Source organism: Phocoena sinus, chromosome 1 (genome assembly GCF_008692025.1).
Source record: "Phocoena sinus isolate mPhoSin1 chromosome 1, mPhoSin1.pri, whole genome shotgun sequence".
NCBI classification, from domain to species: Eukaryota; Metazoa; Chordata; class Mammalia; order Artiodactyla; family Phocoenidae; genus Phocoena; species Phocoena sinus.
In genome coordinates, this window is record NC_045763.1 from 156,208,849 (window position 1) to 157,362,281 (window position 1,153,433).

Sequence of the window (1,153,433 nt, forward strand, 5' to 3'; positions counted from 1 at the left end):
CTGCCTTGTACATATTACTTTAGAAAGTAATTACATAAAATAAACTTTAGAAAGTAATTTGTTTACTTGTAAATATGTTCTTATTGTTATATATACTTAGTTTTTATTGGTACTAAATCAAAAGCAAGCAGAACCATATTAACAGAAAAGTTCTGTATAATGTAAATTATTTTTAAAGATTCTTAGTCAATTAAAAAATGTTTATTCTGTCTTACATTCAGATATAAATCCTTTATGCATTTATTTTAATTGATATAAAAATAACTTCTTTTTGTAGCATGAGCTCTCGTATTTGATATGTTCCAGCCATCTCATTCATGAAGGGCACCTAGAAGCCAAGTCCCTAACTGCCATATCCATCCTTGTAATAATAGTACCTTATGTTTTATAGTGTTTTGTACATGGGTTATTGTTACTGAACCAAAACTTGGGTCAGCTCGCCCATGCACAGTAAAGCCAATCTAGTGACATTGGGTTGTGGTGAAGGAAAGTGCCACATTTATTATAAGGTGCCATACAAGGAGTCCAGGAGAGCTGGTGCTCAAAAAGTCCAAACTCCATGATGGGTTTCAGCAAAGCATTTTTAAAGGCAAGGTGAGGGACGGGAGTCCCAGGGTATGGGATCAGCTCTTGCACATTCTCTGATTGGTTGATGGTGAGGTAACAGGGGTTAACATTATCAAGTCTTAGGCTCTAGTAGGCCTGGGGTCTATGTGCTCATGGTGATCAAGTAGCTAAACTCTTCCATTTGGTGGAGGTTTCAGCGTCCATAAAACAAGTCAGGAAATGTGTATCAGATACTGTTATCTAGGTACTTCAGAGAGGAGCTAAAGCAGAGGATATGGGAGAGGAGTCTGTCCCAGGAAGGCCCCATAGGGTCCTGCTCAGTTAAATTATCATTTGATCTTGATTGTTGGTTCCAGGTCCAAACGCAAGCAGTTATCTATATGTAAAGAACAGTTTTTAGCTGTCCTTTTGTGTTTTCATAGGTTAGAACTGCAGTCTTGCTAGTTGACCCTCCCTCACGTTTTCCTTCCTTCCTTCCCTTCCTTCCTTCCTTAGCTTTCTCTTCTTCCTTCATGCCCTTTGTGGATTTGTCTGCTTTTGTGTGATAAACATAATTTTAAGAATGCTAATGGGACTCAGAGAGGAGGTACATTTCAATGACTGCTTCAGGGCCAGCATGGTCCTTCAGCATGGTCCTTTCTTACAGATCATCTCATTTTAATTAAAACTGGTGTGTGTGTATGTGTGTGTGTGTGTGTGAACTGTTTTCTACTCAGTCATCTGTGTAGGAGCCCTACACAATATGGGAGGCAGGTTAGCCCCATCTCCTGGCCTTTCAGAGAAAAGGGAGAAAAAGTCATTGAAGTTGCTTTTACCCCACCTCTTATTTACTAATGCTTAATGTAGATTTTGAGTAGAAGCTAGACCATTTTTATTTTTATTTTAAAACCAAAACTTTCATCTGTCAATTAAAAAAATTAAACTACTTTATTTGTATTTTTTGCTTTCATTTTTTCAGTAAAAAACAACTTTGAATCCTTTTTTTTTAAATTTATTTATTTTTAGGGCTTCCCTGGTGGCGCAGTGGTTGAGAGTCCGCCTGCCGATGCAGGGGACACGGGTTCGTGCCCCGGTGTGGGAGGATCCCACATGCCGCGGAGCGGCTGGGCCCGTGAGCCATGGCCACTGAGCCTGCGCGTCCGGAGCCTGTTGCTCCGCAACGGGAGAGGCCACAACAGTGAGAGGCCCGCGTACCGCAAAAAAATAAAAAAATAAAATTTATTTATTTTTAAATTTATTTATTTTATTTTTGGCTGTGTTGGGTCTTCGTTGTTGTGCGCCGGCTTTCTCTAGTTGCGGCAAGTAGGGGCTACTCTTCTTTGTGGTGCACGGACCTTTCATTGCAGTGGCTTCTCTCATTGCAGAGCATGGGATTTAGGCATGTGGGCTTCAGTAGTTGTGGCTCATGTGCTCTAGAGTGCAGGCTCAGTCGTTGTGGTACACGGGCTTAGTTGCTCTGCAGCACGTGGGATCTTCCTGGACCAGGGCTCAAACCCATGTCACTTGCATTGGCAGGAGGATTCTTAACCACTGCTCCACCAGGGAAGCCCCGAATCCTTTTATTATAATTTGTTGTCTTTAAAAATCGTCCTTTCATTTTGTCCAGACTCTTCTATATAATTTCCAGTCATTTAATTTAAATGAAATTACCTATTTTCTGCCAGTTTGCTTCCTTTCAGAGAGGAAAGAATATGAATTTTAGGAAGGGACATCAATTTCTTTCAGGTAAGTGTTGGCCTCTAGTGGATCAAAAGTGACAATACACTTTTAGAATAATTGTCTGACATTCTACAGAGAACGATTTTAGGAAAGCAACAAAGTAGATAGATTGAAAGTACAGAAGAAAACAAAGAAAAAAACTACTTTGCCAAATATCATAAATAAATGCACTGATGAAATCATATAAAAATATTAGCATTAACTACCTAATAAATTTAAAACTTAGAAATGTATAAAATATCATAAACAAAAGTAAAATAAACTGGAGAAAACTTCAAACATGGCCTACAAATAGAGCAAAATGTACAAGAGATTTGGAAATGTATCAGAAAAAAACAGGAAACACATAGAAAAATGGGTGAAGGCTATCAATATACACAAGAGAAAACCTAAAAAGCAATGTTCAAATTCATTAGCAGTCAGAGAAATGCAAATTAAAACAATAATTTATCACTCTTACTTGTTAGAGTGGACCGTAAGTGTAGAAAGAATGTAGGGAATTCAGAACTCTCATGCACTGCTGGTGGGAATTCAGACTGGAAATACCATCTGAAAAGCAATTGGCAGATTAGTCAAATTTGCTATGACCTAGCAATTCTACTCCTGTGTGTGTGTGTTGTGTATGTTTGTGTATGTGTGTGTGTGTCTATATCTCTCTATATATTCCCCCCAAATTCTCACAAGCTTGAAAGCAGTATAGTATGCAGAGGTATGTTTATTGTGGCATTGTTTACAGTGGCACAGTGGAGATGAAATCTGGGAGACATCAGAGTGACCCTCATTGGAGAAGTACCTGGGGAAAATATGGTGAAGGCACCCACCATGGAATAGTTTTCAGCAATAAGAAATAAAGTACAAGATATACACAGAGCAATACAGATGGATTTTTAAAATTGTACTAAGTAAAACTAAGCAACAGAATTAAATGTAATATGTAATACCATTTGATTTATGAAAATACATGCTTACAATAGTACACATTTTATAATAATTTACATAAATGAAAGGATATTCATTGAATATACTAGGAAACTTGCCTATGTGTTTCCTAGTAGGAGGGAGGGGGAGTAAAATGGGAATCAGTCAGTCAAGATAAAAGGGAGTAAGCCTGGTAATGTACATGAAAAGAGAAGTATCATTAGCTCAACTCTTTTCAGCTGAGGTCCAATATCAAAAAAGAAAACTTTAACAACCTTATAGAAAAAATAGGCAAAGGACATAAAGAGTGAACATACAAAATAAACGCAAATAAGGAAAAAACATATGAGAAACAATGTTCAACTTCTTAGTACCCAAAGAAATAAAATGTAAAAGAAAAGTGTGATAACATCTTTCATCTGTCATATACTCAAAAAAATTTAATGAAAATATTCTACGTTATTGGGGGAATATTGAAAGAGGTATTCATAAAGAGCTGGTAGTTTAAATTGCTAATGCTTTCCTGAAGGGCAACCTAGCAGTATATATGAAGAACATTAAAGATAATCAAACCCTTTAATTCTGCAATTCCTCTTCAAGGAATTTATCTTAAGTAGATCACTGGATAAGAGAATAAAGTTATAAATATATCCACTATTTACAATAAAAGATAATATCTAAGCATCCAGCAATAGGTAAAGAGGTAAATCATTGATACATTCATAATGAAGGAATATATAATATGATGTGCTCAAAGAATTTTTACTGTACAGGAACATGTTCATGAAATAATGATATCTGAGAAACATATAAAATTATAGAATACACTTATATACAGTGCCAGAAAATACATCAAATGGTAACAGCAGTTATCTCTAAATAGTAATAATACAGTATTACTGAGGATTTTTCTTTGCTACACATTTCTGTATTTTCCTAAGGTTACTACAAAAATATATATTTCCAATATAGTTAGAAAATATGCATTGATTTAGGAGGCATGAGGGCATCTTGACTTGTGATGAACAGGTAATCTGAGGAAGGACATGCCATCTGGTCTAAGAAATGCCACCTAAGGATGACAGAGAAATTGCCAGGAGCAAGCTTATGCTTGCTGATCTTAAGGATCCAGACCTTTACAAAGAAGCAGTGAAAGAAAAGGTGAGCTTGTGGTCCACCAGGATTCTGTCTGCTACATTCAGATCCTTAGAGGAGTTCTGATGTGCAGAGTAAGACAGAAGCAATAGATGATCTGTGTTCCATGCACGTTCAACATCAAAATGTCACTCAATCTGAGAATTTTTGATGAATAGAGTGAGTGCCCTTTTCAAACATAAGGTGATTTATAGCACTAGTTTCCACCCAAAAGGGATCTCTAGGTGATTCTGATAATTTCTAGGAAGTTAGGAAGCTATATAGCAGCATTGCACTAGTATCAGTTACAGATAAACCTGTAAATCCAAAATGTCAGAAAAGTATTTATATCATTTGAAGAGCTACTGAAGATAGGTTTATAAAGATAAAATGGCTTGAGATTAGGGTAATTATATCTGGCTTATACAAACCCAGGTATGCTTTTGCCAAAAATATTTACAAATTTTACACTGCCTTCCAGGAATTTTGATGCAGAAAACCTAAGTCCATGCCTAATGGAGACAGACTCACAATGGAATATGGTAGGTTCACCATGACTGAGACACTTCTTGAGACGAGCCTCAGTAGCTGATGATCTTGTCTCCAGTGAGCAGAAATAGGTCAGCCTAGAGACCAGCTGGAGGTGGTTTGTATAGAAAAGGAATCCAACTCCTAAATAACTCTGAGAGTCAATGAACTCAAATTTTAATTTTGGAAAGGTAATTGAGACTATCAGCCATGGTAATGGGCAAAGGTCCTATCAATGACACTGAATATCAAGAAAGTACAACTGGGTAGTGAGCACCTCAGAGATGGAAAAGAGTGATTCCAGAAAGTAGGGGAGGGAAGAGCAAGGATGCTCGGAGGGCAGTGATGTGGAAACAAGCTAGCTACTTTGCCATTGTAAAATGTGATCATCACAAATCAGGAGACTAGAAATGAAAATAGATATCATCTTATTACAAACTGAGACCCAAACTTTTACAAAAGTCTATAGTTTTCTAAAGTCATTACATATCCTATTTCTGAAAACTAACCAAGCAGAGCAGTAGTGAACTATAATTATGACCTGGTAAAACTTTTTTGAAAACTAAATGCAACAGATCTTGGAAAACAAGTTTCTATTAATATAAGGAGATGATTCATAATGAAATAGCTAAAAAGAACAGAAGGAAGTTATTCAAAATTCAGCGGAAAAGACAGTGCAAACTTCAGAGCTATAAGGCCCCTTGAAATCAGGTGGAAATGAGCAAGATGGAACTCCTGGATACAATGACTGACTCTGAAAATGCACATGGAGCTAAAGACTCAGAGCCTGTGAAACAACACCATGTCCTAATGACATTTAGCTTTTTCAAGTGATACCCACATCACTCTTTCAATCACTCATTCCATAAATATTTCATACTTTCCGTGCACCAGCTTCTTTGCAATATTTAATATCTTTGCTTCCTGGTGCTCTGATGTAATTTGTCACAAGTGCAAGAAAGGTTTTTTAAAAGAGTGTGAAAAGAAACTTTCTCAGCTTCTATCCCATATTGGATCCCTTCTTTCTGCCAAGGCAGATTTAATTATTTCATAGTACAATGTTTCTATTTCTGTTGTGGTTCACTTTTATTTCAGGGCAAGCTGGTCTCTTAAGTATCTTAGGCTCAAGGACAGTATTCATCCCTGTATTTGTAGCCCTTAGGAGAATGTCCTATACACTGTAAGCACTTTATAACTATTTGGCAACATTCAGCACTGCCAGTAGGTCTATCATTCTCTGGGCCTCAGTTTCCTGATTAGTGAAATGGGTAGAGTGATTAAGGACATGTAATGTGACAGTGCTTGGCACAGGCAGGTACTCTGTGGTAACGCAGGCCTTCTAGAGCATTCAGCCCCCCTCTTGGTAACAACACTTATTTTTTATTGGTTGGAGGTCATCAAGAGAATGTGACTGCTGGTTGATCTGAGAGCTGGACCCTGGCAATCTAAGTCTCCTTACCCCCACCCGTCCCTGGAATCTATGTTCAGCCTACTACTGTCATACTAACTGCTGTTTCAAGGACACAGCCTGGAGACAGTCATGTGCTGCTGAGACCATCTGTACTGCATACGTTACTGAACCCTGTTAAGGCCTCTCAGTAGACTAATATTCTGGCAGGCAGAAGTGGAGGCCACCCAAGACAAACCTGCTATGTAAATCCTCTTGTTTATTAAACCTGCCTCCTACCAATCTGGAGTGGTCTGCCTCTTTGGTGTTTTCTTGCCCTCCATGTACAGGGGTCAGTTTTGAATTTCACCTGGGGAACTCCCGAGGTTGTGAACAAACATCTTTGGGAAGTCACAACTTTACTACTCTTGGGTCATGAGATTTCAGTGGTGCTGAGTCTACCTGCCCCTTCCTCCCCAACTCTGATTTTTAAGCTTGAGTTTAACCAAAGCCAGAACAATTAGAGCCAATGAACATTTGTTCTGGGTCATTTGCTGAGACAATTGGGAAAAGGCTCCCTTGTTCCATGGGGGTTGCTAAGTGACTTAGATATCAAACTCTGAGCTGCCGAGACTGCCCACATGCAGAGCCTGCCCATAAACACTCTTAAGATTTCCTAAAATGCTATTAATTATAACAGACCATTTTTTTATGTTCCACTAAGAATGAAGAAATGTAAAAAGAAAATGTAAGTTGCATGCTGACTTCAGAGCTGTGAAAATGAGAGGGCAAATGTGCACTTTAGAATTGATGAAATATAGTAAAAGCAGCACAGAGGAAAAAGAGATGAAGAATTATATAAAATCTTAATGATATCATTATATTCCTTAGATCCCCCCATATCTAAATCCTTAAGCTACTCCTGAATTACTGAGGTACAAGAAGGTGCTTATTTTGGTAAGGCTGCTGTAACAAAGTACCATAAATCAAGTGGCTTAAACAATAAAGAATTATTGTTTCACAGTTCTGGAGGATAGAAATCCAAAATCAAGGTGTCAGCACATTGGTTCCTTCTGAGGACTAGGAGAGAAGAACCTGTTCCAGATCTCTCTGCTTGCCTTGTAGTTGGCCATTTCCTCCCTGTGTCTCTTCACATTGTTTTCCCTCTGTTCATGTGTCCAAATTCCCCTTTTCATAAGGACAACAGTCACATTAGATTAGGGCATACCCTAATGATCTCATTTTAAAGTAATTACGTCTATAATAATCTTATCTCCAAATAAGGTCACATTCTGAAGTACGGGGAGTTAGAGCTTCAACATATCATTTTTGGGGGGGTGGGGGGGAGACCAAATTCAACCCATAACTGAGGGGATAACTTCATTATGAGAGCTAATGTGAGTTGAGTTTCTGTCATTTACAACCAAAAGACTTCTGCTCAGTAAATTTCAATTTCCTTCCCTTAGGTAACCAAATATTCTAAGTCCCAGTAAGTTTCCAGAAATGGGTAATAATATGCATAGGCACAATTTTTATTTAACCAATTCAGTTATTTCTGAATAATTATTTATTCACTTATTTTTATTTTTTTTGGCTGTGCCACATGGCACGTGGGATCTTAGTTCCCTGACCAGGGATTGAACCTGTGCCCCCTGCAGTGGAAGGGCAGAGTCTTAACTGCTGGACCACCAGGGAAGTCCCACACCAGGTAACTGAAGACCTAATGAGGGAAACTCCCTGGCTGTCCAGTGGTTAGGACTCCATGCTTCCACTGCATGGAGCAAGGATTCAATCCCTGGTCAGGAAACTAAGATCCCAAAAGCTGCAGGGTGCAGCCAAAAAAAAAAAAAAAAAGACCAAATGAGAAACGTGTGAAACCTCTTGGCAAACTATAGATCACTCTATACAATTAAGTATTGTGGACTTTTTTTCACTTAACCAATATTAAGACACTGTATTTGCTTTACATGACATTAATTTAATCTTCACAATTCTATGAAGCAGTTTGGTTAGATGTATAATTTGTCCCAGTTTTCAGTGTTGAAAACTGAAAAATAAAGAAACTAAGAAATTTTTCCAAAATCAGCTAACAAACAGCTAATACTGTGTAGTCTAGATTTTAACCCAAGTAATATATGTCCGGAGTTTAAACTCTTTACCGAGTAAGGTAGTATATAAGGAATAACAGAAGACATTTACACACATATAGATACATATATATATATACACACACACACACATACACACACACACACACACACACACACACACACATGAAAGGACAATGGAAAAATTGGCCACAGATGTCTGGTAAAAATGTTTTTTAGATTTTAAATGCTGAAATTAAAGCACTTATTTCTCTTTTGGTTCTGAAAATAGAACAGCTGGCTAAGTGCTCAATAAGTAGACAAAAATTCATTACTGTTTCATTCTGAGAGCAGCTGCGTCATGTAAAATTTGACTCTCACCACACAAGGACCACTCTTTTGCCTTATAATCAGTGTGACTCCTTTGTTCAAGCTGAGCCTTTCCGTCTTGAATGTCACCTCATTAAGCAATATGTTACTGTTTTTCTCATTTCATTGATGTATTGATGTCTGTTTCACTGCTCCAGGTTACATTTTACTGAACTTTTCAATAGAAGGATCCTTTCTAGCTATCTGGTGAATAAATATCCTCCATCAGCTTACCTTGGAACTATAATTTTGATATCCTGTTACAAGTCACACCTTCCCACTAAAGTCAAAAAAGCAATAACCATTTCATGCCTATGGTATGACTGATCCCAAGCTCACCAGGAAAGTGGACGGCTTTCTCTTGACCTTTTTGCTTTTTGTATTTTTTTTCCCCAAACCAAAAAGTTGAAGTGTTGAGACAAGTGAATAATCCTGGGCCATGAAAAAGTTATGGTAACACTGAGAATCATTAAGAGATTTGATTGCTGCTCCAATACCAGGAAGAGGAGCTTCCTCAATCTGAGCCACTGGGTCCCAAGATGTATGACTTATTAAAGATCTCATATAAGAAGGAAGAGTTAGCCTGGCTGGGTCCCACACATTTACTTAGTACTCACCTGGGAATGTATAATAGCTCTGAGGGCCAAGGTCAGAAAAAAAGATCTGTGGATCCAGAAATTTCCAGTTGAAATTGTGTCTACAGTCTTCCTGATTCCACAGCCCCATTATAGCCTGCTCCTAGCTGAAACTGTATACTGCACCTCCTCTCCTTCATTTCCACTGTTCACTGGGTAATGCCAGTTCATGTAGCTATGTGTCATTGTGAAGAATATACACTTTTGGAGTAAGGCAGACCTAGATTTGAATTGCATTTGATTTACATCATATAGTATTTATGATAAGCTTATTTACTTCTCTGTGCTTCAGTTTTCTCTTTTGTAAATGGGACAATAATAGTTACCTTTCAGAGCTATTCTGAGGATTAAATAGGTACAACATGCAAAACACAGAACTTTTTAAAAAAATATTTTAATTATTTATGGCTGCATTGGGTCTTCGTTGCTGTGCACAGGCTTTCTCTAGTTGTAGTGAGCAGGGGCTACTCTTTGCTGCGTTGCGAGGGCTTCTCATTGCAGTGGCTTCTCATGTTGCAGAGCATGGGCTCTAGACATGCGGGCTTTAGTAGTTGTGGCTCACGGGTTCAGTTACTCCGTGGCATATGGGATCTTCCTGGACCAGGGCTCAAACCTATGTCCCCTGCATTGGGAGGCAGATTCTTAACCACTGTGCCACCAGGGAATTCCCAAAACACAGTACATTCTAAATAAAAGTTCCTTTCCTTTCTTCTTCGCAAATCATCTCAAAAATGAAACTAAAATAATTCTGAAGGGGATCAGTAAATTGATAACTTTGAAAATGTTAACCTGATATCTCTCTATTTCTCTGTGGATAAGTACATATAGTAGCCATTGAAAGGTAATGATTAAAAGCACATAGTCTATAGCTAAACTACCTTGAGTTCAGATCACTTTGTAGTTCACTGTCTCATCTGTAAAATGGGTATAATAAATTTACCAACCTCATAGTATTGTTATGAGTGTTAAGTCAAGCAGGTAAAATATACAACAAACCTGAAACATACTAAGTGTTTGCTAAGTGTTATAATTCAGGACTCTTATAGTAAAACTTATAATTTATACATATTAAGATAGAGATTTCCTGTTTATTTTAATATTTCAATCCCTTAAAAGAGAGCTCTGCCAGATACCTATGCCAGTTTCTCTAAAATGTGTATTTTGGGACCAACTATATTATTTTTTAGAGGTGTCATTCTGTGTAAATGCACTACATAGGTTTTTGCAAAGGAAAAAAAAAAGGCTGTTTAAAAATCGTTTTTCCTTCATAGTAGGGAATAAAAACCTACATCTATTCTTTTTGCATCTGATGTCCTAGATTATTCAAATAATACTCATGTTGACAACCTTTTGATTCTTTGACAGTCAAGTAACTTTGCAAATAGCTTTATTACCCAAAGTTCTAAAAATATCAGTGTCTACTTTCAGATACAGGCTAGTAGATAATTTCTTTTGTAAAAATATTTATTTATTTATTTGGTTGTGCCAGGCAGGCTCACTAGTTGTGGCTCTCGGGCTCCTTAGTTGCGGCACATGGGCTCCTTAGTTGTGGCATGTGAACTCTTAGTTGTGGCACGCATGTTGGATCTAGTTCCCTAACCAGCGATCGAACCTGGGCCCCCTGCACTGGGAGTGGGGAGTTCTAACCACTGTGCCACCAGGGAAGTCCCTAGTAGATAATTTCAATATTCGTTCATTCAACCAGAATTTACTGAGAATCTACTCTGTGCCAGGTAGTGTTACAGAATACAGATGCTAGCGAACTCAGGTTTGGCTGCTTGCTGCTTGAAAATCAATGTCCAAGAGGCAACTGTTGGTAGAATGGAAAGTTGCTTTTAATCAGAAAAGCTGGCAATATGGGGAGGAGGCAGACTCATGTCCCCCAAAACCAACTCTGAAGATTCTACTTGGCCATGAAAGTTTTTAAAGGGAAAAGGGGAAGTAATCTCAGTTAATAGACAGACATAGGGAGTCATACTTGTAGCCGTCTCCTACTGTGTGGCAGCTTGTTGATGCGTGATCTTTCTATAAATGCTACCTCATTCACACAGTTTGTTCGCAAGATTACTGAAGGGGAAGGTAGGGGAGTGATCTGGTCATCTGTTAGTTATTTATTCTTCATTTTTACTTCTTTGATCTATGGAAAAAACCAACAGGTTAAGCAACATATTGTGTGATCAAAAGATCCGAAAGGTGTGGACATGAGTAGAGCATGGGGGTGCCTGGCTTAAGATTAGTTACAATATAGCTTTGCTAAAGTGGCAAGAAAAAAGAGGTCTCCTGCTGAGGGCGATTTCCTGCAAAGAGCTGCTTACACAGACAAAACTCTCTGCCCTTGTAGAGCTCTCATTATAGTGGGAAGGGAGAGGGTCAGTAAACAAATAGATTACTAAAATACATAATATTCCAAATTATGGAAGGTAACATGGAGAAAAAAATAGTCAGAGAAAGGAAAATAAGGTGACCCACAGTAGGCAGAGGAATTACAATTTAATGGTTAGAGAATGTCTCACTGAGAGGGAACCTTTTCAGCAAAGGCCTGAGAGAAGTGGAGTAGGTCATGTGGATATCTAGTGGAAGAACATTCTAGGAAGAAGGAACAGCACATGCAAAGGCCTACAGGTGGGTGTGTATCTGGAATGTTCAAGGAATGACAAGGAAACTAGTGTGGCTAAGTAGAATAAGCAGCAGCAAGAACAGCAGGAATTGAAGACAGAAGAATGTCCATAGAAGCATTACTAATAATATCCCAAACCTGGAGACAACTCAGATATCTATTAGTAGTAGAATGGATAAATTACATTTATATAATGGAATTGCACATAGAAACAGAAAAGAAAAAAGACTATAGGTTCTTTCAGTAATATGGATGAATCTCACAGTATTAGGCAAAAAAAGGCCAAAGCTAAAGAAGAAAAACTGCATGATTTCACTTACATAAACTACAAAAAAGGCAAAATTAGTTCATACAGTTAGAAGAAAGATTACAGTTGCCTTTGAGGAGAACAGAGATATTTGTTATTGGAAAGGGGATACAAAGGGTCTTTTGGGAGGGTTGAGTGGAGGTAATATGTATGTTCATTTTGTGGCAATTTGCTCAGCATTTGCGAACCTTTCTGTACCTATGTTATACAAAAAATTAAAAAAAGAAAAATATACAGTAATGAATGGAAGAATATGATATAGCAAGTACACACAATTCTTTCAAGAAATTTTACAATGGGAGCTGAGAAATGGGACAATAGCCAAAGGGTAATTTTGAAGAAGAGAGAAATGACTGTTTTGGAAACTCCCATATTTGCCATAAATAAGAAACACCTGTCCTATTATTTACTTAGTAGGTTTTCTTTACATTGACTCATATTTAATGTAAATTTATTTAAAAAGCAAATCTCATATTAACATTATAAGAATCACTTGACACAATAAAAGTAACTAAAAATACAATGAAAAAGCCATTCAGTTAAAATAATCTAAAAGTGTAAAAACAATTAAGTGTAAATAAATTAATCTAATTGAGTTAAAAAATAAGTTCCTCAGTCAGAAAACTAGAGCTGTTAATAATCACTCAGACAAAAAAAGCATTCTGTTCTATGTCTATATAACCATCACCACCTCTGCTCACTTTTCCATAACTATCTCTTATACTTTAAGAACCCCATTTCAAACATTCATATTGAGTTCAACAAAGAAAAAAATGAAAACACAGTCCTCACAACTCTAGGAGAAAAGGATGCTGACCTGCCCAGCACTTGAGGTCATCCCCAGTTCTGTGTCTCCCTGGCTTGGAGGGAAGTTGGGCTCTGAAAAAAAGCCTGCCCTTGCTGACTGAAAAGAACCTCCATTCCCACATCTCTTCTTGTAAAGTGCTGACATGTGCATAAGTATGGGAGATGGGGAGATGCTGCTCAGCTGTGGCTGTAGCAACCTTGCCTGAAACAAGGTAAAGTTAGGAGGGCATCCCAGAGAGGCTGCAAGTGATCACATCACTGAGTTCTAGGGCCCTAAATCACCTCCCTATTCCACATCTTAGAATACACTGCTTCATAACAATGGAGGCAATATTTTCCAAATATCAGGGTACCTGATCTTTCAGCAAGATAGAATATTTAAAAAACCAGAGCTGCTCAGCCAGGCACCCTGCATCCTGGCCAGGGGCCGCCCCACCCACCAGTGCACACAGCAGCAGCTATGGCCCTGCCACAAGAGGAGGGTTCACACAGCTTACACAGAGGACAACCCTTGAGCACCTGGCTCTGGTAGCCAAGTGAGATTGCACTTCTGAGCCCCATAAGACATCTCCTAAATAAATCCACTACTTGAAGACTGGAAGAGATGGATAGTTGACCTAATGCATAGAAACAAACACAGCAAATTAGACAAAATGAGACAGAGGAATATGTCCCAATAGAAAGAACAAGACAAAATCTCAGAAAAAGAGCTAAAATAAGTGGAGATAAACAATCTACTTAATAAAGAGTTAAAAGTAATGGTCATAAAGATGCTTACTGAACTCAGGAGAAGAATGAATGAACACAATAAGAACTTCAACAAAGAGACAGAAAATATAAGAAGAAACCAAACAGAAATTATAAATGAACTGAAAAATACATTAGAGGGGTTCAACAGCAGACTGGATGAAGTAGAAGAATGAATCAGAGAACTGAAAGACAAAGCAATGGAACTCACCCAGACAGAACAGCAAAATGTAAAAAGAACTTTTTTAAAAATGAGGACATTTTAAGGAACCTTTGGGATAACATCAAGCAGAATGACACATTATAGGGTTCTAGAAGAAGAGAAAGAGAAAGGGCCAGAAAAATTAATTAATTGAAGAAATAGTAACTGAAAACTTCCCTAATTTGGGGAAGAAAACAGACATCCAGGTACAGGAAATATAAACCCAAAAAGATAACACCAAGACACATTATAATTAAAATGGTAAAAGTTAAAGACAAAGAGAGAATCCTAAAAGCAGTAAGAGAAAAACAACTTGTTGCATAAAAGGGAAACCCCATAGGGCTATCAGCAGATTTTCAGTAGAAACTTTACAGGCTGGAAGGGAGAAGCATGACAAAGTCAAACTGCTGAAGGGGAAAAAACTTCCAACCAAGAATTCCCTACCCAGCAAGTTATCACTCAGAATTGAAAGAGAGATCAGGAGTTTCCCAGATAAGTGAAAGCTAAACGAGTTCATCCTCACTAAATTGGCCCTACAAGAAATGATAAAGGAACTTCCTTAAGCTGAAAAGAAATGGCACTAAATAATAATAAGAAAACATGCAGAAGTAAAAATCTCACTGGAAAAGGCAAATATTAATAAAAATAGTGGATCAATCACTTGTAAAGCAAGTATGAATGTTAAAAGACAAGAGTAGGAAAAGTAACTAAATTACAATAAATAGTTCAGGAATGCATAAAATAAAAAGATGTAAAATGTGTCACTGAAAACACAAAACATGCAGGGGAGGGTGGCAAAAGATAAAGCTTTGGAATATCTTCAAATTTAAGTTGCTACCAACTTAAAACAAGCTACTACTTATATAAGATGTTATAGGTGAAACTCACAGTAACCAAAAAGACTTATAGTAATTATACAAAAGAAAATGAGAAAGAAACTAAACATATCTAAACATAACACCAAAGAAAACCATCAAAAAACAGAAAAGACAGAAAGAGTAGAAAGGAACAGGGAGAAACTACAAAAACAACGAGAAAACAATGAAATGGCAATAAGTACATACCTATCAATGATTACCACATTAACAAAATTAAGGATAAAAACCATATGATCATTTCAATAGATGCAAAAAAATTTGATGAAACTCAACATCCACTTACGATAAAAACTCTCAACAAAGGGGGTATAGAGGGAATGTACCTCAACATAATAAAGGCCATAAGTGACAAACTCACAGCTAACATCACACTCAGCTGTAACAAGCTGAAAGCTTTTCCTCTAAGATGAGGAACAAGACAAGGATGCCCACTCTTGCCACTTTTATTCAACATAGTATTAGAAATCCTCATCACAATTAGACAAGAAAAAGAAAAGGCATCCAAATCATAAATGAAGAAGCAAAACTGTCCTTTTTGCAGATGACATGATACTACATATAGAAAATCCTAAATACTCCACCAAAAAACTGTTAGAATAAATACAGTTAAGTTTCAGTTTATAAAATCAACATACAGATCTGTAACATTTCTATCACTGATAACAAACTATCTGTGCTCGGCCCCGGGCGTCCCCGGGAGTCCCGACCAGCAGGACAAATCCTTGTGAGTCCGAGGAGGAACCTGTAGGGGTTGAAAAGAGAAGAAGGGGCAGGAGACGCGAAAGAATGGAGGCAAGACAAAATCCTGATCAAGCCTCAAACTTTTATTGCTGCAGTAGCTGTATTTATACAGTACAGAGAAAGGGGGGCGGGATCCAGAATAAGGGAAGTATTTGGCAAATTATCATTGGTGCTGCGTGCGCGGGCTTTCGTTGGAAGCGCGGGCTTTCGTTTTTAGGCGCGGGCTTTTATCTCATTAAGCAGGAAGAGAAGCAGGGTGTCGGCCATCTTCTAATGGCGAAAACTTCTTGGCTCCCAACATCTCCTCCCTTTTTATTTCTTTTAAGGAGGTGGGCATTAACCGAGTGAGGGAGTAGTGACGTGAATCCTCCCGTGGACAATGTATGTGTGTCCACCATTGCTGGCTCTTGGTATCTTTTGGGGAGGAGAGGCAGAGCCAAGAATAATCTTAGATACTGAAGCCAAAAACAATGTTTAGATACCAACCTCTTTCATAATTCAGGTATACTCACAGGGAATAACAGAGATTACCTTATGTATAAAGGTTTTCCCTTGTGCATGCTTTGCTGTCACACTCAACTTGGTACCCATACCCTCCCATCAAAGAGGGGGGTAGGCATGTCTCTGTCTCATGCCGCTCCAGTGGAGGGGCAGCCAGAATCATCTTTTGGTTCTGCTTCAGGTTAAATTCTGAGGCAAGTGTGGAGGGGGTTCAGCCTGGCTGACAACCAGCAAAGATGACAGGATCAGGGTCACAACGGATAGTCCTTGTTGTCTTTGTCGTCTTTTCAATGCCAAGAGGATCTCCATCTTTTTCTGAAAAGGAAAAGAAATACAATCTCAGGGAAAAGGGCCCTGGATAATTTTCATTATTTCATAGAATTTATAGGTTTAATAAGACGCTCGGGCAGCCAACGTGCTCCACCTTCCTTGGTATTGTATACACATGCAGACCCCCTCCCCCAGATGAGGAGTGGATCGGGCCCATGCCACTTAAAGGTCAAAGGGTCTTTCCACATAACTTGTGCATATTGATTTTTAGTTTCTTGATGCCAAAGACGATCGGCGGCAGATCTACCATTAATATCTAATTGTAAAAAATTAATAACAAATAGGGCATGACTAAGAATATTTTTTGGGGAATTTTTTGTAGCAGTTAAATCATTATTTTTAAGTTTGGAAATGGTATTTTTAAGAGTTTGATGGGCTCTTTCTACTATGCCTTGACCCTGGGGGTTATAGGGAATTCCCGTAAGATGTTTTATTTGAAACCGGGTGCAAAAATCTTGGAAAGCCTGGGAAGTATACCCAGGCCCATTATCTGTTTTAATTATTTGAGGCTTGCCTAAAACTGTAAAACTTTGGAGCACATGTGAAATAATGTTTCTTGTGGCTTCTCCTCTCTGGAGGGAGGCATATATAAAGCCGCTAAAAGTGTCAATGGACACATGAATAAATTTTAATTTTCCAAATTCAGCAAGATGGGTGACATCCATTTGCCAAATTTCATTAGGTAATAAACCTCTTGGGTTTACTCCAAGATGTGGAAGAGGTAAAAGTGTAACGCACCCTGGACAATTTTTTACAATTTGTCTTGCCTGCTCTCGAGTGAGCTTGAACAACAAGCGAAGAGTATGTGCATTAACATGATGTAGCTGATGAAATTGAGTAGCCTGAGAAATAGGATCAGAGGTTATGGTGCACATTAGGCGGGCATTTTTATCAGCTAAATCATTGCCCTGAGAAAGGGGTCCAGGGAGATCTGTATGAGCCCTAAGATGATCAATAAAAAAAGGCACTTGTCTCCGGAGTATAAGACTCTGAAGCTGTTGAAAAAGGGGAACAGCATTGGAAGAGGGTTTAATATATGGAACAGTTTCTAAAAGGGGGACGGACAAGGCTATATATGAGCTATCCGTATATAAATTAAAGGGGGTTTCTTGTAATATTTCAAAAACCTGAAGAATGGCAAAAAGCTCAACAAGCTGTGCTGACAAAAAGGGGGATTGTACCCTATAGGACTGATTGTTTATAACATATACAGCAACACCGGATGATGATCCATCAGTAAATACTAAGGCAGCATCTACCAAAGGAACAGCAGAAGTAATTTTGGGAAATATAAAGAGATGTTTTCTAGCAAACTGAAGGAGCTTATCAGGAGGATAATGATTATCAATATTACCCTGAAAGGAGGATAAGGAAACAAGCCATTTATCATCAGTTTGCAGTAACCAATTAAGTTCTTCTTTGGTATAGGGGAGAATCAAATGATCAGGATCTCTGCCAAAAAATTGACGGCTTTTTTCCCTGCCTAAAGTAAGAACCTTTGCTACTAAGGAAGGGTAGGTCTTAAGCACTTTGTTAGGAGAAACGGACAAATGTATCCACAAAAGGGGATGATCTTGCCATAGAACTCCAGTGGGTGTATGTGCAGTGGCACAGACAATAAGACTAAAGGGACGACCATAATCTAAAAAGGTAATCTGCTGACATCTAATGGCCTTTTCTACTAATTGAAGAGAATTTTTAGCCTCTTTAGTCAGCCTACGGGGTGACAAGGGATCTGATGGCCCTTGTAAAATTTCAAATAAAGGTTTTAACTCTCCCGTAGTAAGTTTAAGATATGGTCGTAGCCAATTAATATCTCCCAAAAATTTTTGAAAATCATTAAGGGTTTGTAAATGTGATACCTGTATGTGTATCTTTTGAGTGGTAATTATATTCCCATTTAATTCAAAACCAAGATAATAGTATGGATCTTTTAATTGTACCTTATTCGAAGCAATTTGAAGGCCAAAGGAAGCAAGATTATCCTTTAAATCTTGATAACAATTAAGGAGCTCGTCAGTTAATCTTCCAGCCAAAAGAATATCATCCATGTAATGAATGATATAAATATCAGGCCAACGAGCCCTAAGAGGATCTATAGCTTGTGCAACAAATTTCTGACATAAGGTGGGGCTATTTGCCATACCCTGTGGGAGGACCTTCCATTGAAAACGTGGCATTGGGCCTTTAAAATTAATTACTGGGAGACTGAACGCAAAACGTTCTCTATCTTGAGGATGAAGAGGGACAGTAAAAAAGCAATCTTTAAGATCAATAATAATTTTAAAATAACCAGCTGGAATGGCAATAGGAGAGGGCAAGCCAGGCTGTAAAGCTCCCATAGTAAACATCGTTTTATTAATTTCCCTAAGGTCTTGGAGGAGTCGCCATGAGCCAGTCCTCTTTTTTATCACGAATATAGGGGTATTCCATGGAGAAGTGGTGGCTTCCAAATGTCCAGCGGCCAATTGTTCCTGTACTAACTTTGTGGCAGCTGTGAGTTTTTCTTCTGTTAAAGGCCATTGGTCCACCCAAACGGGGTCATCAGTTTTCCATCGTATTTTGTCCGCATGGGGCACAGGAAGGTCAACGGCCGCTAAGAAAAAGGCGAACTACCTAGGCCCTGGCGACTTATATTAGATGTCAGGGAAATAGGTTGTCTGATTCCTTGATTATTTTTTCCTAAACCTAAGCCTGGTAGAAACCCTTGATTCAGCATTTGTTGGGTCACCACCTCGTTGGGGCTGGCCATGATTAACTTTAATTGTGACAAGATGTCGCGTCCCCAAAGGTTTAATGGGATGTGTGGCAAAATGTAAGGTTGCACCTGTCCAGTATTACCTTCAGCATCTGTCCATGTAAGAACCTTGGAACTCCGTTTAGGATTGGTAGAATGTCCTATGCCTTGTAAATGAGTTATAGATACTGTACAAGGCCAAGAGGAGGGCCAATATTTCTCCGAAATAACTGTTGCATCAGCTCCTGTATCGACTAAACCTTCAAATTTCTTTCCATCTAACCACAGGGTTAAGAGCGGCCTTTCAGGAGTAATTTGTTGGACCCAATAGACATCTGAGGAACCAAAAGCAGCATCTGCTCTAGGGTAACTAGTGTGGCTCTTATTCAAAGAATTTAGGGGTAACAATACTAACTGTGCTATCCTTTGACCTCTAGGGATCGATATAGGGCCTTGTAAAGCAGATGCCAAAAGGGTAATTTGACCCGAATAATCATTGTCGATAACACCAGGTATAATTTGGAGGCCAGCCAAAGCAGAGCTACCTCTTCCTAAAATTAAGCCATAAGTATTTGGGGGCAGGGGGCCATAAACTTCTGTGGGAATCGGTTGCACTCCTTGTTCTGGGACTAATATTGAGTCGGTGGAGGCACAGAGGTCCAATCCTGCGCTTCCGGGGGTGGCTCGGCAGAGGGAGCCAACGTCTGGGTGAGGGGAACTTGTCCAGATTTTTGAGGAACAAACCGAATCGCCCCTTGGTTCGGTTCCAAGGAAGGGGCCAGGGGCTGGCCCCATGAAAAGTTTCCCTGTTTTTTGGGGAGTAGTTGGCCATTTATGTCCGTTTTTGAATAACATTCCGAAGACCAATGTTTGCCTCTTTTACAGCGAGGACAAACGGTGGTGGGAGGAGCTCGGGATTGATGTTGGGGTTGTTGTGGGTTAGCCTTTGATGACTGTCCTTGTCTATATAGTGGACAATCCCGGGCAAAGTGTCCAGGTTGTTTGCAATTATAGCAAGTTTTTTGTTGTTTGTCTAGGGCGGATGTGTCTTTAAATAAAATCTTTTAGGGCGGCTCCTATTGCAAGGCCAACAAAATGGGAGGGACCAATTCCGGAACACAATTTAATATAATCAGCAAGGCTACCACCACGATGAGCCCGAAGGGCAGCCTGGCAGGCCGGATTAGCATTTTCATAAGCTAAATGTTTAACAAAGGCGTTATCAGTTTCACTGTCGCCCACCAGACGTTCGGTGGCGTCCGTGAGGCGGCTAATAAACTCACAATAAGGCTCTTCTGGTCCCTGGCGAATTTTCGCCAAAGAAGTTGTGGCCGAACCCTTAGGCGGAAGGCGGCGCCAGGCCTTAAGGCCAGCATTTTGTATTTGAGCCAACAGACCAGGGGGAAAAGCAGCCTGAGCCTCATTGGAATCATAGGGGCTGCTTTAAGAATTGTTTCTCCGGTCTCAACAACCTTTTGGATATCGGGGTCAAAAAAATGACCCATAAGAATCTCTCTAATTAAATTCCAATATGAAAATGCAGTCACAGGTACTTTAGAAGGCCCAAAAGTCTTATAATAATCATTTAAACAATCTCCTACACGATTCCAACATTTTTTATCTATCGTCCCTTCTTGTGGGAACCATGGGCAAACATCAGACAAAAATATTTAAAAAATCACGCAAATCTTTTTTTCTAGCCTTAATCTTTCGCATCTTGAGGGAATCCTCGATCCCCTGAAGAAAGAGTTCGTGGGAACTCAATTCCTGTCCCATTTTTAAGCTCCACTTACCTTACTCTCTACCGGTCACAACTGCCGAAGGGCGGCTAGTCCTCCGGGGACCTAATCGAGCTGCACTTTCGAGTTCACTCTCGCGGCGGCTCAGTGGGTGCCTGGCCAGGCCTTCGTAAGCGTGCTACCTCCGTTAGGATCCGTTCCTCGAGCCCCACGTTGGGCGCCAATTGTGCTCGGCCCCGGGCGTCCCCGGGAGTCCCGACCAGCAGGACAAATCCTTGTGAGTCCGAGGAGGAACCTGTAGGGGTTGAAAAGAGAAGAAGGGGCAGGAGACGCGAAAGAATGGAGGCAAGACAAAATCCTGATCAAGCCTCAAACTTTTATTGCTGCAGTAGCTGTATTTATACAGTACAGAGAAAGGGGGGCGGGATCCAGAATAAGGGAAGTATTTGGCAAATTATCATTGGTGCTGCGTGCGCGGGCTTTCGTTGGAAGCGCGGGCTTTCGTTTTTAGGCGCGGGCTTTTATCTCATTAAGCAGGAAGAGAAGCAGAGTGTCGGCCATCTTCTAATGGCGAAAACTTCTTGGCTCCCAACAACTATCAAAAAGAGAAGCAAAAAATAATAATCCCATTTACAATTACATCAAAAACAATAAAATACCTAGGAATAAATTTAACCAGAGAAATGAAAGACCTACACACTGGAAACCATAAGGCACTAATGAAAGAAATTAAAGAAAACACAAAAAAATGGAAAGATATTCCATGTTCATGGAAGAAAAAATATTGTTAAATTGTCCCTGTCCCAAAGCAGCATAGACTCAATGCAAACTACCAAAATTCCAATGGCGTATTTCACAGAACTAGAGCAAATAATTCTAAAATTTGTATGGAACCACAATAGATCCCCATCAGGCAAAATAATCTTGAGATAGAAGAACAAAGCTAGAGGTATCACACTTCCTGATTTCAAACTATACTACAAAGCTATAGATATCAAAACAGATTGGTACTGGCACAAAAACAAACACACAGCTCGATGGAACAAAACTGAGAGCTCAGGGCTTCCCTGGTGGCGCAGTGGTTGAGAGTCTGCCTGCTGATGCAGGGGACATGGGTTCATGCTCCAGTTCAGGAAGATCCTACATGCCGCAGAGCGGCTGGACCCGTGAGCCATGGCCACTGAGCCTGCGCATCTGGAGCCTGTGCTCTGCAATGGGAGAGGCCACAACAGTGAGAGGCCCGCGTACCGCAAACAAAAAAAACTGAGAGCTCAGAAATAAACCCATACATATATGGACAGTTAATTTACAACAAAGGTACAAAGAACATACAAAGGAGAAAGGATAGTCTCTTCAATAAATGGTGCTGGGAAAACTGGACAGCCATGTGCAAAGAATGAAACTAGACCACTATCTTATACCATATACATAAATTAACTCAAAATGGATTAAAGATTAGAATGTAAGACCTGAAACCATAAAATTTCCAGAAGAAAACATAGGCAGTAACCTCATTGACATCTATCTTCGTGGGTTTTTTTTAGATCTGACTTCAAAGGCAAGTGACACAAAAGCAAAAAATAAACAAATGGTTCTACATCAAACTAAAAAGCTTCTGCACAATGAAAGAAACCAGCATCAAAACGAAAAGGTAACCTACAGTATGGGAAGAAATCTGCAAATCATGTAGCTGTTAAGGGGTTAACATCCAAAATATATAAAAAACTCACGCAGGGCTTCCCTGGTGGCGCAGTGGTTGAGAGTCTGCCTGCCGATGCAGAAGACACGGGTTCATGCCCCGGTCGGGGAAGATCCCACATGCCGCGGAGCGGCTGGGCCCGTGAGCCATGGCCGCTGAGCCTGCACGTCCGGAGCCTGTGCTCCACAACGGGAGAGGCCACAACAGTGAGAGGCCCGCGTACCGCAAAACAAAACAAAACTCATGCAACTCAACATCAAAAAAACCAAAAAACAAACCCAAACAACCCAATACAAAAATGGGCAGAGGATCTGAATAGACATTTTCCCAAAGAAGACATAAAATGGCCAACAAGCATATGAAAAGATGTCCAACCACACTAATTATTATGGAAATGCAAATCAAAACCACAATGATGTATCACCTCACATCTGTTAGAATGGCTATTAGCAAAGAGATAAGAAATAAATGTTGGAGAGGATATGGAGAAAAAGGAACCCTTGTACACTATTGGTGCGGCTACTGTGGAAAACAGTATGGAGATTCCTCAAAAACTTAAGTTGGAACTACCATATGACCCAGCAATTCCACTTCTGGGTATTTATTCAAAGAACCTGAAAACATTACTTTGAAAATTATATACACCCCTATGTTCATTACTGCATTATTTACAAGAGTCAGGATATGAAAACAACATAAGTGTCTACTGATGGGTGAATGGATAAAGATGTGGTACGTATACAACTGTCCGGGTACATTTGAATTTCAGATAAACATGGAATCTTCTTTTAGAATATGTCTCAAATGTTGCACTAGACATACTTATACTAAAAATGTATCTGTTGCTTACCTGAAATTCATCTGTAACTGGGCCTGTATTATTATTTGGTAAATCTGGAGGACAAAGTCAAATAAAATAGTATGAGAAGGGTCAGGGCAGAGGTCATCACAGGATGTTTGGGCACATGTCAGGGAAGAGTTCATAGAGCTGGTAAGACTGAATCTTAAGCTGATAATTTGTGGTGTGTACCACTCATTTCAGAATTTAATAACACATCATCATGAGTTATGATTTAATTTTTTGATGAATATGTTTTGTCTACAGAATTAGATCCTACGTTGCTTGAAGACAGCAACCAGTTCTTTGCGTTCCCCATACCACCTAGTACTGACAGGCACACCAAAGGCGTGTAGTAAGTAACTGCATGAATGGATTCAAATGGCTTTATCTTCGCAAAGAGTAAAAATATTCTGTTTATGAAATCATTGTTAACTGGTATTTTCTTTTTTAGTTTTTAAACACTGCAGCCAAGAATCCAGTCTGGTAACTTTGGAGTCAAATTAGTAATAAAGATAAGGGTTGTCTGTAGGGCAGCAACCTAGGTCAGTTTCATGATGCTGTGGGCACATTTTTGATATCTGGGCTCCTTCCTAAGACCCTCATGTGTGGCATACTCTTGCTTGGATCAGACATATTGAAGCAGTACTTACAGTAGGCAGTCAGTCCAAACTGACTACTGACAAACACATCCCACTCACACTTAAATTCCTCTTCAACCTACAGTTTGGAACTGTCCCCCACCTTCCACTACAGTGAGCTCCAAGCTGGTCCAGAGTGAGGTCTACCGCTATTCAGCTGTTAGAATCACAAGGGAAGATAGTTTTTCTGACCTCCTCTCCTAGCCTCAGCTCTTCAGACCAGAACTAGGGAGGCAGCCTTGCTCCCACTAAGCACACTTCCCCAAGTGGCACCTTTCCAACAATTTATAAGGTAATATGTTGACATGATAGATGTTAGATTGATCATGAAAAGACATTAAACAGAAACCTGAGAGAAACATACAGAGTAGGCAGTCAAAAAGGGAGCATTTTTTTTTTTTTTTTTTTTTTTTTTGCGGTACGCGGGCCTCTCACTGCCGTGGCCTCTCCCGCCGCGGAGCACAGGCTCCGGACGCACAGGCCCAGCGGCCACGGCGCACGGGACCAGCCGCTCCTCGGCATGCGGGATCCTCCCGGACCGGGGCACGAACCCATGTACCCTGCATCGGTAGACAGACTCCCAACCACTGCGCCACCAGGGAAGCCCCCAAGGGAGCATTTTTTAAAATGTGCTCACTTCTTCCCCTTTAACTCCTTAAATTGAGTCTGAATTATTCGTGCCCATCTCTGGGCCCAGAGTATACTCTGTGGTCTGACCTAAGGTTCTTGCCAATTTCTTTTTACCACAATATTTCTAAGAGACAGTAACCAGGTCTAGAGCATTATGAGGACTTGAAGCTTCCGCCACAAAAGTCAAAAACGTCTTTAAAGTCTGTGCACCATAGGCCCATTTTCATGACTGGTTATAGTTTCCCCAGGCCAAAGGTAAACAAAGCTGGACACTAGGTAAAGTAGTCAGGACAGATTTTAGTCAATAATATATTGCAGGGCTTCCCTGGTGGCGCAGTGGTTGAGAGTCCGCCTGCCGATGCAGGGGACACAAGTTCGCGCCCCGGTCCGGGAAGATCCCACATGCCGCGGAGCGGCTAGGCCCATGAGCCATGGCCGCTGAGCCTGCCCGTCCGGAGCCTGTGCTCCGCAACGGGAGAAGCCACAGCAGTGAGAGGCCAGCGTACAGCAAAAAAAAAAAATAACATATTGCAACAGGGAAAAGTGTCAAGCATGAAATGAACTCACCCTGGATTTGTACATAAGCTACTGGGCAGTTACAAGAGGAAATGGGGGTGTAAGTGAGTGGTGGCTCAGTAGAGGCAGGGAGTGAAAAACAAAAAAGAATCAGGAAGGAGAACTGGAGACTCACCTGGGATTGCTAACCAGAATTTATGGCAGTTAGGCTCCTCCCCTCCTAGAAACATGGGGGTAGAGATCCTACCTTAGGATGTTGACCGGTACAAATGCTAAATTCTTTTGGCAGCCTTGAGCTTTCTCAGGCAGGCACTTCAAATGGGGCTGGGGTCACTCGAGGGATGTGGATTTGATGTTAAAAGACCATGTTAGTGTTTGTTCAAGTCTTTACATGCGAAGGTTGAGGCTTTGAGAAGAGGGCAGAGAAGCCTGGCCAGCCCGGTTAAGGAAAGACTCTCTGTCACTTATCAGTTAAATTATTTAGTAAGCGCTCCCTCCCCTTCCCAAAGTCTACAGGAAGGGTCCAGGGAATAAATATCTCAAACTGCACTTTCTGTGTCCCTGGAGCCCACGTGCAGCTGCCTGGCAAGAGCCAGGGTTAGCAGCACAACACAAGGACTAGGGACAATTCCAGCAGGAACCCTTAAGTTTAGAAACCTCAACACAAACACGCTGCGGACCTCTCAGAGCTTCAGCGCTCAGACCTGAGGCCGCAGTCGGGAGAGATCCTCGACTCCCAGCAGCCCGCGAGAGGAACTCAATGCGCATCCCGGGCGCCGTGCCCTGTTGGCCAGCAGAGCCAGCTCCGCTCACCCCTCCAGAAGGCTGCCCCGGGAACCAAGCGCTCGCAGCTGCAGCGTTCCGAATCCACTCGGCGATGTCCGGGCACAGGCCGGAAGCGGGAGGCCGTGGGAGGCGGAGCCGGCATCGAAATGGGGCGTGACGTCACTTCCTCTGGGCGGGGTCGCGGGCCATCCCGCGCAAATTGAAAGGTCCGGATGCCGGGGCACAGCTGCGTCCCTGTGCCCCTGCCCCTTGAGTTCCCCGAAGCCGCCTAGCGTGCTCCGGCCCAGGCGAGTGGGGGCCTTGAGGATAGGCTTCTGAGCCCTCACAGGGCTGCCCTCCGACGGACGGCGCGGGACCTAGCCGGGAAGCGAGCGGAGCGGGCTGTTCAGGGCACGCGGTGGGTCCCCGCTGGTTCCCGCCCCTGCCCTCGGGATCCGGGGTCTGCGGGGCTGAAGGGGAGGGTCTCACGCGTTCCCAGACCCTGCAGTGGCCCCGAGGGCGGCGCGGGGCTGGGGGGCACCCCTGAAATGAATTTGTAGTGCGGCGGTGTATGGGCCGGGGGAGCGCGCTCGGCCTGGCCAGGGCTGCGGTTCGGCGAACCGAGGGAGGGTCCTCTCGTTTTCCTGCGCAAGCTATCAGGTCAGTTTTACATGCAACTTCCCAGCTTCCAAATGTTTGACAAGTACATTGTTTTCTTAACGTTGTGCAGGCCAAAGGAACGTGTTTCCTGGAAAGGGCCTGTGGGCCTCCCTGCCAATCCCTGTGAAACGGGATGGAGCGGTGACGTTGTGCTGTCACTACTACTTGGTGCTGCGGGCGGTCTCCTGAGGATGCTTTGTGCCTAAGGCCCCGCATCGTTCTCATTGTGCTGAAGAGGAAACATTTATTCGAGAATATTTACCTAACTTAGAAAAAAATGTAAGTTTCACGAAATGTATATACTATGTCAGTTTTCCTCAGAGAAAGAAAACTCTTTTCAGGAACGTCTGAGAGGTAGGAGACTAATTGTTTTTCCTAAACTGTGGCTAGAGGACCTCCTGTGTCCAAATTACCTGCCATATTTAAAATTTAGAATTCCCGCCTCACTCCAGGACTAATGAATCATAGTCCCTAGGAGTGGAGTTGAGAATGTGCCAAGAATTGAAAATTGAGAACTGCTGAACTAGAGTAGCACAGCTTTGATACAGGGTTTCAACAGGGTAAGTCTGACTTCTGATCCTGTACTTTCTTCCTTTCCTCCCAAACATAATGCCTTATGGGAGAGATTTATTTTACAAAATGCTGAGCAGCTACTCAGTGTCTACTGCTTTTACTTTTTTATCAGGGGAGTTGGGGGAAGGGGCAATAGTTGCTTGAAAAAGGACTGGCAGCTACAGGTTTCCATATAGAAAGGGCTTGGGGGCTGCAACCTAGACGGAAGAGGGTGGGAAGCTAAAACATTTTTCTTGAAACTATTTGCACAGCAGGCATGGTTTCACATTATTTGGGGATAGCTTTCAGAGAGTCCAGTGGAGTTGCCTCTGGACGCCACCCACCACTGTTATAAACAACGTTCATTGGTTGGGATAAAGCGTTCTGATGGCAGTTAATTTCATTCCTAGACAAGTACAGCTTTAGTTCTATAATTGTGTTTGATTATTTTATTTTTCAGTTAAAATGTTCTACAAACTGTTTTGCATGTTATTTCTTATAATGCCTGTGTAGAGGCAATGTGGTATCATAGCATACATAGTTTTATAGATTTTAACAATGCCTTTTTGGAGAGAAAACAGTCTCATACTTTTTTAGTACTTTCTGCTTGCTTTATACTGTGTTAAGGGCTTGGAGCAAATGTTATGATTCCAAGTGGGAAGGCACTTTAACATTAAGGAACTATGAAGTGGCATTAGAGATAGTATTAGTGATTGGGGTAAATATTTTAGACTATGGAAATTGTTTGACAGGGAGGAGCCCACTTAAAATATTAAAGAGCATGATTCTCAAATATCTGAACGATAATCGCTGCTATATCAGTTTCCAAGCTCTTTTCCTTTGTTTTTCCAACACTTTTGGGTAAATATATTTTGCTTTAAATTTTGCCTTTTTCTTTTCATATCATGTAGTTAACTTGGCACTATGGGGATACAAGGATTACTGCAATTTATCAAAGAAGCTTCTGAACCTATCCACATGAGGAAGTATAAAGGGCAGGTAGTAGCTGTGGATACATACTGCTGGCTTCACAAAGGAGCTGTAGCTTGTGCTGAAAAACTAGCCAAAGGTGAACCTACCGATAAGTAAGTTTGGACCTTATATTAATTCATTGCCAATTAAGAATGAGACTTATAATGCCTTTTTTTCAGAAAGGGATCATTTTTATTCAATGCCAGGTTTATCAAGACGTGAGAGTATGTGCTTTAGAATATTGCCAAATCAGGGAACATTTCCTTCTATGTTATAGTCCTAGTTTTCATTCTTTCTACTAAGCCAGAGTATTAGGACACTAATGGACAAAGACTGTATTCTTTATTCTTTATCTAAGGTAAACTTTTTAACAATATTCTAAAAATCCATGGTGATTTCAGACTCCTACTTTCTTGGGTACAGACAACACATTGCTAAGCCCTATTAGCAAAACAAGGCAGTTGCTTCTAAGGGACAAGGTGTTCTGACTCCCTTTTACTTCACTTGGGGCCAAAACTGGTGACCCTGTTGACATCCAGTCATAATTCTGTGACCTCATTTGAGGCAGGACGAATGTCCTCTTTATTTTTTAAATAGAAACACTAGAAAAACAAGCAAGCATAGTTTTTGGACAGAGATTTCCCACAGGAATTTGGATACTATTATGTGTTTTCTTTTTTGCAATATATTATTTATCTCCTAGAGGAAAGGCTCACAGATCTTAGTCTGATTTACTTAAGCACAATGGACAGTAATAACCCTTTTTGTTTACAGAAGATGGAGGGAAGGGGTGGGGATGGAGAGTAACAGAGAAGTCATTATTGAAAGATGAATGTATGTTTTGGGCTTTCAGGCCTATGGAGTTAATTTGACCAAAAGTTACCTGTTACAGTTTGTGTGGATCTGAAGGAGTCTGGGCACTTCTGCTACTCCAACTGCTATAATCATTTTTTTTTTTTTTTTTTTGCGGTACGCGGGCCCCTCACTGCTGTGGCCTCTCCCGTTGCGGAGCACAGGATCCGGATGTGCAGGCTCAGCGGCCATGGCTCACGGGCCCAGCCGCGCCGCGGCATGTGGGATCCTCCCGGACTGGGGCACGAACGCGTGTCCCCTGCATCGGCAGGCGGACTCTCAACCACTGCGCCACCAGGGAAGCCCATGTTATAATCATTTTTTGAAAGTGATTTCTTTTCCACCACTAAATTTGAGCAGTTGCAATTACAGTTGAAGCCTGCAAGTTTTTCAGTGCTACCTTCAGTGTTTCTTTGAATTGTCTTCACTGGGGGGAAACTTTATCTCTAGTTTTTTGGTAATTTTTAAGGATTCTGAGATTTTTGACTAACTGGAAGAGTTGTCCAGAGTACAGGGAGTATCCTTTGTTGTCAGAGATGAACTCCACAGGACTGACCATGTTGTAGGTGTTTAGTAAATGTTTACTGAACTAGAAAGTCTCAGGACTTTCAGCAAAGTATTGTGTAATTTTTTTTCCCACTGCAACTAATAAGTCACATTTGATAGTTTACTTTCCTTTTTTTTTTTCACCTTTGGATGGGGATATTAACCAGAAAAGGTCAGAAAATTTGGATAAGCCTATGATAAACCTTTATGACCGTAATAAAGAATGATGTCGCTCTATATGTGCTGACCTGGAAAGATGTCTAAAATATATAAAGTGAGGGCACCAGGTGTCTGATGTTTATATTCTCTCTAGTAATTTTTTTTTGCCACACTGCACGGTATGCAGGATCATAGTTCCCTGACCAGGGATCTAACCCATGCTCCCTGCAGTGGAAGCACAGAATCCCAACCAGTGGACCGCCAGGGGAGTCCCTCTGTCTAGTTTTTAATAAAAAAGTAAATTTCCTTTAAAATTTATTACAATTTTATGTTTGCTTTCTTCTATTTTTACTTGATACTTAATCACTAGGTCACAATCATTGTTCTGTAGACTATGAAGGTCTATTGTCACTGGTTTACAATAAAAGGAAAAAAAGAACAATGTAGTGAATTTTCCATTAAGATGAATATATTTGATTTAGAAGATTATCTTTTAAGATTGTGTCTTTTCATATTTTTGAGTTAAAATTGATGGAAGTTGTACGTGTAGCTATTGTTTTTAAATTTCATTGATGTCTAGTTGATTTACAATGTTGTGTTTAATTTCTACTGTACAGCAAAGTAATTCAGTTATACATATATATAAATTCTTTTTCCTTATGGTTTATCCCAGTATATTGAGTATAGTTCCCTGTGCTATACAGTAGGACCTTGTTGTTTATCCTTCCTATATATAATAGTTTGCATCTGCTAATCCCAAACTCCCAATCCTTGCCTCCCCAACCCCTCCTCCCCTTTGGCAATAACAAGTCTGTGTTCTATATTTGTGAGTCTGTTTTTGTTTCATAGATGTGTTCGTTCGTGTTGTATTTTAGATTCCATGTGTAAGTGATATCATATGGTATTTGTCTTTCTCTTTCTGACTTACTTCACTTAGTATGATAATCTCTAGGTCCATCCATGTTGCTGCAAATGGCATCGTTTCATTGCTTTTATATGTATACCACATCTTCTTTATCCGTTCATTTTTCAATGGACATTTAGGTTGTTTCCATGTCTTGGCTGTTGTAAATAGTGCTGCTGTGAAAATAGGGGTGCATGTATCTTTTCAAATTACAGCTTTGTCTGGGTATATGCCCAGGAGTGGGATTGTTGGATCATATGGCAACTCTATTTTTAGCTTTTTAAGGAACCTCCCTCCATACTGTTTTCTATAGTGGCTGCACCAATTTATATTCCCACCAACAGTGTAAGAGGATTCCCTTTTCTCCACACCTTCCCCAGCATTTATTATTTGTAGACTTTTTAATGATGGCCATTCTGTGGTGTGAGGTGGTACCTCACTGTCTCACTGTTGTTTTGATTTGCATTTCGCTAATAATTAGTGATGATGAGCATCTTTTCATGTGCCTATTAGGCATCTGTATGTCTTCTTTGGAGAAATGTCTATGTAGGTCTTCTGCCCATTTTTTGATTGGGTTGTTTGGGGTTTTTTTGTAATTGAACTGTAGGAGCTGTTTGTATATTTTGGAAATTGAGCCCTTTTCAGTCACATCATTTGCAAATATTTTCTCCCAGTCCATAGGTTGTCTTTTTGTTTTGTTTATTGTTTCCTTTTCTGTGCAAAAGCTTGTAAGTTTGATTAGGTCCCATTTATTTATTTTTGCTTTTATTTCTATTGCCTTGGGAGCCTGACCTAAGAAAGCATTGGTATGATTTATGTCAGAGAATGTTTTGTCTATGTTCTCTTCCAGGAGTTTTATGGTGTCTTGTCTTATATTAGTCTTTAAGCCATTTTGAGTTTATTTTTGTGTATGGTGTGAGGCTGTGTTCTAGCTTCATTGATTTACATGCAGCTGTCCAACTTTCCCAGCATCACTTGCTGAAGAGACTGTCTTCTCCCCATTGTATATTCTTGCCTCCTTTGTTGAAGATTAATTGTCCATAGGTGTGTGGGTTTATTTTTGGGATCTCTATTCGGTTCCATTAATCTGTATGTCTGTTTTTGTGCGAATACCATGCTGTTTTGATTACTATAGCTTTGTAGTATTGTCTGAAGTCTAGGCAGGTTATGCCTCCTGCTTTGTTCTTTTTTCTCAGGATTGCTTTGGCAATTCTGGGTCTTCTATGGTTCCATATAAATTTTAGGGTTATTGTTCTAGTTCTATGAAAATGTCTTGGGTATTTTGATGGGTGTTGCATTAAATCTGTAGATTGCTTTGGGTCATATGGCCATTTTAACAATATTAATTCTTCCAATCCAAGAGCATGGGATATCTTTTCATTTCTTCAATTTCCTTTATTAATGTTTTGTAGTTCCCAGCATATAAGTCTTTCACCTCCTTGGTGAGGTTTATTCCTAAGTATTTTAAAAGGGATTGTTTATATTCCCTTTCTGCTATTTCATTGTTAGTGTAAAGAAATGCAACAGATTTCTGTATGTTAATCTTGTATCCCGCTACCTTGCTGAATTCATTTATCAGTTCTAGTAGTTTTTATGTGACAACTTTACGGTTTTCTATGTATGGTATCATGTCTTCCTTACCAATCTGAATACCTTTTATTTCTTTTTTATTGTCTGATTGCTGTGGAAAAGACTTCTAATACTATGTTGAAGAGAAGTGGTGAGAGCGGACATCGTTGTCTTGTTCCAGATTTTAGCAGGAAGGCTTTGAGCTTTCACCATTGAGTATTATATTGGCTGTGGGTTTGTCATAAATAGTTTTTATTATGTTGAGATATGTTCCCTCTATACCCACTTTCGTAAGGGTTTTTTATCATGAATGGATGTTGAATCTTGTCAAATGTTTTTTCTGTATCTATTGAGATGATCATCGTATGGTTTTTGTCTTTTGTTGATGTGGTGTATCACAGTGATGATTTGCATATGTTGAGCCATCCGTGTGACCCTGGAATGAATCTACATGGAGCTATTGTTAACTGTCTTGCCAGAATAAAAATTGAAATGCAATACCTGATTCTTGTTTGCATCCTGGACTAGGGGAAAAAATTGTAGCAGTGCTGTGCTGGAGTCAATTTTTATGAGCTGGCTATACACCATCTCCTCCCAGTTCAGCATTTAGGGAGCCCATATTGGTAGTTTATCCACCACTGTAGAATATTCATGTCAGGGATTGGCAAATGCTACATATTAGGTACCACTTTCTCTAGAACTTGTTAAACATTTAGCAGGTCACCACTGGTTATAACAATACTGGGACAATCAGACAAATTTTAATGTAGACTGTATATTAGATGGTATTTTGTGGCTGTTAAGTTTCTTGGATATGATAATGGTGTTGTTGGAGAAATCAGGTATTTTTTCTGCTATTCTTTCAACTTTTCAATAGATTTGAAATTTCTCAAAGCAAAAAAAAAAAGAAAATGGGGTAAAAAGGCTAGATATAGAATCACACAATGTCAGAACTGAAAGGGATGTCAAAGCCTTTTAATCTACACATGAGGAAAGCAAATATCCCATAGCCCATTAGGATCCAAGTCTAAATTAGAGTTTACATTTCCTGTGAAAACATTTGCTTAAAAAAAACAGAAACCTCTTTTCATAATATGTCTCATTTGGTTTTAAAAATAGCAAAAGTATTACCTAAATATGCAAAGCATTTAATTATTTTTCTTCATTTTCATAGGTATGTAGGATTTTGTATGAAATTTGTAAATATGTTACTATCTCATGGGATCAAGCCTATCCTGGTATTTGATGGATGTACTTTACCTTCTAAAAAGGAAGTGGAGAAGTCTAGAAGAGAGTAAGTTAATTCTTTAACTTTTAAAGATCTGAGATTGTGGTCTGTATAATACGAATTTCTTTTTATTTTAGTTTATTGAGGCTTATTTTAATCTCTAGTACATGAACAGATTTCCTTAGATGTTCCATGTGTGCTAGAAAGGAGTATGTGTTCTTCAGTTATTGAGTGGATGGTTTTATGTCTGTCCAGTAAATCAAGCTTATTGGTTGTAATGTTCAAATCTTCCATATCCTTATTGGGTTTTTTAATGTTTTTTTTGTTTGTTTTTTATGTGTGTCTACTTAATTCATCAATTACTGAGAAAAGTACATTAAAATTTCACTACGATAGCAGAATTGTCAATTACCTTGTAGTTCTGTCCGATTTTTTTTGCTTTGTTTATTTTGAAGCTATTTTATTGGTTGCATTCAAGTTTAGGATTTGTTATATTTTTGTGGCAAATTGAAGCAATATGCAGTGACTCTTTTAGTCTCTATGCTTTTTTGTTCTAAAGTCTATCCTGTCTGATGTTTGTATAGCAGTAACAATTTTCTTTTGTATGTTCCTAATGTCTTTTTCTGTTTATTTTCAGTTTTACTATGTCATTGGTTTTAAGTTTGTCTTCTATAAAGAACACATCACTGTAATTTTTTTATCCATTCTGTCAATCTTTGTCATTTTTTTTTTTTTTTGCGGTATGCGGGCCTCTCACTGTTGTGGCCTCTCCCGTTGCGGAGCACAGGCTCCGGACGCGCAGGCTCAGCGGCCATGGCTCACGGGCCCAGCCGCTCCGCGGCATGCGGGATCCTCCCGGACTGGGGCACGAACCCCTGTCCCCTGCATCGACAGGCAGACTCTCAACCACTGCGCCACCAGGGAAGCCCAATCTTTGTCATTTTTAAAACTGGAGAGTTTTATTCTTTTTACATTGATCATTAATTACTAATCTATAGCTCCTACCTTGCTTAACTTCTGGGTTGATTGTTTTTTCCACCCTTATTGTTGTCTCTTGTTTCTAGTTGAAAAGTGATGTACTCTATTTCTGTTCTTTCAGTAGTTATAATTGAAATTTTGTCATTCATATTTAACTCAACAGAATCTAGTATTTTTATAACAGACCTTAGAAAGAATTTCTATATTTTATTGAAGCATCTATTCTGCCACTTTTCATCTGTTCTTGTTTTTACCCTGTGTTAGTTTTTAGGTCCAGGAGTCATTGTGCTGTACAGGAAAGAGCACTGGGCTTAGTTGTTAAAGGTAGTATGAGTTAGCCCCAAATAGAAGTAAACCTCACTGAGTGATCATTTTGTGAGAGTGCTGCTTGCCTAGTTTTGCCATCTCTGGGCCTAGAATCAAATTAGAGAGGGCTCTTCAGGTCTAGGTTTTTCAATCTAGCTGTATTTAGTGGGCTCTGATTCTTAAAGTCAGAACTTTATAAAGTTTATAAAAGGATTAACTGGGACTGTCTGCACCCACATTCTAGTAGGAATAATGCACAGTTTATTAAAAATACTTTCAATAAAAAGTTAGTTCCAGGTTACTTCTTAAAGGATTGGTGACAACCCTAAACCAGTGTGGCTAAGAGACTAGTCCATGCCATATCCCACCTGGGTGTCCCCCATCCTGTTCTTAATTCTAATTACAGAGTTATTTCCTCTTGCTAACTTCAAGAAAGGCTAAAAAATGTTTCAGCTGTCTGTCTCTGACCTGAGTGCTCTTTCTGACTTATCTCTGTAGGATCAGCTTTCTTTTTGCCACTGTAGTGGTGGGAGGGGCATTTAAAATCCTTTTCTACAAAGTCTCCTCATCTCTGGAGCTCAGTTTAAAAGTGAACTAGGAAATTTGTGTGTATGTGTATATGCACGTTTACTTAAAAGGTAAACTTCATGAGTTCATACTGATACTTCAATTCAAATTCAAGACTACAGGGTTTTTTTTTACTTAACTTTTTCTGTATGGTGTCCGTTGCTCCTTTCTTTCCTACTAAGAATCCTCGTTTTCAAGTATACAAGGATAATAAAGTTAGAATATCTTATAATAACTCATTTACTTTACCCCACATTATACTCAACAATAGATTCAGAATAAAATACGAATACTACCACTACCAATATGATTGTTGAAAACTGTTACAGTTTCTTTTTCTTTCCTTTGCATGTGCACTCTCTCCCCCCATTTCAAACATAGTGGTACTACATTGTCAGGGCATATAACTACTGCTCTCTCCCTAAACAGGGAGAGAGCAGTAGTTATTTAGTCTTGTGTCTACAAATCACGATAAAGCTGATGGCTATTAATAGTCCTTATATCAATGTCTCTCATGTTTTTTTGGTTTTTCCATAGTTTGTCCTCTAGTATTAATAGATTCCACAGAGAAACTCACAGGAAACAGTATACTTCAAGTTCTTAGTATGTTGATAAAGTTGCACCCTTTACACTGGAAAGTTAGTTTTAATGGTGTAAAAGCCTTGACTTACATTTTCTTAAGTGTCTTCATTACTCCATTTTCTTTTGACATGAAGCATTGCTATGGGAAAGTCTGATGATAAGCTTGTGTGTACAGGCACTATAAATCCTTGTTCTTTTTGTCTAGAAGCCCCAAAGATCTGGGTTAATGTTCTCAAGGATTGGATGTGCACTTTCAAATGAGTCAAACATTTTTTATTCTAGGAAAAATTCTTGAATTATAGTTTTATTGTAATTTTTTGAGTCCTTCTCTCACCTTTTTTTTTTTATCTTGCAGAAGAAGACAAGCCAATCTTCTTAAGGGAAAGCAGCTTCTTCGTGAGGGGAAGGTCTCAGAAGCCAGAGAATGTTTCACCCGTTCTATCAATATCACACACGCTATGGCCCACAACGTAATTAAGGTGAGCTAAATAAGAAATTAAGCCAAAGTAACAAATTACTGGGTTCATTTAGCTAGTTATAAGTTGTTTGTTGAGTTGTTTGTTAAGGGAGTAAAGGGAGGAAAATTATTCTAGGCCTAACCTTCAGGAAAGCTGGGTGTCATAGGAAGAAGGAATAGTATCTGTAGGTAGAAGAGAGGAGTCCAACAGTTTCCAAGGGAGAAATCCTAAGGAATAAGTGAAGCTCTCCCGTTTTAGATGTGTCACTTACATAGATAGATGTGCTCCGCAGAGATGCAAGGAATAAATTCCTGGAGGTTCAACCCCACCCCACTCTCATAGTCTTCGACAGTTACTGTAACCTTCACTCATGAATGACTGTCAGAGATCTGTTGAAGTAGCCTGGCCAACTCAGGATCTCTACAGACTTCTAGTCTACTTGATCTGCTTCTTAGAAGCTTATTTCCTTATTACCTATTACCATAAATCTTAGTGTCAGCATGCCCAAAATCACAGCCCACACTTCCCCCTTTTCAGGTCTGTGTTCAAACTGCTTGGTAAACAAATAGGAAGATAGTGATTAAATTCTGTTCAGTACAGTGTCAGACTCGTGTCCTGTGATAAGAGAACCTGGGGAAACGCATGACTTGTGTTCTTTTTAGAGCATAATCGTTCTTAAGATGGTAGCTTTCTATAATTTGAAATAATTAAGCTTTATAGCTTGTATTTGCCCCCAAATGTACAGCAATATTTCTTTTTTCCTAATTTATATATTGATTTTTAAAAAAAGATTTCTTAGTGGCTGTATGATTAGTTCAATATATATAGGACTAAAAGTAGAAAAACTTACTTCAAAGGAAATGATTTTCAAAAATAATGTTAGCAAGTATTCAATACATGTTGAGGCTGGTAATAAAATGGGTTTGATATAGGAAGTTGTTCAGTGCTTTGCAGATGCTGTTCTTTAGATTGACCAATCCTTTCCCATAGGCTGCTCGGTCTCAGGGAGTAGATTGTCTTGTGGCTCCATATGAAGCAGATGCACAGTTGGCCTATCTTAACAAGGCTGGTATTGTACAAGCTGTAATTACAGAAGACTCTGATCTCCTCGCTTTTGGCTGTAAAAAGGTACCTAACTACAACTACTCCATACTATTTTTCTGTGTGGATGGAAATAGTGTAAATCAGGAGCTGAAGTTTTTTATCCTATTTAATACCTGCAACTAATATTTACTTACAGTTGTTAATAATTGTTTTATTAAAATGAAAAGAAAGGTTTTGCTGCTTGACATTTGTGTAATCTGGACGATTTTTCAGAGTAAGCCCTTACAGTTAGAGGGTTTTGTTTTCTCCAAATTCTTTAGTGGAATGTGGCCTTATATTTTAATAATGATAACATATGCTTTATATTTTTCAATTAGGTTAGGTAAATAAGCTAACTTATCTACTAATGAGATGTTATGCAGTTATTTAGAATTATGTATAAAATTATTTAATGGAAAATTTTATTATGATATATTAAGATACAAAACTATAAGGTGATTTCATTTTTGTTAATATCTGTGTTATTTATATTATCTATTTATTTCATAGATGAAGAAGGATCTGTGAAAAGGTTAATGCTGGGTAACAGTGATAGATGAGGCATTTGAGGCAACTTCTGTTTTCTTCTCCCTGAGTTTCTGTGTTTTCCAAATTTTCTACAATGGACATGTATTACTTTAAGACTAAGCAAAAGGGTTACTTTAATATGTAAAAGCGGAAGGTAAGGAGAAAATGCTTTTTGTATGAATTGGTATTTGATATGATAACCCTGTAATAGGTTATCATGTCAAAAAGGGCCTTCTTTATACCAGAGTCAAGACAATTGAGTTCTGGCGTATGACCTTGTCTAGCCATAGCCTATGCTTCAATTTAACTTATTTGCAAATATCACAGTAATTAACTGGCCTACCTGTCTCTCTTCTCAGTTATGATAAAGAACAAGAAAGACTTCTTAGAAATACTGCAATGTCTTAGATGATGAAAAATAAAAATGGCTCTTTCAGGTGTTAACAGTTTCCATTCCTCTTGAAGGTTATTTTAAAAATGGACCAGTTTGGAAATGGACTAGAAGTTGATCAGGCTCGGCTAGGAATGTGCAAACAGCTTGGGGATGTGTTCACAGAAGAGAAGTTCCGTTATATGTGCATTCTTTCAGGCTGTGACTATCTCTCATCACTGCGTGGGATTGGATTAGCCAAGGCCTGCAAAGTACTAAGACTAGCCAATAATCCAGATATTTTAAAGGTAAGAGTGATTTACCAAGTGTCATATTCAGTTTCTGAAGCAGTTCTTAAATAATAGATGAACTGCTCAGAATATGGATCTTAAATATTCTATTATATCCATATCCAATATGGTGTCATTGAAAGGAGAAAATGACTAAAACACTAGAACTTTGGTTTTGGCAACGGATGAACCATGTTTTCAGCAACTGACAAAAAACAAGTAGTAATTTTTTTAAATGAAGACTAATATAAAGAAACTTAAGGATAAGATATTCTAGGGTAAAATTAATGTTAAAATGTAGTCTTTTGATTTCTGTCCTGTTACTCTGTAGTAGTGGTTCTCAAACTTTTTGGTCTCAGGATCCCTTTACACTCTTAAAATCTCTTTGTGGCAATTATTTTTAGTTATATGGGTTATAGCTATTGATATTTACTGAGTCAGAAATTGAAACAGAAGGAACTTCCCTGGTGGCACAGTGGTTAAGAATCTGCCTGACAATGCAGAGGACACAGGTTCAATCCCTGGTCCAGGAAGATCCCACATGCTGCAGAGCAACCAAGCCCATGCACCACAACTACTGAGCCCATGCGCCACAACTACTGAAGCCTGCGTACCCTAGAGCCTGCGTGCTGCAACTATTGAAGCCCACCTGCTCCAGGACCTGCGTGCTGCAACTGCTGGGCCCACGTGCCACAACTATGGAAGCCCGCGTGCCTAGATCCCATGCTCTGCAACAAGAGAAACCACCACAATGAGAAGCCTGTGCACTGCAATGAAGAGTAGCCCCCGCTCGCTGCGACTAGAGAGAAAAGCCTGCACACAGCAATGAAGACCCAATGCAGCCAAAAAAAAAAAGAAATTGAAACAGAGAAATCAAAATGTTTATTAATTCACTTAAAATTAGCAATAATTAATTAATTGCATTTTAACATACGTATCATATTTTTATGAAAAGTAAGTTATCTTCTAAAACAAGTGAAAGTTATGAGAGGAATTGCACATTTATGTAAATCTCTTTAATGTGGCTTAATAGAGTACAACTGGATTCTTGTATTACTTCCTCATATAATTTGATGTGGTATCATGTATTTTCTAGAAAACTCTGAGACCCCATACATTGCTGCTCTATAATTTCTCTGATGTCTTTACCTTAAAAAATTAAACATACATTAAAGAAGCTTATTCCTACCCCACCCCCCCTTGAGTAGTTCTCTCAAGCCCTTAGAGTTTGCAGAGCAGAATTTCCATTTTTTGTCTCCAAGGGTACAAGATGTGAGTCCTCAGGACTAAGGGTGGTATACTAGAATAGACAGAGCTCAAGGTTGGGAGATGGTGGCAGATTTCGGAATAGAGCAACATGCACTAATTAGCCTGTGACTACAGGATGACTTCAGTTCTCTGCGTCTTCTCTTCTTTGTCTCTGAGTTTGATATAAAAGATTTAAAACCCCTTCCAGCTTTAATCATCCATGACTCTAACAGGAATTAGAATGTTGACTTCATTTTTAAAATATGATCTATGAATATTTGGGTTTTTTTTAATTCTTAGGTTTTGTGTGTTGTTTGTTTTTTGCTTTCTAGATGAAATGGACTTTGATGGTGAAGAATGTATCTTAAAGTTATACCTAGGAATGTAAATTTGATGTGTAACTGAATTTTTCATTCTTTGGATTAATAATAGAAAAACCAAAGAAAATACGGTTATAGAGACTTAGAATTTTAAGTCATGACATGGTTGTGTTTACTGGTAGAGGTTTTTAATGTAGATACAAGCAATTGATTTTTCTATCCCTCCTCATCCTTCTCTAATGTAAAGTGATGGGTGTTGGGAATAATGCATTCCCTCTTCTTTATCTGCAGATAACTCATAAATATTTTTACATTCATTATTAGGTTATCAAGAAAATTGGACATTATCTCAAGATGAATATAACAGTACCAGAAGATTACATCAAAGGCTTTATTCGGGCCAATAATACCTTCCTCTATCAGCTAGTTTTTGATCCCATCAAAAGGAAACTCATCCCTTTGAATGCCTATGAAGACGACATTGATCCTGAAACACTAAGCTATGCTGGGCGGTATCCTTTCTGAAACAGAAGGGTAGAACTTTGCACTTCTTCCGTATTTTTGTGGTGATATTTTAGTGAGACATTCAGTAAAAAGTTTGCAAATTGTTTTTTGCTTTCTTTTTTTATAGTGAAATCTTTGTTAAATTTAATTACAGTGCTAGCAAAAATTTAGAGTAACTTTTTGTTTAAAAACCTGAGGCTCATCCATTATAACTTGCTCACTACTTAGATTGACTTGACAGAAACATGTACAGTCAGTCACTTAAGGTACATACTCCAAAGGTGGCACTTAAGAGAACCCCTCATGGCAAGCAAGCTCAATTAACCAGGAAGAATGCTCTGAACATATGAGTATGCCAGTTGAGGATGCTCTTCCCACAGCCACTGGCCACATACATCCAGGGTGATGTAGAGCCGTGAGTCACATAGGTAGTCGCCAAGACTTTCCTCTCTGTCTCCCTTGACAGGGAATAAGTGATGCCTTGGGACTTTGCTTCAGAAAATAGCCAACTCCTGCTGTGACTAGTAAACTATGCCTGTGTTTTCAGTAAAGCTGAATGTGGAAAGTAAGTAGGGTCCATTGAAGTCATAAACCTGTGACAATAGAACACACTTTTCTGTCTTATTACAGTATCATTTGTTTGGTTGTTAATAAAAGCATTTTTCCTTAATCTTACCAACCTAGATATGTTGATGATTCTATAGCTCTTCAAATAGCACTTGGAAATAAAGATATAAATACTTTCGAACAGATTGATGACTACAATCCAGACACTGCCGTGGTAACATATTAAAGACTTCTTTCTAAAAGAGCACATTTTAATTATGTCTCGGGAACTGTGACTAGAGGCAAATCTTCATTTAGTAAACATCTTTTAAGCATTTCTATATCCAGGCATTATGCAGGGTGTAGATTGAAAACAACTCGATGTTAGAGAAAATATGTATATTGGTTAATTTCCTTAAATTAAAAAGTGACCACAAAATGTATTATCAAACCTTTATACTTGAACATTTCATTTGAATATACCAAATGTTTGATGACCTTTTTTCCTCTCACCCCATTCAGCCTCTGGCAAGACCAAACCTAGAAATACCTCCCTTGGGGAGTAAAAACTGATTTTTCACTCATTCACAATTTAGCAAATACTTACTGATCACCCCTGCTATGTGTCTCTGAGCCCTTTCCTGTTTTCTTCTACTTTTTCCCAATTGTATGTATGTATCTCTTATGATACACTCTCCCACCATTCTCTCTTTTCTGTTCATATTTCCATTCAGACTCTGTTCTCATTTATGTTCAGATTTATTCCTTAAGTAAGTTCTTATGACTCTAATTATCTCATTTATGCAGAGAACTTGCACATCTTTAACCCAATCTCTAGTCTGTATACCAATCACATAATTCTAAAAGTCTCCTGAATCTACATAAATGCTTTCCTATAATCTATCCACAGTCAAAAGCAAACTCTTTATTTCTTATCAGCTTTCCTTCATAACATTTTTTCTTTTCAGCACTTGTTACTCCATAAATTATGTATCTATTATTTATTTTCTGATTCTTCCTGGTAGAGTGTAATCTTCATAAGGGCAGGGTTTTGTGATATTCACTGCCATATTATATTTACCATGTTTTTTGTTGAATGAATGAATGTCAGGTACATGATCTCTTTCATTCAGACTAGAAGACTTGGAATTTAATTATTTTTAAGTGAAGTATTGTTGACTTACAATATTATACAGTTGACCCCTGAACAATGTGGCTTTGAACTGCACACATCCACTTACAAAAGGGTATTTTTTAATAGCAAATACTACAGTACTACACGGTCGTTGGTTGGCTGAATCCGCAGATGCAGGAGAACTGCGGATATGGAGGGCTGACTATAAATTATACTCAGATTAACTGTATTGTTCAAGGGTCAACTGTATTAGTTTCAGGTGTACAACATAGTAATTTGATATTTTTGTAGATTATATTCCATACAATGTTATTATAAAATATTGACTGTATTCACTGTGCTGTACATTACATCCTTGTAACTTATTTATTTTATATCTAGTAGTTTGTACCTCTTAATCTTCTTCACCTATTTTGCTCCTCCCCCACCCCTGGCTTCTTTTTCATTGCTAAGTCCTTTTGCTTCTTTTTTGTCTTTCTGGTTAACAGTTTCTCCTTTCTCATAGTTATCCAGATCTTTACCCTTACTCACCATTCAGTTCTTTACTAAGCATTTGTTAAGTACTATAACAAGCATAGTTAGGTTAGCTAGTGTTCTGGAATATAAAGAAAAACAGAGCATAATCCTTGCTTGTGAGGTACTCATTGTCTAAGGGAGAGACACATGGTTATATATATAGAAATATGGTAAGTGCTATAATAGATGTATTCGAGGCTCCCTGGAAACAAAGGGCATGCACTTAACTCCACCTAAGGAGAGAATACTTTTTTTTTTGGCTGTGTTGGGTCTTAGTTGCAGCACCTGGGATCTTTGTTGTGGCATGCGGGATCTTTTGTTGTGGTGCGTGGGCTTCACTTTGCTTGTGGTATGCAGGCTCAATAGTTGCGGCATGAGGGCTTAGTTGCCCCGTGGCATGTGGGATCTTAGTTCCTTGACCAGGGATCAAACCTGCATCCCCTGCATTGGAAGGCGGATTCTTAATCACTGGATCACCAGGGAAGTCCCTAGGAGAAAATACTTTTTAATAATCATAAACATTTCTTGAGCATTTGCTGTGTTCTAAGTGCCATTCTAAGCAACTTAGACATAGTAATTCATTTACTCCTTAACAAGCCTCTGAGGTCAGTACCATTATTTCCATTTTGCAGATGAGGAAACAATTAGAGGGAGGTTAGGGGACTTGCCAGCTCACAAATTTAATCAATAGGGGAGCTCTGATTCCAAGCCAAGCCCTCTACTGTCTCCTTATAGAGGAACTGGTGTGTGTCCTGGCTTTACAAAGATGAGTGGGGGTTTTCAAGATGGGTGATTGGTTCCACGCTGAAGAAAACAGCATGTGTGAAAGAGGATAACATGTTAAAGGTACTCTAAGTAGTTCATTCTGGCTGTACCAAGAATGTCTTAGTGTTTACCACGTAAAGGAAACAGAGCACCTTGAGAAAGAAAAAGAGGTGAACCTAGAGAAAATGGCCACTGACAAACTGGTGACCAGTTGAGCATTGAAAAGAATCGTTACTGTCAGCTGAAATTAAGCTTATTAAGAGAGCACAAATTCATGATGATACTAAAAAAGAATTTTATGTTCATCAACTCAAATTATATAAACCTTACACTCAGTTTGCTAGTTCCTTTTTTTTCTGTTTTCTCTTGTTCTGTATCTGGAACTTCTATTACTTAGATATTGGATTTTTCTGGTCTTCAAATTCTGGAACTTTTCTATCTTACTCATGTCTTTGTCTTTTGCTGTTTCTGGGAAAAACTTTTTTTTTATTTTGTCTTTCAACTTTGCACTATCCAGTATGTAGCCACTGGCCACATGTGGCTATTTAAATTAACATTAAATTAAATTTTAGTTCTTCAGTTGCATTGGCCACTTTTAAAGTCCTTAGTGGCTACCATGTTGGACAGCACAGAACTTTTCTATCATTGCAGAAAATTCTGTTGAATTTTTACTTTTTACTATCATTTTCATATCTAAGAACCCTTTCTTTAATTGTGATTTTTTTAAAGATTTTGTTTTATTTCATGGATGTAATCTCCTCTTTCCCCCCACCCCTCTCAGAATATTAATTATAATCTCTTGTACATTTTCTTCTGCTCTCTGCATTATCTCTGTTTGCTTTGGATTTTTTTTTTTTTCCTATGTGTTTTGACTTTTCTCTTTCATGGTGGAGACTTTTTTTTCAAACACCTAGAGCTTCTTGTCAATTTGTTCCTGTTTGGGAGAGGCACTGAGAAGCTTAAGAAGCTTTGTGTGAATGAGTGGGGCTTATAGTCTTGGGTTTTACTCTTTGGTGAACTGGTTGGAAACAAGCTGCCTTTGTTTTGTGATGTGATGTGATCAGCATGTTTTCTCTGTACAGTTCTTTTTTCCAAAAAGGGATCCTCCAATTTCTACTTAACTATGTAAATGTGGCTGTTTGCATTTTGAGAGTAAGAGAGGGAAATGAGCTGGGGTGGACCAGGAAGGGGTAGGGCTGTTCCCCACTATTCATTATTTAGCCTTTAATTTGATCTCTGTCTTTAGACAAATGGATGTTTTCATCTTCTGAAGTACCTACTGTTTTTATGTTATTGTTTCTGGGTTTCAAAGGTCCAGTCGCTCTGAAGCAGATGGGTGTGAATTGACTGTATGGACAGATTGAACATGAGCGCCCAGGAGTCAAATAAACATTTTTTTTTAAGCCCTCCCCCTACTTGGGGCCTCCATGGTACCTGATCCCTTAAATTTCTGAATCTTCAGGTTTCTGTATGTGGAATTTGTGGGTTGTTTTTTTTTTTTTTGGCTGCATTGTGTCTTCATTGCTGTGCATGGGCTTTCTCTAGTTGCAGTGAGCGGGGCTACTCTTTGTTGCAGTGTGCGGCCTTCTCATTGCAGTGGCTTCTCTTGTGGAGCACGGGCTCTAGGCATGTAGGCTTCAGTAGTTGTGGCATGTGGGCTCAGTAGTTGTGGCTCGCGGGCTCTAGAGTGCAGGCACAGTAGTTGTGGTGCATGGGCTTAGTTGCTCTGCAGCATGTGGGATCTTCCCAGACCAGGGCTCAAACCCATCTCCCCTGCATTGGCAGGCAGATTCTTAACCACTGCGCCACCAGGGAAGTCCGGAACTGGTTTTTTACAGATATTCTTTTCTGCAGATGCTTACAGACACTTTGATCTTTCTTGGGCTAAGTTCTTTATTTTTTTCTTTATTGAGGTATAGTTGATTTACAATATTATATAAGTTTCAGGTGTACAACATAGTGATTCACAATTTTTAAAAGTTATAATTTATTTATAGTTATAAAATATTGGCTATATTCCCTGTATTGTAAAATATATACTTGTAGCTTTCTTAAACCTAGTAGTTTGTATCTCTTAATCCCCTACCCCTATCTTGCCCCTCCCTCCTTCGGCTAGGTTCTTTAAATTCTTCTCTCTATACTCTTGTCTTCACTGTGGTTTGGAAGTTACAGATATCTCCTAAATTTTCTGTAGATGGTATTTGTGTTTGTTTCTTCTTATTGCTTTGGGGATGATTTTTTTCTTATTGACTTATTGACATATTAGTTTCAGGTGTACAACATAGTGATTCAATATTTATATACATTAAGAAATTATCATGATCAGTCTATTTACCATCTGTCACCATACAGAGTTACAGTATTATTATTATTATTATTATTATTGCCATGCTGTGCAGCATGAGGGATCTTGGTTCCCTGACCAGGGATTGAACCCGTGCCCCCTGCATTGGGAGCGTGGAGTCTTAACCACTGGATCACCAGGGAAGTCACATAGTATTATTTACTATACTGGTCAGCCCTCCATATCCATGGGTTCTGCATCCAAGGATTCAATCAAATTGGGTCTGTGGTTGGTTGAATCTGCAGATGCCCGCAGATATGGAGGGCTGACCCTACTATTCCATTTTATATAAGGGACTTGAGCATCGTGGATTTTGGTATCTGAGGGGGTCCTGGAACCAATCCCCTGCAGCCACTGAGGGATGACTGTATTCCCTGTGCTGTACATTATAGTTCTGTGGCTTATTTACCTTATAATTGGAAGTTTGTAGGAAAAGGGAACTGAAAAGTCTTTATTCTGCTATCTTCTTTACACATTTGAATTACTGATATTATAACTTCATCAGAATGATCCTCAAGTTTTTCCTTTGAGAAACTCAAAAATAATTGGTTGTAATGAAAATGTTCAGATACAATTGGGAATGTTATGGCTCACTAAGATGGCCATCCTTCAGAAGTCCAAATCCTTATCAGATTATTTTTTTCATAGAGAAATTTCTTTCAGAACCACTAATTGTACATCGAACTAATTCTTATTATTTATCTAAGATTTATTCTTCCCAGTCAAGTTTTCTACTTGCCTATTTCTCTTTTTTTTTTTAAATAAAACCATCAGTGGGATCTAATGCCATGAACTATACTGCTTAAACTGTCTTTATTATACCTATTCTCTCAATTATTCTAAATTACCTTCCTTGTTAATTCTCAGAGTATATTATGAATAATGTCACCTCGTTTTTATTTATTTATTTATATTTTTAGTCCTTTCTTTAAGTGAAAGATTAGATTCCAGATTCAGGTGGCACTTTTGTCAGGTGGAATTCACACCCTAGTACCAACATTTTTTGTACCAGTGTTAATTTTTCCCTGTGCCTCTCCTACTCTATTAGAATATCATTGACATCCTATTAGCAGATCATTTTCATCTAAAATATATTTAGAAAAAATAATAAAATAGTTATTAATTGTGAATAACTTGTTTTAGCATTAAAAATGATTATTTACCAATCCTTACTGTCAATAAGTTCTTTCTTGGAGAAAGTTTTATGCATGACTCAATGTAGACCAAAGTAGCTTTCTGTTTAATACATAGGTATTGTCTACTAATACATACCTATTTAATACATAGGTATTGTCCACTAAAGAAGCTGTTGTTTTGTAAATTAGATTGTTTTGGTTTGAACTCATCCAAGTTCTAAAGATGGGATAGTTGATTAAATACATAATTTTATGGTTTTAATTTTCAGGTCCTTTGTAAAGGGTATGTCAGTGATTATTTAGAGACTTATTGCTAGATGATTATTAAACTAATTAGTATCGTATATTGAACTAATACTCAAATTTTAAAAGTACGTTTTTTCTGGTAACGTTTCTTCAAGTGTAGTTTTATTTCTTGCACTGTTCATCTTAGGAAGATTCATTTTTTTATTTCTTAGAAATGAGCTAATGAGTTTGCTTGACTCTCATTGGGAGAGAAACAGACCTAGGAATACAAGACACATTTAATGGAAAAGTATAGGACCAGCAAAGTAGAAAATGTTATTATTAGAGGACAGATATTTCATCAAAAGCTGTTCAAAGGGGTAATTTAATTATTTACTTATAATTTATGTTGATACAGAGGGAAATGATTTAACTGTTTTTCTTCTTAAAGTAACCTTTTTCCTTTTACTATTTTAGCCTGCCCAATCAAGAAGTCATAGTTGGACTGACAAAACATGTCAAAAGTCATCTAATATTAATAGCATTTGGAATAGGAGCTATTGCCCTAGACTTGAGCTGGACATTGTTTCAGATGCTACAAAGGTGAAGGAAAATCCAAGTACTGTGGGCATTGAACTAGTGATTAGTACTAAAGGATTAAATCTTCCAAGGAAGTCATCCATTGCAAAAAGGCCAAGAAGTGGTATGTATTTTGTTTTTGTGAAACACTAGTGACAATTGGTCACAGTTTAGAAGCTTTATGGTTTTAGTTCTTATATTTAGGCCTTTGATCCATTTTGAATTAATTTTTTATATGGTGTGAGGTAAGGATCAATGTTCACTTTCTTTTGTATATGGCAATCCAATTGTTCCAACACCATTTGTTAAAAAGATTATCCTTTTTCCATTCAATTGCCTTGGCACATTAGTTGACAATCAGTTGACCACATATGTGCAGGTCTGTACCATTGGTCTCTTTTCCTGTCTTTATTCCAGACACACTGTCTTGATTTCTGTAGCTTTTATAGTCAATCTTGAGATCTGGTAGTGTAAATCTGGTAGTGTAAGTCCCTAAGTTTGTTCTTCTTTTGAAAAGTTGTTTTGGCTATTCTGTGTTCTTCACATTTCCATACAAATTTTAGAATCAACTTGTTGATTTCTTAAAAAAAAAAAAAAAAAAAAAAAGCCTGCTGAGATTTTGATTGGGATTTAGTTGAATCCATATATAAGTTTGGGGAGAATTGACATCTTAACAATATCAAGTTTTCTGATCCATTTGTTTAAATCTTCTTTAGTTTAAGTCTTCAGCGATGCTTTGTAGTTTTCAGTTTACAGGTCTTGCACATATGTTGTCAAATTTATCTGTATATTTCAGATTTTTGATGCTGCTGTAAATGGTATTTTTAATTTCAATTTCTGGTTCATTGCTAGTATATAGAAATACACTTGATTTTTGTATATTAATCTTGTGTTTTGCAACCTTACTAAAATCACTTATTAGTTCTAGTATCTCTTTTTAGACTCTCTAGGATTCTCTATGTAGGCAATCCTATCACCTGCAAATAAAGATAGTCTTGCTTCTGGATACCTTTTATTTCTTTTTCTTGCCTACTGGAACCTCCATTACAGTGTTGAACAAAAGTGCTGAGAATGAAAAAAAAAAAAAAGTGCTGAGAATGGAATACTAGGTATTGGGAAAAGGTTTTTTCTTTCCACCATAGAATATGCTTAGAAATGGAAAGAATCCATTTCTTCTCTCTTCCTTCTTTCCCTCAGACATTACATGAATGAATATCTGACAACAAAAACAAAACAAAGCCCCTGCAAACTTTTAGTTCATGCCCTTATCTTTTAAATTTAGGTATAGATTATTCATGTTTGGCCAAAATGTCCTGATTCCTTATGAGCCTAAATCTTTTTCATGATAATATCTCTGAACCCTTGTTTCCTCTTCTGAAATGGGAACAATATTGCCTATCTCACAAATTTTTGTATACGTGATATAACATATAAAATAGCCCTGGTACATAGCAGGTACACTGTACATATTAGTTCCTTTCCTTCTTCTACCATCAAGGTAGGCTTATTCATTTTATGTAGAGAGCTCATCAGTAAATTACCTATGTCAGACTAAGTCTGCTTCGTTATAACTACCATTTATCAATGGATTTTGTCCACAGGCACACACACAAACAGAAAAACAGAACAAAAAACAGTAAATGTTTTCCCTCTTTAATGTGACAGCCCTTCATATATTTAGAGACAGCCATTGTGACCCTCCTAAATTTCTTTTGCAAGCTAAAAGTTCCTTATCCAGGTTATGCTTTGGATACAATACAAATTTCTTAATAATTTGTAACTACCACAGTGAGTGGTTGTTGAGATGTGGTCTGCTTACCATAGATCATATTTAGAATTGTGGCACTATTTCAGTCCTTCATCCAGCAGCTGCTTTTACTGCTGCAAACTAAGATAACATGAGCTTTTAGTAGTAGTATTGTCATTTTGCTGGCATTTCCTGAGTTTATAATCCACCAGTTGCTGTTAAGCCAGGTAGTTATATTTTTAAACTTAAATATGGGTTACATTATCCTTACTGAGGTAATCTTAATTCATTATAATCCATTGTTCTGCCTATTCTTTTTTTTTCTTTTTTGAAACTTTATATTGTCTTCTAACATGGGTATTATGTCACCTGGAAATTTGAGAAGTATGGCTCAAGTATGTCTTAAAGTTTCGCTTAAAATATGTATACTAAGTCTATGAATTTCTCCAAATAGCTAGTCTAACAACCTTATAAAAAGAAAATGAGATTAGTGTGGTGTGGCTTCTTGGTGAAGCCTTGCTGGGGATCTTACGATGTTTATTTTTTTCCTCTTCTGTAAGAGCTCCCAATTCCCTGCATAATAAACAGATTTTTACAAGTTTACTGACCTATAGGTTTTTTTTACTCTATACATTTTTGAATTTGAGGTATCACCTGGTCTGTAGTATTTTGGCACCCTCAACTGTTTTACCAACTTCTTAGAGTCATGAGCATTTACTCCCATGTGAGTGGAAGCTATTCAGACTGAGAATTAGTTGGACTAATTAAAAGTACCTTAATGCTATCTCTATGTCCTTGCCCATTTCAGCTGTAACATCTTACATTGTTTAGTCTTATGATTTATTCTTATACCAATAAAATGTGTTCGTTACACAGCAGTCTTCTAGAGCCCCATAGCTATGTAATGAATGAAGATAAGAGCTAGAGCACAAATTATAGGACAATCAGATACACCTCAAAAACCGTAACTCAGTGATGGTGTGTATATATAGCTCCTTGAAACATTTTTTTTTTTTTTTTTTTTTTTTTTTTAAACATCTTTATTGGGGTATAATTGCTTTACAATGGTGTGTTAGTTTCTGATTCACAACAAAGTGAATCAGCTATACATATACATATGTTCCCATATGTCTTCCCTCTTGCGTCTCCCTCCCTCCCACTCTCCCCTTCCCACCCTTCCAGGCTGTCACAAAGCACCGAGCTAATATCCCTGTGCCTTGCGGCTGCTTCCCCCCAGCTATCTACCTTACTACGTTTGTTAGTGTGTATATGTCCATGACTCTCTCTCGCCCTGTCAAAACTCACCCTTCCCCCTCCCCATATCCTTAAGTCCGTTCTCCAGTAGGTCTGCGTCTTTATTCCTATCTTACCCCTAGGTTCTTCATGACATTTTTTTCCCTTAAATTCCATATATATGTGTTAGCATACGGTATTTGTCTTTTTCTTTCTGACTTACTTCACTCTGTATGACAGATTCTAGGTCTATCCATCTCATTACAAATAGCTCAATTTCATTTCTTTTTAAGGCTGAGTAATATTCCATTGTGTATATGTGCCACATCTTCTTTATCCATTCATCCGATGATGGGCGCTTAGGTTGTTTCCATGTCCTGGCTATTGTAAATAGAGCTGCAATGAACATTTTGGTACATGACTCTCTTTGAATTTTGGTTTTCTCAGGGTATATGCCAAGTAGTGGGATTGCTGGGTCATATGGTAATTCTATTTGTAGTTTTTTAAGGAACCTCCATACTGTTCTCCACAGTGGCTGAACCAATTCACATTCCCACCAGCAGTGCAAGAGTGTCCCCTTTTCTCCACACCCTCTCCAGCATTTATTGTTTCTTGATTTTTTGATGATGGCCATTCTGACTGGTGTGAGATGATATCTCATTGTAGTTTTGATTTGCATTTCTCTAATGATTAATGATGTTGAGCATTCTTTCATGTGTTTGTTGGCATTCTGTATATCTTCTTTGGAGAAATGTCTATTTAGGTCTTCTGCCCATTTTTGATTGGGGTTGTTTGTATTTTTGTTATTGAGCTGCATGAGCTGCTTGTAAATTTTGGAGATTAATCCTTTGTCAGTTGCTTCATTTGCAAATGTTTTCTCCCATTCTGAGGGTTGTCTTTTGGTCTTGGTTATGGTTTCCTTTGCTGTGCAAAAGCTTTGAAGTTTCATTAGGTCCCATTTGTTTATTTTTGTTTTTATTTCCATTACTCTAGGAGGTGGGTCAGAAAGGATCTTGCTGTGATTTATGTCATAGAGTGTTCTTCCTATGTTTTCTTCTAAGAGTTTGATAGTTTCTGGCCTTACATTTAGGTCTTTAATCCATTTTGAGCTTATTTTTGTGTATGGTGTTAGGGAGTGATCTAATCTCATACTTTTACATGTACCTGTCCAGTTTTCCCAGCACCATTTATTGAAGAGGCTGTCCTTTCTCCACTGTACATTCCTGCCTCCTTTATCAAAGATAAGGTGTCCATATGTGCGTGGGTTTATCTCTGGGCTTTCTATCCTGTTCCACTGATCTATCTTTCTGTTTTTGTGCCAGTACCATACTGTCTTGATTACTGTTGCTTTGTAATATAGTCTGAAGTCAGGGAGCCTTATTCCTCCAGCTCCTTTTTTCGTTCTCAAGATTGCTTTGGCTATTCGGGGTCTTTTGTGTTTCCATACAAATTGCGAAATTTTTTGTTCTAGTTCTGTGAAAAATGCCAGTGGTAGTTTGATAGGGATTGCATTGAATCTGTAGATTGCTTTGGGTAGTAGAGTCATTTTCACAATGTTGATTCTTCCCATCCAAGAACATGGTATATCTCTCCATCTATTTGTATCATCTTTAATTTCTTTCATCAGTGTCTTATAATTTTCTGCATACAGGTCTTTCGTATCCTTAGGTAGGTTTATTCCTAGATATTTTATTCTTTTTGTTGCAATGGTAAATGGGAGTGTTTTCTTGATTTCACTTTCAGATTTTTCATCATTAGTATATAGGAATGCCAGAGATTTCTGTGCATTAATTTTGTATCCTGCTACTTTACCAAATTCATTGATTAGCTCTAGTAGTTTTCTGGTAGCATCTTTAGGATTCTCTATGTATAGTATCATGTCATCTGCAAACAGTGACAGCTTTACTTCTTCTTTTCCAATTTGGATTCCTTTTATTTCCTTTTCTTCTCTGATTGCTGTGGCTAAAACTTCCAAAACTATGTTGAATAAGAGTGGTGAGAGTGGGCAACCTTGTCTTGTTCCTGATTTTAGTGGAAATGCTTTCAGTTTTTCACCATTGAGGATGATGTTTGCTGTGGGCTTGTCATATATGGCTTTTATTATGTTTAGGAAAGTTCCCTCTATGCCTACTTTCTGGAGGGTTTTTATCATAAATGGGTGTTGAATTTTGTCGAAAGCTTTCTCTGCATCTATTGAGATGATCATATGGTTTTTCTCCTTCAATTTGTTAATATAGTTTATCACATTGATAGATTTGCGTATATTGAAGAATCCTTGCATTCCTGGAATAAACCCCACTTGATCATGGTGTATGACCCTTTTAATGTGCTGTTGGATTCTGTTTGCTAGTATTTTGTTGAGGATTTTTGCATCTATGTTCATCAGTGATATTGGCCTGTAGTTTTCTTTCTTTGTGACATCCTTGTCTGGTTTTGGTATCAAGGTGATGGTGGCTTCGTAGAAGGAATTTGGGAGTGTTCCTCCCTCTGCTATATTTTGGAAGAGTTTGAGAAGGATAGGTGTTAGCTCTTCTCTAAACGTTTGATAGAATTCACCTGTGAAGCCATCTGGTCCTGGGCTTTTGTTTGTTGGAAGGTTTTTAATCACAGTTTCAATTTCAGTGCTTGTGATTGGTCTGTTAATATTTTCTATTTCTTCCTGATTCAGTCTTGGCAGGTTGTGCATTTCTAACAATTTGTCCATTTCTTCCAGATTGTCCATTTTATTGGCATAGAGTTGCTTGTAGTAATCTCTCATGATTTTTTTTATTTCTGCAGTGTCAGTTGTTACTTCTCCTTTTTCATTTCTAATTCTATTGATTTGAGTCTTCTCCCTTTTTTTCTTGATGAGTCTGGCTAGTGGTTTATCTATTTTGTTTATCTTCTCAAAGAACCAGCTTTTAGTTTTATTGATCTTTGCTATTGTTTCCTTCATTTCTTTTTCATTTATTTCTGATCTGATTTTTATGATTTCTTTCCTTCTGCTAGCTTTGGGGTTTTTTTGTTCTTCTTTCTCTAATTGCTTGAGGTGCAAGGTTAGGTTGTTTATTCGAGATGTTTCCTGCTTCTTAAGGTGGGCTTGTATTGCTATAAACTTCCCCCTTAGAACTGCTTTTGCTGCATCCCATAGGTTTTGGGTCGTTGTGTCTCCATTGTCATTTGTTTCTAGGTATTTTTTTATTTCCTCTTTGATTTCTTCAGTGATCACTTCATTATTAAGTAGTGTATTGTTTAGCCTCCATGTGTTTGTATTTTTTACAGATCTTTTCCTGTAATTGATATCTAGTCTCATGGCGTTGTGGTCGGAAAAGATACTTGATACAATTTCAGTTTTCTTAAATTTACCAAGGCTTGATTTGTGACCCAAGATATGATCTATCCTGGAGAATGTTCCATGAGCACTTGAGAAAAATGTGTATTCTGTTGTTTTTGGATGGAGTGTCCTATAAATATCAATTAAGTCCATCTTGTTTAATGTATCATTTAAAGCTTGTGTTTCCTTATTTATTTTCATTTTGGATGATCTGTCCATGGGTGAAAGTGGGGTGTTAAAGTCCCCTACTATGAATGTGTTACTGTTGATCTCCCCTTTTATGGTTGTTAGTATTTGCCTTATGTATTGAGGTGCTCCTATGTTGGGTGCATAAATATTTACAATTGTTATATCTTCTTCTTGGATCGATCCCTTGATCATTATGTAGTGTCCTTCTTCGTCCCTTTTAATAGTCCTTATTTTAAAGTCTATTTTGTCTGATATGAGAATTGCTACTCCAGCTTTCTTTTGGTTTCCATTTGCATGGAATATCTTTTTCCATCCCCTTACTTTCAGTCTGTATGTGTCTCTAGTTCTGAAGTGGGTCTCTTGTAGACAGCATATATAAGGGTCTTGTTTTTGTATCCATTCAGCCAATCTGTGTCTTTTGGTGGGAGCATTTAGTCCATTTACATTTAAGGTAATTATCGATATGTATGTTCCTATTTCCATTTTATATATTGTTTTGGGTTCGCTACTATAGGTCATTTCCTTCTCTTGTGTTTCGTGTCTAGAGAAGTTCCTTTAGCATTTGTTGTAAAGCTGGTTTGGTGGTGCTGAACTCTCTCAGCTTTTGCTTGTCTGTAAAGGTTTTAATTTCTCCATCAAATGTGAATGAGATCCTTGCTGGGTAGAGTAGTCTTGGTTTCAGGCTATTCTCCTTCATCACTTTCAGTATGTCCTGCCACTCCCTTCTGGCTTGTAGGGTTTCTGCTGAGAGGTCCGCTGTTAACCTTATGGGGATTCCCTTGTGTGTTATTTGTTGTTTTTCCCTTGCTGCTTTTAATATGCTTTCTTTGTATTTAATTTTTGACAGTTTGATTAATATGTGTCTTGGCGTGTTTCTCCTTGTATTTATCCTGTATGGGACCCTCTGTGCTTCCTGGACTTGATTAACTATTTCCTTTCCCATATTAGGGAAGTTTTCAACTATAATCTCTTCAAATATTTTCTCAGTCCCTTTCTTTCTTTCTTCTTCTTCTGGAACCCCTATAATTCGAATGTTGGTGCGTTTCATGTTGTCCCAGAGGTCTCTGAGACTGTCCTCAGTTCTTTTCATTCTTTTTTCTTTATTCTGCTCTGCAGTAGTTATTTCCACTACTTTATCTTCCAGGTCACTTATCCGTTCTTCTGCCTCAGTTATTCTGCTATTGATCCTATCTAGAGTGATTTTAATTTCATTTATTGCATTGTTCATCGTTGCTTGTTTCATCTTTAGTTCTTGTAGGTCCTTGTTAACTGTTTCTTGCATTTTGTCCATTCTACTTCCAAGATTTCGGATCATCCTTACTATCATTATTCTGAATTCTTTTTCAGGTAGATTGCCTATTTCCTCTTCATTTGTTAGGTCTGGTGGGTTTTTATCTTGCTCCTTCATCTGCTGTGTGTTTTTCTGTCTTCTCATTTTGCTTATCTTACTGTGTTTGGGGTCTCCTTTTTGCAGGCTGCAGGTTCGTAGTTCCCGTTGTTTTTGATGTCTGTCTCCAGTGGCTAAGGTTGTTTCAGTGGGTTGTGTAGGCTTCCTGGTGGAGGGGACTAGTGCCTGTGTTGTGCTGGATGAGGCTGGATCTTGTCTCTCTAGTGGGCAGGTTCACGTCTGGTGGTGTGTTTTGGGGTGTCTGTGGCCTTATTATGATTTTAGGCAGCCTCTCTGCTAATGGGTGGGGTTGTGTTCCTGTTTTGCTAGTTGTTTGGCATAGGTTGTCCAGCACTGTGGCTTGCTGGTCGTTGAGTGAAGCTGGGTGCTGGTGTTAAGATGGAGGTCTCTGGGAGATTTCCGCTGTTTAATATTATGTGGAGCTGGGAGGTCTCTTGTTGACCAGTGACCTGAAGTTGGCTCTCCTACCTCAGAGGCAGAGCCCTGACTCCTGGCTGGAGCACCAAGAGCCTTTCATCCACACGGCTCAGAATAAAAGGGAGAAAAAGTAGAGAGAATTAGTAGAAGTATGAGGAAAGAAAGAAGGAAAGGAGGAAAGGAAGGAAGGAAGAAAGAAGCAAAGAAGGAAAGAAAGGGAGGGAGGGAGGGAGGGAGGAAGGAAGGAAGGAGGGAAAGAAGGAAAAAAAGACAGAAAGAAAGATGATACAGTAAAAATAAAATAAAGTATAATATAGTTATTGAATTAAAAAATATTTAGAAAAAAAAAAAAGGGACGGATAGAACCTTAGGACAAATGTTGGAAGCAAAGCTATACAGAGAAAATCTTACACAGAAGCATACACATACACCTTCACAAAAAGAGGTAAAGGGGGAAAAATCATAAATCCTGCTCCCTGAGACCACCTCCTCAATTTGGGGTGATTCGTTGTCTAAAGGAGGGAGGGAAGGAAGGAAAGAAAGAAAGAACGAAGGTAAAGTATAATAAAGTTATTACAAGTAAACTTAATTATTAAGAAAAAGAATTTTTAAAAAAAAGTCATGGACGGATAGAGCCCTAGGACAAATGGTGGAAGCTAGAGTATACAGACTAGATGTCACACAGGAGCATACACGTACACCTTCACAAAAAGAGGAAAAGGGAAAAAAATCATAGATTTCGCTCCTAAATTCCCCCTCTTCAATTTGGGATCATTCCTTGTCTATTCAGGTATTCCACAGATGCAGGGTATATCAAGTTGATTGTGGAGCTTTAATCCGCTGCTTCTGTGGCTGCTGGGAGAGATTTCCCTTTCTCTTCTTTGTTTTCACAGCTCACAGGAGCTCAGCTTTGGATTTGGCCCTGCCTCTGCTTGTAGGTCGCTGGAGGGCGTCTGTTTTTTCGCTCAGCCAGGACGGGGTTAAAGGAGCCGCTGATTCGGGGCCTCCGGCTCACTCAGGCCGGGGGTTGGGGGATGGGGGTAGGAGGGGCACTACGTGCGGGGCGGGCCTGCAGCTGCAGAGGCAGCGTGACGTTGCGGCAGAGGCCGGCGTGACGTTGCACCAGCCTGAGACCCGCCGTGCGTACTCCCGGGGAAGTTGTCCCTGGATCCCGGGAACTTGGCAGTGGCGGGCTGCACAGGCTCCGCGGAAGAGGGGTGTGGAGAGTGACCTGTGCTCGCACACAGGCCCCTTGGTGGCGGCAGCAGCAGCCTTAGCGTCTCCCGCCCGTCTCTGGGGTCCGCGGTTTTAGCCGCGGCTTGCGCCCGTCTCGGGGGCTCGCGCCCTCAGCCGCGGCTCGCGCCCGTCTCTGGGGTTTGCGCTTTCAGCCGCGGCTCGCGCCCGTCTCTGGGGTTCGCGCTTTTAGCTGCGGCTCGCGCCCGTCTCTGGAGTTCCTTTAAGCAGCGCTCTTAGACCCCTCTCCTCGCGCACCAGGAGACAAAGAGGGAAGAAAAAGTCTCTTGCCTCTTCGGCCGGTGCAGGCTTTTCCCCGAACTCCCTCCCGGCTAGTCGTGGTGCACTAACCCCTTCAGGCTATGTTCAAGCCGCCAACCCCAGTCCTCTCCCTGAGCTCCGTCCAAAACCAAAACCTTAGCCTCAGCTCGCAGCCCCGCCCGCCCCGGTGGGTGAGCAGCAAGCCTCTCGGGTTGGTGAGTGCTGGTCGGCACCGATCTTCTGTGCAGGAATCTCCCCGCTTTGCCCTCCGCACCCGTCGCTGTGCACTACTCCGCGGTCCCGAAACTCCCCCCTCTGCCTCCCGCAGTCTCCGCCCGCGGAGGGGCTTCCTAGTGTGTGGAAACTTTTCCTCCTTCACAGCTCCCTCCCACTGGTGCAGGTGCCGTCCTTATTCTTTTGTCTCTGTTTTTTCTTTTGCCCTACCCAGTTACGTGGGGAGTTTCTTGCCTTTTGGGAGGTCTGAGGTCTTCTGCCAGCCTTCAGTAGGAGTTCTGTAGGAGTTGTTCCACGTGTGGATGTATTTCTGGTGTATCCGTGGGGAGGAAGGCGATCTCCGCGTCTTACTCTTCCGCCATCTTCAAGGTCCCCCCCTCTTACTTTTTTCGAAACATTTTTTTTTAATGTTGAAACAATTTTTTGAACCAAACATTAGTTTAACCATACATTTAATTCCTTTTTTTTTTTTTTTTTTTTTACATTCAGAATTAGGCCCTTATTGTATAATGAGTGTAGAGCCTTACAGAATTGATTGTACCCTGAAATTTTGGTTTAGGTAATTTCACATAAAATAGTACAAATAATTGACATTAAATCATAGCCAATGTTTGAAATTGTAAAACACAGCCAAGGGAATTTTTTTTAAGTCATTCTTTTATTTCCTTTTCTGATGCATAGTTTAAAAAAAAATAAGACTTCATCTTTAGGACAATAGGACATGGACTGTGAAACTAAGACCAAATGTCTAACTATACATGAAATAAAGATTTACAGATAATTTTGTTTTTACTTAGAAGAGCTATCAGAAGATGATCTATTTGGTCAGTATTCTACTTCCTTTACAAAGAAGATCAAGAAAAATAGTTGTGAAGGTGATAAATTATTGAACTCTTCTGAACGATTTATGCCTGACCTGGTAGATGGAAATACTATTAAAAAAAGCTTAAGCACACCACCTAGGACGAGAAACAAATTTGCAACATTTTTACAGAGAAAAAATGAAGAAAGTGGTGCAGTTGTGGTTCCAGGAACCAGAAGCAGGTATAGTTATATCTACAGAATGTTGTGTGTCTGTTGTATTATATACCCTGTTGGTATTTATTTTAATTGTCTTGAATAACATTGAATCTAATGGGAAAGGTGTAAGACCTGGCTTAATCCAATTACAGTTTTTTATCATGTATTGCTTTAGTTCCACTGTCCCTTGAACTTCTGTTACTTTTGTAATCTCTCCATGGAGAACCAAAATAAGAATTGTAGACATTACTACATTTTGCATTAGAAAAACTCTGTTACTTTGGGGGTTCCTCCCCCCCTACTTTGTTTCTATTTTTTTAGTTTCTTTAAGAGCTAAATATAATTTTGCAAAGTATTTTTAGAAATCTATTTAAATGCAGATGACTATGGATTTCTCATATTAATTGATAATCTGATACCATACTAGATGCTGGGTTACAAAAATGAGAGACATAGTTTTTGCTCTTGAGAAACATGCAGTTTTTCGTAGTTGGAGAAGTAGGTCAGTAACAAAATCTTTCCATACAGTGTGGTAAGTACAATGACAAAATCATACATGAGGTGTTTTGAGGGCATCTAATGCTGAGGCAATGGTTGGAAATGGTGGGAGGGAAGGGATGAGTGTTAGGTGCTGTTACCTAGGTTTAAATGATGAGTGGGTGAAGCGAAGAAGGGAGCCAGATACTTTCCCAGCAGACTCATGCAGCTTGGACAGAGGCATGGAGGTGAGCAACAGCACGGAGCATGGGGTTAACTCTTTGCTGCTGATCACTGCTATTATTACTTCTGCCACAATGTAAGTTGGGAAAAGGATGAAAAGGGAGCAGAAATGTAGATGATGAGGGAGCGGAAATAAGCAAGCCAGTTCATGAAAGGCTTGTAAGCCAATCTAAGGAACTTGAGTCTTTAGGGGTGATGGGAAACATTTAGAAGGTTTTAATCAAGGGAGGAGTATGATTTGATTCCTGGTTTAGATAGACCACTCTGAACACACTGTGAAGAATGGATTCTAGAGGGCTAAAGCTGAGCAGAAAGATTAGTTAGGCTGTTGCCATAGTCCCTGCTAGTGAAGATGAGAATTTGAAGGGTCAGTATAACTTAGGGGTTAGGAATTTGGACTCTGGGGTTAGACCACCTGGATTTAAATCCTGTCCTATTTACTCATGAGATGTTTGACTTGAGCAAGTTAATTTCTGGGTGCTTCTGTTTCTTCAAGGCTAACAAGTATAACAATCTTAGGATAGCTGATAGAATTAAATTATTACCATAAGTAAAGTGCGTAAAATATTGCCCAACAGATGATAAACATACAATAAATAGTTCTTATTTTATTGACTTCGGATAGTGGTACCACAACTAGAAACAGGAAATTTAAGTGTTAGAAGTTATTTAGGCATGATTTAGTAACTTTAAGAAAGAGAAACTTTATCAGCCCCTGTATTTCTCTAGAAGACTTAGAATGAATATTTTTTATTTTTCAAGTTTAATAAACTAGGTTGCAGCCAGATTTGTCTAACCATGATGATAGGAGAAGGACATGAAGGAATGAACCACTGATAATCCCTAAGCCTCCTTTAGGGGATGTTTCAAACCCTTCTCCCATCAAGTCTTGCCAAGGAAACATTCACAGTACAATGAAATGATCATTTAGATTCTTCCTTTGTTAGTCACCCTCATTAAAGGTGCTTGTTAACAGTGGAATAATAAAGAAGTAGGCCTTAAAAGATGGAAAATAGGATTCTAGATGATTTATGCTGATTTATACATTCTAGAAAGTTGACTTCTGTCATTCAGAGAAATTTTTGGAGCTCGTGTTTTATTTTTCCATTTGGGTGAAAATAAGATTTCATGTCTCTGCCTCTTAGTGCTTCTTTTTCTTTCCATTTAGGTGAAACTAGAATTTCCTTTTTCTGCCTCTTTGGAGACAGCTAATGAGAATAATGTTTGTGTGTCTCTACAGGTCTTGGCTATTAAGTCATTGTGGAAGCTTAATGAAATCTCTGTCTGAAGCTGTAAATAGCTGCTTTATATAGCTTAGTTAGTAGTTTCGCTAAGAAATTGTTCAGAGGATGCATTAAATGCTTGGAGAAATATTTTTCTGCATCAACCTCCTGTGAAATAATAATTGGGAGTAAATCTTTGATGTATAATTATGTGATCTAGATTATAGAGCAATATCTAATAATAATTAGATATTGTTAAATTAGTTTTCTTAGCTGATTTTCAAAGTTCTTTTATATGTTATTTCTCACAACAGTATTATGAGATATTCAGGTTGGCGTTATTTTCTCTATTTTGGGCTAAGAAATTGAGGCTCTTAGAGGTTAAGAAATTTCCCAGGGTTTTATAGTTAGTATTAGTGATAGGAAAGATTCCTAGTCATAGTTGGCATGGTACCTTGAAAAGAGCACACAATCTTATAGGCCTGGACTTGAATTCTCACTCTGTCATTTAATTAGTTGAGTGATCTTTCATATGCCATTTAACTTCCCTGAGCCTATTTTTTTAACTATAAAATATGGATGATCATATGCATAAGACTGTTTTAAGACTAGCAGAAGTTATATATATCAGACACCTGGCACAGTGCCCCGTCACTAATATATATGCCAGTGGTCATTCCCACCCCATTCTTTTTAATATAACATAACAGGAGGTATTAAATTTGCAAAAGATTGTCTCCAATCTGTTGCTTTTTGGAAGTCTGTTTTAAGTCTTATCTTTATTATATAGATACTTATCCTAGAATACTGCCTATTTATTTTCTCAGATCTAGAAATATAATTATCAGTTAAGTCACACCATAGGCTGTTTGGAAAGAAACAGCTGTGAACTAGGAGGGGTTCTGGGTTTTAATTCTGTTCTTTAGTTGATTAATTTTATAACCTTGGGCTCTGTTACTCAAACTTCTCTTACCTACGAAATAATACATAGAAAAATGTTTGGATATCATAGGGGTTATTGTTTGCTTAAAAGGGAGCTGATGTTTCTTGCTCAGTGAAAAACCGAGTAAGACTTTTCCTTTTACATGCTGCTTCCTTCCTGCCCTGTGCCCACACACATCAGCTAAGGGTTTGATGTAAAGATAAGAGAGGATATTTACTCTCCAGCATTTAGTAAATATTCTGTTTAATCATCTTGGATTTGAACTAATGCCTATTAATGAGGTAAATTCTCTTTAAGTTTCATATTTAGCTGATCATACACTCTAGGATTTTCTTTTAAAACTAAAAACACTCCTTGACTACATCCTTCCCAGTAATGATACTGATCTTTGTTTCATTTATATTGGAGTTTTTTTTGGTTTTTTTTTTGCGGTACGCGGGCCCCTCACTGCTGTGGCCTCTCCCGTTGCGGAGCACAGGCTCCGGACGCACAGGCTCAGCGGCCATGGCTCACGGGCCTAGCTGCTCCGCGGCATGTGGGATCTTTCCGGGCCGGGGCATGAACCCGTGTCCCCTGCATTGGCAGGCGGACTCTCAACCACTGCGCAACCAGGGAAGCCCTATATTGGAGTTTCTAAAAGTGATTTTTTTTAAAGCTGCTACCCTGAATAAGTACTACCTCTTTAGTAATACAGAATTGAATAATTGATTTGAAAGTCTTAACCTCAATATTTAAATTAGTGTAGAAGTTTACAGGGTATATAAAAAGCTTGGTAGATTAGTATACTACTACAAGTTCCTAGATGGCTTGCTACTACTAGGAGGTAAGCTAAGATGAGGGGCAAATGGCTAATTTATTTTGCTTTTACAAAATAAGAGACCATAGTTATAAAGTGTCCTTTCTGTTGCATATTTCTATATCTGTTCAAATATTTGAGTATCAGCCATGTGTAAAATCTATTTTGCCTTTATGAAATTAATATATTTATGAGATTTTTAAAAAAGAACCATTTTTCCATTATGAATCTTGTCACCTTTGTGAGAAAACTCTAAAATACTTCTGCATTCTTTCTGTTGTTTTTTTCTGTTAGGTTTTTTTCCAATTCTCTGGGTTCTGCTGACTGTATATCAAAGAAAGCAAGCAGCCAGTCTCTAGATGAAACTGCTGTCACAGATAAAGAAGCTAATGTAAATGAATCAGATTGTCTAGATGGCAAGAAGTTGTTAGATATCAGTGTAGCACATAATTCAAGTGAGCATATTCCAGATGATGTGACTGTGATTGCTGAAGAGTCTCAGTCTTTTAAGACCAGCAGATTCACGAGGACCATCTCACCACCCACCTCGGGTACACTAAGAAGTTGTTTCAGTTGGTCTGGAAGTCTTGGAGAGTTTTCAAGAACACCAAGCCCCTCTCCAAGCACAGCATTGCAGCAGTTCCTTAGAAATAGTGATTCTGCCATCTGTCTGCCTGAGAATAATGAGCCGTCTGATGTATCTCAGTTAAAGAGTGATGAGTCAAGTGATGAATCTCATCCCTTACATGAAGTGGATTGGTCTTCACAGTCTCAGGAAAGCATGGACTTATCACCACACAATTTAAATGCATCAAAACTTTCTCAGCCTTCTAGTAAGGATTTAGATTCAGAGGTAAGTCACATTATGAAGCGTTTGTTTTCAAATTCATATGTAAGAGAAAATAGGGTGTTTATCAGACAATTGAGGAAATTTTGCCTACATTATGGAAATAATTGATTGTTTTAATTTTTCATTCTAGATCTTACTGTGTAGAAAGTTCATGTTTTATTCATCTGAAGGGCTTCTCTGTATTTAAGACTCTTATACATTTAATCTAACTATATTTCTTGAATCACTGTGTTCCATTGATAGGTGTCTCAAGTTGTGGAGCACTTAAGACCTAAGCAGAATGATAAGCTTCATGAAAAGTTATTATAAATTTAATATTTAAATCCTTAATATACTCTTGAATTCAGACAACATTTGAAACCTTATAATGAAATGGCCCTGTTAATGGGATGGTGTTCATCGTAAGTTTTAGTACTTCAGAAATACATTTTTTATCTACTCTTACTATTCTTTTTGCAGTTCCCATTTATGACAAAACAAAATAGTAATAAAAGTGATTTTATGTTATTCTGTGTAAATTAATAAAAGCATCCTAGCCATCTTTTTAATTTGTAAAATATCTTTATCCTTACTTAAGTAAAATCAAAGCTCCGGATAAGTACTGCTCATAAGACCCAGTGACATCATATTTTAAAATGACATGATGGCATAATAACATTCTTTAATCTGAGTTATCTTAAATTTATCAATTTAACATACTTCATTTCATGTTCACAACTACAGTTACCAAGTTGTAAGAACAATTACAGCCTTGGTAATATTTGACAGAACTTTGAGTTCTGATAATCCTGAATATTAAACATCTAATAAATCAGTATATCTTGTGTTTATAAAAAGGAAAGTATTTTATTCAAGTTCCTAAAGGAAACTTGAGTTGTATTGGACTCAAAGACAAAAGCCTAGTTACAATATGGAAGCAAATTGTTTTCATTTGGAGAAAGTGGAAATCAATTAATATATTCAAATCCAAAGTCCATTCCATGTAGTGTTTTTTAAGTAAGAGTATGCCAAACCAAGCCCTTGAGGCTTTTGCTTTTCTTTTCCCATTCACTCACTTTGCCTTCAGTTTATCCATACTGTTCTAGAAGACTGTTTCTTTTAACATGAGGCTCCATTTTTGTTCGTTTGTTTTTTGTGGTATGCAGGCCTCTCACTGTTGTGGCCTCTCCCGTTGTGGAGCACAGGCTCCGGACGCGCAGGCTCAGCGGCCATGGCTTACGGGCCCAGCCGCTCCGCGGCCTGTGGGATCTTCCCGCACCGGGGCAAGAACCCGTGTCCCCTGCATCGGCAGGCGGACTCCCAACCACTGCGCCACCAGGGAACCCCTGAGCCTCCGTTTTAATGTCATCTTTTTCATTTTCCACATCTTACTGCATTTTTCTCATGGTACCATTTGGGTACCATCCCAGTTGCTATTTCTTGAACATCTTTCTTTAAAAATCACTGTCTATTTGTGAGGATACTTTCAGGTCTGCTGAGCTCCTTTTGGGTGTTCTTGTTCCTTTTCCAGCAGACATCTTCCTGCTTTACTAACTTTGTAAAGCTTTTAGCATGTTTTACTGAGAAACCTTACCAGCTCACAGCCTATGGGCTCATCATGCTGACAGAACTCTCCACACTTCTGTCTTCGGGGCTAACCATTTTTGTGATTATCAATTATAGAAACATAAATTCTCTCCCCTCAAAAACAAACAGACTAACTAAGAATCATTCATTAAGTCATCTCTTGCCACCAGATGTGGTAAATTCCTCTTTGCATAAATGAATTAATCGTCAAACAATTGGGACAATAGCAGGTAACATAAAAACTGTGTAATCTTTCTTTATTCAGAAAATGTTTTAAAGTGCCATTGGGGCTTCATTTTGAATATCAGGTTTTACTGTATGGTTTTGAAGAAAATGCATTGGAGACTTCTACTGGTGGTTCACTGTGAAAAGCAACAACCATGTATTCTATGTATACTGAGTTCATTAACAGTATTGGAGATTAATTAATCTTAGGATCTTACTCTTGATCTTTATTTTAAGAAATGATACAGCCCAGAGTCATCACTACTATAAGCAAGAAATGTTAGAGTTTCTGTAAGTTACAATCCAAATTAATGGAGTATTTTTCACTTTTGGATTGTTTTAAATATATAATACTATGTAGAATCTCAAGATAAATATTTAAAAAAAAAAAACTCTTGAAAAATGCAGAAATGTAAAGCCTTCTGAATTTGCATTCATTGTCCTTTTTTATTTGACTTTTGTGGGAATCCAGATAATTCTGTCTATAGAAAAGTCTTACATGATGGGATTGGGGTGTAGAGGGTAGGTCTTAAAAGTCTTTGCTGAAGGTAACTGTGCATTTGATACAGTGCTACTCTACTTCTTGAAAGTATATGCCTTTTTTCTCTTTAATGTTGAACATGTTACACAATGAAAAAGAGATGTAGAACTATACTGGTTCAACCTTTTGTAGCTAGTAATTTATGAAAAGTATTAGCCAAGTTTACAAATGATGTTACAGCAGGAGACTTTTTTTTTTTAACAAGAGAACAAATCCACACTTTTATTTATTTACTTTCCAAAAAGTTTAAATCCTTGAAGGGGTGCAGCATCACGTGGATTCTGTGTCCAATGGCTTTAGCAGGAAGATTGCTTCAGAATTTGGCATGAACCCCATGCCATTGTTTCCATGAGCATGAGTTATTTTTCCCTAGATTACTCTGGTTTTGTTGAGTTTGCCACCATGAGTTACAGTGTTGTTCTTTGCTTTGTACACATAAGCATACCTCTTGCATAGATAGAAGTCAGTTTCATCTCAAGCATAAACACCTTCAATTTTAAGAAGACCTGTGGGCTTCCTCTGGTTCTGGAGACTCTGCTTACAGGTTTTTTTTTTCTTTCTTTCTTTTTTACATTGGGGCAATGTGGGATGCATGAAAATTTCAAGTATAGTCTTACATTGCCTGAAGCAGTTGTAGATTCTGGATAATATCACAATATACCAGACACTGGGTTGGCTTTAACATTATGTGACACAGCTTGTGCCTTGCTCACAGTTTGGAAGGGGATACACAGAACATCCAGTACAAAGATGACCTTGAACATGGATTTTGTTATAGGATCCAGGTCCCCAACATTGCAAACTTGGGAGGAGGAATTGAGATCTATCATGTCAGTATGGTTTAATCATGGCAGGAAAGACTCAGTGAAAATTACTCTTATATGTTTGGACCTGAAGTGATTAAGAAATGAATCACTGCAGCCATCTGTCCATTAAATAGGAGGGCAGCAAATGCTTGGCATGTCTTTTTTTTTTTTCTTTCTCCCAGGACAGTGATCTCCATGTTGTGGGGGTTTTTTTGTTTTGTTGAGGTATAGTTGTTTTACAATGTTGTATTAGTTTCTACTGTACAGCGAAGTGGAGTTCCCTGTGCTATGCAGCAGGTTCTTATTAGTTATCTATTTTATACGTATTAGTGTATATATGTCAATCCCAGTCTCCCAATTCATCCCACCACCATCCCCCATGCTTATAGTTTTTTTTTTTTTTTGCTTATAGCTTTTTAATTTATATTTTACACAGTTTACTTCTTCAGCTGGTTTTCTTTAGTGAAACTAGCAAACACCATTCTTTCCACATTAGATTAATTTTCTTTTATTCTATTTCATGCTTTTTATACTTTTTTTCTTCTGATAAATTACATTTTATTTACACTGATTTTCTCAATTTACTTGTTTTATGTTTTGTTGAATATTGGTCAGTTGTCATAAAAATTTGATAGTAAAAATCTAAGTTTGCTTTATTTTTTCATCTCGGGGATCTAGGAATCTGATTGCAATTTTAAGTCACTTGATAATCAAGGTAATCAGAAATCCAAGCTATACTTATTTCATTTTTCGAAAAAAGGCACGCTTCTAAGGAACAAGGTAAAACACTTACTTACTTAAATTATTTTTAAATTTCAGAAGCAGTTCATGCTTATTACCAGGCAATAAGAAATATAAGCAAAATTAAAAATCAAAATGCCTATATTCTTATTTACACAAAATGTCTACCTTCAAACCATCTAGAACCGTATTTGTGCATGATTTGTAGGTGTGTAAATTGTGAAACCTGCTATTTTTCTCTTACAGTATACAGAACTTTTTCTATGTACTTACATAACATTACTTATAATGAATAAAATATGCCATTGTATGGGTTTAGCTAATCTTCTTATGTTTGTCCTTTACCCTAAAAATTTTTGCTGTAGCAAAGAGTACTACAACGAAGATTTTGTTGGTAAATATTTGAGTATTGTACACATTTTTGATTATTTTGTAGGGGTGAATTCTATGGAGTGGTATTACTGGTCCAAAGGCATACATGGTTTAAAGCTTTGATGTATATTGCAAAAAGGCATTCTAGAAATTGGGTACCTGATAAGCCAAGCTTTTTTTTTTTATCAAACTATGTAAATATATGTGTGACTGCATAGTGAAAACTTGTAAGTTAAAACCTATTTTATATATTAAGTGTTCTTGCCTGTAAATATCAAAATACTAATTCCTGACTTAAAAATGGGCAAGGGACATGAACAGAAATCACAAAAGAAAAAGCACAAATGGCTGATTAACATATAAAAAGCACATTCAACCTTATTAGTAATCACTGCAAATCAAAGTAATAAAATATTTCTTACCTCTCATTTTTCCAAAAAAGTTTTTAATTTACTCATTTTATAAGAGTATAGTGAGATGAATAATCACATGTTTAGGAGAGTAAGAATTGTTGTGCCATTTCTGGAAAGCAATTTGAAAGAGTTCAAATAATTTAACCCAGTAAGTGCATTCTAAAACTTGAGCCTAAGGAGATAATGAGAGTTTAAATACAAGAGCACTTATTCTTGCATTGGTTGCAATAATGAAAAATTGGGGGAAAAAAATCTAAATATCTAGAAATAAGAGAGTGAAATACATTAAATACGTTGTTGGTTTTAGCTCTTGGCTGGTAGATATATAGGTGAATTTTTTTTCTTTGTTTTCTCATGTTCTTCTGTAGTGAACCTATATTATTTTTCTTATATTTATACAAGAAAACTATATTCCTATAGTTAACATATTATTTTCTCATGTGTATTTTTAAAAGCATAAAACCTTTACAAAAATTTTAAATAAATGGCATGGCATATCTATTTGAAAGAAAGTCCCCATCTCATACTATATAAATATAAAACTGAAAGATAACAAGGATATGAATGTAAAATATGTAAATATAAGATTCTTTTAAAAATCTTTGAGAAAGGCTTTTTCAGACAGATACTGTCTTGGAAAGATGTCCATATTATTTTTGAATGAAAAGGGAAACCATGCTATTAAACAATATTAAACACAATAAATAGCATGGTATTTTTGTTTGCTTAAATGCTGGAAAATACACGTGTGTATGTTTGTACAATCATAGTAAAATGTCTGGAAAGATACCAAAATTATTCACAATGATAGGATTAGAGATGTAGAAAGTACTTTCTCAAAAGGAGTTATATTAAAGATGATGGTTTAATGTCCTCAAAAGGAGGACATTAAACCATCATCTTTTTATTATTTTTATTCTTTCTGTCAGATTTGCATTGTCAGTGTTTTAACTGTCACTTCTGTTTTGGTGACAACTCCCCAGATGAACCCTCCTTCTTGCTCCCTAATATCCAAATTCAGTATCTAAAATCAAACTCATGTTTTTTTAACCTCTAACCAGTACTTCTCAGAGCATTTTTATCAGTTATATAAAATTATAATATTTGTTCTATGTCACTTAGTTTCAAAATCTTACGGTTGTCCTCTTTCCTTATAACCTCCAGTTGGATCCTTCTTTTTCAGGGGTTAAAGACAAACAACCAAATAACTATACCTATCTAAATCCTGTTTCTTTCTTTGTCTTATTTCTTGCTCTCCCTTTTCCCATCACCAACATCCTAATTCAAGATTTCATCTTTCGTGTGTGAGTCCTTCCATTCTTTATACACCCTCTACTAGATTTCATTAATTTTAAAGCCTTGTTTTATATTACTACACTCCTACTATCCAAAAAAAATAGCAACAAAATTTTAATGGCTCCATATTTCACACAGCATAAAAATCAAGTCAGACAAAGACAAATATCATATAATATCACTTATTTGTGGAATCTAAAAAAAATGATATAAATGAACTTATTTACAAATCAGAAATAGACTCACAGACATAGAAAACAAACTTATGGTTACCAAAGGGGATAGCAGGGGCAGGGGTGGGGAGATAAACTAGGAGTTGGGGATTAACATACCTACTACTATATATAAAATAAATAAACAACAAGGACCTATTGTATAGCACAGGGAACTATGCTCAGTATCTTGTAATAACCTATAATGGAAAAGAATCTGAAAAAGAATATATATATATGATATATATGTATATATAACTGAGTCACTTTGCTATACACTTGAAACTAACACAATGTTGTAAATTATACCTCAAGTAAAAAAATCAGTGGATTCAACTTAAATGTCAGTAGAGATCTGTTTAAGTAAATTACGGCACATTTATACAATGGAAAAAACAGGCAACCTATTCAAAACAAAATTCAGTTCTACATGTGAAATGGAAAAATCTCCAAGATACATTGTTAAGTAAAATCAAGATATATTAGGCAAGAAAAACAAAGTACATGACATTTTGTAGTATGCTGCCAGTTGTGTGTGGGGTGTATGTGTGTGTGTATGTGAATGAATTCAGTGGTTGTACAGGAAACTGGTAGCAGTGACTGCCTAAAGGCAGTGAGGGGGTAAGCGAGACTCACTTTTCTGTCTGTTCTTTTATACTCTTGATTTAGTGCCAGGTACATGTATTACCTGGTGAAAATATGATAATTTTTGTAGATGTTTATAAGCACACTTTTGCACATCGATTTTAGGTTATTTTTTGTTCCAGTGTATAAATAATAGTTTGAAATTAAATAAAGGTAGTTGCTTTAACAGAATAGTATTAAAACGGGCATTTAATCTTCAGGTTCCTGGGCTGTATAAATCTAGTTCTGTGGACAGTCTTTCTACAACCAAGATCAAACCTTTAGTACCTGCCAGAGTCAGTGGGCTGAGCAAGAAGCCATCAAGCATCCATAAGAGAAATCATCATAATGCCGAGAACAAGCCAGAATTGCAGATAAAAATCAATGAACTCTGGAAAAATTTTGTATTTAAAAAGTGAGTTATCTTGTAACTTATTCTAAAATGATAAATATTTTTTTCTGTAATTTCAATCCCTGTCTCCTCTTTCTATTTTCATATGAATCAACTTCTTTTTCTCTTACCCTAAGAAAATTATTTTCCTCTAGTCCCTTTAACTGACTCTTTGTAAGAATATTTAACTTCAGTTTCTGTACCTTCTTTTAGTGAAAACGTGGCAAACTAAAAGCCTCAGTTCTCAATCTGGCTTTGGGGTCTCTCTGTTGTTAAGCAAATTACTTTTCCAGGCCTTAAGTGTCTTATTTTTCTTTCCTTCTGAATGTTGTTTTAGACATGGGAAGGTAATGCTCTGTGGTACTTCTGGATTTAAAGCAGTTTGTTTCCCTAAATTATCACATCTAAAATGGGAAGAATCAATGAGTTTATATGATGAATTAACCAGATTTCTAATGTATGTAGCAAACACTGTTTTAAGAGAATTGACTCTCTATATATCTACATTTTTTGAACCAAATTGCATCTGTTAGACAACAAAATTAGCCACAAAGTAGCATAGATTTATAATTACTTTATTTTCTTGTTCTTATTAAAGCAAATGTGCTAAGAATAAACACAAAGAAAAAGGGAGGGAGGGAAGGGGGGAGGTGACTTACATAGGATGATAAGATTAAACCTTACCTAATAGAAATGTTATCACAATCAGATGAGATAGTATGAGTGGAAACACTTTGTAATAAGTGCTGGACAATTATGTTTTTACTTTACATTGTGTTAAGTCTAGATTAAACCATATAGCAGTAGTTCTCAAACTTTTTTTTTTTAATATTTATTTATTTATTTTGGCTGTGCCGGGTCTTAGTTGTGGCACACGGCATCTTTTTTAGTTGCAGCATGCAGGCTTCTTAGTTGCAACATGCGGGCTTCTTAGTTGCAGCATACGAACTCTTAGTTGTGGCATGCATGTGGGATCTAGTTCCCTGAACAGGGATCAAACAGGGATCAAAGCTTTACTCAGTTCTGCTTTTGGATTATCCGTACAAATGTCAGCACGGTAAGAAAGGCAGATAAAGTCTAAATATTATTATGAAAATAATTTTGATCTTACAAACCCCCTGAAAGTGTCTTGGGAATTTTTAGGCATCTGTGGATCATACTTTGAGAACTGCTGCTAGAGGGAAATTAAGGGTGCAACAGTATTCTTAAATGCCTTTTAGAAAAATAAGACTTAATTACTCCTGTTGAAATTTTGTTGACAGGACATAGAATCAGTTTTGTTATCTTCATGATAGGATTAATTTTTATAGACATAGAACTTCCTTCCAAAAGTTGGAAGAAGGGGAGGGATAAAAAGATAGGGCTTAAACATTTGTTTATGCTTCACTCATGCTGATCCTCAGCCAGACTTGAGAAGGGTTCTAGAGAGAAAAGAACTAAAGTTTGTTTATTGGAACCATTCTGCCTTAGCTAGTATATATTTAGTAGTGGCTTGGCACCTACTTTGAAAGGTGATTTAGAAAGCAGTCATGGGTACTAAGAAGCAAAACTTAAATTTTATTGGGCATACTCAGAGGAGAACCTGAATGTGTCATATAATAAATTGAGACAAATTATACAGTAGAGGGTTTTATCCTCTTTACATACCTCTATTTTGTCCAGGTAGATTATTTTCGAATAAACACTACCCTAAAAACACCCAATAAATTCATTTTATTATATTATCTTTTGCAGAGATTCTGAAAAGCTTCCTTCTTGTAAGAAGCCAGATCCCCTGTCTCCAGTCAAAGATAACATCCAGCTAACTCCAGAAGAAGAGGATATATTTAACAATTCTGACTGTATGCGTGTTCAGAGAGCAATATTCCAATAAACACAGGAAGCTGGGAGGCTATTGCCTGCAAGAGAATCTCTATCAATTTCATGTCCTGTTTGAGAATGAAGCAGTTATCAGTATGAAAGACTTGTTCTTAGATCTATGCTATTTATTTTTAAATAGAGTACATTTTGTATATTAACTATGTAACTGTTTTTGTTCAGCTTATTATATTTTCATAAGAAGCTAACTAGAGAAATAATTTTGGTTTTGACAGGTTTTTGAAGTTTTAATGTTAATTGAGCAAGTCCCTTGGAACTTACAAAAATCTACTCTAAAGATTTCTGTAATGTTGTCAAGTACAAGGATGGTAAATGGAAAACCACAATTCTGTGGTCATTTTGTACTAGAGGAAATTACTGTGTTTCTTTGAGCTATAGTTTTTTCACCTGCCTTTCCTGTCTGTCTTTCAGGGTTGAATTGGATATACAGTTGCTGGGATGGGAGGGGTAGTTGGAAGGGTTAAAGATCATTGCATAAATGGGGCAGTGCTCTATTTTCCCTGAAGAGTTTGGTTGGGTTACAGATTGACAGTAAAAGAAAATTGGTTTCAGCATCATATGAAAGGCACTACTTCTTATATCATTAATATTCTTAAACTTCAAAATAGCCTATTTCTCTTATATGTCTTTTTTGAAGTGTGGGTTAAAAATTCCCTAACGTATATTTAAAACTAGTATCCTAGGTGCAATGTAAAATATGAAAGCTGCAGGGTCTGTGATGTGTACATACTCTGCAAAGAAATAGATTCTCGGAAAGAAAACCAGATATGCAAGTGAAGATCTGAAGTAAGGAAGTGAAGTAAGTGACAATCTGACAGGAAGTAAAGGAATTGTAAAAGTGTCTGATATAGAGGATAAAGGAAAGGGATCCAGAGCATTTTAATTTTTAAATGAGACTTAATAGAGGAGGTCAGAGTGGAACAAAAAACATAACATTGTAAGAAACAGCATAAAAATGTTAGAAGGGGAAAAAAAATTTTTTTAAAATCTGGAAAAGATCAAATACAAAGAACAAAAGCAAATTTGAACTTTCTGGAATGTTTCCTGTTATAGAACAAATTAAGAAAGGGAAGATGGTAGCAGTGCTGTAGTTTGTCAATCTCTGAACCGTCGCATAGCAGCAACTGGATAGCAAAGTCAAAATACTAATGAACAACATTACAACAAATTTAGATGGCATCATATACTTAAATCCTGAAATATAAGTGGGTGAAGACAAGCTACCGAAAGCCACAAGACCACAAAGTGGTACTGGCGTCTATTTGGGAGAAGTAGAGCATGGCAATAGGGCATCTAATGGACCTGAGAACAGAACTTAAATAGAATGATTGTTGAAACACATAGCAGGCCAAGTTGCAAACAGCCATTTGAAACTGGGAGATGCTTTGAGCATTCCAGTGGTGAGTGAGTGCAGGAGACCTACAGTAATGTCTGAAGGAATGAAGCAATGTAGTCCATATGAACTTTTGAAATGATTTGCCATATTTGTCAAGGCTCCACAGAAGAGAAACTGCTGGCTGTAAAACCAAAATTGAGCAGGAGAGTGACAATAGGCACAAAGGAAGATAAGGTTAAATACAGTGAAGGGAGGAATTGTTGACCAAGAAATCTCAGCAGAATGCTGTTTTTGTTTTTGAACACTGAAAACAAAAACAAAAACCACCAACAACAAAACAGCTGAGGTTTGAGAAGGCCTCATGACCCATGCCTCCTCAAAGTTAAAGAAAATTATTTTTACTTAAAAAGAAACCACATAGGGCTTCCCTGGTGGCACAGTGGTTGACAGTCCGCCTGCCGATGCAGGGGACACGGGTTCGTGCCCCGGTCCGGGAAGATCCCACATGTCGCGGAGCAGCTGGGCCCGTGAGCCAAAAGAAACCACATAAAAGTTTTTAGATCAATCCCTTACAAAATTGATTTAAAGGAGTCAAGAGCAGAATAACGTCTTTACAAATAATGAAAATCTACCAGAAAGGTCCTGAGAGCAGATCAAAACCAGTCTATTTCAAAATGTGCTAGAAGTTATTAAGAAAATAGTGTAGGATACGAAGGAAATTTAGAATTGGAAAAACTCAGAAGAAAAATAAAAAAGATAAGCTCAGGAAAGGATTAGAAAAAAATTTCGGAAATTAAGGCTAAACTAGAAGGAACACAAGCAAATAAACATACAGATAGACGATGCCTTAAAAGAAATAGGTAAAAATCAAAACAAAATGGAAAAAGAACACTTTAAAAGAGTAGGAAGTGACAGATGTTGAAGATGAGGCAGAAGGTCCAATATACAGATAATAGGAGTCTCTGAAGAAAAAAAACCCTATTTTCAGAAAACGTTAATTTTTAAAAGATTTGAAGCTATTTTTTAAATGCACTATTATACCCAAGATTATTGATCCCAAACTGCCAACACCAAGACATAAGTGACAACAAGTTACTTTAAAGAAAGGAAAAATCCTCTGGGTAGGCAAGAACAGCAAGTGACATGTAAGGAAAAAAAAAGATGATCATCACACTTTTCCACAATTATTCTTTATACATGAAGAAAATGGAGTAACTTGTTAAAGATATTCAAGGGAAAATGTAAGCAAAGGCTTTTATATTCAACAAAATCAACTTTCAATTATAAAGGGCACAAACTTATCCATCGAACAAGAATTTGGAAAATACTGCTCACTAAGCTCTTCCTGAGGAATCAGAAAATAACTGAAATAGAAAAACAGCACTATAAAGATTGGTGGTGACCATCAAACATAGTGACTTGTACAATTAAAAATTTGGGAGCTAAAGGGGAGAGTATGATATGCAATGGCTGTATGTCCAGATGACACAGGTAGTATAACTACAGAGGAGAGACCATATGCAAAACATTTGGTTTAGCTCGTAGTAGTAGTCTGATATTGTTATTTTAGGACCATTCTGCATATAATGTGGGATAGTATAAATGAATATTTATGGGATATTTTAATTCATCCCCAATTTTCTTGAGAACCAGAATTTTTAATGTCTAGAGAAAGGAGATACAGATAAAATACAGAACAGGTTAATTTTTTTTTAATGTAGTTATAAACTTGGGAGTACTGATAGAGACTTATGAATGTATATACACACATACTATATATATACATGTATATGCATATATATATATACACACTGAAGAGACCCAGAAAAAAAATCCAGTACCAATGAGCATCCCTATCACTCAACTTGTAGTCTTAAAATACAATTTTTCACCAAAAGAAATGAGAGCTTCTTGGAAAAATAGTCTGGAAAAGAAGTGTAAAGGACAAGCCTGGGATATCTTGTTAAAACAGAAGCCTTTACTGACTACTAATGTAATTTCAAAATGATTGAGGAGACACCTGAAGAGGCCCCCACTGTCCAAACATGGGAGAATTTGATCTTGAAAAGATAATTGTTTACTGGAACCCATCATAAGCATTTTAAAAAATTGGTCACCTTCAGAGGATGATAGAATATCAATTCATTATCTTGAATATGGGAAAATAAAAGAAATATCAGGCATTTTCCCTGTCTGTACTGTACCAATGGGTAATAAAACAAGATAAATCTCTTTTTACTGTTCTAATAATGAAAAAGATAATATCACCATTTTGCAACCCCCGGTGGATTAATGGATTTAGGCTTTGAGCATCAGCTGCTATTAACATCATAACCAGACATTTTTTGTCTCATAATGAAAGAACTCAGCATCCTCTGTAGTCTTGCCAAGGGATTGGAGATGAGTCTGATCATTCCTCTGGATCCAGCTGCCGAATTGCAGGAAATACAGAGGACAGAGGAACATGTGGGACTGCAACATGAGTGTGCAATTAGCAAAATCCAGTCTGCAAGAAACTACAGGTTAAATGCCCTTGGATTCTCAACAGATAAATTGTAAGGAAGGGGATGGAGAGGAGAATTCCATATTAAAAAAAGGACAGGGCTTCCCTGGTGGTGCAGTGGTTGAGAGTCCGCTTGTTGATGCAGGGGACACGGGCTCGTGCCCCGGTCCGGGAAAATCCCACATGCCGCGGAGCGGCTGGGCCCGTGAGCCATGGCCGCTGAGCCTGTGCGTCCGGAGCCTGTGCTCTGCAACGGGACAGGCCACAACAGTGAGAGGCCCGCGTATCAAAAAAAAAAAGACACAACTAAACTAGTTTATTTAGGGATGCACACTCTGGTGATTAAACAATAGAGAAATATAAAGAAGTGATAACTATAAAATTTACGGTGGTGGTTACAGGGGGTGGGGTGGTTGGACATTGATATTGAAGCAAAGCACATGGAACAGATTCTGGGAATTGCTGACAAAGTTTTATTTCCTGGGTGGTGTATTTTATGACAGTTTGCTTATAATAATATAACTTACTAGGCTATCCATATCATAAAGTAAAATGTTGGCCGTATAATTTATTAAGCCATTTACTTGTTTTGTGTGGTCTTTCATATTTTCTGTTTTACAGTAATTTTTAATAGTATTCCATCAAATTGAAAATGTAATTGATTGTAAGATGCATCATTATTTTATGTACCATTGGAAAAAAACTCCATCAACTTTAAGGTACACACTATTCTCAAAAATGTTAAAACGTGTACCTTAGGATAGAGGAACGACAGCAATTCGATGCCACATATCCTGTCCCTCATGCACAAAATCAAGCAACTATTCTTATTTCCCAAAGTTAACTCTGGGCAACTGGCACCAGACAGCCTCTGATCTTGAAAGACATGAAGCACAGCTGAGGGAAAGGTGAGGTTCAATGCTGAAAAGAAGGGATAAAGTGAAAATAAACTGAGCAGTATGATTCCCAGTCCCACTTCCCTATGTAGTTCCCATTCTCTCTTCTTTTGGGATTCCAATTGCACATGTTAGACTGCTCAAAATTGTCCCACAGCTATTAGTGCTGTTATGATTACTTTCTACTCTGTTTTTGTATTTCAGTTCGGGTAATTTCTATGAACCCATTTTCTAGTTAACCAATTCTTTCCTTGAGCTTTTTGTTTTTATTTCTAGCATTTCTAATTTACAGTTTCCATTTCTCTACTGACATTCCCCCAATCTGCTCATGCACATATTATCCGTATTTTACACAAGGCATATTACCTATAGTTATTTTAAATACCTTTTCTGGTGTTTCTAATATCTGGGTCATCTCTGAGTCTGGGTCATTCTGTATCTTGTGTCTTGACATTGTTTTCTTTTTCCTTGTTTTGTGTGTGTGTGTGTGTGTCTCATTTTTTGATTGATTTGCATGCCATATGTTGATATAGAACAGTAGTGACTGAAGTAAATGATATGCCTGGAAATGGGCATGCCTCTTCCACTAGGGGTTAGAGTGTGACATTGTAAACTCTCGTCAGGAGTTTAACTGGTTTGGGTTTGTTATTGCTATGACAAGTGCACCACTGACTTCAAATTCCTCTAGCGTGGTGCTAGCGTTTTTAGTTTTGTTTGTTTTTCAGTGTTCCTGCTCTATCGTCAGTTTATAGCCTTCCTCATGCACTTGTGCCTCATAAGGGGTCTATCTCCAACCCCTCGCCCCTCTGCAGCAATAGACTGTTGTTGCTTGTTACTTGTTGCTTGTTTGACTTGATGCAGGCTGAGGGTAATGTAAAACTACATCAATTATATTTGACTTTACAATCCATTACAGAAAGTGTTATCCACCTTTGTTTCTCAACCCCCAGCAAGTTCCTGGCAATATGGTCAGCATTCCACATTCTTATTAAATGACTTACGGCTACCAGGCACTGTATATTGTATAGCACCTGAAGTCTCTCTAAACACAATGTCAGTGTTTAACACTTGTTGACTCATGGTTTAGGGGAGGCAGAAGAATAACTGAATTCCAGATAGGGATCAGAAGATTTGGTTTATAATTCTGACTTGCCGAAAACTCGAAGTGACCTTGGGTAAACCACTGAACCTTTGTTGTGTTCTTTTTCTCACAGGACAAACATGAGGGGTTGACCTCTAACTCAGAAATTATAACTCCAAAATTCTGTGAACCAAACAGTAAATTCTTTGATTTATGAGTAACTATTTAAAGACTGTTTCAAAAGCTCCACAAGAGGGCAGCTCCTCCACATTGCTTAAGGTCTGAAGAGAATTCAGCGTGCTTTTAAGTCTATTTAAAAACTCACCCTAGTATACAATGTTTTACTTTTGTTTCTTTTAATTATACAAGTAGGGCACAAAATATATTGTTATAAAAATTCCAACATTACAGACCAACTTCAAGTCTCTTTTGATTAATACCCCCAATCCTAATCTTCCCTATTGTCCGATTGGTGGGTATTTTTTTCTGAAGCTTTGTTTTCTGTGACTTCCTTTATTTTTAATTTATTTATCTACTTATTGGAGTATATTTGCTTTACAATGTTGTGTTAGTTTCTGCTTTACAATGGAGTATAATTGGAGTATTTATTGGAGTATAATTGCTTTATTGGAGTATAATTGCTTTACAATGTCGTGTTAGTTTCTGCTCTACAACAAAATGAATCAGCTATATGTATACATATATCCCCATATCCCCTCCCTCTTGCGTCTCTCTCCCACCCTCCCTATCCCACCCCTCTAGGTGGTCACAAAGCACTGACCTGATCTCCCTGTGCTATGCAGCAGCTTCCCACTAGCCATCCATTTTACATTTGGTAATGTATATACGTCAGTGCTACTCTCTCACTTTGTCTGAGCTTCCCCTTCCCCCTTTGCGTCCTCAAGTCCATTCTTTACATCTGCATCTTTATTCCTGCCCTGCCACTAGGTTCATCAGTGCTGTTTTTTTTAGATTCCATATATGTGTTAGCATACAGTATTTGTTTTTCTCTTTCTGACTTCCTTTGCTCTGCATGACAGACTCTAGGTCCATCCACCTCATTACAAATCACTCAGTTTCATTCTTTTTTATGGCTGAGTAATATTCCATTGTATATATGTACCATATCTTCTTTATTCATTCCTCTGTCGATGGACATTTAGGTTGCTTCCATGTCCTGGCTATTGTAAATAGTGCTGCAATGAACATTGCAGTACATGTATGTTTTTGAATTATGGTTTTCTTAGGGTACATGCCCAGTAGTGGGATTGCTGGGTCTGTGACTTCTTTAAAACATAGTTTCTGAAACTAACTTTTTTTTAATCCACATAGGATTTGAACATCTCTTCCTGTTAATAAACATAGATTAGTTTACCACTAATTACTCTCTTTAACTCCATAAAATGCATGTCATAATTTACTTATTTCTTAATATTTAGATGTTTTCAGTATTTAAACAATGTTGCATCAAATATTTCAATACTGCATTTTGGAAAAAGTGAAGAAATTCTTGGTTTCATGGTAATTAAGATTTTAAAGCTAATTTATTAAACCAAAAGAAGAATGTTTTAGTAATTTTATTAGCCACAAAGATATATAAAGTCAGTTTACAGAAAAGGGGCTAGAAGAGGGAGAAACACTTGACAGCCTTCCTTGGAAGGTTTACTCCGTTTCATGATATAAATCATTCTGGATACCATTCCTGTTAGGGTGTTTCACAGGTATATTTTTGTCTTAGATAAGATTAGACCTAGGCAACAAATGGCCCAATTAATGCAGAACAGAGACAAGAAAGGGATGTTCAAGTGTGGCCACTCAGTGAGGGTAGGTTCTGTGTCTTGATTACCTCTATATCTTCTACACTTCGAAGGAAATGTTTGATGGGAATGAGCCAGAGCCATTTATATGTCATGTACACAAGAAAAGTTAAATATACACGTGCTTGGTCGTATTAATTGGATATGAGTTGTACCTATAGCAAATATTCCCGGAGAAATAGATATATCTTCTTTGGGACCTTTTTAGAATTTGGAACCTGACTGTGCTTGAATGGGGTGTATGAAATGAAGATAGATAAGAGGCAGTTGGGGTGAGGGGGATGCTTTCCGTGACCAAAGCTTAGAGAAAGGGATGCACAGAATATGTTTACAGAAAAGTGAAACTAGCTAAACCAGACCATTCTAAAACTGGAGGTTTCTTAGGAGGCCACAGGGCCAATGGCCAGGTGTCTTCAGGAATACATTACAATAAATAATGAGGTGCAGAAAGCAAGAATTTGCCTAGGATCTTAGAAAAATGGGCTTGCAACTCCCCCCATGGCTGATTCCATCAAGGCCTGCCACCTTCCCCAATCTGGTTTCCAAATTGTGTTCCAAACCAATATTAGGCTTATTTTCCCCTTTCTACTTTCCTATATCCAAGGGATGCTTTGATGTCAGAACAGCTTTTTTTCCATAAGACACAAACACCTGCCAAGTTGACTCATGAAAGGAGACCAAGGAATATGACTGGATTTTTGGAGCTGTGGGGCAGGCCTTTAAATCATTTACCCTGACATCCAAAGGACCTGAAGGCAGCCTACTCACCTTTGTTCTGGGATGCCATCTTTTGATTTCTGAAGCGACCATCTATGATGGTGTTTGGGGAGTAAGGAAGAAATAGTCTTCGCATTTGGGGGAATAGAGGGTGCATTCTTCATTTTGATCTGATCTTCAAAGATCTATACAGTGGTGTGACAGGCTGGCCATTTAAGAACTGCTGGGATGAGGAGGCTGCTAGAGAAATGTTTCAGAAAATATTTCCCCTAAGACCACAAGATTTTCTACTCCCAAGTTTTTAATTTAAAATTCCAGAACACATTAGGAGCACGGTTTTTGTGTTGTTCAAGTCCCACCAGCTGTGCAATCCAGAGCATGTTATTCTGTTTCTCTGAGCTTCAGTTCTTTTTTCAGAAGAAATAATTGAGAAAATATAGGTAGTGTTTAGCAAGCACGGTGTCAAACACAATAAGTGTGCTTCCTCCCTATTCCAGTGAAGGATAATAGTGATGATGAAGACATTCATGATGTCGCTAAGCCAAGTCTGTGGCCCAGAATGACCTTGTCTTTTTCATAGACTGTGTTACCCCTCTGATCCTCAGGCTATTCATCAACCAAATGGTGAAAACATTAATTTATGCTTATTGAGTTGTACGTACGAGCCATTGTTCTAAGTGTTTGCCTATATTAACTCATTCATTTGATGCTCACGGTCCCACAAGGTAGATTTTATTTTTATTTTACGCACAGGGTAACTGAGGCAGACAAAGAGGTTTATCAATTGGCACAAGGTCACACAGCCAGTAGGTGATAGATCCAGAGTTCAGCCCCAAGTGATATAACTCCCAGAGCACACTTTTCTTGTGGAATATTAAAATATAAAATTAATAAAGAACATAGGAGTTGCTTGGAGTATAATCATTGTGGTGGAAAAAGTAGGGATTATGTTAGACGCCTCTCTGTAGCTAGGGTCATATGATTAACGTTCATCAATGGAAGGTGAATGAACACTCAATAGGTACCACCTTAAGCACGTTAAGTCTGAGAAGGCTAAGTGTAAGTGTGTCTTTTCCACCTATTTTTCTCATCTGACCTTGTGGAAACAAAGGACTTTGAGATGACAGAATTGCAAGTGTAAAGCAGCATACGCACCTGAATTTCTTCTGGAACAGTGCCAGACGGGGAGCCTCCTACATGTACTGGACTGTAATGTAGGTGAGAATGAACCTTTCTATGTTTAGCTATTAAATTTAGGGGTATATTTCTTACTGCATAGCCTATCCTAACCATAGAACCATTTAATGGTAATAATGATTACTTTTCTCAAATAGAATATAAGTAGCTATGAAAGGAAAATATTATAAAGTTAGCATGAAGTATGTAGGAGTCTTTCTTCTGGGCTTCTTGAAAGCCCAGAGCTTAAGGGATTGGTTAGATGATATTGGGGGAGATGGGGAGGAAGGGGGAGTTCAAGCAAGGGAACAGAAAATGGTCCCAAGGCAATCATATCTTTGTGGAAGACTGTCGGACCATAACTGGATTCTAGCACCTCAAGTCATTGCCCCAACTTACTCCACTGGGCCTGTGTAGGGTCGGGGAAGGATGCTGTCCATGGAGGAGTGGCTCTATGTTCTAGAGGCCTTCTAAGACACCCTTCTAACTACTGAAGCCAAGTTCCCTCTCCTCCCTCTGGACTAAAGGACTCAGAGTGAGTCCAGCCACAATTGTACTAGTTTCCTAGGCAGGGAAAAGCAAAATTAAAAAAAAAAAAAAGAAGTTTTAAAGTAGTTATGTAAAGAGCAGAATAACCTACTTTTCTTTCTGTCCCTCAACAAACCTGGAGTACGTTCGGTCACTTTTCTCTATGTCATCATCATTAGACTGAAGAATTTTTAATGTCCACTGTCCTGCATGGAATGGAACCAGGGATGACCCGTGAAGATCATGGTACCTTCAGAGACAGTGGAGAAGATCCAAATGGTCCTGTTTATTCTCAGAACATAGATGGCTCTAAATAATGCAGAGGGACCACTGTGCTCCTGGATGTGAGGTAAGGAGGTAGTCGGCATCAAATGGGGAAGCTGAATCACTAAAACCATAATTAATACATAAAAGAAGCACGATGGTGTGGAACACCCTGGTCTGAGAACAAGGAGAACTGGGTCTGTCTCTGTCCATTTGATCCTAGGCCAGTGAGTCAATTTCCATGGATCTCAGTTTCATCATCTTTTAAATGTAAGATCCTGAGTATGATAAGTGTTCTACACACATTCCTAGACCTACACACATTTACCTAGACCATGCAAAAAATATGACAAAATATGTTGGTAAGCTGCAGAGTATAATATTACTTTGATACACACCTGGATTTTAACTCTGGCTTTATATCTTTTTATCTGGACAAATTACTCAACCGTTCTGGAATACCTATTTCTTACTGTGAAAAATAGCAGCATATTTCAGGGTAAGGTGAATTGATCTTCAACTTACTTCATTACTATAGTATTAAAATGTCCTGACACAAGACTGTTTCTATCCATAACTCCTTAGCTCACAGGACCATTTATAGTGACGACCAATGCACTACATTGTAAATCTTAATTTCTTTAGCAAAAACAAATTTTTAAATGGCAGTGAGCGAAGTGACTTTCTTTAACCAGAAGAAGGTGGCTGTTCCATTCCCGTTCTCAGAACTGACTTGCTCCTGCCCAGGGAGGGGGAATCTGGAAAAGGGAGGGTTGGAGAAGGCTGATGTCATACAGCACTACATAAAAGCCTCCTTTGGGATCCTACAGGCGGTGTGGAAGCAGCTGGAAGAATGAGTTAGGTCCTGAGATTTTATTTTTTTAAATCACACACAGACACAGCTGTTGAGCAAAATGCAGACTCCACAGAAAAGCCAAAGCCTCAGACCTTTCAAGCAAAGAAAGAGCTCAGGTAAAGTTCTCAGAATAGCTGGGTTTTGGCCCTTGAGACAGGGAGACAAGAAGGTGCAGGCTTCTGTTCCATGCTGACGTGTTCATTTAATCTTAAATGTTCACAGCAACCAGAAGGGAGGAAGTTGCTGGAATCCGAGTGAAGTTCCCTGGCAAGATCCCGGTAAGACATTGAACTCCTCAGGGGACGCCTGTGATATCCTGTTCTTTGAGAAAACAAAACCCAGGGAGAGACCTTCAAGATGGCAGAAGAGTAAGACGTGGAGATCACCTTCCTCCCCACAAATACATCAGAAATGCATCCACATGTGGAACAACTCCTACAGAACATCTACTGAACGCTGGCAGAAGACCTCAGACTTCCCAAAAGGCAAGAAACTCCCCACGTACCTGGGTAGGGCAAAAGAAAAAAGACAAAAGAGACAGAAGAATAGGAATAGGACCTGCACTTCTGGGAGGGAGCTGTGAAGGAGGAAAAGTTTCCACACACTAGGAAGTCCCTTCACTGGCGGAGTTGGGGGGGAAGTTTTGGAGCCATGGAGGAGAGCGCAGCAACAGGGGTGCAGAGGGCAAAGCAGAGATATTCCCGCACAGAGGATCGGTGCTAACCAGCACTCATCAGCCTGCGAGGCTTGTCTGCTGACCCGCCGGGGCGGGCAGGGACTGCAGCTGAGGCTCAGGCTTCAGAAGTCAGATCCCAGGGAGAAGACTGGGGTTGTCTGCGTGAACACAGCCTGAAGGGGGCTAGTGTGCCACAGGTAGCCGAGAGGGAGTCCAGGGAAAAGTCTGGAACTGCCTAAGAAGCAAAAGACCATTGTTTCAGGGTGCGTGAGGAGAGGGGATTCAGAGCACTGCCTAAACGAGCTTCAAAGACAGGTGTGAGCCGCGGCTATCAGCGGAGACCCCCAGAGACGGGCATGAAATGCTAAGGCTGCCGCTGCAGCCACCAAGAAGCCTGTGTGTGAGCACAGGTCACTCTCCACACCTCCCCGCCCGGGAGTCTGTGCAGCCCACCACTGCCAGGGTCCCGTGATCCAGGGACAACTTCCCTGGGAGAACAAATGGCGTGCCTCAGGCTATTGCAGTGTCTTGCCGGCCCGCAGGCTCGCCCCGCATCCATACCCCTCCCCTCCCCCCGGCCTGAGTGAGCCAGAGCCCCCGAATCAGCTGCTCCTTTAACCCCGTCCTGTCTGAGCGAAGAACAGACGCCTTCAGGTGACCTACACGCAGAGGCGGGGCCAAATCCAAAGCTGAGCCCCAGCAGCTGTGCAAACAAAGAAGAGAAAGGGAAATCTCTCCCAGCGGCCTCAGGAGCAGCAGATTAAATCTCTACAATCAACTTGATGTACCCAGCATCACTGGAATACCTGAATAGACAACGAATCATCCCAAAATTGAGATGGTGGACTTTGGGAGCAACGATATATATTTTTTCCTTTTCTCTTTTTGTGACTATGTGTATGCTTCTTTGTGTGGTTTTGTGTGTATAACTTTGCTTTTACCATTTGTCCTAGGATGCTGTCTGTTTTTTGTTGTTTTTAGTATAGTTTTTAGCGCTTATCGTCGGTGGATTTGTTTTTGGGTTTTTGTTTTTTAAACATCTTTGTTGGAGTATAATTGCTTTACAATGGTGTGTTAGTTTCTGCTGTATAACAAAGTGAATCAGCTATACATATACATATATCCCCATATCCCTTCCCTTTTGCATCTCCCTCCCTCCCACCCCTCTAGGTGCTCAAAAAGCACCAAGCTGATCTCCCTGTGCTATGTGGCTACTTCCCACTAGCTATCAATTTTACATTTGGTAGGGTATATATGTCCATGCCACTCTCTCACTTTCTCTCAGCTTACCCATCCGCCTCCTTATATCCTCAAGTCCATTCTCAATGTTTGTGTCTTTATTCCTGTCCTGTCCCTAGGATCTTCAGAAACTTATTTATTTTTTAGATTCCATATATATGTGTTACCATACGTAATTTGTTTTTCTCTTTCTGACTTACTTCACTCTGTATGACAGACTCTAGGTCCATCTACCTCACTACAAATAACTCATTTTTGTTTCTTTTTATGGCTGAGTAATATTCCATTGTATAATATTTAATATTCCACATATTTATCCATTCATCTGTCAGTGGACACTTAGGTTGCTTCCATGTCCTGGCTATTGTAAATAGAGCTGCAATGAACATTGTGGTACATGACTCTTTAAAATTATGGTTTTCTCAGGGCACATGCCCAGTAGTGGGATTGCTGGGTCAGATGGTAGTTCTATTTTTAGTTTTTTAAGGAACCTCCATACTGTTATCCATTGTGGCTGTATCAATTTACATTCCCACCAACAGTGTAAGAGGCTTCCCTTTTCTCCACACCCTCTCCAGCATTTGTTGTTTGTAGATTTTCTGATGATGCCATTATAACTGGTGTGCAGTGATACCTCATTATAATTTTGATTTGCATTTCTCTATTGATTAGTGATGCTGAGCATCCTTTCATGTGTCTTTTGGCAATCTGTATATCTTTTTTGGAGAAATGTCTATTTAGGTCTTCTGCCCATTTTTGGATTATGTTATTTGTTTTTTTGATATTGAGCTGCATGAGCTGCTTGTAAATGTTGGAGATTAATCCTTTGTCAGTGGCTTCATTTGCAAATATTTTCTCCAATTCTGAGGGTTGTCTTTTCATCTTGTTTATGTTTTCCTTTGCTGTGCAAATGATTTTAAGTTTCATTAGGTCCCATTTATTTTTGTTTTTATTTCCATTACTCTAGGAGGTGGATCAAAAAAGATCTTGCTGTGATTTATGTCGTAGAATGTTCTGCCTATGTTTTCCTCTAAGAGTTTTATAGTGTCTGGCCTTACATTCAGGTCTCTAATCCACTTTGAGTTTATTTTTGTGTATGGTGTTAGGGAGTGTTCCAATTTCATTCTTTTACATGTAGCTGTCCAATTTTCCAAGCACCACTTATTGAAGAGCCTGTCTTTTCTCCATTGTATATCCTTCCCTCCTTTATCAAAAATAAGGTGACCATATGTGCACGGGTTTATCTCTAGGCTTCTATCTTGTTCCATTGAGCTATATTTCTGTTTTTGTGCCAGTACCATATTGTCTGGATTACTGTAGCTTTGTAGTATAGTCTGAAGTCCAGGAGCATGGTCCTAGAGCTCTGTTTTTCTTTCTCAAGATTTCTTCTTGACCCTGGCTATTCAGGGTCTTTGGTGTTTCCCTACAAATTGTGAAATATTTTGTTCGAGTTCTCTGATGAATGCCATTGGTAGTTTGATAGGAATTGCATTGAATCTGTAGATGGTTTTGGGTAGTATAGTCATTTTCACAATGTTGATTCTTCCCATCCAAAAACATGGTATATCTCTCCATCTGTTTGTATCATCTTTAATTTCTTTCATGAGTGTCTTGTAGTTTTCTGCATACAAGTCTTTTGTCTCCTTAGGTAGGTTTATTCCTAGGTATTTTATTCTTTTTGTTGTGGTGGTAAATGGGAGTGTTTCCCTAATTTCTCTTTCACATTTTTCATCATTAGTGTATAAGAATGCAAGAGATTTCAGTGCATTTATTTTGTATCCTACTACTTTACCAAGTTCATTGATTAGCTCTAGTAGTTTTCTGGTAGCATCTTTAGGGTTCTCATGTCATCTGCAAACAGTGACAGTTTACTTCTTCTTTTCCGATTTGGATTCCTTTTATTTCTTTTTATTCTCTGATTGCTATGGCTAAAACTTCCAAAACTATGTTGAATAATAGTGGTGAGAATGGACAATGTTGTCTTGACCCTGATCTTAGAGGAAATGCTTTCAGTTTTTCACCATTGAGGACGATGTTGGCTGTGTGTTTGTCATATGTGGCCTTTATTATGTTGAGGTAAGTTCCCTCTATGCCTACATTCTGGAGGGTTTTTATCATAAATTCGTGTTGAATTTTGTCAAACGCTCTTTCTGCATCCTTTGAAATGATCACATGGTTTTTATCCTTCGATTTGTTAATATGGTGTATCACATTGATTGATTTGTATATATTGAAGAATCCTTACATTCCTGGGATACACCCCAGTTGATCATGATGTATGATCCTTTCAGTGTGCTGTTGGATTCTGTTTGCTAGTATTTTGTTGAGTATTTTTGCATCTATGTTTATCAGTGATATTACCCTGTAGTTTTCTTTCTTTGTGACATCTTTGTCTGGTTTTGGTATCAGGGTAATGGTGGCCTTGTAGAATGAGTTTGGGAATGGTCCTCCCTCTGCTATATTTTGGAAGAGTTTGAGGAGGATAGGTGTTAGCACTTCTTTATGTTTGATAGAATTAGCCTGTGAAGTCATCTGGTCATGGGCTTTTGTTTGTTGGAATATTTTTAATCACAGTCTCAATTTTAGTGCCTCAGATTGGTCTGTTTATGTTTTCTATTTCTTCCTGGTTCAGTCTCAGAAGGTTGTGCTTTTCTAAGAATTTGTCCATTTCTTCCAGGTTGTCCATTGGCATATAGTTGCTGGTAGTAATCTCTCATGATCTTTGGATTTCTGCAGTGTCATTTGTTATTTCTCCTTTTTCATTTCCAATTCTATTGATTTGAGTCTTCTCCCTTTTATTCTTGATGAGTCTGGCTAATGGTTTTTCAATTTTGTTTATCTTCTCAAAGAACCAGCTTTTAGTGTTATTGATTTTAGCTATTGTTTCCTTCATTTATTTTTCATTTATTTCTGATCTGATCTTTATGATATCTTCCCTTCTGCTAACTTTGGGGGTTTTTTGTTCTTCTTTCTCTAATTGCTTTAGGTGTAAGTTTAGGTTGTTTATTTGAGGTGTTTCTTGTTTCTTGAGGTAGGATTTTATTGCTATAAAATTCCCTCTTAGAACTGCTTTTGTTGCATCCTATAGGTATTGGGTCATCGTGTTTTCATTGTCATTTGTTTCCAGGTATTTTTTGATTTTCTCTTTGATTTCTTCAGTGGTCTTTTGGTTATTCAGTAGTGTATTCTTTAACTTCCATGTATTTGTATTTTTTACAGATTTTTTCCTGTTATTGATATCTAGTCTCATAGCACTCTGTTTGGAAAAGATACTTGTTATGGTTTCAATTTTCTTAAATTTACCAAAGGTTGATTTGTGATTAAGGAGATATGATCTATTCTGGAGAATGTTCTATGACCACTGGAGAAGAAAGTGTATCCTGTTGTTTTTGGATGGAATGTCCTATAGGTATCAGTTAAGTCCATCTTGTTTAATGTGTCATTTAAAGCTTGTGTTTATTTGTTTATTTTCATTTTGGATGATCTGTCCATTGGTGAAAGTGGGGTGTTAAAGTCCCCTACTATGATTGTGTTCCTGTCAATTTCCCGTTTTATGGCTGTTAGCATTTGCCTTATGTATTGAGGTGCTCCTATGTTGGGTGCATTAATATTTACAATTGTTATATCTTCTTGGATTGATCTCTTGAACATTTTGTAGCATCCTTCTTTGTCTATTGTAATAGTCTTTATTTTAAAGTCTATTTTGTCTGATATGAGAATTGCTACTCCAGATTTCTTTTGATTTCCATTTGCATGGAATATCTTCTTCCATCACCTCACTTTCAGTCTGTATGTGTCCCTAGGTCTAAACTGGGTCTTTTGTAGATAGCATACATATGGGTCTTGTTTTTGTATCCATTCAGCCAGTCTATGTCTTTTGGTTGGAGCATTTAATCCATTTACCTTTAAGGTAATTATCGATATGTATGTTCCTATTACCATTTTCTTAATTGTTTTGGGTTTGTTATTGTGGGTCTTTTCCTTCTCTTGTGCTTCCTGCCTAGAGAAGTTCCCTTAGCATTTGCTGTAAAGCTGGTTTGGTGGTGCAGAATTTTCTTAGCTTTTGCTTGTTTGCTATCAAATCTGAATGAGATCCTTGCTAGGTAGAGTAATCTTGATTATAGGTTTTTCCCTTTTATCACTTTAAATATGTCCTGCCACTCCCTTCTGGCTTGCAGAGTTTCACTGAAAAATCAGTTGTTAACTTTATGGGGATTCCCTTGTACATTATTTCCTGTTTTTCACTTGCTGGTTTTAATAGTTTTTCATTGTATTTAGTTTTTCATAGTTTGATTATCATGTGTCTTGGTGTGTTTCTCCTTGGATTTATCATGTATGGGACTCTCTGCACTTCCTGGACTTGATTGACTCTTTCCTTTCCCATATTAGGGAAGTTTTCAACTATAATTTCTTCAAATATCTCATCAGTCCCTTTCTTTTTCTCTTCTTCTGGGACCCTTAAAATTCGAATGTTGGTGCATTTACTGTTGTTCCAGAGGTCTCTGAGACTATTCTCAATTCTTTTCATTTTTTTTTCTTTATTCTGCTCTGTGGTAGTTATTTCCAATATTTTATCTTGCAGGTCACTTATGCGTTCTTCTGCCTCAGTTATTCTGCTATTGATTCCTTCTAGAGAATTTTTAATTTCATTTATTGTGTTGTTCATCATTTTATGTTTGCTCTTTAGTTCTCCTATGTCCTTGTTAAACGTTTTTTGTATTTTCTCCATTCTATTTCCAAGATTTTGAATCATGTTTACTATCATTACTCTGAATTCTTTTTCAGGTAGACTGCCTATTTCCTCTTCTTTTGTTTGGTCTGGTGCGTTTTTACCTTGCTCCTTCATCTCCTGTGTGTTTCTATGTCTTCTCATTTTGCTTAACTTACTGTGTTTGGGGTCTCCTTTTCACAGGCTGCAGGTTCGTAGTTCCCATTGTTTTTGGTGTCTGCCCCTAGTGGCTAAGGTTGATTCAGTGGGTTGTGTAGGCTTCCTGGTGGAGGGGAATGGTGACTGTTCTGGTCAGTGGGTCTGGGTCCTGTCTTTCTGGTGGGCAGGGCCACATCCACCAGTGTGTTCTGGGGTGTCTGTGAACTTAGGATGATTTTAGGCAGCCTCTCTGCTAATGGGTGGGTTTGTATTCATGTCTTGCTAGTTGTTTGGCATAGGGTTTCCAGCACTGTAACTTGCTGGTCATTGAGTGGAGTTGGGGCTTAGCGTTGAGATGGAGGTCTCTGGGTGAGCTTTTGCCATTTGATATTACATGGAGTTGGTAGGTCTCTGCTGGAGCAATGTCCTGAACTTGGCTCTCCCACCTCAGAGGCACAGGCCTGACACCAGGCTGGAGCATGAAGACCCTGTCAGCCACCCAGCTCAGAAGAAAAGGGACAAAAAAAGAAAGAAGGAAAGAAAAAACTAAAATAACATAAAATGAAGTTATTAAAATAAGAAATATAAAAATTTTTTTAAACAGAATGAAAGAAGAGAGCAACCACACCAACAAACAAATCCACCAATGATATCAAGCACTAAACATTATATTAAAACAAAAAAATTGGATGGAAGAACCCTAGGACAAATGGTAAAAGCAAAGCTATACAGACAAAATCACAAGATAAGCACAGCTCAATAAACCCACATTTTCCAAATAATCAATGCCAATGTTATAAAATCATGCATGAGTAAAAGATGCAAACAAAGTACAATATGGACCAATGGACTGTAATGTTACACAGAGTATAAAAAGTCAATTTATATGGTTTCATATTCTACATTACAACTAACTTTTAAGAAACTACCACTTGTTGAATTTTGGTGTAAAATAAAAGAAGAAAAATTGCAATTAAATAAAAATGCATTTTCCAATTACAAATACATGTGGGGCCAGATTTTCTTCATATAACTCAACCAAAGCAACATTTCATAACAGATCAAACACAGAAGCAGATATAAGAATATTCTTATATCTTATATTATTCTAAACATATGAATGGATGCTCAACATCACTAATCATTAGAGAAATGCAAATCAAAACTACAATGAGGTATCACTTCACAGCAGTCAGAATGGCCATCATCAGAAAACCTACAAACAATAAATGCTGGAGAGGGTGTGGAGAAAAGGGAATCATCTTGCACTGTTGGTGGGAATGTAAATTGATACAGCCACTATGGAGAACAGTATGGAGGTTCCTTAAAAAACTAAAAATAGAACTACCATACGATCCAGCAATCCCAATACTGGGCATATACGCTGAGAAAACCATAATTCAAAAAGAGTCATGTACCACAATGTTCATTGCAGCTCTATTTACAATAGCCAAGACATGGAAGCAACCTAAGTATCCATCGACAGATGAATGGATAAAGAAGATGTGGCACCTATATACAATGGAATATTACTCAGCCATAAAAAGAAATGAAACTGAGTTATTTGTAGTGAGGTAGATGGACCTAGAGTGTGTCATACAGAGTGAAGTAAGTCAGAAAGAGTATACAAATACCATATGCTGACACATATATATGGAATCTAAAAAAAAAAGTTTCTGAAGAACCTAGGGGTAAGAAAGGAATAAAGACTCAGATGTAGAAATTGGACTTGAGGACATGGGAAGTGGGAAGGGTAAGCTGGGATGAAGTGAGAGAGTGGCATGGACTTATATATGCTACCAAATGTACAATAGACAGCTGGTCAGAAGCAACCACATAGGACAGGGAGATAAGCTCAGTGCTTTGTGACCACCTAGAGGGGTGGGACAGGGAGGGTGGGAGGGAGATGCAAGAGGGAAGAGATATGGGGATATATGTATATGTATAGCTGATTCACTTCGTTATAAAGCAGAAACTAACACACCATTGTAAAGCAATTATACTTCAAGGAAGATGTTTTAAAGAAAAAGATGTGTTACATATACACAATGGAATATTACACAACCATAAAAAGGAATGAAATTGGGTCATTTATAGAGACTTGGATGTATCCTGAGACTGTCATACAGAGTGAAGTAAGTCAGAAAGAGAAAAGCAAATATCGTATATTAACGCATATATATGGAACCAGAAAAATGGTACAGATGAATTGGTTTGCAGGGCAGAAATAGAAACACAGATGTAGAAAACAAATATATGGACACCAATGGGGGAAAGTGGTGGGGGGCGGGGGGTTGATGGTGGTGTGATGAATTGGGAGATTGGGATTGACATGTATACACTAATATGTATAAAATAGATAACTAATAAGAACCTGCTGTATAAAAAAATAAATTAAATAGAATTCAAAAGTTCACAAAAAAAGAACCCAGCCAATGACTTCCTTCTCTCTATTCCAAGTTCCTAAGACATAGAGAACTGAGGCATATTCTTTGGCAGTTTCTTCAGAAGAGATGAAGGTCGAAACTCTTGACAGGTGACAGTGGAGCGCTATCCCAGGGAGAAGCTCTTGCCCTCACTGGACAAGACCAAGTTCCTGGTCACACAGGAGCTGACCATGACCCAGTTCCTCAGTGTCATCCGGTAGGTAACAAAGTGCTCATGGGGGTGTGTGCTGTGTGGCCCTGGGCTTTTTGGAACAATGAGAGATGGGATATGGCAGAGAGACAAGGAGAAGGATTTGTGCTTCACCTTTTCTCTTCAACTCTGCCTTTAAAAAGGATGATCTCATGATCAACCAATTTTTAAAAGATGTCCATTACCTTGCTACAACACTAAAATAAGTGAGAGCTCCCAATTTTGATGTACCAGCTATATTTTCTTTTGCTTCAACATTTTAGTGGTACTGTGTTTTAATTTCTGTCTTCAAATTTCTCTAAGAATTTTTCAAAGGAATCTTTGGAAAATGGTCCAAAGCCCTCTGTTTTCAAGATTTTAAAAGCCCAGTGACAGCATTTTACCTCTAAATATTTTCCCCTTTGTGGCAGGGCTTTGGATTATCCAGTGTTGGTTAACCACGTTCTGAAACTATTTCCTCTCCCACCCACAACATAAATTTAGCCCCTCCTAGCTGAGACTGGGGGTGTACTGGCTGTGCCTCTAATGTATGGTCTGAGGGTGGTTAGATAGGGCTAGCCACTACCAACAGATTCAGCTTGCTCTGCTATCAAAACAATCTAAAGTTTGAGGATGACTGGGCTAGAGTGGGGAGGTGGAGGCATCTTGGGCATCAATATGGCCAGACACTAGCCAGACAGAGGTAAGAAAGGCTATGGATCAGGGGTCATTCCCTTCCAGGTTAACTTTTTCCCTTCCTGCCCACCCCCAACACACACCCTCTTCTGCAACCCAGGAGCCGCATGGTCCTTGGGGCCACTGAATCCTTTTACTTGCTGGTGAACAACAAGAACTTCGGAAGTATGAATGTGACCATGGCAGAGATCTACAGGGACTATAAGGATGAGGATGGCTTCATGTACATGACCTATGCCTCCCAGATATTTGGCTGCTTGGGGTCAGCAGCCCCCAAGGATGGGAGCAACCTTGGGGGCAGGCCCTGCTATCCTCTATAATACGTATCCTCTAACCAATGCATTCACCAAGGCAGGAGACACGGACCTCTTTCTGTGTGTGCAGTGATGGTCCAGGGGGCAAGGGCGCCCTGCAGTGATCAGCACCAGCCATGACAGTGAGGCAATGCCTGCCCTGTTTGCTTTTTGTGCTCATGCTCTTTGGTGGCTCTTGAGAATTTTGTAAATAGTAAGTCTTTTCTAAGTGGTTAACTTGTGCAATGAGCTGGGGAGGTATTTTAAGCGTCTCCTCTGGTGGAAGCCAGGCTAGAGTCCCTTGAGGGGTTTGATCTCCCTGTTGTGGGCAGGAGTCACGTGTATGTTCGGGCATGGAGAACCTGAGGTGTGTGGATAGTCTCCATGGAGCTTAATGCAACCAGTGTGAACTGCCTCATGGTGGGGATGGTGGGGGGATGGGCACAGAGGGGAAGCGGTCTTATCTGTGTCATTAAAGAGATTATTGTTATTTCCACAGCATTCACTTGACTCGGTTATTTCCCCTTATATTCTTTTAGTCTGTCTATGCCACACAGATTTATGCCAAAATTGTTACTGCTCAGTTTCAAATAATTTAAATGATTAGTTTTCCTTGCAATAGAATTTTTTAAATAATGAATTGTGTTTAAATCCTTATTATGGGGCTTGGGGCTTATGCTGACAGAGTGGAGCCAGCAGCGCCAGGATGGTGCTTCTGGAGAGAGAGCAGTTCCTGACGGAGCTGACCAGGCTCTTCCAGAAGCGCCGGTTGTCGGGCAGCGTGTGCATCACCCTGAAGAAGTATGATGGTCGAGCTAAACCCATTCCAAGGAAGGGCTTTGAGCCCTCAGAAAACAAGTGTCTGTTAAGAGCTACTGGTGGGAAAAAGATCAGCACTGGGGTGAGCTCCAAAGAAGTGAATACGTTTCAGATGGCTTGTTCAAACCTATTGAGAGCTAACATGGATGGGCTGAAAAAGAGCCAGAGTAAGAAGAGCAAAGCAGCGCAGTGAAGGGCACCAGGTTTCCCGCTTTCACCAGCTAACCACTGAATTGCTATTTTTCCTTTGGTTTTTACTTTTGGCCACAAAGCTGGGTTTCTGATTCCCCTACAGTGACTGTTTTCATGTGAGATTAGGGTCATTTTTGGATGGAGGAAGGGCTGTAGTGTTTACAGGGTAGTTACAAGAAGCCAGTTTAATTTAGGCCTGGCTAAGTGGTCTGTGTTGTATGGTTGTATGTTTCTGGATAATAGTTTACAGTCTCTGTAGCCGTCTGTGAAGAGCACTGTATCATTAAACCAGTATTTATCAGCACTGACCATCTTTTATTCCTTTTCCCACCCCATAAAACGTTTCTGGCAATAGCTCCTCATTTTGGAATGATGTGATTATGAACAGGCTTTAAGCCCTGTCTTATGGGTTACTGGAATTGAAACCTGACAGTTTTACAAAAAGTTGTGTTATTTCATGGGTATTTTTCCCAGCTTGCTGTATAATTTTATCATCATAGTTTCTCTAGCAAATTTGAATGAGTTCTCATAGCCAAATGAGAGTTTGCTTAACCAAACTAAGGGTAAGCCTATTACAAAATCATCAAGAATAAAGATTCCAAGTTAATGATGTTAAAAAAAAATCCTTATTATGGGCCAGGCATTGTTCAATGCACTCTACATGTATTAAGTCCTCATAATCATTTTATCTGTTAAGTATTATTACTCCCATTTTAAGGATGAGGAAATTGGGTCACAGGAAGGTCAAGAAACTCACCTAACAACTAGCAAGCAGCAAAACCAGGATTTGAAATCAGGCAGACTGGCGTAGACCGGCTTATCCCCTCTACCAGTCTTCCTTTCTTCACTTGGTGAGGACCTAGTAGTGCTTGAATTGAAGCTGAGTTACACTTGCTTACTACCCTGCATGGGAGACAGAGTTGTGAACACAGAACTACGGAGGAGCTTGGTCACATAAAAATAGTTAACGGGGAGCGTGGGGGAGCCCGAAGGAGGGAGAGCTTCCAGGGGAGTGCAGTCTGAACTGGGTTTGGAGAAGGAAAAAGTAATTTCATGAAAAAGGATAATTTTTTTTTTTAACAGCAAAATGGGTTTATTCCTGAGCAGCAAAGAATTGTAGTTTGGGACGTGCAACTATGGCAAACCACATGCAAGTCTGGTAAAACAAAGGAGAGGGAAGTCTTTTATAGAGGAGAAGGGGAAGTTAGGAGGGGTTGTTATGAACAAATATTGTCTGAGTTGTGACCGTCTTTCATTGGCTGAGCTGTTGCGAGAAGAAAATCTTGCTGGTGATAGTAGTGTCACTTCCTGCAGGAGATGCAAGATACCATCTCTTTCTGTTGGGATCAATTGACATTGAGTGAGAGCTCCCCCTCTGGCCTCCTGACTCCATTTTAGTGAAGTTTCCCTTTATTAATTTGTTTTTTTTTGTTTGTTTTTTATTCACTTATGGTGAATAAACATTGATTAAGCATCTCTTGTGTGCCAGGCGCTTCAAAGAGCTGGAGCTACAGCAGCAAACAAGACAAATAAGGGATCAGCCTCATGCAGCTCTCTCCAGTGAGGGAAGAAAGAAAACACAGAGAAGCATTATAAGTGGTATGAAGGCCAGGAGACAGGGTCCTGGGACAGAGATGGGGAGATACCTTACCTTGGTGGTCAGGGAGACCTCGCTGAGGAGTGACAATTGAAATGAGTCCACAGGAGGAGCCAGCCCTGCATAGATCTGGAGGAGAGCTTGTACACTTTGCAGGAAAGTGAGCTGTGATGTTTTGATTTCCAGTATTTTTACTGATGCTGCTTCCCTACATGTTTTGGCTTTTCTGGTTGGAGCAGGATGTTTTCAGTGGCTCTATTTACAATGGGCACGTAATAAAGGTTCACCAAATAATTTATTGGTAGCTACTTTCTTTTAGTCCTTTCTCTAGACCCTGGAGTCTCTAATGAGTCTTGCTTTCATTTATACCCAGTTATTTCATTTGACCATTTCTTTACCACCCCCACAGAATAATCTGGGCCAATTTCTCTTGAACAAGGAACACTGTAACATTAAACCAAATTAAACTGAACTATTATTTTAGATGATTACATGACATTCAATTAAACTAAAAGTAACAACAATGAAAAGTATCCATTAGCCACCAGAATGGAGGTAGAAATGACTAGAGGGGAGGGAATACAGAGGGTAGAAGTAGGAAGATTCAAGAGAAGATTCCTCAGGAACTATTTCTTCTGTTCTCAGCCTGTTTTTGATGTTCCCTCCTGTCAATTTCTTCTGTTTTATTTTCCATTCAGGCCTTTACCACCAAGAAGAAAAAGGACACAAAACACAACTTTGTTGTTCACTATTGCTGCATGACAAACCACTTTAAGTTTCAGTGACATAAAACAAGGCTTTATTATTTCCATGGAGAAATCATGGAAATTCCCATGATTCTGTGGATTGGTTGGAGGTTCCTCTGCTGTTTTCACCTGGGCTCACTCACTCAGCTGGAGGATCCGAAGCTGGAAGTTCTGAGAAGAGATGCCCTCCACTGTCACCAGGCCCAGCCTTTGGTCCTGGCTATTTGCTGGTGGCTTGGACCACTCACTTTGCCTCTTATCCTCAGAAAGCTAGGTCAGCTCCTCAAATGGGGGCTTCAGGGCTGCATTCCAAGGGGGCAAAGGGGAAATGCAAGTCCTCTTGTAGCTCTGGCTCTGGACACCTGCCTAGCGTCATTTCTGCCACATTCTTTGGTAAAGCCCAGATTAAGGCGGCGGGGGAAAGAGCACCTCTTGACGGAAAATACTTCAATTCAGAATCTGTGGCCATATTTCATCAACCACATACTTTTAAAAAGCACACCTAGCCTACTCCTCCACCAACCACATCCTATGTTTTCTGTGATTTATTTTTCACCAATAAATACATGTTTCTTCACTTTCACCCTTTCTTCTCTGCCTGCCTTTGGCCCTCTGCCTCCCTGGGCCAGTGGTGATTGTGGCTGGCTCTAGCCTTCCAGCTTCACTCTGTCTCCTGCTGGACTCAAGGGAGAATGGCCTTGTGGCTCTCCACCTTTACTGTAGCCACTTGGTCAGTATGGGTATCTGGGCTGAAATAATTACCTCTTTCCTTGTGAAGTGCGCAGAGGTTTGGTCCTTGCTCTTGTGATCTGTACCCCAATATGGTATACCATAACCCAGAAAGTCTCTCTGCTTTAGAGTAAGTATCTGCCAAATATAGTGCTTAACTAAGCTGCATAGACAGATAGATAGATAGGTAGGTAGATAGATAGATAAATATAGATATTAGCTAATATGTGTGTACAAATATGTACACACATATTAGCTAATATATATTATATATACATATATATACATATATAAATGGTGCCTTGTGAAAGCTTGATGTTGTCATGTCAGTGCTAGAGAGTGACATATGATAGGTGCATAGTAAAATACATATATTAAACTTTATTTCATGAAACAGGTTTCTATTGTATGCTCACAATGGGCCAGCACATTACAGTGCAGTATGATAAGGGGATACGGTGCTCTAGATAAGTACCTATAGCATCCACTCAAATTTGGAGTCCAGGAATAATTCCTGGAGGATGTGATGTTGAAGCAAATATATGGTGAGAAAGAATTAGACCAAGAAGAGAAGAAAAGATATTCTAGGTACAGAAAACAGGATGGAATATTTGAAGAAATAAAATCATTCCAGTGTGGCTGGAACTTTGAGAGTGACTGGAACACGTAAGGAACAGTGCCATATGAGGCTGGATAGGAGGTGAGGGCCTTGAGGGACAGTTAAGAAGAGTGAATTTTATCCTGAGAAGACTGGAAGGGATGGTATATGCTTCTAAGGTCTGGAGTGCCATGGTTCAGGTTCCGTGTTAGAAAGCTCACTCTGCCTAAGAAAGAAAGTTATTGGAAGTTTTTAATATCCTTTATATAAAGATTAATGTCCTGAAGTTACTAAAGATACTAATCCCATCTAGGTAAATGAAAGATTTTTAGGAAGAGAGTGACAAAGTTAGACTTGTATCCTAGAGGTATGATGTTCTAGAAGAAGCTTCTAAGAGGGCATAAAGAGATGAGAAGCTGGGGGGGATGGAGAAGGTTTGGAATGGAGATGAGAGTGCTGCTGGCATCAGGGAGCTCTGTGTGCTTCATTGGAAGGCAGTACATTAGCCAGACTCCAAAAATGGACGAGTTCATGGAGTCACTGGACTCTGGCACCACCCCAAACATGGTAGTTCCATCGTTCGCCACAGCTCAGGCCTGAGAGGGAGGCAAGGTGCCAACTAGCTACTGGGTGGTATCTCTCACAGACCATGCCCCCAAATTGGGGATAATACCTGCAGAATATCCCAATAGCTTTATCCTGAATAAGGTTTGTTTTAGAGAAAACCAAAGATCACCGGGGACATTTTTTTATATCATCTCAGTCCAAAAATACCTGGCTCGTCTACTGTGTGAGGAGGACACCAGTGACCTTTTAGAGTGGCCGGACACTCCTCTGTGTCACAGAATATGAGAGTCAGAACTGCAAACACTGTTTGGAGATCAGGGAGTGGAAGAGTGAGAATGAGAGGGAGAGACTGAAGATGTAGTTGAAGGGCCTGGAGCCTGAGGAAGCCAAGCTGGTCCAGGAAGTGGCACATGGAGAAGAACTGAGAAAGAACAGCAGAAAATCATGAAGCAGAGCAGAAAACAGAAACTCCTCTAGATATTACAAGCAGAGATGTTTTACACAAGACATTTTTTTATAGGATGTTGAAAAGCAGGAAGAGAAAAACAGAGAAGGAGGGGTAACTAGAGGACAAATTTTGCTGCCTGATGCAGAATTCATTCATATCCATATGTGTATCACTTCTTTTTATCATTTAATTTACTGATGTTTGCTGGTGATGAACTCTCTTTTTTTCTTGATCTGAAAATGTGTTTATTTTATCTTCATTCTTTATACATGTTTCTATTCAGCATAGAATTTTAGGTTTGCAATTATTTTCTTTCAATGAATTAATCAAGTCCTTCCATATTCTTTTGGTTTCTATTTTTTGCTAATGAAGTTAACTATCAATCTGACTTTGGCTACTTTGAAGGTAATCTCTCTCTCTCTCTCTCTCTGGGTGTATGTTTTTAAAATATTCTCTTTCTCTTTGGTTATCTGCAGTTTTACTGTGATGTGTTTAGTTATGGTTTTCTTTTTGTTTATCTTCCTTGGAGTTCATTAAGCTTCTTGAATCTGTAGATTGATACGGTTCACCTTTCTGGAGAACTCTCAAACATAATCCTTTCAAATACAGCCTCTGCCAATGCTCTCTCTCCTTCTGGAACCTTCTTACTCTGCCCTGAAGTCTCTTATCCTCTCTTCCTTAGTTTCTATATTTCTCTCTCTCTCATTCTATATAATATCTTCTGACCTATCTTCCAGGTCTATCATTTTCTCTTCTGTGTTCAATCTACTCTAAAACCCACTTTACTGAAATGTTAATTTGGGTTATTTTATTTTTTCATGTGTAGAAGCTTTATTTGGTTCTTTTACAAATCTATTATTCCACTTGTTATAGTTTCCTGTTCCCTGAAGATATTTTTAAGCTTGTCAAAATTTTTATACATAATTATCATTAAAAATCTCTTTCTAGCATTTGAGGTCTTTGGGGGCTAGTTTATACCGGTTTTTCTATTCATTGCACTTTATTTCCTTGTTGTGCTAATTTATCTTTGATTTTGTGCTACATTTTTCCCTTGAAAGTTTATTTGTGAAATTTTCCAGAGGCTGAGGATAAACATTCTTTCCTCCAGAGAGGCTTCGCATTTGCAAATGCCAAGCACCTGTATACCAAGAATCTGTAACCATTTAAAAGTAAATATATTTTAGTGCCTGATAGTGTTAACTTGAGCTGCAAGGGTTCATAAGGTCAGCATTCATTTTCCAAACTCAAGTTCTCTTTCCCCACTCCACCCCAAACTCCTCCCACTTGAAGGGAAATAAGAAAAGGGAAGCAAAAAAAAAATAAGGGAAGCAGGTATACTCTGGTTCAGTCTGCCCTTTTGAGTCTCAGCTCAATTTCTCCACTGTTTCCAGCCAGATCTGCAAATGCCCCAGGCAAGAGTGAACTGTGGCCTGCCACCTCCTTCTTGTTTCTTGACTTCTTAATTTTGAGCTTTCTTTTCAATAACTTTTAAGAAGTTATCTCTTCAATAATTTTGAAAAAGTTATCTCTTCAATAACTTTTAAGTTTTTTTCATACTGTATCATTTTAAGTTGTCTTCAGTAGAAATATGGCCCAAATAACATAGCCTGCCATCATGGAAAATGGAAATTCCCCTAATTATCTTTCTACTCTTTTTCTCACTTCTACTAAGTCTGTGCAGAGTCCAATATTAGTCTTTGGCCAAGAATTGTTGGGGTTTCCTCAACTGTAACACAGGGTTAATCATCTCTTCCTACCCCACAGAGTAAGTATGAAAGTCAGATAAGATTCTGTAGGTAGAAGTTCCTGTGAACTATTGGGTCATCTAAAGGGAACTAGAAAGGTATGTGAGCAGAGTGATTTGACTGTCTTTGTGTTCCTCCCAGTTCTAAATTCCAAGAGTATATATTTCTGCATGAATATTTCTCATCTCTGTCCATTGTTTATATAGATCTTCACAACCTTCTCTGCCCATTTATAATATCCAGCACCCTATTTTTTTCTATGTGAATCTACCTATCCTTCAAGATTCATACAAGTACATCTTCTACACCAGTGGTCCTCATGATGGCTATTAAAATGCATATGTGTGAGCCCCACCCAGGCCAGTGTAATCAGAATCTCTGGAGGTGAGGCCCAGATGAGTCACTGTACAGGTTGAGTATCACTGTCTACATATAGCCTTTCCTGACACACTGAAACCCAGTAATCCAGTAATCTCTCCTTCTTAATCCTTTCTCTTATTGACTTGTATCATTCATTGGGACAGAGCCCACACTGCCTTGTATGTTAATTATCTTGTTAAATTTGTAAATAATCTGGATTTCTAAACAGAATACAATTCTTTTATGAATGGTTTAGCTCTGCTTCCCATAATGCATATAAAGCTGTCCCTTGCAAATAATAAGAAACCTAAAAATATTTTCATAAGATATTGTTATGGGGAATATGGGTAGGAAAATGACCCATTTGTCCCAGGTAATATGCTGATGTCACAGCTTCTAAAATAAAAAACAAAATCCTACTCCAAACATTAAAACGTTAGAGGATTGGTTAAATAAATAGGTGTTCAGCCTATGATGGATACATTGCAGCTATTAAAAATGCTGGAGAAGACTATTTAATGGCATGATAAAATTATTTTGATACATTAGATGAGGAAAAGTAAATTACAAACAGTACACAATTTTTAAAATTTAGGAAAGTATTTATGGATGAGTGGTATTCTTGAATATTTTGTATTTAAAAAATAAAATGAAAGCAGCTTTGTTTTCTTAGAATGTGTGTGTGTGTGTGAACAGATTTGAGCAAAGCTAAGTAAAAAGTGCTTATCACTGCATTTTAAACATCTCTCTTTTCTCACACTTCACATCCTAGATCACTGTAATCATGGGAAATGATCTATCCAGCACAAGCAGAAGCACTATCCCTCACTGTTTTGCTGTTGCCCTGCTGCTGACTTCTGCTATTTCCCTCCATCTAATGCAAAGATAAGTGGCCTGGCTCTGAACATGGCCTCATTGTTTCCAGTGTAAATATGATTGGTTACCTGGCTAAATCCTGCTTACTAAATATTTGGACTTACTAAGTTCTAGAAACAGGAAAATAAAATATAAAAGGAAACTATAATATGGCTCAGCTTTTTATAACCTTGGGTGGTGCCAACTATGCATGAAACATGGAAAAGAGTATGATGGAAATAGTAGATCACTTTTTTGGAAAGAATAGATCACTTCTTTCTACTTGGAGAATAAAATAGTTTTACAAAGGAAAAAAATGAAACTGTGTGTGCCATATGATCTGAAGGTGGTTAAGAAAACTAAGCCTGAAAGGGAATACATCAGTGTCACCAGCCATCAAGACTCTCATCCATTGCTGGCTGGAATGTTATTTGGTACAAACTCCATTGAAAACAATTTGGCAATACCTATCAAAATTATAAATTCACACACCTTTTGATGCAACAATTCCATTTGTAAGGGTATTTTGTGGTAAGCTCACAGATTTGCAATATGTGAAATTTACTAATGCAGCATAGTGTGGAAAATAAATTAAAACATCCATCAGGGAGAACTTGTTAAATAATTGACACTATTTGGCTCAGTATTATGCAACTATAAGATAGAAAGGGAAAACTCCTTAGGAACTCATATGGAATAATCTCGAAGGTATATTTTACGTGAAAAAACCTAGATACATATGTATTAAGTAGTTTGTATTTTCTATGCTACTCTTTGCTTTAAATAAAAGTGGTGGGAAGGAATATGCATACTTTGGGATGTATTTTATTATATACATATAATTTTGATGGCCTTCAGGGTGAAAAAATAAGTGAAGACAGGAAATTTTTTTAAGACTAATTTTTTAAAGAAGTTTTAGATTTACAACAAAATTGAAAGTATAAAGAATTCCCATAGGGGACCTTGAAGATGGCGGAAGAGTAAGACGCGGAGATCGCCTTCCTCCCCACGGATACACCAGAAATACATCCACACGTGGAACAACTCCTACAGAACTCCTACTGAAGGCTGGCAGAAGACCTCAGACCTCCCAAAAGGCAAGAAACTCCCCACGTAACTGGGTAGGGCAAAAGAAAAAACAGAGACAAAAGAATAAGGACGGCACCTGCACCAGTGGGAGGGAGCTGTGAAGGAGGAAAAGTTTCCACACACTAGGAAGCCCCTCCGTGGGCGGAGACTGCGGGAGGCAGAGGGGGGAGTTTCGGGACCGCGGAGTAGTGCACAGCGACGGGTGCGGAGGGCAAAGCGGGGAGATTCCTGCACAGACGATCGGTGCTGACCGGCACTCACCAGCCCGAGTGGCTTGTCTGCTCACCCGCTGGGGCGGGCGGGGCTGCGAGCTGAGGCTCGGGTTTTGGTTTTGGACGGAGCTCAGGGAGAGGACTGGGGTTGGCGGCTTGAACATAGCCTGAAGGGGTTAGTGCACCACGACTAGCCGGGAGGGAGTTCGGGGAAAAGCCTGCACCGGCCGAAGAGGCAAGAGACTTTTTCTTCCCTCTTTGTTTCCTGGTGCGCGAGGAGAGGGGTTTAAGAGCGCTGCTTAAAGGAACTCCAGAGACGGGAGCGAGCCGCGGCTAAAAGCGCGAACCCCAGAGACGGGCGCGAGCCGCGGCTAAAAGCGCGAACCCCAGAGACGGGCGCGAGCCGCGGCTGAGGGCGCGAGCCCCCGAGACGGGCGCGAGCCGCGGCGGGAAGCGCGAACCCCAGAGACGGGCGCGAGCCGCGGCTAAAACCGCGGACCCCAGAGACGGGCGGGAGACGCTAAGGCTGCTGCTGCCGCCACCAAGGGGCCTGTGTGCGAGCACAGGTCACTCTCCACACCCCTCTTCCGCGGAGCCTGTGCAGCCCGCCACTGCCAGGTTCCCGGGATCCAGGGACAACTTCCCCGGGAGTACGCACGGCGGGTCTCAGGCTGGTGCAACATCACGCCGGCCTCTGCCGCAACGTCACGCTGCCTCTGCAGCCGCAGGCCCGCCCCGCACGTAGTGCCCCTCCTACCCCCATCCCCCAACCCCCGGCCTGAGTGAGCCGGAGGCCCCGAATCAGCGGCTCCTTTAACCCCGTCCTGTCTGAGCGAAAAAACAGACGCCCTCCAGCGACCTACACGCAGAGGCAGGGCCAAATCCAAAGCTGAGCTCCTGTGAGCTGTGAGAACAAAGAAGAGAAAGGGAAATCTCTCCCAGCAGCCACAGAAGCAGCGGATTAAAGCTCCACAATCAACTTGATATACCCTGCATCTGTGGAATACCTGAATAGACAAGGAATGATCCCAAATTGAAGAGGTGGAATTTAGGAGCGAGATCTATGATTTTTTTCCCTTTTCCTCTTTTTGTGAATGTGTACGTGTATGCTTCTGTGTGAGATCCTGTCTGTATACTCTTGCTTCCACCATTTGTCCTAGGGCTCTATCCGTCCATGACTTTTTTTTAAAAATTCTTTTTCTTAATAATTAAGTTTAATTGTAATAACTTTATTATACTTTACCTTCGTTCTTTCTTTCTTTCCTTCCTTCCTTCCCTCCTTTAGACAACGAATCACCCCAAATTGAGGAGGTGGTCTCAGGGAGCAGGATTTATGATTTTTCCCCCTTTACCTCTTTTTGTGAAGGTGTATGTGTATGCTTCTGTGTAAGATTTTCTCTGTATAGCTTTGCTTCCAACATTTGTCCTAAGGTTCTATCCGTCCTTTTTTTTTTTTTTTTCCTAAATATTTTTTAATTCAATAACTATATTATACTTTATTTTATTTTTACTGTATCATCTTTCTTTCTGTCTTTTTTCCTTCTTTCCCTCCTTCCTTCCTTCCTCCCTCCCTCCCTCCCTCCCTCCCTTTCTTTCCTTCTTTGCTTCTTTCTTCCTTCCTTCCTTTCCTCCTTTCCTTCTTTCTTTCCTCATACTTCTACTAATTCTCTCTACTTTTTCTCCCTTTTATTCTGAGCCGTGTGGATGAAAGGCTCTTGGTGCTCCAGCCAGGAGTCAGGGCTCTGCCTCTGAGGTAGGAGAGCCAACTTCAGGACACTGGTCAACAAGAGACCTCCCAGCTCCACATAATATTAAACGGTGGAAATATCCCAGAGACCTCCATCTTAACACCAGCACCCAGCTTCACTCAACGACCAGCAAGCCACAGTGCTGGACAACCTATGCCAAACAACTAGCAAAACGGGAACACAACCCCACCCATTAGCAGAGAGGCTGCCTAAAATCATAATAAGGCCACAGACACCCCAAAACACACCACCAGACGTGAACCTGCCCACTAGAGAGACAAGATCCAGCCTCATCCAGCACAACACAGGCACTAGTCCCCTCCACCAGGAAGCCTACACAACCCACTGAAACAACCTTAGCCACTGGAGACAGACATCAAAAACAACGGGAACTACGAAAGTGCAGCCTGCAAAAAGGAGACCCCAAACACAGTAAGATAAGCAAAATGAGAAGACAGAAAAACACACAGCAGATGAAGGAGCAAGATAAAAACCCACCAGACCTAACAAATGAAGAGGAAATAGGCAATCTACCTGAAAAAGAATTCAGAATAATGATAGTAAGGATGATCCGAAATCTTCGAAGTAGAATGGACAAAATGCAAGAAACAGTTAACAAGGACCTACAAGAACTAAAGATGAAACAAGCAACGATGAACAATGCAATAAATGAAATTAAAATCACTCTAGATAGGATCAATAGCAGAATAACTGAGGCAGAAGAACGGATAAGTGACCTGGAAGATAAAGTAGTGGAAATAACTACTGCAGAGCAGAATAAAGAAAAAAGAATGAAAAGAACTGAGGACAGTCTCAGAGACCTCTGGGACAACATGAAACGCACCAACATTCGAATTATAGGGGTTCCAGAAGAAGAAGAAAGAAAGAAAGGGACTGAGAAAATATTTGAAGAGATTATAGTTGAAAACTTCCCTAATATGGGAAAGGAAATAGTTAATCAAGTCCAGGAAGCACAGAGGGTCCCATACAGGATAAATACAAGGAGAAACACACCAAGACACATATTAATCAAACTGTCAAAAATTAAATACAAAGAAAGCATATTAAAAGCAGCAAGGGAAAAACAACAAATAACACACAAGGGAATCCCCATAAGGTTAACAGCTGATCTCTCAGCAGAAACCCTACAAGCCAGAAGGGAGTGGCAGGACATACTGAAAGTGATGAAGGAGAATAGCCTGCAACCAAGACTACTCTACCCAGCAAGGATCTCATTCACATTTGATGGAGAAATTAAAACCTTTACAGACAAGCAAAAGCTGAGAGAGTTCAGCACCACCAAACCAGCTTTACAACAAATGCTAAAGGAACTTCTCTAGACACGAAACACAAGAGAAGGAAATGACCTATAGTAGCGAACCCAAAACAATATATAAAATGGAAATAGGAACATACATATCGATAATTACCTTAAATGTAAATGGACTAAATGCTCCCACCAAAAGACACAGATTGGCTGAATGGATACAAAAACAAGACCCTTATATATGCTGTCTACAAGAGACCCACTTCAGAACTAGAGACACATACAGACTGAAAGTAAGGGGATGGAAAAAGATATTCCATGCAAATGGAAACCAAAAGAAAGCTGGAGTAGCAATTCTCATATCAGACAAAATAGACTTTAAAATAAGGACTATTAAAAGGGACAAGAAGGACACTACATAATGATCAAGGGATCGATCCAAGAAGAAGATATAACAATTGTAAATATTTATGCACCCAACATAGGAGCACCTCAATACATAAGGCAAATACTAACAACCATAAAAGGGGAGATCAACAGTAACACATTCATAGTAGGGGACTTTAACACCCCACTTTCACCCATGGACAGATCATCCAAAATGAAAATAAATAAGGAAACACAAGCTTTAAATGATACATTAAACAAGATGGACTTAATTGATATTTATAGGACACTCCATCCAAAAACAACAGAATACACATTTTTCTCAAGTGCTCATGGAACATTCTCCAGGATAGATCATATCTTGGGTCACAAATCAAGCCTTGGTAAATTTAAGAAAACTGAAATTGTATCAAGTATCTTTTCCGACCACAACGCCATGAGACTAGATATCAATTACAGGAAAAGATCTGTAAAAAATACAAACACATGGAGGCTAAACAATACACTACTTAATAATGAAGTGATCACTGAAGAAATCAAAGAGGAAATAAAAAAATACCTAGAAACAAATGACAATGGAGACACAACGACCCAAAACCTATGGGATGCAGCAAAAGCAGTTCTAAGGGGGAAGTTTATAGCAATACAAGCCCACCTTAAGAAGCAGGAAACATCTCGAATAAACAACCTAACCTTGCACCTCAAGCAATTAGAGAAAGAAGAACAAAAAAACCCCAAAGCTAGCAGAAGGAAAGAAATCATAAAAATCAGATCAGAAATAAATGAAAAAGAAATGAAGGAAACAATAGCAAAGATCAATAAAACTAAAAGCTTGTTCTTTGAGAAGATAAACAAAATAGATAAACCACTAGCCAGACTCATCAAGAAAAAAAGGGAGAAGACTCAAATCAATAGAATTAGAAATGAAAAAGGAGAAGTAACAACTGACACTGCAGAAATAAAAAAAATCATGAGAGATTACTACAAGCAACTCTATGCCAATAAAATGGACAATCTGGAAGAAATGGACAAATTCTTAGAAATGCACAACCTGCCAAGACTGAATCAGGAAGAAATAGAAAATATGAACAGACCAATCACAAGCACTGAAATTGAAACTGTGATTAAAAACCTTCCAACAAACAAAAGCCCAGGACCAGATGGCTTCACAGGTGAATTCTATCAAACGTTTAGAGAAGAGCTAACACCTATCCTTCTCAAACTCTTCCAAAATATAGCAGAGGGAGGAACACTCCCAAATTCCTTCTACGAAGCCACCATCACCTTGATACCAAAACCAGACAAGGATGTCACAAAGAAAGAAAACTACAGGCCAATATCACTGATGAACATAGATGCAAAAATCCTCAACAAAATACTAGCAAACAGAATCCAACAGCACATTAAAAGGATCATACACCATGATCAAGTGGGGTTTATTCCAGGAATGCAAGGATTCTTCAATATACGCAAATCTATCAATGTGATAAACCATATTAACAAATTGAAGGAGAAAAACCATATGATCATCTCAATAGATGCAGAGAAAGCTTTCGACAAAATTCAACACCCATTTATGATAAAAACCCTCCAGAAAGTAGGCATAGAGGGAACTTTCCTAAACATAATAAAAGCCATATATGACAAGCCCACAGCAAACATCATCCTCAATGGTGAAAAACTGAAAGCATTTCCACTAAGATCAGGAACAAGACAAGGTTGCCCACTCTCACCACTCTTATTCAACCTAGTTTTGGAAGTTTTAGCCACAGCAATCAGAGAAGAAAAGGAAATAAAAGGAATCCAAATCGGAAAAGAAGAAGTAAAGCTGTCAGTGTTTGCAGATGACATGATACTATACATAGAGAATCCTAAAGATGCTACCAGAAAACTACTAGAGCTAATCAATGAATTTGGTAAAGTAGCAGGATACAAAATTAATGCACAGAAATCTCTGGCATTCCTATATACTAATGATGAAAAATCTGAAAGTGAAATCAAGAAAACACTCCCATTTACCATTGCAACAAAAAGAATAAAATATCTAGGAATAAACCTACCTAAGGATACGAAAGACCTGTATGCAGAAAATTATAAGACACTGATGAAAGAAATTAAAGATGATACAAATAGATGGAGAGATATACCATGTTCTTGGATGGGAAGAATCAACATTGTGAAAATGACTCTACTACCCAAAGCAATCTACAGATTCAATGCAATCCCTATCAAACTACCACTGGCATTTTTCACAGAACTAGAACAAAAAATTTCGCAATTTGTATGGAAACACAAAAGACCCCGAATAGCCAAAGCAATCTTGAGAACGAAAAAAGGAGCTGGAGGAATAAGGCTCCCTGACTTCAGACTATATTACAAAGCAACAGTAATCAAGACAGTATGGTACTGGCACAAAAACAGAAAGATAGATCAGTGGAACAGGATAGAAAGCCCAGAGATAAACCCACGCACATATGGACACCTTATCTTTGATAAAGGAGGCAAGAATGTACAGTGGAGAAAGGACAGCCTCTTCAATAAATGGTGCTGGGAAAACTGGACAGGTACATGTAAAAGTATGAGATTAGATCACTCCCTAACACCATACACAAAAATAAGCTCAAAATGGATTAAAGACCTAAATGTAAGGCCAGAAACTATCAAACTCTTAGAAGAAAACATAGGAAGAACACTCTATGACATAAATCACAGCAAGATCCTTTCTGACCCACCTCCTAGAGTAATGGAAATAAAAACAAAAATAAACAAATGGGACCTAATGAAACTTCAAAGCTTTTGCACAGCAAAGGAAACCATAACCAAGACCAAAAGACAACCCTCAGAATGGGAGAAAACATTTGCAAATGAAGCAACTGACAAAGGATTAATCTCCAAAATTTACAAGCAGCTCATGCAGCTCAATAACAAAAAAACAAACAACCCCATCCAAAAATGGGCAGAAGACCTAAACAGACATTTCTCCAAAGAAGATATACAGAATGCCAACAAACACATGAAAGAATGCTCAACATCATTAATCATTAGAGAAATGCAAATCAAAACTACAATGAGATATCATCTCACACCCGTCAGAATGGCCATCATCAAAAAATCTAGAAACAATAAATGCTGGAGAGGGTGTGGAGAAAAGGGGACACTCTTGCACTGCTGGTGGGAATGTGAATTGGTTCAGCCACTGTGGAGAACAGTATGGAGGTTCCTTAAAAAACTACAAATAGAATTACCATATGACCCAGCAATCCCACTACTTGGCATATACCCTGAGAAAACCAAAATTCAAAAAGAGTCATGTACCAAAATGTTCATTGCAGCTCTATTTACAATAGCCAGGACATGGAAACAACCTAAGCGCCCATCATCGGATGAATGGATAAAGAAGATGTGGCACATATACACAATGGAATATTACTCAGCCTTAAAAAGAAATGAAATTGAGCTATTTGTAATGAGATGGATAGACCTAGAGTCTGTCATACAGAGTGAAGTAAGTCAGAAAGAAAAAGACAAATACCGTATGCTAACACATATATATGGAATTTAAGGGATAAAAATGTCATGAAGAACCTAGGGGTAAGATAGGAATAAAGACGCAGACCTACTGGAGAACGGACTTGAGGGTATGGGGAGGGGGAGGGGTGAGTTTTGACAGGGCGAGAGAGAGTCATGGACATATACACACTAACAAACGTAGTAAGGTAGATAGCTGGGGGGAAGCAGCCGCAAGGCACAGGGATATTAGCTCGGTGCTTTGTGACAGCCTGGAAGGGTGGGATGGGGAGAATGGGAGGGAGGGAGACGCAAGAGGGAAGACATATGGGAACATATGTATATGTATAGCTGATTCACTTTGTTATAAAGCAGAAACGAACACACCATTGTAAAGCAATTATACCCCAATAAAGATGTTTAAAAAAAAAAAAAAAAAAAAAGAATTCCCATATACTCACTCATCCAACAGGTACTTTTTTTTTTTTTTTTAAACCATGGATGAATTGCATTGGCACATTTTAATTACCAAAAGTCCATAGTTTACCTTGGGGTTCACTCTTGGTATTGTACATTCTTTTTTTCCCCAGTTTTATTGAGAAATAACTGACATACATCACTATATAAGTTTAAGGCATACAGCAAGATGGTTTGATTTATATATATTGTGGAATGATTACCACAATAAGTTCAGCTAAAATCCATTTTCTCACATAGATACAAGTGTTGTACATTCTATGGGTTTGAACAAATGTATAAAGAATAAATTCATTATAATGTCATACAAAGTATTTTCATTGCCCTGAAAAGGAATATTTTGTTGTCTACTCTTTTGTACCTCTTGAATCTGAACTATGTAAATGAATTATCTAATTGAAAAAAATTTAATTAGTAATTAAAACTACAACCAAAATGCTAGAGTATAAGCTTCATGGAGATAGGGACTGTGCCTGTCTTGTATGCAGTTCTATTCACAGCTCCCAGCACAGTGCCTGGCATAGAGTAGCCACTTAATAGTCAAATGAATATGAATGATTAATATTTAGTGGTGGGATTCCTGGAAATATTTTGTAATTTGTAAATATTCTGTAATATACAGGTAATTATTTTAAAAATCAGAAATAGAATTTTTAAGTGGAAAGTAAAGACTCAGAGTATAATCCTTAAACCCAGGCAAGTGGGACCCCTGCCCTGCATTATAGGACCCACACCTCAAGAAGCCCTGTACTTTGAAGTGTCCTCCTTAATTTCTGACTCCCCTCTGTTGGCTGGGACCAGCTGGAGCTGGCAGTGCCATTGCAACAAGGTGCCACAGATGCAGACCAGATTCCAAGGTGCTCTCCAACCCTCAACTGCTAGCCCCTTGGGGTTGACCAGATGCTCCAAGGAACTCCAGGATTTGTGTATATGAGTCATCCCAGACTGGCCCAGGGTTGGGCTCTGGTTCCAGGAGGATGACATGAGAACAGATAGTTTCCATTGGCTGGTATTGTGGAATACCAGCCAATTTTGTGGAATTGTGTGAGATGGTCACCATCTGATGCTTATACCTTGCTTTTCAGTGACTCTCATGCAAGTCTGACAGGGTAAAGTGTAAGTTCAGGGCTTGACTATTAAGAATTCATCCCTGAGAGACTTCCCTGGTGGTCCAGTGTCTAAGATTCTGCACTGCCAATGCAGGGGGCCTGGGTTCGATCCCTGGTGAGGGAACTAGATCGCACATGCCACAACTAAGAGTTCAAATGCTGCAACTAAAGATCTTTCATGCCACAACTAAAGATCTCACATGCCACAACTAAAGGTCCTGCATGCTGCAACTAAGACCTGGCATAGCCAAATAAATAAATAAATAAGTTAAATAATTAATTTTTAAAAAGAATGTTAAAAAAAAAAAATTCATCCCTGAGCCTTGAGCTTGGTTCCTCTGCAGCCCAGGCACTTGTTCTCACCTATCCATTTTCTGACATTTTTTTGCCAAGTTGTTTACATAGACAAAACCACACAAAAGATATTTGCTAGTGCTCGCACACCTCAAGGATGACCCTGATCTAATGTAATCATTTGTATTGTTTGAAAATTTTAAGAGAAAGCAAATGAAAATACTTAACATTCTGACAGATCAAAGGAAATATTTTATTCTAGAATATAATTAAATAAATAGAATAGAATAATGTTGCTAGGTGAGATAAGAGACCTAGGTCATTTTGATCAGAGCCCATACCTACAAAATCCAGAGTCAGAGGAGCCCAAAAAACTACACAGCACGGTATTTTTATAGCTAAAGTCAATAGTTTTACAGTAATTTTTTAGAATACAAGTATAGTTGATTTACATTGTTGTGTTAGTTTTCTGGTGTATAGCAAACTGATTCAGATATATATATATATATATATATATATATATATATATATGTTCATTTTCAGATTCTTTTCCATTATACTTTGTTACAAGATATTGAATACGGTTCCCAGTGCTATACAGAAAGATCTTGTTTTATCTATTTTATATAGTGTGTATCTCCTAATCTGAAACTGCTCATTGATCTCTCCACCACTTCCCATTTGGTAACCATAAGTTTATTTTCTATGCCTGTGAGTCTGTTTCCGTTTTGTAAATAAGTTCACTTGTATCATTTTTTTAGATTCCACATGTAAGTGCTATCACAATATTTGTTATTCTCTGTCTGATTTACTTCACTTAACATGATAATCTCTAGGTCCATCCATGTTGCTGCAAATATTATTTCATTTTTATGGCTGAGTAATATTCCATTGTGTGTGTGTGTGTGTGTATATTGCTGCATTGCTGGATGATATGGTAACTCTATTTTTAGTTTTTAAGGAACCTCCAAACTGTTCTCCATAGTGGCTGTATCAATTTACATTCCCATGAACAGTGTAGGAGGGTTCTCTTTTCTTCTCAACACCCTCTCCAGCATTTATTATTTGTAGACGTTTTGATGATGGCCATTCTGACCAGTGTGAAGTGATACCTCATTGTAGTTTTGATTTGCATTTCTCTAATAATTAGCATTGTCAAGCATCTTTTCATGTGTCTGTTGGCCATCTGTACGTCTTCTTTGAAGAATTGTCTATTTAGGTCTTCTGCCCAGTTTTTGATTGGGTTGTTTGTTTTTTTGATATTGAGCTGTATGAGCTGTTTGTATACTTTGGAAATTAAGCCCTTGTCAGTCACATCGTATGCAAATATTTTCTCCCAGTCCATAGGTTGTCTTTTCATTTTGTTTATGATTTCCTTTGTTGTGCAAAAACTTATAAGTGTGATTAGGTCCCATTTGTTTGCTTTTGCTTTTACTTCTTTTGCTCTGGGAGACTGACCCAAGAAAACATTGTTATGACTTATGTCAGAGAATGTCTTGCCTATGTTCTCTTTTAAGAGTTTTACAGTATCATGTCTTATATTTAAGTCTTTAAGCCATTTTGAGTTTATTTTTGTATATGGTGTGAGAGAGTGTTCTAACTTCATTGAGTTCCATGCGGCTGTCCAGCTTTCCCAACACCAATTGCTGAAGAGACTGTGTTTTCTCCATTGTATATTCTTGCCTCCTTTGTCAAAGACTAATTGACCAATTAATTAATTGTGTGAGGGTTTATTTCTGCGCTCTCTATTCTGTTTCATTGATCCATACAACTGTTTTTGTGCCAATACAACGCTATTTTGATTACTGTAGCTTTGTAGTATTATCTGAAGTCTGGGAAGGTTATGCCTCCAACTTTGTTCTTTTTCCTCAGGATTGCTTTGGCAATTCTGGGTCTCTTATTGTTCCATATAAACTTTAGGATTCTCTGAAAAATGTCTTGGATAATTTGATAAGGATTGCCTTAAATCTGTAGATTACTTTGGGTAGTATGGCCATAAAAACTATATTAATTCTTCCAATCCAAGAGCATGGTATATCTTTCCATTTCTTTGAATCATCTTCAATTTCCTTTATTACAGTTTTTTAGGTCTTAGCATATAAGTCTTTCACCAACCTGGTCAGGTTTATTCCTAAGTATTTTATTTTTTGGATGCAATTTTAAAAGGAATTGATTTTTTTTACTTTCTGTTTCTGATATTTCATTGTTAGTGTAAAGAAATGGAACAGACTACTGTATATTAATCTTGTACCCTGCTACTTTGCTGAATTCATTTATCAGTTCTAATAGTTTTTGTGTAGCGTCTTTAGGATTTTCTATATATGGTATCATGTCATCTGCCTGTAATGACAATTTTACCTCTTCCCTTCCAATTTGGATACATTTTCTTTCTCTTTCTTGTCTGATTTCTGTGGCTAGAATTTCTAATACCACGTAGAATAGAAGAGGTGAGAGTGGGCATCCTTGTCTTGTTCCAGATTTTAGTGGGAACGCTTTCAGCTTTTCACCATTGAGTATTATGTTGGCTGTGGATTTGTCATAAACAGTTTTTATTATGCTGAGATATGTCCCCTCTATATCTACTTTGGTGAGAGTTTTTATCATTAATCAATGTTGAATTTTATCAAATGTTTTTTCTGCATTTATTGAGATGATCATGTGGTTTTTGTCTTTTCTTTTATTGATGTATCACACTGATTGATTTGCATATGTCAAATCATCCTTGTGACCCTGGGATGAATCCAACTTGATCATGGTGTATGATCTTTTCTATGCGTTGTTGGATTTGGTTTGCTAATATTTTATTGAGGATTTTGCATCTATGTTCATCAAAGATATTTGCCTGTAATTTTCTTTTTTGGTAGTGTCTTTGTTTGGTTTTGGTATCAGAGTGGAGGCTTCATAGAATGACAGTGGGAATGTTCCCTCCTCTTCAATCTTTTGGAAGAGTTTGAGAAGGATGGGTATAAATTCTTCTTTGTATGTTTGGTAGAATTCCCCAGTAAAGCCATCCGGTCCTGGACTTTTGTTTGCACAGAATTTTAAAATTACAGGTTCTGTTTTACTTCTAGTGGTAGGTCTGTTCAAATTGTCTCTTTCTTCTTGATTCAGTTTTGGTGGGCTGATGTTTCCAGAAACTTGTCCATTTCTTCTAGGCTGTCCAATGTTTTGGCATATAATTGTTCATTGTATTCTCTTATGGTTATTTGTAGTTCTGCAGTATCAGTTGTTATTTCTCCTCTCTCATTTCTTATCTTGCTTACTTGGGTCCTCTCTCTTTTCTTCTTATTTAGTCTGGCCAGAGGTTTGTTGATTTTGTTTATCCTTTCAAAAAAACAGCTCTTGGTTTTATTGATTTTTTTTCTATTGTATTTTTAATCTTTACTTATTTCCTCTCTGATCTTTATTATTTCCTTCCTTGTGCTGACTTTAGGTTTTGTTTGGTTTTATTCTCTACGTCTTTTAGGTGGTAGGTTAGGTTGTTTATTTGAGATTTTTCTCATTTTTCGAGGAAGACCTGTATCACTATGAACTTCCCTCTTAGGACTACTTTTACTGCATCCCTTAGATTTTGTATGGATGTGTTTTCATTGTCATTTGTCTCAAGGTATTTTAAAATTTTCTGTTTGATTTCAATGTTGACCCATTGGTTTTTTTAATAACATGTTGCTTAGTCTCCATGTAATCATTTTTTCTTATTTCTCATTCTGTGCTTCGTTTCTAGTTTCATGCTGTTGTGATCAGAAAAGATGCTTGAAATAATTGCCATCCTCTTAAATTTCTACAGGCTTGCTTTGTGCTCTAGTATGTTGTCTATCCTAGAGAATGTTCCATGTGCCCTTGAGAAGAATGTGTATTCTGGGTTTTTTGGGATGTAATGTCCTGAAAATATCAATTAATCTCTATTGTATTTAGGATACATTTAGGATCTATTTTATTTAGGATATGTTTAGGATCTCTGTTGCCTTATTGATTTTCTGTCTGGAAGATCTCTGTTGATGCCAGTGGGGTGTTAAATTCTCCTACTTCTATTGTATTCCCATCAATTTCTCCCTTTATGTCTCTTAGTATTTGGTTTGTGTATTTAGGTGCTCCTACATGGGGTGCATATGTGTTAATAAGTGTAACATGCTCTTCTTTATTAATCCTTTTATTATTATATAGTGTCCTTCTTTATCTTTATGGTCTTTGTTTTGAAGTCTTTTTGTCTGATATGATATTGCTACCCCCACTTTCTCATCATTTCCATTTGCATGAAATATCTTTTTCCATCCCCTCACTTTCAATCTATGTGTGTCCTTTGCCCTAAAGTAGATCTCTTGTAGGCAGCATATTGTAGGCTCTTGTTTTGTTATCCAATCTTCCTCTCTATTCCTTTTGATCAGAGCATTTAGTCCATTGACATTTAATGTAATTATTGATAGATGTGTATTTATTGCTATTTTAAACTTGTTTTCCAGTTGATTTTGTATTTCTTCTTTGCTCCTTCTTTAACTTTTTGTTTTTCCTTTTGTGGTTTAATGATTTTCTTTTGTATTATGCTTCTGTTCTCTTCTTTTTGGTTTTTGTGAATCTATTGTATGTTTTTTATTTGTGGTTACCTTGGTTTTCAAGTATATTAACCCATTACTATATCTACTTGCTTTAGACTTGTAGTCACATAAACTCAAACACATTCTAAAAAAACATTTTCTTATGACCCTCCCCCACTTTTTATGATTTTGATATCCTCTTTTACATCTTCATGTTTATCCTTTTGCTCTTCATTGTAGTTATAATTGCTTTCACAAAATTAAAAAAATTTTTTTTAATCTATACTGGCTTACTTAAGTGATCTTCAATCCTTTTATATACTTGCTTATCCTATTGTGATTTTCTCTTTCCTATAGGTTCTTGCTTCTTTTCTATTTAGGAAGACCTTTCAATATTTCTTTTAGGATAGGTTTAGTATTGTTATATTCTTTTAGTTTTTGCTAGTCTGAGAAATTCTTTATTCTTCCTTCTATTCTAAATGATAATCTTGGTGGGTAGAGTGTCCTAAGTTTCAGTTTTTTTCCTTTCAGGACTTTGAATATATCTTGCCCCTCCTTTCTGGCCTGCAAAATTTCTGTGGAGAAATCAACTGATAGCCTTATGGGAGTTCCCTTGTAAGTAACTCTTTGTTTTTCTCTTGCTGCCTTTAGAACCCTCTCTTTATCTTTAACTTTTACCATTTTAATTTTAATGTATCTTGATGTAGGTTTGTTTGAGTTCATCTTGTTTGGGACCCTCTGTGCGGCTGTACCTGGACATCTGTTTCCAGCCATAAATTCTTCAAATACATTTTTGATCCCCTTTTTCTTCAGCTTCTGGGATTCCTATTATGGGTACATTGGCTTGCTTTATATTATCCCATAGGTCTTGTATATTGCTTTCATTTTTTTTTTTATTTGTCTCTCTGTCTGCTGTTCTGATTAGGTGATTTACATTATTCTATCTTCCAGCTCACTTAGGCATTCTGCTGCGTTATTTACTTTGCTATTTATTGCCTTTAGCTTGGTTTTCATCTTGACAATTGAGTTGTCTAATTTTGATTGGCTCTTCTTTAGAGTTTCTAGTTCCTTGTTACAGTGATCTGCATTTCTATCAATAGCCTTTCTTAATTCCTTCAATATTTTTATCATCTCCTTTTTGAACTCAGGGTCTAGGAGACTGGAAAGGTCTGTTTCATTGTTTGTCCTTTCAAGGGAATTATCTTGTTCTTTTAATTGGGAGTGGTTCCTCTACTTCTTCATTTTACTTATATTTCTCTGACCCTATGAATTAGGAGAAACTGTTATCTACTGTGGTCTTGAAGGGCTCTTTTTATGTGGGAGTGTCCCTGTGTAGCCTGTGTGAGTCTAATATTTTTGGTGCAAGGTCCTTTTTTAGTATGGATGTCTACCACATCTTTCCTCAGTGTGTGCTGGCCATTATCCCCTTGGTAGGGGGTGTAATTGGTGTTGTGGTGACCAGAGCCTGTGCTGGATATTGGTTGGGGCCTCCTCTTTGTTCTTTGGTTGTCACAGCCCTGTCAGGGGCAGGGTCTGCTCCCCAGTTGGTATAGAAGCCCTCAGATCTGGTTCTAAGCTGCAGTGTGAGGTAGGCAGAATGGGAGGGCTCCCGCTGTTAAAGGAGCCACTGAGTATTCCTCTGCAGGAGCTGTCCACCAGGAAGTGTGTTCTATGTTGTCACCTGTCACCCATGTGTGTACTAACAAAATACACTGTTTTTGACCCTGCCCTTGGACCTTTCTCAGCCATGGGCACACTGGCAATCAGCCCAGATGTCCCAAAGAAACTGTGCTCACAAAACTGTCAGCATGTCTTCTAAAGTCTGACACCCAAGCCTGCCATGGGAGCTAAAGGAATTAGTCCAGACCCCAGCCCCGCCTCTGTGTGCATGCACCCACAAAGCCTGCAGCTGCTGATACTGGACCCACCCCATCTACAGGAGTGCCAATAATCTGCTTGAATGTCCCTCACGCACTGTGCTCACAAATCTGCTGGTGGCATAAGTTCACACAGCCATCAGGAATTGGCTCAGATCTCAGTCCTGCCTCTGTGTGTGGGCAACCTGCTGGTACCTGTGTGCTCCCAGAGATGGTAGTGTGGAGTCACGGCCACTGTGAGCACACCGAGAATGAAACTGTTATAGTGGGGCCATAACCCTAATTTCACACAGGTTAACAATGGGGCTTCTATGGTGGACCTGGGCTCCACCCTACACACACCCCCAGATGTGTTCCAGACCACACTCCAGGCCCTTTGGGCTGTCTCTGAGCAGCCAACCCCAGTCCTCTCCCTGGGTCTGTCCACTGAAGCCCAAGTTTCAGCACCCAGCCCCCCTGTGCAACAGTAGGTGTGCGTCTCAGGCTAGGGAGTGCAGCAAGGTAGCCAGGATCGTCTGTGCTGGTCTCTCTCTGTTCTGCCTGCCACAAGCCAGGGGCTGAACTCTCCTCTGAGCCTGTGTAGCTCCCTATATGTCACAGTTGATCTGCCAGCTGGTGAAGGGGTTCCCAGGGTGAGGGAGCCTTTCCTCTTTCACAGGGACATAGTTCCCAACCCAATTCCTTTTTTTTTTTTTTCTTTTCTTTCATCTAAACTTAGTTACATGGTGATCTTTCTTTCTTACAGTTTTGGTTGTATGAGATCTTCTGCCAGAGTTCAGTAGGTATTCTGTGAAACATGCAGATGTATTTGTGGTAGGAGGTGAGTTCCATGTCCTTCTATTCTGCCATCTGGATCTCCCTCTACAGTATATAATTTTTTAATTTATGAATATATAAACTTCAACTCCCTTGCCCATTCTTAGCAACATCTCAAAAGAGGTCAAGCCCCACTATACTGGCAAAACACCTTTGTCCCTACTTTCTGCCACATTACGCTATGGTTCATACACAGTTCATCACTGCAGTTATATTATACAGTTAAACTCTTCTTACATATTCATCTCCTCCCATCACACTCCAACACACATTTTCCAAGGAAATAATTTGAGCTTTAGAGAGTGCAGAGGGTCAGAGAGAGATTAGCTTGAGAAGAACCAGCCTTAAGGAGATGAAGTCAACTTCTTCCTTCTAAAATCAGAGACCGAAATCCTCTCATTTTCCTACTTTTCACCTTAAGCACACATCTCTCTGCTGAGCTGGGCAATTCTGTATAATCCAAAGAAAGTGCTGTGTCTCTAAAAAGCCCATGGCCCTTCCCTGGACTAGACTAGTCCTTTCTTCTCCCTCCAGAGAGCATCAGGAAACTTTCTACATTAGACTGGAAGCGGTGGAAAGGCCCTTGCTGATGCACACCAGCAATTTCTCTGATGTGCTATGAGGATCAAAAGGAGGTGAACCTGTGGCTCATGATTTAGGTAAGGCTGAAGTCCTGTTGCACTCAGATATACAGCTGAGTTTGTTTCTCATTTTCATGAGTGTACACTGTATGTTGACTGTGAGGAAATGTGTGCTAGCACAAGTGGGGTGGGAAAGGACAACAAGGATGAGTTGTATGCAGATGAGTTTTTATGAAGAACACGAAGCTTGAGCTGAATCTTGAAAGGTGAGGAGGAAAGTGCAGATAATGAAGGATCTAGAGATAACTTCTTGGTAGAGGGAGCAAAAGGAACAAAGGAGAGGCATAAAGGGACAGTATGATATGTAAGGAGAAGAGTGGTTTCACTAGTGTGGTATTTGGTCTAGGTGTTGGGGTGGAAATGGGAGAGCAGAGAGAGCTAAGATAGAAAGGTGGGAAAGGATGTAGGTTTAGACTTTATCTCATGGGTGATAATGGGGAGGGACCACAAATCATGGCTTTGCATTCCATTTTATTTTCACTTTGAGTATTTTTTAAAATCCATATTCTATTTAGATTAAAATACATGATATAAAATCATTGAGCCACATCAAAAATCATTGAGCACACCTTTCACAGGGGAGATTTATTTTCTGCTTTTGAGGAGACAGAAAGGAGGGTCACAGTGTCTCTCTTGCATTGGCTGTTTCTTAAGTAACTTTAATTCAAAATAATATGCCATTGCTACATACTTGGGAGCAGCCTACTCTGGGACCTAACAACGTCTAGAGTCACGGGTGATAAGACCACTCCGCTTTTTCTTGTCATCTCTTGGAAAAAGTGTCCTATTTATACCTCATCTCTTTCCATCCTCCTTCCAGCTCAAGTAGGATCAATTCCACGGGTACAATTTGAACAGGTACATAACCCAACATTATACCAGGAAACAGTGTAATGGTTTGCAAAGGATCCACCCAAGCCTTGTAATCAGACAAACCTGGGTTCAAAGGCTAGGCCTGCCTCTGTGTTCTCAGTCCAGTTACTTCATCTCTCTGTGTTGATTTTTTTATCTGTCATAACTGTGGACTGTACCCTAGGACTGCTTCATGGACATATGATCTGTCATACAGGAACTTGCACTTAGATGGGTCCCTTGGTTTAATGCTCTGCTGTTGCCATCTTGAAACTCTTAAGAACTTTTTAACAGGAGCCATGCATTTTCATTTTGCATTGGGCCCTGCAAATTATGCTGCCAGTTCTGTCTAAACAATCAGGGTAATGTGAAAAGAGCCACATGCAAGTGAGTGAGATTGATCAGCAGTCACAGAGTACTTACCATGATCGGTAGATGAGAAGATTCATAATATCTCATTTTAGAGACAGATGGTAACTTCTGTTAGCATGCCACGTGTGAAGGGTCAGACTGCCCTTTTCATCTGTGCCACCTTGGGAAATCACAAAGCCTCTGATGCCCTCAGGGTCATCACTTGTAAGTTGTAGATAATAAAAATATTTACCATGTGGGATTTGGGAGAGGATTAAATGAGGTAATATATGAAATGTGCCTAAAACAGTGCTTAGCACCTAGCAAGCTATTCATCTTCTTATTATTATGTATTTAAAGTTATTTTGTCTGAAACTGTGTTTTAGTTTAAGTATTATACTGTTAATACAGAGCAATTGTTGTAGACCTCTTAAGAAACTTTCAGACTAAGATTGCATAGAAACAGACAATTGACAGAAAAAGGAATACAAATGGCCGATAAAGATTTGAAAAGATGTTTCGCATTCCACATAACTAAAGAAATAAAAAGTAAATTAGTTATGGGATGGTTATTTTTTACTCATCTCACTGGGGAAAATTTTGTAAATGGTAATACTCTATATTAACCAGGATGTGGGGGATAGTTACTCTGGAGCATTGCTGATGAGGAGTACAAACGTGTTCACCATTTGAGGACAATATCGCAAAGTTTACCTAAATTTCATGCCAACAGTCCCAATCCAAGGAGACACAATACTTGCAGAGGTAATAAAAATATATTCATTCATTTATTTATTCATCAAATATATGTTGAACATCTATTTAGTGTCAGCTGAAGTCACTGATTCACAGACTCTCTTAAAGGAAATAATCAGATGACATGATTTCAGGTAATTATAAGTAATATTTAGACAAAGAAAGTCAGTTCTTGATTAAAGGATGATGAGATAGGGAGCAGGGTATTCTGTGGATGAACAAGGAAGGCCTTGCTAAAGAAGTGATACTGAAGCAGAGACCTGAAGGAGGACCTGCTTGCTCCCTCTATAGGAAGGTCATCCAGTGAAGGCAACAAGGGCAAAGAGGGCCCAGAGGGAAAACAGTGGCTCTTCAGGGCCCTTCAGCAGGAAGGGAAGTGTAACCAACAAATAACCATTAATAAAGGGGTAAAAAAGTCCTTTCTTGGTGTCATCTGTACACTGGAATATTACAGGGAGCTGCAAAAAAGTGAGCAGACCTACTGGTACAAATCTGGAAATGTATTCGTGATATATTAAGTGGAAATAAAATTACATAAAACAATATATTAATAATCTCATTTTTATAAAAAGATTGAAATGTATGTATGTCTTTTTGTGTAAACATTTGAAAAGATCTGGAGATACAAAACCAAGTATTATGCAAGGTTGTAGCAAGGGGGTTAGATAGCTGATAATTGGTCTAAAAGGGTAAAAGAGAATGTGACAAATCAGTGGAGTTCCAATGTCATTCCCAAGGTTTCTTAAGTATTCTGCTTCTCTCCAGAGTATAACTGGAAGGTGCTAATCCCATAATTTGCAAGAATCTTCTTGTTATGAAGGCCTATGTAAATAGGCCTGCAGGGAAAGAATGTCCAGTTCACATTGATGACTTACTTGCCTTTAATTAGTGCATTGTTTTGTGTTATGGTTTTCACATTGGCCTGTTGTAAGCCCATCAGTGAGCCATAGATTCTGGGTGTCCTGCTCTGACTTAGCTCACAGACACTTGATCCAAGGACAGACACAGAAGCAGCGCCCCCCCACCCATCCCAGGCTCCCTGGGCAGGCTATGGGGCATCCTAAGGCCCCTCCAAGGCAACACCACTCACCCTCTTAGGCTACTGTCAAATTAGATAAACTACCAGGCATAAAGCACCCGGCAGTTCTCCTGGAAATATTGCTGTGTGCTAAGCAATATTTATTCTGTCTGCCTTCCTCTCCTTACATCAAAGGTTTCTGTACTCACAGAGGTTATTTGTTTTCTGGTTGTCCTGTTCTCCTCCCCTTCCTTCTCCTTTCCTGCTTTCTTTTGGATTAATTAAACATCATTTAGAATTTCTTTTTAAATTATTTATTGACTTTTAGCTATACCTCTTGGTGTTATTATTATTATTTTTAGTGGTTGCTAAGGATATTGAAACATAGACCCTTAAATTTTCACAGTCTACATAGAATTAATAATGCACTCTTTCACATAAAATATAGGAACCCTGCAACTGTGTGGGACCAGTTCCCACCCCCTTCTCCTTTATTTTGTAATTGTCATATGTATATATCTGCATATATCCTACACCCCACCACATAGTCATATGTACTTTAAAGGAATGAGGAGGAAAAAGTAGTCTTTTATACTTACCCACATACTTACTATTCCCAACACTCTTCCACAAGAGGGTTATAATGCACTCTGAGGGAAGGGACATAGTCATGGAAGCCAGAGAATAATCAAAGACAACACACAAATACTGTAGAATTTATAGGTCATGAGAAAACATCTTCAAGAGTTGAAGGAATTAACTGGGTTATTCAGATACTGACCTTCACTTTTCCTGTGTTGGATTTTATTCTCTGATAAATTATTCTAAAAGTCATGTGGAATTTTCTTTTTCCTCTTTTGCTTTTATGAGATCAGATCTAATAAAAGCACCTGTACTTTCTGTCCTTAAACATTTTACAATTTGGTTCTACTTTATGATCCCATCTTAGAGGAAGAGTAGGGTTTTTCTGGGTCTCTGTTCCATCACCTGAACATTGTTACCACTTCTCTTAAATCTCCCTTGAGGGACCCAGTTGGCTCTGAAAAAACATATCATTTTGCTCTCCTTTTTGGAGACATTTTGCATGAGGGAGGGAGCAGCCTAGTCTCTCCAGTCTCCAGTCCCTCACTGCCTTCTCTGCCTATCCCCTACAGGCACAGGAATATGCTGCCTTTGTTCTGAGAACTGAAAGTCCAGGAGGTTGGTGCAAAGGGAAGAAGGGGAAAAGTAGAAGAGGTGGAGAGGTGGGCAGGGGAGAGATCGGGCAGAACCTTTATTTTCTTAGGATTTTATTCTAAATATAATAAGAACTCATGAAAGTGTTGCAAGCACCAGGGTGAAATGATCCAATTGACACTTTAAGGTCACTTCTGTGACTGTGCAGAGAAGGGATTGAAGGCAGGAATAGATGTAGGTGGTCCAGGCTAGAGCGTGTGGTTTGGATAAGGGAGTGGCTGGGAAAATGGAGAGAAGTGACCAATCCAAGGGCTAATTTAGAGGTTAAACTGTCAGGGCTTCCTGAGGCACTGGGTGTGGGATTGGGGGAAAGAGAGAAATGCAGGGTGAAGCTCAATGTCAGGCCTGATGCACTACATTGATGGACACTGCTGCCATTTACTGCAGAAGAAAGACCTGCAGGATGAGGCAGTGGGAAGACTACATTTTAGAGAAAACCAACACTTCTTTTTGGACTTCCTAGGTTTAAAATGTCGACAACATCCAAGGGAGACTCCCACCTAAGCAGCTGGGTTTAAGAGTACAGAGCTTGGGAGAGCCCTTCCTCCCCTTTTGTCTTGCATCTTCCTTTGTAAACTGAACTGCCCTGACCTCCAGCATCACCCACATCTGAGCACTGCAGCAGATTAAAGTCAACGCAGATCCTGAGGGTCTTCTGCACGTGGGGCTGCCCCTGTGCAAGGCCCAAGTCTCCAGCTGGGGAATCACCTCCCACTCCTCAGGTGCACAGATTTTCCCTGTAGTTGGAGCTCAGGGATGGCTCTCTGACTCATGCTGGGGTATGGACTAAATTGTGCGGGGGGTGGGGACACACACTGGAGATGGTGACCAGTCATCAGCATAAGAATCCAAATAATAAGAAGGAGGTAGGGAAAGATGGAAGAAACAAAAGATGGAAGAAACAAAAATCATGGGAATCCACTGAGACACATATCTCCAAGCTATCATTTGAATTGAAACTTGGCATAATTGAGATTGGCTTCTGCCCTCTGACAAGCCCTGTCCTCAGCCCCACCTTTAGATCTGGGCCAGTAAAGCCCTTTCCCTCGCCACTGACTTAAAGCATACTGCTCTGAGCCTCTCTAGCCACAGCCCTCCCCATGGGTCCTAGTCCACGGTGCCCACCTGGAACCCATGACCCTTCTGAACAGTGCTAGGATACCGAGGCCCCAGAATTACCTACACAAGTTGGTACAGCCCACTTCCAGGGCCTGCCTGGACCCTTCCTTGTCTAAGTAAGGCACCTCATGTTGTTGGTTAGAGTGAGGAGAGAGACCAAATCTGTGAACCGGGACAGTATCTCCCCCACACCTCCCTCTCACCACCACATCACGATGCAGGTTACTAATGGGTCAAACAATTCCAAATTTGAACCTGGCTTTCAAGGTTTTATGAAGGTACATCGTTCAAGGTAGGAAGATAGTATTCCAGAACCAGGTTTGTTTGCCCCCACACAACAAGCCAATCACTGAGACGCCAAGTTTGCAGCAGAGAAAGGATTTAGTCACAAGGCAGCCAAGCAAGATAGGAGAACAAATCTCAGGTACGCCTCCCCAAAAAGATAAAGAAGCAGGGTGGTCTTAGGCATGGGGAAGGGCATACCTGAGTTACAAGCTTCTTCATGGGATGTATGTTCAAAACTGGAGGCACTTAGCATGATCTGGGGGTGGAGTTTTCAGCCCTCTGAGGTCAAAAGGTCATACATCAGCAGTTCAAAAAATACTTAAGGTGAGCTTGGGCAGTGAAGGCACATTATAAGCTGAGGGGGTTTTAACAACCTGTTCCCTTACCTGTTGTTCTGTAAGACACAAGCTCAAGAATTCCCGTTTCTATTAATACTATGGGGTACATAGTATTCAATAGAACATATTTTTATTTAAATTTTTAGTTTGATTTAAACAATCAACTATTTAAGTATGTGGTATGTAGACCTTCATTGGTAATTTTACCCTAATTATTATTATGTCTGGATCCAGGTTAAAGTCCTTAAAATTCCTATCTTGGTCAGGCTGTACGGGAACACAAAGGGATGGTATGGCAGAGGGGAAAAGAGCAGGCAGTCAGTCTTCGGAATCAGGATGAGGTGGGCCCTAGAGTCCCCAATGTTTTCCAGCCCTTCTCTCTCTAGAACCACTGTAGGTATCTGGAAAGTTCCAACTAGTTACAGGAACCCAGAATTTTCTCCATGAGTAAGCTAGTGTCAACCACCACTACCAATCGGCACCAATCTAGCTTTTAACGTCTAGAAGTGTAGGAAGCATTGGATTGTTGTCCAATAAACATGTAAAGATCCAAACCATTTCAAATGTCTTAGTGGGTGTGTATTTCAGAGGAGAGTCCTCTGAAAGGCTGGCATGGGGGAGGCGTGATTAGTATAGATGTGGGGGAAGTATAGCTAGGAAAATTAAATGAGTGTCATTGATGTAAACACTAACCAAGAGGATCCTGAATTAGTCATCCAGAGAAAAGAATTGCTGAGACCTTGAAAGTAACAAAACTTCATCAAAGAAAGCACAGTCCTCCCAACTCCTGGCATTGCCATGGCAACTGGGGCCCAAATGAGGTCATCCCAAAGGCAGGGAGTGGCCCAGGTGACTGGTGGGGGCAGGGACTGGGATGAAGGCTCAAACCACCAGGAGGGAAATGGAAACCATGGAAAGAAAACAGAGGGAATTTCTGGTAACAGAATAAAATTGGTCACAGCTATTAAGCTACAGCCACAAAATCTTGAACAGAACTTTTGGCTGAAAAAGAAGGGAAGAGACTCGGAATTTATTTTACTCTTGCATATGTCTTTTATGAGAGGATATTAAAACACTTCACTCACACAAAGCACTTTGTTCAGGGAGCAGTTGCATCCAGTTTATGAATATTGCAGTCAAGTCAGTGATTCATGCTAATGGAGAACATGGAATGTATGAATAAAGATATTTCATGGGAGTTGGCCCTGGTATTAACTATTTGCAACTCATTTGGGCCCCCAAGATTAAGCCTCCTGTTTTATCAAACTTGTCTCTAACCTCATGAATAAAAAGATAAGGTTAAAGGAAAATTACCTCTCAAAAACTATATTGAGTGTGCAAAACCAAAAAAGTAAAACTGAGGGTTTATAATGAGGAAATGGTGTAGATCTGGTTTAACTAATGAGGAGGACAAAGCCAGGACTATAGCAGAGATGACTACCTCAAGTTTACTCTGCAGCTGAAATCACAAGGTTTCTTGGAAAACATAAATAACTGAACTACCTTCCCTAACAATGTTCCTCTACTGCTTGATAGTTTTCAGCTGGAGGAAGAGACGAGCAGCCCCTCACACAAGCCTAAACCCTTAAGTCTTTTCTAACCCCTCCTACTGGAATGCCCTACAGTTCTTCATGATGTGAGTTCTCCTTTGTTGTAAGGAGTTAATAAACTCAACTTTAACTACAGGTGTGTTCCTGGATGATGCTGATAAGACAATTAATTTACTATTCCATACGGTTGGGTGGAGAGGGTCACTATTCCATAGACTCCAGATTTGCTTTTATAAAACCCTGCCTTCCTTTGCTCAGAGACTCATCATGGTTTTATCCTCTGCCGATTAGAACATTTTATCATATCTCCCTTTATCTCTTATAATGTTTTTTGTCTTAAGGTCAATTTTGTCTGATATTAACATAGCTATACAGATTTGGGGAAATCAGTGTCTGTATGGTGTATATTTTTCTACTCTTTTACTCTCAGTCTATATGTATGCTTTAGATGTATCTCTCTTTATTGCATGATAGTGACACGTTTGGATTTTACCATAAGGCTTATGTTTTTGTTTTCCAGTTTTTTTTTCTGGTCTCCATTTATAGTTTATTTGACATCTATTATATTTTATTAATCTACCTTTCTCCACTTTATTAGCTTAGGAGTTATGTGTTTCTGTTCTTTTTTTGGTGGAATGAGAAACTACAATGTGCTTTATTAATTCATTAATGTCTAAATTTAATTTATTTACCTCATTGTAGATAATAAAAGAAATTTAGAACACTTTAACTCCATTTACCACTCCAGGTTACTTCTTTATTTCATGTCTTTTAGTTTTACCCTTTTTAAAAAACTCTCCATTACATTATTTTTCTGTTTGACAAAGTCGACATCTGTCTAGATTTTCCCACATATTTACCACTTTCTTTAGAATTTCCTTCAGATGAGAGTCTACAGGTGATGAACTCTCAATTTTCATTTGTTCTGAAAATGTCTTTGTTTTGTTCATGTTCTTGAAAGATATTTCATCCAATATAGGATTGTAGATAATATTTTACTTTTTCTTTGACTGCTTTAAGATATTCCCATTAACTTCTATTTTCTGCAGGTTTACTATGATATATCTAGGTATTGTTTTTAAAAAATTTACTCAACTGGGGATTTATGAGTCCTCTTGAATTGAAATCTTGAATCTTCTATCAGTTCTGGAGAATTCACTGTCATTATTTCTCCATATATTGCCTTTGTCAATTCTCTCTCTTCACTCAATTAAATTGGGACTTTAATTAAATGTATATTAGATCATCTATTCCATCATTCACAACTCTTATACTTGCTGCTGAGACCATGCACCTCAGATTGGGACTTGAACCCATGCTGCCGGGACTCAAACCCAGCCAAAACCCACGATCTTCCAACTGAGGTCACACACCTGGTATCAGGACTTAATGAAGCTCAGGTTCTTGATGTCTCATCACAGAAAGAATTCAGTGAGAGACAAAGTGATAGGTAAGAAGTGGATTTATTTAGAGAGAAACACACTTCACAGACAGAAGGTGGGTCAACTCAGAAGGTGAGAAAGGCACCAGGGTATGGGGTTGTCAGTTTTTATGGTGGTGGGTAATTTCATTGGCTAATGAGTGGGAGGAGTATTACAGCTATTTCGGGAAGGGGCAGGGATTTCCAAGAATTGGGACACCACCCGCTTTTTGATCCTTATGGTTGCCTTAGAAGTGTCATGGCACCTGGGGGTGTGTCATTTAGCTTGCTGATGTGTTACAGTGAGCGTATACTGAGGCTCAAGGTCTAGTAGAAGTTGACTTGTCCACCATCTTGGACCCATTTGGTTCTAATTCGTTTATGTCAAGTCCTCAGGCTATGTCATTCTTTCAAAGGTTGTGCCCTGCCCCCTTCCTTCCTGTTTCACTATCATATTTTCCATCTTTTTGTCTGTGTGGCATTGTTCCTTCTGACTTATCTTCTAAATCTGTAACTTTCTCTTGTTTTCCAAACTCATTTAGTACATTAATTTTGAATTTTAGTTATTGAATTTTTTCCTTTGTAGAAGTTCCTTTTTCTTTCTTTTTCAAATGTGCTAGAATCCAATTTATAATTTTCTGTTTCTCACAGATATTTTTAGTACGTCTTTTTTTAAAATTTATTTTATTTATTTATTTAGTTTTGGCTGTGTTGGGTCTTCATTGCTGTGTGTGGGCTTTCTCTAGTTGCAGTGAGCGGGGGCTACTCTTCGTTGCAGTGCACGGGCTTCTCATTGCAGTGGCTTCTCTCATTGCAGAGCATGGGCTTTAGGCATGAGGGCTTCAGTAGTTGTGGCACGCGGGCTCAGTAGTTGTGACTCATGGGCTCTAGAGCACAGGCTCAGTAGTTGTGGCACACGGGCTTAGTTGCTCAATGGCATATGGGATCTTCCCGGACCAGGGCTCGAACCCGTGTCCCCTGCATTGGCAAGCGGATTCTCAACCACTGTGCCACCAAGGAAACCCAGTATGTCTTATATTTTAAATACTACAATCATTCTTTAGAATAATTTATGTCTTTTCATTCCAATTGTCAAAGTCATTGGAGGTCAGTGTATGTCATCCATTGTTTTAGCTGATTCCCATTCAAAATGAATTTAGTTATCTTTGATGATAAGCTTCTGATAGCTCTGGAATAGTTACTGGTGTTCCTAGAAGCATAGGCTTATTCCTCTATTGAGGTTTTACATTTGTATTTCTTAAATTCCTGGGGCATTACCAGTCTGCAACCACTTTAAATTCACCATTTGATTCTGACATGAATGGGATACAATTCCCAGGAAAGATGGGCATTAGGTTTATAAACTCTCAGAGACACATTTTTCACCCATGCTTCCTCCATCTCTCCCAACAATGAGAAAATTCTTGCTACAACTCTAGAAAGATGGGAAAGGGGAATGGCTTTCTGCTGTTTTGTCTGATTTTGTGGGAGACATCTGTAGTCTTTCCTCTCTGTAGGGTGCCTTTGGCTTTTACCTCTGTTAGCCTCTCCCCACTGTCAATTTAGCAGCTGTTTTCATCTAGAGGAGCAAATGCCCAAAGGGCAAAAGTCAACTGTGGAGTTTCTGTTCTCCTCTCTGTTCTTCCTTCTCCTAGATTTTGGCCTGCATTCCTCACTATATTTCAGTATGCTCCTTCTATGCTTTAAGAAGTCTTCAGATGTCTTCCAGCATTTTCATCTCTTTTCAGTGGGAATGCTGATCTGAATAAACGAGACACCCCCCAGTCCCCATTACCTGACATGGAAGTCCCTCAAATTATATTTCTTTCCTGGCTCCCGCTTTTGTGACCTGCCACAACAGCTGCCAAAGTCATGGAGGTTCACTGGCTTTAGTTTCCTCAACTATAAAGTGGGGTTAGTGATTTTCATTACCTTGTAGAATTATGCAACTCAAATAACAAAGTTCTCAACAAATCATAAATACCATATATATATAATAATGTTTATATATAATAAATTATGTAAATGATAACCATATTATACATAATAAAGATATTTATTTTATAGTGTAGGGGAGGAAAAATATTTTTTCCTACTTTTCACTGTTCTTGGCTGAGATCCCTCTGTAAAAAGACAAATTAGAGGAGAAAAATTTAATTACAAACTCTTAAAAGATAAAGTGAGGCACATTGGGCTTCCCTGGTGGCGCAGTGGTTGAGAATCTGCCTGCTAATGCAGGGGACACGGGTTCGAGCCTTGATCTGGGAAGATCCCACATGCCGCGGAGCAACTAGGCCCGTGAGCCACAACTACTGAGCCTGAGCGTCTGGAGCCTGTGCTCCGCAACAAGAGGGGCCGCGATAGTGAGAGGCCCGCACACTACGATGAAGAGTGGCCCCCGCTTGCCACAACTAGAGAAAGCCTTTGCACAGAAACAAAGACCCAACACAGCAAAAATAAATAAATAAATTAATAACAAAAAAAATTGAGGCATATTAAAAATGTTAACAGGGGCTTCCCTGGTGGCGCAGTGGTTGAGAGTCCGAGGGGATATGGGTTCGTGCCCCGGTCCGGGAACATCCCATATGCTGCAGAGCGGCTAGACCCGTGAGCTATGACCGCTGAGCCTGTGCGTCTGGAGTCTGTGCTCCGCAACAGGACAGGCCACAACAGTGAGAGGTCCGCGTACCATAAAAAAAAAAAAAAAAAATGTTAACAGTTTATTTGAGCAAACATCAATTAGAATTGAGCAGCACCCAATCAAGCAGATAGAAAGGAGCTGTACATAATGAAAAACTTTTATAGGCAGAAGGGAGTGGGAACAGGGAAGTTATACCAGGCAAAAAAGCAGCTTGGTTATTGCAATGTCACTTTCCTTTAGGAATGGCAGGGGGTCTACCAGGCAGATTACCCCACTAATCTGTTGATCAGATGATTCCTGATTGACTGGTTTAAAATTCTATTTTAAATTACCTTTCTGGGAGAGCCAACTAATTAAGGCTTGGTTTGGTGATCTGGGGCTTAACATAACTCCATTTTGGGCCTGTTGCCTTATTTTTAAGAGTACATATGTTTTGGGACTTCCCTGGTGGTCCAGTGGTTAGGACTCTGAGCTTCCACTGCAGGGGTACAGGTTCAATCTCTGGTCAGGGAACTAAGATCCCACATGCCACGCAACACGACCAAAAAATTAAAAATTAAAAAAAAAAAAAGAGTATGGGACATCCATACTGGCGCCGTGGTTAAGAATCTGCCTGCCGGTGCAGGGGACACAGGTTCAATCGCTACTCTGAGTTGATCCCAAATGCTGCGGAGCAACTAAGCCCAAGCGCCACAACTACTGAGCCTGCGCTCTAGAGCCTGCGAACCACAACTACTGAGCCCGTGTGCTGTAACTACTGAAGCTCACATGCCTAGATTCCATGCTCCTCAGCAAGAGAAACCACTGCAATGAGAAGCCCACACACCACAAAGAAGAGTAGCCCTTCCTTGTCGCAACTAGAGAAAGCCCACGTGCAGCTATGAAGCCCCAACGCAGACAAAATAAATAAAATAAATAATTAATTAATTTAAAAAAGAGAGAGTACATATGTTTGTACAGGAGCTGCACAAAGATGTGAGACTCAAAAGGCGGCCAGATGATTGAAGCTTATATAGCATCCTGAGCTAAGGAAAGGGATAGGCATCTGGGGCTTCAGAGTAGGGGAGGCAGTTCATGGGGAGGTGAGAGGAAGACATATTTGCAAAACAAAGGTTGCCCAGCCAAGCAGGTAAGTCTCTCAGGTGAAGAAGTTGTCTCTGGTAGTAGCTCCCTTTGTGGTAAGGTCCTAAATTTCCCTTGCAAAAGGGTAACTTCTACTCAGTTTTCATAACTTCTTCTGTGTCTGTAGTTTCTCAAAATAATCAGCTCAAAGTAATTCTTATGCCAAGGAGGCATATTTTGGGGAAGCACTTTCTGCTGCCTTCAACACACACACACACACACACATTCTTTACAACAAATTTTGTAGTAGCAGCAGTAGTGATAAACATGGTAGTAGGAGAGATATAAGCAGAAATTATGTTGTTATGTTCCTTCCAGTTCTTTTTAAAAAATATTTATTTATTTTGGCTGCACTGGATCTTAGTTGTGGCTTGCGGGATCTTTGTTGCGGCACGCAGGATCTTCGTTGAACCACGTGGGATCTTTAGTTGTGGCATGCGGACTTAGTTGTGGCATGTGAACTCTTAGTTGCAGCATGATCTAGTTCCCCGACCAGGGATTGAACCCAGGCCACCTGCATTGGGAGAGTGGAGTCTCACCCACTGGACCATCAAAGAAGTCCCCCTTCCAGTTCTAAGATTACAAGATTCCCTTCCTCTTCATGAGTATGCCCCATCTCTGCCTGCTGATTTATAGGACTCCTGTTCATATATTCCCATGCCCTTTCAAAACACTTTCTTCCTCTTTTTTTCTTCTTATATTAATTTACTGATCTTTCAAGACCAGATACAGGTACATCTTCTATCTGTGTGTTTCTCAACGCTGAATGCATTCTGGATCACCTAAAGAGCTTAAGAAAAATGCAGATTCGAGGTCTCAAACCAACCAATTAAATCAGAATCTGGGGCTGCCAACAGAAAATTGTCACTTGCCATCTGACTCTACAAGGATTAAGTCACTAGCCACTGCAGCCATTGACCTTCAACATACTCTGAAAGGAGTTCAGGGTTGAGATCAGGAATGAGCCACTCTGTGCTCTGGGAAAAACTGGAAGAATAGGCCTTCAGTTAGCTAGATATTTTCAGGAGAAGATTTTATGAGCCCAAATTTTCCCATCTCCTCATATCTAGAAAAGCACTTAAATCATTAATGGTGACATCTGCTCCTCATGACTAGCATCAACCCTCTGCCTAAATGTGTGCTTAGTTGCATGTATCCCCCTTCACCAAAATCTCATGATAATACTGACCTTCCCCCCTACTTCTCTGGACCAGTTCCTCAGATCTGAGATGTTGTCTACCTAGCTATTGTCCTCATTTTACCCCATATAAAACTTAACTCACAACTCTCATGTTGTGCATTTTTTTTCAGTCATTAGTCAATGGGAGACATTTTTGTTTTTTAAAAGTCCTCAGTGATTTTTTTTTTTCTTTTTGGCTGTGCTAGGTCTTTGTTGCGGCGTGTGGACTTCTCTCTAGTTGTGGCGTGCAGGCTCCAGAGCACGTGGGCTCAGCAGTTGTGGCACACAGGCTCTCTGGTTGTGGCCTGAGGGTTTTGTTGCCCTGTGCATGTGGGATCTTAGGTCCCCAACCAGGGATCGAACCCACGTCCCCTGCATTGGAAGGCGTATTCTTAATCACTGGACCACCAGGGAAGTCCCCCTCAGTGATTCTAATGTGCAGCCAGAGTTAAGAATCACTAGTCATGTCTTTCTCCCATTTTTCTTTTGGTTGTTTATTTTTCTAATTGATTTGTAGAAATTCATTATATATTCTGATACTAATCTTTTAACTCATATGTGTTTACAGGGATATCCTATACAGCTAATGTTGCTGTCACCTGATAAAATCTTTCAGGGAAGACTATTAGCACAGAATTCCAAAAGAAATTCATAGTCTTTAACACTCTTGCTGGACACTTACCCTAGGACACACACACACACACACACACACACACACCCCTAAATATATTAAAAAATTAAGAAGAATATAACATAAAAACATTGTATAGTTATTGATGAGCTAGAGTGAGCTCCTTTTGACAAGAACTAGATTAAGCATGAGGCCTTAGATTATAGTAGCTTCAATAAATGTTTATTAAATAAAAATAATCTTTTGAAGTTTTTTTAAAAAAGAAAGGAAAATTATATTCTTAATTATTTTTTTAGAGTGGTCAAATTTGCATAACTGTGACTAGAGGGAAGAAGGAAAGAATTTTTAAATAATACAACCACTAATAAAAGTAGAATAATATACCATCATGTAGTCAGAAAATCTGAATACTTCGGGTTTAGCACTTCATTCATTCAATTATTATTTAATGGAAAACCTGCTGTGTGCCAGGTACTGGGACTAAAGTATCCACAGAAGACAAGGTGACTGAAAATTTTAATACTGTACTTGAACAGGGCTCTCAAGGAAAAAATATGTATTTTTTTATAATGCCCCTCCTAGAAATCCATCAAGCAAATTTATAGGAAGGGATCTAAGGCTGGTGCTGGCCAGGACATTAGAGTAGAAAAAGAAGTACTTGATGAACAAGATTTTCAAACTATCCTTAAATCAAAAGACATCTCAAGAAATGTCAGAGGAAGACACAAAAGCTCCAAAGTATGTCTCCTGGTGCTCTGTCTCAGGGTTTGTGTTGGATTTGGCAAGTCCATTGGTCATTGCCTACAGCAGAGGCAGTGAATCTGCACGTGCTTAGTGGTCTCTGTCTACAGAGCAAAAGAGCAGTCAGGATTGGGAAGACATCAAACACGGCTTTTTACAATCCCTGGGCCTCCCTCCTGCTATTTCACAATTCAACTCAGTTTGTGTGAAAAATGGCTAGACAGAACGAGGACCCTAAACCTACCTGTCAATGTGTTTATGAAACATGGGAACTACAGAAGCACTAAGGTAAGCTTTTATTAATGTGAATTTCCCTTATAATAAGGATTAAATGCTGTGCAAAATTTTGAATTAATCATAATCATGAGTTTCTGATGAAAGTGTTACTGAGTCCAAGCTCATACTGCTTGCAGCACAACAGGTCAATAAGTTGAGAGACAAGGTGTTGAGGCAAGGAATAGCAACTTTATTTGGAAAGCCAGCAAACTGAGAAGATGGCAGACTAACATCTTAAAGAACCATTTTGTTTGGGCTTGAATACAAGCTTCTTTTATGCTGCAGAGGGGAAGACAGGAGGGAATGAGATCAAGACGTGAAGGGTTGTTGCAGAATTCTTGGCGCTGGCCAGACCTTGAAGGGGACATGTTAATTCTTTGATATTGCATGTGTTCAACAGAGGCCTGGTCATGATACTCCTGGAAGTCTTCAACAAGTGTTCTTTCCTGTCCTGTAACTCCTTATCTCTATGTGGATATGTGATCACTAAGCAAAGGAGAATTATCTTTCTAATAATTAGGATACCTGTGAGCTAAGCAAAAGCATTTTACCTTTAAAGGTTAAGCATAGGAGGCAGAGTTTCTGGAAGGAAAGGGGCAATTATATATACTTCAAGCTATAGGTCACAATCCTTTTATAATTAATGTGCCTGAGTGCAGAATTAGCAAGGTAATTAGCTATAGGGTGCAAAGATTAGAGCTTTAAAAAATAGATTCAATATGGAATCAGATTAGTTCTTCCCTGTTACAAGAGGAAATTGCAAAATAATTATTTATAGAGCAAAAGTAACTTGTTTACAGATAGTGCAAACCAGTTTACATTGTCTACTATTGAGGGAAACAGCCAATCTTTGTAAATTCTGCTTTTGGATGAAAACAAAAGCTAATTGCAGGGACTTCCCCGGTGGTGCAGTGGTTAAGGCTAGGTGCTCCCAATGCAGGGGGCCCGGGTTCAATCCCTGGTTGGGGAAACTAGATCCCACATACCTGCCGCAACTAAGAGTTCACATGCCACAACTAAGGAGCCCATCTGCTGCAACTAAGGAGACCACATGCCACAACTAAGGAGCCGGTGAGCTGCAACTAAGGAGCCTGCCTGTTGCAACTAAGGAGCCTGCCTGCCGCAACTAATACTTAGCACAACCGAAAAAAAAAAAAAGCTAATTGCAAAAGATGAAAAAGAAATAGTCCCCAAATACTTGGTTACCATTTGCTACTTTTCCGTCGATAGGAAAATGGAACAAGTTACATGTAATAAGCACCATATAGGACAAAGGATGGCTCTGTCATCCTTGAAGAAAAATAAAATTCACATTAAAGGATACCTCTATGGACACAGAGATACATAAATGTGTTAAAAGAGAAGGTTAGCGAAGTTTCTGATCATTCAATTCCAATGTGTGGTGGATTTTCACCACCAATAAGCAATTCTTGGGCACCACCCTAGTGTCCTATAATTCAACTCAGTTATGACACTATCTGCCTGGAGATAACATCAGATCCCATGGGTTATGGGCTCAGTTCTACAAGTCTGTCTCTCTCCTACTTCAGATGCCAATTCCAAGCCCAGGTTGTTAGCTCTGCTTCTGACACAACTGGCTATAAGTCAGAGGTTCCCCAAACCAGCTTTCTGGTTCAATTAATTTGCTAGAATGGTTGACAGAACTCAGGAAAGCATTTTACTTACTAGATTGCTGGTTTGTTATAAAAAGATATAACTCAGGAACAGCCTGATGGAAGAGACACCCAGGGCAAGCTAGGGGGAAAGGGTGGGGAGCTTCCATGCCTTCTCTGAGCGCATCACTCTCCAAATCTCCACATTTTCACCAACTCAGAAGCTCTCAGAACCCCATCCTTTTGGGTTTTTAATGGAGGCTTCATTATAGAGGCTTGATTGATTAAATAATGATGGGCCACTTGTGATTGATTCAAGCTCCAGCCTCTCTCCCCTCCTCAGAGGTCAGGGGTGGGACTGAAAGTTTTAACCCTCCAATCACTTGGTTGGTTCTCTTGACAATTAGCCCCCATCCGTCAATGTGGTTCAAACGTCACTTCATTAATATAACAAAAAATAGCTTTGTCACTCTCATCTCTTAGGAAATTCTAAGGATTTTAGGGGCTCTGGGCCAGGAATAAGGTTGAAGACCAAATACATATTTCTTATTATAAATCACCACATTTATAGAAAAGAGAGCAAACACTTGTAAATGGTTACTTGGGGGAGGGGAGGGACTAACGGTAGAGGATAAAGAAAGGGGTACTTTCCCTCTGTCTTCCATTTCCTCAGAATACTTGAATTTTCTGTAGTGTTAAGTATTTATATATTATTTATGTCATAAAATTAAGGCAACATTTTTAAAAATCTTTTTAACAGAATTCAGCAGTTAATAAAAAAATTATACTTGCTTTTCAGATTTGATGCAAGGATGCACTCATTCACTCAATCATTCATTTAAGTCCCTAATTATTAAGCTCATAAGGTGCCAGGCATAAGGGCCTCAGCAATGAACAAGCTGGATCTACTCCCTAATGTGAGAGAGCCCACATTCTAATGGGGAAAGACACAGGATAATCAGCTAAGCTACAGCTCAGTTGGGGTAAAGGTGCTCTAACCTAGGTGTACCTGAGGAGCCTTGCTTACACAGAATGGCCAGGTAAGACTTTGAGGATGTGAAGTTTAAGCTGAGGCCTGAAGGCAGTCATCTGTGCTTGAAGAGCCATCTAAGAAAAGGAAAGAACTTAGCGTGTTCTAGAAAGAAGAAACTTCCCAATTCTGCATAACTAAGAACAAATAGATTCTGACCCAGGCACAGGCTGTGTGAATTCCTAGACATTAGGGCAGCAGGATAGAGGAAGTAGACCCTTCCTTTAAGCCTAAAGACACTAACAAAGAAGTTTCTTAGTAGACCACAGGGCCGTATTCAACTTCTCTTGGAGCCAGTCTGACCCTGGATGCAGTACATTTGGAAAACAGAAAAGTTACTCAGGCTCTTTGAAAAATATACTAGAAACACCTTTTCTGGTTGACTCCATGAAATCCTGCTGTCCTTCCCCAGCTAATTACCAAACAGCCTTTCCATTCCATGTTACATGGTTTTCCTTTTCCTACTTTCCACTGGTAAGGGACTAGTAAGCCCTGCAGTTCTTCTCCATGCCAGAGCATCGTTTTTCACCCCTGAGAGTCACACACAAATACCTGCAAGCATGACTCATGAAAGCAAAAGAGCCATGGCTTTCTGACAGAAGAATGTAGGATCTGTGAGGTAGGGTCATATTGTTTTTATTCTCTCTAAAGGTATTGGAAGCAGTCTGACCATCTGTTAGCTGTGATGCCACTTTGTGGTCTATTCCTAACTATATTATGTATGTTTGGCATATAGGGAGAAGGGAGAGAAGAGGCTGCCAGCATCTGAGCATCTGAGGCTGCTTTGTTTATATAGAACTCATATTAGGACATCTGCTCAGTGGAAGAGTCTGAGACTTTTGTACCTAGGGTTACTGGAGGCATGTTCAGTTAACATTTTCTCTAAGACCACAGTTCTATGCTAAGTCAACTTAGCGCACTTTGCTCATCAAGGACTAGAGTTGTTATGTTTTACTGTAAAACATGTTTTTTTTAAAATATATTTTATTTATGTATTTAGTTGCAGCAGGTTTTAGTTGTGGCACATGGGTTCCTTAGTTGCAGCAGCCAGGCTCCTTATTTGTAGCATGTGAACTCTTAGTTGTGGCATGCATGTGGGATTTAGTTCCCTGACCAGGGATTGAACCCAGGTCCCCTGCATTGGGAGCATGGAGTCTTAACCACTGCACAACCAGGGAATTCCCTGGAAAGCATGGATTTTGATGTCAAATATGCCTGGGCCTAAATCCCAGCACCTGAGGGATTCTGATATCCACCTTTCTGAGATTCTGTTGCCTGTTTTCAAAGGACTAAAGTGAGAAAATACATGTCAAGTGATTAACACTGTGTCTATTAGTCAGATTTTGCTGTGATAATAATCCCCCAGTTTTAGTGGCTTACAACTCAAGCATTTATTTCTCAGAGTTTTGCAGGTAGGTTATGGTTGGGTTCTAGATGTCTTCTCATCTGGGGACCAAGGTTAAAGGAGCAGCTCCTTTATGGGATATGCTTGTCTCATGATGGAGGACAGGAGCAGAAGAGGGTTAGCAGAAACCTGGACTTGGTACTAGCATGTTGTCACTTCAGCCCAGTCCATTGTACAAAATAAGTCCCTATGTGGAGGGAGGGAAGGATGAATATTTGAGCAACAGTAATACAATCTATGAACTAAGCTGGGAACATGACAGGTACTCAACAAATGTTAGCCTCCATCCTTTTCCCAGTGCCTGTAATGATTCAATAAATGAATGTGATAATGATAAGCTAACTCTGTAGCCAGCCCAAACTTTTGACATAAAGTTGGCTGGCCGCCCTCCACGCTGGCCCCAAATACCTTTGCCTTCATCAGTCTTATTGCCCAGAACTGTTCCACCATTTCCAGATCTAATCCTGTATTCCTCACTCTGACCACTTGCTTCACTCTCCCCTGCAGCACCTCACTTAAACTTGTGTCCTGACAACTGGTAGAGACCCCTCACTTTCCACCTTCTCCATAACTCCAACAGCCCTGGGACCACACAGGATCCTGCCACTCTAGGCCCTGTTTGCTGGGCACATCGTGACGATGTGACCCAGAATTTGGCATCAATCACCAACATCTTTGCCATTGAAACAGTGTGTCAAGCATAAACACTTAGCCCAAGCTACCCAAATAATTGAAAACATAGTCTATAGTCATATGGTCATATCACATAGTTATTTTTGGATGTAAGTCTGTACATTTTAATAAACTCTGGGTTTTAAATGACTTTTCAGTGATATAGTTATGGGTGGAAGGAGAGAGTTTGAGGTGGTCACAAGAACTAGTTGGCAGCCCTAAATAAAAGAAATGAAAAAGTTATACACAATTGAGGTTAAGAAGAATTTGAATATCACTTGCTTCAAGTCCCTTAGTTTACAAATGAGAAAACTGAGATGGACAGATAACTATCTGTAGCAAATTATGAGCAGAAACCAAGTTTCCTCATTTAGAGAAGAGCTAACACTTATCATTCTCAAACTCTTCCAAAATATAGCAGAGGGAGGAACACTCCCAAATTCCTTCTACAAGGCCACCATCACCTTGATACCAAAACCAGACAAGGATGTCACAAAGAAAGAATACTACAGGCCAATATCACTGATGACCATAGATGCAAAAATCCTCAACAAAATACTAGCAAACAGAATCCAACAGCACATTAAAAGGATCATACACCATGATCAAGTGGGGTTTATCCCAGGAATGCAAGGATTCTTCAATATACGCAAATCTATCTATCAATGTGATACACCATATTAACAAATTGAAGGAGAAAAACCATATGATCATCTCAATAGATGCAGAGAAAGCTTTTGAAAAAATTCAACACCCATTTATGATAAAAACCCTGCAGAAAGTAGGCATAGAGGGAACTTTCCTCAACATAATAAAGGCCATATATGACAAGCCCACAGCCAACATCATTCTCCATGGTGAAAAACTGAAACCATTTCCACTAAGATCAGGAACAAGACAAGGTTGCCCACTCTCACCACTCTTATTCAACATAGTTTTGGCCACAGCAATCAGAGAAGAAAAGGAAATTAAAGGAATCCAAATCGGAAAAGAAGAAGTAAAGCTGTCACTCTTTGCAGATGACATGATACTATACATAGAGAATCCTAAAGATGCTACAAGAAAACTACTAGAGCTAATCAATGAATTTGGTAAAGTAGCAGGATACAAAATTAATGCACAGAAATCTCTGGCATTCCTATATACTAATGATGAAAAATCTGAAAGTGAAATCAAGAAAACACTCCCATTTATCATTGCAACAAAAAGAAGAAAATATCTAGGAATAAACCTACCTAAGGAGACAAAAGACCTATATGCAGAAAATTATAAGACACTGATGAAAGAAATTAAAGATGTTACAAATAGATGGAGAGATATACCATGTTCTTGGATGGGAAGAATCAACATTGTGAAAATAACTCTACTACCCAAAGCAATCTACAGATTCAATGCAATCCCTATCAAACTACCACTGGCATTTTTCACAGAACTAGAACAAAAAATTTTGCAATTTGTATGGAAACACAAAAGACCCCGAATAGCCAAAGCAATCTAGAGAACGAAAAAAGGAGCTGGAGGAATCAGGCTCCCTGACTTCAGACTATACTACAAAGCTACAGTAATCAAGACAATATGGTACTGGCACAAAAACAGAAAGATAGATCAATGGAACAGGATAGAAATCCCAGAGATAAACCCACGCACATATGGACACCTAATCTTTGATAAAGGTGGCAGGAATGTACAGTGGAGAAAAGACAGCCTCTTCAATAAGTGGTGCTGGGAAAACTGGACAGGTACATTTAAAAGTATGAGATTAGATCACTCCCTAACACCATACACAAAAATAAGCTCAAAATGGATTAAAGACCTAAATGTAAGGCCAGAAACTATCAAACTCTTAGAGGAAAACATAGGCAGAGCACTCTATGACATAAATCACAGCAAGATCCTTTCTGACCCACCTCTTAGAGTAATGGAAATAAAAACAAAAATAAACAGATGGGACCTAATGAAAATTAAAAGCTTTTGCACAGCAAAGGAAACCATAAACAAGACCAAACGACAACCCTCAGAATGGGAGAAAACATTTTCAAATGAAGCAAGTGACAAAGGATTAATCTCCAAAATTTACAAGCAGCTCATGCAGCTCAATAACAAAAAAACAAACAACCCAATCCAAAAATGGGCAGAAGACCTAAATAGACATTTCTCCAAAGAAGATATACAGACTGCCAACAAACACATGAAAGAATGCTCAACATCATTAATCATTAGAGAAATGCAAATCAAAACTAAAATGAGATATCATCTCACACCCGTCAGAATGGCCATCATCAAAAAATCTAGAAACAATAAATGCTGGAGAGGGTATGGAGAAAAGGGAACACTCTTGCACTGCTGGTGGGAATGTGAATTGGTTCAGCCACTGTGGAGAACAGTATGGAGGTTCCTTAAAAAACTACAAATAGAACTACCATATGACCCAGCAATCCCACTACTGGACATATACCCTGAGAAAACCAAAATTCAAAAAGAGTCATGTACCAAAATGTTCATTGCAGCTCTATTTACAATAGCTCGGAGATGGAAACAACCTAAGTGCCCATCATTGGATGAATGGATAAAGAAGATGTGGCACATTATACAATGGAATATTAGCCATAAAAAGAAACGAAATTGAGCTATTTGTAATGAGGTGGATAGACCTAGAGTCTGTCATACAGAGTGAAGTAAGTCAGAAATAAAAAGACAAATACCGTATGCTAACACATATATATGGAATTTAAGAAAAGAAAATGTCATGAAGAACCTAGGGGTAAGACAGGAATAAAGACGCAGACCTACTGGAGAACGGACTTGAGGATATGGGGAGGGGGAAGGGTGAGCTGTGACAGGGCGAGAGAGAGTCATGGACATATACACACTAACAAATGTAAGGTAGATAGCTAGTGGGAAGCAGCCACATGGCACTGGGATATTGGCTCGGTGGTTTGTGACAGCCTGGAGGGGTGGCATAGGGAGGGTGGAAGGGAGGGAGACGCAAGAGGGAAGACATATGGGAACATATGTATATGTATAACTGATTCACTTTGTTATAAAGCAGAAACTAACACACCATTGTAAAGCAATTATACCCCAATAAAGATATTAAAAAAAAGAAAGAAAGAAAGAAACCAAGTTTCCTGAATCCCAGGCCAGAGATTTTCCTACCATATCAAAACAGAGTAGAAGAAACCAGCTGGCTACCAACAGTCCTAAACCCCAGAACCGGGATGAAAGAAGAGGGTAGTTGTGTTAATTTAGTCTTAGAGAGAGGAAAGATATGTTTAATGGAGCCCATGGCACGGAGGAGAACATCAGAAGCAGTGGGTAGATTGTCGGGGGTGTCAGCATTTGGGTTTCAGCTAGTTTGGCCTTCTATATATTGTCCTGCCTGTGAGCATTCACCATCTTGACAGGAGCTACGTTAGGTCATCAGGATGAGAGCCACCTCCTGGGGAATTTCCTCTCCCTGATAATGATTATAAAGATGGTAAGGACAAAGTCCTTGAGGTAGGAGATAGATGAGCCCCAGGCTGAGCAACTGCAACAGGTCTCCTGCTGACGCTCCAAGGTATGCCACTAGCAGGAACATCAGGCCCTGATTGGGTAAAAGACAAAGTGACCACATTTCTCTCATTCTTGTGGTCAAGAGGATTTCCCAGCCCACACATACACAGGGAAGGTCCTCAGTCTAGGGAAGGGGTCAAAAGGAGGGAGGGGCTGCCAGTCCATAACATGTCCTGCCAACCTCCCAGAAACCTTCACGCTGGAATCTATCTTGGCTGAGAGATGCACATGCTCCCACCAGGAAGGACCCTGAGTCAGGCCAAATATGGGCACAAACAAGATGATTGGCTGGAGACAACCCAAAATACTGCCCCTATATAAGCAATCTATGCCACCCCTATTGCACATAACTCAGAATTTGTCTGTGTGCTCTTCCGCACGTACTTTCCTTCTGATATATGCTTTGTTTGCTTCGCAGTCTCTGTCTCTTTGCTGAATTCTTTCTTCAAAGAAGATGAGGACCGAGGTCCTGCTTTCCAGCCATCTTGCCCCCCTCCCCTCAAAATCTGCCTGAGCCTAAATACTGAGGATGGTGCATTCCCTGTGTGGATAGCCAAGGGCTTTGGGAGTGTGTGATCCCCACAGTTCTCTTGTGAGGTAATGGATGTGTCATCAGGAATATCTAAGGGCCTTTCTTGTGAAAGGGATGAGTAATCTGGTACAGGCAATAAACACTTGATTCCCAGATCCTTAGTCTAATTATCAAATTATTATGATTTCTAAAAAAAAGAATTACCAACACAGTTGGCTCTCCATATCCATGGGTTTCACATCCACAGATGCAATCAACCGAGGATCAAAAATACTCGAAAAAAAATAATTCCAGAAAGTTCCAAAATGCAAAACTTGAATTTGTCGCCTTGGCAACTATTTACATAGCATTTACATTTTATCTGGTAGCATAAGTAATCCAGAGATGCTTTAAAGTATACGGGAGGATGTGCTTGGGTTATATGCAAATACTGTGTCATTTTTTTGTAAGGGACTTGAGCCTCTGGGGATTTAGGTACCCACAGGGATCCTGGGTCTAATCCCTCATGGATGTTGAGGGATGACTGTATATTTCATTATAATGAGATGTATGGATTATTTGACTGGAGTCATGAGTCATGGTGTCTAGAAGCCCTTCCATAAGAAGGGGGAAAAAAAGAAGAAAGGAAGAAAGGATAAAATGGAGTCAAGATGTTTCAACAATATTCTTAAGAGGTATATAGTTCAGCGTAGGGGTAAATATACCAAGTGCCATTTGCTGAGATCTGTGGATGCAAGTGTCAGTGCCTAGGTGAAAGAGGAGTCAGTCTTCACAGGTAGATGGTCATGGAAGAAAATTCTGACCTTCATTTGGTGTTGAATCCCAATTATGAAGAGTTAATGATCTGTAACACATTAGCCAACAATATACTTCTAGGAATTCTGTGAATGTTTTTTGCAAATAAAGAATATTTGTTTTAGATGTACAATTTCCTCAAGTTAGCTCTGTTGTAATTTTATACTTTACTTTTACAGTGGTGGGGCCCAGAGTAGGCTGCCCCAAAATATGCCTCAATGATGTATTGATTATTTTGAATTAAAGTTACTTAAGAACTTAAGGACTGTACACAGCCAGTGCAAGAGGAACACATGGACCCTCCTTTCTGTCTCCCCAAAAGCAGGAAATAAATTTCCCCTGTGAAAGAATACCCTTATCACCGGAGATAGGGAATTGGTGCTGAGAAGCCTCTATAAACAAGCCTTGTTACATTTAACATTTACTACCACAAGCCCATACTCTGTTTAGATTCTTCACTGATTGAGCACCCAAAACCTAAGTTTCTTTGTCCTGTCAATTCCTCACAAATGTATTGCTTCTTTGTCTAAAAAGTTTAAAAGCTGCCTGCTTTGGCCACTTCTTAGGTCCCATTTCTGTGGATCTGTGTGTGCACAAATTAAAATTTGTTTACTTTTCTCCTGTTAAACTATCTGTGTCAATTTAATTATTAGTCCAGCCACAAGAACTCAGGAGGGGTAGGGGGGAAATTTTCCCCTCCCTGATGATGGCACGGTATTAGAAATGAGTAGGGAGTGGCAGAAGATGGGAGCTATAGTCCCTCAGTCTGAGCACTTCTGAGCACTGACGGCATGGGAATTTTCAATGATTTACTGAGCACTTAACCCACACACTGTGCCAAGCAAGGAGGGTGCTCAGTGTACTTTGCCTTGTCCATATACTGGAAACCGCTTCATAGCTGTTGTGAGCAACATTTAATGCCAGCATTACACCCATTTCACAGAATTTAACTAAGCAGACTGAGAGCTTAAATGACTTCCTAAATCAGCAGCTGACCTGGGACAGAAAGCCAGAATCTTGGCTCTTTTGATGGTTTGAGTCTTGAAGAAAATATTTTCATTCCAGCTTGATCCAAATAACTTATCTGGAGTCTTGCTAGCAAGGAGACCTTGAAAGGACACCTGGTTAGTCTGAAGCAAAATAAAATGAAATAAAGCTTAAAATCCTTTTCAATATTTTTTTATGTGAACCATAAAGCTAGCCTCCCCTGTAATTATGATCATTGCCTTTTTATTCTGCATGAGTCACATCTGGGCCCCCAAGGTCTCTGGCCTCTGCAGCAGCAGAACTCCTTCCTCAGACACTTTGCATGTCCCACACTCAGTCTGTGGAGGTTTATAAAGGAAACGGGACATTCAAAGGCCCATTAGACAGGGCAGCCTTGAGGTTTTTTAAAATTGTAAGATATATAACATGAAGTTTCCGATTTTAATCATAGCAAACAGAGGCATATTTGGGTAGTCTTTTTGAGCTGTGAATATTTTTTTCTAGTTAACAATGAGATGGCCTTGCACTTTGAGCCCAGCTGAGAGTCCCAGGACATTTTAAATCTCCAGGAAAATGAACAACCTTTCAGTCAGTTTCTTTTGTCTTTTTCTGTCTTTTTTTTTTTTTTTGAAGACCTAATTGGATTTATTAAATGATTCATGAATCAGGCAGCATCCCATCTAGCAAGTAGAAAAGCGCTCTTCAGCCAGTTTCTAATAACTCTCTTACTTACTGCCGAGAGACAGCTGCTTTAGGCAGGTCCTTTAATTTCTTTTATTATTACTTTATTTTTAATTGTGATAAAATACTATCTTAACCATTCTTAGGTACACAGTTAGGTGGTATTAAGTATATTCATATTGTTGTGCAATCATCGCCACTGTCCATCTCCAGAAACTTTTATCTTCCCAAACTAAAACTCTGTCCCCATTAAACACTGACTCCATAATATTCTTACACCAACTAGGATTCTGCTCCCAATCACAGTGTGTGGGTCCTTTCCTCACCAAGTAATTCTGACACCAGCTGCGTGTCCTACAATTCAACTCAATTCTTATACTATCTACCCAGAGATAGCATCAGATCCCACAGGTTAAGAGATCAGTCCCACAAGGCAGCCTCCAGCCCCCCACTTCAGATGCCAATAGCAAGCCTTGTTGTCACTTGTGCTTCTGACAGGTTGCCTATAAATCAGATGTTCCCAACTTCTAGAGGATGTGTCTATAATGGATTGATTTGAGGCATTTCAGAGAGATTATGAGGGCTAGAAGGACCCTTGACTAGTTGTTCAACCTCTCTTTACCTTAATGCACTTCCAGTCTTCCCACCTCCCAGGAATTTTTGAGGTTCACATAGGATACTGGTGAAAGCATGCATGAAGAGCTAAGTGGTAACAAGTGTAAATTACCAATTTCAGCCATGATGGTGACTGATTAAGTGGGGTTTGAAAACTACAGTGAAGGGTAGCCAGTGGGACGTGTGTTTCCTTGCTAGAGCAAAGTCCCTCAGCATGAAGTGCAGTGCAGCACAATTGCCTCGTGTGCTTAAACTGGTAAGGTCCTGGGCCACACTTCAGTGAGTCTGCAGGAAGGCTTCCTGCCCCCGCCCTGAGCCTCTCCTGGTGTGGTTGGCATGCTGCTTCCTGCTGGACACTGGGAGAGAAAGGCCCTATGACTTTCCGCCCCTTACTGTGGTCTCCATTTAAGACTGGGTTCTTCTGTGTGCATTTATCTTATGCTCCACTCCATCAAGTCAATAACTGTGGGTCAGAAGTTCACAAGGGTTTTATTTCAGAGCAAGTACTTCTGGCTAACATAATGTGCTTACTTGGGTGGTTGTCTATGAAAGTCAACATACTTGTAAAGTTTTTTGTTATTTGCTCTTTTATGTTACGTAAATGTTTGGTGTATTAATCTCTGGCTGAGCTGATGGCAAAATACATAACCTCCAAACTACTTTATTTGGTGTGATTTGTTAATTAAACGAATATATTTTCCATGTATGCCCATTACATTACTATGTGATAAAGAATGTGAAGTGTGTCATCAGAAGAGAAAGCCTAAATTTGGTAGTCAGGGAAGGCTTCCTGAAGGAAATGACACATAACCCTAAAGGATGGGTAGAAGTTATCCAGATAAAGAGGGAAAGAAAGAGTGTTCTAGTCAGAGGGAACAATAAGAAATGTTGGAAGAACTGAAATTCAGTTATTATGCAGGAGTGCATGGTGAGGGTGGCAGGAAATGGGGAAAGTAAAAGCTGGAAAGATGGGCAGAGGCCTTGGTGTCAGGTTAAGATGATTAGACTTTATCTTAAGATAAGGACATTAAACATTTTAAGGAGGTGCCCATGATCAGATTTTAGTTTTAGAAAGATTACTCTTTAATGTTAAAGGAGGAGTAAGATGATCAGCTTTTCTTTTTAGGAAGAGTCACTTGTCTATAAGAAGTTAGGTGAGGTCTAAAAGTATCTAAGGAGGGTACCATTATAAGGTTTATAGGACAGTGACAAGATGAGATATGCATTTGAAAAGAATCTCTCTTCTAGAAAGAGTTTTAAAGGGTATAAAGAGTTAATTCCCTGGAGACCCGGAGGGAACAGTATCAAGGTGAGAGTCAAGACCTCCACCATGTCCTCTCTCCGCTTCATTTGCCAACGCTGCAGCCAGCCCCTGCAACTGAATCAGTCCATGGAGACCTCCCAAGAACCTGAAGCTTTGATGCTCATCTCAGCTCAGGGGGAGCCAGGAGAAACCCAGGAGGGAGGCCCTCCTTCCAGGGAGGAGGCAGATTTTGAAAATCTACAGGAAGGTGCCTCTTACAGGACCCTTCCTGGCCTCTCTGGTGGCAGAATGTCCTGGGACAATCCTGACAGCTTCACCCTGCTTGGGAATTTGGGCTCCCTGAGAAGTCTCAGTAGCATCCAGAAGGCTGCAAGCGACATGTTTGACATCCTTTCCGGTGAAACAGATGTGGACCACCCCATGTGTGAGGACTGTACTGACAATCTTTTAGAGCAACTGGACGTCCAACTCACCATCACAGAATCTGAGATTCAGAGCTACAAACGCTGTTTGGAGACCAGGGAGTTGATAAGTGAGGAGAGGGAGACGCTGCAGGAGAAGCTGAAGGGCCTGGAGCTGGAGGAAACGAGGCTGGTCCAGGAGCTGGAGGAGGTGGAAAAGAACCAACAAAGAGCAGCAGCAGATCTCGAGGCAGCCCAGGCAGAGACTGAGATGCTGGACCAGCAAGAAAAGCAGTACCAGAAGGACTACAGTAAATTGAAATGGCAACAACTAGAACTACATGACGAGCTGAGTAGTGTGGAGAAGCGGCTATGGTACGCCCAGATCCAGTGGCACCAGCTGGAGAAAACCAGTGTCTTTAATGCCGCATTTGAGATCTGGCATGACGGCCCCTTAACTACCATCAATAACTTCAGATTGGGCTGCCTCCCCACTGTCCCTGTGTGCTGGAATGAGATTAACATAGCCTGGGGACAGACAGCCTTGCTGCTCCTTGCTCTGTCCAATACAATTGGACTGGAGTTTCAGAGGTACCGACTCATCCCCTGTGGAAACCATTCCTATCTGAAGTCTTTAACAGATGACTGCATTGAGCTGCCATTGTTCTCTAATGGGAAGCGGAATGCTTTCTTGCATAACAAATTTGACCAGGCTATGATGGCTTTCCTGGACTGCATGCAGCAGTTCAAGGAACTGGCTGAGAAAGGTGGGTCAGGTCTCTGTTTGCCCTACAAGATTCATGTGAAGAAAGGCCTGATGGAAGACCCCGGAAGCAGTGGTGGATTCTATTCCATCAGAACCCACTTGAACACAGAGGAGGAGTGGACAAAAGCACTCAAGCTTATGCTTATAAATTTTAAGTGTAGTCTCACTTGGGTCTCCTTAAGATATTGTCAAAAATAACTTTTTTTCTACGAGAGAGAGAGAATTTTTTTTTTGCTTTAAGATTTTATTTGTGAAAATGTTATCAGATAAAATTTAAAACTGAAGAATATGTTTATAATTTTAAAAATGGATGGCCATACAGGCACTAATTTACGATTATTGTCCAGAGCAAACCAAAAGACTTTGCTTTGTCCTCCCTCTTCCTTTCTTCCCAGACAAACATTCAAAATGACAAAGGTGAAATCATAGGTTGACAAGATTATTCCTCCTTAAGAAGGGATAAAGATTGCAGAGAGAACTGAGGGGTGGGTGGGGGGTGAGAGGATGGGGTAGTAAGGAGAGAGGTGGAGGTCTTTAATTTTTTATGAGGAAAGTACTTGGACCATTTTATGTAGTGGAACTTTGGAGTCAGGAAGTAAATGTTGAAAGATTATTACACTTCTGCTGTGATATACAGTGTAAACCCTTCCTCTTCATCCCAGAAAAACTTTCAATAAACTTCTACACTTTCTTCAATGATTTAAAGTGAAAAGTGTGTCATTGGGCTGTGCCATTTTGTTGCGACTAACCTGGAGGTGAGGGGCTGTGGTGGCCAGAGAGGACTGGTAACATTTCTGCTGATCAGTGGTCAGGTAAGAGTCACAAGGTGAGCCCTTACAGAGAGCTGAAGGTTGTAAAAGCCAGAGGACTTTTTAAAAATGCAAATTGTGGAACTTCCCTGACAGTCCAGTGGTTAAGACTCTGCCCTTCCACTGCAGGGGGCATGGGTTCCATCCCTGGTTGGGGAACTAAGATCCCACATGCCACTGCGCCATGCAGTGAAGCCAAAAAAAAAAAAAAAAAAATCAAATTGTGTCATGTCATTTACCTACTTCTCCATTGCTCTCAGAATAAAGTCCCAAATTCTTACCATGGCTTTCAGCCTGGGTGATCTGTCCTGCCTGCCTCTCTAGGCTCACATTATACTGCTCCCAGCTCCTTTCTGTTCCCAAACATGCTAAGTCCATTCTCCATCTGGTCTTTGCCCATGCTCTTCTCTGTGTGTTTTCTAACCAAACTACAAACTTCCTGAGAGCCACTTTAGCTTAGTAGTCCGGATGGTGCCTAGAACAGCCTCTCATACATACTCAGCATCTGTAAATGGCAGTCATTGCTGTGGAAAATGTGAACAGGAAGTTGACTAATTTGTCACAGGCTCAGAGGTAATAGAAAACTCCTAGGAGATTGGTTAAATGAATTAAGGTCCAAGCATATAATGGAATACCATGTAGGTATTAAGATGTTACAGAAGAATATTTACATAATACTTAATGAAATTGCTTATCATATATTAAGTAAAAAGATTAGGTTATAAAACATGTAATATGAACTGAATATTCAAAAGTAGTTAGAGAAAAAATAACTCCAAAAATATATATTCCTTGAATATATGAAGCATTTCCATGAAAATTTTGTATTTAAAAAAAAAAATCTTTCCACTTGAGATTAGGAAAGATACAGAATATTAGTTATCAGTATTTCTATTTAACATGTGTTGGTGATCCTAGCTAGTACAATAGATTAGAAGTAAAAGGTATAAAGATTAGAAGGGAAAAAATAAAATTTTTATTTGCACATGACATAACTGTGTAATGATATCCCAATAATCAACACATAAATGATTAGAATTAATAAGTGAATTAAGAAATGCACTGACTACAAAGTCAATTACAAAAACCAAATGTATTTCTATATATAAGTAACAATTAGAAAGAGAATTTTAAAATAGTTCAAACTGTTAAATTCCTAAGAATAATGTAACAAAAAGCCTTTTGCACAGAAAACTATAATATCAATTGTTCTAGAACAGGGGTCTGCAAACTTTTTATGTAAAAGGCTAAATAGTGAATATTTTAAGATTTTTGGTCCATGTGGTCTCTGTCGCAATTACTAAATTGTAGCAACTATTCAGTTGTGCTGTTACAGCATAAAACCAGCCACAGAAAATGTGTAAATGAATGGGCATAGCTGTGTTGTAGTGAAACTATATTCATCAAAAAAGACAGCAAGGTGGATTTCGCCTGTGGGCCATAGTTTTCTGACCCCTGCTCTAGGCCATAGTCCATCAAGTCATGGACTATGTATATCGTGTTTGTAGTTATGTCCCCAACAGTTTGCACAATGTCTGCCACATAGTAGATCCTCAATGAATAATTGAATGAGTAAATCACAGAATTATTCTGTTTCATTTTGTGACTATCTCCATTCCCCCTCTCCATCTCCAAATTTCTCACATAGGTACATATTTTCCATTGAAGTCATTTGAGTGTCAGAAACTACTAGGCCAAGAGATTTTAGGCACCTGAAATAAAAGGAAAATCAGTTTTATTTATTCATTCATTCACTCACTCATTCATTCATTCATTTTGTGTTAAGAGCACTTAACATGAGGTTCAACCTCATTAGATTTTGAGTGTACAGTATAGTGTTGTGAAGTATAGGCACAATGTTGTACTGCAGATCTCCAGAACTTAATCACCTTGCACAATTGAAACTATACACACTGAATAGAAACAGTCCATTTCCCTTTTCCCTCAGCCCCCAACAACCACCATTCTACTCTGTTTCTATGTGTTTGACTATTTTAGATTTCTTTCCTTTTTTAAAATAAATTTATTTATTTTGGCTGCGTTGGATCTTCGTTGTTGCACGTGTGCTTTCTCTGGTTGCGGTGAGCAGGGGCTACTCTTCGTTGTGGTGCGTGGGCTTCTCATTGTGGTGGCTTTTCTTGTTGCAGAGCATGGACTCTAGGTGCAGGGGCTTCAGTAGTTGCAGCACATGGGCTCAGTAGTTGTGGCTTGCGGGCTGTAGAGCACCAGCTCAGTAGTTGTGGCACACGGGTTTAGTTGCTCCGCGGCATGTGGGATCTTCCCGGACCAGGGCTCGAACCTGTGTCCCCCGTGTTGGCAGGCAGAGTCTTAACCACTGCACCACCAGGGAATCCCAGTTTTAGATTTCTCATGAGTGGAACTGTGCAGCATTTGTCCTTCTGTTACTGTCTTAGGTAAATCACTTTTAGAGAAAAAGAAGTTCCAGGCTGTGAAAAGTAAAATATGGAAAAAGGTGTACCAGCATCACTTAAGACTTGTAAGAAATGAAAACTGTCAGGTCCATTCCAGACTTCCAAAGTCACAATCTTTTTAACAGAGGGAGCATTTGGAACAAAGAGAGAAAAGCATAGACAGGCCACCAGCCAGGAGCTGAAGGGCTGCAACTCAGTGTGTTTCAGTGGGAGTGTTGCTGTTGAGAAATAAGATGGAGATATAAGAAAGACCATGGTCTTGGAGAGTCATCAATACCACACCAATTTTGAATTTCTAGACAGTACAGAGCCTTGAAAGCCCACCCCTACACACCTTGGCCACAGTAGACAAATCACCATAAGTCACAGACTTGCATTTTAGACGTGTCACAGCAGAAGCAGTGTAGACTATAGTGGACAGAACACTCATTAAGTCAGACAGTTGGAAGGTGTGGTGTCCCCATAAACACCAGCCCTAGAGAAATTCATGAAGGAAATAGCAGGTGATAGTTAGAGCATTAGATGAATAAACAGAAGTAAGCAAGAGAAAAGAGAAAAACCTTCCAGAAAGTTATGAGAAGAGAGTGAAGAAGAATAGGAGATTTTTGTTGCTTTTGATAAGAGAACTTTCAGTGTGATGATGGCAAGATCCAGCTGGCGGCTGATGGAAGAGTGAAAGGGAAGTAAAGAAGTAGAGATAGTGGACGTGGACAGTTCTTTTGAGACCTTTGACCATTGGGGAAGAATATAGATAAAGCAGAGGATTCTAAAACTGGGACAAATACGACAATTTTTACAGTATAAAACTAAGGGTGTATGGGACTTCCTTGGTGGTCCAGTGGTTAAAAATCCACCTTTCAATGTAGGGGATGTGGGTTCGATCCCTGGTCAGGGAACTAAGATCCCACCTGCCACGGGGCTATTAAGCCCGCACTCTAGAGCCCACATGCCACAATGAAGAGCCCATGTGCTGCAACTAAGACCCGATGCAGCCAAATACATAAATAAATATTTTTTAAAGGAAGAGTATAGTACAGAAAGATTAAAAATACAGTATGTGCATAAGGGTGGGGTAGGGGTTTACAAAAATTGACAATGTCAGAGGAGAAATAAACCTAATCATGAAGGAAGTTGAGAGGACTATTCAGAACAGGAGACAATACAGCTCTTGGAGACTAGGGAGAAAGTGGGAGGAGATGCAGATATGGATAAGTTATAACAAAGCTGCAGGTTGTTGGCAAGAAGTAGTTCAGGCAACTTTGAGGAGGTACTGGGGAGAGAATGTGCACATGGTGGTGAGGGGAACTGGGAAGGAGAAGGAGACAAAGTTCTGAAGCCTGAAGTGAATGAGGGAGAGTAAAAGGGCACTGAATAGTGGAAGAAGTTCAGGAAGTTTATCATGGAACAGGGTTACAGGGACCACAGAGAAAGGACTGCATTGAGATTCAAGATCAGAAGGAAGAATCTGAAGAAAAAGTATGTGAAAGGAGAGCTCTCAGAATGGGCTGGTATTTGGCCCGGGGTCAAGGATGACAGGGATGAGAGCCATGTCTGGATTGCCTGTTCTCATGTTTATGACCAGTGCAGGTGAAGGCTTCCAGTGGTTGTAGCAGTGTCCAGTTTTGCTCATATTTTCTTTATTCCATTGCTCTAACGGGAAGCTGCTGAGAAGAAAGTCTGGGACCCCTGAAGAGAAGTCTCACTAGAAAGTGAGGAGGATCACTTGGTTCCTGGACATTTATCACCCCAGAGGAAGGTCAACTCTTAGAATTGAGGCTTTGTAGAGAAGAACCAAAGACACCTATCGCCACTTGAGAGACAAAGCCTTTAAGTAGAGTTTTCTGAAAGCAGTTGGGAGGAGACTCATTGAATCCTGGATGGTTGCCTCCTGATGAATCACAGTGACCCTCAGTGACCAGTAAATAGTTCTATCTGTGGCTACACAGGAGAATCTTGGGCCAGCTTCTAGACGATGGTCTTTGAGCAGATCTCTCTATAGGGAACTGTGCAGGAAGCTGAAAGCCAGTGGCATGGCGAGAAAGCCATGGTTACTCTGCAGTAGAGGGGAAGCAACCCTGGAGTAGAGTTCTCCTCAATCTGGGTCATCTTGGGAAGGATACAAACTCTGGAGAGCTGCACACTCAAGTATCCTTAGCTGTAGCCAAGAAGGTAGAAATCTGGCCTGCTAAGAATGTGGCAAACTGGAAAGTGCATGATCTATCTACAGGGGTTGAGGGCTTTGCAGCTTCAACCTATTCCATCCTGGAATCCTGGGTCCCTGCTTCAAGATTTCCCCTTTTCAGGGGAACCTGGGTATCTAGATTTTTATAAGACATTTCTTTGTTTCTAAATCACAGTATCTAATCAAAATATTTGAAAACATTTTGAGTCAAATAAAACAGTTATGGGGGCCACATTTGGCCCTTTGGCCAATTTGAAACTTCTGGCTTATTTCACATGGTTTCTCTGAGAACTAAATGAGATAAAGTTTATGAAAGAGTTTTATCAATGCGAAAATCCTGTAAAAGCAATGTTATTTGTTCTTAAGTAAATGAATTGGAGTGAGGAGGAGAGACATCTATGCGTTCTTGCAAGTGAGGAATTTGATCTTTAGTAATGTTTGGACTTCAATCAGCAACTTGAAATAAGACACAGCACAACTTCAAGATCTCATTGAAGATTTCTCTTAAAATGGAGGTTGGTAACAATCTTTTATTTTTCTTAAGATCTTTTATCTAAAAAAAAAATGTGTTTATTTATTTTGGCTGCGCTGAGTCTTAGTTGCGGCATGCGGAATCTTTTAGTTGCGGCATGTGGGCTCATGCAGGCTTATAGGCTCATAGTTGAAACATGCAGGCTTCTTAGTTGCAGTATGTGAACTCTTAGTTGCGGCATGCATGTGGGATCTAGTTCCCTAACCAGGGATCAAAGTTGGGCCTCCTGCATTGGGAGCGTGGAGTCCTACTCACTGGACTACAAGGGAAGTCCAGTATCAATCTTCATTGGGCATCAGGTAGAGAGGGCCAAGTTGATCATATTTCTGACTTCTTTTCTATTATTTTATAAATTGAGACCATTCTATATGCACTGATTCACAAATCTTTATCACTCTTTTTTGAATGTCATTTTATATCTACATAACCCCAATATCATAGCCATATTAATAAAATTATCATTTATACCTTGGTTTCACCTAAAACTCGAGGAAGAAACTAATTTTACCAATTGTCTCAAAAATGTCTTTCAGCAGTGGTTTTGTTCAATTTAGGTTACCTATTGGAGAAGGAGTGAAGTGGAAGGGATAGAGATGGATGTAAGACTTTTCTGAGCATATTTTTCACAGAATTTTAACTTTTAAATAATGTTTTATATATTCAAAAACTTTTATTTTGTTTTATTTTATTTTATTTATTTATTTTGGTTGTGCCGGGTCTTTGTTGAGGCAGGCGGGCTACTTAGTTGTGGCTCATGGGCTCGGCTCCTTTGTTGCGGCTTGTGGGCTCCGTAGCTGTGGCATGTGAACTGTTAGCTGTGGCATGCATGTGGCATCTAATTCCCTGACCAGGGATCAAACGTTCATACCCTGCATTGGAAGGCAGATTCTTTTTTTTTTTTTTAAATTTATTTTTGGCTACATTGGGTCTTCATTGCTGCTTGTGGGCTTTCTCTAGTTGCAGTGATGGGGGGATACTTTACGTTGCGAAGCCTTCATTGCAGGCTTCTCATTGTGGTGGCTTCTCGTTGCGGAGCATGGGCTCTAGGAAAACTGGCTTCAGTAGTTGTGTCTCGTGGGCTATACAGCGCAGGCTCAGTAGTTGTGGTGCACGGGCATGTGCATGCTCTGCGTCATGAGGGATCTTTCCGAACCAGGGCTCGAACCCGTGTCCCCTGCATTGGCAGGTGGATTCTTAACCACTGCATCACCAGGGAAGCCTGGAAGGCAGATTCTTAACCACTGTGCCACCAAGAAAGTGTCTCAAAAACCTTTTTTTTAAAACATTTTTATTGCACTATAATTGCTTTACAATGGTGTGTTAGTTTCTGCTTTATAACAAAGTGAATCAGTTATACATATACATATGTCCCCATATCTCTTCCTTCTTGCATCTCCCTTCCTCCCACCCTCCCTATCACACCCCTCTAGGTGGTCACAAAGCACCGAGCTGATCTCCCTGTGCTACGCGGCTGCTTCCCACTAGCTGTCTATTTTACGTTTGGTAGTGTATATATGTCCATGCCACTCTCTCACTTTGTCACAGTTTACCCTGCCCCCTCCCCATATCCTCAAGTCCATTCTCTAGTAGGTCTGTGTCTTTATTCCCATCTTGCCCCTAGGCTCTTCATGACATTTTATTTTTCTTAGACTCCATATATATGTGTTAGCATACGGTATTTGTTTTCCTCTTTCTGACTTACTTCACTCTGTATGACAGACTCTAGGTCCATCCACCTCACTACAAATAACTCAATTTCCTTTTTTTAAAATATCTGAGTAATATTCCATTATATATATGTGCCCCATCTTCTTTATCCATTCATCTGTTGATGGACACTTAGGTTTCTTCCATGTTCTGGCTATTGTAAATAGAGCTGCAAAGAACATTTTGGTACATGACTCATTTTGAATTACGGTTTTCTCAGGGTATATGCCCAGTAGTGCGATGGCTGGGTCGTACGGTAGTTCTACTTTTAGTTTTTTAGGAACCTCCATACTGTTCTCCATAGTGGCTGTATCAATTTACATTCCGACCAACAGTACAAGAGGGTTCCCTTTTCTCCACACCCTCTCCAGCATTTATTGTTTGTACAGATTTTTGGATGATGGCCATTTTGACCAGTGTGAGATGATATCTCATTGTAGTTTTGATTTGCATTTCTCTAATGATTAATGATGTTGAGCATTCTTTCATGTGTTTGTTGGCAATCTGTATATCTTCTTTGGAGAAATGTCTATTTAGGTCTTCTGCCCATTTTTGGATTGGGTTGTTTGTTTTTTTAATATTGAGCTGCATGAACTGCTTGTAAATTTTGGAGATTAATCCTTTGTCAGTGGCTTCATTTGCAAATATCTTCTCCCATTCTGAGGGTTGTGTTTTGGTCTTGTTTATGGTCTCCTTTGCTGTGCAAACTCTTTTAAGTTTCACTAGGTCCCATTTGTTTATTTTTGCTTTTCTTTCCATTTCTCTAGGATGTGGGTCAAAAATAATCGTGCTGTGATTTATGTCATAGAGTATCCTGCCTATGTTTTCCTCTAAGAGTTTGATAGTGTCTGGCCTTATATTTAGGTCTTTAATCCATTTAGAGTTTGATATTGTGTATGGTGTTAGGGAGTGTTCTAATTTCATACATTGACATGTACCTGTCCAGTTTTCCCAGCACCACTTATTGAAGAGGCTGTCTTTTCTCCACTGTATATTTTTGCCTCCTTTATCAAAGATAAGGTGACCGTATGTGCATGGGTTTATCTCTGGGCTTTCTCTACTGTTCCATTGATCTATATTTCTGCTTTTGTGCCAGTACCATACTGTCTTGATTACTGTAGCTTTGTAGTATAGTCTGAAGTCAGGGAGCCTGATTCCTCCAGCTCCGTTTTTCATTCTCAAGACTGCTTTGGCTATTCGGGGTCTTTTGTGTTTCCATACAAATTGTGAAACTTTTTTGTTCTAGTTCTGTGAAAAATGCCAGTGGTAGTTTGATAGGGATTTCACTGAATCTGTAGATTGCTTTGGGTAGTAGAGTCATTTTCACAATGTTGATTCTTCCAATCCAAGAACATGGTATATCTCTCCATCTATTTGTATCATCTTTAATTTCTTTCATCAGTGTCTTATAATTTTCTGCATACAGTTCTTTTGTCTCCTTCAGTAGGCTTATTCCTAGATATTTTATTCTTTTGTTGCAATGGTAAATGGGAATGTTTTCTTAATTTCACTTTCAGATTTTTCATCATTAGTGTATAGGAATGCTAGAGATTTCTGTGCATTAATTTTGTATCCTGCTACTTTACCAAATTCATTGATTAGCTCTAGTAGTTTTCTGGTAGCATCATTAGGATTCTCTATGTATAGTATTATGTCATCTGCAAATGATGACAGCTTTACTTCTTCTTTTCCAATTTGTATTCCATTTATTTCTTTTTCTTCTCTGATTGCTGTGGCTAAAACTTCCAATACTATGTTGAATAAAAGTGGTGAGAGTGGGCAACCTTGTCTTGTTCCTGATCTTAGTGGAAATGGTTTCAGTTTTTCAACATTGAGGACAATGTTGTCTGTGTGTTTGTCATATATGGCGTTTATTATGTTGAGGTAGTTTCCCTCTATGCCTACTTTCTAGAGGGTTTTTATCATAAATGGGTGTTGAATTTTTTTTTTTTTTTTTGCGGTATGTGGGCCTCTCACTGTTGTGGCCTCTCCCATTGTGGAGCACAGGCTCCGGAGGTGCAGGCTCAGCGGCCATGGCTCATAGGCCCAGCCGCTCTGTGGCATGTGCGATGTTCCTGGACTGGGGCACGAACCCGTGTTCCCTGCATCAGCAGGCGGACTCTCAACCACGGTGCCACCTGGGAAGCCCGGGTGTTAAATTTTGTTGAAAGCTCTCTCTGTATCGATTGAGATGATAATATGGGTTTTCTCCTTCAATTTGTTAATATGGTGTATCACATTGATTGATTTGCATATATTGAAGAATCCTTGCATTCCTGGGATAAACCCCACTTGATCATGGTGTAGGATCCTTTTAATGTGCTGTTGGATTCTGTTTGTTAGTATTTTGTTGAGGATTTTTGCATCTATGTTCATCAGTGATATTGGCCTGTAGTTTTCTTTCTTTGTGACATCTTTGTCTGGTTTTGGTATCAGGGTGATGTTGGCCTCGTAGAATGAGCTTGGGAGTGTTCCTCTTTCTGCTATATTTTGGAAGAATTTGAGAAGGATAGGTGTTAGTTCTTCTGTAAATGTTTGATAGAATTCGCCTGTGAAGCCGTCTGGTCCTGGGCTTTTGTTTGTTGGAAGATTTTTAATCACAGTTTCAATTTCAGTGCTTGTGATTGGTCTGTTCATATTTTCTATTTCTTCCTGGTTCAGTCTCGGAATGTTGTGCATTTCTAAGAATTTCTTCATTTCTTCCAGGTTGTCCATTTTATTGGCATAGAGTTACTTGCAGTAATCTCTCATGATCCTTTGTATTTCTGCAGTGTCAGTTGTTACTTCTCCTTTATCATGTCTAATTCTATTGATTTGAGTCTTATCCCTTTTATTCTTGATGAGTCTGGCTAATGGTTTATCAATTTTGTTTATCTTCTCAAAGAATGAGCTTTTAGTCTTATTGATCTTTGCTCTCGTTTCCTTCATTTCTTTTTCATTTATTTTTGATCTGATCTTTATGATTTCTTTCCTTCTGCTAACTTTGGGGTATTTTTGTTCTTCTTTCTCTAATTGCTTTAGGTGTAAGGTGTAAGGTTGTTTATTTGAAATGTTTCTTGTGTCTTAAGGTAGGGTTGTATTGCGATAAAATTCCCTCTTTGAACTGCTTTTCCTGCATCCCATAGGTTTTGGGTCATCGTGTTTTCATTGTCAGTTGTTTCTAGGTATTTTTTGATTTCCTCTTTGATTTCTTCAGTGATCTCTTGGTTATTAAGTATTGTACTTTTTAGCCTCCATGTGCTTGTAATTTTTACAGATTTATTCCTGTAATTGATATCTAGTCTCATAGTGTTGTGTTTGGAAAAGATACTTGGTATGATTTCAGTTTTCTTAAATTTACCAAGGTTTGATTTGTGACCCAAGATATGATCTATCCTGGAGAATGTTGCATGAACACTTGAGGAGAATGTGTATTCTGTTATTTTTAGATGGAATGTCCTATAAATATCAATGAAGTCCATCTTGTTTAATGTATCATTTAAAGGTTGTGTTTCCTTATTTATTTTCATTTTGGATGATCTGTCCATTGGTGAAAGTGGGGTGTTAAAGTCCCCTACTACGATTGTATTCCTGTCGATTTCCCCTTTTATGGCTGTTAGCATTTGCCTTATGTATTGATGTGCTCCTCTGTTGGGTGCATAAATATTCACAATTGTTATATCTTCTTCTTGGATCGATTCCTTGATCATTATGTAGTGTCTTTCTTTGTCTCTTGTAATAGTATTTGTTTTAATGTCTATTTTGTCTGATATGAGAATTGCTACTCCAGCTTTCTTTTGATTTCCATCTGCATGGAATATCTTTTTCCATCCCCTCACTTTCAGTCTGTATGTGTCTCTAGGTCTGAAGTGGGACTCTTGTAGACAGCATATATATGGGTCTTGTTTTTGTATCCATTCAGCCAGCCTATGTCTTTTGGTTGGAGCATTTAATCCATTTACATTTAAGGTAATTATCAATATGTATGTTCCTATTCCCATTTTCTTAATTATTTTGTTATTGTAGGTCTTTTCATTTTCTTGTGTTTCCTGCCTAGAGAAGTTCCTTTAGCATTTGCTGTAAAGTTCCTTTAGCATTTCCTGCCTAGAGAAGTTCCTTTAGCATTTGCTGTAAAGCTGGTTTTGTGGTGCTGAATTCTCTTAACTTTTTCTTGTTTGTAAAGGTTTTAATTTCCCCATCAAATCTGAATGAGATCCTTGCTGGGTAGTGTAACCTTGGTTGTAGGTTTTTCCCCTTCATCACTTTAAATATGTCCTGCCAGTCCCTTCTGGCTTGCAGTTTCTGCTGAAAGATCAGCTGTTAACCTTATGGGGATTCCCTTGTATGTTATTTGTTGTTTTTCCCTTGTTGCTTTTAAAATTTTTTTCTTTGTATTTAATTTTTGATGGTTTGATTAATATGTGTCTTGGCATATTTCTCCTTGGATTTATCCTGTATGGGACTCTCTGTGCTTCCTGGACTTGATTAACTATTTCCTTTCCCATATTAGGGAAGCTTTCAACTATAATCTCTTCAAATATTTTCCCAGTCCCTTTCTTTTTCTCTTCTTCTTCTGGGACCCCTATAATTCGAATGTTGGTGCGTTTAATGTTGTCCCAGAAGTCTCAGAGACTGTCCTCAGTTCTTTTCATTCTTTTTTCTTTATTCTGCTCTGCAGTAGTTATTTCCACTATTTTATCTTCCAGGTCACTAATCTGTTCTTCTGCCTCAGTTATTCTGCCATTGATCCCTTCTAGAGAATTTTTAATTTCATTTATTGCGGTGTTCATCATTGTTTTTTGCTCTTAGTTCTTCTAGGTCCTTGTTAAACGTTTCTTTTATTTTCTCTATTCTATTTCCAAGGTTTTAGATCATCTTCACTATCATTATTCTGAGTTCTTTTTCAGTTAGACTGCGTATTTCCTCTTCATTTTTTAGGTCTGGTGGGTTTTTACCTTGCTCCTTCATCTGCTGTGTTTTTCTGTCTTCTCATTTTGCTTAACTTACTGTGTTTAGGGTCTCCTTTTCGCAGGCTGCATGTTCATAGTTCCCGTCGTTTTTGGTGTCTGTCCCCACTGGCTAAGGTTTGTTCAGTGGGTTGTGTAGGCTTCCTGGTGAAGGGTACTAGTGCCTGTGTTCTGGTGGATAAGGCTGGATCTTGCCTTTCTGGTGGGCAAGTCCACATCTGGTGTTGTGTTTTGGGGTGTCTGTGGCCTTATTATGATTTTAGGCAGCCTGTCTGCTAATGGATGGGTCTGTGTTCCTGTCTTGCTAGTTGTTTGTCATAGGGTGTCCAGTACTGTAGCTTACTGGTCATTGAGTGAAGGTGGGTCTTGGCATTGAGATGGAGATCTCTGGGAGATTTTCGCTATTTGATATTACGTGGAGTTGGGAGGTCTCTTGGGGACCAGTGTCCTGAAGTTGGCTCTCCCACCTCAGAGGCGTAGCCCTGACACCTGGCTGGAGCACCAAAAGTCTTTCATCCACATGGCTCAGAATAAAAGGGAGAAAAAAGAAGATAAATAAAATAAAATAAAAAACATATTAAAATAAAAAATAATTATTAAGAAAAAAATTTTAAAAAGGAAAAAAAAACGCATGGACAGAACCATAGGACAAATGGTAACAGCAAAGCTATACAGACAAAATCACACACAGAAGCATACTCATACACACTCACAAAAAGAGAAAAAGAGGGAAAAAAATGTATCTTTGCTCCCAAAGTCCACCTCCTCAATTTGGGATGATTCCTTGTCTATTCAGGTATTCCACAGATGTTGGGTAGATCACGTTGATTGTGGAGTTTTAATCTGCTGCTCCTGAGGCTGCTGGGAGACATTTCCCTTTCTCTTGTTTGCACAGCTCCCGGGGTTCAGCTTTGGATTTGGACCCGCCTCTGCGTGTAGGTCGCCTGAGGACATCTGTTCTTCACTCAGACAGGACAGGGTTAAAGGAGCAGCTAATTTGGGGGCTCTGGCTCACTCAGGCCGGGGGGAGGGGTACGGAGTGCGGGGCGAGCCTGCGGCGGCAGAGGCCGGCGTGACGTTGCAGCAGCCTGAGGCGCGCCGTGTGTTCTCCCGGGGAAGTTGTCCCTGGATCACGGGACCCTGGCAGTGGCGGGCTGCAGAGGCTCCCCGGAAGTGGGTGTGTGGATAGTGACCTGTGCTCGCACACAGGCTTCTTGGTGGTGGCAGCAGCAGCTTTAGCGTCTCATGCCCGTTTCTGGGATCCGCGCTGTTAGCCGCGGCTCGCGCCCGTCTCTGGAGCTCCTTTAAGCAGCGTTCTTAATCCCCTCTCCTCGCGCACCAGAAAACAAAGAGGGAAGAAAAAGTCTCTTGCCTCTTCAGCAGGTCCAGACCTTTTCCCGGATTCCCTCCCGGCTAGCCGTGGTGCACTAACCCCCTGCAAGCTGTGTTCATGCCGCCAACCCCAGTCCTCTCCCTGCGCTCCGACTGAAGCCTGAGCCTCAGCTCCCAGCCCCGCCCGCCCCAGCGGGTGAGCAGACAAGCCTCTCGGGCTGGTGAGTTGCTGATCGGCACCGATCCTTTGTGCGGGAATCTCTCCGCTTTCCCTCCGCACCCCTGTTGCGCTCTCCTCCGTGGCTCCGAAGCTCCCCCCCTCAAAAAACTTTTAAATACATCAAAGAGACATAAAAACGAAGTGTAAAACTGGAAACAAATAATATACCAAATTTAACATACTCACTTAGAGAAAGGGATTATTTTACGTACTTTTGAAAATAGTAATCTGACTGTATATATACTTTAAGGACAAAAAGTACTATATTGAAATATTAAATATTGCCGGTAGTTCTATCAGTAGTAGTAATACTGATTTATAATTTTAAATTCGTTTATGTATATTGTAAGATAAAGCTATCAACATTTGAATTGGAAATATTAGTATGAATTCTTGTGTGTATTTTTTTTTTTTAGCTGTGTTTACTGAAAGGGCCTAGAAGCAATGACAATCCAGTAACCATAAATACCTCCAGTAACTAGATCTTAATTTCTAAATACCTTTCCCCACTAAAATTAAACTTCTTAGAGGAATGGTTAATTCCAGATCTGAGGGGGAAAACAGTACAAGTAAACTTGACATTTTGTTTTTTCATAAATTAAGGAAGCTATTAAAGACTAATGGGGCATTTCAGAAGAATATAGTAGCCCACTTCAAGGAGTTCCACTGACCAAATTTGGGACAATTTGAGCATCAAGAAGGAAACTAATTATAATTTCTTGTAAAGCATTGAATAAGCAAAGATCCACGAATTCTTAGTGATACTAGAAATAGACGTGGAAAAACACTCATTTGTCATGATTTGACATGACTAATATGGCTAATTCTTACCTTAAAATTCATCATTGAAGGGGAAAAGGATGAAATACACCTTCCTTTTTTAGGAGGAACTGCCATTCATCCCCTAGACCATAAGGAAACATTCTTTATAGAAAAATGCCATCCAATACATGTAGAGGGAACAATAGAATTAGAAAAATAACCATTTTGCAATCCGTGATGAAATAATCATCTCAGGTAAGGGCAGTCAAAAGATGCTGAGGAGGATTTGGGGAGGAGGATATTTGCACACTACCAAAATATCATCCCACAGACTAATTGGCTAATGAACATACCTTTATAATGGAGAGGTTTGCTGTCCACACTTTAACCAGTTATCAAATTTAACATTTCTAATGGTGAGATGAGCTAACATTATGTATCCCCTGATAAGATGCATTATCCTCATCGCATCACCTCTAAAGTATTATTGCTCAAAAAGTTTAATTTAAATCTTGCCAAGTGGACTTCCCTGGTGGCGCAGTGGTTGGGAGTCCGCCTACCAATGCAGGGGACACAGGTTCGATCCCTGGTCTGGGAAGATCCCATATGCCACAAAGCAACTAAGTCCATGTGCCGCAACTACTGAAGCCCGTGTGCCTAGAGCCCGTGCTTCACAACAAGCGAAGCCACCGAAATGAGAAGTCTGTGCACCACAACAAAGAGTAGCCCCTGCTCGCCACAACTAGAGAAAAGCCCGTGTGCAGCTACAAAGACCCAACACAGCCAAAAATAAATACATTTTAAAAAATAAATCTTACCAAGCCCTCGGACCTATTTACCAGTTTACTGGAACAAGTTAAATGCCATCACAAAGAAATAATCAGATTTGTCTAGAAATGTGGCTACAAGACCAGTGGCCTATGTTTCAAAAAGTTGATATTTTTTAAAAAGCAGGAGGTACGTATTAGATTAAAAGAGAAAAATGAGACGTAACAACCAAATATAATGTGAATCCTGAGAAGAAAAAAAACAGCCCCTGACGGCTGTTGGCTGAGCCGGCCTGACTCTAACAGCTGGGTCATGGGGTTCTCCTGGTGAACATAAATGCTTCACAGAGCACCACAATCCCTTCACTCTGTGACTGTGATGGAGCAAGACAAGAACAAGACTACTCTGAGGTCCTGTCTAACAGACAAAACAAGAACATTTTCCAAACCACAAAAGGGCCAAACGTTCCTCTTTCCTGCTGTGTTCTTCCTGCTTCCAGATAAAAATCCAGAAAATCCTAGAATTGTCCTTGCTTTTTGACCAGTCCAAGCAAAATCCCCAGGCCCCACACCTTATTGAGATGTCACGTTCAGCCCTTCCACGTGGCCGCTCTTTCTTTCCTTGCAGAGAATCAATCAATCCAGATTTGTTCACATATGTTCCTAGTCTTTGGCTGGAGGGCATCACCACTTTGATTAGATCCTGGCTTGAAAAAAGCAAAAGAAAACTCTAAGAGACATATTGGGAAGAATTATTGAAATTAGATCATATAGTATTTGTCTTTCTCTGTATTATTTGTATTATTATTTGCCTTTCTCTGTATTATTCTTTAATTTTTGAAAAGAAATAGTACAATAGTCAGATATATACAAAACTTTTTTTTTAATTTGAAAAATGTCATTATCAGAAGTTAAAAAAAATCCCAGCTCCCCAGCTTTACTACTTATAAACTAAGTAAATAGAAACTAGGTATTCTTTTTAAACTTTCATCTTATCTTCTATAACATGGAAATAATGGAAGTAATTTAATATAATTGGGGGGATTCAGTGACAATATTTTAAGTTGTCAGTAAAGTACTTGGCACATTTTATTATCATTTATTGTTATAATTATGAAGATGGTAGAATGGTTTCTCTGAGGAAACTGAGAGCACAAGGGCACCATCCAGGGGAAGGTCTAGGGCAAGAGATCTCCAAAGGTCTGAGGCAGGAAATTGTTTGACACTTTAGAGCAACAGCATGAAGGACAATAACAACACAATTCAACATAAATGGACACATGGATGAATAAAGATAAACCAATTCTATAGTATACTGTGTAGTTGCTACAAAAAATGTCAAAAAGACGTCTAAGATATAGGAAAAATACATATTGAACAATATATTTATAGTAATTATATATAGTATAATTGCATTGAAAATATAAATATGTACATATATTTGTTTTATATATATATATATATATATTTTTTTTTTTTTTTTTTTGCAATACGCGGGCCTCTCACTGTTGTGGCCTCTCCCGTTGTGGAGCACAGGCTCTGGATGCGCAGGCTCAGCGGGCCCAGCCACTCCGCGGCATGTGGGATCTTCCCGGACCGGGGCACGAACCCGCGTCCCCTGCATCGGCAGGCGGACTCTCAACCACTGCGCCACCAGGGAAGCCCTGTTATATTTTTTAAAAATTAGAATCTGCTACTATGAACTTACACTACATTACTAATTTTTAAAAATTATATGTGTATATATTTCAAATTCATTGCATAGTACAAACTCTTTCTCTAGTATATACAAAATATGCACAAATTTTGCATGCCCTTTTTGGAGCCTCCCATATTAGATTAAGAATTCCTGAAGCAGAGGTTAGGAAAAGGAGAAAAGAGAGTGGGACAAGTCATGTGATGTCAGCATTGTTTTTGAGCTGTTTGGAGGGCAAATCACAGTGTATATTTCAGAGTTAAATCTCTTGGGAAGACAGGGCTTCCCTCTTGGTGCAGTGGTTAAGAATCCGCCTGCCAATGCAAGGGACACGGGTTCAAGCCCTGGTCCAGGAAGAGCCCACATGCCGCGGAGCAACTAAGCCCATGTGCCACAACTACTGAGCCGGTGCTCTAGAGTCCACAAGCCACAACTACTGAAGCCCATGTGCCAAAACTACTGAAGCCCACGCGCCTAGAGCCCGTGCTCCACAGCAAGAGAAGCCACCACAATGAGAAGCCCGCTCACCGCAACAAAGAGTAGTCCCTGCTCTCAGCAACTAGAGAAAACCAGTGTACAGCAGTGAAGACCCAATGCAGCCAAAAATTAAATAAAAGAATAAATAAATAAATTTATTTTAAAAAAAACTCTTGGGAAGAATTCTTGAGGCTGCTAGCTCTGGAGCTTAATAATCATACAGTTTGGCTTTTGCTCTGTATTCGTTAGGCAACCTTCTGAATATGACTTAGCTTCTTGTGTGAATCAGTTTCCAGGGAAAGATTATGCTGATCACAGTGGTCACTTGACAGCTCTTCTTTTAAAAGATGTTCATTAGTACGGGGGTTTCTCACTGGTCTTCTGTGAGTTTAGTGGCATGAAATTGTCAATAAGAGATGACCATGTACTGTTGCATGGACAAATATAGAGTCCAGGAACATAAAACTGAAGACCAGTTCAGGGATCAGGGTAACCCAACCCCTTCCCCTTGGGAAGAAGCAGCCAGAGGCGTACTGAGCATCCACAATATTGCTCCAACATTCACCCTTTCAGGCTGATGTGAACATTAGATCAAATACCACATGTAAAGTGCCAGGTGTGGGGCCTGGATAGACAATGGTGTTAATGTTGTCTGCTCCTCCTCGACTATACAGCACTCAAAGAGTTTATAATATTTTCTGAGAGAATGAATTATTTACTGGAAACTAGAGAATACACCATAATGCAAGGTTAGAAAAATATAAGAATTGACAAAATTTATAGTAGTTGAGGAAGTTACAAGGGGCCAATGGAAATTTCCAGATAAGTCAAATTCTAAACTTGACTTACCCTGGATTTTATTACATTTCCTTGATTAAAAATTCCAAAATTGTGGAATTTTCCAGGCTTCAGAACTGTGAGAAAAAAGTTCTATTATTTAAGCCACATAGTCTATGGTATTTTGTTAAAGCAGCCTTGAACAGACTAAGATACCTATTGTTGCTATCATCTCCTTCCCCTTCAGATTCCTAGGTTTGAGTTGCTGTCCAGGAATCTGCCATTTTAACCAGGTGATTCTGATGTGGGGGGGTGGGGGGTGGGGGTGGTCTTCAGAAGACACTTAAAGCACTGAGGCTGGTCTGTTCATACACTGCAAAATTGGTGTCATGCTTTATACCCATCCTGTATCTTTCCACCATGTGCACTCCCACCACTGGACAAACTCTCCTAATGATGCTGTTATTCTGGCTATCTCTCAGGAGGCTCTTACATAAAAAATATAACACTACCACCAATCGCTTTAAAACGTTGGGGAAAAAAGTTATTTTAAGATCATAATATTTGTAACTTTCAGAAAAGCAAAGAATGTGATCGTTATAAGGGTTTAAAATACATTACAGAAAATTAAAAGAGAGTAATATGATTTAAATAAACAAATAAGGTCTTGCTAACATTTTAACACTGACTTTAAAAATATATAGATATATATATAAGCAGACAAAGGGCATCTCCATCCCTCCTGTGAAAAGGAATAAAGCTCTGGTCACAGCTGTTTCTAGGTTGTGTTTCCAAAACTAGCTACACCAAGTCTTTCTCTTCAGTAGATGCCTGTCCAGACGACTTTTCCATTTAGCAAAGTAAACTTTTCTCACTGCCACCTCAAGTTTCTTCTTATTATTAGTTCATTCATTCAAAAAAAAAATGAGGAAGCAAAGGTGAACAACCCAGAAATGGTACTGAAACCGTGTAACTCAGGTTAGGACTTGAACCCACATGGCCTGGACTCCAGCCCAGCCAAAACACAGATTGGGACTTGAGCCCATGGTCTTTTAACTGAGATTACATACCTGGTATCAGGACTTAATGAAACTCAGGTTCTTGATGTCTCATCACAGAAAGAATTCAATGAGAGACAAAGTGATTGGTAAGAAGAGGATTTATTTAGAGAGAAACACACCCCACAGACAGAGTGTGGGCCATCTCAGAAGGCAAGAGCAGCCCCAGGGTATGGGGTTGTCAGCTTTTATAGGCGTGGGTAATTTCATAGGCTAATGAGTGGGTGGAGTATTCCAGCTATTTTGGGGAAGGGGTGGGGATTTCCAAGAATTGAGCCACTGCCCACTTTTTGATCTTTATGGTCAGCCTTGGAACTGTCATGGTGCCTGTGGGTGTGTCATTTATCTTGCTGATGTGTTACAGTGAGCGTATACTGAGACTCAAGGTCTAGTGGAATTCGACTAGTCCACCATCTTAGACCTATTTGGTTCTAATCAGTTTATGTCCTCAAGCTATGTCATTCTTTAAATGTTGTGCCCTGCCCCTTTCCCTCTTGTTTCAGTACATGCCTTCATGGATCTTCCATTCTGTTGGGAAGACAGATGAAGACCAAGATGATCTAAAATTGTGATGAGGTCAATAAAACAAATATAACAAATATGAGATGAGGCAGGATGGGAAGAATAGAATCTGTTTTGTAACTTTTACTATGGAATATTTCAAACATATACAGAAGTTGATAGAAGTATAATAAATACCCATATCATACAGCTTCACCAGTCTCCAACACATGTCTGATCTTGTTCTGTCTCTAGCCCATTCATTTATTCCTCTCTTAAACCATTATCACACCTGAAGAAAAATAGTCTACTTTTTCTATTTTCAGTGATGGAACCTACTTTTCATAAATTGGTCTAAGAAGTCCTTACAAGCAGTAATGAGTGCAAAATCACAGACATGGGAAGAGATTGGCATGGCTTTGGCTAGAAGAGTTGATGGCCATAGGCAGGTTTCCCATATATGGGTATCTTTTGGCCTACACAGTGGTTTAAAACAAATTACAATTCTGTACCAGTATTTTTGCATGGAGTGATTACTTTTAAAATGTGGATTTCTGACTTCTTTTGAAAAATCTGAAAATGTGGCAATCATGGACCCACATAGGGATTCTATAATCATGGGGCCAAGAAGCATCTTCGTGTTGGAAAGGGTGCATGCGAATACACTGGTCTATCCCACCTCCCCCTTCATTCACCAACAAAACCTACCTGCCCCTGTAGGCATCAGAGTTTGTGACTCCTCTTTTGTAGCTGACAGGAAGTCAGGGGTCTGGAGCAGAGTGAACAAGGGGAAGAAACCATTTGAAGAGGTAAGTGGGGATCAGATCTTTCAGGATCAATAGGCCCTAAGAAAGAGATTAGGTGCGACATGATGGAAGTGTTTTAAGTAAGGGAGAAAATTTGCATTGTAAGGTCAATCTTTCGGTTATGTTGATGAGACTGAGGGCAAGCATGAAAGGAGAATGGCTGGGAAGCTATGGCTAAACGCTAGGGAAGAAATGACAGTCTGGACTAGAGATCGGCAGAGGAACTGGGAAATTCAAGTTGTATTATGTAGGAAGAATCAATAGGACTTGTTGACATATTTGAGTCGGGGCTGGAAAAAGACAACTCAAGAGCTGAGAATGACATTTGGTTTTCCGACTTGATGCAATGGCTGGGCAATGTGGCCATTTATGACAGGTGAGGACTGGCAGAAGGAGGCAGGGAGATACTGTTCAGGAAGAATCCCAGAGCACAATTTTGGAATCCATGTGAACTGTCTGTGAAAATCAGAAGTGAAGTTGCCACATGGGCCTTTGGCTAGAAGAGTGTGAAAGTTGGCAAACAGGCATTCCTCTCATCTAGTCTTAGAGGAGGAAGCCCAGTCCTTTTTAAAAATCACCACCCTCTGCCCCACAGTTTCCCACCCTCAATATCAACCAGCCACTGCAGCAAATGCAAGAAACATTCAATGAAGATCTTCTTTCTATAAGGTAGTCTCTGATGAAGTCCAAAGATATGAGGATTCCCTACCCTTACAAAGATCACAGTTTGAGGAAAAATTCTAGGCTTTTAACCACGCATAGTTTAATTCTGAGCATGGGTACTCAGCTAACTCCATCACACTTAAGTCAAAGAAATGGTCTGTGAGGGTGGGTACTTGTGTTGGAGGTTGGAAGGGTGGGTGTGTGAGGAAGTGGTGGAGGAGGCAGGGGAGTTTGGCTCAGTGCCAGCAGACAGAATCCAAAGAGTACAAAAGAGGTAGGAAGACCATACATGGGAGGGGAGTCCACAAGTGACAGGGGAGGCTGCTCAAAGAAGGGCAGTCCAAGCACAGTCCTTTGGTGGATGACCTCTGTAATGCCAGACACTTCATTCTCCCTCTCTGGCCTTCTGGACTTCAGGTTTTTTCTTATCAATACAATGAGGATTTAGACTAAATAGATGGTGGTTCTCCATCTCACTGGGGAAATGTGGCTATGGTGGGATCCATCATGAGGTTTGTATGAATTAATATTTTTAAATTTTACAAAGTATTGGATTGGCCTAAAAGTTCATTTTGGGTTTTCTGTAAGATGTTAAAACCCGAATGAACTTTCTGGCCAACCCTATACTAAATGATGCCAATCATTTCTACTGTGTATAAATTATATTGGAATGAATTGCATTTGTTCTTCAGTAGGAAAAGGACAGGTAGGAATTACAGATAACCTTGAGGAGTTACTCATGAATCATCATCAACTACCCCTCTCATCTGCTTCAGCCCCACTTACCAACATTGAAGAGTTATGGTGATTTTGAATCATCTTTTTTTCTTTTAACCTAATCACCAAGGTTTTAGAGTACTGTCAAGATCTAAGAATAGGTCCTACATGTGACCAACATTCATCATATTCATCATAAATATCTTTTTTTTAAAAAACTAACAATAAAATCTGTGTACCAGTACTGGTACCCTTTATTCAGGGTGGTAACTAAAACAAGTTCCCAACTCCACTGCTAGACTCTAAGTGCCTCGAAACCTGGGGGAAGGGAACAGGTACCCAGGGCATCAAGTCTCATTCAGCTCTGCAGCATGCAGCATATTCTCTGGCACATAACAGAAGCTAAAAAAAAGTTTGTTGAATTCAGTTGACTGATTTGGTCGGAAAAGTTCACATAGCAGTGATGAGAGCCATAAGATACTCCAAAAGACTACTGCTCCAAACTGTAGTCTTTTGCTATGGTGTGTTATTTTGTGTGTATTTTGATTTTTTTTAATTGTAGTCAATAAATTAAAATGTGGCAAGTTCCCACAAAATACTGGGATTCCAGATTCCACTAAAATTTGAGAGACCCGGCAACTCTAGGTCTTGTTCTGGAATCGTGCTTATGGACAGGGGTGAGTAGTAGCTGTCCTTGTTGGTTGGCCTTTGCTCTGCACCTGACATTTCCCACCAAATCCCGGGCATGGATATGTATGATGATGTCTCTTCTAATAGAAGAAAAATCCTTGGCCTTGTTTCCATCAACAGTGAGAAAATGGGGATGCAGGACTTCCAAGAATGATGGAGTGAGGATGTCTGTAAATCTGCTCTTCCATAGAAGCAACAAAAACACGTCTCAATGTGGCTTCTCCTTTGTCTTTGGATGTGGGGTATCTTTTTTGGTGAGTTCCAGTGTCTTCCTGTTGATGATTGTTCAGCACTTAGTTTCCAGTGCTCTCACAAGAGACAGTGAGCACACGTCCTTCTATGCCGCCATCTTGAACCAATCTCCCCATCACGAATATCTTGATGAAGGAGAAGTTTGTAAAACCTCTAAACTAGACCATTTTAAGCCTTCTTCCAACTTTAATATTATATAATTTTGAAATGCCTATGTATGGAAAGCTGGAAGGAACTGTCTCTTCCAGAATCACAGCTAATTATTTCTGTATTAAATTAAGATATAAATTAAAAGCAACACATGAGATTACTATCTTTTAAATTCTCATCGCTATTTTTTAAGTTCTGAAATTCCTATTTGAGAAAGAGAAAAGTGCATACTCTCACATCAAGGAGCTGGCCTGATACTTACAGATATACCACAGTGTCTTCCTGGTGAACATAACAATTTCATAGAGCAGCTACATCAGACAAGTCCACTCTGTGACTGTCATGATGGATCAAGACAAAAACAAGACCTCTCTGTAATCATGTCTGAACACAGGCAAAAACATGAGCATTGTCCAAGGTACAAAAACTATCTAAATCACAAAAATGACCAAACAGCTAGCCATACCTGACTAGTATGAGTCACTGCTTCTTCTTTACCAATCACAGCTTTAGCCTTATTTCATTCTTCTTCTTTTATAGATAAGATTTATTAAGATACCTAATTATGGAATTTTCCCTGCTTCCTGACAGCATCCAATTCAGAGCAAAGCCGTTTTGCTTTAAACCCTCCCCAAATCACCAACACAAGACCAAATCCTATAACACCTTTCTATCACCTCTTACTGAGACCTGTGTTTTCCATAGGGTGCATTCCCCTTCACTCTAATGGGCAATAACCTAACTTGTTTAATGATAGCTGTGTTTCTATGGCTTTCAGCTGGAGAGCATTAACGCATTCACAGCTGAACTATTCTCCAGAAAATTAACCAAATGACTAATTTCAAGTGCTTTTTGTCTCTCACCAAGAAGCCCAGGAACTTCCTGAATCAGAATATAGTTCAGCTTCATATTTCTGCAATTGTAGAGAATTTAACTCAGATTCTTAGGGCTTGGAAATACCCAAGCAGTAGTTGTCCAATACATATCATAAGCCCTAAGAGACTTTAAAAACTAAATCTGTGTGTTGTACATATGAAACTAATATAATATGGTAAATCAACTATACCTCAGTGAAAAAATATTTTTTTAAAAAAGATTTAAGAGAAGCCTAAATGAATGAATCCGAATTGTCTGAAAACACCTCAGTCAGTTGGGAGTGAGGGTGGGGTTTGATAAGGCAGCAGTGTATAGTGTGGAGGAAAATGGACTCCAAAACTGTGCAGGAGGGGTTCCCACTTCCACTGACCACCATGAGAATAAAAGCCCCTGGAACTGTGTAACATGGCAATCCTGGATTAAAATGTTAGGTGAAGAGTAGCTAGAAATGTTAAGGAGTTTCATTTGACACAAAGATTAACCAAAGGGCATCTAAATTGTCAATCAGATCAGAATGCTTAACTGCTGAGAGTAATGAGATGAGGAATGCAAAAAAAAATCTTAATAAAAGAAAACACAACCTCCAAATCCCTCATGCTGCCATGGCAACTGGATCTCACAAATGGTGGAATTGTAAAGGCAGCTGGATTTGAGCACATGTAACTGTTGGGAGTTGGAGGGTGGGGAGGAGGATGAGGGCAAGATCCCACCATGAGGGAAATGGAAACTGGGCAAGGGAAAATGTACACTAATTCTGGTAACAAAAATAAAATTGGTCACAGCTGTTAGCTGTAAGAGAGGGAAAGGGGAATAAGTGGATTTTACTTTTGCATGGTGTTTTTCATCAGAGATTGTTAAAACACACTTAACTGTCATTAATTCATTCCTTGAGCACTGCACTGAGGGTGCAGTCACCCATTTTATGGGCAATATGGTCAGCTCAGTGACTGATGATTAGGCGGAAAAGGAATAAAACATTCCATAGCAACTGGCTATGGTACTAAATATGAGTTTACAAACTCATTTGAATGCCCAAATTCCCCTTTACCAAAATTTCTCTAACTTTATTCAGTAAAGCTTAACATTAAAAGAAATTTTTTATCTCAAAATGGGGCTAAATGAAATCCATTGTTGAATCTCGGTAAAGGGCATGGGGGAGTTCCTTGTGCAATTCTTGCAGTTTATCCATATATTTGAATTCTATCAAAACACAAAGCAACAACAAAATAATTACAGCAGCTGTGTCTGGTGCTTTTCTGAGGGCAGGGCTTTCTAGCTGTTGTGTCCATTGACATGGCCCAGTGCAAAGTGTAAGGCTTTGCCCACAGTAGGTGCTCAATCAGTGCTTGTTGAGTGAATGGGCATTCAGTGAATGGTAGTAACTGTTACTAAGTGTAGTTTGCCAATGCATTCTCACTAAAGTACCAACTAAGCAGCTCCAGCATGTCAAGTATCATGGGGATATTCTCTGATGACTTCCTTGGTCACTAATATTCTTTCATTCATTCCACACATATTTTCTAATTGACTCTAGGATGCTGGGAACTGTGCCAGATGCTGGGTATTCAGAGCTGATGAATTTCCAGCACATGTACTCATTGAATTTATAGTCTGGTGGAGGAGACAGACATGAAACAAAAAATTCACCAAAGGGAATTGGCCTACAATGGCGACAAGGATTATGGGAGGAGGGTACAAAGTGCTCAGAGTGCCTGGGGTAGGGAAAAAGAAGAGAATAGAAAGAATGAGCCATGTGTAATGATCAAAGAAGAAAGTGGTATAACATCAGCCTGGAGAACTGTATGGAGATAGGTGTGGGGGAGGAAAAATGAATTTCCCTCTACCCTTCTGAGTTCATGGCTGAGATCCCTGTAATAAAAGACAGATTAACAAATGAAAACAATTATTAACATGAATACATGGGAGATACCTAGGAACAATTAATAACTCAAAGAGGTGGTTTAGAATTCAAGATTAAATACCATCTTAAGAGGAAGGGGAGGGGAGAGGGCTGTAGATCTCTTAAGGGAAAGTAAATGAATTTTAGAAAGGTGACTGGTCCCTTAGAAGAATAGATGGGAGGTATGATAGCTTGTTATAGAGTTTGTCTGGGTGTGGCGTTGATGTCTAGTCTCTGCTCCTGTGATAAGAGTCAATCTTCCCTTGGTGATGAAACTCCCAGGGAGGAGATTTATGACAGTTGAGCTTCTTTCAGAGGATCTGTCTTTAGGCAGGTAAGGGGAGTTGAGAGAAAGCCCCTGCCTGCATTTGCTGTTTTTCAAGTGCCTACAGCTCAAAATAATCAATATGCCAAAGTGGCGTATTTTGAGGTAACATATTCTGCTATCCTTCACTGGCCACTTCAGACCTTGTAGACAAAGTATGGACTTGAGTTTTACTGTGAGAGCAAGAGGAAGCATGAAGGATGTCAGTCTTAGAAGGGACCTGATTGGACTCACACCTTCTAAAGATCTCTCAAGCTATTGTCAAAGTCTGAAGTTCTTTCCACTGAGTCTCACTGCCATACACTATGGAGGGACCAAGATGGAATTTTTAAAACCTAACAGAAAATAAAGGTAGCTTGTCTTTATACAGCCAAGTGAGGATTCTTATGCACTGAAGCTCAGCAGGCCAACTGGCTAATGATAGTAGTTTATGCTTATTTAGTGCTTAATCTTCCTCAAGCATTATCTGAAACTCATTACACACAATAACTCATTAAATTTTCATTAAGTCTATGAGGTAGTTATCTCCATTTTTACAGATGAGGGTTTTGAGACTTAGAGAATTTTAAGTAACTTTACCAAAGTCCCAGAATAAGCGGGGAAACTTTAATCATACCCCAAGCAGGCTGGCTTCCAAATCAGTGGTGATGATATTGAAGGGATCAGGATATGTCACCCCAAAATATGTCATAAGGCTTATTGCTATAAGGATTATTTTGAGCTGAAGGTAACTGAGAATCAATAGATGCAGGAAGAGTTCTCTGCTTTCCCTTATATACCTAAAATCATGCCATAAATTTCCCTATGTGAAGGTGTCCCCCTGTACCAGGAAGAGTAGAGCAACTCCTCACCAGAGGTGGAGAGAGGAGGTTGCCTAAACAGTCCTTACTAAAATAAAACTTCTCTTCCATTAGTTTCTTCATATACAATTGACCCTTGAACAAATGCAAGTGTTAGGGGTGCCAACCCTCTGCAAAGTGGAAAATCCATGTATAACTTATAAATGAGCCTCTATATCTTCAGTTCCACATGCCTGAATTCAACCAGCCAAAGATTCAACCAACCATGGATCATATAGTAGCATAATATTTACTACTGAAAAAAATCTGGAGAGGACAGACAGCAAAAGCAAGAACTACAATTCTGCAGCCTGTGGAAGGAAAACCACATTCACAGAAAGATAGACAAAATGAAAAGGCAGAGGATTTGTACCACATGAAAAAACAAGATAAAACTCCAGAAAAACAACTAAATTAAGTGGAGACAAGTAACTTTCCAGAAAAAGAATTCAAAATAATGATAGTGAAGATGATCCAGGACCCTGGAAAAAGAATGAGGCAAAGATCGAGAAGATGCAAGAAATGTTTAACAAAGAACTAGAAGAATTAAAGAACAAACACCTAGAAGAATTAAAGAACAAACAAAGAGAGGTGAACAATACAATAACTGAAATGAAAAATACATTAGAAGGAATAAATAGAATATCTGAGGCAGAAGAACGGATAAGTGACTTGGAAGACAGAATGGTGGAATTCACTGCTGCAGAACAGAATAAAGAAAAAAGAATGAAAAGAAATGAAAACAGCCTAACAGACCTCTGGGACAACATTAAACACAACAACATTCACATTATAGGGGTCCCAGAAGGAGAAGAGAGAGAAAGGACTCAAGAAAATATTTGAAGACATTATAGTTGAAAATTTCCCTAACATGGAAAAGGAAATAGGCATCCAAGTCTAGGAAGTGCAGAGAGTCGCAGGCAGGATAAACCCAAGGAGAAACATGCTGAGACACACAGTAATCAATTGAAAAAAATTAAAGACAAAGAAAAATTATTGAAAGCAGCAAGGGAAAAATGACAAATAATATACAAGGGAAGTCCCATAAGGTTGAGAGCTGATTTCTCAGCTGAAACTCTACAAGCCAGAAGGGAGCAGCATGATATATTTAAAGTGATGAAAGGGAAGAACCTACAACCAAGATTACTCTACCCAACAAGAATCTCATTCAGATTCGACAGAGAAATCAAAAACTTTTCAGACAAGCAAAAGCTAAGAGAATTCAGCACCACCAAACCAGCTCTACAACAAATGCTAAAGGAAGTTCTCTAAGCAGGAAACACAAGAGAAGAAAAGGACCTACAAAAACAAACCCATAACAGTTAAGAAGATGGTAATAGGGACATACATATCGATAAGTACCTTAAACATGAATGGATTAAATGCTCCAACCAAAGAACACAGGCTCACAGAATGGAAACAAAAACAAGACCCATATATATGCTGTCTACAAGAGTCCCACTGCAGACCCAGGGACACATACAGACTGAGAGTGAGGGGGAGAGGATGGAAAAAGATATTCCATGCAAATGGAAATCAAAAGAAAGGTGGAGTAGCAATACTCATATCAGATAAAATAGACTTTAAAATAAAGAATGTTACAAGAGACAAGGAATGAGACTACATAATGCTCAAGGGATGAATCCAAGAAGAAGATATAACAATTATAAATATATATGCACCCAAAATAGGAGCACCTCAATACATGAAGCAACTGCTAACAGCTATAAAAGAGGAAATTGACAGTAACACAACAATAGTGGAGAACTTTAACACCTCACTTACACCAATGGACAGATCATCTAAAATGAAAATAAATAAGGAAACACAAGCTTTAAATGACACAATAGGCCAGATAGACTTAATTGATATTTATAGGACATTCCATCCAGAAACAGCAGATTACACTTTCTTCTCAAGTGCACATGGAACATTCTCCAGGACAGATAACACCTTGGGTCACAAATCAAGCCTCAGTAAATTTAAGGAAATTGAAATCATATCAAACATCTTTTCTGACCACAATACAATGAAATTAGAAAATATTTAGAGGCAAAAACAGTGGAAAAGACACAAAACATGGAGGCTAAACCATACACTACTAAATAACCAAGAGATCACTGAAGAAATCAAAGAGGAAATCAAAAAATACCTAGAGACAAATGACAATGAAAACAAGCTGATCCAAAACCTATGGGATGCAGCAAAAGCAGTTCTAAGAGTGAAATTTATAGCTTTACAAACCTACTTCAAGAAACAAGAAAAATCTCAAATAAACAATCTAACATTACACCTAAAGTAACTACAGAAAGAACAAACAAAACCCAAAGTTAGCAGAAGGAAAGAAATCATAAAGACCAGCGTAGAAATAAATGAAATAGAAACAAAGAAAGCAATACCAAAGATCAATACAACTAAAAGCTGGTTCTTTGATAAGATAGACAAAATTGATAAACCTTTAGCCAGAATCATCAAGAAAAAGAGAGAGAGGACTCAAATCAATAAAATTAGAAAAGAAAAAGGAGAAGTTACAATGGATACCGCAGAAATACAAAGCATCTTAAGAGACTACTACAAGCAACTCTATGCCAATAAAATTGACAACCTGGAAGAAATGGAGAAATTCTTAGAAAGGTATAACCTTCCAAGACTGAACCAGGAAGAAATAGAAAATACAAACAGACCAATCACAAGGAATGAAATTGAAACTGTGATTAAAAATCTTCCAAAAAACAAAAGTCCAGGACCAGATTCCTTCACAGGTGAATTCTCTCAAACATTTAGAGAAGAGCTAACACCCATCCTTCTCAAACTCTTCCAAACAATTACAGAGGAAGGAAAACTCCCACTTATTCTTATGAGTCCACCATCACCCTGATACCAAAACCAGACAAAGATACTACAGGAAAAAGAAACTACAGACCAATGTCACTGATAAATATAGATGCAAACATCCTCAACAAAATACTAGCAAACAGAATCCAGCAGCACATTAAAAGGATCATACACCACGATTAAGTGGGATTTATCCCAGGGATGCAAGGATTCTTCAATATACGCAAATCAATCAATGTGATACACCATATTAACAAATTGAAGAATAAAAACTATATGATTGTCTCAATAGAGGCAGAAAAAGCTTTTGACAAAATTCAATACCCATTTATGATAAAAACTCTCCAGAAAGTGGGCATAGAGGGAACCTACCTAACATAATAAAGGTCATATATGACAAACCCACAGCAAACATCATTCTCAATGGTGAAAAACGGAAAGCATTTTCTCTAAGATCAGGAACAAGACACGGATGTCCACTCTCGCCACTATTATTCAACATAGTTTTGGAAGTCCTAGCCATGGCAATCAGAGAAGAAAAAGAAATAAAGGGAATCCAAATTGGAAAAGAAGAAGTAAATCTGTCACTGTTTGAAGATGACATGGTACTATACATAGAGAACACTAAAGATGCCTCCAGAATACTACTAGAGCTAATCAATGAATCTGGAAAAGTTGCAGGATACAAAATTAATGCACAGAAATCTCTTGCATTCTTATGCACTAACAATGAAAGATCAGAAAGAGAAATTAAGGAAACAATCCCATTCACCATTGCAACAAAAAGAATAAAATAGCTAGGAATAAACCTACCTAAAGACGTAAAAGACCTGTACTCAGAAGACTATAAGACACTAATGAAAGAAATCAAAGATGTCTCAAACAGATGGAAAGATATACCATGTTCTTGGATTGGAAGAATCAACATTGTGAAAATGACAATACTACCCAAAGCAATCTACAGATTCAGTGCAATCCCTATCAAATTACCAGTGGCAGTTTTTACAGAACTAGAACAAAAAATCTTAAAATTTGTGTGGAGACACAAAAGACCCTGAATAGCCAGAGCAGTCTTGGGGGAAAAAAATGGAGCTGGAGGAATCAGACTCCCTGACTTCAGACTCTACTACAAAGCTACAGTAACCAAGACAATATGGTACTGGCACAAAAACAGAAATATAGATCAATGTAACAGGATAGAAAGCCCAGAGATAAATCCAAGCACCTATGGTCAACTAATCTAAGACAAAGGAGGCAAGGATATACAATGGTGAAAAGACAGTCTCTTCAATAAATGGTTCTGGGGAAACTGGACAGCTACATGTGAAAGAATGAAATTAAAACACTCCCTAACACCATACACAAAAACAAACTCAAAATGGATTAGAGACCTAAATGTAAGACTGGACACTATAAAACTCTTAGAGGAAAACATAGGAAGAACACTCTTTGACATAAATCACAGCAAGATCTTTTCTGATCCACCTCCTAGAGTAATGGAAATAAAAACAAAAATAAACAAATGGGACCTAATCAAACTTAAAATCTTTTGTAAAGCAAAGGAAACTACAAACAAGATGAAAAGGCAACCCTCAAAATGGGAGAAAATATTTGCAAACAAATCAATGGACAAAGGATTAGTGTCCAAAATATATAAATAGCTCATGCAGCTCAATATTAAAAAAACAAACAACCTAAACAAAAAATGGGCAGAAGACCTAAATAGACATTTCTCCAAAGGAGACATACAGGTGGCCAAAAGCACACAAAACCCCGCTCAACATCACTAATTATTAGAGAAATGCAAATCCAAACTTCAATGAGGAATCACCTCACACCAGTTAGAGTGGGCATCATCAGAAAATCTACAAACAACAAATGCTGGAGAGGGTGTGGAGAAAAGGGAACCCTCTTGCACTCTTGGTGGGAATGTAAATTGATATAGCCACTATGGAGAACAGTATGGAGGTTCCTCAAAACACTAAAAATAGAATTACCATATGACCCAGCAATCCCACTACTGGGCCTATACCCAGAGAAAACCATAATTCAAAAAGACACATGCACCCCAATATTCATTGCAGCACTATTTACAATAGCCAGGTCATAGAAGTAACTTAAATGCCCATCGACAGACGAAGGGGTAAAGAAGATGTGGTACATATATACAATGGAATGTTATTCACCCATAAAAAGGAACAAAATTGGGTCATTTGTAGAGATGTGGATGGATCTGGAGACTGTCATACAGAGTGAAGTAAGTCAGAAAGAGAAAAACAATTATTGTATATTAATGCATATATGAGGAGCCTAGAAAAATGGTACAGATGGACCGGTTTTCAGGGCAGGAATAGAGACACAGATGCAGAGAACAAACATATGGACACCAAGGGGGGAAAGTGGCAGGGATGGTGGTGGTGGTGGTGGGATGAATTGGGAGATTGGGATTGACATATATACACTAATATGTATAAAATGGATAACTAATAAGAACCTTCTGTATAAAAAAATAAATTCAAAAATTTTAAGAAAAAGAAAAAATTCTGCATGTCGGTGAACCTGAGAAGTTGAAATCAATGTTTTTCAATGGTCAACTGTATTTCCTAGCTACTTCATGGTTTATCATTCCTTGAAGCCCAAACCCTTTTCCTTTGTTAAAATGATGTATAAACTCCAGAGTCTAACTATTTCTTTGAGTTTCACTTCTTCTCTGTGAGCTCATCCTGCACAGAAATATGAATGAAAGCTGCATGCCTTTTCTCTTGTTAATCTGTCTTTTGTTAGTTTAATTTGCAGGCTCCCAGGGATTGAACCTAAGAGAGTATGGAAAAAGTTTTTCCTCCTTTACAGTAGTAATGGGAACCTAGATCACAGAGGGACTGAGCATGTCACATAACTATGTGGTGCTCCAAAATTCAGATACACAGGTCCCTGGATTCCAAACCACCATGAAAGCACTTTGGTGACAAAAAACAACCACAAAGTAAAACATATATCAATCAAATTTTAAAAACAAATAACTACCCCAAACCCACTTGGATTCTGTTTTCACATAATCTGGTGAAGAAGGTTTCTGCAGAGATCAAGGGAAGTTCAGTCCCTGGTCCCATACACCCCCAGACTTCATACTCTTCCAGGGCCTACTCCCTGACTCTCCAGCCTGTTGGGGCTAGGGTTCTTGTACCTCAGTAACAGGACTCAAGCCCCATACGAGGTTGAAGAGCTCTCTTCCCAGGCACTCCTAGGAACCTCAGGCTCTCCCAGAATCGGTGTCTTACTCTGTTCTCATCTTGCTGCTTGGCCTGGATATGAATTCTTTTTGTCTTGTCTCCCTCTTTCCCCAAGCCACCTCTGGTGGACGTCTGCCCAGACTTTCTGGACCACAGTCAGAGCTGATCGGGCATGTGGATGACAGCTGTAAGTCATCACACAACAGTGACTGTCAGCAGGGCTGAAACTCTCAGCCCTTGAATAAAATAAGACAGCGGCATTTCTAGCGATCTAGACCAGTGTTTCTCAAACTGTGTGTTGACCAGACCTACAGCAACAAATCCCCCAGGAGCCTGTTAGAAGTATTTAGGCCCCTCCCTCAATTTTCTGAATTGGAAACTGTCAGGGTGAGGCAGTTTAATCTTGTTTAATGAGCCCTCCAAGCGTGGTTGATGAGTGCCAAAAGCAGAGTCACTAATCAGCCAGGTTCAGCAAACTGTGGCCCATGGCCAAATTCAGGCTTCCACCTGTTTTTCTACTACTCACAAGCTAAGAATGGTTTCTACATTTTCAAATGGTTGGGAAAAAAACTAAAAAAGAATGATATTTCAAGATATGTGAAAATTATTTTAAATTGAAATTTTGGTGTTCATAACTAAAGTTTTATTGGAACATAGCCATGCCTATTCATACACATATTGAGCTATAATGGCAGAACTTGTGACAGAGACCATAGGCCTAAAATATTTGCATCTGACCCTTTGAGAAAAATTTTGTTGACCCCCCTGCTCTAGGCAAAGCTGTTTTGGAATCCACAGTGTTTGGCAAGGTGTGGCAACTGTCAGCTGAACCCCAAACACAGGCCAGTTGCACAGAGAGGAAGCAGTCATCCCGGACTTTGCTGCATAGAATCTATTTCTGTGCCATGCGGTTAAATTAGTTTATGTCTCTAAAAACTGCTGAAAATGGCACTAGGATTTGGAAAAGTTTCCAGAGGCCCATCCAGTCCCATATCCAAATAAATAAATCTGTTTTCTTGCAGCCCAAAACTTCTGCTTTCATAGCTGGAAATTTTGCCAGATATGCCCAGCTGGTATTTACTATGTGTCTGCAGGACAACTATTGGGCAGGGAGCTTTATTTTCTTGGGCTAATTAGGAGTGTCCATGGAAGAAGACTAGTGAGCACAGGAATTCTGAGAGTCTGAGGAATGTTAAGCTTGGCTTGAGCTGGAACTCAACTGTACTTGGCTTAGAGTGAATTGAAAATCCACCTACAAAAGCACCATTCACTGAAACAGGCTATGTGCACAGGGCACAGGCACACATGAAGAAACTTCATAAAACATAAATAAAATCTGTAGCTTCTGGTGTAAAGAGTCCCAAGAAACGAGGCTAGGCAGGTAGTTAGATCATTGAGAAACTTGTGTAACACACCATGGAAGCTAGGATTTTTCCAATATGTAACTGGGCATAATGGGAGTGTTTTAAGAATGAGGATGTCTGTTTCTTTAATGCCAGGTTGTATTAAACTCTAGGTATACAAAACAAGGTTCTTGCTGTAAGGAAATGTCTAGTAGGAGAAACATATATGTAAACAAAAAATGTTAATACTTAAATTTAAAAGTTTTAACTTGATGTTAGGATTTTTAAAGTTTGTGAATCCAAGAGCAAGACACCTCCAATTTGGACGTGCAGGTTCCCAAGCTCCCCCAACTTCACTGTGGATTTAGTAGGACTAAGTGGGCCACATGGGATGACTATGATGTAGGGATTCCAGGCCAACCACCAGGGAAACCTGCCCCCAAAGGAGGGCACTTCAGAGAGAAGGGTCAGCAGTAACAAGGCTTTGGGCAGGAGATGTGCGTCTGTTCAGGGAAAGTCAAGTTGCTCAATTTGATTGGAATTTAAGACCCCTGCAGGTGATGACAGGGGGGATGTTTGTGATGGAGACTGAGTTCTCAAGTCTGACCAAGTAGTGTTCAATTCCCGGCTTTCTTCTTGTTTGCCAGGTGACCTTTCTTAATCTTTCACCTCTCAATTTCCTCATTGCTAAAATGGGGATCATGATCGCTCCTACTTCATGGGATTATTGTGAGGTTTAAATAAAACCTTTCATGGAGATAACGTAGCACAAAGCTTGGCTCATTGCTTTCAGTAAATGTTTGCTACTTGGATTTTAAATCATTATTGTATATGAGTCCAAAACATTTAAGCCAAAAACAAATTCTAACTACATTAACCTTGGTGGTTGCCACAGGTGGGATGTGGGAGGTGGGTGAAATGGGTGAAGGTGGCCAAAAGTACAAACTTTCAGTTATAAGATAAATAAGTTCAGGGATGTAATATAGAGCATGGTGACTATAGTTAACAATACTGTAGAGTATATTTGAAAGGTTCCAAGAAACTATAGCTTAAAAATTCTCACAAGAAGAAGTCATGATTATGTGAGGTGAGGCATGTTAACTAAATTTACTGTGGTAATCATTTCACAGCATATACATTTATTAAATCAGTAGGTTGTACACCTTAAACTAATACAATGTTATATCTTAAATATTTCTCAATAAAATTGGAAAAAAAAATCAAACAGGCCAAGTGCTTCCCTCTCCCCTGGTCAGGTATGACCACACCCATCAGAGTCCTTTCTTAGTGCACACCTGGTACATACATTTATCACTACATTTTCTAAATTATTTTTCTTTACTTAAGTCGTCATCATCACTTAGCACATTGACTGTGATGTGGTCAGTATTGAAATCAAGGTTTACTCCCTTTCTTAAACATTAATAGAAAATGTTTCCCAGAATTCAACAGTGGCTGTGCAGAGGCCAGTGTAGGAGATGTGAGATCACTGGGAAAGATTTCCACCTGCTGCAGAGACAGAAACCACCATCTTGGGATAAGAAAGCACTGCTCATAATTACATTTCACATTAAAAGTTGATTTCAGATTTCATTTCATTTTGTTTTGTTTCAGGTATTTCTTAGATATCTTACTTTTCAATAAGACTACAGACAAGCTAATTTGATCAGGGAGGGAATGAGATAGTTTTCTTAAAGGATTCTGGTTCCCAATCTGGTTTCCTCTTAAATTTAATGTTTTGTTAACCATGCCAAGGATCACACAGTAAAAGGTACCCTCAATCCTTTGCCCTTGAGGACTGCAACCTCTATTTAAAAAGTAAAACAGTGTCAACAAAAAATTAATCAGTCGATCTAAGAAAGAAATGGAAAAATTTTATGCCAGCCGAATTTGAGGATTATAACCCAGGAAGAGCATCTCAGAGAGCTCTGAGAACTGTTCTGCCCATTAGAAGTCAAGGCACAGTGATATAAGTTTTTTGAGACAGAGGGCTTACATTAAACAACGTATTATTGACAGTTTACACAATCCAGATCTAAGCAGTCCCTTGAAAGATCAAGAAGGAATGTTATTTTTTAAGGAGTTGCCTTGTTCGTGCTAGGAAGATGTTGCTCTTTATGGCTGAGCAGGTGATTCTGCCAATAAGGGAGTTTGGTTGATGCATATTACAGATACACAGTGCACAGTCGGGGGCAGAGAGGAGGCCAAAGGGCAGAGAAATTTTTAAAAATAAATTTATTTATTTTTGGCTGAGTTGGGTCTTTGTTGTTGTGGTGGGTTTTCTCTAGTTGCTGTGAGCGGGGGCTACTCTTCATTGCAGTGCACAGGCTTCTCATTGAGGTGGCTTCTCTAGTTGAGGACCACAGGCTCTAGGCACATGGGCTTCAGTAGTTGCAGCACACAGGCTCAGTAGTTGTGGTACACGGGCTTAGTTGCTCCGCCGCATGTGGGATCTTCCCAGACCAGTGATCGAACCGTGTCCCCTGCATTAGCAGGCAGATTCTCAACCACTGTGCCACCAGAGAAGCCGAGAAATTTTTTTAAGTTTAAATTTTCCTTGTCTTGCCATAAAATATGAACTTCATTTCACACCAGAAATGAAGAAGGAAATGAAATGAAAAAGGAAAAGGAAACAAAAAATTGGGATTGCCGTCAAACTAGAAAAAAGTATTCCATAGGGAGTGAAATAAGATACCACTCATGATCGACACTCTGGGGTCCACAACACCCACCCCCTTCCTGGGCTTCCTGATAACACCTACCCACAGAGACACTGGTCTATAGTCCTTTCCCTACTCCTCTGAGAGATGGGCAGGTTGAAAGCATCCCCAATGAAGCTCGAGGGCAGTTTCTGCCTGACTCCTGGAGGTTTTACTGAGAACTTCAGTTTTTCTCAACTGGCTTCCTACTTTCTGTGGAGACTGATACTTTTTCCTGCCTTCTACCACTTAGTCCATTAATCCAAGTTGAGTTGAAGTCCAGGCTGGCTCACAGCCCTCTGAATGGCTGGTCTATCGAGTCCAAGATTCCCTAGTACTTGTAATCAAGTTACCTGATATGGTCTAAGGAGTCAAAAGCTACGTGGGCAGTTTCTAGCTCTGTGTCAAACAACTACTGGTTATTGAAAAAGAAAAAAAAAAGGATGCCAAACTGTCTGAAACTAAGTCAAACTAAATCAATTTGTCTCTGAGTCAGGTAAGATAACAAAAGGATTTTAAATGGCCCTGATACGTGGGGAACGCTCCCAAATTATACCCTAGATCATTTAGTCCCTTCAGCTGCTCATCTCTGCCAACTGAAATAAGTGACGCACTCAAGGTTTTCATCACTGCTGGGTGCAGGTGATGCCAAAATCTTGGCTGTCTGTACACCAATGCTGAAATGAGATACGGAGACAGAGTTTTGGAGGAGAAAGAAAAGGTGGCTTTATTCTTTGCCAGGCAGAGAGGGGAACACAGCAGGCTAGCGCCTCAAGAACTGTGACCCCTCTCTGGGGCATAGGGAGAGGACTATAGTCGGGACTCGTGGTCCGGGGTATGCATAAAGATCAAGGCAGTAACAGTCTTGCATTCTTCTTTCTTCTGCAAAGTTTCAAAACAGCCACATCACTGGGTCTGGTTGTCTCTAAGGTTGCTGACAAGATTAGGGTGTGTGCAGGGTCTCAGGTGATCAGTCTCCTAATCTTGATGAGCTTCTCTGGTCCCTTTAATGTTGCCTCAGGTGATTTCAAGAGTCTGCTCCTCTCTTGATTAGCAACTGTTGAATCTGCCCTTTGGAACTCAAGGAAGGTCATGGAAGCTTGAGTCTTGCCTACAAGGAATGGGAAATAAAAAGCCCTCCATGCCCGGAAGCCCCACAGGACCCTGCATGGTTTCACAGGGAGGGGTCCCAGCTCTGGCCAGTTGGGGCTTCTCTGTGGCTCTGAAGGTTGGACTGGTACAGGGATCTCAGTGACTCAGCTGAATGACAGGGGGCATCCATATTAAGAGATGTCCACAACTCTGATTTGGGGGAAGTTGTAGTTTTTCAAAGGTTGAGAGTAAAGTCATAAGATTTTAACCTCAAAACCATTTAAGGAATGATAACCCAACCTTGAATCAAGACTTAAAGGGGCCCCTGAGAACTGCAGCTGGAAACAAGAGTCAATCTAAGTGACTCTGTAGCTAAAGGCAAATATCCATAGAGTACTTTGAAGTCAGTCATCCCTTCCTTCCCCACCCCCGATAGGAGAATAAAGTCACTAAAAGGCCTTTGTCTCAGGCCAAACTCAGAAAAGCTCTCTTCACAACTATGCCAAAAAATCTCTTCACATTTGTACCCGAAAACTTGGCTTATCTTAGAAGGGATTTGGAGTTTCCAAACTCTGGAGTTTTCAAGACACCCAATTCTAATATAATTAATTCTGAAGAATAAAGGGAGGGGCAGCTCTGCTCTCTTTTCCACCCCCACCCACTCCCACCCTCTTACATGCAGAGCAACACCCCCTCTTCGCCCCTCACTCACCTGGTTAATTTCTTCAGGTTTCAACCTGAAATCACCTTTTTGAGAGGTCTTCAGAAATCTGAGTCTATATACAATCACTAAAACTTGTAATTATTCATTAGTTTTGCCTTTTATTTGATCTGATTTTCACGACTTAAATATTTGTTTTTTTGTTAGTCATTTATCTGAAGGTGCTTTGGACACCAAAGTCCTGGTCTGTTATGACGTCTTCATTGTTTCCCAGTGTCTTCACTTCTGTTTTTGTATTTCAACAACCTCCTTGCTATCTTCAAATGAATAGGAATCTTTGAAAAAGTAAATACAAAGAAGTTGAGGATGTGTTCACTGTCTTAATAATGACTTATTCATTCATTAATTCATTTGTTAAGGACACCTAGAGAGAGCCATGACACTTAAATTCACAAGATATTATCCATTTTGTTTTATGATTGGGGCTGGTCATTTTCAGTGACTGGAAATCTTTTGTTCCCCATCCAGAGCACCCCTTCCAAGGTATCATGGAAGCTGCATCAATTCAAGGAAGATTCTTGCCCACTGACCCCCAGTCCCACTCAGATTCTTGTTTCTTGGTGACCCAGAAATCTACACTGTTGATTTTCAAGTGTTAATCTGATTTTGGTCCCTGAAAAGCCATTCTAATACCATAGCTTAGTGTATGAGAGGCATGGTGGTGGATGAGCTATCTGAACTAGGTTCTCGGGGATGAATATTACTCATGCAGTGCTTGTCTTTTGGTAAAAGGCATCATATAAAGGTAAAATAATATCAACATCTTGGACTTGTTTTATTTCTGCTTCTAGAAATTCTCCCTCTCCTGACTTCCTTGGCCACATTGTAGTCTGTGGTCCTCACTCCCCAACACTGCTCCCAGAATTCACCAGGGCCACTTGTACATTTATGATGGCTCCAGTTGCCATGGCAACACCAGGAGCTGGGAGGACTGTGCTTTACTTTATGATGCCTTGCTGTTTTCAAGGTCTCTGCGGTTTTTTTCTGTAGACTGGTCTGTATTCATGTCAAGGAGATGCATTTAATAGTCTATCTACTTTTCCCTCAACATTTATATCTGATTGCCCCTTTATCTAGAGCTAGACTTTTCAGAACTTCCAGATACACCTATTAGGAACTTCAAATTTTGGGAGATTTATATTTATTAGCAACAAACTACTTGGCTATTTCTCAATCTATCAAAGTGGTGTTGGTGCCACCTGGTGGTATTTGTCAACTCTGACTTCAATGTCAATGGAGACCACTGGGGTTCTAAACTAGCTGGAGTCCAGAGGGTAAAGGAAGCAATTCCAGGTATGTTCCTGTTAGTAGGAAACTTGCTGCATCTGTGATTTCATCACTTGTGAGAATCTTATATAAGTGAGTTTAAATTTTGAAAAAGTCTGCTGATTTTTTTTAACATCTTTATTGGAGTATAATTGCTTTACAATGGCTTGTTAGTTTTTGTTTTATAACAAAGTGAATCAGCTATACATATACATATATCCCCATATCTCCTCCCTCTTGGGTCTCCCTCCCACCCTCCCTATTCCACCCCTCCAGGTGGTCACAAAGTACTGAGCTGATCTCCATGTGCTATGGGGCTGCTTCCCACTAGCTATCTATTTTACACTTGGTAGTATATATAAGTCCATGCCACTCAGTTCGTCCCAGCTTACCCTTCCCCCTCTCCGTGTCCTCAAGTCCATTCTCTACATCTGTGTCTTTATTCCTGCCCTGGCCTTGGTTCTTCAAAACCATTTTTTTAAATTCCATATATATGTGTTAGCATACGGTATTTGTTTTTCTCTTTCTGACTTACTTCACTCTGTATGACAGACTCTAGGTTCTTCCACCTCACTACAAATAACTAAATTTCGTTTCTTTTTATGGCTGAGTAATAATCCGTTGTTTATATGTGCCACATCTTCTTTATCCATTTATCTGTCGATGGACACTTAGATTGCTTCCATATCCTGGCTATTATAAATAGAGGTGCAATGAACATTGTGGTACATGATTCTTTTTGAATTATGGTTTTCTCAGGGTATATGCCCAGTAGTGGGATGGCTGGGTCGTATGGCAGTTCTATTTTTAGCTTTTTAAGGAACGTCCATACTTTTCTCCATAGTGGCTGTATCAATTTACATTCCCACTAACAGTGCAAGACAGTTCCCTTTTCTCCACACCCTCTCCACTATTTATTGTTTGTAGATTTTTTGATAATGGCCATTCTGACTGGTGTGAGTTGATACCTCATTGTAGTTTTGATTTGCATTTCTCTAATGATTAGTGATGTTGAGCATCCTTTCATGTGTTTGTTGGCAACCTGTATATCTCCTTTGGAGAAATGTCTATTCAGGTCTTCTGCCCATTTTTGCATTGGGTTGGTTTTTCTTTGATATTGAGCTGCATGAGCTGCTTGTAAATTTTGGAGATTAATCCTCTGTCAGTTGCTTCATTTGCAAATATTTTCTCCCATTCTGAGGTTGCCTTTTCATCTTGTTTATGGTTTTCTTTGCTGTGCAAAAGCTTTTAAGTTTGATTGGGTCCCCTTTGTTATATTTGTTTTTATTTCCATTCTCTAGGAGGTGGGTCAAAAAGGATCTTGCTGTGATTTATATCATACATACATTCTGCCTATGTTTTCCTCTAAGAGTTTGATAGTGCCTGGCCTTACATTTAGGTCTTTAATCCATTTTGAGTTTATTTTTTTGTATGGTGTTAGGGAATGTTCTAATTTCATTCTTTTACATGTAGCTGTCCAGTTTTTCTAGCAGCACTTATTGAAGAGGCTGTCTTTTCTCCATTGTATGTTCTTGCCTCCTTTATCAAAAATAAGGTGACCATATGTGCATGGGTTTATCTCTGGGCTTTCTATTCTGTTCCATTGATCTATATTTCTGTTTCTGTGCCAGTGCCATACTGTCTTGATTACCCTAGCTTTGTAGTAGAGTCTGAAGTCAGGGATCCCGATTCCTCTAGCTCCGTTTTTCTTTCTTAAGATTGCTTTGGCTATTCAGGGTCTTTTGTGTTTCCATACAAATTGTGAAACTTTTTTGTTCTAGTTCTGTGAAAAATGCCAGTGGTAGTTTGATAGGGATCACACTGAATCTGTAGACTGCTTTGGGTAGTATAGTCATTTTCACAGTGTTGATTCTTCCAATCCAAGAACATGGTATATCTCTCCATCTGTTTGTATCATCTATAATTTCTTTCATCAGTGTCTTATAGTTTTCTGCATACAGGTTTTTTGTGTCCTTAGGTAGGTTTATTCCTAGGTATCTTATTCTTTTTGTTGCAGTGGTAAATGGGAGTGTTTCCTTAATTTCTCTTTCAGATTTTTTATCATTAGTGTATAGGAATGCTAGGGATTTCTGTGCATTAATTTTGTATCCTGCTACTTTACCAAATTCATTGGTTAGCTCTAGTAGTTTTCTGGTAGCATCTTTTGGATTCTCTATGTATAGTATCATGTCATCTGCAAACACTGACAGCTTTACTTCTTTTCCGATTTGGATTCCTTTAATTTCCTTTTCTTCTCTGATTGCTGTGGCTAAAACTTCCAAAACTATGTTGAATAACAGTGGTGAGAGTGGGCAACCTTGCCTTGTTCCTGATCTTAGTGAAAATGGTTTCAGTTTTTCACCATTGAGAACGATGTTGGCTGTGGGTTAGTCATATATGGCCTCTATTATGTTGAGGTAGCTTCCCTCTATGCCTACTTTCTGGAGGGTTTTTATTATAAATGGGTGTTGAATCTTGTCAAAAGCTCTTTCTGCACCTATTGAGATGATCATATGGTTTTTCTCCTTCAATTTGTTAATATGGTGTATCACATTGATTGATTTTCTTTTATTGAAGAATCCTTGCATTCCTGGGATAAACCCCACTTGATCATGGTGTATGATCCTTTTAATGTGCTGTTGGATTCTGTTTCCTTGTATTTTGTTGAGGATTTTTGCATCTATGTTCATCAGTGATATTGGCCTGCAGTTTTCTTTCTTTGTGATATATTTTTCTGGTTTTGGTATCACGGTAATGGTGGCCTTGTAGAATGAGTTTGGAAGTGTTCCTCTCTCTGCTATATTTTGGAAGAGTTTGAGAAGGGTAGGTGTTAGCTCTTCTCTAAATGTTTGATAGAATTCACCTGTGAAGCCATCTGGTCCTGGGCTTTTGTTTGTTGGAAGATTTTTAGTCACAGTCTCAATCACAGTGCTTGTAATTGGTCTGTTTATATTTTCTATTTCTTCCTTGTTCAGCCTCAGAAGGTTGTGCTTTTCTAAGAATGTGTCTTTTTCTTCCAGGTTGTCCATTTTATTGGCATATAGTTGTTTTTAGTAATCTCTCATGGTCCTTTGTATTTCTGCAGTGTCAGATGTTACTTCTCCTTTTTCATTGCTAATTCTATTGATTTGAGTCTTCTCCCTTTTTTTCTTGATGAGTCTGGCTAATGGTTTATCAATTTTTTTTATTTTCTCAAAGAACCAGCTTTTAGCTTTATTGATCTTTGCTATTGTTTCCTGCATTTCTTTTTCATTTATTTCTGATCTGATCTTTATGATTTCTTTCCTTCTACTAAATTTGGGGGTTTTTTATTCTTCTTTCTCTAATTGCTTTAGGTGTACTGTTAGGTTGTTCATTTGGGATGTTTCTTGTTTCTTGAGGTACGATTGTACTGCTCTAAACTTCCCTCTTAGGGTTGCTTTTGCTGCATCCCATAGGTATTGGGTCGTCATGTTTTCATTGTCATTTGTTTCTAGGTATTTTTTGATTTCCTCTTTGATTTCTTCAGTGATCTCTTGGTTATTAAGTAGTCTGTTGTTTAGCCTCCATGTGTTTGTATTTTTTGCAGATTTTTTCCTGTAATTGATATCTAGTCTCATAGTGTTGTGTTCGGTAAAGATACTTGATATGATTTCAATTTTCTTAAATTTACCAAGGCTTGATTTGTGACCCAAGATATGATCTATCCTGGAGAATGTTCCATGAGCACTTGAGAAGAAAGTGTATTCTGTTGTTTTTGGATGGAATGTCCTATAAATACCAATGAAGTCCATCTTGTTTAATGTATCATTTAAAGGTTGTGTTTCCTTATTTATTTTCATTTTGGATGATCTGTCCATTGGTGAAAGTGGGGTGTTAAAGTCTCCTACTATGATTGTGTTCCTGTCAATTCCCCCTTTTATGGCTGTTAGCATTTGCCTTATGTATTGAGGTGTTCCTGTATTGGGTGCATAAAGATTTACAATTGTTATATATTCGTCTGGATTGATCCCTTGATAATTATGTAGTGTCCTTCTTTGTCTCTTGTAGTAGTCTTTATTTTAAAGTCTATTTTGTCTGATATGAGAATTGCTACTCCAGCTTTCTTTTGGTTTCCATTTGCATGGAATATCTTTTTCCGTCTCCTCACTTTCAGTCTGTATGTGTCCCTAGGTCTGAAGTGGGTCTCTTGTAGACAGCCTGCTGATCTTTTGATGACAACCTCCTCAGAAAATCTTCACATTCTGAAGCACAAACCAGAGATTTTTCAGATAAGGACACTGACACAGAGATTAAATAATTTTCCCGACCCACAGGGACAGAACCTTCTTTTCAACCCAGGTCTGTCTGATGACAAAAACCTTTCTCTTCCCAGGACTGCACACTGTCCTTTAATACAGTACTGGGCCAAGGTATGTGCTCAAAAAGTTGAAACCAAGTAGACATTAAGGAAGTAGAGTTACTATGCTTTACGAAGGAGTGGAAGGAGAAAGCCGCAATGTTGTTACACCCAAAATGTCTAGACCAGGCTTCTCAAACTGTAATGTGCTTAGGAATCGCCTGGGGGACCTTGATAAACTGAAGACTCTGATTCAGCAGTTCTGAGGAGGAGCCTGGGATTCTGCATTTTAAAGAAACTCCCAGGTGCGGTTGATGCTGCAGGTATACAGACCACACTGTTTCTGGGGTAGACTCTGTACCAGTGGTTTTTCAGCCGCCCCCGCAGGGGACATTTGGCAATGTCTGGAGTCATTCTTTTTTTTTTTTTTTTTTTTTTTTTTTTGCGATACGCGGGCCTCTTACTGTTGTGGCCTCTCCCGTTGCGGAGCGCAGGCTCAGCGGCCATGGCTCATGGGCCCAGCCGCTCCGCGGCATGTGGGATCTTCCCGGACCAGGGCACGAGCCCGTGTCCCCCGCCTCAGCAGGCAGACTCTCAACCACTGCGCCACCAGGGAAGCCCTGGAGTCATTCTTGTTATCACTATTGGGGGTGGGGGGCAGTGCTACTGGCATCAAATAGGCACATGCCAGGAATGCTGCTAAACATCCTAAAATGTATATGGTAACCCTCACAACCAAGAATTATTTGTCCAAATGTCAATTGCACAGAAGTTGGGAAACCCTGCTCTAGGCATAGTCTTACATGACTCGAGCCTATCTGCTTGAGAAGCTAAAGTTCTCTAACCTAGAGACTGTTTGCTGGAAAATAGGTGTAATTGGTTCCTTTTGTTCATAAAAGAAAACAAAACGCAGATATCTCCCACACATATTGTAGAAGCAAACAAAAGATGAGGGATCATGGACGCAATGCTTGTGACAATGGAGCCATGATTAAGAACACCATCTGACCTATGAAGAACTCTGTATATGTGTCTATATTAAACTCCTCCTGTCAAGGAATTGTTAATAAAAAAATCAGTGAGTCCAGTATAATTGGAAATGCTTTTCTTCTTATCTCATGTAGGACCAAAACCACAACATAATATAATTATTTCTACTTTGATTTATCCCTCAGGAGATCTTTTTAAAAATTCATTCATTCATTCATTTATGGCTGCTTTGGGTCTTTGTTGCTGTATGCAGGCTTTCTTTAGTTACGGTGAGCGAGGGCTACTCTTCCTTGCCGCGTGCGGGTTTCTCATTGTGGTGGCTTCTCTTGTTGGAGAGCATGGGCTCTAGGCACACGGGCTTCAGTGGTTGTGGCACACAGGCTCAGTAGTTGTATCTCACAGGCTCTAGAGCACAGGCTTAGTAGCTGTGGTGTACGGGCTTAGATGCTCTGCAGCATGTGGGATCTTTCTGGACCAGGGCTTGAGCCTATGTCCCCAGCATTGGCAGGCAGATTCTTAATCACTGTGCCACCAGGGAAGTCCCATATCCCTCAGGGTATATTTGATAAAATTATTACTGTAAACCTCCTATAGTAAGAGGTCAGCAAACTTTTTCTGTAAAGGGTCAGAGAGTAAATATTTTAGGCTTCGCCTATGTCACAGCTACTCAACTCTGCCACTGAAGCACAAAAGCAGCTAGAGATAATAGTAAACAGATGGGTGTGACTGAGTTCCAATAACATTGTATTTACAAAATGGGCCCCAGGCCAGATGGCCCATGGCAGTAATTGCTGACCTCTGGTCTAGGCAGTCAAAGGAATCTAGGGTCCCTTGTTAGCTATGACACAAACAGCTACACTTTTTATCTGGCCCTTTTTTCTGGTTGAGGAGAGGGTGACTAATGCATTGCAACAGGCACACACGGCACAAAAAGTTTTCCCTGCCTGACCCAATCACTGTGAAAACTGCTGCTGGTCTACAGACAGCACAATCCAACAATCCAATCATTCTATTATCTCCCTCTGAAGTTGACACAAGGTTTTCTAGTTTATCACTGAGTATTAATTAACCACCTAAGATGTGTTTAGCATTACTGGAAGCCATAGAGAATCCAAAAAAGAAGTTACAGTCCATGTTAAGTTTTTTGTTTTTATTATGTTACCAAGTACAAGTTTGTGTGCCCAACACAGTGAGGTCATACAAACTGAAACATTACAGGAGACCAAACAAACAAAAACATTGGCATTTGGAGCAGAGAAAGGTTTACTGCAAAGAGAAAGGGGGCTCGTGCTCAAATATCCTGAATTCCCTGATGGTTTGGGGGGGAAAGTTTTTATAGGCAAAATTTGGGGTGAAGGCTGCAGGGTTGTATGACTTTCTTCTGATTGGTTGGTGGTGAGATAAAGGTGCTCCAGGAATCTTGTACTCAGCCTCCACCTGGGTCCTTAGTTCCTGCAAAAGAACTCAAAGATATTGTTATGTATATTCCTTGAGGAGAAACTAGAACCCTGTCCCAAGGCTGCACTATTGTTTCTTGACTGCTCCTCCCTTGTCTCTGCATCCCCTCCCTTCCCTGATTAGCAACTGTTTGAATCTGCCCTTTGGAACTCAGGGAAGGACAAGGAGGCTGGGTGAAGCCTATTTCCTACATACAAGAAATGGGACACAAAGGCTTTTGTGTTCAGGAGCCCCACAGGGTCCTACTTGATTTCAATAGACATAGACTCACAACCCCAGCAAATTCAAATTCCCATGGATAGATTATTCATTATAGGCACATATGACAATTGGTTAAGCATTTGGGAAAAAAAAACCGGAACCTAGGTACTTTCTTCTGTTAACAGAATAAATTCCAGTTGGTTCAAATACTTAAACCAAATGAAACCATAGTGCTAGAAGTAAACACAGGATTTTTAAATTATTTTATATAGACTTAGAGTTGGGATAGTCTTTGTTACCCGAAAAACTGGGTTTGCTTCTTGGTAGCTGTCAAGCCAAAAGACACAACCAAGCCAATGACGAGAAGGAAGGATTTATTATTACTTGCAGCAAGTGAGGAGAGCACTGGCAATCTTTCCCAAAGCAGTGTCTCCCAGTACAGCAAAACTGGAGAAGCTTACCTTTCTATTGAGACAATGAACCTCAAAAACGACAAAGGAAAAGACCACATAAAATATAATGCATCTATACAAGAGAAAGTCTGCCATAAATAAGATCAGAAGGAACTGGGTATTTTTAATACATATGGCATACAAAGAGTTAATTACTCAACCTGTGAACTTGTAAAAATCAATAGAAAATGATGAATGGCCTAAAGGAAAGGTGGTCATAATTTACAGAAGTACAAATTGCTGATTCATTTTAAGTACCTGATTGGATGTCAAGAAAAACCCAGACAGAAATCGACTGAAATTCATCATCTATGGACAGGTCAGTTTCAGCCTGGTTTTCTTGGATCGTATGCTCTCCAGCTGCTCCTTCTGAGGGTGCTCTCTCATGGAACCCATGGGGAGAGTGGCCACAGGGAACCACTACAGTCCACAGTTCCAGCTGAGTCCAACCTTGAGTCATCCCAGCCCTGAGATCAGACAAGAGAATGAAGAAGTCTGCAGGTGATTCTGACTTTCAGCTGTTCAAGTCACTCCAGTCTTTCAGTTTTTCCAGATTGAGTTTCCAGATACAGTGGAGCAGAGACAAGCTGTCAATTGACACTATGTGTGTGTCAACTCTGAAATGTTTACCCACAGATTCCATGAGCATAATAAAGTCACGATGGTTTTATGCACTGAATTTTAGCTGATTATACAGCAGTAGGAAAGTGAACACTGCTGACCACAAACAGGGCAGCTGGAGCCACCCTGTTCTAGCCACAGGTTGATATAGGAGGGAAGCTACATCAGGAAGGATCTTGCAGACCAAACAGAACACAGCAGCTTACCCAGGGCAGGACAATCTTAGATAATGAGATTTCAAAAAGACCAAAGGCTTAGTCTAGGATGACCAGCACTGGGCACAGGTAGTTAGGTCAAACTGTATTCATTATTTATGCTGTTGCTGCTAAACCAGACACGACACCATTACTGTATTCATGGAACTCAGCTGCACTCCTTGGCTTACACCTGTCCCCGGTGTGGGCTAAGTGACAGTACCTGGGCTCTGCTGCTCAGGATCCAGTCAGTCCACATAGAAAGGGTAACTTCACCTGAGATGGGGAGTCAGCAGAGGGCTAGAATCCTTGATCTCAAATCCCAGTAGTCTGTGTTATGTGAATTTGAAAAATGTTTTTGATCTTTTCTGGACTTCATTTTCCTCATCTGTAAAGTGATGGTAACACTAATTAACCATATAGAGTTGTGATGAGGCACTAATTCATGTCGAGTGCTTAGAAAAATGTCTGCCATGTAGTAAACACTCACATGGGTTAAATGACTTTATATGGAGAAGACAGTCTCTTCAATAAGTGGCACTGGGAAAGTTGCAAAGCTACATGTAAAACAATGAAATTAGAACATTCTCTCATACCATATACAAAAATAAACTCAAAATGGATTAAAGACCTAAATATAAGACTAGAAATCATAAATCTCCTAGAGGAAAACATAGGAAGAAAACTTTGACATAAATCACAGCAATATTTTTTTGGGCCTGTCTCCTAAAGCAAAGAAAATAAGAGCAAAAATAAGCAAATGGGACCTAATTAAACTTAAAAGCTTTTGCAGAGCAAAGGAAACCATCAACAAAATAAAAAGACAACCCACTAAAGGGGAGAAAATATCTGTAAATGATATGGATAAGGAATTAATATCCAAATAAACAGCTCCTACAATTCAACATCAAAAAACAAAGAGCCCAGGACTCCCCTGGTGGTGCAGTGGTTAAGAATCCGCCAGCCAATGCAGGTACACAGGTTCGAGTCCTGGTGCAGGAAGATCCCACATGCCACGGAGCAACTAAGCCCATGCGCCACAACTACTGAGCCTACGCTCTAAAGCCCGCAAGCCACAACTACTGAGCCTGCATGCCACAACTACTGAAGCCTGCATGCCTAGCGCCCATGCTCCACAACAAGAGAAGCCACTGCAATAAGAAGTCTGCACATCACAACAAAGAGTAACCCCATCTCGCCGCAACTAGAGAAAGCCTACATGCAGCAAAGAACACCCAATGCGGCCAAAAATAAATAAATAAATAAACTAATTAATTAATTAATTTTTAAAAGACCCAAACAGCCCTATTTAAAAATGGGCAGAAGAACTAAGAGACATTTTTCCAAAGAAGAAATGCAGATGGCCAACAGGCACATGGAAAAGATGCTCAACATTGTTAATCATCAGAGAAATGCAAATGAAAACCATGATAAGATATCACCACACACCTGTCAGAATGGCTATCATGAAAAAGAACACAAGTAACAAATGTTAGCAAGAATGTGGAGAAAAGGGAAGCCAAGCCTTTTACACTGTTGGTGGGAATATATTCAATAAATTGGTGCAGCCACTATGGAAAACAGTATAGAGGTTTCTCAAAAACCTAAAAATAGTACTCTCATAAGACCCAACAATTCCACTCTTGGGTATATATCCAAAAAAAAGAAAAACACTAACTTGAAAAGATACATGTGCCCTAATGTTAATAGTAGCATTATTTACAATTGCCAAGGTATGGAAGCAAACTATAAGTTCATTCACAGATGAATGGATAAAGAAGATGTGCTGTATGGATATGAAATACTACTCAGCTATAAAAAAGAATGAAATTTTGCCATTTGTAGCAACATGGAAGGACTTGGAGGAGGGCATTATGCTAAGTGAAATAAGTCAGACAGAGAAAGACAAATACTGTATGATATCACATGTGGAATCTAAAAAATACAACAAACTAGTGAATATAACAAAAAAGAAGCAGTTCACAGATACTGAGAAAAAAACTAGTGGTTACCATTGAAGGGGGGGCGGAGGATGGCAATATAGGGGTGGGGGAGTGAGTGGTACAAACTATTGGGTGTAAGATAGGCTCAAGGATGTATGGGAAATATAGTCAATTTGTTGTAATAACTGTAAATGGAAAGTAAATTTTTCAATTGAATAAAATTAAAAAAAAATTTTTTTAAAAGAGTTCTTAGCATTCATACTGATTTTATATCAGTAGTGATGTAATCAAACAGCCTAGGTCTGGGCCAAGGACTCTGGAGTGGTGAAACTCCATATGCTAAAGGCATTTTTGTACTTCAGTAATGAGCTGTCTTGAAGGAAGGCCAAGATGGATTCAACTGCTGCTGAAATAAGCTGGATAGTTCTTGTAACGTTCCTTGCTATTTTTTTTTACAGAAAGAAACCTATGATCAGAAAGGTTAAGGAATTTGCCCAAGGTTGAACAGCAATAAGAGGGGCAGTTGAGATTAAAACCCAGATTTGGTACAAGGTGGTATTACATTCCAGGATTTTCTGTCATTTTATCTTCTCCACATTAAAGGAGTGAAGGAAACACAGTTAGCCCCAAGATCTATCTCCCTTTAAGAGATAAGAAATGGAGACCCATAAAAGTTAACTGATTTGCCTGGGATCAAATGACTGGTAAAAGGCAAAACACAGCTAGCTATCCTATAGCTCCCAGAGTCCAAGCTTGCCTCCAGATCATTTGCCCATCCAGGTAGACTTTCAGATTTCATGAGCAGGTTTACTTGATTGATTTCTCAGCAGAGTCATTCAACACTGGAGTCTTTGAATGAGCAGAGAGTGACATAAAGGAAGGTGATGGCACATTCCCCACATTTGTTGGGTGAATGGTTTATAAGTTCTACGCCAATGATCAGGGATGGACATCAAGTGATTAAATGATGGCATCACTGAAGAGAGAAATGGCCTCATCCTCTCTCTCTCTCTCTGATGTCCTTTAAAATGTTTTGTGTGCAGGGAGGGAGGGGGGCGTGCCCTCGTGTGAGGTAATAAGGGGCAGGTATGTAGTGCACTTCTGTAGTCAAGCAGCTTTCAAGTCCATGATCTCATTTAAATCTTGATTGCCTGCAGGAAGGAACGTACACTTTGCAGATTCACATCCAGCCAGAATGCACTGAGGTGGGGGCCAACCCACACTGTCTAATTCCCAGGAGCGGGCCTAGCATCCAGGACCAGGCCAAGCTGGTTCCCTGCCTGGCCCTTTTTTCTTCTTCTTCTTCTTCTTTTTTTTTTTGGCCATGCTACCTGGAATGCAGGATCTTACTTCCCCAAACAGGGATCGAACTCATGCCCCCTGCAGTGGAAGTGCAGAGTCCTAACAACTGGACCTTCTAATCTTGGCCCTCCTTCTAATCTTGGATAAATCACTTCACTTTACTAAATATGGGTTTCCTTTTTGCAAAATGATTTTTTTTACCTTAATTTAAATGGTTAGTTTTGCCTAACTCAGAGTGTGTATGTGAGACTTAAATGACCTGGTTTATACACAGCAGCTAGACCCACATCTGATGCTCAGCGTATGTATCCTCCTCTCACCTCTCCCCCCACCTCCCCAAAGCCCCCAGGATCCCAGCAAAGTTTACATGCATTCAGGTTTGAAGGCTGAAGGAAATGTCACTGGGTGGGGCCAGGGTAAAGTAAATCCTAGTTGCAGCATTTGGTCGATCATTCCTATGACTGTGAGATGTTTCTTAACTGCCCTGCATTTGGCTGACTGAGCTGGCACATGGGATTATTGTCTCAGCCAGACCTACCTCTTAAGATAGAATGGTGGTGAAGGGGTTAATGGAATGAAGAACTTGGGGGAAAAAATGTGGTAATACTTATAGAATGTGTAATCACTCAGCAGAGGAATGGGTTAGATTGTTTTTCCTTGATTCAAAAGTTCCTTTTTTGAGGGGAGCAGGGTATCCATAGGTGCAGTGTGACCCCATCACATTCCTCTGGCCAAGGGGCAGGACCTAGTCAGCCAGAAGGTGACCAAAGCCACATAACATCTATGCCATGTGAACTGTGGGGAAGGAGGTAGGAACAGCACTGGAGAATATGGCTGGAGCAACAGTGCCCAGACTTGATCTGGAGTCCCAGCTACCGATATCTGAATAAACGAAAATGAACTTTGCTCATGATATGAAGTGGGAACTATCACACTTCTTAGAACTTTATCTGCCCCTAAGACAAAACATGTGAAACATGAGCTGGATGAGGTCATTTTGATTCCCCACACTCTCACCCCACTGAGCCCTTGCTCTGTCTTCTCAGACCCACATGTTGCACAGAGGGGTGGTGAAAGGACACTTCGAATTCTGCTACTAAAAAGAGTGAGCTGGTAAAATTAGAGCTGACAGAGAGAGTGGGAGTATGCAATTGGGAAGAGAGGATTTATTCCTTTCTGCCTATAAACATGCCTATGCCTTCCCCTTCTTAAAATAACAACCAGCCAGCCTTCCCTTGACTCTACCAGACATAAGATTGTCATGGAAAGAACAAATTTAGAAACAAACTTGGCTTCTAAATCTAAATCTTGTAAGTTACTTAACTTCCTTGAGCCTCATGTCATTCATCAGCAAAATAATATGCTTTTCACTCATCTCATAGAGTTGTGTGAAAATGAAATGTGGAAATGGATGCAATGTATGCATATGTATGGAACGACACAGTAGGAACTCAATAAATGAGTTCTCTTACACTAGCTCACTCTGCTCATACTTCCTGAATTGTTTTCAAGAGTCGTCTGACTTCACTCTTTCCACTTAGCTCACTGCCTCTCCACTCCTTAAACTACTGTAGTCTGGGGTCTGTCCCAACACTAAAGCATGCTCTTGGGAGGTCAGCAACAACACATACAAGCACCTCTTAGTCCTTCTCTTATTTGATCTTTAATCCTTCAGAATTGTGAAATTGTTGTGTGTTTTCTCCTTCTGAAAACTCTCATCTTTTGGATTCCAGGACACTACTTTGTTGGGATTCTTCTCCCCTTTCTCCTCCCTTCTCCAGATACCTCTCTCTCATTTGCAGAACTAGTTTTCCTTAGGGCTCCTAAGGAAATAAATGGAATATCCATTTAGCCATAATACATTCACATTTGTTTATGTGAATTAAAACCTCCACACAACATTCCTATATTTATTGATCTGTAGCAATCTCTATTGATTGCATGCAATCTTATGTAAAAGCAGCATACTTGCTTTGAGTTTCCCCACCCCACCCCAAGACCACTATCCTTCCAAACCCATTGCTGTCTCTCGCAGGGCATAACCCATGCTCTGTAGAAAGTTTAGAGCCACTAGTGCCCCTTCCCCTGCCCCTTGATCTTGGCATTTCCCCAGGTTCACCCCAGACATCTTCTTCCTCCATATACTGTCTTTCCTGGGATGACTTGAACCATTCTTGAGGAGTTTCCTAAGGTAACTCAGTTCTCCAATGTGATTAAAAATAAGCCTGTCCCTTGGCAAATGTGGGTGTTTGGGGCTCAAGCAAAGATTAGGACAAATCTACGTTGCTCCTGTCCTGTCTTATTGTGGTTGTCATACATCCTTCCTGGCTACAAGCTCTGATTATAGTGGGAAGCAGGTTTGGCAAGTCATAAAAACATGGAAGTGAAAAGTGTGCATCTAAAATAGGAGGCTGTGGGACTTTCCTGGTGGCACAGTGGATAAGGCTCCAGCTCTCAATGCAGGGGGCCCGGGTTCAATCCCTGGTTGGGGAACTAGATCCCACATGCATGGCACAACTAAGAGTTCACATGCCACAACTAAGGAGGCTGCATGCCTCAATTAAGGAGCCCATGAGCCACAACTAAGGAACCCTGGAGCTGCAACTAAGGAGCCCGCCTGCCTCAACTAAGACCCGGTGTAACCAAATAAATAAATATATTTTTAAATAAAATAAAATAAAATAGGAGGACACTGCAGGCTGGAGGGCTGTGTAGAAAGAAGTCTTTATCAAGGTGTGCATTTCAGAGAGGATGGAGTTTCTCAAGGTTGCCATAGGATGCACCTGACTCCTCAAGGTAGAAAGCTTAAATTTAAACTTTATTTCATTCCATTTTATTTCTTGCTTTTATCATCAAGTGCCCTTTAAGATGTTACTTACCAGTAAGACTTGTTTATGTGATCAGCATGGGATGAAAACATTTTATCAATATTTTGAGAACATCAATCAAAGGAATAAAAGATTCTGGTTCCCAGTCCCAAATTAGCCACTGAATTATGAAGTCACTTAAGCTCACAAATTGCCTGTGACATGGTTTTAATGCTGGCTGTTTTGTTATCTTTTTCCAAGAGTAAAAGTAACTCACAACAGTTATTAAATGACTGAGGGCAAAACCTTGCCTGTTTGTACATCCCCAGTAGCTAGCACAATGCCTGGCCTATAGTTATGCTTTATAAAAGTTAAATGGATTGTTCTGCATGCAAACTGCTAACACAGAAAAGTGCCCAGTCATACAGTGGTGTTGTCTGAAACCCTGCATGCAGGAAAGGCAAACTCATATCCAGAATATGTGTTGGTTACAGTCAGGTTGAATTGCAGCTCCTTCCAGCAATAAAATGGGGCCAGTGTTGTCTGTTGTCACTGAGTGGCGGGTGGTCTCCTTGAGGACTCTGTTATATCAGGGTGTCAACATTGGTTTCTTCTGATGGGTGATTGGACATTTGCCAACACTGCAGTGGTAGCTAGACCTGGTGAGTTGGAGTTCATACTGCTAGGCCCATGCATAGCCCAAGAAGCACCAGTTTATCAGGCATGTTTAACAGTCACTATATGCATCAAACATTGGGTATGAGCTCCTTTAAGGAACGAACGCAGTGCCAAGTTGTTCTTTCCTCTAGCTTCTTCAAAAATCTATATCTAATGTAGAACAAGTCTCTTTATGTCTGTGCAAAAGTTTTCTATATATGTACTGGTAGAACAACAGTGTGCTCAATGCACCTTGATGGTAGCTGATAGACTCTCCAGGTGACATGACTCACATGTAACTCACTACAAGAATTAGACATTGTGGATAAGTCCCAATACCTTAAATAAAACTTACACGAAATCGCCTCTGAGGCAGATTTTAACAAACATTGCCGTTAAGAGTATGAGAAATGCTTCAGTGTATGCTGCTGGAAAGGGCTTTTTCTTACATTCACAGATAGAAGACTGAATGGAGCACAGTATCCAAATAGCTAATAGAATCACTAGTTTCTCAGGCTAGGTTCAGAATTAACTACAAGTATTAAACTTTGGGCATCATTTTCTGGAGAATAAGAACATGGCGCCAGTACCTCTTTCATTCAGCTTCACAGAATATCTGTATTGCCTATATAGAAACTTGTCTCTAATTCAGATGCAAAGGTTTCAGTAATATGCACTTCTAGAAGAATGTTCTGAGTGCATTGTAAAAGGAGCTTTTAAAAACAATAGCACTACAGAACTCTTAATCAGTTCTCTAGAAGCAGGAACCATAAGGTAAAGAAAACCATCACAAAACCAACTTTCAAGTAGGTTTTTGTAAATGTTGGTTAAAAATAGTATGGCAAACGCTTCCCCTAAGGTCTTCCTTTAAGTTCCCTAAGAGAAGTCTGAAGTGGGCACAGCTCCAAACAGCTACAAAAAGTACCAGTTTATTTGGACTATTTAAAAATGCATTATATGAATCAATATTCAGAATGAGTTCCTTTAAGGAAAGAACACTGTTCCAAGTTGTTCTTTCCTCTAGCTTCTTAAAACTAATCTACTATATCTAACATGGAACAAGTCTATGTGTCTGTGCAATGGTTTCCCATATATTCCCATAAGACAGAGAGTTTAGTGCAGCTTGACATTAAACTAAACAGTAGTTTTGCAGGGCTTTCAAACAATTCAGGGCCTGCTGCAGATATAAGGTGTAAGACTCACACAGGAAAGCAACATTACATATAAAATTGCTTTCTAAAAAACTGATACTTTTCCTATATGGAGAAAAAGTAACTGCATGCAGTCTGGAGAGCTTTCACTCCAGATATCCTTAGAAATCAAATACTGGAGCTTAAAAGTTCCTGTAGTATGTGATAGTATTACAGGTCTGTTCAACCAGTCACTTCATGCATTTGACATCAAGTGTGTCTTCCACCCAATGAAAAAACACTGTGCGTAGAATTATTTGGCCTAGAAAATAAAAACATATATATATTCCCTAAAAGAGACAGATGTATACTCAGGTCCTCTGAAAGAATTTTCTGTCCATTCGCCTGGATCCCAGTGAGCTAAGGTCAAATTCAAAACAGCATTTAGAAAGTGTAAAGAGACAACTTTATGAAACGATTCACTACATGAAACACACAACCAGGAATAATTTCCCTTCCCTGAAAGAACACTCTCAGGAAAATATTTTGCTCTAGCTTTGTAGAAAGATCTTCTGCTTAGTGTAGGAATCTCCTCACACTATGCGGGATAAAAGGGTTTTTTTGCCATTCTCAGGTGGAACCCATACAGAGCAGACTTTGAAAGTAGCTCAGAGACAGAAGGAAGACTCCTCTGTTAAATAAGGCACTACCTGCATGAGTCATTGGGGGTAAGTTCAATATCTTGAAAGAATGCTGTGTATAATATTTCTTTCATAGAGCTTGTAAAAACTAACACATTTACAATATGGGACACATCTTTCTATGCTGTTTGAAAGGCTTTCAAGCAAAGTCACATCAAGAACACAAGGCTAGCACAGCTTTGCATTAAATGGGGAGGAGTAGTATTGCAAGTATCAATAACAACTCAGAACCTGATGTGGACTTTGCCTAATAAGTTCTCAGTAGAGAAAGAACACAGTGTAGTCAATTTCTTTCACCTAGCTTGTAAAAATCACATACAGTCAGTATAAGAAAATAAGATTTTCATGCCTTATAAAAAGCTTTTGCTCCAATTTGCCTTTGGACACATATCTAAGGCAGATTTACCTTAACCTGTGAAAACACTAGCAATGAGGGATTTCCAAAAATGCAGTACCAACAGCCAACTGTGAGTATAAGTTCTATATAGAAAAATAACACTGTATATCAAATTTCACTCATCAACCTTCAAAGAACAAACACGTAAAATGTATGGGAAATGAGACTTTTTCCATGTGGTAGGATTGACTTTCTCTGCAGTTTGCCCTTACAACCCATAAATTAGCACAGCTTTCAAGGAACTTGAAGAAACAATGGTATTGCAGGTCTTTCTAACAAGTCAGGGCCTTGTGAAGATTTGGGATATATGCTCCTATAAGGAAGCAACACTGTATAAAAATACTATCCTCTAACTTGTAAAATTCCATACAATTCTTATACTGGGAACAAGTACCTTAACACATTCTGAAGAGTGTTCCCTCTAGATGGTCTTAGAACTATGAACTTAATAAACCTTTAGTAATCGTGGATGAGAAAGTATTACAGGTTCTTTCAAAAAGTTACTCTGTGTTTTGGATATAGAGTGTGCCTTCTAGGCAAATAATTCTTCTTTCATTGTCTGTAGAATTCCTCTAGCTTGGAAAGTAACAAAAATATAATTCCCCTAAGGAGATACATGTGTAACCAGACCCCATGAACCGTCTTCTCTTTCAGTTCCCCTGGAGCACAGTCAGCTAAGATGAAACTCAAAGTAGCCTTTAGATTCCCTAAAAAAACAACTCTGTAAAAATTCACTAGGGGAATCACACACTGGGTCAAAATTCCCGTCTTGAAAAAATAGACTCGGGAAAAGTCTTTCCGGGAGCGCTCTTCCAAAGTCTTCCAGTTTCAGTTGGAACCCATATTAAGCAGACTTCAAGGTAGCCCAGAAAGAGCACAGGAAGATTTCTCTGTTAAATAAGGTACTAACTACATGAGCCACTGCAGTTACCATCATTATCCAGAAAGAAAGCTGCAAAAACCACTTCCTTTATTGCACTTGTAAAAAATTCATACACTAACAAAATGAAACACAGGACCTCTTACTCTGCCTGAAATTCCTTCAGGCCAGGTCACATCTAGAACACACAGGGAAGCGCACCTTCCATACGCTGGGATGCAGTAGCACTGCAGGACTCACAAACACTTCAGGACCTGCTGTAACCTTTGGCTAGAAATCTCCATAGAGAAAGGACACTGCACCTCAACCTCCTTTCAAGGAGGTTGACAAATCACATCCACTATGGTAATGTAAAGAACCCTTTCATGTCTTGTGAAGGGCTCTCACTACCCTTTGCCCTTGGCAGCGTTCCTCTAACCTAAGAAAACACTAGTGCTGCACATATTTCACACAATGCAGAAAGAGGCCTAAGCCTTGGATGAAAGTTCTACATAGAGAAAGAAAACCATGCATTAAACTTCCCTACCTACCTTCAGGTAAACACACACATATACTGTATGGGAAATGAGCTTTTCTTTCTGGTCAGAAAGGTTGTTCTCCAGGTCACCCTGACAACCCACAGAGCATAGCACACATTTCAAGGGCTGAGGGGAATCAGTAGTACTGCAGGTCATTTTCACAAATCAGGGCATGTAAAGATTTGGTCTGAGTGCCCATAGGGATGCAACACTATATATAGTACTTCTTCCATGTAGCTCATGAAAAATGATGACTGTACCTCTAAGAACAAGTCGCTGCATGCTTTCTGGAGACCTTTCTCTCTAGATGTCCTTAGAACTCTTAGGCAAGCTCTAAAGTGTCCGTGGATGAGAAAGTATAAAGGTCCTTTCAACAAGTCACTCCATGGTTTGTACATAGAGTGTTTTTCCACGCAATGAATTGTTCTTTCCTGTGTGCAGCATTTCTTCAGCTGAGAAACTAACAAGAACAGACTTTCCCTAAAGGAGACACATGTAGTCAGACCCTATGAACGTCTTCTCTTTCCATTCCCCAGAGCACAGTGAGCTAAGATGAAACTCAAAGTAGCCTTTAGATTCCCTAAAAAAACAACTTTGTGAAGAAATTACTAGGGGAATCACACAATGGGTCAAACATCCCTTCTCTGAAAGAACACACAAAGAAAAATGACTTTTCCAGAGCACTCTTCCAAGGACTTCTAGTTACCATAGGAATCACTTTGTATGATGTGGGTCGAAAGGCATTCTTGCCTTTTTCAGTTGGAACCCATGTTGAGCAGACTTCAAGGTAGCCCAGAGAGAGCAGAGGAAGATTCCTCTGTTAAATAAGGTACTAACTGCATGAGCCACTGCAGTTACCCTCACTATCCAGAAGGAACACTGCAAAAAATTGTTCTTTCATTGCACTTGTAAAGAACTGATACTTATCTAAAATGAAACACAGGACCTTCTAGGCTGTCCAAAACTCCTTTAGGCCAGGTCGCCTTTGGAACACAGAGGGTAGCATACCTTCCGTACACTGGGCAGTGGTAGCACTGCAGGACTCACAAACACTTCAGATGTGCTCTAGCCTTTGGCTAGAACTCTCCATAGAGAATGGACACTGCACATCAACCTTCTTTCAAGGAGCTTGACAAAATCACATCCACTGTGGGAATGGAAACAAGCCTTTCCTGTCTTATGAAAGGCTCTCACTCCTCTTTGCCCTTGGCACACACTTTTAAGTCTGCTGTTCCATAACCTATGAAAACACTAGTGTTGCACATCTTTCACACAATGCAGAAAGAGCCGCAAGCCTTGGGTGAAAGTTCTACATAAAGATGGGGGCCGGAGTCAAGATGACAGAGTAGGAGCTCATGGAGTTCACATTTACTCAAAACTAAGGCACTTATCCCACTGCTGGGGGACCTGGGACACTTACGGTGACAGGAGGAAGCCCCACGCAACAAGGTAGGATGTGGGGGCGAAAGAGGGTGGGAGGAAAAGTGGAAGCAGGATGGGATCATTGCCCCTGAGGCATGGCTCAGGGAAGGGATTGGTTCCCATGCTCAAAGGTGCTCACTCAAGGGGAGGGGTTCAGCAGGGATGGGGAGAGACCTTTGGGTGATTGGGGGATCAGAAGGGAATGCAGCCAGTGTCTCTCTCACCTACTCGGGCTCTGGTGAGCCTGCTGGGGTACGCAGCCTGAATCTCTGCCCTCCAGAGCCCCCTCCTGCTGCACAGGTCCTGAACATAGGCTCTGCCCCTCACCCCCATTCACCCCTCACTCCCCGCCACCAAGACCTTTTCTTTTTTTGGTTCTTTTTTTTTTTTTTTGCTGTCATGTTTCTGTTTTGCTTTGTTGTTCTTGTTTCATTTTTTCTAAAATATTTTTATTTTTCTAATTTTATATGTATTTTTTATTGTTCTACTCTTTTTGTTTGCTGCTTTTTTTTTTTTGCTGTGCCATATGGCTTGTTGCATCTCAGTTCTCAGGCCAGGGGTCAGGCCTGAGCTCCTGTGGTGGAAGTACAAATTCCAAGCTGCTGTACCAACAGAGAACCCAGACTTCAGGGAATATTAATCACTCTGAGATCTCCTGGAGGTCTTCATCTCGGCACCAAAACACAGCTCCACCCAACTGCCTGCAAACTCCAGCTCTGGACGCCTCAGTCCAAACACCAGCAAGACAAGAACACAGCCTCACTCATCAAAAAAAAAAAAAAAAAAAAAATGAGATGACAAAAAATATGTAATAGATAAAGAAGCAAGATAAAAACCTACAAGATCAAATAAATGAAGAGGAAATAGGCAACCTATCTGAAAAAGAATTTAGAGTAATGATAGTAAAGATGATCCAAAATATCAGAAATAGAATGGAAGCATGGATCAAGAAAATACAAGAAATGTTTACCAAGGACCTAGGAGTACTAAAGAACAAACAAATAGTGATGAACAACACAATAACTGAAATGAAAAATACACTAGAAAGAATCAAGTGAAGAATAACTGAAGCAGAAGAATGAATACGTGAGCTGGAAGACAGAATGGTGGAAATAACTACCAAGGAATGGATTAAAGAAAAAAGAATGAAAAGAAATGAGGACAGTGTCAGAGACCTCTGGGACAACATGAAATGCACCAACATTTACATTATAGGGGTCCCAGAAGAAGATGAGAAAGAGAAAGGGTCTGAGAAAATATTTGAAGAGATTATAGTTGAAAACTTCCCTAACATGGGAAGTGAAATAGCCACCGAAGTCCAGGAAGTGCAGAAGGTCCCATACAGGATAAACCCAAGGAGAAATACACCAAGACACATAATATCAAACTAACAAAAATTAAATTCAAAAAAATATTAAAAGCAGCAAGGGAAAGGCAACAAATAACATACAAGGGAACCCCCATAAGGTTATCAGCTGATTTTTCAGCAGAAACTCTGCAGGCCAGAAGGGAGTGGCATGATATATTTAAAGTGATGAAAGGGAAAAACCTACAACCAAGATTACTCTACCCAGCAAGGATCTCATTCAGATTTGATGGAGAAATTAAAACCTTTACAGACAAGCAAAAGCTAAGAGAATTCAGCACCACCTAACCAGCTTTACAACAAATGATAAAGAAACTTCTCTAGGCAGGAAACACAAGGGAAGAAAAAGACTGACAAAAACAAACGTAAAACAATTAAGAAAATGGTAATAGGAACATAAATATCAATAATTACCTTGAATGTAAATGGGTTAAATGCTCCAACCAAAAGACACAGACTGGCTGAATGGATAAAAAAGCAAGACCCATATATATGCTGTCTACAAGAGACCCACTTCAGACCTAGGGACACATACAGACTGAAAGTGAGGAGATGGAAAAAGATATTCCATGTAAATTGAAATCAAAAGAAAGCTGGAGTAGCAATACTCATATCAGATAAAATAGACTTTAAAATAAAGACTGTTACAAGAGACAAGAAAAGACACTACATAATGATTAGGGGATCAATCCAAGAAGAAGATATAACAATTGTAAATATTTATGCACCCAACATAGGAGTACCTCAATACATAAGGCAAATACTAACAGCCATAAAAGAAGAAATTGACAGTAACACAATAGTAGTGGGGGATTTTAACACCCCACTTACACCAGTGGACAGATAGATCATCCAGGCAGAAAATAAATAAGGAACCACAAGCTTTAAATGACACAATAGACCAGATAGACTTAGTTGATATTTATAGGACATTCCACCTGAAAGTGGCAGAATACACTTTCTTCTCAAGTGTATACAGAATGTTCTCCAGGTTAGATCATATCTTGGATCACAGATCAAGCCTCAGTAAATTTTAAAATACTGAAATCATATCAAGCATCTTTTCCGACCACAACACTATGAGATTAGAAATCAGTTACAGGAAAAAAAAAAACTATAAAAACCACAAACACATGGAGGCTAAACAATTTGCTACTAAATAACAAAGAGATAACTGAAGAAATCAAAGGGGAAATCAAAAAATACTTAGAGACAAATGACAATGAAAACAGAATGACCCAAAACTTATTGGATGCAGCAAAAGCAGTTCTAAGAGGGAAGTGTACAGCAATTCAATCTCACCTCAAGAAACAAGAAAAATCTCAAATGAACAATCTAATTTTACATCTAAAGCAACTAGAAAGAGAAGAATAAAGAACCCACAAAGTTAGTAGAAAGAAAGAAATCATAAAGATCGGAGCAGAAATAAATGAAATGGAAATGAAGAAAACAATAGCAAAGATCAATAAAATTAAAAGTTAGTTCTTTGAGAAGATAAACAAAATTGATAAACCTTTAGTCAGACTCATCAAGAAAAACAGGGAGAGGACTCAAATCAATAAAATTAGAAATGAAGAAGGAGAAGTAACAACTGACACTGCAGAAATAAAAAGGATGATGAGAGATTACTACAAGCAACATATATGCCAATAAAATGGACAGCATGGAAGAAATGGACAAATTCTTAGAAAATCACAACCTTCTGAGACTGAACCAGGAAGAAATAGATAATATAAACAAACCAATCACAAGGAATGAAATTGACACTGTAATTAAAAATCTTCCAACAAACAAAAGTCCATGACCAGATGACTTCATAGGCAAATTCTATCAAACATTTAGAGAAGAGCTAACACCTATCCTTCTCAAACTCTTCCAAAAACTTGCAGAGGGAGAAATACTCCCAAACTTGTTCTATGAGTCCACCATCACCCTGATACCAAAACCAGACAAAGATATCACAAAAACAAAAATTACAGACCAATATCACTGATGAACATAGGTGCAAAAATCATCAACAAAATACTAGCAAAGAGAATCCAACAACACATTAAAAGGATCATACACCATGCTCAAGTAAGTTTATCCCAGGGATGCAAGGATTCTTCAACATACACAAATCAATCAATGTGATACACCATCTTAACAAACTAAAGAATAAAAACCATATGATCATCTCAATAGATGCAGAAAAAGCTTTTGACAAAATTCAACACCCATTTATGATCAAAACTCTCCAGACTGTGGGCATAGAGGGAAGCTACCTCAACATAATAAAGGCCATATATGATGAACCCACAGCCAACATCATTCTCAATGGTGAAAATCTAAAAGCATTTCCTCTAAGTTCAGGAACAAGACAAGGATGTCCACCTCTCACCACTATTATTCAACATAGTTTTGGAAGTCCTAGCCATGGCAATCAGGGAAGAAAAAGAAATAAAAGGAAAACAAATTGGAAAAGAAGAAGTAAAAGTGTCACTGCTTGTAGATGACATAATACTATGCATAGAAAATCTTAAAGATGCCACCAGAAAACTACTAGAGCTAATCAGTGAATCTGGTAAAGTTGAAGGATGCAAAATTAATGCACAGAAACCTCTTGCATTCCTATACACTAATATTGAAAGACCAGCAAGAGAAATTAAGGAAACAATCCCATTTACCATTGCAATGAAAAGAATAAAATACCTAGGAATGAACCTACCTAAGGAGGCAAAAGACCTGCACTCAGAAAACTATAAAATACTGATGAAAGAAATCAAAGATGACACAAACAGATGGAGAGATATACCATGTTTTTGGATTGGAAGAATCAATATTGTGAAAATGACTATACTACCCAAAGCAATCTACAGATTCAATGAAATCCCTATCAAATTATCCATGGCCTTTCCCACACAATTAGAACAAAAAATTTCACAATTTGTGTGGAAACACAAAAGACCCCAAACAGCCAAAGCAATCTTGAGAAAGAAAAACGGAGCTACCAGAATCAGACTCCCCATTTTCAGACTATCCTACAAAGCTACAGTAATCAAGACAGTATGGTACTGGCACAAAAACAGAAATATAGAAAAATGGTACAGGATAGAAAGCCCAGAGATAAACCCACATACCTATGGTCACCTAATCTATGACAAAGGAGTCAAGAATATACAATGGAGAAAAGACAGTCTCTTCAATAAGTGGTGCTGGGAAAACTAGACAGCTACATGTAAAAGAATAAAATTAGAAAACTCCATAACACCACACACAAAAATAAACTCAAAATTGATTAAAGACCTAAATGTAAGACTGGGCACTATAAAACTCCTGTATGAAAACATAGGAAAAATACTCTTTGACATAAATTACAGGAAGATCTTTTTTGATCCACCTCCTAGGGTAATGAAAATATAAACAAAAATAAACAAATGGGACCTAATTAAACTTAAGAGCTTTTGCATACCAAAAGAAACCATAAAGAATACAAAAAGAAAACCCTCAGAATGGGAGAAAATAGTTGCAAATGAAGCACCTGACAAAGGATTAATCTCCAAAATATACAAACAAGTTAGGCAGCTCAATACCGAACACGCAAACAACCCAATCAAAAAATGGGCAGAAGGGGCTTCCCTGGTGGCGCAGTAGTTGAGAGTCTGCTGCCGATGCAGGGTACACGGGTTCGTGCCCTGGTCCAGGAGGATCCCACATGCTGCAGAGTGGCTGGCCCCATGAGCCATGGCTGCTGAGCCTGTGTGTCCGGAGCCTGTGCTCCTCAACGGAGAGGCCACAACAGTGAGAGGCCCGCATACTGCAAAAAAAAAAAAAGGGCAGAAGACCTAATTAGACATTTCTTCAAAGAAAACATACAAATGGCCAAGAGGTACATGAAAAGAAGTTCAACAGCACTAATTATTAGAGAAATGCAAATCAACACTTCACACCAGTTAGAATGCCCCTCATCAATAAATCTACAAACAATAAATTCTGGAGAGGCTGTGGAGAAAAGGGAACCTTCTTACACTATTCCTGGGAACGTAAACTGATATAGCCACTACGGAGAACATTTTGGAGGCTCCTGAAAAAACTAAAAATTGAACTACCATATGACCCAGCAATCCCACTACTGGACATACACCTTGAGAAGACCATAATTCAAAAGCACATGTACCCCAATGTTCATTGCAGCACTATCACGTTAGCCAGGACATGGAAGCAACTTAAATTTCCATCAACAGATGAATGGGTAAAGAAGATGTGGTATATATATACAATGGACTATTACTAGGCCTTAAAAAGGAATGAAATTGGGTCATTTGTAGAGTTGTGGATGGACCTAGAGTCTGTCATACAGAGTGAAGTAAGTCAGAAAGAGAAAAACAAATATTGTATATTAATGTATATACATGGAATCTAGAAAAATGGTACAGATGAACCTATTTGCAGGGCAGGGATAGATATACAGAAGTAGTGAATGGATGGGTGGACACACAGGGGAAAGGGGAGGGTGAGATGAATTGGGAGATTAGGACTGACATATATACACTACCATGTGTGAAATAAATAGCTAGTGGGAACCGGCTGTATAGCACAAGAAGCTCAGCTCGTCGATGCTCTGTAATGACTTGGATGGTGGTATGGGGGCATTGGAGGGAGGTCCCAGAGGGAGGGGATATATGTATACATATAGCTAATTCACTTCGTTGTACAGCAGAAATTAACATAACATTGTAAAGCAATTATAATCCAATAAAAAGAAAAAGAAAGTTCTACATAGAGAAAGACACCATGTATTAAATTTCTCTACCTGCATTTGAGGAAACACACACATTTACTGTATGGGAAATGAGCTTTTCCGTGTGGCCCAAATGGTTGTCCTCCATTTCACCCTGACAACTCACAAAGCTTAGCGTGTGTTTCAAGGGCTGAGGGGAAACAGTAGTACTGAAGGTCTTCCTCAGAAATCAGGGCCTGCTGTAAATTTGGGCTATGAGTGCCTATAGGGAAGCAATTTTATATCTAAAATTACTGCCATGTAGCTCATGAAAAATGATTACCTTACTTATATATGTCCGTGTATGCATTCTGGAAAGCTTTCCCTCTAGATGTCTTTAGAACTCTTCGCCAAGTGGAGGTGTAAAGTGTCTGTGGAAGAGAAAGTAGTATAAGTCCTTGAAACAAGTCACTCCATGGTTCGGACATAGAGTGTTTCTTCCACACAATGAATTGTTCTGTCCTTGTGTGTAGCATTTCTTTACTGAGAAAGTAACAAACACAGACTTTCCCTAAAGGAGACACATGTGTAACCAGGACACATGAATGCCTTCTCTTTCCATTAACCTGCAGCACAGAGAGCTAAAATGAAACTCAAAGTAGATTTTACGTTCCCTAACAAAACAACTTTGTGAAGAAATCACAAGGGAAATCACACAATGGGTCAAACATCCCTTTCCTGAAAGAACACACAAAGAAAAATGACTTTTTCAGAGAGCTCTTCCAAGCACTTCTAGTTACCATAGGAATCACTTTGTATGATGCGGGTTGAAAGGCATTCTTGCCTTTTTCAGTTGGAACCCATGTTAAGCAGACTTCAAGGTAGCCCAGAGAGAGCACAGGAAGATTCCTCTGTTAAATAAGGTACTAACTGCATGAGCCACTGCAGTTACTCTCAGTATCCTGAAGGAAATCTGCAAAAACCACTTCTTTCATTGCACTTGTAAAAAACTCATACATTTATAGAATAGAACACAAGGCATTCTATGCTGTCTGCAATTCTTTTCTGCCAGGTCGCATCTAGAACACAGAGAGAAGTGCACCTTACATACATTGAGATGCTGTAGCACTACAGGACTCAAACACTTCAGCACCTGCTGTAGCCTTTGGCTAGAAGTTCTCCATAGAGAAAGAGGCTGCGCGTCAAACTTCTTTCAACCAGCTTGTAAAAATCACATGCACTATGGTAATGGAAATAAGCCTTTCCTGTCATATGAAGGGCTTCACTCCCATTTGCCCTTAGCACACAGATTTAGGGCTACTTTTTTGTAACCTATGAAAACACTAGTGTCGCATATCTTTCAAACAATGCAGAATGAACTGCAAGCCTTGGCTGAAAGTTTTACATAGAGAAAGAATGCTGTGTAAAGATTCCTGTGTTACATAAGGTACTAATTGAATGAGCCACTGCAGTTACTCTCAATATCCTGTAGACCCTTGGCTCTACATTCTAATAAAAGAAAGAACACTGTGTATTACATTTCTGTCATCTACCTTCAAGGAAACACATACATTTACTGTATGAGAAAGAGCTTTTCCACGTGGTCAGAATGGTTTCGTGTAATTCACCCATACATCCCACAGATCTTATCGCACCTTTCAAGGACTTGGGGAAACAGTAGTACTGCAGGTCTTTCTCACAAATCAGGGCCTTTTAGAGATTTAAGACATATATATATATGATTTTTTTTTAAGGTAAGAAGTAGATTTATTTAGAGAGAAACACACTCCACAGACAGAGTGTGGGTGATCTCAGAAGGCAAGAGGGTATAGGGTTGTCGGTTTTTATAGTGGTAAGTAATTTCATAGGCTAATAAGTGGGAGGAGTATTCCAGCTATTTCGAGAAGGGGTGGGGATTTCCAGGAATTGGGCCACTGCCCACTTTTTGATCCTTATGGTCGGCCTTGGAACTGTCAGGGGGCCTGTGGGTGTGTCATTTAGCTTGCTGATTTGTATACTGAGGCTTAAGGTCCAGTGGAAGTGTTCACCATCTTGGGCGCATTTGGTTCTAGTCAGTGTATGTCATGTCTTGGGCTATGGCATTCTTTCAAAGATTGTGCCCTTCCCCCTTCCCTCCTGTTTTATCCCCCCTTCAGAGATTTTACTCCATATTCTTATGGGAAGAAGAAGTGCAATGGTCCATCTTCTGTAACTGCTTCAAGGCTGAGTAGGGGCGTCGACCCCGCCTGTCAGGGAGTAAAAATCTCTGGATGCCTGATCTAGGGGCCCCAGGGGCAGGACAGCTGCTTGTTTTAAGTCAGTATGGGCTCGCATAGCCACCATCTTGGTGTGGAACTATTGTAACTGCTTCCATAGCCTTTCTATGAATCTCCTTGATGTTGAAGCACTTTTTGTAATAGCATCAGGTTACAAAAATATCTATAAATGACTAAAGAGATTTTAGATGCTATCCCTTCCAAGGTAGTCTCCCAACCAGGTGTTAGTGCCCACAAAGAAATGGTGTTGACTTTTTGTAATAGCATCAGATTACAAAAATATCTATAAATGGTTAAAGAGATTTTAGATGCTATCCCTTCCAAGGTAGTCTCCCAACCAGGTGTTAGTGCCCACAAAGAAATCCCCAATGGTGTTGACAACAAGTAGGAATTGGTCTAGCTTATCACTGTTCTTTCATGGTCGCCAGATGAAACTGTGCACCTCAGACTGGGACTCGAACCCAGCCAAAACCCACAGTCTTCCAACTGACAACACACACCCGGCTTCAGGACTTAATGAAGCACAGGATCTTGATGTCTCATCACAGAAAGAATTCAATGAGAGACAAAGTGATAGGTAAGAAGTGGATTTATTTAGAGAGAAACACGCTCCACAGAAAGAGTGTGTGCCATCTCAGCAGACAAGAGTGGCCAACACTATATATTGTATAAAACTTCTTATATATATCCTGTGAAAAATTAATACTTTACCTATATTGGTAGGAGGTCACTGCATGCCTTCTGGAGAGCTTTCCCTCTAGATGTCGTTAGAAATCTGAAGCTTCTGGGTCTTCATAGTGTTTGCGGATGAGAAAATATTACAATTCCTTTCAACAAGCCACTCCATGCTTTGGACATCAATTGTTTCTTTTAAGCAATGAATTGTTCTTTCATTGTGTGAAGAATTTCTTTGGTCTAGAAAGTAACAAACACAGACTTTGCCTAGAGAAGACTCATGTATAACCTGGCCCTATTAAATGCTTTTTTTTTTTTTTTCCATTCTCCTGGAATCTAGTGCACTAAGGTGAAACTGAAAGTAGCCTTTAGAAACCCAGAGGAGACAACTTTACGAAACAAATCAGTACAGGAATCACACACTGGGTCAAACTTCCCTTCGTTGAAAGAACACTCAGAAAAACTTCTTTCACTTGGTGCTCTACCAAGGTCTTCTGGTTACCGTCAGAATCTCTTCATACAATGTGGGTGGATAGGCTTTCTTGCTATTCTCAGTTAGAACCCGTGAGCCGTCTTTCAAAGTAGCCCAGACAAACAGTATGAAGACTCGTTTGTTAAATAATTCCCTACCTACATGAGCCAATGGAGTTAAGCTCAGTATTCTGAAGGAAGCTGGGGAAACCATTTCTTTCATCAAACTTGTGAGAAACCCATACACTTACTGTATGGGATACAAGTCTTTCTATGGTTTCTGAACAGCTTTCACACCAAGTCCACTCTAGAAAACAGAGCATATTGCTGCTTTACATTAACTCGGGATGTGGGATGCAGGATGCGGTAGTATTGCAGATCTCATGAACAATTCAGGACTTGCTTGTGGCTTTGTATATAATTTCTGTATAGAGAAAGAACACTGTGTATCTACTTTCTTTCATTTAGCTTGTAACACTTCCTTCTGTGTAAGGAAACAACCTTTCATTCCTTCTGAAGTGGTTTTCCTTAACCTGTTGAATACCATAATTTTCTAGTTCTTTCAATCAATGTAGAACCAGCAGCAGACTTAGATGTCAATACTACAGTATATACTATCTAGCTTTAGAAAACACATACATTTTCTGTTCGGAAACAAGTCTTTCCATGCAGTCTCAAGCACTTTCTCTGCAATTTGTCCTCAGAATTCATAGTTTAGCACAGCTTTATTTCATTCTAGGAAGTGAAACTTTTGTTTCTCCCTATTGAGGCTTGTTTCCTATATGAACAATAGAGAAGTTTCTAAGAAGTAATATGAAACATACCACTGGAAAACTGTTTCTTTCTGATCAGATCTTGTAACTTCCGATGAGTTGTTTCACAGATTCATTAATCTGGAGGTTCTACTGTCTATTTGGGAGCTTTTTCAGGTCATACTTCTATCTGTGAATGTAAGAAAAAGCCCTTTCCACTCGGCATATGCCGAAATATTTTTCGTAATCTTAATGGCAATATTTGTTAAACTCTGCATCAGGGCTTCCCTGGTGGCGCAGTGGTTGAGAGTCTGCCTACCGATGCAGCGGACACGGGTTCGTGTCCCTGTCTGGGAAGATCCCACATGCCGTGGAGCGGCTGGTTCCATGAGCCATGGTCGCTGAGCCTGCGCATCCGGAAAAAAATCTGCATCAAAGGCGATTTCATGAAAGTTTTATTTCAGGTATTGGTACTTATCCTCAACGTCTGATGCTTGTAGTGAGTTGTTTGTGAGTCCTGTCACCTAGACGTTGTTTCTATCAACTACCATCAAGTTGCATTGAGCACAGTTTTCTAAGCAGTGCATACATGGGAATCCTTTGAGCAGACATGTAGAGACTTGTTTTATATTAGATAAAAATTTTTAAAGAAGCAAGAGGAAAGAACAGCACTGTGCTCTTTTCCTATAGGAACTCATACCCAATGTTTGATGAATATGTGACTTGTTAAATAGATCTGATAAAGTAGTGCTTCTTGTAGGTCTCTGGAACTGCACCCAAGTCAGACTTCTCTTAGGGAACATTAGGGAAGGCCCTTTCTTTGAGGATATTAGAACTGTCTCCCATATTGTCCTTAATAAGGTTTGCAAAAAGCTACTTGAAAGACAGTTTCATGACAGTGTCCATTCCTGAAAGGCACTATTGGGCAAATCAAGTTACCTCACATCACTTTATGAGTCAATTCTTCAAATTTAGTAAATGACAAATCTCCACAATGACCAAATTTCCTGACTTTTTCAAAACATAATTTTAAAACTGTAGTTTTAACAGCGCTGATTCAAATGTTCAATTTTTAGTTACTGAAAATAAAATTCTGAATATCAACTAAGCTAATTAATACTCCTAAAAAGTGCTGTAAAACTGGTAAAAATTCTAAGCAAAAATTAGTATGAAATTTAACATTTCCAGGACATTTTCCAACCTAAAATTTGGCACTTCATATAATAATATTAATTCCAGACATCTCTTATTTCATTTGGAATTTTTAAAATGTTATTTCTACTTTTTTAGTACACATTTATTTATTTATTTTAATGACCTATAGTTAACTTACACTATTATATTAGTTTCAGGGATACAACATAGCTATTTGACATTTTTAGATTATACTTCATACTAAGTTATTATAAAATATTGATTATATTCCCTGTGCTGTACATTACATCCTTATAACTTATTTTATGCCTAGTTCTCCCTCTTAATCCCCTTCACCTATTTTACACCTCCCCCAAACCCTCTCCCCTCCAGTAACCATTAGTTTGTTTTTTGAATCCGTGAGTCTGTTTCTGTTTTATAATTGTTCATTTGTTTTACTTTTTTAGATTCCACATATACAGGAAAACATACAGTACCTGTTTTTCTGTCTGACTTATTTCACTAAGCATTAGAACTTCCAAGTCCATCCATGTTGTCAAAAATGGCAAATTTTTATTCTTTGTTATGGCTGAGTAGTATTCCTTTAAATATATATATATATATATATATATATATATATATATATATATACATATACATACCACATCTTCTTTATCCATGCATCTGTTGATAAAGTTGCTTCCATTATCTTGGTTATTATAAATAATGCTACTTATGAACATTGGGGTGCATGCAAGTTTTCTGTGAATTAATCTTGTATTCTGCAAGTTTACTGAATTCGTTTATTAGTTCTAATAGTTTTTTGGTGCAGTTTTTATTATTTTCTATGTATAGTATCATGTCATCTGCAGATAGTGACAGTTTTACTTTCTCCCTTCTAATTTGGATTCCTTTTTTTTTTGCGGTATGTGGGCCTCTCACTGTTGTGGCCTCTCCTGTTGCAGAGCACAGGCTCCGGACGCGCAGGCTCAGCGACCATGGCTCACGGGCCCAGCTGCTCTGCGGCATGTGGGATCTTCCCTGATCGGGGCACGAACCCATGTCCCCTGCATCGGCAGGCAGACTCTCAAACCACTGCACCACCAGGGAAGCCCTTTTATTTCTTTTTTGTGTCTGATTGCTGTGTCTTGGACATCCACGTGTTAAATAGAAGTGGCAAGAGTGGGCATCCTTGTCTTGTTTCTGATCTTAGAGGAAAAGCTTTCAGCTTTTCACTGTTGAATATATTGTTATCTGAGAACACAGATATTTTTAATATTTTTTTTCCAATTTCTGAAACAGTTTGTTAGGCTTATTTTCTTTAATTTCCAGAAACACCAAGTTTAAAATAAAATAAAACAAAATAGTTTTAAATTAATGATATCAAATGAAAATTTAACATATATTACCCATATAAAATATTTAAATATATTTTAATTTGATTTAATTTAAATGAATTAACTTTACATATTCCTTCAAAAGCATCCTAAAAAAATAAGAATTAAAATTTAATTAAATTTGGGGGCTCCAATCAAGACGGTGGAGTAGAAGGATGTGGAACTCACCTCCTCCCACAAATACGTCAAAAATGCATCTACAAATGGAACAATTCTCACAGAACATCTACTGAACACTAGCAGAAGACCTCAAACACCTGAGAGGACCAGAAATATCTCCATGTAACTGGGTAGGACAAAAGGAAAAAAAAAAAAAGGAAGCAGGATGCAACCTCCACTCCTGGGAGGGAGCTGAAAAAGAGAAAAGTTTCCTGCACCTTGGGAAACTCCCTCACTGGTGGGGAGATCAGCCGGAACACAAAGGAAGCTTCAGAGCCTCAGAGGACAGCGCAACTGGTTTGTGGCAGACAGAACAGAAAGAGACCTGCATAGACAGTCGTGCCACCACCCTGCATGTCCCAGCCTGAGACACGCATCCACTGGTATGGGTGGGGACTGGGTGCTGAAACTTGGGGTTTAGAGGACAGACCCTTGAAGAGGACTGCTGTTGGCTGCATGGAGACATCCCGAAGGGACTGGAGTGTGGTACAGTTGCGACCAGGGCTGTTTGTGGAAGAAGCCTGGGCCAATCATAGAAGCAAAGTGCCATTGTTAAGTGGTATGGGAAGGGAGGGGTGGGACTGCCATTACAACCTCTTTATCCATGTACTGTCCCCCACATCCGTGGACTCCAGGAGAGTGCACACCAGCCACTGCCTCAGGGGCTCCCATCTAGGTGGGCTTCTGTGCCCCAGCTGCTGCCTCAGTGGGCTCCAGGAGCAGATGCCAGTGGGTTGCCCATGCATAGAGGCTGGGTTGAAACAACAGCTGAGTCCCAGGGGTGACTTAAGGCTGAAATCTCTCCCTGCAGCTGCACAAGCTGTGGATTCACACCTTCACTGGCTTTGTAAATTCAGTACCTGCAGGACATCCAAGTGGATAACGGGTGCCCTTTGGCTGGGGCGGGTCTGACCTTAGCAGCTGTGGGCTTTGTGGGCATGTGCATGCAGGGCCTGGGACAGGCCAGGGTCTGAGCTGCTTCCATAGTTCTCACTGTGTGTCCAGGTGCACAGCTACTGCAGTCCTGAGACCTGACTTCAATGTATCTCTGCTAGTGGCCTTGTGAAAACAATGCCCAAGGGAGACCAGGGCTGATTGCTGGCATTCCCAAAGTTGAGATGGGGCCAAGGGAAGTGCCAACAGCAGTATAATTTGTGAGCCCACACAATGGGTGACAGGTGACACACAGAGCACAGTCACTGGTGAACAGCTCTGGCAGAGGAATAATCAGTGTCTCCTCTCCCAGTGGGGGCACTCCTATCCACCTACCTTGCACCATAGCTCAGAAACTGATCTGGGGCTTCTACTCACAACTAAGGAACAGACCCACCCCCTTACAGGGCAGTGACAATGACAGAGAAAAAGAGGAGGTCCTGCTCAATAACCAGTGCAGGTTCTGGTCACCACAACATGGGTCACACATCCTGTCAAGGGGATAATAGCCATATACATTGAGGAAAGAAGTAGCAGGCATCCACAGTAAAAACAGCCCTCACACCAAAATAATATTAAATCCACACAGGCTACACAGGGATACTCTCACATAAAAATAGCCCTTCAAGACCCCAGCAGATAATTGTTTCTCCTAAATTCATAGAGCAAGAGAAATATAAGTAACATGACGAAATGGAGGAACCACTCCCAATTAAAAGATCAAGAGAATTCCCCTGAAAGAACAAACAATGAAACAGACTTCTTCAATCTAGTAGACACCAAGTTCAAAAAGGAAATAATGAAAATACTGAGGGAATTAAGGACTATTGGTAGAAATGCAGATTACTATAAAAAGGAACTAGAAACTATAAAAAGGAACCAAGAAAAATTATAGAACTCATTCACCAAGACATAAGCGGAGCTAAAGCAATAGCAGAATGAATAATGCAGAAAAACAAATAAGTGATCTGGAAGATAGAATAATGGAAATTACCCAATCAGAGCAGCAGACAGAAAGCCAAATGAAAAAAAAAAAGAAACAATATAAGAGACCTATAGGATAATATAAAGCATGCCAATCTATGCATAATAGAAGAGAGAGAAAAGGGGATTGAAAATGTATTTGAAGAAATTATGGCTGAAAACTTCCCAAACCTAAATAAGGAAACAGATAACCATGTACAGGAAGCATAGACAGTCCCAAACAAGATAAACTCAAACAGACCTACACCAAGACATATCAAAATAAAAATGGCAAAAGTTAAAGATAAAGAGAAGATTCTAAAGGCAGCAAGAGAAAAAACAAAGAGATAATTATAAGAAAATCCCTATAAGGCTATTAGATGATTTCTTTACAGAAATGATACAGGTCAGAAGGGAGTGGCAAGATATATTCAAAATCTGGAAAAGGGAAAAATCTGCAACCTAGGACAGTCTACCTACCAAGATTATCATTTAGATGAAAGAGAGATATAAGAATTTTTCAGACAAGCAAAAACTAAAAGAGTACAGCAATACAAAACCTATTCTAAAGGAAATATTGAAAAGCCTTCTCTAAAAAGAAAAGGAGTAAGAATCTACAAGAAAGAGAAAATCATAATTGGAAAGTAAATCACTTAAATAAACCAGTACACAGAATTTTTTAAAAATCAAAAAATTCTGTGAAAACAGTGATAACCACAATGAACAGCAAAAGGATGAACATATCATAATAGCACTATTTACAATAGCCAAGACTTGGAAACAGCCTAAATGTCCATCAAAAGATGAATGGTTAAAGAAGGTGTGATATACATACACACACACACACACACACACACACACACACACTGGAATATTATTCTGCCGTAAAAAAAAAATGAAATATTGTCATTTGCAGCAGCATGGATGGACCTAGAGATTATCATACTAAGCTAAGTAAGTCAGAAAGAGAAAGACAAATACCATATGATATCACTTATATGTGGAATCTAAAATATGACACAAAAGAACAGATCTACAAAACAGAAACAGACTCACAGACATAGAGAACAGAATTGTGGTTGCCAAGGAGGAGGGGAATGGGGGAGGGAAGGACTGGGAGTTTGGGATTAGCAGATGCAAAGTAGTATATATAGGATGGCTAGACAACAAGGTCCTACTGTATAGCACAGGGAGCTATATTCAATATCCTGTGATAAACCATAATTGAAAAGGATATGAAAAAGAATATATATGTATAACTGAGTCACTTTGCTATACACTGGAAATTAACATAACATTGTAAATCAACTATACTTCAATAAAATAATATTTTAATTATATTTCAATTTCAACTAAGTTAATGTTAAATTTAAAATAATCAGAAAAAGTCCAGAAATTGCCAAAACTCTTCCGCTACTTATAAAATACTGATATTGATTTTGAACAAGAAACATGTGAAATAGCCCAGCATGGTCAGTTTACCCAAAGATTTTAATGAATCAGTAATTCAAAGAAGCAGAAAGAAAAAAATAAATTAAAAAAAAAAAGAAGCAGAAAGGAAGGGATTATGATAAAGTCCATGAGTGGTAACTCAAATTTGAAAAACAATAGTTATAAACATAAAGTTGTGAGAAACCAAAAATTAAATGAAAAACCTGAAACATGTAATACCTGCCCAAATATCAGCAAGTCAGAAATTAACATAAAGAAGAACTGAGAAACAAAAGAAACAGAAAAAAAATTCCATCTGAAGCAATGAACTTACAAAATGTAATACAAATTCTGGAAGAAATACCTATCCTTACATGTAACCAAAGTGAAAAATGTTAAAAACCTTTTAGGTAAATTGATATATTTAGTAAATTGACCTAGATGCTCTTCCTGGCCACTTTATGGCCTGGGGTTATGATTTTAGGTTAAAAGCATTTCCTTTAGGTTAAAGCATTTCCTTTGTACAATTTGCCTCCTGGCTGCTCACCTAATATAGACACTCTATATGAGTGTAGTACTTTATGGGTTAAAAATCTCTTTTGCACACATTTTCTCAGTTGATCTGCACAGAATTTCTGTGAGGTGTTTTGTAATCCTGTTTTTCAATTAAACAAGCATCTCACAGAAGATGAGTAGTTTTCTCAAAGTTAACCAAATTATAGCCATGTTAGAAACAACACCCAAAGCTTACATTTCAGCCATAATAAAATATGTATTTGCTAGCATCTGTGATTTAATGCATTATCATTTTATCAAACCCAGGAATTTCTATTCAGTTAGTAGCTGGGACTTTCCTGGGTTCCCCTATTGCTATCACAGCATTTAGAATGCTCTTTAATAGTAGTAAATATCTATTGAGCTACTAGTCTGTACCCGTTGCAGTGCTAAGTATTTCTGTTTGTGGCCCACACTCTAGTCTCAACAATGACCTGTTCAAAGGTGAATCCCAAATTTATGTCTCCAGCCCAGGCCTCGTTTACTTCCATCTGGTTGCCAAACACCTACTTAAAGGTTCCAGCTCTAGCAATGCAGTATTAGAATATCTGAACACTTATCTTCCTCCCACACTGTATGAGTCTGTAAGCTCCAAGGAGAGCAGAAGTAGCACATTTTCACCTCTGAACACTCCCTTTAGTCCTTAGTTTTGCATTTTACACACAGCAGTTACTCAGTGTTTATTGATTTCAGTGTGTATTTTATCACTAGTGTCTAAGTCAAGCCAAAGAAGAAAAGGAAATTGGTAACTTTGGCCACTAGATGTCACACCACATTTAATGGTTAATAGAAAATTCCAAATTTTACTTAGGATGAAAGCAAACCTTGTGTTACTGTAGTCTCTAATCTCAAACAAAATATTGAATAGACTTTTCTTGATGTTAGCATTATCTTTTAATTACTCACTTATATGGAGAGGAGAGGATGTCTGGGGGTAATGTAAAAATAATTTGTAATCGACTTTGGAATATCCCATGTAATATTTTCCCAGCCTTTTTTGCATTTTTTGTTGTGTCTGGTTAATATTAATTTGCACTTCTGAGTACTGTGTGCAATAAAATAGGTGGAGAGAGGTAGGGAGTCAATCTGGGAATAACACTGTACTAAGCAAATTTCTGATAATGCCAACCTCAAGCTGAAACCTTTCAGTGCATTCCCATTGCTTCTAGAATGATCAATATGCTGAATGCTGCCTAACTGGTGCTTTCTCTTCAGATACCTGCTGAGCTCATCCACCTCCTCTGACATTATGTCTCCTCTCTCTGCTCTAACTTCATCTGGCAGGTCTGGTTTCCTATTGCTGATGTACAAATCACTCTACAATGTCTAAAATATAATATAATATATATAATATATAATATATTATATATTAATAATATATTATTATAATTATATATTATTATATTAATATATATTACATTTATATAACCATATAAGATTAATATTATATATAATATATTAGTATATTAACATAATATAATTTGGTAATATTAATGTTATATAATTATTTTAATAAATATAATTAATATTATACACATAGGCATTTAACATATAATATATATTATATACAAATATACAATATACAATATATTATAGATTGTAGTTATTATAATTATTATTTCATTATATATTATATTATTAATATAATATATTGTTAATATAATAAAAATATAATTGTATTAATAATATAAGCACAATTTATTATATTTTATATTATATTATATATATATAAATATATAAAATATATATGTACATACCCCCCCATATATATTTGTTGTTGTTAGAATAATGGCACTCTTCCCTCCTGGTCACGAAGCTGCAGATTCCCTTTCTGATCATCATAGTATCTCCACCATTTAGCACTCTGCTCAAATAACTTCCAAATATAAGGTTGACCAGTGGGATACATAATGGTTTTGACAGCATTTTCTAAAAAAATAAATTCATTTTATTCCCTTTGACTCCCTCGATCCTTATTTCTCAGTTTAATGAACTTCTAAAAACCTTTAAGTTCTTAGGAGCCTTGCCAAATCTCTGGCAGGTTAGTCACTCTCCTGCAGCATCACACATGTAAGTCAGGCTTGGCTGTGAACACTGGCTCCTCACTGTTATCTGTGTACGTTTGAGCAGTAACATAATCTTGTGAGACTTGCTTTTCTCATCCATTATGTGGGGAAAAGAACACATAATAATATTGTGATGAGGACCAAATGAGCTATTAATATTTAAATGGTGTAGCAACATATCAGGCATATAGCAAATATTGGTGTATGTCACTAAATGTAATATCCTTCCTCTGGGTAATCTTACTCTTCTTTTTATTCTCAGGCTCTAGAGTGTGAACATGTAAATAAGCTCTAGAAGTGTTGAGTGCATTAAAGAAGTATCCCAAATTATAGAGCATCTAGGAGTTTAAGAGTTAAGGGTGAAAACGTGGAGAAAGTTAAGAGGAGCTCGAAGCAAAGGGCTCTGGGCCCCAGATCAATGAATAACGGCACATCACAGAGCACTGTCAGTGAGGAGTTTGTCACTCTTAGATAAGTGTGAGTCAGCCATCCTGCCTCAGAATACCCACATGCTCTCAATTAATAAAGAGCTTAAGTTTTTCTGATAGGGTTCTTTTATTTATTTATTTGTTTGTTTGTTTGTGCCGGGTCTTAGTTGCGGCAGGCGGGCTCCTTAGTTGCAGCTTGTGGGCTCCTTAGTTGTGGCTTCAGGGCTCCTTAGATGCAGCTGGAGGGCTCCTTAGTTGTGACTCACCAGCTCCTTAGTTGTGGCATGTGAACTCTTAGTTGCAGCATGCATGTGGGATATAGTTCCCTGACCAGGGATCAAACCTGGGCCCCCTGCATTGGGAGTGCCCAGTCTTAATGATTGTTCCACCAGGAAGGGTCCTTAGTGTCCATTTCTTAAGGTTAGTATTGTAGATGCTGTCAACTGCTTAAGCCCAGGTTTTCAGAGCCCATTAACAGGAAATGCACAGTGTACCTTTAATTTTAGGCTAAAGAAATCACCTTTCCATTGTGGGAGATAAGCACAGTTACTACTGAGGTGGCTTTTGGCCCAGAATATATGCACAGATCCTTTCTCTCTGGCCAACTTTCCCCAGGTAGTACCACATTTTCTACTGTGAACTAATAGATCAAATCCCACACAGTTCATTCTTTTCCTGTGAAGGGCAGGTACTCACCAATGTTTCATCAGCTCTTTACTTCATTTTGTGGTTGGAGGAGTTGCAGGATGCTACTGATTACTTCAATGAAGACTACACCAATTTCACATATCACTTAATAGATGTTAAATAACTCTCTCATTTCATGTAGCAAAGACTTAAAAATAACTTCTCAGACTTTTTCTTTATAGGAGCAATAGATATTTAACATAAAACTTTAGAAATAACCTCTAAAACTAATACTCAGAAGTAACCAGTATTAGCATTTTCCCCCAACTTTGAGGTATAGTCGACAAATAACAACTCTATATATTTAAGGCATACAATACAATGTTTTGATATATGCTTACATTGTGAAATGATTTCCACAATCAAGCTAATGACATATCCACAATCTCATATATTTACATTTTTTTGTGTGGTAAAAGTATTTAAGATCAACTCCCTTAGCAACTTTCAAGTATACAGCATAGTATATTAACTATAGTTACCATGATCTCTAGAACTTATTCATCCTGCATAAGTGAAACTTTGTACCCTTTGACAAAAATCTCCCCATTTATCCTACCCACCACCCCTGAAAACCACCATTTTACCCTCAGCTTTCATGAGTTCAACTTTTTTAGATCCTACATATAAGTAAGATCATGCAATATTTGTCATTCTGTTGTTGGAGGATTTAATGTAGCATAATGTTCTGCAGGTTTACCCATGTTGTCTCGAATGGCAGGATTTCCTTCTTTTTTGATTGAAGAATATTGGAACACTATTTCATTGTATTTAAATATAGCACATTTTCTTTATTCATTTTGTACACTTGTACATTGAACATTTTAAAACATTGATGAAAAATTAAAGAAGAAACAGATAAGTGAAAATACTTTACTCTTTTTCTTGAATTTGAAGAATTAATTTTGTTAAAATGTCCAAAGTGATCTGTAGATTCAGTACAATCCTTATCAGAATCCCAATGGAATTCTTTGCAGGAATAGAAAAAAAATATCCTAAAGCTATCACAAAACTATCACAGGCATTGGGCATCATCAGGCATCACACTTCCTGATTTTAAAATATACCACAAAACTACAGTAATCAAAACAATATGGTCCTGTCATAAGGAGAAACATAGAGACCAATGGAACAGAATAAAGAGTCCATAAATAAATCTAAATATCTACAGTCAATTGATATTTCACAAGGGTGCCAAGAACATACAGTGGGGAAAAGATAGTCTCTTCAGCAAGTGGTGTTGGGAAAACTGAATATCCACATGCAGAAGGATGAAATTGAACCCTTATCTCCTACCATATACAAAAATGTACTCAAAGCAAATTAAAGACTTAAAAGTAAGACTTGAAACTGTGAAACTACTAGAAAAAAAATAGGGGAAAATCTTCTTGACATTGGTCTGGGCAATGTTTTTTTGGATATAACACCAAAAGCACAGGAAACAAAAGAAAAATAGGTAAGTGGGATTGCATCAAACTAAAAAGCCTCATAACACAGCAAAGGAAATAATCAACAGGGTAAAAGGGCAACCTATGAAATGGGAAAAAAATTTGTAAAGTATAAGTCTGATAAAGAATTAATATCCAAAATATATAAGTAATTCAAACAACTCAATAGTTAAATAAATAAATAATGTACCTGATTAAAAATGAATAGATATTACTCAAGAAAAGACATACAGTTGGCCAACAGGTACATGTAAAGAAGCTCAACATCACTAATCATCAGGGAAATTCAAATCAAAACCACAATGAGATAGCAAATCCTACTTGTTATGATGGCATTTATCAAAAAGAGAAAAGATAACAAGTGTTGATGAGGATCTGGAGGAAAGGGAACGTTTTGTGCACTGTTGGTGGGAATGTAAATCGGTGCAGCCACTGTGGAAAACATTATGGAGATTCCTTAAAAAAAACTAAAAATAGAACTATGATATGATCCAGCAATCCTGCCTCTAGATATAGATTTTTTAAATAAAATTTGTATTTCAAAAAGATAACTGTACTCCCATGTTCATTGCAGCATTATTCACAATAGCCAAGATATGGAAACAACCATTATTAGCATTTTAGTGTGTAAATTTTGCCTTTGCATATAGAAGTCTATTTTCTTGTAACAAAACTAAGATCACAAGGCATATATTATATTTAATTTATTTTTTGATAATCATAATATTGTGAACATTATTCTATGTAGAAACTTTATTATTACATCTCTTTTACAGATGGCCTAGACATTCCACATTTCAATTGCTGCTCTATTTTTAGAGTGACTTTTAATTTATATATATATATATTTTTTTTTCTTATTAGTCATCAATTTTATACACATCAGTGTATACATGTCAATCCCAATCTCCCAATTCATCACACCACAACCACCTCCCCCACTTTCCCCCCATGGTGTCCATACTTTTTTTCTCTACTTCTGTGTCTCAATTTCTGCTCTGCAAGCCAGTTTATCTGTACTATTTTCTAGGTTCCACGTATATGAGTTAATATATGATATTTGTTTTTCTCTTTCTGACATACTTCACTCTCTATGACAATCTCTACAAGTGACCCAACTTCGTTCCTTTTTATGGCTGAGTAATATCCCATTGTATATATGTACCACATCTTCTTTATCCATTGGTCTATCATTGGGCATTTAGGTTGCTTCCACGACCAGCTATTGTAAATACTGCTGCAATGAACATTGGGGTGCATGCGTCTTTTTGAATTATGGTCTTCTCTGGGTATATGCCCAGTAGTGGGATTGCTGGGTCATATGGTAATTCTATTTTTAGCTCTTTGAGGAACCTCCATATTGTTCTCCACAGTGGCTGTATCAATTTACATACCCACCAACAGTGCAAGAGGGTTCCCTTTTCTCCACACCCTCTCCAGGATTTGTTGTTTGTAGATTTTCTGATGATGCCCATTCTAAATGGTGTGAGGTGATACCTCACTATAGTTTTGATTTGCATTTCTATAATAATTAGTGATTTTGAGCAGCTTTTCATGTGCTTCTTGGCCATCTGTATGTCTTCTTTGGAGAAAAGTCTATTTAGATCTTCTGCCCATTTTTGGATTGGGTTGTTTGTTTTTTAATACTGAGCTGCATGAGCTGTTTATATATTTTGGAGATTAATCCTTTGTCCGATGATTCACTTGCAAATATTTTCTCCCATTTTGAGGATCGTCTTTTCATCTTGTTTATGGTTTCCTTTGCTGTGAAAAAGCTTCTAAGTTTCATTAGGTCCCATTTGTTTCTTTTTGTTTTTATTACCATTACTCTAGGAGGTGGATCAAAAAAGATCTTGCTGTGATTTATATCAAAGAGTGTTCTTCCTATGTTTTCCTCCAGGAGTTTTATAGTATGTGGTCTTACATTTAGGTCTCTAATCCATTTTTAGATTATTTTTGTGTATGGTGTTAGGGAGTATTCTAATTTCATTCTTTTATATGTAGCTGTCCAGTTTTCCCAGCACCACTTATTGAAGAGACTGTCTTTTCTCCACTGTATATCCTTGCCTCCTTTGTCATAGATTAGCTGTCCATAGGTGCGTGAGATTATCTCTGGGCTTTCTATCCTGTTCCATTGATCAATTTTTCTGTCTTTGTGCCAGTACCATATTGTCTTGATTATTGTAGCTTTGTAGAATAGTCTGAAGTCAGGGAGTCTGATTCCTCCAGCTCCATTTTTTTCCCTAAAGACTGCTTTTGTTATTCAGGGTCTTTTGTGTCTCCATACAAATTTTAAGACTTTTTGTTCCAGTTCTGTAAAAAGTGCCATTGGTAATTTGATAGGAATTTCACTGAATCTGTATATTGCTTTGGGTAGTATTGTCATTTTCACAATATTCTTCCAATCCAAGGACATGGTATATCTCTCCATCTGTTGGCATCATCTTTAATTTCTTTCATCAGTGTTTTATAGTTTTCTGCATAAAGGTCTCTTGTCTCCCTAGGTAGGTTTATTCCTAGGTATTTCATCCTTTTTGTTGCAATGGTAAATGGGAGTGTTTCCTTAATTTCTCTTTAAGATTTTTCATCATTAGTGTATAGGAATGCAAGAGATTTCTGTGCATTAATTTTGTATCCTGAAAATTAACAAATTCATTGATTAGCTCTAGTAGTTTTCTGGTGGCATCTTTAGGGTTCTCTATGTATATTATCATGTCATCTACAAACAGTGACAGCTTTACTTCTTCTTTTCCAATATGTATTCCTTTTATTTTTTTTTCTTCTCTGATTGCTGTGGTAGGACTTCCAAAACTAGGTTGAATAATAGTGGTGAGAGTGGACATTCTTGTCTTGCTCCTGATCTTAGAGGAAATGTTTTCAGTTTTTAACCATTGAGAATGATATTTGCTGTGGGTTTGTTGTATATGGCCTTTAGTATGTTGAATAGGTTCCCTCTATGCCCACTTTCTGGAGAGTTTTTATCTAAATAGGTGTTGAATTTTGTCAAGAGCTTTTTCTGCCTCTATTGAGATGATCATATGGTTTTTACTCTTCAATTTGTTAATATGGTGTATCACATTGATTGATTTGCATATATTGAAGAATCCTTGCATCTCTGGGATAAATCCCACTTGATCAGGGTGTATGATCCTTTTAATGTGCTGTTGGATTCTGTTTGCTACTATTTTGTTGAGGATTTTTGCATCTGTATTCATCAGTGATATTGGCCTATAGTTTTCTTTTTTTGTAGTATCTTTGTCTCGTTTTGGTATCAGGGTGATGGTGGCCTCATAGAATGAGTTTGGGTGTTTTCCTTTCTCTGCAATTTTTTGGAAGAGTTTGAGAAGGATGGGTGTTAGCTCTTCTCTAAATGTTTGACAGAATCCATCTATGAAGCCATCTGGTCATGGACTTTTGTTTGTTGGAATATTTTTAATCACAATTTCAATTTCATTACTTGTGATTGGTCTGTTCATATTTTCTATTTCTTCCTGGTTCAGTCTAGGAAGGTTACACCTTTCTAAGAATTTCGCCATTTTTTCCAGGTTGTCCATTTTATTGGCATAGAATTGCATGTAGTAGTCTCTTAAGATGCTTAGTATTTCTGCCATGTCTGTGGTACTTCTCCTTTCTCATTTCTAATTTTATTGATTTGAGTCCTCTCCCACTTTTTCTTGATGAGTCTGGTTGATGGTTTATTACTTTTATTTATCTTCTTTTTAAAATTTTATTTATGTATTTATTTATTGCGGTATGTGGGCCTCTCACTGTTGTGGCCTCTCCCGTTGCAGAGCACAGGCTCCGGATGCGCAGGCTCAACGGCCATGACTCACAGGCCCAACCACTCCATGGCATGTGGGATCTTCCCAGACCGGGGCATGAACCCGTGTCCCCTGCATTGGCAGGCGGACTCTCAACCACTGCGCCACCAGGGAAGCCCTAATTTTGTTTATCTCCTGAAAGAACTAGCTTTTAGTTTTATTGATCTTTGCTATTGTTTTCTTTGTTTCTATTTCATGTATCTGATCTTTATGATTTCTTTCCTTCTGCTAACTTTGGGTTTTGTGTGTTCTTCTTTCTCTAGTTCCTTTAGGTGTAACATTAGATGGTTTATTTGAGAGTTTTCTTGTTTCTTGAGGTAGGCTTGTATAGTTATAAACTTCCCTCTTAGAACTGCTTTTGCTGCATCCCATAGGTTTTGGATCATTGTGTTTTCATTGTGATTTGTCTCTAGGTATTTTTTTATTTCATCTTTGATTTCTTCAGTGATCTCTTGGTTATTTAGTAACGTATTTCTTAGCCTCCATGTGTTTGTGTTTTTTACGTTTTTTTCCCTGTAATTGATTTCTAATCTCATAACATTGTGGGCAGAAAAGATGCTTGATCTGGTTTCCAGTTTCTTAAATTTACTGAGGCTTGCTTTGTGACCCAAGATGTGACCTATCCTGGAGAATGTTCCATGAGCACTTGAGAAGATAGTGAAATCTGCTTTTTTTGGATGGAATGTCCTATAGATATCAATTAAATGTATCTGATCTATTGTGTCATTTAAAGCTTCTGTTTCCTTATTTATTTTAATTTTGGATGATCTGTCCATTGGTGTAAGTAAGTTGTTAAAGTCCCCCACTATTATTGTGTTACTGTCGATTTCCTCTTTTATAGCTGTTAGCAGTTGCCTTATGTATTGAGGTGCTCCTATGTTGGGTGCATATATATTTATAATTGCTATATCTTCTTCTTGGATTGATTCCTTGATCATTTTGTAGTGTCCTTCCTTGTCTCTTGTAGCATTCTTTATTTTTATGTCTGTTTTATCTGATATGAGTGTTGCTACTCCAGTTTTCCTTTGATTTCCATTTACACGGAATATGTTTTTCCATCCCCCCACTTTCAGTCTGTATGTGTCCCTAGATCTGAAGTTCATCTCTTGTTGACAGCATATATATAGGTCTTCTTTTTGTATCCATTCAGAAAGCCTGTGTCTTTTGGTTGGAGCATTTAATGCATTCATATTTAAGGTAATTATCTATATGTATGTTCCTATTACCATTTTCTTAATTGTTTTGGGTTTGTTTTTGTAAGTCCTTTTCTTCTCTTGTGTTTCCCGTTTAGAGAAGTTCCTTTAGCAGTTGTTGTAGAGCTGGTTTGGTGGTGCTGAATTCTCTTAGCTTTTTTTTGTCTGAAAAGCTTTTGATTTCTCCATCGAATCTGAATGAGATCCTTGCTGGGTAGAGTAATCTTGATTGTAGGTTCTTCCCTTTCATCACTTTAAGTATATCATGCCGCTCTCTTCTGGCTTGTAGAATTTCAGCTGAGAAATCAGCTCTCAACCTTATGGGACTTCCCTTGTATATTATTTGTCATTTTTCCCTTGCTGCTTTCAATAATTTTTCTTTGTCTTTAATTATTGCCAATTTGATTACTATGTGTCTTGGCATGTTTCTCCTTGCATTTATCCTGTATGGGACTCTCTGTGCTTCCTGGACTTGTGTGGCTATTTCCTTTCCCATGTTAGAGAAATTTTCAACTATAATCTCTTCAAGTATTTTCTCGGGTCCTTTCTCTCTCTCTTCTCCTTCTTGGACCCCTATAATGTGAATGTTGCTGTGTTTAATGTTGTCCCAGAGGTCTCTTAGGCTGTCTTATTTCTTTTCATACTTTTTTCTTTATTCTGTTCCATAGCAGTTACTTCCACCATTCTGTCTTCCAGGTCACTTATCCATTTTTCTGTCTCAGTTATTCTGCTATTGATTCCTTCTAGTTTAGTTTTCATTTCAGTTACTGTATTGTTCATCTCTGTTTGTTTGTTCTTTAATTCTTCTAGATCTTTGTTAAACATTTCTTGCATCTTCTCAATCTTTGCCTCCATTGTTTTTCTGAGGTCCTGGATCATCTTTACTCTCATTATTTTGAATTCTTTTTCTGGAAGATTGCCTATCTCCATTTAATTCAGTTGTTTCTCTGGGTTTTATCTTGTTACTTCATTTGGTACATAGGCCTCTGCCTTTTCATCTTGTCTATCTTTCTGTGAATGTGGTTTATGTTCCACAGGCTGCACGATTATAGCTTTTGTTGTTTCTCTCTGGAGTGAATTTTTCAATTTTCTTGATTAAAAACAATATTGTGATCAACATTTTTATAGACAAATCTCTATTAATAGTCCAAATGATTCCCATAAGTTTCTATTAGTTCAAATTGTATTTGCATATTAAAATTATTGATACAGTGGCTATCCAGAAAATTTGCCCTGACATATATCTGTGATGCTTGACCTACACCCTTACCAATGCTATTTTGGTATTGGCCATGTGGTAAAAATTTCGTAGAGTTAGAAGTGACCTCAGAAATCATCTATTCCAAATCTTTCATGCTGCAGTTTACATCTGGCCTCAGTGAGGGGGAGGGGAGGAGGAGTCATTTATTGATGACTACTTTGTGTCACAAATATCTAGGCAGTTTCACAAACATTGTCTCACTTCATCTTTTTATCACCTCTGAAAGGAAAAGTTATGATTTCAATCTTATAGATAAATAAGTCCAAGCTCAATGAAATTAAGAGGCATGCACAAAGCCACATGCCTTAATAGTGGGAAGATAGTATTGAACTCTGGTCGTCTGAAAGACAGCCCAATCTCTTGTCTTAACCACAGTGGCTCTGTATAATTTGGCCTATTGTAGCAACTATATAATAAGCCCTTTTGAATCAATAAGAAGGACTCAGTGGCCTGTCTGAGAATAAGATTTTAAAATATAAAAATCTGTAAGATTGCCATAAATTGCATTTCTAGAATTAAATTTTTTCTTATTTAAAACTGAGAATATTATTTCACTGTCATTTTCAGAAATAGGAAAAATTATTTATACTAGACTGAATCTCCTAAAATATACTGACTCAAAAACATAATAACAAAGCTTTTGGAGTGTTTAATTTATGGGTTACTGCTCAGAGGAGATCTCTGAGTTCACTCTCCAGTACTAACCTTGTCCCATTGTGACTTTTGGCACTTGCTATGACCTTTATAGCCCTTGCCATAATCTTAGCCTTGAATTTTATATTAGCTATTGCTCCTAGGTGTTCCATGTGTGTAAGTCTAGATTCTGTATCAGAAAAACTAAAACTTCTAAGGGGTTATCTGATAACCACATTTGTTGGCAATCTAAAATGCTTTTTGATTTATTATTGCTTTAAGCCTGATACTTGAATAATTTCTAAGATTTTATTTATAAAAAACAAAATAGCAGGAATTCCCTGGAGGTCCAGTGGTTAAGACTCAGGGCTTTCACTGCTGTAGGCCAGTGTTCAATCCCTGGTCAGGGAACTAATAACTAATTCAGGGAACTAATATCAAGCCATGCAGTACAGCCAAAAAAAAAAAAAAAAAAAAAAAAAAAGCAAGGAGAGACAAATCACAAACTGAGAAAAAAATATTGTCACAAATGCTCATAGCCTTAATATATAAAGTGCCTCTACATATTTCTAAGAAAGATATTATGACTCCATAGACATGCTAAGAGCATGAAAAGTTTATTCACAAATGAAGGAATAAAAATGGTTAATATACAAGAAAATATCTGAAAGTTCTTTAATAATACATTAAATGCAAAATTTAAGAATAAAGATTCAATTTCTGACAAACTGACAAAGCTTTTAAGCTTTAAAAAAAAATTAGAGCTACTGAGTAAAGGTAGTTTATACATGGAGGTCTCGTACAGGACCTGTAACTGGCCATAAAACATTTTCCACAAATTCTCCTATAGTGGGTTGAATGGTGTCCCCCAAAAGATATTTCCACTCAGAACTTCAGAATGGGAACTTATTTGGAATAAGGGCCTTCACAGTTGTAATTAAATAAAGATCTTGAGATCATCCTGGATTAGGATGGCCCCTAAAACCAATGACAGGTGTCCTTATAAGAGAAAGGAGAGGGAGATGTGAGACACAGGGGAGGAGGCAATGTGAAGCCAGAGGCAGAGACTGGGACAATGCATCCATAAGGCAAGGAATGCCAAGGATTGCTGGCAGTCTCCAAAATCTAGGAGAAAGGCATAGATTGTCCTTCAGAGCCTCCAGAAAGAACTTATCATGCTGACAGGTTGATTTTTTGACTTCTGGCCTCCTGAACTATGAGTGATTAAATTCCTGTTGTTTAAATCATCCAGTTTGTAGTACTTTGTTACAGCAGACCTAGGAAATTATTGCACATACACTCTATTTGCCTGACTAAACAGAAAGGGTTCTTATCAAGCATGTTACATATAAGACTTGGAAATGTTAACTTAACAAATATAAACTGCACACTTACTATACGGCAGCTTTTTTTTTTTCTCACAGATGAAATCTATTTTTACTCAACCTTATTGGGATATCATTTACATATGACAACTGTACAGTTTAGGGAGTTTGACAATTGCATACACCACACACCACCTCCATTAACATAAATACATTTCCAGCACTCCATAAGTTTCCCTTGCATCCCCATCCAGTCAATTCCACCCCATCAACGATTTAGGCTTCCATGGATCTGATTCCTATCACCGTAGATTAACTGTGCCTATTTTTAGAACTTCTTATGAAGACAACCATTTACTATGCATCCTTTCTTGACTGACTGCTTTCCCTTAAGATAATGTTTTTGAGATTTGTCTATGCTGTGGTATGTATCTACTACTGTTCATTCCTTTTTATTTCTAAGTAATATTCCATTATTTAACTATGCTACAATTTGTTTATCCTTTTATCTGTTTTTTTTTAAATATTGGAGTATAATTGATTTACAAGGTTTGTTAGTTTCAGGTGTACAGCAAACTGATTTAGTTATACATATACATGTATTTATTCTTTTTCGGATTCTTTTCCCATAGGTTATTACAGAGTAGAGTTCCCTGTGCTATATAGTAGGTCCTTGTTCATTATCCATTTTATATATAGTAGTGTGTATGTGTTAATCCTAAACTCCTAATTTATCCCTCTCTCCCAACATTTCCCTTTGGTAACTACAAGTTTGTTTTCTGTGAGTCTGTTTCTGTTTTGTAAATAAGTTGATTTGTAACATTTTTTAAGATTCCACATATAAGTGATATTATATGATACTTGTCTTTCTCTGATTTACTTCACTTAGTATGATAATCTCTAGGTCCATCCATGTTGCTAAATGGCATTATTTTATTCTTTTTTATGGCTGAGTAATATTCCACTGTATATATGTACCACATCTTCTTTATCCATTCCTCTGTTGATGGACATTTAGGTTGTTTCCATGCCTTGGCTATTGTAAATAGTGCTGCAATAAACATTGGGGTGCATGTAGTTTTTGAATTATGATTTTCTCCAGATATATGCCCAGGAGTGGGATTGCTGGATCTAATGTAGCTCTATTTTGAGTTTTTTTAAGGAACCTCCATAATGTTCTCCATAGTGGCTGTGCCAATTTACATTCCCACCAAGAGTGTAGGAGGGCTCCCTTTTCTCCACACCTTCTCCAGAATTTATTGTTTGTAGACTTTTTGATGATGGCCATTCTGACCAATGAAATGATACCTCATTGTACTTTTGATTTGTATTTCTCTAATAATTAATAATGTTGTGCATTTTTTATGTGCTTTTTGGCACATCTGTATGTCTTCTTTGGAGAAATGTCTATTTAGATCTTCTGTCCATTTTTTGATTGCATTTTTTGATATTGAGCTGCATGAGCTGTTTGTATATTTTGGAGATTAATCCCTTGTCAGTTGCATCATTTGCAAATATTTTCTCTCATTCTGTGTGTTGTCTTTTCATATTTTTTATGGTTTCCCTTGTTGTGAAAAAGCTTTTAAGTTTAATTAGGTCCCATTTATTTATTTTTGTTTTTATTTTCATTACTCTAGGAGGTTGATCCAGAAAGATATTGCTGTGATTTATGTCAAAGAGTGTTCGGTCTATGTTTTCCTCTAAGGGTTTTAGAGCATCTGGTCTTACATTTAGGTCTTTAATCCATTTGGAGTTTATTTTTATATATGGTGTTAAACAATGCTCTAATTTCATTTTCTTACATGAAGCTGTCCAGTTTTCCCTGCACCATTTATTATAGAGCCCATCTTTTCTCCATTGTATATTCTTGCCTCCTTCGTCATAGCTTGGTTGATCATAGGTGCATGGCTTATTTCTGGGCTTTCTATCCTGTTCCACTGATCTATAAGTTTTTCTTTGTTCCAGTACCATATGGTTTTGATTACTGTAGCTTTATAGTATAATTTGAAGTCAAGGAGCCTGATTCCTCCAGCTACATTTTTCTTTCTCAAGATTGCTCTGACTAGTCAGGGTCTTTTGCATTTCCATACAAATTGTAAAATTTTTGTTCTAGATCTGCAGAAAGTGCATGTTGGTAATTTGATATGGATTGCATTGAAATTGTAGATTACCTTGGGTAGTATAGTCATTTTGACAATATTGAGTCTTCCAATCCAAAAACATGATATATCTCTCCATCTGTTTGTGTCACCTTCAATTTTTTTCATCAGGGTCTTATAGTTTTCAGAGTACATGTCTTTTGCTTCCTTAGGTAGGTCTGTTTCTAGGTATTTTATTCTTTTTGATGTGATGGTAAATGGGATTGTTTCCTTAATTTCTCTTTCTGATCTTTCATTGTTAGTGTATAGAAGTACAACAGATTATTGTGTATTAATTTTATATCTTGCAACTTTACCAAATTCATTGATGAATGTAATAGTTTTCTCATGGCAACTTTAGGATTTTCTATGTACAGTATCATGTCATCTGCAAACAGTGACAGTTTTACTTCTTCTTTTCCAAATTGGATTCCTTTTATTTCTTTTTCTTCTCTGATTGCCATGACTAAGACTTCCAAAACTATGTTGAATAAAAATAATGAGAGTGGATATTCTTCTCTTCTTCCCAATCTTAGAGGAAATGTTTTCAGCTTTTCACCATTGAGTATGATGTTAGCTGTGGGTTTGTCATATATGGTCTTTATTATTTTGAGGTATATTCCCTCTATGCCTACTTTCTGGAGATTTTTTTAATCATAAATGGGTGTTGAATTTTGTCAAAAGCTTTTTCTGCATCTATTGAGATGATCATATAGATTTTATTCTTCAGTTTGTTAATGTGGTGTATCACACTGACTGATTTGTGGATATTGAAAAATCCACACATCCCTGAGATAAATCTCACTTAGTCATCTTGTATGATCCTTTTAACCTATTGTTGGATTTGGTTTGCTAGTATTTTGTTGAAGATTTTTGTGTCTGTGTTCATCAGTGATATTGGCCTGTGAATTTCTTTTCTTGTGTGTGATATCTTTATCTGGTTTTGGTAATAGGGTGATGGTAGCCTCAGAGAATGAGTTTGGGAGTGTTCTTTCCTCTGCAAATTTTTGGAAGAGTTTCAGAACTGTAGGTGTTAACTCTTCTCTAAATGTTTGACAGAATTTGCCTGTGAAGGTATCTTGTCCTGAACTTTTGTTTGCTGGTAGTTTTTTAATCAAAGTTTTGATTTCAGTGCCTGTGATTGATCTACTCATATTTTCTATTCCTTCTTGGTTCAGTTTTGGGAGATTGTATCTTTCTAAGAATTTGTGCATTTCTTTTAGTTTGCCCATTTTATTGGCATAGAGTTGCTTGTAGTAATCTCTTATGACCCTTTGTATTTCTATGGGGCCCATTGTAACTTCTCCTTTCTCATTCTAATTTTATTGATTTGATCCCTCTCCCTTTTTCTCTTGATGAGTCTGGCTAAAGGTTTCTCAATTTTATCTTTTCAAAGAACCAGCTTTTAGTTTCATTGATCTTTTTTATTGTTTTCTTCAACTCTATTTCATTTATTTCTGCTCTGATCTTTATGATTTCTTTCCTTCTGCTAACTTTGGGTTTTGTTTGTTCTTCTTTATCTAGTTGCTTTAGGTGTAAGGTTAGGTTATTTGGGATTTTCTTGTTTCCTGAGGTAAGATTGTATTGCTATAAACTTCCTTCTTAGAACTGTTTTTGCTGCATCCCATAGGTTTTAGATTGCCGAGTTTTTCTTTTGCTTTGTCTCTAGGTATTTTTGATTTCTTGATTAATTTCTTCAGTGATCCATTTGTTGCTTAGTAGCATATTGTTTAGCCTCCACATGTTTGTGTTTTTTACAGTTTTTTCTTGTACCTGATTTCTAATCTCATAGCATTGTGGCTGGAAAAGATGCTTGATATGATTTCAATTTTTGTCAATTTATTGAGGCTTGCTTTATGGCCCAGCATGTGATCTATCCTGGAGAATGTCCCATGTGCACTTGAAAAGAATGTGTATTCTGCTGCTTTCGAATGGAATGCTCTATAAATATCAATTAAGTTCATCTGGTCTAATGTATCATTTAAGATCTGTGCTTCTTGATTAATTTTCTGTCTGCATGATCTTTCCAATGATGTAAATGGAATGTTAAAATTCCCCACTATTATTGTGTTACTGTGAATTAGCCTTTTATGGCTGGTAGCATTTGCCTTATATATTGAGGCACTCCTATGTTGGGTGCATATATGTTTACAGTTGGTATATCTTCTTCTTGGATTGATCCCTTGATCATTATGTAGTGTCCTTCTTCTTTGTCTCTTGTAACAGTCTTTATTTTAAAGCCTATTTTGTCTGATAGGAATATTGCTATTCCAGGCTTCTTTGGATTTTCGTTTGCATGGAATACCTATTTCCATCCCTTCTCTTTTAGTTTGTATGTGTCCCTAGATCTGAAGTGGGTCTCTTGTATACAGCATATATACAGATCTTTTTGTGTGTCCATTCAGTTAGTCTATGTCTTTGGTTGGAGCCTTTAATCTATTTGCATTTAAGGCAATTAATGATATGTATGTACTTATTGCCAGTTTGTTCATTGTTTTTGGTTTGTTTTTGTAGGGTTTTTTTCCTCCCTTCCTCTTTTGTTCTCTTCTCTTGTGATTTGATGACTATTTTTAGTGTTGTACTTGGATTCCTTTTTCTACAAAATATTGTAGTTATTTTGTTTGTGGTTACCATGAAGTTTGGACATAGCATTCTGTATATATATATACAAGATTGTTTTAGGTTGCTGGTCTCCTAATTTCAAATGCATTTCTAATGTCTTGCATTTGTACTCTTCTCTTCTCATGATTGCTGGTTTTGGTATCATATTTGTTTGTGCATGATTTCCTACCTTTACTATATGTCTGCCTTTACCAGTGAGCCTTCTCATTTGTAACTTTCTTGTTTCTAGTTGTGACCTTTTCTTTCCTGTCTAGAGAAGTTCCTTTAGCGTCTGTTGTAACATGAATTTGGTTGTGCTGAATTCTTTTAGCTTGTCTTGTCAGTAAAACTTTTGGTTGTAGGTTTTCCTTTTTTATCACTTTGAGTATATCCCTCTGGCCTGCTGAAAAATCAGCTGATAACCTTATGTGTATTCCCTTGTATGTTATTTGTTGCTTTTCCCTTGATGCTTTTAATATTTTCTCTTTGTCTTTAATTTTTGTCAATTTGATTACTATGTGTTCCTCTTTGGGTTTATCCTGTATGGGGCTCTCTGTGCTTCCTGGACTTAGGTGACTGCTTCCTTTCCCATGTTAGGGAAGTTTTCAGCTATTATCTCCTCAAATATTTTCTCTGGCCCTTTCTCTCTGTCTTCTCCTTCTGGGACCCCTATAATGTGAATATTGGTGCAATTAATATTGTCCTAGGTCTCTTAAGCAGTCTTCAGTTTTTTCATTCTTTTTTCTTTATTCTGTTCCATGGCAGTGATTTCCACCATTCTGTCTCCCAGCTCACTTAGCCATTCTTCTGCCTTATTTTTTCTGCTCTTGATTCCTTCTAGCGTATTCTTCATTTCAGTTACTGTATTGTTCACCTCTGTTTGTTCTTTAAATCTTCTAGCTCTTTGTTAAAATATTCCTGTATCTTCTCAGTCTATGCCTTCATTCTTTTTTCAAGATCTTGGATTATCTTTACTATCATTACTCTGATTTCTTTTTCAGGTAGATTCCCTATCTCAACTTTATGTAGACGTTCCTCTGGGGTTTTATCCTATTCCTTTTTCTGGAACATATTCCTCTGCCATCCCATTTTGTCTAACTTTCTGTGTTTGCATTCCCACAGGCTGCAGGACTGTAGTTCCTCTTCCTTCTAGTGTCTGCTCCCTGGTGGGTGGGGCTGGTCTAAGAGATTTGTTCAGACTTCCTAATGGGAGGGACTTGTGCCTGCCCACTAGTGGGTGGAGCTGGGTCTATTCTTCTGGTGGACAGAGCTGTATCAAGTGGTGTGTTTAATGACAGCTGTGGGGTCAGGAAGACTTTAAGCAGCCTGTCTGATGATGGGTGGGCCTGTTGGTTGTTTGTCCTGAGGTTTTCCAGCACTGAAATCTACAGGGGGGGCCAGTTCTTGGTGTCAAAATGGAAGCCTTCAGGATAGCTCACACCAATGAGTACTCCCCAGTACCTCTTCCACTAGTGTCCTTCTCCCCACAGTGAGCCAAAGTCACCCCCTGCCTCCACAGGAGACCCTCCAAGACCAGTAGGTATGTCTGGCCCAAGCTCCTATGAAGTTATTGCTTTTCCCCTGGGTCTCAGTGCACATGAGACCTTGTGTGCATCCTTCATAAGTGATGTTTCTGTTTCCCACAGTCCTGTAGCATTCCTGCAATGAAGCATCTCTGGCCTTCAAAGCCAAATGATCTTGGGAGCTCCTCGTCCTGATGCCAGGCCCCAAGACTTGGGAACCTGAGGTGGGCTCAGAACTCTCACTCCTGTGGGAGAACATCTGCAATATAATTATTTTCCACTTTGTGTGTCACCTACCTGGTGGGTACGGGATTTGACTGTATCACAAATGTGCCCCTCTTACCATCTGGTTGTGGCTTCTTCTTTGTCTTTGGAAGTAGAATATCTTTTTTGGTAGGTTCCAGTCCTTTTTTGATGGTTGTTCAGCAGTTAGTTGTGATTTTGGTTTTTTCATCAGTTGAGCTCAAGGCCTTCTACTCCACCAAATTGTCAGGAGAGACTATATGGCAGCTCTAAAACCTGGTAATGTAGACATGAGAAACAATAAGACACATGGGAAAAGAATGGAGTGGGATAAAAAGAGACTGGAAAGGTTCTAGGGGCCAGATCTTGAATGGTCTTCAGAGTGATGTTAATGAGTTTAAAATTTATCCTCAAGCAGATTCTGGTGTCATCAAAGATTTTAAGTAGAGGAGTAATTATATAGCTTTATTTTGGAAAGACCATTCTGGTTGCAGTATGGAGAATCTGAAGGGACAAGACCAGGGACAAGGGATCAGTTAAGAAGTCGCTGGAATGATATTGGCAAGAGATGATGGTGGCAAAATCTATGGTTGTGCACATAGGGAAGAAGAGAAGTGAAAAGGTTAGAGAGATAATGAGGAATTTGAATCAGTAATACTTTTTGATTGATTGAAAGTTTGAGGGAGGCAGAACTAAAGAGTTGAGGAGGAACTGTGGATTTCTAGCCTCAACAGGAGAGTGTTGGAGATGGGGAGGGAGCAAGTTCCTGAGGGAGGGGAAATTCACTTTGGGAGGTTTGAGCAGATGATGGGATATCCAAGTTCAATAGGAAGGATAATGTGAGGGTCTGGAAATATCACTGAAGCCAGGAGAGTGAATAAATTTGCCTAGAGAGAGCAGGTATAGTGAAGAGAGCAGGGGAGATGAGAGGAGAGAGCCCAGGGAAGAACCCTGAGAGGCACTGACATCTCAGTGATTTAGAGTAAGTTGGGCTTGCAAAGGAACCTGATACAGAGTAGCCACAGAGTTAAGAAGAAATCTAGGAGCTCATAACATGGTGAAAACCAAGGAAAACCAAGAAAATAGAGAATTTCAAATGAGAAATAGTGGTGGATTTTGTCAAATGCCACCAAGAATTTAAGCAAGATAAAGTCTTAAAAAGGGAGATGTTTAATGAAATTGGTACCAGCAATGTCAGTGGAGTGACTAGGATTGGAAAGCCACATTGAACTGTTAAGAAGCACATAGAAGGTGAAGATTAGAAATCTGGCTGTGAAAGAAGAAAAATGCTAGAGCAATAAATGGAGACAAGATGGAGTTGGGGACTGGGATAAACCTGTGGAGTATAGCAATCTACTGAGGATGCAGCACTGCTTCTAACCAATGTTGCAAGTCCTTCTGTAGCTACTATGTACCTAAATCTTGTATTGTGTCCAATTTTTTTCTCGTTCTGATAATGTTTCCTTGCTTTTGTTCCAAGCATTTTAAAACCTTTTTTTAAAATTTAATATTTCTATTGGAGTATAATTACTTTACAATGTTCTGTTAATTTCTGCTGTATAACAAAGTGAATCAGCTATATGTTTACATATATCCCCATGTCCCCTCCCTCTTGCACCTCCCTCCTACTCTCACTATTCCACCCCTCTAGATGGACACAAAGCACTAAGCTCATCTCCCTGTGCTATGCAGCTTCTTCCCACTAGCTATCTATTTTGCATTTGGTAGTGTATATATGTCAATGCTATTCTCTCACTTTGTCCCAGCTTACCCTTCCCCCTCCCTGTGTCCTCAAGTCCATTCTCTACATCTGGGTCTTTATTCCTGTCCTGCCCCTAGGATCTTCAGAACCTTTTTTTTTTTGCATTCCATATATATTTGTTAGCATCCGGTATTTGTTCTTCTCCACCTAACTTAACTTCACTCTGTATGACAGACTCTAGGTCCATTCATCTAATTACAAATAACTCAATTTTGTTTCTTTTTATGGCTAAGTAATATTCCATTGATTATATGTGCCACATCTTCTTTATCCATTCATCTGTCAATGGACACTTAGGTTTCTTCCATGTCCTGGCTATTGTAAATAAAGCTGCAGTGAATATTGTGGTACTTGACTCCCTTTGAATTATGGTTTTCTCAGGGTATATGCCCAGTAGTGGGATTGCTGGGTCGTATGGTGGTTCTATTTTTAGTTTTCTAAGGAACCTCCATACTGTTCTCCATAGTGGCTGTAACAATTTACATTCCAACCAACAGTGCAAGAGGGTTCCCTTTTCTCCACACCCTCTGCAACATTTATTTTTGTAGATTTTTTGATGATGGCCATTCTCACTGGTGTGCGGTGATACCTCATTGTAGTTCTTTTTTTTTTAATAGATCTTTATTGGAATATAATTTCTTCACAACACTGTATTAGTTTCTGTTGCACAATAAAGCAAATAAGACACATGCATCCACGTCCCCATATCCCCTCCCTCCAATCCTCCATATCTCACCCCTCTAGGTCATTGCAAAACACTGAGTTGATCTCCCTGTGCTATGCTGCTCCTTCCCATCAGTGAACTATTTTACATTTGGTAATATGTATATGTCAAACTTCTCTCACTTAGCTCCAGCTTCACCCTCCCACCCCATGTCCTCAAGTCCATTCTCTATGTCTACCTCTTTATTCCTGCCCTGCAACTAGATTCACCTTTTTTTTTTAGATTCCATATATATGTGTCAGCATATGGTATTTAGTTTTCTCTTTCTGACTTACTTTGCCCTGTATGACAGACTCTAGGTCCATCCACCTCACTACAAATAACTGAATTTCATTTCTTTTTATGGCTGAGTAATATTCCATTGTATATATGTGTCACATCTTCTTTATCCATTCATCTGTCAATGAACATTTAGGTTGGTTCCATGCCCTGACTATTGTAAATAGGGCTGCAATGAACATTGTGGTACATGTCTTGTTTTGAATTATGGTTTTCTCAGGGTACATGTCCAGTAGTGGTATTGCTGGGTTATATGGTAGGTGTATTTTTAGTTTTATAGTTTTTTTTTTTTTTTTTGCTGTATGCGGGCCTCTCACTGTTGTGGCCTCTCCTGTTGTGGAGCACAGGCTCCGAACCGACACGCAGGCTCAGAGGCCATGGCTCACGGGCCCAGCTGCTCCGCGGCATGTGGGATCTTCCCAGACCAGGGCACGGACCCGTGTCCCCTGCATCAGCAGGCGGACTCTCAAAAACTGTGCCACCAGGGAAGCCCTATTTTTAGTTTTTTAAGGAAACTCCATTCTGTTTTCCATAGTGGTTTTATCAATTTATATTCCCACAAACAGGGCAGGAGGGTTCATTTTTCACCACACCCTTTCCAGCATTTATTGTTTCTAGATTTTTGGATAATGGCCATTCTGACTGGCATGAGGTGATACCTCATTGTAGTTTTGATTTGCATTTCTCTCATCTTTTCATGTACCTCTTGACCATCTGTATGTCTTCCCTGGTGAAATGTCTATTTAGGCCTTCCACCCATTTTTTAACTGGATTGTTTGTTTTTTAGATATTAAGCTCCATGAGCTATACGTATATTTTAGAAATTAATCCTTTGTCAGTTGCATCGTTTGCAAATATTTTCTCCCATTCTGAGGGTTGTCTTTTTATCTTGTTTATGGTTTCCTTCGCCGTGCAAAAGCTTTTTTTTTTTAAACAATATGCGGGCCTCTCACTGCTTTGGTCTCTCCCATTGCGGAGCACAGGCTCCAGACGCACAGACCCAGCGGCCATGGCCCACAGGCCCAGCCGCTCCGCCGCATGTGGGATCCTCCCGGACCGGGGCACGAACCCGTGTCCCCTGCATCTGCAGGCGGACTCCCAACCACTGCGCCACCAAGGAAGCCCTGTGCAAAAGCTTTTAAGTTTAAGTCCCATTTGTTTATTTTTGTTTTTATTTCCATTAGTCTAGGAGTGAGTCAAAAAAAAGATCATGCTGGGCTTCCCTGGTGGCGCATTGGTTTAGAGTCTGCCTGCCGATGCAGGAGACACAGGTTTGTGCCCCAGTCCAGGAAGATCCCACATGCTGTGGAGCGGCTGGGCCCATGAGCCATGGCCACTGAGCCTGCACCTCCGGAGCCTGTGCTCTGCAATGGAAGAGGCCACAACAGTGAGAAGCCCACGTACTGCAAAAAAACCACAAAAAAAGCCTAAGATCTTGCCGTGGTTTATGTCAAAGAGTGTTTTTCCTGTTTTCCTCTAAGAGTTTCATACTGTCTGGTCTTATATTTAAGTCTTTAATCCACTTGGAGTTTATTTTTGTGTATGGTGTTAGGGAGTGTTCTAATTTCATTCTTTTACATGTAGCTGTCCAGTTTTCCCAGCACCACTTATTGAAGAGACTGTCTTTTCTCCATTGTATGTTCTCGCCTCCTTTGTCATAAATTAGGCACTGATATGTGTGTGGGTTTATCATCCTTTCCTGTACATTGATCTATATTTCTGTTTTTGTGGCAGTATCATACTGTCTTGACTACTGTAGCTTTTTGGTATAAATTGAAGTCGGGGAGCCAGATTCCTCCAACTCCATTTTCCTTTCTCTAGATTGCTTTGGCTATTCAGGGTCTTTTGTGTTTCCATGCAAATTGTAAACTTTTTTCCCTCTAATTCTGTGAAGAATGCCATTGGTAGTTTGATAGGGATTTCCTTGAGTCTGTAAATTGCTTTGGGCAGTATAGACATTTTCATAATGTTGATTCTTCCAATCTAAGAACATGGTATATCTCTCCATCTATTTGTAATATCTTTAATTTCTTTCATCAGTCTCTTATAGTTTTCTGTATACTGGTCTTTTGTCTCCATAGGTAGATTTATTCCTAGGTATTTTATTCTTTTTGTTGCAATGGTACATGGGAGTGTTTCCTTAATTTCTCTTTCAGATTTTTCATCATATTAATGTATAAGAATGCTAGAGATTTCTGTGCATTAATTTTGTATCCTGCTACTTTACCAGATTCATTGATTAGCTCTAGTAGTTTTCTGGTAGCATCTTTAGGATTCTCTATGTATAGTATCATGTCATCTGCAAACAGTGACAGTTTTAGTTCTTTTCCAATTTGTATTCCTTTTATTTCTTTTTCTTTGATTGCTGTGGCTAGGACTTCCAAAACAATGTTGAATAAGAGTGACGAGAGTGGACATCCTTGTCTTTTTCCTGATCTGGAAATTTCAGGAAAGTATTTCCTGGAAATACTTTCAGTTTTTCACCATTGAATATGATGCTTGCTGTGGGTCTGTCATATATGGTCTTTATTATGTTGAGACAGCTTCTCTCTGTGCCCATTTTCTGGAAAGTTTTTATCATAAATGGGTGTTGAATGTTGTCAAAAGTTTTTCTGCGTCTACTGAGATGATCATATGGTTTTTATTCTTCAATTTGTTGATGTGGTGTATCACGCTGATTCATTTGTGGATATTGTAAAATCCTTACATCCCTGGGATAAATCCCACTTCATCACGGTATATGAACCTTTTAATGTGCTGTTGGATTCTGTTGGCTAGTATTTTGTGCAGGATTTTTGCATCTATGTTCATCAGTGATATTGGTCTATAATTTTCTATTTTTGTGATATCTTTTTCTGGTTTTGGTATCAGGGTGATGGTGGTTTCATCGAATGAATTTGGGAGTGTTTCTCACTCTGCAATTTTTGGAAGAGTTTGTGAAGGATGACTGTTAGCTCTTCTTTAAATGTTTCATAGAATTCACCTGTGAAACCTGGTCCTGGACTTTTGTGTGTTGGAAGATTTTAAATTATGGTTAAAATTTCATTGCTTGTGATAGGTCTGTTTATGTTTTCTAATTTTTCTTGGTTCTGTCTTGGAAAATTTACCTTTCCAAGAATCTGTCCATTTGTTTGTGGTTGTCCATTTTATTGTCATGTAGTTGTTTGTAGTTGTCTCTTATAATCCTTTGTATTTCTGCAGTGTCTGTTGTGATTTCTCCTTTTTCATTTCTAATTTTATTGATTTTCGTCCTCTCCCTTTTCTTCTTGATGAGTCTGGCTAATTGTTTATCAATTTTGTTTATCTTCTCAAAGAACCAGCTTTTAGTTTTATTAATCTTTGCTATTGTTTTCTTTGTTTCTATTTCATTTATTTATGCTTTGATCTTTATGATTTCTTTCCTTCTACTGACTGTGTTTTCTTTGTTCTTCTTTCTCTAGTTATTTTAAGTGTAGGGTTAGATTGTTTTTGGGATTTTTCTTGAGGTAAGATTGAATTGCTATAAACTTCCCTCTTAAAATTGCTTTTTCTGTGTCCCATAGGTTTTGGGTCATCAAGTTTTTGTTGTCATTTGTTTCTATGTATTTTTTTACTTCTTCTCTGATTTATTCAGTGATTTCTTGGTTATTTAGTAGTGCACTACTAAATATAGTAGTGTATTTGTTTTTTACACTTTTTTTTTTTTTGCCATAATTGATTTCCAATCTCAAAGCGTTTTGGTAAGAAAAGATGCTTGATATGATTTCAATTTTCTTAAGTTTTCCGAGGCTTGATTTGTGACTGAAGATGTGATCTATCCTGGAGAATGTTCTGTGTGCACTTGAGAAGAATGTGTATTCTGCCACTTTGGAGTGGAATGTCCTATAAATATCAATTAGATTTATTTGGTCTATTGTGTCATTTAAAGCTTGTGTTTCCTTATTTATTTTCTGTTTGGATGATCTGTCCATTGGTGTAACTGGGGTGTTATTGTCTCCTACTATTATTTTGTTACTATCAATTTCTCCTTTCATGGTTGTCAGCATTTGCCTTATGTATTGAGGTGCTCCTATTTTGGGTGCATAAACATTTATAACTGTTATATCTTCTTCTTGCACTGATCCTTTGAACATTATGTAGTGTCCCTCTTTGTCTCTTGTAACAGTCTTTACTTTAAAGACTATTTTATGTGATATGAATATTGCTACACCAGCTTTCTTTTGATTTCCATTTGCATGGAATATCTTTTTCTATCCCTTCACTTTCAGTCTGTATGTGTCCCTATGTCTATAGTGAGTCTCTTTTAGACAGCATATATATGGGTTTTGTTTTTGTATCCATTTAGCCAGTCTGTGTCTTTTAATTTGTACATTTAATCCATTTACATTTAAGGTTATTATCAATATGTATGTTCCTATTACCATTTTCTTAATTGTTTTGGGTTTGTTTTTGTCAGTCTTTTTCTTCTGTTATGTTTCCGCTTAGAGAAGTTTCTTTAGCATTTGTTGTAAAGCTGGTTTGGTGGTGCTGAATTGTCTTAGCTTTTGCTTGTCTGAAAAGCTTTTGTCTTCTTCATCGAAGATGAATGAGATCCTTGATGGGTGGAGTACTCTTGGTTGTAGGTGTTTCTCTTTCATCTCTTTAAGTGTATTGTTCCACTCCCTTCTGGCCTGCAGATTTTCTGCTGAAAAATCAGCTGATAACTTTATGGGGATTCCTTTGTATGTTCTTTTTTGTTTTTCCCTTGCTGCCTTTAATATTTTTTCTTTGAATTTATTTTTTGTTAGTTTGATTAATATGTGTCTTTGTTTTTCTTAGGGATTATCCTGTATGGAGCTCTCTGTGCTCCCTGGACTTGGGTGACAATTTCCTTTTTCATATTAGGGAAGTTTTCGACTATAATTTCATGAAATATTTTCTCAACCCTTTCTTTTTCTCTTCTTCTTCTGGGACCCCTATAATTCGAACGTTGGTGTGTTTAGTGTTGTCCCAGAGGTCTCTGAGATTGTTTTTAATTCTTTTCATTCTTTTTTCTTTATTCTGTTCCTCAGCAGTTATTTTCACCACTTTGTCTTCTAGCTCACTTATTAGTTCTTCTGCCTCAGTTATTCTGTTATTGATTCCTTCTAGTGTATTTTTCATTTCAGTTATTTTGTTGTTCCTCTCCATTTTTATTTAGTTCTTCTAGATCTTTGTTAAACATTTCTTGAATTTTCTCAATCGAAGCCTCCATTCTACTTCTGAGATTGTGGATCATCGTTACTTTCATTACTCTGAATACTTATTCAGGTAGATTGCCTATTTCCTCCTCATTTATTTAGTCTTGTAGGTTTTTACCTTGCTCCTTCATCTGTGACATACATTTTTCCAACTCATTTTTTTTTTCTTTTTATGAGTGGGATTGTGTTCCTGCCTTACAGGTGGTTTGGCCTGAGCCTTCCAACACTGGAGTTTGTATGCTGTTGGGTAGAGCTGGGTCTTGTTGCTGAAATGAGGAACTCTGTGCGACCTCACTTTGATGAATATTCCCTAGGGTCTGAGGTTCTCTGTCAGCCCAGTGGTTTGGACTTGGAGTTCCTACCACAGGAACTTTGACCCAAACCTGGGTTCGTGAACCAAGATCTTGCAAGATGTCCTCCAAGTGCCACATAGCCTAAAGAGGAAGATGTTTGCTCAAGTTATTTTTCAGACTTGGAGTCAGCAGCATCAAATTCTAGCTCCAGCCAGCTCTCATTTTAGTTTTGATTTGCATTTCTCTGATTATTAATGATGTTGAGCATCCTTTCATGCGTTTGTTGGCAATCTGTGTGTCTTCTTTGGAGAAATGTCTTTTTAGGTCTTCTGCCCATTTTTGGATTGGGTTGTTTTTTTTTTTGATATTGAGCTATGTGAGCTGCTGGTATATTTTAGAGATAATCCTTTGTCAGTTGCTTCATTTGCAAATATTTTCTCCAATACTGAGGGTTGTCTTTTCATCTTGTTTATGGTTTCCTTTGCTGTGCAAAAGCTTTTAAGTTTCATTAGGTCCCATTTATTTTTGTTTTTATTTCCATTTCTCTAGGAGGTCGGTCAAAAAGGATCTTGCTGTGATTTATGTCGAAGAGTGTTCTTCCTATGTTTTCATCTAGGAGTTTTATAGTGTCTGGCCCTACATTTAGGTCTTTAATCCATTTTGAGATTATTTTTGTGTGTGACGTTAGGGAGTGCTCTAATTTCATTTTTTTACATTTGCTGTCCAGTTTTCCCAGCACCACTTACTGAAGGGCTTGTCTTTTCTCCATTGTATATTTTTGTCTCCTTTATCAAAGATAAGGTGGCCATATGTGCGTGGGTTTATCTCTTCTCTCACGTTCCATTGATCTATTTTTGTGCCAGTACCATACTGTCTTGATTACTGTAGCTTTGTAGTATAGTCTGAAGTCAAGGAGTCTGGTTCCTCCAGCTCCATTTTTTTCTCTAAAGACTGCTTTGGTTATTCGGGGTCTTTTTTTCCTCCATACAAATGTTAAGATTTTTTGTTCTAGTTCTGTAAAAAAAGCAATTGGTAATTTGATAGGGATTGCTTTGGATCTGTAGATTGCTTTGGGTAGTATAGTCAATTTCACAATGTTGATTCTTCCAATCCAAGAACATGGTATATCTCTCCATATGTTTGTATAATCTTTAATTTCTTTCATTGGTCTTATAGTTTTCTGCATACAGGTCTTTTGTCTCCTTAGGTAAGTTTATTCCTAGGTATTTTATTCTTTTTGTTGCAATGGTAAATGGGAGTGTTTCCTTAATTTCTCTTTCAGATTTTTCATCATTAGTGTATAGGAATGCCAGAGATTTCTGTGTATTAATTTTGTATCCTGCTACTTTACCAAATTCATTGATTAGCTTTAGTAGTTTTCTGGTAGCATCTTCAAGATTCTCTAAGTATATTATCATGTCATCTTCAAACAGTGACAGTTTTACTTCTTCTTTTCCAATTTGGATTCCTTTTCCATCTCAGATTGCTGTGGATAAAACTTCCAAAACTATGTTGAATAAAAGTGGTGAGAGTGGGCAACCTTGTCTTGTTCCTGATCTTACAAGAAATGGTTTCAATTTTTCACCATTGAGAACAATGTTGGCTATGGGTTTTTCATATATTGCCTTTATTATGCTGAGGTAAGTTCCCTCTATCCCTACTTTCTGTAGAGTTTTTATGATAAATTGCTGTTGAATGTTGTCAAAAGCTTTTTCTGCATCTATTGAGATAATCATATGATTTTTATCCTTCAATTTGTTAATATGGTGTATCACATTGATAGATTTGAGTATATTGAGGAATCCTTGCATTCCTGGGGTAAACCCCACTTGATCATGGTGTATGATCCTTTTAATGTGCTGTTAGATTTTGTTTGTTAGTACTTTTTATTCTTTTTGTGGTACACAGGCCTCTCACTGTTGTGGCCTCTCCCGTTGCGGAGCACAGGCTCCGGACGCGCAGGCTCAACGGCCATGGCTCATGCGCCTAGCTGCTCCATGGCATGTGGTATCTTCCTGAACCGGGGCAAGAACCCATGTCCCCTGCATTGGCAGACAGACTCTCAACCACTGCACCACCAGGGAAGCCCTGTTTGTTAGTACTTTGTTGAGGATTTTTGCATCTATGTTCATGAGTGATATTGGCCTGTAGTTTTCTTTTTTTGTGACATCTTTGTCTGGTTTTGGTATCAGGGTGATGGTGGCCACATAGAATGAGTTTTGAAGTGTTCCTCCCTTTGCTATATTTTGGAAGAATTTGAGAAGGATAGGTGTTAGCTCTTCTCTAAATGTTTGATAGAATTCACGTAGGAAGTCATATCGTCCTGGCTTTTGTTTGTTGGAAGACTTTTTAAAAATAAATTTATTTATTTTAATTTTTGGCTGCCTTGGGTTTTTGCTGATATCTGTGGGCTTTTTCTAGTTGTGCTGAGCGTCATCTACTCTTCATTGCAGTGCACGGGCTTCTCACTGCAATGTCTTCTCTTGTTGTGGATCACGGGCTCTAGGCGTGTGGGCTTCAGTAGTTGTGGTACACGGGCTCAGTAGTTGTGGTACACGGGCTCAGTAGTTGTGGTGCATGGACTTAGTTGCTCCACGGCATGTGGAATCTTCCCCTATGAGGGCTCGAACCTGTGTCCCCTGCATTGGCAAATAGATTCTTAACTGCTGCGCCACCAAGGAAGTCCTGTTGGAAGATTTTTAATCACAGTTTCAATTTCAGTACTTGTGATTGGTCTGTTTATATTTTCTATTTCTTCTTGGTTCTGTCTCGGAAGGTTGTGCTTTTCTAAGAATTTGTCCATTTCTTCCAGATTGTCCATTTCATTGGCATATAGTTGCTTGTAGTAATCTCTCATGATCCTTTGTATTTCTGTAGTGTCAGTTGTTACTTCTCCTTTTTCATTTTTACTTCCATTGATTTGAGTCTTTTTTTTTTCTTGATGAGTCTGGCTAATGGTTTATCAATTTTGTTTATCTTTTCAAAGAACCATCTTTTAGTTTTATTGATCTTTGCTATTGTTTCCTTCATTTCTTTTTCACTTATTTCTGATCTGGTCTTTATGATTTCTTTCCTTCTGCTAACTTTAGTGCGTTTTTTGTTCTTATTTCTCTAACTGCTTTAGGTGTAAGATTAGGTTGTTTATTTGAAATTATTCCTGTTTCTTTAGGTAGGATTGAAAGGCTTCTTGAAAGAGAAGCTGGAGAGAGGAGGATGTGGGAACTTAGGGATCCATTGGGCCACTGTACTTTGCCCTATTGGTGTAATCCTTCTGGTGCTCTACATGATGCCTATGAATTCCTAGGGACTTATATTCTCCTGCCTACTCTGTCCCTAGGCTCCTGCTCTTATCAGATTATATTGTCTCAGCATTTTTTTTATGAGTGTGGATGACTTATTAAAAACTGGTGGTAGCAGAAAGATTTATGTCACAGCCTCATAAACAACTGAAAATGCAAGGTTAGCTAGTCCTCTTCAAAAATCATTCAGTCCTTTCTTGCCAATTTATGCACAGTTCAGTCCTTCTCTCTACTAAGAGGTCCTTTTCTCTTGCAAACTCTTATTCACATCCAAAGTGCTTTGCTCTCTTTGGTTGCCTTGACTCCTGCTGATGTGTTAATCAGAGCTTCACCTTTTACCTCCAAGTTGCCTGTGAAGGTATTTTCCTAATAAAAATGGTTCCCTCCATAAAAGAAATTCTATTGATAATGTAACGTGTTTTCAAGTCTGATGCATAATTCAGAAAAGACTAACTACCTTCCCCAGCTCATTCAGCATCAATATATTCTCTGGTCACATCCACCTGGAGGCATGATCAAAAGTAAAAATCATATCTACCATTTGTATGGAGAATGTGACTCTTTTACCTTCCTGAGCCCTGTATGAAAATGGGTGCTTTTTTCTGTTTAATGATAAATAACATTTGTGTAGGGATTTCAAACATATTATCTCATTTTCACAGGAAGTCAATGCCAAGACAATATTATTACCTCTCTACAAATGAAGTATCTAGGGCTCAAAAAGAATTGACTTGCCCACCAGCAAGTGACTGATAAAGCAGCAAGGCCAAGGCCAGCTTCCAAGGCCCCTCTTCTTTCCACTGTGACACCATGCCTGTCTGATTTCAGTATTTCTACTTCACAATTACAGGTCTTTTTCAATACTGTTGCTTAATTTTGATATCTTAATTGGTTCCTTCCCTTTATAACCACAGTGTGACGCCTGACTTCCTACCTATAGTGGAGTCATACTTGGCTTCATGAGATGTTTGGTTTGACATGGGTTTTCTAGGCTTCCTACATAAAATTCACTAAAAGATCACCAATTCCACAGCTTCTGCTTTAAGTTTTTGAGGGTTAATCATGGGCGACTAGGTAGGAGGGTCTTATCCTCAGTTCTCATCTCCTAAATAATGGATTTTCAAGGACAACATTGATAAATACTGGCAGAATTTGAAATCTGTATTTCCTTTGCTGACTCACTCTCAGTGTGCATCACACAGATGCTATAGCATCATTTGCTATCCACAGAGCAGAGACTCCTAGTATAGGAGCCAAGTGCATTTAAACATTTGTCTACCAGTGCTAATGTATTCGCCTTCATCTCATTCATCTTTGTTAGTAATCAGGCAAGACATCATAAATTGTTTCTTCTCTAATTTTTCTTTTTCTCTAAATAACATAGTGCATATTGATGCAGCCAAGAGTTCAGTGAGTAGGTGTGATGGACGGTTATTAGGAGAAAAAAAAAAGCAATGTAGTATAACCTCAAGACTCAACTTGAATTCCACTTTAGGAAACTGTTTTGTGATTTAGAAAGAAATGATTTTGATACCAGCTGTCTGTGACTTGACAAGAAAAGAAAAACAAAATGATCTGATGGCAGTTCTGTTCAAAACATTAAATCCCAGACAATGGAAGTTAGAAATAGTACAATCTCTGGATGGAGCTTTTGGGACAGAGGGCTCCTTCTGCAATGTTAGATTCTCCTAGTACTAAGGAGATTCATGGCGAGAAGCTGTGTCAAAGGGGACAAAACATGGACTTGAAAGTTAAAGCTGGATTTGAATCCAGCATCAAAAATTGTAACCATGTTATATGAATTTTACCTCAATTTAAAAAATAAAAAGAAAATTGTAAACATGACACAGTGTTTAACTGTTCTGAATCTTACCTTTTCTACCTCTATAGTAGGGATAATAATGACAACTTTGCAGGTAGTGATTATCAATAATGCATGTGCAGTGTCTGACATAGACATGTGCTTAGTAGAGAGTAGCAATTTTTCTTACACTTCCTATCAAGCAATCATTTTGTAGAGACATTATAAGATTATTTTCTTACTGATTCATAAATGAATATTTTTACATATGATTCACTCAAGAGCAAATGGTAGTATAAAAAGTCCCCCTGTCCTTCTTCTTAATTAACCTCTCTGAGATCCCTGGTCTTAATCTACAAAACTGAAAGGATAATGCTAATAATAATATCTACCTTAAATATATACCAATATTTCTGTGAGAGCAATTGAGATGTAATATGCAAAAGTACTTTGCAAGATGTAAAATGTGTTGCAATAGTATTTTTAGGCTTCTTTTCTCAATATTGAATGTTAGTTCCTTTAGGAGACTCAGTCTTTTCAAAGACTGGTAGCAACACAGATGTGCCTTTTTCTACATGTGGGTTTTGTAGCAGACCCTAAACTGGTATAGGTAATGGCCAGGAAAAGGTGTTTCTTATAGGAATTTGTCATGTCTGACTAGGTCTTCTTCCCTCATTTGTCTTCTAGTCACTCTGTTATAAGTAAACAGCTGTCTGCTCAAACACCATTGAGCAGTGCAGATAAAAACTGACCAGCAGAATAGCTAATAATAATTTGGATATCTTGTGATGGAAAATGACAAGCAAAAAAGCTACAAGAGCATAGTGGGTACTTCCTTATTTTTAACCAGAGTCTAATACATTTGGGCTTTTATTTTTAGGTTGTGAAGGCAGTGGTGGGGATGGGTGTCATTCATACTTGTTATAATAAGCCAAATAATACAAGGTGTATAAAAAAATAAATGCTCTTCCCTTCTCTTTTTTAATCCCAACTTTCAGAGGTATAAAATATTGACAATCAGATGTGGATTCTCCCAGATATAAATGAGTTTTTCAGCTATAGTGAAAGCCATTAGTGGAGTGACTTTGAAAGCTGAGATAAGGAATCAATATCTGTATCCTTCAGAAATAGAAGCTCCTGTTGTCAGGCTTTCAAAACAGTCACGAGCAGATTATCTGGGAGAAAAACGATTCTTGGAAACTGTGCATAAGAATACAAACATGACTAAATACGTATGGTATATTTGAAAGCTGTTAAGAAAGTAAATCCTAAAGTTCTCATTACAAGGAAACTAAACTTATTGTAATAATCATTTCACATTATATGTTAAGTCAAATCATTAAGCTGTATGCTTTAAACTTATACAGTGGTGTAGGTCCATTATATCTCAATCAAACAGAAAGAAAAAAAGAATGCAAATAATTATTTTTCCAATGGCATAATCCTCCTATACACACATATGGAAGATAATTTATAATCTGATCATGACACTTTTTTTTGCAGAAAAAAATTGAAGATTCCCTACCTTGAGGCCTAAAAAAAGTCCTTACTCCTTAGAACTGAATTTGATAGTCTTCTGATTTAACTCCAATCTCCTTTTCCAGTTTCACTTTCCACCACACACAAAACCTTAGGTTTGGGAACTCCAAAGATCATCCATCCACAGCAATGCTTCTCAAACTGCAACATGTGTACAGATCACCTGGGGGTGTTGTTTAAACCCAGATTCTGATTTAGTAGCCTGCATGGAGATTGAGTTTCTGCATTTCTAGCAAGTCCCCAGGCCTTGAATAACCACGCATTGAGTAACAATTTTTGAATTTCCTTGGACAGTGCTTCCCTCTATTCGTCTAAGGTGTGTCTCTGTAGTTATTTTTCCATTAATCTTAGTTCCAAACATATCAAGGTTGAATCCCTTTTCCACCTAAAAGATATGTAAACATTTGAAGACAGTTATCAGGTCACCTCTAGGTAAACATCTCCATTGCCTTCAACCATTCCCTCATGTCAGGGCACTGCCATCCTTACATGCCCAGTATTTCATCCCTACTTCAGTGACATTGCTATTCAGTTTGTTCTGGGTCAAAGACCTTCTTCTCCGTCTCATTTGCCAACAAGGGATGTTGGATATGAAGAATGGATCATTGTTTTGTTTTTGTTTTTTTGTTTTTTGTTTTTCATTTTAACATCTTTACTGGAGTATAATTGCTTTACAATGGTACGGTAGTTTCAGCTTCACAACAAAATGAATCAGCTATATATATACATATGTTCCAATATCTCTTCCCACTTGCGTCTCCCTCCTTCCCACACTCCCTATCCCACCCCTCCAGGCAGTCACAAAGCACCGAGCTGATCTCCCTGTGCTATGCGGCTGCTTCCACTAGCTATTTACCTTACGTTTGGTAGTGTATATATGTCCACGCCTCTCTCTTGCTTTGTCACAGTTTACACTTCCCCCTCCCCATAGCCTCAAGTCCATTCTCTACTAAGTCTGTGTCTTTATTCCTGTTTCACCCCTAGGTTTTTCGTGACATTTTTTTTCTTAAATTCCATATATATGTGTTAGCATATGGTATTTGTCTCTCTCTTTCTGACTTACTTCAGTCTGTATGACAGACTCCAGGTCTATCCACCTCATTTTATGGCTGAGTAATATTCCATTGTATATATGTGGCACATCTTCTTTATCCATTCATCCGATGATGGGTACTTAGGTTGTTTCCATCTCCGGGCTATGGTAAATAGAGCTGCAATGAACATTTTGGTACATGACTCTTTTTGAATTATGGTTTTCTCAGGGTATATGCCCAGTAGTGGGATTGCTGGGTCATATGGTAATTCTATTTGTAGATTTTTAAGGAACCTCCATACTGTTCTCCATAGTGGCTGAACCAATTCACATTCCCACCAGCAGTGCAAGAGTGTTCCCTTTTCTCCACACCCTCACCAGCATTTATTGTTTCTAGATTTTTTGATGATGGCCATTCTGACCAGTGTGAGATGATATCTCATTGTAGTTTTGATTTGCATTTCTCTAATGATTAGTGATGTTGAGCATTCTTTCATGTGTTTGTTGGCAATCTGTATATCTTCTTTGGAGAAATGTCTATTTAGGTCTTCTGCCCATTTTTGGATTGGGTTGTTTGTTTGTTTGTTTTTTTTTTTTATTAAGCTGCATGAGCTGCTTATATATTTCGGAGATTAATCCTTTGTCAGTTGCTTCATTTGCAAATATTTTCTCCCATTCTGAGGGTTGTCTTTTGGTCTTGTTTATGGTTTCCTTTGCTGCGCAAAAGCTTTGAAGTTTCATCAGGTCAAATTTGTTTTTGTTTTTATTTCCATTTCTCTAGGAGGTGGGTCAAAAAGGACCTTGCTGTGATTTATGTCATAGAGTGTTCTGCCTATGTTTTCCTCTAAGAGTTTGATAGTTTATGGCCTTACATTTAGGTCTTTAATCCATTTTGAGCTTATTTTTGTGTATGGTGTTAGGGAGTGATCTAATCTCATACTTTCACATGTAGCTGTCCAGTTTTCCCAGCACCATTTTTTGAATAGGCTGTCCTTTCTCCACTGTACATTCCTGCCTCCTTTATCAAAGATAAGGTGACCATATGTGCGTGGGTTTATCTCTGGGCTTTCTATCCTGTTCCATTGATCTATCTTTCTGTTTTTGTGCCAGTACCATACTGTCTTGATTACTGTAGCTTTGTAGTAGAGTCTGAAGTCAGGGAGCCTGATTCCTCCAGCTCTATTTTTCATTCTCAAGATTGCTTTGGCTATTCGGGGTCTTTTGTGCTTCCATACAAATTGTGAAATTTTTTGTGCTAGTTCTGTGAAAAATGCCAGTGGTAGTTTGATAGGGATTGCATTGAATCTGTAGATTGCTTTGGGTAGTAGAGTCATTTTCACAATGTTGATTCTTCCAATCCAAGAACATGGTATATCTCTCCATCTATTTGTAACATCTTTAATTTCTTTCATCAGTGTCTTATAATTTTCTGCATACAGATCTTTTGTCTCCTTAGGTAGGTTTATTCCTAGATATTTTATTCTTTTTGTTGCAATGGTAAATGGGAGTGTTTTCTTGATTTCACTTTCAGATTTTTCATCCTTAGTGTATAGGAATGCCAGAGATTTCTGTGCATTAATTTTGTATCCTGCTACTTTACCAAATTCATTGATTAGCTCTAGTAGTTTTCTGGTAGCATCTTTAGGATTCTCTATGTATACTATCATGTCATCTGCAAAGAGTGACAGCTTTACTTCTTCTTTTCCGATTTGGATTCCTTTAATTTCCTTTTCTTCTCTGATTGCTGTGGCCAAAACTATGTTGAATAAGAGTGGTGAGAGTGGGCAACCTTGATTTGTTCCTGATCTTAGTGGAAATGCTTTCAGTTTTTCACCATTGAGGACGATGCTGACTGTGGGTTTGTCATATATGGCCTTTATTATGTTGAGGAAAGTTCCCTCTATGCCTACTTTCTGCAGGGTTTTTATCATAAATGGGTGTTGAATTTTTTCAAAAGCTTTCTCTGCATCTATTGAGATGATCATATGGTTTTTCTCCTTCAATTTGTTAATATGGTGTATCACGTTGATTGATTTGCGTATATTGAAGAATCCTTGCATTCCTGGAATAAACCCCACTTGATCATGGTGTATGATCCGTTTAATGTGCTGCTGGATTCTGTTTGCTAGTATTTTGTTGAGGATTTTTGCATCTATGTTCATCAGTGATATTGGCCTGTAGTTTTCTTTCTTTGTGACATCCTTGCCTGGTTTTGGTATCAGGGTGATGGTGGCCTTGTAGAATGAGTTGGGGAGTGTTCCTCCCTCTGCTATATTTTGGAAGAGTTTGAGAAGGATAGGTGATAGCTCTTCTCTAAATGTTTGATAGAATTCGCCTGTGAAGCCATCTGGTCCTGGGCTTTTGCTTGTTGGAAGATTTTTAATCACAGTTTCAATTTCAGTGCTTGTGATTAGTCTGTTCATATTTTCTATTTCTTCCTGATTCAGTCTTGGCAGGTTGTGCCTTTCTTAGAATTTGTCCATTTCTTCCAGGTTGTCCATTTTATTGGCATAGAGTTGCTTGTAGTAATCTCTCATGATATTTTGTATTTCTGCAGTGTCAGTTGTTACTTCTCCTTTTTCATTTCTAATTCTATTGATTTCAGTCTTCTCCCTTTTTTTCTTGATGAGTCTGGCTAATAGTTTATCAATTTTGTTTATTCTTTCAAAGAACCAGCTTTTAGTTTTATTGATCTTTGCTATCATTTCCTTCATTTCTTTTTCATTTATTTCTGATCTGATTTTTATGATTTCTTTCCTTTTGCTAACTTTAGGGTTTTTTTGTTCTTCTTTCTCTAATTTCTTTAGGTGCAAGGTTAGGTTGTTTATTCGAGATATTTCCTGTTTCTTAAGGTAGGATTGCATTGCTATAAACTTCCCTCTTAGAACTGCTTTTGCTGCGTCCCATAGATTTTGAGTTGTTGTGTCTCCATTGTCATTTGTTTCTAGGTATTTTTTGATTTCCTCTTTGATTTCTTCAGTGATCACTTTGTTATTAAGTAATGTATTGTTTAGCCTCCATGTTTTTGTATTTTTTACAGATCTTTTCCTGTAATTGATATCTAGTCTCATAGCGTTGTGGTCGGAAAAGATACTTGATACAATTTCAATTTTCTTAAATTTACCAAGGCTTGATTTGTGACCCAAGATATGATCTATCCTGGAGAATGTTCCATGAGCCCTTGAGAAAAATGTGTATTCTGTTGTTTTTGGATGGAATGTCCTATAAATATCAAGTCCATCTTGTTTAATGTATCATTTAAAGCTTGTGTTTCCTTATTTATTTTCATTTTGGAAGATCTGTCCATTGGTGAAAGTGGGGTGTTAAAGTCCCCTACTATGAATGTGTTACTCTTGATTTCCCCTTTTATGGCTGTTAGTATTTGCCTTATGTATTGAGGTGATCCTATGTTGGGTGCATAAATATTTACAATTGTTCTATCTTCTTCTTGGGTCAATCCCTTGATCATTATGTAGTGTCCTTCTTTGTCTCTTCTAATAGTCTTTATTTTAAAGTCTATTTTGTCTGATACGAGAATTGCTACTCCAGCTTTCTTTTGGTTTCCATTTGCATGAAATACCTTTTTCCATCCCCTTACTTTCAGTCTGTATGTGTCTCTAGGTCTGAAGTGGGTCTCTTGTAGACAGCAAATATATACGTCTTGTTTTTGTATCCATTCAGCCAATCTGTGTCTTTTGGTGGGAGCATTTAGTCCATTTACATTTAAGGTAATTATCGATATGTATGTTCCCATTCCCATTTTCTTAATTGTTTTGGGTTCATTATTGTAGGTCTTTTCCTTCTTTTGTGTTTCTTGCCTAGAGAAGTTCCCTTAGCATTTGTTGTAGAGCTGGTTTGGTGGTGCTGAACTTTCTCAGCTTTTGCTTGTCTGTAAAGATTTTAATTTCTCCATCAAATCTGAATGAGATCCTTGCTGGATAGAGTAATCTTGGTTGCAGGTTTTTCTCCTTCATCACTTTCAATATGTCCTGCCACTCCCTTCTGGCTTGCAGAGTTTCTGCTGAAAGACCAGCTGTTAACCTTATGGGGATTCCCTTGTGTGTTATTTGTTGTTTTTCCCTTGCTGCTTTTAATATGCTTTCTTTGTATTTAATTTTTGACAGTTTGATTAATATGTGTCTTGGCGTATTTCTCCTTGGATTTATCCTGTATGGGACGCTCTGTGCTTCCTGGACTTGATTAACTATTTCCTTTCCCATATTAGGGAAGTTTTCAACTATAATCTCTTCAAATATTTTCTCAGTCCCTTTCTTTTTCTCTTCTTCTGGAACCCCTATAATTCGAATGTTGGTGCATTTAATGCTGTCCCAGAGGTCTCTGAGACTGTCCTCAGTTCTTTTCATTCTTTTTTCTTTATTCTGCTCTGCATTAGTTATTTCCACTATTTTGTCTTCCAGGTCACTTATCCGCTCTTCTGCCTCAGTTATTCTGCTATGGATCCCATCTAGAGTATTTTTCATTTAAATTATTGTGTTGTTCATCATTGTTTGTTTCATCTTTAGTTCTTCTAGGTCCTTGTTAACTGTTTCCTGCATTTTGTCTATTCTATTTCCAAGATTTTGGATCATCTTTACTATCATTATTCTGAGTTCTTTTTCAGGTACACTGCCTGTTTCCTCTTCATTTGTTAGGTCTGGTGGGCTTTTATCTTGCTCCTTCATCTGCTGTGTGTTTTTCTGTCTTTTCATTTTGCTTATCTTACTGTGTTTGGGGTCTCCTTTTTGCAGGCTGAAGTTTAGTAGTTTCTGTTGTTTTTAGTGTCTGTCCCCAGTGGCTAAGGTTGGTTCAGTGGGTTGTGTAGGCTTCCTGGTGGAGGGGATTAGTGCCTGTGTTCTGGTGGATGAGGCTGGATCTTGTCTTTCTGGTGGGGAAGTCCACGTCTGGTGGTGTGTTTTGGGGTGTCTGTAGACTTATTATGATTTTGGGCAGCCTCTCTGCTAATGGGTGGGGTTGTGTTCCTGTCTTGCTAGTTGTTTGGCATAGGATGTCCAGCACTGTAGCTTGCTGGTCGTTGAGCGAGCCTGGGTGCTGGCATTGAGATGGAGATCTCTGGGTGATTTTCGCCATTTGATATTATGTGCAGCTGGGAGGCCTCTTGTGGACCAGTGTCCTGAAGTTGGCTCTCCCGCCTCAGAGGCACAGCACTAACTCCTGGCTGCAGCACCAAGAGCCTTTCTTCCACACGGCTCCTTAATTTGGGATGATTCGTTGTCTATTCATGTATTCCACAGATGCAGGGTACATCAAGTTGACTGTGGAGCTTTAATCTGCTGCTTCTGAGGCTGCTGGGAGAGATTTCCCTTTCTCTTCTTTGTTCTCACAGCTCCCAGGGGCTCAGCTTTGGATTTGGCCCCGCCTGTGCGTGTAGGTCGCCGGAGAGTGTCTGTTCTTTGCTCAGACAGGACGGGGTTAAAGGAGCCGCTGTTTCGGAGGCTCTGGCTTGCTCAGGCCGGGGGGTAGGGAGGGTCACAGAGTGCGGGTCGGGCCTGTGGCGGCCCAGGCCGACGTGATGTTGCCAGCCTGAGGCGTGCAGTGCGTTCTCCCGGGGGAGTTGTCCCTGTATCCCGGGACCCTGGCAGTGGCAAGCTGCACAGGCTCCCCAGAAGGGGGGTGTGGATAGTGACCTGTGTTCACACACAGGCTTCTTGGTGGCTGCGGCAGCGGCCTTAGCGTCTCATGGCTGTCTCTGGGGTCCACACTTTTAGCCGCAGCTTGCGCCCATCTCTGGAGCTCCTTTAAGCAGTGTTCTTAATCCCCTCTCCTCACGCACCAGGAAATAAAGAGGGAAGAAAAGGTCTCTTGCCTCTTCGGCAGGTCCAGACTTTTCCCCAGACTCCCTCCCGGCTAGCCGCGGTGCACTAACCCCCTGCAGGCTGTGTTCACGCCACCAATCCCAGTCCTCTCCCGGCACTCCGACTGAAGCCGGAGCCTCAGCTCCCAGCCACGCCCGCCCCAGTGGGTGAGCAGACAAGCCTCTCGGCTGGTGAGTGCCGGTCGGCCCTGATCCTCTGCACTGGATCTCTTCGCTTTGCCCTCCGCACCCCTGTTGCTGTGCTCTCCTCCGCGGCTCCGAAGCTTCCTCACTCTGCCACCCGCAGTCTCTGCCCGCGAAGGGGCTTCCTAGTGTGTGGACACTTTTCCTCCTTCACAGCTCCCTCCCGCTGGTGCAGGACCCGTCCCTATCCTTTTGTCTCTGTTTATTTTTTTCTTTTGCCCTAACCAGGTACGTGGGGGGTTTCTTGCCTTTTGGGAGGTCTGAGGTCTTCTGCCAGCGTTCAGTAGGTGCTCTGTAGGAGTTGTTCCACGTGTAGATGTATTTCTGGTGTATCTCTGTGGAGAAAGGTGATCTCCGTGTCTTACTCTTCCGCCATCTTCCCAGAAGTCTGTTTTGTTTTTTTAAATAGGCAGATGGAGAAGGAATTCAGAGGAAAAAGTAAATGGAAAAATCCTGGGTCAAGAATGTGCTTGACCTCTGAGAAACAGCAAACAGCCAGAGTAGGTGGAGTGGAGTGAGCAGAGGCAAAGAAAAAGGTAGGGGGTGACTGCACAACAGGTAAGGCCACTTGACTTTTACTCTAAGGGAGACGGTTGTAAGGAAGAAATTCAAACAGCTGGCCTTTAATTTAACTTTTTGATCCATTCTCTTGATTATTGGGGTGGAGGCTTCCAGAGAAAGAAAGAAAGAAGGTAACCAGTTTAACATCCTTGTAACATGCTGTTAACTAGACCTTTTGGTAAATAGACTTGTGGTATTTATTAAGAGAAGAGTCCTTCCTTACAGAAGGCTCATAGCAGGATAGCTCTGGTTTAGGATTGCTTAGGGTAAACGAACCTAGAACCTATGGGTTTATGAGGCATGGCTCTCTGGAAAAATGTCACAAGCCCTATGATGATAGGAGATTAAAATAGAGAAATTTCATTACCTAAATACTTCCTCCTCTGTGAGGTGACCCACAAACCTTACTTAGAGACTATGTAACATCTGGGCCAGAGGTCATGTGTTTGTTGTGGGAAGAAAGAAGCTGGGAAGCCACATGGTATCCCAGACCTTTCCCTACTTTGCTTGTGTCTTTTAAACTATTAGGAAGGCATGATACTGAATAAGATCTCTTGTTTGTGTTAGTCTGATTTGGGAATCCATTTTTTTTTAATACAGGTAATTTATTTCAGAGATTCCCAGAAACACAAATGAGGGAGTATGGAAAATGAGACAAAGAAGGGAGAAAAGCCAATGAAGAATACAATAATGTGTGAATTATGCTGTAATAATTATGTACATAATCCTTTAGAAGACTTTCTGAGAAACAGGAATCCAATTCTTTAGTTAATTCATATAGGGGAGCCATTGAAGAGCTGAGTAGAATGTCATGTTTAAGCTGATGTTTTACAAGGATCACCCTGGCTGTTGTTTTAAATATAAACTCTATAGGGGCAAAGATAGAAGCAAGAAGACCATTTTTGGGCTATTTCAGCAATCTAGATGAGAATTGATGACTTGGACAACTTGGGAGTGATGAAAGGTGGTGCAGAGGACTTTGGGAGGAGATTAGAAGTTTCCTTTAGACATGCTACCATTGAGTTACCTACTGGTCATGTAAATGCATGTGCTACATAAGCAGGCCCATAGTTCAATGGCGAGATCTGGTCAGAAGATATACATTCTGGAGTCAGCAGCATATATATGCATATTGTAGAAGAATGAATACAGAGAAAGAAAAGGTCAAGATCTAAGCTCTGGAGACCTCTAAAATGAAAGAGATGGGTGAGATGAGAAGGAAGCAGTAAAGGAATCCGAGGAGAAAAACAAAAGGAGAGTAGTATTCTAGAAGCCCAGTGATGACAGTCTTTCCAGGAGAAGCAAGTAGTTGACTGGGCTAAATGCTGCTTCAAGATCATGCAAGGTGTGACTAAGAATTGGCTCTAAAAATGTGCAAGTCATTAGGGCTTTGGTAAGAGCTGTCTGGTTGGAGAAGTGAGGGTAGAGGTATGATTGAGGTGACCTCTAGGGAGAATTGGAGGACAGAAATGGGAGATGCAAAAGAAAATTCTATTCAGGAGTTTTGCAGTTAAGGGAAGCAAAGAAATGCGGGAGGTACTTGGCAGAGAGTGTGGGTGTGAGAGAGGATTATTTGTTATTATTGTGTGTTCTCCTAAGATGGAACTATAACACCATGTTTTAATACTGGTGGGAGGGGAGAACTTCAAGATGATGGAAGAGTAAGATGCAGAGATCACCTTCCTCCCCACAAATACATCAGAAATACATCTACATGTGGAACAACTCCTACAGAACACCTACTGAACGCTGGCAGAAGACCTCAGACCACCCAAAAGGCAAGAAACTCCCCACGTACCTGGGTAGGGCAAAAGAAAAAAGAATAAACAGAGACAAAAGGATAGGGACGGGACCTGCACCAGTGGGAGGGATCTGTGAAGGAGGAAAGGTTTCCACACACTAGGAAGCCCCTTCGCAGGCAGAGACTGTGGGAGACAGAGTGGGGGAAGCTTCGGAGCCACTGAGGAGAGCACGACAACAGGAGTGCAGAAGGCAAACTGGAGAGATTCCCGCACAGAGGATCGGTGCCGACCAGCACTCATCAGCCCGAGAGGCTTGTCTGCTCACCCGCTGGGATGGGCGGGGGCTGGGAGCTGAGGCTCAGGCTTCCATCGGATCGCAGGGAGAGGACTGGGGCTGGCTGTGTGAACACAGCCTGAAGGGGGTTAGTGCACCACGGCTGGCCACGAGGGAGGCCTGGGAAAAGTCTGGAGCTGCCAAAGAGGCAAGAAACTTTTTCTTCCTTCTTTGTTTCCTGGTGTGCGAGGAGAGGGGATTAAGAGCACTGCTTAAAGGAGCTCCAGAGATGGGTGCGAGCTGCAGCTAACAGCGTGGACCCCAGAGAAGGGCATGAGATGCTAAGGCTGCTGCTGCCTCCACCAAGAAGCCTGTGTGTGAGCACAGGTCACTATCCACACCTCCCTTCCGAGAAGCCTGTGCAGCCCGCCACTGCCAGGGTACCGGGATCCAGGGACAACTTCCCGGGAGAACACACGGTGCGCCTCAAGCTGGTGCAACGTTATGCTGCCTTCTGCTGCCGCAGGCTCGTCCCACATTCAGTACCCCCCCTCACCCTGGCCTGAGTGAGCCAGAGCCCCCAAATTAGCTGCTCCTTTAACCCTGTCCTGTCTGAGCGAAGAACAGATGTCCTCAGGCAACATACACGCAGAGGTGGGTCCAAATCCAAAGTAGAACCCTAGGACCTGTGCAAACAAAGAAGAGAAAGGGAAATCTCTCCCAGCAGCCTCAGGAGCAGTGGATTAAATCTCCACAATCAACTTGATGTACCCTGCATCTGCAGATTACATGAATAGACAATGAATCATCCCAAATTCAGGAGGTGGACTTTGGGAGCAATGACATATATATATTTTTCCCCTTTTTCTCTTTTTGTGAGTGTGTATGTGTATGCTTCTGTGTGTGATTTTTGTCTGTATAGCTTTGCTTTTACCATTTGTCCTAGGGTTCTGTCTGTCCTTTTTCCTTTTTTTATTTAAAAAATATTTTTTCTTAATTTTTAAAAATAACTTTATTTTATTTTACTTCATTTCATTTTATCTTCTTCTTTCTTTCTTTCCTCCATTTTATTCTGAGCAGTGTTGATGAAAGGCTCTTAGTGCTCCAGCCAGGCGTCAGGGCTATGCCACTGAGGTGGGAGAGCCAAGTGCAGCACACTGCTCCACAAGAGACCTCCCAACTCCATGTGATATCAAACGGTGAATATCTCCCAGAGATCTCCATCTCAACGCCAAGACCCAGCTCCACTCAATGATCAGCAAGCTACAGTGCAGGACACCCTATGCCAAACAACTAGCAAGACAGGAATACAACCACATCCATTAACACAGAGGCTGTCTAAAATCATAATAAGTTCACAGACACCCCAAAACACACCAACAGACGTGAATCTGCCTAACAGAAAGACAAGATCCAGCCTCATCCACCAGAACACAGGCACTAGTCCCCTCCACCAGGAAGCCTACACAACCCACTGAACCAACCTTAGCCACTGGGGACAGACAGCAAAAAAACGGGATCTACCAACTTGCAGCATCCAAAAAGCAGACCCCAAACACAGTAGGTTCAGCAAAATGAGAAGACAGAGAAATACACAGCAGGTGAAGGAACAAGGCAAAAACCCACCAGACCTAACAAATGAAGAGGAAATAGGCAGTCTACCTGAAAAAGAATTCAGAATAATGATAGTAAAGATGATCCAAAATCTTGGAAACAGAATGGAGAAAATAAAAGAAACATTTAACAAGGACCTAGAAGAACTAAAGAGCAAATAAACAGTGATGAACAACACAATACCTGAAATTTAAAATTCTCTAGAAGGGATCAATAGCAGAATAACTGAGGCAGAAGAATGGGTAAGTGATCTGGAAGATAGTGGAAATAACTACTGCAGGGCAAAATAAACAAAAAAAAAAAAATGAAAAGAATTGAGGACAGTCTCAGAGACCTCTAGGACAACTTTAACGCACCAGCATTCGAATTATAGTAGTCCCAAAAGAAGAAGAGAAAAAGAAAGGGACTGAGAAAATATTTGAAGAGATTATAGTTGAAAACATCCCTAATATGGAAAAGGAGATAGTTAATCAAGTCCAGGAAGCACAGAGATTTCCATATAGGATAAATCCAAGGAGAAACATGCCAAGACACATATTAATCAAACTATCAAAAATTAAATACAAAGCACAAATATTAAAAGCAGCAAGGGAAAAACAACAAACAACACATAAGGGAATCCCCATAAGGTTAACAGCTGAACTTTCAGAAGAAACTTTTGCAAGTCAGAAGGCAGTGGCAGGACACATTTAAAGTGATGAAGGAGAAAAACCTACAACCAGGATTATTTTACCCAACAAGGATCTCATTCAGATTTGATGGAAATTAAAAGCTTTTACAGATAAGCAAAAGATAAGACAATTCAGCACCACCAAACTAGCTTTACAACAAATGCTGAAGGAACTTCCCTAGGCAGGAAACATAAGAGAAGGAAAAGACCTACAACAATAAACCCAAAACAATTGAGAAAATGGTAATAGGAACATACATATTGATAGTTACCTTAAATGTAAATGGATTAAGTGCTCCAACCAAAAGGCACAGATTGGCTGAATGAATACAAAAACAAAACTCATATATATGCTGTCTACAAGAGACCCACTTCAGACCTAGAGACACATACAAACTGAAAGTGAGGGGATGGAAAAAGATAGTCCATGCAAATGGAAATCAAAAGAAAGCTGGAGTAGCAATTCTCATATCAGACAAAATAGACTTTAAAACAACGGCTATTACAAGAGACAAAGAAGGACACTACATAATGATCAAGGGATCAATCCAAGAGGAAGATATAACAATTGTAAATATTTATGCACCCAGCATAGGAGCACAACAATACATAAGGCAAAAACTGACAGCCATAAAATTGGATATTGAGAGTAACACAATCATAGCAGGGGACTTTAACACCCCACTTTCCCAATGGACAGATAATCCAAAATGAAAATAAATAAGGAAACACAACCTTTAAATGATACACTAAAGATGGACTTCATTGATATTTATAGGACATTCCATCCAAAAACAAAAGAATACACATTTTTCTCAAGTGATCATGGAACATTCTCCAGTGTAGATCCTATCTTGGGTCACAAATCAAGCCTTGGTAAATTTAAGAAAATTGAAATCATATCAAGTATCATTTTCGACCAGACTTCTATGAGACTAGATATCAATTACAGGAAAAAATCTGTAAGAAATACAAACACATGGAGGCTAAACAACAGACTACTTAATAACGAAGAGATCACTGAAGAAATCAAAGAGGAAAACAAAAAATACCTAGAAACAAATGACAATGAAAACACAACCCAAAACCTATGGGATACAGTAAAAGCAGTTCTAAGAGGAGAGTTTATAGCAATACAATCCTACCTTAAGAAACAAGGAACACCTCAAATAAACAATCTAACCTTACATGAAAGCAATTAGAGAAAGGACAAAAAAAATGCACCCCAAACTTGGGCTTCCCTGGTGGCAAAATATTTGAGAGTCTTCCTGCCGATGCAGCAGACATGGGTTCGTGCCCCAGTCTGGGAAGATCCCACATGCCACAGAGTGACTGGGTCTGTGAGCCATGGCGTCTGAGCCTGTGCATCCAGAGCCTGTGCCCCATAATGGGAGAGGCCACAACAGTGAGAGGGCCATGTACCACAAACAAAAAAATGAAAAAACCCCCAAAAAAACAAACTTAGCAGAAGGAAAGAATTCATAAAGATCAGGTAGGAAATAAATGAAAAAGAAATGAAGGACATGATAGCAAAGATCCATAAGACTAAAAGGTGGTTCTTTGAGACGATAAACTAAATTGATAAACAATTACCCAGAATTGTCAAGATAAAAAAGAAGAAGACTCAGATCAACAGAATTAGAAATGAAAATGGAGAAATAACAACTAATACTGCAGAAATACAAAAGATCATGGGAGATAACTACAAGCAGCTATATGCCAATAAAATGGACAACCTGGAAGAAATGGACAAATTCTGAGAAATGCACAACTTCCAAGACTGAACCAGGAAGAAATAGAACATATGAACAGGCCAGTCACAAGCACTGAAATTGAAACTGTGATTAAAAATCTTCCAACAAACAAAAGCCCAGGACCAGATGGCTTCAAAGGCTAATTCTATCAAACATTTAGAGAAGAGCTAACACCTATCCTTCTCAAGGTCTTCCAAAATATAGCAGAGGGAGGAACATTCATGAACTCATTCTACGAGGCCACCATCACTCTGATACTAAAACCAAAGATGTCAAAAAGAAAGAAAACTACAGGCCAATATCACTGATGAATATAGAAGCAAAAATCCTGAACAAAATACTAGCAAACAGATTCCAACAGCACATTAAAATGATCATACACTATGATCAATTGGGTTTTTTTTTTTTTTTTTTTTTTTTACGGTACGCGGGCCTCTCACTGCTGTGGCCTCTCCCGTTGCAGAGCACAGGCTCCGGACGCGCAGGCCCAGCGGCCATGGCTCACGGGCCCAGCCGCTCCGCAGCATGTGGGATCCTCCCAGACCGGGGCATGAACCCGTGTCCCCTGCATTGGCAGGCGGACTCTCAACCACTGCGCCACCAGGGAAGCCGATCAATTGGGTTTTATCCCAGGAATGCAAGGATTCTTCAATATACGCATTTAATTAACGTGATACACCATATTAACAAATTGAAAAGGAAAAACCATATGATCATCTCAATAGATGCAGAGAAAGTTTTTGACAGAATTCAAAACCCATCTATGATAAAAACCCTGTAGAAAGTAGGCACAGAGGGAACTTTCCTCAACATAATAAAGGCCATATATGACAAACCCACAGCCAACATCATCCTCAATGATGAAGAACTGAAATCATTTCCACTAAGATCAGGAAAAAATCAAGTTTGCCCACTCTCACCACTGTTGTTCAACATAGTTGTGGAACTTTTAGCCACAGCAATCAGAGAAGTAAAGAAACAAAAGGGATCCAAATGGGAAAAGAAGAAGTAAAGCTGTCACTGTTTACAGATGACATGATACTATGCATAGAGAATCCTAAAGATGCTACCAGAAAACTACTAGAGCTACTCAATGAATTTGGTAGAGTAGCAGGATACAAAATTAATGCACAGAAATCTCTTGCATTCCTATACACTAATGATGAAAAATCTGAAAGTAAAATTAAGAAAACACTCCCATTTACATTGCAGCAAATAAATAAAATATCTAGGAATAAACCTACCTAAGGAGACAAAAGACCTGTATGCAGAAAATTATAAGACACTGATGAAAGAAATTAAAGATGTTACAAATAGATGGAGAGATATACCATGTTCTTGTATTGGAAGAATCAACAATGTGAAAATGGCTCTACTATCCAAAGCAATCTACAGATTCAATGCTATCCCTATCAAACTACCACTGGCATTTTTCACAGACTAGAATAAAAATTTTCACAATTTGTATAGAGATACAAAAAACCCCGAATAGTCAAAGCAATCTTGAGAAAGAAAAACGGAGCTGGAGGAATCAGGCTCCCTGACTTCAGACTATACTACAAAGCTACAGTAATCAAGACAGTATGGTACTGGCACAGAAACAGAAATATGGATAAATGGAACAGGATCGAAGGCCCAGAGATAAACCCACACACATATGGTAACCTTATCTTTGATAAAGGAGGCAAGAATATACAGTGGAGAAAAGACAGCCTCTTCAGTAAGTGGTGCTGGGAAAACTGGACAGCTACATGAAAAAGAATGAAATTTGAACACTCCCTAAGACCATACACAAAAACTAAGTCAAAATGGATTAAAAACCTAAATGTAAGGTCATACACCATCAAACTCTTAGAGGAAAACAGGCATAGCACTCTATGACATAAATCACAGCAAGATCATTTTTGACCCACCTCCTAGAGAAATGGAAATAAAAACAAAAATAAATAAATGTGACCTAATGAAACCTTAAAGTTTTTGCACAGGAAAGGAAACCATAATCAAGATAAAAAGAAAACCCTCAGAGTGGGAGAAAATATTTGCAAATAAAGCAACTGACAAAGGATTAATCTCACTAATTTACAAGCAGCTCAACATTAAAAAAACAAACAACCCCATCCCAAAATGGGCAGAAGATCTAAATAGACATTCCTCCAAAGAGGATATACAGATTTCCAGCAGACACATGAAAGAATGCTCAACATCATTAATCATTAGAGAAATGCAAATCAACGCTACAATGAGATATCATCTCACACTGGTCAGAATGGCCATCATCAAAAATCTACAAACAATAAGTGCTGGAGAGGGTGTGGAGAAAAGGGAACCCTCTTGCACTGTTGGTGGGAATGTAAATTGATACCAACACTATGGAGAACAGTGTCCTTCAAAAACTAAAAGTAGAACTTACATACGACTCAGCAATCCCACTACTGGGCATATACCCTGAGAAAACCATAATTCAAAAAGAGTTAAGTACCAAAATATTCATTGACAGCTCTATTTACAATAGCTAGGACATGGAAGCAACCTAAGTACCCATCGACAGATGAATGGATAAAGAAGACGTGGCACATATATACAATGGAATATTACTCAGCCATAAAAAGGAATGAAACTGAATTATTTGTAGTGAGGTGGATGGACATAGAATCTGTCATACAGAGTGAAGTAAGTCAGAAAGACAAAAACAAATACTGTATGGCAACACTTATATATGGAATTTTAAAAAAAAGGTCATGAGGAACCTAGGAACAAGATGGGAATAAAGAGGCAGACTTACTAAAGAATGGACTTGAGCATACGGGGAGGGGGAAGTGTAAGCTGGGACAAAGTGAGAGAGTGGCATGGACATATATACACTACCAAACATAAAATAGATATCTAGTGGGGAGCAGCTGTGTAGCACAGGGAGATCAGCTAGGTGCTTTGTGACCACCAAGAGGGGTGGGATAGGGAGGGTGGGAGGGAGGGAGATGTAAGAGGGAAGAGATATGGGGACATATGTATACGTATAACTGATTCATTTTGTTATAAAGCAGAAACTAACACACCACTTTAAAGCAATTATACTCCAATAAAAATGTTAAAAAAAAATACTGGTAGGAGTGTTACAATGAGTGGGAGAAAATGATGATATGAAAAATGATGAGAGCAAATCTTGCAGTGATGTTCTTGAGATGGAGAAAGGGGATGAGATCTAACTCACAAGTGAAGGGATTGGTTTTAGATAAGAATGTAGGTGATTTACCAGTAGGAAAGGAGGGAATGAATAATTTTTTAAATATCTTTATTGGACTATAATTGCTTTACATTTTTGGGTTAGTTTCTGCTGTATAACAAAGTGAATCAGCTATACTAATACATATGTCACCATATCTCCTCCCTCTTCCATCTCTCTCCCACACTCTATATCCCACCTCTCTAGGTGGTCACAAAGCACTGAGCTGATCTCCATGTGCTATGCACCTGCTTCCCACTAGCTACTGATTTTACATTTGGTAGTGTATATATGTCCATGCCACTCTCTCAGTTTGCCCCAGCTTACCCTTCCCCCTCACAGTGTTCTCAAGTCCATTCTTTACATCTGCATCTTTACTCCTCTCCTGCCATTAGGTTCTTCAGAAACCTTTTTATTATTAATATTTTTTACATTCCATATATATATATATGTGTTAGCATACAGTATTTGTTTTTGTCTTTCTGACTTACTTCACTATGTATGACAGACCCTATGTCCATCCACCTCACTACAAATAACTTAATTTTGTTTCTTTTTATGGCTAAGTAATAATCCATTCTATATATGTGCCACATCTTCTTTATCCATTCATCTGTTGATTGACAATTTGGTTGCTTCCATGTCCTGGCTATTGTAAATAAAGCTGCAATGAATATTGTGATACTTGACTCTTTTTGAATTATGGTTTTCTCAGGGTATATGCCCAGTATTGGGATTGCTGGGTTGTATGGTATTTCTATGTTTAGTTTTTTAAGGAACCTCCATACTGTTCTCTATAGTGGCTGTATCAATTTACATTCCCACCAACAGTGCAAGAGGGTTCCCTTTTCTCCACACTGTCTCCAGCATTTATTTTTGTAGATTTTTAAATGATGGCCATTCTGACCACTGTGAGGTGATACCTCATTGCAGTTTTGATTTTCTTTGCTCTAATGATTAGTTATGTTGAGCATCTTTTCATGTGTTTGTTGGCAATCTGTATATCTTCTTTGGAGAAATGTCTATGTAGGTCTTCTGCCCAGTTTTGGATTGGGTTGTTTGTGTTTTTGATATTTTGCTGCATGAGCTGCTTGTATATTTTAGAGATAAATCCTTTGTCAGTTGCTTCATGTGCAAATATTTTCTCCCATTCTAAGGTTTACCTTTTCCTGTTGTTTATGGTTTCCTTAGCTGTGCAAAAGCTTTTAAGTTTCATTTGGTCCTATTTATTTATTTTATTTTTCCATTTTTCTAGAACATGGCTCAAAAAGGATCTTGCTGTGATTTATGTCATAGAGTGTTCTGCCTACGGTTTCCTCTAAGAGTTTTATAGTGTTTCGACTTACATTTAGGTCTTTAATTCATTTTGAGTTTATGTTTGTTTATGGTGTTAAGGAGTGTTCTAATTTCATTCTTTTACATGTAGCTGTCCAATTTTCCAAGCACCACTTATTGAAGAGGCTGTCTTTTCTCCATTGTATATCCTTGCCTCCTTTATCAAACATAAGGTGACCATATGTGTGTGGCTTTATCTCTGGGTTTTCTATCCTGTTCCTTTTATCTGTATTTCTGTTTTTGTGCCAGTACCATACTCTCTTGATTACTGTATCTTTGTAGTATAGTCTGAAATCAGAGAGTCTGATTCCTCCAGCTCCATTTTTCATTCTCAAGGTTGCTTTGGCTATTCAGGGTCTTTTGTGTTTCCATACAAATTGTGAAATTTTTTGTTCTAGTTCTGAGAAAAATGCTTGTGGTTGTTTGACTGGGATTGCATTGAATATGTAGATTGCTTTGGGTAGTAGAATCATTTTCACAATGTTGATTCTTCCAATTGAAGAGCATGGTATATCTCTCCATCTATTTGTATCATCTTTAATTTCTTTCATCAGTGTCTTATAGTTTTTTCAGTACAGGTCTTTTACCTTCTTAGGTAGGTTTATTCCTATGTATTTTATTCTTCTTTTGCAATGGTAAATGGGAGTGTTTCCTTAATTTCTCTCAGATATTTCATCATTAGTGTATAGGAATGCAATAAGTTTCTGTGCATTAATTTTGTATCCTGCTACTTTACCTAATTGATTGATTAGCTCTAGTAGTTTTCTGGTAGCATGTTTAGGTTTCTCTATGTATAATATCATGTCATCTGCAAACAGTGACAGTTTTACCTCTTTTCCAATTTGGATTCCTTTTATTTCTTTTTTTCTCTGATTGCTGTGGCTAAAACTTCCAAAACTATGTTGAACAATAGTGGTGAGAATGGGCAAACTTGTCTTGTTCCTGATTTTATTGCAAATGGTTTTAGTTTTTCACCATTAAGAATGATGTTGGATGTGGGTTAGTCATATATGGCCTTCATTATGTTGATGTAGCTTCCCTCTGTGGCTACTTTCTGGAGGGGGTTATTATAAATGGTTGTTGAATCTTGTTGAAAGCTTTTTCTGCATCTATTGAGATTATCATACATTTTTTTTCTCCAATTTGTTAATAAGGTGTATCGCAGTGATAGATTTGTGTATATTGAAGAATCCTTGCATCCCTGGGATGACCCCACTTGATCATGGTGTGTGATCATTTTAAAGTGCTGTTGGATTCTGTTTGCCAGTATTTTGTTGAGGATTCTTGCATCTATGTTCATCAGTGATATTGGCCTGTAGTTTTCTTTCTTTGGGACATCTTTGTCTGGTTTTGGTATCAGGGTGATGGTGGCCTTGTAGAATGAATTTGGGAGTGTTCCTCCCTCTGCTATATTTTGGAAGACCTTGAGAAGGATAGGTGTTAGCTCTTCTCTAAATGTTTGATAGAATTAGCCTTTGAAGCCATCTGGTCCTGGGCTTTTGTTTGTTGGAAGATTTTTAATCACAGTTTCAATTTCAGTGCTTGTGATTGGTCTGTTCATATTTTCTATTTCTTCCTGGTTCAGTCTTGGAAGGTTGTGCATTTCTCAGAATTTGTCCATTTCTTCCAGGTTGTCCATTTTATTGGCATAGTAATAAAATTGTAGTAATAAATTTGTAGTAATAAAATTGTTTTTGGCATAGTAATAAAATTGTAGTAATCTCTCATGATCCTTTGTATTTCTGCAGTGTCAGTTGTTACTTCTCCTTTTTCATTTGTAATTCTGTTGATTTGAGTCATTTTCCTTTTTTTCTTGTTGAGTCTGGCTAATGGTTTATCAATTTTGGTTTTCTTCTCAAAGATCCATCTCTTAGTTTTATTGATTTTTGCTATTGTTTCCTTCATTTATTCCTGATCTGATCTTTATGATTTCTTTCCTTCTGCCACCTTTGGGGTTTTTTGTTCTTCTTCTTTCTATAATTGCTTCAGGTGTAAGGTTAGGTTGTTTCTTTGAGGTTTTTTATGTTTCTTGAGGTAGGATTTTATTGCCATAAACTTCCCTCTTAGAACTGCTTTTGCTGCATCCCATAGGTTGTGGGTCGTCATGTTTTTTTTGTCATCTGTTTCAAGATATTTTTTGATTTCCTCTTTGATTCCTTCAATGATCTCTTGGTTATTTAGTAGTGTATTGTTTGGCCTCCATGTGTTTGTTTTTTTTCCTGTAATTGGTATCTAGTGTCATGACGTTGTTTATTTTAAAGTCTATTTTGTCTGATATGAGAATTGCTACTCCAGCTTTCTTTGATATCCATGGAGCATTTTTTTCCATCCCCTCACTTTCAGTCTGTATGTGTCCCTGGGTCTACAGTGGGTCTCTCGTTGACATCATGTATATGGACCTCATTTCTGATCCATTCAGCCAGCCTGTGTCTTTTAGTTGGAGCACTTAATCCATTTATATTTAAGGTAATTATAGATATGTACATTCCTATTACCATTTCCTTAATTGTTTCAGGTTTGTTTTTGTGGGTCTTTTTCTTCTCTTTTCTTTCCCACTTAGATAAGTTTCTTTAGCATTTGTTGTAAAGCTGGTTTGGTGGTGCTGAATTCTCTTATCTTTTGCTTGTCTGTAAATTTTTAAATTTCTCTGTCAAATCTGAATGAGGTCCTTGCTGTGTAGAGTAATCTTAGTTGTAGGTTTTTCCCTTTCATCACTTTGAATATGTCCTGTCACCCCGTTTTGGCTTGCAAAGTTTCTGCTGAAAGATCAGCTGTTAACCTTATGGGGATTCCCTAGTATGTTATTTGTTGCTTTTCCCTTGTTGCTTTTAATATTGTTTCTTTGTATTTAATTTTTGATAGTTTGATAAATATGTGTTTTGGCATGTTTTTCCTTGGATTTATCCTGTATGGGACTCTCTGCTCTTCTTGGACTTGATTGACTATTTCCTTTCCCATATTAGGGAATTTTTCAACTATAATCTCTTCAAATATTTTCTCAGTCCCTTTCCTTTTCTCTTCTTCTCCTGGGACCCCTATAATTCGACTGTTGGTGCATTTAATATTGTCCCAGAAGTCTCTGAGGCTGTCCTCTATTCTTTTCATTCTTTTTCTTTATTCTGTTCTGTGGTAGTTATTTCCACTATTTTATCTTCCAGGTCACTTATCCATTCTTCTGTTTCAGTTATTCTGCTATTGATTCCTTCTAGAGACTTTTAAATTTCATTTATTGTGGTGTTCATCATTGTGTGTTTGCTCTTTATTTCTTCTAGGCCCTTGTTAAACATTTCTTGTTTTTTCTCCATTGTATTTCCAAGATTTTGGATCATCTTTACTATCATTACTCTGAATTCTTTTCCAGGTAGACTGATTATTTCCTCTTCATTTGTTTGTTCAGGTGGATTTTTACCTGTTCCTTCATCTGCTGTGTTTTTCTCTGTCATCACATTTTGCTTAACTTACTGTATTTGGAGTCTTCTTTTTGCAGGCTGCAGGTTCATAGTTCCCATTGTTTTCATTGTCTGCCCCCAGTGGGTAATGTTGCTTAAGTGAATTTGTAGGCTTCCTGGTAGAGGGAACTTGTGCCTGTGTTCTGGTGGATGAGGCTTGATCTTGTCTTCTTGGTGGACAGTACCATGTCTGGTGTTGTGTTTTGGGGTGTCTCTGAACTTATTATGATTTTAGGCAGCCTCTCTTCTAATGGGTGGAGTGTGTTCCTGTCTTGCTAGTTGTTTTACATGGAGTGCCCAGCACTGGAGATTGCTGGTTATTGAGTGGAGCTGGGTCTTAGCATTGAGACAGAAATCTCTGGGAGAGCTCTCAGTGATTGATATTATGTTGGGCTAAGAGGTCTCTGCTGGTCCAATTTCCTGAACTCAGCTCTTCCACCTCAGATTCTCAGTCCTGACACTCAGCCAGAGCACCAAGACCCTGTCAGCCTCACAGCTCAGAAGAAAAGTGAGAAAAAATAAGAAAGAATAATAAAATAAAGTTATTTAAATAAAAATTTTAAAAAGTATTATTAAAATAAAAAAATCAAAAATAATAAAAGGAAAATTAAAGAGCAACCAAAGCAATAAACAAATCCACCAGTGATAACAAGCACTAAAAACTATACTAAGATAAACATAAAAGTCAGAAACTAGTCAGTCACATATAGCAAACCCCAATTTTGGGATGATTCGTTGTCTTTTCAGGTATTCCAGAGATGCAGGGTACATCAAGTTGATTGTCACGATTTAATCCGCTGCTCCTGAAGCTGCATGGAGAAATTTCCCTTTCTCTTCTTTGTTCACACAGCTCCTGGGGTTCAGCATTGGATTTGGAGAGTAGGTCGCCCTCTGGTGTCTGTTTTTCGCCCAGACAGGAGGGGGTTAAAGCAGCTGCTGATTAGGGGGCTCTGGCTCACTCAGGCTGTGGAGAGGGAGGGGTACGGAATGCAGGGCTAACCTGTGGTGACAGAGGCCGGTATGACTTTGCAACAGCCTGAGGCATGCTGTATGTTCTCCTAGGGAAGTTTTCTGGATCACAGGACCCTGGCATTGGTGGGCTGCACAGGGTCCCAGGAGGCGAGGTGTGGATAATGACCTGTGCTTGCACACAGGATTCTTGGTAGCTGCAGCAGCAGCCTTAACATTTCATGCCCGTCTCTGGTGTCTGTGCTGATAGCCGTGGCTCACGCCTGTCTCTGAAGATTGTTTAGGCGATGATCTGAATCTCCTCACCTCACGCACCCTGAAGCAATGGTCTCTTGACTCTTAGGCAGTTGCAGACTTTTTCCCGGACACCCTCCTGGCTAGCTGTGGTGCACTAGCCCCCTTCATGCTGTGTTCATGCAGCCAACCTCAGTCCTCTCCCTGGGATCTGACCTCTGAAGCCTGAGCCTCAGCTCCCAGTGCCCACCCATCCCAGAAGGTGAGCAGACAAGCCTCTCAGGCTGGTGAGTGCTGGTTGGCATTGATCCTCTGTGCAGGAATCTCTCTGCTTTGCCCTCTGCACTTCTTTTGCTGCCCTCTCCTCTGTGGCTCCGACGCTTCCCCCGTCCACCCCCTATCTCCACCAGTGAAGGGGCTTCCTAGTGTGTGGAAACATTTCCTCCTTCACAGCTTCCTCCCAGAGGTGCAGGTCCTATCCCTATTCTTATTTCTCTGGTTTTTCTTTTGCCCTACTCAGGTACGTGGGAAGTTTCTTGCCTTTTGGGAAGTCTGAGGTCTTCTGCCAGCTTTCAGTAGGTGCTCTGTAGGAGTTGTTCCACACGTGGATGTATTTTTGATGTATTTGTGGGGAGGAAGGTGATCTCCACATCTTACTCCTCCACCTTCTTGAAGGTCCTCTTAGGAATACAGAATTTAAGGGCACAGTGCAAGTGGGCGGGTAGATAGATTTAGTGGTGAGAGCAAGTAGAAATTTTCTTTTGGTTGTTTCTATTTTTCTCAGTGAAGTAGAAAGCAATTTTCTGACATCAAACTCATCTAAGTGTAGTCCATAGAATAGTAACACCATGACATGTGGGAGCTTATTGAAAATGTACACTCTTAGGCTTTACCTGAGATCTCCTGAGTTAGAACATTTATTTTAATAAGAAATCTTAGGTGATTCTTACACACATTAAAGTTTTAGGAGCACTGGTCTAGAATGGTGCCACTCAAAACATAGTTCACACATCACTGCCAGTCTGCTAATAATATTTGTCACTGGCCTGCAACAAGATTTGTAAGACAAATGAGAGTACTCATTCAGAATCTTTTGTAGGAATTTGACATTGCTGTGACATTGAATCATGTGATCACAGGACTCATCTTGAACAGAATGTGGAACACTTTGGGTATTATGGAACTCAAGAGGTAAATCACATGATGCAAGCTATGTCCTAGGTATAGGGCAGTTAAGACCATGTTACAATGTGTGATATTTCAAATTAATTTGCCAGTTTTAAAGTTCCTTAAATGTAGAATCCATTTTTTTTATTGAAAGATAATTTAAATTGAATGATAACTTATCGAGTGAATTGTTCAAACTAATGATGGATTGAAGATAATTTTTAAAATAAACTATTAGGATGCAAGCATCTACAGCAAAAGGAAATGAGATATCTCCCTCTTATGATCTGTGATTTTCTGTCCCCCCACTCCATGCTCCACCAAACCCTCTTTCTTACTCCTTAGAGAAAAGAGGGGAGCTCTGTTTGTTGTACAAATGCATCTATATGAGACTGGAAAGGGATGCTTTAGTCTTTGCATCAGATGATGATGTGTATATATGTACTGAAGTGAGTCTAACATTGATTCACTAGATGGGAATACATAGTAAAGAATTTGGCCTTGGCCAAAGTGAGATCTGGCCTTTGCTCTTGGCTTTTGGGAGGTAATCTAAGTCATACCTGATAGGAGTGTTTGTTTAGGCTGGCCACTCTGACAGTCTTAGGGTGGAAGCTGGCTATGCCAGAATGACCAAAACATGTTATTTAGGGTGAGGGATTTGGCGTCATGTGGTATCAGTCTACCTAGAAGCTAAATTGCACCATCTGGAAAATCAATGTCAGTCAATCCTGCCTACACAATAAAGCTCCAATAAAATCTCTGGATGCTCTGGAATTTCAGGTGAGCTTCGCTGGTTGGCAATACTCCATACATATTTTCACACATCAAAGCTGGGAGGGTAACATGTCCTGAGGACAATGGAAGCTTCATGTTTGGAACACTCCCAGACTCTGCCCCATATTTCTCTTCCTTTGGCTGATTTTAATTCATATCTTTTCCATGTAATAAATCATAATTGTGAGTATAATAGCTTTCAAAGAGTTTGGAGAGTCCTTCTAGCTAATTACTGAAACTGAAGTAGTTTTGGAATGCCCCTGACCTTGCAGTTGGTGTCAGGAGTGAGGGGAGTCTGTAAGGACTCTTTCCCCTAATTTGTACTTGGACACTGTCTTAGTTTGCTCAAATTGCCATAAAACATACCATAGACTAGGTGGCTTAAACAACAGAAATTAATTTTCTCATAGTTCTGGAGGCTGGAAAATCCAAGAACAAAGTGCTGGCCAGTTTGATTCCTGGTGAGAACTCTCTTCCTGGTTTGTAGACAGCTACCTTCTCTCTGTGTGCTCACATGATGGAGACAGAGATATCTCTGATGTCTTTCCCTCTTTTAAAATGATACCAGTTTTATTGGATCAGATGACCTCATTGGATCAAATGACCTCATTTAATCGTGTTAATCGCCTCCTTAAAGGCCCTATCTCCAAAATGGTCACATGGAGGCATTAGGAATTCAACATATTTTGTATTTTGGGGGAACATAATTCAGTCCATAGCAGACTCTAACTCCTGGCAGTGGGTTTAGAAGTCTTGAACAGACTTGGCAGTCCCAGGATGTGCCCTTAACCTCAAAGTTTGACTGACTCTGGGTAGGAAGGATAATATAGCAAGGTGTTATTTTTAAAGTGTATGTGAAACATTAAGTGAAATAAGCCAGACACAAAAGGACAAATGTTGTGTGATGCATATGAGATACCTAGAATAGACAGCACAAAGAGAGTAGAATAGAAATACCAGGGGCTAAGGGGTGGAGTGAATGAGAAGTTATTGCTTAATGTTTAGAAATTTTTCATTTAGGATAATGGGAAATTTTTAGAGATGGATGGTGGCAATGGTTGCACAAAAATATGAATGTATTTTGCTACTGAATGGTATACTTAAAAAGTGTCAAAATGGTAAGTCTTTTGTTATGTATATTTTAGCACAATTTTTTAAAAGTACATCAACCCATTATAATTTTTCTCATTTCATGGAATTGGAATTCAGCCAGTAGACTGCTAAGACTGTCTGTAGCAAAGGGAGCAAGACCATTTCTCCCCTTCATGATCTAGTTCACTCCTCCTGAATTACTGGCACATATTCAGCCATTCCTGTCACTCACTGGAACACAGACTGCTAATGTCCACAAAAATCCATTTCCTTTCCCTTCTGGGCATACAGTTAGATTAGATTTCTAAGTTAGGAGAAACCACATCACAAAGATCTGTGCCATATTCAGGTTCATCTCCCCTGTAGGTGAACTTCTTTTTCTCTGTCTACTGTGAGAATGGAGAGAATTCCAAGGACCCAGAGGAGGGTAAGAGGAGCTCAGTCTAATACCTGCACTGGATTCTCATCAGTCAAGAAATAGATTTATGCATTGTCAAAGCCATGGAGAATATTCTAGTTTTTTCTCTTATGGGAGATTAGGTTACTTTACCTTAAATATCCACTCTTTGGGGAGGTTGTTTCTAATAAGATGTGTTGAAAGAAAAAAGCTAGATGTCCAGGCACTTTTATTATAGAAGTATTGCTATGATAAGAAAATCTTCTGTTCTCTCTCAAAGAAGCAAATAGAAATCTTTTTCTTGAAATACATTTCTAAAAAAGTTTACATTAGAACATACCCAGCAATAAATTTTAGCAGCTATTACATAGTAGGCTATTAAAGTAAAATGTGAGATACTGGCCCAGTTCCTGCATGGACACAAAAATAGTGTTATGGTTTGTCATAATATAAAAATGTAACATTCTTTAAAAAACAAAGTTAAAAAAAACACAGCACTTCAAACTCATATTAAATTATGTGTACTGCCTCAGCATTTGTATAAAGATTTGTCATAACAAAATATTTCAAATATATAAGGAAAGCACATAATTACTGAATAATATATTTCAGTGTGTGGAAAACCCCAAATAGATATTAGGTATTAGAAATTAGATAATTCTGAAGCTGGGTTTTTTTCTCTTCCCTATTTTGAATCTATTTGCATACTCAAAGTGTCCCACCACAATCTTCCAATGAGATTCTTTCACATGGGAAAAGTATCCTTTTTAAAAAAATATTTTATTGAAGTATAGTTGATTTACAATGTTGTGTTAATTTCTGCTGTAACAGAAGAGTGATTCAGTTACATATATATATTCTTTTTCTTATTCTTTTCCCTTATGGTTTATCACAAGATATTGAATGTAGTTCCCTGTGCTATACAGTAGGACCTTGTTGTTTAGCTATCCCATATATACTAGTTTGCATCTGCTAATCCCAAACACCCAATCCTTCCCTCCTCCATTCCCCTCCTCCTTGGCAACCACAAGTCTGTTCTCTATGTCTGTGAGTCTGTTTCTGTTTTGTGGATATGTTGTTTTGTGTTGTATTTTAGATTCCACATATAAATGATATCATATGGTATTTGTCTTTCTCTTTCTGACTTATTTTGCTTAGTATGATAATCTCTAGGTCTGTCCATATTGCTGCAGATGGCATTATTTTATTCTTTTTTATGACATGTATATATACCACATCTTCTTTATCCATTTATCTGTTGATATACATTTAGGTTGTTTCTGTCTTGGCTATTGTAAATAGTGCTGCTATGAACATAGGGGTGCATGCATCTGGGAAAAGTATCCTTGATTCCTGAGTATCTTTAAGATATGGTTAAAATATGGTTAACCTCTATGGTTAAGCCATGGCACATTTTCGTTTTTTTTTTTTTTTTTTAATGTCTTTATTGGAGCATAATTGCTTTACAATGTTACATTAGTTTCTGCTGTCCAACAAAGTGAATCAGCTATATGTATATATATATATCCCCATATTCCCTCACTCCCTATCCCACCCCCCTAAATCATCACAAAGCATCAAGCTGATCTCCCTGTGCTATGCAGCAGCTTCACACTAGCCATCCATTTTACATTTGGTAGTGTATATATGTCAATGCTACTCTCTCACTTCATCTCAGCTTCCCCTTCCCACCCTGTGTCCTCAAGTCTTTTCTCTACTTCTGTGTCTTTATGCCTGCCCTGACACTAAGTTCATCAGTACCATCTTTTTAGATTCCACATATATGCATTAGCATACGGTATTTGTTTTTCTCTTTCTGACTTACTTCACTGTATTTGACAGACCACCTCATTACAAATAACTCAATTTCGTTCCTTTTTATGGCTGAGTAATATTGCATTGTATATATGTGCATGGCACATTTTCAGTCTTCATACTCAACCCAAGCATAGGGGTGTACACCACAAGATCTAGAGAGGATATTCTGGGAAAGAAGATACAGTCTGTTTCCATAATCATCTCTTTCCATAAAAGACCATGCTTTAGGTCAACACCCTGGTGTAGCATCCTTCTACATTAGGATGCTCGTGAGTGATGTAGAATGGGCCCAACATTTGAGGGGTCCAATTTAAGTTGCCTGTGAAGATTAGAATTCACAGTTTTCCTGAAACTTACTGTAGTTGGACAGGAGTTAGTGGGAAGGGAAAGGGGATAGAAAAAGAATTGGAAAAGTGTTTCCCTCTCCTTTCTTGTTCCATGTTCCCCATACACTCCATTTCCATTGGAAAGAAAGGAAGTAGGGTAAAAACGACCAGAGAAACAGGATGGAAAATAAGGCATTGCTTTCTCTGGAGTAGCCATCATCCTTATGAGGGCAGGAGGATAGGACCTGTCATGATGTTCCCCACATTTCAAGCACTTAAAATGTAGATTTGAAGTGACAAATGAGACCAGGGACTCTGTTAGTGATATGGCTCTGAAGGGCAGAAAGATGTTTGCCCATAGCATATTGTTACAGGAGCTGAGACTAAGGTGTCTGTATATGTGATTGTGAAAATGACATTCAAAACTGAATCAATCTCTGAGGTAAAGGACATACTTTTAGTTAGTGAATGGGAGGCTAAAGTGAAGTGTCTAGCAATTATCTGGGAATAAGTTATCTGATAAAAAAGAAACTAGTAAAACTGATCACAGAATGTGTGACTAGACATTTGTAGAAATTGCTCAAGGGATCATTTATGAATAATAGTAGAAAAGACTTAAGAAAAAGCACTCCAGTCATGGTGACTAGATTGTGGTCTCAAGAAAGCATGACTGTACCACACAAGAGATGCTGTGACCTAAGCATTTTTGAGACCACAGACTGAACTTGGACAAAATTAAACCTAAAATGAATCCAATAGGTAGTAAGGCCCAGGCACCGTGCTGATACACAAAATTACCCTGAGAGGTATCTCTTATGATGCCTTTGTTTCAGATGAGGAAACAGAGCTTCTGAGATATTAAGATGCCCAAGATCACACAGTGAATAAGTGACCAAACCGATATTCAAGTCTGCATTTTTCTAATACCATAGTTCTGGAATACTTTTCACTGAAATTTACACATTTATTTATTAATTTACTCCACAAATATTTATTGAGTCCCGGTCAAGCAGGGATAAGACAGCACTACTATCAAAGACCCCACATTTTTCTGGTACCCACAAGAGCTTTTGAGACCACAGACGGAACTTGAACAAAATTAAACCTAAAATGAATCCAACGTAACTGCTCATTATGTTACAGTGAACCCTGTGGTGAAGGCTGTGGTGGGGGAATACAACGAGCATAACTGGAGAGGACCTGGCTCAGCTGGGGGAAAGAGGAAGGAGATCAGGGAAAAAGGAATGGGTGCCTGGGGAAAGTTATAAACACAAGTAGGTATAGACACAGGAAAAAGTGCTTCAGCTAAGGAAACAGCCTGGAAGTGTAAGAAAGTGAGATAAATCTAGGGAGCAACAAAGAGCTGGGGGGAAGGGCAACACTGGAGGCCTGTGGGGAAGGTCAGGGACAAATGTGAAAGGTGTAGGGGCCAGATCTGAGCTCCTCACATGTCAGGCTAAGGAAATAAGACTTTATCCTGCAAAAAGCTTGTCTGCGATTGGGTGAGCATATTGGGAGAGCCACCAAGCTGTTCTCGATGCAGGCAACACTGGAGACAGGAAGATTGGCTTTTATGCCAGAAAAAAGATAATGGGAAAGTAAGGTTGTAACAGGGGCATCAGGGATGTGCAGGAGTAGATTTGGAAATAATGTGGTGGGAGGAATTAAAATTGCTAATTGTCTAATTGATAGTAGGTAAGAGTGAGAGGCAATAGTAACTCACAGGGCTTCCCTGGTGGCGCAGTGGTTGAGAGTCCGCCTGCCGATGCAGGGGACACGGGTTCGTGCCCTGGTCCGGGAGGATCCCACGTGCCGCGGAGCGGCTGGGCCCGTGAGCCATGGCCTCTGGGCCCGCGCGTCCGGAGCCTGTGCTCTGCAACGGGAAGGGCCGCAACAGTGAGAGGCCCATGTACCGCAAAAAAAAAAAAAAATAGTAACTCACAGGTTGTTGGTGTGGGTGGTTATCAGATTTGAATGGTGATACCCATTACTGTGATAGGAAGTACAAGGTAGGATGGTTAGAGGAGGTGTGGTTAAGCATGAACATGTGTGTGCATGTGCACCTGTGTAAGACAGAGGAGGAGAATTCTCTCTGAACACTGATTTGAGCTACCTCAAGTACAGAAGAGCAGACTTGCTCAACTCTACAACTAAAGCAGTTGTACCTGAAGTAAGGCCATGAATAAAAAAGAAAACCCAAGAAGTAAAACCTCGTCAGTGTGTTAAATAACTATTCAGGAGAGGGGGTTAAGGCTCCAGGCAGCTAGCAGAGTTGCTCTGATTCCTTGGCAAGTATGTCCCTATATCCACACAAGTCTCTTGACTTGGATTTCCATGCTCACCAATCAAGCTTATGATTACAGCAGGTTCTCCAGATAGCCTTCCCCATGAAGACAGAATACAGACAGGTGGATACCAGCAGTAGAATTTCTCACAGTAAATTAGTTAGGACTCTGGCTTATACATTATTCACTTGAGTTTGGTTATTCTGGGTGAATCCTCCTTAAGCCCAATCATTGCAGGGTGTTCTGTCAAATGGGATCTGAACTTTGCTGACAGCCCAGTTATAGCAGCCAGATGGTCTTTCTAGTTCCCAAATCCAAGTGATTTCAACAACACCTACCAAGGCCAAGAGAGCAGAACAAAGAAACTCTTCAAACACCACATGCTATTGTGGAAACTGCCTGTATCCAACCAGCAGGTTTCATCTGGAACAGTAACTTCTGATCTTTAAAAAAGGACTGTTCAGTTAGCACTACTTAGGGTTTTCAAACCTCAGCTGATCAGGAATCCTGAATCCTGAAAGGCTCTTCCATAGAGCATACAGATGGATTAGCCAAAAACACATCATGGCTTAAAAGGTAGATTTGTTTATGAACCATTCACATATAGGCATGGAAGATGATGTTATGACATGTTACTGATTCCTCTGTAGACTCTTAGTTTGGATCTATAGTTTATCCAGAAAGCTATTTTCCTACCAATGTCCTAGGAACCAGATGCCAATACTCAAGATTTACCTTGTAGAATCATGGAACCTTTCATAGCTCTTTGCGTCTTTGTTTTTAAAAATGTCAATTCAAGTTTGTGTTTAAGTGCAATCAATGTCCATATAAATGTAACTACTCAGTTCAGCTACTTATAAGCATCAGGCAGGAGAGGGTGTAATCCCTAGGTACAAATAATACTCCAAACTGTATGTCTATATTACATGTTGAAATTTTTTTTTATTTAGGATCTTTTGTCAAATATTATAAAAGAATTTAAAAAGTGGTCCACACATAATGTATATTTTTATTTGAAGACAAGAATAGCTAGGCTGAAAATTAACTTATAGCTAGGAAGCAATGTTAAGATGGAAGAGTAGGAAGACCCTGAGACTCCTCCCACAAAACACCAAAATTACAACAATTTACAGAGCAACTATTAATGAGAGTGACCTGAAGAATAGCAGAAAAGAGCTTCTACAGCAAAAGATATAAAGAAGGAACCACAAGGAGACAGGTAGGAGGGGTGGAGATGCAGTATAGTCAAGACCCAACCCCCAAGTAGAATTGTAGAGGTTTCGTCCAAGGAGTGAGTGGTCCAAGCCCCATATCAGGCTCCTCAACCTGGGATCCTGCACCAGGAAGATGAGCCCCCAGAATGTTTGGTGTTGAAGGTATGTACGGTTTGCTTTTGGGAGAACCAAGGGGCTGTGAGGAGTAAAGACTCCACTCTTAAAGGGTGCACATTAAATCTTAAACAGTCTGAGACCCAGGGAAGAAGCAGTGATTTGAAAGGAGCCTGGGCCAGACTCACTTGCTGATCTTGGACAGTCTCCTGGAGAGGCAGGAGACAACTGAAATTCACACTGGGGCATAGACGCTGGCAGCAGCCATTTGGGGGGAACTTATTCCACCATAGGACACAGGTGCTGGCACACACCATTTTGGAATCCTCCCTCTATCTTATTAGTGCCAAGATCTGGCCCTGCCCACCAGCTAATCAGCATCAGTCCTGGGATGCTCCAGGCCAGGTAGCTACCTGGGTAGGAACATGGCCTTAACCCACCAGCAGGCTGGATGACTTAGGACCCCCTAAACCCTTAGCCACCCTGGAACTTGGCCTCACCCACCAGTGGGCCAGGACTAGCTCCCAGACCAGACCTCATCCAGCAGAGAGTGGGCACCAGCCCTGAGATTCCCTGGACCCTAGCCCACATACCTGTAGGCTGACACCAACTCCAGGACCCCCAGGGCCCTGCAGCCAGACTTCAGAACACAGCTCTGCCCATCAGTAGAGCAGCACTAGCCCCAGGACCCAGCCTTAACCACTAGTGGGTGGGCATCAGTCCTGGGAACCCCTGGGCTCCAGCCCACCCATCAGCAGGCTGGCACCACCTAGAATACCCTGAGCCCCAGCCCTGACAAACAGCAAGTGAACACCAGGCCCGGGGCACCATGGGCCCCTCAGCCAGCCATATCAGGGTACAGCCCCACCCACCAGTAGGGGTCACCAGCTTTAGGTCACACTGGACCCCATAGCCAGCCATGTTAAGAATCAGCCCTGTCCATCAGCAGGCCAACACTAGCTCTGGGACATCCAGCCCCACAGTCAGCCACCCTGGGGCCTGGTTCCACCTATCAGTGGGCCAGCACTAGTCCCAGTAACCCCTGGGGATCAGTAGCCAGTTGCCTTGGTACATGGCCCCAATGACCTGTGGGCCAGCACCAGGAGTGAGACTCCCTTGGGCATGCGGCCAGCCAAACCAGAACCCAACTCCATCCACCAGTGAGTGGCTGGCAATCTCTGTACATGGCAGGGCCTCACAACCAACCAAACTAGGGACCCCCCACACCCCCCACTGCCCACAGTAGTCATCATACCATAGCAGAAGGACCCACACAGCCTACATAGAGGGTACCTCTAATGCATATAGCTCTGGTGACCAGAAGGAAGTGTGCTGCTGGGTCCCATAAGACATTTCCTACATAAGGCTACTTCAAGCCTGGGAAATGTGACCAATCTATAAATACAAAGAAATAAAAACAGCAAATTAAGCAGAATGAGGCAATAGAGAATTTGTTCCAAATGAAAAGAACAAGATAAAACCCCAGAAGAAAATCTAAATGAAGATAAGCAATCTATCCAATAAAGAATTTAAGGTAATGATTATAAAGATGCTCAAAGAACTTGAGAGAAGAATGGATAAACAGAGCGAGAAGTTAAAATTTTTAACAAAGAGTCATAAATTATATAGAACCAAACAGAGCTGAAGAAAACAATAACTGAAATAAAACATACAGTAGAAGGAATCAACAGTAGATTAAATGATAGAGAAATGGATCAGGGAACTGGAGGACAGAGTAGGGGAACTCACTCCAACTGAACAGAAAAAAGAAAAAAAAATTAAATGAAGACAGTTTAAGAGACCTCTGTGACAACATCAAGCACACTAACATTCACATTATGGTCCCAGAAGGAGAAGAGAGAGAGAAAGGGGCAGAGAACATATTTGAAGACATAATAGTTGAAAACTTCCCTAATCTGGGGAAGGTAACAGACATCCAGGTCTAGGAAGCATAGAAAGTCCCAAACAGAATCAACCCAAAAAGGACCATACCAAGACAAACTGTAATTAAAGTGACAAAAATTATAGATAAGAAAATGTTAAAATCAACAAGTTATTTACAGGGCACTCTCATAATATAGTCAGCTGAATTTTCAGCAGAAACTCTGTAGGCTAGAAGAGAGTTGTATAATATATTTAAAGTGATGAAAGGGAAAAACCTACAACCAAGAATACTCTACCTGGCATTCAGATTTGAAAGAGAGATCAAAAGTATTACAGACAAGCAAAAGCTAAAAGAGTTTAACACCACAAAACCAGCTTTCCAAGAAATATTAAAGGAACTTCTCTAAGATAAAAAAGCTGCAGCTAGAAATATGAAAATTACAAAAGAAAAAATCTCATTGGAAAAGGTAAATATGCAGTAAAAGTAGTAGATTAACCACTTACAAAGGTAGTAGAAAGGTTAAAAAACAAAAGTAGTAATATAATCTGTATCCACAATAAGTACTTAAGGGATACACAAAACAAAAGAATGTAAAATAGGATGTCAAAAAAAGTAAACATAGTGAGGTGGAGTAAAAATGAAATGTTATTAAAATCTGCTCAAATTTAAGAGGCCAGTGACCTAAAATAATCATACATCTCTATCTATCTATCTATCTATCATCTATCTATCATCTACCGTCTATCTATCTCATGGTAACCACAAAACAAAAATCTATAATAGATACATCTGAATAAAAGAGAAAAAGTAATCCAAACATAACACTAAAGATAGTCATCAAATCATAAGGAAGAGAGCAAAAGAAGAAGAAAAGAAAAAAGAACCACAAAACAACCCCCAAACAATTACCAAATGACCTTAAATACACATTTATCAATAATTTCTTTAATGTAAATGGACTAAGTGCTCCAATCAAAAGACACAGAGTGACTGAATGTATGAAAAAAACAAGACTCATGCTGCCTACAAGAGATTCATTTCAGATCTAAAGACATACAGAGACTGAAGATGAGGGACTGGTAAAAGGTATTCCATCCAAACATAAACAAAAAGAAAGCAGGGTAGCAATGCTTATATCAGTCAAAATAGGCTTTAAAACAAAGATAGTAAGAAGAGACAAAGAAGGACATTATATAATGATCAAAGGATCAATCCAAGAAGAAGATATAATAATTGTAAATATATATGAACCACCTAAGTACATAAAGCAAATATTAACACACATGAAGGTAGAAATTGACAGCAATACAATAATAGTAGGGGATCTTAAACACCCCACTTACATCAGTGGACAATTTATCCAGACAGAAAATCACTACAGAAACACTGGCCTTAAATGACACATTAGACAAGATAGACTTAATAGATGGAACATTCCAACCAAAAGTAGCAGAATACACATTCTGTTCAAGTGCACATTGAACACTCTCCAGGATAGAACACATGCTAGACCATAAAAAAGTCTCAGGAAATTTAAGAAGACTGAAATCAAGCATCATTTTGACCACAGCACTATAAAACTAGAAATCAACTACAAGCCTGCAAAAAGCACAAACATATGGAGGCTAAACAATATACTACTAAACAACAGATGGGTCACTGAAGTTCAAAGATGGACTCCAAAAATACCTGGAGGCAAATGAAAATGAAAACACAATGACCCAAAATCTATGGGATACAGCAAATGCAGTTCTAAAAGGAAAGTTTATAGTGATACAAGCCTACTTAAGGAAACATTCAAAATCTCAAATAAACAACCTAATTTTAAACCTAAAAGAACTACAAAAAGAACAAACAAAACCCAAAGTTAATACAAGGGAAGAAATTATGAAGATCAGAGCAGAGATAAAGAGATGGAGGCTAAAAGAAAATGAAAAGGATCAGTGAAATTAAGATCTGGTTCTTTGAAAAGATAAACAAAACAAACAAACAAAAAAAAACCTTTAGCCAGACTCATCAAGAAAAACAGAGAAAGGGTCAAAGTAAATAAAATCAGAAATGAAAAAGGAGAAATTACAACTGATACCACAGAAATACAAAGGATCATAAGAGATTACTACAGGGGGACCTTGAAGATGGCGGAAGAGTAAGACGCGGAGATCGCCTTCCTCCCCACGGATACACCAGAAATACATCTACACGTGGAACAACTCCTACAGAACACCTACTGAAGGCTGGCAGAAGACCTCAGACCTCCCAAAAGGCAAGAAACTCCCCACATACCTGGGTAGGGCAAAAGAAAAAAAGAAAAAACAGAGACAAAAGAATAAGGACGGCACCTGCACCAGTGGGAGGGAGCTGTGAAGGAGGAAAAGTTTCCACACACTAGGAAGCCCCTCCGCAGGCGGAGACTGCAAGAGGCAGAGGGGGGAGCTTCGGGACCGCAGAGTAGTGCACAGTGACGGGTGTGGAGGGCAAAGCGGGGAGATTCCTGCACAGACGATCGGTGCCGACCGGCACTCACCAACCCGAGAGGCTTGTCTGCTCACCCGCCGGGGCGGGCGGGGCTGCGAGCTGAGGCTCGGGTTTCGGTTTTAGACGGAGCGCAGGGAGAGGACTGGGGTTGGCGGCTTGAACATAGCCTGAAGGGGTTAGTGCACCACGACTAGCCGGGAGGGAGTTCAGGGAAAAGCCTGCACCTGCCGAAGAGGCAAGAGACTTTTTCTTCCCTCTTTGTTTCCTGGTGCGCGAGGAGAGGGGTTTAAGAGCGCTGCTTAAAGGAACTACAGAGACGGGCGCGAGCCGCGGCTAAAAGCGCGAACCCCAGAGATGGGCGCGAGCCGCGGCTAAAACAGTGGACCCCAGAGACAGGCAGGAGACGCTAAGGCTGCTGCTACCGCCACCAAGGGGCCTGTGTGTGAGCACGGATCACTCTCCACGCCCCTCTTCTGCGGAGCCTGTGCAGCCCGCCACTGCCAGGTTCCCGGGATCCAGGGACAACTTCCCCGGGAGTACGCATGGCGGGCCTCAGGCTGGTGCAACATCACGCCGGCCTCTGCCGCAACGTCACGCCGCCTCTGACGCCGCAGGCCCGCCCCACACGCAGTGCCCCTCCTTCCCCCATCCCCCAACCCCCGGCCTGAGTGAGCCGGAGGCCCCGAATCAGCGGCTCCTTTAACCCCGTCCTGTCTGAGCAAAAATCAGACGCCCTCAAGCAACCTACACGCAGAGGCAGGGCCAAATCCAAAGCTGAGCTCCTGTGAGCTGTGAGAACAAAGAAGAGAAAGGGAAATCTCTCCCAGCAGCCACAGAAGCAGCGGATTAAAGCTCCACAATCAACTTGATATACCCTGCATCTGTGGAATACCTGAATAGACAAGGAATGATCCCAAATTGAAGACGTGGAATTTAGGAGCGAGATCTATGATTTTTTTCCCTTTTCCTCTTTTTGTGAATGTGTACGTGTATGCTTCTGTGTGAGATCTTGTCTGTATACTCTTGCTTCCACCATTTGTCCTAGGGCTCTATCCGTCCATGGTTTTTTTTAAAAAAAAATTTTTTTTTCTTAATAAGTAATTTTAATTGTAATAACTTTATTATACTTTACCTTCGTTCTTTCTTTCTTTCTTTCCTTCCTTCCTTCCCTCCTTTAGACAACGAATCACCCCAAACTGAGGAGGTGGTCTCTGAGAGCAAGATTTATGATTTTTTCCCCCTTACCTCTTTTTGTGAACGTGTATGTGTATGCTTCTGTGTAAGATTTTCTCTGTATAGCTTTGCTTCCAACATTTGTCCTAAGGTTCTATCCGTCCCGTTTTTTTTTCCTAAATATTTTTTAATTCAATAACTATATTATACTTTATTTGATTTTTACTGTATCTTCTTTCTTTCTGTCTTTTTTCCTTCTTTCCCTCCTTCCTTCCTTCCTTCCTCCCTCCCTCCCTCCCTCCTTTCTTTCCTTCTTTGCTTCTTTCTTCCTTCCTTCCTTTCCTCCTTTCCTTCTTTCTATCCTCATACTTCTACTAATTCTCTCTACTTTTTCTCCCTTTTATTCTGAGCCGTGTGGATGAAAGGCTCTTGGTGCTCCAGCCAGGAGTCAGGGCTCTGCCTCTGAGGTAGGAGAGCCAACTTCAGGACACTGGTCAACAAGAGACCTCCCAGCTCCACATAATATTAAACGGTGGAAATCTCCCAGAGACCTCCATCTTAACACCAGCACCCAGCTTCACTCAACGACCAGCAAGCCACAGTGCTGGACAACCTATGCCAAACAACTAGCAAAACAGGAACACAACCGCACCCATTAGCAGAGAGGCTGCCTAAAATCATAATAAGGCCACAGACACCCCAAAACACACCACCAGACGTGAACCTGCCCACTAGAGAGACAAGATCCAGCCTCATCCAGCACAACACAGGCACTAGTCCCTTCCACCAGGAAGCCTACACAACCCACTGAAACAACCTTAGCCACTGGAGACAGACATCAAAAACAACGGGAATTACGAACGTGCAGCCTGCAAAAAGGAGACCCCAAACACAGTAAGATAAGCAAAATGAGAAGACAGAAAAACACACAGCAGATGAAGGAGCAAGATAAAAACCCACCAGACCTAACAAATGAAGAGGAAATAGGCAATCTACCTGAAAAAGAATTCAGAATAATGATAGTAAGGATGATCCGAAATCTTGGAAGTAGAATGGACAAAATGCAAGAAACAGTTAACAAGGACCTAGAAGAAATAAAGATGAAACAAGCAACGATGAACAACGCAATAAATGAAATTAAAAGTACTCTAGATAGGATCAATAGCAGAATAACTGAGGCAGAAGAGCGGATAAGTGACCTGGAAGATAAAGTAGTGGAAATAACTACTGCAGAGCAGAATAAAGAAAAAAGAATGAAAAGAACTGAGGACAGTCTCCGAGACCTTTGGGACAACATTAAACGCACCAACATTCGAATTATAGGGGTTCCAGAAGAAGAAGAAAAAAAGAAAGGGACTGAGAAAATATTTGAAGAGATTATAGTTGAAAACTTCCCTAATATGGGAAAGGAAATAGTTAATCAAGTCCAGGAAGCACAGAGAGTCCCATACAGGATAAATACAAGGAGAAATACGCCAAGACATATATTAATCAAACTGTCAAAAATTAAATACAAGAAAGCATATTAAAAGCAGCAAGGGAAAAACAACAAATAACACACAAGGGAATCCCCATAAGGTTAACAGCTGATCTCTCAGCAGAAACCCTACAAGCCAGAAGGGAGTGGCAGGACATACTGAAAGTGATGAAGGAGAAAAACCTGCACCCAAGACTACTCTACCCAGCAAGGATCTCATTCAGATTTGATGGAGAAATTAAAACCTTTACAGACAAGCAAAAGCTGAGAGAGTTCAGCACCACCAAACCAGCTTTACAACAAATGCTAAAGGAACTTCTCTAGACAAGAAACACAAGAGAAGGAAACGACCTATAATAACGAACCCAAAACAATATAGAAAATGGAAATAGGAACATACATATCGATAATTACCTTAAATGTAAATGGACTAAATGCTCCCACCAAAAGACACAGATTGGCTGAATGAATACAAAAACAAGACCCTTATATATGCTGTCTACAAGAGACCCACTTCAGACCTAGAGACACATACAGACTAAAAGTAAGGAGATGGAAAAAGATATTCCATGCAAATGGAAACCAAAAGAAAGGTAGAGTAGCAATTCTCATATCAGACAAAATAGACTTTAAAATAAGGACTATTAAAAGGGACAAAGAAGGACACTACATACTGATCAAGGGATCAATCCAAGAAGAAGATATAACAATTGTAAATATTTATGCACCCAACATAGGAGCACCTCAATACGTAAGGCAAATACTAACAGCCATAAAAGGGGAGATCGACAGTACCACATTCATAGTAGGGGACTTTAGCACCCCACTTTCACCCATGGACAGATCATCCAAAATGAAAATAAATAAGGAAACACAAGCTTTAAATGATACATTAAACAAGATGGACTTAATTGATATTTATAGGACACTCCATCCAAAAACAACAGAATACACATTTTTCTCAAGTGCTCATGGAACATTCTCCAGGATAGATCATATCTTGGGTCACAAATCAAGCCTTGGTAAATTTAAGAAAACTGAAATTGTATCAAGTATCTTTTCTGACCACAACGCCATGAGACTAGATATCAATTACAGGAAAAGATCTGTAAAATATACAAACACATGGAGGCTAAACAATACACTACTTAATAATGAAGTGATCACTGAAGAAATCAAATAGGAAATAAAAAAATACCTAGAAACAGATGACAATGGAGACACAACGACCCAAAACCTATGGGATGCAGCAAAAGCAGTTCTAAGGGGGAAGTTTATAGCAATACAAGCCCACCTTAAGAAGCAGGAAACATCTCGAATAAACAACCTAACCTTGCACCTCAAGCAATTAGAGAAAGAAGAACAAAAAAACCCCAAAGCTAGCAGAAGGAAAGAAATCATAAAAATCAGATCAGAAATAAATGAAAAAGAAATGAAGGAAACGATACCAAAGATCAATAAAACTAAAAGCTGGTTCTTTGAGAAGATAAACAAAATAGATAAACCACTAGCCAGACTCATCAAGAAAAAAAGGAAGAAGACTCAAATCAATAGAATTAGAAATGAAAAAGAAGAAGTAACAACTGACACTGCAGAAATAAAAAAAATCATGAGAGATTACTACAAGCAACTCTATGCCAATAAAATGGACAATCTGGAAGAAATGGACAAATTCTTAGAAATGCACAACCTGCCAAGACTGAATCAGGAAGAAATAGAAAATATGAACAGACCAATCACAAGCACTGAAATTGAAACTGTGATTAAAAATCTTCCAACAAACAAAAGCCCAGGACCAGATGGCTTCACAGGTGAATTCTATCAAACGTTTAGAGAAGAGCTAACACCTATCCTTCTCGAACTCTTCCAAAATATAGCAGAGGGAGGAACACTCCCAAATTCCTTCTACGAGGCCACCATCACCTTGATACCAAAACCAGACAAGGATGTCACAAAGAAAGAAAACTACAGGCCAATATCACTGATGAACATTGATGCAAAAATCCTCAACAAAATACTAGCAAACAGAATCCAACAGCACATTAAAAGGATCATACACCATGATCAAGTGGGGTTTATTCCAGGAATGCAAGGATTCTTCAATATACGCAAATCTATCAATGTGATAAACCATATTAACAAATTGAAGGAGAAAACCCATATGATCATCTCAATAGATGCAGAGAAAGCTTTCGACAAAATTCAACACCCATTTATGATAAAAACCCTCCAGAAAGTAGGCATAGAGGGAACTTTCCTCAACATAATAAAGGCCATATATGACAAGCCCACAGCAAACATCATCCTCAATGGTGAAAAACTGAAAGCATTTCCACTAAGATCAGGAACAAGACAAGGTTCCCCACTCTCACCACTCTTATTCAACATAGTTTTGGAAGTTTTAGCCACAGCAATCAGAGAAGAAAAGGAAATAAAAGGAATCCAAATCGGAAAAGAAGAAGTAAAGCTGTCACTGTTTGCAGATGACATGATACTATACATAGAGAATCCTAAAGATGCTACCAGAAAACTACTAGAGCTAATCAATGAATTTGGTAAAGTAGCAGGATACAAAATTAATGCACAGAAATCTCTGGCATTCCTATATACTAATGATGAAAAATCTGAAAGTGAAATCAAGAAAACACTCCCATTTACCATTGCAACAAAAAGAATAAAATATCTAGGAATAAACCTACCTAAGGAGACGAAAGACCTGTATGCAGAAAATTATAAGACACTGATGAAAGAAATTAAAGATGATACAAATAGATGGAGAGATATACCATGTTCTTGGATGGGAAGAATCAACATTGTGAAAATGACTCTACTACCCAAAGCAATCTACAGATTCAATGCAATCCCTATCAAACTACCACTGGCATTTTTCACAGAACTAGAACAAAAAATTTCGCAATTTGTATGGAAACACAAAAGACCCCGAATAGCCAAAGCAATCTTGAGAACGAAAAAAGGAGCTGGAGGAATCAGGCTCCCTGACTTCAGACTATACTACAAAGCAACAGTAATCAAGACAGTATGGTACTGGCACAAAAACAGAAAGATAGATCAGTGGAACAGGATAGAAAGCCCAGAGATAAACCCACGCACATATGGACACCTTATCTTTGATAAAGGAGGCAGGAATGTACAGTGGAGAAAGGACAGCCTCTTCAATAAATGGTGCTGGGAAAACTGGACAGGTACATGTAAAAGTATGAGATTAGATCACTCCCTAACACCATACACAAAAATAAGCTCAAAATGGATTAAAGACCTAAATGTAAGGCCAGAAACTATCAAACTCTTAGAGGAAAACATAGGAAGGATCACAGCAAGATCCTTTCTGACCCACCTCCTAGAGTAATGGAAATAAAAACCAAAATAAACAAATGGGACCTAATGAAACTTCAAAGCTTTTGCACAGCAAAGGAAACCATAATCAAGACCAAAAGACAACCCTCAGAATGGGAGAAAACATTTGCAAATGAAGCAACTGACAAAGGATTAATCTCCAAAATTTACAAGCAGCTCATGCAGCTCAATAACAAAAAAACAAACAACCCCATCCAAAAATGGGCAGAAGACCTAAATAGACATTTCTCCAAAGAAGATATACAGAATGCCAACAAACACATGAAAGAATGCTCAACATCATTAATCATTAGAGAAATGCAAATCAAAACTACAATGAGATATCATCTCACACCAGTCAGAATGGCCATCATCAAAAAATCAAGAAACAATAAATGCTGGAGAGGGTGTGGAGAAAAGGGGACACTCTTGCACTGCTGGTGGGAATGTGAATTGGTTCAGCCACTGTGGAGAACAGTATGGAGGTTCCTTAAAAAACTACAAATAGAATTACCATATGACCCAGCAATCCCACTACTTGGCATATACCCTGAGAAAACCAAAATTCAAAGAGAGTCATGTACCAAAATGTTCATTGCAGCTCTATTTACAATAGCCCGGAGATGGAAAGAACCTAAGCGCCCATCATCCTCTTTGATTTCTTCAGTGATCACTTCATTATTAAGTAGTGTATTGTTTAGCCTCCATGTGTTTGTATATTTTACAGATCTTTTCCTGTAATTGATATCTAGTCTCATGGCGTTGTGGTCAGAAAAGATACTTGATACAATTTCAGTTTTCTTAAATTTACCAAGGCTTGATTTGTGACCCAAGATATGATCTATCCTGGAGAATGTTCCATGAGCACTTGAGAAAAATGTGTATTCTGTTGTTTTTGGATGGAGTGTCCTATAAATATCAATTAAGTCCATCTTGTTTAATGTATCATTTAAAGCTTGTGTTTCCTTATTTATTTTCATTTTGGATGATCTGTCCATGGGTGAAAGTGGGGTGTTAAAGTCCCCTACTATGAATGTGGTACTGTCGATTTCCCCTTTTATGGCTGTTAGTATTTGCCTTACGTATTGAGGTGCTCCTATGTTGGGTGCATAAATATTTACAATTGTTATATCTTCTTCTTGGATCGATCCCTTGATCATTATGTAGTGTCCTTCTTTATCCCTTTTAATAGTCCTTATTTTAAAGTCTATTTTGTCTGATATGAGAATTGCTACTCTACCTTTCTTTTGGTTTCCATTTGCATGGAATATCTTTTTCCATCCCCTTACTTTCAGTCTGTATGTGTCTCTAGGTCTGAGGTGGGTCTCTTGTAGACAGCATATATAAGGGTCTTGTTTTTGTATCCATTCAGCCAATCTGTGTCTTTTGGTGGGAGCATTTAGTCCATTTACATTTAAGGTAATTATCGATATGTATGTTCCTATTCCCATTTTCTATATTGTTTTGGGTTCGTTATTATAGGTCGTTTCCTTCTTTTGCGTTTCTTTTCTAGAGAAGTTCCTTTAGCATTTGTTGTAAAGCTGGTTTGGTGGTGCTGAACTCTCTCAGCTTTTGCTTGTCTGTAAAGGTTTTAATTTCTCCATCAAATCTGAATGAGATCCTTGCTGGGTAGAGTAGTCTTGGGTGCAGGTTTTTCTCCTTCATCACTTTCAGTATGTCCTGCCACTCCCTTCTGGCTTGTAGGGTTTCTGCTGAGAGATCAGCTGTTAACCTTATGGGGATTCCCTTGTGTGTTATTTGTTGTTCTTCCCTTGCTGCTTTTAATATGCTTTCTTTGTATTTAATTTTTGATAGTTTGATTAATATGTGTCTTGGCATATTTCTCCTTGTATTTATCCTGTATGGGACTCTCTGTGCTTCCTGGACTTGATTAACTATTTCCTTTCCCATATTAGGGAAGTTTTCAACTATAATCTCTTCAAATATTTTCTCAGTCCCTTTCTTTTTTTCTTCTTCTTCTGGAACCCCTATAATTCGAATGTTGGTGCGTTTAATGTTGTCCCAGAGCTCTCTGAGACTGTCCTCAGTTCTTTTCATTCTTTTTTCTTTATTCTGCTCTGCAGTAGTTATTTCCACTACTTTATCTTCCAGGTCACTTATCCGTTCTTCTGCCTCAGTTATTCTGCTATTGATCCTATCTAGAATACTTTTAATTTCATTTATTGCGTTGTTCATCGTTGCTTGTTTCATCTTTAGTTCTTGTAGGTCCTTGTTAACTGTTTCTTGCATTTTGTCCATTCTACTTCCAAGATTTCGGATCATCCTTACTATCATTATTCTGAATTCTTTTTCAGGTAGATTGCCTATTTCCTCTTCATTTGTTAGGTCTGGTGGGTTTTTATCTTGCTCCTTCATCTGCTGTGTGTTTTTCTGTCTTCTCATTTTGCTTATCTTACTGTGTTTGCAGTCTCCTTTTTGCAGGCTGCACGTTCGTAGTTCCGTTGTTTTTGATGTCTGTCTCCAGTGGCTAAAGTTGTTTCAGCGGGTTGTGTAGGCTTCCTGGTGGAGGGGACTAGTGCCTGTGTTGTGCTGGATGAGGCTGGATCTTGTCTCTCTAGTGGGCAGGTTCACGTCTGGTGGTGAGTTTTGGGGTGTCTGTGGCCTTGTTATGATTTTAGGCAGCCTCTCTGCTAATGGGTGGCTTGTTGTGTTCCTGTTTTGCTAGTTGTTTGGCATAGGTTGTCCAGCACTGTGGCTTGCTGGTCATTGAGTGAAGCTGGGTGCTGGTGTTAAGATGGAGGTCTCTGGGAGATTTCCACCGTTTAATATTAAGTGGAGCTGGGAGGTCTCTTGTTGACCAGTGTCCTGAAGTTGGCTCTCCTACCTCAGAGGCAGAGCCCTGCCTCCTGGGCTGGAGCACCAAGAGCCTTTCATCCACACGGCTCAGAATAAAAGGGAGGAAAAGTAGAGAGAATTATTAGAAGTATGAGGAAAGAAAGAGGGAAAGGAGGAAAGGAAGGAAGGAAGAAAGAAGCAAAGAAGGAAAGAAAGGAGGGAGGGAGGGAGGGAGGAAGGAAGGAAAGAAGGAGGGAAAGGAGAAAATGTAGAGAGAATTAGTAGAAGTTTGAGGAAAGAGAGAAGGAAAGGAGGAAAGGAAGGAAGGAAGAAAGAAGGAAAGAAAGGAGGGAGGGAGGGAGGGAGGGAAGAAGGAAGGAAGGAGGGAAAGAAGGAGAAAATGTAGAGAGAATTAGAAGTATGAGGAAAGAAAGAAGGAAAGGAGGAAAGGAAGGAAGGAAGAAAGAAGCAAAGAAGGAAAGAAAGGGAGGGAGGGGGGAAGGAAGGAAGGAAGGAGGGAAAGAAGGAGAAAATGTAGAGAGAATTAGAAGTATGAGGAAAGAAAGAAGGAAAGGAGGAAAGGAAGGAAGGAAGAAAAGCAAAGAAGGAAAGAAAGGAGGGAGGGAGGGAGGGAGGAAGGGAGGAAGGAAGGAGGGAAAGAAGGAAAAAAGGCAGAAAGAAAGAAGATACAGTAAAAATAAAATAAAGTATAATATAGTTATTGTACTAAAAAATATTTAGAAAGAAAAAAAAAAAAAAAGAGAACGGATAGAACCCTAGGACAAATGTTGGAAACAAAGCTATACAGAGAAAATCTTACACAGAAGCATACACATATGCATTCACAAAGAGAGGCAAAGGGGGAAAAATCATAAATCCTGCTCCCAGAGACCACCTCCTCAACCTGGGGTGATTCGCTGTCTAAAGGAGGGAAGGAAGGAAGGAAAGAAAGAAAGAACGAAGGTAAAGTACAATAAAGTTATTACAATTAAAATTAATTATTAAGAAAAAAAAATTTTTTTTTTAAAAAACCATGGACGGATAGAGCCCTAGGACAAATGTTGGAAGCAAAGCTATACAGAGAAAATCTTACACAGAAGCATACACATACACGTTCACAAAGAGAGGCAAAGGGGGAAAAATCATAAATCCTCCTCCCAGAGACCACCTCCTCAATTTGGGGTGATTTGTTGTCTAAAGGAGGGAAGGAAGGAAGGAAAGAAAGAAAGAAAGAACGAAGGTAAAGTACAATAAAGTTATTACAATTAAAATTAATTATTAAGAAAAAAGAAAAATTTTTTTTAAAAAAACCATGGACGGATAGAGCCCTAGGACAAATGTTGGAAGCAAAGCTATACAGAGAAAATCTTACACAGAAGCATACACATACACGTTCACAAAGAGAGGCAAAGGGGGAAAAATCATAAATCCTGCTCCCAGAGACCACCCCCTCAACCTGGGGTGATTCGCTGTCTAAAGGAGGGAAGGAGGGAAGGAAAGAAAGAAAGAAAGAACGAAGGCAAAGTTCAATAAAGTTATTACAATTAAAATTAATTATTAAGAAAAAAAAATTTTTTTTTTTAAAAAAAACCATGGACGGATAGAGCCCTAGGACAAATGGTGGAAGCAAGAGTATACAGACAAGATCTCACACAGAAGCATACACGCACACATTCACAAAAAGAGGAAAAGGGAAAAAAATCACAGATCTCGCTCCTAAATTGCCCCTCTTCAATTTGGGATCACTCCCTGTCTATTCAGGTATTCCACAATGCAGGGCTCATCAAGTTGATTGTGGAGCTTCAATCCGCCGCCTCCGCGGCTGCCGGGAGAGACCTCCCCCTCTCCTCCCTGCTCTCACAGCTCACAGGAGCTCAGCTTTGTACCCGGCCCTGCCCCTGCGCGTGGATCGCTGGAGGGCGTCTGTTTTTTGCTCAGACAGGACGGGGTTAAAGGAGCCGCTGATTCGGGAGCTCCGGCTCACTCAGGCCGGGGGTTGGGGATGGGGGAAGGAGGGGCACTGCGTGCAGGGCGGGCCTGCGGCGGCAGAGACGGCTTGACGCTGCGGCAGAGGCCGGCGTGACGCTGCACCAGCCTGAGACTCGCCGTGCGTACTCCCGGGGAAGTTGTCCCTGGATCCCGGGAACCTGGCAGTGGCGGCCTGCACAGGCTCCGCGGAAGAGGGGCGCGGAGAGTGACCTGTGCTCGCACACAGCCCCCCTGGTGGCGGCAGCAGCAGCCCCAGCGTCTCCCGCCCGTCTCTGGGGTCCGCGGTTTCAGCCGCGGCTCGCGCCCGTCTCTGGGGCTTGCGCTTCCCGCCACGGCTCGCGCCCGTCTCGGGGGCTCGCGCCCTCAGCCGCGGCTCGCGCCCGTCTCTGGGGTTCGCGATTTTAGCCGCAGCTCCCGCCCGTCCCTGGGGTCCGCGCTTTTAGCCGCGGCTCGCGCCCGTCTCTGGAGTTCCTTTAAGCAGCGTTCTTAAACCCCTCTCCTTGCGCACCAGGAAACAAAGAGGGAAGAAAAAGTCTCTTGCCTCTTCGGCCGGTGCAGGCTTTTCCCCGAACTTCCTCCCGGCTAGTCGTGGCGCACCAACCCCTTCAGGCTATGTTCAAGCCGCCAACCCCAGTCCTCTCCCTGCGCTCCGTCCAAAACCGAAACCCGAGCCTCAGCTCGCAGCCCCGCCCGCCCCGGCGGGCGAGCAGACAAGCCTCTCGGGTTGGTGAGTGCCCCGCCCGCCCCGGCGGGCGAGCAGACAAGCCTCTCGGGTTGGTGAGTGCCGGTCGGCACCGATCGTCTGTGCAGGAATCTCCCCGCTTTGCCCTCCACACCCGTCGCTGTGCACCACTCCGCGGTCCCGAAGCTCCCCCCTCCGCCTCCCGCAGTCTCCGCCCGCGGAGGGGCTTCCTAGTGTGTGGACACTTTTCCTCCTTCACAGCTCCCTCCCACTGGTGCAGGTGCCGTCCTTATTCTTTTGTCTCTGTTTTTTCTTTTTTCTTTTGCCCTACCCAGGTACGTGGGGAGTTTCTTGCCTTTTGGGAGGTCTGAGGTCTTCTGCCAGCCTTCAGTAGGTGTTCTGTAGGAGTTGTTCCACGTGTAGATGTATTTCTGGTGTATCCGTGAGGAGGAAGGCGATCTCCACGTCTTACTCTTCCGCCATCTTCCCCCTAACCTCCATCTATGGAATTTAAGGGAAAAAAAATGTCATGAAGAACCTGGGGGTAAGACAGGAATAAAGACGCAGACCTACTGGAGAACGGACTTGAGGATATGGGGAGGGGGAACGGTGAGTTTTGACAGGGTGAGAGAGAGTCATGGACATATACACACTAACAAATGTAGTAAGGTAGATAGCTAGGGGGAAGCAGCCACAAGGCACAGGGATATTAGCTCGGTGCTTTGTGACAGCCTGGAGGGGTGGGATGGGGAGAGTGGGAGGGAGGGAGACGCAAGAGGGAAGACATATGGGAACATATGTATATGTATAGCTGATTTACTTTGTTATAAAGCAGAAACTAACACACCATTGTAAAGCAATTATACCCCAATAAAGATGTTTAAAAAAATTAAAAAAAAAGAGATTACTACAATTAATTTCACAATAAAATTCACAACCTAGAAGAAATGAATAAATTCCTAAAAATGTACAGTCTGCCAAGACTGAATCAGGAGAAACAGAAACTATGAACAGACTGATTATCAGTAATGAAATTGAATCAGTATATATAAAAAAAAAATACTCCCAACAAACAAAAGCTTAGGACTAGAAGATTTCACAGATGAATTCTACCAAACACTTAGAGAAAAGTTAACACCTATCCTTCTCAAACTATTCCAAAAAATTGCAGAGGAGAAACACTTCCAAACTCATTCTACAAGGCCAGCATCACCCTGATACCAAAACCAAACAAGGACACCACAGAAAAGAAAATTATAGGTCAATATTACTGATGAACATAGATGTAAAAATCCTCAACAAAATATTAGCAAACTGAATTCAACAATACATTAAAAGAATCATAGATTATGGTCAAGTAAAATTTATCCCAGGGATGCAATGATGGTTCAAAATCAGCAAAGCAATCAATGTGTACACCACATGAACAAATTGAAGAATAAAACTCATATTATCATTTCAATAGATGCAGAAAAAGCTTTTGACAAAATTCAACATTCATCTCTGATAAAACCTCTCAAGAAAGTGGGTATAGAGGGAACATACATCTACATAATAAAGGCCGTAAATGACAAACTCATACCCAACATCATAGTTAATGGTGAAAAGCTGAAAGTATTTCCTCTAAGATCAGGAACAGGACAAAGATTCCATTCTCACCACTTTTATTCAACATGATGCTGGAAGTTTTAGTCACAATAATCAGACAAGAAAAAGCACAAAAAGAAATCAAAATTGGAAAGGAAGAAGTAAAACTCTCCCTGTTTGCTGATGACATGATACTATTCGTAGAAATCCTAAAGATGATGCCAAAAAAACCAAAAAACACTATTAGAACTCATCCATGAATTTAGTAAAGCCACAGGATACAAAATTAATATACAGGAATGTGCTAAATTTCTATACACTAATAATGAACTGTGAGAAAGAGAAACTAAGAAAACAATTCCATTTACAAGTCCATCAAAGGGAATAAAATATCTAGGAATAATTCTAACCTAGGAGGTTAAAAACTTGTACTCTGAAAACAATAAAACATGGCTGAAAGAAATTGAAGATGACACAAACAAATGGAAAGATATACCATGTTCATGGAATGGAAGAATTAATATTGTTAAAATGACTATACTGTCCAAGGCAATCCACAGATTCAATTAAATCCTTATCAAAATACCAATGGCAATTTTTCACAGAACTAGAACAAATGATTTAAAATTTTTTATGGCAACACAAAAGACCCTGAATGGCCAAATCAATCTTGAGGAAGAAGAACAAAGCTGGAGGTATCACATTCCCTGATTTCAAGATAGACAACAAAACTACAGTAATCAAAACAGTTTGGTACTGGCACAAAAGTAGACACAAAGATCATGCCATGGCTGCTGAGCCTGCGCATCCGGAGCCTGTGCTCTGCAATGGGAGAGGCCACAATAGTGAGAGGCCCGCAAAAAAAAAAAAAAAAAAAAAAAATAGACAGAGGACTTGAATAGACATTTTTCCAAAGACACACAGGTCGCCAACAGGCCATGAAAGGACATTCAACATCACTAATCATCTAGGAAATGCATATCAAAACCACAATGAGATACAACCTCTTACCTGTCAGAGTGGCTGTCATCCAAAAGACAACAAAGAACAAGTGCTGCTAGGATGTGGAGAAAAGGAAACCTTCGTGTGAATGTAAATTGGTACAACCATATGGAAAGAAGAATGGAGGTTTTCAAAAAAATTAAAAGTAGAACTGCCATATGATTCAGCAAGTTCACTTTTGGGTATTTACTCAAAGAAAACAGAAACACTAATTTGAAAGATATATGCACCCCAATGTTCACAGCATTATTTACAATAGCCAAGATGTGAAAACAACCTAAATGGCCATCAATAGATACATGGGTAAAAAAGATGTGGTGTGGGCTTCCCTGGTGGCGCAGTGGTTGAGAGTCTGCCTGCCGACGCAGGGGACACGGGTCCGTGGCCCTGTCCGGGAATATCCCACATGCTGAGGAGTGGCTAGGCCTGTGAGCCATGGCCGCTGAGCCTGCGTGTCCGGAGCCTGTGCTCCGCAATGGGAGAAGCCACAACAGTGAGAGGCCTGAGTACCACACACACACAAAAAAAGATGTGGTGTGTGTGTGTGTGTATATATATCATATACATACAATGGAATATCACTGAACCATAAAAATGTAAATTCTGCCATTCGTGACATGATTGGACCTAGAGAGAATTATATGAACGAGTAAGAGAAAGACAAATACCTTATGATCTTACTCATACGTGGAATCTAAAAATCAAAACAAACAAAAAAAAATATTAAAACAGACTAATAGATACAGAGGACAAAGGAATGGTTGTCAGAGAGGAGAAGACAGGGATGTGGGTGAAACAGGTGAAGGGAATTAAGAGGTACAAACCTCCAGATATAAAATAAATAAGCCAGAGGATGTAAAATATGGCATGAGGAATATGGTCAATAACATTGTAATAATTTTGTAGGGGGACAGATGGCTACCTGAATTATTGTGGTGATCATTTCATAATGTATGAAAATGTTTTTTAATTAATTTATCAATTAATTATTTATTTTAATACAGCAGGTTCTTATTAGTTATATATTTTATACATATTAGTGTGTATATGTAAATCCCAATCTCCCAATTCATCCCCCTCCCTGCTTTACCCCCTTGGTGTCCATACATTTATTCTCTACATCTGTGTCTCTATCTCTGCCTTGCAAACTGGTTCATCTGTACCAGTTTTCTAGATTCCACATATATACATTAATACATTATATTTCATTTTCTCTATCTGACTTACTTCATTCTATATGACAGTCTCTATGTCCATCCACATCTGTACAAATGACCCAATTTCGTTCCTTTTTATGGCTGAGTAATATTCCATTGTATATATGTACCACAATTTTTTTTCCCTTGGTGCACAACATAGAGATTCTCAAATTTTTATATGACCATATACCCTCCCTCTTGCGTCTTCTTCCCCCCTTCCCTTTCCCACCCCTCTAGGTGGTCACAAAGCACTGAGCTGATCTCCCTGTGCTATGCAGCTGCTTTCCACTTGCTATCTATTTTACATTTGGTAGTATATATATGTCAATGCCACTCTCTCACTTCGTCTCAGCTTACCCTTCCCCTTCCCCATGTCTGCAAGTCCATTCTCTATGTCTGCGTCTTTATTCCTGTCCTGCCCCTATGTACAACAACTTCTTTATCCATTCATCTATTGGTGGGCATTTAGGTTGCTTCCGTGACCTGGCTATTGTAAATAGTGCTGCAATGATCATTGGGGTGCATCTGTCTTTCTGTATCAATTTACATTCCCACCAACAGTGTAAGAGGGTTCCCTTTTCTCCACACCCTCTCCAGCATTTGTTGTTTCTAGATTTTCTGATGATGGCCACTCTGACCAGTGTGAGGTGATACCTCATTGTACTTTTGATTTGCATTTCTCTAACAATTAGTGATGTTGAGCAGCTTTTCATGTGCCTCTTGGCCATCTGTATGACTTCCTTGGAGAAATGTCAATTTAGGGCTCCTGCCCATTTTTTGATTGGGTTGTTTGTTTATTTAATGTTGAGCTGCATGACCTGTTTATATATTTTGGAGATTAATCCTTTGTTGATTCATTTGCAAATATTTTCTCCCATTTTGAGGGCCGTCTTTTCGTCTTGTTTATAGTTTCCTTTGCTGTGCAAAAGTGTTTAAGTTTCATTGGGTCCCATTTAGTTATTCTTGTTTTTATTTCCTCCATGAGGTGGGTCAAAAAGATCTTGCTGTGCTTTATGTCAAAGCGTGTTCTTCCTATGTTTTGCTCTAAGAGTTTTATGGTGTCTGGTCTTACATTTAGGTCTTTAATCCATTTTGAGTTTATTTTTGTGTATGGTGTTAGGTAGTGTTCTAATTTCATTCTTTTACATGTAGCTGTCCAGTTTTCCCAGCACCACTCATTGAAGAGACTGTCTTTTCTCCATTGTATATCCTTGCCTCCTTTGTCATAGATTAGTTGATGATAGGTGGGTAGGTTTATATCTGGGTTTTCAATTGTGTTCCATTGACCTATATTTCTGTGTTTGTGCCCATACCATATTGTCTTGATTACTGTAGCTTTGTAGTATAGTCTGAAGTCTGGGAGTCTGATTCCTCTAGCTCCATTTTTCTCCACTCAAACCTGTTTTAGCTATTAGGGGCGTTTTGTGTCTCCCTACAAGTTTTAAGACTTTTTGTTCTAGTTCTGTTAAAAAATGCCATTGATAATATAGGGATTGCATTGAATCTGTAGATTGCTTTGGGTAATATCGTCATTTTCACAATTTTTTTTGAATTTTTGAAATTTATTTTATTTTTTATACAGCAGTTTCTTATTAGTAAACAATTTTATACACATCAGTGTATACATGTCAATCCCAATTGCCCAATTCATCATACCCCCCCACCCCACCCCCGTTTTCCCCTCTTGGTGTCCATATATTTGTTCTCTACATCTGCATCTCAATTTCTGCCCTGCAAACCAGTTCATCCATAGCATTTCTCTAGGATCCACATATATGCATCAATATATGATACTTGTTTTTCTCTTTCTGACTTACTTCACTCTGTATGAGTCTCTATATCCATCCATGTCTCTACAAATGACCCAATGTCTTTCCTTTTTATGGCTGAGTAATATTCCATTTTACATATACACCATATCTTCTTTATCCATTTGTCTGTTGATGGACATTTAGGTTGTTTCCATTACCTGGCTATTGTAAATAGGGCTGCAATGAACATTAGGGTGCATGTGTCTTCTTGAATTATGGTTTTCTCTAGGTATATGCCCAGTAGTGGGATTGCTGGATGATATGATAATTCTATTTTTAGTTTTTAAGGAACCTCCATATTGTTCTCCATAGTGGGTGTATCAATTTACATTCCCACCAATAGTGTAAGAGGGTTCCCTTTTCTCCACACCCTGTACAGCGTTTGTTGTTTCTAGATTTTCTGATGAAACCCATTCTAACTTGTGTGAGGTGATACGTCATGGTAGTTTTGATTTGCATTCCTCTAATAATTAGTGATGTTGAGCAGCTTTACATGTGCTTCTTGGCCATCTGTATGTCTTCTTTGGAGAAATGTCTATTTAGATCTTCTGCTTATTTTTGGATTGGGTTGTTTCTTTTTTTAATATTGAGCTGCATGACCTGTTTATATATTTTGGAGATTAATCCTTTGTCCATTGATTTGTTTGCAAATACTTTCTACCATTCTGAGGGTTGTCTTTTTGTCCTGTTTGTAGTTTCCTTTGCTTTGCAAAAGCTTTTAAGTTTTATTAGGTCCCATTTGCTTATTTTTGTTTTTGTTTCCATTACTCTAGGAGGTGGATAGGAAAAGATCTTGCTGTGATTTATGTCAAAGAGTGTTTTTCTTATGTTTTCCTCCAAGAGTTTTATAGTATTTGGTCTTACGTTTAGGTCTCTAATCTATTTTGAGTTTATTTTTGTGTATAGTGTTAGGTAATGTTCTAATTTCATTCTTTTACGTGTAGCTGTCCAGTTTTCCCAACACCACTTATTAAAGTGATTATCCTTTCTCCATTGTATATCTTTGCCTCCTTTGTCATAAATTAGTTCACCATAGGTGATTGGGTTTATCTCTGGGCTTTTTATCTTTTTCCAGTGATCTATATTTCTGTTCTTGTGCCAGTACAATATTGTCTTGATTATTGTCACTTGGTAGTCTAGTCTGCAGTCAGGGAGTGTGATTCCTCCAGCTCTGCTTTTTTCCCTCAAGACCACTTTTGCTATTTGGGGTAATTTTTGTCTCCATACAAATTTTAAGATTTTTTGTTCTAGTTCTGTAAAAAATGCCATTGGTAATTTGACAGGGATTACATTGAATCTGTAGATTGCTTTGGGTAATATAGTTTTTTTCACAATATTGATTTTTCCACTCCAAGAACATGGTATATCTCTCCATCTGTTTGTACCATCTTTAATTTCTTTCATCAGTGTCTTATAGTTTTCTGAGTACAGGTCTTTTACCTGCTTTGGTAGGTTTATTCCTAGGTATTTTATTTTTTGCTGCAATGGTGAATGGGATTGTTTCCTTAATTTCTCTCTGTGATCAGTTGTTATTAGTGTATAGGAATCCAGGAGATTTATGTGCATTAATTTTATACCCTGCAACTGTACCAAATTCATTGATTAGCTGTAGTAATTTTCTGCTGGCATCTTTAGGATTATCTGTGTATAGTATCATGTCATCTGCAAACAGTGACAGTTTTACTTCTTTTCCTATTTGTATTCCTTTTATTTCTTTTCCTTCTCTGATTACTATATCCAAGACTTCCAAAGATATTAATAATAGTGGCAAGAGTGGACATCCTTGTCTTGTTCCTGATCTTAGAGGAAATGCTTTCAGGTTTTCACCACTGAGAATGATGTTTGCTGTGGGTTTGTCATATATGGCCTCTATTATGTTGAGGTAGGTTCCCTCTATGGCCACTTTGTGGAGAATTTTTAACATAAATGGGTGTTGAATTTTGTCAAAGTTTTTCTGCATCTATTGAGATGATCATATGGTTTTTATTCCTCAATTTGTTAATATGGTGTATCACATTGATTGATTTGTGTATATTGAAGAATCCTTGCATCCCTGGGATAAATCCCACTTGATCATGGTGTATGATCCTTTTAATGTGTTGTTGGATTCTGTTTGTTAGCATTTTGTTGAGGATCTTTGCATCTATATTCATCAGTGATATTAGTCTGTAATTTTCTTTTTTTCTAGGATCTTTGTCTGGGTTTGGTATCAGGGTGATGGTGGCCTCATAGAACGAGTTTAGGAGTGTTTCTACCTCTGCAATTTTTTGGAAGAGTTTGCAAAGGATGGGTGTTAGCTCTTCTCAAATGTTTGATAGAATTCACATGTGAAGCCATCTGGTCTTGGACTTTTGTTTGTTGGAAGATTTTCTTTCTTTCTTTCTTTCTTTCTTTCTTTCTTTCTTTCTTTCTTTCTTTCTTTCTTTCTTCTAGTATAACTGTAACATTGCCTCAAAATACATAAATCAAAAATTCACAGAAATAAAAGGAGAACTGAACAAATCTACACTCACTGAGGGAAAATTTTTAAACTACCTGTTAGTAATTCATAGAACTAGATAAAATATTAGTAATGATGTGGAAGATTTGGTAAGGTTTGGGAAGATTAACAAAGCTGGTCTAATGACATATATTACACATGGCAGCCAGTAAGTGGAGAACACACATTCTTTTTATTATTATTATTGAAATGTAGTTGATGTAAAATATTATGTTAGTTTCAGGTGCAATACATAGTGATTTAATATTTTCATACAGGAGATTGGTTCAAGATGGCAGAGTCGAAGGACATGTGCTCACTCCCTCTTGTGAGAGCACCGGCATCACAACTAACTGCTGAACAATCATCGACAGGAAGACACTGAAACTCACCAGAAAAGATACTCCACATACAAAGACAAAGTAGAAGCCACAATGAGATGGTAGGAGGGACACAATCACAATAAAGTCAAATCCCATACCCACTGGGTGGGTGACTCAGAAACTGGAGAAAAACCTTACAACAGAAGTCCAGCCACTGGAGTGAAGGTTCTGAGCTCCACCTCAGGCTTCCCAACCTGGGGGTCCGGCAACGGGAGGAGGACTTCCCAGAGAATCAGACTTTGAAGGCTAGTGGGATTTGATTGCAGGATTTCCACAGGACTGGGGAAAACAGAGACTCCATTCTTGGAAGGCACACACAAAGTAGTGTGTGCATCAGGACTGAGGGAGAAGGAGCAGTGACCCCATAGGAGACTGTACCAGACCGACCTGTTAGTGTTGGAGGGTCTCCTGTAGAGGCAGGGGTTGGCTGTGGCTCACCTTGGGGACAAGGACACTGGCAGCAGAAGTTCTGGGAAGTACTCCTTGGAATGAGCCCTCCCAGAGTCTGCCATGAGCCCCATCAAAGAGCTTTCCGCCTCCAGTGCTGGGTTGCCTCTGGCCAAGGAGGGAACTCAGCCCCACCCATCAGCAGACAAGCAGATTAAAATTTTACTGAGCTCTACCCACCACCCGTCTGTACCATCAGGAAGCTTGCACAAGCCTCTTAGATAGTCTCATCCACCAGAGGGTAGACAGCAGAAGCAAGAAGAACTACAATCCTGCAGCCTGTGGAATAAAAACCACATTCATAGCAAGACAGACAAAATGCAAAGGCAGAAGGTTATGTACCAGATGAAGGAACACGTTAAAACCCCATAAAAACAACTAAATGAAGTAGAGATAGGCAACCTTCCAGAAAAAGTATTCAGAATAATGATAGTAAAGGTGATCCAGGACATCAGAAAAAGAATGGAGGCAAAGATCAAGAAGATGCAAGAAATGTTTAACAAACACCTAGAAGAATTAAAGAACGAACAAACAGAGATGAACAATACAGTAACTGAAATGAAAAATACACTAGAAGGAATAAATAGCAGAATAACTGAGGCAGAAGAATGTATAAGGAACTAAAGAAGAACAAACAAAGAAACCCAAAGTTAGCAGAAGGAAAGAAATCATAAAGATCAGAGCAGAAATAAATGAAATAGAAACAAAGAAAACAATAGCACAGATTAATAAAACTAAAAGCTTGTTCTTTGAGAAGATAAACAAAATTGATAAACCTTTATCCAGACTCATCAAGAAAAAGAGGGAGAGGATTCAAATCAATAAAATCAGAAATGAAAAGGAGACATTACAACAGACACTGAAGAAATACAAAGCATCATAAGAGACTACTACAAGAAACTCTATAGCAATAAAATGGACAACCTGGAAGAAATGGACAAATTCTTAGAAAAGTATAACCTTACTAGACTGAACCAGAAAGAAATAGAAAATATGAACAGACCAATCACAAGTAATGAAATTGAACCATGATTAAAAATCTTTCAACAGGACTTCACTGGTGGCACAGTGGTTAAGAATCCACCTGCCAATGCAGGGGGCATGTGTTCAAGCCCTGGTCCAGGAAGAGTCCACATGCTGTGGAGAAACTAAGTCTGTGTGCCACAACTATAGAGCCTGTGCCCTAGAGCCCACGAGCCACAATTACTGAAGCTCATGCGTGTAGAGCTCATGCTCCACAACAAGAGAAGCTAACACAATGAGAAGCCCGCGCACTGCAATGAAGAGTAGTCCCCACTCACCGCAACTAGAGAAAGCCTACACACAACAATGAAGACCCAACACAGTCAAAAATAAATAGGTTCTTCTGTTTCATCACTCTAAATATATCATGCCACTCCCTTCAGGCTTGTAGAGTTTCTGCTGAGAAATCAATTGTTACCTTATGGGAGTTCCTGTGTATATTATTTGTCATTTTTCCCTTGTTCCTTTCAATAATTTTTCTTTCTCTTTAATGTTTGTCAGTTTGATTACTATGTTTCTTGGTTTGTGTCTCTTTGGGTTTATCCCTCCTTGGACTCTGCATTTCCTGGACATGGGTGGCTATTTCCTTTCCCATGTTAAGGAAGTTTTCGACTATAATCTCTTCAAATATTTTCTCAGGTCCTTTCTCTCTCTCTTCTCTTTCTGGGACCCCTATAATGTGAATGTTCTTGCATTTAATGTTGTCCCAGAGGTCTCTTAGGCTATCTTCATTTCTTTTCATTTTTTTTTTTCTTTATTCTGTTTCGTGGCAGTGAATTCCACCATTCTGTCTTCCAGGTCACTTATCCATTCTTCTGCCTCAGTATTCTGCTATTGATTCCTTCTAGTGTATTTTTCATTTCAGTTATTGTATTGTTCCTCTCTGTCAGTTCTTTAACTCTTCTATGTGTTCGTTCTTTAATTCTTCTTGGTCTTTGTTAAACATTTCTTGCATCTTTGCCTCCATTCTTTTTCTGATGTCTTGGATCACCTTCACTATCATTATTCTGAATTCTTTTTCTGGAAGGTTGCCTATCTCTACTTCATTTAGTTATTTTTCTGGGGTTTTATCTTGTTCCTTCATCTGGTACATAGTCCTCTGCCTTTTCATTTTGTCTATCTTTCTGTGAATGTGTTTTTTTTTTTTCCCACAGGCTGCAGGATTGTAGTTCTTCTTGCTTCTGCTCTCTGCCCTCTGGTAGATGAGGCTCTCTAAGAGGCTTGTGCAAGCTTCTTGATGGGAGGGACTGGTGGTGGGTAGAGCTGGATGTTGTTCTGATGGGCAGAGTTCAGTAAAACTTTAATCTGCTTGTCTGCTGATGGGTGGGGCTGAGCTCCCTCCCTGTTGGTTGTTTGGCCTGAGGCGACACAGCACTGGAGGCTACAAGCTCTTTGGTGGGGCTAATGGTGGACTCCAGGAGGGCTCAGGCCAAGGAGTACTTCCCAGAACTTCTGCTGCCAGTGTCCTTGTCCCCACAGTGAGCCACAGCCAACCCCTGCCTCTACAGGAAACCCTCCAACACTAGCAGGTTGGTCCGGTACAGTATCCCCTGGGGTCACTGCTCCTTCCCTTTCAGTTCTGATGCACACACTACTTCGTGTGTGCCCTCCAAGAATGGAGTCTCTGTTTCCCCCAGTCCTGTGGAAATCCTGCAATCAAATCCCACTAGCCTTCAAAGTCTGATTCTCTGGGAAGTCCTCCTCCCATTGCTGGAACCCCAGGTTGGGAAGCCTGAGGTGGAGCTCAGAACCTTCACTCCAGTGGCTGGACTTCTGTCGTAAAGTTGTTCTCCAGTTTCTGAGTCACCCACCCAGTGGGTATGGGATTTGACTTTATTGTGATTGTGTCCCTCCTACCATCTCATTGTGGCTTCTCCTTTGTCTTTGTATGTGGAGTATCTTTTCTGGTGAGTTTCAGTGTCTTCCTGTCGATGATTGTTCAGCAGTTAGTTGTGATGCCGGTGCTCTCACAAGAGGGAGTGAGCACATGTCCTTCGACTCTGCCATCTTGAACCAATCTCCTGTATGAAAATATTAAATCACTATGTATTGCACCTGAAACTAACATAATATTTTACATCAACTACATTTCAATAATATAATAAAAAGAATGTGTTCTCCACTTACTGGCTGCCATGTGTAATATATGTCATTAGACCAACTTTGTTAGTCTTCCCAAACCTTACCAAATCTTCCCCACCATTATTAGTATTTTACCTAGTTCTATCAATTACTAAGAAATATTTTAAAATTTCCCTCAGTGAGTGTAGATTTGTTCAGTTCTCCTTTTATTTCTGTCAATTTTTGCTTTATGTATTTTGAGGTTATGTTGCGGTTATACTAAAACTACAGATTTTATATCTTTCTTGTAAATGTAACTGCTCAAAACTCTGAAGTACCATTCTTTATCTTTAATAATAGTTAATATATCCTTTATTTGATATTAACATAGAATTTGCATATGCATTATTTTTCCATCTCTTAATTTTCAAGTTCTTGTTGTCCTTATATTTAAGGTAAGTCTTCTTGAAGCAGCATAGAGTTTGGGTTTTATTTTAATTCAGTTAGAAAATCTTTATGTTTTAAATGGAATAGGTGTATATTCTATTGGAAATTAAAATGATTATGTATAATTTTGTTTTAATGTACCATCATATTATTGCTTTGTATGTGTCTGGCTTGTTCTGTGCTTCTTTGTCTCTCTATTGCTTTCTTGTGAATTATTTTTCAAATATTTCCCCTCCCACTCATTGGCTTATTGGTTATACATCCTTTTATTATTTATTTAAGGATAACCCTAGAGATTATAACATACATTCTTGACTTACTAAAATCTAAGATAAATAAATACTCTCATTTTTCCTGGACAATACAAGGCCCTTAGAACCATTCAGCTACATTACTCCTCACCTACCACTGCTCACCAACTTGTATTTCATTGTTGGTATGTGTTTTAATTCTCTCTATATCCAACTATTTTTACATTAAGCTATAAAAAATATTTATTTATAGAGTGCAAATTTGTTGGGATGATCCCACATATTAACTCTTTCTGTTAATTTTCATTGTTGTTTTGCATCTCTGAGCTTCCCTCTGGGTTCATTTGCCTTCTGCATGAAGAAGACCCTTTAGTGTTTCGTTTGGTGAGGGACAAAAGCTTCACTTTTATTGCCAGAAGATTATTTCAATCATCATTCTTTGAGAACATTTTTTCCTGTGTAGAGAATTCTAGGTTGACAGCTCTTTCAGCACTTTGAATTTATTGTTTATTCCACTCTTTTCTGGATTCTGTTGTTTCTGTTGAGAAAGCAACCACCATTCTTATTGTTATTTCTTTATATGTAATATGTTGTTTTTTAAAAAAGTCTGTCTAATTTCATTGTCCTTGGTATTTAGGTGTTTTATTATAATGTGCTTTGGAGTGGTTTTCTTTGTATTTATCCTTCTCGGGATTCGTAAAGTCTTGAATTTATGGGTTCATATCTTTCATTGTTTTTAAAATGAAGGTGGCTAAGCTAGGAGCAACAACAACCCAAATCATCTGAATTCAGAGAGAAAAATGATTTGAAGCTACCTGATAGAGCTTCTCTGTTTCCAATTCATCCTTACTCCTGTGTATTATCCTTTAGAGTCCCAACCCCAAACCTGGGGCTTTTAAGGGCCCATCTTCCTTAGTGGATCTGATTTCCAATACTGTATTTCTAAACCCTTGAGCCTGTTGAAAGTTCTGCTCAGCATCTGTGCTTTTGGAATCAGCAGAATGCCTCTGAGGAAAACTGGCTGCAAATTGATTCACTTCTAGGCATTTCTCTCTCAGTTCCTGACCATGCAATTTTCCTCCTTGCTTTGGTATATCTCTTATGCATTCAAACAAATATTTTTTCCAGCTTTTCTAGTTTTATGCAGATGGATTGATCAGTACTACCTACTTGATTATTGTAGGAAGGGAAACATTCTTAAAGTTTTAAATATAGCATTTTACTATTTTTTCTTTTTTTCCCCCCTAAAACCTGAGAAGAGGAACTATCTTATTCATCTTGAGATGCCCAGCATTCAGCACAGAACTTGCAATGTAACACAGGATTTTAAAGATTTGTTGAATAAGTGAATAAACACAGTTTCTGCTTGGGATTTGTGGCAATTAATTTTTTTCTTTTTTACCCATTACCAGAAATTGAGAAAAGAGTGTCACTCATAACAGTAGTATACAAAGAGCAGGGCAGTGGGGGCTGTACACCCTAGATGTAGTCAGTTTGTTAGAATTTAGACCAATATATTTTTTTCCTCAAGGAGGAGGAGTATTTTGTCCTGACATTGTTTAGAGTTGCTGATGCATAGTGATAGTAAAAAATAGGTGATTTTAGTTAGCTATTTTATTATTTAAAAATTTCTATATAAAAGGTGACCTTATTGTCTGCATCTAGGAGGAGTTGGTTTGGATGGCTTCCAAGGTATCCTCTAAACCCAAGATTCAATATGGGTTTGCTGAGCAGACACCAGGTGTATCTGATTATGATTTGTGCCTGGAAAGAATAGTGTGGTAAGTAAGTACAGGAGGTAGCTGAACTCCATCCACAAAGGCCTTTTCTGTCACTGGGCCCAAGTGTAGAGCCTGGTCACTGCAATGATTTCTTCATTTTAAAAAAGATCATTTATTTATTCAAAACCAGTGCCTATTGGAACAAACTCCTTTTTAAAAAATAGAAAAAGGAATACTGTTACAATGATGCCTTCTTGGGCAAATATACAAAATGGTGGGACTGTAACCACCAGGTCAGCTGTGTTCACATCATTCAGTACATAAAGTACAGCTGGGTACTGATGAGAGATCGTTTGTTTCTGAGATCAAGCTGAGGAGAAACATAAATGCCTCATCTTACAGAATGAAAAAAACATATAACATTTACTTCTGAAAATATTGAGCATTTGCTTATATGAAAGGGTTTAAGAATTTTAATGATGTCCCTAAATTTAGCCCTTTAAAAACACCAATTTATTTAGGGATCTTTAAGTTAATAATATAGATATGTCCAGCACAACTTTATCCTATTTACATAAGCATTAAAAATTCAAGGTCTCTTTTGTAACAGAATTAGTAGTTTAGTAGTTGAACATAACAAAAGAAAATGCAAAATAGCCTATTAAATCTCATCTTTCTTTTCATAAAATTGCCAAAAGAAGCATAAGTGATAAGTAACCTTTTTTAGAACTCTAAGTACAAGACTGATAATGGGTCAAAAATAAGAAAATTTTTTTACAATTTCAGGAAACTTCTGTAGTGTACCTATCTAGTCACTGTAAAACACAGTATCTTTATAATTCAGCCAATGGCAGGAAGTCTCTCAAATATGAAATGTAGGCTATGAACTGGGGTTGACTTCAGGACTATTAAAAAGCTTCCACGAATTTAAATCAATAACATAAAAATAATAAACTGCTATTTGGTTACTGACATGTAAAAAGAAAAGCAAAGATGTTAAATCACAGTGAATGGAAAAATGCTGAACATGGATTAATTTATCCAATCTACCTTAGGCCAAATGGACATTATGATAATTTCTCCTTCAAAAGGCTTATAATAACCTGCACCAGTTCATTGAGAATAAGTACAGTAAACCAAAGAATCAAACATTCATCCACAATATATGGGGCTGTTTATAAGGCTCTGAGTTTGAATAACCCCTAGCAAAGTATCTTTCATTACAGAAGATAACTGCTCTACTGAGAGTGAAGGTAGCTTTTTACATTCCTTAAATGTTGAAGCTAACGAAATGATTTTTGGACAGAGAAACTCATATAAGTGGTATACATATGAAAAAAAAAAGGCAGATTCTGGGATAGAATTCCTGAGACAGATGGCTCTGGGTCTGATCTTATCAAGAAATTCTTATAGTCTTTTTAGTTTTTCCACCTGTACTTTATCTCAATAAAAGTTTCTAAAAACAAACAAAACTCAGAATGAATCAAAGTCACTTGAGGATAGCTGTAGGCTGGCGGGAAATGAGCTTCTGTCAGTTCCAGATTCAGCAAGGCACTTTTAACAAACCAGTAACTGCAGTAAGAAAACACAGTTTTCAAGGGGTAAGATCAAACAAAAATATTATCAGACCCATCTCACCAAGAACCCAATCAGAAATGAGGCAAACAACAGCACAAACACAGTCCAAATGGGAAAAGTGGTGCCCAGAGCTACACAGACGCAAAGCTTTCCCACAGCCCTTTCATTTACTTAGTGCGCTTTGACTTTTTAAAGACGTTAGATTTATTCTGTTCCACCAGACTTTGGAAGTCCATGAAGCATCTCTTTACAAAGTGCTTTAGAGATAGTAGGGACATTTTCAGTGTGCCTTGCTTCTATCATTTCCAGGTACTCAAAATGTGGCATTTATAGAGCATGGATAGAACCCAGAATGTTCCACTTCCTCTCCAGTTGTTTGATAAGCTGTGATTCAATTATCAGTTATACTAGTGGCCAGTGGCAGTGCAGTGGAGGTCAACAGTATTGATATTTGACAGTGTGTATCAATGATTTGATTTGGGAGTGATCAAAGTTGTGTGGTTTGGGAGGACAGAAGGCTGCATAGAACCTATTCACACATATGCAAGTTTTCAACCGGAAGGTCCATCAGAAGGTCTACTGGATCCACAGTAAACAGAAGTATTCTAATGTAGTGAATCACTATTTTAAATCAATGCTTGAGAACCAAAAAGGCACTAGGTTAATGCTAGCAGCACAGAAACCTAAAATATGGTCTCAAATTGTGGCTGCTTCCCTTTTTTCCCCCTTGGGAAATAATTCCTGGAATGTTTATGGAGAAAAAAAATGGATGTTAGTAGTCACCCTCCTCATAATTTCTGACATGGATATCTATCAGATAGATAGTCTTGAATTAAAGTGCTTTTGTTTTGCTTTCTTTTCCTCTTGGGAAATAATTCCGGGGTTGTTTGTTGGTGGGAGAAGATGGAAGTTGGTAGTCTATTTAGCACAGGCACAAAGTATAAAAGAGAGGAAGAATACTTATAGAGGGGTAGACAAAGCACTCAATGAGAAAGTTCTGCAGAAGTAAATTTTCTCTTAGGAGACATGAACTCATTTTTATGACACTTTCTGAACAGGGGCTGTTTGCCTGGCTGCCACTGAAGGTTAACTTTGCTTCCTGGAAACAGGGGCCTGGTTGCTGCTGACTGGACCACCCTGAGGAGGTGGCCTGCTTGGCCAGTTAGGGTTCTGCTGCTGGTGGTGCATGGCAGAAAATCCTGGACACAGTTCCTGGAGCTACCTTTTTGATGGGGCTCAGAGGGAAATGGCAATAATGGTCATTTCATAAAGGACAAAATTCTCTTCTCCTATCATATGCAAAAGATAGCAACAGTGAAGGGGTGCCATTATACCAAGCCTGTGCTTGTCCTATGGCTATGACAAATACTGGAGACAACTTGGGAATGAACAAGGAAGCAACTGACTCTCCAATCTTTAGATGTCCTTTTCAAATTCAGCCCAGTTGCTTTTCCTTGCCCAGGAGTGAAATTATTACGTTTGTTTGTCTCCATGTCAACTCTTTGCTTACTTTCTCTCTTTAATCATCATTAAAACTACCTTTACTGAGATGACTGACAGGATAACTCCCTACTCAAACAAGGATGGGCATATGGTAAATATTTAGAGTCTTATGGGCCGGCCATTACTGATGCAGAATTTCATTAAGAATCCCTTAGTCATTCATAAAAACATGTTACTCTTAAAAATACATCTCTTGGGGCTTCCCTGGTGGCGCAGTGGCTGAGAATCTGCCTGCCAATGCAGGGAACACGGGTTCGAGCCCTGGTCTGGGAGGATCCCACATGCCGTGGAGCAACTGGGCCCATGAGCCACAACTGCTGAGCCTGCGCGTCTGGAGCTTGCGCTCCACAACAAAAGAGGCCACGATAGTGAGAGGCCCGTGCACCGCGATGAAGAGTGGCCCCCACTCGCCGCAACTAGAGAAAGCCCACGCACAGAAACGAAGACCCAACACAGCCAAAAATAAAAATAAATAAACAAAATTTCAAAAAAAATACATCTCTCTTCCAACTCTCTTCACAGTCTGGTTAGATATCCAGTAAAGCAACACTTGAAAACAACAAGAAAGGAAGTTATGTTATCACTAGATGACCAACAATAGCCATTTTCCACCAAGTAAACCCACTGGACAAGACTTGTGGGTTCCTACATCACTCTTTCTGGCATATTAGAAATCAAGTCTCTAGATATAAAAAAATTTGAGATTGCTTTTTCTTGCTCTAAAAACACATGTATATGCCAGTCTTAAAGAAGAACACCAAGCAAACGGTCTAGTTTTCTTATGATGTTATTTATGCCAAAGTGACCTGACAAAATGTTCCATCAAAATGATGACAATCCAGATCTCCAACAGGGCTTTTGCATTGCTGTGTTCACCCATATTTGCAGTTGGAAGCTGTGGATTTGTTTTCCCTTGTGGGTTCTCTGGGTGAACCTGTTATTGATTATATCAGGATACCACAAACATTATTTTAAGAAAAAGATTATGCTTCATAATGTTTAGCATTTATATAGGTTCTTTTGATTTCAAAACAAGTTATAAATATTTTCTACTGTGACAACATCTTTCGAGGTAGGTGATTATTACTGTCCCTACATTACCAGTAGAAACCTGAGGCCAAGAAGTACAGGACTCTGTTCCCAGACCAGGGAGAGTCAGGAGCAACATTACGAGTAGACGTCCTGAAGGGTACCTGCTCTGGGTTCTGAAGAGGCCACGCCTATCTCTAGTGTAGCAAGTCTCCATTAATATAGGGTTATATATTGTATAGATATAAAACAACAACACACAAGGACATCATAGAACAATAATCCAATATTTTTGTTTCTTAGTAAAATATGTTAAGCACAGTATTTAAATTGCATTTCTCTGAAAAGCATTTGGTATATTAAATAGCAGAAGGTATATTAAATAGCTGTATAAATGCTTGTTGGCATACTCTTAACTGCATAAGGATTCTAAAGAAATTAAAATCCACTTATAAACACCATAAACTAAACAAAAATGTGAAAAACTACTTTATTCTTATAATGCAGACTTAATAGCTTGCTGGATATTAGCAGGTGGCTACATAATTTTTCTGAGTTTGAGAGAAAGGATACACATTGTTGGCTGTGGTTTTAAAATATCAATTTGGTAGGGAAAGTGCAGTTGAAAGTGAAAATTAAAGACTGCTCTTTACATTTTGCATCCATTCTGAACAATTCATACATATAAAAGATACATTCGCACTTGGAGCTAATGTTTAGGTGAATATAGGGGTGCTATATAATATTTTGTGAGAAGAGAAAGTGATAGAAAATAAAAGCTATGGTATTGGAAAAAATGCAGAAGGAGGCAAAAAGGGTATTTTTCAACTGTGTTGAAGATGGGCATGAGATGTAAGTTGTTCATGCTTACATGACTATATAGGTCTTGGAAATGGTTTTCAAGGAAAAATATTTGGTTCAATCAGTCTCTTCTCTAGGGCAAAATCCTCACTCTCCTCTCTAAGTCAGCAGTTCTCAGAATGGTATAAAAGAGCTCACCACATGCTAAGCTTCTTAAGAACTGACCAGGTGGTCAGCAGAAAAAGTTCTAAAACTAGAAAGGAAGAGGCATCAAAGTCTTAAAATTTGTATGCAAACGTAAAAACTAACTTTCAAGCCAAAATGACATTCCCTGTCAGAAGTAACAAATACAAAAGTCTTAAATTTAGTGTACACGCGGCTAAGATATTGTTAGATAAGATATTACATGTCATTCAGAGAATATTTTTTGTGTGCTTTTTCCCTAAAAAAGACATATTAAATTATTTTTCTCTCCTCAAGTCTTTTTGTATAAATGTGAAATATAAGGTGTCTTGTAAGTTTGTTCATTCAGACTATACACTCTAGGGGTCCTTTCCACTTGCGTTGTAGGTGACAGTTTTATTTGAGGAGGGTCTGAGTTTGAAGAGGCTTGAGCAGTTCGGCTGCTTGGTGGGCTGCAAGGTTCTGGCGTAGGGCGAGTACCAGTCCCTTTCAAATACATCCTTAAGTTGCTTAATGATGCTTGTGTTGTTTCTCACATCTGCTTGGTTGATAACAAGGCCTGTGCCAGCATTCTGGGTAAAATCATTCCCTACCCAGTCAAAATTTCCTGCAAAAGACAAAGGAAATGATGGTAAAGAGTTAAGATCCACCAGGGAATATTCTCCATTTAAAGAAATATAGAGCAGATTCTATTAAAAAAAATACCCGGGAATAGTGACAGGGAGACTGAATTGTGTTGACAGCTCATAAAAAGAAATCCAAGAAGGCTTACATATGGCATATTAATATTTGCATATTATTTTGGCATTTTCTTCAGCTTTGCTCAACTTGAAACTCAAAACAGGAAATCTGATGTTCTTTTTTGGTAAATGTTATTTCTTATTGACATTCACAAGGCACACTAAATACAGCAACATTTAAAATATATAGGAATACACTTAAAAATCCTGTGAACAATTACTACCTTCTCAAAGAGACAACATGTAATCCATACGTACAAATGAGAGATTCTAATTATAATGCTCAGAAGCTTTCACATCAAAGAAAAAGCTGAAGCCAGAGAAGGAGAACCAGTTTTTAACTAAACACACAAAACACTCCTTGCTTGGGTGGTAAGTCATTCCCAGTTCCAGGATCAGGCTTCTCAGCCTAGGAATCAGGGCAGTTGCTGTGACAGCAGGCTCCCCAGAGTGACTGCTGGTATAGGTGGTATATTAGTTTGCTAGGTCTGCCATCACAAAGCACAACAGACTGGGAGCTTAAACAACAGAAATGTATTGTCTCACAGTTCTGGAGGCTAAAAGTCTAAGATCAAGATGTTGGCAGACTAGTTCCTTCTGAGGGCTGTGAAAGCAGGATCTGTGCCAGACCTCTCTCCTTGGCTTATAGATGGCCATCTCCTCCTTGTGTCTTTTCACATCATATCCCCTCTACACACATCTCTATGTCCAAATTTCCCCTTTTTATAAGGACAGCAACCAAACTGGATGAGAAACCAGCCTAATGACCTCACCTTAACTTGATTTCCCCTGTAAAGACCCTGTCTCCAAATAAGGTCAAATTCTGAGGTACTGGGGTTAGGACTTCAGCATACTAATTTTGGGAGGTCTATAATAGGTAGTAAGGCTGGGATCCACCCCAGAAAGGGATAATCATGTCTATGCGACTTGCATGTAGTCCATTTTCAAAGTGGGAGTAGATAAAAGGACTGGACTACCCAAAACTCCCAGATGAATCTCTTGTCTTTGGTATCCAATGGGGAGAGACTTCCAGTAGGGCAGCAAAGGTACTCTCAGGAGGGTATAGCACCATTTATTTCTTTGCTTTTCTTTGTCTTCATTTATGCATATTTACCCAGTGTACAATGTCTACCAGGTACTATATTAGGGGCCATGATATAAAACTTAAAATCACAGTCTCTGCCTTCGAGGAGTCCAGGAGGAAAACACAAAAAGTATAATACAAGGCATATGAGATGGTACAAGAGATGTGTGTATACTATGCCATGAGGGCAGGAGAAAGCAATTTCTAACTCTGACTAGATGTATCAGGAAGAGAGCATTTCACTGAATAATAAGAAAGGCACAGAAACCTATCAATTAGGAAACTAATTCCACAGGGAATATAACATATTTATGCACAAAAAAGATCTGATGAGGATCTTAGAACATGAAGGGGAAGAGTCAGGAATGAGGTCGGGACATAAGGAATGTAGAGGGCAGAGGAACTATCAGTTAGTCAGTGCCTAATATGAGCAAAGCACTATGCTTTCTATTTGTGTACATTATCTCATATAGTTGGTAGGATTTATGCTTACTTGACAGAAGAGGGCTGTGAGGCTCAAAGAGGTGAGTAAATTTGCCCAGCTTCACATGGCTAATCAATGGTCAACCCAGGTCTGTAGACTCCATGAACTATCTTCAATACTATAAATGAAGAATCATTCTAATAAAAATTTACCCATGTCAAGACTGACAAAATTATCTAATAAATTACCACCATCCTCTTTGGTTCAGAGCTGGTTCCATAAGGGAACCGAAGGCTTTTAAGCATAGAGCTTGACTTTCCATTCCCTCAGTGGCTCCTCAGGCATGCTGCAGGAATATTTGCTGAAAGATGCTGAGATCATGGTCCCTGGGCATCCTCGACCCAAGGCCCTGCAGTCACCTGTGGGAGAAGCTGCTGGGAGAAGGGACATCTGTAGAGAAAGCTAATATCTGTTCCTTTATAGCTCTCATCCTTTGGCCTTCCTCTACTCTCTGGAGCACCCCCACACATATCAACTCCCTTTTCCATATAGCACTGCCTGGAATACTGGAAGGTGGTTCCCTTGCCCCTCGTTTTACTCCCTAAGTTTATTCCTCTAAGTCAAATATTATCAGCATAGAGAAGGAACTCCTCTCTCTCTCTTTATATCTCACCCCAACCCACACAAACACTACAATGATGTTGCCAATGACTTCATGATAGACATAGTTTTGACTGAATTTTATTGCTATAAATTAGCAAACTGCTTGCTAAATGGTTTGTAATACTGTGTTAGAGTCTCTGCACAGAGACTCCTTTTGCTGTTGCTGTGCTCCCAACCATGTGCTCTCAGACACGTGGCCATGCTCAGAGGCTCCGGCTTTGTGCAAATTCTCAGTGCCAGGTGAACACCAGCTTGAACCTCTAAACAGAGGATTTGTAGCTACTGCAGGTTGAGAGTTATTCTGGAAACTGCTGGTAGGCGGCACCTTCTATTCATTCCATAAACAGAAAACAGCACACTTTTCAAGGACTTCTTGATAAGACACTAAAATCTCATCTTATGATTAAGTGCAAGGCATTAGACCAAGGGCAGTAATTTTTTATGAGCTATCATAACATTATCTCCTTCAATATTCACTGCAATCCTATGAGGTGAAAATATTAACTTCACTGTATTGATGAGGAAATTAAGGCTCAGAAATGTTAAGTAATTTGTCCAAGGTGGAAGTGAAAAAGTCCCACAGTTGAGGTTCAAAGCCAGGTCTGACTCCGAAGCCCACACTTAAAGGTGTACTCGTTTTGTGCTAAATGTGCTCTTCGCCCTAGACGTCATCAGTCCCGAGGGCTGGAGCATCAGGCCACACTGAGATCTCTGCTCCATTCATTTGCAGACCTCACTCTCTGAAGGAAACACATATCCTTTGGGGGAAGCATGGAGAGAGGGAATGATGATGGGAGAAAAGTGACAAGATTATGAAGTCTCATTCTGTGAAATTCAGCTTCTTTCCTTTGATACAATGGATGGAGCCAAGATCCTCCATCTTTATTGATTTTCAAAAGTTTTAATTAGTCTGTTCTCAGGAATCATAGCCCTAGGCATCTTTCACAGGACTACAGGGCATTCCTACACCAGAGTGATTGTTTTCCTACCTTTATTTCCTGATGGCTGGGCTAAACCTCAAAATCATGTATATGCTTCAGTCATTTTTCAATTGGGAAGCAGTTTTACCCAGCTCTTTTTGAGACTGCCATTTCAGCTTCTAGAATGCACATTTAGGCCCCAGATGCCAGGAGAGCTGTAGTGCTACCCTCAGGAACACCCTGTGAGGGTGTAGGTGAACTCACTGGATATAATATATAAATAACCAAACCACCTTTCAGACAACTTTGCCAAGCTTGACTCAAATGTACTCAAATCAAAATTAGATGATACTGTCTGAGGATTCTTCTGTAAGTCTTGTGAACATTTAATGGAACTATATTTCCATGCAAGGTCTAGTGTGGATTTTTCTTTATTCAGCATTCTCAGCAGGTATCTGAGTGACTTCTTAAGAGATTTCCAGAATATGCTGATAATCATTTAAATTATCAATGAATTTTCCCTCTTTATGCTTTTTAAGTATTTTTATATTAGAACTATGCTTCACTCTAGGGAACTAATGTTTTGCTAAAATGCTATGTGTAAAATGTACTCATTTAAAAATGTATTGTAATAAAGAACCCAGAAATAGACCCACATAAATATAGTCAATTGATCATGACAAAGGAGCAAAGGCGATACAATGGAGCAAAGACAGTCCTTTCAACAAGCAATGCTAGAAGAACTAGGCATCTACATGCAAAAGAAAAAGAAGCTAGACACAGACCTTACACCCTTCACAAAATGTAACTCAAAATGTGATCATACCTAAATGTAAAATGCACAACTACAAAACTCCTAGAAGATAACATAGGAGAAAACCTGGCTGACCTTGGTTTTGGTGATAACTTTTTAGATACAACACCAAAGGCATGATCCATGAAAGAAATAATTGATAAGTTGGACTTCATTAAAATTAAAATTTTCTGCTCTGTGAAAGAGAATGAAAGAGAATGCAAAGATAAACCACAGGCTGGGAGAAAATATTTGCAAAAGACATATCTGATAAAAGACTGTTATCCACAATATACAAAGAACTCTTAAAAATGAACAGTAAGAAAATTAAAAATCTGTTTAAAAAATGAGCCAAAGCCCTTAATAGACACCTCACCTAAGAAGATAGATGGCAAATACACATACGAAAAGATGCTCCACATCATATGTCAAAGGGAAATGAAAACTGAAACAATGAGATGTGTGTCATACACAGCTATTAGAATGGCCAAAATTCAGAGCACTGACAACACCAAAGGTTGGTGAGGATGTGGAGCAACAGGAACTCTCACTCGTTGGTGGGAATGCAAAATGGTACGTCCACTTTGGCAGACAATATTGCAGTCTCCCATAAAACTAAACGTACTCTTACCATATGATTCAGTAATCATGCTCCATGGTATTTACCCAGTGGAGTTGAAAACTTATGTCCCACAAAAATATGCACATGGATGTTTATAGCAGCTTTATTCATAATTGTCAAAACTTGGAGCAACCAAGGTGCCCTTCAATAGATGAATGGATAAAGTGTGAATCGATAAATAATATTCCAGACAATGGAATATTATTAAGCACTAAAAAGAAATGAGCTACCAAGCCATGAAAAGACATGGAAGAACCTTAAATGCATATTACTAAGTGAAAGAAGCCAATTGTAAAAGTCTACACACTATATAATTCCAGCCATATATTTTGAAAAAGACAACACTGCGGAGTTAGTTAAAAAAGAAATCAGTGGTTGCCAGGGTAGGGGGAGGGATAAATAGGTGGAGCACAGAGGATTTTTAGGGCAGTGAAACTACTCTACATGATACTACAATAGCAGATACATGTCTTCATACATTTGCCCAAATCCAACACAAAGAGAGAACCCTAATGTAAACAATGGATATTGGGTGATAATCATGTGTCAATGTAAGTTCATCAGTTGTGACAAATGTACCACTCTGGTGAAGGATGTTGGTAATGTGGGAGGCTGTGCACATGTGGGGTTGGGGGGTATATAGGAAATCCCTGTGCCTTCTGCAGTTTTGCTGTGAACTTAAAACTGTTTTTTAAACAAAAGTCTATTTTAAAAAATGCATTACAGGGAAAGAAGAAGGGAGAGAGTCAGGAATCAATATTTAGTAGGAATCTGGCAGAGAGATCAGTGACAGTGTTGGGAGCTTCTCATATATTATCTCATTTAATCCTTATACCACCACCAAAGGATGGGTGCTGTTATCCCTATTTTAAAGATAAGGAAACAGAGGCTCCTCAGAGGCTCAGAGAGATTGTGTGACTTTACCATCTTCCAGCTTGTAAGTTTCAGAGCTTGAAATCAAAAAAAGGTTTGTCTGACTCCAATACACTTACTTAATTCATTATAAAGAACATTTGGATATAAGCACATATTACTGCTGAATGTGCACCTAACAACTTACTTTAAGTAAACCCTGCAGGTAGAATATTCAGATTTGAGTCCTTAAATCCCACTGTGCCCAAAACTTAATCCACCCCTATTTTTCCCAATATTGAAGCAAAAGTTCCCATTTTTGACTAAACAACTTTGAGTTTGCTTTTGCCACTTGTTTAAAAAGAAGCTCATTTCATTCTATTCTCCGTGCATTGATGAACATGAGAAAATCTAAATGATCGCCTATTGGGTCACTGAGAGGGACAACATGAATAAAATAATATTGTCATATTCTAGAACTGGAATGATACACATTTTTAAAAATTTCAATACCCTATTCTATTATTCTTATTATTCTACTAATAAGACACACAACTATTCAAAATGGGAAGAAACAGAACATCTCCACGCTGAGAGAGGAGGTAGTAAGTGTTTAATTCATTTCATATCTTATGGCCCAATTTCCTTATTTCTAAATTGCAGGTGATTAAAGCTGCCTTCCCTATTGACAATGTTGCTAAGAGAATCAAATAAGATAAAGTGCTTTACAAAGTTAAAATGGCATATTTTTTTACTCACTGAATTTGGAAAAAATAATGCAGATTCCATATTCCTTCATCCCAGACACATTTTTCTTTTCTGCTTTGAGATTGCTACTTCATTTGTACAGTGTAATAACCATCCTGCTGTTTTGTGATCTATGCACTTTCATTTTATAGATAATAACTTCCACTCTGCCTGTGACAGTACTAGTAAAGGGGTTACTCTGGATTCATGCACACCATGGGAAAGTAGAATAGATTTACTCCGTTAGTAAGAAATATACCAATACATATTGTTTCTGTATCTGGAGCTTTATTGCCTTAATAATAATAGCTAACATGAATCTATTATTATCTATGTGTTAGGAGCTTTCATTGTGCAAGGTGCTTTTTACATATTATCCCAATTAAACTTTACCCTATGAAGTAGAAACTATTATTAACTCCATTTTACAGATGAGAGAACTGAGGTTTTTAGAGAGCTTAAGTAAATTGCCCAAAGTTAGATATTTTTAAAATGGCAGAGGTAGGATTATTGCACAGGTAGTGTTTGTTTGGGCATCGAATTTCAATGATGTCTGCCTCCCCATTACTCATGACAGTGGTACAGTGGGTAGGAAATGAGCACTGGGTTCATTTAAGTGCCAGGACTGGCCTTTCATGAGCCATCCAACTCCTCACCTATAAAATGAGACAAATGGACCATGGAATTTCTGCAAAACATTTACAAAAAGACATCACATATGGTCTCCTAGCATATGAACCAAGCCACAGATGAGATGCTCTGTTAAGGAGCTCTTTGCCCTCACCCTCCTGTTTCCTGACTTCAAGGTCTCCCACTCACTGGCAGGAGCTTCCTCACCATGGGGTACAGAAGAGTACAGCTAGATCACCACTAACTTGCATGATCCCCTAAGGAGCCTTACAGCTCTGACACCTACCAATATAAGCTGCGCCATCCGTCACCATGTACTTGTTGCGATTTAATCTAGGGAAGGTGTGATTCTTTTGTTCTTTTGTAACACAAGCGTTCTCTCTTTCCAGATCAAAAAATTTCTGTAAGACAATAAATAAATAAATAAAGCAGGTGAATATAGAGAACATTTTTGGTTTTGTTCAAACACAAAAGGGTTTTTCATTCAAGTATCAACAATAGACCTCATACTGAGTTATTAAAACCACAATCTTGTTACTTCATATAGATGAAGCTATTTTTGTTCTCAAATCCATATAGGCAACAAGAGAGAAAATTATCATGCTCACCTAGGTCTATAATTAACACTTTTAAACTATAAAGTAAACATAAAATTCATTCTTTTAACGGGGAAAGGGCCAGAAGTTGTCTAATTCTTTTGTCTTATTCATCAGAGTGTGCTGGCATTTTAAGTATGCCTCAGGGTGCTTTCTGTCAAGCATGCCAACGAACTGAATTCCCACATGTGGCATATATTATAAGAAGCAGCAGGCCCATGTCAATGACCAGCTGAATTAATTGGGGATTTGCAAATGTCAAAAAAAGATTTTGCCAAAAGAACAAATATTTCTATCTAAACACCTAGGTCTACAAGCTCTTTTAATAAGCAACTCAAAAAAAATCACAACTTCAAACCATAACTCCCGAATTTCAACTTTAATGTGATCCAAAAAGCAGCATTCCAGTTCACCTGGAATGGGGATGTGGGAGCTAAGAGAGGTAGGTGACATCAGGAGTGGCTTCAGGAATCTGCTGAAATTGGCAAGTGCTCAGATGAGGCTTAAACTGTGACTGAGTTCACAGGAAGACACCATCAAAGGTGAAGACCTCAGGTCTCCTCCACATTGAAAAACGTGGAAAATTTTCAAAACTGCATGGAATATTTCCAGAATGTCTTACATCTGTAGAATCATGTGTGATTGAAGGAAAGAAGAGGCAGTGAGAAAAGTAGGATGATACCTAGAAATGGAGATATCATTTACAGTTTTAAAACAGTAAGTGTTCAAGTTTAGTTTGGGGAAATAATGAGAGTTGGTTTTTCCTTCCCCTCCAGGTTGAGAAAGGAGTGATAAACCAAGTGATCACTAAGGTCTCTTCCAGCCCTGAAAATTCTATTCTGATTTTTTTTTTTTTCTTTTGTAGAACCCTTGAGATCAATGGTACACAGGCCAAAATCTACCACCTAAGAACTGTCTATTGTACATCTCAGAGGAGTGTTCTCCCATTGCCATATTTCCATGACTATAGGCAATGCAGACTGGATCACCTTATTTCCTCAGTTTCCTACCTTCTGCAAAATCTGATGGGAATTGATTATAGGCAATGCAGACTGGATCACCTTATTTCCTCAGTTCCTACCTTCTGCAAAATCTGATGGGAATTGATGGGTTCGCATAGAGCCTTTGTGGACTCTTCAAGTGGACTTAATAACCTGTGAATGCTCTTAAGTTGTGGTTTTATACTTGTGAGGTCACACGAATACTGATAACAGCCAGCAGTCATCTCGCTTGAACATTCTATCACCATACCTGTCTACACACTTGCTATTTCCTTTTGAGGAAGATATTATTGCAGAATCAAGACAAATTTGAAAAAGAATAAATTATACATCCTAATTTAAGTCAGTGATGGCATCACAGCTTGAGGCTTTACTGAGAACCCACTTCCTCTAGCAAGTTGAAGATGACCCTAAAGAGGGAAAAGAGCTTTTTCTGGGAGACTAAGACAACAGCAGAAACCATATTGTATTCAATGACATACTATTAGACGCCTAACGTGCTGCAGGTGACAGCAAAGATATTTCAAAAGTGACTTGTTAATTTATTTTTTAAAAACCTCAGTTAACTAGGAAAACTTGGTGAGTGCAGTCTCTTTCCACGAGCCTCCTCATGGATACAAACCCACAAAGCCAGGGGGAATGTGCCTATTCCTCTAACAACAGAGATTACCAGGCTATCTGCTTTATCAGTGCTCCCAGGCTCCTGAAGACATGCTATATGCAAGATTCCAACTCCCACTCTTCTTGGAAAAGCTTTTCATCCATCTGTGGTCTAGATGTCGGGGCCATAAGCTTCCTTCTCCTCAAGGCTTATCTTGATGCTTAGAAATGCATGGCCTGGCTTAAATGAAGATTGGAGTCTCTGTTTTATAAAATGTCCAACAGTGAACTATTAATGTTTGGTTTATTCGAGTAATGTGACCATGAGTGTTTGAAAAAATGAAGCTGAGTAAATACTGTAGAGGTTAAAATGATGGATTCTACTTTCCTTGTAATTTCTTGTAAGTTTTCAATGAGAGCCCTTAATATTTCATGACACAGATTTCAACTGACAGTGCCTTAGTAGCAGGTGTGCTGTGGGGTCAGGAAACAGTGGGTGGGTGGAGACCACTGAGTTGTTCTGAAGGGAAGTTAAGAGAAGAGATAGGAGCAAATGCATCACGTGTCACAGGCCCCAGATATTCTCCTCTCGGCCTCTGCTTGTATTAAACACGTCTTTTTACTTTCTGTATTCTGGTGCTTTGACATCTGGGCCCTTGCTGAGCACAGAGGGGCTGTCTTCCAGAGAATGAAGGCTACAGGGATATTCCCCACCTCTAGGCCTAACTCATAAATGCCTCCTGTGCACTCCTCCACTCTCTCTTCTTCTGATTGGCCTTGGGATATTGAGGCTCAAGGCCATCTTGGAAGCCATGTGTCAAAGTTGACAGTGGAGCCCCTGTCATCCTGGGTCCCTGAATGCTTCATGGAGCACAATTTTATCACCTAGAAGAGAGCCTGGCACAGAGCAGAGTCAGGTCTCAGTGTACATTTGTTGAATGACTGCAGCGGAGGTTGGGGGAAGCTGAGACCTAAAGGATTAGTGGGCTTTAGTCAGGTAATGCATGGAGGAAACTGTTGCAGGAGAGGAAAGCGCATGTACAAGGGCCCTGAGGGGAGGAAGAGGATGTTCCATGTGAGGACCAGAGGAGATTCAAAGGCGAGCTAGAGAGTTAGAACGTCTAGGGTAGTACGAATCCTCAACCTTGCCTCCCTCGACGTATGCAGACACGGATTAGGGTGCAGCCCAAGGGACCTGGAACAAGTACAGAAACCCAGGCTAGGGGAGCTTTAGGGCTGGGGGAGTCTGTGCTGGTGCATGTTCCAATGCTCTGTTGGTCACAGTCTCACAAATAAGAATAGTAGGTGAAGGAGGAAGTTCAAACAAAATGGACAGGATGCAACTGAAAGTGTATATAAAGAGGGTTATTCTGGCACCAGGAAACTTGGGTTCTAGTCTCTTTTTTGGGGGGATACGGTTGTTTTGAAAAATTAGTTAACCTACCTTTTGAGGTATTTTTCACTATCAAAGATTGTTGCCCTGGTTCTGACTGGAAGTTCATGTGTATGTGTGTGCTTACAGCTTTCACAGATGTATGAAGGAAATAAACTTTTAATTTAATAACTCAGTCAATATAATACTTACAACTTTCAAACTGCAGTTGGCTATTTCAGTGCAAATAGCTTTAAGAGATGAAATAAAATTAAATGTGAGGGGGTCAGTTTCCTTCCAGAAGCTGATAAGGAGTCGAACTTTAACGCTTCGCAAAACTAACGCTTCTCTAATTTTCCCATCCAAGTCTGGCCAGTAAGTCCTGTAGGAATAATATCCATACAGATAAAATAAAGAAGATAAGTTAGTTTGGGGAAATAAATTTTCTAGACTATAGAGAACACTGGTGTTAACTTGATCATTACTTTTTTCTGTAATATAAATAACCTTGTAGGATATGTTGAAAAAATGCCAGTCTCCTGGGCTAGGACATTGAGAAATGGAGTTTTACTGGTCCTCTCCAGCCTAAAATGAGGTCTCCTACCACCAGGGCCTCAGGTTGTGTGAGCAGAGGGCACAGACAGACTGACCACCATCACATGTCACCCTCACTACACCTCCAACTCTACCTGGGTCTCAGTTCATATGTGCAAGGAGAATCAACTTTCCAACAGAATTCCAGTTAGGATCCTTGAGCACCCCTTTGTCCCCAAATGCTTCTCAAACCTCTCTTCTTTGGTAAGTGTCACCCCCAATGAGATTTTGCTCTAGTTATCCTAGCTTTCCCACACTCTTATTTCCAAACTGTCTTCGTCTCTCCTTACCAAGACACCCACTACTCTGGGGCCCTAGAATCCTCCATCAGGCTGTTTCCCCTATAGGCTTATATATAAGCCTATATTGTGAATTCTTAACCTTTTACTTTGACTAAATCTGAACTCTTCCCTAAGGCCATAGCTTCTCTTAAAGTCCTGCTGTGTATTTTCCACCAGATTGTGCTGTCCACTTGATTTAGGATGGGGGGCCAGCCACTGCCCCCCACCCCCTAAAACACAATGTTTCTTTCAGAACTGTAACTTAGTTCTCATGTTAAAAACAAAACAAAAAAAACAATAAAATTTCCCACGTTAAAGACAAGTCTCAAATTGCTCTATCTCTCTGTAGCCCTGTAATTTGTAGACCTTTTTTTATTCATACAAATCTTCCCCTAATTCTGGACCAATTCATTATTTGGACTAATGATATATTATTCAAAATATATAAGTTTCATAATAATTGCACCTCCAAAGGTCTCCTCTTTATATCTGACCCCAGCTTCCTGTCCTTCAGGTTCCTCTACTCTCTTATTTGTACCTGCTCTTTCACCTGTGTGGGCCCCAGATCCAAGGTCCCTCTACTTTTTCCTGGTCCATCAGCTCCTCCTGATCTCCTTTCCCTGACAAGCCTAATATCAGTTCTGATCACATGAAGGACAGTTGCCCCTCTCCCTTCCTTTAGCTCTTGGCAAAATCTAAATCCTAGGTCAGTGCTGTAATACCTTCGGTGTATTTCTATAGCTATAAAGCAGAGGACAACTGGAAAAAGGCATCTCAAGCTTGTGCAGACTGGAGAAAACACAAATGCATTCAGGGCTCTCAATACCATCTGCCAATCCCTATCCTTGCGTTGGGTCAGTTCTACCTCTTGTACGTTTTGTAATTATTCTAAATGTTGCCCCACTCTAGAGAAATTTGTTTTTTCCTTCATTCACAAAATTGGGTGTCTTGGTCATGGTCCTCCTCAATGTTCTACCCTGATAGCCACATACATCCTTATCCCCTTCCCTCTAATTCAGAGGATAAGGCATCACCCCCTTCTCCCCAAGCTGTTCCCTTGGCCCCCTGCAACTGCATTTGACTAGTCATTCCTTCCTGAAAATATCTTCAACTTCTCCCTCTCTGGCTTCTTCATTTGAGAAATAAACATAAATCTCTCCCATTCAGAGACCTCTCCTTTGACTCTGCATTGCTCTGTGGCTGGTGTACAATCTCTTTCCTGTTTGAACAAAACTTCTAGATAGTAGAATCTTGAACCTCTGACTCTACTTCATCACCCCCCACTCACTTATCAGCCTACTGATCCCGGCCTCCAGCCCATGAATCTTCTGCAAATTTTCTCAAAGTCAGCAGTGATTATCTTAATTGCCAAATCTAATGGACATCATTCAATTCTTACTTTACTGTTAAACCAGGCTACATGTGGCTATGTTGATGTTTCCTTTTGTTGACCTGAAACAAACAGACTGCCAGGTACTTTTCCAGCAAAGATGGGTTTATTTGGAATCAGCATAGAATTGCAATTCTGGATCTGCAATTATGGGCAAGACACATGCATGACAAGGGAGGGAGAACACTTTTACAGAGGGGAAAAGGAAGTTGGGAGGGCTATGGTAAACAAAGTGTCATGGTCTTTCATTGGCTGAGTCCTTGCCAGGAAAGAAGAGGAATCTGTCTTTTTCCTGTTAGGTTCTGCTATCCTAGCAGGGTGTGAGAACTTCTCCTTCTGGTCTCTCAACTCTGTTTAATTGAGGTTTCTGTTTATTAATTTTTTACACTTTCTTTTTAAAATTGATTCCATTGGCTTCTTTTCCTTTTGCTAGCAATCATTTTTATTTTTATTTTTTTGAATTTTATTTTATTTTTTTATACAGCAGGTTCTTATTAGTTATCTATTTTATACCTATTAGTGTATACATGTCAAACCCAATCGCCCAATTCAGCACACTACCATCCCCACCCCACCACGGTTTTCCCCCTTTGGTGTCCATACGTTTGTTCTCTACATCTATGTCTCTATTTCTGCCCTGCAAACCGGTTTATCTGTACCATTTTTCTAGGTCCCACATATATGCATTAATATACGATATTTGTTTTTCTCTTTCTGACTGACTTCACTCTGTATGACAGTCTCTAGATCCATCCATGTCTCTACAAATGACCTAATTTCGTTCCTTTTTATGGCTGAGTAATAATCCATTGTATATATGTATCACATCTTCTTTATCCATTCGTTTGTCGATGGGCATTTAGGTTGCTTCCATGACCTGGCTATTGTAAATAGTGCTGCAATGAACATTGGGGTGCATGTGTCTTTTTTTTTTTTTTTTTGCGGTATGCGGGCCTCTCACTGTTGTGGCCTCTCCTGTTGCGGAGCACAGGCTCGGGACGCGCAGGCTCAGCGGCCATGGCTCACAGGCCTAGCCGCTCTGCATCATGTGGGATCTTCCCGGACCAGGGCACGAACCCGTGTCCCCTGCATTGGCAGGCGGACTCTCAACCACTGTGCCACCAGGGAAGCCCGCATGTGTCTTTTTGAATTATGGTTTCCTGTGGGTACATGCCCAGTAGTGGGATTGCTGGATCATATGGTAATTCTATTTAAGGAACCTTCATACTGTTCTCCATAGTGGCTGTATCAATTTACATTCCGACCAACAGTGCAAGAGGGTTCCCTTTCCTCCACACCCCCGCCAGCATTTGTTGTTTGTAGATTTTCTGATGATGCCCATTCTAACTGGTGTGAGGTGATACCTCATTGTAGTTTTGATTTGCATTTCTCTAATAGTTAGTGATGTTGAACAGCTTTTCATGTGCTTCTTGGCCATCTGTGTGTCTTCTTTGGAGAAATGTCTATTTAGGTCTTCTGCCCATTTTTGGATTGAGTTGTTTGTTTTTTTAATATTGAGCTGCCTGAGCTCTTTGTATATTTTGGAGATTAATCCTTTGTCTGTTGACCTGTTTGCAAATATTTTCTCCTATTTTGAGCATTGTCTTTTCATCTTGTTTATAGTTTCCTTTGCTGTGCAAAAGCATTTAAGTTTCATTAGGTCCCATTTGTTTATTTTTGTTTTTCTTTCCACTACTCTGGGAGGTGGGTCAAAAAAGATCTTGCTGTGATTTATGTCAATGAGTGTTCTTCCTATGTTTTCCTCTAGATTCCATTGGCTTCTATGACTCTATGGTTTGCTGGTCTGTCCCCTATCTCTTAGACTGTAGCAAATCGTCCTTTGATTAAAACACAGTGGAGGCTCCTCAAGGTCACAAGACTCCACAGTAGTCAGGCCCTCTTGCTCCTCGTCCTTGCCCTGTCTCCAGTTTGGTCTCTCACCACCTTATCTTGGGCTCTATGTTCCTGCACTGAACTTGTTATAGATCCTGGCATGGACTAGGCTATATTTTTCCATTTGAAACTTTGCTCAAGCTCTCCTTTCTACCTGGATAACTCCCTTTCTCACACTTTTTTCTAACTCATGCATATGTTTAAAGTAATTTGGGTAGCATTTCCTCTAATAAGCTTCTTCAAACCCTGAAACTGCCATAGAAGCCTTTTCACCAAGTATCTATAATATTCTGTACACATATCTATTGTTCTATCCACCCCACTATGCTATGAAAATCTATTCTGTGTCCAATTTACATTCCCACCAATAGTGTATAAAGTTTCCCTTTTCACCACATCCTTCCTAGCAACTGTTATCTCTTGTCTTCGTCAAGAAGAGTCATTATAACAGTGGGAGGTGATATCTCATTGTGGTTTTGATTTGCATTTCCCTGATAATTAGTGACGATGAGCATTTTTTCATGTATCTGTTGGCCATTTTGATATACTCTTTGGAGAAACGTCTATTTAGTTCTTTTGCCCATTTTTAAAAATCAATTTTTTTTGTTACTGTTGTTTTCGGGTTGACTGAGTTCTTTATATACTTCGGATATTAACCCCTTATCTGATATGAGGTTTAAAAACTTTTCTCCCATTCTGTGGGTTGTCTTTTCATTTTGTTAATTGTTTCTTTTGCTGGGAAAAAGCTTTTGAGTTTGATGTAGTCCTTTTTGTTGATTTCTTTTTTTTTACTGTTTGTACTTTTGGCATTATGCTGAAAAATTATTGCCGGAACCAATATCAATGAGCTTCCTCCCTACGTTTTCTTCTAGGAGTTTTACAGTATCACGTCTTATGTTTAAGTCTTTGATCCATTTCAAGTTAATTTTCGTGGATGGTGTGAGACAGGGCCCAATATCATCTTTTGGCATGTGTTTCTCCAGTTTTCCCAGCACTATTTGTTGAAAAAACTATCCTTTCCCTGTTGGGTATTCTTGGCTCCCTTGTTGAATATTGGTTGACTGTGTATGCTGGGGTTTAATTCTGGCTCTCTATTCTGTTCCATTTGTTGACATGTCCATTTTTGTGCCAGTACCATACTGTTTTTATTACTATGGCTTTGTGGTATAGTTTGAAATCTGGAAGTGTGATATTTCCAGCTTTGTTCTTTTCTTCTCAGGATTGGTTTGACTATTCAGGGTCTTTCTTGGTTCTACACAAATTTTCAGATAGCTTCTTCTATTTCAGTGAAGAATGCATTTGTTATTTTGATGGGGATTGCACTGAATCTGTATATTGCTTTGGATAGTATGGCCATTTTAACAATATTAATTCTTCCAATCTATGAATGTGGATGTCTTTTCATTTGTTTGTGTCTTCTTTGATATCTTTCAGCAAAGTTTTGTAGTTTTCACTGTACATATCTTTCACCTACTTGGTTAAATTTATTCCTAAATAGTTTGTGGGGTTTTTTTGATGGTATTGTGAATGGGATGAGTTTCTTTATTTCTTTCTAAGATACTTCATCATTAGTGTAAAGAAATGCAATTGATTTCTGTATGATAATTTTGTATCCTGCCACTTTACTGAAATTATTAATTCAAATGTTTTTTGACTGATTCTTTGGGATTTTCTCTATTTAATAACATATTATCAACAAATAATGGAAACTTTAAATCTTCCTTTCTGATCTGAATGTCTTTCATTTCTTTGTCTTGCCTAATTTGCTCTAGCTAGGACTTCCATTACTATATTGGATAGGAATGGTAAGAGTAGGCATCATTCTTTGTTCCAGATCTTACATTTTCAATTTCTCTCCATTAAATATAATGTTAGCTGTGGGTCTACCGTATATGACCTTTATTTTGTTGAGGTATGTTCCTTCCACATCCAGTCTGTTAAGAGTTTTTATCATGAAAGGATGTTGTATTTTGTCAAATGCTTTTTCTGCATTTATTGAGATGATCATGCAATTTTTATCTTTTATTTTATTGATATGATGTGTGTAATAACATTTATTGGTTTGTGTATTTTGAACTATCCTTGCATCCCAGAAATAAATCCCACTTGGTAATGGTGTATTATCTTTTTAATGTGTTCTTGAATTTCGTTTGCTAATCTTCTGTTGAAAATTTTTGCATCTATAATCATCAGGGATATTAACGTATAGTTTTCTTTTTTTGTGCCATCCTTATCTGACTTTGGATTCAAAGTAATGATGGGCTTGTAGAATGAGTTTGGAACTGTTCTCTCCTCTTGGATATTTTGGAAGAGTTTGAGGAGAATTGGTGTTGTTTTCTGAACATTTGGAAGAATTCTCCAGTGAGATGTCTGGCTCTGGAGTTTTTGATTACTGATTCAATCCCTATACTCAATATTGGTCTGTTCAGATTTTCTATTTCTTCCTGATTCAGAGCTGATAGGTTATGTGTTTCTAGAAATGTATCCATTTCTTCTAGATTATGTAGTTTGTTGGCATATAATTTTTCATAGTAGCCTCATAGATTCTATGTATTTCTGTAATTTCAGTTGTAACATCTTATCTTTCATTTCAAATTTTACTTATTTGAGTCTTCTCTCTTTTTTTCTTAGTCTAGCTAAAGGTTGGTCAGTTTTTTTTTATCTTTTTGAATAACCAGATCTAAGTTACATTGATCCCTTTTATTATTTTTCTAGTCTCTATTTCATTTATTTCTGTTCTGATCTTTATCATTTCCTTCCTTCTGATAACCTGAGGCTTAATTTGTTCTTATTTTTCTAGTTCCTTGAGGTGTAAAGTTAGCTTATTATTTGAGATCCTTCTAATTTTGTAATATATATGTTATATTAAGCATGTATGTTCCTCTCAGAACTGCTTTTGTTGTATCCCACAGTATTTGATATGTTGTCTTGTCTTTCCTGTTTTTAATTGAGGTATAGTTGATTTATAATATTATTGAAGTTTCAGTGATTCAATATCTTTATAGATTATACTACATTTATAGTTATTGTAAAATATTCCATGTGGTGTACAATATATCCTTATAGCTTATTTTATACAGAGCAGTTTGCACCTCTTAATTCCCTATCCCTATCTTGCCCCTCCTCCATTTTCCACTCCCCACTGGTAACCACTAGTTCGTTCTCTATATCTGTGAGTCTGTTTCTCTTTTGTTATATCCACCTATTAAGTGATATCATACAGTATTTGTCTTTCTTTGTCTGACTTATTTCACTAAGCATAATGCCCTTCAGGTCCATCCATGTTGTTGCAGATAGCAAAATTTCATTCACCTTTATGACTGAGTAGTATTCCATTACATATATATACCACATCTTCTTTATCCATTCATCTGTTGATGGACACTTAGGCTGCTTCCACATAGTGCCACATATTGGCACTTCCAATAGTGCTGTTATGAATGTTGAGGTGCATGCATCTTTTTGAATTAGTGTTTTCATTTTCTTCAGATATATACCTAGTAGTAGAATTGCTAGATCATACGGTAGTTCTATTTCTAGTTTTTTGAGGAAACTCCACACTGTTTTCCACAGTGGCTGCACTGATTTACATCCCAACAGACAGTGTACAAGGGTTCCATTTTTTTCCACATCCTCACCAACTTTTGTTATTTGTGGCCTTTTTGATGACAGCCATTCTGACAGGTGTGAGGTGATATATCATTATGGTTTTGATTTGCATTTCTCTGATAATTTGCAATGTTGAGCATCTTTTCCTGGCCTGTTGGCCATCTATATGGCTTCTTTGGAAAAACATCTATTCAGGTCTTCTGTCCATTTTTAAATCAGGATGTTTGGGGGGTTTTTGATGTTGAGTTGTGTGAACTGTTTATATATTTTGGATATTAACCCCTTATTGGCCATATCATTTGCAATATAATAATTTTCATGTTTCTAGTTGTGGGCTTTTTTTTCCTCTTAGAGAAGTCCCTTTAACATTACTTTTAAAACTGCTGCTCTTTTAGCTTTTGCTTGTCTGTAAAACTTTTGATCTCTCCATCAAATCTGAATGAGAGCCTTGCCAGGTAGAGTATTCTTGATTGTAGGTTTTCCCCTTTCATCATTTTATATCATATCATTCCTTTCTGACCTGCAGAGTTTTTGCTGAGAAGTCAGCTGTTAGCCTTATGGGAGTTCCCTTGTATGTAATGTGCTGCTTTTCCCTTGCTGCTTTTAATATTCTCTCTTATCTTTAATTTTTGCCATTTTAATAACCATGTGTCTTGTTGTGTTCCTCTTTGAGTTGATCCTGTTTGGGACTCTCTGTGATTCCCGGACTTCTATGTCTGTTTCCTTTCCCAGGTCAGGGAAGTTTTCAGCTATTATGTCTTCAAATATGTTCTCTGTCCCTTTCTCTCTCTTCTCATTCTGGGACCCCTATAATGAAAATGTTAGTATTCTTGATGTTGTCCCAGAGGTCTCTTAAACTGTCCTCATTTATTTTTCTTCTTTTTTCTGTTCAATGTCAGTGATTTCTACTACTCTGTCTTCCAGCTTGCTGATCCATTTTCCTCTGTATCATTTAGTCTACTGTTGATTCCTTCTAGTGTATTTTTCATTTTGGTTATTGTAGTCTTCATCTCTGCTTGGTTGTTCTTTATCTTTTCTCTTTCTAAATTCTCACTGTTTTCATCCATTTTTCTCCTGAGTTCTTTGATCATCTTTATGATCATTACCTTGAACTCTTTCTCAGATAAGACTGCCTATCTCCACTTCACTTAGTTCTTCTTCTCATTTTTAATCTTGTTCCTTAATTTGGAACATGTTCATCTTTTATCTTTGCCTTCATCTGATATGAACTGAATGATTTTTGCTGATTCAGATGTTTAATGATCATGAGACCCCCTCAGGGGAGGAATAATCTCTGGTGCCTGTCAGTGCAGACATGCTTCTCCCTTAGTAGTCAGTTCTATTTTTACCTTTAGCCCCCTTAAGTCCCCCTGTGCCCCTTTTGGCAGTATGGAGTGCAGCTGAGAATGTCTCTGGATCTCCATCTGCCCAATGCTGCCTATATGTAATTTACCCACAATAAACTTCAAAATTGCTTGTTTTTTGGTGTCAAAGTTCCTTCCCAGTTTGGAGAATATATTCAATATCTCTGTCTACCAATATCAACCATTTCTAATTTGGAAGCATGTAGATTTTTTCTCTTTTATTTTATGTTTACTGTGCAGACTAAATTTTAAGTTTGTAGGTTATTAACACACTGATAATTTAACACACTCTTTAAAATCTTTTTTCATTCATATGATTGAGAAGAATTTAATTTTAACCTTGATGTGTGAACTACTTCTTTTGTCTCTGATGGCTTTTCATTTAAAATGCTAGAGATATTAACAGGTTTGAAATACCATCAGTATAATAAAAGAACTGCTCTTTGAATAATAACAATAATGGTATTTTAATAATCAAAATGCAAGACTTCAGGTCAGTTTCTAGTTCTTTTAGTTTTCTCTAATTTTTGTATTTCCAAGATATTTTAGATTATCCATACTAATTCCTTCCCCCTTGTCTATGAAGGATCCTAATTTTGTTTGTTTGAAGGGACTTCATGGAATGAAGGTTTTTCCAACCCTCTGAAATTATCATCCCATCCTAATAAGTCCATAAACTTGAACTTATTCTCCCAAATAACAGGAAAATCAGGTAAAACCTATCATGTTTCAAACTCTTCCCAAAGTGAAGCTGAAGTCTAAGACAAAATCTAAAATCAAATAAACAATAAATGGAAAAAACATAAAAAAGAGGGATTGAATAAATGAAAGCATGTGGAAAAAATCCATGAATGTTCAAAGGGTGCACAATATTTTAAAGTAAAGGTGTCCTAATAATGTGCATCTTGCAGCCTAAAATTGTTTTTGACAATCATTAGGAGTCATCACTTTCCGGGAGAAACACATCTTTTGCAATCTTAAAGTCATTTGCATAGAGAAGTTGTATATTATGCATATGTGAGGTTGGCAATATGAAAAATATTCAAGCAATATAGGGCACATCACATTATTTAACCTCAGTAAATGGTTATTCTGAAACTGTAATTTTCCAAATTAAAAAGGTCTCAGGTTGTACCCCTAGAAATTTGCACTTTGGAAACATTTCCTGGATTAAATGGATTATTCAAAACATTTACAAGCACCCAAATCTCTGCATTCTCTGCAAGAAAGCAAAAGTGAGAAATACTTGGGGACTAGCCATGCATTTATGACTTAGAGACATAAATTCTGCTCCTAAGTTGATTCTAAGTATTTCCACACTTAAACAGTGATGAATATTAAAAAATAAATCTCCATTTTAAGATACTCTCTTCCTCTTACAGATGGATGGATTGACTGAGAACATACATATTTTAAGTTCCTTTCTCCTAAAGTGGAAAAGATAGTATGAAAATTTAGCACTTAATGAAGACCTACATGAATACAACAAAGTGATACCTACTTTAAGGAAAATCTTGCCAGACCTACTCAGTTTCAGTATGTCCTTCAGGTACCTCTCAACTGATAATTTTCAAAAAACTTTTTTCAAATAATTTAAATTTATTTATTTATTTATTTTTCCAAATAATTTTCAAGTTGAAAACAACCCAATCTTTATTCTAAAGTTCCTCTCATGCTTATAATGTAAACTACTGAGGTGGTTCTGTGGGATGAGACCCTGAGTCCTTAAAGTGGACTGAGAGAGGAGATGCACCATGGGGGAGCTGCAAATGTACACTGAGATGTGAATGGTGTGCAACCTAATGTGACCTGATAGCATCTCAGTGTCCACGGTGTTTTCTCTTGTGGTCTCCAGTTTAGTGTCTGGCCCTGGAGCCCAGGATCTAAGCTGAGATTGCACACTCACTGACCTTTTGGTGCTTGTGCTGGAGATAGGCAGGTAGTCCATGACTGCGATGTACACGTATTGCTTGGCATCATCTATTACACTGTAGATGGCGTCTATGTCAAAGCTTCTGTTTTTAGGGCAAAACAGTTTGGGAGAATTCTGTGAAGACACAAAAAACAAACTTTTAGAGTATTAATTTTTGCAATCTGGGGATTTCTCTTTTTTGATGTTATTTAAAATTTTTAAAAAATGAATCTTGGCTTTTAACCAATTTTTGCAAACCTACTTTCCAGTTCTTTATGAGATTAAGACAAATACATTTTCAGTTCTATCAAAGTTGAGGCAAGTAGAAAAGGTGTATGGGTCTCAAATCTGTCCTTTAAGTCAGTTTTGGGAGGGAATTCTTGTTTTCAATACACACACCTCTTATTTTTATAAGAGTGCTCTAACTCTAAACTTAACGTGACTCTGGTATACATCCCTGTCATACATAGTTAATTTTCTCAGACATTACCATATATAGTGTATATATGCATATAGCAAGCCATTTATGCTAGAAGTTATTTCACTTGAAAGGTAATGTGGCCATGAAGATGTCCAAGACACATGGTCTAAAAATCTTGTGGTTTTTTTTTTTCCCCAAATCTTTCATCAAGTGAGGAAGAGGAGTGTTGATTGTTGAGAAAGGGTCATCAGTAATTCTAGAGGAAAAACCAAGTGGCTTATTAAGATGCCAAGTTCATAAGGAGAGACAGGGCCTTAAGAAAAATGAAAAAAGAGGCAAATTATACTTGAGGTATTTTTCTCATGTTGCTCGAAGTGGTTTCCATCTTACAGAAGTATGATGTTTTTAGATAAAGTTGCTATAGAAAGGGAAAGATGTACTTTGGTTTTCTCATTGGTTTTCCACTGGACAAGACTGAAAGGATCATTTCTGTAGTTCCTGCATTACTCTGACAAGCAAGAAACCAAGTGAAGGAACACAAAAAAAGCAATGGGTGCTTAGTACCAAAGCCCATATAAACAGTTTCTGGAACTGCCTGGAATGGCAGTACTGGGTCCTTCATCAAATGTTCTACCAGTAATGGTGGTCAGGGTCCCTGACAAATGTTTGGGAACAACTCCCCACACAGTGCTGGTGGGAATCCCTATCCCAGCTTAGAGAGAGGGAAGATGAAGCTCTTGGACTGGATGCCCAACTGGGGAGGAGTGTGGGACTGAGAAAGGAGCCTGTTTAAGGGCCACACCCACCAGGCGTCCCTACTCAGAATGTTGTCTTGGCAGATGAGTATCAGAATGAGTTTTTGATTTAAATTACTTTCCTTCTGGAATGAGGATGAGCTTCTAAGTATTAAAAAAAAAACCTAATGCTAAAAGAGAGAAATAAACCACAACAAAAAAGCCCAAAACAAAACAATAAAAAATAAATTAAAAAACAAACAAACAAAAGCCAATGCTCATCCTACACTTCTTCCCCAGCACACACATATGCAGATACCCCATCTGTCACCAAGATAGATGGCTTGGGCTTCTGCAGTGTCTCTCATGTTGTCCCTCCCTCTTACTCCAGATTGCTGTTTCCCTCATTCAGGCACTGGTGCTGTTTGCTGGGGCTTTTATATGTCTTCTGAACTCATTTCCTTGTCTCCTCAATGCTTAAAAGACAAACAAACAAACGTGTCACTCTCAGGACTGCTGGTTTCTTGGAATCCAGTCTGATCTCATTGGGAGGGATGGATCCATGTATCCTCTGAGTTTTGGCCCTCCCATTTCTCTGCCTCCTTCATTTACTGGCTACCATGCCTTCTGTGCCCCAAAATAAAATAATCGTCAGCCCATGGCTATGTTCTCATCTTGTCTGCCTCTGTGTATTTGCTCCTGCCAGCCCCTCTGGCTGATGTGTTTTCCTATCTCTGCCTGTCAGAGTCCTATACATTCTCAAAGTTCTAGCTCATATACTATCTCCTCATGAAACTTTTTAATATTGTCACCTAGAGGCTACTTCTCCTTTTCTGTCCTCCCATAATATGATTTGTTTGTTATATTGTTTAGTGTATTCAAACTTATAATTACCCACACTTGTCTCATGTCCTTGCTTGGACTGATATACCTTGATTTTAGGAATTGCATTTTACTCATTTTTCTATCTCCATTAATAAATTAAATATTCAAATTCATTAATTTCCTCAGCCTACTGGGTCTGCTTTAAACATTCTTTAGGTTTAACATGAAGAATCTAAGGATCTTAGCTCTAGACAGGAGCCTAGGTCAACTCTGAAATGTGTCCAAATGCCCATGTTTTTGCTTCAGTTAGGAATTTCCTGAATTTCCTTGCATGTTCCCAAAACTGGATTTTGGTTTCAGGGAGGAACAAACTTAGACACAGAGTTGCTGGTTTCTTTACGTTTGCTATTTTCTAATAAGTTTGGATACTGTGCCTTTGGTGATAGAGCATTTATATGCTTGTGATGTGCCAGGTTCCAGCATTTATAACCTGTAGCATGCTGGGCATGTCCCTTACACTTCCTGAGCCTGTTTCCAATGAGATAAGAACAGTAACAAATCTTTCACATTGGTTTGCCTTGTGGCTTAAATAAGAGAATGGCCTACTCCTGGCTGGGTCTGCTCCTCTTCTGTACTTGCTTTCATTCATTCATCAAATATTACTAAGTACCTGCCATGCACCTAGCTCTAGTCTAGGCACTTGGCATACATCAGTGATCAACATAAGATTCCTGCTTTGTGCAGCATCATTCCAGCACATGCTACATTGTACTGCATTCATTTGTCTGTGTGATTCTCCACCAGCTTGTGAGCTGCTTGGTTGTATGTCTCTGGCACCTTGTGCCATGCCATACTTAACACATATTATATGCTCAATAAATATTTGTGGAATGAATGTGAAAGTGCTTCTTAAATTAGTAAGTGTTGGAGGCTTGTATGACCCCCAACCTCTACTCCTAGCTGGAGTTGCTTCACTCTAGGTATTTCCATCCATGTGTGAATAGACCTTTATTTGTACATACCTTTTTCTTTCCTATGTTCCCATTGCCAACCCAATGCCTAGAGCATGGCAGATGCTTCATGTGTTTATTAAGGAAATGCATGACTATTTGTATGAGTACCTCTGCCCCTGGGGTCATGGTAGTGCTTGCTGTGTCCTCTGATTTGGCAGAGGAAATTAACTAGTTCTGATTGTTTAATTACAGAGAAGGCTGTTAAGTTCCCTTTTTATCATTCCTGAACTAATTTTCTGAGCCTTGCACTGTGTACTCCTTTATTCCATAGCAAAATATAAGGAGAAGGAAAATACAGATCCTTTTCTTTATTTCAGCTCTGTGATGATCTTTTACCAATCAAGTGCTCTTGAGGCATCTTGATAATAAGTAATCTATGTTTCTTTCTTACATCTATAAATGCCTTATATTTGCATGTACCTTGTTTTGCATATTCATTAAATACTTGCTTTAGTAGGGTTTTGATTTATTTCATAACAGTTTCCTGGTTTTTAAAAAAAATTCATACTCCATTCCCAGAATATATATGTTAAAATGTAATTAAACATGAAAAGACAACCCACAGAAGGGGAGAAAATATTTGCAAATCAAGTACATTCTTGTATCTAGAATGTATAAAGAACTCTTACAACTCAATAACAAAAAAAACAAGAAATCTAATTGAAAAATGAGCAGAGGATTTGACAGACAATTCTCTAAAAAGATATACAAATGGACAGTAAGTGTATTAAGATATACAAATGGCCAGTAAGTGCATTAAAATATGTAAATCAAAATCATAAGACAAATTTCACACCCGCCAGGAAGGCTAAAATAAAACAGAAAATAGCAGGTGTTGGCAAAGATGTGGAGAAACTGAAACCCTCATTTATTGCTGGTGGAAGTGTAACATGGTGCAGCCAATTTGGAAAAGTTTGTCAATGCCTCAGAATGTTTAACATAGAGTTACCACAGTACCCAGCAATTTCACTCCTAAGCATAAATCCAAAAGAACTGAAAATGGATATTCAAATACATATTTGTACATGAAGGTTCATAGGAGTACTATTCACAATAGCCAAAAGGTAAAAACACTCAAATGTCCATCAACTGATGGACAGATAAACAAAATGTGATATATCCATACAGTGGAATATTATTTGGCCATAAAAAGGAAAACTGAGTCTTGCACTTCAAAAACATTATACTAAGTGAAAGAAGTCAGTTACAAAAGACTGCATATTGTATTACTTCGTGTATATGAAGTGTCTAGAAAAAGGCAAATCCTTAGACACAGAAAGTAGATTAGTGGTTTCTAAGGGCTGAGAGAAGGGGAAAATGGAGAGTGACTACTAATGGGTATGGCTTTTTCCTTTGTGGTGATGAAAATATTCTAAAATTAGAAGGTGGAGAAGGTGGAGAAGGTAAAACTCTGTGACTATACTAAAACACACTGAGTTTTATACTTTAAAAGGATGAATTTTATGGTAGTAAGTTATATATCAATAAATCTATTAAAATGTAATTAAAATATATAGCAGAGATTATAAAGGGGTATTTAATTATATTTTTCAGAGTAACACCAAGTTCTATTCAATGTCTGCCCTCACTCACTAAATAAATCTCAGTTTAATGATTGATGGATGAATGAACTAAACAATAAACAACAAGAAATGAAATCTGTCTAGCACCCAAACTGATAAAAACAGACCTTGAACTAACTAGTCTTTATCTTGGAAATCAAATGCATAATCTCAAGAGCTCTAAAAAGAACTCCACCAAATAGGACAAAAACTCAGCCTATTGTTCCTATCTTCTGATTTCAATGGGGAATGTAAGAAAATTAGAATGATCTGGCCCCAAGTTATTAGAAATCACATACTTAAATCTAACCAAGTGCCTCTTTGTGTTCCATGAGAAAATTAGAAATAATTCATATCTATATAATAACTTAAAATTTATATTTAACCATGCTAAGTTATTATCACCTAAAATCTAATTTTGGTAATGATAATTCTTAAGGCCTTCAAATATATATATTTTGTGTGTTAATTTAGTCTTGGGACTGTCAGCTTATAAAAATATAATATACTATTTTAAGATATTTTACAACAAATATTTTGAACTTAAATAAATTTGTCTTGGCATTTGTTTGTCACATATACTCAGAAAACTGTATGTATCCTGGAACTTCTTATTGATATTACTACTAGTAGAACAAATCCAACATTTATTGCTGCTTTAGGGAGGCTTGAGGGAGGTACTGGGAATAACAATAATGAAGAGAGTACAGTATATAACCTTCAGAGCCTGATAAAATAGTGGGAGAGATAATAAATAAATAGTTACAAAAATGTGATAAATGCTATAACAGAGGCGAGATCAAGGAGCTCTAAGTAAATGATACCAATTCCAATATTGGGAATACTGACTTTTATTTATCTTATACATGTAAGATTTTATACCTCTGTAAAAATGGTGTTCAATTAATATCTGTTGAACTGAAATTCAAAGGTAGGCTTGAGATATTAATAATAAATGGAAAATAAAATAATTTAAAATAATAAAATAAAAATAGAAAACAAAGGTGCTGTATGGTTAAAAGACTATACTTGAAGGACTGTTAAAAAAAGCTCAACTTATTTTGTGGCAAACCATTTAATAAAAATCAGTTTATAAATTTGCCCTGGAATACAGCAAAGCCCTTGCATTTTCATACATTTTATTAAAGGCTTGGGCCCTCTCTCTGAAGTAGAGATGTTAACTTTGGGATCAACAAAGGAGGACTCCCCCACTTTTTTAAGGGTCAGATTTTAAATTTATGCAACAATGACATTCACTCATCTCTAAGATTCAAACTAAATTCAAAATCCAGCAACTATCTGAAATTTGCTTATAATTCATCTATTTCTTGCTGCTTCAATCTGTTCTACTGGACTCCTGGGGTGTGATGTTACCATATGGATTAGTGGTTCCTTGGAAAATTTCATATTGCAACTAATCTACAAATTGAGAATAATATCTGGTTTTCTTGTCTTATAGGGTTGTCTTGAGAGGAAATAAAATTGAATATATGCATTTTATTAGTAAAATGCCCTATATGATATGCTACATGCTACTGCATTATTGACCTCCACACATACCAAAAAAAGGGTTTTTTTTAGTTCTACTTGATGAAAATCTTTCATAGTCTATTTTATATTATTCACAATTATATGAATTTTTTTAAGACAAGAAAATTGAATTTTCTCTCTACTGCCAGATTTCTAAATTTTCAAAAATTTTTACCTACTATTTAATAGGTAAAAAGGCTACTATTCACTCTTCCATGAAAAGCTCTTCAGTGACATAAAAGTTGTTGGCATAGAAGCACAGCTTGACAGTGGAGAAACAGCCATATTAAATTGGGAGCATGGTTTAGAGAAGTTTACCTGAGCATAAGGATCATTCAGAAGCCTGATTCAAATCAAAATTCTAAGGTCTCACCCAGGTCCAGTGGATCAGATCCTGGTGAGGATGGGGGGACTGTAAGTTTGCATTTTAAACAGGTTTCCCGTCTGGTTCTTAGATACTTTAAAGTTTGAGGACCAGAACTGTAGGTCCAGATATTTACATTGCCAACTCTCAGCAACACTGTGGGGATAGCTGTGGTGTGTGGGCAGGGGGTGGTGGTTTTCAAGTGTAATCAGAGGCCTGGAAACGGTGTCCTGCCCTTTTGGATGGGCCTCTTGCCCTCCAGCCCCAATCAAATACAATAGTTCTGCTTTTGTCTGTTTTACACACTGGGGTTCCCTCAGATTTGTTTCATCAGAGGGTTCTACTGCTAAGATCAAGTCTGAAAATCATTGATGAAAGGCATCAAAAATAGCGTCTGGTATCAGAAGACCTGGGCACTTGTGTTTCTCTTGGCACCTGCCATCTGACAGTCTTTGTGCTAGTAGATAAACTTCAATATCTTCATTTGTAACACAGTCATAATCCTGGGTCTACCTTAAGGGGTGACTGGGGGGATCAAATCAGATAATGCAAAGTATCTGAAACTAGGAATGATTATTCACATGTATTGTTATTATAACTAGGGACAGCATATGATTGAGTATAAGAATGGATATATTTTAACTCTTCAAGGGATGTGTTGAACTGATCTGTCAAATTCATTTTTGCCCAACACAAGATCACACTTGAACATTGCAACTTAATAAAGGGCCTTTGGGGGAAGGAGGGAGGAGGAGAAGAGGGCAAAACTCACCGACACAAATGCTTGAGATTTGGTTTCATTCAACTGAAGCTGCAATTTCTTTTCATTGTCATAGACCCCATAGAGCCTCTTGGACCAGGTCTGAGGTACTCTGCTCTTGAATTTTAATGAACTATATAAAGCGAATATCCTTTGTAAATCTAGGACCAGACAGCTGCAGTTGTAGAAGATGACACCAAGTTCTTTCATCTGTGAAAGTAAAATGAAAGCATCAATGCCGTGTACACGTGATGGTGTTACTCTCAGAGAAAAAAATGTAGTATTCTCAGAGAAAAGACTGCAATAATAGCAATAGCGATATTTTCTTCTTGCAATTGTTATACTGTAACAACTATATATATACACTGTACCTGTAAGTATGTAGATACAGTCACATTATGGTATACAGAAATGATGCGTCATTAAAATGCTTAAATATTTAAGGAAAACTTTTGCTGGAGTTTTGCATTTGAGCTCTTATGGATAATTTTTCCATATTCACCTACACTTTTTATATCAGCTCTTCAGATTGTTTTCTTCAACATTAAATTTTTTGGTATGAATCCTTAAATCGTGCAGCAATATAAAGATTGACTTTTAGTTGCAACATAACAGAATGGTTTAGATCATGGATTCTGGAATCAGATTGCCTGAAATTAGGTTCCAACTCTACAAATTTCTACTGTGTGACTTTGTGTGACTTTTTTATTTTAAATAAATTTACTTTTGGCTGCACTGGGTCTTTGTTGCTGCGTGCAGGCTTTCTCTAGTTGTGGCGAGCGGGGGCTACTCTTCGTTGTGGTGTGCGGGCTGCTCATTGTGGTGGCTTCTCTTGTTATGGAGCATGGGCTCTAGAGCACAGGCTCAGTAGTTGTGGTGCATGGGCTTAGTTGCTCTGCGGCATGTGGGATCTTCCCGGACTAGGGCTTGAACCCGTGTCCCCTGCATCGGCAGGCGGATTCTTAACCACTGTGCCATGAGGGAAGCCCTGTGTGACTTTTAAGATACTTAATCTCTGGGCATTATTTTCTTCTTCCATAAAAAGGAGACAATAGTATTTATTTCATACAATTGCTATGATGCATAACACGGTTAATATATTTTCTGGGCTTAGAATAGTGCCTATCACATCGTAACCACTTAAAATACATTAGCAATTATTATTCTTATTAACATTGCACAAGCCTCAAGAGTAAGAGACCAATAGAATCTTGCAACAAAGATATCATAGAGATTATTTTGTCCACCTCCCTCGATGCACAGATGAGGAAAGTAAATCTTACACAGGTAAGCAAAAATATATCCCCCCAAGTGAGAGATCTAGTCAGGGGTAGATTCAGAATTTGATGCAGGTTTTCTCACCCTTGATCAAATACACCCAGGAACATAGCAGCACTGGCTTCAAGTCTATTATCACTTTGAAAAATTATAGATGATTTCTGATTTAGTCAATGAAAGTGAAAAAGTGAAATTTTGGTCTTAACAGCATAAATACACATGCCTCATGATCTGAACACCCAGTGAGGGGTTTGTCAGGGACACCTTGGAAGGTGTTTAACTTCATGCCTTTCTTCCACCTCCCTACTCAACACTCTTCTCAGGATTATAGGAGAGGTCACCAACTGTGTAGGGGCCCATCTCTCTTTTCCTGTTAGGACTCCCTAATACAGTGCATCATGGAGATCTTTTCACAGTCATCTATACCTGGCTGGCATCATTTTAGCAGCTCCACAGCAACCACAGAATAGATGGACACAAATTATTTAACCTGCTGATGGACTTGTCCTTATTTTTCCTCTAATACAAAATATAAAGCAACGAGCACCCTTGTACACACATCTCTGTGCGCCTGTACAAGGATTGCTTTAGCACAGATTTCTAGAATTGAATGGACACAAACATTAAGGACAATTAAGAAAGGTTAAGAAAGTGGGAGGAACTAGAGTGGGGAGGGCGTATCAGGTATGTGCAAAGGCACTGAGGTCAGTGGGATAGAATCAGAGTTGTGCAGCTGAAGCTGAGGGAGATAAGGGAGAATGCGTATGTGAGTGGGTAAATACTTTAATTTGATGGCAGAGGGTAAAACTGGTGGGACAGGTGTGTCAGATTCCCAGAGGCCTCTGTGCTGGGATGGGCAGTTTGGCATTTATGCCGAAGGACATGGGGAGGGAGGTGATGAGGCAGAGGGGGTGTGGACAGGCTACGAACTGGAAAGGTCCCTTTGCCTGGCTGTGGAGAAAGGATGAGGGAGTTGGGGGCAGGGCCTTCAACACCCGGGCCTTAACAGTGACAAGGGGAGAGACTTACACATACTTATGTGTTTTCTAATCTCAGGGATTTTCAAAAACTGTTTAGCATAACTGCTAATAATTGCAATACCATTCCAGGTTGAGATGGGGCCCACCTTGCTGTTTGCACAGTCTCTGCTGATAGAATCTCAGGAATAGTAGGCTCTGCATTTGACCTTCACACTTCTGTGTCTTTTCCCAGATTGAGTCAATGCTGCCACATTATCTTCTCCAAGGAAGCCTTGATCATTTCAGGGTTTTCAACTTTGTATCAGTTTAGCTTTATAAATAGGCTCTTTGTCTGGTGGTGGCAGTGGGGTCAGCAGAGCTGAGACTCAGGTTCCCACATAAGTAAGCAGCTGCCCCTCCCAGACATGCTTCCTTGCCTGCCAGACACAGGCAAGGTTAGTACATGTCCAGTGGGCTGGCCTGGCCTGGGGCCATCCTCAGGAAAGAAGGGACAAACAACAATGACCTGAGGCCAAAGATGTGGATTGAACTCTAGGATCTTTCACCAACCAGATTATAGGGTCTCGGGCAAGTCATCCAATTCTGAGTCCTTTTTTTCCTTTTCTGAACAACGAAGGGTTGGGCTTATAAAGTCTACAGGGGTCTTCCAGCCTTGCCATCTATGGCTTTGGGACATCAATTTCCTGCCCACCATGCATTCCCTTCTCCCTGCCCAACCTGCCTCTCAATACTGACCAGAGACTTCTGTTTGTGTGCCAAGATCAGCTCCTTCTGGCTCCGGCCTGAATGTGTCTGGCGACCCTCCCAGGTTTTAAAGTCAGATGAGGCAGATTTGCATCTTGGTTCTGCGGCTTACTTGTTGACTAGCCTTGGGTAAATTACTTAACCCTTAAATTCTAGTTTATTGTTCGATGAGGATAATATCTATCTACAAGTTTTGCTGTCAGAATTTAATAACAATCCTAATTTTAATAGCTAGTATTGACTGAGGGCTCACTTGTTGTGTGTACTGTGTTGAATAGTGTCCCCTCGTCCCATTCATTTCTACACAGAACCTGTGAATGTGACCTTATTAGGAAATATGGTTTTTGCAGATGCAATCAAGATGAAATCATACTGAATTATGGTAGGCCCTAAATCTAATATGACTGGCATCCTTATAAGAAAAGGAAAATTTGGACACTGTGCCACATACACACAGGGGAGATGAACATATGAACATAGGCACTGGAATGATGCATCAGCAAGGCAATGTGTCAAGGACTGCTGGCCACTACCAGAGGTTAGGAGGACAGGAAATATTCTCCATTAGCACCTTCAGAGACCTGTGAGAAAAAAGGTCCTGCTCTTTTAAGCCACCAAGTTTGTGGTTTAGAAGCCCTAGGAAACTCGTGCAGTGTGCTTTTCATCTTGATAGTAGATATAATGGTATTTATTCCTTCCACTTTATATAGAAGGAAACTGAGGTTTGGATGGTTATTTGCTAAATGATACAGCTAAGATTTGAGTTTTGGTCTAACTTCAAAGCCTGTGTGCTTGGTCCCTTATGCTATACTGACCTTAGCACATGGCTAGTAAGCAACCCACGGGTCTACGGCTGTTAATTCTATGAAGCCTTTGCTGGCCATCTTTCCTGCTTTGACTAGTACCGTACTTGCACATATTTCTGATGTGGCACATTTTTACGCGGTATTATAGTTTAAAAAAATTTGTGTGTCTGTTTCCCCTAAGTGACTCTACAGTCTCTGAAGGCATCAAGTTCATATTCCTATTTCCAGTGCTGGGCTATAGTGCTTGCTTGGAAAATGTTTAACAAATGAATACCTGGCCTTCAAGATGAATTTATGGTGATCAGAGATGAAAACAAGCTTCCTTCTCAACCCAGAAGCCCTGGCTCTGGGTCAGCCTGAGGGCCTCTGATCCTGAGCACCCAAATCTAACAAGAACCTCTCTTCTGGTGCCAAGGGTCCTGGAGCAGCAAACCTGGACATGGACGCATAAAACCTGTGGCCGTGCTGGCCCCAGAGATCCACCTGGAATACTTTCACAAGCACGGTGCTCAATGATGGCATCAATGACAGTTCTTATATTGGTCAATGAGCCAACTGTCCTCTAACCATGTTTCCTGCACCTACCAACAATGGGGTACAGAACCTGACACAGTCTTTTGAGTGGAAACTGCCTTATCCACAGATCTATCCAAGCCCAGTAGAGCCAGAGGCAGAATGCCATGAAAGTACAAATCCAGGGAATCATTTGATTTTTGTGACCAAAAGATGAACTCGGTGGCCATGATTGGCTTTCAGTATGTTTGGATCTCTTTGGTATCCTTTGTTTTTCCACATCAGACCTTTAGAGATTTCAGGTTACTTGCAACACATGGCAAACAAGTATGTTTGGAGTCTTCTGTTCAAAGCCTGGACAAGAATACGGTGCTCTCCTGTGTACCTCTTTCCTTGGGAACAGCTGTCCCCTAGTCTCCACATGGGGGTTACATCATCTCTGCTGTCATTGGGGAACAAAGCCACTGCCCCCTGTCATTCTCTACTGACTCTTTCCTAATACACAGAATAATGTTAAGTGAAGTACTCACTACACTAGTGCAAGCTCCCCATACCTAGGAAGAAAGCAACCACTCTGCAATATGGTATGGCATGAATAATCTGGGTAAGTGTTAATGTGAAATTTGAAATCCAGAAGGGTAGCAGCTCTGAAACTTTCCCCTGCAGAGGAACAGGGGAGAGAGAGAGAGAGAGAGACCTCTCCATATGACCTAACAAGACACAGGAAGTCATCTCCCAGAACAGGCTCTGAAGACAGACTAACTCCACCAAGGGCAAGGTACTTAATCTCTTCGCTTCCTTTATCTGTAAATAGGTATACATCATAGAACTGCTACAAAGAATAGATGAAAACATGTATGTAAAACATTTAGCTCAGTGCCTGGCTCAAACAGTGTTAGCTTCAGCTATACCAAGGTCCACCTTTCTTCTCTGCCTGTTGAGGATGCTTCTACTACATCCTTTGTTTGAATCAGGAACAGGTATGGCAGAATTCTTTATCCATGAACGATTTTACTTTAACTACCAACAGATTCCACACACTCAGTCAACTGTGAGGGCATAAAATTCATTCCCTAGAGACTGTTTGTGGCTAGGTTGAGTTGGTGCCGGAATGGTCACATGCCGGGTTCTGAGGCTGCAGCAGGGAATAAGTCAGACCTGGTTCCTGCCCTTGGGGGCTCAGAGCATGGACCATAGCAGGGGATACAGACAGAAACCATAAAGTTACATGTTAAGGTTTGTTATGTTAACAGTACATGTTTTAAGGTAGATGTTCTAATTCCCATTTTAGAGTTAAGAGCACTGAGGCCATGGTCACTAATCTTGCCCAAAGTAACTGCAAATATGTAGCAGAGCTTATCTCTGAACTCTGTTTTGTCTCCTTAGTCTGTTTTTTTCACTGCTTCACCAGCCTTAGGCTGTCTGTACCCCTATGTCCTTGAGGGAAGTTTTCTCAGCACTTTCTACCGTACTAAAAGAATACTTTATTTAAAAAGGGGTTCACTTTATTAACCTCAAGACACTTCTATCAAACTGAGTGGCTGGAGCTAAAAGGCAGGAGATCACTAACTAAGGGTGTTTCTAACCATACACATGAATACTTGAACAAGATCTGATTTCTGACAAAGGCACAGAAGGAGGACGGCAAGAGACTGTCATTGAAATAGATTGTGTTTAGGTCACATTAGACTTGGATTCTTACTGAAGTCAGTGTTGCTCTCCAGACTCAATCCAATTCATTCCACAGAATATGCCAGAAAGCTTAGCTGGATTCTCCTGGGAAATCCAGGAAGGTGAAAACAGACGTTTCATAAAAGCCGAATGAGGGCAAATCGTTTGTAAGTGTTTGGGCTTAGGGACCAGATTGAGTTGTATTAACATTATGCCTCTTCAACTCATGAGCTGTATGACTTTGGCCTAGCTCTTCAACTTCTTAACACTGCTGAGAATGATAAATAGCCCTTGATGCCGGAAGCTGGCACGGGACTGTCAGCTTGGCCTTGATATTTCTAAGAACTCATCTGGCATTCAAGCTATGCCCTGGTTATCTCTTGTTAAACATGAACTCTTTCACAGAACACTGGCATCAGACCAGGCCACTCTGTTGACTGTCCAGGATGAAGTTGAGACAAAAAAAAAAAAAGACGTCTCTGTAATTGTGTGTGAACACAGACAAAACATGAGCATTGTCCAAGCCACAGAAATGACCAAAGACTCCTCCCACCCTGGCTAATATGGGTGACTGCTGCTTCTTTACCAATCACAGTTTTAGCCTTGCTTCATCCCCCTCCCATACAGATGACTTATTATTTTTTTTTTAAATTTTAATCACATTGCATTTAAAAAATTATTTATTTATTTACTTTTGGCTGCATCACGTCTTAGTTGCGTCACACAGACTCTTTCATTGTGGCGCACGGGCTTCTCTCTAGTTGTGGCACGTGGGCTCAGTAGCCCTGCGGCATGTGAGATCTTAGTTCCCCTGATCAGGGATCAAACCCGCATCCCCTACGTTGAAAAGCAGATTCTTAACCACTGGACCACCAGGGAAGTTCCCAGATAGCTTATTAAAACACCCAATCATAAAGTTGCCCTGCTCCTGATAGCACCCAATCCTGAGCAAAGCCCTTGATTACTTATACCCTCCCCAACAGAACCTTGCACAAAGTCCCAACCCCATAAGTCCTTCCTAAAACCAGCTTCCTTACATCCTGCAGGTGGCCACAGTGTCACTCTTCCTCCTTGTTACGAGCAACTTGCTCATCTCAAGCATGCAGGCTGGCTTTTTACTTGAGGGCAATGACACCTCCTTATCCCCAGAACATTCACATCACACGGTTGTGAGTCCAGTAAGCAGACAAGTTAGTGCAGGAAGCACAGTGACCAGCACTCAATGTGTGTTGTCTGCTGCTTTTCTATCCTAAGTCACACTGTAGAGGGAGTACTAGGTAGTCAACACGGTTCCAGCTGAAACAGGAAGTGGCCCAGGCAGCAAAGCAGGAAGCATTTAGGGGGAATGAACAAATGAAGGCAATAACGGCTCTGTGTAAAGGCATCCAGAAAGGCTGCATTTGGGGAAGAGACTTCGCCCATTAAAACCTAAGGCCAAGTGGTGCTCCTGAAACATTTTCCATGTTTCTCTGTCTTCCAGTCGCTGAATCTGTTATGTACCTTGTGTTAGAATGCATACCATCACACATTTTAATCTGGAAATCTGATGAACCAATTCTTTAAAGGCTAATGGAAAACCTGGAAGCAATAAAATAAAAAGGTTTATTTTAATGACACCATAATTATGAATGATGTTTGTCCCTTTAGGTATGATCAGATAGGGGGAAACATATTTATAAACATTCTCAGCATTTATCATCCCCAGGGATCCCCTTATGTACCATTTATCATCATCAACATGCAAGTGATCACTCTACTTAGATTTTCTCCAGCAACAAATATTCCCAATGACCGTATTCTAAACAAAGATTTAGTGTTCCTTTCCCCCTGTTGTGTAAGCTGCTTTTTGTGACCTTTTATCTGCAATCTCTGACATCATTCTGCTGTGACTACATTACAGCTTTAGAATCGAAAGGCGATGGAAGAAGCCAAGCTTTGCCCTCTAGAGATGTAAAGAGAATTTTACTTCCTCTCTGTATCATTCTCCCAATCTTAGAATGACTCAAAACCATTTCTAAATATACATATTTGGTTTAGGCTGGTATCAAGTGAAGACGGAAAAAAAAAAAAAAGAAATTGGCTTTTGTTTTGAAGATTTTTCAACCAGAGCAAAAATTTTCTGAAGTGTTTGGGCTTGAGACAATCCAGCAGATACTATAACTTACTGCTTAGGGAGAAATAACAACAGAGGTAGTACTAGTTTACTATAGTACTAGTTTCCTATAGTGCACCAGACACTCTTCTAAATGCTTTACAAGTCTGTGTTCATTTAAACCTCACAATAACCCATTGCACAGGTAAGGAAACTAAGGTATGGAGAGACTAAGGGACTTGTCCAAACACACAGCTAGTAAGCAGGGAAGCTGAAAGATTAGTTTAATATTTCATCTTCGGGAAGAATTACTTACAAAGAGGAACTAGAAGTTCCCCTGGGTGAGGGTTAAGTCCTACTGTTTATATGCATGTCCTCTTTTTTTCCTGCCCTGGAATTTCTGTTTATATTAGCAGTCTCCATTTCAAAGCAAAATAAGAATTAGGGGAAATGTAGTTATACCAAAAGAACATTTTTCTTTATTTTCTCAAAATTAGTGGAAGGGAGTTATGAAAGGAAATGCAGTGAGAGAAGAAAAGAAACCCCTTCTACTCAGGACATGAGAGGCAGCATGAAGGGAGACAGGCTGGGTTTAGTGGGTTTTACTGGTGATGCAGAAGCCAAAGCAGGCATCTGATGGATGCTCTTGTCAGCAGAATAAGGGGAGGCATTAGCATTGTTCTTTGCTGTAACTCAGAATAATTAATTCAGATTAGCCTAACCACAGCTCAATCTATCATTTATGGATGTCTGGTTTGTTGTTTTCATGGTTTTGTAGAAATATGAACAAGTATTTCTTTAATTTTCTTGACAAAGACGAACTTGCAACTGTAAGCAACTCCCATGCATCCAGTTAGCTGCTGATTTATATTCTGAGTTACTGCAGGAAACTTAATCACTAGGAGCTCTAACTTGATTTTGTTTCTGCCCTCAAGGTGAAATTTTTGTTACTAGGGATGGAAAATAAAGAATTGAATCTCAGCAGCTAAAAGACAGCCTCCTGCCCAGAAATGTGCTCTCTAGCCCCTTCACTTCCACAGTGGGTGGTCTATACCACTTAACTTCCTGACGTCTTATTTTCTTTGTTACCAAGTGGGAATAAAAATGCTTGCCAGAAGGAACGTGACTAATTGAAAAAGGGAGAATGTAAGATCCTTAGAGAACAGCTAGTTCAACCTTATTTCAAAATTAAGGAAACTGAGCTCCCCAAAGGGGAAGTGACTTGCAAGATCACAGAATAATGTCCTGTGATTTCAGTCCTGGCTCTTTTGCCCAATAATGCTGTGTAGATACCTCACAGTGTTCCTTTATAGTGTGGATGAAGAATGTTGCCTGCCATATAAGTAGACAAAGGATGTTACTTTCCAAAGTACCACTCTTCACTTGTCATCTTTGACTTTTGGCTGTAAGGAACTCACAAATCAATTTCTTGCCTTCAATCACCCCAGACTATTCACCCAGAGGGGTTTCAGGATGGAGAAAAATAGGATACTGGCCCTAGATAAGGTACATATCAAAGGAATGATTTCAATGAGCCCAGACTCTTGCATCTTCCCATACATAGACAGGCGCTAAATTCATTAACTTGAAATGTTTGTTTTTTCTTTAGTTAGCAGAAATCTTTTGATGTTCAACTACCTGGTTTGTTTTTGCAAAACTCCTATATATCCTGGCTCCTCCTTTACTTCTCAGAGCTATCTGAAAGCCTGTCTCCCAGGCTTAAATCTTCAGTATGTCCGTCTGACAAAACATATTTCTCAGCTTCTAGGTTGTGCATTTTTTGTCAGTTGACAGTAGAATGAATGAGGGTGTTGCTTTTTCTTTTCCCCTCCTTCCCTCACTTCCTTCCCTCCCTCCCTTCCTTCCTTCCATCAGTGCTTCATCTTTTATAAGTACCATTATTCCTCTGGCATCTTTGACTTTTGGCTGTAAGGAATTCATACATCGATTTCTTGGCTAGTCAAAGGAAAATCAATAGATAAAACAGTGAGCAGAGAATGTTAATGGGAGGAATTTTATTTTATTTTATTTATTTATTTTAACATCTTTATTGGAGTAGAATTGCTTTACAATGGTGTGTTAGTTTCTGCTTTATAACAAAGTGAATCAGTTATACATATACATATGTTCAATGGGAGGAATTTTAAAAGAATGGGGCTGAGAGTAGAAGGGGATGAAACAAATTGGAAACACATTTCAGTTAATTTTTGGACTAATTTAATTTTATCCTGCTTCTTTAGAAGAGTTGAAAATGATTCCAAAATGTTACTACAGCTTCTCCTATCATTCCTGTTTAATCTCTTGTCTTCTAAATGAGCAGTGAGGAAGCTGAGATCATGCCACTTTCAGTTCATTGCATTTGATCCCCTTTTCAAACCCTCCAAGGATCTACTCTCTTTTGACAAAATGTTGGGCCAGACCTGAGTGACTGTATCTGCCTTTCAGGCTTGTACAATAAACACCTGACCCATGTATGTACCAGGATATTAACATCAATGTGAATTGCACCCATTTGCCCCCTTCTTATTCATGCAAAGATGAAATACTTAAGGAAATTGGAGAGAAAATCTTTTCTAAAAAAAAACCCACGAAATGTATAAATCTCATGCTACTCTTCTTCGCAGCCAAGTCATCCAATTGTGGGAAGAAGGGGCAAGTGGATAGAACTTAGTGGGTTTTCATTTGTATATTACAATTTAACAAACTCTTTTAGTATTCAGGGTCTGCTTTGAGACCTTGAAGTACAGAAAAGCTCTGAAATTTTTCAAAACAAAGGATCCTCTTCTTGTTCCAGAGAAATGCTTTGCCCTCTGTCTGGTCCCTTCCTCCTGATTCATTCCTTGGTAGCTTGGAGCCGAGGTTCCCAGGTTGCCCCCATCAGTGATTCCTTCATGGGCAGCACTGTGACACTTTTCTGACACCACAGTGGTGGAACAACCAGGGCGGGAGGCTACCTAGCTTTTAAAATGAAATGTTACACCTATACTCCCAGCCCCGTTGGTTCTCATCTCCTCCCTGTCCGTGTAGCTCTAGAAACATCTCAGAATGGTGAAAAGAGACTGTTCTCCTCTGGTCTGGGCCACCACTGGGCTGGCTGTCAACCCTGAGTGCAATGGCCATCCAGTCAGGGTGATTATCTGCTTTAGAGGGTACAGCAAGGACCCAGGCTCGAATTCTAGTTCACACAACCTTCTCCAGTATGACTCTGGGCAAGTTCCTTAAACTTTTGTGTCGGAAGCAGACCAGTTCCTTAATCTCTCTGTCAAGAAGGGATGATAATAATGCTCATAGGGTTGTTGCAATATTAAATAAACATTTAGAATCTGCTTAGGACAGTGTCCCCCACGAAGAATAACAAGTGTTTGCTGTTATTATTATTATCCAATTTTATGCACACTTCTGCCACACCCACCCTCTTCAGAGAAGGTTCCAGGCCATGAAGTGACCTGCTGCACTTTACATAGGAACATTATGAATGCAGTTGCCCAGCTCTGCCGTGGTGTGTGGCTCAGGCAGATTTCCCTCGCTCCCTTCCTTCCTGTCAGCAGGAATTGTATTGAAAAGGGTAACTTCCATCTTCTTTCTACCACCCGCTCCCTCACTTACTCCTCCCATGGAAGAAAGAGTGACATCCCTAGGGTCCTCATCAGAGCAGCTTAGTCTCTCTCTGGACATTTGGCTTCTGCCCTCCATGGGGCATGCACAGAAGCAGCCTACAGATTTGCAGTGGCCATGCCTTGAACTTGGGCATGTTTAATTCTTGGGAAAGTAGCAGGAGGGCCAATTTTGACCACATATCTAAACTACGTTTTCCATTCTGGCTTCATCAGTGATAAAGCTGACAGTTTAATCACCATCTGTCTGATTCCTGGAGGTATTTTAAAAAATGGTCTGGAGCTCAGGTGGGTAAGAGAAGGGTGTTTTTGTTTTTGTTTTGTTTTTTGCGGTATGCGGGCCTCTCACTGTTGTGGCCTCTCCCGTTGCGGAGCACAGGCTCCGGATGCGCAGGCTCAGCGGCCATGGCTCATGGGACCAGCCGCTCTGCGGCATGTGGGATCTTCCCTGACCGGGGCATGAACCTGTGTCCCCTGCATCGGCAGGCGGACCCTCAACCACTGCGCCACCAGGGAAGCCCAAGGGTGTTGTTTATTGGCTTCCTAAACTTCCACGAATGAACTCCCACATCTAATGACCTCAACTGCATTCTTCTATGGCTATTTCCATGGATTTGAATCAGGAATGAACACCCCAAGCTGCTTCTGCCCTGCCTTTCATAAGGGAAACATTCAGCCAGAATTTTTGAAAGATATTTCTTTTTGTTCCGTGTCATAATGTACCTTTGACTCATCTATGTTGTTAACAGATCTATTCTGTCTTTCATCTTAGCATTCACCACACTCTCCTTACCTGATGCTTGGAATAGAACATTGCTCAAGGTGTTCCAACATTGTTTAATGCATTGCTTTCCTAACTTTACAAACATGGACTGGGGTATGAAGATACAACTTTTATGATTCAGTTAGTTCCCAGAGCTTAACTGCCACAAAAACTCAAAGCACAACTCTATTGAGACTATGATGTCATGTCTGTGTCCCTTTGGTGTTTCTGATTCCTTTCAATACATATACAACCAACATCTCTCTCAAGTTTGTGAGATAGGATGCTATAGAAAGTGTGAATATTCAAAAATAGAGTAATATTTGAAATGTGGAAATCCTATCATGTAACAATGTTACACCAATGGCATCAATTTATTTGCAAATTGTTTGGGAAGTCATCTTCTTAAAAATCTGGAGTGGGAAGACCCTCTCTAAGGAAGTGGGAGGCAGCCCAGCTGTTGCTGCTAACTGGCTAGTCAAAGGCCATAAACTAGGAACCACGGCGCGGGCTTGCATGGGGATAGGCAGGTGGGTGAGAATGGGAAAACTTACTGCAATAATTAGTATGGTTTAATAATTTAGTATTGTTTCACCCTTAAATACATAATTTAGTTTTTTTTCCCAAGAATATAACCAACATTGACTTGAAAGACCACCACAGTAAAAAAGGGCTTTATGGATATCTTATTTGGAACCAGATTGGCAATCTTATAGGGTGGAGATGTTTCAAACTATCGTATAGGTGAAAGTGTTGTGAGGATGATCCATTAGCTAGCCCAGTGTGTTTTGAACATGAAAGATTCTTTAACGTTTTCCTACAAAGTGTAGCCAAGTCTAGCATGAGTGGGAGAGCTGTAGGATCTGATCAACCATGAATGTGGCCTGTGAGCATGTTAAAAAATGCATCAGAGCCACTAAAACACCAAATACCAATGACAGAGAAAACTGGTCAGTAAGAGTGACCTGATGGAAACAAATGAATGTAATGCCACTGAATGTGAAAATAAATAAATTTTTTAAAAGGCCAGATGTTTCATTTGCCAACTTCAACATTCTTATTTGGACCTAAAATGAACGTTAAATTACTCAATTCTTTCCACACATTTTTTGCATTACTAAGACATGGCTGTCATAGATAATTCAAAAGAAATAAATGTGTAAGGGCAGTTATACCACAGAAAACAGTCTGGCAAACAAACATTACCAGAAAGGTATTTTTGTCCCTTGTATAATTTATAAAATGAGAAATTTCTCCAATCTTATAAGCAATGCAATTTTGTAAAACAGTAACTGCTTAGTCAGGTCACAGACTGGTATCCAGGCTTTATAAATAATTCAGTTCAATCCAATAATTAAACACTGAGCATATCTGATGCACAACTATGAGCATGGGTGGGCTGGGGTGTGAAGGAATGGTGGCAGTTGGGAGAGAACAAAAACAAGCGCTAAATCAAGGTAGAAACTGTAAGTAGCGTAAGGAAAAGATCACCAACATTCTGTAGGATTCAAGTAAGAGAGATTGATATTTCATCTGATTAGAAGGGATTCTTAACCTGTGGATCATAATGGAGTTCAGCAGGTGTGGTGTATATCTGCTGGTTTATAAGGAGAATTTTCATAGGTTTTAGCAAAATACTCTGTGATGAAAATAGCTAATAACTTGAGTGGCAGATGACTGCCAAATTAGGTGGATGTGGAATGGCCTCATGGGGGTAGAGAAATTTGAAAAAATCTTGAAGGATCTTGAGACTCTACAGTTTCAGCAAGCAGAGTTGGGAGGACAAGTCTGGCAGAATAAAGGGTGTGAACAAAGACAGGGAGGTGAGAAATGTCAGGAGCATAAGCTCTGAGAGAATGAGTGGTAGGAGGGGAAGGTCTGGTAAGTGGTGGGATGCAGATCTGAAAGGCTGGTATAATAAGGAGTGGGCCCATTACCCTTCATGTTAGAGGTCAGAAACCCAACTGTCTTGGGCACCAGAACAAACATGTGACGTAAATGCATGTAAAACCTTATGAATAGAGGAGACTGAGGCTGACCTAGGGAGTGTATGCCCCACACGATGACATTAAATTTTATTGTTTAGTATTGCTGGACAACCCGAAACATCTGCCTGTTGAGTTGGCCTTCAGGCCACCAGTTTGGGAATTGTGCTTGGAATGTTAATGAAGTGAAGTGACGTTACCCAATTCCTCTGACACTGAACTGGTGGGAGAGAAACAAGGAAACAAGCAGCAGGGCCAGGAAGAGATGATGAAGTCCTGAACCACAGAAATAGGAGGTAATTGTTGCAGGATATGGGGGAGGATTGAATGTGTGGGGACGGGGAATGGAAAGAGACAGAGTTGACTCCTGGGTTTCTAAAGTGGGTGACTAGAGTGAACAATGAACAGAGCACATCTGACTGCAGACCCCGTGAGTTTGAAGTTCATCTGAGAACTGTATCTGAGAAGTTCAACTGGTGAAAACAGTTAACATTTATTGAGGTCTTACTGCTTTAGTCTTCAGAACAAGTAAGTCAGGCAGGCACTATCATTATCCCCCTTTAATACACAGGGGGACTGAGGCACATAACAATTAAGGCCAAATACTTGGTAAGGAGTGGAATTAGAATATGAGCACAATCAGAGCAGGATCCACACTCTAAACCACTACGCTCTGCATAGTGGTCCAGCGGGTTGGCAACTCTGAGTCTGAGCTGGTAACAGAAATGTGAGAGCCATCATCACAGAAATGATGGGTGCCACTACAAGAGTAGATGATTATTGCAGGAAGAATAGGTAGGCTGTTCAGAATGGATTATAATATGAGTGCTTTTGTCTTTTATATAGTCCCTTATCAAGAACAATGTTGACTGCCGTATTTCCAGTGCCTAATAGATTTTTTTTTTTTTTTTTTTGCGGTACGCGGGCCTCTCCCGTTGCGGAGCACAGGCTCTGGACGCGCAGGCTCAGCGGCCATGGCTCACGGGCCCAGCCGCTCTGCAGCACATGGGATCCTCCCGGACCGGACCGGGGCACGAACCCGCGTCCCCTGCATTGGCGGGCGGACTCTCAACCACTGCGCCACCAGGGAAGCCCCCATAATGGATTTTTGATAAGTATTTCTTAAATGAATGAATGAAATCACAGGGAACACCATTAATTAAGGGAAGAACTCAGTACATAAGAAGAACCCACAAAAGGAGACAAAGGACCAATCAAAAAGGCAGGAGATGAACTGAAAGTGTTCATTGTCATAGAAGAAAAATGTTTGAAAAATTAAAGAACTGAGGGGCATTTCAAGAAGGAAGAGATGAACATGGTCCATGCAGAAAAGAGGTTCATAAGATGAGTAACTGAAGTGTCTCTTTTGTTGATGTTGCTGTTGGTGATTAGGAAACCTTTCCCCTCAGACCTTTGCCAATTTTCTTAAGTGTGTATAGGAAAGTTTTCTATCCTTTTGAGAGGATCTTCTTAAAGGAAGTTGGGCAGGAGATAGTTGAGCAGGGACTAGGTAGGAAGTAGTCTCTGGTGAATTCCTCAGTCAAGCCAGGCTTCACCAGCATCCTCAGTGCTGTTTACGAAGCCCAAGAATGAGCACAGAGCGTGGAAGGGTGGGTGAGTAAGGAAAGAAACAGCTTCTTATTTGTGCCTTGTTTCCCCACAGTTCAGTTTCTTTTCTTCTTCCTGCCATTAAACATTTCTATTCACTCAGTTTTTAACAGTTCAATAGATTTCACTTTTTGATCCCAAATGACCCTTTTACTTGTAAATTAGAGGTGAAATTAACGAAAAGGTGATACAACCAGCACATGCCTGAACATTTAAATGAAAGGGCAGAGTAATTTTTCTATATTTGATACATTACATTTATGCAAATACAGACAATATGATAATAGTGACTAAATCTAGGTCTCCACTTATTTAAAAAATCCTACTTTGATTTTTACAGGAGAGATGGCTTCAATTTCTCCTTCTCAGATAATTTCACATTTTTCTACAACATGCACTTAAATTTGTTTTTAGAATGCAGCAATTTTAGAAGCGTTAAGAGCAACACCTCAGATATTATTTTTTTCTCTAGTTATCTTTGTGACAGAAAAATTGTGATCCTATATACATATTAAAAGGCTCCTATGTTAAAATGACAGCAAGAAACATAGAGCATAATTTATATGAGCAGCTCATCAATATTCACTGAGGTGACTCAGCCTTAGCACATGTACAACAGAATGTTGAAACTCAGCCCTGTTTTATCCTATTACTAGTTTTGTTTTCTCCTTAAGAATCATGGACCTACAAGAAGCCTGTTCTAAAATCCTGTGATCGATTATCCAGAACTACCAGACTGTACTGCATTACTAAATAGCTGACATATTTAAGACTAATGTTTAGTTTACTGATAGTTTTTGAAGCCAATACCATTTTAAAACCACAGGTTTTAAAAAATTATTTTCCATTTTCATTAATGTACAATTTACCTATAGTAAAATTCACCCTTTTTAGCATACAGCTTTTTAAAAAAAAATTCAGGAATAGTTAATTGACAATGTTTTGTTTATTTCTGTTGTACCACAAAGTGATTCAGTTATACATATATATACATTTTTTACATTCTTTTCCATTATGGTTTATCACAAGATATTGAATATAGTTCCCTGTGCTATACAGTAGGACCATGTTATTTATCCATTCTATATATACTAGTCTGCATCTGCTAATCCCAAACTCCCATTCCATCCCCCCCTTCTCCTTGGCAACCACAAGTCTGTTCTCTGTGTCTGTAAGTCTGTTTCCATTTCATAGATAGGTTCATTTGTGTCATGTTTTAGATTCCACATATAAGTGATATCATATGGTATTTGTCTTTCTCTTTGACTTACTTCACTTAGTATGATAATCTATGTCCATCCACGTTGCTGCAAATGGCATTATTTCATCCTTTTTTATGGCTAAGTAGTATTCCATTGTGTATATGTACTGCATCTTCTTTATCCATTCATCTGTCGATGGACATTTAGGTTGTTTCCATGTCTTGGCTATTGTGAATAGTGCTGCTGTGAACAGAGGGGTGCATGCATCTTTTTGAATTATAGTTTTGCCTGGATATATGCCCAGGAGTGGGATTGCTGGATCCCACTCTATTTTTAGTTTTTTGAGGAACCTCCATACTGTCATTCACAGTGGCTGCACCAACTTACATTCCCACCAACAGTGTAGGAGGGTTCCCTTTTCTCCATACCCTCTTCAGCATTTGTTATTTGTAGACTTTACAATGATGGCCATTCTGACCGGTGTGAGGTGGTACCTCATTGTAGGTTTGATTTGCATTCTCTAACAATTAGTGATGTTGAGCACCTTTTCATGTGCCTCTTGGCCATCTGTATGTCTTCTTTGGAGAAACTTCTGCCCATTTTTCTATTGAATTGTTTGTCTTTTTGTTGTTGAGTTGTATGAGCTATTTGTATATTTTGGAAATTAAGCCCTTGTTGGTCAAATCATTTGCAAATATTTCCTTCCTGTCTGTAGGTTGTCTTTTCATTTTGTTTATGGTTTCCTTTGCTGTACAAAAGCTTGTAAGTTTGATTAGGTTCCATTTGTTTATTTTTGCTTTTATTTCTATTGCCTTGGGAGACTGACCTACAAAAACACTGGTATGATTCATAGCATACAGCTCTTAGAGTTTTGATATACAGTCTGTAACCACCACCATGATCAGTGTATAGAACAGTATCATCACCCATAAAAGTTACCCCATGCCTCTTTGTAGTCACCCCTTCTTCAAACCTCAGCTTTTGGAAAGCACTGACTTTTTTTGTCCCTATAGTTTGGCTTTGTAAGAATGTCATATATATTTCTTGACTCTCTATTCTGTTTTATTGATCTAGATATCTACACTGTCTCTAGTACAATACTGTCTGGACTTTTTTTTTTAACATCTTTATTGGAGTATAATTGCTTTACAATGGTGTGTTAGTTTCTGCTGTATAACAAAGTGAATCAGCTATACATATACATGGGGATATATGTCTGGACTTTTTAGCTTTTATAGTAGGTCAGAAAATCAGGTAATGTGAATCTTCCAACATTGTTCTTCAATTTCAAATTGTTTTGGCTATTCTAATTCCTTGACTTCTATAAATAAATTTTAGAATCAGCTTGCCAATTTCTACAAAAGTCTTGCAGGGATTTCGGATCAGAATTGCACTGAATCTGTAGATCAGTTTGGGGTGAAGTGACATCATAAAAATATTGCATCTTCCAAACCACAAATACAGCATATCTCTACATTTTTAAGATCCTTTTTTAATCTCTTTCATCAGTGCTTTGCAGTTTTTAGCATAAAGATCTTTCACATATTTTAGAGATATTCTTAAATATTTTATGGTTTGGATGCTATTTTAGATGGTAATTTTTTTTTTTAATTTTAATTTCCACTGTTCATGCTATTACATAGGAATGCTGGCTTTTATAATGTTTCTCTTTTATATATAAAAATATTGTATATAGAAAACTGATAATGTTTCTATAGATGGAATCATTCCTTTTTTATGTTGACCTCGTATCATGCAACTGTTATAAATTCACCTATTAGTTTTTGTAACTATTTTGTAGTTACAAAATTGGGGAAATTTTACATAGACATTCATGTCATCTACAAATAGAGTTTTATTTCATCCTTTCCAATCCATATGCCTTTTATTTATTTTCCTTGCCCTACTGCACTGGCTATGAGTTCCAGTACAATATGCCTTAGGACTGGTAAGAAGAGATATCCTTGCCTTGATATCCTTGCCTTGTTGTTGGCCTTAGGGGGCAATCATTTAGTGTTTCACTATTAAGTATGATGTTAGCTATAGGTCTTTTTCAGATATTCTTTATCAGGTTAATAATAGTTCCTTTTATTCCCAGTTTTCTGACTGTATCGTAAATGAATGGTGAATTTTGTCAAAGGCTTTATCTGTACCCATTGCTATAATTCTATGGTTTATACTTTGTTAGTGTGTTGTTATAATGTATTATGTGGGTTGATTTTTGAAAAGTGAAATAGCCTTGCATTCCTGGGATAAACTCTATTTGGTCATCATGTATTATCTTTTTATATTGCATTTTATTTGCTATATAAAATGTTGTTGAGCATTTCACATTTATGTTCATAACAAATATTGGTCTTCCTTCCTTGTATTTGTCTCATTTTGGTATTTGGGAAATGCTTATAAGATTGGTTAGGAAGTATTTCCTCCTCTTTTAGATTCTGGAAGAGTTTGTGAAGAATTACTTTAATTCCTTAACTATTTAGAATATTAAATGAAGCCATCTGGGCCTGAAGTTTTCTTTATGGGAAGTATTTACTACATATTCAACTCCTTTAATAGATAAAATACTATTAGTGTTATCTTTTTCTTATTGACTGAGCTTTGGTGGTTGGTATTTTTGAAGGAATTTATCCATTTCATTTAAGTCATCAAAATTATGGCCATAGAGTTGATTATGGTATTCTGTTATTATCTTTTTAATGTCTGTGCAATCTGTAGTGATGTTCCCCTCTTGAATTCCTGATATTTATAATTTGCGTCTTCTCTCCTTTTTCCTTGGTTGGTTAGGCTAGATGTTTATCAATTTTGCTAATTTGTTCAAAGAACCAGTTTTTTATTTCATTCATCTGAAATATTCTTTCTAATATAAGTATTTTGTGTTATACATTTCCCTTAAGGCACTGCTTTAGTTGCATCCACAAATTTTGAAATGTTGTATTTTCATTTTCATTCAATTTCCCTTATGATCTACTCTTGACCTAGTCAATATATAAGATATTTTCCAGATACCATTTTTTTTAATTGATTTCACTTCATGACATTTTTTTCTTAAATTCCATATATATGTGTTAGCATATGGCATTTGTCTTTGTAAAGCAATTATACTCCAATAAAGATGTAAAAAAAATTGATTTCACTTTTTCGTTTATAGATTCATAGATTTCATTATGATATGGGAACATATTTTGTATAATTTCAATTTTTGAAAGGTTCAAGTTTTGTTTCACAGCTGATGATTTGAGATATATTGGTAATTGTTCCATGTACACTTGAAAATAATATCAATTCTACTGTTTTGGGATAAAGTGTTCTATAAATATCAATTAGGTCAAGTTGTTGATAGTGTTTTTCAAGTTTTCCATATCCTTACTGATTTTCTCTACTTATTCTATCAATTACTGCAAGGTGAATGCAAGTCTTCAATTATAACTGAGGATTTGTTTATTTCTCTGACAATTTTTGTCTTTTAAGTGGCATGTTTAGACCAATTATATTTAATGTAATTGATAATATGGTTGTATTAAAATATACCATCTTGATAGCTCTTTTCTATTGTTTTTGACCTAAATTTTGTGTTTAAAAAATTTCCTTCCTTCTTTTGAATAAATTATTATTCAATATTCCATTTTTATCCCCATCCTTATCTCATTATTTATGCATTTTTTCAAATAGTCTTAAGTGGTTTTAATTATTGCCCTAGACATTAAAATATAATTTATTTATTTATTTTTAAATAAGAGTTTTGATATTTATTGCCTACTTTGTCCCATAATAATTGTGGGGTTATCAAACTATTTAAAAATTTAGTCAGCAAAATTTTATACCACTTTATACATAATATAAGGACCTTACAATAATATACTCTCAACTTATCCATCCCATCCTTTGTGCTATTGTCATACATTTTACTTTTACATGTGGTAAAACACAAAGTACACTGCTATGTTTTCTTTATAGGCAGCAGTTGTTTTCTAGAACAATTAAAGTGAGAAAAAATTACATTTACTTTATTTCTTTCCTAGTGTTCTTCATTTCTTAGTGTAAATTCAAGTTACTTTTATCATATTTCTTCTTCCTGAAGAACTTTTTTTAACATCTCTTGTTCAGTTCTGCTGGTAAGGACTTTTCTCAATTTGGTTTGTCAGAGAAAGTCTTTATTTCTTCTTCAATACTTCTTTCTAATTTTGAAATACATTTTCACTAATTACAAAATGCTGGATTGAGAGTTTTCTTCTCCAGCACTTTAAAATTTTTAGTCACTTCATTGTTTTCTGGTCTGTACAGCATTTGACAGGAGTGTTCTTTAATTCTTGTTGTTCCTATATGTAACATGTCTTTTCTATTTTTCTCTTTGTCTCTTTCTATTTTTCAAAAACTCTATGGTTTTCAACGGTTTGAATATGATATGCCTAGTTTCTATTTGTTTGCTTTTTTTTTTTTTTTGTATTTCTAATGCTTGGTGTTTTCTGCACTTCTTGTTTCTGTATTTGGTGTCTGTCAATTTTGGAACACTCTTGGCTATTATCTTCAAACATTTCTTTTATTCTATTTTCTCTCCTCCTTCTGGTAATTCAATTATACATATGTTTAATTTTTAATATTGTCTTACAGCTTTTGGATTCTGTTATTCTCACTGCTTTTTCTTTGTCCTTTCAGCTTGGGTAATTTCTATTGACCTGTCTTCAAGTCAGTTGATTCTTCCCTTAACTGTGCCCATTCTACCAATGAACCTATTGAAGGCATTCTTTATTTTATTTTTCATTTCTAATGTTTCCATTTAATTATTTCTCATATATTCCATCTCTCTACTGAAATTGACCATCTGCTCTTGCATGTTGTCCACTTTTTCCATTAAAATCTTTAATATATTAATCATAGTTATTTTAAGCTCCTTGTCTGATAGTTTCAATATCTGTTTCATATCTGAATCTGGTTCTGCTGATTGCTTTGTCTCTCTCTTTTTTTTCTTGATATGCCCCACAGTTTTTGGTTGTTGTTGAAAGCTTGTCTTGTACAGGACAGTATAGACTGAGGCAAATAGTTTTTATACTTGTAGATGATGGGAATACCTTTCTTTCTTCCAGGGCTTGGGAATGGTGGAAAGGTTAAGTCGATCTAGTTAGAATTTTAATTGATTTTAGATTTGTTGTTTCTGTGGTTACCCTTGGGTCATCAAGGGCTTCAGATTCCCTAGGGGTTGCCTTGTATTTGGGGGATGGATGGTTTGCAAGGTGGGTATTTTCAATGTATGCTTCACCCTCAGCTTAGGTCTCTCCTTTGCACTGCACCTCAGGGGTGGGCTCTGCTTTTGCCCCTCTCCCAGCAAGAAAATACTGTTAACTTGTTATAGAGAAATTGTTTTTCTGATTAAGCTTTAATATTAGGTACACACTGTGTGTCTGGTTTCTCAGAGGTGGGGCTTTCTCAGTGATTCTATTCCCACCCCACTGTAGGTCTATGACCAGCAGGTGGATCTGCCCCTCCCCAAAGGCAGAGGGTTTTTCAGCTCCCTTCCCCCAGCTTCATTGGGTTTTTACCAGAAAGAAAGCATAGTGTTTTATTCTTTTCCTAGTACTTTGAGGATTCTGTCTTACAGAAGAAATGGGAGAGAAATCCAGGTAGAATTTCATGCCTTTTCTGGAGGCTTACACGAGTAGGGAGGCTTTCTTAGGAATCTTGCCAATTGTCTTTGTGAGTACCTAGTGAGGTTCATGGAGAAAAGCCTAAGACTGGGTGCTATTTCTCCTTTTCTTTTGCATTCCACAGAAACTCTATATTCTCTTGGTAGACAACACTTGCTTTCAGCAATTCATTTAAAAAATTCTAGCTAAATTCTTCTTCACCTATGGCAGACTCTTCCTTAGGTGAGTCAGTGCTTATGTCCTGTCTCTTCCAAGAGGTAACTGTCTTTTCTTGGATTTTGGATTAGTTGTTTTCCCTGTAACCTGAACTCTATGATGTATTCAAGAAAAGTTGTGAATTTTTGGATTGGTTTTCTTTCTTTCTTTCTTTCTCTCTCTCTTTCTTTCTTTCTTTCTTCCTTCCTTCCTTCCTTCCTTCCTTCCTTCCTTTCTCTCCCTCCCTCTCTCTTCCTTCCTTCCATTTTCCTTTCTTGTTTTTTTCATCTTAAGCAGAAGCCCCACAGATTTTTAAAAGCAAGTTTCCTTAGAAATAACTATTTGAAACCTCTCATTTTAAAAATTAAGAAGTCAAAACCTACAGAAATCACATCCCTAATTCAACAGTCATTGAGTTGTTCAACACAGCATTCATGAGATAATAGGTACAAGTTAGAAGAGCAGAAAATTAGAAGTAATCTAAATGGCCACTAGGATATTGGTTAAATAAATTACAATATACCCATATATGTTAATATACTAATGATTATTTCATGGTATTGTAAATATGTACTTATTGATACTAGAAAATGTTCATTTCATAATTAAAGTAAAACCAGCATACTACAAAATACTATGTAAGAGAAAAATAAACAGCAACGTATAGGGGCTTATGGTCTCTATTTTATCAGTATTTTTATTAATATTTTTAATTTGGTACAATAATATTTGTTGTATTTTCAGTAAGAGAATAGTTAAATATATATTTTTGTGCTATTTAGATATGCTCTATTTGCGGCCAAAGAAAAGTATATGTACCTATGGACAATGATTGGTGGGAACAGAAAAAAATAGTATTAAAGTGGTTAGATTTTGGATGTATTTTTCCCTTTTCAGTCTCCTATATTATAATAATGAACATTATTTTGGGGGAATAGACATTGTGCATATTTAAGATGCCTCCCTTACAGTTTATCCAGAGGTCTTGAGGTAGGTGAAAGGAGATGATCATGCATACTGTAGATACAGTTTATGCACACACAGTTAGAGCAGTTGATTCTTAGGAAGAGTTCACCCTCTGGTTATCCTTCCCTCCCTTCTTTCCTTTTGTTGTCTTTGCTCATTTCAGTGATGAAGATCTCTTCTAGAAGTAATATGCATCAAGGAAGGAGAAGTTATAAATTTCTATCAAGCACTCTTAGAAATATACTTGGAGGGCCTGATGATTTCTCAAGACGATGAACACTGAGGTGCAACCACATGGAGAATCAGAGCTACCACACAAAGGAGGAGGAGAGCTTCCTCAGCTAGTTTATGGCTTGGATCCTTGCCAGGACAACATACACAGCAGTTCAACCTTGGCAGTGGAAAAAACACTGTCATCTTCTGCACATTTCAAATATTTGGCATAATTTAAAAATATATATAAAATGAATTCAGTCACAAAGAGAAGGACGACATTTATTTAACTAACAAGTTGGGACTGGAAGTTAAATTCTCCTCTGAATCTTACACAAAATTAAATTTCCAATTAAAATTTCCAAAGATTGACATCACTGAATGAAAGAACAGGGAACACAGACACAGGAACCTTTGTTTTTTATTCAGTAGGAAGGAGCATTTCTTTCTCCTCTGCATAAACTGAATGCTTTTTGCTGAATACTGTCACTGCTAAAGTGCTTTTTCATTGTTACACTCTATCAATCATTTTCCTCAGCAGGGCACTAATTTATCAGTTGAAAGCCGCTATGCTATGACTGCAACCATTACCTTGGAAGCAGGTCAATATGATTGTAACTGACAAAGCTAAAATGCACAGAAAATTGTCTAGCCCTAATCCCCGGGAATCCATGTGTGTTTGTTTCTCAGGCTTAGGTACTTCTTTTTTTCAGTCCTACAGGCAACTTTAATGTATTAAAAAATAGCACAAGGATGAGAGCCCAACAATTAATTATACAGAATGTTACTGTATGTTCATTTGAATATTTCTAACAAACATTTAGTTCTACCTTCTCTTTTAGGATCAAGGTTGTGGTACTAAAAAGCTACAAGGAGCTTTGCCCTGGCTCACTTAAAATAATAAACCTTGCAAAATAGTTTTCTGCTAATTTGGAAAGAATAAACAGCTTAAGTCATACTGGAATGATGAAGCATATACATTATTTTTAGGTTAGAAATATTTGTGAGGGAGGAGGAGATGGCAGCATGGCAGCAAAATTACCCACCAACCTGGCAAGATGAAGAAGAAGCATGAGGGTTGCCCATTTATGCTTGGAACACAAAAGAAGAAGGTAATAAATGCAAGAAAAATCATGTTAGCAATAATCAATACCATCCTTCCCAGAAATAGTCAGCATAGAACCTATGGTTTTCTGACCCAGTCCATCCTAATCCTTGTGTCTACTGGTGTCATCAGATGTGTTTTGGTTCTGCATGCCATAAACATCTTAGGACTATGCAAAGAATTAAGGAATCCATAGAAATATAAGCAAAGAAAAGGAGAGAGGGAAGTATTTTTCTCAAGTCTTAATTGTTGTCATGGAGAGGGCAGAGATCCTGTGTGAATTTTTAAAGAAGTGAACTAGAATTCAAAGAATCAAAAAAAAAAAAAAAAAAGATGGAAATTAGGGGGTAAGGATCTTGATCAACATATCAAAAAATGTAAGGAAACGCTTTCTCTTAAATCTGAACTTGGACAGTTACATCTCTTAATCTTTGTAAGTATTTCATGTGAAAGCTGCTGTTTATCTGTTTTTTTTCTCCCAGCATTCTTCCTTTCCTCTTGTATCTCAATACTTGGGCCAGGTTGAATTTGCATTCTCTACCACTCAGCAAGGGGAGGAGAGGAAGAAAAAGGTGAAAGAAGATGAGGTTTAAGAGGAGGCTGAGGAAAGAAGTAGAAGATAAGATGAGGAAAGGGTAGGAAAAAGAGGGACATTAGAACAGCAAAGGACAACTGTCTTCATCTGAAAAAAAAAAAAAACCAATATCCTTTATTTTATTTTGGCAGGGGACCCTCTAAAGAAAACTGTAATGAATACATATATATATTCATATATATATATATTCACATTCCAGATGTGAATAAATCTCCAAGTGTCTACAGGTAATTTCATCATTCAATTCATTTATGTTGGCAAAGTTTGAGGCTTTTTAGGGAGTCAATTTAGAAGACCATATATAGGCAAGGGATAAGTAATTGTCTGTAAGAGCCATTATCTTTTAGAGAAAAAGAGGTATTTGGGTAAAGGAGGTAAAACCCACACTACCTATACATTGGTCATGTATCTGAAAACAGCAAAAAAGAAATTCATGCAGTTATACACAATTATTCAAAGTACAGAAAAATCATCTGTTCTTGGAAATCAAATTCTCTCAACCTCATCGATGTCAAAAATCCAAGTGAATGTTGGGGAGGTAGTGAAAAATGTCTATACTTTATGCAAGTGAACCTGTATACACCCCAGGAAGTTTCTATCAAATTTATCCAGCAAGTTAACAAATATTTTAGAAATTTAGAAATGCTCTCCAATATCATTTTTGAGACATATCTACTTTACAAATTCAATGATGTCTTGCAAACACTGAGCCATGTCAATTATCAGTATTTGGATATTTCACTTGCAAATAGAATTTGGGGCAAGAGAAAGAGAGTAGAAGAAAAGAAAGGAAGTTTTAGAAATGTCTATCTTAAGAACCCAAATTCAATTAATTTGTCTGTTTTTACATGTAGAAGCAAATCAAGCATTCAGTGAGTTAATAAAACTATTTGACAGCTATGACGGGTTTATGATGGGTGTGGATAAAAAGGTACTTCCCATCTCTACATTACTTCAGGTTTTCATTTTCAAAGCTTCATTACTTTTGGTAAGCTCTGCTTAAGTTATCTCACTTGAGTCTCCAATTTTGTCTGCAACCTATTTTATATAGCTGCTTAGTGCTTCTATACTTGGCACTTTTCTTTAGTGGATCTTATGCTCTGTCTAAAATGCAAATGCTGTTTATATCCTTCCACAGACCCAATGTCTGACTGTTTTCTTACCTGCCAGTATCAACCTAGCCTTAAGAGAAAATTTATCAACCTACAAAGGGCTTTTCCCTAAGGAGGAGGAAGACTATAGGGTAGCATATACTAGGGGTAAGAGATCTTTCTCAGTTGAAATAGCTTCCCACCTCCTCTTCTTCTCATTCTTCTTTTTACTTACATTTCTTTTACAGAAGCAAAATGTTCATTTTTGAGAGGAAGCAAGAATAGGCCTCCATATTTTACTTTACAAGAAAAACAAGTGATTGCGGTCTGAACAGTGTTTACCATACACAGTAATCTTTCAAGGACAAGCTGCTTTCACTACCTTGAGGTTTTAATGTCCTTTTGCAAGAGGGCATCTTCTCCAGTACAAGTTGTAACTTTTATTTATGGAAAATTAAGTAAAGCCTTTTCCATCCATAGTCTAATATATAGGTTGTGCGTGGCCTTAAATAAAATGAGTGCCTGCCAGCAGCCAGCTGGAAGTGAAATATAGACTATGAAAAAAAGTATTTTTCAAATCTTTACAACAGTAAACACTTGGAAGCCAACCAGAACCCCTGAGATCCTTGCCTGAGTGATGTGTGTAATTAAGGAGAAGATGAAAGCTAATGCTATTCTAACACTTGCCTCTCTTCACACATGCCCACGTACCCATGTACACATACTCTTGCACCAGGCCCTAAAGGGCACTGAATACCACCAGGCTTTTCCCTTTAGCACAGAAGCATCATTCATTTCCCAAGCCCCGACAACTTCCAAGATCTATTGAAAGTGGATGGCATGTCAGGAGAGACACTGATTTTATTCAGCAAGTGATCTTCCACCTCTTCAGGTACTAAAGGTTTCTTGAAATCCTTCCCGATTTTCTTTTCTAATGGAGAGAGAAAATTAAATAAGGTTTCCTCAAAAAATTGACTTGAAGTTATTGACTGGATAGGTGTTGGCTGATAACAGTTATTTAGGAAGGAAGCCACCATTGGGAAAATGGAAGAATTCACTCTTTTTTATGATTCACAGATTAATGATATATTTAATGGGCTCTTGTGGCCAGTGTCACGATACGCTTGCGTGTCTCGTTGGGTTGTTAGTTGTACATAAAACTCTGTTACTGATAAAATACAAGAACCAAAGACTGAAACCTATTTTGGCTTAATAAACCAAATAAATTAAGAATGGATTTAAGATTATCTTTATTGTAAAGTCACTGTCACTCGCTTGCTTTCTGGCATCCTTTCTGGAGTGGGATACAAAAGGAGGTAGACTTACAGCTAGTTGGCTTGAGCAGGAGCCTTGTCACAGTGGTGACAGTAGCAGTAGCACTCTCAGGGACAGCAGTAATAACTAACATCAATAATGCTGACAGAGCTCTAAGTGTTACCTTGTTAAACCTCACAACACTCTGTTTTCTAATCCCCATTTTACAGATGAGGAAATCAAGGCAAAGAGAGGTGCAAGTACTTACCTAAAATCACACATCTAGTAAATACATCCATGGCATGCACTGCCTACATGAATGCAATCTGTGAAGGGTATCATGGCAGCTATAAAAACAAAGTCATTTGGCATCTATTAGACACCCATTTGTGCAAAGATTTAGGTAGGGTTAGGTAACTTGCTCATGCTTTTTTGTTGATCTGCTATTTGCCTTTGGAATATTTCAATAATTGTTACTCAATCACTACTGAATATAAAGACGTAAAATGCACATCAGTGTATGTTGCTACATATAAACACTGGGAAATGTTCCCTTGAGGAGGAAGTCGTTCCTCATCAGGTTGCGCAGAAGAATATACTGGGAAAGCATTTTCAAAATGTATATGCTAAGGTGCAACCCCAAATCTATGGAAACAGAATATCCAGCATTTACAAAAGCAATCAAACAAAGAAAAAACAAGTGAAAATGATACAATAATTAAGAATAGCTGATATTTTAATAACCTTACAGATATTTATTTATCCATCTTATTATCATAAATAACTGAACAACAGCCTTTAAAAAAAGCCTCTGGTTGAATACAAAGAATAAGTGAACTGGGCCAACAAATCAAATATGCATGTCTTTATAATACCAGAGCAATATAAATATGCCACTGATGAAAACAATTTCAAATTTTGATTTTGACTTAATAAATACTTCTTGCTTAGAATATAGTATGGTAACTATCAATGTATCAAAGATGATGGGAAAAGACGCACATTGAAGCTATAACAACTCCACTGCTATCTGGGCAGAGAGGAGATGACAGAAATGGTTGGCCAAAATAGTCTTAAGAATGAGAGTTTTTCTCATGTCCAAGTTTATATGAGAAGTAGAATATGTACAACGAGTCCTTATTAATTTTAAACAACACAAATTTAAGATTATACTTGTACTGAAACTACAGTATACTTTTCCACTATTTATTAGCCGAGAGGATTTTAAACGTTTTTAGGAGTATCACTTTAACCTGTTTAAATGTACAAACTTATTTTGAGTACCACTGAGCAAACCATGCTAGTTAAACATAAGTTATCTGCTCATTAAAGAAACAACTGAGGCTAAACCTCTGCTTGAAAATTACATCTATAGCTGGTCTGATGTTTTATTTATGCACTTAATAAAATAGCACTTCTTTAAATGAGACTTCACTCATTCACCCTGAGTTTATATGTAATCATTTTGAATTAATGAAGTTTTATAGAATAAAGTTCTGGACCTCTGCTACTTATTATAAAGCCAAAGAAAAGAACGGGAAGATGTTCTAACGAATTTAGGCCCACAATGTAAGTAATAAAGAATTTCAAACCACTTCAGATGGCTGGGAGTGCCTCAATTCCCTCATAAGAAGTGCCGTTTAATACTGGAAACACTGCCCTAATATACACTAAAGCTCCCTTTCTTGTCCAACCATTAGTAGCTCCAAAAACACAGGATACAATTCCAACTAAATGGTTTTAAATTAGAGTAGGTTAACCTAATTGGTTTCCTCTGTTCAGACTGTAAACTCTTGAGAATCTCGTAATTTTCCATAAAATCTATGAATAAATATCCCTCTTTCAAGAATAGGCCATTTCCATATAAAATTCTGGGCCCCACAGATATCTGTAGCATAATCTAAATGATTAGTATAATGATTAGTATTATATAGGACATGCTATTATTGATAATACATAGTCCATTAAGTCAAATCATTTCCAGTCGACATGCTTATCATAACCAATGACCAGTGCTTAATCACCAGGCTTCAAGAAACCAGCAACCAGTCCACAGATGCGTTTCTCTTCTTACTCTGGGCCAATGGCACGTGGGGGTTTTTAGCAATGAACTATATCTGGCACCTGATTCTTACTTCAGGACCAGCTCACCTAAAATCGCCCACTCTTTCCTCTTAAATAAGACATCTTGGTGAACTAATAATGACTACTCAGCCCAATGCTCATATATAACTGTGCTGTCATATATTTGGTACTTTTATATTTGGGAGGATACTGTGACTCAGCATTTAAGGCCATTAAAGGCCTTAAAGCAGTCAAGCAACTTGTAGCTGAGTGCATGCTAAATATTATTCACCAACAACCACTGGGTTCAAGGTGCCAGTTGCTGATGAGGCCTTGAGACAGAGGACTCCGATGAAAGACAAACATATGGACTTCCACTGATCCATTATCACTACTGAGACAAGGAGTTTGGGCAGAGGGGTATCACACAACCTTCCAAAGGGTCTACAAACCTATTCAGAAGACATGATGGGAGACTTCCCTGGTGGGCCAGTGGGTAAGACTCCATGCTCCCAGTGCAGAGGGCCTGGGTTCGCTCCCTGGTCAGGGAACTAGATACCACATGCATGCCGCAACTAAGGGTCTACATGCCATAACTAAGAGTCCACATGCCACAACTAAGAAGCCCGCATGCCGCCACTAAAGATCCCACATGCTGCAACAAAGAGTCCGCATGCCGCAACTAAGAGCCTGCATGCCGCAACTAAGCCCCTGCACAGCCAAAATAAATAAATAAGTTAAAAAAAAAAAAAAGAATACATGACAGAGACCAACAGGTAGAGTCTGGTGCAAATGAAGATGCAGGTTTTTTACACTGGGGACCCAGACAGGATCTAACTACCTATCCCTTTACCACTGAGCTTGTGCTCACTTCTTGAGATAGGCATTAATCAATTGTCTGCATGCAAATAAAAATGGGCTAATTGAGGAAAAATGTTATTCCTGAGCCCTCCTTGGTGTTGACCAGTGCTTTCAGGCAGGCTTCCAAATTAAAGCCTATCTAGCTTCTAAAATCAACTCTTCATCCAGTCTCTACATACTGAAATGTTACTGTGATTGCCCACATCATAGACCTGCCATATATATTCATTATAAACCCCCAAATATTCTACTCCTGTGTTGGTATATTATTGGTGCCCTAGCCTAACCTATGTTCCACCTTCCAATGTCCTGCTCAAATTAGAGTAGAGCCCCTTTCCCATCCATCACAACTCTATACGTCTTAACTCATGCAGTTGAGCATCTTATTTAGTTGAAACTAAACACTCGCTTTTTCTCTTATCTGTGAGGTCCATCACTCTGTCTTGGAGAAAAATGAACTCAGTAAAGTCGGAATTTTTCTTAATAAACCTGTGATAGGGCCATCTTTTTCTTACTAGATACTTTCCAATTACTATTCTGGTACTGAATTTCCCAGGCTATTTTCAAGAACAGGTTTTTAAAGCAAGACAAGATGTCATTTCAACGATTTTCCCTGCTTAGAGAGTAGGATGTTCATAATATGCTGTCAGCTATGAATGCATTAAACACTCAAATCACAATGTAATCTCCACAGAATTACAAACTGCTACCATGTTGCAGAATCTGTGTTATTATAGAATGAAACAAAAATAACTGACTTTAGAAAATGAGTACTAAATCTGACCCTATCAAGAAGCCACTGATCTTCACATATGTATAGCAAGGACACAAACATTTTATAGTTCAAGAAAATGGCTTTCATGTTCTACTCCAGTGCAAATATACTTTGCTGGGGGACTGAAAATTTGAAACTAATTGTTAGAGTTCTCTTCAGTACTCTAAGACATCCAGACATTACCCAGGAAATATACAGACTACTTCTAGGGGGGAGCCAGATATTCAGGGGACTCAAGAGAATATATGAGTTGTTGTATACAATAGTTGATATAATCATTTTATATAAATATATGACCTGCAGGTGGGCCCTCACACAGGGCTGTGTGAGGTGTGATGGAGAGGCTTGTGAGGGATTCTCTTTTCTCTTGAAGATTTTTCAGAGTATATTTCTTACACCCTGGTCAGCAGAACATCCCATACCCTGGGAAAGCACCAGAAATGTCACATTATTATCCGAGGCAGTGGAATAGCAAGGGGGAAGGAGGGGTGGGAAAAAAATCTGCCCCGGGGTAGGCAATAGGGGATGCACTGTCTACAGAGAATTTGTAAACAGTACGAAAACTGACAAAAAGTCAGTTTGGTTCACCTTGTTCCAGCAATTTTAAACAAATTCCGTGATCATCCCTCTACAGGGATGGATTTGGGAGGATTTTATTTGTCCTTCCCCTCCCCATTTTATTCCCTTATGCCCCTATGCTGAGCCACTGCTGCACTGCTCTGAGGATATTGAATGCTGTGTTGCCCTGTCTTCTTTGGATCTGTCTGTTTGTGCTGCCCTGGGCTGTGATTTCTAAACTGAAGTCAGCGTAAGTAGGTAGAAGTGCATGTGCGTGTGCGTGTGCATGTATAGAGGCAGAGCAGCTCATAGTTAACCTGTGAACTCACTTCAGTGTTTCACATATCACACATTCACTGTTCAGGACAGGTTCAGTAAAATCTCCAGTTCTGTTGCTTTCAGTTGAAAATATTTAAACTTAGCAGGATAATGCTAAGGCAGGGAGGTAAGTGGTATGTACACAGGCTTTGGTGTCAGACTGACCTGGGTTGGGTCCTGGCTCTGTCACTGACCAGATGCAGGCCCTGGGAGATGTGGATATTCATGCCTACTTTGCAGAGAGTTTAAAGAGGATAAGAGAAAATGTATGTAAAATACCTAATATAGGGCCTAAGACATGGGAGATGCTCAGCTTTTACTGTATATATACTGACCAAAAGTTCTTATTGAAAGTTATTTATTTCAAAATTATATATATGTATATATATGACTTCCTAGTGGACTATATTGGTTCCTTAACAAGTGGAATTTATTAGAAAAAAGTTCTCTCAAAATATAAGACCCATGGGGAAAAATATAATGACATCTTTGCTAGAGAAAGATATTCTAGTATAATGGTTCTTAAACTTGAATGTACATCAGAATCACCTGGAGAGCTTGTTAGGACTCAGATTTCTGGCCCCAGAGTTTCTAATTCAATGGATCTGTGTTGGAGCCCAAGAATTTCTCAAGTGATACTGATGCTGCTGGTACTGGTGCTGGTCCAAAAATCACATGTTGAGAGCCATTGTTCTAGAAGACAGTGATTTTCAAACTTTAACATGCACACAAATCACATGGGGCACTGTGTTAAAACTTAGACTATGATTCAATAGGTTGGGGGTGGGGCATGAACATTCTGCATTTCTAATAAGCTCCTAAGTGATGTTAATATTGCTGGCCTGCAGATCACAGATGGAGTCACAGGGTTCTTGGGCTGCCTTGCCAGAAAGGTAGGCTATAACCACGTGTGGCTACTGAGCACTTAAAATGTGGCTAGTCCAAATTGAGAAGTGCTTGTAAGTGTAAATTACACACTGGATTTAGAAGATTTAGTATGAAAAAATGTAAAATATCTCAATAATTTTTCATATTGGTTATACATTGAAATGCTAATATTTTAGGTATATTGGGTTAAATAAAATATTGATATTTTTACATTAAAAAACTTTCTTAAAGTGTAGAAAATTTTAAATAACATAAGTGCATTTAATTACATTTCTACTGGATAGCACTGCTGTAGACAACATTAACTTATCCTCTGCCTCCTGGGACCAACATTATTCTTGAAGCAGCTCCACTGAAGGACTTTCAAGTACTACTGACTTTATGTATAAATATCTCCTTCATGCTGTTTTTAACTTCATCTCTCTAAAATACTTCTTTCATTAAGTCAGGGTCAAAAATCTTCAATGGCCCTCCACTGTTTAAAAGATAAACTTCAAACTTTTAAATTTAGCATTCCAGGCCATCCACAGTCTCTCTAATCTCCTTTTCCAACTTATGTATAATTGCTTCCCTAAGCACAAGGCTCAAAAGTATTTGCTGATTGTTTGATTAAAGATGATTTTAATCACTACTGAAAAAGTAGACTTCTCAATTTGCCTTGCCTAACATTGGTCCTTTAGGGTAAATCCTTCAATCTCTACTCAGTGGTAAAAGTCCAGATGATAATTTCTACCTTCAAGGGTTGATGTAAGGATTTAATGACATATATATGTATACATATATATATATATATACATATATATATATATATGCATAGTGAGTTTCCATTCCCCTCCCTGTGATATCAATGAAGATATGAAGATAAATGCAGGATCAAATCTTATATGTAAGATGCTCTTCTTGAGGTGGTGGCTGGTCTGCCCCTCATCCTACCCAGTTGTTCCCTATAGGTCAGGAAGCCCTATAGTTTGGGAAAATAATGAATCCTCTTCTAGTGGCATGTAACTCACAGCTGGTCTGTCATGCATGCAGGTTAAACTCAGCAAGTTGTGCTTTTGACACTAGGCACTGTGTATCCCTAAGACTCCAGAGAAACTTACAGAGGTTCCCCAAGGAAGTTTTCCAAATGGGTATAAGTTTTAAGTGTTTCTGTAAAATTGTTGACGTTTTAAACATGCTGAGATTGCCATTTCCATATATCTATATCTCTGTCTGCAGGGCTTGTTCCTATCTTTCTTTATACCCACTGATTATATGTCATTTCACTCTGTGATGGTCTTTTCCCCCCACAAATTCTCAAATAAAATTAAGGGGTAATAGAAATCCACCAAATTACCATCTAAATGGAAGGGGTAGTGGAGGTATTACTTTATTTTACCTTAACTTGGATAATAAAAACAGCAAAAGGAAGTTGAATATTAATATATGGTCAATAACTCCATCCCTAACACAACTATTCACTTTTTAGCATAATTTGTCAGTTCCCCTAATGAGGGCAGCTGGTTATAAACTACAGTATGTTTTGCTTTACTATGGTTTAAATATTTCATTAAAACATCATTTTTAATGTCAATAAATAGGTGTCTACACTAGATGTACTAGTTGAACTCTAAGGCAGAGGTTCCCAAACTTTTTCAGATCACAGCACACTTAGTGTCTCAATAATTGTTGCACAGCACCCCTAGTCCAAAAGAAACACCTAAGAGTTTGATTTATTAAGTAGTTAGGTCCAGATGACTTCATTTTTCTTTATCTCCTGACAACTTAGTAGCCTAAGAAAAAACATTGCTTTTTCCATTCTCAAATAACTACAATTACTTATTAATGGTATATGTGCACCTGTTTGGCACAGCTTCTCAAACCTTGGAATCAGATTGGATACCGCCTTATTTCCTGCTCCACAAATATCTTTGCCCCACCAAAAACCGAGCTTCACAAAGAATGTTAAATTATGAACTATTTCAAGATAGTAACTTCTGTGGTGACCAGATCAACAATTTTGTTGTGTTTCCCTTGAAAATTTAAACTATGGTGTAACAACTTCAGGAATTTGCGGCAGTGTTCCAGGGTGCCTCAGTGCACAGTTTGGAAACCATAGCTTCAAGCTCTCTTCTGACTAAGAAGTTATGATTCAAAGGATTTAAAAGGTTGAATTTTGAAACTCCTTATTTCCCCCCTTGTTGAGACTCAAATCCCACTGCACTGTCAAAAAAAAGCAAGAGTGTCAGAACAGACTGGGACAGTGTGCAGAAGGGCAGGGAGCACTGGAGTACTTGCTGTTTTTCATATGGTATAGGCGAAATGGATTCTTGAGATGAAAGGCAATCAACAGATGTTATCCAGAGCTTAGACCCTGGGGTGGACCACAAGAACTTCCCTACCAAGCCCAAAGACTCCCTCTCCTAATTCCCACTTTTCTTCTCCAACTTTTAGCAGGCTTCTTAAGCCAAAGTAACTTGGCTGACTTAGCACCACAGTGCATGAAACAGTGACTGAAGACTTGGGCAGTCTTCTTGATGATGCACTAAGACAGCTGGCTGCCCATTTTTATGCCATGTGGAATCCATCTGGGGACACGTACAATGGTCACATAATATGTTCATGAAATGAATGAGGCTGTATCCTCACTGGCCCCAAATAATCAAAGCAGTCAAGCCCCACATTGCTACCATAACGAGTAATGCTTTATTTGCCAAATGCAATGAAAACCCACCATAGGCTGTGTGCTTCTGAAAAATGAGGAACTAAGGAGAATAAGAGAGAGAGGCTGAGTAAAAAGAATTATCAATATATCATACTCTAAACTTCTAAAACTGAATAATTAGATGCATGTATTATTTAGGAGAATTATGACTAGGAATATTAATAAAACAAACTGAATACTGTGTGTTTTTCCATAATTTTGATTTGGGGGTAGGAGGACAAAAAATAACTGCAGCTATTTTCTAGATGCCCATAAACAAGATTTTGGTTTTATTTCCAGATAAGACAAGAACAATGAGAAGACAGCTCCACAAGGCTTGCCTGGGGCATAGAGATATTATAGAAGGGAAACTGCTTATTTGTCAGAGAATCATTCTCATGATCCCCTTAAGGGCCTCTAATTAGAACTTTAATGGGTCTCTCTTTTTACTTTCTAACATGTTACATTGGCTAGATTGTTGAAATGAAATTAAAAGAATAAGCCTCTCTGCTTTTTTTTTTAAAACAATGAAAATTTAAATTTAACTTGAGATTCTTTTTCATTTTTTCTTGGAAAGAATGGAAAAGTTTCATAGCTTGCGGTGTTGACAGTATTCTAGAAGACCCTAGACCCCTGTGGCTTCTTGATGACGATTGTGGAGCCACCATCTGTCAGCGCAACTCAGAGTGATTACCCATAAACAGGTGCTTGGCGACAATTCCAATTCATTATCCACATGAGAACCCAGAGTGCGAGGAGAAAGTGATATGATTGGTTTCTTGGCAGTTGTCCTGGGATGGATAATTCGAGTATCTTTAATAAAATATGAAGTCAATTTCAATATACTGGTTGATCATATGCTATGTGGTAGGCACTATTCTATATTTTATAAGGAATTTTTTAACAATTAGGTATATAATCACTGCCCTTCATTAAAGGAAAGCTGGGAAATGAAAAACTACACAACAGCTAAAACAGCAAAAGGTAACATGAGAAAGACACAGCATTTTATGAATATTCAGGAGAAAGAGTACTAGTTACAGAAAAACTATTCAGTCCTTTCTATGTTTTTTCATATAATTTCATGTAATCTTTGCAAAAGCCCCATAAAATAGTGTAATTACAATTTTATAGATTAGGTAGCAGGTTTCAAAGATTATGCAGTTTAGTCATGGACACATAAGGGATCTGAACTCGTGGTTTCCCAACTCTGAAATCTCTCTTCTTTCCATATCCTACTTGAGATAAAAAAACAAACAGAAACATATTATCCACTTATTAAAATGAAGGCTTTAAAGAGGAGATGGCATTTGTGATAAAATATGAGGGAAAGAGTTTCTTATTAAAAATGTCAATTTTTCACGAATATAAAAGTAACATATATATATTTCTAGTATCGAGGAGAATAAACTCAACCCTTAAATTAATCCTCCAGACACATCCACTATGGCAAACACTCTTGGTTGGTTGACCCAGCACCCAGCCTCAACTCCTTCTCCCCAGCCAGGGCTACCAAGGAAAGGTAAGAAAAGTACCTGGGTAGCACCTCCCTTCCCTCCCTTTCCAAATAATAAGTCTCTAGTAGGAGAACCCCCTGTTCTCTGCCTTTTGTACTGCTGTCTTCCCCACTATTTGCTTGCCGAAACTACAGGTTTTCAGCTACCTTTTGACCATGAAGCAACAAACATGAGGAGGAAGGTAGAAAGGCAGAAAGACTCAGGATCCTTGAGCCACCAGGTCAGCTCTGAACTGTTTCCCCATGGACTTTTTGTTTTGTAAAACAATCAAACTCTGATGTATTTAAGCCACTGTGAGTTTTTATTGTTTTTATTTGTAGCTGAACATATTCATAATGGATATATACACTATTAACACTATCTACTTGTATATATGTACGTATATATCCTCTGCATATAGAATTTTGAAACTTGTTTTTTTCATTATTTCTTGAAGACATCATATTTAATGCCTTCGTGATATTTCATAAAGTGCATGTAGCATAGTTTATTTTACCATTCTGTTGTTACAGTCATAGGACTTCTTTTTCTTTCTTTTTTTAAGCCATTATAAGTAAACTTTTGTATATATTTCATGGCTTACATCTCTAAGCATGGGATGGGTAGAAATGTCCCCAGGAAGTATGAGCGGGGAAAGCATTCCATGTAGAGGGAAGAGTATGTGCAGAGAAACAGAGATGAGAAATGTGAATACTGCCCAGGGAATAGTTAGTAATGTTATTTGGCTGGTGTATAAGTCCATGGATGTTACAGTTGGAAAGACAGGTGCGAATGAAACCGAGGAAAGCTTTGAATGCCAGGCTGAGGAGAGTCACTGGACATTTGGAGTGTTGAGGGCTAGAGGGGTATGATTAATTCAGGAACATGAATCTGTGTCTGGAGTTTAGGACTGATGACAATGGGGAGAGGCCAGAAGCAGGAAGACCTGACTGTGGGCTAATCAGTCCCAGGACAGACTACTGAGGGCATGCTCCAGTGTACACATAACTGTAAAGATGACTATATTTGTGGGAGGCATAGTGAAGACTGAAGCTTCATCACTTAGAAATCAATTGGATGCATGCAATGGAGGGAGAGAGTGAGAAGTTAAAGATGATGGCAGTTTTGGGTTTCCCTGGTGGCACAGTGGTTGAGAGTCCACCTGCCGATGCAGGGGACACGGGTTCGTGCCCCGGTCCGGGAAGATCCCACATGCCGTGGAGCGGCTGGGCCCGTGAGCCGTGGCCGCTGAGCCTGCGTGTCCGGAGCCTGTGCTCCGCAACGGGAGAGGCCACAACGGTGAGAGGCCCGCGTACCGGCAAAAAAAAAACAAGAAGTAAGTCAATGTACGTAGTGATGACAATGAAAAAAGGAGCACTTAGGGTGGGGAAAAGACAGTGCAGCCATGTTTATTTTTAAGACAGAGATAAGGCTTCATGGTGCAGCATGCAGAGGGTAGAAGTGTATGTTTGCAAATAGAATCTAGAGTTAGGAATGAATTTGAACCTAGAGATGCTTAGATATAAGACAACACTGGCATAGAGATAAGATATCAAGTTGAAGCAGTGAGTGTGATCATCGAGGTAAAACTTAAGTCAGAGAGAGGCTGAGAAATATAACCATGAGAGCAGCTACAATTAGGAGGACTGCTGTATACAGCTGGCCACAGTGAGGTGGTCTCAGAAGATGAACACTGATGGAAGCCCACAGAGTGCAATGGTTTGAAGGGAACTTTGGGCTACTGGGTAAACAGTATCTAGCTATTTTGATATGGGGTTGTAGAAATACTTCATAATTCATACAGATTGAAGGTGCCAGTTTGAATTGTGGAAAGTTGTAAAGTAACAATCAGTTTGCAACTCTCAAGTACATAGAGAAACTGAAACTGATTGCAGAGCATTTCCAAATAGATACCCTGGCTACATTATCAAGTGAAAAGAAAAACGTCTTTTATAATCAAAAGCATTAATTGGCAAAAAAGAAAACACTCTGAAGAGAGCTGGGTTGGTCTGACATGGTCTGTGGTGAGCAGGCAGGGCAGGACAAAAGATGTGGCTATAGTTTTGTTTGATATTGAGCTGCATGAGCTGTTTATATATTTTGGAGATTAATCCTTTGTCAGTTGCTTCATTTGCAAATATTTTCTCCCATTCTGAGGGTTGTCTTTTTGTCTCGTTTATGATTTCCTTTGCTGTGCAAAAGCTTTTAAGTTTAATTAGGTCCCATTTGTTTATTTTTTTTATTCTTATTACTCTAGGAGGTGGGTCAGAAAAGATCTTGCTGCAATTTATGTCAAAGAGTGTTCTGCCCATGTTTTCCTCTAAGAGTTTTAAAGTGTCTGACCTTACATTTAGGTCTTTAATCCATTTTGAGTTTATTTTTGTGTATGGTGTTAGGGAGTGTTCTAATTTCATTCTTTTACATGGAGCTGTCCAGTTTTCCCAGCACCACTTATTGAAGAGGCTGTCTTTTCTCCATTGTATTTTTCTTGCCTCCTTTGTCATAGATTAGGTGACCACATGTGCATGGATTTATCTCTGAGCTTTCTATCCTGTTCCATTGATCTATATTTTTGTTTTTGTACCAGTAAAGAAACTATACTCCAATAAAAATAAATTTAAAAAAAAGAATAGAGTTACAGATGTAGAAAATAAACTATGGTTTCTAGGGGGGAAAGTGGGGGGATAAATTGGCAGATTGGGATTGACATATACACACTACTATATATAAAACAGATAACTAATAAGGACCTACTGTATAGCACAGGGAACTCTACTCAACACTCTGTAATGGCCAATATGGGAAAAGAATCTAAAAAGAGTGGATATATGTATATGTATAACAGGTTCACTTTGCTGTATACCTGAAACTAACACAACATTGTAAATCAACTATACCCTAATAAAATTTTTTTTTTAATGTCAAAAAAAAAGATGTGGCTATAGGATTTCAGAGTTCTCTCCAGACTGGGGTGGAGTGTTCATTAGTCAGTCAATATGTATTTATTGAGCACCGTTTAGGTGTCACTGCTCTAGGTTCTTGGGGATATGTCATTAGACAGTAGAGAGAAAGCAAGTCACTGTCCTGAAGGAGGACAGTTTAATTCTAGAGGAGGAAGACAAGCAATAAACAATGGCATAAGATAATGTCAGGTGCTGATACATGCAAAGAAGGCAAAATTGGGTCATGTGTAGAGAGTGACTAAGTAAGCTGGGGAGGTGAGGGATGGCTGCTTCAAGGAGGTGGCACTGAGCAGGATAAGTGATGGAAGATATGGGAGAAGACGTGCCAGCAGGACGAGGGGCAGATGCCAGACACTGAGAAGGGAGCAAGCTTTGTGTGTTCAAGGAGCAGAAAAAGGCCAGTGTCTCAGGAGTGTAGTAGATGAGGAGGAAAGTAGATCAGGTTGAGGTGAAAGAGATAGGTGGGGGGCAGAAGCTGCAGGGATTCCATGTGGAAGATTCAACTCAGATGTACTGCTCCATGAAGCACTCTCTGGTCTCCCATGCAGCATTGGGCATTTCATCCTTCACTGTGCTCCCTCGGACCCTGTCTCTATTCCTATTTCAGGGTTCTTCACAGACTAGGTGCACCTCAAGGACAGGACCGTGATCTATTATCTTTGTGCTAGCAGCAAACAGTGTCTGGCACACCACAAACATTCATTTGATATATGTTCACTAATGGAAACTTCCAGTTATTTAGTCTAAAACCATTACAAGACAGAAGATGGCTATATCTGCTTGTTGTTATAGAACCCACAGGAAGCTTTAGTACAAGGTCATCAACCACCAATTATGTTAGTACCTTAGGAACAAGACAGTCATGAATTTTGGTTTCTGCTGGGTTTTCACAGAGTCTAATCCAAGCATCTCTGTGAAAAGCTGTGGACTTAACTTTACATGGAGTCTACGGATTTCCAAAGGAGTTGAAAAGTGGACAAGTGACATAACCAATGGGGAAATGCGTGGGGCAATGGACTGGAATAAGATGTACCAGCAATAATGAAATTAACACCCAGTGGTACCAGCCAAGGGCTCCTCCTGATAGCTTTAATCCGCAGTCACTGACCATGGCAAAATTTCCAAGGCAGAGTGAACTGTGTTAACTTTTCTCCTGGAGGAACGGTAAGCATTCATCTCACCTGCTTTTTAAAATTAGGATTAGGAAACTAAACTATAGCTTATTTACAAATTCAAGAAAGTTAAAAGAATTGTTTTTTAAAGGAGGAAAGAAAAGAAACAGCCATGGAAAAAGAAACAAACCCAGATATGTGTAGAAAAAAGAGGGGAGAGAGAAAAGGTGCAAGACAGATGAAGAAGAACGAGAGAGCTAGAGCCAAAGTCTACAGACAGAAAGGAGAAAGGAGAAAGTGCAGGCTTAACATGGATTTCAAAAGAGAAGAGAGAGAGTAAACGAGTGAACAGGAGGTCCAGAAAGGAGGAAGGGAGGGAATCACAGACTAAACACACTGAGGGAGACAACATTCAGGGTGGGGGACAGTGAGGAGAGAGCCAGAGGGAAAAGGAGAAAGAATGAGAGAGGAGACTCCCACCTGCAACACCCTCACAGGAACATCTGTGAAGTATGGCGTGGCACTGCCAAACAGGGCAAGGTGCATCTGCTCACGCCAGCTGCCTACCAGCCTGCGTGAGTCACAGATTTAGAGCCTACCTAATTGACATTGCCTCTTGGATTCTTTGTAGGTATCTTAAAAGTACAATGTCCAAACCTGTGCCTGCCACCCAGTTTTCTCATCACCATTGCTCATGGCTGTTACTGCCTCTGTTTCTCCAGCCCAAGCATGCCATTTCAGCAGGTCTCTCGAGGCAGGTTGCAAACCCATTCTCTTTTCCCACCTCCACTGCCACCATGCTAGCGAGAGTCTCTTTACTGGTCACAGATTGTTCCTGTTCTTTCCCTTTCTCCATGTGGAGGCCAGAGTGATCTTCTTACATGTAATTCAGACACTTCATTATTTTGACTTAAACCCTTCGCAGCGCTTTCAACGAAAGCTCCGAGAAGGATGTCTTCAGGAAGAAAAATGAAACTAATAAATCCCTGCAGTGTCTGATCATGTTTGGGGAAAAAGTTCTTCTCAAAAGCAGAAAAAAGCTCATAAGAACTAGGCAAGTGAGAAAGGATGGTAGTTTTAACTTTGGGCTATGTCATAAAGACCAGGATGCTTAGAGGAACAGAAAAGGCAGTTAAGCGGGTTGCCTAAAGTACTGAAGATGCTGAAGTCCTTGAGCAGGAAGGAGGTGGTAAGATACGAACCACAGAATCTTGAGGAGGTAAAAGAATTTAGAAGAGGGAATGCTTGAGGTCCCTCCTGCCCCTCTGGCCTGTTGTACTGGGTCTTGTATAAGCCAAGCTAGAAAAGTTTTCCAGGCATCCTGCGAGTCATTTATTTTTCCTGGAATTCTCACTCTGTCCCCACTATCTTCCCCTCCCATTACCTTGTGTCACAACACCCAGTTTGTTCCTCTCTTAGCATCTGTAACTGTACTTATTTTATTTCTTTGTTTATTTGATCTACAGTCTGACTCTCCCATCAGAGGGTAAGTTCACTGAAGTTAGGGGCAATTTTTTTTCTTGGTCTCTTTTTATCTCCAGTGTCTGGCATGATCTGGATAAAATGAACGATTGAATAAATTAAGGTGATGCAGAGCAAAGCAGGCATAATTTTTCACTGCTTCTTCCTTCTGGAATTCTCATAAAATATCACAGTGTTTTGGGAGAGTTTGAGAATTCAGGGAGGTTTATTTGGCTGGATCCCTAGTTTGGTGAGAGGCAAGTTGGAGGTTTAGAGTAGCTGCTGCAGAGTGAGACAAAATCCCACCAAGGAGGGCAGCCACAGCCAAAGCAACCTCCACAGAGGTGCTCACCTTGCAGAGAGCATGCACCAGGGGCAGATGCTACACAGACCAACAGCTTCTGGGAGTGGAACCAACAGACGCATTTGCTTAATTGCTCATTCATTGTAGACAATGTTGGATTATCAGAACAATAAGCCATTATTCTAAGTACCATTCATCAGTGTGTCACCTGGGTGAGTAACATCAGGTTCCTTTGCAATAGAGGAGACTAGAACAGTTGCCTCAGTTTTCCTAGCACCATGTCTTTGGGCTGATCATTTAGTGTTTCTGAATCTCAGTGCCATGTTTGTGACCTCAGGAGAGTAACAGAGGCCTCTGTCTCCTTCAGCAGTCCAGGCAGAATCAGACAAATTAGTGTATAAGAAAGTGTCTTGTAAACTAAGTGTAGACAACTGACAGCCATGATTATCCTTCAAAAGACTTCATTGTCAGGATATTTGCTGTAAAAGCATTTCATCTACATTTTATCTCCTGAGGAGCTGAAAAGCTGTGGAAGTACTTAGCAAAAACAAAATAAATTTCTTGAATATTTAATCAAAAATAGCTCCTATGCCCATCTGCAGTGAATTCTTGGTCTTAGGGATACATGGCCACTCTCCACCATGTGAAATCTAGATATGGCACCAGCAGGGTGGAATGAAAGTGAGTACCCCTGGGAACACCCAGCCCCAAGGGTCAGGGCTCTCACATTTCTGTTCTCTGAAGGGGTGGACACTCAATGCTCACAAGTTCTTTAGCATATATTATCATAATTTTTGTGAGGGCCTAACCAAATTTAGGGAGACTTTACTAATAAAAGAGAAATTCAGAAATAAACTGCTAAGGCAGAAGTAAGCCTCTCATCATGCGAGAGATGCTTGTCACTGGTGACAGATGCTGTCCGGGAGAGTTCTGCAACAGTTCTTTTGTTTTTTCCCTTTACCACCCCTGAGCATTCTATGTGGGGTTTCTGGTAGGCAGAAGAAGGCCAATAGAGGAGAGTTCCCCCAAATGAAGTTCTTTCTCTCGGAAAATGTTCCAAGGCCTTATTTAGCTGTCCATTAGCTTCTCCTACTTTGGTGCTTATGTTTTAACTTATGAAACATGTATTCTCTTTAGCAACTTCTCTCACTTTTTTCTTGGTGCTGAGTATAAATGCCAAGTGACACCAAGAAACTGACAATGCCAACTAAAAATAACTTAAAAATGTTTAAGCATGCCTTAAACATGGTATTTTACATCTGTTTTAGATGTTTTACATCTGAGACCAACTGGCAGGCATTTCAGAGTTAGAGAAGGATCCAGGGCCAGCTTCTCAGCCCCTTTCCTGCCCTGTGTGTCTCTGCATTTCATGAGGATTCCATCTGGGGACCTCTACACAGTCATGGGCCTAGAGGGAATTCAGAAAAATCTGCCTTCCTTTCCCTCCCAAAGAAAAATGATTTCTGAGAAGATCACTGAATATGAGATAAAGGGAAGAGGACTGATCATCTTGTGATAAATCCTATGCTATGCTCAGGAATTTACGTTTAGGAATGGATAAATAAGGATTCAAAGGCAAGAGTTAATACATGTAACTCAAAGATGAGTGGAAACCCAAGTGAATGAGGCCAGGGGCCAAGAGAGAAAAGGGGTAAGTGAGAATTTATCTTATGTAAAGGGGATGGGCAGAAGTAATTTAAATGAGAACCAGACAGGCTTTGACGTAGAGAATAATTTGCAACAGAATGTTTAAATGGTCTGAGCTATTTTTGCTGTTGTTATTTGTTTGGTTTGGGGGTGAGAGTTGGCAAAAGCAAAAATGTTACCTGGACAGAAGCAAGTGAATTAGAGTTAATTTGATCCCTACATTTTAAAAAATAATAGATAGAAGGCAAATAAAATCTTTGCAATTTTATTAATGAACAAATCCAAAGAAATATGTGTCTGTGTTTATACATGGTGAACGCACCACAAGAATTTCCATGGAATCTTGTCCTCACACACTATTAGTAATTTATGGTGGGCTGGGGCAGTACTACATGCAGGTAGGTGGATGATCTTAAAGCCACTTATAATTGACACTCACTAGGGTCAGGCCTGAGTGACCATTTACTATTTAGGGGCTCAGAAGATTAGAAGGTTTTTTCCCTAGCTTTATTGAAATGTAATTGACACATAACGCTGTGTAAGTTTAAGGTGTATATTGTGATGCTTAGGTATACTTATATATTGTGAAGTGATTACCAAAATAAGGTTAGTTAAAACATCCATCACCTCACAGTTACCTTTTTGTTGCATTTGTTTTTGTTGTAAGATCTACTCTCTTAGCAACTTTCAGGTATACAATACAGTACTGTTAATTATAGTCACCATATGGTACATTCCATCCTCAAAACCTATTCATCTTATAACTGGAAGTTTGTATACTTTGACCATAGAAAGGTTTTTGATGATGAACCCTAGGTACAGGATCAGGGCCCTAAATATTTCTAATTAGGTAGGGTATAGTTCTATTGTGGTTTGATCTATCTGTCTCTATACACACACATACACATATACACACATGTACATATATATACACACATATACAGATGTACAAATACATATATTGTAAATGCTTATGTTATATATGATATATTGAATTAAAACTAAATATATTAAAAAATATAACTATTTAAATATACATGTTTACTATACACTTACAAAGGAGCAGTGTGGAAGTCTCTAGAGCAGGAAGCGGAAGCTCCCTCTCCACAGGTGATCACTGTGAATATTGACATGTGTCCTTCCAAACTCTACTCTGTGTCCGTATGTATACATGCTCACATATGTGCACCTACGTGTTTTGGGGATTTCTTTGTTTACAAAAATGGGATGATGCTATATCCTTCCAAGCAGGAAGTAAATAGGCTGATATGACTCAGGACACACTGACTCACCTGGGACTTCTTTCAGGGGAAATCTGACAATGAGGAACCTAAAGCAGAGACAAGGAATGAGCCAGACTAGGGGGCTCAGCCAGTCCAGGAGAGACCCTCCCTTCCCACCCTTCCTCACTGCTATGGACTTAGTTCAGGTACTCACCCTCTCCAGTGCCCCCTTCTGACCCATTTCTGCAACAGCTTCCTAAGCTTACTCCAATCCAATCCATTTCTCCACAGCTGTAGCTCTTCTGCCTAAAACCTTTCACAGGTTTTCCCCAAATTTCAGGCTAAATTCATGTTTCTCTGCATGACATCTGAGGCTCTAAGACCTTCCATCTCCTGCACTCATGGTGGAATTGTGTGTAACAGCCACTTGGGTGAGCGCCTTTTCTCTGAATTACCATGCCTTCTCCCACCTCTATGGAAAGGAAAACCTTCCTCCCTAGTTCCTCTATGCTTATCTTCAAGTTCAGCTCAGGCACCACCTCCTCCATGGAACTGTCCCTTCTCTTAGTCTGAGTTAGTTGCACATGCATCAAACTGTATTCTAAATATTTGTTTACTTGCTTATCTTCTTAAGGAAAGAGAGCTGGCTTCTGCATCTTTGTACCCCCTAGCAATTTCAGTAGAGCCTGGCACAAAGGAGATGCTAAACAATGTGTGCTGAATGAATGACTGAATAAGTGAACAAATTAAAATAATGTAGCAGGGAAATGACACTAGTTTCCAGCAGGCAAAGCATGTTTTAGAGATGTTCCCTGCTGAAAGCTTTTGGCAGATAAAGATGATAGATATTTAACTTCTGAGAACAACATCAGTATCATTTTAGAAGGAGGCAGAGCCTAATCCATATATTTGGAAGTAAAAATAAGCAATTTACATCAGTGCCATGTGTTGAATGGCCTGAAAGTCTTTTGCAGCTTTCAAAGTCCTGAAACTCTTACAGCTCCATAGGCAACCTGACTTCTGGAGGTTCTAACTCCACAAGGACCAGTCCTTCCAAGTGAAGTTGGTTTGTTTGCCAGATATAAAACTAGCTTTTCAGAGTAAAAGCCTTAGTTCTTCAGGCTTGTGTGTTAACTTAGCAAAAAACATATTCTGCTTCCTAAAGAGGGAGCAAAAGATGTTCCAGGCCTGCGCAAGCAAGACTGCCACTAGTCAGACATGGTTATTGAAATGTAACTAGCCTGAACTGAGCTGTGCTTAAGTGTGAAGTGCCCACTAGTGTTTGAAGTCTTGCTACCAAAATAAAAGGTAAAATATCTCATCATTAAATGTTTTATACTGATGACAGGTTGAAATGATAATATTTAGGACATATGAGATTATATAAAATATATGATTAAAATTAATTTGACCTATTTCCTTTTTACATTTTTATGTGGCTACAAGAAAATTTGAAATCACATATGTGGCTCACGTTAGTGGCCTGCGGTACATTTCTATTGGACTGTGCTGCTTTAGAGATCTGAACTTCCCAGAGCTGAGAGTTGACTGCCTAGTGGACTAACCCTCCAGCTATTCTGATGGACTGCTTTCTCAAAAGTTTAAGCACATTTCTTGTGTCCTGAACAGGAAGCAGTGATTGGACAGTTTTCCCTTTTCATAGAGGTAAAGTCATAGTCATCCTGAGGGCCAGGATCTCCACAGCTGGCTGGGATGTATATAGGTTGGCTAATGCTGATTGGTTCATGAATACTAGAATTTTAGAATTCATGTGTTGCTTTCAATGATTGGTGTCCACTCTTCCCCTGTGGACAGCTCTCACTTGCCTGGACTGTCAGTGTTCTTCTCTGACACGTGACTTCTTACTGGCCATAGCTTGGAAATTAATTAGACCCATGGTGAGCCTAAGAATAAACAGATTTTGAATAAGTCCCAATGAGGTGCTCCAATAAGTAAAAGGCTGCAGCTTTGGGGAGTTTTGCCTGTACACAGTCTTTTTGCATATTTTTTGGCTCTTGGTTGTATTCCAGTTAGAGAAGGCCCTCAGATATCTAGTTTCTAGACCTGTGGGAAATCACTGTAAATGTGGGACGTCTGCACCACTGATTCAGGCACAGGTAAAAGGAGTGTTGCATAAAAACCGGAAGTTTGGGTTTCACTCTCAACTCTGACATTAACTGAAGGAATAATTCCAGGACATTCTTCAATTTCCTAATTTGTAAAATTAAGCTTCTAAAGCCTGTCTCATAGGGCTTCCCTGGTGGCGCAGCGGTTGAGAGTCCGCCTGCCAATGTAGGGGACACGGGTTTGTGCCCTGGTCTAGGAAGATCCTACATGCCACGGAGCGGCTGGGCCCGTGAGCCATGGCTGCTGAGCCTGCGCGTCCGGAGCCTGTGCTCCACAACGGGAGAGGCCCTAACAGTGAGAGGCCCGCGTACCGCAAAAATAAATAAGTAAATAAATAAAAATAAAATAAAGCCTGTCTCATGTATCTCATGTATCTCAGGGCTGCTGTGGGGATTAAAGAAATCAGTGTTCACGGGGAATTTCTAAAAAGTATAAAGCTCTCACTGAAAACTATGAACATATTTGCATTTCTATATATTGTTTGGTTTATTTTAGTCCATGTTTCTCCCACAGGTTTCTGAGAATGAAATTAGAATAGAATACACATAACCAGCACCACAGGCCAAGTCAGAAGTAGATGAGTATTTTTAGACAGTTCTTAAGGTCCAAATATTGTACATTCAACCTGACTAAAACAACATAGAAGCAATTTAGCAGTTTGTGGGTGGGGTTAGGAAGGCCATGTTACAATGGTACAAGGCAATGGAGCTAATTTTTTATACTTAGTTTGCTGAGAGAATTAAGCTTCAGAAAATGTTTTCAAAAATATGACAGTTAAATTTTGTTGAACTCAACAATAAAGGACTGAAGTGACAGCTAATTATAATAATAGATAGTTGAGTTATAAACTTGAAGTATGCAGAATGATTTATGGGTATAAGAGTAGTATTTTAGCAAGACATTGTATCAGGATAATACATTCCATTTTTTTTTCCAATTAAAATATGAAAGTCATAAAGTAGGAAAAAATGGGGCGATAAAACTTACCTAAGTGAATCTTTGTTAATATATTTGTTAAAATAAATGAATTTCCTAGGTCTGACTGAGCCCTTGAGGTAATCCAGTGAAACATATTTAATAAACTTTTATTGAAGGAAACAAAATCTGTATGTATATATTCAACAAGCTTTGCCAATTAGTTTACTTCCATATTAAAAACAAAACAAAATAAAACTCCATGGTTAAAACTGATCTTTTTCTGCATATAAAAATTTATTTTCATAATGAATAGCATATTCTTAACAATCATGAAGGAGATGTTAGAAATGTTACTAAATTGGTGTGGACCAGCTTTTGGTGGAGGTCACTGCTCTGTCATCAAGCCCAACATACAAACTGAGTATGTGTGGCCAGGCTTTTGATATGACTCATTTCTCCTGTAATTTCCAGTCCTCTCATATGTTATGGCTTTAAGACTTACATGGTTAGTAAACACACTCTAGTTTGTTAATTCATGTATTCATTTGATAAAAGTTTTTTAAGCAACTAACCTACAGATGCTGAGATTTCATGTAATAACCCATAGGCAGGTGACTTCCCAACCCGGTTCTCAATACAGGCAGCCAGACGCCTATCTGGGATTCTAAAACCAGCCTTTGGGAAAGTGGATGGCAGGAGTGGGGGATTAAGAAGAAGGCTTTGTTCATTCCTGAGAGGTTGAATATACAAATGGACAATGGCCAGACCATATATAAAAATACAACTCTGACCCACAGCTTGTAGCAACCAGCCAGAGAGCCAAACAATAACCCCTGTACTTGATTAACTTGATTACCAGTTACCCTCATTTTGTCCCGTTTCCAATTTAGGACCAACCAGAGAAAGCCAAATATGTACCCCTAACCAATTACATAGGATACCCTACTTCTAGTTAGTTCTCCTACAACTTCCCTATGCTAACAGCCTCCAACCAGCTTCTTCCCCTTTTTCACTATAAAGTATAGTTTTCCCACTCCTCTGTCTGCCTTTGAGTCTCTGGCAAATGCAAGTGGTAGTGGCTGACTACCTTGCTTGCTTATTCTCATTTGGGTGGTCTACATTTATGTCCATGCCCCTGTTCACCTTCCTCTTGTTAGTACTGTTCTAACAACTTGCTTACATCTCTCTAAGGTCTTGTTTCTGAAAACCAAGACTTTAGCTCGATCTCCCGGATTTGTGCTACGTGTAAATTTGGTCAGTTGCCTTCTAGCTATTACTATTGATGATAACCTTGAACAGCACAGGATGTAGAATAAAGCTCTATGGCTAAGATATGAGAGACCTCCCTCAGAGGGAGACAACCCCTAGCCCATGCCCCTTCTGTGCTGCTGCCCACCATGCCGTACTGTTAACCAGACCATGTGTTAGGGAGATTTACAAAATCTTTGCCAAAGATAACAAACGCTAACACCTCTAAGCATTCCCTTGATCTACTGATCTAGATAACTTATCAAAGAAGGAAAACAGTTTCCTTGTCATCAACTCTACTGGCTACTGAGCAGTAACCAGGCTGCAGGTCTAGTGCTCCGGTGTGTGAGATTCCATCTGATCCCTAACAGTTGTATGAGGTTGGTATTATTAGTCAATTGCTGAGATAAATTTAAGCTCACGGAAATGAAAAAACTTGCCCACAGTTATATAATTATAAGAGATAGAAAAAAATTCAATTTTAGTTCTATCTGACTCCAACTACTATGCTATATTGCCAAGCAATGCTCTTAGTAACGACCAACAAAAAATAATGAGAATGGCAAAACATTAAATCCAGGTTTACCTTCTATTTTCAGAAGTATAGTGCTCACATGAATACAAGCCAAAGTCTACATGGGAAGGCTACTTTTGAAGTACCATATTGAATTTTGGACATCGTATTTTAAGAGAAACTTTAATCAAATGGATTATATCTAGTAAAAAGAAGTGGCCAGGATAGAGATCTCAAGACATGTTACCTAAGGGGCCATTACAGATACCTGGATTTATCACATCACTTAGGACAGACTGAGGAATCAGGTATTGCAGGGACATATGAAGGAAAAATCTGGCAGTAAATTTCACTTGAGAATGACTTACTAACTGAATTTCATCTTTGGAAAGGCAAACAGGAGAGAGCAAGTGATGCTCTTATTTCTTTACTTAATTGCACAAACTGAGACTATTTTACAATAGACAATAAACTGGCTTTGTGAGAATGTCTCTCAGGGGAGACTAGGAAAGGGGATTTCCTACTTATGCTCTTTTGAACAGTATTTCTGCCAAATTGTTACTTTGAAAATTTTAGAAAATAAGCATGGCTTTGTTACTGAAAATCTGTCTGCAAATACATTTCTTTTACATGAAATAGGGACTTCCAGCTCCTCATTTACTTTAGAATTCATATGCAAATAAAAGTGACCTTCCTGAGCAGCCCAGGTAATCTTCTAAATCAATACTGGAAGAATTAATCCTTTGTTTTCCTTCATTACATGTTGTCTAAGGCATATTAACTTTTTCTATTGCATTTGCTATTGAATTGTCTTTTGCTTTGGTTCGTTTTCATTTTGGTTCTGATAACTGTTACTTGCATTACCAATGCCCACTTCCATAGGAGCTAAAACATGTCTCTAGAAAATCATAAATTCTGAAAACGTCAGCTCAGTGCTAGCACTGAACGGTGGTGACAGGATAAGCTACCAAGCAGTGCCCTCCTTTTGCCCTCTGGCACACCCACTCAGTCTTCAAAACTCTACCTCAGTGCTTTGTTCTTTTAACTGAAAGAAAAGGGGACAAGAGGGAATCAAAGACACTTTAAGCCTCAGTACCCTTTCTCATCGCTAACGTCAGACTATGATTTCAACCCACAGGGAAACTTGAAAGAAGTGACCAGCCTGGCGAGGCAGAAGGAGTGCAATTCTTGTCAACGTCTTACCAAATGGTTATTGTCAGAAATAGCAGCTATGATGAAATCAGGAGCTTTAGGGTCAATCAAGAGCTATCACTATTCGGGTACTCAAGCTATTAGATAAAAAGCATCAATATTGGCCAATTTCTTTGCTGTTTTTCCAACTGCCCATTGGACATCAGAATGGCCCCTGGCCTCCTGATATTCCCATTTCTGCTGACAGTATGGTCCTTCTCCCTGTTGGCCCAGCTCCACCCAGATGCTGGAACAATATACACTGTTCCCTCTGACTCATTCCTTATAACCCATGAGTCCTTATGACACAGCTTTGCCGGCAGGCTGGCAGGCTGCAAACTCAGGTAGGATTTCTATGTTGCAGTCTTGAGGCCAAATTCCTTCTTCTGAAAACCTCAGTCTTTGCTCTTAAGGCCTCCAATTGATTGGATGAAGCCCTCCCATGTAAGGGAGGATAATCTACTTTACTCAAGTCTACTTATTTAAATGTTAATCACATCTAAAAAATACCTTTGCAGCAATATCTAGACTGGTGTTTGAATAGACAAATGGGCACCACAGCCTAGCCAAGTTGGTATATAAAATTAACCTTCACACCACCACAATTCAATCCTGTCACTTCCCCCTTTAATCTTGGCCATAGTCTATCTCCCTACTTTCCTCACTCCTCAGCTTGTACACTTTCCCTAGATTTGTTCCAGTGTTGTCAGGTCCTGGCCCCATCACAGATCTTCAGTGTTTCTCCCATAGCCTGCAGGACTCAATCCACAACCTACCCCAGGTCGCTGCCTCTTTTGATCACCAACACAGTCACTGGAAGACCTCATCATAAAACTCCTGTGCTCCTTGCCCCAACAGCTGGTCTGTTTTAAGAGATACCTTTCAGGTCTATTCAGAATAAAGGTGGACTGAGATTAAAATACATATTAACAGAGTAGGCTTATTCCTCTTTATTATAATTATATTTTAAAATATTATTTAAATATTTCCCCTCTACAGAGTTGCCAGAGTCTTGTGACCAATGAACCCATTGAATCTTGCCTCCAACCCCAGGCTAGTAGTTCATTTAAGAGGGTATGCTTGAAAAATTATAAAAGTAACTTTTTCTAAAAGCATGATTTTTACATTTTCCTTTTCAGCTTCTTCTACTTCAGCACCATGCCCCAGAGACCTGTGGTTTGAAGACTGTTGTGCCCTTTTCTTTCTACTTCACACGCTGGCTAGTCTTTTGTTTGCTTTGTTTGTGCTGTTTTTTTCGTTTCCTCTGTATGTTTTTAGGAGCTCCTAAGATTCACAAATCAAAACCTCTAAGTGCAAAAGCCTGTGATGGTGTTCTTTTCTCTCCCACAGGACTCCCTGTGGCCACGGATTCTAGGGGAGCACCCTGAACCACTGCAGGAGAATACAGAAGCACACACATTGACTTCCTAGTCTTTGAAATTCAACCCAGAGGTTAAGTGAGTTTGTAGATCTCAAACACTGAGCAACAGTAGGTATCATTCTGTGGCCATCATGTCATCATGGGTTTGCAATCAGAAAGATGTGAATGGAAAGACAAATATCATATGATATTGCTTATATGTGGAATCTAAAAAAAGGGTACAAATGAACTTATCTACAAAACAGAAATAGAGTTACAGATGTAGAAAACAAATTTATGGTTACCTGGGGGTAAGGGCTAAGTTAGAAGATTGGGATTGACATATATACACTACTATATATAAAACAGATAACTAATAAGGACCTACTGTATAGCACAGGAAACTCTACTCAGTACTCTGTAATGGCCTATATGGGAAAAGAATCTAAAAAAGAGTGGATATATGTATATGTGTAACTGGTTCACTTTGCTGTACACCTGAAACTAACACAACATTGTAAATTAACTATACTCTAATAAAAATTAAAAAAAAGAAAGATGTGAATGAGTGAAGGTGTCTAGATGAATAGTGTTGTTAGTTTTCCTTAAAGAAAAAGAGAGAGAGAGGAGATTTACTGTTTAGCATCACAGCAAAATCATGAAAGAAAATGATTTTTCATAAATGTAATTTATTTAAAAAACTTATTTGCAGTAAAGTAAGAGTGAACAGTTTGGAACTGAATTGCTTTGGTTTGAATTCTTGCTTTGCCACTTCTTGGAAGGTGACCTTGGGTAAATTACTGATTTGTGTCTCAATTTCCTCCTTTGTAAAGTAAAGTGATGATAGTAGTATTTACAAGAAAGAGTTATTGTGAAAATTAAATGAGTTCATACTCTTTAATGCTTAGAAGAATGCCTAGCATAGAGAAAGCCCTCAATACAATGAACCTGTTATTATCATTAGTTTTATTTCTCTTAGTATAGATTTAAGGCAATCATTGATAGCAATAATCTGATTTCACTAGAAAACTTCACAAAATATAAAGCTAATGGGTTGGATTGAGTCTGATACTTATAATTCTTCATGTAACCATTAGCCTCACCCACGACTCTGCTCAAATGAAAAAATCTGTTCTAACGCACGGAACTTGTTGTGTGATGTGCTATGTCTCATGAGGTAAACCAAAAAAAAGGCCCACATAATCCAGCACAGTTGAAAGGAAAACTAATTTAAAGTAGATGATTTAAGTGTAACAACATGATCCCAAATAGCAAGAACTAAGGGGAAAGGGTGGACAAAGCAAGAGACAGCATTTGTGCCTATGTGTAAAGAGGAGACAGCGAAATGGTGGGTGTTGATGTAAGAGAAGTAGGTGAGCATTTGACATATAGATGCAGGGGAGCTGATGGGATGCTAAACGTTCTTGCAGAAGAGTTTTAAACTCCACCCCCTCTCCAGCTATGTCTCTTCTCTAGCCCATCAATGAATATAGTCTCTTCCAGGAGGAAAATAGGAAAGACTGTTAAGAGAAATTAAAATTAAAATGAGACATTTTAGTTTTTAAGAGTTTGGTTTGGCAGTGAAAGATGAGAAAATGGCAACTTTGGGTTAATTCATACATGAATCCCAAATTGCCAGAAGTGAAATGAAAGTTTCAGACTCTGCCAACTTAATCGTCAATCTAAAGAATATGAGAATCATCACCAAATGCCTAATTCCTCTACAGGTTAGTGAGTATTCTATTTTATAAGAGAGAAGAGCAGCAATAGGATCTGTTCTAGTTTTATTTTTTCAATATTATCTTTATTTGGAAGATGGAGATTATATCCATCCTTAGGTAGCTATGAAAAATGAAGTTGTGTATATATAAAGCTATTACCACAGTGCCTGGCACAGAAATAGAGTAGCCTTTTGGAAAAAATGACACAAAGATATCTTCCTCGCCTCTTCCCAAATCCCTGACCTCAACGGAGTCTAACCTGCTATTAAGTTTACAAACAACAGAAGAAAGCAGATTTCCACAAAAGAAGTCCACGTGGGAAGTCCTTGGTGGCTTACTCATTTTGTTAAAGCCTGCAACCTTCCCCCCAACCCACCCAAGGCTGTCCTCCCCCAGAGACCGTTTCCGTGGGCAGCTGGCGAGTGTGAACCTTCACCAATCCTCACTTTAAGGGGCTATTTGGAAAGCTCAGCACTTTTTCACAGTTTCCCTCTATGTGAATGTATTATGAATTATAAAATGAGTTTAGTTTTAAGTTCTTATAAAACATTTATTCCATACTTAAGAAATAGCATGTTAATTCATTTAGGCTTTTAAAAGCATAACTTTGCTGCTATATTTGAGCTGAAGGAGAGAATTCTAAGAAGTCCACTTTGTTTACTCTCCCTCTCATTATGTGGTTCAGGAGCTGAGAACAAACCAGCAATGGACAAGGTCAGAGGAATATCTCTTCTAGACAGACCTGGAGGGCTCAGTGGCATGCAATGGCAATAGTGGAGAGGTTGTAATTCTCCAGCTCCTACTGAGAATGACATTAAAGGAAGCATAAGGAGTTGACTTGTCCTTAAGAAAGGAGCTTGATTAGTCATGAAACAGAGAACCAGGTCCAGGTACTTGCCCACTTCTTCCTCTAGTCTTCTCTATAACTGAAGGGAAACCAGCTACCACTTAGGAATGTGTAAACAGGGAAAGATCATAAAATAGCTTGTATTCTTCATATGAATAATAGGAAATAACTTGCACCTTATCTTTGCTCTGTATTTACCATGTTTAAAATGGGGAAATTTTCATATTTTACAATGATCCATTTCAAAAGGAAATAATATCCAAATGGCTATACAGATTGAGAACAAACATTTAAAAGATCAACTTACTTTCCTACAAAACAAACAACTAACAGCAAAGACAAAGGAAGGATCCTCATGCAGAGAAACCAATACTTGAATATATGTATGTCTGTCTATCTAAGGGAAGGAGTAGAAGGAAGTAAAGTAAACAAAGATAACTTGTTCAAAGATTTGGAGAAAAATGTCATTAAACCTCAATAATTCAAACCTCACTCAAGTGAAATTCATAGAAGTTTAAACCCTATCAGTTAATAACAGTTAATAATAAAGACAATAAAATTTAGTGGTGGGAAGATGCATTTTCTTTAAAAAAAAAAACAACAAATGATGCTCAAGTTAAAAACCACTTAGTGGGGGGAGGAATCAAGATGATGAAATAGGAGGATGTGGAATTCACCTCTCCCTCCAAGTACATTAAGAATACACCTACAAATGGAACAAGTCTCACAGAGCACCTGCTGAACACAATCAGAGGACCTTGGACACCTGAAAGGACAAGAAAAATCCCCACACAACCAGGTAAGACAAAAGAAAGACAAAAAGAAAAGAGGAAATGGGATGGGACCAGCACCCCTGGTGGGGGAACTGAAGGAGAGGAGAGGTTCCTGCACACTGGGAAGCCCCCTCACTGGTGGGGAAATCAGCTGGGACAGAAGGGGAGCTTTGAGGGATCAAAGGCGAGTACAGCAACCAGTCTGTGGCAGGCAGGACACAGTAAGACCTACACGGATGGTCTGTGCTATAGCCCTTTGTGCCACAGACTGAGACGTGTCTGCTGGTGTGGATGGGGGCTGGGTGCTGGAAAGTGGGGTTTGGAGAGAAGACCCAAGGAGGGGACAGCTGTTGGCTGTGAAGAGACAGCCTGAAGGGATGAGAGGAAGGAGCTCCACAACTGGGAATGTTCGTGGAAGAAGCCCAGGCCGCCATAGAAGCAGGGTGCCGTTGTTGAGTGGCATGCAAGGGGTGGGGCCACCACTGCAGCCCCCTTCCCCATGTGCTGGCCCCTGACTCCATGGGCACTAGGAGGGGTGCCCACCTGAGCAGGCTTGCGTGCCCCACCCATTGCTGCCTCTGCTCTGCCTGCCTGGGCAGGTGCGTGTGCTCTGGGGCAGCCTTGGGAGAAGCTCCTGGTGGGAGGCACACATGCAGAGGTGGGGCTGAAACCACAGGTGAGCCCCAGGGGCCATGCAACTAAGGAGGAAGAGCTGATGTGGCTGTGGGAACCGTGGATTTACATCCTCGCTTCTGGCTTTGTAAACTCAGTGCCTGTGGGGTATCCAAATGGCTGAGTGCTCCCACAGCTGAGACAGGTCTAGCTTTAGTGGCTGTAGGCTTTGTGGGCACATACATGTGGGGATTGGACCAGGCCAAAATCTGAGCTGCCTTCATAGCTCCCACAGCAGTTCTAGCTGCACAGTTACTGCAGTCCTGGAACCTGACTTCAGTGGACCTGCACAGGTGGCCTGGTAAAAATAATGCCTGCGAGACACCAGGGCCAATTGCCAGCATACCCCTCGTTAGGCGGGGCTGAGAGCACTTCCAACAACAGTGTAATCTGTGAGCCAACACGGGGTGAAAAGTGACAAAACAGAGTACACTCACAGGTGAACAGCTACAAAGGAGGAAAACTCAGTGGCTTCCCTCCCAGTGGGAGTGCTCTAATCCTACCTACCTCGCACCATAGATCAGAAACACAGGTCAGAAACAGATCTTGGGGCCTCTACTGCAACAACTAGGGAGCAGACCCCACATCTGACAGGGCAGTGACAACCACAGAGCAAAGGGGAGGCCCTGCTCAATATCCAGTGCAAGCTCTGGTCACCACAACATCAGTCATACCTCCTGTAAAAGGGATGATGGCCAGCATACACTGAGGAAAGAGGTAGCAGATGTTCATTCTAAAAACAGCCCTCGCACCAAAAAAATATTAAACCTACACAGGCTACACAGAAACTTTCCCACATAAAAGTCGCCCTCCAAGAGAGTCTGAGGGTCAAGCATTGGGAGGAAGAACCCCCAGAACATTTGGCTTTGAAGGGCAACTGGGTCTGAGCATAGGAGTTCCACAGGGTTGGGAGAAATAGACTCCACTCATGTGCACTGGGACCCAGGACAAAGCAATACCTCCATAGGAACTGGCACTAGACCTAAGTAGGGGTCTTAGAGGGTCTCCTGGGGAGGCAGAGGTTGGCTTTAGCTCACTATGGAGGCAAGAACACTGGTGGTAGAGGCCCCAGGGGATATAGATCAGTGCCAAAATGGAGGTTCCCATTTTGGCACCAAGACCCAGCCCCACCCAACAGCCTATAGGCTCCAGTGCTGGGACACTCAGGCCAAACAACCAGCAGGTTGGGAACACAGCCCCACCCATCAGCAGACAGGCTGCTTAAAGTCATATTGAGCTCACAGCTACCTCAAAACATACCCCCTGACATAGGGTGTCAAGAATGAAAAGAAATGAAGAAAGTCTCAGAGACGTCTGGGACAATGTTAAACGTACCAACATTTGCATTATAGGGGTCCCAGAAGGAGAAAAGAAAGAGGAACGACCTGAGAAAACATCTGAAGGTGTTATAGCTGAAAACTTCTTTAACATGAGAAAGGAAACAGTCACTCAAGTCCAGGAAGTGCAGAGAGTCCCATACAGGATGAAGCCAAGTATGAACACACTGAGATACATATTAATCAAACTGACAAAAATTAAAGACAAAGAAAAAATATTAAAAGCAACAAAGGAAAAGCAACAATAACATACAGGGAATCCCCATAAAGTTATCAACTGATTTTTCAGCAGAAACTCTTCATGCCAGCAGGGAGTGGCCTGGTATATTTAAAGTGATGAAAGGGAAAAACCTACAACCAAGAACACTCTACCCAGCAAGGCTCTCATTCAGATTCGATGGAGAAATCAAAAGCTTTACAGACAAGCAAAAGCAAAGAGAATTCAGCACCACCAAACCAGGTTTACAACAAATGCTAAATGACCTTTTCTAGGCAGGAAAGAGACCAGCAACTTAAAACACCTTGTATATATACAAAATGCTATATCAAAACCTCATGGGAACAGCAAACCCAAAAACTACATTAGATGCACACACAAAACAGAAAAAACAACCCAAACACAACACCAAGGATAGCCATCAAATCACAACAGAAGAGAACAAAAGAGGAAGAAAAGAAACCTACAAAAACAAATCCACAACAATTAAGAAAATGTCAATAGGAACATACATATTGGTAATTACCTTAAAAGTAAATGGATTAAGTGGTCCAACCAAAAGACATAGACTGGCTGAGTGGATACAAAAACAAGACACTTACATATGCTGTCTGCAAGAGACCAACTTCAGATCTCAGGACACATGCAGACTGAAAGTGAGAGGGTGTAAAAAGGTATTCCATGCAAATGGAAGTCAAAAGAAAGCTGGAGTAGCAACACTCATATCAGATAAATTAGACTTTAAAATAAAGACTGTTAACGAGAGACAAGGAAGGACACTACATAATGATCAAGGGACCAATCCAAGAAGAAGATATACCAACTGTAAATATATATGCACCCAACATAGGAGCACCTCAATATATAAGCCAAATGCTAACAGCTGTCAAAGGGTAAATCAACAGTAACACAATGCTAGTGGGGGAATTTAACACCCCACTTACACCATTGGACAGATCACCCAGACAGAAAGTCAATAAGGAAACACAGGCCTTAAATGATACATTAGACCAAAAGGACTTAATTTATATTTATAGAACATTCCACCTGAAAGGAGCCAAATACACTTTCTTCTCAAGTGCACATGGAACACTCTCCAGGATAAAACACATATTGGGCCATAAATCAAGCCTTGGAAAATTTAAGAAAACTGAAATCATATCAAGCATCTTTTCTGACCACAACAATAGATTAGCAGTATACTACAGGAGAAAGAAAACTGTAAAAAAACACAAACACTTGGAGACTAAACAATATGTTACTAAACAACCAATGATCACTGAAGAAATCAAAAAGGAAATAAAAAAATACCTAGAGACAGATGACAACAAAAACATGACAATCCAAAACCTGTGGGAGGCAGCAAAAGCAGTTCTAAGAGGGAAGTTTATAGCAATACAATCTTACCTAAGGGAACAAGAAAAATCACAAATAAACAACCTAACCTTACACCTAAAGCAACTAGAGAAAGAAGTACAAACAAAGCCCAAAGTTAGTAAAAGGAAAGTTATTGTAAAGATTAGAGCAGAAATAAATGAAATAGAGATGAAGGAAATAATAGAAAAGAGCAATAAAACTAAAAGCTGATTCTTTGAAAAGATAAACAATATTGTTAAACCTTTAGCCAGACTCATCAAGAAAAAAAGGGAGAGGGCTCAAATCAATAAGATTAGACATGAAAAAGAAGTTACAACCAATACCACAGAAATACAAAGGATCATAAGAGACTACTGCAATCAACTATATGCCAATAAAATGGACAACCTAGAAGAAATGGACAAATTCTTAGAAAGGTACAACCTTCCAAGACTGAACCAGGAAGAAATAGAAAATATGAACACACCAATCATAAGTACTGAAATTGAAATTGTGATTTTAAAACTTCCAACAAACAAAAGTCTAGGACCAGATGGTTTCACAGGTGAATTCTATCAAACATTTAGAAAAGAGTTAATACCTATCCTTCTGAAACTCTTCCAAAAAATTGCAGAGGAAGGAACACTCCCAAACTCATTCTACAAGGCCACTATCACCCTGATATCAAAACCTAACAAAGACACCACAAAAAAAGAAAATTATAGGCCAATATCACTGATGAACATAGACTCAAAATTCCTCAACAAAATACTAGCAAACAAAATCCAACAACACCTTAAAAGGATCATACACCATAATCAAGTGGGATTTATCCCAGGGTTGCAAGGATTCTTCAATATATGCAAATCAATCAATGTGATACACCACATTAACAAATTAAAGAATAAAAAACTTATGATCATCTCAATAGATGCAGAAAAAGCTTTTGACAAAATTCAACACCAATTTCTGATGAAAACTCCCTAGAAAGTTTGCATGGAGGGAATCTAACTCAACATAATAAGGGCCATATCTGACAAACCCACAGAAAACATCATTCTCAATGTTAAAAAACTGAAAGCATTTCCTCTAAGATAAAGAACAAGACAAAGATGTCCACTCGCCACTTTTATTCAACATAGTTTTGGAAGTCCTAGCCACAGCAATCAAAGAAGAAAAAGAAACAAAAGGAATCCAAGTTGGAAAAGAAGTAAAACTGTCACTGTTTGCAGGTGACATGACACTATACATAGAAAATCCTAAAGATGCTACCAGAAAACTATAAGAGCTCATCAATGAATTCAGTAAAGTTGCAGGACACAAAATCAATACACAGAAATCTCTTGCATTACCATACACTAACAATGAAAGATGAGAAAGAGAAACTAAGGAGACAATCCCATTTACCATCACATCAAGAAGAATAAAATACCTAGTAATAAACCTACCTAAGGAGGCAAAAGACCTATATTCAGAAAACAATAAGATACTGATGAAAGAAATCAAAGATGACATGCACAGATGGAGAGATATACCATGATCTTGGATTGGAACAATCAATATTATCAAATGACTAAAGCAATCTACAGATTCAATGCAAGCCCTGTCAAATTACCAATGACATTTTGCACAGAACTAGAAAAAAAAAATCTTAAAGTTTGTATGGACACACAAAAGAGCCTGAATAGCCAAAGCAATCTTGAGAAAGAAAAACAGAGCTGGAAGAATCAGACTCCCTGACTTCAGAGTATACTGCAAAGCTACAGTCATCAAAACAGTATGGTACTGGCACAAAACCAGAAATATAGATCAATGGAATAGGATAGAAAGTCGAGAGGTAAACTCACGCACCTATGGTCAACTAATCTATGACAAAGGAGGCAAGAATATACAATGGAGAAAAGACAGTCTTTTCAATAAGTGGTGCTTGAAAAACTGGGCAGTTATATGTAAAAGAATGAAATTAGAACACTCCATAACACCATACACAAAAATAAACTTAAAATGGATTAAAGACCTAAATGTAAGGCTAGATGCTATAAAACTCTTAGAAGAAAACATAGGCAGAACACTCTCTGACATAAATCGAAGCAAGATCTCTTTTGATTCTCCTTCTGGAGTAATAAAAATAAAAACAAAAATAAACAAATGGGATCTAATTAAACTTTTGCACAGGGCTTCCCTGGTGGTGCAGTGGTTGAGAGTCCATGGGCTGATGCAGGGGACATGGGTTCGTGCCCCGGTCCAGGAAGATCCCACACGCCACAGAGCAGCTGGGCCCATGAGCCATGGCCGCTGAGCCTGCGCGTCCAGAGCCTGTGCTCCACAATTGGAGAGGCCACAACAGTGAGAGGCCCGCGTACCGCAAAAAAAAAAAAAAAAGTTTTACGCCGCAAAGGAAACAATAACAACATGAAAAGCAACCCACAGAATGGGAGAAAATATTTGCAGATGAAGCAAATGACATGGGATTAATCTCCAAAATATACAAACAGCTCATGCATCTCAATAACAACAAAAACAACAACAAACAACCCAATAAAAAAAATGTCTGGAAGATCTAAATAAATAGACATTTTTCCAAAGAAGATGTATAGATGGCCAAAAAGTACATGAAAAGATGCTCAGCATCACTATAATAATGATAAATTATTGCACTACAATAATCAGATCTAATAATTTGCATTATTAGAGAAATGCAAATCAAAACTACAATGAGGTTTTACCTCACAGCACTCAGAATGGCCATCACCAAAAAAATCTACAAACAATAAATGCTGGAGAGAGTGTGGAGAAAAGGAAACACTCCTACACTGTTGGTGGGAATGTAAATTGGTACAGCCACTATGGAGAACATTATGGAGGTTCCTTAAAAAACTAAAAATAGAACTACCACATGATCCAGCTGTTGGGCATACACCTGGAGAAAACCATAATTTGAAAAGATACATGCACCTCAATATTCATTGCAACACTATTTACAATAGCCAGTACATCGAAGCAGCCTACATGTCCATCGACAAAGGAATGGGTGAAGAAGATGTGGTACGTATGTACAATGGAATATTACTCAGTCGTAAAAAAAGAACAAAATAATGCCATTTACAGTAACATGGATGGACCTAGAGATTTTCATTCTGAGTGAAGTAAGCCAGACAGGGAAAGACAAATATCATGATATTGCTTATATGTGGAATCTAAAAAACTGGTACAGATGAACTTATTTACAAAACATAGAGTCACAGAGGTAGAAAACAGTCTTATGGTTACTAGGGGGGGAAGGAGGAGGGATAAACTGGGAGATTGGGATTCACATATGCACACTACTATATATAAAATAGATAACTTAATAAGGATCTACTGTATAGCACAGGGAAATCTACTCAGTACCCTCTAATGACCTATATGGGAAAATAATCTAAAAAAAAGTGGATATATCTATATGTATAACTGATTCTCTTTGCTATACAGTAGAAACTAACACAACATTAGAAATCAACTCTGCTCCAGTAAAAATTTTTTAAAAACTACTTAGCAGAATTTACATATAATTAATATTGTTACAGAACCAATTTTATCTATTTAATATGGGAGATTCAGATGAAAATTTCTGGGCAAAAGATACTTATTGGTTAATTTTTTACAAAAGTACAAAAAAAGCAAAAGATAGACCCAGAGATTTCCATAAATTAGACTATTTTTCTCTAAATACTCTAAATTATTGAGGCTTTATACTATCTTTGCCTTACTTATTTCTGAGGTGCTGATGTTGCTGTAATCACTATTTTTATATGTGTGTTTGAAGGGCCATCAGACACAAGATAAACAGAATCAAAATTTATATTTTTCATATCAGAATTAATACTGGAAGAAATTTGCTTAAAACATTCAATACTGAAACTCAACTCTGGGCTGACGTCTACTTTTCTTTAAAATGGATGCAATAATAGCGTTTACCTCATAGGATCATTGTGAGGTTTTAATTAAATAATCCATTTACATGGCTTAGAACACCTTGCATTCAATATAAGCTAGTTATTGTTGCAATTATTATTATTTATACTATTATTTTATTCAGAATCATTTTTATATCAGTAGGTAGCACCTAATTTTCTGAGCAAATATAAAATAAACAATGTTTTGTCATAATCTTTGATGGTGCTTTCAATTCCAAAATGAATTACGGCATTTTCTTTCAGTGTCCCCTCCTCTGCTGGGGAGGGAGACTGTCTTATTAGAGATACCAAGTACTTGGCCCTTGAGACTGGGCTACTGACTGTGACACCGCCTCACATGCAAAACTAGAAAACCACCTTAGATAAGTTGTACTTTGGCTCCACACTATTCCATGAAGAGGGCAATAATTGGGTTTTTAGTATTTCATTTGCCCATTTCTTTTACAGCTGAGCACTTTTATTTGCCTCACACATTAAAAGAGGAAAACTAGATGGAATATGTGTGCATGAAAGACGGTAGTTTAAGAAGGAAAAGAGTGGAAACTGGGAGGCAAATGGTTAAAGGCCTGAAGCTCACAGTACAAATATAATGTTACCCTCTCTCAGATTTATCCCACGTGGTGTTTTCTTTCAAGCTATGGCCATTGTGTGTCTGCACATCAGTGCTTTTTTCCCATAGGAATAAATAGAAGTGCAGTAGAATTCAATGTCATTTCAGGGATCCTAATATTAAAAGAGCTCAGGTAAAACATTGTGTATGGGCTCTGTGCATGCATAGTTAACTGGTCAGTCTTCTTATGCATCCAATGATGAAGAACTTCCAGCCACTAGTTGACAAATGGGAAGAAGGTGATTTGTGATCCTCCATGGATCACCTTTGGCACAAATAAATACATGAAAATTAAAAGACTGTTCAAGTATATTTTCAAGATATTTGAAGTTAATTATTTGCAAAAAGAAAGATGAAGACATCTTTATCTTAAGATTTTTTAAAGGGATAAAACTATTATTCTACAATATGTGATCCTAGACTGAATTTATGTTTTCCTGTTTCTCATAGATTATGTGATCTCATCCTGAAAATTTAGTTTTGTGTAATATAAATTACACACAAACATGTTCTAAAGAATCTTGGAGTAGCATCTGAGTTATAAAAGTGCTGAAGCAATGGCAGTTCTTTTGGTAAAATGATTCTGACAAAGAAAGGTTTATCATTTCATTTTAAATGAAGGTGAACCTACTAAAACTATGCAAAATAACAAAAGCTGTAGGTTTAATTTCCCTCAACCACAGTAGAGGTGACTGAATGCTTTATGGAGGTGGTAGGTTTTTTTGTTGTGTTTTTTTTTTTTTTTTTGGAGGTGGTAGTTTTGATGCTGACAGAACACTGACTTTATGTAATGAAAAGATTACCTGTCCCAGGGACTGCCAGTCCAAACCAGCACTGCCGATGTAAACATGCTGTTTGTCCACAATCCAGAAGGAGGACTGCAGCCGGCCCTTGTTGTAGGCAGTCATGTTCATGTAGGTCACCTCAGCTCCTAGGAGTTCAAGGAAATCCCAGTCAGCCTCTGTGTCAAGGCCATGAACATGCAGTCAGTCACGTACCGGCAGAAATACTCATGGTCTGCATCCATCACAGTTGGCATTCAGGGAAACCAAATATTTACATTAGTTAAGTGTAGAGAGGACCCTCAAGGAGTTACTTTATTCCCAAAGAGAATACAAGGGGAAAAAAAAAGAATAAGTTTTTCCCTATGTATAGCTCCACATGGTGACAAGATCATGGCTTCTAAAGTCAGATCTGACTCAAATCCCCGCTCCTTGATTTATCACTCAAATGGTGAGATAGGTGTGCCATGCTCTTTTTTCTTTTACTTTTGGGATAATTTTCATACAATTTTGCAATCAATAAAAGATCAGTCTTGCTTAGTAATATGCCTTTCCTCAATAAGAAACTGGCCTTCTTTTTCTTTATTGAAGTATAGTTGATTTACAATATTGTGTTAGTTTCAGGTGTACAGCAGTGATCCAGTTATGTATATACATACATATATATATATATTTCAGATTCTTCTCCATTATAGGTTATTATAAGATATTGAATTAGTTCCCTGTGTTATACAGTAAATCCTTGTTGTTCATAGGAACTGGCCTTCCTATACTTTCTGTATGTTAGTTTCACCTTTTACCCTTTCACTTGCCTTAACTTCTTTGTTTCCCTCTTCATTATTTAATTTGGATTTGGTTTCTTCCTAGCCTTTCTTTATCTGATAATTCTTAATATAAGCAACGGGGTTATTCAAGCCTTACAGAAATGTAAGGTCAACTAGGTCACCCAGACTATTGTTAAAACCAAAAAATTCACTTTAAGATCTGAATTTAACCAATTGTTCTATGCATAATGTGTCATAATCAGTTGTCAAGCTGCTATGTACTGCTGCCTCAGGACTATGTGTTTACAGCTTCTCAAAAGGAACATATACGGGGGGACCTTCAAGATAGCAGAAGAGTAAGACGTGGAGATCACCTTCCTCCCCACAAATACATTAAAAATAGATCTACATGTGGAACAACTCCTACAGAATACCTACTGAATGCTGGCAGAAGACCTCAGGCCTCCCAAAAGGCAAGAAACTCCCCACGTACCTGGGTAGGGCAAAAGAAAAAAGAAAAAACATAGACAAAGGAATATGAACGGGACCTGCACCTCTGGGAGGGAGCTGTGAAGGAGGAGATGTTTCCGCACACTAGGAAGCCCCTTCACTGGTGGAGATAGGGGGTGGGCGGGGGAAGCTTCAGAGCCATGGAGGAGAGGGCAGCAAAAGAGGTGCAGAGGGCAAAATGGAGAGATGCCCTCACAGAAGATCAGTGCCAACCAGCACTCACCAGCCTGAGAGGCTTGTCTGCTCACCCGCTGGGACGGGTGGGCGCTGGGAGCTGAGGCTCGGGCTTTGGAGGTCAGACCACAGGGAGAGGACTGGGGTTGGCTGTGTGAACACAGCCTGAAGGGGGCTAGTGCACCACAGCTAGCTGGGAGGGAGTCCGGGAAAAAGTCTGGAGGTGCCTAAGAGGCAAGAGACCATTGTTTCAGTGCGCGTGAGGAGAGGAGATTCAGAGCACCACCTAAATGAGCTCCAGAGATGTGGCTATCAGCGCGGATACCAGAGTTGGGCATGAAATGCTAAGGCTGCTGCTACAGCCACCAAGAGGCCTGTGTGGAAGCACAGGTCACTATCCACACCTTCCCTCCCAGGAGCCTGGGCAGCCTGCCACTGCGAGGGTCCTGTGATCCAGGGACAACTTCCCCGGGAGAACACACAGCGCACCTCAGGCTGTTGCAACGTCATGCCGGCCTCTGCCACCACAGGCTCGCCCGCATTCCATACCCCTCCCTCCCCCGGCCTGAGTGAGCCAGAGCCCCTATTCAGCCTCTCCTTTAACCCACTCCTGTCTGGGCGAAGAACAGACACCAAAGGGCGACCTACATGCAGAGGCAGGGCGAAAACCAAAGCTGAACCCCAGGAACTGTGTGAATAAAGAAGAGAAAGGGAAATTTCTCCATGGAGCCTCAGGAGCAGTGGATTAAATCTCCACAATCAACTTGATGTATCCGGCATCTCTGGAATACCTGAAGAGACAATGCATCGTTCCAAAATTGAGGTGGTGGTCTTTGGGAGCAACTGTAGACTTGAGGTTTGCTTTCTTCATCTAATTTGTTCCTGATTTTATGTTTATCTCAGTTTAGTATTTAGAGCTTACTATCACTGGTAGATTTGTTTATTGATTTGGTTGCTCTCTTCCTTCATATATATACATTTTTTTTTTCTTTTTCCCTTTTTGTGGGTGTGTGTATGCATGCTCCTTTTTGTGATTTTCTCTGTATAGGTTTCCTTTTACCATTAGTCCTAGGGTACTGTCTGTCTGTTGTTTTTTTTTTTTTTTTTAGTATAGTTTTTTAGTGCTTGTTATCATTGGTGGATTTGTTTATTGGTTTGGTTGTTCTGTTTTTTTCTTTTCTTTTTTTTTACTTTAATAATTTTTTTTATTTTAATAACTTTATTTATTTTTTCTTTTCCTTTCTTTCTTCTTTTTTTCCTCCCTTTTCTTCTGAGCTGTGTGGCTGACAGGGTTTTGGTGCTCTAGCCGGGTGTCAGGCCTGAGCCTCTGAGGTGAGAGAGCCTAGCTCAGGACTTTGGTACACTAGAGACCTCCTGGGACCGTGTATCAATCGGTGAGAGCTCTCCCAGAGATCTCCATCTCAACACTAAGACCAAGCTCCACTCTACGACCAGCAATTACCAGTGTTGGACACCCCATGGCAAACAACTAGCAAGACAGGAACAAAACCCCACCCATTAGAAGAGAGGCTGCCGAAAATCATAATAAGTTCACAGACACCCCAAAACACACCATCGGATGCAGTCCTGCCCAACAAAAAGACAAGATACAGCCACATCAACCAGAACACAGGCAGCAGTCCCCTCCACCAGGAAGCCTACACAACCTACTGAACCAACCTTACCAACTGGGGGCAGACACCAAAAACAACGGGAACTATGAACCTGCAGCCTGTGAAAAGGAGACCCCAAACACAGTAAGTTAAGCAAAATGAGAAGACAGAGAAAAACCCACCAGACCAAGCAAATGAGGAGGCAGTCTACATGAAAAAGAATTCAGAGTACTGATAGTAAAGATGATCCAAAATCTTGGAAGTAGAATGGTGAAAATACAAGAAATGTTTAACGAGGACCTAGAAGAACAAAAGAGCAAACAAACAATGATGAACACCACAATAAATGAAATTAAAAATTCTCTAGAAGGAATCAATAGCAGAATAACTGAGGCAGAAGAATGGATAAGTGACCTGGAAGACAAAATAGTGGAAATAACTACCACAGAGCAGAATAAAGAAAAAAGAATGAAAAGAATTGAGGACAGTTTCAGAGACCACTGGGACAACATTAAATGCACCAACATTCGAATTACAGGGGCCTCAGAAGAAGAAGAGAAAAAGAAAGGGACTGAAAGGGAAAAACCTACAGTAAGATTACTCCACCCAGCAAGGATCTCATTCAAATTCTATGGAGAATTCAAAAGCTTTACAAACAAGCAAAAGCTAAGAGATTTCAGCACCACCAATCTACCTTTACAACAAGTGCTAAAGGAACTTCTCTAGGCAGGAAACACAAGAGAAGGAAAAGACCTACAATAACAAACCCAAAACAATTAAGAAAATGGTAATAGGAACACACATATCGATAACTACCTTAAATGTAAATGGATCAAATGCTCCAAAGAAAAGACATAGACTGGCTGAATGGATACAAAAACAAGACTCGTATATATGCTGTCTACAAGAGACCCACTTCAGACCTAGGGACACATAGAGACTGAAAGTGAGGGGATGGAAAAAGATATTCCATGCAAATGGAAATCAAAAGAAAGCTGGAGTAACAATTCTCATATCAGAAAAAATAGACTTTAAAATAAAGGCTATTACAAGAGACAAAGAAGGCCACTTCATAATGATCAAGGGATCTATCCAAGAAGAAGACATGACAATGGTAAATATTTATGCACCGAACATAGGAGCACCTCAATATAAAAGGCAAATGCTAACAGCCATAAAAGGGGAAATCAACAGTAACACAATAATACTAGGGGACTTTAACACCCCACGTTCACCAATGGACAGATCATCCAAAATTAAAATAAAGAAAGAAACACAAGCTTTAAATGACACATTATACAAGATGGTCTTAATTGATATTTATAGGACATTCCATCCAAAAACAACAGAATATACTTTCTTCTCAAGTGTTCATGGAACATTCTTTAGGATAGACCATGTCTTTGTTAAAAATCAAGCCTCAGTAAACTTAAGAAAATTGAAAAGGTATGAAGCATCTTTTCCAACCACGACACTATGAGACTAGAAGTCAATTACAGGAAAAAATATGTAAAAAATACAAACACATGGAGGCTAGACAATACACTACTCAATAAACAAGAGATCACTGAAGAAATCAAAGAGGAAATCAAAAAATACCTAGAAACAAATGACAATGAAAACACGACGATCCAAAACCTATGGGACACAGCAAAAGCAGTTCTAAGAGGGAAGTTTATAGCAATACAATCCTACTTCAAGAAACAAGAAACATCTCAAATAAACAACCTAACCATATACCTAAAGCAGTTAGAGAAAGAAGAACAAAAAAACCCCCAAGTTAGCAGAAGGAAAGAAATCATAAGATCAGATCAGAAATAAATGAAAAATAAATGAAGAAAATGATGGCAAAGATCAATAAAACTAAAAGCTGGTTCTTTGAGAACATAAACAAAATTGATAAACCATTAGCTGGACCCATCAAGAAAAAAAGGGAGAAGACTCAAATCATTAGAATTATATGAAAAAGGAGAAGTAACAACTGACACTGCAGAAGTACAAAGAATCATGAGATATTACTGCAAGCAACTGTATGCCAATAAAATGGACAGCCTGGAAAAAATGGACAAATTCTTAGAAAAGCACTACCTTCCGAGACTGAACCAGGAAGAAAGAGAAAATATAAATAGACCAATCACAAGTACTGAAATTGAAAGTGTGATTAAAAACCTTCCAACAAACAAAAGCCCAGGACCAGATGGCTTCACAGGTGAATTCTATCAAACACTTAGAGAAGAGCTAACACCTATCCTTCTCAAACTCTTCCAAAATATAGTAGAGGGAGTAAAACTCTCAACAAAAACCAGACAAAGACTTAATAAAGAAAGAAAACTACAGGCCAATATCACCAATGAACATAGATTCAAAAATCCTCAAGAAAATACTAGCAAACAGAATCCACCAGCACACTAAAAGTATCATACACAATGATCAAGTGGGGTTTATCCTGGGAATGCAAGGAATCTTCAATATAAGCAAATCAATCAATGTGATACACCATATTAACAAATTGAAGAATAAAAACCATATGATCATCTCAACAGATGCAGAAAAAGCTTTTGACAAAATTCAACACCTGTTTATGATAAAAACCATCCAGAAAGTAGGCATACAGGGAACTTACATCAACATAATAAAGGCCATATACGACAAACCCACAGCAAACATCATTCTCAATGGTGAAAACCTGAAAGCATTTCCATGAAAATCAGGTACAAAGCAAGGATGTCCACTCTCACCACTATTATTCAACGTAGTTTTGGAACTTTTAGCCACAGCAATTATAGAAGAAGAACAAGTAAAAGGAATCCAAATCGGAAAAGAAGAAGTAAAACTGTCACTGTTTGCAGATGACATAATACTATACATAGAGAATCCTAAAGATGCTACAAAAAAATCTACTAAAGCTAATCAATGAATTTGGTAAAGTAGCAGGATACAAAATTAATGCACAGAAATCTCTTGCATTCCTATACAGTAATGATGAAAAATCTGAAAGAGAAATTAAGGAAACATTCTCATTTACCATTGCAACAAAAAGAATAAAATACCTAGGAATAAACCTACCTAAGGAGACAAAAGTTCTGTATGCAGAAAACTATAAGACACTGATGAAAGAAATTCAAGATGAAACAAACAGATGTAGAGATATACCATGTTCTTGGTTGGAAGATTCAACATTGTGAAAATGAGTATACTACCCAAAGCAAACTACAGATTCAATGCAATCCCTATCAAACTACCAATGGCATTTTTCACAGAACTAGAACAAAAAATTTCACAATTTGTATGGAAACACAAAAGACCCCGAATAGCCAAAGCAATCTTGAGAAAGAAAAACGGAGCTGGAGGAATCAGACTCCCTGACTTCACACTATAATAGAAAGCTACAGTAATCAAGACAGTATGGTACTGGCACAAAAACAGAAATATAGATCAATGGAACAGGATAGAAAGTCCAGAGATAAACCCACACACATATGGTCACCACATCTTTGATAAAGGAGGCAAGAATATACAATGGAGAAAAGACAGCTTCTTCAATAAGTGGTGCTGGGAAAACTGCACAGGTACATGTAAAACTATGAAATTAGAACACTCCCTAACACCATACACAAAAATAAACTCAAAATGGATTAAAGACCTAAATGTAAGGCCAAACACTACAAAACCGTTAAGAGGAAAACATACGCAGAACACTCTATGACATAAATCATAGCAAGATCCTTTTTGACCCACCTCCTAGAGAATAGGAAATAGAAACAAAAATAAACAAATGGGACCTAATAAAACTTAAAGGCTTTTGCACAGCAATGGAAACCATAAAGAAGACAAAAAGACAACCCTGAGAATGGGAGAAAATATTTGCAAACGAAGCAACTGACAAAGGCTTAATCTCCAAAATATACAAGCAGGTCATGCAGCTCAATATCAAAAAAACAAATAACCGAATCCAAAAATGGGCAGAAAACCTAAGTAGACATTTCTTCAAATAATACATACAGATTGCCAACAGACATATGAAAGGATGCTCAACATCGCTAATCAGTAGAGAAATTCAAATCAAAACTACAATGAGGTATCACCTCACAGCAGTCAGAATGGCCACCATCAAAAAATTTACAAACAGTAAATGCTGGAGCTGGTGTGGAAAAAAGGGAACCCTCTTGCACTGTTGGTAGGAATGTAAATTGATACAGCCACTATGGAGAACAGTATGGAGGTTTCTTAAAAACTAAAAATAGAATTACCATATGACCCAGCAATCCCACTACTGGGCATATACCCTGAGAACACCATAATTCAAAGAGTCATGTACCACAATGTTCATTGCAGCTCTATTTACAATAGACAGGACATGGAAGCAACCTAAGTGTCCATCGACAGATGAATGGATAAAGAAGATGTGGCACATATATACAATGGAATATTACACAGCCATAAAAAGAAACGAAATTGCTTTATTTGTAGTGAGGTGGATGGACCTAGAGACTGTCATACAGAGTGAAGTAAGTCAGAAAGAGAAAAACAAATACTGTGTGCTAACACATATACATGGACTCTAAAAAAAGAAAAAAAAGAAAAGAAAAGGTTCTGAAGAACCTAGACGCAGTACAGGAATAGAGATGCAGATGTAGAGAATGGACTTAAGGACACGGGGATGGGGAAGGGTAAGCTGGGACGAAGTGAGAGAGTGGCATGGACATATATATAGTAGCAAGTGTAAAATACGTAGCTAGTGGGAAGTAGCCTCCTAGCACAGTGAGATCAGCTCGGTGCTTTGTGTCCACCTAGAGGGGAGGGATAGGAAGGGTGGGAGGGAGATGCAAGAGGGCGGGGATATGGGGATATACGTATACGTGTAGGTGATTCACTTTGTTAACAGCAGAAACTAACACACCATTGTAAAGTATTTATACTCCAATCAAAATGTTAAAAAAAAAAAGGAACATATAGCTCACTGAATACAAAGCCACTAAAGTGAATTTCCGGTAAAGGTCCATTTCTTTTTTTTTTTTGCGGTACGCGGGCCTCACTGTTGTGGCCTCTCCCGCCGTGGAGCACTGGCTCCGGACACGCAGGCCAAGCGGCCATGGCTCACAGGCCCAACTGCTCCACGGCATGCGGGATCCTCCCGGACCGGGGCACGAACCCGCATCCCCTGCATCGGCAGGCGGACTCTCAACCACTGCACCACCAGGGAAGCCCTAAAGGTCCATTTCTTTAAAAGAACAATCTACATGTATATATTTAATGTACTAAACTATTCAATTTTCACATATTCAGTATTAATAAAGAAAATGTATTCTGGTGGGCCTTTTCTTTGTCAAAATCTTCACTACAAGAGGAAGACGTAATATCATATGCCTAAGGCTACATTCCAGGATACAGAAAGAAGATTGATTTACACTATGAACTTAACCTGTAACTCTTGGGAAAATGTATGCATCTGGGCTCCTGTGGCAGGAGGATAATAAAAGAGGCCATGGGGCTGGTAGAGGATGTGCAGTGAAGAGAGCATCCAGGAAGTTTTTCTCTGTGGGTGGAGCAAGTTCATTATCCTAGATAATTGCAGGCACATGTTCCTTAGCCTTCAGCCATCCTGGAAGAGTAACTTCCCAGAGGTATGGAAGAATGTGAATGTCCAAAGTGGGTATTTACCATGGCAATTATGGAGAGACCCAAATCTGCACAGAGGGTGTGGTACCCCCAGAGACAGCTGCCAGTGCTCCTAAGTGGATGAAGAGCAGCATTTGTCTTTGGAGAGTGCTGCCATTGCAAAGTACCACAAACCGAGTGGCTTAAAACAACAGAAACTTGTTCACTCTTAGCTCTAGAGGTTAGAAGTCGAAAATGAAGATGTCAGCAGGGCCGTGCTCCCTCTGAAACGTAGAGGATAATCCTTTCTTGCTTCTTCCTAGCTTCTTGTGGCCATTAATCTTTGGCATTCCTTTGCTAACAGATGCATTACTCCAATCTCCCCACTTCTGTTGTCACATGGTGTCTTCTTATGTGTCTTTGTTTTCTCCTCTTCTTATAGTGACACTAATTATGCCGGATTAAGGGCCCATCGTACTACAGTATGATCCTATCTTAATTAATTATACCTGCAAAAAACCTATTTCCAAATAAGGTCATATTCTGAGGTACTAGGGGGTAGGTCTTTAACATGTCTTTTGGGGAGACACAACTCAATCCATAACAGAGATCTTGGCCACTTTAACTGGCTATGCTCTTCAACAGCACTAGGCTCACCAGCACTAATGGAAGCATCTTCTCATCTCTGGAGGAAGAGAATCAAGGTGATCTTGGATTTGCTTCAGAGTCTACCTTCAACATGTGCCTCTGTCAGGCCTTCACCTGCCTTCTCATTCTGCCTAGAAACTCTAATCTTCTGTGACATTGGCTGGCTCTCACTTCCTGGCCTGGGATATGTGCATTGGACTATTTATTAGCTCTAAGACTCCCCACATATTCTTGCTCAGGTCCTGAGCCCCAGCCCACTGGCCCACGAGTGGACACTGAGCCTATCTGAAAGACTTACTGAGGATTATCCCTTTCAACCTCTTCATCCCACACTGCATAGCCATCTCCCTAAAAGTACTATGTTAATTTACTTGGCAGTTTAGCCTAAAGAGTGTGATTTAAGGGACCACAGACCTGTGTATCCCTGCATCCAGAGTATCTACAGTTACTTATTGATGCCTAAAAGTATTCAATAAACCTTTACTGAATATCTAATATATACCAAATGTTATGTGAAATTATGGACAAAAGAGCAAAAGTGGCTGATTCAAATTTAAGCATACCAGGGTGTGGCCAAAATGGTGGGAAGACCCTGAGCTCACCTCCTCCCAAGGGCACACCAAAATTACAACTATTTACAGAGTAACTATTGATGAGAAAAATCAGAAGGCCAGCAGAAAACATCCATAACTAAAAATGTAAAGAGGGAACCACAGTGAGACTCGTAGGAGGGGTGGAGACACGGTACAGTCAAGACCCATACCCTGGGGTGGGTGACCCACAAAAGGGAGGATAATTACAACTACAGAGGTTCTTCCCAATGAGCAGGTGATCTGAGCTCCAAATCGGGCTCCCCAGCCTGGGTCTCCTGCACCAGGAAGATGAGCTTGCAGAGCATTTGGCTTTGAAGGGTGGAAGGGCTTACTTTCAGGATAGTCAGAGGGCTGTGGGAAATAGGGACTCCACTCTTTAAGGGTGCACACAAAATCTCACATGCTCTAGGACCCAGGGCGGAAGAAGTGATTTGAAAGGAGCCTGGTTCAGATCCACCTGCTGATCCTGGAGAGTCTACAGAAGAGGCAGGAGGTAACTGGAGGTAACTGGAGCTCACCCTGGGGACCCAGACATTGGTGGCAGCCATTTTGGGGAGCTTTATCTGCCACTTGGGCACCACTCCTGGCAAGAGTCGTTTTGGAATCCTCCCTTGAGCTTATTAGCACTGGAACCTGACCTCACCCACTGGATGGTCAGCACCAGTACTGGGATGCTTCAGGCCAAACAACTAGTCAGGTAGGGACATAGCTCCACCCACCAGGAGGCCTGCTGTCTTAAGTCTCCTGAGCCCAGAACCACCCTGGGACCCATCCCTGTCCACCAGAGGCCCCAGGACTCTAGGACCAAGCCCTGCACACTAGCCTTAGGACTGCCAGGGCCCTGCACTCAGAGACACCAGCTCTGCCAATCAGTGAGCCAGCACTAGCCCCAGGATCTGGCCTCACCCACCAATGGGCAGGCATCATCCCCGCAATCCCCTGGGTCTGGCCCTGCCCACCAGCAGTCACACACAAGCCCCAGGACCATCACATCCCAGCAGCCTCCTGTATCAGGACCCAGCCCTGCCCACCAGCAGAACAAAACCAACTCCAAGACCTCCAAGGCCCTGCAGGCAGCAGCCTCATGGTCCCCCCAGTCAGCAGCCAGTAGTTTCTGCACAAGGGAGGGCCTGGCAACCAACCAAACTGGAGGCCAGACAGCTACCAGACTGCCCACAGTAGTCAGTCTGCCATAACAGAAAGACCTGCACAGCCCACTTAGGGAGGACCCCTACAGCATTTACCTCTGGTAACCAAAGGGGAGTATATTACTGGGATGCACAGAATATCTTTTATAAAAGGTTACTTCTCCAAGGCAGGGAAACATAATCAACCTGCCAAATACACAGAAGTACAAACACCAAATTAGGCAAAATGAGGTGACAAAGGAATAAGTTCCAAATGAAGGAACAAGATAAAACCCCAGAAGAACTAAGTGAAGTGGAGATAGGCAATCTACCCAAGAAAGAGTTCAAGGTAATGGTTGGAAAGATGATCAAAGAACTCAGGAGAAGAATGGATGAACACAGTGAGAAGTTTAACAAAGGTTAGAAAATATAAGAAAAGAATCAAACAGAGCTGAAGAATATAATAACTGAAATGAAAAGTACACTAGAAAGAATCAGCAGTCGATTAAATGATACAGAAAAACAGATCAGCAAGCTGGAAGACAGAGTAGTGGAAATCACTGAAGCTGAACAGAAAAAAGAATAATAAGAAGTGGGGACCATTTACAAGACACCTAATGTTCACATACTAACGTTCACATAATAGGGTTCCCATAAGGAGAAGAGAGAGAGAGAAAGGGGCAGAGAACATATTTGAAGACATAATAGCTGAAAATTTCCCTAACCTGGGGAAAGAAACAGGTTTCCAGGTCCAGGAAGCACAGAGGGTCCTAAACAGGATCAACCCAAAGAGGACCACACCAAGACAAATTGTAATTAAAATGGCAAAAATTAAAGATAGAGAGAATATTAAAAGCAGAAAGGGAAAAGCAACAAGTTAGTTACCCATGAGGCTATCAGTTGAATTTTCAGCAGAAACTCTGCAAGCCAGAAGGGAATGCCACAATATATTTAAAGTGATGAAAGAGAAAAAGCTACAATTAAGAATACTCTACCTGGCAAGGCTTTCATCAGATTTGATGGCAAGATCAAAAGTTTTACAGACAAGCAAAAGCTAAAAGGGTTCAGCACCACTAAGGCAGCTTTATAGTGAAAGGTTAAAGGGACTTCTCTAAGAGAAAAAGAAAAGGTCACAACCAGAAACATGAAAATTATGAAAGGAAAAATCTCATTGGTAAAGGCAAATATATAGTAAAGGTCGTAAATAAGCAATGTATAAAGGTAGTAGGAAGGATAAAAGACAAAAGCAGGGGGGACTGGATGATGGTAGTCAAAAGGTACAAACTTCCAATTGTAAGATAAATAAGTACTAGTGATGTACAACATGATAAATTAACACTGCTGTATGTTAGAGATGAAAGTTTTTAAAAGCGTAAATCCTAAGAGTTCTCATCACAAGAAACACTTTTTTTTATTTCTTTAATTTTGTACCTATATGAAATGATAGATGTTTAGTAAACTTACTGTGATAATCATTTCATGATGCATGTAAGTCAAATCATTATGCTGCACACCTTAAACTTATACAGTACTGTATGTCAATAAAACTGGAAGAACAAAAAACAAATTCAAGCATACCAAATAAAGTGCAAAATTTAAAATGATCAGGATCTGCTCCACCCCTGCTGTTCAGATAGCAAGGGGGCACTGAATATCTGAAAGATGAAAAAGGGGTGCCCCCATCACTCTATTAGGGAACCCTAAGTGAAGGCCGAGAGCATGAAAGACAGTGATGGCTTCACAGTTCTGCCAGGGCCAGAGCTACAAGGCCAGCAGAGCTGTGTGTAGAGATCAAGCAATATGTAGTAACAGTAACTCCCATTTACTGAACACCTCTGTGTGCCCAGGGCCAAGACAGCTATGTTACAATGATCCCACATGGTATATCGTTTTTTCCCTACAAACTACTGCACATGGTATAAGAAAATCAATTGAAAATATTTGATGATACATCTGGAAAAATATTTGTCTACATATGGTTTGTGAAATATCACTTTCACATTAAGAATTATCTATTCGTCTCTATCTAAATCTAATCCCCATCTATCTCTAAAGATAAATGCTTTATCTTAATTTATACCTTAATTTACATCTATAGTTACATAACTATAATTTATATATTTATAAATATATATTTAGTCATATCCAACTGTCCCTCATTTTATTACAAACATATTATTTAATATTTTACTTAAAATAATTTATTTTACATGCACTTCTAAATTATCTTTTTTGTTGGTTATAGAAATTATCCTCATCCTATTTTTATATGTATTAGAAAGAGATGGTTAAAATCCAATATTTTCTGACTATAAAACATATTTAATTACAAAAAAAGTTTTTAATACACCATTTATTGCAGTGGTAGTATTAAGTGCACAAACCAAATTTGAGTTTATTACATGGTATTATGCTAGAATTTAATTGGCAAAGATGGTTACACACATTTTTATGAAGTAAATGTTATAGACTTATAAGACTACAAAATATCTTTATTGATTCAAATAAACATATTTTTTCAACAGCTTTGAAAAGGTATTTGTTAAGTTTGATTAATCAATTTTCATTCTCCTATGTTTCATTTTTAATAGAGAAAAATATTGTTGGTCTCTCTGCGGCCAATGATCCACTGTGCAGATGCCTCAGGGTGCCAAGTGAGAGATGCACATCACAGCAACAGTGACACACCAGGACCACTGGCTGGTTGCTGTGCAAGGTTGTTGTTGGTAGGTCTGGATTTCTGCAGTTCCTCCTGTTTTCAGCCTGATCATTTATGTGTTTAACTGATGGTTAACAGAAATTATTAGCAATTCAAAATAATGTTTTTATTTATTTATTTTGTTTTTAATTTTTTTTCAAAATATTTTTTTCAAAATTTTTTAAAATTTTATTTTTTTAAATTATTTTATTTTATTTATTTATTTATTTTGGCTGCATTGGGTCTTCATTGCTGTGCATGGGCTCTTCTCTGGTTGTGGTGAGTGGGGGCCACTCTTCACCAGCGCACGGGTTTCTCATTGCAGTGGCTTCTCTTGTTGTGGAGTATGGGCTCCAGATGTGTGGGTTTCAGTAGTTGTGGCATGTGGGCTCAGTAATTGTGGCTCATGGGCTCTAGAGAGCAGGCTCAGTAGTTGTGGTGCATGGGGCCCAGTTGCTCTGTGGCATGTGGGATCTTCCCAGACCAGGGCTTGAACCCATGTGCCCTGCATTGGCAGGCGGATTCCCAACCACTGCGCCACCAGGGAAGTCCCTCAAAATAATGTTTTTATATGCAAACATGATAAATCAAGAGGATGTACTTGTTTCTATAATCACTTTATCAATTACTTTTACAATATGTAAGAAGTCCAATTAAATCTTTAAAAAAGCTACAAATGTGCTGACGTGGTGGTGGTGAAGTCCTAATCCACTGCATTAATCAAGATAAAGTGGTGTGGATAATCCCCTTGTTTTACTTCCTTCTTGAGAAGTAAAACATTAAGAATCAGGAAATCCCAAACTACTTATTAATCCTTTGAGCTTTAATAGAGATGCTCTTTTGACATTTAATAGAGAATGCTCCTGGTTTTAGAGCAGTTCTATTTCTTTACTGTTATTCTTATGGTATTAACCAGATAATACTGTACTTTATTTTGTGCATGCATAATGTCAATCAAGAAAATAATCCATTGAAATTTAACAGAGAAAATGAAAATATTAACTAAAAGTTATTTATTAATTAAAAAAATACTTAAAGGAAAGAAGTATAATGTCACAATGAATTGGAAATTAATGTCACTACCTTGGGGAATCAAGTTGACTGCATATACACATATTTAAAAATGTGGATCCTCCTCTAGAAAGACTTTCCAGCATTAAACTTGCTGTCCTATATCTTGTTTAGTGGAATTAATAACTAACTCACGTATAGAGAGCATTGTTCTTTTTCAGGGACCCTAATGTTTGCCTTAGTCAGATTGTGGAGCACCTCACTGTTCCTCATGTATGATGCAGCTGTGGATGATAGTACATGGCTGAGTTCAAAGTCACCCCCACCTGCCTACAATGCAGACCCTTGGCGACCAGCTTTCCATCTGTGCCTACCACATGATTTTTAGGACATGACTATGTTTGTGATTCTGCTTTTTACCATCAACAAAAAAATCCTTATACTCATAATTTGATCAGAAATAGATTCACAAATAATATATTTGTTGAACAGCAGCTAATTCATCACCTCAGGATACTCATTCCAATCTAAAATTGCTAAAATATTATTTATTATCTCCATTTTGAAACTTCAGGAATGTGTTTTCTCTCTAGATTAACTGAACACCAGAGATTCTGAAGAGGTTTAACATTGGAATGTTCACACACACATATACATAAGGAAGATAACTCAGGGGGAAAGTGAACAACATCAGAAGACATCTGGTTGAAGAATTTAATTGCAGTGTAGATAAGAGAGTTAAATTCTACCTATGCCCAGATTTATATACTCCAGATGTATCTTCTCTACATCTAACAGTTCTCTCTCTCTCTGTCTCTTTCATGAAGGGGAAACAAAATCTTCATAGGCTATGTCTGTTAGTTGATGTTACATGTGGTTTAGATGTTCATCCTTTCTTCTTGGCCAATGCCCTCTTCTTAGAGTGCTAGATGCACCCACATGATGCAGAATGGAAAGGTTTAGGTACCATGTAAATCTGTTTAGTCTCTATTTTGCCACAGCTGATTGAACCAAATGTAGACACCTGACCTAAGCTAAGCCAATAAGATTTCCTCTGAAGCTAATTAAAAGTAGCTGTGCTGGAGAGTCATAAACAGATGGAGGTTGCCATGACTATCCAAGTCCACATAAATGAATGGGAGGAGAAGGCAAGCTTCAGAGAGTGTGAAAGAACCAGATGCATGAGGAAAAGAGATAAAAAGACGATGTCCCCCCAGGAGAGGAAAAGGAAGAGGGAGGCAGTGGTAGAGAGTCCTTGGTGGACTCGTCTCCTCAGACCAACTCCACTTCAGACCTTGAGTTCCTCTAAATCTTTAGAATAAATTACTTGTTATTTAAACTTGGTTTGGAGGGTTATGTTTCTTTACTAGCTTATTCTTATGGTATTGATCAGATAAGATTGTACTTTATTTTGTGCACACATACGTCCTACAACCTTTATATGCATATTTTTAATGTCTGACTAAAAATATTCAGTTCTGGGCTAAAAATCATGCAATTTTTAGCAACAAGCCAGTTGCACAAATTGCATGATTAAATGTTTCAAATTTAAAATAAACATTCTGTCAAAATACTCTTCATAATGACACAAAAGGAAATATGTTAGTACATTGTGGTTAAAAGTAGAAAATAAAGTTGTATATTCCCCTTGATTATCAAGAAAAAAATCAAACAAATGTATCTCCAAGTTTATTTCCAGAAAGTCACCTGTTGAAAGTATATTACTAAAGCTTTAGTAAATTTCAAGAGAATATATGTAACTTACAAGAAAATTATGAAGCACCATATACAAATGGATACCTGTGAACCTTCCTTCTTACTAAACATAAAAACTAAAACCTTGCCAATCTGATTAAAGCAGTGCTTCCCAGTCAGTGATGATTCTGTCCCCCTTCCCCCATGGGACATGCAGCAATAACTGGAGGCATTTTTATTTGTCAAAATTGGTTACAGGAACACTATTAGCATCCAGTGGGTAGAGTTCAGGGATGTTGCTAAACATCCTGCAATACACCAGGTAGTCTCCCACAACAGAGACTTATCCTGCCCCAAATGTTGACAGTCTTGAGGATGAGATATCCTGCATTAAAGTTGTTTGTGTGCTTATGCTTGATCCCATATCCCTACCATTTTTCTCTGATGCAACCATGATCCTGAATTTAGTGTTTACCATTGTCTTATTTTTAAATAGTTTATCACATGTTAATATACCCCTAATAGCATTATAAAAACGAGTTTATCACCAGCTTTGGAACACAGGTAATTAATGAGCCTTAAGCATGTATCAAAGGGAAATGCATCAGTATTAGTAATTATAGATTTCTGTAAAGGCTTATAGGTGTTTCCTGAAAGCAAAGTTTGCAGCAGAAGTCTATCATACCAATCAAGTTTTTCTTCTTCTGAATGTATTGATTTGTATGAGCAATGAAAAAGGTCATAGCCTATTCTTGGGAGCTTTAATAAAACCAGTACAGTTTAATCCATTTAATTAGCAACATTCTGGAATCCATTGGCTTGAAGGTTAAAGGGAACACCAAAGGATAAAAATCACCAGTCATGACATATCTCTGTTTTCAAATCATTCAGTGAGTGATATTCAGAAAAATTTTTAGATAATCAGTTACATGTTCCACTTGTAGAAAAAGTGAATCTAAAGTACACATTTCATTTTTAGTTTTTTTTTTTTTTTTTTTTTTTTTTTTTTTTTTTTTTATGCGTTACGCGGGCCTCTCACTGTTGTGGCCTCTCCCGTTGCGGAGGACAGGCTCCGGACGCGCAGGCTCAGCGGCCATGGCTCACGGGCCCAGCCGCTCCGCGGCATGTGGGATCCTCCCAGACCGGGGCACGAACCCGTGTCCCCTGCATCGGCAGGCGGACTCTCAACCACTGCGCCACCAGGGAAGCCCTCATTTTTAGTTTTAACATATCCATTCAAACATTGTCAAAACTATGTTGTGGAATTTTTCACGGGTTGTCTTTGATACTTTGCTTTTAGTCTATAGATTTGGACTCACAGGGTCCATTTCTAGCGAAATGCCACACTTTCATTATTGCCTTATAGTCCAACAATTAAACTCTCTATAGGAATGGTTGATTTAAGGAACCATTAGGCTTTAAAATAAAGTTATACTTAAAAATAAAATTTGCTCTAATAAATGCTGGAGAGGGTGTAGAGAAAAGGGACCCCTCCTACACTGCTCGTGGGAATATAAATTGGTGCAGCTACTACGGAAAATAGTGTGAAAGTTCCTCAGAAAACTAAAACTAGAATTACCACGATCCTGCAATCCCACTCCTGGGCATATATCTGGAGAAAACTATGATTTGAAAAGATACATGTACCCCAGTGTTCATAGCAGCACTATTTACAGTATCCAAGACATGGAAGCAACCTGACTGTCCATCAACAGATAAATGGACAAAGAAGATATGGTATATATACACAATGGGGTATTAATCAGCCATAAGAAAGAATGAAATAATGCCATTTGCAGCAACATGGATGGACCTAGAGATTATCATATTAAGTGAAATAAGACAGACAGAGAAAGAAAAATATCCTATAATATCACTTACATGTTGAATCTTAAAAAATGACATAAATGAACTTATTTACAAAACAGAAATAGACTCACAGACATAGAAAACAAACCTATGGTTACTAAAGGGGATAGTAAGAGGTGGGGGAGATAAATTAAGAGTTTGGGATTAATATATACACACTACTATATATAAAATAGATAAGCACCAAGGACCTACTGTATAGCACAGGGAACTATATTCAGCATCTTGTAATAACCTACAATGGAAAAGAATCTGAAAAAGACTATATATAAATTGAAGTATAGTTAATTTACAATGTTGTGAGATACATACATATATATATATATCACTTTGCTGTACACCTGAAACTAACACAACATTGTAAATTAACTATACTTCAATTTAAAAAATGGTTAAAAATAAAACATTGTGAAGAAAAATATAAAGTTTGCTTAAATTATACATCCTTAATTATGCAAAAAATTCCACACTCAAAACAGATAAGTAAAACATGATCTAAAATGGCTCATCAGTTGTAATAAAATATGATAAGGTCTGGGATGTTGGTGGCCAGAGCTGAGCCCTGCCCCATTCTGCAAACACTCCACTGCATGAGCATCTTGCACCCAGCCCACCCCAGTCAGCAGCCAAGCCACAACTACACCAGGTGAGTGCATCCTGCCCAGGCACGACCCTGCCACAGGCAGTGAGGTATTCCACATAAGAGACAACCCTTGAGAGCTGGCTCTGAAAGCCAGGGGAGATTGTGTTTCTGGGCTCTATGGATCATCTCCTACGTAAGACCATGCATTCAAGAATGGGAGAGGGAGCTGTTTTGCCTAGTACATAAAGACAAAGACAGTCAGGCAAAATGACGATACACTGGAATGTATTCCAAACCAAAGAATAAGAAAAATCCCCAGAAAAGGATCTTAATGAAACAGAGATGAGAAACCTAACTGATAAAGAGTTTCAAAGTAATGGTCAAAAATAAGCTTACTGATCTTGGGAGAAATGGATGAACACAGTGAGAACTTCAACAAAGAGAAAGTACCAAACAGGTTATAACTGAACTGAACTGAAAAATACACCAGAGGGGTTCAGCAGAAGAATGAATGAAGGAGATGCACAAATCATCAATCTGGAAGAAAAGTACTGAGTTTCATCCAGAAAGAGTGGCCAAAAAAAAAAGAAAGAAAAAGAAAGAAGAAAAAAATTTAAAAAGCAAAGGATACCTTAACAAACAACATCAAGCATAATAACATTTGCAATATGGGGATCCTGGAAGGAGAAGAGAGAGAGAAAAGGCCAAAAAAATATTTCAAGAAATTATGGTGGAAAACTTCCCTAATCTGGGAAAAAAAAATAGACATCCAGGAAGCCCAGATAATTCCAAACAAGATGAGCCCAAAGAGAACCACACCATGAAACATTATAATTAAAATAGTAAAATTTAAGGATAAAGAGAGAATCTCAAAAGCAGTTAGAAAGAAAATAACAATTTATTATGTACAAGGAAAACTCCATAAGGCTATCAGCAGATTTTTCAGCAGGAACTTTGCAGGTCAGAAGGGAGTGGCATGATATATTCAAAATGGTGAAAGGAAAAAAACTTACAACTAGGAATACTCTACTTGGTAAAGTATCATTCAAAATTGAGGGAGAAATAGAGTTTCCTAGACAAGCAAAAGCTAAAGGAGCTCATCACCAGTAAACTGGCCTTACAAGAAATGTTAAAGAGACTTCTTTAAATGACAAAGAAAAGGCCATATCTAGAAATAAGAAAACACATGAAAAAAAACTCACTGGTAAAGGCAAATATACAGTTAAGGTAGTTAATCAACTACTTATAAAGCTAGTTTGAAGGTTAGAAAACAAAAGTAGTAAAATCAAGTATAACTACAATAGTTAATGAAGAGAAACAAAAAATGAAAAGATGTAAATTATGTAGAGCTTGTAGAATACATTCAAGGTTAAATGACCATGAACTAAAAATATATATACATATATACTATATTTATAGATATATAGTATATATAGTATATATATATATACACACATAGATATGTATATTTGTATGTATGTATATATATACTTGTATGTATGTATATATATGTTTGTTGTCATATATGAACCTCATATAACCACAAGCCAAAAACCTATAATAGATATACAAAAAATAAAGAGAAAGGAATCCAAACACAACACTAAAGAAAGTCATCAAAGCACAAGGGAAGAGAGCAAGAGAAGAAGAAAGGAACAGAGGAGAACTACAAAAATAGCCTGATGACAATTAACAAAATGTCAATAAGTACATAGCTATCAATAATTATTTTAAATGTAAATGGACTAAATGCTTCAATCAAAAGACAAAGAGTAAATGAATGGATAAAATAGGAGACCCATATATATGCTGCCTACAACAGATTCACTTCAGACGTAAAGACACACACAGACTGAAGGTGAAAAACTGGAAAAAGATATTCCATGTAAATAGAAATAAAAAGAAAGCTGGGGTAGCTATACTTATATTGGACAAAATAGACTTTAAGACAAGGACTGTAACAAAAGACAAAGAAGAGCATTACATAATGATCAAGGGGTCAATCCAACAAGAGGATATAATATTTATAAACATCTATACACCTTTCATGGGAGTGTCTAAATATATAAAGCACATATAAACAGACATAAGGAGAGAAATCGACAGTAATACAATAATAGTAGAGCACTTTAACACCCTACTTACATCAATGGACGGACCATCTAGACAGAAAATCTTTAAGGAAACATTGACCTTAAATTAGCAGTCCCCAACATTTTTGGCACCAGGGACCAGTTTTATGGAAGACAATTTTTCCACAGATGGGAGGGAGATGGTTCAGGTGGTAATGCGAGTGATGGGGAGTGATGGGGAGCAGCAGATGAAACTTTGCTCACTCGTCCGCTGCTCACCTCCTGCTGTGTGGACCGGTTCCTGTACCGGTTCGCGGCCTGGGGGTTGGGCCCTAAATGACACATTAAATCAGATAGACTTAATAGATATATATGGAACATTCCATACCAAAACAGCAGACTACACATTCTTTTCATATACACATGGAACGTTCACCAGAATAGATCATATGTTAGGCCACAAAGCAAGTCTCAATGACTTGAAGAGTGAAATCATATCACGCATCTTTTGTGATCACAATGGTATAAAACTAGAAATCAATTATAAGAAGAAAGCTGGAAAAAACAAACACATGGAAACTAAACAACGTGCTATTAAACAACCAAGGGGTCAATGAAGAAATCAAAGAGAAAATTTAAAAACACCTTAACACAAATGAAAATAGAAACACAATGTTCCAAAATCTATGGGATGCAACAAAGGCAGTCCTAAGTGGGAAGTTCACAGTGATACAAGCCTACCTCAGGACATAAGAAAAATCTCAGAAAACAATCTAAATTTTCATTAAAAAAACTAGAAAAAGGGGCTTCCCTGGTGGTGCAGTGGTCGAGAGTCCACCTGCCAATGCAGGGGACACAAGTTCATGTCCCAGTTCAGGAAGACCCCACATGCTGCGGAGCGGCTGGGCCCGTGAGCCATGGCCGCTGAGCCTGCACGTCTGAAGCCCGTGCTCCATGGTGGGAGAGGCCACAACAGTGAGAGGCCCATGTACCGGAAAAAAAAACAAAACAAAAAAAATAAACTAGAAAAAGAAGAGCAAGCAAAGATCAAAGCTAATAAAAGAAAGGAAATAACAAGATCAGAGAAGAAATTTATTCTTCTTCTTCTATTAGTTCATCTCCCTAGACATGCTAGCATCTGATAGGCTCCTGACCAACTTCTGGTTCATTCCTTTCTCAGACTCCAGTCTCATTAATAAACTATCACCAATAAACTAGAGATTGGAAGGGAGACAGTGGGAGGGGAGGAAAGAAGGTGGAAGAAAAGCTCCAAAAGAAAAGTTCTACAGAAGACATTGCTAGTTAATCCCTAGTGTAAACTGGATGGTCTGAAAATCTGACTGTGTGGTTCAAATCCTGCTTCTTCCATTTGGTAGCTGAGTGTCCTTGAGCAAGTCATTTAGCTTCTTGTACCTCAGTTTTCTCTTCTATATGATTGGGATGGAAAAAAGAGCTCTTTTACAGAGTTGTTGTGAGTTCTAAATGAGTTAATAGATTGAGGCACCTACATGAGGGAAATGCTGGGGAATGTAAATCTCTGTGAAGTTCCCTTTTAGACATACTCATCACAAGAATCATTTCTTGTTTAGCATTTGTCTTCCTTGCTAGGTTGTAAGCCTTATAAAGGTAATAAAGACTTCTGACTTACCCCCACTCAGAGGCATTCAATAAGTATCTATTGAATGAACAAATCAATGAATGGATCACCTTTAGACGTGTCTTTCCTTCAAAACTTACTAAGAAATCAGACAATCCACTTAAGCATATGGCAAATCAATCATGTGACATAACCCACAAAGAATATTCAGCTTTTAATGTTAAAATCTTCATGATTAATATTGGCGCACTGTACCCATCAAAAACCTCAGTGTGTAACATAATGAGGCCCCTAATATTCCTTCAGCATGAGAAACTTGGAAATTTGAAATGGGAACTGTTCCAAGACCATGGAAAGAAAATGAAAGTCAGGAATAATAAGAGAGAAGACATCAGGATCTTTGAGACAGAGAAAAAGAAAGCAGGTGTAATTATGTGTTATAAAGGAAAACGGAGATATTTTTTAAAAAGCAGCTCCTCTAATTAATAAAAGAAATGCTTCAGGCAGTGATTACAAGAGAAGCAAAGTAATATAAGTTAAGTGATTTTGGGTCCAACTACTTTCCAGTATTAAAAACATATGGATGAAAGAGAATAGAGCCCAGAAATAAACCCACATATATATGGTCAACTAATTTATGACAAAGGAACCAAGAATATACAAAGGGGAAAGGACAGTTTCTTCAATAAATGGCATTGTGAACTGGACAGCCAGATATAAAAGAATGAACCTGGACTATATACACAAATATGAACTCAGAATGGATTAAATACTTTAACATAAGACCTGAAACCATAAAACTCATAGAAAAAAACACAGGTGGCATGCTCCTAACATCTGCCTTGGTAATGATGTTTTGGGTTTGATGCCAAAAGTAAAGGTAACAAAAGCAAAAAAAAAAACAAGAGGGACTACAACAAACTAAAAAACTTCTGCATAGTAAAGGAGATCATGAACAAAATGAAAAAGCAACCTACCAAATGGGAGAAAATATTTGCAAATCATATATACAATAAGGGGTTAATATCCAAAATATGTAAAGAACTCATACAGCTCAATAGCAACTCCTGCCACCAACAATCTGATTAAAAATGGGCAGATGAGTTGAATAAACATATTTCTAAAGAAGACATGTAGATGGTTAGTAGGTATATGAAAAGATGTTCAACATCACTAATCACCAAGAATATGCACATAAAACCATAATGAAATATCACCTCACACTTGTTAGAATGGCAATTATCAAAAAGAAGAAATAGCATGTGTTGGTGAGGATGTGGAGAAAAGGAAACGCTTGTGCGCTGTTGGTGGGAATGTAATTTGGTGCAGTCACTATGGGAAAGAGTATGAAGATTTCTCAAAAATTAAAAATACAACTACCATATGACCCAGGTATTTCACTTCTAGGTTTTTTCTGAAGGAAACAAAAACACTAAATAGAAAAGATATCTGCATCCCCATATTCACTGGAGCATTATTTACAATAGCCAAGATATGGAATCAACCTAAGTGTCCACTGATGGATGAATGGATAGAGAAAATGTGGTATATATACACAATGAAATATTTTCAGTCAAAAGAAAGAAATCCTGCCATTTGCGACAACATGGATGGACCTTGAGGGCATTATGCTAAATGAAATAAGTCAGACAGAGAAACACAAATACTGTATGATCTCACTTATATATGAAACAAATGAAAACATTCCCAAAAAACAAAAGCAAAAATCTAAGCTCATGGATACAGAGAACAGATTGGTGGTTGCCAGAGGTGGGTGGATGGGAGGTGGGTAAAGTGGGTGAAGGGGGTGTAAAGGTACAAACTCCCAGTTATAAAATAAATAAGTCATGGGATGTAATATATAGCATGATGACTATAGTTAATAATGCTGTATTGTATATTTGAAAGTTGCTAAAAGAGTAGATCTTAAAAGCTCTTAACATGAGAAAAAAAAATGTAGGTATGTCTGGTGATGAATGTTAACTAGACTTATTGTGGTGATCACTTCACAACACAGTTGACACATGAACAACATGGGTTTGAACTGTGCAGGTCCACTTATACTCAGATTTTTTCCAATAAATCCTACAGTACTACATGATCTTCAGTTAATTGAAACCACAAATGCACTACCATGGATAAAAAATACTGACTGTAAAGTTATACACAGATTTTCAACAGCAGAGGGATCAGTGCCCCTAACCCTGGAGCTGTTCAATGGTTAACTGTATCAAATCATTAGGTTGTACACTTGAAACTAATATAATGTTATATGTCAATTATATCTCAATTAAAAAAAGAAAAGAAAAACATATGGAATGAGAACTAGAGCTTCATGCAATGACACACAGTCTATATAAATCAGTGAAGATTGGCTGCATGACTTAGAACGGGTTAAAAGAAGAAAGATTTTTAACACTGCAGGAGGGTTTTTTTTGGTAACAGAAGAAAGCTGTTTATTTTTTGTTTGGTTTGGTTTGGTTTTTGTTTTGGAGAGGCCCATTGAACACTAATGGTGATCTGGGTGGTGGGCAATGGCTGTCCTGCTTGGTGCTATATTTGAAAGTTGTGGGTGTCCTGTTTACCCTTCCATGAAGGAGAGTACTGACCATTGACCCAGGGATATCTGTCATACACTTCCCACATAGGCATGTTGTTAAGGATGCACTATGTCTAATTCAGATTGTGGCTACCAGTGGGGAGAATGGGAAACACTTATTCAGAAAACCCCTACTGTATCCTGATTTGTGTGGAAGAAAATATTTAAACCAAGATTCAATTTTGCATAATTTTGACTTTCAGATTACACATATCTTCAAGTACATGCACAAGTGCCTTTTTGTGATGGGTTAAAAGAAATGTCTCAGAGGGCTTAAAATCTAACCCTAGAGCTTCCGGAAAATACTACTTATCCTTAAAAACTCTGACAAAATCTTTTCTTCTGCAACTAAATAGAGTTTCTGAAAAAAATTTTCATAAACTGTTCTATGACAAAGATAAAATACCCTGGGAAAAACATCACCTGCTTATAAAAATATGGGTTAATCATTGGTTGATGGGGGGTGGACTGGCTAACCTATACATATGCTATAATGACCATTCTTTTTTCAATAAGAATACCTTCATCTCAATGCTTTTATTAGAAAAATGTTATCACAGTTGTGAAATATCCCCTGGGTTAAAAACTGACAAGAAAGAATTTGGCTCACACAACCTATTGAAACTTCAAGTTGACAGCTTTGATACCCCAATCAAAACATTTTTAAAAAGAATCCAGAATATAGAAAAGTTGTTGTTGTTCTTTTTACACAGGCAAGCAAGGGTCAGATGACCCTTCCAACCATTAACCACAGAACAGGGTGAAGCTGAGTAGAATTCTCTTAAACTTATTTCTCCAACTTTTGTTTTCTTTTAAAATTATTGAAATAAAAATAACAAGGGAGTGGGTAAGTGCATTATAACATTGTCTGATCCTGCAAAAATAATGAAGACTCCCAAATACGCCACTTTGGGACGTGTATTATTATGAGTTGAAGGCAATCAAGGCCTAACGGACTCAGGAAGAATTGTTAGGCAAAGAAGTAGAGCAAGTATTGATAACTCATTCCAAACACTTTGCTATAAGAGAAACAAAGAAATGGGGAATTAACTATAGAGGAAGATAGAAACTAAATTTTTCAGAGAAAGTAAAAAGTCTGTCTGGTAAGTTTTTTAATTTTAATTTTTATTTTTGCCTCTCCCTTAATTGCCTAAAAGAATTTAGACAGGGAGCCTGTGCCGGGAAGGGAGCTATTACCAGAGAAAACTTTTTATATTAGAAAGGCTTATCTGCATGGCAGGGCAAGCATTTGTTTAGTAAACATTTGCTCTTCCCATCTTCCTGTGATTTCTCTTCCTTCCCTATGAATTACCAGACCCTTACATTCTTCTCCTTAGCTCAGGATGGCTATTGGGGAGCCTCATATCTCTGGGGTTCCCACATGTACATTTTCTCCTGTTAATCTGTCTTACGTCAATTTAATTATTAGACTAGCAAAAGAAGGGAAAAGATTTCCTTACCTAGAGTTTTGGCATCCACTGTGGGGCTCCCGACTGGCTGGACACTGCTTACCTGGGGGTGTTGCAGCTGAGAGATCCTGGGACCTCTGACAGATAATCAGAATTCATGCCAAATCAGTCTCTCTCCTGGATCTCTCTCTGCCTATAGGGTCTGGTGGAAGCAAGAGTGGTGGGAGTCCTTTTCTTTTTCTAAATTTAAATTAGCAGAAGAAAATATTTGTGTGAACTAGTTCCTTTGGTCTAGTGACTTTGGAAAAGATTTGTTATGAGTACTCTTGTTTCCTACTGGTCTCTTTCCTCCCAGAGATGATCAGTGTTTTTATTTTTCTCTGATTTGTGTAATTTGTCATAAGGAGGAAAACCACAGGGTAGAATGCAGATGTAGGCCCTATAAACCTGCTGTTCAAGCTGGCCTCACAGAGTTCATGATTCTCCCAAGATTGACGTCTGCTTAGACAAACTCTGCTGTGAGTCCCCTATGTAAAAACCGGATAAGGTTTTCCTTTTGTCTTGTTATACATCCAGAAAGCTTTGTGACCAGTGGGAGTATTTTCTCTTGTCGTCTCCATACACAGAAGGTGTATGTGCTGGTGTGTGTGATTGGTGACCACAGTTGAATAGACTGGGATTCTAAGACATAATTCACAAGCAGCATTCCCTTTGTCTGGCTGTGCCTGCTCTCTGGGAAGTCTGTCATAAGTGGTCCCAGTCCACAAGGGGTCTTTGTTATCTCAACTTTCACTGCCTTTTTTTTTTTTTTGTGGTACGCAGTCCTCTCACTGTTGTGGCCTCTCCCATTGAGAAGCACAGGCTCCGGACGCGCAGGCTCAGCGGCCATGGCCCACGGGCCCAGCCGCTCAACGGCATGTGGGATCTTCCCGGACCAGGGCACGAACCCGCGTCCCCTGCATCGGCAGGCAGACTCTCAACCACTGTGCCACCAAGGAAGCCCCTCACTGCCTTTTTAGTGCTGGAAAAATCCCATTCCAGTAGCGCCTGCCTGGTGTCATTGATTAGTGGGTCTGTGATTGGTTCCGCCTCATGTTCCTGTAAGAGACTGGAGACACCATTTGCGCTACACCATTCTTAAATCTCTGACAACAAAGGTCTTTGTTTTTGTAGACTAACTCTGGAAGTGAACTTTCTGGATTTTGGGAGGGCTGCATCTTTTGCACTTTCTTTAGGATGCCTCTTGCATTCATGGTTAAGCCATAAAAAAGGCCTACTAGCTTGAGTCCCTATCAAGATTAATATAAGATTCTACTCATTTAATGACCAGACAATGGATTCTTTAAATTGGCTATAATTAAAAGAAAGTTTTTAAAGGGCTCTCTTCCTAAATAATTATCTTATTGGTACCCATGGAAAAACCAAGTTGAAAAGTGTATACAAAGAAGTACTGCAGCTAGCCGCAGGGACTCCCTTAACAAGATGAAAGAACAGAGATTAGATGTAGAACAAAATTTAAAGTCCACATCCAACATAAATTCTTCTTGGAATCTGGGCCTGTCTTCTCAGCAAATTCCCTTAGTTCCCCAAACTCCTCCACCTTCCGCAGAAAAATCCCATAAACACCCAGCTGCCTATATTAACTTCCCTCTTCTTACAAGATTTACAGAGAGCACTCCAGCCTAACTTCTTAACCCAGAGTATACAGGTTACTCATGTAAATACTGAAAACCAGGACGTGAATTTAAGCAGAAGCACCTGAGATGGGCAGTAAAGCTTGCTTTGTGGGTCCGATAATCAGGCTCTGCCACCCTCAGGCCTTCCTATTCAATGTCCTTTGCAAATAAACCCTTGACCCCACCCAAGGAATTCATGTCCCCTGGCCAGAAGCAGATATTCTAAATTATGAAGTCCTTTTTACCTCCACTTTTAGAAGATCCTACCAAATTTAAAGAGAAATTAAAAATATGAATGGCTATTCACAACCTAATTCACAGGGACTTTGTTTGGCAACTAAGGGGTGTTCTTAGTTTCCTTTTCAGGGGTTTCCTGCAAATGATCAGGAAATAGCTCAGCTTGAGGCTGATATTCAGGGGTTGATAAAAACATTAGCAGAAGCTTTCCCTTCTAAGATGAATTGGTCCAAGGTTGAAGTGTGCACTCAGAAAGAAGGCCTTTGTTAAAATGCTTTATACAGACTTAACAAAGGCATACTGCATTAAACCCTGAGGCTCCAAGATATAGAAATTTTTTGGTTTCCATTTTAGTTGAAAAACTTCTCCATGATATAAAGCAGCAAATTGAAGATAATGCAGTTGGTTGGCCAGATAAGCCCCTTGATATTATGTATGCTGAAACCCAATTCTTGAGGAATTAAAAGCAACTGTACTTACTTTACAAATCTTTACAAAACCAGAACTGCAGTTCAGAAACAATTCAAAATCTACCTGTATTTACCATACCCCAAAACTCCCCTATTCACTTCAAAATGCTTGTAGATATTGTAAAAGATCGGGACATTGAATTGTTCTAAAATGAAGGAACAATTTTAATAGTGATTACCCTGATAATAAAGAAATGTACCTCAAAACTCCTAGGAAAAAACTTACATTATCTCTTGGTTCTTTGAAGATGTAAATCTTACCATGTCTTTAAAATGCAAGCAACTCAGGAAATAACTAAAACAAAGCCATACTTGCAAGAAACCAAAGATAAAAATGGGAGGGAAAGAGGCTTTTTAAAATACAAACTGCTATAAAAGCTCCCTTACCCCAAGCTCATCCACAGCCTCCATTAGATTACTTGTCAAGGAAAATACAAATCTTAAAAATCTTCACAAGTAGTAAAAAGCTTTAGCCACCTGAGTGGGTAAACAACTTATTCCAACTGCTGTTTATCTAAACTAGTGAGTTTTATATTGTTGTACCTGATTCATAGCTAAAATTTTGGAACAGAAGCTATAGGATCTCTGTTTCTGTCTGCATGTTTACGTATGTCTATGTGAAACTGAGCAGAACACTGTGCCCCTCCCCACAAGCACAAAGGCCCCTCCACGTCCCCTCCCTCTTGTTTGTAGAAAAGCTGAATTCTCCAAGGCCTTCCTGAATCACAAAAGAGCAGGCTCAAGTAGTTAATAATTAGGACAAAGAAGTCACAGACTTTAGCCATGACATAAGCTGCTCCATCTTGAGCAGTACTGAATCTATGGCTAGCACAGTTCCAAGAACTGGACTCAAGAGAATGGGATTAATATTATTGCTCATAATAATCTATATCTTTGTGAGCATCAAAATAATTATAGCTTGCTCTGCCCACATGTGTAAGCAGGCAACTAAAACTGTCAGCAAAGAGAGCATGTCGACATCTTCCACTCTGAGAATACAGCACCCTATGTCAGCATAAAGAAGTTACAGAAGACAGACCTTCACCCCTAGTCCCATAGAAATGGAATGACATTTGACAAATGGGGATTGGTAAGCAGCTTTTTTGCCCCTTTCCTATTTGCCCATTTATGTTCCCCTCAAAGCTTACAGAAATGAAATCACTGGGCAACATTTAACCTAACTCCTGACTTATGCTCTACTGAATGCACACAATGCCTTGCCTAACCTGTTGATTCTTTTCCTAGATTAAAAGAAGTAGGAATGAAGAATTAAGTAAAGAATGACTAGCTCTTTACTCCTAGCAGGTCCCCTTAGCAACGCTGCAGGCTGACCACACAGAAGAGATAACATCTGAAGAAAGATCATGAGGAGTCAGGGAGCCTGCCTGCACACAATAGAAAAGGCAGAACCTAACCTTCTGCCTCAATGGTTAACTGAGATTACTTCCCCTTTTTTCCTTTTAAAAACTGTCATGGCTGAACAGAATCTCTGAATTTGGTTTGGGGACATGAGTCCACCTTCTCCACAGAATGATGTCTCTCTGACTTCAGCAACTTTCCTTTCTACCAACACTTACCTCTCAAGTATTGGCTTTTGAGTGGCAAGCAGCCAAACTTGAATTCAGTAACATATGCATGCGTGTGTGTGTGTATGTAATTTTATATGCATATGTATAATATGCCAACATTAATTTGTAAAAGAGCTCTATTTAATTGGTTTAAAATTAAACACTTATGAATTAAGTATTCCTAAAATTTTCAAAAATATAGAAACTAACCCAAATGTTTTTCAAGTTCACATAATCTAAGATAATTTTCAGTAAATAAAAGCTAGTTTAAGTATGTTAGTTTAATTAATACAGATAAGTGTTTAGAGTTATCAGCATTGATACTTTTATTCTACCAAGGTTAAATAAAAGTCAAATAAGCTCATGTTATCTGTATAAAATTTGTCAGCAAGAAAAACAACTTAAGATGATGGCTAACTGCTTTAATGTCTCATGAAAGTTTCATGAGTAATCAAAGTATAATTGCTGAAAACAAGTGAATTAGATAGATGTAGGTGAGATAAGAATTTAAAAGTGAACTTTTTCTACAGTAAGTATGTTTTATGATATGCCTATTTAAATGGTTTCTCAAGTCTCTTTGGTAACTTACACCTTTGGAATTTTTCTAAGTTAAATTAAATGGAGAGAGATTCATTAAATATCTAGATCATTTTCAAATAAGATAAAACACAGAAATATTAATTATTGAAATAGATTTGTCCACTTTTGGTTTCCTTTTAAAGACAAACTAAAGATATTTGGATATATTAGTAAACATGTATTTTGCCATATTGAAAAACTGTACTATGAAGAAGAATTCGTTTCTAGAAATTATAAAATCTATTCATAAATTTGCCAATCTAAAGAAGGCGAGTGTAACAGTTCACCATTGCTAGCATCTTAGTTTTCACTAGAAATTCATGTCTAAGGGCTAAGAATTCTAATTAATACAAGTAATTAAAACTACTAGAAATGATAAGAAAACATCTTTATATGCAAAAAAGTATCTCTATATGTGTGCTTTTGGCTAAAAGAAAGGTATGACAGATGGAGATGAATTTTTGTTGAGGAAAAAGAAAGTAATTTTGTCCTAAAGTAAAGTTGTTACTTCAGAATGGAAAAGAGAGCAAGGTACAAACTAAAATGGACATAGAAAATTGTACAAGGTTTATGAAAAAGGAATCTTGGAAAAGGAATTTTATGTGTGATCAAGCTGGCTATGATTGAAATGGACTTAATTAAGTTAAAAGTTAAATAAATTTTACTATCAAAAGTACACTGGTACAAAATTAGAATTTGATTTTCTCTCTCTGTAAAAAGGACAAGTTTTCTCCGATTATTGGTCTGCTCTTAATAAAACATTGAGTTTTTTTGTTTGTTTGTTTTCTTTTACCTTTTAAGTAATATGCCTAGGAATCAAATATTTTGTGTTTTATAAAAATGATTTCCTGTCCTTCATGTTACTTTTATCATCAGGTCTTTGATTACTTAAGTAAACAGAGACTTCTTGATATTAAAATAGCTAGTTTTTGCTCAGAACTATGTAAGCTTTTATATTTGCCTTCTAAATCTTTTTATCATTTTTGTAAAATGGATAATTAAGTACTGTGATCTTATTTGGTCAAGTGTCCAAAACCTTTTGGTATTTTTGACAAACTTCTCAAAATCAAATTATAAATAAAGTTTAAATAAAGATTTTTGACCTCAAACTAACTTTGGGATTATCTGGAAGGCACCTGGAACAAAAGATTTGTTCTCTCTGCTTATTAAAAAAAGACAGGGCTTCCCTGGTGGCGCAGTGGTTGGGAGTCCGCCTGCCGATGCAGGGGACACGGGTTCGTGCCCCGGTCTGGGAAGATCTCACATGCCGCGGAGCGGCTGGGCCCGTGAGCCATGGCCACTGAGCCTGCGCGTCCGGAGCCTGTCCTCCGCAACGGGAGAGGCCACAACAGTGAGAGGCCCGCGTAACGCATTAAAAAAAAAAAAAAAAAAGACAAAGTTTGAGGAGAGATGCTAAGCTAACTAGGCTTATTTGATATGTTCAATTACATGGAAAACATTGTCAAATAAGTGATGCTAAGCTTCCTTTATGTTTTCTTTGTATAGGTACATATTATAAGTGTTCTAGAAATTATATGAATTTCCTAAAATTCTGATATGTCCTTGTACAATATTATCACTTGTAATTCTGGTTATTATCTTGGAATGTGTGTCATAGAAATAACCAAATTTCCTTGTTACTGCATTGTAAGAACTCTAATCAGGTTTTTAACCATGCCAAATTTTAAATCTTTTATCATTTACAGACAGTTATTGTTTTACTCTGATGCATTTGCAAAAGTGTTCTGCAAAAGAGCTTCACCTTGAGAGATTCATGAAAATAACTCTGACAAGTACTCTAGAATATAGGTTTCTGGTAACTTGAAAATCATTAAATTTAACTGGGTAAGAATTTCCAGAGCTAATGGAAAAACTAGATTCAATCAGAACAAATATTAACTACATGGAGCTAAATGAACTGAAGAGGATGATTATAATATTTATGACATTTTTGTTTGAAACACTGCTGGTTCTTTAATGTGTTATTTTCCCAAATTTAAGGACACTTTTTTTCTCTGAAGCTACCAATAACTTAGAGCAACTTGGTAAAGTATACCTTTATGAACGAAGATGAAACAATTGCTTTTTCTCCCTACCTGATCCCTCTGGAATTTAGAAACTCTCAGTGAGAATTCTTCTTTTCATAGCAATATAGTTATTTGTATAAGTTCAAAAAGAATTTGTTCTCCTTGTAACAGGACTCAGTTAGAAACACTGGTTTTATTACCAAGGTTTTGACTGGAATGTCACATTTGAGAGAGATACACACAGACTCAGATATGATCAGCTGGCTTTCAGGAACTAGAAAAATTGACTTGATATCTTGCTTACAGGGTTCCTGGCAGTCTTACCAGGTAGGTAAGGAAGATCATATCCCAGCAGGCCCAGGAACCTCAGGATATTTTCAGGACCTCAAGAAGAGAGGAATTCACCCATATCTACAGATATTAAAGGTGAAGTCTGATGACAAGTCCTGGGCTTGGCTTACTAACCTTGAGAGGCTTTTAAAAGTTCAATCTGGAGATTCCTTATGAAAAGTTCCAGCAAATCCAACTTAAAAGAGCCTATATGGTCCATCACTACTCCTGCTGCACTTATGTAAATAATGAGGACAAATTTATTGAAGTTAGACTTAATCTGCAAACAAACTAGTCTTAATGTAATTATCTTTGATAAAAATGGGGTTAATTATAGAGAGAAAAAATTAAGTTTCAGTAATACAGTAATCTTTTATGGATATCAGATTCTGGTGCTGCTGCTTATCTGTGAGGCTTTGTTTCCTACCTGTGAACTAACTGGACCCTGAATTCTTCTCACCAATATTTGAATACAACTGTCCAAATTAATATTTCCAATTTTTCTACTACTCTTCTGATTTGGATTCATTAAGAACTAAAACTTCGGGGGGATCTTGAAGATGGCGGAAGAATAAGACGCGGAGATCGCCTTCCTCCCCACGGATACACCAGAAATACATCCACACGTGGAACAACTCCTACAGAACACCTACTGAAGGCTGGCAGAAGACCTCAGACCTCCCAAAAGGCAAGAAACTCCCCACGTAACTGGGTAGGGCAAAAGAAAGAACAGAGACAAAAGAATAAGGACGGCACCTGCACCAGTGGGAGGAAGCTGTGAAGGAGGAAAAGTTTCCACACACTAGGAAGCCCCTCCGCGGGCGGAGACTGCGGGAGGCAGAGGGGGGAGTTTCGGGACCGCGGAGTAGTGCACAGCGACGGGTGCGGAGGGCAAAGCGGGGAGATTCCTGCACAGAAGATCGGTGCCGACCGGCACTCACCAACCCTAGAGGCTTGCTGCTCACCCACCGGGGCGGGCGGGGCTGCGAGCTGAGGCTCGGGTTTTGGTTTTGGACGGAGCTCAGGGAGAGGACTGGGGTTGGCGGCTTGAACATAGCCTGAAGGGGTTAGTGCACCACGACTAGCCGGGAGGGAGTTCGGGGAAAAGCCTGCACCGGCCGAAGAGGCAAGAGACTTTTTCTTCCCTCTTTGTCTCCTGGTGCGCGAGGAGAGGGGTTTAAGAGCGCTGCTTAAAGGAACTCCAGAGACGGGCGCGAGCCGCGGCTAAAAGCGCGAACCCCAGAGACGGGCGCGAGCCGCGGCTGAGGGCGCGAGCCCCCGAGACGGGCGCGAGCCGCGGCTGAAAGCGCAAACCCCAGAGACGGGCGCGAGCCGCGGCTGAGGGCGCGAGCCCCCGAGACGGGCGCGAGCCGCGGCTGAAAGCGCAAACCCCAGAGACGGGCGCGAGCCGCGGCTAAAACCGCGGACCCCAGAGACGGGCGGGAGACGCTAAGGCTGCTGCTGCCGCCACCAAGGGGCCTGTGTGCGAGCACAGGTCACTCTCCACACCCCGCTTCCGCGGAGCCTGTGCAGCCCGCCACTGCCAGGTTCCCGGGATCCAGGGACAACTTCCCCGGGACAGCGCACGGCGGGCCTCAGGCTGATGCAACGTCACGCCGGCCTCTGCCGCAACGTCACGCTGCCTCTGCCGCCGCAGGCCGGCCCCGCACGCAGTGCCCCTCCTTCCCCCATCCCCCAACCCCCGGCCTGAGTGAGCCGGAGGCCCCGAATCAGCGGCTCCTTTAACCCCGTCCTGTCTGAGCGAAAAAACAGACGCCCTCCAGCGACCTACACGCAGAGGCAGGGCCAAATCCAAAGCTGAGCTCCTGTGAGCTGTGAAAACAAAGAAGAGAAAGGGAAATCTCTCCCAGCAGCCACAGAAACAGCGGATTAAAGCTCCACAATCAACTTGATATACCCTGCATCTGTGGAATACCTGAATAGACAAGGAATGATCCCAAATTGAAGAGGGGGAATTTAGGAGCGAAATCTATGATTTTTTTCCCTTTTCCTCTTTTTGTGAAGGTGTACGTGTATGCTCCTGTGTGACATCTAGTCTGTATACTCTAGCTTCCACCATTTGTCCTAGGGCTCTATCCGTCCATGACTTTTTTTTAAAAATTCTTTTTCTTAATAATTAAGTTTAATTGTAATAACTTTATTATACTTTACCTTCGTTCTTTCTTTCTTTCCTTCCTTCCCTCCCTCCTTTAGACAACGAATCACCCCAAATTGAGGAGGTGGTCTCAGGGAGCAGGATTTATGATTTTTCCCCCTTTACCTCTTTTTGTGAAGGTGTATGTGTATGCTTCTGTGTAAGATTTTCTCTGTATAGCTTTGCTTCCAACATTTGTCCTAAGGTTCTATCCGTCCCTTTTTTTTTTCTAAATATTTTTTAATTCAATAACTATATTATACTTTATTTTATTTTTACTGTATCATCTTTCTTTCTGTCTTTTTTCCTTCTTTCCCTCCTTCCTTCCTTCCTCCCTCCCTCCCTCCCTCCCTCCTTTCTTTCCTTCTTTGCTTCTTTCTTCCTTCCTTCCTTTCCTCCTTTCCTTCTTTCTTTCCTCATACTTCTACTAATTCTCTCTACTTTTTCTCCCTTTTATTCTGAGCCGTGTGGATGAAAGGCTCTTGGTGCTCCAGCCAGGAGTCAGGGCTCTGCCTCTGAGGTAGGAGAGCCAACTTCAGGTCACTGGTCAACAAGAGTCCTCCCAGCTCCACATAATATTAAACAGCGGAAATCTCCCAGAGACCTCCATCTTAACACCAGCACCCAGCTTCACTCAACGACCAGCAAGCCACAGTGCTGGACAACCTATGCCAAACAACTAGCAAAACAGGAACACAACCCCACCCATTAGCAGAGAGGCTGCCTAAAATCATAATAAGGCCACAGACACCCCAAAACACACCACCAGACGTGAACCTGCCCACTAGAGAGACAAGATCCAGCCTCATCCAGCACAACACAGGCACTAGTCCCCTCCACCAGGAAGCCTACACAACCCACTGAAACAACCTTAGCCACTGGAGACAGACATCAAAAACAACGGGAACTACGAACCTGCAGCCTGCAAAAAGGAGACCCCAAACACAGTAAGATAAGCAAAATGAGAAGACAGAAAAACACACAGCAGATGAAGGAGCAAGATAAAAACCCACCAGACCTAACAAATGAAGAGGAAATAGGCAATCTACCTGAAAAAGAATTCAGAATAATGATAGTAAGGATGATCCGAAATCTTGGAAGTAGAATGGACAAAATGCAAGAAACAGTTAACAAGGACCTACAAGAACTAAAGTTGAAACAAGCAACGATGAACAATGCAATAAATGAAATTAAAATCACTCTAGATAGGATCAATAGCAGAATAACTGAGGCAGAAGAACGGATAAGTGACCTGGAAGATAAAGTAGTGGAAATAACTACTGCAGAGCAGAATAAAGAAAAAAGAATGAAAAGAACTGAGGACAGTCTCAGAGACCTCTGGGACAACATGAAACGCACCAACATTCGAATTATAGGGGTTCCAGAAGAAGAAGAAAGAAAGAAAGGGACTGAGAAAATATTTGAAGAGATTATAGTTGAAAACTTCCCTAATATGGGAAAGGAAATAGTTAATCAAGTCCAGGAAGCACAGAGGGTCCCATACAGGATAAATACAAGGAGAAACACGCCAAGACACATATTAATCAAACTGTCAAAAATTAAATACAAAGAAAGCATATTAAAAGCAGCAAGGGAAAAACAACAAATAACACACAAGGGAATCCCCATAAGGTTAACAGCTGATCTCTCAGCAGAAACCCTACAAGCCAGAAGGGAGTGGCAGGACATACTGAAAGTGATGAAGGAGAATAGCCTGAAACCAAGACTACTCTACCCAGCAAGGATCTCATTCACATTTGATGGAGAAATTAAAACCTTTACAGACAAGCAAAAGCTGAGAGAGTTCAGCACCACCAAACCAGCTTTACAACAAATGCTAAAGGAACTTCTCTAGACACGAAACACAAGAGAAGGAAATGACCTATAGTAGCGAACCCAAAACAATATATAAAATGGAAATAGGAACATACATATCAATAATTACCTTAAATGTAAATGGACTAAATGCTCCCACCAAAAGACACAGATTGGCTGAATGGATACAAAAACAAGACCCTTATATATGCTGTCTACAAGAGACCCACTTCAGAACTAGAGACACATACAGACTGAAAGTAAGGGGATGGAAAAAGATATTCCATGCAAATGGAAACCAAAAGAAAGCTGGAGTAGCAATTCTCATATCAGACAAAATAGACTTTAAAATAAGGACTATTAAAAGGGACAAAGAAGGACACTACATAATGATCAAGGGATCGATCCAAGAAGAAGATATAACAATTGTAAATATTTATGCACCCAACATAGGAGCACCTCAATACATAAGGCAAATACTAACAACCATAAAAGGGGAGATCAACAGTAACACATTCATAGTAGGGGACTTTAACACCCCACTTTCACCCATGGACAGATCATCCAAAATGAAAATAAATAAGGAAACACAAGCTTTAAATGATACATTAAACAAGATGGACTTAATTGATATTTATAGGACACTCCATCCAAAAACAACAGAATACACATTTTTCTCAAGTGCTCATGGAACATTCTCCAGGATAGATCATATCTTGGGTCACAAATCAAGCCTTGGTAAATTTAAGAAAACTGAAATTGTATCAAGTATCTTTTCCGACCACAACGCCATGAGACTAGATATCAATTACAGGAAAAGATCTTTAAAAAATACAAACACATGGAGGCTAAACAATACACTACTTAATAATGAAGTGATCACTGAAGAAATCAAAGGGGAAATAAAAAAATACCTAGAAACAAATGACAATGGAGACACAACGACCCAAAACCTATGGGATGCAGCAAAAGCAGTTCTAAGGGGGAAGTTTATAGCAATACAAGCCCACCTTAAGAAGCAGGAAACATCTCGAATAAACAACCTAACCTTGCACCTCAAGCAATTAGAGAAAGAAGAACAAAAAAACCCCAAAGCTAGCAGAAGGAAAGAAATCATAAAAATCAGATCAGAAATAAATGAAAAAGAAATGAAGGAAACAATAGCAAAGATCAATAAAACTAAAAGCTGGTTCTTTGAGAAGATAAACAAAATAGATAAACCACTAGCCAGACTCATCAAGAAAAAAAGGGAGAAGACTCAAATCAATAGAATTAGAAATGAAAAAGGAGAAGTAACAACTGACACTGCAGAAATAAAAAAAATCATGAGAGATTACTACAAGCAACTCTATGCCAATAAAATGGACAATCTGGAAGAAATGGACAAATTCTTAGAAATGCACAACCTGCCAAGACTGAATCAGGAAGAAATAGAAAATATGAACAGACCAATCACAAGCACTGAAATTGAAACTGTGATTAAAAACCTTCCAACAAACAAAAGCCCAGGACCAGATGGCTTCACAGGTGAATTCTATCAAACGTTTAGAGAAGAGCTAACACCTATCCTTCTCAAACTCTTCCAAAATATAGCAGAGGGAGGAACACTCCCAAATTCCTTCTACGAAGCCACCATCACCTTGATACCAAAACCAGACAAGGATGTCACAAAGAAAGAAAACTACAGGCCAATATCACTGATGAACATAGATGCAAAAATCCTCAACAAAATACTAGCAAACAGAATCCAACAGCACATTAAAAGGATCATACACCATGATCAAGTGGGGTTTATTCCAGGAATGCAAGGATTCTTCAATATACGCAAATCTATCAATGTGATAAACTATATTAACAAATTGAAGGAGAAAAACCATATGATCATCTCAATAGATGCAGAGAAAGCTTTCGACAAAATTCAACACCCATTTATGATAAAAACCCTCCAGAAAGTAGGCATAGAGGGAACTTTCCTAAACATAATAAAAGCCATATATGACAAGCCCACAGCAAACATCATCCTCAATGGTGAAAAACTGAAAGCATTTCCACTAAGATCAGGAACAAGACAAGGTTGCCCACTCTCACCACTCTTATTCAACATAGTTTTGGAAGTTTTAGCCACAGCAATCAGAGAAGAAAAGGAAATAAAAGGAATCCAAATCGGAAAAGAAGAAGTAAAGCTGTCACTGTTTGCAGATGACATGATACTATACATAGAGAATCCTAAAGATGCTACCAGAAAACTACTAGAGCTAATCAATGAATTTGGTAAAGTAGCAGGATACAAAATTAATGCACAGAAATCTCTGGCATTCCTATATACTAATGATGAAAAATCTGAAAGTGAAATCAAGAAAACACTCCCATTTACCATTGCAACAAAAAGAATAAAATATCTAGGAATAAACCTACCTAAGGAGACGAAAGACCTGTATGCAGAAAATTATAAGACACTGATGAAAGAAATTAAAGATGATACAAATAGATGGAGAGATATACCATGTTCTTGGATGGGAAGAATCAACATTGTGAAAATGACTCTACTACCCAAAGCAATCTACAGATTCAATGCAATCCCTATCAAACTACCACTGGCATTTTTCACAGAACTAGAACAAAAAATTTCGCAATTTGTATGGAAACACAAAAGACCCCGAATAGCCAAAGCAATCTTGAGAACGAAAAAAGGAGCTGGAGGAATAAGGCTCCCTGACTTCAGACTATATTACAAAGCAACAGTAATCAAGACAGTATGGTACTGGCACAAAAACAGAAAGATAGATCAGTGGAACAGGATAGAAAGCCCAGAGATAAACCCACGCACATATGGACACCTTATCTTTGATAAAGGAGGCAGGAATGTACAGTGGAGAAAGGACAGCCTCTTCAATAAATGGTGCTGGGAAAACTGGACAGGTACATGTAAAAGTATGAGATTAGATCACTCCCTAACACCATACACAAAAATAAGCTCAAAATGGATTAAAGACCTAAATGTAAGGCCAGAAACTATCAAACTCTTAGAAGAAAACATAGGAAGAACACTCTATGACATAAATCACAGCAAGATCCTTTCTGACCCACCTCCTAGAGTAATGGAAATAAAAACAAAAATAAACAAATGGGACCTAATGAAACTTCAAAGCTTTTGCACAGCAAAGGAAACCATAATCAAGACCAAAAGACAACCCTCAGAATGGGAGAAAACATTTGCAAATGAAGCAACTGACAAAGGATTAATCTCCAAAATTTACAAGCAGCTCATGCAGCTCAATAACAAAAAAACAAACAACCCCATCCAAAAATGGGCAGAAGACCTAAATAGACATTTCTCCAAAGAAGATATACAGAATGCCAACAAACACATGAAAGAATGCTCAACATCATTAATCATTAGAGAAATGCAAATCAAAACTACAATGAGATATCATCTCACACCAGTCAGAATGGCCATCATCAAAAAATCAAGAAACAATAAATGCTGGAGAGGGTGTGGAGAAAAGGGGACACTCTTGCACTGCTGGTGGGAATGTGAATTGGTTCAGCCACTGTGGAGAACAGTATGGAGGTTCCTTAAAAAACTACAAATAGAATTACCATATGACCCAGCAATCCCACTACTTGGCATATACCCTGAGAAAACCAAAATTCAAAGAGAGTCATGTACCAAAATGTTCATTGCAGCTCTATTTACAATAGCCAGGACATGGAAACAACCTAAGCGCCCATCATCGGATGAATGGATAAAGAAGATGTGGCACATATACACAATGGAATATTACTCAGCCTTAAAAAGAAATGAAATTGAGCTATTTGTAATGAGATGGATAGACCTAGAATCTGTCATACAGAGTGAAGTAAGTCAGAAAGAAAAAGACAAATACCGTATGCTAACACATATATATGGAATTTAAGGGAAAAAAATGTCATGAAGAACCTAGGGGTAAGATAGGAATAAAGACGCAGACCTACTGGAGAACGGACTTAAGGATATGGGGAGGGGGAAGGGTGAGTTTTGACAGGGCGAGAGAGAGTCATGGACATATACACACTAACAAACGTAGTAAGGTAGATAGCTGGGGGGAAGCAGCCGCAAGGCACAGGGATATTAGCTCGGTGCTTTGTGACAGCCTGGAAGGGTGGGATGGGGAGAGTGGGAGGGAGGGAGACGCAAGAGGGAAGACATATGGGAATATATGTATATGTATAGCTGATTCACTCTGTTGTAAAGCAGAAACTAACACACCATTGTAAAGCAATTATACCCCAATAAAGATGTTTAAAAAAAAAAAAAGAACTAAAACTTCTATTTTTCTGAAGCCACACAAGTTGAATTTGGACAACTCAATAAACTTCAGAGAAATCAACACAGCTCCCATATAGACAATTTTCATGCCTGTTGTTGTGTGGGTCACTGAGAAAGATCACCAGAGACATTCAAACTGCAAACCAGAAAAATCTGTCAGATTGCCACTGTCTGCCCTGTCTCCACCTGAAGACGTTTTGAGCATGACAGTTAGAAATATTCTCGACTGGCTACCCTCAGAAATCAGAAACTGGGATTATAGTCTGCTTTAATCAATAACCACTCTTTTTCTTTTATTTACATAGAAATGTCTCTAATTAAATACCTGACTCCTTGTCTGAAGTAAGTTTAAATGATCTGACCTATTGTAAAGGCTAAGAGACTGGTTAAATGAGATGGAGCAATCTACCAACTCAACTTCTAGACTATGAAATATTTTGGGAAAATTTCAAAGGCAGGACACAGGGAGCAGAATATGTGATCACAAAATATGCTACTTTGACATGTAAATTATTTTGAACTAAAGGCAATAAAGGCCTAACAGATGCGGGAAGAGATTTTTTTGTTGTTGTTGTTTTGTTTTTTTACCTTTTCCTTAACTACCTAAAAGAATTTAAATAAAGAGCCATACTAGAGATAAATTTTTTTATGTCCGAAAACAGTTATCTGAAGACTATACTATCAGAGATCATTTCTATAGCTCATTACTAGAGAAATTTCTCTGAATGAGTAGAGCACCAGCAAAGATAACCCTAAACAAAGTAATCAAATCACAATGGAAGAGAACAGAAAGGAAAGAAACAGAGAACTGCAAAAACAATTAACAAAATAGCAATAAGCACATACCCATCAATAATTACTTTAAATGTATTAAATGTTCCAATCAAAAGAGATAGGGTGGCTAAATGGATAAAAACTGAATATATATTTATGATATATATCACATATATGATATATCTCATATATATGATATATATGTGATATATATCTATATATGACATGTATGATATATCTCATATATATGATATATCTCATATATATGATATATATATATAATACATATGCTGCCTAAAACTGACTCACTTCAGATCTAAAGACACATACAGACTGACAGTGAAGGGATGTAAAAAGACATTCCATGCAAATGGAAATGAAAAGAAAGCTGGGATAGCAATATTTATATCTGACAAAATAGACTTTAAAACAGAGACTGTAACAAGAGACAAAGAAGAGCATTACAAAATGATCAAGAGATCAATCCAAGAAGATATAACAATTGTAAATATATATTCACCCCAAATAGAGGCATATAAATACATGAAGCAAATATTAACAGAGATAAAGGGAGAAATTGATAGTACAGCAATAATAGTAGGGAACTTTAATCTCCCAGTTACACCAATGGCTAGATCATCCAGAGAGAAAACCAATAAGGAAACATTGACCTAAAACAAACAGTAGACCAAATTAACTTAATAAATATATAGAGAACATTCCATCCCAAACCAAAACAGAAGCATACACATTTTTTCAAGTGTTCACTGAACATTCTCCAGGATAGATCACATGTTAAACTACAAAAAGTCAATAAATGTGAGAAGATGGAAAGCATACCAAGCATGTTTTCCAACCACAATGGTATGAAACTAGAAATTAATTACAAGAAGAAAATGAAAAAAACACAAACAAATGGAGGTTAAACAACATGTTACTAAACAACCAATGGGTCAATAAAGAAATCAAAGATAAAATTAAAAAATACCTTAAGACAAATGAAAACAGAAAGACAACATTCCAAAATCTACAGGTGGCAGTAAAAGCAGTTCTAAGAGGGAAGTTTATAGCAACACAAGTCTACCTCAGGAAATAATGGAAATCTCAAATAAACAATCTAACCTTATACCTAAAGGAACTAGAAAAAGAAGAATAAGCAACGCCCAAAGTTAGTAGAAGGAAAGAAATAACAGAGATCAGAGCAGAAATAAATTAAATATAGGCTAAAAGAAATAGAAAAGATCAATAAAAATAAAGGCAGTTCTTTGAAAAGATAAACAAAATTGATAAACCTTTAGCCAAACTCACCAAGAAAAAAAGAGAGAGGGCCCAAATAAAATCAGAAATAAAACAGGAGAAGTTAAAACGAACACCACAGAAATATAAAGGATCATAAGAGATTACTACAAAAAATTATACATCCAAAACTGGACAAGCTAGAAGAAATGGACACATTCCTGAAACTATACAATCTTCTAAGACTGAATTGGGAAGAAATAGAAAATAAGAACAGATGAATTACTAGAAATGAAATTGTATTAGTAATCAAAACCCTCCTGACAAACAAAAGTTCAGGACCAGACAGCTTCATAGGCAAATTCCACCAAATATTTAAAGAAGAGTTACTACCTATCCTTCTCAAACTACTCCAAAAAATGGAAAAGTAGGGAAGCCTTCTAAACTCCTTCTCCAAGACCACCATTACTCTGATACCAAAACCAGATAAAGATACCACAAAAAAGAAAACTACTGCCCAATATCCCTGTTAAACACAGATGTAAAAATCTTCAACAAAATATTAGGAAAGCAAATTCAACAATATATTAAAAGAATCATGCACTATGATCAAGTGAGATTTATTCCAGGGATGCAAGGATGATTCAATATCTGCAAGTCAATCAGCATGACACACCACACACACAATAAGAAGGATACAAATTATAGGATCATCTCTGTAGGTGATATGACAAAATTCACCATCTATTTATAATAAAAGTTCTCAACAAAATGGGTATAGAGGGAACACACCTCAACATATTAAAGGCCATTATGAAAACCCACAGCTAACATCATACTCAACTGTGAAAAGCTGAAAGCTCTTCATCTAAGATCAGGAACAATACAAGGATGCCCACTTTAACCACTTTTATTCAACATAGTATTGGAAGTCCTAGCCACAGCAATCAGACATGAAAAAGAGATAAAAGGTAACCACATTGGAAAGAAAGAAGTGAAACTCTCAATATTTTTAGATGACATAATACCATACATTGAAAATCCTAAAGACTCTACCCCAAACGATTAGAACTAGTAAGGGAATTCAATATAATGGGGTGGCCAAAAAGTTCGTTTGGGTTTTTCTGTAACATCTTATGGATAAACCTGAATGAACTTTTTGGCCACCCCAACAGTTACAAGATACTAAATCAATATACAGAAATCAGTTGTATTTCTATACACTACAACTTTTCAAAAAGAAAAGTTAAGAAAACAATTCTATTTACAATTGCATCAAAAATAATAAAATACCTAGGAATAAATTTAACCAAGGAGATGAAAGACCTATACTCTGAAAATTATACTACATTGATTTAAAAATATTGAAGACGACACTAATAAATGGAATGATATACTGTGCTCATGGACTGGAAGAACTAATATTGCTAAAATGTCCATATTATCCAAAGCAATCTACAGGTTCAATGAAATGCCTATCAAAATACCCACGGCATTTTTCATAGAATTAGACAAATAATCCCCAAATGTGTATGGAACCATGAAAGAACTCAAATGGCCAAAGAAATCTTAAGAGAGAAAAACAAAGCTAGAGGTATAATGCTCTCTGATTTCAAACTATATTACAAAGCTATAGTAACTAAAACAGTATGATACTGGCACAGAAACAGATGCATAGATCAATGGAACAAAATAGAGAGTCCAGTAATAAACCCACACTAATATGGTAAATTAATTTATGACAAAGGGTCAAAAATGAACAGATTTTCTCTTCAATAAATGGTGTTGGGAAAACTGGACAGCTTCTTGCAAAAGAATGAAACTGGACCACTTTCTTACACCATATTAAAAAATAAAATAAAAATGGATTAAAGACATAAATGCAAGCCCTGAATCCATAAAACTCTTAAAAGAAAACAGGCAGTATGTTCTTTGACATCAGTCTTAGCAGTATTTTTTGGATATGTCTACCCAGGCAAGGGAAGCAAAAGCAGAAATAAACAAATGAGACATCAAACTAAAAAGCTTTTACCCAGTGAAGGAAACCATCAACAAAACAAAAAGGCAACTTACTACATGGGAGAAGATATTTGCAAATGATATATCTGATAAGGGGTTAATATCCAAAATATATAGTGAACTCACACAACTCAATATTGGAAAAACAAGTAATCTGATTAAAGAATGTGCAAGGAATCTGAATAGGAATTTTCCAAAGAAGACATACAGATGGCCAACACACATATGAAAAGATGCTCAACATCACTAACTACCAGGGAAATGCAAATCAAGTCACAAAGAGATATCACTTCACACCTGGTAGAATGGCAATTATCAAAAAGACAAGAAAAAGCATGTGTTAACAGGTGAGGATGCGGAGAAAAGGGAACTCTTGTGCACTGTTGGTGGGAATGTAAATTGGTGCAGCCACTATGGAAAACAGTATGGAAAAACCTCCAAAAATTAAAAATAGTACTACCTCTTACAATCTAGCAATTCTACTTCTGGTTATTTTTCCAAAAGAAAGAACTAATTTGAAAAGATATACATACCCCTATGTGCATTGCAGTATTATTTACAATAGCCAAAATCTGGAAGCAACCTTATGTTTCCATCAATAGCTGAATGGATAAAGAAGATGTGGTATATAGAAAATGGAATATTACTCAGCCATTGAAAGATGTTGCAACAACATGGATGGACCTAGAAGGTATTATGTTAAATAAGTCAGACAGAAAAGAAAAATACTATAGATTTCACTTATATGTGGAATCTAAAAATAAAACAAATCAAGAAACAAAACAAAACAGAAACAGACTCATAGATATAGAGAAGAAACTGGTAGTTGCCAGAGGGGATGGGGATGAGGGGGATGAGTGAAATAAGTGAGGGAGATTAAGATTTACAAAACTCGCGTCTTCCCTGGTGGCGCAGTGGTTGAGAGTCTGCCTGCCGATGCAGGGGACACGGGTTCGTTCCCCGGTCAGGGAAGATCCCACATGCCGCGGAGCAGCTGGGCCCGTGGGCCATGGCTGCTGGGCCTGCGTGTCTGGAGCCTGTGTTCCGCAACGGGAGAAGCCACAACAGTGAGAGGCCCGTGTACCACAAAAAAAAAAAAAAGATTTACAAAACTCCAGTCATAAAATAAGTAAGTCACAAGTCTGTAATGTGCAGCATAGGGAATATAGTCAATAATATTGCAATACCTTTATATGGTGACAGATGTTTACTAGACTTATCATGGTGATCAATTTGTTATGTAGATGAGTGTTGAATCCCTATGCTGTACACCTGAAATAATATAATATTGTATGTCAACTATTTCAATAAAAATTCAAAAAAATTTAAATTAAAAAAGAAAGACTTATCTGTGTGGCAGGACAAACATTTGTTTACCAAACATTACTCTTCCCATTTTTTTCTGTGACTTGCCGTCCTTTCCTTTGAAGTCCCAGACCCCTATCCCCTTCTCCTTAGCTCAGGATGACATATAAGCCTCAAATGTCTGACTGTTAGGGAGCCTCATTGGGGTTCTTGTATGTACAAAAATAAATTTGTTTTTTTCCCTTCTTGTTAATGTCTTATGTCTAAAAAATTTAATTATTCAACAAGCCAAGGAACCTAGAAATAAGAAGGAAGAGTTTTCCTCCCCTACAATACCTAAGCTAGTATCATATGTCTGTGGAAGCTGCATGACTAACCTGAATTGAATGGGACCTTATAACATGGGTATTGAAAAAAATTTCCGTAGTTGGTAGGGAAAAGAACAAAGCTTCATATGCCAGTTATCAATTTATTGTCTCTTAGATCCAAATTCATCCCTTAATACCTGCTCTATGATAATGCAGGGAATTCCTTTTAAGTATTTCCCCTGCACAATGAGCAGGTGGTTAAACTTTCTTAATAGAGGCGCTGCAGGGGCAGTACAGGAGGTGGGCATTCCCCAGCTATTTGCAGCTGCTGCATGGTGTGGCATGATGTTAGGACATCAGAGGTGCTCAGCTCCAGGAACACACCTAGAACACACGGTCCCTCAGCAACTTGCAGCCACAGCCTGGCCTGATTATAATTTCCCATGGCCCTCTCTACATAGACACGATGCCCCCAGAGTTCCTACCTATGCCAGAACCCCTATTCCTTCTGCTTACCTGCATGCCTGGCAATCTTCTATGACTCATCTGTGCTTTGCCTGTTCCCAACAATCCTGCCTGCAAGAGGTAAGGTTGCCAGATTTAGAAAATGGAAATAAGACTCCCAGTTAAATTTTAATCCCATATAAACAACTAATATTTTTAAAGTATCAGTATATCCCATGTAATATTTGGGACATACTATACTATACTATACACTGAGGATCTTGTATTTTTTCTGGTGACCCTTCCTAGACAAGAGTCATCACCAGGCCCCCACTCCCTCTGCAGGCCTACACCCTGGCCACCACGTGAAGATTGCTGACACCCTTCCTGCATTCTGGAGCACTGATTTCTACTTGCCCAGACTACACGCCAGCTGGGCCCAGGCAAACCAGCAGACTTCTCTGCTATTCAGTGCCTGCAACCACACATTCTTCAGTGCATCTGAACCACAGCCTTGGGTATTCTCCCCCAACCGTAGGAAACTGTATAGAGTTGTCTTACACCTTAGTAATGTTTGAATCAGAGGTACATAATTCTTTATATTAAATTTCCCTATTTTAAGTTATTGTTTGTTTTCTACCTCCCAAATGAACACAGACTGCATACTCAGTAGAGACGAGAAACTAGGGTTGTGAAACTCTCTGTGCGATAATCAGTTAGTGAGGAAATCCTAGTTATGTCCATTTATAACCACAAAAGAAACATCTGGTCATAACAATGAAGAATCCAGAAAATAATAAAGCATCTAATGCCAGAACTCACTCTGATTTCAGGGATTCAGGATTTGTGGTGTAAAACACTTGCCACACCCTTCCTGCGCATTAAAGATTTTCTGCCTTCCACTGCCCCTTTAGCCCAGCTTGCAGATGGCTTGAGGCCTGAGAATATACCCTTTGATAGAAGGGAAGCTGGTGGTCCTCCTTGGGAAATGATAATACACCTATGAGGTGTTATGGAGTGGTATTCAAGACATACTCTAACCAAATGGAGGAGTTTTTGTTCATCTAACTAAAAAAATGGGATGCTTTGAAAAAAGAGATGAATGTTGAAGAGAAAATAATTAGAAACACTTTGAAAAAGAAACCATCTTCCGAGGAATTCTCTTTGAGGACTTTCTGGGGAAATCAAACGTTTTCAAGTCATAGAATCCCTATATTAAAAAGTAAGTCCCAGGGCTTCCCTGGTGGCGCAGTGGTTGAGAGTCCGCCTGCCGATGCAGGGGACACAGGGTTGTGCCCCGGTCTGGGAAGATCCACATGCCGCGGGAGCGGCTGGGTCCTTAACTCCCTGGGATGCTTGCAGCAAACGTCACCTCAGGTAGGCCACCTGGAGCTGCCTCAGGCAGGGGATCTGTTTGCCCTAATGGCACATTAGATCTTGGATTCATGAAGCAAATGGCAATAATTCAAAACCCATAACAGTCTAAGGAACAAATATCCCATCCTTCCTTATGTGGTAGCTATTCATGTATCTTGCATTTGTCCCACTGGATTATAAACCTGAAAATAGGGACTTGAGCACTATTCATCTGAAATTCTCCCAGGGCCTGGTAAAGCTGTAGAACCTTTGTGTTCCAGGAAACACTGTTTGAGAAACAACAATAGTAGGTACTAGATCACTGTTTTTGTGTTCTTTAGTCACTGTGGGTGCTCAGGAAAAACTAATCAAACAAACAAACAAAAAACAGGAAAACTCAGGATAAACACAGTCCTTGCTGGGGAATTGAATGACTGGAATGCCACAACTCTGAAGGAGTGAAAGTTTATCTTGTATTGATCTGTACTCTATTCACTTTTTACATTATCAGTAATAATTTAGAGTTTTAAAGAATCTGTTAAGACAAAACACAAAGTGTTTTATTTTATAATCATCACAATGATCAGAGACAGTTGTTCTAGTCTTTGCAGATCTTTCTCTTACTTAAGTGACCAGGGAAATACGTTGTATGTACTTATGGCTACTCTGCTTAATGTCACAATTATGTAAGACCAGATACAGAGCATGTAAAGAAACCCTTCTTCTGGTCTCTCTCAGAACCTCAATCTTACAACAGGCAACTGAATCCATGTGACTCAGCAGTAAGTTCTTATGAAATGGAGGGTCTTTTTTAGTCAGACAATCTGTACATCTACCACTTAATAATTTGTCACCTTGGGTGAGTCACTTTATCTCTCAGTTTCATCTGCAAAATGTAAATGATAATAGAACAGTTTTCTTAAAGCTGTTGAGAAAAGTAAAAGAAATATGGGTAAAGGATGTCACCTGCCATTTCCGTAAACAAAGGATGTTGCTGCCATCAAGCCTTCGGCCACTGTAGCCACCCCCAACAGTGCACCCTGAAGGGAAATCAGGATAGAGAAAACCAGGATGCTGGCCCTAGATAGTTAAGGTGCACATCAAAGTTAAGGAATTTAGCGCTTTTCTAGTATGAGGAGATGCAAGAGTCTGGGCTCACTGAAATCATTCCTTTGATATGCACCCCAGTTACCTGGGGCTAGTATTGTCTGCTTTCTCATGCTGAGTCTCCTCAGGGTGCAACATCAGGGGTGGCTGCAGGAGCTGACTGCTAGATGGCCGAGCATCCTGTTTCCATCCTGAGTTCCCTAAGGGCTCGCCATCGTCATCAGGGTAGTTGTAATGTGATGGCTTGATGGCTGCAGTATCCTTTGTTTACTGATATGGCAGGCAATATTTTTTCATTGACACGTCTTTGCAGCATTAATGTGACACGGGTCACGCAGAATCCTGAGGTAAAGTCTTTATCATGTTGAAAAACACTGCATTTAAAACCCTGCCAAGATAGTGCATCTGCCGCCACAGCTGCCACTGCTCCAGCCTCTCTGTCTAGGGCTCGCCTGCCCAGGACTTTCCCCCAGGGCCAGGGCTGGGCAAGAAGGAACCAAGGAGCCTTCGCGTGGTCAGCCAGAGAGTCTGCTCAGCTGGCCTGCCTAGGCCAGGCTCCTGCTCTGCCCTGATGCAGAGGGACACACCCAGAAAAACGGACAGACAGACAAACAAACAACTCTGCAGATTATCTTTTTAGACTCCCCAGAAGTCATAAGATCTTAAAAGTCCCCAAACTACTGTTCAATTCATACACCTAAAAATGAAGGAGCAAAATGTCAGAACACGATATTCTTTTCTTGTGCTAGCTGTCATTCCCAGCTGACAACTGATCTTTTTCAAATCTTGCTGGAGAAGCTCATAGGCAAATTCCTAGACTTTGTAGCATGGTTATTTAGGTGTGCAGAAAATGATAAATAAGGTGATTTGATAAAATCTGCCATTATCTTGAGCATAGTAAATAAATTGTGGAATTAAGCTTTGTGGAAAAAAGAATTCAAAGTAGACCTGGTGGTCCCAAGGGACCACTTGGTTAGAAGCATGCTCAGCGGGGTTAAGGTACTGACTTCTCTAGCTACAGCCAGCCCATTATTCACTCATATATGTAACTAACATATGCCACAAAATTAACTTATTCCTATTATTTATCTCCAGGCCCTCTGCAAGTATCAAAAATATTGGAGAGGGCCTTGAAGAAAAAATCAACACTTTACATACATTACGCACCTATACAAACAAACACACACATATACCTCTCTTTCTCCCTCTCCCTCTCTCTCTCTTTCCATCCACATATATGTCATTCTCTATTTTTTAAATAAGAAAACAAGAGCCCTGAGAAGTTGAGTGAGTTGTCCAAAATCAAGTAAGATCAAATCTGACAGGTAAAAAAATTGCATCTGCTTGTTGTTTTAATTTGTATTTCTTTAAATGTGAGTGCAGTTGAGACTCTTGTTTTATATATTTTTATCTATGATTTTTTCCTTTGAATTTTCTCTTCATATCCTGGTCCCATTAAAAATTACCTTTTTATACTCAAGAAAAAAACTCTGAAACATCAAGAGAATTAATATTTTAAGCCATGTATGAAGGTAGCTATGTATTAATTTCTAAGGATATTATAGGAACAAATGAACAGGTCTTCATTTTAGAACTGTAACATAAATGCTATAAATATCTTTCCTATATATTCATTCCATTCATTCCAAGACTGTTGCTGGTGTATTTTTCACACCAGTGTGACATTCTTAATGGATGGAAAACATGGTAACTGCCCCTGACTGTGATATTTCTGTTTCCCACCACTGGGCACTAGCCCTGCCATCTCCTCCTCCCAGGTCTAACCTGTGCACGGGGCTCTATTTTGGCATATAGATTCCACAGGACTCTTTCTAACGCTACGACCCTTGATATTCACAAAATGATGCCAGTGGCCTGAGAACCTACACTATTGATCATTATCCGACAAGGATTCTTTGACTGTGCTTCTACTATCTATAATGATTCTAATCATAATAGTCATTTATCAAGAGCTGAATATATGCCAAACCAATGAGAAGTTCTTTACATAGATTACCCTCCAATTCCCCATTTCATGAGAGTACTCTATTTCCTATTGCTTCCTGTGTCAGTTTGTTAAGCAGTTTTCAAGGCATTTGTCTATTCCATCAAAATTTTCAAATTTATTGGTACATAGCTGTTCATGACATCTTCTTACTGTTTCTCTAATGTCTCTAATATCTACATGATAGTCTTTTTTCATTCCTGATCTCAGTAAGTTTTGTCTTCTGCATTTCTCTCTTGACAACCTTACCCAGGAGTTTATAAAATTATTAATCTTTTCAAAAATCTACTTTTGGCTTTGTTAAATTTCTCTATGATGCATTTGGTTTTTTATTTCATTAATTTCTGCCCTCATGTTTAATATTTTGTCCTTTCTACTTTCATGGCTTTAAAATTTTCTTGAGATGGAAGCTTAGGTGATTGATTTTAGCTTTTCTTCTTTTATAATATATGCATTTAAGATTATAATTTTCCTTCTAAGAGCTACTTTAGCTGCATTCCATAATTTTTATTTATTATATTGTTATTATGATAAAGTTTTCGAAGTTCTTTATCTCATTCATGATTTCATTGTTGATCCATCATTACTTAGGATAAGTAATGGAATATTTCATTTCCATTCATTTGGAGATTTTTCTACTTATCCTTTTGTTACTGTTTCTAATTTAATTTAATGTAGACAGAGAGCATACTCTGAATGATTTAAATCCTCTGAAATGTGTTGAAGATTTGCTTTGGGCCCTGCATTATTCCATTCAGGCAAAATTCCATTCCAGTTGGAACAACTGTATATTCTACATTTGTTAGCTGTAGTGTTCTATCTATGTTACTTAGGTTAAGTTTATTAACTGCTCAGATCTCTCTATCTCTACTGATTTTCTCTATGGTTGTTCTATTAGTTATTAAAAGAACTGTGTTCAAATCTCAGTGATCATAAATTTGTCACTTTTAGTTTAGCAAGTTTTCAGCTTTTATTGTTTGGTAATTTTTTAGGTCTACATAAAAATGAGCATAGTTATATCTTACTATTGTATTGACCTCTTAATCATTATGAAATGGCCATCTTAATCTGTGATAATTCTTCTTGCATCAAAGTCCACTTTATTATTATTATTATTTATTAATTTTATAAAAGAATATTGATAAAGCTATACTAATAATAAACAGTACTATACTAGTAACATACTATTGCATGTAAGATATTTTTAATTTCTTTTGCTGTCAAACTTTGTGTCTTAATATATAAAGTGGGTCTCTTGAGAGCAGTATATATATATTTTAAATCCAGCCTCTTAAGTTTGGCTTTTAGTAGGAGAATTTAGACAATTTATATTTAATTACTAATATATTTGGATTTAAAACATCATCTTGCAATTAGTTTTTAATTTATCCAACCTATTCTTTTAGTGATTATAGCAAACTGTATACCCTTGATTTACCAGAATCATCTTAAATGGGTACTTTTGCAATATCCTGGACAATGCAGAGACGCAAAATATTTTAACTCCATTTACTCTCTTTTCATTTTTGTGCTATTTTAATTCTAATTTTATTTTAAATCCCAGAATATACTATTATTATTGTTGTTTTTTTATTGCTGTATAATTGCTTTACAATGGTGTGTCAGTTTCTGCTTTATAACAAAGTGAATCAGCTATATATATATATATATATATATATATATATATATATATATCCCCATATCTCCTCCCTCTTGCATCTCCCTCCCACCCTCCCTACCCCACCCCTCTAGGTGGTCACAAAGCACCGAGCTGATCTCCCTGTACTATGTGGCTGCTTCCCACTAGCTATCTATTTTACGTTTTGTAGTGTATATTTGTCCATGCCACTCTCTCACTTCGTCCCATTATTATTGTTTTGTATGGTCAATATTTATTTATACTTGCCAACATATTCACTCTTTCCAGTGTTTTTCATTCTGTCCTTCCTTATGTTGCTTACATCTAGAATACTTTTCTGACTAAAAAGTTTACCTTATAATTGCTTTTTTAAATGAATCTTCTGCAAATAAATTCTATAAATTTCTGATTGTGTCAATATACCTTTGCTTTCATTTTTAAAAATTTTACTGAAGTATACTTGATTTACAATGTTGTGTTAATTTCTGCTGTACAGCAAAGTGATTCAGTTATATATATACATATATCCTTTTTCATATTCTTTTCCATTATGGTTTAGCACAGGATATTGAATATGGTTCCCTGTGCAATACAGTAGGACCTTGTTGTTTAGCCATCCTATATATACTAGTTTGCCTCTGCTAATCCCAAACTCCCAATCCTTCCCTCCCCCACCCTCTCCTCCTTGGCGACTGCAAGCCTATTCTCTATGTCAGTGAGTCTGTTTCTGTTTCATGGATAGGTTCATTTGTGTCATATTTTAGATTCCACATGTAAGTGATATCATATGGCATTTGTCTTTCTCTTTCTGACTACTTTGCTTTGTATGATAATCTCTAGGGTCATCCATGTTGCTGCAAACGGAATTATTTCATTCTACTTTATGGCTGAGTAATATTCCCTTGTATATACCATTGTATATACCACATCTTCTTTATCCATTCCTCTGTTGATGGACATTTAGGTTGTTTCCATGTCTTAGCTATTGTAAATAGTGCTGCTATTAACACAGTGGTGCATGTATCTTTTCGAATTATAGGTTTGTCTGAGTATATGCCCAGGAGTGGGATTGCTGGATCATATGGTAACTCCATATTTAATTTTTTGAGGAAATTCCACAATGTTTTCCATAGTGGCTGCACCGATTTACATTACCACCAACAGTGTAAGAGGCTTCCCTTTTCTCCATAACTTCTCCAACATTTATTATTTGTAGACTTTGTAATGATGGCCATTTTGACCTGTGTGAGGTGGTACCTCACTGTAGTTTTGATTTGCATTTCTCTAATAATTAGTGATGATGAGCATCTTTTCATGTGCCTGTTGGGCAAATGGTATGTTTTCTTTGGAGAAATGTCTATTTAGGTCTCTTGCCCACTTTTCTAAATTTTTTTTTTTTTTGCTGTTGCTGTTATTGAGTTGTATAAGCTGTTTGCAATTTTGGAAATTAAGCCCTTGTCAGTCACGTCATTTGCAAATATTTTCTTCCAGTGCATAGGCTGTCTTTTCGTTTTGCTTGTGGTTTCCTTTGCTGTGCAAAGCCTGTAAGTTTGATTAGGTCCCATTTGTTTATTTTTGTTCTTATTGCTATTGCCTTGGGAGACTTACCTAAGAAAACATTGTTATGATTTATGTCAGAGAATGTTTTGCCTATGATCTCTTCTAGGAGTTTTATGGTGTCATCTTTTATGTTTAAGTCTTTAAAGCCATTTGAATTTATTTTTGTGTATGGTGCGAGGGTGTGTTCTAAGTACATTGATTTACACGTGGCTGCCCAACTTTTTCAACACAAATTACTGAAGAGACTGTCTTTTCTCCATTGTATATTCTGGCCTCCTTTGTCAAAGATTAAATGTCCATAGGTGGTGGGTTTATTTTTGGGCTCTCTATTATGTTCCATTGATCCATACATCTGTTTTTGTGCCAATACCACACTGCTTTGATTACTGTAGCTTCGTAGTATTGTCTGAAGTCTGGAAGGGTTATGCCTCCTGCTTTGTTCTTTTTCCTAAGGAATGCTTTGGCAATTCTGGGTCCTTTATGGTTCCATATAAACTTTAGAATTATTTTTTTCTAGTTCTGTGAAAATGTCATGGCTAATTGGATAGAGATTGCTTTAAATCTGTAGATTGCTTTGGGTAGTACGGTCATTTTAACAATATTAATCCAAGAGCAATCTGAGAGCATGGGATATCTTTCCATTTCGTTGAATCAACTTCAATTTCCATTATTAATGCTTTGTAGTTCTCAGCATATAAGTCTTTCACCTCCTTGCTAAGGTTTATTCCTAAGTATTTTATTTGTACTTTTTACTGTGATTTTAAAATAAATTGTCTGTTTACATTCCCTTTCTGCTATTTCATTATTAGTGTAAAGAATGCAACTGATTTCTGCATGTTGTTTGTTAAAAATACATTTTTAAATTAATTAATTAATTATTTATTTTTGGCTGCATTGGGTCTTTTTTTTTTTTTTTAACATCTCTATTGGAGTATAATTGCTTTAACAATGGTGTGTTAGTTTCTGCTTTATAACAAAGTGAATCAGCCATACATATATATATATATCCCCATATCTCCTCCTTCTTGTGTCTCCCTCCCACCCTCCCTATCCCACCCCTCTAGGTGGACACAAAGCACTGAGCTGACCACCCTGTGCTGTGTGGCTACTTCCTACTAGCTAGCTATTTTACATTTGGTAGTGTATATATGTCCATGCCACTCTCTCACTTCGTCCTAGCTTAACCTTCCCCCTCCCCATTTTCTTAAGTCCATTACTGTATATGGGCTTTCTCTAGTTGCAGCGAGCAGCAGCTACTCTTCATTGCAGTGCATGGGCTTCTCATTGCAGTGGCTTCTCTTGTTGCGGAGCACAGGCCCTAGGTGGGTGGGCTTCAGTAGTTGTGGCTCGTGAGTTCTAGAGAGCAGGTTCAGTAGTTGTGGCATATGGGCTTAGCTGCTCTGTGGTATGTGGGATCTTCCCGGACCAGGGCTCGAACCCATGTCCCCTGAGTTGGCAGGTGGATTCTTAACCACTGTGCTACCAGGGAAGTCCTTGCATGCTAATTTTGTATCCTGATTTTGTATCCTGATTTTCTAATTCTCTTAAGTGGTGGGTTAGGTTGTCTACTTGAGATTTTTCTTGTTTTCTAAAGAAGGCCTGTATTGCTATCAACTTCCTTCTAAGAATTGCTTTTGATGCATCTCATTGATTTGGTATGGTTGTGTTTTCATTGTGATTTGCCTCAAGGTATTTTTTAGTTTCTTCTTTGATTTCATCGTGAACTCATTGGTTTTTTTAGTAGCATGTTGTTTAGTCTCCATGTAACTGTTTTTTCCTTGTTTCTTTTTTCTGTGGTTGATTTCTAGTTTCATGCCACTGTGGTCAGAAAATAAGTCTGCAATACTTTCTATACTCTTAAATTTGTTGAGGCTTGTTTTGTGTCCTAGTATGTGGTCAATCCTAGAGAATTTTCCATGTGTACGTGAAAAGAATGTGTATTCTGCTTTTTTGGGGGTGTAATGTCCTGAAAAGTATCAATTAATTCTAACTGTTCTATTGCATCATTTAGGATCTCTGTTGCCTTATTGATTTTCTGTCTCAAAGATCTCTCCATTGGTGTGAATGGGGTGTTAAACTGTCCTAATACTATTGTATTCCCATCAATTTCTCCCTTTATGTCTGTTAGTATTTGGTTTACGTATGTGGGTGCTCCTATACTGGGCATATATATGTGGATGAAAGTAATATCCTCTCCCGTATTGATCCTTTTGTCATTTACAGTTTCCTTCTTTATCTTTCTTTATAGCCTTTGTCTTAAAGTCTATTTTGTCTGATATGAGTATTGTGACCCCCCACTTTCTTGTCATTTCTGTTTGCATAAAATATCTTTTTCCATCCCCTTACTTTCAATCTATGTGTGTCCTTTGACCCTAAAGTTGGTCTTTTGTAGGGAGCATATGGTAAGCTCTTTTTTTTTAACCAATCTGCCATTCTGTTTCTTTTGATTAGAGCATTTTGTCTATTGACATTTAAGGTAATTATTGATAGATATGTATTTATCACCATCTTAAACCCTGTTTTTCATTGATTTTATATTTCTTCTTTGTCTCTTTTTCTTTTTCCTCTTGTGGTTTGATGATTTTCTTTTTTATTATGATTATTTTTTCTTCTTTTGTTTTTTGTGAATCTATTGTATGTTTTTGATTTGTCAATACCCTGTTTTTCAAGTATATTAACCCCTTCCTATATGTACTTGCTTCAGACTGGTAGTCATATAAGCTCAAACACATTATAGGAAAAAGAAATCTACATTTTTAAACTTCTTCCCCCGCATTTTATGATTTTGCTGTCCTCTTTTTACATCTTCATGTTAATCCTTTTGCCCTGCATTGTGTTTATCATCACTTTTACAGAAATTTTTTGATTTTTTAAAAAATCTCTGTACTGGCTTATTTAAGCAATTTACTGTCCAGTTATGATTTTTCTCTTTCCTATGGATTCTTACTTCTTTTCTATTTAGAGAAAACCTTTCAATGTTTCCTTTAGGATAGGTATTCTTTTATTTTTTGCTTGTCTGAGAATTTTTTTTTTTATCTCTCCTATACTAAATGATAATCTTGCTGGGTAGAGTATCATAGGTTGCAGAGTTTTCCCTTACAGGACTTTGAATATATCTTGCCACTCCCTTCTGGCCTGTATCATTTCTGTAGAGAAATAAGCTGATAGCCTTATGGGGGCTTCTGTTGTAATGAACTTTGTTTTTCTCTTGCTGCCTTTAGAATCCTCTCTTTAACTTTTGCCATTTTTATTATAATATGTCTTTATTATAATAGGTAGGTCTGTTTGAGTTTATCTTGTTTGGGGCCCTCTGTGCTTCCTGTACATGGATATGTTTCCTTATTTAGGTTTGGTAACTTTTCAGCCATAATTTCTTCAAATACATTTTCAATCCCCTTTTCTCTTTCTTCTATTATGCATATATTGGCATGCTTTATATTATCCCAAAGGTCTCTTATACTGTTTCTTTCTTTCTTTCTTTCTTTTTTTTTTTTCATTTGCCTTTCTGTCTGCTGCTCTGATTGGGGATTTCATCTTGCAGATCACTTATTTGTTCTTCTGCATTATCCATTCTGCTATTCATTGCCTTTAGCTCAGCTTTTGCCTTGGCGAATGAGTTCTCTAAGTTTTTCTGGTTCCTCCTTATAGTTTCTAGTTCCTTTGATAGTAATCTGCGTTTGTATCAATAGTCCTTCTTAATTCCTTCAGTATTTTCATTATCTCTTTTTTGAACTCTCTGTCTATTATACTGAAGAGGTCTGTTTCATTGCTCTTTCAGGGGAATTCTCTTGATCTTTTAATTGGGAGTGGTTCCTCTGCTTCTTTATTTTACTTATATTTATCTTGCTCTATGAGTTTAGGACACAATTATCTACTGTGGTCTTGGAGGACTATATTTATGTGGGAGCATCTCTGTGTAGCCTGTGTGAGTTTAATATTTTTTGGTGTGAGGGCTGTTTTTAGTGTTGATGCCTGTCACCTCTTTCCTCAGTGTATCCTAATCATTATTCCCTTGATAGGCGGTGTGACTGGTGTTGTGGTGACGAGAGCCTGCACTGGGTATTCAGTGGAGCCTCCTTTTTGCTCTGTGGTTGTCACAACCCTGTCAGGGGCCAGGTCTGCTCCCTAGTTGTTGGAGTAGTAGCTGCCAAAACCATTTCTGAGCTGTGTTTCTGAGCCACAGTGCGAGGTGGGCAGAATTGGAGCACTCCCACTGGGAGAGGTGCCACTGAGTATTCCTCTGCCAGAGCTGTTCACCAGTGAGTGTGCTCTGTTGTGTCACCTGTCACCCACTGTGTGGGCTCACAAAGTACACTATTGTTGGCACTGCCCTTGGCCCCATCTCAACCTTGGGAATGCCAGCAATCTCTCAGGTGCTGTTTTCTCAAGGCCACCAGTGCAGACCCACTGATGTCAGGTCCCAGGACTGCAGTAGTCACGCACCTGGATCCACTGTGGGAGCTATGGAGGCAGCTCAGACTGTGGCCCAGCCCACAAAGCCCACCACTACTAGGGGCAGATCTGTCCCACCCACGAAAGCACCCACTGTCCCCTCAGATATCCTGCAAGTGCTGAATTTACAAAGCCAGTGGCAGAGGTGTAAATCCATGGCTCACGCAGCTGTGGGGAGAGATTTCAGTCCTGCTTTCTAGGTTGCACAGACCCTGGCCCTCAACTGTGGTTTCAGCCCTGCTTCTGCATGAAGGCAACCCACTGGCATCTGTTCCTGAAGCCCACCAAGGCAGCAGCTGGGGCTTGGGAGCCTACTGAGGAAGGGGCCCCTGAGGCAGTGGCTGGGGTGGACTCTCTCAGAGCACAGGGAGGTGGGGGTTCACATGTGGAGAAAGAGGCTGTTATGGCAGCCCCTCCCTTCCCTTTGTGTTCTACTTAACAATGGCACTTTGCTTCTTTGGTGAGCCTGGGCTTCCTCCACAAACAACCCTGGTTGCAACTGTACCACACTCCAGCCCCTTCAGGCTGTCTCGGTGCAGCTGACAGCAGTCATCTTCCTGGGTCTGTCTTCTAAACCCGGAGTTTCAGCACCCAGTCCCCACCCATACCAGAGGATGCGCATCTCAGGCTGGGGCACACAGGGTGGTGGCATAACTGTCTATGCAGGTCTCTCTCTGTTCTGTTTACCACAAACAGGTTTCTGTGTTCTCCTCCGAGCCTTTGAAGCTCCCTTTCTGTCCCAGCTGATCTCTCTGCCAGTGAGGGGGCTTCTCAGTATGTGGGAACCTTTCCTCTTTTTCAGCTCTCTCCCAGGAGTACAGGTCTTGTCCTGCTTCCTCTTTTTTTTTTTTCTTTCATCCTACCTAGTTACCTGGAGATCTTTCTTGTCCATTCCAGGGTTTGAGGTCTTCAGCTAGTGTTCATTAGGTGTTCTTTTAGAGTTGTTCCATTTGCAGATGTATTTTTAAAATATTTATGGGTGAAGGTGAGTTTCATGTCCTTCTACTCGGCCATCTTGATTGGAGCCTCTTGCTTTCATTTTTGATGTATAGAATTTCAGGTTAGTTATTATTTTCCTTCAGCACATTACAGATGTCATTATATTATCTTTTGGCTCCCATAGTTCTGTTGAAAAATGAGTTATCATTTTCATTGTTCTTTGGACGTAATAAGTCATTTTTTCCTGTTGGTTTAAAATGTTTTTCTCTTTCTCTTCAGTTTCTATCAGCTTTTCTATAATATGGTTAGGTACACTTTTCTCTGTGTTTATCTTTCTTGGTGTTTGTAGAATACCTTGATGTCATTTGTTAGTTTTAGAAAATTTATGAACAGTATATCTTCACTTCATCCTATTCTCAGTTTCCTAGAGTTCTTGAATACTAATGTTAGACTTCTTAACCACGTTTTATATATCTCTTTTGCTCTCTTGTGTGTTTTCCATCTGTGATATACATCTATGGATATGTTCTACTGACTAATAATTCATTAATCCTCTCTTCTTTTGTGTCTAATCTGAAAACATTTCTAAGTTAATTCTAAACTGCAGCTTTAGTAGTTTTCAGTTCTAGAATTTCCATTTGATTTTTTGGGAACAGATTCTAATGCACTGGTGAAATTCTCCATCTTGTTACCTATTTCTTTAAACATACTAATTATAGTCATGTCAAAGTCCCTCTCTATTATTTGGATCTCCTTAGATTTGATATTAATGTCTTTTTCTTGTCTTGGCTCTCAGTTATTTGTCCCTGTGCCTGGAATGTCTGGTAATTTCTGATTGAACAATGGATTTTGTGTAGAAAAATTCTACTTTTGTCTCCTCAGTCCAGTGATATGCTAGCAAAGTCTAGGCCTCTGCTTTCCGTTTAACCTCTAGTCCCTGAGCTGGTAATTGACAAATGCCTAAAAAAAAAAGTTGGTAGTAAATACAAGGTTCATTATGATGGAATTTTCTTCTCTCAGATCTAGGCCCCACAAGGACTGGGTGCCTTAATTGCTTTATGACACATTCAAATAGCTTTCTTCTTTGTGATTGCTTTTTATCCAGCCCTCATATGAAACATAATTTCCTCATTTCTGAGGCCCTTCTTCTTTTTAAGGAGTTTATATCTAAAGGCTCTAACTTTGGAGATAATTCTAGTCTCTGACCAATTATTACTATTTGTGTTGCTTTTAACTTTCATTCTTGCTAAAAACAAATTCAATTACCTGCTGCAGAGTATTAAAAACACTCATGTACTGGATGGCTACATTTTCTGCCTCATTCTGCAGGAAGTAAAGATAGTAGACTCTTGAACATACCTTTCTACAGGGGTATGTTTTAGTGGGTGTTCACTGCTGAAGGGATATTTCTGTGGAAGACTATGTAGTGTTTTAAAAGAAAGATATGAGGTGGCACAGTAAAGCTGTTGGGCAAAATCAGTATTGCATTAAACGACGAGCTCTTACTGTATCTAGGACCACTTCCTGACGATGTGCAATTCTGAGCTATTTTATTTTTAAAAAATATTTTATTTATGTTATTTAAACAAAAACAAACAAAAAAACAAGCCAGATCATTCATTTCTCCTACCCTCTGCCACCCAGAAGTGAAATTACTGGGTCCTATGATAGTTCTATTTTTAATTCTTTGAAGAGCCTCTGTACTGTCTTCCATAGTGGTTGCAACAATTTACATCTCATCCATCAGTGTTTGAGGGTTCCCTTTTCTCCATATCCTTGCCAATACTGGTTATTTCTTCTCTTTTTGATAACAGCCATTCTAACAGGTATGGGGTATCTCACGGTGGTTTTGATTTGTATTCTTTTATGATTAATGATGTGGAGCATCTCCTCATGTACTTGCTGGCCATCTCTATGTCTTCTTTGGAAAAATGTCTATTCACATCTTCTGCCCATTTTTAAAATCATATTATTTATTTATTTATTTTTGCTATTGAGTTAAGTCCTTCACATATTTTGGATATCCACCCCTTATCAAGATATATGATTTGCGATTATTTTCTCCAGTTCAGTAGGTTGCTGTTTCACTTTATTGATGGTTTCCTTTGCTGTGCAAAAGCTTTCAGTTTGATGTAGTTCCACTTGTCTATTTTTGCTGTTGTTGATTTTGCTTTTGGTATCAGATTAAAAAAAAGTCATCACCAAGACCTATGTGAAGAAGCTTACCGCCTGTTTTCTGCTAGGAGTGTTGATTTCAGGTCTCATGTTCAAGGTTTTATCTTTTGCATGTGGCTGTCCAATTTTCCCAATACCATTTATTGAAGAGGTTGTCTTGCCCATTGTATATTCTTGGCTCCTTTGAAATTAACTGACCATCTATGTGTGGATTTATTTCTGAGTTCTCTACTCTGTTCCACTGATCTACTTGTTTGTTTTTATGCCAATACGCTATTGTTTCCATTACTATAGCTCTGTAATATCATTTGAAATCAGAGAGTGCAATGTCTCCAGCTTTGTTCTTCTTTCTTAGAGTCTTTGTGGCTTTTTGGAGTCTCTGTGGTTCCATACACACTTTAGAATTGTTTGGTCTATTTCTCTGAAAAATACCATTGGAATTTTGATAGGGATTGCATTGTACTTATAGATTACTTTGGGTGATATGGACATTTTAACAATATTAATTCTTCTAATCTATGAACATGGATTTTTTTCCATTTATTTGTGACTTCTTCAATTTCTTTCATTACTGACTTTCTAACTTTCAATATACAGGTCTTTCACCTCCTTGGTGAAATTTATTCCTAGGTATTTTATCCTTTTTGATGTAATTGTAAATGGGGCTACTTAACAACTTCTCTTTCCAATAGTTCATTATTACTGTAAAGAAATGCAACAGATTTTTCATACTGATTTTGTATCTTGCAACCTAGCTGAATTTATTAGTTCTAACAGGTTTTTTTGACGGAGTTTTTAGGGTTTTCTATATATAATATCATGTCATCTGCAAATAGTGACAGTTTTATTTCTTCCTTTTCAATTTGGATGCCTTTTATTTCTATTTCTTGCCTAGTTGCTCTGGCTAGGATGTCCAATATTATATTGAATAAAAGTGGCTAGAGTGGACAACTTTGTCTTATTCTTTATCTTAGAGGAAAAGCCTTTCAGCTTCTTACCATTGAGTATTATGTTAGCTGTGGGTTTGTCATATATGACCTTTATTATGTTGAGGTACTTTCTCTATTTACTTGTTTGTTGAGAATTACCATAAATGGATGCTGATTTTTATTAAATGCTTTTTCTACATCTATTGACATGATCATATGTTTCTTATCATTCATTTTGTTAATGTGGTGTATCACATTGACTAATTTGCCAATGTTGAATCACCCTTGCATCCTTGTAATAAATCCCACTTGATCATGGTGCATGATCTTTTTAATATAATATTGAATTTAGTTTGCTAATATTTTGTTAAGGATTTTTGCATCTAGTGTTCATCAGGGATATTTGACTGTAATTTTTTCTTGTGGTATCTTCATATGGTTTTGGTATCAGGGTATAATGCTGATTAGTTGAAAGAGTTCCATCTTCTATTTTTTGAAAGAGTCTGAGAAGAACTGGTATTCATTCTCCTTTGAATGTTTGGTAATATTCACCAGTGAAGCCATCTGGTTCTGGAATTTTGTTTGTTGGGAGGCTTTTGATTACTGATTTAGTCTCCTTGCTAGTAATTGTTCTGTTCATATTTTCTATTTCATCATGATTCAGTCTTGGTAGGTTATACATTTCTAGGGATTTATCCATTTCTCCTAGCTTGCCCAGTTTGTTGGCATATGATTGTTCGTAGTAGTGTCTTATGACCCTTTGTATTTCTGTGGTATTGGTTATAATAGCTCCTCTTTCATTTCTGATTTTATTTGAACCTTCTTTATCTCTCTCTCTTTTTCTTTTTTGGTGAGTCTAGTTAAAGATTTGTCAGTTTTGCATATCTTTTTGAAGAACCAGCTCTTAGTTTCATTGATATTTTCTATTGTCTTTTCATCCTCTATTTCATTTATTTCTGCTCTAGTATTTATTCCCTTCCTTCTACTAACTTTGGGCTTCATTTGTTCTTCTTTTTCTAGCTCCTTGAGGTGTACAGTCAAGTTGTTTGAGACTTTTCTTGTTTCTTGAGGTAGGCATTTATCACTATAAACTTTCCTCTTAGAACTGCTTTTACTGCATTTCATAAATTTTGGTGTGTTACATTTCCATTTTTGTTTGTCTTAGGGTATTTAAATTTTTTTCTTAATTGATCTGTGATACATTCAAATAGCTTTATTTTGTGTGATTGTATTTTTATCCAGATTTTATAGTTCTCTGCAGGAAGATTAGTCTGAAACAAGCTAGTCTCTCAAAGTCCTTCTCAGTGATTCTAAGGCTATTAACTCTTTTGCAGCCCCATTATTGGAAGGCTGTTTTATCTCTTATACTTCCAGTACCTCAGAGCTAGAAAGTAAAGTAAGTGTGCTCCTTACTCTCTTTTGCTACTTCCAAACTATTTTCCCTTCAACTCAAAATCTCAAGCTACACTGAGATGATATAAGCTACACTATTCATGATATTTGGCTATATCCCCCATTACTAATGCTTGCTGCTATCCTTTTTCAAACTCCTTGTTCTGTCATCCATTAAAGGCTCTAATTAATTGCTTTCTCTATTCCTCACCACCATCACTCCTGCACTATTGTCACCAATTTGAACAACCACAAAGATAACTCATGCAGTACTCTTAGCTACTTTGCCCTCATACCTCCATTGATCTTTTCCTTTTTTTCCTTTAGTAATAACCCACTTCCATAGTACCCTAGACTTTATTACCAGTAACTGTACATTTGAAATGATGATTTTAAGACTCACAGCTTCTGTCCTCTTCTTCCTCTCTTTCCAGCTAATTTGCATTAGCCCACCCTCCCCACTTCCTGCCACTGCTTTGCCCTCATGAAGATTTCCAAATCACTGACCTTACCACTTTTTCACTGTCCATCACACAACTCTTGTGGTTACTTCCCTCTTTATCAAGTTTATCTTTCATGGTCATCTCTCTTTCTGCAACATTTCCCTGGTAAAATCTCAAACTGAGATGAATTCAACTGTTTGCCTTCCTTATGCTTTCACCCAAGCAGCTAAAGGTGGCTGGAGAAAATCTCACAATCATGGTGAGCCATTTAAATTTAAAATTATGATTACAAACCTCTAATGGACACTGAATGCTACCAGACAATCTTTTTAGTTTCTCTGAAAAGTTTGGTTTCTATCACCCCCTATAGCTACCTCTCCATTTCTTTGTTTCTCCTATAGCAAAATGTTTGGAATGAGTTATCAGTACTTGCTCTACTTCTTTGCCTAACCTCTCATTTTTAATCCACTTCAATCTGGCTTATCTTGCCCTTGTTAAATTCACCAAAGAACTCTATGATGTCAAATCCAATGGCTCCTTTTCTATTCTTAGCTAACTTTAGTTCTCAGCAAGGTTAAACAAGATCTTTCTCTCCTTCTTCTTTCTCCTACCTCACTTGTTCCTCCTACTTGTTCCTAGGCCCCACTGCATAGCTATACTCACTCTTGTGAGAACCTTATCCAGTTCTATGGCTGTAAATATTATCCTTATATTGATGATTCCTCAAATCATATCAGACTCTTCTTTGAGCTTTAGACTCATAGGAGAGGTCAGACCTAAAATAATGTCTCTACTTGCATTTTAATAAGCACAAAATAGAGTATATATGCCCCAAACAGAGCTCTTTATGTTCCCCAAATATCACACTTATTTTTTCTATTACCTTTCTCGTCTCATTAAATGGTAACACCTTCCATTCAGTTGCTCGGCCTAAAACCCTCAGGGTCATCCTTCATTTCTCTTTCCCTCAACCCCATTCCCACAGCCAGTGCCTAATCAAGGTCTTCCAGTTGTAGATGCAAAATATATTTTGAATATGTTTATTTCTTTCTACCTTCATTAGTTCAGGCTATCTTTATCTCTTGCTGCGGGTAAACCAACAGTCCCACTAACTTGTTTCCCTGCCTTAACAACAGCCAAAGTGATATATTTAAAAATCCAAATCAGATCAAGTCATATCCATCATTGCCTCATCAATGGTATAGTGTAAGAGCACAATAAATATTTGTTAAAAGAAGGAAACAATAAATAAATGGATGATGGAGAAAGCAACTTGCTCGAGGTCCTAGAGGTAGATTAAAACTTGAGTCTGTCCTTTTTCATCATGATAAACACTTTTACCTGGGAAACAGGAATGGTACCAGCCTTCATTCTTCAGCTTGTCTTGCTAAGAACAAGCAACGATGCTTTGCCAAATTTCAAAATATTATAGATATTATAAAATAGCTACATTTTATGCATTGTAGTAAAGCAATCAGATTTCTTAGAATTTTTTTTCACTTAGTTTAATTTAGGAGGCCTGGGAGCTAAGCAGAAGAGGATGGATGTTTTTGTAATTTTTTAAGGTCTCTGCCAAATATGTAATTTACAAAGATCCAACAATATGAACTAAAATCACATGCATGGAGCTTTCTGCCAAGAATTAGCACAATAAATATCTTTTATCACTGACTAACCATGAGGCCTTAGGCACATGATTTTACCTTTCCATGTTTCAGTTTCCTTATCTGAAAAGTGGAAATAATAATAGCATCTACATCCTAGGGATGCCTGAAGGTTAAACGAGAATACAGTTAAATTACTTAGAACAACACCTGACTGTTAGTTGCAACTACTATTATTAGCTATAATTATATTGCAAATGTACCTAAGGTTTTTTGGTTTGTTTTTTACAGTAAATGTTTTGGTAAGTGAAGGGACTTTTAATAAATCCTATTATTACCCTCAATCTGGAGGTTTTCTAGCATGTCAACAGTTTAATACATATCCCATCTCTTGGTGATTATAAGCAGCTTTTCATTATTGGAGAGTCTGTGCCTCATCACTTTTTCTTTAGCCCCTTAAAAGCTCATTCCCCACTCTTTCACTCATCAAAGAATCAACATAAATGTGGCAAAAATGGCTTCTCAAGCAATTTGATCGTGGTAACTAAACAGAGTCCTGAAAGAGTAAAAACAAGGAAAGGAGGCATCTGAGGCTGCCAGACAGACAGCTTGCTGGTGGATCTGCACATGCTGAACACATATGGCAGGTGCCTGCTGGTGACTTATGAGAAGTCTGTAAAGACTGGGCTGGGGGAAGGTTTGGAGGGAGCGGGGGTGGGAGGCTTAGGTGGAAAAAGGCTGTTTAAAGAGTCTGTGGCCAAATCAGTCTGAGAAGCAGGGACCTAGAGTACATACAACTTTTGTCTGGAATCCAGAAATGGATGACATCCTCAGTTTCTCCTAAAGGGCAAATAAAAGGAGGTAGATTTTAACTGCAGCCATGAAGACAAAGGGTGTACACTGGGGTGTACAGCTTAGAGCTAAATCAGAGGACATAGAAATGCATAATTCAGGAAGAGATGTTTATTATTACAGGAGCCCACTCTTAGTTTAGGAGAGCTAAAATCAAGTCTTGTCCATAAAGTCAAGTCAGTAAATATTTACTGAGCACTAGCAGTTTTATACACACCAGGGAATTCAACTCAATTCACCAACCAAATGCCTTCCAGTTCAGGGCACTGTGGAAGGGATGATAGAAGAGGGGCATGGAGTTTTAGGAACTCTTCCTGGGTCGGCTTCTATCCACTCTGGACCTTCTACAGATGAAGGCCTCTCTGCCACCCACAAAATCAAAAGGCAGGTGTACATGTCAGAGCTCTTCCGTTTCTCTGCCCAAGGCAACACTTACTAAAAAAGTAATTTAGCACATCCTAAAACTCTTCTGTTAAAGATTCAATAGAGTTTTTGCTTTTTAAACTGAAACACTGAAATATTGTGTCTATTCACATCCCATGTACTTCCTGGATTGTAAAACTAATATATAAGTTCCTCAAAACTGTAATTTTTTTGAACATCAGCTGGTATTTCCACTTTCTGATCTTAATATAGTTGAGGAGACAAAGGAGCAGCTTTTTTCTGTTCCTTAAAGCTCCCAAATTTTCTGGACCATTTTCCAAGTCTCACAACGTATTCAGGATGAGTATGTTTTTCATTTGAGATTAAATATATGCATATTTTACCTGATATGGTGTGTCAGCCTCTGGTTGGGCACGGGATGTCTTGGGAGAGAGAAAATGCTCATTGAAGCCATTCTTTATGAGAGCATGGGAAATAAGGGATACACTCTGCACCCCTAACCTGCAGTTTAATATGATGATGTACCAGGCAGAGGAACTTCATCAGTAAGCACTTAAACTGTCCCAGAGTACTCAGAATGTGGCAGAGGTGATCCAGGAAGGTTTGGTTCCTGATCATGGAAACAGGAGACATACATGGGAACAACTAGGAGGCAGAACAACAGCATCTAATTAAGTTATAGAATATGTGACTTGGATCAAATACTGATAGAAATACAAACATAGGAAAAACTCACAGGGTACTTAAGCTAGCAAGAACAGATTCACCCTGCCAAGTGTTGGCTTTAAATAAGTGCAGATACACACAACTCTCTTATAGAATCATGGGTTTAGAGAACATTGAGGGGACAAGTATAACCAGGGTGTGATTTCCACGTGCTATTAGGGATTAAGGTATTGGAAGGGAGTGTCACTTCCTTTTGGAGAATGGGCTACTGAAAATTCAGCATAGCTCAACATTGTTCTGAGATTTCAAGGGTCAAGACCACAGCTTCTCTTGATGCCTTAGTAGGTGGTCAAGTACTGTCTGTTGAATGCATATTACTTCTGAGCTATGAGCAGTTCCAAACAAAGATATCTTTTCCCATGTGTGGTCTCAGTAACAGCCAATCAGAAAATAAAGTTCTAGCTGAGTCTCCAAATCAAAGAAGATGAATACCAAAACTCAGAAATTCAAATAAAACTCAGAATCTTAATTAACCCCATATTACTTTCAAAATGTTATTGAGTTATTTTATAATCTCAAACTAATCATGTAAAACTCCACTCAGTTTATCATTAAGTTTTGTTGTTACTAGTTATGCTAGGAGCCTCAAGAATTGTTCCAAGTAAATTTCCATGCTATTATTTTCCCAACAGCATATAGGACACTCTTGTTTTTCAAACTTGAATCGCTATAATGTTGATCTGTGTGGACAAGCAAAAGAAAAAAAGAAGTCTTTTTAGAGAAGGCTAATTTGAAAGATAAGCATAATTTGCATTCAGAGAAAAATAAAACCAGAGTAAATGTGCTATGGAAACTTTTTCAACAATGCTGTCCCCAAACTAAGACGTGAGCCATTTTTACTTAGGCACAGTCACAGGAAACACACTTCAAGGAACAAAGCAGTGTAGGCTCTCCATTTTCATAGGCTGCTGTTTGCCTTCTCGTCAGCTTTGCTTTGTGAGTAATTAGATTCTTTCCTCAGCCTCTATGTTGAATGTAGCAGACTCAAGTCAAGGGCTGCTGCTCAGTGCAGTGTGTGGGGACTCCCTGGTGTGAGCTGTTTGGGGAATGCATAGTCTGGCTTCATAAGGAAGCACAGACCCATTTTCAAGCCTGTCAGGATGAGTTAAAGCCTGTCTCTGAACACCTCTTCCTCAGAACCACAGGAGAGATTTAGCCCCTACTGGTAGTTTTAACTCATTCTCATCCAATGTTTATAAGCACTGGCATTTTCAGCTGAGAAGCCCTTTAGGGTATAGATGAGACAGTTTCCCTGGGAGACTAGGGGATGGGGAGGGGGGATTAGTTCTTTAGGCCACATGCCCCGAGTGGAGACCTGCTGAGCAGAGAAGTCTGCTCCGACCCTGCTGGGGCCCAGCTCTGTGGCCCCCACCACAAGGTCCTGGCGCTGGGTTGGATCTTGAGGCAGCTTTTACAGAGTGAAATAACTTCTCCCCTCCTTCCTTCTTCCCTCCCTTTTTTGACAGCCTTTCCTCCTTCATAAAATATGACATATCTTTTGGAAAAACATTTAAAAATACTTATTGTGTGCCAGGTACACAATACCTCATTAATGTTTGGAACAATCCTATACAGTGGCTACTGTTATTGGCCCATTGTAGAAATCAGGAGACTGAGGTTCTGAGAGGTTAAATAACTCAAAGAAAGTCATCCAGTGGCAAAGCCAGGGACAAATTCCAGCTCTAAAATCTGAGTTTTTAGCCTATACCCTATAGTTATGTAGGAAAGACACAACACACACACACACACACACACACACACACACACACACACACACACACACCCCAGAACAAAATCACCTATAATCTCTTCACTCAGAGGTAACCCCTATTAGAACTTGAGATCTTTTCACATATATAAAATTAGATTACCCTTGAAGAAAAATGGAATAATACAGTAACTTCTGTTTTGTAGACTGCTCCTTTTCACTGAGCAATATAATCTGAACATTTTTCTCATGTCAGTAGCTACTCTCCCTCAACATGGTTTTTGTAGGACGACTGGCATTCTATCATGTGGATGTCCCATTGTTTACTCACCCCAATCTCTTTCTAATTTTAGGAACTGTTTTGCAGTATACATATTTGTACATAGTTTTTGTTAACCTACCTCTGAGCAGCCATTAGGGCAACCTGAGGTGACAGGCCTGGGGAATAAGAAGCTGTTGGCTGCAGCAGGACCCCATCCCAAGTGGGTTCCATCTCTGCTGAGGCTGTGGTCACCCATTGGCACAAATCCCGGCGTGATGCACAGCACCTCTGGTCCTGCTGCTTTCTATCAAGTTGTTATAGCTATTGTTAAAGCTCTTAGTAAACTAAGATACTGGGGTGGGGGAGGGCTGGTTGAAAGATACCAGAGTTTGCTCAGCTGAAGGAGACTGAGTGGTATGGGCTGAGTGGTTAGGCTGATCTAACACTTTTCCTCAATTCGGCTGCCTTAGTAGAATTTGTTAGGATTAAAAGGAAGATATTACATGAGAGCTTTGCTCTGAAGAAGAGGGACAAGATTCTTCCTGGTTGGTTTCAGCTTTCTGAGGCAACTAAGAGATTTATGGGAGTGGTGGAGGCAGAGTCCTAATACTGTGCAGTGCTCCCATAGGGAAACCCACTCATTAATTAAAACACTTGAGCATCCGGGGATCGTGTATAAGAATTGGCCATTCAGTGATCTGAGCACCCATGGTGGTCTTAGACCAGGGGAACCAAGCTACATAAGAGGGCTGAAATGACTCTAGGGTGATGCCTAGAGGAGTTAAGCTCACAAGCAGCCCACTGGCCCATCATACAATTTCATTAGTAAATTTTATCCCTGACAAATTCAACTTTAGAATGGAAAATAGAGAAGTGAGGGACATTGAAAAGCCAGCCTCTTAACACCCCAGACAGTTTTATGTACCTACAAAACTTATACTTGCAAGTACCTACATAATTGGGAATTAAAGGAAAAACCTGCCCTTAAAGTAGCCAAAATGGGCTCTTTTATTGAATACACAGTTATTAGAGAAAGCTAGCTTGAAAAAAAAATCTTTTCAGAATTCTGAAATTGAGGGAACAAGTCCTTCTAGGAGAACTTGATTTTCTCTCCCTGTGCCTTGAGACCAGCGCTCTCAGGAATACTTATCTTATCTAGACCATCTCTAATTCCTGAGACTGAGGGAAAAAAATGGAAAGAGGACTTTTAAATTTAACTTATTCCAACTGTTATAAACTAGTGAGTTTTATATTATAATACCTGATTCATGACTAAGTTTAGAAAATGCAGCTATGAGATCTCTGGTTGTGTCTGTCTATATGTCTATGCATTATATATGTCTTTAACTTTGGATGGTATTATCAAATTTGTAATTTGTAAATAAGGTCTACTTAATTGGCTTAAAGGAAATCAAATGCTTATATAAATTCTCAGAAATATAAAAGGAAACTGGCCAGAATGAATTTCAGGTTCACATGAACTAGGAATTCAGTATTAAATTAATACCCTGTATTAAAGTCAGTTTGCTGATTTAATTAATATAGATGTGTCTTGAGAGTCAACATTAATTATAACACCTTTATTGGACCTAGGTTTAATACAAATCAAATAAGATCTTATATTTGTTGCAAATTTGTCAGCAAGAAAAATAACTTGGTATGATGAAATTTTTTAATATCTAAATCAAATGTAAATGAGATAAGAGCTTTTGTGTGCACTCTTTAGGAATAATTATTTTAGGAATGTCTACTTAAGAATAATCTCTGCAGATATTTGGTAACTTGAAATTTTAGAGTTGTGTGAAATTAAGTTAAATAATGGAAGTTTATTGAGTAGCTAAGTCATTCCAGAATAAAGTAAGATACTGAAACATTAATTACTGAACACTGGCGTCCTTTTACAGAAAAAAACTAAAGGTATTTAGCACTATTAATAAAATTGTTTGGTGCTGCACTGAGATATTTTCTATACAAAAGCACATGTTTTTAGAAATTATTGTTGGTGTTTATGTTTGCCAACCTACAGAATGCTAACGTAAAAGTTAATAATTGATTACTTCTTAGTTTTCACTAGATATTAAGGTTTTTAAGTGTTGAGGATTCTAACTTAAATATGTAATTAAAGCTACTAGAAATAAGGGAAACATTTCAGTATACAGCAGGAAAGTAGGATGTGTGTTTTCAGTAAAACAAGGTATGAGGAATGGAATTGCATTTTGTTAAGGGAAAATAAAGTAATTTTTGTCCTAGAGCTGATTGTTTTTAGATGGAAAAATAAGGGACAAACTAAAATGAATACAGAAAGTGACAGAGGATGGTGAAAAAGAAACCCTGAGAAAAGAGTTTTGTGTACAGTTGGGATTGGCTAAGTTTAGAATAAATTTAGTTGGGTAAATGAATTTTAAAAGTAAGCTGATGCAAAACTTGAATTTAGTTTTTCTGTCTGTTAAGAGGACATGATTTCTTGAAATATTGAGCTGCCTTTGATAACAGATTTTTAGTTTCATTACCTTTTAAGTGATCGGTTCTGTATTTGCCTTTGAAATCTTTTATTGTCACCTTGGTTAAGTGAATAAGTACTGTTTCACAGTGACCTATGATCCTATTTGACCAAGTGTTTTAAAACCTTTTTGATATTTTTTGAAAAACTTCCCATATTAAATTCTAATGAAGTTCCTTTGACCTCTAGCTAACTTTGGGATGCTTCAGAGGCTCCCTGACACATCCCAAAGAGAGATATTAAACTAAGTCCATTTGGTATGTGAAATTACATGGGAAGTATTGTCAAATGAGTAATATATCTTTTTTTTTGTAGGTTATGTGATTCAATATATATATATACATATTTAACATCTTTATTGGAGTATAATTGCTTTACAATGTTGTGTTGGTTTCTACTGTATAACAAAGTGAATCAGCTATATGTATACATATATCCCCATATCTCTTCCCTCTTGCATCTCCCTCCCTTCCACCCTCCCTATCCCACCCCTCTAGGTGGTCACAAAGCACTGAGCTGATCTCCCTGTACTATGCAGCTGCTTCCCACTAGCTATCTATTTTACACTTGGTAGTGTATATATGTCAATGCTACTCTCTCACTTTGTCCTAGCTTACCCTTCCCCCTCCTCGTGTCCTCAAGTCCATTCTCTCTATCTTCTTAGGTTATATTGCATGGGTAAATGTTATTAATACAGCTATTCTAGAAATTATATGGAATTCCTAAAAATCTGATATGTCCTGGTAAAATGTTATCAGTCATAATTCTAGTTAGTATCTTAAACTGTTGTACATTGCAGCAGTAACCAAGTTTCTTTGTCAACTGCATTATAATCAGGTCTTTAACTGTGCCTTCTTAAGTTTTTTGTCATTCATAGTTACGAAAAAATGAAAAAAATGTTTTCTCTTCAGGAAGATTTAAGGAAGGACTTTTTCACAAATACAGTTTTCTGATAACTTTCGTATCACACTGCTGAGCTGGGTAAGAAATTAAAGAATTCTAATGGGAAACCTGATGGTTTCATAATACTGTTAACAAAAAAGGATTAGTTATATAGGACAGAGTGAACTGGTGAAAATGGTTATAATTTTTGTGGTTTCTGTCTGAAATATTACTGGCTTCTAATCTGTATTTTCCAGATATAAGGAAACTCTTCCCCTCAGCTAATTATGACTTAAAACAATTTGGTAAATTATACATTTGTAAGCAGAACTGAAACATTTATCTTTTCTCTCTACCCAATCCCTCCAGAGATTGGAAACTTTTAGGTTCCCAGAGGTTTCCAGGTTCCTAATTTATCAGATAAATTAGGAAGGCCACCTCCTAACAGGTGCAGGAATCTCAAGGTATTTTGGGGATCTTGAAAAGGGAGGAAAGGAGTTCAGGGTGGAGATCAGGAATGAGGCTCTCTGTGCTCTGGGACAAACCAGCAGAACAGACCTTCAGATAGCTATTTTCATGAGAAGGTTTTAGAAGCCCAAATTCTTGCATCTTCTCATATCTAGAAAAGCTATAAAATCATTAACGGTGATATCTGCTCCTAGTGACTAGCAGCAAACCTCTGCCAAAATGTGTGCTTGACTGCATGTACCCCCTTCACTAAAATCATATATAATACTGACCCTCCCCCAACTCTTTTGGAGCAGTTCCTCACAGCTATCTGAGATGCTGTCCCTGGGTTATAGTTCTCATTTTGCCCCAAATAAAACTTAACTGACAACCCTCACATTGTGCATTTTTTCAGTTGATACTATAGTTACTTTGCATATACCCTTTCCTCCAGAGGAACCGTAGTTTATTAGTTTCCTTAATAATTTTAAAATACCATGTATCTCTACACTCCCTGAAGCCCTTTTCCAAAAGAGATGAAAAATAGTAAAAAACTATGAGCAGGGTAGTCAAACATTAATACTCAACTTTGTGTTGAGGAGGAAATCACTTAATGCTTCTGCCTGAATGTGGGTTAATTAGCCTTATGGAATAAATGAAGAACTCAGAACACCCCAGCAAACCATACATGCTCTTCCGAGTCCCTACCCTATCTTCCAGCTGGGTAAATGACCAAATAGAAAAGAACATTCAAAATAGTGTTCCCACCTCTGATTTCCACAGGAGCTTATTAAAGGAACAGAAATGCAAATCAAAGGAGCTTGAATTATATCAATCCTTCAAATGCCATTTTCACTATTTTCTATCAGAAGAAAGGTACCATGTAAATTTCAATGAAAGTTAGCATTTATATTTTCAAAATGCTTTTACCATCATTTACTAGTTAGCATAACATTTGAGAACTATCATAAGCTTTAAATACAGGAAAATTCCTTTTTTAGTATAGTTCCAGGAGTACAGAGAAAGTCATCCCCTCACCACCTGGCAGGTTTTAATCATGTGATACAAAATTGTCAGCCCTTCTAAATCTTCTGATTTTAAATTTAGCAACTTGACACATTGCCTAGTACTTTCCACAGAAAACTAGAATACTCAATGTTACAAAAATCAAGACTCAATCTGAAATCTGGAAAATCTTAAAGCTGCTATATGTGATGCCTCACACACCCAAAGCATGTGTTGTTTATTCAACAAACATTTATTTATTGCCTACATGTGTCAGGCATCAAGTCTCTGTCTTTTCTTTATTGAGATTAAAGTCTAGAAGTAAAAACATTGCATTACAGTGTGGTGAATGTTAGGAGAGTGGGAAGTCCTGGGGGCTAATGAAAGAGGGGGCATGGCTCAGGTTGAAGGGATGTGGGAGAGGCCTCCTGAAGGAACCCAGATGAGGGGCTTCTCTTCTAAGCTGCCATGTGAGTTACAGACTGTCTTTTTTTTAAAAAACTAAGTCAGTCTCTCACCTGTGTTATTATTTACTTAATTATATTTAAATCAAATTTTGAGTCATTTTTTTAACTTAGCTTTGCCTTAAGCATTAATATCCATAAAATAATGAGTCTGATGTGCTAGTTATTTTATCCTAACACACATTAAAAGAGTATATTAAAAAAATCCATGAGGACCTAAAATTAACTAACATAATACCATCAATGGCATATGAGCCCTATGTCGGCACACATTACTAGGTGATGGTCAGCACTGACAAATGTTGAGCAATGAAGGGGCAGGGGGATTTTTGGGAGCATCATTCTGTTAAATTGATTAAACAAGGAGGCCATTTGACCAAGGTGGCTTTACTGCTGCGGTGGCTACGTAAGCAAACAAAAACCCAAGACTGTAAATGCCTAATGGTTATGAAATCAAGATGGTAAGGACCACCAATGACAAACAGCCAACCAGACTTTAAGCCATAATCAACCAAATAATGTCCTTTCTTTGCTTCTGTACTTTCTCTCTTGTCTTCCCCCTGGCTCCTGCTGGCAGAACGCTCCTACCACTGCCAGTTTGGTGCTGCTCATTTCCAACTGATTTTTGCTCAGTAAACTCTCAAAATGTTTAATATGCCTCAGTTGATCTTTTAATGACTTGTATGGTGAATGATATACAGTAAGAATGGGGGCAGGAAAAACTGTTAGAATGTCATTAACAACCTTTTAACAGAGAAATGATAAGTTAAAGTGGTAATTGTAGAGAGAGAAAAGGGAACAGTTTCCAGAGATGTAAGTTTGTATACCTGTGAGAATTTCACACGGATTTGATTTTCGAGGGTAGGGGGAAAAAACAGTTAAAGATAAATCTAGGTTCCTTTTTGGGGCCAGTGGAAGGAAGGATGGTTGTGCCATTTATTGAGATACAATATAAAGGAAAAAGCATATTGAGATCAGGGCAGGGGTGTTGCATTGATTTCATTTGGTACAAGTTGACTTTGAAGTATTTCAAGAATAACCAAGCTGAAATGTTAAGTTTGTAGTTGAATATTGAAAATGGGGCTTAGGAGAAATAATGAGTGGGCTATCAACATACAGGTGATGAATGAAGCCACAAATATAGAAGCAATCAATACAGGAGGAAAATGGAAATTGAAGGGAAGGGAAAGAAAGGGAAGAGGATAAGAAAGAGAAGAGAAGAGGCCAAAATTTAAGGATAAGATAGAGTATTCAATGTTAGCAAAAGAGACTGAGAAGGAATAGCCAGACAGAGGAGAGAAAAGTAGAGTGAATAGTGTCACGAAAACCAAGGGATTAGACAGTTCCAAGGGAAAGAAAAGAGTAGCACGCAGTGTTCACAGCTGCAGATGGGTCATAGAATGTAAGGTCTAACATGGCCCCACAGAGTGTAATAGCCTGAAGTCCCTTGTGACTTTGACAAGGTAGTTTCAGTGGAGCTGGTGCAGAAGCCAGACTGCTGTACTCTGAGGACTGCATAGGGTGGGGACGAGAAACTGGGGACAGCATGCAGAAGCTTGAACGTGGAGAAAAGGGAAGAAGAGAGGAGAAACAGCAGGCAGAGGGGTCTGGGGTGGATGTTATTGAGTTCTTGTTTTTTATTTGCCCCCAGTTAACTTGAGCATATTTATATGCCAAGAGGTAGAGAAGCACTTAAAAGGCAGAATGTAACTATAAAGGCAAGAGAGAGGGAAAACTGATAGAATGAAATCCCTGAGAAAGTGGGACCAGATGCCATTTGGTAGGGTTAATATTAGAAGACAAAGATCCCCCTCTTCGGACACTGAAGGAAAGGAGGTGAAGATGGGCATGAATACAGGTACGTTTACTGGCCCAGAGTATTGTGTTGGGAGATCCCCAATTTGGCAGCCTCCAGTTTACTTGCTTGCTGGGATTAATAAGAAAAAGATTTGGGGGCTTCCCTGGTGGTGCAGTGGTTGAGAATCTGCCTGCTAAAGCAGGGGATACGGGTTCGAGCCCTGGTCTGGGAGGATCCCACATGCCATGGAGCAACTGGGCCCGTGAGCCACAACTACTGAGCCTGCGTGTCTGAAGCCTGTGCTCTGCAACAAGAGAGGCACGCACAGCGCGATGAAGAGTGGCCCCCGCTTGCCACAACTAGAGAAAGCCCACGCACAGAAACGAAGACCCAACACAGCAAAAATAAATAAATAAATTAATAAACTGCTGTTGTCATAAATACACAATCCGCCTATGTCATGAGACTCAGAATATTTAGAAAATTAACTTTGGGGCAGAGCAAAATTCACAAGAGTTCCGTACACATACTTTGCCAACATAATTAAAAAAAAAAAAAGAAAAAGAAAAAGATTTGGTTAGAGGACTTGAGAGGAGCTGCGAATATATGGAATAACTTGCTGTGGTTGAGAGAGGAGAAAGTTAGCAGAATTACTAAGGCATGAGGAAGGGCTGGGAGAAAAGTAATTTCAAAAAAAGTTAAAACATGGTAGGAAAGAAGGGGGGCACATAATAACAGTTCATGCTGAGCAGAATGCTGGAAACAACAGAAATGGAGCTTTACATCTTAACTCACACTACTTTTCATAGTGTTGATTTTAAAAGCAGGACCTGGATATTATCATACTAAATGAAGTAAGTCGTACAGAGAAAGACAAATATCATATGATATCGCTTATATGCAGAATCTAAAAAATGATGCAAATGAACTTATTTACAAAACAGAAACAGACTCACAGACTTTGAGAACAAACTTATGGTTACCAGGAGAGAAGGGCTGTGGGGGAGGGATAGATTGGGAGTTTGGGATTGACATTATCACACTGCTATATTTAAAATAGATAGCCAACAAGGACCTACTGTATAGCACAGGGAATGCTGTTCAATATTCTGTAATAACCTAAATGGGAAAAGAATTTGAAAAAGAACAGATACATGTATATGTATAACTGAATCACTTTGCTGTAACCTGAAACTAACACAACACTGTTAATCACCCATGCTCCAATATAAAATTAAAAAAATTTTAAAAAGCAGGTGTATTTAGGATGTCAAAATTGAAAACAGACACAAAGTCACAGAAGTAAAAGATATCATTCACTAATGCATGCAATGGCTATTCTCTATGCAGCTACTTCAAGCACAGCAGGCACTGCTCAAAGTCAGTGAGTAGCAGACCAAAGAGGAAAACCTGTGTCTCGGTTTCCTTCAGAGCACAGACACATCAATGGCTAGAAATGATGGTCATAGGGTCCCTAGGATTCATGAGGCTTTCAGGAACATTTTAATTTATTCTTTTAGTTATAGTTATATAAATTCCTGTACTCTTTTCACCTCTGAAAGGATCTTCTCCAAATTCTAGTATCCCTTGAATAGAAATGCATAAAGTCATCACTAGATTGAATAGATAAAATCTTACTTTTGTAATATTACAAGGCTGAATAGGCATATAATTTCCGTTAAAAATGCCATGTCTGCCAAAGTTCTTACGTATTAGAGATAAAAATAAAACTTCTAGCACAAGATTTTATATTTTTAGAGCAAGCGTATGACTGATACAACTATATTATACATGTCAGATGATCCCTTCTGAAAGTTTAAACACATCAAATTGCAACCTATTTGAGTAGATTGAAAAGAGACTAAAAATACACATTGGGTGGCATTGGTGTCACCAGCTGGAAAATTCCTATTACAAACTGAAGCCAGCTAGAGTTATTGCACAGGCATAAAGGCAAATGAATCAGCCTCATTCCCAATGATGATTTGTACCATGTGATAAGAACCAGGTCTTCCTTTCATTAGAAAATCATAGGGCTGGGAGTGTACTTTAGGGGAAAAAATGAATTCTGTCTGGACTAAGGGGAGCTGACAGGTCAAACACAAAAATAACCCACCTGGGTAAGAGACAGAGGCTATAATGGATGTCATTTATTAACTGTTTATTATGATGCTTTTATCTAATTTATTTCTCATAGCCCTCAAAGAGTTAATATTATCCCCATTTTACTTAAAGAGACATTGAGGTTCAGAATTTGCCTAACGTTAAATAACACAGTAAATGACAAGTCCAGATTTCTAACACAAGTCTATATGACACCAAAGTACAAGCTCCTAAATGCTATGCTAATTACTATGCTAATTATTATTAAAGAGTAATGTGTCCAAAGAAGCCCCTGCCTTGCTGGTATTCTGTAAAGGAAGGTAGAAGACAGATTCCTTCCAATGAATTTTGACTGCTGTGAATAAAACAAAGGCACCATTCTTCACGCACTCAAGCATAAGCCAAAGTGGCATTCACTTTGAGAAGGTGTGAAATGAAAGCAGAATCTGATGGAAAGCACACCCGGGTGACAGCAAGGGCATCTTGACTTTTGTCTCAGCTATTACCAGAGCACCTTAATCTGCTCTTCTACCAAAAGGACCCCACACTCAAGGTATTCACTTGGACAGTCCTTCACCTTGACAACAAAAGACCTTATGAAATGTTCAGGTTTCTTAACAATGGCAACCTCTCAAAGGGCGGAAATGAAAGCCAGAATAATATAAAGTTTTCTATGGTGAAGTTCCTAAAATACACTTGTTAATGTTACCTGAAATTAACACATATAACCATATCTACTTGTACAATTAGGCTCTGGAATAATTATAAACCAGTAAAACCTAAGTAAGAAAACCTCAGCAAGCATAAAAATCTCAAATTATGCTACACTTATTTGCAGCAAGCAGTTAAAAGATCACCTTGTAAAACTTCCAAGTTGGAAACAGGGGCAGCTTGTATTAATTTTAAAATTTACAAATGCCTCTATTCTCATATTTAGGCATATATATTCCTTTTAGGTTTTGTTAAAACTAATCCATGAACGTAAGAATAGAAACATGGATTATCAATGATGAATGAGTATAGCTTTCTTGAATTCAAATAACCAATGGCAAGAATCACATTTAGAATGTGACAGAATGAACTTAGCATCTCCTCCTCCTTTTTTAATAATGTGGCTAAAAGAAAATCTGAACATAATAATTAAAAAATAGCGGTATTATCAAAAGAATGAAACTGGACTCCTATCTTAACACCACTCACAAAAATTAACTCAAAATATATTAAAGACTTAAATGTAAGATCTGCAACTGTCAAATTCTATGGAGAAAACACAGAGAAAAAAGTCACCTTGACATCAGTCTGGGCAATGATTTTTTGGATATGACACCAAAAGCCAGGCAACAAAAACAAAAATAAACAAGTGGGTCAGCATCAAACTAAAAAGCTTCCTTTTGCAAAGGAAACAATCAACAAAATGGAAAGGCAACCTACAGAATGGGAGAGAATATTTACGAACCATATATCCAATAAGGGGTTAATATCTAAAATACATAAATAAGAAACTCACACAACTCAGTTAAAAAAAAAAAAACACAAATAACCTAACTAAAAAAATAGGCAAAAGACCTGAATAGACATTTTTCCAACGAAGACATACAAATCGTCAACAGGTACCTGAAAAGGTGCTCAACATTACTAATCATGAGGGAAATGCAGATCAAAATGACAAAAAGATGTCACTTCACACGTTAGGATGGCTTTTATAAAAAAGCCAAGAGGTAAGTGTTAGTGAGAATGTAGAGAAAAGGGAACCCTTATGTACTGTTGGTTGGAATGTAAATTGGTGCAACCACTGTGGAAAACAGTATGGAGATTACTAAAAATAAATTTAAAATAGAGCTACCATATGATTCAGCAGTCCCACTTCTGGGTACATAACCAAAAGAAACAAAAATCAATATCTTGAAGAGATATCTGCACTCCCATGTTCTTTGCAGCATTATTCACAATAGCAAAGATATCAGATCAAACCTAAGAGTCTGTCGATGGATGACTGGATAAAGAAGATGTGTGCATACACACATACACACACAAACACACAATGGAATATATTATTCAGCCATGAGCAATAAGGAAATCCTGCCATTTGTAACAACATGGATGAATCTAGAGGACATTATTCTAACTGAAATAAGCCAGAGCGAGAAAGACAAATACTATGTTGTCTCGCTTAACTCTGGAATCTAAAAAAAAATTAAAAAGTCAAATTCATAGACACAGAGAGTAGAATGATAGGTACCAGGGACTGGGCAGGTGGTTGTGTTTGGGAGAGATAGGGCAATGGTGGTCAAAGGGTACAAACCTTCAGTTATAAGATGAGTAAGTTCTAAAGCAGGTGGCATAACCCTCCTAGAATTCAGACAATGCTACAAAGCTACAGGAATCAAAATGGCGAGGTACTGGCACAAAACAGACATATGGATCAATGGAACAGAATAGAGAGCTCAGAAATAAACCCACACACCTACGGTCAATTAATCTTCAACAAAGGAGGCAAGTATATACAACGGGAAAAAGTCTCTTCAGCAAGTGATGTTGGGAAATTTGGAGAAATGCAAATAAATCAATGAAGCTAGAACACATCCTCACACCATACACAAAAATAAACTCAAAAAAGCTTAGGGCTTCCTTGGTGGCGCAGTGGTTGAGAATCTGCCTGCTAATGCAGGGGACACGGGTTCGAGCCCTGGTCCGGGAGGATCCCACATGCCGCAGAGCAACTGGGCCCGTGAGTCACAACTACTGAGCCTGTGCGTCTGGAGCCTGTGCTCTGCAACAAGAGAGGCCGCGACAGTGAGAGGCCCGTGCACTGCGATGAAGAGTGGCCCCTGCTTGCCACAACTAGAGAAAGCCCTCACACAGAAACAAAGACACAACACAGCAAAAATAAATTAATAAACTCCGACCCCCAACATCTTCTTTAAAAAAAAAAAAAAAAAAAGCTTAAAGACTTAAACATAAGATATGACACCATAGGGCTTCCCTGGTGGTGCAGTGGTTGAGAGTCTGCCTGCCAATGCAGGGGACACGAGTTCGTGCCCTGGTCTGGGAAGATCCCACATGCCGTGGAGTGGCTAGGCCCGTAAGCCATGGCCGCTGAGCCTGCGCATCCAGAGCCTGTTGCTCCGCAATGGGAGAGGCCACAACAGTGAGAGGCTCGCGTACTGTAAAAAAAAAAAAAAAAAAAAAAAAAAGATATGACACCATAAAACTCCTAGAAGAAATCATAGGCAAAACATTCTCTGACATAAATTGTACCAATGTTTTCTTATGGCAGTCTTCCAAGGCAATAGAAATAAAAGCAAAAATAAACAAATGGGACCTAATCAAACTTACAAGCTTTTGCACAGCAAAGGAGACCATAAACAAAATGAAAAGACAACCCTCAGAATGGGAGAAAATATTTGCAAACGATGTGACTCACAAGGGCTTAATTTTCAAAATATACAAAGAGCTCATAAAACTCAATAACGACAACAACAAAAAAAACAGAGCCCAATCAAAAAATGAGCAGAAGACCTAAATAGACATTTCTCCAAAGAAGAAACACAGATGGCCAATGAAAAGATGCTCAACATCACTAATTATAAGAGAATTCAAATCAAAACTACAATGAGGTACCACCTCACACCAGTCAGAATGGCCATCATTAAAAAGTCTACAAATAACAAATGCTAGAGAGGGTGTGGAGCAAAGGGAAGTCTCGTACACTGTTGGTGAGAATGTAAGTGGGTGCAGCCACTGTGGAAAACAGTATGGAGGTTCCTCAGAAAACTAAAAATAGAATTACCACATGATCCAGCAATCCCACTCCTGGGCACATACCCAGACAAAACTATAATTCAAAAAATACGTGAACCCCTATGTTCATAGCAGCACTATTCACAATAGCCAAGACATGAAAACAACCTAAACATCCATCAACAGATGAATGGATAAAGAAGATGTGGTGATATATACAATGGAGTACTTCTCAGCCATAAAAAAAAGAATGAAATAATGCCATTTGCAGCAACATGGATGCAACTAGAGATTATCATACTAAGTGAATTCAGAAAGAGAAAGACAAATACCATATCACTTATATGTGGAATCTAAAATACTACACAAATGACCCTATCTACGAAACAGAAACATACTCACAGTCATAGAGGACAGACTTTTGGTTGCCAAGTTGGAGGGGGGCAGGGGAGGGATGAATTGGGAGGTTGCAGTTAGCAGATGTAAGCTATTATATATAGAATGGTTAAATAACAAGGTCCTACTGTAGAGCACAGGGAGCTATATTCAATATCCTATGATAAACCATAGTGGAAAAGAATATAAAAAAAGAATGTGTATATATATATATATATATATGTATAACTGGATCACTTTTCTGTACAGCAGAAATTAATACCACATTATAAATCAACTATACTTTAATTAAAAAAAATAAGATGAGTAAGTTCTGTAGATCTAATGTACAACACAGTGACTACAGTTAATAATACTGTATTGCACACTTAAAATTTGCTAAAAGAATAGATCTTAAACATTCTCACAACAAAAAAGAAAAAAAAGTAACTCTGTAAGGTGTTGGATGTTTTAATTAACCTGAATGTGTAATCATTTCACAGCATCAATGTATATCAAATCATTACACTGTACCATTCAAATATATACAATTTTATTTGTTGACTATATCTTAAAAAAGCTGAAGGAAAAAAAAATAGCTTTCACTGACAAATAGAAATGTTTGCATATTTCTTCTCCATAGGTCAAGCTCTGCATTGTGAAGTATTCTATGAGCACGTTGATGAATAATGAGAAATTGGTACTACTTGTACAATATTTACAATGTGCAGATTGCATTCCTATGAGATACCTTCTCAATAGCTAGCATTTGTGGCATTAGAAAAATAGTATCACCAAGATGCAGCTCTATCAACTATTAAACTATTCTGTAGTAATCTTTTTTCTAAAATTTTTAGCAGATAATTGGAAATTAAAATCAGGCATTAAGGGATAACGTTTAATTTCAAAACTGTTTGCCCTTCTGATGTGAAACAACCTCTACATTTTACATGTTTATAAACCTGAAATCAAAGTATTTTTTCTTTGTTAAAACCATGTTCTCTTTATCAAGCAATATTTTAGAGTTATATCAGAGTAGTTACTATGTAAAGCTTGCTGATCCCCAAATCTGAACCATTTTGAAAAGTATAAATGATATATTTAATACACATAATTGCTAATTTTCACCTCCTGTTTTACAACAGGTTATTAAACAACCATGGAGAAATAAAATATAATTAATTATTTATTTTAAAAATAGAGTTATTAAGAAAAATGAAAGTGCAATAGTCATTTCAAATATTAAAATTCTGACTTAAATGAATAAGATTTAGGCACAAGGAAATGCCAATTAAATATTTACTGTTTGTTCAATGCTTTGTGGGGAGGAAGCCAAAATGAGCTGAAGATGCCCAAAGAGTATGCATTAGGATCCTGTTGCTATTGTTTATTCACCAACATGGGGTAAGGCTATGTCTAATTAGTTCACCTGCTTGGCATAAGGTGCTAATGAGGGAAAGTTGGGGTCAGTTTTACTCAGAGCACAGACTGTTTGAGCCAGTTACGCAGTGAGTCTATGACTTTATTTACAAAGGTAGCAGATGAGGGAATGTGGAGGGCTGAGGGCTATCAGAGTGGCTGAGAGTCCTCTCAAAGGGCATACTTCGTATTCCCTTCACAAAGAATAAGAGAAATGAAACAATGTGGATGAAAAGATTGAGAAATCTAGAAGTTTAATTTTTAAATCTCACACAGAAGATTGGAAGGTTATTTATGTATCTAGTATCTATCTATCATCTAAAGAAGCCAAAGAGGAAAGAAAATTCCAAACATATTAACCTTCTGGCTAAACAAAACAAAAGCCCATAAAATAGTTCTGTTATGAGCTCCTCAGAGATGTTGCAAGCGTCTATAGGCAGCATAGTTTAAGCTCTAGGTTTCATCATCCAAGGTTTGCACACTCAGGAAAGAAGGCAGTGGGAGGAAAAGACATGTTTGATTCTAACAAACTGAAAGCTTGAAACACTAGCTGAACCAGGGCTGGGGTAAGACTCCGAAGCCTAGCGTGAGCCTGACATCAGAAAAGACAGGCGTGGTAAGGGGGTGCCCCAAGCTCTAGGATGAACTTCTTTCTGTTGTTGTATAACTGGGCTGGTCATCAGCAATGAGGAAAATCAAAACAGCATTTAGTGACAATTTAACCTACGAGTTAAAGTTGTTATTTATATGGGCAATTTCTTAGCAGATGTCAGTAGGAAAAAATCACCCCAGCCTTTGCAGGTCCTTTTACCTTTACCAAGTGTTTTCTATTCCTCTGCTTTTCAAAATCAAGCTTTCATGACTACCTCTTCGCTTGTCATGTGGGTTGCAATTTGATCATGCTGTATATCTAGAACTATGATTCCTGGTATCTTCTATGTTGACCTCAGGAGACTGTCTCTTCTCCAGTGTATTTCAGGTTTCTGATTTCATTATATTGTTTTCCTATAGAACCTTCATATAAAAAACTGATTTGCGGGGGCTTCCCTGGTGGCGCAGTGGTTGAGAGTCCACCTGCCGATGCAGGGGGACACAGGTTTGTGCCCCAGTCCGGGAAGATCCCACATGCTGCAGAGCGGCTGGGCCCGTGAGCTATGGCCGCTGAGCCTGCGCGTCCGGAGCCTGTGCTGTGCTACGGGAGAGGCCACGACAGTGAGAGGCCCGCGTACCGCAAAAAATACCCAAAAAACAAAACAACTGATTTGCATAACCTCTTTCCTATTTCAGGTAATACAGCAGGGTTTTTCTTGTTTGTTTGTTTTGATAGGAACACTTCCTATCATTGGATGCTCTAGCCATGAAGAGTTCTGTTGAAGACATCCTTGTTTCCTAACAACCAGTCCAGCTTGGATTTTCTGAATTTCTACTTACTGAGTATGCTCACTGCACTACAAAGAAGCCCCATTACAAGAGGTTTGGTTTAGAATCTACCTCCTTCGGTGTGGTATTAGGAGAGTTCGAGTTTAACTTAATTATTAAAGGGTTTCTAAGTTGAATTTTCTAATTTATTGTTGAATTCTAAAGTAACCCTCATTACTGTACTGCCACTGATTCTGAAACAGTTTTCACATTTTAACATCTTTGACATTGGGATGCATCTTATGATTGTTTTAGGTGGGGTGGCAGTTGTGACAGAGTTGTCACTTCATAGTCTTGGTTGTTATTCCTGGTGGCATGACAGGGGCCCCAAAAGTTTACCAATATTCAGTCAACAAACCACTTAAGAGCCTTTTGAGGAAGGAGTATGAGGCCTGCTTACTGTCAGAATATCTTCCTTTGAGTAAGCTTTGAAAACAAGCAGAATGAACATCTACTTAGAAAAAGAGACATTAGTAGAGAATCTGTTTCTTAAAGTTACAGAGTAATAAACATCAATGCTTTTTATGGTGCAGAGATGATAGTGAGTACAAAATATGGGCATCAATGACCCAGACACAGAAAGTGATTCAGAAAAACTGGACTCTGTGTAGATGTTTCAAGAATTCCTTGATCAGTTTATTTCACTTATATCAGTCTTCTCTACCAAACTGAATTCTCTGAAATCAGGAGAGGGCTCAGGCATTATCAATTAAAGATAGAAAATTAGTCAATTTTCTATCTTTAACGTCCAGCTTGCTCACATGTGTCAGATATTCAAGGAATGGTTGTTGAATAAATAATGAATGAACAATGGAAGAAAAAAATGGTAAGAGCAACTAGGGAAAAGAGAGGAAGTCTAAAGGAAAATATTAAGGGTAAGGCTTATAAGGGACGTTGAAGGATGAAAAGGAGCTTGAGGGAGGGTATTTCAGGCACAGGCAAAAGCATGTTTTAGGAAACAGCCCTGAAAATGTACATGTGTTTAGCAAATCACAACTAGTTTTCACGTACTTGGAAAATAAACAAGAATGGTAAGAATGAAACTGAAAAGGGAGATTTCAGATCCTGAATGGTTTCAAATGTTTTTTTTTTTTTTTTCTTTTTTAAAGAAGTGTAGACTTTATTTCTAGGTCACTGATTCTAATCTTTTATGCCTTTAATTTCACTAGTCATTTTATTAAAGAATTATGTGATAACGAACAAGTAAAAGCCTGTCTTTTTCCTAAAACAAAATTATTTTCTGACTTTATTTTTAATATTTGGTAGACTACTGGCAAATATTTTAATCATATATATAAAGTACACTGAATTGCTATGGTTTTGAAAGACAAACAAAAAATGATTCTTCCTAATTATAAATTTCATTGCAACAAAGCTATAAAATACAAAGTAGGCAGGGGGAGATGAATGGGTGGAGCACAGATGATTTTTAAGGCAATGAGAATACCCTGTATGATATTACAGTGGTGGATATATGTCATTATACATTTGTCCACATTCATAGAATATATAACACCAAGATTGAACCCTAAGGTAAACTGGATTTGGGGTGATCATGATGTGTCAATAGAGGTTCATCCTTGGTAAAAAATACACTGTTGGGAAAGTGATGTTGATAATGCAGGAGGCAATGCATGTGTGGGTTAGGCAGTACACAGGAAATCTCTGTACATTCCTCTTAATTTTGTTGTAAACCTAAAACTCCTCTAAAAACAGGCTTCAAAAATACAGTAGTATTGTTGAGCAATAATATTTTGCTTATGACTAAAAGACACAGCCAAAAATAAAAATTTTACTAATAGTATAAATTTTCAGTAATATTGCTGTGATGTTACAAGTATCAGGTTTGATGAAAAATGGGACATCAAAGGCATTTGCTGGGAGGCATGAGCAGGGAGAACAGGACTTAAGAGATATGTCACAGTTACTTCCTGGCAAGCTAAATGTTGGTAGCAGATGGCATACCCCACTTGAAGGTGACTATGGAGAAAGAAACAGAGGATTCCAATGACAATACTACACCTTATTTAGCTTGTCTTTGAGGCCTACCAGTTAGGATTATGCATTAGGCAATGAGAAGCCACTTTACATATACTCCACTTTTGGCTATGATGAAGTAGCTTTTAGACTGACTCTCTGGCCAAGACAACTTTAAGAGCTGATGAAATACAGAAACAAAACTGAAAAGTTATATAATGGCATCACATTAACAGGCCTAAAGATTTATAAAGTAAATTTATTTCTACAAATAAAAATGTATAAAGTAATTTTCCACAAATTTCAAATGTTTGAAATCATACAGAGTATATTCTTCTGACCATAGTGAAGATAACAAAAAGATAAATAGAACAATCTTTCAAATGTTTAGAGATCAAGGATTACAATTCTAAATAAACCATGGTTCAAAGTAGCAATTAAAGTAGAAATTAGAAACCTTTTGGAACTGAAAAATACTTTAGTAATTTATGTCATATTAAAAACTTGAGAGATGTAGCTAAAACAGTAGTAAGAGGCCTTGCCATGTTTATAGAGTAGAAGACTCAATACTGTCAATGTCAATTCTCCCGAAGTTTATCTAAAGAGTCAACATAATTCTAACAAAAATTTTAGCATTTTTGTGACAAACTGATTCCAAATTTTATTTTTAAATCTGAAGGGCCAAGAATAACTAACACGGTTTTAAAGATGAAAAACAAAGATGAAAAAATTACACCACCTGATTTAACATGTATTATAAAGCCACAGTAATTAAACAATGTGGTATTTGTCCTAAGATAGTTAAGTAGACCAACTGGAATGTAATACATAGTGAATATAGAAGTGGACCCAAACACATAGTCACCCAGTTTTCAACAAGGATGCCTCTGAAATGCAGTGAAGAAAAAAATTTGTTTTTAGTAAACAGCTTTCCATATAAATAAAAACTGATCTTCATCCCTGCTTCATCTCATACATAAAAAGTAAGTCCAGATCTAAACAGACTTAACTCTGAAAGGTAAAACAATACAGCATTTAGAACACAACAGATGAGGATATCTTTATGACTTTGTGATGACAAATATTTTTTATACAGGATGCAATGAGCACCAACAATAAAGGAGTACTTAATAAACTGGATTTCATTAAAATTAAGACCTTCTATTTATCTAAAGACACCATTAGAAGAGTGGAAAAACAAGCTTCAAATGGGAGAAGATAATTGAAATACATATAGCCAAAAAAGGATTCAAATCCAGCCTATTAATCAAGAATAGGCCAATAAAAAAACAAAAATAAAATAACAATGGGAACAATACTTGAATAGGCACTTCAACAAAGAAGATACAGAAATGGTCAATAAGTATATGAGAAGATGCTCAACATCATCAGTCATCAGGGAAAAAAAAATTAAAGTCCCGTCATGATACATATCCATCAGGATGGCTAAAATAAAAAAGACAAAGAATGCCAGATTTGTGAGACTATGGAGCAAATGAAACTTTCATGTGTTGTCTGCGGTGGTGTAAACTGGTATAACCACTTTGGAAGCTGACTGGCAATGTCTATTGAAGTTGAACATACATAGCCTGTGATGTCGGCAATTCCACTCCTAGTAAATATCCAAAGAAATGAGTATAAACAGGCACCAAAAAGACATACAAGAATGGTCATAGCACCATATTATTTACAATAACAAAAAAGTGGGAAAAATCCAAATGTCCATCATCAGTAGAATACATAAATTATATTTACATGATGGAATACCATATAAAAATGTAAAAGAGCAAACTACTTTTATACACAACATATATGGATCTTATAAAATTGAGCAAAAGAATCCAGATATGAAAGAGTATGTACTTAATAAGTCTATTTATATAAAATTCAAAAAAAGCACAAATATAATCTATAATGGCAGAAGTTGAAATAGTGGTCAGCTCTGCAGAAGATACTGACTTCAAAGGGTAATGAAAACGTTTCCTGAGACATTTGCAATGCTGTACATCATGATCTGTGAAGGGATTATACGGAAGTGTTTACTTCATAGAAATTCCTAGAGCTATACACTTAATACTGTGTTCTTTGTTGCAGGTATGATATTTCTCAGCTAAAACGTGTATATAACACTCGGGCATACTCATACACCCGATTTAGGTGGGGATGTGAGCTGATAATAGTCATGTTGTGGAGGATCCCTTTGGTAGCTGCATGGAGATCAGACGGTGGGAGGGTGAGAAGATCAGAAGTTGGGAAGAGAGAAAGTAGCTGTGGCTAGGTCTGGGCAAGGTATTAAATACCTGCACTAGGGCAGGTGTAGCTGAGAAGGGACTGTAATATCTAGGAGAGAGACTCAGGGGCAGATCCTATAGAATCTGGCCCGTTAGATGTGAAGAATGAGAATGTGGAGTGAGTGAGCGGTTGGAAATTCAGGTAAAGGAAGCAGCTGTTGGAGCTACTGAGCGAGGGGAAGGGGTATGCAGGTTAACACGCTGCCTATCAGATGCTATTGGGGGATACAAGTGGAGATGGTGAGCCAGTGAAATTAGGAAAACTGATCAGTGAAACTCTGAATTTACAGGGAGACTTGTCTAGAATGAAATCCCTGCCGGGGTTTAAGGACTTCAAGGAGGTTGGGTTTCAAAAGCACCCCGCCTTCCAGCCACAGGGTGAGACCTTGGAGGATTATCTTCTGGCTTCTGAGTCAAGGAGTGGGGAGCATGTAGCACAGTGAACAACCTGCAATCTCACCCCACCCATGGAGGGCTCTGTGGCCTTGGGCCACCTCACATCTCCAGCCCACTGTGCCTTCGCTGGGCCAATGTCTGCACTAAATCTTTACCATTTCCCGGGGAAGCCTCACTCTTGTTCTTTTTCACAATAAATTTGATTAACTTCTAAACTCAGTAACTCCTTCACAGCTGAAGTAGCTCATGGTTAGTCTCACACTTACCTGTTTTTTTGTGGACTATTTCTGGACAAACCTTCCTGGAACTTTACCAAAAGACTAGGAACTCTCCCTAAAGAAATTTAAAGATAACCCCAAAGCAAAGGATTCCAACACAGATTTAAAACGGATTCGTAAAAATATCAATTTTTCTTAAATGCACTGTGAGTATATACTATGTCTCTGCCACAGGGTGAGAGTAGAGAAATACAAAAACTGCATTTTAAAGATGCATATATATTACACCTATGTGCATGAATAAAAGCCAGATAGGCTCACTCTAGGTACATAGGGAATAGCTGTGAGAACCCTGGGTCCTGTTTATTGTTCTCCCATTGTGAAGGAAAACCATTTTCTTATTTTGATAAGAACTCCTATTAGACATTAACAAAGCCTAAGCTGTAGTGACATATGCATATACTTGTGAAATGCAAACACTTCTTTTTGTGTAAGAAGCACTGACTATAATGAAATTTTAATTCATAGTTCACAATAGAAATGTAAGCAAGGGCTTTATCTATAAATTCATTAATTGCTATTCCCTGTCTAAAGTAGCCAAATACTCAGCAGCAATCGAAAAAGGCTGTCACACCCCCAGTACTGCCTAGTTTTAACTTTTGGTTGAGTTTATAAGGTTTAGAATGGCTACGGCAAGGAACAGAACTATGGGTGTACAGTCAAGAAGCAACTGAAGTCTCAGGCTATATCCCTCTCTTCCTAACTCATCTGCTTTTTACCCTTCTGGGGTAATCAAACCCCAAGGATATGCAAGTAGCTTCCATGAGAAAAATCATCTGCAAATACAGGCAAATACAGGCACTCAGAGTTTAGCTTAGAGTAATCCACTCCTAAATATGTGTCAGATAACAAATTTTCAGATAGAAATTCAATTTACAGTGGGAACCCAATTTCATATTTTTTAAACAGTCTAAGTATTCATACATTTCTAATCCATGTTGGTTGTATCTGTCAATCCACTGAACTAGGTATTTTCTAGTTTTTCAAGTATATTGCGCTGTGCTCAAGTAGCAGGGTGACGCTTTCAGACCTAGCAATAACTCATATAAGTTTTCTTTATTTTCCCATGCATAGAAAATAGAATGTGCATGGTGGTAAGCCCATATGCCTGGCCAAGCTTTTGTCTTCTCTATGTTATTTTCTTTTCATAGGCTTTATCACTTTCCATTTTTCTTCTGCAGAAGGAAAGGCCACTTGGGCTCACTTACTTGCCTCATAGTCTGTTCCATTTTTTAGAAAGTATTTTATTTTCACTTACTGATGTAGGGAAGATGACAAGCAAAAATGCCCAACATGTTTAAACAGCACACATGTGAGAGGTAGTATCATCAGGTGAAATACTGACACTCACTGGGGCCAACACCTTGTCCTCTCCCAGGGACACCGAGCATCTTGAACATTTTCACTGGCTCACACCTGCCAATTTCTTTCATAGGCTTACAGTTTGGATAGTAAATTCAGGGTGAAATTTTTTGATAAATCAGTAAAAACTGTTTGTGAGAGTTCAGTTAGTAAAGATACAGCAAAATTAAGAAATTTATTTTATAATTATCCTCAGTGTTCAGGGATTGTGAGACAAATTGCAAAGTGGCCATACAAATGATGATCTCCTGTGGAATTGTCTTAAAAGTTGTGAATTAGGCAGTGTTTCATAGACTCCTACATCTGACTATATTATTTCAAAGAATATATGTAGCATGAGGAGAATTTCCATTTGATGGTCAAGAGAAAAGCAGAAATCCAATGTTTGTTCTGATAAGAAGCGGCTCTTCTCTCTAATCACATCACTGAAGTGTTCAGAGAGGGAAAGATTTTTCTTTCCAGTTAATTATCATCTAATGGCTAGTAAATTATTTTGCATAAGCTAATATGCAACAACACTATTTTAAAAATCCCAGTAGAATTAACTAATTAGTTCTCTCATTTAAAGGCTTTAATCAAGCTGTTCTTCCAAGGAGAAATAAGAAGTGCACTAAGTCAAGTGGGTTGATTATAAAGAAATCATGTACTGCTCTATGTAGAATTAAAGGTACCGGAACAGAACACCCAGAGGTAGAGTACCATGTCAACCTTGGCCTTACCCTTTGATTTCAAGGCTTCTAATACCTTTGAATCAGCTGTTACATCACTCACTAGCTTGATTTCAACATTTTGAGAAGTCAGTTGGAGCAACTTTTCGAAAAGACGTTGACCCTAGAAAAAATATTCAGAACCAAAGTCAGAAAACCTAAAAGTACGCTATTTTAAATAGGAATAAATAAACATTGAAAATTAAAACTATTCATTCAAATTTTAAAAGGTAAGCACTTCAGCCCTTGGCAGCACTTCGTAAATTCAAAAGAGTTTATGGAAATAGAGTAGCAGTAGGAACACAGATTACATTGTTTTTTTGAGTATTGTGCAATTCAACAATTATTGCAATAGTCATTTCAATGCTACGATGCAAATCTACTCTTCTTTTACTTTTTCATGAACTCAAATTATCTACACGTGAAGAGGCAGAGAATATTAAACAGTTGTGATTGGACCCAGAAAGACCTGGATTCCAGCTGGTTTTCCAATTTACAAACTCCGTTTCTTAATCTCATTAATTTCCAGTTTCTTCTTCAGTAAAAGATAGATAATATTAGTATTTACTTTAAAAGGTTTTTGTGAGGATTAAGAGATAGTAGTAGGTAAGAATCCTTTAAGTGTTAGCCATTATGGGGGGAATCATGACTACTTATCAGGGATTTGCATAAATTCGCCTGCTTGTTTAAAACGTATTTTACTGAATTCAACATATGGTCTGCCTAGAAATCTATAATTATTAGCCCAGCCTAAAAATAACTGAAAAAAAAAAAAAGTAAAGGCTTTCCTTATAAGATTTTCACAAACATAATTTTTACAGTAAAAATTTTTTTTTAATCTCAGGGACACTCTGAATAGTGGTAGGTCCATAGCTATTATATCATCTTAGGTGAGTGGACTGCAACATTATCCTTTTTATTTTCTCTTGTGTGTTTTCATAGACTCCTCATTATCATAGGAGGAAACTGGTCTTCTTTTATTGGTTCTTCAGAATGTTGTTATTCAGCCACAAACTCAAATGCCTTCGGAGGCTAAACAGGCAATAAGGCTTTGGTATTAATGGCCCCAAGTGGCAGAGTCTTATCTTACTTTGATAAGAATAGATTATTGATAATGATCATGTAGAAAGAATTTGAAGACTGAAAAGAGAAAATGGATGAAATGTAGATGTACAGCAGTGATTCCTGCAATTCAGCCTTAGAAAAGAAAGAAGCCAAAGATCAAAACCCTAAAGCTTTGGAATATTAAGGAGGAGGGAGCTGGTATGCCAGTGCTAGGGCGACAGCTGACAGCAGGGAGGAGCGTCTGGCATAATCCAGCCATGCTCCTGCCTAGAGCTGGTGCAGTATAGCCTAAGCTCCATAATCCTTGGAAGTTAGAGAAAAGAGGAGTTGCACCCCATGTCAGGCATGGAGGCTTCCTTTTTGTCTAACTAAGTGTGCTGATAAAGGTTGCCCAAAGTAGAACTCACCAAAAGTGACCAAATTACTTTGCATGCAAAACATGGAGGCAGCCTCCCCACAAAGCAGGTATTCCTATGAGGTACGTAGAATGAGTGCATCAGGCCGTTGCAAATTACTTTTTTAATAAAGAGGTGAGAGGGAAGAGGGAGGGAGAGAGAAAGAGAGATATGAAGAGATAGAGGGAGAAGGATAAGGAAAAAAACAGCTGCTGATTTGCTGACTTCAGGGTCTACATAAATTTCAAATTTACTATGGAGAAATGAGGGCTTGGCAGTGAGAGGCTCAAACACTGGATGTGAGGGAAGATGCACTTGGTGGGGCTTTGTGGATTTTCCTGCAGAGCTGCCACCAACACAACCTCCTCCCTGTGAGCTTTGTCACTCTGCCGAGTTGTGCACTATACTCTTGTCACACACCCTTGAAGGTTTGGTGATGCCTACATAGCCCAGATTTCTAGAGCCCAGACTCATGGTCATCTCACAGTCACATAAATTGTTTGTATTTTTCACTTTCACAAAGGGAAAGGGCATATGTACTTTGTGTGTTATGTAAGTCCCCATAGTTAGTGAGCCAGTATTTTTAAAGACTTTCTTTTTTTCTTTTTTTTTTTTTGATGTGGACCATTTTTAAAGTCTTTATTGAACTTGTTACAATATTGCTTCTGCTTTATGTTTTGCTTTTTTGGCTGCAACGCATGTGAGATCTTAGCTCTCGGACCAGGGATCAAAACCATACCCCCTGCATTGGAAGGCAAAGTCTTAACCACTGGACCGCCAGGGAAGTCTCGAGCCAGTATTTTTAAACAAATGCTTTTATTTTTGCTCTTAGTTAACAATAAATTTAGCACAAATGAAACATAAGAGATCTTCTAACCTATCTGTACTTCTGGCTCTGAGCCTTAAATTTATTCTCACTGTGTTATTTTTGTGAGATTTAAAATGAAGACCAGAACTATCAAACATGAATGAAAATAGAAACTCCAAAAGCTACAGATAGTAGCAGACTGTCATTAAATAAAGCTTATTTTTACTTCAATATGTGCTGATTACTTACACCAAGGAGTCTTAAAAATTTTAAATATAGTGCTCACTGTAATGAACTTGTGCTGGGGTAGAATTTCTGTACTTGGGCTTGAGGCAGAACTTCTATTAAATTTCCCCTGTTTTCAGTGTCTTACCTCCCAGTCCACCCATTTTTGCTAGGACATTCAAAATGTAATTACTTCAAAGGTATGAAACACTTATTCTATGCTGAGATCTGCAGTAAGGCCCACTGCTCTCTGAGTTAAATTTACTCATCATGTTTTCGTAAAGGAATAACAAAAGCCCCTTGGCTTTTAAACATCAGCAGTTTAAAGACTTGCTCTTTCTGGTGAGAAACATTAGCTAACATTTTAAACTTAAATAAATCATCTTGAAGTTAGCTAGTGGCTCAGGCACATTGACCTACTTTAAGCCATTTTTTTCCAATGTCTGCAAAAACCTTATGATAGACAGTACAATCCTGGACAGAGAGCTGTACCGCAAGGAAAGAGATCCAGCTCAGCCCCTTTGTGACTCTGAAGAGGCTGCTTAACCCAAGAGAGTAGGGGTTATAAATACTGCCTATTTCTGTCGACCCAAAACAACTCATAGGCAGGATGAAATGCCACAATAAAATGTGAAGGGGAAAAACAAAAATACCAAAGAGAAATCAGAAGATAGTCCTCTGATAGGACTTAAAAAAAAAAGTCCTCTGGCTGGACTAAAACTCTACGATTTTAGAGCTAAATTAGAAGAGTAATTAAAGAACACTGTTTTGAGGCCCAAATTAGTGGCCCAAAGACCAAATGGAGGAAATATCTCAAAGCACAAACATGCATGCACACACACATACACAAAAGTATAAAGGTGACGAGGGGAGAAAAGGGTGATCGATAAATTGAAGATATATAACATGTGGCTAATAGGTGTATTAGAAGAGTAAAAGAGACAAAAAGAATACGTTTGCAAATAACAGAAGAAAAAAGTATCCAACTTGAGGAAAGACATAGATTTACATGTTGAAAAGATAACTGAAGATGGAGGCAAATGTAATGTGGAAAGTCACATCTAGGCACATTCTGTAGAACTAATCAACACCAAGGAGAGAGAGGAATTCTTACAAACTCCCAGCCCAAAACAGAACAAAACAAAAAGGTACCTATCAAGGAAAATGGATCAGACTGGCGTGGAGCTAACCATCAGCAACACTAAACCAGCACTTGGTGGTGACAGACCGTGGAAGAAAAAGAGTGAAGCCCAGGAGTGCTTTACCCAGTCAAGGATTTTACCTGCCAGCGGGAAAGAAAAAAATATTTGCAGATATATACAGGTTTAGAGACTGTATTACCTACATAACCCATATGAGGAACATATTCAATGAAGGGCTCTAACTAAACAGTAAATAACACTAAAAGCCATCAAGGAGGATGAAGGAAAGAAGAAATAATTGGTTATCAATGTGATATGAATATGTGTTTGATGTACTTGCTAGGACACTTTATAAGGGAAGGCCTACTAAGAATCTATTACATGCATTCCCAGTGCTATTACCCTAAAGGGACTGAAAATTGATTCTTTCCGGTGTGAGTGTAGAGATATGTGTGTAGATGAAAGTTACTCTTTTTTATCAATAAAACATAGATATACAAACAGTAAATATGCAATATATCTGTGGTATTAAAATTTCATGGTGGCGGCAGGATTAGGAAAAAATGTCTAAAAATTTCCCAAGTAAGGTGATAATGAAAAAAAGGGTTGAGAAACACTGATCTACAACAAATTGGATAAAGAATCTCAGTAAAAATTAGAATAAGAGCTGAGGAGGGCTTAAAAGGACTAGATGGGAAAAAGGTCATAGTAATGGAACTGACAGTTATAAACTGGTATGTACCAAAGAGCATAGTGGCTAAATACATAAAGCAAAAGATAATAAAAAGGCAATTAAAACACTACCACTGGGCTTCCCTGGTGGCGCAGTGGTTGAGAGTCCGCCTGCCGATGCAGGGGACACGGGTTTGTGCCCCGGTCTGGGAAGATCCCACATGCCGCAGAGCGGCTGGGCCCTTGAGCCATGGCTGCTGAGGCTGCGTGTCCAGAGCCTGTGCTCCTCAACGGGAGAGGCCACAACAGTGAGAGGCCCGCGTACCGCAAAAAAAAACCAAAACAGAAACAAAAACAAACACTACCACTTTAAAATATGTCTTTCAAGCCTGGGTAGATCTAATAGAAAATAAATGAGGATATATGAAAATTAAATAATACAATCAATAAACTTGATTATGTGTACATTTATATATTTTTCATTTTATATATCAAGCCCCTCAAAACAATATTTGTCTGTGGAACATTTATAAAAAAAACCTTCCTGTAACTGCCATTAAGAAAACTTGAACAATGGTTAAAATGAAATATTCTACAGGCTTCATTCTCTGCTCATAATGTAACAAAATGAGAGACACACCATTAACATGTAACTCATAAAACAAATCTTAACTACTTGAACATTTTAAAACTCACTCTTAGATTATCCTTACATCAAAAGAGAAAAGAAATGTGAGTTTTTGTATTCTCTAGGAAACTATGAACAGTTGAGCTCTTCATAGCAAAACCATGAAATGAAGAAATATTTGGTGTCAGAGAGAAATTTTTAACTGTAAATGTCTTCAGTATTATTAAAAATGAACCATAGAGTCACAGTAATCATATTAATATGGTAGTGGCATAGGAATGGATAAACAGACAAGGGGACTTACAGAGAATCCAGAAATAGTACTACACATGATTTTTATTTAAAACATGCTATTTTAATTCAGTCTGAAAGAGGTGAAGTGGTTTAATCAGGCACAAGTGGAAGATACCCCTATATTACACTACATAGAAAAATACATCCTTAGGAAGAATAAGGATACACCAACACTTTCAAGAAAATCTGGGCAACTACATCTACAGTCTTGGAGTGGTGAAAACCTTAATCACGCTGTAGGAGGCTAAATAATGGCCTCCAAAGATGTCAGGTCCTAATCTGGAAACTGTCAACGAAATAGAATCTTTGCAGATGTGATTAAATTAAAGGTTTTGAGATGAGGAGATTATCCTGGATTATTTGAGTGAGCCCCAAAGGCAATCATAGTAGAGATAGGCAGAAGGGACTGACACACCCAGAGGAGGAGGGAGTGTGAACATGGAGCAGGCAGATTTGAAGATCCTGGCCTTGAGGACTGGGGTGACACAGCAGCAGACCAAGGGATGCCAGCAGCTACCAGAAGCTGGAAGGGGTAAGGAGTGTATTCTCCCCTAGAACATGGTGGCTACCCTCTGGAGGGAGCACCCCTCTGCTGACAACTTGGCTTTGGCCCAGTAAAACTAATTTCAGACTTCTGGCTTCCAGAACTGCAAGAGAATAAATTTCTGTTATTTTAAGTCACAGTGTGTGCTAATCTGTTGCACTGGCCACAGAAAACTAATAAACAAGCCAGCTATATAGAAGTAATAAAAGATATATAGAACTATAAAAGTAAAAATAATTATAGAGCAAAAGATACCACAAGGTTAATGAAAAACAGTAAAAGTCTGGAATAAATATTTGTTATGCAAATGAGAAACAAAGAGTTAACAGCTGTACCCTACAAAAATAAATTAAAAATTAGTAAGAAAAGGCCAATAGCCCAACCAAATGTGGGCAAAGTATAGATTAGACAAGCCTAAGAAGAGCAAGCCTACACGGCTAGCAGACATAAAGAGATGCTTTATGTTGACGAGAGAAGCATGACACAAAGCAATATAGAGATCTCTCTTTGCACTCAAAGAGACAAGAAATAATTTATGAGTGGCAGCATTTACTCTTGTCAACGATTTCGGGAAAGAGTACTCTAACATATTGCTTCCTTCCACACAGGAATCTCACATCTAGAGGCCCATCCCAAAGAAACAAAGGCACCAAAATATGCGTGTGCGCTTATGATTATATATCTTAGGTATGCTATCATGATACACACACACACACACACACACACACACACACACAGGATAAAAAGTTTAAATCAGAGTAAAAAGGGACATAAGGACTGATTAAACATTTGATGATACAGTCATGAGAAAACAAGATTTAGCATTTATTTGAAGATACAGTGTCCTTTTAAAGCAATACATTTGCCTTGACTTTTTTTAAATTTGTGACTTAACAGACAAAACCACACATGCATCAACCCCTCTTGACTCAATTTGTTAATTTATTTAACCAGTCAGTATTATCTATAAGATTGACCTCTTATTTATTTACTATATTTACTGAAATTTTTGGTTACTATACTTACTGAAAAAAGTTTTCTTCGGTTTAGAACACATACTAAAATTTTCTTATTTACTTATTATATTTACTGAAATACACAAAGTTTTCCAAGGGTATAAATGTAAATATATTACTTACTTATATATTTGTCAGTGTCAACTGTTACTCTCAAATACCCCCAGGACGAGGAAAAATGTCTTTTGAGCAAATTTATTCAACACATTTGCTGGATGCCTGCTATGTGCCACGGGCTTTAACAAGTATTGGAGATAAATGATAAATAAGTAAATACAGCAAATGTGTCAGATGACAGGTAAAGGAGGTACAGGCCTACGGGAAATACAGCAAGGGCACTAATAACCCAGTCCAAGGCACTCAGGGAAAGTTCCCCCAAAAAGGGGAGGAAAGAAAGAATATTCAGGTGAAGATCTGTGGCAGAGACATAAGTAGGAGCACATCATGAAGGGTCTTGCAAGCCTGGACAAACAGTCTACACCTCACCTGGAAAACAGTGTGGGCCTCTGAAGGATTTTACACAAAGCCATCCCTGTCAGGGGCAGATGAAAAGAGATGAATAAGCTCATCATACCCACGAAGGGCCAGGAAATAGCAAGGAATTAATACCAGGAGCAGCATGCTTATTACAGGGATCTGGGCAGCTGGATTCCTACAGTACTAGAAAGTAGCTTTAAGGCTGCTCCAGTGTCCAGTCTGGCTGCAAAAGGTGGGTGGACAACGTAATCTTGGCAGTGCATTCAGCAGTATCTGGAAGACTGTGCATGGCACTGCAGGAGATGGTAGCCTGTGATGTGACTGGGGCAAGGGAGGAGTACCAGGAGGTGCCAAACACTCCAGCTCTTCCACAATCACTTATTCTGAGTGGGCAGAGAGCCCCACACAGAATGGAGGCAGAATTCCTTCACATATTCTCTCCCAGTGGTCCCAGCTTCCCCAAGAAGCAACCATGAGGATTTACTACATTGCTCCCCCAAAACCCCATGGCCTTAAGAAACAGCTCAGACTCTTTTGCCCTCTAATCCTACTTCTGAGAATTGATGCTGAGTGAATGAGCAAAAAGAAGAGAATGGTTTGGGGCTTCCCTGGTGGCGCAGTGGTTGAGAGTCCACCTGCCTATGCAGGGGACACGGGTTCGTGCCCCGGTCCGGGAAGAGCCCACATGCCACAGAGCGGCTGGGCCCGTGAGCCATGGCCGCTAAGCCTGCGCATCCGGAGCTCGTGCTCCACAACGGGAAAGGCCACAACAGTGAGAGGCCCACGTACCGCAAAAAAAAAAAAAAAGAAATATTTACTGCAGTAGAATTTACTTCTGAAAAAGAGAAATAGCTTAAATGGCCAATAATAGAGAAATATCAATAGTTATATACATTTAATCTGGTGTATATGCTACATTGTATATTATGCAACCAATATAAAACAATGTTTACCAGGGTTTCTAATAACATGGAAAGATGCTTATGGTGTGACATTAAGTTCAAAATTAAGAGACAAATTTCTTTATATGAGCCTATGTATGTAATTATGCATAAAATATCAAACCATTAAAATTTTTTTGTTGATGATCACATGGATGATTTTGTCCTCTTTCATTTCTCTGTAGTTTCCAAATTTTCTATAGTAAGAAGCTATTGGTATTATAATGAGAAAAAAATCCAACCTATTCTTTTTAAAAAAAAGTTCCCAAAACATCAATAGACCATAGGAATTACAGAGCGAAAGTCTAGAGAGAAAACAATCAAGCGTATAGGTAAACAAAACTAAGACAACTTTAAAGAAATGCTATTATTTAATGAAAATAATTGAGAAGAATGTCTTCGGGTTCATGATTTATTCATGTCTATATGATTGGATTCTGAAAGAATCAAAGAAGTTAAACTCTTGCTAATCATAGTGTTTTATGAGTTTATATTTGAATGATGATTTTCCTTAGAAATATATTAGAAAGCAAGGAAGAACATAATTAGAATTACTCAACAGATGGGGGAGCAAAAGCATACAGAAGCAGCAGGAATTCACTAAGAACTGCATTGAGGGAGGACCAGAAGCCACAAGAGCCAGGAGGGCTCTGCTGAGAGCGGAGAGAAAGCTGCACAAACCTGTTTGCTGACAGCTCCTTTCATCACTGCTCTACCACTCTGTATTCTTATCACTGGTTTTTCTGTCTCCCCCACTACTCATTGCTCATTTGATTTTGTGTCCCCAGCAAACAGCGCAGTACCTTGATAAATGTTTGTTCAGTAAAGGCACATTCAAAATTAGTCTATGGCCACATTTCAAAGAGGAGAATGCTAATTTATAAGCATGTGTCAAGTGTTGATTTTGTGGAACAAAAATGATACTATTTTGAAAGAAGGGGACAGTCTTTTCATAAGGTGACACTATTTTCATGTTGATACTGCACCAGGAGTTATTCAGTCTGGAGATGAGAAGGCTGAAGAGAACCTACTGTTTATGTGGAACATTGATATAGAAGTTGTCACCCTTTTGTATCATCACTGAGAGAACAACTGGAATAAACAGGATTAAACCGAAACAGGTAAAATTAAGTTGACTGAGCAGAAAGGGACCAACCTGGCTCTATCGTGAAATCTATAAAAATCACACACTGTTTATTAGACTGGGATGGTTTAGAGCAGTAATTCTCAACCCTGGCTGAACAATGGAATCCCTAAGTTATCTTTTAAAAGGTATCAGACCCTGAGCCCCTCTCCAAATATTTTAATTTAACTGATCTGAGGTGAGCTTGGACATCGGTATATTTCAAAGGCTCCCCAGGTGATTCTTACTGGTCGTTATGGCTGAAAATTGCCATACTGGGACAGAAGGGTAAGAATCTACTTGAAAATATGCACATTTTTCTTTCTCTTTTCTTCACCTAAACTTTGAAGAACCACCTGAATTATTATTCTGGGAAGAATTATCTTAACCTCCTTTAATAGAAGTTGAGAACTTGATGGACAGCTGAAAGTTATTCCTGCTGTAAAATGATAAAGTAAATTCCTGTATGGAATTTGAAAGTAAATGTCTTGCACTAGAAAAACAAAAATCAAATGAAAACAGCAACTATCTTTTATGAGCTCCATTATTTGCTGTTTCACAAACTATCTAATCAAATTTACAAAGCAATCAAATGAGACAGGCATTATTAAATCCATTTTATAGATGAGGGAATTGATGATCAGAGGGATTATGACATTTGCCCAGTGTGACCACAACTACTAAACTGCTGGTCATGTCAAATATGGTTGATGCCAAACCTGTGGTCTTTCCACTGTAGCAAATGCCTCCTAGACAGTTTGCCTTTTCCATAAAACCAAACTTTGAGAGGCAATGGAACAGCAGGGATGGGACAGAAAGGAAGAGTGGGCTTAGAAGGGCATTGAAGATGGAGAATCAATAAGATGGTGGAGACTGGGAATGAGAAGTACTGGAGTGTGTGGAGTCCTAGCTGACTCCACCAGACTGCAGGCTCCCTGAGGATGGCTAAGAGATATTACAGGTCAAAGTATGAAGTGATAGTAATAGAAAATGTTAACAATATCATTTATGAACAAATCATGAAGATAGCTATGAAACAAACATCACAAGGAAAGGGTTTATAGTTGGCTGAAACAAAATCTCTCTTCTGTTGCTTAATCTACATTGATAGTCAGTTAGGAAGAATATTGCTAGGAAGGAATGAGTGGGCTACAAGACAGGGCCTGGAGACCTGAGTCACACAGGGATGCAGCTACCTAATCAAGGGACGGCAGGATGCATCCCACCAAAGTGAGATCACTGAATGCTGCCTGGCCTTAGGGGACTTCAACTTAAACAAAAACAAGGAGCAAAACACCAACCAACTGACCAACTAACAAAAATCAGAAGTGCCTGTAGGTTGGATAAGATCACATTACTTCCTGCGTATCCAAGATTCAAGATGTCAGTTGTCCAGAGGGATATATATGTATGCATGTATATATGTATACATAGATAGATGGGTGAGAGCAAGACACTGTGTGTGTGTGTGTGTGTGTGTGTGTGTGTGTGTGTGTGTAAAAATCTGTAATAAATAAAAGTTAGAATTCCATATATAATGATAATTTTCCTAATCCTTCTTATCTACCCAGAGTCTCACATGTGTAGAAATTATATTCCTCTTTTAATTTTACATGGTAACCATCTTGGATTCTAGTGTAAAGTACCCAGTAAGAACTCATTATTTGTTACTACAATTAAACTGACTTGAACTAAAGTTGCAGTGTGCACCTAAATAAGTAAATGTGAATGATAACATTCATGAGTTTAACAATAAACACTTACATAGGCACTAAATGGTCAAAGACTGTTCTATACCCTTTACATATATTAACTAATTTAATCTACACAACAACCTATGAGGGTAGATTCTGTTATCACCTTGATTTTGCTGATGAGAAAACTGAGGCACAGAGAGTTTAGCGTCTAGCTCAAAGTCACACAGCTAATAAGTAGATAAAAAGAAATATAAACTATACTCCTGACTCATTTCTATAGTCTGTCCTGTCTACCACTGACAGTCTGCCTACCACTTACTGTGTAGAGACAGGATCCTGGTTTATGCTTTCCAAAATAACCTCTTGGATCATTGAACTTTCAAACATGTTAGTTACTAAATTGAGCAAATACTGTTCAATTTTAAAAATCATAATTTTTCAAAATTAAACAATTGTGATGTATCATCAACTGGTAATCGTGGCTCACTGTAGACCAGTAACTAATTGATTTCATATAAATACATCTCTTTAAGATTCAGTTGTTGTAGCTCATTAATTATTTTATTTGGTTTCTTCCAATGAACTCATAGAGAATAGGACTTTTTTGCTCAATGAATTAGGTAGCTCTACTAAGAAGCCTTTGTCAAATCATATTTCCTGGCTTTTCCTAAAGAGTCTTGATTTCATAAATCTCCCTCATTTTATCCCATAAATTAGCAATCAAGTTGTCCTAGAAATTCAATGTTTCAGGGTCTAAACTCATCATTTGGACAGAAAGAAACAAAACCCTTAGCCCAACCATGTCTTGATTAAATATGAAAATATAATTTCCATGGAACTGTAGACCTCACTAGCCCTTAACATGACTGTGATCCAGAGCAAGGTCACTGCCCAGTTTCTTTCAGCACAGAAGGAAACAACCACAAAAAGATTAACAACACCCAGGGAGAAGTAGGAAAAACAAGATGAGTTTTTCTGGGTGGGAATTAAAATAGTGACCCTTTGGCAGCACAGATTAAAAGTGCATTTTTAATGAATGTGTCTATTTCCAGGCAAATGAAAAAAAAAGGTAGGCATTCATCATCCTATTAATAATGACCATAGCTCACTCTTACAAAATGGCATCCGGAGAGGACAGAGACATCCAGAGAACACACAGATGTCATGTGCCATGTTTATTTGTGTCCCTTTTCTGCTGAGCTGGGGCCTGCCTGCCACTGGCTATACCATTCCTTGGTGTATTTTGCTTACAGCTGCATTATGATAAGTAGATGGGCTGCTTTTCAGTTATAATTCCTACTTATTTATTTACCATTTATGGTTTCCGTTTAGGACTTTTCAGGCTCTGTTAGTTTAGAAGTCTGTTAGAATAGTCCTGTTTGACTATTGTGCCTCTCAAAATAAAAATATTTTCTTTTAAAAATATATTAATGGAAAATAAGCTATGAACCTGAGCCAATTTTCTGAAACATCTTTTAAAAATTTTAATTAGCTCACTTGAGTAATTACAGTGTGAATTTCATTTTCTTAACATTCTTTTCTCTGTGTGCAATAAGTCAATCAATGGCTATATCCCAATATTTATGAGGGCTTGGTAAAAATAAAAACATGCTCAAAGGTCCAAAGATTAGCCATCCGAAATCTGAAAGGTTGGGTAAAGTCTTTAATTTCCTATTTCCATTTGAAAGATAAAATCAGGTAAAATTTAAATCAAATAGGCTTTCAGGCAGTACCTTCCTTGGTAGAAATGGTAAAACTTGATGGCCTGGAGAGAACAGGATATGAATCTTTAGAGTGTACCTGAAGAGAAAAAGCTGGCAGCAAGGACCTGCTTTCTTTTTTCCATTCCTGATCTCTGTACAATTACCCCTGTGGTGTGGTGAGAGGGCAGCAAGGAGTGAGCCAGGCTCTTGAAAAATAATCTCTAAAAGTCCAAGACATGTGGTATTTAGACAAGTTCTTCTGGGCCACTGAATCCTAAGTCCTTTTGCAAACGCTGCTCTAGGGCTTGAGGGTCAGGTGAGGGGAGATGGGAAATGGAGCAAACCAGGCACCAAGCACTCTACTCCACACGCTTGTTCTTTCTTTAAAGACTACACTCCATGCCTGGTGTTTCAACTAGTGGCAGTCACTTGGCCACCAGTGGGCCAGAGGAAGAGGAGAAAGGTTACTGTCTTGTTGAAGTTGCAACCCTCCGAACTCCGCTGTCAACCTCCCCGCTCCCTCCTGCTCACCACTCCTTCCACGATATGGTACTCAGGGCCAAGAGCAGACAGGAGTAGGGAGAGCTGTTCATGAGAGATGGGTCTCACATCCTGCTTGAATCCGTTTAATTTCCTAAGCAGGTAAAGCCCCTCTATCCTTCATGTCTGCAAATGCAGCTCTCTCCTTGTAAAGAGGCAAAGTGAAATTAGCTCAAAACTCTGAAGAAAACCAACTGGTATTAAACTGTAAAGGAGCCTGGTGCTGTTAGGGGAATGAGAGGCAGCAAAAAGCCATCGCTGGTGGGCGCAGAATGACTCTACTAGAAGATATCAGTTCACACTGGGGTCTCCTCCTAAAGGACTGCTGGGTGAGTTCAGTAATAGCCAGGTTACTGACAGCAAATTGAAAAATTCCATTTCCTGGCAGTAGGCCAGCTGTTAGAGAGTGACTTGAATTAAGCTAAGTGTTACCTTCTTTCTGCATGGGTAACATCGACCTTAATTCACTCTAAAGCCATGCAACTGACAAATACTTTTTCCCTGACCAAACTCTAGCCAGGATCCTCTGAGTCTACTTCTCTATCAGCCCCTCAACCTTGGCCTATAAAGACTGTAGACTCTCAACACAAATCATTTCATCCACCCTGCTCTGCCCTACCTCTGTCTCTCCTCCCCCATTAAAAGGCTTGAACAAACACTAACATGGTTTCTAACAGCTCAAGGCCACATCTCTAGGATGACCTTAGCCCCCATTAAAGTGCCTGCCTAAGAAAGCTCAAGACTGCCAAAGAATAGGCTGTTCTGCCAACACCTGAAGATAGGCCCCTGTCTCCCAGCCTATGTGGGAGGGTAGGAGCCTAACTTGGAAAAGCACCAGCTAGCAATCCCAGATGGGGTTCACACATGGACCAACCCTCTTTCCATTTTTTATAAATTTCAACTTCCCTGACCCTGTTCAGGCCCCTGTCACGCCCTTCCATCTCCCTCATTCTTCCTATATAAAGTGCCCGGGCATCTCTGTACAAATCTAAGTTGAGTTCCCTTCACCTGGACCTCTTCCCTACTGCAACAGTATTACTGATCAAAATCTGTCCTGACCACTTTAACTAGCATCCAGCTTTGTTTATCTTTCCATTCAACAAATATTTACTACTCAACAAATATTTACTGAACACCCAGTATGCATCAAGCACCATGCTAGGCACTGTTAGGCAAAACAGACCTAGAGCCTCATGCATCCATTTCACCACTGCCCTGTGAGCAGTACTGAATACTGACCATGATGTGACTTCAGGAACCGTGACAAAGAAAGGCTGTGCCATTCTCTGATGACCCATCTTCTCCCAGAGTCTGAACACCAGGAGGGTTTGCTGGGCTCATAGAGCAAGAGGTCAGAATGGTTTGGTTCAGCTCTTTTCAAAGGTGTGTGAGTATACAAACCACCTGGGAATTTCGCTGCCAACAATTCCTCCCATTCCTGTACATGTATGTTCGTCCTAGAGTCTCTTGTCCCTCCAGTGATTGTGGCCTGGCCATGTGACTTTGTCAGACTAACAGAATGTAGCAAAGTAAAGTTCTGGGAGCCCAGGAATTAAGAGGTCTTGTAGTTTTCATTTTCACTCTCCTGGGATCCAGCTGCCTTATAAAAAGCTTGGGTTAGATTACTGAATGATGAGTGTCCACATGCAGAGAATGAGATGTGTCCAGCCCTCAGGCAGTCCAGCTTCAGCTACCCTCCCACAACTGCATAAGTAATCCCAGCCAGCATTACTGAAGCAAAAGAACTGTCAATCAAATCACAGAATCACAGGAAATAATAATGAATACGTTTTGGAGTTGTTTGTTATACCACAATAAAAAATTAAATAGAAACTACTGTTGCGAAAACTTAAAGCATGTGGCATTGTCTCTGGGACTGGGTGGTGGTAGGGGCTGGAATCTCATTCTGTCACTCAAGGCTGGAAGAACAGTGAAGAAATTGCTTTTGAGGACTTGAGAAAGTAATGGCAGAAAGTTTGGCAACGCTACTGCCTGCTGTAAAGTAGGAGACAGAAAATATGACTAGTGGATTTGGAGAGCTGGCTAAGGAGATTGTTCAGGCAGATTATCATTCAAAGTTTTGGTGGTATATGATAAGAAGAAACTATTTCATTTTCATGCAGAATTTTGAGAGAAATGTAGAAAATCTAGGACAGTCTCTCAATTGAGCAAAAACATTCTCAAAATGAGAAATGACCTCAGGGTAAGGATCAAATCAAAGCTGTGGCTGTACGATTCCATGTTGAGACCTCTGAAGGATTAAAAGCGGTGGTGGTGGTGGGCTGCCTCTCAAAAGGGCTCCTGGAAAATTCAAGGGTGAGGTTCCGAAGCATCTTGAGTCACAGTCCAAAGTAGAAAAAGACCACCTGTGAGTTTTTTGTGGTGTGGCCTTTTGCTAATAGAGTGGATTATAACTGGATACATAGAAAGTCTACAGAAGTTTTTAAGGGGTTGTTCCATTTTGGACTAAAAAAGGACAGAGGTGGTTTAAAATGAAAAGAGGTCTCTGGGGCCTCAGATTTCTACTGGTAGAAAGCCAACCAAGAAAATATGTCTGAAGCAAGCACAGGCTATTTCTTATGAAAAAGAAAGAAAAACACAGAGGGTGGAGCAAAGAGTTTCTGAGAACGGCAGATTAGGAAAGCACCCCCAGGAAGCAGAACTAGATCCCAGTCTAGAGACATTCCCTGTTCTCCAAGTTCGGAAAACTGGTGATGTGTGCCAGGTTGGCTTTTAAAACTGCTGTGGGTTCAATGACTAATTTGTGCTCTCTACTTCCCCCTTTTGAACAGAAGTACCTATCGTAGTTATCTCATCTCTATTTTGCCATTGTATGTTGGGGGGCACGTATCTTGTCTTTGTAGTTCACAGGTTTCCAAATCAAGAGGAGCCCTCATGAGGAGTCCTATTCAGATCCTGTCCTGATGCAGATGAAGAGATCCTAGACTTTGAGCCTTTGCTGTGACGGGATACAAGTTTTGGGGGATGAGGAGGGCATTTTGTATGTGGGAGAGACAGATGGATTGCTGTGGCCAGAGTGCACTGTGGTATATAATTTCCAAAGATGCCTGCCAACAATTCTCCACATTCCCATATGGATGCTACACCTCTCATCTTGGATTTGTGACTTGTTTTGACCAATAGAATAGGGTGGAAGCAATTGGGATTCTAGAGCTCAGGTCTTAAGAGGTCTCACAGGGCTTCCCTGGTGGCGTAGTGGTTGAGAGTCCGCTTGCCGATGCAGGGGACACGGGTTCGTGCCCCGGTCTGGGAAGATCCCACATGCCGCAGAGCGGCTGGGCCCGTGAGCCATGGCCGCTGAGCCTGTGCGTCCGGAGCCTGTGCTCCGCAACGGGAGAGGCCACAGCAGTGACAGGCTCACGTACCGCAAAAAAGAAAAAAAAAAAAGAGGTCTCACAGTTTCTGCTTTTGCCCTTTTAGGATATAACCACAGGTAAATAATTCAAGCTGCTTTACTGAATGATGATAGACACATACAGAGAGAGAGAAGTCCAGCCAGCTGCTAGACATTCCAGACATCTGAGGTAAGATGCTCATATGTGAGGAGTCATCTTGCACCCTCCAGCCCCAGGTAGGCCACCTCAGCCAACACTATTTAGATCAGAGACAAGTTCTCTGACAAACGCTGCCCAGAATCATGAATAAATAAATAATTGTTATTTTTATAAACCACTAAGTTTTGGGATGCTAAATGTTGCAATAAGTACCTGAAGCACCTGCTTCAGCAGAGGTAGAACTGTGCAGAACATAATTAGTAAAATTATCCAATTCTTCTTTAGTATAGCCTTTATGGGATTTTTGTTTATTTGTACCTATTTTCGAATATCTTTTGACTTTAAAATAGTATAATTGAAGCAAATCAAAGCACCAATGAGGTAATGATTATAGGCTTAATGCCAATACATTTTGTATACAAACAGACAAAATTAATTTTATCCTTGACCCCCCCATAGGACATTTAAGTATAGGGCAATGGTCATATACTTGCTAGCTCAGTGCTATCATGGTTGTACCAACATAAAGAAAAACATGCTAAAGATTACCAGGATCGGGGTGGTGGGGGTGGTGGTGTGATGAATTGGGCGATTGGGATTGACATGTATACACTGATGTGTATAAAATTGATGACTAATAAGAACCTGCTGTATAAAAAAATAAATAAATAAAATTAAAACATTAAAAAAAAAAAGATTACCAGGATCATTTTCTTATCTCCAGGACATTTCATTCAGAAATCATTCAGATCATTTAGTCAGTTTTCTAAAGGCTGTTCTTATAACTAGTAAATTTCTTTTTCCTCTTCACTCAAATATGACAGAGTCAAGAATATACAGCTATACTGGGAAGTGTGACTCCACTATTAAAAAAAGTTGGCTCTGAGCCACAAAGACAAATTAGGACACCAATTAACCAATTAAATGTCTCAGCAAGCAGTTACAGAATTGAAACTGTAAACATGCAGGTTGTGCAAAGCAGAATTCTGGGGTGTGCCATCAATGGACACCACAAGACACCTCTAAAGTTGCCCGATACAGCAGTGCTGCATAGAGAGCCTCTTGTTTGCAAAGATGAGATGTGATTTTGCTCTTGAAAGCACTGCATTCTAGTAGAAGCTGAGCAACCTACGATTAACAATGGCACATACATATAAATGTAATAATGGACATGAACTATGGGTATAGATAGACTGAAAAAATGAGCTTGAACTTGAGGAGTGGAAGCAAGAATACTGAGTATAAAATGCACATAAGTAAAATTGTCACACACATTAGAGGATGCAGCTTACCTGACATGCTGATGGATGACTGTGGTTGAGATCCCAATGGGAAGATACTATGTCAACAGACTTTTTGGCCATGCTGAGTAAATTCATCCAGCCTTGGAAAAGTGATAAGTGAAATGGTGCATTTTCTGAATAGGTAAGGCCTTCAGGAATATTTTCCACCAGGGCAATTCTTAGAAAAGATTTTGAAAAACAAACAAACAAAATCTAGTCAAATTTGAAGCCACAGATCTTTACACATGCATACAGAGACATCTGAAAAATACTCTTTACTCTTTCTGAATATATATGTTCCTCATAATTTACATTTTTCAACAAAGGCATTTAACATTTCCCCTATGCTAATCTACTGTGTTCTGAGAGTTTATGTTCAATTTCTCCTCAGTTAGCACTCATATTTCAGAAAATCATAGTATATGTCCCTAATGTCCAGTGCCAAACTAGCCTTGAGAAAAAGTCCAGAGCTTCCTACACAAGCATCTTCCTCTAGTAATATCTCCAGTTTCTAGTACAATGTTGGACATATATTAGAACTAGTTTAGAAACTAAAATATTATGTTTTATTACTACTAGAAAATAAAAATAGTAAATGCTATTACTATTGCTTAAAACCTCTGTTAGTACTTCCCAGCCTAAGGCATAAAATGATACTAAGAAGGAAATTAAAAAACCGGCCTGTTGGGCTTCCCTGGTGGCGCAGTGGTTGAGTCCGCCTGCCGATGCAGGGGACACGGGTTTGTGTCCCGGTCTGGGAAGATCCCACGGACCACGGAGCGGCTGGGCCCGTGAGCCATGGCCCTGAGCCTGTGCTCCGCAACGTGAAGAGGCCACAACAGTGAGAGGCTCGTGTACCACAAAAATATAGTAATAATAAATAAATAAATAAAAACTGGCCTGTTGCAGGGCTTTATTAAAGTTGGAGATGTGGAATATATAAAATAATAGCAATAACCAAGCCCTAAATAAACTACAATCAGCAATATCCTAATAAATGTGTCTTTTCTTTTCATACTTCCTTATTTGTTGACAACATATACACTGTGGCTTGCGTTGGTGCTGCAGCTAAGGCTGTGTGGGTTTCACTTCCGAGTTAGCCAGGTGACACGTAACATTTTAGTTTTTTAAATTTATTTTTTAAATCTTATTTATTTATTTTTAAATTATTTTTTAAAATCTGAATACCATGGGGCATCCTTGAAAGGTCACTGGCATGGAAGTTCAATATCTTAGTTCCCTGACGAGGGAACGAACCTGGGCCCTCAGCAGTGAAAGCTCAGAGTCCTAACCACTAGACTACCAGGGAATTCCCTGACTTCTTTTTATAAACTTATTTATTTTTGGATGTGTTGGGTGTTTGTTGCTGCATGTGGGCTTTCTCTAGTTGTGACAAGAGGGGGCTACTCTTTGTTGTGGTGCGCAGGCTCCTCATTGCGGTGGCTTCTCTTGTTGCAGAGCACGGACTCTAGGCATGCGGGCTTCAGTAGTTGTGGCACATGGGCTCAGTAATTGTGGCTCATGGGCTCCAGAGCACAGGCTCAATAGTTGTGGCGCACGGGCTTAGTTGTTCCGTGGCATGTGGGATCTTCTGGACCAGGGCTCGAACCCATGTCCCCTGAATTGGCAGGTGGATTTTTAACCACTGTGCCACCAGGGAAGTCCCGATAATATTTCAATAAAGGAATAAACAGGTTTTTTTTTCCAGTTTAAGAAATGTAAATTCTCCTGCAACTCTTGACAGGAAACTCCTAACTCTTATGAAGATAGTGTTAGGGTAAGGGTGTAAGCCCTTCTAGAACAGATCTTTTTATTCAAAGCTATGCATCCCTAGTGCTGGATACATAATTAGGGCTCAAGAAATACCTATAGAATGAATCTCAGCTTCTAATACAGAATCCAGAACTTCTCACTAAAACTGCTAACTGTTTATTTTAATGAGACTTGTTCCATTTAGCCAATTTTAGAAACAAAAGCAATACTCTCAGTAATATGTTTGTGTATTTGATGAATATCATAGCCAAAATGGGGTTGGGTATATGTCTTAGAGACATTCACAATTTTAGGGTCCAATCATCCAACCACTACCCACAAATGAATTAAATCTTGTTGAGACCTTATGAGCACAGGACAAGTAAGTCATTTACTGTACCTAACACAGAAATGACTATGACAAAACTCCCTAGTCCTCTGGAATCTATAATCTAGTGAAAGAGCCAGTCTCATACATAATGATTTAAATAGGAGGTAGGCTCTAATAAATGGCAAAACAAGAGTAAGAATTAATTAGATGGATAAGCCACCATCTAAAGTACCACTGGAACATGAGCAGTGAGGAAAAAATAATTAGGTTGGGAGCATCTGGAACTGGAGAAAGTGGGACTTGAAATGAGTCTTCAAAGATATAATTTTTATGGGTCAGCTGGAAGAGAAAGATATTCTAGGTGTATTTGGATACTTGAGAGTTGGTTGGCCAAGGGAAGTGTGAGGTAAGAGAGTTATGGCAGGGGCTTGCCATGGTGGAGAAGACTGGCAGTGTCTTTAGGGACCACACTGTAGAGGTTGTGAACCAGGAAGAGAAGTCTGGACTTAATTTTGATGCTTTTGAGAGCAACCAAGTACATTTTAGGGGTCTAACTCTGACAGCACACATGTATACTACTGGAAGGGAGATGACAATCAGTAGAGGGTAGAGGGTCCATTAAAACTGACGAGGAACACGGGAAAGGGGTGAGCATTGAGAGAGATTATCAAGGGGGAAAAAAAGAAGAGAAAACGAGCCCAAAGCCTAATGTGGGGGGAATGCCTACATTTTTCTGGTTGGTAGAGTGTGAAACGGATGAGAAGATTCAAAAGGGACCAAAAGAGAAGCAGGAAGACAAGAGAGGTCCAGGAGAATGCAGTGTTTGGGAAACCAAGGAGAGAGAGGGTCAAAAAGGTGGAGAGAGGGGATTTTTTTTATCTACTTCAAAACCTTTGAAGGCAACAGACAGAAGTTGAAGTTGGATATTTTAATTCTATCCACACTTAAAGTCCAATTATCTATGTAGATAGAAGGCAGACATAGCATGAAGAAATGATCCCAAATAATCAGCAGTTTTAGCCTCCCCTATGACTAAGGAATATGTTTAAAAATCAAACAAAAAAAGAATCCGAGCAAACAAAACAAAAATAGAACATCATTTAACAAACAGAACTAACTAGTTTCAATTTTACTTCAATATAAAAGCCATGCTGAGAAAGACAAAGAAGAATCAAGAAGCCCAGATAAACCAAACATACAAAATAAAGGATATAGAGTAATTGTACAGTTGTAGGTGGCTCTGCACCACCCCTTTCTTCATACCACCTACATGGTTTCTGATAGGCATACAATAAGGATTCCCGATTTCTTTTAGAAATCTTTAGACCAGATATTCCTAACCTTGGATCCATGAATAGAATTTAGGGGGACTTATGAGCTTGATCTTTATTTTTCCTCATTTCTAACTGAAATTTAACATTCCTTTCAGTTATGGACATAAGCAAAAAAATGACAGGAATATTAAAAGAACCTGTGATTCTGTCACCATTTAGAAAATTTACTAACATCGATCCATCCATTCCTGAGGGTCAATCCCAGCTGGGACAACATTTTATCTGCCAGTCTGACCCTGATATTAGGTGGAAACTCTGAAAGTTACAATTAGGCCCACAAACCCCGATGCCCCAACTCCTAGAGGTGGCCTTTGGGGTATTTGATCATTGAGATCCAGCTGAGAAGGAAGAGAAAATCCGATGTGAAAACACTCAGGCCAGGGCTCAAGTTAAACTGATGGCCATAGCTGTCAGCCATGCCTTGCAACCTCAGGACAAACCAAGGGGGCCAAGGAAGTTTAACCAACCACCTGGAGGTAAAACAAGCAAGGGGAAATGCTTCAAATGCAAGTCAACTGGCCAGTGGGCCCCAAAATAACAAAAAGAACCCCTTGGTCCATGCCCAGTCTGCAAACAAACAGGTCATTGGAAGTGGGACTGTCCCCAGTCCCGAAGGGGAAGGGGGGGGCTCCTGCTCCTAAGATGGCCATGGATGACTGAGGTGGCCTGGGCATTCTGGGAGCTTCCCCTTCGTGAGATGTCTATCTCCTTCGAGGAGCCCTGGGTGGTCCTTGACGTGGCAGGTAAGAAAACCAGTTTTTTAATTGATATGGAAGCCACTTACTCTGTCCTGATCTCTCACGCTGTGCCTCTTTTCTCCAAAAGCTGTACTGTGACTGGTGTCAAAGGAAAGCCTCACACCCATTTCTTCATTGGGCCTCTCACTTGTCAATTTGAACAGCATTTGATCTCACACGCCTTTTTAGCTGTGCCTTGAGTGTCCTAACCCACTACTGGGAAGAGACTTTCTGGGCTCCTTCAGCGTCATATTACGATTAGGAGGACCCGAGCAGCCCCTTTTCTTGATTCTGACTAAGGCAAATCAGCTGGAAGAACAAGGGCCTATTCCCAGTCATGTTCTACATGCAGTTAACCTTCCTTAATTTCCTTGGGACAAAGGAATCCCTGGGAGGCTATAAATGCCCAACCTGTAAAAACTAGCCTTAAGCCAGAAGTCACTTATCCTAACAAGAGAAAGTACCCTATAAAGTTGGAAGCAAGAAAGGTTTGCAACTGCCCATAGATAATTTCTTAAAACATGGCCTGTCAGTATCCATGCAATGCCACTATTCTGCCAGTTGTTAAGCCAAATGGGGAATACTGTGGCAAGACCTTAGAGCAGTAAATGATGCAGTTGTCCCTATACATCCACTTGTGACCAATCCTTATAATGTATTAGTCCAGATTCCTGAAGTTGCCAAATGGTTTACTGTGCTTGACACAAGGATGCCTTCTTTTGCATCCGAGTTCATCCCTCATCTCAGTATCTGTTTGCCTTCGAGTGGACGAACCCCAACTCGGGCCAAATGCAACAATATACCTGGACAGTATTGCCTCAGGGGTTTCAGGACAGCCCATACTTGTTCTTCCAGGCCCTAGGAAAGGAACTAAGGGAAATATACCTAAAATAAGGGGCCATTCTACAGTATGTAGATGACATATTAATATGTAGCCCCACCATGGAGACCTCAGATCAGAATAACATTAAAGTCCTTAATTTCCTTGGAACCTAGGGCTATAGGATCTCCCAGAAAAAAGCGTAAATCTCAAAGCAACAAGTTAAATATCTGGGATATATTATAAATCCTTGAAGAAGACAGTTATCTCCAGATAGAAAAGAGGCTACATTAGGCCTAAGCCGTGGGCACCAAAAGGAAACTTCTCAAATTACCCAAGGGAACAACAGGGCAGATCGAGAGGCAAAGAAAAGAGCCCTGATGCCCATACCAGGTAGAAACCAACATTGAGAAAATTTGACAACAAGCCACTTGGCTTCAGCAGACAATTAACCACCGATCCTCACTATCACATATGGGCAGGAGAACTGAAAACTGGTTCTCTAGTTTGTTCTCTTGAATCCCACAAGGTATAAAAGACTTTCTGGCAGGAGGTTGTCATTTTCTTATAACCCTTTTCTTTTCAGTCATACTGATCTATGCCATATTTTGTCTAGTACTCCATTGTCTTCCCTACTGTTGTAAACCTGTGACTAAGACTTTTTGGTCCAAGGAGACCTGGGACCAACAGGTCCAGACCTTCCATTCTAAGAATAGAGAAATTTATTAAACTTTAACCCTGACATTAACAAAATATACATCCAAGCAGAATGGCTTCTTGGCAGGGGCAACATTGCCCCCCCTGTCTGGTCAACAGTTAAGGAAACCCTCCCAAAGTTAACCTGGTTCTTTCCCTTTCTCAGCACTTTAATGGCTATTGTTCTTCTCCTTTTTAGCCCTTGTTTGTTTAAGCTTTTGATTAAGTTTGTGTCTTTTATGCTGCAACAGTTTAAAGTAAGGCTCAAGATGACTCAAGGAATTCAACCCTTTCCAGCAGAGAGTGGCCCAGGTCCCTACAGGTCCTTGGGACAGTCAGCGAGGGACTTCTACACCTCTGGGGTCAGCTAGGGTCTGCGGCCCCTGTCCAGCAGGAAGAAGTTTCAGCAGAAAAGACTTCTGGCCCTTGAACCCTTAAGAATAAGGGTGCAGAGTCTCTTAGGGAGGAATGAGACAGGCTGGGACTTGGGACCGTTTGCTGCAGTGCTGCAATGCTTGTATCTGGACACACCTCTCCTTGAGCAACAAAATACAAATAAACTATATGGGACTAAAAATAACTGTGTTCATGTGCAGTTGGGGCAAATTCTGGACAAAAGATACAATGAGACCAAAAAACCCAGCTGCCACTTCTGAAGAGCCTGGAGCAGAGCAAAAACAGGGTGTTGGGAGCAAAAGCAGGGTACTGAGCATGCCCCCTGCACTCAACACCACCAGAGGGGTGGGCAAAACACCTAAGCCACCCCTCTGGCCCGACGCCTGGACACACCCCTAGCCTCACCCCACATAAGGAACAGGCTCGTCCCCCACTCAGAGAGCAAGTGAGTGAGCAAGGGAAGCTGTTGCCTGTTCTTGCTTCTCGCTGCTGCAGCAGGGACCCAATAAAGCCTTGCCTGAAAAACAAAGCATTTTCATACCATGGTATGATAACTATTGCTGATATCGCCAAGTATTTATCACTACTTTGAAATTATGGTAGTCATCAGATCTTGTTACTTCATGAATAAGTAGAGCAGAATATACATAACTACATCACAAATTTGTTTTTTTATATTTTTGATAACTCTATTTCAACATTACTAGTTTTCTTTGCAATCCTATGTATTTCAATTTATGCATTTAAAACATTATTCAAGGAAGGAGTCCATTGGCTTCATCAGACTGCTAATAGGGCCTGTGGCATAAAAAAGTTAAGAAGTTACTCATCAGATGGATAATATATCTATTCCTTTTTTTTCTACTTCACACGCATTCTTATAAGATTTTTTTCCATTACTGAAGCCTTAGAAGTAGGTAAGATTATCAAGAGAGATTTTCAAGAGAAGAGAACTGGGTTGAAGCTTAATATGGAAAATATCTAATCACTTCTGGTTGGTAGAGAAAGTGGAGCAGGTAAAGAAGACAGTACTGGAAAGATTGGAAGAGTGAAATTCCCTGGAAGCCAAAGAAGACCAATTTTATCATTATTTGGTTTTTTACTAAACAGAAAAGTAAATTAGGAATTTATACTAAAAATAGAGACACCACCAAAGGTCTGGAGACCACACTTATGTTTGGTAACGAATTCTGGGGAAAACCTGCTCACCTCCTCACTTTCCTCCTTTCTTATTTTACCTGGAGATCTTGATTGCTCCTTTTGTAACACAATGCTTGTTTCCTATGCCCTGCTAAAAAAGGCCTTTAGAAATCAGTCTTGAAATGACTTATTCCTGTGACCTCTCATTTTATTTCCTTTAACAAGCAACAGCTAGCTACACTGCAGAGGCCTGATCTAATTAGCATACATGCAGAGCTCATTTCCATGGATAGCAGCCCTTGTTATACTCTTTTTTCTCAAGCAAGGAAAAAAGTAGGCAGAACTAATTAAAATTCACCTTTGGGCAAATTTCTGGAATGCCTGCATGCCTTTTTTCAGTTTTGATTTTTCTTTTGGATCCAAGATCCAATCAATGTTTACTTGTTGCACTTAGCTGTCTTATCTAGGAGAGTTTCCCAGCCTATTCCTGTTTTATTTGCTTACCAAGATGTCAACAATTCAGAAGAGCCCAGGTCAGTTGCTTTGCTAAATACTCCTGGATTTGATTTGCTTGGTTGTTGCTTCATAATTAGATTTAGGATAAGTAGTTTTGGTAGGAACAGTACATAGGTAATGTGTCCTTCAAAGTGCATCATGTGAGGTGTCACATGATGGTGGGTTGTCCCACTACTGGTGATGTTAAGTTTGGTCACTTGGTTAAGGGGGTATGTCAGATTTTTCAATTGAGCAGGACCTTCCTTCCCTCTATAATTAACAAATGATTTGTGCAGACGTATTTTCAGATGGCATGAATACTCCCTAACATTTCACTCACTGATTTGGCTTCTACCTATTTATGATTCTTAACTGAATCTATTTTTATTATACTTATAATTTTCTATCATTTCTTTTATATGTGTTCACTGGTAACATTTTGTAAGGAAAATCTTTTTCTTCTCCCATTATAACTTTTTATATTTTTTAAGATATTATTTTATCAGTATGGATTCTTTTTTCTTTTATTTCAAAATGTTATCATCTACTTTGTGATGCCCAAATTGTTGCATACATTGCCAGTGGAGGCCCCTAAAAGTTGTCTCCTGTGTCCTTTTGATATGTCTTTCAGTTTTTGAATACTTTCTTATTTTTTGTCACCAGATGTTTCAACTACATTAACTTCTAAACCAACTTTCAAAGACAACTGCAGAGAACATGATGGCAAGTTTGAGTTGACAACAGCAGATCCCTGTTTGTACAAATCTAGGAAGTTCAGACTAAAGCCTCATTAATTCCTGGTCTATAATTGTATTAAGTGAAGAACAACTATGCTTTTCTTTATGGAGAGAGGCAGGATAGCAGTAGAAATATTATTATTGTAGCTAGGATCCTTTCTTTGTATATTAAAGTTTAGAAGTACTTTCACAGGTAATATACACATCATCATCACCAAGAAACACAGTGAAATAGGCATGATCTCAATTTTGGAGGCAAAGAGAGCAAGGCTCCCAGTGGTTAGGTGTCACCCAGATGGACAGAGTGCTACAGAGCAGGGATTTAAATTCAGGTTTGTCTGAGCTCATGTGCATTTCACAACACTACGTTAGGTCCTGGTCTTATCTGAGAAGGTTCTCCACATACTTTGGGTCTATGGAGGGAACAGGTAGAGTGATGCTGAAGAGCAGAAGCTGCTGCACTAGAGGGAAGGTCAGCTTGGATTGAGATCTGAACTTTGGAGAAGAGGGGAAGGTGCTCCTCACTCTACCTCCACTCTGTCCATGTCAGCAAGGACATCTACAGTGACAGAAAGACACACTTGTCCTTGCCTCAATACTTCCTGATACTGGCCTAGAAAGGAAGAAACCATCAGAGGAGAAAGGAGCCCAGAGAGGATGAAGACAAAAGAAGTAAGAAAAAGGTACAACTCAATGCATCTACCTTTTTGATATTTTACCAACATAAAACGTGAACAAAGAAGTAGGAGTTCATGGATGAAAAGACCATGACACTGTCCTCAAAGAGCTAAAACACACTAAGCCAGATGATTGAAAACAAATGGCTAAAATGCAAAAGGTCTAATTTAAAAACATCTGCATTCAAGGTGGTTATTACCCTCTGACATCTGGCAAAATAGTAATTACACTATTACATTAATACTTTAACTGAACAATATTTATTGAGTGCTTATTTTGTGTCAGGCACTATGTTAAGAAGATTCACTGACTACGTTAATTAATGTTTACATGAATTTGTAGAAGCAGGTACTATAACTATTCCCATTTTAGGGATGAGGAAACTGAGACGTAAAGGAGTTTAAGTAATGTGTCCAAGTGCTAGTGACTGATGGAGCCCAGATTGAAGCCTGGGTAGTATGACTGTGGACTATATCCTCTTCACCACTATGCTCCACTCTCACTTCCAATTTTCAAAGCAAAAAACACAGGCAGAGGTACAAAATGCAATTTTCTTCCCATATTCTCAATGTATCTTTGATAAATCAGGGGCATAAATACCCTGGGAGATATCCATGACAGTAAATGCTAGAGTCCCTTTCTGTTAGGATTTATTCTCTTACCGTCAGTTTTTCATTTGTGTGTTTTTGTTTTGTTCCGTTTGCTTGTTTGTTATTTTACAAAACAAAATCAACTTCAACCATAATTTAAAAAAAATTTTATTTTATATGGGAGTATAGTTGACTTACAATATTATGTTAATTTCAGGGGTACAGCAAAATAACTCACTTACACATATACATATATCTATTCTTTTTCAAATTCTTTTCCATTTAGGATATTACAGAATATTGAGCAGAGTTCCCTGTGCTATACAGAAGGCCCTTGTTGGTTACCTACTTTAAATACAGTACTGTAAATATGTTAATTCCAACCTCCTAATGTACCCCTCCCCCCCCAACTTTTCCCTTTGGTAACCATAAGTTTGTTTTCTAAGCCTGTGAGTCTGTTTCTGTTCTGTAAATAGGTTCATTTATATCATTTTGTTAGATTCCACATATAAACAAAATATGATATTTATCTTTCTCTGTCCGACTTACTTCTCTTGGTATGATAATCTATTGGTCCATCCATGCTGCTGCAAATGGCATTGTTTCATTCTTTTCTATGTCTGAGTAATATTCCATTGTATATATGTACCACATCTTCTTTATCAATTCCTCTGTTGATGGACATTTAGGTTGCTTCCATGTCCTGGCCACTGTAAATAGTGATGCAATGAACACTGGGGTGAATGCATATTTTTGAATTATGATGTTCTGTGGATATATGCCCAGGAGTGGGATGGCTAGATCATATGGTAGCTATATTTTTAGTTTTTTAAGGAACTTCCATACTGTTCTCCATAGTGGCTGTACCAATTTACATTCCCACGAACAGTGTAGGAGGGTTCCATTTTCTCTACACCCTCTCCAGCAATTATGGTTTGTAGATTTTTTTTTTTTTTTGGCGGTACGCGGGCCTCTCACTGTTATGGCCTCTCCCATTACAGAGCACAGGCTCAGGACACGCAGGCTCAGCGGCTATGGCTCACAGGCCCAGCTGCTCCAAGGCATGTGGGATCCTCCCGGACCGGGGCACAAACCTGTGTCCCCTGCATTGGCAGGCGGACTCTCAACCACTGTGCCACCAGGGAAGCACATAGATTTTTTGATGATGGCCATTCTGACCAGTGTGAGGTGATACCTCAGTGTAGATTTGATATGAATTTCTCTAGTAATTAGTGATGTTGAGCATCTCTTCGTGTGCTTTCTGGCCAGCTGTATGTCTTCTTTGGAGAAATATCTATTTAGATCTTCTGCACATTTTTTGATTGGGTTGTTTGGGTTTTGTTTGTTATTGAGCTGCATGAGCTCTTTGTATGTTTTGGAGGTTTATCCCTTGTTGGTTGCTTTGTTTGCAAATATTTTCTCCTATTCTGAGGGTTGCCTTTTAATTCTTTTACTGGTTTCCATTGCTATGCAAAAGATTTTAAGCTTACTTAGGTCCCATTTGTTTATTTTTGTTTTTATCTTCATTACTATAGGAGGTGGGTTAAAAAAGATGTTGCTTTGATTTATGTCAAAGAGTGTTCTGCCTATGTTTTCCTCTAAGAGTTTTATAGTATCTGGCCTTATATTTAGATCTTTAATCCATTTTGAGTTTATTTTTGTGTATGGTGTTAGAGAATGTTCTAATTTCATTCTTTTACATGTACCTGTTCAGTCTTCCCATCACCACTTATTGAAGAGACTGTCTTTTCTCCATTGCATATTCTTGCCTACTTTGTCATTGATTAGGTGACCACAGATGTGTGGGTTTATCTCTGAACTTTTTATCCTGTTTCACTGATTTATATTTCTGTTTCTGTGCCAGTACCACACTGTTTTGATTGTTGTAGTTCTGTAGTATAGTTCAAAGTCAGGGAGTATGATTCCTCCACCTCCATTTTACTTTCTCAAGATTGCTTTGGCTATTTGGGGTCTTTTGTGTCTCCATACAAATTTTTAAAAATTGGGGCTTCCCTGGTGGTACGGCAGTTAAGAATTCGCCTGCCAATGCAGGGGACACAGATTCGAGCCATGGTCCAGGAAGATGCCACATGCCATGGAGCAAATAAGCCCGTGTGCCACAACTACTGAGCCTGTTCTCCAGAGCCCATGAGCAGGAACTACTGAGCCCCCATGCCACAACTACTTAAGACCGTCTGCCTAGAGCCCACGCTCCACGATGAGAGAAGCCACCGCAATGAGAAGCCCGCGCAGCACAATGAAGAGTAGTCCCCACTCACTGTAACTAGAGAAAGCCCATGCGCAACAACGAAAACCCAATGCAGCTAAAAATAAGATTAATTAATAATATTTTATTTTGTTCTAGTTCTGTGAACAATGCCACTGGTAATTGGAGAGGGATTGCACTGAATCTGTACATTGCCTTGGATAGTATAGACATTTTCAAAATATTGATTCTTCCAATCTAAGAACATGGTATAGGTTTCCATTTGCTTGTGTCATCTTCGATTTCTTTCATCAGCATCTGATAGTTTTCAGAGGTACAGGACTTTTTCCTGCTTAGGTAGATTTTTTTTTACCTCCTGACACTTGACACTTTTTATCTCCACTGACCACTCCCCTTTCCCTGAAGTTGAATTTTTAAAAAAATTTTGAATTTTATTTATTTTTTTATACAGCAGGTTCTTATTAGTCATGAATTTTATACACATCAGTGTATACATGTCAATCCCAATCACCCAATTCATCACACCACCATCGCCAACCCCCTGCAGCTTTCTCCCCTTGGTGTCCATACTTTTGTTCTCTACATCTGTGTCTCAACTTCTGCCCTGGAAACGGGTTCATCTATTCCATTTTTCTAGGTTCCACATACACGATATTTGTTTTTCTTTTCTGACTTACTTCACTCTGTATAACAGACAGTCTCTAGATACATCCACGTCTTAACAAGTGACCCAATTTTGTTCCTTTTTATGGCTGAGTAATATTCCATTGTATATATGTACCACTTCTTTTTTTTTTAACATCTTTATTGGGGTATAATTGCTTTACAATGGTGTGTTAGTTTCTGCTTTATAACAAACTGAATCAGTTATACATATTCATATGTTCCCATATCTCTTCCCTCTTGCATCTCCCTCTCTCCCAACCTCCCTAACCCACCCCTCTAGGTGGTCACAAAGCACTGAGCTGATCTCCCTGTGCTATATGGCTGCTTCCCACTAGCTATCTATTTTTTTTTTAACCTCTTTATTGGGGTACAATTGCTTTACAATGGTGTGTTAGTTTCTGCTTTATAACAAACTGAATCAGTTATACATATTCATATGTTCCCATATCTCTTCCCTCTTGCATCTCCCTCTCTCCCAACCTCCCTAACCCACCCCTCTAGGTGGTCACAAAGCACTGAGCTGATCTCCCTGTGCTATATGGCTGCTTCCCACTAGCTATCTATTTTTTTTTTAACCTCTTTATTGGGGTACAATTGCTTTACAATGGTGTGTTAGTTTCTGATTTATAACAAACTGAATCAGTTATACATATATATATGTTCCTATATCTCTGTCCCTCTTGCATCTCCCTCCCTCCCACCCTCCCTATCCCACCCCTCCAGGCAGTCACAAAACACCGAGCCGATATCCCTGTGCCATGTGGCTGCTTCCCACTAGCTATGAACCTTAAGTTTGTTAGTGTGTATATGTCCATGACTCTCTCTTGCCCTGTCACAGTTCACCCTTCCCCCTCCCCATATCCTCAAGTCTGTTTTCCAGTAGGTCGTGTCTTTATTCCTGTCTTACCCCTAGGTTCTTCATGACATTTTTTTTCTCCTTAAATTCCATATATATGTGTTAGCATACGGTATTTGTCTTTTTCTTTCTGACTTACTTCACTCTGTATGACAGACTCTAGGTCTATCCACCTCATTAAAAATAGCTCAATTTCGTTTCTTTTTATGGCTGAGTAATATTCCATTGTATATATGTGCCACATCTTCTTTATCCATTCATCCGATGATGGGCACTTAGGTTGTTTCCATCTCCGGGCTATTGTAAATAGAGCTGCAGTGAACATTTTGGTACATGACTCTTTTTGAATTTTGGTTTTCTCAGGGTATATGTCCAGTAGTGGGATTGCTGTGTCATATGGTAGTTCTATTTGTAGTTTTTTAAGGAACCTCCATTGTTCTCCATAGTGGCTGAACCAATTCACATTCCCACCAGCAGTGCAAGAGTGTTCCCTTTTCTCTACACCCTCTTTAGCATTTGTTGTTTGTAGATTTTCTGATGATGCCCATTCTAACTGGTGTGAGGTGATACCTCATTATAGTTTTGATTTGCATTTTTCTAATAGTGATGTTGAGCAGCTTTTCATGCGCTTCTTGGACATCAGTATGTCTTCTTTGGAGGAATATCTATTTAGGTCTTCTGCCCATTTTTGGATTGGGTTATTTGTTTCTTTAATATTGAGCTGCCGAGCTGTTTATATATTTTGAAGATTAATCCCTTGTCCCTTGATTTGTTTGCATATATTTTCTCCCATTCTGAGGGTTGTCTTTTTGTCTTGTTTATGATTTCCTTTGCTGTGCAAAAGCTTTGAAGTTTCATTAGATCCCATTTGTCTATTTTTGTTTTTATTTCTGTTACTCTAGGAGGTGGATCAAAAAAGATCTTACTGTGATTTTTGTCAAAGAGTGTTCTTCCTATGTTTTCATCTAAGAGTTTTATAGTGTCAGGTCTTACATTTAGGTCTCGAATCCATTTTGAGTTTATTTTTGTGTATGATGTTAGGTAGTGTTCTAATTTCATTCTTTTACCTGTAGCTGTCCAGTTTTACCAGCACCACTTATTGAACAGACTGTCTTTTCTCCATTGTATATCCTTGCCTCCTTTGTCATAGATTAGTTGACCATAGGTGCGTGGGTTTATCTCTGGGCTTTGTATCTTGTTCCATTGATCTATATTTCTGGTTTTGTGCTAGTACCATATTGTCTTGATTACTATAGGTTTGTAGTATAGTCTGCACTCAGGGAGTTCTCATTCTTCCAGCTCCATTATTTTCCCTCAAGACTGCTTTGGCTGTTTGGGGTCTTTTGTGTCTCCATACAAATTTTAAGATATTTTGTTCTAGTTCTGTAAAAAATGCCATTGGTAATTTGATAGCGATTGCATTGAATCTGTAGATTGCTTTGGGTAGTATAGTCATTGTCACAATATTGATTCTTCCAATCCAAGAACATGGTATATCTCTCCATCTGTTTGTATCATCTTTAATTTCCTTCATCAGTGTCTTATAGTTTTCTGCATATAGGTCTTTTGTCTCCTTAGGTAGGTTTATTCCTAGGTATTTTATTCTTTTTGTTTCAATTGTACATGGGAGTATTTCCTTAATTTCTCTTTCAGATTTTTCATCATTAGTGTATAGGAATGAAAGAGATTTCTCTGCCTTAATTTTGTATCCTACAACTTTACCAAATTCCTTGATTAGCTGTAGTAGATTTCTGGTGGCATCTTTAGGATGCTCTATGTATAGTATTATGTCATCTGCAAACAGTGACAGTTTTACTTCTTCTTTTCCAATTTGGATTCCTTTTATTTCTTTTTCTTCACTGATTGCTGTGGCTAGGACTTCCAAAACTATGTTGAATAATAGTGGTGAGAGTGGACATCGCTGTCTTGTTCCTGATCTTAGAGGAAATGCTTTCAGTTTTTCACCATTGAGAATGATGTTTGCTGTGGGTTTGTCATATATAGCCTTTATTATCTTCAGGTAAGTTCCCTCTATGCCCACTTTCTCCAGAGTTTTTATCATAAATGGGTATTGAATTTTGTCAAAAGCTTTTTCTGCATCTATTGAGATGATCATATGGTTTTTATTCTTCAGTTTATTAATATGGTGGATCACATTAATTGATTTGCATATATTGAAGAATCCTTGCATCCCTGGGATAAATCCCACTTCATCATGGTGCATGATCCTTTTAACATGTTGTTGGATTCTGTTTGCTACTATTTTGTTGAGGATTTTTGCATCTATATTTATCAGTGATACTGCTCTGTAATTTTCTTTTTCCATAGTATCTTTGTCTGGTTTTGGTATCAGGGTGACGGTGGCCTCATAGAATGAGTTTGGGAATGTTCCTTCCTCTGCAATTTTTTTGGAAGAGTTTGAGAAAGATGGGTGCTAGCTCTTCTCTAAATGTTTCATAGAATTCACCTGTGAAGCCATCTGGTCCTGGTCCTTTGTTTGTTGGAAGATTTTTAATCAGAGTTTTAATTTCATTACTTGTGATTGGTCTGTTCATATTTTCTATTTCTTCCTGGTAGTCTTGGAAGGTTATACCTTTCTGAGAATTTGTCCATTTCTTCCAGGTTGTCCATTTTATTGGCATAAAGTTGCTTGTAGTAGTCTCTGAGGATGCTTTGTATTTCTGTGGTGTCTGTTGTAACTTCTCCTTTTTCATTTCTAATTTTAACGATTTGAGTCTTCTCCCTCTTTTTCTTGATGAGTCTGGCTAATGGTTTATCAATTTTGTTTATCTTCTCAAAGAACCAGCTTTTTGTTTTATTGATCTCTGCTATCATTTCCTTCATTTTTTTCCCATTTATATCTGACCTGATCTTTATGATTTCTTTCTTTCTGCTAACTTTGGGTTTTTTGTTCTTCTTTCTGTAATTGCTTTAGGTGTAAAGTTAGGTTGTTTATTTGAGATGTTTCATGTTTCTTAAGGTATGATTGTATTGCTATAAACTTCCCTCTTAGAACTGCTTTTGCTGCATCCCATAGGTTTTGGGTCATCGTGTTTGTCATTTGTCTCTAGGTACTTTTTGATCTCCTTCAGTGATCTCTTGGTTATTTAGTAACATATATCTTATCCTCCAGTGTATGTGTTTTTTACGTTTTTTTTCCCTGTAATTCATTTCTAATCTCATAGCATTGTGGCCAGAAAAGATGCTTGATATGATTTCAATTTTCTTAAATTTACTGAGGCTTGATTTGTGACCCATTATGTGATCTATCCTGGAGAATGTTCTATGCGCACTGGAGAAGAAAGTGTAATCTGCTGTTTTTGGATGGAATGTCCTTTAAATATCAATTAAATCTATCTGGTCTATTGTGTCATTTAAAGCCTGTGTTTCCTTATTTATTTTCATTTTGGATGATCTGTCCATTGGTGTAAGTGAGGTGTTAAAGTCCCCCACTATTATTGTGTTACTGTCGATATCCTCTTTTATAGCTGTTAGCAGTGACTTATGTATTGAGGTGTTCCTATGTTGGGGGCATATATATTTATAATTGTTATATATTCTTTTTGGATTGATCCCTTAACCATTATGTAGTGTCCTTCCTTGTCTCTTATAATATTCTTTATTTTAAAGTCTATATTATCTGATATGAGTATTGGTACTCCAGCTTTCTTTTGATTTTCATTTGCATGGAATATCTTTTTCCATCCCCTCACTTTCAGTCTCTATGTGTCCCTAGGTCTGAGGTGGGTCTCCTGTAGACAGCATATATATGGGTCTTGTTTTTGTATCCATTCAGCAAGCCTGTGTCTTTTGGTTGGAAAATTTAATCCATCCCGTTTAAGGTAATTATCGATATGTATGTTTCTATGACCATTTTCTTCAGTTGTTTTGGGTTTGTTTTTGTAGGTCCTTTTCTCTTGTGTTTCTCACTTAGAGAAGTTCCTTTAGAATTTGTTGTAGAGCTGGTTTGGTGTTGCTGAATTTTCCTAGCTTTTGCTTGTCTATAAAGCTTTTGATTTCTCCATCGAATCGGAACGAGATCCTTGCTGGGCAGAGTAATCTTGGTTTCAGGCTCTTCCCTTTCATCACTTTAAGTATATCATGCCATTCCCTTCTGGCCTGTAGAGTTTCTGCTGAGAAATCAGCTGCTAACCTTATGCAAGTTCTGTTGTATGTTATTTGTCATTTTTCCCTTGTTGCTTTCAATAATTATTCTTTGTCTTTATTTTTTGCCAATTTGATTACTATGTGTCTCAGCGTGTTCCTCCTTGGGTTTATACTGTATTGGACTCTCTGCAGTTCCTGGACTTGGGTGGCTATTTCCTCTTCCATTTTAGGGAAGTTTTCGACTATAGTCTCTTCAAATATTTTTTCGGGTTCTTTCTCTCTCTCTTCTCCTTCTGGGACCTCTATAATGCGAATATTGTTGCATTTAATGTTGTCCCAGAGGTCTCTTAGGCTGTCTTCACTTCTTTTCATTCTTTTTTCTTTATTCTGTTCTGCAGCAGTGAATTCCACCATTCTGTCTTCCAGGTCACTTATCCGTTCTTCTGCCTCAGTTATTCTGCTATTGATTCCTTGTAGTTATTTATCATTTCACTTATTGTATTGTTCATCTCTGTTTGGTTGTTCTTTAATTCTAGGTCTTTTTTAAACATTTCTTGCATGTTCTCGATCTTTGCCTCCATTCTTCTTCCGAGGTCCTGGATCACCTTCATTATCATTATTCTGAATTCTTTTTCTGGAAGGTTGCCTATCTCCACTTCATTTAGTTGTTTTTCTGGGGTTTATCTTGTTCCTTCATCTGGTACATAGCCCTCTGCCTTTTCATCTTGTGTATCTTTCTGTGAATGTGGTTTTTGTTCCACTGGCTGCAGGATTGTAGTTCATCTTGCTTCTGCTCTCTGCCCTCTGGTGGATGAGGGTATCTAAGTGGCTTGTGTAAGTTTCCTGATGGGAGGGACTGGTAGTGGGTAGAGCCCTTAGGTAGATTTATTTCTAGGTTTTTTTTTTTTTTTTTTTTTTTTGCGGTATGCGGGCCTCTCACTGTTGTGGCCTCTCCCATTGCGGAGCACAGTCCCCGGACGCGCAGGCTCAGTGGCCATGGCTCACTAGCCTAGCCACTCCGTGGCATGTGGGATCTTCCCTGACCAGAGCACGAGCCCGTGTCCCCTGCATCGGCAGGCGGACTGTCAACCACTGCACCACCAGGGAAGCCCTGTTCCTAGGATTTTTATTCTTTTTGATGTGATTTTAAATGGGATTGTTTCCTTGATTTCTCTTTCTAATCTTTCGCTGTTAGTGTATAGAAATGCAACAGATTTCCGCATATTGATTTTGTAACCTGAAACTTTACCAAATTCATTGATGAGTTCTAATAGTTTCTGGTAGCATTTTTTGGAGTTTCTATGTCTAGTACCATGTCATCTGCAAACAGTGACAGTTTTACTTGTTTTCAAATTTGGAATTCCTTTTTTTCTTCTGTGATTGCTGTGGCTAGGATTTCTAAAACTATGTTGAATAAAAGTGGTGAGAGTGGATATCATTGTCTTGTTCCTGATCTCAGAGAAAATGCTTTGAGTTTTCCACAGTTGAGTATGATGTTAGCTGTAGGTTTGTCATATATGGCCTTTATTATGTTGATATATGCATGTTCCCTCTGTGCCCTTTCTGAAGAGTCTTTGTCATAAATGGGTTTTGAATTTTGTCAAAAGCTTTTTTCCTGCATCTATTGAGATGATCATATGGTTTTTATTCTTCATTTTGTTAATGTGATGTATCACACTGATTGATTTGCTGAAATTGAAAACTCCTTGCATCCCTGAGATATAATCCCACTTGATCATGGTGTATGATCCTTTTGATGTATTGTTGGACTTGGATTTCTAGTATTTTGTTGAGGATTTTTGCATCTATGCTTATCAGTGATATTGGCCTATAATTTTCGTTTTTTGTGGTATCTTTGACTGGTTTTGGTATCAGGGTGATGGTGGCCTTATAGAATTAGTTTGAGAGTGTTCCTTCCTCTGTAATTTTTTAGAATAGTTTCAGAAGGATAGGTGTTAACTCTTGTCTAACTGTTTGACAGAATTCCCCTGTGAAACCATCTGGTCCTGGACTTTTGTTTGTTGGGAGTATTTTAATCACAGATTCAATTTTATTTCTTGTAATTGGTTTGTTCATATTTTCTATTTCTTTCTGGTTCAGTCTTGGGAGATTGTATCCTTGTAAGAATTTGTCCATTTGTTCCAGGTTGTCCATTTTATAGTAGTCTCTTGCGATCCTTTGTATTTCTGTGGTGTCCACTGTAACTTCTTCTTCTTCATTTCTAACTTTATTGATATGAGCCCTCTCACTTTTTTTCTTGATGAGTCTGGCTAAAGATTTATCAATTTTGTTAACTTTTCAAAGAACCAGCTTTCAGTTTCATTTATCCTTTCTATTTTTTTCTTCATCTCTATTTCATTTATTTCTGCTCTGATCTTTATGATTTCTTTCCTTCTACTAACTTTGGGTTTTGTTTGTTCTTCCTCTAGCTGCTTTAGGTGTAAGTTTTGATTGTTCATTTGGTATCTTTCTTCTTTCCTGAGGTAAGACTGTAGTGCTATCAACTTCCCTTTCATAACTGCTTTTGCTGTGTCCCATTTGTTTTGGATCTTTGTGCTTTCATTTTCATTTGTCTGTAGGTATGTTTTTATTTCTTCTTTGATTTCTTTAGTGATCCATAGGTTGGTTAGTAGCATATTGCTTAGCCTCCATGTGTTTGTGGTTTATTACAGTGTTTTTTTCCCTTGTAGTTGATTCTAATCTCATAGCATTGTTGTTGGAAAGCATGCTTGATATGATTTCAATTTTTTTAAACTTACCTGGAGAATGTTCAATGTGCACTTGAAAAGAATGTATTCTGTGGTTTTGGATGGAATGCTCTACAAATATCAATTAAATCCACCTGTTCTAATGTATTATTTAAGACCTGTGTTTCCTTATTGATTTTCTGTCTGCAAGTTCTGTCCATTGATGAAAGTGGGGTGTTAAAGTCCCCTACTATTATTGTCAGCTGTTGATTTTTCTTTTTATGGCTGTTAGTATTTGCTTTATATATTGAGGTGCTCCTATGCTGGGTGCATATATATTTACAATTGTTATATCTTATTCTTGGATTGATCCCTTGATCATTAAGTAGTGTCTTTCCTTGTCTCCTGTAACAGTCTTTATTTTAAAGTCTATTTTGTAAGGTATGAGTATTGTTACTCCAGCTTTCTTTTGATTTCCATTTGCGTGGAATACCTTTTTCCATCTCCTCGCTTTCACTCTATATATGTCCCTAGATGTGAAGTAGGTCTCTTTTAGACAGCATATATATGGGTATTGTTTTTGTATCCATTCAGCCAGTCTATGTCTTTTGGTTGGAGCATTTAATCCATTTTTGTTTAAGGTAACTAACAATATGTATGTTTTTACTGCCATTTTGTTAATTGTTTTGGATTTGTTTTTGTAGGGCTTTTTTCTTCCCTTCTTCTTTTGATCTCTTCCTTTATGATTTGATGACTAAGTTTATGTTGTATTTGCATATTTTCTTTTTTGTGTTTGTATCCATTGTAGGTTTTCAGTGTGCAGTTACCCTGAGGTTTTTATATAGCAGTCTATATATAATCAAGATTTTTAAAAGTTGCTGGTCTTTTAATTTCAGATGCATTTCCAATATCCTATATTTGTACTCTCCTCTTCTCAAAATTGTTTGTTTTGAGATCATATTTGTATGTGGATGATTTCCTACTTTTACTGTATGTTTGCCTTTACTGGTGAGGTTGCCCATTTGTAGTTTTCTTGTTTCTAGTTGTGGCTTTTTCTTTTCCACCTAGAGAAGTTCCCTTAGCATTTGTTGTAAAGCTGGTTTGGTGGTGCTCAATTCTCTTAGCTTTTGCTTGTCTGTAAAGCTTTTGATTTCTCCATCGAAGCTGAACAAGAGCCTTGCTGGGTAGAGTATTCTTTGTTGTAGGTTTTTCCTTTTCATCATTTTAAATACATTGTATTACCCCCTTCTGGGCTGTAGAGTTTTTGCTGGAAAACCTGCTGATAACCTTATGGGAATTCCCTTGTCTGTTATTTGTTGCTTTTCCCTTGTTGCTTTTAATATTTTCTCTTTGTCTTTAATTTTTGTCCATTTGATTACCATATGTCTCAGCATGTTCCTCCTTGGGTTTATCCTGCCTGGGCCTCTCTGTGCTTCCTGGACTTCAGTGACTGTGTTAGGGAAGTTTTTGTCTATAATTCTTCAAATAGTTTCTTCCTGGACTTCCAGTGACTGTGTTAGGGAAGTTTTTGTCTATAATTCTTCAAATAGTTTCTCAGGCCCCTTCTCTGTCTCTTCTCCTTCTGGGACCCGTATAATGTGAAAGTTGGTGTGTTTAATGTTGTACCAAAGGTCTCTCAGACTGTTCTCATTTCTCATTTCTTTTCATTCATTTTTAGTTATTCTGTTCTGCAGCAGTGATTTCCACCATTCTGTCTTTCACCTCACTTATCTATTCTTCTGCTTCATTTATTCTGCTATTGATTCCTTCTAATGTAGTTTTCATTTCAGTTATTGTATTATTCATCTGTGTTTGTTTGTTCTTTATATTTCCTATCTCTTTGCTAAAATATTCTTGTAACTTCTTGCTCTGTGCATCCATTCTTTTCCCGAGTCCTTGGATCATCTTTACAATCATTACTCAGAAGTCTGTCTCAGGCAGATTGACTATCTCCACTTCACTTAGTTGTTTTTCTGTTGTTTTATCTTATTCCTTCGTCTGGGACATAATCCTCTGCCAGCTCATTTTGTCTAGCTCTCTGTGATTCTGGTTTCCGTTTCACAGGCTGCAGGGTTGTAGTTCCTCTTGCTTCCACTGTCTGCCCCCTGGTGGATGAGGCTGTTCTAAGAAGCTTGTGCAGGCTCTCTCTTGGGAGGGACTGGTGCCTGCCCACTGGTGGGTGGAGCTGGAACTTGTCTCTCTGGTGGGTAGGTCCATGCCAAGGCATGTGTTTAGTGGGCTGCTGTGGACTCAGGAAAATTTAGGCTGCCTGATGGGTGGGGTTGTGTTCCCATCTGGTTTGTTGTCTGGCCTGAGGCATCCTAGCAATGGAGTCTACAGGCTGTTGGGTGGGGTCAGGTCTTGGTCAGAAAATGGCAGCCTCCAGGAGGGCTCACACCAATAAGCACTCCCCAGAACCACAGCCACCAGTGCCTCTGTCCCCATAGTGAGCCACAGCCACCCCCCTCCATCTCTCCAGTAGACCCTCCAAGACTAGCAGGTAGGTCTGGCCCAGGCTCCTATTAAGTCACTGCTTCTTTCCTGGGTCCTGGTGCATAAAACACCTTGTGTGCACCCTCCAAGAGTGGAGTTTCTCTCTCCCCCAGTCCTGTGGAGTTGCTGCAATCAAACTCTGCTGGCTTTCAAAGCCAAATGCTCTGGGGGGCTCCTCCTCCTGATGCCAGACCCCCAGGCTGGGGAGCCTAACATGGAGCTCAGAATTCTCACTCCTGTGGGAAAACTTCTGTGATATAATTATTTTCCAGTTTATGGCTCATCCACCCGGCAGGTATGGGGTTTGATTTTATTGCAACTGTGCCCCTCTTACCTTCTCATCTCTTCTTTGTCTTTGGATGTAGAATATCTTTTTTGGTAGTTTGCAGTGTTTTTGTTGATGGTTGTTCAGCAGTTAGTTGTGATTTTGTTGTTTTCATGAGAGGGGTGAGTTCACATCCTTCTACTCTGCCCCCGTGTTCCTCTCCCTCAGGGGTAACACTATCTTTTTTTTTTTTTAAAGGGTGAATTCTGAAGGCCAAAAGTTAAGGTGAAGGTGCCAGCAGGGTTGGTTATGGTGAGTTCTCTTCTCGGTTTGCAAATGGTAGCCTTCTCACTGTGTCTTCACATGGCCTTTTCTCTTGTAGCATTCCCTGGAACACTCATATCATTCCTACTTAGGGTGGTCAAAGGCTCCTGTCCCAAATTTCTGGGGAATCATATTTGGGATCTGATTGGCCTTGAAGAGATTTGATGCTCTTTTCCCTTTAGGTTTCTTGTCCTAACTCTTCTATATATAAGGTGTAATCTGTGCTAGGAGTGCCCCAAGCCACACACAGCTGGGACCGCACTGAAAGTTTGCCTCCCAGGAATCGCAGAGTGCCAGAGGTGGGGAGTCACCTGTGTGTCAGGCAGTGGAGGGCAGCTCACTCCCACCTGGGCTGAACCTCCCAGGCCCAGTGAGGGTGGGGTGGGAGCAGGCTGCAACAGGTCCTAATACGTGTCACACTGAAGCCTGCACAGCCAGCCAGTGCCCTGTGTGAACTCAGAAACTCAACCCTCTACGCAAATCAGAAAGCCCTTCTTTCCTGTCCACCTTTTGGGCTACCCAGCAATGACAAGTCCCAACATCTCAGCCAGGCAAGCAGAAGCCAGAGGGCTGTGGTACTCACCTGGGTAGCAGGGGGGTTCACAACTATATTTTTTGAATCAAATTTCAGGACACAGTCTGTTCAATGATACAGATTCATTTATTCATGCCCCACTCAACTGATATTTATGGAGGAAATATTTGCAAATGATGTGACCAACAAGAGGTTAATTTCCAAAATACAAACAGGTCATACAGCTCAATATCAAAGAAACAGTGAACCCAATGAAAAAATGAGCAGAAGATCTGAACAGACATCTCTCCAAGAAGACATACAGATGGCCAATAGGCAAGTGAGAAGATGCTCAACATCGCTAATTGTTAGAGAAATGCAAATCAACGCTGTGAGGTATCACCTCACACTGGTCAGAATGGCCACCATCTAAAAGTCTACAAATAATAAATGCTGGAAAGGGGGTAGAGAAAAGAGAACCCTCTTACACTGTTTGTGGGAATGTAAATTGGTATAGCTACTATGGAGAACAGTATGGAGGTTCCTTAAAAAACTAAAAATAGAGCTACCATTATGATCCAGCAATCCCACTCCTGGGAATCTATCTGGAAAAAATAAAAACTCGAATTCAAAAAGATACTTGTACCCCAATCTTCATAGCAGCTTTATTTACAATAGCCAAGATATAGAAGCAACCTTATAAACAGATGAATGGATAAAGATGTGGTATATATCTACAATGGAATACTACTCAGCCATAAAAAGGAATGAAATATGCCACTGGCAGCAACATGGATGAACCTAGAGATTATCATACTAAGTAAGTAAGACAGAGAAAGACAAATATCATATATCATTTACATGTGGAATCTAAAAAAATAATACAAATGAACTTATTTACAAAACATAAACAGACTCACAGACTTAGAAAACAAACTTATGGTTACCAAAGGGGAAAGGGGTGGGGAGGGGTCAATTAGGAGTACAGGATTAACAGATACACACTACTATATATATAAAGTTGAAAACCAACAAGGACTACTGTATAGCACAGGGAACTATATTCAATATCTTGTAATAACCTATAATGGACAATAATCTGAAAAAAGTATATATATGTGCATATAACTAAATCACTTTTTGTACACCTGAAACTAACACATCATTGTAAATCTCCTATATTTCAATTAAAAAATACACTACTTCAATCATACTGTTTGAATCAAATTTCAGGACATAGTCTGTCCAATGACACTGGTTCATTTACTCATGCCCCACTCAACTGATATTTATGGAGGGTCAAATTTCTGATCAGCTCCATTCCAAGTGCTGAAAAGCACACCAGCCATGTACCTGCTCTACTGAAATCTCTCAGGTTAGTACTCTAGACAGCTACTAACAAATGGTATTGAAGATTGTATGAAACTGAAGTTACAATTTTGAAGCAAACTAGGAAATGAAGCTAATTACATTTTCTGATTACCCCAAACTCATCCAGAAAATCATTGTTATTTCAAACTTTGTTAAAAATATCTCTAAAACGGATAAAAACTATTTTCTAAAATTGGAATACACTGAATGGAAATTTTTAATGATTTTAAATTTTGCCTTAGGACTACCAAACACTACTTGATAAAAGATACAGGACATTGATCCAACTCTGTAAAATTCAGGATTTATCTCCGGTTTTACTTTAAAATAAGTTCTTGACTCAAACACTTTTTAGATTCAAGTTGTCTCTTTAATTTAAAGCATAGTGAAGACTTATCATCAATGATTTCTAGTACTAGTTTTCAAAGTCAGGGCCAAGGAAAAGAGGAAAATCGCTCAAGCCCTTAATCCTAGATTTTACCTGGTAAGCACAAAGCAGCTAAACTTTGCTCTATCATTGTTCAGGCCAGTGGTGTTTATACAATTTTTTTTCCCTTTCCTTCCTCCTCTAAGTTGAATTTCAGAATTTTTCAGAATTTGAGGGTACATTAATAAATTCCATTATTTGGCAAATTCTTCTTTGCCCACCATGGGCTATGGCAGATTGATGTGTACCCCACAGACACTAACTACAGGAAAAGCTGCCTGGTGGCCACTGAAGAGCCCAACACTGTGTTTGCGGTGAATCTCTTATGCCTAAATGAGACTCCTTAAATCCTTGCAAGAAAGCAGACCTGGGAAGGAGTTCTCAGAGGGACACAGCAGCTTCTTGTTTAGGAAAGTTGTATATAGCTGACACTTCTTCTAGAACCAAAAAATGTTTTTGAAAAGTAGGGAAAGTGTCAACTAAGTGGCCCTTTTGGAGCACAGCACTCGTAAGTCACAATCTTAAATCATCATTTCTCTGCAGGGGACCCTGCTAGTTGCAGAGTGTAACCACCCAGCACAGGAGACAATTTTGGCTGCTGTATTTCAGGTCTGCCAAGGGCAGTCAGCATCATCTGGCAGAACACATGCCATTTCCAGAGGTTTAAAATAGGTTTTCTAAATGTGTCTTTTCACAGTCCAAATATGGCTTAAGTTTCTTCTGTTGAGATACTAAAGGATATGAGGCAATTCTGTAATGACTTCTGTGGGGAAAAGGCTGCTGGGGGATAAGAGTCACTGTAGGAGACTGATTAGAAGACCACTGCAATAGTGTAGGGCCTTGGTGAAAAATGACAGTGACTTTATTAACCTTTTTTTTTTAAGATTCAAGGAAACTTCTAGATATTTCAAAAAAGCATTACATGCATAGGTTAAAAATTCAAACAGTATAGATGATCCCTAGTGTAAGTAAGACTTGCTTCCACTCCTGGTCATTCTGTCTTCCAGCTTCCCGCCCCAGGATCGACTACTGTCACCAGTTGATATTGGTATAACAGCTTCACTTTGCTGTACACCTGAAACTAACAAAACATCGTAAATCAACGATACCCAAATAAAAATTTTTAAAAATAAATAAGAAATAAAATTTTTAAAAATTAAAAAAAAACTCTAAATACCAAAATAAAATTTCCTTAATAACTTGTGGTGGCAAAATCTTACCTAAATTAGCAATTGGCTACTAAAGGTCTTTATCCTGCTTAGAGTGAATATTTATATTTTCACTGTAAAGATATGAATGTATTTAATTACAGGGGTTGCCTCCAACTCAGCTGAGGTTACTTTGTTTATAGTAAATACACTGTAAGCAAACATGGACCTAGGAGTTTAAAATAAAGATTATGGGTCAGTTTGGTGAATAAAGAGCACTGGGCAGCAGTTCTGGAAGCCTGAGTTCAAACCAGCCCCAGGTCTGCCACTGGCTGGCCCTGCTACCTTGAAAAGCAATGAGATCTCTCTCTACCTCGGTTTCTTTCCTATTAAACTAGGGACTGAAGTAGTAAATCTCACAATCTCTTCCATCACTAACTATCAGTGGGGGCTATATCCCGAGCACGGATTCGTAGTATTTTCTTGATCCTTATATTTCAGTTGCAGATTACTCATTATTTGACACGAAAAGGCTATCCACCTGCCCCTTCTTGTCTTGGTTTATAGAAACTAAGTGTTCTGACCACATTTGTTCATATGAATTGAATAAAGGAAACTTTTTGCTTCCCTAGAGAAGCAGTCATTATTGTTTGTGTTATAGGGCTAAGAAACAGATGTGACACATTTTTTTAAAGGTACTGTTACAACCCAATAAATTCAGGAGGATTTGGTTCCATTAAGTATGCTAGAAGAGAAGAGAAAGAATCTCATTGGTCTCTCTGGAAAGATATCAAGAGACAGGCATCACATATGTCTGTGCACCACTTGCAGAAGAAAAACTGCGAGACAGGTATCAAAATTATGGACTATATGCTCACAGCATGTGTGTTTGGGGAACATGAAACTAGGCTGAAAATCTTGCTGTAATGGAGTCTCTAATACTTCACAAATCCTGCTGCAATTACTGCTGCTGCCTTATGCCCCAGCCACACAAGAATACTTCTGGTTTAGAGACCCTGCTGAGATTGACTCTTTGAAGAAAAAAATCAATCCTATAACCAAGTAAGCTTTGATATTTAAGCGTGGACACTAAAAGAACCACTGAGTGTTATTATCCTGATTCAAATTTTGCATGGTACATTTTGCCTTTTATTATGGCAAGATGTTCTCTTTGATCGTTTCCAGGTAAAACATTTTTCCACACTATAAGAATTTTTTTAAAATACCATATTAAATAATAATAAAAGCCTTGTAAATTTCCATTTTCATCCTTAAACTTGACCAGTGTCAGAGAGGAAGCAATTTATCCTCTACCCTTTTAGGTTCTTCTGATTGGTCTAAGAATTAAATTGACAGATTAACAGGAGAAAATCAAATGAAAGTTTAATAACATGTATACATGGGAGAGACCCAGAAAAACTGAAAAACTCATAAAAAATGGCTGATATCCTCCCCTTAAATACCATCTTCAGTTAAGGACAAAAGAGGATGTTGGGGTTTGGAACTTCAAAGTGGAGGAAGGCATTTCACATGGAGATGGAAAAGCAAATGTTTGGTAAATAATGTTTGCTGTGCCACGCAGAGACAATGGGATACAGAGTGGACTCTGGTCTCTGGGCCCTGCCAAGTTTTTCCAAACACACCTACCCCATATTCTTTGCAGATATCTCTAGTGATAGCTGTATTTTGGTAACAGGCCCTCTAAAATTTTTTAGGTAGTTACAGGGAAAGTCAAACTTTCTTTTATTTTTCTGAACTTGAGTGATTAGGCTATTATTATTTTCCTATTGGATAAAGATTAGGGAGTACATTAAAAGGTTTTAAGTACTTAAAAAAGACTAATTGCATAAGTGATTCCTAGTAGTAATAGTTTGAAAACATTAAGATGTTTAGAATTTCATGTTTTTTTACCTCATTTGCATACTTTAAACTGGAAATATATTGCTCACATTTAACTGTGATTTCATTATATCAGCAAATTATTTCTGATATTACATATTATACAACTTGTAATAAGATTAATGAGTTCAAATAGCTTTCTGAGTTTTAAAATATATAATTTAGAATTTTAATTCTGGAAGGGACCTTACATTGTATCTCTGGGCCCCTCATCATTTTATAGGTGAGTGAAGTTGTTTTCAAAGAAACAATCTGAGTAGAAGACAGACTCTTGCCTAGAACCAAGTTCTTGTAACCCCTAGTTCAGCATTCCTTTTCCTAAACACAAATGTCTCCTATGCAGATTCTAGTTATACCTTATGAATTAAACTTCCAAGATTAGAGAATTTCAATATTGTAGTTTTTCATAGACTAGTTGTAATGAGAGCAAATATAAATTAGAAGGTGATTGGAGCCCAAATTTATAGCTTCTAGGATGCTACTTTTTAAATTAAAAAGTTAATTATAATGTGAATATTAGTGAAAGGTTTATTGCTCATTATTTAAAATATTTACATATTTATAAGAAACTTAATAGAAAGCACTTTGATGTTCATTTTTCTTGTGTCTATAATACCTAATGACTCTATCATAATTTATAATAGAACTCATAAGTTTTAATATATATCTAAACTCATCAAGAGTTCAAGTAGAGAAATTATACCCCTTGGAGCATTGAACACTCTTTTAAAGGACTGATAACAGCTGCTGGAGAAAACTGAAGCTAGATTTGGCTAATTAATGTGGTCCTTTCAGGATTAAAAATCCATCAGTGTATTAATGGAGTAAAGACAATTATTAGTAGTGGTAATAAATATGTATTTGTTTATTTATTAAAGGAGGATGCAGGAGAAGCCCAGCTCGCCAATGTTTCCTAGTGATAGTACTTCACTCCTATCCTTACCCGGTCAGCACCAGGGCTGGGTTTGCACTGTTGTCTTTGCACAGTCATATGCACACACAAGAGAGAGGCTTCCAAGGGGTACATGTTGAGTGGGGCAGATTTTGGTGCCAGAGGAAACAAGATTTGAAAACTGATTCTGCTCCTAACATGTGACTTTGGGCCTCTTACGCTATTTCCCCAAGCCTCACTGTCTTCATCTTAAAGAATAGGAGCAGTAATACCTGTGTAACAAGGTAGTATGATCATGTCTGCAAAGTACTTAGCACAAGGCAGCATTTACTATCATCATCATCATCATCATTTTTTGCCATTTTTCAATGTATGGATGTATTAGGAAAGAAAACAGTCCCTCCTGTGTGTCTCCTTTACTACTCATACAGAACACTTCACTTTCGGTCATCAAATGTATGGGGTTTTCCCACATGCAGCAATTCTGTGCGACATCAGCTTGGTGTTCTGTAATTTAACTCAACTCTGACACTATCTACCTGGATATGGCATCAGATCCCACAGGTTAAGGGCTCAGTCCCACAAGACTGTTCCTCATTTCAGATGCCAATAACAAGTAGTAGGTCCCCAGGTTACCCACAACTTTTGTCCAACTTGGCTACATATCAGAAGTTCCCATGACCTCTTCCCCCTTGGATTGTATTATTTGCTAAAGCAGCCCACAGAACTCAGGGAAACACTTACTTACGTTAACCAGCTTATTAAAGGATGTGATAAAGGATGCAGATGAACAGCCAGATAAAAAGATACAAAGAGTGAGTTCTGAGAGGGTTCCAAGTACAGGAGCTTCTGTCCACGTGGGGTTGGGTTGGGCCACTCTCCCTGTACATGGATGTGTTTACCCACCTGGTGAACGTACCATACCACTGGGATTTTTACTGGAGGCTTCATCACATAGACATGATCAATCATTAACTCTATTTTCAGCCCTTATTCCTTCTCAGGAGAATGGAGGGCAGGGTTGAAAATTCCAAGCTTCTACTCATGACTTGGTCTTTCTAGGGACCAGCCCTCCTCCAGACACCCACCAAGAGTCACCTAATTAGAACAAAAAACACTACTGTCACCTATCCTATCACCCTACAAGGGTTTCAGGAGTCCTGTGTCAAAAACGGGGGGCAGAGGCCAATATATATATTTTTCTATTATTTCACAACAGATATATAGATATTCATGTGCGTACTGGAATAGTTTCAAATGTTTATGATTTTGCCCATTTCCTGATTTTCACCTTTTTCTAAGTTGAGCACTAACATCTTTTTGGCAGATAGAGATCAGCTACACAAACTAGAAGTTCATTCAGCTCCACATGGTGCTAAAATATTTGAAACATAGGAAGATTTGGCTTAATCTTTCATGGCCAGACCACATGCACCATTAGCACCTGGAGTTTCCTTTTTTTTTTTTTTCCTTTTGTGGTACGCGGGCCTCTCACTGTTGTGGCCTCTCCCGTTGCGGAGCACAGGCTCCAGACGTGCAGGCCCAGTGGCCATGGTTCACGGGCCCAGCCGCTCCGCGGCATGTGGGATCCTCCCAGACTGGGGCACGAACACGTGTCCCCTGCATGTGCAGGCGGACTCTCAACTACTGCGCCACCAGGGAAGCCCTGGAGTTTCCTTTTAGCGACATTTTAATCTCTCACCAGGAATGAATCAGCCATGTAACTTAACTTTGCCCTATGAACTGATAAGGTAAAAGAGCAAATGGTAGCTTAGCCAAGAGGCCACATCTCATAAACTCCTTGATTCTTCCTCTGGAAAGCTTAATGTGATTTCTCTATCAAAAATTAATGGAAAATGCCATTTCCTGACCAGGGAGTGGGTGTGTAGATGTCATATAAAGGGTTTCATGGGATGAGTTAAGCTTTACATGGACTTAATGTTTTCAGTCTGTACCTTTTAGGTATCTATGTTTGTGTGTGTGTCTCTCTCTCTCTATATATATATATACACACACACACACACATATATTTTAACAAACAAATTTCCCTTGGTATGAGTGGGGTTTTCTGTTTGTTACACAGTGGATGAGCTTGTTTTTGGGAACATATTTGAATATTAATTTTGTATGTTCTTCTCTTTGACTGAGGAGCAAAATGCTTATTTGTGCAGGCAGAGAGGCATGAGTTACATTCAAAATAACACTGGATAGAGGCCACTACTTCTTGCTTCCAGAGCAGTTTCACAACTTGGCCTCTGATCCCTGCCAAAATGAGCCAGTTGCAGCTAAAGGATGTTCCATGTGAACCACAGGGAATTCTTTGAATGTAAGCTTTGTGGGCTGGACGTAGTTCAGGATTGCAGTATCTGTCTGGCCCATTGTAAGATCAAGTGCCACATTTGTGTACAGGTACAAGTCTCAGCCCCAAAACTCAGATTTAAAAGAAATTCTATTTATGTTATTAAATCAGACCCCACATCCTCACTGACCTGCCAGGTTGAGGGCTGGCAGGAATTAGCCTCAGCACTGACTGCCTAAGGCTATACAAATCTTGGATGATCTGGAGGACCCTCTGATAATGCGTTTGTCTGTGCTGGTTACCACTGCAATCCACTGGCACAGCCTCATGTCCCTTCTATTCCTGGAACTCATACAGATGGAGCCCCAGGGCCTAGGGTCAAGTCTCCCTGGGTGCAGAATGCCACCTTTGACTCCTGGGAGTTTGCTGTCTTCCCAGGCAGGTCTGGGACCAGGTGGTGGGTCTTCTGCTGTTTGCAAGACCCTCGGGCTTCTCCACCCTCTGCAGGCATGGGGACTTTCTCTTCTCTACCTCAGTGCTGCTCAGAGTTACTCCTCTGTCCCCTCGCCTACCCCCTCAGGGACACACAGCATCATGTCTTCATTAGCTCAAGATTTTGGATAACAAAATATAAATATATATACATATATCCACTCTTTTTCAGATTCTTTCCCCATATAGACCATTACAGAGTATTGAGTAGAATTCCCTGTGCTATATGATAGATCCTTATTAGTTATCTATTTTATATATAGTAGTGTGTATGTGTCAATCCCAATCTTCCAATTTACTCCTCCCCCCTCCCTTTACCCCACAATAACCATACGTTTATTTTCTACGTCTTTAACTCTATTTCTGTTTTGTAGATAAGTTCATATGTAGCTTTTTTTTAGTTTTCAAAATCGCAGATAATGTATTGTGGTTCTATACAACTATGCTTCCATTATAAAAAGGAGAGGAAAAAAAACCCTTCCAACATTTAAAAGCAGTACATCCATTATAATACAATGGTTAAGAGAAGTTCAAATATCTAGAGACCTAATTAAAAGATAGATTGCTGCATCCTACTCCCACAGTTTCTGATTTAGGAAGTCTGGGTTGAGGCAGAGGATTTTCATTTCTAACCAGTTTATGAAGATTTGTTTTGTTCCTCAGGCCTTTTCTGAGTGATGCCGATACTTCTGGCCCAAGACCACACTTTGAGAACCACTGGTTAAGAGAACAAGCCTTATACTGATGGACCTGCGTTCAAGTCTACCGTCTGTTAATCATTTATTTTCAGACAAATTACATAATGCCTACTGAGAAATCCACTGATACTTTTCTCTTGTTACTTTCAAGATCATGTGTCTTTGGCTTTCAGCTGTTTGAGTATAATGTGTTTTGGTTTGAGTCTATGAGTTTATCCTACTTGGAGTTCATTGAGCATCTTGTATTTGTATATCCACATCTTTCCTCAAATTCAGGACATTTTCAATCATTATTTCTTCAAATGATCTCTCTGTCCCTGTCTTTCTTTCTTCTCCTTCTGAGATGCCCATAATACACATATTGGTCCACTTGATGGTTTCCTATAAGTTTCTCAGGTTCTGTTCACTTTTCTTCATTCTTTTTACTTTTTGCTCCTCAGACTTAATAATTTCAAATGACCTGTCTTTAAGTTCACTGATTCTTTCTTCTGCCTGATGAAGCCTGCTGTTGAACCCCTCTAGTGAATTTTTCAACTCAGTTATTGTATTTTTCAGTTCCAGAATTTGTTTGATTCTCTTTTATAATTTTTCTCTTTTTGGTGATATTCTAAATTTGTTCATATATCATTTTTCTGATATCCATTAGTTCTTTGTACCTATTTAATAGAGTTCTATTAATGTCTTTGTCTAATGACTGTTTTTCTTCAGGGATGGTTTCATCTGATCATCTAAATGAATCATGTTTTCCTGTTTCTTTGTATGCTTTGGGATATTTTGTTGAAAACGACATTCGAAGAATGAGACACCTCTCCCAGTCTTTGCAGACTGGCTCCAGACAGGGCAAGAAATTCACAAGTCTGTCCAGTATGAAGATTCAATATTTTCTCAGGCCTTCTCTGGAACGCATCATCTCTGGGCCTGTGTGTTTCATTTTTTTGTTTTGTTTTTTGGGTTTTATTTTCTGATTCCCCTATATAAATGGCTGGTTTTAAATGTCTCAATTTCCCTAAGGGTCTCATCCCTGCTTCTTCTTTGGGCCTTAGCTGTTCTATTGTATTATCTCTTGCCCAGGTGCCTGTGGGTCTGTAGTCCCCTTGTGGTTCTCATGAGCCATGCATGCTGTTTCCGGTGGCTTCCTTTAGCCTGAGATCTGAGTGGTACTGCTTTTAGCTTGCTGAGCTTCTAGTTAGGCAAAACAGAGACCAATCCCTCAGGCAGCCCTCTGATAGTTTAGAACATTGCAAATTCAGTCCACTGTGCTATCTCTAGTTTGTGAAAGGAAACTGGAAACTGGGCTACCACTTCCCCCAAACTACACCATGCCACACTGGGGACAGGGTGGGGCAAAGGTGACTTAAAAATACCACAAAACACCCTACTGTTTTTTTGTTTGTTTGTTTGTTTGTTTTTTGTGGTACGCGGGCCTCTCACTGTTGTGGCCTCTCCTGTCGCGGAGCACAGGCTCTGGACGCGCAGGCTCAGCGGCTATGGCTCATGGGCCCAGCCGCTCCGCGGCATGTGGGATCTTCCCGGATCGGGGCACAAACCCGTGTCCCCTGCATCCGCAGGCGGACTCTCAACCACTGCGCCACCAGGGAAGACCCCCACCCTACTGTTTTGAATGTGGATAATTCTTGATTGGGCATTCACTTGGTTGCTGTAAATAACTTGATTTAGAGAGCTCCTATAAAATTATTTTAGCCAGTGTCTAGTTATTTATTTGATGTTTCCATGGGAGCTTCCTATGGAAACTGGAGGGCCTGGAGTTCCCTAATCTGCCACTTTGCTGGTGTCCTTATTACATAATTCCTTAAGCCCCAGTTCCTTACAGAAACTACTCCACAGGGTTGTTAAGATGATTAAAAGAGATGATGCACTAAAATATTTAGCACAAAACTCTGCATACAGTAAAAGCTCAATAAATTTTGGCTCACTATCACTGTCATAAAAAAAATAGCATAACCACAGACTACATTCCTTATCTTCCTTATCTCCATTGCTGGGAGACCTCAAGGTGAGTAGCAGAGTGTTGTGCTTTACATGACCCCCACCTCCCCAATATTCCTACAAATATTAGTTGCCTAATCTATGCTTATCTTCTACAATGCTATTTTGTATCCATTATCCATTAAAGGTAGATGTTACTAAATACCTGAAGCAGACTTTTTATTTTCGTGTTTTAGGTTTTCTAAGTCATGCTTATCCACAACTTTTAAGAGAAGTTTTCATTCCCATCACCTATCTAAAGGTGTAGAGAAGTGGTGTGATTTGGTCAAGCATTTAGTTACCTACTTGAGGATTTTCATGACTGAAAATCCCAAGGATGGTGCTTTTCCCCTGCTCACAGTTAGCAGCTGTAGTCTAGACTCTATGTTGCCATGGTTTTCTTACAGAAGAAAACAAAAAACTGTAAGGCAGGCCTCCAAATTTAACTAATTAGTTGAAACCAGATGACTCAAATAAAAATTGTACTGGAAAGGATGGCACCTTAAATTCCTTTTGGAAATAGATGGAACTTAACAAATAATACTGGAAAAAAGTAGTTGTGTAATAAATTGTAAATTTCTTGGTAGATGTATTTGTTGAGTCAATAAACATTTAGTGAGTACCTACAGTGGGTCAAGAACTATACTAGACTGGGAAAATGCAGATGAAAATGCAGTTCTGCTCTTCAGGCTGACTCACTTACCTAGTATATGGAGAGTCTTCAACACTCCTTGTAGCTTTAGGAGTCATGCTTCTAATTTGAAATAATGCCGTTCTAATGGGCACTGAGGTGCTCAGGTACTCAACTCCAGCTGCACTGACAATTTTTTGCATGTATTATTTAACTTTCATTCTCTTTGATTCTCTCTGCTGATTTCATGTTTAATTACTCTGGCATAAAGTGTAGGCTATAGAATCAGAGGGACCTGCTTTAAAATTCCACTTACCCTGGGAAAATTACTTAGACAAGGGAGCCTCAGTTCTTCTTTGCAAATTGGAATTCAACACTTGCCTAATAGGTTCGAGGTGAGAAGTACAACCAATGGCTAAGTCACAGTCGCTTTCTACCAGGGTTATCTTGGTACCTTACTTACCTCCTCTATGTCTATGCCTATTTCCTTATGTGTGAAAAGGGGAAAAAATCATCTCCCCTAGGACTGATGTAAGGAGTAAATAACATAAGATATAAAGTGTTTTAACACAGTGTCTAGCATATAGTGATCATGTAATAAATACCAGTTACTATTTGATCATTAAATGACTTATTGTATTCTAAGCACTTAAGCACACTTAAAATCAATGCCTTATTTTTGGGCAGCAAAATCCAAAGATACCATTTTGTTTTCAATATAGTTTATAATAGAGGCATCCAACAGTGGAGATGCCTGCCTCAGGAAACAGTGTGCTCTATCACTCTAGACAGCCAAAAAGACATTCATGGCTTTCAGTTAAGGTTGGGAAGAAGGGTCTCCTGTACTGGGAAGACCTTGGATGAGATGACTTCTAAGCTTCTTCTCAACTTTAGTTTTCCTCATTCTATGACTTATATTTATCTCTGGTTAGAAATGCTACTATTATTAACATTGAGGTAACATTACAAACTTTAAACTATTTTTATGAAGAACTAATAATTGGGAAATATTCAACAATTTGTCCAATACTTTTTCCTCCAGAAAAATGTAAGTCCATCCTCCTTCCTGCTTCTTTTATTCTAACAGTTATAAAAAAAGCTCAAAGTGAAGTCAGCTATGTCATCTCAGAATATACTGATTTTCTGTAAGAATCTTTATGTCCTGTTCATTTTTCAATATTATGAAGCAAGAACCATGTTCTTGGTTAGCTCTGATTCTGGTGATTATGTTATGAACTAGGTCAGAAGTTAGTTAAAAAAATATGTCCACAGCTAAGAATCTCATATCAAAAAAAAAAAACCCCAAAAAACTTGGCCATGTTTCGCGTTCAAAATAAACTCTTTCCTCTATTCTGGGGCAATCATGAGATGTTTCTGAGAAAAGTGCCATCATGAATACTAGCCAAGGAAATGTACCACAGAGAGAATAAGAGTCAAGGGCCTGACCACCTGACTATTATGTCATCCCCTTTGATAGAGGACCAATGACAAATCACTTTCCACTTGTTTCTCAGTGCTTCTGAATAAATTGTTAATGGGAAAGGGGTCCTGGGTACCTGGGTCAAGGAAATATTTAAAAGCTTGCTTTTCCTGGTGCTTTTATCTGAAGCTTGAGAAAGGGGGCTTTGGGATGTGGGTATTGGAATATCCTTGAAAAGTGGCTTACCTAAGAAGAAGAAAAACTTAAAAAGGAATAATATTGGCACTATCTGGGACAAAAGGATGTGTCCTGGGGATGTAAAGAAAAGTGTGAGCAAAGAGAGGCTGGGTCCAATCCCACCCTTTGCCAGATAAAGGAGAGGTCAGCGGAGGTGACTCACAAGGAGCGTATTCTGTACAATGCTGGGGCCTTGAGTGTTACTTTGGGGGTAGGAGAGGTTTGCAAGGTATTTTTCAGATTCCTCTGCTGTCCTGCCAAATGCTGCCAGTGAGCACTGCCAAGACCTGGACACTCTTGGGCCAGTTCCCAAACAAGTGTGCTGAGGGGCAAAGACAGCTCCATGACCAACTGGCCCTTATGCTTTGCTATGGAAGCTGTTTATTTTTGCATTTGATTTATATGGAACTACTTTCGTACATTGCAAATCTCTAAGTAGGATTGTGGGGTACCTGCCATAGAGAAATGTTAAATGTAATGGTAAAGAAAAAGAAATTTATCCTTTTTTTTTTTTTTTTGATAACAGTGGGAATGTTGGTTTTAGTTATAAAATGGGGAAAACAGGCGTTAAGAAGAAAAAAGGGAAGGGAAGGATAGAGAAAAGTAATGTTTTTCAGCACAGAATTAGGAGAGATTAAAAAGTAAAATCATACCTAGTCTTGGGACATCCTTGGGGGTGGGAGTGGAAGCAAATGAGTCTATTCTGCTGAGCTGAATCCCCTGGATGGCCCTGAAGGGTTCAGACTCTGAACCAAGAAGTCCCCGGAGGGGCTCCAGAGAAACCCTCCTGGAATGCAGAAGGCTTCAGCCCTAACTTGGAGTTACTAGGTTTTAATATCATGCACAGTAAAATTAAAGAAAAATAACCTTGGGGTAATACTGAATTGCCCACTTTTTATTTTGTCAAGGAAAATAATCCTACAAGTTCAATATAACATCATTTTAACATCCCTCCTCCCCAATAAAAAGAACACAATCCCAGGATAAAAACAGTCTTTCTCAAGAAAGGTCAGCTGACCTTCAGACTAATTTATATTTGCGGTGATTATAGATGATTTCTATAAATATACACTAACACAAATACATATACGTAAGTCTGTATATATGTATATACCGGCTATAATGTATATGTGTGTGTATATATATTTTATAAATATATACTATATACAAAGATGTATATGCACACACACTGATATGTATGAATATGTTTGAGATGTAAGTACCAAAAATTTAATATACCCTTTATTTTTGGTATTACACTCTAGGTGATAATTTTTTATTTTAAGTGGGTCAATTGGGGGTTCATGTTGAACAGTGTCACTTGAAATAAAGCTCCAATATGTAACTCGTGGACAATTTTTAAAGCACATTCTAAATCTATACTTATACATAGAGCTGCTGATGAAAATGGAAGCATTATGCTTAACTGACGTGAAGGAAGTGGTGGAGGCAGTGAGGCAGAGCTGGCCAAGACTTCGGGGATGAGTGTGCTGACATACTCCTCACTCAGCAGCCCCTCATACGGATATCTCAATAGTTATCTCCCAACCTGAGCATCTGAGAAAGATGCCACACACAGACGAAAGCTTGGTCACAAACCAGCGCTGGCTCTGAACCAGAAGTTTGCAACCCAGTCATAAATTAAGCTGTGATGAGAAGACTGAGAAGAGTCGTGGGTAGAAAGTTTTCAAGGTCTTCTGATCTTGGGAGGCAGGATAATACAAAGAGGTAAAAGCCAAAGCATAAGACAAAAATAAATATACTTGGCGCCAACGTATAGGTCCCTTGAACAGGAGTTCCTGTCCCTAGTGGCCCATCAGAATCACCTGGGGAGCTTAAAATAAAATCTCTGGGATTTAACTGGCTTGGGGTGGGGACTGGATAGCAGTTATTTATTTATTTAAGTTCTCCAGATGATTCTACTGTGCAGCTAAGTTGCGAACCACTGCTTCAAAGGCTGACAAAAGGCAGCAGGAAAAATTCTCTCTCATCAGAGATTCTCAAACTGATTCATTTGCACTACTTGAAGCAGGATAAAATATTCCATAATCAGACATTTAGGGGCTCTCTTTTGTCACTATAAAACCTCACTGTGGTTAACAGGCAGAAAGACACTCTTCTCGTCAAAATATGGATGAGATCGCCAGTGCAATGTAAAGTGACAGAACACAGACACTGTCATGACAAATGCCAATGTCACAAAGAGCCCGGGAAACCACCTAGAAAATCAACAGAGGACCTGGATTATCTTAGAAAGTGTCTATACTTATGCTGAGTGGGATCAGGGTAAGAGCTGGCTGATGGCAGAGTGGAGTTTTCACAGCTCTGGAGCTTTGATTGTGTGCCAGGGACTGCTACACATTTAGTATAAATGATCTCATTTAATGGACGTGTTAGTTCACCCAGCTCTGGCCACACAATCTTGCTACTATTTCTCAAACATGCCAGCTGTGCTTCCACCCTCTCCTTCCACCTGGAACTGTCTTCCTCTAGGTGTCCATCTCCTTCAGGTCTCTGTCCAGCATTCACCAACTCCATGAGGGCTGCTTGAGGAAAGCTGTCACCAGCACCTCCCTCTCCCTGTTCCCTACTGCTCTCATCCTGCTGTGCTCTCTTCTTGCCACAGCCTTCATCAGTTTCTAACAATTATCTATCTATCTGTCTGTCTGTCTATCTATCTGTCTTGTTGTCTTCCCTCTAGAATCTAAGCTCCACTAGGGCAAGCCTCTCCCTTTTTCCTTCTCTCTCTCTGTCCCACTGAACAATGCCTAACCATCCCTGACAGTTAATAAGTACTCAATAAATAGGTGTTGAATAAGTAAAAGATTTGATACTGTAGTAAATTGCTGTTATCAGTATTTTGATTAACAGAAATCTTTTTTCGTGTGCTAAAAATAATTGCTTTATTCTTCATTAATAAAGAGAAAACTGTTGATAAAGGAGGAAACTGAAAAAAGGGAGAAGGAAAAAAACTTAGTTGGCTGTTAATGACACTGGTACCTTCACAAAATGAAGGGCTTTTCACTTCCTTGAAATATAAAATATTAAATATATACAGCTCGCAAAGGTGAAGCTGATTGATTTATGTCTTCAGTTATCTTCATTGCTCTCCCTTTAACTTAGTGTTCTTTTGCAGTTTCCAAAGGTGGTACCTGATAGTCACCTGCCTCAATTTATCCATGGGTTCTGACATCCCAAGGCTAATGGCATGTCTTTTAAAACAGAAACCCATTCCTAGGGTTGCCAAACACACACCAGCAGGGCACTCTGCTCCCTGGGAGAATAAACATGACTTCCTGATCTCCAGCAGGGTTGCTGGATGATGAAGGGAACACACAGATTGTTTCCTCCCCTTCCTTGTGCTGACAATGCCCGTAAGCCTTCCTGGAATTCCTCTAGGCGTGTTGGTGCTGCTGTGCCCATTCAGAATTCTATATGCAAAGTCTGTTAACTCTAAAATCCTAACGCAGCAGGAAAGCACATGAAAACATTTATTTTTCCTCCCAGTGTAATAGTACAAAAATTTACATTTTACAAGGTTTCCACTCTTCTAGCCCTAAAATATTTAAATGGACTCCGCACATAGGATCAGAGGCTTCCCAGATGGTCAGAAGATAATGACGCAAGTAAGGAGAAGGCACAAAAGCCACAGGACTTGATGATAAAAGAAGTTAAGTTGACAAATGCAGTGCTCAAGGCAGGATACTGTGAAACCATTATGTTTCAACAAAGAGAGTAAGTACACCCCTGCAGAGTCAGATCTTTGCACTCAAGCACTAAAATCTTTATCTTCACCACATGCATAAAATGAAAAGTAAAATCTGAAAGAGAGAAGCAACCATGACCAATTTCAAAGTCACTCTCTCCTTCTCAACAAAGCAATTCATTGTAGATGCATTTGAAGCAGCAGCCCTCACCATTACTATTAGGCCAATGAGAACCAGTTAAAATATAAAAAGAGCTCTCAGTCCAAATCCAAGATGTGGGAATAAATCTAGATAACGTCAGATCAGATGAGTAAAAAGCAAGATGGTTTCATTACAATGATCAAATCCAGTACATTTCCACTAAAAAGCTAACCTGCATGCTAAGCAAAAAGGATTCAATGGCTCTTTGCTTAAAACAAATACAGTCATTCCAGGACCTGCCTGGTACCAAAACCTGTGGATGCTCAAGTCTCATATATAAAATGGTGTAGTACTTGCATATAACCTACAAACGCCTGCCCATATATTTTAAATAAACACTTTATATACTATAAATGTTATATAAATAGCTGTGAATACAATGTAAATACCATGTAAATAGTTGCCATTGTGGGGACTTCCCTGGTGGCGCAGTGGTCAAGAATCAGCCTGCCAATGCAGGGGACACGGGTTCGACCCCTGGTCCAGAAGATCCCACATGCTGTGGAGCAACTAAACCCGTGTGCCACAACTACTGAGCCTGCGCTCTAGAGCCCACGAGCCACAACTACTGAGCTCACATGCCGCAACTACTGAAGCCTGCGCACCTAGAGCCCATGCACCTAGAGCCCGTGCTCCACAACAAGAGAAGCCACCACAATGAGAAGCCCACGCACCGCAGCAAAGAGTAACCCCTGCTCACCGCAACCAGAGAAAGCCCACGCACAGCCACGAAGACCCAAAGCAGCCAAAAATTAATCAATTAATTAATTAATTTTAAAAAATAGTTGCCATTGTGCTGTAAAGTCAAGTTCCAATTTTTGAAACTTTCTGGAATTTTTTTTCCTTTCTGAACATTTCAATCCTTGGTTGGTTAAATCTGCAGATGCAGAACCTTTGGAGCAGTTCTCCTGGGTTCCCTTACCTTGCTGCTCTCTGCCCAGGTGCCCCTTCCCAATAAACTCTCCTGCTTTGTCCGCACACGTGTCTCCTTGGATAATTCATTCCTGAGGGTCAGACAAAAGCCCACCCTCAGGCCCTGGAAGGGGTCCCCCTTCCTGCAACAGAATAACCAGAGTGATATAGAGACCAACAGGCAGAATACATGCACACACCTACACTTTGGGGAGCTGCACCCCTTACCTGCCCATTCTGAAACTCTCAGAACTTTCTGGGAACTCTTTTGATATAAGAGCCAAATGTAAGCCAGAAAAGTCATTATAGTCATAAAGCATTTTTGATCAGAAATCAAATTACTCTTATTGTTCATGCCCTGCTTTTTCAAAAGTGTTTGCTGGAAAGGATTTTTACTGGTTTTTGAAAGACAAAACCATCCACTAAGTATTTGCAAACTAGGGATAAGACTGAGGTAGCTCAAAACTGGTCTTCCCTGGGCTAGAATCTTTGGGTGGTTCTGGAGTCCTAAGGGTCAGGGACTGGATTCCTGCTGGGTAGCCATCCCTGTTTGTGTGTGGATAAGTTCCTTGACTTCTCTCAGCCTAACCCCATTGGGAAATATACTGTTTATTTACACTCCCTGACATACACCAATGTTAGATCCTTCCCCATCCCTTATTCTAGCTTGGGGAAAAAAATAACAAAACTAAAAAGTACAGTTCACCCTCTGCTTAAAATTTTGCACAATTAAAACAAGTGACATTTGCTTATATTCTCTTTTTGTTATTAGGTATCTCTTTCCATCTTTTATACAACTTTTTTTTTAATTAATAAAGGTTTTCAACGTTTCTTTTTCTTTATTATTGAAATACAGTTGACTTACAATATCATGTTAGTTTCAGGTGCATAGCACAATGATTCAGTTATATATATATATATATATATATATATATATATATATATATATATATATATATATATTCCTTTTCAGATTCTTTTCCCATATAGGTGATTACAAAATATTGAGTACAGTTCCCTGTGCTATACAGTAGGTTCCTGTTGGTTATCTATTTCATATATAGTAGTATATATATGTTAATTCCAACCTTCTAAATTTATCCTTCCCCCCCACCCCCTTCGGTAACCATAAGTTTGTTTTCTATGCCTGTGAGTCTCTTTCTGTCTTGTAAATAAGTTCATTTGTATCATTTTTTTTTAGATTCCACATATAAGCAATACCATACATTTGTCTTTGTCTGACTTACTTCACTTAGTATGATAATCTCTAGGTGTACCCATCTTGCTGCAAATGGCATTGTTTCATTCTTTTTTATGTCTGAGTACCATTCCATTGTATATATGTACCACATCTTTACCCATTTCTCTGTCATGGACATTTAGGTTGCTTCCATGTCTTGGCTATTGTAAATATTGCTCCAATGAATTGGGTGCATATATCTTTACGAAGTATGGTTTTCTCTGGGTACATGCCCAGGAGTGGGATTGCTGGATTATATGGTAGCTCAATTTTTAGTTTTTTAAGAAATCTCCACATTGTTCTCCATAGTGGCTGTACCAATTTACATTCCCACCAACAGTGTAGGAGTGTTCCCTTTTCTCCATACCCTCGCCAGCATTTATTGTTTGTGGACTTTTTGACGATGGCTATTTTGACCAGTGTGAGGTGATACCTCATTGTAGTTTTCATTTGCATTTCTCTAATAATTAGTGATGTTGAGCATCTTTCCATCTGCCTTTTGGCCACCTGTATGTCTTCCTTGGAGAAGTGTCCATTTAGGTCTTCTGCCCAATTTTTTATTTGGGTTGTTTGTTTTTTTGGATATTGAGCTATATGAGCTGTTTGTATATTTTGGAGACAAGTTTTTTTTAAAAAATATGACTGCACATAGCTCATTTACTTTATAAGTAGTTCTTGAGTAAATAAGTGAGTGAATCAAATAATCTCCTGACAACATACGTTAGACTTCTTTAGTATCTACTATTTCAAACTTGAAATATAGTGAGTTGTAATTCTTTGTATTAGCACTTGAACAGCACGATGTCTAACAATCTCTCAGTATTTGTTAACAGTTTTAAATGAATTAACTCAGAATAATAAAACTCAAGATAGGGAATTTCAATATGCTGAGTCATTGAAAATGCTCATTAAAGCTACATATTTCAAATTTAATAGGAGGCAAAAGAACATCATCCTTAGAATTGCAAAGTGATGAGTTTTAACATGTACTACAATTGTTATAATCCACTATATAGAGTTCACATACTCAGAATTTTAACTTTCCTAATGTAAATTCCTTTATCCCCAAATGTTACTACTGCATAGAAGGATGCCTTCCCGCAGTAAAAATGTATCAAGGAATAAAGATGTAAGTGACTACTCCATCATTAATAACTAACTAAAGAGGAAATCATTAGGAGTGGGTCTTGTTTTTGTACTAAAAACAATCATTTTCATTCTCCAGAGGACACAGACTTCTCTAGATTACCAATATCAACTCTTTGTATAAAATAGTTCTCAAGAACAAGAGATGCTTGGATGTATTCTTCCCACTCAAGGAGCAGTAAACAACCAGTTTCTGCCTCTGAAGCTTCATGGGATATTTCAGGTACGAGTATAAACCCAAAGACACCAATGTTTCTATTGAATCAATGCACCAGGTGACCAACTACCATGACTTGAGCATCCAGCATTGGTAAGACAAGTTTCCTGCTTTAAAGAAACTTTCAGTTTTACTTGATTTCACTGTGGGGCAGTCTCTCTTCTGTTTGTTTCTAAAATGAAACCCCCTCCTGTTTTTCTTCCTACTCTCATTTCTTTTCAATTTTGTTCAAATTTGTTAACTTGATATTTTTCTGAAAACTTCAGTGTTGACATGGAGGTGAGCCATGAGGCCCCTCTTTATCCTCCATCCCATCCCTAGGGGATCATGCCACCACTGATAGCCTGCTCTTTATCACCGCCCCAGGCTTTTTCCTGAGGCCTTTGTCCACTAGTAAGCACCAGTTTCTAAACATCTTCACTTAGATGACCCATAGACACCACCATGTTCAAAACAGAACTGCATTCTCCAGCTATGTTTGGGCACCACCAGCCATTCAAACTAAAAACTTAAGAATCACTTAGACAGTTCCTCTGAATCCTGGATATTGTCTCTTCTAAAAATCTCTTAAATTTTCCCATTTTTATACCTTCACTGTCACCACGTTAGGGAAAGGAGAGCTAATATATTCTGTGTGATTCCTATTGGTTACTAACCAAAATCATCTGGGGAGTTCCTTGAATCCTTTATAATCCATGCCAGAATCTTAGGGAGCAAGGAGTTTGAATAACTTTTCCAGGTGATTCCAATATGCCTCCAAACACGTTAGTGTTTGACATATTTTATCTCAGCTATTCTTGACTGAAACCCTATGAAGTAGGTACTTTTAAACCCATTTATAGAAGGAAAAACCTCAGCCTCAGAGATGCTAAGTAACTTGGCTGTGATAAAACAACCACTAAGTGACGGAGCTGAGATTCAAGGTTTATCTGACTCCAAAATCTGTGTTCTTCTGAGTTCCCTGACATTTACTCTCGATTTATGTGGCCAGTGGTTCCTACACTTTAAGCTGCATATGTTGTAAGAGGGTTTTTCTTTAAATGTCGGTTTCCAAGTCAAACCCACAGAAATTGATTCTATAGGATTAGATTCCAACCTAGGAATATGCATTTTAACAAGCACCCAGGGGGACTCTAAAACAGGCATCTAGGATCATGCTTTAAGTAAAAACTGATTACTCATTGGACATATTAACATTTTCCCCCCAGAATGCAAATGTAGTCGTGTCTATTTGCTTGTTAATATTAAACGGATCCCAATTAGTTTCATAATAAAGTCCAAATTCCTAGTCATGGTGCACATGACCTCCACATGGTGGTCACAGTCTTATCTGTCTCATCCCCTCCTCTCCCTCGCTTTCATTCTGCACTCCAGTCATACTGAACCAAATGCTTGCTCCAGTGACAAAGTCATGTTTTGTTTTGTTTTGTTTTTTTTGCGGTACGCGGGCCTCTCACTGTTGTGGCCTCTCCCGTTGCAGAGCACAGGCTCCGGACGCGCAGGCTCAGCGGTCACGGCCCACGGGCCCAGACGCTCCGCGGCATGTGGGATCTTCCCGGACTGGGGCACAAACCCGTGTCCCCTGCATCAGCAGGCAGACTCTCAACCACTGCGCCACCAGGGAAGCCCCAAAGTCATGTATTTTTTTAAAAAAAATTTTACTTTATATTGGAGCACAGTTGATTAACAATGTTGTGTTAGTTTCAGGTATACAGCAAAGTGATTCAGTTATACATGTACATGTATCTATTCTTTTTCAAATTCTTTTCCCATTTAGGTTATTACAGAATATTGAGCAGCGTTCCCTGTGCTATACAGTAGTCCTTGTCAGTTATCTATTTTAACTACAGCAGTGTGTACATGTCAATCCCAAGCTCCCAATCTATCCCTCCCCACCACCCTTCCCGCTTCGTAACCATAAATTCATTCTCTAAGTCTGTGAGTCTGTTTCTGTTTTGTAAATAAGTTCATTTGTATCATTCTTTGATTCCGCATTTAAGCGATATCATGGGATACTTGTCTGACGTACTTCGCTTAATATGATAACCTACAGGTCCATCTATGTTGCTGCAAATGGCATTATTTCATTCTTTTTAATGACTGAGTAATATTCTACTGTATACATGTATCACATCTTCTTTATCCATTCATCTGTCAATGGACATTTAGGTTTTATCTTCAAATCTCTGCACATGCTGTGGCCCTTATTTGGAAAGCCTGGGATTGTTTAAACTCAGTTACTTGCTCTGTCATTCCTCCATAGTTAGCTGCTCCTTTCTGTGACTTCTTAACAGGAAGGGCATCACTCATGTTGGCATTTTTAGGCCCCAGTGCACTTATTTCTTAACTTGTCCACCTCTCACCACATTCTTGGTGTTAAAAACAGATAATTCCTCTTTGTATCTTCAGTGTTAGCACAGTCCTTATGCAAAGTAGGTCATTAAATATTTGGCCAATTGAAAAAAATAATAATCAATTGAACTTTGGCAGATAATCCTAAAAGTTTAAAAATTCTGTGGATATACTGGGTTGGCCAAAAAGTTCGTTTGGATTTTTCCATAACATATTATGGAAAAACCTGAGTGAACTTTTTGGCCAACCCAATATTTTGGCATTTTTCATACATGTTAATGAAATATATGATCAACTATATCAATCTTTGCCAAAAGATTTCATAGGCGCATATAATTGCTAGAGGAAGAGAAGATTTTGGAAGTCATGTTAGATGATATCCCCATTTTACAGATGGAAAAATAGAAACCTGAAAGAATTAAGTGACTTTTTCAAGTTTATTCAGCAAGTTCAGTGGAGACTGAAAGCTTTTCTTTCTCTGGTCTAGTTCTCCTTTTGCTCTCCCATATTGCTTGTTTTTTCTTCCATTTATCTACTTTACCAGGAATTAACACTTATGTGAGCACCAACTGTGTTTAAGGCACTGGGCCAAATATGTTATCTCAGCATTGCATTTCTTCTCTCCTTCCATCCTCAGAACTTGAACATTTGATAGGTACCAGCACTGTGCCAGTTGCCACAAATGTAAATATTCAGAAGACAGAGTTCACATTCCAACAAGCTTAGAGTCTAGAAGAAAAGAGAGATAAATGTGCAGTGATTTAAGACTTGGTATCTCAAGTGGGCACTCCATGACATCCTTGGGATTAAACATGGAATGAAAATTTGGTGACTATGTATTCAAAGGACAGATGTCACTACTCCCTTCTTTACCAGATTTGTAGTAAGGATCAAAAATACCAATCAGAAAAAAATAATAAAGCACACACTTGAGAAGTCTCATCCTAACTAACCTGTCATAGAACTGCCAAAAAGGAGAGTGTTCTCTGAAGGGGACCTTTTAATATCCCCTGACTCCCAAGAGAGAATAAAAATTGAGACCTCTGAGGCTATAATTATTAATGCCTGAATCTGAAAAGAGACACAATAGACATGAAGCAATGTAGTCATCCTTTAATATCATACGTTCAGGCCAGATTGACTTACACATAAATTGGGAGTGTCTTACATTTTTAAAAACACCCCTTGACTCAACTTTCATTAATTTTTTATCATGAACCAAAGTCCAAAGTCAATATTCATTCATCTAAGAATACTTACAGATATACATGATACTTGGTATTAATACTTTTGGAACTCTAGAATGCACTGTGTCCTATATTTCCAATATGTTAAAACTAGGTAGGGCTGGGTATAGGGGGAGTTGGGGGAAGAGTCCCTCTGTTAGCTATGGCTCCTAACCCTTTTCTAAAATATAACAATACAGAAAAAAAGACAATCAGACTCACAAACGCTTTTATATAAAAGAGCTCAGCACAACACTATAGACTAAGTTCAACTGATGTTTATAGTTCGCTTGGCTATTAGGGATTTTCAGTGACTTCGAGATGCTAATTTTGTAAAATAAGCCTCCTGTGGAGATTGGATAAATTAATATTTGGTATTTATCAGTAGATAATGAGTATTATATAGGAGTAGTCAGCTCTGATCATTGTAGGTCCACTCAGGATGTAACCTAGCAGACCCAGGTGGCCAGGGCAAACTTCCTGCAGGAGGGGTGGCCTTAAGTGAAACCCAAGAAATGGAGACAAGAAGGAAGGCTGTATCCAGGAAAGGAAGCGAAAGGTAGGAAGACCCTAAGGCCCAGGAAAGTGTGCTGCTTTTAGGTCCCAGGAAGACATTTAGACTGACATCACAGCATGGAAACTGGTAAAGGAGGGGATGTCAAGAGATGGCAGGCAGGGGACTTGAATCTCATGCATATCAGAAGTTTGTACAGAACTGCCTCAGGTCCTCAGGAAAGTTAGTCTCTATATTGTGTAGAAAAATAATTCCTGACCCAAGCCAGAATTTTGTTAAAAACATGCAGTACAAGGATTTATACCTTAAATCTTTGCAAAATTCAGAAGGAGATTTTTTTTCAGGAGTGAAATTAATGGAGAGGTTTCAGCAGTCAGCAATATGTTCCCCGAAAGTACCTGTCCTCTATATGAAGCCTACTATGGGTCCTGGAGGAAGCACGCTGAGACCTCAGGACCAGGGTCTGCTGGGAGGAAGGGGGCAGGAGAAGACCAGGGCCTGCTTAGGGGATAGTTCTGGAATAGGGAAATCCAGAGAGGGAAGCCCAGAGCTATGGGCTGGGACACAGAATTAGGCGGGCAAGCTTTGTGAGAGACTGTAGTGATTCAGAATTTACATGTCATCCTGGGGCTCATTGCTAGGGAACAAGATACTTAGTCTGTTGTCGTAACTCTTAATCTAAACATTGCCACCCCATTCCAGTCTGTGCAGAAAATAAAGGTGGGTCTGCATCAGCAGCTGAAGTCTAGTGATGGAAGATACTCATGTTATTGGATAAAACAAGGGCAAAGTACGGAGGCAGAGGCTGATAGCAAGTAGGGCACTGGAGGAAACAGCTACACAAGCTCACCTATACTGTGGAGGGGTTGGACAAGGTATGCGAATGTCATGGCACTGCTCCCCACTTAGGTGGGCAGCCCTTACTATAGCAGCCCTAACCTGGCCCTTGGAGCTAAGAATAAGAAAAGAGTAAGCAAGACCTGGATTTGAACCCAGCTTGACCCCTTACTAGATGGGTTGATTATTTAATGATTTTGAACTTATCATTTCACCTGTAAAGTAAGGATAATAACATCTGCTTTAGTGTAAGAGTCAGTGAGATAACATTAAATACCTTACATAGTAGCTGGCATATTTTGGTATATAAGAAGTGATAACTGCAATAAAAAAAAACAGATAATATCTAAAACCAGTCATTTGTGGAGGGTCACAAATAGTGACAGTAGTCACGGTCCACTACGAGCTGTAAATGTAGTTCTAAGTCCTTTCTGTGACAAGAACTGACTACCAGGATAATGAGACAATCAAATGAAAATAGAATAGCTGACTCTACCCTCAGTTACTAGTAAATACCATCACTGAGAACTGCATGCTACAAACAAGAAAGCAACTGCATAATAGCTAGATAATCTAATATCCCAGACTGCAATATTTCTAAAAGAGTGCTCAAAATAAAGTACTTCACTTATAACAAGGGACAAGCCTGGTTCATCTCACGTAGTAAATGTCATGGTTATTGAAGTGAAGAGATCACAATGAAAGTTCATCTTATAGATAAAAACATGGTCAATTTTCAACGTTCTATAAAAGTAAAACACAATAGTTATTTGAGAATATGTCCTACAACTTGTTATTTCTAATTTGAGGAGAAAGAAAGGATCAAAAATCTCATTACAACTCTCTGATAAAATATATCTGCTCTGTATGTGATGTCATTTATTTTGTTACTATTACTATTATTATGATGATTACTGCATTGGTATCAGATATTCTGCTATGTTTTACTGGGTCCTCTATCAAGCCACACTTTTCCTAACTATGCTATACAAAAAACATGAACAGTCAAATCACGGATAAGAAACAGACATGGTTCATAAACATGGGTAAAGATTTTCAACCTAACTCATAATTTTTAAAAAGATAATAAATAGCACTCTTTTTACTTGATCAGATTGGCAAAGATAAAGAATTTGGTAATACACAATGCTGGCAAGAATGGATAAACCGGGGCTTCCCTGGTTGGTGCAGTGGTTAAGAATCCGCCTGCCAATACAGGATACACAGGTGCGTGTCCTGGTTGGGGAAGATCCCACATGCCGCAGAGCAACCAAGCCCATGTGCCACAACTACTGAGCCTGCGCTCTACAGGCCGTGAGCCACAACTACTGAGCCCACATGCCACAACTACTGAAGCCTGCATGCCTAGAGCCCGTGCTCCATAACAAGAGAAGCCACTGCAATGAGAAGCCTGTGCACCACAACGAAGAGTAGCCCCCGCTCGCCACAACTAGAGAAAGCCTGTGTGCAGCAACAAAGACCGAATGCAGCCAAAAATAAATAAATAAATAAATTTATATATAAAAAAAAGAATGAATAAACCATAATTTAAAAAGACATATGTGGAGACTGGCTCAAGATGGCAGAGTAGAAGGACGTGTGCTCACTCCCTCCTGCGAGAGCACCGGAATCACAACTAACTGCTGAACAATCATCGACAGGAAGACACTGGAACTCACCAGAAAAGATATCCCGCATCCAAAGACAAAGGAGAAGCCACAATGAGATGGTAGGAGGGGCGCAATCACAATAAAATAAAATCCCATAACTGCTGGGTGGGTTACTCACAAAATGGAGAACACTTATACCACAGAAGTCCAGCCACTGGAGTGAAGGTTCTGAGCCCCACGTCAGGCTTCCCAACCTGGGGATCCGGCAATGGAAGGAGGAATTCATAGAGAATCAGACTTTGAAGCCTAGCAGGTTTGATTGCAGGACTTAGACGGGACTGCAGGAAATGGGGACTCCACTCTTGGAGGGCACACACAAAGTAGTGTGTACATTGGGACCCAGGAGAAGGAGCAGTTACCCCATAGGAGACTGAACCAGACCTACCTGCTTGTGTTGGAGGGTCTCCTGTGGAGGTGGGGGGTGGCTGTGGCTCACCGTGGGGACGGGGACACTGGCAGTGGAAGTATCTGGGGGAACTCCTTGGCGTGGGCCTTCCCAGAGTCCGCCATTAGTCCCACCAAAGAGCCAGGTGGGCTCTGGTGTTGGGTCACGTCAGGCCAGACAGCCAACAGGGAGGGAACCCAGCCCCACCCATCAGCAAACAAGCAGATTAAATTTTTACTGAGCTCCTCCCGCCAGAGGAACACCCAGCTCTACCCACCACCAGTCCCTCCCATCAGGAAACTTGCACAAGCCTCCTAGATAGCCTCATCCACGAGAGGGCAGACAGCAGAAGCAAGAAGAACTACAATCCTGCAGGCTGTGGAATAAAAGCCACATTCACAAAAAGATAGAAAAGATGAAAAGGCAGAGGGCTATGTACCAGATGAAGGAACAAAAGAAAACCCCAGAAAAACAATGAAATGAAGTGGAGATAGGCAACCTTCCAGAAAAAGAACTCAGAATAATGATAGTGAAGATGATACAGGACCTCGGAAAAAGAATATAGGCAAAGATCGAGCAGATGCAAAAAATGGTTAACAAAGACCTAGAAGAATTAAAGAACAAACACCTAGAAGAATTAAAGAACAAACAAACAGAGATGAACAATACAATAACTGAAATGAAAAATACACTAAAAGGAATCAGTAGCAGAATAACTGAAGCAGAACAGATTAGTGACCTGGAAGACAATGGTGGAATTCACTGCCGTGGAACAGAATAAAGAAAAAAGAATGAAAAGGAATGAAGACAGTCTAAGAGACCTCTGGGAAAACATTAAACGGAACAACATTTGCATTATAGGGGTCCCAGGAGGAGAAGAGAGAGAGAAAACATTTGAAGAGGGAGAAAATATTTGAAGAGATTATAATCAAAAACTTCCCTAACATGAAAAAGGAAACAGCCACCCAAGTCCAGGAAGCACACTGATCCCCAGGCAGGATAAACCTAAGGAGAAGCACGCCAAGACACAGAGTAATCAAACTGACAAAAATTAAAGACAAAGAAGAATTATTGAAAGCAACAAGGGAAAAATGACAAATAACATACAAGGGGACTCCCATAAGGTTAACAGCTGATTTCTCAGTAGAAACACTACAAGCCAGAAGGGAGTGGCATGATATACTTAAAGTGATGAAAGGGAAGAACCTACAACCAAGATTACTCTACCCGGCAAGGATCTCATTCACATTCGACGGAGAAATCAAAAGCTTTACAGACAAGCAAAACCTAACAGAATTCAGCACCACCAAACCAGCTCTACAACACATGCTAAAGGAACTTCTCTAAGTGGGAGACACAAGAGAAAAAAAGGACCTACAAAAACAAAGCCAAAACTATTAAGAAAATGGTAAAAGGAACATACATATTAATAATTACCTTAAACGTGAATGTATGAAATGCTCCAACCCAAAGACACAGCCTCACCAAATGGATACAAAACAAGACCTATATATATGCTGTCTATAAGACACCCACTTCAGACCTAGGGACACATACAGACTGAAAGTGAGGGGATGGAAAAAGATATTCTATGCAAATGTAAATCAAAAGAAACCTAGAGTAGCAATACTCATATCAGATAAAATAGACTTTAAAATAAAGAATGTTACAAGAGACAAGGAAGACACTACATAATGATCAAGGGATCAATCCAAGAAGAAGATATAACAATTATATATATATATGCACCCAACATAGGAGCACTTCAATACATTAGACAAATGCTAATAGCTATAAAAGAGGAAATCAACAGTAACACAGTAATAGTGGGGGACTTTAACACCTCACTTATACCAATGGACAGATCATCCAAACAGAAAATTAATAAGGAAACACAAGCTTTAAATGACACAATAGACCAGATAGATTTAATTCATATTTATAGGACATTCCATCCAAAAACAGCAGATAACACTTTCTTCTCAAGTGCACGCAGAACATTCTCCAGGATAGATCACATCTTGGGTCACAAATCAAGCCTCAGAAAATTTAAGAAAATTGAAATCATATCAAGTATCTTTTCTGACCACAGTGCTATGAGATTAGAAATCAATTACAGGGAAAAAACCGTAATAAACACAAACACATGGAGGCTAAACAATACGTAACTAAATAACCAAGAGATCACTGAAGAAATCGAAGAGGAAATAAAAAAATACCTAGAGACAAATTACAATGAAAACGCAACAACCCAAAACCTATGGGATGCAGCAAAAGCAGTTCTAAGAGGGAAGTTTATAGCAATACAAGCCTACCTCAAGAAACAAGAAAAATCTCAAATAAACAATCTAACCTTATAACTAAAGCAATCAGAGAAAGAACAACCCCCCCCCCCGAAAGTTAGCAGAAGGAAAGAAATCATAAAGATCAGAGCAGAAATAAATAAAATAGAAACAACAAAAACAATAGCAAAGATCAATAAAACTAAAAGACAGTTCTTTGAGAAGATAAAAAAAATTGATAAACCATCACCCAGACTCATCAAGAAAAAGACGGAGGGACTCAAATCAATAAAATTAGAAATGAAAAAGGAGAAGTTACAACAGACACCACATAAATACAAAGCATCCTAAGAGACTACTACATGCAACTCTATGCCAATAAAATGGACAACCTGGAAGAAATGGACAAATTCTTAGAAAGGTGTAACCTTCCAAGACCGAACCAGGAAGAAATAGAAAATATGAACAGACCAATCACAAGTAATGAAATTGATACTGTGATTAAAAATCTTCCAATAGGGCTTCCCTGGCGGCGCAGTGGTTGAGAATCCGCCTGCCAATGCAGAGGACACAGGTTCAGGCCCTGGTCCGGGAAGATCCCACATGCCGCAGAGCGGCTGGGCCCGTGACCATGGCCGCTGAGCCTGCATGTCTGGAGCCTGTGCTCCGCAACGGGAGAGGCCACAACAGTGAGAGGCCCGTATACAGCAAAAAAAAAAAAAAAAGTCTTCCAACAAACAAAAGTCCAGGACCAGATAGTTTCACAGATGAATTCTATCAAACATTTAGAGAACAGCTAACACCTATCTTTCTCAAACTCTTCCAAGAAATTGCAGAGGAAGGAACACTCCCAAACTCATTCTATGAGACCACCATCACCATGATACCAAAAGCAGACAAAGATACTACAAAAAAAGAAAATTACAGGCTAATATCACTGATGAAAATCCTCAACAAAATACTAGCAAACATACTCCAACAACACTTTAAAAGGATCATACACCATGATGAAATGGGATTTATCCCAGGGATTCAAGGATTCTTCAATATATGCAAATCAGTCAATGTGATACACCATATTAACAAATTGAATAAGAAAAACCATATGATCGTCTCAATAGATGCAGAAAAAGCTTTTGACAAAATTCAACACCCATTTATGATTAAACACTCTCCAGAAAGTGGGCATATAGAGGGAACCTACCTCAACATAATAAAGGCTATATATGACAAACACACAGCAAACATCATTCTCAATGGTGAAAAACGGAAAGCATTTCCTCTAGATCAGGGATAAGACAAGGATGTCCACTCTCGCCACTATTATTCAACATAATTTTGCAAGTCCTAGCCATGGCAATCAGAGAAGAAAAAGAGATAAAAAGAATACAAATTGGAAAAAAGGAGTAAAACTGTCACTGTTTTCAGATGACATGATTCTATACACAGATAATCCTAAAGATGGCACCAGAAAACTACTAGAGCTAATCAATGAATTTGGTAAAGTTGCAGGATACAAAATTAATGCACAAAAATCTCTTGCATTCCTATACACTAATGATGAAAAATCTGAAAGAGAAATTAAGCAAATGCTCCCATTTAGCACTGCAACAAAAAGAATAAAATACCTAGGAATAAATCTACCTAGGGAGACAGGAGACCTGTATGCAGGAAATTATAAGACACTGATGAAAGAAATTAAAGATGATACAAACAGATGGAGAGATATACCATGTTCTTGGATTGGAAGAATCAATATTGTGAAAATGACTATACTACCCAAAGCAATCTACAGATTCAATGCAATCCCTATCAAATTACCAATGGCATTTTTTACAGAACTAGAACAAAAAATCTTAAAATTTGTACAGAGACACAAAAGACCCTGAATAGCCAAAGAAGTCTTGAGGGAAAAAAACGGAGCTGGAGGAATCAGACTCGCTGACTTCAGACTATACTACAAAGCTACAGTAATCAAGACAGTATGGTACTGGCACAAAAACAGAAATATAGATCAATGGAACAGGATAGAAAGCCCAGAGATAAACCCATGCACATATGGTCAACTAATCTATGACAAATGAGGCAAGGATATACAATGGAGAAAAGACAGTCTGTTCAATAAGTGGTGCTGGGAAAACTGGACAGCTACATGTAAAAGAATGAAATTAGAACACTCCCTAATAAAATAAACTCAAAATGGATTAGAGACCTAAATGTAAGACTGGACACTATAAAAGTCTTCGAGGAAAGCATAGGAAGAACACTCGTTGACATACATCACAGCAAGATCTTTTATGATCCACCTCCTACAGTAATGGAAATAAAAACAAAAATAAACAAATGGGACCTAATGAAATTTAAAAGCTTTTGCAAAGCAAAGAAAACTTCAAACAAGACGAAAAGACAACCCTCAGAATGGAAAAAAATATTTATAAACGAATCAAGACAGAGGATTAATCTCCAAAATATATAAACAACACATGAAGCTCAATATTAAAAAAACAAACAACCCAATCCAAAAATGGGGAGAAGACCTAAATAGACATTTCTCCAAAGAAGACATACAGGTGGCCAATAAGCACATGAAAAGCTGCTCAACATCACTAATTATTAGAGAAAAGCAAATCAAAACTACAATCAGGTATCACCTCACACCAGTTAGAATGGGCATCATCAGAAAATCTACAAACAACAAATGCTGGAGAGGGTGTGGAGAAAAGGGAACCCTCTTGCACTGTTGGTGGGAATGTAAATTGATACAGTCACTATGGAGAACATATGGAGGTTCCTTAAGAAACTAAAAATAGAATTACCCATATGATCCAGCAATCCCACTGCTGGACATAAACCCAGAGAAAACCATAATTCAAAAAACACATGCACCCCAACGTTCATCGCAGCACTATTTACAATAGCCAGGTCATGGAAGTAACCTAAATGCCCATAGACAGATGAATAGATAAAGAAGATGTGGTACATATATACAATGGAATATTACTCAGCCATTAAAAGGAACGAAATTGAGTCAGTTGTAGAGACGTGGATGGATCTAGAGACTGTCATACAGAGTGAAGTAAGTCAGAAAGAGAAAAACAAATATTGTATATTAACGCATATATGTGGAACCTAGAAAAATAGTACAGATGAACTGGTTTGCAGGGCAGAAATAGAGACAAAGATGTAGAGAACATGTATGGACACCAAGGGCGGAAAGTGGCAGTGGGCCGTGGTGGTGTGATGAATTGGGAGATTGGGATTGACATATATATACAAATATGTATAAAATGGATAACTAATAAGAACCTGCTGCATAAAAAATTAAAATAAAATTCAAAAATTCAAAAAAAAAAAAACACACATGTACCCCAATGTTCATTGCAGCACCATTTACAATAGCCAGGACATGGAATCTACATAAATGTCCACTGACAGATGAATGGATAAAGAAGATGTGGTACATATATATAATGGAGTATTACTCAGTCATAAAAAGAAATGAAATTGGGTCATTTGTAGAGATGTAGATGGACCTAGAATCTGTCATACAGAGTGAAGTAAGTCAGAAAAGATAAACAAATGTCGCATATTGATGCATATATGTGGAATCTAGAAAAATGGTACAGATGAACCTATTTGCAGGGTAGGAATAGAAATGCAGACATAGAGTACTGAGGCGTGGACACAGGCTGGCAGGGCAGGGTGGGATGAATTGGGAGATTAGATTTGACATAAATATACTATCATGGGTAAAATAGGTAGCTAGTGGGAACCTGCTGTATAGCAAAGGGAGCTCAGCCCGGTGCTCTGTGATGGCCTAGTTGGTGGGATGGGAGGGGGAGGTCCAAGAGAGAGGGGATGTGTGTATGCATATGGCTGATTCACTTCACTCTGTGGCAGAAACTAACACACAACACTGTAAAGCAATTATGCTCCAATAAAAAAAAAAGAAATATAATCATTTGATAACAAAAAAAAGAGTGGATAAAACAAGTAATCTTACATCTTAATGATAGAGATCCTTTGTAATACAATTTGTACTACCTATCCAAATTTAAAATGCATATACCCTGTGACCTAACAATTCCATTTCTAGGAATTTAAAGATATCCTCCTACATATGCTTAAATATATATACATATCCATTGTGGCACTGCTTATTAAAATAACAAAACCCCCAAAGAACATAAATGTCCATTAAATCAATAAAGAACTGATTACGTTAACTATATACCCATATAATGAATGCTATGCAGCCATGGATCTATACATCTTAATATGTAAAGAGGTCCAGAAAAAAACTGTTTAAAGCACAAAGACAAGGTACAAAACCATCTCTATATGCTCCCATTTGTGAGAAAAAGGGAGAGTTATACAGATATATACAACACTCATAAATATATGTATATATATGAATATATACATATACACACATAGGCGTATATAAAATCATAATTCTGGAAAGATATACAAAAACATGGCAGCAGTGTTTGCCCCTGAGCAAGGAGATCCAGGGTCTGCAATAAGAGGGAGATTATGTTTCATTTTAAGACTCTGCATTTGTATATTTTTGTCATCTGTATATATCAGTTTTTCAATTGCATTAACAGTTGCTTAAAAAGGCAAGAATCTAATGGAATAACTTGGAGATATGGGAGCAATAAAACAAGCAAAGTTGACTGAGGTAAATCTAAGATGATGAGTTTTGTAGATTAATCTTGAGGGAAGAGATCTTCAACCTACTGTAGAGGTCTCTCCCTGTTAGTCAACCAAGTCGCACATTTTAATTCATTTACTTTTTATAAAACTCTATGGTATATGTACTATTATCATCACTATCACTTTACAGATGACACAGGCAGGTTAAGTGACCAAGATGGCATAGTGGGTGGCCAAATGGAGATGCATACTCAGGTTTCTTGGATGCTATGCCTGTGCACACTCTTGGGCATCACACACACAACTGCACCTCGACCTTTGCTACCAGGGCTCTGAAACGTCTCAATGGCTTGTATGGCTTTGGCAAACTACAATTTCTATTTTGTTTTATTTTTATAAAAGTCAAAGCCTCACCAGATGTGGTTTATACCAAAAAAAGATATTTCTGGCACTGGGTACTATCTGTCTTTGTGAATGTGACTCAAAAAATAAGTGAACGATATAATGTTTCACTTGGTAAAGCGGCTTGCCATTTTCTACATATGTATTAACTGACTTTCATGTCACAACAGCCTGGAAGAAGAGTCGTCATCAATTTATAAATGAGAATACTAAGGCTTCATTTAGGGACCTGCTTTCCTTGAAGGGGCAGAAACGGGACTGACCCCGGGTCTTTTGAACCTAATTTTAGTGGTCCAAACACACTGCTACATTGAGTGTGAATAACATCTGAAAACTAGCTTAGAGCATGCAGGTGAGGTTTAATTGCAGACTCTTTGCTTGCAGCAGCCTTTTCTTTTAGATTCACAGTTCAAAGTTCCTACTCTGTAATATGACCCCATTCTTCAGTGATGCTTTCTAAATGTTCAAGCTGTTCTGAATTTCAAAAGTTTTGCAACTTTGGAAGCTGAGTTCCAGTGAATTCTTCAGCAGGTTTTTCTTTTAAAACTTTGTTTTTCTCCATATACTCTTTGTAATCATGGCAATTACTTTAATTGAAAGTTCCAATTACAAAGTTTTTCTAATTACAGGTCTATAAACAAAATATAAAAATATCCATTAGGCACATCCAGCTAGGTTTTCTTTTTATTTATCTCCCCTCTCCCTTTGTCAGTGTTCCCCTTGCCTCAGGTTAAGGGCTGGGCTCTTCACTATTATTGTGAGATGTCCTTCCTGCAAAGGCAGATGAAACAGGCTATCTGTGGAAAAGAAAAAGACAGCGGTGCTTTCTGTGCCCAACGCCATTCATGATGCTCAGATATGGCTGTGCCTGGAAGGGTTCAATGAACTTTTTAAAAAATATATACCACATTCAAATAATGTTTTTGCAAAAAAAACCTGGCAACAGGAAATGTCAACATCGTTAATCATATATTAAGTTTCATTAAAATTAAAACTCTGAAACAATTAGCTTCTGCTGCTTCCCAAGTGGTAATTATAGACCATCAGGAAGTATCACACTCTCTTGAATTTCCTCCTTTAAACATTAAATGCTAAAGATAAAACATTATTTAAAAAATAATCTTTTAGATTTTAACTATGGTAATATAAACAATACTTCCCGGGCACTGGGCTAATCTAATCTCTCATAATTCAGGAAATTTGAATTTTACTTCACTCAGTGGTGAAATTAAGATGTTAATTGTAAGGCCAACTGGTTGCATCAGACCGAAACTTTCCGGACCACCCAGTTCCAGAAACTGACCTGGAGACTTTCCGGACCACCCAGTTCCAGGAACTGACCTGAGGACTTTGCACCCGGCCCAGCCTTCCCGCCTTTCGAGGGGCGGGACTAACGGTCCCCCAGGATACCCGAAAAGACCACCAAATAAGGAATACCCTGTGCCCTCCCAGATTCACCACACCCCTTTCCCTTCTTCCCTTATAAAATCTTGCCCAACCCACGCCCAGGTACGACTTCTCTGGCCCCTTTCTCTCGGACCAGTGAACCTCCCCCGGGAGCGCTCCCTAATACAGCTCACTTGAAGCTTTCCTCTGTTTCGTGGTGCCGTTTGTTAAGATCCGACCTTACGTTAATAAGTGACATTTCAAATGAAAGAGTTCAGAAGCATAAAAATATCTATATTTAAATTTTTGAAGATTTTTTTTTCATTTAAAATTCAGCATTTATCTTCCATTCCCAATTATTATTAAACATTATTTATTCAATGCTAGTTAGAAAACATATGTGTTAGATTACTCTATTATATTTTAGGAATCCTTCAGCGGGTTTCTTTTTCTACCCCACTTCCATATCTTTAAGTATATAATCTAAAACCTTCAGTTTCTTCTCTCATGATCCCCAGTTATTCTCACAAAATGAATTACACCATGGGGGGATAATAAATTTATCAAGACAGTACATGTTATCTCAATGAACAGTGTATTGTTAAATAATACTAAATAGTATTATAACAGTATTAAAAACAACATTGTTTTTACATGGAAATTATTGCCCGTTAAAAAAGAGTAGCTGCTCAGTCCTGATGTGTGAAACACTATAACACACAAAGAGAGAAAAACAGATGGTGACCCTTGTTCTCAGGGAGTTTTTGATCTTTGATGGGACAACATAAAAATAGAAATGCTGATAGCACCAGCAGAAGGCCAAATCTGCCATTAAAGAGATGAAATGGCCTTGAATTTGTGGAAAGGGGGCAAAGGAGTGAGATGCAGGTGGGGTACCTCAGCCCAGGTCCCTGGGAAAATGCAAATATCCTTACAATGAGTAAAGGCTCAAAACAGAAAGGAAACAGCATGTAATGAGTGCCTAACTGATATCAAGCAAGGTTCTAAGTGCTCTACATTAACACTGTGTGAGTAGAAAGAGCTAGACTAGTTGGTGCACAAGGAGAGAAGACGACAAGAGAGGAATCATGGCCTGAGCTAGGGATTTTGTAATCACTTGACGAGAGGTAGAGGTGAAATCATAGGAATGACTCTGCCAAAGCTGAGAGTAGGAAATGAGAAAGAACAAGATTTGAATATTGCCTGTCTCTGTAAGTGGGCAATGAAAAGGGTACGAGAAATTGAATATATGAATGGACAAAAGCCAGATCATATATAAAAACAGAATTCAGACCCACAAAGTGCAGCAAGCTGACCAAAAAACCAACCTCTTATCTATGATAACTAGCCCAGGAATCCAGCCTGTACAGGTCAGACATATAGAAAGTGAGACTACTATCTCTAGTGACAATCCACAAAGCCAAACAATAACTTCTGCCACCAAAATGACCAGGACTTGATTAATAACTGATAGCTTCCCTAATTTTTGTCCATGCTTCCAACTTAGGATCAACCAGAGAGAGATAAATATGCTCCCTTAGTCCATCACATAGGATGCCTCACTTCTAACAAAGTAAGCTCACCTCCAGCATCCCCAGGCCAACAGCTTCCAATAAGGGCATACCTGAAGCCTTCCTTTTTCCACTGTAAAGCTTTCCCCCTCCTCTGCTTGACTTTGAGCCTCTACCAAATGCAACTGATGGTGACTGACTCCCTTACTATAGTAAGCTCTGAATTTGGTTGGTCTTAATTTATTTCCACAAGATTATTGGCATAGACAGAGATGGTTAGCTTTGGAAAAGGCAAGAGAAATCTCTTCCTCTGAATAAAAATGGGAGGAGGGAAGGATGAGTGAAGACACTTGGGAATTCTGAGTTGGCAAGAAAGCTGAAGGAGTTTTACAGAGGTGGATGCCATTTCTCAATTAAAGTAATCTCTAAACAGAGATTCAGGAGAAGTAAGGTTAGGGCTGTAAGTGAGTGAAAGGAGTTTAGAACTGGGGAAAGACAAGGGGGAGCCAATAAAAAATGGGTAAAATGCTCAGAGCAATCTACAGACTTAATGCAATCCCTATCAAAATAACCATGGCATTTTTCATAGAACTAGAACAAATAACCCTCAAATTTATATGGAATCAAAAAATTCCCTGAATAGCCAAAGTAATTTTGAGAAAAAAGTACAAAACTGGAGGTATAAAGCCCCCAGAGTTCAGACTATACTACAAAGCTACAGTAATCAGAACAGTATGGCACTGGAACAAAAACAGGCACATAGATCAATGGAACAGAATAGAGAGCCCAGAAATAAACCCACACAATTGTGGTCAATTAATCTATGACAAAGGAGGCAAGAATAAACAACGAGCAAAAGACATTATCTTCAGTGGGTGGTGCTGGGAAAACTGGACAGCTACATGTAAAAGAGTGAAATGAAAACATTTTCTTATACAATATACAAAAATAAACTCAAAATAGACTGGAGACCTAAATGTAAGATCAGATACCATAAAGCTCCTAGAAGAAACCATAAAGCTCCTAGAAGAAAGCATAAAGCAGAACACACTTTGACATAAATAGATGCAATATCTTTTTGGATCTGTCTCCTAAAGCAAAGGAAACAAAAGCAAAAATAAACAAATGAGACCTTATTACACTTCAAAGCTTTTGCACAGCAAAGGAAACCACTGACAAAACAAAAAGATTACCTACTGAATGGAAGAAAATATTTGAATGTGATATGAACAATAAGGGGTTAATATCTGAAATATATAAACAGCTCATACAACTCAACATCAAAAAAAATAACCCAATTAAAAAATGGGCAGAAGTCCTGAACAGATATTTTTCCAAAAGGACATGCACAGGCACATAAAAAGATGCTCAACATCACTAGTCACTAGAGAAATGCAAATCAAAACCACGAGACACCTCACACCTGTCAGAACAGTTATCATCAAAAAGAACACAAATAACAAACATTGGCGGGCTTCCCTGGTGGCACAGTGGTTAAGAATCCTCCTGCCAATGCAGGGGACACGGGTTCGAGTCCTGGGTCCGGGAAGATCCCACATGCCACGGAGCAACTAAGCCTGTGCACCACAACTACTGAGCCTGTGCTCTAGAGCCTGAGAGCCACAACTACTGAAGCCCGCGCGCCTAGAGTGCGTGCTCTGCAACAAGAGAAGCCCCCGCAATAAGCCTGCACACCTCAGCGAAGAGTAGCCCCTGCTCACCACAACTAGAAAAGCCCACGCGCAGCAACGAAGACCCAATGCAGCCAAAAAAAACCCCCCAAAAAAACATTGGCGAGGATGTGAAGTAAAGGGAACCCTGGTACACTGTTGGTGGGAATGATGTAAATTGATGCGGCCACTATGGAAAACAGTATGGAGGTTTCTCTAAAACAGAACTACCATGTAACCCAGCAATTCCACTCCTGTGTATATATCCAAAGAAAACAAAACCACTAATTCAAAAACATACATGTACCCCAGTGTTCACAGCAGCATTATTCAAAATAGCCAAGATACAGAAGCAACCTGAGTAACCATCAACAGACGAATGGATAAAGAGGATGTGAGATATATATATATATATATATATATATATATATATCCCATTATCCCATTATATATATAACTCAGTCTTAAAAAAGAATGGGGTTTTGCCATTTGCAACAATGTGGACAGACCTGGAGGGTATTATGCTTAGTGAAATAAGTCAGATGGAGATAGACAAATACTGTATGTTATCACGTGGATGTGGCATCTAAAAATTAAAACTAATGAATATAACAAAACAGAAACAGACTCACAGATATAGAAAACTAGTGGTTACCGGTGGGGAAAGGGAAGTGGGGAGGGGCAAGATAGGGTTAAGGCATTAAGAGGTACAAACTAATATGTATAAAGTAAATAAGCTACAAGGATATATTGTACAACACAGGTAATATAGCCAATATTTTATAATAACCTTAAATGGAGTATAATCTATAAAAATATTTAATCATTATGTTGTATACTCAAAATGAATATTGTAAATCAATGACACTTCAATTTAAAAAAATGGCTAAATTGGCTCTTTTTTGTTTAATATAGTGGATTAAACGTAAGTGCTATCTCCTCTCTTTCTAGAGATTCTAGAATATTCTGTAATAAATGGATATTGGCATTAAAAAAGGAAAAAAACACATCAAGAAAGTTATAAAGGAAATAGGTTCACTGTGAGCTAAAACAGAGAAACTAGGAGAGAATGTAAAATAAAAGTTCTAGAGCCAGTTTTTGCTTTTACTCCACATTTCATCATTACTGTTTGTTTAGTACATTAGGAATCTATTTGTAGTACCAGGTGCTCTAGGCTTTTAAATTCTTTCATGTTTCCTTGGGGGTGGGGGTGTAGACAAACTTTTCTCTTTCTCTTTAGACAGTCAGAAAAGTGCTCAGATGTCAAATATGAAGCCAAAAACCAAGTCTTCTACATTTGGGAGCAACACTGATTTAGAAACACAGGTGGGCTTGTCAATATAAACCATGGTAGATCAAAGTGAATATAAATAAAGGAAAAAACTTGTAGTTTAAGGAGAGGATAAAAAATGGATGAAAAACTTCCTTATTTTGGAGCAAAGTTAAATGGAACTTAAAAGGGGACTGCAAACACCTGCAATGAACTTATGTCCCTTAATAAAAAGAACAGTCAAAAAAAAATACTCTGTTATGGCCTATATGGGAAAAGAATCTAAAAGGGAGTGGATATATGTATATGTATAACAGATTCACTTTGCTGTACACCTGAAACTAGCATAACGTTGTAAATCAACTATACTCCAAAAAAACCTAAAATTTAAAAAAGAACAGTCAACATTTATTGTGTATTTATTATATGACAGATATGAAAGGTACTTGTATTAACATATTTAGTCCTTACAGAAACCTTTCAAGTAGGACATAATAACTGTCTTCATTATATAGCTGAAGAAAATGTGGTATAGTAAAACTGAGAAACTTGCCCAAAATTGCAATTCTCCTAAGTAATACAGCCAAATTCAAACCCAGGAAATTTGGCTCCTACAGTCCATGTTCTTATTCCTATAATATGAAAGGAAGGAAAGGAAAGAGGATGAAGGAATATTGCTCAGTCACAAAAGCAATTTAAAAAGCTTTTCCTCTACTGTCATTGTTATCTATCACCAATACCCTTGGGGGACAATCTAATGACACCCTTAGAGCTTGGGTTTTGACATTTAATAGAATCCTCCATGAAAGGAACCATGGCTCATTAGAGAGTAGACAGTACCATGTCCCAGAGCCAGAAAATTCAAAATGGGACTAGAACAGCTTCTTACTGCCAGAATGCAAGGCTGCTCTCAGAGATATCTGGAATAATGTCCAAAAGACATTGCACATGTACAAAAGACAGCTCCTACTAGCCAAGAATAAAAATTGGGGCATTAAAAGGGAAAAAAATGATTAAAGTCTATTGGAACAAGTTGTGTCTGTTAAGATAGCTCTAAGGTCATGACACTAAATGAGAAAGTACAAAATACTAGGAGGTGATTGTCAGTGCCTAAAGAGGTCTCACAATACTATCTTCTGGAAATGTTGTATATTGATGATACAAATGATATATGTCCTATACTGGAGCTGCAACTGAGTTATTAATAGAAATATAGATATAGCTATGGATATAGTGTATTATTTTAAGTAAGTAAATAATGGATCAGAGGAAGAAATTCAGAAGACGTGAAAAACATAAGATAGAGAAGCCAGCTTTGTAATAGAGAAATTGTAAAATTTAGAAAATATACATAAAGTGTGTGTGTGAAGGGATGCCCTATTACGGCCCTTACTATACTTTCTGTAGCCAAACCTTGGTGGTCTAGGCCACCCCTTATTAGAGAACCACTGTGGTAACTTATACATTAATTACCCATCCTAAAATATTACACATGTTACATTTTAAACAGACCCAAGTCCATTCACATTAGGGTAAAAGGAAATTACTGGGTTCAGGAATAGTGGGGATTATATACATAGACTGAGTTGGTCCATCCCCTTCATGCTTCAGACCAAATGGGCACAGGCTAAAATGGACAGGCAGATTTGTGGGCAAGAGTGGGCCCAACCAGGGCAGTAGTCACCCAGACACAGAACTGATTTAGAAGGATGACAGGCAAGTGGGAGGAAGTCCAGGAGCAAGGGCTGCTGTAATTATCTGGATAGAATAGGTGGCAAGCGTCCATCAATATGTTTAGAAGTCAATGACAGCCCACCCAAAATTTTATGTTTACTCAGCTTGTTTAATGAGGGTTTACAGAAGTTAGTTACCATGTTATGGGAATTGGGCCTGAGATGGAAGAGAAGCAGGGTGCAAACTCGTTCTGTGTGAATTTATCCAGGAGGTGTGGTAAAGAAAAGTCCCTTCTCTAGTAAGTGTCTAATGATCTCTCTAATAAGTGGGCCAGTAACAATCCAAAACAACTGACGTAGGATTTCTCCAGGAGAGGAGAGACAGATGTAGCTGTAAAATGAAAAATGGAGGCCTGTCATCTGAATGGTGAATGTCCCAAGGTGAGCAGGTGTTCTGTGTGGGAGCAGCAGTGGGAGGTAAGCTCCAGCATCTCTACTGGTCCCTGAGGATGTGACATGTGGGAAACTTCACAGTGCATGGTTACCTCTTGCAGGAATGGTGTAAAATAATAATTAGGGGCACTAGTGAATCATAAAATAGCCAAAACACAGGATGTATACAACCTAAACTGGCAGTTGAAGCCATTCTTGACTCTCCAGTGTTGCCCCAGAGGCCAATGAAATATAATTTCTTAGTGAAAACTAGAAATTTTGCCTTTCACTCCTTCAGGTAATCAAGTGACATGGAGGTTTATATTTATAGAGACTGAATCAGCAATTAAAAACACACTGGGAAATATGGAAAGTACACATAAATTCAGTACAGAGAGACAGAGAAATAGGTCAAAGTCACTTACTGAGATCAAAAGATCTTGCTTCTGGGCATAACAACTGAGGTTGGTTGAAACGCACTTTGGAAGATAAGTTTAGAGCAGTTATTTTATTGATTTGTATGGAAAACTATAATCAAGGGTATCATTATTCTACTATTAGAGTATTATCGAAGCTAAGTAATAAAAAGAGGAAGAGAAATAAAATAAGAAGTCAGGAAAAAATAAATCACAAATAGGACATTATTTATAAGGAGATACATTTTTTTAGAAAGACATATAAAAGTTGGGAAAACACTGAGTGGGCAGTATGATTTGGAGTGGGAATCTTTCAGAGGACAGAAAGGTATCTAGGCTAGTTAGTAGAAACAAAATGAATTAAAGTAATATATTTAGAAAAGAGTACACTGGATGAGGAGACCTTGGAAAGAGGCTGTCAAAACAGTGTAAAGCCACGGACAGACTGCAGAATGTCTTGTACTCTTTCAACTTGCAGGAGTGAGGAGAGCTACAAACACAGAAGGAGCTTAGTTACAAGGTAGTTAGATCTCAGCAAAGGTTGCACCGAGCAAGTAGCACTTGCTCAGCAAGGAGAAGAACATAAAGAGAAAACTCTGTGAGTGAAGTAAATGGTAATTGGAAGCTGAGCACCATGTGACCTCCTCAGTGCCACCTTGAGGGTAGATAGAGTCTAGAAAGGTTATGACGGGAAAAGGTCATGAGAGGAGGACTGCAACTTTGTACAGAAGGAGTAAGCTGAGACTGGCATGCTAGAGCTTCTGCAGATTGGCAGTTTTGCCTTCTGGTCTATGTCAGCTCCAGCGTACTCGGTGGGTGCGTCTCCAAATGATGTCACTTATTTTACTGGGGGCATTCCTACCTGGAGGAACCTAGGACTGAAGAACATGGAACTCGCTCTCTGCAGGCTGCTGGGGGGTTGGAGCGATGGTTGAGGCTGCCCTGTGGGCAAGGATGGGTGGAACTAGGAGTCAACCAGTTTAAGAACTGGCAGTATGGTTGAGACACAAGATCCAAGGAGGCAAGTAAGACTACATCATGCTTCAGGAAGTATCGCAGACACACTACACTGGTCATGGTCTAGCAAATGGATAAAAAGAAAATTAAAACAGAAGGGGCTGATAGTATAGGAGGAGGTTTAGGGAACTGGGAGACTGAATATGCAAACCAGTAATGGCCAGTCCATATATATATTTGTGTGTGTATGTGTGTGTATATACATATATACATATACAGTAGAACTCTGAGTCACAACCTGCGGCAACCTGCCCAGGAAACCAACTTCTTATCTCTAATAACCAGCCCAGTCTGCTATAAGTCAGACTTGTAGGAAGTAGGATTGCTATCTCTAGTAATAATCCAGGAGGCTAAACAATAACTTCTGAAACCAAAATGGCCATAACTTAAAATGGCCATAACAATAACTGCCAGCTTCCCTAACTTTTGTCCCTGCTTCCAATTTAGGACCAACCAGAGAAAGCCAAGTATGTACCCCTAACCCATCACGTAGGATGCCTGCATCTAGTTAGCCCACCTCCAGCTCCCCCAGGCCAACAGCCTCCAGTTAGGCCACACCACTATGAAGCTTGCCCCCTCCTCTGCCTGCCTCCGAGTCTCTGCTAAAGCACAAATGACTGAGGCGAACTGACTCGCCATAGCAAGCTCTGAATAAATAGCATCTGTTTTCATGTTCACTTCGCTCATTCTCATATGTTCGTCCTCTTTGTTTACCTCCACAGAACCAAAGACTAACTAAAATCAAGATAAAGAGTAGATTCAGGGTAAGTGCAAAGTGAGGGGAATAGGAAGCTAGCTGTGAATAGAGAAGGGGGATTCTGCACTCCTAGGAACGGACAGGGAGAGGACTGACATTTATTTATTGCTTGTTATGAGCTTCCTGCAGCTTGGTTATGGGTTTATACAACTTACTGAAGCCTCAAAAAACGCTGTGAGAGAGATTTTTTTTAATCCACCACTTTTAAGGGCAATAAAACTAAAATAGTTTTCATAATTTATCAGGAGTGGAGCAGCGTCCAAGGCCAGGTTTCCTCTTTCCACTCTGTCAGGCCACTCCCCCAAACCTCCTCTGACATTCCCACTGCACTTCTGACCACAGAGAATCACTATGCTTGTCTCATGAACTATGGTGTAACTCCTTGTTCAGTCCTTTGTTGTTCTGCAAAAAGGTGATGAATGACACAATTATGTTAATATCTTGCCCAAGTTTACAGTAAGTGGTAGAATATAGATTTGAATCCAGATCTTTCAAATTTCAAAGTCCATGGTCTTTCACTACATTAGGCTACCTCAGAGGTGGAGTACTTTGCTAGCAGGTGCAAAGGCAAAGTGGACATTAAATTTATTGACCTGAGGTGGTTAAAAACAGTAAGGTTAGGGTACTGGAAGTAAATTTTACAGTTACTAAGGACAGTGGCAAGGGATGGGACTGGTGGCTGGAAGATCTATTAGCCAGGCACAAAAGAAGGAGAGAGTCCTGGTAGAAGGTAACATTGCCTATGGTGATAAGGAGACAGTGGCTGATGTAAGAAAAGTTCATCAAATTAAAATGAGAATGACTGAGGGAAGATGGTAGGGCAATGGACTGTCCCACTGGAGACTGGGACTGGATTGGGGTGTAAGGAATTGCAGTTGCCTTGCCTCCACCCTGTGCTTTGGATAGAGGAGAAAAAGCAGAAGCTTCTCAGGATGTTAGGAGGAAGCCAGACACCACCCAGGCAGATATACAAAAGTGCCTATTACAAGGCTGAGAATGTAGGAGAACAGAAATGCAAGACATAGGGGAAGAGACTGTAGAAGAGAGGAAGATCTGGAGGGGCTGCAAGTTCTGGAAAAGACAGTTGCATGTAGGGGTGCAACAAAGTAATCTGGGTAGTGATTCCAACTACTCAGGGGAAAGGAAGCAGGAGCATAGTTGGTAATTGGGAGAATATGTTCTAGATGGAGGGAGAAGCAATGTTGGGTCATCAGGATTTAGTTATTGACTGAGACAGAAGAAATAACCAGACCGATATTCCAGTTGTATGAGTTAAAAAGTCAAAATTAGATTAAATTATAGCTTCCCCCAAATGAAAAGAGGCATAATTCGAAGGCCCCCAACTTTTTTGTTGAAAACTACCAATATCTGGCAATGTTTGCTAAAAGGCCCTGGGTATTTTGTCTTCAGGAAGTCATCATAGTTTGACCTTTACAAAGTTACTTTCTAGGTTCTGGGGTTTGCCATTTAAAGTACTCAGCAGTCTTCATTACAGGTGACGTGAGAGAGAGGGGTAGAGGCATTCCACTGAGGAAGTATGAGTCACTGGACCCTTGCCCACAGAATGTTTATATTTGTCATGTAACAGGATTAGCACAAGGTATTGATGAAGATGGAGTGATCAGGAGGTAGATGATGACGACCTGCTGTTTTTCTACTGCTTTCCTTATAATCCCAATATAAATTTTCTCCCAAATTCAGTCTGGGAAACAAACATATTTAGGAACACCTATCTAACATGAAGGAAAAAATCTAAAATGTATACTGATTTCTCTCTCGTATCCTTTGTTCTGTATAATACTGTTGCCTGGTAATTAAACTAGAATGTATCATGGGTTAAAACCCCCAAAATTTCAATTGTCTTTTCCAGATTTTTTTTTCTGTCAGACATTGAACCCTCAAGGCAAAATATCCAGGATAAAAACTCACATATACATTACGAGGCTGTGGTTGATCTTTGAAGCTAGAAAAGAGGGGCACTTTGACTAATGCTTTCCAAAGGGAAAAATAACATTTAAAATTCATTATAAGCTCTAAGTTATAATAACCATTGTAATTTTATGGCCTCACTTCGGCTTTACAGCAACATGTACATAAAAATAAGCCTCTTACTTCTCTGCCCCCTCTTGGTACTTTCCTACATTCTCCTACCAACCTCAAAAAATAAAGTAGGGCTCAGGGAAGAGTTGGATGAGGAGATTTATGTGGATAAAACCATGCTGTGATTGCTCTGCAGTCAGAAGTGACCCTAGGGAAATGTTATTTAATGTACTCAGAAAAAATACAGAAATATAATGGTAAAGTTGTTGTAATTTCTGGATTAAAAATAAATTTTGTGCTAAATTGGGACAGATTGAGGAGACCTGTGTCTTCTCATAGACATGCTTATTTATTTAATCCCTAATTTTAAGTGGGAATTTTTCCTGAGATGTGTGTTTAACTTCTAATTGAAATAACAACTAGCATGGTGTCCTTTGTCCATTGGGGCCTTCATTTTTGCCAAGCTCATTATGGAACAAATCAAAACCTCATACACAGTGGTGTCCAGGATGCAGATTGTTACAAAATTTCATTTTGTCAACCACTCCTTTGTACAGAATATGCCCAAACTGTAAAGTGAATTAAATCATTACTCATTTTTATTCCCTTGGTCTAAATAAAAGTAAGAGCATCAGTGGACAGTGAGTCATGTCTCAGTTTAACCCAGTGGGAAGTTGGGTGACCATGTGTGTTTATGATATTTTTCTCTCCACTCTCCAGGACCCTCTTTAACTTTCTCACCCACTCCCTAAAAGAGAATTTTTAAATTTTTGTTTGTTACCTCTTACCGACATTTATTTTGACAATTTTTTTCTGAGAGCCCATCCTCATCCTCTCCCATGATGTCCACGGCTGAAAATATCAATGCAACAAGAATGGCAAAGCAGCACACCAGTGCAAAGATGACGATGCACTTCTGCTGGGACTGCAAGAGAGAAAGAAGAAAAAGAAAAGTAAGTAAAGCACCTTTTGCTTAGGAAACTCAAGATGTGGCAGCTTTTCAAAGTTTCAGGCAAAACCCTTTGGGGAATAATTAGTTTTGTCACTGCCAGAGAAGGGCCGCTCTCTGGGTGAAATGCCTAAGACCTTTATGCTTATTCCTCAACATCCCTGCCAAATATGTTAGAATCTATTAAATAATTTAGGTGCTGCAACAAGATTTCCAAACAAATTTGCTCTTCTTTCTAATCAAAAGTGGTCCAGAAAAGATCACTACAAGACCCATTATTGCAAATTAAAAATGAAACACAGGGTGGCTCAATAATTATTCTCTGTCCCCTGTTATTACCACCATTTTCCAAACTCTATGCAAACTGCATTCAAACTCTGTATCTTCTTGCTTTTCCCATCTCATCTTGCTCTAAGATATTTATGGCATGATGACTTCAGGAAAGATGCCCTTGTGGTCAGTATGAATTCTGCACTTTGATCAGAAAATTAAATCTATCAGATCCCAGCATCATGGGTCATTAGGCAACATCATTCATTTCAAAACACTGAATAAAATCTTAACCAACATTCACACTCTTGATATGGTTTTCACTTAGAAACACAAGCTCAAGTTCCAGGTGGTCAAAGAAAATCACATCCTTATCTTTAGGCCCAAGTGTTGGAATTCAAGACATCCCTATCTCCAGGGGTTCACGGTCAAAGGTGGCGTAAGATAAGGCCATGTTAACTAGGCAAAGCCATGACCACTGGGACAAATAATTTTGCCTGCTTTCAATTTATTAGGTAAATCTGGATGGGGAGGAGAGGAGAAAGAAGAATTTTTAAGTCTTTGTGCAGCTTCTAGGAACTATTTTCAGAAGGGATAAGGGTGACCTTTGACCAGGAAGCCAGAAGCACTTTCTTAGTGATAGGATACATACATACACAGACATGCATGCACATGTGCACACACACACACACACACACACACATTTCAGAGCTTTGTTAAAACCAGCTGGCTTTGCCTCCTCCTACCACCCTCCTGCCCTTCATCCCTGTAGCCACACAGTCTCCAAAGAATCAAGGAACCTCCTAAAGTCCAGTTTGTCCAGGGGCAGCCTCAGGTTACAGATTACAGAGAAAGATGTAGTGGGGAAATAATGTTGTCTCTGTGACCAGGCACTACAGATCAAATGGTTGTTTCCTTTTAGTGTTTTCTCATCCTCCCTCAGGTCTTCTCTCATAGTAGAACCTATTCCAAGTCCATTCTTGCTTGTCATTATGCTCTTTTCCGACTGCCACACTCAGAGAGGAAGTGGGGGAAAGCCCAAGGAAGATACACCATTGTTCTTTAACCCTAGGCTCTGGGTTTCTCTAAGGCATGGATTGTTTTATTCTTTCCGTCCACAAGCAATGAGCAAAGAGCCTAACAAACAGAAGGTGCTCAAGAGATAGTTATTGTATAAACAAATACAGAGTGAATGAATGAAATTTAAATCACAATGAATATTTCTCAGGATGGAGAGCAACTAGAGGTATTTCTCTCAGTGACCTTCCTGAAAATGGGTTTATTTCCACATTTTGGTGACTGTAAATCTTATAGCTCATTCTTTTTCACTCTTTGTAGGACCTAGAGGCAATTAATGGACCATGCTTACCAACTCTGTAAAACTCTGCAGAATAGGTTTACTTGGTGTTCATCCCCAATTCTTCACTAATTTTATCTGTAAGAAGCAGCACAGTAAACTAGTTGAAGGCTCAGACTTTGGAACAAGATTGCCTGGACTCTGCCACTTACTGGCTGTATGCATTTGGGCAAGTTATTTAGTCTTTATGCTTTAGATTCCTTGTCTGTAAAATGGGCATCATCATAATAATAACAACTGCGTTTATGGGGCTGTTATTAAAAATTAAATTAAATGAGATACTTTATGTAAAGTACTTAGAACAGTACCTGAAAAATAGCACTAAATGAGTGCTTGCTGTTGTTAGTATATTGTAGTATATGCACCTCTGTAAGCTGTCTCAAATATTTTGGGGAAACAAGGTAAAAATATGAATAAACAAAAAACATACAACAAAAAATGCAATTATGTGTAAGAGAGAGGCTGAGAGACAGCGACAGAGAAGGAGAGGAAGAAATAAGGCAAAAAAAGAGAAAAGAAATGTGAAATGGAAGTTTTCTAGGATAAAATTCAGAAATTGTTCTATAACATCAGTCTCAGAATCCAAAACTCTAAAGCAGCATTTCTCAAACTTAAGCATGCATCTAAATCACCTGGTCTGGGGTGGGGCCCAAAAGTGTGCATTTATAACAAGTTCCCAGGATATGTTGATGCTCCTGGTCCAGGTGCCACACTTGGACGTATCAAAGTGTCATCTCTACTAAATGCTACTTAATACATGTTCATCCTTCAAATTCACCTGCCTGTAGTAGTTTATTTTCAAACATTAAAGGGATCATGATAAATACACTCTATTAATCTAAATGTAAATCTTGTGATTTATTTTCTTTGAAGGGGCTTAAACAATCATTTAAACAAAAAATTTTTTAATTTTGGAATAAACTGTCTTCTGCCCTTTACTTTTTATTTATTTAATGATACTCATTACTTGTATGATCAGAAAATGTCTGCTATTAACTATTTTGAGAAAGTATATAGTATGAAAAAGAAAACAAATCACCCAGATTCCCACTCAGACATAACTGCCCATTAACATTGTCTTCTGGCTCTTTCCTATACTACATCTACATCTACCTATATAACAATCTGATAATATTTATAGCATGCTATATATAGTTTTACATTCTACGTTTTGCACGTAATCATGTTTTAATATATTAAATATTCTTTTAAAGCATAATTTTAAATTGTTGTATAGTATTTCATTGCATGAAAAATCATTGTCTCCCTTACTCACAAAACTTTCCTTCAAAGCCACTCATTTTACAACAGAAAAAAAAAGATTAAACATTTTCCCCATTTTATCCATTTCTCTATATAAATTATAAATAGAAACAAACAAAAAGTTTTTAGAGAGATTTGAAATAATGTAATGATATTCACATTAATCCAGTCCAGAAGAGCCACTAACCTAGGACAATATAATTAAATATTTTCTCAGAAAGAACCCTAGACAGAGCAACATGAATACACCATGTCAGATACATAGTGGGTACTCAATGAATGGATCCTACTGAAGTTAATACTAAATGCTTCCTCTATAACAACATTGATTCCTTTCCCTCTATTCTGATTTTTATGATAAAACAGTAAATAAGAATTCTAGTTAATATGTGTGCTATTGAAGTACTGTGATGTAAGAACCCTCACAAATTCCTATTCGCTTCTATTGATTTAATTCTATATTATCAACTTTTATTAAAATGAACAATTGAACTATTTTCATTTTATTTTCATTTATTATTTTCATTTTAGTTTGTCAAATAAGAGAAATTCAGACTCTGATATTCATTTTCAAACGTCTCCTTGAAATAATGTACTATAACAATGAGAGATCATACCACTAACTTCTTTAGTCTCATTTATTTTCCAACTCATCAAAAGTGAAAGATTCTGTTCAAATGACAGCATAGGAGTCTCGTAAATGAGACCAAACTCCAGGTTACTAAGAGATTTATTCATTTTCAAATCCTTAACAGATCATTTCAGATCATTCAGGAATTGATTTGAAACACACTTTTTTGTTTGTATTGAATTGAATCAAGGGAAGCAAAGTTTTAAAGAGAACCCATAAACATGATTACAACCTAAACTTCACTGATGACTCAGCCTATTAAAAGAAAACAATATTTGAAATGCTATTATTAGTGTCAGTCAATCAGTTCTTTTCACTGTACTTTACACTGAAACTATTTTGAAAAGAATTATTTGCTTGGTTAAGAAATAAATCTAATTATGCTAACTTTGAAAATATTTGAATACCATAGCCTTATCAAATACAGAAAAGAGGTGTATAACCTCTAAATGAGGAAAGAATATTAAATTTTAAAATTAGAAGTATAATGTTTCCAACTTGGAGCTTATATACCATTTAACAAGCTCTTAAAATGAATTTTTACCTAGAGGCAAAATGTAAATATGCAAAAATTAACCATAAAATTAAAATTATTCATATTATTTTTCATTTATTTACCATGACTAGTTTTTTTTGAACAAGATCATGGCAAAGACTTAAAAATAACCACTTTTATGTATGTAGATTTTAATGCCCACAAAGCTGGAAGTTCCGGTACAATTATTCTCCATGTGAAAGATGTGCAAACTAAGTCAAAGACGGTTAGTTACGGAGCTGTCCAAGGTGACCCAACCAGTTGGTTGGAGACAGTCCAGGGATTTAATTTAGGTCTCAAAACCTCAAGTCTCTAGATTTGTTTTCTAGATCCAAATTTTTCCTTTTTCTTCTTTTCTTGACTTCATTTTCTACTTAGTTATGGTTATTTTATTATTATTATTAGTTTTTGGTTCACAAATTCTCATGGTGGTCCATTAGTGTAGAAATGAAGATTGGACATTTGACTCTAAGCTGTGGACACAAGGCATTCCTGAATCTGTAGGACTTTCCTATGATTCCAGATGTGTTCCTATCCTGAGTGCCTAGATATGTGCCCAGAAAACAGGATACTCAGAAGATCCAAAGTAATCTTAGCTAATGACTTATCAACTCCTAAGTAATGGCCATACTTTGGAACAGTATCAGAAACTCTAAGTACTTAAGGGCTTTGCTTTGAAAATCACTTTAGAAGAATTATCACTAACTCTCCACATATATTTTGTTGCTCCTTAGGGTTCTAGCTCAGGATTTTTCTCTTTTCCCTCTGTAACCCCTTCTTGACGTATTTTACTTCCAGGTCTTCACTGGCTATATATACCAATAACTCCCAAAAGTATATCACCAGCTCAGAGTGCCCAACTGAGTATCAGAACATACTGAATGAGCTTCCACACCATGGCACAAAAAGGGGAACACTGGAAACACTCAATTTCTCTAAGTTGAGGGACAAAGTTGGGATTTTAGAAAGGCCAAATCAGCTAGAGTCCACAGGACAGAGTACTAACGAGAGGAGATCTTCACATAGAAGGAGTTGTGGAAATCTTCAGGGTCTCCTTGTGTATAAGGAAACTACCTGAGGACTAGAAAAGAATCACTTGAAAGGAGCAGGTGGAACAATCCCTAACCCAACATGGGTACAGGAAGACTTGGTGTTCCCAACAAACAGAGTGGAAAAATCTCAAGTGCACATGAAACATTGTCCAGGATAGATCATATGTTACGCCAAAAAACAAGTCCTAATAAATTTAAGAAGATGGAAGTCATGTCACACATCTTTTCTGAGCATGATGGTATGAAATTAAAAATCACTAACAAGAAAAATGGAAAATTCAAAAATATTTGGAGATTAAAAAACACATCAGTGAATAGAAAAACCAATGGGTCAATGGAGAAAGCAAAAGAGAAATTAAAAAATACCTTGAGATAAATGAAAATGGAAATACAACATACCAAAGATTATGGAATGCAGCAAAAGCACTTGTAAGAGGGAAGTTCATGGCAATAAATACTTAACTCAAGAAACAAAAATACACGACGTAACTTTACACCTTGAGAAACTAGAAAAAGAACAAATGAACTTAAAGTTAGTAGAAGGAAAGCAATAACAAAGGTCAAAGCAGAAATATTGATAAATGAAAGAGATTAAAAAGATAATAGAAAAGATCAATGAAAATAAGAGTTGGTTCTTTGAAAAGATAAACAAAATTGAGAAACCTTTAGCTATACTCACTGAGGAAAAAAAAAAGAGAGAAAGTTCAAATAAATAAAATCAGAAACGAAAGAGGAGACATTACAACTAACACCACAGAAAAACAAAGGATCGTAAGACTAACATGAACAATTATACACCAACAAATTGGACAAACTAGAAGCAATGGAAACTTGTAACACTGAATCATGAAAAACAGAAAATGTGAATAGACTAATTACTAGTCAGGCGATTGATTACTAATCAAAAACCTCCCAACAAACAAAAGTCCAGGACCAGACAGCTTCACTAATAAATTATGCCAAATATTCAAAGAAGAATATGAATCCTTCTCAAACCAAAAAACAGAAGAGGAAGGTACACTTCCAAACTCATTTTACAAGGCCAGCATTACTCTAATACAAGAACCAGACAAGGACACCACAAGAAAAGAAAATTATAGGCCAATATCCCTGATGAATGTAGATTCAAAAATCCTCAACAGAACATCAGCAAACAAAATTCAACAATACATTAATGTACACACTGCTATATTTAAAATGGATAACCAACAAGGACCTACTGTATAGCACTCTGCTCAATGTTATGAGCAGCCTGGATGGGAGGGGGGTTTGGGGGAGAATGGATACATGTTTATCTATAGATGAGTTGCTCTGCTGTGCACCTGAAACTATCACAACATTGTTAATCAACTATTCTCCAATATAAAATTAAAAGTTTAAAAATAAAACAATACATTAAAAGATCATACACCATAATTAAATGGAACTCATTCTAGGGATGCAAGGATGGTTCAACATCTGCAAGTCAATGTGATATGGCACATTGACAAAATGAAGAAAAAAATCATATGATCATCTCAATAGATGCAAAAACATCACACGACAAAATTCAACATCAATTTATAATAAAAACTCTCAACAAAGTGGATACAGAAGGAACATACCTCAACATAATAAAGGCCATACATGACAAGCTCACAGCTAACATACTCAATGGTGAAAAGCTGAAAGCTTTTTCTCTAAGATCAGGAACAAAATAATGATGCCAATTCTAACCAATTTTATTCAACATAGTGTTGAAATTCCTAGTCAGGGAACTTAGGTGAGAAAAAAAAAATAGAGGCATACAAATTAGAAAGGAAATATTGAAACTCTCACTATTTGCAGATGGCAAGATATTAGATACAGAAACTCTGAAGATTCCACCAAAAAATACCTGTTAGACTTAAGCAAATACAGTAAAGTTGCAGGATACAAAACCAATATACAAAAACCTATTGTGTTTCTATACACTAATAACAAACTATCAAATAGAGAAATTAAGAAAACAATCACATTTACTATTGCATCAAAAAGAATAAAACACCTAGGAATAATATTAATCAAGGAGATGATAAATCTGTAAACTGAAAACCACAGGCATACCTCAGAGATATTGTGGGTTCAGTTCCAGACCACTGCAATAAAGTGAATATCACAATAAAGCAAATCACACAATTTTTTTTGGTTTCCCAGTTCATATTAAAGTTATGCTTACAGATAATTGTAGCCTATTAAGTGTACAATAGCATAATATCTAAAAAATGTACATACCTTAACTAAAATGCTTTATTGCTAAAAATTCTAATCATCATCGGAGTTCTCCAGTAAGGTGATTGATTAGTGAGTCATAATCTTTTTGCAATAGTAACATCAAAGATCACAGATCACCATAACAAATGTAATAGCAATATAAAGTTTGAAATGTTGCAACGATTACCAAAATGTGACAAAAGGCAAGAAATAAGTATATGCTGTTGGAAAAACAGCACTGACCAACTTGCCACAAATTTTTAATATGTAAAAAACACAGTATCTGCAAAGCACAACAAAGTAAAGCACAACAAAATGAGGTATACTGTATAAGACATTAATGAAAGGAATTGAGGAAGACACAAAAAAATGGAAAGATATTCTCTGCTCATGGAATGGAAGAGTGAATATTGTTTAGAACGTCCATACCACCCAAAGCAATCTACAGATTGAATGCAATCTCTATCAAAATTGCAACGGCATTTTTCACAGAAGCAGAACAAACAAACCTAAAATATGTAAGGAAACACAAAAGACCCTGAATAGTCAAAATAACCTTGAGAAAGAAGAACAAAGATGGAAGCATCATGCTCCCTGATTTCAAACTATATTACAAAGCTGTATTAATCAAAACAGTATCTACTGACATAAAAACAGACACACAGCTCAATGGACCAGTACACAGAGTCCAGAAATAAATCCACATGTATATGGTCAATTAATATACAACAAAGGAGCCAAGAATACACAAGGGGGATAGGACAGTCTCTTCAATAAATAGTTTGGGAAAATTGGGCAGCCATATGTAAAAGAATGAAACTGGACTACTATCTTACACCATACACAAATATTAACTCAAAATGGATTAAAGAGTTGAACATAAGACCTGAAACCATGAAATCCTTAGAAGGAAACATAGGTGGTAAGCTCCTTGACATCAGTCTTGGTAATGATTTTTGGATCTGACACCAAAAACAAAGACAACAAAAGCAAAAATAAACAAGTGGGACTGCATCAAACTAAGCTTCTGAACAGGAAAGAAAACCATCAACAAAATAAAAAGGCAATCTACTGAATAGGAGAAAATACTTGCAAATCATATACCTGATAAGGGGTTAATCTCCAAAATATATGTAAGAACTTATACAACACAGAAGAAAAAGCAATTTGATTAAAAAAATGAGCATAAGATCTGAAAAGACATGTTCTTAAAGAAGACATACAGATGGCCAATAGATACATGAAAAGATGCTCAGCATCACTAATCATCAGGGAAATGCAAGTCAAAACCATAATGGGATATCACTTCACACCTGTTAAAATGGCAATTATCAGAAAGACAGGAAATAGCAAGTGTTACTAAGGATGTGGAAAAAAGGGAACCCTTGGGCACTGTTGATGGGAATGTAAATTGGTACAGCCACTATGAAAACAGTATGGAGATTTCTCAAAAAATTAAAAAAAAAACAACCCGCCATACGATCCAGCAGTTCCACTTCTGTGTATTTATCTGAAGAAAATGAAAACACTAACTCAAAAAGATATATGCAACCCCCGTATTCATTGCAGCATTATTTGCAACCTAAGGGTCCATCAAAAGATGAAGGGATAAAGAAAATATACATATACTTCAGCCATAAGAAAGAATGAAATTTTGCCATTTCTGACAACATGAATGGACCTGGAACACATTATGTTAAGTGAAATAAGTCAGACAGAGAAAGACAAATACTATATAATTGTCCTTATATGCAGAATCCGAAACAAAACAAAACCAAGCTCATAGATACACAGAACAGACTGGTGGTTTTCAGAGTTGGGGAGCAGAGCATGGGCAAAATGGGTGATGGAGGTCAGAAGGTACAAACATCCAGTTACAAAATAAGTAAGCCATGGGGATGTAATGTACAGTATGGTGACTATAGTTAATAATACTGTACTGCATATTTTTAAATTGCTAAGAGAGTAGATCTTAAAAGTCCTCATCACAAGAAAGAAAAATTTGTAACTATGTATGGTGTCAGGTACTAAGCAGATTTACCTTGGTGATCATTTTGTAATATAAACAAATACTGCATCATTATGTTGTATACCTGAAAATAATATTATATGTCAATTAAAAATATAAAAATATTTTAAAGATAATATTTCATGATAAGATGAAAATGCACATTTCATCCACTAGTAATAAACTCAAAGTTTATAATCTATATTTTATAATATATGCTTGGAAATATGACAAAACTCAGGCACAACAAGCCATATCCAAATATCAATTAATTTTCTAAATCAGTTTTTGCTCACTGAATTATATTAAAGTATATGAGAAAAAATCCAGTCATTTCTTTAAAATTTACTATGTATGAGGAACTAACTGAACAGCTAAACATATTATCTCATTTATGTTCACAATTCAATGATAAAAAATTAAAGTACTGAGGTTACTTGGAGAGCCAGAATTCAGATCTAGGTATTTTAATTCCAGACCATGCTCTTTTAACTACTATGGTATACAGCCTTCTACCATATAGTTTTTCAAAAGAGAAAACTGGGTTAGCACAAATATATTGCCCATGAAAAACCATATGACATTGCATAACTTTCATAATCTGCCTAACTAGCCACTGGACAAAATGTGTTTACTACTTTAAAACTTGTATTTGAGTGGATTACCCATGCATCTATAGACTCTTTTAGCCAGGGTGAAAATGTGACCATATTAGCCACTCTTATTTTCTGAAAAGAGAAACTAAAATAAAACAAAACAAAATTCTAGAATTGAGAAATACATTGGATGGGATTAATAGCAGATTAGACACAACATAAGAAGAGTTTAGTAAACTCTATGAAAACACTGTGAAAAAATAGTAGAAGAAAAATGAACAGAATACCAGTGAGCTATAAGACAACTCATGCAACATAATATATTTGTTCTTGGAGTATCTAAAAGAGAGGAAGGGACAGAAAAATATTTGAAAAATATAATAGCAAAAAATTATCTAAATTTGTTGAAGATGCAATAATCAGAGTCATTTTATGGTGGTAAAGGGGTAAATTTATCAAGAAGATTACAATGCTAAAGTTTTATGCATCTAATAAGAGATCTTCAAAGGCATAAAATAAAAGTTACTAGAGAAATAAGCAAATTTTCAACTCCTTAGTGATGTCAAAACCCTTCTCTCATTAATGGATACAAGTAGACAGGAAATCAATATATACATATAAGATTTGAACAATAGTACCAACCAACTTGATCTAATTGACATTTATAGAACAATGCACAAAAACATAGCAGAATATATATTTTACTTGAGAGCAGGTTGAACACTTACCAAAATAGATCATATCCTGGGCTATAAAACAAGTCTCAATAAAGTTAGAAAAATTTTAATCATTCAAAGTATGTTCTCTGTCCAAATTTAATTAAATTAGAAATCAATAACAGAAAAATATCTGTAAAACCTCAAACATTTGGAAACAAACAAAAAAACTTTATGTAGTCTATGTGTCAAATAAGAAACCAAGGTAGAGGACCATCAAGATGGCAGAGGAGTAAGACATGGAGATCACCTTCCTCCCCAGAAATACATTAAAAATATGTCTACATGTGGAACAACTCCTACAGAACACCTACTGAACGCTGGCAGAAGACCTGACTTCCCAAAAGGCAAGGAACTCACCACATACCTTAGTAGGGCAAAAGAAAAAACAGACAAAAGAAGAGAGATGGGATCTGCACTCTGGGAGGGAGCTGTGAAGAAGGAAAAGTTTCCACACACTAGGAAGCCCCTTCATTGGTGGAGATAGGGGGTGGGTGGTGGGGGAAGCTTTAGAGCCACGGAGGAGAGCGCAGCAACAGGGGTGCAGAGGGCAAAGCGGAGAGATTCCAGCACAGAGGTTCAGTGCCGACCAGCACTCACCAGCCTCAGAGGCTTGTCTGCTCACCTGCTGGGGTAGGTGGGGGCTGGGAGCTGAGGTTCGGGCTTTGGAGGTCAGACCACAGGGAGAGGACTGGGGTTTGCTGCGTGAACACAGCCTGACTGGGGCTAGTGCACCACAGCTAGCCAGGAGGGACTCTGGGATTAAGTCTGGACATGCCTAAAAGGCAAGAGACCATTGTTTTGGGGTGCGCGAGGACAGGAGATTCACAGCAACACCTAAACGAGCTTGAGAGACAGGCGTGAGCCGCGGCTATCAGTGCTGACACCAGAGACTGGCATGAAACACTAAAGCTGCTGCTGCAGCCACCAAGAATCCTGTGTACAAGCACAGGTCACTATCCACACCTTCCCTCTAGGAGCCTGTGCAGCCTGCCACTGCCAGGGTCCCGTAATCCAGGGACAGCTTTCCCGGGAGAACACACGGTGTGCCTCAGGCTGCTGCAACGTCATGCCATCCTCTGACACCACAGGCTCACCTCGCTTTCCATACCCCTCCCTCCCACAGACCTGAGTGAGCCAGAGCCCCCTAATCAGCTGCTCCTTTAACCCCATCCTATCTGGGTGAAGAACAGACACCAGAGGGTGACCTACATGCAGAGGCGGGGCCAAATCCAAAGTTGAACCCCAGGAGCTGTACGAACAAAGAAGAGAAAGGGAAATTTCTCCCAGCAGCCTCAAGAGCAGTGGATTAAATCTCCACAATAAACCTGATGTACCCTGCATCTGTGGAACACCTGAATAGACAACATCCCAAAATTGAGGTGGTGGACTTTGGGAGCAGCTGTAGACTTGGGGTTTGCTATATGCAACTGACTAGGTTCTTATTTATATGGTTATCTTAGTTTAGTTTTTCTACTTGTTATCATTGGTGGATTTGCTTATTGATTTGGTAGCTCTCTTCTTTTCTTTATTACTTTTTAATTTTAATAATATATTTCTTAAATTTTTTATTTTAATAACTTTATTCTATTTTCTTCTCTTTCGTTCTTTCCTTTCTCCCTGTTTTTCTGAGCCATGTGGCTGACAGGGTCTTGGTGCTCTGGCTGGGTAAAAGGCCTGAGCCTGTGAGAGGGAGAGCCGAATTTAGGGCACTGGTCCACCAGAGACCTCCTGGCCCCACATAATATCAAACGCTGAGAGCTCTACCAGAGATCTCCGCCTCAATGCTAAGACCCAGCTCCACTCAACAACCAGCAAGCTCCAATGATGGACAAACCAAGCCAAACAACTAGCAAGGACAAAACCCCACGCATTAGCAGAGAGGCTGCCTAAAATCATACTAAGTTCACAGAAACCCCAAAACACACCAACGGATGCGATCCTGCTCACCAGAAAGAAAAGATCCAGCCTCATCCACCAGAACAGAGGCACAAGTCCCCTCCACCAGGAAACCTACACAACCCACTGAACCAACAATACCCACTGGGGGCAGACACCAAAAACAAGGGGAACTATGAACTGCAGCCTGTGAAAAGGAGATCCAAAACACAGTAAGCTAAGCAAAATGAGAAGACAGAAAAACACAGCAGATGAAGGAGCAAGGTAAAAACCCACTAGACCAAACAAATGAAGAGGAAATAGGCAGTCTACCTGAAAAATAATTCAGAGTAATGATAGTAAAGATGATCCAAAATCATGGAAATAGAATGGAGAAAATACAAGAAATGTTTAACAAGGGCTTAGAAGAAATAAGGAGCAAACAAACAACGATGAACAACACAAGACATGAAATTAAAAATTCTCAAGAAGTAATCAATAGCAGAATAACTGAGGCAGAAGAACAGGTAAGTGACCTGGAAGATAAAATAGTGGAAATAACTACCACAGAGAAGAATAAAGAAAAAAGAATGAAAAGAATTGAGGACAGTCTCAGAGACTTCTGGGACAACATTAAACACACCACCATTCAAATTACAGGGGTCCCAGAAAAAGAAGAGAAAAAGAAAGAGACAGAGAAAATATTTGAAGACATTATAGTGGAAAACTTCCTTAATATGCGAAAGGAAAAAGTAATTCAGGTCCAAGAAGCACAGAGAGTCCCATACAGGATAAATCCAAGGAGAAATATGCTAAGACATATATTAATCAAACTATCAAAAATTAAATACAAAGAAAAGATAGTGAAAGCAGCAAGAGAAAAGCAACAAATAACATACAAGGGAATCCCCATAAGGTTAACAGCTGATCTTTCAGCAGAAACACTGCAAGCTAGAAGGGAGTGGCAGGACATATTTAAAGTGATGAAAGGGAAAAACCTACAACCAAGATTGCTCTACCGAGCAAGGATCTCATTCACATTTGATGGCGAAATTAAAACCTTTGCAGACAAGCAAAACTAAGAGAATTCACCACCACCAAACCAGATTTATAACAAATGCTAAAGGAACTTCTCTATGCAGGAACCACAAGAGAAGGAAAAAACCTACAATAACAAAACCAAAACAATTAAGAAAATGGTAATAGGAACACACATATCGATAACTACCTTAAATGTAAATGGATTAAATGCTCCAACCAAAAGACATAGACTGTCTGAATGGATACAAAAACAAGACCCATATTTATGCTGTCTACAAGAGACCCACTTCAGACTTAGGGACACATACAGACAGAAAGTGAGGGATGGAAAAAGAAATTCCATGCAAGTGGAAATCAAAAGAAAGATGGAGTAGCAATTCTCATATAAGACAAAACAGACTTTAAAATAAAGACTTTTACAAGAGACAAAGAAGGCCACTACATAATGATCAAGGGATAAATCCAAGAAGAAGATATAAGAATTGTGAATATTTATGCACCCAACATAAAGCACCTCAATACATAATGCAAATGCTAACAGCCATTAAAAGGGGAAACTGACAATAACACAAAAATAGTAGGGGACTTTAACACTCCACTTTCACCAATGGACAGATCATCCAAAATGAAAATAAATAAGGAAACACAAGCTTTAAATGATACATTAAACAAGATGGACTTAATTGATATTTATAGGACATTCCATCCAAAAATAACAGAATACACTTTCTTCTCAAGTGCTCATGGAAGATTCTCCAGGATAGATCATATGTTGGGTCACAAATCAAGCCATGGTATATTTAAGAAAACTGAAACGGTAACAAGTATCTTTTCTAACCACAACGCTATGAGACTAGATATCAATTACAGGAAAAAATCTGCAAAAATACAAACACGTGGAGCCTAAACAATACGCTACTAAATCCCCAAGAGATCACTGAAGAAATCAAAGAGGAAATAGAAAATACCTAGAAAAAAATGCCAATGAAACACAACAGCCCAAAACCTATGGGATGCAGCTAAAGCAGTTCTAGAGGGAAGTTTATACCATACAATTCTACCTCAAGAAACAAGAAAATCTCAAATAAACAACCTAACCTTACAGCTAAAGCCATCAAAGAAAGAAGAACCAAAAGAGCCCCACAGTTAGCAGAAGGAAAGAAATCATAAAGATCAGATCAGAAATGAATGAAAAATAAATGAAGGAAAACAATACCAAAGATCAATAAAACTAAAAGCTGGTTCTTTGAGAAGATAGACAAAATTGATAAACCATTAGCCAGACTCATCAAGAGAAAAAGGGAGAAGACTCAAATCAATAGAATTATAAATCAAAAAGGAGAAGTAACAACTGACACTTCAGAAATACAAATGATCATGAGAGACTACTATAAGCTACTATGAACAACCTGGAAGAAATGGACAAATTCTTAGAAAATTAAAACCTTTCAAGACTGAACCAGGAGGAAATAGAAAATATAAACAGACCAATCACAAGCAATGAAATTGGAACTGTTATTAAAAATCTTCCAACAAACAAAAGCCCAGGACCAGATGGATTCACAGGCAAATTCTGTCAAACATATAGAGGAGAGGTAACACCTATCCTTCTCAAACTCTTCCAAAATATAGCAGAGGGAGGAACACTCCTCAACTCATTCAATGAGGCCACCATCACCCTGATACCAAAGCCAGACAAACATGTCACAAAGAAAGAAAACTACAGGCCAATATCACTGGTGAACATAGATGCAAAAATCCTCAACAAAATAATAGCAAACACAATCCAGCAGCACATTAAAAGGATCACACACCATGATCAAGTGGGGTCTATCCCAGGAATGCAAGGATTCTTCAAGGTATGCAAATCAATCAATGTGATACACCATATTAACAAACTGAAGGATAAAAACCAGATGATCAACTCAATAGATGCAGAATAAGCTTTCAACAAAAGTCACGACTCATGTATGATAAAAATTCTCCAGAATGTCGGCACAGAGAGAACTTACCTCAACATAATAAAGGCCATATATGACAAACCCACAGCCAACACTGCTCTCAATGGTGAAAAAATGAAACCACTTCCACTAAGATCAGGAACAAGACAAGGTTGGCTACTCTTACCACTATTATTCAACATAGTTTTGGGAGTTTTAGTCACAGCAATGAGAAACAGAAAAGAAATAAAAGGAATCTAAATCGGAAAAGAAGAAATAAAACTGTCACTGTTTGTAGATGACATGAGACTATACATGGAGAATTCTAAAGATGCTACCAGGAAACTACTAGATCTAATCAATGAATTTGGTAAAGTTGCAGGATACAAAATTAATGCACAGAAATCTCTTGCATTCCTATACACTAATGATGAAAAATCTGAAAGAGAAATTAAGGAAACATTCCCATTTACCATTGTAACGAAAAAGAATAAAATACCTAGGAATAAACGTACCTAGGGAGACAAAAGACCTGTATGCAGAAAACTATAAGACACTGATGAAAGAAATTAAAGATGATTCAAACAGATGGAGAGATATACCATGTTCTTAGATTGGAAGAATCAACATTGTGAAAATGACTATACTACCCAAACCACCTACAGATTCAACACAATCCCTATCAAACTACCAATAGGATTTTTCACAGAAGTCGAACAAAAAGTTTTACAATTTGTAATGGAAACACAACAGACCCCGAACAGACAAAGCAATCTTGAAAAAGAAAAACAGAGCTGGAGGAATCAGGCTTCCTGACTTCAGACTATAATACAAAGCTACAGTAATCAAGACAGTATGGTACTGGCACAAAAACAGAAATATAGATCAACGGAACAGGATAGAAAGCCCAGAGATAAACCCACGCACATATGGTCACCTTACCTTTGATAAAGGAGGCAAGGATATACAATAGAGAAAAGACAGCCCCTTTAATAAGTGGTGTTGGGCAAACTGGACAGATACATGTAAAGGAATGAAATTAGAACACTCCCTAACACCATACACAAAAATAAACTCAAAATGGATTAAAGACCTAAATGTAAGGCCAGACACTATAAAACTGTTAGAGGAAAACATAGGCAGAACACTCTATGACATAAATCACAGCAAGATCCTTTTTGACCCTCCTCCTAGAGAAAGGGAAATAAAAACAAAAGTAAACAAATGGGACCTAAGGAAACTTAAAATTTTTTGCATAGCAAAGGAAACTATAAACAAGGTGAAAAGATAACCCTGAGAATGGGAGAACATATTTGCAAACGAAGCAACTGACAGGGATTAATCTCCAAAATATATAAGCAGCTCATGCAGTTCAATACCAAAAAACAACCCAATCCACAAATGGGCAGAAGACCCAAATAGACATTTCTCCAAAGAAGATTACCAACAAACATAAGAAAGCATGCTCAACATCACTAATCACTAGAGAAATGCAAATCAAACTACAATGAGGTATCACCTCACACCAGTCAGAATGGCCATCATCAAAAAATCTAGAAACAATAAATGCTGGAGAGGGTGTGGAGAAAAGGGAACCCTCTTGCACTGTTGGTAGGAATGTAAATTGATACAGCCAGTATGGAGAACAGTATGGAGGTTCCTTCAAAAACTAAAAATAGAACTACCATATGACCCAGCAATGCCACTACTGCGCATATACCCTGAAAAAACCATAATTCAAAAAGAGTCATGTACCAAAATGCTCATTGCAACACTATTTACAATAGCCAGGACATGGAAGCAACCTAAATGTCCATCGACAGATGAACTGATAAAGAAGATGTGGCACATATATACAATGGAATATTACTCAGCCATAAAAAGAAACAAAATTGAGGTATTTGTATTGAGGTGGACGGACGTCGTACAGAGTGAAGTAAGTCAGAAAGAGAAAACAAATACTGTATGCTAACGCATACATATGGAATCTAGAAAAAGAAGAAAATCGTTCTGAAGAACCTAGGGTCAGGACAGGAATAAAGATGCAGACGTAGAGAATGGATTTGAGGAGACAGTGAGGGGGAATGTTAAGCTGGGACGAAGTGAGAGAGTGGCATCGACATATATACACTACCAAATGTAAAACGGATAGCTAGTGGGAAGAAGCTGCATAGCACAGAGAGATCAGCTCATTGCTTTGTGACCACCTAGAGGGGTGGGATAGGGAGGGTGGGAGGCAGACGCAGGAGGGGATATGGGGATATATGTATACGTATAGCTGATTCACTTTGTTATACAGCAGCAACTAACACAACAAAGTAAAACAATTATACTCCAATAAAGATGTTACATAAATAAATAAACTGCTGTAGCTGCTCCCCCCCCAAAAAAAAGAATGCAAAAAGAGAAATAGAAAAAAATTTTAACTGAATGAAAATAAAAATACAGTACATTAAGATGTGTGAGACGCAGCCAAAGGAAATGCAGCAGGGAAATATATAGCACTAAATACATATTTTAGAAAATAAATAAGGTCTTAAATAATCTGTTTCTACCTTAAGAATGTAGAAAGAAAAAAGAGCAGGTTAAACTCAAAATAGAGAAATGCAAATAATAAAGGGCAGAATTCAATTAAAGAGAAAATAGAAAAACACGAAAAAAAATCAATGAAATCAAAGTCTGTTTTTTTTGGAAGATCAATAAAATTGAAAACTTTTAGCTATACATATATGTAAAAAGAATGAAGACACGAATTAAAGATACCTCTATAAAGTCACAGAAAATAAAAGCATATTAAGGGAATATTAGGAACAAATTGAAATTAACCAGTGTAGGTAAAATGAACTTTTGCAAAATAAAATTACTAAACCTCACTGAAGAAGAAACAGGTAAACTGAATATATCCTTATATCAATTATAGAAAATGAATTTTTGGTTTAAAACCTTCCCACAGAGGAAACTCCAGGTTTAGGTGGCATCATTTGCAAAATAAATAATATAAATTCTATTAGAAATCTTCCAGGAAATGGAAGAGGAGAATCTTCCCAACACATTCTATGAGGTCAGTGTTACCCTGATACAAAAACAAAACATTTAAAAACAATTTTTTTGCCCTATTGTTTAATGATGCACTACCTAGCAAACCAAGGTACTGCAGTCATTTTGCAGATATTTATTTAATGTCTACTCTGTGCAAAAGGAGTGCAGGGATCTGCAATGGCCTTAACCTCAACAGGGAACAGTTTTCTTCTTCAAAATCCTTACAACTACTGCAAAAGTCCTCTATCCACCTCAGCATGCCTTGAATTGAAAGATGAATCTTCAGCTACACAGTCTGCTTTTTTTTATGCCTACTAGAATTGTCCCAGTGGTACTTAAGGGTGTCCCTCTTTTAGGAAATTTCACTATTTAACCAGACCAGTAATAAAAATTATTTCGACAGCAACCTAAAGGCTTCTTTCCCTTTCAAGGACATGTAAATTCATTATCTGATCATGCATTAGTTTTCTACCTTTTGGTCTCTTTCACTAAATTGTGCTCTTTGAGTTCTAGAATCTTGCCTAGATCCATAGTGCCTGGCAGACATGGTCAATAAATATTTGCTGAATAAGTGATGAATAAATAATAAAGGGAAAAAATGGCAAGGGCTAAAAAATCAAAATAGTGATTTTTTATAATGCTGTATATTTATTTATTATTTATACACCTTCCCATGGATTCCCATCACAGAAGCACATTTATTTGTAAAATCGAACATGCAAAAAATTAAATACTATGAGATCAAAAATAGCTATCAAAGAGGATAACAATGTAGTAGAGAGGACATCTTTTCTAAAATATCAGGACAGAGAACAAAAATTCAAGTTTGAATCAACATTTTAATGGAGCACAAGAACCTACTCCCAATATTATACAAAATTCTTAGAAATGAAGAACAGAAATCTTATAATAATGATAATGATAATTCTATAATAGTGTTTGACAACTAAAAGGTACCATCTATGGACAAAAATTTTGAAGATTTCCTGTAAATTAGATTCATCAAGGAAACCAAAGCCCAAGACACACAAAGGAAAACACAAACTGCTATAAAGGAGAGCTCTAAGTATAGAGGTAATAGAAGAAACTGGCAGGAACTTTGGAATGACAGACACTATACAGGCATGCCTCAGAGATATTGTAGGTTTGGTTCCAGCCCACTGCAATAAAGCGAATATCACAATAAAGTGAGTCACAAATTTTTTGGTTTCCCAGTATTTATAAAAGTTAGGTTTACACTATAGTGAAGTCTATTAAGTGTACAACAGCATTATGTCTAAAAAAACCAATGTATACATCTTAATTAAAAATATTTCATTGTTAAAATTGCTAACCATCATCTGAGCTTTCAGTGAGTCAATATTTTTGCTGGTGGAGGGTGTTGCCTTGAAGCTGACGACTGCTGGCAGATCAGGGTGGTGGTTGCTGAAGGATGGGGTAGCTGCAGCAGTTTCTTAAAATAAGATAACAGTGAAGTTTGTCATATCAATTGATTCTTCCTTTCCTGAAAGATTTCTCTGTAGCATGCAATGGCAATGCTGTTTGATAGCCTTTTACCTATAGTACAACTTCTTTCAAAATTGGAGTCAATCCTCTCAAACCCTGCTGTGGCTTAATCAACTAAGTTTATGTAATATTCTCAATCCTCTGTTGTCATTTCTACAGTCTTCACAGCCTCGTCACCAGGAGTAGATTCCACCTCAAGAAACCACTTTCTTTGCTCATTCATATGAAGCAACTCCTCATCTCTTCAAGTTTGGTCACTGCAGTAATTTAGACATATCTTCAGGCTCTACTTCCAATTCTAGTTTTCGTGTTATTTCCACCACACCTGCAGTTACTTCCTCCACTGAAGTCTTGAACCCTTCAAAGTAGGCTAAGAATATTCAGTAAACCATGTTGTAAACAGGTGTGCTGTCATCCAGACCCTGTTGTTCCATTTACAGAGCACAGGCAGAGTAAATTTAATGTAATTCTTAAGGGCCCTAGGATTTTTGAAATGATAAATAAGCATTGGCTTCAACTTAAAGTCACTGGCTGCCCCTAACAAGAGAGTCAGCCTATCCTTTGAACCTTTGAAGTCAGGCATTGACTCTTTCTAGCTGTGAAAGTCCTAGTTGGCATCTTCTTCCAATAGAAGGCTGTTATGTCTACACTGAAAATCTGTTGTTTCATGTAGCCACCTTCATTACTTATCTTGGCTAGATCTACTGGTAACTTCTTGGAGCTTCTACAACAGCACCTGCTGTTTCACTTTGCACTTGTGTTATGGAGACATCTTTCCTTAAAGTTTATGAACTAATCCTCTGCTAACTTCAAATTGTCTTCTGCAATTCCTCAGCTCTCTCAGCCTTCATAGAATTGAAGAGAGTGTCACCTCAAGAGAAATTCTCAACGTAAAAGTTGCATCTTCCCGTACATAGAAAAGTGCTAAATTAACACTGTCCTTAAGGCCCTCATACTTGCAGTCCGTGGGTCTGGACTGTGGAGGATGGACAATGAAGTGTAATCCAATGTGATACCTGCCAATGGTCTATACCATTGGTCTATACCACTACAGGGTTGAGGGGAGGGGTGTAACTGTGACCCATTTCATGGAAGAGTTCCATCTGAGCAGGCCAATTCTGGTGCCACCCACCCTTCCTTCTATGCACATCTAATTTTTGGAGTACAGAATTAGGGATTTCCTCTATACTCACCACAAAAAGAAATGAGTTACTGTGAATATTAGTGAATGAACAAGAATGCTCTGTCAAAGTCGACTGGAAACAGCCAATATTTAATGGCTAAAATGTTATACTTTCATGTCCTCTGTGCCCCTACTTCCATTATAGATAAAGTTAAACAAAAAGTGACAACAAATTGACAACTGCTCTTTGAAAAGCGGAGGTCTTATTCCTCCAAAGCCCTGTATTCTATACTCTGCTTTTAACAAGCTGAGAAAAAGCTCTGAATCTTTCAATATATCAAAGTAAGTCCAAGTCCTTTCAACTTACTGTGATTGGAGATTTTTTTCTGATGTCAGTTGGCTAAGATTGTTTTATGTTTCTTATATAAATTATTTGTTTCCTGATCACCATAAAGGTTGATATTTCATCCAACTGGGGGCAAAAAGAACTGCTGACAAAACTCAACAATCTTTATTTTAAACTAATTTAAAAAGCAAAGAAAAGCCAGAATTGACTTTGGGTATAATAGTGAAGTGAGCAAAAAAGCAAACTTTATCTTTTATCCCCAGTGTTCAGTTTCCTCTTATTTGAAAAAGGAAAACACACACACACACACACACACACCACAGTTATAAAAGGCTGCGTTCAGGAAGCTTGGAGCTGGAGTGGGACGGAACTTAAAGCCTTCTAATCCAACTTGCCAGTGCAGGGATCTCACTGGCCAACAACACCGTCCTTCTCTGCTTGGACACTTCTAGCTACCAAAGTCTCCCAACTTAATGAGTCAGCACTAGTTTTTGAAAGTTCTTATTGACATGGGAAGACATCCAATGAAGAGAAGCATATCTTGAATCGCCACGACTAACGTCTACCCAGATGGCCCTTTTCTCTCTTACTTCTTCCTAACTCCCTTTGCCTCCTTTCCTGCCCCTCCCCTCCCAATCCCTTAGTCTCCCTCCTTAGTCTCTCTCTTTTGGACTTCCTTCTCTCCCTTATCCCTTCACTGCTTTCCACCTCTGCCACTGTTCCTGCTCTCTTTCAAAACTCCCAGTGCACATCCCAGTCTCCTCTTGGTCCTCTGCTCCCATCTCCCAATCCACTCCTGAGCGAGCTTGTGCAGGGTTTTCCCACAGACATCACTCTCCTTCCTCCCTGATTACAAGGAGTCTAGAAAAAAGTACAAATAATAATATCCTGAGGCAATGGATAAGGAAATGCAATTTTATATTACAGAGAGAGAAGGGCAGAGGTAAATATTTTAACAGATATTTAACAGAATTCAAATCTTGTCTAATTAACAGCACTGTAGGAAAAATGTTGTCTACTGGTTTTACATATGCCAACATGCCCCTTTCTCCACACCATTAATTTATTTATCAACCTTCTTTTTCAAAGACTGAGGAAAAAGCCCATCACAAGCCATGCACGTGGCACAGCTACTTCCATACACCTAGCAGGATAATCCGTAAGAACACTGTTTTGTGAAGCCAGGTAGAATGTAACAATATCTGAACAAAGCACCACACTGAGCCATGGAACAATCACTTTCTTCAAGGACAGTCTCATGGACTGTGGTCTCAGGCTGAAAGGAGGCTGAGCTGCGTTGCTGTCAGGGTATATATAAATCTTCCTTTGGCTTAGCCATTAATAGCAATTGCTCTTCAATCCTTCATGCCTTCCTACCACAACATATTTATCACTCCCTCAAAAGCTAAACAAACCACCTTACAAACTCCTAAGCCACAAAATAAATTATTAGAAGATCACATCAGAACATACTGTATAGCACAGGGAACTCTACTCAGTGCTCTGTGGTGACCTAAATGGGAAGGAAATCTAAAAAAGAGGGGGTATATGTATACGTATAGCTGACTCACTTTGCTGTACAGCAGAAACTAACACAACATTGTAAAGCAACTATACTCCAATAAAAATTAATTAAAGAAAGAAGATCATGGAACTGGGAAGAGAAAAAGAGTAAGCATGGTTTTCATGTTCTTTTTTTCTTCCTTGGAGCAATGCTCCATCAATCTCTCCATTTATCAGAGAGGCTGTTGTGGGTTCTACTTCTTCACCAAGGTTCCATATACATGGACAGCAATAACTAGCATCTATCTACATATGGCTTTACAGTTTACAAAGCCATTTTGCATACAAGTCTGTCATTCCCTGCTCTCTCCTTTCCTGATCTTCTCTCTCTGGGTCAAGGTCCCTGAGCTGCCTGACTCTACAAAGTGCATCCTGGCTTTTCCCTCAGAGTCTGCAGGCAGTGGAATCAGGCTAGAGGTTTGTTTAGGGCTGTTTCTGGGCAGAGAATGGTCAGGGGTGATGGATTCAAGCCCTAGAAGCTGCGCTGTCCAGTTTTCTAAAAGGTCTAAGTAGTGCTCCTTGCACTGCAAGGACATCAACAAATCACCTGCTTGCCTCACAGAGGAGAGTTCAATTATTTACAGTAAACACAGCTTCTTCCCACAAAAGCATCTGAGCATGGCTGCCCTGCTATTCATTCTAAGCAATGGAATCTCATATTCTACATTAGGGACTTGACCCCAGGACAAGGTTGTCCCAGGACAACCTCACATAGGAGGCTTGATAACCTGGAGAAAAGAGGTAAATAAATAAATAGATAAATAACTGAAAAGCAACAAAAAATAAACAACTCAAGAAGTGGGCAAAGGGCTTGAATAGGCATTTCTCTAAAGAAGATATACAAGTGGCACTCAACATTGCTATAGGGAAATGCACATCAAAATCACAATGAGATACCACTTCATACACATTAGTATGGCTAATATCCAAAACAAACAAAGAAAAACAAAAAACAAAAACCAGTGTTTGTGAGGATGTGGAGTAACTGGAACCCTTGAGAATTGCTGGTGAGAATGTAAAATGGTTACAGGCCCTGTGGAAAATGGCATAGCAGTTCCTCAAAAATTTAATAATACAAATACCATATGATCCAGCCATTCCACTTCTAAATGGAAAAGAATGGAAAGCAGGGACTCCAACAGAGATTTATATACCCATGTTCTTAGCAGCATTATTCATAATAGCCAAAAGGTGAAAACAATTCAAATCAACGGATGAATGGATAAACAAAATGTTTCTATAGATACATCTGTTCATTTGGATGTACACGTACAATGAAACATTACTCAGCCTTAAAAAGGATAGAAATTCTGATACATGTCACAACAATGGATGAACGTTGAAAACATTATGCTAAGTGAAATAAGCCCAATACAAAAGAATAAATACTGTATGATTCCACTTATACCTAGAGTAATCACATTCTTACAGGAATTAGAAAGTAGAACAGTGGTCGCCAGGGGCTAGAGGGAGAGAGGAGTGGGGAACTATTGTTTAATGGGTACAGAGTTTTAGTTTTGCAAGATTAAAAGGGCTCTATAGACGGATGGTGGTGATGGTTGCACGACAATGTGAATATACTTAATACCACTGAATCATACACTTAAAATGGTTAAAATAGTAAACTTTATGTTATGTATATTTTACCACGATAAAAAATATTAAGAAAAACCCAACGACCAACACCTGCTAAGTTTGGACTTTATTAGCTTTTCCTCTCTACCTAGGACTCTCTCTAAATAGTTCAAAGCCTTCATCTTGGCCCCTGACTCACTTTCATTTCACTCTTGGGTCTTCCACACTTCAGAACCTTTCTTCCACATTCCAGGAAGTCAATACTTGCCAATTTTAGATGGCACTCCTTGTTTCTCCTGCCTAGGAGATAACTAGCTAAATCCATTAGTCCAGCAGTGGGAGATATGTGACAAAAAGGCTTCTGCTCCTGGTAAGAATACCAAGCACTTTTTTTTTAGGGGGGGGGCACTTTGTATATAGTGTTCATGAGTTCACTTATGTGCACAGGGTGGAGCTCCCAGGTGAAATCTGTGTTCTTGCAGCCACCCTTCAGATGGTCCCCATGCCAGAATACACTGGAACTCACCAGGGCACGTGACTGCCTACCCTTTAGCCCTCAGCCTATTCCTGTCTGAATGCACCTGGTTTCAGCTCCCACTCAAATAAATATCAGCTTGTTCCCTACTGTCCAAGAATTGTACAAATAAAACCATCTGTGTTTGCCAGGGTGGGGGGGAGCACAATCATCCATTGCTAAAATATCACAGTTGAGTTATAGTTAAGCTATCTTCCTTTCTTTGTTTTTGTTTTCTACTTGTATAAAAATTTTTGTGTGTATTTTACAATGTCTTAAATTAAACAGGGGCACGTCTTATGTTTCATACTTTTTGTAGCTCCTATTTCTTTTTCTGACAGGTCTACTTTTCAACAGTTGTATTATTTCTCCCTATAGTAAGTTCAGGGAGGTATATGTCCCCATCCACTTCCCACTGTCCTACCCACACCATATATTTAGGCAAAAGGTCATGCTTAAAGGTGAGACCCTTTACTTCTGTCCTGTTTACAGTCTCCAACATCTGCTTTTATTCTGTCACCAAATTTACCTTTTGGCAGATCCATCTTTTCATCAATTCCCAACAAACACAAATAAAACCACACTAATATATTAATGGATGTTAATAAATCTACACAACACACTTAATTTGTCACCTGTGGTTTTCATGAGGACCCTTAAGAACACTAGGGCTTTTGGGGTACTATAGCAAACTGATGGGATGACATTTCTAGACAAAAGATGAAAGAGAGCTAACATTTATTCAAGGTCTTCACTGATTCAAATATGATGCACAATGAGACTCTTAAGAAACTTCTCACTTATAGGGGGTACGCCCTCAAGCTCTGAGAGAAATATGTGCTCTTTTCTGCCTTTGGAATATTTCAGTGGAAAGGCTTAGTCCTTTCAACAATACTACTTAGCCGCGGTCATTCTTACAAAGTAGGAAACAAGAGATGAGTAATTTGCCCAGGGACCAGCATCTGGTAAGTGGCAGAAATTGAATGCAAACCCAACATAGAGCTCACCAAACCACAACCAACTAGCAATATCCTCAGAAAACATTTCAAGGGCTCCAAAAACTCTCCTTCATCCTAAATACCCTTCCTGAAAATTTCGCTTTGCTTTGTCCTACCACCCTAGAGTCCCATACCAGCCTATGCATTTCTTCATCCAAGTTCTAAACTGCTTATTAAAGCTCAGCTAACTGTTGAACAATTTTAATTTTTAGCTCCCATGACTGAAGCAAGTTAGTTCTTCTTCAAACTTTATCACTACCTTATTCAAAATACCTTGAGGAGCATGCCCTGGGAAATCTTTTAGATCAACTCGTTTCTCCCCTTCCGCTATCTGCTATTCCATAATATTTTCCATTCAAAACCTTTGTGATAATCCACTTTCTATCATCATATTCATCCCAGGGCCTATGTTCCTGCTGCTTTGGGGAAGGACGTGTATTCTGTACATCCATGGCTTTGCTTTATTTCCAACACAAATTACATACTATGACCTTGTGATACAAGTCAAATGCTGGCTTGTGTGCAATGCCTGCCTTCTCTGTTGAACTCCAGGTGTATGTGAACTGAAGAATATGCATTCCTCTAGAGGGTACAATACAACCAAATCCTACTTCCAGCCAAAGTTCACTGCTACACACAAATTTGCACAAAAAGAGGGAAAAAGAACTAAAAAGAATGAGAGAGAAAGTTTTTGCCTGCTGCCAAAGGTGTCAAAAAATAAGACCAGATGATGTCCTTGGGAATTCTAAACATGGGATGAAAAGTACATTTTCTTCTGTGCTGTACAATTGCTTTAGAATATACCTGGGGTTCATTTTACTCAGGAATAGTAAGATGACAGACAAGGAGACAACTGCTTTCTTAAGAGTTGATCACTTACAATTCCCAAGGGGAGGGGGGATGTGCTACACCATACAGGGCCACATGGGAACGCACCAGCTCTAGGGTCAGTTAGGAGGCAGGAGTGAGAGGAAAGCTTTCGCCAGAGCCTTTGTTGTGGTTTTCAGGGAAAGGTATGGGTGATGCGGGTAAGTAAATTTGAGCAAGATTGGATAATTAGGATTGGATAGTTTGAATAATTATGGTGGGCCCTGGGATATACACGGTGGTCTCTAGTTGTCTGGTGCCTGGCCCTGGGTGATTTAGGGCAAGACAAATGTTGGCTTGGTGTGTGAAAGTTAGATAAAATAGGTGGTTGGGGATTTGAGCTTTGAATTGGTTGGTTTATATATGAAAGGTGTGCCCATAGGCAAGCTGCTTGCTCTCTCTAGAAGTTAGCTAGCCCTGGGAAGAGCAGTCTCTCCAGGATGAGCAGGGTTCTAAGATGTCAAAGCATCATAAAATACAGAAAAAAAAAAAAAAGAAAGAAAGAAACCATGATTAAAACTATAATGCAATAGACTTTCAATTTCAACTCAGAAATAGTTTAAACCAAAAGAAGAGCTGGAAACTAATCAATCCCAGTGAGTCCCTAGTCCCATTGTTGGTGGCCTAAAAATTCACAGCACCCACTCTCACTAAAAGATACTGCATCTTAATGAAGGCCAAAACTCTCTCCAGAGTTGTGAATTAGATATCATCTTGTTTAACAGAATATTCTATATTATCTTATATGCTATTCTTAGCATTAATAAAAGATTTTCTGTAATGATACTAAATTGAAAAATAATTATTTAAACGAAAGGCTCTTCTTACTATTGATAGTAAAACTCTTAGTCTAATTTCAGAGTGGAGGTTAGGGTTGCATAAGAGACAGAAAGGGTCACTAGTAGTAAGGTGCCTCTCCTTTGAAGGTCCAGTGAAGGTTCCCCACAGTGAAACCAAGACCTTTATTGGCATTACCTATCATTACATAATAAGCACTGAGGTCCTCAGATAAGAACTTGTCTTAGCAGAGAGGAGCGATAAAATAATGAATGAAATATGTTTGGGTATACTGCAGTTTCCCCAAACTAATTAAGTCACACATAATGGGATATTTGACATAGAAATATTTTGGCATGAATTTTGCAGTAGTCTGACTCTCTAATGATTAAAATTCAGGGTTGAACAAAATTTATTCATGGAACAAATACTTATTCAGAGCCTATCAGTCTTAACAATATCCTAGGCCCTGGAGATTTAGCAGCAAACAAGACAGATATGGTCTCTCCTCTTGGAGCTTCCATTCTAATAGGAAAGGTAAACAATAAACAGGTAACCAAATAAAAAGCAAATTGATTTCCAATGAAGAAAATGAACAGGCTGATATGATGATGACTAAGAGTGAGCACTTTTGGTGGAGTGGTTAAAGAAATCCTCCTTGAATAAGTGACATTTTATCTGAGAAATGGAGGAGCTAACCAAGTGAAGTCGAAGGAGAAGGATACCAGGGAGTGGGAACAGCACACGCAAAGGACTTTGGATGCAAATGCTTTAGGTTGGTATCCAGGAGATAAGACCAGAGAGGAAGTTGGGAAGATCATAAGGATCATGGCTAATGATATGCATTTTATTCTTAGTAAAATAGAAAAACACTGAAGGATTTAAGGCAGGAAACTGGCATGCTATAATTGAACTTGTTTTTACTCTGAAACATTTGAGAATAGGTTGCAGACATGATGTCCCATTGCCCTTGAAATATTTCCACAATACAAGAACACTCTCCTACATAACCACAGTTCATAACCAAAGCACAACCATGTAAATCAAGACATTAACATTGATACAATATTACAATCCACAGACCCTTTTCAAATTCTGCCAATCTATAACAAACGGATTCAATCCAGGACCATGTACTGGCCCTAGTTGTCATGTCTCCCCAGTCTCCTTCAATCTAGAACAGTTCCTCAGACCTTTCTGGACCTTCATAACATCTTTATTTTTAAAGATTACATGCCAGCTGTTCAATAGAATGTTGCTCAACATGGGTTTGTCTAATATTTCTTCAGGATTAGGTCCAGGTTACGTACTTTTGTCAAGAATATCATAGAACTGATGCTAAGTTCTTCTTACTGCATCCTATCAGGAGGTACCCAATTTTGATTTGCCCCATTACTAAATATGTTGGCTTTAGTCATTTGATCAAGGTGGTGTCCATCTATAAAGTCACAACTTTCATGTTGTAACTAAGTATTTCATAGGGATATACTTTGAGAATATGCAAATATCCTGCTCTTCAGCAAATTTGCACTTGCTAGTTTTAGCATCCATTGTTAACTCTTACTTGAATCAACTATTACTATTTTGGTTGCTAAATGGTAGTTTTCCAATTCCTTCATTCCTTCTACATGTACTAGTTGGCACTGTATTGTAAGGAAAAGCTTCCTCTTCTCCTTCCTTCCTTCATTTATTTATTTACCTATATTAGTATAGACTCATAGATCCTTATTCTTTCAACGTATTATAACGATATTTTCGCTACTTATTTTGATGCTAAAATTTCACCAGCTATGGCTACTGGGAGCACCTCCAAGCTGGCTTCTTTGTCCTCTTGCATGTCCCCATTTATATTTGAGAGCTTCCCTATTTTACGGCACAATGAAATGTTCCAGGCACATCTTGTATTATCTCTGCCCCAAGGCTAGAATCAGGGTTCCTGATTTCTTTTGGTAGGACCCTCTAAGGATTCCTGTTTTCTTTTAGTAGAGAATAATATTTAGAAACCAAGAACTAAATATAAGCATGCTCGTTGTTATTGGGGTGTTGTTTCTCCTAGAACTTCCCAGTGCCTAAAGTTAGGAAATAAACACATACATACGTTCTTCTCTCTCTCTCTCTCTTTTCCCTCTCTTCTCTCCCTGTCTCTCCTTCCCTCCCTCCCTCCTCTCCTCTATTTATTTTGACATCTATCTTTATATATTAAAAACCATGAGTTCACTCCAACATCTCAAATTCCAATTCACACCCGGTTCATTATCGCTTTTCCCTTTTATATCTGTAACTCCCTTTGCTGACAGTGAGAAACCTGGCTCCCATTACCTCCAATATACATATTTGTTCAATTCTCCTGTGTGTAACTAATCTCCCAACCCTGTGGACCACCACCTCCCTCAGACAATTTCTTTACTTAGCTCAAATGTTGTCTCCAAGAAATATTAGGGAAAAGAAAAATGGTCGGTGCTTTGTCACTTCAAAAATATTTCTCTGGCTGCTGTTGGAGAATAGATTTTATTTAATAGGGCAAGAGTGGAATCAGGGAGAACAGTTAGGAGGCCACCTATTCACCAATTTAGTCAAGAGACAAATGATTTTTTTTTTTTTACTTTCTTCTCCCAGTTTTCTTTCTTTCTTTCCTTATTTTTTTATTGGGGTATAGTTGCTTTAAAATGTCGTGTTAGTTTCTGCTGTACAATGAAGTGAATCAGCTATAAGTATACATATATCCCCTCCCTCTTGCACCTCCCCTCCCACCCCCCATCCCAACCATCTAGGTCATCACAGAGCACAGAGCTGAGCTCCCTGTGCTATACAGCAGGTTCCCTCTAGCTATCTGTTTTACACATGGTAGTGTATGTATGTCAATCCCAATCTCCCAATTCATCCCTCCAATTTCCCCGCTGCCATGTCCACACATCCGTTCCCTAGGTCTGCGTCTCGATTCCTGCCTGGCAAATAGGTTCATCTGCACCATTTTCCTAGATTCCACACATGTGCGTTAATATACGATATTTCTTTTTCTCTTTCTGACTTACTTCACTCTGTATGACAGACTCTAGGTCCATTCACATCTCAATAAATGACCCAATTTCGTTGCTTTCTATAGCTGAGTAATATTCCACTGTATATATGTACCACATGTTCTTTATCCACTCCTCTGTCAATGGAAATTTAGGCTGCTTCCATGTCCTGGTTATTGTAAATAGTGTTGCAATGAAATTTGGGGTGCATGTGACTTTCTGAATTATGGTATTCTCAGGGTATATGCCCAGTAGTGGGATTGCCGGGCCATATGGTAGTTCTAATTTTAGTTTTTTAAGGAACCTTCATACTGTTCTCCATAGTGGCTGTATCAATTTACATTCCCACCAACAGTGCAAGAGGGTTCCCTTTTCTCCACACCCTCTACTGCATTTATTGTTTGTAGATTTTCTGATGATGCCCATTCTGACTAGTGTGAGGTGATACCTCATTGTAGTTTTGATTTACATTTCTCTAATAATTAGTGCTGCTGAGCATCTTTTCATGTGCATCTTGGCCATCTGTATGTCTTCTTTGCTGAAATGTCTATTTAGGTCTTCCGCCTATTTCTCTTTTTAAAAATATTTATTGGAGCATAATTGCTTTAAATGGTGTGTTAGTTTCTGCTTTATAACAAAGTGAATCAGTAATACATATACATATATTCCAAAATCTCTTCCCTCTTGCGTCTCCCTCCCTCCCACACTCCCTATCCCACCCCTCTAGGTGGTCACAAAGCACCGAGCTGATCTCCCTGTGCTATGCGGCTGCTTCCCACTAGCTATCTATTTTATGTTTGGTACTGTATATATATCCACGCCACTCTCTCATTTTGTCGCAGCTTACACTTCCCCCTCCCCATATCCTCAAGTCCATTCTCTAGTAGGTCTGTGTCTTTATTCCCATCTTACCCCTAGGTTCTTCATGACCTTTTTTTTTTTTTCCTTAGATTCCATATATATGTGTTAGTATACGGTATTTGTTTTTCTCTTTCTTACTTCACTCTGTATGACAGACTCTAGGTCCATCCACCTCACTACAACTAACTCAATTTCATTTCTTTTTATGGCTGAGTAATATTCCATTGTATATATGTGCCACATCTTCTTTATCCATTCATCCGATGATGGACACTTAGGTTGCTTCCATGTCCTGGCTATTGTAAATAGAGCTGCAATGAACATTTTGGTATATGACACTTTTTGAATTATGGTTTTCTCAGGGTATAGGCCCAGTAGTGGGATTGCTGAGTCATATGGTAGTTCTAGCTGTAGTTTTTTAAGGAACCTCCATACTGTTCTCCATAGTGGCTGTATCAATTTACATTCCCACCAGCAGTGCAAGAGTGCTTCCCTTTCTCTACACCCTCTCCAGCATTTATTGTTTCTAGATTTTTTGATGATGGCCATTCTGACCGGTGTGAGATAATATCCCATTGTAGTTTCGATTTGCATTTCTCTAATGATTAAGGATTGTTGAGCATTCTTTCATGTGTTTGTTGGCCATCTGTATATCTTCCCTGGAGAAATGTCTACTTAGGTCTTCTGCCCAGTTTTGGATTGGGTTGTTTGAATTTTTGTTATTGAGCTGCATGTAAATTTTGGAGATTAATCCTTTGTCAGCTGCTTCATTTGCAAATATTTTCTCCAATTCTGAGGGTTGTCTTTTGGTCCTGTTTATGGTTTCCTTTGCTGTGCAAAAGTGTTGAAGTTTCATTAGGTCCCACCTGTTTATTTTTGTTTTTATTTCCATTTGTATAGGAGGTGTGTCAAAAAGGATCTTGCTGTGATTTATGTCATAGAGTGTTCTGCCTATGATTTCCTCTAAGAGTTTGAAAGTTTCTGGCCTTATAGTTAGGTCTTTAATCCATTTTGAGCTTATTTTTTGTATGGTGTTAGGGAGTGTTCCAATCTCATACTTTTACATGTACCTGTCCAGTTTTCCCAGCACCACTTATTGAAGAGGCTGTCCTTTCTCCACTGTATATACTTGCCTCCTTTATCAAAGATAACATGACCATATGTGCGTGGGTTTATCTCTGGGCTTTCTATCCTGTTCCGCTGATCTATATTTCTGTTTTGTGCCAGTACCATACTGTCTTGAGTACTGTAGCTTTGTAGTATAGTCAGAAGTCAGGGAGCCTGATTCCTCCAGCTCCGTTCTTCGTTCTCAAGATTGCTTTGGTTCTTTGGGATCTTTTGTGTTTCCATACTAATTGTGAAATTTTTTGTTCTAGTTCTGTGAAAAATGCAAGTGGTAGTTTGATAGGGATTGCATTGAAACTGTAGATTGCTTTGGGTAGTAGAGTCATTTTCCCAATGTTGATTCTTCCAATCCAAGAACATTGTGTATCTTTCCATCTATTTGTATCATCTTTAATTTCTTTCATCAGTGTCTTATAATTTTCTGCATACAGGTCTTTTGTCTCCTTATGTAGGTTTATTCCTAGATATTTTATTCTTTTCATTGCAGTGGTAAATGGCAGTGTTTTCTTAATTTCACTTTCAGATTTTTCATCATTAGTGTATAGGAATGTCAGAGATTTCTGTGCATTAATTTTGTATCCTGCTACTTTACCAAATTCACTGATTAGCTCTAGTAGTTTTCTGGTAGCATCTTTAGGATTCTCTACGTAGAGTATCAGCTGCAAGCAGTGGCAGTTTTACTTCTTCTTTTCCGATTTGGATTCCTTTTATTTCCTTTTCTTCTCTGATTGCTGTGGCTAAAACTTCCAAAACTATATTGAATAACAGCAGTAACAGTGGGCAACCATGTCTTGTTCCTGATCTTAGTGGAAATGGTTTCAGTTTTTCACCATTGAGGATGATGTTGGCTGTGGGTTTGCCATATATAGCCTTTATTATGTTGAGGAAAGTTCCCTCTATGCCTACTTTCTGCAGGGTTTTTATCATAAATGGGTGTTGAATTTTGCCGAAAGCTATCTCTGCATCTATTGAGATGATCATATGGTTTTTCTCCTTCAATTTTTTAATATGCTGTATCATGTTGATTGATTTGCATATATTGAAGAATCCTTGCATTCCTGGAATAAACCCCACTTGATCATGGTGTATGATCCTTTTAATGTGCTGTTGGATTGTGTTTGCTAGTATTTTGTTGAGGATTTTTGCATCTATGTTCATCAGTGATATTGGCCTGTAGTTTTCTTTTATTGTGACATCTCTGTCTGGTTTTGGTATCAGGGTGATGGTAGCCTCACAGAATAAGTTTTGGAGTGTTCCTCCCTCTGCATTATTTTGGAAGAGTTTGAGACGGATATGTGTTAGCTCTTCTCTAAATGTTTGACAGAATTCGCCTGTGAAGCTATCTGGTCCTGGGATTTTGTTTGTTGGAAGATTTTTAATCACAGTTTCAATTTCAGTGCTTATGATTGGTCTGTTCATATTTTCTATTTCTTCCTGGTTCAGTCTTGGGAGGTTGTGCATTTCTAAGAATTTCTCCATTTTTTCCAGGTTGCCCATTTTATTGGCATAGAGTTGAATGCAGTAATCTCTCATGATCCTTTGTATTTCTGCAGTGTCAATTGTTACTTCTCCTTTTTCATTTCTAATTCTATTGATTTGAGTCTTCTCCCTTTTTTTCTTGATGAGTCTGGCTAATGGTTTATCAATTTTGTTTATCTTCTCAAAAACCAGCTTTTAGTTTTATTGATCTTTGCTATCGTTTCCTTCATTTCTTTTTCATTTATTTCTGGTCTGATATTTATGATTTCTTTCCTTCTGCTAATTTTGAGGTTTCTTTGTTCTTCTTTCTGTAATTGCTTTAGGTGTAAGGTTAGGTTGTTTATTTGAGATGTTTCCTGTTTCTTAACGTAGGATTGTATTGCTATAAGCTTCCCTCTGTGAACTGCTTTTGCTGCATCCCATAGGTTTTGGGTCGTCGTGTCTCCATTGGCATTTATTTCTAGGTATTTCTTGATTTCCTCTTTGATTTCTTAAGTGATCACTTCGTTATTAAGTAGTGTATTGTTTATCCTCCATGTGTTTGTATTTTTTACGGATCTTTTCCTGTAATTGATATTTAGTCTCATAGCATTGTGGTCGGAAAAGATACTGGAAACGATTTCAATTTTCTTAAATTTACCAAGGCTTGATTTGTGACTCAGGATAGGATCTACCCTGGAGAATGTTCCATGAGCCCTTGAGAAAAATGTGTATTCTGTTGTTTTTGGATGGAACATCCCATAAATATCAATTAAGTCCATCTTGCTTAATGTATCATTTAAAGCTTGTGTTTCCTTATTTATTTTCATTTTGGATGATCTGGCCATTGGTGAAAGTGGGGTGTTAAAGTTCCCTACTATGATTGAGTTCCTGTTGATTTCCCCTTTAATAGCTGTTAGGTTTTGCCTTATGCTTTGAGGTGCTCCTATGTTGGGTGCATAAATATTTACAATTGTTATATCATCTTCTTGGATTGATCCCTTAATCATTAGGTAGTGTCCTTCTTTGTCTCTTTTAATAGTGTTTATTTTAAAGTCTATTTTGTCTGATATGAGAATTGCTACTCCAGTTGTCTTTTGATTTCCATTTTCATGGAATATCTTTTTCCATCCCCTTACTTTCAGTCTGTATGTGTCCATAGGTCTGAAGTGCATCTCTTGTAGACAGCATATATATGGGTCTTGTTTTTGTATCCATTCAGCCAGTCTGTGTCTTTTCGTTGGAGCATTTAATAAATTTACATTTAAGGTAATTATCGATATGTATGTTCCTATTCCCATTTTCTTAAATGTTTTGGGTTTGTTATTGTAGGTCTTTTCCTTCTCTTATGTTTCTTGCGTAGAGAAGTTCCTTTAGCATTTGTTGTAAAGCTGGTTGGTGGTGCTGAACTCTCTCAGCTTTTGTTTGTCTGTAAAGGTTTTAATTTCTCCATCAAATCTGAATGAGATCCTTGCTGGGTAGAGCAATCTTGGTTGTAGCTTTTTCTCCTTTATCACTTTAAATATGTCCTGCCACTCCCTTCTCGCTTCAGAGTGTCTGCTGTAAGATCAGCTGTTAACCTTATGGGGTTCCCTTGTATGTTATTTGTTGTTTTTCCCTTGTTGCTTTTAATATGTTCTCTTCGTATTTAATTTTTGATAGTTTAATTAATATGTGTCTTGGTGTGTTTCTCCTTGGATTTATCCTGTTGGGACTCTCTGTGCTTCCTGGACTTGATTAACTATTTCCTTTCCCATATTAGGGAAGTTTTCAACTATAATCTCTTCAAATATTTTCTCAGTTCCTTTCTTTTTCTCTTCTTCTTCTATAATTCGAATGTTGGTGCATTTAATGTTGTCCCAGAGGTCTCTGAGACTGTCCTCAGTTCCTTTCATTCTTTTTTCTTTATTCGCTCTGCAGTAGTTATTTCCACTATTTTACCTTCCAGGTCACTTATCCATTCTTGTGCCTCAGTTATTCTGCTATTGATCCCTTCTAGAGAATTTTTAGTTTCATTTATTGTGTTGTTCATTGTTGCTTGTTTCCTCTTTAGTTCTTCCAGGTCCTTCTTAAATATTTCTTGCATTTTCTCTATTCTATTTCCAAGATTTTGGATCATCTTTACTATCATTATTCTGAATTATTTTTCAGGTAGACTGCCTATTTCCTCTTCATTTGTTAGGTCTGGTGGGTTTTTACCTTGCTCCTTCATCTGTTGTGTGTTTTTCTGTCTTCTCATTTTGCTTATCCTACTGTGTTTGGAGTCTCCTTTTCGCAGGCTGCACGTTCGTAGTTCCCATTGTTTTGGTCTCTGTCCCCAGTGGCTAAAGTTTGTTCAGTGGGTTGTGTAGGCTTCCTGGTGGAGGGGACTAATGCCTGAGTTCTGGTGGATGAGGCTGGATATTGTCTTTTTGGTGGGCAGGTCCACGTCTCGTGGTGTGTTTTGCAGTGTCTGTGGCCTTATTGTGATTTTAGGCAGCCTCTCTTCTAATAGGTAGGGATGTGTTCCTGTCTTGCTAGTTGTTTGGCATAGGATGTCCAGCACTGTAGCTTGCTGGTCGTTGAGTGAAGTTGGGTCTTGGTGCTGAGATGGAGATCGCTGGGAGGTTTTCCCCATTTGATATTACGTGGAGCTGGGAGGTCTTTCTTGGATCAGTGTCCTGAAGTTGGCTCTCTCACCTCAGAGGCACAGCACTGACTCCTGGCTGGAGCACCACGTGCCTTTCATCCACACGGCTCAGAAAAAAAGGGAGAAAAAGTAGAAAGAAGAAAGGAAGGAAGGAAGGAAAGAAAGAAAGAAAGATAGGAGGAAGGAAGGAACGAAGGAAAGAGAGAGAGAGAGAAGAGAGGGAGGGAGGGAGGGGGAGAGAGCAAAAGAGAAAGAAAGAAAGAAGGAAAGGAAGGAAGGAAGAGGATAAAATAAAATAAATATAAAATAAAGTTATTAAAATAAAAAATATTAAGAAAAAATTTTTTAAAAAAGTAAAAAAAACGGACGGACAGAACCCTAGGACAAATGGTGAAAGCAAAGCTATACAGACAAAATCTCAAACACAAGCATATACATGCACACTCACAAAAAGAGGAAAAGGGGAAAAAATAATATATCTTGCTCGCAAAGTCCACCTCCTCAATTTGGGATGATTTGTTGTCTATTTAGGTATTCCACAGATGCAGGGTACATGAAGTTGAGTGTGGAGATTTAATCCTCTGCTTCTGAGGCTGCTGGGAGAGATTTCCCTTTCTCTTCTTTGTTCACACAGCTCCCGGGGTTCAGCTTTGGATTTGGCCCCGCCTCTGCATGTAGGTCGCCGGAGGGCGTCTGTTCTTCGCTCAGACAGGACTGGGTTATAGGAGCAGCTGATTCGGGGGCTCTGGCTCACTCAGGCCGGGGGGAGGCAGGCGTACAGATGCAGTGCAAGCCTGCAGGGGTACAGATGCAGGAGCAGCTGATTCGGGGGCTCTGGCTCACTCAGGCCGGGGGGAGGCAGGGGTACAGATGCAGTGCAAGCCTGCAGGGGTACAGATGCAGGAGCAGCTGATTCGGGGGCTCTGGCTCACTCAGGCCGGGGGGAGGCAGGGGTACAGATGCAGTGCAAGATGCAGAGGCCACCGTGACATTGCACCAGCCTGAGGTGCGCCGTGTTTTCTCCCAGGGAAGCTGTCCGTGGATCACGGGACCCTGGAATTGGTGGGCTGCACAGGCTCCCGGGACGGGAGGTGTGGATAGTGACCTGTGCTCGCAAACAGGCTTTTTGGTGGCTGCAGCAGCAGTCTTAGCGTCTCATGCCGGTCTCTGGGGTCTGCTCTGTTAGCCGCAGCTTGCACCCATCTCTGGAGCTCCTTTAAGCAGCGCTCTGAATCCCCTCTCCTCGCGCACCGGGAAACAAAGAGGGAAGAAAAAGTCTCTTGCCTCTTCGGCAGGTCCAGACTTTTCCCCGGACTCCCTCCCGGCTAGCCGTGGTGTACTAACCCCCTGCAGGCTGTGTTCACGCAGCCAACCCCAGTCCTCTCCCTGTGCTCCGACCAAAGTCCGAGCCTCAGCTCCAAGTTCCCGCCCGTCCCGGCGGGTGAGCAGAGAGGCCTCTCGGGCTGGCGAGTGCTGGTCGGCACCGATCCTCTGTGCGGGAATCTCTCCGCTTTGCCCTCTGCACCCCTGTTGCTGTGCTCTCCTCCACGGCTCCGAAGCTCCCCCTCCGCCACCCACAGTCTCTGCCCGCAAAGGGGCTTCTAGTGTGTGGAAACCTTTCCTCCTTCACAGCTCCCTCCCACTGGTGTGGGTCCTGTCCCTATTCTTTTGTCTCGGTTTTTTCTTTTTTCTTTTGCCCTACCCAGGTACGTGGGGAGTTTCTTGCCTTTTGGGGGGGTCTGAGGTCTTCTGCCAGCAATCAGTGGGTGTTCTATAGGAGCAGTTCCACGTGTAGATGTATTTCTGGTGTATCTGTGGGGAGGAAGGTGATCTCCACATCTTACTCTTCCGCCATCTTCCTCAACTCCCTGACAAACGATTTTAGAATATAAAAATAAGTGGAAGAATCCAAAACATGTTTTGGAGTTAGAGCTGGAGAAGTGTGGGTTTTGGGCTGGTTACTGTGGGTGGGTTGAGGGGAAAAGAGGACTGATGGATGATGCCCAGGGTTGGACTTGAGCAACTAATGGTAGGGACCTTCACAGAGATAAGAAAACATACAGACAGAAGTTTGCAGTGAGGTGGAAGTTATCAAGAGTCATATTTTGGAATTTTAATTGACGATTCTTGTTAATATCCAAAGGGTAATGCCAAGTAAGCAGTTGAATATATGAGTCTGGAGATCAGAGGAGGGGTTGGGACTAAAGATATACAGACTGACATCAGCAGCATCATTAAAAGTGGCATTTAATATCATGGGGCTAAAAGAGATGGCCAAGGAAAAGAATAAAGATAAAAATGAAAAGAGTGCCTGCGGCCAAGCCCTACAGCTCTGTGCTCTGTAACACTGCGAATATGTCAGAGGAGAATGAATCAGTGAGAAAAAGATTGAAGGGGGAGCTGTGAGACAGGAATGTACTCAGGGGATGACAGTGTCCTGGAAACCAAGAAAAGAAAGTGTTTAAAGCAGGAGGAAATATCTGACTATGTCAAAAGTTGCTGACATGTCCAGTAAGTCAAGAAAGAGAAGTGCCTAAAGGACTTGGTTCCATGGAAACTGGGGAACTTGGATAAAAGCACTTTACTATTGTACTAAGGATGGTTGGAGGGGGTTGAAAAGTGAATGAACACTGTCTTTCCGGCAATAAGGACAACTAGCTATCAGGAGGAACTTTCCTGATAGAAAACATATAAAATGGTTCATAAAATATTTATTACATATTAGTGTCTTTATATTAAAAACAGACATAATTCATCTACAGGACAAATAATATCCTTAATCATATGTGTTCCACTAAAAGAAATATTGATATTTATTAATTACATTCAAATAGATTTTATATCTCTTCAATTAAATTTCTTCAAGGACTGATGTCTTTATCGAAATATTCACAGGTGTAAAATTTCTCATAGGTCTTAGGTGATAGCTTTCAGGGCAGAATTAGCTTCTTCAGAGGAGTTTTGATTTTCAGTGGAAACAAATGTCAGCTGTCTTCCAGATTTGGGTCTAGCACATTGTGCTCTAGCACTTTTCTTTCTCTCACATAAAGTAGCTGCTGAAACGGAATCAGCAATTCTCTGTCAGTCTTGAGAGTCCCACAACTTTTACCTTGAATTTTCTTTTGCCACTTCTTAGCAAGCTCTTCTCAATTTTTTTCCTTCCCTAATTCTATGTCTCTTTTAAACTTTCAAATCTTTCGTATATTTAAGAAGTTGGCCTATGTCCTGATAGTTGATGTCAAAACCCCTTTCTCCCTTTTCCTTGTTTTTCACTTTTTTCCCATCTTTTCCTGTTTTGGAGATTCTGCTTTGCCCAAGTTTTATTTTTATAAATTTTTTCTACTTTCCTTTTTTATATATTTTCTTCTCTATACTACTCCAAAAGTTTCTGCCTCTGCTTTTGTCCAGTTTTATCTTTAAATGGAAACTGTATCATTTTCATAAACATAAAACCTGCAGACTACTTTCCTCTTAGTTCTAGCATTTTAGGCAACCTTAGGAGGGAAAAACCTTGCCAAACCTAGAAAATTTAAGATTCTTTAATTTGAAAAAGAGGTTGCATTCATGCTTTGCATAGTCTTAAACATATGATACAAAAAGCTTTCATTCCCCTTTGAAACAGAGCTCTGTCTTCTAGGGTCATGGACTGGCAGGGCTATAGAACAGATCCACTGTGTTTTTCTGAGGTTTCTTTCATGTAATTTTTTTGCGTGCTTCTTTGTTAAAATACAAGGAACCTGATGTATGACTCTTCCCAATGTTTGGCTTCCTCTGTCATATTGGGCTATCCAGCCACAGGGGTGTATCACAAAAGCATTTGCACTGCTAGTGGAATCCACTGCAAAACCAGTTTACCTCAGGAATGGCTATTTCCTGAGCCACCACATCAGTGAACTTTAAAATTCCACTTTGCAATTTCTAGAATGTGTGCTTGTATTATATATTACCTTTACAACCTTTCCAGGTACTCCAGGGTCTTTCCACAATATTCCAACCAGATGCAACTATTAAACTACAGCAAACTGGTTTTCCTGGTTCTGATTTTGAAGAAAATGCACCATTAAATTATCTTCTCTTCTCCCACACATACCGGATAGTAAGGGAGAAACTGTACATGGGTGGGGATCTCCAATGCTGGCGGCTGCAGCCCCCTTCACAGAGGTCCAAAGTAGATCCCAGATTCTCCATTCCTGGGTCCTGAGTGGCTGGGAAAGATCTGTTCCCTTTGCTTTGGCAAAACACTAAAATGGTATTTATATCTGAAGGGCTATGTTCTACTTTGGTAGAAATAGGACTGAATTGATGCCCTGCCATTAGGCCGCAGCGCTGCTAGGATTGCATTGATCTTCCTGTTTGTACTGTTTGTAACTATGGCCCCATCTTAAGTATTTCTAATTGAGAAACAAAACCTCAGGAAACCGAAACTTAACCAGCTGCTCTCGCTTCTGTAACTATGCTTGCTGAACCCCCTTTTGCAACCATCCAACCAATCAGACGGTGACTAGTGTCTTTGTTTAAAAGTTAACCAATCAGTGACTAGTGTCTTTGTTTAAAAGTTAGCCAATCAGTACTCCCCACCCCTGGAAAGCCCCACAGAAGGTCCCGAGCTTGTTTGTACCTGTCTATAAAAGAGCTGTACTAAACTCCATCGGGACCTCTTAGCGTCACCGGCAACGAGTGCGCGGAGGTCCAGGTTCGAACCTGCAATAAATGACCCTAGCCGTTTGGCTTTGACTCTCGTCTCTGGTGGTCTTGTGGAGGGGTCTCGCGACCGCAGGCATTTCATATCCACTTCAAATTTCATGTCCAAACGTCTTTCTGCTTCATCAAACACCAGGATATCAAAGGATTTCATCCACTGGCTAAATCCAATCACTCAGTCTTTTAGAACATGCCCTCCAAGTGGCTACTTTGAAGTTTTTAACCCTCCAATGTCCTCTCTGAGATTCCCATCTCCAGTATAAATAATCTAAGCAAACAATGGCAACTGCCTTGTCTGTTTGAATAGCCAGTTCTGTTGCTACAACCTGTTTTTCTTTAACACCCTTTTTTCTTAAAAAGAATTTAAAGAAAAACGTTAGTTACCTTTTGACCCAGAAATATTCCCTCTAGGAATCTACCTTGAAAATATGTCTTCACACACACAAAAAACCAATAATAACACACATGGATTGTTCTCACATTCCTTTTCAGTAATAAAATATCAAAGGGAAAAAAACCTAGTAGTAGCAGACTGATGAAATAAATAATGACATATTCACACTAATACTATGCAGCTTTAAAAAGAAAAAGATTTCTCTGTACTGATTTGGAGAGATCTCCAAGACATATCATACCATGGAAAAAAGCAATGGGCTATACATTTCATATGATATGCTAACATTTTTTGTATGAGAAGAAGGTGAATAATGGATAGAGGCATAATACTGTAATTCTGAAACTATCTCACATATATTGTAAGAATAAGAAAATATGTTAATTTTAGTAAGAACCAAGATTTTTGTTGTACGAGAAAAGAGAGGTACAAAACAAAATAAGCAAAGAAAAATTTTTGTAACGTTAAATTTGATATGGAAATATTAAAATGAACTTATAAGTTTTGAAAATAACACACTTCCTGGTTTATCCAATGAAAGGGCATAAAACAAACACATCCCACAGTATCTTGGACAAATGGCTGATTACAGGTATGAGACAGGCAAAGAACATGGTGAGCCTGGGATGTACTGCTGTGCCAAAGCAAGGAAGCCTTCGATGACCAATGGTGGCATGGCTAAAGAACCCAAGAACTGGAGTGATGTCACCAAGATGGTTACATAGGTCATTCCTGATTTTGCTCCCCCTCACAAGAACAACTAACAACTATTCAAGAACAAGACACTCCTGAGAGAATCCTAGGACATGAAGGTGAGGCTGAAGCACACCCTGCATCACAGAGACCAAGAGAGACTGCAACAGAATGTAAGAGAAGAGGCTACATGTTGACTGCATTGTTCCTCTCCCAGGGCAGTACAGCACAATGCATAGAGGTCTCCTCTGAGTTTCTTGTTCCTCCTGTGGGAAAAGCAAACCCAGGGGGGGACAACTGATATCTCCTCAGCATTGTGGGTTGCTTTGTGGGAGCATCCACTCTGATCATGCACCATAGGGAAATCTGCAGGGCTCAACCACTAGAAATATGACTGTGACAGAGAAGTGGGGAGAGGCTTGTAACAATCAGCACACAGATCTTAGCAGACTGAGTTCATACCTGCAGTGCCCCAGCAGTAATCCCAACCAGTAGATTTGCTCATCCACAGAACCAAGTTGGGGCACACTCTGACCAGGGAACTAGGTGGGGCACAGATATACCTGATTCACATCCTCAAACAAGGAGTCTTGCCAGTCCTAGAGCCCAGTTTGACCACACCTAGACAATGTGCTGAATCACAGGCCCAACTGCTATAGAGAGAGAGTTGTCCAGTCCCATCTGACCAAAAGGGCTGGTGACAACTCCTGGAAGCTGTGGGGCCCAGGGGCACTTGAGCTGACAGGTGAGCAGACAGAGTTGACTGCTCCCAGAGCAAAGCCAGTACCCATCATGGAGGTTTCCTCTGCTATACACAGGCAAGGAGATTAATTCATAGTCAAGGCTGAGGGTAGCTCCTGGCCACTCCCAGTTGGACAGCTATTTTGGAAATATGAGGGAAGCCTGGAGCTGTCCCTCCCCTTCTCATCCAGGCAAGGGAGCTGAGACATAGCCCCACCCACAGTGGAGAGTGTCTTCTGGTCCCATCTGACCAGAAGGGCTGGCAACAACTCCTGAAAGCTGTATGGTCCAGTGGCTCTCAAGCTGAGAGAAGGGCAGACAGAGCCTGTGGTTTGCAGAGCAAAGCCAGTGGTCTTGTTTGGCCAGGGAACTTTGGGTGTGGGTCAGCTTGAGTTAAGACAACAAAGAAAGAGCTCTGACTGGTTTTAGAGCTGCTTCTCCCACTGTGCCCAGACAAAGAATCTAATTCATAGCCCCCTTCATTGCTGAATACAGCCTTCAGACAGTCCAAACAGGAGACCTAATGAGAGCACACAGGAAGACACATAGCCCATCCAACAACCCTACATACAGTGATACTTGAACAGAAAGCAGAGCCCATGGCTTCCCCCATCTGCAGAGCAAAACCAATGGCCTCACCTGGCCAGAGAATTCAGTGCACACTCAAGCCTGATTCAGGCTCCCAAACAATGAGCTCTACAGACCCTGGGACACAACCTGCTGCCCTGCCAGGGAAGGGAAGCTAATTCACAACTCCATCTTCTACTGAATACAGTGCCTAGTACACAGTCCCAACCATCAAGTAAGCCTGAAGTACACAGTCCCAACCATCCAGTAAGCCTGAGCGAAGAATTCAGGCAATCATGGAGCCCGTCCAGCAGCCTCACTTGGGTAGGAAACCAAGCTAGCAACCCTGCCCATCTGTTGTCAGCCAGTAGCATACCCCCGCCTTCATCTTTGTCCTCAGACCTTACACAGTTGCCCTTGCCCCAATATACAGCAGGCCCCTAATGCTCAAAGACATTACCAGCAGACACACCCGAAACCCAAACTGGGCTTACTGGTTAAGAACTGTCTCTGCCAAAGCAAACCTGTAGTCTGGAAAAGGAGCCCAATTATTCAAATATGTAGATACAAACATAAGGAATCACAAAATATCACGTAAAATGATACCACCATAGGAAACTAATAAAGCTCCAATAACTGACATCTAAGAAATGGAGATCTGTGAATTGTCAGACAAAGAATTCAGAATAATCCTCTTAAGTAAGTTTAGTGAACTACAAGAATTCACAGACAGACAACTAACCAAAATTAGGAAAACAGCGAATGAACTATATGAGAAATTTGACAGGGAAATAGCAATCGTAAATAAAACCCCAAAATCCTATAGTTGAAAAATACAATCACTGAACTCAAGAATATAAAAGAGTCTCAAGAGTCTCAAATGTGAATTCAAATGCGTAAGAAAGAATCAGTGACCTGGAGGCTAGGACATTGAAAATTACCCAGTAAGAGGAACAAGCAAATGGTAACCAAAAAAAAAAGTAAGAATAGCTATATTTACATCAAATGAAATAGACTTTAAACTAAAAATGGTAAAAAGAGACAAAGAAGGTCATTATAATAATAAAGGGGTCAATACATCAAGAAGATATAACAATTGTAAATGGTTACGTGTCCAACATCAGAGCACCTAAATATATGAAGCAAAAATGACTAAAAGGAGAAATAAATAGTAATACAATAATAGCTGGGTAATAGTGGGGGACTTTACCCCACTCTCAACATCTAGACAGAGAATCAATAAGGAAACTGCTGATTTGAACATCACAGACCAAATGGACCTAACAGGCATATAAGGAACATTCTATACAACAACAGCAGAACACACATTCTTCTCAAGTGCACAGGGACCATTTTCTAGGATAGATCATTAGGCCTCAAAACAAGTCTTAGCAAATTAAAGAAAACTGAAATCATACTAAGTATTTTCTCTGACCACAAAGGCATAAAACTAGAAATCAATAATAAGATGAAAACTGGAAAATTCACAAACACGTGAAAATTAAACGACACTCTCCTGAAAAATCAATGGATCAAAAATTTAAAAGGAAATTTTCTTGAGACAAGCAAAATTGGAAACACAACATATCAGAACTTATGGAATGCAGCAAAAGTTCACAGCAATAAATGTCTGCATTAAGAAGAAAGAATGATATCAAAAAAGTAACCTAACTTTATGACTTAAGGAATTAGATAAAGAAAAAACTGAGCTCTAAGTTAGCAGAAGAAAGGAAATAATAAAGATTAAAGTAGAAATAAATGAAATAGAGAACAGAAAACCAACAGAAAAGATTAACCAAACTAAGCATTGGTTCTTTGAAACATGAACAAAATTGGCAAATCCTTACATAAGGGTTGGTGTATACGGACTAAACAAGAAAAAAAAAAAGGACACAAATTAGCAAAATTATAAATAAAAAAGGAGACATCACAACTGATACCACAAAAAATTCAACTGTACCACAAAAAACTGAACAACCTTGAAGAAATGGAAAAATTCTTAGAAACAAAACTTACAAAAACTGAATCAGGAAGAAACAGAAAAATAAAAAATCTGAATAGACCAATTACTGGTAAGGAGGTAGAATCAAAATCTCCCAGCAAAGAAAAGCCCAGGTCCAGATGGCTTCACTGGTGAATTTCACCAACATTTAAAGAAGAATTAACACCAGTCCTTCTCAAACTCTTCCAGAAAATCAAAGAGGTGGGAACATTCCCAATCTCATTTTATGAGGCCAGCATTATCCTGATACCAACACAAGAAAAGGACACTACCAGAAACAAAAACTAAAGCCAATATCCCTAATGAAACAGATGCAAAATTTCTCAATAAAATACTAGCAAACGAAATTCAGCAGCACATTAAAAGAGTCATTCACTATGATCAAGTAGGATATTTTCCCTGGGATGCAAGGATGGTTCAACACATGCAAATCAAACATCACATTATTAGAATGAAAGAAAATAATCACATGATCATCTCAGTGGATGCATAAAAAGCATTTGATAAAATTCAACATCCATTCATGAAATTAAAAAAAAAACTCTTAACAAAGTAGGCATAGAAGTAACATACCTCAACATAATAAAGGCCATATGTGACAAGCCCACAGCTAACATCAATGGTGAAAGGCTAAAAGCTTTTTTCTCTAAGATCAGGAACAAGATAGGATGTCCACTCCTACCACTCCTATTCAACATAGTACTGGAAGTCCTAGCTATAGTAATCAGGCAAGGAAAAGAAATAAAAGGTATCAGACTTGGAAAGGAAGAAGTAAAATTGTCTCTATTTGTAGACAACATGATTTTATATATAGAAAATACTAAAGACTCAACCAAAAAAAAAAAAAGCTAGATCTAATCAATGAATTCAGTAACATTGCAGGATACAAAATTAACTTACAAAAGTCAGTAGTATTTCCATACTCTAACAATGAAATTTTTGAAAAAAATAAACTGCATTTCATTCATAATAACATCAAGAACAATGAAATACTTAGGAATAAATTTATCTAAGGAATGAAAGCTCTCTATGCTGAAAACTAAAAGACACTGATGAAAGAAATCAAGGAAGACACAAATGGAAAGGTATTTTGTGTTCATGGATTGGAAGAATATTGTTAAAATGTTAATACTACCAAAAGCCATCTATAGACTCAATGCAATCCCTATCAAGATTCCAATGGCATTTTTTTTACAAAAGTAGAAAAAAGTCTTAAAATTTATATAGAATCATAAAAGACCCTGAATAGACAAAGAAATCCTGAGAAAAAAGAAGAAAGAAGAAGGTATTACACTTCCTTATTTCAAGCTATACTATACAACTATAGTCATCAAAACAGAACAGTACTGGCATGAAAACAGACAAAAGGACAAATGGAATAGAATCAAGAGCCCAGAAATAAACCCAAGCATATACATTCAACTAATATTTGACAAGGAAGCCAAGAATACTCAATGAAGAAACCAGTCTCCTCAATAAATGGTGCTAGAAAAATTGGATATTCACATGTAAAAGAATGAAATTGAACCCATATCTTATACCACTTACAAAAATTAACTTGAAATGGATTAAAGACTTAAATGTAAAATCCAAAACCATGAATCTCTTTAAAAATAGGAACGAAGATCCTTGATGTGAATCATAATAATTTTTTTGGAAATGACATGTAATGCACAAATCAAAAATAAATAAGTGGGACTACATCAAACTAAAATTCTCTGTACAGCAAAAGAAACCATAAACAAAGTGAAAAGACAATCTCTGGAATGGGAAAAAAACATTTGCAAACCATATATCTGATAAGGGGTTAATATCCAAAACACATTAAATACAACTCATAAACCTCAATAGCAAAAAAAACAACACAATTAAAAAATGGGCAAAGGGGGCTTCCCTGGTGGCGCAGTGGTTGAGAGTCCGCCTGCCGATGCAGGGGACGCGGGTTCGTGCCCGGGTCCGGGAAGATTCCACATGCCGCAGAGCAGCTGGGCCCGTGAGCCATGGCCGCTGAGCCTGCGCGTCTGGAGCCTGTGCCCCGCAACGGGAGAGGCCACAACAGTGAGAGGCCGGCGTACCGCCAAAAAAAAAAAAAAAAAAAAAGGGCAAAGGACCTGAATAGACAGTTCTCCAAAGAAGATATATGAAAGGCCAACAGGTACATGAAAAGATGCTCAACATCACTAGTTATTAGGGAAATGGAAACTAAAATGAGATATCACCTCTGGCCTATAAGAATGTCTATCATCAAAAAGACAGATAATAAATGGTGGCATAGATGCGGAGAAAAGGAAATCCTTGTGTACTCTTGGTGGGACTGTAAATTGGTACAGCCACTATGGAAAACAGTATGGAGGATCCTCAAAAAATTAAAAATAGAACTACCATATCCACCAATTTCACTTTGAAGAACATATCCAAAGGTAACAAAAACACTAACCTGAAAAGATATCTACACCCTCATGTTCATAGCAGCATTATTTACAATAGCCAAGACATGGAAACAACCTAAGTGTGCAAGATAGATGAAGAAAGAAGTTGTGGTATACATATATAATGGTCTATTCACTGTATGTGAATATTCAGCCATAAAAATATGAGGAAATCTTACCATATGCAACAACATAAATGGACCCTGAAGGCATTATGCTAAGTGAAATAAGTCAGAGAAATATAAATACTGTATCATCTCATTTTATATGTGTTATCTTTAAAAAAACAAACTCATAGAAAAAGAAGTCAGATTTGTGATTACCAGATGCAGGGAGTGGGAGAAGGGGGAACTGGAGGAAGATGGTGAAAAGCTACAAACTTCTAGTTATAAGATAAATAAGTACTAGGGATGTAACGTACAACGTTGTTAGTTAACACTGATGTACAATATACAGGAGAGTTGTTAGAGTAAATCCTAAGAGTTCTCATCACAAGGAGAAAATTCTTTTTTCCTTTACTCTTTCTTTCTTTTTCTTTTTTACTGTATGTATATGAGAGTATGGATGGATGCTGGCTGAACCTAACTGCTAATTATTTCACTACCTATGTAAATCAAACCATCATGCTGTATGCCTTAAACATATAGAGTGATGTATGTTAATTATTTCTGAAAAAAAACTGGAAAAGAAAAGAACCCAAGAATCATCTTAAGCGGGTCTCACTGACCAAATCAATTCCTTACTCCAAAAATTAATAAAGGGAAAAAACAAGCATTTACCCTAACTTTTTAGGAGGAATAGTAGTTTACGTCCAGATGATGAGGGAAAACTTTTAACAGGAGACTATCAAAATAATAAATGTAGAAGAAATGCTAGAATGAGAAAATGATGGTCAGTGAGAGATTTTCATGGTACCAAATATCATTGCATTTGTTTTCAAGAGCTGAGGTAGCAAAGCACCACAAGCTGGGGTGGCTTAAACAACAGAAATTTATTGTCTCACAGTTCTGGAGGTTAGAAATCTGAATTCAAGGTGTAGGCAGCACCATGCTCCCTCTGAGGGAAGGGTTTGTTCCAGGTCACTCTCCTTGGCTCATAGATGGCCATCTCCACGTGTGTGTCTTCACATAATCTTCCCTCTATGTGTGACTATCTCTGTGTCCAAATTTCCTCTTTGTATAAGGACACCAGTCATGCTAGATTAGGGCCTACCCTAAAGACTTCATTTTAACTTGATTACCTCTGTAAAGACTCTGTTTTCAAATAAGGTCACATTCTGAAGTACTGGGATTTAGTACTCCCAAATCTACAACAAACCTTATTTTTGAGGGGAAACACCTTAGGGGTTAAGGTGATTGCTCACATTAAGGGGAAAGGCGTACTCTTACCATGGAAAAATTTGGTGATCACTTAACCAACTGACCCATGTTAACATACTAACAGTGGGACAACTTTGCTGCATGCACCACCTGATGTAATGCACTGGAAAGAACACACAGCGCTACCTATGACGTCTGCTGACCAAAGGTACCTAATCAGAGTCATGTCAGCCAGTGGACTTCAATTTACGGGGGGAGAAACAAGGCAAAAGGCATTCACAGGATCACAAGATCATATTCAGACAAATTCAAGACACAAAACATTCTGTAACACATCTGACCTGGAGAAGTCAATGCCTTGAAAGTAAATGTGTCATAACTTCTCTAGAATATAATAGGTTAAAAAGACATACTAATAAGAAACGATACATGGTCCTCGGCTGGATATTTGTTAGGAAAGAAAAGCTCTATAATACAATTTGGAGACAACTGAGGAGTTTGAATATAGACTGATACTGGATAATATTAGAGTAGCAGTGGGGTATGTGCTTCCTGATGAAATAGAACAGATATGGTATTATGTTCTATAGAGAATTCCTTATTTTTAAGGGAAGTGGTTAGAGGTGAAATCCATATATTGTCTGCAATGTATTTTCAGTTAAACTAATTTGGGTTCAGTTAATCTAATTTGTCATTGCTGGAAGAGATGGTTACACTAATTCCTCTGAAAACTGATAACCAATGGGAAAAAATTAAGCATTTACCCCAATTTTTCAGCAAGGACAGTTATATTCATAACAGATGTAGCAAATGTTAACAATTATTGAGTTTGGGTGGTGAGTATTTACTACTTTGGAATAATTTCACAATAAATATTTGAAAGATGAAAAACCTAACTGAATAGAGATGCACATGTTCATAAATAGGAGGGCCTATATATTTGATACAATGTCAATCAAAACCCCAGCAGAGTTGAGTATGTGTGTAACTTGATAAATTAATTCTCAATTTGAATGTAAAATTTTAAAGGATTAGAAATAACTAATCTCCTGATGAAGGAAATTAACAATGTGAGATGCGCTCTACTGGATATTAAGATTTCTAATAAGGGTAAAGTGATTAAGACAGTGTGGTATTGGTGCAGGAAACAGAGTCTAGAAGAACAGAATTCAGGATGGTGGTTGGGAGGTGGAAGGAGGCAGGGTGAGAAGGGATACGACTGGAGAGACACCTATACTAGAACATTCCATTTTTTAAGCTGGGTGGTGTGTATGAGTGTTCAAGCTATTCTTTAAACAGAACATATATATTATATATTGTGTTCAATATATATCTCAATAAAAAAAAGAAAACATGGTATTAAGTGCCAAAAAAACTGCCAATGGGAGTTAGGTGGCAATAAAAAACAAAGAAAACTCATTTACAAATTTTTGTTGTTAAAAAAAAAAAAGTATATAAGGACAGTATTTGATGGGGTGAGAGAGTAGAGATTGGTCTGCTTGCTTGTTTGCATGTTATTTACTGCACAAAAGATCCTGCAGAAGGGGAAATACTGATAATGCAGGAGGAAAAGGCAATGACTGCAAGAGTGAACAGGAACCAAAGCACAAATATAAGGGTTGCCCTGGGTCAGATCAGGGACATTTCAGGAGGGACAACAGAATATGTCACAGAGGTAGACAGTGTTTTAGATTTGATGGTGGAAGTACAGCTCTGATCTGATGGCTTCTCCCTCAGTGAAGTAGCAGACAAAGCCAGGAACCGAAGAGGTAGAGTGACTGCAGAAGGGGAGAGAGGTTTAAGAGAGGAAGGAAAGCAAAGGCCTTTCCAGTGAGTAGGCAAGTCAATGCTGTAGGAAAGTGCAGTAGGATTGCTGTACTGTAATGAGCACCTTTTAATCCTGTGTGATCATGAACTTAAAATAAAATAGATCAGCAGGGCTGTGACATTTTCTCCAGCTACTTCCACCTTAGAAGATGCTGAGGGGGCTTCTGCCAGGTTTAGGACTCATTCAAGGATACAAATATAAGGATGCACCATGAATCAAGGCTGGGCAAGGTAGGAAGAGAAGACTGAAGTGGGTAATGGATAATTTAAGAAAGCAGTGTAGGTCATCATGGGATCTAAGAATTATTGAGGTGCTGTAAATAAGCTGAAAAGCTAGCAAGCAGAATATACAGAATGCGGGGTATCCCAGGTAATGTTGTCCCCACTAATAATAAAACCTAAAATGTAATCATGGGAATGGGTGACAAATGGAACGGAAGAAATTATTATTAAAAGTCATTAAGACGTTGGGGTGTTAGATAGGGCCTCCAAATGAGGCTGAGGTCACAAGGGATAATGACATGAGTCTGGGAAAAAAAGAAATTCTGAGAAACTGAATTTTCAATTCAGTTTCAACAGTTTTGAATTTTTAGTACTCACTAATGTCCTAACCTTGTAAGTAAATGAATATTTTTAAAAGGGTGAAAATATACTTATTCACAAACTTTAAATTCTCAACCCCTGGCATACATGCTACACTGTGGCTAATTTTCTACTTAATAAAAAAGAGCATTTGCAATTTCATGCACATGTTATAATTGCTTACACTCTCCATAGGTTTTAATTATCTACACCAACAGTTTCATAAGTTGGGTCATCAATATAGTAAGTCTGTATATCTCTTCCAAAGGACACTGTTTAGATATTATTTATGATACTACCATGGTAACACATGGCATCTAAAACAATGTCTAATAAAATCCCAAAAGATTGAGCAATACCTCACTGTACTATAACTTAAAAATCCCTCAAGTACTCTTTGAGAAAAAAGATAATCTGTTCAAGATTTTCTAATCTGTATCTAAACAGAAGACTGAGAATAAATATGCCACTTAGACTTTTAATGCCCTTCCTTGGATAATATAAAATGATGTAAGACTCAGGCCAAACAAGCTTGAATAATAGACATCCATTCCCAAGGCCCCTCTACAGTGTGTTTCATGGAAGGTTAAGATAAACAGTGGCCCCTAATATACATAAGCATCCCCTTAATAGCTCCATGAATTTATGTGGAACTCAATAACCCTGAATGTAGGTTACCCTTCTACATGAGCTACAGAAGCTATATAATCTCATCTCTGGTACAAGTTTGGTGTTCTACAGGATGCTCTTAGCACCTGCTGTATACTATTGCTGGAGTGTATAAAAGGTTTGATGTACTCTACTAGGAATGATGATACAAATTATTGAAGCTCCTGCTTACAGTAACCTGCCCAAATAAGGATAGACCGACCTTGGCCAACTGAAAAACCTTAGCATGGTACCACTTAAGCTGGAGTTAGGCAGAGAGAAACAAGGATAAATATACTAAAAACCTATTTCTTTCCTTGTCCTCTACTTGAACTTGTTCTTTCAACACTAACTCAATTCTTAGATTCAACCTTTACTCTGTTGGCAAATGAAAGAATATATTTTTAAAACAATTCCCTGAGCAAAACCCTGCAGAGCATTAGTTATTTGATGCCAAGGTCAAAATGACCCTGATGACCCTTATTCCAATTACTGAAAGGTTGAAAATGATAGAGATGGTGTTCACAGCTGAGGAATGAAGTAACAGAATAAAAATATCTGATACCATGTTGGTGCTGTCACAGTGAAAGTACAAAGTTTCTGCATTTCAAGATACAGTCTGCCACAAAATCAGTCCTCAGTCAGACCAACCAGAGTATACCCGATGAGCCTGCAGGAAGATTTGGTTCTTCCTAACAACAAAGATGATATCCTTGCCTCCTGTAAAAGACACTGAGAAATGACAAGGAAACATGGCAGTACCTAGAATGACAAGCAAAGAATGAGGTCGAAGTTTCCACTGTGGACAAAGGTCATGGCTCTGGCTATAGTATTTATGCCTGGTTACAGTCATATCACCTTATAGAAGAAGAAGGGTCTTGGCAGTAGATTTTTTTACAGTTTAGTATGGGGGTTTATTGTAATAGGGTGATCATTATTTCAGTTATTACTATAATGCAGCAAAGTAATACAAATTTTTAAAAATGAACAAATGGGGAATTTTTTAAATTGATTTTGAAACATTAGGTATGGGAGATAACTAAAGTTAGGGGAACAATAAAAAGAAAGTATTGCTTAGAGAGGAAGTTTGGATTATAGGAGGAGGGTAGACGTCAAAAAGTTCATTGTAGAAAGGTCTGCATTCTTTTAACCACACATGTGAAGGTAACTAATAACCAAGAAGCAATCTAACCAAAGATTTCCACAGGGTTTCCCAGAACCTACTCACATTTGGTTGTCCTAGAAATAGGGCGTCCACCTTATGAAAATGGAAGTTTAATACAAATGAAGCAAATAGTAATCAGAGGCTCTGCCTTGGGGAATGTTTGGGGAGAAGTTAGGGAGAAATCTATCTTGCTGTCAGAAAGCATGCTACACAGGGAAATACAATACTAAAACATATCATTTAAAAATGAACGTAAGCCTTCAAAGCTCCGTCATTGTGCTGACCACGGCTTCTGCTGCTCAGCATTGAGCAAAGAGCTCCATCTGCAGTGTGGACCTCAGTGTCTCACCTGGTTGATGGCAACATTGTCATTCAGTGGGAGACCAGACTTGGGGTCTGACTGGGACCAGCAGATGGCCTCTCTCAGTGCCTCATGGGTTCAGAACAGTCTAGGTGACCTGCTATTTAAAGGGTTCTCCCTGACCTGACCTTCTCCTTGTAGGGCTGGAGGCCACGGTAGGTGAAAGGGAGGGAAGTGAGGCAGGGAGAGAAACCGGAAGTCACTTAGGGGGTTTTGGTAATTAAGAGTTCTGTCAGAGAAGTCTGAAAACATAAATTTGGGGGACATTTTGCTTATATTTTCTCTACTTAATTAGAGGTTTACAATGAAGAAATTAAACACATGTACAAAGTTAGCAATAAAAATGTATTTTTTATTAAAGTATTTTCAAAACAAAAATATCTGAGAAATGGGTTTTCATTTATATAACTCAAAATTAATTTTAAAAGTTTCACTTCACAGGCAACAATTAGCTTTCATTATGTTCAACTTGGCATGTAGATACTATATCTTATTTCCCTTCTCCTATACGACATTTGTTTTTTTTTGTTTAATAAATGAATTCCACTTCTTCTTAACTGAGTACATGCTAAATACAACCAGACATTAGCCAGAACTGTAGACAAGATGGAGATTCATATTGAACACTGACATAATAAATAGTTACTTGCTATTTTTTCTGAGGAATCATTAGAGAATTAAGTAACAAGATGAAGGAGATAAGCCCAAGAGATATGGCTGAATGGGAAGTTGACTATTAGTAAACAATCTGTACTGTTGAAGATATGTTAGGGCTTAAAGAGCTAGAAAAGAAAAGAAGAAGTAGTATCAAAACTTTAGGGTGATAAAACAGTAAGGATGACTATAGTTAACAGGACCACAGAACGTAAAGAGATGTAACCTGGGAACCCAGAAAAAAGAGATTAAGTATGGTTTGCACACCAAGCAGGGTGGACTGGTTGGGTAAGAGGAAAAGTTATTAAAATAAGTATAACATACAAATTTGTAATGGATGGGGGGTAAGTAGTTGGGTGCTGGACAGTTAAGAACAGAAATGTCTATACAGGGCAAATGTTTAAAAGAAACACCCTTCCATTGCTTGAACCACCCTTGACTTCTCTTCTTTTTTCCCTTGCATCACAATTGGTCAAGTCCTGTTTGTTCTAACTTCAAACCACATCTATAATCTAATCACTTTTTATTATCCCCAGTGGTATTACCAATCACCATTATTATAGAAGAAACATGAAACAGAAAGCTGTAGAACACGCCTGAGATTAAGAAACTATGAACATCAAGGCCAATAAGTACTAAGACTAGCAATTCCTCCATGATATGTGCTCTGTTTCAGTAGGGATTAGAGAATAGTGATTCTACTAATAGGTAGGGTTAAGGCTTAGGAGATAGGAAGTCTTTCCACGACAATATGTTCCCTAGGTAACGGATCTAAACCTAGATCCTTTAAGGCCATTCTAACATCACCTTTTCTATAAATATTTCCCTGACCTTCTTGACATGTCTTTTTTTTTTTTGTATCCTCAACATCTTGCAGAGTTCTTAGACTAGAGCAGGAATGTACACAAATATTTACTAAAAATTAGAATAAACACATTAAGAATTGTGTCAGCCAATGCTTCAGATGTTCACCTCAAGTCATGGCTTCAAAGAAAAAAGTCCCAATTCTAGATATATTTAAACTTAAGCACCTTTCCTGAGAAAACATTTGGAAATGTATTTTCCAAAATTAGGACCTCCCTACTTACTGCAGAAGGCAAAGATTACATGGATTTACCCCTGTTTCTGGGGCATATCAAGGCCATATGAAGAAAGTTCAAATAAGATGTAGAGAGAAAAGAGCTGCTGAAAACTTCTTATGTATTTATAGAGGTGCAGAGAGGACCCAGCAATATAGCATTTTCATGTTCAACCCTGCAATAGCAATTATTATACGTGGGCCAAGGGAAAATTTAACATTCCATTTCCACAGACTTATTAATGCAGCTCATATATACTAAACTCTTAAGGGCTGTGTTTCTCCAGGTAAGCTTCTCGTTGCTCAGTCAAAAACCAGGAAGTGTTTCACAATACAAACAAGCTGTTTCTGCTGAAGATACTAACCTCTTGTTGAAAACATCTCCAGTGTGATCACTCAGCTGGTGGCAAGAAAGAATGCGCTATCTTCTTCCACGAAACCTCACCCACCTCTAGTATATACTGATGTCTTGCTCCATATTCTCTTTACACAATTTGTTTAGCTATCAATCACTAAACGCTTTATGGAATTTCTTGTATTGCAACCATAGATGCCATGGTTTGGTAGAAAGAACATATATTTTTGGAGTTTCAACTTCGTTTTAAACTTTTGTTATACAAGCTGTGTGATCTTGGGCTTAGTTACTTAACTTTGCAAACTTTCAACACCGCAAAAATGCAAGTTATTAAAACATAAGGCCATGTAGAGATCTTCAAATTTTTGTAGGTATGGCATATGACAGAAAGATCAGATGGAAGCCACAGAGAAGATCTCTATACAATTTCAGGACATAATTCAAAATTGTCCAAAATTCCAACAGCAAACTGAGGGAGGTGGTGAGCCCTCTCACTAACAGGGCTCAACCAAGGGAGATGACACTTGCAGGAGCTATAGAAGGGGCATGTGCACTGAACAAGATTTGGAGTGACAGCATCCTAAGGTTCCTCCCAGTCTGAAGTTTCTGAGAGAATTTTCCTTTCTCATATAGCTAAACCTCTCAATAATTAATTTACAAGCTGGAGAACAACACTGTGCATGATTCTTATTTACATTCCTCACATGCTTAGCACTGTGTCCTACCCATAGTAGGGGCTCAATAAATATTTTATAATTGATTGAGAAAAGCTATAACAAATGTCACTGTTCTGGAGGTTTTCTCAGAGAATTTATGTGAAAAGAAATAACTAAATTGCATGCATCCAAAATAAACATTATCAAATCCAATTTGTGTTTGGAAAAGATGTTGACACTCACTTGTACATGTCTTGGGAATGTTTCCAAATTAAATGCATCATAGACAAAAACATGAGACACAATTAAGAAAATGAAGGGTATAAAAAATTAGCCAAGCCTATTCATTCTTTCCTAGAAGTAGAAACCATACTACTAGGGAATGAGGCTATATTTTGTCTCAAAAACATTTTTTTAATAATCATTAAGCAGAAAGAATTTTTCTTGATTCGTTTTAACTGTTGCCTTGGTGGGCTAGGTAATGGTGGTTAAAATATTTTTTTTTAAAAATCCACATTGATTATCATGGTTTGTCCAATAAACACTAAATGCCCAAATATTGAAGCTCCATGTAGGACAAGATGAAGAAACTCATGGTACCTGCCTCTAATGAAAAACAAGCTTGTCAACAGGTCTCGATTGTGGAGTTAAATGCATAATCTCTACACTCTGGATAAGGAGATTAAAATTCAGTTTTAACTACATTTATAAAGCACCTACTATATACTGAGTGTATTTATATCCATGCAATTATACACAAAAAGTCTCAAGCTATCATATGAGTTGAATTACCCTATTTTTCAGAGAAGGAACTTGAAGCTTGAGGCAAGAGTGGCTCATCATGAACCTGAAGCCAGTGTTCTCTGATTCCAAGTCCCAGGATCTTTCCCCAGCACCAGGATGCCTTCCAGCCCCCCGACAGCTTCCTGTCAAATACGTTTCCAGTGCATAAGCCTTTTCTGTATGTAGTACAGGGAAGAAAGACCCAGCCAAAGCATGAGCTAGTCGGAACCCACATTCAGGGAGCAGAAGGAAATTCTGGAGTTAGCAGAATCTACTAAGTAAGAGTAGAGTGAAGAGAACCAATCCTGTACGTTTAACTATCATCTTTATGTTTATGATGCCTAACTTTTTATTTCTGGTCCTGCCTCCTCCTCTGAGTCCCAAACTGTTATCTTTGCCCACCCAACATCGCCACTCCCATGTCTAATAACCATCTCAAATACACGAGCAAAGCATGATTCTCAATACCCCCACCCTAAACCCCTACTCCTCTCCTCACTTGTCCCCATCTAAGGTAATGGCATCAGCATTCATCCTTCTGGAGCTCCAAACCTGGGGTTCATTCTTGATTCCTCTCTGTCTCTTCCACCCACACTGATTACATCATTGAATCCCATCAGCAATATCTCCAAAATGTATTCCAAATTTGGTCTGTGTTTCTGCCCCCCACCACTGGCAGCCACATCCAAACCACCCTCACCTCTTGCTCAGACAGCTACAACAACCCTCTGCATCTACTCTTGCCCCTTCAATCTACTGTCCACCTGCAGCAGCCAGAGTGGTCTTGTGCAACCAGAAATGGAATCATGTTGACCGCTCCCTCCCTCCACAGACATCTCATTACACTTAGGATAAAACCCAGACTCTTTTATTTTGGCCTGTGAGAGGCAGCATGATCCAGCCACTGCAGGATCTTCAGCCCCACATCCTGTCAAGTTTCCCCACCTAAGGATTCTCTGGCTTCCTGGGTCTTGACATTATGTTACCTCCTCCAGCCATTAACACCTCCTATCATCTCAGCCTGAAATGCTGTCCTTTTTGACCCTGGCATGTCATCCTTATTGCTTCCACAATGTCACCACCTCAGAGAAGTGACCCTTAACAGTCCTTTCCAAAAAGGAGAAGCCATGTGATCTGTATCGCTGACCTGATTTACTCCCTCCAGGGCTGTTATTGACCTGAAAGCTCATTACTGTCTAGCCCATTCCAAACTTCTGCTCATGAGGTCCCATTAGGACCTATGAGACCCTGCCTCTTCTGTTCACCACTGTATCTCCCATGGCTAGAGCAGTTCCTGGCAGTTCCTAGGGGTGTTTAATAAACATTTGTTGGCTGAATGAATGAATGAATGAGAGTCATGTTCCAAGGTCAAGGGAAAAGAACGTATTTGTCTTCCACTTAGAATATTCTCAACATAGGCTTTAGCCTATGTTGTACTTCTGTTCTTTTCCAATGTTTTAGTAATTTCTCTGCTATGAATGTTGCTGAGAAAATGACTAGGAGACTTCAAGTTCACGCATGCTGAGAGAATGGTATAGAATGCATTTCAGGAGCAAGGTTAGTCAATTATGTTTGTGACAGGATAACTACAGGATATAATTTACATAAACTTGAGATTAAATGGAACAAATAGGATTACTCATAATTTTATAACTCTTATAATAAAAATAGAACAATATGGATATATTTTTTGCACAAATCTTCACCACATTGACCTTCACTGAATAAACCAAAAGTTATCCAAAGAGCTGGTTTTTAAATTTGTGCTGCCTTGTGCATTGCAAAAGATGTCTCGTGCATCGTTAAAAGATGATAAAATAAAGTGTTATAAGGAAAATGATTATAGGTTTCAAGGTACCTCTACCTATATGACACAAAGAAAATAATTTAAAATGTGAATAAACAAATTACACAATGGCCTATTTTATCTAACACTGATTTATTGAAACTTTATGGCATGAATTTATTATATAGCTGGCTATAGAGAAAAATATATATTTTGGGTGGTACTATTCTATAAAATATGGATTTAATGTGTCTATTAAAGATATATTTTTATTTACCATGCTCATACATGAGATAACCTTTCCCCATAAACCAGCACATTTTGTTCTTTAATGTCCAAGTTTATTTTTTCCTTCTAATATGAACATTTACAAGAGGAAGTTTCCTTTAAAAGTGAAAAACAGCATTGCATATAGTAATCAATGAATATGGGGAAGACTGGAAATTGTGGGGATGACTATAACCCCTGTTGTGTGAAGTAGTAAAGCTACACTATGATTAGCAAATGGAGGTAAAGTCCTTTAAGATCCATAAATTACGCCAGAAGCTACAAGTACTTTCCAATAGTAATAAATTACACTGTGATGAATACAAACTCAGGAGAGAAAATTGAAGGCTCCATTTCCCTACAATTTCTACACAGTGTCTTTTGGAAACCTGCCCTCATCCTACCAACCCAGCCCTCTAGCACCAGACTGAGGAACAGAAGACACATAGAGGTAGGCTTCTCTTTCTGAAAGATGTTCAATCTCTCCTTTAGGGCAAATGAGACAATACCTTTGGCTTGGTGCTGTACCTGACAGTTCTGGGGTCAGACGGCCATTTGCCAGGGTGGGTTGAAGATGATTCCCTGCACTCTCCCAGAGCCCTGGCCCACCTGCTGTCAGTGCCTGACTGGCGGTGGCTGTTGAGGCCAGGTCTCTGTGTTTTGTGACTCCCTTTGACTCACTTCCCACTGACAGCATCTCCCCTCAAGCACACCAGGTATCTTATGCTTTCTGCCCTGAGAGTCCACCCTGTAGCACAAAGGCACAAGCCAGAAGCAAGGGGGAGTGACGCCCCAGGGTCAGCTCTGCACCCAGGGAGACAAGAGGCAGTGGGTTCATGCTTTTCCCCATGATCCTTGAATGGGCCAGTCTGAGAGGCGTCCTACATGTCCAGAAGCCCATGGGTGGGCATAAGACCCAGATGTTCCTCCTTTCTCCTTCTCCTCAGTGGGAGTTTGAATTAGACGAACGTGAGGGTCCTTCCAATTCTGCTTGTTATAAAAAAAAAATATATGAAAGTCACATTCCAGATGTGCAATCTAGTGTCTCCAACCTCATGTGGCTTCTGAAAAATACCAGAATTGGGAGAGTTGGTCAAATCTCTTTCTTGAATGCCTATAAATGGCAGGCACTATGCTAGGTGTTGGAGGTAGAGTAGGGGCAAGATAAACAGGCTCCTACCTTTAGGGAGCATAGAGTCTAGAGGGGAGAGACAGTAAACAAATGATTATGAAGAGGTAAATAAATCCTTAACACTGCAAAATACTGCAAGAAGTACCAGATGCTAGGAAAGAATACACAGGGAGATGTAATCTAGTCCTGGGGTGTGCGGAGAGATCCTGGGTTTTTCTCCTGATGAAATTATTTTTAAGACTTTAAGAAAAAGGGTAGATAAAGAGAGGTGGGAAGAGCTTACCACCTGGAAGGATAAGTCCAGGACACGGCCTTTGATGGGAAAGAGCATGGCATATGCAAGGTACTAAGAAAACTAATCTTTTCCAATTCCAATCAAATATGCAGAGTCTAACCATGTCAAAAATTATCTATGAACATATGGAGTTGGTTTCTACATGGTGACAGTTCACACTCCACCAAACATGGGTAGGGAGGGGGTAGCAGCACTGAAGCTGGTATTCCTGATCTTCCTCATGAACACTGTCATCCGTTACCTCTCCAACCTCACATACAATTTCCTTATAAGATCAGGTCACTGATTTTGCCTCTTTTGTCCTCGTAATTACTGCCAGCCATTACTCTTTTTACCCTCTCACCCTCTCACTTTCTGTTGTGGCACCATGATAAAATCCTTCTTTTTGGGCTTCCCTGGTGGCACAGTGGTTGAGAGTCCGCCTGCCGATGCAGGGGACACGGGTTCGTGCCCCGTTCCGGGAAGATCCCACGTGCCGCGCAGTGGCTGGGCCCGTGAGCCATGGCCACTGGGCCTGCGCGTCTGGAGCCTGTGCTGTGCAACGGGAGAGGCCACAGCAGTGAGAGGCCCGCATACTGCAAAAAAAAAAAAAAAAAATCCTTCTTTTTACTCACCTCCCCAAACCCCACACATTCACACACACACATTCACATAACTGTTTCCAAACCTGTGAGATCTCCATCCTTCTTGATACCTCTGCATCTCTCCCCTTTTCCCATCACACCTTTGTCTGTTTATTGCAATAGCTCCAGAAGGATTCATGTCTCCTCTCTGTTCCCTGCTTTCTGTCAGAGTAAATCTGATATTCTCAATGAACAGTGTCAATGCTTTCCCATGGTTTTCAAGGTTATGTTCAAAATCCCTAACTCAGTGTTTCCCAGCTGGGGCAGTTTTATCCCCAGGGGACATGTGATAATGTCTGAGGCAATTTCGGTTGTACAACCAGGGGTGGAGGCTACTGGCATCTAGTGGGGAGTATGAGCCAGGGATGCCGCTAAACATCTTACAATGCACAGAACAATCTCCCCCAACAAAGACTTATCTGGCACAAAATGTCACTAGTGCTGAGGTTGAGAAACCCTGCCTTCGCTAGTCACAGAAAGCTCCTCCACATCTGGTCCTGCCCATCATTCCCAACTCACCTCTTGCTATCTCATCCCAAACCCCTTTGCTCTAGTCAAAAAGAACTGTTAGGTTGCACCAATGAAATTGCCAGTATTTGACAATTTTGACCTAAAAAACCTCAGTAATTTTACAATTTCATGATTCAACCAAATGTTTGTCGTTTCTTGGGTGCAACTGTGTTTCTTATGTCTAAAATGCAATCCTCGCACTGCTTCTTCCTACTGATCTTCCAAAACCCAGATCGAGTTCCACATTCCTAACAGCCCTACCTTGAGTTTCAAGCATGATGTACACACCTGTCTGCTGTGCTTGTAGGCATCCTCTCTGTACAATCACACTCTCCTGGAGGTGTTTGATGCCTGGTCAGAACAGTAAGCGACTTGTGGCCAAGTGCCACATCTTGTATAACCTGGACACCTAGGACCCAGCATAGGTGCTGGTATGTAGGTGTTGCTCCATGATTACAGTACAAAGCATAACTAAATGAAGAAACTTACCTATACCAAACTTTCAATTGCATCCATGTCTCCACTGGAAGAGGTGACAGCAGTACTGCCCTGCTAAGAAATGTCTCCCACTGTAATTCCAGTTATGTAAAATAACCAATATTTCCCAAAGGCTAATGAAAAATTTACTTCACATGCACAACCAGCAATTCTGTGGTCCCTAGGTGCTGATTTGGCACAAGGTGGGTGTTAAGTATAATAAACTAACCATCTGTGGTCCAGGTTTCTTCCTGACTGCCAAGGAAGATTTTGAGAAAAAAAACTTAGAAAAAGCTGGGAAAGGTTCCGAGAAACCAGCTGTGACATGAGTTTTGAGAGAGACACTCAGTTACATCAAGATCTTGGACAAAGAATTAACTTCCTCCCAGAACTGTGTTCAACACTATTTCCAAATTGAGGACTTAACACAACCTAAAAATAAAATTTCTTTTACAAAATTTAACCAAAGTTATTGAACTGGGATTATAAAAAGAAAAGACTGAGAAACTCTTCTGGTTGGCTAACAAATCAAAGACCCTTCGATTAACCATTAGTGGATTATAAGAGAACTTCTAAATTGGAGCAGGCATTTAACAGAAGGTATGTGTACTTGCTGGGCTTCTGCTGTTAGTAGGTTTAGAGATTTTTGCCTACTTTCTGGTTCTACAATGATTGTTTTTAATTTCCCAAGTAGTATATCATACATTTCTATTTTTAAATACAGTTCTCAAATATAGACTAACATATAATCTATACCAAAATTCCTCCTACCCCATCACTACTCCTCTCTCCAGAGATAACCACAGCTAACAGTTTGCTATATTTCTATAGAGATTTCCATGTATTTTTCTACACCTATGCACCCGTGTAAATACATAGTTTTGCTTGGTTTTGGTTTTTTATAAAATACAAAATGAAATTAAATCTTATATATTTTTTGCTTTTATTATTTAATAATTCTTTGAGATTCTTCTACATCAGTACATATAGCTATTCTTTATTCCTTTAAGAGCTAAGAGTATTTCAGAGTATAATGGATCTTCACAATTTCTTTTAAAGATCAAAACATTTAAAAATAAACATTCTACAATGACTAACATCTTGTAAATTTATTTAAAGACATAAGTTGTGTGGAAGTTAAAAACTCCGCTGTTTTTACTAGAAGAGGATTAATGTGTCTTGGAGGATGTGGAATTGTCCTCAACCAGGTTTCAGAGAAGGTGGAGTAAAGGATGAATTAAGTCTTAAAGTTGAGAGGATTTTCCTCTCAAATTATTTGAGAAAGAAGTATTAATTATTATGGAGACTAGTCAGGAAAACAATGGTGTTTCCATACTTTGAAAATTTTAGGAAAAGTACGTTTCAGCCAAGGCTTACATGTAGGGAAGTTCTAGCCAGGGGTTCCAGACCCAGCTTTGTTACTACTAGCTATTGGCTTTGGTAAAACAACCTTCTCGTGCCTGTTTTTTCATCCCTTACATATCTCAGCAGTTTTCTACACATCAAGTACAGTAAATACTTGGAAAAAATATGAGTCCTCATACAAGTTTAAATTGGGGGCGGGGCAGGAAATTGAACTAGATGATTCTTGGGGTCCATTTCATTTAAGATGATGGCAAATCCCAGCAGTAACTGGAGAGGAAGAAGTTTCACATTCTTGTTTATCACATTAGGAAAAAATTGTTTGTATCACTTATTGGTGCAAGCAGAAGCTGAAAGCATCTGGCAGAGAGGCAAAGCTGAAACAGCACTTTCAGGACACATAGTTAAGTACCTAACTGAGGTACCTAATGGAGAAACAAACAGGCAGCTGAGGGCTATCCAAGGTCCTGTAAGAATCGTCCCAAACTTAGTACCCAAGGGGATCTGCAACTATATAAATAGGTCTGCTTGGACAGACCCCAGAAAAAAACCCACTTACTTTCTGAAATATATTATTTGTAATATTATGTCATCATTTCCAAATCCACAGAGATATTGCTTTGTGCCTCATACCATATCTCAAAGGAAAGAAAGATACAACTAATTGACATGATGGAAGAAAAGAAATTTGGAAAACTGTTTAAAGATTTTTAAATTGTTATTTTAAAACAATTTATTTCACTCAGTAAATAAGGAGACTCAAATTAATCCTACTAAATAGTCATCAGTAAGTTATAAACACCTGACTCAGATGCCTGGCCTGCTGCAGGTATTTGGTAAGGGCCTGTACCAAGCAAGCACTCCTAATGTCCTCTTCAATGCTGAGCCTATGATCCTGTGCTGTATGTCTCAGGTGGTCAAACACCACTGACTAGCAGGGAATAAAAATCTATGGATCAGAGTTGGATTATTCACAGTGTTTTGTTCTGTGCCCAATGCTATTTTTATCAATAACCTAAAACCGAATTTTTTAAAAGGCTATTGAAGGATGCAAATTACCCCAAGACGGAAATGGGGCAGACCAGCATTTTGGCAGACAAAATAAAGATTAAGGTAACTTTGACAAGAGAAATAGATTACAATTAATGTAAAGAATCATAAAATAATAGGTTCTTCAAATGGAAGGACAAGTGAGGGTCACACACCCAACTCTAATCTATCCATGAGCTGTCCCCAAAGAATCCCTGAGAAGGGACTGCCCGGTTGCAGTTTTCTTCTCCTTTCAGCATTGTGATTTAATGAGAGGATGAATTTCAGCTCTTAATGTGGAGCATCAATTCAGAATAATACAATTTATGAATTATTTTAGGGTTTTTACTGGATAATTTAGACTATTTGCAATGGGTTTTTTAATTTTATTTTATTTTTGCGGGACATGGGCCTCTCACTGTTGTGGCCTCTCCCGTTGCGGAGCACAGGCTCTGGACGTGCAGGCTCAGCGGCCATGGCTCACGGGCCCAGCTGCTCCACGACATGTGGGATCTTCCCAGACCAGGGCACGGACCCGTGTCCCCTGCATCGGCAGGCGGACTCTCAACCACTGCGCCACCAGGGAAGCCCTGCAATGTTTTAATTGAAATTTTTATTGAGATAATTGTAGATCTGCATGCAGATGTCAGAAATAATACAGAGACATTTCTTGTACACTTTGCCCAGTTTCCCCCACTGGTATCATCTTATAAAATTATAGTATAATATCACAACCAAGATACTAACACTAACAAAACAATCCACCAATCAGGTTCAGATTTCCCCAGTTTTACTTGTACTCGTGTGTGTGTGTGTGTGTGTGTGTGTGTGTGTTACAATTTTATCACTTTTGTAAATTCATGTATCTATCATCACAGTCAAGATATGTAACATTTCCTAATTTTGTCATTTCAAAAATATTACATAAATGGGATCATGCAGTATGTAACCTTTTGGGATTGGCTTTTTTTCTCTCAGAATAATTACCTCAAGATATTTCCAGGTTGCTGTCTATATGAACTGTGTTTCTTTTTATTGTTGAATAGTATTCCATGGTCTGATGGTTATGTATCAACTGAACTGGGCTGTGGGGTGCCAAGACATTTGGTCAAATGTTATTCTAGGTGTGTCTGTGAGGGTATTTCTGGATGAAAACATTGGAATCCATAGACTGAGTAAAGCAGATTGTCATCCCCATGTGGGTGGGCCTCATCCAATCATTTGAAGACTTAAATAGTACAGAAAGGTCAAGTAAGAAGGATCTTCTCTTGTCTGACTGCTTGAGCTGGGACAATGGTCTTTTCCTGCTTCTGGACTTGAAATGAACAACGAAATCATCTGCTCTTCTTGGGTCTCAAGCCTGCAGTTTTCAGAATGGAACTATACCTTCAGCTCTCCTGGATCTCCAGTTTGCCAATTTAAGATCTTGAAACTTCTCAGCCTCCACAATCACAAAAGCTAATTTTTACAATAAATCTCTTGTATTGGTTCTGTTTCTATAGAGAACCCTGAGTAATATAAATGGTATAAATGTACCATAATTTATTTAACCATTCATCTTTTGGGCTGAATGAAGTGCTTTACTATTACATATAAAGCTGTTATAAGCCTTAGTGTATAGGTTTTTTGTTTGTTTTTATTTTTTAATTCAAACAGAAAGTCACAAAAATTATAATCAGTTCATTCAGTCCCATGTAATTTCTTTTTCATCTTGATATTTTGTTAGCAGTTTTATGAATTTATCACTTTTCCATTAGAGTTCTGAAAATGCTTATTCATTCAGTTCGGCAGTATAGTCAGTTACCAGAAACCTGTACTTGCCAGAGTCTTTTCCATGAATTCCTTGAAACCCTTTTATAGGAACATTTTTGTGAAAGCATCAGAGTACACACAGAACTGTCTGTAAATGACAAAAGACTTAAAAATGACCACGGTTAAAGATTTGATGAGGGCTTCCCTGGTGGCGCAGTGGTTGAGAATCTGCCTGCCAATGCAGGCGACACGGGTTTGAGCCCTGTTCTGGGAGGATCCCACATGCCGCGGAGCAACTAGGCCCGTGAGCCACAACTACTGAGCCTGCGCATCTGGAGCCTGTGGTCTGCAAAAGGAGAGGCCGCAATAGTGAGAGGCCCGTGCACCACGATGAAGAGTGGCCCCCGCTTGCCACAACTAGAGAAAGACCCAACACAACAAAAATAAATTAATTAATAAACTCCTACCCAACATCTGCTAAAAAAAAAAATTTGATGAAAGTTCATAATAATGAAATTGACAAGGAAATTTAGTTATTTCTGATACACATTTTAAATAACTAGAATTATGACTTATAACATTATACCATAACATATAAGATTTTTAGAAATTTCATGTAATGTCTGAAACATCTATATTAACATACTTCCATACAAATAAACCAAAGAAAGTTTAGTATAAGTTGGTTTTTTGTTTGTGTGTTTGTTTTTTTATACTGCAGGTTATTATTAGTCATCAATTTTATACACATCAGGTATACATGTCAATCCCAATTGTCCAATTCAGCACACCACCATCCCCACGCCACTGCGGTTTTCCCCCCTTGGTGTCCATACGTTTGTTCACTACATCTGTGTCTCAACTTCTGCCCTGAAAACCGGTTCATCTGTACCATTTTTCTAGGTTCCACATACATGTGTTAATACACGATATTTATTTTTCTCTTTCTGACTTACTTCACTCTGTATGACAGTCTCTAGATCCATCCACGTCTCTACAAATGACTAAATTTCATTCCTTTTCATGGCTGAGTAACATTCCACTGTATATATGTACCACCACTTTATCCGTTCGTCTATCGATGGGTATTTAGGTTGCTTCCATGACCTGGCTATTGTAAACAGAGCTGCGATGAACATTGGGGTGCATGTGTCTTTTTGAATGATGGTTTTCTCTGGGTATATGCCCAGTAGTGGGATTGCTGGATCATATGGTAATTCTATTTTTAGTTTTTTAAGGAACCTCCATACTGTTCTCCATAGTGGCTGTATCAAGTTACATTCCCACTGACAGTGCAAGAGGGTTCCCTTTTCTCCACACCCTCTCCAGCATTTGTTGTTTGTAGATTTTTTGATGATGCCCATTCTAACTGGTGTGAGGTGATACCTCACTGCAGTTTCAATTTGCATTTCTCTAATAAATAGTGATGTTGAGCAGCTTTTCATGTGCTTATTGGCCATCTGTATGTCTTCTTTGGAGAAATGTCTATTTAGGTCTTCTGCCCATTTTTGGATTGGGTTGTTTGTTTCCTTAATATTGAGCTGCATGAGCGGTTTATATATTTTGGAGATTAATCCTTTGTCCGTTGATTTGTTTGCGAATATTTTCCCCATTCTGAGGGTTGTCCTTCCGTCTTATTTATGGTTTCCTTTGCTGTGCAAAAGCTTTGAAGTTTCATTAGGTCTAATTTGTTTATTTTCACTTTTATTTCCATTACTATAGGAGGTGGATCAAAAAAGATCTTCCTGTGATTTATGTCAAAGAGTGTTCTTCCTATGTTTTCCTCTAAGACTTTTATAGTGTCCGGGCTTAGATTTAGGTCTCGGATCCATTTTGAGTTTATTTCTGTGTATAGTGTTAGGGAGTGTTCTAATTTCATTCCTTTACATGTAGCTGTCCAGTTTTCCCAGCACCACTTATTGAAGAGATAGTCTTTTCTCCATTGTCTATCTTTGCCTCCTTTGTCATAGATTAGTTGACCATAGGTGTGTGGGTTTATCTCTGGGCTTTCTATCTTGTTCAAGGGATCTATGTTTCTCTTTTTGTGCCAGTACCATGTTGTCTTGATTACTGTAGCTTTGTCTGAAGTCAAGGAGTCTGATTCCTCCAGTTCTGTTTTTTTTCCCTCAACACGGCTTTGGCTATTTGGGATCTTTTGTGTCTCCATACAAATTTTAAGATGATTTGTTCTAGTTCCATAAAGTATGCCATTGGTAATTTGATAGGGATTGCATTGAATCTGTAGATTGCTTTGGGTAGCAGTATAGTCATTTTCGCAATATTGATTCTTCCAATCCAAGAATATGGTATGTCTCTCCATCTGTTGGTATCATCTTTAATTGCATTCATCAGTGTCTTATAGTTTTCTGCACACGGGTCTTTTGTTTCCCTAGCTAGGTTTATTCCTAGGTATTTTATTGTTTTTGTTGCAATGGTAAATGGAAGTGTTTCCATAATTTCTCTCAGATTTTTCATCATTAGCATATAGGAATGCAAGAGATTTCTGTGCATTAATTTTATATCCTGCAACTTCACCAAATTCATTGATTAGCTCTTGTAGTTTTCTGGTGGCATTTTTAGGATTCTCTATGTATAGTATCATATCATCTGCAAACAGTGACAGTTTTACTTCTTCCTTTCCAATTTGTATTCCTTATATTTCTTATACTTCTCTGATTGCCATGGTTAGGACTTCTAAAACTATGTTGAATAACAGTGGTGAGAATGGACATCCTGGTCTCGTTCCTGTTCTCAGACGAAATGCTTTCTGTTTTTCACCATTGAGAATGATCTTTGCTATGGGTTTGTTGTATATGGCTTTTATTATGTTGAGGTAGGCTCCCACTGTGCCCACTTTCTGGAGAGTTTTTATCACAAATTGGTGTTGAATTTTGTCAAAAGCTTTTTCTGCATCCCTTGAGATGATCATATGGTGTTTATTCTTCAATTTGTTAATATGGTGTATCACATTGATTAATTTGCGTATATTGAAGAATCCTTGCCATCCCTGGGATAAATCCCACTTGATCATGGTGTATGATCCTTTTAATGTGTTGTTGGATTCTGTTTGCTAGTATTTTGTTGAGGATTTTTGCATCTATATTAATCAGTGATTGGTCTGTAACATTCTTTTTTTGTAGTATCTTTGCCTGGCTTTGGTATCAGGGTGATTGTGGCCTCACAGAATGAGTTTGGGAGTGTTCCCTCTTCTGCAATTTTTTGGAAGAGTTTGAGAAGGATGGGTGTTAGCTCTTCTCTAAATGTTTGATAGAATTCACCTGTGTAGCCATCTGGTCCTGAACTTTTGTTTGTTGGAAGACTTTTAATCACAGTTTCAATTTCATTACTTGTGATTGGTCTGTTCATATTTTCTGTTTCTTCTTGGTTCAGTCTTGGAAGGTTATACCTTTCTAAGAATTTCTTCAATTCTTCCAGGTTGTCCATTTTATTGGCATAGAATTGCTTGTAGTAGTCTCTTAGGATGCTTTGTATTTCCATGGTGTCTGTTGTAACTTCTCCTTTTTCATTTCTAATTTTATTGATTTGAGTCTTCTCCCTCTTTTTCTTGATGATTCTGGCTAATGGTTTATCAATTTTATCTTCTCAAAGAACCAGCTTTTAGTTTTATTGATCTTTGCTATTGTTTTCTTTGTTTCTATTTCATTTATTTCTGCTCTGATCTTTATGATTTCTTTCCTTCTGCTAACTTTGGGTTTTGTTTGTTCTTCTTTCGGTAGTTCCTTTAGATGTAAGGTTAGATTGTTTACCTGAGATTTTTCTTGTTTCTTGAGGTAGACCTGTATAGCTATAAACTTCCCTCTTACAACTGCTTTTGCTGCATCCCATAGGTTTTGAATCATCGTATTTTCATTGTCATTTGTCTCTAGGTATTTTGTGATTTCCTCTTTGATATCTTCAGTGATCTCTTGGTTGTTTAGTTACATATTGTTTTCCTCCATGTGTTTGTGTTATTTACATTTTTTCCCCTGTAATTCATTTCTAATCTCATAGCGTTGCAGTCAGAAAAGATGCTTGATATGATTTCAATTTTCTTAAATTTACTGCGGCTTGTTGCGACCCAAGATGTGATCTATCCTGGAGAATGTTCCGTGCGCACTTGAGAAGAAAGTGTAATCTGCTGTTTTTGGATGGAATGTCCTATAAATATGAATTAAATCTATCTGGTCTATTGTGTCATTTAAAGCCTGTGTTTCTTTCTTTATTTTCATTTTAGATGATCTGTCCATTGGTGTAAGTGAGGTGTTAAAGTCCCCCACTATTATTGTGTTACTGTCGATTTCCTCTTTTATGGCTGTTAGCAGTTGCCTTATGTATTGAGGTGCTCCTATGTTGGGAGCATATATATTTATAATTATTATATCTTCTTCTTGGATTGATCCCTTGATCATTATGTAGTGTCTTCCTTGTCTCTTGTAACATTCTTTATTTTAAAGTCTATTTTATCTGATATGAGTATTGCTACTCTAGGTTTCTTTTGATTTACATTTGCATGGAATATCTTTTTCCATCCCCTCACTTTCAGTCTGTATGTGTCCCTAGGTCTGAAGTGGGTCTCTTGTAGACAGCATACATATGGGTCTTGTTTTTGTATCCATTCAGCAAGCCTGTGTCTTTTGGTTGAAGCATTTAATCCATTCACTTTTAATGTAATTATCGATATGTATGTTCCTATGACCATTTTCTTAATTGTTTTGGGTTTGTTTTTGTAGATCCTTTTCTTCTCTTGTGTTTCCCACTTAGAGAAGTTCCTTTAGCATTTGTTGTAAAGCTGGTTTGGTGGTCCTGAATCCTCTTAGCTTTTGCTTGTCTGTAAAGGTTTTGATTTCTCCATCTAATCTGAATGAGATCGCTGCCAGGTACAGTAATCTTGGTTGTAGGTTCTTCCCTTTCATCACTTTAAATATATCATGCCACTCTCTTCTGGCTTGCAGAGTTTCTGCTGAAAAATCAGCTCTTAACCTTATGGGAGTTCCAGTGTATGTTATTTGTTGTTTTTCCCTTTGTTTTTAATAATTTTTCTTTGTCCTTAATTTTTGTCAGTTTGATTACTATGTTTCGCCATGTTTCTCCTTGGGTTTATCCTGTATGGGATTCACTGCGCTTCCTGGACTTGGGTGGCTATTTCCTTTCCCATGTTAGGGAAGTTTTCGACTATAATCTCTTCAAATATTTTCTCTGGTCCTTTCTCTCTCTCTTCTTCTGGGACCCCTATAATGCGAATGTTGGTGTGTTTATTGTTGTCCCAGAGGTCTCTTAGGCTGTCTTCATTTCTTTTCATTCTTTTTTATTCTGTTCTGCAGCAGTGAATTCCACCATTCTGTCTTCCAGGTCACTTATCCGTTCTTCTGCCTCAGTTATTCTGTTACTGATTCCTTCTAGTGTAGTTTTCATTTCAGTTATTGTACTGTTCATCTCTGTTTGTTCTTTAATTCTTCTAGGTCTTTGTTAAACATTTGTTGCATCTTCTGATCTTTGCCTCCATTCTTTTTCCGTGGTCCTGTATCATCTTCACTATCATTATTTTGAATTCTTTTTCTGGAAGGTTGCCTATCTCCACTTCATTTAGCTGTTTTTCTGGGGTTTTATCTTGTTCCTTCATCTGGTACATAGCCCTCTGCCTTTTCATCTTGTGTATCTTTCTGTGAATGTGGTTTTTGTTGCACAGGCTGCAGGGTTGTAGTTCTTCTTGCTTCTGCTCTCTGCCCTCTGGTGGATGAGGCTATCTCAGAGGCTTGATGGGAGGGACTGGTGGTGGGTAGAGCTGACTGTTGCTCTGGTGTGCAGAGCTCAGTAAAACTTTAATCCACTTGCCTGCTGATGGGTGGCACTTGGTTCCCTCCCTGTTTGTTGTTTGGCCTGAGGCAACCCAACACTGGAGCCTACCTGGGCACTTTGGTGGGGCTAATGACAGACTCTGGGAGGGCTCATGCCAAGGAGTACTTCCCTGAACTTCTGGTGTCAGTGTCCTTGTCCCCATGATGAGCCACAGTGCCGCGCCCCCCCACACCCCCGCCCGGCCTCTGCAGGAGACCCTCCAACACTAGCTGGTAGGTCTGGTTCAGTCTCCTGTAGGGGTCACTGCTCCTTCCCCTGGGTCCCGATGCTCACACTACTTTGTGTGTGCCCTCCAAGAGTGGAGTCTCTGTTTCCCCCAGTCCTGTCAAAGTCCTGCAATCAATTCCCACTAGGCTTCAAAGTCTGATTCTCTAGGAATTCCTCCTCCTGTTGCCGGACCCCCAGGTTGGGAAGCCTGACGTGGGGCTCAGAACCTTCACTCCAGTGGGTGGACTTCTGTGGTATAAGTGTTCTCCAGTCTGTGAGTCACCCACCCATTAGTAATGGGATTTGATTTTACTGTGGTTACACCGCTCCTACAGTCTCACTGTGGCTTCTCCTTTGTCTTTGGATGTGGCGTATCTTTTTCGATGAGTTCCAGTATCTTCCTGTCGATGATTGTCCAGCAGCTAGTTGTGATTCTGGTGTTCTTGCAAGAGGGAATGAGAGCACGTCCTTCTACCCCGCCATTTGGTTCCTCTGCAGTGTATAGGTTTCTATGGGAATATTAATCTTCCTTTTTCTGGGATAAAGACCCAAGTGTGCAATTGCTGGTCATATGGTAACTGCATGTTTAGTTCATAAGAAAGTATCAAACTGTTTTCTAGAAAGACTGAAGCATTTTACATTCCCACTGGCAATGTAGACTGATCCAGTTTATCTGCACCCTCACATGGATTTTTTTTGTTGTCACTATTTTTTATTTTAGCCATTCTAATGGGTGTGTAGTGATTTCTCATTGGGATTTTTGCCCAGCCTTTTCTGAAACGCCTAAAAATATGAGCCCCATGAGTCCCCAAAAGAGCTCTTACTCTATATGAAGCTGGGATCTACCCTTCTGTCACTTCCCTGCACTGTTCCGCCCTCTGGAAGCCCATGCCTGCTGTCTGTGACCACCCCTTTTAACCCCATCTTGGAAATGCTCTTTTTTTCTGTTGGCATTCTCAGTTATTTCAATTATTTCTCCAAAATTATGTTTTACAGGGCTTATATCATCATGATCTCTATTTTTCTTTAACTCAACAACTCTCACTTCTTGAGGTCCTATTCCATGTAACAGACTCCATCTAGGTTTAGGGGTACATAGACAAGTGAGATAAGGTTCCATCTTTCAAGATGTTCATAATCTAGTAGTGGAACAGACATATAAACCACTCTCTACACTGTACAATACAGTAAATGTTATTGTACAATTAATATTAATGTTAATAATAATATACAAAATAATAAAAATTATTATTATCACTATTGTTCATTGAAGACCAATATTCATGAAGATTAATTCCCGCTCACAAGACTTAGAGTAAAATGAAGGATAACTTCATCAATATAATTTGAATACAGTGTGAGACTGGGGGTAGGGCTGGAGAAGGGGAAGGTTGTCAGGAAAGGGAAAGCCATGTGGAAGAAGTGATGCCTTAGGCTGGAGATATAGGAAGAGGCAGGCATTCTAGGCAAAGAGACTAGCCTGAGCAAAGGAGGAAGGTTTGAAGTAATCTGAAGCAATTTGGAGCACCTGATAACCTACACGTGGTATGAGACTGCTGAAGCCTAACTCATGAGGGACAAACGGCAGAGAATGAGGTAGGAGAGTGAACAGGCAGGTCTTGTAAGACTTGTTAAGGAAACAGGATTTTGTCCTACAGATTATAGGCTATTAACTGGAGGGAGGGTGAGTCAGGCTGCTATTTGAAACAGATCTCTTTAGTAGCTGTGAAGAGGAGAATCTGAGGGGAACAGGATTGCAAGTAGGAGTAAAGCTATTAAAATTGTCCAAATGAGACATGCTTAGGGTAGCAACTACGGCACTGGAAGTAAGAAAGGAAAGGATGGGAAGGTTTTGAGAAATAATTAGGAGGCAAAAATGTACAACTGTATGCTGTTTAAATGTGAGAAATGAGGAAAAGGGAGTTAAGATTAACAAGAAAATGTGATCTAGGAAATGTAAAAGGGTAAAATTTACAATTGTTTAAAGGTTGCAGGGAGAGAAGAAAGAAATTTTAGAATGTACGGTTAAAATTTGAGATTATTAAATCTAAAGGGCAATTGTATTCTGACCTTCATTCCTATGGAAAAATTCCAGATTTATAATTGTAGCCACATCTTCCTCCACTTTTCCCAGAGAAATGGCTCATATGGAAGCAAAAATAATATAGGTCAAGTATGTGAATAGTTTTCAGTGAATAAGCATTGGAAAGGACTATTAATAAATTACAAATGCAAATTTAGGGTACAATAAAGGCTGCATCTCAGACAAGTTTGGGGAAAGGAAAAGACTTTATAATAAGTTTTATTGGAATAACAAGAAAGTTATATAGCAAAATTCTCAAATTGGTTCTTTTCCTTACTGGATGCACTAGTATAAATTCCAAATATATTGAAAATTTTGCTGTAAATAAACCATGTAAGAACAAGATGAAAATATGTGTGAATCCCTTATAATCTGGGAGTAGGAACAACTTTTCTAATAGTAACTCAAAATCCAGAGGAATAGGAGAATGATAGATGAATTTTAACTACATAAAATAATAATAATACACTATTGTTGGTAAAAGGTATCATAAGCGAAGTAAACAGACAAATGACAAATAGGGAAAATATTTGCTACTTGTATCACAGTTGAAAGATTAATAAAATAGAAAAGGAAAAAAGTCCAATCACCCTATAGTAAAACAGGCTGGTTGAAAACATAGTTCATGAGCAAAGAAATGCAAGTGTCTCTTCACCATGTGGAAAAAAACATTCAGTTGCACTCAACATAAGAGAAATTGAAATTAGAACTACCCTGAGGTATACAGCTTTTTCACCTACTGGACTGGTAAAAATCTCGACGTTCGGTGACATACTCTCTTGGTGAGGCTGAGAGAGCAGTCATTCCTACTGCTGCTGGTGGGAATGAAAAATGGTACAATTCCTATGGAGAATCTGGCAGCATCCAACAAAATTTACATATGCATTTAGCCTTTCAACTCTTTAGTAGGAATTTAGTAATCCCTCTTCTAGGAACATGCCAAAGATTCACTGGTAAGAAAATACGAAAATATGAATGTAGTATAGGACTCAGCAAAAGACTGGGAAGTCCATCAGCAGAGGACTAGTCCATTCAATTTTGGAATATTCACCCAATGGATATACCCTCTCTTTAATCAATATTATTGACCACAGCCCTCTCATCAAACATAATGCAGCTATAAAAAAAGAATTTAAAAAGTGTAAGAATAAATCATAAAGTTTAAAGTTACCTATGGGAGAGGAAAGTTCCAGGATAGAGTGGTCAAGATTAGAAGTTAGACTTCTTTGAAAATACCTTGTTTAGTGAATTTGACTTTGGATCCATGTAAATATTTACATAATTGTAAAGCAAAATTAAATTTTCAAAAGTAATGCCTAAACAATTAAAATAAACCAAAAGAAATTAACCTACGTGTGTATACACTTGTATGACTACACTACGAATGACTATTACAAACCACTATTACTCTGTTTTGGTCTGTGCACCTCTAGAAGGATGTGTCCTAAGGACAAGTAGAACTGCAGCTCTTAAACTTTAGGAACTGTATTGTTGTTTCCTGAGACTGTTTACGGTATATCTGCTGGACAGAGCAAAGAAGTAATTATGTAATATTCTAATTATATCATTCCTAGTATTATGGAGAACTGAGATTCTCAGTGTAAGATAAAGACATCATATTTACATATGTGAAGGTTTCAGTATACTCTTTCATTATACTTTTCTATCTATCATATACTTTGGTATATGTTTGAAATTTTCTATATAAAATGTTAAAAAAACAAAAGAAAAGAAAAGAAAGGAAATGAGACTACAACACATGGAGGAAGTATAATTTCCTATACGTGTCTTAAGAAAAGGATTCAGGTAACGTTACTTGACACAGATTATGTAAATAGATATTGCCATAAGAAAGCTGAAGGAAGGCTAGGATCTCTTAGTTTCATGAGTCTAAGATCAGTACAGTTGAAACTGCAAAAAGTCAAAAGATTCAAGTAATAACATGAACCATAAAGGATGGAAAAATAAATATAATTACCCTATCAGAAATAATTACTCTACCTTCTGCTGAAAAGAGCAATTTCTCGGTTCTTGGTCATTGACTGGTTGAAAACTGCTATTTTACTTTTTCTGATGGCCTAATAAGATCGATATCATGAAATTATTCTTGAGCTAGAGACAATTCTGGATCTATTTAGACAAGGTAATTTACACCTTTAACAAGTTGAAACAAGTCAATAATGTATCCCCTTTCATTTCTAGGGAATAGCTTCCTAAAAGGACTCTTAATAAGCTACAGCTTTGGCAACCCTGAAACTAAACACCCTCTGCTGAATTAAGTGAACCAATTTATTTTTTTAAAAAAACACCACTGTTGGACTGTACAAACACAAAAATTCCATTTGTGAAAAAAGGCATTGATTCAATATATTCTCCTGATAACTCCTCTGGTGAAGTTTACTTTTGAAGCCAAAATGTCAGCCCTATTAGTACACATCAACTTCACATCAAGGTAGCACTCATGTATATTTGACCCTTGAAGGACATGGGTTTGAACTGCACGGGTCTACTTATACGTGGAGTTTTTTTTTCAATAGTACATACTACAGTACTACATGATACACAGTTGGTTGAATCCGTGAACACATAAACATGCATACAGAGAAATTGCAGATAATGGAGGGCTAACTTTAAGTTATATGCAGATTCTTGACTGCATGGGGGGGGCATGCCCCTAACTCCCACATTGTTCAAGGATCAACTGTATATTCATTCATTCATCCATCCATTCATTCATTCAATAAACACTTATTGAAGCTCCTGTTATATGTCAGACAATGGATATATATATAGCAGCAAACAAAACAAGCAAATGTTTCCGCTCCCTTCTTCTGGGAGATGAGAAAGACAATTTTTAAAAGTCAATAAAATACATAGTATTTCATACGGCTGTAAGTGCAACCAGATGGAAGAGTTGTAATTTTACAAGATGGCCAGGCAACAAGTTCAGGACATTGGTCCACAAGAGACCTCCCAGCTCCAAGTAATATCAAACAGTGAAAATCTCCCAGAGATCTCCATCTCAATGCTAAGACTCAGCTCCACTCAACGACCAGCAAGCTACAGTGCTGGACACCCTATGCCAAACAACTAGCAAGACAGGAACAAAACCCCACCCATTAGCAGAGAGGCTGCCTAAAATCATAATAAGGCCACAGACACCCCAAAACACACCAACAGATGTGGACCTGCGCACCAGAAAGACAAGATCCAGCCTCATCCACCAGAACACAGGCATTAGTCCCCTCCACCAGGAAGCCTACACAACCCACTGAACCAAACTGAGCCACTGGGGACAGACACCAAAAAAAACCGGATCTATCAACTTGCAGGCTCCAAAAAGGACACCCCACACACAGTAAGTTAAGTAAAGTGAGAAGACAGAGAAACACACAAGAGATTAAGGAGCAAGGAAAAAACCCATGAGACCTAACAAATGAAGAGGAAATAGGCAATCTACCTAAAAAAGAATTCAGAGTAATGAGAGTAAAGATGATCCAAAATCTTGGAAACAGAATGGAGAAAATACAAGAAATGTTTAACAAGGACCTAGAAGAACTAAACAGCAAACAAACAGTGATGAACAGCACAAAAACTGGAATTAAAAATTCTCTAGAAGGGATCAATAGCAGAATAATTGAGGTAGAAGAATGGATAAGTGACCTGGAAGACAAAATAGTGGAAATAACTACTGCAGAGCAGAATAAAGAAAAAAGAGTGAAAAGAATTGAGGACAGTTTCAGAGACATCAGGGACAACTTGAACGCACCAACATTCGAATTACAGGGCACCCAGAAGAAGAAGAGAAAAAGAAAGGGACTGAGAAGATATTTGAAGAGATTATAGTTGAAAACTTCCCTAATATGGGAAAGGAAATAGTTGATCAAGTCCAGGAAGCACTGAGAGTCCCATACAGGATAAATCCAAGGAGAAACACGCAAAGACACATATTAATCAAACTGTCAAAAATTAAATACAAAGAAAACATATTTCCCTTGCTAGAGAAAAACAACAAATAACATACAAGGGAATCCCCATAAGGTTAACAGCTGATCTTTCAGCAGAAACTCTGCAAGCCAGAAGGGACTGGCAGGACATATTTAAACTGATGAAGGGGAAAAAACTACAACCAAGATTACACTACCCAGCAAGGATCTCATTCAGATTTGATGGAGAAATTAAAACCTTTACAGACAAGAAAAAGCTAAGAGAATTCAGCACCACCAAACCAGCTTTACAACAAATGCTAAAGGAACTTCTCTAGGCAGGACACACAAGAGAAGGAAAAGACCTACAATAACAAACCCAAGACAAATAAGAAAATGGTAATAGGAATACACTTACCGATAATTACCTTAAATGTAAATGTATTAAAGGCTCCAACCAAAAGACATAGACTGGCGGAATGGATACAAAAACAAGACCTGTATATATGCCGTCTACAAGAGACCCACTTCAGATCTAGAGACACATACAGACTGAAAGTCAGAGGATGGAAAAAGATATTCCATGCAAATGGAAATCAAAAGAAAGCTGGAGTAGCAATTCTCATATAAGAAAAAATAGACTTTAAAACAAAGATTATTACAAGAGACAAAGAAGGACACTACATAACGATCAAGGGATCGATCCAAGAAGAAGATATAACAATTGTAAATATTGAGGCACCCAACACAGGAGGCACCTCAAAACATAAGGCAAATACTAACAGCCATAAAAGGGGAAATCGACAGGAACACAATCAGAGTAGGGGACTTTAACACCCCACTTTCACCCATGGACAGATCATCCAAAATGAAAATAAATAAGGAAACACAAGCTTTAAATGATACAATAAACAAGATGGACTTAATTGATATTTATAGGACATTCCATGCAAAAACAACAGAATACACATTCTTCTCGAGTGCTCATGGAACACTCTCCAGGATAGATCATATCTTGGGTTACAAATCAAGCCTTGGTAAATTTAAGAAAACTGAAATCGTATCAAGTATCTTTTCTGACCACAATGCTATGCGATTAGATATCAATCACAAAAAAAATCGGTAAAAAATACAAACACAGGGAGGCTAAACAATACACCAATTAATAACCAAGAAATCACTGAAATTATCAGAGACGAAATCAAAAAATACCTAGAAACAAATGACAACGAAAACACGACGACTCAAAACCTATGGGATGCAGCAAAAGCAGTTCTAGAGGGAAGTCTATAGCAATACAATCCTACCTTAAGAAACAAGAAACATCTCAAATAAACAACCGATCCTTACACCTAAAGCAATTACAGAAAGAAGAACAAAAGAACCCCAATGTTAGCAGAAAGAAAAAAATCATAATGATCAGAACAGAAATAAATGAAAAAGAAATGAAGGCAACTATAGCAAAGATCAATAACACTAAAAGCTGGTTCTTTGAGAAGATAAACAAAATTGATAAACAATTAGCCAGACTCATCAAGGAAAAAATGGACAAGACTCAAATCAATAGAATTAGAAATCAAAAAGGAGAGGTTACAACTGAAACTGAAGAAATACAAAGGATCATGAGAGATTACTACAAGCAACTCTATGCCAATAAAAAGGACAACCTGGAAAAAATGGACAAATTCTTAGAAATGCACAACCTTCCGAGACTGAACCAGGATCAAATAGAAAATGTGAACAAGCCAATCGCAAGCACTGAAATTGAAACTGTGATTAAAAATCTTCCAAAAAACAAAAGCTGCGGACGAGATGGCTTCACAGCCAAATTCTATCAAACATTTAGAGAAGAGCTAACACCTATCCATCTCAAACTCTGCCAGAATAAAGCAGACGGAGGAATACTACCAAACTCTACGAGGCCACCATCACCCTGTTACCAAAACCAGACAAAGATGTCACAAAGAAAGAAAACTACAGGCCAATATCACTGATGAACATAGTTGCAAAAATCCTCAGCAAAATACTAGCAAACAGAATCCAACAGCACATTAAAAGGATCATACACCATGATCAAGTGGAGTTTATCCCAGGAACGCAAGGATTCTTCAATATACACAAATCAATCAATGTGATACACCATATTACATATTGAAGGAGAAAAACTGTATGATCATCTCAAAAGAGACAGAGAAATCTTTCGACAAAATTCAACACCCATTTATGACAAAAACCCTCAAGAAAGCAGGCATAGAGGGAACTTACCTCAACATTATAAAGGCCATATATGACAAACTCACAGCCAACATCATCCTAAATGGTGAAAAATTGAAACCATTTCCACTAAGATCAGCAACAAGACTCGGTTGCCCACTCTCAGCACTATTATACAACATAGCCTTGGGAGTTTTAGCCACAGCAATCAGAGAAGAAAACAAATAAAAGGAATCCAAATTGGAAAAGAAGAAGCAAAACAATCACTGTTTGCAGATGACATGATTCTATACATAGAGAAGATGCTACCAGAAAACTACTAGAGCTAATCATTGAATTTGGCAAAGTAGCAGAATACAAAATTAATGCACAGAAATCTCTAGCAATTCTAATGATGAAAAATCTGAAACGGAAATTAAGAAAACACTCTTATTTTCCATTGCAACAAAAAGAATAAAATATCTAGGAATAAACCTTCCTAAGGAGACAAAAGACCTGTATGCAGAAAATTATAAGACACTGATGAATGCAATTAAAGATGATACCAACAGATGGATAGATATACAATGTTCTTGGATTGGAAGAATCAACATTGTGAAAATGACTTTACTACCCAAAGCAATGTACAGATTCAATGCAATCCCTATCAAACTACCAATGGTATTTTTCACAGAACTAGAACAAAAAATTTCACAATTTGTATGGTAACACAAAAGACCCCGAATAGCCAAAACAATCTTGAGAAAGAAAAACAGAGCAGGAGGAATCAGGCTGCCTGACTTCAGACTATACTACAAAGCTACAGTAATCAAGACAGTATAGTACTGGAACAAAAACAGAAATATAGATCAATGGAACAGGATAGAAAGCCCAGAGATAAACCCATGCACATATCGTCACCTTATCTTTGATAAAGGAGGCAAGAATATACAGTGGAGAAAAGACAGACTCTTCAATAAATGGTGCTGGGAAAACTGGACGGCTAAATGTAAAAGAATGAAATTAGAACACTCCCTAACACCATACACAAAAATAAACTCAAAATGGATTAAAGACCTAAATGTAAGGCCAGATACTATCAAACTCTTAGAGGAAAACATAGGCAGACCACTCTATGACATAAGTCACAGCAAGATCCTTTCTGACACACCTCCTGGAAATAAAAACAAAAATAAAAAAATGGGACCTAATGAAACTTCAAAGCTTTTGCACAGCAAAGGAAACCATAAACAAAACAAAAAGACAGCTCTCAGAATGGCAGATAATATTTGCAAATGAAGAAACTGACAAAGGATTAATCTTCAAAATTTACAAGCAGCTCATGCAGCTCAATATCAAAAAAACAAACAACCCAATCCAAAAATGGGCAGAAGACCTAAATAGACAGTTCTCCAAAGAAGATATACAGATTGCCAACAAGCACATGAAAGAATGCTCAACATCATTAATCATTAGAGAAATGCAAATCAAAACTACAATGAGGTATCTCCCACCGGTCAGAATGGCCATCATCAAAAAATCTACAAACAATAAATGCTGGAGAGGGTGTGGAGAAAAGGGAACCCTCTTGCACTGTTGGTGGGAATGTACACTGATACAGCCACTCTGGAGAACAGTAAAAAAAACTAAAAAACTAAAAATAGAACTACCATACCACCCAGCAATCCCACTACTGGGCATATACCCTGAGAAAACGATAATTCAAAAAGAGTCATGCACACAATGTTCATTGCAGCTCTATTTACAATATCCAGGACATGGAAGCAACCTAAGTGTCCATCACCAGAAGAATGGATAAAGAAGATGTTGCACATACATACATACAATGGAATATTAGTCAGCCATAAAAAGAAAAGAAATTGAGTTATTTGTAGTGAGGTGGATGGACCTAGAGTCTGTCATACAGAGTGAAGTAGGTCAGAAAGAGAAAAACAAATACCATATGCTAACACATATATATGGAATCTAAAAAAAAAAAAAAAAAATGGTCATGAAGAACCTAGGGGCAAGACGGGACTAAAGACACAGACCTACTAGGGAATGGACTTGAGGATATGGGGAGGGGGAAGGGTAAGCTGGGACAAAGTGAGAGAGTGGCATGGACATATATACACTACCAAACGTAAAATAGATAGCTAGTGGGAAGCAGCCGCATAGCACAGGGAGATCAGCTAGGTGCTTTGTGACCACCTAGAGAGGTGGGATAGAGAGGGTGGGAGGGAAGGAGACACAAGAGCAAAGAGATATGGAAATTGATATATATATGTATAACTGATTCACTTTGTTATAAAGCAGAAACTAACACACCATTGTAAAGGAATTATACTCCAATAAAGATGTTAAAAAAAAAAAGATGGCCTCGCAAAGCTCACTAAGATGTAACACAGGTGTAATGACCTCAAGCAGGTGAGGAAGTTAGCCATGGTGTTAATCTGGAGCAATAATATGCCAGGCAGAGGGGAGGCATAAACTATAGGTTGTGGGAATATTTCTGGCATTTTTGTGGAAGAAGGAGGCCAGTTGGGGTGAGGGGGCGGGGAATGAGGGATGGAACAAGAGAAGGAGCATTAGGCAAAAGATCAGCAAGGTAATGAGAGGCCACATCCTGGAGGCCATTGTTAAGAACTTCAGCTTGACTCTGAGGGAAATGAGAAACCAACCACTGAAGGACTGTTGGCAGAAGAATGACGTGGTCTAAACTAGTCACCACTCGAAAGGACACTTGGTGAGAACAGCCTTGGGGGACAAGGGGAGACACAAAGAGCTTTTGCCACAGTACAGAGGAGAAACGGGATGCAGCTTATTCATGTTGAGATGTAGCACTGGAAGTGATGAAAATGGTCAGATTCTGAATATATTGATATTTTGAAAGTAGATTCTATAGTATTTGTTTACAGACTTAAATCTATAATTTGAGAGAAACTAACACAATCAAGAATAACTCTAAATTTTTGGCCCGAGAAACTGGAAGGATGGAAATACCATTAAAGAGATGGGAATTACTACAGGAAAACCTAATTTGAGGAAGAAGTTGAGGAGTTTTGTCCTGGATGTGTTAGGGCTGAGACACCCATTAGACATACAAATCAAGCATCAAACAGGCAGTTGGATGTGAATCTGAAGTTCAGGACAGGGTCTAAGCTAAAGATATAAATGTCAGAGTCATCAGTGTGTGAACAGCATTTACAGAGGAGATTTTGGATGGGATCACGGAGGCAATGTGCAATGAGAGAAAAAGAATGTATTCTGGGGCACTTCAGTATTTTGCTGTCAGCAATATGAGATGAGTCAGCAAAGGAGACCACAGAAAAGCCAGGCCAGTGAGGTATCTTGAAAACTCAGGAAAGACAGTGCTTTGCGGAGGAGGGGGTGATTTACCATATCAAATTCAAATGCTGTTGGTATATTAAGTAAAGTGTTAACTGAGAACTGTGAGGTCTTTCTTGGTCATTGACAACTGAACGTGACGCTCTTTAAACATTTACCCCACATCATACCCTGTAGTCCCCTCCATCCAGCAAAACCCGTGCTGTGTCTGAGGCTATGGCCACATGCTCTTGACTGAGGATCCATGGAGGTGTTCTTAATCCCAGAGTCATGTGGCAAAACCAGCACCAAGCTGGAACTGTCTCCAAATAAAAAGATTCACTGTGATCTGGATATTATCTTAAGAACCAGTATTTTAGTTCCCTAGATGGAACTTGATGCAGGTCCTCCTTCCTTTCAATGAGTGAGACTTCAAACAAACATGTGGGTACCACAGCAGAGGTAACACTCAGGCAAGCTTTAATGCCACCACCTATGGTCCTGAGATACAGGGGGGGAAGAAAGGGATGCTCTATACCCAAAGAGATTAATTAGAACCTCACCCCTCCAGGCAGGGTTTGGCTCATGTGCACTGTGAAGATGGGTGGCTGGGGTATTCTCAAAGCCTGTGGGACTTTCCTCATGCCCTGGAGAAGGACATAGAGGACACAAAAGTCATGGAAAGGATAAGGTGCATGACTCATGGTCTCAAGCTATCTTAGGAACAAGCCATTTCACAGTGCAAGTTGAGTGGGGTCCTGAATTTTATTACAAGCAGCCAGAAATACGGAGCTCAGGCTGCCCAAGTACAAAATATTTCATCATCCCTTTAAAAATATAAAGTGAAAAGCTAACCACACTCCTACGTTTCAAACACAGCACTAGTGCCTCAGTTCACACCACTGTATCAGAACAGAATTACATCAGCCAGATTTTTACCCAAGGCTTATAGGCTTCAACTACTAAGGGTTCTCACAACAAAATAAAGTACCATTAAAAGGTGTCATTTGCTCAGGGAGCCCCAACCGAGCAAGAAGACTGTTTCAGGGACTCTTACAAAACTCTTCACTAAACTTTATTAAATCTAGGACTCCTACTGCAGAAAGATCTTCCAGCACTTCTACAATAGTTGCAAATATTATATTGATCACTTGCAATGAGCCAGGCACCATTTCAAACGGCTTATGTGCATTATCGCATTAATGTCCACAAAGCCTTTATGAGTGGACACATCATATGGATGAGAAAACTGAGATAGAATACGATTAAGTTACTTGACCAACCTCTTATAATTACTAAGCACTAGAGTCAGGATCCATACCCATGCACTGAGACTTCAGTCAACATGTTACATACAATTATCTCCTGGGATGATTTCTCGTGGTCAAAGTCTCTTGCAGCCCCAAACTCTACAACCAGGTTATAGAATTCTGATGTTATGCAACTTTCCACTCCTATGTCATTACTAAACTTTTTTTAGATACTAAAAATAATATCTTTAAGCATACATATCCTAATAATTCTCCCCTAAAGTTTACTTCTGCATCTACTTCTTATGATGCAACTGGATGGAAACTTTAACTCCTTTTATAATTTCTTCTCCTATGTAAGTATAACTATTTCAGCATTGGAAGGAGTGACATATACATTTGAATTCTCCAATTTCCCTATCTTTCTACTTCTGCTTTCCTGGGCCTCATCTCATACTTACATCTTCCAGTCAGTGCTTCCGTGCCAAAATAATCATAATGGTATATATCTCAGTGGTTTATTATGATGTGGACCATCAGAACTGTGAAAGTTCTTAGCATTCTAATACTTGATCTTTAAAAAAATGCATGTCAATTTTGATTCTATAATTTATTCATAGTTATTTTAGTATTAAAGAAGAGATTTTAAATTACTTAATTTTAACCTGAATGAGAATAATGACCATGTGTTTTTGCTCTTTATTATAACACCAGTGCCTAGGCATGTCCTAAAAATTTATTGAAAAAAAAAAAAACAAGTAAATAACTGGTGTTTCAGGCTGCAGTCTGGGTTTGGGTCTACTACAAGCATCTTCTGATTCTGGGATCAAGGTTGAAAGAACATATGCTGTCCAGATAAGGCTTCTTATGGCAAAAAGTACAGGGGCACTGGAGGCTAATCTAAACTTGGTAATCACAATTAATGCTTCTATGACACAGACTACTGAGGTTCCATTTGCTGAAGCAAATCACATGGCCAGGCCTGACCAGAGGATGTAAGAGATCACAGGGCAAGGAGTGAGGAAATATAAACAATTACGCAGTCCCTGCATACTATGTAAGTGTAAGCTGGGAGGACTTCTGCAAACTCTGGGGGAAGCTTCTAGAAGGCAATGATCTGGAGGATTTAGTGTCACTCAATTGCAAGTTTCCTCAAAGGTCATTTGTGCATAATTTTGTTGATGTTGCTTTCAGTAAATTTAAATATATTCAGAATGTATTAAAGGATTTCAGCTTTAAGGAAAACAAGACACATCTTCTGAGAAGATGAAGAATCCTAATGAAATGCAAATATTTTCTTCAGTGAGTGCTTTAACAGTTTGGATTTGAGTGATACCACATTTTCCTAAAGCATACCCTATCCTGTCTTTAAAAGTGCAATTAAATTCAACTGAAGAGAGGGGAAGCAAAGTGACTGATTCAAAAGATTCACCATCAACAGATTCTCACACCCTATTCTAATTCAGGCTGGTTCTAGAAGGTCCTCATTTTTCGGTCAGCTTCCTAAGTATTCTTAGGGGAAAGTCTGTCCCTTTTTGCTAGGGACACTCAGTTTTCATGCAACGCACAAATCTTGTCCCAGATAAATGAAAAGCACTAAATATACATGTTCTGCTCCCTACATATTTTCCATGGAGAAGGAAGGTAGGAGAGAGAGAGCATGCATAGAAAGAGAACATCTGCTACAAAGCAAACTGCCAAATTCATGGCAAGAAACACTTGGCTGGTGCATTCCATGTGTCAGGTTCATCTTCCTGTGACAGGGAAGAGAAAATGCAGCTCACAACTAGACAAAATTTTTAAAAATATTTTTATAAATGTGGATAAGCATTGCAAATTATTATAAGGTAAATTTCCTAGTAATGGCAGGATTTTCACAGGGTACTCCAAATAGAAAAATATAAATTTATATAATACATATATTATATATAATATATGTAATTTACAGTACAAATTAATAATATATGATTTTCTTTAAATAGTAACCTCGGTAGTTCACCAGGTAAAAGTGTAATTTATTTAGGAAAACTGGAATTGAGTTTTTTTGAAAATTACCTTACGTTCTTGGAAATGTTTTTGTAATGACAGATAACAGTTGGACACCTGGCATCCATAGAACAGGACTGAGAATACAGTTTTGGGGGTATAATGTTGGCTATAGACAATCTAAAAATAAAAAATAACTCCAGTTTCTGCCTTTCTGTACTAAGCACTTTGGGCAAAGAGAAGTAAAAGCTGAAGTTTGTGTCCACAATAAGGTGACAATCCACAAAGGCAGATAAAACATTATTTCAAAACAATTAGTAACCAAGAGTATCTGTGAAAGGCTAAAATATGCATCAACAGCAAATCAAAACTAAGAAAGTAGAAAAACAAAGAGTGGCTGTACATGGCAGACAATAAATGCAAATGCATCAGAAAAACCAGAGATGAAAAATGTGTTCTAGAGGAGAAGAGCCATGTGGTGAGCTTGAAGGTGATATGGAGTACAGAGATAAAAGTGGTGTGGGGGCTTCCCTGATGGTGCAGTGGTTGAGAGTCTGCCTGCCGATGCAGGGGACATATAGGTTCGTGCCCCAGTCCGGGAAGATCCCACATGCCGTGGAGCGGCTGGACCCTTGAGCCATGGCCACTGAGCCTGCGCGTCCGGAGCCTGTGCTCCGCAACGGGAGAGGCCACGACAGTGAGAGGCCCATGTATCTCAAAAAAAAAAAAAAAAAAAAAAATTGGTGTGGGATTGAAGGGCAGGAAGGGAGGACATATCTGCCCTCCTCATACCTGGGAGGACAGGATAGCATGGTAAAATGTCTGAGTGACCAGATGTACCCTACAACACTTTACACTCAGACACTCAACACTAACTGGTGACCTTGGACAAGTCATTTAGACTATTTGGTCCTCAGTTTCCTCATCTATAAACTGGGAATAAACCCATTAGCCATCTCACCAGGTGATTATATCAACAATACACTGTATGTAAATGCCTTATCAGAAATCCAGCCCTCACACACTGACATTCCTACTATCTCTTAGAATGCTAGGTTCCATGAGGAGGACACTGTCATGTTTGCGGCTCCACCCCCACTGCCTAGCAGTGTGCCCAGTACATAACAAGAGTTCAAAAAATATCGATTAAATGGAGCCAGAAAAAGGTACTCTATCACACAAGTGAAATTGTTTCTTCTTCCACTTCCATCATTGACAGCACAGTCCTCTTATCACTTTTTCCTGGGTGAACTGAGCTTATCCCATGCCTTCAAAGACCTGGTATTCAGATGACCCAAGCCACTTCTCTACCATGAATTACAGATTTAATTTCCAAATGTTTCCAGAACATTTCCTACAGTGACCTCAAATTTCATATGTGTAAACCTGAGGTCATTATTCCACCTTCTCTTTTTCCAAAACTTATTCCAAATGTCTGCTCATTCATGGGAAGAATTCAGAATGACCCTGGACTCTTCTTGCTCCCTGACACTTCAAATCCACTGGGACATGAAATCTTGAATTTTCACCAGAGAAATTTCTCTCAGATTGGGAACCCTCTCTTAGACCCATTGCATTGCCTTAGTTTAGAGACTAGAACTGCTAATAACTTTTTAAAAGTTATAGAATAAGCTTGCTGCTTCAGGATATGTGTATAGCAGTTCACAGATATCTCTTTTTTTGATCTCTATAGGAATTAAATAGCATAGCAAAATGTTTAACATTTTAAAATAACTAATATTAGGCAAATCGATTTCATTTAAAACTAACGAAATGCAATTAAAAAAACAACAAAACACATACATTTTTGTAGCTTACACAGATCTATTCTTGGATTATGAGGGCAGAGACTAATTGTTAACCAAACCTATTTTCTCTTCTGCTTGGGAACACCATTTGGATATATTTCCCAAGCAAAAGAGCTAGTTAGGTGTGCCCACGTGCCTGAGTTCTAGCCAATGGGATGTGAAGAGAAATGACAGGGATGCACCACTTTCTCTGCATGACCAGCCTTGCTTTTTACCCTTCCAGGGCTTAATGCAGTTTAAGTACCATGGAAACCATATGTTAGAGGAGACAGAGCAACAAGATGGAAAGAGCCTGGATCCTTGAATTACTGCTCAGAGGGAAGCTAATTACCAATCAGGAAACTCACCTTGAACTTCAGTTAAGCAAGAAATAAACTTTTTCCTGTGAATCTGTAATTGGTTCAATATAATAAATTGATTTTTTAAAATTTACATCATATTTCAGCATGATAATAAATTAACCTCAGGAGGAAAAAAGGAACTAAACTTCTACTCTTTAAATCACTGAGATTTTGACTTTTATCTGTTACAAGAGCTAGAATTTATTTAATTAACACATAATTACAGGGGGGAGCTTCAAGATGGCGGAAGAGTAAGACACGGAGATCAACTTCCTCCCCACAGATACACCAGAAATACATCTACATGTGGAACAGCTCCTACACAACACCTACTGAATGCTGGCAGAAGACCTCAGACCTCCCAAAAGGCAAGAAACTCCCCACGTACCTGGGTAGGGCAAAAGAAAAAAGAAAAAACAGAGACAAAAGAATAGGGACGGGACCTGCACCAGTGGGAGGGATCTGTGAAGGAGGAAAGGTTTCCACACACTAAGAAGCCCCTTCACTGGCGGAGACTGCGGGTGGTGGAGGGGGAAGCTTCGGAGCCACGGAGGAGAGCACAGCAACGGGGTGTAGAGGGCAAAGCGGAGAGATTCCCGCACAGAGGATCAGTACCGACCAGCACTCACCAGCCTGAGACGTATGTATGCTCACCCGCCGGGGCGGGCAGGGCTGGGAGGCTCGGGCTTTGGTTGGATCACAGGAAGAGGACTGGGGTTGGCTGCGTGAACACAGCCTGAAGGGGGCTAGTGCGCCACGGCTAGCTGGGAGGGAGTCTGGGAAAAGGTCTGGAGCTGCGGAAGAGGCAAGAGACGTTTTCTTGCCTCTTTGTTTCCTGGTGCAAGAGGAGAGGGGATTAAGAGCACCGCATAAAGGAGCTCCAGAGATGGGCGCAAGCCGTGGCTATCAGCGTGGACACCAGAGATAGGCATGGGATGCTAAAGCTGCTGCTGTGGCCACCAAGAAGCCTGTGTGCAAGCACAGGTCACTCTCCACACCGCCCCTCCCGGGAGCCTGTGCAGCCTGCCACTGCCAGGGTCCTGTGATCCAGGGACAACTTCCCCAGGAGAACGCACGGAGCACCTCAGGCTGGTGCAACGTCACAACAGTCCCTGCCACTGGAGGCTCGCCCCGCATCTGTACCCCTCCCTCCCCACGGTCTGACTGAGCCAGAGCCCCCGAATCAGCTGCTCCTTTAACCCCGTCCTGTCTGAGCAAAGAACAGACACCATCAGGTGACCTACAGGCAGAGGTGGGTCAAAATCCAAAGCTGAACCCCAGGAGCTGTGCAAACAAAGAAGAGAAAAGGATATTTTTCCCAGTAGCCTCAGGAGCAAAGGATTAAATCTCCACAATCTACTTGATGTACCCTGCATCTGTGGAATACCTGAATAGACAATGAATCATCCCAAATTGAGGAGGTGGACTATAGGAGCAAAAATATATATATATTTTTCCCTTTGTAACTTTTTGTGAGCATGTATGTGTATGCTTGTGTGTGTGATTTTGTCTGTACAGCTTTGCTTTCAACATTTGTCCTAGGGTTCTGTCTGACCATTTTTTTACTTGGGTTTTTTGTTTGTTTGTTTACTTTTTAAAAATTATTTCTTAATTAATTATTTTAATAATTTTATTTTATTTTACTTTATTTTATTTTATTTTATCTTCTTTCTTTCTTTCTTCCTATTTTTTCTCCCTTTAATTCTGAGCCGTGTGGATGAAAGGCTCTTGGTGCTCCAGCCAGGCATCAGGGCTGTGTCTCTGAGGTGGGAGAGCCAAGTTCAGAACACTGGTCCACAAGAGACCTCCCAGCTCCAAGTAACATCAAATGGCGAACATCTCCCAGAGATGTCCATCTCAATACGAAGACCCAGCTTCACTCAACGACCAGCAAGCTACAGTGCTGGACACCCTATGCCACAAAACTAGGAAGATGGGAACAAAACCCCATCCATTAGCAGAGAGGCTGCCTAAAATCATAATAAGGCCACAGACACCACAAAACACACCACCATCCATGGACCTGCCCACCAGAGAGAGAAGATCCAGCCTCATTCACCAGAACAAAGGCAGTAGTCCCCCCCCACCAGGAAGCCAACACAACCCACTGAACCAACCTTAGCCACTGGGACAGACACAAAAAATAATGGGAACTACAAACCTGCAGTCTGCGAAAAGGAGACCCCAAACACAGTAAGTTAAGCAAAATGAGAAGACAGAGAAACACAGCAGATGAAGGAGCAAGGTAAAAACCCACCAGACCTAATAAATGAAGAGGAAATAGGCAGTCTACCTGAAAAAGAATTCAGAATAATGATAGTAAAGATGATCCAAAATCTTGGAAATAGAATGGAGAAAATACAAGAAACGATTAACAAGGACCTATAAGAACTAAAGACCAAACAAACAGTGATGAACAACACAATAAATGAAATTAAAAATTCTCTAGAAGGGAGCAATAGCAGAATAACTGAGGCAGAAGAATGGATAAGTGACCTGGAAGGTAAAATAGTGGAAATAACTGCTGCAGAGAAGAATAAAGAAAAAAGAATGAAAGGAATTGAGGACAGTCTCAGACCCCTCTGGGACAACATTAAACACACCAACATTCGAATTATAGGGGTCCCAGAAGAAGAAGAGAAAAAGAAAGGGACTGAGAAAATATTTGAAGAGATTCTAGTTGAAAACTTCCCTAATATGGGAAAGGAAAGACTTAATCAAGTCCAGGAAGCACAGAGAGTCCCATACAGGATACATCCAAGGAGAAACACGCCAAGACACATATTAATCAAACCATCAAGAATTAAATACAAAGAAAAAAATATTAAAAGCAGCAAGGGAAAAACAACAAATAACACACAAGGGAATCCCCATAAGGTTAACAGCTGATCTTTCAGCAGAAACTCTGCAAGCCAGAAGGGAGTGGCAGGACATGTTTAAAGTGATGAAAGAGAAATACCTACAACCAGGATTACTCTACCCAGCAAGGTTCTCATTCATATTTGATAGAGAAATTAAAACCTTTACAGACAAGCAAAAGCTAAGAGAATTCAGCACCACCAAAGCAGTTTTACAACAAATGCTACAGGAACTTCTATAGGGAGGAAACACAAGAGAAGGAAAAGACCTACAATAACAAACCCAAAACAATTAAGAAAATGGTCACAGGAACATACATATCGATAATTACCTTAAATATAAATGGACTAAATGCTCCAACCAAAAGACAAAGACTGGCTGAATGGATACAAAAACAAGACCCATATATATGCTGTCTACAAGAGACCCATTTCAGACCTAGGGACACATACAGATGGGAAGTAAGGGGATGGAAAAAGAAATTCCATGCAAATGGAAATCAAAACAAAGCTGGAGTAGCAATTCTCATATCAGACAAAATGACTTTAAAATAAAGACTATTCCAAGAGACAAAGGACACTACATAATGATTAAGGGATCGATCCAAGAAGAAGATATAACAATTGTAAATATTTATGCACCCAACATAGGAGCACCTCAGAACATAAGGCAAATACTAACAGCCATAAAAGGGGAAATCGACAGGAACACAACCATAGTAAGGGACTTTAACACCCCACTTTCACCAATGGACAGATCATCCAAAATGAAAATAAATAAGGAAACAGAAGCTTTAAATGATACATTAAACAAGATGGATTTAATTGATATTTATAGGACACTGCATCCAAAACAACAGAATACACATTCTTTTCAAGTGCTCATGGAACAGTCTCCAGGATAGATCATATCTTGTGTCACAAATCAAGTCTTGGTAAATTTAAGAAAATTGAAATCATATCCAGTATCTTTTCCAACCACAATGCTATGAGACTAGATATCAATTACAGGAAAAAATCTGTAAAAAGTACAAACACATGGAGGATAAACGATACACTACTTAATAACCAAGAGATCACTGAAGAAATCAAACAGGAAATCAGAAAATACCTAGAAACAAATGACAATGAAAACACGACAACCCAAAACCTGTGGGATGCAGCAAAAGCAGTTCTAAGAGGGAAGTTTACAGCAATACAATCCTACCTTAAGAAACAAGAAACATCTCAAATGAACAACCTATCCTTACACCCAAAGAAATTAAAGAAAGAAGAACAAAAAAAACCCATAGTTAGCAGATGGAAAGAAATCATAAAGATCAGATCAGAAATAAATGAAAAAGAAATGAAGGAAATGATAGCAAAGATGAATAACAGTAAAAGCTGGTTCTTTGAGAAGATAAACAAAATTGATAAACCATTAGCCAGACTCATCAAGAAAAAAAGGGAGAAGACTCCAATCAATAGAATTAGAAATCAAAGAGGAGAAGTAACAATTGACACTGTAGAAATACAAAGATCATGAGAGATTAGTACAAGCAACTCTATGCCAATAAAATGCACAACCTGGAAGAAATGGACAAATTCTTAGAAATGCACAACCTTCCGAGACTGAACCAGGAACAAATAGAAAATATGAACAGACCAATCACAAGCACTGAAATTGAAACTGTGATTAAAAATCTTCCAACAAACAAAAGCCCAGGACCAGATGGATTCACAGCCGAATTCTATCAAACATTTAGAGAAGAGATAACACCTGTCCTTCTCAAACTCTTCCAAAATAAAGTAGAGGGATGAACACTCCGAAACTCATTCTACGAGGCCACCATCACCCTGATACCAAAACCAGACAAGGATGTCACAAAGAAAGAAAACTACAGGCCAATATCACTGATGAACATAGATGCAAAAATCCTCAACAAAATACTAGCAAACAGAATCCAACAGCACATTGAAAGGATCATACACCATGACCAAATGGGGTTTATTCCAAGAATGCAAGGATTCTTCAATATATGCAAATCAATCAATGTGATACACCATATTAACAAACTGAAGGAGAAAAAACGTATGATCATCTCAATAGATGCAGAGACAGCTTTCAACAAAATTCAACACCCATTTATGATAAAAACCCTCCAGAAAGTAGGCATAGAGGGAACTTTCCTCAACATAATAAGGCCATATATGACAAACGCACAGCCAACATCATCCTCAATGGTGAAAAACTGAAACCATTTCCACTAAGATCAGGAACAAGACAAGGTTTCCTACTCTCACCACTATTTTTCAACATAGTTTTGGAAGTTTTAGTCACAGCAATCAGAGGAAAAAACAGAAATAAAAGGAATCCAAATCAGAAAAGAAGAAGTAAAGCTGTCCCCGTTTGCATATGAAATGATATTATACATAGAGAATCCTAAAGATGCTACCAGAAAACTACTAGAGCTAACAATGAACTTGGTAAAGTAGCAGGATACAAAATTAATGCACAGAAATATCTTGCATTCCTATATACTAACAAAGAAAAATCTGAAAGAGAAACTCAGGAAACCCTCCCATTTACCATTGGAACAAAAGAATAAAAGAGCTAGGAATAAACCCCACTAAGAAGACAAAGGACCTGTATGCAGAAAATTATAAGACACTGATGAAAGAAATTAAAGATGATACAAATAGAGAGATATACCATGTTCTTAGATTGGAAGAATCAACATTGTGAACATGACTCTATAACCCAAAGTAATGTACAGATTCAATGCAATCCCTATCTATCTACCACTGGCATTTTTCACAGAACTAGAAGAAAAAATTTCACAATTTGTATGGAAACACAAAAGACCCCGAATAGCCAAAGCAATCTTGAGAACGAAAAATGGAGCGGGAGGAATCAGGCTTCCTGACTTCAGACACTACTACAAAGCTAGAGTAATCAAGACAGTATGGTACTGGAACAAAAACAGAAATATAGATCAATGGAACAGGACAGAAAGCCCAGAGATAACCTCACACACATATGGTCATCTTATCTTTGATAAAGGAGGCAAGAATATACAGTGGAGAAAAGACAACCTCTTCAATAAGTGGTGCTGGGAAAACTGGACAGGTACATGTAAAAGTATGAAATTAGAACACTCCCTAACACCATACACAAAAGTAAACTCAAAATGGATTAAAGACCTAAATGTAAGGCCAGACACTATAAAACTCTTCGAGGAAAACACAGGCAGAACACTCCATGACATAAATCACAGCAAGATCCTTTAGATCCACCTCCTAGACAAATGGAAATAAAAATAAACAAATGGGACCTAATGAAACTTCAAAGCTTTTGCACAGCAAAGGAAACCATAAACAAGACAAAAAGACAACCCTCAGAATGGGAGAAAATATTTGCAAATGAAGCAACTGACAAAGGATTAATCTCCAAAACATAGAAGCAGCTCATGCAGCTCAATGCCAAAAAAAAGCACCCAATCCAAAAATGGGCAGAAGACCTAAATAGACAGTTCTCCAAAGAAGATATACAGATTGCCAACAAACACATGAAAGAATGCTCAACATCATTAATGGTTAAAGAAATGCAAATCAAAACTACAATGAGATGTCATCTCACACCAGTCAGAATGGCCATCATCAAGAAATCTACAAACAATAAATGCTGGAGAGGGTGTGGAGAAAAGGGAACCCTCTTGCACTGTTGGTGGGAATGTACACTGATACAGCCACTCTGGAGAACAGTAAAAAAAACTAAAAAACTAAAAATAGAACTACCATACCACCCAGCAATCCCACTACTGGGCATATACCCTGAGAAAACGATAATTCAAAAAGAGTCATGCACACAATGTTCATTGCAGCTCTATTTACAATATCCAGGACATGGAAGCAACCTAAGTGTCCATCACCAGAAGAATGGATAAAGAAGATGTTGCACATACATACATACAATGGAATATTAGTCAGCCATAAAAAGAAAAGAAATTGAGTTATTTGTAGTGAGGTGGATGGACCTAGAGTCTGTCATACAGAGTGAAGTAAGTCAGAAAGAGAAAAACAAATACCATATGCTAACACGTATATATGGAATCTAAGAAAAAAAAATGGTCATGAAGAACCTAGGGGCTAGATGGGAATAAAGACACAGACCTACTAGTGAATGGACTTGAGGATATGCGGAGGTGGAAGGGTAAGCTGGGACAAAGTGAGAGAGTGGCATGGACATATATACACTTCCAAACGTAAAATAGCTAGTGGGAAGCAGCCGCATAGCACAGGTAGATCAGCTCAGTGCTCTGTGACCACCTAGAGCGGTGGGATAGGGAGGGTGGGAGGGAGGGAGATGCAAGAGGGAAGAGATATGGGAACATAGGTATATGTATAACTGATTCACTTTGTTATAAAGCAGAAACTAACACACCATTGTAAAACAATTATACTCCAATAAAGATGTTAAAGAAAAAAACCACATAATTACAAATTAGAATTAATATCCAGTATATTAAGTCATCTATTTGGGGTATCAAAAGTCTCAAGGATATTACAGAAAATTTCTAGAGTTTAATTCCAGAGGATATTGCCAACATTATTATTTTTACTACTAACAAAATTATTAACATTACCAAGTAATACTGTCACCTTGGTGCCTTTCTTCATACTTTCACCGGTGGAAAGCATCATGCTTTCTAAGCTATCCCAACTATCATTCTTCATATGTATTAACAGGCATAGAAATCTTGAAAAGGTTCATCCCACAGTGATTAAATAACTACTTTCATACCATGGTAACTATATGAAAAGTCAAAATCACAATGATGGCAGATGGGAACATGAAAGGTTTTCTACTTCACCTTAATACTTTTGAATCCAGCAGATCTTACACTCCTGGAAAGTTTACAAAGCTGACAGTCCATCGTCCCATATGGAAAACTAATTGCTTTCTTTTTTAACGTATTTATTCCTAGACCAGTCTGTGCATCATTCCAAGCAGAATGATGATTAGTTGACAAAACTGTGTCATGCTGCCTACTAGAATCAATAGACAGTAGAGACTTTGCCTCTCCAAACCAGAAATGGACAGTTGTCTTTTTTTCCCATTCTTTTCCCCATTTTAATGAGCAGATCTGGTTAACAGACATTCTTCAATGCTCTTGATAAATAGTTTTCCTTCAGTCTAAATAACAGAAGTATGAGTTTAAAGATGAGAGGACAAGGGAAGAAAATAATTGCAATCAGACTAAAAAGAGCTAAATCCATATAAACTTCTCTAGCGCTAAAATGGTAGAAGTTTTATCCTAAAAAAAATTCAGAGACTTCCAAATACCTTTCTGTGATGTTTTTTTTATCAGCTTATTGTCTCCATTTTAAGCAGATCTACTGAATTCCAGCAGACTGTTAGAGAAAAGTAGGGTGCCACAAAAACCTCCTCCAAGAAACAACTATTTTAGACTGTTTGACACAGTAAGCATTTAAAAAAAAAATGAAAATGCACTTCCCTGAAATCTGGTAGATGACAGAAATGAAAGCCAAAACCACTTCCTATTTTGGCTTGGCTTATAAACCAATTGCAGAATATCACAGTTTTGTTCTATATGAGGACATGTTTACTCTCTGGATAGAAAAGTAGCTCAACTACTCTTCCAATATTTATTCTAAAACAAAAATTATTTTACTAGGTACAGAGTTACCAGTGAACAGTGGTTAGAAAAGGAGATGGGCACTTCTGCCTTAGTTTAGAAACTCCTTAGAATGGTTAATCAGGCAAATCTATCTGTGCAAAATGTCAGATTATCTTTAATATTCAGAAGCATAACACATGGCATCAATCAGTTCAGCTCTCAGCTGCAAAGTTGTCTGTAAATTAAAAGTCATATTTAACTTAAGCAGCTGCTCCCATAACCTAAAGTTTCCTATCCCTTATTTTCCCAGTACTTTATAATCTCATACTGTAGTTCTACACTGGGAAAAACTTGTGGAATAAACCTTTAATTGTACTAATTTTAATTGTGCTAGTTTTAGAGGTGGCAAGGAGGAAAAGGAGCAGAGAAGAAGAAGCTACAATGATAAAAATATGCTGGTACAACCGCTGCGGAATGCTTCAGTATGACAAAAATGACAGAACTGCCAGTTTAGTCAGGGTGGCAGTCATACTCTTCTGTGATGGATATCGAGGCTTCCAGGCAAAGGTACTCACTGTCTGTCTCAGGCACAGGCAGCCACCCTCCTCTGAAGACGGATGTGGTCCTGCCAGGCTGGATGACATTTCACAGTCCCTGCAAGGCTTATGATGCCATGGCTCTGTGAACAGCAAGCTACAGTTCAAAGGTAAATGACCTCATTGATGAAAAAGTCATCCAATGAGAAATAAGATATCACAGTAATATTAAAATGAAAAGGAAAACTTGATCTTGAAGAAGTTCGAATAACTCTCAAAGCCAAATGGAATTTCCTTTGGTGCTGATCCAACATTTAAGTCTGCCAAAAGCAGTTTAATTTCAGTTTGGCAGAAAATGTTGCATATAACTCAGGAGTGAGACCACAAGCTTTCTTGAAATCATTTAACCCACAGAAAAGCAAACCAGCGGCCTAAGTTTAACTGCAGGGACTGTAAACAAGGAGGGAAATATTCTCCATCCATTTATCAACATGTCTCCAGATACCAGCAACAATCTCAGGAAACTGTATGAAATATTTTCATTGGTTTTCTTTTCTTACTGATTACCAGTTCTAATTATCATGAGTACATTCCCAATAGCATCTAAACCGTTGTTTCCTTTCTATATTCAAGATCAACCACTACTTCTGCATGTTTAAATCACTGTGGGGATTTGGTCATAAAGTAAAAGCAGAAATCTGAACTTATGGATTAAAATGTTCATTGGCCACACTGTTCCTCTGACCAAATAAATTTACAGATACAATAATGAGTGAAAATATTTATGATATGAATACAATTTTCTTTCTAAGGAAAATTCAGAATTCCTTAGAATCTTTAAGTAGTTTTTACTTAAATGTAATTTTTTTACATTTTTAAGTAGTTTTTTTTTTAACCAATTTATTCTCCCACCCCTACTTCCCCACCACCTTCAACACACAAAGACACACAGACTTCCTTTCTCCACTCCCCAGCTTGACCATGTAAAGCATCAGCTATGGCTCAGGCCCAGCTGCCTAGACATTATTTTAGTACTCTCTTTACCACTTTAGGCTTCATGAGTCTCTTAGGGACTGGAAATCCAGGAACTACACTGTAATCCCATATATTATAGTTCCTCCAGTCTCCTGAATGGACATCGGGCCCAGTACATAGCATCCCCATATTTTAGTCTGCTCAGGCTGTACTAACAAAACACCACAGAGTGGTTTAAACAACAGAAATGTATTTTCTCATAGTTCTGGAGGCTGGGAAGTCCCAGATCAAGGTACTGGCTGATCTGATTCCCGGTTAGGGCTCTCCTGACTGCAGCCAGCCACCTTCTCACTGTGTCCTCCCATGACAGGGGCAGGGTGGAGCAGGGAGCACAAGCTCTGGTCTCGTCTTCTTCTTATAAGGACCATAAACCCATCATGGGGGCGCATCCTCCTGGCCTAATTACCTCCCAAAGATCCCACCTCCGAATACCATCACATTGGAGATTAGGGCTTCAATATATGAATTTGGGGGGATAAAAACATTCAGTCCATAACACCTGGAAATGAACACAAATCATCCACGTGCTCGCCACACACACCCCACTTACTTCCCACTCCTGGTGCTGGCTGGTTTCTCTGTGTAGACTCTCTGTCCTTTGCTACGACAGGGTCCCTGTCCTAAACTTCTCAGGAGCCAAAGCCTGGTGGTAGTAGTCACTCACAGGCACATGTCTAACCTTCTTGTCCTGAGTTTGCTGCTGGGTTCCCCATCATTGTGCTCTAATCAATAGTTGGATCCAGATGAACTCTGAAACGGCTGGACCCATAAGCACTGTGCCCCCCTGTCTGTCCCACAGCAGCTCCAGAGTGTGCCTCTGAAGTTGGGTCTCTGTGCTCATTCCTCATCACCTCATGAGCCAGATCTTGTACTTGGATCCTGCACTTTCTCTGGCCCTTTCTTCCCTGTTGTGCCCTTAAACTGACCACAAACCTCACATCTAAGCCCTAAGTATTTCTACATGACTCCAAGAAATGCAGTTTTGATTTAAAAGTTGCTACATAGGGCTTCCCTGGTGGCGCAGTGGTTGAGAGTCCGCCTGCCGATGCAGGGGACACGGGTTCATGCCCCGGTCCAGGAAGATCCCACATGCCGCGGAGCGGCTGGGCCCGTGAGCCATGGCCGCTGAGCCTGCGTGTCCGGAGCCTATGCTCCGCGACGGGAGAGGCCACGACAGCGAGAGGCCCGTGTACCGCAAAAAAAAAAAAAAAAAGTTGCTACATAAAACAAGGCTAAATCATCCCATAGACTGTGAAGAGCACAGACATTTGTTAAAGGTTTGTGTAGCCATGATCACTTTTAAACGAGAAGAGAGGTTCCCTTCAATGGTCTTTTCTAGGGAATTATGATAAGCGGTAAGTCAATTCCACATGGTAATTAAATCTTTCATCCACATCACCCAGCCCCGAAAGCTCTTCATATTTCACTCTCACTAGGATCTCAAACAATGCACTGTGTGGTGCACGTGGCCTCTGCTCATAGTGTGCCATGATCCTGCTCTATTTCTCATTCATGGTTTATTTCTTGTTTTACTTACTTTAAAACAAACACCAGAAGAACAACACTGATCAACGCTGGCTGTCACCAGTCTAACAGATGGATTCAACTTGTCAAGGGTAATAGAAATGCAAGTCACATATATCTGAAGAGTCAAGCATCTGTTTATTTAGGAGATAGCCTTTATTCCTTCAGCTGTGTTAATTTTGGTTCCAATAGTACTAGGAAGCCAGGTATCTTAGGTATCCCTTTTTCACTCTGTACCAGTGAAGATCAGACCATGACATCATAACTGTGTTAGAAGATCATAAAGTCAGAGGAGTTTCAAGTCAGAAGGCACAGAGGAGCTCTCTGTACCAGCAGCTGCTTAGGCTCATGTAAGTACCCTCATCCCACCCTCAGAGGGAAGTCACAGGAATGTGACTTTCCTGTGATGGTCACAGGAATCCTACAAGCAAATCTGAGAAACCACCTGCTATGCTTGCCATGAGCTAAAATGAAATGATCCCATGTCACCAGCAACACGAAGGAAGAATATAGAAGTGGAAAGCGGGCATTCATGGAACAGTAAAAGTGATAAAACGAACATGCTATAATTATACTGTCTCACAACCGATAAACATTTATTGGGCACCACTTACTGTGGGGTAAGGAACTATGGGGAACTATGGTGGTAACCTTATACCATAATATTTTTGTGTGTGTCACATTTTCTCAATTCATCCACCCTATATACAATTCCAAAGACATCAGTGACTTTTGGGCAAGACAGAGGGAAGGAAAGGGAATAACATTAGTGGCAAATACTGACACTGCCAAGAATAAATATCAGAAGTAAGCTATTGATTCCTACTGGAAATCAAAGCAGAAAATTAGCTCATTAGAAGACAAGATCCAATGGAAGCTGCCAATTGAGAGGATTCCTCGTGAAGTCTAAGGAACCACTTAATAATAAAGGAGGAGCCTTCCCCCACATCTTTGTGTGGCCTGTGCCCCAGCTCAGTGCTCATAAGTGGAGGTGTATCTTTAGAAATCTGTTGTCCAAAGCCAAAGCTTAAGACCACTGATAGACCTCTGAGACCTTCATCCAACAAGACATGCAGGTTTCTGTATAGCCACACAGGAGCAAATGAAATTCTCCTCTTTTTCCAAGATAAGCCTAGGAAAACTCACCCTGGCATAAAGCCTAGTGGGCATGGAGTGTTTCAGGTGGGGTCCCATGAGTAGGCACCACAGATGGCCACAGCGAAGGACAGGGCTGATGAAGGCCACCCTCCTGGGCATTTCTGTCCATTTTTCTCAGTTAGATTTGTGGTACAGGAAATCCAAATGGAAAACCATAGGGGAACAGCCACAGGGGGTAAAAGCCAAAGAGACAAAAGGCAGACTTTTCAACAGGAAAATGTGGCCTCTTAAAATAAGACAGATACAGCCTTGGAATTTTTCAGATTAAAAAAGCACACTCTAAATGTTGCCAGTTTGACACTGTGCCTATCTCATCCCCACGTCAAAGATACTGTGGCAGATGGCAAGGAGCAAAATGACCCAAAAATGTCAGTCCTTTTTCTTCGAATAAAGAGAAGCTATCAAAAATACACAAAACATGGGGCTTCCCTGGTGGCGCAGTGGTTGAGAGTCCGCCTACCGATGCAGGGGATGCGGGTTCGTGCCCTGGTCCGGGAAGATCCCACATGCCGCGGAGCGGCTGGGCCCGTGGGCCATGGCCGCTGAGCCTGCGCGTCCGGAGCCTGTGCTCCGCAACGGGAGAGGCCACAGAAGTGAGAGGCCCACGTACCTCAAAAAAAAAAACAAAAAAAAAAAACACAAAACAGCAGAGAGAAAAAGCAAAAAGGAACTGTGTGAGCACCCTTGTTTTGCAGGAATGGAGCAACACATACTAGTTCCCTGAAATTCAGATTCCTCCCCAAAATAAGGCTTAGGCTTAATAGCGGGTTTTTAAGTAAAATTTTCTAATTTTTTTAGTTGGTTTGCTTTGGGGGAAGATATTGCATGCACACTGTATAAAACATACAATATATAGTGAAAAGTACACGTCTCCTCCTCTCACCCCTGATGGAGTTCACATTCCCTGAAGCAACCATTTTTACCAGACTTTTGTGTGCCCTCAGAAATTCATCTCTAATCCTAGGATAGAGGTATGTACGTGTTTGTGTTGCCCCCTCTTTTTACACAAACAGAGCAATCTAAACATATTGTCAGCATCTTGCATTTTCCAGTTAATATATTGAGGATATTATTCTATATTTATTCCTTCATTTATTTATTCCACAAATATCTATTGGATACCCACTATTTGCAAGGCACTGATCCACGCAGTTGGACCAGCAGTGAATAAACTAATGTCCTTGCTCTGAGGAAGCTTATGTTTAGCAGAAAGAATTATGTCAAAAAAACGTCTAATAAATATATATTACATCAGATGTATTATTTTTTTTAAATAAAGCAGGGTAACGGGACAGAGTAACAGTGTTGTGATGGGGAAGAGAAAGGCTTGCTTTGAGTGATGACATTTCAGTAGTGACCTCAAGAGAAGGTCATGTGGCTATCAGAGGAATAACTGTCCAGACAGCAGGGAGAGTACATGCAAAGGTCCTGAGGCAGGTGTGTGATGATCACAACTGAGGAGCAGCAGAGAGGTCACCATGGCTGTCGCACAGTAAGCAAGGGAGAGAGTGATAGGAAATGAGGTCACAGAATGAGGAAGACAGCCATATTATGCAGACTGTTGTAGCCCTTGGTCAAATACTGGGCTTTTACCCTGAGTGAGATGGAAAGTCACCAGCGAGTCTGGAGTGACATTGCTAGACATACATTTCATAATGATTATTCTGACTGCTATGCTGAGAAGTTTCAGGCAGCAAGGCTAGAAACAAGACCAGTTAGGAGACTATAGCAACAGTCCAGGCAAAAGGTGATGCTGGCAGGGACCAGGGTGGAGCAGTAGAAACAGTGGATGGTGGTCAGATTCTGGATGCCTTGTGAATATTGAGCTGTCAGAAGCTGCTGATGAACCGGATGGGGAGAGTGGGAAAAAAGAGAAGTGCCACGGATGACACTGAGAGCTCTAGCCTGAGTCCTGAGAGTTACTGAAAAGATAAAGTTTCTGTTTATTGAAATGAGAAGGCTATGGGAAGAGCAACGCCAGGGAAGGAGAAGCAATCAAACCCTGATTTTAGACATGGCAGGTTTGATATGCCTGTGAGACCTCCAAGTGGAAATGTCAAGGAGGCCATAGTATATATGAGTCTGGAAGTAATGGAGAGGCTGGAGACAGGGAGAGAAATGTGGGAGTTGTCAGCATGTGGATGGTGTTCTAAAACACGTATTTATTAAAATATTTACGTTACATATGTTCTACTCACACTTTGCCTGAACACTTTAAACAGCTGCATAATAGGGAACTTTTTATATTAAATTTAAATGAAGATCAATGCTTTGTGAAAAAGTCAGATACACAGTTGGTCCTCGTTATTCACAGATTCCATCTTTGCAAATTTGCCTGCTTGCTAAAATGTATTTGTAACACTAAAATCAATTCTTGCCTTCGTGATAAACCATAGAGTGGTGAAAACCTTAACTCAGTCAACACATGTTTTCCCAGATGAGCTGTCTTCATGCTTCTGCTTTCATACTATAAAGTGTCCACTTGGTGGTCTATTCAGTGTCACGTGTTTTTTGTTTTGTGCTTTTTGTTGGTGATTTCTCTTTAAAATGCCCCCCAAGAAGCTGCTGCATAGCACAGGGAGATCAGCTCGATGCTTTGTGACGACCTAGAGGGGTGGGATAGGGAGGGTGGAAGGGAGGCTCAAGAGGGAGGACATAGGGGGATATATGTATACATATAGCTGATTCACTTTGTTGTACAGCAGAAACTAACACAACATTGTAAAGCAATTATACTCCAATAAAGATATTTTAAAAATTAAATAAATAAAAAATAAAATGCTCAAAAAAAATAAAATGCCTCCTAAGCATAGCACTGAAGTGCTTTCTGGTGTTCCTAAGTGTAAGAAGGTTGTGATGTGACTTACAGAGAAAATACATGTGTTAGATAAGCTTGGTTCAGGCATGAGTTATAGTGTCTTGGCTTGGAGTTCAAAGTTAAAGAGTCAACAATATATATTAAATAAAATGTCTTTAAATAGAAACACACATAGGCCAAGGTTATGTATTGACTGACTGAAGAAAATGTTGTGACCAGAGGTTTGTAGGAATCTAATGCTACGCTTCCTCTAGAAGTAACAGGTTAGTTTTCACTAATTCAGTGTTTATGGTGACTTTTTAGGCCATAACTGTCACAAGTAATGAAAACTGACTGATTTGTTTTTAGACCTTTTCTACCCTTGACATGGGAAGCAAAAGATTGAAGTTACTTAGAGAAATCATCTACCATTACTCCACACGTTAAGGTAAAACCTCATAGAAGCCAACCCAGAAAGGTGGGGCTATGACCTATTTTTAAGAAGTAGTAGAGAAGAAAAACCAAAAACCAAAAACAACAACAATAAAAAACCTTCCATTAATAAGTGCAATGATCTACGCACAGTGAACCTCAATAAATGTCATGACTGACAACTTTCAAAACCCGTTAGAGTATCTAATGGCTTTCCTTGTCAGGAAAGTATCTTTGTATCCTACCCAAATCCCAATGCAGTTTAAAACCCCATCTACTCTTTGTGTTCATGGTAGGAATGAAAACTTGTTAATCACCAGCTTCTGCTCTAAGTCCTTCATACACTCAAACACATTAAATTGCCCCATGCTCTTCCATTCTCTAAGTAAAATAATTCCATTTACTTTAAAATTTCTTTCTTAGGGATTATTTTCCATCCTCTAATCAGCTGAATAGCACACTTTCTGCTTTGAAACACTTATAATCAATCCTTTTGCCCTGTTAAATGAATACAATTTCCATATTGTTGCCTCCTGAGCCCACACTGTCCGTCATAAATGTTTAACTGGTAAGGTCATTTCCTATCAAGATCTCCATGAGCAGCTGTTTTAATATGTAATTGTTCTTCCGACCTTTCTACTTAAGGACTCCCCTTCTTTTCTTATAAAAATATTTTTACAATGAAACCATGTTAATTATTAAAGACAACAGGTCAAATGCAAAGACAGAAAAGGTTTTTTATTCAAAAGAAAACAAAGAGAATAAAGTAACACTGAAGACAATCAGCCTATAAATGTGAGCTAATTATAAAGAGGTTTAATGTTTATTGACCCAAGATTTTAGCACATGTCCACTGTGGGGGTTTGGGGATTTGGGTACAGGCTCAGGTACCATTCCTTTTCAGTCCTCATTGGCAACATATCTTGTCACTGCCCTACTTTTGAAAAAAGTATTTCTTATAGTTTGGATCATCAGGAGTTTGCACCACATTCTACTAACCACCACATGATTTCTAGTACATTTAATATTGATTTTAAGAAATTTTCTAAAAATTTGTCCAGGAATTAAAAGAACAAAACTCACTGAGTTACAAAGCTAAGCCACTAGAAAACATATGATTGGACAAAGCAAGAGAATGAGGTATCAGGATACTAAACTAGGAGTCCTGAAAATTGAACCCCATGGCTAGAAGGCTATATGTGACCTTAGACTAGTCATTTGACCTGCTGGGATTTAAGGATCCTCATGAAGTGCAGGTACTAGACTATCTCTAAGATCTCTACTATTTCAAAATTCTGTGTTTACAGTGAGCACAATTAGTTGGGGCTAGAGGAAGATCAGTGACAGCACAGATTACACACATGGTTAAGTCTAATTAATTAGGGTGGATATAGTATTATATTTGCATGATGCACACATGCCACTCCTATCAAGTGACCAGTAGGACATAAGACACACACTTTAAGTCTGGAGATCAATTCTAGGCTTGCCTCAAACAAGATGCTAGGTCACTTTCCAGCACCAAATATGTCATTCCAACACCAGCTGGGTATCCTATAATTCAGTTCAATTCTGACACTAACTACCTGGAGTTAGTACAAACCCCACAGGTTAAGGGCTCAGTCCCAGAGGACTGCTCCCACTTCAGATGCCAATCAAACGGGGCCCCTAGGCCACCTGCACTTCTGCTTGATCTGCTACCAATAGGAGGTGCCCACAAACCCCTTTCTCCCACCTCCATTCAATAATTCTCTAAAACAACTCACAAAACTCAAGAAAGCACTATACTTATAATGACAGTTTTATTATAAAGGATATAGCTCAGCACCAGCCAAATGGAAAAGACGCTCAGGGCAAGGTACTGCAGGGGGAGGTGCAGAGTCTTCATGCTCTCTCAGGGCGTGCCACCCTCCAGCACATAGATGTGTTTACCAACCCAGAAGATCCCTTAGCCTGCCTTAGCCTCATTGTTTCAGAGTTTTTAGTCAAAGCTTCATAACATAGGTACGATTGATTAAAGTATTGGTCATTGGTGACTGAACTCAATCATTAGTCTGAAAGTTCTAACCCTCTAATCTAATGCTTGGTCTTTCTGGTAATCAGGCCCTATCCTGAAGCTATCTCAAGGACTTGCCTTGAGTCTTCTTATTAGCACAACCTCAGGTACGGTGGAAAGGAGCTCCTTATAAATAACAGAAGATACTTTTATCACTCAGGAAATTCCAAGGGTTTTGGGAGCTCTGTGCCAGGAACCAGGGACAAAAACCATTTTTTAAAATTATACACATGGAGTTATTATTATACACAAGGTTCACAAGGTTATTATTCACAAGGGTTGTTGTTATTATTCACAAGGTTATTATACCCAAAGATTCAGAGTCCTAGCTTCATGAGCAGTTCTCAGGCCTAAGAATAAATATGACTTCGGGCACAACCATGCATGGGGAAATCTCCCCCAGTGCCCCTCTCAGAGATGGCAAAGAAGAACACTGGAGAAAAACCTCTTAATATAATCTTCCCAGTGGACAGAAACTGAAGTGCTTAAGATTTTCTAACCACCCACCTCAGACCCCCTGCCAAGGAACTGGCTCAAAGAACCCATGCTCTTATGATTTACTCATCCTCATGACCTACCCTCCTCTCCATTCTGTAAGAATTTAGTTTACAAACATCTATATAAGTACTTACTCCTCTCTGAGGCAGTTACGATTATGAAGAAACTGAGGCACTGAGAAGTTAAGCAACTTACTCAAGGTCACACATGTGATTGGCAGAGCTGGTATTCAAATCCAGAGTCCACGCCCTAACCACTGTGCTGCTCCATAAACTCTGGACTCATTAACTGATAGTGGTGCTATCACGAAGGAATGTTATCTCTCTCTTCATTTTGAAAAGGAAAGATTTTTTGATTCGATGGTAAATGGGATTGTTTCCATAATTTCTTTCTGATAGTTCATTGTTAGGGTATAGAAATACAACAGATTTCTGTATATTAATTTTGTATCCTGCAACTTTACCAAAGTCATTGATGAGTTCTAGTAGTTTTTTGGTGGTGTCTTTAGAATTTTCTATGTGTAGCATCATGTCATCTGCAAAAAGTGACAGTTTTACTTCCTTTCCTATTTAGATTCCTTTTATTTTTTTTTCTTCTCTGCTGGCTGTGGCTAGGACTTCCAAAACTATGTTGAATAAAAGTGGCAAGAGTGGGCATCCTTGTCTTTTTCCTGATCTTAGAGGAAATGCTTTCAGCTTTTCACCTTTGAGTATGATGTTAGCTGCAGGTTTGTCATATATGGCCTTTGTTATGTTGTGGTACGTTCCCTCTATGTTGAATCTAAAAAATATAACAAACTAGTGAATAGAACAAGAAAGAAGCAGACTCACAGATATAGAGAACAAACTAGCAGTTACCAATGGGGAGAGGGAAGGGGGAGGAGCAATATAAGGGTAGAGGATTAAGAGGTACAAACTATTAGGTATAAAATAAGCTACAAGGATATACTTTACAATGTGGGGAATATAGCCAATATTTTATAATAACTATAAATGGAGTATAACCTTTAAAAATTGTGACTCATAACACTGTAAACCTGTAACTTCTATAATGTCCATCAACTATACTTCAATAAAAGAAAAAAGAAAAAACTTTTAAATTACACTTGTTTCTCCCCTTCCCTTTTTTGTTTGTTTTACCTTTTTTTTACATTTTAGGGGAGTTTAAGTTATCATTTAGTCCATTGATTACAGAAGAGTGAGGAGGATTACAAGAGCTTTGGAGCACACTTAGATACCCTTGATTATAGAGTCTACGGAACTTTGTAAAAAGCCCCCAGATTCCTTCCCCGTGTGCCACAGAAGGCACAGCACCACCTAAACAAGCTCGAGAGTTGGGCACAAGCTCATCTATCAGCTCGGACCCCAAAGATGGGCATGAAATGGTAACGCTGCTGCCACTGCCACCGAGAATCCTGTGTGCAAGCACAGGCCACTAACCACAACCCAACCCCCTCGGGGGCCTGTGCAGCATGCCAATGCCAGGGTCCCAAGATCCAGGGACAACTTCCACGGGAGAACGCTCAGCGCACCTCAGGCTGTTGCAAAGTTACGCCGGCCTCTGCCGCCGCAGGCTCACCCCACATTCTAATTATGACTACCGTACCCCTCCCTCTCCCTGTCCTGAGTAAGCAAGAAAGCCCTAATCAGCTGCTGCTTTAACCTCTCCTGTCTGGGCAGGGAGCAGACACCTGAGGGTGACCTACACACAGAGGCAAGGCCAAAACCAAAGCTGAACCCCAGGAGCTGTGTGAACAAAGAAGAGAAAGGGAAATTTCTCCATGTAGACTCAAAAGCAGTAGATTAAATCTCCACAGTCAACTTGATGAACCCTGTATCTGTGGAATACCTGAATAGATAATGAATGTTCCCAAAATTGAGGTGGGAGCACTTGTAGACTTGGGGTTTGCTTTCTGCAACTGATTTGTTTCTGATTTTTATGTTTATCTTAGTTTAGTTTTTAGTGCTTGTTATCATTGGTGGATTTGTTTATTGGTTTGGTTGCTCTCTTTTTTTTTTTTACGTTATTGTTTTTTCCTTTTTTTTTTCCTTTTCTTCTGAGCTGTGTGGCTGACAGGGTCTTGGTAATCCAGCCAGATGTCAGGCCTGAGCCTCCAACATGAGAGAACCAAGTCCAGGATACTGGACCACCAGGGACTTCCCGGCCCCATGTAATATCAATTGGCGAGAGTTCTCCCAAGAGATCACCACCTCAACACAAAGACACAGCTCCACCCAACGGCCAACAGCCAACAAGCTCCACTGCTGGATGCCCTAGGCTAAACAACTAACAAGACAGGAACCCAACCCCATTCATTAGTAGAGAGGCTGTGTAAAGTCATACTAAGTTCACAGACACCCCAAACCACACAACCAGATGCAGACCAGGACAAGATCCAGCCCCACCCAACAGAACACAGGCACCAGTCCCCTCCAACAGGAATCCTACACAAGCCACTGAACGAACCTCACCCACTGGGGGAAGACACCAAAAATAATGGGAACTATGAACCTGAAGCCTGCAAAAAGAAAACCCCAAACACAGTAAGGTAAACAAAATGAAAAGACAGAGAAATAGGCAGCAGATGAAGGAGCAAGGTAAAAACCCACCAGACCAAACAAATGAAGAGGCAATAGGCAGTCCACCTGAAAGAGAATTCAGAGTAATGATAATAAAGATATACAAAATCTTGGCAATAGAATGGAGAAAATACAAGAAACATTTAACAAGGACTCAGAAGAACAAAAGAGCAAACAATGATGAACACAACAATAAATGAAATTAAAAATTCTCTATAAGGAATCAATAGCAGAATAACTAAGGCAGAAAAACGGATAAGTAACCTGGAATATAAAATAGTGGAAATAAATGCTGCAGAGCAGAATAAAGAAAAAAGAATGAAATGAATTGAGGACAGTCCCAGAGACCTCTGGGACAACATTAAATGCACCAACATTCGAATTATAGGGGGCCCAGAAGAAGAAGAGAAAAAGAAAGGGTCTGAGAAAATATTTGAAGAGATTATCGTTGAAAACTTCCCTAACATGAGAAAGGAAATAGTGAATCAAGTCCAGGAAGCACAGAGAGTGCCATACAGGATAAATCCAAGGAGAAACATGCCAAGATACCTATTCATCAAACTATCAAAAATTAAATACGAAGAAAAAAATATTAAAAGCAGCAAGGGAAAAGCAACAAAAAACATACAAGGGAATCCCCATAAGGTTAACAGCTGATCTTTCAGCAGAAACTCTGCAAGCCAGAAAGGAGTGGCAGGACATATTTAAAGTGATGAAAGGGAAAAACCTACAACCAAGATTACTCAACCCAACAAGAATCTCATTTAGATTTGACAGAGAAATTGAAACCTTTACAGACAAGCAAAAATTAAGAGAATTCAGCACCGCCAAACCAGCTCTACAGCAAATGCTAAAGGAACTTCTCTAGGCAAGAAACACAGGAGAAGAAAAAGACCTATAAAAACAACCCATAACAATAAGGAAAATGGTAAGAGGAACATACATATCAATAATTACCCTAAATGTAAATGGATTAAATGCACCAACCAAAAGACACAGACTGGCTGAATGGACACAAAAACAAGACCCATATATATGCTGTCTACAAGAGACCCACTTTAGACCTAGGGACACATACAGACTGAAAGTGAGGGGATGGAAAAAGAAATTCCATGCAAATGGAAATCAACACAAATCTGGAGTAGCAATTCTCATATCAGACAAAATAGACTTTAAAATATAAAGACTATTACAGGAGACAAAGAAGGACACTACATAATGATTAAGGGATAAATCCAAGAAGATATAACAATTGTAAATATTTAGGCACCCAACATAGGAGCACCTCAATACATAAGGTATAGGGCTTCCCTGGTGGTGCAGTGGTTGAGAGTCCGCCTGCCGATGCAGGGGACACGGGTTCATACCCCGTTCTGGTAAGATTCCACATGCCACAGAGTGGCTGGGCCCATGAGCCATGGCCGCTGAGCCTGCGCACCTGGGCCCACGAGCCATGGATGCTGAGCCTGCGCGTCCAGAGCCTGTGCTCCGCAACAGGAGAGGCAACAGCAGTGAGAAGCCCGTGTACCACAAAAAAAATATAATAATAATACATAAGGTATTAAGGCACTCAATACAAATACTAACAGCCATAAAAGGGGAAATCCACAGTAACACAATCATAGTAGGGGACTTTAACACCCCACTTTCACCAATGGACAGAGCACCCAAAATGAAAATGAGTAAGGAAACACAAGATTCAAATGACACATTAGACCAGATGGACTTAACTGATATTTATAGGATATTCAACCCCAAAACAACACAGTACACTTTCTTCTCCAGTGTTCATGGAACATTCTCCAGGATAGAACATATCCTGGGTCACAAATCAAGCCTCAGTAAATTTAAGAAAATTGAAATCGTATCAAGTATATTTTCCAGCCACAACGCTATGAGACTAGATATCAATTACAGGAAAAAAATGTAAAAAATACAAACACATGGAGGCTAAACAATATGGATATCACTGAATAACCAGGATAAATAACCAGGATATCACTGAAGAAATCAAAAAGGATATCAAAAAATACCTAGAAACAAATGACAATGAAAACAGGACCACCCAAAACCTATGGGATGCAACAAAAGCAGTTCTAAGAGGGAAGTTTATAGCAATACAATCTTACCTCAAGAAACAAGAAAAATCTCAAATAAACAACCTAACCTTACACCTAAAGCAATTACAGAAAGAAGAACAAAAAAAACCCCAAAGTTAGCGGAAGGAAAGAAATCATAAAGATCAGGTCAGAAATAACTCAAAAAGAAATGAAGGAAACAATAGCAAAGATCAATAAAACTAAAAGCTGGTTCTTTGAGAAGATAAACAAAATTGATGAACCATTAGCCAGACTCATCAAGAAAAATAGAAGACTCAACAGAATTAGAAATGAAAAGAAGTAACAACTGACACTGCAGAAATACAAAGGATCATGAGAGAGTACTACAAGAAACTATATGCCAATAAAATGGACAACCTGGAAGAAATGGACAAATTCTTAGAAATGCACAACCTTCCCAGACTGAACCAGGAAGAAATAGAAAATCTGAACAGACCAATCACAAGCACTGAAATTGAAACTGTGATTAAAAATTTTCCAACAAACAAAAGCTCAGGACCAGATGGCTTCACAGCCAAAGTCTATCAGACATTTGAGAAGAGCTAACACCTATACTGCTCAAACTCCTCCAAAATATAAAAGACGGAGGAACACTTCCAAACTCATTCTACAAGGCCCCCATCACCCTAACACCCAAACCAGACAAATATGTCCCCAAAAAAGAAAACTACAGGCCAATATCACTGATGAACAGAGGCAAAAATCCTCAACAAAATACTAGCAAACAGAATCCAACAGCACATTAAAAGGATCATACACCATGATCAAATAGGGTTTATCGCAGGAATGCAAGGATTCTTCAATGTACGCAAATCTATCCATGTGATACACCATATTAACATACTGAAGGATAAAAAACATATGATCATCTCAATAGATGCAGAAAAAGCTTCTGACAAAATACACCACCAATTTATGATAAAAACTCTCCATAAAGTGGGCATAGAGGGATCCTATCTCCACATAATACAGGCCATATATAACAAACCCACAGCCAACATCGTACTCAGTGGTGAAAAACTGAAACCATATCCTCTAAGATCAGGAACAAGACAAGGGTGCCCACTGTCACCACTATTATTCCACATAGTTTTGGCCACGGCCATCAGAGAAGAAAAAGAAATAAAAGGAATCCAAATCGGAAAGGAAGAAGTAAAACCGTCATTGTTTGAAGATGACATGATACTTTACATAGAGAATCCTAAAGATGTTAACCAGAAAACTACTAGAACTAATCAATGAATTTGGTAAAGTAGCAGGATACAAAATTAATGCACAGAAATATCTTGCATTCCTATACACTAATGATGAAAAATCTGAAAGATAAACTAAGGAAACCCTCCCATTTACTACTGTAACAAAAAGAATAAAGTACCTAGGAATAAACCTACCTAAGGAGACAAAAGACCTGTATGAAGAAAAGTATAAGACACTAATGAAAGAAATCAAAGATGATACAAACAGATGGAGAGATATACCATGTTCTTAGTTTGGAAGAATCAACATTGTGAAAATTACTCTACTACCCAAAGCAATCTACAGATTCAATGCAATCCCTATCAAACTACCACTGGCATTTTTCACAGAACTAGAACAAAAAATTTCACAATTTGTATGGAAACACAACAGACCCCGAATAGCCAAAGCAATCCTGAGAAAGAAAAACGGAGCTAGAGGAATCAGGCTCCTGGACTTCAGACTGTACTAGAAAGCTACAGTAATCAAGACAGTATGGTACTGGCACAAAAACAGAAATATAGGTCAATGGAACAGGATAGAAAGCCCAGAGGTAAACTCACACACATATGGTCACTTTATCTTTGATAAAGGACGCAGGAATATACAATGGAGAAACAATGGAGAAAAGACAGCCTCTCCAATAAGTGGTGCTGGGAAAACTGGACAGCTACATATAAAATAATGAAAACAGAACACTTCCTAATACCATACAAAAAAATAAACTCAACATGGATTAAAGACCTAAATGTAAGGCCAGACACTATAAAACTCTTAGAGGAAAACATAGGCAGAACACTTTATGACATAAATCACAGCAAGTTCCTTTTTGACCCACCTCCTAGAAAAATGGAAAGAAAAACAAAAATAAACAAATGGGACCTAATGAAACTTCAAAGCTTTTGCACAGCAAAGGAAACCATAAACAAGATCAAAAGACAACCCTCAGAATGGGAGAAAATATTTCCAATGAAGCAACTGACAAAGGATTAATTTCCAAAATTTACAAGCAGCTCATGCAGCTCAATAAAAAAAAAACAAACAACCCAATCCAAAAATGGGCAGAAGACCTAAATAGATATTTCTCCAAAGAAGATATACAGACCGCCAACAAACACATGAAAGAATGCTCAACATCATTAATCATTAGAGAAATGCAAATCAAAACTACAATGAGATATCATCTCACACCAGTCAGAATGGCCATCATCAAAAAATCTAGAAACAATAAATGCTGGAGAGGGTGTGGAGAAAAGGGAACACTCTTGCACTGCTGGTGGAAATGTGAATTGGTTCAGCCACTATGGAGAACAATATGGAAGTTCCTTAAAAAACTACAAATAGAACTACCATATGACCCAGCAATCCCACTACTGGGCATATACCCTGAGAAAACCAAAATTCAAAAAGAGTCATGTACCAAAATGTTCACTGCAGCTCTATTTACAATAGCCTGGAGATGGAAGCAACCTAAGTGCCCATCATCAGATGAATGGATAAAGATGTGGCACATATATACAATGGAATATTACTCAGTCATAAAAAGAAACGAAATTGAGCTATTTGTAATGAGGTGGATAGACCTAGAGTCTGTCATCCAGAGTGAAGTAAGTCAGAAGGAGAAAGACAAATACCATATGCTAACACATATATGGAATTTAAGGGCAAAAAAATGTCATGAAGAACCTAGGGGTAAGACAGGAATAAAGACACAGACCTACTGGAGAACGGACTTGAGGATATGGGGAGGGGGAAAGGTGAGCTGTGACAGGGCGAGAGAGAGGCATGGACATATATACACTAACAAGTGTAGGGTAGATAGCTAGTGGGAAGCAGCCAAGGCACAGGGATATCAGCTCGGTGCTTTGTGACCGCCCGGAGGGGTGGGATAGGGAGGGTGGGAGGGAGGGGGACGCAAAAGGGAAGAGATATGGGAACATATGTATATGTATAACTGATTCACTTTGTTATAAAGCAGAAACTAACACACCACTGTAAAGCAATTATACCCCAATAAAGATGTTAAAAAAAAATCTACAAACAATAAATGCTGGAGAGGGTGTGGAGAAAAGGGAACCCTCTTGCACTGTTGGTGGAAATGTAAATTGATACAGCCACTATGGAGAACAGTATGGAGGTTCCTTAAAAAGCTAAAAATAGAACTACTATACAATCCAGCAATCCCACTACTGGTCATATACCCTGAGATAACTATAATTCAAAAGGAGTGATGTACCAAAATGTTCACTGCAGCTCTATTTACAATAGCCCAGACACAGAAGCAAACTAAGTGTCCATTGACAGAGGAGTGGATAAAGAAGATGTAGCACATATATACAATGGAATATTAGCCATAAAAAGAAACGGAATTGAGTTATTTGTAATGAGGTGGATGTACCTAGAGACTGTTACATAGAGTGAAATAAGTCAGAAAGAGAAAAACAAATACTGTATGCTAACACATATTCATGGAATCTAAAAAAAAAAAAAAAATGGTTCTAAAGAACCTAGGGGCAGGACAGGAATAAAGGCACAGACATAGAGGACGGACTTGAGGACACAGGGAGGGGGAAGGGTAAGCTGGGATGAAGTGAAAGAGTAGCAGTGACATATATACACTACCAAATGTAAAATAGATAGCTAGTGGGAAGCAGCTGCATAGCACTGGGAGATCAGCTCAGTGCTTTGTGGCCATCTAGAGGGGTCAGATAGGGATGGTGGGAGGGAAGCGCAAGAGGGAGGGAATAAGGGGATATATGTATACATATAGCTGATTCACTTCACCTTGTTATACAGCAAAAACTAATGCAACATTGTAAAGCAACTATACTCCAATAAAGATGTTAAAAAAAAAAGCTCCCAAATTCTCCTCTGGATGCACTAGGTATGTGTGGTCCACTGGCATAATCTCATAGTCAGAGAGGGTGTGGCAATATTTATGGTTGTTTAGGCATTAGCAGGATTAGGAAAGTATCTTTAGAATACAGTGTACAGGAAGAATGGGTTGTACAAATGTTAGTCTCAGCATGGAAGGTGGCTGGCATATTATTCTTATTTGTACTGATGCTTTCCTTTCTCTGACACTCTTCACATGGCCTACGTCAAGTGCAAGTTGGGCCATACAACCTGCCCTCTGGACATGGCTGCTTGAATCAGGGTCCACAACTGAAGGCTTGGGGGTGTGCCTTTTGATGCTTACCACTGGAAATTTGGGATTGGGGTACAGACACCTCAGTCACTGAGTTGAGGCTGCCATTTGGAAAAGTATGCAATGAAGAGGCAGTCTTATATATTGATATATTAATGAATGAGCTCATAAACGAGACTTCAGAGATAAACACAAGAATGGAGTAGACATTCTGAAGCAGAGATGTGGCCAGAGACTGAAAGGGAAGAAGCCACCTGATTTCTCTCTACAGTCAGGTCCAGCATCACAGGAAGCATGGCTGTACTTCCTGCTGGGGTTTTAGAGTCCCTTGGTTGCTCGTAACAAATTTTTCTTTAAGTCAGCTTGAGTATGTTTCTGTGTCTTGGATACAAAAAAGAAAAAAAATCCATGATTAAGACTCTAACCTATAACACCGATAAGCTTATAATTTCAACAAAATGCCAAAATGCTGGTGTTACCATGTTGTGAGGGATATTGAGATGAGGAAAAAGAACCGCCTTTCTCCACTCCAACTTCCGGCATCACAAGGGCTAATTTACACTGAAAAATAATATCAATAATATTGAAGTCCCTTGGATAAGTCAATGATATTTTTCTTTTGATCCTTAGAGGCATCAAAAGGCACAAAATCAACGTGAAGTCACCTGGGGCCACTGAGTACAAACCTTCCCTGCTTCTGAGAGCTTTAAGAAAACTTAAGGACCCATCCTGCCTAATGCTTTGATAGTCTTCAACTAATCAGAGCAGTATGGTCTTCAGAATTTTTTTTGGAATTCTTTAGGGAATTCCTTACCACTCATGGAAGCAGTGGGAATAGGTTTAGAAGGGAAGTCTGTGGTGCTGTCATGGTTTCTATGATTTTCCTATACCCTCCTTTAATTGACAGTCATTTTCCCACTTTCAGAAATTAAACATCAATCCCTATTTAGAGCTAAGAGCTACACATTCATTCAAAGCCCAGTTTATAGTCAGTAGTCCCCTGTCCAGTGTGATATTCTTACCACCCTGCTAATTTCCTTCATAGCTCATATTTCCATACGTAAAGTTCTGGTTTCTTTGTTTACATGTTTACTGTTTATCTCCCTCATCAGAAACTAAGCAGGGGGCAGGGATCTTATCTGCCTTGGTCACCACTGTATCCCCACTACCTGGTATGTAGGGCCTAAAACCTAGTAAAAACTTGATTAACTTAGGCTAGCTCAATGCTAACTGTTCTAAAAACTAGACCAAAATGTAGAATGGCTCAAATACAAGCAAAGTGTATTTCTTACTCACGTAGAGTCCAAGTCAGTGTGTGTGAGGAAGGGCAAGGGGGCTATGCTCAACCGGGTCATTCCGAGACCCAGGTTGACAGCATCTTTGCCATTTTCAAAATGTGGCTTTCTAGTAACCCTAGACATTAACGTTCAGCCAGCAGAATGGGAAAAATCATGGAGGCACATACATGGGACGTTTTTAATGGGCAGGTTTGGAAGTAGCCCACGTCGTTTCTGCTCACATGCAATTGGGCGGATCTCACTCACATGGCCACACCTAATAGCAGGGAAAGCTGGGAAATGTAGATGAGTTGTGTTCCCGGGAAAAAGAAAAGCACAGAGTCGGGTGAGCAGCAGCTGGCAGTCCATAAATAACTGCTGAAGAGCAGATGAAAGTGAGAGAAGCAACGAGGGAACAAAGGCAGGCTTTTCCCACCACAACAGAGAAAGACTCTTTCTTCTAAATGCTGACTGCTCCATCTGACCATCCAATTGACTGTGAAGCATGCGCATGGGTTGTAGGTTTTAATGTATACATTTGCCTTGTCTTCCCGTAGATTACAAACTCCGTGAAATTAGGAGCTTTTTCTCAAACTCCAGTTTCCTGGAATAAGGTCATGCCTTCCATAAATGCTAAATAAATGTTTGAAAACAAAACAAAATCCTCCAGCTCCACAAGTATTTTTAAATTAATTTTTATTGGACAGTTGCTTTACAACGTTGTGCTAGTTTCTTGCTGTAGAGCAAAGTGAATCAGTCATACATACACATATATCCACTCTTTTTTAGATTTCCTTCCCATTTAGGTCACCACAGAGCACTGAATATAGAGTTTCCTGTGCTATACTGTAGGGTCTCATTAGTTATCTACTTTGTACATAGTAGCATATATATGTCAGTCCCAATCTCCCAATTCATCCCACCCCCCTTCCCTGCTTGGTAACCATAAGTTCTCTACATCTGTGACTCTATTTCTGCTTTGCAAATAAGTTCATCTCTACCATTTTTCTAGATTCCACATATAAGTGATATTATACGATATTTGTTTTTCTCTTTCTGACAATTCACTCTGTATGACATTCTCTAGGTCTGTCCACGTCTCTGCAAATGGCACAATTTCATTCCTTTTTATGGCTGAGTAATATTCCATGTATTGAAAGAAAAGCAGGGATAATGCAAGCCACAGCAGCTAAAAGTGCTCCACTGACCAAGGTTCAGTTCAGGTGACTCCAATTCACAATTAGATCCTGAATACCTACTGGGTGCTGGGCCCAGTATTGGGTGTGTTTGTATATATTTAAATCTTTTAAATACCAATGTCAGTAGTGATTGTACACACGAAACACTTAGGAGCTAAATGGAGCCTGTTTCCAGATACTGGCTAGCAAAAGCAGTTCAGAATACAGTCCAATTTGAGAATAATTAGTCAATCCCCAATTACTTGAAAGAAGCTTTTAAAAAAGGATTTTTATCTTTTAAAAGTAACATTTTTATTCATCCATCTTTAGGCAATAGTGTGATTTTGAGTCACCCTAGAGGAAGGAAATGAAGCTTGGTTGTACCAAGCATCTAGAAGCTTGAAAGCAGTTCACTGGTCCCAAGAATTGAGCCCAGCCAATTCTGTTGTCCTGAATGGGTGGATAGAAATGACACCTCAGTGTCCCAGGTGGGGCACGCACTGCCCACCCAAGTGCTGTTCCTAAAACATTAGTGCTTGATGTAGAATGATTAAAGAGTGAGGATTATTTACCTGAGGCTGAGTGTATAATAAATCTGATCAAGCACAGACTATAAGCCATTTTTCAAAGTCTATATATTTGACCAATTATAAGGGGACCATATGAAGAGCAAAAGTGAATTGGGAGGCCTCTGCCTAGCTCTCATATTTCAGAGTCACAGAGATTTTAGCTCAAGGGAGCTGAGATATTGCCTTGCTGGACTCATTCACATGCTTCTCTTCCTTTACTTCCAGCTCTCTTCTCAACCCACAGACTAAGCCAAGAACACTACATTCTTTCTGAAAACACTCTCCCACCTCTCCCTCCCTGCTTCCTCCCACCGCTCTGCCCATTACTTTACTTAACACTTCTAAAATTAGATCATTTACCCCCTTGATGCTGTGTGAGTGAAAGAGCAAAAGAAACGGACTGGCAATTGCTTCAACTTGAAGGTACAAAAATGCTCACCCAGCATCATTATAAACAATAAATTTTGCAGGAAAATTGGAAATGACATCCATGTCCATAAAAAGATGACAGAGAGTTAAATGTATTGGCATGGAATGATGGCCACAATAAATTAAGCAAAAAATTCAAGACCAAACAGCACGTTTATGAATAATACTCGTAAGTGAATGTTTACTTATACATATAAATAAAATAATATTCATTTTTTGTTCTTTCAACAAATATTTAATGTGCCATGCACTCTTCTAACGATCAAGATTATGACAGGAGACACAGTTCCTACTCATGGATGTTCACAGTCTGTTGGGGAGGTAAACATTAACCAAATAGTAGTAGAAATAAATAAATACATAAATTAAAATAGTGATAAGTACTATGAAGCAATATGCAGGATATTGTGACTAAATAATTGAAAGAAGACTTAACCTACTGTCTTAAGTAAAAATTGTATGTGTGTGGTGTATATATGCATACAAGTGAGTGTGATATTTATACAAGAACAAAGGCTACAATCATATATATAAAACCAATAGGCATTATCCTTGAATGATCTTTTCTTCCTTTATTTTCAGCATGTTATACATCTTCTACAATTGCTATCTGTGTCTTTTGTAATCAGAATAAAACAAACGAACCAAAAAATTAGTTGGATTTACTCAGATTGTCTTAGTTTCCTCAGGTCTATGTCAGGCTACCTTTAGATTTAGATTCATCAGCTCTCTTCTGTCTTCCCTTAAGATAAAAAAAGGAATGTAAATTTCCTGACTTTAGAAGGCATAAGAGTATACTGCTCTGACACATGTGAAAGTAATAGTAACATGAAGTAATTGAGAAACAATGAATCAGGCAGACATCATTTTCCCAGAAGACATGGTTGGCCATCCAAGGCAAGGGAGCCATCAGACCCACCTTCTACTAGGGGCCCAAGGGAGCTTACACTTACTTGTACTTGGCAACACTTTATAATTGATCCTCTGCTAAGGTTGAAGCATCAATTATATCTTAATATGAAAGTCCTAGAAAGACTATTATTTCCGATTAGACTTATTTCTTACAAAGAGCTACAGATAAATAACTTGTAACATGTTATACTATTTGCTATCTATAATTTATCTCTGCTTTATACAACTGTTTCTAGTACTTTTAGTAGCTCAGCCTTAAACTTCAGTATGAAGTAAGAGTGAAGGATCTTGTCTGTCATCTCTTTTGACGTTCAGAGAACCTCTGATGGGACCACAGAACCCTTCCCCACTAACGGCTCAAAACATCACAGGGACTTGGCCTCCAGGTGATTTGGAAAATGACCTGGCCAATGTCCATCATAAAAGATTCCAAAGACTTACTGTGAAGCAACATAGTTCCTTTAAAAAGTTGCTGACATATTTTTTTGTAAATGGCACACACTCATGTTTATAAAGAACATTGTTCAAATGAGGAAAAGAAGAAAGAAGAAAGTTTGAAAATATACCCCAAATTCCACAACTGCTAATGTGGTGAGCATATTCCTCTATATCTCTTTCCATGCACAGAGATCTACTGATATAATATTATATAAATAGGATTATTTGCTTTTTTTCAAAAAAACAAAAATAAAGGACGGTATATAAAAGCTTAAAAGTAAGTACAACTGGGCTTCCCTGGTGGCGCAGTGGTTGAGATGCCTGCCGATGCAGGGGACACGGGTTCGTGCCCTGGTCCAGGAAGATCCCACATGCCGCGGAGCGGCTGGGCCTGTGAGCCGTGGCCGCTGAGCCTGCGCGACTGGAGCCTGTGCTCCGCAACGGGAGAGGCCACAACAGTGAGAGGCCCGCGTACCGCAAAAAAAAAAAAAAAAAAAAAAAAACAAAGAAGTACAACTGAATTTGGGGGGTTATAAGTCAAGATCATGAGATGCCTCATGAAGGGGGCTTCGGGTGCCAGTGATGTTCCACTCTTTGAACTACATGCTGATTATAAGACTGTGTTCATCTTGCAAAAATGTGAGCTGCACATTTGTGATTTACGTACTTTTTCAGTTTGCATCTTATACTTGAGTAAAAATTTTTACTTAAAAGTCCTTGATTAAGTAAATCAGTACTCCAAGCAAATGAAGGAGAAGGTCAAGGAGAGGAAACATATATAATCCTAGAACCAATTAAGTCCATTTTCACGCAGTCTTTAATTTTCACGATCTTAAAAAATTTATCTGTTATTTGTTAATGCTCTTTCACACAAACTTAATAGGAAATTGTGAAGTCCTCGAATGGGTAAATGGTCTTCATTTTCTTCAATGTTACTAAACATGAGTCACAAACATAGTTTTGCAAAGAATCTTCATGGTAAGTGAACACAAATTGGAGAAATCTTAGGTGTAGCAACATATTACAATATAGCCTGCCCATGCTATGACAGAACCCCTCAGCCAATGAGCCATACCTTCTATGACCTGATTAATCAACCACAGTCAGAAACATTAAAGTCATATAGATGCAGCATAACTGTTAGTTATAAAGTAAGATTTATTAAGTATATACAGGTATAATTTCCCCCTTTATTTTATCCATTTCTTAAAACACTTCTATACATGTTTTACTATATTTTGATGTCACTTTTGAAACCAAAGTAAACACAGCAATTAAATAAATGAGGAAATTAATCCAAGCACTTTTGTAACACAAGCTATAAATCCAAACACAGTAAATTTCAGAACGCAAACACCAAATTTCTCCAAATAGATATGCCTGCCCTGCAAGGGTGGGGCCACAACAAGGGGGGCTGACTCAGGGTGGTGGGTTTTGGGGAGTCTGGGCCCTTCACAGACCCAATAAGCAGATGTTTATAGACGAGTACTTAGGGGTCCAGGATGTCTGGGAAGATTATCCACACACGGCACTGCTAAATCCAAACAATAAAATAGGAAGTAAAAGATGAGTGACAAAGACAAACACTAATGGGTACCCAGGAATGTTCATGGATAAGGAGTATTGGAGCAAGAAAATGAAAGGGAGGAGAGAGTGAACTTGGACTATCAAAAGCTCCCCTGGAAGCTGAGAAGGAGTTTGATGTTACTCCTGTGTCCACATTTACAGGAGGTCATTTAAAGTTGCAGTTAAGGCTAAAAACCTAAACTATAGGGCTTCCCTGCTGGCACAGTGGTTGAGACTCCGCCTGCCGATGCAGGGGACACGGGTTCGTGCCCCGGTCCGGGAGGATCCCACATGCCGCGGAGCGGCTGGGCCCGTGAGCCATGGCCGCTGAGCCTGCGCGTCCGGAGCCTGTGCTCCGCAACGGGAGAGGCCACAACAGTGAGAGGCCCGCGTACCACAAATAAATAAATAACCTAAACTATACCATTTTTCCTGCAAGCCTCTGAACATCTATCTCCCCAGAGACTTCGTCCATCTTGAACCTATTTAATTTATAGGTTATCCAGCTAATTCGTTTTCTTACTCTAGGTCTTCCATCTATCACATTGATTTTACAATTAACATTAGGCTTAATCAGCAACAACTTCAATGGTATTTAACCCATCATCCCATAGAAACTTGCTCTTCGTCTTCTCACCAAATGGAACCTGTCCAGCATCCATCATGAATCATCTGTACCCCTGAAATATGAACTGAGTTCATATTTGCTTATTTTCAGCTTTGCAATTCCTTTAGCTATCAAGTATAGCTCACAGAAGACCACAGACAAATGAATGAGAGAGACCATTTACCTTCAGTATACTGTTGATACGTGCAATTTATAATCTCTAATGCTCTTGACACCATCCTCAAGGAGAAACTCAAAGCTAACCAACACATTCAATTCCCCACAACTCGTCAGCACAATATCCTTTTCAATCAGTATCTTACCCATCCTAATTAATAAAATTATTTAGACCTTTATTATATGTGTTTGATTTTTTTGAGAAGCAGTTTTATATCCACTCATCCTCCACATCTTCCTTCCCATTCACCTTATCAATGTGACGACCGGTTATCAATTATCAAGAAATTAGCACTGTAGCCATTAGTAATTTCAAGTTATATACAATTCGTCCTTTTCATGTCACCTTCAAACTCCTAGAATCTGTGAACATATGGCTGTAGGTACAGATAACCTCCTCTAATCCTCTGAAGCCACCTTCTTCTCCTGAGGAACATAATCAAAATACCACTTTGTATCTTCAGCCTCTATGTTCTTCCCAGAACACAATGCATGGTCACTCACTTCTGAATACGTTATTGGACTTTGGGTAACAGGCTATAGCAGTCAACTGTTATATATTTGACTCTCAGACTTCTTCTTCCTTGATATATGCCTTTATTCATTCAACAACACACAGAACTTACTATGTACAAGGTACCATGCCAGGTAACGTAGGAATTGCAGCCAGTGTAGTTTATTCACTTTTCTTGAGCTACTTGCTTCAAGTGTGAGGGTCTTTGCTTTTCTTTTTCATATTTCACATCTAATCAGTGGCTAGTGCATGTGAAGTTTTCTTTCACATTATCTCCTCCTTTTTTTCACTTTCTCCCCACCATCTTACTTTAAATCCTTATCATCCTGTACCTAGATAATTTCAAAAGCTTCCTTCTAATTTGTCTCTCTGCATGGTCTCCAGACTAATCAAACATCTTACTTTATAGAAACATATTAATGTAATTATCACAATGACACAATGGAGGTAAGAATCATTCGCACTTTACAGATAAAAACATGAATTGTTAAACAGTTTGTTTAAAAAGTTCAAAATCACACAACTAATGTGTGGCTAACAGAAATTTAATTCTAGGTCTGAATACCTTTTAACGCCCTTTCCATAACATTAGACTATCTCCCAGTTTAAGGGAATTGTTTAAGGCAAATCAGCCAGAGTGGAAAGAAAAGATATGAATTATGTTGGCATGAAAAGAACAGGAAACCAAACAAGTGACATGGAGTGGGAAGAACAGACCTATCGTGGGAGCAGATTGGCTGTGAGGAGGAAAGAGAAACGCCCAAGATTTTTGTAGTTTTACAGAGTGGGTCACTGAAGGTTTGGTCTGGTTCCCCTTCCTTTCTATCTTGGAAGGCTGTATGATGAGGTAGTTTAAGAAATAAGGGCCCTGAATTTGTTCCCACCCAGGCACTACCCCTTACTAGCCGTATGTCCTTAGGAATGTACTTAACTTCTCTGTGCCCTATGTCAGTACAACGGGGGTAATAATAACACCTGCTTAAAAGGAAGGCTGAGGATTATTAAAGTGCTTAAAATACTTGGAACACAGCACATATGCCCTCAATAGTTATAAAATATTATTTGCATCCATATATTTCTTTTGCTTTCAAATAACTTAAAACTTATGTAAAATGGATTTAATTATTTGCATTTCCTTTAAATTTGTAAATAAAACAAACAAAAAAAAGCAATAAGAGGCCAGGGCCCAAGCCAGGCTGACTTATTTGGTATAACACCCAGCAAGCCCTGACATGTTCCAGATTCTAACGAGGTCAAGGAGAAGGTTTTTCACACAGTGAATGTCTTTTCTCTTGGATAAGTAAGAGAACTGATCACATTTGCATCATGAGAAACAAAATTGGTTTCCTTTCATCATGGAAGGGACTTAATGAAAATCTAATCTATAGATTCACTATCCTTACAATCAAAGACTGGTTTTTCAATCCACTGTTCCCTGCACAGAGCTCTCACTAAAAGGAAAGGTGAAATACTGTTCCCTTTGCAAAAGCTGGCCAGTTAGGATGCCTTCCCTACAAAAATGTTACCATGTTAGTGTTTGCAGTTAAGAAGAGTTCAGTTAGACCAAAGCATTTATTTTAATGTACAATTGGGTAATTTTTCCAACTCTCTAAATAATAATTAATCAAAATAACCAGAGGATGGCCTGAATGCAAATATGCCAACAGTCTGCAGTCACTCTCTTTGTTGCCACCGTCCCTTCCCCCTACTCAAAAGGAAAGTTCGCTCCTTCAGAGGTCTGCATGCTTTCATCAGGTTGTGCTATTACATTTAAGCGATCTCAGCCCCTGGCTGAACACCGTACACAGTCATCACTATGCTTATGTTTATCCCCACACTTAAAGCCTGTTGGCAAGGGACTCTATCTGCATTGTAGTCCCTTCCTTTATAATCCTTAAAGGAATGTTCTCAGACTAATTAAAGAGAAGAACAGAATTATGATGCCCCAAGAATTCAGGCCAAACATTCCCAAGCACTAAGGAGCCCTATTTAATCCTCCTGCTGGATACGTTGATTTTTAGCCACCCTGCTGGTCTAGGAGAAATAGGTAAGTCTCTGATGTGAAGTTTTCTTCACGGGATAGGAAAGCTTCTAAAATGGATGAGATGATAAACAGTACCAGATTTTAATTAAGGAAGGGAAAATCTGACCCTCATCTTTGCAGCTTTATTTCTGGGGTCGGTTTGCTTATGAGTAAGTGATCTAGGATGGATGATGAGAGCAGAAAGAGAAATGAAATATTCTTATAAATCCAGCTTCCAGTTGCCCCTTTTCTGAATTGTTAGGAAAGGCAGACTTACTTCTAAAACTTCCCACATTCCTTTCATCAGCACTTTCTTCATTCATCTGGATTATAAACGGAATAATCATTTCCCACACATCAGCTGTGCAGTCAAATAAGTGTATTTCAGGCGTTCTCTCTATATAGTAATAGGTTTTATTTTCTCCCAAATGTTATATAATCATATTATTACCAATGTCCTTCATCCCTGAATTCCTTAAAGAAAAGTTTAGTGGCTTCCTTGTTACACCAGCTCTTCCCCCTTGTATCGTGCGTGATGGAGAAGCAGCAGTTGGAGAAGGCACACAGAGAGCAGAGACCTGCACTAAGCACACAGTCATTTCCATGGCAACTTCTAATACTGAGGCCTCATTTCCATTAAGGTGTCCCTAACCCTGGCAACACTGGCTTTGCTAGAGTGAATCAAACAAACTTCTTCCAAACAAAGTCACAGAACACTTTCTTTTCAACGTGGGCTCCTGCTGTCACTGCCTGCATATGATAACTTTAAAATGAAAAAAAAATCTCTTAGAAGTTTGCTCTACTAATGTTTAATGTGCAAATGCCTCCAATCAACAGTAAAGCTCAAAGAACTGTGACGATTCACTAGTCAGAAAAGAAAACTGCTTCAGTATGAATGGGTTTGTACCCTCGCATGAAAATATCAAGAAAACAGGCAACTATTTCCATGAAGCAGTCTCCTGGAAATTACAATTACATTCAGAGGAAAGAGTACAATTCAGAGACTGCATTGATCGGGGCTGCATTTGAGGTCACCGTGGGGACTGTTCTTCCCTGGCAGAGCAGTCCTTATTAACTACAAGGCAGCATTACTCCTGACACAAAAGAAATTATTTTTCAAAAATCAGTGTGCTGGTAGCAAGGGTGTTCCTGCCCTTCTACTGAAAAACCGACAGTGCCCCAGAGCTCAAGAGACTGTTCAGTCAGTCTCATGTCACCAACAGCCATTTTCAACAGCACATGCTAAATATTCTTTCCCAGGTAGCAAACTAGATCTGCCGAAAACTCTAGAGTTTCTTACCATCGTGATCCAATCTTCCCTCCCGTCGGACTCCGGAAGCCAGGAGCTGTTGCTGGTGTGCTGCTCCCCCAGCCACTGGATCCTTTGGAGGCTGAGAATGTCTCATGTGGTGCGAATGTATCGCCACCGATTATATTTCAGTCCCTCAATTGCTAGCCTTGATGCTTTGGAAATCAGCCGAACCAAGCGCACAGAGGAAGGGCTGCAGCTTGCAATTGCAGAACTTCCCCTAGAATATGCTCTTAAAAACATGGGCCCCTCATTTAGCACTTTAGCAAATACCAAGGGCTACTACATTCAATTACATTTCTCTCTTTTTTCCTTTTAAACTGGGTTGGGTTTTGCTGCTAGTGGAATGAAATTATAGCAAGAGCTCAAGCTGACCCACGGGATGCAGGCACTGTGCAGACTTCCACGCACCTCAATCCTGACTAGAAACGGCTGCTATTCCAATCAGAGAGGAGAATCCTGCCTAGATGAGGAGGAAGGTGGAGGGACAGTGCTGGCGAGCTGTCCAGTGTTACAGCCTTCTGGCAAGTAGTGGGAGTCTGCAAAGTGCTCTGAGGAACAACCACAGGTCCGAAGTCTGCTCTAAACCATTTGGTATAGCACGGTCAAATCCAAAGAGGCAGAAAGAGAAGTTCTATCAAAGGAATCTATGGAGCATAGCCTTATCTTGAAGAATAAACTAGAAGTTCTTCAAAGGCAGGGACCCTATCTGCTAAGACACTTCTAAACTAGCTGGCTTGCTCAATCATACTAAACTATTAGGCTCTTGCTTTTCCTACATTTTCACAACATTTTACTTCTTAAAAATTTTATCTCAGAAGAATTTATTCACACAAGTAGCACATAGCAGAGACAAGACCTCAACTGAAGCTCAGGCCAGGACTCTTTAAAACAGCAGTGCCCATGAGCCAAAACATCTGTCAATCGCCAAATGGCTTAACTGCCTTTCCTTCCCTCACTTAGTGTAAATTCCAGTAGGCAGTTTCCATGTTAGTTTTGTTCACTTTTTTACCCCTAGTATGGCATCCACTCCACTGTAGGATATTTATTGGCTGAATTAATAACTTTCCATAATCGTTGGAAGTGTTGGCAGAACCCCCCAGATTAGCAGAGTTCCTTTTGCTTGGAGCCTGATGTGTTGTAGGCTTGGGCTGGGTTCCTTTCATGGCTGCTTTTCCTCTCACCAGAAAGGTTCATGTCCCCTAACATGACCAACTTCCAGCAAAGTTAAATACTTGTTCTAGAGAAAATTCAAACCAAGGAATAAAATTCATGCTGATAGCTAAGGGTTCTGATTTGTTAGAAGAGTACATGGCCTTTATTAGGCCTGACAGCATCAAGAAGTAGCTGTGAATCAACAGAGTCCAAGAAAGCTATTCATAATTTCCTTCCCTGTAGGCAACAGTCATTTAGAACAGAGAAGCAGATATGGCAGGCAAGTCAGGCACCCAGGTGAGACAAGAGAGTCCACTTCAGTGGCCAAGATGTAGCTCAATCCTTGCACACAGTAGTTCTAGATACCTACTGAATTCATATAAACCCTTAAAAAACTGCTCTGGAGCTCTGGAATGTCAGACACTTGTCCTCAAACAGGAAGGAGCCAACGCTGCCTAATTTGAGGGTCTCAGCTCATGACCCCATCTCTAGGTCCTCTTCCTAGAACTGCTCCAACCATTCACTGCTCTGTGCCCAATTACACTGTCCTCAGATGGACTGAAGTGTTGACATCAACTGCAGTGTGACCAAGGAAAGAGTCCTTGCCCTCCTTTTTCCACTAGCCTTTGTCTTTGTAAACAATAGAAACCCCCTACTTTGGCAGTAATAAAGTAACTCCCTTTTCTTCTCCGTGTTCTTCAAGATGCGTAGCGTCATTCCTTCCTCCATCAAGAAGACTCCCCTGATGGCTACAACCCAGAGCAATTTCTCTGCCCCATGACTGGCACTCACCTCTGTCCCAACCATTTTAATATGTAATCATATACTGTCTTCTGACACTTCTTGGATATCATTGTTTTTATTTTATTTTTTATTTTTAGGTATATCTTACCATTTAACCAGATGGTAAACATGCTATTCCTGTATAAAATTTATGAATGGCATCTCACTGACTAGAAGGTGAAACCAAGACTACACACCATGGCATTTAATGTCCTTCACCGATGGGCCCCTTAAAGTTTCCTTTCCCACCACATCCCTGCAAGTACAGTCTGCTTTAGTCACAGAGAACTCTTTTCAATTCCCTCGAATCGCTGTGCTCACTCGTGCTTCCAGGCCTTTGCACACTCCAGGTCTGCAAGGGAGCTCATTGCTCCCCTTGGGTCTTCACTGTGCCATCCCCTCTGGTTCTCCTGAAAGAACTGAATAGTAAGCTGAAGTCTGGAGGCCATTAAATGTCGGTGTGGACCATCCTTATGTTTGTGTCAGAGCCCTGCACAAACCTAACTAGATTCAGAATCAGTGATTCTCCTGCAGTGAGTGTATTGGCATTATTTTTCCCTAAGAAAAATGAACTTTTTCTCAAATAAATTACCATTTGGCAGAAACCACAAGAAAATATGAAGAAGGATTTATGAATAATTGTCTGCCTGTTGACTAAATCAGGTCTCTACTGACATTAAGAGTTGTTTGGACACTTGTGCTAATCAAAATTGTTAGACTTAGCTTGATTTTTGTCAGAACAAACTGAATCAGTGAACCACAGCTACCTCATTGATACACAGCCCCAGACACCATCAGCAAAAATGTCAGAAATTTCTGGAGAGTTAGAGGCAGAAAAGAATTGACATCTTTCTAAAAAACCGTAGTTTGTATATTTTTATTTAAAAGTGTAAACATCCAAAAAGTCAGTCCTTTCTTCTTGAATCACCCCATCCATCCTCCCACAAACCCCCTAACAGCTAGAGTATTCAGGTACAGCAATAAAGAGTCTCAGACCCAGGGGCAAAAAGGCCCAGTGGAGAGCTGCCCGCACCCCTTTGAACCTGAAAGAGTGTAAGCAAAGAGAAATTCTTTTCCAAATATGTACAAATAGTTCATATTTTGTGTTTTCTTACAGAGCAAATCCATTTTATCCTTCTAGTGAGACATTTATTGCACCTTTAAAAGATATTTAAAATGTATTTGAGAAGCCCAGCAAGACATTATCTCCTTCCGAAGAATGTTCATTTACTCGTCTCCTCAGTATTTTTACATGTTGGCCCTGCATTAATAAAAAGTTTATTTGGCATCCAAAACAGTAGCCAGTAGAGACTGGAAGCTTCCTACAGCTACTGTGACACCCATTCCTTGCTATCACAATACAGGGCTCCCCTGTGGGTGAGAATCCAGAGGAAAAGAAACAGCAGACTCCTAATTATTCCACAGCAGCAGAATTACACCCGCCAACCCTCTCAAAAGAACAGAGAGAAATGTGGTACCTCTTTCGGTAATTTTGTTGTAAGCATCTTTGTCGCAAGCATTTTTCTGCATAGCTTAAGACAATTTTGCCGTGAAAGGTTGACAATTTTGCCGTGAAAGATTTACAATCTGGTTTCAACTGGTTGAAATGTTAACATTTCTTCCAGTTATTGATGGCTTTAATGAGCTGACGGATGATGATGATTTACCCTGGGAGTTGGTTTCTTATTTTGAAACACACTACACTAGAGGAGAAAGAAGCTGAGAGCCTCAAAGGCACAGAGTTGAACCTACATTTCCCATAGAACTTTGGGATATCTACCAAAGCACATGTGACAATACGCCAAGAACAAACAACAGTGTAGAGGCGTTCACAAAACAATACAAAATTCAGTTAAAAATATGCATCCTGGTGTTTGGAAACTGATACCTCTCTTAATGAAGGAAGAAATTTTAGCAAAATAGAATAAGTGTGAAACTGAATGAGGAGACAAATCAACAGGAAAAATATATATATAAAATCCTATGAACAAAAGACTCCTGAGAAAAAGTGCTTAGGTACAACCCACAAAATAAAATCAATTATTTGCAAAGTATTGCCATGAATCTTCATACATTTTAAATGTATTCAAATATTTTGTATTTCAGAATAAAGTCTTTAATTTTATTATTTCTCATGTTTCCTTAGGTCCTTTTAAATGTCCTTCTTTTGTTTTTCATTATTTTATTTTTTACTGCAAAATTGCCTTACTGCCAATCAGTTATGCAGTGAAAATGTCTGTGGCAAAGATGCCTATGGTGAAAGTACCTAGAACTGTTGGGAACCACTTATCTTTCCCTCTTTCTCCCATCTCCAGTTTTAACCCGAAGCCCCGTCTTCCTGTATTGCCTCGATGTTTTGCTCTGTTATTGAATGAGTTTAGCCTCACCTACCCACCCTTGCCCAGCCCCAAAGCTGTAGCCCATTCAGGCGGCAGAGCTAAAGCAAAGTTCAGCTTAAACTGGTGATTACAGAATCCCTTAGAAATAACAGCGTGGGCAAGATGGTGCTTTCAAATTTAATCTCAAGCAAACCCACTCAGTCGAAGAATCATAGAGCATTTAGGGATGCCTTTCAGTTTCTAATAATGTTTCAGAGGTCTCTGTTTCAATAGACTGAAATTGATGTTGGCAGAGGAAAATTAGGTCAAGGCCCTGAGAAAAAGAAACCATCACTTCTTAAAACCACCAAAGATTGCCAAGTATTTATATTATGAAAACAGTTACATAGAGAAAAACACATTTTGGCAGTAACATATTTACATTAATTTCAATTATGGGATTATTTATGAGATACGAAATCATACAAGATAGCTTCTAACCATGAAACGTGGATACAGTAAGGAGAAAATTAAGGCAACAGCAATAAAATGTGAGTGCCCTCGGGGAGGGTAGCAGCAATCACATATCAGAATCCTTTGCGGGGTGTAAGCTATCTAGTAAAAGACACGGAGCCTGTTTCCTAGACAATCCTGAATTATAGAGACAACTGGCTGGAGGCCGTCTCAGTTTACCCTTTACACAGTTCTATTTCTTTTCTTCAACTGTCACAGGTTATGGTCCTGTTCTCCTTTTTCACCACAGGAGGGAGCTGCAGCACAATAAGGGCAGAGTTCTCCAGTCTTCTCTGAGTGGTAACGTAATAACTTTCATTACCACATGCCAGCTGCAACACTGAACAAATGCCTCCAATTAGAAAAGAATGTGATCTTAAAGTTTCCAAAGCTGTCCTCCAACTGAACCTGCTCAAGTTTTTCACACACACACAAACATGCATACAGTACAACTCTTTTTTATTACCCTAATACCAGAATTTATAAATAATTTGTATGTTATTTAGATGAGGATAATCCATATACACATCCTAAGTATTAAGATATCTGATGTTTTAACCGACTTTAATCACACAGAACTCATTAGAGTGATTTATACATGGATTAAAAGCAATCTGTAATGTATCTTCCACTCCCTGATTCTTTTGGCATAAATGACTGCCCCAAGAAAAGTCTTCTGAGGCATAGTGCTGAAGATGACTTAGTGATACAATAGGCAGTTTAATGAAGATGGTAAATAGGTACTTAATGAGGTGAACTCTCCTTATTAACCTTTGGCCAAAGTCACATCTGTACCCACTCCTTGTTTCAGCTCTTAAATACTCTTTAAAAGCAGCAGCCAAGTTCAGTTATATTTTACCTCTAAAGAATTCGGGACAAACCCATCTAGAAAAGTGATTATCCCTCAGTTTGTAGGTGATGGGGTAGGAGCTTACAAGGGGTTCCAAAAGGGATCAGTCAGATCATAGAGCTTGTCTCAGAGGGAAGGTCTATGCCCAAAGCAACACAGGATTTCACTTTATACTGCAATTCCACAAAGCTGTGTACAATGTATTAAAGTTAAATGCAGCTATAGCCAAAAGGGAGGAAAGGTAGAACATGCCATAGGAATAGCAGAAGTGTTCCAAGTATAGTCTTTGATCACTGGTTATGTAAAGTTCCACTCTACCCAGGCTTGCTGGTCAGGCCACTTGTGATGCAGGGTGGACTGGGGCTGGGGACAGAAGGGCTAGCTTTCCTCTTACCATTATGCTCCAGGGAAGACGCCCTAGGAGTCCAAGTATTCTGTGAAGCTGGTCTTCTAGGCCCTAACAAAAGGAATACATGTTGAGGTGAGAGGAATACATTTTACTTAGCTTGGTTTACGTTTCACACATTTAGGTGTATGAAACTTTGCCCTGGCACTGCCACTGTTGGCGTGAGTTTGCTCCCTTCTCTCCTTACTACACTTTGTGAGTCACAGGTTTATCTGGATTTGGGTCAATCAATTCAGTAACTCTTAATTGGGTTTCTGTGAGGATGAGAGTTGTGCAGACACCAGGAGGTATGGCTTGGTAGCCACTGGCCACACATGGCTATTTAAGTTTAAATTAATTAAAATAAAATAAATTTTTAAATTCAGTTTCTTATTCACACTAGCCTCCTTCCCAGTGCTCAACAGTCCCATGTGGCTAGTGGCTCAGCACACATACTGAACAGTTCTATCATTGCAGAACGTTCTATTGGACAGTGCTGGCCTAGAGGGCCCTAAACAGAGCAAATATAAAATGGGGAAGACTGGAACATCTGCACAATGAGGGTACAAATCCACAAGTAAGTCTGCATCTTTGGAACTACAGCCTGAAGTGACCACGGCAGTCACAAAACATTATAAATGGTATCACTGGTTTGGTGATGGTCTGTATCAGAGATCTCAAACTGCCTACCTGTAGAATGAATATTTTCCTTGGCTTCACTGTAAACATGACAGAATCAGTTTCCAACATTTAAAAAACTGCAAACTCATTAAAAATCTAGTTTTCTGATTTCATTTGAAAAATGAGAAGATCTGGCCCCTCTGGACCTGCATCCCCACCCTATATAACATAGACCTGGAGTCAAAGAGCTGCAGTCCCCTCAGAGAAGCCTGTGCCCTTCACTTTACCAAATCCCTACTAGACACTGCATCCAAGGTATTTCCTCTCTAATTTCTGCTGCATATATATTCGAATGGGAAAAAAATAATGTCTCTAGCAATGCAAAAAAAAGACATATCTATAATGAAAACCATAAAAGATACCTAGAAAATTCTTGTTTATTCTTTCTGTATCTTTAAATAAATGTATTCCATTCACTTATCCAAATGGTATTCTTTCATCTATAGAAAAAGGATTAGTAAATTACGTAAGAAGATTAAGGTAAACTTAAAATTTTCAATAATTCTGTACTCAACACTCTAGGCTTTCAAATTTGATGGAGGGAAGGAGGGCAAGAAGAGGGGAGAGATGATAGATACATGATTCTTTTCTCCTTTGTGTACACACACACACACACACACACAAAACCTGTGTCCCTTAGTTGTGGTGGGGCTGCAGAAACATCTCATGTGTAAATAAAAATGAGCCCACTTCTGAATAAAATTTTAAATAATCTTTGGGCACCTAATGGAAAAACATCTCAATCATGCACAAGTCTCTTCATTCAAAAATCTAGTTTTATGCTCATGAGTTGTACCCATTTAAATTTAAGCTCTGTTAAAGATGGGACCTTATCTGTCCTGTTCAATACCAGGATGCAGCAGATACTCACTTCTCAATAAATATTTGTTAAATGGAGTAACATAATCCTCGGAGGGAAAAGAACATTCCTTTAGAAATTTTAAGCCTCTGCCATATTCCTTTTGATCTCAAACTGACATGATGATATTTATATTCATTTATTCAACAAAGCCTTTTATGTGCTGGATTTCTGTTGGAGATTATTTTAGTATGCAGCTGTTGACTCTCTAAGTTATAGGTCATATGTGTAGGAAGAGAACTACAGGGAGAGAGTGACCAAGATAGCAGAGTAGAAAGACCCTGAGCTCACCTCCTCTCACAAGCACATCAAAATTACAACTGTCTGCAGAATAACCATCAATGAAAAAGACTGGAACGCACCAGAAAAGATCTTCTACAACCAAAGATATAAAGAGGAACCACAACAAAACGAGTAGTAAGGATGGACTCAAGATATAATCAAATCCCATACCCTACGGGTGAGCAACCCACAAACAGGAGAATGATTATATTGCAGAAATTTTCCCACAGGAGTGAGAGTTCTGAGCCCCATGTCAGGCTCCCCAGCACCGGAGCCCAGCACTGGAAAGATAAGTCTCCACAGTATCCAGCTTTGAAAGCGAGCAGGGCTTAATTGCAGGAGCCCCACAGGACTGGGGGAAATAGAAACTTCACACTCTTAAAGGGGGCAAACAAAATCTCAATGCACCAGGATGCAGGGCGAAAACAGTAATTTGATAGGAGCCTGGGACAGACCTACCTGCTTGTCTTGGAGGGTCTCCTGGGGAAGTAAGGGGCAGCTGTGGCTCACCCTGGGGACACAGACACTGGTGGCAGATATACTGGGGAGCATTCATCTGCATGAGCTCTCCTGGAGGCTGACATCTTGGCACCAAAACTTGGCCCAGCCAACAGCCTGTAGGTGCCAAAGCTGAGATGCCTCTGACCAAACAACAAACTGGGCAGAAACATACATACTAACGTAATGAAAATGACAATAATTAAAGATAAAGAGAGAAACTCAAAAGCAGGAAGGGAAAAGCAACAAATATTGTACAAGGGAACTCCCATAGGCTATCAAGCTGATTTTTCAGCAGAAACTCAGCAGACCAGAAGGGAGTGGCACAATATATTTAAAGTGATGAAAGGGGAACACCTACAACCAAGAATATTCTACCCAGCAAGGCTCTCATTAAGATTTTTTTTTTTTTTTTTTTTTGCGGTATGCGGGCCTCTCACCGTTGTGGCCTCTCCCATTGCGGAGCACAGGCTCCGGACGCGCAGGCTCAGAGGCCATGGCTCATGGGCCCAGCCACTCCACGGTATGTGGGATCTTCCCAGACCGGGGCACGAACCCGTGTCCCCTGCATTGGCAGGCAGACTCTCAACCACTGTGCCCCCAGGGAAGCCCCTCTCATTAAGATTTGATAGAGAAATCAAAAGCTTTACAGACAAGCCAAAGCTAAAAGAATTTAGCACCACCAAACCATATTTACAACAAATGCTAAAGGAACTTCTCTAGGTGAAAAAGAAAAGGCCACAACTAGAAACAAGAAAATTATGAAATGAAAAAGATCACTGGTTAAGGCAAACATATAGTAAAGGTAGGAAATCATCCACACACAAAGCTAGTAGAGAGGATAAAAGACAAAAGTACTAAAATAATCTGCATCCACAATAAGCAGTTAAAAAATATACAAAACAATTAGATGTAAAATATATCAAAAACAGTAGTTGTGAAGGAAGGAGAGTACAAATGCAGGGTTTCTAAAAATGCATTTGAAATTAAGAGATCAGCAACATGAAAGAACATATATATATATATATTATATATATGTGTGTGTGTGTATATATATATATATATATATATATATATATATATATATAGACTGCTATATAAAAACCTCATGGTAACTGCAAACCAAAAATCTATTATAGCTTTACACACAAAAAAGAAAAAGAAATCAAAACATAGCCTAAAGACAGTCATCAAATCATGAGAGAACAAAAGGAGGGGAACAAAAGATGTAAAAAACAAATCCAAAACAACTAACAAAATGGCAATAAGAACATACATATCGATAGTTACCTTAAATATAAACGGACTAAATGTTGCAACCAAAAGACACAGACTGGCTGAATGGATACCAAAACAAGACCCATATATATGTTGCCTACAAGAAACTCACTTCAGATCTAGAAACACATACAGACTGAAAGTAAGGGGACAGAAAAAGGTAGTCCACACAAATGGAAATCAAATGAAAGCCAGAGTAACAATACTTACTTATATAAGACAAAATAGACTTAAGAGACAAAGAAGGACACTACAATAATGATCAAGAGGTTAATCCAAGAAGAAGATATACTAATATCTTGCACCTAACATAGGAGCACCTCAATGTATTGATATAAGACAAATACTAACAGACAGAAAAAGAGAGATCAACAGTAACACAATAATAGTAGGGGATTTTAACACCCCACTTAACATCAATGGATAGACGATCCAAACAGTAAATCAGTAAGGAAACACAGACCTTAAATAACACATTAGACCGAATGTACTTAACTGATATATAGAGAGAGCATTTCATCTAAAAGCAGCAGAATATTCTCCAAGATATTGGCACATTCTTCAAGTGCACGTGGAACATTCTCCAAGACAGATGACATGCTAGCCACAAAACAAGCCTCAGTAAATTTAAGAAAACTGAAATCATATCAAGCATCTTTTCCAACCACAATGCTAGGAGATCAGAAAACAACTACAAGAAAATAAAAACTGCAAAAAACACAAACACGTGGAGGCTAAACAATATGTTACTAAACAACAAATGCATCACTGAAGAAATCAAAGAAGAAATCAAAAACGACCTAGAGACAAATGAAAATGAAAAACGGTGATCCAAAGCCTATGGAATGCAGCAAAAGCAGTTCTAAGAGTAAAGTTTATAGTGATACAAACTTACCTCAGGAAACAAGAAAAATCTCGAATAAACAACATAAAGTTACACCTAAGCAACTAGAGAAAGAAGAACAAACAAAACCCAAAGTTAGTAGAAGGAAAGAAAACATAAAGATCAGAGCAGAAATAAATGAAATAGAGACTAAAAAACAGTAGAAAATACCAATGAAACTAAAAGCTAGATCTTTGAAAAGAAAAAATTGATAAACTCTTAGCCTGGCTCATCAAGAAAAAAAGGGAGAGGGCCCAAATCAATAAAGCCAGAAATGAAAAAGAAGACATTACAACAGACACCACAGAAATACCAAGGATCATAAGGAAGGGAACCGCGATCATGTAAGAAAAAATTGATTTTGAATACTACCCTGCCTTTTAAAAAAGCTGTATATACACAAAACACTATAGTTCATGCATAATATTGCTTACTATAATATCCATATTATGTACTATACAATATTTCCTGTATTATATTATCATATTATCTATTCCTCAACCTTTTCCTCACCTCCTTGCCTCAACAGAAACTTGGCTTTCCCTGGGACCACTGCTTTCCCTCCAGTCCTTTCAGTGGAAAGTTGTATTTCTCCCTTTGTCCTCGTACCACTGGATAAGGAGATGGAAGGAGATATCCTCCGTGCTCCTCACTACCACTTTGAGACCATTCATTCTCTCTCTTTTCTCCCCCCTAAACACCCCAGCTTTGAATCTCATGTCATCAGACTAGATCACTCAATACTAAGTGTCACCATTATCTATGGACCCCCAGGTCAGTTCTCTTCTCCTTCTTTCTCACTGTGATGGAACATCTCCATCACTACTTGTGTCTTAATCTTGAAAAAGTAAACATATATGGGAATGATCTTTCCAGTACTCTGGTGTCTCATTTCCTTGAACCACCCCTTTCAATAATCTTCTGCCTCAGCCATTCACTCCCATGTCATTACCACTAGCTGCAAACACTTCATAATCTCAATTTAATGCATCCCACTGTCTGCCCACAAGCCTCTATCTTTTCCTCTCACTCTCGACTTCAATGATTTTTTATCCCTCCTAGGATCAGCGATCCATCGATCATAGTACTGTGTCACTATATCTAAGCCCTCGATGTCTTCTCTTTCATGCATATCCAGCTTAAAATCAAAACCAATCAGTAAAATCACTCTCTATTCCCTTGCCCTTCTGCTTTGTTATGCCTCCTGGTCCTCCAGCTCTCATCCACTCTCCACTCCTGCACCTGTGCAGCCAGCACGGCCAGAGAAAAACTAACTTCAAATTCATGCCTGCATCACAAGTGGATCCCAAACATTCACAAGAAATCATTCTCATCTCTAGTCCATTTATTCATCCACCATCCCAATAGGCTATTTAACATTTTCTTATCTCTCTCCAAATTACCAACATCTTTTTCCTTATTCCCACTCTCAGCTTATTACCTTTGTTCTCGCTTCACTTCCACAGATCCCACTGCCTTATTTTCCCACCTTCCTTTATCTGAATACATGGAACCTGCCTTCCCACCTATTACCAAGGATGAACTAGCTATGCTGCTGTCTAAACTCCCTCTGTTTGTACCCTACATCCCAGCCCCTCAGGTCAATGGACATCTAAGTAATTACCCCTTCTTCTTTAAAAAATCAATTTTTTGCTCTATACTGACTTACTTCCATCAGCATACAAAATCCTATTATCTCTCCTACCTTAAAAAGAAAGAAAAAAGACCTTCCCTTCTCCCCATTTTTCCCACCAGCCATTGTGTCATTTTTTACTTCCTACAACAAAACTTGAGAAGCATTATCTATATTGACCGTCTCCATTCCCCACCACTCTACTGACACTGCTGTCATTCAAGTTGGCAATGACTCCACATTGCCAAATCTAATACCCAAGTCTCAGTTCTAAGAATACTTGAGCTTTGAAACCTTTCACAGTTAATCATCCTCATCCTGTGTGAACTTTTCTCACCTGGCCTTTAAGTACATCTAACTCTCTTGATTTTCTGCCTAGCTCACTGATTGTTCCTTCTTTGCCTACTTTTAGGCTCCTCCTCTTCTACCCAACTTCTTAATTTTTGGAGTGTCTTTGGGCTCAATCCTTGGTTTTCTTCTCTGTCTATATTCTAGTCCCATAGCTTTAAGTAGCAATTAAATGCCAATGACTCCCAAATTATATCTCCAGCCCAAACCTCATTTTCTAACTCCAGACTTATCCATCCAATGTCTACTCAACAATGCCACTCGGATGTCTAAGAGACATCTCAAATTCAACCTGTCCAAACTGAACAATAATTATTCCATCCTAACCTGTTTAACCCACAGCCTTTCTCATGTCTCTCACAGCAACTCTATTCTTGTAGGCCAAAAACTGTGGAAGCACACTCAGGGGAATGGCTATAATAAAAAAAAAAGTTTTTAAATAATAGAGAAAAACAAATGTGGCAAGAATATGGAGAAACTGAAACCCTCACATATTGCTCATGGGAATGTAAAATGGTGCAGCCACTTTGGAAAAAGAGTTTGACAGTTCCTCAAAAAGTTAAACATAGAACTATCATATAACCAAGCAGTTCCACTCATAGGAATATACTCAAAAGTAAAAATGGATATTCAAACAAATACCTGTAAGTTAATATTCATTGCAATACTATATACAATAGCCAAAAGGCAGAAACAACCCAAATGTCTGTCAATGGATGAATGGAAAAACAAAATGTGGTCTATGCATTCAAGGAAATATTATTCAATTGTAAACAGGAATGAAGGATTATTTTAATTTTTTATTTTATATTGGAGTACAGTTGATTTACAATGTTGTGTTAGTTTCAGGTGTACAGTAATTTGGTTATACAAATACATATATCCATTCTTTTTTAGATTCTTTTCCCATATAGGTTATTACAGAATATTGACTAGGGTTCCCTGTGCTATACAGGGAACTTGTTGATTATATATTTTATATATACAGGGTCCTTGTTGATTATCTATTTTATATATAGTAGGGTGTATATGTTAATCCCAATCTCCTAATTTACCCCTCCCCCCCACCTTTCCCCTTTGGTAACCGTAAGTTTGTCTTCTATGTCTGTGAGTCTCTTTCTGTTTTGTAAATAAATTCATTTATATCATTTTTTTAGATTCCACATATAAGTGACATCATATAATATTTGTCTTTCTCTGACTTACTTCACTTAGTATGATAATCTCTAGGTCCATCCATGTTGCTGCAAATGGCATTATCTCATTTTTTTCTATGGCTGAGTATATTCCATTTATAAATGTACCACATTTTCTTTATCCATTCTTCTGTCAATGGACATGTAGGTTGTTTCCATATATTGGCTATTGTAAATAGTGCTGCAATGAACATTGGGGTGCATGTATCTTTTCAAATTATGGTTTGCTCCAGATATATGGGATTGCTGGATCATATGGTAGTTCTATTTTTACTTTTTTAAGGAACCTCCATACTGTTCTCCACAGCAATTGTACCAATGTTCCATGTGCACTAGAATGTTCCATGTGCACTTGAAAAGAATGTGTATTCTGCTGCTTTTGGATGGAATGCTCTATAAATATCAATTAAGTCCATCTGGTCTAATATATCATTTAATGCCTGTTTCCTTATTGATTTTCTGTCTGGATGATCTGTCCATTTATGGCTGTTAGTATTTGTCTTATATATTGAGGTGCTCCTATGTTGAGTGCATATATATTTACAATTGGCATATCTTCTTCTTGGATTGATCCCTTGATCATTATGTAGTGTCCTTCTTTCTCTCTTGTAACAGTTTTATTTCAAAGTCTACTTTGTCTGATATGAGAATTGCTACTTCAGCTTTCTTTTGATTTCCATTTGCATGGAATACCTTTTTCCATCCCCTCACTCTTAGTCTGTATGTGTCCCTAGATCTGAATTGGGTCTCTTGTAGATAGTATACAGGTCTTTTTTTGGTATCCATTCAGCCAGTCTATGTCTTTCAGTTGGAGCATTTACTCCATTTACATTTAAGGTAATTACAGATATGTATGTTCTTATTGCCATTCTGCTAATTGGTTTGGATTTGTTTTTGTAGGTCTTTTGTTTTCTTCCCTTCCTCTTATGTTCTCTTCTCTTGTGATTTTAACGATTATATCTAGTGTTTTATTTGTATTTGTGTTTTTTGTGTGTGTATCTATTGTAGATTTCTGGTTATCAGTTACCATAATGTTTTGATATAGAAGTCTATGTTTATACAAAATTGTTTCAAGTTGCTAGTCTCTTAATTTCAAATGCATTTCCAATATCGTGCATTTGTACTCTCCTCTTCTCACAAATGTTGGTTTTGTATAAAATTTGTGTGTAGGTGATTTCCTGCCTTACCTGTATGTTTGTCTTTACTGGTGAGCTTTCACATTCATAATTTTCTTGTTTCTAGTTGTGACTTTTTCTTTTCTGCCTAGAGAATTTCCTTTAGCTTTTGTTGTAAAGCTGATTTGGTTGTGCTGAATTCTTAGCTTTTGCTTGTCTTTAAAGCTTTTGATTTCTCCATCGAATCTGAACAAGAGCCTTGCTGGGTAGAGTGTTCTTGGTTGTAGGTTTTCCCCTTTCTACACTTTAAGAACATCATGCCACTCCCTTATGGCCTGCAGAGTTTCTGCTGAGAAATCAGCTGAAAACCTTACGGGGATTCCCTTGTATGTTATTTGTTGCTTTTCCCTTACTGCTTTTAATAATTTCTCTGTCTTTAATTTTTGTCAATTTGATTAATATGTGCCTTGGCATGTTCCTCCTTGGGTTTATCCTGTATGGGGCTCTGAGCTTCCTGGACTTGAGTATTTCCTTTCCAGTGTTAGGCAAGTTTTCAGCTATTAGCTCTTCATATATTTTCTCAGGTGTTTTTTCTCTCTCTTCTCCTTCTGGGACCCCTATAATGTGAATGTTGGTGCATTTAACATTGTCACAGAGATCTCTTAGACTATCCTCATTTCTTTTCATTCTTTTTTCCTTATTCTGTTCAGCGGCAGTGATTTCCATCAGTCTGTCTTCCAGCTCACTTATTCCTTCTTCTGCCTCATTTATTCCACTATTGATTTTTCATTTCAGTCATTGTATTGTTCATCTCTGTGTATTTTTCATTTCAGTCATTGTATTGTTCATCTCTGTTTTTTCTCTAAATCTTCTATCTTTTTATTAAATATTTCTATATCTTCTTGCTCTGTTCCTCAATTCTTTTATTATTTCTTATTCATAGACTTTTTGATGATGGCCATTCTAACTGATGTGAGGTGATACCTCATTGTAGTTTTGATTTACATTTCTCTAATAATTAGCGATGGTGAGCATCTTTTCATGTGCCTGTTGGCCATCTGCATGTCTTCTTTGGAGAAATGTCTATTTAGATCTTCTGTCCATTTTTTGATTGGGTTATTTTTTTGATATTGAGCTGTATGAGCTCTTTGTATATTTTGGAAATTAAGCTTTTGTCTGTCACATCATTAGCAGATGTTTTCTCCCAGTCTGTAGGTTCTTTTTTTTGTTTGTTTATGGTTTCCTTTGCTGTGCAAAAGCTTGTAAGTTTAATTAGGTCCATCTGCTTATTTTTCCTTTTATTTCTTTTGCCTTCAGACACTGAGCTAAGATAATATTGCTATGATTTATTTTAGAGAATGTTTTACCTATGTTCTGTTCTGTGGGTTTTATAGTATCATGTTTGATATTTAGGCCTTTAAACCATTTTGAGTTTATTTTTCTATACGGCATGACGGAGTGTTCTAACATCATTGATTTACATGAGACTACACAGTTTTCCCAACACCACTTGCTGATGAAACTGCTTTTTCTCCATTGTATATTCTTGCCTCCTTTGTTGAAGATTAATTCTGGACCCTCAATTCTGTTCCATTGATCTACATATCTGTCTTTGTGCCAATACCACATACGGAATGTTTTCTTTCTTTTAGTTAAAAATAATGACTGTGTTCAGTATTACAAAATGTTAACACTTCTCAATTCTGGATATTCTGTGGGTATGGTTATAGGATTCTGTGCACCTTTTTCTGTACTGATTAAATTTCTCAAAATTTTAAAGGCAAGTAAGAAGAAAACCCTTTATGGTTTTTATAGCAAAGAATTCCTTTGCTCTTTCTAAAAGAATAAAAGTAGTCATACTAGCATTTCTGTAACAACGTCCTTTCTTAACTAAATACAGTCATCTGGCAACTGCCCCATTCATCTCTTATCACTGGAAAAAGGATCCAGCAGAATTTTGAATACAGAAATATGATCTTCATTAACTTGACCTCCTCCACACTGTGTGATGACAGGGGACAATCCAAGTTGGAACAGAACTGTGTCCTATGGCCACTCACTGAAGTTACCTCCAGGGCCCACCAGGTGGTATGCGTCTGTGGACATCACAAGTACTGACCAAGCCAGGCTCCAAAGCATCCCCAAAGAAAGACCTTCCCAAAATATCCTCTTTCAGAGAATTTTAAAGCTGTTGCCTCAGCATGTCCGTGATTTAGGCACCCATGCTTAAGTCTAGAGATCTCAAGCAAGCCCCTCTCCCACACTTCCCTACCATCTCCCTTCCAGGTGATATCCTGATGTTGCAGCATACTAGAATCTCTAGGCAACATTTAAATGCATTTATTTTAGAAAATAAAACTTGGTGTGTACACTCATTTCCTTTTCAAATGTTTCACAGCAAAACAAAGACTGTATTGCCAAGGGTTATAAAATTAGAGAAGAAATGAAAATCTGTTATTTTCATAATAAGGTCTTTTCACTTAGCCAAAGTATTCTGAGTTCCAGAACAACTCACATACCCAAATGGTTGAGCTTTCATAGTGATTGACTGATTTTAGGCATTTTTAGTAGGCTCTAACTTAACTAAATTTTAAACACAGCAATTTTTAAGCTATCCCTGGAACTACTAGATAACGTTTACAGTATTATAATTAGCTCAATATCTAATAAACATACAAGCTTTACACAATATGCTCATAATATGCTGACCAGATATGTATGATATCCTTATTTTTTCAACACAAAATTAATACAAGTTTACAGTAAATAAAATTCAAGTACTTTAGAGGCATATAAAATAAACCATTTTTATAATGCTTACTATGTGTCAGACTTTAAGTGCTGTAGCTGTCTGAACACAATCACTAATGGTGCCCCATTAGTACCATTAATAGGTACTATTTATTATCCCCTTTACAGATGAGAAAACTGAGACACAGACATGATAAATAAGTTGCTCAAGGTCATAGAGCCAGTTAAGAGGTGGCACTAGGATTCAAACTCAGGCAATCTAGTTCCAAAGCCCATGGCCTTCACCACCGGACTAGACTGATTAGCCTACAAATTGATTAACAATCTCTCTGGAAATTGGTATTTAGATTGTTTATTTGTTATTTTAACCAATGCCACAATAAATATCCTTAAAATGTATATCAGTATTTCCTAAAGATTTACTTCTGTAAGTGGGATTGCTTATACATGCATTTAAAATTTGGTAGGTAATGCCTAGCTGACTTCTAAAGAAGCTAAGTCTACCTATATTCTCCCAAACAGTGCTGTTTTCTTGCTCCTTACTGACCCTAGATGGTATCCGTCATTTTTCACCATTGATAAGCTGATAAACACAAAGCAAATCATGATGTTGCTTTAATTTGCATGGCCCTGAACACTTTTGAGTCTGAACAACGTTTTAAGTATTTATTTGTATTTGTGGGTCTCTGAATTTTGCCTTCTCACATTTTGGCCCGTTATTCTATTGAGGTGCCTTTTCTTATGGGTTTGTAGAAGCTCTCTGCCCCCACACACCTTGCCCCAGTGAACAGGCAGTGATCCTGCTGGAATCCCCAGCCAGCACTTAGAGCAGCTGCTGCACAATCAGAGGCAAAGGGGTGAGAACAGACACATGAAATTTCAGTTTCTTTCCCAAAGCAAAACTGCCAGCATAGTAAAGAGATGACAAAGTTTATTTGAGGCTATAGCTCAAAATCTGCCCATGAAGATCATTTTCGTCTGTGGCAAATATTGTATTGATTCAACGTGATGCATTAGAAAAAGCAAGTAAGATGGCTGCCAGAAAAACCCAAGAGATGCTATAGAATTGGACTGGCCTGGGTTTGAATTGTGGAGCATTCATTTATTTAGTTGGGTGTCTTTGACTAATTTCTCCCAGCATCCAAGCCTCCAAATAACAAGAATCATGATATCTACCATGCAGAGTTATAAGAATTGAGGAAAGCATCTGGAAGCATCTATAATAGAGTCTGGCCACATAATAGGTATAGAATTACTAATACTAAAAATATTTATCATTACTACTATTTATAACACTGGTATTATTGGTAGTGATTAAGCAGAGGCAAATCTCATTTGCCACATGTAACTGACATGATTGGCTTTGCTAACTTAGCTATGGATAAAATTAGGTTATATTCTTTTACTTTCCAAATTAAAACTCACCTCTACCTCCATTTACCCACCGAGTAGGAAATCTGTCTTCCCTTTCTGTCCTTCTCTTCTCTTTCCATGTCCAGGTTGCTCAGGAGACCAACCCTACTTTCTCCTATGTTGCAGTGCTAGTGCCAGACTCAAGCGCTTCCTTTGAGGTTAGCAGGCTCCTTTACCACCAGTCTTTGTCTAAGCCACTGTGGCCAAGCCCCTGGCACTGACAGCAGTGCAGGTCCCCTTCCAAGCCACAGTGATTCTTAGGGCAGTGTGGGAGTCTGGGCACCATCCCTAATAGGCCTCAACTGATTCAAGGGCTCCTTGGTAGAGCTGGCCTGGGCTCTCAACTTTTCATCTCCTTGGGCTCACCCGGATGCCAGTTTCCCAGACTGCTGGCTTCCCCCAGGGGTCCGTCTGCCACCTCACCTACCCAGGAGCATTTACTCTTTACACCTCTCTTTGTTCCTGTCCTCGATATGAAAGTCCCTCCAAGTCTGCCCCAGCCCATTTCCTTTTTCTGTTGCAGAACGCAAGCAATTATTTCAGGGAAAAAGATGCTGGTCACTCTAGGATATCTTTTACTCTTCTCACTTTACAAGGGAGCTTCCTCAGATCCAGGCAGTTGCAGATGATTCAATCAAGCCTCTAGTCACTTATAGGCAACAGGAAGTGAAGGAGGTGAAGGCCCATAACAGTAATTAAACTTGGAGCCAAGGAAGTTCATTCCTAAACAAAGTAGATATAAAATATATCCCCTACCCTACAGGAACTTCCAGGTTCAGTCTTTCTTCTGTATCTAGCACCATAAATGCCACCCAGACACAATAAACAATGACACTCATTGGATGTCTAAAACAGAGTTTCATATAAACTATGACTGTTTTGGTGGCAACATTCATTAGGGGAAAAAAATGTGTTCTGACTTCGAAACCAATCAATTTTGTTACATAATGGGCTGGAGAAAAACTAAAATTATGATTTTTCTTCATGTTCCTACCCTGAGCCATCCCAGTTAGCGGAAGATTTTAAAACAATTTGCTTTAGTTAAACTAGTAAAGTGATGGAAACTTGTTGAAATCAGTCACATAACTGCTTCCACAGATCATCTTTTTTTTTTAAATTAAAGGACTCTAACAGACCAGCTTCATGGAAATCAACAACCCACAAGATTGTGTATTCTCCCTGGTGTTGCAAAAATATCTAAGCACACTGAACTTAAAATCATCGAAAAAGAAATGAGAGCACTGCTTACTTGTTCATGGAAGAACAGGTGTTCATACTTAAATGAGATGTGTTCACAGAGCAGAAAATGGAATATGGAGTCTGCACTCATTTTCCACTGCTGAACTGCTTGGCACTGAGTGCATAATGGGTTTTGATAAACTGAAGATGTATGGGCTCAATAACCTCACAGTTTCCAAAGATATTCACAGGAGCTCACTTTGTTTGCTTAGATGTCTTTGGATGTATCTAAGTGACCAGACATCTGGTTCAATGTCAAGGGGGGCTGACAGAGCAGAAGATGAACCCTGCTCTTCATCCCTGTGAGGTTGGAGATGAATCCTAGATCTATCCTGCAATGTCCAGCTCAGTGGCCAAACTACACACGGTAATCTGGGTACGTCTCACTGTGCAAAAGTCCACTGTTATTCACAGGCTGTTGGAATTAGAATGGAGTACTGTTTTCTGCTGTGTAAACCTACAGCCAAAATATGAAGCTCTCTATGGATATTCTCAATTAGAGACTAGTGTAGTTTGTTAAATTCAGCAGTCCCTTTGGCTAGAATAGAATCTATCAGTGATTTTTATTTGATCAAATGACTAAACCTATACTTTTTTATAAAAATAAAATTAAATAAATTATACATATTTTTATGCCTATAACATTTTATTTTTTCCTCATTAAAATCTCCACTTTACGAAATTCATATGTTCCAAGCATGTATGCATTTCAGATTACAGAGCCCATCAAAAAAAAAACTTAGATGTACCCAAGATAAAAGTTCAGGTCTGACTAAATTTTTAAACAAAACAGTAGAATCATTTTTGAGTTTTTAAAAATATTTTAAAAGAAATTCAAAGAGAAGAGAGAGAATTTTATTTTATTTTATTAATCTCCAAATTCTTTGAGATCTTATGAGAAAAGAGAAGGGAGTATTTTTAAAAATTAGTAAGAATGTTCAAGTATAAGCTAACATATAAGTCTAGGATTGGATATTAGCATTCAGGAGTATCATGACGTTTAATAAGAGCCCCCAAATGATATTTCAATTAGCAGTACATCTCCATGCTGTCAGAATTCCCAGGTCTAAATTTAAAGAGTAAGTTATCATTCTTTTGGGTTAAAAATAAGCAAAAATGATAGAGAAGTTTAAAACAAGTAGATAAACATAGAATTGGGAAGACAAAGAAACTGTAGTCTGGACTTTGTTTCAACACAAATTTGTACTATGTCCCTGAGTAAAACTCAACCATTTTACTTTGGCTCAATTTCCAAATGGGAATGCTACTGATTCCCTTACACAAGGCCAGTGTGAAGATAAGACAGGGCACAGCACATACAAACAGTGTAAAAGATTGATGCTACACATCTACCTGTAATACTAATGCTACTAGAAAAAGATAATTTGCTTTGTTATTCCAGTATTACCAAATAAGAGTACAGGTATGTTCTATAATATAGCATGGGATCTATTGAAAAAGATAAAAATCATGTAAAAGTTTTTCTCCCCAGAGGTAAAATAATCTTGCAAAGTGTATACATAAAGGACTGTTATTAAAATCCATAGATTAGCTCTAGTAATTAGGATACCAGCAAGAATGTCTATAATCTTCCTGGAAACATCAAGGGAAGAATACAGAAGGTTGCTTGTGTGCACTAAAAGGATGTACAGGGATAAGTTGAGCTAGTATTTCATCAAAGTGCTGAGAAACGCATCCACAAAACAGTAAGAACTTGAAAGAGGCAACTATAGAAACTAATGAGTGCTATTTGGTTTTTTAAAATAAGTTTTAACTACTGGGGAACATTCCATTTCCCAAGACAATAATTTTATGGAGTATAACTACCTGTAAGTATGTCGAGTTACAAATACAAATAAACTCAGCACCAAATAAACTGTTAAACCATGTGAAAATAGCTTTATGATTTAGGCATTACAGAATTAATTTCAGGAAGATGCTTTCCTAGAATTAGCACCTTCAGGAAAGTAAGTCAGAGCTGAGAAATCAAAGAGACACACAAGCCTTACTCTCTCATTCCACTGCCACTGGCCATCTCCACTGGATTCCTGCAAAGACCTATAGTCCACATGTGTAAGAAAGAATTCATCATCGTCCCTAAAGATGCTCCTCCTCTATCTCCCATGCTCAGTTCATGGTACCACCACACTCCTAGGACTCAAGTCATGAACCCAAATTGCTCCCCATCACTGCCCCATATTAAGTCCCTCCAAAATTACTTCTTAAAGAGTCTTCAAGTATGTCCCTCTCTCTCAAGTCCCACTGTCATGGTTTTCATTTATCTTCTCATTATCCCTTATCTAAAATACTGCAATGGAGGAGGGGGACCTTGAAGATGGCGGAAGAGTAAGACGCGGAGATCGCCTTCCTCCCCACGGATACACCAGAAATACATCCACACGTGGAACAACTCCTACAGAACTCCTACTGAAGGCTGGCAGAAGACCTCAGACCTCCCAAAAGGCAAGAAACTCCCCACGTAACTGGGTAGGGCAAAAGAAAAAACAGAGACAAAAGAATAAGGACGGCACCTGCACCAGTGGGAGGGAGCTGTGAAGGAGGAAAAGTTTCCACACACTAGGAAGCCCCTCCGCGGGCGGAGACTGCGGGAGGCAGAGGGGGGGAGTTTCGGGACCGCGGAGTAGTGCACAGCGACGGGTGCGGAGGGCAAAGCGGGGAGGTTCCTGCACAGACGATCGGGGCTGACCGGCACTCACCAGCCCGAGTGGCTTGTCTGCTCACCCGCCAGGGCGGGCGGGGCTGCGAGCTGAGGCTCGGGTTTTGGTTTTGGACGGAGCTCAGGGAGAGGACTGGGGTTGGCGGCTTGAACATAGCCTGAAGGGGTTAGTGCACCACGACTAGCCGGGAGGGAGTTCGGGGAAAAGCCTGCACCGGCCGAAGAGGCAAGAGACTTTTTCTTCCCTCTTTGTTTCCTGGTGCGCGAGGAGAGGGGTTTAAGAGCGCTGCTTAAAGGAACTCCAGAGACGGGCGCGAGCCGCGGCTAAAAGCGCGAACCCCAGAGACGGGCGCGAGCCGCAGCTGAGGGCGCGAGCCCCCGAGACGGGCGCGAGCCGCAGCTGAAAGCGCAAACCCCAGAGACGGGCGCGAGCCGCGGCTAAAACCGCGGACCCCAGAGACGGGCGGGAGACGCTAAGGCTGCTGCTGCCGCCACCAAGGGGCCTGTGTGCGAGCACAGGTCACTCTCCACACCCCGCTTCCGCGGAGCCTGTGCAGCCCGCCACTGCCAGGTTCCCGGGATCCAGGGACAACTTCCCCGGGACAGCGCACGGCGGGCCTCAGGCTGATGCAACGTCACGCCGGCCTCTGCCGCAACGTCACGCTGCCTCTGCCGCCGCAGGCCGGCCCGCACGCAGTGCCCCTCCTTCCCCCATCCCCCAACCCCCGGCCTGAGTGAGCCGGAGGCCCCGAATCAGCGGCTCCTTTAACCCCGTCCTGTCTGAGCGAAAAAACAGACGCCCTCCAGCGACCTACACGCAGAGGCAGGGCCAAATCCAAAGCTGAGCTCCTGTGAGCTGTGAGAACAAAGAAGAGAAAGGGAAATCTCTCCCAGCAGCCACAGAAGCAGCGGATTAAAGCTCCACAATCAACTTGGTATACCCTGCATCTGTGGAATACCTGAATAGACAAGGAATGATCCCAAATTGAAGAGGTGGAATTTAGGAGCGAGATCTATGATTTTTTTCCCTTTTCCTCTTTTTGTGAATGTGTACGTGTATGCTTCTGTGTGAGATCTTGTCTGTATACTCTTGCTTCCACCATTTGTCCTAGGGCTCTATCCGTCCATGACTTTTTTTTAAAAATTCTTTTTCTTAATAATTAAGTTTAATTGTAATAACTTTATTATACTTTACCTTCGTTCTTTCTTTCTTTCCTTCCTTCCTTCCCTCCTTTAGACAACGAATCACCCCAAATTGAGGAGGTGGTCTCAGGGAGCAGGATTTATGATTTTTCCCCCTTTACCTCTTTTTGTGAAGGTGTATGTGTATGCTTCTGTGTAAGATTTTCTCTGTATAGCTTTGCTTCCAACATTTGTCCTAAGGTTCTATCCGTCCCTTTTTTTTTTTTTTATATTTTTTAATTCAATAACTATATTATACTTTATTTTATTTTTACTGTATCATCTTTCTTTCTGTCTTTTTTCCTTCTTTCCCTCCTTCCTTCCTTCCTCCCTCCCTCCCTCCCTCCCTCCTTTCTTTCCTTCTTTGCTTCTTTCTTCCTTCCTTCCTTTCCTCCTTTCCTTCTTTCTTTACTCATACTTCTACTAATTCTCCCGACTTTTTCTCCCTTTTATTCTGAGCTGTGTGGATGAAAGGCTCTTGGTGCTCCAGCCAGGAGTCAGGGCTCTGCCTCTGAGGTAGGAGAGCCAACTTCAGGACACTGGTCAACAAGAGACCTCCCAGCTCCACATAATATTAAACGGTGGAAATATCCCAGAGACCTCCATCTTAACACCAGCACCCAGCTTCACTCAACGACCAGCAAGCCACAGTGCTGGACAACCTATGCCAAACAACTAGCAAAACAGGAACACAACCCCACCCATTAGCAGAGAGGCTGCCTAAAATCATAATAAGGCCACAGACACCCCAAAACACACCACCAGACGTGAACCTGCCCACTAGAGAGACAAGATCCAGCCTCATCCAGCACAACACAGGCACTAGTCCCCTCCACCAGGAAGCCTACACAACCCACTGAAACAACCTTAGCCACTGGAGACAGACATCAAAAACAACGGGAACTACGAAAGTGCAGCCTGCAAAAAGGAGACCCCAAACACAGTAAGATAAGCAAAATGAGAAGACAGAAAAACACACAGCAGATGAAGGAGCAAGATAAAAACCCACCAGACCTAACAAATGAAGAGGAAATAGGCAATCTACCTGGAAAATAATTCAGAATAATGATAGTAAGGATGATCCGAAATCTTGGAAGTAGAATGGACAAAATGCAAGAAACAGTTAACAAGGACCTACAAGAACTAAAGATGAAACAAGCAACGATGAACAATGCAATAAATGAAATTAAAATCACTCTAGATAGGATCAATAGCAGAATAACTGAGGCAGAAGAACGGATAAGTGACCTGGAAGATAAAGTAGTGGAAATAACTACTGCAGAGCAGAATAAAGAAAAAAGAATGAAAAGAACTGAGGACAGTCTCAGAGACCTCTGGGACAACATGAAACGCACCAACATTCGAATTATAGGGGTTCCAGAAGAAGAAGAAAGAAAGAAAGGAACTGAGAAAATATTTGAAGAGATTATAGTCGAAAACTTCCCTAATATGGGAAAGGAAATAGTTAATCAAGTCCAGGAAGCACAGAGGGTCCCATACAGGATAAATACAAGGAGAAACACGCCAAGACACATATTAATCAAACTGTCAAAAATTAAATACAAAGAAAGCATATTAAAAGCAGCAAGGGAAAAACAACAAATAACACACAAGGGAATCCCCATAAGGTTAACAGCTGATCTCTCAGCAGAAACCCTACAAGCCAGAAGGGAGTGGCAGGACATACTGAAAGTGACGAAGGAGAATAGCCTGCAACCAAGACTACTCTACCCAGCAAGGATCTCATTCACATTTGATGGAGAAATTAAAACCTTTACAGACAAGCAAAAGCTGAGAGAGTTCAGCACCACCAAACCAGCTTTACAACAAATGCTAAAGGAACTTCTCTAGACACGAAACACAAGAGAAGGAAATGACCTATAGTAGCGAACCCAAAACAATATATAAAATGGAAATAGGAACATACATATCGATAATTACCTTAAATGTAAATGGACTAAATGCTCCCACCAAAAGACACAGATTGGCTGAATGGATACAAAAACAAGACCCTTATATATGCTGTCTACAAGAGACCCGCTTCAGAACTAGAGACACATACAGACTGAAAGTAAGGGGATGGAAAAAGATATTCCATGCAAATGGAAACCAAAAGAAAGCTGGAGTAGCAATTCTCATATCAGACAAAATAGACTTTAAAATAAGGACTATTAAAAGGGACAAAGAAGGACACTACATAATGATCAAGGGATCGATCCAAGAAGAAGATATAACAATTGTAAATATTTATGCACCCAACATAGGAGCACCTCAATACATAAGGCAAATACTAACAACCATAAAAGGGGAGATCAACAGTAACACATTCATAGTAGGGGACTTTAACACCCCACTTTCACCCATGGACAGATCATCCAAAATGAAAATAAATAAGGAAACACAAGCTTTAAATGATACATTAAACAAGATGGACTTAATTGATATTTATAGGACACTCCATCCAGAAACAACAGAATACACATTTTTCTCAAGTGCTCATGGAACATTCTCCAGGATAGATCATATCTTGGGTCACAAATCAAGCCTTGGTAAATTTAAGAAAACTGAAATTGTATCAAGTATCTTTTCCGACCACAACGCCATGAGACTAGATATCAATTACAGGAAAAGATCTTTAAAAAATACAAACACATGGAGGCTAAACAATACACTACTTAATAATGAAGTGATCACTGAAGAAATCAAAGAGGAAATAAAAAAATACCTAGAAACAAATGACAATGGAGACACAACGACCCAAAACCTATGGGATGCAGCAAAAGCAGTTCTAAGGGGGAAGTTTATAGCAATACAAGCCCACCTTAAGAAGCAGGAAACATCTCGAATAAACAACCTAACCTTGCACCTCAAGCAATTAGAGAAAGAAGAACAAAAAAACCCCAAAGCTAGCAGAAGGAAAGAAATCATAAAAATCAGATCAGAAATAAATGAAAAAGAAATGAAGGAAACAATAGCAAAGATCAATAAAACTAAAAGCTGGTTCTTTGAGAAGATAAACAAAATAGATAAACCACTAGCCAGACTCATCAAGAAAAAAAGGGAGAAGACTCAAATCAATAGAATTAGAAATGAAAAAGGAGAAGTAACAACTGACACTGCAGAAATAAAAAAAATCATGAGAGATTACTACAAGCAACTCTATGCCAATAAAATGGACAATCTGGAAGAAATGGACAAATTCTTAGAAATGCACAACCTGCCAAGACTGAATCAGGAAGAAATAGAAAATATGAACAGACCAATCACAAGCACTGAAATTGAAACTGTGATTAAAAACCTTCCAACAAACAAAAGCCCAGGACCAGATGGCTTCACAGGTGAATTCTATCAAACGTTTAGAGAAGAGCTAACACCTATCCTTCTCAAACTCTTCCAAAATATAGCAGAGGGAGGAACACTCCCAAATTCCTTCTACGAAGCCACCATCACCTTGATACCAAAACCAGACAAGGATGTCACAAAGAAAGAAAACTACAGGCCAATATCACTGATGAACATAGACGCAAAAATCCTCAACAAAATACTAGCAAACAGAATCCAAAAGCACATTAAAAGGATCATACACCATGATCAAGTGGGGTTTATTCCAGGAATGCAAGGATTCTTCAATATACGCAAATCTATCAATGTGATAAACCATATTAACAAATCGAAGGAGAAAAACCATATGATCATCTCAATAGATGCAGAGAAAGCTTTCGACAAAATTCAACACCCATTTATGATAAAAACCCTCCAGAAAGTAGGCATAGAGGGAACTTTCCTAAACATAATAAAAGCCATATATGACAAGCCCACAGCAAACATCATCCTCAATGGTGAAAAACTGAAAGCATTTCCACTAAGATCAGGAACAAGACAAGGTTGCCCACTCTCACCACTCTTATTCAACATAGTTTTGGAAGTTTTAGCCACAGCAATCAGAGAAGAAAAGGAAATAAAAGGAATCCAAATCGGAAAAGAAGAAGTAAAGCTGTCACTGTTTGCAGATGACATGATACTATACATAGAGAATCCTAAAGATGCTACCAGAAAACTACTAGAGCTAATCAATGAATTTGGTAAAGTAGCAGGATACAAAATTAATGCACAGAAATCTCTGGCATTCCTATATACTAATGATGAAAAATCTGAAAGTGAAATCAAGAAAACACTCCCATTTACCATTGCAACAAAAAGAATAAAATATCTAGGAATAAACCTACCTAAGGATACGAAAGACCTGTATGCAGAAAATTATAAGACACTGATGAAAGAAATTAAAGATGATACAAATAGATGGAGAGATATACCATGTTCTTGGATGGGAAGAATCAACATTGTGAAAATGACTCTACTACCCAAAGCAATCTACAGATTCAATGCAATCCCTATCAAACTACCACTGGCATTTTTCACAGAACTAGAACAAAAAATTTCGCAATTTGTATGGAAACACAAAAGACCCCGAATAGCCAAAGCAATCTTGAGAACGAAAAAAGGAGCTGGAGGAATAAGGCTCCCTGACTTCAGACTATATTACAAAGCAACAGTAATCAAGACAGTATGGTACTGGCACAAAAACAGAAAGATAGATCAGTGGAACAGGATAGAAAGCCCAGAGATAAACCCACGCACATATGGACACCTTATCTTTGATAAAGGAGGCAGGAATGTACAGTGGAGAAAGGACAGCCTCTTCAATAAATGGTGCTGGGAAAACTGGACAGGTACATGTAAAAGTATGAGATTAGATCACTCCCTAACACCATACACAAAAATAAGCTCAAAATGGATTAAAGACCTAAATGTAAGGCCAGAAACTATCAAACTCTTAGAAGAAAACATAGGAAGAACACTCTATGACATAAATCACAGCAAGATCCTTTCTGACCCACCTCCTAGAGTAATGGAAATAAAAACAAAAGTAAACAAATGGGACCTAATGAAACTTCAAAGCTTTTGCACTGCAAAGGAAACCATAACCAAGACCAAAAGACAACCCTCAGAATGGGAGAAAACATTTGCAAATGAAGCAACTGACAAAGGATTAATCTCCAAAATTTACAAGCAGCTCATGCAGCTCAATAACAAAAAAACAAACAACCCCATCCAAAAATGGGCAGAAGACCTAAATAGACATTTCTCCAAAGAAGATATACAGAATGCCAACAAACACATGAAAGAATGCTCAACATCATTAATCATTAGAGAAATGCAAATCAAAACTACAATGAGATATCATCTCACACCAGTCAGAATGGCCATCATCAAAAAATCTAGAAACAATAAATGCTGGAGAGGGTGTGGAGAAAAGGGGACACTCTTGCACTGCTGGTGGGAATGTGAATTGGTTCAGCCACTGTGGAGAACAGTATGGAGGTTCCTTAAAAAACTACAAATAGGGGCTTCCCTGGTGGCGCAGTGGTTGAGAGTCCGCCTGCCGATGCAGGGGACACGGGTTCGTGCCCCGGTCTGGGAAGATCCCACATGCCGCGGAGCGGCTGGGCCCATGAGCCATGGCCGCTGAGCCTGCGCGTCCGGAGCCTGTCCTCCGCAACGGGAGAGGCCACAACAGTGAGAGGCCCGCGTAACGCATAAAAAAAAAAAAAAAAAAACTACAAATAGAATTACCATATGACCCAGCAATCCCACTACTTGGCATATACCCTGAGAAAACCAAAATTCAAAAAGAGTCATGTACCAAAATGTTCATTGCAGCTCTATTTACAATAGCCAGGACATGGAAACAACCTAAGCGCCCATCATCGGATGAATGGATAAAGACGATGTGGCACATATACACAATGGAATATTACTCAGCCTTAAAAAGAAATGAAATTGAGCTATTTGTAATGAGATGGATAGACCTAGAGTCTGTCATACAGAGTGAAGTAAGTCAGAAAGAAAAAGACAAATACCGTATGCTAACACATATATATGGAATTTAAGGGAAAAAAATGTCATGAAGAACCTAGGGGTAAGATAGGAATAAAGACGCAGACCTACTGGAGAACGGACTTGAGGGTATGGGGAGGGGGAGGGGTGAGTTTTGACAGGGCGAGAGAGAGTCATGGACATATACACACTAACAAACGTAGTAAGGTAGATAGCTGGGGGGAAGCAGCCGCAAGGCACAGGGATATTAGCTCGGTGCTTTGTGACAGCCTGGAGGGGTGGGATGGGGCGAGTGGGAGGGAGGGAGACGCAAGAGGGAAGACATATGGGAACATATGTATATGTATAGCTGATTCACTTTGTTATAAAGCAGAAACTAACACACCATTGTAAAGCAATTATACCCCAATAAAGATGTTTAAAAAATAAAAATATAAAAATAAAATAAAATACTGCAATGGAGAGGCAGAGATGAAGATGGTGGAACAGAAGGATGTGGAGGTCACCTCCTCCCACAAATACATAAGAAATACATCTACATGTGGAATAATTTTCATAGAATACCAATGGAATGATGGCAGAAGATCTCATACAACCAAAGCTGCAAGAAAGATTACCACATAACCGGTAGGACAAAAGGAAAACAAAAAAAAGAATCTGGACAAATCCTGCAACCCTGGGATGGAGCTGTGGAAGAAGAAAGCTTTCCTCACCTGGAAACACCTTTCACCAGCTGGGAGATGAGCCAGGACAGACAGGGAGCTTCAGAGGCTCAGAGGAGAGTGCAGCAGCCAACTTGCAGCAAGCAGAATAGAGAGAGACCAGCACAAATAGTCCTGGCCACCTCGGTGCACCGCCCAGCTTGAGATGACCACCTGCTGGTGTGGGCAGGACTGGGTGCTGAAACTTAGGCTTCAGTTGACAGACCCCAGAAAAGAACTTGTCTTGGCTTCTTGGAGACAGTCTGAAGGGCCTGGAGTGTAGAGCCACACCTGGGGGTGTGCACAGGATGGAGCCCAGGTCCTCAATCAGAGCCCCACTGTCAACAAGGACAAAGGGAGGGAAGTGCCCTGCCATACAGGCCTCATTCTCAGGGTGCTCACAGTGGGTGCAGCTCCACCACTGCAATCTTTAGCAGTTGCCCACACACAGAGGCAGGGCAGAAATCTGAGCCAACTTTGAGCAGGTGTGTGACTTCAGCAGATCTACACCAGTAGCTTTGTAAGCACAGTGCCTGGGGGGCATCCAAGTTGATTACTCGCACTCCCACAGCTGAGGTGGGTTCAGTGCCAGCAGCAGCAGGCTTTATAGATGCACACATGTGGAAGCAGGGCTGAAATATGAGCCAATCACAGATTCCCCCACAGCAGAAGAACAGCCGAGAGCAATGCCAACAACAGTATATTTCCTGGGTGCACGAAATGGGTGACAGATGATGTCACATGGCGCACATCCCAGTGGACAGCTCCTGGGGAGTAATATACTGTGGCTCTTTCCCAGCAGCAGTGCTCCAGTCCCACCCATCTCACACTGCAGCTCAGGAACAGATCAGGGGGCTTCTATTTCAACAACTGGGGAGCAGACTCTGCCCCCAACAGGGCTGTGACAACCACAGAGCAAAGAGAAGGCTCTGCCCGACATCCAGTGGAGGCTCTGGTCACCACAACACCAATCTCACCCCCTATCAAGGGGATAATGACTAACACACCCTGAGGAAAGACATGGAAGGCATCCATACCAAAAAGAGCCCTCAAACCAAAAATACTGGACTCAAAGCAGGCTACACAGGAATGCCCCCACATAAATACAGCCCTTTAAGACCACAGTAGGTAACTGTTTCCCCTAAATTCATAAAATCAGAGAAATATAAGTAAAATGAAAAAAGAGAGGAACTACTTCCAATTAAAAGAACAAGAGAAATCCCCTGAAAGAACAAGCAATGAAACAGACCTCTCCAGTCTTCCAGACCCCAAGTTCAAAAAGGAGGTAATAAAAATGCTGAAGGAATTAAGAAAGGCTATCAATAGAAATGCAGATCGCTGTAATAAAGAACTAGAAACTATAAAGAGGAGCCAATCAAAATTAGACAACTCAACTGCCAAGATGAAAACTGAGCTAAAGGCATTAAATAGCAAAGTAAATAATACAGAAGAACGAATAAGTTATTTGGAAGATAGAATAATAGAAATCACCCAATGAGAATAGCAGAAAGAATGACAAATGAAAAAAAATGAAAGCAATAGATGAGACCTGTGGGATAATATAAAGTGTGCCAATCTAAGCATAATAGGGATCCTGGAAGAAGAAAGAGAAAGTGGACTGAAAGTGTATTTGAAGAAATTATGGCTGAAAACTTCCCAAACCTAAAAAAGGAAACAGATATCCAGGTACAGGAAGTACAGAGGGTACCAAACAAGATGAACACAAACAGACCTAGACAAAAACATATTATAATAAAAAATGGCAAAAGTTAAATATAAAGAGAGGATTCTAATGGCAGCAAGAGAAAAAGAAAGAGTAAAATACAAGGGAACTCCCACAAGGCTATCTGCTGATTTATCTACAGAAACTCTGCAGGACAGAAGGGAGTGGCAAGATATATTCAAAGTCCTGAAAGGGAAAAACCTGCAACCTAGGATACTACACCAAGCAAGATTTTTAGAATAGAAGGAGAGATAAAGAATTTCTCAGACAAGCAAAAACTAAAAGAACACAGGAATACTAAACCTATCCTAAAAGAAATATTGAAAGGTCTTTAAATAGAACAAAAACAAAAAAAAAACAAGAATCTATAAGAAAGGGAAAATCTATAAGAAAATAGGAAAAGCAAATACAAAAAAGTACTTTAGATCTCTTAATTACAGTATACAGACTTAAAAAATAATTAAATACTATATATAGAAAACCCTAAAGCACACAAAAACTACTAGAACCGATAAACTCAGCAAGGTAACAGAATACAAGATTAACATACAGAGGTCAGCTATATTTCTTTATGCTAAAAATGAAATACCAAAAAGGTAATGTAAAAAAAACCCTTATAAAATCACATCCAAAAAAATAAAATACTTAGGAATAAACATCATCAAGGAGGTGAAAGACTTCTATGCAGAGAACTATAAACCATTAACAAAGGAAACTGAAGATGATTCAAAAAAATGAAAACATATCCCCTGGTGTTGGATTGGAAAAATTAATATTGTTAAAATTGCCACACTATCGAAAGCAGTCTACAGATTTAATGTGATCCCTATCAAATTACCCATGACCTTTTCCACAAAACTAGAACAAATAATCCTAACATTTATATGGACCCATAAAAGACCCAGAATTGCCAAAGCATTCCTGAGGAAAAAGAACAAAGCATGAGGCAGGCATAACCATCCCAAACTTCAAACAATACTACAAACCTACAGTTATCAAAACAGCATGGTATTGGCACAAAAACAGACATATGGATAAATAGAACAGAACTGAGAGCCCAGAAATAAACCCACATACCAATGGTCAATTAATCTTCGACAAAGGAGGCAAGAATATCCAATGGAGAAAAGACAGTCTCTTCAGCAAGTGGTGCTGGGAAAGTTGGACAGCAACTTGTAAATCAATGAAGTTAGAACAGGCACTCACACCAGACACAAAAATAAACTCAGAATGGCTTAACAACTTAAATATAAGACATGACACCATAAAAATCCTGGAAGAAAACACAGGCAAACATTCTCTGACATAAATCCTACCAATGATTTCTTAAGTCAGTTTCCCAAGGCAACAGAAGTAAAAGCACAATGGGTCCTATTCCAACTTACAAACTTCTGTACGGCATAGGAAACCATAAACAAAATGAAAAGAAAACCTACAGACTGAGGGAAAGTAATTATAAATGACACAACTGACAAGAGCTTAATTTCCAAAATACACAAACAGCTCATACAACTCAACAACAACAACAAAAAAAAAAAACAGCCCAATCGAAAAATAGACAGAATACCTAAAAAGACATTTCTCCAAAGAAAACATACAGATGGCCAATAGGCACATGAAAAGATACTCAATATTCATAATTATTAGAGAAATGCAAATAAAAACTACAATGAGGTACCACATCACACGAGTCAGAATGGCCATCATTTAAAAGTCTACAAATAATAAATGCTGGAGAGGGTGTGGAGAAAAGGGGAACCGTCTTACACTGTTTATGGGTATGTAAGTTGGTGCAGCCACTGTGGAAAATGGTATTGAGGTCCCTCAGAAAACTAAAATTAGAGCTGCCATATGATCCAGCAATACAACTCCTGGACATATACCCAGACAAAATTAATTCAAAAAGATACATGTACCCCTATGTTCATAGCAGCACTATTCATAATAGCCAAGATATGGAAACAACCTAAATGTCCCTCGACAGATGAATGGATAAAAAAGATGTGGTATGTATATACAATGGACTACTACTCAGCCATAAAAATGAATGAAATAAATGCCACTTGCAGCAACATGGATGGAATCAGAATTTCTCATACTAAGTGAAGAAAGTCAGAAAGAGAAAGAAAATACAATATGGTATCACCTATATGTGGAATCTAAAATATGACACGAACCTATCTAGAAAAAAAGAAAGAAACAGACTCACAGACATAGAGAACAGACTTGTGGTTGCCAAGTGCATGGCGTTGGGAGTTTGGGGTTAGCAGATGCAAACTATTATATACAGAATAGATAAACAATAAGGTCCTACTGTATAGCACAGGGAACTATATTCAATATCTTGTGACAAACCATTAGGGAAAAGAATGTAAAAAAGAATGTATACATATGTATAACTCAATCACCCTGGTATACAGCAGAAACTAACACAACATTGTAAATCAACATTCAACAATAAAAAAAACAAAAAATTTTGTGAAAGCTATTATAACCATAATGAACAACAAAAGGATAAACATGAAGATGTAAAATAGCACATCAAAATTGTAAAATATGGGGGAGGAGAGTAAGAAAATGTAGATTTTTTAGAATGTGTTTGAGCTTATATGACTACCAGTCTAAAGCAAGTAGATACAGTCATGAGTTACCATACTTGAAAACCAGGGTAACCACAAATCAAAAACATACAATAGACTCACAAAAACCAAAAGAAGAAAACTCAAGCATAATACAAAAGAAAACCATCAAACTAGAAAATGAAAAACAAAAATGGAAATAAAGGAACAAAGAAAAAATACAAAACTGGAAAACAAGCTTTAAAATGGCAGTAAATACATACCTATCATAATTACCTTAAATGTCAATGGACTAAATGCTCCAATCAAAAGACAGAGGGTGACAGATTAAATAATAAAACAAGAACCTGCGATATGCTGCCTACAAGACACCCACTTTAGGGCAAAAAACACACATAGATTGAACGTGAGGAGATGTTAGAAGCTATTTCATGCAAATGAAAATGACAAGAAAGCTGGGGTAGCAATATTCATATCAGACAAAATAGACTTTAAAACAAGGCCATGAAGAAAGATAAAGAAGGACACTACATAATGATAAAAAGACCAACAAAAGAAGATATTATACTCGTTAACATATATGCACCCAATATAGGAGCACCTAAATACACAAAACAAATACTAAGAGACATAAAGGAAGAAATTGATGGGAATATAATAATAGTAGGAAAATTTAATACCCCACTGACATCAATGGACAGATCTTCCAGAAAAACAATCAATAAGGCAACAGATATCCTAAATGATACAATAGAACCATGAGATTTAATTTATATTTTCAGGACGTTACACCCAAAAAACCCAGAGTACACATTTTTTACAAGGGCACATGGAACATTCTCTAAGATAGATGACATAGTAGGACACAAAACAAGTCTCACTAAATTTAAGAGGACAGAAATTATTTCATGCATCTTTTCTGACCACAAGTGCATGAAACTAGAAATCAACCACAGAAAAAGAAATAAGAAAAAAAAAAATGAGTACATGGAGACTAAACAACATGCTACTACAAAACCAATGGGTCAATGATGAAATCAAAGAGGAAATTAAATACCTTGAGACAAATAACAATGAAAACACAACCAAACAAAAATCTATGGGAAGCAGCAAAAGCTGTGTTAAGAGGGAAGTTCATAGCGATACAGGCCTTCTTTAAGAAACAAGAAAAATCTCAAATAAACAATCTAACCCACCACCTGAAAGAATTAGAAAAAGAAGAACAAACAACCTAAAGTCAGCAGAGGAAGGAGATAATAAAGATCAGAGAGGAAATAAATAAAATAGAGATTTAAAAAATACAAAAAAACATAAAAGCTGGTTTTTTTGAAAGGATAAGCAAAATTGACAATCCTCTGTCCACGCTCACCAAGAGAAAAACAGAGAGGACCCAAATAAACAAAATGAGAAATGAAAGAGGAGAAATAACAACTGATACTGGACAAATTCAAAAAACCATAAGAGAATACTATGAACAATTATATGTCGACAAATTGGACAACCTAGAAGAAATGGACAACTTTCTATAAATATACAGACCACCAAAACTGAATCAAAAAGAAATAATTTGATCACTAGAAGTGAAATAGAATATGTAGAAAAAACAAACAAACAAACAAAAACTCCCTGCAAACAAAAGTCCAGGACTAAATGGCTTCGCTGGGGAATTCTACCAAAACACAAGACAAAACAAAACTTATAACAATTCTCAGTCCTTCTCAAACTTTTCCAAAAGACTAAAGAGGAGGAAACACTCCCGAAGTCACTGTATGAAGCCACTATCACCCTGATACCAAAACCAGGCAAAGACACTACCAAAACAAATTACAGGCCAAGATTTTTGATGAATATGGATGCAAAAATCCTCAACAAAAGTTAGCAAACCAAATCAAAAAAAAAAACATTAAAAAGATCATACACCATGATCAAGTTGAATTCATCCCAGAGTCACAAGGATGGTTCAACATTCACAAATCAGTCAATGTGATACAACACATCAACAAAAGAAAAGCCAATAACCACATGATCATTTCAATAGATGCCTAAAAAGCATTTGATAAAATTCAACATCCATTAAACCCACACACATATGGTCACCTTATCTTTGATAAAGGAGGCAGGAATGTACAGTGGAGAAAGGACAGCCTCTTCAATAAGTGGTGCTGGGAAAACTGGACAGGTACATGTAAAAGTATGAAATTAGATCACTCCCTAACACCATACACAAAAATAAGCTCAAAATGGATTAAAGACCTAAATGTAAGGCCAGAAACTATCAAACTCTTAGAGGAAAACATAGGCAGGACACTCTATGACATAAATCACAGCAAGATCCTTTTTGACCCACCTCCTAGAGAAATGGAAATAAAAACAAAAATAAACAAATGGGACCTAATGAAACTTCAAAGCTTTTGCACAGCAAAGGAAACCATAAACAAGACCAAAAGACAACCCTCAGAATGGAAGAAAATAGTTGCAAATGAAGCAACTGACAAAGGATTAATCTCCAAAATTTATAAGCAGCTCATGCAGCTCAATAACAAAAAAACAAACAACCCAGTCCAAAATGGGCAGAAGACCTAAATAGACATTTCTCCAAAGAAGATATACAGACTGCCAACAAACACATGAAAGAATGCTCAACATCACTAATCATTAGAGAAATGCAAATCAAAACTACAATGAGATATCATCTCACACCAGTCAGAATGGCCATCATCAAAAAATCTAGAAACAATAAATGCTGGAGAGGGTGTGGAGAAAAGGGAACACTCTTGCACTGTTGGTGGGAATGTAAATTGATACAGCCACTGTGGAGAACAGTATGGAGGTTCCTTAAAAAACTACAAATAGAACTACCATATGACCCAGCATCCCACTACTGGGCATATACCCTGAGAAAACCATAATTCAAAAAGAGTCATGTACCAAAATGTTCACTGCAGCTCTATTTACAATAGCCAGGACATGGAAGCAACCTAAGTGTCCATCAACAGATGAATGGATAAAGAAGAAGTGGCACATATATACAATGGAATATTACTCAGCCATAAAAAGAAACGAAATTGAACTATTTGTAATGAGGTGGACAGACCTAGAGTCTGTCATACAGAGTGAAGTAAGTCAGAAAGAGAGAGACAAATACCGTATGCTAACACATATATATATGGAATTTAAGGGGAAAAAAATGTCATGAAAAGCCTAGGGGTAAGACAGGAATAAAGACCCAGACCTACTAGAGAATGGACTTGAGGATATGGGGAGGGGGAAGGGTAAGCTGTGACAAAGCGGGGGAGAGGCATGGACATATATACACTGCCAAATGTGGGGCAGATAGCTAGTGGGAAGCAGCCGCATAGCACGGGGAGATCAGCTCAGTGCTTTGTGACTGCCTGGAGGGGTGGGATGGGGAGGGTGGGAGGGAGGGAGACGCAGGAGGGAGGAGATATGGGAACATGTGTATATATATATAGCTGATTCATTTTGTTGTAAGGCAGAGACTAACACACCATTGTAAAGCAATTATACTCCAATAAAGATGTTAAAAAAAAATAGGAAGGAAACTTATTGACAAATCTCACTCAAGGATTTAGATGCAAAACCTAAAACAAAGTATGAGAACATAAAGGAGCAATTTTTAAACAGTTGCATAATGTGTGTGCTTTCTTTTTTCTCTCCACAGAAGGCATCAGACACTAATGTCTACTCAATCAAGAAGCATTTATTGAACAAGTCCTGTCAATTTTGCTTTTATAGTATCTCTTGCGTCTTTCCTTTCCTTTACATTTTCATGATTGCTAATGTCATCCTCTCTCACCTGACAGTCTAAGGTAATTGGAAAGACGCTGCATTCAAATCTCTCTCCCTAACCCTTGGCCAGCACCTTGGCCCAGGACACCATCATTTCTTCTTACCTGCATTTCTGTAGACGTCCCTAACAGGTCTCCTGCTTCCTCCTGGGTCTTAAACTCTCCAGCACGAACCAGGAAATCTTTGGAAAACTCAATTCTTTTTTTTTTAATTAAAAAAAATTTTTTTATTGAAGTATAGTTGATTTACAATGTTGTGTTAGTTCCAGATGTACAGCGAAGTAATTCACTTATACATATATTCTTTTTCAGATTCTTTTCCATTATAGGTTATTACAAGATACTAAAAATAGTTCCCTGTGCTATATAGTAGGTCCTTGTTGGTTATCTATTTTATGTATAGTAGTGTGTATATATTAATCCCAAACTCCTAATTTATCTCTCCCTTCCTTTTCCCTTCGGTTATCATAAATTTGTTTTCTATGTCAAAAAAAAATTCAACATCCATTCATAATAAAAACTCTTGCCAAAGTAAGTATAGAGTGAACGTATCTCAGCATGATAAAAGCTTTCTATGACAAACCCACAGCCAATATAACACTCAGTGAGAGCTGAAAGCCTTCCCGTTAAATTCTGGAACAAGATAAAGATGCCCACTCTCACCACCTCTATGCAACATAGTGTTGGAAGTCCTAGCCACAGTAATCAGACGAGAAAAAGAAATAAAATATCAAAATTGGAAGGAAAGAGGTAAAACTGTCATTACATGAAGATGACATGATACTGTATATAGAAAATCCCAAAGACTCCATAAAAAACTACTGGAACTGATAAATAAATTCAGCAAGGTATCAGAGAACAAGATTAACATACAGAAATCTGTTGCATTTCTTTACACTAACAATGAAATATCAGAAAGAGAGAGTAAAAAAAAAAATCACATCCAAAAAAAATAAAATACTTAGGAATAAACATCACCAAGGAGGTGAAAGACTTATATGCTGAGAATTACAAAGCATTAATAAAGGAAACTGAAGATGATCCAAAGAAATGGAAAGACATCCCATGCTCTTGAACTGGAAGAATCAATATCGTTAAAATGGCCATATTACCCAAAGCAATCCACAGATTTAACGTGATCCCTATCATATTACCCAGGACCTTTTTCACAGAACTTGAACAAATAATCCTAAACTTTATATGGAACCAAAAAAGACCCAGAATTGCCCAAGCAATTGTGAAGAGAAAGAACAAAGCTGGAAGCATAACCCCCTCAGACTTCAGACAATGTTACAAAGCTACAGTAAGAAAAACAGTGTGATATTGGCACAAAAACAGGCATATGGATAAACAGAACAGAATAGAGTCCAGAAATAAACCACCACACCTATGTTCAATTAACCTTCAACAAAGGAGGCACAAAAATACAATGGAGAAAAGACAGTCTCTTCAGCAAGTGGTGTTGGGAAAGTTGGACAGCCTCATGTAAATCAATGACATTAGAATACACACTCATACCATATACAAAAATAAATTCAAAATAGTTTAAAGACCTAAATATCAGACATGATACCATAAAACTAGAAGAGAACATAGGCAAGACATTCTCTGACATAAATCAGAGCAATGTTTTCTTAGGTCATTCTCCCAATGCAAAAGATACAAAAACAAAAATAAATAAATGCAACCTAATTAAACTTATAAACTTTTGCACAGCAAAGAAAACCATAAACAAAAAGAAAAGAGAACCTACAGACTGGGAGAAAACATCTGCTAATGATGTGACCAACATGAACTTGCTTTCCAAAATATACAAACAGCTTATACAGCACAATATCAAAAAAATAACCCAATCAAAAAATGGGCAGGAGATCTAGACATTTCTCCAAAGAAGACATACAGATGGCCCACAGGCACACAAAAAGATGTTCAACATTACTAATTATTAGAGAAATGTAAATCAAAACTACAATGAGGTATCACCTCACATCAGTCAAAATGGCCATCATCAAAATGTCTACAAATAATAAATGCTGTAGAAGGTGTGGAGAAAATGGAACCCTCCTACTCTGTTGGTGGGAATGCTAACTGATGCAAACACTATGGAAAACAATATGGAGATTCCTTAAAAAACTAAAAATAGAGTAACCATATGATCCAGCAATTCCACTCCAGGACATATATCTGGAAAAGACAGAAACTCTAATTTAAAAAGGTACATGCACCCCTATGTTCACAGCAGCACTGTTTACAATAGCCAAGACATGGAAGCAAACTAAGTGTCCATCAACAGAAGTTGTATTATGTATATACACAATGGAACATTACTCAGCCATAAGAAAGACTGAAATATTGCCATTTGCAGCAACATGGATGAACCTAGAGAATATCGTACTAAGTGAAGCAAGACAGATAAACATTACCATATATAAAACAGACAGAAACAAAGGACCTCCTGTATAGCATAGGGAACTATATTCAATATCTTGTAATAACCTATAACAGAAAAGAATCTGAAAAAGAATATATACATACACACACACTTTGCTGTACACCTGAAACTAACACAATATCGTAAATTAACTATACTTCAATAAAAACATAAAAATTAAAAATAATAAAAGAAGTCTAAACAATTAAAAAATAAAATACTGCAATGGAGTCTCAACTGGTCTCCCTGTTTTCCTCTACACCCATGTCTGCCTCATCACAAGAGCTATCTTGCAAATACAGAACATGGTTAGGTTATTCCTCTGCTTAAAATCCTTCAGTGAAAGCATGGCATAAGCCTGATCTGGCTACTTCCTTTCTCTGCAATATCATCACTTCTGCTACTCCTCATCTTTGATTTATATCCATATATACTGCTGTTCTTGAAATACATCGTATAGTTCCCACTGCATCCATCTGACCAATTCCAAATCATCTTTCAAAACCCAAACCCGAAATCACCTTCTTTGTGAAGTCTTCTCTGCCTGCCCAGATTCACTGCTACCTTCTCTGTGCTACCGCTGTAATTTTCTCAGACTTCTATTACTGCATTTAACACATTGCATTATAAATATTTATATGTGCACTGTCCCATAATTTATGAGCTCTCAGGGCACAGCTGTTGCTTAGTCATTCCTATGTCCCTCATGCCTAACACAGTGAGTAGAAAAAAATAGTGCTCAAGAAACAGAGGTTGAATTGAAAAGCTAGAGCCTCCAAGTTATCTCCACTGGGAATCAAATAAGAGAGACCCACCATCAAGCCCAAGTGACAGTTAGGAAAGCACACACACACAAGAAAAAGAAAGAAAGGAGAGAGATAAAAGACAAGGAAAAGGAAGATCAAGAAAGGATGAAAAGAAACGCTTCACATTGAGAGCAAATGTAAATAGCTACCAATAATTTTTCAAATAAACCTATAACCAAGATTACCTATCCTTGTTCACCAAGGTATCCTGCCCAAGAAAGTTCACTGGAGCATCCTCAGAGAGTAAACAAAAAAACAGCAAGGAGACTATAACCATACTATTATGGGCTTAATTGGGCTCTCAAAATTCATATGTTGGAATCCTAACCCTAGTATCTCAGAATGTAACCCCATTTGAAGATAAGGTCTTTAAAGAAGTGATTAAGTTAAAACAGCGCCCTTAGGGTGGGACCCTAATGAACAGGACTGAAGTCCTTAAAGGAAGAGGAAGAGACAGCAGGGGTCAAGGGCATGCATGCACAGAGGGACCATCATGTGAAGAGGCCATAAGAGGCGGCCTGTCTGCAAGCCAAGGAGAGAGGCCTGCAACAGGTCTTTCCCTTATGGCCTTCAGAGGAAACTAACCCTGCCAGCACCTTGATCTTGAACTTCCAGGCTTCTGTACTGTCAGAAAATAAATTTCTGTTGTTTAAGTGACTCAGCCTGTGGCAATTTGTTATGGTAGTACTAGGAAACTAATAATCATACCCTATATGGGGGTGCTGGTAAGGAAAAGAGAAAACCTGAGGGGTCTGAGGACTATCTACAAGTATGTGAAAAGTTAGCAAAAGTCATCTTTCCCAGGATTACTGCATTCCAGCTCAGAATAAGGAAGGACTAATACCAGGATTCGTTAACTTTAAAGATACCTTCCAGGACTGATAGCCTATGATCATTAAAAAAGACATTCCTCTTAAAGGGACATTTAATCAGTCAGGACTAAGATCTGCCTTTTTAGAGCTCAAAACACTTCCATAAATGGCTAAAAATTTATGTGATACTTCATCTAAAATATCATAGTATGGCAGACATCAAGGTCAGACCAAAACTGTAATTAAGATACTTCTTTTATACCTCCGGGTCTCTCCTCATGCAAATCTCTTTTCCTCTGCTGAATGGCATGCAGGTTGAAGGACTTCCTGGGAAGAGAATCCAAACACATCTATTAAGCAGGTTCACACAAACATCGGCATGTATGAAAACTTGGTGTGCTATATGTGGGAGCAAGAAAAGAAATACTCTACGGAAAGAATGAGGAATCCCTGAGAAAGACCTTCTAATCAGGGCCATAGAGAGAAGGGCAGTGCTGCAGTGCTGGTCCAGGTACTACATGGTAGTTGTTGGCTGAACCACATGAACATGGTGCTTCTTATCAATCATGTGTATGTCAGTGGAGAGAGCAGGGGAAGTTGCAGATCAGTAAACCTGCCCTCCTATATTCTGCACAACGTTTTGACCTAACAACGTGGTATAGGACCATTCTAAAACAAGAAAAAGGAGCAGAGCAGAGGAAAAAATTCCCAGTAACTTTGGGGAAGTACATATTATACACCAATATCTCCCTGGAGCGCTGAGCTCTACCCACAGTTGCGCAGAAAAGTAAAATGGCACCCTGGAGAGGAATAATAGCAGGTCAGCAGTGAGGGGCTTGGCAGTAGGGGCAGAGTTCAAGCAGCAGAGCTTTATGGACAGTCCAGGCTGGGCAACAGTGCAGGTACAGCATTAACTGGTGGTCAAGGGAATGGCAAATGGCAGCATTAGCCAGTGCTCAAGGTTATCAGGTTTAGGACAAGCAAAGAATGGTGTGGGTACAAATAGTAGCCCAGGTGGAGCATTAAGAATAGCCTGGAGTTAGGGGACAGCAATCTTGGAAGGATCTGTAAAAGCATATGAGCTGCACCCCAAGTTCACAGTTCTACCAAAAGATATGGGGAATGTTAAAACGTGGTCTGAGTTCCTTCTGTCATATAAGTGGAGAGTATAAAGCTCTGGATATTGAGTTTTAAATGCAAAGGTGTCCTTACTGGTATCCACAGCTGGTGAGGTCTGGGAACATTTACTATGCAAAAGTTCTATATTAAGAATATGTTCTTTAAAGCACATTTCACAGCATATATTTATAAAGCAACCCTGTAGAATGCCATTATATCTAGGCACATTGCCAAATGGAACATGACAGAGAACAGTGGATCTGGAGATATTCAAGGGCAGCCAGAGCATTTCCACTGATCACAGTGATGGGTTCCCAAGAAGGCTCTGACCCCTAAACCCAGTTTCCAGAGGAAAGCTTTGTCTTAAGAAGGCTTTCAGAGCTCATTCTGCCACAAGGACACTGGTGCTGGAAAGTATCACTTTGGAGTCCTCGCTCTAGCCCTCCCTCTAGCCTATTAGTGCTGGGGACTTATGCACCCACCAGGCAATCAGCACCAGCCATCCTAGACCCCCCAGCCAGCTGTCCAGGGACCTGACTCCATGGGCGGGCAGCCTCTGCATGAGTGAAGCAGAAGTCTGAAAGCCAATAGGGCTGAGGGCCAGCCCCACTTGCCAGCACCCCCACAGTAGCCAGCCCCACAACAAAAGAAGGGCCCATGCAGCCCACGTAGGGTACACCCCTAGAGTACATACCTCTGATGAGTGTGGGAATGTTCTGAGTGGGAGTGTCAGAAAACAGAGGGTAACGTGCTGCTATGCCCCAAAGTACACTTCCCACACAATGCCACTACCCCAAGATGAGGAAATATAACCTAACTACCAAATACATAGAAATAAAAACAGAGAATTAGACAAAATGAGGTGACAAAGGAATAGGTACCAAAGGAAGGACCGAGATAAAACCACAGAAGAAGAACTAAGTGAAGCTGAGATGAACAATGAACAATCTATCCAATAACAGGATCAAGGTAATGAACACAGAGGTACTTAATGTACTCAGGAGAAGAACAGATGAACACACTGAGAAGTTTAACAAAGAGAAAGTATAAAGAACAACAAAACAGAGCTGAAGAATAAAATAACTGGAAAAAATACACTAGAAGGAATCAAGAGTAGTTTAGATAACACAGAGGAACAAATCTGTGAACAGGAAGACACAGTAGTAGAAATCAGTGAAGCAGAACAGAAAAAAGAAATAATTTAAAAATAAGGATCGTTAACAGATCTCTCAAACAATATCAAGCGTACTAACATTCACATTATAGGGGTCTGAGAAGGAGAAGAGAGAGAAAAGGGAGCAGAGAACATATCTGAAGACATAATAGCTGAAAACTTCCCTAACATGAGAAGAGAAACAGACATCTAGGTCCAGGAAGCAATGAGAGTTCCAAACAAGATGAACTCAAAGAGATCCACACCAAGAAACATCACCATTAAAATGGCAAAAATTCAAGATAGAGAATCTTAAAAGCAGCGAGAGAAAAGCAATCAGTTACATGCAAGGGAACTCCCATAACATTATCAGTTTACTTTTTAGCAGAAACTTTGCAGGCCAGAAGGGAGTTTCATGGTATATTTAAAGTGATTAAAGGAAAAAAAAAAACTACAAGGCTATCATTCAGATTGGAAGAAGAAATAAAGAACTTTACTGATAAGCAAAAGCTAAAAGAGTTCAGCAACACTAAACTGGCTTTACAAGAAATGTTAAAAGGATTTTTCTAAGGGGAAAAGTCCACAACTACAAATATGAAAATTGTGAAAGAAAAACTCTCATTAGTAAAGGCAAATACACTGCCTTTATAGCAGTAGATCAACCCTTATAAAACTAGTAAGAGGGTTAAAAGACAAAAGTAGTAAAATCATTTGTTTCCACAAAAAATAAGGGATACACAAAACAAAGTGATGCAAAATATGACGTCAAAAACATTAAATGGTGGAGAGGGAGAAAAATGCAGGATTGTCAGAAGGCATTCAAACTTAAGAGATCAGCAACTTAAAAATTTATATACATATGAATGTAGATATATATCTATTACATTCATACATACATATATATATATGTTGTCATATATGAACCTCTGGTAACCACAAACCAAGAACTTATAACAGATACACACACATTTTTTTTTAAAAAGGAATCTAAATATAACACTAAAGATAGTCATTAAATCACAAGAAAAGAGAGCAAAGGAAGAAAGGGAAAAAAAGAACACAAAAGCAATTAACAAAATGGCAGTAAGTACATACCTATAAATAAATACTTAAATGTAAAGTCATTTAGTAAAGAATAAATGTTACAATCAAAAGACATAGAGTGGATAAATGGATAGAAAAACAAGATCCAAATATATGCTGCCTAAAAGAGACTTATGTCAGACATAGAGACACACACAAATAGAAAATGAGGGGATGGAAAAACTTATTACTTACAAATGAAAACAAAAAGAAAGTTGGGGTAGCAATATTTACATCATACAAAATAACTTTAAAACAAAGACGGCAACAAGAGACAAAGGACACAACATAATGATAAAGGATTAATCCAACAAGAAGTTATAACAATTAAAATATAGACGCACCTAACATAGAACCTAAAAACATACAGCAAATATTAACAAACATAAAGGGAGAAACTGACAGAAACATAAAACTAGTAGGACAATTAAACATCCCATTTACATCAAAGAACAAAATCATAAAGAAATACTGGCTTTAAATGACACACTAGACCAGGTGTATTTAATAGATATATATAAAATATTCCATCCAAAAGCAGCAGAACATACATTCTTTTCATGTGTACACTGAATATTCTACAGCATAGATCACATGCTAGGCCACAAAACAAGTCTTAGTAAATTTAAGAAGATTAAAATCATATCAAGCAACTTTTATGACCTTTCTGACAATACTATGACTAGAAATCAATTACCAGATAAAAACTGCAAAAAAGACAAACATGTGGAGGCTAAACAATATGCTACTGGACAGCCAAAGGGGGACTGCAGAAATCAAAGAGGAAATCAAAAAGAAAACAGAACAAAATAGAAACACAATGATCCACAATCTGTGGGAAACAACAAAAACAGTTCTAAGAGAGAAGTTTATACTGTTACAAGTCTACCTCAGGAAACAAACAAACAAAAAATCAAATAACCTAACTTTACACCTACAACTAGAAAAAGAAGAACAAACCAAACCCAAAGAAGACATACAGATGGCCAACAGACACATAAAAAGATGCTCAACCTCACTAATGATCAGGGAAATGCAAATCAAAACCACCATGATATCACCTCAAACCTGTTAGGACGGCTATTATCAAAAAGACAGACGATAACAGGCATTGGCTAAAATGTGGAGAAAAGGGAGCCCTTGTGCACTGTTGGTAGGATTGTAAGTTGGTACAGTCACTATGGAAAATGGTATGGAAGCTCCCCAAAAATTAAAAATAGAACTACCATACTACCCAGCAATTCCACTTCTGGGTATTTTTCCAAAGAAAACAAAAAACACTAATTCAAAAAGATATATGCACCCCTATGTTCACTGCAGCATTATTTACAATAGTCAAGATATGGAAGCAACCTATGTGTCCAGTAACAGATGAATAAAGAAGTTATTTTATGTGATATATATATATATATATATATATATATCAGCCATAAAAAAAAAAGAAATCTTGCCATTTGCAACAACTTGGATGGACCTAGATGGTATTATGCAAAGTGAAATAAGTCAGACAGAAAAAGGCAATTACCATATGATTTCACTTATACATGGAATCTGAAAAACAAAACAAATGAACAAACACAACAAAACATAAACAGACTCATAGACACAGAGAACAAACAGGTAGTTGCCAGAGGGTAGGGCAGTGGGGGCATGAGTGAAATAGGTGAGGGAGATTAAGAGGTACAAACTTTCAGTTACAAAATAAATGAGTCACCGGGATGAAATGTACAGCATAGGAATATAGTCAATAATATTGTAATAACTTTGTATGGCGACAGATAGTAACTAGACTTTTTGTGGTAATGATTTTGTAATAGATAGAAATATTGAATCACTGTGTTGTGCACCTGGAACTAACATGGTGTTGTAGTTCAATTATACTTTGATTTTTTTTTAAATGAGAAAAAGATCTGAACAGACCCCTTACCCACCTCACCAAAGAAGATCTACAGATGGCAAATAAGCATATAAAAAGATGCTCAATATCATATGTCATCAGGGAAGTGCACATTAAAACAATAAAATACTAATGCACATCCCTTAAAATGGCTAAAATCGAAAAGAATGAAAATACCAATACCAGATACCAATGAAGATTTAAAGCAGCAATAACTTTAATTCAATGCTGGTGGGAATGCAAAATGGCACAGCCACTTTGGAAGACAGTTTGACAGTTACTTACAAAACTAAACATTCTCTCACCATACAATCCATCAATTACACCACATGTAATTTACCCAAATGAGTCAAAAACTTATGTCTAGGGCTTCCCTGGTGACGCAGTGGTTGAGAGTCCGCCTGCCGATGCAGGGGACGCGGGTTCGTGCCCCGGTCCAGGAGGATCCCACATGCTGCGGAGCAGCTGGGCCCGTGGGCCATGGCCGCTGGGCCTGTGTGTCCAGAGCCTGTGCTCCGCGACGGGAGGGGCCACAGCAGTGAGAGGCCCGCGTACCACAAAAAAAAAAAAAACTTATGTCCACACAAAAACCTGTACAAAGACGTTCATAGCAGCTTTATTTATAATTGCCCAAACTCAAAAGCAACCAAGATGTCCTTCAATAGATGAATGGATAAACAAGCTGGTACATTCATACAATGGAATATTATTCAGCACTAAAAAGAAATGATCTATCATGCTGTAAAATGACATGGAGGCACCTTAAACACATATTGCTAAGTGAAAGAAGGCAGACTGAAAAGGCTGCATACTGTATGATTCCAAATACTGTATAAGACATCTGGTAAAGGCAAAACTATCTATCTAGACAGTAAAAAGATCAGTGGTTGCCAGGGGCTCAGTGGGAGGGCAAGGGAGTAGGAATGAATAGACAGAGCATAGCAAATATTTAGTGAAACTACTGTATGCAGTTTTGTAATGGTGGATACATGTCATTATACTTTTGCCAAAACCCATGGAATGTTCAACACAATGAGAGAATCCTAATGTAAACTATGAACTTTAGTAAATAATACTGTGTCAATATTGACTCATCACTTATTATAAACATACCAACCTAACAGATGTTAATAATCAAGAAAACTGTGTTGGGGAGGGTAAGGGACTACAGTTGACCCTTGAACGACACAGGTTTGAACTGTGCAGGTCCACTTATGTGCAGATTTTTTTCACTAAATGTACTACTGTACTACATGATCCACTGCTGGTTGAATCCACAGATGTGGAACTGGAATACAGAGGGCCAACTGTAAAATTATAGGCAGATTTTCTACGGCTCAGGGGTCAGCACCCCTAATGCCCGCATAGTTCAAGGGTCAAATCTACATGGGAATGTTCTGTACTTTCAGCTTGATTCTTCTGTAAACCTAAAACTGACCTAAAAAGTAAAGTTTATTGATTAAAAAAATTTAATAGTATTAATGATAAAAATTCAAAAATGAATTCCAATAATAATAGCACTAAGAATATGAAAGCAGTAAAATATGTGTGAAGTAAACATTTCTGAGAAACAAAAGTAATAAACTACTGATGTCTGCGTCAATACAGGTCTATTTCAAAAATATCGTGCTGAGTGAAAGAAGCCAGGCACAAAAGAATACATGCTGCACGATTCCATTTATTCAAAGCCCTAAAACAGGCAAAACTAATCTTAAGGGGAAGAAACCTGATCAGTGGTTACCTGTGGCAGGGAGCTGAGAGGGGGTATATTTCAGAGGAGCATGAATGGGTCCATCACTCATCACTTCTTGGGGTAATGAAGATATTATACATCTTGATTGAGGCATTAGTTATAACAGTATATACACCTGTCAAAACACACCTAGCTGTGCAACGGGTGCATTTTGTTGAATATAAATCATATCTGAATATATTTGATTTTTTTTAAAACTAGAGAGAAAAAAACAGAGAAGTTTCAATTAGAGAAAAGGAAGGAGAGAAGGAGAAAAGGGATAAGGAGAGGGAGGGAAGGAAGGAGGGGGAGAAAGACAGAGACAGAGAGGATTAGACATAAGCTGCAATGAAATATTAGTAATGATTGCTTTAGAAAATGAGACTGTAGGTACTTTTTATCTCCTTCTTAATATGTTTCTGTATTTCCATTCTCTAATATTGAGTATTATTCCTTTCATAATAAAAATGTTATATTAAAAACAATACCCACAACACTGTAAGAAGAAAGAAAGGAAGGGAAGGAAGGAGGGAGAGGAAGGCTACCTAGCTGTGGGAGTTTGGAGTGAAGAGCAGTCAAGGAACTACTTACAGAGGAGGTGATATTCATATTGAATCGTAAAAGAATCAGCAGAATTTCACAGGATTTCACCAAGCATAGAAGAGAGGGGAGATGAAGAAACAATTTCTGCAGAAGTGTGTGTAGAGAATGCACTGGTAATATGCAAAAATAAGCTTTCTCAAGACAGAATATTTAAGTTGCAATGTAGAGGATGAAGTTTCTGTCACCAGATTTTTGACTAAAACAGAGAAAGTTTCCACCTAAATCTGGTATTTCAGTAATTGAGAGACCTCTGATTCAGCATGTTTTAAGGGATTCACTATAATGACTGAGCTCACCTCTGCAAGGAGAAGCATCTGCACCTTTCTCTGCACGAGGGAAGTGTGACATCAGTGAGTTCTGATGCCCACCACTGACAAACAAGAAGCATGGCCCCAGAAACAGTCTCTGGTTAGGCCTGGGTCTTATCGGTGATCCTGTACCATCTGTTCCCAGAATTTCACTTCTTACCTCAAGGCTTTTATGTATCCATTTGTAATAAACCCAGAAAGGCAAAATCAGCAAGCTGTTTCATGGCTCTTTAGAGACCATTGCTTTGCTAACATAAACCAAGTATATTTTTTCTTGTATTGCAATTATGTGTGTACATATAAATTTTCTTTCAATCTTTCTTTTAAATGTAAAATTTCAAAACTATAACCTGAATATAAAATTATTATCTATGACCTTCAATTTTGTACAGTTATACTTTCCCTTAATAATACATGTTTTTCTTCTCTTTAATAGCCTAAGTTCCTCACTGCCTGGATCAAACAGCTCATTTATTGCTTTAACTTTATTTCTAAAATATCCAATATTGGGACTACATGGCAATGCCTCAAATGCAGTAACTCTTTGCCTAGAACGCACATCTGCTTTATAGAATCTCTTCACTGCTCATCTCCTCATTAATCTTGAGGATCTCAATATCCTCCAAAAGCTGTCCACCAAACCTACTGCTATTTAATGCCCTTAGGAACAGTGCTTCTCAAACTCAATGTGTTCTCAAATCATCCTGCAATCCTGGTGACTGCAGACCCTTATTCAGTAAATTGGAGGGAGGTGCCTGAGGTCCAAGAGCCCAGGGGATGCTTGTGCTGTGATGCTGTGGACCAAACTTTGAGTAACAAGGCTTAACGAGAGCTTCCTGTACACCAGGCTTTGGACCTTCCCCATGTAAATACCTTTGGGACATGGCAATCTCTTACCTTCAGAAACATTTTATTTCCTTGACCTTGGCTAAGAGATTCTTCAGGCTAAATGGATCTAAATTATATTCCTAATTCGCACTGGTAATTGTGCATGCTTAAAATTTCCTAGTATCTTCCTTATCGTTCATATTCTTTCATTTTCATATTTTAGTTCAGTATGCTTGCATATAGCACCTTCTTTTTCTGTATTAGACCTTCCAAATTCACACTCATTAATCTTTTCATGTCTCCTAAAAATTTTTAATTTTCCTCTTAGTTGTCAATCATGATTCTAAATGAGAAAATTCAAAATACCCTCCGTCTTCTTTTCCATATTATTTATAGACAGAGAGATAGATAGACAGACAGACAGATATAGGTATAGATATATAGAGATATATATGCACACACTGACCTGCTTAATAAAATAAATAAAACTCCAAAGACTGTCAAATCTTGAGAAGACAAACATTGGATATGGTCTAGCTCCACTGGGCTCATAAAATAGTAGAAAATTTTTTAAAGTAGTAATCCTGTATTATATCTAAACACTTCAGCTATTTAAATCATTTCATGAACTGAGCTCTATTCCACAAAAAAATCTCCAGATAGCCCATTGTTTTATTTTGCTCTCAATCTCCTCTGATCTCATTTGCTGGTTTTATGTAGCCTCATTATTTCTCCTGAAACTCTGCCTTAAGGATTTTATAAGACCTCATTCTATGGTTTCCACCCTGAAAATTTACTTCAGAACATCCTTTGGTGACCCAAGGCTTCCCTTGCTGTTAACCAGACTTTGTCTCCATGAAATGGTTGGAGTAAACTTCCATGCACATTCTTAATATATGGCTTATTTATATTTTCCCTTTCCACTCCATTCATATTGATTTGCGGTTGCCAAAATTTTACGGACTTTGGAGCACAAGAACTCTAAACAGTTATCATAGGCTTGAAATTCACAATCCATCTCTTTGCTAGTCACTATCATTTTTATCTGTGTAAGCAACATATCAAGCTCAGCAAGTTTATTTCTTATTATCTCACAGTCTACTGATTTTCAATATACTGTATAGTATCTTATGAGGGTATCTACCGTCAAGGTGTATAGCTGAGGATTCTATGAATACCCCCACTCTCCTGTTACTTGGTCTCTCCTACTCAGCCACCAACATGAACACACAGTATAGTGACAGTATACATAGTATAGTAATCCAATCTATCTGATGAATTTGCAAGACAATCTACATGTTTACCATGTGCCTTAGTCAGTTTGGGCGGCTTTAACAGAATACCATAGGTTGGGTCATCTCTCTCATGTTTAGAGAGAGAGTAATCCCATTCATGCAGGCTCCACCCTCATGACCTAATCACCCCCAAAGGCTCCACCTTCTAATACCATTACATTTGGGGTTAGGATTTCAACATATGAATTTTGGAAGGGAAACAAAGATCCAGTCCATAATACTATATATATGACAAAAGAAAGAAACAAACCTGATCTATATAGATTTCTAAATCAAGCTCACTAGAAAAACAAGTTAGAAATACTTCTTCAATTCTTACTATCTTAGAATATCTCACTTTTATTTTTAGGATTCAAAAATGTTAGCAATTTTCCTAAATTTTATTCAGAACATCTTACTTGGTCAGTTTACCATTACTGTCATATATGTCTTGACCCTGGTCTCTTCCTGAAATGAGAGAGAAGAGCAATCTATGGACTTGACCAGGGAAAAGTTGGGGAACTCCACAGGGATAAAGGGGTTGGGCCCTTTTCCTGGAGTTCAAATCCAAAGTCAAAAGTGCAGAGGACATATAGCAAACCCTACTTTAGTTCAAGCATCAACATGCAAAGGTTGGAACAGAAAGAGAGAGGTAAGCACAGGGTCATATTTCTGGGCAGTGTCAGTTCTAAGGGTCAGAGGGAAATATTCAGATAGTGGGATGGGCAGGTCCAGAACAAAGGAGAAACCTTAGGCAGAAAGGACTGACAGAAGCCAGGTAAGAGAGGTTAGACTCCCTTCCCCACCTCTAAGGCCTGAGGCTCCCACATGGCCACCAGAGGTAGATGCAGAGAGGATGGGCCTGTCTGAGAAAGCTGGCCTAGGGAGCTGCCATGATGGGCCACAGGGGAGCCCAGAACTTGCTGCTCTCACCCCCCCCACACACTCCCTCTGGGGCCTCCAGCACAGGACAGTTACAGACTGTCCATTCTCATCCTACCCTCATGGCACGGAGGAGCTCCTACCTACAATGCAAAGCAGGGCATCATCTCCTTGGAACCAGCCCTTGGAGCAGCACTCAGTGCTAAGTCTTTTAAATAATATCCCCCATGGCTTCCTTCTTAGCATTCTCGACTACAGAAGTCTCTTCTCATAGTTAAGCTCTGCCAAAAGGGACTCAAGCAATGAGTTATTCTAACTTAAAATGTGGTCCTTAAGAGTGAGCTCGAGTATCCCAGAAAAACCTCTCTTATCTCTCATCATAGCTAATAATTACATTTGCCCCTGCATCTGTACCCGCCCCTGCTTCTCTCTCTGGATTCTAAAGTCCTTCCCGACTTCTCTTCCTTCCCAGTTTTTACTCTGGCCAAATGGCACTCCCATACCCTTTCTACAGGTTATGCAGGATGCTATTTCTGCCCTGTGCCCTCTAGAGCCCCTGTTCTGTACACGAGGCACACTGAGGCGTGTGACAGCCCTATTTAAATGTTCCACAGATCTGCCTTAGTTGCCTGCCACATGCAGATCTGCAGCAGCTTCCTTCTGCTTGCAGGTCACAAGCTTTAAGGAGATGGTTCACGCCCATCTCCCTGGACATGGTTTCCCCACTGCTTTTGCCATCCCCTCTCCATGCCTCGAGTCTGTCCCAATCACCAGAATTACCTAATCACTGAGTGAACGCTGGACCACACACCTCCACATCTCTAGCCAGCATGTCATCGCTGAACCAGGCTTTACGTAACAGAGATGGCTGTGATTTGGAGCTGTTGGGTGCATGCTACCTTACCCCTCAGCCAAGGTTTATTTTATATTCCAAAATGACTATAAACCGTCCCAAACTCATTTCTGGCTCTCTCATCCATGGAATCTCAATAGCCGAAAAAAAACATCACCCCGTCATCACCAATTATATCTTTACGGGGGTTCTTATATAATAATCTATGTCTCAAAGTCTTCTTTTTTCCCTTCTAAAAACATTCCTTTCATTGGACTATTTGAAAATCAGCTAACACAACCATAAATTTACTTAAAATTTTTTTGCCTTTATGGGTAAATAAATACAAGTTGCCCTTCCTTGCCTTCCTTATTTTTAGTCCTCTGACCTTTTATCTTTGCTCCATTAACTCCTCCTGAGCTGTGTTTTACTTCACAACTCTGCTAAGCTGGAAGTGTGAAGAAAGGCCCAGGATGATGTGCTCCCTTGTCAGCCCTTTTTTGTCAGTCCCTTGCCACACTCCTGCTTTCCTGGGTTGCCCATGAACACTCCTGTTTTGTCCTATGTAGTTTTCTTTCCTTTAATCACGTCCCAGTGCCCCCTCGAAAGTCGGAGCCTGTATTGTCGTCTAAGTGACCACATTCCTAAAAGGCAGCAGGAAATGGTGCTATTATTCCCTCTTACAAAATGTTAACACTCACAAACCAAGTAATTCACCAAGTCAAGCAGACACTTCTGCCTCAACTAAAACCCAGACACAGCAGGAAATTATACAAACGATTTTGTCTCTTACTCTGAAGCAGGCACCATTATCTTTATTATCTAATATGCAAACCCTGCTCCGGTCTCTGACTGTGATCTCAGCAGGTGCTCAGTAAATGCTTGTTCACCAGCATCCAGCACTCACAGGCCCAGTGAGGAGGTCTTAGCTACTAACACCACTTCCTCCAGAAGGGGGCGTCCATTGATTTTTTTTTTTTTTTCCAGGCACAGAAAAAGAAAAATTTTAGAAGAACTGGATTTCAAACAAGTTCATGAATGAAAACAGCAGTGAAGATATAAGCTATAAGCAATATCCTCGGGAGAAACACATACAGATACAGCAATCCTTCTAAAATTAGAAGGGAAACAGTATTTTCAATATTACTGAGATGTTATTTTTACTTTAGCATATCAACGTAATTTGTTACAGACGTATTAGTGTTCAAGGGAAATTGCTGAATGAATAAATGAGTGAGGGGAAAAAATGAGATGTTAACCAGAAGAGAAGAGGCCTAGAGGATAGAATATGACTAGCACGATTCCCAATCTCTAACGATCATTGGTTTAAAATCAAATACATCTGGGGCTTTAACCTCATCTAGGGTTAAGGCTTGTGACGTTAAGAACACTTATTTACAACAACATTATTTTGATTATTTATTCAATTAGAAACTAGAAGGTCTTCCCTGGTGGCGCAGTGGTTGAGAGTCCGCCTGCTGATGCAGGGGACACGGGTTCGTGCCCTGGTCCGGGAAGATCCCACATGCCGTGGAGCAGCTGGACCCATGAGCCATGGCTGTTGAGCCTGTGCGTCCGGAGCCTGTGCTCCGCAACAGGAGAGGCCACAACAGTGAGAGGCCCACATACAGCAAAAAAAAATTAGAAACTACAAAAGTACCACATACATTATTTTTAATCAGGCCCCTATGGTTACTTAATGTATTATTATAAACTATAGATGAAATATTAGCAGGAGGTCCTAAGCTTCCACATTTTGTCATGTTTTATGATTAATTATATAATCTTAATACCCCCCATTAATTTTTTTTTTTTTTTTTTTTTTTTTTTTTTGCGGTACGCAGGCCTCTCACTGCTGTGGCCTCTCCCATTGCAGAGCACAGGCTCCAGACGCGCAGGCTCAGCGGCCATGGCTCATGGGCCCAGCCGCTCCGCGGCATGTGGGATCTTCCCAGACCAGGGCACGAACCCGTGTCCCCTGCATCGGCAGGCAGACTCTCAACCACTGTGCCACCAAGGAAGCCCTCCCCCATTAATTTTTGACACATTGGTATAATGTAAACTAAAGAAATTATTTTCAGTATTTACATTTGAATATTACATTTTGTTTTTGCAATTATCATTGAAGGGAAAGCAGTTCTTTCTTTAATATCTCTGTTGTATAGTCAAGGGATACTTTGCAAACTACAATAATAACTCAAAACACTGGATTACATTCCAACTAAAAAATTTTTGCAATGGGCAAAAAAAGTCAGAGAACTAAAATAAGCTTAATTCTCCTTTAAATTGCAAAAGGGAGATAAAGCCAGGAAAAAAAAAAAAAAACAAGAACCTGTCTTGCTTGAATTTTTCCTCTCCTAGGACGGAAGGCAGCTTTGAAGAAAATAATACTCCATACAATTAGTCTTGAAAAAGGCAGTTCAACTTCAGTAGGCATAGACTGACACCCTTTTCAATAATTTTTTTAAATGGAGTTCTTTGCTATTTAATGTCATACAAGGTAAGGATTTAATAGCTTCCACTGCAGCCTTACCAAACATCACTCAATTACGTTCCTATTGGCAGTTTTTAAGAAGCATTTCTGGATATCACTTTCTTTCATTTCATCAGACTTTGAGAGATTGTTTCTATAAGACGACTAAGTGAAATGACAGTTTAAAAATTACCAATATCGTCATTTACAATTCTTTTTCATTTTTTTCCCATATATACAACACATACATCAAAATAATTTATAAAAGTGGTGTTTTTAGGGATACCTAAAGAATCACAGAATGCTAGAACAGCCATTAAAAGACTGTGGCATAGATTTCTAAGTATCCTCCAATATCTGTTGTCTCAGAGAACCCCTAAATGTTAGCTGGTCAAATGGCTGCCCAGAATAAGGCTTACCTGTGTCAGCTTCCCTTGCAGCTAGGAATGACATGTGGAAATGTGCAGCATATGGAAATGTGATGGTGCAACTTCTATGTTATGTCCTTAAAGGGGAGGGGAGGATGCCCCTTCTCCCCACTCCTCCATCCCAAGACTGGGAAAGTGGGTGGGAAGGTAGGTGCTCCCCCTTAGACTCTGAGAAGGAGGGGAATCAGGGCAGAAAACTGGGAGGGGACTGGGTCCCAGGGGGCTGTAGAGCCTTCACACAAGCTGAAGAGCTGCCTACGACTGGACTTTCATGTAAGAGGAAAATGAAGTTCTATGTTTTTAACGACAATTTTGGGAACTCTGTTTCATGCACCCAAAACTATATCTAATGCATAAAGGAATCACAGATGAGGAAACTGAGCTGGGACTAAAACCCAGACCTACCAATTCCACAAAATCCAGGGTTTTTTCATTTCTGTCAGTCTTACCTAATGCTGTCCCCATATTTTTAAAAACTATTAATAATATCTTAATATTTTATTAAAGTCCAGTTGGACCTCATTCTTTCTTGCTTATACTCTTGCTAATAAAGGAGAAAATGACCTTTCAGACACAAAGCACCTACCTAAAAAGACCTTTCTCTTCCTCTAAATTGTCTTCATTTATGGGTCACATCCTCTGTGTGGGGATATGGGAGACAAGCGGATGGAAAGTGAGAGGCAATAAAATGGAGACTCTTCTGGGTTTGAATACCAGTTCTCCACAGTCTAGCTGTTTACCTTCTCTAAGCCTCTGGTTCTAGTCATGAAAAACAGCTCCATTGTTCCTTCATACCATTGCTATAGAAATTAATTAAAATAACATATTAGAGAATGGACTTGAGGACAAGGGGAGGGGGAAGGGTAAGCTGGGACGAAGTGAGAGAGTGACATGGACATATATACACTACCAAATGTAAATAGATAGCTAGTGGGAAGCAGCCTCATAGCACAGGGAGATCAGCTTGGTGCTTTGTGACCACCTGGATGGGTGGGACAGGGAGGGTGGGAGGGAGACGCAAGAGGGAGGGCATATGGGGATATATGTATATATACAGCTGATTCATTTTGTTAGACAGCAGAAACTAACACACCATTGTAAAGCAATTATACTCCAATAAAGAAGTTAAAAAAATTAAAAATAGGGCTTCCCTGGTGGCGCAGTGGTTGAGAGTCCGCCTGCCGATGCAGGGGACACGGGTTCGTGCCCCGGTCTGGGAGGATCCCACATGCCGCGGAGCGGCTGGGCCCGTGAGCCATGGCCGCTGAGCCTGCGCGTCCGGAGCCTGTCCTCCGCAACGGGAGAGGCCACAACAGTGAGAGGCCCGCGTAACGAATAAAAAAAAAAAAAAAAAAAAAAAAATTAAAAATAACATATTTAAGGCACCTAGCATTATACCTGGCACATAAGAGGCGCTCAACAAATGTAATTCTCTGCTTTCTTTCATGTCTTTATGTACTTATTTATTCATTCAATAATTATTTATAAAGTACCCATATACCATGTGCCAGACACTATGCCAGGTACTGGGACAGGAAGAGGATTCCTGCCCTCATGGTAGATAGCAAAGGAATATAACAGGGGCAGAGGGAAAGCAGTCTGAAAATAGGTTTTTAAATTTTTCTTAATGCCTTCTTATGAGACAATGCATGTTGACTATAGAGCTTTTAGGAAAAACAGAAAAACAAAAGAATGAAAATTATTCATAATCCCACTACTCAGAAAAAAATCACTGTTAATATTTCATACTACGTCATCCCTATCTTTCATTTTATCTATGTGGTTTATAGTCCTCTTTTATAAACATGCAGGTTATACAACATGAATTGCAAATAGTTTTCTTAACTTCTTTTCTCACTTGAAATTCATGAAAAAATTTGAATGTCATTACTATTTCAATTGTTGTATGTAATTCCCTCATCTGGATGTACCAAAATTCATTCAACAGTCTCTATTTCGGGATAGTTAAGGGTTTTGTGGGGTTTTTTAAACAGCTTTCTTGAGGTATTATTGATATACAAAAAACTGCACGTATTACAAACACCTGTGATGCCATCACCACAATCAAGGTAACAGACATATCCAACACCTCCCTCAAAGTTTCCTTGGGCCCTTTTGTTGTTGTTTTTTCTACTAAAATTAACACTGCTAAAATGACACCTTAGAGAGGCTTTCCGTGATGCCTCTAATTAAAACAGCCCTCACTCTCCACAACTGTTCCCTGTTTACTTTTAATACACTTATAATTTTTAAAGTAATATATATGTGGACGGATTTATCCCCTATTCCCACACCAGAAGTGAAGCCCAATACAACCACAACTGTGTCCTCTTCATTGGAGGACTTTCAAGGCCAAGAACTCGGTCTGGCATAGGGTAGATGGCTGTGATATTGTGCCTTATAATAAGAAATACAGTTGTCCCTTGGTATCCAAGGGGGATTGGTTCCAGGACCACCACCACCACCAACACACCCCTCTAGCCCCAAAGATACCAGAATCCATAGATGCTCAAGTTTCTTACATAAAGTGACTTGATATTTGCATATAACCTATGCACATCTTCCCATATACTTTAAATCATCTCTAGATTATTTATAAAATCTAATACAACATAAATGCTGTGTAAATAGTTGCCAGGACGAGGCAACTATTCACGCTTTGGTTCTTAGAACTTTTCGGAATTTTTCAAAATATATTTTCCATCTGAGGTTGGTTGACTGCAGACTTGGAACCAGTGGATACAGAGGGCTGAGTGTATATATTTGATCTCATCCCCAGTCCTGGGACAGAGCTCCTAAAACCTTTGGAATTTCCTGTGATGAAAGTAGTAAAGGTGTCTTTTGCTATGTTAATGAGGTTACTTTTGGAAATCAACTAAGGGTGGTAGCTGGTTGCCAGAGGAGTCAACCTTGTGATTAGAAGGCTGGAACTTTCAGTCTTACCACCACCCCCCACCTCTGGGGAGGGGAGGGGCTGAAGGCTGAATCAATCACCAATGGTTAATGATTTAATCAATCAAGCCTATGTAATGAAGCCTCCATATAAACCCCAAAAGACAGGGTCTGGAGAGCTTCCAGGTTGGTGGTGATTTGGGGAGAGTGGCGTGCCCAGTGAGCATGGAAACTCCGAGTCCTTTCCCCATACCTTGCCCTCTGTGTCTCCTCCATCTGGCTGTTCCTGACTTGTATCCTTTTATAATAAACCAGTGATCTAGTAAGTAAAAAGTTTCCTTGAGTTGTGAGAGGCTCGAGTAAATTAATCAAACCCCAAGGAGGGTGAGAACCTCTTTATAGCAGCCAGTGGGTCAGAAGCAGACTTCTGGCATCTGAAATGAAAGGGACAGTCTTGTGCAACTGAGCCCTTAACCTGTAGGATCTGACATTATCTCTAGGTAGATGGTGTTATGATTGAGTTGAATTGTAGGACACCCAGCCAGTGGATGTCGGAGATTGCTTAGCGAGGAAAGAACCAACACATCAAATTGGTGTCAGAACCATAATGTCAATAAGTATCTGTTGACTAAATGACTGAAAGAATGAATGTTGTGACAAACATCCTAAAAGAAAATTTTCATGCATATATAACAGTTTCCTTAAAATAAATTTATTAAAGAAAAAATTCTGGGTGAAAGCATATTAACAGTGTTAATTCTTTTGATGTTGCCAAATTATTAGACAAAAGTTTTTACAACTTACTGTCCCCACAAAGTTAAAAGTTTTACTATTCTTTTGACTTGTATCTATTTGATTGTTAGTGAAATGAGCCATTTTCATGTGTTTACTGCACAGTAATATCTGAGAGAAGTCAATTAAGGGAAAAGTTTGGACATACTTGCTTCTTTGCTCAGGCTCTAATACGAGTAGGTTCCATGGAGAAACAAAAATTAGCAAGAAGAAGAAGAATTGCAGCAAAGGGCTTAACTATGTAGATTTGATGTTATAAAGAATTTGGAAAGAAGATCTACTAATAAAGAGTTACACTAATAATGTACCTGAGGCTCTATCTATACCTACATCTTTATAGTTATCTATATTTATCTATGCTTCTATACCTACATCTATATCTGTATCATTGTATCTTTGGCCTTTTCTTTCTGCCCTTTTTCTCTTTTTTTCAAGATTTTCTCCTTTTCTTTATATTTTGGTCTGTTTGCTTTTGCGGGGGGTGGTTTATTTGTTTTAGTGAAATGGAAGTAGCAGTAAGATGGTCTACACAGGGGATGAACTATGAAGATTTATGACCTCTTTTTTTTTTTTTTTTTTTTTTTTTTTTTTTTATGCGTTACGCGGGCCTCTCACTGTTGTGGCCTCTCCCGTTGCGGAGGACAGGCTCCGGACGCGCAGGCTCAGCGGCCATGGCTCACGGGCCCAGCCGCTCCGCGGCACGTGGGATCCTCCCAGACCAGGGCACGAACCCGTGTCCCCTGCATCGGCAGGCGGACTCTCAACCACTGCGCCACCAGGGAAGCCCATATGACCTCTTTTTAAGTAAATGTTCCAGTTATCTATAGCTATGCAATAAAATACCCTAAACTCACAGGCATAAAGTAACAACCATTTTATTATGATCATGGATTCTGTGGGTCAGGAATTTGGGCAGGGCGCAGCAGGAATCTCTCCTTAAGTATATTTATCACCTCAACTTGGGAAGACTTGGATGGCTGGGGGTGACTTGAATGGCTAAACAGGAGAATCATCTAGATGTCTTTTCACTCACATGTCCGGAACCTTGGCTGGAATGACCAAAGCCTGGGCTCACCTGGGACAGGCAGCTGGAGCTCTTACATGTGTCTGGGCTTCTTTACAGCATGCCAAGGCAGTCATACTTCTTAGACTGTGGCTCTGAGCTTCAAGAATGATGTTCCAGAAGCTGTATGGCCTTTGACTATCAAGCCTTAGAAGTCACACAGTGTAGCTTTTGCCATAGTATATTGGCCAAAGCAGTCACAAGGCTACCCAGGTTTAAGGGATGGGGACAAAAATTTGTGGCCATGTATTAAAACCAGCGTATTAAAAAACAAAACTCATCCTTTGGGGCACTTCTATGTGCAAAACCAGTTTTTAGAAAATGCAGAGTTTATTTGGTCAACGAGTTAAACATTCATTTCTCATAATCTAGTCTAACATTGTGCTAATAAGCACAGTATCCATAGGCAAGTATAAAATACTATCTCTGTCATCAAGAAATTTATGCTATAACCTGGTTACAGAAAAATACCTGAAACAATGGGAGCGAAAGTGATCAAAGATGCAATAGAAATTTCATAAAAGCAAAAAAGTTCTGAGGGTTGGTGCAGGCAGAGACTAAGGCACTATAGTAGGGCTTAGTCATATGTGTGGGATTTGGAATCTAACTCCTGCAGTGAGCAGATCAGGAGAAGGAGGTAGAAAAGCATGAGCAAAGGTTGACAGCCCAGGAGTCTTGGACATCTAAAGCTGAGATAGTAGACTAGGATGTCATCAGTAATAAGGTAGGTCAGGTGGAGGATAAACTATTAAGGGTCCATGAGCTGGACTCCATTCAAGAGATGGTTACTGTGGAATCTTTTAACTGGCAAGACATCTGGAAGATTAGGGACAGTTACTTGGGGCCACATTCACATACCACCTATAGTGTTGCTATTTTATACTTTTATTTAAGTCAACTCGCTTTTTTAACTGAAATATATTTATGTAAAAAGGAAAAGAAATTTTTTATCAGTACCGTAAATGGAAGATGAATATGGCTATGGGTGTGTGTGTGTGTGTGTGTGTGTGTCTGCCTGCCTCTCTTTCTCCCTGTCTTACTATAAAATGACTTTACTAGTAGACAGTTGTTTAAGATTCATTAGCACTGAACTGAGATTTTCCTTCACTAAATCAGCCAAATTACAAGAGGATTTAAGAAAGAATCACTTACTTACCAAGGGATTCAAAATTATACCGTACCATGTCTGAACCTCCTAAATTCCCTCACTCACCACCAGCTTGCTCAGACATCTCAAACCAGAGGGCAAAGCAGTCGGACTGGATTATCTCTGAGTATACTGCACACTTCTCCTCTGTACCATATTAGGCATAATAACAACTCATATTATTTTAATGTGTTATTATTATTATTACTATTATTATAAACCCCACAGGTTTTCATAAGACCTTCATCCTCCTCCCTCCTTAGTTTGCCATATTTATAGTTCTGTCTACTTTAGGGCAGACATCTATCTCTGTTTCATTGACACAAACACTGTAAATTCTTCTTTATCAATGTTAATAAAGAAAAAGAATTAAAACCAAACCCATTTGCATATGCCATGGGACCAAGTACTTCTTGATGGAACTCAAAGATATGTAAGGTGGCAGAATAAAGGAAAAATCCAGAAAGAACTTCTTTTGAGCTTTGGAATGTATAATATGGTGAGGGGAAAAGAAGTAAAAAAGATTTACTTTCCTAATTCTTGTTTGTTAATTTAAAATTAAGATATATTAACTTTGAAAATATCAAACAAAAGAGGGGAGGATAGAAACCTGGAAGTAGTCTAAGATACTAAGACACAGGTTACTTGCCAATCTCATCTACTCTCATGATTTTAGCTACCACCAGTTACTAATGACTCCTAAGTCTATCTCTGCTACCCAGACGTCTCCCCGAGTTTCAGACAAACATCTAACTCTCCACTAGATAACTCCAGCTTCACAAGACCCTCAAATTTAACATATTCAAAACATAACATTATCTTTCCCCTCAAGCTCTGTGTTTGTCCCTGGGCTTACAAAGTTGGTGGCCACCATCTAGGAAGTTACCTAACAGAGGAAACTGAGCAATCCAGGGCTAGTTCTCTTGAGTACTCCCCAAATCTGATCAATAACCAAGCACATATATTGCCCCTTTCAAGGATTTCACGTAAAACGTTTTAAATAGAGTCTGTTTATGCAGAACAGTAACAGAATAGAATTCTATAACCAAATATCTATTCTGATTACCATTAACAAGACTGTTAATTTTCAAATACTTAGAGGACAACAAAACAACACTGCTAAATATAAGTCAGTCCTTCTTGGACTTCTTAATTATTTCAGTCAAGTCTCAAGAAAATTAAAAATGACTCGTTGAATCATATATAACTGTATGTTTGTGGGTACGTGCATGTGTGTGAGCATGTGTATCTCCCGACTTATGCAAATTTAAAATGGAGATGTAGGATAAAGGGCTGTGTGACAGGTCTAACTGCCCACCCAATAACCACTCCCCTCTCTTCCTCCATCTTATTGAGAAAGAGGCCCCCATTTTTGATCAGTTGTAGAGCAGGCAAGTGCTTCAGGGAAACCCAGATCACTCAGCCTTAGGATGGGAAGCTTTCCATTTCCCCTGCCAGTGACTGGTTTAGGAGAAGCCCCAGGCCAACAACACATGATGGTAAGCTCAATGGGGAAAGAACTTTTGAGAAATATTTCACTGCTCTTGAAAAGGGACATAGAGACATTGCTCTCTTCTGACCTTTGAATATTTTTTATGAGGATATGATTCCTGAAACTGTTGATGGCATTTTATAACCTGAGACAGAAGTCAGACATTGGGGATTCAGAGCAAAAATGGTGAAAAGAGCCCAGGGACCTTGACCATGTTGTTGGGCTGCTGAATTATTCAGCCCTTCAAATTGTTTATGTGAGATAATAAACTTCCTTACTATTTAAGACATTCTGACTTATGTATTCTCTTCTCTTACTTAAGGTTGAACTCATCATAAGTGATACAGACTAAATAAGCGTGTGTTTTCTAGTTTTGTGTTTTGTTTCCCTTTTTTTAAATATTACATGCTTGCCATTTCTTCTCTCACAAAAGAAAACTACACAAGGTAATTTTATGTAGGCCTTTCTGATGTAGGGTAAACAGAGGTTAAACAAATCAATGTGGGAAGAGGAGGAAGGTCTAATTGCCTTAAAGAAGAAATTCAAACCAACTGTAGTCTAGAGTGCCTCTCAAAATGTATTGTTATAGTTACTCCAGTCTTTAAAAAAGTTCTGTCAAAAGCAGCCAGTTGATTTGTCTTCAACATAGCTATTTTGAACCAGCAATTCCACTACTGGGCATCTACCCAGAGAAAACCATAATTCAAAAAGACACATGCACCCCATGTTCAATGCTACAATAGCCAGGACATGGAAACAAATTGAATGTCCATCAACAGAGGAATGGATAAAGAAGATGTGGCACACATATACAATGGAATATTACTCAGCCATAAAAAGGAATGAAACTGTGTCATTTGTAGAGATGCAGATGGACCTAGAGATTGTCATACAGAGTGAAGTAAGTCAGAAAGAGAAAAACAAATATCGTATGTTAACGCATATATATGGAATCTGAAAAAACTGGTATAGATGATCTTATTTACAAAGCAGAAATAGAGACACAGACGTAAATAAAAAACATGAATACCAAGGGGGATGGGGGCGGGTGAATCAGGAGAATGGAATTGACATATATACACTACTATGTATAAAACAGATAACGAATGAGAACAGGTCACTCTACTCAATGCTCTGTGGTGACCTAAATGGGAAGGAAATCCAAAGAAGAGGGGATATATGTATACATATAGCTGATTCACTTTGAAACAGTAGAAACTAACACAACACAGTAAAGCAACGATACTCCAATAAAAATTTTTTAACAATTGTTTTTTAAGTGGGCAAATATGGGGGTCAACTAGTATCATTCAAGAGCCTGTTAAACTCCAACAAGCATGAGAAACCAACCTGTAGTTTTCTGCAAGCCATAGGGTCCACTTCGGATTCATCATTCTAGAGGAGAGCAAGAAAGTTCTTCAATTCATTTTCAAACTAGACAAACTAAATCTGTAACTGCAGGGCAATTATCAGCATGGTGTTCTTTTGCAATTACTGTCTCCATCTATAAAAGTACTTCTTATACTGTAACATCTAAAAATAAATTCTAAATTCTCACCCAAAACAAGGTTATAGCTTAATTTTACTTTTTAGCATATGTTTATTGACCTCCACTTTAGAAATTTCTCTCTCTAAAAAGGCCATTTGAATACTTGGGGAAAACATATTTTTCCCTAGGTGAAACATGAGTTTCCTTATGTTTCAATTTTTCATATAGACTTTTTTAAAACTCATTTTTCTAATTATTATAAATTTTTAAAATTTTCTTACAAATCATAATTCTGCTGAAATGCAGTGATGTATATGACTTAAAATTTGGAGAATTAACATTTCATATGAAATTAAACTGATATTTTGATGCTTCTCCCCATTAAGAAAAACTACTGTCAATAGTCAATACTTTTCATTCTGTACTGAGGAGGAAAGAACAATGGGGAAATGGGTTTATTTGTAACAAGAAGATTTAATTAGTCATCAGAGGAGCTTTCTGAATTAAGATGCACTTCTATGGGAAGCTGTGAAGGGCACATTTTCTTCATACACTTATGATTGTATTGTGTTCTGCAGACATCATGGAAAGGTTCCGGGGCGTTATCTCTTTGGATCCTATGGTTCCATGTAATGGACAAGAGAAAGAGTTACCAACTAACTGAGCTGTGAATTTAAAATGGCATCATCTGAAAAAATAAATAAATAAAATAAAAGGGCATCATCTGACCTCAAGATGAAAGTTAAGGTGATACGTGAAGGTATTTTCTTATGGTTATACAACCCAATCACTTCCACACCCACACGCCAACCAATCTGCTGAGAAATCATTACCTTTCTCAGACTTCTGCTACCAGTACACTAAACAGAATGATGGCATAATAAAAGCAGTACAAATGGAAGTGTAAGAGTTAAAAATGAAAAGTAGTAAAGAGACTTTAAAAAAAAAATGGAAAACAAACATATAGCACTTGCTTGAGACAGTATAAAAGTTCCCATTTTTCCTCAAGAACTCATGAGAGATGTTGTTACCATTCATATTAAAATAATAAAGTTCTGGAGCACTAGAATCAACTGGTAAACAGCAAATATGGTGCAAGCATTTACATATAGAATTTTAATGCTGGGAACAACCTCCAGTGGTTTGAAGCTTTTCTTTGGTAAGTTAATAATCCTGTAACTTCTCACTGTATACAGATATTAAATCTAAATTAAATGCTATCTGTTCTCTCTTTGGAGAGCCCTGGGTGTAAGAACAATTTGACTGGGAAATCTCACTTTACTGAGCCATTCACGTTTGTTGCCCAATGAAGATTTAACTTTAAGGAAGAAAATAAAATTCTCAGACAGTGGCCTGAGGGAGCTTTAGGACTGAGCTCAGGCAGACTGTACAATTTGTACATACTAGGGAAGGGCCAAGGGCTGGAGCAGAAGGACCAATGAGCTTCCCAGGAAGTAATTCATCCAAAAATGAAGAATAAGAAATCAGGATATACCCTGGGCACTGGAGAAAAGGGGCAATTGTGAGAAAGACACACTTTCTGTCCCTCAGCTCTACTTTAAGGCTTCGTCTCCATGAAGTAATAGGGTCCTAGGGAGAGAAGGGGGCAGTAAGAGTAAAGTGGATGTTTCCACAGAACATCTCAAAGGCACTGGAAGCATAAAGCAGCACTACTTTGAAACAAGGGCTCAGTGTGGAGCACAATACTGAGATGAAGAGAGCCTTTGCCACTTACCAGAGTAGCTTTAGTGAAATGACATAAGTCAGCTTCCAGGAAGTTGGTATATTAAGTCAGGCAATGCCAGGCTCAAGGCAGCACCAGCTTCAGTATTTAGAAGTATCTTTGAGAAGAGCAGAGCAGCATCACAGTACAAAGATCACCTCAATGGGGGCTGCACCAGGGGTGAGCGGTGAATCCAGTGGCTTGGCGGGCAGCATAAAATAGTAGTACCCTTGGCAAGGGCACCATCTCCCAGATAGAAAAGTCTGCCTCTGGAGTTCATTATCTCTCCTCAGACAGTCAAGCTACTTAGAAGAGTGAGCTTTTAGCAAAGCTAATGTCTAAAATTCTTTTTATCCCTGATTACCACATTCTTAAAACTCAAAATTTCGCTTCTGATTAAGAAAAGCTGTAAGAACAGCAAGACATTGGCATTTAGGGATTTAATATATTTGGTCTAAATTTTTCACAAGCAACCCTGAAATTCAATTTTTTGTGGTAATTTATAAACTTTTGAGACACAACTCTTAAATGTGGGTGTTTTGTAGAAGGCCAGTTAGCCATCCAGCCTCTACATTTCAACACAACTTTGCTGTAACTCCCAGCTCTTTTTAGGGAGGTGCTGTACTAGAAATACCCTTCCTTGTTAGAATGATAGTCCTTTCACTATAGAGATGGTGACAGTGAATAAAATGTTAAATTATCCATGTGATTGTCCCTACCTTGTTGATACCTACCCCAAGTTATAGAAATAAATGTTAATGCAACAATAAATCCATTCACCTAATAACTTCCTCAGATTGGACAACTACTTGGAATTGTATCTGGCAAAGATCATATTAATAAGTCTCTTCCTCTTTGAAACAAGTCCACTGGCTGAAACAAGAGAGTTCTAAATGTAACTAGAAACCTACTCTGCTCATACCAAAAGGGAAATGTCTTTCGGGATTAATAAAACAACCAACCACCCAACAGTGTTATCCTAAAGCCCGTTTATCTTCTCATGTGTTAGTGCAGAAACACGGAAGCAAGAGATCCAGAATAAGTGCTAGTTTATATACTGGTCTACTTATTGTAGTGGGAATTAAATTTCATGAATGAATATAAGGAGTCATTATTCTCTCTCCATAAAAGTCACTTAACTTTCCTTTTTAGTAATCTTATCAATGAAGAATTTTTTAATCCATTTCCTTTAACTGTTGACCAGCAATTCTATTCAAATATTTTGTTACCAACAGTAGGTTTCTAAGCAAAGGAAATATAGGTTCATTCTCACAAACCTTTTATTATGTGAACAAATGAAAATAACCAAATGTATCATTTGAAGCTCCCAATCAGAAGCACTGAGACCCTTTAAAAACTGCCACTTTGGCAAGATTTTCACATGCTCTGTGCCTTCAAGAAGCATCTGTGGGCTTCCCTGGTGGCGCAGTGGTTGAGAGTCCACCTGCCGATGCAGGGGACACGGGTTCGTGCCCCGGTCCGGGAAGAACCCACATGCCGTGGAACGGCTAGGCCCGTGAGCCATGGCCGCTGAGCCTGAGCGTCCGGAGCCTGTGCTCCACAACGGGAGAGGCCACAACAGTGAGAGGCCCGTGTACCACAAAAAAAAAAAAAAAGAAGTATCTGTCATTTTTTAAAAAAGGAAAGAGATAAGAGACTAAATTAAGGTGAATACGTTTTCCAGCCCCAGTAGTTTATTTCAATCTGCAAACTTTTCTGCCTTACTAACCCCTCGACACATGATATTCTACCCAGACCTACCAACTTTCTTCCCTTGAACTGAATGCCAATTCTGTGACAGTTTTTCTAAACCCAATATAAAATTAGGTAAAGTGAAGTATCTAAGTAGAAAAAGTTACCCTAATATAATAAGACAACTATATATAAGTCATAGCGAGCAAGGGCTTGCCTCTTTTGAATGCCTGCCTGAACACTGCTCATTGTTGACGCTCCATCAGTATTAATGCCAATTCATTTGCATCTGCTCCACATGGCCCCTGAGCAACTACTTTTCTTTCTTCCTCCTTTACACTCACAAGATATACGGTCTCCCTATTGATCTGTGTTTTTGTTAAAGAAAATGGGCAAAGGGATGGTAAAGCACTTCTTTCACAAGCCACTTTCAGCAAATCCCTAGGTATTGTTACCTTGCCGTTACTCCACTTTTTCGTAATATTTTCTAGAGTGAAAAAGTTATAACCATAATGATAATTTCATTTGGGGGTTTCAGGGATACCCTTATGAATAAGCAACCAATATGCCTACATTTGTGGTGTAAATAGGAACTTAGAAGGATGAGAAAGCCGAATTACTTGGTGGCTTGTCAGGAGCAGCACGGGTATATGCAGGCTGACTAGAGTAAGCAATACTCACCTTGAAATGAGAGATGGGAGGCTCCAAAGACAAAGGTACATGCTTCACACTTTCACACTCCTGAGATACCACACCAAAAGTGTGTCTGTCTTGGAGTGCTACAATTACCAAGCATTTCAATGCCTATCTCACCATATTGCCTTTTCTTTTTGCCCATTCTTTTCTTGGTTCCGCTTGGAGATGTTTTCTTAGCGTGAGTGGGCTGATGTTGAAAAGATTCCAAGTAAATTTTCAAAGGGGATTTAAAATCTCAGAAGATTGTATCTTGGCTCAGAAAATAGGGAACCACGACGGTTGACAATGGAAGACCCCTTTTCTACACACAGGTCCAGTATCTAAGCATGAAAAAACAAGTTGGAAAAATAATGTCAAATTGGAAACCAGGGGAAGGAGTTATTGATGCCCAAGTGCGGAACTTGATTCTCCAACAACAGACCACTGACCTTGGAAAAAAGAAAGAATGAGAATATCTGTATACACAAAGAGGTGTGTGTGTGCGTGCACATGCATACACACATACACATCACACACAATATTAGGATATGACATAAAGTCACTGTACCACTCAGCGTGCCCTATCATTTGCTTAGTGTAAGATTTCTTTCCATCATCTGAATGAGAATTTATGGGTGGGGTTACAAATAAGATATTTCAGGACTTTGATGAATATTTCAAATGATGATGTTCATCTTTATCAAAATATGTGTCTTGAACTTTTGCTTATATATAAAACTACTAAGTATTTCTCTTATTAGAGCCTTTTAAGAGTGAACCTAGTTGGAACTAAAAATGAAACATCTCCTTTTTAAACATATATATGAAAAAATATCTTTAAAATGTATTAGGAAGAGACAGGAAAAATACAAAATAAGCTTGTAGCATTTTGTAGTACCAGAAGGGAAGTACTCAAAAAATATAAAGATAGGGACATTTCCAAGGGACACAGGAGACAAACTTAAAGAGCTCCCAAGAGCCAAAGCAGAAACAATTTATGGAATAAAATAAAAAACACAGAACTGGATTCTACCCACAGTATAAAATAAATATCCAACAGATCTACTGATAAAATAAGTGACCGAACAATAAATATTGGAGGAGAAGAGATACATCTTCCTTACAGAAAAATTCCAAATAATAAATGCAGCTACTCCCTAGTCTAGGAGTTGCTGAGTATGGGGATCTGGCATTGAATGCCTCACTTACAAATTTTAGTGCGTGGAAAGGGGAAAACAATAACTTTACAGTGGAGAAGCCAGGAAAGCACTACCTTAACCAAGTGATCAAAATTAACGTTATCAGTAATGTCATGTGGATAACATATACCCCTTGATATGATGAGAAAGGCATTTCACTTCTGAAGTATTCTTTCTAAAAACCCATAATCAGTCTGTTCAAGAAAAAAAAATCAAACAAACCCAAAGTGAGGGACATTCTACAAAAGAACTGAGCAGTGCTCCTTAAATCTGTCAAGGTCATGGGTTCCAGTCCTAGATGGCAACATATGAGGCTCCTGAACTCACCTCCTCCAATTGTCACACCAAATCTGTAGCTACACATGGAACAATTGCCTTTGAAAGAATCCAGAAACAGCTGAGCAACTCCTTCACACTGGGCAAATGAGATAAAAACCACTATGAAATGGTAAGAAAGTCTGAGACACACTGATCAATCAGGAGGAAACTCACAACTCCTAGCTTCAACTGAGGAGTGAAGGGTTTGGACCCAGCATCTACCACCCCAACTTCTAAGACTTACACCAGAGGGACAAGCTCCCAAAACACCTAGCTCTGAAAGCCAACAGGGCTTGCATCTACGAGACTCACAAGGCTATAGCAAACACAAAAGCACTTTTTAACAGGCTCATGAGAACTCACTATGGCTAGGGCTCAGAGCAGAGGCAGCAGAGAGAAATACCTATCTTCCAGTCTTTCCCTGAAAGAGACCAATTTTTATGCCTTAAAAGCTGCAGTCTGAGGGCTTCCCTGGTGGTGCAGTGGTTGAGAGTCCGCCTGCCGGTGCAGGGGACACGGGTTTGTGCCCCAGTCCGGGAAGATCCCACACGCCGCGGAGCGGCTGGGCCTGTGAGCCATGGCCGCTGAGCCTGCGCGTCCAGAGCCTGTGCTCCACAACGAGAGAGGCCACAACAGTGAGAGGCCCGCATACCACAAAAAAAAAAAGAACAAAAATAACTATAACTACAAAAATTTATTAATGGATACATAAGATAAAAAAAGTAAATAGTGGCATCAAAAATACAAAACTTGCAGGGGACGTAAAACCACAGAGCTTTAGCATGAGTTCAAACTTAAGCTGAAATCAGTTTAAAATAGACTATTATAAATATAAGATATTTCATATATTCCTCACGGTAATCACAAAGCAGAAACATATAATAGATACACAACTATCACAAGAAGGAAATCTAAGCATTACCATTACTGAAAATGAATAAATCACAAGTGAAGAAGCAAAAGAAGGAAAGAAATTTAAAACAACCAGAAAACAATTAATAAAATTGCACCAGTAAATCCATATCTATCAATAATATTTTAAATGTAAATGGAATAAATTATCCAGTGAAAAGACATGGAGTGACTAAATGTATACAAAAAGCAAGAGATATACTGCCTAGAGACTCACTTCAGATGTATGGACAAACACAGGGTGAAGGTAAAGGTATGGAAAAACATATTCCATGCAAATAGAAACTGAAAGAAAGTAGGGGTGGCTATATTTATATCAAAATAAATTTTCAGCCAAAGATTGTAATAAGAAGCCAAAAAAGTCATTATATAATGATAAAGGGGTTAATCCAATAAGAGAGTGTAACATTTGTAAATATTTCCAAACCCAGCATAGGAGCACCTAAATATATAAAACAAATACTTACAGACCTGAGGGGAGAGCAAAACAGTAATATTAAGAGACTTCAATATCTCACTTTCAAAAATGGACAGATCATCCAGACAGACAGTTATTAAGGAATTATTTAATTTAAACTATGCACCAGAGCAGATGGACTTCACAGACATTTACAGAACATTCCATCAAACATTAGTAGATACACATTCTTCTCAAGTGCACACGTACATTCTCCAGGATAAATAATACATTGGACCAAAAAACTAGTCTTAATAAACTTAAGACTGAAATAATATCAAGCATCTTTTCCAACCATAATGGTATGAAGCTAGAAGTTGATTACAGGGAAAAAATAGGAAAATTCACAAATATGTGAAGATTTTTAAAAAGCACTGAATAACCAATGGGTCAAAGAAGAAATCAAAAAGGAAGTAAGAGAACATGGTGGGCCCAGCAACTGGCAGGCATAACAGGTGGCATTCCCCATGGCCAGGTGCCTCAGCCACTGCCCACAGGAGCCTAATGTTCCTGGAGGCTCTAGGTGGAGTCCTGGGAGCTGAAGGGGACCAGCAGCCACTGCTGAAGCATGAAGAATGGATAAGGCAAGAGCCCTCAAGGTTTCTCATTTTTCTGTTTAAGATTGTTGCCATAGTCCTCTCAGTGAAATGGAAATGCACACAGGCATCGCAGAGGCAGTTGTTTTAAGTAGATCCCTGAGAGGCCAGCAAGATGGCAGAGTAGAAGGAGGTAAGCTCACTCCTTTTTACAAAAACACCAAATTAACAACTAACTGCTGAACAACCATAGACAAAAAAATTAACACTGGAACCTACTAAAAAAAGATAACCTACACCCAAAGACAAAGAAGAAGCCATAACAACACAGTAGGAGGGTTGCAATCAAGATAAAATCAAATCCCATACCCACTGGATGGGTGACCACAAACTGGAAAATAACTATACCACAGAAGTTCTCCCACAGGAGTGAAAGTCCTGAGCCCCACATCAGACTTCCTAGTCTGGGGGTCTGGAAATAGGAGGAGGAGCCCCCAGAGAATCTGGCTTTGAAGGCCAGTGGGGTTTGATTGCAGGAATTTCACAGGACTGGGGTAAACAGAAGCTCTACTACTGGAGGTTGCACACAAGGTCTAGTGCACAGCAGGACCCAGGGAGAAAACCAGTGACCTCATAAGAGACTGGACCAGACATACATGCTAGTATTGGAGGGTCTCCGGCAGAGACGGGGGGCTGCTATGGCTCACTATGGGGAAAAAGACAATGGCAGCTGCAGCTCTGATGAGTACTCATTAGCATGAGCCCTCCTGGAAGCTGCCATTTCCCCCCAAGACGTAGCCCCACCCAACAGCCTGTAGGCGCCAGTGTTGGGATGCTGCAGGCCAAACAACCAAAAGGGAGGGAACACACCCCCACCCACCGCAGAAAGGCTGCTTAAAGTCTTCCTGAGCACAGCTCTGCCCACCAGAGGGACAACACGGAGCTCTACCCAGCAGTGGGCAGCTACCAGTCCCTCCCACAAGGAAGCTTGAAAAAGCCTCTTAGACAGCCTCATCCACTAGAGCACACACAGCAGAAGCAAGAAGAACAACAAGGCTGTAGCATGCAGAACGGAAACCACAATCACAGAAATTTAGACAAGATGAGACAGCAGAGGAATATGTCCCAGGTGAAGGAACAAATAAAACTCCAGAAAAATAACTAAGTGAAGTGGAGATAGGCAAACTACAGGAAAAAGAATTCAGAGTAATGATAGTGGAGATAATCCAAGATCTCAGAAAAAGAATGGAGGCACAGATTGAGAACATACAAGAAATATTTAAGAAAGACCTGGGAGAAATAAAGAACAAACAGAGAGGAACAATAAACTACCTGAAATGAAATACAGTTTTTTTCTTCTACAGCTAGAAGAATTCAATAGTAGAGTAACTGAGGCAGAAGAACAGATAACTGAGCTGGAAGACAGAATGGTGGAAATCACTGCCACAGAACAGAATAAAGAAAAAAGAATGTAAAGAAATGAGGAGAGTCTAAGAGACGTCTGGGACAACATTAAATGCACCAACATTCACATTATAGGGGTCCCAGAAGGAGAAGAGAGAGATAAAGGACCTGAGAAAATATTTGAAGAAATAATAGCTGAAAACTTCCCTAACACGGGAAAGGAACCAGTCACGCAAGTCCAGGAGGCACAGAGTCCCAGGTAGGACAGACGCAAGGGGGAACACGTCAAGACACACAGTAATTAAACTGACAAAAATTAAAGGCACAGAAAGATTATTAAAAGCAACAAGGGAAAAGCAACAAATAACATAGAAGGGAACTGCCATAAGGTTATCAGTGATTTCTCAGCAGATACTCTCCAGGCCATAAGGGAGTGGCATGATATATTTAAAGCGATAAAAGGGAAGCTACTACCAAGAATACTCTACACAACAAAGCCTTCATTCAGATTCAACAGAGGAATCAAAAGCTTTACAGACAAACAAAAGCTAAGAAGATTCAACACCACCAGGCCAGCTTTGCAACAAATACTAAAGGAACTTCTCTAATGGAAAAGAAAAGGCAACTAGAAACAAGAAAATTAAAAGTGGGAAAGCTCACTGGTTAAGGCAAACATAAAGTAAATGTAGGAAACTGTCTGAACAAAAATATGATATCAAAACAAGCAATTATGAGAAGAAAAGAGCACAAATGCAGGATATTGGAAATGCATTCAAAATTAAAAGACCAGCAACTTAAAACAATCTTTGATAGACTGCTATATCAAAAACTCTTGGTAACCACAAATCAAAAATCTAAAATAGATACACACATAAAAAAGGAAAAGAAATCCACAAACAGTACTAAAGTTAGACATCAAATCACAAGAGAAGAAAACAAAAGAGGAAGGGAAGATAAAAGACCTACAAAAAAAAAAATCCAAAAGGGCTTCCCTGGTGGCGCAGTGGTTGAGAGTCCACCTGCCGATGCAGGGGCACAGGTTCGTGCTCTGGTCCGGGAAGATCCCACATGCCGTGAAGCAGCTGGACCCATGAGCCATGGCTGTTGAGCCTGCGCGTCCGGAGCCTGTGCTCCGCAATGGGAGAGGCCACAACAGTGAGAGGCCCACATACCACAAAAAAAACCACAAAAAACTGGATAGAATCTCAAACAAACTACAGATGGTTTAGATACAGCCTTGTCTGTTACCTTCTCCAGAGGACATTTAATCATAACCCTTTTCAGGAGTTTCTCATGGAGCTTCTGGTGTTTCTTTCCACTGAACTCTTGTTGCAGTTAACATCTTAGCATCTGTCTGTCAAGTAGCGTAAGTAGTGTATGCCACCTCATTCTTTCATTTGTGTATAAGTCCTGCCTCCCTAGCACATATTCATTCATTCATTGTTTCAACAGTCAAGTCAGTCAGTATTGGATGTCTACCAGGCACTGTGCTGGGCATTAAGGGTACATTGTTACAAATAAGAAACCACTGTTGTCCTCAAGCTTTTCCAACGAGGTCAAAAGATAGACAATTAATCAGGCAATTTTAAAAAAACAGTGTATTAAGTGCTATAACAGATGCTTGCCCATGATGTTATGGGACAACATAAAAGGGGTATTTAACCAGATTTTAGGTTTAGAAGTGAAAACATTTAAGCTGAGTTCTGGAGAATTAGACCATATGCAACCTGATGTCAAAGGCCCAATCACAGACATTTGAATTTTCTCAAGCCTTAAGCTCAGCTCCTTGCAGAGAGCAGAAATTAGACTGTTAGTTAATTATGATCAAAATAATATTGATAATATGGATCAAGACAATAACAATGGCTTGTGTCCAAGATACAAAGGTGAGTAAGGCAGAATTCCAACTCTCAAGGCATTTCTGGAATTTTCCCTGTTCATCCTTGTACCCATCACGCCAATCACAATTCCTGGGACATGCTGGCACTCAATAAATATTTGCTGAACGGATGAGCTTTCTCAGACTCCCCACACCCAGTCAAGCACCAAGTCCCATGAACTCTTTTTTTTTTTTTTTAATAAGGCTGTTTCATTCATGTGTTTACTGGAGTAGCAGAGTTTTTTTTTGGCGGTGGGGGGGCATGTGACACGGCTTGTGGGATCTCAGTTCCCCAACCAGGATTGAACCCGGGCCACAGTAGTGAAAGTACCAAATCCTAACCACTAGACCACCAAGGAACTCCCCCCATGAACTCTCATTTCACAGTATTTCTTACATCTGTTCCTCGATTTTTCTACTTTTCACCATACTCTTTTGTTACTTCCTATCCCTACCACTGAAAGAGAGTTTACACTGGTCCCCCCTGGCAAGTCAGGCTCTTCTTCCTCAACACCGCGAGCCACCAGCAGGTTTTCTGAAACCCAGACTTGCTAACTGAAGTGCCTACTGAAATACCTCCTGTTTGCTTACAGAATAAACCTGAACATCATCAGCATTATTACAATTCAAATCCTCAAGTCCTCCGTGGTCTTGTCCTAATCTACCACTGCGGGTGTTTTCACACGCAACACTCACTTAAACAAACCCTGTCCTCTAGTCATACTTGTTCACCCACTGGTCTTCCAAACAGGCTTTTTGTTGACCAGATTCCACTCAAAAGCCTTGGTTCAGGCCAGTCCTATATCCAGCAGCTCTTCTTCCTAGGCTCCTAAGACCCAGTACAAAACTTTGCCTAGGGTGAAGCTTTCTTTGAACACCTTTGTGTACAGTGTGAAAGAGAAACCACATTTTCTTAATACAGATACACAACTGACTCAACACCATTTTTTCAAAAGACCATCTTTTTCCCAGTGCACTTCTGTGCCTGTCACTTTTGTCATAAATCAAGAACCTGTCAATAATAACATATACACAGGGGGGACCTTGAAGATGGCGGAAGAGTAAGACGCGGAGATCGCCTTCCTCCCCACGGATACACCAGAAATACATCCACACGTGGAACAACTCCTACAGAACTCCTACTGAAGGCTGGCAGAAGACCTCAGACCTCCCAAAAGGCAAGAAACTCCCCACGTAACTGGGTAGGGCAAAAGAAAAAACAGAGACAAAAGAATAAGGACGGCACCTGCACCAGTGGGAGGGAGCTGTGAAGGAGGAAAAGTTTCCACACACTAGGAAGCCCCTCCGCAGGCGGAGACTGCGGGAGGCGCAGGGGGGAGTTTCGGGACCGCGGAGTAGTGCACAGCGACGGGTGCGGAGGGCAAAGCGGGGAGATTCCTGCACAGACGATCGGTGCCGACCGGCACTCACCAGCCCGAGTGGCTTGTCTGCTCACCCGCCGGGGCGGGCGGGGCTGCAGGCTGAGGCTCGGGTTTTGGTTTTGGACGGAGCGCAGGGAGAGGACTGGGGTTGGCGGCTTGAACATAGCCTGAAGGGGTTAGTGCACCACGACTAGCCGGGAGGGAGTTCGGGGAAAAGCCTGCACCTGCCGAAGAGGCAAGAGACTTTTTCTTCCCTCTTTGTTTCCTGGTGCGCGAGGAGAGGGGTTTAAGAGCGCTGCTTAAAGGATCTCCAGAGAAGGGCGCGAGCCGCGGCTAAAACCGCGGACCCCAGAGACGGGCGGGAGACGCTAAGGCTGCTGCTGCCGCCACCAAAGGCCTGTGTGCGAGCACAGGTCACTCTCCACACCCCTCTTCCGCGGAGCCTGTGCAGCCCGCCACTGCCAGGTTCCCGGGATCCAGGGACAACTTCCCCGGGAGTACGCACGGCGGGTCTCAGGCTGGTGCAACATCACGCCGGCCTCTGCCGCAACGTCATGCTGCCTCTGCAGCTGCAGGCCCGCCCCGCACGTAGTGCCCCTCCTACCCCCATCCCCTAACCCCCGGCCTGAGTGAGCCGGAGGCCCCGAATCAGCGGCTCCTTTAACCCCGTCCTGTCTGAGCGAAAAAACAGACGCCCTCCAGCGACCTACACGCAGAGGCAGGGCCAAATCCAAAGCTGAGCTCCTGTGAGCTGTGAGAACAAAGAAGAGAAAGGGAAATCTCTCCCAGCAGCCACAGAAGCAGCGGATTAAAGCTCCACAATCAACTTGGTATACCCTGCATCTGTGGAATACCTGAATAGACAAGGAATGATCCCAAATTGAAGAGGTGGAATTTAGGAGCGAGATCTATGATTTTTTTCCCTTTTCCTCTTTTTGTGAATGTGTACGTGTATGCTTCTGTGTGAGATCCTGTCTGTATACTCTTGCTTCCACCATTTGTCCTAGGGCTCTATCCGTCCATTACTTTTTTTTAAAAATTCTTTTTCTTAATAATTAAGTTTAATTGTAATAACTTTATTATACTTTACCTTCGTTCTTTCTTTCTTTCCTTCCTTCCTTCCCTCCTTTAGACAACGAATCACCCCAAATTGAGGAGGTGGTCTCAGGGAGCAGGATTTATGATTTTTCCCCCTTTACCTCTTTTTGTGAAGGTGTATGTGTATGCTTCTGTGTAAGATTTTCTCTGTATAGCTTTGCTTCCAACATTTGTCCTAAGGTTCTATCCGTCCCTTTTTTTTTTTTCTAAATATTTTTTAATTCAATAACTATACTATACTTTATTTTATTTTTACTGTATCATCTTTCTTTCTGTCTTTTTTCCTTCTTTCCCTCCTTCCTTCCTTCCTCCCTCCCTCCCTCCCTCCCTCCCTCCTTTCTTTCCTTCTTTGCTTCTTTCTTCCTTCCTTCCTTTCCTCCTTTCCTTCTTTCTTTACTCATACTTCTACTAATTCTCCCTACTTTTTCTCCCTTTTATTCTGAGCTGTGTGGGTGAAAGGCTCTTGGTGCTCCAGCCAGGAGTCAGGGCTCTGCCTCTGAGGTAGGAGAGCCAACTTCAGGACACTGGTCAACAAGAGACCTCCCAGCTCCACATAATATTAAACGGTGGAAATATCCCAGAGACCTCCATCTTAACACCAGCACCCAGCTTCACTCAACGACCAGCAAGCCACAGTGCTGGACAACCTATGCCAAACAACTAGCAAAACAGGAACACAACAAGCCACCCATTAGCAGAGAGGCTGCCTAAAATCATAATAAGGCCACAGACACCCCAAAACACACCACCAGACGTGAACCTGCCCACTAGAGAGACAAGATCCAGCCTCATCCAGCACAACACAGGCACTAGTCCCCTCCACCAGGAAGCCTACACAACCCACTGAAACAACCTTAGCCACTGGAGACAGACATCAAAAACAACGGGAACTACGAAAGTGCAGCCTGCAAAAAGGAGACCCCAAACACAGTAAGATAAGCAAAATGAGAAGACAGAAAAACACACAGCAGATGAAGGAGCAAGATAAAAACCCACCAGACCTAACAAATGAAGAGGAAATAGGCAATCTACCTGAAAAAGAATTCAGAATAATGATAGTAAGGATGATCCGAAATCTTGGAAGTAGAATGGACAAAATGCAAGAAACAGTTAACAAGGGCCTACAAGAACTAAAGATGAAACAAGCAACGATGAACAATGCAATAAATGAAATTAAAATCACTCTAGATAGGATCAATAGCAGAATAACTGAGGCAGAAGAACGGATAAGTGACCTGGAAGATAAAGTAGTGGAAATAACTACTGCAGAGCAGAATAAAGAAAAAAGAATGAAAAGAACTGAGGACAGTCTCAGAGACCTCTGGGACAACATGAAACGCACCAACATTCGAATTATAGGGGTTCCAGAAGAAGAAGAAAGAAAGAAAGGGACTGAGAAAATATTTGAAGAGATTATAGTTGAAAACTTCCCTAATATGGGAAAGGAAATAGTTAATCAAGTCCAGGAAGCACAGAGGGTCCCATACAGGATAAATACAAGGAGAAACACGCCAAGACACATATTAATCAAACTGTCAAAAATTAAATACAAAGAAAGCATATTAAAAGCAGCAAGGGAAAAACAACAAATAACACACAAGGGAATCCCCATAAGGTTAACAGCTGATCTCTCAGCAGAAACCCTACAAGCCAGAAGGGAGTGGCAGGACATACTGAAAGTGACAAAGGAGAATAGCCTGCAACCAAGACTACTCTACCCAGCAAGGATCTCATTCACATTTGATGGAGAAATTAAAACCTTTACAGACAAGCAAAAGCTGAGAGAGTTCAGCACCACCAAACCAGCTTTACAACAAATGCTAAAGGAACTTCTCTAGACACGAAACACAAGAGAAGGAAATGACCTATAGTAGCGAACCCAAAACAATATATAAAATGGAAATAGGAACATACATATCGATAATTACCTTAAATGTAAATGGACTAAATGCTCCCACCAAAAGACACAGATTGGCTGAATGGATACAAAAACAAGACCCTTATATATGCTGTCTACAAGAGACCCACTTCAGAACTAGAGACACAAACAGACTGAAAGTAAGGGGATGGAAAAAGATATTCCATGCAAATGGAAACCAAAAGAAAGCTGGAGTAGCAATTCTCATATCAGACAAAATAGACTTTAAAATAAGGACTATTAAAAGGGACAAAGAAGGACACTACATAATGATCAAGGGATCGATCCAAGAAGAAGATATAACAATTGTAAATATTTATGCACCCAACATAGGAGCACCTCAATACATAAGGCAAATACTAACAACCATAAAAGGGGAGATCAACAGTAACACATTCATAGTAGGGGACTTTAACACCCCACTTTCACCCATGGACAGATCATCCAAAATGAAAATAAATAAGGAAACACAAGCTTTAAATGATACATTAAACAAGATGGACTTAATTGATATTTATAGGACACTCCATCCAGAAACAACAGAATACACATTTTTCTCAAGTGCTCATGGAACATTCTCCAGGATAGATCATATCTTGGGTCACAAATCAAGCCTTGGTAAATTTAAGAAAACTGAAATTGTATCAAGTATCTTTTCCGACCACAACGCCATGAGACTAGATATCAATTACAGGAAAAGATCTGTAAAAAATACAAACACATGGAGGCTAAACAATACACTACTTAATAATGAAGTGATCACTGAAGAAATCAAAGAGGAAATAAAAAAATACCTAGAAACAAATGACAATGGAGACACAACGACCCAAAACCTATGGGATGCAGCAAAAGCAGTTCTAAGGGGGAAGTTTATAGCAATACAAGCCCACCTTAAGAAGCAGGAAACATCTCGAATAAACAACCTAACCTTGCACCTCAAGCAATTAGAGAAAGAAGAACAAAAAAACCCCAAAGCTAGCAGAAGGAAAGAAATCATAAAAATCAGATCAGAAATAAATGAAAAAGAAATGAAGGAAACAATAGCAAAGATCAATAAAACTAAAAGCTGGTTCTTTGAGAAGATAAACAAAATAGATAAACCACTAGCCAGACTCATCAAGAAAAAAAGGGAGAAGACTCAAATCAATAGAATTAGAAATGAAAAAGGAGAAGTAACAACTGACACTGCAGAAATAAAAAAAATCATGAGAGATTACTACAAGCAACTCTATGCCAATAAAATGGACAATCTGGAAGAAATGGACAAATTCTTAGAAATGCACAACCTGCCAAGACTGAATCAGGAAGAAATAGAAAATATGAACAGACCAATCACAAGCACTGAAATTGAAACTGTGATTAAAAACCTTCCAACAAACAAAAGCCCAGGACCAGATGGCTTCACAGGTGAATTCTATCAAACGTTTAGAGAAGAGCTAACACCTATCCTTCTCAAACTCTTCCAAAATATAGCAGAGGGAGGAACACTCCCAAATTCCTTCTACGAAGCCACCATCACCTTGATACCAAAACCAGACAAGGATGTCACAAAGAAAGAAAACTACAGGCCAATATCACTGATGAACATAGATGCAAAAATCCTCAACAAAATACTAGCAAACAGAATCCAACAGCACATTAAAAGGATCATACACCATGATCAAGTGGGGTTTATTCCAGGAATGCAAGGATTCTTCAATATACGCAAATCTATCAATGTGATAAACCATATTAACAAATTGAAGGAGAAAAACCATATGATCATCTCAATAGATGCAGAGAAAGCTTTCGACAAAATTCAACACCCATTTATGATAAAAACCCTCCAGAAAGTAGGCATAGAGGGAACTTTCCTAAACATAATAAAAGCCATATATGACAAGCCCACAGCAAACATCATCCTCAATGGTGAAAAACTGAAAGCATTTCCACTAAGATCAGGAACAAGACAAGGTTGCCCACTCTCACCACTCTTATTCAACATAGTTTTGGAAGTTTTAGCCACAGCAATCAGAGAAGAAAAGGAAATAAAAGGAATCCAAATCGGAAAAGAAGAAGTAAAGCTGTCACTGTTTGCAGATGACATGATACTATACATAGAGAATCCTAAAGATGCTACCAGAAAACTACTAGAGCTAATCAATGAATTTGGTAAAGTAGCAGGATACAAAATTAATGCACAGAAATCTCTGGCATTCCTATATACTAATGATGAAAAATCTGAAAGTGAAATCAAGAAAACACTCCCATTTACCATTGCAACAAAAAGAATAAAATATCTAGGAATAAACCTACCTAAGGATACGAAAGACCTGTATGCAGAAAATTATAAGACACTGATGAAAGAAATTAAAGATGATACAAATAGATGGAGAGATATACCATGTTCTTGGATGGGAAGAATCAACATTGTGAAAATGACTCTACTACCCAAAGCAATCTACAGATTCAATGCAATCCCTATCAAACTACCACTGGCATTTTTCACAGAACTAGAACAAAAAATTTCGCAATTTGTATGGAAACACAAAAGACCCCGAATAGCCAAAGCAATCTTGAGAACGAAAAAAGGAGCTGGAGGAATAAGGCTCCCTGACTTCAGACTATATTACAAAGCAACAGTAATCAACACAGTATGGTACTGGCACAAAAACAGAAAGACAGATCAGTGGAACAGGATAGAAAGCCCAGAGATAAACCCACGCACATATGGACACCTTATCTTTGATAAAGGAGGCAGGAATGTACAGTGGAGAAAGGACAGCCTCTTCAATAAATGGTGCTGGGAAAACTGGACAGGTACATGTAAAAGTATGAGATTAGATCACTCCCTAACACCATACACAAAAATAAGCTCAAAATGGATTAAAGACCTAAATGTAAGGCCAGAAACTATCAAACTCTTAGAAGAAAACATAGGAAGAACACTCTATGACATAAATCACAGCAAGATCCTTTCTGACCCACCTCCTAGAGTAATGGAAATAAAAACAAAAATAAACAAATGGGACCTAATGAAACTTCAAAGCTTTTGCACTGCAAAGGAAACCATAACCAAGACCAAAAGACAACCCTCAGAATGGGAGAAAACATTTGCAAATGAAGCAACTGACAAAGGATTAATCTCCAAAATTTACAAGCAGCTCATGCAGCTCAATAACAAAAAAACAAACAACCCCATCCAAAAATGGGCAGAAGACCTAAATAGACATTTCTCCAAAGAAGATATACAGAATGCCAACAAACACATGAAAGAATGCTCAACATCATTAATCATTAGAGAAATGCAAATCAAAACTACAATGAGATATCATCTCACACCAGTCAGAATGGCCATCATCAAAAAATCTAGAAACAATAAATGCTGGAGAGGGTGTGGAGAAAAGGGGACACTCTTGCACTGCTGGTGGGAATGTGAATTGGTTCAGCCACTGTGGAGAACAGTATGGAGGTTCCTTAAAAAACTACAAATAGAATTACCATATGACCCAGCAATCCCACTACTTGGCATATACCCTGAGAAAACCAAAATTCAAAGAGAGTCATGTACCAAAATGTTCATTGCAGCTCTATTTACAATAGCCAGGACATGGAAACAACCTAAGCGCCCATCATCGGATGAATGGATAAAGAAGATGTGGCACATATACACAATGGAATATTACTCAGCCTTAAAAAGAAATGAAATTGAGCTATTTGTAATGAGATGGATAGACCTAGAATCTGTCATACAGAGTGAAGTAAGTCAGAAAGAAAAAGACAAATAACGTATGCTAACACATATATATGGAATTTAAGGGAAAAAAATGTCATGAAGAACCTAGGGGTAAGATAGGAATAAAGACGCAGACCTACTGGAGAACGGACTTAAGGATATGGGGAGGGGGAAGGGTGAGTTTTGACAGGGCGAGAGAGAGTCATGGACATATACACACTAACAAACGTAGTAAGGTAGATAGCTGGGGGGAAGCAGCCGCAAGGCACAGGGATATTAGCTCGGTGCTTTGTGACAGCCTGGAAGGGTGGGATGGGGAGAGTGGGAGGGAGGGAGACGCAAGAGGGAAGACATATGGGAACATATGTATATGTATAGCTGATTCACTTTGTTGTAAAGCAGAAACTAACACACCATTGTAAAGCAATTATACCCCAATAAAGATGTTTAAAAAAAAAAAAAAAAAAAAAAAAGAAGCAGGAAACATCTCGAATAAACAACCTAACCTTGCACCTCAAGCAATTAGAGAAAGAAGAACAAAAAAACCCCAAAGCTAGCAGAAGGAAAGAAATCATAAAAATCAGATCAGAAATAAATGAAAAAGAAATGAAGGAAACAATAGCAAAGATCAATAAAACTAAAAGCTGGTTCTTTGAGAAGATAAACAAAATAGATAAACCACTAGCCAGACTCATCAAGAAAAAAAGGGAGAAGACTCAAATCAATAGAATTAGAAATGAAAAAGGAGAAGTAACAACTGACACTGCAGAAATAAAAAAAATCATGAGAGATTACTACAAGCAACTCTATGCCAATAAAATGGACAATCTGGAAGAAATGGACAAATTCTTAGAAATGCACAGCCTGCCAAGACTGAATCAGGAAGAAATAGAAAATATGAACAGACCAATCACAAGCACTGAAATTGAAACTGTGATTAAAAACCTTCCAACAAACAAAAGCCCAGGACCAGATGGCTTCACAGGTGAATTCTATCAAACGTTTAGAGAAGAGCTAACACCTATCCTTCTCAAACTCTTCCAAAATATAGCAGAGGGAGGAACACTCCCAAATTCCTTCTACGAAGCCACCATCACCTTGATACCAAAACCAGACAAGGATGTCACAAAGAAAGAAAACTACAGGCCAATATCACTGATGAACATAGACGCAAAAATCCTCAACAAAATACTAGCAAACAGAATCCAACAGCACATTAAAAGGATCATACACCATGATCAAGTGGGGTTTATTCCAGGAATGCAAGGATTCTTCAATATACGCAAATCTATCAATGTGATAAACCATATTAACAAATCGAAGGAGAAAAACCATATGATCATCTCAATAGATGCAGAGAAAGCTTTCGACAAAATTCAACACCCATTTATGATAAAAACCCTCCAGAAAGTAGGCATAGAGGGAACTTTCCTAAACATAATAAAAGCCATATATGACAAGCCCACAGCAAACATCATCCTCAATGGTGAAAAACTGAAAGCATTTCCACTAAGATCAGGAACAAGACAAGGTTGCCCACTCTCACCACTCTTATTCAACATAGTTTTGGAAGTTTTAGCCACAGCAATCAGAGAAGAAAAGGAAATAAAAGGAATCCAAATCGGAAAAGAAGAAGTAAAGCTGTCACTGTTTGCAGATGACATGATACTATACATAGAGAATCCTAAAGATGCTACCAGAAAACTACTAGAGCTAATCAATGAATTTGGTAAAGTAGCAGGATACAAAATTAATGCACAGAAATCTCTGGCATTCCTATATACTAATGATGAAAAATCTGAAAGTGAAATCAAGAAAACACTCCCATTTACCATTGCAACAAAAAGAATAAAATATCTAGGAATAAACCTACCTAAGGATACGAAAGACCTGTATGCAGAAAATTATAAGACACTGATGAAAGAAATTAAAGATGATACAAATAGATGGAGAGATATACCATGTTCTTGGATGGGAAGAATCAACATTGTGAAAATGACTCTACTACCCAAAGCAATCTACAGATTCAATGCAATCCCTATCAAACTACCACTGGCATTTTTCACAGAACTAGAACAAAAAATTTCGCAATTTGTATGGAAACACAAAAGACCCCGAATAGCCAAAGCAATCTTGAGAACGAAAAAAGGAGCTGGAGGAATAAGGCTCCCTGACTTCAGACTATATTACAAAGCAACAGTAATCAAGACAGTATGGTACTGGCACAAAAACAGAAAGATAGATCAGTGGAACAGGATAGAAAGCCCAGAGATAAACCCACGCACATATGGACACCTTATCTTTGATAAAGGAGGCAGGAATGTACAGTGGAGAAAGGACAGCCTCTTCAATAAATGGTGCTGGGAAAACTGGACAGGTACATGTAAAAGTATGAGATTAGATCACTCCCTAACACCATACACAAAAATAAGCTCAAAATGGATTAAAGACCTAAATGTAAGGCCAGAAACTATCAAACTCTTAGAAGAAAACATAGGAAGAACACTCTATGACATAAATCACAGCAAGATCCTTTCTGACCCACCTCCTAGAGTAATGGAAATAAAAACAAAAGTAAACAAATGGGACCTAATGAAACTTCAAAGCTTTTGCACTGCAAAGGAAACCATAACCAAGACCAAAAGACAACCCTCAGAATGGGAGAAAACATTTGCAAATGAAGCAACTGACAAAGGATTAATCTCCAAAATTTACAAGCAGCTCATGCAGCTCAATAACAAAAAAACAAACAACCCCATCCAAAAATGGGCAGAAGACCTAAATAGACATTTCTCCAAAGAAGATATACAGAATGCCAACAAACACATGAAAGAATGCTCAACATCATTAATCATTAGAGAAATGCAAATCAAAACTACAATGAGATATCATCTCACACCAGTCAGAATGGCCATCATCAAAAAATCTAGAAACAATAAATGCTGGAGAGGGTGTGGAGAAAAGGGGACACTCTTGCACTGCTGGTGGGAATGTGAATTGGTTCAGCCACTGTGGAGAACAGTATGGAGGTTCCTTAAAAAACTACAAATAGAATTACCATATGACCCAGCAATCCCACTACTTGGCATATACCCTGAGAAAACCAAAATTCAAAAAGAGTCATGTACCAAAATGTTCATTGCAGCTCTATTTACAATAGCCAGGACATGGAAACAACCTAAGCGCCCATCATCGGATGAATGGATAAAGACGATGTGGCACATATATACACAATGGAATATTACTCAGCCTTAAAAAGAAATGAAATTGAGCTATTTGTAATGAGATGGATAGACCTAGAGTCTGTCATACAGAGTGAAATGAAGTAAGTCAGAAAGAAAAAGACAAATACCGTATGCTAACACATATATATGGAATTTAAGGGAAAAAAATGTCATGAAGAACCTAGGGGTAAGATAGGAATAAAGACGCAGACCTACTGGAGAACGGACTTGAGGGTATGGGGAGGGGGAGGGGTGAGTTTTGACAGGGCGAGAGAGAGTCATGGACATATACACACTAACAAACGTAGTAAGGTAGATAGCTGGGGGGAAGCAGCCGCAAGGCACAGGGATATTAGCTCGGTGCTTTGTGACAGCCTGGAAGGGTGGGATGGGGAGAGTGGGAGGGAGGGAGACGCAAGAGGGAAGACATATGGGAACATATGTATATGTATAGCTGATTCACTTTGTTATAAAGCAGAAACTAACACACCATTGTAAAGCAATTATACCCCAATAAAGATGTTAAAAAAAAAAAAAAAAAACATATACACAGGTCTGTTTCTGCACTTTCTGTTGATTGATCTATTCAATTATCCTTACACCGATACCACATTGCTTTAATTAATCTAGATTTGCTATCTGGAAACAGTCGACTAAGTTGTTCTTCATCAAGATTGTCTCCTCTATTCTTGGCCTTTTGCATTTTCATACAAATTTTAGAATCACTTTTCAACATATACAAACTTGTTGGGATTTTAATTGGAATTGTATCTACTCTATAGATCAATCTGGGAGAAAATTAAAAAGAAGTCATCAATCTCCTTAAGTATTTGATATTTTTATGCTAATGTAGATGGTAACAGTTTTTTGTTTTATTTTGGAATTGTTTTTTCATAATTTAATTTTGTATAGTAACTTTGTATCCAGTGGCTATGATAAATCCAGTGACATTATTAATTCATTAAGTGTTATCTGTAGTTTATGTTGTTCAAATGTACAAAATAATGTCATCTGCTAATGACAATTTTACTACTTCCTTTGAATTCTTACTCTTGCCTTACTGCATTGGTTATGACCTCCTGTACAATGGTGAACAGAAGTGATGATGGTGGACATCTATGCCTCACTATCCAGGGAGATATTTTTAAATATTTCACCATTGACTATGATTCTTTTTAAAGAAACTCTTTATCAGAATAATGAAGTTTCCTTTTATTTCCAGTTTGTTGAGAATTTTATCATGCCTAAGTATAGAATTTCATCAAACACTTTTACTTCATTTATTGAGATATGGGTTTACTTTCATTCTGTTAATGTGATAAATTACACTGACTTTTGAATTTTATATCAACTTTGTATTACTGGAATAAATTTAACTTTGTTACAATATGTAATCAATATACGACAGGATTCATTACCTATTTTATCCTTGTCTAAACAAGTCCTTTGAAGACAGGGTTTTATGCTACTTTGTATTTTTCTGTATTATTCATAACACTGTAATCATATTATAACTATATTTATAAAATTGTAAGCATCTGGAGAGAGGGCAAAGACTTGCTTTGGTCTTTGTATACTCTCTACTGTTTGGAACACAGTATACATCACATAAATGCTTGTTGAATGAAAGTCCTCATAATCTCCTAACAAAGTGTCTTTCACATAAAAGTCACTCTAAATAAATATCTGTTGATGATGAGTGTGTCAGTTAGCGCTTTCTTTACTTCAATGAGTCCCATTTTCTCAATTTAATTCCTCATGTTATACTTGTAAGAGCCCTAACAACTTATTGGCAGGAGCACAATTATAGCTCAATTCAGAAAAAGAATATGTTCACAAGTTTCACCATCTACTCTAGAGGATAAAAAACCATATTTATCACCCAATTGCCATGACATCCAGTCCCATGATACCCAGTCAGGTAGTCCAGCTTGGGCCCACTTCATATGTTAGGCATCAGCGAGATTTTCCAAAGTACATAAGTACACCTGGGAAAGTTTCCCATGTTCTTCATTCTGCTTCATAAGCCCTGCTTAACAGCTTGATTTGTGATTTTAGAAACTGGGCTCTTTTGTCTCTGTTTCTGAGAAAAATTTAAACATACATTTTTGGTAAAAAGGTCTGTCTCTTCACAACCACTGTGTGGCATTTCAACTGTAACTCAACATTTATGTTGTACTCTCAAAGCACAATTTATGTAGGTATGAATTTGAGACAATCAGTAACTTTAAATGTCCCCAACACATACACTTGAAGCAACAACTCTGGGTTGCTACTTTACCACAAATTCTCTCTCTGCCTAACTATGCCATCTATCAGTCAATTCAGTACAAGAAAATAACATATTATAGTTACTGTCTTGTTCCAGAAATTCAAAAGATTCATCAGATTTCTTGACCTTTAGAGCCAGAACAGAAGAACTGGAAACTGTTACATAGGCTTAAACCTGAGACAGATACAGAAATCTGTGAGGAGAAGTGAAAACTTTCAGAGAAACTAGCCAGAGGAAATAGGTAGTGGCTATTACATGGAAGAAGGGAAGAAAAAAGGAATCTTAGCGTCAGTAGTCTTGAGCTTCTCAAGTTAAATATATTTAATATATCACTGACAGTGATTATGTTAAAATAACTCAATAAGCCATACCCAACAGAGTTCAAAGAAGTCAAAGTTTCTTCAAAACAAACTGAAGTGTCAACCCACTGTCCATTAGTAGAATAAATATATGCCACCTAAAGTAATGACAAATACAATAATGGACACAACACTGATGCATTGGAACACACTCAAGAGACATCTAGACTTTCATTTCTTGACGCATGGGTTAGAGAGGCAGAGAATTCTGCCTCAGCCCATTCTGTTTATCTAAAGTCACAGTAAATAATCCTGGTAAATGTTAATGTTCTTAAATGTTTGCCAGACTAAAATTATCCAGTCTGGCCAAAAATACATAAACATAAAAAAGGATATTTTCTCCTTGTTCATTTGTTTGTTTCGTTGGTTGATTTTTAATGGTACATTTTAAAGATGCATTCCCTTAGGTTGAACTTTGTCTTTTGGTGCTTTACTGATCTGCTCTGTGGATATAATTACTTTCATGAATCTGCTCTGTGGGACATAAATAACATTACATAATATGAGCCTAGACCATGGTGACCAAGATTGCTCCAATCCATTTATTCTTCTTTGTTCATCATGTGAATAATTTATTCCAGGAGGCAAGTGTGCACTTGGCATTTATCTACTATTCACTAGTAACATAAACTCTATTTAAGTGTGAAAATTCACACTTAGAGAAGACAATTTTTTTTTTTAGTGAGGCACTTACTAAACCAAGCAAGACACTAGGGCTCACTACAAGTGTGAACATTAAGGATTCTGTCTTCTACTCTTTACAGTTTCTCTCTTCTGCTTTCTCTTTCCTCTGAGCCACCATGCAGATAAATATCACAACCAGCGCAAAGCTGGGAAGGAAAGCAGAAGGTGGGGACAGGGCAAGGAGTTGGTCTCCACTAGCAGAGCCCACAAAGAGAGTGAGAACAAGAGTCAGCCTCAGAATGGCCAGGCAGGGAACAAACAGGGGCCCACTGGCCCAGGAAAGAAGCCCCCAGAAAATGGACCAGAAGCCAGGCAAAGAGGCAATTTAACAGGCCAGGAATGGTGAGCTGGCCTTGCTGACAAAAGGACCCACACACTTCTGGGTCCAGAACTATAATTCCAGCAGGCTGATCTCAAATATGAAATCTGAAAGCTCTTTGGGTGGAGAGTGCAGGCTCAGCCAAGCAACACCTGAGCAGCGATTATACCTATAGGTATTGTGTGTTGAGCACTGAGCACAGGCCATATGCTGTGCTAAGCGTTTTATGTCTCATGGTCAGCCTTATGAGCTAGTCATGGATGTTCTCTTTCTCCTTCTTTTGGGTCTTGGTTGAATGCACCTTCCTCACCCCCTTTCAAGAAAGCCTTGGCCAGGAAACTTTCTTGGGCCAACTGTCATGAGTCAAATAGATGCACCACTTCTGGGCAGAAGTACTGAAAGGCAATTCATGATTCACCAGCTTCCCTTCAGCTGACTTGACAATCATGAAAACAAGTATCAGGATGGAGCTCCCAGCAGGCCAGGCAACTAAGATGTGGAAAATACCCTGCTGCTACGGATTGGATATCTGGATGCTTATGCCCCCCTCCACCCCAGCCGAATTCACGTGTTGAAATCCAATCCTCAATAGGCTGGAATTTGGAGGTGGGGCCTTTGGGAGGTGATCAGGTAATAAGGCTGGAGTCCACATGAACAAGATAGTCTTCAGAGAGCTCCCCCATCACCACCACCACCACCACCACCACCACCACGTGAGGACTCAGCAAAAAGACGGCTATCTATGAACCAGGAAGCAGGCCCTACCAGACACCAAATCTGCCTGTGCCTTGATCTTGGACTTCCCAGCTTCCAGAACTGTGGGAAATAAATGTTTAAAAGCTACCCAGTCTGTTACAGCAGATCGAACTAAGACACCTGCCAACCTGCACAGGTGAGAAGAGTGAAGAAAAATTTCTTTTGTAGTACTTACTGAGCCGCTGCCATAAGGGGACTGTGCATCACTGGAGTATAGGCATGGGCTGTCTCCCTGAATCACCCAGTAAACCTGCAACTCCTTATGGAGGACTGAATGTACATCCTGGTGACTGTGGGTCCTTTGCCCAGGCCTATCTAACCAGAGCCCCACTCTTAACCACACTGTGGCAAAAGCTAACTGAACAAGCGGGAGAGAAAATAAGACACCCCCATCTCCATAAACAGCATCAGGAACTTCTACACACACAACTGACATCAGGCCAGGCGACTTAGCGGAGTAGCCACTGCAACTCTCTAACTTTGTGGGAAAAAAAAAAAAGTCAATCAAGGCATATACCACCAAAGGACACCAGCCTAATGTTACACCGTCCTCTGGGATAGCCAAACTGTATTAAATGGTGACTCTCAAAGTGATCCAGCCCCAGGGAGGGCTGACAGAGCAGAGTGGGTTAGAGTTGAAAAAGTGGCCCCATGCTCCTCTTCTTTGCTAGATCATAACCCTTCACTTTTACATTATACCTAAAGTAAATATGGGATCCTACAGAGAATAAGACTTCCATTGTTTCCCAAACCTAATGCTTTCTAAAGCCATAGGCGTTATGAGGCAGAACAGGAGGCGAAAGATTCTAAGAACCAAGACACTATTTGCAGCTAATAAGACAACATTCTACGCAGGGCCCAGAAATTTTACTTTTTCCTGAAATTTACAAGTAGAGTTCAAAATCTAGAATTCATGGTATAAACATAACTTCCTTGTATCTTCTAATCATGACTTAAGAATGGGAAAATTCCCGCACATACATTTATTTCTTAATGGGTATTCATCTTAAGTATCAACCAACCAACAACAGGAGACCTACTAGAGAATGGACTTGAGGATATGGGGAGGGGTAAGGGTAAGCCGTGACAAAGCGAGAGAGAGGCATGGACATATATACACTACCAAACATAAGGTAGATAGCTAGTGGGAAGCAGCCGCATAGTACAGGGAGATCAGCTCGGGGCTTTGTGACCACCTAGAGGGGTGGAATAGGGAGGGTGGGAGGGAGGGAGACGCAAGAGGGAAGAGATATGGAAACATATGTATATATATAACTGATTCATTTTGTTGTAAAGCAGAAACTAACACACCATTGTAAAGCGATTATACACCAATAAAGATGTTAAAAAAAATTTAAAGATGAGTTGAATGTATTCCAATCCTTAATCATTCAATTTCTGTCACTTTTGTCCAATCTGGGGATTAGTCCTGCAGCCTTTAAACTAGAAAAGGAGAGGTAAACTATTCTCATTTTTAGCAAATTGAGTGGAAATATATTCTCTAGCTGTCACTTTACATTGTGTTATTGACTTTCAGATTAAGCAATGCCTCTGAAGTCTGGACAGAGTCCACACTCCGTTATTGGGATGACTGAATATGCGTACCATTTGAAGCCATAATTTATTTATGGCCTTAATACTGGGTTGGCTTTTAAAGCATGAGCAAAATAACAGTAGGCTGTTCTCATGCATATGATCTCCATTATAATTATTCATTTTTAACATAATAAAAATGGTAGTCATCCATTTGATTAGACAGATCAAAGGGGTCAAACTACCATATATCACCTTTGAATTTCACATGATACACTCATCCTAATCTCTGCAACATCTAAATCTGAAGGTGTCACATGTGTTCAGAATGTTGTCTATCATAAAGTCAACATTACATTTTCATGCTTTGTGTGGCAATAACATACTGGGTTATATCTGTTATGGGTTTTTAGATTTTAAATATCTAATTAGAAATTAACATCAAACTACTTGAAACATCATAGTGTAGACAACATAGGACAGATGAGCTTGAATGAAAATAAAATTACATTGTTATGCTAATTTAATTTTCCATAGCACTTTCATAAATATTATTTCACTAAAGTGTTTGTAGATGTTTCAAAGGGGCAAGAGAATATCACAAAAAAATGTCACTGGAAGCAAAGCCCCCTTTCTAACTGAAAGCAAGTGTACAGGAAAATATCAGAACAGAATATGTTTCATGATATGTATTTGAGAAAGCAAACAAAACTGTTACTTTGATTTAAATAACAAAAGAGGTAATTTTTCAAAAAATAAGTACAAGGTTCTATTTTGGAGCATCTGAGTGAAGAAGAAAGCATAGATCCTTATGTGCAAACAACCAGATCTCACTTTCCTTGGTCTCTAACCCTCAGCAGGCACTGAGCATCCTATACTCATCCACAAAGGTGAGGCTGCCGTGGCCCACCCTGTAGGACTTAATACTTTCAGTGAAAATCTAAAAGTGAGAAACCATTTAAGTATAATGTGTGCAATGTCTGTGACTCAAGGAGACATAGTCGTAAATAAGTCGTACTTATTTTCAGTAAGAAAATAAAGGAACTAGACCAGCTAAAAGCACAAGCTGCAAATGAACACATATTCAGAGTGACACTGAAATGAAGACATACTCTATCACCATCCTAAGGGTAGACCATTCTCCCTAGTACTCATAAAACGACATCAGGATCCAAATTACAGGAAGATGCTATTTGCCCCTCTTTAATAACCACAGGTTCCTTCGCTAATTGTGGAGCTTGCATTTTTAAACAGATACTGCTGCCTTTCAAACAACTTGCATCCTAGAAATCTCCTTCAGTTACTTCCATGGTCTTAAGGATCTGAGGCATCCATTTGATATTGTCTCTACACACAAGACAGCATGCACCCCAATTCAAACCTTTAAACCTGCGCTTTCGGACTTGATCAGGCCCTAAGAGAAAAGGCAAAGACCTTCCTTTCAGACTGGGTAAGAGAAATACTCCTTTGCCCTCTTCCTCCTGGGAAGCTAGTTGCTGCTGAAATGCCCAAGAGAAGAGAAGCGCGCGGAGTAGGGGGTGGGGGGCGGAGGAGACGGGGGAGGGGTAGGTCCTTGCGGCGGTAGATGTGTGAGTTCCAGAAGTTCTTTCTATCATAATTGGCGATGTGACCCAAATACAAGGAAACCTCCACATTCCATTAACAGACTCAATTTGGATTATGCAGCTCCGCGGAAAGAAACGGCATTTTCTCTGTAGCCAGTTGTGCTGCCCTCGAGATAACTCTCTTAGTTTCATGTTAACATTTGGTTAAGGAGATGCTGATGGGTCAGATTTGACACTGTGAATCCACTAAACGCCGTTTTACAGGGACTTTTTCTCTCCTGAATGGCGAGCCTAGGGGCTCGGCCCCAGCGCCAATAACGTTTCCGGCGAAACACGCACTCTTTGGGAGACGGGGTCCCCGCTCGCCAGCCCCCACCCTCCAAGCGGCGAGTCCCGGGAGCAGGGCGACCTGCTCTTCCTTTCTCTGTTTCTCCTTGCAATGTGCAAACCCCTCCCTAGCTGGGCGCAAGTAGAGAGGACCGCCACCTGCTCATCCCAGAGGATACGCTGCAGAAAACTCGAATGGATCTTGCGCGGACACAGGCTGGATGCCAGCGGCGACAACTTTACGGATTTGTTCATGTTAGTTCTGGACCGGGTAAAATAGCCCCAAAGACGCGAGCAAACGCCCCTCTGAAGCCCACTGCCGTGCAACGCCGGCTCCTTGGAGCCACGCTGGGGCAGTTCCCCTTCTTGCTCACCCCACAAACGCACTGCGAACGACCCCCCCCACCCCGGCAGTGGAAGCCCGGAGAGGTCGAGGTGTGCGGGTCCAGGCAGTGCGGAAGGGAACAACCCCGCCCCGCCCCGCCCCTCCCTTCCCCTCCCCTCCCCGCAGCCCGCTCCTTCCCGGCAGGAAAGTGCTGGAGAGGCCCCGGGCGGGCGTAGGACTCGGACGCCCCGGTCCCAAGCCGGGCCGCCGGCGGGGTCCCCGCGCCCGGCCCCGGGGCGCGCGTGTGGCAGGTGCAGGGCCGCGGTCGGGGGAGCGAGCCGCGCTTACGTGCTCCAGCTTGTCTTTCCTCCGGAGCCAGACGCTGGCGCTGTAGTCCTGCTGCTTGACGCTGCTGTAGAAGTTCGCGCCCACTCGGGTCAGGCTCGGCGAGGGCTCCTTGGGGCGGCTTTTCAGCCTCATCTGCTCAAAGCCCTCGTGGGGGGAGGCCGAGAGCCACTCGTGCTGCCGGATCTCCATGCTGACATGACCAGGCGGCGGCCGGCGCGCAGCGAGCTCGGGATGGGCGTGCGAGAAGCCGGCCGGGGCTGAGGGAGGAGCGAGCGGGCGCGGGCAGGGCGCGGGGAGCCGAGCGCGGGCAGGGCGGGGTGAAGCGGACGGGGAGGGAGGGGGAGGAGAAGGAAAGGAGGGGAGGAGGGAGAGGAGAAAGATGGGGCACGAGGGAGGCCGCGAGCTAGGCGTAGGCGCAAGGTGCGGGCGGCTGCGGTCCCGGGCGGGCGCTCAGCACGCCGGCCCCCGGCTGAGCGCGGCGGGAGGGGGCGGGGGAGTGGGAGTGGGAGGGGCGGCGGGAGGGGGGAGGGGCGGCGTGCGCCTGCAGGTTGGCGCAGTGAGGAGGCAGAGGGTAGCGAGTCCGTCCGCCGCCCCTCCCCGCGCGCCTAGGCCAGCGGTGGCTGGGCGGCGGACCTGCCTTCCGCAGCCTTCCCTCAGCAGGGCTCCGAGTCTTCCCCTCGCATTTTTACTTGAAAGCGAAGAGCAGCTGGAGAAGTCGGCGCTGTCTCCGTGCCCCCTCCCTCCTTGGCATCACCCCGCCTTTCCCCCACTCGCCGCCTCCGACCTCTGCCTCCCCTCTTTCTCAAAGTTCAGTAACTTCCAGCCTCAGGAGCCCATTTGCCCCACCCTGGGGGACTCCGAACAGAAGGTGTCCAGCAACCCCAGAAAATGGCCCCAAGGACGAGTGTCTTCTTGAGCCTGGCACGATTTCCTTTGGAGGGTGTAGTGATGCAGACCCTCCCGGTGCGGTAGCCCAGCGGCGGAGCGTAGCTCCTAGCAGCCTCGCCCCTCGGATCCTGGGAGGGCGATTCCGGACCCCTGCTGCAAATACTCCGCCTCCACTCCGTTCTGAAGGCTCTGGGGCCCGAGAGCCGTGCGGTTCTCTTCTTGATTCCGGGCTCCCAGGGCCAGGTTTTACATCCCCAAAGCTTTTTACCCGGGCTTTCCCTCTCAGGCCTAGACTTAAGACAGGCTGCCTCGACGATTTTTTAGAAATAAGGCGGCATATTAATAATTAAATCTCTTTATCTTTTTCTATTTTTGAAATCAACGTTTTTCAAGACATTCTTTGGTTTTCCAAAACGCTGAATAACAACTAGTGTTAAGGATTTCTCAGGTCCATTTAAAAGCTTGTTAAATGTTTGAAAGCTAGAGAAGTGTAATGGAGTGTTTAAAGGGAGCCACAGATGGTAAACTGAACTCTCTAGCCCTTGGCAGAACTGTTCCCCAGAACTGTCCACCTTGCATTATAGTTTCGAAGAAAGACATTCTGGGTTGGAATTTGATGAAGTTCTGTGAGGGCAAGGATTGTGTATCATACCCTTTTAAAGCCTCCAAATGAGAGGATGGTATTGTAATAATAGTTGAAATAGAATCCTATGAGCAGTCAATTTGAGGACGAAGCAGCTACATATAAACAACACACAATTCTTGGTTATTCTAAATCGGTTTTCTTAGGAGCTGAATTGCATTGTGTAATGTGTACCCCAGTCTGTGGGTTATCTCTAAATCTCACAGTTATTTTGCAAGACACAGGTTATTCACCCCATTTTCCTGGTGAGGGAAGGAACCGAGACTCAGGCATTAATCCCACTTCAAAGCAAGGATCTGAACCATGATTAAAAGGCTGCTAACGCTATACATTCCACTGTCTTGTCTCTCATATTTTGCTATTACAATTTAGCTTTCACTGCTTTTGCTTTTTAAAGTATAAACATACAATTTAAATGATTACAAGTATATATATATACATATATATGTATATATATATCTTTTATAATATTGGTGTTAGAAAAACCAGACTGCCGTTCTGCAAAGGCTACCTCTGCTTTTTGCTCTATAAGATTACACTGTAGGTCATGTGATATAGCCAAACCTTGGCAAGTGACAGATTTCCAATTCAGAGTACTAATGAAATGTTCCACTGTAGTAGAATTTAAACAAATGGTTTCCATATCAAGTCAGGTTTTCATATTGAATAGATTTTTTTTCCTTTACTATACCTGTTTAGGGGAAAACACTGTAGATACTACTATCATTATTTTTTAAAGGAATAGACTGGTAGTATATGTGTTACAGGCAAACTACTGAATTGAGCATTATAATCAATTCATAGATAATTTTTTATGATCAAAAATATCAGGCAAAGCACAGATTTTGTGCTGTTTCACATTTCATCTATTTAGTGTACAGTGCCAGACATCAAAATGGATTCAACAATTTTAAATAAACCTGGGTGCAATCATATTGTTTTTTTCTCTCTTGGATCCCTGTCCAAACTCATTGATTATGACATTCATATGGAATTTTCTGGTGGACCTTCAAAAGAGAATTTTACATGAAACTGAACTCAGTTCAAACTGTTGTAGAGAAAATAGTATTTCTGAAGGTGGCCAATTACAATATGATAATCTTACACTAAAAAATATTATTGAAATGTATAAATATTATTGAATTTGTAATTAACTCCCATAGCACTTTTGCCTATACATTTTCATAGCTCTTATATCTCCTTAAGGCAGCATAGATGTTATGATTATCTATCCTGTTAGTACATTGGCTTCTTTGGGAACCAGAACCACACCTGATCCTTTACAGTGCTAAATGATTTTCATTTGATTTCAGTAGGCTTCAAGTTTATCTAATAAATGGAGATTAATCATTACTACCTCAAATGATTGCTACAGGGATAAAGTTATATAATACATAAGAAAACACCATATAAAGTATAGAGTGTTATGTTATTGTTATTAGAACATCAAGGCACAGGAATGTTCTTTATGTTATTCTAATGATGTTATTCATTTTCATTGGCAGTTTATCAATTAACCTTGATTGCTTCTAATTAATCATAGACACTGCACTCAGCAACAAATTTGCATTTCATTAACGTTTATATTTATTTTATAAATACTTTACTTGGTATTGGTAAAGTCACTACTGGTATTTTACATAATACTTTCAAACTGTATAGAATTTTCAAGTAAAACATATGTAAGCCATCAACATCTATTGATTTCAAACTTAGATTTAGATACCATTGGCCAGAAATTGTTAACATTGTCTGAATTAAGGCTAGAGTAGGCTGAAATTATCAAGACGTAACAGAGTATTTTATTAAGCCTTTCATAACAATAACAATACGTTACATTTCCATAATATTTACATTTGTAGCATGTTTTCATTCCCTTTATCATGTTTACTTCATGGAAAAATTATCTGAAAGTAGTCTTGGTAATTGCTAACATCTCCGTTTTTTGAAAGGAGGAAACTGAAGCTTATGGAGATTAAATGACCTGCTCAAAGCCATGTATCTAATAAATCAGAATCTGGTCTACAAGCTGTGTTCATTGACTCTAAATAAAGGATTTTTTTTTAACCACATAAGATCAAAATATCTCAAGTGAATACTCCTTAGTACTTAACGTTTTATTTTTTATGTGTTTATTTTTACTAAGTATTACCAGGTTTCATTAAAGGTTTATTACTGATGAAAAAAATCATTTCAATAATTAGACCTTCCTTGGTAGTGTGCATTATGTCCTCACTAATTACCCTCACACTCTGAAGGATCATATTAAAACATTGACCCAAGAGATACTCTATTCTTTGTTGTCAAGTTGATCCAGCAGCTTAAGATTGCGTCACTTTTTTAAAAGACTTTATTTTTTAGAGCAGTTTTAGGTTCTTAGCAAAATTTAGGGGAAAATCCAGAAATTTCCCATATCTACCTGCTCTGCACATGTACAGCCTCCCTCATTATCAACATCACTCACTAGAATGGTACATTTGTTACAGCTGATGAACCTACATTGATACATCGTAATCACCCAAAGTCCATAGTTTACCTTAGGGTTTGCTCTTGGTATTGTACATTCTATGAGTTTGGACAAATGTATAAAGACATTATCCATCATTATAGTGTCACAGAATATTTTCAGGGCCCTAAAAATCCTCAGTGCTCCACGTATTCTCCTCCCTCCCAACCCACCCCCATGTAATTAGCCATGTAGTTGTTATTGATTAGTTATAAAATGACAATGAGGATTTTTTAAATGTTAAGTTAAATTATTAACAAAGTGTATTTATCTGCATACAAACTTATTTTAGACTAACAGTTCTCATTTTTTTTTCAGTGCCTACTTTGCTGGTCACTGTCATCAAAGGTATTATATCATTTGTTTCTCACAAAAACCGTGCAAAGTAAACATAACCATTCCCATGTTTCAGATGAGGAAACAAAGACTCAGGAAGATTAACTTGCCCAAGAGACACAGCTAACAAGAGACAACACTATGGCTGAAACTCAAGGGCGGCTCAACTCTCAATACCGTCTCACAACACAAACCTGTCTGGTCTTGCTTGGGCTCCTGGCATCTCTGCTGAGCTGAGAGCCCCACAGTGAGCTGGAAAGAAGCTGGTGAGTAGTGGGAGAAGTTGACTAGCCTCCAGGATGAGACCCTAGTAGAATGAGTTTATACTGTTAGAGGCTCACATCTTATTCACACAAGGAGAACCAAATCAGATACCTCTGTGATATTTCTGAGGGTTAAAAACATTGGTTCTATTGCCAACTCAGTTGAAAACCAACCAATAGTGAGACTTAATCAAAATGCTTTGCCTAATTGGATCTGTCAAGTTGCTATGGTTTAATCACAAAGTTGACCTTTGCAGTGAGCACTGGACAGATAAATCATATCAACACGTCTGATTGGCTGTGTCACAAAGAATTAGCCAATGTCTAGACTGAGAAAAAAGTAAAGAGTATAGTTGAAAAGATTAACTGGATGTTTAGGACAACTAAAAGCTTCTGGGAGGAAAAAAAGTCTGAATTATCCTAATTCATAGTGTGGATGGATTAAATCAATCAGACAATTGCTTAAATTGCCACTTCATTTGGCCTTCATGCCTACAGCGATTGAACAGTGAATTAACATTTCAAGATCACCCTGACAGTCTAAATTCAATTATAAGTACCTGGGACAGTCTTTTATATGTCTCTTATGGTATCCAGTATAAAGTATGTCCAACTCAACAGTAAACAAGGAAATATCTGATCATAATGTAGGTTACACCATAATTCTCACTCATTCCTAGAATCTCAAAACTAAAATCTAACCTTAAATAAAGTGATGTGAGAATGATGTATATTTACTGAATCTGGGCACCCATGAAGAATGTACTTTGTATGGTTTCTTATAATTTTATTCCACCCTGGTAGTAATCATAGCTTTCTTTCACTTTTTGTTCTTTTTAGGAAACCATTGTTATTGACATCAATAATATAGAATTAGTAAATGTCATAAAAGTATTTAGACACCTCTGACATCCCCCACTTGTTCATCTGTGCTAAAAAGGAATTTACTGGCTTTGTAGATATTTAGTATTCCTGGCAATTAGAGTAGTTTTTTTCTGTAGTAAATCACTTAAACAAATATATGCTGATGTGTACCATCTCAATGCTTGTCCAAGCACTGTTGATAGCTTCTGTACATTACGCAATATCTTTTGAAGGTAAAATGTAACATATTCAGTACACAACAATGAAATTCAGAAAGCTTGGAGCTAAATTTTATGCTCAGTTACTGGAGCTTTTGTTGGTCTTAGGTTTTCTAAGCCCGTGATGTCCTTCTCCCACTCCTTATTATGTGGTTCTAGTTCTTTGCCCTTGTTTTAATGATGTTATCTTTCTAATCTTTGTTTTTTGCAAATGACTTTGTTAAATGTAGGCAGAGAATAAGTAATAGATGAAGAATTAGTTAATCTGTCATGAACCAAGACTGCCTGTCAACATGTCAGTCTGATGGATTGGTTTCAAGTTGTAAAAACTATTAAAGTGATATACAAAGATGGACAGTGCGCATTAAATATCTTTCATTTCCCTCTTTGAACATTTCTATTCTAGTTATGCTCAAGTCACCTCAGTTCTTTCCAAAATTGCGTTCATTTTAGCAATTTATGTATGCTAGGCCATGGAGGCACAAGATAAAACAAAACAACATTAAAAATTAGTTAAGCTTCATCTGGTTGGAAAAGCAGACAGGTCAATGTTATAATGCAGCTACAGGTGTACGGGAACCAGGAGAAGGATGAACTGGAGAAAATGACCCAAAACAGTATGGAGGTTCCTTAAAAAACTAAAAATAGAACCACCATATGACCCAGTGATCCCACTACTGGGCATATACCCTGAGAAAACCATAATTCAAAAAGAGTCATGTACCACAATGTTCATTGCAGCTCTATTTACAATAGCCTGGACATGGAAGCAACCTAAGTGTCCATTAACAGATGAATGGTTAAAGAAGATGTGGCACATATATACAATAGAATATTACTCAGCCATAAAAAGAAACAAAATTGAGTTATTTGCAGTGAGGTGGAAGGACCTAGAGTCTGTCATACAGAGCGAAGTAAGTCAGATAAAGAAAAACAAATACCGTATGCTAACACATATATATGGAATCTTAAAAAAAATGGTTATGAAGAACCTAGGGGCAGGACAGGAATAAAGACGCAGACATAGAGAATGGACTTGAGGACACAGGAGGGGAAAGGGTAAGCTGGGACCAAGTGAGAGCGAGACATGGACATATATACATTACCAAATGTAAAATAGATAGCTAGTGGGAAGCAGCCCCATAGCACAGGGAGATCAGCTCGGTGCTTTGTGTCCACCTAGAGGGGTGGGTTAGGGAGGGTGGGAGGGAGATGCAAGAGGGAGGAGATATGGGGATATAGGTATATGTATAGCTGATTCACTTTGTTATATGGCAGCAACTAACACACCATTGTAAAGCAATTATACTCCAATAAAGATGTTAAAAAAATTAAAAAATAAGATTCTAAAAAGAAAATGTGGTTACATATTCAGATGATCTTAGCAGGGAGATAGAGTTTGGCTTTGCTGAATTGAACTCAGAATTTCAACTTGACAAACATGTATTGAATTTCTAGTGTGTACTTAGGGTTTGGTAACCACCATGAGAATTCAAAATTTGGAGAAATCATAAAGCCTAATGTAAATGAACTTACAATCTTAAAAATAGACAAACTCTAATGAAACCACAGGTAACATGAGATTATGATCAAATGTTAAGAAATGATCAAATGTCAAGAAATAAAGTACTAAATCAGTAGTTTCCAATGAGGCATTGAAAAATACACATTCCCAGAGTTTTTATGCTGTTGAAGAATAAACATTCCCAGAGTTTGGGTTATATAACTTGGATGAGAAGGTTAGGAAGCCTTGGTTTGGAAAATCCAGTAGGTTGTAGGTAGGAAGCTGGTTCCTACTGTCATTTAACAGAGTTAAACCTAAAATAAAAAGGTCTGATTAGAAGAGAGATACTAATTTATTTGATGTAGCTAAGGTGTTAACTGTGGAATAGGTGCATGTTCAGGATATCTTCTGAAAGCTCACCAGCTGAATCTGACACACACCTGGGCTGAGGGTTATAATTCAGTTGTACTCCCAGCTTCAATATGAAAAGGTAAGCTCTGCAGGCTTCAGTCTCTTTATTGGGAATGGATTTGTAAGGAATATGTTACACTTAACATCATAGTAACAGGTGTGTGCAGTTTCCTCACTTTTAATCCTGTTACTGTCACCCAATTATTTATTTTACAGATATAGATGCATAAACTATAATAAACCATTAGTATACTTAGGGTTATTCCAAATGATTGTTCAACTAGAATTTTGTAGACAGAAAAAAATGAATTATGGTAAAGTATTTCCTAAAATCCTCAGTTACCCCTGAATATGTACACTTCCCAAAGTCTTGACAGAGACTCTCAAAGCCAATGTATACAGTATGAGAGAAAGGCAATCAAAACTTTTAGATTCTCTAAGAAGAAAGCTCCCTGGCTTACACTCATCAGACATCACAGTGTTCATCTACCTGCAAGTGATGGATGAGGGAGGCTGTAAATTCCAGCAAAGGAACAGGAAGGCCGGTGAACCCAGTGGGGAAGGAACAAGTTATAACTAGAAAACCTGGCCAAGGAGTCCCTTAGTGTGTACGAGAGACAAAAGGACTCACACATCTCCAGACCAGGAACTCAGATAGAAAAGGAGGGGAGGATAAGAAACAAGTTAACAAAATCAGGTATCAGCAGCTAGGTAAGAACCTGCATAGCAAACACAGAAGGAAAACTGATTTTGCTGATTAGTGGGTCTAGTAAATTGAATGTAATTTGTCATGAAACAGTTCAGAAAAGACAAAATTGCAACAAGCCAGCTGGAGTTACAAAGAATCATTGCTTCTATTTACAATTTTATTATGAGAAATAAAATGGTATGTGATTTATATAAACTCTCTTTAAGATTCACCCTGTCACACTCTTCGTATGTGAGAAGAGACAGAGCCCAACCTGAGACATCACTTTCCACACCCTCCCTATCCCAAAAGATCCTTGCCTGGATCTTTCTAAAACCACAGGAGCTCTTTATTCAAGAGGGGAGCAAGGTTTTTTTTTTTGCAGTATAGTTAATTTACAATATCGTATTTGTTTCTGGTGGACAGCGTACTGAATCAGGGATTTTTTGTTTGTTTGCAGATTGTATTCCATAATAGGTTATTACAAGTTATTGGGTATAATTCCCTGTGCTATACATACAGTAAATCCTTGTTGCTTATCTATTTTATGTATAATAGTGCGTATCTGTTAATCTCACGCCCCTAATTTAGTGTGTATCTGTTAATCTCATGCCCCTAATTTGTCCCTCCCCCACCCTTGGTAACCATAAGTTTGTTTTCTATGCCTGTGAATCTGTTTCTGTTTTGTATAGACATTAATTTGTAATATTTTTTAGATTCCACATATAAGTGGTATCACATAGTATTTGTCCTTCTCAGTCTGACTTATTTCACTAAGCATAACATTCTCTAGGTCCATCCAAGTTGCTGCAAATGGCAATATTTCATTATTTTTATGGCTCAATACTAGTTCATTGTGTATGTGTATACACCACATATATATATTATATATACACCATATGTATATATATATACCACATCTTCTTAAGCCATTTGTCAACAGATGGACTCTGAAGTTGCTTTCATATCTTGGCAATTGTAAATAGTGCTGCTATGAACATTGGGTGCATGTATCTTTGAGAATTAGTGTTTTTGTTTTTTCTGGGTATATAAGGACGGGAGTAAGTTTGAATGTTTACTCCATGCCAGGCACTCTGCTAAGACCTTTGTATACATTCTCATTTAATCCTCACAGTAATTTACTATTACCTCCATTTCATATTCTAGAAACTGTGGCTTCAAGAGGTTAAGTGAAGTGCTCAAGGTCACATAAAAGTAAGTGACAGAACTTGGAATCCAACCCAGGGTTCCTAACATGTATTCTACTGTAATCATTAAATGAGTAGAAAGCATCTGTGCACTTTCTCCCTGTTAAACTCATACTGTGGAACCATTCTTTCCTTGCTCATAGAGGACACTTCTAACATGTTTCATAGTTTATTTTTATCATTTATTTTTTTTAATTTTAGGAAGATTCAGTCTAAGAATCACAGTACTCCAGTTTTGCATGCAGTCGACAGATCTTTCGCTCTCCCTGGAAACCTGCTCTTGGGTAGGGAGGCTGCTCCACCTCCTCTACCACTTGGTAACCACTGCTTGTGGCCCCTCCCAGTCAGGCATTAGAATAAAGAATGTTGCAGGTTGGGTTCCCCAGGATGCAGACTCTAAAGTGGAGATTATTGTGCAAGGACAGCCTTGGGGATTAACATCTGTGGAAGGGAGGGGGCAAAGGGAGGGGCCAATCAATCCCAACAAAGGCTTCAGATGACCCAATGGGGAGCTCTGGAGCTGGGGTGGCCCTTCAACTTGGCCTGAGTTGGAATAAGGGGCTGGGAATTCATTTGTACCCCATGTTGATCAGTCTTTATATGGGCTACGCCCCTGGAAAGAGCTGTGACCTTGGGCAAGGCAGTTTTCTTCGGCTGAGGTAGTCCCCAAAGAAAGCTGACAGCTGAGGGCCATATTCAGGTAGCACTCCTGAAAGCTGAGGGAATAAGCCTTTCTTTTCTGAAGAGGGTCTCTATGGCATACCACAGCTTCCACTACAGGGAGCAATGGTAAGAGGGAAGGAACATCTTCCTGGCCAGATGGTTATCTGGCCCTGATGCTCCTTGTGTGTAGCAGATACCAATGCTGATTGTTTTCCTCTCATGGGTGAAATTTGGAGGGTTCTTTGAAGGTCTTCTTGTCACTAAGGATCTCTCTCCTGCAGTTCTTACGTTGGTGATGAACACTCAGGGAAGCTGCTTAAAACTTCCCTCTGAGCTCCCTTCCATCCTGGCTTCCTCAGGTCCATCCTCTGCTGGGTTATTTCACCTCCCAAGCAGGCTTCTTGGGCAGAGCGTTCAAAGATGACCGATGCCAGAAAAACTTCCACCGTTAGCTCATAAAATCAGACATCCTTGTCCCTCCACTCCAGACATGTAGAACTTTTCAGTGTAGCCCTGACTTTGTGTTCCTCAAGAGGAAGACATGACCTTCCATTTGTAGACTTTCCCAGGAAGGGATTGGGTACTAGGTCCATTGTCCCCCAAGCCCCAGGGATCACCCCTCAAGTTCCCAAACTGGTTCTCTGAAGACCCCTCACTTGGCTTGAGGTGGCTGGAGAAAACATCCCTTCCCTGATAAATCCTCACCACCTGGCTTCTTTAACTTGTCAATGAATTTTCTGCCTTTTCAAATCTAGTTTAGAAATAGATGATGGGCTAATCTAGAAGAATCATTTTTGAAGTTGGCTGTTGCAAGGCTGGTCTAGCACCTTAGGAGTCCTTGGCCTCTATGGCATTACTCTTTTTTTTTTTTTTTTTTTTGCAGAGCATAGGCTCCGGATGCACAGGCTCAGCGGCCATGGCTCACGGGCCCAGCTGCTCCGCGGCATGTGGGATCCTCCCGGACCGGGGCACAAACCCGTGTGCCCTGCATCAGCAGGCGGACTCCCAACGACTGTGCCACCCGGGAAGCCCCAGCATTACTCTTTTTTAAATTCTTTTTTATTTATTTATTCATTTATTTATTTTGTGTTTTGGCTGCACTGTGTAGCATGCAGGATGGTTCCCTGAACAGCGATCGAACCCGGGCCTCTGCAGTGAAAGTGTGAATCCTAACCACTAGGCCACCAGGGAGCTCCCTTTGGCATTATTCTTAATCAATATCTTTGTTGATATTTGGAGACATTAAGACAACCTTTAGCATGCAGTCTCATTAGACTGCCTTTCACTTTTCTGCCCAGGGCCTGAAAACCCTCTTTGGTTCTAATGCAAGGAGGAGTATTTAAAGGTCATCCATAGGAAGGAGGGAAGGAAGGTGGATATCATGGTGAGTAACTAGGGAAAATACATCCCCAACAAGCAGATTTTTCTCCCAAGTGCTGTCCCTACCAAGACTGATGTTATATGCCATGACCAATAGGATCTTGACAAAATAAATGATAAGGCATGACCCAAGTGCTCCATGCTGAATGTAGTACCATGTCATCACTTATTTAACTTAGAATGAACCCCAGCTGTCAAAAATTGTCCCAAACTGCTTAAGCACAGACCTGACAGAAGTTCCTGCAAGCATCACATTCCAGCCAACTACTGGACTTAGTACTGGGTTTGGGAATTAATTCCTATCTAATCTTTATTTAATGTATCTCTAATAATGTCATATTTTTATGACCCAGTTATGAATCAATACAGAAAAAAAAGTGTCAGTGTCTATTTTTCTAACAAATTATGTCCAAATGTTTTGATAGTGATGTTTTCAGCTTAACAAAATGAGGAGCTTGGACTTTATGTGGCAAAAATATGTATGCTACCATATAAATCCAGCTCCATTCTCCTCCAATGTCTCCTTTGGGAATGAACCTGGTTGTGTTCTCACTTTTCATTTGAATCCACCAAGGAATGCTTCCATTTGCTAGCCATGAAATGCTTGATCCCAGAAATCTTGTGTGATGCCATACGAAAGGTGACATCCATGCAGGCATCCCTTATGGTGAGGCAGACAGAGACAGAGAGCCCATCTATTCTGCAGTAAGATGAACAGGGGTGTGCCTAGGATGGGTACCACATAATCCATATGTTGAGTACTTCTACATTTCTATCCCTTCAAAATAACACTCCCTATATTTTCACATGTCACACTTTGAAGACAAAGAGCCTGAGCAATCTCCCTGAGCAAAGATACTTATGTGTTCTTTTCACTTGATAACTTGCCCCCAACCACCTAGGCCATGCTTTCACTCTGCATTTTGAGAAGAGTTAAGATCTGCTCTGTACTTTCCCTGGCTGTGACAACCAATTTTCACAAGGTTACACAGTCCATACCAATGCAGTATAACCAACATCATAACCCTGTTCAGATATATAAGTTAAAATATACTAAAAGGAGTGTCAATCCAATAACTGGTAGGGGCTTAAATGGCTTTGAATACCAAGAGCTTATTGCTATTACTAAGATGTATCTGAGTTTTTATAGTCTCCATTCAATTCTAATAGTTCCTCTGGGACTTAGCAAGACTCAGTTCAATTCTCACATTGTGAATCAGTGTGTTAAAAACACCTGAGACATTGCCCCCAGTCTTCTGGCTTAAGCAGGTGTAAAGTCAAGGGGGATTTGGGGCAACATCTTCTATATATTAGAAAAGTCCTTAAGGGGGAGAATCAAGATGGCAGAGTAGTAGGAAGTGAAATCACCTCCTCCCACAAATACATCAAAAATACGTCTAAAAATGGAACAATTCTCACAGAACACCTACTGAACACCAGCAGAAGACCTCAAACACCTGAAAGGACAAGAAAGATCTCCATGTAACTGGTAGGATGAAAGGAAAAAAAAGAAAAAAAATTAGGAAGCAGGACAAGACCTGTGCCCCTGGGAGGGAGCTGAAAAAGAAGAAATGTTCCTGTACCCTGGGAAGCCCCCTCACCAGCAGGGAGATCATCTGGGACAGAAAAAGAGCTTCAGAGGCTAAAGAGGAGAGAGCAACAACTGGTTTGTGACAGGCAGAACAGAGAGAGACCTACACAGATGGTATGTGCTACCACTCTGCATATCCCAGCCTGAGATGTGCATCCACTGGTGAGGGTGGGCACTAGGTGCTGAAACTCGGAGCTTAGAGGACAGACCTAGAGAGAGAGCTTCTATTGGCTGCATGGACACAGCCCGAAGGGGCTGGAGTCTGGTACAGCTGCAACCAGGGGTGTTTGTGGAAGAAGCCAGGGCTTGCCATAGAAGGGAAGCATCATAGTTAAGTGGCTTGGGAAGAGAGGGGTGGGACTGCCATTACAACCTCTTTCTCCCACCTCCACAGTCTCTGGGAGAGTGCACCTCAGCTGCCTCATAGGCAGACTTCGGTACCAGCCACTACCTCATCAGGCCCCAGGAGCAGATGCCAATGGGTTGCCCACATTAAGAGGCAGGGCTGAAACCACAGGTGAGCCCCAGGGGCCATGTGACTTCAGAAGCAGGGCTGAAATCTCTCCCTGTGGCTGTGTGAGCCACGAATTTACACCTCCCCTGCTGGCTTTGTAAATTCAACACCTGTGGGGCATCCAAAAGGACAATGGGTGCTCTCAATGACTGGTCTGGCCTTAGCAGCTGTGGGCTTTGTGGGTGCATGCACATGGGGACTGGGCCGGGTTAAGGTCTGAACTGCCTCTATAGCTCCCAAAATGGATCCAGGTGTAGGACTACTGTGACCTGTCACCTGACTTCAGTGGATCTGTGCTGGTGACCTTGTGAAAATGACACCTGAGAGGCACCAGGGCCAATTGCCGGCATTCCCGTGGTTGAGGTGGGGCCAAGGATAGTGCCAAAAAGAGCGTATTTTGTGAGCTCGCACAATGGGTGAAAGGTGACTCAACAGAGCACACTCATCAGTGAACAACTCTGGTGGATGAATACTCACTGGCTCCTCTCCCAGTGGGAGCACTCCAATCGTGCCTACCTCACACCTCAGCTCAGAAACAGATCTGGGGGCTTCTACTCTAACAACTAAGGAGCAGATCCTGCCCCTAACAGGGCAGTGACAACCACAGAGCAAAGAGGAGGCCCTGCTCAACATCCAGTGCAGGGTCTGGTCACCACAACACCAGTCACACCTCTTATCAAGGGGATAATGGCCAACATTCACTGAGGAAAGAAGTGGCAGGCATCCATACTAAAGATAGCCTTTACACAAAAAATATTAAACCCATTCAGGCTACATGTGAATGTGGGGACATTCCCACATAAAACTAGCCCTCCAATACCACAGTAGATAATTGTTTCTCCTAAACGCACAGAGAAAGAGAAATATAAGTAGAAGAGAAATATAAGTAAAATATGAGAATATAATAATATAATATAATATATATAATATATATAATATAAGAATATAATAATATAATAAAATATAAGAGAAATATAAGTAAAATGACGAAGCAGAGGAACCACTCCCAATCAAAAGATCAAGAGAATTCTCCTGAAAGAACAATGAAACAGACCTCTTCAGTCTAATCGATACCAAGTTCAAAAAGGAGATAATGAAAATATTGAAGGAATTAAGAAAGGCTATCAACAGAAATACAGATTATTATAAAAGAAACTAGAAACCATAAAGAGGAACCAAGAAAAACTAGAAAATTCATTTGTAGTGATGAAAGCTGAACTAAAGGCAATGAATAGCAGAATGAATAATGCAGAAAGACAAATAACTGATCTGGAAGATAGAATAATGGAAATCACCCAATCAGAACAGAAGACAGAAAACCAAATGAAAAAAAATGAAAGCAATATAAGAGACCTATGGGATAATATAAAGCGTGACAATCTACACATAATAGGGATTCCCAGAAGGAAAAGAAAGAGAAAAGGGAGTTGAAAATGTATTTGAAGAAATTATGGCTGAAAACTTCCCAAACCTAAGGAAGGAAACAGATATCCAGATACAGGAAGCACAGAGGGTCCCAAACAAGATAAACCCAAACAGACCTACACCAAGACATATTATAATAAAAATTGCAAAAGTTAAAGAGTGGGTTCTGGGGCTTCCCTGGTGGTGCAGTGGTTGAGAGTCCGCCTGCCGATGCAGGGGACATGGGTTTGTGCCTCGGTCTGGGAAGATCCCACATGCCGTGGAGCAGCTAGGCCTGTGAGCCATGGCCGCTGAGCCTGCGTGTCCGGAGCCTGTGCTCCACAATGGGAGAGGCCACAACAGTGAGAGGGCCGCTTACTGAAAAAAAAAAAAAAAAAGAGAGAGTTCTAATGTCACCAAGAGAAAAATGAAGAGTTAATTACAAGGGAACCCACATAAGGCTATCAGCTGATTTCTCTACAGAAATGTTGCAAGCCAGAAGGGAGTGTGAAGATATATTCAAGGTCCTGAAAGTGAAAAATCTGCAACCTAGGATACTCTTACCCAGCAAGATTATCATTTAGAATAGAAGGAGAGAGAAAGAATTTCTCAGACAAGCAAAAGCTTAAAAAATACAACAATACTAAACCTATCCTAAAGAAAATATTGAAAGGTCTTCTCTAAATATAAAAGAAGTAAGGATCTATAGGAAAGGGAAAATCACAACCAAAAGACACTACCAGAAAAGAAAATTACAAGCCAATATCTTTGATGAATATAGATGCAAAAATTCTCAACAAAATATTAGCAAACTGAATCCAACAACACATAAAATATACACCATGACCAAGCTGGAATCATTCTGGGATCACAAGGATGATTCAATATACACCAGTCAATCAATGTGATACACCACATCAATAATAGAAAAGACAAAAACCACATGATCATCTCAATAGGTTCAGAAAAAGCATCAATAAAATTCAACAACGATTCATGATAAAAATCCTTACAAAACTGGGTGTAGGGGGAACATATATCGACATAATAAAAGTTATTTATGACAAACCCACAGCCAATATAATGCTCAATGGTGAAAAGCTGAAAGCCTTCCTGCTAAAATCTGGAACAAGACAAGGATGCCCACCACTTCTCTTCAACATAGTATTGGAAATCCTATACACAACAGTCAGAGAAGAAAAACAAATAAAATGTATTAAAACAGGTAGGGAAGAGATAAAATTGTCATTATATGAAGATGACATGGAACTATATACAGAAAATCCTAAAGACTCCATACAAAAACGACTAGAACTGCTAAATGAATTCATCAAGGTAGCAGGATACAAAATTAACACAATGAAATTGGTTGCATTTCTTTACACTAACAATGAAATAGAAAAGAACGTAAACAAAAAATTACTTTAAAAATCACATCAAAAAAATTAAAGTACTTAGGAATAAACCTCACCAAGGAGGTGAAAGACTTATATGCTGAGAACTACAAAACATTAATAAAGGAAAGTGAAGATGATTCAAGGAAATGGAAAGATATACCATGCTCTTGGATTGGAAGAATTAATATTGTTAAAATGGCCATACTACCCAAAGCAATCTACAGATTTAAAGCAATCCCTATCAAATTACCCATGACATTTTTCACAGAACTAGAACAAATAATCCTAAAATTTATATGGAACCACAAAAGACCCAGAATTGCCAAAGCAATCCTGAGGAAAAGGAACAAAGCAGGACACATAACCCTCCCAGACTTCAGACAATACTACAAAGCTACAGTAATCAAAACAGCATGGTATTGGCACAAAAACAGACATATGGATCAACGGAACAGAATAGAGAGTCCAGAAATAAACCCACACACCTATAGACAATTAATCTTCGACAAAGGAGGCAAGAATATACAATGGAGAAAAGACAGTCTCTTCAGCAAGTAGTGCTGGGAAATTTGGACAGCTGCATGTAAATAAATGAATCTAGAACACACCCTCAGACCATACACAACACTAACACAAAGTGGTTTAAAGACTTAAATATAAGACCAGACACCATAAAACTCCTAGAAGAGAACATAGGCAAAACATTCTCTGACATCAATTGTACCAATGTTTTCTTAGGTCAGTCTCCCAAGGCAATAGAAATAAAAGCAAAAATAAATAAATGGGACCCAATCAAAAGCAAAAATAAACAAATGGGACCTAGTAAAACTTATAAGCTTTTGCACAGCAAAGGAAACTATAAACAAATGAAAAGATATCCTATGGACTGGGAGAAAATATATGTAAATGATGCGACTAACAGGGGCTTAATTTCCAAAATATACAAAGAGTTCCTACAATTCAATAACAAAAAACCAAACAATTCAATCAAAACAATGGGCAGAATACCTAAATAGACATTTCTCCAAAGAAACATACAGGTCGTCAATAGGCACATGAAAAGATGCTCATCATCACTAATTATTAGAGAAATGCAAATCAAAACCACAATGAGGTACCACCTTACACTGGTCAGAATGGCCATCATTTAAAAGTCTACAAATAATAAATACTGGAGAGGGTATGGAGAAAATGGAACCCTCTTACACTGTTGTTGGGAATGTAAATTGGTGCAGCCACTATGGAAAACCACTATGGTGCAGCCAGTACAGAGGTTCATATAAAAACTAAAAATAGAGTTGCCATATGATCCAATAATCCTATTCCTGGACATATACCCAGACAAAACAATAATTTGAAAAGATACATGCACCCCTATGTCCATAGAAGCACTATTTACAATAGCCAAGACATGGAAACAACCTAAATATCCATTGACAGATGAATGGATAAAGAAGATGTGGTATATATGTATACACACACACACACACACACACACACACACACACACACACACTGGAATATTTCTCAGCCATTAAAAAAAGAATGAAATAATGTCATTTGCAGCAACATGGATGGACCTAGAGATTATCATACAAAGCGAAGTAATTCAGAAAGAGAAAGACAAATACTGTGTGATATCATTTGTATGTGGAATCTAAAATATGACACAAATGAACATATCTACAAAACAGAAAGAGACTCATAGACATGGAGAACAGACTTGTGGTTGCCAAGGGGGAGGGGGGTGGGGGAGGGAAGAATTGGGAGTTTGGAATTAGCAGATGCAAATTGGTATACCTAGGATTGATAAACAACAAGGTCCTACTGTATAGCCCAGGGATCTCTATTCAATATCCTGCTGTAAACCATAATGGAAAAGAATATCTATATATGTATAACTGAGTCACTTTGCTGTGCCGCAGAAATGAAACACAACACTGTAAATCAACTATACTTCAATAAAATTTAAAAAATAAAAGTCCCTAAGTGAAATACAAGACATATTGTATTATAATCACCATTAGAAATAGTGTGGATAATAATACCATACATTGGAGTAGTACTTTAGATTTTAAAATGACTTTTACATATCACTCCACAATGAGTAATTGGGCAGCTCCATAAAAATATGCTAGAAACCTCCTCCCCAATAATAGTAAATGTGTTATTGGGCAGAGTATGTAGGGGCAACTAGCTCCACCATGTGCCACAGGAAAAAATATCTGACTGCCACTGACCCCATTCAACTAAGAGTCCCAAAGAATCCAAACCTGAGCAGAGGAAACCCATTCTCTCTCCTATTGTGGCTTTTCTCTCATCCATCAGCGGGAAGTGTCGACCCATTCACCGATGCTTAAGTTTTGTTACATCAGCCTTGCTTACATATGCACAGATATTTCTTGATCCATTCATTTCCTTGGCCAGCAGGAAATAACAAATGGCAAATAAGAAGAAGTTATGTGCAGCCAACCCAGACTATCAAATCAGCAGGGTCAAGAAACAATTAGGTGGTTTGCACTTGCCAAATACCCCTAGTTCTCAAAAGCTAAAACCAAAGAGCAATGATAGTCACAGGTACTGACCACATTCAGGTAAAACCACCATCTAGAAGTCACAGAAAAACAGATCCCATCTTCTGCCTATTCTCCTAGCACAGAGAAGAAGTGGGGGAAATCCCTATCTATGATAGTCAAATGAATGATTCCAGGTGGTAAAATTGGAACATTTTATCACTCAAGTATTACAATCATCATGAGAGCTACCATGTTGAAACAGGGAGGGAAAGAAAAGTTCACCAGCTGGTGGGATTTATACCTCTGTTCTAAACAGTTGCATAAATTTTGACTCAATGTGAAGATAAGTTACAGGTGTATATCCTATTCTCTATAGAAGGTAAAACATGCAGGAGGAGGAGGAAGAGAGAAAATGATGAGAAGGGCAGACAGAATTTCATGATTGATATCATAATAAGTTTTACATTACGTTATGTTGACCAAAGGGAGTGATATATTCTGTTTCTTCCTAGAAATAGCTCAGGGTAAAGGAAGGCTGCCTAAGGATAAAAGGAAAAAGCAACAAAGACCATATGCCTGGTACAAGCTTATCAAATGAAAGATAAGTTCTCTTTCTTTCCTTCCTTCCTTCCCTCCTTCTTTCTTTCCCTCCTTCCTTCCTTCCTCCCTCCCTCCCTCCCTTCTTTCCTTCCTTCCTTCTTTACCTCCTTCCTTCCTTCCTTCCTTCTTTCCTTCCCTCTTTCCTTTCTTCCTCTCTTCCTCCTTCCCTCCCTTCCTCCTTCCATCCTCCTTCCCATCCTCTTTTTTTTTTGGTATTATTAGAAAAAATCTAGGAACCTGTGGATTTTAAACCCCCAAAATTTCATTATTTCCTTTACGTCTCATAGCTTAGAATTTAGAATAATTTTCAAAGATCTCCTTTATTTTCATTTATAAGTCATTTCTTTTTATTTGCCTCTGCCTATCTTCCCATCTCTTTTTGCAGACCTCTTGGTGAAGCAATTTGAAGTCCATGGGTAGACTATCCAGGGGAAAAAGGAATGAAGTTAATTTAAGAGACTCAAGAAAAATCCTCTAGTAAAAATACTTCAAAAGGGATTCCCTGCTAGATTATATTACTTCCTTCTCAGAGTCCCTCTGGGAATACAAATGACACCTACGAAATTACCACCATTTACCAGAAGAACCTACACAAAGCACCTAATTTTATGACATGCCAGGAAAGCACGGAGCAATGTGTGAATATAAGCAGTGTGAAGTCAGCTTTAAATTGTAGTACTTATTTTTTAGAGTCATTCATAGTGTTCTGGTCCACTTGGACAGGAAATATATATCAAAAATTCAATACTCACTATGATGACATCATAGTAATAACATTTATCTTAGTTTGAATGTAATAGCTCCCCAGGTCAGGACCCAATCATGAAGAATATTGGAGTTCTAACTTCAGGGCTAAATTTTACTTGTAGAGTCTTATTCTCTTGGCTTGGTGTATAGGCAGTGTCAGGCTAGAGCTGGCACCCACAGGCCGGAGGGGTAGTTGTGCACATCTCCTCCCAAATCCATGTTCAGTGACTTCAGGCTGGTAACTCGAAATCAGCAATGATGGGAGTATTTACACTATGGAAATCAGCAAATATGGACTCCTCCTACCATCATCTCCCTGATTCAAGAGTTGGTGGTTAAACATTCACCAGACACCACTGCACACAGGGAAAGAAAAAAAGAGACAAATATGGCTCGTTTTCCTACTTCATTACAATGCAACAGTCCTATTTCATCAATATGTTAGTTTATGTTTTGCATGGATATAGCTGAAAACCAGCATGTTGTTTATCTGGCTGGAAGATTTGCTTCTGCTGAAAATGCAAAAGAGAACAAGACACTCTCTGGGATATTCTGCTGATAAGGAGGTTAAGTGGCTATAGCCTTTGCCTTGCCTGTCCCCATGCAGGGGAATCAGTAAAAGAGAGGAGGAAATGTGACTGTTGTAACCAGTGTCACCTTTGCTTCCTGAGAGCTGACCTCAGGCACTGCACACTGTGGTTCTATCCCTGTGTGACACAGGATGCCTTTTCTCAAGACCTTCTGTCACAGCATTGCCCATTTAGCTCCATACTCTTTGTACCTTTGTTTTTATCACTTCCATTTTCTCTGAAAATAAACTCAGAGACTCACAGATGCACCTTTATCCTGTGAGCATATAACACTTTAACAATCTTCAGCAATGCCCCTGGACTCTAATCTTTTAAGTTTCTTACACAAAAACCTGAAGGCATTTGGAAATAATAGAGACAAAAGATCAGAATCTTGGGATGGAATGGCCAAAATAGATAAATTGGAATTCACCAGTGCTTTAAGAATTATCTGTAAAGAGGATAAGAAAAAAAAATACTACAATTGTATTTGGCTTCCAAGAGTTAAACAAATTGCCCTTGGAGAGAGATATAAGGAAGGTTGAGGGCAGGTGATGGTGTGGAGGCCACGGGGGACCCACAATCAAGGTTTATTTGACCTAGAGGCAGTTATCAGTAAAGGAAAACCTGATGTCGCACAACCTCTTTGTCTGAAGCTTAACAAGTAGTTCTCCTCCCTTATGTAAATCCCACTGGAAACAAGTGCAAGGAGTGTGTCTTCACAGATGTCTCCCAAAGCATGTCCCCAGCTCAGGGATCATTAGTCATTGTAGTAGGTAGTTCAGGATTTGCTTTAAAAGGGTTTAAAAAGGTTTTTTTTTTTCAATTTTGCAAAGCTGAGCCTTGATATTCAAGGACAGTGAAATGTCTCTCATCTATTCCCCTCCTTTATATAAAACCTGCCTTTCTTCTTTTTTTCCTCACTTGTCTACTCATGTATGATGCTTAGCATATTCCATCTCGTCTGTAGATTCTTTTAGATATCTTGCCTGGTGTGTGTGTGTGAGGGGAGAAGGCTGTGTCATATTCATTTTATATCCCTTGTCCCACTAGCATAGAATCCTGTTGGGTGCTCATAAACAGTGTTAACTTAAGCTTCTTGTTTACCTGATTTTGGAGATCTTTATCCGTCTATTATTAATTTAATAAATATATTAAGCACATGGAATTAGAGTCGGGTCTAAGTAGCATTAAATTCAATAAAAATTTTCTGCTATAGTTTCTCTTACTATTTTAGTTTTCAAAAGACAGTTTATTTATTATTTAGCTTATTATATCCATTATGTGGTTTATTATTATCTTAAGCTTCTAGCATTCTGCTTGGTATCAAGTTGATTCTCAACAAATGTTCATCTCTTTCTATTTCCCTCATGAACTCAGTTATTTTAGTTGAGTTTGTTCTCTGAGTTTCGATAGTCTCTGGGCCATCTTAGTTGCAGGCTAGGCAGAAGATACTGAGCACACACACACACACACACACACACACCTTACATCTATTGCCACCGTCACCTCCACCAACACTTGTTTATGGCTATGTGCCTCCAGCATACAGGCAAGTGTGTGGTGTGAAGGTTGGATCATGAGCTCCGGGGTCATGTGATTTTGTTTGCATCCTGGCCCTGACACTAATTTGCTTTACTTTCCACAAGTTATTTACCTCTCTCTGCCTCAGTTTCCTCATCTGTAAAATGAGAATAACTAAGAGGGTGCTTTGGGGATTAAAATAGATGATGTAGGTAAAAGCCTTAGCACTTCATTATAAACAACTGTGGTTAGCATTCCTTTTAGAAGGATTCTCTGGACAGCTAGCTCACTGAGGATGGCTCACTTCCCTGTCCCCTCACCTTGGTGCTCCAGAGGAGTAAGGGATGAGTAGGGTAATGAGGTTGAGGATCCAGTAAAAAATCTAGGGCATTCAAATTTGAATTCAAAGTCTTTTTCCTGTTCATGTTCTGTGGCCCCTCCTTGGTTTCTAGAGCCCCTTTGGCTTGGAATTTACTTCCTCTCTGTCCTGTAACTCCCTTCCCCACATCCTGCGTACACACACCCCAGTTCACCCCACCCAGTTCTCTTCTATTGTCACAGTTTTATAGGGTTTTTAAAATACTTCTGCCATCCTTCCATGCAAAATCTGTTTTCTGTACCTCTGACAATTTCCAGATGTGTATCTGCCACACCCTCTGCTAAGCTCCAGTATCTAAGTCTCCTGGGCCAGCCTGGGCATATAGGTGGTTCTGGAGATGTAGGAAACAGGTCCCACTTCAAGTGAACTTTAGTGGGCAATCATAACTCATTAACTTTCTCTCTTAGAAGTAATATCAGTGAGTAGAAGGTACAGGGAGAAGGTCTTCAGAAATTTCCACATTCAAAGATGGATTTTTTGCAGGAAGACGTAGTAAATTCCCCAAGACTGAAAACCTTCAAGCACAGGCTGAGAGACCACTGCTATGCAGATTTAAAGACTGGAAGGAGGAAACAGTTAGATAACTAAACCCAAGATACCAAGATTCTATTAAAATTTCATGTTACTTTGTATTATGATTATTATAATATTTTAAAGTTCAAAAGTTTTAGACCAAAGTAGGACAGTCTGTCATACACACACACAGTCACACACAGACACACACACTTCATCCACATTTGGAACTCCTTTTGAAGTTTAAATAAGTTGCAGTGAAAAACTCCAGTGAAGTCAAGACCTTCAAATTTTATTTTTGAAAAGAGCACTCCAGAACAATCAGGGCAAACTCAGAGATTAACCGCAGTTCTTCATTTATTTAATCCTCTTTATCATGTGAAAAGCAGTTCTGCCACTTCCTTTGGCGACTGAGCAGGTACATTTGTTAATAAAAATCTACTTTGCATGTTCCTCTTGCGTAAGGGCATTGCTGTAAGCCAATTTGATTTGAATGACAGGAATCTGCTCAAGTTGTGAATGGATCCAATAAATTGGAATACTCTTACCTGAGAGAAAATGGAAATCCCAATGTTGAGTGCATATTTGGAACCAGGCTGGTCTCCTGGGAATAGTGTAAATGCTTTATTACTATGTCTTCAACTTAAAACCCATCTTTCATTTGACACTTGAATCTTTATTCCCAGGGCTTCTTAAGTCTCCTACAATTTTCATGCAAAATATGATACAGCAAGACTCATTGCATACTTGCTGGGTACAAGGTAGTATGGTAGGCCTTGGGGAAAAGAGAAAAATCAGAAATAGAAAGTTGAATAACACATGGTTCCTGCCTTAAAGGACTATAAAATCTACTGGGAGAGGAAGTAATGGTTAATACTGTCAGTTAGATTATTGAGATATTTTATTGCTTTAACATATTTTAACCGAGGGGTGTAAAGACTATTGAAGAGAAAATTTCTTAAGGAAGGAGACTGGAATGAATGAGATCAAAATACTAATGGTCATTGTGTTAGAGCACTGAAATTCAAAGTGATTCATTTTTCTTTTGCTGTTTCCACATTTTCTTTAATTGATTATAATTCCTTATCATGAATGAAAATACATATAAGTTTAAAAATTCTTCTAGAGTATTTCCTTACTCCCTAAAACATAACTATCATGTCTTTAGTAAGAGAATTTGCTTTGAGGAGCAAGGAAATGTAAACTTGAAATCAATATCAATATGAATGGAATTTACAAAAGTAGTGGCCTTTATGTGGTGCTGCACATATGTGTGTGTGTGTCCCTTGCATATCTATCTCTATATCTCTCTATATGTATAGAGATAGATAGATAGAGATAGATAGATAGACATATATCCCTTGCAAGGGATATATAGATGCATACAAAACACACATACTCATTTCACACACACACATATGTGCATGCACATACATCTATATGTACATACATATATTCATTGCCAACTCTAGAATGTTCACGAACTAATGATGGGTGTCTTGTGTTCTGTTCCTTGGCTCTTTCATTATCCTTATGATTGAAAAGACAGAAAGTGACCACCTCCCACCTGCCACTTTCCTTAATACTGACAACCGTGGTGGAAAGTAAAGAATATCTGACTGGTAAGACTTAGCTCTGAGTTCAGATCCTGACTCTACCACATATTACTTCTCCCTTTCTGTGAGTGTATGAATATTCTCTGGTAGAACAGAGGGGTCAGAAAGATCCCTACTTATACCAGTAAAGGCCAGCCCATTGCCTGGGTTAGGGATGAAAAAAAAAATTGAGAAGAAGCAGTTTGACCGCTCTTGACCTTAGAGAAAAGCTTTGAAAATCTAGCCCATTCCCTCTCCAAGCTTATTGTAGATGAAAATTCTGAGACCCACATACTCCAAACACCGTGCTTGTTCATCAACTTCTGACCCTCCATTACACTTCAACCTTCTCCACCTACTTTATAGAGGGTGTTTCCATAGCACAGTTACACCAAAGATTAGGTGGAGACAATAATAGCTACTAAAACTAGCTATTTGTTAAAGGTCTATCATGAGAAAAATTCTCACCTCCATCATCTTATTTAATACTCATGAGAATCTTTCCAGTTAGCTATTATTTTCTTTATTTTGCAGATGTGGAAATGATGTTCAGAGAACCAAGTAATCTGCTTAAGGAGGGCTAGTTAATGAGTGAAAGAACAGGTGTATCAATGTGACTCAGTGCTGCATTCCAGAAGAACCAAGGGCACACTGACCCCATGGATAAAAAATGATGCCAGAATTGGCTGGTGTTAGGGTTCAAGGAGGATTCTGCAGTAGTATGATCTGATTTTCTCTTTGCCAAAAGATCTTTACTTTAAGGATAGGGGACAAATCTACTTCTGTAGCAGCTCTGGTCATGCTTATCATATAAAGAGAGGAGGGAGGGAGGTGGAGAGGAAGGAGACATCCTTGCAAAATTTTAGCTTTTAGATGTCTAGAACCCAAAACTGAAACTATTAGATACAGGTTTGTGCAAAAAGTTAGTAAAGTCCATTTTGAGAGCCATAATCAACCATATGCTTAAGTTTTTCTCTTTTTGCTCCAAGGACTCCAAATACAAGTCTCCTGTTTTCAGTATACCCTAGTCCTTCTCTTCCATTTACATGAGAACCTACTGAGACCAACGTTGTTGTGAATGTCAAAGTAGAAATTAACTGGTATAAAATTACCTTGAAAATTTGAAAGAGTAGAGGGGTGCATAGGAGAATAAAATTTGAGGAATTTTTAATAAGAGGTCATTACCTCCAATCCTATACCTAACATGCGTTTACGAAGTGCTTCGTCCTGTCATCTACCCTCTCTCAGCATTAAAGGAGGCTACTATGAGTACAGAGGCAAAGGTTGCATTAAGCTCCACAGGAAAGCTCAGTGGGGGAGCCAGAGGGACTTTGCAGTAAAAGCTGCCCCCAGTCCCATGCCAGTGTGATCAGTGGAGGTTGAGTCAGTGGAGGCTACATCTCCAGGCACTGATCATCATTTGATAATAGGCTGGGCTCCTGTGCCTGATCCCTTTGGTACTTATGTCATGAGCAATAGATCCCCAAAAGTCCTAGGGTCACCTACTCCAGGTGATTGCATTACCATTTAAGTCATACTGCTCTGAGTTTAGGATTCCTCCTCCTGCTAATCAAATCATTTATGTACTCAAACTGACTCAGGGCCAGCAGGGAAATTTTCTGGAATATGACTCATAGATGATATAAGGCACTGAGATTGAAAACCACATCCCAGTGCTATAACAATGATAGATGGCTCGCTTACATTGTATGGAATATCTCTCGGTTTATTTCCATGAAAATGAATTTGTTAGCCCATAAATTGAAATTACAAAGGAGATTTTTTTCCTTCTCTTATCTTTCCACCCCTTCTTGGGTATATTGGTGGAAATAATGAGGCTAACCAGGTCCTAAATGTCATGGTGAAAAATTTGCAGCCTTATCAACACTCTGATTATTCCCTTTATCCCACAACTGAAGAGAACCCAGGCCTCGTTATCTTCCCTGTGGACAGCAAGGAGACATAAATACACTTTTTATTTTCCTTCTTGTCAACTTAATATAGGTAAGTTTCACACTGAACCAGGAGTTAATAGTCAATAAATATAATTTGCAGAGATGATCATAGTGGAAAAGACTATAAAAACACTAACAGTTGAAGCTTAATTTTTAGTAAGGAAACAAAATCTACTTTTTGAGTCATAATGTTATATTCAGGTTATAATTCTTTTTTAACTTGCAAAACTTTAGCTTTTTTAACTTGTCATATACGGAGAAGACTATATACAATGTATATCTGTATTTAAAGAATAAAAATAAAGCAATCACCTGTATAACCATTATCCACATTACCAGACAGAACTTTGACCACTTCTATTCCCCAGCAGACTGCATATCTTCTCCAACCCCAAGACAGTCATTACTCTGACTTCTGCCATTGTCATCCTAGTGTTTGACTCTATGGTTGTTTTACTTGTCTGTGTATCCTTAAACAAATATTGCTTAGTTTCACTGAAACTTGCTTATTCCTTCCTTATTATGTTTCTGGGAATCATCCATGCTCATGTGTCTTGCTGCCCTCTCTTCATTTGCACTGCTTGTAATGTTCCATTGTATGAGTCTATCACAATTTCTTTCCTCAGTCCTCTGTATTAGAGATTTGTTTCTTTTTAGTTCATATCTGCATAACATGGCAAAAGGAAACACAAAGATAAACCAGTAGTGAAATTAGTTATCCAGAGGGTGAGTAGGAAGTGCTGCAGGTGAAAGAAAAAAACTTTTAGTATACATCTTTTAATGTATTTTTTTATTTCAAACCATGTTAGTATGTTACATATTCAAGAAATTTAACATATTTCAATAAGAAATAAAAATAATAAGAAACTACAATTTCATGTCAACAGAAACAAATGAACCTTACTGTATCAATTTTTAATACTCAGAAGAAAAGTAGTAATCCAAATAACTTTTAAACCACTATTCTGACTGTATGCTCACTGATGATATATTCTCAGGACAAAAAGAACTACAGTGAAACACCTTTTGGTGCTTAGATTGAGTGACATTGCATTGAATTTATACACCCATTTGAGGAGCCATCTTTAAAATATTGGCTTCCTATATAAAACCATGACATAATTTATTTACTTTAGACATCTAATAACATGTTACAATTTTGTCTTTATGTGAGGCACACGTTTTATTAGACTTATCCATGGCTACTTCATACCTTTTATTGCTACTGTAAATAATATCTTCTATTCATGTTCTATTTATTACTAGCATATAGAGATGCAATGTATCTTTGTGTATAGATTGTGTATCAATAAATTTGCCAAATTTTAAGTTAATTCTAGTAATTTGTTTACAGATTATTTGGGGTGATTTGTTCATAAGCATATCATTTCTGAATTTTATGTCTTATTTTTCTTCTTCCCCAACTGCACTGACTGACTAGAACCTCCAGTGTAGTTCCAATGGGAATGCTATCAATGCTTTATCATTAAATGTGATGCCTTCTGTATGTTTTTTTTATGTACCTTTTATCTCATTAAGAAATTTCCCACTTCTTCATAATTTTTGAAAGCATGAGTGGATGTGAAATTCTCTACCAAGCTTTCCGCATTTATTGAGATTCCTTTATTTTCCTTTAGCTAAATAATGTGGTGATTTAGGTTTATTTATTATTGTTAATAAATAAACCTTACATTCCTATGATAAATTAAATGTCATTACATTATATAATGCATTTTATACATTGCTGGATTTGGTGTGCTCATTTATTATGATGATTTTTTTTATCTGTCTTCATAATAAGATTGGCCTGTAATTTCTCTTTCTCATATTTGTTCACATTTGGTTTTGGTATTGAGATTAGTCCAGACTCATTAAATGAGTTGGGGAATGTTTTCTTGTTTTGCTATTTTCTGGAAAAGTTTGTGCAAGATTGGAATTATCATCTTTTTAGTTGTAGACCTCACTGGCAAATTCATATAGTGGTGGATGTTTCCTTGTGGGCAGATTTTTGACTACTAATTCAATTTATTTAAATATTACAGAAATTGTAAAGTCTTTATTTCTTTTGTGCCAGTTTTGTAGTTTTCTAAGCTTTCTCCATTTCATTTAAATATACTGGCATACAATTGTTCATAATATCTTCTTCCATCTTTTTAATATTTGCAACATCTATAATTATGTACCACTTTTCACTCCAAATACTATTTATTTGTGGGTTCTCCCTCATTTTTGATTAGAGTTACCTTGGATTGTTTTTAAATGATCAACTTTTAACTTTGTCATGTTCATTGAATTTAATTTGATTTTCAATTTTATTACTTTCTGCATTTATCTTTATTATTTTCTTACGTATGTTTAACTTTGATTTTCTATTTTTTCCCTAACTCCTTGAGTTGAATGATTATCTCATTACTTTTATCCCTTCTCCCTTCATATCATAAGAATCTAAGGCCATGTATTTCTTTTTCTTCATACTGCTTTACCTACATCCTTCAGAAATTGATAACAGTACCTTCATTATTGTTTACTTTTAAATGTAACCTTATTTGCATTATGATTTTTTTTTTTTGCCAGTGTTCTATAAGTGTACGTCTTAGTTGTGAAAATGTGGGGCTTTTACTTCTGTAATTTATTTCTGATTTGATTCCCTTGTAGTGAGATGTTGGAGGGATTTATTTCAGTTCTTTGAAATTTGTTAAGACATTAAATTTAAGGTCTAATATATGAATAACTTTTATAAATATTCTCTGTGTGTTTAAAAAGAATGTATATTCGGCAATTTTGCAGTGCAAAATCTATCTATGTATGTTAAATCCAGTTTCTTAGTCTGTCATTTAAATATTCTCATATTTTTACTGATTTTTGGTCTGCTTGTTTTATCAATTAATGAAAGTAATGAGTTAAAAATATTCGATGTGATGGTGGATTTTCATATTTTTTCTTGTATTTTTTTTCAGTTCATAACAATATTTTTAAATTGAGATATAATTCACATACAATAGTATATTAGTTTCAGGTGTACAACATAATGATTTGATATTTTTATATATTGCAAAATGGTCACCACAATAAATCTAGTTAACATCTATATGTAGCTACAAATTTTTTTTTCTTGTGACAAGGATTTTAAGATCTACTCTTTTACCAACTTTCAAATAAGCAATACAGTATTTCTAACCATAGTCCCCATGTTGTATGTTACATCCCCATGACTTATTTATTTTATACCTGGAAGTTTGTATCTTTTGACCTCCTTCACCCAATTCATCCTCCATCCCCTACTCCCTTGCCTCTGGCAACCACCAATCTGTTCTCTGCATCTATGAGTTCAGTTTTTGTTTGTTTTAGATTTTGCTTATAAGTGAGATCATATAGTATTTATCTTTCTCTCTCTGACTTATTTCACTTAGCATAGTACCCTCAAGGTCCATCCATATTATCACAAATAGCAAGATTTCTTTCTTTTTATGGCTGAATAATCATTGTACACATGTACTACATCTTCTTTAGTTATCCATCAATGGATACTTCCATTGCTCCCATGTCTTGGCTATTGTAAATAATGTTGCAATTAACATGGGGTGGTGAAGATATTTTTTGAAATTAGAGTTTTCATTTCCTTTGGATATATACCCAGAATTGGAATTGCTGGATCATATGGTAGTTCTATTTTTAGTTTTTTGAGACTCCTCCATAGTAGCAGTACAAATTTACATTCCCACCAACAGTGTTGTAGGGAATGTACAAGTTGGCAAGGGCATCCTTGCCAACACATGCTATTTCTTGTCTTTTTGATAATAGCCATTCTAACAGGTCTGAGGTGATATTCCATTGTGGTTTTGATTTGCATTTTCCTGATGATTAGTAGTATTGAGTACCTTTCATGTACCTTTTGGCTATGTGTATGTCTTCTTCAGAAAAGTATCTATTCAGATCCTCTATTAATTTTTTTTTTTTTTTGTGGTACATGGGCCTCTCACTGTTGTGGCCTCTCCTGTTGCAGAGCACAGGCTCCGGACACGCAGGCTCAGTGGCCATGGCTCACGGGCCTAGCCGCTGTGCATCATGTGGGATCTTCCTGGGCCGGGGCATGAACCCGTGTCCTCTGCATCGGCAGGCGGACTCTCAACCACTGCGCCACCAGGGAAGCCCCCTCTATTAATTTTTAATCAGATTGTTGGGATTTTGCTACTGAACTGTGTAAGTTTTAAAATATATTTTGGATATTAACACATTATTTTAAATATATATATATATACATACATATATTTATATAGAAATATTTTCTTCTGATCAGTTGGTTGTCTTTTTATTTTGTTGATGGGTCCCTTTGTTGAGCAGAAGCATTTTAGTTTGATGCAGTCCTTTTTGGTTATTTTCATTTTTGTTGCCTTTGCTTTTGGTATCTAATTTAAAAAATCAGGACCAAGGCCAGTGTCAAGGAGATTGTCACCTATGTTTTCCTCTAAGAATTTTATGGTTTCAGGTCTTATGTTCAAGACTTTATTTCATTTTGAATTACTTTTTGTGTATGGTGTGAGATAGTGCTCCAGTTTCATTCTTTTGTTTGTGGCTGTTCAGTTTCCTTAACACTATTTATTGAAGAGGCTATCCTTTTCTCATTGTATGTGCTTGGCACCTTTGTTGTAAATTAATTGACCATATATGTGTGGGTTTATTTCTGGACTCTTTATTCTGTTTCATTGACCTATGTGTGTGTTTTTATGCCAATACCATACTGTTTTAATTACTATAGCTTTGCTTTGTAATTTTCCTCACATTTTTCTGTATGCATTTTTCAGGTCCTATTACTGGCAAAGCAAATTTTAAATTATTGTTTCACTCTGCTGAGCTTTACTCAAAATGATGTGATTTTTTTGCTCCAGATTCTTCTTTCCTTAAAGTTCTATTGTATCTTTTAAAAAAAATACGTGAAGATCTGAGGATACAGATGCGGTTCTTGCCCTTATAGAATTTATATACACAAACATGCAGGTGCTAAATATTAGGGCAGGTCTCACTCAAGCCTCTTTGTAGTAAACATAAAAATCTTCAACTTCAGATATTGTGAAGAATTGAACAAAAACTAGCTATTCAAATATCGATTTTTAAATAACACTCCCCCCCCTTACATTCATGCCTTAGGCCCACAGGGAAAACTCAAGGGCATTATTTTTGCACTGTCTTATGCACAAAGAATCTTGTAGGAAACAAAATTTATTTATTTATGTATTGTCTGCCAAACAACCTCTTCCTCTAAGAACTGTTACTGCTCACATTCACATGGAAGCTGCCTTTGATCCTGACACACAGAAGAATCTTCTTGCTTTTGACCCTGATACACACAAGAATTATCTAGACCATTTGTGAGCATTTGACACAGGCATGAACAATCAGGGTCTTTCACCTGGAATGGAAATAAGAAGCCAGTTTTAATAGAGTATCCAAATGATAAGATATAAAGCTAGTGATCTGATGCTGGCCACCTTGCTTGTATGTCCCTGAGAATTAGAAGAAGCCAGAATATGAAGAGGAAAATAAGAATGGATATGCACAAAAAAGAGGCAAGAGAGAGTTGAAGAGAGAGTTTTGTTTTCTTCTCTGGTTCTAGTGGTTTCTGAGATCCTTTAAAAACTGATTTTTCTTCTTGCTTAAGTAGTTTACACTGTGCTTCTGTCCCTTGAAACATGTATGTACTTGATAATGCTGTTCATCAAATCTTGCAGCGCTGAACACATGAAAGGATTGTACTTCCTCACTCCTGCCTTTCTGGTTGAGGAGGACCACATGACTAGTTCTGGACAATGTGTTGTGTGCTGTGGTTACAGGTGTCACTTCCAGCACAGGGCATTTTATTCCAGGACAAAGCTCAAGGCATTCGGAGCTCTTTCCCTCCACAATGGAGACTGACATCTATTGAAATGGTCAGTCTGGGTCCTGGTATGAGGTATCCCAGCTGATTCAAGAAGGATGTATAACGTGAACAAGAAATAAAACTTTGTTATTACAAGCCACTATGAGTTTGCTAGGGTAGCATAAATTAAGTTATTCTGATTGATACACAACCAAAGGATCTTTAACTAATAAAGCCAGCTAACTTCCAAAATAAACACATCAGTCTGAGACCATCTGTGTTACTGAACTCAGGTCCAGCTGCTTGCCACTCAAAAATTAATACTTGAGAGGCAAGTGTTGGTAGAAAGGAAAGTTGCTTTAATCAGAAAAGCTGGCAATCTGGGGAGAAGGTGGACTCATGTCCCCCCCAAACCAACTCTGAAGATTCTGCTTGGCCATGAAAGTTTTTAAAGGGAAAAGGGAAAGTAAGCTCACATAATCATTGGGCTAAGTGTTCATACTAGTCACCATCTCCCACTGTGTGCAAGCTTGTCAACTTTTTGTGATTTTCTTTTTAGATGCTATCTTGTTCACATAGTTTGTTCATGAGATTACTGAAGGAGAAGCTAGGGAAGGGATCTTGTCATCTGTTATTTACTTATTCTTCATTTCTACTTCTTTGACGTATGGAAAGAACCAAGAGTTTAGGCAAGGTATTTGTGACCAAAAGATTTGAATGGTGTGCTTAGGCTGAATATGAGTAGAGCATGGGGGCTCCTGATTTAAAATTTAGTTACAATGTAGCTTTGCTAAAGTGACAAGAATAAAGAGGCTTCCTGCTGAAGGCAGTTTCCTGAAAAGAGCTGCTTACATTTGCAGCTTTATTTGAAGGTGTAAGACTGACCTATATATCTGGGTAAGATTTTGTGTTTCTGCCTCTGATTATGTGAAGCTCATCTTTACAACAACATTTGGCTTCTTATTGTATTAATAAAATCATGCTTTTTAGAAAAAGATGACTATAAATATGATTATTATTTTTTAAAATTTTAATTTGGCTCCAGTTTGTCCCAAGGAGACAATGAAGTCTGAAAGAACAGATTGAATTGAATAGCCTAGCCAGGAATTCTCTGTACGAGGCAAAGAGAAGTTGTGGGTTTAGTGATGTGATACAATAAAAAATAAATGTTTTTTGTCCCTGGTTTCTGGCACACAGCTCCTAAAACTCCTCTGGAGTGATAATACTATCTTTTGTATGCTAATGAGGTGACTGGGGCTGTGGATCTGGGTAGCTTCATGTTTGGGACTTGTCAGCATTAGAAAGAGCAAGCCATATGAGAGGGTTGGAGTTTCAGTTCCATTCCCCCAATCTTCTGGAAGCAGAGAAAGGCTGGAGATTGAGTTAATTGCTGGTGTCAAATGATTTAGTCAATCATGCCTCTGTAATGGAGACTCCATAAATAACCCTAAGCCACAGATGTCAGAGTGCTTCCTGGTTGGTGAATGGATCCATGTGCTGAGAGGGTGACATGTCCAGGGAAGGCATGGCAACTCTTGGTCCCTCCCTCCCCAACCCTACCTTGCTTTAAGTGTCTTCCTTTTGGCTATTCTTGAGTCATATCCTTTAAAATAAACCTCTAATAGTAAGTAAGGTATTTTCCTGAGTTCTGTGAGTCATTCTAGCAAATTATTGAACTGAAAGGGCAGGGCTGTGGAACTCCCAACTTTGTAGCCAAATTGGAGAGAAGTGTGGGTGGCTTGGGAACTGAATACTTGAGACTGTTGTCTTATGTGGGGGCAGTCTTGTAAGACTGAGTCCTTAATCTATGGGGTCTGCCCTGACTCCAGGTATCTAGTGTCAGAATTGAGAGGTGAATTATAGGACACCTAGTTGGTGTCCAGTGAATTGGAGAACTGGTTGTTGGTGTGAAAAAAACCCCACACATTTTGTGTCAGAAGTGTTGTGAGTAAAAACAGCTCAGGTGGCAACCGGCCAGCAGGCCTTACCAATTTCCACATGTCCTGGTTCCTGGGTCTGGATTCTCTGGATATATTATGAGTGGAAATTCCTCCCTTGTTTGTTAGGATAAAAGCTGCCCACATGCTCACTTTTATTTTGGTAGCAAAAAATGACATACATTCTTTTTTGAGGGATAATGCACCAAAGTTTCCAAAACCTCCAAGTCACAAAATCCATAGACTTGATAATACTAGAGGTGGAGGTGATCTCAGGAGTTGTCTAAGTTTGGAAAGGACAAAACAGAAGCCCAGAGAAGAGAGGAGAGTAGCTTGATCCAGGGTGATACCAGTGAAGCTGGTGTTTCAATCCTCGGTATAATTTGAAGGTAGATGCACAAGATTTGCTAATGGATTGTATGTAAGTTACTAGAGAAAGAGAAGAGCTAAAAATGAAGTCAACGATTTTAGCCTGAACAACTGAGAGAGGCATATCTAAGGTCACATAGCTGATCAATGACATCTATCAGAGATCAAAAGACAGGGCCCATGTCTTCTGACTGCCAAGTTAGTGTTCTTGCTACTTCAGCGTGGAGATAGTAGAAAGGGAACTAACAGCAGTTTTTATATATTGGGTATTTTTATTGTACATATTTTCATGAGATTTGTTATGTTTATTTTTATCTCCACAGTACCTTGTAGAACAAAGGCATAATTTCATTCAATTTTAATTTCTGACACATATTACCAGCTACACATTACTTCTAGGTTCATTTTTACAATAGAACTTGCACGGATACCAGAAAAGTGTGTGGTTATCATTCTATTAATGACATAGCATCTGCTGAGAAGGTTTTGTGCTACTCTCCTGGGACCTGCATGGCTTTAGACAGAGAAGTGGAAGATTGAAAGTTGCCAAGGAAGCAAAGCTCTAATGTAAAAGACTAGATTAGGGCTTCCCTGGTGGCGCAGTGGTTGAGAATCTGCCTGCTAATGCAGGGGACACGGGTTTGAGCCCTGGTCTGGGAAGATCCCGCATGCTGTGGAGCAACTAGGCCCGTGAGCCACAACTACTGAGCCTGCACATCTGGAGCCTGTGTTCTGCAACAAGAGAGGCCGTGATAGTGAGACGCCTGCGCACCGTGATGAAGAGTGGCCCCCGCTTGCCACAACTAGAGAAAGCCCTTGCACAGAAATGAAGACCCAACACAGCAAAAATAAATAAATTAATTAATAAACTCCTACCCCTTCCAAAAAAAAGACTAGATTAGAGGGGCATCAAAGATAGAGGTAAGGGGCAGGGAGGCAAAAGCATATTCACAGTCATATCTCTGCCTCAGATCCTAACCACTGGCTTCTAGGAAAAGAGAATCAATGAGAAGAATATGGGAAATGTTTCTCTCAAATAATACCATTACCTCTCAAAGTTTCATAGCACGTAAAGGGAATAAGTAAGAGGCTGAGTTGCAGAATATAATAGCAAAGATCAAAGCAGGACTCTAACTCATTCATTCATCTATTAAGGAAATATTTCTTGAGCCCCTATTATATGTTGGGCACTCTTCTAGACACTGAGGATGTAGTGGTAAGCAGAACTCTTGCCATAATTGAGCATACTTATGAATGATTAAGTAAGTATGTCATACATCACAAAGGAATTACTGGCATGGAGAAAAATAAAGCAGAAAGGGGGAAGGCAAGTGAATGGGGATTGCAGGAGGTGTTACTGTTTACATAAGATAGTCAGAAAAGTCCTGTCTAATAAAATAATATTTAGTCAAAGACTTGAAGGAGTTTCAAGTCCCACATGTAAGGAGCTTGGAAGTGGGAACACTGTCCTAACAACAGGTAAAAAGCTAAACAGACTGAAAAATCACCAACTCTTCTTAGATTCTTAAGAGAAGAAGGACACAGGGCAAACAATGTGTCTAAGATTGGAGAGATGGACAGGCAAATACAGGAAATCATGGTTTAGTGAGCAGAGACTCACAAGCAGAAACTGCCATAAGAACCAGTGCCTGGATAGGAAAACCTGAACTGTAACTTACAAATTGCTGGAGGCTCAGTGTGTGTCCTCTAAGAGTTAAAAACTCCAGGATGACCCTGTCATAGAGGTTCCCTACCATATTGAAAAATTAACCTCCAGGAACTGGACCGGGTTCCTGTAGTAAACATAGGAGAAAAATCCCCTCATGCTTCCAGCAGGGGGAAGAGAAAAGGAAACATTTTGAGATACCACAAAGCACACTGTTCAAGTCCTGTCCTCAGGGGAAACTAGTTAACCAGAATCTAGGATATTATCAGATCCTACTGAACCGGGGAAGGGAAATACCCAATTCTAGTCCTATACTGTCCCACCCAAGGGGAAAGAGGAAAAACTGAGAAACATTTGTGAAGTTCACAGTTCAGGGGCACGTCCAAGCTCACTAAAAGTCTGATACCTAATCAATCATAGGACTCTACAATTCTTCCCTTCCCCACACAGCTCATTACCACATTACTAAAGGCTTATTTACAGCAGTTTATTTTACTTGGTGTGTCATGTTCAGCTATTAAGAAAAAAATTATAAGACATAATAAAGTGCAAAAGTAAAAATTTGAAGAGACAGATCAAGCATCTGAACCAGACATGGCAGGACTGTTGGAATTATTGGACCAGGAATTTAAAACAGCTATGATTAATATGCTAAAGTCTCTAATGGATAAAATAGAACACATACAAGAATGGATGGGTGGGAATTCCCTGGCAGTCCAGTGGTTAAGACTCTGTGCTTCCACTGCAGGGGGCATGGGTTTGATCTCTGGTTGGGGAAATAAAATCCTACATGCTGCATGGCCCTGCCCCCCAAAAAAAAGAAAAAGAAAAAGAAAAGAATGGGTCAGCAGTGTAAGTAGAGAGAAGGAAACGATAAGAAAGAACTAAAAAAGAAATCCTAGAGATAAAAAACACAGTTGCAGAAAGGAAGAATGCTTTTGATAGGCTTCCTAAGTCAACTGGACACCACTGAGGGAAAAATATCTGGGCTTGAGAATATATCAAGAAAAAAATAGATGAGTCCACATTATAGCTGGAGTCTTCAATACCCCTGTATCAGAAATGGATAGATAAAGCACATAGAAAATCAATAAGGACATGATAGACCTCAACAGCACCATTAATTGAGTGGATATAATTGACATGTACACTTCATCCAACAACAGAATACATATTCTTCTTAAGTTTACATGGAACATTCCCCAAGATGGACCAAATTCTGGACTGTAAAATATACTTTAACATATTAAAAGGGTATACATCACATCCTTTCTCAGACCATGATGAAGTTAAATTAGAAATCAGTAACAGAAAAACAGCAAGAAAATCCCAAAATACCCGGGGATTACACAACACATTTCTGAATAACACATGTCAAAAAAATAAATCTCAAGAGTTTAAAAAATATTGTGACTAAATGAAAATCTTAGCACTGCTTATTAAAATTTGTGCCATGCAGTGAAAGCAACAGTTAGAGGGAGAGTTATAGCATTGAATGCTTGTATTAGAAAAGAAGCCACTAAAATTAACAAACAAAGATTTTGCCTTAGGGAACTAGAAAAAAAGAGAAAATTAAATACAAAGTAAGTAGAAGAAAAGAAATAATAGAAATCAGAACTGAAATCAATGAAATTGAAAACAAGAAATCAATAGAAAAAATCAACCAAACTAGACAAGTCTCTAGACCTGTTTCATCCATCAGGGGGCAGACACCAGAAGGAAGGAAACTACAGTCCTGCAGCCTGCAGAACTGAGTCTGCAAACACAGGTCAGAACCTACCCTCGAACCAGTTGGTCCCTGGCCCTTGGGTGATGAGAGTGGAGTGTACTGCTGGGATACATAGGACATCCTCTACTGAAGGCAACTTCTCCAAGGTTGAGAAATGTAACTAAGCTACTACATACATAAAAATACAAATAGAAATTTAAACAAAATGAGGCATCAAAGGAATATGTTCCAAAGGAACAAGATAAAACCCCACAAGATCAATTAAGTAAAGTGGAGATAGGCAATCTACTTGAGAAAGAGTTCCGAGTAGTTATTGTAAAGATGATCCAAGAACTCAGGAAAAGAATGGATACACAGAGCAAGAATTTACAAGAATTTTAAAACAAGGAGATAGAAAATATAAAGAACAACCAAAGAGAGTTGAATAATAAAATAACTGAAATAAAAAAAATACCCAGGAAGGAATCAGTAGAAGAACAAACAAGGCAGAATAATGGATCAGTGCTGCCATGAAACAGGATAAAGTAAAAAGAATGTAAAGAAATGAGGACAGTTTAACAGACCTCTGGGACAATGTGAAACACACCAACATTCGTATTATAGGGGTCCCAGAAGGAGAAGAGGGAGAGAAAGGGAGAGAAAATATTTGAAGACATAATAGGTGAAAACTTCCCTAACATGGAAATGGAAAGAGTCACCCAAGTCCAGGAAGCACAGAGAGTCCCATACAGAATTAAGCCAAGGAGGAATATGCTGAGACAAATATTGATCAAACTGACAAAGATTAAAGACAAAGAGAAAATATTAAAAGCAATGAGGGAAAAGGAACAAATAACACACAAGGAAATCCCCATAAGACTATCAGCTAATTTCTTTTTCACAGACCAGAAGAGAGTGGCACAATATACTTAAAGTGATGAAAGGGAAAAAACCTACAACCAAGAATACTCTACCCAGCAAGGCTCTTGTTCAGATTTGATGGAGAAATCAGTTTTAAAGGCAAAAGATAGAAGAATTTAGCACCACCAAACTAACATTACAACAACTGCCAAAGGAATTTCTCTAAGTGGAAAAAAAAATAACCACAACTAGAAGCAAGAAAATTATGAAATGGGAAAGCTCAACAGTAAAAGGAATTATAGAGTAAAGTAGGATATCATCCACACACAAATATGAAATCAAAACTAGTAATTGGGGGCTTCCCTGGTGGCGCAGTGGTTGAGAGTCTGCCTGCCGATGCAGGGGACACGGGTTCGTGCCCCGGTCTGGGAGGATCCCACATGCCGCGGAGCGGCTGGGCCCGTGAGCCATGGCCGCTGGGCCTGCGCGTCCGGAGCCTGTCCTCCGCAACGGGAGGGGCCACAGCAGTGAGAGGCCCGCGTAACGCATAAAAAAAAAAAACAAAAAAAAAAAACTAGTAATTGTGAGAGGAGGAGAGTACAAATACAGGATATTTGAAATGCATTTGAAATTAAGAGATCAGCAACTTAAAACAACCATGTATATATACAGACTGCTATATCAAAACCTCATGGCAAATGCAAATGCAAATTCTATAATAGATAAACACAAAAAAGAAAAAGGAATCCAAACATAATACTAAAGACAGTCATCAAATCGCAAGAGAAGAGAACAAAAGAGAGGAAGAAAAAAGACCTACAAAAACAAATCCAAAACAATTAAGAAAATGACTATAAGAACACACATTTTGATAATTACCTTAAATGTAACTGGATTAAATTCTCCAACCAAAAGACATAGACTGGTGGAATGGATACAGAAACAAGATCTGTATATATGCTCTCTACAAGAGCACTACTTCAGATCTAGAACCACATACATACTGAATGTGAGGGGATGGAAAAGGGTATTCGATGCAAATGGAAATCAAAAGAAAACAAACAAGGGTAGCAACACCCATATCAGACAAAGTAGACTTTAAACTAAAGACTGTTACAAGAGATAAGGAAGGACACTACATAATGATTAAGAAGAGGTATAACAATTGTAAATATATATACACCCAACAGAGGTGCATCCTAATTTATATATGCTATAAAATGCTAAGAGCTGTAAAAGGAGAAATTGACAGTAAAACAACAATAGTGGGAGCGTTAACACTCCATTTACATCAATGGACAGATCATCCAGACAGAAAATCAATAAGGAAACACATGCCTTAAATGGCATGTTAGATCAGATGAATTTAATTAATATCTATAGAGCATTCCATCTGAAGGCAGCAGAATACACATTCTTTTCAAGTGCACATGGAACATTCTCCAGAATAGATCACATGCTGGGCCACAAAGAAAGCCTACGAAAATTTAAGAAAATTGAAATCATACCAAGAAACTTTTCAGACCACAATGCTATGAAATTAGAAATCAACTACAAGAAAAAAAAACCCAAAAAACTACAGAGGCTCTTTGGTGGGGCTAATGGTGGATCTGGGAGGACTCACTCCAAGGAGTACTTCCCAAAACTTCTGCTGCCAGTGTCCTTGTCCTCATGGTGAGACACAGCCACCCCCCGCCTCTGCAGGAGATCCTCCAACACTAGCAGCATTGCTCAATAGCGTTAGTTGGTCTAACTTCATTGCTACAACAATCCTCAAAATCTCAAAAGCTCGGTTGGCGGCGTGAACATGGCCTGAAGGGTTTAGTGCACAACGGCTAGCTGGGAGGGAGTCTGGGGAAAAGTCTGGACCTGCTGAAGAGGCAAGATGCTTTTTCTTCCCTTTTTCTTTCCTGTTGTGCAAGGAAAGGAGATTAAGAGTGCTGCTTAAAGGAGTTCCAGAGATCGGCGCGAGCCACGGCTAACAGCGTGGACCCCAGAGATGGGCATGAGATGCTAAGACGGCTGCTGCCACCACCAAGAAGCCTGTGTGCGAGCACAGATCACTATCCACACCTCCCTTCCAGGGAGGCTGTGCACCCCACAATGGCCAGAGTCCCGGGATCCAGGGACAATTTCCCCGGGAGAACGCATGGCACTCCTCAGGCTGGTGCAACGTCCCGCTGACCTCTGCCGCTGCAGTCTTGCCCCGCATCGTGCCCCACCCTCTCCCTGACCTGACTGATCCAGAGTCCCCGAATCAGCTGCTCCTTTAACCAAGTTCTATCTGAGCGAAGAACAGACGCCCTCCGGCAACCTACATGCAGAGGTGGGGCCAAATCCAAAGCTGAGCCCCGGGAGATGTGCGAACAAAGAAGAGAAAGGGAAATCTCTCCCAGCAGGCTCAGGAGAAGCGGATTAAATCTCCACAATCAACTTGATGTACACTGCATCAGTGGAATACCTGAATAGAAAACAAATCATCCCAAATTGAGGAGGTGGACATTGAGAGCAAGATTTATGATTATTTTCCCCTTTTCCTCTTTTTGTGAGTGTGTATGTGTATGCTTCTGTGTGAGATTTTGTCTGTATAGCTTTGCTTTCACCATTTGTCCTAGGATTCTATCTGCCTGTTTTTTCTTTTTTTACTTAAAAATTTTTTTTTCTTAATAATTATTTTTTATTTTAATAACTTTATTTTATCTAACTTTATTTTATTTTCTTGTATCCCCTTTCGTTATTTCTTTCTACTTTTTCTCCCTTTCATTCTGAGCCATGTGGATGAAAGGCTCTTGGTGCTGCAGCCAGGAGTCAGTGCTGTACCTCTGAGGTGGGAGAGCCAACTTCAGTACACTGGTCCACAAGAGACCTCCCAGCTCCACATAATATTAAATGGCAAAAAATCTCCCAGAGATCACCATCTTAACACCAACACCCAGCTTCACTCAATGACCAGCAAGCTATAGTGCTGGACACCCTATGCCAAACAACTAGCAAGACAGGAACACAACACCACCCATTAGCAGAGAGGCTGCCTAAAATCATAATAAGTCCACAGACACCCCAAAACACACCACTAGACATGGACTTGCCCACCAGAAAGACAAGATCCAGCCTCATCCACCAGAACACAGGCACTAGTCCCCTCCACCAGGAAGCCTACACAACCCACTGAACCAACTTTAGCCACTGGGGACAGACACCAAAAACAACGGGAAGTACGAACTTGCAGCCTGCAAAAAGGAGACCCCACACACAGTAAGATAAGCAAAATGAGAAGACAGGAAAACACACAGCAGATGAAGGAGCAAGATAAAAACGCTCCAGACATAAGAGATGAAGAGGAAATAGGCAGTCTTCCCAAAAAACAATTCAGAATAATGATAGTAAAGATGATCCAAAATCTTGGAAATGGAATAGACAGAATGAAAGAAACATTTGACAACGACCTAGAAGAACTAAAGATGAAACAAGCAAAGATGAACAACACAATAAATGAAATGAAAAATACTCTAGATGGGATCAATAACAGAATAAATGAGGCAGAAGAACGGATAAGTGACCTGGGAGACAAAATACTGGAAATAACTACTGCAGAGCAGAATAAAGAAAAAAGAATGAAAATAATTGATGACAGTCTCAGAGACCTCTGGGACAACATTAAATGCACCAACATTAGAATTATAGGGGTTCCAGAAGACAAAGAGAAAAAGAAAGTGACTGAGAAAATATTTGAAGAGATTATAGTTGAGAACTTCCCTAATATGGGAAAGGAAATAGTTAATCAAGTCCAGGAAGCACAGAGAATCCCATACAGGATAAATCCAAGGACAAACATGCCAAGACACATATTAATCAAACTGTCAAAAATTAAATTCAAAGAAAACATATTAAAAGAAGCAAGGGAAAAACAACAGATAACACACAAGGGAATCCCCATAAGGTTAACAGGTGATCTTTCAGCAGAAACTCTGCAAGCCAGAAGAGAATGGCAGGACATATTTAAAGTGATGAAGGAGAAAAACCTACAACCAAGATTACTCTACCCAGCAAGGATCTCATTCAGATTTGATGGAGAAATTAAAACCTTTACAGACAAGCAAAAGCTGAGAGAGTTCAGCACCACCAAACCAGCTTAACAAAAAATGCTAAAGGATCTTCTCTAGGCAAGAAACACAAGAGAAGGAAAACACCTACAATAACAAACCCAAAACAATTAAGAAAATGGGAATAGGAACATACATATCAATAATAACCTTAAATGTAAATGGATTAAATGCTCCCACCAAAAGCCACAGACTGACTGGATGGATACAAAAACAAGACCCATATATATGCTGTCTACAAGAGACCCACTTCAGACCTATGGACACATACAGACTGAAAGTGAGGGAACGGAAAAAGATATTCCATGCAAATGGAAACCAAAAGAAAGCTGGAGTAGCAATTCTCATATCAGACAAAATAGACTTTAAAATAAAGACTCTTAGAACAGACAAAGAAGGACACTACATAATGATCAAGGGATCAATCCAAGAAGAAGATATAACAATTGTAAATATTTATGCACCTAACATAGCAGCACTTCCATACATAAGGCAAATACTAACACCCATAAAAGGGGAAATTGCCAGTAATATTCATAGTAAGGGACTTCAACACCCCACATTCAGCAATAGACAGATCATCCAAAATGAAAATAAATAAGGAAACACAAGCTTTAAATGATACATTAAATAAGGTGGACTTAATTGATATTTATAGGACATTCCATCTAAAAAACAGAATACACATTTTGCTCAAGTGCTCATGGAATATTCTCCAGGATATATCATATCTTGGGTCACAAATCAAGCCTTGGTAAATTTAAGAAAATTGAAATTGTATCAAGTATCTTTTTCAACCACAATGCTATGAGACTAGATATCCATTCCAGGAAAAGATTTGTAAAAAATACAAACACATGGAGGCTAAAAAATACACTACTTAATAACGAAGTGATCACTGAAGAAATCAAAGAGGAAATCAAAAAATACCTAGAAACAAATGACAATGGAGACACGATGACCTAAAACGTATGGGATGCAGGAAAAGCAGTTCTAAGAGCGCAGTTTATAGCAATACAATCCTACCTTAAGAAACAGGAAACATCTCGAATAAACAATCTAAATGTGCACCTAAACCAATTAGAGAAAGAAGAACAAAAAAAAACCCTAAAGTTAGCAGAAGGAAAGAAATCATGAAGATCAGATCAGAAATAAATTATAAAGAAATGAAGGAAACGATAGAAAGGATCAATAAAATTAAAAGCTGGTTCTTTGAGAAGATAAAAAATATTGATAAACCATTAGCCAGACTCTTCAAGAAAAAAAGGGAGAAGACTCCAATCAATAGAATTAGAAATCAAAGAGGAGAAGTAACAACTGACACTGCAGAAATACAAAGATCATGAGAGATTAGTACAAGCAACTCTATGCTAATAAAATGGACAATCTGGAAGAATTGGACAAATTCTTAGAAATGCACAACCTGCCAAGGCTGAATAAGGAAGAAATAGAAAATATGAACAGACCTATCACAAGCACTGAAATTGAAACTGTGATTAAGAATCTTCCAACAAACCAAAGCCCATGACCAGATGGCTTCACAGGCGAATTCTATCAAATATTTAGAGAAGAGCTAACACCTATTCTTCTCAAACTGTTTGAAAATATAGCAGAGGGAGGAACACTCTGAAACCCATTGTATGAGGCCACCATCACCCTGATACCCAAACCAGACAAGGATGTCACAAAGAAAGAAAACTACAGGCCAATATCACTGATGAACATAGATGCAAAAATCCTCAACAAAATACTAGCAAACAGAATCTAACAGCACATTAAAAGAATCATACACCACGATCAAGTGGGGTTTATTACAGGAATGCAAGGATTCTTCAATATACACAAATCAATCAATGTGATACACCATACTAACAAACTGAAGGAGAAAAACCATATGGTCAACTCAATAGATGCAGAGAAAGCTTTTGACAAAATTCAACACCCATTTATGATAAAAAACCTCCAGAAAGTAAGCATAGAGGGAACTTTCCTCAATATAATAAAGGCCATATATGACAAACTCACAGCCAACATCGTCCTCAATGGTGAAAAGCTGAAAGCATTTCCACTAAGATCAGGAACAAGACAAGGTTGCCCACTCTCACCACTCTTATTCAACATAGTTTTGGAAATTTTAGCCACAGCAATCAGAGAAGAAAAGGAAATAAAGGAATCCAAATCGGAAAAGAAGTAAAGCTGCCACTGCTTGCAGATGACATGATATTATACATAGAGAATCCTAAAGATGCTACCAGAAAACTACTAGAGTTAATCAATGAATTTGGTAAAGTAGCAGGACACAAAATTAATGCACAGAAATCTCTGGCATTCCTATACACTAATGATGAAAAGTCTGAAACTGAAATCAAGAAAATACTCCCATTTAGCATTGCAACAAAAATAATAAAATATCTAGGAATAAACCTATCTAAAGTGACAAAAAACCTGTATGCAGAAAATTATAAGACACTGATGAAAGAAATTAAAGATGATACAAATAGATGGAGAGATATACCATGTTCTTGGATAGGAAGCATCAACATTGTGAAAATGACTCTACTACCCAAAGCAATCTACAGATTCAGTGCTATCCCTATGAAACTACCACTGGCATTTTTCACAGAACTAGAACAAAAAATTTCACAATTTGTATGGAAACACAAAAGACCCCGAACAGCCAAAGCAATCTTGAGAATGAAAAACAGAGCTGGAGGAATCAGGCTCCCTGACTTCAGACTATTCTACAAAGCTACAGTAATCAAGACAGTATGGTACTGGCACAAAAACAGTAAGATAGATCAATGGAACAGGATAGAAAGCCCAGAGTTAAACCCACGTACATATGGTCACCTTATCTTTGATAAAGGAGGCAGGAATGTACAGTGGAGAAAGGACAGCCTCTTCAATAAGTGTTGCTCGGAAAACTGCACAGGTACATGTAAAAGTATGAGATTAGAACACTCCCTAATACCATACACAAAAATAAGCTCAAAATGGATTAAAGACCTAAATGTAAGGCCATAAACTATCAAACTCTTAGAGGAAAACATAGGCAGAACACTCTATGGCATAAATCACAGCAATATCTTTTTTGACGCAGCTCCTCTAGAAATGGAAATAAAAACAAAAATAAACAAATGGGACCTAATGAAACTTAAAAGCTTTTGCACAGCAAAGAAACCATAAACAAGACCAAAAGACAACCCTCAGAATGTGAGAAAATATTTGCAAATGGAGCAACTGACAAAGGATTAATCTCCAAAATTTACAAGCAGCTCATGCAGCTCAATAACAAAAAAACAAACAACCCAATCCAAAAATGGGCAGAAGACCTAAATAGACATTTTCTTCAAAGAAGATATACCAATTGCCAACAAACACATGAAAGAATGCTCAACATCATTAATCATTAGAGAAATGCAAATCAAAACTACAATGAGATATCATCTCACACCAGTCAGAATGGCCATCATCAAAAAATCTAGAAACAATAAATGCTGGAGAGGGTGTGGAGAAAAGGGAACCCTCTTGCACTGCTGGTGTGAATGTGAATTGATACAGCCACTATGGACCGCATTATGGAGGTTGCTTAAAAAACTAAAAATAGAACTACCATACGACCCAGCAATTCCACTACTGGGCATATACCCTGAGAAAACCATAATTCAAAAAGAGTCATATACCAAAATGTTCATTGCAGCTCTATTTACAATAGCCAGGAGATGGAAACAACCTAAGTGTCTATTATTGGATGAATGGATAAAGAAGATGTGGCACATATATACAATGGAATATTACTCAGCCATAAAGAGAAGCGAAATTGAGTTATCTGTAATGAGGTGGATGGACCTAGAGTCTATCATACAGAGTGAATTAAGTCAGAAAGAGAAAGACAAATACCGTATACTAACACATATGTATGGAATCTAAGAAAAAAATATGTCATGAAGAACCTAGGGGTAAGACAGGAATAAAGACACAGACCTAATAGAGAATGGACTTGAGGATATGGGGAGGGGGAAGGGTAAGCTGTGACAATGTGAGAGAGTGGCATGGACACATATACACTATCAAACATAAAATAGACAGCTAGTGTGAAGCAGCTGCATAGCACTGGGAGATCAGCTCGGTTCTTTGTGACCACCTAGAGGGGTGGCATAGGGAGGGTAGGAGGGAGGGAGACGCAGGAGCGAAGAGATATGGGAACATATGTATATGTATAACTGATTCACTTTGTTATAAAGCAGACACTAACACAGCATTGGAAAAAAAAAGAAAACTCAACTGTAACATGTAAACTGTAAACTTGAATTGTAAACATGCTCATATCTTTTATCCTAAAAAAAAAAAAAGAAAAAAGAGGACAAAAAAACCCAGAAACATGTGGAGGTTAAACAATATGCTACTAAACAACAAATGGAAATATGTTGAATAAAAAAGAAATAAAAGAGGAAATCAAAAAATACCTAGAGACAAATGAGAGTGAAAACAGGATGATCTAAGACCTATGGAGTGTAGCAAAAGTAGTTCTAAATGGGAAGCTTATAGCAATACAATTTTATCTCAGGAAACAAGGAATATCTCAAAAAACAAAACAAAACAAAATTTAACCTTACACTTAAAGTAACTAGAGAAAGAAAAAGAACCCCACAAATTTAGTAGAAAGAAATCATAAAGATTAGAGAAGAAATAAATAAAACAGAGACTAAGAAAACAATAGAGGTGATGGAGCAGCAGAAGTAACAGCAACAGTAGCTGAGAAACGTGGGACTTCCTGTTGGTCTACAATCAGATGACGGAACTCTGCTTCCAGCTCTTCGTGCCCAGTTTGCACCACTGAGTTCTGGATGCTGAGGAGGAGGCCTATCTGCACAGCTGTGCTGGGAAGCTGATCTATTCCAATCACTGCCTCATGGCCACTTACATTCAGCTCATGCCTGTCCTGGTCCAGCGCCACATCGCAGACTATGAGGCTGCCTCATTTGTGCCAGTTGGAAGTGAAGATATCATCAGAGAGCAAAGCCAAGGAAAATGGAAGATGAGAAAGTGCAGCAGAAGGTTTCAAATAGACTCCCTCTTGGGAGAGCACTGGAATAACAACTAACTGCTGAACAATCATTAATAGGAAGACACTGAAACTCACCAAAAAAGATACCCCACATCCAAAGACAAAGGAGAAGCCACAATGAGATGGTAGGCGGGGCACAATCAAAATAAAGTCAAATCACATACCCGCTGGGTGGGAGACTCACAAACTGGAGAACAATTATACCACAGAAGTCCAGCCACTGGAGTGAAGGTTCTGAGGCCCACATCAGGCTGCCCAACCTGGGTGTCTGAAAATGGGAGGAGGACTTCCCAGAGAATCAGACTTTGAAGGCAAGTGGGATTTCATTGCAAAACTTCCACAGGACTGGGGGAAACAGAGACTCAACTCTTGGAAGGCACACACAAAGTAGTGTGTGCATCGGGACCAAGTGGAAGGAGCAGTGACCCCATAGGAGACTGAACCAGACCTACCTGCTAGTGTTGGAAGGTCTCCTGCAGAGGCGGAGGGTGGCTGTGGCTCACTGTGAGGACAAGGACACTGGCAGCAGACGTTCTAGGGAGTACTCCTTGGCATGAGCCTTCCCAGAGTCCACCATTAGCCCCAATAATGTGCCCAGATAGGCTCCAGTGTTGGGTTGCCTCAGGCCAAATAACCAACAGGGAGGGAACCCAGGTCCATCCATCAGCAGACAAGCTGATTAAAATTTTACTGAGTTCTGTCCAACAGAGCTCTACCCACCACCACTCCCTCCCATCAGAAAACTTGCACAAGCCTCTTAGATAGCCTCATCCACAAGAGAGCAGACAGAAGAAGCAATAAGAACTACAATCCTGCAGCCTGTGGAACAAAAACCACATTCACAGAAAGATACACAAGATGAAAAATCAGAGGGCTACATACCAGATGAAGGAACAAGATAAAACTCAAGAAAAACACCTAAATGAAGTGGAGATAGGCAACCTTCCAGAAAAAGAATTCAGAATAATGATAGTGAAGATGACCCAGGACCTCCGAAAAAGAAAGGAGGCAAAGATCGAGAAGATGCAAGAAATGTTTAACAAAGACCTAGAAGAATTAATGAACAAATAAACAGAGATGAACAATACAACAATTGCAATAAAAACTACACTAGAAGGAATCAATAGCAGAATAACTGAGTCAGAAGAAAGGATAAGTGACCTGGAAGAACGAATGGTGGAATTCACTGCTGTGGAACAGAATAAAGAAAAAAGAATGAAAAGAAATGAAGACAGCCTAAGAGAAAACTGGGACAACATTAAATACAACAACATTCACATTATAGGGGTCCCAGAAGGAGAAGAGAGAGAGAAAACACCCGAGAAAATATTTGAAGTGATTATAGTTGAAAACTTCCCTAACATGGTAAAGGAAAGAGCCACCAAAGCCCAGGAAGCACAGAGAGTCCTACACAGGATAAACCCAAGGAGAAACATGCTGAGACACACAGTAATCAAATTGACAAAAAATTAAAGACAAAGAAAAATTACTGAAAGCAACAAGGGAAAAATGCCAACATACAAGGGAATTCCCATAAAGTTAACAGCTGATTTCTCAGCAGAAACTCTACAAGTAAGAAGGGAGTGGCATGATATACCTAAAGTGATGAAAGGGAAGAACTTACAACCAAGATTACTCTACCTGGCAAGGATCTCATTCACATTCGATGGAGAAATAAAAAGCTTTACAGACAAGCAAAAGCTAAGAGGAATCAGCACCACCAAACCAGCTCTACAACAAATGTTAAAGAAACTTCTCTAAGTGGGAAACACAAGAGAAGAAAAGGATCTACAAAACAAACCCAAAACAATTAAGAAAATGGTAATAGGAACATACATACTGATAATTACCTTAATATGAATGGATTAAAGGCTCCAACCAAAAGACACAGGCTTGCTGAATGGATACAAAAACAAGACCCATATATATGCTGTCTACAAGAGACCCACTTCAGACCTAGGGACACATACAGACTGAAAGTGTGGGGATGGAAAAAGATATTGCATGCAAATAGAAATCAAAAGAAAGCTGGAGTAGCAATTCTCATATGAGACAAAATAGACTTTAAAATAAAGAATGTTACAAGAAACAAGGAAGGACACTACATAATGATCAAAGGATCAGTCCAAGAAGAAGATATAACAGTTGTAAATATATATGCACCCAACAAAGGAGCACGTCAATATATAAGGCAATGGCTAACAGCTATACAAGAGGAAATCGACAGTAACACAGTAATAGTGGGGGACTTTAACACCTCACTTACACCAATGGACAGATCATCCAAACAGAAAATTAATAAGGAAACACAGCTTTAAATAACACAATAGACCAGATAGATTTAATCGATATTTATAGGACATTCCATCCAAAAACAGCAGATTACACTTTCTTCTCAACTGCACACGGAACATTCTCCAGGATAGATCACATCTTGGCCACATATCAAGCCTCAGTAAATTCAAGAAAATTGAAATCATATCAAGCATCTTTTCTGGCCAGAACACTATTAGATTAGATATCAATTACAGGGAAAAAAAAAAACCGTAAAAAACACAAACACATGGAGGGTAAAAAATATGTTACTAAATAAACAAGAGATCACTGAAGAAATCAAAGAGGAAATCAAAAAATACCTAGAGACAAATGACAATGAAAACACGATGACCCAAAACCTATGGGATGCAGCAAAAGCAGTTCTAAGAGGGAAGTGTATATCAATACAATCCTACCTCAAGAGCAACCTAACATTACACCTAAAAGAACTAGAGAAAGAAGAACAAACAAAACCCAAAGTTAGTAGAAGGAAAGAAATCTTAAAGATCAGAGCAGAAATAAATGAAATAGAAACAAAGAAGACAATAGCAAAGATCAATAAAACTAAAACCAGTTCTTTGAGAAGATAAACAAAATTGATAAACCATTAGCCAGATACATCAAGAAAAAGAGGGAGAGGGCTCCGATCAATAAAATTAGAAGTTAAGGAGGAGAAGTTACAACAGACACCACAGAAATACAAAGTATCCTAGGAGACAACTACAAGCAACTGTATGTCAATAAAATGGACAACCTGGAAGAAATGGAAAATTCTTAGAAAGGTATAACCTTCTAAGACTGAACCAGGAAGAAATAGAAAATATGAACAGACCAATCACAAGGAATGAAATTGAAACTGTGATTAAAAATCTCCCAACAAACAAAAGTCCAGGACCAGATGGCTTCACAGGTGAATTCTATCAAATATTTAGAGACGAGCTAACACCCATCCTTCTCAAACTCCTTGCAGAGGAAGGAACATTCCCAAATCTATTCTATGTGGCCACCATCACCATGATACCAAAACCATACAAAGATATTACAAGAAAAGAAAATTACAGACCAATATCACTGATGAATATAGATGTAAAAATCCTCAGCAAAATACTAGCAAACAGAATCCAACAACACATTAAAAGGATCATACACCATGAGTAAGTGGGATTTATCCCAGGGATGCAAGGATTCTTCAATGTATGCAAATCAATCAATGTGATACACCATATTAACAAATTGAAGAAGAAAAACCATATAATCATTTCAATAGATGCAGAAAGAGCTTCTGACAAAATTCAACACCCATTTATGACAAAAACTCTCCAGAAAGTGGGCGTAGAGGGAACCTACCTCAACATAATAAAGGTCATATTCGACAAACCCACAGGAAACATCATTCTCAATGGTGAAAAACTGAAAGCATTTCCTTTAAGATCAGGAACAAGACAAGGTTGCCCACTCTCACCACTATTATTCAACATAGTTTTGGAAGTTTTAGCCACATCAATCAGAGAAGAAAAAGAAATAAAAGGAATCCAAATTGGAAAAGAAGAAGTAGAGCTGTCACTGTTTGCAGATGACATGATACTATACACAGATAATCCTAAAGATGCCACCAGAAAACTACTAGAGCTAATCAATGAATTTGGTAAAGTTGCAGGATAAAAAATTAATGCACAGAAATATCTTGCATTCGTATACACTAACAATGAAAAATCTGAAAGAGAAATTAAGGAAACACTCTCATTTACCATTGCAAGAAAAAGAATAAAATACCTAGGAATAAACCTACCTAAGGAGAAAAAAGACCTGTATGCAGAAACTGTAAGACACTGCTGAAAGAAATCAAAGATGATAAAAACTGATGGAGAGATATACCATGTTCTTGAATTAGAAGAATCAATATTGTGAAATTGACTCTACTACCCAAAGCAATCTACAGATTCAAGGCAATCCCTATCAAATTACCAATGGCATTTTTTACAGAACTAGAACAAAAAATCTTAAAATTTGTATGGAGACACAAAAGACCCTGCATAGCAAAAGCAATCTTGAGGGAAAAAAACGGAGCTGGAGGAATCAGACTCCCTGACTTCAGACTATACTACAAAGCTACTGTAATCAAGACAATATGATACTGGCACAAAAACAGAAATATAGATCAATGGAACACAAAGAAAGCCCAGAGATAAACCCACCCACCTATGGTCAACTAAACTATGACAAAGGAGGCAAGGATATACCATGGAGAAAAGACAGTCTCTTCAATAAGTGGTGCTGGGAAAACCGGACAGCTACATGTAAAAGAATGAAATTAGAGCACTCACTAACACCATACACAAAAATAAACTCAAAGTGGATTAGAGACCTCAGTGTAAGACTGGACACTATAAAACTCTTAGAGGAAAACATAGGAAGAACACTCTTTGACATAAATCACAGCAAGATCTTTTTTGATCCTCCTCCTAGAGTAATGGAAATACAAACACAAATAAAGAAATGGGACCTAGTGAAACTTAAAAGCTTTTGCACAACAAAGGAAACTACAAACAAGATGAAAAGACAACACTCAGAATGGGAGAAAATATTCAAAACAAATCAAAAAAGGATTAATCTCCAAAATATAAAAACAGCTCATGGAGCTCAATATTAAAAAAGCAAACAATCCAATCCAAAAATAGGCAGAAGACCTAAATAGATATTTCTTCAAAGAAGACATACAGATGGCCAAGAAGCACATGAAAAGCTGCTCAAGATCACTAATTATTAGAGAAATGCAAATCAAAACTACAATGAGGTTTCACCTCACAGCAGTTGGAATGGGCATCATCAGAAAATCTACAAACAACAAATCCTGGAGAAGGTGTGGAGAAAAGGGAACCCTCTTGCACTGTTGGTGGGAATGTAAATTGATACAGCCACTATGGAGAACAGTATGGAGGTTCCTTAAAAAACTAAAAATAGAATTATCATATGACCCAGCAATCCCACTACTGGGCATATACCCAAAGAAAACTATAATTCAAAAAAACACATGCACCCCAATGTTCATTGCAGAACTATTTACAATAGCCAGGACATGGAAGCAACCTGAATGCCCATCGACAGACGAATGGATAAAGAAGATGTGTTATGTATATACAATGGAATATTTCTCAGCCATAAAAAGCAATGAAATTGAGTCATTTGTAGTTATGTGGATGGATCTAGAGACTGTCATACAGAGTGAAGTAAGTCAGAAGGAGAAAAACTAATATCGTATATTAATGCATGTATGTGGAACCTCGAAAAATGGTACTGATGAACCAGTTTGCAGGGCAGAAATTAAGACATGGATGTACAGAACAAATGTATGGACACCAAGTTGGGAAAGTGGTGGTGGGGGGTGGTGGTGTGATGATTTGGGTGGTTCAGATTGACACATATACACTAATACGTATAAAGTGGACAACTAATAAGAACCTGCTGTATAAAAAAATAAATTAAATTAAATTAAAAAAGAGAAAACAATAGAAAAGACCAATGAAACTAAAACTGGTTCTTGAAAACACAAACAAAATTATAAACCTTTAGCCAGACTCATCAAGAAAAAAAAAAGGGAGAAGACTCAAACCAATATAATTAGAAATGAAAAAGAAGTTACAGCTGTCACCACAGAAATACAAAGGGCCATAAGAGACTACTACAGGCAACTATATGCCAATAAAATGGACAACTTAGAACAAATGGACAAATTCTTAAAATTGTATGATTTCCCATGACTGAATCAGGAAGAAATAGAAGATATGAACATACCAATTATGAGTATTGAAATTGAATCTTTGATCAAAATACTCCAAACAAACAAAAGTTCAGGACCAGATGGCTTCACAGACAAATTCTATCAAACATTTAGAGAAGAGTTAATTTCTATCCTTCTGAAACTATTCCCAAAAACTGCAGAGGAAGGAACACTCCCCAACTCATTCTATGAGGCCATCACTGTGACACCTAAACCAGACAAAGATATCACACAAAAAGAATATTACCAGCCAATATCATCGATGAATATAGACCCAAAAAACCTTAACAAAAAACTAGCCAACTAAATCCAACAACACATTAAAAGGATCATACACCATGATCAATTAGGGTCTATCCCAAGTATGCAAGAATTTTTCAGTATCCCCAAACCAATTAGTGTGATACACCACATCAACAAATTGAAGAATTAAAACCATATATCATCTCAATAGATGCAGTAAAAACATTTGATAAAATTCAACATCCATTTAAGATAAAAATTCTCCAGAAAGTGGTCAGAGAGGTAACCTACCTCAACATAATAAAGGCCATATATGACAAACCCACAGCTAACGTTATACTCAATGGTGAAAAGCTGAAAGCATTTCCTCTAAGATCAGGAGCAAGACAAGGATGTCCACTCTCACCACATTTCTTCAACATAGGTATGGAAGAAACCCTAGTCACAGCCACCAGAGAAGAAAAAGAAATAAAAATGATTCAAATTGAAAAAGAAGAAGAAAAACTGTCACTGTTTGTGGATGGCATTATACTATGCATAGAAAATCCTAAAAATGATACCAGAAAATTACTAGGGCTCATCAATCAATTCAGTAATGTTGGAGGATACAAAATTAATACACAGAAATCTGTTGCATTTCTGTACACTAACCAAAAAAGTTCAGAAAGAGAAATTAAGGAAACAATCCCATTTACAATTGCATCAAAAAGAATAAAATACCTAGGAATAAACCTACTTAAGGAGACAAAAGACCTGTACTCTCAAAACTATGAGGCTGTTGAAAGAAATCAAAGATGATACAAACAGACAGAAAGATATACCATGTCCTTGGATTAGAAGAATCAATATTGTCAAAATGACTATACTACTCAAGGCAATGTACAGATTCAATGCAATCCCTATTAAACTATCAATGGCATTTTTCACAGAATTAGAACCAAAAATTTTAAAATTTCTGTGGAGACAAGAAAGACCCTGAAGAGCCAAAGCAATTCTGAGAAGGAAAAATGAAGCTGTAGGAATCAGGCTCCCTAACTTCACACTATACTACAAAGCTACAATTATCAAAACAGTATGGTACTGGCACAAAAACAGAAATATGGATCAATGGAACAGGATAGAAAGCCCAGAAATAAACCCACACACCTATAGTTAATTAATCTATGACAAAGGAGGCAAGAATATACAGTGCAGAAAAGGCAGTTACTTCAGTAAGTGGTGCTGGGAAAACTGGACTGCTACATGTAGAAGAATGTAATTAGAACATCCTCTAACACCAAACACACACATACACAAAATTCAAAATGGGTTAAAGACCTAAATGTAAGACTGGATACTCCTAGAGGAAAACATTGGCAGGACACTTTAACATAAATCACAACAATATCTTTTTGGATCCTTCTCCTAGTATAATGGAAATGAAAACAAAAATAAACAAATGGGACCTAATTAATCTTAGAAGCTTTTGCACAACAAAGGAAACCATAAACAAAATAAAAAGCCAACCTACAGAATGGGAGAAAATATTTGCATTGAAGGGACTGACAAGAGATTAATCTCCAAACTATACAAACCGGTCATATAGCTCTATATCAAAAAAGCAAAGAACACAATTGAAAAATGGAGAGAATATCTAAATAGACATTTCTCCATAGAAGACATACAGAAGGCCAAAAGGCACATGAAAAGGTGCTCAATACTGCTAATTTTTAGAGAGATGCAAATCAAAGTGCAATGAGGTATCACCTCACAATGGTCAGAATGGCCGTCATTAAAAAAGTCTACAAATAATACATGCTGGAGAGGATATGGAGAGAAAGGAACCCTCCTACATTGTTGGTGGGAATGTAAATTGGTACAGCCACTATGGAGAACAGTGGCTAAAAATAGAGCTACCATATGATCCTGCAATCCCACTCCTGGGCATATATCTGGAGAAAACCATAAGTTGGAGAGATACATACCCCCAATGTTCAATGAAGCACTATTTACAATAGCCAAGACATTTGCCTTTTGTACTGAGGTGCTATGTTGGGTGCATAAATATTTACAATTGTTATATCTTCGTCTTGGATTGATCCCTTGATCACTATGTAGTGTCCTTCTTTGTCTCTTGTAATAGTCTTTGTTTTAAAGTCTATTTTGTCTGATATGAGAATTGCTACTCCAGCTTTCTTTTGATTTCCATTTGCATGGAATATCTCTTTCTATCCCCTCACTTTCACTCTGTATGTGTCCCTAGGTCTGAAGTGGGTCTCTTGTAAACAACATATATACTGGTCTTGTTTTGCATCCATTCAGCCAGTCTGTGTCTTTTGGTTGGAGCATTTAATCTATTTACATTATAGGTAATTATCAATACGTATGTTCCTATTACCTTTTTCATAAGGTTTTGTGTTTGTTTTTGTAGGTCTTTTCCTTCTCTTGTGTTTCCCACCTAGAGAAGTTCCTTTAGCATTTGTTGTAAAACTGGTTTAGTGGTACTGAATTCTCTTAACTTTTCTTTGTCTGTGAAGATTTTTATTTCTGTGTGGAATCTGAATGAGATCCTTGCTGGGTAATCTTGGTTGTAGGTTTTTCCCTTTCATCACTTTAAATATGTCCTGCCAGTCCCTTCTGGCTTGCAGAGTTTCTGCTGAAACATCAGCTGTTAACCTTATTGGGATTCCCTTGTATGTTATCTGTTGCTTTTCCCTTGCTGCTTTAAATATTTTTTCTTTGTATTTAATTTTTGATAGTTTGATTAATATGTTTCTCCTTGGATTTATACTGTATGGGACTCTCTGTGCTTCCTGGACTTGAGTAGCTATTTCCTTTCCCATGTTAGGGAAGTTTTCAACTATAATCTCTTCAAATATTTTCTCAGACACTTTCTTTTTCTCTTCTTATTCTGGGACCCCTATAATTTGAATGTTGGTGCATTTAATGTTGTTCCAGACGTCTCTGAAACTGTCCTCAATTTTTTTCATTCTATTTTCATTATTCTGCTCTGTGGCACTTATTTCCTTTATTCTATCTTCCAGGTCACTTATCTATTCTTATGCCTCAGTTATTCTGCTATTGACTTCTTCTAGAGTATTTTTAATTTCATTTACTGAGTCATTAATGATTGTTTGTATGCTCTTTACTTTTCCTAGGTCTTTGTTAAACGTTTCTTGTATTTTCTCCATTCTATTTCTGAGATATTGGATCATCTTTACCATCACTATTCTGAATACTTTTTCAGGTAGAGTGCCTATTTTCTCTTCATTTGTTTGGTCTGGTGGGTTTTTACCTTGCTCCTTCATCTGATGTATATTCCTCTGTCTTCTCCTTTTGCTTAACTTATTGTGTTTGGGGTCTGCTTTTCGCAGCCTGCAGGTTCGTAGTCCTCTTGTTTTTGGTGTCTGCCCCCAGTGGGTGAGGTTGTTTCAGTGGCTCTTGTAGGCTTTCTGGTGGGTGAGACTGGTGCCTGTGTTCTGGTGGGTGGGGCTGAATCTTGTCCCTCTTGTGGGCAGGGCCACGTCCGGTGGTTTGTTTTGGAGTGTCTGTGAATTTCGTATGACCTTAGATAGCCCCTCTGCTAATGGGTGGGGTTGTGCTCCTGTCTTGCTTGTTGTTTGGCATGGGGCATCCAGCACTGGAGCTTGCTGGCCATTGGGTGGAGCTGGGTCTTAGTTTTGAGATGGAGATCTCTGGGAGAGGTGTTGCCAGTTAATATTACATGGGGCTGGGAGTTCTCTGGTTGTCCAGTGTCCTGGACTTGTCTCTTCCACATTGGAGGCTCAGGTCCTACACCTGGCTGGATCACCAAGTCCCTGCCAGCCACATTGCATGGAAGAAAAGTAAGAAAAAGAAAACCCAAAGAACCCCCCCCCCCAAAAAAAATGAACAGACAGAACTCCAGGAAAAATGGTTAAAGCAAAACTAAATAGACAAAATCCACAAAGAAACATACACACACACTCACTCACAAAAAGAGGAACAAAAATAAAGGAAGAGAGCAACAAAACCAATAAACAAACCCACCATTGAAAACAGGCACTAAAAAGTAAACTAAGATAAATGTAAAACCAGAAACAAATCAAATGCAGAAACCAAATCCCAAGTCCAAAGTTGTTCCCAAAGTCCACTGCCTCAATTTTGGGAACAATCATTGTTTATTCAGGTATTCCCCAATTGCAGGGTTTATCAAACCGATTGCAGGGATTTAATCTGCTGCTCCTGAGGCTGCACAGAGAAATTTCCCTTTCTCTTTGTTTACACAGCTCCTGGGGTTCAGCTTTGGTTTTGGCCCTGTCCCTGCATGTAGGCTGCCCTCAGGCATCTGTTCCCTGCCCAGACAGTAGGGAGTTAAAGCAGCGGCTACTTAGGTCTCTCTTGGTCACTGAGGCTGGGGATAGGGAGGGGTATGGTAGTCATAATTAGAATGCAGCGTGTGCCTGTGGCAGCGGAGGCCGGTGTGACATTGCAACAGCCTGAGGCACACTGTGTGTTCTCTTGGGGAAGTTGGCCCTGGATCACGGGACCCTGGAAGTGGAATGCTGCATAGGCTTCGGGGTGGGAGGGGGCAGTGTGGGTAGTGACCTGCGCTTGCACATCGGATTCTTGGTGGCAGCAGTGGCAGCGGTAGTGGTCCATGCACACCTCTGGGGTCCAAGATGATAGCCTCAGCTCACGCCCATCTCTGGAGCTCGCTTAGATGGTGCTCTGCCTTCTGTGTGCACACAGAGCAGGAAGTCCCTCTCCTCATGCACCCCAAAACAATGGTCTCTTGCCTCTCCGGCAAGTCCAGACTTTTTCCCAGACTCCCTCCCGGCTAGCCGTGGTGCACTAACCCCTTCAGGCTGTCATGCAGCCAACCCCAGTCCTCTCCCTGGTCTGACCTCCGAAGCCCAAGCCTCAGCTCCCAGCCCCCACTCACCCCGGCAGGTGAGCAGACAAGCGTCTCAGGCTGGTGGGTGCTGGTTGGCACCAATCCTCTGTACGGAAATCTCTTTGCTTTGCCCTCTGCACCCCTGTTGCTGTGCTCTCCTTTGTGGCTCCAAAGCTTCCCCACCAGTGGCTCCTGTCCCCGCCAGTGAAGGGGCTTCCTAGTGTGTGGAAACTTTTCCTCCTTCACAGCTCCCTCCCAGAGGCGTAGATCCTGTCCTTATTCTTTTGTCTCTGTTTTTTCTTTTGCCCTACCCAGGTATGTGGGGATTTCCTTGCCTTTTGGGAAGTCTGAGGTCTTCCGCCAGCATTCAGTAGGTGTTCTGTAGGTGTTGTTCCACATGTAGATGTATTTTTGTTGTATTTGTGGAGAGGAAGCTGATCTCCCCTTCTTACTCCTCTGCCATCTTGAAGGTCTTCTCAAGAACTGAATTCTGCCAATAACCAGAATGAGCCTGGAAGAGGACACCAAGCTCCATATGAGAAACTAGCCCTTGTCATCACCTTGACTGCAATCTTGTCCTGGGCAGAGGACCCAGTTAAGCCATCCTCAACTTCCTGATCCACAGAAACTGTAAGATAATAAACGGATGTTGTTTAAGCAATAAGTAATTTATGGTAATTTGTCATGTAGCACTTGAAAAATAACACATCATATTGTTCAATAATAAAACAAACAATTCAATTTTTAAAAAATCAACAAAGTTTAACAGATATTTCACAAAAGAAGACATACAATGGCCATAGCAAATGAGAAGATGCTCAACATCATTAGGCATCAGTGAAATAAAGATTAAAATGAAAATTAGGTATTATTACATGCCCACAAAACACCACTTTTAAAAAAAATAGATTAACTGGGAATGTATGCATATAAAATGTTACAACCACTTTGGATAAAGGTTTGACAGTTTCTGATAGAGTTAAACATGTACCTATTCTATGATCAGCCAATTCCACTCCTAGGTATATATTTCCAAGAGAAATGAAAACATATGTCCACAAAAAGATTTATATATAACTATTTATAGAAAATTTATTCACATTAGTGAAAACCCGGAAAGAATATCCACCAGTAGGAGAATGGATTTAAAAACTTGTGAATACTACTCAGCAATAAAAAGTCACATACTACTGATACATGTAATAATGTGGATGAATCCCAAACACCTTGCATTGGGCAGAGAAATCATACGCAAAAGAGCTCATATCATGTAATTTCTTACATAAGGAATTCAATAATAGGTGGAAGGAATATATGGTGATAGAAATCAGAATCATAGTTGCCCCTAGGAGAAGAAAGGCTAACTGGAAAGTTGCACAGGAGAATTTTCAAGAGTGATGGAAACGTTCCATATCTTGATTGGCTACCTAGGTAAATACATTTGAAAAAATATTTGCCTTTATGTACATTATACTTTTATATTTTTAAGGTTTAAAAAATTATGAAAGGAAAAAGAATGAGTAGCAATGATCATTGGTGTTTTGTTGAAAAAAAGAATAAGGAAAGTAGAAAGTAGCTGGAGCAAGACATGGGGCTTAGTGAGGAATTTTTTTAATGTTTACAAATAGAGCAGCATATTTGTACGCTGACTGCAGTGCTCCAGTAGAGGGGGGAAATCGATAATGCAGGAGAGAAAGGGGAGATCAGCTGGAATGATGGCCTTGAGTGGGTGAGAGAGAAGGGGATCTAATGCCCAAAGGGAAGTTTGGCTTTAGACAGAAACATAATTCATCTGAAGTAAGAAAGCAGAAGGCAGGGAATATAGTAAAGAATGAGAGAGACTGGTGTGGGGCCCAGGGTGCTAGTTTTGGAGTCAATATTCCAGGATTTCTGCAATTTACACTTACTAGATGGATAAAGTAATTACTGCCCTACTTTCCTCACAAGAATGTAGTGATTATTAAATGAGACTAAGTTTGTGAAGTAATAGTGCCTATAAAAATAATAAAACTTGCTACAAATGTTATAATGGATAATGAGACTTGCACTGGAGTAGACAGGCTTATCAGGTCATGGACTCTGCATCTTGGGTTGTTTACAGAGGGGATCCCTTTGATGTGTGGAAGGTTGGACTAGGTGATTTCTAAGGTACCTTACCCATCTTGGCTGTTATGAGTAATGCTGCAATAAACATTGGAGTGCATATATCTCTTAGAGATCCTGATTTCACTCCTTTTGGGTATATACCCAGAAGTGGAATTGCTGGATCATATGGTAGTTCTATTTTTAACTTTTTGAGGAACCTCCATAATATGTTTTCCATGGTGGCTGCACCAATTTACATTGCCTCCAACTGTGCACAAGAGTTCCCTTTTCTCCACATCCTAGCCATCACTTGTTACCTATTATCTTTTTGATAATAGATATTCTAAGAGGTATCAGGTGATATCTCATTATGATTTTTGATTTGTATTTCCTTGATGATTATTGAGGTTGAGCACTTTTTCATATACCTGTTGGCCATTCATATGTCTTCTTTGTAAAAATGTCTATTCAGTTTCTCTGCCCATTTTTAATTGGATTTTTTTTTTTTGGCTGTTGAGTTGTATGAGTTCCTTTTATATTTTTGATATATGTTTGGCAAATATTTTCTCCTATTCCATATATTGTCTTTTCATTTTGCTGATGGTTTCCTTTAATGTGCACTACCTAAGTGTCCATCAATGAACGAATGAATGAATGAAGAAAATGTGGTACACACACACACACACACAAAATAGAATACTCTTCAGCCATAAAAAGGAAATCCTGCCATTTGTGATGACATAGATGAAGCCAGAGGACTATCCTAAGTGAATTAAACTAGACACAGAAAGACAAAATGCTATATGATCTCACTTACATGTGGAATTTTAAAAAGTCAGACTCATTTAATCAGACAGTAGAGCAATAGTTTCTAGGAGTTGTGGGGGTGTTGAGTGGGAAAAGGTATTGATCAGTTATAAGATGAATAAGTTCTGGGAATCTAATGTACAGCATGGTGATTATAGTTAATAATACTCTGTTGTATAGTCACTGAGAGTGGATTTCAAGTGTTCTTACCACACACACATACAAAATGGTAATTATGTGAGGTGATGGATATATTAATGAACTTCATTGTGGTATCATTTCACAATGTGTATATATGTTAAATCATCACACTGTATACCTTAAAATTAAAAATAGACAAAATTTTTAAAAGGATAGAATTTGAAAAACATTTTAAATAAATAAGATACCTCACTGATCAAAATGAACAAAAGCAAGACCTAAAATGCTAAAATGATGTAAGAGTTTGGTGTGATCACTAACCTTCCTGGGAGGCATCATTTCAAGTAGTCCTGCACATGGCTGGAAGATTTCAGGCTGTATATGTCATGGGTTAAACACCCATTCCTCCTGTACATTATGGCTTTGTCATTCACCAGCTCTATAAGTTTTGAGGAACTTTTATACACACACACACACATATGTAAATATATTAAATATAAAACAAATAAATCTCAAGTGTTGTAAGGGTTAAGCAGTGCAGTGTTCATAAAGTGTTTGGATTAGAGTTCAGCACAACTAGACCTCAGCATGTGTTGTGATGTTGGAGAGAACATGGGAGGACCTGGGGGAGGAAAACTTATAATAAGGTGAAGGAAAGACTAGCAGCTCCCACTCCTCTTTCATTCAGATTCAGCTCCTTGTGATAAATTGCAGAAAAGCATCTTATTGTGAGGTGAAATCTCAAAAGTGTTGGGAAAAATATTCATAAAATTTTATAATCTCCCTTCCTCAGAGAATCTTCTCTATCCACAGCCATACACATCAGAAATTCAACTCCACTGAAGTTTCTGTAAGTCCCAGCTTACAGTTGGTTCTGAGGAAGAAATAAATTCAGAATATTACCTTTGTTATAAATATTGTTCAACAATTTTCATTTATAAAAAATAGCTATATAAACATCGGTCTGAAAATAACTCTCACCTTCCTGAGTAAAGAAGAAGGGAAAGAAGTAAAATTGAGGAATGGATGAATGTAAGTGTGTATATTTATATTAAGGATGAGTTTAGGAAAGTGTAGGTAGATAGGAGAAATACATTATTAATAACTCAGTTACTAAACCAGGTTCTTATTGGCCCTAGCATCGCTCTAAGCCAGGGGTCTACAAATGTTTTCCAAAAAGGGCCAGATAGTAAATATTTCAAGCTTAGTGAAAGTATTTAACTGGGGTTCAAGTATTTAACTCTGTCTTGCAGCAAAAGAGCAGCCATAGACAGTAGGAAATGAATGGGTGTGACTGTGTTCTAATAAAACTTGATTTACAAAAATAGATGGCAAGCCTGGTCTAAGCTTTGGTGATAGACACCAAGGTCAAAGACTGTTTCTGCTATGTGAAGCTTAGACTATTGATAAAGAAGGTGAGGAAATGAGGGTAACTCAAGTCCCTGATAACAAAGGTGTTTTGTAATAAAGCTGGCTTTAAAAAATCAGATCTTCAGAGGAATATTGTGATGGCAAACAGAAACAATGCATTTGAAGAGCTTAGCTTCATCCTTACTATTCATAAAACTATCCATGTGACCTCAGGTAAGTGAAAAACCCTTTTCAAACCTCATAATATTTATCAGTATAAATAAATATCTCCAGGTTGCAGGAAAGATAAAAAGTGATGACATAAACAAGAGTCACTTTTCATTAGAAGAAAAATTTTGAAAAAAGAAAATGAATAAACTTCAATATATATGCATCCATATGGTATCTGTGATTACTGTTTGATAGATATTTGTAAAAGTGGTGATCTGTGCAAAACACTTGATAAAATATAAAATGATATATAAATATTTAGTGTCATTTTTATTCTCACATTCACCATGACTATTCCCAACATGAAGATGTCCATAAAAAAGATGATCAGAGAAGGACACAGAGTAAGATGATCAGGGATGACATAAAGGCTGATTCCAAGGGAAGGGAGTTTCAAAAACATAGCAAGTACAGTTGACGTTTAAACAACATGGGTTGAACAGTGGGGATCCATGCATACATGGATTTTTTTCGATGAATACATACTACCAGATGGGCGGTTGGTTGATTCTTTGTATATGGAACCACATATGTAGGGTCAACTGTGAAGTTATGTGGATTTTCAGATGTATGGGAGTTGGCGCCCCTAAACCCTGTGTTGTCCAAGAGTCAACTGGACGTGCGTGTGTATGTATATACGTATGTATTTATTTTGGTTTTCAACTAATTTTATTTTTTAATTGAAATGTAGTTGACCTGTGATGTTGGATTGGTTTAGGGTGTACAATATAGTGATTCAACATTTAAATACATTACAAAATGATGACTGTGATAAGTCTACTCACCATCTGCCTTCATACAAAGTTATTACAATAATATTGACCATATTCCTTGTGCTATGTGTATTTAATTTTATCAGTCACATTAAGTAATACTAGAAAAAAACAGATTGCATTTTCACAAATGTATTTGTTCATTTATAATACTCTACTGAATGGTCTCTGTTAAAAAATATAAACAAATTATTCCACATGGCAAAATAGTATTGAAAAGGGAGAGAGCAAGAAAAAAAGAGGAGGAAACTTAGAATTCTGGGAAAAGACTTCTTCCAAATTTTTATTTTAGAAAAATAAAAGAGAGGTATTTTCTTAAAAAAAAAAGAAATCATATAGAGCAGAGTTCCTCCATTATCTGGGCAATGTTCTGCTCCAGGACAAAAATTCCTCCCAGTGGAGCCTCCACCGATGTATGTCAGTGGAGGGCAAGGGCAAAATCAAGAGATCCAGGGAGGGTGCTCAGTGTTTCCACTTCCCTAGTAGACATTTCTTTGTGTTTAGGGTCCTGGTTCTTTCCTTACCCACTTCAATTTCCTCTATGAAAAGAAGCCAATGTCTGGTATTGGCTCCTTTTTCCTTATGTTTTCAGTGGCTCCCTTTCATGCCATCTTCCTCTGCCAAGACAACCTTATGGGCCTTAAGGCCTTACTTCCTAACTCATTGCCCCAGAAAGATGAAAATTACCTGACATCAGTCAGTCATGGCTGTTGATCCACGTCCAAATTCACTTTAAGATCCACGTGATACCTCAACAGGCACCATCATTTTAAGTTATTTTGTCAAATTGTAGATTTCAACAGCCACCTAATGAATATTTGTTATCCCTCACCTAGAAATATCAGGAATCAGTGAACAAGTAGGGTTTGAGGGGAATAGGTACTAGGGATAGAATAAGATAGTTACACAGCTAGAAATCCCACTAGGGGAAGATAGAGAGGAATTTCAGGACATCACCATAAGCTAGACACCAACCAGAAAATGCCCAGAACATCTGGTAGCTAAACAACAATCAGAAACTAAGCAGACTTACTTAGGCCACTACCACAGAAAAATGGATACAAGACCTGCATTTGGCCTTGGGATGTCTAGAAGATAACAGACCCTGAAAAAAACTGCATTCCTGCATGTAGCCAAGACAGGAATATCAGTGAAAGGTGACAAAACTAGGGGAATGGGGACATTATACCAAAACCTGAAATGAATTACCATATGTTAGTATATGTTCTCACGCTTGTGCTAATACATATATGATCTAAATAGTACTACGACAGTCCCTGTTAGACCATCTAGGGTTAAAGGAGGAACTAATGATGTGAGCCTTGACATCCGCCCAAGAATGAGGAAGAAGGTGGTCTTCTCCCCTTCCTACTTTTTTCTTTGATTATAAAAATGGAACCCTCTTTGTTCCTGGGGCTGTGTCCCCCTGCCAGCCCACTTGTATCTCTCATGATGCTAATAAACTCACTCTTTGCCTAGCACTTTGCCTCACACTGAATTCTTTTTTGAGTCGGGACAAAAGAACCTGAGCTTCAGAAAGTCCTGAGACCAGGTGAGTGGTTTCAATTCAAAGACAGTGGGTTCGAGACCCCTCCTAAGTCAGGGATTATGGGTTCAAGTCCCAACCCAAGGTGTGACTGGGTTGGAATCCCATCTGAAGGAGTGCAGTTTCATAGGTAGGTCCTTAAATTTACAATGCTGATTTCCTTCAGACCTTAGAGATGTGAGTGGGAGAGGTAAGGCAGTATTGAAAAGGAAGAGGGTGGAGTACAAATGAATAATCCTTGATACCTCTGAGCCCAGTTTCTCCAGAGGAGCATGGGTGAAGAATGGGACCTGAGCAAACAGAGCTCTGGCAGCTGCACACATGGAGGGGACCTCACCAGCATCTTCCAGAGCTTGAAATTGACAACTGATTTAGCTCAGGTCTAACTAAAGGCCCCCTGCCTCTAAGACCTTCCATATATATGAGAGGCTGGACTGGCCCAAATGGTCCCTTCCAGGCTTAACATCTTCTGGTACTGCCTAAGGAGAGGTTGAGCCACCATCCTTGATGTTTCTTCTGCTTCAGGACTCCCTGGCATATAGGAGATAATTTGGGGTGCTGGCAGTGTGATGCAGAGAAGACTACACCTCCTTTTACTCCCTGTCCCTTAACTCCTCACCACCCTCCGACACAAGGCTGTACTGGTTGGAACTTTCCTTCATGTTTGGGGGTCTCACCTAGGAAATGGGGAAGTGGTGTAAAAAGAGCACAGCCCAGGCCAGGAGACAACTTAAACTCCAGACATTGCACTTCGGGAAATTTCCTCAGGTATCCCCTTCCCGTCTGGAAATGTTTCACTGACTAGCTTTTCTCCTCTGTCTCTGATCTGCTGCCATGCTGCTGGCCTCTCTCTCTCCTGGGACTTTCTTCTTATGCTTGTCTCTGAAAGTGTTATTAGATTGATCAGAGCCATTCCTAGTGATTCTGAATCTGTCTGTAAATATTTAGAGGCAGGCATCCATAACTGAGCCCATATAGAGCATATAACCAACTCCTGTCCACTGAGCAAAGGTTGACTAAAACTGTCAATTATCATATACGACCCCCATAAGGTAATACAAAGTATAATTATAATTAATGGAGAATCAGTCTCACCTAAAGCAACCTGCTTCTAATGAACATGGAAGCCCCAAAGTTTCAGACTTCAATTTATGACAAAGGTCTCTCACACATAATATAAATGGAATGTCTAGTAAGCTAAAGAAAAAGGCCCTATAAAGGGGGTGGGGCAGAGAAATACCCCTTAAAATAATTGGTTTGACCACATTGTGGTTCTAACCAGTGGTGAATATATCCATAGATGGACTTTATTGTGATAGGCAATTTGTCAAGGGTTAAAGTTCATCACTTAGAACGACTAATGTAGGACCTGCTTAGAGGAAGAAAATCTTCCTCGGGTTCTTGACTTCATCTGTACTTCTAGTCAAATGTCCAATAATGTTCAGAGTAGGTGGCCTTGATGTCTAAATCTAAGAAAAATAAACCCCTTTTGGTATCAAATGTAATCTAGGTTTGTAGGACCTTGATTACCAGATTCAAAATTGGCAACCACGTCCCCTGCTTTACCAACATTATGGGGTCTAAAAGCATAATTCAAATTTTCCCTCTAGGAGTGATACCATTAGTAGGCTGGAAGGGTTAAGGATATTAAAGCCTTCAGGGTAGAGATATATGTAAAATTTTCCCAAGATTTACACACTTGCTACTTTCTGCACTACTAGGGATCGCTCGTATATAAATCTGGTAGAGAAATTTCCATCGTTGTTGACAAACACATCCCTAGAGGAATGGCCCATGGGAAAACAACACTACTCCTCCATGACTCCAGGTAGTACCCATCAATTTTGCTTCCAGTCCTGGAAATTGGGGTCCCAGAAATAATTAATTCCATTGCCAGAGTACACCGAATAAATAAAGGCTAAAATTAATCAAAATGATCAGAGTTTCAATCAGGCAGCTCAAGACTCGACAAGAGGGATGTAAATGTTACTGCAAAGTCACACCAAACCTGTCAACAAATGAAATCCACATCCAGAGAAGCTGATTCCTTCTAGAGAAGAAGCTGGAGGAGGGCCCCTGAGGCTGAGGAAGCTCAGAACAGTCAATCTACTCTCACCTCTAAGATGTTTCAGTGAGAAAAAAAAAATCAAATCTTTACATGTGCGGGAATTAAAATAAAATTCTTAAATATATATAATGTATAATGCTACAGTCTTTCAAGCTTCCCTTGAGAGGGATTCATCTTCAGGGTCCTAGCCAATCGTACTCTAGGAGAGAAATTGTAGACATGACAAACCGTACAGAACATTTTTTTTTTTTTTGCTGTATGCGGGCCTCTCCCTGTTGTGGCCTCTCCCATTGCGGAGCACAGGCTCCGGACGCGCAGGCTCAGAGGCCATGGCTCATGGGCCCAGCCGCTCCGCGGCATGTGGGATCTTCCCGGACCGGGGCACGAACCCGTGTCCCCTGCATCGGCAGGCGGACTCCCAACCACTGCGCCACCAGGGAAGCCCCGTACAGAACATTTTGTCTGTCTTGAGGGCAGGATCTGCAGCGCCTTATTTGCGCTTACACACAGGAGGCACTTGATGCATGACTGTGAAATAAATGAACCGGTTCAAAGACTTAATAAATCACAAAACGTCCCTCAAGCACAGGACATTTTGTTAGGTTCTATGGATCAGTTACCACCTTACTAGAATAACACACCACACTAGCGGATGAAAACTATTAAGCTAGAGAATTAAATCTCCTACTTAAAACAGGGATAAACAGGAATAACAAACTTGGGTGCACAGATGCACCACAGGAAGGGTAAGGGTGAGCTGTGACAGAGTGAGAGAGTGGCATGGACATATATACACTCCCAAACGTGAAATAGATAGCTAGTAGGAAGCAGCTGCATAGCACAGGGAGATCAGCTCAGTGCTTTGTGACCACCTAGAGAGGTGGGATAAAGAGGGTGGGAGGGAGACGCAAGAGGGAGGGGTATGGGGATGTATGTATATGTTATAGCTGATTCACTTTGTTATAAAGCAGAAACTAACACACCACTGTAAAGCAACTATACTCCAATAAACATGTTAAAAAACAAAACGAAACATACACACACACACACACACACACACACACACACACACACAACCAGACTGCATCAGTGCTCCGCGTGAGGTAGTTCCACTGCCCATTTCCCTGCTCGTCCCCCTGTTCAGGTGGTGGCCAGGAGAAGCTCCTCACAAGCCTCGGTTGACATATTCTGGGAGTCACACCCCCACCACCGGCTGCTCCCAGCCAATGCCTGAGCTCTCCAGAACCTGAACTCAAAGGGAGAAACACTCGACTAGAGATAAGGGACTCCTCTGATGACTGACTTTGGCTTTATTGCTTCCCCAGGCTTTGCTGAGCCTTTCTCAGACAGCAAGGCAACAGTCAGGGCGCTTCTACCTCCCTGCCGTCCTCCTTTTCACTTCACTCGGGATCAGACTGATAATTCTCCCAGCTTCTCTGACTCCCTGTTTTCCTTCCCACCGGCATTACATCTAATCGCATCCCTGCACATTTAATCCCATCTTGGCATGCAGGCTAACACACCAAAATGAAGGGAAGATTCTTGGGTAGTGCAGCAGGCATAGCCCATGAGCCTTTTCTCTGACCCTAATAAAACACCCAGGTACCCAGTCTTCCACATGCCCTGCTGTCCCTATAAAGAGATATCAGTTGCTCTTTGATAAAGGAAGATCTGTTGCTTTAAGGAAAGGCAGGAACAATATAGCTATTAACATATTATTATATGCATAATATTCATATATAAGAAAGAAATTTACTTAAGTATAAAATCTGAGCACTACCACTACCATATAAAACAAGAGGGAACACATTTTACATTTAAAAAGGGAACAGATAATTAGAGATTAATATTCATTGCACTGTCTGTGTCACTGTGCTAATTCATGAAAGTACTCGCATTTCACTTAATCCTCTCCTCCCCTAGGATTTACTACTGTTATCTCCTCAAGTTTACAGATAAAGACACTGAAACACAGATAGGTTAAGGGACTTGTTCTGGGCCCTACACAGCCTGTAATTTTGGATTCCACAATTCTGGCTCCAGGAGCTGCACTCGGAACTCCTCTCCTCTCCAGCCTTCTGTTTTATTAACCGTATCAAGCCAGGTAAATGCTGACCTGAGCACCTCTCCAATTCCCAATCTTGGCTTGCTTATCCAATTCCAATTTCCTGATTGGCCCTGGCCATTTATGCCTTAGGTTCTGCCTCTCATGATTTATTTCAGTAGCTAAATTTGGAAAGAATAAATTTCAGGGCAATTTTGCTTCTAGGAGTACAGTAGATTCCGAAGCAGTGCCACTGCCCAAATAACAGTTAGGTGTATGTGGAGCAGAGACTTTCTAATACATTGCTGAACTGATAGGTGAGGACACACTCCAAGTGCCACACCCCAAATAAAAGGACATCAAAAGGGGGCAGAGTGCACCTTCCTTGGAAATATGAACAACTCTGGAATCCATTCCTCAAAAACATGGGGATTAGAGATGCTGATGTCTGGAGGATGAGTGTTCAGCAGAAGAAATCGCCAGAACAGAGGTCTTGAGGGTGACCTGCCTTTGCCTATTCACACTCCGTTCTCAACATAGCAGCCAAAGAGATGCTGTTAAAGTATAAGTCAGATCATCTCTCACCTCTTCACAAACTTCCCCGGGCTGTGCATCTCATACAGAGTAAAATCCAAAGTCCTTTCTGTGGCCTACAAGACCCTACGTTATCTGCTCCCTGCCACCCCCTCCTCCTCTGTCACTGGCAGTCTCTACCCAGGATAACGTGTTCTCATGTCCTTAGCTTGAATGTTGTAGTGGATCCCAAAGGCACTGCGTTAGAAGCTCTTAGCACATTGTGATCTTTTCAACAGTTGCTTTCTTGCAGAGGGTCTGAGTGGCTCACCCTTATGGCTGTCAGAATTGGCCAGGCTGAATTAATCAAACTCAAATGAAGAGCAGATATTTTAACATCTAATTTTTTTGTTTTAGGCTTCATGCATATTCTGTAATCCATTCTCCCATAAATTCAACTTAATTGGGATAAAAGATCTTTTAATTATTAAAAATATAAATTATTAACTATTAAAAAATAATTTGCATCTTTCTCTCATATTCACATTAACTAGCTTCAGGGTAACATTATGTTGACAAATAGAGGTGATTAGGAAGAGAACTTAAGTAAAAAATATAGTCTTTTACATTTACCCCATGTTTATGAATTCTAGTACTCTTCATTCCTTCCATTTGAGTTTCTATTTGGTGCCATTTCTATACAGCCTGAAGAACTTTATTTTAACTTCTTTAATCTTAGAATGTTTTATTCTATCGTCATTTTGTTTCTACATTAATAAGTTGAATTTTTAGAGCAGTTCTAGGTTTATAGAAAAATTGAGAAGAAAGTAATGGGAGTTCCCATAAACCCCCTCCTCCTTCCCCTCACCTGTTGTTAACATCCTACATTAGTTCAATACATTTGTTATAGTTGAGCCAATATTGATACACTATTCTTAACTAAAGTCCATAGTTTACATTAGAGTTCATTCTTTGTTGTTCGGTCTAAGGGTTTTGACAATTGTATAATGACATGTGTCCAAAATTATAGTATCATGTAAAATAGTTTCACTGCCCTAAAAGTATCCTGTGCTCTACCTATTCACTCCTCTCTCCATCCTCCTGAACCCCTGACAATCCTGATCTTTTTACTTTCTCTATAATTTTGCCTTTCCCAGAATGTCATCCAATTGGAATCATACAATGTGATGGTTAATTTTATATGTCAACCTGACTGGGCCATGGGTTGCCCAGCTATTCGGTTAAACATTATTCTGGGTGTGTTTGTGAGGATGTTTCTGGATGAAATTAACATTTAATTTGATAGACCAAATGAAGCAGATTGCCCTCCCCAGTGTGGGTAGGCGTCATCTAATTCATTGAAGGTCTGAATAGAACAAAAAGACTGAGTGAAGGAGAATTTACTCTCTCTGCTCACTGTCTTTGAGCTGGGACTTTGGTCTTCTCCTGCCTTTGGACTTGGACTTGGACTGGAACTTATATTATCATTTCTCCTGGGTCTCCAGCTTGCTGAATGCAGACCTCGGAACTTGTTAGCCTCCATAATTGTATGAGCCATAATTCCTTATTCTAAATCTCTTTCTATTTGTGTGTGTGTATGTGTGTGTGTGTGTGTGTGTGTGTATATATATATATATATACACACATATATCCTTTTCAGATTGGCTTCTTTCACTTAGCAATATGCATTTAAGATTCTTCTTTGTCTACTTGTGGCTTTTTGACAGCTCATTTCTTTTTATCAATAAATAATATTCCATTGTCTGAATGCACAACTGTTGTGCCATTCACATTTTGGTTGCTTTCAAGCTTTGACAAATATGAGTTATATTACTATAAATATCCATGTGTACATTTTTGTGTGGACATATTGGGGTTGGCCAAAAAGCCAAAATGTTCATTTGGGTTTTTCCATAAAATCTTATGGAAAAACCTCAATGAACTTTTTGGCCAACCCCCAATACATTTCCAACTCCTTTGGGTATACACCAAGGAGTGAGATTGCTGGATCATATGGTAAAAGTATGTTTAGTTTGTAGGAAACTGCCAAACTGTCTTTCAAAGTGGCTGCATCATTTTTCATTCTCACAGCAATGATCACCTTCATTTTGAAAAATATTTTGTTGGACATAGAATTCTGGGTTGAAAAATTTTTTCTTTGTATGGAAAGATGTCATCCCCCTGTCTCTGTCCTCCATTGTTTCTTATCGGAAGTCAGCAGTCATTCACATTGTTGTTTCTCTGGGTGAGTTCAAGACATTTTCTTTATCTTTCGTTTTCAGTAGCGAGGCCATGATGTGGCTAGTTGTAGATTTCTTTTTATTTCCTGGAAAAATTTCTTGCCTGGATAAACTTCTCCTACAATTAAATGACTAGATAAGAATGTTTTGAAATCATCATGTCAATTATTTTTAGGTAAGTGAATTTATATAAAGCATTTAGAAGCAGCCTTTTCACATAGTACCAGCAGTTATTGTAGAAACATGTTTTCAAGTTACCTTGAAAAATATGCAAAACTAATTATTTCATTTATATATTTTAAACTATAACTAGGAAATATTTATTATGTAATTATTTTTTAAGAAAACATTGTTCCTCATAGAGCAAAGGTAAACTATATAAGAAAGCTATAAAGTATAAAGGTAAACTACAACAAAGGTAAACTAAGCATTACTCATAATTATTACAAATTCCAAATTAAATGAATATAAATTATATGGATTTTTCTGCCCACTAGTTCCACAAAGAGAGAGGTGCAAATGTAATGGTTTAGTAAAGATTTTAGATGAATAATCTCAGAAAAGGTAGTGAGTGGAAAAGGGTTAAAGCCCAGGAAGAGGCTCTTCACATTCTTTGAAGTAGAAAATACAGTGGCTTTACTGTGAATTGTAGAACACTTGACAATTAGGTCATGGGAAGCTCTATGAGGAAGAGAATGTGTTAGCTTTGTTTCTTAGAGGAATGACCTTTCTGATGTCTCCTCCTAGAATTGTTTCCTTTTCTCCAAAATAATGGTTTATCTTAAGACAATAATAACTAATTTATGTGTGGTGCTCTCCTAGTATATGAAGAATTTTTAACACACTTTATCTCAGTTAATCCTTATAAAAATTAATAGGATCATTATCTCTCATTTATTTGCAGGCTCTACACACCCAGTTAGTGGCTGATCTGGTCATTGAAACCAAGACTTTCAATGCTAAACCCCATACAGATGAACATCCCACCATATTGCTGTGGCAAATAAATACTAATTACATAGCCTCCCACATTGTGAAGTGAATCCACAATAACTAAATTCCAAACACCAGAATTCAGTGCATTGAGTTTTAACTGAGGTCTGAAGCACTACAAAGAGTTCAAGAGACATAGGAGAGAGTTACAGGTTTAGAGTAAACAGCAGCAGGACATACAGAAAAGAAAGAAAGCACAGTTTTGTGCAAGTACCCTAAGGGTGGATCCAGAGAAGGAAGAAAGTAAACAGGAGAGAGGGAATGTAATGCAGACCAGAGAATGCAGAGCAGAGGAAGTGAAATTTCAGGAGAAATGAGAGTACAAAGAAGTCATCAGGGGAGAGAGAGAGTAATACAAAACATGAAAGAATGATCACAAATACTAGTTATACTGGTACCACAACCACAACAAAGAAACATTTAGCCCATGACTGTAATATGCATTACTTCCTAATAACACAGAGGGATTGAGTAACAAGTCCCAGAGCCACAGCTTTATAAGAGATGATGCAAAATTTAGAACAGGTCTGACTGACTCCAGAATCCACTCTCGTAGCGACCCAGAATTTAGAATTGTTCGTGACAGTGCCATCATATCAGGATATTTGGGCGTTGAGTACATCACAGAGCAGGCTTTAAATCCGTGAGTGGGTACAAGAAGAGAGAAAATGAGACCCAGGAGGCCAGGGAGGAAGGCACTAGGGACAGCAGAGTATCACTGACACACTGACCTTTTCACGCCTGACAAAAGCTATTAATTGGGAGAAGCAGGTAGTAAAAAAGTCATTTCAAATCTGGAACTACTGCAACATCTTCAGTAAAGATGTTTCTAGGTTTGCCCAGAGTATTACTGCTACTCTCAAACAACATAATTTTTATTTAAATTTGCAGTAAAAAACCTAGTCTGGTATTATCTGGAGCAGTAATAACATTTAATATTTGTACATTCCCTTTAAAGTTTTCAAAGAGGTTTTGCACACATCATATCATTTGGTTCTCAAAAATTCTGTGAAGAAGTTATTGATTTTGCAAGTTTTTTTAGAAGAAAAAAATAATCATCTCAGTGAGGCACCGTGGTAGAAAAAGCATGGACCAGGCATTAGACAGACTTGTGTTCATATCCCAGCACAGCCCGACAGTTAGTTATTAATTTGTGACACTGGATGAGTTACTAACTTTTCTAGACCTCAGTGTCCTATATGCAAAATAAGGATTATGGTTTATAGTTTGCAATGTTTCTTGTTACTATCATGTAAGATAATAGGTACATGTAAAATACCCAACCATGCCTGAAAAAAAGTGAATGCTCAATAAAGATCTTATTTTAATTTGTCAGGATTCTTAGCTTCAAGTGGCCAAATTCTAACCCACATTATTTATTTATTTTTTATCTTAACCAAACTGTAGGAGTAGCAGGGATGCAATTGAACCTTAAAAACTACACTCAGCAATATGAAGGCAGCTGAGATATCACTCCATCTTTTCTCCCAACTTTTCTCTGGATGTCATTTTCATTCTTTCTTATTACAGATTGTTTTCCTTCACATGGTGGCAAATATGATGGTGCTAAGTTCTATATCCTCTGCCACTGAATAGAATAAGAACTTAACTCTCTGGGTCCCTGATCTGGCATCAAGTGCCCCCCCCCCCACCTCCACCCTCATTCCACTCACCTGTAGCCAGAGGGCAGACATCATGTAAGAACATGGCAGCTCCATGCAGCCATGTGGGTGCAGGAGGCCAGTATGGGGGTGCAAGTGCCCAGGAGAAGGTAGTGATGGAAAGCAACCTCTTGGACGTCCACTAAGTAATTATAGTTTCCCAAGGTCCCAGATGAAGTGTTAGAGGTGAGCTTAAACTCAAATCTGACTTCAAGTCAACTTTTTTCTGAGTGCTGATGAACTGATGACAGCTACCAGCTCTCTGGTGACTGGATGACATACAGATAGGGACAGACTCCCTCAAAGTGGCTCCTCTGGATATCTTCTTGACTGGGAGGAGGAGGTAGAGTTGCCTGACTGGTGAAGGCAAAGGCTCTAAGTCACGCTAAAGCAATGACATTTATACCCCCAGCATCACCGCTAAGACAAGTGATCGTCTGGGATCTGCTCTGCTGCAGTAGTGCATAGGGCGTGGTTCACAAGGCAGTGGTAGAGAAGGGACTGAAGGCTGGGGAATTTGTGCACTAGAGCAAGTGTCAAGGGCTCAGCCCACTGGGTGGGGCTGCTCTGTCCTGAACCCGTGTTCTCTACTACATGTATCTTTAATGACTCCTTTTCCCCTTCAGGGTTGAAATGCTTATGTATCTTGGGGGTCAGGACTCCTTTTATAGTTGCTGCTGCCCTTTGAGTTCTTGAAGGAACTCACAGAAAGATAAAGGCCAATTTGGCTTGCCATAATTTTAGAGGTTTCATTTTTGGCCAACCAGAATGACTGGGAACCATGACTGGGAACAAGTAAAACAGTGCAACACGACTGTCACGAAGGTGTACAGTTTTAGCCCAAATTTTAGGTTAAGATAACCTCTTCAAACCTACTCTCACACAATCCTAATTGAAGCCCAGTCCCAACACTCCATAGTAATCCCTGTGTACCTCACAGGGGATGAAGGGAAATCTCATAGGAGAGATGGCTTGCTGATGCACCCTCAATCTTTTTTCTAGGAAATGCTAGGATGCCGGGCTTCTGGTATACCTGCCCACAAATGAAAGCTCAGCTGCCTGGCACTTGGGTTCTTCCTCCACCTCTAGCAACACAAGATGCAAATAATCCTATATATCAGCCAGGAAGAGGGAAAAGCCTGCTGAACAGTTAGGGAATTCAGGCTGTTTTTGGGTGGCTAATAATAGATGAAAACATGTAATCTAGAGAGTCAGCACCTGTAACTCTGGACCTTCAGGAGCTTCATCCTATCATACTAATTTCACCTGGATACAAATGTTGGACTCAGAGCTCACCATGCTTTGCCCTTAATCTCATTAAATTCTGGGAGGTGTTTAAAACAATTATTATACAATTCTAGTGTGTATATTTCAGTTTGGAAAAGCATCACAACAGGCCTTGAGTGACCTTCTTGAATCTTTGTTTTGCCTATATTTCAGTAAAGGACTGCTCTACCTCGTGGTGGCTCACCCTGGGAACAGTGCCAATATGTGGTAGATGCCCAGCTAACAAGAGTTGTTTGCTTGGAGCGTGCTTGGATTGATAGGCCATCCCCTGATGTTAGGGTAGTTGGGTGTACCTTATGAGCTACAATCGTGCAGCTCCTTGGAAAGTCTTAATTTGACTTAAGGTATTTGATGCAACTCACTAGATGATTAAAATTCTCTCCATATCGTATTTTGGAATTTTGGAGTTAGCATCTTTTGTGTGTCCACAGGAAAGGGAAGTAGAACTTTAACAAAATAGGGTTCATTGACATACCTGACTAGCCTTTACTATTAACTCTTCATTTGCACTGTGATTTTTCCCTTTTGGAATTTATTGGAGTTTCCTATCACAGTCCCACAGTAATGCCTAGTTCTATGTTCCATTCCCCTCCTCAAGGTGTCACAGGCCAAAAAAGCACACCCTAGGAAGCAATGCAGGTGTTCTGCCTCATATCTATACCTGTTCCCATAACCCAAATTTCTAAAAGAAACAAACAAGCCAATGAGCTGGGGCCTTGGCCTTGTTCTGCCAAAAAATGCATTCTAGCAGGAATGGCAGTCCACGGTCCCCAGCTACTCCAGAGTTTTTAGGAGGTAGGTGGAAACTGTGAGAACAGTTGAACACAGGCTGTAGTGACACATCTGGCCACACACAGTGTAATGAAAAGTCACATCAGTGGTGCACTACACCCACAGCCAGCATCGTGATCTGAAAAGAGGCCCACCCTGGTTTATACTCCTGGTTCTCACCTTTAGGATATGTGACATTGAGCAAAACTCACTTTCTGAGCCCATGCTTCCTTACCTGAAAACTGGGAATAGCAATAGAACCCACTTTGTAGGGTTTCTGTGAGAATTAATGAGTGCAATGCACCCGAAGTGCTGACACCGTGACATTGAGCAATGAATGTCCTTTTGGAGAAGCTGGTGACTGACTGGCTTGTGCTTTTGGTCACAGCTAACAATCAACTTAAGACACATTCTTTGAGAGCTTATAAACTCTGTGCTTTGCTCTTCTCTCCTAAATCCTGCCCAAGGGGCACAGGAGGGAAGAAGAAAAATAGACATTAAAGGGACTTTCCACATCGAAGGAAGCTCTGTGGAGAATGTAAGACAGCCAGTATCTTGTTAGCTGGTGAAGTATGTTTTTACCTGATTAGAAGGCTTAAGAATGAATTCTACCTGGATGGTTTCTTATGCTCAGGGGGACCATTTTCTTCAAAGAGATGTGTTGCCAATTCACTTTATTCTTAGCTCTTGGGAATTCAAGAAACAGATTTCTTCTAGGAAAATTTCCAAGGCAATGCTTGGAATTTCTTGAATAAACAAATAGTGGTGGGATATCTATGTGTGTGCCTGTCCTTATTTTTTTAATCTATTTAATGTCGCATTTTTGAAAATACATCACCCTCTCTTTCACCTGTTTGTTTAAGCCAAGTTTGTCTTTGATGTCAGGAATTTACAAGAAGTAAAATACACAGCATGAGCATTTTGACATATCTGGCACACATCACTATTCAACTTCAACAAAGGAAAATGTATTCTTTGTGATAAGAAAGCTCTATTTCTATATACTAAATATTATTAAGGAATGTTCTTGGGAAAATATGTGTTTCCATGTGTTGTTTTCACTTTTTTGTTTGTTTGTTTTGTTTTCACTTTTGATAGTGTGCTTGTAGAGCTGACTCCCACAGATAGTATTTCCTAAGGAACAATGGTGGTTAGAACAATAGACATTATCTTGGTGGCAGTTACAATGAGAAGTGTATTAACTTCCTTATTCCAATGAAGTTTAGTAAGTGAAAACTCTTCCATTTGTACTATTCATGACAATGCAGAAAAGAGAAGTTATGTGAAGCAGAAAGAGATTAAATATAGGGAAGTAGAAAGGAGCTGATTCCATCTGGGTCTTCAGGACTGTCCTACTAGAGGGGCTGCTACCTCTGAGGACATCCCTGGAGTTGTGCTGGCAGTAAGAGGCTGCTTCCGCCTCAACTGTTTCTCATCTAGTAGGGAGATGGAGAATGGACACCTAAATCCAATCCAGGGATTAAGGAGCCAGATCTTGAAACTGTTGCTGCTTCCACGACTTCCCGACATCCAGGAAACTGGAGAATGCACACAGGGACACTGCTATAGGGAAGCCTTCCACTTCCTTGATCTCATGGTCATACCAGCAGAAAGGGCCAATAATTGCAAATGATGGTCCCACCCAATTCTGCCTTCTACATCTCATGAATGCATTTAATTGAGAGTCTAATTTGCACTCAGAATCCTTGTTGCAAGGGAGTCTGAAAAGTGTAATTTTTAGATGTTTAATTTCTCTAACTACCACGAGTGTGGTGTAGTGGTAGAATGAGTCAATTCAGAGTTTCCAGCACTCTATTTACATAGCAGGTGCATCATAGCTACTTCTTTTCCCAATTGCATTGGGCACCTATTTCTGGAATAGCATTTATATTCTAATATGATTGTTTAAGTATGCCTTTCCAGGATTGTATGTATACTCCCTGAAAAGGTTACTTATATCTCTAGTACCTGGCACATAGTAGAGATCAAACAAATGTTTGTTTAATCAATAAATGAGTGAATGAATTATCTTTTTTGCTAGAATTTAGCTTCAAAGGCAGAGTCTATGTCTTATCCACTTTGGTATAACCAGCTCGCAGCACTGGACTTTGTCTATATTTAAGAAAAAAGAAGATGACTTAAATAAATATTAAATATATGTTTTATTATTTTAATACCCAATTGGAATGACATTCTAACTTCTTTGTTCCAAGATAACCATTTCTTTGAACAGATTCCACTTTAAATTCTTGTTATGTACTACCACTACCAGTTGCTAGTCTGTGCTTCCTATATTCTAAGCATGTAACTATATTCCAAGCATGAAAGAGCTTTTCATGTATTATCAATATTTAGCCTCATCCTGGGAGTTAGGGGCTATTACTGACCACAGATCCTTATATACAATTATCTGAAAACCAAATGTTCAGCTTAATGAAATATAAACTCCTGTGTAACCACAGCCAAGGTCAAGAAATAGACCATTGTCTGCATCATAGAGGCACACCCTTCTTTCCACCCACTGCCCATTCCTAACCACAGCCCCCTTTTTCACCCCTAATTCAACTACTCTTCCAATATCCATGGTTATCACTTCCTTGCTTTTCTTCAGACTTTTATCTCCTTAATTTTCATTCCTGTAAACTATAGTTCAGCTTTAACTAATTTTGAACTTTATATAAATGGAATCATACTATAGAAATACTATTGTGTTTTTCAAAGTGTTTGGCTGTTTTATTATTGTTGTTGTTCAATATTATGTTTGAGAGAGTTGTCCATGTTGCTGTGTGTAGTTCTAATTTGTTCATTTAATTGCATTGCATTGTATTAATACTTACAAACTACTTATGCATGCTACCCTTGAATGGCATTTGGATGATTTCTGTTTTGGCATATTAAAAATAATACTTCTAAGAACATTTCTGTAAGTCAGTAAGAACTTGTAAGAGCTTTCCTGAAGTCAGTAGTATGTTGGTAAATATTTAACAACTGGCTCTCCAGGGTGAAAAGCCCTGCTTGTAGAGTCTGCCTATTTCCATCGTGTAAATACTTCCACCATGGCCACTTTAAAGCTACCAATGTCTCTGAATGTGGCACTGGAGAGAGCTGCACATCAACAGCTCTCTTGAACTGGTGCAAGCTGGCTCCAGCACACCCCTGCCTGGAGTTTAATGTGCCTCTATGTCTTTTGGGTGTATATGTAGGGGTAAATTGCTGGATGGAGTGTATATTTAGCTCTAGCAGATAATGTCAGACTATTTCAAAAGTGATTGTACCCATTTAGCCTCCTTTTGGCAGTGGGTGACAGGTCCAGTTATGTTACATCTTTGCCAACAATGTGTTATTCCCATCCATTTTCTTTTTGCAATTTCTGTCATCTCATGGTGTTTTTAATTCACATTTTCCTGATATTAATAAGGTTGACATCTTATCATATGATTGTTGGCTATTTGAACATCCTCTTTTAGGAAGTTGTATTCAAATCTCCTGCCAAATTTTCTATTGGATGTCTTACTTTTCTTATTAAATTGTAATTGTTTATATGTTCAGGATATTACCCATTTAGTTGGTTATGTATTTTGCAAAAGTTTTTCCTCATTCAGTAGGCTTGCCATTTCTCTTTCTTAATGATTAATTTTGATTAATAGAACTACCTTATTTTAATGTATTCAGTTAATTTTTCCCATTATGTTTAGTACTTTTGTTTAACAATATCTCTTTATCATGAGATTCTAAAGATGTTCTCCTATATTATTCTCCAAAAATTTTATTGTTTTGCTTTTCACCCTTGGTTCTGGAACTGATTTTTAGAGTGAAGTAGAGGTCTAGATGGATGATAGTTTCAGCACCATTTATTAAAGAGAGTTATTCTCTCTCAACTGCTCTGCCATCTTGCATTTGTCATCAAGTGTCAATATATTAAGTGACCTTGTGTTTGGGCCTTCTGCTCTTTTCTATTATTTTATTTGTCTATCCATACAACAATAAGAGATTGCCCCACTTTTAAAGAACATTGCTATCTAGTGGAACAATTTCTCTCATACTGTTGTTCTTCGGTTTAGTTTATTCTTGGCTGTGTATTTCCCCATGTACTTTCATATTAGTTGATCAAGATATTCAAAGAAACTTGAAATATTAGTTGGGATTACATTGAGTTTATAGGTTAATTTATGGATAATTAATGTCTCTAAAATACTGAGATTTCAATCCAGGGAGGTGGTGTATCTCTCAATTTAATCAGATCATTTAAATGTTACCTTAAAAACATTTACAGTTTTCTACATAGAAAGTTTGCCCAACTTTCATAAAATTTACTAGTAGGTATATGATATTTTCAATGTTCTTGAAAATATTTTAAAATTTTATATTTGTTGATAGTACTAATACAATTGAGTTTTATATTGACCATGAACCCATAAATTTTGCTAAACTCACTAATTTAACAATTTGTCACTTTTTATGTTTTTTCTATGTGCCCAGTCATATAATTTGTGAATAATATATGGAGTTAGTCTAACTTGAGATTAAGACTAAGAAGTCCTTCAGACTGCTAAGTCTGGCCAAGATCTCTGACACCTAGTAAAAGTTCAGGAGTTTCCCAAAACCAGTTACAGGTTTGAAAATTTGTAGAAGGACTCAAAGCTCACTGAAAGCTATTCTACTGACAGTCATACTTATTAAGGTTAAGGATACAAATTAGAATCATTCAAAGGAAAAGACACAATGGATGAAGGTCTGGGAAGGTGTAGAGCTTCTGGCTGTCAGGAGAGCCCTGTGGATCCATTGATGGCATTACCTCCTCCTGGTCATATGAGTAGCAACATGTACAGAGTATTCCTGCCAACCAGGGAAGCTCACTTGAGCTTCTGTGTCCAGAACTTTTGTTGAGGCTTCATTGCGTAGGCATGATTGATTGAATCATTCCCATGTGGTTGAACTCAATCTCCAGCCTCCCCTCCCCAGAGACTGAGCTGACATTACATGGCCCAGAGGGCCCATCAAGAATCATCACATTTGCACAAATTATCATGTGGTATCTGAGGAGCTCACCATGAATAACAAAGATACTCTAGCACTCAGGAAATTCCAAGTGTTTAGAACTTACCTCTCAAGAGTCTGGGCAAAGGTCAGACCTGTCTTTGGAAGACAAATTCCTTACTACACGATTTTTTTTCTTTCTTCTTTATCTTTATTCGTATTTATTTCTTTTTCTTGATACATTGCACTGGATTTCAGTATATTGTAAAATAGTAGTGCTAATCGTGGGTACTACTGTTTTCTTCCTGATCTTAAAGGGGATGTTTTTGATATCACCATTAAGATATCCTGTATCAGATTAGGAAACATTTCTTCTATTCCTAGTTTGTTAAAAATGGGGATTTTGTGAAAAACAAAGTGGAAGTTTTTACTTTATTTGCATCTGATAAGATAGTTGTATAGTTCTCCTTTAGTCTGTCAATGTATAAAATTACATTGATTTTCTACTGCCAAAAACATGTGCATTGACAGAATAAACACAGTTTGGTTATGATTCATCCTTCTTAAATGTTATTCAATTCTGTTTGCTGATTTGTTCCATTTTATTCATGAATTAAAATTTTCTGGAATTTTTTTAATGTCCTTGTTGGGTTTTAGAAACAAAGTTCTGCTGGCTTCCAAATACAAGTTTGGGAGTGTTCCCTTTTAAAAATTTTTCTGGGAGAGTTTATGTATTATTGGTATTAGTTGATCCTGAAATGTTTGGCAGAATTCCGTAGTAAAGTGATATGGACCAAATTTCAATTATGTATGCAATGTCTTTAATCATGATAGGAACACAGATTTTCTATTTCGCTTTATGTCACTTCTATTAAGTTGGTGCTTTAATATGCATATTTGTTAATTTTAATTTAAGTCCCTAATGCATTGGTATAAAGTTGTTCATAGTATCCTTTTACTATTTTTCAGTGACTGCATGATCTATAGTTATATCTCTTAAGTTAGCAGTTATTTTCTCCCACCATTTTGAAGATCTGAGTTCATTATCTTTATTTATTTATTTATTTTTTTGCGGTACACGGGCCTTTCACTGTTGTGGCCTCTCCCATTGCAGAGCACAGGCTCCGGACGCACAGCCTCAGCAGCCATGGCTCACGGGCCCAGCCGCTCCGCAGCATGTGGGATCCTCCCGGACAGGGGCACGAACCCGTGTCCCCTGCATCGGCAGGCGGACTCTCAACCACTGCGCCACCAGGGAAGCCCCTCAGTTCATTATCTTTTGACTTCAGTTTCTTTAGTTGAGAAGTCAGGTGACAGTTTTTACTCTTTTTCATGAAATCTGAATATTTTTCTCTGGGTGCTTTTTACATTTTCTCTTTAACTTTGTTGCACTTTAGTTTTACTGTGATGTGTCTAGATTGTGTGTATGTGTGTGTGTGTGTGTGTGTGTGTGTGTGTGTATTTATCTTGCTGGGGGGTTACTGGGTCCTTTGCCTTTCAATAATTTTGGAGAATTTTCTCAAATATTTCTTCTCCTCCACTCTTTATTTCTTTCAGGAAGTACTATTTTGTATATATTATACCATTATTACTGTATTCTCTCTGTCTCTGTCTCTGTCTCTCTGTTGCGTGTGTGTGTGTGTGTGTGTGTGTGTGTGTGTGAATTCTTTTTGTCTCCCTATGAGTCATTCTGGATATTTTCCTCTGACCCAACTTCCAGCCTATTCTCTCTCTAGCCATGTACGGATTATAATCTGCAGTTAAACCCACTCATCATTTTTAATTTCTGTTACTGTATTTTTTAATTTCAAAGTTTCTATTTGATTCTTTTTCAAATCCATATCACTTTTTATTGTTTTTAGTTCTTGGCTAAAATATTCTACCTAAACAAGAACATAGTAAGTATAGTTTAAAAATGTGTGTGTGTGTGTGTGTGTGTTTTAATGTGCCTGGTTATGTTTCGTTGTGTCTTAGGTATAGTTATTGGAATTTTATTTGTAAGAAAAATTTAAGGACTAGGATAAATGTGAAGGTTTGGTTTACTTGTAGTTCAAGTAGTTTGTCTAAATTACCTAGTCTGCTATTACTGGAAAAGGAAGAGCTAGAGTGATCTTTTAAATATATAATTATGCTACTTCCCACTTTAAATCTTTCCAATGGCTTCCCATGAAGCTTAGAATGAAATCTAAGTTCTGTTCATAGTTAGGATAACTTCTTCTTCAACCTCATTAGGTTTATCAGTTTTTCCCAATTCAGGGAGCTTATTTTTGTTTCCATTCATCCCTGGCTCTTTGAATGGCTTGTTCTAACTTACCTATTAGTTTTCAGTGAAATATGACTTCCTCATGGGGAAACCAGACCTAACTAAATTAGCTTGGTCAACTTAATATTCTCTATCACTCTGTTTACTTTCTTGATAACATTTACCAAAATCAGTAATTATTTGATTATTATTATTATCTGCTTATTTATTATGTTTTCCCTACCACTTAAATGTACACTTTGAGAACTGGGACTGCTTCTCCAGTAACTAGCATGAAAACTTGCACATAATTCAGTAAACAGAGTTTTAATGAATGAAGGTTATATTAAGTGCTGAGAATGTATTTAAAAATAGAAGTAATCATTGTTTTTGTCATCTTTGTAGTAGTAGTAGTAGTAGTAGTAGTAGTAGTAGCAATAGTAGTTGTATTATGGTTAAAAATAGTAATATGGCCTGAAAAGCAGTTAGAGTCATACTGACTGACTTTGAATCTTACTCTGACACTTACTACCTGTGTAACCTTGGACAAGTTAACTAACTTCTCTGTCCTTCAGTTTCCTCAACTTTAGAAGAGTGATAATCAAGTCTTCATCCCTTATCCAAATCCTGAGGCTGAATACATTTTGGAATTCAGAATTTTCCTTATTTTAGAAAAGTAATGTTGTACATATACCATATATTCTATAACAATCACAGTAGTGTCTTAGGCAGCTGCCATAATTTAACACATTAATATTTTTGCAGTAAAACATATTAATCATAAGTGGAATAACTAGACTATGAGTGGGTTTATATCAGTAAAGATCAGATTTTACTACACAAACTTTGAAAACTTAGTTTTCAGAGCTGATCTTTGGGAACTCAAATGCACAGAGAACCATAGAACTCTAAAAATGGGAAGAATCCTAGTGGTCTTTTTTTACAACTTCTCCAATTTTAATGATGAGGAAACCTAAGACACAGAGATATCAGACAACCTCCCTAAGATCACGTAGCTAGTTTCTTATAGTGTTGGAGACTGACTTTCAGTTTAGTGTCCTTTTTGCTACACCATATTATAAAAAAAAATAGATGATAATTTTACTTCAGACTTGAAAACTAGAACTAATGAATTGTTCACGTGATTCTTTCCAATCTTGAAATTCTAAAATGTGGACTTTCTCATGATCAGTGGATAATTTTTTTGATTACCAAAAAATATGTTTCTTAGTAGATGGTGATAATGAAAAGAAGAAATGCCCTTGCATCAGTACTTACAAGACAGTGAAGAAGACATTTACAGAAAAGGTGAGTAACAAATAGAAGTTAGCATGTGAATTTTCCCAATGGATAATAAATGCTATATTATTGATTTCGTATAGAGAATATTATGATAACCTAAAAGGGACGCTAGAGTTGGTGAATTGAAATATCTGTAAAATTCTATGGATAAACCCCTTTTTCAAAATGGTAAAAGAGCTTCCAGTCTTTTTACTCATTATCTCATATAGCAAATGATATTCTGAAAAATGTGCAGAGTTGACTGACATTTACTTTAGCTATTGAAAATCAAGTCATTATTAGTGGTAAGCATATCAAGTACTACATAATCGGCATTCAGTGAAAATACTAAAATTGCCTATGTGGGCAATTAGCGTATGTTTTTGTAAAGATAAAACTGCATCTCAATTTACTTATAAAAATTTCAGAACCCCCTATTTTACAGAGAAAGCCTTTTTTTTTTTTTTTTTGCGGTACACGGGCCTCTCCCTGTTGTGGCCTCTCCCGTTGCGGAGCACAGGCTCCAGACGCACAGGCTCAGCGGCCATGGCTCACGGGCCTAGCCGCTCCGCGGCATGTGAGATCTTCCCGGACCGGGGCGCGAACCAGTGTCCCCTGCAACGGCAGGCGGACTCTCAACCACTGCACCACCAGGGAAGCACACAGAGAAAGATTTTAAAGTTAAACCTGAAATCGCATTTATTGGCACGAACATGGAGTTATAACCTCTTAATTAGTAGTGGCAGTCACAGGACAATTGAAACACTAATGCCACACAGACTGCAGAAATATTTTTCTCTTAGATTCCTTAGAAACAGATAATTCTCTGAAGACAGTACCACATAGTGATGGGAGGTGACTGAAGCAGCTGTTCAGAGAAGGTGTTGGTAGAAAGAAAGGGCTGTAGAGTTCCAGAATGACATTGCAATTAAAAAAGAAAAATGGATGCAATTCTGCCTTACAAGTACATTTTTTTTTCCTTTTGAAATAATCCATGAGACTTGCCAAAGGCTTCCTGGCATGAGCAGTATGTATATTTGCTTGCGTGGAAGGCTGGTTTCTTGAACACAGAATTTCTCATTTTTGTAAGTGTAACTGAAGACATAGTTTCAGTCTCCCTGATGAGCTACAGGAACATAAAACTGTAGGACAGGTAAAGACTCATCTATAAGTGATTTTGCTCATGCTGTACATCTAATCTAAGTTTAATTGTTATCTTTTCTTGATAGAATTGTATTGTATTATACAAAAATCCAGAAAAGCATACATTGAAGGTTATCATTGTCTGCATTTTGTTGTACCTTCCAGATTTTTCTATTCATATATTTGTGATGTTTAAATAACAAACATTTATTATACCAAGCAAAGTTTTGAAGCTTCTTTTTCATTCAAAATAAAAATGTGAATAGTTTTCTATGTCAGTATATTTTTTATGCATGATTTAATGGCTGAAAAAAATAAAATGTTTTCTAGAGCCAGCCATGTACTAAGCATTTTAAATTATCTTTTCAAAATTTAATCCTCATAACAACCTTAAAAGGTCAGTATTATTATGATCCTCATTATATAGTTAAAGAAATCAAAGTCTAGCTTAAGTAATATATCCAAGTACAGATATCTAGAAAGTAAGAGAAACAAGGTACCTGGGCACTCTAACTCCAAGAGTTTATGCCCTGAATCATATCACTCAGTTTTTCCTTTGCATGCACGATCTGCAATATATTTAATGCTTCTCTAACTGTTAGACCTCTAAATCGTTTCCTTTTTTTCTTCTTTCTCTCTCTTCCTCCTCCTCTTCCCTCCTTTCTTTCTATTATAAACAGCTCTTTGATGAGCATCTGTGTAGCAAAATCTTAGGTACACGACCTCAAAGTTCAAATGTGAGTAACAACTGGTTCACAAATATCTGGGATCCATTGTCCTCCAAATTCTTACCCTCATGGGCTATGTCACTTCATGGACAAGTGACAGAAGACTCAACTCAGAAGTCTGGCTGAGTTCTCCATGAGCTTTCTTGCCCATCTGGTGAAACTTGAGTGTTGAGATGGCAGAAGCACAGAGCACACAGCTCGCATCAGCCTGGGTCCCTGAGTGATGACACAGCTCAGCATACCCAACTCCCACTGATCTGTTTTGAACCTGAAACTTGAACTACAGAACAAAAATATCTTCAAGTCTCTGAGTTATTAGGTTTAAACTGTTACCACACATAATAGGAATTAGACTATATGTAGCAAAAATTATATCCATTTGCCTTCTGACTCAGCAATCCTATTTCAAGGAATCTTCCCCAGTCATGCTGGCCAAAAAGAGAAATAATGTATGCACAAGGCTATTAACTGCAGAGGAAATGACTTCTGAATATTTTTGAACAAGCACACATCAAGAACACTTAATTCATCTTTTACTTTTGCTTTTTAGGGATTGCTCTGTCCTCTACTTGAAAAATGAAAATACTATCTACTGAATTCGAGTTATGTTCTTGTTGACATTTGTGTTTATGCTTGCCTGTTTGCTCATTCTTGCATACATGCATGCATCTTCCTGATTCTGAGGGAGGTCAGAGCAGTTTCCTAAAGTTCATACATGGATGTTGAGATAGCATCAAGGTGAGGTGCATAAGAAGTAGATCAGATCCTGAATTATCTGTGGGAAAAGAAGGTTTTATCATTAGGAACCTTGGAGTGGAGGATAATTTGAAGATAAAAGGGGAGGGAAAAGCATTTGTCCAAAGTCCTTTCATGTGAATGCTTAGTTTCAAGCAAAGGGAGATGTTTGAAGCAACTTAAAACACTTAACTGAGGGGCCTTAAAATGCTTAAGAGGACACTAGAGATTGTGGAGGACTGTAAATTTTGGTTGTTAACACAAAGTAAGATCTCTTTATTTTTACATATACAGCATATAGTATTTTAATTTACTCAAGGAATTTAGCTTCATTTGCATTTGAGAGAGCGCAATTTTGCAAGATTTTTTCTTTCCCTTTTGGGTAAATATTTGGTGCAAGTGCATTTCTTGAGAACCTTCTGAAAGATAAAGTGCTTTTCATGTTTCTCTCAAGGTCTCAATAAACGGAGCATCTGAGGAAATGGGAATCTATAATGACACCCACCTCCTAGCACTCATGTGTGTGCGTGAGCATTTTTCAGTGAACTACTGCTTTCAGGAGCCGTTTCCATGTGAGCAGCCACACCTGGGCCGTACTGCATTCAGAAAGGGACCCGTGACTGGCACACTGAACTGGAAACGTCGCCAGTGTGATGAGAATGCCTAATGTCCCCAGAGCGGCCATGCGGCAGAAGCAGCACTGACAAATCAAAACGTTACTCTGCTGAGCACAGCGACATGGAAATTTTTGAAGAGGGAATCTCTGTCTTACGCAGGTAGTGGCTGGGGCGTGAGTGCAATGCAGAAGGAGCCTGCAGCGCGGATCCGAGGCCGTGCCACGCCCTGTGCCTGTATTGCTGTCCATCTTTTCCTGGGCAAAGCTGGTAGCCGAAATGGTAACCATAGGGCAATAATCAAAATGCAGAACGTAAACAGTAAGGCTGCTACCACACGTTTGTAATAAATTATCCAATGCTGGTCACAGAAAGTGTTGTATAAATGGGGATGAATGAAAGAAGGAAACTGCCATCCCAGAAACGGCTGCAGGAGGGCAATCTGCAGACTGCAGAAGAGAAGCTTAATCGGTGGAGGACACTTGGGTGTCCTCAAGTGGAGGACAAGTGGAGGACACTTGGGTCATCTAATCACGTGGAAGTCAGCAGAGATAGAAAGGTGTTGGGAAAAGCTGTGTTTCTCTGCCTCTGCCGTTTCTGGACAGTCTAATGATTTGCATGCAGAGAAGGAAGCCACCAGGTTACTGCAGGTCGACTGTGGGTCCTGGACCATTCCCAGGTTTGAAGCGCAGCAAATTGGAGTGTCCTCCAGTGATGGGGAAATTAGAAAGGAGGAATTAGTAATGAGCATCATTTTGGACATGTATGTTTTAAACTTATTCGGGGACATTCCAATCCAGAGAGGTGTGTTAAAGGGATAGGATCAAAGAGAGGCGGAGAGATCTGAGCTGGAAGTGCCTCATGTGAGCTCCTTAGGACTTAGAACTAGAGTTCCAGGCTGGTTCCCGAACATAAAGAAGCAATGGTTTTCCAAAGGAAGAGAGTCAGGGAAAGGAAGGAAATACAGACAGGGGGGGATTTCTGAGAGAGGGAAGGGGCAGTGTATTTACAGGAGTGAAAAGGGCTGGAGGTGGAGGCTGTATAGCTTCACAGTCAGGGGACAGGCTTTGCAGAGTGACAACCTGGAGTCAAATCTTCTCATTCTCACCAAGCCTCAGTTTCCTCATTTGCCAATTGGACAGTAATAATGGCTCCTTCATAGAGTTTGGGAAAAGAAATTGAGAAAATATATAAAAAACACTTAGCACAGTGCCTAGAATATAGTAATCCCTCAATAAATAGTAGTTGTTTATTTATTAAAACATAAAAAGTAGAAATAAAAAATAGAAGCTTATGGCATTATTTTAGAATGTAGAAGGGAGATTAAGTGTGAAAAGGAGAATTCTGGATAAGGGTAAATCCATGGTTGAAGGCATAGGAATACATCAATGGGCTTTGGAAGGAGCAGAGGAATTTCTATATATATATCCTATAGTTCTTTATATTTATGAATCTTATAACCTCTTGAAAACATTCTGTCTTCTATCAAAGGAAGAAATATTTTTATATGCCTTTTCTATATCCACATATTCAACCAAGATTAACTGGAGAGATTAAGTTTTCTTAATCTGCACACTGCACATTTTCCATTTCCAATGATATCTAGATTGCTTCAAGATTGAGGAAGAGGAGTGTTGGAGTAGCTACATTGCAGCAATATTCCCTGGAAAATTGCTTTTTCATGCATATGGGTGGACCCTGAGCCCTATTCTGTTCTTAATCAGCCCTAGAATGAAGTCTTTCACCCACACAGTGCCACTCACTCATGCTCAGGGATGTCCCCCAACACTTCTGCACAGATGATGCCCTTTTCTTGGTTTATGTGGGCTACTCTGATTCATGATTTATTTGGGATTTCTGTCCCCTCCTGGGAGAAAATATTAGAGCTGTTGTGTAAAAAAATGGGTTTGAATGGTGGATCTACAGTTTATTAGCCTTGTTATGTTAATTAAACAAGGAGGCCATTAAACTGAGGTGGCTTTACTGTGTTAGCAGCCTGTGTATGCAAACCCAAACCTAAGTCTATAATGCCTCAAGTTTATGAGAAACCCAGGAACAACCAATTACAGACAACCAATGAGGCTTTCCCAAATAAGAGAACCACTTAAACTATAGTTAGTCAAATAATTTCCTTGCTTTGTTTCTGCCTTTTCTCTTTAAAACTCTTTCCCTGAGCTCCTGTCAGCTGAGTGCCCTGAACCACTTCTGGTTTGGTGCTGCCCAATTTGAATCAATTTATGCCCAAATAAACTCTTAAAAATTTTAATATGCCTCAGCTTATCTTTTAACAGCTTTATGACCTAAACTTTCACTTTCCCACTCTAATATAGGCATAATTCACAGAATTGTAAAAATAAAATTAGTGTACATAAGGCTCTTTATAAATTATAATATATCATACAAGTATGGTGGTGTTATAAACAGTTTTCTCTTTAATAAGTTAATTCTTTCTTACTCTCTCTCTACACTCTTGTAACTACTGAAGAAATGGCAGCATCTAGCAATCAAGTGCATTACCAAATTCATATTGAACAGCCACTAATTCCCAAGATCACGAACCTGTCTTGAATTCTTCTAGAGGAGAAAATTTTGTATGGCTGAGACTATGAACAGAAACGTTCCTCCCCAAACACACACTTACATTTACCCAACACATTTTGTTAGACTAGGAGTCAAATAAAATCTATTCAATAACCAAGTGTTGAAAGTTAAAAAGAGGGGACAGAGAGAGATAATAAAGTCTGTGGTATTCCTTCCTCACCAGCAACCAATTCTCCAATTCTTTGATACCAACTGGATGTCCAACGATTCAATCTTGACACTATCTAAATGAAACTAGTGTCAGATCCCATGGGTAAAAGAGCTCAGTCCAACAGGACTGCCCCTACTTCAAATGCCAGCTGCAGATGGGTTTCCCAGTCTACCCACTCTTCTGTCCAACAAACTACAAGTTTAGCGGGGGTGTGTCCTATGACTCCCCTCTCAGGTTTGATAATTTGCGAGAATAGCTCATAGAACCTAATCTGAAGTAATCCTTTTTTCTTTTTATGTTCTGTTTTTGAAAACCTTTTACCTTCTGTAGCCCTTTGGAGCTCCCATCTGCTTGCTAAATAGGATGCTTGTCCAATCATGAATCATTCAATAAAGTCAGTTAGATCTTTAAAATTTATTTGGTTGGTTTTTGTTTTTTAACACTGATTTATTATAAAGAATACAACTCAAGAATAGCCAAGTGGAAGACATAAATAGAGCAGGGCATGGAATGGCGGGCACATGACTTCTATGCCCTCTCAGGGTGCACCACCTTCCCAGCACCTCCATGTGTTCAGCAACCCAGGAACTTCCCAAACCTCATGGTTTAGGGATTTTTATGGAGGTTCCATTATGTAGGTATGATTATTAAATCACTGGCCATTGGTAATTAAACTCAATCTCCAGCTCTTCTCCTTTCCTTGGAGGTCAGGAGATGGGGTGGAAAGTTCTAACCCTCTAATCATGGCTTGGTCTTTCTGGTTACCAGCCCCACCCTGAAGTAATCTAGGGGCCCCAGCCAGGAGTCATCTCATTGCCTTACAAAAGACACTCATCACTCAGGAAATTCCAACAGTTTTAGGAGCTTTATGCCAGGACCCAGAGACAAAAACCAGATGTTTATATTTTATTGTATCACACCATCAAACCCACAGCTTCTCTTGGCTAGGCTATTCAATTCAGTCTGTTCTTTCAGACTTCATTGTCTGAACAAAGAACATATATATTTCTATTATACCATACAAGATTATAAGACTTCTACCAATATATTGCCCAGAAGGGCAATTTGTTATTGAGTTTACCCTGAAAATCTTGTCTCTCTGCCTCTTCAGTGCAGTAGATGTGGTTGGTCCTAGTCAAAGTCTAGACAAGCTATGTACTAATTTACAGAAGAAAGTTTTCTTTTTCTGTGATATGAATGCACATGTCTTCCAGCCTGATATCATCTTATAATTTCAGAATACATAGAGAGCCAAAATAACAATCAAAAGATTGCTTTGAAAGCGAGAAATTGGAGCAAAAGAAATGGATAGCCTTAAGGGTTATTTTCCTGGTTCTGGTGATTTCCGGAGAATCACCTCTGCTCCATTATGGAGTGCATTTCCCCAGTGAATGAAATATTCATGTATCTAGGATTTATTTTCTCTCTTTCTAGGTAGTACTGAATAAACACTGCCAGCATCAGGCTTTTGTACTTTATTCTTCTATGCTGACCAGCCACACCTTCTGTTCTTATGCTTTTTGTCCAAGCAGGGTAATTTATAACTTGTGTTGCTATAATTAAGAAATTACAGACTGTTGACTGAAACAAATGCACAACGTAAAAGTTGAAAATTATGTTTTGTTCGGTGGCTTTATTGAGGACTAAAGCCTGAGATGACAGCCTCTCAGATAGCTCTGAGGGACTGTTCCAAAGAGGTAAGGGAGGAACCAGGGATATATATAGGAGTTTTTGTTATAAAAAAAAAAGAACGCAAACATGTAGTCAAACATCAAAAGATTAGTGCTAATCACAAAAATCAGATATCTCAAGTTAATGATTTTAGTGCCTTTCTACGTAGAGGAAGGTACGAGAGTCTGGGCTCAATGAAATCATTCCTTTGGTATGCATCTTAACTACCTAGTGCCAGTACCCTGTTTTTCTCCTTCCTGTATTTCTCTCAGGGTGCACCATTGGGGTGGGGGGCAGCTGCAGTGGCTGATGGCTTGATGGCAGGCAACAGTCTTTGTCCACAAATCTTATTTCTAATACTGTTTTCCTGAGATTTCATCCTACCTACCTTGGACCCTTGAGTGTTCCTAACTCTTAAACTATAGATTTAAACACAGTCTCATGGAGTTGCCCTTCAGTTGTCTCACCATATCTTCTAGTTGTGGGTTCACAGTGCTTCATGCTTTTCCAAGTTAATAATAATAGACATTGCTTATTGAGGGTCTCCCATATGCCTGTGTTTCAGTTAGACTCTTTCAGCCTCAAGGAATAGAGATACACAGATTAGCTCAAGAAAGGAAGGATGAGAAGAGAAGGACTACTGTAGATAAGGGATGAGAGGGCTGCTTGGGAGCCAAGGATGGAAACCAAACTTTGACACAGTCTTAGAAAGAGGATGCTCTAAGGAGCTCAGTAACAAAATGCTGAGAATCTTCTCTCAAGTATTCCACCATTAAAGAAACTCAAATACTTGCAAATGCTTTTTCTAGTCTCCTCTTGCTGGCCTCTTTGGCTTGTATTTCATGTATTGTTTCCCTTGATCATAGCTTGTGGTATTCATAATTTAATTTTGTCATGTTCCCTCATTATCTGGACTATATCTCATTATCTCTCCCAATTCTGTTATTCCACTGCTGACAGTTAAATCTCTTGGTATTTTCCAAATTAAAATTTCCAAAAGCAAGTACTTGATTGGTTCAAACCATCTTTCTTAGGCATGTTTCTTTTACACCAAGTTAATTTCTGGGTGCTTTGAGTCAGATGTTTGCTCACAATCCCAGGAGCCTCAGCCGATGAGGATATTGCTATAAGGTATGTATATCTTGGCTGCTGAAGACCAATTCATCTACAGGGACAATGAAAGAAACATCTTCCTTGGCAAAGCAGGAGCCATGGTCGGCCAACTTATTTAAGTAACTTGATAAGGAAGTTGCATACATTAGCTCACTTAATCCTCCCAACAAATATCTATGGGGTAGATATTATTATCCTCACTTTGCAGAAAGCCCCAAATCATGCAGCTTGTAAGTGGCAGAAAAAAGTACTCCCATAGTGATTATTATGCTTTAAATGTCCCCAAAGCCCATAGTTTAATAGCTCAAGTATTTTTTGAGGATAAATGTCGGTATCATCTAAGAGTAGAAACAAGGTGTTCCCATGGCCTTTGAACACACAGTAAAAGTGCATTCTATAACAAAAGTTAACATTTTCTAAGTGCTTTCTATGCACCAGGTTATTGTTCCTAGTGTTATAAATAGATTATTTCCTTGAATCTTCCTAATAACCGTAGGACATAGATGGAATTATCATCCTCATTTTATGGCTGAAAACTGATACACAAAAGAAAACCAGTTCAGATGAAGAAAGTGACCCATTGTTAATGACACCTGTGACTCCAATCCAGGATGATTAAATCCAAACACTTATTAGAGGCAATAGTGAATGAGAAGGACTTCTCAAAGTTTGCCCCTTTTCCACTGAAGGCAGGGCAGTGGTAATGTTTTTTATTAAGGGAAGGATTACATATTAGCGACAACTTCATGGTTATAAAAACTGAGCTAAATAGAATCACACAAGAAGTCTGAAAATCACTTTTTCTGTATACATTCTCCTCCACCCTTTCTTCTCCCTATATCCAAAATCCACCCTCCCCCAAAGGGTAGCTAATTATTTTTCTGAGAAGGTTTTAATGTATTTTCATATGTTTCAGGGCCTGCTTCTGAAATGATAAGAAATGTCTGATGCCCAGGGGGCACAGATACTGACGAATCAGGAAGAGGACATGACTTGCGTAAGAGTGATGACAGCCGCTGGAGAGCAGAACCTGCTTGAAACTTTGGTGGAAAGGGCTTTCCATTCTCTCACCGTCCATCACATTCCCTGTAAGATTCATCCAATGTCATCTGTGGTCAGAAATGACAGTCAGTTCAGTCTTTATTGATCATCAACAGGTTGCTTGCCAATGACTAGGTATTGAAAGAGAAAGACAAATGACCCAAAATCTGAAAAAGACATATTTCATCCCAGAAAATCCAGCAGATAATGGGAAAAAGTTATCCTGTCACAGAAAGGAGAAAGAGAAAGGCTATGCTAAATAGTCTCTCCTTCCTCTGGCTCCCAGTGCTTCGCTGTGCCTCTAACTTAATTCTTGTTACTGGCTGTCTTAGTGCTTAGCTGCTCATGTGCATATCTGTCACCCTCACTAGACTGTGAGCTCCTTAAGACCAATGTCCCTGTGCCTAGGTCAGAGCAGATATTCAATTAATATTTTCTGAATAGAATTTTTAGTATTTTCTCTTGATATAGAGGAAGCAAAATCAGGATATAGAGAACAGTCTTACCCATGATTGTTCGAAGAGTCAATGAAACTCCAGTCTGCTTGCAATAAAATATCCTACACTTCCCAGTTTGGGAAGTCTTTATCTCACCCTGAGGAGCTGAGTTCTAAGGCGTCCGCATTGCTGGGCTCTTTCTTAGTTCCTTCCTCCTGACTTCTCCTTTTCCAGAGTGTGACAGTAAAATATGAGCAACGTGGGGACAACTTTCCTGGGTTTCCTTTCTCCATTTCACACATTTCATATAGGAGGCCATCCGCTGGTGGGGAGGTAATGACTTCTGCCTTAGACACTTTTTCTATGTTTCTTATGGATCTGAATATGACCTGTGGCAGGAAGGGAGAAGGAATGAAATGAAGCCAGTTATTGTTCCAATTTTTTTTGCTGATTTTAAACTTGCATAGGCTTCACTTCACCTTCCACTTCTTTTCCCCATCCTCCTTTCACAATCTTTCCCATTTCTAAAATGCAATGAAACAGGTGTCAAAGAGAAGGTGGTCATGGGTGGGGTCAACGTTGGTAGCATTTTAGATGTTTCTCGTACGAATAGCAATGGGAGAGTTTATCTAGTCTAATAACCTCATTTTGCATATAAGACTGCCAAAGGCCAGTGTTCAAATGACTTGCCCAAGATTATTCTCATGGTGAGAATACATTGGAGAGAAGAAAATAAAACCATTGTCTTTTGTTCTCAGTTCGGTGCCTTGTTGCTATGGAGCACTTTGTTGCGGAAAATAAAATGAGTGGTAGATATATCAGTTTTATTGCCACTTCAGATCTACCACAGAGCTTTGGCCAAACAGAGGTTAATAATACTTTACTTGTATAAAGGCAATATCCCTTGTTCATCTGGAGTTTTAGCAAAGATTTATTTGCCATAATGTGGGGTGGGGAACATTTTACTTGTCAGTATTTTAAAGAGTTGAACACAGCAGGATTAATTTTCTTGCATGATAGGAACTGCTTCAGCTTTCATACACAGAGTTAATTGGTCAGTGTTTTCTTCCTGAGGTTTCACTGTGTGATTGTTTCCATTTTTAGATTTTTATACCTTGGGTTCAGCAATGGTGGTAATAAATGCTTCCCATGACTTTGCAGAGTTACCTACATATCCCTGGAGCTGTACTCTGAGAAAGGAATTTAATTAGTTATTATACATTCAAGTAATGGACAGTTGAGCAGTAAAAGCAAGTCTCAAGCCATGAATGGCCTCATCTAGTGTCATTTAGTGAAGTTAATTTAGTAGACATATGGGATGAGCAAGCTTTGGTAAGTTGTGTTAACTTTGATATGTTATGTAGGTGCTTTATTCACAGGTACTTAGAGTACTTAGCTATAGTAGACAGAATAGTGAAGGTATTTCACTTTCAGGCTTTCTAGGAGTTTAGATTAAGAAGAACTAGAAATTAAATATTAAAGCAAAATTCAAATGGCTTGATCGCTCTCTTCCCATAGTCTAAAGTTTGCTCCTGAGCTGAGAGAGTTGCTCTGAAGCAATAATTTTCAAACTACGTACTGTTCAGTCCCAGAGGTTGCTTGAATGGGGCTCAGAGGTGAAAGTTAGTAGGAGAATGTGGAATGAAGGGACCTGAATGGGTAGGGCTTCTGGGCTCCAACCTGTGCTTTAAGCAGATAGAGCTGTTCCTTTCCTTCTTTCCTCCCTCCCTTCCTCCCTTCCTTCCTTCCTTCTTTCCTTCCTTTTCCTCCCTTTCTTCCTTCTTACCCTCCTTCCCTCCTTCTCTCCTTCCCTTTTTCCCTCCCTCCTTAACTATTTTCCAAAGTGGCTGATTGTATCTTATTGTGATTTTAATTTGCATGTCCATATTCATTAAGCATCTCTTCATGAGTCTATTTGCTTTCAGGAAGTGTCTACCAATATATTTTGTTCATTTTAAATTGAATTATTCAAATTATTATTATTGACTTATATGAGTTGGCAGATATATGTATAAATAATTTCACCCCTTCTTAAGCTTGCCTTTTCATTTTCTTAAGAGTGCCTTTTGAAGAGGAGGTGTTTTTAAATTTTATAAAGTTCAGTACATCAAAATTTTTCTTTTATGGTTCATACTTTTTGTGTTCTCCTTAAGAAAAACCTTCCCTAACTTAAAATCACAAAGACTTTACATTTTCCTTTGCTTTCTTCTAGATGTTTTATAGCTTTATCTTATACATAGGTCTATGATCCATTTTTCTATGTAAGGTGAGGTAAGGGTTGAAAGTTCTCTCTTTTTTTTTCATATCTAATTTTTCCAGCACTATTTCTTGAAAAAAACTGTCCCTTCCCAATTGAATCACCTTGACGTCTTTGTCCAAAACCAATTGGCTTTGTACATAGAGTCTATTTCTTGATTTTCTACTGTTCCACTATCCTATACCAGTATCACACAATCTTCATCATTGTCACTTTACAGTGAGTCTTGAAATCAGGTAGTATAAGTGTCCAACTTTGGTCTTAAAAAATTTAGGACTACTCTAGATCTTTTTTATATTCATATGCATTTTAGAATCAGCTAGGCAATTTCTACAGAGATGCCTGCTGAAATATTTATTTTGATTGCTTTGAATCTATAGATCACTTTGGAGAGAAATGGTATCTTAACATTACTGAATCATCCTATCCATAACCATGGTACATCCATCTTCTTTAATTTCTCTCAGCAATGTTTTTTAGTTTTCATTATGAAGGCCTTACACATATTTTTGTTAAATTTTACCCTAAGTACTTTTTGTTTTTTAATGTTACTGTAGATGATATTTAAAAATTTTCCACTTCTAAGTGTTTATAGTTACTACATAGAAATATTATTTATTTTTGCTTGGGGACCGTGTATCCTGCAACCTTAATAAATTCATATATTTGTTCTGGTAGTTTTTATGTAGATTCTCTAGAATTTTATATGTACATGCTTTTTTTTTTTTTTTGCGGTACACGGGCCTCTCACTGTTGTGGCCTCTCCCATTGTGGAGCACAGGCTCCGGACACACAGGCTCAGCGGCCATGGCTCACGGGCCTAGCCACTCTGCGGCATGTGGGATCTTCCAGGACCAGGGCACGAACCTGTGTCCCCTGCATCGGCAGGTGGACTCTCAACCACTGAGACACCAGAGAAGCCCTGTACATGCTTTTGTCATCTACAAATAAATACAGTTTTACTTTTTCATTTTCATCATTAATTTCGTTTGTTTCCTTTTCTTGCCTTCTTGTACTAGCTAGTTCTTCCAACCATTGTTGAATAGAAGTGGAAAGAGTGGAAGTCCTTGCCATGTTTCTCATCTTAGGGGAAAAGCATTCATTATCTCACCATTAAGTATGATGTTAAGTTTTTTATAGATGTTTGCTATCAGTTTGAGGAAGTTTCCATCTATTCTTAATTGGCTGAGAGGGTTTAACATGAGTAGGATTGGATTTTATTGAATACTTCTTTAGATCTATTTAGGTGGTCATATATTTTTTCTTTTATTCTGTTAACATAGTGAATTGCAATGATTTTTTTTTGTATGTTAAACCAACCTTACATTCCTAGAACTACTTCCTTTGATCACTATGACTATATATATATGATATATTCATAATTTTAGTATATATATTTTGTTAATGATTTTTGCATGTATTTTCATGAGGTATATTGGTCTTTGGTTTTGTCTGTTTATAATATTGTTTTCTGGGTTTTGGTATCATGGTAACACTGGACCAATAGAATGTGTTGGGAATTATTAATTCTCTTCTATTTTCTGCAAGAATTTGTGTTAAATTGGCATTATATCTACCTTAAATGTGTGACATATTTCACTATTTGAAACCTCCTGGGTCTGAAGTTTTCTATGTGGAAATGTTTTTCATTAAAAATCCAATTTCTTTAAAAATATAGGGCTATCCAGAAATTAAATATGTCCCATCACTATCTCATTTTCTCATACGATACTTATGGCATAGGTATCTGTTTCTTCTTTAGTGAGCTTTGGTAGTTTATTTCTTTCAAGATATATGTCTATTTCATATAAGTTGTCAAAGTAATTATGGTGCAGTTATTTATAATATTTCCTTATTATCTGCTTAATATCTTTGGATGAATATTTATAAATTCTTTTCTTCATTCAGCACATGCTTCATGCAGAGTACTTAACTGTGGGGTACAGAACCAACATTTCTCATCACAAATCCCCTAATAATTCCAATTTTTTGCCAATAAAAATATCTGGTCATAAGTCAAGCTAATGACTCACCTTTTGAACTGATAGGGAAGAGGAGAAAGCCAAGCTCTAGGAAGTAAGGAACTCCCAACCAGGAATTGTTAAGACCTGGCCTGTGGAAGAGACAGCACTAGTGGAACCATGTGCAGTGCAATGGTTGGTGGCAAGGAGGGTGTGCTTAATCCAAGTTGGTCATATCAGTGAAAGGTTCTAGGTGGACAGTGATATTACAAGTGGGTGGGCCTCAGTTTTATGAGTTACAGGATCTGTCTTTTCAGGAGAGATTTTTAGACAGAGACTGACAGGTAGAAGGGTAAGACAAGCTCCAGGCAAGTTGTCAGGATCCTAGTCAAGTGGGTTTAGATGAGGGTAGGAAACTGAATCCAGCATGAAATGGCTCAGAGATTAGTCATGCCCGGAACTCATACATACCAGCTTCCAAGGTTCATTTCATGTCAGAGTCCCCTTAATTATTCAATATCTCTTATTCATCTCCTTCAGTGGCAGAAATAGAATTAAGTATAAATGCAAGTGATCTTCTATTATGTGAAAACCTTACCAAATACAAGAGATTGCCCTAGCTCACATTGGTCTCTCCTACCTTCCAGCTTGTCTGAATTTTTGTTTAAGCCATTTGTCCAGGACTTTGTGTTTACTGTTCCTTATGTTGTTAGCTCTTTATATATGTTCAGTCACTTCAGAAGGATTGTGAACCTGGTTTGTGTTGTATAACCATAGAACGTCCAGTTTGGGAGCAATTTTAATAGCCACATAGTCCCTGAATTATTCATCATTATTGACATGTTCTTTTTCACTCTTCCTTTTCCTACCCTCTCAGTCAAACAGGGGAAGATGTGTAACCTTGGGGAGAATCATCATTGTTAAAGCTGGAATGAAAAAGTAAATTCAAAGTTATTGTTCTGTTTTTCTGACCTCCAGAACTGATTCTTGAAATTCAAAATAGGAGGCTCTGAAAGGATCATGAAACGGAGTTTATACCATAAGTATTTGATGGGAAAATGATATGGTGATGGCACATATTCTTGGAGGAGTTTGGAGGGGGCAGCGATAAGAGAATCAGAACTAGGGGTACCACATAGAGAGAAATGAAGACAGTATTGAGTGCCAGCTGAGCACAATGAGGGACTGACTCTGGCTATAGAAAGGTCGAGTTAATACTTGAAGTCCACTCATTGCCATTGAAGGAACCTCCCTTACACACCACCCACAATAAGGAGCTACTTTTGGTTCCTATGAGGTGAGGATCTCCCATTGACAGATGTGTGTGCATGGCTAGGAGATGTTCCACACCATTGCCCAAGATGTTGCCGAAAATCATCTAAACATCCTACTGTTGCTTCCGTCTCAGTGGCCCAGGATACCTATAAATTAAACCCCCCCCAAAAAAAAGACTGTGGCATCTTGAAGGCCATATTTGTGTTACTGAACCAAACTTGGGTTCACTCTCCCGGACGCAGTAAAGCCAATCTACTGACACTGGGTTTTGGTGAAAGAAACTGCAGCGTTTATTGCAGGTGCCAAAGCAAGGAATCCAGGGCAGCTAGTGTTCAAAATACCTGAACTCCCCAGTGGGTTTCAGGAAATAATTTTTAAAGGCAAGGTAAAGAAGGAGAGTCACAGGGTGTGAGACCAGCTCATGCACAATTCTCTGATTGGTTGATGGTGAGGTAACAGAGCAGTGTCACTATCAATCTTCAGGCTCCAGTATAGGTCTGGGGGCTACGTGCCCACGGTCATCAGATAGTTAATTCCTTCCATTTGGTGAAAGTTTTAGCATCTGCAAAACAACTCAAGAAATGTACATCAGATACTGTTATCCAGGTATTTCCGGGAGGAGTTAAAGCAGAGGATATGTGGGAGGGGGGGTCTGTCCAGGGTAGGCCCCATAGGACTCTGCTTGGTTACAACTGGATGGGAAAATCTGTCTATTCATTCCCTTCTCCTGAGTAAACTGCTCCAGTTCCTTCAGTGATGCTTATGGTTGGGGCAAGGCAGGGGGAAATAAGCATTTACTGAATACCATATAACAGGCACAAAGTGTTTTAAGTGAATTTAAAAATTTAATCCTGAGAACAAGTCCATGATTTAAGAAATAAAAAAACCAAATATATATGTATGTATATATGTACACATACATACATATACAGATATCCATTCTAGCTAATTACCTGTAAATATGTTCCTCTGGGTATATTCTTTTTAAAGTGGGATATTAATACTTTTATTATTATTTGTTATAGCCCAAGTGACTATCGGTGTCCTAAGTGTCATGACACTCAAATATATTGTTGTTATTGTTGATGAAGACATTGAAGAATCCACAGTAGGGCAATCATAATTCTTATGGTATGTATGTCCCAGTTTTATCACTTAACATTGTACCTCTAATGAACATTGATTGCAGTCAACTCTGCAATTATGTTAGAACTCTTTAGAATAATCCTAAATAGTATCAAGAACTACTATAGAGAGTCTTCTGATGATCTGTATAAAAGACAGAAGGCTGGTTAGGGATTTTTTTCCACTTGATTGTTACCAGTGCTGTCTATGGTATCTACTGTCTTATTCAAAGGGTGACATGATGAATTTGTTTTGAGGAGCAGATCTTAACCTAAATCGATGGCTAAATTATACCTTTGCTTCGTGGCTGTTGTCAACTGAAAAAAAATTCACAACCTAAAAGTTGAGAATTATGTTTTATTTGGTGGACAAAACTAAGGGCTTAAGCCTAGGACACAGCCTCTCAGATAGTTGAGATACTCCAAAAAGGTAAGGGAGGAGCCAGGATACATAGGAGTTTTTGCAACAAAGACCAGGTAGTTGGAACTTCAAAAGATTACCATTAATTAAAGAAAACCAGATATTTCAAGTTAAGGAATTTAGTGCTTCTCTGTGTATGGGAAGATGCAAGAGTCTGGGCTCACTGAAATCATTCCTTTGATAATGTTTCACCTTAGATATCTAGGGCCAGTATCCCCATTCTTTTCCATCCTGAGTCCTCTCAGGGTGCAACACTGGGGGTGGCTGCAGCAGCTGAGGACCTGGCAGTGGGCAGCTCATTTATCTCCATCCTGAGTTCCCTCAGGGCTCACTGTCAGAGGTGGCTATAGTGGCTTGATGGCTGTAACATCCTTTGTTTACTGATATGGCAGGTGACATTTTTTTTTTCATTGAAACCACAATCTATCCAATCATGGGAAGCTATTGCTTTACCCCAACTAACTCCAGAGTAAATAAGACTATCCACTGCAGATGGCAATATTAAATACATGATTTGAGTGAGTTTCTTTTCATGTTGTGTGTGTGTGTTGTTTTGTTTCCAAGGTATGCCAGGCAGCTCTAACAATCACCCTATCTAATGAACAGAAGTAGGCTAGAGATTTAAATTAAAATCAATATTGCACTTAGCTCTCCCTATTCTAGCCCTTACTTCCTGATGTTTGTTTTTAAGCAATGTGGTGGGGCCGCTGCTGTTGTTTTCAGGAAAGACAAGCTCTGGGCAAAATTGTGAAGTGGGCTTAATATGAAATTCCTTCAGAGACCCCAAGCTTCCCTTCAGAGCTCCTGGATCCTGCTACCTTCTGTCGTTTTACAGCCACAAGCCCCTACTGTAGGATTCTATTAGGCTTTACTTACTTAAATTATCCCAGGCTCAAGAGAGAATGTTGACATTTCCTCTCCCTGCCCCATCAAAATCTTCTCCTTCAGGCTCACTGCATTACAGCCTAATCAATTTGATGAAGTAAATAGAACAGAGGTATTAGTGTCTGGGAATGATCTAAATTAACCTTCTCAGGTAATTTTGTACATTTTGGGATTGACACATATACACTATTGATACTATGTGTGAAACAGACAACTGATGGGAACATACTGTATAGCACAGGGAACTCTACTTAATGCACTGTGGTGTCCTAAATGGAGGGGATGTATGTATATGTATGGCTGATTCATTTTGCTGTGCAGTAGAAGCTAACACAACATTGTAAAGCAACTATACTCCAATAAAAATTATTTTTTTAAAAAAAGAATGCTTATTGCTTTTATCAGTGAGAAAATTGAGCTACCAAAATGTGATTCTGTATGGAAAGAGTGAACTTTCTTCAGGAACACCTAACACTCATACTGAGTAGGTGTCCTCATGCCAGCCAGGAGAAAGTCATGTCGGTGTAGGTCAGCACCTTAACTTTATTCTGAGGCCACAGACCACAGTCTTAAATTAAGCTAGCTTTTTGACAAATGAGGTGCCAATCCTTTACCACTTTAGTGTTTGCAAGAAATAGGAGGAAAATGATAAATATGCCAAACTTTAGTTCTGAGAAACATGTCAAAATAAACAATTTTGAAAATAAAAGTATCATTGTGGCTGGGCTGCTATTTCTAAAAATCACAGGTTACACAGGTAATGTGTTACAGCGTGACACAAAAGTTCTGGCCCTGAGGCCTATTTTAGGGTGCTGGGGAAAGAATCAAAGAGCTCTGTTTGAAGAAGAAGAACTTCATTGTCAAGAAAATGAAAAAGAGGCACAGAACTAAGATTAAAAAGAGGAGAATTAAGAAGTAACATTACTTCCACAAATTTAGTTCAAACCACTTACCCAAAGCCACATTACCCACTGGGAATGTCAAAATATTTATGCTTTATATTTCTTTTTACTAGTCTAGAAAAAATGGTAATTTTCAGTTGTTTTATCTCACTCATTCAGCAACAATTACCCTAACTTGACAGAGAAGCAGGCCTACCTGCATTTATATTCTTAATTTAGGGATTAGGAAAAAGGAATATTAATTAATCCAAGCACCACACACTTGAAGCCTGCTATGTAGAGGATGGTTGGCTTTATCATGGGGATCAGAGGCAGGGGGTTGACTAGAAATATGAAGAAGACAATTCTCACTTATGAAGAGCCATAGTCTAATGAGAGAGGGATAGAAAAAAACAAAGGGTTCTAGCACCGTGAGGTGAGTGTCATGATAAAGACAGGTAGAATATGAATGAGAATGTAGGGGAGGAACAGGAAATCTCTAGAAAATGACTGGGGTACTTCAGTGACCAACCAGGTTTGATGTACAATCTCTAGAGAAACATTATGTAACAGCTTGACCTCCTTTTATTCAACTTAAATTTCATTTAGTACTTTAAGGAAGCTGATGCAAATTGGCAAGACATAACCAACACCTGCTTGGCACTTTGTTAACTGGGGAAAGAGTTAGCTAATCTAATTTATTTTGGTTATACCACCTATATTTTTTGTAATAGGATGGAAATGATTAAAACAAGTTTCCTTAATCGTGTATGTTTTCATTGAATTCAGAGTAATTTCCATGTGTCCTTTTTCAGGATTAGTATTTTCAAATGGGTAGCTCCGGGATCATGCTTTTCTTTAAAGTCTGACACTTAAGTAGAAGTCAACTCTAGAACTAATGGGCAGAAGGTACAAAAAAAGAGCAGATTTTTGTCCTAATGTAAGAAAGAAATTTCCATAGACTGTGTTCTCCATAATGGAATGAATGGACTCTCCAGGAAATAATCCCTGTATTAGACATGCCCAAACATGTGAAAGAAAGTTTCCTCTGCTGGGTGGGAGTCTGAGCTTGATTGTCTTTAAAGACCCTTTCAATTCTAAGTTTTATAAACAGCTCTCTCTTCAAGTATTGGTCTCTGGCTTACCCTGGATTCCATAGCAAACAATGGCTGAGACGAAGCTTATTTACCAAGGCTTTACTGGAAGGTGCATTTCCAGGGCCATCAGTGAGAGGGAAAAAGGGATGTAATCCAAGAAAGAGGGAAAAGTATATTCAAGGTGTTGCCCTACCGAGCTGGCCACATCTTCACAAGAAACACAGCTGGGGCTTGACTAGGTAGAATGTCTTCCAGAGAGACTGGGCAGAAACACCATGCCTCACTTCACTCTGATGGAGGGTAGGAGGAAGAGGCTGGCTTCTTCCCATGTCCTGGTTCTTACTGGTCAAAGTTTGTCCCATGGGATGTTGACCCTCCTGTACTTTTAGGTTGTGCTGCCTGGCCCTTCAGAATAGCCACTAGAAAAACTAGTGTAGTTATTTCTTTGTATCTAGAAGTTGTTGGGGGAGCCATAGTCTGTCTCGCTGGGTGAGGTCAGGTGAGATGGAGACTTTGCCTCTCCTGGCCCTCATCCCCAAGGGAAGCTGAAAAAGCCTAAAATGCTAAGAGGCTAGGCTAGGTGGCAGCAGTCAGAGCTCTCCGTTGAGCAAGTGGTCAACCAGTGGAGCTGAGCAAATGAGTAGGCACATAACCTAGATTCAGCAGAGTATCCTATCTTAAAGCCTATTTCCAATGCAGACTCTCTCCTGATTTGAGCTTTTTCCTCTACATTAAAACTTAGGCATATGTTGTAGAGATGGGAGCAGAAATGAGGAAAACAGCATGAATTAACCAAACACAAAGAAAGAAATACTGAATAGAAAGATTTTTATAAGACAGAAACAAAAAAGTATTTAAAACAAGAAACAGTTTTGGAAGTGCAGCTTTATCTGAACCCTTTCTCTTCATTCTTCTCTATCCTCCCATGAACGTCACAATTCCAAGGGAAATGCATTTTTCATGTACCGGGGTGCCTGTGAACTTTAGTTCCTGGTGTTGAGGTGCAGTACCTCCAGGACTCCACCAGGATCACAGCATGGGATCTGCATGCCTGAGGTGGGTTGGGACTCCGAGGGCTTTTCCAGGGAACTTTTGAGCCGCTGTTGCAGAGTTGTGGGTGGGCAGGAAGGTTGGCTGACTAAGATCTTACTTTTTCACAATTTAAAAATGTTTCTAAGCCTCTCGTACCTCCCACTTCAGAGATGCGTCTGCTTTGTGACAGTTGCACAATTCTCTTCCACAGCCCAAACAGAAAACTGGCTATGAGTGAGGAATAAAAATAACTCTGTTTAGTATGGAGAATGAAGCTACAGGGTAAATCCTTGTGTTGCAAGCTTCTGGCCTCTTCAATCTCAATTCCCATTCCCTCCTCAACTCAATGTCAGTTAGCTCTGTCCTCACCACAGATTGAAATAGTTCTGTGACAGTCATTTAGAGCCTCCATGTTACCAAATCAGTTGGCTTCTTCTTAGTGCTGTACTCATCTCCTTCAACTATTCTTGGTCCTTAATATCTCTGATTATTCTTTTCAGAAATATATTTTCTTGTTTGGACATTATCTCTTTTTTCAGATTCTCCTCTCTCCCCTTGGAGTCCTTCATTAACTCTTCAGATGGTTTCTCTTTTTCCAGTAGCTTCTCAAGTGTTAGTTCTCCAGAAATGGTCCATGGCTCACTTTTCCTCAACTGTAGTTATAGCTTCAATGACTAATTGAATGTCAGTGACTCCCACATCTGCTTTCCTATCCCAGCCCTCTCTCTTGAGCTCTGGAAACTTATTTCACACTATTAACTGGACATTATCTCCTGGAAGCCCCATTAGATACCTCAAATTTAAGATGTAACAAGGTCAATTCTGTCTACATCTTGCCTCCCAGATGTCTTTCCTTACTTTCGTTGTGCAGGTAAGTAAATGATATATCATCATCCACATAACTGCCCTCAAAAATTGAGGGTCATCCTACACTTTTTTCCCTTATTCAAACATTTCTTGACCCAGGAGATAATGGAATCACTTCCCCCTTTCCTTATCCCCATACAGTTGATGCCCTGACGCTGGCCCTCAAAATTGCCCAAATGAACCTTGAACCTTCCCCTCTGCTAAAATTTGTCCAACTTCCACACTCCTGAGATATCCTTCTAAAACATAAACCTGATCACCTTATTCCCTGGTGCCTTTAGCCAGGTTCTTTATAGAAGTGGAGCCTGGAACAGGAGGTGAGGTGCTTGTGATTTACTGAAGGGTCCTCTCAGGAAAAACCTGTAAGGGAGGGAGTGAAGAAGATAGGAAAGGGAGAAGGGTGTGTTGTCAGATGAAGTCTAGCCTTGGTCCCATCCACAGGGGAAGGGCTCATAAGCATAAATCACAACAGAGTTGTTCCCTCTTAAGGTAAAGGGGTTAGCCTCTTGTATCTTCAGTTAACTCCATCTTTGGCTGTGGATTGCCTGAGATGTTGGTAGCGGAGGAGGAGTAACTTCCAAGCCAAAGTGACTTGTCAGCTGAAGACAATTTTCCAAAGAGAGGCAGTTGTTAGCATTCAGCAGCCAACACATACAGCAGCTGGAGGGAGTGAGTGCTGATTCAGTAAAGGGAACACATAGCAGCTACTATATCATTGTTGAAGGTCTATTTTAGCTCTCCGTTCAAGCAGAAGAAAATAAAAAACACTCAGCATGACCCTTCTCTGCTTGACCCTTGCCATCCTTATATCTTACCATTATCTCCTCTCTGCCATTCTCATTTGAATTTTCCGTGTAGGCTGAATCTACTATATATATTCATACCCTTGTTCTTTTGCTCTTGCTGTTCCCTCTGCATGGAATTCCCTTCCTACTTTTCTGAAAAACTCCAGCTCAAATGTCACATTTGTGAAGCCATCATTGAAATTCCTAGGCAGAATTGATTACTCCTATGTCTGGTTGCCATTGTATTTTTTGTATAACTTTGTTATAACATCTTTAAATTGTAGATGTTTGTCAGAGTGCTTGTTTCTTCACTAGGTTTTTGGAAGACAAGGATCATGTGTCTTTGAACCCCTAGCTAAAGGTCCAGCACTTTTGAACTAGCCAAAAGTCTAGGTTTTTGTAAAGGCTTCATAAATGTTGGTTGAATTGAATCACATATTTGTACACATTATGTAAATGGCAATTGGTACATCTTTGAGGCATATAGTGCCTCATAAAGTCTTCAACTATGAGATAGTTGCTGAGCTGTTTGCACTTTTGCTTACTGTTATGAATCCCTTTGATCTTGTAATGTTTATTACACATCCTCACTCTTTTATTTCCACCTCCATTTCTTTTGTTGTTTTCACTTCAAAAATATTAAAAATAGACACGGTTCAGATTTAATGGATTAAACGAGTGCTCCATAGAATATTGGCTACATAAATCCAAAAGACAAATCAATAATGACTGATTAAAGCAAAGATGTATCTTTTCTGAAAGTCATATCAATCAGGTGATATTGATACTGAGGGGCAAAGTTGATGAAACCTCTTGATTCTGTGACTTTGGCATGTCAGGGCATCCAAACAATAGCTCTTTTCTTTATAGTAATTTTCATATATCTATTCACTCTTTTCCAGCTTATTTAGGCATAACTTATATACAATAAAATTCATTCTTTTTAAGCATACATTTTTTACACAGTCATGTAACCACCATCCCCTTCCACAACCCCTTTCCCTAAGCCCTCAGTGACCTGCATTTCTAGTATCTCATATAAGATACTTTTTGTGTTTCATTTCTTTCACTCAGTACAAAATTTTTTAGGTTAGTTCATGTTGCTGTGTGTTTAACATCTTATACCTTTGTTGTATGGAATACTCATTCCACAACTTGTTTACCCATTTGACAGTTGATAAACATTTGGGTTATTTTCATTTTCTGGCTATGATGAATAATGATACTATGAACAACCATGTACAAGTCTTTTTGAGAACATATATTTTCATTTCTCTTGGATAAATACCTAGGAGTGAGTGAGATTGCTGTTGTATGATCAGTGTATGCTTAACTTTGTAAAATATTGCCAAATTGTTTCCCAAAGTGCAACACCATTTTGCATTCTCAGCAGCAGTGTTGAGAATTCAAATTGCTCCACATCCTTGTCAATACTTGGTGTGCTCAATATTTTTGACTTTGATTATTCTAGTGAGGGTATGGTTGTTTCAATTTGCATTTCTCTGATGACTAATGATGTTTCATGTACTTCATGGCTATGTGTATATCTTCTTGTGTGAAATGTCTATTCAAATATTTTATCCATTTCTTGGTGGGGTAGAGAGGTTGTTTGTTTTCCTGTAATTGAGTGGCTTTTAAAATGTATTTTGGTTAAAAGCCCTTTGTCAGATATCTGTTTTGCAGAAGTTCTCAATTTTGATGAAGTTCTTTTTGTCGTTGTTGTATCGTTTGATTTATGCTTTTTGTATCTTGCTTAAGAAAACTTTGCCTAAGATGATATCACAAAGATTTTCTCCTATGTTTTCTTCTAAAAATATTATGAAAAATTTTAGTCAAACAATAGCCATCTTTTTAATGGTTACTTTTATTTATCTATCTTCAGTTTTTAAGTATACTGTCTTTCAGAAGTACCTATTTTAAATGATCAAACACCATATGATATAGACATACAGGGAAAGAATTTACCATTTGTTTTACAGTTATCAAGGTTATAAAATAATATATGTGTTAAGGTAGGATTATTGAAAAAAGAGTCCAGAAAGATATACATCAAAATGGAAGTGTTCAACTCTGAGTGGTAGAATTATGAGTGATATTTGTTTTCTTATTTTGCTTTCCTATATTTTTTTGATTGTTTTCAGAATCTATTATATGTATATAAGTTGTATATTTTAAAATACTATTAGTATGCATAAATAATAAATATCAAAAAGGAGAGGGTAAGTTTACAGAATTAAGCTCATTTCTTGCTGCGTCTTATTTATCTGGAAAATTCAAGAAAAACAAAACTGTCTATGGAGCTGCAGATTTAATCTTAATATACCCATTTCTTTGACATACCCATAGTTACTGCATAGAGTTTTCATTCGTATTTTACTGAAGTATCTAAAAACTATCTTCATTAACTTTGCCTTATGCTTTAAATTTTTATTCAAGTCATTATATCATAGAGAAGTGAAATAGGAAGATTTGGTTACTCTTGACTCCCTCCTCAATCTATCCTTACTCATTTCCTCCAGCTCACCCTCCTTGGAAGTAGCAAAGGCCAATGAGCATTATTAAGGTTCTAACTGGCTACAACTGTAAGAAACATAAACCATTTAACAAAAAGCCACTATACCAGGAGAGTGAGTTCTACTATCTTCCACGAGTTTTCTTCTGTGGAGATGTAGACTCCACTAAGATAGTTGATGCAATGTGATTCCTTGAACACTTGGTTTATCTATTCTATGACCACATCTGCAGGAAGAACAAAAGAATCACAGTACCAGGGAATGTCTTGATCTAGCAGTGCAATACAATTCCCTTTATTTACAACTCAATACAAAGTCTAAATGATCTTGAGCTTCTTCTATTGCATACATGTATTCCAAACTCCCAACAAACCTTCCTCCAATGTTCATCTGGTTAGAACATAGCTACTAACTATTATTTTCTTCATTTACATGTGGCTTTTCTCCTAACATAAGTAATGGGACTTAAGCCTGGTAACCAGCTATGGTGACTTCACAGTATAGCCTCAAAAGGGAACACTCACTTTTGAGCTCACAGGCAGGTAATCACCCTGCAGTACCTTCTTTATCTTGTCAGAATCTCCCACTGTCTTCACTGAATTAAAACCTATTTCCACTAACTAAAGGTAGTGCATTCTCTTCCAGTTCAATAATTTTCCATTAAGGTCAATGCCAGACAGTAGTTTCTAGAGGAAGGCAAGGAGAAATTGTGGGTCATGATTAGCCTCAGTCTATATCTTGCAGTTCTGTAGCAGCTGGCCACAGGCCTGCAATGCTTCTCCCATTGCTGGTGGTTGAAAGGGAGAAGCACCCACACACTGCTTCAGGGAAAACAGACCTTGGCCCATCCTGCTCAGTCCATGCCCTGGCTCTTAACAAAAACATATATTATTAAGTATGATCTGTTTCCAAATCATTCATTCAATGGCAATGAATGTCACTCATAGTGAAGGCAACCTCTAGTTACCTAAAATGCACATTAAAATTTATAGCAAGAATGCATCAAATCAAATAAATTACTCTTTCTTCCTGCTCTGCTCTACTTCCTTAAGCATTTGTAAAAGAGCTCATTAAAACTCTTTGAAGTTGTTTATCATCTGCCTTTCTCTTCAGTTTGGAATGTATGTTTTGGTTCTATAGATTCAAGCTACGTTTTTGAAACATATCTAAGCTCTCCTTGAGCAAATCCAGGTTGACTTGGTCCTCCTAGACAGAGTCTGCAGTCTCGTACAGCCACACTGACCACTGAATTAAGCACTGCAACACCCCACACCATTCCATGCCCCGCACTCCTGAGCCCCTTCACTGGCTCTACTTCTATTTTCTCTAGAGAATTTATGCCCTTTAAACACACTATATAATTTAACAACTAGACATATAATTTAACTTGTAGATATATAATTTAACTATCTACTGCTATTGTATCCTGTAAAAGGTAACCTCTAGAAGGGCATAAATCTTTGTCTTGTTCACTGATATATCCTAGGTGCCCACAGAAGCCCTGGTATGTAGCAAGCCCTCAATAAATATTTGTGGAATGAAAAAACTCAAAAAATTTTGGAATGAACAAGTTCAAAGGCCCTAAGAAAGCCTCATTTGCCCTCTAGAGTCTATCTGCCTCTCAGGTGGCACAGTGTCTGAATTTCCACCATTAGAGGTGTCTGCTTTGGGGTTTCTTTGTCTGTGGCTTTCTTTAGGTTATGATGCATATACATACTTCTATGTGGAAAAACATTCATCTGTCTATTCAATGACTATTTGCTGATTATACACTATGCATAAAACACTGTGTTAGGTATTTGGGGGCACAGAACTGGGTCACACTCCTTCCACCCTAAAGGTTGGCTGACATTTACTGTGTATGTGATATGGTGTCACTCAAGAAAGATGCACAGAGCACTTCTCTGAGGCCAAGGACTGGTGACAGTGGCTACCTCCATCCCTAGGAGGCTCAGTGTCTCTCTGACCCTGATGAGAGTACTTCTGAAAGTGGGAAGAGTGATGGATGGAAGCTTCCACCCACCCATTATTCATTTTTTCATTAATTCAACATATATTGAATTTCTTCTATGTGCCAGGCATTTGCTGAGTCCCGGGTATATGGCAGTGAACAAACAGGAGAGTCCTTGTCTCAAGGAGGTCATGGTTAGTATGTTGAGAAGTTATATACTAAACAAGAAATGATTTCTTTTACACGTGACAAGGGTTTTGATAGGGGATATACAGGGAGATATAGAAGTAAATAGAAAGGGCCTCAACTCTAATCTAGCCTAGGGGAGTAGGGCTGGTCATATGGTCTATCTCCAAGAGAACCCCAGGGAACTGTGTAGGTCTGTACCTGAGCCCCAGATTTTACCAGGACAATGCAGAGGTAAATGTGTGAATGTGAGACTAGTGGGTTTTGTATATTGCTATCTTTGTTAGGTTGATTTTCATGGTTTAGTTGTGGTGGTTATTACTGCTACATTTTACTTTGTTGTGCTTGATCACACAATTGCCCTGAGATCTTGGTCTTCCTTGATGTGGTGTGGTGGCCAGTGTTCGGTCTGAAGGTCATCACACACGTGCTGGGCTGTGCCTTAGAATCACATGGGAGATATAAAAGTACTGTTTCTTGGGGACCACCCCAGAGTGTTGGAATTCCCAACCATGGTAAACTACCTCTCCTACATCCTCATCGTCCTTGTGGTATTCTTTTTCACCACTAGGACTCAAAACAAACATTTTCCCTCAGCACTTACTATTCTCCCTCTCAAGAGGTTGCTGCTTATTCTCCCAAGTCCCATATATCAAAGGACCTATCAGGTAAAAACTTATGATTTAAGGTTTATCCTTTTTTTGAGGTTCTTTTTTTATTGAAAAAGTATAATGATGTATAATATAAGTTAGGGGTGTACAATATAGTGATTAACAATTTTTAAAGGTTTTACTCCATTTATAGTTATTATAAAATATTTGCTATATTCCCTGGGTTGTACAATATATCCTTGTAGCTTATTTTATACATAATAGTTTGTACCTCTTAATTCCCTACCCCTACATTGCCCCTTCCCCTTCCCTCTCCTCACCGGTAACCACTAGTTTGTTCTCTATATCCGTGAGTCTGCTTCTTTTTAGTTATAGTCACTAGTTTGTTGTATTTTTTTAGATTCCACATATAAGTGATGTCATATGTAGCATTTGTCTTTCTCTGTCTGACTTATTTCACTTAGCATAATACCTTCCATGTTGTTGCAAATGGCAACATTTCATTCCTTTTTAATGGCTGAGTAGTACTCCTTTGTGTGTGTGTGTGTGTGTGTGTGTGTGTGTGTATCACATCTTCTTTATCCATTCATCTGTTGATGGACTCTTAGGTTGCTTCCATATCTTGGCAATTGTAAATAATGCTTCTATGAACATTGGGGTGCATGTATCTTTTTGAATTAGTGGAGTTTTTTTTTTTGGATATATACCCAGGCATGGAATTTCCAAGTCATACAGTAGTTCTATTTTTAGTTTTTTGAGAAACCTCTATACTGTCTTCCACAGTGGCTGTACCAATTTACTTGATATATCATCCTTCTTCATTGCTGACATCTTTCAACTTTTGGGAAGCCTCTCAAATTTATAAGTGTTGTCCTAAGTCTTCATACATTCATTTAATCAAATGATGTTAATTCATATAAATTAAGTGCCTATAATGTGCCTAGGACTCTTCTGGGTTCTTGGGACACACAAGTGAAATAAACTGGCAACATACCTATCCAAAGTAATCACCTAATATTCTAGTGAAGGGAGGACAAAATGTAAAATAAATAAATTACATAATAACTAAGAGGTGATCATAGTTCTGAGGAGGAAATAGAGCAGGAAGCAGTTTGCATGGCAAATAGATTGTCAGCACAGCCCTCACCTAGAAAAAGATATATGAGAAAAGATGCCGCTTTTCTCCAGCCTCACTACCACCACTTTAGGAAAAGTCTTCTTATTTACATGTGGATGCTACCTCTAAACTAGGCTGTCTGCTTCCAAACCAGGCCCCTCAACCCATTCTCCACAATGAAGCCCAAGTAGTGTTTCTAAGCCCCCTGTCAGGTCAGATCACTCTGCTCCCCTGCTTCAATCCCTTCAGTAACTCCCCATTCATAGCTCCTGTGCAGCCTAGCATGCAGGTTCTTTATCCATGTTCTTAGCTCTACTGTCATTATCTTTGCCACATCTTCACTCAAAAAACACAGACTACTGTCTCCAGGTTTTTGCACATGTAACCATGTCTGCCTAAGACGTGTGCCCCACAGCTCGCTCCTGCTCCCCTCTCAATACCCCACTCAGTGGTCCTCTCCCCAGAGGAATGTTTCCTGGGTCCTTCCAGTCTGGCTCAGGTGCCCTTCCATACGCTTCCCTGACAACTTGTGCTTCCCTCTGCAGTAGCCTGTGTTCAGTGTCCTGAATCAACAGCCTCATGTCAGACCATTCTTTTGGACTTCTATGAGTAGAGACTGCTTTCTTTCACCTTTGTGCTCTCAGGACCTAGCAGAGTGTCTGATCAATGAATTATTGGAGAAAATGTGGTCCCCTCACTGGGGACAATACAGTGCAGGGAGACACATCTGAAGGGGCAACTTGTGGAAGAGAGATTTGACTAAACATGTGTATCTCCAGGCACATACAAGTTGTTGCAAGTTACAAAGAGATTTCAGCTTGGTCATCCTTGCTTTGGATAAAACAGTAATGTAACTAACATTGATTTAGTTTAGCTCTCCGTCAGGCACTGTGCTAAGTGCTCAACAAACATCATCTTTATTTATTTATAATTTTTATTGGAGTATAGTTGATTTACAATGTTGTGTTACCTTCTGCTGTACAGCAAAGTGAATCAGTTATACATATACATATATCCACTCTTTTTAAGATTCTTTTCCCATGTAGTTCATTACAGAGTATTGAGTAGAGTTAGCTGTGCTATACAGTAGGTCCTTATTAGTTATCTATTAGTTATCCTATTAGTTATCTATATATAGTAGTGTGTATCTGTTAATCCCAATCTCCCAATTTATTCCTGCCTCCCTTTCCCCCCGGTAACTGTAAGATTGCTAGCGCTGCAATGAACATTGTGGTGCATGTATCTCTTCTAATTATGTTTTTTTCCGAATATATGTCCAAGAGTGGGATTGCTGGAGTATATGATAGCTCTATTTTTAGTTTTTTAAGGAAGCTCCATAATGTTCTCCATAGTGGCTGTACCAATTTACTTTCCCACCAAGGTTCCCTTGTCTCCACACCCTTTCTGGAATTTATTGTTTCTGGATTTTTTGATAATGGCCATTGTGACTGTTGTGAGGTGACATCTCATTGTAGTTTTGATTTGCATTTCCCTAATAATTACTGATGCTGAGCATCTTTTCATGTGTCTCTTGCCATCTGTATATCTTCTTTGTAGAAATGTCTGTTTAGATCTTCTGCCCATTTTTTGATTGGCTTTGTTTTTTTGTTATTGAGCTGCATGACCTGTTTATATATTTTGGAGATGAATCCCTTGTTGGTCACTTCATTTGCAAATATTTTCTCCAATTCTATGTGTTGTCCTTTTGTTTTGTTTATTATGTCCTTTGTTGTGCAAAAGCTTTCAAGTGTAATTAGGTCCCATTTGTTTATTTTTGATTTTTATTACTCTAGGAGTAATAAAAAGGTCAAAAAAGATCTTCCTGAGATGTACATCAGAGAGTGTTCTGCCTATGTTTTCCTCTAAGAGTTTTGTGGTATTCAGCCTTACATTTGGGCTTTTAATATACTTTGAGTTTATTTTTGTTCATGGTATTAAGGAGTGTTCTAGTTTCATTCTTTTACACGTAGTTGTCAACATCATATCATTTACTCCTTAGAACAACCCTATGAACTCAGAACACCTCATGTACTTCCTTTCCTTGTTCCTAGATATTTAATGCCTACAAAGTAATTTGAGACTCAAAGAGATTCATTGCATTATACAAAATGATGTGAAGTGACAATAACATTGTTTTCAAATTTAAAAACAAATTACCATTGTTTTTCTCTTCGGTGTTATCTATTCTTGGAAAATTTAGATCTGCAGAAAAATTCTCAAGTTTTTCAAACAGAACTCCTTTTTATTTCTGTGAGCTAACTAGCAAAAGTCCTGTTAATAGCTCACCATGGCCATAGTAAGCTCTTAGGACTCTCTTAGAACTTAGAATTAAACAAGAAACAGCTAATTCCATTATGTCTTCAGAATCAAGGATTTGCTGTCATCTATTTGGAATAGATGAGAATGCAAGAAGAATATTTATATATTTCATTGTAAAAATTTAAAAATTTAAACCTGTCATAAATTCCATTTAGAAAGACAGGGGATGGGAAGTGTTGTGTGAGGTGACCCAGGAAATGTAATGAATTGTCTCTGATTTGTAAACCCTAAGGTTTTTATTAGGGTAGGCTTGTATCACTATAAACTTTCCTCTTAGAACTGCTTTTGCTGCACCCCATAGATTTTGGATCATTGTGCTTTGTTTTCATTTGTCTCCAGGTATATATTTTTATTTCCTCTGAGATTTCTTCAGTGACCCATTGGTTGTTTAGTAGCATATTGTTAAGCCTCCATGTGTTTATTTCTTTTTTTGCGGTTTTTTTCTTGTAGTTCATTTCTAGTCTCATAGATTTGTAGTTGGAAAAGGTGCTTAATATGATTTCAATTTTCTTAAATTTATTGAGACTTGTTTTGTGGCCTGGCATGTGATCTATCCTGGAGAATATTCCATGTGCAGTTGAAATAATGTGTACTTTGCTAACTTTGGATGAGATGTTCTCTATACATATACCTATTATGTCCATTTTGTCTAATGTCTCATTTAACGCCAGTAATTCCTTATTAATTTTCTATCCAGATGATCTGTCCATTGATGTAAGTAGGGTGTTAAAGTTCCCTACTATTTCTGTGCTACTGTCAATTTCTCCCTTTATGTCTGTTGTTATTTGCTTTATGTATTTAGGTGGTCATATGTTGGATGCATATACATTTACAGTTGTTACATCTTCTTCTTGTATTGATACCCTGATCATTATGTAACGTCCTTCTATGTCTATTGTGACAGTCTTTGTTTTAAAGTCTATTTTGTCTGATATAACTATGGCTACCCCAGCTTTGTTTTGATTTCCATTTGCATGGAATACTTTTTTCCATCCCCTCACTTCCAGACTGTGTGTGTCTTTAGATCTGAAATGAGTCTTTTGTAGGTAGCATATATGTTGGTTTTGTTTTTGTATCTATTGATTGGAACATTTAGTCCATTTACATTTAAAATAATTATCAAAAGGTATGTACTTATTGCTATTTTACTAATTGTTTTGGTGTTGTTTTATGGTTATATTGTTCCTTTCTTTTTCTTTTGCTTTCTTCCCTTGTGATTTGATGATTATCTTTAGTGTTATGTTTGGATTCCTTTCTCTTTTGTGTGTGTGTATTTATTATAGATTTTTGATTTGTGATTACCATGAGGCTTATATATATTATATATATGTGTATAAATTATAATATGTAAGATTAATGTAAAAATATATATAATATATATGATTATTTTAAGTTGCTGATCTCTTAAGTTCAAACACATTTTAACAACCCTGCATTTTCACTCCTTCCTCTACATTCACTGTTTTTGACCTCATATTTTACATCATTTTGTTTTGTGTATGCCTTAATTAGTTAATGTAGATGTAGATAATTTTACTACTTTTCTCTTTTTATGTTCCTACTAGCTTTATACATGGTTGATACTAATTTTACTGTATATTTGCCTTTACCAATGAGATTTTCCCTTTCATAATATTCATATTTCTAATTGTGGTCTTTTCTTTTCCACTTAGAGAAGTCCCTTTAACATTTCTTGTAAAGCTCATTTTTTGATGTGAACTCTTTTTAGCTTTTACTTGTCTGTAAAACTTTTGATCTCTCCTTAAAATATGAATGAAAGACTTGTCAGGTAAAGTATCCTTGGCTGTAGCTTTTTTCCTTTCATCACTTTAAATATATTGTGTCAGTCCCTTCTGGAATGCAGAGGTTCTGATGAAAAGTTAGCTGATAGGCTTAAGGATGTTCCTTTGTATGTAACTTGTTGTTTTTCCTTTTCTGTTTTTAATAGTTTCTCTTAATTTTTGATATTTTAATTACAAGTGTTTTAATGTGGTCCTCTTTGGGTTGATCATGTTTGGGACTCTCTGTGCTTCCTGGACCTGGATATCTATTCCTTTCCCAGGTTAGGGAAGTTTTCAGCTATTATGTCTTCAACTATGTTCTCTGCCCCATTCTCACTCTCTTCTTCTTCTGGGATTCCTATAGTGTGTATGCTTGGTGTTGTGGTGTTGTCACTCAGGTGTCTTAAACATACTCAATTTTTAAATTCTTTGTCTTTTTTCTATTCATCTTCAGTGATTTCCACTACTCTTTCAGTTCACTGACACATTCCTCTGTATCATCTAATCTATTGTTGATTTCTTTTAGTGTATTTTTTTTTTTTTTTTTTTTTTTTTGTGGTACACGGGCCTGTCATGTTGTGACCTCTCCCGTTGTGGAGCACAGGCTCCGGACGCGCAGGCTCAGTGGTCATGGCTTACAGGCCCAGCCACTCCGCAGCATGTGGGATCTTCCTAGACTGGGGCACGAACCCGTGTCCCCTGCATTGGCAGGCGGACTCTGAACCACTGCACCACCAGGGAAGCCCTTCCAGTGTATTTTTAATTGCAGTTTGTGTATTCTTCAGCTCTCTTTGGTTCTTCTTTATATTCTCTAACTCTTGTTAAAAACTTCTAACATCTCAATCTGTTTATACTTTCTTCTCCCAAGTTTTTTGAGCATCTTTATTATCATTGCCTTGAACTATTTATTGGTTCGATTGCTTACGTCCATTTCACTTAGTTCTTTTTTCTTGGGTATTATCTTTTTCTTTTGTTTGGAACATATTCCTCTGTTGCCTCATTTTACCTAATTTGCTATATTTCTTTCTATGTATTTCATAAGTTGATTATGTTTCCCAGTCTTGGGGAAATGGCCTTTTATAGGAGACATCTATGCATCCCGGCAGTGCACTCCCCTCTGGTCACTAGAGCTATATGCTTTAGTGGTTTCCCCTATGTGGGCTGCATGGACCATTCTGTTGTAGTGGGCTCACTACTGTGGGTGGTGTGGTAGGTGTGGCTGACTCCCAGTCCAGTTGGTTGCCAGACCCTGCCTTGTATGGAGTCTGCTGTTCACTGGTGGGCATGTCCAGGTCATGAAGCACTTGGCTGCTGAGCCCCAAGGCTGCCTGGGTCTTGTGCTGGCCTACTTGTGGACAGAGCAGGATTCCAGGGTATGTGATTGTGGAGGTCCTGGATCTAGTGTCAGCCTGCTGGTGTGTGGGGCCGTTTACTGACATGGTTGGCTGTGGTGTCTGGTGTGTCCCAAAGCTTGTGGTGGCCTGCTGGTGTATGGGGCCTCTAACCCAGGTGGTTGTCTGAGGGGCCTGAGGGGTCCCAGAGCTGGTGCTGCCCTACTGGTGGGTAGGATGGATTCTGACACAGAAGGTGTGGGGCTGCAGTGGTCCTGGAGCTGGTAACAACCCACTGGCAGGTGTGGCTGAGACCTCAGTGATCTCAGGACTGGGGCCTGCTCACTGGTGTGTAAGGTCTGGTCGTGGGGATAGTATTGGCTCATTGTTTGGTAGAGCTGTGTCCTGGGTTCTCTGACTGCAAGGCCCAAGGTCCTCAAAGCTGATGTCAGCCTACTTGTGAGTGGAGTAGGACCACAGATGGTCCTGGGGCTAGTGCCATGGTCTCTGGCTATAGGATCCTGGGGGTCCTGGTGCTTTCCTCACTGCTGGGTGAGGCTGGGTCCTGGGCCCTCTGGTAGATGGAGCAGGGTCTCAGGGTCTCTGGATGCAAGGTCCTAGGGGTCCTGGGACTAGTGCCATCTTTCTAGTGTGGGTCACTAGGGCCCAGGTAGTCCCAGGGCTGGTGCCTACCCACTGGTGGGTGGAGCTGGGTCCTTGGTTCTCTGACTGCAGGGCCCAGGGTGTCCTGGGGCTAGTTCTCCATATTGGTGGGCAGGGCTGGGTCCTGGGCTCTCTAGTGGCAGTCAGCCTGTGGGTGGTGGGACTGTGTCCACAAGCAACTAACTGCTTGGTCAGTGGTATCCCAGTACAGTTGTCCACAGCCTAGTGGGTGGGGCTAGGTCTCATTGCTAATTAGATAGCAGACTCCAAAATGGTGCTTTCTAACACCAGTGTCCTCCTTGTAGAAGAGTTCCCAGAAATGGCTGACACAGAGTCTATGTCCCCAGTGTGAGCTCTAGTTGCCTCCTGCCTCTCTGGAAGACTCTCCGAGACCAGCAGGCAGTTCTGGCTCAGGATCCTTTCAAATTATTGCTTCTGCCCTGGGCTCGGAGGGTATGAGATTTTACATGCACCCTTAGGAGTGGATTCTCTATTTTCTATAGCATGCTGGCTCTCCCCAAAGTAAGTCCTGTTGGCCTTCACAGCCAAATGTTCCAGAGGCTTATCTTCCTGGTGCAGAGTCCAACGTGAGATACAGATCCCTTGCTTCTTGGGGACAACCTCTGCAATTGTAAGTATTCTCTGACTTGTGGGTGGCCCACACTTGGGTATAGGTCTTGACTATACTGTGTCCCTGCTTCTCCTACCAGTCTTGTGGTTTCTTCTATATAAAGTTGTATAAGATCTTTTCTGCCAGTCTTCAGGTCTTTCTCATCAGTAGTTGCTCTGTAGATAGTTGTAATTTAGGTGTGCCTGTGGGAGGAGTTGAGCTCAGTGGCTCTCTTGGCCATTCCTCTAGCCATTATTTTAAAATAAAACCTATAATCATCTTGCAAGTATCACATACAATGCATTAATTTTTTGTTAAAATTCTATTTTGGTAGATATAATTATTTGAAATTCATTGTTACTTCATAACCCTATTTTAGCTTTTCTTAACTTTAACTTTTTCTTTGTTCTTTCCTAGAAGCCTCAAAAAACAAAAATAGTCCAGGCCTCACTGGATATCTGAGAGGCTCTGCTGGTGCTCACTACAGATGATCTTCAAGGTTAGCCCCATTCATGGGAAGAACTTGACCCTCTTCGTGTCTCATCTGCCCCTGTTCTGTGCTCCTTGTTCTGCTCCCCTTATGTCAAGTTTCTGATCCACTCTCTCTCCATGGACCAGACAACCGGTCAGGCTTTCTACTCTGGACACTTGGTGTCCTAAGTCATAGACTGAACTTACCCTTAGATTTTTCTGTTCCACCCACTCACACAACTCCATTCCCCAGGACCCTCTGCAGGTTTTTCCAGACCTTTCCTCCACCCACCTCAGATGGACACTCTTACTTCAAACCTGGTAACCAAACATGCCCATTACTATGACAACACAGATGCCGTAGTGGTTACATAATAATCACTTCATCTAGGAAACAGTGCTGAGGGAAGAAAATGCCGGTCCTCATGTGGAGAAGTCATTGGAAAGGCAGAGGTCACCCCTTCTCCATGGCTCTGCCTGACATAATCTCCACCAACCATTCTGGGACATTTCTGTTCATGCCCAAAGGAAATTTGAGAGAATCCAATACAACTTTCAGACTTTCTAATGTGATTTTGAATCCACATGGAATATTAGACCATGAAATTTGATTGGGGGGCTGGGAAGGGGTCATGTTTTACTTGGTATTAATTATCTGTTGATGTGTAGAAAATTACATCAAGGTTTAGAAGCTTAAAATGACAAAAATATTTCCTTGCAGGTTTTTTGATTCAGGAATTTGGGAGTGTTTTCGCTGGGTTGTTCTGGCTCAGGATTTACCATCAACTTGTGGTCAAGATATGAATTGGGACTGTAGACATCTGAAAATTGGATTGGAATTGGGTGTCTGCTCTCAAGCTTGTTCCCATGCATGGATGAAAAGTTAGTGCTGGCTGTTGGTGAAAGGCCTCAAATATTTACCATGTGGACATCCCCATGCGGTTGCTGGAGTGTCCTTACAACATGCTGGCTGGCTTTCCCAGATGAATAATTCCAAAGAGAGCACAGTGAAAGGTGCAGCAGCCTCAGAGGTCACACCTCATTGTTACTGTAATATCCTTTGGTTATATAATATAGTCAGCCTTATTTTTGTGGGAGGAATTTACACAGGGGAGTAAACATTAGGAGAGGAGCATCACTGAGGCCATACTGGAGTCTAGTTTCCACAAAAAGAGAGACACAAAGAGGGATTACAGCCCAGCAACTCATTTTAGGGTTTTCCGAATGGAACACAGGATATGAATTTTTGGTAACCTTATGACCACTCCCTGGCATAAAGCCCTGAACTCTCCCACACTCAAAGCCCCCAAGAATCCTCTATGCTGCAGCTTTCCAACTGAGCCATGTACACTGGCAACACCTTAATTAATGGTGCTTTGAGATACTGATCTCCTCAACCCATGGGGAAATTGAGCAGGGCTTGAGGTAGATGGATAAAAAAGAGCAAATATTATTTTCTATTTGTTCTGTGACTATATGTAAATTATATATGTTTATTATATGAAAATCTACTTTTGACTGTTAGAAAAATCAAAATTCGGATTCCAAAAAGAGCATTAGGCTCTCATGCTGTGCATGCTGCAATGTTTAACATACGTCTATTAGGCCAGTTTGTTAATAATGTAGTTCAAATATTCTATAAATTAGTAATCTGTTTCTTGTCTATGCTAAAAAGTAGTAGAAGATGTATACTTTAATCTACTACTGTGGTTGTAGATTTATTTACTTCTTGCTTTTAGTTCTGGTAATTTTTCTTTGTCTATTTTGAAGGTACATTATTTGCTGTTTATGAGTTTAAACCAATTATATCTTCATGGTAAATGGAAACTTTTACCTTTTTGAAGTGAACCTCTTTATCAGTAGGAATGTTCTTTGACTTCAAGTTTAGTTTCACAGATTCTTCATTAGTGTAATTTCTATGTTTTTACATTTAATCTTGCTGAATGTATCTGTTTTAGTATGTCTTTTTTTAATAGATAGAATATTGTCAAATTTTATGTTGTGCTTTATTTTAAAATACTGAGAAGAATAATGTTTTAATTCAACATTATGCTTACATATAATTAATGACCAATATATTTGGATTTATTTTGCTATTCTATTTCAGAGTTTCTATCTGTTCCATATGTTTGGTATTTATTTAACTACCATTTCTTGCCTTTTTTGGATTGACTAAGCATGTTTTATCTTTTGATTTTTACTTCCACAAGTTTGGAAGTTTTATCCTGTTTTTATTATTTTAGTGGTTACCCTAGAAGTATCAATATTCTTACTTATTTATCTAAATCTAAAATTAATCCAGACATTTACTCTCCTCTGAGATAATGCGAGTCCATTAGAATATTTTAATTTTTTACCTTCCTCTCACCTTATGTTATTATAGCTGACATTCATAATCTATCTTATTTTTATTGCTGTCTTTTAATTATACATTATTATTACTGTTTTGTACAACTCCAAGAGGACAGAGACCTGAAGCCACACAACTCATAATTGTTCATTTCTTTTCTTTTCCCTCGTCTTCTACTTTGCTCAGCCCCAACATGACCTTATCTGCTGTCCTCTGGGGATAGGGTGTGATTTATATCTGGTTTTCCCTTACTCTGAGGGATTCCAGTCCCTTTATCTTTGGTAATCTCTGGGCCTTGTCTTCTGCCCTTGCCTGCATACTCCAGGAGCCAGATCCCATATTTCTTGCATCAGCAAATGCACTCAGGGCATGTGCAGCTTTGGGGCTTCAATATTCTGCTTATTTCCCACTTATAGGATTTCATCCAAAAATTAATTAGCCTGGGAATTCTCCTGTGTCTTTTAAACTCTCCAAAGTTTATAAGCACTTTAAGATGTTGATGATTGTTTGCTGTATGAAATTACACATAATTATTTTTAGAAGGATTAATTCAAATAATTCATTGTTATTGAACCTGAAACCTCAATAATTATTATATTTAACTTCAAAATGCACAAGGCAATAAGAACTTCCAAGATTTCTTCTAATAATAGCACTAATAATTTAATAATAATAATATATTGAGTATTTATACATGCCGGTCAGGGCATAAGTTTTTTATACGTATTAATTTATCTAGTCTTCATAATTTAGAACAATGCTTGGCATATATTAGCATTCAATAAGTATTAGTTATTATATAATAGTTATTTTTATACTCACTTCTCAGTTGAAAATATTGTCACTTCCACTGTGCCATAAATCCACTGTCCAAGGTCCTTTTCTCCCAGTTGCTAGAGTTCTTTATTAGATCACTGAGGTCAATAAAATATGCTACATTGTTATAGCATAGCTGTTTAGTGTGTTGCTTCCCAAATCATTTTTCATGTTTAGGGAGTCTTTGACATCTTAATGTCTAAAGTGTGATTTTGGCGTTTGTGTGCCCTCGTATTATACCATGTACCACTAGCTCACAGGAAAAGTCTCACCCTTTTTGATGTCTCCCCAAAGAAGAAAGACTCCTCTCTGACTCTCAGTTTTCTCCCTTCTTTCTGTGCAGACCATATCAAATGTATCATTAGATTAGAATTTGGAGTTTCTCATTTCCATTTCTATCACAGATCTTTGCAAGCATCTTAAAATATAATTATAGCAGGTACAACCAAAGCATTAAGAAAACACACCCTTGACTTTGATTCTGTTTGTTTAAGCTAAATCTCAGTGTCATTTTAACAGACTTGGACTGTAAATAGTTTAAGTTCTGGTGCCAAGAACCAATTATCTACAGTGAGCAAAAATCAAATGATTTTATACAGAATGAGTCATGCAGGAGCTTCTAAATTCTCAGCAGGCAAATTGGCTCAGATAAGATGTAACATTGTTCCTTGATTAGAGATGAAGCAGTCAACTTAAGGTGACTGTTTTTAGGGGCTAAAGGGGATACAAATCAAATAATACTTATGTGGAATTGCCCAAGTTTCATCATGATGCTGGGATTCTATGTACTTCCCTGATTTGGACCTGATTATTACTCTCAAATACACTTATTTTCACATGCCACAGTATTTTTTCTTCACAGTTTTTCTAATTAGTCATCACTACTTATGGTGCAGTGTAGTAAGAGCATTGTCTGAGACTAAAGAGTAAAAATTATATTCCCAAACAAATAATAGTTTTTCTCTTCTGAATTTATGATTCCAACAGTCCAGTAAACCTGGAGCCTTTACTGGTCCTTTGTTTTAATTGACTTTCTATATTTACATACAAAAATCTATATAATGTGGTTTTTAAACTTATTAGAATTATGAATTTTTTTAGAAGCTGGTAAAAACCATGACACATCTCCTGTTTTAACTTTTTGGTTTTTGTACTATATGTATCCACATTGGCTTTCCAGATGAAACCTGGCTGACAAAACCAGACAACTCTGATTGGACACTTTAAGAGCATATTTACATGGCATAGTGTCAATAAATAGTGATGGGAAACATTGGTCTCAGTATATTCCCTGAGTGCACAAGAATCCTGTTCATAGTTAATTAAGATAGCATCTAGATTTAGTTAATCAGTATGTATTATTAAGAGACATTTTAATTACTTTGATCAACTTGTTCTACATTTATCTCTCAGTTGTTTCAGTCTTATCAATAAACATTATAAAGAACATATTTTCTGTGAAGAATATTTCTGATTTCTGAAGTCTCTGTCATGTCACTTAGATTTTCCACTTAAAAAAGAACTCTAACACAGGAGATATTAGTTTCTGCATTTCAGTCCTTTTGAATGTCTCTTAAAACATGACTACATTCTGTTTCTATGCAGAGCCCTGCTGCTCTGTTGTGCTGTCTGTATTTGGTTGTGAACTTACCACAGGGTAATGAATGTTTTCTACTTAAGTTTTGCTAAGGAACAAAAGGCTGGCACTGGGGTTCTTCTTGTCCACACAGCTGCTCTGGCCGTGGGCCAGTCTACTGCCCCATGAGAAGAACCAGATGGGATTTGCTGACATAATGCCTGGGTCTGGTTTCAGATTATTTAACTGGGCATAGACCTATTCTAACTTAAATCAAACACATTTACACTAAGAAAGAAAACACCTTCCTTTTTCATTTCTTTTTAAGCTCACTTAGTGGAAAATTAGACAAGCTAACAGGTTGTTATTCTCACTTTTAAAAAATGACAACATTCCATTACCCAAGAGACATTTGTTCATAAAAGTGAAATGCCCTCACTCTCCATTCTTTAATATTTACAAAGTAGGTTGTGAACTGTGGCTCAGAGTAGTTGTGATTAGAACATGCTTCCCACCTGATAAGCTGCCCACCAATATTGCCTGAAGGAGGAAACCTCTAAATTCACAAATGAAAAACTGGAAAACTTGCAGACAATAAATCATCTTTAATTATCTGCAACTCTCATTTGGCCCTAAAGGAACTAATCCTTTGCTTATGTTAATATTTAATGATTTGAAATTTCCTTAAGATGGTCCTGGCTTAAGAAACTAAGCTGGTATTTAAACTGATTTTAATTGGTCTTTGCATTTTATGGAAGAGAAATGCCTTATCAAGCATGTGCTTTGAAGTTGGATCTATCTGTGTTTAAATTCCATCCTCTGTTTATAAGCTATGTGACTTAGGGCAAATTGTTTAACACCTGAGCCTCAATTTTCTCATCTGTGAAAATCTACTTATAAGATTTCTGTGAGAACAACATGAGATAATGCCTATAAACCCCAGGAACAATGCCTAGCACATATGGCATTCAGTGATAGGCATCTCTATGGGAGGACTAGAATCTTTTGGCCAGGTTATTGATGAGATCAGTGGATGGATCTATGTGGATAAAATCCTTAGAACTTAGAACTCAGAAATTGTGGGAATTCTTCTAATGCTTGAGTACATGCCATTTATATACAAGAAACACTCAAACACCTGAGAAATAGACAATGGTACAGAGAAAAAATCTTTACTATAGGGCAGCAAGATCTTGATTTCATCATTGTTTTCAACTTATGGTGCCTAAGATGGATCTCTTGGGGCTCCATCTCAGATGCTTGGTGAAAAGGGAAGAAACAGAATCTCTTACTCTTCAGTATGTTGGGGAAGGAGAGGGGTTAGTAGCAAGTGAATTGAACCCACAGGAATCTCATAACCAATTAATATTTTCTGAGCACTCTGTGGTTTGATTACACATGAAAAGTGAACTGGAATTATCATTAAGATAACTAATCAAAGATTTTTTTGGCTCAATTAGGATAACATTTTTGTACTGTCATTAATCTCATGTTGAAAGATAAAATGAGAGTGACTTTCACATACCTCCTCTAATTTAATCTGTTTCTTTGCAACACTATTTTAGCTGCTTTGAAAATCCTGGCTTGATCCTGGAAGAGAGTTAAAGGTTCATTAATGAATGTTTACATAGGTAGACACACACACACAGAGGCTGATGTTCATCAAGGCAAATCATTTTTGTTTTTAATAAAAGTAAGTGATAATGCATTTGAACTTTTCCCAATCTTGTTTCATAGTTAAACCCCCAATATTAAGTCACATTTAGAGATATTGATGCTAGTAATTGAGGCAACAGATATGCTTACCTTCTAGGATAAAATATAGTCTAGATGGTAAAGATATCTTCATTTTGTAATGATAAGTATGAATTAAAACTAAGAGGCTTAGTTCTCCCTGTTGAAAATAAGGAAAGGTATTCCCCCTCACCGTTTTCTTAGAAAAGTTGCCATGGTAAGTATTTTTCTCCTCTCTTTGAAATGTATATAAACTCTTCTGAAATATACCCCAATTTGTCAGCTTTATGACCCAGGGATGTCTTTCTCAAGGACCCCGGAGCCTTCTCAGGTCTATAACCCCAGTTCCTGATGCAGAGCAACTAAATCCCTTGGAATTTCCTAGGTGATGAGAGTGCCTTTTGTTCTAACGAGGCAACCCTTGATGGGCTCCTGGATAGCTTCAGGATGGAGTTTGGTCACCAGAAAGATTAAGCCATGATTAGAAGCTTGGAACTTTTAGCCCCAACTCATTCCCCTATCCTCTGGGGAGAAGAGAGGATTGAAGATTGTCAACCATGCCTACATGATGAAGCCTACATAAAAATCCCTAAAGTATGGGATTTCAAGAGCTTCTGGGTTGGTGAACACATCTACGTGTCAGTGCACCCCATACCCTGTGGGGATGGAAGCTTCTGCTCTGTGGACGCTTCTTCACCTCACCTTATCTATGTATTGATCTATTTATTTGTATTCTTTATAATATCCTTATAGTAAATTTGTAATAGTAAGTAAAGTGCTTTCCTGAGTTCTGTAAGCCATTGTAGCAATTACTGAACCTAAGAAGGGAGGGGTGTCGTGGGACTGTCCAATTTATACTAGGTTGGTAGAACATAAGTGATAACCTGGAACTTACAGTTAGTGTCTGAAGTAAGTTGGGGGGACAGCCTTGTGAGACTGAGCCCTTTAACCTGAGAGACCTTAGGTAGGTCCCTCAGGTTAGATAGATAGTGTAGATAGTGTCAGAACTGAATTGAATTGTATGATGTCCAGCAACTGTCAGAAGATTTGTCAGTTTTTGGGGAAAAAACCCCCATATGATTGGTGTCAGATGTATTCAGTGTGTAGAGAAAAGACAGTAGTTTTTCCTTTTAGTACTTATTTCAATCGAATCCTCTTTAAAACAAAAAAGAAAGCGTTCATATAGCTGAAGAACCACATTTATCATTAGCCATAAAAGCATAATGAATAAGTGAACTATTCTGGGCAAAAGGAAAGTCTTTTTCCCGCAGTTTTATTGAGATAAAATTGACAGAAAGTCTTAAATGATGCTGGTGAGGTTGAGTCTCCCTTTGATAAGAAATGGGTAGATGTACAGATAGGATAAATAAATCATAGGAGGGTCTGTAAGGCTTTTTAAAAGCCTCACAGTTGCTACTGAATAATCATGCCAGACAGATAACTGAAAATAGGAAAGCCTCTGTAGACTTCTGATATCTTTATATCAATCCTCCAACACAAACAGACGATAGGTCTTTCAGGAAAATCTCACAGACCTATCTTCTCCCAGATGCTCAGATCAAACACTTCTTCCTCCCCCTTCTATATTCTTCTCACGTCAAAGAATCTTAGGGTTGGGGGGACCTTGGGAGCCATATGGCTAGTTTTTCAGGCTATGCTTCAATTTAAGGTGACAGAATGTGTTATAGAAACAATGTCAAATTATGACTTCCTTTGTTTTGTTCCCACATAGGGAGAATTGTCTGTGGTTTTTCACTCATCAAATATTAGAAGTATCAGAGTTTCTACACATTCATGCATATTTTGAACTTAAACAAAAACTTAATTATCATAATATTAAAATGATGCTTAATTTATCAGTCATGATCCTTACATTTGTCTGTGTTTTTTTAAATTTCTATTGAAGTATAGTTGAATAACAATATGTTAGTTTCAGGTGTACAGCAGAGAGATTCAGTTATACATATACATTTTATACATAATATGTATAAAAATACATATTATTTTTCAAATTATTTTCCCATTTAGGTTATTACTGTGTATTGAGAAGAGTTCCCTGTGCTGTACAGTAGGTTCTTGTTGGTTATCTATTTTAAATATAGCAGTATGTACATGTCAATCCCAAACTCCCAATCTGTCCCTCTCCCCAAACTTTCCCCCCAGTAACCATAATTTTCTTCTCTAAGTCTGTTTCTGCTTTGTAAATAAGTTTGTTTGTATCATTTTTTAAAGATTCTGCCTATAAGCGATATTACATGATATTTGTCTTTCTCTGACTTACTTCACTTAGTATGATAATCTCTAGGTCCATCCATGTTGCTGCAAATGGTATTATTTAATTATTTTTAATGGCTGAGTAATACGTATGTACCACATCTTCTTTATCCATTCATCTGTTGATTGACATTTAGGTTGCTTCCATATCTTGGCTATTGTAAACAGTGTTGCAATGAACGTCAGGGTGCATGTATCCTTTCGAACCATGTTTTTATCTGGATATATGCCCATCATTGGGATTGCTGGATCATATGGTAGCTCTGTTTTTAGTTTCTTAAGGAACCTCCATACTGTTCTCCACTGTGGCTGTACCAATTTACATTCCCACCAACAGTGTAGGAGGGTTCCCTTTTCTCCACACCTCTTCAACATTTATTGTTTGTAGGCTTTTGGATGATGGCCATTCTGACTGCTGTGAGGTGATATCTCATTGTAGTTTTGATTTGCATTTCTCTAATAATTAGTGATGTTGAGCATTTTTTCATGTGTCTCTTGGCCATCTGCATGTCTTCTTTGGAGAAATGTCTTTTTAGGTCTTCAGTTCATTTTTTTTGATTGGGTTGTTTGTTTTTTTGATATTGAGCCACATGAGCTATTTGTACATTTTGGAGATTCATCCCTTATATGTAGCATTTTTGCAAATATTTTCTCCCATTCTGTGGGTTATCATTTCATTTTTTTTTATGGTTTACTTTCCTGTGCAAAAGCTTTTGAGTTTAATTAAGTTCCATTTGTTTATTTTTGTTTATAATTCCATTATTCTTGGAGACAGATCAAAAAAGATATTGCTGCAATTTATGTCAGCCTATGTTTTCCTCTGAGAGTTTTTATAGTATTCGATGTTACATTTAGGTATTTAATCCAGTTTTAGTTTATTTCTGTGTATGGTGTTAAAGAATGTATTAATTTTATTTTTTTAAATACAGCAGTCCAGTTTTCCCAGAACCATTTATTGAAGAGACTGTCTTGCTCCATTGTATAGTCTTGCCTCCTTTGTCATAAATTAATTGACCATAGGTGCATAGGTTTGTCTCTGGGCTTTCTATCCTATACTATTTATGTATATTTCTGTTTTTGTGCCAAGACCACACTGTTTTGATGACTGTAGCTTTGTAGTGTAGTCTGAAGTCAGGAAGCCTGATTCCTCCAGCTCTGTTTCTTTTTCTCAAGATTGTTTTGGCTTTTCGAGGTCTTTTGTGTCTCTATACAAATTAAAAAAAATTTTTGTTCTAGTTCTGTGAAAAATGCCATTGGTAATTTCATAGGGATTGCAGTGAATTTGCACATTGCCCTGGGTACTATAGGCATTTTGACAATATTGATTCTTCCAATCCAAGAACATGATAGATCTTTCCATTTGTTTGTGTCAACTTTGATTTCTTTCATCAGCATCTTATAGTTTTTGGAGTATAGATTTTTGCCTCCTTAGGTAGGTTTATTCCTAGATATTTTATGCTTTTTGATGTGATATTAAATGGGATTGTTTCTTTAATTTCTGTTTTTGATCTTCTGTTGTTAGTGTACAGAAATGCAACAAATTTCTTTGTATTTCTTTTGTACCCTGCAACTTTACCAAATTAATTGATGAGCTCTAGTAGTTTTCTGGTAGTGTCTTTAGTATTTTCTATGTATAGTATCATGTCATCTGCAGACAATGACAATTTAACTTCTTATTTTCCAATTTGTATTCCTTTTATTTCTTTTTCTTCTCTCATTGCCATGGCTAGGACTTCCAAAATGATGTTGAATAAAAGTGGTGAGAGTAGACATCCTTATCTTGTTCCTGATCTTAGAGGAAGTGCTTTCACAATTTAAAATTTAAGTATGATGTTTGCTGTAAGTTTGTCATATATGGCCTTTATTATCTTGAGGTATGTTGCCTCTATGCCCACTTTCTAGAGAGTTTTAATCATAAATGGGTATTGAATTGTATCAAGAATTTTTTCCAGATCAATATTGAGATGACCATATGGTTTTTATTCTTCAGTTTGTTGATGTGGTGTATCACACTGATTGATTTGTGGATATTGAAAAATTCTTGCATCCCTGGGATAAATTGCACTTGATTATGGTATATGATACTTTTAATGTATTGTTGGACTCGGTTTGCTAGTATTTTGTTGAGGATTTTTGTGTCTATGTTCATCAGTGATATCGGCCTGTAATTTTCTTTTTTTGTGTGTGTGTGGTATCTTTGTCTGGTTTTGGTATCAGGGTAATGGGAGCCTCATAGAATGAGTATGAAGGTGTTACTCTGCGATTTTCTTTTGAATAGTTTCAGAAAGATAGGTGTTAAATCTACTCTAAATGTTTGGTAGAATTCAAATGTGAAGGCATCTGGTCCTGGACTTTTGTTTGTTAGGATTTTTTTTTTTTAAATCACAATTTCAATTTCAGCGCTTGTGATTGGTCTGTTCATATTTTCCATTTCTTCCTGATTCAGCCTTGGGAGACTGTAAATTTCTAAGAATTTGTCCATTTCTTCTAAGTTGCCCATTTTATTGGTATATAGTTGCTTGTAGTAGTCTTATGATCCTTTGTATTTCTATGGTGTCTGTTGTAACTTCTACTTTTTCATTTCTAATTTTATTGATTTGAGTTCTCTCCTTCTTTTTCTTGATGAGTCTGGCTAAAGGTTTATAAACTCTGTTTATCTTTTCAAAGAACCAGCTTTTAGTTTCATTGATTTTGCTGTTGTTTTTCAATTTTTTAATTTAATTTATTTCTGCTCTGATCTTTATGATTTATTTCTTTCTACTAACTTTGGGTTTTGTTTGTTCTTCTTTCTGTAGTTACTTTAGTTGTAAGGTTAGGTTGTTTATTTGAGATTTTACTTGTTTCCTGAGGTATGATTGCATTGCTATCAACGTCCCTCTTAGAACTGCTTTTGCTCTGTCCCATAGGGTTTTTTAAAAAAAACTTTTTATTTTACAATGGAGTAGAACCGGTTAATAACGTTGTGCTAGTTTCAGGTGCACAGCAAATGGACTCAGCCATACATGTACATGTATCCATTCTCTCCCATACTCCCCTCCATCCAGGCTGCCACATAACATTGAGCAGAGTTGCCTGTGCTGTACAGTAAGTCCTTGATGGTTATCCATTTTAAATATAGCAGTGTGTACATGTCGATCCCCAAATCTCTAACTATCCCTTCGCCCCATCCTTCCCCCCAGTAACATTTAGTTCATTCTCTAAGTCTGAGAGTTTTATAAATAAGTTCATTTGTATAATTTCTTTCTAGATTCTGCATACAGGTGATATCATATGATATTTCTCTTTTTCTGTCTGACTTACTTCACTCAGTATGACAGTCTCTAGGTCCATCCATGTTGCTGCAAATGGCATTATTTCATTCTTTTTAAAGACTGAGTAATATTCCATTGTATATATGTACCACATCTTCTTTATCTGTCCTTCTGTCAATGAACATTTAAGTTGCTTCCATATCTTGGGTATTGTAAACAGTGCTGCAATGAATACTGGGGTGCATGTATCCTTTCAGACCATGTTTTTCTCTGGATATATGCCTAGGAGTAGGATTGCTGGATCATATGGTAGCTCTATTTTTAGTTTTTAAAGGAACCTCCATAATGTTCTCCACAGTGGTGGTACCAATTTACATTCCCATCAGTAGGAGGCTTCCCTTTTCTCCACACCCTCGCCATTAGTTATTATTTGTTTTTTTAAGCTTAGAGCTTTTTTTTATTAGTTATCTATTTTATACATATTAGTGTATGTATGTCAACCCCAATCTCCCAATTGATGCCCCCACCCTGCTTTCCCCTCTTGGTGCCCATATGTTTGTTCTCTACATCTGTGCCTCTATTTCTGCCTTGAAAACCAGTTCATCTGTACAATTTTTCTAGGTTTCACACATATGCGTTACTACATGATATTTATTCTTCTCTTTCTGACTTACTTCACTCTGTATGGCAGTCTCTAGGTCCATCCACGTCTCTACAAATGACCCAGTTTCCTTCCTTTTTATGGCTGAGTAATATTCCATTGTATATATGTACCACATCTTCTTTATCTATTAATCTGTTGATGGACATTTAGGTTGTTTCCATGACCTGGCTATTGTAAATAGCATTGCAATGAACATTGGGGTGCATGTGATTTTTTGAATTATGGTTTTCTCTGGGTATATGCCCAGAAGTGGGATTGCTGGGTTACATGGTATCTCTATTTTTAGTTTATTAAGGAACCTACATACTGTTCTCCATAGTGGCTGTATCATTTAAATTCCCACCAACAGTACAAGAGGGTTTCTCCACACCCTCTCCAGCATTTATTGGTTGTAGATTTTCTGATGATGCCCATTCTAACAGATGTGAAGTGATACCTCATTGTAGTTTTGATTTGCAGTTCTCTATTAATTAGTGATGTTGAGCATCTTTTCATGTGTCTCTTGGCCATCTGTATGTCTTCTTTGGAAAAATGTCTATTTAGGTCTTCCACCGATTTTTGGATCAGGTTGTTTGCTTATTTGATATTGAGCTGCATGAGCTGTTTATACAATTCGGAGATTAATCCTTTGTTCGTTGATTCATTTGCAAATAATTTTTCCCATTCTAAAAGTTGTCTTGTTTATAGTTTCCTTTGCTGTGCAAACACTTTTAAGTTTCATTAGGTTCCATTTGTTTATTTTTGTTTTTATTTCCCTTTCTCTAGGAGATGGGTCAAAAAAGATCTTGCTGTGGTTTATGCCAAAGAGTGATCTTCCTATGTTTTCCTCTATGAGTTTTATAGTGTCTGGTCTTATATTTAGATGTCAATCCATTTTGATCTCATTTTTGTGTATGGTGTTAGGGAGTGTTCTAATTTCATTCTTTTACATGTAGCTGTCCAGTTTTCCCAGCACCACTTATTGAAGAGACTGTCTTTCCTCCATGGTATATCCTTGCCTCCTTTGTCATAGACTAGTTGACCATATGTGTGTAGGTTTATCTCTGGGCTTTCTTTGATCTATATTCCTGTTTTTGTGCCAGTACCATATTGTCTTGATTACTGTAGCTTTATAGTAGGGTCTGAAATCAGGGAGTCGGAATCCTCCAGCTCCATTTTTTGTTTTTTTTTTTCCCTCAAAATTGCTTTGGCTATTCAGGGTCTTTTGTGTCTCTATACAAATTTTAAGATTTTTTGTTCTAGTTCTGTAAAAAAATGCCACTCATAATTTGATAGGGATTGCATTGAATCTGTACATTGCCTTGGGTAGTATAGTCATTTTCACAATATGGATTCTTCCAACACAATAACATGTTATATTGCTCCATCTCTTTGTGTCATCTTTGATTTCTTTCATCAGTGTCTTTAGTTTACTGAGTACAGGTGTTTTACCTCCTTAGGTAGGTTTATTCCTGGGTATTTTATTCTTATTGTTGCAGTGTTGAATGGGATTGTTTTGTTACTTTCTCTTTGTGATATTTCATTGTTAGTGTATAGGAATGCAAGAGATTTCTGTGCATTAATTTTGTATCCTGCAACTTCACCAAATTCATTGATTAACTCTAATATATTTCTGGTGTATTCTTTAAGATTTTCTATGTATAGTATCATTCATCTGCAAACAGTGACAGTTTTACTTCTTCTTTTCCAATTTGTATTCCTTTTATTTCTTTTTCTTCTCTCATTGCCATGGCTAGGACTTCCAAAATGATGTTGAATAAAAGTGGTGAGAGTGGACATCCTTATCTTGTTCCTGATCTTAGAGGAAATGCTTTCAGTTTTTCACTATTTAGAATGATGTTTGCTCTGTGTTTGTCATATATGGCCTTTATTATGTTGAGGTATATTCCCTCTATGTCCACCTTCTGGAGATTTTTCATCATAAATGGGTTTTGAATTTTGTCAAAAGCTTTTTCTTGATCTATTGAAATGATCATATGGTTCTTATTTTTCAATCTGTTAATACAGCATATCACATTGGTTGATTTGTGTATATTGAAGAATCCTTGCATCCGGGGGATAAATCCCACATGATCATGGTATATAATCATTTTAATGTGTTTTTGGATTTTCTTCGCTAGTATTTTCTTGAGGATTTTTGCATCTATATTCATCCGTGGTTTTGGTCTGTAATTTTCTTTTTTTGTAGTATCTTTTTCTGGTTTTGGTATCAGGGTAATTATGGCCTCATAGAATGAGTTAGGGGATGTTCCTTCCTCTGCAAAATTTTGGAAGATTTTTGAGAAGGATGGGTGTTAGCTCTTCTCTAAATGTTTGATAGAATTAACCTGTGAAGCCATCTGGTCCTGGACTTCTATTTGTTGGAAGATTTGTCATTAGAGTTTCAATTTCAATACTTGTGATTGGTCTGTTCATATTTACTATTTCTTCCTGGTTCAGTCTTGGAAGGTTACACCTTTCTAAGAATTTGCCCATTTCTTCCAGTTTGCCCATTTTATTGGCATATGGTTGCTTGTAATAGTCTCTTATGATCCTTTGTATTTCTGTGGTGTCTCTTGTAAGTTCTTTTTCACTTCTAATTTCATAGATTTGAGTCCTCTCCCTCTTTCTCTTAATGAGACTGGCTAAAGGTTTATCAATTTTTTTCATCTTCTGTAAGAAACAGCTTTTAATTTTATTGATCTTTGCTATTGTTTTCTTTGTTTCTATTTCATTTATTACTGCTCTGATCTTTATGATTTCTTTGCTTCTACTAACTTTGGGTTTTGTTCCTTCTTCTTTCTCTAGTTCCTTTACATGTAAGGTTAGATTGTTTATTTGAGATTTTTCTTGTTTCTTGAGGTAGGCTTGTATTGCTTTAAACTTCCTCTTAGAACTGCTTTTGCTGCATCACATACATTTTGGATCATCATGTTTTCACTGTCATTTGTCTCTAGGTATTTTTTGATTTCCTCAGTGATCACTTGGTTAGTTAGTAATTTAAGGTTTAGCCTCCATGTGTTTCTTTTTACGTTTTTTTCCCCTGTAATTTCTTTCTAATCTCATACTTTTGTGACCAGAAAAGATGCTTGATATGATTTCATTTTTCTTACATTTACTGAGGCTTGATTTGTGACCCAAGTTATGATCTACCCTGGAGAATGTTCTGTGTGCACTTGAGAAGTACAGCACTTTCTGTTTTTGGATGGAATGTCCTATAACTATCGATTAAATCTATCTGGTTTATTGTGTCTTGTAAAGCTTGTGTTTCCTTATTTATTTTCTGTCTGCATATTCTTTCCATTGGTGTAAGTGAGGTGTTTAAGTCCTCCACTAGTATTTTGTTAATGTCAATTTCTGCTTTTAAAGCTGTTAGCATTTACCATATGAATTTAGGTACCACTATGTTTGGTGCATATATATTTATAATTGTTATACTTCTTCTTGGATTGATCCTTGATCATTATGTAGTGTCTTTCCTTGTCTCTTGTAACATTCTTTATTTTAAAGTCTATTTTACCTGATATAGGTATTGCTACTCCAAGTTTCTTTTGATTTCCATTTGCATGGGATATCTTTTTCAATCTCCTCACTTTCAGTCTGTATGTGTCCCTAAGTCTGAAATGGGTCTCTTTTAGACAGCATATATACAGGTCTTGTATTTTTACCCTTTCAACCAGTCTGTGTCTTTTGGTTGGAGCATTTATTCTTTCACATTTAAGGTATTTATCAATATGTATGCTCCTATTACCATTTCTAAATTGGTTTTGGTTTGTTTTTGTAGGTCCTTTTCTTCTCTTGTGTTTCCCATTTAGAGAAGTTCCTTTAGCATTTGTTGTAGACCTGGTTTGGTGGTGCTGAATTCCCTTAGCTTTTGCATGTCTGTAAAGCTCTTGATTTCTCCAGCAAATCTGAATGAGATCCTTGCTGGATAGAGCATTCTTGGTTTTAGATTATTTCCCTTCATCACTTTAAATATATTGTGCCACTCCCTTCTGGCTTGCCGAGCTTCTGCTATTAACCTTATGGTAGTTCCCTTGTATGTTATTTGTCATTTTTCTCTTGTTGTTTTAATAATTTTTCTTTGTCTTTAATTTTTGTCAGTTTGATTATTATGTGCCTTGGTGTGTTTCTCCATGGGTGTATCCTGCCTGGGACTCTCTGCACTTCCTGGACTTGGGTAGAGATTTCCTTTCACAGGTTAGGGAAGTTTTCGACTATAATCTCTTCAAATATTTTCTTGGGTCCTTTCTCTCTCTATTTTCCTTTCGGGACCCCTATAATGCAAATGTTGGTGCATTTAATGTTTTCCCAGAGGTGTGTTATGCTGTCTTCATTTCTTTTCATTCTTTTTCTTTATTCTGTGATTTCCCCCAATTTGTCTTCCAGGTCACTTATCCATTCTTTTGCCTCAGTTATTTTGCTATTGATTCCTTCTAGTGTATTTTTCATTTCAGTTATTGTATTGCTCATCTCTGTTTGTTTGCTTTAATTCTTCTAGGTGTTTGTATTGTAATTCTTCTAGGTCTTTGTTAAACATTTCTTGTATCTTCTCGATCCTTACCTCTATTCTTTTTCTGATGTCCTGGGTCATCTTCACTATCAGTATTCTGAATTCTTTTTCTGGAAGGTTGCCTATCTCCACTTCATTTAGTTGTTTTTCTGGGGTTTCATCTTGTTCCTTCATCTGGTAAATAGTACTCTGCCTTTTCATTTTGGCTGTCTTTCTGTGATTGTGGTTTTCATTCTACAGGCTGTAGGATTGTAGTTCTTCTTGCTTCTGCTCTATTTTTTGTGTTTTTGAGTATAACCATTTGGACTGGTGTGAGGTGATATTTCATTGTAGCTTTTATTTGCAATTGTCTAATAATTAGAGATGTTGAACATCTATTCATGTGCCTCTTGTCCATCTGTATGTCTTCATGGAGAAATGTCTCTTTAGATCTTCTGCCCATTTTTTGATTGGGTTGTTTGTTTTAATGATATTAAGCCTCATGTGCTGTTTGTAAATTTTGGAGACTAATCCCTTGTCAGTCACATCATTTGCAAATATTTTCTCCTAATCTGTGTGTTTTCTTTTCGTTTTGATTATAGTTTCCTTTCCTGTGCAAAAGCTTTTGAGTTTAATTAGTTCCCATTTGGTTTTTGTTTGTTTGTTTGTGTTTCCATTGTTCTGGGAAACAGATAAAAAATGATATAGTTGTGGGCTTCCCTGGTGGCAAAGTGGTTGAGAGTCCACCTGCTGATGCAGGGGACATGGATTTGTGCTCTGGTCCGGGAAGATCTCACATGCTGCGGAGCAGCTGGGCCTGTGAGCCATGGCTACTGAGCCTGCGCGTCCGGAGACTGTGCTCCACAACAGGAGAGGCCACAACAGTGAGAGGCCCACGTACTGCAAAAAAAAAAACGATATAGTTGTGATTTATGTCAGAGAGTGTGCTGACTATGTTTTCCTCTAGTTTTATAGTCCTCTAGGAGTTTCATATTGTCCGGTCTCACATTTGCGTCTTTAATCCATTTTGAGCTTATTTTTGTGTATGGTGTTAAAGAATGATCTAATTTAATTTTTTACATGTAGCAGTCCAGTTTTCACAGCATCATTTGTTGAAGAGACTCTCTTTCCACCATTGTGTGGTCTTGCCTCCTTTGTTGTAGATTAATTGACCTTAGGTGTGTGGGCTTTCTATCCTGTTCCATTGATCTATATTTCTACTTTTGTGCCAGTAACATAATATTTTGATGACTATAGCTTTGTAGTATAAAGTCAGGGAGTCTGATTCCTCCAGCTCCATTTTTCTTTCTCAAGATTGCTTTGTCTATTCGAAGTCTTTGTGTCTCCGTACAGATTTAAAATTTTTTATTCTAGTTCTGTGAAAAATGCCATTGGTAATTTGATAGGGATTGCATTGAATCTGTTCATTGCCATGGGTAGTTTAGTTGTTCTGACAATATTGATTCTTTCAATCCAGGAACATGGTATATCTTTCCATCTGTTTGTGTCTTCTTTGATTTCTTTCATCAGCATCTTACAGTTTTGGGAGTATAGGTATTTTGCCTCCTTAGATAGGTTCATTCTTAGCTATTTTATTCTTTTTGATGTGATGGTAAAGGCATTCTTTCTTGAATTTCTCTTTCTGATGTTTAGTTGTTTGTGTATAGAAATGCCACCGATCTCTGTGTATTAATCTTGTATCCTGCCACTTTGCCAGATTCATTGATAAGCTCTAGTAGTTTTCTGGTAGCATATTTAGGATATTCTATGTATAGATTCAGGTCCTCTGCAAGTAATGATGGTTTAATTTCTTACTTTCCAATTTGGATTCCCTTTATTTCTTTTCCTTCTCTGATTGTTGTGGCTAGAACCTCCACACTATGTTGAATAAGAGTAGTGAGAGTGAACATCCTTGTCTTGTTCCTGATCTTAGAGGAAATGCTTTCAGCTTTTTACATTTAAGAATGATATTAGCTGTATCTTTGTCGTATATGGCCTTTATTATGTTGAGGTGTGTTCCATCTAAGCCAGGTTTCTGGAGAGTTTTTTTTTTAAATCATAAATGGGTGTTGAATTTTGTCAAAAGCTTTTTCTGCATCTATTGAGATGATCATACATATTTTTTTTATTGGAGTATGATTGCTTTACAATTTTGTGTTAGTTTCTGTTGAACAATGAAGTGAATCAGCTATATATATACCTATATTCCCTCCCTCTTGGACCTCCCTTCCACCCCCCCAACCCACTCATCTAGGTCATCACAGAGGACCAAGCTGAGCCTCCTGTGCTATACAGCAGGTTCCCACTAGCTATCTATTTTACACATGGTAGTGTATTAATGTCAAACCTAATGTCCCAATTTGTCCCACCCTCTGCTTTCCCCCACCCATGTGTCCACATGTTCATTCTCTACATCTATATCTCTATTCCTGCCCTTCAATAGGTTCATCTGTACCATTTTTCAAGGTTCCACACATATGTGTTACTATATGATATTTGTTTTTCTCTTTCCGGTTCACTTCACTCTGTATGACAGAGTCTTGGTCCATCCACGTCTCTACAAATAACCCAATTTGTTCCTTTTTATGACTGAGTAATATTTCATTGTATATATGTACCACATCTTCTTTACCCTTTCATCTTTCAATGGGCATTTATGTTTCTTCCATGTCCTGGCTATTGTAAATAGTGCTGCAATGAACATTGGGGTACATGTGTCCTATTTTTTTTCCCCTTGTGGTATGCAGGCCTCTCACTGCTGTGGCCTCTCCCATTGTGGAGCACAGGCTCCGGACGCGCAGGCTCAGTGGCCATGGCTCACAGGCCTAGCCGCTGCACGGCATGTGGGATCTTCTCAGACCGGGGCACGAACCCGCATCCCCTGCATCAGCAGGCAGACTCTCAACAACTGCGCCACCAGGGAAGCCCTACATGTGTCCTTTTGAATTTGGTTTTCTCAGATATATGTCCGGTAGTGGGATTACTGGGTCATATGGTAGTTCTATTTTTAGTTTTTTAAGGAACCTCCATACCGTTCTCCACAGTAGCTGTATCAATTTACATTCCCACCAACAATGCAAGAGTGTTCCCTTTTTCCACACCCTCTCCAGCATTTTATTCTTCAATTTGTTGATGTGGTGTATCACACTAATTGAATTGCAGATGTTGTCAAATCCTTGTATCTCTGGGATAAATCCGACTTGATCATGGTGTAAGATCTTTTTAAAGTACTGTTGGATTCGGATTGCTAGTATTTTGTTGAGAACTTTTGCATCTATGTTCATCAGTGATATTGGCCTGTAATTTTCTTTCTTTGTAGTATCTTGTCTGGTTTTGGTATCAGGGTGATGGGGGCCTCATAGAATGCATTTGGGAGTTTTCCTTCTGCTGCAATTTTTGGGAACAGTTTCAGAAGAATAGGTGTAATCTCTTCTCTAAATGTTTAGTAGTATTCAACTGTGAAGCCATCGGGTCCTGGACTTTTTTTTGTTGGGAGTTGTTAAATCACAGTTTCAATTTCAGTGCTTGTGATTGGTCTGTTAATATTTTCTGTTTCTTCCTGGTTCAGTCTTCAGAGATTGTACCTTTTTAAGAATTTGTCCCTTTCTTCTAGGTTGTCCATTTTATTGGCATATAGTAACTGGCACTAGTTTCTTATGATTCTTTGTCTTTCTGTGGTGTCAGTTGTAACTTCTACTTTTTCATTTCAAATTTTATTGATTTCAGCCCTCTCCCTTTTTTTTTTTCCTTTTTCTTTTTTTGTGGTATGTGGGCCTCTCACCGCTGTGGCTCCTCCTGCTGCAGAGCACAGGCTCCGGATGCACAGACCCAGCAGCCATGACCCACGGGCCCAGCTGCTCCATGGCACGTGGTATCCTCCCAGACCAGGGCATGAACCCGCATCCCCCGCACCAGCAGGTGGACTCCCAACCACTGTGCCACCGGGGAAACCCCCTCTCCCTTTTTTGCTTGATGAATCTGGCTAAAGGTTTATCAACTTTGTTTATCTTTTCAAAGAACCAGGTTTTAGTTTTGTTGATCTTTGCTATTGTTTTCCTTTTTCTCTATTTCATTTATTTCTGCTCTGATCTTTATGATTCTTTCCTTCTATTAACTTTAAATTCTGTATTTTCTTCTTTCTCCAGGTGATTTAGGTGTAGGGTTAGGTTGTTTATTTGAGATTTTTCTTGTTTCCTGAGATAAGATTGTATTGTTATCAACTTCCCTCTTAGAACTGATTTTGCTGCATCCCATAGGTCTTGGATAATTGTGCTTTCATTTTCATTTGTCTTTATGTATTTTTAAAATTTCTTTGATTTCTTCAGTGATCCATTGATTGTTTAGTAGCATATTGTTTAGCCTCCATGTGTTTGTGTTTTTTATAGTTTTTTTCTCATAGTTTATTTATAATCTCATAGCACTGTGATCAGAAAAGATGATTGATATGATTTCAATTTTCTCAAATTTACTGAGGCTCTCCTTGTGGCCCAACATGTGGTCAATCCTGGAGAATGATCCGTGTGCACTTGAGAAGAATGTGTATTCTGCTGCTTTTGGATGGAATGTTCTATAAATATCAATTAGGTCCATCTGATATAATGTGTTATTTAAGGCCTGTGTTCCCTTATTGGTTTTCTGTCTGGATGATCTGTCCATTCATGAATGTGGGGTGTTAAAGTCCCCCACTATTATTGTGTTACTATCGATTTCCCCTTTTATGGCTGTTAGCATTTTGCCTTATGTATTGATGTGCTCCTATGTTTTATGCATATATATTTACAATTGTTATATCTTCTTCTTGGATTGATCTCTTGATCGTTATGCAGTGTCCTTCTTTATCTCATGGAACAGTCTTTATTTTAAAGTCTATTTTTTCAGACATGAGTATTACTACTCCAGCTTTCTTTTGATTTTCATTTGCATGGAAATACATTTTTCTCTCCCCTCATTTTCAGTCTGTATGTGTCCTTAGATCTGAAATGGGTCTCTTGTAGACAGCATATATACAGGTCTTGTTTTTTGTATCCACTCAGCCAGTCTATGTCTTTTGTTTGGAGCATTTAATTCATTTATGGTTAGGTAGTTATCAATATGTATGTTCTTATTGCCATTTTGTTAATTATTCTTGGTTTGTGTTTGTAGGTGATTTTTCTTCCTTTTGTCTTTTGTTCTCTTCTCTTGTGATTTGATGACTACCTTTAGTGTTGTGTTTGGTTTCCTTATTCTTTATGTGTGTGTGTATCTACTGTAGATTTTTGTTTTGCGGTTACCATGAGGTTTTGCTATAGCAGTCTATACATAAATAAGGTTGCTTTAAGTTGCTGAACTTTTAATTTCAAATGCATTTCCAACGTCCTGTATTTGTGCTCTCCTCTCACAGTTGCTGGTTTAGATATCTTATTTGTGTGCAGATGATTTCCTACCTTTACTTTATGTTTGTCTTTACCAGTGAGCTTTTCCATTTGTAATTTTCTTGTTTGTGCAGGCTTCCTGGTGGGAGGGACTTGTACCTGCCCACTGGTGTGTGAGACTGGGTCTTGTCCCTCTGGTGGGCAGGACCATGTCTGGGAGTGTCTTTATCAGGCAGCTGTTTATTCAGGAAGACTTTAAGCACCTTGTCTGCTGATGGATGGGTGTGTGTTCCTGCTCTGTTGTTTGTTTGGCCTGAGACGCCCCAGCACTAGAGCTATAGGTTGTTGGGTGTGGTCAGGTCTTCATGAGAAAATGGTGTACTCCAACAGGGCCCACACCAATGAGCACTCACCAGAACTGCCACTGCCAATGTCCCTGTCCCTGCAGCAAACCATAGTGATCCCCCACCTCTGCAGAATACCCTCCAACACTAGCAGGTAAGTCTGTTCCAGTCTCTTAGGAGGTCACTGCTTTTTCCCCTGGGTCCTGGTGCACGTGACACCCTGTGTGTGCCCTCCAAGAGTGGAGTTTCTGTTTCCCCCAGTCCTGTGGAATTCCTGCAGTCAAACCCTGCTGACCTTCAATGCCAGATTCTCTGGGGGCTCCTCCTCCCATTACCAGGCCCTCAGGCTGGGGAGCCTGTCATGGGGCTCAGAACTTTCACTCCTGTGAGAGAACTTCTGTGGTATAATAGTTTTCCAGTTTGTGGGTTGTCCGCCTGGCATGTATGGGATTTCATTTTATCATGATTTCACCCCTCCTACCAGCTCGTTGTGGCATCTTCTTTGTCTTTGATTGTAGGGTATCTTTTTTGGTAGGTTCCAGTATTTTTTTTATTGGTCATTGTTCAGCAGTTGGTTGTGAATTTGGTTTTTCCATAAGAAGGGAGTGAGGTTATGTCCTCCTGCTCCACTGTCTTGTCTCCTCTCCTACATTTGTCTGTGTTTTTATGAGTATGCTTCTCACTCTTTGTTTTAAGCATCAGTACTTGGGAGATTTGAGTTGATTTTTCAAATTTAAACTGAATTATCTTGGTACCATAGTGCAATCAGAGTGTCTTCTTTTTATATTTATAGGCAAAAAGATTCCTGTTAAATTCATCTCTGTGACTTTACCTTCCTCCACAATTAAAAAGATTTATTTTTAAATTTATATTCTAGATACTACATATTTTGGATCTGAACATCAAAAGTTAGTAAAATATTAGCATAGAGGAATTCCCATGGATTTTCTCAATCCAGTTGTTTTTCTTTAATATCAATATTTAGGGGTGAAAGTCACCTAAAGACTATTCCATCCCACCTGTCAACTGCACACTTACTAGCTAGTATGGTAGTGGGAGTAGGGGTGGGCTACACAGATAAAAAGCCACACTAGCAGTGAAGTTGGAAGGTTTTACAAGGTGGATGCATGTCTGTGTGACAGATAGGAGAGCCAGAAAAAAGACTTGGGACATAGCAGCACATGTAATTAGTGAGACTTTGGATATAACCCACTTGTCAAGGCCAATAAGAATTACTTTGTGTACTACAACACTGCATAGGAGTCGGCAACGTTGTATAGCTCCCAGTACAAATTTTTGCCATCTAAGGTTAGGAAGAGAAAGGAAGGAGAGAGGGAGGGAGGGAAGGATGAAGGGGAAAAAGTAGGTAATACAAAAAGCAATGAGGTGAACAGAGAGAACAGACCAGGCAGGAAGGAGAGAAAGGAGAATTTGCAAATCTGTGAATGTTGGGCTTCAAGACTCAGATAATAATTACATACCTGTAATGTCACACAAGAAAGGAAATAGAATTCAATACCTGCAGTAGTGTGACCCTGAGAGGGTTCCAATTTCTTGCACTCAATTTCCTGTCCTTCTCCTGCTGGAGCCCTAGAGCCAGGGACATCTTTCTGTTTATCTGCTGTAAGCTCACAGGGCTCTTCCTGCTGTCTTGGTTCCTAGTTATTCCAGAGATGTATAGGATTGCTGGTAGTTTGCAAATGCAGCCACAGGTGACTTTAACAAACCATCCTTGCAAAACAGTCTAAACAAACATTCTGTAATTTGCTCTTTTAATTTGACCAATTGACAGGAAACACTTCTATCTTCATCATTTGCATTACTGTGTTCCCAGCAAAACAGTCAATATTTAGGATGTCTTGGTTTGATATTCCTGTATCTTTTTGTGTAGGAATGCTATTTGTGTTACAACCAATCATGTATACAGTAGACCTATTATGAAATCTTGGACACTAGCCTCATCTGGGCTCCTAATACTCTCTGGCAATCTTTTTATAGTTCCCTATTCAGTTGCTACTTCCAATTCTCTAGAAATACTCCAAGCCTCACCACCTTCTCAAGCCCCCACCTCCGTTTCCCAGCATCAACCCTCGAGTGCATCTCTGGCCAAATTCTTGTGCTTTTCTCCTGTGTTATAGAGGAAATTCAGGTTCTTAGGTATGAATGGTCCTGATTTTCTGCCTCACTGCTTACAAACTTCACACTGCTGCCTACTTTTCTTTATCTTCTGCTTTCAGTTCTCCTATGGGCCTGGCTGTGTGATAACACAGATCTTCATCCAATCCATCTCATTTTAGGCATAGAATACTTGATTATCTGTGTCTAGTGTCTAGTGTTCATTAACCTGCTGGTTAATGAACTTCAGGGATACTTTTCCTGAGATTATTATTTTTTAAATTTCTAAATTACTAATACGTTTGATGAATAAAAAAGGAACTTAAGTATGGAATAGAAACTTCTCTACAATCTCCTGTAAGTTGAGAGATGTAATTGTGACCAAGTTCAACCAAGAATTTACAGTCAGATGCTCTGTTCTTTTGCAGAACAGATGTTAACTTAGTTGAAGTATAATACTACTAGGTCTTACATTTTTGTAAATCTTTATACTTACATGCTTGATCATTTGTCCACTTTCTTTTCTTGTTTGGGTGTATTGTGTGTTTCCTTTCCAGTATCTCTTCTCTCTTTTTCCCCTTTCATCTTTATTCACATGTTCTCTATCTTTATTCATTCATTAATTCCACATATACAATTCAATACAGTATAACACATACATACAACACAGCAACTACTGTGTAGTAGGCATGTACCATTCTAGATGTAATATTCAATTATGTGAATTTCTCTGTAAGAAAATACTTTTTATAAAGAACTCTTTCATTCAACAAATATTGAGAAACCCTATGTGGTGGCAAGAAATTTTCTTGTTTCTGGGATCTTCTTCTTTCCCTCTTTTCATATATATATATATATGAAAAAAGGGCCTATATATCTACTTATATGTCTCAGGCATAATTTCATCTCACTAATACTCATGGATATTTATGAGGTCATTTTACTACTTATTCTCTGCAGGTTTCAATGTAAGCAATTGAAATCATACAAACTTGAAATAAATTAAATGAATTTTAGTCTCCCAACATTAAGGCTTTCCTGGAATACAAGATGCCTATATATTTTCTTATCTCATGGTTTTGTCTCAGCCTTTTTCTCCTTTTCTCTAAAAATTCTGTCCAAGGGTTTGCTTGTTTTACTTTAAATCATGTTCAATACTGGACTTATTCTTCTCAGTATTCATTACTTAGACTTAAGCCTGTATCCAGCATAACAGTCATTAGTGATGTTCAACAAATATGTCTGGCTCTCTGCTCTCAGAGCACATGTGTGGATGCAACTCTTGGCTACCTTGGTGGGTACATGTGACTGATCTGGTAAATAAGCTATGAGTGGAAGTGATGAGTGTTGCTTTCAGAACAGAGCATTTAATTGCCAGCACAAGGTCCTCTGAAACTTTCTCCCTTTGTCATAGTAACTGTAATATTTGAGATGATGGCTGCTCTGAAAACATTAGTCCTGGAATGAGGAGACAGGAGCAGAACTCCCTGCAAATCTGCATTTGAAACAGGAGAGAAAAATAATCCACCCAAGTTTGGAGGTTGTTTGTTACCACAGCACAAACTAGGTTATCCTAACTGATACAACAAGAACCCACAATTCCAGCATATAGTTATGGACTTGGAAATGAAATTCTGGCATGTGTACAAGCAAATAAACACAGGCTATGTTTTCTCTATTATAAGCAGAGTTACTAATCAAAATAAATGGAAAAAACCCTTGGGTTTTATAACTTCCAACCTAGAACTTCAAGGTCACCTTCACCAGAAACTGCAGTTTTGGAAGCTCCTAGAGTTCACTATGTGAGGGACAGTAGTGCCCTAGAAGGTGGCAGAGTTACTGATGGACATGCAGCACCCAGTGGAGGCTATCTCATCTTGGGTACTTGGGAGTGCCAAGTAGAGAACTGAGAGTGATTATAGCTGACACATCCTGAGTACAAAGTATGTGCCGGGCACTGCTCTACCTGCTTTTATATGTTATAAACCCTTTACCCCTCACATGATGACCTATAAAATAGCCTATAATATTACTATTCCCTCATGTGATTCATGATGCTCTGTTGCTGACCAAAGAAACAAATGAAAGAGGATGGAGGTGAAGGAGAGTGAAAGGCCACCTAGACACACTTGCTCTCCCCAGCCTAGCCCTCAGATTCCCCTTCACTCTCTGAGCATAGAGGAGGGAATGCGAGCTCTTACTCACCCCTACACTGGGGACCTGAAGATTTCTAAGTCCAAGTGAATGCTGGAGAAAAGCTCCTGGCATGGAGGGGATTACAAGGACTGGAGCACCAGGAACAATGGAAAACACGGAGCATAATGAAAACTGGAGGCTGTGAAGGATGCCCTCAAGGTCTGGGGAGGGAAGTTCCAGGCTTACATTCAGGGTGGGGCTGGTAGCTACACTGAAGTGTGCCCATAGCATATTTTCACTACCCCTCTCTTGCTGGGTAGTTTGGAGTCCATATACCAGGGCAAAGGACTGTTTGAAACTTTGGTTTCCTTTTTTTTTTTTTTTAAATGTGTGTTTAGTTGCTTGTTAGTGGGAAAGGAAAGGATAGCACCCAATTCTGAGAGATCCATGTATGTACTGCCACCAATAGTAGCAGATGTCAAAGACAACCTAATGTAAGTGATGGAAGGTTATGTGAATCCACCATAGGGACTAATTTTTCTGGTTCCCTGTTCCTTATCTCTGAAAGCCATGGTAGGCCACAGATAAAGTATCTGGTGTGCAAGGTGATGGTTCACAGTTTGAGTCCATCCAGGCAGACTCCCAGACTGAGTGAACAGACATTTTTATTCATCCACCATACTTTTAGGCCTGGTTCAAAGGTCTTCTTTATGAAGCTTTCTGAAGAGCTTTCCATCTCTAGGCAGAATTCCATTTTGTTCTCCCATTGTATTTATTTATGCTCAGTATTATTTTATCTCCATGCAAAATGACCAACAATAATCATTTAGAAAGCTGAGAGGAAATGCATCACCTGGTTTATCTATTTCTATTCAATTTCAATTAATTTTCTAAAAATAATTTTAGGAAAATATCTGAAATATCAGTCTCAAGTTTTGCAAGTGACAGATAGCTGATATTTATTGTAGTGATTTATCTCACACTGCCTGAATGGTGCTATACCTTCAGTGTCAAAGTGATTATGCAGTAAGTTTCTTTCCTGTGTTTATACATTCCTCTAGTCTTGGGGGCTCTTTGTCCCTCCTACATACCATTTCATCCCAACTACCCATTATTAATGGGTTCAAATATTACCTTTTGGTCAGCACCATGGGACACCTCCTTCTTCCCCAACGCTCCATTCCTAGGCACAGAGAGTGCCTGTTTTGTACATGCTGTCAAAGCATTTGCTATCTATCTCTGATAATGCATTTCTCAAGAATAGCACCTTCATTCCCAGGGATGCCCAGTAGTGGGCTAGGTGGTAGCCCTATGATCACATAGAATACCTTCCTTCAATGTCAATTTGACTTGAAGACTTGGAAACTTTTTAAAATCTCTTAAACATTTTTGATGCACCTATACTCAAGTACATATTATTATAATTCTACTTTGTAAAAAGTTGGTTGAAAAGAAAACTTAACCCAGTTGCTTATATTACATTTGAATGAGGGCATCGATGTAAGGAGCTAGCTCATTTATTGGTTTCTTTGTTCCCTATGTTTATAAAGATTGTGTTTACAAACTGTTTATATATGTTCAATGAGGTGGTCAAAATGATAAATTTTATAACATAAAAAAGTGCACTGAATATTCATCTTGTAACCAAAACACAATATAGTAGGAAATGACTTGAAGATTTGCCCACACACTATAGTAGTGACTACTTGAACTGGGAACTAGGAGCCATCTGTCCTGGGGACAGACAATATATGAAAGCATTGCCTGTAGAAAATTAAGTCTGCTTTTTATTATCACCACATGTTCCAGCAATTCTAGGTAATTTCAGTGCTAATATATATATATATTATATATATATATAATATATATATATAGGCAGAATTTCATTATAAAAGTCCATATATATATGTCTTCCAAAGCATGGACAGCACCAATGCACCCATCCTGTGCCCATCCTGCTACAGAAAACTACTGTTATATGGATGAATGCCGACTTATCTAGAAGAAGATGCTACTCAGAGTTTATGTGCTCAAGCTTTCACTGTTATGTTTCTTCATGAGAAAAAATTCCAGACTGAGCTCTGCTCACCAGGGCAACAACCAGCTTTACCCACCACCAGTCCCTCCCATCAGGAAACCTGCACAAGCCTCTTAGATAACCTCAACCACCAGAGAGCACACAGCAGAAGCAAGAAGAACAACAATCCTGCAGCCTGTGGAACTAAAACCACATTCACAGAAAGATAGATGAGATGAAGAGGCAGACGGCTATGTACCAGATGAAGGAACAAGATAAAACTCCAGAAAAACAACTAAATGAAGTGGAGATAGACAACCTTCCAGAAAAAGAATTCAGAATAATGATAGTGAAGATGATCCAGGACCTCAGAAAAAGACTGGAGGCAAAGATTGAGAAGATGCAAGAAATGTTTAACAAACACCTAGAAGAATTAAATAACAAACAAACAAAGATGAACAATACAATAACTGAAATGAAAAATTCACTAGAAAGAATTAGTAGCAGAATAACTGAGGTAGAAGAACGGATAAGTGACCTGGAAGACAGAATGGTGTAATTCATTGCTGTGGAAGAGAATAAAGAAAAAAGAATGAAAACAAATGAAAGACAACCTAAGAGACCTCTGGAAAAGAGAGAGAGAAAACATCCGAGAAAATATTTGAAGAGATTATAGTTGAAAACTTCCTTAACATGGGAGAGGAAATAGCCACCCAAGTCCAGGAAGCGCAGAGAGAACCATACAGGATAAACCCAAGGAGAAACACACTGAGACACATAGTAATCACATTGGCAAAAATTAAAGACAAAGGAAAATTATTGAAAACAGCAAGGGAAAAATGACAAATATATACAAGGGAACTCCCATAAGGTTAAGAGCTGATTTCTGGGCAGAAACTCTACAAGACAGAAGGGAATGGCATGACATATTTAAAGTGATGAAAGGGAAGAATGTACAACCAAGATTACTCTACCCGACAATGATCTCATTCAGATTTGATGGAGAAATCAAAAGCTTTACAGACAAGCAAAAGCTAAGAGAATTGAGCACCACCAAACCAGCTCAACAACAAACGCTAAAGGAACTTCTCTAAGTGGGAAACACAAGTGAAGAAAAGGACCTATAAAAACAAACCCAAAACAATTAAGAAAATCGTCATAGGAACACACACACTGATAATTACCTTAAACGTAAATGGATTAAATGCTCCAACCAAAAGACACTGGCTTGCTGAAAGGTTACAAAAACAAGACCCATATATATGCTGTCTACAAGAGATCCAATTCAGACCTAGGGACACATACAGACTGCCAGTGAGGGGATGGAAAAGGATATTCCATGTAAATGGAAATCAAAAGAAAACTGGAGTGGCAATACTCATATCAGATAAAATAGACTTTAGAATAAAGAATGTTATAAGGGACAAGGAAGGACACTACATAATGATCAAGGTGTCAGTCCAAGAAGAAGAGATAACAATTATAAATATATATGCACCCAACATAGGAGCACCTCAATACATAAGGCAACTGCTAACAGCTATAAAAGGGAAATCGACAGTAACACAATAATACTGGGGGAATTTAACACCTCATTTACAGCAATGGAGACATCATCCAAAAAGAAAATTAATAAGGAAACACAAGCTTTAAATGACACAATAGACCAGATAGATATAATTCATATTTATAGGATATTCCATCCCAAAACAACAGATTACAATTTCTTCTCAAGTGCGCATGGAACATTCTACAGGATATATCACATCTTGGGTCAAAAATCAAGCCTTAGTAAATTTAAGAAAATTGAAATCATATTAGGTATCTTTTCTGACCACAACGCTATGAGATTAGAAATCAATTACAGGGGAAAAAAAAGGAAAACAACTCAAACACATGGAGGCTAAACAATACATTACTAAATAACCAAGAGATCACTGAAGAAATCAAAGAGGAAATAAAAAAATACCTAGAGACAAATGACAATGAAAACAAGATGATCGAAAACCTATGTGATGCAGCAAAAGCAGTTCAAAGAGAGAAGTTTATAGCAATTCATTCCTACCTCAAGAAACAACAGACATCTCAAATAAACACTCTAACCTTCCACCTAAAGGAACTAGAGAAAGAACAACAAACAAAACCAAAAGTAAGCAGAAGGAAAGAAATCATAAAGATCGGAGCAGAAATAAATGAAATAGAAACAAACAAAAACAGTAGCAAAGATCAATAAAACTAAAATCTTGTTCTTTGAGAAGATAAACAAGATTGATAAACCATTAGCCAGACATATCAAGAAAAAGAGGGAGAGGACTCAAATCAATACAATTAGAAATGAAAAAGGAGAAGTTACAACAGACACTGCAGAAATACAAAGCATCCTAAGAGACTACTACATGAAACTCTATGCCAATAAAATGGACAACTTGGAAGAAATGGATAAATTCTTAGAAAGCTATAAGCTTCCAAGGCTGAACCAGGAAGAAATAGAAAATATGAACAGACCAATCACAAGTAATGAAATTGAAACTGTGATTAAAGATCATCCAAAAAACAAAAGTCTAGGACCAGATGGCTTCACAGGTGAATTCTATCAAACATTTAGAGAAGAGCTAACACCCATCCTTCTCAAACTCTTCCAAAAAATTGCAGAGGAAGGAATACACCCAATCTCATTCTATGAGGCCACCATCACCCTGATACCAAAAACAGACAAAGATACTACAAAAAAAGAAAATTACCGACCTACGCCACTCATGAATATAGATGCAAAAATCCTCAACAAGATAATAACAAACAGAGTCCAATAACAAAATAAAAGGATCATACACCATGATCAAGTGGGATTTACCCCAGGGATGCAAGGATTCTTCTATATATGCAAATCAATGAATGTGATACACCATATGAACAACTGAAGGAGAAAAACCATATGATCATCTCAATAGATGCAGAAAAAGCTTTTGACAAAATTCAACACTCATTTATGATAAAAAAAGCTCTCCAGAAAGTAGGCATAGAGGGAACCTACCTCAATATGATAAAGGCCATATATGAAAAACCCACCGAAAATATCATTATCAATGGTGAAAAACTGAAAGCATTTCCTCTAAGATCAGGAACAAGACAAGGATATCCACTCTCACCACTATTACTCAACATAGTTTTGGACATCCTGGCCATGGCAATCAGAGAAGAAAAAGAAATAAAAGGAATACAAATTGGAAAGGAAAATGTAAAACTATCACTGTTAGCAGATGACATGATACTATCCATAGAGAATCCTAAAGATTCCACCAGAAAATTCCTAGAGCTAATCAATGAATTTGGTAAAGTTGCAGGACACAAAATTAATGCATAGAAATCTCTTGCATTCCTATACACTAATGATGAATAATCTGAAAGAGAAATTAAGGAAACATTCCCATTTACCATTGCAACAAAAAGAATAAAATACCTAGGAATAAACCTGCCTAAGGAGACAAAAGACCTGTATGCAGAAAACTATGACACTGATGAAAGAAATGAAAGATGATACCAGCAGATGGAGAGATATACCATTTTCTTGGGTTGAAAGACTCAGTATTGAGAAAATGACTATACTACCCAAAACAATCTACAGATTAATGCAATTCCTATTAAATTACCAATGGCATTTTTTACAGAAATAGAACAAAATATCTTAAAATTTTATGGAGACACAAAAGACCCCAAATAGCCAAAACAATGTTGAGGGAAGAAAATGGAGCTGGAGGAATCAGACTCCCTGACTTCAGAGTATATGACAAAGCTACAGTCATCAAGACAATATGGTACTGGCACAAAAACAGAAATATAGATCAATGGAACAGGATAGAAAGCACAGAGATAAACCCACGCACCTATGGTCAAATAATCTATGACAAAGGAGGCAAGGCTATACAATGGAGAAACGACAGTCTCTTCAATAAGTGGTCCTGGGGAAACAGGACAACTACATGTAAAAGAATGAAATTAGAATGCTCCCTAACACCATACACAAAAATAAACTCAAAATAGATTAGAGACTTAAATGTAAGACCACACACTATAAAACTCTTAGAGGAAAATATAGGAATAACATTCTATGACATAAATCACGGCAAGGTCTTTTTTGATCCATCTCCTAAAGTAATGGAAATAAAAACAATGGTAAACAAATGAGACCTAATGAAACTTAAAAGCTTGTGCACAGCAAAGGAAACTACAAAAAAGATGAGAAGATAAGCCTCAGAATGGGAGAAAATATTTGCAAATTAATCAACAAAAGATTAATCTCCAAAATATATAAACATCTCATGCAGCTCAATATTAAAAAAACAAACAACCTAATCCAAAAATGTGCAGAAGACCTAAATAGACATTTCTCCAAAGAAGACATACAGATAGCCAAGAAACACATGAAAAGCTGCTCAACATCACTAATTATTAGAGAAATGCAAATCAAAACTACAATGAGGTATCACCTCACACTAGTGAGAATGGGCATCATCAGAAAATCTACAACAACAAATGCTGGAGAGGGTGTGGAGAAAAGGGAACCCTCTTGCACTGCTGGTGGGAATGTGAATTGGTTCAACCACTATGGAGAACAGTATGGAGGTCCTTAAAAACCTAACAGTAGAATTACCATATGATCCAGCAATCCCACTACTGAGCATATACCTTGAGAAAACCATAATTCAAAAAGACACATACATCCCAATGTTCATTGCAGCACTATTTACAATAGCCAGGACATGGAAGTAACCTAAATGCGCATAGACAAGTGAATGGATCAAGAAGATGTGGTACATATATACAATGGAATATTACTCAGCCATAAAAAGGAACGAAATTGGGTCATTTGTAGAGACGTGGATGGAATTAGAGACTGTCAAACACAGTGAAGTAATTCAGAAAGAGAAAAACAAATAACGTGTATTAATGCATATATGTGGAACCTAGAAATATGGTACAGATGAACCGGTTTCCAGGGCAGAAATTGAGACTCTTATGTAGAGGACAAATGTATGGACACCAATGGCGGAACGTGGCAGGGGGGAGGTTGTGGTGGTGGTGTGATGAAGTGGGAGATTGGGATTGACATATATACACTAATATGTATAAATTGGATAACTAATGAGAACTTGCTGTATAAAAAATAAAATAAAATTAAAAACAAATAAATTCCAGGAGTTGAGGAAGATGGTGGAAGAGTAAGGCACAGAGATCACCTTCCTCCCCACAGATACATCAGAAATACATCTACACGTGGAACTGCTCCTATAGAACACCCACTGAATGCTGGCAGAAGACCTCAGACTTCCCAAAAGGCAAGAAACTCCCCACATACCTGGGCAGGGCAAAAGAAAAAACAGAGACAAAGGAATAGGGATGGGACCTGCACCAGTGGGAGGGAGCTGTGAAGGAGAAAAGGTTTCCACACACTAGGAAGCCCCTTCGCGGGTAGAGACCATGGGTGGCAGAGGGGGGAAGCTTCAGAGCTACAGAGGAGACAGCAGCAACAGGGGTGCGGAGGGCAAAGTGGAGAAATTACTGCACAGAGGATCGGTGCCAACCAGCACTCACCAGACCGAGAAGATTGTCTGCTCACCCACCACGGTGGGCAGGGGCTGGGAGCTGAGGCTCAGGCTTTGGTAGGATCGCAGGTAGAGGACTGGGGTTGGCGGCGTGAACACAGCCTGAAGTGGCTGTGAAGGAGAAAAACTATATGATCATCTCAATAGATGCAGAAAAAGCTTTCAACAAAATTCAACACCCATTTATGATAAAAACCCTCCAGAAAGTAGGCATAGAGGGAACTCTCCTCAACATAATAAGGCCATATATGACAAATGCACAGCCAACATCATCCTCAATGGTGAAAAACTGAAACCATTTCCACTAAGATCAAGAACAAGACAAGGTTTCCTACTCTCACCACTATTTTTCAACATAGTTTTGGAAGTTTTAGTCACAGCAATCAGAGGAAAAAACAGAAATAAAAGGAATCCAAATCAGAAAAGAAGAAGTAAAGCTGTCCCTGTTTGCATATGAAATGATATTATACATAGAGAATCCTAAAGATGCTACCAGAAAACTACTAGAGCTAACAATGAACTTGGTAAAGTAGCAGGATACAAAATTAATGCACAGAAATCTCTGGCATTCCTATACACTAATGATGAAAAATCTGAAAGTGAAATTAATAAAACACTCCCATTTACCATTGCAACAAAAAGAATAAAATATCTAGGAATAAACCTACCTAAGGAGATAAAAGACCTGTATGCAGAAAATTATAAGACACTGATGAAAGAAATTAAAGATGATACAAATAGATGGAGAGATATACCATATTCTTGGATTGGAAGAATCAGTATTGTGAAAATGACTCTTCTACACAAAGCAATCAACAGATTCAGTGCAATCCCTATCAAACTACCACTGGCATGTTTCACAGATCTAGAGCAAAAAAAATTTCACAATTTGTATGGAAACACAAAAGATCCCGAATAATCAAAACAATCTTGAGAACGAAAAATGGAGCTGGAGGAATCAGGCTCCCTGACTTCAGACTATACTACAAAGCTACAGTAATCAAGACAGTATGGTACTGGCACAAAAACAGAAAGATAGATCAATAGAACAGGATAGAAATCCCAGAGATAAACCCATGAACCTATGGTCACCTTATCTTTGATAAACAAGGCAAGAATATACAGTGGAGAAAAGACAGCCACTTCAATAAATGGTGCTGGGAAAACTGGACAGGTACATGTAAAAGTATGAGATTAGAACACTCCCTACCACCATACACAAAAATAAGCTCAAAATGGATTAAAGACCTAAATGTAATGCCAGACACTATCAAACTCTTAGAGGAAAACATAGGCAGAACACTCTATGACATAAATCAAGCAAGATCCTTTTTGACCCACCTCCTAGAGAAATGGAAATAAAAACAAAAATAAACAAATGGGACCTAATGAAACTTCAAAGCTTTTGCACAGCAAAGGAAACCATAAACAAGATGAAAAGACAACCCTCAGAATGGGAGAAAATATTTGCAAATGAAGCAACTGGCAATGGATTAATCTCCAAAATTTACGAGCATCTCTTGCAGCTCAATAGCGAAAAAACAAACAACCCAATCGCAAAATGGGTAGAAGACCTGAATAGACATTTCCCCAGAGAAAATATACAGAGTGCCAACAAACACATGAAGAATGCTCAGCATCATTAATCATTAGAGAAATGCAAATCGAAACTACAATGAGATATCATCTCACACCAGTCAGAATGGCCATCATCAAAAAATCTAGAAACAGTAAATGCTGGAAAGGGTGTGGAGAAAAGGGAACGCTCTTGCACTGCTGGTGGGAATATAAATTGATACAGCTACGATAGAGAACAGTATGGAATTTCCTTACAAAACTGCAAATAGAACTACCATATGACCCAGCAATCTCACTACTGGGCATATATCCTGAGAAAACCATAATTCAAAAAGAGTCATATACCAAAATGTTCATTGCAGCTCTATTTACAATAGCCCGGAGATGGAAACAACCTAAGTGTCCATCATCAGATGAATGGATAAAGAAGATGTGGCACATATAGACAATGGAATATTACTCAGCCATAAAAAGAAATGAAATTGAGTTATTTGTAGTGAGGTTGATGGACCTAGAGTCTGTCATACAGAGTGAAGTAAGTCAGGAAGAGAAAATCAAATACCGTATGCTAACACATATATATGGAATCTAAGAAAAAACAAAAAAAACAAAACACGGTCATGAAGAACCTAGAGGTAAGACGGGAATAAAGACACAGACCTACTAGAGAATGGACTTGAGGATATGGGGAGGGGGAAGGGTAAGCTGTGACAATGTGAGAGAATGGCATGGACATATATACACTACCAAACGTAAAATAGATAGCTAGTGGGAAGCAGCCGCATAGCACAAGGAGATCAGCTTGGTGCTGTGTGACCACCTAGAAGAGGGGGGGGATAGGGAGGGTGAGAGGGAGGGAGACGCAAGAAGGAAGAGATATGGGAGCATAAGTATATGTATAACTGATTCACTTTGTTATAAAGCAGAAACTAACACACCATTGTAAAATGATTATATACCAATAAAGATGTTAAAAATTTTTCAACAAAGGACAAGTGCCTGAGAAAGTTAAATGAGCTAATTATTAATCATAACAATAAAGGTTAACTCATGATGTGATAATGTTCATAAAAATCCTTTAAAATATTGCCATTAATAGGTATTTATCTTAGTGGGCCTAGATTTTAGAAATATTCTGACATCAATGCAGAAAAAGGAATATCCTGATCCAGTCATCCCCCTTCAACTGACTCCTATTTTCTGGTAATAATTGATTCATTGCAACAATATTTTTGTGAGTCCAAAGGATAAATAACATTATTTTCATGATGGCAAGTTATTAAAAACGTATACATATATTAAATTACAAATATAAAATAAAGCCCAAATTCACATGAATTTTAAAGATAAAATTTGAAATAGCAAATAATTTCATTCTTTACAGAGGGCCATTGTAAGCAAAACCCCCATTCTTTCCTTCTCTGCAGTTCAAGGATATTTTCATGAAAAATTTGAAGTTGTATTTTTCCAACATAATATTTATCTTGTTGTCTTATAATTATTTGTTCATGAGTATCTTCCTCTTATATGAATTCCTTCAAGGATGTGGATGAAATTGTTTGTCTTTGTATAGTCAGTGCCTAGCATATAGCATGATAAATGCCTGTCTATCCCTAGCCAGTTATATTTGGTACCACATGATTCTCTGTATATATATGTCACTCTGCCACTTTTATTTTATTTATTTATTTTAACTTTTTTTTTTTTTTTTTTTTTGCGATACATGGGCCTCTCACCGCTGCAGCCTCTCCCACTGTGGAGCACAGGCTCCGGACGCGCAGGCCCAGTGGCCATGGCTCATGGACCCAGCCACTCCATGGCATGCGGGATCCTCCTGGACTGGGGCATGTACCCGCATCCCCTGCATCGGCAGGTGGACTCCCAACTACTACACCACCAGGGAAGCCCTATTTTAACATCTTTATTGGAGTTTAATTGTATTACGTTGTTGTGTTAGTTTCTGCTGTATAACAAAGTGAATCAGCTATAAGTATACATATATCCCCATATCCCCTCCCTCTTGCATCTTCCTCCCATCCTCTCTATCCCACCCCTGTAGGTGGTCACAAAGCACCAAGCTGATCTCCCTGTGCTATGTGGCTGCTTCCCACTAGCTATCTATTTTACATTTGGTAGTGTATATATTTCAATGCCACTCTCTCACTTCTTCCCAGCTTACCATTCCCCTTCCCTGTGTCCTCAAGTCCATTCTCTACATCTGTGTCTTTATTCCTGTCTTGCCCCTAGGTTCTTCAGAGCCATTTATTTTTCTTTAGTTTCCATATATATGTGTTAGCATATGGTATTTGTTTTTCCTTTCTGACTTACTTCATTCTTCATGACAGACTCTAGGTCCATCCCCTTCACTACAAATAACTCAGTTCCATTTGTTTCTATGGCTGAGTAATATTCCATAGTATATATGTTCCACATCTTCTTTATCCATTCATCTGTTGATGGACACTTACCTTGCTTCCATGTCCTGGCTATTGTATATAGTGCTGCAATGAAAATTGTGGTACATGTGTCTTTTTGAATTTTGGTTTTCTCAGGGTGTATCTTTTTCCATCCCCTCACTTTCTGTCTGTATGTGTCCCTAGGTCTGAAGTGGGTCTCTTGTAGACAGCATATATACTGGTCTTACTTTTGTATCCATTCAGCCAGTCTATGTCTTTTGGTTGGAACTTTTTATCCATTTACAGTTAAGGTAATTATCAATATGTATTGATTTTTTAAATCAATACAATCCTATTTCCATTTTCTTAATTGTTTTGGGCTTGTTATTGTAGGTCTTTTCCTTCTCTTGTGTTTCCTGCCTAGAGAAGTTTCTTTGGCATTTGTTGTAAAGCTGGTTTGGTGGTGTTGAATCCTCTTAGCTTTTGCTTGTCGCTAAAGGTTTTAATTTCTCCATTGAATCTCAATGGCATCCTTGCTGAGTAGAGTAATCTTGGTTGTAGGTTTTTCCCTTTCATCACTTCCAATATGTCCTGCCACTCCCTTCTGGCTTGCAGAGTTTTTGCTGAAAGATCAGCTGTTAACCTTATGGGGATTCCCTTGTATATTATTTGTTGCATTTCCCTTGCTGCTTTCAATATTTTTTCTTTGTATTTAATTTTTGATAGTGTGACTAATACGTGTCTTGGTGTGTTTCTCCTTGGATTTATCCTTTATGGGACTCTGCACTTTCTGGACCTGATTGACTATTTCCTTTCCCATACTAAGGAAGATTTCAACTGTAATATCTTCAAACATTTACTCAGCCCCCCCCTTTTTTTCTCTTCTTCTTCTGGGACCACTATAATTCAAATGTTAGTGCATTTAATGTTGTCGCAGAGGTCTCTGAGACTGTCCTCAATTCTTTGCATTCTTTTTTCTTTACTCTGCTCTGTGGTAGTTATTTCCACTATTTTATCTTCCAGATCACTTATCCATTCTTCTGCCTTGGTTATTCTTCTATTGATTCCTTCTAGAGAATTTTAAATTTCATTTATTGTGTTGTCCATCATGGGTTGTTTGTTTTTTAGTTCTTCTAGGTGCTTGTTAAACATTTCTTGTATTTTCTCTATTCTATTTCCAAGATTTTGGATCATCTTTACTATCATTACTGTGAATTGTTTTTCAGGTAGACTGCCTATTTCCTCTTCATTTATTTGGTCTGGTGGGTTTTTACCTTGCTCCTTCATCTGCTGTGTGTTTCTCTGTCTTCTCATTTTGCTTAATTTACTGTGTTTGGGGTCTCCTTTTTGCAGGCTGTAGGTTTGTAGCTTCCATTGTTTTTGGTGCTTGCCCCCAGAGGGTAAGGTTGGTTCAGTGTGTTGTGTAGGCTTCCTGGTGGAGGGGACTTGTGCCTGTGTTATGGTGGATGAGGCTGGGTCTTGTCTTTTTGGTGGGCAGGACCAAGTCTGGTGTTGTGTTTTGGTGTGTCTCTGAACTTATTATGATTTTAGGCAGCCTCTTTGCTAATGGGCGGGGTATGTTCCTGTCTTGCTAGTTGTTTGGCATGGGGTGTCCAGCACTGGAGCTTGCTGGTCGTTGAGTATAGCTGAGTCTTAGCATTGAGACAGAGATCTCTGGGAGAGCTGTTGCCAATTGATGTTACATGGGGCCTGGAGGTCTCTGCTGGTCCAATGTCCTGAACTCGGCTCTCCCACCTCTGAGGCTCATGCCTGACACCCAGCCAGAGCACCAAAACCCTGTCAGCCACACAGCTCAGAAGAAAAGGGAGAAGAAAATGAAAGAAAGAAAAAATAAAATAAAATAAGGTTATTAAAATAAAAAATATTATTAAAATAAAAACTAAAATATGTAATTAAAAAAAAAAAGAAGAGAGCAACCAAACAAATCCACCAATGATAACAAGAACCAGAAACTAAACTAAGGTAAACATATAAATCAGAAACTAGTCAGCCACATACAGAAAACCCCGAGTCTACAGTTGCTCCCAAAGTCTGCTGCCTCAATTTTGGGATGATTTGTCGTCTATTCAGGTATTCCACAGATGCAGGGTACATCAAGTTGATTGTGGAGATTTAATCCACTGTTTCTGAGGCTCAAAGAGAAATTTCCCTTTCTATTCTTTGTTCGCACAGCTTCTGGGGTTCCGTGTTGGATTTGGCCCTGCCTCTGCATGTGGGTCACCCTGTGGTGTCTGTTCTTCGACCATACAGGACGGGGTTAAAGGAGTGGCTGATTAGGGAGCTCTGGCTCACTCAGTTCATGGGGGTAGGAGGGTATGGAATGCAGGGTGAGCCTGCGGCAGCAGAGGCCTCCATGATGTTGCAATAGCCTGAGGCGCACCGTGTGTTCTCCCAGGGAAGATGTCCCTGGATCACAGGACCATGGCAGTGGCGGGCTGCCCAGGCTCCTGGGAGGGGAGATATGGATAGTGACCTGTGCTTGCACACAGGATTCTTGGTGGCTGCAGTAGCAGCCTTAGCGTTTCATGCCTGTCTCTGGTGTCAGCGCTGATAGCCACGTCTCGTGCCAGTATCTGAAGCTCATTTAGTCTGTGCTCTGAATCTCCTCTCCTCATGCACCCCAAAACAATGTTCTCTTGCTTCTTAGGCAGGTCCAGAGTTTTTCCTGGACTCCCTCCCACCTAGCTGTGGCACACTAACCCCCTATAGGCTGTGTTCATGCAGCCAACTCCAGTCCTCTCCCTGGGATCTGACCTCCGAAGCTGGAACCTCAGCTCCCAGTCCCCACTTGCCCGGGCAGGTGAGCAGACAAGCCTCTCAGGCTGGTGAGCGTTGGCCAGTACTGATCCTCTGTGCGGGAGTCTCTCCACTTTGCTCTCTGCACCCCTATTGCTGCACTCTCTTCTGTGGCTCTGCAGCTTCCCCCCAACACACCCCCCGACTCCACCAGTGAAGGGGTTTCCTAGTCTGTGGAAACATTTCCTCCTTCACAGCTCCCTCCCAGAGGAGCAGGTCCCGTCCCTATTCTTTTTGTCTCTTTTTTTCTTTATTCTTTTGCCCTACCCAGGTACGTAGGGATTTTCTTGCCTTTTGGGAAGTCTGAGGTCTTCTGCCAGCATTCAGCTGGTGTTCCGTAGAAGTAGTTCCACATGTAAATGTATTTTTGATGTATTTGTGGGGAGGAAGGTGATCTCCATGTCTTACTCCTCTGCCACCTTAAAAGTCCTCCCCACCACTTTGATTTTACCTTTTATCTGTCACATTACATATATATATATACACAGATATATATACACATACATGTATATATACACTCACACAGACACACATAAAAATATCAGAAAATAAAGATTTTATCAGATATAAACCATTAGCACATTGTTTGGATTTATTTTTTACAGTTCTTTTGTGATAAATTTTTATTTGCTTAAATAAAATTGTAGGATAAGATTATTAGATGTAAGGAGGCAGCCTTTGAATTGGCTTCTCAACACATGTTCCAAATCCTTCCTACTCTTACCTCCTGTGATGTTAATGCTGGAAAATTAAAACTATAGTTCCCAGCCTCTGTTGCAGCTAAAGTTCAGATGTAACAGATTTCATTCATCTGTGGTATGAAACTTGTTGTGGAGCAAAACCCACTGCATGTGGGGCATCTGTTCAACCGGCCTGGGTTGTGCTGGAAACAAGGTGGTTTGCAATCTGCAGTAGCAGTAGCAGCTTCCTTTCCTACTTGTGACATAAGCAGAATAGTTCCAGAGGCTGAGTTTTTCCTGGAAGCTCAGCCTACAGCCTGCTCCTCTAAACCTTTCAATGATTTTGGAAACATCTTATTAGTCTACAGGATGTTTGCAATTGAACTATGAACAAAAGAGTATAATAGTGTGTGTTTTGATTGAGAGTAACTCTGTTTTAAAGTCAAGTTTATAAAATTCTAATAATAAAAATCCAGTATAATATCTGGAGATCAGTCCTCAAATAACCTTTTCTTAAATGTAGCTTAACATGAAGATAGATGTTAAAACCTTATGAGCATATGTAATTTCACGTGCTAAATTTTATTAGCTAAAAATATATGCTTTCCAAGTTCATTTTATATTCATGTCTAAAAACTGGTTTCATTTGCATTATTTCCCCAAAACAAATTAGAAGAGAATGTGCCTGTTAAAGAAGAGTAGGCTAATAGCAAGATGTGTTATCTAACTTCCTGACAGTGAAGAATGAGCCAGGAAATTGAGAGAAAAAGTAAGAACAAAGAAAGTTCCGTAGTCTGGTCCATTAGTATAGGTCGGGGGAGCTACATTGGCAACAGCCTCTAGGACATCTCTTACAATACAACAAATACAGATGCCCGTAAAATGGTGACACCAAATCAAGGGGGAGAATTTTAAATTATGTTTCCTTTTCTCTCTTTAATAACAGGGAAGTCTGATGTCCAGCAACTATGTGTTCTATCCTCCCCCAGCTTCTTGCCCCCCGGGTGCAAAGTGAGGACAGTGGCAGGGACCCAGAGAGAGTTTCCTCTGTGAAGGGATCTCACATCCCCTATCCATGGCTTGTTGTATCCCACAGCATACAAGGACATGAAGAGTTGCCTTAGAGACTTACACAAGGCCACTGTGCTCTTACTGGCAACATCACATCAGTAGACCACTTTGGTTTTACATTTTATCTATCACATTGACTTTCTCATCTGGGGCAGTGGCATAATGGAGTACAAGAAAAAGATGAAAAGGAACAATGTGAACAATTCCATTTGGTGTTCTTACCTTGTGGCCTCGCTGATACTTGCACAAGGATAGAAATATAACATGAAAATCAAGTTTCTCTGGAAAGGTTGAGAGGGAAGGTTGGGAAAAAGAGGGAAAATGCCTTAGGTTTTGTATGAATTTTGATTCCAGCATTTTACTCTTGAGGGAAAATAACAGTAAAAATTTTAATTTTTTTCTTTTCCAATTAGAAGAGGTTGTTTGATTTCAACCTCCTTCCCTAATGGCAGACCCTCAAGAAAGAGGCAGAATGTATCAATTCTGGAAAGACCTAAGGCAAGGAGTTTGTAAAACTCTCTGGCAAGCTAAATACACACACACACACGTATACACACACATGAATTGTATGCCACAGAAGGATATAAGGCTAAAGAAGAATTATTAGAATTTCTCCAAGCAGTGTCTGCAGAAATCTACCATGAGAAACATGTGCTCTCCCTGCTCTAAACAATATCTTCCAGATCAACCATACCTCACTCGCAGTACTATAAGAGATTTTTCCAGAGGTTGTCTCTAACTATTATGGTGACATGCTGATAAATGAAATTTATAATGTAAACATCATCATGGCAGTACCTAAAGCTAAATGCGATGAAGCTGTTTCACTGAACAAGCACTAAGACACTGCTCTCACTAACATCATAGGTTTTTATCAAGAAACTACCCTTCATCTGCTTCAGTAATCTACAGAAGCTTTTCTCCAAAAGATAACACTGACTTCATGCCCTTAGAAGTGGGAGAGATTGCAAATTCAGACTGATAGAAACAATTGGAGGTGAAATTGTGCTCAGAACCTTTTTAATATATAGAATTCCACTGTGAATAAAAAACCATGAACTCCTGCTGATGTTACCAGAAACATAATAACCTTTCCCTTTCCAACACCCCTTCACCTCTCCTTGGTGTATTGTGGCCTATGCAGGGGGTCTGCCCTTGCCGCCTTTCCCAATCATCTCTCCTGGCTCCCTCCTCTTGGATTTAACAGTGCATCAGGACTGCTGTGTAGGAAGTCACAAAAGGAACTATTAGCAACATTTGTTCCTGAGAACAAGAGAGTTCAAAGTCCTTGGTTTTATTTAACAGCAGAAAAAGAGAATGATTTACTATAGTATAGTTCCCCCTTCCATAAAGAAGCACACTTTAAACCTGACACAACTCTTGTTGAATTAATTGCTGCTACTGCTTGCCTATTTTTTTCATGTCAAACCAATGAGCTTTGAAGATCATTGGAAAGCCCAAGGAACTTGTTTGAAGGATCCAAAGCACAGGAATCTCTTGGGGAACCATCTTCAAAATGTTAGCAACAAGTAGGGTGAGCAGGGCACCCATAAGAAAAAGCATCCTAGGATGGGGTGTTAAAGGACAGACAGGGTGAAGGAAGGCAGAAAAAAGCATGGAACAGGTTGTTAGAACAGAAGCAGAGTGAGGAAAGCATCAACATGAGAGGAGGGGTGGTGGTGATGAGAGTTTGATTACACATGGGGGATTGATCAAATAAGTAAATATGTTAAGGGTAATGGAAGCCAGATATCTCATCATTAGAGAAGGGAGTTTCAAATATGGAAAGGGAGAAAGCAAGAATAAACTCAAGTGTTAGATTGAAAATGGAGGTGTTGATATGAATTCATCATGTTTCTTGACACAATGTGGTTATGTCCAATAAATCAATTATAAGTTGAAAATACTGTAAGTTGAAAATGCATTTAACACACCTAACCTACCAAACGACAAAGCTTAGGCTAGTCTACCTTCAACATGCTCAGAATACTTACATTATCCGACAGTTGGGCAAAAATCACCTAACACAAAGCCTATTTTATAACAAAATGTTGAGTATCCCATGTATTTATTGAATATCGTACTGAAAATGAAGAACAGAATGGTTGTCTGGGTACAGAACGGTTGTAAGTGTATCAGTTGTTTACCCTTGTGATCATGTGGCTCACTGTGGCTGCCCAGCATCAGGAGAGAGTATCACTCTCCTGGGGGGAAGATCAAAATTCAAAGTATGGTTTCTATTGAATGTGTATCACTCTTGCAACATTGTAAAGTTAAAAAATTGTAAGTTGAACCACTATAAGTTGGGAGCCATCTGTACAGAAATAATTATAGATGTAAATGTGTCTTGATGTGTAAACATATCTTACTTGTCTCCTGAGAGGACCTGAGAACAGCAACACAGCAAGAGCAATGAGCAAACATAGAAAACAATGCTTGGCTTCTAACTGCCATTCTTCACTAAAGGGATCCAGGGATCTATAAATTTTAGGACCAGGACTGGGGCAGGGAAAGTATAATGTGAGTCTGGATCACCTTTCATTATTCAGACAATTGCCAGAACCGGAATGGGGTTTGTTAATTTCCTAATGTTGACGGTTTATTGTGGTTATATAAAAGAAAGCTCTAGGGCTTCCCGGGTGGTGCAGTTGTTGAGAGTCCGCCTGCCGATGCAGGGGACACGGGTTCGTGCCCCGGTCCGGGAAGATCCCACATGCCGCGGAGCGGCTGGGCCCGTGAGCCATGGCCGCTGAGCCTGCGTGTCTGGAGCCTGTGCTCCGCAATGGGAGAGGCCACAACAGTGAGAGGCCCGCATACCACACAAAAAAAGAAAGCTCTAGTTTGTAAGATATACATACTAAATTAGACAGCAGTGATGGGAATGATGCTGACAACTTACTCTGAAATGGTGCAGGGGCAAAAGTTATTTGTACTGTACTTGCTATTTTTAGATTAATTAAAAATTAGAAAATTAAAGCTGTAAGAATAGAAGTGTACACTAATCCCAATCCTCTGTGTACTTTCTTGATCTCTATTATTAAGAATTTTCTATGGTGAGAGGCAAATGGTATATTTATAAGAAATTAAGTTTTTACATGAATAATTTATTAATTTTTGATGTTGGGCAATTATTGAATTACTCTAACCAGGAGTGACAAAATTTAGAATGAGACACTGAGGAAGGATATAAATATAGTTAAACTAGGGCATCGGTGGCTTGTTTTCAAAGGCTCTCATTTTAGTTTTGTTCCTACAGCTTAAATTGCTTTAATACTTTTGGGAAATAAGGGAATTCAAAAAAGGTAGTCTTCCCAAGTGACTATCCCTGGAAGAAGGGCCAAGAAGAACATTAATCTGTATAAATGAATTCTAGTTGTTTGAACAGAGTTAGAAAAGGAAAATACTGCAAAGATAGGTTTCTCAGAGGGGTTAGAGGCAGTACACATGGTATGGGGCTTGGCCTTATTACTTGCTACAATGAGAAGAGTCAAGACCCTCAATTTGGATGAAGATATGCCTTATAAACTTATAAATCTGAGTTTGTTGTAAAATCAGGAAATTCCTGTATAATTCAGTTGAGAACTAAACTGTTTCTTCCCTCTTTAAATGTATGCAGAGCATAAAGTTTCTCTTTTAAATCTGGAAAGCTAAAAATAAAAAGATACAAAGGAGGGAAATTTTACTAGTACATGTATCTATGTTTTCGCTGAGAATAGATAGAGGAGCAGACATAAGAGGGTCAGGCAGCAGGTGTGACCTGACAGGCTCTTCAAATTCATAGGTAGTGCAAGTACCTTCTAATAACAAACTATTCCTAATTCCTTCCTCCTGTCTCATATATCACTGCTGTCATTCATTTCACTTATACATAAACTATAATCATTGAATACATTGTTGCTATTATTATTTTAAAACTATTATCTGTTAGATCAATTAAGAGTAAGAAAAATAAAACGTTTTATATTACCTTCACTTATTACTTCCCTAATGCTGTTTTTCTTTATGTAGATCCAAGATTCTAACTATATAAGTTTCCTTCTGAACCTCTTTTAACATTTAAATTCTTTATTTCTCATTCACTTAGAAGGTTAATTTCTCAGATACAGAATTAGAGGTTGGTAATTTTTCTCTCAACACTTCAAATATTTCATTTTGCAATTTTTTGCATGCATAGTTTCAAGTGAAGTCAAATGTGATTTTTAATCTTTGCTCCTCTATACGTAAGATACCCACCCCCTCCCCGCCCCAGCTTCTTTCAAGACTTTTTTTACTATCTTTGATTTTCTGTACTTTGAATATGATATGCCTTCATGGAATTTGGGGAACATTAATCCAGCTTGATATTCTCTGAGCTTCCTAGATATTTTGTTTGGTGTCTAATATTAATTTGGGCAAAATTCTCAATGGTGACTGAGAATTGTACAGTAGCCATGTCTAAGCTACTGAGCCCATGTCTCCTTCATTTCAGTTACAATTTAAAAAAATTTTTTAGCCTTCGTTTTATTCTTTCTTAGAATTTCCATCTCTCTGTTTACATTATTCATTTGTTCTTGGCATGTTTTCTACTTTTTCCTTTAGAGGTTTTAGACTATTAATCATAGTTGTTTTAAATTTAGAGTTGATGATTCTAACAGGTGTGCCATATCTGAATTTGGTTCATATGTTTGCTCTGTCTCTTTAAACTGTGTTTTCTTGCCCTTAGTAAGCCTTGTAATTTTTTTTGTTGAAAAGGGCCAGACATGAATTGTGGGATAAAAGTAACAATAATGTGGCGGTAAGATATGGGGGAGTGGGGAAGCATTCTATGGTCCTATGATTAGGTTTCCGTCCTTCAGTGAGTATGTGTCCCTGGGCTATGATCTTCATCAGTGCTTATTATTTTCCCCCCTTCCCCCTTGTGGGAGCAGTACAATTAGAGGGGCCTGGAGTTGGGATTTTCCCTTCCCTCAGGTCAGTTAGGTTCTGATGAAAACCCCATAAGTTAGGTTTTGATAAAATAGTTTCTCTTTAAGGAAGGCCTTGTTATGAAGAATACAACCCTCTGGTGCATTTCAAAAGGTTACTTTCTACTCCTCTAACCAGAAGTATGAGGGATTATTCTCCAATCTGGATCGTGAGAACCTGGTAGACCTCCTGGATATAAAACTCACAAAAGTGCGGGTTTCCCATAAGACTTGCATCCCCCCTCCCCAGAATTTTTAACTTTCAGACTTGTCCACACTGAGCCTCCAGAAAGTCATCAATTACAGTTTAGGTTTTCCTGCCTCAGTACTAGTTCCTGTGGAGGTTCCTGTTTATGGCATTCTGCTCCAATAAGTTGTGATTCTCTGCATTTGCCTAACTGTCTCTCCAATTTGGGAGGTAGCAACTTGCCCTGTAATCTCAATTCTCTGATGGATCTAAGAAGACTTGATTTTTAGTTTATTCAACGTTTTAGTACCAGTTAGGATAGAGTGACAACTTCCAAGCTTCATACATGCCAGATGAGAAACCGAAGTCTTCTCTCTTTTTTGCAGAAGAATCAGTGAAAAAGCTACTAGAACAAATAAGTGAATTTAGCAAGATCCCAAATATAAGGTCACATAGAAACATCAGTTGTATTTCCATACACTAGCAAGAAGCATAATAAAAATTAAATTTAATGCCACTTACAAATATCAAAAAATACAAAGGGCTTCCCTGGTGGCGCGGTGGTTGAGAGTCTGCCTGCCGATGCAGGGGACATGGGTTTGTGCCTCGGTCCAGGAAGATCCCACACGCCATGGAGCAGCTGGGCCCGTGAGCCATGGCCGCTGAGCCTGTGCATCCAGAGGCTGTGCTCTGCAACAGGAGAGGCCACAACAGTGAGAGGCCCATGTACCACAAAAAACAAAGAAAACAAAAAAACCTTATGGTTAAATTTAAAAAATATGTTTAAGACATATACACAGAAAACTATAAGGTATTGCTAGAAGAAATTAAAGAAGAACTAAATAAATGGTAGGGATATACCATTTCATGGAAAAGAATGACAGATCTAAAATACGTGTATAGTTCTAGCATAATCCCACCACTAAGACTGAAATCTTAACAGGCTATTATTGGAGAAAGATAAGTTACTTCTAAAATGAATATGGGATACTGTTAACTTCCTTGCAGGTGGGAGGACATGGAGTTCACATCTCCCCACAACTAGGGCACCTGCTAGATGCTGGTGGGGGTCCTCAACACCTAAGGAGATGGGAGGAACCCCCCGAGTGACCAGGATCATTGTTCATGAGCCGGGGGTTGGGCCTGTGTTCCTGTGGTAGGCAATCTGAGTCCAAACCACTGGACTAATAGAGAACCTCAGACTCTAGGGAATATTCATTGAAGTGAGGTCACCCAGAGGTCCTTGTCTCAGCACCAAGACCAGGCTCTACCCAACAGCCTACAAACTTCAGTGCTGAAAACCTCAGGCCAAACAAGAAGTAACACAGGAACACAATCCCACTCATCAAAAAAAAAAAAAAAAAAAGTAGGACAATGAAAAAATATGTCATAGATGAAGGAGGAAGGTAAAAACATACAAGACCAAATAAATGAAGAGGAAAGAGGCAACATACATGAAAAAGTATTCAGAGTAATGACAATAAAGATGATCCAAAATCTCAGAAATACAATGGAAGCACAGACTGAGGAAATACAAGAAATCTTTAACAAAGATCCAGAAGAAATGAAGAATAAAAAAGAGAGATGAACAATACAATAACTGAAATGAAAGATATACTAGAAGGAATCAATAACAGAATAACTGAAGCAGAAGAATGAATAAGTGAGCTGGAAGACAGAATTGTGAAGATAACTGCTGAGGAGCAGAATAAAAAGAAAAGAATGAAGAGAATTGAAGACAATCTCAGAGACCTCTGGGACAATATTAAATGTACCAACATTTGAATTATAGGGGTCAAAGAAGAAGAAGAGAATAAAAAAGAGTCTGAGAAAAATATTTGAAGAGATTATAGTGGAAAACTTCCCTAACATGGGAAAGGAACTAGTCACCCAAGTCCAGGAAGCATAGAGAGTACCAAAGAAGATAAACCCTAGGAGAAACACACCAAGGCACATATTAATCAAACTAACAAAAATTAAATTCAAAGAAAAATATTAAAAGCAGCAAGGGAAAAGCAACAAATAACATACAAGGGAATCCCCATAAGGTTATTAGCTGATTTTTCAGCAGAAACTCTGCAGGCCAGAAGGGAGTGGCAGGATGTACTTAAAGTGATGAAAGGGAAAAACCTACAACCAAGATTACTCTACTCAAGATTACTCTCATTCAAATTTGATGGATAAATCAAAAGTTTTACAGACAAGCAAAAGCTAAGAGAATTCAGCACCATCAAACCAACTTTACAACAAATGCTAAAGGAACTTCTCTAACTGGGCAACACAAGAGAAGAAAGGACCCAAAAAAACAAACCCAAAACAATTAAGAAAATGGTAATAGGAACATACATATTGATAATAACCTTCAATGTAAAAGGATTAAATGATCCAAACTAAAGACACAGATGGGACAAATGGAAAGAAAAGCCCCATATATATGCTGTCTACAAGAGACCCACTTCAGACCAAGGGACACATACAGATTGAAAGTGAAGGGATGGAAAAAGATATTCAATGTAAGTGGATATCAAAAAAAGCTGCAGTAGCAATACTTATATCAGATAAAATAGACTTTAAAATAAAGACTTCTACAAGAGATAAGGAAGGACACTACATAGTGATCAATCCAAGAAGAAGATGTAACAATGATAAATATTTGTGCACCCAATAGGAGCACTTCAATATATATGGCAAATTCTAACAACCATAAAAGGGGAAGTCAACAGTAACAGAATAGTAGGGGTCTTTTAACACCCCACTTACACCAATGGACAGATCACCCAAACAGAAAATAAATAAGGAAACACAAGCTTTAAATGGCAAAACAGACCAGATAGATGTAACTGATATTTCTTGGACATTCCACTCAAAAGTAGCAGAATACACTTTCTTCTCAAGTGCACATGAAACATTCTCCAGGATAGGCCATATGTTGGGTCACAAATCAAGCCTTGGAAAATTTAAGAAAATTGAAATCATATCAAGCATCTTTTCTGACAACAATGCTATGAGATTAGAAATCAATTACAGGAAAAAAAATGTAAAAAACACAAATACATGGAGGCTAAACAATACATTATTAAATAACCAAGAGATCACTGAAGAAGTCAAAGAGGAAATAAAAACATACAACAAGTGACAATGAAAACATGACAACCCAAAACCTATGGGATGCAGCAAAAGCAGTTCTAAGAGGGAAGTTTACAGCAATTCAATCTCACCTCAAGAAACAAGAAAAATCTCAAAGAAAAAAATCTAACCTTACACTCAAAACAAAGAGAGAAAGGAGAACAAAGAAAACACAAAGTCAGTAGAAGGAAAGATACCGTAAAGATCAGAGCAGAAATAAGTGAAATAGAAAAAAAGAAAACAATAGCAAAGATCAATAAAATTAAAAGGTGGGTTTTTGAGAAGATAAACAAAATTGATAAACTGTTGGTCAGACCTATTAGGAAAAAAAAAGGAGAGGATGCAAATCAATAAAAGTAGAAATGAAAATGGAGAAATTACATCTGACACTGTAGAAATACAAGGATTGTAAGAGATTACTACAAACAAGAGTATGTGAATAAAATGAACAACCTAAAAGAAATGGAAAAATTCTTGGAAAGGTACAATTTTCCAAGAATGAACCAGGTAAAATGAGAAAATATAAACAGACTTAACATAAGTAATGAAATTGAAACTGTAATTTAAAATCTTCCAAAGAACAAAAGTCTAAGACCAGATGGCTTCACAGGCAAATTCTATGAAACATTCAGAGAAGAGCTAACACCTATCCTTCTCAAACTCTTCCAAAATATAGCAGAGAGAGGAACGCTCCCAAACTCATTCTACGAGGTCACCATCACCGTGATACCAAAATCAGACAAAGATGTCACAAAAAAGAAAACTACAGGCCAATATCACTGATGAACATAGATGCAAAAATCCTCAACAAAATACTAGCAAACAGAATCCAACAGCACATTAAATGGATTATACAGCATGATCAACTGACGTTTATCCTAGAAATGCAAGAATTCTTCAATATACTCAAATCAATGAATGTGATACACCATAATAACAAATTGAAGGAGAAAAACCATATGATAATCCCAATAAATGCAGAAAAATCTTTTGACAAAATTCAACACCGATTTATGATAAAAACCCTCCAGAAAGTAGGCATAGAGGGAAGTTACCTCAACATAATAAAGGCCATATATGACAACCTTACAGCCAACATCATTCTTAATGGTGGAAAACTAAAACCGTTTCCACAAAGATCAGGAACAAGATAAGGTTGCCCACTCTCACCACTATTATTCAACATAGTTTTGGAAGTTGTGACCACAGCAATGAGAGAAGAAAAATAAATAAAAGGAATCCAAATCGGAAAAGAAGTAAAACTGTCACTGTTTGCAGATGACATGATACTATACATAGAGAATCCTAAAGATGCTACCAGAAAACTACTAGAGCTAATCAATGAACTTCATAAAGTAGCGGGATACAAAATTAATGTACAGAAATCTCTTGCATTCCATACACTTATGATGAAAAATCTGAGAGTGAAATTAAGGAAGCACTCCCATTTACCACTGCAACAAAAAGAATAAAATACCTAGGAATAAACCTACCTAAGGAGACAAAATACCTGTATGCAGAAAACTATAAGACACTGATGAAAGAAATTAAAGATGATACAAACAGATGGAGAGATATACCATGTTCTTGGATTGGAAGAATCAACATTGTGAAAATGACTCTACTACCCAAAGCAACCTACAGATTCAATGCAATCCCTATCAAACTACCACTGGCGTTTTTCACAGAACTAGAGCAAAAAATTTCACAATTTGTATGGAAACACAAAAGACTCCAAATAGCCAAAGAAATCTTGAGAAAGAAAAATGGAGCTGGAGGAATCAGGCTTCAGACGCTACTACAAAGCTACAGTCATCAAAACAGTATGGTACTGGCACAAAAACAGAAATATAGATCAATGGAACAGGATAGAAAGCCCAGAGATAAACCCATGCACATATAGTCACCTTATCTTTGATAAAGCAGGCAAGAGTATACAATGGACAAAAGACAGCCTCTTGAATAAGCAGTGATGGGAAAATTGGAGTGCTACATGTAAAAGAGTGAAATTAGAACACTCCCTATCACCATACACAACAATAAACTCAAAGTGGATTAGAGACCTAAATGTAAGGCCAGACACTAAAACTCTTAGAGGAAAACATAGGCAGAACACTCTATGACATAAATCACAGCAAGATATTTTTTGACCCACCTTCTAGAGAAATGGAAATAAAAACAAAAATAAACAAATGGGACCTAATGAAACTTAAAAGCTTTTGCACAGCAAAGGAAACCATAAACAAGATGAAAAGACAACTCTCAGAATGGGAGAAAATATTTGCAAACAAAGCAACTGACAAAGGATTAATCTTCAAAATTTACAAGCAGCACATGCAGCTCAATATCAAAAAAACAAACAACCCAATCCAGTAATGGGCAGAATATCTAAATTGACATTTCTCCGAAGAAGACATACAGATGGCCAACAAACACATGAAAGGATGCTCAACATCACTAATCATTAGAGAAATGCAAATCAAAACTGCAATGAGGTATCACCTCACAGTGGTCAGAATGGCCATCATCAAAAAAATCTACAAACAGTAAATGCTGGAGAGGGTGTGGAGAAAAGGGAACCCTCTTGCACTGTTGGTGGCAATGTAAATTGATAGCCTCTATGGAGAACAGTATGGATGTTCCTTTAAAAACTAAAAATAGAACTACCATATGACCCAGCAATCCTACTACTGGGCATATACCCTGAGAAAACCATAATTCATAAAGAGTCATGTATCACAATGTTCATTGCAACACTATTTACAATAGCCAGGACATGGAAGGAACCTAAGTGTCCATCAACAGATGAATGGATAAAGAAGATGTGGCACACATATACAGTGGAATATTAGCCATAAAAAGAAAAGAAACTGAGTTATTTGTAGTGAGGTGGATGGACTTAGAGTCTGTCATACATAGTGAAGTAAGTCAGAAAGAGAAAAACAAATACTGTATGCTAACAGATATATATGGAATCTAAAAGAAACAAACAAACACGGTTTTGATCAACCTAGGGGCAGGACAGTAGTAAAGACACAGACGTAGAGAATGGATTTGAGGACACGGGGAAGGCGAAGGGTAAGCTGGGACGAAGTGAGAGAATAGCATTGACCTATATATACTACTAAACATAAATTAGATAGCTAGTAGGATGCAGCTGCATAGCACAGGTAGATCAGCTTGGTGCTTTGTGACCACCTAGAGGGGTGGGATAGGGAGGGTGGGAGGGGTTATGGGGATATATGTATATGTATAGCTGATTCACTTTGTTATACAGCAGCAACTAACACCACAATGTAAAGCAATTATACTCCAATAAAGATGTTTAAAAAACCAACTAGTCATTAAAAAAAAATGGGCAGAGAAGCTGAGTAGTTTTTCTTAAAAGAAGACATACAGGTGACCAACAGACACATGAAAAGATGTTCAACATCACTAATCATCAGGGAAATACAAATCAAGACCACAATGAAATGTCACCTCAAACCTGTTAGAATGGTTATTATCACAAAGACAAGAAATAACAAATGCTGGTACAGATGTGGAGAAAAAGGAACCCTGGTGGACTGTTGGTGGGAATGTAAATTGGTGCAGCCACTATGGAAAACAGTATGGAGGTACCCCCAAAATTAAAAATAATAGTATCATATGATCCAATAGTCCCACATCTGTGTATATATCCACAGGAAATGAAAAGAGAATATCAAAGAGATACCTTCAGTCTTATGTTCATTGCCTTATAATTCACAATATCAAAGATATGGGAACAACCTAAGTGTCCTTCAATGGATGAATGGATAAAAAATGTGTGGTATATATATCCCATGGAATATTATTCAGCCATGAGAAAGAAGGAAATTCTTCCATTTGTAATCACATGGATGGACTTTGAGGGCATTAAACTAGATGAACAGTGTTAGAGAAAGATAAATACTGTATGATATCACTTATATGTGGAACCTATAAAGCCAAACCTACAGAAAGAGAAATTATGGCCACCAGGGATTGGGAGGTGAGAGAATAGGAGAGATGTTGGTCAAAGAGTACAAACTTCCAGTTATAGTATGAATAAGTTCTGAGGATCTAATGTACAGCATAGTATTTATAGTTAATGATACTATATTATATACCTGAAAGTTTGTAAGAGAGATCTTAATTGTTCTCATTACAGAAAGAAATGTTAATTTTTGATGTGATGCAGGTGTTAGCTAATCATTTTTCAATGTATCAGTGTATTGAATCAACATGTTGTACAATTTAAAGTTATACTATGTTAATGTCCTCATAACATATAAGTTATTTGTCAATTATATCTCAGTGAAACTGGTAAAACCCAAAATATATGATTCTTTAAAAAATATTGATTGAACCTCATCAAAATAAGAATCTTCCCCTCTTTGAAAGTCACATTAATGAAATGAGAAAAACAAGCCTCAGACCGTGAGAAAATATTTGCATACATGTAACAAACAAAAATTTGTTTCAAGACTATATAAGGAAGCTCTACAACTCAATAATATAATTAAGCCAATAAAATTGGGAAAATATTGAACAGACCCTTCACTAAAGAAAATATACAAATGACTAATTGACTAATAAGCACATGAAGAGATGCTCAATATCAGTGTCCATCAAAGAAATGCATATTAAAATCACAATGAAAACTGAGGTGGTCCAAAAAGTCCTCTTTCAAGTGGCAATACTTGAGCAGAGATCTACATAATACGAAAAATGTAAACACACTCCAATTTGGGAATAGAGAATTTTATGTGGAAAGACCACAAAAGCTCTGAGATAGATATAAGTATGATGTGTTCAAAGTTCAAAAAGAAAGAAGGTATGGTTTGCGTGGAGTGAACAGAAAAAAGGGAAGAGATAAATCATAGACGTGTTTTCCTTCTTGTGGAAAGAAGTCTGGATTTTTTTCATATTACTATTGGAACCATTGAGGATTTTTAAGCAGAGGAAATAATATGAATGAGATTTTATTTTAATTTACATTGAAATATAGATATATAAATCAATGTATGTATATCTATCTATCTATCTACCTAACTACCTGTCTATATATAATTCAGGAAGCTTTATGGAGAATGGACTATAAAGCGGCCAAGAGTGAGAGTAGAAAATTGAGCTGGAGCTGTTATGATCATTCAGGCAAAAGATGACGGTGGTTTGAACCTGGGCTGAGATATTAAAGATGGTCAGCACTTGAGGTCAGGCTATATTTTGAGACAGAACTGACTTATTTATGAATTAGATGATGGTAGGGTAAAAGAAGAATGGGATTATGGTTTATTCCTAGGTTTTTTAGCTCTAGCTACTAGATAGATGACATTGCCATTTATTGAGAGGATTTACTTTGCAGGGAAGCATCAAAAACCTATTTTTTTAACTGTTAGTTTTGAGGTTCTTATTAGACATTCAATTGGAAATTTTTTTTTTTTTTGAATTAGTTGAAGATCAAGGCCAACAGATACATATGTGGGAGCACTTGCCTATGGGAGGTATACAAAGACATAGGTCAAGGTTCAATCACATAGGGAGAGAGTATACATAAAGAAGAGGGCCCAACACTGAACCTTAGAGCATTGCAATGTTTAGAAATCACCCCAAAGGAAAGCCAGCAAAGGCAACTGAGAAGGAGCATCACCACGGTAGGAAGAAATACAAAAAATTGTGCTGTTTACAAAATCTACAAAAAATGTTTCAAGAAGACAGGAGGTACAAGGAGAAAATGATGAAATAATAGAGAAATAAATTGCAAGAGGAAATTTCTTGAGTTGGAAAGAGCACGGGATCAGAACAAAAGTGTAAGGGTTGAACCTAGGAGCAGAGATGCATTTTACATTATAACAATAGAGAAGACAGAGTTTCACATAGAGCCAGGTAGACTGTTAGATTGGACAGGGAGAAGATGAGATTATTGACATAAAGTTGCATCCATTTTTCTTCAGTGGATTATTAATCAGTCATCAATTGACAGTGGGGTGAGAATGGGTGTTGATGGGGAGAGATAGGAAGGTGTGCTTCAGGCTTCTGAAAGAGTGAGAACGTAAAGAATTACAAAAATCAAATGGAAATATAGATATCCATTTGAGATTTACAGTAAGAAGAGTGAGAAAGTTTATGGGATTGTCTCCAGCAACCTTCGGGTACTCAGGTACAAGTGTGTGGTTGCTGTGCTCAACCAGGGTTGAGGTTTTGCCGGGTGAACATGATGGTGGGCAAGAAGGGAAGTGAAAGTATTTGCAGGACACATAATTTCTGCCGGACCTGGTGAAATCTAAGCTGGTTTACTAGAAGCTGCTAGCTTCTAGTAAATTTTTAATAGTAATTTTTAATAAAATTCACCCTTACCTCTTATTCTCAAAAACTCAACTAGACCTGGAATGGTTTAACCATCTCAGTTTGCCTGGGATTGAAATGTTTCCCTGGATGCAGGGATATCAGTACTAAAAGAAGGAGTAAATTGTGATCACATTCATTCATGTACTTTCAAGGACCTAAGTCATCTTCTAATTTCTATAATTTCAGCCAAAGCAGCAAGGGTTCTCTCACCTAATCCTGAATTATTATAATCCTGGAAGACCATTCAGAAGGTTAGATTCAAAACTTCATCTGGAGATGTTCAAGTCTGTATACAGAGGCCCAAGTTCTCAGGTCAGTACTGAAACTCATACTGTGGATAAATGATACCTCCTACTGGCCTGAATCTTCCAACTCCCTAACCTACTATTTGAGCAAACATTTATATGTACCTGGTATGATGCCTTGCAGCAGAAACCCAGTAAATATTTGTTATTTATTTTTTATGTTTCCTAGAAGCACACTTTCTTTTCTGTCAATACAATAAACAGTAGCTGTATTGAATGCATCCACTTCCACCACAAAGAATATGATTCAAAGCCAAAGCAATCTGCTAGTATTGCCATTGTTATTATCATACTTTATTATTGTTATTAAACTCTTTTTCTGCCAAAACCTAAGGAGGAATTCATGTTAATAGCTGTTATAATTCTGTGCATTCATATAATTACAATGCCAGTTTGTAAATATTAAATGTTATATAAATGATAAGCAAGATCAATAACAATGGGTTTGAATTTATTTAAATGCCATGCAGCACAAGAAACACATAGATTAACTGTTTCAAATCTGAGAAGGTAGCTGAGAATACTTAATGAAAGATCATAGGTTTCCTATAGTCTTCAATACATATTTCCAGCAAACAGTTTTAACATGAATTAACTTACAATGCAAGAAAAAGTATTTATATTGAGAATATAGAGGAGCTAGTGCAAGCTTTCAAGTTAACTATATGTCATACATCTTTGTTCAGGGAGAGTTAGAAAACAGAGAAAGATTCTTAAAGATAGAAGAGACCTTTGGAATATAGTTGAATCCTCTTTACAGATGTAGAAACTCAGACTCACAAAATTGTATGTCTTCTACTCCTAATTAACACTGAATTTTAAGAGTAGTCTCATGAGCCTTATGGCTTTTGAAAACCATTGAGATCTCGAGAAACTTCATAGAGCACTGGGGAATGTGTGGAGGCAGCATAAAAGTAAGAGTGGTAAACAGGTAAGAAGGAAGTGGCCTCACTGGAGACTAGAGTTTGGGTGGTTCAGTGACCGGTGAGATAAACACAGGTTGGAGAGGGGAGGTTGAGTACCCATAATCTTCTGTGACATATTTTACTCAACAAAGGAAGAAGACAGGACCCAAACTTTCCACTGCATGCCCTCTTATCAGTAGCAATTTCCTGGCTTCCCAACAGGTAGGGAAAGTTGCACTTTCTCAACTATTAGAATAGCGGTTCTAAAGTGGGATATACACAAAGCTTATGATTCATTAGGGCACAGGAAAAAATGATGAAAGTTGTATATATAGATAATATCCCCAAATTATATGAAGTTAAGCCTTGCTACTATTTTATATATGAATTGACACTAGCAATAATGAGTTGCACATTCTTCTTTCTATCAAACACAAGTATTTAAAATGTTTAACTGTTTTGTGATGAAGTTAGCAGCATGTTTCTTAACAAAAACTCCCAACAATACAAATGCAGTTAATTTATCCCTTCATTATAAAGATGACTTTAGAGAAATGAGTGAGAACAACTAAACTTCAAGAGAAAAAACTTGTGAGATGGTAAGAACATTTGTAAAACTGGTGTTTGGAAATATATCCATTGTTTCAAAATGTTGTTACCTAAAACAATGTATGTCATTTACTAGGCCTCTCGTTTCTGCTCACTTAAACTTGGAATCCAAATTTTCCAACTTGTTAAAAACAATCTTCCAAGTGAGTTTTAAATTTATTTGTAGGAAATATCATAATGCAGTACCTTCTAATTAGTTTGCTTGAATGGTGAGTCCAGAAAAATGGAAATTTGTTAAGTGAATTTCAAGAAAAACATGGGCATAATTAGAGAATTTTATTGAAAATAAATATCATGATTTAGTACATTAATCCAACAATGCCCAGCTTTCATTTGAATCTAGGAATCTGTGGGATATCTTTTCCACCATTTAATACTGACCAATGAAATAAAGCAAACTAATGATAACATCTTCAGATTGCTATATAACAAATTTTTAAAACAAGATTTTATAGTGAATCAGAATCCACATTGTTTTCCTTAAAAGTGTAATTAATAATCAATAAAACTAATAATAAATAAAATTTTAAAATACTTTATCTTCTTTACCTCATCTCAAACACTTTGAGATAGTTCATTTCATTTTGATTTCATTATTATCTATGAGAAAGAGAGACTGGATATTATTAAGTCCATTTTACAGATGTTAAGCACACTGGAAAAATTAAATGCTGGCAATTGTCAGAGTCAGGATTTAAATTCTAATCTTCTGACACCTCCTGAAACACTCTTTTCTCTATACTTCTACTCAGACCAAACATATCAAATAGCCCAAAGCTTTATTCTAAATTACCATGGACCCCCAGATTTACCTTGCATGGAACACATATGGCTTGGTATTTATGTCCAAGATGCAGAAATATTCAAGGTTGCAAAAAATAGTAGAATCACAAGACTAAAGAGACTTTATCTTAGAGAGAAAGTGTGTTCTAAAACCAGCCCAGTACACACCTTCTATGCTGTCAGCCTCTCAAGCCATCAGCCTCCAGAGGCAATGGGATCAGAGAGGAAGTGGTCTTAGCATACTCTTAACATCTGGTGAGCTTGGTTTGTTGTGCAAGCCTAAGCCTTCTCACCCCTATGCGTGTGCACAGCCTCATCCCTCTGCCTACTTGCCTTTCCTTCAATTGTCTCTCTTCTTCCAGCCCCGGTTCACAGGTCACATCTTTTTGGGAGCTTTTTTTCAAAGCCAGCTTGGATTACAATCTCCTTCTGAACTCCTTGAGGTATGCTAGTCCCTTTGCTGACCCAGTCACAGCACTGGTCACCTCGTTTCATAATCTACCACATCTTCGTCCTCAGCACAGCAAGAGAGATTCCCAGAACACAGAGCCAGGCATGGAGCTCTGTGTCTTTGCTGAGTTGGATCCATTCACTTGTATTGCCAATAGGGTTAGGCGTCTCACTCCTGTGGTAGCTAAAGCATTTCAATCTTTTCAAGCCAAATCTGGGAGGTCCTCAGAGACCGGTATGAGGTGATTATGTGAGTGAAAGCTTATTTGGGAATAACAGCTGTGGGCCCAGTTATTTAATTTGCAATCTCTAGGCTAAGTTGAACCCCTTAAAATAGCCTCTAAACTTCTTCCAAGTCTGAGGTAAGCAGAATTTTTTCCCTTGAGTTACACAAAGCCAAATTCTCTCCTTGTCCTCTTTCATGTCCCCAAACCCTGCAGGTCAAATCTCAGAAGGCCCAGGCCAACAGCTGCTGAGTGCTCTCACCGCAGTGTCTGACAGAGACGTCCTGGCATCAAGCATTTGGAGCATAAAGCAGGGCTGATTCAGGTGCTGGGCTTGGTTCTTTAGAAGCCGCCATCTGGATATGCTCCACCTCAGAGAAAATTGCTGAGCTCAGGAGTTCATCAGGAAGGAGGGGATCCAGGTGCACCTTTGAGCAGCATCAACTCATTACTTTATACTCAATGGATCACAGCAATAGTATATAATGAGAAATGGTCCATCTGTTATAAAGTCTTACCAGGGCATATAATGACATTGCCTGGCATGAATCTGGTGGTTACCTGCAAGGGGCAAAGTGAAAGCAGATAGGGTCCTGGGTTGGAGTCAGAGCTCAAGGTCAAGTCAGTGGATTCAAAGCAAGTGTGATAGAGCTCATCTCCCAAACATGCCTGCTTAATGCTGTGGGCCTGCTTTTCTCCCTCATGGGAAGTCTTTACTGCTCTGTTTACTTAAAAAAGTAAATAAATAAAACACTTGTGGATAAAAGGTAAGCCCCAAATTAGCAATACAAAGAAGATGTTATGGAATGAACAAAAATTTTAATATAAAAAGTTTCCTTTGCCTCAAAAGACACACACTTAGAATTATTTACGTTTTGACTTAAATCAGTACATTAATAAATGAGCTATCACATTTGAAAAAAAAGTATTTGCTTCTTCTGAACTTAATTGCCAAGATTTGTTGGCTTTCATACAAAAACTGGATTTTGCCTCAACTGAACTTATTTCAAACCTTAAATGGTTAGCTCTTGAGTGGATGCAATATTAGTAACAACTCCACCTGATTTTCATATACCTTAGTTCCTAAAGTTTTGCTGAATATTATGTTTGCTACACCTCTTTGAAGCCAGGAGATAGTTATAGACAAAAGCCGTAGAGAAGTCAAGGCCAGTTTACTACTCAGGATCCCAGTCCCAAGTAATCCTAGTCCCAGGACCTAGACATGGATTCTCCTCTATCCTTGTCTTTCATGCTGTTCAGGGAGAGCTGATTTTAGTTCATTCCAAAACTCTTCCCATTCTCAGCTCCTTCTGGGCCCCTAGTTGTGACCCAGGAGCACAAATGGAACATGTTCAGATCTTCATCTTTTCATTTCCCCCTCCACTTGCTAATGCTTAAAAATTAGCCAGAGTATGGTCATTAATTGTTTTACATAATCATATGTGTTACTATATTAAGCTTAGCCAACAGAAAGGGAAAAGAAATAAAAGCACATACTAATTAATACACTCTATGGTATAGCCCTAGCAACTAATTGCCTAGGATTCTGCCCTGATTTGTTTATTATACTGATTCATTCCCTCAAAGAGGTAAGAGTTTCTCTTAATGCAGGGGGTAGAGTCCATATTACCACTCTGCAGCCTCCCTGCACCCACATCTTCAGCTTTATCTCAGGGCTGTGTACAAGAATGCCTTTCATTCAAAATCAAATCCCTTTTTGGGGTAGAAATAAGTTTTTATTTTCCACCTCCTGCTGGTGAGCCAGGTACACACCTAGTGTGTGCATAGAGAACAGGCAGAGGCATTCTGCTTCTTTCACAGCCTCCAGAGGGACATTTAAGCTACTGGAACAGTTACTTATTAACAAGCATCATCTTCATCATTTATTTTAAGATTTCTTCGGAGAAGCAGAAAGAATGCACTGATAATTAAGTTTTATATACAGCATTTTATATACAGCATTCTTCTATGCTATCAGAAATACATCTTCCATGAGCAATACAGTTACTAAATGTGGATAATTGAACAAAGAAAATCTAAGTAGTATAGATGGAGAAAACATTTTAAACATTGAAACATTTAATTTAAAAACATTTGAAACATTGTTTCAAAATGATATAAAGTCACTGAAGTGGTGAGATGAATAAAATCCTCTTTGGGACAAAAGTTGCTGTTAGAACCACAAACACACAGTGGAAGAATGTGATTGTGATGGCCTAGCAAATGCTTATAGGAAAATTCCAAAGAGCCTATGCTGTCTGTGTGGGATGAGAAAGAAGTTTAGAGTAAAAGTTAACACTCCAAGGAATGGAACCAATAGGTACAACCAAGGACAGAGGTTCAGGATTGATTTATCCCCAGTTCCCACTCTGACCTGAGGCTTTCCTCCTCTTGCTTAATCAGTATCAAATCTTTTACAACTAATCTTTCAAGGTCCAACAATGACTCTGATTCCTTTTCCCAGGCTTCTCAGAACACTCAACCTTAAGCATTACCAACATCATCTGAACACCCATGGTGTCCACTGTTCTTAACTATACATTTGATTCCCCTCTCAGTGTTATGTGTTCTTGATATGTGTGTGTATGTATGTATTTCTTATTCATGCATTTATTGCATCCAAAAATATTTTTTGAATATCTGTTATGTGCAATGCTAAAGACATGATAGAAAATAAGAATCAGTATTTGGCCTCTAGAGGAGAGTCAGAAAGGAAATATATAATTTCAACACAGTATGATAAATAATCTGAAGAGGTAAATACAAATTTCTGTGGGAAACAAGTTTCTAAAAGGATCTAATCTGAAAGGAGCAGAAACTTTTTTTCCAGGAAAGGTGAAATTGATGCAGAAATGTGCATTATCCAGAGGAAGAGAATTTCTGCACAGTGACTTGATAGGTGGTCTGGACCCGCTGTGGACTCTCTGATTCCCATGAAACAAGCACCATTTTTTATGTTCATTTCTTCCCTTCCTTAGCCCAGCCATCTCCATGGAGTCAAAACTTTTCTATATAAATGATAGATTACTGCTAGGAAATCCTAGTAAACTAGCACCTTTAATTATCTGGTGTCAGTTTGTTACATTAAATAGCTATAATTTAGCTATAAAACTACCTTTCTCTTCACTCAGCATGTTTTAAAATTATGTATTTTTGCTTCTGTCTATGTTTATTAAGACAAAAGCTCTGGCTATACCTCCATTTATTTGCTTCCTCTGGTTCTGATACATGAAGAGTGAAACCGAATCAATCAGCTCTTGGATTCCTTCCAACAAAAAACCTTTCAGCAAGTCCTCTTACTCCAGGGACTCACATTCAAAGGACAAGAGAAATCACCAGAATCTTTAGATCTTGTTTCCAGATTCATAAATTTTGAATTGAACCCCAGCATAGAATCTCTTGTTTTTTCAAATATATTCATATTTTCTAAAATTCAATCTTTGAATAAAATTTAGATATAAATACACAGTGAATTCAAACGAATTAATCAAGACCACACTTATGGTTCACTCCCCTTAGAAACAAACCCAAGAAGGAAATGTCTAACAGTCAGCCAATGCCTGTATCTCCAGACATTCCCACAGCTCAGTCATGTGCTTATTAATCCTTAGCAAGTCCCTGAAGCATGTAGTTAACCTGGAAACTTCCTCTATTGAAACTTTGCCTACCAAGAGGCAAGTTCATTAACATGTGTATGCTACCTCGTGTGTAGATTGATTCTTCCTCTAGGAACAGATTTTAGAATCAATAGTCATTTAGAAAGAACAACAGAGTAACACACTGTGTACAAATCCACCTGATTATATGTGTTTGAAAAAAGACACACACTTGGTTCTGCAGTTCAGTACACATGAATGAGTCTACATGTCAGCATTGTGGTCTAAATCAGAAAACCTCAGTTTAGTCCGGGTAGTACCACTAAGGAGTTCTGTGACCTAAGGAAATTAATTAACTGCTCTGAACCTCAGATTAGTTATCTAGAGTAGAGGCACTGGAATGACAGCTCACACCACAATACTTAAGACTAAAACTTTGGACTAAAACTAAACTATTGTGATATGGCCCTTTTCTCTTATTTACCAGCCTTGTTAGCTCTTTACTCCATTTTTTTTCATAATAGGAGAAACAGGTGAAAACCCCCCACTTGATCATGGTGTATGATCCTTTTAACATACTGTAGATTCTGTTTGCTAGTATTTTGTTGAGAATTTTTGCATCTATGCTCAACAGTGGTATTGGCCTGTAGTTTTCTTTTTTTGTGACATCTTTGTCTGGTTTCGGTATCAGGGTGATGGTGGCCTCGTAGAATGAGTGGAGACAAAAGACCTGTATGCAGAAAACTATAAGACACTAATAAGAGAAATTAAAGATGATACAAATAGATGAAGAGATATACCATGTTCTTGGATGGAAAAAATCAACATTGTGAAAATGACTCTACTACCCAAAGCAATCTACAGATTCAATGCAATCCCTATCAAACTACCAATGGCACTTTTCACAGAACTAGAACAAAAAATTTCACAATTTGTATGAAAACACAAAAGACCCTGAATAGCCAAAGCAATCTTGAGAAAGAAAAACAGAGCTGGAGGAATCAGGCTTCCTGACTTCAGACTACACTACAAAGCTACAGTCATCAAAACAGTATGGTACTGACACAAAAACAGAAATATAGATCAATGGAAAAGGAGAGAAAGTCTAGCAATAAACACTCGCACCTATGGTCAATTTATCTATGAAAAAGGAGGCAAGAATATACAATGGAGAAAAGACAGTCCCTTCAATTAGTGGTGCTGGGAAAGCTGTAAAGCTACATGTAAAAGAATGCAACTAGAACATTCTCTAAAACCATATACAAGAAGAAACTCAAAATGGATTAAAGACCTAAATATAAGTTCAGATAATTTAAAACCCCTAGAGGAAAACATAGACAGAACACTCATTGACATAAATGGCTGTTATATCTTTTTGGATCTCTCTCCTAGAGTAAAGGAAATAAAAACAAAAATAAACAGTTGGGACCTAATTAAACTTAAAAGCTTTTGCACAGCAAAGGAAACCATAAACAAAACGAAAAAGAGCCTACAGAATGAGAAAATATTCGCAAGTCAAGTGACCAACAAGGGATTAATCTCCAAAATATACAATCAGCTCATATAACTCAATATTTAAAAAACAAGCAACCCAATCAAAAAATGGGCAGAAGAACTAAACAGACATTTCTCCAAAGAAAACATACAGGCACATGAAAAATGTTCAACATCACTAATTATTAGGGAAATGCAAATCAAACCACAATGAGGTATCACCTCACACTGGTCAGAATGCCCTTCATCAAAAAGTCTACAAATAATAAATGCTGGAGAGGGTGAGGGGGAAAAGGAACCCTCCTACACTGTTGGTGGGAAAGTAAATTTGTACAGCCATTATGGAGGACTGTATGGAGGTTCCTTTAAAAAACTAAGAATAGAGCTACCATATGATCCTCCAATCCAACTCCTGGGCATATACGCAAAGAAAACTATGATTTGAAAAGGTACATGCACTGCAATGTTCATTGCAACACTATTTACAGTAGCCAAGACATGTGAGCAACCTAAATGTCCATCAACAAATGAAAGAATAAAGAAGATGTGTTATATTTATACAATGGAGTAGTACTAAGCCATAGCAAAGAATGAAATAATGCCATATGCAGCAACATGGATGGACCTAGAGATTATCATACTAATGAAGTAAGTCAGACAGAAAAAGACAAATATCATATCATATTGCTTACCTGTGGAATGTTAAAAAAAATGAGACAAGTGAACTTATATACAAAACAGAAATAGACCCACAGACATAGAAAACAAACTTGTGGTTACCAAAGAGTAAAGGTTGCGGGGAGGGATAAATTAGGAGTTTGGAAATGACATATACACACTACTATATATAAAATAGATAACCAAAAAGGACCTACTATATAGCACAAGAGACTATACTCAGTATTTTGTAATAACCTATAAGGGAAAAGAATCTGAAAAAATATATATGTATGTATAACTGAATCACTGCCATACATTTAAAACTAACAACATTGTAAATCTACTATACTTCAACTAAAACAATCTAAAGTTCTAAATTTAAAAAAAAGATAGGAAAACAGCCTTCAGTTGAGAAAGCAATAGGCAAAGTAATGCCATTGGAGGTTTCAATCCTGTAAGGAATTCGAGGGAATGTTCTAGTCACACAAGTATATCTAGTCACTGAACTCAGGTCTTCAGACTCCAAATATAGGTCTTTTTCTACTTTATCACAGTTGTTATATGATAAATATACTTTTTCTTTTTGGCTTTTGGCCCTGTTTTGAGGCTTTTGTGATAGTCCTGGAGATAAGTAGAAAATCACTGAAGATGGTCCTGAAATATCTCTAAGGTATATATGAGATTTAAATCTTAATTACTTTATAATATTATATGCATTTATGTTCTTTTTTCAGCATTGTAAGTAGAAATAAGTTAAAATAGAAATAATTAATTTTTTTTTGTTTAACCTGATTTTGAATTAATGAAAAAGTGTTTAGAAGGCCCAATATTTGCACCTTCCCTCTATTGCTTTCCTCCTTTAATCCCACGTTAACCCTCTGCTTAGACATTCATATGTGAATCCTTTCTGACAACTTTGGCTGCTCCTAGTCATTTTACTTGCCCTAAAATCCTCATTTTTCTTGAACTCATATTTCACTCCTTTTCAGAACATCTGTGACAAATTCTCCCAACATGATACAATGTTATGTATTTAACAGGCTAAAATATTAGAAATACATGCTCAAACACACACATACACATAAATACATGCAAACTCCAAGTTTTGCCACTTGCTAATGGTATGACTTTACCCTAATTTCTTAATAGCTTAATTGGTCTGTAAAATGAAGATAATAAAAGTGCCCGTACCATAGGGTACTTATGGGAACTAAATAGGAAAGTGTATATATGGAAGTCAGCACAGAGCCTGAGCCACAATGAGAAGTCAGTAAATGCTAATGCTGATGTGTATCACATATGCACTGCCCAGCAAATTCACAAACATGTGCACACCTAAGGAGAGGGATAGACTTCTCCTGAATTACAGATGTACAAGTGAATGCTCTTTTATGCACTTCTCTGTCTTCCTTCACATCACTATTCACAAACATTCCAATCTAGATATCTTGAACATCAAATCCTGTGTGGGTTTTCACATTCAGAACAACCTATCAGCTCCTCGATTTCTCATCTTTTCTCAAACTTCATTCAAGAGCTCCTTTTTCTTCCTTTCCTCTAGTCTTTAGGATTTTTCCCCTTTGCTTTTTAACATTTAAAATCTGAAATAAAATGCTGTTAGAACTAATGTAATCCAAAAAAACAGTGTTTATTTAGCAATCATTTTTTAAAAGTTCCTTTTAAGTGAACCACTTAATACTTCAACAAAAATTGAAAATTAATTTCTCTGTTGGTGTTTTCCCCTGACATTCGTTGGTGAACATAGTCATCTAATTAAGTGTATCTTTCTTATTCATATGTCTTGCACTGCAGTCCAGACAGGAAATGGATAGATTTAGGGTGGAAGCAAAGCTTGAGATATAAGATCCTCTCAAAGGTGACATGACCATAAGAGAGCTCTCCTCATAGGAATCTGCCAACATGAAATTAAACTTCAAGTTCAATGTTCTAATATTTACTTCTGTGAAAACAATATAATCTTCCCTGGATTCTGTCAGAGATACACAGATGAGTAAATATTCCCTTAAATTATAAGCATCTGCAAGTAACTGATGAATGAAAGGTAAAGAGAACTATTTAGGACATGATACTTTTTGCTCAATTTTAAACTGGTAAAAGTGGGGTGAAAAAGTACTGCTGTTTCAGAAAGGAGCTGGAATTCTTCTCACTTTCACCTTTCCCTGGGGTTACTTACCTTGGTCAGTGAAAGTCTTCAGATGAAATATTCCTATAAACTGAGTTATAGGGTAAAAAGGGTACTGAACTAGAGACCAGAACTTCTGATTCAGATGAAATTAAGGTAGGGGGAGTAGAGGGGAAAGGCTAAATGTTTGATCTCCTAGACAGTTTTCCCCTAAATCTAAATCAGGTTAAAAGGAATTTGATTACTCAAATTCAAAATAAATTTTAATTTGATTATTCAAATTCAAAATTCCTTTTGATTCAAAATCAAAAGGAATGTGATCATTTCTGCTTTAGCATCTCCCTATTTGTAATGCTAAAAAGAAGAGAGAGAGAGGATTAGTGTGCATTTTATCTAACACAGTTAAGATCTGGATCTATTCCCATCATTATTGTTAACTTTATAAGGGAATATAGATTCACTTCTATTTTCTGTAAAATTTGTAGGGAGAACTAGATATAGTTACAACTTCTAAAATTGGCCTATATCTTTTTTTTTTTTAAGAAGAATTGAGATAATAAGACCTGCCTTGACAACAGAGTCAAAGGAGATAATGTATGAGAAATTGCAAACTACATACCGTTAGTCAAATGTAAGTCTCTCTTACTTTTCTAACTGAGCCACATAAGGGTTAGGGAATTTTCTAAGGTGCACTGCTAGTGCATGGTATTTCTTCACTTTCCCAAACAGAGTCCAACTCAAATTAGAAACTAAAAAATATATTTTTTGATGAATAATACATGAGCTGGGGTTTGAACCCAGTATATCTGACCCACACCTGGGAGCTTAACCACTGTGCTATGCTGTGCTGCATTTACCACCAAAGAAAGGTAAGTTAAAGTTAGCTATGGAGAAGAGATGGAGTAATTCTATGGGATTAGTACCAACTTAATTTAGAATAATGGAAGCAGAGAGCACCACACTAACTAAGGCATGGGGAACTATCCTACTGGAGAAATACTTTAGAATGAGAATAATTTTCATGGGTTAAATACTTCTGAGAGGCTAGACAATTCCAAAATGTTCCCAGGTTTCAGATATTGTGGTACAGTAATATTCCGCCTTTCCCCTATAAAAGGGAAAAAATACATAGATTAAACTACAATTATTTCCCCCAGTACACTGACCCATCCCTGAGAGGTAGTAAATTTACAGGATGGAAAACAATGTCAGCATCTGCTCCCAGACAGGAGAGGCCAAGGTAATGGCATAGCTCAATAAAGAACAATTAAAGGAAGTTCCATTTTGTCTGACTTAAGCTCAAACCAAAGTTGCTGAAAAGACCAATATGACCTTTGTTCTCCTTCCACACTGCTTACATATACAGTCTGCTTCCATGCCAGTGGCATAAGATAATGAAAGCTGACCTCTCCCCTAGGAGTCAGCCAATTGTCTTTAGCCTAGTCCAAATAAAACCTTTCCTGGTCCCAGACCGACTTCTGAGAATAAAAATATCTAGTAGCTTAACTTTCTGTTAAGTTATTAAATATACTTTGCTAAAGTATTTATTTTAAAAATAAAAGGTCTTTTTCTTAGTGCTAAAGTATTGCAGAAAACCTAGAAAATATTGAAAAGCATGTATAACGAAACTGGAATCAACACTATGATATATTTCGTTCATATGCATGTATATATGTATAATCTTAATTTTGTATTTAGTATATAGGTACCATGTATATATCATTTATTTCTTATATTTAAAAAACAAAATTGTGACTCATTTAATATAATATCTTTTAAATTTAATATACTGGGGACAGAGTCTTATATGATGAAATATTTTAAATCATGGATTTTTAGGAATTTCTTCAGGCTGTAATGAAGTAGGTTATATCAAATTAATCTTTTGAAGAAAGCAATTATAAAAGCTGGATGAAATATCAGAAACACAACAGTATAAAGGTTTTGGAGAACTACCAAGACAGACAGGCCTTGAGGGGCCAGTATTCCAGAGAGAGGGGAAATGAAATGTAAGATCAATATTTCCCCTGATTTGCCCCTTGAGGCATTTGTTATTTGTAAGCACTTCAGGGCATATAGGCCAAATAGAAAGCTGGGAAGCAAAAATTTACTATGTTCCAGAGCTTCAGGGGTCAAAATAAAAGAAAGATGAAAAAAGAAAACTACACTGAAATAATTCCAGCACTCTGCACTGCTTTCCCTCTCAAAGCATATGTCATTTCTTAAGTTGTAAGTCATGAGAGTGAGGTTTTCCAAAAAACCAATCAGGAAGTGGCTAATATAAACATCAAGGACTACGTATATTCTCATGGTGCTGGTGAAATAAAAATTGGAGTTCAGAAATTCCAGGAAGAGGGGGTCCCAGTAAACAACTTAGGCCTTTAGTTGAGACCAAGGAAGAGTCAGATCTTAGGAGAAAAGGCAAACAAGTAAAAGACCAGCTATCACAAAGATTATGAGCCAGTCTCAGACTACTCAAATAGTCAAAGTAATGTGGCCTGACTCTGCCTGCCAGAAGAAAATTAATTTCTATTTCAAAAATAAAGTAACCAGAGGGCTTCCCTGGTGGTGCAGTGGTTGAGAGTCTGCCTGACGATGCAGGGGACACAGGTTTGTGCCCCGGTCCGGGAAGATCCCACATGCCACAGAGCGGCTAGGCCCGTGAGCCATGGCTGCTGAGCCTGTGTGTCCAGAGTCTGTGCTCCACAACGGGAGAGGTCACAACAGTGAGAGATCCACTTACCACACAAAAAAATAAAAATATATAAATAAATAAAGTAGCCAGAATCTCTATAATTGTTCATATGCAATGTTGCAACATTAAAACCTTACCATGTATCAGAAGATTGGACCAATAAAAACTATGAAGAAAACACATGAAGTCATCAGGATAGATTTTAAAATAATTTTAATGAATATGCTCAGCAAATTAGATGACAAGATATGGAGCTTCAGAAAATAACTGGAAACTATAAAAAAAGAATTCAGTGAAAATTCTATAATAGAAAAAAATAAGAATACAATAAATACGTTTAACAGTGATTAGACATAGTAGGAGGGGAGATTAGTCTTCTGAAAGATAGGACAGTATAAAATATGAAACCTGAAGCACACAGAGAAAAGATGGAAAATACAGAAAAAAAATACAAGAAATATGAGACAGTGTGAAAAGAAAATATGCACATAAGTGGATTCCTAGAATGTGGGTAGAAATAGAATGAGTGAAGAAAAATCCAAGAGATAATTGCTGAGAAGTCTTAAAAATGGATGAAATACACCAAACCACAGAATTAGGTAGCATTACAAACGCTGAGTAGCATAAATAAGAGTAAACAAGATCAGAGCATTTTATAATAATACTGCTGAAACTAAGGAAAATAAGAAAAATTTAAATCAGTCAGAAAAAAGCCTATATTTTTACAGAGGACAATAATAATATTGAAACTGAATTCTCAAAAAAATTGTGGAATCAAGAAGAGAATGGAAGAATATCTTTAAAGTAATGAAGGAAACACACTGCCTTTGTAAAATTATCCAGAGAAATATTCTGGATAACTTAAGGTAAAATAAAGACAGTTTTAGACTAACAAAAACTGAGAAACTGTGTTGTGAGTGAACTTATATTTAAATAAATACTAGAGGAAAGTTTTCAGGCAGAAGTAAAAAAATGATCCTATATTGAAATACAGAAATTCAGAAAGAAATAAAGATCACAGATGTGGTAAAAATGGAGATAAGTATAATTTGATACTGACTGTAAAGGGGAATAATAGTAATATTTTATAGAATTCTAAATATATGTAGAATTAAAATGATGACAAAAATAGTTTAAGAAAAAAGAGGATAAATAAAATTAAACTATCTCAAACAGTTTTTGCACTGTTTGAGAAATGGTAAAAGTGCTAATTTATAGTAGATTAAATTAACAAAGGATGCATGTTTAAATCTTTAGGGTAACCACTAAAAGAAAATGGAATGATAATTTTAAAAACTATTAACACAAAGCAGCTTTAAAAGAATAAAAAGGGAAAGAAAAACAAATCAGTCAAATAGAAAACAAATAGTGATTTGTTAGATATAAATACAGCTCTGTAAGTAATTACATAAAATATAAATGGACTACCTATGCTAAGTGGAAGACTATCAGACTGAATAATAAAAGTCTACATTGCTTATAAGAGATACATCTTAAATTCAAGACAGAGAGAAGTTAAAAGTAAAAGGATGGAGAAAGATTTACCATACAAACACTAACCACAAGAAAACAAGGGTGGCTATATTAATATCAAGCAAAGAAGACTTTAAGAGTATTACTAGAAGTAACAGGGGCATCTCATAATGATAAAAAGTTAACATAATAGTAATATATAATGATTCTATATTTTATGTACCTAATAACATTGCCTCAGAATACATAAATGAAACCTCACGTAAGTAAAATGAGAAACAAATTCACAATGATAGAGATTATAATGCACCCCTTTCTGTTACTGCTAAGGCAAGCAGACAAAACATCAATAAGTATACAGAGGATCTGAACAAAATTATCTTTTTATTGGCATAATTCACACACGTGTACACACACATAAAAGACTGCACCCAACAACTAAAGAATATGTTTTTCGTAGCATATTATCAAAGGAAGCATTACAGGAAGTATTTACCAAAATAGATCACGTTGTTCTATACAGCAAAGTCCTATGACCATAGTATACTTAAACTGGAAACCAGTAATAATCAGATAATAGAAAATCTTCAAATAAAATACTTGGAAATTAATAATCTATTAGATTAATAATGTGACCGATAATCAGATTAATGCAGAAGTTGTAATGAAAACCATAGCATATTTGAACTAAATGATAAAGAAAGTACAACACACAAACCCTGGGATGGAAGAATTCTGCTTCTGCTTAACATCTAGAAAGTAACAAGGGCACATAGCTCCCATATTAACAATTTAAAAATCCAGCTAATGTACAAAGATATAACTTAAAAAAAATCTTTCGGAGAGCTAAGGTCTTAAGGCTATAGAGTATTCTGACTTCCAGAGAAGGTGAGCACTTCCAGAAGGAGACAGGACACATCACTTACTTCACCTTTGGAAGAGTTCAGAAAATAGTAGAGGAGGGAAGACTTTCCTAAACTTTTTATGAAACCAGTATTACCCTAATACTAAAACCATACAAAGACATTACAAAAAAATAATAATAATACACATGAATGTTCTTTATCACCATGTATGCAAAAGTCATTAACAAAATATTAGCAAGTCAAAGCTAGGAATGTAAAAGGAGAGAAAAACTTCCTTTGGTTTATCCCAGGAATTCAGGACTGGTTCAATGTTCAAAAACCAATCAGTGTAATTCATTATATCTACAAAATAAAATAAAATAAACAAATAAAATAAAAACATATAATCATCTCAATGTAGAAAAAGCATTTGCCAAGATTCAACATCCATTCATTAGAAAATCTAAGAGAAAATTAAGATTAGAAAGGAATGTTGTCAAGAAGGCATGTGCAAAAACCTAAAGCTAACCTTATACTTAATGGTGAAAACTGAATACATATCTTCCCCATAATATCAAGAATAAGACAAATTTGTCTGATCTCAACACTTCAGTATTTTACTGGAGGTCCTAACATGTGCAGTGATGCAAGACATAAAAGGAATACAGTTTGGAAAAGAAATAAAGTATTAGTAGATGATATGATTTGTAGATAATTCCACAAAACTCTACAAAAAATCTACTGGAACCAGTAGGCAAATTTAGCAAAGTTGCATGATATAAGAGTGCTACACATCAATCAATTTTATTTCTATATACTAGCAATGAACAAATGGAAATTGAAATAAAAAATACTATTTACAATACCATAAAAGCATGAAATGCTTAGGGATATATACAACAAAATATATATGCACAAAGCTTTGCATTCTGAAACTACAAAACATTGATGAGAGAATTTAAAGAAGACCAAAATAATGGAGTGATATATCTTGTTAATGGGTCAGAAGACTCAATAATATTGAGATGTCAGTTTTTCTACATTGATCTATAGTTTCAATACAGTCCCAGTCAAAATCCCAGTAGGCTTTTTGGATAGAAATTGACAAGTGATTCTAAAATGTATATGGAAAAACAAAAGACCTAGAATACCCGAAACAGCTTTGGAAAAATAAAAAATTAAGAAAAAATTGCATGAGTTGAATTAAAGATTTTATATATCTAAATAATCAAGACAATAGGTATTGGCCTGAGGATAGACATAGATATCAGTGGAATAGAAAACAGAATACAGAAATATACAGATCTCTAGTCTCTTCACACCATATATAAAAATAAAATGGATTGTAGACTTAAGAATAAAACCTACAACTATAAAACGTTTACTAGAAATCACAGGATAAAATCTTTGTGACCTTGTGTTAAGCAAAGATTTTTTTAGGTAAGACACAAAGAGCACTGTTCATGAAAGAAAAGTACCTTTGAAAGATACTATTTAATAAAAAGAGAAGCCATAAATTGGGGGAAGATATTTGCAATACATATCCCTAATTAAAATATGTATTGAAAACATATGAAGAAATCTTCTTAGGAAGTCAAAGAACCCAGCAAAAATAAGGTCAAAATATTGAACAGACACATCAATAACAAAGACATGCACGTGGAAAATAAGCATGTGTTAAGACACTCAGTATTAATTAGCTATGAGAGACAAGCAAACTAAATCCACAATGAGATACTAAAAGCTGCCTAGGAAGAGTGTGTTTATCCATATGTGGACAAACAAGTCCATGCAATAAAAAGAAACAAATTGTTTAAACATGGAGTAACAAGAATCAATCCTAAATGCTAAATGAAAAACAGCCATACACAAAAGGCTATACATTGTGTGATTCCATTTATATGACATTCTGGAAAGGCAGAGCCAGAGGGACATGAAGTAGATAAGTGGTTGAGAGGGCCTGGAGTGGGAAATGGGAGCTGACTACAAAAGGCATAAAGAAACCTTTTGAGGTGATGGAAATACTCTGTATGTTGGTTTTGGTGGCGGTTAGAGTGATCTATACATATATAGAGTGATTATATATGTGTTAAAACTCATCAAATTGCCCACAAGAAGGGTGAATTTTTATGTATAACTTTTTTTAAAAAAGAATAACACTTGTGAAGTATAGATATAGATAAAGTTGTGCTTAAAAAGACATTTATAGCCTCCGACTCATACATTAGAAAAAAGGAAAAATTAATCTTCTAAATACCTCTCTCAAGAAACTAGAAAAAGTAAACAAATTAAACCCCAAGAATGTAGAAGGGAGCACAGTGTAGCATGGACCACAATGCTAGACAATGGACCATGGTAGAGATGAGAGTCCAGAAACCAGCCCACACATATAAGTGTACCTGACATATGACAAGGTGTCACTGATGTAGTAGGGAATGAATAATATTTTCAATAATTGGTGCTTGGTCAATTGGACATACAGTTTAAAAAAAAAAAAACTGGTTATTGGTCTCTACCTCACACTATGTACAAATATCATTTATAGGAAAGTTGTATATATAACAATATAAGATAAAACAAAACTTCTAGAAAATTATATGTATCATCTTGACCTTGGGGTGGACAAATATTAGATAGGAAAATTATATTCACCATAAAATATGGAGAAATTGAACTTTATTAAAATTAAGAACTTCTGTTTATCAAGTGATACAATTAAGACAGTGAAAAGGCAAGCCACACAATTGGAGGAGACATTTGCAACACACACACACACACACACACACACACACACACACTCACAGAGTAACATAGTCATTTCCAGAATACACATGGAACTCTTAAATTTCAATAAGAGTCAATAAGAGTAAGTGTCAACCTAATAAGAATGGGGGAAACAACTGACAGGAAATTTAAACCCCACAAAAGGATAAAATGGTCAATAAATATAAGAAAATATCTTAACCTCTTTAGTCATTAAGAAATATAAAATAAAACCACATGAGCCACTGATCATGAAAACTCGGCCTCTGTGCACCAATGCTGAAATGAGTCTCAAAGACAGAGTTTTGGGTGAAGTAGAAAAGAACAGCTTTATTGCTTTGCCAGGCAGAAAGGGACACAGCAGTCTCGTGCCTCTCAAAACTGTGTGTCCCAACCCAGGAAGATTTGGTGAGGAGTTTTATAGCAATGGTTCAAGAGTGGGGTTGCTGATGAGCATTATGGTGTGTACAGGGCCTGCACTCCTTTAATCTGCCTCAGGTGGTCTCTTGATGAGCTTCTCTGGAATGAAGAATGCTAACATCTTCCATTAGTTGGGGGTTTTAATTCTGTAAAGAGCTCAAACATATTGTTACGTGTATCCTTTGAGGCAGAACAAGGACCTGCCCCAAGGCCACATGATTGTTTCTTGACTGCTCTTTCCTTGTCTCTGCATCCCCTCCCTTCCCTGATTAGCAACTGTTCGAAAGGCCTCCATGCGTAGGAGCCCCAGAGGGTCCTGCTCCATTTCACTTCCCACTTTTCTCTGGTACTCCTCAATCTTGAGGAGAGCAGATGTTGGACAAGAAAGGGAATGATCATTTTGGATAGAGATGTTAATCATAAACTTGACAGAGGAACTCAGTTTTAGGGGGACTTGGTTTTAATGCCCACTTCTGTTTTATTTTTCCCCAAATCTTTCAGGGAACAGGCCGACGACCACTCTGGCTACTTCTTGCTGGAATGGGGCATAGTCCTGCCTAAATTTTGGGGAATGGATACAGAATTAGAAATATTTGAGTTCCAAGTCCTGGGTCCTAGTCTTGTATGATTAAGATCTCAATCACTTGGTCCACCATTTTGGTGCAACAGATCCAGCTAGAAGTAGGAGGAGTGAAAACTGTAACTTTAATAGATAAAATAGATCTCATTCCCTGAGGAACTCAGAAGAACAAGCCTGAAACCCAATCTGGAACTGGGACTTCAGGGAGACTTGCTGTAGCCAGTTGTCTAATTTTACCTAAGTAGATTTTAACTTTTGATGTAGCCTTAACATATATTGGGTTGGCCAAAAAGTTTGTTTGGGTTTTTCTGATATTATGGAAAAACCCGAATGAACTTTGGCCAACTCAATACATAACAGGAGCTATTGGCTACTACACATATGTCTTATCTTGCTGTTAATATCTAATCTAATTTCATTGCCTAAAAATTTTAAAGGGGCTTCCCTGGTGGCGCAGTGGTTCAGAGTCCGCCTGCCGATGCAGGGGACGCGGGTTCGTGTCCCGGTCTGGTAGGATCCCACATGCCGCAGAGTGGCTGGGCCTGTGAGCCATGGCTGCTGAGCCTGCGCATCCGGAGCCTGTGCTCCACAATGGAAGAGGCCACAACAGTGAGAGGCCCACATACTACAAAAAAAAAAAAAAAAATTAAAGTTATGAGAGGAGACCTTGAAAACGTAAGCTTGCAGATACCAGCAGATATTGTTTTGAGAATGGCTAGTGGCATTCTGAGTCTGACATAGCTCAGAAAATTCAAGCTCTCAACAATACTGGACTGTGTCTGAATCACATCCACAATGGTCATTTAGTTTTACCTTGGAGGTCTGAACCATAATTACTCAAATTTTGACTTTTGAATGCATTCCCGTCTTCAACAGCCAAAGGTGATGTACCAATGCATGTCTGAAAGGCCACAGAACAGGCCACTTTGTTCAGTAAAATTTAAGTTAAACCATTTATAAGCCAGAGTGACTTCAACAATAACTGTCTATAAATGATAGAAAGACTTAAAAAGTCTTTAAAATGCAACATTTAAAAATAACTAGAAATATGACTGACAACATTTTTTACCAAGACATACTAGATTTTTAGGAATTACTCACTTGACAATGTTTCCCAAGTAATTTAACATGTTAATTTAGTATTTCTCTAAGATGCCTCAAGGTTCCTCTGAAGCATCTCAAAGTTGGCTGGAGATCAGAAGAACTTTTAGAATCTGCCAAAAATATTTATTTAATCAAAGTGAAAAGATTTCAAAGGCAAATACAGATCACCTAAAGGCAAAGGAACTCACAAGTTACCAAAAGCAGTATTCCAAGAAAACTTTAGAGGGAGAAACCAAATCCAGCCTTGCCCTAGCCCACTCCCAACAAAATCCATTTACCCAACTAAATTTAATCCAATCTTAGAAAATCCTGATCATGCACAACATTTTTCTCAGTATCCCCTTTTCACAAACCTTCCATTACCTCTATCCATATTATTTTGTCCCTTATTTTCTTTTCCCATTCAGAAAAAAACAGCTGTAGGCAAAATGACTTTCTTTTTCCCTTTAACAAAATGTACCTTATTTACTGAAAACACATATCCTACTTTCCTCAAGCAACCATGAACTGTCTTCTTCATTAGCATTCTATATATTCGTAAACCTAAATACCAACAACTTGTAAAAATATGTGCTTTCTTATAGAGAATATCTCAGGGTGGCACCAAATGTGTTTGTTAATAGTCTTAAATACCTTAGGTTTCTCTTTCTGATGTCTCAGTATCTTATTTTATTTGGAAATAACCTAGCTATTCAACAAAGTTCCATCATTTAACTTAATTTAACATAACTCTAAAATTTCATGTTACCAAATATCTGAAGAGATCATCCTCAAGTAGAAATTCCTAAAACATAATTAATCCTGTAGCATTTACCTGAAAGCTCTTATCATTTACTTTCTTTAAGAGTTTTTTTTTTCACATGAATTAGTTTCCTGGTTGACAAATTTGCAACAGATATAAGGTCTTATTTGATCTCTAATAAACCTAGGTACCATAGAAGTATTGTACTTAACATTGATGACTCTAAAGACGTGTATATATGAATCAAAGCTAACTTCAATATCAGATATTTATTCAATACTGAATATGTCCCAGGTCTGAAATTCATCCTGGCCAATTTTCTAAATATTTAGATTTAATTTTCAAGAGCTTACTTTTAAGTCAATTAAATAGAGCTCATTTACAAGCTAACTTTTACATAAGAGAGAACCAGAGATCTCAATTTTTCTGCTTGAGTTTAAAATGGCCTTCTTTCTTCCCTTTTTCATTCAGTCTCAGGAACAAGAGATGGTCTAGATAAGATAAGTGTTCCTGAGGGCCCAGGCACAGGGGGAGAGAAATACCAATTCTTTTGGGAGCATAGCTAAAGATCTCCCAATTTTGTAAAAATAACCTAGGGGCAGCTACGAGATGGAACAGAGCTCTGGTAACCCATAACAAGGCTAGTCCAAAAGGGAAAATCCCAACCAATGCTCCACCACAGGTGAAGCCCAATGTAATAGGGAAGGATACTCTGGTGTCATTACACATGAACCCTGTTATTCACCAAAGACTTCTCAGCCAGTCAATACAAGTACTGACACACATACATAAAAACAACAAACATAGTCCCACAACAAAATATCAGACAAGGTATAGTGCAAAGATTCCAATCCTACTCCCAGACAGAGAACTCAAAGTGGCTCACAATGAGCAACTAGAATTTTCCCATCCTGACCTAAGCCAGAGTGGCTCACCCTCAAACAATACACACAAAAACACAAATGACAGATAAGCTATGGTCACACAGACAGAAAATCAGAGGTGGTATAGTCTAAAAATTCCACTTCCACCCCCAGACTGAGGCTTCCAAACAGATTGGCTCAGATATTGAAAAAGAACAAACCCAGAGTTGTTCTCTCAGGGAGCCCAGAATGGCTAGCTCAGATGGAGTGGAAAGAATTCCCAACATTTCTATTCCTGTGACAATAAAATTCTAGCTGAAGATAATAATTTAGGCTACCATACAAAGGCCACCTCTCCTCATTTTTAAGAATATATATTATATTGGGCAAACAGATTTACAATAGAATTTCCTTTTTTTTTTAGTCATAGGTTTATAACTATATGTCAACCAGTCTGCCAGGAATTTCCCCCAGGGTGTTATCAGATGGAATTGAAGAAGAAGCTCTTCCCATGTTTGACTGATAGAACACTCACATGTTCTATCAGCAATGGAAGCCTCAAACTGAAGGAACCAAAAACCAAACAGAAACCAGAAACCAATTATCACAAGGCTCAAATAGGTCTTCAAGTCCCAGCTTAGCCCATGACCTCTCTCCAAGCAGTGAGCCTTCCAAATGGGATTTCCCAGAATGAAAAATCCCCCAAATGGGAACCAAGATTCCCCCAAATGGACAGGGCCAAAGGGACCTTGGAATGCATCATGGGAGACTTACCACATGCTGGCTGAAGAGTAGTGATGTCCCAGACACTACTTTTCTCCTTCCCCAAAATAATTCCTCAGAGTAGGAAGTCCACGGTGGTCCAAGCAGGAGGAAGAGAGGAATGTCCTCAAGGCAAAGGCAGCCTCAGCAGCTGATATGGTGGTCCCTCTTCCACCATCTACTCTTGCCCCAGAGTTCCAACTGCTGGGATAGTGAATGGGGTATGACTGGGGTTCAGCCTTTCCAGGCAGGGGTCTCAGGCGATCTGGCCTCTAAAGGAATTCTCCAACCCTCCACTCTCTTGAAGGAGGCTGGTGGGGAGAAAACCTCAGAGCATCCAGTCAAGCCAGGGGACCCTGTGGGGCCTTCTTTGAGTTAACCCCATGTTAGGTGCAAAATTTGATGCCAAATTTATCCCCCCCAAAAGGATACAATGTTCAATAAATATAAGAAAATATCTTAACCTTTTTAGTCATTAAGAAACACAAAATAAAACCACATGAGCCACTGATGCTGGAAACTCGGCCTCTGTGCACCAGTGCTGAAATGAGTCTCAGAGAAAGAGTTTTGGGTGAAGTAGAAAAGAATAGCCTTATTGCTTTGCCAGGGAAAAAGGGACACAGCAGTCTCGTGCCTCTCAAAACTGTGTGTCCCAACCCAGGACTATTTTGTGAGGAGTTTTATAGCAATGGTTCAAGGGTGGGGTTGCTGATAAGGATTAGGGTATGTGCAGGGCCCACACTCCTTTAATCTGCCTCAGGTGGTCTCTTGATGAGCTTCTCTGGAATGAAGAATGCTAACATCTTCCATTAGTTGGGGGTTTTAATTCTGTAAAGAGCTCAAAGATATTTTTATGTGCATCTCTTGAGGCAGAATGAGGACCTGCCCCAAGGCTGGTTGTTTCTTGACTGCTGGTTGTTTCTTGACTACTATTGTTTCTTGACTGCTCCTCCCTTCCTATATTAGCAACTGTTCAAATGGCTTCCTCGCCCAGGAGGTCCACAGGGTCCTGCACCTTTTCAACACCCCCATAACCACACCAGAATTGCTATAATTAAAAAGTCTGGCAATATGTATTGACAAGGATATAATATAATCGGAATTCTCAGACACTGCTTGAGAAAGTCTAATTTTAAATAATTCGGCACTATCAACTAAAGCTTAACAAACACATGCCATACCCCAGCAATTTTACTCCTAGGTACACACCAACAGAAATAAATACACATGGGCACCACAAACATATTTGAGAATGAATGTTCATAGCAGCGTTATTTGTAGTAATTTAAAAACGAGAAACAACCCAAACGTCCATCAAAAATAGAATACATAAATATAGTGTGGTATATTTACATAATAGAATAAAATGCAACAATGACACGTTACAACATGGGGGAAAACTCATAAATAGTTTATTTGAGCAAAAGAAGACACACAATAGAGTATATACTGAATAATTATACACATATAAATTTTAAAAGTATGCAAAACTAATCTATGATGTATAGGAGTCAGGATAGTGATTGCCTTTGTAGGTGTAATGATCAAGAGGGGGCATGAGAGACTTCTGGGGTGCTGATAATGTTCTATTTCTTGATCTGTGTGGGGTTACATGATTGTACTCATTTTGTAAAAATTTGTGGATGCACTTATGGTTTGTGCACCTTTTTTCATGAATGTTATATTTCTATTTTTATAATTTTACTTAAAAACAGTTTTTCAGGACTATATAGTAGTTGACCATATGGATATCCATTGTTTGTTTAACCCACTCTGATTATTCATTTTAGATGTTTGTTATTTTTGCTGTTATGAAAAATACTTAGCTTTTTATTTTATAAATATCTTGTCTTACTTTTCTAATTCAAATCTTTGACTATTTTCTAAACATACGTTACTGGAAGTAGAAGTGCTGAGTCAAAGAATCCAAACATTTAAAACACACCAAATACATATGGCCAAATTGCCCTCCAGAAAGATCATCTCACTATTAAAATATCAAAGGTCAGTATTATCAAGATGTTAAATGTTCATAGCCCTTCTTGTTTACTAACGGTATGAATTTAAATGCATATTAGGAAGTGACTGGCTGAAATCATGTTTTTAACATGTGAGCCAGAACCGCCTGATTTATAATTGGTGCTTCAACCACTGTGGTCTCCTATGTTATGTCTACACAGCTGGCTGAGATTTTAAGGGCTGAGTTAGCCTGATGTTTAGGAGCCCTGCAAGGCTCTTGAAACTTTTCCTCTCCTTTGTTTTGTTTTATTTTGTTTTGTTATAAAGGTAACAGATCATCAAGTTTATTTGTTTACATTGTACACCGGAAAGCAGAATACTCGCATTAATTTACTTACACCTGTCACCATATAATACAGAACTCTGTCTCTTTAATACACACACACTCTCTCTTTCATCACATCTTCATTCCCCTAATACCACTCAAGAAATGCCTGCTATGAAATTAAACAGTAATGACGTGCTCAGAGAAGAGAAAGCTTTGTTTGTGGCAGAGAAACCAAAAGCATTGGGAATTGGTCTTAACACCAGGGTCTGAGGAAAAGGTGGTGACGTACCACTGCTTCTGTGGAGAATGGGATCTGTGCTTCTCAGGCACATCACTTGACATCTGCAAAGCTCTTACTGATTCTTCAAGACCCATATCAGTCATTGTTCTGTGTGAAGCCTTTCATGACCTGCAAGAGGAGTTAATCACACCCTTCCCTTGACTCATATGTACTTTTGAATCCAAGGCCCAGAATTTCTGAAGGCCGGGGTGTCAGCTGGCTCCCAAACTACAGAGAGCATAGTAGGACTCCTTAGCATAAAACCAGGAGGAGAATTTGTTTGAGACTCTGAAGAGGGGAGGACGTCTTTGAGGGTCCACATGTATAAAACTGGAGAAAGAGGAAGAGTGGTGAAGCCAATATTCCCTAGATAACCAACAGTCAGGGTTAGCTAACTCAGCCCTTAAAATCTCAGCCAGCTGTGTAGACATAACCCTGACTCTATTATTGTACTTAAATGGTATAGCAGGACTTCCCTGATCATAAGTAATACTCCTAAAAAGCAGGGACTTTGTCTTATTCACACTTTTACACTGTCAACCCAATAGAAAGCTGGAACAGAGAAGACACACAGTAAATGTTTGGCAAATGAACACACAGGTAGAAAATGATACTCGAGCCACAGGCACTAAGAGAGAATCAAGCTCATTATCATCACTTTCCCTGCAGAGAACACAAAATAGAGATCACTAGCTATTCATGAATGTCACAATGTCTTTTCCTGTACAAAGAGTTTTCAAATTTGTACAAAGTTCCCTGCCCAGCTCTTTACGGTACATCCCAGCCAGGTCCCTGGGAAATTTACTGTGTGACCGGCACTGTGAAACTCCTCAAGAATATATCTCCAGAGCAAGGTGACAACTATGTATTAAGTCCAGATTACATTTTCTTAACTGGCTTGCAGACCTAAACACTTTGGAGTTAGTGGAAAATTTCCTTGAAATGTTATAACAGACCAAAGCAGAGCTGAAAGTAAAGCAGCTGTTTGCCTCTCCGAGCCGTGGAGCTGAAGTGGAGACAAGCATCTCAGCTAGCTAGGCCTCTCATACCTGTTATTGATCAAAAAACCTTCTCGTAGAAAAGACAAAAGGAGATGGGGTTGGAATATTTAAACATAATTCCTTTAAGAGTGCTCTTTTACAATCAAGGACTGTGATTTCTTTTCTCTGAGGCACCTCTTTCTACAGGGAAGCTTTCTTTCTTGCTTGCTTTTTAAAATTTCTAGCTAAAAAGCAAAGTTTTTGGACTCAAGGGGAAGCTATGAGGAAATGAGTAGGGAAAGCTGAGGACTCTGGACAACATTAAGACTGTAAAACTAAGAGGGTATAATTCTAAGAGCATCACACAGCAAGAGGTAGAGCCCTCAGTCTATGGCATGGATCATTCATCCAGATGAAGATCAGTGGAACCAACACTGGTCCATTCATCTCAACAAGGAAGCTGTTTATTCTTAATCAAATAGGCTTCTCTTGGAGCAAAAATGAAGCCTAAAGAGGAGTAGTAAAAAGTGTGAGAGGGGAAAGGGCGTCAGGACACTACCACAACCATGCCCTTGTTTCTATAATGTTCCTTTCTCTACACACACCCCTACCTCATCCCCGCCAATCTCCAACCTGCTCTGAGAAGGGACATTTTCTAGCCACTTTCCTCTCAGGGCAAACTTAAGCCTAAGGCTTTTCTCGAGCAGTTGCATTGCAAATCTTCATTCTGATTGCAAATTATGACTGACCTCTTCATAATGGCATTTAAAGTGTCAAGGAGAAGGTGCCACCTTTTCCATTACCGCCAGATACCAGGGTAGGTAATGTCTCATTCTCATTCCACTGGTCCTTTTTTTTTTTTTTTGGATCCATTTGTAATTTATTTGGTATTTCTTTTTTTAAACTTTTACTGAAGTATAGTTGTTTTATAATGATGTGTCAGTTTCTACTGTACAGTGAAGTGAGGTAGAGTTTCCTGTGCTATACAGCAGGTTCTTATTAGTTATCTTTTTTATACATATTACTGTATATATGCCTACCCCAATCTCCCAGTTCATCCCCCCTTTCCTACCTTACTGTCCATACATTTGTTCTCTAAATCTGTGTCTTTATTTCTGCCTTGCAAGCCAGTTCATCTGTACCATTTTTCTAGCATCCACATATACGCGTTAATACATGACATTTGTTTTTCTCTTTCTGACTTACTTCACTCTGGTCCATCCACGTATCTACAAATGACCCAGTTTTGTTCCTTTTTATGGCTGAGTAATATTTCATTGCATATATGTACCACATCTTCATTATTCTTTCATCTGTCGATGGACATTTAGGTTGCTTCCATGACCTGGCTATTGTAAATAGTGCTGCAATGAACATTGGGGTGCATGTATGTTTCTGAACTAAGGTTTTCTCTGGATATATGCCCAGTAGTGGGATTGCTGGGTCATATGGTAACTCTATTCTTAGTTTTTAAAGGAACCTCCATACGATTCTCCATACTGGCTGTATCAATTTACATTCCCACCAATAGTGCAAGAGGGTTCCCTTTTCTTCACACCCTCTCCAGCATTTATTTTTTCTAGATTTTTTGATGATGGCCATTCTGAATGGTGTGAGGTGATATCTCATTGCCATTTTGATTTGCACTTCTCTAACAATTAGTGATGTTGAGCACCTTTCCATGTGTCTCTTGGCCATCTGTATGTCTTTGTTGGAGAAATATCTATTTAGGTCTTCTGCCCATTTTTTTATTGGGTTGTTTATTTTTTGGATATTGAGCTGTATGAGCTGTTTATATATTTTAGAGATTAATCCTTTGTCCATTGATTCATTTGCAAACATTTTCTTCCATTCTGAGTGTTGTCTTTTTGTCTTGTTTATAGTTTCCTTTGCTGTGCAAAAGATTTTAAGTTTCATTAGGTCCTATTTGTTTATTTTTGTTTTTATTTCCATTACTCTAGGAGGTGGGTCAAAAGAGATCTTGCTGTGCTTTATGTCAAAGTGTGTTCTTCCTATATTTTCCTCTAAGAGTTTTATAGTGTCCAGTCTTACATTTAGGTCTTTAATCCATTTTGAGTTTATTTTTGTGTATGGTGTTAGGGAGTGTTCTAATTTCATTCTTTTACACGTAGCTGTCCAGTTTTCCCAGTACCATTTATTGAAGAGACTGTCTTTTCTCCATTGCATATTCTTGCCTCCTTTGTAATAGATTAGGTGACATAGGTACATGGGTTTATCTCTGGGCTTTCTATCCTGTTCCGTTGATATCTATTTCTGTTTTTGTGCCAGTACCATATTGTCTTGATTACTGTAGCTTTATAGTATTGTCTGAAGTCAGGGAGTCTGATTCCTCCAGCTGTGTTTTTTCTTTGTTTTGTTTTGATTTTTTAAATCTAGGTTGCTTTGGATACTCAGGGTCTTTTGTGCCTAAATACAAATTTTAAGATTCTTTTTTCTAGTTCTGTAAAAAATGCCATTGGTAATTTGATAGGGATTGCATTGAACCTGTAGATTGCTTTGGGTGGTATAGTCATTTTCACAATATTGATTCTTCCAGTCCAAGAACATGGTATATCTCTGCAACTATTTGTGTCATCTTTGATTTCTTTCATCAGTGTCTTATAGTTTTCTGAATATAGGTCTTTTACCTCCTTAGGTAGGTTTATTCCTAGGTATTTTATTCTTTTTGTTGCAATGGTGAATGGGATTGTTTAATTTCTCTTTCTGATCTTTCATTGTTAGTGTACAGGAATGCAGGAGATTTCTGTGCATTAATTTTGTATCCTGCAACTTTACCAAATTCATTAATTAGGTCTAGAAATTTTCTGGTCGCATCTTTAGGATTCTCTATGTATAGTATCATGTCATCTGCAAACAGTGACTGTTTTACTTCTTTGAAAGTTTGGATTCCTTTTATTTCTTTTTCTTCTCTGATTGCTGTGGCTAGGACTTCCAAAACTATGTTGAATAATAGGAGCAAGAATGGACATTCTTGTCTTGTGCCTGATCTTAGAGGGAATGTTTTCAGTTTTTCACCATTGATAATGATGTTTGCTGTGGATTTGTCATATATGGCCTTTATCACATTGAGGTAGGTTCCCTCTATGCCCACTTCCTGGAGAGGTTTTACCATAACTTGGTGTTTAATCTTGTCAAAAGCTTTTTCTGTATCTACTGAGATTATCATATGGTTTTCATTCTTCAGTTGGGAGATTGAGATTGACATATAATTACACTAATATGAATTAAATAGATAACTAATAAGAATCTGTTATATATATAAAAAAGAGAATAAAATGCAAAAAATTTGTTATTATGGTGTATCACATGGATTGATTTGTGTGTATTGAAGAATCCTTGCATTCCTGGAATAAATCCCACTTAATCATGGTGTATGATACTTTTAATATGTTGTTGGACTGTGTTTGCTAGTATGTTCTTGAGGATTTTTGCATCTATATTCATCAGTGATATTGGTCTGTAATTGTCTTTTTTTTGTAGTATCTCTGTCTGGTTTTGGTATCAGGATTGGTGGCCTCCTTGTAGAATGTGTTTGGGAGTGCCCCTTCCTCTGCAATTTTTTGGAAGACTTCGAGAAGAATGAGCGTCAGCTCTTCTTTAAATGTTTGATAGAATTCACCTGTGAAGCCATCTGGTCCTGGACTTTTGTTTTTTGGATGATCTTTAATCACAGTTTCAATTTCATTACTTGTGATTGGTATGTTCATATTTTCTATTTCTTCCTGGTTCAGTCTTGCAAGGTTATACCATTTGTCCATTTCTTCCAGATTGTCCACTATATTGGCATAGAGCTGCTTGTAGTAGTCTCTTAGGATGCTTTATATTTCTGCAGCGTCCATTTTAACTTTTTTCATTTCTAATTTTATTGATCTGAGTCCTCTCCCTCTTTTTCTTGATGAGTCTGGCTAAAGGTTTATCAATTTTGTTTATCTTCTCAAAGAAACAGCTTTTAGTTTTATTGATCTTTGCTATTGTTTTCTTTGTTTCTATTTCATTTATTTCTACTCTGATCTTTATGATTTATTTCCTTCCACTAACTTCCATCCAATGAAGTTGACATTTTCAAGCACATGCTCAAGCCACCCTATAATTACCCTGCAGTCACCATTCATCACTGTAAACTCAGCACCCTGTGTAGGGCCTGGCACGTGGGAGCTGTTCCGTAACTGCCTGCTGAACTTGGCTGTGTGGGAGGCTCTATTTTGCCCACATGGAAGGCCTGCTCTGTGACTAATAATTCAATCATAACTTCCATGAAGTTTTCTAATTGATTACTGCTACCCCTTTTGCTTACAAAACTGTAACCTCATAGTCAGCCTGACAGCCAGGCACAAATTTAGGTCTTGCTTCTCTTTTTGCTGATGACTTTGTGATGTTATTGCAAGTTTTGCTACATGTCACTTACAGGCAACATAAGGTGGTGGCACAAAGAAGCCAGACTTTCTTTAGAGAGCAAATAATTGCCTAAGTTCATGGGTATAACTAAGATCTCAATTATAATTGAGATCTAGTTGTATGTTTTGCTTCAGGCTTTCCTAGTAAGCCATTTCCCTAAGTGGGAAGGAAACAGTTGTGCCAAGCAATTGTACCTTAACCCATCCTACAGCTCAAGGATTTAGTTTTTAATCAGTGCTAAATTTATCATATCTTGCCTGGATTTGCAATAGAACAGCTGCCAAGCAAACTGTGAAGGAACAGAAAGCGTCAATGTTCAGCTAAAACGAGCAAGGAAATCCTTCCTAATCAAAGCCAGCAGTCACTGTCAAAATGAGCACACCCTGACAAGTGGAATTCTGCACGCCCAAAGCTTCTGCAGAACACCCTGGACACATGTCCATGAGCAACTTTTCATCTGTAGTAAAGAATTTCCATTCTCTAGACAAAGATGCCAAGATAGGGAGTCCATTTTTAAATGTATCTTAAGTCACATGAATGGATAACTCCTACTGCTTTTAAGTTTTACCCACTAGAAAGACCTGTTTTCAAGCTCTTATTCATTTTACCATTTATCTCATTTAAATAATATAATTTAATAACTTCTGATATAACAGTATCTATCTTTATTCTACTCAGGGTTTGGTTTCTCAAATTTAGCTAAAATATCATAGTTGTCGCTTGGTAAAGAACTCTGCTGGCCCTATTTAAAATTTTAAGCACCCCTCCCCAATATTCTTTATGATTTCTATTTTATTGTCCTTCAGAACACTTATCACTGTCTAACATACTATTTCGTATGTACTTACTTTATTTACTTTCTATATTCTTCTTACCCACTCCCCTCAACTAAACTGTCTACTCCACCAGGTAGAGATTTCTGTTTGTTTTCTTTACTCAGAGTATGCCGGACCTAGAGGAGATGCTCAATAAGTATTTGTTCAGTGAATGAATCAATGAATAAAGGTTAAGAATGTTGGCTTCAGAGTCAGGCTATCCAAAGTTAAATGCAGGTTCTATCACCTGAGGAAGATGTTTAAACATTTTTAAGCCTCAGAAGAGGAAACTCTTCTGTAGAACACGGATGATAATAATACTACTAATACTGCAACTAATAATAATAATAAATCTTATGGTGTCATGAATAGCAAAGGAATGATGCATGTAAAAAGTGAAAAACATTCTGTACAGAGAGAATTTCCCTGGTAGAGGTAGATGCTATTGCTTGCTTTTGTGCTGCACTGAGTATCTCCAAAGCCCTCAAGAGCCAAGGGGACATAACTGGAAGTCTTGGGGATTGGGGATTTAGGCTCCATTCACAAATCCCTTCAACCAAAATAGCATCTCTGCTTTGTTAAAATGTTTTTCTTTTTAACTGTTTTACTATTACAGGTAAGATTTCATCCGGGGGGGAAAAAAAGTGTGTTCTACACTTCTAGTTTGAAATTCATCACCATCAGTAGTTAGAAAAGAAACACTTCACTTTCATTCTTCTGGGATTGAGCATTTGTGCTTTATATTACAGCTTTGCATCTGTCTAGTGGATGTTGTTGTTCATCCCAGTCTAGGAGAGAGAAAGGGACTGGAAAGATAGATAGCATGGAGAAAGAAAAAGAGAGCCAAGTTATATTGCTTGCCAAGTATAATACCTGGCACATAGCAAGTGCTCAGGAAACAGCAGTTCCCATCTCTTTCATTGTGGATGCATAGGATAACCACAAACCCATATCCAAAAGAGCAGCAAACTAGCTTACTCTAGGTTTCAATGCCCATGATGTGAGGATTACCTGTCATTTGGGATCATACATAGCACAAATCCTACGCATAGTAGGAGCTAGGAGGGCACTTGTGATGTCTTGAGAAGATTTTAGAAACTTAGCCCTGATCTTTGTTTTCACTTGTTTTTTTCTGTATTAACAGCCAGAGAAACTGGAGTTTGTCTGCCGGCCCCACAGCAAAAGCCAGCTTAGCCAGTGTCCCAGGAAGAGCCCACCTGTGTACTCAACCAGCACGGGGCTGGACGTAAGGGAAAACTCCTGGAGTTCTTTCCTGAATAAACGCTTCCAGAACAAAGAAAAGGTCAAGAGTGTATATTTGCTGCAGAAAGACCCTCTCCTGGAATCAGCAGCCATGGCCATTAGTGCATTTCTGTGGCTGCACTCAATCACCTTAGGAAATGATATTGCCAGACTCCCAGGCTGAACCCTCTCCTTCTTTGCCTCCTCACTACCATATTTCGAGGTTCTAGTGAAAGATCTCTCTTGGCCAATAAAAGACAAGGAGGCAGTGAGGAATTGGCATGGGGCCAGCACATGAAGACAGGACTTGAAGAGACTAACCTGGGGAAAGAACAACAGTGGGCTTTGGAAAATGAGTCCTATGCGTTATTGACAAAGAATGGAGTTCGGGAAATAACTCAGGACTCCTTCAAGCCACTGGGACTAACTCAGGATTGGCTTAGAAAGAGAGTGACACTGAGAGTACAGAAAAGAGCAGAAGGATGGGAGAGAAAGGAGGAGGGAGAGCCGTGTGATCTCTTGGACCAGGTATGGTTAGAAATGACAAGGCAGACCGTGAGTTTCAAAACTCAAATCGTAGGTTTTTACCTTCTTCAAGGTCTCTGCCAGATGTGAATCTTTATCCCCAACCTGGCCTGAATTACCTTGACTTCACCCTCAGGGCTCACTTTGAACACTGTTCAGTCCATCTGTATCCACTGACCCACATCATGAACGCCACCAACGCGGTCTCCACACCTGGTCTCATAGCAGTGCTTACCTGGGCTGGACTAGCAGGCAAAGCTCCTGGTTCTGATGCTTGCTGGCAGCCCACTCCTTGCTCTGGCCTCTGGTGCCCCCAACTACTTCAATAAGAATGTATTGCAGTCAGTAGTTCAAACCTCGTGTTAGGTACTACAGATACAACCATGAATCAGGCTCTTACCATATGTCATAGAAGTTTTAGTCTAGTGCAATGTTTTTTAAAACCTTTATTAACCCCAATTAACAAAAAAGATACTATTTTATGTCATTAATCAATACACATACACATATGTATTTAGGTATGTTTATGAAAATAATCACAATTTCACAAGATGATACTAACGAGCCATAAAACGAATACTGTTATTTTCTATTCTATTCTACTCATTTTTCAATACCAGTAACAACCCACTAAGTTGATCTTATGATCTGCAGTTTAATAGCCCCTAGATTAGTGGAGGATACAGACAAGAAAACAGATTATTATAACGCAGCTTTGGAGGTGTTATTTTAAGGTCACAGCTGGGGCAGCACTGGAGCACAAAGGAAAAGTAGTAGCCTGAAGGCAAATGCCAGTAATATGCTTAATGGCAGTCTGGACTGCAGAATCTGTGCTCTGAACCACTGTGCTCCACTACCTCCCAGGGGCTCCAGGAAGGTGACAGCAGGTGTGACTTTTCCATGGCTACGGATGAAAGGAGTTGGAAAATCAAAGAGGAGAATGATTGGAGGAACAGGGAAAAGTCTTCCTGGCTGAGGTGGCAGCAAATGGAATAGTCAAAGTCCTGAAAGCTAGCCTTGTGTGAGAAGGCAGACAGTTGGGTGTAAGTAGAACATAGAATGCTGAGAGGGAAGAGCTTTTTCCTGAGAGCCTTGGGAGAACCTGCAAAGGGTTTTAACTAGATCAGGTTTATGTTTTAGGAAAATCTCTTTATGTGCTGAGTATAAAACAAAATATGTTCCACGGCCACAACAATTTGGAGCAGATACTTTCAGACCAAAATGCTCACTATTTACTCTGTGGTAGGTTTTTGTTTTTGTTTTTGTTGTTTTTCTGCGGTACGCGGGCCTCTCACTGTTGTGGCCTCTCCCATTGCGGAGCACAGGCTCCGGACGCGCAGGCTCAGCGGCCATGGCTCACGGACTCAGACGCTCCGTGGCATGTGGGATCTTCCCGGACCAGAGCATGAACCCGTGTCCCCTGCATCGGCAGGCGGACTCTCAACCACTGTGCCACTAGGGAAGCCCTGTGGTAGGTTTTTAATGTGGTTTTTAATAGTGGGGAGAGAAAAAGTAATTAAAAGTCTAAGATACAATGGTAATTTGTCAAGTTTCTCTTCCCAACCTTCTACTCTTACTTAAGTTCCTAAAATAGAATGAATTTCAGACTAAAATTCCTCTCAGAATCCACTGGAGAAAGTTGAGGGCAGATGGACACTGACTGTGCAGAGGTCACCTGACAAAGTAACCGTAGGAAGGGATCATATAGGAGGGCATTTTTGTCCTAAATTTGTCCCTTTGAATTTGTGCTGTTCAATATAGTACTCACAAGATCTTTGTGGCCCCTTATATTTAAATTTAAGTTAATATGAGTTAAATTTAGCTCCTCAATCATAAGCCACATTTCAAGAGCTCAGTAACCATATGTGGCTGACAGTTACTGTAGTGGACATTTCCATCAACACAGAGCGTTCTATTGGACAATGCTGCTTTAGAGAGTCTTATTCAGTCATATGTTAAATCATTCTTCTTATCTCACTACTTCTGTATTCAGAGACAAATCTGTAAGTATAGAACCATCCTTGGAGAACCAGGATGTTCTGCTTTACTCCAAATTGTTTCCAGTTATTTCTAGTGAACTTTTATTTGAACCCAGGCCATAGAATGGACTCTCTCAAGGCTTGTTCCTTCTCAGTCTTTTCCTCTCACGCTTGTTCTCAACCTCTCTCTCTCACACACACACACACAGAAATATGCACAAACACACAAAACAATCTTTTAACTTGAGAACCTTTTCCTGTGGGGGGAAAAACATATTTAGTAATAAGCCAGGCCATATCTAGTAGGATTTGGGCATCTCTTCCCTTCCCCAACAATTAGTACAGAAAAAAATCAGGTTACCATGAGAATTCAGGGCAACCTTGATCAACTGGACTTTCAGAGAATAAATATTAGGAAGAATAATCATTAGGAAGATATGTTACAGAGGGGTAACTTCCCACAAGGAGCCAGGAGGAACAGAATGCTGCTTCTAATTACATTTTCCATAACTGTAATTGGCAGTGTTCCCTCAAAGCTTGCTCAGAGGACAGTCTTACTTAAGTCAGCAGGGAAGGCCCATGAGCTTTCAAAGGACCTCCCCAAAACAGGCTGCATCCAGCAAACTCATGGGACTCCCACCCACCATGTACACTGCCCCTGCCGCTCACCTTTCCTCCTCATCTGTACCTGGACATGCTGACCTGGGGTTCCACTGGATTCCACTTATTGTCCTCATTTTACAGGAGGGAATTATAGAAAAGGAACTGTTTGTTAAAGCTGCATGTTGGATAATTGCAAGTCAGGGCTCAGAACCTGGTTCTCCCGATACCTAGCATGGAGCTTTTCCCAGTGGATTTCAGAATATTTCATATTTAGTAAAACTCTATAAAATTATTAATTTTGGAAGAACTATTTCTTTTCTTCAGAGCCAAAAGAGAATGAGTAAAGTGTAACTTGAAAAACATACATGTGAAAAAAATACACATGTGGTCACAATTAACACATAATTCTGCCATGCACTGAAGATTTTAAAAAGAAATTGTACCTAGGTAAGTCTTCTTACCATGTTTTATGGAGTCTTTGACAAACTGGTCATGTAAATGGAGACTAAGGCCATTCTTATCTTTGTGACCATGTAGTGGAACTTATACTCAGACAAACTGGGTTGAAGTCCAAGCCTGTCCATTTTATAGCTGGAGGCCTTGGAGCAAAACATATTCTAGAAAAAGGTGGTGTGGTGTAAAAGTACTTATGGGTAAATTTATATTAAATAATGTATGCCCAGAAAGTGAGCAATATAGAAGCAAAAATAAGCAAGTGTGACTACATCAAACTGAAAAGCTTCTGCACAACAAAGCAATCAATGAATGAAGTCAACCTACTCAATGGGAAAAAAATATTTGCAAACTATATATCTAATAAGGGTTAATATCAAAAGTATATAAAGAACTCCTACAACTCAACAGCAAACCCCCAAATAATCCAGTTAAAATGGGCAAAAGAAGTGAATAGACATTTTTTCCAAAGAAGATGCACAAAAAGCCAGTAAGTACATGAAGAGATGTTCAACGTCACTAGTTGTTAGGAAAATGCAAGTCAAAACTACAGTGAGATATCATCTCATACCTGTTAGGATCACCATCATTAAAAAGATAAGAGATGGGCTTCCATGGTGGCGCAGGTGTTGAGAGTCCACCTGCTGATGCAGGGGAGACGGGTTCGTGCCCTGGTCCGGGAAGATCCCACATGCCGCAGAGCGGCTGGGCCCGTGAGCCATGGCCACCGAGCCTGCGTGTCCGGAGCCTGTGCTCCACAGTGGGAATGACCACAACAGTGAGAGGCCCGAGTACCGTAAAAAGAAAAAAAAAAAAAGATAAGAGGTAACAAATGCTGCAACTGCTGGTGAGGATGTGGAGAAAAAGGAACATTTGTGAACTGTTGGTGGGATTGTACACTGGTACAGACAATGTGAAAACAATATGGAGGATCCTTTAAACATTCAAAATAGAACTACAATATGATCCAGCAATTCCACTTCTGGGAATATAGCCAAAGGAAATAAAAACATTAACTAAAAAAGATATCTGCAGCCCTGTGTTCATGGCAACATTATTTACAATAGCCAGGACATGGAAACAACCTAAGTCCATCAGTGGATGAATGGATAAAGAAACTGTGGTGTATATATACAATGGAATATTATTCAGCTATAGAAAACTAGGAAATCCTGCTATTTGTGACAACATCAATGGACCTCGAAGGCACGATGCTAAGTAAAATAAGTTAGAGAAAGACAAACACTGCATGAGCTCACTTATATGTGGAATCTTAAAAACAAAAAGCAAATAAACAAAAAACATAGAAAAAGAGATCAGATTTGTGGTTACCAAAGGCAGGGGTGGGGGTGGGAGGATTGGAGAAAGGTGGTCAAGAGGTACAAATTTCTAGTTAGAAGATAAATTAGTACCAGGAATGTAATGTGCAATACGATGACTATAATTAACACTACTGTATGATATGTATGAACTTTAAGAGAGTAGATCCTGATAGTTCTCATCACAAGGACGATTTATTTTCTTTTTTTGCTTTCTCTTTTTGATGTATCTATGTGTGATGGTGGATGCTAGCCAAACTTACTGTGGTCATCATTTTACAAAACATGTAAGTCAAACCATTATGCTTATGCTTTAAATTTATGCAGTGATGAATGTCAATTATATCTCAGTAGAACTGGAAAAAAATAAATGTTAGACAAAACACAAAAAGATTCAGGACAGCATCCTTAATATACTAGGAGCTGTGCTATTATAAACAATAAATTAAAAGTCCAACTGGTCTCTCATTCCTTCCACATGGCTTTTTCATACATTTATGAGAGCTTTTCATCTTGCTGATGGCACTGATTTATCTTACTGTCTTGCTGTTCTTATAATAATTAGAAGCATCAAATATGTTGTGTACTTTGCAAGAGAATGAAAGGTTGACAACATTTATGTTGTGACTATGATTCTTAAATTCATATGCAATAGGAGCTCCTGAATCTCCTTCATGTTAAGTCCCTTGGCAGGCATGGTCCTAACTTCTTTTCTCCTAGAAAATGGTATCAGGGCCATCTAACAGGGTAACATGAATTGCATGCCGATGGCTCTGGATGTTTTATGGTCCTCTGCAAAACAGAAGGAGAACCCACTTCTGCCAGCCTTAATGACAGCACCAGATTGCTGCTGCTCCTAAAATAAAGAAATAAAACAAAATAAAGTCTTCTGGTCTTAAAGGGCATGACTCTGAGGAGAACAAATATCTTGGGTTTCTTTCAATGCACATTTAAAGTGACAGTGACCACTTTAACCTACAATCACTGCAGATTGCATCTTATTGAGTTTAATATTCTGGTTTCTCATTACAATCTCCTTACTCTGCTCAAATGTTTCCATTTATTGTGCAAGCTTTTATCTCCAAAGCATATAGAGTTTTCTGTCACTTCTGAGACATGAAAATGATTTTTGCTTCTTTTCTTTGCAGTTACTTTTTAAAGTAAATGAATAAAACCAATGCATTATTTATCTTCTGGAGGGATAGATGGGGGCCAAAGAGCATGCTGGTGCCTGTGGCTTCAGCCTGCCCCTGAAAAGAATGGAAATGAGGGAGGAAATCCGAAGCTCCCCCATCTCTTCTTGTTCCCCACCACACACACACCAGAACTAACTGCAACAAGGCCTTCATCCAAGTTTTCCAGAGACTTGTACCCTCCAGACTTCTTTTGAATGTGGAAAGTTACACCAACAAAAGTAATGGCTGTTGTTAAATTGCTCCTAGGTAGTTTTTTCAGAACTTCTGAGCTCACTGCTTACGTCAGCAAGTAGATTAGACATTTCTTACTCATTAAAATCTTCAGGAAACCTGGCATACTGTTAAAGGAGCAATATTTAATACAAGAGACTTTAGGCTCTTCTATGCCCATCTGTTTATGATTTTCAGACACACAGATCTAAAGCAAGTTTCATTTCACTGTGGCCTGAAGTTTTCCCCTGACTCTCCACAATTTAAATCCCTAACTAAGGAAGAAAAATCAATCACATCAGTTTTATGAGTGCTGACTTTGTTTAAACATAAGGTGCTCATTGTTCTGCGAAAACATCGCGGTCAGAGGGTCAAGAGGCCAGGCTTCTGAAAAGCAAGAAGAGTGCTTGCCTTGTCCACCAAGAATCCATGATCCTCTCAAATTGTTTATTCAGAACCTCAACACAGATGGTCCCAGACTTATGATGGTTTGACTTACCATGTTTTGACTTTACATTGGTGCAAAAGTGATACACATTCAGTAGAAATCGTACTTCCAATTTTGAATTTTTATCTTTTCCTGGGTGGGAGCTATGTCCTGTAATCCTCTCTCCCAGTCAGCCATGTGATCACAGGGGTAAACAACTGATACACTTAAAACCATTCTGTACCCACACAACCATTCTATTTTTCACTTTCACTACAGTATTAATAAATTATATGAGATACTCAACACTTTACTATAAAATAGGCTCTTTTTGCCCAACTGGAGGCTAATGTAAGTGTTCTGAGCACATTTAAGGAATGGCTAGGCTAAGCCATGATGTTCAGTAGGTTAGGTGTATTAAATGTATTTTTGACATGATATTTTTGAACTTAGGACGGGTTTATAAGGTTGTAACCGCATCATAGGTTGAGGAAGATCAGTATGTGAGATGCGTTATGGTGGAATTGCTCCAGTGGGGAGGACTGGGTGTTGGCAGAGGGAGGTGAGGGAGACAGTTGTACCTCTGCCTTGAGTAAAAATGAACCTTTCAGGTACTCAATGAGTAATCAGTCACTACACTGGTCAGAAACTATAACGGCCTGGGATTGTCAATCATTCCTTCCTTTAATTTTTTTAAGCACTGGAACTCTTTTCCAGAAAATTTATGTAGCTTATTTTTTCAGCACTTGATCCACATTCTAGCATCGGTGACTACTGAGAGAGTTCCAATCTGTCTCTGGTTTGCTTTTCAATGCTCATTCTTCAGCCCAGTTTTAGTTTTACTCCTCGATGACTTTTTCCTAAAGAACCCAGGAAAAGACTAGGAGGCACTGTGGGATGGAGGCGTTCTTGAACCGTGTTTCCCATTGAGGAGCTCTGGGAACACAGATTTGGGCCTAGAGACCTGCTGATCCTACAGCACAGAGCAGGAGAGAAGGATGGCCTTGTTCAAACAGGCCTGGGGCATCAAGGAGCATTTTAGTAGAGAGGTAGTAAAGGAGGAGGCGGAGGGGGAGGAATTGCGTGTTGCTCTCAACCAGCGTTGCCAGATTTAGCAAAAAGAAAGCAAGGAGGTTAGGAAGGAAGGAAGGAAGGGGGAGAGGAAGGAAAAAGAAAAGAATAAAAAGGAAATAAAAAGAAAAGGACACTGCTGGACATACTTATACTAAAAAATTGTTCATTATTTATCTGAAATTCAAATTTAGCTGGGCATCCTTTTTTGACCTGGCACCCATATTCCTAACTTCCCCTTCTCTCTGCCCTCCCACTGGAGCAGCTCCACCATTATCCATTTCCTAAATTGAGTTTCTACATAAGATTGCTTTAAAAGAGGGTTCTGAGGCTTCAAAAATATTTAAATGAGGCAATAGATGAAAATCACCACTACACTCCAACAGATAAGTTTATCTGGGTATTTAGGAAAAGAAAAGTGTGCACATATGCTATAACTTCATGGTAAGAAATTTTATATTTTATTTTATTATAATTTGACACACTCTAAGAAAAGCTGCCTGTGGTAGACTTCAGCCTTTTCTGTAACCATGCCTATTGCCCTATGTTTTCACAGTTCCTCCCACTAGGGGCAGAATGTACTTCCCTGCCCATGACTTGGGTTTGGCAGCATGTCTGCTTTGGGCAGTGGGATATGACCTGATGTACTAGCATGATTAGGCTTGTGCTCGTGCCCTCTGTCATCACCACCAGAAGAACATGCCTCAAGGGTTAGTCCACGTGTCCTAGAAAAATGAGATGCTTGGAGCAGATCTAAATTGAACCCATGGCCTTGAGTCAAGCCCAGCTGAGCCCAGACAAGTCGATTCATATATTCATAAGCTAGAAATAGGTACTTTTTGTTGTATTTTGGAGTGGTTTGTTATGAAGCATTACTGTGTCCAAAACTGACCTATACATTCCACCTCATCACTCTCAGGGTATCGATCAAGGTTGCCAGCTCCTTTAGGAGCTGAGATTTACAATAGCATGCATGACAGAGATTTTCTATTTAGGTAAGAAATTTTTGAGCAGAAATTTTAGGAGCAATGAATAATAAAATTTCCAAAGATTCACAGAGAAGCCACCTACTAAAGGAGAATTACCATCCAGATTGCTAATAAGATTATCACTAATCTGCTCAGTTTAAAAACTAAATGTTCTTTCCAAGATTTTAAAAAAAATTTCAAAGATGGAAATGAGGACTAGTCACCATGAGAAATTATAAAACTGAACAGCTGTGCAGGCAATGCCTTTATTAGAGTAAACATTTAAGCAGGCAGAAGTTGGTGATTGTTATTACCCCTTCAATGTATTTTAGATTCAGGAGGTAGGTTTTATTAAACTTGGTATTTGCAGGAGAAATACAATGTGTAGCCGATGGGAAAGTTGAAGAATCATTTTTCATTTTAGTCAGTGGTGTTCTCCAGAGATGCCTGCCACCAAACCTTCTCCCTTTAGCCCCTCCTTGAAAAATATGTCAAAACCCCATTTCAATTTCTATGTTATTTTCCTCCTATAATAACACTTCTCAATGTTATGTGATCAAGCCAAATATTAGTACTAAGATTTCTAAGAGCTGTTAGAGGGATTGGACCTCTTCAAAAATCACACTGTCAACTGCATTATGAAATTTTCCCACATTTGGAAACCAGAATGAGTTCTTCAAGGAAGCCCTTGTGCCAAAGATTGCATTGGGAATGACATCAAGTGGCCACTGTAAATGAGGAAACTTGATCATTTTTAAACATGAACTGTAAAACTGTGAAAGAACATCAAGTTTACATTAAGCAAAACTACAGTGTGTTTCCAAAACTACAATGTGGTTTTCAGGAGTTAGTGCACAGGAGCTTAAAATCTTATTTAAACATGATACCACTCACCCTAATCTACAGTGTCAAGTAAGGAATGGTAGATTATTGAACTCGAATCATGTTGGTCAAATATTTTTACTAAAAATATTCTTTTAGACAGAGAGAAAGGGATTTCCATTGGTCTGATCTCAGTTTATACTGATGTGATGGACTGCAAGTTAGGTGTTTTATTGTCAAAATTCATAATTTTTGCATTCTATTTCATAATATATCCATGTAGTTCAACATAAAAATAACATTTTCAATTACCATCAGGGAAAAGAAACAAATTTCTTCAAGGCTCCTTGGTTAAATAATGAGAGATATTGTGGTAGTGGATCTATCAAAATTGGGCTGCATTCAAGAGCCCTAAATCTGCATAATGGTTAAAACATCTCTGACTTGGTATCACAGATTTTGAGAATTCACAATCACATAAATATCAAGGTCAAATAGTTCATTTTCTCCTTTAAAAATCCCTCTGGAATGAAGAGGTAATGACAACAGTTTGGGTCCAATTGGCCGCGAGCCACTCTACTTGAAAGCCTCACAGTTCATGGATTCAAGCTAAGGAGATTATTCCTTCCAGTGCATATCTCCCTGGGACTTTAAAGGTGAAGCCCTGACTTTAGGAGTTGCATGGTGGTGTGAGAGTGAAGGTGGTGATAACTGTGGGTTCTTCTGGTGTTAATAGTTCTCCTAGGGAGCCTTCTCCTTGAACTAACCAGAGGTGACACACACTCACAAATTAGGCTTGGCCTTGTGTCCTTCCTCAGTATGCATTACCCTTAAGGAAATACACATATGGAGGATTGGAATAAGACTTGAGAAAACAAAAAGTTGTGTCCACAGAAAATTCCAAATTAAAAGTCTAGACAATCTATTTAAACAAAGGAGAAGAATGGAAATCAAAGGACGTGAGAATATGCCAATATTTAACAGGTGGAAGATATAGACACCAGTTTTTTTCCTCATCCAATTATTAGGAACTATAATTCACATACCATAAAAGTGGTTGTGAGGTGTACTTCATTGTGGTTTTTATTTGTATTTCCCTAAAGATTAATAATGCTGAAACTTTTTATGTGCTTACTGGTTATTTATATATCTTCCTTGGAGGAATGCCTATTAAAATTCTTTGTCCTTTTTAAAATTTGATTATTTGTCTTTTTACCACTGAGTTGTAAGTGCTCTTTATATACTCTGGATACTAAATCCTTATCAGGTTTGAGTTTCAAATATTTTCTCCCATTCTGTCCATTGTCTTTTCACATTATCAGTGGTGTCCTTTGTAGTACAAAAGTTTTAAATTTTGATGAAGTCCAATTTATCTATTTTTTCCTTTGGTTGCTTATGTCTTTGCTGTCATGCCTAAGAAATAATCACCCAATCCAAGGGATCAAAGGTTTACACACGTCTTTTCTTCTAAGATTTATACAGTTTTAGTTTTTACATTTAGATTTTTGATTCATTTTGAGTTAGTTTTTTTATATAGTGTGAAGAAGTCCAAATTCATTCTTTTATATTTGGAGATGCAATAGTTCCAGTACCATTTGTTGAAAAAACTATTGTTTCCCCAATTGTCTTGGTACATTGCTGAAGACCAATTAACCATGGATATATGGGTTTATTTCTGAACTCTCAATTCTGTTCCACTGAGCTACATGTCTGTCCTTATACCAGTAGCAACAGCCTTGATTACTATAGCTTTGTAATAAATTATGGTATCAGGAAGTGTGAGTCCTCCAGCTTTGTTCTTATTTTCCAAGATTGCTTTGGTTATTTTGGATCCCTTGCATTTCATATGACTTTTAGGACCAGCTTGTCGATTTCTGCAAAGAAAGAAAAACAGGATTTTGATAGTCAAAATTTGGGGAATATTGCCATCCTAACAATATTAAATCTTCCAATACATAAACACAATAAATAAATAAATGTCCTTCCATTTATTTAGGTATTTTCTTTCAATGATGTTTTACACTTTTCAGTGTTCAACTACTTCACTTCTTTTCTTGAATTTATTCCTATGTGTTTTATTAGTTTGATACTATTGTGTGTGGAACTGTTTTCTTATTTAACTTTTGGATTGTTCCTTTCTAGTTTATAGAAACACAATTGTCTTTTGTATATTGATTTTATACCCACAACCCTGATGAACTTGTTTATTTGCTCTAATTGCTTTTAGGAATTCATTAAGGTTTTTTACACATATGACCATGTTTTCCACAAATAAAGAGAGTTTTACTTTCTCCTTTCCAATCTGGAGGTCTTTTATTTCATTTTATTGCCAAAATTTACTGGCTCCAGTAAAATTTTGACTAGAAATGGCAATAATGGATTTAAGTGGCAATAATTGTCTTGTTCCTGATGTTAAAGGGAAAGCTTTTAGTCTTTTGCCATTAAGTAAGATGCTAGCTCTGAATTTTCATAGAGGTTCTATATCAGGTGAGAAAAGTCCCCTTCTATTTCTCATATTTTGAGTGGTATTCTCATAAAAAGGTGTTTGCTTTTGTCAAATGCTTTTTCTGTGTCTATTAAGATGATTATGTGGTTTTACCTTTTTTTTCGGTTTATATGGTCTATTACAGTGATTGATTTTCATATGTTGAAACAACCTTGTATTGCCAAGATAAATCCACTTGGTCATGGTGTATAATCATCTTTATATATTGCTGGATTTGGTTTGTTAGTATTTTATTGAGGATTTCTGCATCTATATTCATGGGAGATGAATATAGTTCTCTAGTTTTCTTTGCTTGTGATGTCTTTATATGGTTTCAGTATCAGGAAAATACTACAATGAGTAATATTCATTCTAAGTAATGAATGTATAATAATGAATAAATAATACTCATAGAACGAAATGAGATGTAGTCTCTTCCAGTTTTTTTGAAGAATAGAGATTAATTTTTAAAAGAAGATGGAATTGATGTACTTTTTTGTATTCCTTCTGCTAAGTACAACTAGAAGCCCTGGACAGTATATTTAAAATAAACATAAGAATATTCTGAGACAGACTTGCTAGGGATCTCAGTATCCAAGGAATAACATAGTGATGAGTTCCCTGGGGTTGTTTTTTATTTTTTGTTTGTTTGCCTCAAACATCTCGTATTTGGGGCTGAAAACCTGGAAATGTCAATGGACTCAGACAAAATAATCCAAACAAAGGCTTGCCCTCTCTAGCTAAAAGATCAGGAAAGGTGCGGTCTATGAAGACAAAAACTTTAGACAATAACTGCTCTATTCCAGCCAAAGCCACAGAAAAAACTGTGGCCCCATCCTCACCCACATCATCAAAGGCCAAGGGAGGAGCCTAGACTTCTACTTTCATGAGGCTGTAACTGCCTTCAGGGTAGTGTCAGAGAAGGTCAAGTATGGAGTTACACTTTTATCATCTCAAGGCAGTAACAAAATCACCCCACCATGATGTCAGTGGAGAAATGTTAGAATTATCTGACAGGATTTTAAAGCAGCCATCATGAAAATGCTTTAGCAAGCAAATACAAAATTCTTGAAACAAATGAAAAATTAGAAAGTTTCAGCAAAGAAATAGAAAATATAAAGAAGAATCAAATAAATATTTTTAAACTAAAGAATACAATAACTGATATAAAGAACCCAAACAGTTGATTTCAGCAGCAGAATGGAGAGGAGAGAGAAAAGAATCTGTGAACTTGTAGACAGAAAGATAGATATTACCTAATCTGAATGAAAGAGGGAAAATAAACTGAAAAAAGGAACAGAGCAAGAGAGACCTGCAGAAATATAAAAAAAAAAGATCTAACTATTTTATTAGTAGTATCTAGGAAAGAGAGAAGAAATGGGGCAGGACTGAAAAAGTACTCAAAGAAATAATGACTGTATACTTCCCAAATGTAGCAAAAATAAATAGATAAATAAGTACCCATCAAAATCCGAGCAAGATGTTCTGTAGTTATAAAAAGATTATTCTAAAATTTATATGGAAAAGTAAAGGAACTAGAATAGCTAGTTCTTTTTCTTTTGAAAAATAAGTGGGAAAAAGCATGTAGCCAATTTCCAGACTTGTTATATAACTACGTTAATTAAGACTTTGTATATTGGCAGAGGGATACACACACATATCAATGAAACTGAAAACAGAGGCCAGAAATTAAGCCATTCAATGGAAAGAAAGATAACCTTTTCAACAAACAGTGCTGGAGCAATTGGATATCCATGAGAAAAAAAAAAAAAAAAGAACTTTAAACCTCACAACTACCACAAAAGTAACTGAAAATGGATCATGGACTTAAATGTAAATTTTTAAAATGTGAAAATTTTAGAAAAAAAATCATGAGAAATCTTCAGGACCTAGGGCTAGGCAAAGAGGTCTTGAACTTGACACCAAAAGCATGATCCATGAAAGGAAAAATTGATTAACTACACTTCATCAAAACTAAACTTTAGCAAAACTTTGTTCTGCAAAAGGTCCTGTTAAAATGATGAAAAAACAACTACACACTGGGAGAAAAGATTTCCAGACCACATACCCAACAAATGATTAATATTTACAATATATAAAGAACTCTCAAAGCAATAGTAAAAATAGAAACAATCCAATTAGGAAATGGGCAAAAGACATGAACAGACATTTCACTCAAGAGGATATACAGATGACAAAAAACCACATAAAAAGATATTCAATATTAGTGACCATTAGCAAAATGCAAACTAAAACCACCATGAAATATCACTACACACCTATCACAGCAACTAAAATTCAGAATAATAACAACACAAAATGCCATCAAGGATGTAGAGAAGCTGTATTACTCATTTACTGCTCATGAGAATGCAAAATGTTACAGCCACTCTGGAAAACATTTTAGCAGTTTTTAAAAAACTTAATATGCAACTACCACATGACCCAGCAATTGCACTCCTGGGTATTTAACCCAGAGAAATGAAAACTATGTACACACAAAAACCTGTACACACAAGTTTATAGCTGCTTTATTCATAGTAGTGAAAAACTGGAAACAATCCAGATGTCTTTCAATGGGTGATGGCTAAACAAACTGTGATACATCCATACTGTGGAATATTACTCAGCAGTAAAAAGAAGTGAACCATTGACATACACAGCAACTTGGATGAATCTCCAGAGAATTATGAGTAAAAAATATCCAATTTCAAAAGACTACATACCGGGCTTCCCTGGTGGTGCAGTGGTTGAGAGTCCACCTGCCGATGCAGGGGGCACAGGTTCGTACCCCAGTCTGGGAAGATCCCATGTGCCATGGAGCACTGGGCCCGTGAGCCATGGCCACTGAGCCTGAACGTCCGGAGCCTGTGCTCCGCAACAGGAGAGGTCACAACAGTGAGAGGCCCAAGCACCACAAAAAAAAAAAAAAAAAAAAAAAAAGGCTACATACCATGTAATTCCATATATTACACTCTCGAAATGATAAAATCATAAAAATGAAAAAGAGATTAGTGATAGCCAGAGGTTGAGGTTGGGGGAAGGGTGTAGTAGGAAAGCTGTGGCTATAAAAGGACAAAATAAGGAATCCCTTTGGTGATGAAACTATTCTGTATTTTACTGTGTCAATATGAATATCTTGGTGTGATAATGTGCTTTAGTTTTGCAAAATGTTACAATTTAGGGAAAGCACAAAGAGTATATGAGAGCTCTCTGCTTCTAATAACTACATGTGAATTTACAATGTTCTCAAAACAAAAAGTTTAATTAAAAACTTCCAACTGCTTCCATTAGGCCAATATAACTTTGATACCAAAATTGGACAGGAACAGCCTAAAAAAGAAAATCACTGGCACATTGAACACATGACTATGTATTAACAAACTTAATCCAGTAGTGTAAAAGGAGATATTACATCCCGAAAAATTGGGCTTATCTTATCTGGTATGTTCACACAATGAAATAGTATATTATAGTGAAAATGAACTATAGCTACCTGAAACAATGCATGTGCACGTATTTTTTAAAGCAGGCAATTAATAACCCCCAAATTCAGGATGTTGGGAAGGAGGCAGGGCAATAGAACAGAGAAAAGCTCATTGGTAGATGTAGGTCATTAATAAGGTTCTGGTTTTTTAACTGGTGGTGAGTTCATAGGTGTTAATAACATTATTTAAAGTATTTTAAAATAAATAACATAAAAGTGGTTTATGGGTAAATTAAAGATAGCCATCTAATGTGAAACAGGCTGATGACTCACCAATATTGCAGCCCTGAGGTCCATTTGGGAAAAATAAATTCTGACGAACACTTTCTCTTGGCTAAGCCAGCTTACATCTTTGCAGTACAGCCAGTTTTCAGAGACATTTCTGGTTTTCTGACAAATTCGTTTTTAAAAGATGAGAATTTTAAGCAATTTATGACTTTTTAGAAAAGTCACAATTTTATGTCCTCCACCCCCATTGAACACTCTGAGAAAGTGGCAGCTTCTGAGGCGAGGTATCTTGGTAAAAGATCCAGTGGATGCTGGTCTTTTCCTGGGTGTACTAACAGTCTTGGTGTGAGGCATTCCTCTTCTCAGCTTTGCCTTTCCAGATTTACTCCATCTGTGCACATGGCCAAGCATTTTTTGGTGTAATTGATACAGTGCCTGCTAAATACCTCATACATCTTGTTGAGAATGTCTCCACCAGTTATTTTGCCAAAAGTTCTTTTCAAATTAACACCTTCAAGGACAACATAACTATAAATATGGTATCTATGACCAATAGAACAAGCATATTATTCATGCCCACACCTTCAGCTATCTATAATGGAAGGAACAAGGTCAACTCCAATCTCCAGCCAGCTGTTTCGGTATGTCTGTTGAGCACATTAAAGTGTATCATAGAAAGTGTCACTTAATAATTGTCTCCTTTAAGCTAGGTAGCTACTTTAGACCCAAAACAGATTCGAGGTTTCATCCAATGGTCTCCTTTTAGGTAAGTGGAACCTAGACATAAGTGCTGCAACTGACTTTATTGGAAGCTTCAAAACACTAAAAAATGTTTATTTAATGCTACTTCTCATTGGATGGTCTAACCAACATCTGTCATATTCAGTTGCAGGTATTTTATTCTAAATTAACATTATAAATTTTTATATTGTGTTGTCCAAATGGTTCATTTGGATTTTCCCATAAGATGGTCTAGTATCATTTAGTTGTCTTTAACTTCATTCAGAATAATTTTGTTAGATTGTATGTGACAGCTGTCATATCAGCATGCAGTTTTAAAAAGACTAATCAAAATTGGTGAATTTTTCTTTAGCCATTTTAGTATTGAAGATGGAAAAAAAAAAGCAACATTTTCAGCATATCATGCTTTATTATTTCAAGAAAGGTAAAAACGCAACCAAAACGCAAAAAACGATTTGTTCAGTGTATGGAGAAGGTGCTATGACTTATTGAACATGTCAAAAGTGGTTTGCGAAGTTTTGTGCTGGAGATTTCTTGCTGGACTATGCTCCACAGTCCAGTAGACCAGTTGAAGTTGATAGCGATCAAATTGAGACATTAACTGAGAACAATCAATGTTATACCACGTGGGAGATAGTTGACATACTCAAAATATCCAAATCAAACGTTGAAAATCATTTGCACCAGCTTGGTTATGTTAATCGCTTTGCTGTTTGGGTTCCACGTAAGTTAAGGGAGAGAAACCTGCTTGACCGTATTTCCACATGCGATTCTCTGTTTAAACGTAATGAAAACGTTCCATTTTTAAGACAAATTGTGATGGGCAATGAAAATTGGATACTGTGCAATAATGTGGAACAGAAGAGATCACGAGGCAAGAGTTGTACTTAGAAGAGATCACGAGGCAAGTGAAATGAGCCACCACCAACCACACCAAAGGCTGGTTTACATTCAAAGAAGGTGATGTTGTGTGTATGGTGGGATCAGAAGGGAGTCCTCTATTATGAGCTCCCCTGGAAAACCAAACAATTAATTCCAACAAGTACTGCTCCCAATTAGACCAACTGAAAGCAGCACTCTACTAAAAGCATCCAGAATTACTCAACAGAAAATGCATTATCTTCCATCAGGATAACGCAAGACTGCATGTTTCTTTGATGACCAGCCAAACACTGTTACAGCTTGGCTGGGAAGTTCTGATTCACCTGCCATATTCATCAGACATTGCACCTTCGGATTTCCATTTGTTTTGGTCTTTACAAATTAATGGAAAAAATTTCAATTCCCTGGAAGACTGTAAAAGGCACCTGGAACAGTTCCTTGCTCAAAAAAGATAAAAAGTTTTGGGAAGATGGAATTATGAAGTTGCCGGAAAAATGTCAGAAGGTAGTGGAACAAAAGGGTGAATATATTGTTCAATAAAGTTCTTGGTGAAAATGAAAAATGTGTTTTTTATTTTTACTTAAAAAAAGAAGGCACGTTTTGGCTCACCCAATATTATGGGTTTGATGCCATCAGTGCAATAGGTTCTTACATGGCTTAGTCTTCCTTGCATCCTTACAAAAATGAAAAACTGTTGTATCAACTGCCACCATGACCATTGATTCTCCAGGAGTGGTTCGGGGTGCTTCTCATTTGCACTGTCAGATGAACAATGGGGAGCTCCTCTGATGATACCTGACCCAGTATGATCTTGGTCATTCCCTCCGTATTCAAACTAATGCCTCTAACTTCCTGCTTTTAGCCATAATTGTATGTTCCCATTAAAAAATATAATTTTGAAAGTTATTTCTCTTTTAGAAGATAAATATTGCCACAAATTTGTGAAAAAATAAAATATTGGGAGATGGAGACCTTATGGTATTGGCAAAATCAGTGAATTGTTAACTAAATAGTTAATTGAAATCAAGGCAAAACATACTGATTTATGGTAGCTAATGGCTTTTTGGTCTAATTGTATGCTTAAAAATCATTTGCTGGTATGGTGAAAAGTGCATTAAGACAAACAAATAAGCAAAATTCAAACCTACCTTGCCAGCCTCCAGTATCTCTGGGAATGCTGATACTGTAGCACCTCCTCTCTGACAATACACAGCATGCTGCATGAACCAAACTTCATTTGTTCTCATAGCTCTTTTGTTACTAGCAGGGCTAAGAGCACTAGATTTCCTGAGATTTCAAAACAACCAAATTTTCCACTCACTTGCTCCCCTTGAATTGTCCAACATATATAATTTGCAGTATGCTGAATTTACCTGCACATTCATTTTACAAAATATTTCAATGTCATAAGAATTCAAATCTTCATTTCCCCAAATTGTCAGATAAAATTAATTCTCCAGGACTGTATACTACTTTCATCTTTCTGTTTTTAGCTACCCTCGACTGAATCAGTATGAGATATGCCAGATTAAGAACCAGTGCTTACAAAAAGCACTTTGGAAATACAGATAAAATAGAAATTTCTAAAGAAAAATATTTTAAAAAGCTCTTAAAATCCTAAGGTTTAGCTCTTAAGACAAGTAACCTCACCTTATACTGTATATGTTATTGAATAAATTTTAAATTTAATTTTGATAAATAAAATCATATTTTGAATGTACTAGAAATATCACCCTTTAAAACAATGGAATACTTTGGCATCCTAACCAATCACAGCACATTCTCACCACATTAGTTATCTACTGCTGTGTAACAATATTACGAAAATTTGGTGGCTTAAAACACCATTTATAATTTCACAATTCCTGTGAGTCATGGGTCTAGGCACAGCTTAGTTGAGTCTCCTGCTGCAGGGTCCCACAAAGGCTGCAACTAAGGTGTCACTGGGACCATAGTTTAATAAAAGAGGTAGACAGTTATGTATCCCTGAAATAACACAACTGAAATTCAACTGCTGCTCTTCCCTTATCAACTGCTCTTTCTGCATCTTCCTCATTACAGTTGATTACAATTAGACCACAAATGTTGGAGTTATCTTTGACTCCTCGCTTTCTCTTATACCCCTCATTCAATCTGTAACCAAATCCCGATGACTCCACCTTCAAAATGTACCCAGCATCTGATCACTTCTCACCACCTCCACTGCTTCTACCCTTATCTGAGACACCAGCATCTCTCAGGGGGATTATTGCAGCAATCTTCTAATTGATCTCCTAGAATCTATCCTTCAGTCTATTCTTTACATAGAGGCCCCACAGTGATCCTGTTAAAATGTTAGTCATTTCTGCTCAGAATCTTCTAATATCTTTCCATCTCACTCAGGTTAAAAGTGTTCTCAGCATGACTGACTGCTCCACATTTTCTATCTCTCACTTCTGGGTTACAGCTCTGACTGTCCTACAAATGCCCCCTTGCTCACTCTCCTTACTAGAGGACACTGGCCTTCTGGTCATTTCTTGACCCCACCTACTTCCACAGCAGGATTCTTGCATTGAATATTCCTCTGTCTGGAGTTCTCTTCCTCTCAGACAGTCCATGGCTCTCCCCTCTCCTCTTCTGGATATTCTGCAGAGGTTATTATCCCACCTTCTCAGTGAGGTCTTTGTCTATTACTGTATTTTAAATTGCACCACCAATATCTGCCTGAAGTCTCTTCCCACCTCCCTGCTTTATTTGCAGAGCATTTATCACCATCTGATAGCCCATATAGTTTATTTATCAATTTGTTTATCACCTGCCTTGCCCATTAGAATGTAAGCCTCATAAGGGAAGGACCTTAATTTTGTTCAGTAATGTTCTTCCAATACCTAAAACAGTATCTGGCTCATAGATGCATTTTGTTGAATGATGAGTAAACATAGAGCCCTATAGAACATGAGGAGGTGTTTATAGTCTTAACTAATTGAAATGGGAAGCCAAAGAAGGATTTTAATGAGATAAGGAAATGATAGTATTAGATTTATGTTTTAACAAGGTCATAATGGTTGCTTTGTGGAGATTGATTTGAAGGGGTGAAGACTAGAAGGAAGTGCAGGAAACAGATTTATTTCAGCAGGCCAGGTAAGAGAGAATAGTGACTTGACCTAGAATTGTAGCAATATGAATGGTGAGAAGTTATTGGATTCAGGCTACTTGTTGAAGTAATGCTCACCAGACTAGCTGATAGGTCAGACACTGGGCATGAAGAAAAGAATGGAATCAAAGATGACTCCTAGATTTTTTTTTTTTTTTTGTGGTACGTGGCTTCTCACTGTTGTGGCCTCTCCCGCTGTGGGACACAGGTTCCGGACACGCAGGCTTAGCGGCCATGGCTCATGGGCCCAGCCGCTCTGCGGCATGTGAGATCTTCCCGGACTGGGGCACGAACCCGTGTCCCCTGCATCGGCAGGCGGACTCTCAACCACTGCGCCATCAGGGAAGCCCCAACTCCTAGATTTTTGATGAAGGAGACTAATAGGGAGAAAGAGAACCTCCTGTGAAAAAACTGTGACAGAAGGAAAACCAGAAAACTGTGGAGCCTAAAGAAGAGGGTATTTTAAAGAAGACGAGTGTAATCGACTATATTAGCCAAGTCAAATTAGATATAGAGTAAAGGGAAGAACGGAGATTTGACAGTGGAGTCTGTTAAGGTGGAACTTATTATATACCTCATTAAATGAAATTTCAATGAAGTGGTCATTGGGATCAACAGCTCTATTGGAATGAAATGAGACAGGGCTATGAAAAGATAAGATAGCTGACAGTCAAATCTCACAAAAGCTTTTACTGTAAAATGAGCAGAAAAAATGGATAGTAGGTAGAGAAACACATGGATTCAAAGAAGTCTTTTTTTTTTAAATAGAAGATATGAAGGCATGTTTATCTACTGATAGAAATGATCAAGAAGAAAGGAAAGACATAATAATGCAGAAGATGGACTGTGGGATAAATTGTAGCATAAAATTCTTGAGAATGGAAGGGTAAATGGGATCCAAAGTACAAATGGAGGAGTCGGCTTTAGATAGAAGCAGGATGCATCTTCCAGTGCAGTGGGTATGAAAGCAAAGCATGAGGGCACAGATGCTGGTGGGTTGCTGGACTATTTGGTGGCAAGATGCAGAATTCTCATTTGAGTGCTTCTATTTTGAGAATTGAGAGAGGCTTAGAGACTTAGAGAGAGAGAGAAAAAAAAGTATGAAATAGTTGGATGGGGAAAGGATGTTAGGATTTTCTGGCAGCATTGAATATATTTATGAAAATAAATTAAAGCTTGGCCAATCAGCCTGGTTTTGTGGTTTTCTTCTGAAATATTTAGCTGCTCAGGTGCACGTACAGGGTAGGAAGAGAGTTATTCAAAATCAGAACTGGAATTTTTCCAAGAAAAATATTCCCATTTTCTACTTGGAGGGAGAAAGAGACAGGGGAGAGACAAAAGATGTCAGGAATTGATGTTGCTAAGCTGTGTTGTCTTACAGGGCACGATATGAAGTGAGGACATGAGGAGAGAGATATGGGGAAAAGTGGTGGTGTCAATGGACTGGAGGTCCCCGTGCTTGAGAGATGTCTGGGGACGGGATTCTAGAGCATCTGGGCAGAGTGCTTAAGTGGTAGCAGTCAGAGAGCAGGATGCTTTATATCAAAATAACTCACCTGGAGAGTCTATTAAAAATATAACTTCTTGGGCCAAACTTAGAGAATCTGATTCTGTAGATCTGGAATGTTGACTTGACAACCTACAGTTTTCATAAGTGACCAAGGTGATTCTGAGAGAGTCTGTCCATAAAAGGACATATGGGAACCACTGAAAGGAAATAAATATGACAGTGCCCATAAAAGGATATGATCACTTGGGGCTCAGGTGGTGAAGAAAGCATCAAGAAGAGGGGAACAGGAGGGCATTGGCACATTTACTGACTGGCTCACTTATTCCATGACAAACCCTAGTTGGCCAACATCTTTGGAAATAAGATCCTTGGTTATTGGAGCACACAAATTTCTTCAGGGCTGAGAGAAAAAAATTCAGTACAATACCTGGAAAGGCTAAGAAAGTTGACCAAATTTCCATGGATGGGAAAATATTAAATCATTCATCTATGGTGGAGAGGACAATCACCACTGGAAAACCACTTAAAAGATACTGAACAGAAGCCAAAATATCTCAGGAGAGCACTGAAATTTTGTCCAGTCTGAGATTCTGTTGACAGTTAAAGGCAAATGCTTTCCTCTCTATGAAGTAATTTCCTCCCTCTGTATTCAGATGTCATGAAACATTTACCAGACCTGTGTTTCTTCTGCCTTACTGGGCTTATTGTTGATGGTGAATGCCATTGAGAAAACAGAAGATAAGCAGCTTTTCGCTCTGCCAGATGAAGTTGGGAAATATTTTTTTCTGACTCCAAGTATATATGTCAAACAAGCTGCCAGGTTATCAGAAGGGCCAGGTCAATTTAAGAAAATTATGTGGTACAGAGTGCTGACTTAATAGTATCTAAAAGACGAAAGCTGCATGCCAGCAGGGTTTGAAAGAAATAAACAGGTGTTGTCACTGCTGGAAAGCATGTACCCTGGAGTTATCAATATTGGCCACCTCAGGCTATTATGAATGGGTGTACAAAATTTTAGAGGGATAAAATAATATGAGAAACACATCAAAAATGTGTGAATCCCAAATTTTCCATAACTGCGTCTAGAACACAAATTTTTCCAATGATAATAGGGACTGGTTATAACAAGGGAGGTAGTAGAATGTGCTGAAGAACTCAGATTTTGTCAGTTTAATTCAGACTCTGTGACTTACTGGCTCTGTAGTATTGGTTAAATGATCTATTCACTGCATGTCTCAGGTTACTCATCTAAGGAAGGTTGACTGTCGCAGTATTTAGTTCATAGGATTGTTCTAAAAAAGAAATGAGACAACCCATGATATATCTTAGCCCAATTCCTGGCTCAGAGTAAATGTTCAATAAATGCTAAGTATTACAGGATTATTATCCAGTTTTGTAACAATCCCACAGAGTAATCCCAAGCACATTGCAGCAAATTGTGACATCAACATGTACATTTACAGGAGAAAAGAAGTGTAGGCAAATGCTTTATCGAAGACTCTTTAAGGAAAACGCTTGTTTGAGCTGGACGACATCAAGACCAAGATGGAAGGGTAAATAACACACAATATAGGAAAGAGAAAGATTTTTTAAAGAAGAAATGAGAACAAAATGTACTGCAGACTTTTTGATCCAGCAAATGTCCATATCATTTACTGTATCTCAATGACTTAGAGTTCCCACAAAACAGGTGCCCATCTTACCATCTAATTCAATGCAGCAAGCATTTTCCCACTCGGCCTAAGTTACAGTCTCAAAAATTGCAGAGAACACAATAAAGAGGGAGATGTGGGTATAAATAAAAGAATGCAAAAGAATATAGTAGTCAAAAGCATACATAGTGGATTCTGGGTCATATTGATATTGGACAACTTAGCCTTTTTAGGTCTCCATTTTCTCATCTACAAAATGGGGATAATAATAGTACTTATTTCTATATAATTTTTATAATGATTAAATGAAATGATAAATACAATGCATTTGTTACAGTGGTGGTTATTATTGTTAATAATGATAAAAGCACATTCTCTGCCTGCAAGTTAGGGCAAGTATAATTGGAGGATTGCTGATAAAGAAAACTAGCACACAGATGACTACAACATTAATTCATTCAACAAACATTATTGTGCTAGGAGTTGAGGATATGATGGTAAATAAAACAAGTCCTTAAGGTAGTTTTAAGTCTATCAAGAAAGATAGATAAATTAATAGGACAATGTGGTAGATGCTATGATAGGGGCTGGAATGGGGTACTATGGGAGCATTTAAGAGAAGACTCCAACAAGATATTAGGTAAGTCTAAATTATGATCGAATTAAAGCTGGGAAACATGAGAGAGAAAGAGAAGTCACCCACTGGGTCTGAAACACATTAAATCTTTAAAACAAGGAAAGAAAAAGCTTTTATGTAATGATCAGAAATTAATGGACATTCAACAATCATTTCTAGTGAAACATTTTAATAAATTGGCCCTGGAATGATATTAGTATCTCTTGATAAAGAAAATCTATTTCCAAACAAGAGATAACATCATAATTAACAATATAAGATTAAGGTAAACCTATTAAAATGAGAAGCAAAGCAAAGATGTCCACCATCACCTTCCTCTAGAAGTTCTCTCCAAGGTCACAAGGCATGAAACAGAGAAGAGAAAATGGTAAATTTTTATTATTTGCAGAGATGATATGTTATTTATCTGGGAAACCCAGAAGTAGAGCAGAAAAATTACTGAATTTGATGTGATCTGTAAAGTGGCTGGATAAAAGACAAGCCTGCTACCCTGCCCATAGAAACCCACTTTCTCACTCTCCAAGATGAGCAGTTCACATCTTCCTTTCTCTTCAAATCTCCCAGGCCCTTCCCCTCACTTCCCAGTTGATGACTCGCCTCAGAGGTGTTTGAGAGCACAGAGGCAATCACACCTCAAGAGCCTCATATTCTCAATGAACCAGTGAGCCATCTTGTCTATAGCCTCATATTCTGTCTTTGTTCGTGTCCCAGAGGAGTAAACATCCTATTCCTTTCCAGGCCAACTCCCCGACGTGTGCTCAGCACACACACCTCCATCTGTCCCAGGATGCTGCTCTGACAAACTGCCCCCTCTCACTCCTGCCCCATAGGGGTCTTCTGGTAACCAGATCCCTCTTACTTTCACATCACCCATCTTTAAAGAAAAAGCCCTCTATGCACCCTATATATGCACCTCTAGCTACCACTCTTACTTTGAGAAGGAAACTCCTTGAAATTGTTGATGACGCTTGTATTCTTCACCTTCTAATATCTGCTCAGCCCACTCCAACTCTCTGACTGAACTTTGCATGTCACCCAAGAGCTCCACACAAACAAAGCTCCCGGTCAGTCAGTTCTCTGTGGTCAGCTCACTGGCTCTCTCCTCAGCATCCCAGCTGACGACTCACGCCTCGTTGAACATGGAGCACATTGAACCTCCCGTGACCTCCTCTCCCTGTTTTCTTCCCAACTCACTGGTTGCTGACTCCACTGTCTCTTTTGCTGAGTACTCTCTTCCTGACTTCTCTACTCATGTTCCCTCTGTCATTTAGTTTTAAATACTTCAACGTGGCATTGAATCCTGAAGGGACAGGACTAGGATGAGGCAAGGGAGGCACTGTAAGGGATATCAAAAAAAAACTCAGTAATAATGGTAAATAATATTTTAATGCAATATTTATTAAAAGCAAAATTAATGTCCCCCCAGGTGCATTATGAATAAAATATCAACACCGATTGCTAAATAAAGACCAATCCGTATTCCTGATTTTTCCTTCAGCCTCAGACCCCAACATGTCTCAGCTCTGCACTGCACTGTCTGACCTCTATCTCAATTACAGAATTGTGCATCCGACTCTCTTAGTCTGTTAGGGCTGCTATAACAAATTGCCACAGACCGGGTAGTTTAAAAACAATAGAAATTTATTTCTCACAGCTCTGGAGGCTGGGAAGTCCAAGCTCAGGGTGCCAGAATGGTCAGGTTCTGGTGATGGCCTGCTCAAACGTTCAGACCCTAGCACCAACTGTCCATTAGACATCTTCACTTTCAAATTTAAATGCCATTTCACAATTAACATGTCAAAAACAGCTGCTGATTCTCCACTACAATCACTATTTCCCCACCCCACCCCAACACAAGCACACATACAACTTCAAGTCTTCTAGTCTTTCCTGTCTCAGAGAATGACACCACCGTTCACTCAGGCAAAAAACTGAAACCAGAATCCTCCTCGATTTCACTTTTCCTTCACATCCCACAACAATCTATCAGCAAGTGCTGTCAACAACAATCCCCAAATTTAGATAACCGCTTCTCACATCTCCATCACTATAAACTCCAGTCCCCATCATTTCCACTCTCAGACATCTGCAAGAACATCCTAATGTATGCCTGCTCCTGCTCTTACCCACCTCACATAGGAGCCAGAATGGCATGCATAATCCACGCAATTAGAAATAAAACCCAAACCCTGGCCTCATCTTCCACTACCCTGTTCACCACAGTCCAGCAATAATAGTCTTTCTTCTTTGCATTAAACAGGAAAGAGCAGCCTGCCTCATGGCGTTTGCACTTGCTGTTTCTTCTCCCTGGAATGTTTATCCCCACATGTCCTCACGGCTCACTCCCTACTCATCCAGATCTCTGCTTAAAGGTCATCCAATATAGGCCTTCCTTCAACATTTTTAAAAAAATAGCACCTCACTTTCTCTCCCTATGACTTTATTTTCTCATTTGCTTTCATAGCACTGATCACCACCTGATATATTATATGCTTACTTGTATATTTGGTAATCCTCTATCTCCCTTGTCAATTGTCTGAAGTCAGGGATTTTGTTGTATGTACTGTTGTGGCTCTGGGGCATAAAGCAATGATTGTCAGACTTCCCTAGTGGTGCAGTGGTTAAGAATCTGCCTGCTAATGCAGGGGACATGGGTTTGAGCCCTTGTCCAGGAAGGTCGCACACGCTGTGGAGCAGCTAAGCCCATTGTGCCACCACTATGGAAGCCCATGTGCTTAGAGCCTGTGCTCCACAACAAGAGAAGCCACAGCAATGAGAAGCCCGTGTACCACAACGGAGAGTACCTCCCACTCGCCTTAACTAGAGAAAGCCCACAGGCAGCAGCAAAGACCCAATGCAGCCAAAAATAAAAATAAATTAATTTAAAAAAAGGATACCTAGAATTCACACAAAAAAGACTTAAAAAAAAAACAACAGTGACTGTCACATGCATGAATATGAAAAATGGATTTAAAATGATGTTTATTAAAGCTATTTGTAACAATATAAAGTTAAAAACAAGTTAAACAAAAGTTTGTTTAAATCTCAGTCTAAGTGGGATAAATGTTTAAAAATATAGATTAGTATAAACAAGTACACATGATTTAAGTACTTAAAAGGCATAAAATAAATTAAAAATCAATTTAACTATGGCTATCTTTTAATAAGGGAATTTAAAGATAATCACTTTCTCTTCTTTCCATTTTCATGTATTCTCCTTTTTTCTTTATTACTTTTAGATTTTCTTTAGTAAATAATTTATCATTTTAAAGCTTTAGAATAGAAAATATTTCTGATAATGAATAATATCAGTAAAGCTTTGAAAGCCTAATAAGTTATGGATAACTGAGCAGAACTAGCTAGATAATATGAAACAAATCTATAATTTATAGTCACTTGAGTTATGTATTTTTAAAATTTTTTTAACTTTTTATTTTATATTGGAGTATAGTTGATTAATAATGTTGTAATAATTTCAGGTGTACAGCAAAGTGATTCAGTTACACATATACATGTATCTATTCTTTTTCAAACTGTTTTCCCATTTAGGTTGTTACATAATACTGAGCAGAGTTCCCTGTGCTATACAGTAGATCCTTGCTGGTTATCTACTTTAAATATAACAGTGTGTACATGTCATTCCCAAACTCCCTAACTATCCCTTCCTCTCCCCACCCCGGTAATTGAGGTATGTATTTTTAATCAGTCAAAACAGAAAATGAATTAGGCTAGTGACTGAAGAAGGTGACAGTGTAAGAAGACAGTACAAACTTTGCTCAATGCCACAATTTTCATGCTCTGTCTGAGAGAGAAAAGGGCAGGAACAATGGATAGTATAAGGAGCAAAATGTTTCTCCCAAGAAATGCCCCATATGGGGTTGCCAGATAAATTTAGAATGACCAGATAAACTGAACTTTTATACAAATAACAAATAATTATTTGTTATATGTATGTCCCAAATATTACTTGAGTTGTACTTTAAAATTGTTTGGTTGTTTATCTGAAATTCACATTTAATAGGAATTCTATATTTTTATTTGTTAACTATTAGAGGAGGGGGAGGAGAATATAATGCCAGAAACCATTCCCATTCCCCACAAATCCTTCCTATATTGGGATCAGGAATAGATATAGCAGAGATTTATTTCTTAAAAAATTGAACACCCATTCTGTGTTGAGCTTGTGCTATGGATAACATGGGGAGTATGAAAAGCATGGTCCTGCCTTCAAGGAGCTTGTTTTCTAAGCAAGAGACATAGGCTCTAGAGTTAATCATGAAGTCAAATTTGCACTGCACCCCTTACTATCTATGTGATCATGAGTAAATTATGGACCATGGAAGTACTGTTCTGTACTTCAGTTTCCTCATATGTGAAATAAATAATAATAAGTAGAACATATCTCATTTGTGTAGAATAAAAATGTAATTCACATAAAACATTTGGAACTGCATTCAATAAATGTTTCTTATTATTTTTAAGTAAGCTAAAAATAATGCTTGTGATAAATGTTAAACTGGAAATGTCCAGGTTTCTGGGATAGACAACTGTGGCAGAAGGAGCTGTTATGGATCACATAAACCTACAGATATTTTTAATTGGAGGAATTTTAAAAAAATTACTATTAATTCAAAAGAGAGCAAGAAAGACCAAAGAGAAAAAGTGGAACTAATAGGAAACAAAAATAAGATGATGAAAATCAAACCAAAATAGCTTTATTAAAATAATCATGGGGCTTCCCTGGTGTCACAGTGGTTGAGAATCTGCCTGCCAATGCAGGTGGGCACAGGTTCGAGCCCTGGTCTGGGAAGATCCCACATGCAACGGAGCAATGAAGCCCGTGGGCCACAACTACTGAGCCTGTGCGTCTGGAGCCTGTGCTCTGCATCAAGAGAGGCCGCAATAGTGAGAGGCCCGCACACCACGATGAAGAGTGGTCTGCACTTGCCACAACTAGAGAAAGCCCTCACACAGAAACGAAGACCAAACACAGCCAAAACTAAATAAATAAATTAATTAATTAAAAAAAAAAAAAGTTGAGCTCCAAGTCACCCTTAAAAAAATAAAATAATAATCATGACTGGGCTATAAAACTCAGATATATCATGTTTAAAAGTGCCAACCCTAGAACATAAGACTGTATATACAAAGGTTCTAAATAAAATTATAGGAAAATAAATATCAGAACAAAGCATACAGAGGAATGAACTAAAATCTTTTACAAGGTTGCAATAATCAAAATCCAGAATATGGGAAAGTGTATAGGACAAACAAGACAGTTTTCAATAAACAAAATCCATGGAAAAAAAGAGAGAAGTTGGGAGCAGACATCTTAGATTAAAAGAGACGTGAAAGACATATTAAGCTATTGCAATAAAAAGATCTTGTTTGGATTTAAGTTCAAACTAAGCATTTAAAAAGATGAGACAGGGGCTTCCCTGGTGGCGCAGTGGTTGGGAGTCCGCCTGCCGATGCGGGGGACACGGGTTCGTGCCCCGGTCCGGGAAGATCCCACATGCCGCGGAGCGGCTGGGCCCGCGAGCCATGGCCGCTGAGCCCGCTCGTCCGGAGCCTGTGCTCCGCAACGGGAGAGGCCACAACAGGGAGAGGCCTGCGTGCCACCAAAAAAAAAAAAAAAAAAAAAAAAAAAAAAAAAAAAAAAAAGATGAGACAAAAAGGGATATTTGAACAATGATGGATATTTGATGATGTTACGAAATTAATTTTAATTTTTTAAGTGTAGTAATGATATTATTATGTCTTTAAAAGTATCATGTTGTTTTTGTTTTTTTGTTTTTAATTTTATTGAAGTATAGTTGATTTACAATGTTGTGTTAATTTCTTCTGTACAGCAAAGTGACTCAGTTATCCATATATATATATATAATTTATCATATTCTTTTCCATTATGGTTTGTCACAGGATATTCAATATAGTTCCCTGTGATATACAGTAGGACCTTGTTGTCTATCCATCCTACATATAATAGTTTACTCTGCTAATCCAAAACTCCCAATCCTTCCCTCCCCTAACCCCCTTGGCAACCACAAGTTTGTTCTCTATATTTGTGAGTCTGTTTTTGTTTTCTAGATATGCTGATTTGTATCATACTTTAGATTCCACATGTAAATGATATCATGTGGTATTTGTCTTTGCCTTTCTGACTCACTTCACTTAGTGTGACAATCTCTAAGTCCATCCATGTTGCTGCAAATGGCATTATTTCATTCTTTTTGATAGTGGAGTAATATTCCATTGTGTGTGTGTGTGTGTGTGTGTATATATATATATATATATATATATATATATATGTATATGTATAACATCTTCATTATCCATTCATCTGTTGATGGACATTTAGGTTGTTGCCATGTCTTGGCTGTTGTAAATAATGCTCCTATGAACATAGAGTTGCATGTATCTTGTTGAATTATAGTTTTGTCTGGGTATATACCCAGGGATGGGATTGCTGGATCATGTGATAATTCTGTTTTTAGTTTTCTGAGGAACCTCCATACTGTTTTCCATATTGGCTGCACCAATTTACATTCCCACCAACAGTGTAAAACTGTTCCCTTTTCTCCACACTCTTGCCAGCATTTGTTAATAATGGCCTTTCTGACTGGTGTGAGATGGTACTTCATTGTAGTTTTGACTTACATTTCTCTAATAATTAGCAACATTGAGCATCTTTTCATGTGTCTACTGGCCATCCATATGTCTTCTTTGGATAAATGTTTACTTAGATCTTCTGCCCATTTTTCAATTGGGTTGTTTTTTTTTTTGTTGTTAAGTTGTGTGTGCTGTTTGTATATTTTGGAAATTAAGGCGTTGTGGGTCGCATCATTTGCAAATATTTTATCCCACTCCAGAGGTTGTCATTTGGTTTTGGTTTTCTTTGCTGTGCTAAAGCTTGTAAGTTTTATTAGGTCCCATTTGTTTATTTTTATTTTTATTTCTATTGCCTTGGGAGACTAACCTAAGAAAACATTGTTATGATTTATGTCAAAGAGTGTTTTGTCTATGATCTTTTCTAGGAGTTTTATGATGTCATGTCTTATATTTAAGTCTTTAAGTCACTTTGAGTTTATTTTTGTGCATAGTGTGAGGGTGCATTCTAACTTCATTGATTTACATGCAGCTGTCCAACTTTCCCAGCACCACTTGCTGAAGAGACTGTCTTTGTCCTTATTTTTAAAGAAAACACATTGAATATTTACAAATGAAATGATAATATACCTGAGATTTACTTCAAATTAATCTAGGGGGAGGGAGGCATGACAGATGTAGATGGAGTTATAGATGAAACAATATTGACATGACTTAACTGTTGTTGGGTCTGGCTGATGGATGGATGAGATATATATTCAAATATATATAATGTAATATATATTTAAAAGTAAAAAAGAGAAAGATACACCAAGCAAAAGAGAATAAATGTAGCTATATTAATATCAAATAAGATAGATATTAAAGCAAAAATCTTATTATAGATAGAGGTTCTCATGTGACAGAAGGATTAATTCCTCAGGAAACTATAACTATCCTACAACTTTATCCAATTAATAATATAGTTTCAAAACTTTTAAAACAAAAATTGACAAAAATAGGAGGAACTGAAAAATTCACCCATCAAAGTGGGAAATTTTAACACAACTCTGACCAATAAAGGAAAGAAAAACATCAATACATATATGAAAACACAATTACTGGTTTAATAAACATATATAGAATCCTTCCTCAAAAGGGGAATAATACACATTGTCTTCAAGCATACATATAACTTTTAGGAACAGTATCTGCATACCAAGCTATAAAAGAAGTCTTGGGGGAGGAGCTTCAACATGGTGGAAGAGTAAGACATGGAGATCACCTTCCTCCCCACAAATATATCAGAAATACATCTACATGTGGAACAACTCCTACAGAACACCTACTGAATGCTGGCAGAAGACCTCAGACCTCCCAAAAGGCAAGACACTGCCCACATACCTGGGTAGGGCAAAAGAAAAAAGAAAAAACAGAGACAAAAGAATAGGCACGGACCTGCAACAGTGGGAGGGAACTGTGAAGGAGGAAAGGTTTCCACACACTAGGAAACCCCTTTGCGGGCAGAGACTGCGGGTGGCGGAGTGGGGGAGCTTCCGAGCCACAGAGGAGAGCACGACAACAGGGGTGTGGAGGGCAAAGCGGAGAGATTCCCGCACAGAGGATCAGTGCCAACCAGCACTCACCAGCCCGAGAGGCTTGCTGCTCACCTGCCGGGGTGGACGGGGCTGGGAGCTGAGGCTCCGGATTCGGAGCTTAGATCCCAGGGAGAGGACTGGTGTTGGCGGCGTGAACACAGCCTGAAGGGGCTAGTGCACCACGGCTAGGCTAGTCGGGAGGGAGTCCGGGAAAAGTCTGGAGCTGCCAAAGAGAGAAGAGACTATTTCTTGCCTCTTTGTTTCCTAGTGTGCAAGGAGAGGGGATTAAGAGCTCCACTTAAAGGAGCTCCAGAGACGGGCACGAGACGCCACTATCAGCGTGAACCACAGAGATGGGCATGAGATGCTAAGGCTGCTGCTGCCACCATCAAGAAGCCTGTGTGCGAACACAGGTCACTATCCACACCCCGCTTCTGGGGAGCCTGTGCAGCCCACCACTGCCAGGGTCCCGTGATCCAGGGACAACTTCCTCCTGAGAACACACCGTGCACCTCAGGCTGGTGCAACATCACGCTGGCCTCTGCCGCCGCAGGCTTGCCCCGCATCTTTACCCCTCCCTCACCCCAGCCTGAGTGAGCCAGAGCCCCAGAAGTAGCTGCTCCTTTAAGCCCGTCCTGTCTGAGTGAAGGACAGACGCCCTCAGGCGACGTACACACAGAGGCGGGGCCAAATGCAAAGCTGAACTCCGGGAGCTGTGTGAACAAAGACGAGAAAGGAAAATTTCTCCCAGCAACCTCAGGAGCAGAGGATTAAATCTCCACAGTCAACTTGATGTACCCTGCATCGGTAGAATACCTGAATAGACATAGAATCATCCCAAATTGAGGAGATGGACTTTGGGAGCCAAGATATATATATTTTTTCTTTTCCCCCCCCTTTTTCTCTTTTTGTGAGTGTGTATGCTTCTGTGTGAGATTTTGTCTGTATAGCTTTGCTTTTACCATTTGTCCTAGGGTTCTGTCTGTCTTTTTTTTTATTATTATTATTTAAATTTTTTTCTTAATTATTTTTTATTTTAATAACTTTATTTTATTTCACATTATTTAATTTAATCTTCTTCTTTCTTTCTTTCTTTTTTTTCCTCCCTTTTATTCTGAGCCATGTGGAGGACAGGATCTTGGTGCTCCAACCAGGCATCAGGACTGTGCCACTGAGGTGGGAGAGACAAGTTCAGGACACTGCTCCACAAGAGGCCTCCCACCTCCATGTAAAATCAAATGGCGAAAATCTCCCAGAGATCTCCATCTCAACACCAACACCCAGCTCCACTCAATGACCAGCAAGTGGAAGTTCAGGACACCCTATGCCAAACAACTAGCAAAACAGGAACACAACCCCATCCATTAGCACAGAGGCTGCCTAAAATCATAATGAGGCCACAGACACCCCAAAACACACCACCAGACATGGACCTGCCCACCAGAAAGACAAGATCCAGCCTCATCCACCAGAACACAGGCACTAGTCCCCTCCACCAGGAAGCCAACACAACCCACTGAACCAACATTAGCCACTGAGGACAAACACCAAAAACAATGGAAACTACGAACCTGCAGCCTGAGAAAAGGAGACCCCAAACACAGTGAGTTAAGCAAAATGAGAAGACAGAGAAACACACAGCAGATGAAGGGGCAAGGCAAAAACCTACTAGACCTAACAAAATGAAGAGGAAATAGGTAGTCTACCTGAAAAAGAATTCAGAATAATGATAGTAAAGATGATCCAAAATCTTGGAAACAGAATAGAGAAAATACAAGAAACATTTAACAAGGACCAAGAAGAAATAAAGAGCAAACAAACAGTGATGAACAACACAATACCTGAAATTTAAAATTCTCTAGAAGGGATCAATAGCAGAATAACTGAGGCAGAAGAACGGGTAAGAGACCTGCAAGATAAAATAGTGGAAATAACTACTGCAGAGCAGAATAAAGAAAAAAGAATGAAAGAATTGAGGACAGTCTTAGAGACCTCTGGGACAACATTAAACGCACCAACATTCTAATTATAGGGGTCTCAGAAGAAGAAGAGAAAAAAGGAAGGGACTGAGAAAATATTTGAAGAGATTATAGTTGAAAACTTCCCTAATATGGGAAAAGAAACAGTTAATCAAGTCCAGGAAGCACAGAGAGTCCCATACAGGATAAATCCAAGGAGAAACTTGCCAAAACACATATTACTCAAACTATCAAAATTTAAATACAAAGAACAAATATTAAAAGCAGCAAGGGAAAAACAAAAATAACACATAAGGGAATCCCCCTAAGGTTAACAGCTGATTTTTCAGCAGAAACTCTGCAAGCCAGAAGGGACTGGCAAGACATATTTAAAGTGATGAAGGAGAAGAACCTATGACCAAGATTACTCCACCCAGCAAGGACCTCATTCAGATTTTATAGAGAAATTAAAAGCAAAAGGTAAGAGAATTCAGCACCACCAAACCAGCTTTACAGCAAATGCTAAAGGAACTTCTGTAGGCAGGAAACACAAGAGAAGGAAAAGACCTACAATAATAAACCCAAAACAATTAAGAAAATGGTCATAGGAACATACATATTGATAATTACCTTAAATGTAAATGGATTGAATGCTCCAACCAAAAGACATAGACCGGCTGAATGGATACAAAAACAATACCCGTATGTATGCTGTCTACAAGAGAATGACTTCAGACCTAGGGACACATACAGACTGAAAGTGAGGGGATGGAAGAAGATATTCCATGCAAATGGAAACCAAAAGAACGCTGGAGTAGCAATTCTCCTATCAGACAAAATAGACTTTAAAACAAAGATTATTACAAGAGACAAAGAAGGACACTACATAATGATCAAGGGATCAATCCAAGAAGAAGATATAACAATTTAAAATGTTTATGCACCCAACATAGGAGCACCTCAATACATAAGGCAAATACTAACAGTCATAAAAGGGGAAATTGACAGTGACACAATCATAGTAGGGGACTTTAACTTCCCACTTTCACCAATAGACAGGTCATCAAAATGAAAATAAATAAGGAAACACAAGCTTTAAATGATACATTAAACAAGATGGACTTAATTGATATTTATAGGACATTCCACCCCAAAACAACAGAATACACATTCTTCTCAAGTGCTCATAGAACATTCTCCAGGAAAGATCATATCCTGGGTCAGAAATCAAGCCTTGGTAAATTTAAGGAAACTGAAATCATATCAAGTATCTCTTCCGACCACAACGGTATGAGACTAGATATCAGTTACAGGAAAAATCTGTAAGAAATACAAACACATGGAGGCTAAACAACACACTACTTAACAACCAAGATAACCCTGAAGAAATCAAACAGGAAATTTAAAAATACCTAAAAACAATTGACAATGAAAACACAACGACCCAAAACCTATGGAATGCAGCAAAAGGAGTTCTAAAAGGGAAGTTTATAGCTATACAAGCCTACCTTAAGAAACAAGAAACATCTCAAATAAACAACCTATCCTTACACCTAAAGCAATTAGAGAAAGAAGAACAAAAATCCCCCAAAGTTAGCAGAAGTAAAGAAATCATAAACATCAGATCAGAAATACATGAAAAAGAAATGAAGGAAACTATAGCAAAGATCAATAAAACTAAAAACTGGTTCTTTGAGAACATAAAAAAATTTGATAAACCATTAGCCACACTTATCAAGAAAAAAGGGAGAAGACTCAAATCAATAGAAATGAAAAAGAAGAAGTAACAACTGAACACTACAGAAATACAAAGGATCATGAGAGATTAGTACAAGCAGCTATATGCCAATAAAATGGACAACCTGGAAGAAATGGACAAATTCCTAGAAATGCACAACCTTGTGAGACTGAACCAGGACGAAATAGAAAATATGAACAGACCAATCACAAGTGCTGAAATTGAAGCTGTGATTAAAAATCTTCCAACAAACAAAACCCAGGACCAGACGGCTTCACAGGCGAATTCTATCAAACGTTTAGAGAAGAGCTAACACCTATCCTTCTCAAACTCTTCCAGAATGTAGCAGAGGGAGGAACTCTCCCAAACTCATTCTATGAGGCCACCATCACCCTGATACCAAAACCAGACAAAGATGTCACAAATAAAGAAAACTACAGGCCAATATCACTGATGATGAACATAGATGCAAAAATCCTCAACAAAATACTAGCAAACAGAATCCAACAGCACATTAAAGGATCATACATTATGATCAAGTGGCGTTTATCCAAGGAATGCAAGGATTCTTCAATATATGCAAATCAACCAATGTGATACACCATATTAACAAATTGAAGGAGAAAAACCATATGATCATTTCAATAGATGCAGAGAAAGCTTTTGACAAAATTCAACACCCATTTATGATAAAAACTCTCCAGAAAGTAGGCATAGAGGGAACTTTCCTCTACATAATAAATGCCATATATGACAAACCCACAGCCAACATCATCCTCAATGGTGAAAAACTGAAAACATTTCCACTAAGGTCAGGAACAAGACGAGGTTTCCCACTCTCACCACTATTAGTCAACATAGTTTTGGAAGTTTTTGCCAACATTGTTTTGGAAGTTTTCGCCACAGCAGTCAGAGGAGAACAAGAAATAAAAGGAATCCAAATTGGAAAAGCAGAAGTAAAGTTGTCACTGTTTGCAGATATTATACATAAAGAATCCTAAAGATGCTACCAGAAAGCTACTAGAGCTAATCAGTGAATTTGGTAAAGTAGCAGGATACAAAATTATTGCACAGAAATCTCTTGCATTCCTATACACTAATGATGAAAAATCTGAAAGTGAAATTAAGAAAAGACTCCCATTTACCACTGCAACAAAAAGAATAAAATATCTAGGAATAAACCTACCTAAGGAGACAAAAGACCTATGCAGAAAATTATAAGACACTGATGAAAGAAATTAAAGATGATAGAAATAGATGGAGAGATATACCATGTTCTTCGATTGGAAGAATCAACATTGTGAAAGTGACTCTACTACCCAAAGCAACCTACAGATTCAATGCAATCCCTATCAAACTACCAATGGCATTTTCCACACAACTAAAACAAAGAATTTCACAATTTTTATGCAAAAGACCTGAATAGCCAAAGCAATCTTGAGAAGGAAAAGCGGAGCTGGAGGAATCAGGCTCCCTGACTTCAGACTATACTACAAGCTACAGTAATCAAGACAATATGGTACTGGCACAAAAACAGAAATATAGATCAATGGAACAGGATAGAAAGCCCAGAGATAAACCCACACACATATGGTCACCTTATCTTTGATAAAGGAGGCAAGAATATACAGTGGAGAAAAGACAGCCTCTTCAATAACTTGTGCTGGGAAAACTGGACAGCTCCATGTACAAAATGAAATTAGAACACTCCCTAACACCATACACAAAAATAAACTCAAAATGGATTAAAGACCTAAATGTAAGGCCAGACACCATGAAACTCTTAGAGGAAAACATAGGCAGAACACTCTATGACATAAATCACAGCAAGATCCTTTTTGACCCACCTCCTAGAGAAATGGAAATAAAAACAAAAATAAACAAATGGGACCCAATGAAACTTAAAAGCTTTTGCATAGCAAAGGAAACCATGAACAAGATGAAAAGACAACCCTCAGAATGGGTGAAAATATTTGCAAATGAAGCAACTGACAAAGGATTAATCTCCAAAACATATAAGCAACTCATGCAGCTCAATACCAAAACAGCAAACAGTCTAATCGAAAAATGGGCAGAAGACCTAAATAGATATTTCTCCAAAGAAGGTTTACAGATTGCCAACAAACACATGAAAGTATGCTCGACATCATTAATCATTAGAGAAATGTAAATCAAAACTACAATGTGATATCATCTCACACCAGTCAGAATGGCTATCATCAAAAAATCTACTAACAATAAATGCTGGAGAGGGTGTGGAGAAAAGGGAACCCTCTTGCACTGTTGGTGGGAATGTAAATTGATACAGACACTATGGAGAACAGTATAGAGGTTCCTTAAAAACTAAAAAAAACTACCATATGACCCATCAATCCCACGATTGGGCATATACTGGAGCAAACCATAATTCAAAAAGAGTCATGTACCAAAATGTTCATTGCAGCTCTATTTACAATAGCCAGGACATGGAAGCAACCTAAGTGTCCATCAACAGATGAATGGATAAAGAAGAAGTGGCACATATATACAATGGAATATTACTCAGCCATGAAAAGGAACGAAACTGAGTTATTTGTAGTGAGGTGGATGGACCTAGAGACTGTCATACAGAGTGAATTAAGTCAGAAAGAGAAAAACAAATACTGTATGCTAACACATATATATGGAATCTAAAAAATAAAGAAAAAGAAAATGGTCAGAAGAACCTAGGGGCAAGACCAGAATAATTATGCAGACCTACTAGAGAATGGACTTGAGGATACGTGGAGGGAGAAGGGTAAGCTGGGACAAAGTGAGAGTGGCATGGACATATATACACTACCAAACGTAAAATAGATAGCTAGTGGGAAGCAGCCACATAGCACAGGGAGATCGGCTTGGTGCTTTGTGACCACCTAGACGGGTGGGATAGGGAGGGTGGGAGGGAGGGAGATGCAAGAGAGAAGAGATATGGGGACATATGTATATGTATAACATTCAGTTTGTTATGACACACCATTGTAAAGCAATTATACTCTAATAAAGATGTTTAAAAAAAAAGTCAAGGCATTTTTTAAAATTTGCATAATATAAACTAAATTCTCTGACCATAATATAATCAACTTAGAAATGAATAATAAAAGATAACTTTAAAGTTATCCCATACATTTGGACATTTTTTTTAAATGCACTTTAAAATCACTTTTATAAGTCAAAGAAGAAATCTGAGTAAAATTTCTAATTTTACAACTAAACCACATATAAAGACATGTGAGATGCAGATTATGAAATAATAGAAAATTTGTATTGGTCTCTGCCACCAGTTCCTGGCACAAAACTACAAAAACTCTTATAATTTCCTAAGTGAGAAGAGCTCCATTAGCATCTTGTTTTAATATTAGCATTTTGTTCTAGTATTTGGTCTTTGACCCTGTTTCCTGACGCAAGGCTTTTGAAACCCTTGGAATCTCCTAGTGTTAGGGCATCTTTTGTTCTAATGAAGCAACTCTGGTTGGGCTCCTGGATGAGAACTGGTCACCAGAAAGACCAAGCCATTATTAGAAGCTTGGAATTTTCAGCCTTCCTACCCCCTTTCTCATGAAAAGGGAGAAGAGCTGAAAATGGAGTCAATAATGGATCAGGCCTACATGATGAAGCCTCCACAAAATTCCAAAGGTTTGCAGAACTTCTATATTGACGAACACATGGAAATGCTGGGAAAGTAATGTGCCCAGAGAGGGCTTGGAAGCCCCTTGCCTCTTCCCACATACATGCCCTACATATCTCTCCCTTCTGGATGTTCATATATATCTTTTATCATATCCTTTCAGAGTAAACTTATAAATGTAAGGAAATGTTTCCCTGAGTTCTATGAGCTCCTCTAACAAATTCAAGAACCGGAAAAGGGCATCAAGGAAACCTCCAATTTATAGCCAAGTCATACAGAAATTATGGATAACCTGGGGAACTACTACTTGTGATTGGCATGTGAAGTGAGGTGGGAGGCAGTCTTAGAGACACTACCTCCAGGTAAGTAATGTTAAAATTGAGTTGAATTGTGAGAAGTTCAGCTGGTGTCACAGAGAATTGCTTAGTGTGGAGAAAACCCTCCACATGTGGGGACCAGAAATGTCAGAAGTGAAGTGTTTTGTATGAGTGTGGTAGTAACAGACACACAGGTGAAAGACTGAGTTTGCACCAATAGGGAGGAACTGAATTTTTCTAAGAGGGAAAAAAATGGGGGAGATTTTTCCTTTTACACAGATAAGGCATTACATAGAAATTTACAGCTTTACAAGCTCATAACAGAGAAGGAGAAAGGCTGAAAATTCGTGAGCATCCATCTTAAAATATTAGGGAATAACCCAAGAACCTGGAAGAAATGAAGGAATTACTAAGGATAAGAGCAGACACTATGAAATAGAAAATAAAAATAAAACAAAAAGAAGGAACAAAACTAAATTTGATGACTAATAAAATCACTAAATCTGTAGTAAAAAGGAAAAATAAAAAAGGAAGAAGGCACAGTAACAATTCTAGGCATGGAAAGGGAGATACAGTATACAGCCAGTTCTAAGTATTTTAGCCATAAGAATCTGCAGCAAGCAGTTTTGCCACAAAACTAATTGGCTGTAAGGATATTTGCCATAAAAGATAAAACGACTGGTTGATTGACCATTTTGGTTTCATAACTAGAAAATGATAACCTATCAGTGTTTGAAAATTCTTTGTTGTACATGGTTATCTCCACCCCTTGAAACCAAGCTAGGCAAATATAAAAGAAGCAGCTAATAATTCATAACAGCCTTTGAGGGCATTCATGATCGATTCTTTGGCTAATTTAGATACAATGACTTGTTTTCTCCTGCCATCTTTCCCAAATTTATCATGTAATAATTAGAAGTTGAAGACAAAAGAAATCAAGTTTCTCCTATCTTCCCCCAAAGAAATGGTTGCATGACTACTGACAAGTATAAGTTTCTTGAAAAGGGTGACATTTTTTTTCTACTTGATAGTGGAGAACATGATGGAGAAAGAATTTTGGTATTTGGCATAGAATCTGGCTTAGATGATTTGGTAAAATACAAGGACTGTGGTGTATGTAATGGAACATTTCAACGTAGTCCAGATATGTACTGCCAGTTACATAATGTTATATGTATTGATACATATGTTATATGTACTGCCAGTTACATAATGTTATATGTATTGATAAGAAACAGTAGCATCTCTCATCTGTTCGTTTTACTTCCAGGGAACTCTGAAGAGTTTTTCAGCAGATTTTTTTATATAGCATCTGACATTAGATCCTGAATCCTAATGATCATCTTTGGAAAAGGAAGTATTATTGATTTCTCTAACATATACAAGGATACAACTATAACCATGAGTCTACAAACATGTTTAATGTGTTCAGACATTTTTTGAATTTTCATTTTTCACAATGAAATCCCTTTAAAATTAATTTTTCATGTTTCATTACGTCCTTTTTAATGTCTCTCTTTTATTTTATTTTATTTTCATGATTTTATCTTTTACAGTAAAATTGTCTTATGGCCAAGTAGTTGTGCAGCGAAACTAAATTCTATCAAATAGTTGATAAAGAGATAGTTCCAGTATTTCAGAAACTCTGCCTTAGGATTGAAAAAGAGGGAGTAATACACAACTCACTTTATAAGGCTAGAAAACTTTCACCAAAACAATCATGCATACAACACACATACACACACCATATATAGATACAAAGTACTTGGGGCTTCCGCACAAGGTCAACGAATGCTAAAGACCCTAGGAGAAGTACTGTCTGGCCACAAGCAGCCTGAGCTCTTTACCCTAATGTGGCATAGAAATTCTCCATTTTCTCTGAGTCCTGGTATAACAGCTCTACAAATCAACATGGATAAATCTAGAAAACATAGTGTTGAGGGTAAAAAAAGTAAGTTGCTGGAGAGCAGAAACAGCTTGATGTACTTTACATGAAGTTCAAAACCAGACAAAAGTAAATGATACCATTTGGTATAATTACATGTGTGTTAAAATATAAAAAAAATAAAAGTAAACAGTTAACCTAGAGTTCTCTAGACAGATAGTCCTAGAAAGGCAGAGAAAGGGATACATTTCTGTAGAACAAGGAAAAGACCCTCCACAGTACTGATAATGTTGTAGCTCAAGTTGGGTGATAAGAATACAACTCTTTGTTAAATCATAATGTTCTATAATTGGGATATTTATTATATTCCATGCTGATGACTTTCTGGGTATAACTTACATAAAGTACAATACACAAATCTCAAATCTTAAGTTTACAGATTGGCAAATTTTCACTTGTGTACATATCCATACCATATCTTTTTTCATCAAATATTTCATAATACAATGAAAAGAAGATTGATTCTGAAGTTAGTCTGTAATTTGGACTTGCTATGTTCATTAACAGTAAATCCATTGCCACTTAATTCTTTGCACTAAGGATGTGGCTGCTCTAAAAAGAAACCCAATATTTATGTTAAAATTCCAGCATCACTTGAGAATTATGAGCTCAAAAGTGACTTTCTCTGAAAGGAAAACCTTTTCATCGTAAAATAAAATTTGTCTACAAAAGACATCTTTTTATAAATGACCTTGATCCAAGATTGAAATGGAGGGAGTAATAACAAGGCTACACAGTGGCCCACATAAGGAAGAGCACTCAAGCAGTAGAACCCAGTGGATTTTGCAAGGAATACTGAGTTTCAGTTCCTCGTACATGCTTCACACACCCTCTGTGGATGGGCAGGCAGGCTTTCTAAATCTCACCCATTCTTAGTCAAGCATGTAATCATCTAAAAAGATTACCTACCATTTAAAATATACTGAATTTAGCATAAACCTAATTTAAAATATTTTAATCTGTGTATTTCTTGAGGAAAAGTTAACTAAAATTTACCCCAACTCTTCCATTCACATTAAACCTGGATTGCATAATTATCATCATGCTGCCATTAGCCAGAAAACCAGGCCATAACCCAAGCAATCTGACAGCCCACAAGACTTGGAGGAAGGCACGAATGACCAATGTAGTTTCTTGGCAGCTATGGCAGCCATGCAATGTACAGAATCAGTGGTAGGAAAGAGTAAGTTATTCATGTTTCCAGCGAAATGGTTGCCTCATATGTCAATTGATTCTGCATATACATAAGCCCATCCAATCCTGGACATTTTTATCATGGAGAAAAATATGTTTTTGTCCAAATGCAGAAGGATGAAGCATGTTTTCCTTATTTTACCACTTTGAAATGAGGGCAGACCTCCTGGGGGCTTTAATACCATGGACTGTTCCTATCTTTAATTCAGAGAATTTTTATAAATGGTGTCTTCCTATGAAATTAAGCTGTTTAATATGTTTACATTATAATGTGCAAATACCTTGTGTTCAAGCTCATATTTCCTTGTATTTTCCACATGACATAGAAGATTACTTTTTACATAACATGTGCTTAATAAATATCTTGTTAATCCATTGGAAGATGGCAGTTATAAAAGATGTCTGCTGAGAGATAAAACTCTGATCCCGTTTTGTCTTAAGAAAACAAGGGCAGGACAAAAGCGTTAGGAGGAAGAAAAGGAAGCTGACTTGTTTTGTCAGAAATGGGCACGATATCAGGCATTTTATATTCCTTGTAATTAATTCACACAAATGCAATATGAGGTGGATGTTATCCCATTTACCAGCATTGCTATGACTCATTCTTGCTTTAACTGATGAGTAAATAGATATTGAGGGAGGTAAAGTTAATTATTGAGGCCACTTAATCACTGAGTTCAAACCATGATTTTCTGGCTCCAAATCTCATGCCTTTGTTTTATTTTTTTTCCCACTAAAATGTTGCCTATTTGTTGTCTATGTATATGAAATAGTCTGCATCAGACAACTAATCAAATTCTATTCTTCTCTGGTTTTACCTCAATTGGTTAAGAGCAGGAGATGGTATGGTTCTACTGCTGGGTTTTAGGATTTTTATTTTATGATAAAAAGTCCCCCATACCCAACTATGTATAAGAACTTCACACAGCTCTAACCAGACAAGGTGCAAACACTTGATTGCAAGGCCTGCTCTGTCCAGGAGGGGTATCCTGGGAGGAGAGCACCTAGGTTTTGTATGGGGTTTGGTTCCTGGATGGTAGATTTTGCCAAGATAAAGAGAACAGTTATTAAGACAGAGGACTCATTTTATCTGCCTCTTTGCCAGGGCTGAAAATGATTGTTGGTCATTAATACATGAGTCAAAGCAGGGGAAAGACATTAACCCAGGTTCACAAAATCTCATCCATGAGAGTTGGTCTGCTTAGCAATGCATCTGGCATACATGAAGTCTTCAGAGATGGAAGAAAGTACTTGGAAGTAGTGAGTGGCCTAAGAAATTTGCTCAGAGATTAAGCTACATGTAATTAGATGCAAGGAGAAGAGTTAGCCTGAAGCAGGTCAAATAAAGTCTCCTTACTTTAAAAGATGAGGATTGCTGGAAGCCTTACTCCTCCTTTCCTATCCTTATGTATAAAATTACAGCATTAGAGTCTAATTTGTTTGTGTTGGAGTCTATCTTTTCTCATTAGGTCTGTTTTAAAATATCTTTTCAGAGACTCTACACTGAGTTTCTTATAATAAGGATGAGTTTGTCAGACCTTTTCGCGATTGGAGGGACAGTCCTCAACCTCAGAGCATAAAAGTGGAGAAAATGACTGGCAAAGGAATGACTGCAGGGAGAATAACTGATTTCCCTGACTCTCCAATTTTATTTAGGGCAGGACCAAATAACAGGTCCTTGACTGTTGTTGTTATTATTGTTGTTACCAATGAAGTTTAATAGCCTAACAGAGCACTCCCCAGTGTAATAGATAACAGCCGTGGAGTACAGAGGCAGCCTGGGGTAGGGCTGGGAAGAAATGTTTCTAGTGAAGCAGGCCTTTCAGCAGGCTCCCTGTAACCCTGGGAGCCAGGTCTATTGGACCTCAAAAGTACCTCTGCTGCCAAGTGGAAGATTTTCATCCAGATACCATTAGCAAAGATAAATGATGGTTACACCACCCTCTTATCTCCCATACCCTTGCAGCTGATTCTCTTCTTCAGAGGGTAATATGTTCTAATACATCACTTGGAAAAATCTAAAGATCATAAAGGTGACCACAAATTAAATTAACTTTAGATATACTTTCTGAAAATTGCATTTTTCAATAGCAGAATCACAGAATTTTAGAGCAGAAAAGAACCTCAGAGATTACCAGATCCAACTGTTCTCATTTTGCAAATGAGGTAACCAGCAAAATATTTTAGAACTGTACCAGCTTCATGATCTTTCAACAGAAACACACAATAACTTTTTTCATCCTGTTTTAAACTTCCTACAGAGAAAACAGATAAAAAAGGTAAAAGTCCTGAATGTTATTAATCAGAAAAAAGTCATTGTGCCTCTAATCAGCATTTTATTTTGTATATGAAAAATCTTAATAAAAAGGACTATAATGTTAAACACTTGTTATTATTCTTAGGCATTTTACAGCACACTGGCATTCAGGCCACGTGTGTCTCTGTCTTTATATGGGTTATTTGAGTTGGTTTCTTGGATCATGCTGATTCAAGGTGAGAGACAGCATTACTTGTCTTTTGCTTCAGAAACCAAGGGCCTCATTGATAACAGTGAAAAACTCTCTATGTTGTCTTGTTCTGATCTCCGAATTGTTGCTCCCAGTAAAAAAAAAGCACTTGAGATCTATATCTATATTGATATTGATATCTACTTCTATCTATCTCCACATACATATATGTATGTGTTATGGAGATAAATACACACACACACACACACACACACACACACACACACACATATAAACCATAGCAAAGAGATGGAGATTTCTACATTAACATGGTAGCAAATAAGCAATGCACAGTAGGACTGCTCACAACTTCCTATTTAAATACCAAAGAAGATCAAGGTAAGTGAAGAGTCAAGATGAAACTTTATGAAGAGTATGAGTCTAATATCCTAAAACATAACTTTATGTATATATAGCTGTGTGTATATGTGTTTGCAATACATATACACATCAATGCTACAATCTTAATCATCATAAAATAGGCTATATATAATAACAATAACTTCAAACTTTCAGTGATTTAACACAATAAAGATTATTTCTCACCCACAAAAGTAATACAAAGATTGCTCAGCCTTCTTTTGTGGCTATATCACCTTGGACACATGGCCTCCAAGGTTTCAGTAATGGAGGAAGAACACACAGAAAGAGGCACACAGTTATAAACTGCCTTAGTCCAAAAGCAACCCATGTTGCTCCCACACATTGATCATTAACTAGAACTGATCACACAGGACAGCTCAGTTGGAAGAAGACTTGGAAATGAAGGGGATCACAGGGATATATGGTGAACCTTACTCTCTCTGCCCCTAACCTTTTAACCACAAATCTGGAGGCTCAGAGGTTATGATTCACCCCCACTCACTACTCCTAATTCTGTATTCAGGAGTCCCACTAACCAATAAAACATGTAGGATTCATCTTGATATTGTGTAATGTATAAACTACATTATAAAGTAAATCATCACAGCATACCCTATATTTTAAAAGTGGAAGAAAGGGACAGGAAATAATAATAAAATTAGTTAATCTAGAATACATAAATGGCACAGCTAGAGATAAAGTATACATCAGTGTTATGTCCTTATTTCTGCAGCTGTTCACAAGGCTATAGTTGGTTTAATTGATTTTCTTTCTCTATTCTATGTTCTAAGTTCCTCACCCAGCATCAAAATAGGCCAGGTGTCTATACCTTGTAGGGATACCCAACACTTAATTCCCAGAATTTCAGAGACCCTTGATAGTCTTGTCTGTGTATTACTATAAACTTCAACTAACTTTTCCTTGAGACATGACAATACCAAGAATTGCCTCAGAGGATCACTTCTTCTCCTGACATGTTCTCCTTCATGCCATTGTATAGGAATAACCCTGTTTCCCATTAGTAATTTGGATGAATCAGTGCATTAATATAGTAACGCTCTCTGTTCCAAATTCATGATGTGGCATAAGGACCTCTAAATGGAAAGGTAGCAATTTTTAACATTGAACTTATGGAATATTTGTGATAGCCCATAAGACAGCATTTACCCCTTAGAAACTCTGATCTCTAAACCAGCAGAGTTCCAAGTTGCAGAGGAAAAGAAAGTAAAGAAAGAAAGTGAGTGAGTAAGGGCATCTCAAAAATTGTATAAGATGCCTCTGTAATTTATTTTTAACCTTTGGTTGGGCAATGCTTGTATTCTGACTATGGAAGAAATCAGACAATATATTGGCCACCAAAATTGAGCATACTGCAACTTGGAGAACAGTTCCTCAACCTGAAAAAGAGTCTCTTGGCCAGTGTCTACTGAGATTTCAGTAAGTCATTCTATTTGCACTAAGGCCAGTTGCTTATAGGAAATAAGTACATGGTAAGATTCAGGAAGCCTGTGTGCATCAGCTCATTGCATTACTTATTCCTCTGTGAAATTGGTTCCATTGATTAGGGGACTTATGATTTAGTTCTGCTTGGGGTGTAGTGAACTGGAAATAATGTTTCCCTCATCCTTATAACAAAAACAAAACAAGAAGCCTGACAAGCTATAAGTCATGACTTCTTAAATCCATCATGAGTCAGAGGTTACCAACTAGTCTGATCTGTAAAGAAAGATAGGTGCCTTCAGGGAGAGACAGAACACGTGCACTTGCTTAGATGGGAAGACACATCAGTAAACTGATAAGAAGAAGAAAGCTAGAATTGTACACAAAACTAAAAATAGTGACAGACATTAAACCACAGATCCAAGAAGCTCAGTGCACACAAAGATGCTAAAACACTACACACATCATATTCAAAATGTTAAAAACAAAAGATAAAGAGAAATTCTTGAAGTCAGGCAAAGAAAAAAGACATATTGCATAGAAAGTAACAAAGATAAGCATTACAACAGACCTTGTCTGAAACCATACAAATCACAAGACAATGGAGCAGTACCTTTAAAGTGCTAAAAGGGGAAAAAATAACCTGTTGACCCAGTATTCTATATGTAGAGAAAGTATCTTTCAAAAATAAAAGATAAATAAAGATATTTTTCTTCAGGCAAATAAAAATTGAGAAAGTTCATTGCCATCAGACCTTTACCACAAAAAAAGGTTAAAAGAATGTTAAAATGTTTATCCACTTGACAAATTCTTAATGAGCAAATATTGACCTACTATGAGTCAGGCATAATTGTAAGTTCTGAGAAAACAATGGTAAGATGAGCAAAGTTTGTGCTGTTAAGGAACTTACTTTCCATTTGAGATTTTACCCAAAACCTGGCTCTGACCTTTGCATTCCTCAATGAACAAAGCACAAATCTCCCTGGCATCTCAGGCCCTCAACCACAAGCCCCCAACTGCTTTTCTCAGCTTTTTAATCTCACAACCCCTCTTGATGTGTCTCAGAATATTTCCAGAGTGGAAAGTTCACTATTCCTGACATTTCTCACAATTCATAATGACCTGCTTACTTGCCTTTTCCCAAGTTGTCTTATTTTCCCAGTAAGCATTTGTCGAGTGGATAATCAAAGGTCAACCTTTAAATTATTACTATTGTTCATGTTGTCATTTTGCAAGTTTCAAAGTTCCACGGAGTGACCTCAGGGACTCCAATTTTAGCTATTTACAATGTAAGAAGTCATTGTTTAAAAGAGGCCCCACTATCAAATAATGATTTTAAAAACACCCATATAGTTTATTTGTCTCCTTTTCCAGATGAGATGACTGAGGCCAAGGGAAGTAAAGGAACTTGCCTCAAGTCACCCACTCAACTGAGGAAAAGCCAGGATAGAATCCAATTGTCTATCTTTCTAATCTTGAGTTCTTTCCACAACCCTCACAGCAGTATTCCCAAAAGAATCTGTTGTACACAACTTTCACTAGATGTAACTATGCAGACATTGTGACCTATGTGTGCTATTGGTGAAATGTATGTTGGTGCAGCCACTATGGAAAATAATGTGGAGTTTCCTCAAAAAATTAAGATTATAACTACTGTATAATTCAGCAATTTCATTACTAGGTATATATTGAAAGAAAATGAAATCTGTATCTTGAGGAGATATCTTCACCCACATGTTCATTGCACCATTATTAACAATAACCAAGACATGGAAATAACTGAAGTGTCCATCGACAGATGAATGGATAAAGATGTTATTATTCAGAGATTAAAAGAAGGAAATCCTGCCACTTGCCACAACATGGATGAATGTGGAGGGCATTATATTAAGTGAAATAAGTCAGAGAAAGACAAATACTGTATGGTATCACTTATATGTGGACACTTAAAAAAAAGAAAAAACTCATAGAAACAAAAAATAGAATGGTGGTTGCCAGACACTGGGATGTGAGGAAAATAAGATGTTGGTCAAAGGATACAAACTTTCAGTTATAAGATGAATAATTCTGGAGATCTAATATACCTCATGGTGACTGTAGTTTATAACACTGTCTTGTGTACTTGAAATTTGCTAGAGAGTAGATCTTAAGTATTCATCATCACCACCGTGACAAGAAAAGAAACTATGTGAGTTGGTGGATGTGTTAACTTGATTGTTATAATCATTTTATAATGTATATGTATATCAAACCATCATGTTATATACCTTAAATATATATAATTTTCTTAATTATATCTCAATAAATCTGGGGAAAAAAATGAAAAAAAAGTAGAATGTTAAAAGAAGTTCTTCAGGCAGATTATACCACATAAAAATTTAAATTTATAGAAAACAGTGTGTCAGAAATGAAATTAATTAATTTAAAAATAAAATTTATTTTTCATACTTTTTGCTCCAAAAGATAACTGACTGTCTAAAGCAATAATAGTAGATATATATTGTGTTTTTATCTAATTCAAAAAAACACATGTACCCCAATGTTCATAGCAGCACTGTTTACAAAAGCCAAAAAATGGAAACAACCCAAGTGCCCATTAACAGATGACTGGTTTAAGAAGATATGATATAGATATAGATATGATGAAATATTACTCAGCCATAAAAAAGAATAAAATATTGCCATTTGCAGCAATGTGGGTAGACCTAGAGAATATTATACTAAGTGAAGTAAGTCAGACAAAGAAAAACATTATATGTATCACTTTTATAAATGCTATCTAAAAAATAGTACAAATGAACTTATTTATAAAACAAAAACAGACTCACAGACATAGAAAACAGACTTGTGGTTGGTTATCAAAGAGGAATGGAGAGGGGGAAGGGATAAATTAGTTGTATGGGATTAACAGATATAAACTACTATACATAAAATAGATAAGCAACAAGGATTTACTGTATAGCACAGAGAACTATATTAAATATCTATAATAGTAATAGTCTACAAAGGAAAATAATTTGAATATATATATAACTGAATCACTTCACTGTACACCTAAAACTAACACAATGTTGTAAATCAACTATACTTCAATAAAAATAAATATATTGTTTTCAGACCATATACAAAAGCAAAGTGTATGACAAAAATAGTACAAAAGATAGGAGAGAAAAATTGGAATTTGTTGATGTAGGATCCTTAAACTACATGTGAAACAGTACAGCAATATTTAAAGGTAGATTCTGAGTGTAAATTGTAAGTTTTATGCCAAACTCTGAAAATATTTTAACAAGAAGTATAACTAACACTTTATCTTATTTTAAATGTAATCATAAAGAATTCTCAATTAATCCAAGGAAAGGATAATATATATATATACTATATAATATAATATATTAAGATAATATATATATATATATACTATATATATATATAGCAAGATGGTATATTTTATAATTCAACCATATAAATATATTAAATATAAATAATCTACACAAGCCAATTAAAAGACACTGATCAAAAGACTGTCATATTGGATTTTTTTTAAAAGCATGACTCAACTATATGCTATTTACAAGAAACTCACTTAAGATATAAAGACATAGATAGGTTAAAACTAAAAGGATGGAAAAATATGTAACATAAAAACCCTAAACAAATAAAGTTGGAGTAGTTATATAAATAGTAGAGAAAGTAGACTTCAGAGCAAGAAACATTTCCAGGTATAAGGAGAAACAGTACATAACTATAGAAGTCAATTCTCTAACAACATGTATCAATCCTAAAGGTACATACATCTAACAAGAAAGTATCAAAATACATAAAGCAAGAAATGGTAAGACAAAATAGAAAGAAAAATTCACAATTACACTTGGAGAGTTCATATACCTCCCTCAATAACTGATAGAACAAAGTAATACAAAATCAGTAAGGATAAAGAAGACTTTAGCAGCATTATCAACCACCTGGACCTAATTGACATTTATAGAACAATTTACCCAACTATAGCAGCATACATATTCTTTTCAAGTACACATGGGAAATTCACCAAGATTGACCATGTTCTGAGTCATATACCTTAAAAAAATGTAAAAGTATAGAGGGCCTCACTGGTGGTGCAGTGGTTGAAAGTCTGCCTGCCGATGCAGGGCACACGGGTTTGTGCCCCGGTCTGGGAAGATCCCACATGCCACGGAGCAGCTAGGCCCGTGAGCCATGGCCACTGAGCCTGCGCGTCTGGAGCCTGTGCTCTGCAACGGGAGAGGCCACAACAGTGAGAGGCCCGTGTATTGCAAAAAAAAAAAAAAAAAAGGTATAGAAATTTGGCAAAGTATGGTCTCAGACCAGACTGCAACGAAACAATAAATTAATCAGAAAGATATCTGGAAAATCTTCAAACATTTGGAATTCAAAAAGGAACATAGCTACAGACCCTGCACACATTTAAAGGAATAAAAGGGAATACTACTAACAAGTCTATTCCCATAAATTCAACAATTTAGATAAAGTGAGCCAATTCTTTGAAAGATAAAAACTACCAAAACTTACAAGGAAATAACCTGAACAGTCCTAAATATTTTTCCAAGTAACTTTGTGATTTAAAATATGCTAACAAATAAATTCCAAGCCAAGCTGGTTTCACTGGTAAATTCAACAAAAAATTTTAGAAAAAAAATACCTACTCTACATAATCTCTTCCAGAAATTAGAAGACAAAACAATTCATTTCATGAGGTCAGCATTACCCTGATACCTGATACTTTGATACCTTGATATTTTAGGTTTGAAAACTACAGAGCAGCATCCTTATATATGTGGATTTAAATTCTCTAAACAAAAGTTTAGGAAATGGAATCCAAAGGCATATAAAAAGATAAGACATCATGACCAAATAGGTTTATCCCAGCAATAGTACAAGGTTGGCCTTACACTTAGAAATAATTCACTATATTAACAAATTAAAAGGAAAAAATTTATATGACTGTTTCAAAAGAAACAAAAAAGCATTTGACAAAATTCAGCATCCATTAATGATAAAAACTCACAACAATCCAGGAACAGAAGAAAATTTTCTTAATGTGATAAAAGGCAACTACAAAAACCTATAGCTAACATCATACTAAATGGTAAAAGATTGAATGTTTTCACCCTAAGATAAAGAACAAAGTAAGGGCTTCCCTGGTGGCGCAGTGGTTGAGAGTCTGCCTGCCTATGCAGGGGACACGGGTTCGTGCCCTGGTCTGGGAAGATCCCACATGCCGCGGAGCGGCTGGGCCTGTGAGCCATGGCCGCTGAGCCTGTGCATCCAGAGCCTGTGCTCCACAACGGGAGAGGCCACAACAGTGAGAGGCCCGCGTACCACAAAAAAAAAAAAGGCAAAAATATCCTTTCTCACCACCCCTATTCATCATTATAATAGAAATGCAACAAGACAAAAATTTTTTAAAGGCAGCAATATTGGAAAAGGAAGAAACAATATTGTCTCTATTTACAAAATGTTTGTGTAGAAAATCATCCCAAGAAATTCACAAAATGACCTAGAGTTAGTGCTGAATTCAAGTGAGCTCAGCAAGGTCTCAGGACGCAAGATCAATATAAAAATGTCTATTGCCTTCTTAGTTATCAATAGTGAACAGCAAGAATTTGAATTTTTTAAAGTACCCTTTTCATAGCACCAAAAAGGAGGAGGAGATGGAAAAGAAGAAAGAGGGGGAAGAGCAGGAAGAGGACCATCACCAACACCACTGTCAACAACTACAACTTAGGTTATAAGTCTAGCAAAATCTGGAGAGGATCTTTGTGCTGAAAACTACAAAACAATAATGAAAGGAAACAATGAAGACCTAAATAAAAGAAGATATAAACCATGCAAATAATTGGAAGACACAATCTCCCCACATTAGTCTACAGATATTATGCGATTCCAAAATTGCAAAATCAAAATCCCAGAGGGATTTATTATAGACATCAACAAGTTGATTCTAAAATTTATATGGAAAGGCAAAGGATCTAGAATTCCTAGGAATTAGTATTTGGCAAATAAATAACCAAATTCTAAAACCTTCTAATTATCCTAAAATAATAGAAATGAGATTGAGTTTCTAAAAAAGATGGAAACAATTACATCTTGTAACAGCACTTCTCAAAGTGTGGTTCAGGGATGCCTAGTGATCCCCACAATCCTTCAGGAGGTCTGTGAGTTCAAAACTATTTTTGTAGTAATACTATAATATATTCACCTTTCCCACTGTGCTGACGTTTGCACTAAGGTGGGTAAAACTGCTGGTGTCTTAGGATGAATCAAGGTGGTGGCTCCACACCATCCTAGCAGTCACTAGGATGTTCTTCACTACCAAGCACACACAGAAAAAGAAAGGTTAGTGTCCCTTAAGGATATCCACAAAGAAGCAGTAAAAAGGTGTTAATTTTACTAATTCGTGAAAACATGTCTTTTTAATATTTTCTGTGATGAAATGGGAACTATACATAAAGTACTTCTGATGCGCAGTGAAATTTCATGGTTGTCTTGCAGAAAAGCACTAGTGCAATTGCTCTCATTGTGAGCCGATCTACCCACTTTTCTCACTGAACACTATTTTTACTTGAAAGAACAACTGACAATCAGACTTGGATATTTAAGGACTATTTATTAAAAATAAACAAAGTAAGCCAGGGACTTCAAGAAAACAACTGACAGTATTTATTGCCAAAGATAAAGTTCAAGTTCTCAAGTTAAAGCTGTTATTTATCATTCTCTAGTTTGCCACTGATACAGATCTGTATGTTAAAGAGCTGAAAGGTAGTATTGAGAAGGTAACAGTTTTACCTCCGAGAAGGTAAGATCAGATATATGAAGTTTTTTATTAGATATTGAAGACTAGGGAAAAGTCATTTGAAAGGGTTTGATACCAAGTGTCTTAAAGACATTATGTGTCCTAGAGAAGTTTTTAATCCTCAGAAAAAATTCAAGTTAGTTATTTTCTCTCCAATCTGGCAATAAAACCATCAACAAATGAAGAATATTGGTATTTTGGTTGGCTTCCCACTTAGCTTCAATACTTTTTTACCATCTTATTTTTTTGGCTGATACTGTAATTTTGTGCAAGCCAATCATGGAGGTTTGCTGATGATGAAAATTACCAAATGGCAGCAGTAGTATATTTTATGACAAAGGCGTTTCCTGGGCCCTAACCTTATGAGTAAGGGAGAATTGAGGAGAACGCTGGTCCTGGATATCTTCCAATTTTACAAAGTGACAGACTTCCAACTGTGTGGAGAAATGGTACAAGGTGTTTATTTCTCAGATCATCTATTAGTTCAACTTCAGTGGGAATTTGGCAGGACAGAATTGGCTAGGATTGAAGAATTTCAGCTTGTTGATAAAAGTAATTACAGTTAAAGGTTATACAACTCAGCCCAATTTTCTCACTTATGTGGAGAAGAATGTATACATGTACATACTTGGGAAAACAGGAGAAATAAGCAAGTTAAAACATTCTTGCCTCCCCTTCCAAACACAGATCTTTACAATCCTTCCTTCTTCTTATAATGAGAAGAATTTCATTTTTATTCCTAATATTTGAGATTTTTCATATGTGGAAATCTCATCTTTGAAAACCTTCCACCAATTTGCCTTATTTCTAATCCTCCTCCAGAATAGGTTCTGTGTCTCCTTCCAAGGAAGCCTTTCCTGACTTTTCACCAAAAGTCACATTCCCTTCTTTAGCTCTCATAAGACTCTGTACTTTGCCTTCATGGCACTTAGAATATTTGTCATGGAGCAATTATTTCTGTAAGTGTGTTGTTTAATGTCTGGCTCCTGACAGAATGTGATTCCTGGAGGGCAGGGACATATCTATATTATTTACCACTGAATCCAAATATTTTGCACATAATAGACACAATAAATATTTAGTACAGTCTTGAGTGTGAGTCCAAGCTCTCAATGAAATTAACTACTGTACATAAAACATTTAGCCCACAAACTGGAGAATAGTGTATCCTTAATAAATGTTAACTTATTGCCTTACATAATCCCTGGAAAATAGGCATAGTATCATATAAATTCTCAATTTTCAAGTAAGGAAATATAATCAGAGGGCATGTGACTTGCCCAAGACATATCACTTGTAACAAGTGGAGGCCAGATGGAAACTGAAATCTTCTCAATGCATGTCCCACCTTCTTTCTAATGAACCAAAGTCTACAGAGAGTACACCTAGGATGCTCAAGGAGCCCATGCTTCTACAACATCTACTAAACTGAGAAAATCTATCCCAAGTGTTTTCAGTTCTGGTCCAGAAGCAGGTATTGATGCAGCTTCCTTTCTGCGTGTCGCTGTAAAGTTGTTTTTTCTTTTTTTAAGCCCTGTTTTGTTTTTATATAAATTTATTTATTTACTTATTTATTTTCAGCTGTGTTGGGTCTTCCTTGCTGCGCACAGGCTTTCTCTAGTTGTGGCAAGCAAAGGTTACTCTTTGCTGTCATGCATGAGATTCTCATTGCAGTGGCTTCTCTTGTTGCGGTACACAGGGTCTAGGTGTGCGAGCTTCAGTAGTTGTGGTTCGTGGGCTCTAGAGAGCAGGCTCAGTAGTTGTGGTACATAAGCTTAGTTGATCTGCGGCATGTGGGATCTTCCTGGACCAGGGATCAAACCTGTGTCCCCTGCATTGGCAGGCGGATTCTTAACCACTGCACCACCAGGGAAGCCTGTTGAGTTTCCCAGACACTGTTTATTGAAGAGACTATTCTCTCCCCATTTTATATTCTTGACTCCTTTGTCATAAATTAATTGACCATATAGGCATGGGTTTACTTCTGGACTCTCTGTTCTGTTCCTTTGATCTATGTGTCTGTTTTTATGCCAACAACATATTATATTAATTACTATAGCTTTGTGATATAGTTTGAAATCAGGAAGTGTAATGCCAACAGCTTTGTTCTTTCTCAAGATTGTTTTGGCTGTTCAGAATCTTTTGTGGTTCCATACAAATATTAGGATTATTTTTTCTATTTCTGTGAAAAAATGCCATTTATAATTTTGGTATACATTGCTTTGAATCTGTAGATTGCTTTTGGAAGTAGGGAAATTTTTTTATTTTTATTTTTTTTTTTTAACATCTTTATTGGGGTATAATTGCTTTACAATGGTGTGTTAGTTTCTGCTTTATAACAAAGTGAATCAGCTATACATATACATATGTTCCCATATGTCTTCCCTCTTGCGTCTCCCTCCCTCCCACTCTCCCCATCCCACCCTTCCAGGCTGTCACAAAGCACCGAGCTAATATCCCTGTGCCTTGTGGCTGCTTCCCCCCAGCTATCTACCTTACTACGTTTGTTAGTATGTATATGTCCATGACTCTCTCTCGCCCTGTCAAAACTCACCCCTCCCCCTCCCCATACCCTCAAGTCCGTTCTCCAGTAGGTCTGCGTCTTTATTCCTATCTTACCCCTAGGTTCTTCATGACATTTTTTTCCCTTAAATTCCATATATATGTGTTAGCATACGGTATTTGTCTTTTTCTTTCTGACTTACTTCACTCTGTATGACAGACTCTAGGTCTATCCATCTCATTACAAATAGCTCAATTTCATTTCTTTTTAAGGCTGAGTAATATTACATTGTGTATATGTGCCACATCTTCTTTATCCATTCATCCGATGATGGGCGCTTAGGTTGTTTCCATGTCCTGGCTATTGTAAATAGAGCTGCAATGAACATTTTGGTACATGACTCTTTTTGAATTTTGGTTTTCTCAGGGTATATGCCAAGTAGTGGGATTGCTGGGTCATATGGTAATTCTATTTGTAGTTTTTTAAGGAACCTCCATACTGTTCTCCACAGTGGCTGAACCAATTCACATTCCCACCAGCAGTGCAAGAGTGTCCCCTTTTCTCCACACCCTCTCCAGCATTTATTGTTTCTAGATTTTTTGATGATGGCCATTCTGACTGGTGTGAGATGATATCTCATTGTAGTTTTGATTTGCATTTCTCTAATGATTAATGATGTTGAGCATTCTTTCATGTGTTTGTTGGCATTCTGTATATCTTCTTTGGAGAAATGTCTATTTAGGTCTTCTGCCCATTTTTGGATGGGGTTGTTTGTTTTTTTGTTATTGAGCTGCATGAGCTGCTTGTAAATTTTGGAGATTAATCCTTTGTCAGTTGCTTCATTTGCAAATGTTTTCTCCCATTCTGAGGGTTGTCTTTTGGTCTTGGTTATGGTTTCCTTTGCTGTGCAAAAGCTTTGAAGTTTCATTAGGTCCCATTTGTTTATTTTTGTTTTTATTTCCATTACTCTAGGAGGTGGGTCAGAAAGGATCTTGCTGTGATTTATGTCATAGAGTGTTCTTCCTATGTTTTCTTCTAAGAGTTTGATAGTTTCTGGCCTTACATTTAGATCTTTAATCCATTTTGAGCTTATTTTTGTGTATGGTGTTAGGGAGTGATCTAATCTCATACTTTTACATGTACCTGTCCAGTTTTCCCAGCACCATTTATTGAAGAGGCTGTCCTTTCTCCACTGTACATTCCTGCCTCCTTTATCAAAGATAAGGTGTCCATATGTGCGTGGGTTTATCTCTGGGCTTTCTATCCTGTTCCACTGATCTATCTTTCTGTTTTTGTGCCAGTACCATACTGTCTTGATTACTGTTGCTTTGTAATATAGTCTGAAGTCAGGGAGCCTTATTCCTCCAGCTCCTTTTTTCGTTCTCAAGATTGCTTTGGCTATTCGGGGTCTTTTGTGTTTCCATACAAATTGCGAAATTTTTTGTTCTAGTTCTGTGAAAAATGCCAGTGGTAGTTTGATAGGGATTGCATTGAATCTGTAGATTGCTTTGGGTAGTAGAGTCATTTTCACAATGTTGATTCTTCCCATCCAAGAACATGGTATATCTCTCCATCTATTTGTATCATCTTTAATTTCTTTCATCAGTGTCTTATAATTTTCTGCATACAGGTCTTTCGTATCCTTAGGTAGGTTTATTCCTAGATATTTTATTCTTTTTGTTGCAATGGTAAATGGGAGTGTTTTCTTGATTTCACTTTCAGATTTTTCATCATTAGTATATAGGAATGCCAGAGATTTCTGTGCATTAATTTTGTATCCTGCTACTTTACCAAATTCATTGATTAGCTCTAGTAGTTTTCTGGTAGCATCTTTAGGATTCTCTATGTATAGTATCATGTCATCTGCAAACAGTGACAGCTTTACTTCTTCTTTTCCGATTTGGATTCCTTTTATTTCCTTTTCTTCTCTGATTGCTGTGGCTAAAACTTCCAAAACTATGTTGAATAAGAGTGGTGAGAGTGGGCAACCTTGTCTTGTTCCTGATCTTAGTGGAAATGCTTTCAGTTTTTCACCATTGAGGATGATGTTTGCTGTGGGCTTGTCATATATGGCTTTTATTATGTTTAGGAAAGTTCCCTCTATGCCTACTTTCTGGAGGGTTTTTATCATAAATGGGTGTTGAATTTTGTCGAAAGCTTTCTCTGCATCTATTGAGATGATCATATGGTTTTTCTCCTTCAATTTGTTAATATAGTTTATCACATTGATAGATTTGCGTATATTGAAGAATCCTTGCATTCCTGGAATAAACCCCACTTGATCATGGTGTATGATCCTTTTAATGTGCTGTTGGATTCTGTTTGCTAGTATTTTGTTGAGGATTTTTGCATCTATGTTCATCAGTGATATTGGCCTGTAGTTTTCTTTCTTTGTGACATCCTTGTCTGGTTTTGGTATCAAGGTGATGGTGGCTTCGTAGAAGGAATTTGGGAGTGTTCCTCCCTCTGCTATATTTTGGAAGAGTTTGAGAAGGATAGGTGTTAGCTCTTCTCTAAACGTTTGATAGAATTCACCTGTGAAGCCATCTGGTCCTGGGCTTTTGTTTGTTGGAAGGTTTTTAATCACAGTTTCAATTTCAGTGCTTGTGATTGGTCTGTTCATATTTTCTATTTCTTCCTGATTCAGTCTTGGCAGGTTGTGCATTTCTAAGAATTTGTCCATTTCTTCCAGATTGTCCATTTTATTGGCATAGAGTTGCTTGTAGTAATCTCTCATGATTTTTTTTATTTCTGCAGTGTCAGTTGTTACTTCTCCTTTTTCATTTCTAATTCTATTGATTTGAGTCTTCTCCCTTTTTTTCTTGATGAGTCTGGCTAGTGGTTTATCTATTTTGTTTATCTTCTCAAAGAACCAGCTTTTAGTTTTATTGATCTTTGCTATTGTTTCCTTCATTTCTTTTTCATTTATTTCTGATCTGATTTTTATGATTTCTTTCCTTCTGCTAGCTTTGGGGTTTTTTTGTTCTTCTTTCTCTAATTGCTTGAGGTGCAAGGTTAGGTTGTTTATTCGAGATGTTTCCTGCTTCTTAAGGTGGGCTTTTATTGCTATAAACTTCCCCCTTAGAACTGCTTTTGCTGCATCCCATAGGTTTTGGGTCGTTGTGTCTCCATTGTCATTTGTTTCTAGGTATTTTTTTATTTCCCCTTTGATTTCTTCAGTGATCACTTCATTATTAAGTAGTGTATTGTCTAGCCTCCATGTGTTTGTATTTTTTACAGATCTTTTCCTGTAATTGATATCTAGTCTCATGGCGTTGTGGTCGGAAAAGATACTTGATACAATTTCAGTTTTCTTAAATTTACCAAGGCTTGATTTGTGACCCAAGATATGATCTATCCTGGAGAATGTTCCATGAGCACTTGAGAAAAATGTGTATTCTGTTGTTTTTGGATGGAGTGTCCTATAAATATCAATTAAGTCCATCTTGTTTAATGTATCATTTAAAGCTTGTGTTTCCTTATTTATTTTCATTTTGGATGATCTGTCCATGGGTGAAAGTGGGGTGTTAAAGTCCCCTACTATGAATGTGTTACTGTTGATCTCCCCTTTTATGGTTGTTAGTATTTGCCTTATGTATTGAGGTGCTCCTATGTTGGGTGCATAAATATTTACAATTGTTATATCTTCTTCTTGGATCGATCCCTTGATCATTATGTAGTGTCCTTCTTTGTCCCTTTTAATAGTCCTTATTTTAAAGTCTATTTTGTCTGATATGAGAATTGCTACTCCAGCTTTCTTTTGGTTTCCATTTGCATGGAATATCTTTTTCCATCCCCTTACTTTCAGTCTGTATGTGTCTCTAGTTCTGAAGTGGGTCTCTTGTAGACAGCATATATAAGGGTCTTGTTTTTGTATCCATTCAGCCAATCTGTGTCTTTTGGTGGGAGCATTTAGTCCATTTACATTTAAGGTAATTATTGATATGTATGTTCCTATTTCCATTTTATATATTGTTTTGGGTTCGCTACTATAGGTCATTTCCTTCTCTTGTGTTTCGTGTCTAGAGAAGTTCCTTTAGCATTTGTTGTAAAGTTGGTTTGGTGGTGCTGAACTCTCTCAGCTTTTGCTTGTCTGTAAAGGTTTTAATTTCTCCATCAAATGTGAATGAGATCCTTGCTGGGTAGAGTAGTCTTGGTTTCAGGCTATTCTCCTTCATCACTTTCAGTATGTCCTGCCACTCCCTTCTGGCTTGTAGGGTTTCTGCTGAGAGATCAGCTGTTAACCTGATGGGGATTCCCTTGTGTGTTATTTGTTGTTTTTCCCTTGCTGCTTTTAATATGCTTTCTTTGTATTTAATTTTTGACAGTTTGATTAATATGTGTCTTGGCGTGTTTCTCCTTGTATTTATCCTGTATGGGACCCTCTGTGCTTCCTGGACTTGATTAACTATTTCCTTTCCCATATTAGGGAAGTTTTCAACTATAATCTCTTCAAATATTTTCTCAGTCCCTTTCTTTCTTTCTTCTTCTTCTGGAACCCCTATAATTCGAATGTTGGTGCGTTTCATGTTGTCCCAGAGGTCTCTGAGACTGTCCTCAGTTCTTTTCATTCTTTTTTCTTTATTCTGCTCTGCAGTAGTTATTTCCACTACTTTATCTTCCAGGTCACTTATCCGTTCTTCTGCCTCAGTTATTCTGCTATTGATCCTATCTAGAGTGATTTTAATTTCATTTATTGCATTGTTCATCGTTGCTTGTTTCATCTTTAGTTCTTGTAGGTCCTTGTTAACTGTTTCTTGCATTTTGTCCATTCTACTTCCAAGATTTCGGATCATCCTTACTATCATTATTCTGAATTATTTTCCAGGTAGATTGCCTATTTCCTCTTCATTTGTTAGGTCTGGTGGGTTTTTATCTTGCTCCTTCATCTGCTGTGTGTTTTTCTGTCTTCTCATTTTGCTTATCTTACTGTGTTTGGGGTCTCCTTTTTGCAGGCTGCACTTTCGTAGTTCCCGTTGTTTTTGATGTCTGTCTCCAGTGGCTAAGGTTGTTTCAGTGGGTTGTGTAGGCTTCCTGGTGGAGGGGACTAGTGCCTGTGTTGTGCTGGATGAGGCTGGATCTTGTCTCTCTAGTGGGCAGGTTCACGTCTGGTGGTGTGTTTTGGGGTGTCTGTGGCCTTATTATGATTTTAGGCAGCCTCTCTGCTAATGGGTGGGGTTGTGTTCCTGTTTTGCTAGTTGTTTGGCATAGGTTGTCCAGCACTGTGGCTTGCTGGTCGTTGAGTGAAGCTGGGTGCTGGTGTTAAGATGGAGGTCTCTGGGATATTTCCACCGTTTAATATTATGTGGAGCTGGGAGGTCTATTGTTGACCAGTGCCCTGAAGTTGGCTCTCCTACCTCAGAGGCAGAGCCCTGACTCCTGGCTGGAGCACCAAGAGCCTTTCACCCACACAGCTCAGAATAAAAGGGAGAAAAAGTAGGGAGAATTAGTAGAAGTATGAGTAAAGAAAGAAGGAAAGGAGGAAAGGAAGGAAGGAAGAAAGAAGCAAAGAAGGAAAGAAAGGAGGGAGGGAGGGAGGGAGGGAGGAAGGAAGGAAGGAGGGAAAGAAGGAAAAAAGACAGAAAGAAAGATGATACAGTAAAAATAAAATAAAGTATAATATAGTTATTGAATTAAAAAATATTTAGAAAAAAAAAAAGGGACGGATAGAACCTTAGGACAAATGTTGGAAGCAAAGCTATACAGAGAAAATCTTACACAGAAGCATACACATACACCTTCACAAAAAGAGGTAAAGGGGGAAAAATCATAAATCCTGCTCCCTGAGACCACCTCCTCAATTTGGGGTGATTCGTTGTCTAAAGGAGGGAAGGAAGGAAGGAAAGAAAGAAAGAACCAAGGTAAAGTATAATAAAGTTATCACAATTAAACTTAATTATTAAGAAAAAGAATTTTTTTTAAAAAAAGTCATGGACGGATAGAGCCCTAGGACAAATGGTGGAAGCAAGAGTATACAGACAGGATCTCACACAGAAGCATACACGTACACATTCACAAAAAGAGGAAAAGGGAAAAAAATCATAGATCTCGCTCCTAAATTCCACCTCTTCAATTTGGGATCATTCCTTGTCTATTCAGGTATTCCACAGATGCAGGGAATATCAAGTTGATTGTGGAGCTTTAATCCGCTGCTTCTGTGGCTGCTGGGAGAGATTTCCCTTTCTCTTCTTTGTTCTCACAGCTCACAGGAGCTCAGCTTTGGATTTGGCCCTGCCTCTGTGTGTAGGTCGCTGGAGGGCGTCTGTTTTTTCGCTCAGACAGGACGGGGTTAAAGGAGCCGCTGATTCGGGGCCTCCGGCTCACTCAGGCCGGGGGTTGGGGGATGGGGGTAGGAGGGGCACTACGTGCGGGGCGGGCCTGCAGCTGCAGAGGCAGCGTGACGTTGCGGCAGAGGCCGGCGTGATGTTGCACCAGCCTGAGACCCGCCGTGCGTACTCCCGGGGAAGTTGTCCCTGGATCCCGGGAACCTGGCAGTGGCGGGCTGCACAGGCTCCGCGGAAGAGGGGTGTGGAGAGTGACCTGTGCTCGCACACAGGCCCCTTGGTGGCGGCAGCAGCAGCCTTAGCGTCTCCCGCCCGTCTCTGGGGTCCGCGGTTTTAGCCGCGGCTCGCGCCCGTCTCGGGGGCTCGCGCCCTCAGCCGCGGCTCGCGCCCGTCTCTGGGGTTCGCGCTTTTAGCCGCGGCTCGCGCCCGTCTCTGGAGTTCCTTTAAGCAGCGCTCTTAAACCCCTCTCCTCGCGCACCAGGAAACAAAGAGGGAAGAAAAAGTCTCTTGCCTCTTCGGCAGGTGCAGGCTTTTCCCCGAACTCCCTCCCGGCTAGTCGTGGTGCACTAACCCCTTCAGGCTATGTTCAAGCCGCCAACCCCAGTCCTCTCCCTGAGCTCCGTCCAAAACCAAAACCCGAGCCTCAGCTCGCAGCCCCGCCCGCCCCGTCGGGTGAGCAGACAAGCCACTCGGGCTGGTGAGTGCCGGTCAGCACCGATCGTCTGTGCAGGAATCTCCCCGCTTTGCCCTCCGCACCCGTCGCTGTGCACTACTCCGCGGTCCCGAAACTCCCCCCTCCGCCTCCCGCAGTCTCCGCCCGCGGAGGGGCTTCCTAGTGTGTGGAAACTTTTCCTCCTTCACAGCTCCCTCCCACTGGTGCAGGTGCCATCCTTATTCTTTTGTCTCTGTTTTTTCTTTTGCCCTACCCAGTTACGTGGGGAGTTTCTTGCCTTTTGGGAGGTCTGAGGTCTTCTGCCAGCCTTCAGTAGGAGTTCTGTAGGAGTTGTTCCACGTGTGGATGTATTTCTGGTGTATCCGTGGGGAGGAAGGCGATCTCCGCGTCTTACTCTTCCACCATCTTCAAGGTCCCCCCCGGAAATTTTAACAGTAGTCATTTTTCCAATCCAGGAGCACAGAATATCTTTTTAGTGCATTTCCACCAAGGTGGTATGCCCCAACTGGCTCTGGGATGATTGGGAAGGCTGGCAGGAAAGGTGGCTCAGAGGCCATATTTTCTCCCCTCCCTCTTTCCAGAGGGTGTTGAGGGACTGTGGTGAGCCCTCCCTCCAAGTGTTACAGCACCCCAGCCGCAGAGCCCACCAAACCCTGGGGCTGAGGGAACAAGACCAGTCACTGCGCTCTCCCCTCTTCTGGTGCCCACACCCGAGGGGTTTGCCATGTGACTGGGGGCACTGGGCTGCCCCTCCCATAGCACAACCACTCTCCCACACTGGTCTGCCTTCCCCTGTGCTCCATGTTGAGGGGGTTGGGTCCAGTGGGTAGTGAAGTGGCAGACTGTCCCCAGTGCCTCCCAGGTGGGTCACGATATTGGGCCTGGGAGGGTCTCCAGGCATCCATACACAAACGTAATATCAAAACCAGCAGCCATGAGAAGAGGAGAGTACAAAAGCAGGAAATGAGAATTGCATTTGAAATTAAGAGAAGGGCAACTTAAAACAACCGTGTGTGTGTGTGTGTGTGTGCACACACGCATGTGTATATAAACACTTTTTATCAAAACCTCTTGCAAAATGCAAACCAAAAAACAATAGATACACACACAAAAAAGAAAAAGCAACCAAACACAACACTAAAGGTGGTCATCAAACCACATGAGAAGAGAACAAAACAGGAAAGAAAGAAAAGAGACCTACAAAAACAAACCCCCCCAAAATTAAGAAAATTGAAATAGGAACACACATATCAATAATTACCTTAAATGTAAATGGATTAAATGTTCCAACCAAAAGACAAAGACTGGCTGAATGGATACAAAAACATGACCCATATATACAGTGTATACAAGAGACCCACTTCAGACCTAAGGACACATACAGACTGAAAGTGAGAGAATGGAAAAAAGTATTCAATGCAAATGGAAGTCAAAAGAAAACTGGAGCAGCAATACTCATATCAGACAAAATATACTTTAAATAAAGACTGTTACAAGAAACAAGCAAGGAACTACATAATGATCAATGGATCAACCCAGGAAGCAGCTATAACAATCATATATATATATATATATATATATATATATATATATATATATATACACCCAAGATAGGAGCACCTCAATATATAAGGCAAATGTTAACAGCCTTAAAAGGTGAAATCAACAGTAACACAATAAGAGTGGGGGATTTCAACATCCCACTTACACCAATGGACATATCACACAAACAGAAAATTAATAAGGAAACACAAGCCTTAAGTGACATTAGATCAGGTAGATGTAATTGATATTTATAGGACATTCCATCGGAAAGCAGCAGAATACACTTTCTTCTCAAGTGCACATGGAACTTTCTCCAGGATAGATCACATCTTGGATCACACATAAAGACTTGGTAAATTTTTAAAAATTGAAATCATATCAAGCATCTTTTCTGACCATAACATTATGAGATTAGAAATAAATTACAGGAAAAAAACTGTAAAAAACACAAATACATGTAGGCAAAACATTATGTTATGAAATAACCAATGGATCACTGAAGAAATCAAAGAGGAAATAAAAAAATATTAATACCTAGAAACAAATGACAATGAAAACACTATGACCCAAAACCTATGGAGCACAGCAAAAGCAGTTCTAAGAGGGAAGTTTATAGCAATACAATGCTACCTCAAGAAACAAGAAAAATCTCAACTAAACAACCTAAATTTACACCTAAAGCAACTAGAGAATGAAGAACAAACAAAATCTAAAGTTAGTAGAAGGAAAGAAATCATAAAGATCAGAGCAGACATAAATGAAATAGAGATGAAGAAAACAAGAGCAAAGATCAAAGAAACTAAAACCTGGTTCTTTGAAGAGATAAACAAAATTGATAAACCTTTATCCAGACTCATCAAGAAAAAGAAGGAGAGGACTCAACTAAATAAAATTAGAAATGAAAAAGGAGATGTTACAATGAACAACACAGAAATACAAAGGATCATAACAGACTACTACAAGCAGCTATATGCCAATAAGATGAACAACCTAGAAGAAATGGACAAATTCTTAGAAAGTTACAACCTTCCAAGACTGAACCAGGAAGAAAGAGAAAATATGAACAGACCAATCAAAAGTGTTGAAACTGAAACTGAAACTGTGATTAAAAATCTTCCAACAGACAAAAGGACTAGACGGCTTCACAGGCGAATTCTATCAAACATTCTACAGAGGAAAGAACATTCCCAAGCTCATTCTACAAGGCCACAATCACCCTGATACCAAAACCAGACAAAGATATCACACAAAAAAGAAAAGTACAGGCCATTATCACTGATGAACATAGATGCAAAACTCCTCAACAAAATACTAGCAAACTGAATCCAACAACACATTAAAAGGATCATACACCATGATAAAGTGAGATTTAACCCAGGGTTGCAAGGATTGTACAATATCCACAAATGAATCAGTGTGATACACCACACCAACAAATCGAAGAATAAAAACCATATGATCATCTCAGTAGATGCAGAAAAACTTTTGACAAAAGTCAACACCCATTTATGATAAAAACTCTCCAGAAAGTGGGCATAGAGGGAAAATATTTCAACATAATAAAAGCCATAAATGACAAATCCACAGCAAATGTCATTCTTGATGGTGAAAAACTGAAAACATTTCCTCTAAGATCAGGAACAAGTCAAGGATGTCCACTCTCACCACTACTGGAAGTCCTGGCCATGGCAATCAAATAAGAAAAAGAAATAAAAGGACTCCAAATTGGAAAAGAAGAAGTAAAACTGTCACTGTTTGAAGATGACATAATACTATACATAGAAAATCCTAAAGATGTTACCAGAAAACTACTAGAGCTTATCAACGAATTTGGTAAAGTTGCAGGATACAATGAATACACAGAAATCCCTTGCATTCCAACACAGTAACAATGAAAAATCAGAAAGAGAAATCAAGGAAACAGTCCCGTCTACCATTGCATTAAAAAGAATAAAATACCTATGAATAAAGCTACCTAAAAATGTAAAAGACCTGTACTCAGAAAACTATAAGGTTCTGATGAAAGAAATAAAAGTTGACAAAAACAGATGGAGAGTATACCATGTTCTTGGATTGGAAGAATCAATATTGTGAAAATGACTATACTACCCAAAGCAATCTACAGATTCAATGCAATCCCTATCAAATTACCAAGGGCATTTTTCACAGAATTAGAACAAAGAATTTTACAATTTGTATGGAAACACAAAAGACCCTGAATAGCTAAAGCAATCTTGAGAAGAAAAACATAGCTGGAGGAATCAGGCTCCCTGACTTCACAATATACTACAAAGCTACAGTCATCAAAAAAGTATGGTATTGGCACAATAACAGAAATACAGATCAATGGAACAAGATAGAAAGTCCAGAGATAAACCCACACACCTATGGGGTGGGTTATTGTCACCTCATCTATGACAAAGGAGGCAAGGATACACAATGGAAAATAAACAGTCTCTTCAATAAGCTATATGTGAAAGAATGAAATTAGAACACTCCTTAACACCATACACAAAAATAAACTCAAAATGAGTTAAAGACCTAAATGTAAGACCAGACACTATAAAACTCTTAGAGGAAAGCATAGGCAGAACACTCTTTGACACAAATTGAAGCAAGATCTTTTTTGATCTGCCTCATAGAATAATGAATATAAAAACAAAAATAAACAAATGGGATCTTATTAAGTTAAAAGCTTTTGCACAGCAATGGAAACAATAAACAAAATGAAAAGACAACCCTCAGAATTGGAAAAAGTATTTGCAAACAAAATAACTGAGAAGGCATTAATATTCAAAGTATAAAAACAGCTCAATATCAAAAAAGCAAACAATCCAATAAAAAAAACAGGTGGAAGATCTATATAGACATTTCTCCGAAGAAAACATACAGATGGCTACAAAGCACATTAAAAGATTCTCACCATCACTAATTATTAGAGAAATGCAAATCAAAACTACAATGAGGCATCACCTCACACCAGTCGGAATTGCCATCATCAAAATATCTACAAACAATAAATTCTGGAGAGGGTGTGGAGGAAAGGGAACCCCACACTGTTGGTGGGAATGTAAGTTGGTACAGCCACTATGGAGAACAGTATGAAGGTTTCTTAAAAAACTAAAACTAGATTGACCATATGATCCAGCAACCCCACTCCTTGGCATATATCCAGAGAATACCATAATTTGAAAATGTACATGCACCGCAAATTTCATTGCAGAACTATTTACAATAGCCAGGACATGGAAGCAACCTAAATGTCCATTAACAGAAGAATGGATAAAGAAAATGTGGTACATATATACAATGGAATATTACTCAGCCATAAAAAAGAACAAAATAATGCCATTTGCAGCAACATGCATGGACCTAGAGATTGTCATGCTGAGTGAAGTAAGACAGACACAGAAAGACAAATATCATATGGTATTGCTTATATGTGGAATCTAAAGAAAAGGTACAAATATGTGGCACATATATACAATGGAATATTACTCAGCCATAAAAAGAAACAAAATTGAGTTATTTGTAGTGAGTTGGATGGACCTAGAGTCTGTCATACAGAGTGAAGTAAGTCAGAAAGAGAAAAACAAATACCGTGTGCTAACACACATATATGGAATATAAAAAAAAAAGTTCTGAAGAACCTAGGATCAAGATGGGAATAAAGACACAGACCTACTAGAGAATGGACTTGAGGATACGGGGAGGATGAAGGGTAAGCTGGGACAAAGTGAGAGAGTGGCATGGACATATATACACTACCAAACGTAAAATAAATAGCTAGTGGGAAGTAGCCGCATAACACAGGGAGATCAGCTCAGTGCTTTGTGACCACCTAGGGAGGGAGATACAAGAGGGAAGAGATATGGGGACATATGTATATGTATAACTGATTCACTTTGTTATAAAGCAGAAACTAAGACACCACTGTAAAGCAATTATACTCCAATAAAGATGTTTTTTAAAAAAGGGGGGGTACAAATGAACTTATCTACAAAACAGAAATAGAGTTATAGATGTAGAAAACAAACTTATGGTAATCAGGGTGCAAGGGGGGGCGGGAGAGATAAAGTGGGAGATTGGGATTGACATATACACACTACTATATGTAAAATAGATAACAATAATGACCTACTGTATAGTACAGGGAAGTCTACTCAATACTCTGTGATGGACTATATGGAAAAAGTATCTAAAAAAGAGTAGATAGGGCTTCCCTGGTGGCGCAGTTGTTGAGAGTCCACCTGCCGATGCAGAGGACATGGGTTCATGCCCCAGTCTGGGAAAATCCCACATGCCGCGGATGGCCACTGAGCCTGCGCGTCCAGAGCCTGTGCTCCGCAACGGGAGAGGCCACAACAGTGAGAGGCCCGTGTACCGCAAAAAAAAAAAAAGAAAGAAAAAGGGTAGATATATGTATATGTATAACTGATTCACTTTGCTGGACATCAGAAACTAACACAACATTGTAAATCAACTATACTCCAATAAAATTTTTTTTAAAAGAATATCTTTTTATTTCTTTGTGTCTTACTCCATTTTTTTTCATCAATATCGTATAGTTTTCAATGTATAGGTCTTTCACCTCCTTGGTTAAATTTATTCTTTTGATACACTTGTAAATGTTACAATACACTTGTAAATTGTAATTTTAAACAATTATAAATATTTTCTTAATTTTTGTTCCTGATAGTTCATTGTTAATGTATGGAAATGCAAGTATTTTTGTGTATTGATTTTGTATCTTGAAATTTTACTAAGTTTGTTTATTAGTCTAACCATTTTTCAGTGGCGTCTTGAGGGTTTTCCATAGATTATACCATGTCTTCTGAAAACTGATGCAGTTTTACTTCTTCCTTTCCAGTTTGGATATATTTTTTTCTTCTTTTTGTCTAATTGCTCTGACTAGGACTTCCTATAGGATGTTGAATAGTGGGCATTCTTGTCTTGTTCCTGATCTTAAAGAAAAAGCTTTAAGCTTTTCAAAGTTGGTATGATATTAGCTGTGAGCTTTTCATATACAACCTTTATTATGTTGAGGTGTGTTCTGCTATACCTACTTTGTTGAGAGTATTTAGCATAAATGGGTGTTGAATTTTGTCAAATGCTTTTTCTGCGTGTAGTGAGATGCTCATATGATTTTTATCCTTCATTTTTTAATGTGGTTTATCATGTTGATTGATTTGTGGACACTGAAGCATTCTTGCATACAAGGGATAAATCCCACTTGATCATGGTGTATGATCCTTCTAATATATTGTTGGATTCAGTTTGCTAATATTTTGCTGAGGATTTTTGTATCTATGTTCATCAGGTATATTGGCCTGTAATTTTCTTTTCTTGTGGTATTCTTTTCTTGTTTTGGGAGCAAGTTAATGCTAGCCTTATATTGATAAAATCAGTTTGGAAGTATTCCCCCTTCTGTATTTTTTGGAAGAGATTGAAAAGAATTTTATTAATATTTTGATATTGTTTGATAGGATTCACCAGTGAAGCCATCATGTACTAGACTTTGTTTGTTGGGAGGTTTTCGATTACTGATTCATCTTCTTACTAGTCTTTTAATCAGTCTGTTCAGATTTTCTATATCTTCACAGTTCAGTCTTGGTAGCTTGTATATTTCTAGGAATTGAACCATGTTTTCTAGGTTAACCAAGTTGTGGGTGTATAATTGTTCATAATGGTCTCTTAAAATCCTTTGTATTTGTGTGGTATCAGTTGTAATGTCTTCTAAAAATAAATTTCTAATTTTATTTGTTTGAGTCCTCTTTTTTCCTTGGCAAGTCTAGCTAAAATTCTATTTTGTTTGTTGTTTTAAAAATCATCTCTTACTTTCATCAGTCTCTACTATTATCTTTTAGTCTCTATTTCATTTATTGGTGCTTTGATATTTCTTTATTTCCTTTTGTTAATTTGGGCTTAGTTTGGTCTTCTTTTTATAGTTCCTTAAGGCACCAATTTAGGGTTTTTTTTTTTTTTTTGAGGTCATTCTTTTTTCTTGATATAGGTATTTATTGCTATAAACTGGTCCTTATCTCCAACTGATCTGATCAACTAGTCTGATGTTGAACTCCTCTATTGAATCTTTTGGTGCATTTACTGTATTCTTCAGCTCCATGGTTTCTGTTTGGTACTTTCTTATATATTTTATCTCTTTGTTGAAATTCTCACTTTTTTCATGCATTGTTCTCCTGACTTTGGTGAGCCTCTTTATGACCATTTAATTTGATCTTTTTATAGGGTACATCTCTTATCTCTGTTTCATTAAGATCTATTTCTGAAGTTTTATCTTGTTCTTTTTTTTGTGGAACATATTCCTCTGTTTCTCCATTATTCTTTACTCCTGTGTTATAATAGTTTCTGTGTGTTAGATAATACAACCACCTTCTCCAGTCTTGACTTAATGGTCTCATGTAGGGAATGAACATTATCCACCATCCTGGTGCAAGCTGTTAGTTGACTTTTAAACCTTTGCAGTTGTCTAAGAAACCTTGTTTTTTCTAAGTGGCTCCCAGTAGTTGAAGGTACGCCCAGACCTGTCAGTGTTCCAAAGGCGAGGACTGCAGTTAACACCTAGATGTAGGATGACTGGAAACAGACCCTCAGGTGACAGCTGGGAGAATCTGTGGCTAGGGCCCTTCCAGGGAGAAATTGGGAAGTGAGCATTTTGGCCTGTTCCCTCTGCATTGGACAGCCACAGGGCAGAGGGATGCTTCTGTGCCCATTAAGAACTGAGTTTTTACTTGCTAAAGTCTTGAGGGACTTGTGAAGGCAAGCCCCATTGCTCTCAAAGGTAGGTGATCCAGAGACCCATCTTTTGGGTGGCAGCTGCAAAAGTTAAAGTACTCGTTATGGATAAAATCTCCTTCTAGAGAGATATTGGCAATTTGCAGTGGGCTAGAGGGAGAAGGCTGAGGTGTTGTCAGCTGGCTTCCTCTGTCTCTGAGGATCACAGTCAGCCCCTAGATGTGTGTTAAATTAGAAGCTTGACTCAGGCACCAGCTTTTAAAGTATGCAAATAGGCATCTTTCAAGGAAAGACTGGGAGATGGGCATTTTGTGCCTGCTCCCTCTGTACTAAGTCCTGGGGCATAACCATGGTGAGTCCTTAAGAGCCAGTTAAGAACTATTTCTTTGTTTGATATAGTTTTGTGGGTCTTGTAGATGTGAGTTCTATTGGCTTTTAGAGATAGGTATTTGAAGACTCCTCAGGTGGGAGTCTTAAAAGTGGGGTGCTAGATGTGGGGATTAAACCCTTTGCCCCTCAGGGAAAATCTGGGAGTGGGAGTTCCCTCCTGATTATATGGCATCTTGCCTGGGGTGTGGTTTATAGAGAGTGTGTCTCAGTCTTACCCATTTCTATGTGGGTATTTTCTCATTTGCCCAATGTATAGGAGTCAATGTATAGTTTCTGGATTTCTTTCAGAGAAAATTACTCTGTGTGCAGTGTAGATTTGGTGTGTCCATGGGAGGAGGGGAGTTAAGGAGACTCCAATGTTGCCATCTTGGACTGGAACCATGAAATCTATTTTAAATCAATAGCTTGAAATTTTGAATTGCAAATATTTCAACATGTCAGCACCATTAAGTCGGTGTGAAGTATGCTATTTCTGAACTCATTAGAGTAAGACTTATGAGATAATTTGGGGTCACATTTGTCTGTTTCAAGCGTTTAATCAGCAGCATTTTTGGAAAAGATTCATCAGAACAGTAAGAGATAGAATTTGAAATAGTTTCTTCATTTGTAGAAGTTATGAATATAGAATTTTAAAGCAAGAAGTTGCCTTAGAAATCACTTAGTCCATCTTTATTTTACAGACAAAAAAAATTGGGGAATAATTATTATAAATAACATGGTACTACTTTCTCACTACTTTACTTTGCCCTCTTCCAAGTCATTGATATGGCCCCTTCACTAGTGAATGGTGTCATATATCGTTAACAGCCACTCTGAATTCTGAACCAGTAGGGTAGGTCAAGAGATTATCTCTTCTGACTCTTCTTTGAACTTCTTTTTCTGATGAGGCTATGGGTTCATAAACTTGAAACATGCTCTTAACTTATGGGTGGTATGGCCTGCATGCATGCCTGACTGCTGGCTGTGTAACAGCTTCCTCTACTATGGAAACCTGAAGGTAGTATGATCCCAGTTTCCATTAGGGCAATGAAGGTAGTAACTACTTAGGCCACAGCTTAAACTTCATCCTCTAACCCAGGTTTTACCAGTGATCACCAGAAATATTGGGTGCTGGCTTAGCACCTTGCTTCTTATTTGGTTGCAATTCCTTAAGTGTAACCCCTAAGGCAAGGGAGCTGCAGCTGGGGTGGATGAGGTGGGGCAGGGAGTGGGGGTTGGAGTAGCAATTACTAGCTAGCCAATGTTTGAGCTGTTCAGAATCTCTAATCTCAATATCATGAAACATTTTCAACACTCTATTATTATCTCCCAAATTATGGTGAACATAACTTACTACATGATATTTCATCATTTGAACAAGTCAGTCTAAACAGAAATTGACTGAAATAAACTGTTATAAACCAATATTGACTGAAACAGAATAATATTTTTTAAATCTTGCATATTTTCTTCTTGCTTCTTCTAACCTCCTTTTCCACTAATAATGCAGAGGTGAGTAAGAAAACTTAGCCAGATTCAATGTTTCCCTTCAATATTCACTTCTTTTCTTCCTCATCCTACACTTCCTTTCTCCAATCCACATTTCTTTCTTCTGTTCTTTGTTCTCCCTACATGTGCTCTAGGCCTTCCATGACCCTCCAGCTAAAGTCCTCTGAGCTAATTGCATTTGCTGCACCTCAATGGCCACTCTGAAGCTTCAGAACTGACTGCCCATGGCCCTTGTCCCACCACTTTCCTTGTCCCTTCCTTGAATGAAAAAACTAAACCCTGATGCCATGTTGCTGTCATTCCATCACAATGACTCAGAACACAGTTAAGTTGTTACAGGGATAGGCAGGGATCATCGATGGTCATCAACGCCCTCATTAATCTTAGCCCTTCTCATGCAAAAGATATTTCTCAATGGTCTGCATCAGGGGTCAGCAAAGTTTTATTTATAAAGAACCAGACAGTAAATATTTTAGGCTTTGCATGTCATCCAGTCTCTGTCTTAACTACTCAACTCTGGCATTTTAGCATGACAACAGCCATAGACAATATGTAAATGATTGAACATGGCTGTATTCCAATAAAACTTTGTTTATGGACACTGAAATTTAAATTTTATAACATTTACATGCTCAGACATATTATTATTCTTTTGTTTGGGTTTATTTTTCATTTAAAACCACTAAAAAATATAAAAACCTTTCTTACCTTGTATACTACATATAAATAGGGCCAGATTTGGCCCATGGACCATTGTTTGCTGACCCCTGATATGCATGATATCCTTTGGTAGTCTTTTTGAATGCATTTTCCTTTTTACTTATAAAACGGGTTTTTAGAAAGTCACCTACTCTATTGCTACCTTTTTACTCATACTGTATTATCAATTCAATAGCCTTATAAACCAACTCAAATCAGTTCTGGAGCAAAGGGGAGTATAAATAAAATGATATAAATAGATTCATTTTGTGAAGAAGAGTTACTAAATTTAAAGTTTCCATCATGTAAATTTTGGGCACAGATATTCATCTTGGGGATTTCCGTCAAAACAATTGCGGCACACATTGGTCATAGCATGCCACTGGCTTGCTCCCTGCTAATGTTAATCCAGGTGCTATTCTTTTAATTTCCCTTTAAAATGTTACTTAATTTTAAACATGTCAAAATCTTTATGGGCTTCAATATATATATCCCTTCCCACCTCCTTTCCAGTAATAAAGAAATGCTAAAGTAGTGTTCAGAGCTCTTTGGAGAAATGCCCTGTAGAAACAGATTACACAGTAGACAATTGGCATTCATTAGGAATACTTCCCAAGGCCTTCAAATATCCTAAATGCATAAATACCACTAGAGCATATATTTTCCTGAAAAATTTAACAATAAATTGTTAAAAATTTGAAGTTATTTGTTTCAATCTTTTATACTTAATAAATATAGGATCAAAGTCATTTTTATAAGGCTATTTACTCCTTTCATGAGAGTTAATATGAACATAAAGAGGAGGAAAAAAATCAAGTGAATGCTGACTTTCTGGATAGGTTGACTTACTAGCTAAGTGACTCAATTCTACAGACGAGCCTGGAGGAAAACATCACTCAAGTTGATGTTCTAATTATGAGTTAGGCCATTTCATCAACATTTGAGGACCATGGTGATAGAAATTGGAAATGGAAATTGCTGATGTTAAATCTATGAATGCTAAGGTTCTACTTTATTTGAGTAGTCAAAAAAGAAGTAATGCCTGTAATTGGTTAAGTTATAGAGTGATCATAAAAAGTCATACAAAAAAGGAACCCACTGCCTAGAGAGGATATGAACTCCTTCCCAAAACACCCTGACCATTTGATTGAACAAAGAAGAGAAGATCCAGGAACCAGAGGGTATGGATTAGACTAAGAGCTTCTCAAATATTCTTACGACAGAAAAACCCCTTTACATAAAATCTTCTCCATGAAATCCTAGGGATAGACCAGGGTTTATAAAACAAAAGACTAGGTGGCCTATAAGAGCCCTTCCAACTCTAAGATTCTGTGATTAGTATTATTTTATGACATGCTATAAATGAGAAGAATTGTATCAAAAGAATTCAACCAATCCTAGAGAGGCTTGAGATGCTCCTAATTTTTCCACTCTTTTCCTTCCAGACCTTGACCTAGGATATAGGTACTATGAATGGCCAGAGCATGGCTGGTTCTCAGCAAAACTGTGGAGGAGGCAAAGTCTGTGAAGGTCAGGAGTCAGCTCCTGGGGATGTTGTCCTTTATTTCTAAGGAAAACATGGCTTAAAGCTGGCATCACTTCCAATATCTGCAAGATTTGGGAAAGGTGGAAGACTGAGTGGAATATTTGCTCCCAGGTACTTCTATGCACCACAGGATATCAAAGAGGAGAGGTAACATCACCAAGGACTTGGCATCCTCTTCTGGGAAAAGGGTTAGTGCATTTTCTGTTGAATGTAGAATTGCACATGATACAATGTAGTTGTATCATGTTAGGAGGAAGTATGGCCTTGTTATTGTTTTTACTTGGCAATTAAATATAGTTTAAGGAGATATATTTGGGTGTCAAAGTGACAAGGGGTGGACTTGTGATGGTTAATTTTACTTGGCTAGGCCATGGTGCCCAAAAGTTGGTCAAATACTAGTCTAGATGTCTCTGTGAAGGTATTTTCAGATGAGATTAACATTGAAATCAGCAGACTTTGAGTAAAGCAGATTATCCCTCATCATATGAGTGGGTATCATTCAACCAACTGAAGGCCTTAAGGGAAAAAAACTGCCAGGTCCCTGAAGAAGAGGAAATTCTGCCTCCAGATGGCCCTCAAACTCAAACTGAAACATGAACTCTTCCCTGGGTCTTCATCCTCTGGCTGGCCCTGCAGATTTCAGATTCACCAGCCCCAATCATGTGAGTCAATTACTTAAAATAAATCTTTCATGTGTCAATAACATGACATGCTGTTCTGGAGAAACCTGACTGCTATACCACCCCTCCCAGCTCTCTCTAAATGCTTCATCTCAACCCCACTGTATGCCTCTTGCACATGCAGTTTCTTTTCTGTGCCACATTGATATACCAGCCACTACCACAGGCTATTGCCCGAATCACTTTGTGGCCCAAACTGCCATCAACTCAAATCTGTGTGTGCATAGAGTTCTTTCCAAAAGACTTGAGTTAATGGGCTGGGGTAAGTATGAACAACATGGTAAACCCTGGCAAAACAGAAACAAAATGAAAACAAATAACAATTAGACATGCATTTTCTTTAAAGTCCTTCAGCCATAATAATAACTGGGAGATTATGTTTTGGCTGTCTCTGCCTGTATTATTTGGTTACTCTTATACCTCAATGTACACATCTAAATAATTTTCAAAAGTAGAACAAACATAGGCCAGATTCACTGACTGCTGAGCAATGACACTAAAATTCAATAATAGAAAAGTTTAAGGGAAAAAAGTCATACACTTTGAAATTTTTAAACACTACCTAAACAAATAATAAATAAAAGTATAAATTATGGACTCTTTAGAAAATCCTATGAAAAGCAGCAAAAGAACTATTCATAGGAATAATTATGATCATAAAATGATTTTTTAAGGAAGTGTAATAAAAATGAATAAATTGGTATTCAATTCAAAAAACTAGAAAGTGAGCAACAAAATGACCCTTCAAGAAAGTAGAAGGAGAGGATCGATAAAGATAACATGAGAGATAAATGAACTCATTTAATTAAAAAACACATAGTTGAAAGCAAAACCAGTTTCTTTTAAAAGACCAATAAATTAAAAAGCTTATGACAAGTCTGTCTAGGAAGAAAGAAAAAAAAATCAGGATTAAAAATGGAGAAAATACCTGAACTACAAGTAGGAAGAAAATTTTAAAGTATGGGAAAATATTAGACAAAAATTTATAACAATATATTTTGACAATCTGCATGAATTGGACAATTTTCCATGAAAGTATAATTTAGTCAAAACTTAATGAAGATGCAAGAAAACCTAAAAATATCATTATTCATAGAATAAATTATAAATTAACCTATGATAATAATATACTAGACCTGGGCAAATTCTATCAAGAAATCTAGAAAAAAAGTTTTTGCTATTAATTAAATTTTTCAAAATATATTTTCAAAGGGTAGAAAGCTTCAAACAGTACAAAAACAATAAAATGAATTCAGCATCAAAGATGCAAATGTATATGAACAACAAAGATGCAAAATTTATTTTTTAAATTGACAATCCAATCCAGCATGTATTATGGTAGTGTTTTTCCTGGCTAACACATTTCTTTCTCACCACCAACAACTAACATTTTGGTAATAGTGGCACTTTCTTTAAGCGATTGTTCTTCCCCCATTCCAAAAGAGCACACAACAACTCCTGCTCAACAATGGACTGGACACGTGACCTAAGCCTGACCAATCAGAATTCTCTCTGCTTGAAATCTTGTTGTTGAAATAAGTCAAAAGGCAACAAAGGCAGTCAGGATAAATTATACAATGGTGCCACAGTAGGAAAATGACCCACTACTTTCTGTTGCTCTTGACGTAGTCCCAATTCCTGTCCTTTTTGAGCTTTTATCATTCAGCTTCTACTGTGCTTCTGCAAAATACCTTCACTATATTTCCAATACATCCTTTTTAAATTACTATTCAATGACTATTTTTCATTGTTTGCCACCAGAGAAATTCATCTGGAGCAATTAGAATATATAATATTTAGAAATGCAATTCAATTACCTGGATAGATTAATAGTACAGAATTATGAGATATGAATAGAAGTCCCCCCAAAAGCACTTACTAAAATACAATGCTTATTCTTAATTTAAAAAAGAAAATTATTAGTAAAATAGAATTTTTCTCAACTTAAGTATATCTGCCAGAAAACATCATAACATGATGGTGAAACATAAAAGAAACTTCATGAAAGTCAGAATAAGGCAAGGTTTCTATCAATCTTATTATTCAACATTGTTCTACGGACCCTGGCTAGTGCACTAAGATAAGAAGAATAAATAAATAGAGGCAAAATTATTTGTTATTATTATAATGACCTTTTAATAGAAGAGTGTTTTGGAAATCATTTGCTACCTAATCTTTACCCTAATTGATGAGGGGCAGGTAGGGATAGAAATTATAATTTTATCATACAAAAAGAAAGTATGCAGTAATATTTAGCTTCTAACATGTTAGTAGGATTAGGGTTCCTTTGGGCAGAAAAGATGCCATGTCTTCCTATGACTACAAAGCCATGACAAACAACAGTAATGGAGGGCAAATTTTGAAGAATCTTTTCTTTGGCCTGGGAGAGGAAAGGGATTCAAGAGAGCAAAGTCAGCAAACATTGTCCCATTGTTCCCCTCCGGACAAGGAAAGGGAAAGACGCATAAGACAGATGAGGATAAAGTTGGTTCTCTTGTCTCTTGCTCCCCATTTGGCACTCCGAGAGGAGTTCACTTCTTAGGTTGTCCCATACCATGATAGGATTCGAACACATCAAAGCAAATCGAAGATACATGCAGTGTGAGGAATTGACATTTAACTTTCACAGCCCACCATTTAAGACTACTTAAATTACTAGGTTGAACTAAATTAGACTGAATGTTTAGTTAAATGCTTTTGCTGCTAACTAGTAAGTAGGAAAATTATGGGCAAGATAAAGAAATTACATTTTTCTCTTTAATGTAAGCTGCAGGGTAATACAAAATTTCTAACTCCATGCCAGTCCACCAAGAAAATGTAAGATAATATACTGGAAAATTATTAGAACAAGAAAGAAAGTCAATCAAAGGGGGCAGATATAGGATCTATATATAAAAATCAAAAATTTTACAAGATACTAATAATAACCAACTAGAAGTATAATTTTTAAGATCTCATTCATAATACAAAAAAACTCTCCATATAAACTCTCCAGATTAGTATAAAGGAAACTGTAAAATTTTACTTTAAAGCATAAAATAAAGTCTAAATAAATGAAGAGAAAGAGCATGATATTGGATGTGAAGACAATTTTTAATGTAAAACAAATTTCTACAGGGATTTTTTTTGTTGAAATTGACAACACCTAGGTTGCTGGACTAAAGCGAATTCAATATAATCATATAAGACCAGTGTCTAGTGCAATCTCTGGCAAATAATGTACACTAAATAAAAAGATATACCAGTTATAATTACTACAATTATTGTTATCTCATTGTTACTATTATTATTTGGCCAATATTGTTACAATCTTGCAATAGAGAAGGACTCAAATACAATGAGGTCAAAAGTAGAACCCATAAAATATTTATAGATTTAATTATAAAAATTTTTCTTATACAGCAGAGAACATCATAAACAAGATTAATATTCAAACAGAAAAATATCTATAACATATACAAAACATAAAAGTTACTATCATTAATATATATTTTTTTAATAGATCTTTATTGGAGTATAATTGTTTCACAATACCATGTTAATTTCTGTTGCACAACAAAGCGAATCAGCCATATGCATACATACACATGTCAACATATCCCCTCCCTCTTGAACCTCCCTCCCATCCTCCATATCCCACCCCTCTAGGTCATCACAAAGCACCTAGCTGATCTCCCTGTGCTATGCTGCTGCTTCCCACCAGCCAACTATTTTACATTCGGTAGTGTATATATGTCAATGCTACTCTCACTTCGCCCTAGCTTTGCCCTTCCACCCCATGTCGTCAAGTCCATTCTCTATGTCTACCTCTTTATTCCTGCCCTGCAAATAGGTTCATCAGTACCATTTTTTTTTTAGATTCCATACATATGCGTTAGCATACGTTATTGGTTTTTCTCCTTCTGACTTCCTTCACTCTGTATGACAGACTCTAGGTCCATCCACCTTACTACAAATAACTCAATTTCATTTCTTTTTATGGCTGAGTAATATTCCATTGTATATATGTGCCATATCTTCTTTATCCATTCATCTGTCAATGGACATTTAGGTTGGTTCCATGTCCTGGCTATTGTAAATAGTGCTGCAATGAACATTGTGGTACATGCCTCTTTTTGAATTATGGTTTTCTCAGGGTATATGCCCAGTAGTGGGATTGCTGGGTCATATGGTAGTTCTATTTTTAGTTTTTTAAGGAACCTCTATACTGTTTTCCATAGTGTTTGTATCAATTTACATTACCACCAACATGATGGGAATGTAGGAGGGTTCTTTTCACCTGATCCTTTCCAGGATTTTTTGTTTCTAACTTTTTTGGCAATGGCCATTCTGACCGGCATGAAGTGATACCTCATTGTAGTTTTGATTTGCATTTCTCTAATAATTAGTGATGTGGAGCATCTTTTCATGTGCCTCTTGGCCATCTGTATGTTTTCTTTGGTGAAATGTTTATTTAGGCCTTCTGCCCATTTTTTAACTGGATTGTTTGTTTTTTTGATATTGAGCTCCATAAGCTGTTTGTATAATTTGGAGATTAATCCTTTGTCTGTGGTTTCATTTGCAAATATTTTCTCCCATTCTGAGGGTTGTCTTTTCATTGTGATTATGGTTTCCTTTGCTGTGCAAAAGATTTTAAGTTTAATTAAGTCCCATTTATTTATCTTTGTTTTATTTCTGTTACTCTAGGAGGTGGGTCAAAAAAGATCTTGCTATGGTTTATGTCAAAGAGTGTTTTTCCTCTAAAGGTTTTATGGTGTCTGGTCTTACATTTAAGTCTTTAATCCATTTGGAGTTTACTTTGGTGTATGGTGTTACGTAGTGTTCTAATTTCATTCTTTTACATGTAGCTGCCAAGTTTTCCCAGCACCACTTATTGAAGAGGCTGTCTTTTCTCCACTGGATGTTCTAGCCTCCTTTGTCATAAATCAGGTGCCCATATGTGTGTGGGTTTATTTCTGGGCATTCTACCCTGTACCATTGATCTATATTTCTGTTTTTGTGCCAGTACCATACTGTCTTGATTACTGTAGCTTTGTGGTATAGTTTGAAGTTGGAGAGCCTGATTCCTCCAACTCCATTTTTCTTTCTGAAGACTGATTTTGCTATTCAGGGTCTTTTGTGTTTCCATACAAATTGTAATATTTTTTCTTCTAATTCTGTGAAGAATGCCATTGGTAGTTTGATAGGGATTGCATTGAATCTGTAGATTGCTTTGGGAGTATAGGCATTTTCACAATATTGATTCCTCCAATCCAAGAACATGGTATATTTCTCCATCTGTTTATGTCATCTTTGATTTCTTTCATCAGTGCTTTATACTTTTCTGAGTACAAGTCTTTCGCCTCCTTAGGCAGGTTTATTCCTAGGTATTTCATTGTTTTGGTGCAATGGTAAATGGGAATGTTTCCTTACTTTCTCTTTTGGATTTTTTGTTGTTGGTGTATAGGAATGCCAGAGATTTCTGTGCATTAATTTTGTATCCTGCAACCTTACCAAATTCATTGATTAGTAGTTTTCTTCTGGCATCTTTAGGATTTCTATGTATAGTATCATGTCATTGGCAAATAGTGACAGTTTTACTTCTTCTTTTCCAGTTTGTATTCCTTTTATTTTTTTTCTTCTCTGCTTGCTGTGGCTAGGACTTCCGAAACTATGGTGAATAAGAGTGGTGAGAGTGGACATCTTTGTCTTCTTCCTGATCCTAGTGGAAATGCTTTCAGTTTTTCACCACTGAGTATGATGCTTGTGTGGATTTGTCATATATGGCCTTTATTATGTTGAGTTAGGTTCCCTCTATGCCCATTTTCTGGAGAGTTTTTATCATAAATGGGTGTTGAATTTTGTCAAAAGCTTCTTCTGCATCTCTTGAGATGAACATATGGTTTTTATTCCTTAATTTATTAATGTGGTGTATCACATTGATTGATTCGCGTTTATTGCATCCCTGGGATAAATCCCACTTGATCGTGGTGTATGATCCTTTTAATGTGCCGTTGGATTCTGTTTGATAGTATTTTTTCAGGATTTTTGCATCTATGGTCATCAATGATATTGGTCTATAATTTTCTTTTTTGTGTGATATCTTTTTCTGGTTTTGGTATCAGGGTGATGGTGGCTTCATAGAATGAATTTAGGAGTGTTTCTCTCTCTGAAATTTTTTGTAAGAGTTTGAGAAGGATGGGTGTTAGCTCTTCTCTAAATGTTTGATAGAATTCGCCTGTGAAGCCATCTGGTCCTGGACTTTTGTTTGTTGGAAGATTTTAAATTACGGTTTCAATTTCATTACTTGTGATAGGTCTATTTGTTTTCTTATTCTTCCTGGTTCAGTTTTGGAAAATTGTACCTTTCCAAGAATTTGTCCATTTCTTCGTGTTTGTCCATTTCTTCATGTTTGTCCATTTTATTGGCATATAGTTGTTTGTAGTAGTTTCTTATAATCCTTTGTATTTCTGAAGTGTCAGTTGTGATTTCTCCTTTTTCATTTCTAATTTTATTGATTTGCATCCTCATGCTTTTTTTCTTGATGAGTCTGGCTAATAGTTTATCAATTTTGTTTATCTTCTCAAAGAACCAGCTTTTAGTTTTATTGATCTTTGCTATTGTTTTCTTTGTTTCTATTTCATTTATGTCTGCTCTGATCTTTATGATTTCTTTCCTTCTACTGACTTTGGGTTTTCTTTGTTCTTCTTTCTCTAGTTGTTTTAAGTGTAGGGTTAGATTGTTTATTTGAGAGTTTTCTTGTTTCTTGAGGTGAGATTGATTTGCTGTAAACTTCCCTCTTAGAACTGCTTTTGCTGTGTCCCATAGGTTCTGGGTCATCGTGTTTTCATTGTCATTTGTTTCTATGTAATTTTTAATTTCTTCTTTGATTTCTTCAGTGATATCTTGGCTATTTAGTAGCACACTGTTTAGCCTCTATGTATTTGTGTTTTTTACCGTTTTTTTCCCTGTAATTGATTTCCAATCTCATAGCATTGTGTTCAGAAAAGATGCTTGATACAATTACAATTTTCTTAAATTTTCTGAGATTTGATTTGTGACTCAAGATGTGATCTATCCTAGAGAATATTCCATGTTCTCTTGAGAAGAAAGTGTTTTCTGCCACTTTTCGGTGGAATGTTATATAAATATCAATTACATATCTCTGGTCTACTGTGTCATTTAAAGCTTGTGTTTCCTTTTTTATTTTCTGTTTGGATGATCTTTCCACTGGTGTAAGTGGGGTGTTAAAGTCCCCTACTATTATTGTGTTACTATCGATTTCTCCTTTCATGGTTGTTAGCATTTGCCTTATGTATTGAAGTCCTCCTATGTTGGGTGCATAAACATTTATAATTGTTATATCTTCTTCTTGGATTGATGCTTTGATCATTATGTAGTGTCCCTCCTCATGTCTTGTAACAGTCTTTGTTTTAAAGTCCATTTTATCTGACGCAAGTATTGCTACTCCAGCTTTCTTTTGGTTTCCATTTGCATGGAATATCTTTCTCTATCGCTCACTTTCAGTCTGTATGTGTCCCTAGGTCTGAAATGGGTCTCTTGTAGACAGCATATGTATCAGTCTTGTTTTTTTATCCATTCAGCCAGTCTGTGTCTTTTGGTTGGGGCATTTAATCCATTTACATTCAAGGTTCTTATCAATATGTATGTTCATATTACCATTTTCTTAATTGTTTTGGGTTGTTTTTGTGAGTCTTTTCCTTCTCTTGTGTTTCCAGCCTAAGTAAGTTCCTTTAGCATTCATTGTGAACCTGGTTTGGTGGTGCTGAATTCTCTTAGCTTTTGTTTGCCTGAAAAACTTTTGACTTCTCCATTGAATCTGAGAGAGGTCCTTGCTGGGTAGAGTAATCTTGGTTATGAGTTTTTCTCTTTCATTACGTTAAGTATATCCTGTCACTACCTTCTTGCCCACAGAGTTTCTGCTGAAAAATCAGCTGATAACCTTATGGGGATTCCTTTGTATGTTATTTTTTTGTTTTTCCCTTGCTGCTTTTAATATTTTTTTTTGAATTTAGTTTTTGTTAGTTTGATTAATATGTGTCTTGGTGTGTTTTTCTTAGGCTTTATCCTGTATGGGACTCTGTGTTTCCTGGACTTGGTGACTATTTCCTTTCCCACGTTAGGGAAGTTTTCCACTCTGATCTCTCCAAATATTTTCTCAGACCCTTTCTTTTTCTCTTCTTCTTCTGGGACCCTTATAATTCGAATGTTGGTGCGTTTAGTGTTGTCCCAGAGATTTCTGAGATTGTCTTCAATTCTTTTCATTATTTTTTCTTTATTCTACTCCCCAGCAGTTATTTCCACCATTTTGTCTTCCAGCTCACTTATTCATTCTTCTGCCTCTGTTATTCTGTTATTGGTTCCTTCAAGTGTATTTTTCATTTCAGTTATTGGGTTGTTCATCTCTATTTGTTTGTTCTTTAATTCTTCTAGATGTTTGTTAAACATTTCTTGTAGTTTGTCAATCCATGCTTCTATTCTATTTCCGAGAATCTGGATCAGCTTTACTATCATTACTATGAATTCTTTTTCAGGTAGATTGCCTATTTCCTCTTCATTTATTTGGTCTTGTAGATTTTTACCTTGCTCCCTCATCTGTACCATATTTTTTGCCATCTTATTTTTTTTTATGAGCAGGATTGTGTTCCTCTTTTACTGATTGTTTGGCCTAAGGCTTCCAACACTGGAGTTTGTAGGCTATTGGGTAGAGCTCGGTCTTGGTTCTGAGATGAGGAATTCTGTGAGACCTCACTCAGATGAATATTCCTTGGGGTCTGAGGTTCTCTGTTAGTGCAGTGGTTTGGACTAGGAGCTCTCACTGCAGGAGCCTCTGCCCCACCCTGTGCTCACAAATCATGATTCCACAAGCTCCATGGGGTGGGGAAAAAAAAAAAAGAACAATAACGAAATAAAAAAATAAAATTAGAGTAGGGAATTAACAGGTATGTTAGAAAGAATGTGAAAACAAAAATATAGATAAATCAACAACCGGAATGTACATCATACCCCAATAGTACAAATATATATTTTTAAAGTCTTACAAAGCAATAGAAAAAAGAGAGAACTTTAAGAGAAAAACAGGAAAAGGATACAAATTGGAAATTCACAATAAAAGAATGAAAATGCCAAAAAAATCAATGGAGATAAAAATTAGCCTCACAAGGACTCAAGATACAAATTAAAATGAAAACCATTTTCACATCAATTTAGCAAACATTATAAAAAGTTGATATGGATATATTTCAATTTACTTTTAATAGAATATACTTATGTACTTTGTAGTTACTTCCGTGTATAGGTAAGTTTTCTTACCAAACCTTATCTGATGTGGCTGATTCCCAGGGATACTCCTAAAGCACTCTGGGCAACTCACCTACATCATGACATAAATACTTGGATACCTGGTCAGTGAGTGTCACCAATTTAGAGCACTTAGGAGCAGTCACTGAACAGGAGAGTCAAAAGTCCCCAAAATCTGGCTATTCATATATTAAAGTAATTTTATGGGCTTTTTCCAAATTTGACCATAATTCTAAAAAATTAGCAAGACATTGTCAATAGGGAGTTGTGAAGCTGAACCTTTTCTAAACTATAAGCATTATTTTAAAAATTTTGTAGTTAGGTATGCAAGAGAAAAGACTGAAATGTTTATTCTCTTGGTAAAAATACTATAAAATTGTCCTCTAAAGACATGATCATAGAAAATGCAGATTAAAAATGCAGGACAAACAGTATTAGAGATTTATCAGGCATTCATTAGTCACGTTTGTTTAATATTTGAATATCATCTTTGAACACTAGGATAGGAAAATATTGAAGGGGTTGTTCAAAGGATGCTGCTTTGGGCAAGAATTTTAAGTCCTGTTTTTCCAAATTGGACCCATTTCTCCACCCACTTTTCTTTTCTTTTTCCAGGTTTATTGAGAAATAATTGACATATAATGCTGTGTAAGCTTAGGGTGTATGATGTGATGGTTTGATATACATATATTGTTTTTGTTGAGGTATAGCAGTTTTACAATGTTGTGATAGTTTCTACTGTACAGCAAAGTGGAGTTCCCTGTGTTATACAGCAGGTGTTCATTAGTTATCTATTTTATACATATTAGTGTGTATATGTCAATCCCAATCTCCCAATTCATCCCACCCACTCCCCACTCTCCCTCCTTGGTGTCCATACATTTGTCCTCTACATCTGTGTCTCTATTTCTGCCTTACAAACAGGTTCATCTCTACCATTTTTCTAGACTCCACATATAATGTGTTAATATATGATATTTGTTTTTCTCTTTCTGACTTACTTCACTCTGTATCACAGTTTCTAGGTCCATCCACATCTCTTCAAATGACCCAGTTTCATTCCTTCTTATGACTAATATTCCATTGTATATATATATATATACCACATTTTCTTTATCCATTCATCTGTCAATGGACATTTAGGTTGCTTCCATGACCTGGCTATTGCAAATAGTGCTGCAATGAACATTGGGGTGCATGTGTCTTTTTGAATTATGGTGTTCTCTGGGTATATGACTAGGAGTGGGATTGTTGGGTCATATGGTCGATTTTTAGTTTTTTGAGGAAACTCCATACTGTAATCCATAGTGGCTGTCAATTTATATTCAATCAATTTACATTCCCACCAACAGTGTAAGAGGGTTCCCCTATCTCCACACGCTCTCCAACATTTATTGTTTGTAGATTTTTTGGGATGCCCATTCTAACTGGTGTGAGGTGATACCTCGTTGTAGTTTTGATTTGCATTTCTCTAACAATTAGTGATGTTGAGCATCTTTTCATGTAACTCTTGGCCATCTGTATGTCTTCTTTGGAGAAATGTCTATTTAGACCTTCTGCCCATTTTTTGATTGGGTTTTTTGTTTTTTTGATATTGAGCTCCATGATCTGTTTATATATTTTGGAGATTAATCTTCTGTCTGTTGATTCATTTGCAAATATTTTAGCCTATTCTGTGGGTTGTCTTTTCATCTTGTTTGTGGTTTTCTTTGCTGTGCAAAATTTTAAGTTTCATTAGGTCTCATTTGTTTATTTTTGTTTTTACTTCTGTTACTCTAGGAGGTGGGTCAAAAAAGATCTTGCTGTGGTTTATGTCAAAGAGTGTTCTTCCTGGGCTTCACTGGTGGTGCAGTGGTTGAGAGCCCACCTGCTGATGCAGAGGGCATGGGTTCATGCCCTGGTCCAGGAAGATCCCACATGCCGTGGAAAGGCTAGGCCTGTGAGCCATGGCCGCTGAGTCTGCGCGTCCAGAGCCTGTGCTGCACAACAGGAGAGGCCACAACAGTGACAGGCCCATGTACCACACACACACAAAAAAAATAGTGTTCTTCCTATGTTTTCCTCTAAGACTTTTATAGTGTCTCATCTTACATTTAGGTCTTTAATTGATTTTGAGTTTAATTTTGTGTATGGTGTTAGGGAGTGTTCTAATTTCATTCTTTTACATGTAGCTGTCCAGTTTAACCAGCACCACTTATTGAACAGACTGCTTTTTCTCCATTGTATATCCTTGCTTCCTTTGTCATAGATTAGTTGACCATAGATGTGTCAGCTTACCTCTGGAATTTCTATCCTGTTCCATTGATCTATATTTCTGTTTTTTTGCCAACACATACTGTTTTGATGACTGCAGCTTTTTAGTATAGTCTCAAGTCAAGTTGTCTGATTCCTCAAGTTCCACTTTTTTTTCCCTCAAGATTGTTTTGGCTATTCGGCATCTCTTGTGTCTCCATACAAATTTTAAGATTTTTTGTTCTAGTTCTGTGAAAAATGCCATTGGAAATTTGATAGGGATTGCATTGAATCTGTAAATTGCTTTGTGTAGTATAGTCATTTTCACAATATTGATTCTTCCAATCCAAGAAAATTGTATATCTCTCCATTTGTTTGTGTCATCTTTGATTTCTTTTTTTTTTTTTTTTTTTTTGCCATACACGGGCCTCTCACTGTTGTGGCCTCTCCCGTTGCAGAGCACAGGCTCCGGACGCGCAGGCTCAGCAGCCATGGCTCACAGGCCCAGCCACTCCACGGCATGTGGGATCTTCCTGGACCAGGGCACGAACCCGTGTCCCCTGCATCAGCAGGCGGACTCTCAATCACTGCGCCACCAGGGAAGCTGCATATTTGATTTCTTTCATCACTGTCTTGTAGTTTTCTGAGTATAGGTCTTTTACCTCCTTAGGTAGGTTTATTCCTAGGTATTTTATTCTTTTTGTTGTGATGGTAAGTGGGATTGTTTCCTTAATTTATGTTTCTGATCTTTCATTGTTAGTGTGTAGGAATGCAAGAATTTTCTGTGCATTAATTTTGTATCCTGTCACTTTATGAAATTCATTGATTAGCTTTACTAATTTTCTGGTGGCATCTTTAGGATTTTCTATGTATAGTATCATGTCATAGTCAAACAGTGACAGTTTTACTTCTTCTTTTCCAATTTGGATTTTTAAAATTTCTTTTTCTTCTCTGATTGCCATGGTTAGAACCTCCAAAACTATGTTGAATAAAAGTGGTGAGCGTGGACATCTTTGTCTTGTTCCTGATCTTAGAGGAAATGCTTTCAGTTTTTCACCACTGAGTATGATGCTTGTGTGGATTTGTCATATATGGCCTTTATTATGTTAAGTTAGGTTCCCTCTATGCCCATTTTCTGGAGAGTTTTCATCATAAATTGGTGTTGAATTTTGTGAAAAGCTTTTTCTGCATCTATTGAATGGATCGTAGGTTTTTATTCTTTAATTTGTTAATGTGGTGTATCACACTTATTGATTTGCTTATATTGAAGAATCCTTGCATCCTTGGGATAAATCCCACTTGATCATGGTGTATGATCCTTTTAATGTGTTCTTAGATATTGTTTGCTAGTATTTCGCTGAGGATTTTTGAGTCTATGTTCATCAGTGATATTGGTCTGTAATTTTCTTTTTTTGTAATATCTTTGTCTTGTTTAGGTATCAGGGTGATGGAGGCCTTGTAGAATGAGTTTGGGAGTATTCATTCCTCTGCAAATTTTTGGAACACTTTTAGAAGGATGAGTGTCAGCTCTTCTCTAAATGTTTGATAGAATTCACCTGTGAAGCCATCTGGTCCTGGACTTTTGTTTTTTGGATGATTTTTAATCACAGCTTCAGTTTCATTACTTGTGATTTGTCTGTTCATATTTTCTATTTCTTCCTGGTTCAGTCTTAGAAGGTTATACCTTTCTAAGAATTTGTCCATTTCTTCCAGATTGTCCATTTTATTGTCATAGAGTTGCTTGTAGTAGTCTCTTAGGATGTTTTGTATTTCTGCCATGTCCATTGTAACTTCTTTTTCATTTCTAATTTTATTGATTTGAGTCCTCTCCCTCTTCTTCTGGATGAGTCTGACTAAAGGTTTATCAATTTTGTTTATCTTCTCAAAGAACCAGCTTTTAGTTTTATTGACCTTTGTTACCGTTTTCTTTGTTTCTATTTCATTTATACCTGCTCTGACCTTTATGATTTCTTTCCTTCTACTAACTTTGGGTTTTTTTGTTCTTCTTTCTCTAGTTCCTTTAGGTGTAAGGTTAGATCATTTGAGATTTTTCTTGTTTCTTGAGATAGGATTGTATTGCTATAAACTTCCCTCTTAGAACTGCTTTTGCTGTGTCCCATAGGTTTTGGGTCATCGTGTTTTCATTGCCATTTGTCTCTAGGTATTTTTTGATTTCCTCTTTGATTTCTTCAGTGATCACTTCGTTATTTAGTAGTGTTATTGTTTAGCCTTCATGTGTTTGTGTTGTTTACAATTTTTTCCTGTAATTGATTTCTAATCTCATAGCATTGTGGTCAGTTCACCTACATTTTGAGTGCTAACATTTGCACCATTATGACTAGTAAATGGCTTCAGGAAAAAGGAGCCAAGGATTCAGATTCCTTGTTTTGGCTTTAAATCATAGGAGTAAAAGGCAGCCTTAGACCTCATTAACCTAAGAGACCATGATGCATTCAGGACCAAATGCCCAACCAGGAAGACAATGTATATTCTCTTGGAGTGTCACCTTAGAATTCAGGAATTTGATGATACTGATCTTCAGTTCATCCTAACATATTTAGTTGTCTTAAAGTAATTTTTCAGAATAAGAAATAGAAAGTCAGCTCCTAATTTCTGTTTAACCTGATCTTTGGCCATGGAGTTTATCCAAATCACTTTGGTAGCCATGATAGTTTGTCATCAAGGATGTAGAACATTAGAGAGAGCTCACCTCCAAACACAGAGTGAAAATGTTATTTTCTATCCAACTGCCAGCAGATGAGGGGCATTTAAGGCTTTAAAAGAATAAGAGGATAAGAGTGTCACACACAATTTATCTTTGCCAATTGTCTTAACTGATTTTTCCTACAACTGAGAGGAATGTATCTAGCCTCTTCTAACCACCTGTAACTCAATGAAAAATGTATAAACCACCAAGGTAGAAAATCCATTTCATTCAAAGGTTATCTGGGGATGCTTAAATTTTTATATGTATGGTAGATAGAGGAGAATATCATTTTTTAACTTTAGTATAAAATAATTATGGACTTATAGGAAATTGTAAAAATAGTTCATAGAGTCCTGAGTCTTCTTCATCCAGCTTCTCCTAATATTGACATTATAATTAACCATAGTCTAGTTAGGATTAGGATTAGGATATTTGGTTAAATTTGAATTTCAGATAAACAACGAATAATTTGTTAGTGTATGTCCCAATATAAGTTGTCATTTATCTGAAATTCAAATTCAACTCAATATCCTGTATTTTTATTCACAAAATCTGACAACCCTACATATAATATCACAACCAGGAAATTGATATTGGTACACTACTGAAACTACAGACCTTATTCAGTTTTCCAGTTTTCACCATTTTTACATGCATTCATTTGTATGTGTATATATAGTTTGCTTTAAAAAAAAGAACCAAAAGAATCTGAGGACTTTGCAATGCAGAACCCAGCACAGCTGCATCTAGTTGCTGCCTGATTGGCCATGGAACTTGTGGCTCGCCCAAGAGCTTGGCTGAATTAACAGGCTATGAGCAGCAGAATTGGAGGAAATCAATAGGTTTGGGTTTTGCTCTAGTGTAGAGGCCTCAATTAGCTCTCCACCTACCTGGGAAAGGTTTTCCATTTGTATTTCCTTTGGTTTTTTATTGTCCCTAGACCATGATTTCCTGTGTGAATAGCCAGTTTCATGTTTCATAACAAGAAAAATAGGCAAATTCTTTCTCTTTGGCTATAATTTGTATTCTGCAACTAGCGATTTGATATTCAGTCTTTCTGATGATTATTTTCTTTGGGAACAGTGGTGCTAAAAATAAAGGAAAGTAATGTGGGAAAAGCAAATTAAACCTCACACTACCTGAGCCATGCTGATCAGGTGGCTTTCATTGAGGACCAGTGGTCAGAAACACACTGGATGTCAGCAGCCAAAACCACCAAATGAAGCCAGGAAACAACTTGTTCCGTTTAGATGCACTCACATCCCCCCTTGTAGGACCTCTATCAGGCTATTTCAGCCTCTCAAAACAGCACACTTTCAATGCAAGTAGTGTTGCTTGCCTTTTGAAGAGTTAAAGAAAGGCGATTTTTATTAAAGTTGTATTACACCAAAATCGTACCATGAAATACAGGAAACGAATATGCAAGAACTTTGACTCATGCATAGCTGAGGAGATGAGGTAAATCTTCTGGGGAACCCATGCCTAAACCCTTCTCTTATGTGAAGACTCCTTCTAGTTATTCCTTGGACTGCCATAGTCAATGACGACATTTTCACAGGTACCATTAAAAAATGAGGAAAATGAGAATTCTGTAATTTGTTTTTCATAGATTTAAATATTTCAGCTTAAAGGGATGTCCTTTACTATAAAATATATTCTTTCTGATTTTTAGTAATAAGATATTCTATCTACTATAAAATGACGATAATAATAACGAAAACTTTTGTCCTTTGCTGTTCTTGTTTGGTAAGTAATAGAAAATGTTGAGTAGCTCTTTTAGTTATAACCACAATAATTCTCCATAAAACACTATCCCAAAGCTCAGCAACAAATAGAAATAAGAATTTGTTTCTTGGTCATTTCTCTAAAGATTGGCTGGGGCAGCTCTGCTGTATGTGCCTTTTATTCTCCTGGGGCTACTGGGCTATTGAGATGTGTTCTTCCCATGACAATGGCAGAGAAGCAAGAGAGCAAACCCAACCATTCCTTTGGCCAAAGTGAATCACGTGGTTGAACCCAAAGACCAGGGTACACTCTGCCCTCTTTGATCAGGAAAAAAAACTTAACATAATTAAACAGTAGTTTAGAAAAATCAGAGGTTTGAAGTATGTGATTAGAACTTATCACCACCAAGGCTACGGGCCCTCTTTAGACCTTGATTAGCCCAGCTCTCATTTTGTGAAATATGATATTAATCTGAGGCACTTTACAATGACTGTACTATGCCTATCACATTTTTAAGGCATCTTTGATAGAGTGTTTAGGTGTTTTGTTTGTTATGACTGTTGGAAAGAAGTGAACTCATGAGAATTCTGTGTGTGATCATAGGCAGTTGATTAATTCACCTTGTACAGCTTTTCTTGTGCACATGCAGTGGATCCAGTTTCTATCCTAGGAACTTAATATCATTTGTTAATTATTAATTCATCATCCAAACTGTCCCTTCAGACAGATTATATTCTAACTTTAAAGCCTATTCAGTGTCAGTTTTGCCTATGAAATACTCAGTGCCTTTTTAACTTTAAAAAGTTACAAACTTTTGATATAAAGATACTTTTAACTTTAAAATTTTATAATTTTTTTAATAAGAAGAAATCCTAGAAATCTATCACCATGGCCTCCAGTCAGAAAGTTTAATAATAATAAAAAAAAAAAAAACGTTGAAAATGCCAAGGAATGGTTAGAGCATTTTGAAATTTTTCTGCTCATTTACACAATCTTCCTAGCAAAACCAGGGTCTCTGGGAGAGTCAGCTAAGACAAAGGGCCTGAACGTTGTTCCAGAATCTGTCTCTGACTTGTGGCTTTATAGTGAGCATGTTGCTTAAGTCTCTGGTTCTATATTTACAAACTGGGGGGTGGGGGGTTGTAGTGGGATTTAAATACATGTGTGGATATGTTTCAGAGCTCTTTGGAAGAAAAATGATACAAACCTAGAAATCATCTCATCCTCCAAAGCAGGATGTTGCTAGAGCCTCAGCACAAAGTCAGGGAGGACAGCCTTCCTCTTAACAGGGACCCCAATATCCCAGTTTTTCCTTCTCAAGAAAAAGCACAAAACACATGGCCGGCCATCTATTTCCCAGCAAGCAAGCTGGATGCAGTCACACAAGCAGGGGACAAAGCCTTTTGTTTTCCAAGCAGCTGCCTTGACAGCACAGGTCTGCACCCATTAGGGAACTCTGCACACCACTGTGTGCACACAGCCTCTTGCTGCACAGCTGGGCTTCCTGGGTTCTTTATTTTATAGGGTCCAGGGATTGTGTCCCTTTAAGAACAAGTCATTTGGACCTTATAACATTCTCCGCCTTCTCCAAGGTTCAATCTGGAGAGAGTCTGCTCAGCTTGCATCAGGCAAAAGCACTTTTATGGGAGTGAGAGGGAGAATGAGAGCAGAGGAGGCCGAGTGACAGGAAGTGGGGACTCCTGCAGCTGGTCAGTGTCTCTGGGGCACTCCCCGTTTTGTTCTGTTGTTCACCACAGCCAGGTGAAGTGAGTTCCTCTCATCAGTGGGTGTGGCATTTCACATAAATATCAGGTAGGTCAGGCACTCAACTGAGAAGCCTCGGCCCAGATGCCTAATCTCTGAGGGAAGCAGAAATGGCTTTTCCCCAGAAAAGACTGACAGCAGGGAGCTGAAGTTCTCTAGCCCCACAAAAGGACATAGAAAAGGAGAAGAAAGCACACTAAAATCTGGAAGCTGGGAAACAGATGGATGAATGGTGGCGACTTTTAGAAGTCACAAGAAAGCCGAAAAGGAACAAGCAAAGAAGCCGCAGGATTTCCTCCACAAGCTCCGCAGTCTCAGAAATTGGCAGCTCGGAGTACGTCTAGCGTGCGGTGACTATGAGTCTGAAGCACGAAGACTGGGCCAGGGTCTCTGAAAAAATCTAGAACCATGTGTATCCCCCCAACTCTGGTTAGTCAGACTAACCTGGGGCCCCTCCCTGAACCCAGAAAAGTGACCGGACATTTAATCTCTGATAGTGTAAAACTGAGTCTCTGGGCTTAGGGACATGCAGGTGTGGTGTATTTTAGGGTGCCCCAATAAAAACGGGGGATTATGTGAAAATTCTGCATATTCTATTTGGAAACCCCCCTTCAACACCTCCCCTGCACTTTTCCTCCACTTTTCTGAAAGCAAGCAGCTGATTGATATCCTCCAGACAGGATACTCGAAGAGAATTCTTGGGAGAATCTGATGCCCTAAGTGAAGAGATTTTCAGATGCGGACATGGAGGACTGCCCGGTAACCCAAACCACCAACCGTCTTATGAGGCACCTACAATCAGGCAATCCTCCCCTACACACAGAGCTTCCAGTCTTAAAATGTATGGGCACATAGCAGAGACTCACCAGACATTTGAGTAAAAGCTTCTAATAAGAAAGGCAGAAGCCAAGACACACTAAACATGAAAAGGCAGTTGGAAAAAATGACTGTGCAAGGGGAGCCCTTGCAAACCGTTGTTTCTCCACCACCTGAGTGGGGAGAGGGTGGATTGTTTAGTAGATTGTGTTGGAAAAATCTGCTTGTGGTTTTGAGAATTCAAAGTTGGATGACTACTTAATGTTACAAATAAGGGCAGATGCTAGAAGGATTAAAAGTCTAAAATTGAAAGGTGAAGTTATAAGTTTAATATCATAGGAGACTATATCCATGACTTAGAGGCACGAAAGCACCTTTTTAAACAAAATTCAAGAACTATACCACAGGCAAAACGTTCAAAAAATAGACATTTCTGTTCAATGAAGAATGCTAAGGACTAATGATGGAACAAGAGAAGGTATCCTCAACATGTAAAAGCAATGAATTTATATCTAGAATATGAAAGGAGCTCCATCAAACCAACAAGCAGCAGGCAGTAACCCCGCACACTCTCTCACCTACTCAAGGACATCTCTGAAGCACGGATACACTTTCCCTCCTGTACCATCAATGTTTCCCTCTCAGCTGGATCATTCCCTTCAGCATGTGCACATCCTTTTGTTCATTATTCAATTTTTAAAACACCCTTTCTTAACCCCACTTCCACTATATTTCTCTGTTCCTTGTCACAGAAACAACCCCCAAAATTGTTGTCTAGACTCCCTGTTTCCAATTCTTCTCATCCTCTTTTTAATATTTTATCGTGTAATATTTCATTAATACAAAATATATGCAAGTTATGAAACATTGAAAAATGACCACCGATGAACCTTCTACTCCACTTGAAAACTGGAACATCACCAACTTCTTTGCATTAACCTATGTGTTCCTTCTCTATGCTATCACTCGGCCCTTTCTCCCCCAAATGGAGAAGAAACCACTTCCTTAAATGTTGTGTGTATCATTTTACTTTATTTTGTCAACTTTTATCATACATATCTGTATTCCTAAATAATGCACACTAAAATCTGGGGGAGATCATATTTTGTTAGTTTTCCCTCCACATAGTAAATATACCAAATTTAACATGTTCAGAAAGAAACTCCTGACCTCGCACCTCCTACAATCTTCCCAATTTCACAGTGTCATCCTTCTAGTTTCTCAGACAAAATTATTTTAGTCACTTCTCGCTCCTCTCTTTCTCTTGTAATACCTGTCCAATCTATCAGTAAATCCTGTTGGTTCTACCTTCAAAATACACTTAGAATCCAACCACTTCCCGTCTCTACTCCTTTCACCGAGATTCAAGCCACTGTCACCTCTCATCCTGATGATTGAAAGATCCACATATCTGTATCCTTGCTTTTGCCCTTGCCCCCACCTCCACCCACAGTCTACTCACAGCATAGCAGCTAGAGTGATTATTTGAAAATCCACATCAGATCACATTACTCTTCAGTTGAAAAATCTGCAGCAGCTTCTATGTCAGGCAGAGTAAACATCTACAAGGCACATCACTCTCTGGACAGCCCCCAGAACTTCACACAACATGTGGACTTCCTTTCCTACAGTCTTCCTTGGGTCCACTCCCACCTGCTTCCATGAGCAAGCCAGAATCCTCCTGCCCCAAGGCCTTTGTCCTCTATCTTGGGTGAAGCTCTTTTCCAAGAATATCCCCTCTTCCCAAATGGCAGGCTCTCCGTCACCTCCCTTACTTCTTAAATGTCATCTTACCAGTGAGACCTTCCCTAACACTCTATTTAAAATAGCATTAGATCACCATCAGCACTTTTTATCCCCCCTTTCTGATTTATTTTTCTCCACAACTCTTATCACATTCTGACAGGTATATCTTTTGCTTCTTTGTTTACTGTCTAGCTTCCTTCACTAAAATATAAGCCCCTTGAAGGTAAAAGTTTTTGTCTGTATTGTTCACTGCTCTATCCCCAGCAATGCCTAGAATGTACTACATCTCAATGAATATTTATTGAATGAATAAATGGATGGATTAATAAGTGAATGAATAAATGAATATAAACAATCTTTTCATTTACCTCACTTTTACCAGCTACCAATATACCATTCCCAACTCCATATCCTACCATCCCTTACCTACCCCTAACCAAACTCCAGGCCAAACCAAAAATGGTTACCTCTCAGCCCAGTGACTTCTAGATGGTAATTACAGGTTCTCTCTCTGCCTCTTTTCAGAGCCACAGGAGACATGGTCACAACTTTTGCCTCTTTCTCCTTTAGCATCCCTAAAGGCTGTCATAGCACTGGAAGCTTCAAAATGCATTCTTCCACAACTGAAGGTAAAATGGTATTTCTCTGGAAGTCATTACCTATTTGTCTTCCACGACTGACATAAGCCTACTGTCGACTTTAGGGATATTAAAGCTTAAAGCCTAAAAGCCTATGAGCAAAACATCCAGTTTTTCAGTTTTAAGAGTCTGTGTGGCATATTTGGGTTTAATATTACACTTATAAAAATAAAAAGCAATAGATTCCATTTACTCTACATCCTTCCTTTCTTGGAAAATCTTACATCAGATCAGAAAAACCTAAATTACATGAAGTTTATAAAATTAGTTGCCTCATGAATAAATGGAGTTATTATTCAAGATGCTGGGAAGCATACTTTATTATTCAATATCACTGGCACAAAATATTTGAAGTGTGAGATGAAATATTTTCCAGCTGCTTCACTAAATTCAGGCAGACCAAAAAGAACATTTGCACATTAACATAAAACATTCATCAAGAGGTCTGTCGGCAGTGTAGAGGGAAATGGCCGAATTTTTTGTTGCTAATAATTTCCATTAAATATGTGGCTTGTGACCATTGTTACTGTATTGTATTCTGTAATTTACCTCAGGTAATGGAGGCTATATCCGAAGGTCTTATAAACTATTCACTGCAAAGAAATAGAACCTTCCAGAAGTTTTCTTAATGATTGAGAAGATATGAATGACCAAATAGCTTAAAAATCAATTGCGGGGGGCTTCCCTGGTGGCGCAGTTGTTAAGAATCAGCCTGCCAATGCAGGGAACACGGGTTCGAATCCTGGTCCGGGGAGATCCCACATGTCACAGAACAACTAAGCCCTTGCACCACAACTACTGAGCCTGTGCTCTAGAGCTCACAAGCCACAACTACTGAAGCCCGCATGCCACAACTACTGAAGCTGTGCACCTAGAAGCCATTCTCCACAACAAGAGAAGCCACCACAATGAGAAGCCAGCGCACCGCAATGAAGAATAAACCCCGCTCGCTGCAACTAGAGAAAGCCCGCGCAGTAACAAAACCCAATGCAGCCAAGAATAAAATAAATACATTAAAAAAAATCAAGTGGGTTAATTTCATGTTTTGCTCAAGAATTGAAGTTCAATATTTCTAGAACTCATGAACTTTTAACAAATATAGCAAGTGAGAAAAAATGTTTTCAATTTTTAATTAAGCTGTTCAATTCAAATTTGGGGGCTTATTTCTGAGTTCCCCTCATCTCCTCCCTCTGAGTCTGTTTCTGATGCACTGTTTTATCAAGGTCAAATTAGAAAGGCTATTCACCTGCCTCAGCATTTGCTGCATAATATTTTCAATAAATGTTGAACCCTTAGGTTCTTAAAGGTAATGCAAGATACATTTTTCTAAGTTTACTTTAGAGAAAACTTGCAGGAGTTTCATGTATCACTGGTTTTAGAACTAAGTATTATGAAGGGGGAAATAGCTTGAATAATAGAATATTCAAGCTGGAAGAAACTTGAGATTTTCCAGTTAACCCCTTCCTTTCATAAGGAAACTCAGGAGGTAAAGTTGTTTCCCTGGTCCAACAGCCAGTTTGTTGCAGCACTCGACTTGGAACTGAGGTCCCTGCCAGCCAGCCCTGGTTTTCATCACCATCTTTTGAAGTCACTGTCTGCATAATTTGTCTATATCTTCTTTTTCCCTGAATCCAGTCAGGCACCAAATCCCACCCTTCAACCTTAGAAATGTCTTTATTTTCTGGCCTCTCCTCTGCTTTCCTGTCGTCACTGTCTCGATCCAGCCTCTCACTCTCTCTTGTCTGGACCACTGCATGGTCCTTCTGTCCAGCTGTCCTGCTACCCTCCCACCAGCTCGTTCCCTCTGTGGCTGCAAAATCACCCCATCCAAAATAATAGCTTGATTACACTATGTTCCTGCATTGTCTTCCTGCTGTCTCTGAAATCAAATCCAAGCTCTTCACCCTTGGGTACGAAGTTGGTTTTGCAATTGTCTGGAGCCCTAGCTCCCCCTATCCTAACCCCATGAACTCTACTTTAGTCCCAGGGAATATTTCATGTCACTTTCCACTGCCCAAAATGATTGTTAATGTTCCTTATCACCTGGCAATAAATCCTGTTTGTTTGATTATTGAGAAACTCCTAGTCATCCTTCAAAAGCAATTCAAATGTCACTTCCTCTCAGTTTTCATAACACTTCATGAAAGTGTGGAGCCCCCTTGGTCCCTTTAATCACCTCTGCCAGTCTGCAGTCCCACTCCCCACACATAACCTCACCCAGCCTCTTCCACAGCATAGGCCTTGCTCTTGATTCCAAATTTGGCCTCCCACTTCTTTCATCCTCCTCCTGCCCTTCTCCTACACTCAGACTTTTGATTTCCAGATTCTCACATCTGTCTTTTCTTTCTGACATAGGTTCTCCAAAGACTAGGCTCTCTACAGACTAATGAATCAGATGTTATGACCCCTCCCTTATTTTCCACCTAAGATCAGGGTCGTAGGTGACCCACACCAGGATTCTGACCCCAAAGGCAGCTCATAGCAGGCATGACCAATCCCCCAGGTGCACCAAACAGTAAAAAGATTTAGGTAGAACTTCTTACACTGTAATTGGATAAGTAGCTTACATGTTTGTCTACCCCTTTAGACTATGAGTTACTTCAGGTCAGAAACTCTGTCTTTTTTTCTTTAATTGCTAATACCTAAAACAGGGCTGGTATACAGTTGGCATTGAATAAATATATGAATGAGTGCAAGTGATAATAATAACAATGGAGCTCAAAGAATTGAACAGAAAGTTAGATAGGGAGTCATGACACAAAACACTTTCAGTCTGAAGAATAAAGTGTTTGTAGAATACTAGAAATTGAATTCAGGTACTTAATTCTTTTATATTATTATAATAGAATACAATATTTAGAAGGATAGACCACTGAGTTAGATGCTTGTACTATGTGTCAGGATCAGCTAGATTATGCTGCAGTGACAAACCCCAGATCTTAGTGGCTTAAAGTAGCAAGGATTTATTTGCATTTCCAATGTGGAGATAAGCAAACTCTGATCATCAGAGTCAGTCTAGAAGGCAGCTTGATGAAGGTTTATCTCAAAAAGTGTTTCCATGATGGCTGGAAAGTCTTGAGCCAATAACTAAAAGCACATCATTTCTACCCAAACCCATCTGCTAGACCCAGTCACGTGACTATGCCTGACTTCAAAGAGACCAGGAAGGACAATCCTAAAATGCACCTGGAAGGACAGGGACACTGGGTGTCAGTGGAGGTGGCGATATCTACCACATACCATTCCTCTGGCCACATGTTCAGTTCCTCTCCATCCCTATGCAGGGCACAACCTCCTACTGTAGCCCTGTCCCAGCACTGTACAATGGGTATATATGTGTTGGGGAAAGAGGGTAATCAATAACATGTCTTTTTAGTTGACAGGTTTTTAGTTCAAGAGGAAATATATCTGACCTAATGTAGAAACAAATGTTTATGACCCATGCGCATTAGTTTCCTAGGGCTGCCATAACAAAATGTCACAAACTGAGTGGCTCAAAACAGTAGACGTTCATTGTCTCACAGTTTTGGACAACAGACATGTGAAGTGAAGGTGTCAGCAGAGTCACATTCTCTGTGAAACCCGTGTGGGGAGGACCCTTCTTTGCCTCTTCATAGCTTCTGGTGGTTTGCTAGTGATCCTGAACGTCCCTTGGCTTTTGCAGCAGCAACACTTCAGCTTCTGTTTCTGTCGCCACATGGCACTCGCCTCTCACATCTGTCTCTTCTCCTTTTCTTATAGAGACACCAGTCGTATTGGTTTAGGGCCCACCTTAATCCAGTATGACCTCATCTTAATTTGATTACATCTGTAAAGATCCTATTTCCAAGTAAGGTTACATTCACAGGCCCCAGAAGTTAGGACGTCAACATATGTTTTTAGAGGAACACAATTCAACCAATAACACAATTCACCTCCTCAAAACCCTCATATAGACAGAGTTGCCCATTATCCAGAAGTCATGAACTTTGAGCTCAATGCCATGACTGGTTAGGACTCTTGAGTTGACTTCCTTGGGAAGGTCATTTATGTATTGTGCAAGGGGGAAGGAGAATGAACCAGATATTTGATGTCTAGAATGGTGGATTATAGTAGACATTAGAGCTCCTACTATTTAGGAGAAGAGATTTCCAGTTATTTTCCAACCAAACAGTTGGATTCCCTGCTCTTATGAAACTAGGTGTGATCACATAACTTGCTTTAAGCCAATGAAATGTGAGCAGACTTGATATGTGTTACTTCCAGATGCTAGAATTTAAGAGCCAAAACACAATTTTCTACCTTTCTTTATCTTCCAGATTGAAAGTAAATTTCCAGGTGGTGAAAGTTCTGGAATGAAGGTCCTGGTATAAAGAAAACATGAAGTAAAAGCTCCACCATACTGACCTGTACTTGGCATGTATCATACCCTGTGACACAGCAATTTATATTATATATATATATATATATATATGAAAAATTCCTGTACCTATTCATCAGGGAAACATATGCAGGTATTTTTAGTAGAATTTTTGCAGCAAAAAATGGGAATCACTCTAAATGCTCATCAATTGTAGTTTGAAATAAATAAATAACTACATCTATAATCTGAATAATATATAACAATGAAAATAAGTGAATTACAGCTACAAAAATCAATATAGATAAATTTTTAAGACATAATTTTAAGCAGTCATAGAAGAATACATAGATATGATTCCAATTCTATAATTCACATAATTTTAAGCAGTCATGGAAGAATACATAGATATGATTCCAATTCTATAATTCCAAGAATTAATCAGTATTTGTATATGGTTACAAAAATGTCTGCTAACAGTGAAGAAAAGCCAGTGAACAAAATTCAGATAAGCAACTACTTCTGACAGATGTGGAGTATAATGTGATTGGAGAAGGCACACAGAGAGCACCTAGGGTGTGATAATTCATTTTCAGGCATGAGTGTTGGGCACGTGATGTTCATTTTATTACTGGTCTTTAAACTCTACATATATATTTTTATGTACTCTTTTTACAATGTATATCTTGCAACCATTAAAAATACAAATCTTGGGCATATATATATGAAGGACATGAGTTATAGAAATAATTTCATTTTTTAATGTAAAATGAAGAACATTTTTCGTATAAAGTCTTTTGTTTCTTTATTTTTATAATCCTTTCTTTTATTGCTTTAAACATTTTATACATAATTATTTTATATTCTATATTTGTTAGTTTTGATGTCCAAAGTCTTTGAGATCTAAATGTTTTATGTTCTGCTTATTCTGTTTCTCTGTGTATTTGTTGATGAGTGATTGTGAGCTAATATTTGGTTGATCTCTATCCATGGGAATCTTGGAAGCATTTTCTCTAGAAGGATTTGTGTTTTCTTCTGCCCAGCTCCAGTGAGATATCACTGACCTATTTCAGGCCCGTTCATGGTCCCAAGATAAATGTGGGGCCTTCTGGCCAAGCTCCCACATGTTGCCACTGGTACAAAGATTAGTCTCTCAATCATGGTGCTGATACTGAAATTTGCCCTCAAAAACTTTACC

At 38.5% G+C, this 1,153,433-nt stretch overlaps 5 protein-coding genes and 1 long non-coding RNA gene across 10 annotated transcripts; 4 read left to right on the forward strand and 2 right to left on the reverse strand.

The window, feature by feature from the left end:
• Positions 1-2,031: 2,031 nt before the first annotated feature.
• LOC116739218 lies at positions 2,032-26,154 on the reverse strand. 2 transcript variants are annotated; one of them, XR_004345491.1, is made up of 4 exons: positions 25,979-26,154; positions 23,500-23,543; positions 2,747-2,835; positions 2,032-2,306 (listed from the first exon to the last, which is right to left on the reverse strand). It is a non-coding gene; the product is annotated as an uncharacterized LOC116739218 (long non-coding RNA). The 2 variants fall into 2 exon arrangements; XR_004345490.1 differs by having other exon boundaries at positions 26,088-26,145.
• Positions 26,155-26,254: 100 nt separating this feature from the next.
• Positions 26,255-78,924, forward strand: EXO1 (exonuclease 1). 4 transcript variants are annotated; one of them, XM_032611850.1, is made up of 15 exons: positions 26,274-26,457; positions 26,770-26,978; positions 28,163-28,336; positions 33,428-33,547; positions 36,270-36,393; positions 37,363-37,500; positions 38,449-38,661; positions 40,536-40,723; positions 41,400-41,496; positions 47,860-48,085; positions 58,794-59,040; positions 62,993-63,551; positions 67,365-67,466; positions 70,566-70,759; positions 72,470-76,602. In XM_032611850.1, exons 3-15 carry the CDS (start codon positions 28,176-28,178, stop codon positions 72,606-72,608), a joined length of 2,508 nt encoding a protein of 835 aa, XP_032467741.1. In that variant the 5' UTR covers positions 26,274-26,457; positions 26,770-26,978; positions 28,163-28,175; the 3' UTR covers positions 72,609-76,602. The 4 variants fall into 4 exon arrangements, with proteins under 4 accessions (XP_032467758.1, XP_032467741.1, XP_032467750.1 ...); XM_032611859.1 differs by having other exon boundaries at positions 58,797-59,040; XM_032611867.1 differs by lacking the exon at positions 67,365-67,466 and having other exon boundaries at positions 26,255-26,457; positions 72,470-78,924.
• A 4,921-nt stretch (positions 78,925-83,845) lies between these two features.
• Positions 83,846-94,201, forward strand: MAP1LC3C (microtubule associated protein 1 light chain 3 gamma). The gene is made up of 4 exons (XM_032621082.1): positions 83,846-83,903; positions 84,010-84,065; positions 93,106-93,212; positions 93,982-94,201. Exons 1-4 carry the CDS (start codon positions 83,846-83,848, stop codon positions 94,199-94,201), a joined length of 441 nt encoding a protein of 146 aa, XP_032476973.1.
• A 679-nt stretch (positions 94,202-94,880) lies between these two features.
• On the forward strand, positions 94,881-95,186 carry LOC116744175 (signal recognition particle 14 kDa protein-like). The gene has a single exon (XM_032613561.1). The coding sequence runs from the start codon at positions 94,881-94,883 to the stop codon at positions 95,184-95,186; it is 306 nt and encodes a 101-aa protein (XP_032469452.1).
• A 54,325-nt stretch (positions 95,187-149,511) lies between these two features.
• Positions 149,512-150,816, forward strand: BECN2 (beclin 2). Its single transcript, XM_032609119.1, has one exon. It carries the CDS (start codon positions 149,518-149,520, stop codon positions 150,814-150,816), a length of 1,299 nt encoding a protein of 432 aa, XP_032465010.1. The 5' UTR covers positions 149,512-149,517.
• Positions 150,817-329,169: 178,353 nt separating this feature from the next.
• On the reverse strand, positions 329,170-835,842 carry PLD5 (phospholipase D family member 5). The gene is made up of 10 exons (XM_032642585.1): positions 835,654-835,842; positions 609,909-610,045; positions 537,863-538,031; positions 519,798-519,909; positions 425,298-425,425; positions 358,987-359,184; positions 351,764-351,900; positions 340,936-341,104; positions 337,440-337,554; positions 329,170-330,285 (listed from the first exon to the last, which is right to left on the reverse strand). Exons 1-10 carry the CDS (start codon positions 835,840-835,842, stop codon positions 330,038-330,040), a joined length of 1,602 nt encoding a protein of 533 aa, XP_032498476.1. The 3' UTR covers positions 329,170-330,037.
• Positions 835,843-1,153,433: the final 317,591 nt, after the last annotated feature.

What these genes read in the sequence shown, in the direction of transcription:
- EXO1 (XM_032611850.1), top strand. Translation starts at nt 28,176, where the DNA reads ATGGGGATACAAGGATTACTGCAATTTATCAAAGAAGCTTCTGAACCT. An exon ending in TGGCCCACAACGTAATTAAG is followed by an intron (nt 36,394 to 37,362) that starts GTGAGCTAAATA and finishes CCTTTCCCATAG; the next exon opens with GCTGCTCGGTCTCAGGGAGT. An exon ending in TCGCTTTTGGCTGTAAAAAG is followed by an intron (nt 37,501 to 38,448) that starts GTACCTAACTAC and finishes TTCCTCTTGAAG; the next exon opens with GTTATTTTAAAAATGGACCA.
- MAP1LC3C (XM_032621082.1), top strand. Translation starts at nt 83,846, where the DNA reads ATGCAGACTCCACAGAAAAGCCAAAGCCTCAGACCTTTCAAGCAAAGA. An exon ending in CAAGCAAAGAAAGAGCTCAG is followed by an intron (nt 83,904 to 84,009) that starts GTAAAGTTCTCA and finishes AAATGTTCACAG; the next exon opens with CAACCAGAAGGGAGGAAGTT. An exon ending in CAGTTCCTCAGTGTCATCCG is followed by an intron (nt 93,213 to 93,981) that starts GTAGGTAACAAA and finishes TCTGCAACCCAG; the next exon opens with GAGCCGCATGGTCCTTGGGG.
- LOC116744175 (XM_032613561.1), top strand. Translation starts at nt 94,881, where the DNA reads ATGGTGCTTCTGGAGAGAGAGCAGTTCCTGACGGAGCTGACCAGGCTC.
- BECN2 (XM_032609119.1), top strand. Translation starts at nt 149,518, where the DNA reads ATGTCCTCTCTCCGCTTCATTTGCCAACGCTGCAGCCAGCCCCTGCAA.
- PLD5 (XM_032642585.1), bottom strand. Translation starts at nt 835,842, where the DNA reads ATGGAGATCCGGCAGCACGAGTGGCTCTCGGCCTCCCCCCACGAGGGC. An exon ending in AATCTCAAGCATTTGTGTCG is followed by an intron (nt 351,901 to 358,986) that starts GTGAGTTTTGCC and finishes GTGTCTTCACAG; the next exon opens with AATTCTCCCAAACTGTTTTG. An exon ending in CCAACTGCAGTTTGAAAGTT is followed by an intron (nt 337,555 to 340,935) that starts GTAAGTATTATA and finishes ATTGTCTTACAG; the next exon opens with AAATTTTTTGATCTGGAAAG.